The following is a 1,117,943-nucleotide window of genomic DNA, read 5'->3' on the forward strand; positions in this document are numbered from 1 at the left end:
CATGATTCTCTAACTTTTACAAGCGCATCTGGTATATTATTGATCAATGTTTTATATGTCAGAGAGACTGCCTTGCATGGGATGTGTTCTTGTAGCAATCGACCCTCCAATGATGCATACTCCGGTAAGGGTCCCACTAGAGTCCTTTCCGCCCGCCATGCCTGTCTCAGCTGTGCATAGAACTGTGTTTGATGCAGCCCAAATTCCGCCCTCAAAGCTCGGAAAGACTTTATCTCCCCTTTCTGCTGCAAGTCCCCCAGTGTGGAGATACCAATGTTGTCCCATCTCTGGAACCCACGCAGTTTGTGCAGCTCCTCCATCAAAGAACAGTGCCATATCGGGGCCTGTTTTGTCGGTATATTCTTCCAGCCTATTACCCTGGTCGCCCTCTCCCAAATCCCCAGCGCCACTCTAGTGGCCAACAGCAGCCGGTCCCTCCCCTTGCCCCCATATATATAGTAGAGGCAGTTACGCCGCGCCATAGTTCTCCTCTCTAGTACGTAGGTGGGATGCTCCACCGGGGCGTGCAACCATTCATTGATGGGGGCTAAATGTTCCGCCCAGTAGTAGGCTTCGATGTTTGGCAGAGAAATTCCACCATTGTACTGATTCCGCTGCAAGATTCCCATTGCGACCCTGGACTGTTTTCCAAGCCACAGAAAGGAGCGCAACTCTGCATTTATACCAATAAAAACCCGTCGGGGGAGAGGGAAGTATTCGTTCTGAAGGGCGTACAAAAATCTTGGTAATGTTATCATTTTAAACATAGCTGCACGGCCCAAAATCGTGAGGGGGAGCGCCTTCTACCTAGCCGCATCCTCTGCAAAATTGTCCATCACCCGCTGGACGTTCTTCATGTACGAGAGGTTTCTAGCCAGTGTCACATACACCCCCAAATATACAAATCCCTCATCCGTAATTCTCAGTGTCTCCGGCAGGTAGGACCAGTCCCCTCCCCCCCTGGGGTCGTAGAGGATGGATTTATGCCAATTAATCTGATAGCCGGCATGGGCACCATATCGGTCCAGAACCTCAAACAAGGTCGGGATTGTGGTGGCTGGGTGGGAAATATGTAATAGAACATTGTCCACATAAAACGATATTTTCTCTTCGTGGGAGTCAGACTGGTCAATCCTAAAACCCTGAATATTCTTATTCTGTCTGATCTCGCAAGCCACCACCTCTATAGTCAGGGCGAAGAGCAACGTGGACAGGGGGCACCCCTGGCGGGTCCGCCTCCTTATAGGGAAGTCCCCAGATAACACCCCGTTGACCCTGACTCTCGGGTCCGTGTACTGTAGCCACACCCACGTACTAAACTTAGGTCCGAACCCGAACTTGGACAACACTCCTTCAAGGAAGGGCCAGTGCACTGCGTCAAACGCCTTTTCAGCGTCCAGGGATAGCAGTAAGTGAGGGTCCTGACGAGCATGCGCTTCCATCAACCAATTATGGGTCCTTCTGAGATTCAGTCTGGTCGCCCTATCTGGCAGAAAGCCGGTCTGGTCTAAAAGGACCAAGTTAGGGATCACCCGCCGTAGCCTCAGGGCTAAAATTGTTGCTAGGAGTTTGACCTCTACGTTTAAAAGTGATGTAGGGCGGTACGATGCGTAATCCTCTGGGGGTTTACCTGCTTTATGTATCGGAATAATTGTGGCCATGCGTAGGTCAGGTGGTAGCATGCCCTCCTGAGCCGCTCCCTCAAACAGTGCCAAAAAGTGGCATGCAAGGAGATCCGCTGTTTTCTTAAAGAATTCAGCCGGAAACCCGTTAGGGCGAGGGGATTTTCCTGGGCGAAGTCTGGTCAAGGCCTCCTTAATTTCATCTATGGATATACCCCCCTCTAAATCCCGTTGGTCTTCGGCCGAAAGTGTGGGGATGTCGATTTGGGCCATGTATCTTAGCGCATCCTCTTGCGTATCTAGATTCCTTGCCTCGTAAAAGGTCCTATAATACGCCTCGAAGGTCTGAGCCACCTGTGTGTCCGTCCGCTTCATTTGTCCCTGTGCATCCCTCACCTGCTCTACCCACCGGCATCTCTCTCTTTCTTGCTCAACCATGCCAGGAACCTCCCGGCCTTATCCCCAACCTCATACAGCCTATGGAGAGTTGCAAGTGCCTGCGCTTTTGCCTCCCCCGTCACCAGGTCCTTATATTGTCGCTGCACATCCCGAAGCCTCCTAAGGGTTCGAGAATCTTTATACATCACATGATCATGTTCCAGGTCCAAGGTCTGGGCTTTCAGGGTCCGTACTTCCTCCTGTGTTTTCCGCTTTACCCAAGCTAGCCTGTTCTGCGCCCTGCCTCGCATAACCGCCTTAAGGGCTTCCCAGAGAACCACCCCGGATGATAGAGCCCACATTGTTGGCTAGATAGACCTTCACATCTGCTCTGAGGCCCTTCAATAGATCTTTATCCTGCAAGTCCCAGGCCGTCAGCCGCCAGTTCTTTGCCCCACCTGTCGACGTCCCCCCATCCTTGCCAGGAGTGGCGAGTGGTCCGATATACCTCTAGCTTTGTATTCCGCCGTGTCCTCCACACTCAGTGTCTGCCTGGATACAAAGATATAGTCTAGTCTCGAGTACACCCCATGGGCCCCGGAGAAATACGAGTAAATGCTATAGTCTGGATGTAGCCACCGCCACACGTCCACTAGTCCCAAGGTGGAGATAGTTCTAGCCAAAGGAGTCAGGGCAGCATCCCTAGGTCTACCTCCTGATCTGTCCTGCACAGAAGACATGACATCATTGAAGTCCCCTCGTAACACCAGCAGGGTCTCTGAGGAGTTCAATAATATGTCTGCAATACTTGACATTGTCCTGGCTTGTAGTTTCGGTGGTGCATATACGGAAACAATCGTGAGCTCCAGTCGTCCCCATCTGCCCCGCACCGCTATGTAGGTCCCCAGTGGGTCCAACCAGGTCTGTGCAATCACAAAAGGGGGAGACTTTTTAATCAGGATAGCAACCCCTCTGGAGCCCATTGTATACCCTGCATGTGCCAACACTCTGTATGGACCCCTCGCCAAGAAGCCACACTTGTTACCTCTAAGGTGCGTCTCCTACATCAGAACAACATCGGGCCCCACTCGTTTCACATAGGCTTGTACCAAACCTCTTTTAACTTTACTGCCCAGGCCATTCACATTCCATGTGAGAACTTTGATCCCCCCTCCCGTCTGGGCCTCCATCCCTGAACTATCTATAGGCATTGTATCGCTGAACTATGATTGCAGAGGGAGTTAGGCTCCGGACTCCTAGGTGTGAATGACGGTCCCAATTATGACATGCTGAAACAAAACCCCCTCCCCCAAACAAACAACTCCAACTGTAGTGCAGGCTCCTCCAGATACACCCTCCCCCTCAATCCCAAGAAAAAAGTAACTGACCCCCCACGTCCCCTCCCACCCCACCTCCCTCTCCCCTCCAGTCCCTTCGCCATCACACGACAGAGAATAGGCCTTCCAGGTGAAGGAGGTCTGTCGCCCACCCAATCTAACCCCTCAGAAAATCCTCCCTGTGGTTGTTAACCCAGAAACCTACACAATTATACGTGCAAGCAAACGTGAACAGTAGAAAACATGAGATCAAAAAACAGAGTAGATTATGAGGGGTTGTCCAACTTGCGTGCTTTCCGGCCACTTAGTCCATACTCGGTCAGCCCACTGTGTCCTATTTTCAAGAATGTGAGTCCGAGTGTTCCCCCTGCGACGTCTCGGCTTCCTGCGCCGGGTCCTGTTCCAGTTCGTTGATTGCCACTACCAGGGGATGTAAAGATTGTTCGTCCGTGGCCTCACCCTCCGATGAAGTACCACCACGCACTTCCTCCGCCTCCATTCGTGCATTCCCAGCAAGGCAGTGGAACCTGGAGCCCGTCAGCCGAGCGGGGTTCAGGGAGGCCGAGCTCTGCCGTCGCCGCCGAACTGATCCTTTCGCAGGGTAAGGGGTCGGCATCACCGTCCTACTGCCACGCGTTTGCCTCAGTCTCTGCGGCCTTGGAGATCCCGTCAAGGTCTCCATGGATTTCCTAGAATCCGATACCCTCCGAGGCCCTCCCGCGTTTCGTACCAGGGGGTACGCTCCTCCAGCCACTGCCAGGCATCCTCCGGATGTGAGAAAAAGTAAGTTCGCTCTTTGTAGCTGACCTTTAACTTGGCAGGGAAAAGCAGCATGTACTGAATGTGTAGATCCCTCAATTTAGCCTTCACTGCATCAAAGGAGCGCCTCTGTTTCTGCACCTCCTGGCTATAGTCCGGGAATATCATGATTTGCGTGTTCTCCAGGCGGATGTCCCCAAGCTTCCGCGCTTCCCGCAGGATCATGTCTCTGTCCACAAAATTCAGGAAGCGGGCAATGACTGGTCGTGGTTTAGCCCCCACCGGCGGTTTTGCCAGCAGTGCCCGGTGGGCCCGCTCAATCACAAAGCAAGTCAAGAACTTGTCTTTCGGGAAAGTGCGTAGCAGCCAGGATCTCAGGAACTCTGCCATATTGTAAATGTAGTAACTTTGTCCAGACTGGTAGTAGTATTTCAGGTAGATTTATTCAAGGTTGGTTACAGCATTAATACTTCAGTAGATATAAACCAGTACAAAGCCCCACCAGGAGCACCCAGTTAGGCACTCAGCCCTTCTCCAACTGTGAGTTCCCACTTCCAACATTCTATCTTGCATCACTCAGGCAGGGTTCCACTGGCATAGCATTAAACATAACAACCCAGGATATTACATATCCTCCCTTGTTCCAAAAATAAACAAAAAGAAACATTCATTTAAGAAGCATATTGTTAAAAGGAGAAGAAATGAACGCAGACTAGAGGAACAAGGAAAATTGAAAAACCAGAGGAAAATTAGAATACAAGTGAAGTTGTGACAAGAACAAGAACTTAAGTGGAGTAGAAAGAAGATAAAGTAGAACATACATGAATATGTGACAACAACACGAACTCAAGAGGAGTAGAAAGAATCATGGTATATATCCTCTACCGTTCCAAAAGAAACAAAAAGAAGAAAGTATGTAGTAACAATAACATGTTAAAAGGAGAAAACACACATAAACACACATCATCCTTTCCTAAGAAGAAAACAAAACGAAAGGACAAAGTATAAAAAGAGAAACCATCAATGACAGCCCTTCGCAAACCCACTGGCCAGGCAAGTAAGCAAAGAGACAACTCACATCAGGAGAAATCAAGACGACAGAGAAGAAAAAGAGTGAAAACACTAAAACTTCCCTATCTGAATTTTGAGAATAAATAACAAGATGAAAATACAACTGGGCTACAGTGTAAAAAAACTAAACTAATATCATAAAGAATAACGCCCAGAGTAAAATTTCCCATGTATTATGGTAATTAAAACCATACACCCACTAGGGTAAAATAATGTATACATGGGTAAATATTGTGCACTGTACAGAGAGGACAACACTTAGGAAACAGACCCCATGAGGACATGGGAAACTAGTGCACTGTATTCAAGGTTGGTTACAGCATTAATACTTCAGTAGATATAAACCAGTACAAAGCCCCACCAGGAGCACCCAGTTAGGCACTCAGCCCTTCTCCAACTGTGAGTTCCCACTTCCAACATTCTATCTTGCATCACTCAGGCAGGGTTCCACTGGCATAGCATTAAACATAACAACCCAGGATATTACATAATCCTTCAATTCCTTCCCTAAATCCCACAAAACACAGGTTATTACGCCTGGCTTTGTATTCTGCGTCGTCCACCTTCCATAGGAGCTGGTTATGTGAGGATTGGAGCTCCGTTTGGCCCTTCTTCAAGTCCTGAATAGTGTCTTCGGCCTCACCTAGTCTCGTCTCTGCCACTGTCACTATCTCCGTCAAATTTCGGAAGTCCTGCATCAGGAGCGTGACCTCAGAGCCTACCTCCCCGATCTTGGTTTCCAGGGCCGCACAGGATGCCTGTATGTCCTCTCGCAATGCTTGTATGGCCCCCATCAAAAGTGCTGTGTCCGTACGCACTCCCGGTAAGTCAGTCTCCTGGGGAAGAGGCGCTGTGGTGTAGCGGTCTAGGGTCCCCTGCCGGGGGGTCCTGAGCTCTCTATCTTTCTTGCCCATATTATACCATCCACTACCTGCTCTGCGGCTGGGTCCGTGCTGTCCTCCAACTCCCGTTGTCCTCACCGCTCCCTGTCCTCGTCACCGTCCCACCGCGATGTAACTCTCAGTTGCCTCTCTTCACCCGGTGGCTCAGCCGCCCGTCTCCCGTCCAGTCGAAAGATCCCCCAAGAGAGAAGGAGGGAGGGGGGAAGAGGGGGCGCAACAGGCTGTTCCAAGCTCCGTGGGGAAAACGCGAGGCTCATCCGCTCAGCCAATGTCCAACTTAGAGGTCCCCGTTGGCCGCAGCGTCTCTTGCACAGCTTATCTGCAGCCGGATCACAGCGGCGCCATCTTAGGTCGCACTGCCCGCGCTCCGCTCCCGTCTCCACCTCCTCAGCTATGTCGGCTCCCGCAGCGTTCAAATCAGCCACCGAGTCCATCGGAGCGGACAGGAAGCCCTTTCAATACAGAAATTACAGTTTGTAGGACTGTGGGTTGCTGGTTAATACGACGGAACAATGTATCGAGCCGGAGCTCGGCAGGGACCCGTCCTACTCGGCCATGTTGTTGGCCACGCCCCCCCCCCCGAGGCATTTATTCTTAATTGTGATTTTACCTCATTAAGGATTTTTTATCATCTTTTTTTAATATTTTACAAATGTATTTTAAAACTGTATTGTTTGTTTGTCAAACTGTTGTGGTCTTGTGCTGAATAAAGTTAATTTTAATTGAATTGAATTGTATAGGATATTGCACAACCGGTCTGGTACACACTTTATTTTGACTGAGTTGGTACAGAGAAGGGTTTGGAGAGGTGCAAGGAAGCTGGAGGGTATTGAAAAGCAGAGGAAAAAAGTGAATAGAGAGATGCAAAGTTTTTGGTGAGGTAATGGTATTGTTCTTGTAAGGCATGAAGAATTAAGGAAAAAGGATCAGGCATTGTTTAGGCAGGATGGGGTGTATCTATCTGTTTTGGGTAATAAATAATATTTTATTAAGCAAGCTGCATTTAGCTATTGATGAAGTTGAGGGATAGTTTGTGATCTTTTTTATTTATCTATATTTTTATTGAGTTATCCATTAACAATTATCAGATAACATCTCAATTGACCCACCTCCCCCAAAAATTTTTGTGGTCTTAAGCATTTCTTGCAAGGTAGATTTTATGATTTTTCTGCAGAGTGCGGCAGGAAAACTCCTTGTGGGTTTTCCTGGTTGGCAGAGGCCGCAGGACAGCCGTTGGATGGGGGGGCTCACATGGGGGGGGGGGGGTCAACACAGTTCAGAGAGTTCTGGATATGGTCGCGGCCCAAACAGTTGTGGTTTGCAAGGCAACAGGGGAGTGTTTTTTGGTGTCAGCATTTGGGCAGGATTTTTAGCACTGGTTTGGGGCATGGAAGAGAAGTCGGTTGAGGGAGGGGGTATTGTTGTTTAGTTTGGGTTTTTCAGGATTTTACAAACATATTAGTGAGTTCTACAGTTTTGTAAGGGCTTTTACCAAGGTTATTGTATGTTGGTTTTAATAAATGTTATCAGACCTGTTCCATTAAAGTGACTTTTTACCCTTGAGATATTCGTGCATTGAGATATTCGTGCAGTGTTTCCTTTGGTGCGCCATCTCTCCCGATGGGGCTTGAGGGGTGCGAGGCTCGCCGAGTCTCCCCCTGGCTTGTCGGGAGAGTGATGTGCTTTGTAGAAACACTAGGGTTTCCTTTTGGTTGTGGCAGGTCAGAGATGAGTTTAGTGGGGTTTTTTAAGTAAGGGCGGAATGTTGGGTGTTCTCTTTGTTGTTGATACACCAAGTGGCAGGGCTATTGTCAGAGAGCTTGTCCCTCCCCCTCCCGCCCAACCTTTTTAGGGGGGATTTGTTTTTTTAGGAGTCTATGTTTATCCTTTTTGTCAATGTTTGTTTTTTCTCTTAGATTTATTGTGGTAACTTTTAATAGGGCAGATTTGTGTTTCATTAGTTTGTATTTTTGTTGGTTTGTTGATTCCGCTGGTAGGCAGGACTAGTATGTGGTGGGGCAGAAGGACAATCGCTGAATCGGGGAGGGGGGGCTCAAATGGGGGATCAGCACAGTTCAGGGAGGTCCCGATATGGTCAAGGACCAAACAGTTGGGTTTGGGCAAAGGTAACAGGGGAATATTGTTTGGTGTCAACAGTTGGGCAGGATTTTTAGCACTGGTTTGGTGGATGGAAGTGAAGACTGTTGAGGAAGGAGGTGTTGCTGTTTAGTTTGGCTGGGGTTAATCAGCATTTTACAAATGTATTAGTGAGGTCTACAGTTTTGTAAGGCCTTTTGCCAAGGCTATTATAAGTTCATTTAATTAAATTTGATCAGACCTGTTTTATTAAAGTGGGCTTTTACCCTTGAGATATTTTTGCAGGGTTTTCTTTGGTGCGCTGTCTCGCCCGAAATAAGCCTTACACTATTATTATATTTTCTTAATCATTAATGGCATCTTCAGCTATGTCAAGTTAAGAACTAATGCTTCATATCTATGATACAGGCCTATAGTTTTAAGTATGGGCACCTACTACAAATTTTGCATTTAACACATTTCATTTTTAAAAGTAAGATTTTCAAACTTTTTTGTAAGCATTTTGCAAATGACTAAACTTGCAGTATATATATATTATATATATATATATATATATATATATATATATTTTACAGTGAGCTGAGTCTATGTAAGTATCGTTATTCTGTATCGACATATGAACATGTAGGGCATTTATTATTTTCTGGGGTAGCTGTGTCACATTTGAACATTACCGGTTGGTGTGTATTTGCATAAAGTAAACCTACACCAAAATTTGAAACTTTCACATACGAGTCGCAAAACTAATATGTGCACAACCTCACGCCTCAACGCGTCCATTTTTCCGAGATATCAACTTTGAATTTAAACCCCTAAATAGACCTTACTCCTGTGGTTTATGAGACGGTGGTCTCTGTTGATCTCCTCCTAAACCATAATTTTCATTTTAACGGATCCACAGCTTTTGCCAGCTCACGACTGTGAATAATGGATTTTGATCAAAATGGGAAAGGGAAGATTTAGCAAAAAAATGCATTCTTTTGCTCAAAATTGTGAATTGGAAATGATGCCGCACATCCCGGGTTAACACTTGTTTTAAGCTATTTTGAAAGGCGTGTGTGGAGGAGGGGGTGTTCGGACGTATGAGGGGGCACGTCTCGTGTTGCACTGAAACGAGTGTGGTATCCAACGCACAACATTTCCGGACACCGGAGACAATGTTTGTCCGCAGAGCAGACGCTGTCCCTGGCGGGTGAGCGCTGGTGCCCCCGGGGGCAGGCCGCGGCTCGGGGCGGTGCAGGCGGAGTGCTGGGGCAGGGGGCGGGGGCTGCTCCGGTGTCAGGCGCTGTCGCCGTGCTAAGGCTGTGTTGCTGTTGCCATCTCTCCCTCCGCTAAACCAGGCATCGGCTGCCCTTCAATCCCATTCAGAAAGGGCGCCGCTGGTGGCAGACCTTGGGAGCAGCGCCGGCGTCGTCTACGGAGGCCGCGCCTGGATCGCCGGATGCTGTAAGAACTCGAGACCGGGGTCTGGGCCTGCGCCGCCGCCGTGGCTCTGTTGCTGCTGAGGAAGTCGATGACATGCCGGGGAACCGGAGGCGGAGGAGGAGGTGAGCTGTGTTCAGGGAGGGAGTGCTTCCTAGCTGTCTTTGCGGTTTTAAACCGAGCTGTGTGTTATTTTAGAATCGGTGCCCGTTTCACTTTCTAGTACCTGTGCTGCAAACAATCTACTGCCCTTGTCTCCATACTGTTACACCGTCCCTCTCTTAGGAACTACATATTCGCCCTGCTTCTCTGCAGCGAATACTAATGCTTGGCCAACTATTGCCCCTTTTGAGGCAGCCTAAGGCGCCCAGTGCTTAACCTCATGTACACAGCCCCCCGCCCAGCCCTGATCTGGTCCCAGTTGTTCGCTCTCTTCCTGCCACCCTGCCCTCTCTTCTTGTTTAAGGCTAATTTTGCTTCAGCCCTTGGCCATTCAGCTTAGCCGACTGTTGTACCTCTCAGCTCATCTTACTCCCGGACCCATTGTGCCTAGCTCACTCTGGTGTCCCTATGTCCAGTTTCACCCGGCCCCAATCTGCCCACCCTCCTCTGTCTTTCACTGCCTCTCCTGTAGTTACATTATCTCTCAGTCTTCAATGTTAAACTGACGCTTTTATCTATCTACCTGTATGACATATGTCAATTCAACTCATATTCCTCTCTGATTACAGACTTCATGCTAAAACATTATCCTTTCCGTCCCCGGTGCCCGACCTTCTACCAGCCCAATCTCCCCAGCCCTTCTGCTGATCTTGCATGTCTGATTTTTGTCTATTTCGTCACAGTTTTCTATTTGCTCTACTACACTACCTCTACTAGTCTCCTGCCCGTCCCTCGTTGCTCAATCGAGGTACTGCCTATGCTCACACACCGTCTATTCATCGAAAATAATCTGGTTGGTTCCTACTCCTAGGCCCTGGATTCTCCCAAATCAAATCCAGCCTTGCTTTGTCAGTCTACCTCATGACTGTCTTGCCAAATCCTGTTTCCCATCTTCTCAGCCCACCTCTGTTCTTCTCACACCAGTTTTCCTCTGTTTCTGATGACCACTCAACTCCCCCTGTCCCTCTTTGCCCAGCCTGTTAATGTCACTTCCCTGCAAACTTCTTCCCATTTCTTGTCACAGCCTTTGTTACTCCCTTGCCAAACCACTTCCTGTCAATCTCTTGGCAAACCACTTATTATACCTCATTGCCTAGCCACATCCTTTTACCATTCCTGTTCTGCTCTTTCTGCCCAGACAGTCCCTCTAGCCCCTCTCTGTCCATTACTTCACACCTTTCTGTTTCCAGCCACCTTAAAACACTCTGCCCGCTCACCTCCAGCTACTTTTGTTAATCCTTTTCTTGGTCCTGTCTTTTGGGTCACCCCTTCTCTTGCCCCTTCCTTCTCCAACCACCTTTTTTGCCATGAGCAAAGTCATTCGTCTTCCCTGCTGCTAGCTGCAGCGTTTATTTACATCCGGCACTGGCCCAGCGACCCAAACCACTTTTTCCCCCATTTTAAATCCTTTATTACCCAGCTGCAACCTCTGCCCTTTTCTGAAAATCATTGACCTCACTCTTCCCTCTTTACCCATCCTCCCCACGCTAATCCACCTGTTCCTTTGCCCAATCACCGTTTCAGTCGTCACCGCTTCTAGCTTCCTGTTTACCCCATCCGCTCATTATATCACCATTCTCCACTTAATGATTTGTTGTGGCAGGTAATTAAATATTAATAAATAAAAATGATATCCTTTCCGCCCTGTGCCTTCCGTCCACTTCCAGCCTCCCTGCACCTACCTCCTACTATCCACAATCGCTTCTGCTTCCTTGTTTCTAGTATATTCTTCCTGCAGTTTAGGCTGCTCTTACGTATTCCTTTCTTTCTCCTCTTTTCTCACTTTTGTGTCCATACTGCCACTCCCTTAATTCTCTTGTCAGCTATCTCATTTCGACATTTAGCTGGCTCATTTCTGTAGCTCTCTTGTTCTAACAATTTCTGATGTTTGTTTTAGTGAGTAGCTCCTTTCACCTGCTTTTACACCAAATAATTTGTTTCATGCATGCGGGTAATGCCTACTTTTTTCTGTGCACAGTATCCTCATTTCTCCTCTTCCTACTCTGTTTAATACTATCTTGATAGACCTAACAGCATGGTGAGTGTATGCTAATCCACTGAAAACATAACCGCGCAGTATAGAATGACACTTTCTTCCTTTTCATTTCAGAAGTTTGCTGTTTCTTCAGCCCCGTTAAGTTAGCCACCTTTTCTACTTGTTTGTCTGATTGTATGCCTTTTCCATAAGTATTTTCAGGGCTGGTTAATTGTAGCCTTGTCTTCTGTTGCTGGGAGCTCGGCAGCTGCTTTGCAAGCAGTGGTAGTTATCTCATGTCTGCAATGTACCGATGGTGTAAATTGCTCCTGAGATATGTATGCCATCCTTTTAATTGCTCAGGGAATTACATTTTGATCGCGCTTTATGAATCACAGAGGTATAGTGATAAGTGGATCACAGCCACAGGTTTGAAAATGAATACATGGCCCCTTCTAAGAGCAAGGGATTCAAATTCTTAGTAAAAACAACGCAATTGGTAAATATTCGAGAGTTCAGCAATGAAAATGTAATAGTTAATCAACAAAATGACAACTGTTATCCAGTATAAGTAAGGTTTAGAAATAGAGGATTTAAGAAATTAGTAATTTTTGTTAGTGAATAGATCTAGAAAAATGGATACAAGACTTGACAGAGCAAATGTCAGAATATCCTTAGTGACCTTTTGTGGAAAACTTGTGCCTAAATACATTACTCTCTATAATTGGAACAGACAGTGGAACTTTGAGGCAGGACAGCTAACATGTTTGGTTCAAAGGCAATAACTTCTATGTGTCCACTCGCAAACCCTTCTTTGGCTATCATTAGTTATTATGAGTAGTGGTGTGTCGTATGAGAAACTGGTACGTTTGGGGGATGTGCCTGGTGCTATAATTTTTTATGTGCTCTTTTTGGGGGGGCTTTTTGACTCTGGCTCAAAATGCTTGAACTCGCTATTAAATGTAAATCCAGTATTTGTAAAGTGCGAACAGTAACCCGGAGACATCCCAGCACTGGGGGCTGTTGGAAAGATTAAGCTAGCCATTGCCCTTAGTCACATGGTCCTGGGCTGACCTGCTGCAGGTGCCAGGTATTGAACCGTGGGCCCCAGATTCCAGCGTTAGTCGCCCTGGCTGCGGTGCCACACCTCTTCCCTTATTAGCAGCCAGCAATGTACTTAAGTGAAAATACAGTAATGACAGATTGATAATGAATTATGCAAAAATGTGGGTATCGCTGCAGTTGTCCTAATTCAAAATCCTTCTTTCTAATCTTTGTTGCTTTTGATGTTGTCTGTTTTATGCTGTTCAGCACAAAAAGGGCCGCTCCCAGTAAGGTGTCCCAGGTGCTACAGTTTATCAATACGGGAGTGCAGGCATCTCATAAAAAGTGAAGGACTAGTCTCACACACCACCTGGGATCATGCTTCATCATTGACCAGTCCTCTCCCTCTAAAAACTTCGTTTGGTAGAGGGCGGGCATACACCTGATGACAAGGATGCACTTCTAAACTAAGTGCTGAATGTCAAATTAATTTTAATGTTACTGGCATCTATATGGTTATTAAAACAGGGTGATCGGTGTGTCGCCATCGAGGAGAGGAGGAGCACACATGTAGGCGCAGAGCGGAGATTGCACCACGGATCACGCATGCTCAAAGGGATCTCCTTCCGTCACCCTCTTATGGGGCAATCTGTCCCAACATTAGGGCTTTAGACACAGGATGCATCATAGTGGAGTGTGATCACGATCACCCCACACAATGGAACCCTCTCGCCACAGTCTGGTAAGAGTGGAGCCCGCAGTTATTTCACTACGTCCTGATGAATGCCACAGACCCTACTGGGCCATCTGGCAGAAACATGTCGACCACATTGATATTGTTGGGGGGGACAATAGAATCCCCAACACACCGATCACCCTGTTTTAATCACCATATAGATGACAGCAACATTAAAATTAGTTTGACATCTATATTGGCTTTTTAAACTAACTTTTTGTCTGTAAGGGCCCCCACTTAGTTTAGATGTGCATCCCTGTCGTCAGGTGTATGCTCGCCCTTTACTAAACCAAATTTTTAGAGGGCGAGTACTAGTCCATGATTAAACATGACACCAGGTGGTGTGTGAGACCAGTCCTTTTGTTGGATGCCTGCACTCATGAATTGATAAACTGTAGCACCTGGGACACCTTACTGGGAGCGGCTCTTTTTATGCTGAACATTATATGTTGGAGGCTGCCGCTCGTAGCACTCCGTGCCTCTGGTTCCCTCCCCCCAGATCTCCTCTGGGCCGTGTGGTTACACATCTGTTTTATGCTACCTACCTTCAACTCTCTGGCGGTGCCTTTGTGAAGTCCTTCTGTGTTAGAAAGTGTGTTTATTCATGTATTATCCCGCTGCCCCTTCACTCACGTTTAATATTACGGCTTCCAACAGTTCCAGAATGTTCATGGTTTGCACACCCGTTAATTCTTGTGGGCATCCAAGAGGCACTGACCCCTAGACTTTAAAAAAATGTATTATACTTTTCAGGACAATTATTCGTTGCATACTGACAACTTGCAGTGGTTGAGCTGCTAGTGGAGAAGTGTGGCTCAGGGGTTAGAGGCAGCAGACCCGGAAGCTGAGATCGGTCCTGGACCAGGGTTCAATTCCCCGCCTCGGCGGGTCTTGTGCTAAAAATTCCACGGACTTGATAATTCTCGCCCCGGTGCCTCCTCGACTCACGGGTTCACACTCTGCGACTCTGGGCAATAGCTTGCTTAATCTCCACAACGGCCCCTCGCGGCGGGATGCCTGACTTTCACCTTGTGGATACCCTGCTATCTCACAGGGGAATACCAGGAAGGGTTCCCTAAGCAAGCGCCGGGAAACCCACTGCGGGTAGCTGTGCGCTATGCTATATAAGCTCAACTACATTTACATTTACATTTGTTTTGCTGCAGTATGTGGCTTCTGCTCTCTTTGTAAATCTTCCTGCCCTTAAAGGCCGCTCACAACTTTATGGCTTTCTCTACAGCTGGCCATTTATTTCGTATGTGCTGGACTTATCTGTAAGGATTTTTTTTGTTTCCCATGATTACTGTCTGCTTTCCATAACTCTCACTCTCCAATTTACTAGGGCAGCCCTTTTCGTATAACGGTCCCTTGCTTCATTATGCCTAGTTTTATTTTTATCATTCCCCTATACGCAGTCCTTTGCTTCAGTTTCTACTCTTAATCCCCCAAAAGTCACCCACTTCAATGCCATTCCATCCATTGTGTTACTGACTTTTTATTTGTACTTGGATACTGCCTTCAATGCTCTTAAGTTCAGTTTCCCAATTTCTATTTACGCTGCATCGTTATGCAGCAAACAAACCAGGTAAACCCAGACTTCAGCTGTTAAATCCGTCACTTCACATATCCAGCACAAACCATAAAAGAAACGTATACTGACCTTCTCTCTAGGAACATGATTCATAAGTTAATTGGCACTTTTTACATCAGATGTAGCTAAGAAAACAGTATAGCCTGGCACATCTCTGTTGCAAAATCTAATTGGAAGGATAAAAAAACTTGATAGTGATATGTCTTCATCCAGAAGAGTGCTGGGGTGAATCTTGTAAATTAAGCTGCTACTGCCTCTCTGATGAAAGGCAATCAAGGGAAACAAAACACAAGTGTTGACAAAGCCAGTAGGTTTGCCACTGGCTGCCAGTCTTTTGGAGTAACCAGTGCTCTTTTTCTTTTGCCATTGCTATTGTAAAAAAATATTTGTGTTGGTCTTCTAAAGCAAACATTGCATTGCACTATCCTTAGCAGTGAAGGGAACTACTTTGGTGTAGATGTACTAGTTATGAAAGACAAAATTCTGCCACTCACAGTAAAATTAACCAATGGCTGACGTGGGTTGACCAAGTGCCGTATTCTGTGGTGTCAATGCAAACCACTACATTGGCTCTCGATCAAGCAAAGTGTCAGGTTTAAGGGCCTGTGCATTGCACACAAAGCTCAGTACGGAGCGGCACCCAGCTACATAAGACCGATAGAAGCCTTATGTGCCTAGTCATTGTCTTCTTTCATCTGGGAGAAATTTGCTGACCTGTCCGCGCTTTAACGGAGCTACACTGGGGGGGCGGGCTTTCTCTGTGGTATTCCCCCAGTTCTGGAATAAGCTACCGGAGAGCTTACGTGGGGAAGCTAAGCTACTTCCTTTCAGGAGGAAATTGAAGACCACCTTATTTACTGAGGCATTTGGATAAGCTTCCCCACCTTTGCTCGATCAGTTGGCAGTAGGGCACTCCTGGGTTCTGGGTCACTGTGGCAGCGCTTAGAGACCGTTGGTGATTTGGCGCTTTACAAATATATATGAACAATGCCAATGACACAGCAATAGACAAATGGACGAATAAGGGCTGGCTGAAAACCCCTAAAGATAGTGCATTACAAATTAGGATTGAATGCAGGAATAATATTTGGTATACAATTTTCTTGAAAGGAGATTTTGGTAATAGCCACCGATGTAAATGACCCATGCATTAATTGTTATAAATATTGTCATGCTTTCGTTATTTTGTGTAGGACGTTCGAGCACATGTCTGTTGTATATTTGCTGTTGCTGTGTATTAATAATTGGTATGGCTGGTGTTCTGTAGTTGTTTACCATGACGGGTCTAATGACTGCAACAGATGTGTGGCCTCCTGTGAGGTATGGGCATCAATAGTGAAGGGACCTTGGGAAATGTGGGGTTGCTGCTAGCCCGCATGCACATTTTCGCGTTTACAAATATTTTCAACTCTAAAATAAATTTGTTTGTTTCCCCGACCCGGGAATCGTTTTGTCAGCAGCACTGTAGCTACGATGCCTAATTGCACATTTAATTAATGCAGTAATCTAGAAGTTTTACCTGTCACATCTGAGCATGCTTTGTTATTCCGGCTCTCGAGGCAGTCTGCACAGTGACATAGTCCCGGTGTAATGTATTACGCTGCAAGTATTTTTTCAGGGTCGGCGTGCAGCCTTTCTTGAAAGATGTGTTTCCTGTACGTATTCATATATTTTATATATTTTTTTTGGGACAGCGAACCATGCCACAACATGTACAAGATCTGTTGTCCAAACACTATACACGATTAGTTTTCATGCTTAATGTTTTATTGAACAACATGTAAAGCGATTTGTGTGATTGCAATAACGTTAGTGATGGTTCAGTATGATATTCGTTCTTTTTGTGGGCGAGATACCTCCTTAAAAGGAGTGCTTGCGTTCTTTCCTGAAATGTGTGTCCAGAGTGATTTGTGACCGGTGTATGTGATCTTCGAGAAACGGCTGCATTTCTTTTTTCACCAAACAGAGAAAGGTGCACCTAAGTCACCCAATACACTGCATACAGAACCTGTGACAGCACACACTCATTCATTTATTGAGTTAGCAGCCATGGATCAGCATAGCCTGACAAACAATCCCAACCAAGTGGCATCTGAGATTACCATGAACCCTGCCTTCGGCTTCTGTATGATCAGTTTTGAAAAGGGTATCATCTTGGACCTAACATGCCTCTCACTACATGACTCTGCATACATCCCCTTTCTTCCTGAACACTGATCCCTAGCTAACCCTTCCGGCACCAAATAATGTCATTTTGTATGTGCATTCCGTTAGCATATCTGGGGATTTGAAATACCATCCCAGTCCAGATCTGCCGTGGTTCATCTCTTCTCCATTTCTGCATGAACCTTTAAACCCTTGTCTTCGAGCACAACCTCAGCTCAGTGTATCCACCATGCTTCCAGACCACTCTTGAAGATCCCAAATACAAACCCTGTATCCTGCAGCATTGCCCCTCTTCTCAACATCACAGCCCATCACATAAGCATCAACTCTACATCCTTCCCTCTCTTTGTTGCATATCCCCGCCCTGCTGGTATATTCCCTCAGTACCTTCCGCCTCATGTGCATTATGCACTGTCAACACCAATTCCTGTACAGCACTCAATTGCTTTGTAACTAGGTTTGCATTATACTGCATAAGTTGTGTGCGTGCATGGGACTTAATGGGACTTACACTGCATAGCCCCCACACCACCCGGACGTCCATCACCAGCAAACAGAATTCCTCCTCTCTTATCATGGGCCCCCTTTATGCACCTGTCACACTATAGAGTAGTCCTTCTGGTCGGAAAACCAGTTGGCATCTCTCCTTTCTCCATGCCTTCACTCCCAAACCTCACACAACTGAAACCCTAAAGATCCCCTGCTGTCTGTGTTGTTCACTACAAAACCGAACATGTCCTCACTCGCATCAGCTCATGATTGGGTCTCTTTCTTGCTACTGGCCAGTGGCGCAGTGGACCCCCCCCACGTCAGCAGCTTAAGTGGGGGTAGCTGCTAAAAGTCTCATTACAAGTTTTTCAGTTATAAATTTTGTTTCTTCAGTTTGCATGGCTGCAGAAGGAAACGATATCATGGAATAGCATGGCAGGATTGAGAGGTCAGGGCCAAGTGCTTGTATGTAGGTCAAGTTCAGAGAAAAAAATAAAGCAAACAAGGACAAACAAACAGAGAGAGCATCAACTAGTGGAAGAAAGGCAAGGAAGAACAAGCATTGGCATAGCCAATAGGTCTCACATTTGGGGCCTTATAAGTGTTTAACCATGCAACAGTTAATTATAAGGTCCCAAAAGCGAGACCTATTGGCTATGCCAATGCTTGTCTTTAAAGGGGTGATGCATCACTCTTAAAAATAAATTATACGCAATATATGCGGATCTGAAAACTCTCTCCCTTTCTGAAACAAGTCATTCCTGTAACCTTCTACTGCTGAAAAACATGCAATAGATAATGCTAACTAGAAGCATAAACACATTAAAAAAATGATTGTAAAGAATATCCAGGCTATATGTATTTATTTAACTTAGTATTGTATTCTGATAGAGTTTTCACACAAAAAAGTTCATGTTTTTCGCGCACTAATATTTTACACACCTGGTTAGGTGTGCTGTACCTGCCCACGGCAGGGTTTCCAAAGTGAAGTCTGAAAGCTACGGGTATTCTTGTTTGTCTACGGGATTCCATTCCTTGCTCCACTGTACTGCAGATAGTGCTGAGATCTACTTCTGTTGTGTGTGAGTGCCAGGAATCAACCCATCGCGCATCAGCTGAGCTTGCCAGGCTGGGACTGCGAGCCTGAATGAAAGTGGTGAAGCTGGGTGTTGGACTGCGACTGGGGTTGAGGTAGATGGATGAGGGGGAACAATGGCGCCCGAAGATTGTTTTATAATTAACATAGCGTTGGCTTCTCTCGTCGTCCGTGCAGCAGGGGTAAGGGGGGGGGGGGGGACAGAGCATAATTAAAAGTGATAGCCATTAAAGTAAAAGCGCGGCATGGGGCACTTTATAAAAAAAAATTCTTTAAGGTACTGCACAAGCACATTGCTCTCGTGGATCATCCGATCCAGTGTGATGAAAGCGCTCCAGCGGCCTTGAAGCAGGGAGGGAGCATCTCAATTTCTGACGTGCAGTGGCATAAAGCAAATAATTTAAAAGTACAGAGCTAGGCAGCCACTAGTGAAGCACCATAATGTGTGCAGGAGTCAGTGCGCACTCTGCAAAAAGTAAAGAAAAGCACCTGGTTTCTTAAAGAAAAAATGAAATAAAAAAAAAGGGAGTGAAATGAATATTTACTTACCAAAAGCACTCGCCTGTCCGCCTCAAACATACGCTCAGCAGCATTACATCGCGCCGCCGCAAAATTAACCGCAGCGCCACGAAAGTAATCGCGGCTGGTGACGCGAGTTGTGCGCACGCGTGCATGCGACTGGAAAAAGTGCTGTGCACGTCGCGCGCGCTTGTGCGCGTTCTAGCAAGCTGGTGGCCGACAAGTGGGCACCTTTTTAAGCAGCTACTAAATGTCTCGCCAGAGCAGAGCACGTGCTGGCTCAGGCAAGACCTAAAAAATGGCAGAAAATATATAATCGTGTTAGAAACGAGATAGGGAAAAAAGTTGACAGAGGAAAGGGTGAAAGTACTGATAGGTGGAAGGAATGCAATGTGAAATGAAGGAATGAAAGGTGAAGTGGAAAAAAGGAAGGATGAATGCAAAGACTGAAATGATAGATAGATGGAAGAGTGAAAGGATCAATTGGTGAAAGAAAGGATGGGGTAAAGAATTGATGGGAGGATGCTAGAAGAGTGAAAGTAAGCGAAGTGGTTCGAACAGTGAAAGCATGAATAGATATACGTGTAAAGAAAATTGTCATTGGGTGGAGGGATTGATGGACAGAAAGACGGAAAATGGATATTTGAAAGGATGGAATATTTTGAGAACAGATGGATGGTTGGAATAATGAAAGGTAAAAAGGATAATTGACTGATGGAAGGGTAGTAGAATGAATGGATAGATGAGTAGATTTAAGGGTGATGAGAACTGTTTCATTATGGGCTGGGCTCCGTTAATGTACATCCCTTAGAGTTTTAGTTTCAAAGTGGGAGGTATTTTTTAATTTTCTGGCTACTCCCTTGCTAATGCCTCATCACAGAAACGGTGCTAATGCAGCTTCTGTAAGCCAGTCCCAAAAAACTTGCACAAACTTGTTAAATTCATCACTATAGCTTTAAATACCCTTCTAAATTCAAATTCAATTTCATATAGTTTAATCTGAGTTCCAGAAATATGAAAAACTAACAGCAATGTTGTCATCCTTCGTTCTGTCAAAATAGCCCACTCTGAACATCTGCAGCTTGAAACGCGCTGGAGCATCACCAAATAAGGTTCTTAGTTCCTGACAAAAAATGAGCAGTGAATGCAAAGTTCAGCATCCAAAGTGACCGTTTGTCAAATGTTTGTCAGTGATTGAGAATGCTAACAACCTTTCTCGGGTTTTTAATTCTGAGGCTTAGCCCGACAGTCTGCACCATCGGGACCAGCTCATGGCACACCAACCACCTCCTTTTCATGATTGCACCAAATGCAGTGCTACCAGTTACATCAGTGTACAGCTCCAGTGCCACATTGTCACCACTCCACAAAAGCATGCAAAGTAATTCAAAGTCGTCCTGCACATTCAAGTACCTCATATGGGATACTCTGAAAACTGGTTTTATTTTCAAACATCAGCCAGGTGACCCTTGTACATAGTAGATTTTACATTATTACAGTCAGTAGTTACTTTCAGGGAAACAAAGATTACAATTACAATTAGGGAGTTCCTTCTCCAATACCACTCCTCCCTCCCCCTCCCTGCATTAAACGTGGCCGTTCCCATTGCCCTATTCTCAAAAAGTGAAGAAATCCACTGACTACTTGCTAACTCGGTGTGCTGGGTTGTGTATTATCAATCTCAGCCCCTCGATATCTAGTTTGTAACATCTCAGCCATGGCTGCCATATTTTGGTAAACTTTTTAGGGCATCCTCTGGCCGTATATGTTGTCTTCTCGTCCCCAATATAAAATTCAATACTGGCTCGCCATTCCGCTAGCATGGGTAGGTCCTCGGCTCCCCAGTGCCTTGCAATGTCTCTTTTTGCAACTATCAACACTAGGATGCTCAATAGAAGTTTGGGCCTAGGGAGACCAACATTTGTAGGGATGCCGAGTATAACATATTTGGGTTCCATAGGTATCTGTGCCTCTAATATATCATTATGTTCCTTTACTATTTGTGACCAATAGCTTTGTACATGTTGACATTCCCATAACGTGTGTATGTAGGTGCCTCAGTCTGTTTTACAGCGTAGACAGTTGGGCGTTTCTGCTCTTCCCATAATGTGTATTTGAGCCCTGTCCTAGTATATCATGTGGAGGACTTAAATTGTATCATCCTTAACCGGAGCTTAATTGCCACATCTCTTGGGTGCATCAAGGCCCCCCTCCCAGTGGATGTCATCTAGTGGACCCGTGGTTTCCTCCCATTCAGTCTGTCAGGATATATTGTTAATTAAGAGTTTTATATGTCCAGGAAACCGCCTTTGAGGGTATTTCCTCTTGTAGTAGTCTACCTTCCAATGGTGCATATTCGGCCTGCAGTGTAAATGTTTTGTGCCGTCCAGGCATGTTGCAGTGTAAGTATTTGTATTTTTGAGTATGTGTCAACGGATATTCGGTTTAAAGATCCGAAAAGGTGATTATGTCCCCGTCTTTGAGTATGTCACCCACTGTAGCGATCCCAGCCCCTGAAGCTCTGCAGTTTCTCAAATGTTGCTAATCTCCTACCCTCCCTAAGTGGCGTAGCTTTTGTCAATTTCTTTTCCCATCCCATCCCATCTGTCACTCCGCCCCTTTCCAGGCCTCTATCGTCCTCTGTGTGGCAGTTAGTAGGCCTCGGACACCTGCGCCCCCATAGAGATAGTGGAGGTGGGAGTTTTACCGAAATTAGAGCCTTTCCAAATCATATGTGGGGAGATCTCCCACAGTGTCCCCCTTTCATTAATTATAATTAAATGTGCGGCCCGGTAGCAGGCTTGGCTATCCGGTAGGGCGATTCCTCGTTGTATTGGTTGCGCTACAATGTTTGCAGCGCCACTCTTGGGTGGCACCCGTTCTTTAAAAGTATACAGAGTTCATCATTGATTGCCTTGAAACTAGCACCTGGGACTCTGTGGTGTATGTTTTGGAGTATGTATAGTAACTTAGGAAGCATTATCATTTTATAGATAGCCGCTCTCCCCAGCAGCATCAGAGGGAGCTGTCCCCACCTAGCCACATCTTCACCGAATTCCGTCAGAACCCGCTTGATGTTATGTTGAAGGCAAGCGGCTTCATTTACGGAGATGTTCAGCCCCAAATATCTGAAGACCTCTTTGGTATTGGGGAGGTGCTCCAGTATTGAGCGTGTAGCAATGGAACCTCCGACGGGGTATAGACTTGACTTTTCCCAGTTTATATTGTATCCTGCATATTTGCCATATTCTTTAAACAGGTGCAGAATCGGAGGGAGTGTGGTGTCTGGGTTGGTAATATAGAGCAGGATGTCATCTGCGTAGAGAAATATCAGTTTGTCATCTTTGCGGTGATCTCCTGTATCCTGGAATCCACTGAGCTCTGGGTGAGCTCTAACCAGGCATGCCAATGGTTCTAGTACCAGGACAAAGAGCAAGGGTGACGAGGGGCATCCTTGTCTGGCTCCTCTTCTTATGGTGAAGTAAGCCAACTTTACCCCATTGATCTGGACTCTGCCTCTAGGGTTGTTATAAAGCAGCTCCACCCAAGTCATAATTCCCGTCCAAACCTCAGAAGCACTTGCTGCATAAATGGCCAGTGGACTGTGTCAAAGGCCTTTTCTGCATCTAGGGAAAGGAGCACATGTGGGGTAGACCTATTCTTCACAATCTCTACCCAGTTGGCCAACCGGCAGAGATTGAAGTGTGTGACTCGGCTGGGTAGAAAGCCCGATTGGTCACGGTGGATGCGGGATGTAATCACTTGTAGTAGATTTTTGTTTCACCGTTGAGCAATGATACTAGGTGGTAGGATCCGCACCTGGCTTAGGAATAACCACCACTGTGGCCTGACATAGGTATAATGGGAGCGATCCCTCCTCTCATGTCGCTTGATACATATTTTAAAGGTGAGGGCCTAGCAGGCTAGCGTTTTTCTTGAAGAATTCCCCATGTAGCCCGTTCGGTCCTGGGGTTTTCCCTGATTTTGGTCTATTGCATCTAATATTTCTCTCTGGGTAATATCCGTCTCAAAGGATTTCTTATCTTCCTGTGTCAAAGTGGGGGTATCTGTTCTGCTAAGGTGTTCTATCGGAGACTCATCTGCTATTGGCCTAGCATCGTATAGTTCTGTGTAAAAGCATGCAAATGCCCCACTGTAGTGTGTGCGGTTACGTGTATTTCTTCCGTCTCCTGGATCTTGTCCACCCATCTCGCCTCTCTCTCCCTTCCGCCCAGCCAAGCTATAGGCCTCCCAGCACTGTCTGCGGACTCCTAGTCGGTGGTGCGTGGATTGAATTTGGGCCTGTACCTCCCGCTCTGTTAGGGCTCAAAGTTTCCTGCGTCTAACTGCTATTTGTCGTATCAGAGTGGCCTCTGCATCTGGGGTAATCCCTTTCTCGAGTTCCAGGAGTCTACGTTCCAAAGTTTCTACTTGGCGAGTTTCTTCCCTACTATTCCGCTCGATTACGTCCTGCACCCTACCTCGGATCACTGTCTTATAAGCCTCCCAAAGGGTGGCGGCTGAAGCTACCAAACCCTCATTCTCTTGAAAGTATAGCTCAGTCTCCGTCCTTATCACTCCAGTTACTGTTTGTCCTGGAGCTCCCAGGCATTCAGTCTCCAATCCGACTGTTGTCTAGTTCCCCTGCTTCCCACCATCAACCACAGTGATGAGTGGTCAGAGATTCCCCTTGCAAGGTACTCCACCATTTCCACTGTCTGTGCCTCCCCACCGGGGCAAAGAAATAATCAAGTCTGGAGAAGACTCTTTGGACCCCGGAGAAGTATGAATAAGTGCAGTCTAGTGGGTGGTGTTGCCGCCAGAGATCAGTCAGCCCCAAAGAGTTCGCAAATTCGGCCAATGGAGTGGGTAAATGGGTTCCTGTGGCAATGTGTGTGTGCGGTCAAGATGTTGGTCGATTACATTGTTGAAGTCACCTCCAATCATTCTAATGATATCTTGGCTACTGAATCTAGGGCTTGAAATTGCAGTCGTGGTAGGGCATAGACACTGATCAACGTATGCTCTCGCTGTCCCCAGGTCCCCCAGATAGCAACGAAGTCCCACCAGAGTCTGCCCAGATCTTAGCTGTATGGAAGGGGGGGATTTTTCCCAATCAATATGGTGACACCCTGAGCCCCTGACGAAAATCCAGTGTGTGCAAGTGGCATGTATGACACCCTCCTTATAAAGGTGCTGTGTGTACCCATCAGGTGGGTTTCCTGCAAAAAGACAATGTTGGGCCTAAGCCTCTTGACGTATCTAGCTACTACTCCTCTCTTGATCTTACTACCTAGCCCGTTGATATTCCATGTTAATGCTGTGTAGGTTTCCTCCTCCATAGTGCGTGTGTCTCTTTTCAGTCCCTATGTGTTCAGGAAGGCCTGCCTGCCTGCTTGTCTCTTTCCCTTTGTCCCTATCTGCAACTCCGGCATTCCAACTGCTGGCTGTATGAAGAACTTACCCACAGGCATAACAGTAAATCTTTTATCCCTCAACGTATTCCCCCCCCACCCCACTCTCCCCCTCTTCCCACACCCTTCCCCTGAACTGTTAACATGACAACCTGGCTTAAGTGTAGCCTGAGAGGGCTGTATTCCCTCCTCTTTCCCATACCCTCTAAAATGCTAAACAAACCAATAAAGGATATGAACTTCAGGTAAGTCTTTTTGCTCAGAAACTCTAAGTGCGGTAACGTCTGGGGGGCTTCTTAGCTGTTCTACTGTTCGTCTGCCATCGGCATAGCCCATGTTTAAGCCTTCATCGCCGCTCTTTTTTTACTGCTGCTGCGTGTTCTCTGGATTTCCTGTCCCAGTACCTCATTCTTTCAATTGTTTAATGTTCTTGAGGAATGTGCGATCTCTGTCTGTGTCCACGAGGTACTCCTTATCCGAAGGTTCTGTGTGGGTACTCTCCCGTTAGCAGGAATATTTTTTACTAGCTTTGCCTGGTGTTGAGTCCTTGTTCTCGTCCAATTGCATCTTCTTCTCCAACTAGTGTGGGGTCCCCTTCAGGGGGGGGGGGGTCCCTGTCTGAGTTCAGCGCCCCCCTGTCAGTAGGCTTCTCTTTATCACTCTCAGTGGTTTGGGTTCTGGCCGTGTTGATGTGTCTCTGAGTTGCAACCCTTGCCTCATGCCTTAGAGGGGGTGCTCCTCAATCCAGGCTCATGCTTCTGGTGACTGGAAGAAATGGGAGTTGCCCTGAAAATTACTTTTAACTTGGCTGGAAAGAGTGGGATGTACTGAATTTACAGGGCTCTCAGTTTAACTTTCACAGTATCAAATGTGCGCCTCATCTTCTGCACTTCCCACGAGTTGTCGGGGAAGATCATTATTTTCACGTTGGCATGTTTGATTTCACCAACACGCCGTGACTATCTGAGGATTGTATCTCGGTCTTGAAAGTTGAGAAATCGTGCGATCAGTGGCCACGGAGGGGCGCCTGGTGGTGGTCTTGCATTGAGTATCCCCCGGGCCCGTTTGACTATAAAGCAGGTAGACAACTTTGCCGCTGGGAGGGAGTCAACCAGCCATGTCATCAAAAATGCTCCCGGGTCTGAGCCCCCTGTTCCCTCAGGAAATCCATTAAAGCGCAGGTTGTTTCTGCGTGTATTGTTTTCCGCGTTGTCGACTTTCCATACTACCACTCTCATGGTCTTCTGAAGGTCGGAAATGTCTGCTTTTAGGTTGTGTGTGGTGTCTTCCACCTTTGAGATACGATTTTCAGTTTGGGTTACCCTTTGGAAGATATAACGCATGTCTTGGCGTAAGAGGAACACCTCCAACCTTATTTCTGCCATTTTTCCCTCAATGGCCTCTCTGGAGGCATGGATCGCCTGGAGGATGATTGCGTTGTCCGGCTGTCCTTGGGGCTCTCCCTCTGTCTCTGGTGGTGGGGAGAGCACCTTTGTGTATATGTCCATTTTGTCCTGCTTCTGGGTATTGGATTCTTTATCTCTTGACATCGTCTAGCCGTTGGGGTTGGACCTCTTAGTAGACTTCAATTTTCTTCTCTACTCGCTGTGGTAGACTTATAGGGTAGGTGTTTTGTGGCTGGCCCGGGGAGTGGGCAGGCCGGTGATCCCTCATGTCTGGAGGAAGTCTCGTACCGAGTGGATGGTGAGCGGTCTCGGATCCAGGCGGTGCCTCTCATGTAGTTTTAGAGCCCCTCTTTTGCACGTGTTCGCCTGACAGGGCCGCTCGCTCAGTCACCTTCGCCACAACCTTGTTACGTATGGGCTTCTACCCTACGTCCGGTGTAGTCTTGCATGGTCACACTTCGAATTCAGTGAGTCTTCCTGTGAGGAGTGCAGTCTGCTCCTTGCATTAGTTGCCACTCTGTGGCCCAAAGGGACTCTTGTGCTTGGCCTCAACTGGATTTCTGTGTCTCCTTAAGAGCCGGGTCTTTCTCTGGTTGTACGTGAGGCCTGTCTTCTTCTTCTTCAGGCTCTTCCTGATCCCCCGCCCAGCAGCTACTCTCATGCCTGCTTTCTCTGTCTGGCCGCGGCCTCCTGGGATAGACCCCAGATGCGGTCTTCCGGGACCACGTCTATTCCTCCCTCGAGCTGCTGGGCTCCAAGTTTGTTGGTTCCTTTGTGAGGGGGTGGGGGATAGAGGCCCCTCTTCTCACCCCCTGCTCCCACCGATGGGTGACTCTAGGTATTCCTCCCCACACCTCTGGGTCCCACAGCATCACCACAGCTGCTTTTGCCCACTGCTTCGCCTGTTTATTTAATTTGTCTCCAGCCTTCGGGTTCTTCTTCCGTGGACAGCTGGGCTGCCTACTACTGGTTGGAGGATAGGGGAGGGTGCATTTCGCGGCATATGCCCGTGGGCGCTTCATCCGATTCCAGCCTCTGTGCCCATGCTGGGATCAGTAAGTAAAACTTTATTGACTCTGCGATTACTTAAAATCTATACAGTATAAAACACATAAACATCACCCCCAACCCAAAATACCCTACCCCATTTAAAACCCTATATTCAGCTTTAAAAAAAACAAACCTCAGAGTCTCAAGTTGTGTGAAAGTTCAGCAGAGTTGTTCTCTCCAAAATGCCAATTGTCAATAGAAAAGTTCTTAAAAAGCCCCCTGAAAGACCCTGGTTAAATTTCTGATTCCGGTGATTCCAGTAGCTTTGCAAGAAATTCCTAAATTAGGTGACAGCTAGCATGATTAGAACACCAGATGGTTCTCGTTGCTAAATAACAGGATCAGTATCTCTTCTTTATTGCGAGGTAAATAGGGGCTGGGGGAAGGCAAGAAGGGGCCTGCCTGAACCGCCGGTGCCCTTTCGTCAACAACCCCTCTCGCCTGCGTATGGGCTCCAGCTCTTTGGTTTTGCTCACCCGGATCCGGCACCTGCATCGCCTTCCGGTGTCTCAATCGACATCGGGAGGCCCTTCCCCCTTACCTCACGTCCCCTCCAGCCGAATCAGGGCAGAGCTTCTCCTCCGTACTCCTGTGGTCTGAAGCATTGGGCCTTCCTCTGCGGCCCTCCGTCTGTTGATCCTCTGCCGCACTGTGCTGACGCTTTGGATGGAGGAGCTGCCCCTTCCTCTCGCCAACTCCGAGCCTTCTCCGCCTCACCAGGGGGCCTCCAGAAGGCCTCTTATATGTCTCTTTTTCTGCTGTGGCGGGTGGATGAGTCCCAGTCCGCCTAACCTAGTCGGTGTGCAGCCCCTCTCACCTGCGCATGGACTTGGACCTGAAGTCCCGTGTTACACTGGGTGCAGGCCCAGCTTCTTTACTTGTGTTGCTGTTCGCCTCCTGGTATGGCTCTCTCCCTCAGTATTCCGTGGATGAGCGGCAGGGGAGCCAGGCCGTGTCCTCTTTTCTTGGCTCAGGGGGTTTCCTCAGGGCCAAGCTTCCCTATCCGCCATCTTGGGCGACCTTGCGTCGTCCCTGCCCGTCTACTTTTTCTGCTCTGCTACACTACTTGCAGCCCTTTTGGACGGTTCTTGGATTGCCCACTGAGTGTGGGGGGATGATGGCACAGAAGGTGGGCCGCAGATGGCGATTTGAAGGGCAGGATCTACCTCAAAATTATCTCCGCATTGCCGGAGCTCCGGCAGACGCTGCTAGTCAGCTATGTTCCTGGCCACGCCCCCATATTATGGGATACTCATGTTACACACACAGTTGCCCTCATTAAACTACTTAAGAGAAGGCTCCTGGGTTGAATAAATCTGGTTGCAAAATCTCACTGGCCTACTGATGATCACAGCTGCAACAGGCACCTTCGTGAAACAATGAAAAAGGATCACTGATGACCTAAATTAATCCATCTTGTCCTATATGAACCTGGATTCCTACTTAGGTGTCCAAATTTGTTCCTGGGAAAAAAACTGTATCAGTTAGCCTTTACACTTTCATAGTGACAGCTACACTTCAAATCTCCTTCTCAATTCTTCAGACACATTCATGCCTTTACACCATTACTTAGGCCTTTTTAGTCTACAAACAAATATCAACTAAGTAGTAAAACACTCTGCACAAACCGCATTCCAGCATAGAGCTCAATCAGGCACCTGTCTGAAACATTGTTGACGCCTGCCTTAGCTGTCCTGGCTACCAGACCTTTATCACTAACCAACTACTCATCCAAATTAGAAAGATGTAAACAGTTGTTGAGAATTCGCCATGTGAAAAGAAGTAGGCCCCTCCAGCGTACATCAGGTGGTGAATTATTTAAAATGTTTCCGTTGGCCCTCTCTTCATGGTCAACCCCAAACAGTTTTGCCTTTACCCTCCACTGTCTCCGTTACACCTGGTAAAATTGGCTTACACCAGATTGGCCTATTTAATTTACTTATAAGTCCCTTGTAGAGTGGTATACCATATACCATATACCCAGGGCCTGTAAATTAAATGCTACCAGTGAGCCTCCAGCCTCTATTGTGCCACCCGCTCATGTAGCCCCTTTAAACAGATCCCAAGCTTGCCATTGCAGCCAGAATGCAGCTTTAAACTGCCAAATTCAACTTGGCAATATAACCTCCTTGCCAGGCCTTTATTAAACTCCCCTTTTATTGCACACAAACCCCCCTAAGGTAAGCCCTAGATAACCATAGGGCAGGGTTCATTGTAATTAAAAGGCTGAGTTGTACTTATAGTTTTACATGTCGTGGTAGTGAAAATCTCCTACATTTGTTTTTCACTACCTTGAGGTCTACCTGTCCCATAGGATAACATTGGGTTGCCTTATTACATTTAATAAGTTCTAACGGTTGATTGGGGACAGATAAGAATTTCATTTTTGGTGTCTGAGAAAGTTTAATTAAAAATCCTCTTTAATTGTAAAGTCAGATTTTAAATTAAAGTTTTGAAACTACCACTTTTAAGAAAGTTGGCATTTTCCGGCCCTAAAATATTTGGTGCCTGCAGCCTATCCGGATTCACATGACTGTGTTGTTGGCAGTTGGAATTTGTTTCTTCCGCCCAGACAGCCACACAGTAGAGGTATTAGTATATGTACCTGGATGAGCCATCAACTGGCAGAATGGGGGTGGAGTGGGGCAGAGCCCCACTTGAAGCTGAATAGGCTTTCCTGCCTTGAACCTTCGGAGGCCTGCCCTCCTACTTGAGCTCTGCTATAGCAACTGGACCCAGGACTACCAGAGTCACTCAACAGGCTAGTTTGCTCGTCTCCTGCTCAGAGCCTTAGGGACAGAAAAGGCTCCCACCATCTTGAACCCACACCTGGACACAGAGTGGAAAATCTTGGGACTTGTGGTCTGATGTAACTTTCGGCAGATGGGTTACTCCGTCACAATGGTGACGGATATCCCGTTCGATGAAATATAAATCTCAGAAATTTTTGGGCTAAAAACTGCTCTGAGAGACGAGGGAAGACCGAGACCAACCTGTTTGTCTGTCCGCCCAGTATGCATCACCGGTCCGCTTGACTTTGCGACATTTCCCGCTACGATCTTCTCTGTAGCAGCAAATTCTGTTTATCAGCCCCTCAGTGAAGGAGAATCCGGTCTCCTGGAACTCTCTTTAACTACAGCCTCCAACTTCGTCCCACAGCAAATATTTGACTTCCAAAAAAGTGACTACGTTCGAACGTAGAAATCTTCACCGAAACTTCATCTAGCGGCTCCCTGGGGACGAGGCGCTCTCCCCAGACACCACATGCAGCCTTGCCCCGCTAGACTTTACCTTCTCAGGACATTTAAAAAAAATGTATTTTAAGTCCGAAGATAAGCTCCGACTGGCCTTGATCCACTTTTTGTATCCAATCCGTTCTCCATCTCTGTCGGCCATATTTGTTGACTTTGACCCGGTCTCGCGCTACTACTTTGACAGTGACAAAATTGGCACTTTGATCTTTTAGGTACTTGTTTTTACCATAAACGTAAAAAATTCATAACTCTGATTCTACTGATGGCATTTTTGTAATTTTGGTGTCAAATAATTTATTAAATATTGCTCTAGTTTTCAAAATTAGAGAGGAATTTATCTTGTGTTTCCACTTTATTAATGTTTGTGTGCTGCCTAAAAACTTTAAACATTGCCTCCAAGCCTGACTGCTTTTGTGCCAAGCTACTGGAGGGTTAAGCACAGGTTGATTTTGTGAATTTTGTGGTTCACCCAAATGGGCATTGTGGTTGGTGCTTTAGTAGAGTGTCACCCCTGCTTCAACCAACAACCCAATTTCTGACAGCCTTTTGTTAGTTTCAACCTGTCAGACAGCAAAAGCTGTTTGATTGCAAAATATGAATTGTAAGTTTATCTAGAACATACGTTTGGCATAAAGCCCTCCCATTCCTCACCACTGTTTGACTTTATTATCACTGTCACACTCTGCCACTTCTCTGTTGACCAGCTTGCCTCCCCCGCACTCTTATTTTTATATTCTTTTTATTTTAGCTTTTTTGTTAGGACGAGGAAGCAAATTGCTTACAACTGATCAGCTTTATAAATAAAACCACATTCATGCTACTTCGTTTTGATATTTTTTTGTTTGGAGATCCATCTCTGATCAGTATGTAATAAAACAAATGCACAATGCGTCATGCTGTATGCGCTTGCCTACAAAATGACGCTGCTGCCACCGTTTTTCCCCACTTTTGTTCATGCTGAAAAGCATCACTTTTTTGCTAATGATGAGCAGCTTAAATAAAAGGTATTGGCAGAGCTAAAAGGTCTTACAGGCAAGAACTATCTGCTTTGCTAATGCTTGTTTCTTCTTATGGCCCGAGGCTGATGACCAGACCCTAGTGTTCTTCATGGACATTGTAGGTAAGTTGTGCACACTCTGCTCAAGGCCACTTCTTATTTGTTTTTTTTTTCTCAAATAAATGTAATTGGTTTTTAGAAACATAAACAATAAATATAATCAACAGTACTGGATTGGAGAAATGTACCCTTCCTGCTGGGTCAGGGTGTCATTCACTAAAGAAAACATGAATTGCAGGTTCACCATATAAGCACATTAGGAATAATCCTAAAGAAGATCAGCGCTGCCATTACCATGTGGAAAACTGTCTAATGTTCCCTACAAAGGGTGTGGCACATAAACTGGGAAAGTGAAGGGGGTGGGGCTGGGTTGTCGGGGAAGGCAGGGGAGGTGTACGGCAGGATACATTGTTGCAAATCAGAAACAGTGTGAATGAGATCTTCCAGCAGGGAAGGAATAATGCAGTGTAGAATAGTTGTGCGAAAGGGGGATGACTGGGAGTAGCGGTGTGTGTGGTACAGTCTCTGGAACTCTATGAGGGGAGTTCATTGTTATTGGTTAGTTGTCCAAATTGCGAGAGAAGGGTAGCTCATTGAGGGGAAATGGGTTGTTGGCGAAGTCTGCGAACTTCCAGATATCAGAGGGCGTTCTCCTCTGCCACGTCCCATTAATTGACGGCTCCTTACCATGCTGCTACAGGGGGACTGTCCGGGATCACCAGTTCATGGTGAGGGTATATTTGGCAAGGAGAAGTGCCAAGGAGGTGAAGCGAGAGCTTTTTCTGGGGCTTACAATGTTTAAAAATACCCCTTGAACATGCATCCACATGTGAATATCAATGAGTTCCGTGACCATTTCTCTCAAAAATGATGTAGGTTTGGGCAGGACCAAATCATATGTTGTAAATTGACGCTGATAGTTTGGGATCTGGGACATTCCACTTCTGCTTGAGAAAAGAAGCAATTGATTTGGGCCGGGGTGTATTATCTGTGATGTACCATGGAGAATTATAGGTTTTTGAAGCGAGTATTTCAGGATACCTGTCTACAGAACTGCAAGGCTGTCTCCCATTCTTTATCATGTAGATCATGTCCAAACTCCTCCACCCACGTTTGTCGGAGAGGGTCCAAGGGAACATAGTTCATTCATGTGTGGCTTTATACAGCCACGTAATGGGGTGACTGCCAGGGCCCATCATAAGGATTGATGAGACACAGCAACAAAATGGCAGTAAGGAATTGAATGTTGCACAACCTAACTTTCTTTGGCGCGAAATTTGTTTGTAGGAGGTTTCTACGTCTGGAACTCTTCTCCAACAGGATGATCACGACTCCTTAATTGAGGATCTATCAAAGTGCGGTGCATATCAGAGTACATACTTCCATATATTGATGGGTGAAAGAAAATAAAGTTCACTACAGATACTCTAGTGTTTATTCCACCCTAGTACTTGAATTGGCATTCGGATTGAGTCGTCCTCCTTTTTCTGTTCTTCTATCATGAAGGTTTCACATTATTTGTGCTTCAACTAGCTTTGCTGCTGACTTATCATATCAGCTGTGGCTTTTTCCAAAGAGACCGTAATCCACCTAATTTGTTCTGCCCTGAGGAAGCCCTTATCGGGCGAAACGCGTTGGCTGTTTCATGCTGTTTCATTGATCATCATACTTTTAGTGTCTTGGCTGTTATCATTGTGTCAAGAGAAACCGATTAAAATTTGGACTTTTTTCACATTTATGAAGGACATGTGTCTCAATTTACTAATTTGATACATCACATTTAAGAAATGTTCTTGTTGCCTCTCCATTCGCTTGTTTTGGGTTCCCATCATAAGGATTGACTTCAATACTGGGTGTGTTGCAGGTTCTGTTTCTGTGTCATTTCGCAAAATATGGTATATGTGGGTGAGTCGACGATGGAAGAGGAACTGTCTCTGGGGTGCGTCATAGTTCGTCACTAGCTGGTCAAATGAAAGAAACTGGCCATTGAGATAAAGATCCCCTGCAATTAGGATGGGGCGCTACGTCCAGGGGGCAAGGCCTAGTTGTGTATGTGCCCCAGTGAATTTAGGAAGACCAACCAAGGGCAATGGAGGAGTGTACACCAGTGACGATTTCGAGAACATGCGGTATATGCGTGTCATACAGATCCGGGCTACCACCACATGTATGGGCAGTAAGGTAGGGGGTGCCACCCTGGGGAGTCGGAGCGGTGGATTGCAGGTATGGTCATTATGCCATGCTCATTACAATCCTCCCCAAGTTATCCCCAGCTGTCCACCTCGACAGCCACTGCAATTGTGCAGCAAGATAATATGCCTCAAATGAGGGGGCACCCATCCCTCTCTGGTTCATTGGGAGCTTTAATTTGCAAAGTGCCACTCAATGCTGTCCATTTTCCCACATAAGTTCTCCCAACAAGGTGTCAAGTTCTTGGAAGAATGAGCAAGGTGAGACTATAGGAAGATTGGTGATGTGATATAGTAGGCAGGGCAGAATAATAATTTCTCTAGCGCAATTTCCCCTATTGGCGCAAGAGGTAACAAGCGCCAAAAGTGCATTTGTGTCTTGATGCCCCGTAGTGCCACTCAGAGGCTCCTGTCAAAGATAGCAGAAGGAGTATGGTAAAGTTGGATTCCTAAGTTACCTGCCATCGCACAGCAGCAGTGCCCAGGTGAATGGTCCTCAGAGGTTGGTCGGGGTGGAGAGGGTGGATCTCAGATTTATTCCAATTGACTCGGAGTCCGAAGTCTACTGCGAACTCTTCAAGAATAGCATGGAGTGGGGCAAAGTTAGAGGTGATGTCCATAAGGTAGATAAGGAGATCGTCCGCATACAAAGACACCACCCGTGTCCTATCTTCTAGGGTTATTGCCCTTTCTGCACCCTCATGTTGTAAGTGTATAGCCAGGGGCTCTATCGCTAGGGCGAAAAGCACTTGGGAAAGGGGACAGCCTTGTCTAGTTCCCCTGCTCATTGGGAACGGGGCTGAGACAAGACAACCTAATCGGACCCAAGAGGTCGAATTAGTGTAAAGGAGTCGCGGACCTACGTCAAATCTGGTTGAGACTCAGAAAAGGTAATTGCATGTTAAGGAGTCGAGTGCCTTCTCTAAGTCCAATATCAGACAGGGCGCCCGAGGATAACATCCTCTGATCCGATTTTGTATGTGAAATAACCTGCACATTTTCTGAGAGGTACTGTTTCCCGGCACAAATCCGTTCTGATCGATAGGAATGAGATCAGGGAGTATCCGGGCATAGTGGTCAGCTAGTATTTTGGCCAGAATGTTATAATCTGCTCCCAGAATGGCAATGGGCCAATATGATGTGAGGTGGGGTGGGTCTTTGCCAGGTTTCAAAATTTAAACCAGGAGGGTTTCTCAGAGTGACGGGGGAAGTTCGCCCGTAGACATTGCAGTCTCATACAGGTTGGCTAGTTTGGGAGCGAGTTGTGAGTAGAATGTGTCATATTAGTCAAGTGGGAGGCCGTCAGGTTTTGTTACGGGATCAATCTTTAATTGCTTATTGCACACCTTCCTTGGTAATTGTGGCTTTCGGTGTGTTTTGGGTAGTTTCGGGAAGGCATTGCAGTGGTATTTCTCTAGCACAAGGGTAGTCATATCCAAGGGGGGGTGGGGCCTGATACAACTGTTTTATTCTTTTTACTCCACCCTGTATTTTGTTGTCTTGGGCATTAACCGGGACACCAGTTGGTGCAGTCAGTTTAGTGATGAGGGCTGGGTTGGTGTCTTTCTCTCAAGCTAGGCTAAACATCAGCCAGCTTTATCAGCCTCTTGGTGGACCTTTGCTCCATGGGCTCTGAAAATTCTTATTTCTATTCTTTATCGGAGTCAGAGGCCATTGAGAGATGTTTTCATTTTAATAGGTAAGCAGTCTATCCTATGACCTGAGAAGGGACTCCAAAAACAGTAATGTCAAGTTTTACAACCGCACAACGCTGCCTTTCCCTTCCCTACCCCATCACCTACTCATCTCCACGTTTCAGTTGTGCTTGATTTAAATACATTTTTCCACCTACTTCCTTGGTGGTCTTTCACTTTACTAAAATTATTTTTAAAATATTTACTTTTCCTGGGAGTTTTAGCCAACCCTATTAATCTATTGCTCTGTTGTCCTTTACTTTTCGTCTGCTAAGAATGGGGCAGTGGTTCAGTCCACTTCAATCTTCGGCGAACTACCCTGTGAGTAACGGCATCCTGACCTTTCGCAAGGAGTACATCTTTTTACAAAGTAGTTCTCTTAAGTGCCAGGGACTTGAGTGGCAGTGTTTTTTTTTATTTTTTATTTCAAAGTATTTTATTAAATTTTGGATGAGAAGGGGAAAGATAGAAAATAGAAGAGAGAGAGAGGAGGAGGTAGTATACAAGATTATTATTTCAGTCGTGGATCTGTTCGGTGGTTATGGGGATATGCTCATGAGCATACGTTCTTCTCCAGCTAAGTTCATGGAGGTTCGTAGGGGTCCAGGTACTCGTCTTGTGATGCCCACATTCCTCTGGTTGCTGGTCTCCAGGGTGAGTTCCGCAGGGCATTGACCAAAACAATATTTTCGCTTTTATGGTTCAAATCTTTTTATTGAGGCAGTGCAAGAAACAAGAGTGCCGTCAAGGCAGGCTACGCAGAGCCCAGTAGCATGTACCAGCATTTACATTAGTTGAAAAAAGCCAACAATAAACATTAAAACATTCCCAACCCCCACCCAAAAGAAAAAAAAAGAGAGAAAAACCACAGAAGAAATACCCTCCCTCGTCCACTAAACTCAATGTGTCGCAGCGCTGCGCTGAGTGACGTCTCCAGGGCTGGTCCCACTATGTGAAGGGATCCAGTGAGTGGAGTCGCAGAAGGCGTAGATATCTGGGATTAGTCAACTCCCGGAAGTCCCGAGCGAGGAGAGCCAGATATGGCTGCTGAATCTCGCCAAAAGTCAAGCCCTTCCCGGCTACAGTAAGTGAGATCTTTTCCATGCCTAGGATATGCCACAGCCGCTGAAGCCACCCTGTTTGCTCAGAATTCGGGGGGACCTCCAGTGTATCAATATGTACTGGGTGGCGGTGACGAGTGCCTTTGCTATCTGCCTCCCTCTCCTGGATTTCAAGGGGTAAGTCAGCTGGTTCGGCACCCCCAGAAGAACATATGCCGGAAGCCGGGGGATATCGAGATATTTATCATTTTCGTCAAGGATTTGCGTCCAGTAAGATATTAAATGTTCGCATTCCCATAAACGGTAGACTGGTGTACCTGTCTTCCAGCATCCACTCCAGCAGTCTGGACTTTGTGCAGGGTCGGCCTGGTGAACCCTCTCTGGAGTGTAGTACCAATAGTAATCTAGCTTGGTAAGTGTTTCGGTAAGGCCTACGTCCTATGTGGCTCATAGTGTGGCGTGACCTATAGCATGATCCCTCCCACTCCTTGCTGCTTAAGTTGCGGCTAAGGTCCCTCCTCCACCGCGCATGGCCCACGTGATGTGTGTGCGTATAGCGGGACAGGAGCTTCTTGTATAGATCTGAAGTCAGTTTCTTGTCTGAGGACCGGGTGGTTAGCAATTGTTTGTACGTGACACCCGGCCGCTCTCCATAACAGAAAGGATGTCGCACGAAGAGGGGTGTAAGCGGAGAGGGGAAGGTCGTCAACCCGTGGTGTTTGCTAGTCTGGTCCCAGACCAAAAGAGTAGTGCGTGTCACTTGAAAGGCATAGAGATTGGGCGGACGCTGGTGTTTCCTAAGAAAGGGGATCTTTATAAGAGATGTACCTGCAACCGCACGGTCCTGGAAGAGACAGTACTTCTCTGATTCAGCACTGCTCCACTCAACCAGGTGCCTGAGCTGTGCAGCTTTGTAATAGAGCCTGAGATCTGGGATGCCGAGTCCCCCTTCATTAGGTGGCAGGAAGCTGACCATCCTTTTCATCCTCGGCTTGTGCCCTTGCCAGATGAAGCGAGAGAGCTCCAACTGTACCAGATGGAGCCAGCCGTGGGAGGCTGCAAGGGGAGTGCCTGAAAGAGGTACAGTATTTTGGGGAGGAATGTCTTTTTAATAGCCGCAATACGCCCCAACCACGAGATCGGATAGTGCTTTCATCGCTGCAGGTCATTGCGGATTTGCACATGTAGCTGGGAATAGTTGACTGTTCTCATAGCCTGAAGAGTAGGGGCCAGCTGAATGCCCAAGTATGGGACTGTGTCATGCGACTATTGCAAGGGGTGCCAATTCTGAAGATCTGCCCTCGTCCGTGACAGCAGTGAAAGGTTTAGTGCCGTGGATTGTTAACCTTGAACCTGGAAGCCTTGGCGAAGGAGTCCAGCTCCCCCAAAAAGGCTCCCAGAGCGGTCGTTGGATTCACCAGGGTGACTAGGACGTCATCCTCATATATGCTAATGGTGTGCGTATCCCCCCTAATTTTGGGGGTGGTCCCTGACTGTCTGCGCCTGCGAGGGCAAAGAGCAGGGGCGACAGAGGGCATCCTTGCCTCGTGCCTCTGCTGATAGGGACTGAAGTGGAAATGTGCCCATTAACCCTCACTGTTGCTGTGGGAAGGCGGTAACAGTTGAGTATGTGTGTCTGCATTTCCCCCCCATGCCAATGCGGATCATAGCGTGCTCTAGGTAGGGCTAGTGAACCCGATCAAAGGCCTTTTCAGCATCTACAGTGAGGAGCATATAATCTCCTGGGTCACAGGACGCCTTCTCTATGAGATGCATGACTCTCTTCGTGTTGTCGCTCGTCGCCTTTGAGGGATAAACACGACTCGTTCAGGGTCTATGATCCCCGTCATATAAGGTGCTAGCCGTGCCGCCAGAATTCAGGTGTAAAGCTTCAGGTCGACATTCAGGAGGTAAATAGGCCTATAAGCCCTCAGCTTGTCTTATCTTTCCCTTGCTTGGGAATAACTGCCATAGCAGCCTCTAACATAGAGAGAGGAACCTCCCCAGGGGACGCGAATGAGTTAAAAAGCCGGGTGTGCAGGGGGGTAAGCGTGGGGCAAAATTTTTGTAAAAGGCTGCTGTGTATCCATCTGGGCCGGGTATTTGGCTAGTTTCAAACAGGTGATGGCTGCTATGACCTCCAATGGTCGTATCTCCCTCTCTTTGTGTTCCGCCTGTTCTGGGGTCAGCGTAGTTAGACGGGCCTGCGCCAGGTATGCGTCTATGTCTGCCATTTCCAAGGGTTGTGCATCATAAAGCTGAGCATAAAAGGTGCGAAAGATCTGGGCAATAGCCGCATTGTTCGTGTGCACTGTTCCCAATTGGTCCTTAATTTCCTGGATTCCCTCGCGCTGTGTAACCTCCCTGAGTTTGTGCACTAACAGTCATCCGCACTTGTCTCCCCCCACATAAAAGGAGTGTCACGAACGCAGTGCGGCATATTCCGCCTTGTTGTGGTCGATGACAACCAGCTGGGACCGAACCGCGGTCAATTGACGCCAGATGTGCGGGGCTTCTGTACGTCGATGCATCTGTTCCAGTTTGTGCACTTCCTGTGTAAGGTTCTCTCTTTTCCTTTTGTGCTCTGCATTATCTGCAGAGGCGATGGCGATAATTTCGTCTCTGACTACCTCCTTTCAAGCCTCCCACGTAGTGGACATGGGTGTGTCGGGGTTATCATTGTGTAACAAGTAGTCGTCCAGTGTACGTTGTATCTGAGCGACCGTGTCCGCCCGGTGCAGGAGAGTGTCGCGCAGGCACCAGTGCCGAGCTGGCCGGTGAGTCGGTGGGAGTGCCAATGTGGCCACTACTGGGGCATGATCAGACAAGGCTACTACTAGGATGTCCGTGGATGTTGTGATGTCCCAGAGTGACTGTTAGCCTAGGCGATAATCTAGCTGGGCATAGGTTTTATGTGCATTAGAGGAATATGAGAAATCCCGGAGGTGTTGGTGTCTCCATAAGTCCACCAGGCCTAGGTCGTTTAATCTAGCGAGCCCTGTGCGAAATAGAGCGCCTACTTGCCCTGTGCCGATCTATCTAGCTCATTATCGAACACTAAGTTAAGGTCACCCCCGAGCAATATGTTGCGCTCCAGAGTCGTCGTGGCTTCGTTGAGGGCTTCGTGTAGGAAGCGCTTCTGACCCTCGTTAGGTGCATAGATAGACCCTATAATTATTGTGTGTCCCCCTATCAGAATTGGTAGGTAAGTAGTCTGCCTTTTATCTCGGCCTCCTTCTGTATCATCTTCCTCTTGAAGGCCCCAGAGACCAGAATAGCCACCCCTGCAGTCTTAGAGGGTCTGGAGGAGAAAAATTGTGTCAGAAAGGTGCGGGACCTAAGCCGATGACAGTCTCTCGGGAGCAGGTGCGTTTCCTGTAGGAGGCAGATATTGGCACCTTTTCTATTCAAGTAGGAAAGGATTGCCCTGCACTTGATAGGGTTATTATGCCCACTCACATTAAGTGTGAGGACTTTAAGTGTGGTTTGTGACATCTAGATCAAGGGATTGGGTGTGCTATGAAATGCCTTCAGACCCTCGTGGTTGATCATGGTGGTGGCAGCACTTTGAAATTCCGCTGGGGAAAGACGGGCAGACTGCGAGATTTCCTCTTCTGCCCATTTACATTTTGCAGCACTGTCCTTTTAGCGCTTTTTAAAAATAAACCCAGTTTTTGCATTCAATTGATTAATAATTGTGATGTATGTTTTTTAAACAACTGTACCCTTTTTAACTTCTTAGTGCTGTTTCCCGGTTCCCCTGTGCCCCGTTCCACCGCGGCTGTTCTGTGCCGATTGTAGTGGAGGGACAGGTCGGGCGGCGCCATCTTTAGTGAGTCCCGGTCCCCGGCTGCTCGGGAGGTAGCGGTCCAGCTCGGGGAGGGGCTTGGGTGATAAATAATGATACCTCATAGGGCGCGCAGCGGTCGCGCGCAGCGGGCGCGCCGTCTGTGCGCCGAAGGAGCGCCAAAGGAGGGCCCGTCTGTGCCCGTCCGTGTCCCGGACGGGCCCAGGGCCTGCTACTCTGCCCGACGTCCTCCGGGTTCGTCCAGCTCAGAGAAGCGCAAGTATTCTCGTCATGATCTTATGAGACTTGCTCTCCCCGGCGGTAGACTGACGTGTTTGCGTGCGGGTCTGGATTGTGCTATGGTGAAGTGCCCCAGTTGTGGTTTTCTTCCCCAGCCATCCCTACCCCCACGCGCAGTCAGTAACACCGGCGTAGCAACAATGAGGGCTGTGCTGATTAATGCCAGATCCGTGGTGAGACATGCCGCCGATGTTTTCGAACTACTGGTGGAGGGCCAGTTGGAGGTACTGTTCGTCACGGAGACGTGGATGACCAGCACATCCGCCCCAAGTGTGGAACTTGCCGTCCCCAGAGGTTTTAAGATTGCTAGGGTTGACAGACCTCGGGGTAGAGGGGGTGGTTTAGCCGTTATTTGTAAGGATAGGTGGTGCTTCACCTCTGAGCCGCCTGCTGCGGATGTAGGGGGCGAGGTTCTCCACTACAATTTCCCCTCATTTTACCTTAGGAGGGTCTTTGATTTATAGGCCCCCGGGCCAGGCCTATCATTTTATTGACTCTCTTGAGGAATATATAGTGCCGCGGGCCTTAAGTTTTCCAAAATTTCTTCTGGTCGGCGACCTAAATATTCATGCGGATGCTCCTGACTCACCTGAAGCCCGTAGGCTCAGTGAAGTTCTTGACCTCGCACAGCTCAAGCAATGGGTGCCTTCTCCGACGCATGTGGGAGGTCACCTCCTTGATTTGGTCTGCTCAAATTTCCCCATTAAGACTGTGAGCGTAGAAAAAGTCACCTGGTCCGATCATGACCTGGTCAGGTTTGCGTGGGAGATGGTGGAATCTGGTCAAACACCTCCCATGTGCCACACCCAAAAGGTGAATGTGCCCGTATTCAGAAAGGCCCTATCCGGAGCCCGCCCACAACCCACGGTGGTTTTGGATGCGGCGGTTGGCGGGTTTAATGAGTGGGTGCTACAGGCGGCTACTGCATCCACCAAACACACTACCGTGTCTAGACTCCGACGCTTTCCCTCTCAACCCTGGTTTTCTCCCGAGTTGAGAGAGCAAAAACTAGGCTGTAAAAAATTGGAACGTGCGTGGAGATGTGGATATAGCTCTGAGGCCAAGTCTGTTCTACGCTCAGCTCAAAAAGATTATTATGCCGCTATTAAGGTTGCTAAAGGGAATTATTATGCAGGGCGCATCGCAGATAACAATAGTAGAGATTTTCTCTATTGTTAAAAGTTTTGTATCCCCTGTTGCTGATGTTGCTACTCTCCCTTCCTCTGCACAATGGTGCGAGGATTTGTCCACCTTCTTCATCAGCAAAATAGCTAGGATACAGCAGGACCTACTCGCGGCGCGGCCCGCAGATTGTTTAGCGGCCGACTCTTGTTTTACACATTGCCCGTGTTCTGGGCAACAGCTGACTAACTTTGCGCAAATCGCAGTGTGCTGTACTACCTCTTCTTCAGTCTTTGAAATCCGGCTCTCCCGCTGACCCGTGCCCAGCCCGAGTGCTTTCGGAGGTGGCGGAAACTGTCTGTAGTGAGATCACGCAGATAGTGAATCTCTCCCTGGCTTCTAGTGAGGTTCCTCTCGGTTGGAAACGAGCCAAACTTCTGCCGCTCCTGAAAAAACCGGGTCTGGATGCTACGGTTCCTGGGAATTATCGTCCCATATCCCTTTTGCCAGCACTCGCTAAAATCTGTGAGAAAGTGGTTTTTCAGCAATTGGAGAGTTTTGTGGAATCCTCCAATGCCCTTCATCCTGCCCAATCGGGCTTTAGGGCGTCCTATAGTACCGAGACTGCGCTGGTGGAGATGACGGAGTCTATTCGGGAATGTTTGGACGGAGGCGGCAGAGCGGTCCTGATCTTATTGGACCTCTCTGCCGCGTTCGATACCGTCCCTTATGAGCTCCTCCTTGCCAGGCTGTCTGCTATTGGTATCGGTGGGGTTGTTCTGGCCTGGCTGTCCTCTTTTCTATCGGATAGGACACAGCAGGTCTGGATGCCGCCCCACGCCTCAGAGCCTAAACCACTCCTCATGGGGGTCCCTCAGGGATCCACTCTTAGTCCCCTACTGTTCAACATTTACATCACCCCCTTGGTGTATTTAGCGGAACAGTATGGGGCTAAGATTATAGGGTATGCAGATGATACTCAGTTGCTGTTCACCTGGCCGGACGATATTTTGGATGCCTCTGCAGTCCATTTATGTTTGTCCTCAGTATTTCGCTGGTTAACCTTTGCCCAGCTGAAGTGCAATAAGGACAAATCCGAGGTGCTTTTTTATGGTTCCTTCCCCTCCTCTTTCAGGAATACGCTGTGGCCCCCGAATATTCCCAGCCCCAAAGAGATGGGCCCCGCGAAAAACCTTGGTGTCTGGTTTGGCCGAGGACCTTAGATTCGAGGACCATATAAAGAAGCTCACGGGAACCTGCTTTGCCACGTTGAGAATGCTTCGCAAATTTTTCCCTTTGCTCCCCAGGGATGCCAAGGAGACTTGCTCGGGCTCTCATACTGGCAAGGTTGGATTATGCAAATGCACTGTTCAGTGGCATTCCGGCTTACCTGGTTAAACGCCTCCAGAATTCGGCCGTCCGTCTCCTATTCATTGTCCCAAGATGGAAGAGGGTGCGTTCTCATCTGCGCACTCTTCACTGGCTTCCCGTATTACAGCGCATTCTGTTCAAATCTTTGGTGCTTGCGTTTAGAGCAATCCATGACCAAGGCCCCGCATACTTGAGAAACAGATTTGCCATCTATGCCCCCGCCCGTACCCTTAGATCATCTACTCTGTTTTAACTGTCTCTTCCTCGTTTTAACCGAGCTAGACTCGGCGGTCAGTTGATTGCCGTGGTAGCGGCCCGAGCTTGGAATGCTCTCCCTCTCCATTTGCGCTCCATGCAATCGGTGACTCAATTTAAGAAGAACCTGAAAACTCATCTGTTCAGGAGTATAACCTAGGTTGTTTTCTTGTTGTTCTGCTTTCTGTCTTTTCCAATTCGCGCCAGGATACTCCCAAGTAACGGAGCGCGTTACAAAACGGTTTATACATACATACATACATACTAACCTGGAGGCTATGTACGATGGTCGGGGCCAGCGGCAGAGGGTACCAGGCGCCAGCACTGCCGAGGGGTGGGTAGCTTGATTCAATGAACATAGGTCCCCAAAAAGAAAAAAAAGGGAAAAGGGAAAAGAGAAAAAGGTGAAAGGGAAGCCAAGAACCCGCAAGAGGTGAAAAAGAAGAGGGCACAACTGGTGCCTAGAAGAGTCTAAAGTTCGGTCATCAGTCCGTCATCTGTAGATGATCAGTGTAAGAGTCTACAGGGGTATAGTGTGGCCAAGTGAACCCCCCCCCCCGACCGCCCAAGGCATCTGGTAAATGAAAAGATTCTTGGTCCAGGCTCCCTCATGGAGTCAATGTCTTGGCAGGGACTTCTGGAAGGGAGTCTAGAGCTGCCTGCTGCTCCCTCTTGATTGCAGCAGGTTCCAGGCGATTAGAGCGGCGTTTCTGCCTCTCCTGTCTCCATTGTGGTTGTCTGTCCCCGACCCACGGTCAGAGTTGTCGCCATCTTTGTCGTCCTCTGGGACGTCGATTCCTAGTAGTCTGCTTGCTTCCGAAAGAGAGCGGAGTTGATAGAGATTGCCATTGTGTCGAAAGATGAGGCAGAATGGGTGCTCCCAGGAGTACGTGATGTTGCGTTGGCGTAAGGCTGCTGTGATAGGCCGGAAAGTCTTACGCTTCCCTCCCAGTTTCTTCAAGCGCTATTGAAACAGGCGATATCTATAAGGCATAACATGTTGATTTCATAACGCCTTACAAAGCTCATTTTCATTAATAATGCAGACCTACCCTGTCTAGAAGAGGGTGGATTATCACTGACAGTTTGTTTTACCCTAATAGGATTGACTTTTACATTAATGACATGTTGAAATCCTTTCAATTTACATATCTTCTCACTGACAGCATCTTCATAATTTTATATGGCTGCTGTGCCATCTACACTTGAGGATGTGAGCATGAATCATCTTAAGTGCTTTAATATGTCGTCTATCCATAATATCGTCCCCATCCTCAGCTACATAAGCTACATAAACATTTTGTATCATACTTCTTCTTTGGAAAATACATTTTACCCAGGAATACCCGTTGAGTATAATAGTATTCTTTTGAAATGCTTCAGGTTTTATGACTAACTTTCAGTCTGCTGTCAGACAAATCTTTAATAAGGATTCCACCACCTTTGATGGTTATAGGTGAAGCTGAATCCCACACACACACAATGTTTCCATTCTTAATATTTAACATGCTAAGTGGTTTGTCACTGTGATTATTTTTTACTATTGAAATACGTTATCGAAATGTTACCTTATATCCTCTGCGTTATCTACATCTACATTTTTTGTTACTTTCCATTCTAGTCATATTTGCAACTTGTCCTTTACGTCGTACTATCCTTACCCCATGTCAGGCACGTCTTCAGTCGCCTCTATAGATAATTGTGGCCACATCTGGTGCATGTCTTAATATGTAATTTCAATTAAATTTGTAAGTTTCAGCCCTGGGGTGGGCTTCCCAAGGCCTATAATGGCTCGGGAGGGAGGCCCTGCGGCTCCCCTCAAAAAAGGAAAAAAATGTCCTGGGGGATGGGGTCCGTGGGCCTAAAGAGGCCTCAGGGAGGGGGGGACGTTTGGCCCCCTCCTCTTTAAAGTAAAAAAAGTCCCTGAGGGATGGTGTCCTCAGGGCCTAAAGAGGCTCGGGAGTGGGGTCGGCATGTCCCCCCTCGCCTTTAAAATAAAAAAATGGCCCTGGAGGGATGGGGTCTCTGGGGCCCAAAGAGGCTGTTGAAGTGGAGCCATGTAACCCCCCCTCCTCTTTAAATAAATATATACAGCCCGGGGAATGGGGTCCCCGGGACCATAATAGGCTCGGGGAGGATGGCAGCATAGACCCCCTTCCCTTTAAAAACACACACAATTTAAACGGTGCCCTTTCACTGTATTTCTTACAATCGCATTTCGTTTTATTCTTCTGCATCATGTTTATGGTGCTGGTTTAAAACTCATACAGATTGCATTGATTTCTCAATACCTTTTAGCTATGGGTGTTGCTTGATCTAGGCTGGGATTCCTTCAAGCAATAAACTTTCTTGTGCTTTTTCTGTGTAACAGTTTAAACAATGTGATCCATAATCGTTTGGCCCACGAAATTCTCATCATCACAACTTGCTGCTTTTATTAATGCAGCATACTGTTTTATTGACTTGTGTGTTTTTTGATCCCTCATCAAAAATGTCCTTCTTTCAACAACAATTCATGTTAATGCCACAAATTGGTTTTTGAACATAAGGCTGCCTCCTCATAGGTCTAGAACTAGTTTCATGCTCTGGTTCATACCTTAAAGTTACCGAAGAGGTTTTGAACTTTACTCCCTTGGCACAGAAATACAATTGCAAATTTAATTTCTGGTAAAAAGTGTCACCTTCCTATGGTCCGATAATAACTAAATGCCATATCCCGTTTTTCCACGTCTTTATTCAGCTCATCTGGCATTTCAACAATAAAAAAAAGAATAACACGTTTGTGCAGCAAATCCATGCATGTTTCCATTATGAGCTAATCAGTAGCTAACTAAAATAACAAAGTACGTATAGATTGTTCAATGTAAGATACACAACTTCTTTCACAGATCGTCCTCTTCTTATGTCCTCTGATGCAGCTTAAAGCCAGTGGTGTAACATACTCCATCTATTACACAAGAAGACAGCCGAACAACTTGCAAACGCCTATACCTCCTACAATAGCACTGGGTAATTGAAACATAAAATGGTACTGCCTATCAGTACACATAAATATATGTATATATTTTAAAAAGTCAAGACATATTCTTATTGCCTACACATTAAAGTAGTTGAATATCCGAGAAGAGTACAGTGCACTTTTGCCAATTAACTTTGTTAATAAAAAAACACACTATGCATGCACATTGTGGATTTTGAATGAAATGTTCATATTATTAATCATATTCATTTTTTGCCCCTTGTGTGCGAATCACCATGTGTGCCAAGGATTAGGTCAGACCATTGTTTGTCTTACCTAACCCTGAATGGCTGCCCATTTTAAACTCACAGATGTAGTAAGAAATGACCAGTTTGCTGCTGTGGCTAGAATGAGGCTTGAATTGCTAGACTAAAAGCACAGTGCTCTGAGGACAGTTGAATCTGCTGAAGGAAGGCATATCTGTGAACACAGAGAAAGTGTAATTTAGAGTGCACTCTTTGCCTCCAGTATGTCCAGTGACCTTCACTTTCAAGTAAACCAGTGTTGGAGAAGCTACTGATTGGATTACCTGTGTCATGAAAGCGAGCTTCCTTGAACACAACTCAATGGTGGAGCAATTAACCTCCCTAGCGAATAGCTTCACAACAACATCCTTTTATTGCAGGGCTTCTGCTCTGGAACAGAACTATGCTTGGAACCATAGAACTTCAGTATTGTAGGGACCGTGTCACCATAATACTACCTCAGTGTCTATGATTCCAAGTCCGACTAGCTATAGTGCCTCACTTGCCCTCCTAACCTTACCAGAGAAACACGTGAATTGGCACCCCAGAACACGACACTCCTGACACTCTCAGGGATCGCTGTAACACTCTTTCGCTCTCTCACTTGTACTTGTCTACAGTAAGATGACCAGGAGGCACAAAGGAAGTTTAGAATATTTGGGTAAACTCTTGTGCTGTGAAATGCAGTATACGTGCCACAATTAGAAAACAATTGCATACTAAAAATACTGTTGCATAGTTAATAATCCATATATAATGAAAATCCAAGTCCTTTTATAGGACAAGGTTAACCTAAACCACCTCCTTTGCTAATGAAGCTAAATGATTATATATCAAAGATCTCTGGGATTACTGGCAGGCCCCATACCTGAGCATACACAGATAAGCGTTCTACATCTCTGAAGTGCTTAATTTGTAAAATATTAAGTGCAGGTGCTCACATTTTTCTGGTTTAGTAGACCACACCCACTCTCCCGGCTCCTCCCATTTCCTCCAGTGGCTCCACCCACATCATTTATTGGCCACACCCATAAGCCTCAACACATCAGAGCTACCTCCTCACTTCTTGAGTTCCGCAAGAAGCTGAAGCCCTGGCTCTTCACATAAGCACCTCGGCGGCCTCGTCCTACATACCTGCCCAGGAACCTGGATACCCTCTTGAGTGATTAGTTCACTATACAAATTAATATTACATGACATAGTATAACATATAGGAAGCCTATGATCTCAACTTAAAAATGAACTCAAATTATTGAATGTGTGTAGATCTCAAAATGCAGCTTTAGGAAAGGCCATTGAGGACTTGAAGCAGTTTTGCAAACTAAAGAGAATGTGCTTGCACTGCGCAGTTCAAAGGAAAGGGAGGGATGAAGGAAGGAATACATTAAAGAAGGCAGCAACAAATGCAGGCATGAAGGAGAGTACTGGAGTGAGGAAACAAATAAGTAATGGATGAAAGAAGGAGAAAATAAGAATAGAAAGTGAAAGGAAGAAATTAAAGAATAGTGCGAGAAGTAAACGATGTGTAATGGATAAATAAAAAGAAAAGGAAGAACAGCAGAAGGAAGGGTTGAGGATAAGAAATAATTAAATTAAAGAAGGAGTAGGAAAAAAAGAAAGTAAGGAATAAATGGAGGAAAAAATGCACCAAAGGAGGAAGGATGGGAAATGAATGAGGATATATGGAAGGAAGAATGGAAAGAAGGAAGGAGGTATGGCTGGAGGTGCAGAGGAAGAGAAAAAGGAAAAAGATGGGATGAAGGAAAGAAAGGAGGTCAAGGGAATGGATGTGAGTTTGAAAGGTACTGGATGAAGCAGGGACAGAGGGAATAATGACAATGTAATATTGCAACGAAATTGAAAAACAAAAGATTAAAATACATTTGTGTGTCCTTAACACACCAGATATGTTTGTAAAGCACATATTCAGCAGAGGGGGCCTTGACACCAAATTAAAAATGTTGCTATCAAGCTCAATAGCACTCATTTTATCGACCCCAGAAAGATTAAAGACTGAGTGCCCACACCAATATTTAAATGTATGACCATGAAATCAAACACAGATTCCTGGAGTGGATATAAAGATGTGTACAAGAAGGAAAAACATAAAAGGGAAAGGGAGGAATAAGGAGAGGTCCGAAGGCAAGGATAGATAAAAGATACAAAGGTAGACAAAGAATGTGAAAAGAAGTGGGGAAAGCAGAGATTGGGAGTGCAAGATTGGAGTGAAACATGATGAGAATGAAAAGTGGAAAGAGGAGAAAGGCAAGGGAAGAAGAGCAGACGGGGGGAGCGTGTGAAAAGAGAGTGGAAACGAAAGATGAAAAATTAAAAGCAGTTAATGAGAGGAGGCGGTGATTAAGAGGAAACGCGGGTGTAGGGCAGAACGTGAAGGAAGAATGGAGAGAAGCAAAGGAGTGAGGTGTGAGTGGGGGAAGAAAAGCAGATACCCCTTTCCCCCTGCCCCCTCCACAGTTCTGGTGTAGCTTTCCTGTGACTGTGTTCCGACCACTAGGAGAGGACTAAGTGGATATGGAATGATGTGCTTCTGGCTTTTTGGTTTTTGGACTGAACCTTAAAGAAGGAGCATAGATAGGTGGTGATCTCTATACCTTCTGTTGGTTTACTTACTTCCTTTCCTCCAAAAATCCTGAGAGTTATAATTCTTGCAAGACCATTTGGGTGGAGGCAGATACCAAACCCTGCGGGGTCAGAGATGTAAGCGCTGTAAGCTTTCCCTTTCTGAGTTTACCTTCCTCTGTTCCACAAATGTTTTGAAAAGAAGCGGGGGCCTGGGTTGGCCGAACTGGAGACCCTAGGCTTTCTTGTGGGACACCACCGGCACATGTTAAGCACTCAGAAAGATGCAAGTAGATTGGCAACGCTCTTGGGAGGGGCAGACACAAGACAGAAAAGGAAAACCATCGAATAAGAAGCAGGCAAAAGAGAATGGCAGAAAATCCAATCAGTGGTAATCAACGGGAGGTCTCTAAGCTCCTGTATGTTCTCAGAAAGCCCACAATATGCCTCACAACAGCGCATGCACTGTTTTGGAGGTTCTACGGACTAGGACACTGACCTGGGGGCTTAGCACCTGCACAAATTAAGCACTGCATCTCTGCAGATGCAATGTTCTTGCCTCAGAACTCTTGTTTCACATGTCTGTTTTTTGCTCATCTACATGATGGGACATGTGCGCGCATAAACAACAGCTGCATTCTTGTGTTATGTCTAGGTGCTAGTGCTTGGCCAGAAAGAATACCAAGGGACATTCTACTTTGACCTTTTCTATGGTGTTCAGACAAAATTCCAGGAAAGGAACAGTGCGCGAAAACATATGCAGGTTCTGTGTGAAAGTACAATGGGGCACTAAAGCAAACTTGATTATATATTAACGTGCGCAAAGGAATACTAGGCCTACAACATGCACAGTTAGGCTAACATAGGGAAAACCACAGTGGGCCATGCAAAAAACATACACCACTTTCTGAATGGTTTCACCACAGCAGCCCATCCTTGTTGCCAATGAAATTGTGACAAGATGATGGTAAAGGTGAGGAAAATTTGTTGAAGATATACTACAAAAATGGGTCGGCAGCATGGAGAGGATCAGCAAATTCTGCAACCTCTTCACACGTAATGATTATTTATATATATTTATGTATATTCCACAGACCCAGTGTCCTCATTCTGAAAGAGAGCACGTGGCAACTAATGAAATTCCATCTTGTAGCTCATTTAATTCTTAAACTATCATACATTATGATTCCTGTATCCTTAACACTTTGTAATTAATATGCTTCTTCTTTCCTATACCCCTTCTACTCTATTCCACATATTCCTTTTCCTCTGCTTCATTCCTCACTCCTGACCACAAGCAAACAGGTTAAGCTATGTAATACCGTTTTGACCCCCTAAGCCTCAAAAGGCAATGTTTCTGTGGTTGAGGCCACAGTACTGTGATGCGTCTAAAAAATATTCATGACAGTCTGTCTGTATTTACATAATACTGACAATCATGGGATTCCAAAACATAGAACACTGAATAGTTACAACCCACACAGGTAAAGACATCATTTAACATGCTGCTTTGTTCTTCAATTATTGTTTTGTATGTGTTAGAAACGGGACCCCCGGCCGCCCAAGGCTCACGCCAAAGTCAGTTAGGGATCATCATTTCTAAGTCAGGGCAAGGGAGTTACACACCAAGATAACCCCTGCTCACCCTCTAGGTAACGTGACGCGAGCAGCAAGGCTAATCTCGGAGGCGATGTGTAAAGCGTTTGCGCGCGCACCCCAGCAACAACACCCAAGGCCCGCCACAAAGGAAACTCCACACAAGGTTATATCAAAAATAGCCTTTGTATTATAATAAAAACACAGTAGATACACCACACACTTTACAATGTGCCAACAGATATGGGCAGAATTTACAAGGGATTATGTACAGGACAGGGCCACCTGGACCACTGTCAGGGGTATGCACTTTTTAGAAATAATACTTGTAGGTATAACACTTAGCACATAGACATATAATGACTGTAGCATTAAAAATAGTAAATGTAGCACACAACCAGTAACTACTGGTAAAGGGTAAATACCTCCTACGTAACCCAAACCACTGTAGGAAAATCACGCAGGGAACTAGGACCTTATTATCAGGACCTATGGAAGGAAAAACACCATCACCTAAGCATGTCACATTTAGCAAAGGGAAGGAAACCTAAAACAATCCTCTAAGCAGGTCACTTTTAGCAAAGGGAAGAAAAGCAATCACCTAAGCAAGTCACATTTAGCAAAGGTAATAAAACATAAACACTCCTCTAAGCAGGTCACTTTTAGCAAAGGGGAAGAAACATAAAACACATTGCACATGAGGCATAAAAACACATTCAGAGGTGCAGGTAGAACATTTGCGCAGGAATCATATTATCAAGTAAACCATAATTTGCGCAAGGTGCACATGGCACAACACTAGAAATGTCCCCCAGGCCAACTGGCCTCGCAAGGGCTGAAATGCCCTTAGTCCAAAATGTCAGGGCAGGCTGCGCAGGCAGCCAAAAACAAACCTAAACGTGGCAACTGTCCACTAAGTGCTGGACAGTTGTAAATACTGATGGGCCAACGTTGGAGCCTCGTGGGCTCAAGAACAATGGTGGGGCGAAACACAGCGTGGGAGCCTCGGGGCTCTAACCAACTGCCTGTGTCCCCCAAGAGCCTCTCTGGGCTCTAAACAAACAATGGCGCCTCGAGCCTCTCTCAGGGCTCGAAGAACAAAGACCTGGCCCCTCGAGTCTCTCGGGACTCGTAAAACAAATATGACTGGGAGCCTTTCGGGGCTCGACAAACAACTGCGGGGTCCTGAAGCCTCGTGGGCTCTAAAGTAGAAATGCCCTGAGCCTCTCGGTCCTCGTCACAGGTGTGGGCGGAACGTTGGAGTCCCTCACGGGGGACTCAGAACAAATGAATGCCCCCAGAGCCTCGTGGCTCTAAGTCGAAAGAAATGCCCCTGACAGAGACGCGACCCGGGGCACGCCCGCACTCACCAGATACCTCGGGAGACGGCGTCTCCTCGCGGCATCGGCTCTTCTTGGCTGGGCTTCTCCTCTTTTCCCCGGGGCTCTCCCTTCGGTTGGGAGCCTCGCTCAGTCAACGCAGGCTACTTCCTGCTTCTTTGCTCCTCCCCCGATGACGCGGCGGGAGGCTGGGCCGGCTGGGCCAATCCCAGCGCGGCTCTCCCGGCAGCTTCTCTCGGTGGTTCTTTGTCCTGGGCTGCGGCGGTGAACACACGGGGCAATTCCGGGTGGGCACCGGCGGGTCTAAAGCACACAATGAATCGAGGTGGGCACTCGTAAATAAATAACGAGCGCAGCCGAACTCAGCAAATGCCGGGTGGGCACCGGCTGGGCAACCAAAAAGCGCTTTCAAGCGCAATTAGTAAAATAAAGCGCTCCCCAGCGCCGGTGACAAAATAAAGCGCTCCCAGGCGCTAGGGACAAGAATCCAGCGCTTCCAGGCGCTCTGGCAAAAAGTAAAGCTCCAGCAGGGTCTGGAGACAGGCAGGGGGGCAAGGCTGGGCCCAGAGCCAGCACACTGGGTCTCCAGGCATGTAGACAATCCAAGTGGCGGTCCTCCTGGCCCCAGCAACAGCAGCAGCCCCCTCAGGATTCTGGAGCAGAACAGAACAGAGAACAAATTGTAAGGGGACACAGCCCCTTCTTATACTACTAAATCCTTTGTCTCAGGGTGCAGGGTGGGGGGAAACCAGTTGCAGCTTGTTTTGGAGCACCCTTGATGGCCCAACCACCCCTTTCATTCACTGGGGAGGCTAGGGTCGTTAGACACACCACAGGGGGCGGAACCAGCATTGTGTGGGGAAAGCCCAGCCCCATCAGGAACCAGGTGCAGCCCTCCCTCACATCACTCAGGCTGATCTCTCCACTCACTCCTGGGCAGACCCATCTGATGAGTTCAGGCCTCAGCAAGGCCCAAAGGTACCGAAAGGGTTCGCCCTTCTGTGTACAAAGTCCTTAGACTTACAAATGAAGTTGGCAAGGAAACTGGAAATACAAAAACATAGTTTAATAAACCTTTAAAGGTGGTGATACAACCTCCACAACACTTCTACAGTATTGTACAGAGTAGCACACTGAATACAAGCACATGGCCCCTTTTATACACAGTGGAAGGGGTTCAGCTTACAGCTTAGACAGAGGTTGCAACCACGTAAGGACATTTCCAAATATATCAGTGGGTGGAGCTAACAGTATTTCTAGAATATGGGAGGGCTATGCTAATAAGGAACAACTGTTACTTCTGCTGAGCATGCGCTACACTCTCAAGAAGGACTAATAATAACTGTTGCTAGGTAGAATCCACAGTGTAACTGGCAGAGAGGTAGGACAATCAGAACATTGAGCACATGGCAATGTAGGGCATGAAAAATGGTGGACTCGAAATACAAAATGGAATCCCTATACTAGATATTTGGACTGATGCATTATGGCTTCAGCTAATGCTTAATAATACCGTTGTTTTATTTACAACAGACGACCCTTTCAGCGTTAGCTGAAGCCATTCCATTTCATAGGGTAGTCATCAAACTCATCTTGAATATCAATGCTCATAATGTTAGAAATCTCTTTAGTTAGACTCTTTTGATAAGCAGCTTCGGAAACAGCTTTCTTATTGGGTATACAAGAGGTAATGCAAAGGGAACATATCATAGGACCACATTGAATACACATACAGCAAGAAAAAAGAATTACTACTATTATACAAAGGCCAGTGAGGATCTTCCAACCCCATGTAGTAAATAAGGTCCAAAACCAACTAGAGAAGGTCCATGTACCATTATCAACATGTATGTCAGCAGCTATTTTATGCAGTTTATTTATGGCATTATAAACAGAAGGCGAGTTGTCTGGGATGAAGACACAACAGCTACTTCCAATAAGTCTACAAGCTCCTCCTTTTTCTGCTAATATGACATCTAACACCATTCTGTTTTGCAGGGCAACAATTCTAGTAATTTGCAACTCTTCAGTTACGTTTCCTAGTGCTGCAGCAGTTTGGTTGGTCACTGCCTCTACAACTCTAGTTAATCTTCTTATCTTTCTACTGTTTAGGGCAGCTCCAACAAAAAAGAATAACCCTAGGTTAAAATCTACATATTGCTGCAAACTAGTATCGGTCTGGTCCACATCATCGATAGATAAAGTACGTTTGTATCTATTCACAGTGGCATTATTCAACAATTTCAAGTCTTTATGATAAGTGGCAGGTGCTAAAAACACTGGTGGTAATAAAAACGATACATAGCATACTCCTGACCAGCCAGCTGGTAATCGATAATATCCTCTATTACCGCATACAAAATATGTATTATGGGATGCAAAAAATGTGCTATTATTCAGACCATCTATATTTAAGACTTTAATACAATCACTAACACCTACAGGGATGTTCCCAACACTTTGTACGCATAAGTCCGCTTGTGCTTGTGCAACTGAGATCACAAATTTTTCACTTTCGACAGTGTCTCTAGTGTTCGTAAAAATGTAGGGAGTAGACTCATTGTCTGGTCGATATTCTTCCCACTCCCATATAGTTCCATTGGCTTGTGGATAGCCGTCTTTATTCTGGTGACATTCTTTGTTTAGTCTAAAAAGTAATCTTCCAACAGCAGGCTTTCTTGTGGCAAATAGAAGAGTATACCAGGCACGACAAGAACCATTATGAGAGAAAGGGAGAGGTATAAACGGTGTTCCCCCCTTCTTCTGGTGCGCTGGCATCATACCACATATCCAGCAATTTGTTTCATTTGTAGCAGTGTGGGTATGATGTAGCATCTGAATGAAGGTGTTATTTACAAAGGACAAGCGGTGTTTTGATTCCTGATAGGGGAGAGTATAAAAGAAATGCTCCTCTGGCACCGGTGTAGAAACCACATATAGATCACGGGCAGGAATTACATCCTCAACAAACCACGTGATAATGGCAACAACTGCCACACTAGCAATAAATCCGAAGGCGCAGATCACTTTCTTTCTCTCCATGTTGAACAAATGTCTCGCAAATCTTCCTGAAACTAAAAAAAAGGCTGTCAGAACTCTTCCCCCAAGGCGGCTGTTGTTTTCTTCACCAACGGGCCAAGACGGGTGTCACTACTCTAATGCAAGGCTGATCCCCCCCCCCTTGCCTCATCGGCTCTCCGTTGCACCAACCAAGAGGCCGTTCTGACAGCAGTCTAAACAGCAGAAAACTTCTTCCTGGGTCGAAGGTTGTATCTTCTTACTCCAGAAGTCGTCGGGTCCGGGAAGAACTCCTCTTGCTCATCAGGTACCACAGCAGGGCCTTTCTCTGTAGTCAGGATTTCTCGATGGTCAGTCAACACGGCAGGCTCCACCAATCCGGGTTGCACTCTGCGACAATGAAGGGAGTGAATCCAGTTCTTCCGGTTGGTCACTCGGACGGCCGTTCTTGTTGCGAGCAGAACCTGCTCGGGACCGCACCATCGGGGCTCCAGGCCACTCGTCCTCTCGAACGCCTTGATGAGGACGAAGTCACCGGGTCGGAGACTATGACGCTCACCTGTGGACCGGTCAGGGAGTGCTTCTCGAACCTGTTGATGAATAGAAACCAAGTTATCAGTTAATTGTGCCAGATAGTCATTCATCAATACACAAGGTACATCATATACGGAACTTGGTTTGGGCACTCCCCAAATATTCATGGGACGACCAAACACCACCTCATACGGTGTAAGGCCGGTTCGGGAGTGTGGTACTGATCTTATTGACAACAATGCCAAAGGCAAAGCGTCGGGCCAAGTCAGAGAAGTGGAAGCCTGGATCTTTGCTAGTTTAAGCTTCAGTGTTCCATTGTAGCGTTCCACCAAGCCAGCCGACTGTGGATGGAACACTGCATGAAACTTCTGTTTTATCCCCAGACCTCTCAGAACGTACTTGATAACGTCTGCTATAAAATGAGGCCCGTTATCACTCCATAATAGTCTACAAACACCATACCTAGGGAAAAACTCCTTCAGTAGCACCTTTGCTGTAGTCATTGCAGTATTGTCCTTAGTAGGGTAGGCTTCAATCCATTTACTGAAAGCACACACCACTACACATACAGCAAGAAAAAAGAATTACTACTATTATACAAAGGCCAGTGAGGATCTTCCAACCCCATGTAGTAAATAAGGTCCAAAACCAACTAGAGAAGGTCCATGTACCATTATCAACATGTATGTCAGCAGCTATTTTATGCAGTTTATTTATGGCATTATAAACAGAAGGCGAGTTGTCTGGGATGAAGACACAACAGCTACTTCCAATAAGTCTACAAGCTCCTCCTTTTTCTGCTAATATGACATCTAACACCATTCTGTTTTGCAGGGCAACAATTCTAGTAATTTGCAACTCTTCAGTTACGTTTCCTAGTGCTGCAGCAGTTTGGTTGGTCACTGCCTCTACAACTCTAGTTAATCTTCTTATCTTTCTACTGTTTAGGGCAGCTCCAACAAAAAAGAATAACCCTAGGTTAAAATCTACATATTGCTGCAAACTAGTATCGGTCTGGTCCACATCATCGATAGATAAAGTACGTTTGTATCTATTCACAGTGGCATTATTCAACAATTTCAAGTCTTTATGATAAGTGGCAGGTGCTAAAAACACTGGTGGTAATAAAAACGATACATAGCATACTCCTGACCAGCCAGCTGGTAATCGATAATATCCTCTATTACCGCATACAAAATATGTATTATGGGATGCTAAAAATGTGCTATTATTCAGACCATCTATATTTAAGACTTTAATACAATCACTAACACCTACAGGGATGTTCCCAACACTTTGTACGCATAAGTCCGCTTGTGCTTGTGCAACTGAGATCACAAATTTTTCACTTTCGACAGTGTCTCTAGTGTTCGTAAAAATGTAGGGAGTAGACTCATTGTCTGGTCGATATTCTTCCCACTCCCATATAGTTCCATTGGCTTGTGGATAGCCGTCTTTATTCTGGTGACATTCTTTGTTTAGTCTAAAAAGTAATCTTCCAACAGCAGGCTTTCTTGTGGCAAATAGAAGAGTATACCAGGCACGACAAGAACCATTATGAGAGAAAGGGAGAGGTATAAACGGTGTTCCCCCCTTCTTCTGGTGCGCTGGCATCATACCACATATCCAGCAATTTGTTTCATTTGTAGCAGTGTGGTATGATGTAGCATCTGAATGAAGGTGTTATTTACAAAGGACAAGCGGTGTTTTGATTCCTGATAGGGGAGAGTATAAAAGAAATGCTCCTCTGGCACCGGTGTAGAAACCACATATAGATCACGGGCAGGAATTACATCCTCAACAAACCACGTGATAATGGCAACAACTGCCACACTAGCAATAAATCCGAAGGCGCAGATCACTTTCTTTCTCTCCATGTTGAACAAATGTCTCGCAAATCTTCCTGAAACTAAAAAAAAGGCTGTCAGAACTCTTCCCCCAAGGCGGCTGTTGTTTTCTTCACCAACGGGCCAAGACGGGTGTCACTACTCTAATGCAAGGCTGATCCCCCCCCCCTTGCCTCATCGGCTCTCCGTTGCACCAACCAAGAGGCCGTTCTGACAGCAGTCTAAACAGCAGAAAACTTCTTCCTGGGTCGAAGGTTGTATCTTCTTACTCCAGAAGTCGTCGGGTCCGGGAAGAACTCCTCTTGCTCATCAGGTACCACAGCAGGGCCTTTCTCTGTAGTCAGGATTTCTCGATGGTCAGTCAACACGGCAGGCTCCACCAATCCGGGTTGCACTCTGCGACAATGAAGGGAGTGAATCCAGTTCTTCCGGTTGGTCACTCGGACGGCCGTTCTTGTTGCGAGCAGAACCTGCTCGGGACCGCACCATCGGGGCTCCAGGCCACTCGTCCTCTCGAACGCCTTGATGAGGACGAAGTCACCGGGTCGGAGACTATGACCCTCACCTGTGGACCGGTCAGGGAGTGCTTCTCGAACCTGTTGATGAATAGAAACCAAGTTATCAGTTAATTGTCCCAGATAGTCATTCATCAATACACAAGGTACATCATATACGGAACTTGGTTTGGGCACTCCCCAAATATTCATGGGACGACCAAACACCACCTCATACGGTGTAAGGCCGGTTCGGGAGTGTGGTACTGATCTTATTGACAACAATGCCAAAGGCAAAGCGTCGGGCCAAGTCAGAGAAGTGGAAGCCTGGATCTTTGCTAGTTTAAGCTTCAGTGTTCCATTGTAGCGTTCCACCAAGCCAGCCGACTGTGGATGGAACACTGCATGAAACTTCTGTTTTATCCCCAGACCTCTCAGAACGTACTTGATAACGTCTGCTATAAAATGAGGCCCGTTATCACTCCATAATAGTCTACAAACACCATACCTAGGGAAAAACTCCTTCAGTAGCACCTTTGCTGTAGTCATTGCAGTATTGTCCTTAGTAGGGTAGGCTTCAATCCATTTACTGAAAGCACACACCACTACCAAGACGTACTTTAGATTATTACAGCGTTCAAGTTGGATATAGTCCATTTGCAGGACTTCAAAAGGTGCAGTAGGTATTTCAAATCCTCCTGCTGGAGTCCGTGTTCCTTTCCCTGGGTTGTATTTAAGACAGATCATACAGGTCTGTACCACTCTCTTGGCCGTGCTAGCAATCTCTGGATGCTCCCAAACTTGCGCAAGCAATTTCACAATCGCTGAAGCTCCAACATGTGCTAGCCCATGTGCCATTTGAACCATAGGTTGGACAAAAGCTGTGGGCAACTTCCACCTATCCATTTGTTTGTTGCGCCAACAACCTTCATCATCCAGTTCTCCATTTTCAGACCATTGCTCTCGTTCTTTATCAGAAGCAACTCTCTGTATTTTCCTCACTTCTTTCCTAGCATCATGCCATCGTTCTGCTTGTGACTTCACAACATACATTGAAGTGGAGTCAGGTCTCATTGCAGTTTCTCGTGCTACTTGGTCAGCGAAAGCATTTCCTTGCCCTACTTTGTCAATAACTTTCTTATGTGCACTGCATTTCACTATAGCTATCTTCTTAGGAAATGTCAGGGCAGTCAAAAGATTGTGCACCAATTCTCCATACATAATTTGTGTTCCGTGTGATGTCAGAAAACCTCTTTCCTTCCAGAGCAGGCCAAAGTCGTGCGCTACTCCGAAAGCATAGCGGCTATCTGTATAAATATTCACACACAACTCTGCACTAAGCTCACATGCTCGTGTCAATGCGATCAGCTCCGCTGCCTGGGCTGATTTCTGTGGAATGCGTGCTGTTTCCACGATAGTATACAAAGTAGTGATGGCATATGCTGCCGAAGTCGTACCATCCGGTAGCTTCAGGCAGGAGCCATCCACCCATAATTCTCCATCTACATCTGAGAAAGGCGTATCCTGGAGATCGATACGACCCTTTGTCTGTTCCTCAGTCACAAAAATACAATCATGTGCTTCTTGTGCCTCAGGCTGAGTCGTCAGGAATGGTAACAATGTTGCTGGATTTAACGTAGCACATCTCCTCAGTGTGATATGGGGAGCCAGCAACGTTAGTTCATATCCGGTCAGACGGGCACTTGTTAAATGCTGCGTCTTTGTTTGATTCAAAAGGGCGTCAACAGCATGGGGAACCAACACTAACAGCTTGTGAGATAACACTATTCCCTCACTCTGACGTATTGACACAGCTGTCGCTGCGACCGAACGAAAACACCCCGGCAATGCCCGAGCGACAGGATCGAGCAATGCCGAGAAATATGCACACGGACGCTGCCTGTCCCCGTGCATCTGTACTAACACAGATGACGCACATCCATCTCTCTCATGTACATATAATGTGAAAAGTTTCGTGTAATCAGGAGTGCCTAACACTGGTGCTGAACAAAGGGCCTGACGTAACTGTTGGAAAGCGTTTTCACATTCATCTGTCCAAGGAAGGGGAATTGGAGTGTCTTTTGTCAATAGCGCTAACAGTGGTTTGACTATATGTGAAAACCCCAGTATCCACTGCCTACAAAAGGACGTAAGACCCAAAAATGCTCGAACATCTTTCTGTGTAGAAGGTGTTGGTGTGTCCAGGATGGCTTGGATACGATCTGATGTAAGTGCACGCCCCTCCTTAGACAAAAGGTGGCCTAGGTAGGTCACCTTAGGTCTACAGAATTGCAATTTCTTCATAGATACCTTATGATTGTGAGAAGCCAAAAAGGAAAGCAAGGACAACGTACAAGTCTCACATTGCTCAGGGGTGTCAGCAGCCAACAAAATGTCATCGACATATTGAATAAGCACTACCCCCTCAAGCAAGACAAAGGAATCCAACTGTCTTTTCAACGCCTGACTGTAGATACTAGGGCTCTCAGTATAGCCCTGTGGAATTCTACAAAATCTATACGATCGATTATTCAAAGTGAAGCCGAAAAGGTAACGGCTATCAGGGTGAATAGGGATCGAAAAGAAGGCGTTCTTCAGGTCGACAACCGAGAATGTTGTCGCTGTTGGTGGAACCAAGGTAAGGAGTGTCGTGATGTCAGAAACAACAGGGTATTGGGGCACCACTATCTTGTTCACCTCCCGCAAATCAATAATAAATCGATATACCCTAGTATCAGTGTCTTTCTTCAAGATTGGTAAAATAGGACTGTTACAAACATTGTATGGGACTTCTTCCACCACCCCCACTCGGATGAGATCCTGCACAATCTGTATGAGCGCCTCCTCACCCTCCTGTGAAATCCTATATTGAGGCAGGCGTGGTAACACAGCTCCCTCCTTCACACTAATGTGAACCGGAGGAATGACCATCTGTCCCACATCAGTGTCTGAAGTAGCCCACAACGTGTGAGGTAAAGAGGCTAATGCAGCACTTTCAGCGACCATACACACTCTCTCTTTTGCAGGGTAATTGTCATTTAAAATCACGCGTACTCCTTCAGGGGAGCAGCGGATTGTGGCTCTAAAATGTTTCAGCATGTCTAGACCCACAATGTTGTCAGGCGTGTTTGAGGAAAGCAAGAATGGACATGGTGCTGTAAATTTGTCGACATGAAATGCAAGGGGTTGGGATAATGGGCTAAGAGAAGGTGTTCCATCGAACCCTACAGATGTGATCGTTAAGCCAGACAGGGGAGCCCTCGGAACCAATTGTTTAGACAAAGCGCTACGAGTAGCCCCTGTATCAACCAGAAACTGGTCAGTAGAACCCAAAACATGTGCTGTAACATAAGGACCCCTCTGATCTACTGGTACTTCAACTGATTCCTCCCCCCATCCTACGCAATCCTATGCATATTGGGAATCATGACTTTCGGGGTGCACATAGTCAGACATCTGATACTGATTTCGTCTATCAAAGGTATTAGACCCACCTTGTTGTTGCTCCTTAGATTCGAATCTAGCCCTATCATTTAGGTTACCTCGTGGGCCAGAAAAACCCCCACGATTTCTCCCAAAACCTCTACCCCGTCCCATAGCCCTGTGTTCTCGCGCTAAAGGACACTCATTGGCCCAGTGGCCTCGTTGCTTACAATATGCACATTGATCTTTAGCCAAGTCTGTGCGGTTATATGTAGAATCATAAAAACCCCGACCACCTCTATTATTTCCTCTCTGGGGTGGTCCATACACTTGTGCTAACATAACTTTTGTTTTCAAATCCTTAGATTTCTTATCTTCATTACTTTTTGCTTCTAATTCCTGACGCTCGTAATACTGAGCCATAGTCAGGAGGGATGCCGGAGTCGAAGTCGTCCAGGAGCTTTCACTCGCTTTCAACCGAGCTGCTACTCCCGGTAATAAATTTGAAACATATTTGTCTACAAACAGATGTCGACCCGTGTCATCCGTCAGAGACTGACCACTAAAATCATGAAAAGTTTCTTCAAATCGCGTAAAGAAGTCAGAAACTGATTCATCTGTCTTTTGCTTGCAAGATGCTAACATAGTCCAGTCAATCTTTTTAGGGGGAATAATCGTCTTTAATTTAATCAAAATAGCAGCAGGGAGGTCTAGAATGAGCTGGGGTGGTTTCTGCGCAGGTTTCCTAGCTCTGTCCTCCTCCTCAATGTCTTCCCATTTAGCTTTAAACGTCACTAAATCATCAATTTTCCGTACTGATCTCCACATGTCAGGGGGTAATATAAGACCAAAGAATAAATCAACGTCAGCTAATGTCATAGTACAAGAATTCAAAGCCCCCTCAACTTCCTCATAAAAGGCAGCAGGATTTTTCCGTGGGTCAGGTAACGCTTTCTTTAAGGCCATAACATCCGCTCTATTCCAAGGAGTATATACCCAATTATAGATAAAATACCCTCGGGCATCAGCTGAATCTTTATCTGAACTAGTACCCGCTCCTTTAGGAGGAATATACAAAGGCGCTGCCTCTCGCATAGGTTTAACATGCACAATATCGACCTTATCTGAAGAAAAGATAGGTGATTGTTTCCCGTCGCCACTCAAACCCGTCTCTTTGTCGTCCACCGTCTTTTGTCGCTTTTCTTCTCGTAACCGAGACGCCTCATCCCGCAATACGAATAACCGTCGAACTGCATCAGCTGCCTGGGAAGGAGAAAAGAGACCTTTACGCAATTCTTTCTTATCTTGTATTATGTCATCAGGTTCAAGAACAGGAGAATATTTTCGAAAAGCCCCGACTACTTCATCAGAAAAGGTTTCAAGAAAATAAATTTTTTCCCTGTCCGGCCATTTTTCAAGAGACAACAATATTTCAGCAAGAGGAATTGTACCCTTAAGAATACGATAAGAAATTTGTCGGAGCTCCGCCATACGATCAGATGTTAGCTTAGACCGCGTGTCTACCTTATCTTTAAATGATCCAGAATCCTCATCTTCCCCTTTCGGAGCAGACGGGCCAGCATACGGAGGCGGAGAACGATCTAGTAATGAAAAATCATCATCAGCATTATTAAGGACAGGATAAAGAGGCCGACGAATGGGATATTGGCCAGATATCTGCAATCTACGTTCCTTTTCCCGTTTTTCTTCCGCGTCTTTTTGTTCACGTTGTCTCATTTCTTGCGCCTTCTCACGCACATTCTTCCTCTGCTCTTTCTCAATCAGCGCATGTTCACGTTTCTCACGCTCACGCACTTCTTTCACCCACATTCGCACACTCTCAAACATATCTTGTCTCGCTCGGCGCTTACACAGGCACTGTTCCACATACTCAATTTTGCGCACATCAAACGAACCATACAAAGGCCATCTCAACTCAGGATCCTTCTTGGTATACTTCCTCCACAATGTGCTGTACATTATAGGGGAAAGACCAAACTTAATGTACATATCCCTATTCGGCGTCCCTTCTGGGGGAGCCGGCTGCGATTCTTCAAGACTTAACCGGTTTCCACAGCAGCACCACTTACGTAGTGCGCTAAAAGTAGACATGCTAGAAATAGTGCGAAATACGCAATATTATACAGAAAAAATGGCACTTAATCGTTGCGCCGCTCACAACCATATGTTGGAGAAAAATCTCCACATTGCCTACCTATATGTGTTGCAACGCATATATACCCATATTCATAATCATAATATGATCGATCATCCAAACATCTCCATATCCATATCCATAAGCCACAGCAAGCGTATCCTAAAACTGCCTTGCTAATCACTGGCTACCATAAACACTCACAGTAATTACCATACATTGGTCCTTACCAAGCACGAGCGTCCAGATTCCACTTGCCAAGTTCCACAATTTGCTCAAACAGCTTATCCACAGCAAACCGACAGAAGAGGTCTCAGTCGAAGACCGGCGCCACCCAGATGGTCAGATCGGAAGGAAGGAAGAAATACCTCAGGATGCCAGGACTAAAGACGCCGCTGGCAGTGATCACTTCCCCGGCAGAGTTCCACTCCTTCGTCACGACCAGTCCTTCGAGCCTCCGAGTCGCCGATGAGCCCCACGTGACGGGCGCCAATTGATGAGTTCAGGCCTCAGCAAGGCCCAAAGGTACCGAAAGGGTTCGCCCTTCTGTGTACAAAGTCCTTAGACTTACAAATGAAGTTGGCAAGGAAACTGGAAATACAAAAACATAGTTTAATAAACCTTTAAAGGTGGTGATACAACCTCCACAACACTTCTACAGTATTGTACAGAGTAGCACACTGAATACAAGCACATGGCCCCTTTTATACACAGTGGAAGGGGTTCAGCTTACAGCTTAGACAGAGGTTGCAACCACGTAAGGACATTTCCAAATATATCAGTGGGTGGAGCTAACAGTATTTCTAGAATATGGGAGGGCTATGCTAATAAGGAACAACTGTTACTTCTGCTGAGCATGCGCTACACTCTCAAGAAGGACTAATAATAACTGTTGCTAGGTAGAATCCACAGTGTAACTGGCAGAGAGGTAGGACAATCAGAACATTGAGCACATGGCAATGTAGGGCATGAAAAATGGTGGACTCGAAATACAAAATGGAATCCCTATACTAGATATTTGGACTGATGCATTATGGCTTCAGCTAATGCTTAATAATACCGTTGTTTTATTTACAACACATCCAGACTTCCTGGAGCCAGGCTTGCCAGCCAGCTCCAGCCAATCACGCTCCAGCACCCTCACTGCACACACACATCAATGTCTAGAAGTGGCACTTCCCCACTAGACACATACAAGCCGCACATACCATCGCGCAGCATTCACTCTCACGAGTTCACACATACCAAACTCGAGCCTGCACTCCCCACACATCAGGAACTAACATGGACACACACATTCCCCATGCATTCCTATGGGAGGGCAGGCCAGCCATACTACACGAACGCACTTTACCCTGGGACACAGGGAAAAAGTGCGCAGAGACCCAAAAATCACTAACACAGATCATATACTAAAAGCAAAAAGATTAGGGGTGAACCTGCCAGAAGGGCCAAGTCCAACAGTACGCATCTAAACAAAGGTACTTTACACATATTTGCTTGAATATGCGTTCTGGTTTTCTTAAAAACACCCGGAGGCCTCGTAGCGCTTCAGAACCAAGAAGCAGCAGCTACAGCGTTTTGGCAAGATTATTGATTAAATAGGTGCGTTTTCAAAACTTTGCGAAAAGCAGTTAAACTGCGGGTCTCTCTTATTAACTGAGGAAGAGCATTCCATAGCTTAGCCGCTGAATAAGAGAAGGAACGGCCTCCCCACCTTGCTTTCTTGACCTTCTTAGTAGTCGCTAGAATCAGGTTGCTGGAGTGGAGGGATCTAGAAATCCCGCTAGTGTGATCACCAGAGGGATTCTCTTCTTTATTTCAGTCGGGCTGCTGACGAATACCTTCCCCAGTACCCCGAGGAATTTTTTTTCTCCATTTTGTAATGACGATTAGCGCGCATGGGGTGCTGACGTTTTTAAAGTTGATAGTGAAATGAGCCAATCAACTCATTTCACTTCCACTGCTTTGGTGCTCAGTAGCCTATCTCCGGCCTCCAAATACAAATTCAGATGGGAGAGGTATCATTGGAAAGCGGAGAATCTCCCCTTTTTAAGTGCACCTTTCCCTAGTGATTTCCTGCTTGGGGATTGCCACAGGAGGGTGATACCATAGCGAGAATCCACCCACTTGACATCAGGGACTATTTTGTTGAGGATGTGGTGCGGCCCACTCACAATGAGCTAGTGCTTCGAACCAGGCCCAACAGTCTTTCTGGCCCCCCCAAACCCCCAAGGGCAAATAGGAGGTTGTTACCGCCAATCTGCTCCCAGGGGAACAGAAAGCCCACAAGACACCAGGAAGTTTTTTCATGCAAAAATGTGTGGGGGCAGCCCTCCCAGGCATTGGGCCTAGCTGCCACTCCCCCCAAATAATCCCCAGTCATCTGTCTGCCGCCCGTCGGAAGCAGATAGGATGTGTTTTCCTCCAGTGTGTTCCCAGCGGACGGCAGAATACCTTCAACATCACTACAGAGTGGAGCGCTCCTCCTCTCCCATGCCCAAAATACTTTCTGCCCCTTCCCCGGGCGCAGATTGGAGGTTATTACTACCAATCTGTCCAGAGGTAGAGACACTGCAAGTCAACTAGACGCCAGAGAGGTTTAGAAGTGCAGGAATGGGTGAGATTGGCCCACCCAGGCATTGGGCCTAGCCACCCAACCCCCAAATAACTCCCAGCTATCTTTCTGCCTCCCGTCGGGGCAGACACAAGTTGTTTTCCTCCAGTGTGTGCCCCGACCGGGAGAGGGGGCAGAAGGCCCACTAGACCATCAGGGAGTGTAATTGAAGGAGAGGAGTGGACCCATGGCAACGGGCTACTGCTCCTGCTCCCTTCTCTCCTATACCCAGAACTCCTTCTGCCTCCCTGGGACAAATAGGAGGCAGTTACCTCCAATCTGCCTCCAATGGAGGGAGTGGAGGCAGAAAGCCAACTAGAGACCAGGGGTTGTTTTTTTCCTTGAAAAATGGATGGAGTGGCCCGCTCAGGCATCGGGCTTAGCCCCAACCTCTCAAATGAGTGTCTTTCTGCCTCCCTGGGGCCAGATAGCAAGTTCTTAACCCCAGTCTGCCCTCCGGAAAGTCCAGTAGACACCAGGGAGTTTTTTTTATTGCCTCATATTATGGGGTTGGCCCACCTACACATCCTGCCTAGCATCCACCTCCAACAATATGATTCCAACAGTCTTTCTGCCCACTGGGGGTTGGGGGGGACAGGTAAGAGATCGTTCACTTCAGTCTGTTCTGGTTGGGGGGCACAAAGCCCTCTGGACAATAGCTTTTTACTGTGCCATATACTAGAGGGGTTGAAGGGTGTTCACCAACAATCTGCCTCGGGGTCAGAAAAACTGTGTTGTCCATTCTGGACCAGGGGCAAGGTGCAATGTATGGGTGAGCTGCCCCACCCGTTTTTAGGTTGAGCCTGGGCAGCGCATACACTGTATTGCGAGCCATGCTGTATTGGAGTATGTACTTGAAGCCCCGCTCACTCCCTGCCCATATTTGTCATCGGCTTGTGTCATTGTCCTTTGTAAATGCTGGCTTCTGATTCGTTCTTAGTCTTGTTAGTCCCTTCTTAGTACCGCCTTATCTTCATTTGTAACCTCCCATGAGGACTGGCCCTTTTACTTCGGTTGTTATACGGTATGTCTACTTTAGTCTGTAAACACTGTTTTCTTTAATGAGTTTCTCTTACTGCAGTAGGGTCAAGCATTTGGAATGAAATAGGTCTCACATTTGCGAGAGTTTCAGCTATTGGCATTGTAAATGATAATGCCTTTTATTTATGTTTTAAAAACCAAAACATAAATAAAAGGCATTGTCTTTTTCAATGCCAATAGCTCACACTTGCGTAAATGCAAGACCTATTGCATTGCAGATGCTCGTTCATTTATGAGAATATTTTTCCCCTTGTGTCTCATGGCCTTTCTATCCCCCGGCAGGAAGATTTTGGGTAAACACCCTCAATCCACCCCAGGGGGGCAGAAAGACTGATACACCTCTTCTGGGACAGAAGCAAGGCATGATGCCTGGGTGAGCCTCCCCACACCCTTTTTTGCCCACCTCCAGAATAGGTGCATCAGTCTTTCTGCAACCAACCAAATCCCACCCTTCCTCCGGTGGACAGAAAGGTGACTAAAAACCAGGGGACAAATATTCCCAAAAATGTAAAAGGACTTTGGGGTGACTCACCCAGATATCACACTGTGCACTGTGGTCCTGTGCCAAAAACTTCTGGAAACCACTGAGATCCACAAAACATCTTCCACCCTACCTTTCCCCACTTGTCCTGATAAAAATGTTACCCCACGTGTGGCTGGGCCTAATGTTCGCGATACAAATTCCCCAAAATGCAATTTGTAAGGGTAGTTCCAGTGTTCTGAACCAGGCTCGCTGGCCACACAGGCAAACCTGCCAAGACATTTCTGAAAACTACAGAAAGAACAATTGATGGACAGAATGCAGAATATTGTCATACATTCACCCCGTACAGAGATCTGGGCCTAAATCCATCATGTTTTTTGCTCCCCATGCCATTCCGGTTTGAACCCAGCCATATACAAATCAGTCTTGACCCTGCGCCCAACCGGTCCTAGGATGCTTGTTTCCGGTCCAGGGAGAACCTGGCTTGGCAGTTCAGGCTGGACTGTTCCCATGAGGCACAGGGTCAAGACTGATTTGCATATGGGCAGGTCGTAACTAGGTTGGCATGCTGAGCAAAAGAAGGATGGATTTAATTCCGATCTCTTGACGGGGGTGAATGTTTTGATTTATCTTGCATTCCGTCCATCAATTTTGTGTCTTTTGCCTTCTCAACCTAAGTGCACTGGGTATGCCCAGACGTGGATACTGGGCTCACTGTGCCACTGGATTCAAGCTATTGGGACAGATGAGGGGTGAAACCCTGAAACCGGTCCTAGGATGCTTGTTTCCTGTCCAGGGAAGACCTGGCTTGGCAGTTCGGGCTGGACTGTTCCCAAGAGGCACAGGGTCAAGACTGATTTGCATATGGCCAGATCTAAACTGGGGTGGCATAGGTGAGCAAAAGAATGATGGATTTAACTCAGATCTCTTGACTGGGGGGGAATGTTTTGATTTGTTCTGCATTCCGTCCATCAACTGTGTGTCCTTTGCTTTCTGAGCACACATGGGGCACTTCACATTTCAGTACTCCCAGTCTCACCCTTCTTTCTACAAGTGTTTAGGCAACAAAAAAGAAAACAGATGTTTAAAAATGATAGCAAATAATAAACTTCTGGAATATAACGTTAGGGAAATGTTGTCTGGATTTGTATTTATAGTATTTGTAGAGTGCAACACTCCTCCCCAGAGGGATATGCTGGCACTAGATCCATGATTACATTGCATCTTGTCTTACAGCTAGTGAAACATGGAATAGCCAGATCTTCAATCTCTTCCGAAACCTTAGGAAGTCCGAGATAAGACAAAGGCCCGTAGGCAGTGAATTACAATTATTAGCGGCTAAATGAGAGAAAGAGCATCCACCCGTTCTGACTTTTCTGATTTGCTTGGTGTGGACCAGCGCTAAGGTTGCCAAGCAAAGTACTCGTTTAGACTTGTAAAAAGAAAAGCAGAATAGCAGGCCCAGAATCATATCGTGCCCTATGAACATGGCACAGCAGCTTAAATGTAGCTCTCTTGCACACAGGTAGCCAGTAGTTAGCGACCTTTTCTTTCAATATCCTAAGGATTCTAAAGGTACCCAGGGTTTGTGGATTCCCCTGGAGGAGATCAAGAAATTAGCCAAAATACAACTACATTGGGGTGATTTTTTGGGGAAAAATGGGACACAAGTGCTGCAGAAGAAAGCATCAGTTTTTTTCCTTGCAAACGATATCGGTGAAGGGTTTGCGGTGCTAAAATCACAATTTTCCCAGATTTCAGGAACCGGCAGGCCTTGGTCAGAAAACCAACATTTTCGAGACAATTGTGGTATCTTACTGGGACAAAGCCTATTTCTTTGTGCTTTCAACCTCCTTCCAGTTAGTGGTAAAAACCAATATTGGATCCCAGAAAGCTAAACATTTCTGAAAAGTAGACAAAATTCTGAATTCAGCAAGGGGTCATTTGTGTGTATCCTTCAAAGTGGTCCTGTATAAATTAACGGTTGAAATAAGAAAATATTTAAATTGAGTTGAAAGCAACAGCCAATTGTGCCTACGTTTTCATCTATAACTTCTTCTAAGTATGGCAGATTTATGAAAGCAATATACCGTTACATTCACTGGACCCTTCTGGTTGTGGGGATATTGTAGGTTCAAAAAACAAAAGGTGTCGAGGGTCGAGGGGATAGTTTAACGACCTGTCTACTCACTCCCCATATTTGGAATACATGACATCAAAAGAGTAGACCAAGTCTAAAGATAGTGTGTGTCTGAACAAACGACCGTGTAACAATAGGATATCGGTAGATGATACCAGAGACTGTTGAGTTACAGAGGTTCGAAAAAAAAATCCCATCAGACCACCCAATTGGCGGAATTTCATCATTTAGGGATTTGTAAATTTTCAAAACCTTTTCCTGGCCATTTAGTTCCAGGGTAACATGGGAACTCCATGTACCTCGTTCCTCAATAAAAAAGTAGTGATAAAGTGCAGTGCTCAAATTATAATGGTGAGTAAAATTGACTACTAAGACAAGAAAAATGTTCATGTTAGTGGTCTGAGTGTCAAGAAATTAAAAACACGCCTAGCAGTTTGAGATAAATACTGCCCAGTGGCGCTCAGCAAGATGGTCGACATGTTTCAGCCGTTCAGGGAATTACCCCGGCTTTCTTCAGGACCTTTCATGTAAGTTTGCTACTGCAACTAACAATAATATGTGATATGAGGAACATAGAAAATAGTGCTTATGAGAAGTCACATATCTACCAGGAACCTTGCATTCCAATATTCGCTGGAGGAAGGGAGACGAGGCTTCTTCCTATCGTGAGACAAAAGATAACACAATCAGACAGGACAAGGTCACCCACATACATCCGCATGAATACACGTACACCGCTCAGACCAACACACATGCGTGAACCAATTCTATTCCGCTTCATTAGGACAAAAAACATACTAGTTACATCACACAGAGGCATTTCCTTGTCGTGATACTCACCCAGCTTTGTGTGGGTGACGACCCCACCTCACCCGGCAACCGCTCGGGAGAATGAGGCCCCGCTCTATAGTGTAGACAAAGGACATAGTAAGTGAACGACATCTTCTATGCCTAGCCAAATTGCTCTACACAGTAACCCAACAAACGTGTGAAGGAAACCCAAATATCAGACCACTAGTTTATCTACTCAGAGGTTGGCAGTTGGAGAGTGAAAAAATTAAAGAATTTTTAAGATGAATGAATCAGGGGCTTTAGATATTAAAAGGTGTGTTTCCCAGTATGCCTTGTAGGCACTATTAGTTATCTCTGGATTATCACCTGATCAAACAACAATGGAGGCGTTCATCAATGACACCAGGATTAAGATGTAGATACGATTAAAGTTGGAGATCAACAATCTATCTACATTACATGAACAATATAAAGTCCTGCTAGTCTTAGCATGCCCATCCGTTAAAGTGCATGTCAGGTAACCCACACTGGAGTGTGAAGGTGAGGGCAGTTTCTGCTGGTGATACTAAAAAGGATTATATAGACTGGATTAACACAGCAAAGGCGGGCTGTTTCTCACCTGTCCGTCGGTACCCCTTGTATTAATCGAGCGGAAGTGGAGGTGTGTCACCTTCCGCCCGCTTTCATTTTATAAAAGAACCGTGTTTGGTTGATTAGTCACATGGGTACTAATTTCGCGTTGGAAGTGGAGTATTCGTCATGAAGGGAGTGTTTATGAAAACGCCTCCGCGCCAGGTCAGGAAGCCGATGCTCTAACCAGCGAGCACAGCTGCGCATGCGCTAAGCGGGAACCGCTATACACCAGCGTCTGCGCAACAGACGCGGGGAAACCCTTTCTCCACATGAAAACACCATAACCCTCATCCCTATGAGCGAGCGTTAGTGAGAAAAAACAGAGGGGGCAAAGCAAATAAAGTGCATGGCGTGAGAAACACATTGGTTAATCTCATTGGCATTTACGCTGTGCACGTCTGCCCAAATCAAAAGACAATATACTTATAATGTATGCAGGTCAGTCGTGTCTCTAATGCACTGATGATGGTTGTGTCTCAGGGGCAAAAACCAATCCCGTCTAAATATACTGGAATCCGAGTGTGACAACCAGGCAGTAAAACTTGTATTTTGTCCACATATTAATCCCTTATGAATGTCTAGAGTTGACTAATCAAAAAACAAAATTAACTGTAAAACTATTTTGACAGTAATGGGATTAATGTGATAAGGAATCTGTAAAGGTTGGGCTGGGTCTGTGTGGGGTAATCTTCACAATTAAGTTGGGTGAGCTACAAATGTATACAAAGATGCGTATACATATTACAATGACCCGCAGCAAAAAGCTGCACTATATACTCAAAAAACAAAAGGTGTGGAGGGTCGAGGGGATAGTTTAACGACCTGTCTACTCACTCCCCATATTTGGAATACATGACATCAAAAGAGTAGACCAAGTCTAAAGATAGTGTGTGTCTGAACAAACGACCGTGTAACAATAGGATATCGGTAGATGATACCAGAGACTGTTGAGTTACAGAACCTTCACACTCCAGTGTGGGTTACCTGACATGCACTTTAACGGATGGAGAAAGGGTTTCCCCGTGTCTGTTGCGCAGACGCTGGTGTATAGCGGTTCCCGCTTAGCGCATGCGCAGCTGTGCTCGCTGGTTAGAGCATCGGCTTCCTGACCTGGCGCGGAGGCGTTTTCATAAACACTCCCTTCATGACGAATACTCCACTTCCAAAGCGAAATTAGTACCCATGTGACTAATCAACCAAACACGGTTCTTTTATAAAATGAAAGCGGGCGGAAGGTGACACACCTCCACTTCCGCTCGATTAATACAAGGGGTACCGACGGACAGGTGAGAAACAGCCCGCCTTTGCTGTGTTAATCCAGTCTATATAATCCTTTTTAGTATCACCAGCAGAAACTGCCCTCACCTTCACACTCCAGTGTGGGTTACCTGACATGCACTTTAACGGATGGGCATGCTAAGACTAGCAGGACTTTATATTGTTCATGTAATGTAGATAGATTGTTGATCTCCAACTTTAATCGTATCTACATCTTAATCCTGGTGTCATTGATGAACGCCTCCATTGTTGTTTGATCAGGTGATAATCCAGAGATAACTAATAGTGCCTACAAGGCATACTGGGAAACACACCTTTTAATATCTAAAGCCCCTGATTCATTCATCTTCAAAAATTCTTTAATTTTTTCACTCTCCAACTGCCAACCTCTGAGTAGATAAACTAGTGGTCTGATATTTGGGTTTCCTTCACACGTTTGTTGGGTTACTGTGTAGAGCAATTTGGCTAGGCATAGAAGATGTCGTTCACTTACTATGTCCTTTGTCTACACTATAGAGCGGGGCCTCATTCTCCCGAGCGGTTGCCGGGTGAGGTGGGGTCGTCACCCACACAAAGCTGGGTGAGTATCACGACAAGGAAATGCCTCTGTGTGATGTAACTAGTATGTTTTTTGTCCTAATGAAGCGGAATAGAATTGGTTCACGCATGTGTGTTGGTCTGAGCGGTGTACGTGTATTCATGTGGATGTATGTGGGTGACCTTGTCCTGTCTGATTGTGTTATCTTTTGTCTCACGATAGGAAGAAGCCTCGTCTCCCTTCCTCCAGCGAATATTGGAATGCAAGGTTCCTGGTAGATATGTGACTTCTCATAAGCACTATTTTCTATGTTCCTCATATCACATATTATTGTTAGTTGCAGTAGCAAACTTACATGAAAGGTCCTGAAGAAAGCCGGGGTAATTCCCTGAACGGCTGAAACATGTCGACCATCTTGCTGAGCGCCACTGGGCAGTATTTATCTCAAACTGCTAGGCGTGTTTTTAATTTCTTGACACTCAGACCACTAACATGAACATTTTTCTTGTCTTAGTAGTCAATTTTACTCACCATTATAATTTGAGCACTGCACTTTATCACTACTTTTTTATTGAGGAACGAGGTACATGGAGTTCCCATGTTACCCTGGAACTAAATGGCCAGGAAAAGGTTTTGAAAATTTACAAATCCCTAAATGATGAAATTCCGCCAATTGGGTGGTCTGATGGGATTTTTTTTTCGAACCTCTGTAACTCAACAGTCTCTGGTATCATCTACCGATATCCTATTGTTACACGGTCGTTTGTTCAGACACACACTATCTTTAGACTTGGTCTACTCTTTTGATGTCAGATATTGTAGGTTCACCAAGAACCTGTGGTACCCAGAGCCAATAACTGAGCTGCACCGTGCAATGGTTTTTCATTGTGTTCCGGGTATACAGCAATTTATTTGGTGAAATACAAAGAGTGAAAAATAGGTATCAAGGAAACCATTGTATTTCTGAAATGGGAACAAAATATGGAGTTTAGAAGCAGTGGTTATTTGCATATTTCTGAATTTGTGGGTACCCATACTAGCATGTGAATTAGAGGGAATTTTTCAAAATGACTTCTTTTTTACACATTATCTTACATTTGGAAGACAGAAATGCATAGAAAGTCAATTGGTAAAAACACTTGTTTTACTATTCTGTGTTCCCCAAGTCTCCTGATAACAAGCATTTACAATGCAATAGGTCTCACATTAATTAAGTTGGAGCTATTAGCATTGCTAAATATTGCACCATCAATTGCAACACCAATTGCAACAAAAGTCTATAAATTGTAGGCCAATTTTTTTTTTTTTTTGTAGCAATGGTGGCATGCTGCGCTTTAAATGAATATGTTTAAAAGTAGAGTGCACTAACTAAGATTTGGAGAAAGACCTGCACAGCGTAGTGTGTCCCAAAAGTTTGATACCAAAGTTAATGGTCTGTAGCAAGCTACCAGGAATAACGCTGTCTGGACCAATCAGCGTGAGCAATAACAACTAATACAAAGCTCCCCCTATTAGGAGAGAGACTCTCCGGTGCTCAGCTTAGGAGTGACAATGAAGTCTAAATGTTCAAACCAGTTCGTAAGAAAAGTTAAATCCACCAGTAGAGAAGGTAATTCAGTTTATTAATCCATACTCATTATTTTCATGAGCAGTTAAAGATGAACTTGAAATGCAAATTCAAAATGCATAATCCATGTCTGTTATATCCAATTTAAACAATCCCAATCCCAATGCATTTCGGGCTAAGACGTAGCCCTTCCTCAGGGGAATGCTCTACAAACAAAAGAAATAATGCTGTCACTACTCACATGTCGATGTACAATAAATAACAATCTCTGACGTTGTATCATGCATCTAAACAGAGAAACATAGTGTGATAGGGTAACCTAACTTCCTGCAAACACCGAAAGTGCCGACCCATGGTTGACCAATAGAAGAAAAAAACAAACGAAAATGTACTAGACTGTACTCAGGCTGAATATATTAAAACATGGGCGCATGACCCGCAAATATCGTTGTTAACCACAAACGCTGAAAGACTGAAAAGTCTGAACCGTGAAGCAAACAGTGCATCTCAAAAATATGTGACTCGAAGAGTATGAAAGTACAGCGGTCCCAAACGTCCCACTCGATAAAATGACGCGTAATGCATTTCACAAAAGGTCCCTAATAGAGGTACTTACTTAGGGAAAGTACGAGGACACCCTCGATCTACAGACAGCTGGAAGCGTGTGAGAACGCGGATAGAAACTTATGAACAGACGCGCTGCTGAGAAAGAAGAGATAAACGAAGGACAAGAAACTAAGAAAAGAGTGAGCGCCATATTGGAAGGGTGGAAAGAAAACAAAAAGCGAAGTGTTCCCTACATCATTGCTGGTTAATAAACCATCGATGAGTAGAACTAAAAATAAACACACTGCAGTATGAACAAAAAAGGAATGAGCAGAAAATGGCAATGTGGAAAGTAATAGTGCAAACAATATGGTGTGTAGTTTAGATAAACAGCAGGTGGCAAATGATACAAAGTCTTATAGGTAACATAGGAATTCCATCCTATCATTAAGTCCGTATGGCTGCATCGTCGCCAGGTAGCGGATCCAGAAATTCTCTCTCTTCAATAACGTGTTTTTGTCATGTGTAGGTGTCACTTGCTCCAATACGAGATATTTCAATTGGGCTACAGTATGTTTCTGTTCAAGGAAATGTGCCGCCACAGTTGATTTCATGTTCCCAGTTCTGATGTTGCTTTTATGTTCCAACAGTCTCACTCTTATTCTTCTTTCTGTGTGGCCAACATAACATTTCCCACAGGGACATTTCAGCATGTAAATTACATTAGAGGAATTGCACGTGGCGTTCACTCTCAGTTTGATGGGTTGTCCCTTCATGGGGTGGTTGGTGACATTACCCAGTATGCAATTGTTGCAATTGCTGCAGTTATAGCAGGGTCGGAGTCCTTTGAATGATTCTAATTCGTGTGGTTCCTTGGGTTTGGACAAAATTTCTTTCAGATTGCGTCCCCTCGTGTAGGCAAACAATGGTGGTTCTGCAAAGGCTCCCTGAAAATCAGGTTCCAAGCTCAATAGTGGCCAATGTTTCAAAATGATAGTTCTAAAAAGATTACTCGTAACAGTGTATTTGGACACTACCACCATCCTGGAATTTTGCTGTTTTCGATCTCACTTGCAAGAGATCTTCACGTTTCATGTTCCTACAACGGTTGGCAGCCTTATCCAAAGATTCTTTAGGATATCCGCGTTTCTTGAATCTTTCTACCATGTGTGACATTTCTTCTTGGCACAAGTTATCAGAAGATACTATGCGTTTGACACGCATCAACTGTGGGAGGGGTAAATTTTGTTTCAGCCCAGGTCGATGAAAGCTTTGATGATGCAAAATAGAGTTCCGATCAGTAGGTTTGCGGAAAATAGTTGTTGTCATTTTTCCAGCTTGTCGAAGTATCTTTACATCTAAAAAGTGGATGCATTCCCTATCAAGGGTCCAAGTGAACTGTATTCGATCATTCACACCATTCCATGATCTCAAGAACTTCAGAAGTGCATTCTCAGTTCCTGCCCATAGGATGAAAATGTCATCAATGTATCTTAGGTAGAGTCTACCTAGACTGAGCCATGTTGGTTGATTTAAGATGTGAGATTCCTCAAAAGATTTCATAAAGATATTAGCGTACGACGGAGCCGCACAATTGCCCATGGCGGTCCCGCATAACTGATGAAACCATTTGTCAAAAACAGTAAAGTAATTATGTAGGGAACACTTCGCTTTTTGTTTTCTTTCCACCCTTTCTATATGGCGCTCACTCTTTTCTTAGTTTCTTGTCCTTCGTTTATCTCTTCTTTCTCAGCAGCGCGTCTGTTCATAAGTTTCTATCCGCGTTCTCACACGCTTCCAGCTGTCTGTAGATCGAGGGTGTCCTCGTACTTTACCTAAGTAAGTACCTCTATTGGGGACCTTTTGTGAAATGCATTACGCGTCATTTTATCGAGTGGGACGTTTGGGACCGCTGTACTTTCATAATCTTCGAGTCACATATTTTTGAGATGCACTGTTTGCTTCACGGTTCAGACTTTTCAGTCTTTCAGCGTTTGTGGTTAACAACGATATTTGCGGGTCATGCGCCCATGTTTTAATATATTCAGCCTGAGCACAGTCTAGTACATTTTCGTTTGTTTTTTTCTTCTATTGGTCAACCATGGGTCGGCACTTTCGGTGTTTGCAGGAAGTTAGGTTACCCTATCACACTATGTTTCTCTGTTTAAATGCATGATACAACGTCAGAGATTGTTATTTATTGTACATCGACATGTGAGTAGTGACAGAATTATTTCTTTTGTTTGTAGAGCATTCCCCTGAGGAAGGGCTACGTCTTAGCCCGAAATGCATTGGGGTTGGGATTGTTTAAATTGGATATAACAGACATGGATTATGCATTTTGAATTTGCATTTCAAGTTCATCTTTAACTGCTCATGAAAATAATGAGTATGGATTAATAAACTGAATTACCTTCTCTACTGGTGGATTTAACTTTTCTTACAAACTGGTTTGAACATTTAGACTTCATTGTCACTCCTAAGCTGAGCACCGGGGAGTCTCTCTCCTAATAGGGGGAGCTTTGTATTAGTTGTAAAAGTAGAGTGCGCCATACTGCTATTGTTACAATAGTTAATTGTGGATGCGTTAACAATTGATGTGTGCACTGATGGCTGGTGGTGTGTGTGTCTGTAGAAATTGTGCACTGATGGCTGGTAGTGTGTGTGCTTGGTGGAAGTGTGTACTGCCGGCTGGTGGTGTGTGTGCCTGGTGGAAGCGTGCACTGACGGCTGATGGTGTGTGTGCCTGGTGAAAGCGTGCACTGATGGCTGGTGGTGTGTGTGCCTGGTGAAAGCGTGCACTGATGGCTGGTGGTGTGTCTGATGAATGCGTGCACTGACGGCTGGTGGTGTGTGTGTGCTTGGTGAAAGCATGCATTGGCGGCTGGTGGTGTGTGTGTGCCTGGTGAAAGCATGCACTGACGGCTAGTGGTGTGTTGTGCCTGGTGAAAGCATGCACTGACGGCTGGTAGTGTGTGTGTGCCTGGTGAAAACGTGCACTGCCAGCTGGTGGTGTGTGCCTGGTGGGAGCGTGCACTAACGGCTGGTGGTGTGTGCCTGGTGGGAGCGTGCACTGACGGCTGGTGGTGTTGGTGTCCCGTGAAAGCGTGCACTGATGGCTGTTGGTGTTTGTGCCCGGTGAAAGCATGCACTGATGACTGATGGTGTCTGTGCTTGTTGAAAGTGTGCACTGACGGTTGGTTCTGTGTGTGGTTGTGTGTGTGTGTGGTTGTGTGTGTGTGTGGTTGTGTGTGTGTGTGGTTGTGTGTGTGTGTGGTTGTGTGTGGTTGTGTGTGTGTGTGGTTGTGTGTGTGTGTGGTTTTGTGTGTGTTGTGTTTGTGTGTGTGTGTTGTGTTTGTGTGTGTGGTTGTGTGTGTTGTGTTTGTGGTTGTTGTGGTTATGTGTGTGGTGGTGTGTGTGGTGGTGTGTGTGGTGGTGTGTGTGGTTGTGTGTGTGTGGAGCTCTGTGTGGTTGTGTGTGTGTGGAGCTCTGTGTGGTTGTTTGTGTGGTTGTATGTGTTGTGTGTGTGGTTATGTGTGTGGTTGTGTGTGTGTTGTTGTTTGGTTGGGTGTGTTGTGTTTGTGGATGTGGGTGTTGTGTTTATGTATGTGGTGGTGTGTTAATGTGTGGGGTGTGTGTGGTTGTGTGTGTGGCTGCGTGTGTGTGGCTGCGTGTGTGTGGCTGCGTGTGTGTGGTTGTGTGTGTGTGTGTGTGTGTGGCGCGGGTGAGGGGGCAGATAAGCGTAATGTTGTCAGCTCTGAGGAGCACACAGTTTATGCTCCTATTCTAAAGCATGTGTTTCCAGACTCCCTGCTCCCCCTTGACGGTCGGTCCGAGTTATACCTTTCACTGCTGTTAAGCCTCAATAAATCCCAGGCACACTTCCGCTTTGCATCTATCGCCACTGGGAAGAAGCAGTGTACCAGTACATTGATTAATCGGCCGGCTGATGAAGACACTCCTGTGAAATCTAAAGCATTTAATAAAATAACACTCATGTTAGCTCTTAAAGTGACCCTCACATTATATCCTCAAATGACCTTCACGTGAGATAATAAAATGACCCTCCGGATCCAAGGGTGATTATACCTGAGTCGCCAAAAGAAGCTGCTGTGACATGTCCACCCAACTGTATTTACAAAAACTACCGAAATGTGAGAAAATAGATGCAAAATAGGTCATGAGCGAAACCCTGACATGCCGCCCCTACGCTAGACGATTACAAAAGTATGCACATGTCTATTTCTGAGCTTTTAAACTCTCCTGACATAGAAATAGTGGTCTAACTAGAACATTATATATAGGACCACTGGGATTATGTGGCAGTGATGGAGCAAAGTATGCCGCTAAGTTATATGGTGAAGAAAATGCAAATTATGCGACATAATGCAACACATTTTGTTATATTACTTAACTATTTTGTCTTTTTTACTCACTGTAACACCATCTGGGCAAAGATTTCACCTTATTAGCAGTACCTGTTTAACATCCAAATGCACCAATAAACAAAATGAAAGATAACTAGTCAACTATTGTAAAAGGTCTTCCACTGCGCTTAAACTCATCGTCAAGCTTTAGTGAGGCTTTAGTGAGCTAGAAACATGCAGCCCTTGGAGAAAGCAGCTGTGTGCAGAGCGAGGCGCTACGGGAGATAGATGTAAAGAGAAGGAGAAGAGACGTCTTATGCGCAGAGCCATCAGGAAGGAAGCGAGGACTCGTGGCATCATCTTACAGTACACTCTTCGTTTAATGCTGTCAGCATCAGCAGAGCAGAGGCCTGTAGAGAGGTCCTGGCAGGCTCGGCTCAGCTCCCTGAATACTGGGGGTGGGGGGGCGAGGGGGGAGGGGGAGATGCCTGGCTGTGGCTCAGCCCGAGGTCCTGTTGGCACCTCAAGCCCAGGACGAGCAGAGCCTCCATGTGGCATTGCCTGCCTCTCACCCCAGGATGCGGTGTAATGGCCAGACCTGCTGACTTTAGAACTGGGAATCTGGTTTGAGTCGCTCGACATCCTATAGTTCTGGACGAATAAGCTAATATTCCAGGGACAATAAAAATGAATGTGACCTTGTGTAAGGTAACTGGAATGAATGATGCCCCTTAACAGGAGACACGCCCATCCAATACCTGGCCTCTTTGAAGAGAACACACAGCGATGGTCAGCTATGTGAAGGGGTGCACAGCGCTGAAGGAGGTTACAATGAGTTGAGAGGGGGTGAAGGGTGAAATAACTAGAAATACCACCTACCATCGTTATGCCCTTACAGCCCCACATAACGCCTTAATTTGCTAAAATTTGAGGGACAGTACAGCAGCAAAAAGTGGATTGAAGGGATAATGCCAGCAGCATGGGTAATGTAATAAAGGAAGTGGCTTAAATAACGTGCAAAAAAAATAAATCGTGCTTAGCTTAGTGTGCTGCCCCACTTGTATTTTGGCTGTTTCTGTCATTGCATTCAGATATATGATACAATGAGTAGCAGCATACTGACAATAAGTCGGGTCTATTGGCTTTGTCAATGGTTATTAGTTGCATAAGACAAATAAGCAGCAACGATGGCTTGGGTTATAGTATGCGGCAGGCTTGGGTATAAAAAAAAAAGAAAAGGCCAAATTATGCGGTATAATGCAGCACATTTAGGTGCATGGGAAACTAAACAGGTGCAAGCTGCGGAAATATAGTGTGAACACAAGTCACTTGGGGGACATTACCTGGCCTGTAGTCACATCACACGGCTGATGTACGCCCATCCAATACCTGGTCTTTCTGAAGAGAGCACGCATCGATGGTCAGCTATGTGCGAGTGTGTGAAGGGGTGCACAGCGCTGAAGGTTACAATGGGTTGAGAAGGGGTGAAGGGTGAAATAACTTGCAATACCACCTACCATCGTCCTGCCCTAACAGCCCCATATAACGCCTTAATTTGCTCAAATATGAGGGACAGTACAGCAGTAAAAAGTGCTCTGTGCTGGGGGAGGGGAGGGCCATTAAAGGAAGGGGGCAAAGAGGAGCCAGTGAGAACTCGCGCCGAAAGTTAAAAGCAAAGCGGAGATCAAAGGAAGGGTGGGAGGGACATTGGCGAGGGAGCATATGTCGAGTGGAGATGTAGGTGCTTTAACAATGAGTAAAAAAAAAGTTACAAAGTCAATTCTGTTGTAAAGAGCTGTGAAGTACATGGGTGTGGCTGTGTGTGTGTCTGGGAGGCAGAGCATAAGGAGGATGGGGGTGAGGGGGTGTGCTGAAGCATGGTAATCTGAATGCGTGTACATATGGCAGCAGAGGTGGAGCGCGCGCGCTTGAAGTGGCTGGGAACATCAAAGCGGCCGCAAAAGTCCTCCCAAAGGCTGCAGGCGGACAAATGGCGGGCGCGCCCGGCGCACATGCACTGTGCCCGATCCGCCTGCAGACTTTGGGAGCATTTTTGAGAGCCCCTTACTATACTCTCGCAAAGCATTGCTAACGCAATGGCTATAGCGAGACCTAAAAATGGTACCTCACTTGTATGGGTAGGCCTAGTGCCCGTGACAGGAAACAGCCCAAAATACATCATGGACATATCACCTTTTTCCACTGAAAACTGACCCTTTTTTTGCAATGTGCCTAGCTGTGGATTTTGGACCCTAGATCAGCTGGCACCTAGAGAAACCTAGGAATCCTGTACATTTTCGAAAACTAGACACCTGTGGAAATCCAGGATGGGGTGACTTGTATGGCTTTCATCAGATTCTGTTACTTAGAACCCCTTGCAAACAAAAAAACACTTTTTCCTCACATTTCTGTCATGGGAAGTTCTGGAATCTGCGGGTAGCCACAAACTTCCACTCACTCAGCATTCCCTCAAATATTCCAATAAAAATGGTACCTCACTTGTATGGGTAGACTTAGTGCCCGCAACATGAAATGGCCCAAAACATACTGTGGAGACTTTAAAATTACCGATCACAAAAAAGACTTGGGGGCCGATTAGGTTGGCGGTGAATCCGCATCCTCCGGGCCGGTGGAAGCCACCACCAACCTGGAGGATGCGGATTCACCGCCGCGGTCCCTGTAAACACCACCCGCCAGATTAGGATGGCGGTGGGATCAGCGGCGGACGGACCTGACGGATCCGCAGGGTGTAGCCTGCTATTTGGTGGCGGTGTCTGCAAGACACCGCCAGCCAAATTAGGCAGCGTGTGTAAACATGCTTTTCCGCTGCGGTTTTTCCGCCGTAGAAAAGCATGTGGACCTTTGCTTCTGGGGGGCCCTGCGGGCCCCCAGGGTGAAGGGGGGGTGGGGGTGCACATGGGGGGTACCATAGGTACCCCGCTGCATTTGCATGCACAAAGCGGCAGGCACCGCGCGGTGCCTGCCGCTTTGTGCATGCAAATGCAATGCATGCATTTTTAACATTGCGGCGGGTGCTGCTTGAAGCAGCACCCGCCGCAATGTTAAAGATACAGGATGTGATGTGACCGCCAGGGTGGCGGTCACATCCTAATTGGCATGGAAGGAACACCGCTGCCCTTGCGGACGGTCCCTCCACCTTGGGGGTGGCTGACGGACGTAAGTCCGTCCGCCATGCTAATCGGCCACTTGGTTTTGTGAGGGAGTCACTTGCTATTTTGGTCTCGGGCTCAGCAGACATCTAGGGAAACTTACAAAACTCAGATCATTCAGAAAACTAAACACCTGGGGGAGTTCAGGGAGGTATGGCTATTGTGGATCTCCCAACGTTTTCATACCCAGAATCACCTGCAAACCTCAAATATAGCTTTAAAAACCATATTTTCCTCACATTTCTGTGTGGAAAAGTTGTTGGATCACCAGGCGGTACACATTTTCTAACACCCAGCGTTCCTCCAGGTCTCCCAATAAAAATGCTACTTCACATGTGTGGGTGGGCCAAGTACCCCCGACAGGGAATGGCCCATGTGGCGACATCAGAATTATCTATCACCAAACTACCTGCCAAATCCAGATATTTCTGAAAACTAGACACCCGGGGGAGTCCCGGAAGGTGTGGCTAACGTGGAACCCCTCAATGTTTTCCTACCCAGAATCCCCTGCAAACCTGACATTTAGGAGAAAAGAAAACACATTTTCCCCACATTTCTTTGTGGAATCAGTGTACCGGCACAAATTTCCTACCACACAGTGTTCCCCTTTATTTCGCGATAGATGTGTGTCCCTAAACAAAGTAAAAATATTCCCAGGTTTCTAGTGGGCTTTCCACCACCTACCCCGGGGGGCCCAGATCGTTGCTATTGCCTCCATATGCCCCTGGGGGCAAAAAGACTGTGCCCATTTTTTTTGGGGGGGGGGGGGGGGGGGTTTGGGGGCATTGGCAGGCCCATTTTGGGCATCCCACACCCCTTTTTTATAAAAAAAAAAAAAAAATTAAAAAAAAGGAAAAAATCCATGGTGTCTAGTGGGCTTCCTGAGCTCCACCCGGGAGTCAAATAGGGGCTAATAACCCCCATCAGAGGTGGGGCATAGCCATGCCCATTTAGGGCAGCCCCCACCCCTCTTTTAGAAAAAATAAATCTCTGGTGTCTAGTGGGCAGGGGCAGATTGGGGGGTAATAACCCCTGTAGGAAAGTAGGATCTGCTTCTTATGGTTTCCCACTTTTTGCTAAATGCAATACTGTTTTTGACTAGTCTGACTGGGATCCTGCTAATCAGGACTCCAGTCTATCTGCTTTCTCCCTAAACTGTTATGTTATGTACTTGGTTACATAGTGGTACAAAAGGGGGCGGTGATGGACGGAGCATCTGAACCAATCAAACACTCACACCTAGTCAACAGATTGGGTTTAATCCATCACCGTTCTTTAGCCCACTCTGCCACCCCAGTTCAGACATGGCCATATGCAAATCAGTCTGACCCTGTGCCTCATGGTAACAGTCCAGCCCGAACTGCCAAGCCATGCCTTTCCTGGACCGGAAACAAGCTTCCGAGGACCGGTTTCTGGCATTTCAGCCGTCTTCAGCCCGGCTTGCTTGAATCCTGTGGCAAAGTGAGCAAGGGGATCGCGTCTGAGCATACCCTGCCAACTTATAGCGAACAAAGTGGTACAAAGGGGGTGGTGATGGACGGAGCATCTGAACCAATTAAAGACTCACACCCAGTCAACAGATCTGGGTTTAATCCATCACCGTTCGTTAGCCCACTCTGCCACCCCAGTTCAGACATGGCCGGCGATATGCAAATCAGTCTGACCCTGTGCCTCATGGGAACAGTCCATCCCGAACTGCCAAGCCATGCCTTTCCTGGACCGGAAACAAGCTTCCGAGGACCGGTTTCTGGCATTTCAGCCGTCTACAGCCCCCCTTTTGTACCACTATGTACTTGGGTACACTCCGGATAGGATACTGGGGTACCCTGGTTAGTCCCTAGTATATGGTAGACATGTACCAGGGTATAGGTACCCCAGAGGCCTCCCATGGGCTAAAGCATGTATTATGCCACCCATGAGAGGCCATGCAAAATGGAACTACAGGCCTACAATTGCAGCCTGTGTAAGTTTGTCCATGCCCCACTTACTTAAGATATAGGTTTACTATATCGAAGGGTCACTGCACTTAAAATCTATAAGTCACCCCTATAGCAAGCCTTTACAATCCTGAAGGCAGGGTGCTTGGTTCCTACGGAGTCCATTCTCCTGGGTTGTTAGTGAATCAGCCATATACAATATATAGAGGGTCATTACGCAACCACGTAATGACCAACTCTTAAACGGCTGAAATTAAACCCTATCGTGTTTGATGTCAAACATGTTGGAACCATACCCCCACACCGGTAACTGGTGTGGGAGGTATGATTCCACCCCTCAGAAGCAAGCTTCGTGGTGTTCCCGGTACCATCCTTCTAACTCCAGACAGCGCAAAATGGTTGCTGCCGACCAGAGATACATTTTTGCCCTCATGTGCTGAGCCAAGCTTGAGCAGGGAAAGGCAGAACGATAGCCATCCTGCCAAAGGGAGGAGTGACCACCTCCTAGACAGGATTTAGTGTATTAAGGCTGGGTTGGTGCGTTTGCCGGCGACTGAAAGTCTGCTTGAGGGGCACATTGGTGTCGCTATGCATAGTCCAGTTCCAACCAGTCCTGGGAGCCGTTGGCTACCGCTCTGGCGCGAAACTGGACAAAGGACATGGGAGTAACCTCTCACCCCCCCTCCCCCTGTCCAGACCCTCCCCTGGGATAGTCCGCTTAATCTTTCCAACCCTCTCCTGTGGGTTACTTATGGGCTTACCTGGCTGTAGGACCTTAGATCCGTCGTGGACAAGATTCTAACCTGAAACCACTGCACTTCGACCGTCTGGGCATTCTGGACTACGTTTGGGCCAGTCTGCTGCATCGTCTGTGCCTGTGCATCATACAGGATCCGTGCAGTACCTGTGGAGCCTCAAAGACAACTGAAGATAATCTCCCTTGGAATGAAGGAGTCACTCGCCTAGATTCATAGGCACTGCAACACTGCTGATCCCGAGCTCCTTCGGACTCAGAAAGGCTCAGCAACACAGGAGGTGGGTTTCTACGTCCCTTGAGGCCCAAGCTGCACTTTTAACAAGTTTGAGGTCAGAATTCCTCGTGGGGCTGCAGTACCAAAACCCCTGTGCACAGCGTACTTTTGCAAGTGTATGTACTTGTTGGAAATTCTTTAACAAGTGCATTGGCCTCTGGTAGCCCCAACCTCTGGCACCACTTCCTACAAAGATCTTCAACCTCCTCGCACCGTGTGCTCCGTGGCCTGTTGTTTTGTGAAGCTGCTCGAGGTCCTCTCGCGTCTCTCGTGCCTCTGGCCTGTGGGTCCATTTGAGGGTCAACTTTGCTTTTCTTGAGCTCAGCACTCGACATCCTTTGAGGGACAGCTCGTATCCAGCTCCTGGTCGTCCTCGACATCGCCTGGTCCCAGCAGCTGCAGAGTCAAGGTCCCTGTCAACTATCCTGAAGCACCCGGCACCGGTGGGCATTCATCTCCAGAGTCCCTGGTCACCCTGAAGTGACCCAGACTCTGTCCCATCTGCTTTCAGGAACTCTTCGACTAGAATCCACATTTGGATTTCAACTGACATTCTTCTCCCTTCCAGCAGCGGCTCTTCTTCGAAGTCCTCCATTGGGTTTGACAGCAGTTTCCGACGCCACTTCACACCTATGCACCCGGCTTCCCTGGGTTAAGTAACTTGGGTACTTCGGTATCCACGGCTGGGGTGGCTCTCCAACCTTCTGTCTTCCACAGGGTTTCTTCTTAGTCCACTGAAAAGGGTCCTTAATCTCTAAAACTCCAACCGTGACTTTCACAGTTGTATGAAGCACGCAGTCGTGTTCCTGCATGGCACCCGTCCTCCGTGGGGGTCCCTATCTGCTTACAGTATGAGAACAGAGGATGGGTTTGGGTTAATGGACAGGAAGATCTGGCGGCCAAGCATGTGCGATTCTAAGTAAGACTGTCTAGAACAGCATTATACGGTGCAGACAGGTCAGGGGTAACAAACCCAAAGAAAAACAACCCCTGCATGAGTGTGGGGCAAGCCCACACTGGACAAATAGGATCCAAAACCTGTGCACACGTTTTGCAGAATCAATAGGCTCTGAGGTCAGAGCTCAAACCTTTACGACAATGTTCATGTGAACAAAAAACATCAAAGTTCTGTTTTGCGTGAAGGTAACATTTTTAATCCAATCTTGATCAGTACAATTTAAGCAAGAGCTCTTGCTTAAATTGTACTGATCAAGATTGGATTATAAATTATAAAACGTGTGCACAGGATTTTGATCCTCCCTATCTGCTTACCCTGGGTGTTTCCTTGGGGTCCCAGCGATTCTACATCATCCTGACTCAAGTCTTGGTTTTATACCACTTTCGTAGTGTGAGGTTTGGTCCCCCCATGGGGCCCACTGTGTATTAGTGCTATTTACTGTCTTTTCTTTGCTTAAGTATTGTGTGCTTTGTGTCTATCTCCGTGTAGGAGATACTGTAAAGTACTAGATAGTGTTATATAATAAATACATATTTGTATAACTCTTGTGTGGTTCTCTTTTCATTTAATCTATACTATAAGATTGCATTCTGGTTAAACGAGCTGTGTTGCACTCCTTCAAGACTTAACCTGAAGGTGGCTCTCCACAGCTACCACTTGGATACCTTTCTAAGGTTGTCGGAGACATCTTAAATGACCATAAGGGTTGTCTGGACTGGTGTAGGATGTCCACTTTAATTAGTGGACAGCATATACCAAGCCAGCCTCTCACAACCCCCATCTGCCTCCCGGGAGGCCGAAAGACTGTCCCTTTTGTGTTGGGGGTGGGGGCATTGGCATGCCTATTGTGGGCAACCCCCACCCCATATCATTAGAAAAAACAAATGATCCCTGATGTCTAGTGTGCTTCTTGGGAGGGGCTAGGGGGGGGGGGCAGAAAGACTGACTGTGGTCATAACATTCAGGGGGGGCTGCTCCCCCTTCCCTATGTCTAGTGGGTAGGTTCCTTTGGCGATCCCCAAGCAGGGATCTACTTGGGAGATTCTCCCCTTTCTAATGACACCTCTCCCATCTGCCTATGTGCTTGGGGGCTGAGATAGCCCCTAGAGCACATAGGCAGTGAAAGAGATTGGCTCATTTCACTTTCACTTGCAGTGTAATGACGTTGGCGCCCGATAGTCATTACACTGGGAAAAAATGCCTCTGGAGGTTGGGGGAGCTCTTTCCCAGCTCCAGAGGCTGAAAAAAATAAAAGGAAATCCCTCTGCTCTCTATAGCAGAGGGATTTGGTGCTCGTGTGGAGAGGCACAAAAGCACTGTGGCGCATGACGGAACCATTCCGTCATACGCATGGAAGGGGTTACAATTAGTGACATCAGGGATAGTGTCAACGTCCAGCCCTAAAATTCCCATTCTGGATGTACATGTATGCATTTCCCTTGTTAAGTCTCCCTGTCTTTTGGAGGTCTTCAGTATTTAATAAAGTTATTCGGCAGGCCAACCTACCCATTTACAGTTGCCACAAGAGAAAGTTCCCGCTATGTTCCCTGGAACCCCTAAAACACATTTGTCATTACTCAGTGTTTTATGGGCTAATGCTCGTAATTCTCCCGTGAATATGTGGGCCTAGGCTGCTCACAAGTTTTAGAATGGGCAGGGGTCCTAGTGCTTGGCACTGTCGGGGGCAGATGGACTTGCCTTGGGCGGCCCTTCGGCGCGGTTGCGTAGCGCTCGCGTTTAAATGCATGATGCCGGTCTAGCGGCTAGACTGCTGGCCTCTCCCTTTCCCTTCACCAAGATGGCGGTGTCAGTCACACTATGGCAGGAGCTGGAAAAAAGACCAACGTGGTTTAACACCACTGGTCAGCCTGCCGACACCACTACCAATTTATTTAGACAGCCCCTGTCATAAAAATGTAATACAAGCATAAATGTATTAAAATTGTCCCCATTAAATATTCTTTTTTTTTTAAAAATGCCCCTAAAGCATCACAAAGAAATGGAGGGAAAAAAGATGAAGTTCAGAAACACTAATCTTTGTCTATACTCTGAATTTGCAATCAAGAGCACATCATTATCAGAAAAGGTGTCCCATCAGCACTGCCTAATATGTGTATCACTTGCTGTTATAATAGTAATCTGAACACTTCAGATATGGGGCTAGGAATTATTAAACCTTTAAGGATGACTGACAGAAATGCCGAAATGGCAGTAATGAATTGACATCCTTTAACTGCTTGCGTTTTACATACAGTTGGGAAGGGATAACGTACTTACAAAGTTATGAAATTACCCAGATTGTGCAAGCTCCCATTTACTTTATTGTCCTCCAGTTAAACCCATGTTGTTGCGGCTGCACTTGATATTTCACTTGTCGATGTTTTCCTTGCCATATCGTTCTTTCATTTTCGTGTTTTTGCAATTTTCGCCATTTTTCCTTCGCTCACCTTGCACATCCAGTCTTTTTTTTTTGCTAGTGCCCTCTATTGTAGTCGTTCCTCTGAGTTCCTTGCGGTGTTCTGAATCTCTTTCTATTTAAGTCTGTTGGCACCGCCTTCTCTTTTAATTCTGTTACTACTGAGTTACCAGATTTACATTTACTCTCTTAATTCTTCCAAATGACTTTTCAGTTCCCCTTTGCTTCTAGGCCACAATGTTTTGTCGTATAATCAGCTGTCCTAGTATTGTATTCCCACTTGTTCCCTGGAGTGACTGCCTGTCGGTCTGTTCCTCCTGCATTTAATTTCCACTAGCATCGCCTCTGGTCTATAGGCTGCATCTAGCAGATCAAGACATGAATTCATTTGTATCCATCTGCTAGCAGTACTTCCCGATTCCATATGGCACTCACAGCCCTTTATGCTCCTTTATTATAATCCTATTGCCAGCTGCTGCTATGCATCCCGGAATAATGCCCCAGTTTTCCCTTCTTTCAGGCACTTGGAGATTAATGCAGGCTGCCGTAGTAAAATCCTTCGTTTGGAAAGTATATCCACACGCACTATAAGTGCAACGACCTGCCTCCTGAAAGTCGAACGTAGTGGTTCTCTGAGCGCACATGCTTACTATAGGGGCCATTTGCTTACCTCACACTGTGCAGCGTCCTTATTCTTCTATAGATTTCTATCTTCAGACGTTCTGGTCACAGTTAAGGTGATTTAAGAGCAGCTCTGTATTTTATCCTTGTAAACATGCAGGATTGCAGTATGTAAACTCAATGCTTGTTTCCTCGGTGAAGCTGAAGAGAGCTCGTGCCAAATATTCATGTGGCTTTAGAAAGTGAAGTTATTTTTGAGTAATTATCGAATATGCATCCACTATAGATTCATGACTGTAGTTTGCATAATTTCTGACATTTTGAGGTTTCACAAAAATCCGCAGCAATATTCGCGTATCTCTACACAGATCCTCTATCCACTCTTCCTAGTGTATTCTCTTAATTAAGTACTACTCGGGTGTAACTAACGGCATTTCCTGATTCTTTTATTAAGGCTCTCAGGATTTGTGCTTTCAGAAATTTAGATCAATTTTTCACCCTTAATCCTGTATAGGCATGCAAACACTTTTTTGAAAAAGACACCCTACCATCACTAGTTTAGTCTCTGTACTTCAATATCATATAGTCACGCCACTTGAATTATGTGGTAGAGGAGAAACAAATTATGCAGCTGGATTAACTAAATTATGTGGATAGAATAGGCAAATTATGCGATGTACTATAACAATTTGTGGCAGTATTCATTATGTTGTCCTTTTTACATATATTAATATGCCTGGACCTAATGTACCACCTATATAACACAGCCAGCAACTACAAGATGACCAGTTAACCTTTACAAAAGGTTTTCCATTGAGGTAGCACTTTTTTTCATCCATTTAGCTAGAAACATAGTTGTTTTTGGTCAAATATGCAAAATATGCAACAGATGTGGCAAGTGAAGCAAAAGCCATAAATATGTGGATACCGTCGCAGGTGCATAATCACATAATCCCAGTGGCATTGCTGGTCTGTGTCATACAGCTGTGCTTATCCTAATATTTTATTCTACTCAATTCCATGTTCTTTTAGAAATCCCATTCATTGTGGTATGCAGTTTTTCATATTTCGATCATTCCTCAACAGGTTTGTAAAGTTCAGGTGCTTGAAGTATGAAGCCATAAGAATAATTAATAAGGCCGACGCTGTGCAGATTATATATGATACAACAGACCTGTTCTTCAGGTTGCACAAAATATACAGTCCCAGGCGTTATACTGCCCTGCGGGCATAGCACTTCAAAAGTAAGTAATAACTGTCAGTTACGTGAACTTTCGCTTTAGCAAAGCAGATATTTCCAAAAATTTTTTTATTTCACAAAAGGCTGAGGTGAACCATAGCTGCCAAGTTTTCAGATTGCTATGTGTGACATTTTCAGAATTTCAGTGTAATTATGAGTGACATTTCAACGACTATGAGTGACACTTTCTCGCACGCAAAACCAAGCAATGAAAAGGAGGGGAAACATATAAATACCAGCAAATACACCCATTTGAGCAATAAGAAACTTTAAGATCATCTTAAAACTGCTGCAAAGTACCAGAAATGGAAGAGCTTGACATCAGGGATTTTACTGGGATGAAAAAGTGGGGGGGAGGGGTTCTCTAAAATGGTCATGCATGACCTATGGAATTAAGTGTATGGCTTAACACAAACTACATTTCTGAACTGGCAGCATTTTGCTGGAATAATTACGTTTAAAAAAATGTATTGCCACCTTATATCAAACTTCACAACCGAGGCAGAAATGTGCATGGCGCAATCCCATGGTAAAATATTACCCCTTAACTACTAGGGCCTGAAACTCTTCCTATGAAAATGAGGAAATGAAGGAAGATGTCAAGTTCACGGGGCTTTAAAGACACTCCTATTTATCATTTAACTCAGATTGGACGGTACAGATGCCACCAGCTGGGAATGACAGTGCTCTAGCAAACCTCCTTTGACATAAAAGAACAATTTACTGCCAAGACCGAAAAAGGGGGGGGAGGGCAATAACATGGAAAAAACAGACTTTTTTTTGTTGTCCTAATTCTGCAATTTTATGTGTAAGGAGTTGTCGGATTCCCGTCTCTCTAACATCTGTACATGCACTGCCCTTTGGAGGCGATCCTGAGTGGGGAGTTTCCCATTGACGGTTGTTTCAGTTGGAGTTCCTTTACCATAATCAATAATTCTGTTTATTCGTAAGGGGGGGGGGAGCTAGCCATCCTGGCTACTCGGCGGGTATATTTCCCGTCTGAATTATTGTCATCGCATAATCATTGGACTTTATATAGTTTGAAGTTAAGTGAGAATTAAGGGGCCCATTAGGATGGCGGGCGGATCGCCCCCGCCAGGCTGGCAGTAGCCAACGCCGGCCAGTTCTTATCCGGGCGCCATCCTTGCTCTAAAGACCCCCCGCCATATTAGTATGGCGGGGGGGGCCGCGGCGGACAGTAAGAGCGTCCGCTGCTTTTCCGCCCCGGTCGCAAGGCGACTGGGGCGGAAAAGGTATAATATGGTGGCGGTGTCTTTCAGCCATATTATGATGGGCAAATTTGAATGCCTTTCCGTGGTGCCAATACCGCCACGGAAAGGCATGCGGAGAATCCCTGCGGGGGCCCGTTGCGGGCCCCCAGGGACTCCGGGAGGTGGGGGTGCACATAGGGGTACCTGGTATGCCCCAGCACAGCGCGGTGCCTGCCATGCTGTCCATGGAAGTTCACGGCATGCCTTCCTGCCATTGTGGCGGGCGTTGCTGAGTGCACCGCCCGCCACAATGGTAAGAATGCAGGATGTGCCCGCCATTGTAATCCATCCTAATGCTGCCCACGGGACCCCCGCCCTTATGGCGGGTGGTCCCTGTCCACGATGGGATGACGGGCGGACAGAGTCCGCCCTTCATCGTAATGGACCCCTTAGTATTAGTTTGGTGGTGATCTTCCCATATTTCCCCAAAAATTAATTTTTTACTAGGTTTTCCTTTCCTATCGAGTTTGTTCATTCTCAGGATCGAGTTCAACCACTCCTCATGTGTTGGGGCTGTCGGCTCACCCAATTTATGCATATCTCTCTCCTTGCCAATAAAATCAATACAAACAACAGATTCTCCTTAGCTTACTCATATCATTTGTACGATCAATCACAAAGATGACAAGATTTATACTTACATCCAGTTGTTTTCTTAATACCGTGCTTATAGTCTTACCAACTTCCTGCCAAAAAGTATCGAGTTGGGGGCATTGCCGGAACATATGTATGTCATTTGCCTTCTCCATTCCACATTTAGGGCAGATCTTTATTCTGGCTCCCTTAAACGTGGATAGTCTTTTTGGGGTCCAATAGGCCCTGTGTATAGTAATTAAGTGGTTTCTTTTTAAGGCGGCCGGTTTTACAGTGGACCAGCATTTCTCCAAGGATATTCGCCTTATGTTTTTTAGGTCCAACGCTGGCAGGTCTTTCCTCCAGATCGTTTCTTGAATCAGGAAGTCTTCTTCCCCCGCTGTTATTAGGGCCCAGTACCATCGAGATACCTCTTTTTTTATGGGCTAATCCTTCATCATCTCTAGTTCTTCGTTTCCCTTTTTAGGTCTCGTGGCGATTACAGCGCGCATTTCCTCTCCGAGGAGGCGACCGGAGCGGGCCACGCGCACACGAACGCGCTCGCTGTAGCCAGCTGCTGTCTCCTGGGAAGCTCCAACACCACACACGCATGCGCCTACACAGAGACACACACACGAGCGCCCATGCACGCACGCACATACAGACACACCCCCCCCCACACATACACACACACGCGCACACACACACGAGTGCACCCCCCCCCCTGTCGCACACATACACACACACACGAGTGCACCGACCCCCCCCTGCCCTTTTGAACTTACCAGGCCAATCTCGGGGGACTCCGCTCTCAGCACGCGGCAGGGGCAGGCACCGGGCATGTGCCTCGTGCCCCCTCTGCAGAGTTCACGCTGCGGCTCTTGCCAGCTCCTTTCCCGGGGCTCCCTCTTGGTCAAGGGAGCCCCGCAACACTTGCGCAACCTCCTGCTGGCGGCCCCGGGGCTCTCCACCGCTCACAGGAGCCCCGGGCCGCGATACGCATTTACTCCGCCTGCGCCTCCTCTTCCGGTCCGGACGCGGCCCCGCCCCCGTCACAGACGACATTGCCTGACTTCCAGTGCGTGCGCGGCGGGATTCCGGGGCATTTTCTGCCACACAAACCTTGCCAATTTTTCACTCTCTACCCCGCCCGCTGCCCACAAAGGAGGCCGGGCCCCCAGGAGCGGGACCGGGTGCCAGAGTCCCGCTGCCCTGGGAGCGGAGACGCTGCCGACGGAGCCTGGAGCAGCACGGAGACAGAGTGAAGTCCCCAAGAGGCCTGGTGAATGCGGGCGTCTCGAGGCGGGGGCCCCAGTGTTCTTTAGAGGCCCCGTGGGGGCCCGGGCATACTCCTGGAGCGGCCCCGGCAGGCAGCGGGCCGCTCCCCCTTTAATTCCAGCAGCTCTGCGGGCACGGTTATTTCGAGTCCCCAGAAGGGGGACTCCACGTTTGGGGCATATTGGTTCAAAGCCCCCCAGGGGTTCCTGCCGCCATTATCATTTCGAGTCCCCCGAGCGGGACTCCAGCATCACGGGCGCAGTTGTGTTTGCTTTCTTAGCCCACGAGGGCTCCGTGGTCCATCATTGCATGAGGGGGTGCGTCGGGGCACATTGACGGTGCCCGCCCCCCTCCTGCTAAAGTGGTAGCGGCATTTGGTTATTTTAGAGCCCAGAGAGGCTCACAGCCCACCGTGCCTGAGGTGCTTCATCAGAGCTGTGTGAATAATAACAGCTGTGAGCCCGTGGCTGAGGTGCATCATCAGAGCTGTGTAAATAATGCCTGCGTCAGCACCGTGCGTGAGGTGCATCATCAGAGCTGTGTAGAGCTGTGTGAATAATAACAGCTGTGAGAGCAAGGACAAGTCCTCCAGCCTCCCAGTCCAGCAGGTATCCAGGCAGCCAGGGTTGCAATTAGTGTTACAATATTTAGCAATGCCAAAAGCTCAAACTTAATTACTGCGAGACCTATTGCATTGCAAATGCTTGTTTTTTCTGTAAGTGATTTTGCCCAGCTAGTGAGTTGGTAGTATTTGAATTTGGATAGCGAAGCATTAGTGATTGTGGTCAGTTGATCCCAGGTGTTAATGGTATTCTCTGTCGTCAGTTGGCCCCATTCTCTAATACCAGCTGCTTTCAACGGGGTGGCCATGCAATCCTTGAGGCAGTCTGGGGTGACTGGGGATTCCCATATGGGAGCCAAAGTACTATAATATGGTATGTTCAGCATGCTTCTTATTTGGTACCATAATTTTACTGCACTATTTTTTTTTTTTTTTTTTTGAAAACCTTTATTGTACAGAAAGAGCTCACAAATACGGGCCTACAACCCACCGGGCTGGCCACCACAGAGCTGAATGTCAGGAGCAATGCACAGAGTATCACAACATACAAAGGCAAAGAAACAGGAGAAATAACAAGCATCTTAGAGCAATCACAGGAGATAAGAATTAGAAAGGTAGTTTTCTCATTTTTAAAGGACGGGTTAGGGAGTATAGGAGCATGACGGGCCGGGAGACAAACCAAAGGGGCGGGGCCGCGTCGGGCAGCAATACAATGATCATAAAAAACACAGGAGAAACAAATACGAAATAGGCAGAACAATAAGCACCGGTCAAAACAACAGACATGAGGAAAGGCCATCGCACACATCGTCCAATGCCCGCCCACCGCAGTCACCACCTGTACCACCGAACAACACAGAAAAGGACCCAAATACAAAAACAATACGAAACGGACCCCCAATAAAAGAAAAGAACCCCGCATAAGGGGGGGGGGGGGGAAAGGAAGGGGGAAGAAGGAAAGGAAGGGACTCTTATCTAAACACCCGCCCCCGGGCGACGAAACAGGAAAACAATAACCCGGTACAAAATAGACATTAAAAATACAGAAAACACACCCAACAAATCAGAATCATCGTGGTACCGGAAAAATACCCCAGAAAGACACCAGGGGGACAGACGACGAGACAGAGCCCCGAAAGAAGGGATACACAAGGGCCATAGAACCAAAAAGGGAGAAGAAAGGAGGAAAAAGATCCCCCAAAAACAGCAACAGACCCCCCCACCCACCCCACAAGCCCACCCTACACCCCTGCAGAAGGCTACGGCCAACCCCCCAGCAGCGTGCCTGTCGCCCTAAATAGAACCCGAAATATAGGAGAAAGAAACAAGGTAGAAACAAAGGCAAAAAAGAAGGGCCAGGGAAAGGAAGGAACATTACACACGGGAGAGGGCAAAAAACAGGATAATCTGCAACCATCCCACCACCTGTGAAAAGAGGAGAGGCAGAGCCCACGGGAAGTTAAACGACATCAGGATAAGTTTCAGGAGTCCCACGAAGTTACGCAACATCACAACAGCACATGTCGGTCATAGATCAAAAACAAGACTACCGCATAAAATAAGTCATTTCAGCCCTGTCCGCTTTTGTCCAAGGTTGTAATCATCCAAACAAACAAAGTCCAAACGACGAGGGACACAGGGTTCAGGAGGAAATCCAGCGGCAATCCTGAGGAGAAACGTGAAAGAAAATACGGAGAATATAAAAAAGTTACGGTACAATCTTCGCACCGCAGGCACAATTCTATGGACAAGTCCAACGAGGCAAGCCCAGCTGGGTCGGCACAGGCGCCCCGGCCGGGGAGCCGACGCGATGAGAAACAGAAAGGATCATCGAGGCCTGGACAGGATGCAAACGGACCGCAGACCAGCGGCCGAGGCAACAGAGCAGGACGACGAAGGGCGTCGGAGAGTCTCCAATTCAAGGATGCGGTCTCCGCCGGAGGCACAGAGATCAGGAGCACACCAGCCGTACCCTGCAACAAGGAAGCAAAATCCAACGATGGGGGCCCGCCTAAATCAAAAAGTGGGTCCGCCTCCACAGGGGAAACAGGCACAGCCACGGAAGTCCGCCAGGAGTATAGTGCATCCAGGACAACTTGAAGTGCAGGAAACCCTTCACAAGATCCGACATCCGGACCGTGTGGCGGGCCCCCAGTGCTCGCCCAGGCCCGGCAGAGACTCCCAGGGTCGGCCGCCATCTTAGGAGCCCAGCAAGCCCTCGGTCGTCGGGGGCCCCGGCCGGAGCAACACCAAAGCAAAAGGAGGTCAGCCGAACTGCGGCGGGGCGCCCCAAGGCAGGAAGGAGACCCACCAGAAGAAGGATGTTCGGCGGCCCCCTCGTGCCGCCGGCCCCGTTCTCCGAGCCCGGGCGGAAAATCCAAAATGGCCGGGCCGGGGAACAAAGGGGGGAACCAAGCCGGATAAATGAGGAGGCTCTCCCGCAGGAGGCAGTGTCCGCACCCCTAGGCTCAGGTCAGTCGGGTCCGCCAACGGGCACAGCCGGCCTATTCGCACCTCAGCCCCCGCAACCAGATCCACAGCGCCAGCAAGGGCCGACCATCGCGCTCCGTCACGTCCCGTCGCTGCCAGGAGGTCCAGGCCAGTCCGCCCCGAAGGCTCCGAGCGGGAACACCGCACAGGATCGACAGCACCCAGGATCACCGGAGCAACGGGTAAGTGTCCGCAAAGTGCCCGCGGTACCGAAACACCGCAAGGAGGGCTTCCCGGGGCAGGAGAAATACAGGATAATCGAAGAAAACAGGTGGTTGAACGGAGCCGAGCTAAAACGCGGCCATCTCGGTCGCGAGCTAGGCTCCTCCCCTCTTTACTGCACTATTAAGAATCTTTAGTTTTATCTTTTAAAAAAAATTCGGGTGGCCAAATTTATATAGAAAGTGATCTGTTCTTCCTGTCATTGTTTGTAGAAATTCAGGGTAGTATTGACAGCTTTTCAGAAGTGGTCTCATGTTTTTTAAATGAAAAGCTCTGTAGTATTCGAATAGGTCAGGACTAGCTATCCCTCCTTGTTCTTTTTTTCTCCTTAATTTACACCAAGCTATTCTTGTTCCTTTGGATGACCAGATGAAACTTGTTAATTCCCCCTTAATTTTCTTTGGAGCCTCCCTCTTGAATTCCAAAGGTATAGTGTTGAACAGGTAGGTAAATTTAGGTAAGATGGACATTTTTATTATATTGGATCTTCCCAAGAAGCTTAGTGGCAGACCTACCCATACTTTAAGTAGTTTTCTGGTTTTTCCAGCGATTCTGTTAAGATTTATCAGGGGCACTTTATCCAGGTCTTTAACCAGGTTTATCCCCAAGTATTTTATCTTGTCTCTGATATATGGGTTATTGAATTGCGTGTTCCAGGTCATAACCTCAGTCTTTGCCTGGTTGGTCTGATACCCTGACACTTTCCCGAAGTTAGTTAGAGTTTCTTCTATTGCTGTAATTGAGTCTTGGAAGTTGTCTGTAAACACCATCAAGTCGTCCACGTATAGAGCAACCTTCATGATCCATCCATGGTGTTTAAAGGGCGATATTGAGCTATGGTTTCTGAGGTTGCTTGCTAGGGGCTCAATGTAAAGATTAAAAAGTAGCGGCGATAAAGGGCATCCTTGCTGAGTTCCTCTTCTGATTGCTATATTTTCGGTGAGGTTCCCATTGATTAAGATCTCAGCTCTCGGTTTTTTGTATATTTCCTCCACCATACAGAGAAAGCTCTCCCCCAGATTATATTTACTGATGGCCCTGCTCAAGAATGTCCAGTTGACTCTGTCAAAAGCTTTTGCAGCATCGAAGGTGATTATAGTTAATGTTTTTTTTCACAGATGGCTATGTCTATTGCCCCAAAGAGTTTGTGTGTTATTTCTTGTATTTGTCTGCCTTTCACAAAGCCCTTCTGGTCTGGAATGATCAGATTTGTCACTACTCTTCCTAGCCTTTTTTCCATAATCTGCATTAATATTTTATAATCACAGTTTAGCAGGGATATAAGTTTGTATGACTCGCAGATCGTTGGATTTTTCCCTGGTTTTAGGATGATACTGATAGTTGCATCGTTCCAGGAGTCAGGGATTTTATCGTGTCCTCTGTAGATTGTATTTAATAACTCCGTTATTGGTGGAACCAAGGTCTCCCTTAGATTGATATAAAGCTCATTTGGTAAGGCATCCGGGTCGGCTGCTTTCCGTCTTTTTAGCCCTCTTATCTCCTCCTTCTTCATTTGTGATTTCTGCATTCAGTTCTTCTTTTTCTTCCGATAATGCTGGAAGGAACTGGTCATCTAGATATTTTCCCAGCTGTTCCTCAGAAGGATTTGTTTCTTCATTGTGTAGATTGGAAAATAATTTTGTGAATTCCTGCATTATTATTGTGTCTTCAGAGCTTGGTTCTATTTGATTATATTGCTGAATACTGGATACCTTGTTTCTGGTTTGGTCAGTCCTTATTTTCCATGCCAGCATTTTGCCGCATCCTTCTCCATAATCATGATTAGATAGTTTACTGGCTTCCCATTTCCTCCTCACTTTACTCTCTAAGATGTCTGTAAGTGTTTCTTTTTGTTTTTGCCTTTCCTTCTCTAGTTCTTCTTTAGTAGTTGTTGTATTCTTTGCTGCTATTTGTATGTCTAGTTGTTTTATAGCGTTTTCCAAGTCTCTTATTTCTTGCTTTATAACTTTTTTTTTAAACAGTTTTTATTGGCTTTTTAGCATTGTAACAATACAGGTACAGGTTGTTATCTCTTTTACGAAGTACATTCAGTAAAGGTCGCTCTTTGTGTGGACCATTATTTTGCATTCTAGCTCAGTAGCACATAACATAGCAGATGTATTCCTATGATATATGAGGTCATCAAATGCTCGTACAACTGTACATAAACTTCAATGTAGCACGTATCCGAGACTAATTCTTCAATAAACGGTTACATCAACAATGCTTTATAACTTTTGATCTGTATGCCCCCATTCTTAGCAAGTTGCCTCTGATTACTGCCTTATAGGTATCCCAGGTGATTTGTTTCGAGGTCCCAAGTTTATTATTCTCGAAGAAGTAATCTGTCTCTGTCCTAAGTTATTCTATTAATAGTGGATCTAATAGTATAGAGCGATCAACAGTCCATCTGGTTTGTGAATTGTTTTTTGTCGTTTGCATTGTAAGTTGGACTGCTGAGTGGTCGGATAGGTGAGCCGGCAGGTGCTCTATTCTCCTGACGTTTCCTAGTAGACTCCTATTTATTAAGAAGTAGTTAATTCTTGATTTGTGTCCTAATTTTTTATTGTGAAAAGTGAAGGCCTGACTTTTGTCGCCTTTCTCTTTTCACATATCCATCAGGTCTAAATCTTTTGTGTAGTGTCCTAGCCACTCCCTCATTTTTGGTAGGTTTGCTTGTCTTCCTGGAGGGGATCTGTCAGCTTTAGGATCGATGATTATGTTATAATCACCCCCTAAGACTATTGGGGAGGTTGCTGATAGGAGCTGTGTGTAGAGTTTCTGAAGGGGGTTGGGTCGTCTGTGTTTGGACCGTAATAACCTCCTATAGTAAATAGATTATTAAATATTCTTACTCTAGTTATTGCCCATCTTCCTTTGTTGTCCACTTCCGTGTATTCTATCTTGACTTTAAGCGATTTAAAAAAAAATTATTGCTATGCCCTTAATGTTGCAATCTTGGTTAGTGCATACATAGGCATCGACCCAGCTCTGATTTTTCATTATTTGATCCCACTCTGATTTTAGAAGGTGCGTCTCCTGCAATATGATGATCTCGCTATCTGCTGTCTTTAGGTATTCAAGGATCCTCCTCCTTCTATTGGTGGTTCTGAGACCATTAACGTTCCAAGAGAGTATACTAAATTCTTTAGGGTTTATCTTCATCTTGCTATGTTACCTCTGGGAAACGCATGAATGTGTTTGTGTTTACAGGTACCGTAGACTCCTATTGTTTTCATTGATGAGGACATGTTTTCAGTTTTTTTCCCTAGTTTGCTCCCCACCCGTGTTCTCTTTTTGTTTTGTTTTTTTTGCTTTTTTGTGAATTTTTCCATTACCCTCCCTGAGGAAGCCTCCCTTCTTCTTTTTGGGCTGTATTCTTCGCCCTCTTCGCGCTCCATACTTCGCCTAGTTTGAGTGCTTCACCTTTCTTATTTTATGTTGCGGTCTGCAATTGATCCTTAATTTGCTCCAGAAATTTTTCGACCTCCTTGGGGTCCCTGATGTTGTACATTTTGTTCCTCCACATGATCCTCAGAGCTGCAGGGAACTTCATCTGCACTGTGGCTCCGAGAGATTTTAGTTCCTGCATGTTCTGTCCCAATTCCCACTGCCTGTCCTGGGTAGCTTTAGACATATCTGAGCGGATTCTGAAAGACCAATCGTCTTTATTGAAAGTACCTTTCCTTAAGGCCTCACTTAAGATTCTTTCTTTCAGGGTGTATGTTTTAAAATTGATGAAAATTGTCCTTGGTGTTTTTCTCTCTTTATTTTTACCAAAGGGGTCGCGGTGTACCCTCTGTATGTCTTCTTCCAGTTCCGCAGCTTTTGTCCCAGAAAAGTATTCTTCGAGGAGTGACACTATGAATTATTTGATGTCCGTCCCTTCCGGATTCGCTGGGACGTTTAGGATTCTCAAATTATTTCTTCTTGCCTGGTTTTCTAGCGATTCGAGTTTCTCTTTCATGGTTTTGTCGCTGTCTCTTAATGCTCTAATTTCCTTTTGGGTAGTCTCCACTTTCTTGCTGAGAGCTCCTACTTCTGCTTCTACCGCTGTCACTCTTTCCCCTAGCGCATTTAATTTGCGATCAAGCGTCTCGCACACTTCCTGGATCTTGCTCTGATTGGCCTTTGATACTGCGAATTTCTCTCTCATTTCTCCCAGCATCTTTTCCATGAACTTCTCTGTTTGGCTTAGGGCCGGTTGCTCTTTGACCATGTTGCTCACTGTTTGCGCTACTGTGGATTGGGCAGATCTTGCCATAGTGGAGCCTCCAGGTATCTCGGCCTGTGGCTGTGTAGCTGCCTCTATCTCTTTGTTCATATCCGCTCTGTTGTCGCCTGTTGGTACAATGTTATGTTCCGCTCCAGCGTAGGAGTCTGAGTTTGTGGTAGAGTCCGCATTAAATACTACAAGGGGTGAGAGTATGCTTTTTTCTTGTAGTGCAGGAAGGTTACCCTGCGTTCCTTGAGCCCCCTGAACTTGGACTTCCTGTTGTACCTTGAAAAAGGACCTTAGAGAGTACTAGCCAACAAAACATTACACATCACAGGGGTCAAGTGGAATTTATCTCACTTGCTCGAGGTGTTCAGTGCTCCACTTATCACCAACTTAGATTTGATCTTGATCAGCGAGTAACAACATCACCTAAAGAAAACCACGAGGGCTGCGACAGAGGCAAGTGTGTGTCTGTTATGTTTGGGGAAGACACGCTGAGTGTTAAAGCAGTTCTGGCGCCTAAAAAATGCTTTCATTTCTCAAACCACATTATACATAGCAGATTGTGACTCTCTTATTTTCTAAGTGCGAGAGTCTTTTCCGAAAACAGAGGGGTTTACAGGCTAGGGTGCCGATATGCTCCAAAGGTAAAATGCAGCTTTTCAAGCATTATGTCTAAAAATTGACCCATGGTTAGCATTTACTACTATGATAGCGCAAATTCGACCGCAGGTGTTGTTGTAGTGCTTTCTATAAAACTGTTCAAGATAGTGGGCCAACGCTGCACAGCAATATATTAACCCGAGGCCAGAGAAATAAAGGCACGCACCGCCCCGGGTCAAACTGCCTGCCGTCCAGAACTGTAAGAAGACCTTAAAGGTACACTCACTTAGAGAGGCGGGTCGGCTTGATAATTAAGCATTTAGGGCTGCTGACTTCAACTTTGTGTTGACTGACTGCATGCTGCAGAGGTGCTCTCTGTAATGTAACTTTAGTCTGCTGGCTGAATGACGCGCTCCAAAAAGAAAAGTACATTAGGAAGCCGATAAACAAGTCACACTTCACTTACTCTGTTTGTTATCAGCTGCTTTGAGCACCGTTTATGCAGATCTCCCTGATGGAACAGGTTACAGCGAAGCTGCGGCTGCTGGGGTCGAGCCCGATGGGCTGGGATCGGGCCTTCATCCAGCTTGCCGCGTGATTTGATACCACCCGGACGCACTCACAACGGCCCGTTATCAGCTCAGCTTAGAGCTATATACCCACTCTATTGATGCTGAATGCCCCTCCTCAGTAACTCCGACTGAGACTACTGCTCCGGGCCGGGTCGCGCGGGCAGGAATCCCATCCAGACTGCCAGGATTCCATTCTTTACCAGGGCAGCGGAAACGTAAGTAAAGCTCGCCTCTTAGCCTGACTTGCCCTGCAACAACAGCCCAGCACTGAGAGGACTACAAGAGAGTGGGTGCCCGCTGCCAGCATTGGAGGCAATTGTTCCGACCACCTCAGATCTCCGCAGTCCGCCCAGAGGTGCGAGCAGCAAAGTAGGACTTAGACTAGAGCTGCGCAGGGCCGGGTGACGTCACATCAGGCCTGGCAGTCTGTAGTGAGTGACTCAGCCACGCCACGGGTGGCAATTTCAGAGGAGCAGACCGGCATTAGATACATTTGTAGCAGCACTGCCAGTGCATAAGATTAACTGTTGCTGAGCCTGTGCTGGTTGCAGCACCCGGGCCGCAAGTCTACGGGGAGCAGCAGAGCCGGCACAGCCAGGTCACAGATGCGCGCGCTAGCAGCCTGGCCTGGCCAATACTTCACCTGCGTGGGGTACAGCAGAGAGTCAGTGTAGCTTTAAAATGAGTGACAATGCATTTCAGTGCGGTGATGCGGAACACCACACTGAAATGCGTTAGAGTCACGTTTGATGCATGATACTTGGCAGGTCTGGTGAACGCACAGAAATTTACGTCTATAGACGAACCGCAGATCTGAGACTAGAATAATACATTTGAGTCCTGTTGGTGTAATTTAGAAGCGTTTGTGTGTATGTGAAGATATTGCAAATCATTATGAACACTGTTCGGTGGGCTGTGTCTCTGGAGTGGCAAGTCAGTTTCCTTATTGAATTATGACTGGTGCCCAGTATGCCTTGTAAAGTCGTGCACGTCATCCTAAATCAATTATTGATGAAGGTATGGGTTTACGTGATCTGTTGGTTTTAGACTTAAATTAGTGCTTAGGGACATTTCTTAGGACTTTCTGTGTACATGCTTTTGCAGTAGCACAGATAAAACAAAAACAAAGCATGTACTAGATTCACCATGAGAACCTAGCGTAGAAAAAGTTTAACTGTCGTTGAGACATGTTCACATGCTTTGGGGAGAAGGCTAACTAAGGATGCTGTTCTCTTACAGCTCAAATATAACTCTCTGATAGGAGATTTTCTAAAGATAAACCATACATTAGTAATGTGGGAGAAAAGTCAAGATACCCCTGAGGAAGTGTTTATGGGTAGAAGGATAACACCACTCTAACATTAATAAAAGTCAAATGGAGCGACATTTAACGGGGTTTCCTATGGAACTCAGTGCACGTTTACCTGTCTCATGTGTGTACATGAAATTAAGGTTGTACACTAGTGAAAACACTGTTCACTGGTTTTTTTGCTGATCAATCTGACGCTTTATAGATTCATATTTGCTGCTTGGACTACCACCCTCAAGAAGAAAACTAAAGTTAATAAGTGCTCTAGAACTAAGGTGTTCCTGGACAGCCAGTGCTTGATGCAGTCACTGGATGTACTAGTTGGTATCTTTAAAACGGGTAGTTCTTTATAACGTTTCAAAAGCTTCTCTTTCAACAACATTCGGGATTGGGATGCTCAGACTGAGCAGATCTCTTCCGAGTGGAGAAGTTTGTAAGAGTTGAAAAACGGTCTAACAGAATAACAGTGTTAAAAACACTGAACTCAGTTTTAAGATATCCACAAATGGAATTCTACATACATGAATTCGTACAAAAACATGATGGGATCTTCAAATTAAATGTTCTCACTCCTCCTGTACACAGCTGGACCCTGGGAAGAAAGTGCACTCAGGCTTTTGAATGTACAGGTGTGTCAGACTGCACCCTCTAATTAATTTGCAGGTAGCTAATCACCCAGATCTTCATGCAACATGTTCGCTTATGCAAGATAAGCAGGACAAAACAGCAAGCAGACTAATCTCTGTCCCAAGGCAGTAGTAAGGTGCTGACTGCCTCAACTGTGATAGATAACTTACATCACCAGCGGCTCTGAACTCCGGAGAAGAGGCTTCCTTTTCTTCGCTCATGAATCAGTAAAGTTCTCAGGATCCAAGTTTACCATAACATCCGCAAACAACGGCAAGGCATTATGTATGTCATTATGGGGTTTTGCTGATGGACTATCTGAACGTACCTTGCACCAATGTAAGCTGTCTCCTGAGTAACCGCACCCACTTTAACAACATGACTATGCTAAAAGCGTGTTCTAATTGTTTTCTGGTTCCTAAAGGCTTAGGTGTTAATTTTTTACTATAATTCGAAGATTACAGAGTGCTCAAGGTGTGGACCTGAACTACCCATTTCCTTTGTTCTTGAAGGTGGTCCCTTACTTGGCTTGAAAACCAACATGTAGTCTTCCTGGGCTTGGCCAGCAGTGTGATGTACTGTGAGCTTTTCTACCAAGGTGGTTAATCAGCATGTCATTACCTCTTCTTTTTCCCATTCAGGAAAGCGAAAGTATCCTCCATACAGTTGGTGGCATATTGGCTGAAGACTTACTGGATTGTTAGGACTATTTAATAACTTTATAGAAACAAAATTAAATATAACATTTTCTAATTTCAACATTTATTCTGGTGTACCACTAGCATGAGATGATTTTATACTTCAAATGCAAGATATGTTTTCTGATATATGTGACACCTGGCAGTTTATGTATCCTCCACTCTGGCAAGAGCCCCCTAAATGGCACAAAGGTGGATGCTGAAGAAAGATTAACATATCTCTCTAGCCCATTTTAAAGCTCTGTTGTATAATAGCTACCAGCTTGTTAAATTTAAAGGCCACATGTTGAACTGCTATCATTTGGTGTATCAGAGCATAACAGGGGAATACATACATGCCTACATTCAACAGCCTAAACTCGATAAAGTAAATGGACAAAATGCTTAGAATAGATTGTAGAGGTGGAGCACAAACAGACTGGATTGCAGAAGGTAAGAGCGTAAATGGACAAAATGCTTAGAATAGATTGAATGAGCTGGAAGCTAGTGGGAAATATTGCAGCCACAAAAATCTGGGTTTGGGCTGAAGACCGGTGCTTTTACATTTAAGATCCTTCTGGTATGGATGCCAATGTGTTCCAGTGGTAGTTTTTGGAGGTTTACTCAATAACTGGCTTTGGTGATGGATCGATGTTCTGGGTGAAAAGCTCCAGTACCATGCCAGGATTTTTTCTTATGGCTTCATCAGGCTTTTTCCTAAAGCAGCACAGGCTATCCTGGATCCAACCCCAATTGATTATTCTTCATTTGCAGTAAACCTCCGTAGTGCTTGTCGTCTTCCTTAGATTCTGTGGATACCTCTTTAATTCCTATTTTTGGGCTGTCAGCAGAGCCCAATGGTTATCATGAGGCAGAATTCAGGAAACAGGCAAAGTGATGTTTTCTTTCTGAATTTTTACACGTTTCTTTTGGGATCCCTCTTTGTGTTTGGTACAGGCTTTAACATTTGAGAAAAGACATTCTTAAGACTGTTTCGTTGTGTTCGTCATAGCTTTGGCCATTAATGAGAAGATGCCCACTTTTGTGGATGACCGGCCCTCCAGATGTATCTGGAAGTATTGTTGGTGCCCATTTTAATGAGCAATTCACGGTCTCCCACTTTACCTCCCAGTCCCTATTTGCCACCTTTGTGGACCCACCCCATGGCATTCAAATCCAAAGGAATCACAGAGCTTTTGGAATATCTGGTTTATTGTGTATAGTAAAGCCGTGCATTGTCTGTTGTGTCTTGTGTCAGTTAGACAGGATCCAGATATGGCACCGGCGACAGCTGTTCAAACTTTTTTAGAAAACCTGGTAGAGACCCAGCAGAAGCACAAGTCCCCTGCACTTGGCAGATGACATTCAAATTTGAGGTCTTCAACATGCCAAAAGCCAAGTGCTGCCAGACTTTCAGTTAAAAAAAAGTTAGGCTGTATGAACACACCAGTAAGAATATTTTTCACAAATAAAACGTTTTATTAGACCAAAAGACCATTAAAAGAAAACAGTTTGATTACATTAACTGCACCCACAGTGTATTGTACATATATTTAAAAAATAAACATGTTGCATTATCTTCAGTACTGCTCTTAAAATCTCCTTACTTCAAGTGTCAAAGGAGGGTGATTCAAACCGCAAGAACAAGCATTTGCATCCATTGCAGTTCTTGAGCTACTTTCAGGATTGGACATAGTTGCGATTTCTTTATAGTCAAATACAACTGACATCAGTAAAAAATTATCAGGAGTAACAAAAATCTTTCAAACTGCAAGAACTGATATGTGTGCTTGTTGTTCCCGACTTTCAATTTGTTTGATTATTCTTAAGTGGAAGACCTATTCTCATTTTTGTCAAACATCGCTTTTTGCAGTCTTTATCACAAACAGTACACAACTTAGGCTCAGCCGAGGAATACAATCCAATAGCATGGAAAAATACCAAGAACAGCATATGCCATAATTTAAAAATCAAACATCTTTTTATTGAATTTTTAAATGTCATCAGACATCAGCCTGTAAATAGGTAACATAACACTCCTCTATCCCCCAATCAGAGTTGCGTCATCCCACGTTATGCATTAACAAATGCCTTACAGATTTTAAACAACCTTCTTCTCCTCTGTTAAGGACAACATACCCATCTCTCTCCATCTTGGTGGGCATAAGGAGTGTGAAAGTCCACTGTTCAGTACATCAGTTAAAGTTTTATCTTCAAAGTCCATCTACTGGCCCTACACTTTGAGCATCAGTGGTTCCATGGCACATAACGTCCATGACCTCTGATATCATTGTGTTATTGGAAAAGATCTTGTGCTCTTCCAGTTAACTGCCGGCTTTCATTTTGCCACACTCAGGCACTGTAGAACAGTGTACCAGACTTACTTGCTGGCTTAAGCATTTGTATCCTGCGGTTGTCATATCTAGTACCATCACTTCAGGGTTATCTGGAAGTAGGTATCCAAGTACTCTTCCTCATGTTTTCCTCACTTGTTTCCAGAATGATTGCACCAATGGGCATTCCCAACATACCCCCTCCAGTTCTGTCCTCTCGTGTTCAGGTAGATGCACTGTACCTGTGCTGTCCTGTATGTACCAGCCATACATTATTTTGTGGTGTATTTCTTTACTTCCAATATTTATTGAACTCTTATGAATATCTCTACCTACTTTAAGTCTGCAGTTGGCATCATCAATGTTTTATAGAACCTTTTTTGTCCACCATTCTTGGTTTCCAAATTTCAAATTTGGTCCATTCCCTGATTGCAGATTATATATTACTCAACCTCAAAACCCAGTGAATTTGAGCAGATTTATTCTCTGTTTTGTCCAAATCGAATTCCTTCCTACATTTGACTGTACCTTACTCAAATTTATCAGATGTATCGGGATGTAAGATGAAGGGAATGTCATCAAACTCTCTCATTTTGCCACCTTATCTCATGTTTTTAATACTGTGGTGACCTAGGTGTTTAGGTATGCATTTGATTGTCTATGCTCCTGTGCTAGCCAAATAACATCCCACTGAGCCCTACGATTTATTGCGTGTTCATGTGTACCCAATGAATCACAGTTTCCTGTTCTGACTTCATAGGCATACCTCGAAGTTGGGCCACTTTGTAGTATATTCTGAAGTTGGGAAGAGCCATCCCATCTTGAGATTTATTTTGTTGCAGAAGCTATGCCTCTGGTTGCCGTCAAGCTTTGTTTCAAATGAATTTGGGTATGCGGTTCTGCAGTTGTTCAAAAACACATTGCTCTATGGGATGGGAAGTACTTAAAATAAATAAATAAAGAATCTGGGGTAAGATGTTCTCATTAACTGCATTAATTCTAACCGTCCATAGAGCATGGACCATTGAGTTATATCTTTATAGACTGTATCGGGGGGTGGAGAAGATTAGCTCTGTACAGATCTTTTATTGTTGAAGTTATCTTGATCCCCAAATACTTAATATAACACTTCGCCCAGCAAAATAGCAGCAAGGCTGCTTGCCTTATTTTCGTCTAAGCGTGTGATTATGAGAGTAAGAACCTCAGATTTGTGAAGGTTCGTTTTGTACCCTGCCACCTGCTCATATTCCCCGTAGTGCTGGTCGCCAGTGTTCTGGTGCGCTAAGCCATGGAAGAACATCATTGGCATAGAGCATGATCTTGCGTTTATTGGGTCCAAATCTTGTCCCCACTACTTACATAGACTGCCGAATTGTGAATGCGAGTGATGCTATACTTAGTGCAAGTAATAGTGGGGACATCCCTTTCTCATGCCTCTCTTTAATTTTACAATCTAGGTTAAATCTCCACTGAGAGAGATTTCCGTCTTGGGTACTCTACAGTTTGTAAAGATTTTGTTTATGTATTTAGGACCCATCCCAGTTTGTCTAATTACTTCCCTCAGAAATTTCCTCTCCTCCCAGTCAAAAGATTCCTCGACGTCGAACGATAGTACAGCTGGTACCTTTTTTTGTCTATATTTTTGACCAGGTGGAGTTTCATGCAGATTGTCTAATGGCGACAAATCCGCTTTGATGAGGTACAACTAATAAAGGCAGGATCTGCTCAAGTCTTGTCACCAAAAACTTTGAATAAATCTTTTCATCTATGTTGAGCTGCGTGAAGGGTGTGTACTATGTGCGCTGTTTCATGTCCTTGCCTTCTTTCAGAATAACCATGATGATCGCTGCCTCCATAGATGATGTGATGTCTCCTGTTTTCGCCTCCTAATTAAAGAGAGAGGTCCCTCTCGATGCCCGTTTACAGCTGTATTTTTAGGTTGAGCCTAGCGAGAGCACGCATACGCTGATCGCTCTGCGAGGCATGCTGTATTAGTGTATGTACTAGCAGCCCCGCCCAATCTCCGCCCATATTTGTCATTGGCTTTGTGTTCTAGTCTTTCTTACATTGTGGCTTCTGATTTGTAAATAGGCTTGTTAGTCCTGCCTTGGTACCGCCTGGTCTGCATTTGTCACCGCTCATAATGACTGGACATTTTACTTGGTTTGTCAGACGGTCGGCTTTACCTAGTGGGTGAGCCCAATTTTGTTTTAGGACACTGGGGCATTAAAGACACGCCTACTAAGGCTTGAAAGTCCAATAAAAGCAGACGTAAATCACCAGTTGCTGTTTGCCTTATTGCATGTATGGCCTGTGAACAAGAATTCATTTCCGAAACGCGTGAGGCTTAAAGCACAGAAAGGAGGTGTTTCGAGGCTGCAGTCTCCACCGCAAGAGGCGCTTTGCTGGTAGTGTGGGCCTTCTCTTTTCGGGCAGAACTTTTGTGGATTTTATGCGGCCATGCCTGGGACGCGAGAAGGAGCCGCCGCCTATGTGCGGCCCTGGGGTGTCATGTGGCACGTATTTCAGGACTGCCAGCGTGCCCATGGATGTGAGAAATTAAAGGCAGCGCACTCAAATATGCCCCTTTTCACCCACTGAGGATCAATCTGGGGTTCGTATTCTCATTACTAAAGGTTATTCTTTGGAATACCAAAGACACTTAAATAAATAACATTAGCCCTGCAATATATCACTAACACTGATTTTATCAGAACCCATGGCTGCTAACCCCGAAAAAATTATGCTTGCTGAAGTAGCGGGAAATAGCAAAGGTCCCCTGGATAATTACTTTAGAAAACCTCCCCCCGATATGGAAAGGGATTGCTCACTGGCTGAACGCAGGGCAGAGCGTCGTCGCTCGATTGAAGCTATTAAAACCAGATCCCCTCTGGGCGTACCATCCCAGATTAACCCAGCGGGTGTAGGTTTGATATTAGGAAACGAGGACCCGTTATCTACGCAGGGTATCCCTATGCTCCTGCGAGATACGCCACCTTTATCGACTGCCCTTAACAGTGTGGAACAAAATAACCTTCTAACTACTAGTGACATTAACACAGCTATAGAAATTATACCCCATACTCCCCGAGCAGTGGTGGGGAATTTAAAAAATAAAGCGGGGAAACGGGAAGCCGTTAAGGTCTTTGGACCGCCACCAAACCAGAGAAGGAGGAGGGGAGGTGTTCCACAAAGAGTTAAGATCAGCCATACTGATTTTGGGAAGGGAAAAAAGGCTAATGATACACCTGCACTTACTACAAAGGCTATATCACTTCCCGATCCAGGTCAGGAGGTTTCACATGAAATAATATCGCCCATAAATACCCCCACGCTGAGTGTATCCAGTCCTGGTTCAACATCTACCAGGAACTGTACGACCAAGGGACAATTATCCTCTGTCTCCCTCGACAGCATTGAACATTTACTTAAGTCGTTTACATCTCCCATACTGGAGAGGCTGAAGAGGTTGGAGCAACGGCTGGGGGACTTAGAAACGGCCATTACCAACAAAGCAAGTCTAACGAAAGATTCAGCTAATCCAGTTCTACTCCCCGCAGCCGCAGTCCCAACCTCTACCCCTGCAATCCAAAAGGATGTAAATCCACCTAGTAACCCTGCGAGCCGCAATCGCCAAGGGGTGAATCCACCCAAGTCAGCCCATCAACTCGCCCCACATATCTCTAAGGAATTTCCGAAGGGGGCTGGTATACCTCTTGGAGGAAATAAGCACGAGCTTGGGGGGAGGTCACATCCAGATAGACCAGGAAACCATAGGGGCTGCCAAGTCGAATTACCACCTGACGCGGTCCCCTACGTGGTTGTACTCACGGGCGTCCCCACCTTACAAGATGGCAGGAGGGAAGGCTTTAGTCAACTAAAAAACAAAGCCATGCATTGGCTCAGCCAGCACAGACCGCTCCCATGTAACATCAATGGTGAGATTGTCCATGTACGGCGACTTTCCTGGTTGGGGAGTAGAGAGAAAGACATAGAGGGTGATCTCATAATTATAAACTTTAGAGATCCAGGTGCGGTCAAACACATCCTAAATTGGATGCCAAGGACCAATGGTCAAGTTGAAACCAATTGGGGCCCAATATTTCACATGTGCCGTAGAGGCCTCTCTCTTTTGTGTGCTGAAGATGCGGGTATACTCTAACACGTCGATGGACACTGCCTTCCAGGCACTTGATGATCAATTATGGTTCGATGGGTTTGTGGGCTCCTTTGTTGACCCCTGGGATTAAGGACTGACCATTCCAGTGTCTCCCTATCAAATTGGGTGCCTTTGTCCACCTTTTCACTTTGTGTATCCAACATCCCATCCTCTCCAGTCAGATCACCTCCCTAACGAGGGTGTGGGCCCCTTGTCCAGGCATTCTGCAGTCCAGCGGTTCCATGTATTGGGTTGATTTCATCATCGAGTGGCCATCGATCTCCGAAGCCTCCCTGGTCCAATTTGGCTCTTCTGTTTTGAGTAATACAGGAACTCCCGGGGAAACTATGATGGACACATAGATGAGGAGCAGGGGTTGGGATGTCTGTGTTGGAGGGGTAAAAATTGGAAATAGATTTCCAGAGTTCATAGGATCTTTAACTTTATTACTTTAAACTGTTTTGGCTGGCAGAGAGGTTCCTTTCAGCAAGCACTGATTTGTTTGTCTGTGTTTTTTTGCCCTTCTTGTCAGACAGGAAGATGAATGGTTCAGATGAACTTCGGTTTCTGAAATCATTTGTAATCCACTCGCAGTATCCGCCGCATCACACACTAGAGTGGTCCTGCTCAAAAGTTTTCCTTGTCTATCCAGTGACCTACTGCAATAAGAACAGGCCTCCTGATCCTGGATATGTGATGATTGTTCCGAAACTTCCAGGGGAACGGCCGGTTCGGATATACCATAGTTATTTTGATAAACATCCTCCACCATAGTAGCATTAAATAACTTGCATGAGATGTTTTGTTTGTTGTAAAGGCCTTGATTGAAGCAACCAAATGTTCCAGTATCTCTGGTAATGTATTTAGCTTGTCAGTGATTAAGGAGCTTGGGCAGGGTTTATCCTTCATAAGCCAAGCTGTTTCTGCTTCCTGTACTTGGGCGCGCAACGCCTATTGGTTTCACTCGCTCTGTTCTCTGTCTCCTGTTGCCTCTTGCCCCTCCCACCTGCCCCATCACAACCCCAGCCGGATCTCCCTCACATCCAAATGCTGCTTGATCTGGGTTTATACCTCTTGGCTGCTCATGTTTGTGAGCATTTCACACTGTACACTATTGTGAGTACCTCACACCAGGGTTCTCGTGTGTGGTAAAATCACACACAGTATCTCTCACACAAGGCTCGGTTGTTTACATGCTTCTTTTTCTAAGCCTTCCCTACACAAGTCTTCCTATGTTTGTGAGAAGAACTTACTGTATAAATGTTGGAAAGTGGCGTATTAGTAGTGGTAAATGTATATCTACCACTGACAATAAGGCACACTAACTCAGTCTAGCGCTCAGAATAGGTCTCAAGATTATTCTCAGGCTCAACCCTTGGTAGCTTGGCTGCGAGCAGGCAGGCTTAACTTCAGAGAAAGTATGTAAAGCATTGAAAAACACCGAATCAGTAAATAATTAAGGTACAATACACAATAAAAATCCAACACCAATTTATAAAAATAGAAAATATTTTTTCTGTAAAATGACACCAAAACAAAAAAAAGCTATCAATTATCAAAGATTTAGCTCATATATAGGACGTAGAAACCTATAGCGCCTATTGGGACATCTGGTCACGCTAGACCAGGACAAAGTAAAAGTTTCAGGCTGACCGCGATAGAGCCCTGCGCGGCTACCCCTTGCGGTAAGCCCGGTCACATTGTTTACCTTCTGACTTAGAAACTTTCCTAAAGCTTTTTTCTGCTGGGTCCCTTGATACTCTCCACCAGTTCGTGTTTGGTGAGGTTTCACCGGCTTGGCCTTCAACGAGCACCCAGCCAAACTCTATAAGTCGGACCGCTGGAGCTTTTCAGCAAGATGAACCTGGAGGGCAGGCCGGCTTGTGGTTGAGGGTTGCTGGCTTGACTGGCCAGGTCGAGTTGGTCCACTTATGGAGCTTTTTTCCAAAGTTGCTCCAAACTTCTTCAAACTTGTGAAACGTCTTCCTGAAGTTCCTTTTGGGGTCCCAAAGCATCCAAAACACACCCCAAGGATCTGCAGTCTCCAGGATGGTCCTTGAAAGTTTGGGACTTCAGTTCCCACAATCCACTTATCCAAAACCCTTACAAATTCACTGGACGCACTGCAGGCTTGGAATTCTTGGTGGTGATGGTCCAGGTGAGCCCGGTAAACTGTTATGTAGCTTGCAGGGAGTCCACTCTTTATTCCTCTTGAATCCAGTTAGGTCGACAGGGCTGTAGTTCCAGTTTGTGCAGCAGGCGCAGTCAGTCAGAGTGCCAAGCATGATTTGTGCAAATCAAACTTCCAGCATGGACCCTTCTTTTTCCTCGTGTTTCAAGCAGCAGATCTGAGAGGCTCTGCCCCTCTCAGATACTTATTCAGCGTATCCCGGGGTCAAGCAAGAGGGCACTCCTGTCCAGTGTGGTGCAGGCAACACCCCAGAGCATGATAATTTCCTTCAAATTGTGGCACAATGGTCTCCCAGAAAATAATATTCTTCCAAAATTCAATATGGCGGAAATCTTAGCAAAAAAGCAACGTCTAGCCAAACCACCCTCCAGGATGATTCATTTCCAAAGCTACCCTCCCTCCTACATCTACAAATTCCTTAAGCCTACCATCTGGCTGGGTTCAGAGTGGAAAGGGGTAGATGGACCTGGCTGTCTATGCCTGTACTCTTCTACCTTTGAAGCTGATGCTTTACGACCCCTTCCCCCGGGTCTGGCAGGGTCCTCTTACAAGATATAGCCTTTCTTCCTGGGTGCCACTTATCACTTCATAAAAACAGCATGGCTAATCCACTTAACTTCGACAAATCGGGGCAGACCACTGCAAGGCCGAATTTTGGCTTACAAAGTCTTCTTTTCGGTACATTTAAGGCTGAATTCAACAACAGCATTTTGTTGATTTATCAATACCATTCTCCGAAGTCCTTGAATAATATTTTTCGGTTGTCCCTTGCTGTAGTTATGAATCCATAAACTATTGCAATGTTAACCTATGTGGCTGAGGATCTACAATGGGGAAAATAAAATGTCCAATCTCTCCAACACCAGGGCTTTTAAAACTGCTTTTATAACGACCCTCCTTATAGCTACATGACCCAACACCCCTGGAAAACCTAGAGGAGACTTTAGGGGTCCTGAATATGTCTCTATCCCCAAGGTATCTCTAACCTCTTTAAGTGTCCGCCTTATAAGTACCTCACCCCCCACCCCCCACCCCTGGGACACCTAGGGGAGAACAAAGCAAACACAAGGAGATGATGGACTGTGTGCTGGAACTTTTCAGACATGCCGCCCCAGTCACAAATCTGGGTTGAATCCATCATCGTTCTTTAGCTAACTCCACCACCTCAGTTCAGACCCAGCTAAATGCAAATCAGTCTTGACCCTGTGCCTCATGGGAAATCCTAGGTATACCTAAATGCCAAAATATTGTAGGTTATCAATGTTTATGTGCCCCTAACACCAAAGTCGAGTTTGGGATCAACTTGCATTTAAAAGCAGTTCTGCAACACAGGGCTCATATTAAAATGACCCCAGACTCTCAGCAGTGCACACATGCAAGTGCAGAAAGGGCTGCTGGCCTCTAAACTGCCATGCCCCATTAGGTACTAGGGTCTTATAGGGGAGGACATGCCAATCATAGGGGTACCCTAACCCATAGTGTGCCCTAGTGTGTGTAGGTGTTTTCACTGTATTCTAAGTGTTTTCAGCATATCACTGGCCCTGGGTCTGGTTAGGCGGAGCCCAGAGACCGTGAGAGTCAGTTACCACCAGTGCCAGTCAGCAAAAAAATGGAGTGGCCAGGGCACAGGACGACAATCCAGCATGCTTAATGCTTCTGGGGTTTGTAAGTTTCCCACATACTTTGTTTGCCGGGCTTGTGAGCATCTCAGGCACTACCCTTTTGTTTTGCAACCTTGTGCTGTGTACTCATTTGTAAGCTTTTCTCACACACTAACTTACTGCGTTGGCAAATTATCTGACCGCTGTCTCTCGTGTCTGTGTTCTTCTCAAACACCACACTTCTGAACATCACCCACATGCATCTTATATTGTTTATCTCGCTTTTCTCATTGTGTGCATTTTTCGCTCCACATTGTGCTCCACGTCTGTGTACCTCTATATATCACACACGCGTCCTAGCATCAGGCACACTGCGAGTTTTTGGCATTTGCAAAAATCTTGCACACGCAGTATAGTATGCATGTCATTTTGTACCTCACATACAAGGCTTCATTTATACATAGGTCTCATAACTTAGCTTCTCATGCATGTGTGCATCTTAACCCCTTGCGTGCGCGTGTCGGCCAATGGCCGTCGCAAGCACTACCTTGGTAGTGCTGCGCACGTCCGTTGGCCGACGCGGCCCGCCCACTCTTCAGAACTCCTGCACCGTGACCGAAATTGCGCCTCGGTAAAGGAGTTAATGTACTCTGTTTGCAAGGATGTGATAAAGTCGTCTTCATGAAATTGATTCACCTGTGTCGCTGCACAGGTGAGGCAATACGAAAACAACATTTTTAGACCTGTTCTACACTATAAACAATTCAAAATGGACCAAAATTTACCTGTGTATGACCAGTCGAGTTTGTGTGTGCCACAGTAAAGGCAGCAAGACGAGGAAAACTTACCTTGTTCTAGTTTGAACATTCGATAAGATGTGTTCAAGCTTTCCAACAACTTGTCGGAGAATGTAGGCGCTATATAAATGCACTTGTGATGCGATGTGTAGTTAGTTGTGTCTTAGGCACGTCTTCACATCCGCACAAGGGCAAGGGTAAATAAATAAATAATACCCTATTTTTGAATGCATAAATGAATAACAGATAGCTCAATAAATAAGAGTCAAAATTCGAGGTAGTAGGAGTTTCGCAGGTTTATTACAGCATAAAGGACAGGAACAGGACAACCTGCATAGAAATAGGAGGGCAGGGCCCAGCAGCTGCTGGGGCTGGATCTGGGATGAGCGCGCTAGCATTTAATAACAATACACAAGCATATATAGTAAAACAGTTGCATTACAGTACATATGATAGGCGGAGCAGTGGGTGGAGCAAAGGGTGTGACGCATAGCAGTCGCGAAAGATAAGGGTGAAAAGAGGTGTAACAGGGCGTATACATGGACATGTTATGCAAACGTAACAGAATATGTCATGAATGGGGCGGAAACCATGGAGGGGGCTACCTGAGGAGCCGGGACCTCTAACCTGATGGTGCGCGCAAACTAGCAATGACATATCACTAGGAGAAACTGGGGGCTATGAACTCTGTGCTAGGAGCAGAGACTGAAGTCTGGAGAGTCAGGGCGACATGTACCTAAGCAGTATCTAGTATCTGATGTTTAGAGAACATGTTGATATAAACTAGAAGTTAGGAGGGGAAAGGCTAACTTGATTCTAAGACTGGACCATGCATTATTCTACATGTAGTGCGTGATGAAGAATATTAAATGACCATTAATACAGTATTTCTCTAACGTGGAGACGTGAAGGCTAGACAATGACGGAAACTATTGATGCGATTCAGTAGCTTAGGAATGCAGAGAAGGAGGACTGAACTGATAACTGGAACTATAACATACTTTTGGCAGACTCAGAGGCAGAGCCAGGCTGAACCGGGCACTGTGAGGCAGGAAGTAAGTGAAGGGTCGAGGATACAGGTGGGGGCTGTATCGCTCCTCAGCGAGGTTCAGGAGACAGGAGCTGAATCTGGTGTCCAGGCCCTTTTGAGGCCTAGAAACGGGGACTTTACAATGGAATAACGTGCACACTGAGAAACGTGGCAACGTAGACAGTACATAGGCCTGATATTCGTAGTATTCACGAGGACTAGGAACTGGCATATTAGAGATGGACACAACTATAATTGCGTCATTAATCGAACATGGGGAATGCATATGCATATTTAATCATGCACACATAACATATGATGGATGACACGTAGGGACACAGAACATGGCAACATTTACTTTTCCACATTCCCTCCTTGTCACTACGTTTCCATCAGGAAACATCAATATTCATGATACCATCTATCATTTCATACAGTATCATTTGCTCGTCTCGAATTATCCTGGAACGGGATTTAGAACGGGGCTTGGGACTAGGAATACAAGAGGTAGCACAAATGCCGCAAATCGCAGGGCCACATTGTATACAGAGACAGCAGCTGAATATGATCGCTACTGCAATACCTAGGAAGGACAATATTTTCCATCCCCATGCGGAAATTATATTCCAGAACCAACCGGACCATGTCCAGGTGCCTGGATCTTGGTGTATCAGATGGGCAATTTTATGGAGTCTGGTTATAGCTGAATAAACAGACGGTGCGTTATTTGGAATGAAAATGCAGCAACTAGATCCGATGACTCTACAGGCCCCGCCCCTATCGGCCAGTATGACGTCAAGGACGAGACGATTCTGTAAAACGACAAATCTCATAGCAGATTGCTCTTCAGTTAAGTTACCTAGAGCAGAGGCAGTCTCATTTACTACAGCTTCGAGGGTTCTGGTTAACCTATGGATTAGCTTACTTTTTTGGATAGGTCCTATAAAGAAAAAGAAACCTCTGTTGAAATCTGTATACTGTTCTAGAGCAGTTTCAGTATAATCGACAATTGGGGACTCCCTTCTATGTCTAATGTGTACTAGATGTGTGTTTCTATGATAATCAGGTGGGGCTAGGAAAACTGGTGGCAGTAGGAAGGCAATGTAACAGGTTCCCTCCCAACCGAGGGGCAGACGAACATATGCAGTTTGACCACAAATAAAATAATAATGACGTGAAGCCTTGAAGATAGATTTCCCACTGTCACTATACTTGACAATAGTAGTACAATCACTATGTCCTACATGTACGGAACCATAATTTCGGACACATAATTCACCTTTGACTGGCAGTACTGAAATAGCAGGTAAGTCTGGAGTAGTATCAGACTGAACATTCAAGACCATGAAATTCGAAGAATAATTACCTAAATTATACACTTCATTTTCTAGATCTAACCCTGTTCTGTGGGGGAGACCTTGCTTGTCTGGGAAACATGTACTGTTAAGAAAAGACATATCTGTTGAGGATGACGTTAACGTGGACCATGCTCCACACGAACCATTATGTGAAAATGGATAAGGAAAAAGTGGCAGAACTCCCTTCGGTATCTGGAAAGGGGGGAGTCGACCACACACCCAACAATTAGTGGCATTGCTGGTCTGGTGTGAGTAATGTAACATGCGGACAAAGGAATTATTTCGCATAGCGAGGCGGTAAGAGAGTTCATGAGGAGGCAGATCACTAAACGTGTGCTCTACTGTAGTATTAGCAGACATATTTACATGAAGAACTGGGAAATACAAGAAAAATGCATAACTGGTGCAGGAAATCATAATGCTGAGAAACAATATGAAACATAGAAAAACGATACATCGAATTGAGTTTTGACTAACTCTCTCACTATGGGGGTCTATTTTATACATGTCAGAAACAGTCTAACCGTTTCACCTAGGGGAGGACTTAGACAATCAAACTGACTGACTTATTTTACTAGACCTTAACTTGAGTTTATACTCCTGTTGCGGAGTTTTCTCTAACAGGGGAGGGTTTGTAGCAATGTCTTTTGCGGGACAGTCCTTGAGAACAATATTTTGGCAATCCTTCAAATCCTGGGAAATGTTCTTTAAGACGGGTTTCAGTCCATTAAATTGTTTTACGTGAGAAAGGTGCACCCAGCCTTTGCGACCTTCCAACTTCACGGCTGTACGGGTGGTGAGGAGGACCTGTCGGGGCTCTTTCCAGCGAGGCTCCAGCGGACTTGATCTGTCGAAATTCCTCACCATCACCATGGATCCTGGAACGATTTCATGCGGTGCCACCTCGGTATTGTCTGGAAATGCGGCGGCAACCTGTGAACGACATGAGTTGAGGGCAGACATCAAGGAAGCTAGGTAATCTGTCAGCATATTACTTGAAACATCGGTAATACTTCGGGGTCTAGGAGTACCCCACATATTTGGGGGGCGGCCGAATACGACCTCATACGGGGACAGACCTGATCTGGAATGTGCGACCATGCGCATATAAAATAAAGCGACTGGCAGAGCTACTAGCCAGTCCACACCTTTCTCTTTACACACTTTGGCGATTCGGATTTTCAGAGTCTGGTTATGTCTCTCTACAAGACCGGCTGCTTCAGGATGGCGTACACAATGAAACTTCCACTGGTACCCTAACAACAGGGAAACATGCTTCATGAGTTCAGATGAGAATGGCTGGCCGTTGTCAGAATATACGACTCTAGGGAGTCCATAACGAGGGAAGAACTCACGAACCAACTGCTTGGCAGTGGTCGCGGCTGTGTAATCTGGGACTGGATATGCTTCTGTCCACCTGGACAAAGCGCATACAACTACAAGGACATACTTGAAACCTCGACATCGCTCCATCTGAATATAATCCATCTGGAGGACTTCAAAAGGGTGGTCAGGGGGCTGGAATCCACCTTGTTCCACCGGGACACTTTTACCTGGATTAAACTGACAACATATCATACAGGTACGGACTTTCTGCTTGGCTGCAGCTCGTAAATGCTTGTTGAACCAAATGTTCTGGATACTGTCTAACATAGCTTTTTCTCCTAAATGTGCTGGACTATGTGCGGTATTAATAATGACTTGAACCATAGAGTCGGGGAGAAACCATGTGGCTCTACCCTTCGTTAACCATCCTTGATCTGTCTGGACCCCTCCTTGTTCGGACCATTTCTTGATTTCTTCGGGAGTAGCATGTAACTGTATGTCTATGACATCTTGTGTAGGGTCTTTAACTGTCATACATGTAATCGGATCTGGAGTGTGTGTCATGTTAACTGGAATGTCTAGAGTCTGTGCTGTGAGCTTGGCTGTGCGATCTGCTAGATCGTTACCTTGAGAAATGGGGTCAGTAACTTTCGTATGTGCTTTGCACTTCATGATAGCGATAGATGTCGGTAAATGTATGGCATCTAACAGAGCTTGAATAAGGAGACCATGCTGAATCTTGGTTCCATGAGAAGTCATGAAACCTCTCTCCTGCCAGAGCACTCCGAAGTCGTGTACAACTCCAAATGCGTAGCGTGAATCTGTGTAAACATTAACTTTCAAGTTCTTGGCGTGTATGCAGGCTTGTGTCAGAGCAACTAGCTCTGCTGCTTGAGCGGACAGAGTATCAATACGGTGTGTTTCAATAACTTCAGTGTCAGTAGTCACTGCATACGCGGCGACTAGTTCTCCTGTACTTGTTCTCATACATGAACCATCCACATAAAGTGTCAGGTCGGGGTCTGGTAACGGAGTATCTGTCAGATCTTGTCTTGGCTTTGTCGTAATGTTAACTACTTCCACACAGTCATGTGTGGCAGAATTCGAAGTAACTGATGGTAACAGTGTAGCAGGATTTCTATGTGTGGCTGGAACAGTGTCAATTCATAACCTGTTAAACGTGCAATTGTCAAGTGCTGAGTTTGTGTTCGGTTCAAAAGAACTTCCACGGAATGTGGAACTTGTACTGTCAAGGAGTGTCCTAAGACTATGGAATCACTTTGTCTGATAGCTAGTGCTGTGGCTGCAACTGACTTGAGGCACGCAGGCAGAGCCTGGGCTACAGGATCTAATGTGCTCGAAAAATAAGCACAGGGCTTGTATTGTCCTGCTTGATCTTGTGTGAGAACAGATAATGCTGTACCTTCGCGTTCAGTGACGAAAAGTGTAAAAGGCTTACTGTAGTTCGGTGTAGCTAGAACTGGAGCTTGGCATAGGGCTTTCTTTAACTCATTGAAACTAAGTGTATGTTCAGATGTCCAAGGGAGAACAGTCGATACGGCTGCCTCCTGTGTCGTTAACTGTATCAGTGGTTTGGCTAGAAATGCATACTGAGGAATCCATTGTCTGCAATAAGAAGTAAGGCCGATAAAAGCACGTACCTCCTTCTGGGTCTTGGGCTGAGGAAGACTCGCTATTAACTGGATACGGTCTGGTGTCAACTGCCTACCCCTCTTGGACAGTAAGTGTCCTAAGTAGACCACTTGCTGGACACAGAATTGAAGCTTAGAAGGGGACACCTTGTGCCCCATCTCGGCTAGGAAATACAGAACTGTCAGTGATGCTCGCTCGCAAGCACGTTCAGAACGGGCTGTGATCAGTAGATCATCGACATACTGGAGCAGGGCAGTGTCAGTTGGCATGTGAATGTTGTCTAGTTGTCTCTTAAGTGCTTGACTGTAAATACTAGGACTTTCTGTGAAACCTTGAGGAGCGCGTGTGAACATATAGCTCCTTCCATTTAAACAAAATCCGAAAAGGAACTGGCTGTCTGGATGAATAGGGACACTGAAAAATGCGTTCTTGAGGTCAATTACAGTAAAGAACGTGGCTTCGGAATCAATGGCTGTCAATAGGGAAGAGATGTCTGGGACAACTGGGTACTGCGGAATAATACATTTATTAAGCTCTCGTAGGTCAATCACTAATAGATATACTGGGGGTGCATTTGGATCAGTACGTTTCATGACTGGAATGATCGGAGAATTACATACGTTGGAGTCAGTTTCTACAACCACTCCTTGAGCAATAAGCTCGTCAATAATTTTGGATAAGGCTGCTACAGCCTCAGGTGGCAATCTGTACTGTCTGATTCGTGGTAACACTACACCTGGCTTGAGAGTCACACGATAGGGTGTGATTTGCATGTAACCTACATCAGTTGGACCTTGCGCCCATAAGTGCTGCGGGACATTAGACAGTCTTGAATCAAAATCTCGTAATACATAGTGACCCTTAAAGTCACGTAGGAACAATCGTATTCCCTCTGGGGAACAGCATATAACTGCACCTAACTCTTTCAGTGTTTTAATGCCTAATAGATTTTCTGGACATGACTTAGTAAGTAACAGATCAGTAGTGCGGGACAATGGACCTACTTCTAGAGAAACTGGTTTTGAAATCTCATTTACGATAGGTTTTCCTGAAAATCCAAGGGAAACATTTCTTGAGCCTGAGAGCGGAGCCCCTGGAACTTCGGCGTGACTAATTGTGGTCCTACTTGCCCCTGTATCAATCAAAAACTTTCTGTCTTTCCCTAATACTTGACTGTGAACATAGGGACCTTCTTGATCTACAGGTATCTCGATGAGAGGCAAGCCTACCTCCCTCTCTAGGCTGTTTCATGAATACTGCTGGTACTCTGGATACTCAGACTGTGCATACTGGTACATCTGCGATGTAACATGCTGTGTTGCAGCAATAGGCTGCGGTGCGGTAACTGTCTGTTGTGCATTCTGTGGCTGAGGAATCTGTGAAACTTGTTCTTGTCTAGGCGGACGTGGTCTTTCTTTAGTCTTACCAGTAGCTATGTTGTGTTTCAGAACTGCACACTCATTTATAAAATGACCTGGCTGTTTACAATAATTGCAGTTCCCTTTAACGGGAGCTGCAGGATGACTGGCTTGATTCGGACCCCTCTTCTGACTGTCTTGAGGAACAGATTGTGCAACTAGTACTTTCATCTTCGTGTCTTTCATACGTTTTCTTTCGTGTTCTTGTTCTTCTCTGATTCTATTCTGGTGGTATTGAAGCATCTGCAACATCTGGGACGGGGTATTAGCTTGCCAGGTACTTTCGACTTTCAAAACTCGATTTTTAATTTGTGGGCTTGAATTCTCGACTAATTTAGTAACAAAAAGGTGAGGGTATGACTCACTACTTGTCTTGAGGCCACTGTTGATGCTAAAACATTTTTCAAATCTAGAATAAAAATCACTAATATCTTCGTCTTGTTTCTGTTTACAGGCTGAGATTGCATCCCAGTCTTCTTTTCTAGTTGTCAATAATCTGGGTAAAACTTGTATTAATAATTCCGGTAATTCTTTACATTTATCTCCAAGACCGGTACCTGGTACTCGTGCCTTATCTTCAGCTTCTAGAACTGCCCAATCGATCTTTTTCTCCCCCACCTCCCATTCTTTTTCCTTGAGCTTTTCATACACCCCTGCGGGCAGCAGAACCTTTAACATTTTAATTATATCTGGATACGTGTATTCTCCCATACGGAGCATGTCTTTTAATTCTCTATGGAACCCTGCTGGATCTTTGTCATGACAGGGAATTAATTTCTTCATCTAGAGGAGTTCCATCTTTGTAATCGGAGTGTAAACAAACACTCGTTCTAGTTCGCCATCCGTTCCTCTGACTGGGTGGACTTCTCGTAACGGATTCTGTCTCTCCATGTAAAATGGTTTACCTTCTGGGGGTGAGGCAGGAACAAAATGCGGATTCAAAAACGTTCTATATTTGTGGCGCTGTTCTAGAATGACACTAATTAAATCGGTACCTAGACCTTTCCATCTATACTGGAGTAACTCGTTCAGGATATCATGTAACGGACCTGGATCAGAGTGTTGACCCTCATACAATGTAATGAGGTGCTGGATCATATACATACCCACCAGTCGTTGCTCGGCTGGGGGCATTTTCAGAAACATTTGTGCCACTATTTCGTCTGGAAAAGTGGTAGAATCAGTAATCCATCGGACTGCTGATCGGGCTAGTTCTTGTTCATGCATGGTACTTAACTCACTGTAACCGATTCGTGATTTCAGAATGTGATCGGTAGCTTGGAATACTTGTTCTAGTGAACCTTGTTCTGGTGCTGGATGATGGAAAATAGACTTGTGTTCTAGGCGTAAATGGCGATCTGGAAATCTAGGTTTTCCTACATACGCTATTCTGGCGGGATTCTCGTCGTCTAACTCTTCAGGATCAGAGTTACTTTCTTTCTCGCTTACTTGTGCTGCTTTACGCTGTTCGTGTAATTTTATTATTTCTCTACGGATTTTCTTGTACATACTCTCCATAGCACCGACGGTCTTGTGCTTACCCTCGGCTATATTATCACTCCACCTTGTCAGGGTTCTCATTTCAGCCGGATCTTTAGACGGGTAATCTTGTTCTCTTATTAGACAATTGATCAGAAACTTTAATATCATGAGCTGGATCTCGGCTTTCCTTTGAGACATGGCCTCGCTAATACTTTCTGGATCATCCCCTGTACGGATGAAACGATATATTCTGTCTAGATCTTCTTTCATATTCGGTAAGGTGACTAGATACTCGGTCACCTTTCTTACGCGAAATGAATATAAAACCATATTATCCTCGCCTGGGACTGGATCATAGCCGCATTCGGCAAGGGATTTTCTTATTTCTGCTACAGTCTGATGTCTGGGCGTACGCTGTGACGCTTGTGCATGTAATTCGGCTGTCGTTAAACGCTTGTGTGGCGGCGGGGTTTGAGGAGTACCTCCCCCTGCGGCCCCTAAACTAGAGTCGTCTACTGAGGCTCTTCGTCCTGGCAGAGTGGGAAATGGAAATGCAGGCTGGACTTGTATGGCGGGCTGGACCGGGGGTACCGTAACAGGTACTCCGGTGTCTGGAGGAGCGGGAAGTGCCTGATTTACAGGGACTGGCGGAGCGCGAACAGGATTTGCATATTCTGGGACTGTGTCGTCCAAATAGGACGAAATGAAAATATCAGCTGCGGTCTGTTTGTGACGTAGTTTGGTCGGAACTAATGGTGGCGGGAAATTACTGGATGCCTCTGGGGTCGCTTTTGGCAAGCCCTCGGCAAGGAGAGGATACATACCCCTAATAAGGGCATGCCTCTGTCTGTCCGACTGTTCAGCTTTGACTTGTTCACCTATCTCGATTAGTTCTTTTTCTTGTGCTCGTTCTAAGGATTCTCTACTTAATTCTGACTTTCTGATTTCCTTTTCAGTTCTTTTATGAGCTTCTTTGCGCCATAACTCGATGGCATCTTTCTGTGACTGTCTGGCTTTCTTTTTCCATAATGCTTCTTCTACTCGCATGATGCATTCGGCATCCCATGTACCCGATACGGGCCATCTATACTTTTCTTCTAACTGTTTGGTATACTCTACCCATAAATCTAGATACAATATGGCGCTTATGCCATGCTTCTGATACATAAAATGACCTGGACTGTCCCTAGGCGGAACTGGAACTGCTGCTTCCAGTAGACCCTTTCTGGTTTTTAACTGACGTAATTTCGAAAAGAGCGGCATGACTGAACTATAATCTAGACACAATACAATACACAATAAACACGATACTTATTCCCCATTCATACCACGACATTAAAATACATGAAGAACATTTAAAAATAACAGTTCGGACAGAATACTACCTGGAATACGGAACACAGAATACATGAATTTTCTCGAGAACAGAACTGACTAGAACAGGAACTAGATGCACTGCTGAAACAGTACGAAACTTACCGGTCTCATAAAGAGACACGTCAGGACCCGCATCCACCGAAGTGGACACTTCGTTTTGTGGGTCTGTGTACCACCAACCCACGGACCAGAGTCAATTAGATTGACCCTGTCTAGATACCACCCCAGTAATGGTACTCACCGGGCAGCAAGAACGGAAGGCCTCGGACTGGACTGGACTGCTACGACGACGGACGACGAACTTCGGACTTCAGTTACGGGTGGACCTCCGGATACCTCGGACCTTGGACTCTCGGCTTGGGCTCTGGTCGGGACTCGCCGCGTTCCTCCACCGTCTCGTTTGGATGCTGGACCGCCTCCTCCGTCTCCTCCGTGGGCCTGAGGGATACTTGAAGCAGAAATATCTGCCGGTGCGCAGAAGAGTTCCGTCACGACTGCAGAGGGTCAGGGGGTCGGCGTGGCTTCACCGACGCGTGGGGAAAGGGCAAGTCCCTATTCGGGCGCCATTATGTGGTAAATAAATAAATAATACCCTATTTTTGAATGCATAAATGAATAACAGATAGCTCAATAAATAAGAGTCAAAATTCGAGGTAGTAGGAGTTTCGCAGGTTTATTACAGCATAAAGGACAGGAACAGGACAACCTGCATAGAAATAGGAGGGCAGGGCCCAGCAGCTGCTGGGGCTGGATCTGGGATGAGCGCGCTAGCATTTAATAACAATACACAAGCATATATAGTAAAACAGTTGCATTACAGTACATATGATAGGCGGAGCAGTGGGTGGAGCAAAGGGTGTGACGCATAGCAGTCGCGAAAGATAAGGGTGAAAAGAGGTGTAACAGGGCGTATACATGGACATGTTATGCAAACGTAACAGAATATGTCATGAATGGGGCGGAAACCATGGAGGGGGCTACCTGAGGAGCCGGGACCTCTAACCTGATGGTGCGCGCAAACTAGCAATGACATATCACTAGGAGAAACTGGGGGCTATGAACTCTGTGCTAGGAGCAGAGACTGAAGTCTGGAGAGTCAGGGCGACACGTACCTAAGCAGTATCTAGTATCTGATGTTTAGAGAACATGTTGATATAAACTAGAAGTTAGGAGGGGAAAGGCTAACTTGATTCTAAGACTGGACCATGCATTATTCTACATGTAGTGCGTGATGAAGAATATTAAATGACCATTAATACAGTATTTCTCTAACGTGGAGACGTGAAGGCTAGACAATGACGGAAACTATTGATGCGATTCAGTAGCTTAGGAATGCAGAGAAGGAGGACTGAACTGATAACTGGAACTATAACATACTTTTGGCAGACTCAGAGGCAGAGCCAGGCTGAACCGGGCACTGTGAGGCAGGAAGTAAGTGAAGGGTCGAGGATACAGGTGGGGGCTGTATCGCTCCTCAGCGAGGTTCAGGAGACAGGAGCTGAATCTGGTGTCCAGGCCCTTTTGAGGCCTAGAAACGGGGACTTTACAATGGAATAACGTGCACACTGAGAAACGTGGCAACGTAGACAGTACATAGGCCTGATATTCGTAGTATTCACGAGGACTAGGAACTGGCATATTAGAGATGGACACAACTATAATTGCGTCATTAATCGAACATGGGGAATGCATATGCATATTTAATCATGCACACATAACATATGATGGATGACACGTAGGGACACAGAACATGGCAAAATTTACTTTTCCACAGTCATAATGTGACGCTGCCTGTTATGTGTTATCTAGTTTATGGACACATATTTTTCTCAAACGATTCTTGCCGAATTTAAATTTCTAGTTGTGTGTCTGGCAGCCTGACTGAATTAGGTCACTGCTTTTTGCGCCCCTTCGAAAGACAACTGGAGGCCATCAGCGCTGCATTTCAGCAAGCAACCGTTTTATTTCACCTAGCTTTCTTCTCCCAATGGCACCTTGACAGATATGTAACACTACTAAAATACTGTTCAGTGCGCCTGGCATCTAAGATCAAAGGTCCAGCCATCTTTCCAGATAACAAGCAGGCTCGGAGTTGGGCAATACATATAAACACCCAGAGAAATTTGAACTGTGACTTGTGTCTTTACAGCTGCCTTAATGCACTTTGTACAAACCAGATAATAACCAGCATTGGAAATGCAATAGGTCTCGCCTTTGTTTAAGCTAAAGTTATTTGCTTTGCTAATGGTATTGTATTTTAGCTATGTCCTATGGAGTGTATGTATGTGATATGTTGTGGCTTTATGTTGTTAGAATTGTAATTGTTAGCTGTGTAGTAGATTAAAACATAGCGTTAGGAGGAGAAGAGTAGTGTTTAAGATTTCGTTTTGGAGAGTGTGGAGAAGGATAGCATTAGTGTTAATGAAGCATAGTGAGGAGGAGAGTAGCATGAGGCAGAATAAAGGGGAGTGAGGAGAGCAGTATAAGGGAGAAGGAAGAACGCGAGTAGGCAATTAGCGTGATTTTGAAGGAAGGGAAGTGTGTAGAGCAGTGTGAGGTATAAGGAAGGAGACAGGACTAGAAGAGTGGCAGGAGTGATCTGAAAGGAGTGTGAGAAGTAGAAGAGCAGTGGAGGGAAGGAAAGTGTATTAGATTAGTATTAGGCATAAGGAAAGAGATTGGTGTAGAAGAGCAGTTTGAGGGAGTTTGAAGTAGAAGGAGGATGGTAAGAGCAGTGTGATGCAGAAGGACTGAGTGATGAGGGTAAGAGCAGTGTGAGGCACAAGGATGGAGAGTGTGGTGGAGAAGAGCAGTGTGTGGCAGAAGGATTGTGAGTGTGGATGAGAGTAGTATGAGGCATATGGATGTAACTGGCGTGAGTGATGCAGTGAACACCGCGTCCGCACCGTGAGGGGACCGGTTTACTGGGAAGCGCTATATTCACTCCAGTGTTATGTACACGTACATAGCACATTTTTAGGAGCCGCCATTTAGAGGCAGACCGAAGGGGAACCGTATATGCTCGAAGCATTAAATCTCATCAGGGAACATTATGCAAATGTGAAATAAAATTGAAGGTAATGTAGCAAATACATAGTGGGAAAAAAAGAGAATATTCTTTGACAGTAATGTAAAAAGGAAACGGACTCATGCCCCTGCCACCGTTACTTGGCTATGAGTATATAGTAGAGCGCTTCATTGACACCACAAGAAAGCGCTTATAGGGTAGCATGAAAGGAGTGGTACCTGGACACCCGTTTTAGGGTTTTAGATAACAAGGAGGGGGTAGTTAATAGGAAGGTAATTAAAAGCGGAAATAAGGCAAAAGATGGCAGAATGGACGTGTCATCAACCCTGCCACGGGACTCTGTCTTTCAGTGGCAGTCCCTCCATGAGCGCCCCCCCTGTTAATGGCCGGCCGGACTATGTGAGACCCATTGCATTGGAAATGCTTGGCATATGAAAGAAGAAAACAGAGTGCTGGAAATGCACGCAGGGAACAGTAAATGAAAATACAGTGTACAGCAGGGAGGAGGATAATGGGTTGGGGCCTCCCAGGGATTTTTTTAAATGTGCTTTTATATAGCACAAACTTTACACAAAGGTGTCCGAGGGCTTTACCATATAATCAGTGTTGGACCTGGCCCTTTTGGCAGGTTCACCCCGAAACTTTTTGCTTTTTCCTAGCCTGTTTCTGGAACCTGGGTTGGTGATTTTAGGCCTCTGCGCACTTTTTCACTGTGGTACAGTGTAAAGTGCGTGTGCTCTCTGTGTATGGGTGGTGAGTGACCTGCCCTCCCATAGGAATGAATGGGGAATATGTATGCCCATGGTAGTTCCTGATGTGTGGGGAGTTCCGCGTCGAGTTTGATATGTGCAAACTCGTGAGGTTGAATGCTGCGTAATGGTGTATGCGGCATGATTGTGTCTAGTCTAGAAGTGCTACTTTGAGAAGTTGGCATATTTGTGTAATTTGTGCCTGGCGTGTGATTGGCTGGTGAGCCTGGCCCAGAGTGCCTGGGCCTGCTTGTGGATTGACTGTCTGGTTTGAGTGCGACAGGGGCTGCAGAGCCCCCAGGAGGTTGTCTGACTCAGCCCGTGGATGAAAGGCAGCATCTGCTGCCAGGGAAGTGGGTGGAGATCGCACCTGATAGTGAGTGAGGCTGTGCCTGCCTGCCACAATGCTGGCTCCATCCCCCCGCTGGGCGACTGTCACCTCTGTCCCTGATACTGACAGGACTTCCCTATAACCAGTTCTAGCTGGTTCTCACACTGCCTGCACAAAGACTTCAAAGACTTTTCTGTGTATAAGAAGGGGCTGTGTCCCCTTCCAAAATGTTCTTGTTTTTGGACTTGAATCTGCCAGGGGCGTGCTGCTGCTTGGGCTCAGGGGAATCCCTGAGCCCTGCCCAGCCCCTGGACTCCTGATGGACTTTCCTGGGTGCCTGGAGGACTTCTGGGGGACCCCTCTGCCTTGCCTGGGCTGATGGGGGGACTTTGCTTTGCCCCTTGGGATCCTTAGGACCTTCTTCCTATCCCCTCCAGAACTTGCTGCATCCCCTGAAGAACTTCTGTGGACCCTTCTTGCTATGGGGGTCATTTCTAGGGGCCTGTGGGTGCTACCAGTGCCCCCAGCGCGAGGGAAGCGCTTTATTTTGTCTCCTAGCGCTTGAGAGCGCTTTATTTTGGACCCGTAGCGAGCGTGTCGCTATCACGCATTTTGCGTGAGGTTTTGCAGGTGCCACCCTGCTTTATGCCCGATATTGTTATATGTTTATTTGATGGGTGCCACCCCATTTATTTAAGTGCCTAACGGGTGCTCACCCCGTTTCTACGTTTATTTTTGTGACCGAGGGTGCCCACCCCTCGTTATGCCCCTATGTTCACCGCCGCGGCCCGAGCTGTGTGTAATGGCCGCGGAGAGAAGAAACCGAAGGAGCGGAGCCCTGATTGGCCGGAAGCGTCGAGCCCCCTCAGCAACGCCACGCTGGGATTGGTTCCCGGGCCGTCGCGTCATCAGGAAAGCCGCGCTGTGAGTGGCTGCAGTCCCGGTGTCCCCGGGGGCTCGCCTGCGGAGCTGGGCAACGATTGGAGGCGGCACGAAGGAAGAAGGCTGATGGTGCTGACGGGGCTCCCGTGAGGAGGAGGGACCCCCGGGAGGAGAGGAGGAAGCGTGGCCTGATGCTGGGGCTCCCGTGTGCGGAGGGAGCCCCGGCGAGAGAGAGGAGTCCAGCGCGAGGCTCCCCGAATGGAGGGAGAGCCCCGAGTGAGGAGAGCCACCGATCGTCTGACCGACCGGTGAGTGGGGCCGGAGAAAGGGAGGGGCGCCGGGACACATTGTCGGTGTCCGCCCCCCCCCCCCCAGTAGCGCGAGCTTGTGCTCCTTGTCAGTGTGAAGCCACGAGGGCTTCACGGGCGGCCCCGGTTGGCAGTGGGTCGCCCCAACGTGTGTAGAGCCATGAGAGGCTCAGGGCCCCCATCGTTATTTAGAGCCCAGTGAGGCTCTTGAGGGCAGTGGTATTTACGAGCCCAGCGAGGTTCAAGGTCAAGGGGCCATGGTTTGCAGAGCTTGAGGGCTCCATGGGCCATAATTGTTTTTAAGAGTCTGTGAGGCTCTTGAGGGACACAAGTGTTATGCCAGAGCCTGTGTGGCTCCAACGCGTGTAGAGTATTTCCAGAGCCTGTGTGGCTCCAGCAGTGGGCGCAGTTTGCGCCAAAGGGTCAGTGAGGACCCTGCCACAGTTTTGCTGATGATTCCCTGCTGCCCAGCAATTAGTGGGCAGCTGCACCGTTTAGGTCTTGGGATTTCACAGGTGCCCAGCAAGTAGTGGGCACCTGCACCGTTTAGGCCCCTGACATTGAGACACAGGGCGTCCTAGCCCCCAAAAAGGCCAGTTGGCCTAGGGACTGCCACAGGTGGTGGCTTATGTAGGTTTTGCGCAATTGTGTGGTTATTCCTGCACCTCTGAATGTTTTTAGACATCATGTGATTTCTGCGCTATTGTATTGTTCTGGTACCTCTGAATGTATTTTTATTGCATCATGTGCTTTGTTCTTAACACCGCTGAATGTGTAGGTTTGTGCATCATGTGTTTCCCTTTACTACTCCTCTGAATGTGTTTCATGCATCATGGGTAATGTGTTCTTGTTTATACCCCTAAATGCTGTGTGATACTTAGGTGGTTGTTCTTTTTAGTACAGGTGGTCCTAGCGAGGTCCTGGTTCCCTGCGTGACATTCTCCTAAGGTGGTTAGGGTTGCGTAGGTGGTACTTACCTGTTCCCAGTAGTTACTGGATGTGATTTATAACTGTTATTTTGTTTTATATCTTATTTTCTATGACCTACAAAGTACTATTTCTAAAGGTGTTGATTAGGACAGTGGTCCATGTGGCCCTGTCCTGTGTAAATAATCCCATGTGAATATTGCCCGTGCCAGTTGGCACAATGTATATGTGTGATTATATCTGATATGTTTTAACAATACAAAAGTTATTTTAATATAACCTTGTGTGGAGTTCCTTTTGTGGTGTGCCTAGGATGTTGTTGCTGTTGTGTGCTGGCACAAATGCTTTACACATTGCCTCCGAGTTTAGCCTTACTGCTCGTGCCAAGCTACCAAGGGGGTGAGCAGGGGTTATCTTGGCGTGTGACTCCCTTGCCCTGACTAGAATGGTGGTTTCTGTCTGGCTTTGGCGTCAGCCCTAGCCTACCAGAAATAGCCAGTTCTAACAATCAGTTACATTATATATGGACTTTAGAGTACATAAATAACAAAAGATATTGTGCGTCCACTTAACCGACACACAAACACATCTCTCTCACACTGGAACAAAACAATTGCCAGTGGCTTAAGAAAGCTATCTCAGAGCCCTTTTCTATGGAGCATTTCACAAGTGCTGAAGGGGGGAAGGGGCAGCGCAAGAGGGGGGCTTTTTTCTTAACATTTTGGGGATGCGAGGACCATCATTTTAAAATAAGTAATCCAGATTTTTTTTTCAAACTTAGTACAAAAATAGAGACACTTCCTGAATCTCCAAATCAATGCAAATGTTGTTTGATTATATGAGGACAGTGCCTGGCAAGTAACCACAACCCGGGCTGCTTTTATTTTAGTTCTGTGAATCAATGGTAAACACAAGCAAAACCTCCCGAACATATATTTTATACGAATGAAGCCTGACGGCGGAGGTAGCACCTCCCGGGCGTAGTGACATACTGCCTGGTCTCCCACTAACCGGGTGCAAGCAGTCCCAAAAAACAAAATGTAAAGAAGCAAAGAAAACCCGAAAAGCAAATGAATGAACTGGTGTTCTTAGTCACCCACGCCGTTTTTTTACCTCTTTTGTCATATAGATATGCTTTGCCTCCACACTGTGTTAAGTTAAGCTTATTAGGAGGTTAAACGCCATTTTACCTTTCTGCTGCTTCTGCACACGGCATATATTGTTATTATAGCTTTGACCCTAGTAGAATGTTTTGCTTCACACGAGAATATGTTTTTCTATTGTATCAGCTTTGCTTGGTAAACTATGTCTGTACAGTGAGTGCCGAGGCCTTCAAGGATATTTCAACACAGTGGTTGTTGTGGGATCTGATCTTCGCACGTTCTAGACATAACATACATACAGCTGCAGCCAAACTCTGGCTTTAGGCACTTTTAATATTGCACTCCCCAGAGCATAACACACACATGATGATGCTTCGCATGCAGAGAGCTAGTGGAAGATGATGTGATCCCTTTCCACTAGGATCAGAGGTATGGGGCCGCCCTGCTAAAACCCAAAGAGACCTTCTTAGATATAATATAATATACTAGCAAGGGAGGGTGAGATTTAGGTGTCTTTTACCCTTCCTCCCTCTAGCATTTTAACATGCTTTCTCCCTTCGTATTCTATGGACTAGTGACTATGCGGATTACTTTGTTTCTTATAATATGTTTGCTTGTATTAGCTAAGGTACTGCGCTTGAGAACCCTGCATTAGAAAATAAACATTTCAAATGTGCACACGTCCTCATTTACTCCTCGTTCTGGATTGATATGATTTTATAACGAAAGAGCATTCATGTGTTCCACGTTACCTGAGGTGTTCTAAGTCCATGTTCTGGGTTGACTAAACATTAGTAGTGTGTAAGAACCAATGAGACACTTGATTGCTAGTCTGGTAGGGGATTTTGGATACTAAGGTGAGTTTTGGCACACCCTAATTCACTGAGGTTCCAAGTCTCTATGCACAGTTCTGTGTGGGAGCAGAATCCCTGCGACATGGCGCCCAATCGTTGGTGGTCTTATTACATGACACTTGAGTAGTGCAATATTCAGTCCTTAATCCCTTCACTATTGTTTCCGGTTAGTGGTAGTGTCGGACAAACCTACCTATATTTAACTAGGTCTTTTCAAGCTTGATTCTTTCAAAATGGTTTCCTTGAATTACTACCCAGTTGTGCTACATAGTTTTCTTTGTACCTCTTTCTTTCTGTGTCACTATGGCCGCGGTGGACATTCCGCAACATAGTCGCATTGCGGTGCGCAATCATTTGCAGACTTATAATATCTCCGTGGATGGCATGGCCGTAATAATGGTGGTGAGTGCAGAGGTGGCTTACCCGTACGAAATGTTTTACTCATGGGTGACCTTCCCGGCTGTGAATGCAAATACTACTGTGTTCGACACGTACACTCCCACTGCTGTGCCGCAGGAATATGCTCCGTATAGGGCACAGGAAGTTCCGATTGACGCTTGGTAGGACAGAGTTTGGTTTAATGGCGCTCTACCCCACTCTTTGACAGCTCCGAGGTTAGGTGCTTTGTCCATTCCAGGCGCGACTTGGCCTGTTTGGTTGAATTTACACCTCATCCTCAGCACGGGGCGTGCACCGTTGTTGAGTTAGGACGACTACATGTAGTCGCAATTAGCGTGATTAGGTCGTTAGTGCAATACATTACCCGTAATCTCCCGGGCGGGGCCCCAGGTGGTGCGGCGCTTCCTGCCGGACAGGGCGGAATGAAGCTTAGTACTGTAATGGGCAAGCGCCCCCAGGATAAGGATGGTTTTCCTTTCTGGCTTGCCGAAAAGTTTGACCAGCTAGAAGCGGTGTTTCCTAACACGACTAATGTTGAAAAACGCAGGATTCTGACAATTAGCATACCAAAAGACTTTACCCCAGAAATTGGTGATTGTGAGTCGTGGGGAAAAACCTTTGCGGCAGTATATGCAAGGTGCTACGGCACTCAGTCTATGACTGTCCTTCCGACGGTCATTAACCGTGTTCAGGATGAGCATGGACCTGAGGCAGTGGTTGAATTGTTTATGCGGTTATGTGGCTCCTTTGCCGTAGTTTCCGATCTCATACTTGCGAATGTCAAGGGAGATGCGGTGAACTTCCAGGTGTCCAATGCTTTGCAGGCGGTTCCCGATGCTGACAAACCCCGACACTTACCGAGGATTATTGTGGCGGCTTATAAGACCGTGGGCCGCAATAGCGTGGGAGTCAAGCCATTTTCCACTAAGGAGAAAAAGCAACCCAGAGGGCAGAAGTCTGAAACTGACGAACAGCCCAAGACAAAACAACAAAATTGGCTGAAAAAACAAAAACAGGGTAAACAACAACAACAGAAACAGGAGTCTCGTCCTGCATCTCCATTGCCTGCACCCACAGAACGTATTTATGACTTGCCCGATCGCGCAACGATAAAATCACCTGATCGTTTTCAGGTTTCTGATCAATGCTCTCCTCGCTCTTTTCAGGACTCATCGGTCTCATCAACCGGTGGTGGAGGTGGCGGCAGAGGTCGGTGTGGCCAGCAGGGACGCGACCAGCCCCACCCGAAAGATGGTAAAGGCAAGCAGGATGATTCTACACCAAAAAGACCCCAGTTTCAGAAAAAGAAAGTCGCCGCTTTAACAGCGATATATGCCACAGATAGTGAGAACGCAGCTTCGGAATCAGTCATGGGCTCTGACCTTGCTGGACAGCGCAGCGGAGATCACCATAGTGCGAGACGCCCTGCGTCCGCTACTGAAAGTGACAGCGACTGACCGTTATGTTGTTGTGGAGACGGCTGACACTAGAGTAGCTCCCCCTGATAGACTTTATGATATAGTCCTTTTTAGGTCTCGCCTACGACGAACGCGCTGAAAGCTATAGTCGTCTTGTCAGCAGTCTGAGACCGACGAAGTGAGACAAGACCTGGCCGCGCGCAGCGTTTCTCCATAGGATAACGTTGTGCGCGCGGCCAGGTCTTGTCTCCACGGCATGCGAATGCAGACCGGATCGCGTCGCGCGCCTCTCTGGAATGCAGGGGGAGTCTGCAGAGAGGCGCCCGGCGCTGATAAACAGGCTAGAGGCGCGTGTGGAATCCGAGTCTGCCAGGCTGCACGCGCTTTGCTGCCCGGCATTTACTTTCGCTGTTCTTGTTTCCGGAGTAGTTGCTTGTTTTACTTTCTGCAACCTCTCGTCGTGTTTTCATTTGAATATTTAATTCTTGCATAATTAACTGTGGTAAATGCCATCCACGGCCCTGCACTCCAGATTTCAGCACTCATAACTTTACTTTCATTTCCTCAGCAAAATGCCATGTTCCATTTCCAGGCACCTTTGATCAGCATGGTGGCAGTGAGCACGGCACAGATTAATCGGTTTGTCAGTGGAAATACACGTACAGCGCTCCGATGCCTTTGAGTTGATTTGGCACTAAAAGAAACATTTCTGTGTTGGGTAAATCACAGCTTGTGATGCTAGGCAATTCTTGATCGCGCTCATGCTAGGAGTCTTCCACAACACTGTTGCACATGACTTTGAGCCGAGGCTGCGGCATAGATTTACCAACGGAATAGTTTAAATTGACTAACGGGGCCAAAGTATTTTTACCACGCAGAAGTCAGCGACTGATATGCAAATTACCTTGTAACATGAGACACGTAGGTTGTAGACGATGTATATGACCATTTGTCATGTACCAAGTGCTCTATGAAAGTGCTATAAGACTTGCCATTTAATAATAATAATGCCATTTATCAGTTTTCAAAACCAACACCTAAATAAAAAAATTGTAATTTACAATGCCAATAGCTCTAACTTTTGCTAAGGCGAGACCGTTGCATTGTAAATGCTTGTTATTAAAGGTGACGTACAACGTACCATAAAAGGGGTGTTTTGAGAAATTCTTACAACTACCTATGACATTTTGTTAGCGGAGGCTGACTGGCCCTCACCTTTTGTGCTCGCAGCTCCGAGAGGGGAGGAGGTAATCCTCCCTAGTTTCGCGCACACTGTCTCGAAGCAGCATTCGCTGAATTTTGCAGAAGAGTGGGCTAAAGCCCTTCCGCCGGCTCTGTATTGTACACACTGTGGTTGGGACAAATTTTCCCCACATCACGAGATTCCTTTACGGTCTATGCCACAGCCTCAACCTCAATATCCCATTAGACGCGAAGCTAAGGCTTCCGTTGCGGAAATCCTTGAACAATTGGAATATAAAGGAGTGATGGAAACCGATGAATAACCCTCTCTTTACTGTGACCAAACCTGACGGGTCATATCGTTTGGTATTGGATTACCGGCATCTAAACTCGCATTGCCATACCTGTGCAGTACAGAATGCTCACGGATCTGCCTTAGTGGATAGTCTTGTGCGTAAGCGGTTTAAAATCACGCTTGACATAGCCAACGGTTTTTATGCCCACCATTTGGATGGTATAAGTTCCCAATAGACCAGTTTTACGTGCGGCGGCGAACAAAAACAGTTGAAACGTTTACCAATGGGCTATAAGAATAGTCCAGGCGTATTTGCTGTCCGCATAGTCTCTCTCTTGGAGAGGGTAGACTCAGATGCGTGTTCGTATGTGGGTGACATTTATCTCACAGACGACGAACTTTGGGCGCATCTATGTCGAGTTGACTGCATAATTTGTAGCTTTGCAGACTTCGGCTACAAATTCAACTTTGCAAAGTCTCATATTGCAGAGTACACAGTGTTGTTCCTCGGCTACGAGCTCAACAATGAAGGACGAGGATTGGCTCCTCACTACTTGGAGAAATGCGCACATCTGCGTGCTCCGACAACTCTGAAAAAATTACAGTCTTTGCTGGGATTTTAGAATTTCGGGCAAACAAACATTCCTGAATATGCCCAGCGTATCAAGCCTTTGTATGCTTTGATACAACCTACTTTTACCAAATCGTGCTGGGTGCCAGAACACTCAGCTATTTTGCAATCTTTGCAGGCTGATCTTCTAGAATCTAAATTCTTACTGACTCGTGATAACCACAATCAATCAATCAATCAATCAATCAATCAATCAATCAATCAAACCATTTGTATAGCGCACTACTCACCCGGGAGGGTCTCAAGGTGCTTGGGGGTGGGGGGGGGTATGCTACTGCTCGAACAGCCAGGTCTTGAGTTGTTTCCTGAAGGCGAGATGGTCCTGGGTCAGCCGAAGGTGGATGGGGAGGGAGTTCCACGTCTTGGCAGCCAGGTAAGAGAAGGATCTTCCTCCGGCGGTTGCTCTTCGGATGCGTGGTACGGCTGCGAGGGCGAGGCTGGTGGACCGTAGCTGGCGGGTGGGCGTGTAGAAGGTCAGGCGGTCGTTGAGGTACTTGGGGCCCAGGTCGTGGAGAGACTTGTGTGCGTGGGTGAGGAGCCGGAACGTGATCCTCTTGTCGACGGGGAGCCAGTGCAGGTTCCTCAGGTGGCTGGAGATGTGGCTGCGTCGGGGGACATCCAGGATGAGTCGGGCGGAGGCGTTCTGGATGCGCTGGACTCTTTTCTGTAGCTTGGCTGTGGTTCCGGCGTAGAGGGCGTTTCCGTAGTCCAGTCGGCTGGTGACGAGTGCATGGGTGACAGTCTTCCTGGTCTCGGTCGGGATCCAGCGGAAGATTTTGCGAAGCATACGCAGGGTGTTGAAACATGATGAGGAGACGGCGTTGACTTGTCTGGTCATCGAGAGGGAGGAGTCCAGGATGAAGCCCAGGTTGCGTGCGTGGTCGGTTGGCTTGGGTGCGGTGCCCAGGGCTGGGGGCCACCAGGAGTCGTCCCAGGCGGAGGGCGAAGATCCCATGATGAGGACTTCCGTCTTGTCCGAGTTCAGTTTCAGGCGGCTGTCCTTCATCCACTCGGCGACGTCTTTCATCCCTTCGTGTAGGCAGGTTCTGGCGGTGTCGGGGTCTCTGGTGAGGGAGAGGATCAGCTGAGTGTCGTCGGCGTAAGAGATGATGTTGAGGTTGTGCTTGCGTGCGATGGCTGCAAGCGGTCTCATGTAGACGTTGAAGAGAGTGGGGCTGAGTGAAGATCCTTGCGGGACGCCGCAGATGACTTCGGTGGCCTCGGAGCGAAAAGGGGGAGGCGGACTCTTTGTGTTCTTCCGGCGAGGAACGAGATGATCCACTCCAGTGCCTGCTCTTGGATACCGATGCTGCTGAGGCGCTGGACTAGGGTGCGGTGGCAGACAGTGTCGAACGCCGCGGAGAGGTCCAGGAGGATGAGGGCCACTGTTTCCCCTTTGTCGAGCAGGGTCCGGATGTCGTCGGTGGCTGCGATGAGGGCGGTCTCGGTGCTGTGGTTGGCTCTGAATCCGGACTGCGAGGGGTCGAGAGATCCGTTTATCTCGAGGAAGGCGGTCAGCTGTCTGTTGACGATCTTCTCGATGACTTTAGCAGGAAAAGGGAGGAGCGAGATGGGGCGGAAGTTCTTGAGGTCGGTGGGGTCCGCTGTAGGTTTCTTCAGGAGGGCGCTGAGCTCGGCGTGCTTCCAGCTCTCCGGGAAGGTGGCGGTGTTGAATGAGGTGTTGATGATGTTCCGGAGTTGGGGTGCGATGGTGGAGTCAGCCTTGTTGAAGACGTGGTGTGGGCAGGGGTCGGTCGGTGATCCGGAGTGGATGGTGTTCATCGTGCGGGCTGTGTCTTCGGTGGTCACCGTGGTCCAGGTGCGGAGGGTGGCGGTGGGGGGCGTTGGTTCGACGGTAGGGTGCGTGGGTGGTGCGCCGAAGCTGTTGTGGATGTCGGCGATCTTGCGGTGGAAGAACGAGGCGAGGGAGTTGCAGAGGTCTTGTGACGGAGTGATGTCGTTGGTGCCGGTCCTGGGGTTGGAGGACTCCTTGACGATGGTGAAGAGCTCTTTGCTGTTGTGGGCGTTGTTGTCCAGTCGTTCCTTCAGTGATTTCTTCTTGGTGGTGCGGATGAGCTGGTGGTGCTTGCGGGTAGCGTGTTTGAGGGCGGTCATGTTGTCGGTGGTCCGGTCGAGGAGCCAGGCTTTCTCGAGGGTGCGGCAGGTCTTCTTGGAGTCCTTGAGTTCGTCGGTGAACCAGGATGCCTTCTTGCTTCTGGGTCTGCTGGGAGGGTACTTTAGTGGCGCAAGGTCGTCGGCGCAGGCGGTCAGCCACTGTGTGAAGTTGCGGGCTGCTTCGTTGAGGTCCGTTGTGTTGGCGGGTGGGCGCTGGCTGAGGGAGGTGGTGACCTGGTCCGCGGTGATCTTGCTCCAATTCCTGTGAGGAACCTGTTGCGGGTGGTGGTGGGTAGTGGTTTTTCTGAAGCTGAAGTGGACGCAGCTGTGGTCGGTCCAGTGAAGTCCGGTAGAGTGGCTGAAGGTGATGTGCTTGCTGGATGAGAAGACCGGATCAAGCGTGTGGCCGGCGTAGTGGGTGGGGGTGTTGACCAGTTGCTTGAGTCCGAGGTTGGCGAGGTTGTCCAGCAGGGTGACGGTGTTGCGGTCCTTGTTGTTCTCCAGGTGGAAGTTGAGGTCCCCAAGGAGGATGTAGTTGGCGGAGGGGAGGGCGTGTGGGCTGATGAAGTCCGCGATGTCTTCGCTGAATTGTGTGCGTGGTCCCGGGGGTCTGTAGACGAGGGTGCCTCTGAGGGGCATCTTAGGGTCGGTGTGAATATGGAAGTGGAGATGTTCGGCTGCGGCGAAGGAGTCGCTGGCGTCGGTCGTGATGCGGATGGTGTTCCGGTGGATGATGGCGATGCCTCCTCCGGTCTGGTTGATGCGGTCCTTCCTGATGATCTTGTACCCGTCCGGGATGGCGATGGCGATGTCGGGTGCAGAGGAGGCGTTCATCCAGGTCTCCGTGAGGAAGGCGACGTCCGGTGAAGTAGCGTCGAGGAGGTTCCAGAGTTCCACGGCGTGTCTGTGGACGGAGCGGGTGTTGAGCAGGATGCACTTGAGGTGGTTGCTGCTGGTGTTGGTCTTGGCGGGTGCGGGGCAGGTTCGGAGGCAGGTGAACTTGTAGGTGCAGCAGGTGAAGGGTCCGTGGGTGCGTCTCGGGGTGGCTCGGCAGCAGGCGTGGGTTCGGCCGGCATTGAGTGCGTTGAGAGTGGCGGCGTCGTAGGTCAGTCGGGTCGTCTTGCATCGGCGGGGGGGAGGGCCAGGGGTCCTGGCGCTGGGCGCGGTCCAGGCGCGGACGGGCGCAGACGGGCTTACCTTTGGCGCACCTTCGGTGCTCATTCGGTGCTCCCGCTGCACGCGTCCGCTGCGCGGTCGCTCTGGGGGCGTCATAAGAAGGGAGTCGGGAGGGAGGGTCCGCTGGTAGGCGGGAGCGTGGGATCCTATCGGCTGGCGGGGGGGGGGGGGGGGGGGGCGTGGCCGCAGGCAGCGGCAGGAAAAACGAGTGCGGGCTGGCGGGCGGCCCTGCGGCGGCTGGGGCGCTGGTAAGAAGAAGCAGTCGGCGTAGGCGAGCGGGAAGGCACAGGCAGCAGGAGGCAGGTAAGGCACAGGGAGCAGGAGGCACGAGGAGCGTGGGGGCGACCAGGCCGGTGTAGGCGCAGTGGTCGCTCCAGAAGAGGAGTCAGGGTCCCCTTAAGAAGGGAGCCGGGAGGGAGGGTCCGCTGGGAGGCGGGAGCGTGGGATCCTATCGGCTGGCGGGGGGGGGCGGGGCCGCAGGCAGCGGCGGGAAAAACTAGTGCGGGCTGGCGGGCGGCCCTGCGGCGGCTGGGGCGCTGGAAAGAAGAAGCAGTCGGCGTAGGCGAGCGGGAAGGCACAGGAGGCAGGTAAGGCACAGGGAGCAGGAGGCACGAGGAGCGTGGGGGCGACCAGGCCGGTGTAGGCGCAGTGGTCGCCAACCTGGTGATAAGAATCATCCCTGGTGATAACAATCATCCCTGGGGCGGTGGGTTTCACTTACCTTACTTTTAACGAAGGAGAGACAGTACCTATTGCTTATAAGTCACACCTGTACACGTCGGCTGAAATGCGATTTTTCACCGTGCATAAAGTTTTAACAGCAGTGCAGATGGCGATTCTTAAGGAACGTGCTCTGTCACAGGGAAAACGCATGTTGGTTGTTACCCCGTTTCCTGCATTAGAGGCAGTTAAGAAAGCCAGTGTACCAAATTCTAAAGCTTTGTACCCTCAGTGGATACAATGGGCAGCATCATTGACATCTCCGGATGTCACCTTTATTTTTGATGCCTCCTTACAGTCGCAGGAGTTTTTGCAATATGAATTTGTTCATCCTGCTCCTTTAATTATGCGTCCTTTGGAGGATTTCCATTGCATCATATACACTGATGGTTCAGCGGGCGTTGCACATGGGTCTAAGCATGCATACGTTTCCGCTTGCGCCATAGTGGTACATGCCATGGTGAACGATGAGTTCAAGTCCAGAGTCGTGCACACGCAGACTCTAGGGGACTGCACCGCACAATTGGCAGAGCTTCGTGCTCTGATGCTTGCATTGGAGTACGCTGATCCTAGTGTGTCCAGTCTTACAATGAAATTCTGTTCTTTTGGGTTCAGAATGATTTTCGTGGTTCCAAGGGTAGCACAATAAAACATAAAATGATCTGGGTCCGAGTGGCTGAGCTTAAGGCGCAGTTGCCGCTCGTGTTTGTAATTCATACTCTTGGTCATCAGCGCGTGGGAGTCCACGCTGTTGGCAATTCGCTTGCCGATGAGGCAGCAAAATCAGCAGTATCGACATATTTGGTAACAGCAGTTACACGTTCCAAAAGTAAGATTGATGATGATATCTTGGTAGCTGTTGCTGCGACTGAGAAGGGAGGTAAATATCCTAAGGGGTTCCCTTCGAAGTATTCATACCACTAAAGTCCCGATAAGGTTCCTCATGTGAAAATACCTGACGTTGGGGAGAGATTGATTCCCGATGCGGATCGCAGACACACATTGCTCACAGTGGCCCATGAAGGAGTTGCCTCTGCGCATGCGGGCGTTTCGGCTACTGTGGCTCAGTTACAGCAGCGTTTCTGGTGGCGGGGACTGTACAAACAGACGCGTGATTATGTCCTTCAATGTGACATTAGCCAGCAGATTAAGCCTTCAACTGCTGCGCGTCCGCCCCAGACAACAGTTGTTCATTTCTAATAAACCACTTGGTTGTGTTTACTTAGATCACTGCGGTCCTTTTTCTTCTGATACTGCGTATAAGTTTATCTTAGTAGCAGTTGATTCATGCACACGCTTTGTGTGGGTATGGCCTCACCACAGCACTGATTCACGGACTGTCATAAGAGATTTGCGTGTATTTGTAGGGATTTTTGCCTTTGGTACCTTCCATTCAGATCAGGGTCCTGCTTTCGCCTCTAAGGCGTATAAGGATGCCATGGCTTCGTTGGGGGTCCAAGTCAAGTTTTCATCTCCATACAGACCTGAGAGTAATAGTGTTGTGGAACGAACCGTGATTTAAAGCAATCTTTGACAGCTCGAGTTATAGGCACTGGCAGGAACTGGCTGGCCCACCTCAATGGCGTGCAGCGTGCACTTAATAATCTCCCTAGAAGGTCTCTGGGTGGGCGGACCCCATTCGAAATGCTCTTTGGTATCAAGATGTATGTACCGGACCTTGACGATCTAGACTCGGCGGCTATTGCTGCCTCCTTTGACGTAGATGAACATTGCAATGTTTTACAGACTCTACAAGAGACGAGAGACAGTCTTGCAAAGGAACATTTGACCTTCACCTCGCATGATCCGTTGCAGATCCCGGTAGTTGGCTGGCTACCCCAAGTTGGAGAATTGGTTCGGGAGAAGATCGAAAACAAGAAAGAATTTGGTCCCTCTTATCGAGCTCCAGTTCCAGTGCTTGGTGTGAAGGGCACAAGAACAGTCATTTTACCACCACTTCCAGGTTGTAAGGAAAACCGGTATATCTCCATTGACAATGTCAAGATACACAGAGTGGCCGATTCTTATTAGTATGACACTGGCAGTCTCATGTCCTTCGATTGTGAGAAATTCTGTATTGGCCCCGGCTTCGAATCCTGAGCCTGAGGTTGCCCGCGAGGTGCCTGCAATTTCTAGTCCTTTATTGAGTACATTGCCTGGTACTCAACTTGATGAAACTGACTACACTTACCCAACTGACTTATCAATGCCTGATTTACAAACTCGCTTGGCCACAGAATCCAGATTTTCATTTGACACTGTTTCACACACATCAAGAAAGGCTTCACGGATTACTGTTTATGCAAGATTGTTTAAAAAACATTTTTTAATTCCCCCTTGGACTTATATTTGGCTGGTGCTTTCTTTCGATTTACCTTTTTATGTCAATTGGTTTTGTGTTTTATTTTTTCCGTATCGTCAATGGACCCTATGTCAGGGGTGTGGAAATTTTTCAAAAATCTACTTGGCCAAGGGACAAAATGTTACACAAATCTACTTGTCCTGGGAAGGTAACTGCTTGCCCCGCCTATTCCATAAATTACTACGGGAGGTCTGCACGAAGAGAACCTGCACTGCAATCAGTGCAACATACTATGCAATATATATATTTCAAGTGTAAGTCCAATTATGCAATGCATGGTCATGCACTCTTAAATGCAACTGTTGTAGTGGGTGGTTGTACAGCATGCGTGCAGATGTGTCAGTGTGCACTTCACCCAATTATGAACCAATTTGTAACACATTTTCATATGAAGAGAAATAGTACCTAGAGGCAGAGTGCAGACTTATAATTGACTACATTTCTTTAAGTGTTTTTGGCACAGACAAGACTTGTGTAGGATAGAAGGATGTTCTCCATCATAGGGCGAACTCATAGCTGTCCAGCTTCAAAAATACTCAGATGTGATGCTCTGATTAACTTGTGAATGAGAATAACTGCACTTCTTGGCAGAGCTTATGAACAGTTCATAGGGCAGCATAATCACGTAGCAGATGTGCTGAGGCAGTATACGCAAGTACAAATACACAAGAGGCAGTAATAGGCAGTTAAATCAATCTCTCCTTTTATACTTCTGGTCAGGTGTGGTGTGTTTATATCATTTGTGCACTCACTGCTACATCTCTACATTCTTCTCCCACACAAAGAGCATATGCAGCACTGGCAGTAGCAGTTCAGGGTTCTCACTTGCATATAGTAATGGCAGCAGCTGAGTAATCTACCGTAACATGAAAAAGTGCAGCTCACCAATTGATGTTCAAGTTTGTCTCTCTTAGATATGTAGGACATGTAGGAGGATTAAAATCTTTATACTCGCACATCTGAAAAGCACTGTTAGTCTCACAGCGAAGGGAAGGAGTGTACTTTGAAAAGACAGTAAATCCAGAAGTGCAGAGCTGAGCATCATTGAGACGGGGGCTAGTGAGTAACTGTAACCACTCAAAATGTCATGTCACACCTAGCAAGGACACCTAAGCTCAGTCACAGTAGAGTTGGAAACCCTGTCCTGCCCTCTTGGATAGTCAAATGCTATCTGGTGAATGAAGTTTGTTTATTCTTCAGCTGATTTAGATCCAATAATAGCTGAACAAACACCCAAAAGCGCAACTACTTTCCTCTCATGACATATCGGGACTGGAGGCTTAGTGGACTTATGAGTCCAGTGTTGGGCTCTGTGTTTGACCTCATGGTCACAGGTTCAAATCCTGCTGGGTCCACTCAGCCTTTCATCCTTATGAGGTCGATAAAACGAGTAACATTGAGTTGGGTAACAATAAACGTATGTTATTCAGAGCCAAGATACCCTTCTGGGTGAACATGCACTTTAAAAATGCGCAATAGATTATCAAGCCAGAAAACAGGCCTAAACACTGAGGCACTTTCCCTGCACCTCTTTCACTGATCGTGGTAACGTCCGAGTTCAGGATTCTTTCCCTTCACCTTTAAAACTGGGAAAGCTTCAGAATGTGCTTCATCTGTGAAAGGAAAGCACCATGCCTTGTCATGTGAGCCTGGTGTGGGCATTTATTTTTTGCAGTTTTTATTATATAGTGCGAATTTTTATTTAGGCCAGAGCAGAATAAGTGATCAGCCCAGAATCACAGGACGTTTAGCAATGCTGGTCCCCAAGGTTCAAAGTCGGCTGCTCTGGCTGTAACTGGGGAGTTCGGAGCTGGGTGTGTATGTGTGTGTGAAGGGCATAGGGATGGTGGTTGGTAAAATGGTGGGGCAGCCCCACTCTCTTTAAAATAAGGGGACTCTTTGCTCCCTTCACTCAGTCTTGGGTCTGTGACAGGATGCCCTCAGCCTTACTCTTCTCCTGCCCTGCTCTCCAATGCTCCCTTCACTCAGTCTGGGGTCTATGACAGGATGCCCTCAGCCTTACTCTTCTCCTGCCCTGCTCTCCAATGCTCCCTTCACTCAGTCTGGGGTCTATGACAGGATACCCTCAGCCTTACTCTTCTCCTGCCCTGCTCTCCAAACCCCATGGCAGCAAGTCCTGAATACTGTATTCAGAGGGCAGAGTGAGTGCAGCAGTGGTAGCAGGCATAGCCTGCGAACTGTCTGCTCAGTGGCTGCAGTGCATTAAAAAAGCATAGGAAATGTGATGCTACACGAAACTGAGGAGGCAGGGTTAGAGAGTCTGGGGCGGGGTCAAAGTAGTGGCTAAAAAGTCCCCAAATCTTTTCTAACTTTTTGTGGTCTTTCACCTTCAGGTGACTACATGTATATTAATGGACAGCTTTAGTTCAAATTAAAGTTATGTTAATCAGTGCGATTTTGTTTATTTTACAAAGTTTTATATAGCGTGAACTTGACCCTAATCGGGTATCGGAGCGATTTGCATAGCGCCAGTTGCATTACATGAGGACACATTCATTTTTGTTAGGCACAGGGAGATTAAGTGATTTGCCCAGAATCACAGGATATTCAGCGTCATTGCCGAGACTCTAACCCAGTTCCCCAGATTCAAGGTTGACCGCCCTGGCCCTTAGGCCAACTCCTCTCCCCAAGTATTATAAAATCTCTATTAGTTCATGCACTGACCAACCCATTAACATTTAACAGAGCAGGCAGGAATCTCGACAGACCCTCCTAGACACTGGCACCCACATGTGCAGACTGCACATGCATCCCTATGCTGTGGTGACTGTGCAGGTTTTGCTACAGAGTTCTGATGCTAGCCACAAGCATCCATCTTGCAGGACACTGAACTCCACCAGAGACAAACTGTCAAAAGAGCCGGGCCAGCCCTTGCTTACTTGGGGTAGACATGGAGGCTGTGAGATGCATATACACAGGGTCTCTGCTGAAGGAGTTTCTGGTCACCGCAGATGAAAGGGGCAATGAAACCGCTCTTTATCCGCAGGGACCTATCCTGGAGGCATTGATGCCACCTCGTAGTGACGCTGAACCAGTGACAATGTGAGGTCATGGCCCTGAGATCCCCTAAAAATCATTTCTGTAGTCAGAATAAAAAATAATGTGGATGGGCGAGTGCAAGCATAGAGAGGGATTTTGGGCTGGGCATGAGGTTCAGGAGCAGCAAGCAATAGGGGGAGGGCAACAGTCTAAACATTCTTAATGTACCTCTAATGTACCCAAGCATTCAGGGCTCTTTGCCTAAAGATAGCTTGAGAAAACTGATCGCATGAAAGTCAAACTGCGACACTTTCTGATTACAGCCTCCATTCCCGATAGGAGGACAGCTCAGGAGGTCGAGAGTCTGCTGCAGTGTTTGGTTTATAACCTACGAGTATAGATATGAGTATGGTAATTTGGTGGGCTTTTGAACCTGCTATCACATTCAAGGTAAAGAGACACCTGCAGTTCCCCTGCTCCGACCACAGTGGGTTAGATCATCAGGGTCAGTGTTTTCTTCAGTGATCTGTTTGCAATGTGCCTGTCTCAGGCTCCAAAGCCAGTACGCTAGTTTGAAGGGTTGATGCACCTGCTGGAGAGGGAGATGGGGAGGGGAGAATGTGAGAAATAGACTGCATGTGAGTCTGTATTAGTGCAAGGAGGTGTGGAGTCGTTGGTATCTTTATTGCACGTTTAGTAGTTGATATAGTCTAACTCCCTGGGTCAACAGGGGGTATTAGAGAACATTTATATAACAGCAGAAGCACCCTACGTTGAGCTGCTTTAGCAAGAACCGAATTGTGTGCATGGAGTCTTTGAAAACGGTGGGGTATTACTGGGTTGTGCACTCATGTACAGTTCATTTTTATACTTTTCATTTTTTTTATGACACACACTATCTGAGCACCAGGGAGAGAGTCGTTTTAGAGCACAATTGCACCTGTTAAAACCAGAACATAACCAAGGTTTGCGGGTTCCAAGACTGAAAGGAGTACATTTCACTATGATACTCCAGAGTGCTAGGGTGTCTCTTGCACATTCTGCATGCCTCCGGTGCAGCCCACAGAAAGGACATTCTGTGCCAGGTGAGTGTTAGGAGAAATTACCCAATTTTCAATGCAATAAAATGAATTCCACCAATTCCGTCGTAGTTCGTAAATACACACAATTGACGTTAGAGCACTAGTTGGAAACGTGTTTTTTTGTAGCCTCCTGTAAGAAAGCAGACAATGTGTTCCTCCGAACACGCAACACGTAGTGTGCAAAAGGGGGAGGGTGCCAGGCGTCGTCTGATCGAACTAATGTGGTTTGAACAATACAAGTCAAACAGTTAAACTGTAAGTAATGAGGTGGGAGAAACCTTAGGAGGGGGCTTTGGGGAGGAAGAGACAGGGCCGATGCGCTTGCAGCACGTGGCTGCAAGCAGCACTCACGATCCTCACGGGCCAAGCAGTTATTTCAAAATGTACTTAAACAGACACATGAGAGAAAAAAAAGGCGCGGGAGAGTGAATGAGACCGATAGTGTTAACTCATGTCACAGTGTGTGCAATGTAAGGCGCACACTCTATTACCCCACCAATTCATGAGTTTCTGAGATATGTGACTGATTCGGGACACTGTAATTTTAACAGCTTTTCGTCTTTACATATATTATGTAACAGCATACAGCGGCTCACTGTTTACCACCTCAATTCACATCCGGGCAAAAAGTAGAAGACTTCGATCAGGCACTTTGCAGGTAACAGATAGCAGCTTCTGTCCCTAAATGAAATTACAATAAATCACCCATCCGCCCCATCACTTTTAAAATCCACCAGCTGTTACGGCCAATACGAGGGAAAACAAACATTGTTCATTTGCTTTAATGCTACCGTGTGGTGTAGCTGAGATACTGATCACGGGAATTTGAAATCTTTACAACCTGGTATAATTCTTTAATGCCACATTTAGTATAAATGAGCCGTTGCTTAGCAGAGCTCCACTTGCAGAACAGTCCGCTCCAAACCTCAAATTAGCGCGCTCCGTTTTCTCTCCTGGAGTCTGAACTGAGCACTAGCATAATGCGTTATTTTGACTGCAATCTGTTGAGTTCTCAGCAGGATCTTTGCATTTCTTCTTTCCTTCACGAGCAGAGAGCATAAAGTTAACTGTACTCCCGGCCCCGCCCCCTGGTGCCGCAAGCTCACTCTGCATTAAACTGGTAACATTAATGCCACCCTTTCTCCTCACCTGTCTCGGGTTGCACCACCAGCACCGAGATATTTCTGCTACCCTCGTGTTAAAATTGAGACAGCTTCCTCGTGGTTCTGCATGTCCACCCCATTGAGCCTGAGAAAGGATTGCTGAGACTACCGCTTGTTGCGCCTGACGTTTCAGTTGCCCAGCCAATCACTGGCTAGAGCCCAGTTATGGGCTGCAACCAATCACAGGCCTCAAAAGCGTCTCCAGCTCTCTGGCAGCCTTTCTGATTGGCTGCGAGTCCCAGAGTGCCGACAGCCTGTATTATGTATGCGGTTTAATGTCTACTTGTCCATCGGACAAAATTGACATTAAATCTTCTTGCCCGTGGTAAAAATCAACATGGTTCGGGCGTCGGGCGATATGATTCCCCCACCCCTGCCCTATGTTGAAGAGAGAACATGCATTCGACATCTCAATGGAACATTGGCACCCCATTCCTCCTCGCACATTGCACACAGATTGAAGAGAGACTTGGCTTTTGTTAACATCACTGCTTGGCCTGTCCTGGATGGGATTGTATGGGATGCTGTTAAATTTCAAATCCATGGCCCTACTGAGGTTATAAATGTCCCTAATGTGCTTAGAGTTAACATGGGGGATGTAGTTAAACAAAACATACGTTTTGATGATTGGGATGTTCAGGCCGTAGAAGCATTGTTTTCTGATTTGAAATATTATGCTACCTTTGATGCTGAAGATTTGTATTTAGAATCTACTAATTACGGTGATTTATTTTGTTACCAACATTTTGGCAATCACTACCTACATAAAACTAATACCAGGAGGAGCAATGTAAATTATACACAATGGGAACATTGTCCAGCTCCTATACAAGGCAGTTCTGTTTCCTTTTTGAAAAAATACACTTCTTTTACTGATTTTAGTCAGTCCAATCCCAAAGCATTTTATTTTAAAATGACCGAAAAATCCATATCCAAAGTTAGACTTACCGATACTAAATTACTGTACTCGAAGTCCTTTCTAGACCAGCTAGCTGTTGGAGGCTACGAGTTGTGGAAGGAAACAGTTGACCTTAAATCTGTTTGGGCTTCTAAAAGTTGGCAGGTGCAAGGCAATGCGGCTTTGCACCGTGCATGTCTCATCCCGAATCATATGTTGTATTTTAATTCTACAATTTCACTGACAACATGCTTTGGATTGGCTACCTCTAAAAAATTAAATGCTCCTTCTTTCCCTGATTTAGAAGAATATTCAGGTTGGGGTAATACTACAAAATTTTCAATCAGAGAGTTGCAAACTCTGTTGCTAAATTCTTCTTTTAACATATCCAGTTTGGATCCCAATGGCTGGTTGCTCTTGCACAGAAGTGCCGACTCGTGCCAACATCGTTTTCTGGGTTTGGCTCAAGGCTTTACACAAGTCAGGGTGGATCCTCGTTTTGAAAGTGACAATTCTATAACTACCTATAATGTAGGCAAATTATGTCAGAATTGGCTCAAACATGCTACCTTGGCGTCCGTTAAACTGCATTTATCTAAACTGACTGACGATGTTGATCTGAATGAATTCATAAAAGGCCCGGCTAAAGGTAGATCTAAAAGATGGATATATGCTGTTTATAACGAATTCTGGAAGACATCCCAGATTGAGGCGGCTACCCGCCTTAGGGCTATAGATCAAGCCAATTTAGAAAAGGTGCTAGCAGTTGTAGATAATAGCATTAACACGCTTTCTTCCCGCATTTAGACATTGGATGATATTGTGTCATCTGTTGTTGATATTGTGCAAGATGAAGTGTCTGTATTGTACCATGGTCCAAATCAATTGCGTTCTGTGATGCAGTTTGCTTGGACTCTGCAAACGCTCAAGGCCGGAAAAGTGCCATGGCATTACATGAATACCTCTTCCCTATTTGCCCCATTTAATTTGACTGATAAGCAACGTTTACTTTCAATGAAGGATGCTTCTTTTTCTATGTTACACATTGAACGATTAGAGTCCTTACAATTTTCTGTGGCAGAGGCCACTACTGCAACGTGGCTTATCCACGGATTAATAACTCTACCATTTCCTCTGTTCGAGTTTAAAAATTGTATGAAGTATTTTGCCATTGGTAGATATGAGCCTCTTGGTAGTTCCTATCTCCATGAAGCCTGGTCACTTCCGTTTACATATAGATGCCTTAGGGAGGGCTAGGAAGTTTATCTGAATGGTGAAGAATGCACGAAACACCGGATCACTCATGAATGTGTAGACATATCCAATTACACGGCTCCTGTAATCAAGACGAGCCTAATTTAGCCTGTGTCTTGAAAGGTACCCCCGTGCCCGCTATCGTTCCCACATTCACATTACTGGCAAATGGGAGTTATTTACTATTAAACAATGAGGATTGCTGTGGGTTAATAAAATGCATTGCTTATGTTGTTACCGTCAGTGAGCGTGTGGTTTGCTGTAAAAATGTGATGTATCCACTCACGCATGGGAAACTGGATGTTTCCATCTGGCCGAGGATTCCGACCTTGAAAGCAGAGTTCAATAAGATGAGACGCATAAGAGCTCTATTGTCCCAAAATGAAGTTGCCCTCACATCTGCTCCTGAAAAATTTGTCCTTCACGTAGCTAACACCAGCACAGAGGTGCATGCTTTATTAAATACTGACTTGCTATTACATTTTGGTGAATTAATTCACACAATCTTTAATGCATCCTCCACAACTGGGCTGGCGCACTTTTTTAAAGTGGTTAGCAGCGGCCTTGTGACTTCGTTTCAAAGTTTATTCGGGGTCTTTCCTGCTTTCTTTCATTCGATCTTTTCCAGCCTGTTTGGTGGATTTCCCATTTTACTGGCGCTGGCTGCCGGCGTTCTTTTGCTGTTTTGTTTCATTCAAAATGGATGCACATCCTGTGTTTCAAGACGAGCTGTCACGACTGGCACTGTTTCGCAACAGAATGCTTGAATACTTTGGAGCGCTGCCACTCGCCACCTTAAGTGCAGCTTATGGATTATCGTTTCGATTTTCCTATTTTACATGTGTCCAGCCTGTCTTTCATTGCCTGAGTTGCGATTTCGACTGGGCCCTGGATTTGTGTCTCTGCAATACGGTGTCTCCTGATGTGGATTATAACCAGCTCATGAGCCCCTTAGTTGCTCATGAATTGCTTTGTTCTGACGGAGGGATTATGGCCTTTGCAGCGATGCATGGAATACTGGGTCGTTTGAATGTGTTCGCAGTGGCGCAAGATTTCTTGGCACACAGCTTCATTGAGAACCCACCGAGTTGCCCTCTGATGGTGCTAGAGGCTCCGGTAATTGAAGAGCATGTACGTTCTTTCCCACTATTAAATTGGATGGCTGAACTATTTTCGGATGAGAACAGTGACTTCCTATTGGAAGCTGTGGCTGCTTATTTTGCATATTCAATGTTGGGATGAAGTATTTCCTCACCGTTAATTAGACATTGAACATTTTTTTTATTATTATTTTTTCTGGCATATGACAATTTTCTCTGCCCCAGGCCTATTGACTTTGCCCAAGCCAATGACTAAACTTACTTGCTTATGAAATATTTTTTGGGGGTGAACATTTTTTACTTTTTTCACTTGCGCAAATTTGAGCTGACTATCGTTCTTGAACTCTGCATTTAAAAATGTGCCCCTTATCTTATCTTATCCGTGCTCGGATCAAGGGAGGGTGTCATATAGATATGCTTTGCCTCCACACTGTGTTAAGTTAGCATGAGCTTATTAGGAGGTTAAACGCCATTTTACCTTTCTGCTGCTTCTGCACACGGCACATATTGTTATTATAGCTTTGAGCCTAGTAGAATGTTTTGCTTCACACGAAAATAATGTTTTTCTATTGTATCAGCTTTGCTTGGGAAACTATGTCTGTACAGTGAGTGCCGAGGCCTTCAAGGATATTTCAACACAGTGGTTGTTTTGGGATCTGATCTTCGTACGTTCTAGACATAACATACATACAGCTGAGGCCAAACTCTGGCTTTAGGTGCGTTTAATATTGCACTCCCCAGAGCATTACACACACGATATGATGCTTTGCATGCAGAGAGCTGGTGGAAGATGATGTGATCCATTTCCACTAGGATCCGAGGTATGGGGCCGCCCTGTTAAAACCCAAAGAGACCTCCTTAGATATAATATAATATACTAGCAAGCAAGGGTGAGATTTAGGTGTCTTTTACCCTTCCTCCCTCTAGCATTTTAACATGCATTCTCCCTTCGTATTCTATGGACTAGTAACTATGCTGATTACTTTGTTTCTTATAATATGTTTGCTTGTATTAGCTAAGATACTGCGCTTGCGAACACTGCATTAGAAAATAAACATTTCAAATGTGCACGCGTCCACATTTACTCCTCGTTCTGGATTGATATGATTGTATAACGAAAGAGTGTTCATGTATTCCACGTTACCTGAGGTGTTCTAAGTCCATGTTCTGGGTGGTCTAAACATTGGGAGTTTGTAGGAACAATGAGACACGGATTGCTAGTCTGGTAGGGGATTTTGGGTACTAAGTTGAGTTTTGGCACACCCTAATTCACTGAGGTTCCAAGTCTCTATTCACAGTTCTGTGTAGGAGCAGAATCCCTGTGACACTTTCTTGGTGGGGACCCATAGAGTCCTTTTCAGGGAGAGCTTTGGCGGGGTACCCCTTTCTTTGGAAGCTGTATATGGGGGTTATTGTCGTCGTCCCCCCCACCCCGAACCCCTTGATCCTCATCACACGAGCGCAGGCAGGCAGGGCGGCAGAACAGGCAGGAAACTGCACTCTTCTAAGCGGCCATTTTCTATATCTCTGGCCAGCAGAAGGAAAAAGTTTTAACAAGACGGCATGCAGAGCTGTGCACCACTGCCGGAGAGAGGCGAGCTCCGAAGTCCGACGGGCCTAAGAGGAGCCCGGGAGCAGGTCCTGATTCTGGTGGGTGGTAAAGTAAGGCTGGGGCCGGCAGGCAGCAGAGCCGGGGATCCCAGCGTTGGGAGGGAGCAGAGTTGCGGGTCCTAGGGCTAGGAGTGTGAGGCAGCTGATACTCGGCAGCTGAGATGGGAGTGAGCTTTGCAAAAACCGCAGGGCTGGGTTGGGAGGAAGGTCAGCTACAGCCTCTGCGAAGGGAGGAAACTCGGTGCGGCTAGGTCCTGAAGAACAGCTGGTGCGGACACAACCAGCTAGCGTGGCACGTTTTCTTGAAATACTATAAGTAATTCGTAGAAAGTAACACACAGGGATGTTGACCTAGTATCGACTATAGGTATCTTCATAATAGAACAAGCCGAGCCAGAGAAATGAAAGGCGCGGCAGCCATTGTTTAAGATAAAGGCGCTAATACAAGAAAAATTGCTTAACACCTAATTAAGAGACACTGTCTACCGGCGCAAGTAAAAGATCCAGTCAGGGTGGGTGGGGCCAAAAGAGGACAGGGTGGCAACCAGGAGGGACTAAGAAGCCTCCGGTACAATCAGCACACTACGTTCAGCATAATCAATGATGCCAGATGACGCTCACCAATGAAAATTACAGGCGGAGCCGAGACACGACTTCTGAAACCTTATTGATTCCAAGAAGCCCTCTCAGAGCGATCAGTGCATGCGCGCTGCAACGCCAGGCGAGACCTAAAAAGGCAAGCTCAGAAAACGAATCAATCACGGCTTCCCTATGCAAAGTTTGTGCTCTTGGACTACATAGCTAAAAGACAATAATTAACAGTAACAAAGTCAATAGCCCTCACATCGCGGAGACTTGTTGGCTTTGCCAGTACTTGTTAAAGTTGTTCCTTCAGATGCTTCTCCCTGTGATACTGTGATTTTATTGAGTAGAGAACAGTGCAAATCCCTTTACTACTGTCTCACCAAGAGTAGGTTCCACTATTGCCTGCATCACACTGCAACCAAGAGAAGTTTAGAGCTGGAACCCCATCTCAAGCGAACCCAAGGAACATTAATCACAGAGTCATTCAGAAGTGTTATACCTTTAGTATTTAGCATTTTTAGTTCCTTTTTTTTAAGGCCATGTTTTAGAAACCCGTATTGGCACAGCCAGTAGTTTATCACTAACTTTATAAACCCGAGACCTGTTGGCTTTGCCATTGCTTGGTTTTTTTGGGGTCTTGTGGAGCATGGCAAGACCAAACAACAAGCCCACACATACTGGCCCAACTGGGGGGGCTACACTACTTGACAGTCCAGTCCAACACTTAATACAGTCTGTTCTACTACACAATACGTATGAGTCAGAATTGAAGTAGACAGCACCTTATATTTAATGCCCCTGATTAAGCGTCTTCGGAGTTTTGGATTAATGATAAATCTGCAGCTTCTAAGTTCCAACGGTACATGTAAGGTACCTGTATCCTATCCTAAAACACTTAGCCGTATTTGTAAACATCAACATAAGGTAAACACAATATTGTCGTATTTCTTAAACATTTTCACGCACACCGTCCTTTTATTTTAAACTATCCGTTACTATTTTATTAGTGAATTATAGTTTAATTGGTAACAATACTAAATACTTTAATTGCAGCCTTCCTTCAATACGTTTGAGCTAATTGTCACCTTGGTTCCCTCGAATGCTTGAATTGTAGTAGATCTTTATGCATTATTATTTATTGTGGCAAAGGGATCCTCCTGTGTTTAGGGCCTTTAAGCGCCTAGAAGCAAGAATGTTGCCCATCACGTGTGTGTTTTAAACAAAGCATCCATTCTTTGTCGAGGCTCCCGTTGCTTGCTTTGCGCCCATAGAGAGTGAGTGCGTTAATTACGAATACACTGCCTCCGGGTATGTGTGCATAAAATAATAATAATACTCCTTACTGTGGTTTAATGGCAGCGTTGGGCTTTACCGTGCCAAGTTCCTTGCCCTGCCTTCATGCTCTTGGGAACAGAACAGCACTTAACAGCAAATAAACATAAAACGGATTCTGGAGCTTTGTCAAAATCTCTTTTCCCAAGGAGTATCATTTCACACGGCCACTTGGATGCACCATGGGGCCTTGTGAAGGGCATTTTATTTTATTGACCGCGTTTTCCATTGTCATTGCCATGCCTAAAGCGCCTTTGTGGGAGGTGCAGCTATGTTATTTATATAGCGCTTCATACTACTCTTTTCTTTAGGTTCTTGGGCACTGATTGGTTCAATTGATGTTGTGTATGGATTGATCTTCAAGGGGTATGGCGAGTGGGGTGGGTGCACAGCGCATAAACCTGGGTGTTGCAGATTGCTGTGAGAATAGACACATCCATACATGCAGATATGAAGCACTATACAAATGCTGCAATATCATTTTTACATTCTAATCTTTTTCTGTATTGCATCTTGCCAAAATTGGTTTTAAAATGGTCATAATTATTAGTGGCCAAACGGTGATAGTTACTGGCAATATCAGGATAAAACAGAAAAGCCATGAGTGGAATACTTGAATTTATCTCGGCCGTTGGTAATTACAATAGGACATGTTTCTGTCCATCATGCCTTTGCTCTCACTATGCCACTAAATGCAGGGACCCACAATTTGCGAATCTGCCTTGGTCCAGTAGGAACAATTCAAGCCGAACCACTAAGCTGTGTGTTCCTGAATGGGAACACAAGACACACTAGACCTTGGAGTTTGTTTAGGACCTTTGAGAAACGGTATAGAAATTACTCCTGTCCTAGGCCCATGACTGCCTACATTTCTACATTTTTCTGAATGAACCCTCTCAAAGCATGGGGGAGTAGGTGAATTTTTGTGTTCATATATGGGAAATTTATCTCTGCTAGTTTTTTCGGGCAAAAGGTTTTTATTGCAGGGGTGCTGGCAGTTATGTTGCTGTTCCCTAAACTTGACAGTCAACAAACGCTAAAAGCTGCTTTAAGCACTTTCACATCAATGTGTGTCATTGGAATGGATGCAAGTCGAATTACAATAGTCTAGCGAGTGAGCAAAATTAGATTTCGAAGGAATTTGTAGGAAGCAGAATCTTTTTAGTTGTATGTACCTAGCTCCTCATAGATAGCTGTTTAAAGGATTGCATTTTTAGGGCTCAGGTCTACGTCACACTGCATAGCAGTGTGGGCGGAGCCCAAGAGTCCTGTAGTTAGCGTCTCCGAATAGCTACCTAACAAATTCCTGTCTGCTCGTGAATTTTTGTCCTTTGTTTTGCCAGCTGCATTTCGATTGGCCTTCTCGTGCGTGTCTTTTTGGAAGAGAGCACGCAATAGGCCATAGGTGGGAGAGTATCTCCGCCTATTGCATATTCCGTGCGGACACGCGCAGCAGAAGGGCATATTTCTTCAATTATCGCGGCTGTCAGGGCCCGCGATAATTGAAGACAGATGCTGGGCGCGCGTGCACAGGTGTCGAGTTTTTAGGGCTCGGGGCTACAGGATTCGCTGCAGAGCAATCTGCTCCACTCATCTCTTTTCACATTAGCAAGATAACTAATACCGTTTCCCCTAATGGAAACAGACGTCGTTATCTTTATTGCACTGAGAAGGCAGCAAACTAATGGATGTTTATTTGCCCTCCTTCGAGAGCCAGCGCTCGCGCGCACACTTGCCCGCTGTGCAGCAAAGACGCTTTTCACTGCAACAAGAAAGCCCTGCATGAATTTAATCCTGACAACCGAAACACCGGACATTATAATTTGTGTGGATTTGTGAGAAAGGTTCGCAGTATTTCATGTTCCGCCTTCATGCATGCCTGTGAAATGCAGCGCTTCTGGCAGAAGGCAGAGAGGAGACATGCGAAAGTCGTGAAGAGCACGGCTTCTTTTCAGCAAGGACCTCCCTCTCCCAAGAAATCAGACACTTGGCCAGTTAATCACTCCCCTTCCATTAAAAAAAGAAGCTAATCAGCTTTCCTTTAAAAAAAAAAAAATCCCTGCTCTCCTCCTGGGTGCACAAACTCCCCCTTCACTTCTTCACTTTAGGGACGTGCGGTCTTTTGTGCAGATTCGGAAAACTTTTGAAGCTCTGCGCTTTCCTTTTGTAGCGCTTAATATGCCGTGTGTCCAAAGGCGCTGCATTCTGAGCATTTTCTTTTGTGCTCAAACGTTGTACATCTTGGCTGTGTGCCACCGTAGCAAGCATCAGCTGGGAAATGTTTACTTTCCAGACAAGAGGCAAGGTCAGTGACTTTTTAATAACAAGCTTAACTAACCACGTTGTCTTGTGAATGAAGACATTACATTAACCTCCCTTTCAACTAGGGATATTGTATGGAAAATACCTACACGAGCGAGTTAGGAACCCAGTCCATTCATTCTCCAGTCCCGAAATATGTACATGTCTCCTAACCGTCCCCTCTGGTTTACACGGAGCCGTCTCCTCCGCCCAAGGTGTGGGTCGACTGCTTGTTGCATTATGTAACCCACTCATCCGCACATTAGAGAGGACGGCGTGTAATACTGCAGTTCAAATCATGCACTGCACACCGAGGGCTGCAGATGCAGCGTGGCAGCTGGCGTGCAGTGTGACTCACAGCTGATCCTGCGCACACCGCACACCGAGACGCAGCGTGGCAGTAGCCGGCAGTGCGACGTGAGTCACAGCTGAGACATACTGCCCGCAGCATTAACAAAGGCCGCAGCATCATTTAGCAACCAGACACCGTTTAAGTTTGGCTGGCGTTTGAGTATTTTAAACATTGGACTCAGGTCCGAAACATCTTGGTGTCTGCTACTACCAGTCTGTGGTCCGTCCTCTGTAAAAAGAGAAACTTAATACGACAGTTCTGTATGTCAGTATTTTTTTTGGTAACTTTGGCACCTTGTATTTTATTGTATCGTGACTTTTGTGTAGCGCTTAATACTCCTGTGTGTGTGTTCCAAGCACTTACCGGCAGAGATAGCAAAACACAGGGTGTGAGGTTGGAAGAGTGCTATCTTTGTCTTGTACTTTTGTGGGAAATATTTTAATTTCGTGCTTGACGACCAGGAGTCCGAGTTATTGTGTCATTGGAGGTGTGATGAATGAGAGAATGTGAGAGGTTTGCCACATGCACGCTACATACTTTTGTGAAACAGCGGTAGCTCCTCAGCTCCTGTCATTATGTTTGTAGTGTGTTTTGTTCTCAATCCAGATTCCTCTGCTGGTAAGACAGGCGGTGTCCCGCTCTGAGATCTTATGGATGGAGGGAGGTAGTGTAATGGTTCTTAGGTCAGTAGGTTTACTCTTGTGCTCTCAAAGGAAACCATGCCATCCATCTATTACCCCAGTATGTTTGAGTGGAGGTCGAGGAAGTTAAGGGGGTCAGTGAGTTAGTTCATGTGAATCATTGGCAGGGTGAATAGATAGACTTTAAAACAATTATGTTATTGATAGAGAGCAGATATGCATCGGGATGTTAGCAATTCCCACAAGTAGGACATACGCCAGCGGACATGCAGTTTTGTGTTGGATTTCAATAAAGACATTGAATTGGTGGGAGTCTAATAAGGGTAAGGGGCATATAAGGAATGTCAGATATCCGCGGGGCATGAATCAAAAGTTCTTTTGTAGTCTGCAGGGTATGGACACACTTTCAAGGTTTGTAATTTTATAGCTCAGCCTCTTTGATGCATTGAACGCTCCTGACGACTGTACCATGTTCTACATTTTAAACAGTGACGTTATTTGTTTATTTATCTGAAAAGTACTTTCTGGAACGTCCCCCCCACCCCTTTTTTTGTTTGTTTAAATATACTTTATTAAAATCACAGGAGGAATGAAAACATGAATGATACAACATACATATTTCTACATCTCAAAGATGTCTGTCATGTTTGCGGGGCATGTCATACAATGCAGTAGTTCTCCGCTTCATACATCATGTCAATGGTTCATCACAAATGTTCCAACCATGTTGGCGCAATAAAGGAAAGAACATTCCGAGGTAAACAATGAAGGAAAACAGAAAAAAGGGGGGAAAAGGAAAGGGGGGTTGTGGTCATCTAATGTGGAAGTGTGGTGTGTGTGTTGAGTTGAGGGTGCATCAATGCAGTGGGGGCGCGCGGGCGCTATTGTATAGGGACCAATGGCATGAGTATGGCGTTGGGGAGGACATCGGATCTGCCGTGGCAGGCATTCGATATGAGGGAAGTGTTGGGCAGAGTATCACCATGACTGTCAGCACGGAATGCTAGCAAGGGGTGTATCGGTGGCATTGTCCGGGTGGTCGTCATTTGTGGGATTCTGTGCCTGTTGGCATTCCCTACGTAAGGAGCTTAGCATTTCATCCCATAGTGCCGCGATTGGGAACTGTCGTAGCCCTGCTGTTTCCTCACTATGGAGGGTGGCGCTTTCCGCTCTCGCCCAGTTGTCTAGGGATGTGTGCCAGTGTTCCGTCAGGGGTGGGGCGGCTCGCTTCCAGTGTTTCGTGATCAGCCTTTTGGCCGTGAGGAGGCCAAGGTCCCAGAAGCGAGAGGGGACTCTATTTAATTTGGTTCGTTTATATAGGCCTAGCATGCATGCCTCCCATGTGTGCGGTATCGACACTGCTGTGCAGTTATCTAGTATCGTTAGTACAGTCTGCCAGTACGTCTGTATCTGCGGGCATCGCCACAGCATGTGTAGCAGGTCAGCTCCCTCTAGTGCACATCTCGGGCAGCTGGCCGCAGCATCTGGGAAGTACTGGTTAATTTTGTCGGGTGAGAGGTACGCCCTATGTAGTATATAGAACTGAATCAGCTTGAAGCGAGCGTTGCGAGGAATGTGCCTGGGGCCCATCAGTATCATCTGCCACTCCTTATCAGTCCAGTCCCTCCCCCTGTCAGTTGCCCATTTGTCACGCAGTGGCTGTAACGTGTGTTGTGTGTGTGTCAATAGTGCTTGATTCAGCCAGTGTACCACATGCGTACCGTTCCCCATGACATGTAGGCTCTGTATTAATTGATGTGTTGGTAGTTCCTCAGTGATGGTGCCCCACCTTCGTGTGTATGCCATAATTATGGAGGCATGTTGCAAGAACTGTCCCGCTGGGAGACCCGTGTCAGTAGCTAGTGTCACAAAAGGTATCGGGGCACCATCGGCGTACAGGTCCGCCATGGTGTCCACTCCAGTGCGCGTCCAATGTTCCAGTGCTGTTTCCGTGACAACAGAGGTGGTCCTGGGGGTGCCTAGGAGCGGGAGTGCCGGGGCATATGGTTTGATGTGTCTCGTGAGTCGTAAGCTCCTGACGTAGCATTGCACCGCCACATCCACATGCAGCTGTGACGTTCTCCTCGGGTGTGTCAGGGGGGGGAATAAGGTATGTATCTGTGTAGAGGACAGGACATCTGTTGTCGTGGCCGTGTCCTCCAGGCGGTTGCCCGCGAGCCAAGCGGTTACCCACTGCAGTTGCGCTGCTAGAAAGTAAAGTTCTAGGTTCGGTACTGCAAGGCCACCCTCACTAATTGGTGTATATAGTTTTTGCAGGGCCACTCTGGGCCTCCCAGTGTTCCATATCAGGTCCCTGATCATGGATGCAAGTTCTTTGAAGGTGCGGACCCGTACGTATACCGGGATGTTGGCGAAATAATATAGGAGTCTGGGGAGAACGATCATTTTCGTCAATGTCACTCTGCTCGGGACATTGAGTGGCAGGGATTTCCAGAAGGTAATTTGGGACCTTATGGACGTTATGGCGCGTGTTAGGTTGCCGTCTAGGATATCCGGGGGTGTCCTGTAAATATATATTCCCAGGTACCTGAACGTGGTATGATGCCACGGCAATTGCTCGCCATTAATCCTAATTTCAGGGTCTGGAATGTCGGGGTTGAACGAATACGCCCCTGATTTGGCCCAGTTTACCTTGAGGCCCGACACAGTCTCGAAGGATCTGAAGATCTCCGAGAGTTCTGGTGGTATTTGGGTGAGGTCCTTGACGTATAAGAGTAGATCGTCCGCATACAGCGAGACTATGTGTATACCATCTGCCAGGGGGATGCCCCAGTGCGTGCCCCTAGTGCGCAATATTTCAGCAAGGGGCTCTATCGCCAGCGAAAAGAGCAATGGGGACAGTGGGCAGCCTTGTCTGGTGCCGCGCCGTACCCTTATGGCGTCGGACAGCAGCTTGCCCGTGCGGACTCGCACCACGGGGTGTCTGTACAGCAATCCGACCAGTTCAATATAGTCATCTCCAAGCTCGAACCTACGCAACACGGCTAGCAGGTAGGGCCACTCGACCGAATCGAATGCCTTCTCTAGGTCTAGAACTAGGCAACCCGACCTAGGCCAGTTTTGTACTGCGTATGTTTGCACTCTGAACAGCCTCCGTATGTTGTGGGAGGTGCATCTAGTGGGTACAAAGCCGTTCTGGTCACTGTGTATCAAGTCGGGTACCAGGCTCGCCAGTCGTCGGGTGAGGGTCGATGCCAGTATCTTGTAATCTGTGTTCAGCAGCGCTAGGGGTCTATACGAGCCAAGGAGTGTACCATCTCTACCTGACTTGAGAAGGGATACTAGTGTCGCCTCATTCATCGACTGGGGTAAGGCCGAGTCGTCCAGTGCCGCTGCGTATACCTTGAGGAGCTCCGGAATCAGGATGTCAGAGCAGGCTTTATAATATTCCGCTGGCAACCCATCAGGGCCGGGGGCTTTGCCATTTGAAAGGGCAAAGATGGCCTCACGGAGCTCCTCTGCTATTAACCGCCACCCTAGGTCGACCTGTTGGTCATCCATTAGGGCAGGCAGCGCAACGCCGTCTAGATACTCAGTTATGGTGGGTTGTGTGGTTAGAAGACGGGACATATACAGCGCGCTGTAATGTGTCACAAAGGCCTCGTGAATTTTTGCCTGGGTGTATACTGCCGGGCCAGCTACTGGCTGTATCGCCGTCACTGGCGCGGCGCGGTCTTCGCGTTGTATCAGCCAAACCAGCAGTTTGCCAGGCTTGTCTCCGGTGTGATGTGTGCGGGCTGAGTGGGCCTTATAATTAACATTTTTCAGCCTGTCAATCAGCCTGCCGTGTTCTGCCTGCGCCTCCAGCAAGTCCGAGTCCGCGCCTGCGGCCGCTGCCTGCTCAGCTCGCAACAAGTCTGATTCTAAGCGCCTGAGATCTGTCTCCAATTGCCGTCGGCAATGTGCTTGAGTACCTAGACATTGCCCCCTGAGGACCACCTTAAAGGCGTCCCATTCAATCTGTGGTGTCGACGCCGTGCCTGAGTTGTCTTCGAAATAATGTGCTGTTTGTGTGCATATGGAGCCTCTAAAGGGGCCATCCAGTAATAGGTCTGGTTGTAACCGCCATGTGGGTATCGGAGGCCGAGGCTGGTCCCACGCCAGATCCAACAGATGTGGGTTGTGATCTGAGTGTGTGCGGCCCATGTAGCAGGTATCCGTGACATGTGGTAGGATCTTGTTGGTTACCATGAATCGATCAAGGCGTACATGCAGGGTGTGTGCTCCCGATTAATATGAATAGACTCTGGAGTGTGGATTGCGAGTGCGCCACGCATCATGTAGACCCCATTGTGTGGACCATGTCTGTAGTGCGTTTGTCGTAGTCCGTGCCTGTGAGTTGGGTGGTGAAGGGAGAGAGCGGTCCAGTGTTAGATCTAAGGAGCTGTTGTAGTCCCCGCCAAGCACCCAGGGGACTCCATGCCAGGGGGCAAGCGCTTGTGACAATTGGGCAAGGAATTCCGCCAGTCCTGCGTTAGGCGCATACACTGAGGCCAGTACTAGTTGGCTGCCATCCAGTCTGCCGTGGACTGCCACGTATCTTCCTCCGGGATCTATGTGTATGTCTAGTGTGGTCCACGGAGTGCCCGGCCTGACCCATACCAGTGTCCCCCTAGCATACGACGAGTAACCCGTAGCATATATTTGTCCACGCCATCTGCGACGTAGCGTGGGGATTTCCGTGGCGCTAAGATGTGTTTCTTGTAAGAGGGCAATCTGTATGTGGTGGCGCTTGAGGTACGAGTAGATTTGGTAACGTCGGGACGGTGTGTGTATGCCCCTCACATTCCATGTACAGATCTTAATGGCTGACATTACAGTTCTTTAATAACGTCCCCCGCCCAGTCCTCCCGCCACCTCCCCTAGCACTCCGTGCCCGCCAACATGCAATAGGTCCCTGCAATCGAGTAAACACTTAAGTTGTCACACCACTTCACTGAGACCAAAGGAGGGGAAAGAAATATGGCTAATGGAACAATAAGCCAATGAACATTATGAACATTCAAAATACCAAAAGGTCGGATGCGAAACATGCTCCCGTCCATACTCTCTAGGAGAGCAACAAAATTCAAATCTAAGGGGGTGTTTGTGCTATGTGCACGGGGTCAATACAGTTGTTGTATGAAGGCCCATCGCCTTCCCGGGAGAAATGTACCAGCCTAAACCGCCCTTGCTTGCAGTGAACCCCTTATGTACATGCATGAAACTCTATACATTACGTGTCCCAATCGAGCTGCTACCAGGCGAAGCAAAGCATCTCAGTAGCTGCACCCTGGTCAAGTACGGGCGCTCAGTGTTGGTTCTTGGACTCGTGCTCACTGAGGAGGCGCTTGGTGTGTGCGTGCCTCCTGCGCAGCATGTAGGGTCGGGGGCATAGTTCGCTGCCAGGAGTGTTCCTTGTTGTCGTTGTGGTGTTGCTGCATTATCGTGTTCCGCCAGTTCCCTTGCGACGGTCGTTGGCGGATATCCCTTCAGAGCGCTGTGCTCGCCGTGCAGTTAGCTGATGTAGTCCGCCGTTTGGGGAGTGACATCGGGCCGTTCTTCCGATGTGGGGGAGTCCGGCACACCATAAATGGCTTCGTCGTCGCTGTGGAGTTCCTGTGCGCTGCTGCCCGCCACGTCGCTCCGTGTAGGGGACCCGCTGAGTTCCATCACTAGGCGGAGGGCGTCCTGTTTCTCCTGCCTCGTGGCATCCGCTGGAGGGGGAGTTCTCGTCGGTGTTCGTGTCCCAGTCTGAGACCTCTGGCGGGGTCGACGTCTTCGCCTGTTACCTCCGGTTTGTCGTCGGGGCGCAGGACTCTCAGTCTTTTTGGGGTCCGTGTCCACTCCGCTGTCCAGCCAAGATTCCACTTCCGTGGGGTCCGTGAAGAAATGCGTCCGTTCTCCGGCCACAACCCTCAACTTCGCAGGAAACAGCAGAGAGTACTGTAGGCCCAGCTGCCTCAGTCGTTTTTTCACTGCCAGAAAGTCATGTCTTTGCCGCTGGACCTGTACAGTGTAGTCCCGAAAGAACATTATCGACGCATTTTCAATTCTGATTTCTTGGAGTTTGCGTGTTTCGCGCAATATGGAGTCTCTGTCTCAAAAGTTTATAATGCGGAGCAGCATGGGCCTCGGGTTGGAGCCTGTTGCCAGAGGTTTGGTGGGGACCCTGTGAGCGCGTTCTATTACGAAGTGCGGGGAGAGCGATCCCTCCGGTAGTATGCCCTTCAGCCACTGTTCCATGTGTTACTCTGGGGTCCTCCCTTCCCATTTCTCCGGGACCCCGACCAAGCGTACGTTGTTTCTGCGGGTCCTACCTTCCGCGTCCTCGGCCCTGTCCTCCAAGAACTCCACCCTGTTCAATAAATCCTGTATTTGCTTGTGCGACTGGTCGGCTTGAGGCTGAAGCGTCTGTACGGTACCTTCCAGGGTCGTGGTGCGTTCCGCCAGTTTTTTATGGTCCGCCCTTAGGTGCGTCAGGTCGATGACCACGCTATCAATTTTGGTGGCCAGGGAGGTGCGGGTTAGGTGTATTGACTCTTCGAGCCGCTCCATCGCTGCCAGCATGGTGTCCAGCTTCGCCGCCGTTTGGTCCGGGTCATTGCTCTTCCCGGACTTGTCCATCTTGCCTTTTGAGTTCGTGTTGCCGGTCCCGGTTCGTGTTCTAGGTCCGTTAGACATCTGCACCACAGCGTCGATTCCTTTCTAGCAGCGTGGTTCACCCCCAGAGGACCAGCCTGTACGTGTGGTTGTCAGGTGGCGGGGTACTGGACTATTCCTCAGTGTTCGCGGCCCGTAGGTGGGTGTGCACCTGTGTCCGTGGCCACGTGTCGGTGGCTTGCGGCGTTCGTCGTCCGCTAGGACGGTGTGTCCGTGGTTGGAGGTAGCGCAGGGCCAGCGCGTGTCCCCTGCGGTGGGTCAGGCACGGTGGTGGGCCTTGCGGGCCACTGCGTCACGCACGTGGCGTAGGTAGCGCTGTGGGTGCTTCGTTTCCCCGGCTGAGGGTGCCAGAGTGGTCCCGCTGCTTCCTGCCAATAAGTGGGTGTGAGTCAGTAGGTGCGTTTTCAGTCCGGTCGTGTCCGCCGGCCAGTCGCGCACCGGACACTACCCGTGGCCGCTCCGCCCCAGTACTGTCGACCACGTGGTGGAGGGTCAAGGCGTCTGGCACACCTGGCGGGTAGGAGTAGGCCCCCGCTGTCGGCGGATCAGCTCCGCTCCCCCTACCTCCAGTTCATGTAGGTTAAATCTGTCCCATCCGGTCACGTGCAGCTTCACGGCCGGTCAGTCGTCCGGGCATGTAGCACTCAGCATGCAGATCCTCCGGTCAGGCCAGGCCGGGTGCCGCTGTCCGTCCCAGCACCGCAGCTCTGTGTGTTCTCTGCGCACGTAGGCCGCAGTTTCGGGCCCTCTGCGCCCGTCGGAGCCTTGGTCTCTCCTGAGCGCCACCCGAGGTCTGAAGCGACGTGCGCGGTCCCAGCGCCGCTGAATCACCGGTGCGCCGTAGGTGCGCCGATCTTGCCCAAAGTCGGCCGGGTGTTAGGAGGCAAGGTGTTGTGGCAGCGCCGGCGGTTTTCTGCCGGCTGCAGGCTGTATTTCGCCGGAGAGATGCGCCGGGAAGGGGAGGTCAGAGCGGAGCTCTACCCCAGGACGGCCATTCCCGTTGCGTGCTTAGCCACGCCCCCCGTCCCCCCCACCCCTTAAATCCGAATGTTTACCAACTCTCTGCAGCGTGCGGGAGAGTACACGGCGGTCCCCGCTGCCTGCCAATGTGGAATGTGTGACTTGTGTGAGCAAGTATTTTAGTTTGAAGCTCACTTCCGACGTTGCAATCCTGGACATAGTTGTTTGTTTAAATCACTTCTTTCCGAACAGACATAGTCCATTTATGGCTAAGCTCGGTTTACTGTTCAGAGCTGCCGTTGGCATGCGGCTTCGTGGCACTTTGCAAAATGTCCCTATGGTAAATATGTTTATAGGGGGTGACAATTACTTAAATCCGGATCAAAATGCTGTGACACGACCCTTTAATTATTGTTTTAAACAAAGTGCTGTTTTCAATTTCTGTGGAGTGTAAACAGAAATGATTTTTTTCTGCCCACTGGATAGTCATATATAAACTGTATTTGGAAAACGTTAGGCAGTAGTTTCATTACTAGTCAAATTAATGTAAATTATCGGGAATATAGACTTTGAATTGAAAGTCCGCAGAGGAGGCTTGTTGACCATGGAAAAGAACTGTGGCGCAAATTATGTACCTCACTAAAACTTATTTTGGGGGGGGGTGTAAGTGTGGAATCTGTAGTCGATGACGACGCGCTGATGGGTGGAGAGCTTTCTGAAACCTGCAGAGTGAGAGTGCAGAGTGTGTGCAGAGTGAGAGTGAGTGCTGCAGAGTGAGAGTGTGTGCAGAGTGAGTGCAGAGTGTGTGCAGAGTGAGTGCAGAGTGAGAGTGAGTGCTGCAGAGTGAGAGTGAGTGCTGCAGAGTGAGAGTGAGTGCTGCAGAGTGAGTGCATGCAGAGTGCATGCAGAGTGCGAGCAGAGTGAGAGTGTGTGCAGAGTGAGAGTGTGTGCAGAGTGAGAGTGTGTGCAGGGTGAGAGTGTGTGCAGGGTGAGAGTGTGTGCAGGGTGAGAGTGTGTGCAGAGTGAGAGTGTGTGCAGAGTGAGAGTGTGTGCAGAGTGAGAGTGTGTGCAGAGTGAGTGCAGAGTGTGTGCAGAGTGTGTGCAGAGTGTGTGCAGAGTGTGTGCAGAGTGTGTGCAGAGTGTGTGCAGAGTGTGTGCAGAGTGTGTGCAGAGTGTGTGCAGAGTGTGTGCAGAGTGTGTGCAGAGTGTGTGCAGAGTGTGTGCAGAGTGCTGCAGAGTGTGAGTGAGTGCTGCAGAGTGTGAGTGAGTGCTGCAGAGTGAGTGAGTGCTGCAGAGTGACTGCAGAATGAGTGCAGACTGAGAGTGAGTGCAGAATGGGTGCAGAGTGAGAGTGAGTGTAGAATAAATGCAGAGTAAGTGCAGACTGAGTGCAGAATGACTGCAGAGTAAGAGTGAGTGCGCAGGAAAAGACCAGCACACACAAGACCACACACACAAGACCACACACACAGAACCACACACACAGGACCACACACACAGGACCACACACACAGGACCACACACACAGGACCACACACACATAAGACCACACACACATAAGACCACACACACATAAGACCACATACACCACTCTCACCACCACACACTCACCACCACACACACACCACCAGACGTCAGTGCACGCTTTCACCAGGCACAAACACCACCACCCGTCAGTGCACGCTTTCACCGGGCACAAACACCACCAGCCGTCAGTGCAGGCTTCCACCAGGCACACACCACCAGACGTCAGTGCACACTTTTACCAAACACACACACACCACCAGGCACACACAACACAAGCTTTTCCCAGGCACACACACCACCAGCCGTCAGTGCACGCTTCCACCAGGCGCACACACCTCCAGCCGGCAGTGCACGCTTCCACCAGGCGCACACACCACCAGCCATCAGTGCACAATTTCTACAGGCACACACACCACCAGCCATCAGTGCACAGATCAATTGTTAATGCATCCACAATAAACTATTGTAGCAATCGCAGTATGGTGCACCTTACTTTTAACATATTCATCTAAAGCACAGCATGCCACCATTGTTACAATTCCAATCCAGCAAACATTATTCCACTACACACCACATGCATACACTCCATAACACATGGCTAAAAGACATTGCCATTAGCTCTAACTCAAATAAATCCGAGACCTATTGCATTTACAATGCTTGTTCTGCATTTGTGTGTATAACCATTTATACCCCGATGAGTCGCTGAATAGTTGTCGATCGATTGGTAGTTTGGCCCATGAGTGAGATGTCACTGTGATTTTTATGGACTTCGATTCTGTGTCGTAATAGATGCTTAACATACACCGCCTCTGTTGATTATATTTGTGTTATCGAAAACTTTGGACGTTAAATATAGCATTTTTCACTCTGTGTTTGCGCCGTTCTAACCATTGTCCTGCACTGTTTAAATGCCGAATTTCCTTGCACATTAGGGCCTGAGACTACATACAGCAAGTATGGGTATCCAGGTTGATAATTCTCTTCTATTCCTTGAAGCAATCCGGAAACACCTGCCACTGGAAAACGTGAACATGGTAGCACCCACCAGTAATGCGCTCCAAGCTCAACCTTCTTGGATAAGGGATACAGGATCTCCAGGCTGCGGATAGGTTTTCCTTTGACAAATAAGTCGATCTTTTTGAAGGACTCTTTTAGCACATAGTTTTATCTTGTACAATGGAATGTATATAAAGCCCTAAAACTGGGGCCTATCACTCTGTTATAGTGAACCAAGAGAGGAACACGTGACGCTGTCCTTTTTAGGGCTCGGCTGAAACGCGCGGAAGCGCGTCTCTGCCGAGAACTTATTGTGGCCGTGTCTCCGTCCCAGGAGACAATCCTGGCCGCGCGCATCGCCTTGGAGGCGATTCCAAACTGACACACGCACGCGAACGAGCGCTGCGGCCAGGCGCTGTCTCCTGGGAAGCACACACACAAGCGTGGTCACTGAGCTGCGTCCAGCAGAATGCAGGGATTAGCACCGAGGACACAGAGCCTGCTTGCTGCTCTCAAATTATTTCGGATAAACCGTGGATTCGTTTGGCCCTTGAAAGGACGACAGACACATGTGCCAGGCACCTCCTTAAACTGCACTGCACTCACGGCTTCAAAAGTCACAAACTAAAAGAGCACCGATATGAGGATTTTACTTGACACGAGTCACAAACTAAAAAGCACACTAATGCGATGAAATTACTTGGCACTATAAAATCATTTCATCCTGCCAACTAAGATATTGGTATTTCTTACTTCAGGAGACTTTCTGCTCGAATTAGGAACTTGCATTCCGAAGTGTTTTCAGGCAGACTGGGACAGTTTTGTAAATGGACATGTTCGCGCTTATCTGTTTATCGGAACCATAACAACCATAACAACCTGAAGGTAGGGCAGGCTCGCTCTCTGTGACCCTTGCGCCCCCATCTGTGTAACCCGCTCCGAAGGGTAATGAAATCGAATCAAGGGCACTTACCTCTTTATCTATATCCATCCCTCCTAAAGGAAATCGTTTGCATCTACTTTAAGGTAAAATATGACCTATTTATAGGAACTCCTCCTCCCCTCGGTCCTTATCACACTACATTATGGATATGTCTTACCACAAACATATTCTCTTTCCAATACGGGCTATTATTTCTCCAACTTCAAGATTCGCTCCTGCCAAATGAAGGAACCTATAGTCACTCAAAGACAACACAGATTACTACCCAACTTCCTTTTTGTGGTCTGGCTTGTCAGTGCAGCCGTCACCTAACAACTATTTGAGCATCACTGGAGAGACTTCTTTACTTCTTTACCATCTGTCTCCCCCCAGCGCCATGAAACCTTAGGGTGACCGTGCGCTTAACAAGTTCCGAATAACATAACATAACATAACCGTGCTCCGCCCAGGTGCTTCCACAAAAAAAACATAACTTACCCTTCACACAACTGTATTGTGCTTATTTATCCAGCTGGCCGAGCTAGGAACTTTCAGGGGGATACACATGATATGGTCATGTTGTAAAGGTGGCTTAGATAACTAGATGGCTGTCGATCATTCTGTCACTGTTCTATCTTTATCTCGTATTCTGTCTGTATCGTACTGCTCGCCCCCCCCGTTTTCTCATTGAATCCTTTTCTTTAGCGCCCTCTTTTCTTCTCTGTTTCTTCTGTCTCTATCTAACTCATTTTCCCGCTCCTCTATCTCGCTCTCTTTGCCCCTTTAATTTGTTTCCACTTTTTTGTAACACTTTCTATTCCTCACTTTTCTCTCCCGCTGTCCCTCGTTATGCTTATGCCTCCGTGCTGGCTTCCTCATTCTCTCCCATGCCCCCCTCTCTTCGTCCCTGTTATGTTTCACTTTGCCCCTCTTTCTCCTACTCGTATTCTCTTCGCCCCTTCTTAATTTGTCTCCCATCCCCCGCCCTCTGGTTCTCTCTCACGTAAACACACCTAATGATTCAGTTTCTCTCCCTCTTCGTCTCAACCTCTCGTGTAACCTATCCTTGTCCTCGCCTTTGCCTAAAGCAGACACACGAGGGCGGGGAAGCCTTCTAGTGCGCTTTTCACATGCTACAAAGTGTGTATTCTTCAGATATATTGGCCAATAATAGGGTGCCCATGCGTCCCGGATTTGCCAGGACTGTCCCCGTTTTCCACCAGCTGTCCCGGCAGATGTCAGGGATTTGGCTTTAACATTCTGGTCACCCTACCAATAAGCACGTGTCGCGTTGCTATGTCCACGTTTGAAGTGGGGGCTCTAACTTTTGCAATGCCGAGACCGTTGCATTGTAAATGCTTGTTCTTTGTAGGCCTGAAGGCTTATTTTGTGTTTACAGTCTGAAGAGTCCATGAGGTGAACTGGACGTTCCTGTGGCTGCTGTGGATGATCAGCACTACACACTGTTCAGCTGGAAAATTGCCCCCATTCTCCAATTTTCTCTATCCAGAATGGACCTTTGTGCATGATGTCCTGCGGCTCCACCCAGGTTACCAGTGGAGGAATGGGTATACACGCTGGAAGGGATGCTTTCGAAACAGAAAATGCTGAACATTCTTTTCACACAAATATTATTTGGAGGGGAACCTCCAGGCTTTGTGCTGCACTGCCTTTGTTCTTGGATTTCTGGCTGCTGTTATAGTCCCCTCTGTAGTTCTCACTTTCCAACTTGTGGTTTCCTGTCTGCTTATTCCATACTCTTTGAATCCGCAGACATAGGCTGTCACCTCTCACTACTCAGGACTTCGTCCATGTGAGTCTTGCCACTGCAGCAGCCAGAAGTACTGCAGCTCTGTTTCTCTGCTGACACGTTATGCCCTTTGATCCAGCGCCCCTAAGGAAAAACTGTCTCACCAACGCTACCCAACTCCACAATACTCACCATTAATCATAAATCACTCATAAGGCCCATAAACCAACGAGACAATTTTTGGGCAACTGAATCATGTGACCTAATTAAACAGAACTATTCAAAAACTATTTACAATTTTATATACAACTGCAGTTTATCATTTCTTACCATGGTTATAATCATTTATCATTTTAATTAAGTCACTTAGGTAAATGGATCAGCTAATGGTAACTAGACCATGAATAAACAAGACCAGCTTGTCGTTTCAAAAATCAAATTTTTATTAACTTTATTATTCAAAGAAGGAGCATTTTCAATTAGAAATCTTTATTTTATTTGCAATGAAGAAAGCAGCGTTTATTAAGGAGAAATCATATTAGACTGACACTTTAAAGGCAAATCAGTTAGCATGAATTAAAGAAAATAACAGTTTCTGTTCCCTAAATTCTATTTCCCTGTCTAAACTTCACTCCACCTAAAAAGGAATAATCATTAAAGTCTACTATCCTTACGTGCGCCAAAGAGTCCAACAACACGTTACGCCCTTCAGGAATCGGAAAGCGAGAGACGCCCTCCTGCTCATGGGGCCAAGTTTTATACCTCACTAAATTGTACAATTTTCCTTGCCATCCAGTGTCCTCATTGGCTGACTTATGTCAGTCCATTACGTGTCATCACGTCTTCATACCAAAATCGAGCCCTTTCTTTGACTCTATTGTCCACTGTTTTTCGTGACTTTTGGCTTCCTCGAAAATGAAACATTTCACGAGTTACAGTTCATGACTTCCTTAGCATGGCAAACATTGCCGCTTCCTGTCCTTGAATCTTTCTCTCAAAGAGCACGTTTAGCACAGTTCATTTGAATTTGCAAAAACTTGTCAACGTGGTAAAAGTTTCCACTTCCATGCAAGGGCTCTTTCTGAACAGGACTCGAAAACGCCATCTTTTCAATGTGCCTTTAGGCCTCACTCGAAAACTATTATTTAAACAAACACAAGACATCAATTAATTAGAGAATTGAGACCCATTCTGTTACCCACCCCCTTTACTAATTATTAACCCATTAATTTATGTTACCTAGCTGTGCACACAAAGCTGCATTTTATATCAACCTTCTTCTTATAGGCCGCAAGATATCCTCCACGAGCTTTTGCCACATAAAAGATGAAAAGACATAACATAAACACACAAATAAGCACATGCCATTAGTTAAACAGCCGCCTTTAATACTGACAAGACAATAGACAGTTAGTTTTTTATTTTTCCACGCACTTGCATTTGCAACATAGAGCACATGAGTTAGTCCCTCGTGTTTCTCTTGTGTATATGCATTTTAAAACTAAGTTGATTAATAATTCACCACACACTGATTAATACAATTACGGCTTTTATTAGAAGTTTAACTTTGCGAGTTAGAACAAAATATTATTCTGAACCTCGCTCCATCAACTTCATGGCTTCATATTTGGGTAGGGTTGACCTCCAGTGTAGGAACAGAGTAGATAGGTTCTTTTGTGAATATTATGCCTAGTTATTGCATGTTTGTTTATAACCATTAGTTGGTCGTTTTTTCCATGGTGAAGTGTATTCTGTGATCAGTATTGTTTGTGGTATAGTGTGTTGCATGTATTGTTCCTTGTTCTGTTTTGCAGGTGCAATCCCCAGTTCATTCCACCCTATTGCTCCCCAGAAGTTATCAGTTCCGGAAAAAGGCTCACTCACCCCAAACTCATCCAGAACTAGAATGTGAAATCCTGTGTGAACTTTTCTCGAGACATTTACCTCATTCCTATTCCTATGTGCACCCTTACTCGGGTCACCCTCTACTTGACTTAGTAATATCCACTGAGGCAAGTGAGCGTGGCTTAATCTACATGCTTCCCACCTACAACCAGAACCCCCTACATCTGTTTTTGTGTCCAAATACAGACATAACAGTAAAACTTTGATTTCTGCTAACTAGATAAGTCTTTCATATACTATAAGATCTGTCTGTGGACCATTGAGTGAAACCCATGTACTCTTGGTGTAATTCTTATCAGTTGATCCTGAGAAACAGTTAACCTACGGTTGACATTTTGGCAAGTTTTTAACATCTTGCAAGATAACTTGAAATAATGGTCAGTACCAATGTTATTTTCTATTAAAGTCTACTTTCCAAAATTGTTTTAAAGGTTGTATGCTGGAAGACAGAGACTCACTTGTTGAATGGATGTAACTACTCTTGGTGTAATTTTTAATCAGTTGATCCTGAGAATCCGTTAACCTTCGGTTGACATGTTGGCATGTTCTTAACATGTTGCAAAATAACTTGAAATAATGGTCATTACCAATGTTATTTTCGTTTGAAGTCTACTTTCCAAAAATGTTACAAAGATTTTGTGGTGGAAGACAGAGGCTCCCTGTTCGAGTGAATGTAACTCCGCAACACAAAAAAATGATGGACAGAATCTTGAACATTGTCAACCATTCACCCCCAGTCACAGATCTGGGTTTAATCCATCTGTACTTTGCTTGCCACGCCATTCCCGTTTGGACTCAGTCATGTGAAAATCAGCCTTGATCCTGCTTCCCATGGGAATAGTCCAGCTCGAACTGCCAGGCCAGGTCCTCCATGGACTGGAACGGGTCCTAGGATGCTTGTTTCTGGTCCAGGGAGGACCTGGCTTGGCAGTTCGGGCTGGACTGTTCCCATGGGGAGACGGGTGAAGACTGATTTGCATATGGCTGAGTCCAAACTGTTTGATTCTATTTTGCATTCTATCTGAATATGCAGAAACAGAAATTGAGTGCTATGCCATCTTCAAAAATATTCCTTTTCGTGTTTTGAGTCGCAATTATGCTGAAATAGAGTCAAAGCTTTCTAAAAACTTTCTTTGACTTTTAGCCATCATTTTACAGTCATGAAAACATTGGCATTCAGTATATTCATTTTCCTGATAGGTTAGCAGAATTTTTAAACACAGCAGAAAATATAGAAGGAAAGAGTGTTTCCAACAAATATAACAAGAAAGGACAATGCATACAACTGTGCACCTAAAGTTAACAGACTAATTCGGCCATGTATTGAGGCAACACCGTTAAGTGACAGCAGTAGCTGCTACTATGAATGCCAGTTTTGTTTTTTCCAGTTATATGGCAGTGTAATCCCCTAATTTCAATAGAGAACATACACCTAACATCACTAGTTTTAGATGGAAGCATTATATCTTCTATAATTTTAGCTAAACGTTTAGCCAGGACTTAGCATATATTTTACAATCTAACTTTATTAATGATATTGGTCTCTAATTCTTCTGGAACAACGGCTCTTCATCTTCCTTATGTATAACAATGATACTCTGCTGCTGTGTCTTGTAGTTTTCCTGTGAGGAAGAAATCCTGAAATAAATCCAATAGTAGACATGCAACATCCTCTTAACAAAATTTGCCCAATTAGCACACATCTTCCGTCCCCTATTTTCTGTCTGGGGTTAGGGACTGAGTCCTTGATAAAGAAGGCGAAGAAAGGAAAAGGATTGTAAAGGGCCGGGTCTTCCACATATTTTTGGTGGAAATAATAATGTGGATATCACTGAAGAATGTTAGCCTGCTTGAGCAAAGTTTGCAGTGCTGACACCAGTGCTTTCTTTTAGATCTTTGCAGATATCTTTGGCACGATTGCTGTCATAGTTACCAAAAGTAGCCTAGAAAATCTTGTAGACGTTTTCTGCTAAGCAGTGTGGTTCTGAGTGGAAATGTGAATGTGGGCAATCATTTTTGGTTGCTGCATCCCTTAGCTGAAAAGCCTTGCATCTTAATTTTCTTAATGTTAGATAAGGATGTTAGTTCCTTTTTTTGTCAACAGGAGGGTAGAAACAACATATTTACATGTACAGAAAATACCGAAAGAAAATTACAATAAAGAGAAAACCAATATCGCAGACATACATGAAATTAACATCCAATTCAATCCTTACAGTTGTAAGAAATACGAGACTCCAAAAATAAATGTTCCCAAATAGCATTAAGATTACTCATAGACTGAATGCCCCTGGCCTTTACCAATGCATTCTCCATTTCATATATTTCCTTGACTAACGTCCACCAGTCGCTTATAAAGGGAGAATTCGGGCTAATCCAAACCTGGGCAATAGTAACCTGGCAGCAACAATTAAAATCATAGCTAGCCGAGCGAGTCTATAGCTCCTATTTTCTTGACCTATCATGATTACTCTATATGAGAAATTTGGATCTATTCCCAATCTTTGAGAGTAGACTTGGCCTACCTGCTGCCAAAGTAAACTCAATTTCGGGCTTGTTACAAACATAAGTATTATATTTGCAGCGTACGGATCACACCTCGGACATTTTGTCAGAGTACTGGCTTAACCACGTAGTATCCATTTAGTTATTTTTTCCGGCTTATAATACAGTAGACATATTGTACGAAATTGTTGTAATCTTAAATTGATAGAATGAACGGAGTCTCCAATGACGCTTAAAGCCTATTCCAGAGCACCTACCGTTATAGCTGTCCAGAGAAACCTTTTTCCTATCCCCTTGCCTTTGACCGATAAAGAATGTATAAGTGTAACTTATACGGGATTTTCTCACTTCCTTGTATAGTAGATCCCAGACCTCCGAGTTAGAGACTTTTGTCAAGACTAGATGTTCCGGTAGATAGTCTCTAATTTGAAAATATTTTAAAAACATTTGATCTGGTACGTTAAACAGTAGCTGTAAATTCATTAAAAGATATAAAACCACTATGATCATACAGATCTCCAAGAGAGGCAATCCCATAACTAATCTACTGTTTACCAACAGTGTCCTGAAATACTTCTGGGAATATGGGATTACCCCATAAGGGAAGCGGCTCATGATAAATTGACAGGTTACAGCTAGCAAAAATAGTACGCCATATGAACGTGATATCCTGCATAGTCTTAAACTTTACTCTTTTAAAGTAATTTGGATCATTAGTTCTACATAAGTACATACTGATGTCCTCTGCCAGCATAAATTTATGAAAAAAGGTGGTATGCATGGGATTTAACCCCTTCCACACTCATGACGAGCTGGGCTCGTCATGAAGTAGCCTCCTCACACGCTCATGACGAGCCCAGCTCGTCATCTTGTGTGGGATTTCAGATTTCTCAGCACAGCAGGGGAATATGCTGAGCAGCCATGGGGTTAAGAGACTATGAAAACGAGCAGCAAAGGAAAGACCAAAAGTACAATTTAAAGTCAGGGAAATCAATCCCTACCTGTTTATATGGACGTTTTAACAAAGCATGAGCTCTCCGAGCTTTTTGTAACCTCAAATGAAACTACTTAGAACACCCTCTATCTAATCTCTTGAAAAAACTGTTGGGATCCCACAAAGGAATAGAAGGATGCACTTAAATTCTATTGGGACAGATGGGCGCGGAATTGGAAATTTGATTGTTTTTATATTGTATGTATATCTTTTATGTTTTTTTTATAACCGAAATAAAGATTATTGACTTGACTTGAATAGAAGGATGTAAGTTCCTTGTCAAAGTTTATAAGTAAACATTCACAATCTCCTTTTGGCACTTTTAAAAGTGCATGGAAGCGGATGTCTTGGTGTAATGCAACATGTGCTATTGATCTGGCTTGATTTTTCTGCCTGCAATTCCCAAAGACCTCAAGATGGATTAAGAGACCTGACCACCATTCTTCCCCATTATCTGTAGATACCACTACCTGTGTTATAAATCTTGGGGTGAGTAGGAGGCATCAGGTTTAGCTTGAATTACGAGTGTACCCCTCGAAGAAAACTATCTGTGGTCGATGGTTTAATATGTTGAAAGACTTGCCCCAACCTGTGCCAAATCCCTGGTACAATAATAAAATATTCAAAAGTTCCAATTTCTAAAGTAATAGAAGGTTTTGACGAGGAAGATATTGAAAAAGGCGTGGGAGACTGTGTACTTCGCTTTGAACATGAAAAGGAATTATGGAAGGATGTTGTATCCGTCAGCTGGTAGATAAGGAAAACGGAGAACAGGTTTTTTTGGATGACGGTTTGGGGAATAATAGGTAAACATAAATACTTAAGGGAAGAAGCATGAGGATAGGGGAAGGTTCAGTGACAAGAATAGGAAGCAGAAGGTGGAAGAAAAGATGAGGAGCAGCAGGGTGTCTGCCAAATGAAAGGAAAGTGTGAAGGACGGAGAGGAGAATTAAGAGATGAGAATTGGAAAGGTAGGAAAAGAGAAGCAGCGCAATATAGAATATCAAGTCAGAGAACAATAGAAAGATACGTCAGTGTATAACAGGATCAGTGCAGGCAGAGCTGGGAGAACAATTCTAGTTTAGGTATTGTCTGTAGAGATGGGATTTTAGGTGTTTTAAGAAGCTAAAGTATAGAGTGAATGTCTTCCTTCTCAGAAGGTTGCCGAGTTGAGAACAACTTTCATTGGAGCTACTGCTGCAAGTGATATGCCTGCCAGTATGGTATTCTTCTAAGCTAGTTTAGTAGTGATCATGTATCAGACCCTCTTTAATACATGCAAGTCAGATTTGGCCACTTTGACTACTTTTTTTTATTTTCAGGATTATTGTTAGTACGGTGTCCAATGTGAAATCTTAGGGATATTTTGCTGAAAAAAAATCAAAAGAGCATATTGTATGGTTGGGTCATCCTTTGGTTTTGTTGCTAGATGATAGGAGGAGAAATCATTTTAAGGTGTATTAAGCAGTTCCTAAGATTGGCCGTGCCATTTATCATGGAGGTTTCCCCATATACAGTTTTAAACATTATTCCTAAAGCGTATCCGATAATGTTCTGTTAATTATGGTCTTCAGTTGTCAATAGCATTGAAGGCTGCTGACAGGTCCAGCATCACATTTAGAGTAAGTACGGACCAGCAGTGCCTGGTTTGGACAAACCGGGGTGGAATCCGGTTCCCACCTTTATCTTCGTGGCCCTGTTGCCTTCGCCCCAGGTGCTGTATTGATGGTTAGTGGCATGATGCTTTTATACCAAGGGTGGGGAGCTGCAGGAGCTGGGCCCTAGCTGGTGTTGGGATTGCGCATGAGAAGACCACGGTCTGTATGTACAGGGCATCGGCCACTCGTATAAACTCTGCGGTCTGATAGTGGAGGTTGGAACTGTGCAATTTGCTGTCAGTTGTCTATCTTTAAGGATCTTCCAACTCCCAGGCAGACTTCCTTAAAAAACTCAGCCTTACACACCACGAGTTGACCAACTGTTGTCTCCATCTTATTAAATCAAATCATTTGGCTATCCAGACAGTGCATGTGTTTGCTTCAAGATAAACTGCAGGTGTGCAGTCTTTACCTACTGCATGTATGGTATTCACTGTTACTGTACACCTACTGCTCCTAGACTAGTTGGGATTGGTCTTATCGACCTTTGTTCCCACCTGTAATTGTCATGGAAATTGTGTAAAGTGGAAACGGGCACAAAGTTACTGTAGGACTTAGTTTGCTTCGTGGGCTGGGCCCATTTGACGGTGGAGACCTGCCTCCACTCCCCAAAAGAGGAGACCTTCTTTCAAGAGAAGGGACTAGTGTTCTACCCTTCCCTTTGATTTATCACCTTTATCACCTGGTTCCTGACAGACTGGTTGAGCTATTCTTCAGATGGGTAAGAAAATTAATCCTGCTACTGCTGTGCACAAATGCTACCCGTCTGGCCATTTTTAGGTCTGTGTTGTTTTCTCCAAGAAACCAAACATACATGGCAAACTGTGCAACAGATTGTTCATAAAGGCTGTGACAAGCCATCAGGTTGCAAACAGCTCCAACAGTCCTCATCAGCTGCCTGGAATGCCAGGCTTCTGTGAAGCCCACATGTTCCATAGAACTCTTGCTTCCTTAGTGTTCCAAGGTGAACTATTAGCACCCCCATAACAACAAATGCCCACCTTGTAAGTAACATGAGTGTCCCAGACATTGAATAGCATATTACATGGCGTTAAATAAGAACTGAAACAGAATTTACAAAAAAATAATAATAGCTACATCTACCAACCAATTCCCTTGAAACCAACAGAACCCTAGGATGCCTTATCTAAATCTAGAAGGTAGTCTCTGGCTCCATTGGTGCAAGCTTCTTCGAGCAAACTGTTCTTTGCCAGGTGTCAGAGACCCTCTTAGACCAGACCTCCGATCAACATTTGGTGTTGTGGTGCATCTATCTTCAGAATCCCTTATATGACCCCCCCTCACAGAATCCAGAGGTACTATACCCACTCTCTTCACATTCCACCAGTGATATCCGGGCACTCTAATAGCATTCCTACACACTTTATCAAACACCCCTTGTTCATGAAATTCTCATTCCCCTTTCTTGGAGGGACCAGGACTCGTGATGTGTGTGCAATCCCACCTCCCCGCCTCCCCCACATTGAAAAACCTGTAGTTCACATTTCTCTTCTCATCAACTACTTCTGTTAGATGTGGGTTCCCTCTATAGTAGTACTGTTCAACAAACTTAAATCCTGGATTGAGACACCCTGCCCAACACACCTTGGCATCCATATCGGGCAAAAAACAGTGGCAGGTTTTCTGCCCTGCAAACAGCGTAAATCGGATATCTTTGGTAACTCTGGGCGGGGTTGTCTAGCAAAAGCAGAGCATCACCCTTACTGCATTAAGGATGTAATACCTATTCCACAAAGCACATTTGACACACCTACCAGTCACTCCATTCATTTCTTGCACTAGTTCATGGTTTGGGATTGGTACAATGCGTTCTTGAGATGCTTAACCCTGCTAGCCACCAGAACATTTTTAACTTTGGCACCCACAGATTAAACCCCTTTGTCTGCTACTAGCATATCTGGGAAACTTCTCAGGCGCTTACTTTCAAATATTCTGAAATTACCATGGAATTTGATTCTGCAACAAATCTGACTTCCGGCCACTTGGAATAGTAATAGTCTACACCAAAACAAATCTGGAATGGTGATACAAAGTGTTGAACAACCCTGTCAGATCGACCCTAATCCTCCTTCATCAGCCAGAAGCAGTTTGATTAGTTTCAAAGAAGGGGTCAATACCTTAACTCTTCTCACAATTGAAGCGGATGACAAAACTCTTCACCAATTGTTCAATCTCCTTATCTATTTATGGCCACCAGAACACTGTCTTTACCCTTTACTTGAATATTGTGCATCCCATATGTCCCTTGTTGCCATTGGATGCTATGGCCAAAATCAAACTCTCTGGTGGAATTAACTAGTTTAGCCTGACAATCAGTCCATCCTTGTCTGACAGCTTATCTGCCACTTAGGCAAATGACTGGAGTATAAACTTCAGATTCTTTTCCTTAGGCCAACCATTCACCACTTACTAAATAAAGTTCTTTAGTGTTGCATTGTCTCATCTTGAGACCCAGCTCTCTTCCATTCACGTTATGAAAAAGTGCCTACAATTCCAAACTCCACTGCAGCAATTCAACAACTCTTCAATTCATCATCCAATTTTTTCTGAGTTTACCTATGCCAACTGGGAACCTGGGTAAATAAGCCACTGTAATGTTTCTCCCTCCTGCAATGTGTGCATTATAAAATTGGTATTGCAACAATATCATTTCCTTGGTGTACTACCCGTGGTGCTGAGCACCCCAGGATGCACACCAAATGTATTTGCCTTTTTCCCCTACATCATGTGGATTCTAAAGTTGCCCAGGAGTTGTGGGTTTCCCTGGAGGGACCGAGAAAATATCCAAAATATATAGCTATATTATTGGGAAAAATTGGAAAAAAAAGTGCTCCATAAAAAGTCTGTTTTTCTTCCCTAAGAAAAGACATAAACGAAAGGTTTGCTACGCTAAAATCACCTTCTTCCTAGTTTTCCGCACCATGCAGACCTGTATGAAAAATATTTTTTTACCGCAGTTTTGTTATTTTTCTAAGAGGTAGCCCATTTTTCGTAGTTTTTGTGCTTTCAGCCTACTTACTGTTTATTGTTGAGACTGGTGTGAAACCCATGCGTGAAGCCAAAATACTATACATTTTGGAACAGTAAACAGAACTCTGAATTCAGCAAGGGGTCATTTGTGCTGGTCCCTCAAGATTTTCCCAAATAAACTAACTGTTGAAATGAAAAATATTGAAAATGAGTATGAAAAACAGCCATTTGTCACAACATTTTTATCTGTAACTTCTCGCCATGATGGCATATTTACAGAAGCAATATACCATTACTTCCCATAGACCCTTCTGGTCATGAGGTAAATAGGGTGTGTAAGTTTTCCATGTACCCAAGGAACGCTGAGCCAACAACTGTTCTGAACCTTGTAATGATTTTTCATTGTGTACTGAATAATTCAGATGGTAGAATGAACATAAAGAAAGAAAAATGGATTTGAAGGAAACATGTATTTCTGAAATGTGCAACAGATGCTGAGTTTAGGAGCAGTGGTTATTTGTACATCTTTGAATTTATGGGTCCCATGCTAGCATGTGTTTCAGAGTTCACACTGCAAAATGTCTGGTTTCTAGCACACCGGCATACATTTAAAAAGCACAAATGCATAACAATCGAATAGGTAATAACAATTGCTCTACTAGTTGTATTCTCCTGATAAAAGTGGTACCTTACTTGTGTGGCCCAGCCTAGCCCCTACAATGTAATACACAGCAAGACGCGACCTGGAAGCATTATATTGTCCCTAGCAGTATACAGGCTAGGGTGACTTGTGCGGTTCTAATGAGTTTTTTTTATTTATTCAGAAGCCCTTGCAAACCCCTCACTGTACCTAAAACACACATTTTACTTTTTTGTCAGACCTAGTTCTGGAATCAGCGGGAAGACGCACATTTCCTACCACCTAGGGTTTCCCTTAGTCTCCTGATAAAACTGGTCCCTCACTTGTGTGGGCGGTCCCCCCAAAAAACAAACTTTTTCTCTAATGTTAGTAACTGCAGAATGTAGGCCCTAGCTCAGCCCGCACCCCTGTAAGCCTTTTCTCAAAACTAGATGTTCAGGGTGCTTAGGAGGGTGAGACTTGTGTGGCTCTCGCCAGGTTTCGTATTTTTACCCAGAAGCCCTTGCACACATCAAACTTTATCTAAAAGCGTACATTTTCATCTCAATTTTGTGACGGAAAGTTCTGGAATCTGCAGGGAATCATAGATGTATATTTGTAATATCAAATGTTCTACTATTCTGAATTCCAATATGTTTCCCGATAAACATGGCACCTCACTTGTGTGGGTGTGCCTAGAACCGTTGCCAGGAAAGGGCCCAAATTGCAATGTGAAGACATCAATATTTCCTGTATATTTCAGAGATTTGTGTAACATAAATGCAAAGAAAATATGTGATTTTAGGCAAAGTTTGAGGTTTGTAGGGCATTGTGGGTAAGAAGCCATTGTGGTATCCATGCAAGGCACAGCACCCACGACTCCTCTGGGTGTCCAGTTTTTAGAAATGTCTGGATTTGATAGGTTTCCTTGGGTTGCTGTCCAGCCCAGGACCATATACCGCCACTAACCCGATTCCTCCATGTTTCTTTTTGAGGCCTTTTGTGTTTTGCAAGTGTTAGGGTCAGCCACACGTGGTTTACTGTTTTTATTGAGGCAAGTGGGGGAATGCTGAGTAGTAGGAAACTTGTGATTCCCTACAAATTTTGGAACCTTCCTTCACAGGCAAAGTTTGAGTTTTGCAGTTCATTGTGGGTAAGAAAGCATGTTGGCATCCATGTCTACGTTTCAAAATGGCTGTGTTTAGTTGATTTCGCTGGGTAGCAGAGAACTGACGTGCATAATAACAGCCATTCACCATGGCAAGTAGGAGGAACTTTGGATTTACTCCTACTCTGCGACTCCATATGTCAAAACTATGTCCAAAAGAATCAACATTCGCTCATGCTTGCCACAAGGGTGGGGCTCTGTGCCCCACCTGGAGGGTAGAAAGACTGTTGGATTTGCATGGCTGGAGGGTAGGCATTGAAACCCCAACAGTCAGGATAAGGCATGTGGATGGACACCAGGGTAGTCCACTCACACACTATATTGTTTCTAGGGCAGTTAAATATAGCCCTGGTGTCTAGTCGGCTCTATCCCTTCACGGGGAGAGGAGGAAGATAGGTGGTGAACACCACCATCTACACCCTGGGAGGGGGCAGAAAGATCATCGGGCACAAGGTGGGTGGTGGGTGCACAAGCCTGTTTTGAGGGGGGCCGCTCCCACTCCCCCAAAAAAAGTATACCCTAAAAGGAACTGTGGTGTCTAGTGGAGGAGCAGATTCAGGGTGAACGCGTCCATCCAACCCCGGGAAGCAGAAAGACTAATGGTGGAAAAGCACAGGCACATGACTCGGTGGGTGGGTGGGGTTGGTGCGCTCCCCCCCCAAATACTATACGATTAAAAGACCCTGATGTCCGATTTGGAGGTCAATACTGCCACCCACCCCCTGGGGATTCAGAACGTCTAATGGGCCCCAGGGCGGTGGGAGGAGCACAGGCCCATGCCCGGAAAGTCGCTCTTCCTGCGGCAGTCCTATCCTTGGTGCCTTGTGGGTGGATCCCTGCTTGGGAATCGCCCTCCCGAGGCATCCCCCAGTAGAAATGCACTTGGGAGAGATATCATTGGAAAGGTGAGATTATCCCATTTCCAGTGATAGCTCCTGTAGTAATCTATCTTCTATGTTCATTATGGTGCATGCTCCCATTCTGTCATCCCTTTACTATGGTTACAGAATGTTTATGTTGGAATATTCTCTGTGTGCTTTAGTTTGGCAGTTTCCTGTGAGCTGTTGGTACTGATAGTCAATAAAGTATTTCTGATCTACTATTTCAGTGTATTCACAGTTACTTCAAATTGGCGACGAGGACTGACTATTAGTACCATATACCCACGTGTGCTGCGATTTGAATGCCTACTGGAAGTTATTCCGAAATTTTTTCGGAGTTTTTTTTTGCTAATGGGATCTTGGATCTCAGCAATAAGTCAACTCTGAGTTGGTGTGGAAGTCGTAAACTGAAGCAGCGATTTACCAGGAACAGAGTAAAGAGATATTAGCTCTTAAAAGTAACTTATAAATTGGTCGTGAATGAGGAAAAAAGAAGTTACTGTCTGGAGGATTGATTAGACTTGGCGTTTTAACAGTCAAATTTGCAGGGTTACAAATATCTGCTTGGAAGGCTTTCTGCATTTTAAAGATCGACCTACAACTGCTGCTGTGAGTTATTTGTGTGAACGAATTTAACTCACTGTTGTTTGGCGTGTGTGCTAACGGTCTTCACAGGAGTTCGATGGTTTCTAGCGACGTTCACTCCTCCGCAGATAAAGTTTGACTGATGACATCTTGGAATCCTCACTCCACTTGGCGATTGCCGGAATCGTGAGAAGAACTGTGACTGTCTACGCACACGCTGACTTTCTGGAACGTCTTATGTGTAGTGAGAGGATTGTGCGTGTTAGTCCGCTTTTGATGTCCATTACAAGGAAGTTATCACGGTCGGCGTTTCAAGTCCGAGCGCATTGTGAGACAGTGATCGTCGGCTGTTTCTAGGCAGTGAAATTCGTTTCTCTTCATATTCACGGCAGTGAAGTCTTGGATCTCCTGTACTCGGGACAAGGGCATTCACAATGTTGTGTATGTGAAAGTCCGGTGTTTTTTTTCTTATAATGACAGTAAGGTTTTCAGAGTGGATGGGAAAGTTTTAATTTTTTTTTCCTTTTTCATCGTAACAGAAGACTGTAACAGTGAGGTGAAAACTTTGAACGGCATTGTTTTCTTCTTACTCTTGCAATATTTATAATAGGTGGGGGACAATGTGCAAATGTGATTAGTTCAAGCATGGATTTCAAAACTCAAATCAATCAAATGCAGTGAAGGTGTTTAGTCTTCTCATATTCGTTTACGTTTAAAAGCACATATTATTTAAATATCATTTGAGTTTTTAATAGTTATTAGTAACATGCAGAATGTTCAAGCACCTCCTCCCTTTTTACAGCTCCCAGGGGATCCACCTGTGGTTTGGAAAGTATGGTTTTGTGCATTTGAAAAGTATTTGGGTGCAATTGGAGGTAGTAGATTTAGTGCACAAAGGAAAAAGTTTATTTTAGAACATAATTTGGGATTTGAAGGACAAGCTGTTCTGGAACATCTTCCTCCCATTGTGGTGGGGGAGGGGGAGGATGAGTTAGATGAATTCCAAAAAGTTGTTCTTAGTCTACAAAAACAATTTGATGTTGAGAAAAGTTTGGTGGTGGCGAGACATAGATTTTTTACCAGAGAGCAGGAGAATGAAGAGAGTATAGTTGCTTATGTGGCTGGATTGCGTATACTTGCATCGGAGTGCGAGTTCGAACAGTTCACATCTCAACTAATTTGAGATCAGATAGTCGTTCATACCAATAATGGGAAGGTACAAGAGAAATTACTTACTCTTAAGAATCCTTCATTGGATGAAACAATATCTATAGTTAAAAGTATTGAGCTTTCCCAAAAATCGAAGAGGGAATTAAGACCAGAGAGAAGTTTGATCAATATTGTGAGTGAAACTGAAGAGAAAAATGTGAAAGCTCAAACTCAAATTAAGCCACAAACTGAAGCAAAGGGTTAAAAATTTGTATCCAACAAATCTGGAAAAAAGAATTTTGTATCAAAGAATTCGTGCAAAAAGTCTGGGTTTGCAGCTCATTTTTCAAATGTTTGTCCAGCAAAAAATGCCACTTGTCTTAAGTGTGGGAAACAAGGGCATTTTGCTTGAGTGTGTAATTACAAGAGTAATCATATATATATATATATATATATATCCTGTACACCGTTTGTCTCCTCACGCGCTCGTGCAACACAGCAAGCAGACTCCGGACACGGACCTCGAGGTGTAAAAGTTTTATTCGGCAGAAAGAGTCACCGACGTTTCGGCTCAGCGGAGCCTTGATCACATGACAGCGTTTACTTCCTTAGGTACACCTTTTAAAGTGATAGCAAGTGATTAAACTAAAGTCACCTGTGCAAACTTCGCAATGAACATGGAAGAGATACTTTGCATTGCATACAACATCTATATTGCATCAATCTGTTTCTTAAATAAATGTAAAATACATTGAAACCATCTCATATTAACAGGATAAAATCTAGATTACATTAAATTGAATGACTATGAAAAAAGACATAAAAAGGGAAAGAGCGTTATTATTGTAAAATACACATCTTAACTAATCCCCCCCGTCTAAAAAGCCCTATTTACAAGTAAATGTATACACCAATGATGACCCCCTAATCATAACATATGTATATTTATAGACATGATCTTCAATTTCCCTACCGGTTTCAGGTATCTCGGTGAAATAGTTCAATTACCATAAAGTGCTAAGTGCTTTGTTTTAAAGTGCAAACTGTGCATTATAAAGTGCATCAATATGTGCAAATATAGCATAGTGCAAATACGCAAACTACAAAAAACCAAGTTCCTGATTCGGTTCATTTATATACAGTATATGATTAGGTATAATACACTCTCTCAAAAAAAAAGAGAGAGAAGGGGTTACATTTTTACCCCTACTATATTCCTTGTAAACTGGTTTGAAAGGGCTTCCAATGTATTACGTGTAAGATATTATTTACCAACAGTCAAACAATTCCATATATATATCCTGTGTGAATGCAACTAGTTTCCCATGTTTCATTCGAAAAGGAGTTTTTTTAGTGCTAGAAAGAGTTAAGAAAAAATTAAAAAAGACAGGCAAACAAGAAGCCCGAAACCCAAAACCCTAGCCTATCAAAAATTACAAATACATAAACAACCTAATGGGTGAGAACCTACAACTTCATTACATTTCAATGGTTCTTAACCTGGTTGCAAAAAAACCGTGCACAGTGAAAAATAATAATAAATGACTAACATTATGTTCAATTAGCAGCAATAATTTCTTCAATAATAATTCTTGAGGACTGTGACCGCTCGCAGCCCCCACGGGATCCGTCCCAGTTCTCTCCCAGCCGGGTGAGGCCCTGGACAACATCCACGTGGGGGAGAGCCCACAGTCCTAATATCATCAGTTATCTAGAGTAAGCATGTGTGAAGATCTTCAGTCACATTTAACCCCTGAGGCACCTTAGTGTTAAGCAGGAGGATGTATTTGGTTTCAAGTTTTCTAAGCTTGGTTTCCCTGTCTCCGCCTCTTTTAGTATTGATGACAGAGTCAATCACCCAGTATTTTAAACCACTATTATTGCTTTGGTGGTGGTCCTTAAAATGGCGCGCAACAGGGTACGTACTGTCCATATTCGTAATTGCTCGCAAATGTTGCAAGATGCGTTTATGGACAGCATTCCTGGTGCTGCCCACATACTGCAGGCCACAGGGACAGCGCAAGACATATACAGCGTATTCTGTCTTGCACGTTAACACTTGATTTATCACATGTTCCTTTCCTGTGAATCCATCCCTATAGGTTTTTGTGTTCTCACCATGGGTACACGCTTTACAGATTTTACAGTTGTAGAACCCCTTATTTCTTTGCCACCACTCCGTTTTCGTAAAGGGATCTGGGTTGGTTTGAACTATATGGTCCCTTAAAGAGGGGGCTTTGCTGTAAGTTAAAGAGATTGTCTTTGGTAAGCTCTCACCTATGACATTATCTCTCAGCACAATGGGCCAATGTTTATTCACTATTTTCTTGATTTGTTGATGTTGTTTAGTGAATCCTGTAATTAATCTGAAGCATTCAGGCTCAACTGTAGTTAACTTAGTTTTGGCCTGACTAGACAGCTCTCTATCCGCTTTTCTAATTAGGAGCTCCTCTCTCCCCATTAGTATGGATTTCTGTATAGCCCTGTCTATCACTTTTGCGGAGTATCCTCTTTCCAGGAATCTCTCCCTGCTTTCCTTTTGTGCCTGTTCAAGTTCCACTGGGTTGCTACATATGCGTCTTAGCCGCAGCATTTCCCCGTATGGGATACTAGAGATGAGGTGAATTGGGTGCGCGCTAGCAGCATGTAAAATGCTGTTGCCCGCAGTCTTTTTTCTGTGTACCCTAGATTCCAAATGACACCCATTGACGTAGAGCTCAGCATCTAAGAAAGTAATTGCTTCCTGACTGAGTGTTGCAGTGAATCTAAGATTTAGGGGATTGTCATTAATATCCTCAATGAATTTGAGGGCCTCTTCCTGGCTCCCTCTCCAAATGACGAACAAGTCGTCAATGACCAGAGAGAAGTTTGATCAATATTGTGAGTGAAACTGAAGAGAAAAATGTGAAAGCTCAAACTCAAATTAAGCCACAAACTGAAGCAAAGGGTTAAAAATTTGTATCCAACAAATCTGGAAAAAAGAATTTTGTATCAAAGAATTCGTGCAAAAAGTCTGGGTTTGCAGCTCATTTTTCAAATGTTTGTCCAGCAAAAAATGCCACTTGTCTTAAGTGTGGGAAACAAGGGCATTTTGCTTGAGTGTGTAATTACAAGAGTAATCATATATATATATATATATATATATATATATATATATATATATATATATATATATGTAATGTAGGTATGGTTTGTGATGAGCAAAGTGAGAGTGAGTCGGAAGTTGTAAGTTCTTTAACAGATTTAGTAGTTGTAGTAAAAGATGAATCAGAAGACTGTATTGATTCAATAGTAGAAATTTTGGTAGACAATAAACCACTTGATTTGTTAGCTGATTCAGGGGCACGCATTACAATGATAACAGATGAGTTGTTTGAGAAAAATTGGGAAAATAAACCACTCGATCCACCAGACAGAAGTCCAGTTTCATATGAGGGTAGAAGAATTGAGTTATATGGGGTGTTTGAAACTTCGTTGGTTTTTAAAAATAAACTCATTCAAGGTAAGGTGTATGTAGCGAGGAAAGGCCTCAATATATTAGGGTGGTATCACCAAGGGTTGTTTGAAATGACATTAAGACCAGGTGCTAAAGAGCAGGTTTCCATTGTGGAAGATTTAATGATTGAGGATTCATCTGTATCATTGTTTATGAAATTTCCCAAGGTTTTTGGGAATCAATTAGGATGTGTTTCGGGTTTTAAACATTTGATTAAAGTAAAGGAGAGTGCGGTCCCAGTTAAGCATAAATTGCGTAATGTTCCATTTAGTGTGAGGGAAGATTTAGCGTCGGAACTTAAGAAAATGTGTGTATGAGGGGTAATTGAACCGATTGAATCTTCTCTTTGGTTGTCTCCCTTGGTGGTAAGACGCAAACAGAATGGCAGTCTTAGGGTTTGCATTGATCTTCGCAGTGTTAATGATGAAATTTGGGTGGATTCACATCCTCTTACAAGGATTGATGATATATTATCAAAGTTTGCTGGGGCAAAGGTTTTCTCTAAAATCGACTTAGCCTCGGCATATCACCAAATTCAATTAGATCCGTCATGCAAACATGTTACTGCTTTTGTCTCACCGATTGGCACATTTCAATTTAGAAGGATGCCGTTTGGCTTAGCTTCGGCGGCGTCCGTTTTTCAACGGGTAATGGAGAAGGTTTTGGATGGTGTTGACAATACAGTGGTTTACCAAGATGACATTTTAGTAGCAGGTGACAATGAAGAAATACACAATAGTAATTTGTCAGCTGTCTTGACGAGGTTAGAGCAGAATGGTATTGTGGCGAACAAACAAAAATGTACTTTTGGGGTACAGTCTATTGAATATCTGGGGCATCAGATTTCAGGTGAAGGTATTATACCTAGGGAAGGTTTGGTTCAAGCAATTGTGGATGCTCCTAGTCCCACTAAGGATATGGTTTCATCATTTTTAGGAATTTGTGAATTCTATTCTAAATTCATTCAGAATTTTTCAATGAAGACTGTAAATATGAGACAATTACTCAAGAAAAGAGCAATTTTCAGATGGAATGATATTTGTGAAAAAGAGTTTATTGATTTAAAAAAAGATTTGGGATCATGTAAAATGCTCACACCTTTTGATCCTGATCTAAAATGTACGGTATCAGTTGATGCGAGTATGTATGGATTGGGAGGAATGATTACTCAGTTTAAGATGGGGAAGGAACAAACGGTGGGTTTTGCATCAAGGGCTCTACGTCCAAGTGAAAAGAACTACTCTGTTATAGAGCGTGAATTGCTTGCATGTTGCTGGGCCATTGAAAGATCTAAGTGTTTTTTGTGGGGGAGAAGTTTTGACCTATTGATTGATCATAAGCCTCTGATTCCTATTCTGCAAGGGAAAGTGATAAAGGAATACACACCACAAATTGCGAGGGTCAGTGCAAAATTATTACAATATAGTTTTAAGGTGGCGCATATTTCTGGTGGCAAGAACACGCGGGCAGATTTTTTATCTAGATTTCCTATTCCTATTTCTGCTCATGAGTTAAATAAAGACATGAATGAGGACTGTCTTATTGCAGCTATTGATGCTTGTTCGGTAGGATGTTTTACAGAACATGAATGGTTTTCAGCCATTGAAGTAGACTCTACTCTTAAACAAGTTAAAAATTATACAGTCGAGGGTTGGCCCAAACAGAAACACCTAGATAAAGACTTACATCCGTTTTCTAAGATTGCTGATGAACTTACTGTGGAGGAAGGTGGTATGGTTATGAGAGGTGATAAGTTTGTTCCACCTAAGAAGTTGAGAGATTGCATAATCAGATTTGGACATGAGGGACATTTGGGCCAGACTAACACCAAGAAGAGGATTACATTTTTTTACTGATGGCCATCTATGGATCGGCACATTATTGCTATAGTTGAAGACTGTTTGACTTGTAATGCCAGTGATAAGGTGGTAAAAATTGTGTCTCCCCTACACAAGAGGTTCCTAGGCCAGATGGTCCATGGTTAAAATTGGCGGTAGATTTTGTGGGACCATTCAACATTTTGCAGAGTAAGTGTAAATGTGCACACAACTGTGATGTGCAAATAAACAAGTCTTTAGGAAATATTTTTCTCTTTAAACCTTGCGCATCATTGTGACTCACTCACTAGTGCAGCAAAACTGAGAACATATATATATATATATATATATATACACATATATATATATATATATATATATATATATATATATATATATATATATATATATATATATATATATATATATATATATATTCACTGAAAAAACCATAGGTTATAGACCATATATAGTTAGGGCATAGCATTTAAAAAACCTTATTTTACTCACACAAAACCATTGAAATTCCATATATAGTTAGTTGCACTAACTATATATCGCGCACCCGCAATCCACTGCTGATGATGTCACATATTACATCATTCATGACATGGTCAGTGACATCACTGATGACATCACTGATGACATCTCAAATGACATCACTGATGACATCACTGATGACAACATCCAGTGTCTGTATGTTTCTGTAAACTTTAAATATGTCTTACATATTGAAGAATGAGTGGATGAATAAGTGTCTGGATGAAGGATTTAGTAGGTGCATGACTGACTGTATGAGTGAGTGATTAAATGTGTCTCACTGAGTGCATGGGTTAGTGACTAAACTGTCTTAATTTGTGCATCATTATTTCTATTGTTCTGTAAACTGCTGCATGTGTTGATCAGTAGCTATATGAGTAACTATATGGGTTATTGATTGGTTGCCCAATTATTTGTATGGGAGACTGAGTGTGTGTGTGGCTGGCTGGGAGGTGTGTGACTGTGCAGATCAATGTGTACTTGTATCAATGATTGTATAAGAGAGTAAGTATGTGTTGGTATATGTTTGAAAATGTTATGTTCTCTATGTTTAACTGTATAGATTAGAAAATGGAAGTGTGATTGATTCTTTACAGGACTGACTAGGTGTGTAAGTAACTCCATGGGTGAGTGGCAGAGTGTGATTGTCTGTATAGGTGTATGAGTGCATATGATAGTGTTGTAAAGATGAGTCATTGTATGTATGAATGATTGTATGTGTGAATGAGTGAATGTGTGTGTAGAAGTAGGAATCAGTGAGTGCGTATGTAGTAACTAGTATTGGTGTGTCAATGGTTTCAAAAATTATACTCTGTATTTAACACTGGGTGTAACAGAGGTTATATTAAAGTGTGAGGAGATGCATTTTATTGTCACATGAATGATATCAAAAGTGATGTGATCATTGATGTCAAATGAGATGTCATCAGTGATGTCATCAGTGATGTCATTTGAGATGTCATCAGTGATGTCACTGACCATGTTATGAATGATGTAATATGTGACATCATCAGCAGTGGATTGCGGGTGCGCAATATATAGTTAGTGCAACTAACTATATATGGAATTTCAATGGTTTTGTGAGAGTAAAATAAGGTTTTTTAAATGCTAAGCCCTAACTATATATGGTCTATTACCTATGGTTTTTTCAGTGAATTTTCAAGGTTTTTTAAATGCTAATTCCTAACTATATATGGTCTCTAACCTATGGTTTTTTCAGTGAATTTCAATGGTTTTTTAATAGCAAATATCATAAGCTGTCGAATGTCAAGTACGTGGTAAGTAAAAACATTTTCGTGTTTATGCACACTGATCTGCTTTGAATGCTGCCCCCCCCTCCCCCTCATTTCTATTAGGAGTACTCTCTCTTTGCAGATAGTGAAGGGTAGTTAACGCAGGCCTTTGCCCCCGTTGTAATCCGTCGTGCCTGCTTCTCTCTCCATTTGATTGATTGTTATCCAAGCATTTACTGTTTTAGAATTGGTTCTCTTTGGTTCATTCTCTATTTACAAACAAGCACAGAGTCGCAATACTCTGTTTAGTCTTTGCAGATAGCGAAAAATCGTGTAAAAAAACAAAAGGAATCGAGCAAAATCAGTAGGCCACTAATGGGATCTCTTTTTGACCTCGCTAAAATAGAAACATTAGGAACAACCCCTCATGACAAACACGAAACTATTGAGATGAACTGAACTCCACACCATGATGGCTGCAATACAGCTCGGCTCCGCCACCCACCCCGCCCAAAATAACGATAAACTCTATGCAAATATTACAAATATATACAACACACCAGCAAAGTAACAGGGTAAAACATTTTATTAAACAACTATTTACATAACTATTTTATACTTTTTGTTGCCCGATCCGGCTAGCTCAATCGATCGAGCATGAAACTCATGCACTCTGATGGTTCAAAGTTTTGAGGAGTGCTTGTAACACTGTCTGAAGCCTATTTGCACTTGCTTCAGCTTCACTATTGTCAAAGTAAACTGGGGACTGTTTGAGGACGTGACTGCATTTGTGAACAATGTAATGCGGTGCCACCCTGAACCGCTTGACGGAGGCCCCCGAGGGACGGTGTGATGGCGCGGACTCGGAGGGGGCGCTTGGCTCCGGCTTCCTCCCCAAGTCGTGTTCTCCTGGTGTAGCCTGAGATCGCCCCCGACATAGGTGGCCGGCTCCCGGGATCAAGCGGAACTTTTTGCCTTTTGGTAACTCTTCCATTCTTGACCTTGTCCCACAATCCGTTTCACCTAAAGACACGCTGTAGTGGGGCGCCCCTTTACCATTTCAGTTGCCATTCCGCCCGCTTTTGCTACACTGTGCCTCTTCCGCTATTCAGCTGTTTACCGCCCGCTCTTTCGACTACAGCGTCTCGCTCACCATGTAGTTGAGTTGCTCCCGCTCTTGCGGTGCAGCGATAGCCGGCTGCCACAGTACTCTCAAAATGGCGGCCGGCGTGGTCCACTAAAATTGCCCTGCGACACCTTGGAACTCGGACGCTTGTCTGCTAGAGACTGGGCTCCATTCTCGAAAGCGTCCCCTCAGCCTTGAAGATTCTACAAAAGTCTTGGGGGCCCCCGACTCCCGCAGGCTTCTGGTGGAGAGCGGCTAGCATTATTGCTCGTCAAATGGCCACGACGGAGCTACGAAATGGTGGTGCTCTCATGCTAACGCCAGCTTCAGTCTGAAACATCCAGAAACACTGTAGACTACCAATTCAATCAGTTCCGGTAGCGCCCCAACGTGACCCGGTAGAGAAGAACTAGCCCTCCCCTCTTTCACTGATGGTTCTTGTTGCCTGTCCCTTCTGTTGTCATTTAACAGAACTATTTAGCCTGCTGAAAGGGGTTGTGTTCCGACCGCTGGTTGGTGGAGACATTTTGACTATATTCTAGACCTGCGTTGTCGCGTAATGCGTCATATGACGCGCCGCGTTAGCGCATCCGGAAGTGATCCGGGGCGCGACGCGCAGCGCGTAACGTAAGCATAACAGGTCATATGACTTGTTAATAAAACTTTTCATTGGTTCATTTTACTTTTCTTATTCTAATGATGCTTTCGAACATTATTTTTTCTTAAATATATGTTATAATGTTCCAGGCTAATGTATTTTCCCGGAAAATTTACAACTGTCCTGCAAGTAAAATATATTCCTTTTTCGAGAAAAAGGGCGTTTCTTCGTCCCATGACGGAGCCGTTGAGCAAAAGAGGGTCGGCCTGCTGTCTTAGTCGCCGATACGCCTGAATATCAGATTCTTATCGATCACTTTATGTTGCAGGAGTAGAAAACACAACAGCCCTTGACCATTTATCTTTACTGCGTTCCTGCGTATTATACCTTTTACCCTTCATGTAATTGGACTGCTTTATTTCACTTGCCTTTTACTGATTCGAAAACAGTGACTATTATTAAAAACTTTACCAATGTATATACTACTACCATGTTTTCTTTTAAAAACCTTTATTGTGAAAATGTCATTATACAAATACGGGCCTATAACCACGTGGGCCGGCCACGGAGCAATCTGTAATCGTATATGATGAGTAGACATTTACACTGTAGAGGAACGTAACGGGCGGGCCATTAGGTTGCAAGAACTAAAGTGTCTAACAGTTGCGGAATCGGTGGACGTACATTTTATAATTAAAATACGACAGGGCCACTTACAATAAAATTATCTAGATATACATTTGCGGGCAAGTACCATGGGTGACGTTAATTCGAACTTTCAATAGTACAGTAATCAATAACACATCAGAACTTAATATCAAGAGGGATATCGAAATATTCAATCTATTCTCGTCCCCGCCCGCCATGTGCTTCAAAACTGCATACGTATCTCGTGATATCAAGGTTGTGCAACCAGTACACAACAAGGAGTTACGAGTCCCATTTATTCCGGCGCCATTTTGGGCGAGGACGGGCAGGTCCAGGATATAGTCAAAATGTCTCTACCAACCATCGACTATGATGATGTTCATATGCTGTATTTATTAGAGTAACACTCATCTGTCCACATGAAATGAATTTGCTACAATCTAAACATGTCATTTTAATCTTTCCAAAGTTCTTCTAAATATTTGGGACCGTTTCCCTTGCCTCTGATGCTGTCAGTGCCACTTCTTTGATGAATGTACTGGCAGGTCGGGGGTTCTCCTCCAAATCTCTCTTTTATGCAGCACTATAATTAATCGGTGCCACCTCTCCATATGACGATGCATGGTATAGTTACCATAACTATATTTTTTTTCGGTTCCTCTGGAGAGTACATCGTGGCAGATGAAGCGTGTAACGTACCGGGCATTTACCTTTTTTTGCATGTAGAGGAAAGGAAAAAAAATTCGAGCGTCCGAGTTCTAAGGTGTCCCAGGGCCATTTTAGTGAACCAGGCCCAAATCCAAAGAACAGGCCGCCATTTTGAGAGTCCTCTTGCAGCCGCCTGTCGCTGTAGCATCAAGAGCGGCCGAAACTCAGCTGAATGGCAACTGAAACGGTAAAGGGGCGCCCCACTACAGCAGACGAGCCTCCACCTAGGAAGGCCCGTTCACGCCGCCTCCCCCCCCCCCTTCGGGCACCCCACGCCGTTATTCGGAGCAGGATTGTAGGATGGCCACACCAGTACGGCAACTTGCTAGACACCACCTCGGTGCCTACCGAATCTCAGCGCCTTGTGGTGTCTTCTATTCAGAAAACATTGTTGTGCTGCCTTCGACCTATTCGCCGCAAGTGCGCACGCAACTCAGCTGCATAGCTTGCTAGACACCACCTCGGTGCTAACCGAATCTCAGCGCCTTGTGGTGTCTTCTATTCCAAAAATATTGTTGCGCTGCCTTTGGCCCCATTCGCACATCGGTCCGCTACTGACGCCATCTCACAGGCCAACGGGGCGCCCCACGCCGACTTTCAGCATTGTAGGATGGCCACACCAGTGCGACAACTTACTAGACACCACCTCGGTGCCATCCGGATCTTGGCATCTCAGCGCCTTGTGGTGTCTTCTATTCAGAAAATATTGTTGCGCTGCCTTTGGCCCCATTCGCACATCGGTCCGCTACTGACGCCATCTCACAGGCCAACGGGGCGCCCCATGCCGACTTTCAGCATTGTAGGATGGCCACACCAGTGCAACTTACTAGACGCCACCTCGGTGCCATCCGGATCTTGGCATCTCAGCGCCTTGTGGTGTCTTCTATTCAGAAAATATTGTTGCGCTGCCTTTGGCCCCATTCGCACATCGGTCCGCTACTGCCGCAATCTCACAGGCCAACGGGGCGCCCCACGCCGACTTTCAGCATTGTAGGATGGCCACACCAGTGCAACTTACTAGACACCACCTCGGTGCCATCCGGATCTTGGCATCTCAGCGCCTTGTGGTGTCTTCTATTCAGAAAATATTGTTGCGCTGCCTTTGGCCCCATTCGCACATCGGTCCGCTACTGCCGCCATCTCACAGGCCAACGGGGCGCCCCACGCCGACTTTCAGCATTGTAGGATGGCCACACTAGTGCGACAAGTTGCTGGACACCACCTCGGTGCCATCCGGATCTTGGCGCGTTGTGCTGCCTTCGGCCTATTCGCACATCGGTCCGCTACTGACGCCGCCTCACGTGCCAACGGATTTTCTACGCTTTTTATACCCTATGCCGCATAACAGGTCATGTGACTTGTTTATAAAACTTTTCATTGGTTCATTTTACTTTTGGTTTCCTAATGATGGAAGGTTTGATCATATGACCTAAAAATAACACTTTTCATTGGATGAAAACTATTTTTTTTTCCCAAACGATGAAAGCCCCACCTTGTTTCTGGATGTTTCAGACTGAAGCTGGCGTCAGCATGAAAGCACCACCATCTCGTGGCTCCGTCGTGGTCATTCCGCGAGCAATCATGGCAGCCGCTCCCCACCGGAAGCCTACAGGAGTCGGGGGCCCCCAAGACTTTTGTAGAATCCTCAAGGCGGAGGGGACGCTTTCGAGAATGGGGTCCAAGACCTAGCAGACAAGCATCCGATTTCCAAGGTGTCCCAGGGCCATTTCAGTGGACCAGGCCCAAAAAGGAAAGAGCCTGGCGCCATTTTGAGAGTCCTGTGACAGCCGCCTATCGCTGCACCGCAAGAGTGGGCGCAACTCAGCTGAATTGCGGATTTTGACACAGTGGACCAAAAGCGGACGGAATGGCAACTGAAACGGTAAAGGGGCGCCCCACTACAGCAGACGAGGCTCCACCTGGGGAGGCCCGTTCACGCCGCCTCCCCCCCCCCCCCCCGGGGCGCCCCACGCCGTTATTCGGAGGGCGGCAACTTACTGGACTGTCAGAGTCTCTTTGGTTTTAACCAGATATGGATGTTGCTGCAGCAGCTTCTTTTTTCATGTTTTCTTGTGAGGCCTGCAGTTCCCCCAGTGTAAATCCCCAGCCTTTTGCGGGAGGGCCCCACCAGGCCCAGTGGCCTCATTGGGGGTAGGGGTTTGCTGCTGTGTGAGCCAGAGGGCCTTACCGGCTCCGTAGGTGTTGCTTCCTTGTTTTCCCATGCCCAATCTGTGGGAGCTCCTCTGCTAAAATTCTCAGAGCAGGATATGTGTAGGGCATTCTAAGTCTACATCGGGCACATAGACTCTTCTGGGAGTTAGTGCATTTCTCCATCAAGCTAGAATGTAAGTGAATGAATAGTAAGCAATATATAAATGTAAGTGATTGTTGTTATTATTATTATTGCTACTATTATCATCATTAGTATTATTTATATTGAGAAGTCATAGTAGGCAACATAAGCTATCTCTCAAAGTCAGTTGTAGGTGAGCGTTCCCTGCAGGACGGATGGGCTTTAATATTTCATATGGGGTAGAGAATTCCCTTTTCACATGGCCAAACAAGCAAAAATAAGGGAACTGTGTAAATGAAAAACAGTAGAACCTGTTAGACTAATTTATTTGTTTTGCCTTTGTGTGTAATTTTGACAGGTACTTTAAAGTGGAAGCTGTTAGAGGGTATTGATCATGGTTTATATGGATGCCTGACATGAAAGAGTGAAATATTAATATATTCGGTTTCTGCTCTGTTTTTCTAGGTGCAGACAAATATTCTTTTGACCGCAGTAATGGATAACTGGATGGTGTCCCAGGATGTTCAGTCTTTGGAAGTGGGGTCACCAGAGGTAACTACATTGTTGTATGGTGTCAATTAAGAGAAATATTTTGTTTCAATGCTGTTGTTTCTTGACTTTCAGTGAAGTTTAGTTTCTCATAGGGGAATAGTATGTGTGTTTCTTTATTTAAGCCAAGTGTATGTTTTCATAAGGTTCTTTGACGTAGTTGAAAAGAACAAAAGATCCCTCTAGTGCTCCTGTAAATACAGGTTACTTCCAGTAACCTGTATTTCACCAAGAGAAAGACATCCTGCAGTCAAACTAAAAGAAAACCAACTGCTCTAGGTGTGCCTGTAAAGAACTTCCACTACCCAGACATCTGTTTTGGTTGTTTCTTTTGAGATGCAAATCACCCTGTGCCTCCTTTCTCAGGATGGGAGTGCTGCTTTCTGGGCCTGTTTAGGCTTCTGGCCAGGTTTCGGCTAAATGTGTGTGCACTCTTCTGGAGCTGTGTAGTGCTGGTTCCTGTGCTTGGCCTGTCCTTCCCTAGCTTTCTGTTGAGCTTGACTCTTAAGTTATGGTTGATTTCCTGGTTGTTGCTGTCTGCCTTCCTAGATGGATGTGGTTCCCCACTCTACCCCAGGATAGTAGGGTTAAGTGTGGCCTTTCCTTGTATATGGGGTTAGGATTGGAGGGCACATGTTTGCTCTGCACCACTAAAGGCCCCTTTTGCAGGAAGACAGATGAGTGCTCCTCCCTTCCCGGGTGTGACTGGGCATGAGCTTCCCCTTATGCTCCTTGCTGGACTTGGGGCTTATGAGGCACGGCCCAGTGTTACTGTCTTATCTCGTTTGGCTATGGTGTCCCCCTGAGCCCCCTGTTGTGGTTTGTGTGGTGCTGTTCGGATATTTAGCCTGCCCTTCTTTGACTCATTGGTTTTGATGTGAGCATCTGTGACTGATAAAGATTTGCCCATTGACCCAGGGAGGTACTTTCCCTGAGTGTGTTTCCTGCTGGCTTGTGGAAAGGGTGTAGCTATCTGCATAACGATACTGCAGTGCCTATCGCTGCAAGACATCATCATTGGTTGCAAACCAGACATGTGCGGCACACTCTGCTCAATATTACTCAGTACTGGTCTTGCTAGTTGTGGGATGAACCCTGTCGCATTGTCTCTTGTTGGCTACTGTGTATCCCAACCCTCTGTCAGGTTTAGGGCTCTTATGATGTTTGGCCTGCTCTTCACTGCTCCCCTATAGACTTGGAGGGACCAGAGTTTAGTTCTACCTGCTGATGCTGTGGACCTCTGTATAATTATGACTTTCTTCCCTGGGTTGCGGGGGGGGGGGGGGGGGGGTTTGGGTGTTTGTCTCAGACCCATCTGCCCCAGCAGGCCTTGGAACTGTGGTGTTCCGTCTCTGTGTGCAGCACTCAGGGCACTACATTTACAAATGGACAAGTAACCCAGTTTATTCTGGGGTGTGGGCTAGTTTTGAGCTTTTCCTTCCTGCTATGCCTTTCTTTTTTTGGGGTGGGGGTGGGGGGAGGAGGGCTAGAACTTTTCCATTGAGCAGCCAGGCATGGTCTTGACTGCTCCATATATGCATTGCCCTGTTGTATGCTTAGCTTGGGTCTAGCATTTTCTGCATGTTCTGTGCATGTGCCCATTTGGTTCCTTTGGTCTCCATGCTTATGTGAGTTTCTACTTCCACTTTGGCCTTTCTGATCCCTTTTTTCTGTGGGTGGTCCTTGTGCACTCTGCTGTTGCCTGGCCTGGCCCAATAGCTGTGCGCGTGTATCCCAGTGTGGTATGGCGTGCTGACTGGCTTTTTGTTGGAGTATCCACTTGCTCTCTCTTATGCTTGGTGCCTGTGGTTTGCTCACTGGTTTGCCCTGTTATTTCTGCTTGGGGTTGGTTCCTCCCACTTCACTGCTGTGGGGTTGCTTTGCCTTCTTTATTGGGCTTGAGTCCTTTCCTAACTTACCGCGTCACCAAGTGATGGACTTAGTGTTTTGACCATTGTCCGTCGTGCTTCTCTCTCATTTTGTGGCTCCTGTGATGGAGTTTATATTTTTACTCTAGGCTGGCACATTTGCCCTCGTTTTGTTGCGTTTTCTTGTGCCTTATTGTTCTCCTGTCATTGGGCTCCCTTTGCACCCTCTTGGATTTGGAGCTTGTAATTACAAGCCACGTGTTTCTCACTGTCATTTCCTGTCCCTCTACTTCAGTTTTTTGTTTCTTTCTCTATGCTGTTCTTTCGATCTGCCTTTTTTAGTTGATTTATTAAAGCAGTCCCATATATTCTTGTTGGGGTTATACATTACCCAGGGTTGGTGTGCTTTTGTCCTGTTGCACTCTCTTGGGCTGGCTGCCCCTATGTTCCCCATGGTAGGCTTTTTTGTTTTAAGGTAGTGTTCCCTCCCCCCTTTCTTTGGGTGGTGTTGCTTTCTTGTGTGACCCTAACGGCCCTACTGAACTTTTTGTGTATATTGGCTGTGGGGATAAGCCTATTCTCTCTTTTTGCTCTTAATGGGTCTGTGGCTGGATGCCGTCGTTCTTAGGACTGAGTGTTTGTCCATTGCTTCATTTGTGCAGTGTGTCCTTGCTTCCCTCTGGACTTGGATTTTGGGCTTTGGTTGCCCTGCCAGGTTTTTGTTGGGGGGGGTCTGTCATTGACTTAATGGCTAAAGGTAAATAATGAGACCACTTGAGTATTTCCAATATTTTATTTTTTCAAAGTTCCATTGAACCATTTAACTTTTCTTGTGGTGCGCACAAGGGATATTTTGGCAAATGCTTATAGCTGTACACAATTCTTAGTCTATTGATGACACAGTGTGCTTCCTTTTGTCACTCCCAACCTTGAGGGTCAGTCTGAGACTAGGAATAAAGTAGTGCACCAGTCTCTTGACCACTGTAGTGACATTGCTCTTGGCACACTGGGAAACCTCCCACGACCATTCCCAATGCCATGAACGACGCCATCAATGGCTTTTGAATATTCAACTGAGGTGGTGGATTTTAGCCTTGCTGCTAGATACCCTCAAGTCAATTGCATCTTTGCTGGGCACAGAGCCTGAGACAGTGACCCCTTACAAACCAAACATTTCAATGTTTGTTTTTCTCCCCTCCGTAGGCCATTACGGCCTTGTAGTGGGCATAGTGAAAGGTTATTTGCCAGCCCTTTCTACCTTCCTATGTTTATCAAACCAACTGTCCTTTTTTAAGTCGCTGGTTGTTATGGGTTTCATAAACCCGCCCGCGAGCCAGGTCGCCCCCCCCAGCTTGCTCCTACTGACCTCGCCTCGCCGCCGCCCCTCAGATGCGAGTTCGAGGCCACCTTGACTGCTCCTGATCGATTCCGCAAGTGCCCTGTTTCACTGCTGCCGCTTCTGTGTTGTCTGTATTTCTTGTATTTTGTTTTCAATTGTGCCCTGTAAATTTCTTGTTCCGCATTTCTTTGCCTCCCCCGCAGCCCTTTGTTGCCTTCCTCAACCCCCGGTTCCCAGTCGCTGCCTTCTGCGGCCACGCCCCCTCGTCGCCCCGATCCCGCCTCCCAGCTGCTCCTCCCTCTCTCTCTGCTCTTAAGGTCTCTTCGGGCGACTGCAGGGGTGACTCCTGACCCGCCCGCGAGCCAGATTGCTCCTCCTGCTTGCTCCTCCTTACCTCGCCTTGCCACTGCCCCTCAGCGCGAGTTCGAGGCCACCGGGACCGCTCCTGATCTATTCCGCAAGTGCCCTGTTTCACTGCTGCCGCTTCTGTGTTGACTGTATTTCTTGTATTTTGTTTTCAATTGTGCCCTGTAAATTTCTTGTTCCTCATTTCTTTGCCTCACCCCGCCGCCCCTTGTCGCCTTCCTCAACCCCCGGTTCCTCGCCGTTGCCTTCTGCGGCCACGCCCCCTCGCCGCCACGCTCCCGCCTCCCAGCTGCCCTCGCCGCCGCGCTCCCGCCTCCCAGCTGCTCCTCCCTCCCTCTCCTCTTCAAATGGCGACCACCACCAGGACGCGCAGCGGACACGAGCAGCGGGAGCGCCTAAGGCAAGCCCGTCTGCGCCCGTCCGCGCCTGGACCGGCCCAGCGCCAGAACCCCGAGGACGCCACAACACCAGACTGCACTACGACTCCAGCACCCTCCACGCATTCAACACCGGACGAGACCACCCCTGCTACCAGGCCATCCCGAAGCACACCCAAGGGCCCTTCACCTACCGGAACTGCAGCTTCACCAGCATCCAGCCCGCCAAACCATCAACCAGAGAACCCAACCACCTCCGTTGCATCCTCCTCAACACCCGCTCCGCTCGCAAGCACGCCATCGAACTCTGGGACCTCCTGGAATCTACCGCCCCTGACGTCGCCTTCCTGACGGAGACCAGGCTGAACGCCACCTCAGCACCAGACATCGCCATAGCCATCCCACAGGGCTACAAGATCTCCCGCAGAGTCCGCACCAACGGAGTTGGAGGGGGAATCTCCATCATCCACAAGGACACCCTCAGTCTCGACCAACACCGGTGACACCCTCAACACGGCCGAGCACATGCACTTCCAGATCCACACCGACTCCAACACGACCCTCAGAGGAACACTCGTCTACAGACCACCCGGACCCGACCACAGTTCAGCGACACCATCGCCGACCTAGTCAGCACCCACGCCCTTGCCTCCACGGACTATATCCTCCTCGGGGACCTGAACTTCCACCTCGAGAACAAAAACGACGCCAACTCCACCGTCCTGATCGACAACCTTGCCAACCTCGGACTCAAACCGCTTGTGACGACGCCCACCCACGCCGCTGGACACACGCTGGACCCCATCTTCTCCGAAAGTCCCCACGTATCCTTCAACCACACCACTGAACCCCACTGGACCGTCCACAGATGCGTCTACTTCACCTTCAGTAAAAACACCACCGCACCCAACAGTTGCTACGCCGCTGCTGGGTCAATGTCACCAATAAACAACTGACCACCACCCTCGCCCTGAGACCACCCGTCGACCCCGACACCGCCGCTACCAACCTCAAACAGTGGATCAACGACTGCGCCAACACCCTCGCCCCACTCAAGACCTCCACAACCAACCACACCAACAAGAAAGCCGCCTGGTTCACCGAAGACCTCCTGACCTCCAAGCGCACATGTCGGAAGCTGGAGAAGAAATGGCTCCGCGACTGAACACCAGACAGCCACACGGCCCACAAGAACACCACCTGCAGACACCACCAACTCATCAGGACCGCCAAGAGGACCGCCTAGTCAACAACGCACACAACACCAAAGAGCTCTTCAGCATCGTGAAAGAACTCTCCAACCCCAGCTCCAATACCAACGACATTCCACCATCATAAGACCTGTGCGACTCACTGGCCACCTTCTTTCACCACAAGATCACCAACATCCATGACAGCTTCAACTGTCCCCCGCACCCACCGCCGAGACCACCACCCCTGCGACCTCCACCCGCACCAGTCGCCTGACCACTTGGTCCAACGTTAGCGACGAAGACACCATCAAAACCATGAACTCCAACCACTCCGGATCCCCATCCGACCCTTGCCCCCACCACGTTTTCAACAAAGCCAGCACAGCCATCGCGCCCCACCTCCGGAAAACAATCAACATCTCCTTTGAGACATCAACCTTCCCGGAAAGCTAGAAGCACGCCGAGATCAACGCCCTACTGAAGAAACCCAAGGCGGACCCCAAGGACCTCAAGAACGTCCGGCCCATCTCCATGCTCCCCTTCCCGGCGAAAGTCACGGAGAAAATTGTCAACAAACAGCTAACCCGCTACCTCGAAGACAACAACATCCTGGACCCTTCCCAATCCGGTTTCCGCAGCAACCACAGCACCGAGACCGCCCTCATCGCGGCCACCTACGACATCAGGATCCTGATGGACAAAGGAGCTGCCCTCATCCTCCTGGACCTATCAGCAGCCTTCAACACGGTCTGCCACGGCACCCTGTCAGCACGCCTCCATGATGCCGGAATCAAAGAGAAGGCCTGGACCACATCCTTTCTCTCCGGCAGAACCCAGAGCGTCCGCCTCCCACCCTTCCGCACTAAAACCACCGAGATCATTTGCGGCATCCCAAAGGGATCTTCCCTCAGCCCGATGCTGTTCAATATCTACATGGCACCACTCGCCCACGCCGCACGACAACATAACCTCAACATCATCTCCTATGCCGACGACACCCAGCTGATCATATCCCTCACCGAAGACCCCCACACCGCCAACGCCAACCTCCACACAGGAATGAAGGCTGTCGCCGACTGGATGAAGGACAGCAGGCTGAAGCTGAATTCAGACAAGACGGCGGTCCTCATCCTCGGACCACCCCATCAGCCTGGGACAACTCCCGGTGGCCCACATCGCTAGGCACAGCCCCGGAACCCACCGACCACGCACGCAACCTGGGGGTCATCCTCGACTCCGCCCTCTCCATGACCAAGCAAGTCAACGCCGTCTCCGCGTCCTGCTTCAACACCCTCCGAATGCTCCGCCGGATCTTCAAATGGATCCTCTCCGACACGAGAAAAACCGTCACCCAGGCCCTCGTCACCAGCAGACTCGACTATGGGAACGCCCTCTACTCAGGAACAACAACCAAGCTCCTGAGACGACTACAACGAATCCAGAACGCCTCGGCACGACTGATCCTCGACGTCCCCCGACGCAGCCACATCACACCCCACCTGAGAGGCCTACACTGGCTCCCCGTCAACAAGAGGATCACCTTCAAACTCCTCATCCACGCACACAAAGACCTTCACAACACCGGACCAGCATACCTCAACGACCGACTCAGCTTCTACACCCCCACCTGCAGCCTCCGCTCTGCCAAGCTCGCCCTCGCCACAGTTCCTCGTATCCAGAAAACCACCGCCAGCGGCAGATCCTTCTCCTACCTCGCCGCCAAGACCTGGAACACTCTCCCTACCAACCTACGACAGACCCAGGACCTGCTGGCCTTTAGAAGACTTCTCAAGACCTGGCTCTTCGATCAGTAGCAGCACCCCCCCAGCGCCTTGAGACCCTCACGGGTATGTAGCGCGCTTTCGAAATGCATTGATATATTGATTGATAAAAGGCTTGACATGTTTTCTCTCAGTTTATTTGTAATGCCTCAGTGGCACCTTATCATAGTGCTTACTTTCCTTATGTGCACACCTGTTAAGCCTATACACAGCTGCTCCTTAAGCCTCTTCACTCTGAAGACAGTCTTCCTTATCCCCATCACATTGGCATGCCATGTAAGTGGACTGCAGGTGCTGTTAGTGCAAGAAACCTACAGTACAACTCAGACAAGTTGGTGTTGAGGACCCAGGTTGTGTCATGTTGGCCCATCAATGACCTTGCCCACGTTCTTCGCTCTGTCTTATCTTTCAAAAAAGGAAGAGCGGCTCCATCACCCTGATCTGAAAAGAGTATTGAACCTTTACATCAGCTGGACAAAAAATCATTGGGTAGATGAACAGTTCTTCGCCAGCTTTTCGGGTTCAAAAAAGGACTCTGCCAGGTGACCAGTCCTCTGCAATAAGCTGTGCACTGTACAAATAGCAGCCCCTGAAGACCTGAGAGCCCATTCCTCCAGGGCCAAGGCCACTACAACGGCATTGGCAGGAGGTGTGCCTATTCTTGTTATCTGCCAGGCTGTGACGTGGGTGTTGGCACATATGTTCGTAAAGCCCTACTGCATTGACAGCCAGGTCCAATGAGAGGATTGTTGTGTGCGCTCCACTTCCCAGAACTTTCACCTTTGAGAGTATGTGCTTTTTCCTATTCTAAAGGTGAAGGATCTGTGGTTTCAACTATCAATCAAAAGAACAAGTTTGTTTAGTAACTTTCTTTCTGGTGGACACTCTATCAAACAACAGATTCTTCATTGACCTCCCCATTTTGTGGAGTGGAATCTAAAAAGATCCTAAGTTAGAGATCAACATGTTGCTAATATTCTATGTTCCAAGTCTCAGGGTGTGGAAATGAGTCAAGAAACTGAAACTAGCATGCATTGTTGGCACTTATATGTGGCTCCATCATGTCCGGGGCAGTATGAAGCCTATATGGAACCGCTCACCACCATCTGCTAGCGTATGAGAGCATTGCTATTGATTTCCTCTGGATCCTGCCTAGCACTTGTGTATATAAAAGGTTAGGAATCTACAGTTAAAGCATTCACCAGAAAGAGCATTCCTGAAGGTAAGTAACTTGTTCTTTTGGTATACTTGCAGGTTTTGCCCAAGCAGTCTTCATTTTGTAAAATGGCTTCATGCATCTAATTCTTTGGGTGGAAAAAGTACTACCACGCTACTCTGAGGTTTCCAGTAGCTCCTCTCAGTTTGTTCAATCCTTCATATATTTTGAAATTAAGCCTTTGCTACTTATTCAGTAGCACTGGACAGAATAAGGAAAACAATGGCCATACTGGGACGTGAGGGCACCATTTCAAATAAAAGACTAAATTAAATGGCCTGAACTTGGCAAAGGTCGAATTAAAGAATAAATAGTTTTTATGAGACATCATCCATATGAAATGGAAATTCAGTTCTCACATCCCGACAGCGTAGTTGTCTGTTCACCTATATTGTTCTTTAATACTTTAATACTAGTGGAGAAGTGTGGCTCACTGGTTAGAGGAGGCAGACCTGGAAGCAGAGGTCAGCCCGGGACCAGGGTTCAATTCCCGGCTCGGCGGGGTCTTGAGTCCTAAAATGTCCATGGACTCGACAATTCTCGCTCCGGTGCCTACTCGATTCATGGGTTCACAACTCTGCGACTCTGGGCAATAGCTTGCTTAATCTCCACAACGGCCCCTCGCGGCGGGATGCCTGGCTTTCACCTTGCGGATACCCTGCCGGGGTTATCTCACAGGGGAATACCAGGACGGGTTCCCTAAGCAAGCGCTTAGAAACTGCTCGGTGATTTGCGCTATATAAATTCCTGTACATTTACATTTTACATTTACATTTCCTAGTAATTTTATGCCAACGAAGGCTACACAGGCCTTTTATTGGCCCCCATGCCCCCCTCCACCCAGTAGGTTTGATCCCTTGGAGGCAGGTTTTGAACACCCAGGGCCTCTCCAGGTACCTCTTGTCATGTTCCCCAGCTGTCTGAGGTTAATTGCAGCAGGCGGGGTGGGGCAGCTTTAAGCGCCTAGACGCCCCCGGGTATTAGTTGCGCTTTACAAATGGCAAAAAACATAAACATAAACAGATAGAACAAGCATTTGCAATGCAATAGGTCTTGCATTAGTAAAGTTTGAGCTATTGGCATTGTAAATGATTTTTTTTTTATTTATGTGTTGGTTTTGAAAATAGATACATTATTAGCCTTGTCATTTAGCATGTGACACCTATTGCATTTGTAATGCAAAATGTGTTGAGAGTGAGTGGGAGAGTCAGTTAGTGAGTGAGAGAGAGTGGGTGAGTCGTTCAGTGAGAGTCTGTACAGTGAGTGAGTGAGTGAGTCAGTGAGTGGGAGAGAGTGGGTGAGTCGTTCAGTGAGAGTCTGTACAGTGAGTGAGTGAGTCAGTGAGTGGGAGAGTCAGTCAGTGAGAGAGAGTGGGCGAGTCGGTCATTGAGAGTCTGTTAGTGACAGTGAGTGAGAGTGAGAGAGTTAGTGTGAGTAAGAGTCAGTGAGAGTGAGAGAGTCAGTGTGAGAGTGTGAGTTAGTGTGATTGAGAGCGTCAGTGAGAGAGTGAGAGTCTGTGAGAGTGTCGGTGAGAGTGTGAGAGAGTGAGAGTCTCTGAGAGTGTCAGTGATATTATGATAGTGAGAGTGAGTCAGCCATTAATGCAAGTTATTTGCAGGTAGGGTGAGTACTCTAAAGCCCAACTTTCATTGTGACAATGGTTAGAATATACTGCTATTGCCACTGGGTGTTGTACTTATGTCCACATAATCCTGCATCAAATGGCGTTTGCGTTCTTGGATATTTGTGCTGTTTTAAACGTAATAAAAGCAGTGCTTACAAAGATTATTTTTTTTTTATTGCGGTTTTAGAGATCATTAAAACAGTGTTTACAAAGGGTGTGTGCGATCATAAAAATTGTTTGCAGACTTATTGTATTAACTTTAAGTTGCGTAGGTTCCAACATTAGTGCATAGGAGTGCGCAGTGTGCGCTTACTAAACTACTATTCAGGAAATAGTGCCTTGTTTGAATGCCACCTCTTTTGTAAAGGTCTCTGCTGGGGGGAGATTAAGGATCTACTGTGTGATAAGTTCATAAGCATGTATTAATGATTTCTGTTGCCAGTCACTGCTGATTATGATGATAGAAATTGTGATAAGGGAAAAGGCCATTTTGGATGCTTTAGAACAGGCCAAGATAAAAAATATGATTGCATCACAGAGTAGTTGGGCAGTTTTTCGGTTAAGTGAGTAGACCTTCTGCTTTCATGCTCTCCTAAGCAGCAAATGTACCTCTGGAATCTTCAGATCTGTTTTGTTAAAGGAATCCTAGATCATTTGAGGCCATGTGTACAACTCAGTTTCTAGTGGTTCCAGCCTGTGCCTTGTGATGCTCAAGTTGGTGTATTCCTAGACCATTAAGTCGAGCTAATAAAACCACCCATGAACCCGTAGTTACTGAAAGATTTATAATAAATGTCCGCCCTGTAGCCTGTTGGAGAAGCGCTGTCTCACGGAAGCTGTGAATCACGTTAAGGAGTTGGAGGGTAGAGCAGGTTGTGGGCTGTGTTGCTTGTCTAGTGCTGAGTCGGTCACTAAGCAAAGCATGAAAAGGTTCTAAGGGGCGCTCCTTAAGTTAAGGTTTAGAAAAAGAAATAAATTTAACAGGAATGGTGCAACATTCTCACAGTTGCCTGCAGTCGTCCTTTAGAATGTGCTTCCCGCCCCACTGTGAGATATGAGCCCTATTGCTTTATCCTGTCTCTAAATTGCTGCAATATATTATCGACTTCAAAAGCTTGTATGTTGCCTATGATTGCAGAGCTGCATGCACTGAGCCCCAGCAGACTCTACTGAAAAGGAAAGTAAAACGCACGTAGACCAGCAGCAGGCTGGCCTGTGTAAATTTGCGGGAGGCTAAGTTGTTAATAATATTTTTTTATTACAAAGACATGCCTAAAAAAACAAGCAGGACACAAGTGTGGCGGGAAGAGCGCTCATGGGGTCCTCACACACCAGGACGAAGGTGCGGGCAATGTTGGTACTCCAACGTGTCTCCCAAAAATCAGGATAATACCGGCACTGCAGGACTGCCGTCATCTTAAGGGAACGGCCCACGTGATGCAGAAGTCGGAAGTCTCGCGATAACACGGCTCCGAGCTACGCCGCCATCTTGTCTCGAACTTTCACTCCTGACTGCATGGAGAAAGCCTGACCCTGCCTCACAGAGGTGCTCCATCATGCCAAGGAATAACAAGTCCTGGGTCCCAGGAGAGGGCCCGGGTGAAGACCAGTGAATAGCAGGGACTCCCATGCCTAATGGGAGAGCCCTGCGTCGTGCTGCTTTGGAGGAGCTGGAGTACCCCACTGCAGCACCGGGTGATTTTGCATGTTTCCTCAGGGGAGGGGGAGGGCGGCGGGCTGGGGGGGAGGGGAGGGCTGGCTTGGTCGGAGGCGGTCTTAGTGGCGCGATGAAAATGCGATTGTGCTGGAGGCTTGCAAGGGAGACAGGCACATTGCGTGCCTGTAGTGGTAGTGGGGGGAGAGGATGTGTGCGCGCGTGTGTCTGTGTGTGCACGCGTGTGTCTGTGTGTGCCTGTCTGTCTGTGTGTGTGTGCGCGCGCGCGTGTCTGTGTGTGTGTGTAAACAGCATGCCGGAATCGGAGCGCGTGTTCACGCGCGCGCGACCTGATCCGATTCCGGCATGCTGCGCGTGCCCATCTCATGTCTCCCTCTTGGCTCATTGTAAGCAGAGCCGACAACAATAGATCTCGCTGCGACAGGGCTTTCGCCCTGTATCGCAGGTGCGAGACCTAAAAAGGGAGGGAGGGCGGGGGAAGGCATAGAGAAAGAGACCTGAGAGAGGGGAGGGAGAGAGAGAGAATGTGTGGATGGAAAGAGAGATTCCCTAAAAAGACTAAGGTAGTGGGGCTGGTTTGAGCATTTTTGCAGCTGCTGCTTTGGTTTCCCAGTCCATCCCTGATACCATCATATGCTTAAAGTGCATCCGTCCATGACGTGCCACATTTATCAAAGGACACATTCTTATGTCTACAAGATACAAATTAGGAAGCTGGTTAATTGTTAACACGCATATCAGTTCTCAATGTTCTAGGAGCTACCTGGAACTGATATGGCAAAGGATGCTTCTTCTAAGCATACTCATTTTTTTTGTTTGAATATGTTTTATTGGTTTTCAAGCTATTATCATCAATACAATACACTTCAAAGGCATTGAGTAAAGGAAAATGTTACACATTAATCATCTCATACCAAAACAACAATGCTAATCTGCGAGTAGATAAATAGTTCCCGCCACACCACAGGGCTTCGAGACAATCGGTGAATTACATGAGAGGTGTCGAACTCTGTGGCGAGTGTGTTGCTGTATGACTTGTGGGTGTAGCCAAAGTATATAGGAGCAAGCATAGGGCGGCATGTTATTGTGCCCATGTGTCTATCTCTGGTCTGTTCCATCGGATGATATGTGTGATTTACCCCCCTTACGGGAACGCCGTGCATTTGGTTCGGAGTAAACAATTGTATGGATCCAATACCATATTCTCAACATTTTAACAAAAGGCGTCGGGGGGGGGGGGAAAACTGACATGTCCCCCGGACTGAACCAGTGAGGGAAGGATGGGGAAAAGAGGGAGGGGGGAGAAGTCTCAGAGGAGAAGCATGGGGAGGACAGGTCAGTGTAGTGGGAGGAGTGTCAATGCATGTCTATGGAGGTATTGAGTCGGTGGTATGACAGTGGCTTGGGGTGGTTGTGGTCATGGGGAGGGCTAGTTCCCCTCATGGAGGCAGTGGGAAGGTGGGGGGAAAAGGCCCGGCAAAGCCCAATAGGTATCAGAGCGTTTGTGCCGGTGCAGCGGGAGTTCCCAAGTCGCCCCCGCGGCCGAGGTACGCAGCAGCAGCTCGCGTCTCAGGCATGTGTTGGGGCTCCCCGTCGACTCTGGCAATAAGGTGGTGGTGGGAGCACAATGTGTCTCTTCATAGTCAACGTCAAGTGTAAACCCAGTGGGAGGGCACCCCTATGTGACTCCCTGATCCAGGCTCGCCTGTTGGAAGGATTGTAAGGTGTCGTCCCAGAGTTGTGCAATGGGGAATTTTCTTAGTCCCGCCGTCTCCTCCCTGCGCAGTGTGACACTCTCCGCTCTCGCTCAGTTGTCGAAGGAGGTGTACCAGTGTTTGGCCTGTGGGGGTCTATCTTTTTTCCACCGTTTAGTGAATAAGCGCTTGGCCGCGATGAGGCCCAGGTCTCGGAACCTGGCCGGTACCCTGTTGACTCTAGTCCTTTTGTATAAGCCCAAGATACACGCCTCCCACGTGTGTGGCAGGTCATCGCCGGTGCTCTTCTTCAGTAGGGTAGTCACAATAGTCCAATATGGTGATATAACGGGGCAAGCCCAAAGCATATGCAGGAGATCCGCACCAACCAGGGAGCATCTGGGGCACGCGGAAGTGGTGGTCAAGAAGTGTTTATTGATCTTGTCTGGCGACAGATATGCGCGATGTAATATGTAAAATTGTATAATTTTAAAACGTGAATTGCGTGGGACGTTGACCGGGCGGGCCAGTACCATGGCCAACTCCTTGTCCGTCCATACCCTTCCTCTATCTTCTGCCAACTTGTCCCAGAGTGATTGTGTGGATCGCTGTGTATGTGTTAAGAGGGCTTGGGTCAGCTAGTGGACCACGTGGGAGCCGTTGCCCATGACATGGAGGTACTGTAGAAAGTGGTTTGTCTGTGGCTCGTCGGTCAAGTCTCCCCAAGGGCGTGCCAGCGTGTGTATGATGGACGCGTGAAGGAGAAACTGTCCGGCCGGCAGCCCGGTGTCCCCAGCCAGAGTCCCAAAGGGAAGCAGGGCGCCCTCGGCATACAGATCTCCCAGCGTCTCCACTCCCGCCTCTACCCACCCGTCCAGCATCGCTTCTGTTATTACCCCTCCATCCCTGGGTGTGCCCAGGAGCGGAAGCGCCGGGGCATAGGGCCTCACCCCACGTGTCAATTTCAAGCAGCGTAAGAAGCATCTGCGAGCCACAGCCATGTGAACTTGTGTTGGAAGTGGGGCCTTGGTCAAAGGGTGGAACAGTGTGCACACCTGCGTGTGTGTGTAGGTCACGGCATCTGTGGCGGTTTCGTCTAAGTTCCTGCCACTTAACCATCCCGTTGCCCATTGCATCTGAGCCGCCAGGTAATACAGTTCCAAATTGGGAACCACAAGGCCCCCAGCCTCCGTAGGTACATAGAGTTTTGTCAATGCCACACGGGGCCTCCCCGAGTTCCAGATGAGGTTCCGAATCAATGTCTCCATTTCCCGAAATATCCGGGTCGGAACATATAGTGGGATGTTGGCAAAGTAGTACAACAGTCTTGGCAAGACTATCATTTTAGTCAGTGTGACTCGGCTGGGCACGTTTAAGGGTAGGGTCTTCCAGAATGCCACCTGTGCTCGCAAGGAGGAAATAGCTCTGATCAGGTTCCCCTCTAGAATGTCAGGCGGGGCTCTGTAGATATGAATGCCGAGATACCTGAATGTCGTGGGGAGCCAGGTGAGTCTCCCATTATTTATGCAGATGTCACATTCCTGTGTCTCTGGATTGAAGGAGTACGCCCCTGATTTCGCCCAGTTGACCCTAAGTCCCGACATGGCTTCAAAGGTCCGAAAGGTATCCGACAAGGACGGCGGGAGACAGGTCAGGTCTCTAACATACAGGAGCAAATCGTCTGCGTAAAGCGAGACCGCGTGTAGGCCGTCCGCCAGTGGGATCCCCCACTCCTCTCCCTGTGTTCGTAGCAATTCTGCGAGAGGTTCCATTGCCATCGAAAAAAGCAATGGGGACAGAGGGCATCCCTATCTGGTCCCTCTCTGCACCCGAATTGTGTCAGACAGCAGCCCATCCGTGCGCACACGCACAGTCGGTCTCTGGTAGAGGAGCCCCACCATGCCAATGTAGTCGTCCCCGAGTTCATATTTTTCCAGCGTCGCTCTGATGTAGGGTCACTCAACAGAATCGAAGGCTTTCTCAAGGTCTAAGACGAGGCATCCCGATCGGCGCCAGTTGTTGGTGGCATATGTTTGTATTTTGAACAACCTGCGAATGTTGCGGGAGGTACTGCGTGTGGGTACAAAGCCATTCTGATCATGGTGCACAAGGGTTGGGACTGGGGGGCCAGACGCTGAGCTAGGGTGGAAGCAAGGATTTTATAGTCGGTGTTTAGCAAGGCAAGTGGCCGATAAGATCCCAGACGCATGCCGTCTCTGCCTGGTTTTAGGAGGGAGATAAGCGTGGCCTCGTTAAGTGTGGGAGGGAGAGCAGAATCGTCAGTGGCCGCCGCATACATCTTCAGCAATTCTGGGATCGGAATATCTGAACAAGCCTTATTATATTCGGCCCGCAGCCCGTCCGGACCCGGGGATTTGCCATTCGACAAAGCAAAAATGGTGGCGCGCAATTCGTCGGCCGTGATCGGTGCGCTCAGATCGTCTCGCTGCGCAGCAGTAGCTTTCGGAAGTTGTATGCCCGAGAGATAGTTCGCTATATCCTCGGTGGGGACTCGGAGCTGGGAGCAGTATAGAGCTCGGTAGTGGCTCGTGAAGGCCTCATGTATTTTGCTTTGTGTATACACCACCTCGCCCTCATCCCTATATATTGCGGATACTGGCGCCGAGCGGTCTTCTTGTCTGATGAGCCAGGCCAATAATTTGCCGGGCTTATCACCAATGTGGTGCGTGCGTGCCGAGTGGGCTGCGTAATTGACGTGACGCAGACGTTCCAATAGCCTCTCGTGCTCAGCGTGTGCTGCGTGCAGTGCTTCAACCACTCCACCCATCGCCTCCTGCTCCCGCTGAAGTAGATCAGATTCTATGTGTGTCAGGTCTCTTTCTAGTTGCTTCTGTATGTGCCCCTGTGTACCCAGACAGTGTCCCCTGAGCACCACCTTGAAGGCGTCCCACTCAATCTGGGGGGAGGACGCCGTGCCTGTGTTCTCCTCAAAGTACTGTGCCGTTTGCGTGGAAAGGGAGTCGCGGAAGGGGGCGTCCAGAAGCAGCGCCGGTTGCAATCTCCATGTGGGCACAGGCGGGTGCGGGCACGTCCATGTTATGGTCAGAATATGTGGGTTGTGGTCGGAATGGGTGCGACCCATGTAGTACGCGTCCGTCACTAGGGGGAGAAGTTCTGCGGATATCATATATCTGTCCAGTCGTACGTGTAAATTGTGTGCTCCTGAGTAATAGGAGTAGGTTCTGGAGGTTGGGTTGTGAGTGCGCCAGGCATCATGTAATCCCAACTGTAGTGCCCAACTGTTGAGTGCTTTCATAGCTCCGTGTGTGGCCGTGCCTACAGCGGGCGGGGAGGAGCGGTCTAGCGGGGCATCAAGTATACAATTGTAATCGCCCCCCAGTATCCAAGGTACGCCGTGCCAAGGCGCCAGGATTGTGGACAGTTGCGTTAAAAAAACTCCCTGTTCTGTGTTAGGGGAGTATATGGAGGCCACGACCACCGGCCGTCCATCAAGTTTACCCCTTATTATTACGAATCTGCCCCCAGGATCTATGTGTGTGTGTGAGGCCGTGAAGGGGGTCCCGGGTCTCACCCATAACAGTGCGCCGCGGGCATAGGAGGAATGTTCGGTAGCATAAAGTTGTCCGCGCCATCTGCGGCGCAGTGCTAGCACTTCTGCCTTATTCAAATGTGTCTCTTGGAGAAGGGCGATGTGGACTTGGTGGCGCTTTAGGTAGGAGTGAATTTGATACCTACGCGATGGCGTGTGCATGCCCCTAACATTCCAGGTGCATATATTTATCGCAGCCATTCAGCCATTATAGGTATCCCCCACATTTGGCTCCCCCCACCCCTCCGCCCCAAGAGCCCGCCTTTAGGATCTCCATACATTTCCACTAATCTCCCACAAAGACATCCCCATTGATACTCGCTGAAATTATCCATAACACAGGGGGATTGGAGGGCAAAAAACACAACAAACCACAAAGGGCTAAACCAATAGAAAATGCCAAAAGGTCGGTTGCCAAACATGCCGCCGTCCAAACTCTCTAGTGAGATTAAATAACTTTTCAGTTCAGGGGGGTGCTATACAAAAGGCACAGTCATGGCTTCAGAGCAAAGCGATCAGTGGAGAAGATGTCGGCCCTCCACGGGCCCTGTGAGGCTGGTAATGTCCAGCTAAGAAACACGGCGGTCTTTTCTGGCCCATTGTTTCCCATGCAAATGGTCCTGTAGAGCCAGCCATGGTGAAATGAAGGGCGTATGCTTATGTCACGCGCCCACAGTCAGAACGCCAAGTGTCAAAGCCCAACAGGTGTTAGCAGCCGGAGATCAACCCCAGTGGAGCATCGCCCACCCAGACAGGCGCCAAGAGTAGTACTCACTGTGTCTCTCGTCTGCAGTTGGAGGACGCATCGGGGTCCCCGCCCTGGGCATCTAACCGACCACAATCCCGTTGGGGCAGCTGCTGGACCGGCTGCTTGTGTGACATTATCGTTCAAGTGTTCCCTGCTGAGGGCCAATGATGTCCGTTAATTAAACAAATCCGCTGTCTGTGGTGTGACATCCGGTCGCTCTATGGATTGCTGAGAGTCTGGTAGGCCGTATCTGGCTTCATCATCGCTCGGGAAGGCCTGGGGGCTGGTGACCATTGCAGAATCCAATGGTGGCGAGCCGCTGATTTCCGTTACTTTGTGGAGGGCATCTTGCTGCTCCTGTAGGACAAGTTCCACAGGTGGGGAGTGCGTCTCTGACCTTTGCGAGTGATGGGTGGAGGGTGTTCTGCGCCTACGGCGGCACCGTGGTCCCCGGGTGTGTGCCGTGGTCGTGGATCCCTGCGCACGTCTGGGCGTTGTATTGATACCGCTATCCAGCCAAGCCTCAGTTTCCTCTGGGTCAGTGAAGAAGTGCGTTTTGTCTTGTGCTACGACCCTTAGTTTGGCGGGGAAGAGGAGCGAGTACTTAAGTCCAATTTGGCGCAGTCTTTGTTTCACGGCCAAGAAGGAATGTCTCTGGCGTTGCACCTGTATTGTATAGTCGGGGAAAAACATCACTTTGGTGTTGTCGATCCGGACATCTCCGAGTTTCCTGGTTTCGCGCAGGATTGCGTCCCGATCATGGTAGTTCAGAACCCGGAAGAGCAGTGGTCTAGGATTCGATCCCGTGGGGAGAGGCCTTGTCGGCACTCGGTGTGCTCGTTCAACCACGAAATGTGGCGATAGGGAACCCTCCGGCAGTAGTGCTCTCATCCAGTCTTCCACATGCTGCGCGGGGTCTCTCCCCTCCCATTTTTCCGGCACACCCACTAGTCGGATGTTGTTCCTTCGTGCCCTTCCTTCTGCGTCCTCGGCACGATCCTCCAGAAATTCTACCCTGTTTAGGAGATCGCGTACATGTTTGTCCGCCTGGCTTACCCGGGGCCCGGGTCAGTCAGTGTACCCTCCAGAGTTGTGGTGCGTTCCGCAAGTTTCTTGTGGTCAGCTTTGAGATGGTTGAGATCAATTGCCACACTGTCTATTTTGGTCTCCAGCGAGGTGCGGGTGAGTTGGAGCGATTCCTCCAGCTGTTCCATGGCGGCCAGCATGGTATCCAGTTTCGTCGCCACCTGGTCTGTTTCCGTCTGCTTCGACAGCCTGTCCATTTTTCCCTTGGAAGGTACACCCCCAAGGCCAGTTCGTGTCTTCACTCCTCCAGACATGTGTAAGTCGGCGAGTGGGGATCCCCGATGACAGGGGCCTTTCCGGTGGACGGCTCAATAAGCGCCTTGTCAGGAGCGGGGCAATCTCAGGAAATGTCCGGGGCGTGCAGTGTTTTCGTCACTACCACTTCACGCTGTTCACAGCTCCCGGTGAATATAGTTACTGTGGATCAGTGCACCGGCCGCTATTGGTAGCGTCCGCGTGGTGGCTGTATGGCAGGGGTCACTCCTTAGCGCCAGTAAACCACTGGTACATGAGTTCGTAGTGGTCGCGGTGTCCTCCTGTGCCTCTGCGCACAATGTCCTCTAGCCTTTGGCCTCTTCCGCTCTGGGTACATGGGCACCACGGGGCCGCCTTCCGCATGTAGCGCAGGGGGTCTCCCCGGAGGTCGAGATCGTCGGGGCGGGAGGGGGGGGAGACAATCAGTAGTCCACCTCAGTGTCTCAGGCCGGGCGGTCACCGGTCTCCCCGGTGTGGGAAGGCTCCGTGCTCCGTCTCCGCTAGTATGCCAGTCTTTCGCAGTCTATCACTTGGGGCCTCATTCGCCCCCAGCCTTGTCCCCCTCCGTCGCAGCGCTCCACTTGTGCTAGGCCTGAATTCAATCCAAGAGCCCCCGGGGTGTCAGGCGGTTCATGGTGTGTCGTGCCAGTGTACCGATGCCCAACTGCAGACGCCAGAGTGTCTTGTGGCCGGGCGCCGTCTCCAGGGGTCTGACCCGGGTGGTCGGGGGTCCCCCCTGGCCTCGTGTCCCAATGGGAGCCTCCTTCTCTTGTGAGCTTGCTCGTGGCGCGTGGCGCGGGGGAAGCGTTTTCGAGGGGCCCAGGGGGTTGTAAGGGCAAAGGAGGTGTTTGTTCTCCTTACCCTCCGCTCAGCATGCGTGGCTGCCCCGCGGCTGCCCCGAGTGGTACAAGTCCTGGGAGGTGCCTCTGTGGTGTGCCCCGAGTCCACCGTGCAGCAGGGTGGGTCCGCTTCCCTCGCCGGGCCGCTCCCCAGCTCTCCGCCGTTTTTCCCCTCAGGCTCGGTTGTCAAAGCTGCTCTCTGTTCGCTGCTTGCAGGGTGTAAAAGGAGTAAAATCAGTTATGCCGGACCTCCGCAGGCAGCGCCGCGGGCGTGTTGGTCTAGGCAATGTAGCCGTCGGGGCCCTCAAGTGTCTCCCGGCGCAGGCCCCGCCTCCAGGCCCAGCCTCGTTGCGAGATCCCCGGCCTCGCGTTACTCCGGCTGCCGACTTCGCGGCCCGCAGCGCGGCCACTACCGCCCAGAGAAGGTCCGGAGCGGCCGGGGGCGACCGATCATCTTCAAAGTTTGCAGATGGGCAGAGGGCGGTGTCGGGACGTCCCGCCCGTGATCTTGTGCCGGCTGCTTGGAATTTGGACGGAGTCTTGGTCCGTGGAAGGGGAGCTCCGGCCGGAGCTCTACCCTTTAGCTTACGTCGCCAATCCGTGCCAAGCCACACCCCCTTCTTCTAAGAATACTCCTACATGTTCTTGCATAACCATGTTGCACTTGCACATTAGAATCTGCCGCTTTTTAGGTCCCGCCTAAGCCATCCCGTTAGGGATGCTTGGCGTGATTAAAGTAAGGGCTCTGAAAAATGCACCCCAAGGCGGATTGCCTACAGTGCATGTGAGCCGGGCGCGTGCACATCACACACCATTTGGCAGCCTGTGAGCCTCAGCATCAGACTTCAAAGGAATTCTCTCCGATCAGACTTCAAAGGAATCCGCTCCCCCGCCACGCAATGCCGAGAGCTTCTTGTTTTCGTGGTGTGCTACTTCAAGCCCTCCCCCCGCTACTTTGCATTAAGAGCCCCCCTCCTCGACTCGGTATTTCTTTCAGTGTTTCTTTTGTTTTGCACGTTGCCACAGCATGCGCCTTCAAGCTCTTTTTCTCCCCCCCCCCCTCGCTTTAAGAGCTCTCCTCCCCACTCTGTATTTCTTTTGCACGTGGCGTGCTCCAAGCCCATGCTGGCTCTTGGGTTCTTTTCTCTGTGTTTTTTTCAGCACTGCTGCCTGCCTGCCTTAGTGTTGTTAATCCGACACCCATGTGGAAGCAGGATGTGGGGGAAACTGTGGAGAGCCTTTGACGCCACACAATGGGTTGTCCTTAGAGAACTCTTATGTTATGGCTTTTTATGTTCTAACCACAAGACTGCACAACAACCTCTTGTTTTTGTGTATGGGTGGCGCTGCCATAGATGGTACTGTAAATGCAACTTAGCTCCAAGATCTCTCTCCTCAAGCCCTTTTATTTTGCTTCGGCCTCTGCAAAAAGCCTTTTTTGAAGGCACCGATCTAGATGTGATATGCTAACAAAGAAATTCGGTGGGCGAGTGCCCGGCCAAAGCACTATATAATTCATATTCAAACCTGGCGTGTATGATTTAGCCTTTCATCCGTTTGAGGTCGATAAAGAGAGTTCAAAAGACAAGTAAAAATACCAACTGTTAATGATAAGCCCTGCAACCAGTGCCTGTTTTCGGCCATTCACTATGTATCAAGCCCTACCCCCTCCCTCTTGGAAGTTCTCTTCTGACGTGAGGGATCACCTAATGGATTATAGTCAGCCCCACCCTGTTCTCCTTATCTGAAACATTCCTTCTTTTAGCCGGCCACATCCTCCCCTCCCCTTCCTCCCCCCATTAACCATGTAACCCGACTTGTCGCTGCCTCTTCCTTAGCTGCATAAATTAGTGCCCCCCCCCCCCACTGCCACCGCTCCCCCGGCACGCTTTGGTCTTCGTCTAACCTTAATCAGCATCCTATATCGGCCACGCTCCCTTATCTATTATTATATTTAACTTGATATATACATGCATTCGATATTTTCAAATATGTTCCTTTACAAGTAACACATTCAACACCATCAGCTGTGTTCGTATTATAAAAACCAACAAGCATTCCCTATACTTTGCTTCTTCTCAAAGATTTCCTTTTACGTTCAGGTGTTCTCTCCGGATAACTGTTATTAGCCGCACCCAGTGGCTTTGCAGTGCCAGATATCTATATGCCTCTGAGAGTGTCTGGCAATTCTCAGTAAGTCACATGCCACCCAAACGGCAAAGTAACACTCAATTCTCAGAAACCATATCTCGCTCATACTCAGAATACACTACTTCTCCCAGGGGTCTCTAAGTTGTCGTAAAAGAGAGACAAAGCAAGCACTGAACACATTGCTGCCCATACACCAACCCCGGCTCCCTCACTCGCTTTCAGCTCTCCCCAGACAGCGCCCGACCTCCCACCATGTCTCCCAAGTGCCCGTAGGAATTGCCACCAATCCAACTGGCCTCATAAGGATGAAAGGCTGAGATGAATGGACGTCAAATCACTGGTGTGTGTGCTTCACTCTTAACACATCAGCCCAAGCTTGGGATCCCCTGGCTCCTATCCAGGACGGCGCTTTGCGGCAGCTGCAGTAAAATGAAGCGCCACAAACTGCACAAGGAGCACATCTGCCGGCCAGGCCCAGGGATCACACACACCCGCCGTCAGCCACCCCCTTGTCTGCTCAGCTGGCGGCCTTCCTCCCTGTCGCTCTCCTCCTCTGTTGGTCTCTCTTTCCTCAGCCCTCAACACCGGCTGCCAAGTCTGCCCCCACTCACCAACAGTGGGTGCCTGCTGCTCCTTCTTGGTCTCTACCCTGTGCTCCAGCCAACCCGTCGAGAGCCCAATCATTCCAACCTGGTTGAGAAAGACCCCCACGCATGCACCTCTACAGATGTTCATTTGCGCCATTACCGAGGTGCTGCTTTTCATCATATTCCAAGCGCCCTAGTAAATATGAGCAGATACTCTGCCGCAGTGCTAAGGGAGCGGGAGGGGCGCGCGGCGCGCCCATGCTGGTGACGGAACCGCTCCGTCACCAGCCGCGGTTGAGCTGTGCTCATGACGGAGAGGTTCCGTCATGGCCCCGCCCGCTTAATAGAACGCGCCGCGCAGGCGCAAAATCAGCGCCGCGCAGGCGTGTCGGGCGGGCCATGACGGAACCGCTCCGTCATCAGCACAGTGCCTCCGCGGCTGATGACGGAGCGGTTCCGTCATCAGCACAGAAAAGGTTATTGCGAGATTGCCCCCGCCCCCAAAGAAACAACAACATTCTCACCCAGTGTTGCTGACTGCAAAGTACATGAATTTCCTTAACTAACATAATGTATTTCGAAGTCGCTCGTAGAATTGTGTCTAACTTCAAAGCGTTTTTTGCTACGTTGATGCAGCAAATTGATTCATATTACGTCACTGCTTCAAAGTATTTCATTAAGTTCCACTCTTGCAACGCACTTCACATCATTCACTCGCTACTAAGTGCTTAATGGTACTCTGCAGCAAAGTGCTTTTTCTTAACCCTCTGCCGCACAGCAGTTTGTTACTAAACTTAAAGGGGTCAAGTCTGTGGGTATTGTAGAGTGTTGACTGTTAAGGCTCAAGTAAACACAGGTAATACTGATAATCTTCCCACAGTTGAATCGCACTTTGAACTCTGGAAAAACACAGCACTCCATGTACAAGTTACGAATCACATTTGTGTAGCATGCAGGATAAATTGGTCACGGTGAGAGGGTTATGGCGATAGCATCTTCTCACCCTTAATCTGTAAGTGTGCACAGTGGCCCAGCTGCACTGACCCGAATCAGGCAAGTGTCTTGGCAGTGAGTGTAGTTTCAATGTAACCCTCAGATATCCCTCGCTTAAATGTGAGACATATTGCATTGAAAATTGAAAACGCCCCCCCCCTCCCGCATCAGACTTCAAAGGAAACCGCTCCCCCACCATGCAATGCTGAGAGCTTGTTAGTCTCGCTTTAGTTACCCGCTCTCTCTCCAGTCTTTCTGCCTCTCTACCCCTACCGCTAACCAATAATGTTTCTGTCACTCCCAAAACATCTGCTTAGCACAACTATGCGCACTGCTCCCCCTTGTCTTATTTTTCTCAGTATCTGAATAAAAGAGCTTCTTTGACGTCTCTCCCTTCCTCAACTTTTCTTTCTGCCTTATATCTTTTTCATTTGTTGTCAGGTGGTGTTCGTCCCGGCCTCGCGCAGTCAGTTACAGCTGCGTCTTGTGTCTTCAGACAAGATGCAACTTCCTTTCTCAAAACGCATTGGGCTAATCCAGTTTTTCAGAAATTGTGAGGCACTTTATGGTTAATGCTGTCTGTTTATATATTTTGCTTTCTACATTATAATTAGGTTCCCTGTTACTTATATCCAGTATCTAAGTATATTGCTCTCTCATTACAGCTCAGGTCGGTGGCAGCGCCTGACGTTTGCTGGAGGGATTCTGTGTTGTGTGAGCTGATTCTACATCCAAGAGCTCGCTAGTTACAACGATTAGCTTGTCAGACCACTCAGTGTGCGCAGGCACGATTTAAATGCTGGCGCCTAACCCATTTTTTTAAATTGTCACTTACCATGTTTGAGCACTGTTTTTAAGACTCGCATTTCTTACTGCTTCTTTGCACATTTTCGCTCCTCCTACGGCCTCCCTCGCCCCGGTCCACCGCAGCTGACAGTGCTGTTTGAGTGGAGGGCAAGGCGCCATCTTGGGCTGTGTTGTCCCTGAAGCCTGGCCGGAGTTAGCGGTCTAGCGCTTTTGGGGAGGCAGGGCATACAAAGACAAGCAGCGCAGGGCTCACTGTGAACGCTCAGGTCGGTGGCAGCGCCTGGCGTTTGCTGGAGGGATTCTGTGTTGTGTGAGCTGATTCTACATCCAAGAGCTCGCTAGTTACAACGATTAGCTTGTCAGACCACTCAGTGTGCGCAGGCGTGATTTAAATGCTGGCGCCTAACCCATTTTTTAAAATTGTCACTTACCATGTTTGAGCACTGTTTTTAAGACTCGCATTTCTTACTTCTTCTTTGCACATTTTCGCTCCTCCTACGGCCTCCCTCGCCCCGGTCCACCGCAGCTGACAGTGCTGTTTGAGTGGAGGGCGAGGCGCCATCTTGGGCTGTGTTGTCCCTGAAGCCTGGCCGGAGTTAGCGGTCTAGCGCTTTTGGGGAGGCAGGGCATAAAAAGACAAGCAGCGCAGGGCTCACTGTGAACGCTCAGGTCGGTGGCAGTGCCTGACGTTTGCTGGAGGGATTCTGTGTTGTGTGAGCTGATTCTACATCCAAGAGCTCGCTAGTTACAACGATTAGCTTGTCAGACCACTCAGTGTGCGCAGGCACGATTTAAATGCTGGCGCCTAACCCATTTTTTAAAATTGTCACTTACCATGTTTGAGCACTGTTTTTAAGACTCGCATTTCTTACTGCTTCTTTGCACATTTTCGCTCCTCCTACGGCCTCCCTTGCCCCGGTCCACCGCAGCTGACAGTGCTGTTTGAGTGGAAGGCGAGGCGCCATCTTGGGCTGTGTTGTCCCTGAAGCCTGGCCGGAGTTAGCGGTCTAGCGCTTTTGGGGACGCAGGGCATAAAAAGCATATGTGTTTCCGGGAGCGCAGCGGACGGGCGCAGCGGGCGCGACGTTGGCGCGCCGAAGGTGCGCCAAGGGTAAGCCCGTCTGCGACCGTCCGCGCACCGGCAGTGCACAGGGCCAGAGGTGCTGCTCGTTTAGGACCCCACCATTTTAACCCCCCTATCACATATAGTAGAGATCTACTCCTCTCCCTTAATAAAAAGTCGTGCGATCATGGTACATCATGGGAAGTCCAACATTCCCTGGATAGGGTTTGTCCTTTTTGTCATTTTCAATACAGATCATTTCATCCTATCCCTATTCAGCTGGCTAAAGACGATAATGATTCTAGAATACGCGCTGCCCTTATTAATGCACGCTCTTTAGTCAAGCATACAGAGGAGGTCCGGGAGCTGATAATTGACAACTCACTTGACCTCTTATTTGTTACTGAGACTTGGCTGCACACTTTCTGTGCTCCTACGATTGAGCTGGCTATACCGAGGGGTTTTAAGATAGCAAGGCTAGATCGTAGTTTGGGCAGAGGGGGTGGATTAGCGATAATCTACAGGGACAAATGGTCTCTAATAAAGGAATGCTCAGGGGGCATGGAGGATGGGGAAGCATTAGAATTTTCAATTGCTCTCTCCCCGCAGTTCACCCTAGGCGGGCTACTGATCTATCGCCCTCCGGGCCCCCTAGGCTCCTTTTTTAAATCGGTGGAAGAGCTGGTAGCCCAGAGAGCGCTGAGGTTCCCCAATTTCTTACTCCTGGGGGACTTTAACATACACATGGATGTCTCCACAGCCCCGGGGGTCAGAGACCTTGACGAATTATGCGCCCTAGCGCATCTTAGGACACAGGATCATGCTTCAACTCATCTCGGAGGGCATTGCCTCGACCTGGTTTACACCAACTTTTGTATCACATCAGATATCCCTTGCCCAGTCACGTGGTCGGACCATTTTTGGTAGGCTTCTCCTGGGAAATGGATAGGACCCGTGCGTTAGGCAAAGAGCAGCGGGTCCCCTTTCCCCAGAAAATCAGCATTCCAGCCCTAACAACATCTCTATCCCATTCCCTGCCGGACAGGGCAGAAAATCTGGAAGAAATGGTTGAGAATTTCTCGTCATGGATCAGGTCCTCGGTTAACCTTCTACCTCAGCATACTGCTACAAAACAGCCTAGAGCCTCTCCCTCCTCCCCGTGGTATACAGAGCATCTCAAAATATTAAAAACAGGCTGTAAGGAGAAGGAAAGAATTTGGAGGCGGGAGTATTGTCCACTAGCCAAGTCGGAACTTCGAGCAGTACAAAAGACCTATTATGCTGCAATTAAGAAGGCTAAAGGAGACTACTACGCTGATCGGATTCAAAAAGCCAAAAACAATAGCAGAGAAATTTTCTCTATTGTTAAAAGCTTTACGTCCCCAGTGGCAGAAACTCAGACGGCCCCCATATCCGAGGCCTGGTGTGAGGAGCTGTCCACTTACTTCATAGACAAAATAAAAAAAATTCAAGAGAGTCTTAATCCTACCATCTCTGATCACGCTATATTAGCTCAGGATGTCTGTAACCAAGACGACTCTCCTCGACTTTCTATTCCAACCAGTGGTATAAAGCCAAAGGACACGTTGTGCTCCTTCAAAAAAGTCGAGGAGATGGACGTTTTGGCTATTCTTAAGGCGCTGAAATCCGGGTCTCCTGTAGATCCCTGCCCGGCGAGAGTTCTGAGTGGTGTGGCAGGGGTTATTGCTTCTACTGTGACGGATTTAGTTAATGTGTCTCTTCAAACCGGTACAGTACCACCCCAGTGGAAGCAAGCAAAACTCCTTCCACTGATTAAAAAACCATCAGCGGACCCTCTGATCACTTCCAACTACAGGCCCATCTCCCTCCTCCCGGCCCTAGCCAAGGTCTGTGAGAAGGTAGTGTTCCGTCAGCTAGAAAGGTTTGTGGAATCTACGGGGGCCTTACACCCGGCCCAATCCGGGTTCCGCACCTCATTCAGCACGGAGACCGCGCTCGTGGAGGTCACCGAGGCCATCAGGGAGTGTTTGGACGGGGGCGGCAGAACGGCTCTAATTTTATTGGACCGCTCTGCCGCGTTTGACACGGTTCCCCACGCCCAGCTCCTCTCGAGGTTGGAGGACATTGGCATCACGGGCGTGGCCCTCAGTTGGGTAGAATCCTTTCTCACGGACCGATACCAACAAATCTGGCTCCCCCCTTATCATTCCTCGAACAGCAGGGTAGACACAGGGGTTCCTCAGGGGTCGACGTTAAGTCCCCTACTTTTTAACGTGTAGTTGACGCCACTTGTCTATCTTGCTGAGAACTTGGGTGCGAAAACAATGGCTTACGCCGACGACACCCAACTTCTTTTTACTTGGGATAAGAGCAATCTTGTTACAGAGAGAACCCAGCAGTGCTTGTCCTCGGTGTTCGCCTGGATGGCCCGGGCCTGCCTCAAATGTAATGAGGACAAGTCCGAGATTCTTCTGTACGGCCACTTTCCAGAGGCCTTTAAAGAGTCCATTTGGCCCAGGGGACTGCCCTGCCCCTCTGGGATCAGTGGGGTCGCAAAAAATCTAGGGATCTGGTTCGGAGCCGATTTGTGTTTCCGAGATCAGATCACGCGACTGGCGGGAACCTGTTATGGAACCCTTACCACTCTTCGGAAGTTTTTTCCCCTTCTCCCCCAAGAGGCAAAAGAAACAGTAGCCAGAGCCCTTATCCTCTCGCGTCTGGACTACGCCAACGCCCTTTATATAGGTGCACCTGACTTTCTGTTGCACAAACTGCAAGTGGTTCAGAACGCGACAGTAAGGCTCCTGTTCAACATTCCCAGGAGTCTGAGTGTACGCAAACAGCTCTCAGAGCTTCACTGGCTCCCAGTGACACTGAGAGTTCGCTTTAAGATCCTGACACTTGCTTTTAAAGCACTACATGGTCCCTGTCCGCCCTATCTAAGGGACAGATTTGCTTTTTACCACCCGTCCCGCCAACTGCGTTCTGCCACCATGAGACATTTGGTTACCCCCAGATTTAAGAGAGCCAGACTGGGGGGAAACTCCTTTGTGGTTAGAGCTGCTCAGATGTGGAACCAACTGCCTGACCCTCTCAGACACAGAACCAACCTCACATACTTCAAAAAGCACCTAAAAACTTACCTATTTAGGCTAACCGTGTAGTCCCCCTGCTCCCTTTTATTCTCACATTCTGAATCCTCTCCCGCGCCAGGACAGTCTTGACTAGCAGTGCGCGTTACAAGAATCCATATAACATAACCATATAACATAACAGTGCCCCCTCACACAGTGCCCCCTCACACAGTGCGCCCTCACACAGTGCGCCCTCACACACTGCCCACTCACACACTGCCCACTCACACACTGCCCACTTACACACTGCCCACTCACGCACTGCCCACTCACACACTGCCCACTCACTGCGTACTCACACATTGGGCACTCACACTACTTTAGGCCACACACACTGCACCCTCACACCCCACACCCTCACACACCCCTCACACACTGCCCCCTCTCACACTGCCCCCCAATAAAACTGCCCCATCACACACTGCCCCCTCACACACTGCCCCCTCACACACTGCCCCCTCACACACTGCCCCCTCACACACTGCCCCCTCACACACTGCCCCCTCACACACTGCCCCCTCACACACTGCGCCCTCACACACTGCGCCCTCACACACTGCGCCCTCACACACTGCGCCCTCACACACTGCGCCCTCACACACACTGCCCCCTCACACACTGCGCCCTCACACACTGCGCCCTCACACACACTGCCCCCTCATACACTGCCCCCTCACACACTGCCCCCTCACACACTGCCCCCTCACACACTGCCCCCTCACACACTGCCCACTCACACACTGCCCACTCACACACTGCCCACTCACACACTGCCCCCTCACACACTGCCCCCTCACACACTGCCCCCACACACAAACCCTCCCACACACACAAACACACAACCCCCCACGCAAAATCTCACACACGCAAACCCCCCACACACACAACCCCACACATACCCACTCACACACAACCCCACACATACCCACACACACACAAACCCACACATATCCACACACACACATACCCATGCACACATACCCACACACACATACCCACACACACATACCCACACACACACCCCACACACACAACCACACACACAACCCCACCCACACAACCCCACCCACACAACCCCACCCACACAACCCCACACACACAACCCCACACACACAACCCCCCTCACACACAACCCCCCACACACAACCCCCCCCACACACAACCCCCCACACACACAACCCCCCACACACACAACCCCCCACACACACAACCCCCCACACACACACACAACCACACACACACACACAACCACACACACACACACAACCACACACACAACCACACACACACACAACCACACACACACACAACCACACACACACACAACCACACACACACACAACCACACACACACACACAACCACACACACAGCCACACACCAGGATAGCAAAACATAGCATAGCATAACAAAACATAGCATAGCATAACAAAACATAGTATAGCATAACAAAACACAAAAAAATAGCAAAACAAAACATAACTAAGCATTGCACAACAAAACATAGCATAGCATTACAAAACATAGCATAACATAGCATAGCATAACAAAACACAAAACAAAACATAGCATAGCATCACAAAACATAGCATAGCATAACAAAACAAAGCAAAGCATAACAAAACATAGCATAGGATAGCATAGCATAGAAAAACATAGCATAGCTTAATAAAACACAACAAAACATAGCATAGCATAACAAAGCATAGCATAGCAAAACACAGCAAAACATAGCATAGCATAACAAAACACAGCATAGCATACCAAAACACAGCATAGCATAACAAAACAAAGCATAGGATAGCAAAACAAAGCGTAGCATAAGAAAACAAAGCATAGGATAGCAAAACAAAACATAGCATAGCATAACAAAACAAAACATAACATAGCAAAACACAACAAAGCATAGCATAGCATAACAAAACACAGCAAAACATAGCATGTTATGTTATGTTATGTTATTTTTACTTATACCGCACACAGCTGCCCCAGCAAAGGGGCGTCCTGGCGCTTTGACAAGACAAACACAACACAACACCGAAGAAAATCAGGAAGGCCATAGAACACAGCATGAAGGCTAAACAAATAAAATGGTCTTGATGGCCCGTCTAAACTGAAAAAGATCATCAATAGCCCGGATATGCAGAGGAAGAGAATTCCACCAATTTGCCGCTAGTACTCGAAAAGAGCGACCACCAGCTCTACTAAGTCTGAAACGCGGAACCACTGCCAGATTCTGACCCAAGGATCTGAGGGTTCGCGGAGGAACATACGGTGTAAGCAAATTCTCCAAAATTTAGGGAGACGTACCCTTGAGGATTTTAAACGCAAGGCAGAGAACCTTGAATTTGATCCTCTGGTATACGGGAAGCCAATGGAGAGAATGCAAAGATTTAGAAACCGAGCATCGCCTTGGCAGACCTATCACCACTCTGGCTGCAGTATTTTGAACTCGCTGCAGCCGGGAGAGTTCTGACTGATTGATCCCAGCCAGTAGTGAGCTGGCATAGTCCAGCCGAGACAGCACTGATGCTAGAACCACCAGTTGCCTGGTTGAGGCATCAAAAAATTTAAGGATAGGTCTGAGTCCTCTAATGATGCCATAGCAAGAAGCCGCCACCTTCTTGGTATGACAGATGAAGCCGAGGGACGGATCAAGCCAAACCCCCAGATTTTTTATCTCCGATGCTGGGGAGGGAGTCACACCTTGTTCAGAAGGCCACCATTTGTCACCCCACAATGCCGCCTGCTTGCCGACTACCATAATCTCAGTCTTCTTGGTATTTAACTGGAGACAGTTGGAATTCATCCAGTTAGCCACTGCCCGTAAGCCATCACAGAATCTGGGAGCCTCCATGTCTGAGTCCCCACTCAACGTGACCACCAGCTGCGTGTCATCTGCATATGAGACCATCGTCAGGCCCCATTGCTTGACGACCGCAGCCAGCGGCCTCACGTAAAGATTAAATAGAGTGGGACTCAACGATGAACCCTGTGGGACCCCCAGATCTAGCGGATAGGATTTAGACTTACCGGGCGGAATCGCAACCTGGAATGACCTATCAACAAGAAAAGATCGAAACCAGCATACGGCGGAGCCCGTAACACCCACTTCCTCAAGTCGCTGAAGCAAGATCCTGTGCGAGACCGTGTCGAACGTGGCACTGAGATCTAATAGCAATAGTGCCGCCGTCCGACCCGCATCAAGCACAGAACGCAGATGTTCGACCATGGAAAGTAGGGACGTCTCTGTACTATGGCCCGCACGGAACCCATTCTGAGTAGGGTCAAGAATGTTAGCCCTAGATAGATGGTCTGCAAGAATGGCGTTCACATGGGCCTCAGCGACTTTCGTAGCCCAAGGAAGTAAGGAGATAGGACGGTAGTTCTCGGGTTTAAGAGGGTCGAGGGTAGCCTTCTTCAAAATAGGTGTGACTACAGCCTAACATAGCATAGCATAACAAAACATAGCATAACCAAATAAAGCATAGGCAGAACATAACAAAGCATAGCAAAATAAAACATAGCATAGTGTAACAAAACATAGCATAGCATAACAAAACACAACAAAACATAGCAGAACAAAACATAGCATAACAAAACAGCATAACATAACAAAACATAGCATAACAAAACATAGCAAAACACAACAAAACATAGCATAACAAAGCACAACAAAACATAGCATAGCAAAACATAGCAGAGCAAAACAAAACATATAGCAAAACATAGCATAGCACAACAAAACACAACAAAACATAGCATAACAAAACTGAGCTTAGCATAACAAAACAGCGTAACAAAACATAGCAAAACACAACAAAACATAGCATAGCATAACAAAGCACAACAAAACATAGCATAGCAAAACATAGCAGAGCAAAGCAGAGCAAAACAAAACATATAGCAAAACATAGCATAGCACAACAAAACACAACTAAATATAGCATAACAAAACTGAGCTTAGCATAACAAAGCATAGCATAACAAAACATAGCATAGCATAACAAAGCATAGCATAGCAAAACACAACAAAACATAGCATAGCATAACAACGCACAGCATAACAAAACACAACAAAACATAGGATAGCAAAACATAGCATAACATAACAAAACAGCATAACAAAACACAACACATAAAAAAATAACAAAACACAACACATAACAAAACATAGCAAAACACAACAAAACATAGCATAGCTTAACAAAACAAAACCTAGCATAGCAAAAAAAACATATAATAGCAAAACAAAGCATAGCATAATAAAACACAACAAAACATAGCATAGCATAACAAAACATAACATAGCATAACAAAACATAGCATAGCAAAGCATAGCATAACAAAACATCATAGCATAACAAAACACAGCATAGCATAGCATAACAAATCAAAGCATAGGATAGCAAAACATAGCATAGCATAACAAAACAAAACATAGGATAGAATAGCAAAACAAAACATAGCATAGCATCCAGCATCACTCAGCACCACCACAGTATCACTCAAGGGCACCACAACATCACTATGCGCTACCACAGCATCACTGAACGCCACAGCATTACTCGTTCGCCACCACAACATCACTCAGCGCTACCACAGCATCAATCTGTGCAACCATTTAACAACAACTGGTTCAAATGTTCTCTCAATGTTTCAAGCTTTATTACAAATGTCACAAAAAGATGTTAATATTTCACTTATGTTCTTGGATTTTCGTCACAATAAAATACACTGAACATAATCTTCACAAAAGTTATTTACAAAAGTTTAAGCTAGTGCCATTATAAATTACAACAACTTTTATTTAAGTATTAATTATTTAAAAAAATGTAAAGCCATTGTTAATTCTAATATCAATACATGTACGTCACGTAAATACAACACATATTGCATTACAAATGCTATAGGTGTCACATTTGCGAAAGTTCTAACTATTGGCATTGTAAATGACAAAGCTATTAATTTCGCTATTTTCAAAACCAACACATTAATAAAAAATTTGCCATTTACAATACCAATAGCTCAAACGTTCCTAATGCGAGACCTATTGCATTGTAAATGCTTGTTTAGGTCTCGTCTAAGTCCTTGCGTTAGCGATACTCGGCGAGATATTTAGTGGGGCTTTCAAAAGTGCACCCAAAGTCTGCAGGCGGATCGGGTACAGTGCATGTGTGCCGGGCGCGCGCACTGTTTCTCCACCTGCAGCCTTTGGGGGCAATTTCACGGCCGCTTTGATGTTCTCAGTGAGCTGCATGGCCACTGAGAACATCAAAGTGGCCGCGAAAAAGCTCACCATTTGCCACCCCCTCCCTTATCACACTTCCTGCTTGTTAACTCGGGATATGGATGGGGCTCAGCCTCGCGGGGCAGGCCGGGCTCCATCCGTCGGACTGACCACATAAGCCTGTGTATTGCAGTTGGAAGCCTTGCACACATTTCCGAGCCATGACCACAGCCGTTAACGTTATAAAAACCCTCGAACCCCCTCCCCTTCCTCAACCTTGCTTTCCTGCAATCTAAACGTGGTCAAAAGGTGAAAAATAACAGTAGTGAAATAAATTATATTTTCAATGCGTTTCTTAAGCAAACTCAGACATGAGTCTCTGAATATTCATCCTATCTTCTCCACTCCCCCCCTCCAAAGTAGTTTACCTATAGCTCCTCCCCCGCCTTTTCTCCGCATCTTTCCGCTGACCTCTGGCTTTAGTTTCTGTGAATTCCCTTTCTGTTGTTTTTGCTTTTCACCTTTTATTTTCCTCCTCATGCTCCCTGTTCAAGCAAAGTCTGATACACATGTATAATGTACATACATATATGTGTATTACTAATCATGAAGTTACACCCTCCCAAAAAAATAATACATTATAATACAGCATGTCCACTTTTGTAGTCAACAGCTTTTTGATCTCTTAAAACAACAGGATAATCATCAGAGCTCAATTGTAACAAGAGCCGGAGTGGAATCTTCTGAGCATTGCTTTATGTAGGACATTGTATTATCAGGATATGCCAAATTGTTCGTAGACCCTCTGGACAATTGTAGGTGGGATACTAGACATCATAAACATTAAACCAGGGATTGTCCCACATGCTCATATAATATGGGGTGATTCAGAAAAGGGGGTGGTGATGAACAGAGTGCCTGAATTAAGCAGACCACTCTTACCCAGTCCAAAGATCAGGGCTTGATCCATCACCGTTTTTTAGCTCACTGCACCATCCCAGCTCAGAACTTGGCTATATGCAAATTAGTCTGTTCCTGTCCCAGTGCATGATGGGAACAGGGCAAACCAAACTACCAAGCCAATTCTTATACTGGGAAGGAAACAAGCTTCCGGGGACCGGTTTCTGCCATTTCAGGCGTCGTCGGCCCGGCTTGCTTGAATCCTGATGGTGCAATGAGCAAGGGACTCACATCTGAGTATACCCTTCCACGCTTATGGTGGACAAAATGATTCAGAAAAGGGGGTGGTGATGAACAGAGTGCCTGAATTAAGCAGACCACTCTTACCCAGTCCAAAGATCAGGGCTTGATCCATCACCGTTTTTTAGCTCACTGCACCATCCCAGCTCAGAACTTGGCTATATGCAAATTAGTCTGTTCCTGTCCCAGTGCATGATGGGAACAGGGCAAACCAAACTACCAAGCCAATTCTTATACTGGGAAGGAAACAAGCTTCCGGGGACCGGTTTCTGCCATTTCAGGCGTCGTCGGCCCGGCTTGCTTGAATCCTGATGGTGCAATGAGCAAGGGACTCACATCTGAGTATACCCTTCCACGCTTATGGTGGACAAAATGATTCAGAAAAGGGGGTGGTGATGAACAGAGTGCCTGAATTAAGCAGACCACTCTTACCCAGTCCAAAGATCAGGGCTTGATCCATCACCGTTTTTTAGCTCACTGCACCATCCCAGCTCAGAACTTGGCTATATGCAAATTAGTCTGTTCCTGTCCCAGTGCATGATGGGAACAGGGCAAACCAAACTACCAAGCCAATTCTTATACTGGGAAGGAAACAAGCTTCCGGGGACCGGTTTCTGCCATTTCAGGCGTCGTCGGCCCGGCTTGCTTGAATCCTGATGGTGCAATGAGCAAGGGACTCACATCTGAGTATACCCTTCCACGCTTATGGTGGACAAAATGATTCAGAAAAGGGGGTGGTGATGAACAGAGTGCCTGAATTAAGCAGACCACTCTTACCCAGTCCAAAGATCAGGGCTTGATCCATCACCGTTTTTTAGCTCACTGCACCATCCCAGCTCAGAACTTGGCTATATGCAAATTAGTCTGTTCCTGTCCCAGTGCATGATGGGAACAGGGCAAACCAAACTACCAAGCCAATTCTTATACTGGGAAGGAAACAAGCTTCCGGGGACCGGTTTCTGCCATTTCAGGCGTCGTCGGCCCGGCTTGCTTGAATCCTGATGGTGCAATGAGCAAGGGACTCACATCTGAGTATACCCTTCCACGCTTATGGTGGACAAAATGATTCAGAAAAGGGGGTGGTGATGAACAGAGTGCCTGAATTAAGCAGACCACTCTTACCCAGTCCAAAGATCAGGGCTTGATCCATCACCGTTTTTTAGCTCACTGCACCATCCCAGCTCAGAACTTGGCTATATGCAAATTAGTCTGTTCCTGTCCCAGTGCATGATGGGAACAGGGCAAACCAAACTACCAAGCCAATTCTTATACTGGGAAGGAAACAAGCTTCCGGGGACCGGTTTCTGCCATTTCAGGCGTCGTCGGCCCGGCTTGCTTGAATCCTGATGGTGCAATGAGCAAGGGACTCACATCTGAGTATACCCTTCCACGCTTATGGTGGACAAAATTATTCAGAAAAGGGGGTGGTGATGAACAGAGTGCCTGAATTAAGCAGACCACTCTTACCCAGTCCAAAGATCAGGGCTTGATCCATCACCGTTTTTTAGCTCACTGCACCATCCCAGCTCAGAACTTGGCTATATGCAAATGTCTGTTCCTGTCCCAGTGCATGATGGGAACAGGGCAAACCAAACTACCAAGCCAATTCTTATACTGGGAAGGAAACAAGCTTCCGGGGACCGGTTTCTGCCATTTCAGGCGTCGTCGGCCCGGCTTGCTTGAATCCTGATGGTGCAATGAGCAAGGGACTCACATCTGAGTATACCCTTCCACGCTTATGGTGGACAAAATGATTCAGAAAAGGGGGTGGTGATGAACAGAGTGCCTGAATTAAGCAGACCACTCTTACCCAGTCCAAAGATCAGGGCTTGATCCATCACCGTTTTTTAGCTCACTGCACCATCCCAGCTAAGAACTTGGCTATATGCAAATTAGTCTGTTCCTGTCCCAGTGCATGATGGGAACAGGGCAAACCAAACTACTTAAGAGGCTGAAATGCCAGAAACCGGTCCCCGGTAGCTTGTCTCCTTTCTGGTGAAGAATTGGCTTGGTAGTTTGGTCTGCCCTGTTCCCATGATGCACTGGGCCAGGGACAGACTAATTTGCATATAGCCAGGTTCTGAGCTGGGATGGGGCAGTGAGATAAATAACGGTGATGGATCAAGCCCTGATCTTTGGACTGGGTAAGAGTGGTCTGCTTAATTCAGACACTCTGTTCATCACCACCCCCTTTTCTGAATCGTTTTTGGCCACTATAGGTGTGGCAGGGTATACTCAGACATGAGTCCCTTTCTCACTGCTCCATCAGGATTCAAGCAAGCCGGGCCGAAGAGGCTGAAATGCCAGAAACCGGTCCCCGGTAGCTTGTCTCCTTTCTGGTGAAGAATTGGCTTGGTAGTTTGGTCTGCCCTGTTCCCATGATGCACTGGGCCAGGGACAGACTAATTTGCATATAGCCAGGTTCTGAGCTGGGATGGGGCAGTGAGATAAATAACGGTGATGGATCAAGCCCTGATCTTTGGACTGGGTAAGAGTGGTCTGCTTAATTCAGACACTCTGTTCATCACCACCCCCTTTTCTGAATCGTTTTTGGCCACTATAGGTGTGGCAGGGTATACTCAGACATGAGTCCCTTTCTCACTGCTCCATCAGGATTCAAGCAAGCCGGGCCGAAGAGGCTGAAATGCCAGAAACCGGTCCCCGGTAGCTTGTCTCCTTTCTGGTGAAGAATTGGCTTGGTAGTTTGGTCTGCCCTGTTCCCATGATGCACTGGGCCAGGGACAGACTAATTTGCATATAGCCAGGTTCTGAGCTGGGATGGGGCAGTGAGATAAATAACGGTGATGGATCAAGCCCTGATCTTTGGACTGGGTAAGAGTGGTCTGCTTAATTCAGACACTCTGTTCATCACCACCCCCTTTTCTGAATCGTTTTTGGCCACTATAGGTGTGGCAGGGTATACTCAGACATGAGTCCCTTTCTCACTGCTCCATCAGGATTCAAGCAAGCCGGGCCGAAGAGGCTGAAATGCCAGAAACCGGTCCCCGGTAGCTTGTCTCCTTTCTGGTGAAGAATTGGCTTGGTAGTTTGGTCTGCCCTGTTCCCATGATGCACTGGGCCAGGGACAGACTAATTTGCATATAGCCAGGTTCTGAGCTGGGATGGGGCAGTGAGATAAATAACGGTGATGGATCAAGCCCTGATCTTTGGACTGGGTAAGAGTGGTCTGCTTAATTCAGACACTCTGTTCATCACCACCCCCTTTTCTGAATCGTTTTTGGCCACTATAGGTGTGGCAGGGTATACTCAGACATGAGTCCCTTTCTCACTGCTCCATCAGGATTCAAGCAAGCCGGGCCGAAGAGGCTGAAATGCCAGAAACCGGTCCCCGGTAGCTTGTCTCCTTTCTGGTGAAGAATTGGCTTGGTAGTTTGGTCTGCCCTGTTCCCATGATGCACTGGGCCAGGGACAGACTAATTTGCATATAGCCAGGTTCTGAGCTGGGATGGGGCAGTGAGATAAATAACGGTGATGGATCAAGCCCTGATCTTTGGACTGGGTAAGAGTGGTCTGCTTAATTCAGACACTCTGTTCATCACCACCCCCCCCTTTTCTGAATCATATAATATGGGGAGCGGGTCTTCAGGGAGCGACTGCACTCAAAGTTTGGGCCCATGCCCTATCGTGAAGATGCCAATGCGTGACCACCTATGATTTCTGTCTACAGGCTGCCAAATCACCGGGCCACGGGACACATTCCCTAACACCACTACGTCCACCACCACCACCACGTCCACCACCACGTCCACCACCACGTCCACCACCACCACACCCACCACCACCACACCCACCACCACCACACCCACCACCACCACACCCACCACCACCACCATGTCCACCAACACCATGTCCACCACATCCACCACCACGTCCACCACCACCACCATGTCCACCACCACAGCCACCACGACATCCACCACGAGGCCACTACCACGTCCACCACCACCGCGTCTACCTCCACCACCACTACATCCACCACCACCAAGTCCACCACCACGTTCACCACCTTCACATCCACCCCCACGTTCACCACCACCATGTCCACCTTCACGTTCACCACCACCATGTCCACCTTCACGTCCACCACCACCACGTCCACCACCACACCCACCTCCACCACCACCACGGTCACCACCACCATGTCCACCTTCATGTCCACCACCACCACTCCCACCACCACTCCCACCACCACTCCCACCACCACCACGTCCACCACCACCACACCCACCACCACCACTCCCACCACCACCACGTCCACCACCACCACCACGTCCACCACCACCACAACCACCACCACCACAACCACCACCACCATGTCCACCACCACCATGTCCCCCACCACCACGTACTCCACCACCACCAAGTCCACCACCACTACATCTACCACCACTACGTCCACCACCATGTCCACCACCACCACGTCCACCACCACCACGTCCACTACCACCACGTCCACTACCACCACGTCCACTACCACCACGTCCACCACCACCACGTCCACCACCACCACGTCCACCACCACCACGTCCACCACCACCACGTCCACCACCACCACGTCCACCACCACCACGTCCACCACCACCACGTCCACCACCACCACGTCCACCACGTCCACCACCACAACGTCCACCACCACCATGTCCACCACCAACACCACCACATACAACACCACCACATCCACCACCAACACCACCACGTCCACCACCACCACGTCCACCACCACGTCCACCATCACACCCAACACGTCCACCACCACACCCACCTCCACCACCACCACCACATCCACCACCACCATGTCCATCACCACCACCTTGTCCATCACCACCACCTTGTCCGTCACCACCACCTTGTCCACCACCACCATGTCCACCACCACGTCCACCACGAGGCCACTACCATGTTCACCACCACCACATCTACCTCCACCACCACCACATCCACTACTACCACCACGTCTACCACCAAGTCCACCACCAAGTCCACCACTACATCCACCACCACCAAGTCCACCACTACATCCACCACCACCAAGTCCACCACTACCATGTCCACCACCACCACGTCCACCACCATGTCCACCACCACCACCATGTCCACCACCACCATGTCCACCACCACGTCCAACACCACAATGTCCACCACGTCTACCACCACCACCACAACATCCACGTCCACCACCACACCCACCACCACCACGTCCACCACCACCACGTCCACCACCACTACATCCACCACCACGTCCACCACCACCACGTCCACCACCACCACGTCCACCACCACCACCACCACGTCCACCACCACCACCACGTCCACCACCACCACCACGTCCACCACCACCACCACGTCCATCACCACCACGTCCATCACCACCACGTCCATCACCACCACGTCCATCACCACCACGTCCATCACCACCACGTCCATCACCACCACGTCCATCACCACCACGTCCATCACCACCACGTCCATCACCACCACGTCCACCACGTCCACCACCACCACAACACCCAGCACCACCAAGTCCACCACCACATCCACCAACACTACGTCCACTCAATCAATGCATTTATAGAGCGCGCTACTCACCCGTGAGGGTCTCAAGGCGCTGAAGGGGGGGTGCTGCTACTGCTCGAACAGGCAGGTTTGAGGTGGTCCCGGGTCATACGTAGGTGGGCGGGGAGGGAGTTCCAAGTCTTGGCAGCCAGGTAGGAGAACGATCTTCCTCCGGTGGTGGTTCTGCGAACCCGTGGGATGGTGGCGAGGGCGAGGCTGGCGGAGCGGAGCTGGCGGGTCGGAGTGTAGAAGGTGAGGCGGTTGTTGAGGTATTCGGGCCCATGTCGTGCAGCGCTTTGTGTGCGTGGGTGAGGAGCCTGAATGTGATCCTTTTGCTGACGGAGAGCCAGTGCAGGTCTCTCAGGTGGGCAGATATGTGGCTGTGGCGAGGGATGTCGAGGATGAGTCGTGTGGATGCGTATTCTGTATGCACTGAAGTCGTTTCTGAAGTTTGGCAATGGTTCCTGCGTATAGGGCGTTCCCGTAGTCCAGTCGGCTGGGGACGAGGGCCTGGGTGACCGTCTTTCTGGTTTCGGTGGGGATCCACCGGAAGATTTTTCGGAGCATGCGTAGAGTGTTGAAGCATGAGGATGAGATGGCATTGACTTGTTTGGTCATTGAGAGTGAAGAGTCCAAGATGAATCCTAGGTTGCGTGCGTGGTCGGTGGGTGTCGGTGCGGTGCCCAATGCTGTGGGCCACCAGGAGTCGTCCCAGGCGGATGGGATTGTCCGAGGATGAGGACCTCCGTCTTGTCTGAGTTCAGTTTCAGACGACTGAGCTTCATCCATTCCGCGACATCTTTCATTCCTTCCTGGAGGTTGGTTTTGGCGGCGGCTGGGTCCTTGGTGAGGGAGAGTATCAGCTGGGTGTCGTCGGCGTAGGAGATGATGTTGAGGTTGTGTTTGCATGCGATGGTGGCGAGTGGGCTAATGTAGATATTGAAGAGGGTTGGGCTGAGCGAGGAGCCTTGGGGTACGCCGCAGATGATGTCGGTGGTCGCGGAAGGGAGGGAGGCGGACTCTCTGGGTTCTGTTGGAGAGGAACGAGGTGATCCAGTCCAGGGCTTTTCCTTGGATCCCAGTGTCGTGGAGCCGGGTTATAAGGGTGCGGTGGCAGACGGTACCAAAGGCGGATGAGAGGTCTAGGAGGATGAAAGCGGTTGTTTCCACGTTGTCAAGCAGGGTCCTGATGTCGTCGGTGGCTGCGATGAGGGCGGTCTCGGTGCTGTGGTTGGCTCGAAATCCGGACTGGGATGGGTTGAGGGAGTTGTTTGTCTCGAGGAATGTAGTCAGCTGTTTATTGACAGTCTTCTCGATGACTTTTGCCGGGAAGGGAAGGAGAGAGATGGAGCGGAAATTCTTGAAGTCTTTAGGGTCCGCTGTGGGTTTCTTTAGCAGGGCGTTGATCTCTGCGTGCTTCCAGCTCTCTGGGAATGTGGCGGACATGAAGGAGTTGTTTATGACGTTCCGGAGGTGGGGTGCGATGATGGTGTCTGCTTTATTGAAGATGTGGTGAGGGCATGGGTCCGAGGGAGAGCCAGAGTGGATGGTGTTCATGACGTGGGTGATGTCTTAGGTGCTGATGGGGGTCCAGGCGGTGAGGGTGGTGGTGGGGGGCGTTGGTTTGGTGAGTGGCTGCAGAATTTGGGCGCGGAAGCTGGCGTCTATATCGGCGATTTTGCGGTAGAAGAACGTGGCGAGGGAGTTGCAGAGGTCTTGTGACGGTGTGATGTCGTTGTTGCTGGCGCTGGGGTTGGAGAGCTCTTTTAAGATGCTGAAGAGTTCCTTGCTGTTGTGTGTGTTGTTGCCCAGCCGCTCTTTTAACGATGTCCTTTTGGTGGTGCGGATCAGCTGGTGGTGTTTGCGAGTGACGTTCTTGAGAGCTGTCATGTTTTCTGTTGTTCGTTCGTGGTGCCAGGGTTTCTCGAGAGTTCGGCAGGATTTCTTTGATTCTTTGAGGGCGTCGGTGAACCATGTGGTTTTCCTGTTGCCGGTCTTGCCTGGGGGCTTCTTCAGTGGACCAAGGGCGTCGGCGCAGTCGGTGATCCACTGTGCGAGGTTGCGGGCTGCGTCGTTGGTGTCAGAGGTGTCGGTTGGTGGGTTCTGGCTCAGTGATGTGGTTAGCTGGTCTGTGGTGACTTTGCTCCAGCTTCTGCGGGGGATCTGTAACGGGCAGTGGTGGGATGTAGTCTTCTTAAAGGTGAAATGGATGCAGCTGTGGTCGGTCCAATGTAGTACGGTGGAGTGGCTGAAGGAGACGTGGTTGCTGGTGAAGAAGATGGGGTCGAGCTTGTGTCTGGCGTAGTGGGTGGGGGTGTTCACCAGTTGCTTGAGTCTGAGGTTGGCGAGGTTGGCGAGCAGGGTGGTGGTGGTGTTGTCGTTATTGTTCTCCAGGTGGAAATCCAGGTCCCCCAGGAGGATGTATTCCGATGTGGTGAGGACATGCAGGCTGATGAAGTCGGCAATGGTTTCGCTGAAGTGTGTGCGCGGGCCCGGGGGTCTGTAGATGAGGGTTCCTCGGAGGGTGGTCTTGAGGTCGGTGTGGATCTGGAAGTGTAGGTGTTCGGCGGTGGTGAGGGTGTCTTCGATGTTGGTCGTGACGCTGATGGTGTTCCTGTAGATGATGGCGATTCCTCCTCCGGTTTGGTTGATGCGGTCCTTACGGGTGATCTTGTAGCCATCCGGGATGGCTATGGCGATTTCGGGGGCTGAGGAGGTGTTCATCCAGGTTTCCGTGAGGAAGGGATATCCGTTGCTGTTGTATCGAGGAGGTCCCAGAGTTCTACGGCGTGCTTGTGGACGGACCGGGTGTTGAATAGGATGCACTTGAGGTGGTTGTTGTCGTTGCTTGGTCCGGAGGGTGGGGTGCATGTTTGGAGGCAGGTGAATTTGCAGGCTTGGCAGGTGAAGGGTCCGTGGGTGCGCTTCGGGTGGCTCGGTAGCAAGCGGATGGTCGGCCGGTGTTGAGTGCGTGGAGGGTGGCGGTGTCGTATCTCAGTCGGGTTTCCTGGCTTCGGCGGGGGCCAGGGGTCCTCGCGCTGGGCGCGGTCCAGGCGCAGACGGGCACAGACGGGCTTGCCTTTGGCGTGCCTTCCGCACGCCGGCGGCGCGCACGCTGCGAGGCCTCCATATGAGGGGAAGAGGGAGGGAGGAGAAGCTGGGAGGCGGGAGCGGGGCGGCGAATGGGGAACCAGGGGGGCGGGGACGCAGCAGCGGGAGAGAGCGAGGGGGGAGCGGGCGGGTGGCACAGAAGGAAAGGGCACAAAAGGGCACGAAATAAGGCAATAGCAATGGGCACACAGTTACAAAAAGGAAAACAAAAGACTAAAACGAACAGAAATTAAATTGACGCGGGGGACACCCAGTACGAACCGGGGAACAGCGAGTGGCAGCAGCAGTAGCGTCACACAGGAGGGCTGTGCGGTGGCTGAGGGGGTGACCTACCACCATCATGTCCACCACCACCACGTCCTCCACCATTACCACGTACACCACCACCACATCCACCATCACTACGTCCACCACCACCGTGTCCACCACCACTAAGTCCACTACCACCATGTCCACCACCACTACACCCACCTCCACCACCACCCCACCCACCACCACGTCCACCACCACTACCACCACGTCCACCACCACCCCACCCACCACTACGTCCACCACCACTACCACCACATCCACCACGTCCACCACCATGTCCACCACATCCACCACCACGTCCATCACCACCACGTCCATCACCACCACGTCCATCACCACCACGTCCATCACCACCACGTCCACAACCACCATGTCCACCACCACCACCACCACGTCCACCACTTCCACCACCACCACGTCCACCACTTCCACCACGTCCACCAGCACCACGTCCACCACCACCACGTCCACCACCACCACGTCCACCACCACCACACCCACCACCACCACCACATCCACCACCACCACATCCACCACCACCACATCCACCACCACCACATCCACCACGTCCACCACCACCACGTCCACCACCACCACGTCCACCACCACCACGTCCACCACCACCAAGTCCACCACCACCATGTCCACCACCAAGTCGACCACCACCATGTCCACCACCACGTTCACCACCACCACGTCCACCACCACCACGTCCACCACCACCACGTCCACCACCACCACGTCCACCACATCCACCACCACTACTTCCACCACCACTACTTCCACCACCACGTCAACCACCACCACGTCCACCACCACCACCACACCCACCTCCACCACCACACCCACCTCCACCACCACCACGTCCACCACCACCACGTCCACCACTACCATGTCCACCACCACCATGTCCACCACGGCCACCACCGCGTCCACCACAAGGCCACCTCACTCTATCGCCCTCACTCTATCTATCTATCTATCGCCCTCACTCTATCTATCTATCTATCGCCCTCACTCTATCTATCTATCGCCCTCACTCTATCTATCGCCCTCACTCTATCTATCGCCCTCACTCTATCTTTCGCCCTCACTCTATCTTTCGCCCTCACTCTATCTTTCGCCCTCACTCTATCGCCCTCACTCTATCTATCTATCGCCCTCACTCTATCTATCTATCGCCCTCACTCTATCTATCTATCGCCCTCACTCTATCTATCGCCCTCACTCTATCTATCGCCCTCACTCTATCTATCTATCGCCCTCACTCTATCTATCTATCGCCCTCACTCTATCTATCTATCGCCCTCACTCTATCTATCTATCGCCCTCACTCTATCTATCTATCGCCCTCACGCTATCTTTCGCCCTCACGCTATCTTTCGCCCTCACTCTATCTTTCGCCCTCACTCTATCTTTCGCCCTCACTCTATCTTTCGCCCTCACTCTATCTTTCGCCCTCACTCTATCTTTCGCCCTCACTCTATCTTTCGCCCTCACTCTATCTATCGCCCTCACTCTATCTATCGCCCTCACTCTATCTATCGCCCTCCCTCCACCTATCTATCACCCTCCCTCTATCACCCTCCCTCTATCTATCACCCTCCCTCTATATATCACCCTCCCTCTTTCTATCGTCCTCACTCTATCTATCTATCGCACTCACTCTATCTATCTATCGCATCACCACAGCATCACTCAGGGACACCAAAGCATCACTCAGGGACACCACAACATCACTATGCGCTACCACAGCATCACTGAACACCATAGCATCACTCAGCGCCACCACAGCATCAATCTGTGCAACCATTCAACAACAACTGGTTCAAATATGTTTTCTCAACGTTTCAAGCTTTATTACAAATGTCACAAAAAGATGTTCATATTTCACTTCTGTTCTTGGATTTTTGTTACAATAAAATACACTGAACATAATCTTCACAAAAGTTATTTACAAAAGTTTAAGCTATTGCCATTATAAATTACAATAGCTTTATTTAAGTATTAATTGTTAAAAACAAATTAAAAGCCATTGTTATTTGTAATATCAATACATCTAAGTCACGTAAATACAACACATATTGCATTACAAATGCTATAGGTGTCACATTTGCGAAAGTTAAAACTATTGGTATTGTAAATGACAAAGCTATTAATTTCGCTATTTTCAAAACCAACACATAAAAAAAGAAAATTGTCATTTACAATACCAATAGCTCAAACTTTCCTAATGCGAGACCTATTGCATTGCAAATGCTTGTTTTATTTATTATGTGAATTGTCTTTAGTACATGAAATCTAATATTTTGAGAGCATACTTTTGTTTTAAGTTTAGCATTGACTGTTGGCTAGTAGTTATTTATTTGATACAGTAATGTGTTTCTTGGTTGCTCACTCGTCAGGCATAAATTGCTTTTACAGCCAGTCCTTCATTTGCTTGCGCCGAACATTTTCTGGTAGCTAACGTCAAATATTTGTGTCACGCATATTTCATATTGTTCTTCTTGGTTTTCTCTACAGTAACCAATGCGCAGATAACATCTTTTGGCTTCTTTGTCTCAAAGAAAAATGAGTGAAGTTCAGGCCACGGTGGAATTCTCTGCGGAGCTCCACAAGTTCTACAATGTGGATTTGTTTCAACGAGGGTAGGTACTCCTCTGCATTCCAATCTGATTGTTTGTGTGCATTCGCAGTCGCATATCTTGACCTATGAGTTTTTGTCAAGCAATCTCATGAGTGAAAGAGATTGTGTACGGTGGAAAATGGACTTTCTTTTAGCTAAAACTTGATCCAACATAATGTATAATATATACTTTCTAACAACAAACATTTTTATTTAGTCATGTTACATTCACTCTGTGTAGTATACGTTTGATAATCTAGAGAAATGATTGGATGCAATATTGAGTTGACTGTTTACCCAAATATTGTTAATTAATTGCTTCTGGAAATCTCTATCTAGTAATTGTATTTTCTGAAAATCGTCCTCCCTTCCCCTTGCGATCATGTTAACTCTTTCTAGTGTTGCTAACGTTGCACATTCTTTTATCCAGTGGTAAAATCTTAGCTTCTCTGTCGATTTCTAGTTTCTTAAAATGTTACCTTCCACTGGAAAGGTGCTTTTCGATAACACTGTAAGTAACAGTGCAGTTTCAATTCTACAACACTTAAAATGATAGCCTGGTGCTTTTAGTTAGGTGTTCTGGAACTCATCATTCCTAATTATTTCACTTGTGGACAGTCTACCAGCATAGCACGTCCCGCAATTCTCTGATCTCGATAGCTCCAGTTTCCAAATTCTTTCTGGATTCCAATGTACATTAAGATATATTTGTTTGTTTTTTAGCTGACCTATGCAACAAATTGGTACTTGTTTTGGGTATGTCAGATAAGTACTCTTGCCCACTGGGTTGCAAACATATTTGTTACCAGGTCCATATTCCTCTCAGTTGTGTTTTGTCATAGAGTTTTAAGTTGTCTGAGTCGTTTATCCATTTGAGAATTCAGCTTTGTTGGTTGGGTTTCATGAAAGTGTTTTGTGGATTCCCCTGTAGGGGACTGAGAAATTAGCCAAAATATAGAAACATTTTGTTTTGGGGGGAGAAAACGGGGAAAAAAGGGCTGCTGAAGGAAGTGCCTGTTTTTTTCCTGTCAATGGAATCAACGAAAGGTTTGCGGTGCTGAAGTCACCATCTTCCCACCTTTCTTGATTCAGAAAACCAATTTTTTAAAAACTGTTTTGGCATTTACTGGGAAATAGCCAATTTTTCCAATTTGTTTGTTCATTTATCCTCCTTCCAGTTTGTGTTGGAACAGGTGTGAAAGCTATATATTTTTGAAAACGAGACAAAATTCTGAATTCAGCAAGGGGTCATCATTTGTGTAGATCATCAAAGTTTTCCCAAAGAAACTAAGGGCCACATGCATCAAATAAAAAAACAGTTGCAAACGAGCAGATTCTCAGAATCTGCCCCTTTGCGACCTGTATTTTTGCATTTGGGATGCATCATCCCAAATGCAAAAATAGTAATTTAAGTAATCGCTAAAATAGCGATTATTTAAATTGCGATTGCAATTAGGGAATCGCAAATTGCGATTACCAAAATGCAATGCATGATGCACCCGCAAATAGCGATTATGCTATTAGGGGTCGCAAATTACCATCAATTTGAACTTGATTGTAATTTGCAAAAACTTTAAAAAAAGGCCACTAAATTGCATTTTTCAAAGTTCCATGTTACACACACACACATGCCCTTGAAGCATGTGTGTGCGCAACATCTGCACACATGCATATTTCAGGGGTGCAACAGGGTGTCCTTTTGGTACCCTTGAAATTGCATGCGCAATTTGCGAGTACCTATTGGGTACTCGTAAATTGCGCATGCAATTCTCATTCATTCCTATGGGCCTGTAGGCCTATAGGAATGAATAGGAAGCCATTCCTTAATTGCGACTCACAATTTGTGAGTCTCACTTAAGGAATGTTTAGAAATCGCTCTTTTTTTAGCGATTCCTACATGCATAATCTTTGGCGATTCCTTAATAATCGCAATTAAGGAATCGCAAAAGCCTACCTTGATGCATGTGCCCCTAAGTGTTTCAACAAAAAAATATTGAAAACTGGTAGGGAAAAACAGTCATTCGTGACAACGTTTTCATTTGTAACTTCACATCACAATAGCCTTTTGACAAAAGTAATATACCATTACATCTGCTAGACTCATCTGGTTGCAGAGATATGTAGGGTTTGTACGTTTTCCAAGAACTCAAGGTGCCCAGAGCCAAAAAATGAGCTGCACCTTGCAATGGGTTTTCATTATGTTGCGGGTATAGAACATTTCAAACGGTAAAATATAAATTTTGAAAAATAGGTATCAAGGAAACCTTTGTATTTCCGAAATGGGCAGAAGATATGAAGTTTAGAAGCAGTGGATATTTGCACATCTCTTAGTTTGTGGGTACCCATAGTAGCATGTGAAATTAAAGGGCTTTTCGCAAATTATCTTCTTTTTTACACACTGTCGTACATTTAGAAGGCACAAATGCAGTGAAATACAATTGGTAAAAACACTTGGTCTACAATTCTGTGTTCCCCTAAGTCTCCCAATAAAAACAGTACCACACTTGTGTAATTAGGCCTAGTTCCGCGATAAGAAAGGGATCAAAACGCAACTTGGACAAATCAAATTTTTCCACTGAAGTCTGACACATTTTTTTTTACAATGTTGTTCCCTAGCTCAGGGAAACCTAGCAAACCTGTACATTTTGAAAACGAGATATCTAGGAGAATCCAGGATGGGGTGACTTCGGTGGCTCTAACCAGGTTGTGTTACCCAGAATTATCTGCTGACCTCAAACTTTGACTAAAAAAACACATTTTTCTCACATTTCTGTGATGGAAAGTTTTGGAAACTGTGGGGAGTCACTAACTTCCTTCCATCCAGCATTCCCCCAAGTCTTTTTATAAAAAATGTTACCGCACTTTTGTTGGAAGGCCTAGTGCCCGCAACACATCAGATAAAACCCAGGTCAATGAGGGTACTTTTCCAAGGTCTCGCACTGATGTTAGTTTTATTCGTTCCTGTCGCGGGCACTAGGCCCAGCCACACAAGAGGGACAGCATTTTTATTGGGACAAGTAGGAAAACACTGGGTGGCAGGAATTGTGTATATTCCTTCTGATTCTGGAAGAATATGGCACAGAAATGCAAGGAAAATGTGTGATTTTAGGCCATTTGTTAGGTTTGCAGGGCATTGTGGGTAAGAAAACGTTATGGGATCCACTTGAGGCACACCATCCTATACTGCCCTGGGTGTCTAGTTTTCAGAAATGCCTGGGCTTGATAGGTTTTCCTGGGTGGCTGCCGAACCGAGGCCTGAAAACTGCAGCTACCCCGCTTGTTGATGTTGACACGTTGCATCTTGGACCCCGCACTTTAGCAGGCACTCAACCAACCTAAACAGGTGAGGTACCATTTTGATCAGAAGACTTGGGGGAATGCTGGGTAGAAGGAAGTTTGTGGCTCCCAGCAGATTTGAGTACCTTGAGGAATCCACACAAGCAAGCCTGGTGTCCAGTTTATGAAAATATTTAGAGTTTGTAGATTTTCCCTAGAGATAATGTACACCCTGGCAGAGGACAGAAGAGACAAATATTACTGCACAACCATCTGTTCCTCATTAATACACACACACATACTTGTTGGATTTGGCACTAGAATGTATTAAGTAGCCCACCTCGCTACAGTTGATAGTGAGTGTCGCTTATCTACGAATACGTAAAAAATCTCAGTATTTACATTTAGCTACATATTCCACTACTAAGACTTTTGTAGGGTATGTGTTGTCTCTGCATACATCTCCATTACAAATTGTGATCTGATCAAGTATTTGTGCAGTCAACTTTAAAGCTGGCTCAGCTCTTGATTTAATAGTTTAAGAATTATTTCTCATCAATCGACATTTCAGTAAAGGTAGTTGAGTCGTCATAAATGTAATCAAATTAAGGCACTAATCACAAATTGTTTAACCTCCGTAGCTTTCAGTCGCAGTGTCTGATACAGTTACTTTTATTTCTGGTACTCTAGTAGCTGATTTAACTCGTCTATAGTAAAATGTGGCCCCAAGTTTTAAATTAAGAGAGGAACTGCAGTTTTGTTTAAATGAATAGCCTGTAAAATAAAATCACATACCTGGAATCCAGTCACTACTGTAAAATGCAATCATTTAAATATGTTACAAATGTGTGGAATGTTCAGAACATTAATCAAAATTACCTAGCAGCCTATTCAATCGACATTGTGCCAAGTTAATAGAAAACCATGTTAACTTTTCTGTTTTAGTTTTTAAACATGTTATTGAGTAAAGAGACAACCGCGTAATGAAAACATATTGTAAACACATCAAAAACGTGTCTCATAAAGGACAAAAGCTAGAAAGAAGCACTTATTGGATATGCTTGGAAGGTATGCTGTATCAACCGGAAATAAACTGTGCTGTCGAGTACTGCATAAGGAGACCTTCCAAAGCGCTGGTTAAAATCAATACATTTATGTGTTGGTGCCTCGATTTTTTTAGGAATGTGGTTTGATTTTATGTTAAAGTTTTGTATTTTGAAGCGTTCTAAGCCATCTGTATACTGTTTGCAATTTTTAAAAGCTGAAATATATTGATAATGCAATTCTGCAAAAGGACAAAGTAACATTTTCCAGTAACAATTGAATATTCTAGCTCAATTTAACACCCATTCTCACTCAGATATGTTGAATTTGCCTAGCTACTTGGCTGTGACCTTTACTGTTTTTGGTAAGAGCTATTATGATTATCGCATAAAGCACCCGTTAGAGGAATCAGTCTTCACAATGCCCTTACTATTTTGTTTTTCTATAGCTTTTATCAGATTCGTGCGTCCATGAAAATCCCTCCACGAATTCCACATAAAATAGAAGCTAGCTTATTGCACCCAACAGGTAAGCTTTAAAGAAGCAATTGTTTTTTTTAAAGATTGGTTTATAGTCGACTCTGAAAAAACAAGATTGTACATTTGAAAAAAAAATGAAACACTAGCAAAAGAAAGTTGTTAAGAAAGCAAAGATTGCTTTGGCATGATAATCGTGCACACCATACTAGAAGCAGCGCCTACTCATGTGATGGAGGTAACAACCTCAGGAACTTTGTTGGCTAAGAAATTCCTTTTAAAGCATAAAACATTTTGGTTTCTTCTGCTAGCTTTCATGTGTCTAGTAGGTAAGATTCTCCTATTTCTGCCTCTAAAGTTTCACTTTAATTGGTTGACTTTTGTGTGTTGTTTACTGTCCCTACCTAGGTTTTCAGGTAGGATCCGTTTTAGACTGCAGATGGATACGTCTACCAGCAGATTCCTCACTGCTTGAATCCACTCTGGACCCAGAAACTGGACCCAGAAACTTGAAATAGCTCTCCTCAGCTGAAAGGTAGTTCTTCTGTTCCGGGATCCACCCTGGATGTGACACAATGGAGCTGTATAAGGTGCCACCATGGCGCACTGACGTCCGTTCCTTTTTTATGAACACTTCATAGATGCGGAGTTGCTCTCCTGTGAACATTTAAAAAAAAAAAGAAAAAAATCTGAATTTCAATGTCATCATCACCCCAATAGACAGATGTCTATCTTGGGTATGCACAATGTCTGTTGCTAGTGCTTGTGACCAAAGCCACGAGTCCTGGTCATGTGTAAAATGCGGCGGCTTGCATACAAAGCCTTTGAGAAGTGTGAGGCCAGGCTCCTCATAGGGTGGACTCGAGCCGAACGTTGAAAGATGAATGTCATTGTCATTCAAGATCCCAACCTGACTCCAGTTTCTGTTCTTACTCTTTATCAGTTAGTTAGTCCTGGGAATTGGCCTTCCCCAAAGGGAAAGAAAAGCCAGAGAAGAATCATAAGAAAAAGCACTAGAGGTTCTCCGGCTTCTCGCCATCACTCCCATTCCAGAGGTAGATTATCTTTTCGGCTGCTCATTTCCTGGATGTCATCTTCAGAGCCCGATATGATGAAGATTCCATTGCCACTGGTTCTGTCTCATAGCCAGACCTTCCGGCTCCATTTCCAGAGCTTCCGGCCTGCACGCTTGTTGTATGGCGTTTTAGATTCCAAATGAAATTCCCGTTTCATGCCCTTATATAAGTACAATTCGCGTTACCCTTATAAAGGCATAGAAATCAAGCCCTTATTCAGGCATAAACTATGCAGTCCAAATACAGGCATGGCTACTTCCATCCGTTCATCTACGTCACAACGATTTCTTGGAAAACCAGACTCTTAAGCCGTTTGCTTGAATATTAATTTCTCTAAGAACTCAGTTATGTTACAATGAACATCTATTCCTTAGGGGTTCATTCATGACGTTCATATGCCCGACTTTACGTCAAACATGGCATTCCTAAACACCTTCAAGGTATATATATACCTTCACTTCCTATGGCAAAGCATGGTGTGGTTAGGTGCAGTTCGACTACCTACTTGCCCGACGCAGCTCGCTACAGTAAGTGCCGAAGGAAACCGACTCTCCAGCTGATGCACTGACAAGAAGCTGTCCTCCTCTGCTGAGATTCCAGCTCCAGTGTTTCTGACTCCCCTTGCGGGGTGTTGGGAAATCGAGTCTGAGACAGAGGTAACAAACCTCCTTCATTCTAAGGTATGGAGCTGATTAGAACCTAGAGAAACCTTTGTCAAATTCTTGGCAAAACTAAACCTATGCTAAACAACCATACTTTTTTTTTTTTTTTTTTGATTTAAAAAAAACTTTATTCGCTTTCCATACATGCACACAGCTTTTGCCTACAACCCTGGGGCCGGCAGCAATCTAGTAGCACGTCAATACCATTGTCCTGTACCAATGTTCCATAAATTATGCCAATAGTGTTACCAGCGACACCCGTACCAGGTGCCTGGGATGCAAAACCAGGACAACAGTCCGCTGCACTGATGCCAATGTCCCAAATCATCTCCCTCCATCACTGCAGGAGGGCAGCTTCCGCTCTCTCTAGCGTTGCATCGGTAGACTCTGCCATTGCACGCTCTAAGCTACGTGGTCATTGTCAAACTCCCCTATCCCAACTATCCCACAACATCCCTACCCTCCCCCCCCAAACTGCCGATGTGCCTCTTCCCGTGTGCTACTGCCTTCCTTGGGTTATTGTCACTCGCCTCAGCCATGTCCTCTCGCGCTCACTGCACCCCACCATTCAGTCATTCACTCTATGCTTGACCTAAAGGATCCCTCATGCATGTATCTATGTGACCTAGATCTCCGTTGTCCACAGTCCCCCGGCGTCCCACCCTCTCGTGCCTCCATGGGACCCTAGATAGCCTAGTTCCCGATGTCTCCCCCCCTCTCCTGCCGCTCCTCCGTCTCCTCCGGATCCTCCTCCGTGGCGTTCCTAATCGAGACATATGTCAGGTACTGGTCCCAGAAGTTCCGTGGCCTGCTCATAGGCGGTAGTAATTCACTATACAGTTGGGATTGCGTACAACTGTACAACAGAGCCCTTTCCCACCCTTTTTTAGTCGGAAGCGGGCCGCGCATCCAATTCATTGCGATCGCTCTACGAGCCAGAAGTAACCCTATGCCAGCCAGGCGACGTGTAGCCGGGGGCAAAGCTCTGGTATGCCCCAGCAGGGCTAATGCCGGGTCCACCGGGAGCTCCATCTCCAGAATCCGCCCCAACTCAAAGAAGACTTCTTCCCAGAAGGCGTTGATCCCGGGACAATTCCAGGCCAAGTGCACGAAATCAGCCACTGACGCACTGCAGCGCTCACATTCCGGCGTCTGCCGCAGCCCATACCTGTGCAGTCGTTCCGGGGTGTAATACACTCTCTGTAAGAATTTAAACTGAACGAGCCTATGTCTTGCATTCAGCGACACCCGTTTCGTATTCTGACAGCAATATTGCCACATTTCGTCGCTGATATCTACCTGTAAATCTCGCTGCCACGCCTGGCGGGCCTTCGAGGGTTCCCTCTTTCGGCGACACTTGCCCAATCTTGTATAGACGCGTTATTAGCTTGCCACTCGACTGTGTTTTTATGACGTAAGTTAGTTCCGGTAATTCCGTGGGTTCCTCCAGAGCTGGCCCCAACAGCGCCTGCAGCGCCGCCCGGACTCTATGCAGAACGAAACGATGCAGCAGCGTCGTAGCGATCTGGGGCATATCCACCTGTTCCCAGGTGACCACCTTCCCGTCCCTGAACATGTCCCCCAACTTGAATATGCCTAGCTGATTGAGGGCGCGCGTGACTCCCTTTTCTCTTAGCGGTGGAAGCCACAAGGCCCATTCAATCGGGACCAGGGGCGAATACAGTAGTGTACAGTCATGGCTTCTCATCAAAGAGTGCCATGCATGATTCGTACTCGCAATAGAGTCCAAGGTGCCAACCCGTCGCACGGCTGGTTCGAACACCGTAGACGCTGGATGGAGGGGTTTTGTGAAGAGCGTTTCTAGAAGAACATGTGGAACATTACCATCCCCATGTATCCAAGTATGCAGGTGCATCGCTTGCGCAACCCTGTAGTACTGTTCCACATCCGGGGCCCCCAGGCCGCCTTGGTCATATGGGAGGGTCAGGATTTGCCACTTAACCCTCGGTTGCTTACCTCCCCATGCCAGTCTAGTGAGGGTCTGGATCAGCGTTTTAAAGAACGCCTTTGATAGCACCACCGGGAGGTTGCAAAAGAGAAACAGGAACCTCGGAAGCACCAGCATTTTCATGAGCGCAATACGACCCGCTAGGGACAGGGGCAGTCTACACCATCTGTCCACATCGTCAACCAGTTTCATGTAAGCCACTCCATAATTTTCCCTGATCAACACCTCCGGATCCGGGTGTAGTTTTATTCCTAAATACCTGACCGGTTCCTCCGACCACTGCAGCGGGTAGTCCATGACAAATTCCTTTGTCACCGGCGTCAGCGGGAACGCCACCGATTTCGACCAGTTTACCTTGAGACCAGATAGGGCTCCAAATTGCACTACCTCCCTTAGTACCGGCGCGAGATTAAGCTCCGGGTCTCGAACATACAGAAGCGTGTCGTCGGCGTATGTGGATATGCATATCCTGTATGTGGGAAAATTAATTCCTTCGTGACTGTGGTACTCCCGGAGCGCACACGCTAGAGGCTCCGCTACTAGGGCGTATAACAATGGGGAGAGCGGGCAGCCCTGTCGAGTGCCCCTGCCAATCCCAAACGCCTCTGTGACCGCGTCCCCAATACGTAATCTGGCCTTCGGCTTGTAGTACAGGGCGCCTATCATTTGTAAAAAGGGCTCACCTAGACCCAGCTTCCTAAGTACCCTGGACATGAAAGGCCACTCGACAGAATCGAAGGCCTTTTCCATATCCAGGAATATTGCCAATGCCTTGTTCTCCGGCTTCACATGCTGCATCGTCCCCAGGACGGTACGAATATTGTACGTGAGGTTCCTAGATGGGATAAAACCCGCCTGCTCCGGGGCCACCAGTGCAGGGGCTAGAAGAGCGAGACGTGTAGCCAACACTTTCGCATACAACTTAGCGTCCACATTTATCAAGGAGAGGGGTCTGTACGAACCGCAGTCCGTGGTAGGTTTCCCCGGTTTAAGTATCGTCACAATGAGTGCCTCCCGCATCGTCGGGGGCATGGATCCTTCTACACATACGTCATCAAATAATTCTGAGAGGTAGGGGACCAATAGTTCTTTAAACGATTTGTAAAAGCCGACAGTAAGTCCGTCAGCGCCGGGTGCGCTACCCACCCTCATACTATCTAATGCCTCTACTATTTCCTCCCTCTGGATGGGCATCATAAGGAATTCTCTTTGCGACTCCGACAGGTGTGGCATCTGGATATAACTTAAGTAGTCATCTATTGCCCCGTCGACTTTGATTCATATAAAGCGGAGTAGTACCGCCTGAATTCCCCCACAATCTGCTCCTCATCCGTGAGGGTCTCCCCCGCGCTAGAGACCAACTCACCAACCAGCAGCGGTCGCCGCTCATGTTTGATCATCTTAGCTAGTAGCGAACCGGGCCTCTCTCCCTCGCCATACACTCGGGCCGTGGCATATTTGCCCATGTGTTGTACCTCTCTATCTGCCTCCGTGTGATATTCCTTCAACAGCTGTTTAATCTGTTCTAGTGCGTCTCCCTCTGGCTCCGTCTGTTGTCTCCCTTCAAGTTCCTTTAGCTGACCCTCTAAATGTGTTAGCCGCTGCCTAATAGACTTCAGCACACTGGAGTGTTTGGCCATTGCTATCCCGCGTATGTAGACCTTAAAGGTTTCCCACAGTGTCTGAAAACTGTCCACCGAGCCCGTATTCGTCTCAAAAAAGTTTTCAATTTCTTCCGCAAGCTCCCCTCGGAACACCTCATCCAGTAAAGAGTACGGGGGGAAGCGCCACGTAAAAGGGGGGATCCCGCGCACCGGCGTCTCCAGGAGCAGGGGAGAGTGATCAGACAGTGTGCGTGGTAGTATGATACAGTCCCTAATGTTATTGGATAGCTGCTGTGAGACAAGCCAGTAATCTATCCTAGTGTGTAGGGCATGATATGCGGAATAGTGTGTGTACCCCCCTCTGGAGTGATGTCTACTGCGCCACACATCCAAGAGATCTAGTCGCACCATCTCAGTGCGGAGCACCATGGCAGCCGCCGACGGGCTCCTGCTCGGCCCAGCGGACCTGTCCAGGTCCGGATTTAGGACCAGATTAAAGTCCCCGCCCCAGAGCACATACGCACAGTCATACACTTTGCATCTCCGGGCCAATTCAGTGTAGAACTCAGGTGAATCGTAGTTGGGCCCGTAAACATTCACAATCAGCATATCGTGTCCCTGCCCCCTGCATCTGCAAATGACGTACCTCCCCTCTGTGTCCGACTCCAGAGACTGTAACGTGAGCTTGGAACGTGGGTTCACCCATATCAGTGTCCCCCTCGAATGTGTGGTGAAGCCCGCTGCAATACTATTTCCCACCAACCCCTTATGCTGTAACATCCTGCTAGTGAGAGGCAAATGTGTCTCCTGGAGGAGAGCGAGATCTATGTTATGCCTGCGCAAGTAGCTAAGGACCTTTCTCAGCTTCCTGTAGTCATTTAGGCCCCTGACGTTCCATGTCAATGCTCTCAGTGGAGCCCGCAACACTTCTGACCGTGGTGTAATTTCCTCAACCCCTGCCATTATACATAAGGTGTGCGGTAGGGCTGCCCAGTAGTGGTATCTGTCGGATCCCAGGGGCAATAGTTGGCAGGTAGCATATCAGACGTTGGCCTATCCCAGACCCGGCAGTCCTCCCCCAATTCTCAGATAGCAACAACTCGGTATTCAAACCTAATAACAACTGACATTGAAAAACAAACCCCAGCATTCCCCCCACCTCCCACAGCAGACCCACCCCAATTTGGCCTTGCAGAAACCCATCCCGCCCATCCCTCCCCAGCAACAAGTAGAATTTTCCCATTTGCACAACGCTCAGAAGGATTAGGGTCCTAGAGAAGAAAGGGGTACGTGTCCAGTCCTTTCAAGTCAACTCCCGCCGCCGACCGGCAGAGCAAATTAAGATCAGCTCAGCGGGCACCCATCAGCCATCAGCCGTTTCCGCAAGTTCTTTTGTCGCTGTCTCAACAGCCGCCCGCTGTCCTTCCTGTATCTCCTCCTGGGGAGGGCGACGCGGCCTGCGCCGTCGCTTCTGCTGACGCCATTGCCCTGCAGCGCTGTACTCCGTGGATTTCCCCGGTTGCGAGTCTCCCGCTGGTTCGGGTTCCTCAATGCCTAACAGCCGGCAGGCTTCAGCGAGAGATCGAATCTGGTGCACTTTGTTGTTCAACTTAAAGACAATCCTGAACGGGTGTCCCCAGCTGTACATGACTCCGAGGCGTCTCAGTTCAGCAGTAACCGGTCTGAATGTTCTACGCTTTTCCAGGGTGATGGCTGCCAGGTCCTGATAAAGTGTCGGCGAGTGATCGCCATAGGTGACGGAGCCCATCTGTCGTGCTTTGGTGAGAATCTCCTCTTTGGTGCGATAGTCCTGTACGCAGACCAGGATATCCGCCGGCAAGGCGCCCGAAGCTCTAGACGATCCAGCTCGATGCGCTCTGTCTATTGCGATAATGGAGTCAGCCGATCGGCCCAAAATGTGGTTGAAAAGGCCTTGCGTGAACTTGAAGAGATCCGCTGTGTCCGGGGTGGGCTTTACTCCTCTGATCCGTATGTTATGCCTCCGGGACCTATTTTCTAAGTCCTCTACGTGTGATTGTAAATCGACCTGCTGGTCATGAATGCGGATAATCTCTTGTTGGAGCGCCTCCATCTCGACGTCCCGGGCGTCACTCTTCGACTCCAGATCCGCTACTCGCTCCCCGATGGCGTCCGTGTCGCGCCTCAACTCTCGAATCTCTCCCTTCAATTCAGTCCTAAGAAGCTGGAGATCTTCCCTTAGGCCACCAAATAGTGATTCCAAGAAAGTTCTCGTGACCGGCTCCTCTGTGCTTTGGGGGCAGGGGCCCGGTGTGCCGGCCGTTGACTTGGTAGTCGTCGCACTGTTTTCAGCGCTGTGAGAGTCCGTTTGTTTCCTCCCCACCGAGGTGGGCGTAAGTAAGTCCTTTATGGTCCTGTCTTTCCGCACCCTACTATTCGCCATGCTTCCTCGATCTGTCCGCAGAAGTGTCCGGCGCGAACCAGCCCAGCTACCCGTCCCCGTGCCCGAAGCTGGGGACCCGACTGCCCGGTGCTAAGTGGCCACCTCCCTTGCTACAGCGCCGGTCTCCTCGACTCCAAGCGCTTCCGCCACTACCCCTGGGCGCGATCGTGGCAGCTCACACTGGGGGCCTCTGCGGTAGCAGTTCACTCCGGTGTCTCCACACCTCCCTCCGTCGCCGCTCAGTCCCTGCTGCGCAGCGTGGGGGGGGGGTCCTCTGCTCCACTCCGGTGAACAGGGCTGCAGTATTGCAATTCCAACCCGCTCCCCTTCGAGTGTGGGGGGGGGGCAGACGTGGGTCTGTGGTTGATGCACGCGGGCGCTGGTCAGACGCGGCCAAGGGTGCTCCCCGCTGAAGCAGGGCTCCGGCGCTGTTCACCCAGTCCCAAAATGGCGGCTCTCCGTGCACATATCACCTCCAGTGCCAGGGGGGGCCTCAATGGCGGCAGTCCACAGTTGGGGGGTCGGCGCTATGTCCAGCCGCCTATCGCCAACCAGCGCCGCAGCCCAGAGCAGCGAGGGCTCGTCTCCGTCTCCCCCCCCCTCTCCTCACCTCAGGCCACGTCCCGGGCCCAGTCGCCGCAGCCTCGAGCGTCACTGCCGCCCTCCTGCAGCCTCCTGCGTATCCCGGAGACCCCGGGTGTGCCGATGCGTTGTCCCAGCCGGGTCACAGTAGCCCCCACTGGGGAGCCGCGGAAAGTCTCGCGCCCAGCCGCGCAGGCCAGACCCGCCGTATCCCAGCAGCGACGCCTCCGCGGCGGCTTGTTGGCTCCGCCCCTCACGGCCTCTCTTTCGCTTCTCCGCTCGCCGCCGGGTCCCGTAGGCCGCAATGTCCTGGCCTGGGAACGGTCCTAAACCAGTGCTACTGGACCGTAGTGCGCCTCACCGACACCAGTACCAAGCCGGGATCTGGACCGGGGTTCCAGCGAGGCCTCCCGGTGCCCGGGATAGTGCTATAGTTGCTATATTGCAGCGCTCGGCGGCGGGAGCTTAGCAGAGCACGTCCGCTCACACCGCCATCCTGGCCACGCCCCCTAAACAACCATACTTACTTCCTCCCTCGTACTAGACCTAGGTTAGGTATATTGGGGTAGGCGTATTTTAGAAGCACCAGTTGAGTATTTTAGCCTGTTATTTATGTATGTATTTTTATATGGCTTAGAAACCATACAATGCTATTACAGTATTATTTTATATTACTGTTCATGCTGTACGCATTATACTTTGCATTTTGCCTAACAATTGTAGCAGTTCACCTCTTTGCATGAGAAAGAAGACTGTTCAATAAACCCCTTTTATTGAAACACCTGTCTCTATTTTTCTCTGCAAATCTGTAGAAACGAAGCATGCACGATTGACTGAGTAAAATAGTTGTCTATTGTTTCCACGACTCTGAAGATATGTTCTTATTCTTGGGGAAACAAAGTTGTCATGTTTATGCTGTTGTCAGAAACGAATCCCTTCTTGTGTATTCGAGAAAGTTTCTAGTGACCTCTGAGCTAGCTGGCGCTCACTATTAAATTTAGTATATTCACTAGAGACCTACTGACCGTAGTCCTACGTCATATCTATAGGAAATATTATTCCAATGCGCAGAGCCTATTGGGAATATAGGAACTACACTACACGCTGAACTTGTACAAATTGTGGTCTTCACCCAGGTACTTTTCCATTGCACTATGGTTCACCCTGGTGCACCTATGGACCCCAAGAAATCCACTGTGCCCTGTACCAGTTTTCTACCTGCAGCTTCGTCCCTGGCACCAGCCACCCCTTGCTGGCACCTCCCCTGGCATCTGCTAGACCTCTTACTCTTCTGAAGTCCTTTTCTGTTGCTTCTCCACCAGAGCTGTATCTGAAGCTACTAGCACCGATTCAGGATCTGCTGCAAGATTTAGCAAACTTTCCGAAAACCAGGGTCTGATGTAAGCATTGAGACCAACAGTTGATGGAGGTAGAGTCAACTTATAGCCTTTTGCCCCATAGTGATTGGTTTGATATGCTTGGAGAGCCCTATGGGTTACATTCCGACCCCATTCGAATGCCTAACTTTGTTTACCATGACATTCATTTTAGTAGTGAGCTAGGCCATTATTTTTGCTTCATTGGGATGGGACCGTTCCTGATAGGGAGTTGAAGAAGATTGAGGCTCTGAGGAAAAAGGAGGCCTAACTCTTTGATTGCCTTTGGGCCCTTAATCCTCAGTTCTTGAGTGAGATAGTGCAAATGGTCATCCCAAATCTGCCTGACCATTTTGCCGAAATTGTGTGCAATTGCAATATGCAACTACTGAATAACAGGGGACCCCTGAAGGTAGATAAAGGTAGAGAGGCAGGGGATATAAACACAAAATACAAAAATGAGAACTCTACCTATATGATTGAGCTATGCTGTGCGTCAATTGATATTTATGCCCGCTCTAAATGCGCTTAAATGACCATGCCCCTTGAATCAAAGACCACGGATACCCAAACCACTCTTTGCAATCAAAAGAAATAAGAACTTGAGAAATATGCTGGTGAGAGCAAAACTCCAAGAGCAGGACAGATTCACCCAAAAATCCATCACGGGAGATCGACCCATCCACAGCAATCATAAATGTGGGACATGCCGCGCATGCGCTCAAGCTATAGTCGGTGACCAAGTCCAAATAAACAATCGTACAGTATACCTCAAAGAGATGACCAATTGTCGGACATCCAACTGCATTTATGCCATTTTTTGTCCTTGCAATTTGGCATATGTGGGCGAAACGGCTAGAGAATGTAGGATCCGGTTGGGCGAACATAAATCCAACATCAGACGTCACAAACAGGCACACCCTTGGTCAATCATTGGAGTGAAGCCAAAGATGCTGAAGAGGAGATCCGATGGAGTATCCTGGAGAGGATTAGTCCACAAAAAGGTACTGATAACACCAATATATGCACAAAACATGACGTTTTGGGGATTTTTACCTTAGACTCTAAAGTCAAAGGATTAAATTAATCCTTTCCATGGGAAAATGTGATAATTTAGCTATGCTACATCTTCAATATCCATTTTGTCCTATATCTTTTGACCTTCTGCAGCAGGGATTCGGGCCGCCAATCAACCTCACTGTTTGTTTTTGACTATTTTCCCTATAATGACTGAGACTTCTTCATTACAGTTTAGTCTGAGGCCGGATTTGTTGTTTCTATACTTTCCTGATTCGTATCCTCCACTATTAATAACCTTATTGGGGGTCCATCCATACTAAGTAGGGGCATGAGGACCTGTTGCCTCTACATTACTTCCCCCTTCTTAGGACTGATTCACCCTTACTTCTGAATTAGCTTACTAGCATCCTGTCACTCTTTGTATAACATCTTTGACTGACTCATTTTGATTTACGTGGGCTATTCTGTGATCAATTATTTACTCGGAATGCCATTGATCCAAGTTAATCGGTTACCACTTGGGTCCTCTATTTGTGTGGGCCTTTTCGGATTCATTGTCACTCTTCTGGTGCGATAAAATAATGACATCGCCACCATGAATGTTCCTTCCAGTTTAGTTCAGGCGATCAGGTTTCCTATATCGCCCTCTAAATCTCATTACATCCTTTGGTAGACATATTTTTTTCTGACAGACATCACGCTATCTATCCTTCTGCCATCCAAATATGTTTAATCTATAGTTACGCTAGTACAGATGAATCTAGAATCCATTCCCTTTAATCCAAAAATAAGTAACATAACTGGATTCTTTCCATGCTCCAAATGCAAAGCCTGCAGGAATAGTGTAAAAACTCTGACATAGAAAATTCCAAGCATGGCATGCTCTAAAAAGATCATTAAGTTTCTAACTTGTAACACCCCATTCTGCGCTTACTGCCTTGTCTGTCCCTGTAACCTACAGTATATCAGCAGCACGATACATCCCACAAAACGCAGAATATTAGATCACGCCAGAGCTATTGAAAGAAATGATGTAACATATCCTGAAGCAAGGCATTTCTCCCAATTTCGTCAGAGCAACAGAAATGTATTAAAATTATTTTGCCTTGATCATGTTCCTGCACATGAACGTGGTGGGAACAGGGAATTAAAACTTCGGAGATTTATAGTAGACCTACTAACCAAGGCTCCGCTAGGACTGAACACGGAAGAGGAATTAGCAATAGATCTGGGCTAGATCCAAGTGTTACTGTAAATAAACGCGAATTGTACTGTTTACTCCATCCATACTTTCTGTAATTTCATATGAAGATTAACTTTTCTCTGATGCCCTGTTAATATGTGATTTCCCTTTATGTTTATTAAAAAAGATTATGTTAGGATCAGCCTACTCAGGGATTACCCTAAAACTAAATAGATTAATTATGGCCCTACTATCTCACATAAGCACTTAGGCACTTTCTAGACACACATGTGTTGGACAACGGCAACAAGCAAGCCAACCAATTTTGAGTTGTTAAAAAAGTTAGATTGACATATATGAATTTTGGATTAAGAGTGCCCATCTAGGGCGCGATGAAAGTTGTACGGAATGTTAAATTACCGGCTGCCACAATTTTAAATGCTGATTAAGTATGCTTTAACCTTTTTCTTTTTCTCTTTTTTTTTAACATTTTGGATTAGGCTCATTCAGAGCGTGGTAACTAACATGATATCTTAAAGTATGATACTTTCATTGTTTGTTTGCTTTATCAAAAATAATGATTTTGGCAGCACCGTAATTGAATGCAATACTTTGTCATTCAAAGATGGCTGAAATAAACTGTGCCGAATTGTCCGTTTTCAATGTTTATGGTTAATTCTTTACCATTCAAAGATGTGTGAAACAGACAGTGCCAAATTGTCCTTTTTCAATGTTTATGATTAATTTTGCACCTGAGGCACTTTCCTCATAAGTATGTAAAGATATGGCGGTGCCCCCGTCTTTGTTTTCAGTTTGAAAAAGGCGAGAAGCCGAAACGCGTCCTGTTTATTAAACCCGGTTAATAAAATACCGTGTTTTTCACCCTCAACGGAGTGCGGTCTCTTCACTTGGGCACACAAGTGGCCTTTGAGCTACACATATATTTATACATATATATAAAAAAAATCACTAAAAAAACAAACGTTACAGGGACCTTATAGTTAGACTAACATCACTGATGACATCTCAAAGACATCCCTCATGACATCATTCTTACCTACTCACGGATTCATAGAGCTACTCTCACATCATCTCACCCATAGAGCCACTAAGGCAACCACTAACTCACATATACAGCCAGTCATGCACCTACTCACTGACCAATACAGCGACTCACACATCCAGTCATACAGATATACAGACACTTACACAACCACTCATACATCCATTCTCATACTCAGTCACCTATACAAATACTCACATAACTACTCACCCATACAGTCCCTCATACATCCCCTCACCCATACATTTACTCACTCACTCACCCCCTCACTTACTCAGATATACTAATGCACCTACACACTCATCCATACAGTCATTGAGACAAGTACATACTCTCGCATACAACCTCTCTCATACTCACTTACTCACCGATACAACCACTCACACACCAATTTACTTACCCATACAACTACTCACACACCCATACACCCACTTACACACCCATTCATGCATCCATACAGTCACTTAGGTATCCTGTCACTCACCCCTACAGACATTTATGTACCTGCTCAGTCACCCATTCAGCCACTCATGCACGCTTGCATTCACCATTTACAGCCACTGACACACCGGCACTCTTCCCCCATACAGTCACTCATTCATCCTTTCATTTACCATTACACCCACTTAAACAACAACTCAGTCACCCATACAATTACTCGCACGGCAACTCACTTATTCCTACACCCACTGACACACCCAGTCTGTCACATACCCACTCACTCTTGTATACACCACTTACACACCCACTCACTCACCCATATATAAACTCCCACAACCAGTTATTTTAGTATATGTGTTTCGAAAACCATCACAAACACTGGATAATGTCATCGTGTATGTAATCAGTGATGTCATTGAGATGTAATCAGTGATGTCATTTGAAATGTTATCAGTGATGTCACTGACCATGTTATGATTGATGTAATATGTGAGGTCATAAGCAGTGCTCCTCTTTTGTTTCATTTAGCCCCGGGGAGGTGGTTTTTCCTTGGGGTCCGCAACAGAACCCCCTCCATTATATCATTTGAGCCCTGGAGCTGTCTGCAGGGCTGAGGGGATCAGCGCCCCAATAATGAAAGTTAAAGCCCAGAGGAGGTGGTGGTCCCCGTGGATGCGGTGGGGGGTGGGAGGGGCACTTGGTCCCATGCATTTATTTTGGTTTAAAGCCCTGGAGAAGTGGCGACCCCCGGGGCTGTAGGGAGTTTGTGCAGCCCCCTGCTTTCATTATAGATAAAACACCAGGGAGGTGGTGGTCCCCAGGGCTGCAAGGGAGGCTATGCGGACGTCCCCTGCACTAATTTAACAGATTGCCGGTCGGTCCCCGGGAAGTGGTCGGTTCCCGGGGCTGCAGGGGGGAACGTGCGACACCCCCGCATCAGTTTACTTGTTTGCCCCGGGGAGGTGGTGGTCCCTAGAGCGTGAGGGGTGCTGCATGGGCACCCCCGCATATTTTTAAAAACATGTACCTCGGGTTTAGCCGACCTGGGGGCTGAATATAAAAGTTTCGCAGAAGCCTGCACCTCCTTATTTTTATTTTTTTTTATTTTTATAAAGACCTTTATTGCACATTTCCAATCTTACACAGCATGTAGCCTACAACCCAAGGGCCGGCTGCACCATATTTAAGTATAACTCAAGAATCGTCAGAGTAACACAGCTCTTTTGCCGACAACCCAGGGGTCCGGCGGCGTTACAAAACAATGACCATTCCTAATTCGCAAGAATACATCTGATGAGTACAGGTCTGTTTTTTGGTCTTCAAACAACAATCAAACTTAAATGTAAGGCTAACCAAATATAAACCATAGGGCAGACAAATTATCTAGGGCACTGCTCCTGTCCTGTCTTATACGTAACATTAACTATCTGTAGGCGGACTACGTCCTCTATCCGGGGCTCGTGTATCGTGCTATTTCCAGCATGTTTGTGACTCAATGAGGGTACTGTATTAATTCTAGCAAACCCGTCTAACCCTCCCACCCCTTCAGTGTTATTTATCGTCATTGAGCTCCCGGGTCTCCAGTCCTGCGCACGCCTCTCCCAGTCCCCTCACTCATCCACATCCTCTTCATCTGACGTTACTTGCTCGTCCTCCTGCAGGGGTTCGCAAATCTCTCCCCTGTATACAATCCAAGGGGTCCATATCTTGTTCCATTTACGTGGACTGACCCTGGCTTTATATACTGCCCTCTCTGTGATCATCACTCTATCCATATTTAGACCCATTGTGCCAGCGTCGGTGCCTCCACCGCTCCCCACTTCTGTGCTATGTCACGTTTCGCTATCATCAAGCCTATTGTGGACCACTGTTGGCCATGTCTTGTGAGATCGTTCGGTTCCCATATGTTTAAAAGGCATTTGCGTGGATCAGGGACCAGGGATAGCCCCAATGTTTGAGATATAGTGCGCATTATTTGTCTCCAATATTCCATGATGCGAGGGCAATTCCATATGGTGTGAAGTAGTGTTCCCTCCTCCCCACATCCACGCAGACAGTATGGGTGTTGCGCCCGCTGTATTAAGTGTAGTGTCGTCCTTGTGTAATACACCCTGTGTAAGATCTTAAGCTGCACAAGACGGAATTTAGCCGATATACCCACTTCTTTCGGAGACGCCAATACTTCGTTCCATTCAGAGTCAACCATGTCACCCAATTCCGTCACCCATTTACCTCTCAAGTTTAATGTAGGATCTTGTAAATTGTTGAGCAATTTATGATATATGAGGGAGGTAGCGCGTTCTGGCATGTAGTCCGTGAGGAGGCGATCTTCAAGAGGAGATGCCTCAGAAACTTCAGAGTCAGCTGTAAGAGCTGTAAGTAATGCGTGCCGGATCTGCATATACCTATACGATTCCGTCAGTCTCAACTTGTATTGCTGTCGTAGCTGATTGAAAGGTACCACCGTACCCTTATCCCACAGGTCCCCCACTGTCAATATGCCTATGGTATCCCATTGTGAAAAACCCTTACACTGTCTCAGGTTCCCCAGAGCTCCTTTTTTTTATTTTTATTTTGTAACGCATCCACCCGTGGATTCAAGGCAAAACTTTTTTAAATGCTTTAAAACCTTAGCAGGGTCCCTGTGGGACCCCCCCCCCCCCACCATATCTGGGGGGTCAGGGTATTCCTACCCTGCCCCCTTTTCTTAATCTGTAACTTTTTTTGTGTGACTTGGCTTCAAGCCGAGTTCCAAGATACCTACCAACACTTCCTGGTTGAAGTGTTGGCAGCCAATCACATTTTAGTAGGATTTTGAGCCCCCAGATATCTTTATTTTCTTAACATAAATATCTCTGAAACTACTGTATGGATGTACACCAAATCACAAAAAGCTCACTTTCTGGACCAATATCTAGCTTTCTGCCAGATTTGTTGTAATTTGTTGTAATTCGGTTTGGGTTGTAGTTGTGTTCAAAAAAAGAAAAATCCCCATAGACATAACATGTGGAAAACGCATTTTGGGCCCCTCTTTTTTTCTCTGCCCCAGTGTGACTGATCATCCCGAAACTTTAAACGCAGCAGCTGAACCAAAAAGGGAACATTTTTGAAAACTTCATGAAGATTCAAGTGGCTCTAAAGTTATTGGCAAAACAAAAAATGCTTTTTCTATTGAAACATTGGTCCTAAATATAACTATATATATATTGTGTATTTATGGGACTTTTGGGTCTTTCTTTTTATTACAGTATATATAAATATATATAAAATATAGCTATTCATGTTAATATATTAAAATGTGCTTCATAACTGCTTTATAATCTTATTCAAGCATGGGGAACCTATGGCAGTTCTAATACTGGATTAAGAAAATAAGTTACTTACCTGTAACTGTAGTTCTCCAGTATTGGAATCTTTCATAGTTTCACATGCAAACCGCCCTCCTCCCTTAGGGTGTATCTCTTACACTTGTGCTATGAAAATCTGGGGGAATGGAGCTTCTCACAGGGGTGTTGCAGAGGGAAGGGCAACCTGATTGGTTGTAACCTATCTTTGGTCTCTTTTTAGAAAAAGACTATGATATGTTACAAACTGCAAGGACCTTTCTGATTTATGTTCAACATTGCATACCTATTTTAGTATACAGTGGAACTCCCATCTCGACGATGGGAGATGATTCAGCATGGCAATCTATAAAAGATTCCAAAACTGGAGAACTACTTTTACAGATAAGTAACTTTATTTTTTTTTTCTGATGGTCAGCTGACTTTTCAACTTCAGATTTTAACTCTGAGCAAGAGAGAACAGCAGAAAAGTGAGAATCAAGCAGGAAGAAAAACAGGAAACTAGTGACAAAGGGAGAAAGAAGGGATTAAAAAGAACTTGCTAGTGTGAGATAGAAACTGGAAAAGTAAGGTCGTGAAAGACAGCTGATGGGGAATAATATTTTGTGATCTTAAAACTTTTTCACAAAATGTGTCAAATCTCAAGTATGGAAACCCTGCTTTAAATTACCCAATTTATGGTTTTATTGCTTTCTTTTGATATCATGTTTGGAAGGCATTTGTCAGTCCTTAAGAGCAGCTGACTAGCTCCAATCTGGCGGCAGATAAAATACTGATAACTGAAAAAAGGGATACCCCTATCTCTTCTAAACCCTCCCTACCACTGGCCACTTTCTTATGAACAAGGATTAAGACTTTTATGTTTCCTTCTGCAATTCTGTTAAGGTTAAGAAGACATTACACTGCTCATGACCTCATATTTTACATCACTCATGACATGTTCTATGATATCATTGATAACATCACTCATGACATCTTAAATTACATCATTGATGACAACACAGTGCATTACGGCGGCATGATTTGAAACAACTAAAACTAGTTGGGTTTCAGTGTTTTTTTTTTGTTTTTTTACAAATGTTATGTTTAAACTGACATTTCACTTAGCTAACTATATTACCTACTGGTGGTCGCCAGTAGGTAGTTATAGTTAGGACCAAGTTTCCATAGGAAAAGCGTTTTTTGTTTTCCCAATAACTTTGGCGTCGTTTGACAAATCTTTGCAAAATTTTCAAAACTAGTGACCCACTATGGTCAGCTCCTTTCTTGAAAGTTTTGGGGTGATTCGTCAAGCGGGGGCCGAGCAAAAATAGGGGTCCCAAACCATGTTTTCCCCATGTTATTTTCCATAGGAAACTTTAGACAAAGCTACAGCCCGAACTGCTGAATAGAATGACACTACATTTGGCAAAAATTTAGCCCTTGGTTCAGAAAGAGCCCTTTTTGTTAAATGGTGTAAATCCGTTACGTAGTTCCTGAGAGATTAAGTAAAGAAAAAGTTTTGATATCTAGGGCAGTGGTGGGTTCGCGAACCCCCACGAGCTTCATTCTAATTGGCTGCCAACACTCCAAACCAGGAAGTGTGGGCAGCCATCTTGTGACTCGGTAGAACCGAGTCACAAGAAAACTGAAAAAAGAGGTTAAAAATACAAGATAAGGGGTAGGGTAGAAACACCCTGATCCCCTAGGTCTGCTCAGGGGGTCCCACAAGGACCATCAGGCCACAAAAAGCATTTTCTTTTTTATAATGTCGGCAGGAAATCGCGTTGGGGACGCGAATCCCGCCGTAATTATAAAAAAGAAAAAATGAAGCGTGGGCTCCCGTGCTTCATTTTAATGAGGCTCCCGGGTGGGCCAGGTCCCGGGAGCATTTCCAAAAAATAATAGTCGATTGATTGATGTAGAAAGCAATATTGCATTGTTTTAAACAACAGAAGAGTGACGACGTAACTAAAGTGGAAGAAAAAGTTAAGTAGTAGTATAGTTTCTACCACCAGAAATAGGTTGGAAACCCGTAGGGAGATAAGGTAAGCATACTTAGTGTCAAGAAAAGAACCCTCAGGCACCAACTAAAAGTCGGTAGCCAGTTATCTTCATTGGGTCCTTGTAGAAAAAAGATAACGAAAAAGGATGTGGTGAAGAAGTGAATTAAAAGGAGTGTGGACTAATCCCCAAACTGAAACTCTCTTTTAATAAGAGGGTAGTTCGAACTCCATTAAAAACAGTGAAAAAATAGCGGACATATAAATGGTTATGTTAGTTTGAACCATCACGTCCTTCAAGTTAGTGAAAAGAAATAAAGAAGAAAAAGGTCAACATGTTTCTGCTAACGAGCCAATAGTCGGCTCAGCATTCATCAGGACCGGAAAAAATCTTACACCACATGTTTGGCACACACTAAGGTACCTAAACTCAGTGGTGTAGAACAAAAGGAACTATACAACCTTAACTTTAAGTGTTGCACAGATGTTGTCTCCTTCGGTCTCTACAAATTGTAAGAGACTGGGAAATAATTAGTTGTTAATGGCTGCGCCTCATAGGCTGGTGGCAGGGGGATTCCTTCACGCCCAGAGTATTTGCTTCCGGGCGACTGCCCGCCGTAAGACCTAGCGTGTCCACATCCACAGCCTGAACCAACTGCGTTCAACTCGCAGATGATCAGAGATAGTTGCCTATGTATCAATACAATGCTATTTGGTAAAGTGTTCGATCAATGTTTGATCAATGGGTCTGCCTAAAGGTAGCTTAGCTGCGAACGAAGAGGCTCCATTGGGGGTGAAAACAACTCTAACACCTAGAGGGCCACTTTAAAGCGCATGCAGTGTACTTAAGGAAGCCACTTAAGTTGGCGAAGGCCAGCTCAGCGCCAGGCACACTGCATCCACGCGTAGGTCTGCTGCAGGGATGACAGATGACTAGCGGGGGAGGGGGGTAGGCGGGGGTGGGGTGTACAAAACCAGGCTATGGAGCAGTGGCAGCCTCTTCGAAACTGCCCCAGGGCAGGGCAACTAAAACGCATTTCAAAAGAGCTCACCACCAAATGTTTTCAATTCTTAGTATTTAATGTAAAGGCTGTAACATTTTTTGAAAAGGGTGCAATATATTCAACAATCATCAGCACAGTGTATTTGTCAATAGGCAAGTAAAACAAACATTTCGGGCCAGATGTAGGTAAATCCTATTTACCGACTCCTAAATACCGACTCATACCAAATCGGTATTTAAGAGTCGGTAAATAGGAAGGAGGCAGATGTAGGTAAAATATTACCCATTCTGTAAGAGTCGGTATTTACCGAATCGGTAAATACCGATTCGGTATTTCACATTGATTCCTATGGGCCTTGAAGCCCATAGGAATCAATGTTAAATACCAAATCGGTATTTACAGATTCGGTAAATACCGAATCCTGCAAGGGTGCAGGGGGTGTCACTTTGACACCCTCTAGCACCCCAAGTACAGGCATGTGTGCCATGTGGCACACAGACATGCCCTAAGGGCATGTCTGTGTGTCACATGGCACATGGCACATGGCACAGGTGTGCATGCACAGATGTGCATGCACACCTGAATTCGGTATTTTACCACCCAATAGGATTGGGTGGTAAAATACCGACTCTTAAGGGCCTGTGGCACTCTTAAGAGTGCCACCTACATATGGATTTACAGATTCGGTATATTTACCGATTCGGTAAAATACCGAAGTGGTAAATTTACCGAATCGGTAAATATACCGATTCTGTAAATTCAGACCCACCTACATCTCAAAAGCCAAATACCGGTCGGTAACGGCCGAATTCGGCCGTTACCGACCGGTATTCGGCGACCTACATCTGGCCCTTCATCTGCAAAGTTGTCGCTTTTAAGGCGGTCTATTGTTTTAAGAGCGTGCAGCTCTGCCTATCAAAATTTGAATGTGGTGTCCTGAAACACTGCTTATTTCAGCGACCATTCAAACTGTATTTTTTTTACGGGAATCAGTGTTATACATTTTTCTACAATAGCGCACAATGGTCACATCTCTTCAGAAATGGACCACTGGAAAACAAAAATTGTGAGCGACTGCGCATTACAGATGTAATAAGAGGCTGATGACCTGCATCGAAGCCCACCACACCTCCTCCCTCCCACGCCAATGGCTTAAGCAGAACAACCACCTCTTAGCCCCCCTTTCAGGAATGACACCTATAGCCCCGGAACCAGCTCGCACGGGGGTCAGATGGTCACAAGGCGCAGAGCAGAATGTGTAGGGTTTGTAGGGAGAACACTGCTTCTGACCTTGGTCTGCAGGGACATATTCACTGCATCTCAGACCCATCCGCCTGGTCCAGCCCCCTCTCCTCCCCTCTGTAGCACTTGTACCCGCCCCCACGACATAGCGGAACACTGACCGTCCACTTAAATGTCGATGCCAGTCCGAGTTCCCCTCACCCTTGCCAGTGCCCACCCTGACAGTGGTCATTCAATTCGCCTCCCATAATCTTACACCTGTGAGGGTGCCACTCCATACCCCATCCGCATTCTGCTGATTGTCTGCCGGTGCCCACCACAAGCTTGTCTGTCGCTGCCCATTCATTGCCCCGCCTCGTCAATTTGGCTTCTGCCAGGGCCACTCTATGTTCCAACAGCATCTCGCCCCGTGTCTGTAAATATCTACCGGACAGGTGGCACCCAGTGCCCCTCAATGTCCACTGGGTGCCCGTTATCGCCTGCGCTACACTTTTTTATTTTTATTTTTTACCAGTATCCCTCAATGTACCCTCTGTACCTTTCATGTGTATGTCAGAGCGGTGTCCTGGTACTACTTCTGAACTGCTACGTTTTCAATCCTCCACCTGTGCCCACGCAGTGCCCCTTGCTGTCCTGACACTTGACTGAAGGACAATGGTGCAATCACATCCAGGATTTGCCCGCATCGCAAGTCCCTGACACTCTTTGCAGGGCTGCCGGGAGGCACGCATTGACTCAAGTGCACGTCAAGTGCATGTACTCTGCAGAGTTGTACAAGCACAGCAGCTTTCATATGGTCTGAGCATACACAACAGAATCCCTATTGAAGCTTCCCTTCCACACCCCTCCTCAACCCCTCCTCCCCCTGCCCCCACTGAGTGCTGGGGGCATTGGGATTTCTAACCACAAAGTAGAAACCAGCCATCATGGCCCAGGGGTGCTCTGAGGTGGCGTGAGCTGTCAACCCATGGGCATTCTAATAACAGCTTCCTCCCTTGTCCTCGACTGCCTCTTCTAACCCTCTCAGGCCTTGCAGAAAATGTGTATGTTTTCTGAATCACTCAGTGTCAAGCTTGTCAATGCCAATTTCAAGAAGTTCCCCCCTTTCCCACTGCACCACTGCCAATTCATTGCTCTTTGCGTAAATGCCTTGTGAGTTTATATATTTCAGTTTTATATAGCGTTTGCGAGACCGGACGTTACCAGAGCACTTTACAATGGTACATGTTGCCATCAAAAAAATCAAATTTAAATAAATAAATCTAAAATCAGAACAGCTGATTTGAGACCAACCAAGTCAGTGGTTGAGCACGAGGGGAGAGAAATAGCAAGTAGGGGTATAGAGAGCAGGGGTTGCAGAGCCTGTCACGTTTTTATTCAGCCTTTATGATGCCACCTGCAAAATGCTACCCCGCCAATGTTCTTGCATAATACTTCTGCACATCTGCCCCGTACAAGGCATCCGAAAGATATCTCTGCACAATGCCCATCGCAAATATGCGTACTGCCCCCATTCGCTATGCATATAGACCAATACACCGCACTCCGCTTAATGCATGACAACCCAACTGTGCAGTGCCCCGGCACATTAATAACTATGGATTACATACGTTCAATGCCAGGCTCTCGCGCTCATGGTGCACGGGCAGCAGCTGCTAGTGCTGCAACATCTGGACTATCACCAGAGCCTGGCGGAGGTACTAGAGCATCAGCCAGGGCGTGCACTCGAACCTGGGCCAGAGACTCCGGCACGGTCAACGCATGTTACATAGTCACACCCACTGTGCACTAGTCCCTCAGTAGAAACAGCGTGCACTTTATGAGAAACACAGAAGCTGCGCTGACTGATGGCTTTATATCCGCAGAGGAGCATGCAAGCATCATGAAGTGACGGGGGCCCTTGCAAGTGGCGATTAATGGATGCATGTCTGTCAAGTAAGTGCCGCACCCTAATCGACCAACCAGGGATATTCAATGTTTGCTTAAACAGACCACTTAATGTGAAATGTACCAGGCGCTTCTCGAGGAGATGGTGCCATGAGGTATACGTTGGAAAGGGTTTCTAAGCCATTTGTTTACATGGATCATGCTCTATCCCGGTACTGATAATATGAAAGGGTTCATGCAGTAGGGGCCAGTCACTATTTGTACGAAAGCATTGCTCGCGCTTAGGGACTGTGTATCGTCGTCTACTAGGTACAGTTGACTAATAAATAACAGGGCTGCGTAGAATTAATTTAGTTGGAGCCACTCGCCGCAGTCACCTGAGGACAGCATAATTTGCATTTAATACGGCCTGTGCCCGATCTGTGGAGCTGAGACTAGGCAGTGTCCATCTAATGCTAGTAATAAATACAGCTATATGGACTGATATGAAGCACAGACAACCATGATGCACCTCTTTTGTGTAATCGGGCCGTGTAGTAAGTAGTAGTAACCCATTAGGCCTTTCCAGTTGGCGATTTCACAACCATTCGTCCTCCCTTGCACTACTGGGACAGTACACTTTTTCATCGCCATGGAAACCCTCCCTGGCGGGTGTACATCGTCGGGATGCCTCGAGGCTCTGATTACCTGCCTTTCCAAGTGCGAGAGTGATGCACTGCCGCAAAGCTATCACCGCACATGTAAGACACAGGCTGCACTTCGAAGCACGTTAGTTAGTGCTAGAGGTACAGCTGGAAGGTGTCTGGGGCTACGCGGTCCTGGTTCCAATAGTAGATGGTGCCCAAGGTCCGAGCTCTCGGCACCTTGGCCCTTCCCTGAAAGGGATGCAGATGGGCCGAGACACACAAGGTCGGCATAGTCTCGAGCGAGACAAGACTGGAGCAATGCTGTGTCTGCTGGTTCCTGGGTGGAATTGAAATGCTGATTTAAAATGCCAGAGGAGACACAGGGGATGCGCTTAGTTCTATCTGCAGGGGCGCAACGCACTCAGTCCCCTACCCCCATTGCTTGATGCTTGAGGGGCCCCAACCGTTCATGGGACCCAATTCCTACCTAGGTCAATGAATATCTGTGAAATATGTGAGATTCAGGGGCCTTCTTCCCTCTAAACAGTGGGCCCCATCATTTGACTATACTCCACTGTCTGGCTGTCAGGAATGGGTCCACCGTTAACTTTCTTCCGCGAACCGCATAGCTCCCCTGTGTCCATCTCCGAGGGCAGCCCGCCACCTCCTCTCGCATTCTTTCCCAAATTTTTCCCCAGGAAGCAGCAGTGCAGCTCCACTACAGATCACAAGGCAGGGCTGCGGCCTGTGGGCGTCCACAGTGCGCGCATACAGTTTGCTCCAGTTTACCCTCCGCATGCTCCCTTGCATCAACATTCCCAGGCTCTGCCTGTAACAACCTGGGTCGTAAATGAAAACATCCCGATTCTAGGAGAGATTGGTAAATAAAAAAAATAAAAAAACGACCTAATGTGCAAAGTCACCAAGAGCACCTTTGAAAGAAATCTCTCTCCTCCGCCTACCATTCCCTATGGTGGTTGTACCTATGGCGTTTGTTCGTGTTTCAGAAATAGTAGGATTTTACATTTGCGACCCAAATCTAAAGCCCGTATTTTAAGTCTGGCATTCTACCGGGTGCTATTTAGTATTGACTGGGCAAGCGGAATTAAGCAGGTATGAATTTAGAGCACTAGTTTGAATTTTGAGCTCAGAAGGGGAAGTAATAAGAGATCTGCGCTGGCTACTTCCAGCTCTGAGGTTTGTAAATCTTTTAGTAGACTGGGTCGCCCCAGGGCGTAGAAATGGGTCCCTTTCCTGCCTTGCATTGATGTTTTTATCTTTTCAGGCAAAACACTGATTGATTTCTGAAGAATGAGTGTTAAAAACTTTAACTTTAAGATTAGCATTTAAAAAACCTTTGAAATTCACTGAAAAAACCATAGGTTTCAAGGATGTTGTAGTTAGAAATTAGCATTTAATAAAAAGATAGAAATTCACTGGAAAAAACCATAGGTTTCAGGTACTTCATAGTTAGAAATTAGCATTTAAAAAAACCATAGAAAATCACTGAAAAAACCATAGGTTTCAGGTCCGTTATAGTTACTTGGACATTTCACTCATACAAAACTAGAGAAATTCCGCTGTTATAGTTAATTCAGCTAACTATAACTCATGCCCCCGCAATGCACTGCTGATGACGCCACATATTACATCATTTATGACATGTCAGTGACATCACTGATGACATCTCAGATGACATCTCAAATGACATCACTGATGGCATCATCCATGTGAAAATCCGATGTGGGGGCCGAGTTATAGTTAGCTGAATTAACTATAATGGCAGAATTTCTCTGGTTTTGTACGAGTGAAATTTCCAACTAATTATAAAGTCCCTGAAACCTATGGTTTTTTCAGTGAATTTCTATGGTTTTTTAAATGCTAATTTCTAACTATAAAGTCCCTGAAACCTATGTTTTTTCAGTGAATATATACACACATACATACATACGTACATATATATATATATATATATATATATATATATATTTATATATTTTTTTCACTGAAAAAAAACTGACTAATTTATCGGTGTGGCTAGGTGAAATGTTGAGTAACAATGTAACATTTTTAAATTCCAAAACCACAGAAATCACCCAGTTATAGTTATCTCAAGAAATTATAACTTGTGCCCTAAGAAACTTGCGCCCCAACCCTCTACAGTTTGCTCATCAATAATTTACTTGCAAATCTGGCAGTGATAGTATCAGTGATGTCCTAGAAGATGTCATGAGTGATGTAATATGTGGGGTAAATAGCAGTGCATGGCAAGGACACAAGTTATAGTTCCCTTAGGGCACGAGTTATAGTTACTTGAGATTTTTAGAACATTAACTGATAAATGTCTGTGGTTTTTAGAGTTTAAAGCATTGTACATTGCCACTGAATATTTCAGCTAACTATAACGTTACTTTAACCTTTGTTTCTTTTTAGTAAACTTCTAGACTTTTAAAAAAAAATAAAGTTGTATTTTATTACCATATATAAAGTCAACCCGCCGCAGGCAGCCAGCTCCATGTTGCGAGGTAGGCCGCAGGGCCTGGCCAGTGACCAAACCACCCAGAGGCATCCAAACCCATACTGAGCACAGCATTTTGCTGTGTGTGGCGAGAGAGTTATCGCATGGTCTAGCGTGCGGCCAAGCCCTATGGTCAACTCCCCCAACCCCTGCAAGCAGCCATCGTTTGCAAAGAAAACCAAGAAAGGGCCTGAACTGGAAATGAGGTCTTTATTTATGCTGGAGTCAATTCAGTCACCCACTTCTTGTCTTTTACATGCTGAATGCATATGTGTACAAAATATAAGTTTTGCTGGATAGTGTGATACATGGAGAATGTGCCAGATAGATGTTACTAGTGATGGCTTCCGGGTTCTCAAATCTCATTCAAGGGTCCCTGCAAGCCATAGCCCACACTCAAGCATGACCTTCTGCAACAGGTAGCACGTTCTCTAAGGCAGAGAGGTAATATTTGAGGCAGGGCTTTAGGCCAAGCGAGTTAAAAACTGGCTTTGAAACAGGTCCCTTTCGGGCACCATGTTTACGTCTTACTTTAACAGCAAAAACAGTGTTGATTTCTCAACTGTGTTTGTAAAAGCCTTGAGGTAAACCATTTCAGTGATGCAGTCCTTGTTTACTTTTCACTTGGTTTACTTAATCTTGCATTCCCCAAGAGTATTTTTTACTCCCAGATGTGTTTCTGTACTTTTTTCTTATAAAATATGGCTGTTGTTTAGTGCATACAGGGAACTGAGTCGCCTCCAGCTGTCTCAGGGAGTTCAGGTTGTGGGTAAGTGTTTGTGATGGGATAGGGCTCAAATCTGTAGAGCTGGGGCTGAAGGCAGTGCGACTTTCCCAGGTGCCTGGCAGTGAGTCATAAATATGTTTGGGCTTCATGCACATGCAATCCTTAATGCCTCTACAGAGACCACTGGTAAAATATGTGCCAATTGTATTTGTTATTTTGTGGGATAGAGTGTGAAGAAGGTACACACCAAAGGAAAAACAATTGCACAGTTTACAGGTGAGTGAGTGAGTGGGTCGGTAGGTTGAGTGGGGGATGGTGTAGTAGATTAGATGAAAGGAAGTGCACGCAGAAGGAGAGAGAGTAAGAAGACGGTGCTGAAGAGGAAAGAGATAATGTATGAGATATCCATACGATGGATTTCAGAAGAATTTAGAGAGAAAAAGAGTGTGAGTCTTTAAGAGTGCAACTCTGCAGAGGAAAGTGGTGAGGAGGGGAGAGCGGGAATGATTTAGGCACTGCGAAGACCACTACTCTTTCCACAGGACCTAGTAAAATCATGTATTTCATAATCTCGTATTTTCAGAATTGGAACATTTTCAATTCTAAATCCACAAAAAATCATTATTGTTACTCTTGTATTTGATACTGCTATCAAACATTGGCAAAGCCAATAGATCTGTCGTGTTTTAGGTGTTTGCCTATTATGTTATATGCCTGGATTCAAACACACAACATTCACAGAGAGTCGCTATAATTTTAGTTTTTGTGTTGTAAGATTCACCTATAATCACATGGGATACGCCTATTTTAAAGTATTCCTATTCATAATTGTTTGCCCGTGTACCCTTTAAAAGACCCTCACACCAGTTTTCATCCCACTTAAAGTTCAGCTTTTAGGTTTTTTGTTTTCACAATGCATTTTAATGTTTTGTGCATCAATTTTAAAAAATAAAGTTAAATCCAGTATTTGTAAAGCACACAGCTACCCGGAGGTATCCCTGTGCTGGGGGCTGTCGGTAAGATTAAGCGAGCTATTGCTCAGTCACATGGTGCTGGGCTGACCCAGTGCCGGGGATCGAACCATGAGCCCCAGGTTCCGGAGTCAGTCACCCTGGCTGCAGCGCCACACCTCTAATGAATGAAGCCATTTTATGATATCCTGCCACCAGCTCTAACAGTATTTTAACTTGTGTTCTATAGCCCCATAACACTCCGAGGGGTTAGGATTAAAAATGTGGAGGGAGTGTGGCCGACAGCCTATCATGGCGGCTGCGTTTTAGTGGAGCTCCGGACCCTGGCTCCTACATCCTAAGTAAATCCGGCTGACGCTGCACCTAAACTCCCGGAAAAAGGACTGCCACTGCCTGCCGGATTGGGGGCGAGCACCGGATCGCCCCCCGACAGCCTCGCTGCCAGATATCGGGGTGTGCTGGCACCCGAGACCCTCCCACTGTCTGTGTGATCGAGGCGGGCCTGAAGTTGGGAGTCCGCCCGCTGGATTGGAGTGGCGAGGCTGGCCCTGGTAGTGACTGCACTGCGACAAGGGGCCGACAGAAAAAGCCCAGGACGGCGGAGAGGTGCCCTAGTGCTGATTACCTGCGTGGGGGCTGCCCGGACCGGTTGAGGGGGTAAGCAACCGCGCACTGAATGTAGTCCCCGAGGATGCGTTGCGGCCTTTAGCGGATGCGCTGGGAGGCAGGCGCTGTGCTGGGTCCGGTGTGCTGCAGATACCCCCTCCCCTACTATGCGGACAGCTACCTTCTGCAGCCAGGGACCAATAACTGGATATACCTCTGCTCACCAGGGCTGTAGTGGCCGCTGGACCGGCCCTGACGCACCTGCTGCTTGAGGCTGTGGAGCACTGACATCTGGGGCCTACAAGCCGCCTGCGACGTAACACCGAGGACCGGCCTGCTCAATTTTCGGGCAGATACTGGCCTGGACGGGGGTCGCTCTGTCGTGGGGGTCCGGTGAAGATAGCCTGGGCGGAGGTGACGTGCCCCGACGACTGTGGACAATGTGGGAGCGGCCCGACATGGTGTGTTTGTAAAACTCTGCTGGGCACAGTGGTGGGGCCCCCGGAACAGATTCACGCAAACCCCTGATTGAGGCCTGCTGTAGCCGCGCTGAGGGCGGGCGAGACTCGGTGGTCTGGTGTGTTGCAGCGGCCCCCCACCTGATGCGTGGATTGTTGCATTGACGATACGAGACCCCCCTTACCCCTCCTCGAAAGGGGGCCCCACTACGTAGTGGATCCGGCGCAGATCTGGAGGGCGCCATTGAGGTAAACTATCCCGGAAATCCCTGCTGGGACTGAGAAGCCGGTGAGCTGAGCCTAATACTTGGGGTGGATATACGCCCATAACATTGGTGGCCCACTGCATGCTTGCCGTAGACTAACTCGTCCCCTGCTTGTCGCGACTCCTGGAACGTCAGGATAATACCCCAGGTGGGGCGCCTACACGTGTCGTGCGCGGGCCTGTGGAGCCCAGTTCTATGCCCAACCCTGTCGCTGTTACTACGTGGGGCCTTGCTGTTGCTGTTACTGTTGGTGTGCGCCCGCTGGGACTGCACGGGCCCCCCTGTTGTACTGTAGCGCAGTAGACTCTTGGTTTGCCTCTATGCCGAGACGGTGGAACGTGCCGACGAGCTCCTGCTAACTACCTGGCGGTAATGTGCCGCAACAAGGGGAGACAGCAGGACACTGGAACCAGCGCAGACTCCGCCATGGCGCGAGTGAACCACAGCGGGGTATCACAACTGCCCAGCTGCATCCCGCCTACTGCCGAACAGGAGCCGGTGGACAAACTGGACCTTATTTTGCAGGAGGTCAGAGACTCGAGAAGGCCATCGAACTACAAATTGGTGCTCTCACAACAGGCCTCACACTACTTAAGGCGGATCACGCAAAACTGTCGGACAAAAGGTGAAGGATAATACCATGGCGCTGGCAGATCTTTCCCCGCAACAAACTCAGACCACTACAAAGGTGCAGCAACTACAACAACAAGTCAGCAACCTTTTAAACCGGGTGGAAGATGCGGAAGAACGAACAAGACGAAACATCGTCCATGTCATTGGCCTGCCGGAGTGCTGCGAGGGGCGGTACCCGGCGACATACATGGAACAGCGGTTCCGTGACCACATTACCCTGGAGGGGCTCTCCAACCAATACTGCGTGGAACATGCTCACAGAATACCCACTGGTCAACCTAAACCGGGATCCCCCGCGGCCACTCATTGTCAGGCTGCTAAATTATAGGGACAGGGACGCACTGCTACAAAAAGCGCAAGAGCTTGGCCAGAACAACTTTGAAAATGCGCAAATATCCGTGTACCCGGACTACACACTTATGGTGCAACGACACCGCTCTTCGTTCATGGCCGTAAAGAAGAAACTGAGGACTATGAACCTCAAATATGCTCTCCTCTTCCCTGCCCGTTTAAAAGTCCTCTATGCACGCAAGACGTATTTCTTCGAAAGCCTGAAGGACGTCGAAGAATGGTTGGAGATAACAGACCCCTCAGAGACTGGAGAAAACGATTCCCAGATTACTCAGGGCGGTTCCAGTCATGCGGACCGGACCGGCGTGCGTCGAAGCAGACAGATACGTAGGCACTCATAGCGGCCGCTACCTTTCGACAACCTGCTCCTGTGAAAGAGTCGGCCTCCTCTGAAGAAGAAGAACTGAACAAATCAGACTCTGAGGGTAGTGTGGCTCTCTTTTCTTCTGTAACCCCTCAAACGGCGGATGGACTGTTTGGCTGAAAGTGGTATGGTGCGGTTCTTTACGAATTGACTTTGTCCATTGGCATGCTATCCTTGTTGTTTCCTGGTATGATACATGTAATGTGCAGCGTTATGTTATGCCACGTATTGTGATCACATTTTATTGAGCCCGGGTTCCGTGAAGTTCAGAACTCATGATTCCGATGGAGTGTGACCCACGCTCCGTAGACGGCATTGGCGATGTCCCCCAATCGGCGAATGTACAGGGCGTAGTTCTGTTTGTTGTGTTTAGTTTAGTGGTCCGGTATAGTTTCTCGACCGGACCGAGTATTGGGGTTTTGGGGAGGATTGCGGTTCTATGTGCCTGTTGGCCCTGAGAGCACTGCACACAGTCACCAATATGCTATGGTCTGATCATAGGACTAATAAGATATCCCAATGCATACTCTCAGTAAGTATAACGTAGTAATGTGGAACGTTAGGGGATTGGGTTCCATACAGAAAAGCCATAGAATACACGCCCAGATATTGCGAAGGAAAGCGCAAATAGTATATTTACAAGAATCCCACATGTTACAGCAAGAGACAGTGAAACTCCGCAAGAAATGGAGAGGGCAGGTGTTCACTACTAGCTACTCAGGGTATGCCCGGGGGGGGGGGGGTTACGAAATGGATTCGTCAGGGGGTACCTTTCACACCACTGGAACACCGAATTGATAAACAAGGGCGGTATATATTCGTAAGGGGGTCTCTGGATGGCCAGTTGGTGGTGCTAGGTAGCATATATGCGCCGAACGCTGAGCAGGAACAATTCCTTACTACCCTGAACCTGGCACTGACTGGTTGGTAAGTGCCCATGGATTATAGGAGGGGACTACAACATGGTTAGGAACATCTCCTTAGATAGGTCACATTCCCCTCTGAATGGGGCGGGTGTCACTAAACAAGCAAAGGCACTGTGTGGGTGGGCGGCCTGCTGGGCCCTGTGTGATGTTTTACTCTCCGGTTCACATGCTGCACACCAGGATAGATAGGATATATTGTTCAAATGGTATCGCAATGCAAGTCACGCACACTACTTATCTTGCCAAAACTTTCTCGGACCACAACCGTTGGAGTTAACGATTACATGGGGCAGGGTACCTACTCCAGTGCCACCCTGGAGCTTATTGCCACAACTGTTAGAAGACACATTGTTCCGTACCGCCATGGCCAACACTATTACACATTACTTTCTAGAAAACAGCAACACAGCTTCTAACGGCTTGATTGAATGGGACGGTAATACGTGGAAGGGCCATCAATCAGTACGACTGTCAGTGCTCGTCAGGAGGTTAATAAATCTCTCATAGAAACAGAACGCAAGATGGACCGCTTGGAACAGGAGGCGATGCGCGATAGGGAGAAACAGGGGCCACTCTGTATACAATATGCGGAGTTACTTGAATCGCTCCGCAACATAGACTATCAACGATACACACAGAGAACCCACACTGAGGCAGACAAATCAGGGGCGCTGTTGGCTAAACTAATAAAGGATGACCCCCCGGCCATGGTGATTAGTGAGGTCACTACCTTGGAGGGTGGTACAGCGAAACACACAACATGACATTAACACAGCCTTCTATCACTACTATGCTACACTTTATGGCAAACATGCGGATCGTTTGGACACACAGATAGATGATTTCCTAAACACACTGATGTACCCACAACCGACCCCGGATGCACACAAAGATCTTTCAGGCCCGGTTACTAAAGCGGAAATAAGAACGGCAATCAAAGGGCTTCCCCGAAATAAAACCCCTGGATTAGACGGGTTGCCTGCAGAATTTTATGACATCTATGGAGATTCACTTATACCCCATTTGGAACTCCTGTATAAAATGACCTTAGAAAAAGGTGAATTACCACATACAACGACACAGGCACTGACCGTCACACTCCCAAAGCCAGGCAGGGACCCCACTGACATGGCAGGCTACCGCCCACTGTCGCTCCTGGCAACGAAAAATAAAATTCTTAGCAAAAGACTAGTGAATAGACTCATACCACTCCTGCATAAATTAATACATATAGATCAGACGGGTTTTTTACCGGCCCGTAGCACATCTTTGAACACCAGAAGATTGCATTCCCTACTGTCGGCCACCCACCACTCTACACTCACGCTGGATGCATGTCGCTAGACCATCGCCAGGCGTTTGACACACTGAACTGGGATTATTTATTTAAAGCACTGGGCAAATTCGAGGTACCGGATGATTATCTAAAATGGCTCTGTCTGTTATACCAGGGTCCTACGGCTCGCGTCCGCACTGGGGGCTATATCTCAGATACGTATCCGATTTATTGAGGGACGAGGCAGGGGTGCCGACTATCGCCACTTTTATTTATACTGGCGCTGGAGCCCCTGGCTATTAAACTGTGAGCGGAGGTGCAGGACCTGGGTTTTCCGGTAGGACACAAAGTACATCTTTTTTCAGCTTATGCAGACGACATAATTTTTTATGTCAAAGATCTCCGATCAGACTTAGCGCCTATGGTGGAGATATTTACTGTATTTGAATCCATATCGGGGTTGGCCATTAACCCGGGGAAATCGCATGCCTTTTTCTTCTGAGGGCAGACTATCCCCATGATTATTCCGTTCGGTCCAGTGGCGATAGAAGTTGCACCACAGACATTTAAATACTTGGGAATACAGGTTTACCGGACTCCCACGGACCTATTGGACGGCAACTTACACAAGGCACTTAGAGGCCTCTGCGCTAGTATTTCCTTCTGGATTACATTGCCGCTATCAGTGATAGGTAGGATAGCCCTTACGAAAATGGTCATCCTCCCGAAACTACTCTATTATTTTACGAATCTACCGATACTGCTCCCACAACGTACTTTCAAACTCTCTACTCATTGATCTAATTTGGGGTACCGGCAGACGGAGGATTAGCCTCCAGAAGATCTAACTTGGCACAAACAAAGGGGGACTTGGGGTTCCTTGCTTCAGGGCCTACTATTATGCTTGCCAGTTACAATGGCTCTCCTTTTAGACGGCCGGATGTAACCTCCAGGAAATAGGCTACACTGAGCGCAACATAGCGACGGGAGCCTTGCACGCGCTGTTGCTCCCACGTTGTAAACTCCTCCAGCAGCTCCCTACATTACTGCGCACAGCACTACAATGCTGGAAAGCGGCACTCCTTTATACAAACACACTCCCTGCTTATGCAGGTAACATTCCCCTTTTGGGCATACCATTGGCGACTGGACGTATAACACAACATACCCTTGCCCCCTGGACCGACGCAGGAGTTACCACAGTGACAGACCTGTTCCATGAGGGACACTTGCTAGATAACGATAACTTTGACCGGAACATGGGAGCACCAGGCCATCTATACATCCTGCATGCGGCTGTGACGCAGTATGTGAAAACACAGTGGGCCCGCTTAGACGAGAACCAGATACACATGAATTAGTCAAAATGTTACATTACATGGGACGGGGCAGGCACTTGGTGAAATGGTTATATGCTGGCAGGCTCATGCTGGAATATCCCTCACCCAATTGCAAGACGCTTGGTCGGAGGACATCGGACGAGTCTTAGGAAAGGAATGAGGGAAAATCATAGAGTACCCTAGGAAAATTACCAGAAACGCTAAATTTAAATTTATCCAAACCATGGTACTTCACAGGGCTTATCTCACCCCACATCGCTTGGACAAAATGTTTCCGCACACTCAGCAACATTGCCCCAGATGCTATGCGGATGGGGCTGGAATAGCGCATATGTTGTGGAGCTGCCCTCACCTAAGGGCTTTCTGGGACTCGGTCAGAAGGCTCATTTCTGCAGCTATACAGAGGGAAATAGCCAATATTATGGAGGAATGTATCCTAGGTCTACATAAGTCCCCCTCGATGCACAAAGTACCATACAGGTTTGCAAATCTGTCATTAATTCTAGCAATACGGGCCATCACAATGTGATGGAAGTCTAACCCACCCCCCCACCTCCTTCATGTGTGGCATGGCGAAGTGATCAGGTGGGGCAATGCAGAGAGTGCGGCACTAAGATGTGAGGAGGGCAGGGGTCTACATAACTCGCAGTAAAGTCCACGGACCCCAGGAACCTATATAGTACCCGTTCCAAAAATTATGTGTGTTTTTATTTCGCTGTCTGTAACCGTATATTAATAATCAAAGTAAGGGATATGTATCTTTGACTGTTCAAGCTGTTGTTGGTACTAGACTGTATATGACAGCTGGCTCTGTACAGACGACCATTCTAGTATTGTAATGTACGAGATGAAAAACTATTAATAAAACTTTGTTTCAAAAAAAGGATTAAAAATGTTATCTGGAATGCAGTAATGGTATTGTGGATGTGCCACTGAGGAAGACAGTAGTTGAGATACGAATTTATTTCCTTTTCCAAGGGAGAATTCTTCCTCATCTTCCTAAATTTGACATCATATAGAGCAACCGCTGCTGGCTGGGTTATATGCCCTTCCAGAAAAGGATTGCTGGTTATATTATCATGTTTATCCCTAAGAGCTTCTGGTCTCTGTTCTAGGACTCTGAATGACTTCTCGGTATCCTCCTCCCAGCCAAAGTTTTCATCAATATGTAAACCAAATAATTTCAGTGATAGATTTTCTTTTAATTGCTTAATTTCTATTAAAAATTATAAAAACAGAATGAGTGCTAAGTGGTGTAGAGGGTGATTTTGAGGGAAATAATGTTATGAGGCAAGAAAAGCACTCAGCAGATTTAAAACAAATTTACGGATGTTGATTGATTTTAGCAACAATTACAATAGTTAAAAGAGAGACAAATGCTTGTGATTGTCCTTTGGGAGGAAATGAATATGCATTGGTTTTTTTATTTTTTTAAAATCTTTTTATTAAACATAAACAACAAAAACAAATAAATATGACCATCGGGCCATAGGTATCCGCAAGTCATAATCGGAGAATGTAGATTCCAACATTACAGAAGTATGAAGGAGTGTGAAAATTGGGCTCAGGTTACATCCATGTCGTCCCGAACTGGATCTATTTCTGGCGGCGTACAAATATCCCCTCGGTAAGCACTCCAAGCCTCCCATATCTTCCCCCATTTGCGGGGTCTCCCTCTGGCCACATACACGGATCTCTCCCGAAACATACACCAATCAAGGTCCTCCATCCATTCCCCAAGCTGAGGAGCTCGACCAGCACCCCATAATTGTGCGATGTTTCGCTTGACAACCATACATGCGAGAGTGACCCACGAGTTTACCATGGCTCGAGAGGTCGGAAGGCTCCCATACATTAAGTAGGCAACAGCGTGCCTCAAGTGCAATCTGTACTCCCCACACCTCACTCATTTTCTCATGAATCTTGATCCAATAGTTATGGATCTCCGGGTACTCCCACAAAATATGCAAAAACGTTCCAATCATGCTACATCCCCTACGGCAATCTGCATTTGAAGCAAGCCCCATACGACACAACCCTGGACCCATGGTGTAGGACCGGTGAAGGATCCTAAGCTGCACCAGACGAAGTCTCATGGAAATCGCCACTTCCCGAGGGGAAGACACAGCCTCCCCCCAGTCTTCGTCATCCAAAACCAAGCCATCTGCAACCCATTGTTCCTGGACTTTCACCAGGGGATCCTCAGTGTGATTGACCAATTGCTTGTAAACCAGAGAAATCACCTTGGTAGGAAGGTACCCATCCAAAATTCGATCCTCCAGCGGAGAGGCCACCGGCGGCTTCACATCGCGTGGGATAGCCGCCGCCAGTGCATGCTTAATTTGTAAATAGCGATAGCGCTCACTCTCATTCAGTTGGTGTCTGGCTTGCAATTCCTCAAAGGTCAATATCCCCTTCTTACCCAACATGTCTCGGACCTGCGAGATACCAATCAGGTCCCAGCGATCGAAACCCTTCGACTTCCACAGACCACCCAAAGCTTCCGAGTTCCACAATGGCGTGGCCATTGTTATCTTACCCTCCCATTTGAGAGCTCGGTTTGCCTCATGCCACACCCGCGTCGAAACCGACGTCGGACCTAGCAGAGGAAACCTGCCACGTCTAGCATACAAGACCCTAGTGTACTCACCCCCCGGCAACAGGCCACGATCCATGGCAAACCCGGGGTTAGCCGGAGAGCCATAGATCGCATGATTGTTAGGGCCTAATTGGGAGGCCCAGTAATATTTCCTGATATTGGGCAATCCAATCCCACCATCATACCAGGGTAACATAAATTTGGATAGTGCAATCCGCGGTTTCCCGGCCCAGAGAAGTTGACACTGCAACGATTCTATCTCATTAAAATAAGAGGGGGGTACGGGATCGAAGGAGTTCTGCAAGGCATATAAAAACCGGGGTAGCGCCATCATTTTAAACAAAACCGCCTGACCCAACAGGGAAAGCGGCAACTCCCTCCATTTTGCAATATCACAACGGAGTCTGGCCAAGGGGGGACCCAGATTAGCGTTGAAGCGCACCTTAGGATCTTTTGAGACGTGAATTTCAAGGTAGCGAAAACTTACCAATTCGACTTTTACCGGACAATTCGCTGGCACTCTAGGGGGGGTCACCGCTCAACACGAAAAGGACCGACTTCGCCCAATTGATAGCGAAACCCGAGTATCTCCCATAAATTGCTAAGATGTCCAGAAAAACAATCGGGCCTGCCGGGGGGAGGTCAAGTACATGAGAATATCATCAGCGTAAAGTGAAATTTTATCCTCCTACTCCGGGGTCCATCGCAGCCCTTTGATTGATCTGTCCCATCGTACCCAAGCCGTGAGCGGCTCCAGGGTCAGGGCAAACAAAAGTGGTGAAGGGGGACATCCCTGTTTGGTGCCCCTCCCCAGCTGGAAATCGCGGGACTTATGGTTATTCACCACCACTCGGGCCAACGGACCCGAGTACAGAAGACGGATCCAACGTATAAATTCTGGTCCGAACCCCAGCTTCTCCAGCACCGCAAACAGGTAAAACCATTCCACCCTGTCGAACGCCATAGTAGTGTCTAGCGACAGAAGCACCGCCGGCTCGTGAATGCGGGAAGCACCCGCCACCACTCCATGGAGTCTACGAAGATTAAGAGCAGTATTACGGCGCGGCATGAAGCCGGACTGGTCCGGATGTACCAGTTCTGGGACAACTTTCACCAACCGGTTGGCAAGTACCTTGGCCAGGACCTTAGGCTCCGCATTCAGGAGAGAAATCGGTCGATAGGAGGAGCACTCCAACCAAGGTATTTCCATCCTTATAAATTACAATGATATTGGCGATGTGTTGGTCATAAGGTAGTACACCACTTTCTCTACTCTCAAGATACATGTCTTTTAGAAACGGGGCCAGACGGTCTGCATGCAGTTTGTACAGTTCTATAGGGATACCGTTCGGGCCCGAGGCTTTTCCGGAGTGAACCCCCCAGATAGCCATCGCGACCTCGTCATTCGTGATGGCGGAATCCAGAAACTCCCTATGCTCAACTGACAAAGCGGGCATTGGAATATCTCGGATGACCTCTCCATTCTCTTCCACTATGTACAGTCCCATCAAAGTATAGACCTCCTCGTAGTATCGGGCAAACTCATCCACTATAATCTGTGGATCCGTCGTGACACCCGAGCCCGCAATCTGCAGCTCCAGCACCAGACGCGATCCCCAGTCACCCTTCTCCAGCCACGCAATCAATTTCCCAGCCTTATCACCATGTTCATAAATTCTACTTTGTGTGTTGGCATGTTGCTCTCTCGCTCTATCACGCGCCAGGTGTTTGTACTCGTCTCTAAGGAGACCGAGGCGGTGTACCGCCCCCGGATCCCCATTAGTGGAGACCTCCCTTTCCAAGGCCGATAGCTCCGCCTCAATCCTGTCGATTTCCGCCCTACTCCTCTTTTTCTGCCCAGAGATTAGGGAGAGCGCCTCCCCCCTGACTACAGTTTTGTAGGCCTCCCAGAGGGTCACCTGTCCCCCGTTCACTCGGAAGTAGCTATCCGTAACACGTACTATCTCCTTTTTGATAGTAGGGTCTCTCAAGCGCCAAGCGCTAATTGGGGCTATCCTAGCCACATTACTTTGTCCGATTTTCAGTTGAAGCCAATCGGCGAGTGATCAGATACTCCTCTAGCCGGATGACTCACTTCCTGAACAAACATCGCCTGCGACGCAGGCACCAATACATGATCAATCCTGGAGAAAGAGCGATGTGCCGCAGACACATGTGTATACTCCGAGTCACCGGGGTGCCGGAGTCTCCACCCATCAACCATGCCAGTTGCGGAGACAAAATCCGACAACCATCTACGAGAGGGCAATAACACACGGGAGGGGTACCTGTCCAGCTCACCATCCATCACAGCATTGAAGTCTCCCCCTAACACCATGATACCAATGGGCAACGACAAAAACACCCTGCTCTGGTCACGAAAGGTGTCTGTCTGCAGCGCAGGGGGAACGTATATTGAAAGGAACGTGACAGGCCTACCCTCCCAGAGCCCCGAGATGCCGACATATCGGCCTCGATTATCATACCAAGTCGCTTGTATAGTGAACGGAAAGGAGTTCTTAACTAAAATCCCTACCCCTCTAGAACATGAGGTAAAACAGGCATGGGCCACCAATTTATACCCTCTCCGGTGCAGCGCCATACATCGCTTACCCGTAAGATGGGTCTCCTGTAACAAAACCACATCTGGCGATCGTCGTCTGATTAGCTGCCCCACCATGGCACGCTTGATCTTATCTCCCAAGCCATTCACATTCCAACTGAGGACGGATATACCCAAGCCCACCTAGTGGAAGCCATACTCATCCCCCGAGAATTCTGATGCATTCCGCGACACCCATAGCAGACACAGGTCATAATCAAAACACAAACCAACAATCAAAAAAACCCTAAACCCAACTTGCCAACCCCCCACCCTGCACCCCTACATGCAACGTATGCACATCCCCAACTAGCAGTGTGCCGGTCTCCCTAAGACTAACTACGGAATCTAAACGTAGAAAGCGGAGGAGGACCTTACAACAGGCCACCAACCTCCACAATCCCAACCCTCGAATAAACCCCATCAAGAATGTTCTATAAAAAATCCAAAAATGTTAAATATATCGATGGGGGAAAGAAATCGCCCTGGTCAAATCAGCACCCCCACCACCATAGTCAAACCGACACGAACAGAAGAAAAGTCACTGTTCCTCGTTTTCCGCCCGGGTGTCTCCCTCCGTATCTGGCACCTGAACACGGTCCAGCCAGTCCACAGTAGCCTCAGGATGGTCAAAAAACCAAGTTTTCCGGTCGCGCTCGATCTGAAGGCGGGCCAGGAACAGCATGGAGTACTTGATTTCCGAGGCCCGCAGCCGCCTTTTGATTGCCATAAAATCCTGCCGTTGTTTCTGGACTGTCTGGGTAAAGTCAGGGAAAAAGCGCAAGGAAGCGTTCTCAAATGCCAGAGGTCCGGAGGATCTTGCCGTCCCGATCCCGAAAGTTCAATATTCGTGCGATCATAGGACGAGGGAGCGCCCCTGTCTTCGGGCGTCCGCCGGGAACTCTATGGGCTCTTTCCACCGTGAAAAAGTTACTGAGGCCCTCGGGTTTCAGGTGGTTCAGGATAAGATCCTCCACAAAGAAATCCGGGGCCTGTCCCTCCAATCTCTCCGGTACGCCTAGGATGCGGACGTTATTGCGCCTCGCTCGTCCCTCATATTCATCCAGCTTTCGGTCACATTGAGTCCGAGACGCCTTCAGGTCTCTCACCTCCCGCTGAAGTTCCGACACATCATCTGTGAGGCTTGATGTTTTGATCTCAAGTGTCTTGACCTTCTCCGTGGTTTTGGTTAGGTCCGCACGGATGAGGCCCACCTCGATAGTCACCGTGTCCAATTTGGAGTCTTTTTTTTTTTTTGCAGAGTTTTATATAGCGCGAAAGAAACCCGAACTGAATCAGGTATCAGAGCGCTTTACATAGCACCAGTTACGTTACATGAGGACACGCATTCATTTTAGGCACGGGGAGATTAAGTGATTTGCCCAGAATCACAGGAGGTTTTTTTGGCGTCGTTACCGAGACTCGAACCCAGGTCCGAGGTCGAGCGCCCTAGCCGTTAGGCCAACCCCTCTCCCATCCTACCGAGGGAGGACTGGATCCCGGTGATCGCTGCCATCAGATCCTTCATCGTCGGGTCCGCTCCGGTAGGGTCACCCTCCTGGCCACTCGCTTGAGCGCGCCTCTCGTCCACTGGGGAGCCCTTGGAAAAACTGTACTTTTCCAGTCTATTGGACTGAACCAGTCTGGTAGTCCTCGATGTTTTCGGCGGTGGCTTTTCGGGGTCCCCTCTCTCCGCCATTCTCAACCTCTATCCGGACACCACCTCCGCCGATCGAACAAGGCCGAGTCAATGTGTCGCCAAGTCAATCAAAGCCTGTCGATCACGGGTTGCTCCGTCCCAGCAGGGGAGCACAGTGTGAACAAGTCTGAAAGGGGAAACCGGAGGCCCCACAGATGCGACACGACTTCCTTGGATCGAGTGCCACCGAGCACTTCCGGTCCCACTCGCCGTTGTTGAACTCCAGAGCGGGCAGCGCCACACGCGGGGTCCCGGTGACGTTTCCAGAAGGCCCAAAAATTCCAGACGACGGTATTAGGTCATCGGAGCGCCCAAATCGTTCACAGTTTCACCTGGTGGCTCAGGTGCTGGTCCCCCACCCGATGGTAGGGACGGGGCTCAGGATAATGTGCCGGATGGCAAGTCAGGATGTGGGGGCCGGCGGAGCCGATGCTCAAGCGGCCATCTTGGTCGCTGGCGCGGCTCCTCCCCCAATATGCAGTGTTTAATGTCTGTTTGTTTACACTGTTTAGCCTGAGGATTTTTTTATGCAAACAATATTTTAAGATTATGAGTTAGGTATAGTGATACATATGGAAGAATAGTTTGTACAAATTATAATGTTGTGGCCTGCTATATTTCAAAAGCATTAAATAGAAGAGAGTGATGTTAATTTATAAATAGGATTCAATGTCTGTCTTAGGTGAATCAATTTGTGAGATTTCGAAATGTGTTTTTCTTTTGTATATATTTCAGTTTTAAATTTTGTAGTTCTGAAAATATAAAATACCTGTCAAATCATCCAGTCTCTTGTTTAGTGACAGATTCTGAACCTGAACACCGACCGCTTAAAAGTATAGATATTGTCCAGGGAACAGATGTAGTAATCCACACTTCTTATGGCGTACACTTAGTCCTACATATGATAGCGGTCCTCCTCCACGAGCCCGCTGTTCACAGCACTTACATGGAATATCAAAAACAAGGGTGGAGCAGCAACATAAGAGTTGCCCTGATATAGTTCTGTTTAGAGATGAATGAAATGCGGCGCGTGGCTTGGACAGCAGAGCTCATGGCTGCCTGATTCCGCCTCTCCACTTGGCACGGAGTGTAATGAGACATTCTTGCCATGAATGAGCAGGAAATTTGGTGTGATAAGACCGGAATGTGATTCCGTATCTTCTGCAGCACCTTCAACACACATCGGCAAGTACTTTTATGGGATTGGAGCTGAAAGAAACACTTTGATAACCCCAGAGCGCCTCGCTCGCAAAATAGCAGAGAAGCCTATCTGGGCTTGCAGCTGAAACGCCGGAACAACTGAACCCTTGCCAAATTGTAAACTTTCGTCTTCAGAAGGCTGCCGCGGGTCCTGAGGTTTCAAGGTATTGAACCATAGATCTATTACTTACCGACATTAAATCTGAATCAGCGTGGCAGTCCTGTTTGTTTGTTCATTACCTGACCCTAAGATGGCGGAACACCTCGTGGAGTATTCCCCATACATCCTGTAAAATGTGTGCTAACTAAGGTAACCTCATCAAGTTACTTACTTTAAGCGTGCCTCACAGTTGCTCGATCCAGAACTAATGTTGTACAGCATGATACCACATATATCCCTCGATTATCCCAGAGCTTACCAAGAAGCAATGCATGAAATCAAGATGTAGGCACCACATGCAATCAATCAATCAATCAATCAATGCATTTATATAGCGCACTACTCACCCGGAGGGTCTCAAGGCGCTGGGGGGAGGGGGTCCGCTACTGCTCGAACAGCCAGGTCTTGAGCTGCTTCCTGAAGGCGAGGTGGTCCTGGGTCAGGCGGAGGTGGGTAGGAAGGGAGTTCCAAGTCTTGGCGGCCAGGTAGGAGAAGGACCTTCCTCCTGTGGTGGCTCTTCGGATGCGGGGGACGGCGGCAAGGGCGTGGCTGGTCGATCGAAGCTGGCGTTTGGGAGCGTAGAAGTTGAGGCGGCTGTTGAGGTATCCTGGTCCTTGGTTGTGTAGGGCTTTGTGTGCGTGGGTGAGGAGCCGGAAGGTGATTCTCTTGTTGACCGGGAGCCAGTGCAGGTCTCTCAGGTGTCCGGAGATGTGGCTGCGACGGGGGATGTCCAGGATGAGTCGTGCTGAGGTGTTCTGGATCCGCTGGAATCTCTTCTGGAGTTTGGCGGTGGTTCCGGCGTAGAGGGAGTTGCCATAGTCCAGACAGCTGGTGACGAGGGCCTGGGTGACCGTCTTCCTGGTCTCGGTGGGGATCCATCGGAATATCTTGCGTAGCATGCGCAGGATGTTGAAGCACGACGAGGAGACGGCGTTGACTTGTCTGGTCATGGAGAGGGAGGAGTCCAGGATGAAGCCCAGGTTGCGTGCGTGGTCTGTTGGTTTGGGTGCGCTGCCCAGGGCGGGGGGCCACCAGGAGTCATCCCAGGCGGAGGGTGAGGATCCCAGGATGAGGACTTCCGTCTTGTCCGAGTTCAGTTTCAGGCGGCTGTTCGACATCCATGTGGCTACGTCTGTCATCCCTTCGTGCAGGTTGGCTCTGGCGGTGGCGGGGTCGTTAGTGAGGGAGAGGATCAGCTGGGTGTCGTCGGCGTAGGAGATGATGTTCAGGTTGTGCTGGCGTGCGATGGCTGCGAGGGGGCTCATGTATACGTTGAAGAGTGTTGGGCTGAGCGAGGAGCCTTGAGGAACGCCGCAGGTGACTTCGGTGGCCTCCGATCTGAACGGGGGGAGGCGGACTCTCTGTGTCCTTCCGGCGAGGAAGGAGGTGATCCACTCCATGCCTTCTCCTGGATTCCGACGTTGCTGAGGCGCTGTACTAGGGTACGGTGGCAGACAGTGTCGAAGGCCGCGGAGAGGTCCAGGAGGATGAGGGCCGCTGTTTCTCCGTTGTCAAGCAGGGCTCGGATGTCATCGGTAGCTGCGATCAGGGCGGTCTCGGTGCTGTGGTTGGCCCGGAAGCCAGACTGCGAGAGGTCGAGGGAGCCGTTCGTCTCGAGGAAGGCGGCCAGTTGCTTGTTGACGGTCTTCTCGATGACTTTTGCCGGAAACGGGAGCAGCGAGATGGGGCGGTAGTTCTTGAGGTCGGTTGGGTCTGCTGATGGTTTCTTGAGTAGAGCGCTGAGTTCGGCGTGCTTCCAGCTCTCCGGGAAGGTGGCGATGTCGAAGGAGGTGTTGATGATGTCCCGCAGGTGGGGTGCGATGACAGCGTCGGCCTTGTTGAAGACGTGGTGAGGGCAGGGGTCTGTCGGAGATCCGGAGTGGATGGAGTTCATCGTGCGGATGGTGTCTTCGGTGCTGATCGGGATCCAGGCGCGGAGGGTGGTGGGGGGGGCGGTGGTTCGGTCGTGGCGTGCGTCGGTTGAGTGCTGAAGCTGTTGTGTATGTCCGCGATCTTGTTGTGGAAGTAGGAGGCGAGGGAGTTGCAGAGGTCTTGCGAAGGGGTGATGTCGTTGTTTCCGGCGTTGGGGTTGGAGAGCTCTTTCACGATGTTGAAGAGTTCCTTGCTGTTGTGTGCGTTGTTGTCCAGTCGTTCCTTGAATGCGGTTTTCTTGGTGGCGTGGATCAGCTGGTGGTGTTTTCGGGTGGCGAGCTTGAGGGCAGTCATGTTGTCCGGTGTTGGGTCTCTGCGCCAGGTTTTCTCAAGTGCTCTGCAGTTCTTCTTGGAGCTCTTGAGTTCGTCGTTAAACCATGGGGCTTTCTTGCTGCCGGGTCTGCTCGGCGGGGTCTTCAGCGGGGCGAGGTCGTCTGCGCAGTCGCTGATCCATTTCGTGAGGTTGGTGGCTGCTTGGCTGGGGTTGGTTGTGCTGGTGGGAGGGTTCTTGCTCAGGGAAGTAGCGAGCTGGTCTGTAGTGATCTTGTTCCAGCTTCTGCGGGGAGCCTGTTGCTGGTGATGGTGGAGCGTGGTCCTTCTGAAGCTGAAGTGGACGCAGCTGTGGTCCGTCCAGTGGAGTCCCGTGGCGTGGCTGAAGGCGATGTCCTTGCTGGAAGAGAAGATCGGGTCGAGTGTGTGTCCGGCGTAGTGGGTGGGGGTGGTCACCAGTTGCTTGAGTCCGAGGTTGGCGAGGTTGTCCAGCAGGGTGGTGGTGTTGCGGTCGTTGTTGTTCTCCAGGTGGAAGTTGAGGTCCCCGAGGAGGATGTAGTCGGCGGAGGGGAGGGCGTGTGGGCTGATGAAGTCGGCGATGTCCTCGCTGAATTGTGTGCGTGGTCCCGGGGGTCTGTAGATGAGGGTGCCTCTGAGGGTGGTCTTGGGGTTGGCGTGGATCTGGAAGTGCAGGTGTTCGGCGGGTGCGAGGGTGTCGTCGGTGTTGGTCGTGATGCGGATAGTGTTCCTGTGGATGATGGCGATGCCTCCTCCTGTCTGGTTGACGCGGTCTCTCCGGATGATCTTGTAGCCTTCTGGGATGGCGATGGCGATGTCGGGCGCTGAGGAGGCGTTCATCCAGGTTTCCGTGACGAAGGCGACGTCTGGGTCTGTGGTGTCGAGCAGGTTCCATAGCTCGACGGCGTGTCTGTGGACGGAGCGGGTGTTGAGCAGGATGCACTTCAGGTGGGTGCTGCTGGTGTTCGGCTTGGTGGGTGCTGGTGTGGCGTGGGTCCGGTTGCAGGAGAACTTGCAGGAGTGGCAGCTGAAGGGTCCGTGGGTGCGTCTCGGTGTGGCTCGGTAGCAGCCCGGTGTTCGGCCGGTGTTGAGTGCGTTGAGGTCGATGGCGTCGTAGGTCCGTCGGGACGGCTTCCGGCGGTGGGGACCAGGGGTCCTGGCACTAGGCGCGGTCCAGGCACGGACGGGCGTAGACGGGCTTACCTTTGGCGCGCCTTCGGCGCACAATCGGCGCGCCCGCTGCGCGGACGCTCTGGGGGCGTCATAAGAAGGGAGCCGGCAGGGAGGGTCAGCTGGGAGGTGGGGAGCGCGTGGGCCAATCGGCAAGCGGGGGGCGGGGTCGCGGCAGGAACGGCGGGAAAAAACGGCGGCCTTGGTGGGCGGCCCTGCGGCGGCTGGGGCGCCGGATCGGCGTCTGGCAGGCAGCAGGTAGAGGTAGGCAGGCAGAGCAGGCGGGGAGCGTGGGGGCGACCAGGCCGTGGAGGGCGCACTGGAGCCTTTCTCCACACAACCATGTGCTATGCTCTGAAGCTATACACACACCACTGTGACCCTCAGTGCTAAATGGTACTATAGGATCTGTACCTCTAGAAGTGACTGAATGCTTCCTAGTGTAATCAACAGCTATTACAACTGCCAGCACTGTTGTGCTTATCCCCTTCCTACACCCTGGTTGACTTGGAACCACACTGAATAACGATCTGTGGACCTTAATAGGCTCTACATAAGCCTTTATCCACACAACCATGGATTATGCTTTAAAGCTATACAGACTCCGCTCAGACAGTCAGTGCTAAATGGTGATATAGGATCTACACTGTAAAAAGTGACCCAGCATTTCACTGCTTCCTAGAGTAATCAATCAGCCATTACAACTACCGGCGCTGTGGGGCTCATCCCTTTCCTACTCTAGGGTTGTCTGGGAACCACGCTGAATAGTGATCTGTGGACACTAATAGGTTCTACATAATCTATACCCCCTAGGGTAATCAGTGTTTGTTCAACCTTGTGTTCGACTAACCACAAAAGTGATTACCCATTAGCTTCTGAGTGATCACAGTGTTTTCAAACTACATTAAACAGATCTGAGTAGATACCAAAACAACACTCAGGCTACCCATCATCTACCACCTATAAACGTATTGCCAGTTACTAACTAAAGCGGATTACGATCTGAAGTAACCTCTTTTTCTTTTTATAGCAATATGGCAGAAAAACCCAAATCGCACTACAAGCGTTAGAAAGCTGAACCCCCTTCACTAGACTCTCCTATTAAACCCAAGGCTTACATAAACAGCACAGTGGAAATGATACTGAAGAAGCTGGCGGATGTATATGACCTGGTGAAATCAAGTAAATCAAAAGCCATCCGGGTTGATATCAACACAAAAATTCAGAGGACGAACAAAGGATAATCGAGGTAAAAGACTCCACCACTCGATCCAATAAAGAAAAAAAACCTGCAGTCTGCCACAAAACATAAGAAAAGAGATATTGCCGAACTTGAAGATCGCAACAGACGGGCAATATAAGAATTTATAGCCTGCCGGAAAGCTCAGATGATACAGCCAAACCCTGCATATCTTTCTTGGAAAACTGGATCCTACAAATAACCGGCATAAAGTTCAATAAAGATTTAGAACTAGAACGGGCCCACAGAGTCCCAAATATTTAAATCTCCCTCAATAAACTTGACAAGACCGATTGTCTGTAAACCAATGAGGTATCAACATGCCGAAGCCATCCTGACCTATGCTCGTAAAACCGCCGGATCACATGGAATGGACATAAAATAATATTTACGCAGGATTATTCAAAACCAACGGTCGAGATCAGGAAGAGCTTCCTCGCACTCTGAGACGAACTCCGGGAACTAGACATCCCGTTCTCTTTTGCAGGTCCTGCCAACTTTAGAGTTACAGCTCAAGGAAAATAATATATCTTTGCCGATCCGTCTGACCTCTCAAGTTTCCTAGATGATAACTCAAGAGATGGAAAGCTACAACTCATTCTCCATCAAAAGGAAATTATAAAGTTCACTTTCCGGTACAGCAGTCCAATCACATGTTCCAGAGAATCTTATCCACCCTTGGCTCAAAATGGTTTGTTACTCATTTAGGCTAGTTCTAAATGTCAATGGGTGTAGTTAGCTTACAAGCATCTCTATTGCGTGAGCAATATTATCACAAATTCTCTCAAAATAGAGAATTGCTCTTTATTACTTTATTGTTAGCATTTGTCGTCTCAGTAATACTGTGTTCCAACCAACATTAAAATTATTTTTACCTGTTATAACACAGTCCATTCCCAATCATATTCTGGTCACTGCACGCTTACCAAGCCTGGTTTAATTGCTAAAATGTAATATTCTGGACGTGCTGTTATGACCATCAACGCCATTAGTTCTGTTCAACATGACCTATTCAATATTATTGTTCATTACTACCTGTTCAATACCATCTGCAAAGCTCACTGTAAACAATATGTTAAAATACTATTCTCTTACCCAGCTATGATTCACTCATTGCTGGAGGATGGACACTCCTGTTTTCGCACCTACTGTGTTCTATTGCTCTGGGGAATGGGGTGGGTGGGCGGGACAGGGGTGTGGGGTTGGGGCTTTGTTCTTGGTTCTGTTTTCTGATCAGTTATTGGATCAGTGATTACTCATACTCCTCTCATTATTTAGTAGACTCTACCCCTCTTTTTTTCCTTTCCACACTTTCGCAATAAACGCTACTCCACCCATAACACAGTCAGTTTGGTGTAACAATTTTAGCTCACCCTTGTGGATACACGAGGGAACTCAGCACTATACATATGTAACTCCTACTAAGTTGGCTACTATGATAGATGGGAAAATCCACTTAAGACATTACCTAAATGCTACCCACCACTTACATACTCAAGATGTCTGTACATAGCATTTCTGACAACCTCCACATAATCTCCCTAAATGTGAAAGGGCTAAATCACCCAATTAAATAACAAAATATCATGGAGTACTTCGCGAAAACGAACGGGATATCATTCTCCTTCAAGAAACCAAATTATCTTGTCCGAACCCCTTCAAGCTAAGGCGATCTCTTATACGTACCGTAAATTGTGCAACAATATGCCAAATTCTTTTCACCTCCTCCGGGCTAAGTGGCAGGCTGACATTGGCAATCTGGAGGATGTAGAATGGCAGTCAGCATTGATGTCCCCGCGAGAGTCGGCCATCAATCATAGATTCCGCTTGATACAATTGAAAGTACTACACAGGACATACATGTCGGGTCCCCTCCTAGCCAAAATAGGCCGACGTCCATCTGACCTTTGCCTCCGTCAATGCGGCTGTACGGGCACCTTTTATCATATCCTGTGGGAATGCCCAGTAGTCCAGGACCTGTGGAACCGCGCTGTCCTGAAAATGACTGATGCCCTCGGGAAACAGATCCCTCTGTCTCCCAAATGCGCGCTTCTTACTATCTGGGACCTCACAGACCTAACTGAGATAGAACAGCGCTGGGCGAACCTCAGCTTCCTTCTAATAAAGCGTGAGATAGCCATGCAATGGGGTTCACCACACAAGCCACTCCTGATTAGGTGGGTGGCTGCAATGGATGTATGCATGTTGTCGGAAAAGTCGGTTTACAAAACTAGGGGTTGTCCCGGAGTCTGGGATAAGAAGTGGGGTCGATGGAATGCCTATAGGGGCGACTCATGTACCTCCCCAACAACAGATATGGCTATGACCAGGCGGGTCATCCCTCGGTGAGTGTGGAAATGGTTGCTACTGTGCCGTGCGTGCTCTGTGGCGATGAATGCTGACTGCAATGGCTCACGTACATGTTTCTTCTGTTTCGATTTGTTATGTTTGTTTATAATGGAAATACCATAGACCTCTGGACTATCCGATACATGGTTTTGACTATCCTGTGCACACCTAGCTACCACGCCGCCGAACCTCCGGGATGTCGGCTGAATGGCTGTGTTCCTCAGGGAATCTTACTAAGCACCTGTATATACCGCAGCCGGCCCTCGGGGTTGTAGGCTCTGTGCTGTGTCACTTTGAAACTGTGCAATAAAGGTCTTGGGGAAAAAAAAAAAAATCTGACAGACGCTGTGTTCCTTAGAAATAATTGGATCTCACATGTGGCATGCTCCCCAGCAACCATAAAAAAAGGAGTAATATCCTTAATCTCAAAACATTCCAGTATCACTCTCGAGTCATTCATCCCTGATGAGGAGGGTAGACTCCTGATATCACACCTACGTACGGGAAAGTACGCATTTCACATCCTAAATATATACAGCCCAAACACGGATGAGACTTCTTTTTGGGAAAAGGTATCTAATACAATAGACCACCTACCTCAAGAAGACCTTATTTTACTAGTTGGAGACTTCAACCTCCCCTTAGACACTACCCTAGATTGCCAGTCCAATTGCAAATACCGACAACCGATGTCTCATGGTATACTACAGAAAATATGCTCAAAATATAATCTTAAAGATACCTGGCGCCTACAACACCCTGACTCCTGGGATTGCACCTCCAATTCAGCCATGCACAACTCGTATACAAGAATAGACTACATTCTAATCTCTGGTGCCTACACCCATCTGATTGACCTTACTAACTTATCTCTGAACCTTGTCTCTGATCACTCCTGCATCAAAACACTCTTAGCAGGTAGTCATGAAAAACTAGAGTATGGCGCTTTAACAGTGCTATCAAACCCTGAAGTCAGGAAAAAAAATTGAAGGAACGATCACAAATTATTTCGGAGAAAATAACTTACCAGATACTAATATACAAACCCTATTGGATGCCCTCAAGGCAACCCCAAGAGATGTCCGTCTAGAAATCAAAACTGAAATCAACAAAGCAAACAACACAAGACTATTTTCGTTAGAACAAGAAATAAAACAAATTAAATTGTCACATACCTACTCTAGACAATAACACGCTCTCCCAATTTACACAGAAGAAATAAGAATATAACAAAATCTTGAGTGATAGAGCTGAAGTGTAGATAAATACATTTAAAGGTCTCAAATTATGCGAAGCTACCAAAGCTGGAAAGATGTTAGCCTCTTACCTCAAACATAACCATAACCGAATCACAACAGTTAAGGATTCCAAAAACCTAACCCATACTAACCCAGAGAAGATACTAGATACCTTCAAGAATTTTGACGAATCACTATATCAGAACGACCAAACCTTTGACTCGCATAAATGTAAAAGCTATTTAGAGAACATTAAAGTCCCACAACTATCAGAAATGGGCAAATTGTCTCACAGTAAGCCGATATCCTCCACTGAAGTGTCAAAAGCAATTAATACACTAAATGAAAATAAAGCTCCTGGCCTGGAGGGCTTTACTGCGAAATTTTAAGATCCCTACTACAACGAACCATGCTATCCCTACTCAACCACATCGCTAATTCAGGCAAAGTCACGGGCACAATGGCTGAAGCTAACATTATCGTGAGCCCCAAGGACGGGAAAGACCCAACACTGCCAAGAAATTACAGGCCATCTCTTTGACAAATTTAGATTGCAAAATATATGCGAAGATCTTGGCTACAAGAGTTAATGAATACCTCCCACAATTAATAAGCAATTCCCTAGTAGATTTTCTCAAAAACCGTATGGCAAATGATAACAAGCGCCTCTTATGCCATGTCCTCGATAACACGAAAAGGTCATCCTTATCCATGGGCACAATAATGTTGGACGCAGTAAAAGCGTTTGACAGAGTATCTTGGGCTTTTTTAAAACACTGCATGGAATATTTTAACCTTGGAGATACTCTCATAAAAATGGTCATGTCTCTCTATAAAAACCCAACTCCTCATATCTCGAGTAATAGTTCCCTATCACACCCCCTTGACCTACAACAAGGCACGAGGCAAGGCTGCCCTCTCTCCCCATCTCTATTTCTCCTAGCACTGGAACCCCTTCTACTAGATATAAAAGTATACTCTTAGATCACCGGAGTCGGTTTTAAAGACAAACATGTTAAACTTGCCACCTATGCGTATGACATCTTGATAATCACAGGAAACCCAGGCCCCCCCTTACAAGCTCTCATGTCCACCATAGAATTCTATTCCGAACTCTCAGGATATACACTAAACAGACATAAACCCGCACCCTCAGCATGGGAAGACTCATGATGGCCGACCATACTGGGAACAGTACCAACACCCACGGAGCACGCACGCAACCTTGGGTTCATCCTCAACTCCTCCCTCTCCATGGCTAAGCAGGTCAACGCCGTATCATCATCCTGCTACAACACGCTCCGCATGCTCCGCAGGATCTACAAATGGATCCCGACCGAAACCAGGAGAACGGTGACCCAAGCCCTCGTCAGCAGCAGGCTAGACTACGGCAACGCACTCTACACAGGAATCCCAGCCAAACACCTACGACGGCTACAACGCATCCAAAACGCCTCCGCCCGCCTGATCCTCAACATCCCCCGGCGCAGCCACATCACCTCCCACCTAAGAGACCTGCACCGGCTCCCCGTCAGCAAGAGGATCAGCTTCAAACTCCTCACCCACTCACACAAAGCGCTCCACAACACCGGACCAGCCTACCTGAACAGCAGGCTCAACTTCCACACCCCCTCCCATCAGCTCCACTCCGCCAGCCTCGCCCTCGCCACCGTCCCACACATCCAACGAACTACCTCAGGCGGCAGATCCTTCTCCTCCCTCGCCGCCAAGACCTGGAACATCCTCCCGACCCATCGGCGGCAGACCCAAGACCTGCTCACCTTCAGAAGGCTTCTCTTCGAGCAGTAGCAGCACCCCTTACCCTCAGCGCCTTGAGACCCTCACGGGTGAGTAGTGCGCTTTACAAGTTTCTGATTGTTTGTTTGATTGATTGAGGTGAAACCTCTAAACCTCCACTGCACAGAAGATGTTCATGGCCTAACTTGATTATCCTGGCAGATATAAAATATCAGGGTTTCGAGTTCAGATCAGACCTAATAGATACCACTATACATAGTGAAAATATTACCTTTCAGAAAATAAAGAAGTTATTGGACAAATGTTCTCCTAAATGTATTACCTGGTGGGGAACAATAGAAACTATACAAATTATAATCACCCCTATAATCAATGATCTCCTCAGCATTCTCCCTCTTCTTTCATCAGAAGACTTCCACCACAAACTAGACAAACTGATCTCTAATTTCATATGGCAAGATAAAAAAGCTAGAATAGGCTTGAAAAAACTCAGACTACACAACTCACTAGGGGGTGTTCAACTGGCCAACGCCAGAGATAACCAATCTGCTTTTCTTCCAAACAGGGTTCATATTGGATCCACCTCCCAAATAACTATACACTGGTATGGTTAGAAATAGAAAGGGCTTTACTAAACAACCTAAACCCATTAACCTTGCTAACAACCAACACGAAAAACATTGATAGATCCAAATACATGTTGAAGAATAATACAAAAAGCTCCCTCTAAAGATAGATAAACTATCCTCAGGTAAAAGACTCCACAATTTAGCTTCACTCTGGAACAACCCGAACAATAAATATGACGGCAAAACTATGTACTACAAATCATGGATAGACAAAGGCATCTTCTTCCCGCATTAGCTCGGCTCCACATTATCCCCTAACCTTCTCTGACCTACAAACAGTATACCACCTTGAAAAAGTAGAGTTCTATAACTCTTTTAAAATCCAGGCTGTCATTTCGAAATCTAAGAGCCATAAAAACACACCATCCCTGACGGATCTTATATTGAAACTTTTTAAAATCTGGTCATCAAGTATCTTGCCTGTATGATCTTCTGCGCTCAAAAACATTGCAGTTAAACAAAGATATAACAGCTTTTTGGGAAAACCACTCGTCTAAGCCCATAACAGACTCAGACTGGTCCAACATCTGGAAATCAGTTACATTACAGAAAATTTCCCCTGTTGTCTCCCAAACTAAGTTCTGGCTCATACACAAAACATTCTGGACCTCATCTTGACTACACTCATTAAACATTTTAGGCGATCCCACTTGCTGGAATTGTAAGGAAGAGGTAGGAGATATTGTTCACCTCATTCTTCATTGCACCCCCTTGTCCTATTTTTTGAATACGTTTTTAAAATTTGTATCAGAGCTATTCAATTGCCGCCAAAAAATGAACTCTCATTTCTAATTAAAGGATTTGTCGACACTAACCTTGGCATCCCATCCGACAGTGACTTGCTAGACTTACTACTAACATCTGCAACCAAAATAGTTCTAGCCAACTGGAAAAGTTCACACAAAGCCTCCTTTAACTCCTGGATCAACTTGGCTTCACACATTAGAGGCTCAGACAATATCTCCTTCCAACACTCATCATGGAAGACACCCTCTAAACCCATTTGGGATACCTTGGCAAACTATCCATGTACTTTCCTCTCTCGCTACAAAAATCGATCAATGATCATCCATAACCAATTCTAGACTACTATCATTGTTATGGCTTACATCACTCTCTCTCCACAATTGTCACTATTTGGTGCTTGGTTAATCACAACCTTTCTGAGTCTCTGCACACCAGGTACCACTCTCAATCTACACAAGGGATTAAAACCTGGTATAACACACATATACTATATAGATCTTTTGAACACCAGATTGTTGCCACACTCTTGTACTTGACTTGTATTGCTTGTTCTATACATCAGACTAACGAGCATATATTTTAGTTTTCAAAACCATTGTGTTTTTCTGTTTTCACGTCAGAAAACCTGTACTGCCAATCACCAAAATATTCTCATTAGAATTACCGATGAATTACTCTGCTAGTAATGCACCGGGTCAATGAGTGAGTTATACAGTAGTAACCACCCCACATAACCCTTGCACCATGACAGATTGTACCACAAACCTGACTCTGTACTCTCAACTCTCTCTCCCTACCTTCTTTTACCCTTTAGAATTATTTTGTTTGTACCTATATTATCAGTATATGATTTATGCAGGATTATATGTATGAATTCATTTTATGTATGATTTTATACATGCTTACCCCTTTAAAATTCAATAAAAAGCTTTGAAATGACAAGAGATGAATAAAATGCACTGGCTGCTTTGTGAAGAAATCAACACGTCTAATCAATAAATTACCATTTTTATCATGGATTAAGACATCCAACGCTTCTCATTATTGTGTAACAGGTAATACAAGAGCATTAGTCACTTGGCCTTGGAGTTGATTACTTAAAAGCGGATACCTAATTGGTCATATTTGTTATGTTTCCTCTGCACCCTCGTATTTAATATCGTACTAAAAGGTGCTAGGGCCGTCCCATTAAAAGCATCACTTCCCTTTAGAGAAGTGCTGCATTGTCCCACTGTAAGTACAGTAGCAGCGATGAGAAGTGCTGTCACTACCTTATTTAATTTCTAATGTAATTACGAGGGCTGTAAGTATATGCTGCTCTTAATGTAAGTGCAAAGTAGGTCTGCTGAAAATTTTTGGAAATGTCCGTTTAAAAATGTAACAGATTTCCTGAGGTTTACTTCCCAGCAGTGTGCGACTTACCAATGCAGTAGGTTAAATGAATGGGTGAGACACCATGGCCAAAGCAGGTTTGTTTCTTACTGAGACTGCGAGCACCAGCATTCTCTTCACACAAAAAACTTTTAAAATCACAAAAATGTATAATGAACTAAAAGATTATTTTAGCATGAAAAATGTTCGGCAGGTTTGCTTGTGTTCATTGAATCGTTTTTCATCAGCCTGTGTCTTTTTTTAGGGTTTGATTTGGCCTTTCCAGCTTCAGTCCACGACACTTTAATCTGCAGTAAAATCTTTCAAATTCTTTACAAGAATGAGGAGGTTGCGGTCAATGATGTGCTGATCTTTAAGGTGAAAATGTTGCTGGATGAAAAAAAGGTATGGTTATGTATCTTCTTTTGAGATCTAACTGATTGGAAATGTGCAATATGATGTTTGTATAATGAAAGATTACAATTGGTTTCCAGATTGAGGAATCCCTGAACGAAATGAATTTCCAGCTCACTTTCGACCTGCATTTCACAGACACGGATTATTCGTAAGTACTTGAAGTATCAGTGGTTCTAAACGTTTGCAGACACACACACAATAAACTGTTTATTCCTAAGAAGCATATGCAACATCAGTGCCTTGTTCACAACTTTCCAAACTCGATTTTCATATATTTTGTGTTCATCTTTATATTTTACGTCGTAATGCTCTGAAATCTTTAGCTGCTTCTTTTTTGTTATATAAAGAGTTCTTTTTCAAGATGTGCATTCTCTTGTATCTCTTTGCTGTCACATGGGTGAGTTTATGTTCATAAATATGAGTTATTAGGCACAATAACTCCATGTAATATGCGTTCAAAATAATCGTGGATACGTTTGTGTAGTTAGGTGTAGTTAAGATTAACTTTACCCAGCTAACGCCTGCTCTTGTTTCTTTAATGTTTCTAAAATCTAGCTCAGTCTTTACCTATTTGTCCTACGCTCCAGATTTGGCAAGGATTGGTCTAGAGGTTCAAAGTTAGTCCAGCAAAATGTTTTGGAGATGTGCATACAAAGCGCAGATGTTAATCTTTGCTAATATGTGTACCCTGAATCGCAAGACCGTTGTTTAGGTCGAAGCCTGCTAGCAGCGCATGCGCTGTAGCAGGCAAAGAGATATTGTCAGGAAGGGTTTTCAATACGGCATGAAGCCACGCCCCTTTTTAGGTCTCGTGACCTATCAATGCGCATGCGCATTGAGAGAAGCGAGACTATAGGGCTTTAAACAAAGCTTACCTAACTGTGGCGATTTGCTGCTGTGCCCGTGGCTTTTAGGTCAATGTGCAAGCGCATTGACCTAAAATGCGCGTGCACATCACCAAATCGCCGTCTGTTCCCTCAGCCGCATTCCTCCCACACCTTTTGAAGTGAAGCTTAGCTTCACTTCAAAGGCCCCGGCTGCTTCACACCCTCATGCCGCTCTCCCGCTACGCCCCCTCCCCTGCCCGCCGTGTGCATTTCTCCTCCCCCCCCCTCCCCACAGCAATGCCCTCCGTCTTGTTTCCTTTCTTGTTTTTCTTTCAGGTGAGATATCTTTTCCATCATTTGCGATAATACAGTTCTCATATGCATTTTTTAATTATTAGCAGCATATACACAGGCGCCCCTTCGGCGCTTTTGCTCTCAACCCTACTATCCTGTCAGCCGCATCTCTATAAGTTACTCGAAGCATGGCCTGACATGTGCACAGCTTATTCCGGCACCACCATCCTGCCAGACGCTTCTGCTTTGGTCGCCCACCGCATGGCCCTATTTGTGCACATTTTACTTTCGTGCATACCCTTACCCGCAGCCTCTCCTTCCCCACTTCTGCCTTTTCGGGTCTCGCGCTCACCGCAGACCCCTTCACATGGCTCACACCCACATTTTTTTCAGGTAACCATGCCAGGTTACCTCACTCACCCTCAACCCCTCACCCTCACCCACCCTCAACCCCTCACCCTCACTCACCCTCACTCACCCTCAACCCCTCACCCTCAACCCCTCACCCTCACTCACCCTCAACCCCTCACCCTCACTCACCCTCAACCCCTCACCCTCACTCACCCTCAACCCCTCACCCTCACTCACCCTCACTCACCCTCACTCACCCTCACTCACCCTCACCCTCACTCACCCTCACTCACCCTCACCCTCACTCACCCTCACTCACCCTCACCCTCACTCACCCTCAACCCCTCACCCTCACTCACCCTCAACCCCTCACCCTCACTCACCCTCAACCCCTCACCCTCAACCCCTCACTCACCCTCACTCACCCTCACTCTCACTCACCCTCAACCCCTCACCCTCACTCACCCTCACCCTCACTCACCCTCAACCCCTCACCCTCACCCTCTCACCCTCACCCTCCCTCAACCCCTCACCCTCACCCTCCCTCAACCCCTCACCCTCACTCACCCTCAACCCCTCACCCTCACTCACCCTCACTCACCCTCACCCACCCTCACTCACCCTCACCCTCACTCACCCTCACTCACCCTCACCCTCACTCACCCTCACTCACCCTCACCCTCACTCACCCTCACTCACCCTCCCTCACCCTCACCCACCCTCACCCTCACCCCCTCACCCTCACTCACCCTCACTCACCCTCAACCCCTCACCCTCACCCTCACTCACCCTCAAACCCTCACTCACCCTCAACCCCTCACCCTCACCCTCACTCACCCTCAACCCCTCACCCTCACTCACCCTCACTCACCCTCAACCCCTCACCTTCACCCACCCTCACCCTCACTCACCCTCAACCCCTCACTCACCCTCACTCACCCTCAACCCCTCACCCTCACTCACCCTCACTCACCCTCACTCACCCTCACTCACTCACCCTCACTCACCCTCACTCACCCTCACTCACCCTCACCCACCCTCACCCTCACTCACCCTCAACCCCTCACCCTCACTCACCCTCAACCCCTCACCCTCACTCACCCTCACCCACCCTCACCCTCACTCACCATCAACCCCTCACCCTCACTCACCCTCAACCTCACCCACCCCCAACCCCTCACCCTCAACCCCTCACTCACCCTCACTCTCACTCACCCTCACTCACCCTCAACCCCTCACCCTCACTCACCCTCAACCCCTCACCCTCACCCTCACTCACCCTCAACCCCTCACCCACCCTCAACCCCTCACCCTCACTCACCCTCACCCTCACTCACCCTCAAACCCTCACCCTCAACCCCTCACCCTCAACCCCTCACCCACCCTCAACCCCTCACCCTCACTCACCCTCAACCCCTTACCCTCACTCACCCTCACCCTCACTCACCCTCACTCACCCTCAACCCCTCACCCTCACTCACCCTCACCCTCACTCACCCTCACTCACCCTCACCCTCACTCACCCTCACCCACCCTCACCCTCACCCTGACTCACCCTTCCTCACCCTCACTCACCCTCACCCTCACTCACCCTCACTCACCCTCACTCACCCTCACTCACCCTCACCCTCACTCACCCTCACCCTCACTCACCCTCACCCACCCTCAACCCCTCACCCTCACTCACCCTCACTCACCCTCACTCACCCTCACCCACCCTCAACCCCTCACCCTCACTCACCCTCAACCCCTCACCCTCACTCACCCTCAACCCCCACTCACCCTCAACCCCTCACCCCCTCACCCTCAACCCCTCACTCACCCTCACCCTCACTCTCACTCACCCTCAACCCCTCACCCTCACTCCCTCACTCCCTCACCCTCACTCACCCTCACTCACCCTCACTCACCCTCACCCTCACTCACCCTCAACCCCTCACCCTCAACCCCTCACCCTCACCCTCTCACCCTCACCCTCCCTCACCCTCACTCACCCTCAACCCCTCACCCTCCCTCACCCTCCCTCACCCTCACTCACCCTCACCCTCACCCTCAACCCCTCACCCTCACTCACCCTCAACCCCTCACCCTCAACCCCTCACTCACCCCCACCCTCACTCACCCTCAACCCCTCACCCTCACTCACCCTCACTCACCCTCAACCCCTCACCCTCACTCACCCTCACCCTCACACACCCTCACCCTCACCCTCACTCACCCTCAACCCCTCACCCTCACTCACCCTCAACCCCTCACCCTCACTCACCCTCACCCTCACTCACCCTCACCCTCACTCACCCTCACCCTCACTCACCCTCACCCTCAACCCCTCACCCTCAACCCCTCACCCTCAACCCCTCACCCTCAACCCCTCACCCTCACTCACCCTCACTCACCCTCACTCACCCTCAACCCCTCACCCTCACTCACCCTCAACCCCTCACTCACCCTCACTCACCCTCACCCACCCTCACCCTCACTCACCCTCACCCTCACTCACCCTCACTCACCCTCACTCACCCTCAACCCCTCACCCTCACCCTCCCTCACCCTCACTCACCCTCACCCACCCTCAACCCCTCACCCTCACTCACCCTCAACCCCTCACCCTCACTCTCACTCACCCTCACTCTCACTCACCCTCACTCACCCTCACTCACCCTCAACCCCTCACCCTCACTCACCCTCACCCTCACTCACCCTCACCCTCACTCACCCTCACTCACCCTCAACCCCTCACCCTCACTCACCCTCACCCTCACTCACCCTCACTCACCCTCACCCTCACTCACCCTCACCCTCACTCACCCTCACCCTCACTCACCCTCAACCCCTCACCCACCCTCACCCTCACTCACCCTCAACCCCTCACCCTCACCCTCACTCACCCTCAACCCCTCACCCTCACTCACCCTCAACCTCACTCACCCTCAACCCCTCACCCTCACTCACCCTCAACCCCTCACCCTCACTCACCCTCACCCTCACTCACCCTCAACCCCTCACCCTCAACCCCTCACCCTCACTCACCCTCACCCTCACTCACCCTCAACCCTTCACCCTCAACCCCTCACCCTCACCCTCACTCACCCTCACAACACATATTGTGTTACAATAGGTGTCACATTTGCGAAAGATAAAACTATTGGCATTGTAAATAACAAAGCTATTAATTTCGCTATTTTCAAAACAAGCACATAAATAAAAAATGTGTCCTTTACAATACCAATAGCTCAAACTTTCCTAATGCGAGACCTATTGCATTGCTGTGCTTCTCTCCCCTGCTGCACTCTCCTGCTCTCTAGAGATGTGGCCTAACGACCAGAGCTGCCATCTAAGTGACGTAAATACAAAACATGTTGCATTCCAAATGCTATAGGTGTCACATTCGCGAAAGTTATAACGATTGGCATTGTAAATGACAAAGCCATCAATTTAGCAATTTTAAAAACCAACAAATAAATAAAATATGTCATTTACAAGACCAATAACTCCAACTTTTCTAATGCGAGACCTATTGCATTTCCAATGCTTGTTTCCATTGTAAGGCCTCTTGAAACGGAGGCCTGCCATGGGAAAAAGCTCCTGTTTTGCAGATTTGTCTGCTCTGGATACCGCCTCTCGAGGACTCCATGACCTGCCTTACGGTATCACAACAATATTTCTTGAAATATTGCCTTGGCAACCACGAGGCAGGTCAGGGAGTTGTGGAGGGGCGGGATTCAGTATCCCGTTTCCGCCCTGTTTTTTTTTTTTGCATTTGTGCCGTCATTTCGTTGGCAGTCCTCGGAGATGGAGGTTGTGGGGGTGAGGTGGTGCTGGTCAGTAAACGGTGCTTGTTGTAATGCGCAGCACGCTCTTTCTTGTTATTAATATATTGTAAGATTGTAAAAATCCTAAACAATAAAGAATAGAAACTATTATATATATTTTTTTAATGAAACTTACACCTTTACTTAAGCTACTTGTTTATAGTGGTTTCTTTCACCACTCCGTGGTCTGAGCGCAAGGCTTCGTATGCATACAATAGCGCTGGGCTGGGTAGCAGAGAATGAACAAACTGTAACGTAAACGGTGAGCAGGGAGTGGCTGCGCCGGACTTGTCTTGTTGTTAGACGTGATAAGTATGTGTAAGCGGTGGCCATGTTAGAGTCAGTCAAAACGTTCTGTTCTCGTGGCTTCGAAGAGCAGTGCACTACTCTAGTCGGGATACGGTTTACAAGCCAAGACTTTCTGCCTGACCTTAGGATGGCGGTGCGCAGGAAGCGACACCGCCCCACGAGACTGGGCATGCGCAATTTGGCTTTACAGGGTTGTGAATGTGCGAGACAGCCCGTGAGAAGAGAAGGAGAGACTGAGAGACGAGGATGGCAGCTGTAGAACCAACCACCCCTTTCACTCCCAAGGAAACAGGAGGTGTCTAGAATCACACTACGAGAATGGCAGGAGAGCTATCTAAGTGGAGGGATATTGGGGTGTAGGAGGCTGAGTTTGGAGAGGCGGCGAACCCGGATGCATTGGGGTGCCCAATTCGTCACACCTTCGGCATCTGCTGACTTCTTTTTAGCTAACTGCTTGATGAATATTAGACTTGTAGTTTCCCCTTTATCATTCCATTGTGGGCTCAACAATCTCATTAAGCTCTGTGCTGTGGGCTAACAAGCCAGGACTCACTGAAGGAAGGAAGTTAGCTGTCACACGATAACGGAGGAGTTGATGCAGAGAATGGGGTGGGTGTGACGTAGGGAGAAATAATTTGGTAGAGAAGTTTGCTTTAGAGGACAGTCTATTAGTCCAGACGATCGGATAGTACACTGGAAGAGGGAGAGAAAGTCAGCCAGTGAGATCACTTGTTTTAGGGTAAGGAATGTGGGGGAAAGGGAAATATCACCCAACCTGGGTGCTGTACTGAGAGAGACCTGTAATTAAGATTTGGGCCCGGAAATGCGACAAAACTACAGTTGTTTGCCGTTCTCTGTACTATGCCAGTCCTATTAATTTGCAGTGCTGTCGACAGTCCCATCAATACCGATTGGCCTCTGTAATGCAACAGTCGTCATTGTAAAATGGGCTCTGTAATGTTACGTGTTTTTCATTATGGATTGACCTCCCTCCTTATGTGTCAGCCCTCTCATTGTATTGCGGCAGTCTAGCCATGAGCTGTGTTGTGTATCCTGACAACCCCGTGTTTGTCTGCAAGCACTTCTCCAATAGGCCTGCCATTATGTACTAGGTTGTGCAATATATGATATGCATGATGCTAGTTATGTAATGGGGAATTTCTGATGTTTTGGTATGGGAACTCAGCTGCGTCAGATATGTCATTATGGGCAACACTCCGTAATCTGACAGGTCTGTTAAGGACTTGGCTTTATTAGGAAAGTTCTGTCATGGTCTTGGGGCTCTTGACATGCGAGTCCTGTCATTTTGTGGTAAGCACCGTACAGGCATATTGGTGTGGGCAGCATTCTGTAATGTAACAAATCATTTTTTAAAGAAATGTGCCAATTGTAATGTAAGAGACCTGTCCTTAAAAGCTGGCTGCCTAATGTGATGGCTCTGTCATTGCAAGCATAGTTTATTAACTTCTGATTTCAGCACATGAGTTGCAGAGCACTTTACAGCTAATAAACAACGAGGACAGCAGAACAATTAGCTAGGTAATATGGGCTGACTTAAATTTTATAATTGAGTAGTTTAGAAAATAGATGAGAAGGGAAGATGGCATAGTAGGGCTGGAAATACGATGTTAAAAGAGGTTTCAAGGCAATAGGTTTGGGACTTTTCTCTTGTTCTCCGTATGAGAGTTATAAATCCTAGGAGCAAAAGAGGAGAACATGTGATGGGAAATTTCAAATCAAATTTTTTTGTGAACTGAATTTTAAGTTCAGTTTTTGATCTGATAACCGAGGAGCACGAACATTGAAACATGACAGGTTTATTCAGCTGATAGGTTAATTCAAAGCGAATTTTAAGATAAGTAGAGGCCTATAAGTATTTAGGCAATGTGGTGTAAATTTCATTGAGCCCGATGTACACTATCTGATTTGAGAATGGATGTAACCTTTGGAGCAGTGTTGATTTTGGTAGAGTCTACCAGTACGGCATTCTCGTTTGTTGGAATGGGACTGTACTAGTATGACGTTTGTGGTAAAGTAAGGCTCTGACTCTTGGCCTGTTCTAGATAGGAGCACTACATGTATAGTAAGGGCCCAATTGCGATGCAGCTCTGAGCCTTCTGAGCCGAATCGTAATGGGCTGGTCGGATTCTTTTCCGACCGCCTCATTTTGATGGAGGCGGTCGGAAAGGAATCCGACTGGTCATTCTGGCTGGCTTCCGATAGGCTCAGAGAGCTCGTCCGCCAGTCTGAGTAAGGCAAGTAGATTACGATGGCGGTTTCTGACATGGTTTCCATGCTGGTCTGTCCGACGTGGAACCCATGTCAGAAAGCATCTTTGAGGGCCGCCAGCAGGGCCTCCTTTGGTGCACGGCCTCGGTTGGAGGCCGAGGGTGCACCATCCCTGCACCGCCAATTTTACTATGGGAGCATGCATGTTCCCATAGGAAATTGTAGGAATGCGACAGAACAGTGTTCGGTACCATCCTAATGAGGCAGTTGGGACTGTCGACCGGGTGTTGGTTGGTCCCATAACCAGTGCGGTGTTGGGTGGAAGTGATTCCGCCTGACATCGTAATGATGCCCTAAATGTATTTGTAAACAGTTCTTTGAGAGACCTGACATGTTCTTTGTAACATATCTAAGAATTCAGGCCTGCCTTTTATGCCAGACATATAATTCCTGGTCTATCTTTTGTAGCAGTGCTAGTATTTTCTTTTGCCTTGGTGGTATTACTTATATACAGTGGACACTGTAATTTGCCAAATGCTGGAACCAATGAATGCTCCTAAAATAGTTTGAAAAAGCTGATCGAGTGATGTGAGACAGGTAGCAATCAGTCAGAGAAGTATCTACAGAAATCTAGGAAATGTTGTAATTCCGTTAATGCCTTCTTGAATGGGTAATAAGGGCTTGGTACATCTGTACTGATTGAACTGTGAACTTGCCCTCACCTCAATTTAATCTATAATTTACTTGAACATTCAAGAGACTTGATCTAAAATGGAGCAGAAGGATATATTTTGTGCATCGGATTTGAAGAACATGAAAACGCTTAGGTAAAAGTATCGTAAAAAACAACTTCTTGTTACCAGCTACTAGTGGAGTCTTTGTAGTCTAAGTGAAGCTAATTGAAATTTCTCTAATCCCAGCTAAAACAAGCATTGGCATAGCCAATAGGTCTCGCCTTTGGGACCTTATAAGTGTTTAGCCATGCAACAGTTGATGTTGTTGCACTAAGGACATTGTGCTGCATTACTAAATACTTCTAAGTTCCCAAAGGCGAGACCTATTGGCTATGCCAATGCTTGTATATAAATACGTTTATTAGGTAAAATGCAAAACAATATTACTCTGCACATATTTCACGGTTATAGCAGCACATGTTGTCTTTAATACTCGATATTGTGCTGTAATAAAACAAGCTAAACAGTGAAACCAAAAAACAAAGTAGAGGTCAGTGGTGAGTCGGGAGAGTGCACAGTACATATACAAGTCGTGAACCAAAAAAGTAAGATGGTACATCAGCAGGACTGATCGGTCGAGTTCAGTAACATCATATCTCTGTTTGCAATTTAGTGTTTAATATCGCTAGTTTATGAGGGTTTGTCATCTAATTTCAGATCAATTTGCTGTAATATAGTGCCCCAAGATGACACTTCCACAGGTCTCCTCTCCATATGCCTCAACAGTATGTTTGCGGTGTCTTCTGTGTGTGCCTATTTATAAAGTTGTAACTTCCATTTGGAAATCCTAGGAGTGTGGGTTGGTTTCCTGTGGATTGCGGTGCCTCTCTCAGTTATGAACATAGCTAAGGCAATAACCTACATGTATCTTATCTGAGTTAGATCTCGACATTAACTTCAGTAGGCATGTCTTTGGTAACTATAAATATTGCTTCCCAGTCTATTTCCTTAGCAACTTCACCACTCTGGCTCAAAACGCACTATTCAGTTGATAGAGCCATGTCATGTGGTAGAAAGGGGCCTCTGACTTACTGCTCCAGAGAAGGACAGCTAGTCACACCTAGGTCTTCTTCCCAGTTCTCTTTAAGGCTACCACCTCATGTTTTGCACTTGTTCTTGCAACCTCCTGCCAGTTTCTGACTCATCCTGAGATTGTCCCCGGATTGCTATTGCCACATGGGCTAAGAATTGACCTAGTGACAAGTTGTATTCCTGGCTCAGCTCCTTCAAAGTCACAAGAGTCTCTGAGTCATAGAGCTTCCCCACATGCATGATTGTGGCATTGTTCCATGCAGTGGAGTTTGCCATGCTCTTAATTCGACTGAACGCCTGCAGGGATCAGAGTTGGACTTCTGGTGTAGACACAGCTCACTGTTTAGCTTTGTGTGGGTATCTACACTAGCAGTCTGTATATGAGTGCAGCTCCATCTGGGACGTTTTGCTCCCCAAAAAGAAATTCGGGAGTGGTGATCCCTCCTAGAGGGGCCACCACGTACCTAACCTCTGGTGTACAAGATGTTGTCAGTCATGGGTCCATCCTCTTGAGTAGCTCCGCAAAACAGTACATCTCAGAGTGATTCCGAGATGGAAATAGACTGGGAAGCAATATTTATAGTTACCAAGACATGCCTACTGAAGTTAATGTCGAGATCTAACACAGATAAGATACATGTAGGTTATTGCCTTAGCTATGTTCATAACTGAGAGAGGCACCGCAATCAAATGTCTTTTGGCAGGTATCAAGGCTAGGTGTGCTCTGCGTCTACCGGATCATTAAATCAGTTTCATTAGTACTGTGTTAAAGTCCTTAAGAAATACAGTGAGGATGACGGGTGTAGTAGAGCCATAATAAAGCATATGAGGTAGGCTATTCACCTTTGTTAAAGCCAATCCTACCAGAAGGTATAAGGGGAGTATTTCTGGAAGTCAACAGATGCTTCTGTAGATATCAGACTTTGCTCACACTGGTTGCTGAATATGTTTAGTCCCAAGTTTTCAAAAGTGTGGGTTGTAAACTCTAGACTGCGAGTGTCTTGGGAGGGAAGATTGTGAGTGTTGGGTATGTTATGGGAACGATGTAGCATTTGCTTCTATTTAATTTAAGTCCGAAATAGTTTCTAGCTGCTCTAGTTTCCGCAGAACCTTTGGAAGACCAGTGCAAGCTTCTAGCAGATACAGTAATACAGCGTCTCCATATAAAGATACCATCTGTACCTGTCCCTGTATAGTTATCCTATGCACTGCTTTTATTTGTGCGTAGGATTCACAAGGCTCTCCATTGCCAGAGGAAATAATAGCAAGAGGGGAACAGCCATGTCTAATTTCTCTTTGTATTAATACCTGATTTGATGTCACTTTTCGCCTTTTAAGAAAACTGCTCCTTTCTAAATTTGCAGCCTTTAGCAACTGTTTTGATCAGTCGTGTCCTGGCTTCTTTAGTACCGTGGAACAGCATTAACGGAATTTGTACATGAAATGTAAACACACTCCTCTGAAATCAGACATGTTTTCAGTTTTAATGAAAATTCAAATGTTTGGTCCCAAGCCGAAAGGGCAGTCTAGCAAAGGGCAGAGAGGGCCTCGCCTTAATCAGGCTTTCTCAAATCCATGAACTATGATGAAATCTTCAAATGCAGTGCTCGCATTTTGGCAGGTATATCCCATAAAACACTTGAAAAATGTGGAGCTCGAGGCCTATCATGGCCTAGTGTACTACACATTGCCTCTGAATTTAAAATGTTGATGGCCGGTTTTCCAGTTCCAGTCAACTGAAACCAGGGAGATGTGCTGCCAGACATGAACCAGAGTTTGCAGCAGTACACAAGTGCTTTGAGCAGTACATGATGCTTTCATTGCAGTTGCCTAGTGTGTCCAAAATTATTGTGTTATGATGTAATGTTGTGTTCTGGGTTGGGACATTCTGTAGAACGTTGGAGGAGCTTGAATTCCTGACTGGACTGTTGGTTCCTGGCTGTCATGTGATTATTAATCTCGGGTTGTGCACTCTGAACTAGACTTGAATAAAGATGCTTTCTCTTCTATTTCTGGCCGGTGTGCTTCCTTTACAACTTTTTTTTACATCTAGAATGGCCAGGACAGCGCTCAATCCATGAGGTCATTGACCTACGGGTGGGAAGTAAATTATGCCAACCAGTCTCTGGAGGAGTCGGTTTAGAGATGAGTCTACAAGTTTTTATGTACAGCTGATCCACTTCCACTGGGTGTCTGAGTGCCATCTGATATAGGCTTTGTTGGGATAGCGGCAGAAATGATTGGTATAGATTTATTGCATTTGAGATACTTTTAACGTACCTGGTTAGCTGTTGTGCTCATGACTTACTGAGCGACCTCGTGCTGTGAAGTGGAACTCACATGAGACTTTTTTTTTTTTTGTCCTCATTTGCCACCTAGGTTCTAAATATGCAATCAATAGGTTAACAAGCAACATGCTGTCTCAGTTTACTTTAAACTGGTAGGGACAGAAACGGAATGTAGACCTCATCCCTCAGCAATAATGCTTCAACCAACAGTGATCGCCTAAATAAAACCTTACGGAGGTTGCCAGAATATAGCCAGAATACTGATACAGGCATCAGAGCACAGCTATGCCCAAAAGGGGGGATTGATGGCTTAATCATTGGACCTGGGGAAGAAAAAAAAAAAAACAGTTTCTCAATGATCCCACTTCAGAAGATGCCAGAAAGATCTTTTAGCTGGATTCCCAGCTCTAACCAGGTCTAACCTTGAGACCTGCAGGGCCGAAGCGTACCAGTCATTAATAGAGGGAGGTAGGGAGTCCTTCCATTTCATACATATCTCCCTCCTAGCAAGAAGAATGGAATAAAAGACTAACTTCCTCACTGACGTGGGAGCCCCTTCTAAAAGACCAAAAATTACCAAGGGGAGGTCCAGAACAACATAGAAGCCTACTGATAACGAAAGAATCTTTCTTATGGCTTCCCAAAATGAGAACAGGCGAGGGCACTCGAAGAACATATGTATGTCAGATGCGGCCACCAGACTACATTTCGGGCAGGCCACCATGTTGCCCTGTGTAAATTTAGAAAGTCGAAGAGGAGAATAGTAAGCCCTGTGAATGGTGAAAAGATGGTTTCTGCGTAACCAGGCCGGTTTAACAGTGTCCCACAGCATTCTACATGATGTACTCCAAAGTTCTTGAAGATTCGAGTTGTTCACATGTGCCGACCAAAGCTCATCTGGTAACACAAAAACACCATCCATTTCCTTCAAAATCAGATTATACCAAGATGAAATCTCTTTCTTAGCGGGAGGTTTGTCGACTAAAAGGGTTATAAGGTAGCTGTAGCCACCTAGGGGAAATTTGCTTCCTCGAGAAGGCAGTGCAGTATAAGAGCGGAACCAGCTGGATATTTGCAGGAATTTAAGCCTAGCAAAATTTGGGCCTATCCTATTGCTCAAACACTCCCAAGAGAGCAAGACCCCATCAACAAATAAATCTCCCCAGACCTCCACCCCTGCTTCTTTAATAGGCACTGCAAGTATATCCCTCAACCAAGCGGGACTGTCAGGAAGATCCCATAAAGGTGTCATGCTACCATAATACCCTATTTTAATAGACTTAGATAGCTGAGCCCAAATTCTTGCCATTCCTAGTAAGATCTTTAGTTTAATTTTTTTTTTAACTTGGGGTCCCCAAATGTGAAGAGAAACCCTGACTGGCTAACTCCCTCTCCCTTAAGCAAAATAGAGTACAGAGTCTCCACTCCATAATCAGATGGCTTCTTTAATAACATTCTGGCATGAGATAGCTGGAACGCCCAGGCATATGCCTGGAGGTCCGGGGCAGCAAGCCCCCCCTTTTCCCTGCGCCTCCTAAGCTTTTTCCAAGAAATTCTTGGGAGATGTTTATTCCAGATAAAGGTGTTAATTTCTGCCTGTAACTTTTTAATTAAAGACGGTTCAAAATATAAAGGGATAGTATTAAATAAAAAAGTAATCTTGGGGAGAATGGACATTTTGACCAGGTTAACCCTTCCCAATAGTGACAGAGGGAGATGTGTCCAAGACTGTAGTAGCTTACGACAGTCCTTTGCAACCTTTGAAAAGTTTGTTGTAGCAATCTGGTCAATGTCCTTTATGATATCAAGGCCCAAGTACCTCATCCTATTGCCCGGTCGGATATCTGAGCTAATTAAGCTCTGGTCAGTGCTCCAGGTCATCATCTCGGTCTTTGAGGCATTGATCTCATAACCGGACACTTCCCCAAATTCCGAGGCCAGCTTAAATATTACCGGAAGGGCCGTTAGTGCCTCAGACGTAAAAATTAGAATATCATCGGCGTAGAGGGCCACCTTTCTCTCCCAACCCCTATACGCGAACGCCTTGATATTAATATTGTCCCTCAAAGATTGGGCAAATGGTTCAGCAAATAGATCGAACAGGAGTGGGGAGAGCGGGCAGCCCTGCCGAGTTCCCCTCGAGATGTTAAAGGGATCGGATAGAACACCATTAACAAGGACACAGGCACTAGGGCTTTGATATAAAAGGCTAATTTCCCGCCGAAATCCTCCTCCCACGTTGAACTTAGCCAGGGCCTCCGACAGGTACAACCAAGGCCTTGGTGGCATCCAACGTAAGGACCGCCAAGGGAAGGGACTCCAAAACTGCCAAATCTATAGCCCCTATTAAGTCAAAGGTTAACTCATAGAGCTGCCGCCCCTTGACAAACCCCTTCTGATCAGGATGCAATATATTGGGGGCGACTAGGGCCAATCTATTTGCAAGTATTGAAGCGAATAGCTTGTAGTCTCCGTTTAAGACCGAAATTGGTCTATATGAACTACATGCCGTAGACGGCTTCCCTGGTTTTAAAATTAGTGTTATAGATGCATAGTCCCATGACGCAGGGGGGCGCAAGCCATCTAGTAAGATCTGATTGAATAAAACTACCAGGAAAGGAACAAGTTCCTGCTCCAAAGCTTTATAAATTTCAGCCGGTAGGCCGTCTGGCCCCGACGCCTTCCCCTTTTTGGCATTCTGAATGGCTTTCCTAACTTCTTCTTCCGAGATTTTGCTATCCAACATTTCACTCTCACATGACTTATTGTTTTCTTCTACAGCGCAGTGAAACTTATGTGCGTTGCTTGGCATGCAAACGGGGCAACGTCACTAATTAGCGCCAATGCCATCATGCAAACAAGACATCATCACATAGCACCGATGCCATTTTGGATTGGGACAAAAAATGGAAAATCTGTGCAGGCTGGGCAGTGTCCTGTTGGTTTAGGTGTTGCGTACATTATCTTATGATTGCTTTTTGCCTCTTACATCATTTTGTTACTAGATATTCCTAAGCACCTCTGGATGTTCACAACAATACGTTCACTTTTGCCTACTTTGTGGGGCCATAAGATAACATTATTCTGATTTCTGAACAGTTATTTCTTTTTACTGAACAACATTTACTATACTGTGTGACAGTATGGAAGCATATAGCCATTTCATTGCTCCTCTTATTCTTGGCTCAACTAGTTTCTCCTCCCATTGAGTGGGAGGATTGGGTAGCAGTGTTTGAAAACTATATTATGGCATTGGATGGACACAACTTTTGCCCTGCCAGGAATAAAGCATTATTATGTGCTCTAAGAAACGAAGGACCGCATATTTTTAAATACTTACCTCGTATTTTTTTGGGACTGAATGGTCAACCTTGGGCTGATTAATTCAACAAGGTACTTAAAAGACTTGAGATTAGATTCACAAAAGAGATTAACTTGATCATGGTAAGATACAAATTTTACACGCAGCCACAAAATGAGAATGAGTATGTGGACAAGTTTGTGGCTAGTCTCCGAGAACTTTCAGTCAAATGGCACTTTAGAGTAATGACTGATGAACTCATCCGTGATGAACTCATTATGCAGTGCAGTAGCAAAAAAAATCCAAGAACTCTTATGGGCTGTCAAAGATTCTAAATTGCAGGGATGGTATTGTCATTGCTAAAGTTATTGAATAATCTGTGTATTGCATGAAGGAAATGGGTAGAAACGATAGGGGGGAGTGAAGTGACAGCAATAGATATGCGTCTCCAAAGGGAGGGAGGATTCAGAGATGAATGCCGTGTTTAATCCAGTAACAAGAAATCTGGGACAGGAGCTCCCACAATGTTGTACTCAAAAGTTTGTTCCAGGTGTGGTAGCACCTACCACTGTTCAGAATCAAGAACTTGCATTGCTATCAACATGGAGGATAGAACGTTTGTTGAAAGGGACATTTTGCACATATGTGTAAAGAAGGTGTTAAGAATCGCTTGTGTGGTGAGCAATGAGGGACATTGTGTGGATGTAGAAAACTGGATTCTAAGTTTCGGGGATATCCATGTTGATGAGGGTGTTTCACACATTAGGTATACTAATATTGGAGAGGGTAAGTTGTCTAGGCCAAGAGCTGTGTTTTCTGTTAATGGTGAATGGGTATAATTTATGATAGACTCCGGGTCTATGCACACCATCATTCCGAAAAATTTATTTGATAGTCATTGGTCATTGGTCAGGGGTCTCTCTACCTCTACAATATATTTGTTCTGGTGGTTACCAAGGCAAGACAATTGACATTTTGAGGTACAGGTCACCTACCATCGAGTTTGCGAACAGAGAAGTGGAGGATTTGGGTTATGTTTCTGTGGATGGTCCTTCCCTTTTGGATGGATGCACCAATTTGATTTGAACATCACTATTTTTTGTGTGAAAATCTTTCATTAAACTTTCATCAGTTGCAGTATACAGTGTCACAAGTACATGAGCATTGATGATACACAGACAACTTTACATCATAATCGTATGTTTTGCTATCACATCACACTATTAATCCCAGGGCATCACTATTAATCCCAGATTATGGTTGTGAAAGGTATGAGTGTGAATGAAATTTTGAGTGGACCCAACGAGGTTTTTAGTGAAAAACTGTGAATCCTCAAAGGGTATGTGCATAATTGTATTCTCAAACATGATGCCATCCTTGCTCAGCATAAAGTTTGAAGGGTTACTTTGCTAGTGCGAGATGTCTGAAATATGTTGAATGAAATGCTTAAGGGGGACATTGATGAGCCGGTGGAAGGGTCGGGCTCGATTTCACCTGTTATGATCACACAGAAATCAGACATACAAATTCGATTTTGTGTGGATCTACCATCCTTAAATAAGAACATTGTAGTTGACACCTTTACCTTATCAAACATTAATAAATTTGGTATTATCTTTAAAGGGTGTGAAGTACTTTTCAAAAGTAGACCTGAAGAACCTGTATCATCAGATTCATTGCATGAGGAATCTAAACCCCTTACTCTTTTATTACCATGAATGTAACATTCCAATTTCAAACTTGCCTTTTGGTTTATCCTTCTCATCAAGCGTGTTTCAAAGAATGATGACATATATTTTTAAAGTGATGCAGAATGTCTTTATTCAAAATTATATTTTGGTCTTTGAGTCACGGTGAGCAACTTAATTTGGTGTTAAGACAGGTTTTTCATGAACTAGCCGAGGCTGGTTTAACATTGCATCAGGAGAAGTATACATGTTCGAGGCATGTGGGCTGCTGAATTCATATCTGTGCATAGATCGCCGCCTAGTGTTGGGTCCGGATGATTGCACTTTGTTGTCCTGGAAGAGTCTTCGAAGTACCACGAGATAGGTGACTCCTCTCCTGGACTACAGTGCGTATGGGCATCCTTTCCATGCTCAGATTGTTTTTTTCCGCCATTGGGTTCGGATGCAAACTCCTTCTCTCCAACTCGGAATCGAAACAAATCTCTTCTGAAGGCCAAAAGGCCTTCGACTTCGTCGGTATTGTTCTCGTTCGGTACCTCTCTACTCGATACAAACTTCCATCTCGATTCGGTCGTCGATGCGGGCCTTTGGGCCTTTTCGACGCCACGTGAACCAACCGTCGATGGAAAGAAGCCCCTTCAAAGGCGCCCACAGTGCAACTCAAAGTTCCCCCATACTGATATTTTATTTATTTTTTATTTAGGAGATTTATAAAGCGCATGGTTACGCGCACCGGCGTGTCCCCGCGCTGAGAGTATACAGATGAGAAGAGAAGACAAGAGTTTACAGCAATGCTTGACGGAAGAGATGGGTCTTAAGGGCTCTACGGAATTTGGTCTCAGAGGGTTCAAGCCGTAGTTCGGAGGGTAGCATATTCCAATTCTTGGCTGCAAGAAGCCGGAATGATCTGCCCCCCATTCGAGCTTTGTGTATTTTGGGGACAACAGCCAGACCCGTGCCAGAGGATCTGAGCATCCGCTCTGGTCTGTAAGGGGTGATAAGGCTGTTCAGAGGACTGGGTGCCCTACCTCCAAAGATGCGATGGCACGTGCATAGAGCTTTGAAAGTAATCCTTTCACGGATTGGAAGCCAGTGAAGGGACCTTAGCGCAGCTTTGGAGGGTGCTCTCCTGGGAAGCCTCAGCACCAGGCGGGCTGTGGCATTTTGCAGTACCTGGAGACGATTGAGATTTTTGGCTGTGATACCCAGGTAAAGTAGGTTGGCATAATCAAGTCTCGATGTGACCAAGGCATGCACAAGCGTTTGTCTGGCATCCACTGGAAGCATATCAAGCACTTTGCGTAGGCTTTTAAGTATCCCGAAACAGATTCCAACCACTCTGTTTACTTGAGGAGTAAAAGACAGGTCAGAATCAAATAGAACCCCCAGGTTTTTAGCCTGTTGACCTGGTACGGGATTAGGTCCGAGGCAGTCCGGCCACCATGCCGAGGTCCACACAGAAGGGCCCCCCCCCCATCACAAGCACTTCCGTTTTGGAGCCGTTCAACTTCAGGCAGTTGTTAGACATCCAGGAGGCAAGCTCCTGCATGCAAGCACTGAAGTTGAGTGCCGCAATTTCGGGTGCCCGTGATAGAGAGATGACCAGTTGTGTGTCGTCGGCGTAAGATACCAGTTGGATGCCGTATCTTTCAACAATGGTGGCTACAGGGGAGGCGTAAAGGTTAAACAGGGTGGGGCTGAGGGCTGAGCCCTGAGGGACCCCTTGATCGAGATTGAACACCCGAGAGTAGTGTTCTCCCTGTATGCAACAAGTGCCTTTCCCCAGACCATAGGGAAGAAACCTGCCCGGCCTGCGCCCAGTTCCGGTCGAAAAAAAAACATACGGATCCGACGGGCCGCTCGGCAAGAAATGCAGCGACAGCCACCGGAACCCGACAACATCTCCGATGATGACCAGGACCTACCGGACGCTCAAGACTCGGACCTAGAGATCGTCACAGTCGAGGACTACTCCGAGTCCGACGACGACCTCCCGTCGGGCCAAATCGTGAGTACACTGCCCCCGACACCTATTGACCCTTCACCAAAGGCTCCGGTCAAGGCATCGCCAACAGGCCTTAGCCAAGATCATCAAAGACTTTCGTCAGCCCCGCCTTCAGGCTCGGCTCCGAAAACGAAACCTTCAGACACCCCAGGGCCTAGTAACGTTGCCCCGAAGAAGGTTCCAGAGCCGAAAAAGGTCACCGACCCGAAGGGCGTCGATCCAAAAAAGGCCCTACCGCCAAAGAGCGTCGACGTAAAAGACTGTCGACCCCGCAAAGGCCGCTCAGCCAAAAGCCGTCGACCCCAAAGAACCGGTCGATCCGAGCAAGGGAGCGCAGCCGAAGAGCGCCGAACTGAGGAAGGTCGCCGACCCGACCAAGCCTGCGGTTCCGAAAACCGTCGACCCGGCATCCGGTGCCGTACTGAAGCCATCGAAGCCGGCCAAACCTGTCGACCCAAAAGTAACAGCTACAAAGACACCGGTCGATCCGAAAAAGACCGTCGATCCGGTGAAAGACACTCACCCAAAGAAGCCTACGGAGCCCAAACAACGTGTTGACCCGAAAGTTCCCGTCGACCCGAAACAACGAGTCGAGCCTAAATCAGGGCCCGAGCCGAAAAAATCAAGCAAAACACCAAAGGTCGTCGACAAACCTGCCTCTGTCGTCCCAAAAAGGTCCAAGCCAAGACCCAGGACTGTAGAGGAAGAACTATTCCACCCAGATCCATCCGAGGACCAGGCAAAAATTTACATTAACCCAGACACTGGTAAAGTTACCATCCTGCATAGGAAAAAGAGACCTCTGGACTTTGCACCTGATTTACCTATCCCACTCAATAAGAAGGACTTTGGCACTTATCCCACTAGACCCTCACTTCCTTTCCAACCTATCCAACCTATTATGCCCTCCACATCACTTGCACCTACCTCACCTTCTAACCACGATGACGATGAGGGAGACACAGGGTATGAACCACAGCCCCTATATGACTTCCCTCAAGATCCAGATCAGGAGGAACCTTGGGAGGAGCCAACAGATCCTTATGATACACATCCTATGCCTGATGTGCCCACTTATCCTACTAAACCATCACCCACTGATGACACAGTAGTATTTAACCAACTCATAGACAGGGCAGCGCAATTCCACAACGTGGACATGCACAGTGAACCTGTAGAAGAGGACCTCCTCTTTGACACGTTCACTACTCAAGAGAAAAGTGTCAAAACACTTCCAATGTTTGAAGGGAGTTCTAAAACATGCCCAGACATATTCAAAGACACAGCCACGGCATGGGTAATCAATCCCAGAATAGAAAAAAAGTATAGACCGGCTCCTACAGACCCCACCTATATCAAAGGCCAGCTGCCACTAGACTCCCTAGTGGTTGCTAACGCACGAAAGAGAGCCAACTCAGACTACAGGGGAAGCACCTCCCCCTGATAAAGAGTCCAAAATAATAGAGGCATCGGGCAAAAGGGTAGCGGCACAGGCATCCAATTCTTGGAGGATTGCTAACACGCAGGCACTACTGGCTCGTTACGATAGGGCACATTACGATCAGCTCGAGAGCCTTATGCAACATTTGCCCGAGCCGTTCAAAGCGCAAGCAAATGATCTTATTCAGGAGGGCAAGTTCATCTCCAATGCTTCCATTAAATTTGCGCTGGACGCTGCAGACACCGCAGCTAGATCCATTAATACCAGTGTCCTCCTCCGCAGACATGCATGGCTGCGGGTTTCAGGTTTTAAGAATGAGGTGCAGTCCACCATTCTCAACCAACCTGTCAACCCAGATTTTTTATTTGGCCCTGCGGTTGACACCATCTTGGACAAAATTAAAAAGGACACGGAAACAGCAAAATCCATGGGTGCACTACAATTTTTGCAACAAAGGGGCTCCTTTCGGCGCTCCTCATACAGAGCAAACACACGAGGAAATGCTTCACAAACATCTACCTCCTACAAGGGTTACACACAAGGTTCCTTCACAAAGAACACCAACAGAGGTGGTTACAGAGGTAACAACCCTAAGGGACGAGGGCGGGGAGGCAATAACACCAGAGACTCCGCCAACACTAAACAGTGACTTCATTACGCTACCTCCGGAACACTTAAAACCAGTCGGAGGCAGGCTACAACAGTTCCTACCTGTCTAGCACACAATAACCACAGACAGGTGGGTAAGAGAAATTATCCAGTCTGGTTATTGCCTAGAACTGACTTCTACGCCACCAAACATACCACCCAGACATCATTCTATGTCCGTAGAACACATCACCCTCCTTCAACAAGAGGTGAAAAGCATGCTGGAGGGGGCCATAGAACCAGTCCCTTTCCTCTAGCAAGGGACAGGAGTATACTCCCTATACTTCCTTATTCCCAAAAAGGACGGTTCCCTCAGACCAATATTGGACCTCAGACCCCTAAATCAATACATACTGTCGGAGCACTTCCATATGATCACCCTTCAGCAAGTGCTCCCGTTGCTACAACAAGGAGAGTTCCTAGCAACACTGGACCTCAAGGACACGTACTTCCACATACCCGTCCATCCAGCCCACAGAAAATACCTCAGATTCACAATAGAAGGGCAGCACTACCAATTCAAGGTTTTGCCCTTCGGGGTTACCACGGCTCCAAGAGTCTTTACAAAATGCTTAGCGACAGTAGCAGCGCATCTCAGGAGGCAACACGTCCATGTGTACCCTTATCTGGACGATTGGCTAATACAAGCAAAATCGTACCAAGAGTGTGCAACACACGCGTCTCGCACCATCCAGTTGCTACACAGCCTAGGCTTCTCAATCAACTACACAAAATCGCATCTGCAACCTTCCCACATACAACAATACCTGGGAGCCACTATAAACACCTCAGTGGCAAAGGCGTGCCCAAACACAGCAAGGATAGCCAGCATGCAGATACTCATCCACAAATTCCTGCCACAGCGCTCCCTGCCAGCCCAAGTTTTCATGCAGCTCATAGGCATGATGGCCTCCTGCATATTCATTGTCCCCCATGCCAGTCTTCAAATGCGCCCGTTACAAGAATGCCTAGCACGGCAATGGAACCAGGCTCGTGGACACCTAAAAGACCTAGTGTTGGTGGACAGTCGCACACACAAATCTCTGCAGTGGTGGAACCCACAAAACCTTTCACAAGGGCGACTGTTCCAAGAGCCAGTTCCACAACTAGTACTAACAGCGGACGCATCACTGACAGGCTGGGGAGCCCATCTCCTTCAGTACACAGTACAAGGGCTCTGGACAAACAAACAAAGGAGGCTGCATATCAATCAACTGGAGTTGCTAGCGATCTTCCTAGCCCTAAAAGCCTTTCAAAAATACGTGTACAACAAGATGGTGTTGGTCCGGACGGACAACATGACCGCAATGTACTATATCCAAAAACAGGGAGGAACCCACTCTCCACAGCTGTCCCATCTGGCGCAGAGCATATGGAAGTGGGCAATTCCAAAAAACATCTTTCTCCTAGCAGAGCACCTCCCAGGGAAGGACAATCAGATTGCCGACCTGCTCAGCAGGCACAGCCAACAAATACACGAATGGGAAATTCACCCCCAAGTTCTCCAACCATTCTTCGAGCAATGGGGTCACCCAGAGGTGGACCTCTTTGACACAAAAGAAAACTCCAAATGCCAGTACTTTGCCGACAAATTCCCACATCCGTTGTCACTGGGCAATGCGATATGGATGAACTGGTCAGGCAGATTTGCGTACGCCTTTCCCCCAGCACCGTTGATCCCGCTGGTGGCACGCAAACTGCGACAACACTCACTCACCCTGATCCTGGTTGCTCCCACATGGGCGAGACAACCATGGTACACAACGTTCCTAGAACTTTCAGTAGTTCCTCATCAAAAACTATGCCTTGCTCCACATCTTCTAACTCAGAACCAGGGAGAAATAAGACACCCAGATCCCAATCAAATGAACCTAGCGATTTGGCTCCTGGGGTCTTAAAGTTCGGTTACCTTAACTTGCCCCCAGACTGCATGAACATCATTAGGGAGGCAAGGAAACCAACCACACGAGCGTGCTATGCAGAAAAATGGAAAAGATTTGTTATTTACTGCAACAATAACCAAATCAACCCATTAGACGCTTCCATTCAGAACATCATATGCTACCTGCTGCACTTACAACAGTGTAACTTAGCATACTCTTCCATTTGACTACACCTCGCTGCTATAGCAGCATACCTTCAGAACAGGCAACACCTTTCGCTGTTCAGGGTACCAGCAATTAAAGCATTTATGGAGGGCTTAAAAAGAGTGATCCCTCCAAGACACCCTCCTTCCCCAGTCTGGAATCTAAATATAGTGCTTACCAGACTTATGGGCCCTCCTTTTGAACCTCTACACTCATGCGAATTGCAATTCCTAACGTGGAAGGTAGCATTTTTTTTTTGCCATCACCTCACTCAGAAGAGTGAGCGAATTGCAAGCTCTGACAATTCAAGAACCCTTCATGCAGGTACATGCTTACAGGGTAGTTCTTCGAACAAAGCCTAAATTCATGCCTAAAGTCGTATCCAACTTCTATATTAATCAAGCAATTGAACTGCCAGTATTCTTTCAGAATCCACAATCAGTAGCCGAAAGAGCCCTGCACACACTAGACGTTCGAAGAGCTCTACTATACTATGTGGACAGAACTAAATCTTTTAGGAAAACAAAGCAACTGTTTGTTGCTTTTGCACCACAGCACAAGGGAAATCCTATTTCAAAGTCAGGAATAGCCAGATGGATAGTTAAATGCATTCAAATATGGTATCTAAAAGCTAAACACACTTTAACAGTCCCCCCTAGAGCACACTCTACACGGAAAATGGGGGCATCCATGGCTTTCCTAGGAAATATTCCCCTCGAAGACATCTGTAAGGCAGCCACATGGTCCACCATACACACTTTCACTAAACACTACTGTGTAGACGTGCAAGCAAAACAGCAAGCTGCTGTAGGCCAGGCTGTCCTCAAAACTCTTTTCCAAACTGCTGCAGCTGGCACAGGTGGCCACCGCTAGAGGATATACTGCTATTCAGTCTATGCACAGATATGAATTCAGCAGCCCACATGCCTCGAACGGAATACGCTACTTACCAGTATGCATCTGTTCTTGGCATGTAGGGCTGCTGTCATTCATATCGCCCGCCCTCCTCCCCGGCGCCTGTCGCAGCTGCAGCATTATCTTTAGCATGGACATCTCTTACTTTCCTATCTCTACCTCTGCCACAATGGCGAAAAACAATCTGAGCATGGAAAGGATCCCCATGCGCACTGTAGTCCAGGGGAGGAGTCACCTATCTCGTGGTACTTCGAAGACTCTTCCAGGACAACAAAGTGCAATCATCCGGACCCAACACTAGGCGGCGATCTATGCACAGATATGAATGTCAGCAGCCCTACATGCCAAGAACAGATGCATACTGGTAAGTAGCATATTCCTTTTGGAGGACAAGAGTGGATATTTGGAATGTAGAATTTGGATTAATGGGATACACCAAAAACTTATCCCATTCATTCATTTGACACCGTCTCCCATGTACAAGGATCAATAGAGATCTTTTAAGGGTCTTGTTGAATACTATGCCAAATTTGTGGACAGCATTGCTGATAAGACACAGGATCTTAGGACTTTGTTGAAAAAAGCATGTAAGTTTGAGTTGGGTGAGGAACCACAGAGGTGTTTTGATGCAATCAAAATAGAAATTTGTAGCGCTGGTATTTTAGTACTTTTTGATAATGGTTTAAAGTCTGTTCTCACAGTGGATGCCAGTGCCACCAGCATAGGAGCTGTGTTATCCCAGTGTAGCAAGACGAACATGTGGGAACAGAGGGAGGACCCCGGGCGCACTGGAGAGACCCATGCTAGTGTTCTTCTAGTGCATGACCCAGTTGTTCCTCCACATCCGTCCCCTTGACGGATTCAGGGGAGTGGCTGCTCTCTGATAGTGAAGAATGACTAGTGGCTTCATCAACAAAATCGGCAACTGAGAAAGCAGCAGACGGCATTGCAGTAGACACGGAAGTGGAGATGACGATGGACGTAGGACCAGAGTTTGGAGGCTCGGCAAAATGTGAGGAACGGTTGATCTTTGCCGATCGAGAAAAACTGAGGAAGAACCAAGTGTGGTGGCCAGGATAAAGAGCACACGAGGGAGGATGCGCAGGACCCAGGGTAGAAGTCCAGAGTTCAGGCAAGTGTGGTTCAGGTATACGTGCACTCTAGGGTTTGGGCTTATGGTATGAGTGATTTTGGGTCTATAGGACGTTTTCACCGCCTCTAACTCAAGGACATAGAAGCCTGAGATATCTGCATGGGTGAGCCAAGGTTTCTCCACAGTCAAAATAAAAGTTTTGAATACCACATATCGTGCACAGAGAACTGCTTGAGGGGTGTGTTTGTGCATTTGGCCCTGCTCACCCGAATCAGGGGTCTGCCTAATAACCATGTATTCCCTGTTTGCTGACGGTGTTTACTTGGTGAAGGGTTTAAAGAGAGGTAACAAAACAGAATAATGATGGCCTTGTAATAAAATTTTTCTGAGGCTGCTGGAGAGACAGAGGAAGACTGGAAGGTGTTGTATTACAGACCCAGGGACCCAGGAGCCTGAGGAGTATTTCTATTATTATGTACCTTTGACTAATGATATTCACTTTTGTTGAGGAGTAAAAGCAGTAGCGGCAAAGCAAATTTAGTGGCCTTGTATCTCTTATCCTGTTACAGTGGTGTCAGAAGTGGGATAAAGGATCCCCAACAAGACAGGGTGATGGCCTAGCCCGTGAATATGGATGAAATGATAAAGCAACTGGCTGAGGGCCAGCATATTTTGCAGTTGGTAGTGGAAGGACCGGCTCTCACTACATAAAAGGATCACAAGACTCTCCATGATGTTTTACAGTCACAGGCGGGTGTTATAGTCAATAATCAAGTTATACAAGGTACAGCCATACAGAGGTTGACAGATACTATTGCTAATACTAGGGTCCATCCTAATGTTCCTAGGTCAGTTTTACAAAATGTCCAACCGGGGGAGGACCCGGATTTCTTTTTTACTCATTTTGAGAGGATGGCTAGCACTGCATACTTCCTTCCAGAATGACGGGCCGATATATCACCGCACTGTTGTCTGGGTAATTACAAATGGCCACCAGGCTGCTAATCCTGCTGGTGTCACTCCATACTTAGAGATCAAGAGAATTATTTTGGAACGCCTGGAGTATGATAGTGAATATTATTGGTCAAAGTTCCCTAAAGAAAAAAGGAATTCCCAGGGCTTTAATATATAGGTTTCAGGATTTGAATAATGGTTGGTTGCAACCTACGTTGTCCTCCATGGTAGAGGTTTGGACAAAGTGTATTTGGAGCAATATCTGGATGCCCTTCCGAATCCTACTAGGGCTTGGATTAGACAACATCCAAACTTCACGGTGAGTACTGCCATAAATTTGGGTTGTGCTTATCAGAGCTACTGATTTCCCGCCTCTTCAAACCTGAACTCCTGAAATATGGGTGTCTCAACCACGGATGCCAACTCCCGTTTCCCTGCATTGGATGTTTTATTCTAAAACGACAGTTTCTTGATCACCTTCGGAGGTCAGATAACCATCTTGTTTCCCCCCTAGTAGAAAGGTGAACCAGGGTACTCCATGTTATCAATGTGGTGAATGGGGCCATATTGCAAGAAATTGCCCTCAGAAAACACCAGTATCAGAACCAATGGACGTTGGATACTCTCGGGATTGGGTGTTATGGGCTTGTGCTAGTTCTGAGAAATATCACATGTGGATACAAGTTAATAATGTTCCCACAAAGGTTTTGGTCGACTTCGGTTGTCGACATTCAGTGATAAGTTCGGACAGATCGAATCCAAACCCCTTACTTCTTTTATTACCATGAATGTAACATTCCAATTTCAAACATGCCCTTTGGTTTATCCTTCTCGTCAAGCGTGTTTCAAAGAATGATGACCTACATTTTTAAAGTGATGCAGAATGTCTTTATTCAAGATTATAATTTGGTCTTTGAGTCACGTTGAGCAACTTAATTTGGTGTTAAGACAGGTTTTTCATGAACTAGCCGAGGCTGGTTTAACATTGCATCAGGAGAAGTGTATATTTTTGGAGGACAAGATTGGATATTTGGAATGTAGAATTTGGATTAATGGGATACACCAAAAACGTATCCCATTCATTCCTTTGGCACCTTCTCCCATGTACAAGGATCAATTGAGATCTGTTAAGGGTCTTGTTGAATACTACACGTTGAGCAACTAAATTTGGTGTTAAGACAGGTTTTGCATGAACTAGCTGAGGCTGGTTTAACATTGCATCAGGAAAAGTGTACATTTTTGGAGGACAAGATTGAATATTTGGAATATAGAATTTGGATTAATGGGATATGCCCAAAACGTAGCCTGTTAGACGCCATTCATTCATTTGGCACCTTCTCCCATGTACAAGGATCAATTGAGATCTTTTATGGGTCACTTTTGATGCTCCAAGTTTGTACAGTATTGGGGATTAAGCAAATACGGACTTCAGTATATCATCCACAGACAGATGGTCTTGTGGAATGGTATAACTGTGCCATTACGAATCTGTTAAAAAAAATGGTGACTGAGACTGGGAGGGATTGGGATGGACAACTCCTGTTAGTATTGTTTGCTATTCGTAATCATGTACACACTTACATTGGTTACATTCCTTTTGAAATGGTGTTTGGTAGAAAACCCCTGACCCTGTTGGATTTGGCTGCAGAACGATTGGAAGATGAGGAGAATGAAGGGGTGGAACTCCTAGAGTATGCAGCCAATTTAAGACAAAAGGTTACCACATTGTGGGAGGATGTCCAAAAGAATTTAGAAAAGCCTCAGGAGAAATAGAAAAAAACTCATGATCAAAGTACCCAATTTAGGGGATTGGTGGTTGAGGAGAAAGTTGTGTTGCTCCTTCCATCCTCCCACAATACATTTTTGGTTAGATAGCAAGTTTTCTATACTGTGTTGGCCAAGGTTACCCCGTAACATATAGGGTGCTGTATCTTATGTGGGATGACTAGGGCAGATTTATCATATTTAGCGGCTTAAGAAGTGGGCGGAAAGACCAAGGGCTGGAAGTAAAGACAATGCTGCTTTCTTGGTGACTGATTCACAACTTCTTGAAATCTCTTTTTCTAGTGAATCCACGTCTGGGATGAGGGAATGGTTCCTTTGGTTTCAGATCTTTCTCCCTTGCAGAGGGAGAAACTCCAAGAGGTGTTAGGGAGATATGGTGATGTATTTTCCAGCCACCCAGGACAAATCTGATGGATACAACATGATATCAAGACTGAGGGTGCGAAGACTGTTCGACTTCGTCCCTATTGAATACATGAGGCTAGAAGACAGGCAGTTGAGAAAGAGGTGGAGGACATGCTAAGAGAGGAAGTGATAGAACCGTCTTGTAGTGCATGGTAAAGGCTATGGCAGATTGGGTTGACCCCCTGATGCACTGGAAAAAACAGCATATTCTACCCCTTCTGGGTTGTATAGGTTTAGGGTTTTACCTTTTAGTTTACATGGGGCTCCAGCTACATGCTAACGTTTGATGGATTTGGTTTTAAGGGATCACCACGGATATGCGGCTACATGGCTAGACGTTATAGTGATGTTTAGTCAAACGTGGGAGCAACATGTTGACCATTTAGAGGTCTTTTTAATCAGTCTGAGGTCTGCTGGCCTGACTGCTAATCCGGAGAAATGTACTTTGGCTACAAATTCAGTACGATGCCTGGGTTACCATATTCAGGATGGCACGATCCGACCTCAAGTTGATAAAGTACAAGCGATTAAAGAGCTACCTCGACCCCTTTCTAAGAAGGGTATTAGGGAATTCTTTGGCTTGGTCAGTTATTACCGGCGTTTTGTTCCCCGCTTCTCGTAGTTGGCAGCCCCTTTGACTGACTTATAATCAAAGTCTTATCCAGCTCAGGTGAGGGAGTGGTTGCCCTGTCATCAATAAAGTTTTGATCAACTAAAGAATCTGTTTGGAGAGCCGGTGTTCGCCTGTCCTAACTTTGCCAGACAGCTCATTCTACATGCGGATTCTTCAGATGTGGGCTTGGGTGCTGTTCTTTCACAACCTTACGCTTTGGTTTCTTTGCATCCTGTGGTTTTCTTGAGTAGGAAACTGTTGCCTTGTGAGCATCATTATTCTACTACTAAGAAGGTATGTTTGGCTCTCAAATGGACCATGGAGTCCTGTCAATATTATCTACTGGGTCGTTCTTTTTTGCAGTTGTCTGATCACTCTCTTTTGGTTTGGTTGGCTACAAATAAGGAATCAAATGTTAATCCAGTGTAGCAAGCCGAACATGTGGGAACAGAGCGATGACCGTGGAGGCACGGAAGCGACGCATGGTAGTGGTCTTCTAGTGCGTGACCTGGTTGTTCCTCCATGTCTGTCCCGTGATTGGCTGGATTTAGGGGCGGGGATGTGCTCTGGTAGTAAAGAAGGAGGACTAGCGGCTTCATCAACAACATCAGCAGCTGAGAAGAGACAATGACAGATGTGGCACCTGAGGTCGGAGGCTCAGCGAAACGTGAGGAAGAGTCAGCAAATTCAGCTTGAGAAGATGGAGGAAGAACGGAGTATGGTGGCCAGGATAAAGACCACCCGAGGGAGGAGGTGCTGGACGAGGCCGCCAGAACCCTGGATGGGAGTCCCGCTTTCAGGCAAGTGGGGTTAACATACACGTACACTCTAGGTTTAGGGCTTATAGTATTGGTGATTTGGGGTCTGTGGGACGTTTTCACCACCTGTAACTCAAGGACATAGTAGTCTGATATATCTGCACAGGCTTGCCTAGGTTTCTCCACTGTCAAAAGAAAATATTTTGAATGCCACATATCAACCACAGAAAACTGCTTGAGGAGTGTGTTTGAGCATTTGGCCCACCCGAATCAGGGTCCTGCATAATTAGCACTTATGCCCTGTTTACTCACAATGTTTACTTGATGAACGGTTTAAAGAGAGGTAACAAAACAATAATAATGACCTTGTAATTTGATCTATTCCAGGGTGCTTGAGAGATGGAGGAAAACTGGAAAGTGTTGAATTACAGACCCAGGAGCCCACAGGAGTGTTTCTATAATTATGTACCCTTGTTTAATGATATTCACTTTTGTTGAAGAATAAAAGTAGAAGTGGCAAAGCACATTGAGTGGCCTTATATCTCTTGTCCTGTCACACCCAGATTCAGTACAAGAAAAAAAAAAGTGGTATTTGCATCGCGTTCACTTACCATCCTCTAAAGCAATTATTCCATAAATGATCTGGAAACCCTAGCTGTGACTTGGGGAGCATAATATTTTAACACTTACCTGTGGTGTACCCAGTTTGTCTTATGTATAGACCATTGGGAACAAGTAGATGGACATACTGAAATGGATAATGATGAAGAAGGCTCTGTAGCTTTTCAGACTCAGACCACAATCAACAAGATGTTGTTGATTGTGGTCTGGGGGCTTTTAAGTGTGAAGAGTGGGAGCATGAAATAGAGTCTGACCCTGTATTAAAAGAGGGCGATGAGGATAATTTGTGTGGGCTGTAAGAGGGTTGAGTGTGGTTCCGTTTCAGGAGAGACCCTTTATAGAAATCTTGCATGAATTGTCGTATTTGGAGGTCAAGTAGAGAGGAGAGTGTTTTGTGCCTACATTAGGATTGAGGTTGACTTTGTTTAAGTTGGCCTATGGAAGACGTTTAGGTCAGTCATTGACTAGAAAGAGATTGTAAGAATACTTTTGGTAGCAAGAGTCGGAGGATCAAATGAGTTTGTGGATAGAAAAGTGTACTGATTGTAAAGAGAGTGAAAAAGCTTGAATGTGGGAAGTAAATCTTCTGTGGATCAAGTTGTGAATCCAGGAACATCATGGCATACAGTATGTATGCACTTTATTGGGCCATTATATGATTTAAGACTTAAATTGAGATATCCATTGGTGTTGGTGGACTTGCATTCTAAGTGGGTAATTGTGAGGTTTGTGTTCGTAAACAGACACTCCTCAGATGTGGTTCTCTTGCAAAAAAACGTTCTCATGAGAAATAGTTTCAAGGCCCTAAACCATTCAGGGTACGAAATGAAGGTTCATGCAGGGTACACATCGGGATCTAGAGGCACGGGAATTCTCATTAAGAGAGGGTTGCCCATAATTACAGAGAACACATGGATGGATAGATAGACTAGGTAGATATGCGGTAATCTCGGGACACTGACTTCAATCCCTAGGAAAATGGCCTTGCTGTGCATGCCAATAGGTTGGTCAAAGGTACCATTCAGATGGCAGAGGCCAATGATCGCGATATGGTCAGAATGGTGTCTGATATGGTTTGGGTTTATCGTACTTCTGTGAATGGTGTCACACAAAACAGTCCTTCTAAAGGAATGCACGGACGTGTGCCTGGTACCACATTGACTCCATCTTGGGTCAGAGACTGGATTGTCAATGGAAAAGGCTTCTACGGGGACTTGGATAGTGGCTTGGACAATACAGTGAAAGTGGTTGATTGGGTCAAAATCAGATCAGGCCAGATCAAAGGTGGATTGCCGACATTTTGCGTAAATACATTTTCTGTATTGCTTGAAGATGGTGAAAGATGGAAGCTTAGGAATGTAGCACTGCACCAGAAGAGTGGTTTGTGTGGGGAAAGGAATGAGGGGTGTTCTTGTGTTATGTTGATGAATTTGGTAATAAGGTTTTGTTTAATTCTTTGGGTAAAGTCTGTGGTGAAGAGTGGTTTTGGTTCGTTATTGTTGTTGTTTGTATGTGTAATTTGTCAGATGTTTTGCATGAAGTGAAGGGAATGTATTCTGATGTAATGTTGTGCTTTGGGTTGGGACATTCTGTGCAACGCTGCAGGAATGTGAGTTCCAGACTGATCATTTGGTTCCTGGCTGTCATGGTATCATCACCCTCAGGGTGTGCTCTTTGAACTAGACTTGAATAAATACACTTTGTCTCCTGTTTCCTGGTGGAGTGCCTCCTTTACTACAAATTGCTTATTCATATAACTTTTGCTGGGGGTGCCATTGAGTGGTAAAAACCTTACAGAGAACTTACAGATGGTAAAGTACCATACATCCCCATGCAAGTTCCTAAGGCCTAAATCTCATACTCAACAGCACCTTACAGCAGTCATCTTTGAGCTTTATCCAAGTGCTGATTAAAATAACAATGAAAAGTCTCTCTAAACACTTGATGTTGTCACTTGCAGTCTCAACTTATTGCCACCAATCTCACCTCAACGTATTCCCTCCCCTTCTACCTCCTTAGTATTCAGACCTTTTGCTCTGCAGGTGCCCCTCTATTCACAGTCTTCTCTTCTAAGTGAACCCTTCCTCTTTCCTGTGCACCTTCAAAATTGCTTACAACCCCCATGGCTTGTAATATAACATCAATCCTAATTTACCTATAAAGTGTGCAGTTCAATCCAGAAAGTGTCGGATAGTAAAAAGAACATTGATTCCTTCATCGTTGTGACCAATATTCATATGGTGTGGCTGAAGACTTATAAAAAGAGCGGAGAGCAGAGCACTTGACGTTTTCAAGACTCGTATCACCCTGTCTATTGACGTAATCAGTTGAAAGTTTATAGAGGCCCCGAAGTTACTGTTCGAAAAAATAGTTGGTTCTTTGTCCTGGCTTTCTGTGTTGATCTTTGTAAATCTGAAGAGATTTCTCAACACAGTCTATCTTTCAAATTGCCTAGATGTGAACAGGAGAGACCCAATACATGGCACTGTGGAAATCACCTCCACATACAGGATAAAGTACATTGAAAGCACCTGCGAATCAATAATTTTGTCAAGCTAGAGGAAAATAAAGTTAAATCGCAAAAGTGGTCAATGATGCTCCCATTGCCCTCTGTAATTTGCACAGAGAAGGTGCACTGGTGGATTATGATTCTAGGTTGCCACTTACCATAGCGTTGTTTTGTAACTTTCAATTTTATACTGGCAGAATGGCTCATTGAATTAATTGATCACCAATGACTTGTGTGGTAGCCTGCAGGTTACAAGTTTGAAACTTGGAACGTCAACACAGCCTTCCCTCATTTAGAGGTCTCCAAACTGAGTACCATTACATTGGCTGATAGTGCCCTTTAAGAGCGATCATAAATTAAATGACTCGCTACATAAACACAATGTGTTTTGCTCTCATCTGCATAGTTGTGGTGTTTCATTGCCCTCACTAATTACACTTCTGTATTTATTTTTCAGACCCGATGACCTAACTGCCTTGCAACTAATCAGCAGCCGAACATTAAAGCTGCACTGCAGTCTCAGCGGTGGCCTTCATCACTATGTCAATGTTATGTTTGATTACTTCCACCTTTCTGTCATATCTGTTACAGTTCACGCTTCTTTGGTTGCTCTCCACCAGCCACTAATAAGGTAATTTAGCTCAATAATTTTACCAAAAATAACAGTTTTGCAAGCTTTGTTTTGTTCTGTCTAAGAAATCTGCGTGGTATGAAAATAATGCAATGCATGTTGTTAGTAGAAAACCACTGTTTTATAGACGTAAATTATTATACTGGCTTCTATTCAAATCCACTGATGCTGCCTTCAGAGATGCTTTGTGAATGGTGCTTTCGGAAACCGATGGAGTAGTTGCATGTAGTGGACTATTCTAGAGAAGACATACTCTTGTTGTATTGGCTTGCTGCAGTCCACTCGTTTCTGAGAAGAGTAAGCGGAAAAATCGCAAAAGTTGGGGTGAGCCAGTTTTCATACTGAAGGCCTCCTAGTCTTGCCCTTCTAAGTCCCTTCTAAGTCAGTGGTGAAAGTTTCACGAAACATGGGATATGAGGGATTTCTATGGCTAGACACAGATATTAGCATGAGCTCTGCAAAAAAAGTTAATTTTGGTGGAAGTCTAATGATTAAAAATGTAATGAGACAACAGCTGAGGTTGTGATATTGTGACCCTGACAAGTTTGTGTACTATTATTTTAACATATCAAATATTTCTTAAATAGATATGCATATAAATGTAACTACAGAATTAGTAATTCTGGTCCACATATTGATTATACTGGGGAGATAATGAATTAAATGAAGATCAAATGAAATATCAAAGGCAAACATAAAAGTAAGGCAATAATTGAAAAAAAAGAAGACAGCATATGCATCTGCATTACACACCTTATGGTTTAACCGTATAATAGATGAGGCCCTATTCATATGGAAAAACAACAAGTGATGGACTGAATGTGGATCAATGTCACACACTCCCCCAGTCAAAAGATCTGGGCCCAAATCCATCGTTTTTTTGCACTCCACACCACCCTGGGTTAGACAATGGCGATATGCAAATCAGCTCTGACCCTGTTGCCCCATGGGAACAGTCCAGTCCGAACTACAAAAGCCATGTCCTTCCCAGAACGGAATCAAGCATCCGAGGACCGGACCGGTTTCGAGGTAACACCTCTCTTCAGCCCGGCTAGCTTGACTCCAAGTGGAGTGCCTGGGACCCACGTCTGGGCATCCCCAGCGCACTTAGGGCGGCAATTGCAAAAACAACAAGTGATGGACTGAATGTGGATCAATGTCACACACTCCCCCAGTCAAAAGATCTGGGCCCAAATCCATCGTTTTTTTGCACTCCACACCACCCTGGGTTAGACAATGGCGATATGCAAATCAGCTCTGACCCTGTTGCCCCATGGGAACAGTCCAGTCCGAACTACAAAAGCCATGTCCTTCCCAGAACGGAATCAAGCATCCGAGGACCGGACCGGTTTCGAGGTAACACCTCTCTTCAGCCCGGCTAGCTTGACTCCAAGTGGTGTGGAGTGCCTGGGACCCACGTCTGGGCATCCCCAGCGCACTTAGGGCACAGGGTCAGCGCTGATTTGCATATCGCCATTGTCTAACCCAGGGTGGTGTGGAGTGGAAAAACAATGGATTTGGGCCCAGATCTTTGGACTGGGGTGAATGTGTGACATTGATCCACATTCTGTCCATCATTGTTGTGTTTGCAGTTACCGCTCTAAGTGTACTGGGGATGCTCAGACGTGAGTCCCAGTTACTCCACACCACTGGAATCAAGCTAGCCGGGCTGAAGAGAGGTGTTACCTCGAAACCGGGCCGGTCCTCGGATGCTTGTTTCCGTTCTGGGAAGGACATGGCTTTTGTAGTTCGGACTGGACTGTTCCCATGGGGCACAGGGTCAGCGCTGATTTGCATATCGCCATTGTCTAACCCAGGGTGGTGTGGAGTGGAAAAACGATGGATTTGGGCCCAGATCTTTGGACTGGGGTGAATGTGTGACATTGATCCACATTCTGTCCATCATTGTTGTGTTTGCAGTTACCGCTCTAAGTGTACTGGGGATGCTCAGACGTGAGTCCCAGTTACTCCACACCACTGGAATCAAGCTAGCCGGGCTGAAGAGAGGTGTTACCTCGAAACCGGGCCGGTCCTCGGATGCTTGTTTCCGTTCTGGGAAGGACATGGCTTTTGTAGTTCGGACTGGACTGTTCCCATGGGGCACAGGGTCAGCGCTGATTTGCATATCGCCATTGTCTAACCCAGGGTGGTGTGGAGTGGAAAAACGATGGATTTGGGCCCAGATCTTTGGACTGGGGTGAATGTGTGACATTGATCCACATTCTGTCCATCATTGTTGTGTTTGCAGTTACCGCTCTAAGTGTACTGGGGATGCTCAGACGTGAGTCCCAGTTACTCCACACCACTGGAATCAAGCTAGCCGGGCTGAAGAGAGGTGTTACCTCGAAACCGGGCCGGTCCTCGGATGCTTGTTTCCGTTCTGGGAAGGACATGGCTTTTGTAGTTCGGACTGGACTGTTCCCATGGGGCACAGGGTCAGCGCTGATTTGCATATCGCCATTGTCTAACCCAGGGTGGTGTGGAGTGGAAAAACGATGGATTTGGGCCCAGATCTTTGGACTGGGGTGAATGTGTGACATTGATCCACATTCTGTCCATCATTGTTGTGTTTGCAGTTACCGCTCTAAGTGTACTGGGGATGCTCAGACGTGAGTCCCAGTTACTCCACACCACTGGAATCAAGCTAGCCGGGCTGAAGAGAGGTGTTACCTCGAAACCGGGCCGGTCCTCGGATGCTTGTTTCCGTTCTGGGAAGGACATGGCTTTTGTAGTTCGGACTGGACTGTTCCCATGGGGCACAGGGTCAGCGCTGATTTGCATATCGCCATTGTCTAACCCAGGGTGGTGTGGAGTGGAAAAACGATGGATTTGGGCCCAGATCTTTGGACTGGGGTGAATGTGTGACATTGATCCACATTCTGTCCATCATTGTTGTGTTTGCACCTATTCATATGGAGCTTCACAAAACTTTGCGCTTGGGTGCAACCACACCCAGTCATTCGAGCAGCAGAGCCCATTACCAAAGATGCGTCAAGATAAGTTTTCCTCCAAGGCTAATGGAAGGTGGTCTCTTGCACTGTAAGTCACTTTCCACATCATCCAAGTATAGGCCTATATATTAAGGAATATTTTCCACCGGGCCTGTGTATTCTAGATGATCTGTTTATGAGAGGCCTTCTATACATACTCAGACAGTCAGTTACTGTGTGGCTTTAAGGTAGTAGAGTGCCAATGTCAGAGTCTACAACACTTCGTCTTGTCAGGGCTCTTGAGACCCAACACCGTTGATGGTAGGTTATGTCTAGTGATTAAGAGGTGGCAGTTAGTACAGCCAGACTACTTGAGTACACTAGGGAACACTCATTGGATAATGTGTCCCATTCTACCATTCAGAAAGTTTCAACCGGGAACAGGACGATAATACATAGACCAGGTTTCTTTGATTGAATATTTCTAATTGCAGAATCCTCACCTTGTGAATACCCACAGGCACCAGACTGGATCCAAGGCTTTTTCTCTGCAGTTCCCTCTCGGCCCGGTTAGTGGTGTTGTGCGAATTCATCTCACAACGGAAGTGATGTGGGGCGCATATAAACGCCACTGTGCTGTCTACATCAATTCCTTTCTTTACACACCTTTCGATGCAAATCCGAAGCTCGCTCCCTCAATTCTGTCACTTGACAGAAGCTATTCTCCTAAATTCTAACAGGGTGCAAGGGGTATGCCCCCCCCTAAAAGTATAAGTTTTACATCTTGCAAGGATTGACATTAACAGATGTTGGTAACTGACCCTCACAAGGTCTGTCTCTTGCGTCTGGGCTCCTCATATGACTCAAAATATGGTGACAGCTGTGCTCGTATGACTCAAAGGCCATTCAAGACCACAAGGCCAAACTTTAAATCGCTGAGCAATGCAGGAGAGCTCGTAAGGCCATGTCTCGGTCTAAGTTGAAGATGTGGATGTGTTCTTGCTCCCGAGGTTGTTCTCGAAAAAGGTTTTCTTCTCAAGTTAAATTCAATGAAGAAACATGAGAATGTAAAGAGCGACTTCTCTTATTCCCACCTATCTTGTCAAGAGAAGTGGCGTGGACTTCAGGGTACCTCACGGTCTTGGTCTAATTCTCCTGCCATGGAACCGATCCCTCAGCTAATCCTGATGTGGCTCGAATTCCCTTGAAGAGGCCATTTTGCATATGCTTTCCTGGGCACCTCCGGGACCTCAGGATCCGAGGCGGCCTGCTTTCGGACTACCACCAGCGGATTCGTCCCTGCCACTGACTGTACCTCTTAACCCCATTCTGGGGTCCACTTCCGCTTCTCATCCGGCGCCAAAATGTACTACAATTCACAGTAGTTTCCAGCATGTCGTTGCTGGCGGAAAAACCTATGGTCCTATCAGACTTGAAAGCAAACCCACTACGCCCTCAGACAAAGTCGCGCCCACCTCGACCTCAATCCCAGCCTCAATGCTTCACATACCTGGTATCCCATAATGATGAGTTTGGTGATATGGGTACTCTGTGATCTATGGTGACAAGGAAAAAATAATAGTTAGTTTACAAAAAAAATGATGAGTATGGTGATAATAAATCGCAGTTACATGACGCAGAGAATTAATTTTTGGATCGCCAAGATGCCAGTAGTCTAACATATCTCCTGACACTAGTCTCAACTCTTCACCTGTCTTTTCCAATGAAGCATCAGCATCTTTTGCCAGGAGGGCTGCGGAAGTCCTTGACCTTTAACTGCCGTTAGTAGAAGTAAAACAAATAGCCTTACAGAGGATTCCGCAGCCAGGGTGGTCTTCTTCAGAGCTGTTTCTCTCTTTAAACAAAGTCCTCACTGATGTGCACTTGGGCAAAACCAGAATTGCGCGCCATGTCAACGGGCAATTGTGAGACGACATAACTTGCTCTGGAGGACCCATCTTTCCTCCTCCGGCATTCTACTATAGAGGGTCTAGCAGTACAAGCGTCTACAAGCAGGTTGAACCCTAACTCGTCCCCAACCACACCTCCAGACAGAGGTTTCAAACACGTGGAGCCCTATGGGTGTACTTCTCTGCCAACCTTGCCCTCCGATCCATTAAAACGAGTTGCATCCTGGGATTTTACTCACCACCATGTGGGACATGGTGGATGCGATCCTTTACTGATAATACAAGATGGCCAAAATGCTGCACATCATGTCATCAGGGTACTGACTGTTTGGGTAGGAGAGTTGGTACTGCCGTGGTGCTTCAGTGCCTGGCATGAATAGGATCCATCAAGTGATGTCCAAGCATCACTGATGGACTTTACATTTGATGGCACCCGCCTCTTTATAGATAAAGCATGCTCAGCCCTGGAGCTCATTAAAGAAAGCACTTCTCCAGTGGGCTCCCTTAGTCTTTCAGTGCCTGTGCAGCAGTTTCTTCAACAATATCACCCTTTTTGAGGCCTCAGAAAGGGCATCTACCAAAGATAATGACAAAACCTGCCTCCACAACAACAGACCTCCCAATCCTATCGAGCCCTATCCGGTCAACAGCATCCAGGCCCTGAGTGGAAAGGCAGTACCCAGTCTCCATACTCTAACTGCAGATTCTTCACCAACCCATTCTGTGAAATGGACTATTTCTACATCTAAAAATAGGTCCCCACTAGAGATCTGCACACTCTGAAATCTGATTCAAGCAAGACTTTGTGTCCGACGGTGTGGACAGTTATTAAGAAACTCATGTTGATTCTCAGGGGTAGCGGTTATATGGGGCTCCGATGTCACTACCGGGCGGGATGGACCCGATGCAGAGCCGCATGACACCACCTACTAGCGTGTGAAGGAATTGCTGAAGAAAATCTCTAAACCCAGTCTGGCGCTTGGAGGTATCCATAAAGTGAGGAATCTGCTGTTAGAGTTTCCACCAGAAAGAGCATTACCAAAGGTAAGTAACTTGCTCTTTTGGGTCGTGAGCATCTACATTATAGAGAATTCTCAGTGAGCCCTGCTCTCTGAAATGTATATTGTGTTAAGTGCCAACTTTGTCAGGCGATGCAATGGTCTGAATTGAATCTCTAATACCATGGACCATTCTTACTTGGTGTATTTGTAGTGTAATATTGTGTACCATGTGTGCTGTAAGGAATCCTCTAGAGTTTAAGAAAAGTGATGGGTCCCAAGGGTCTTATACAAGCTCGAAACTATTCTCTTGTGTGAGACCTATCTTAAGAATTATCCAAGGAGAGGGGGGAGTCAGTGAGTATCATCCCTAGCTTATCCTTCAACCAATTGACTGTTTGTTTGTATTATCAGACTTAGTTGTTTCCCATATTATGCTCCTTCTAAGAACACTTGGTCTAATGTATAAATACTTATCCCAGCTGACAGGATGGGGCTTCTGATTGCACTTAATGGGGGGGGGCTGTTTATGTAAATAAAGGTCCATGTTTAAGTGTTTTATGTTTACACCATTGATCAAATGATCAGGTTGTACTTGAGCAGTAGTGATGGATTCGTCTAGTATCCCAACATGTCCTGTTTCAGTTGCACCAAAAATTAACTCTTCCTGTGAATGCGAAAGTAGGTATGTCGGCAGTGAAAATTGTAGCCATGTAGTGGGTGTCCAAGACCTCCAATGTGTTGCCCCCCTTTTAATTTGGAAGCCTTGAACTGTTGCAGAAGGACGCAATGTATCCGTGCCCCAGAGTTTGGCTAACAAGACAGTCAATATTAGCATTCATGTATATAGTTGAAATGGGAAGCAATCACTGCCTTAAATAATGTGGGCCATCACCCAGCGAGAGGCACCTGCAGGCAACATGATTGGCAGGTTTGGAATCAGGGTCTTCAGTTCATGTGCAGCCCTTTCAAAAGTTAGAACAAACAAGTATTTTTAATTGCTTTGATAACTTTATTTCGGTCGTAGATCATAAAAGTGCAAATAAAATACATACAAGCACAGTAATAAAATCCATGGATAAAAACAATTAAAAAAGGTATTAAACAGTAAGTTATCAAAAAGAGGGCTGTTGCCCCAGCTAATTCATTATAACAAAAGTAGTCCTTCTGCGCCACATACCATGTAGGAAGCGGGAAACCGAAAAAACAATAGGAGGGGAGGTGCCATATGTTAAAACTCTACAAGCCTGTGCGCATTGTTTAAGTCCCAAGTTTCTGCACAGCGGTGTCAACCAGCATTTCGTATTTTACTATACGCCGGACAGAAGAACAGAACATGCGCAATATCTTCTATACTGTTGTTGCAAGCTGGGCAGGTTCTCTCCTCTGAATCGGCCCATTTAGAAGTCAGTGCCCTAATGGGCAGGCAGCCATGTCTTAGTTGGGTGTATAATTTCCTTGCAAGGGGAGGCTGCACTAAATCTAAACATTCCTCCCTCTTGGGTGCAATTTTCACTTGCAAGAATTCAGTGGACAGCCTGCCCAGAGTTGTCGAACAATGTAACAAATTAAAGCTGTAATGTCTAAGAGAGTCCAACAACTCAGACCTCTGCAACCTCGGGCAACTCTCCTCAGGGGACTCCCGCAGTTCAGGCAAGCCAATTTGATAGGAGAGGTCCTTGATGTGAAATAACAAGGGTATATTTTTCTTCTTTATCCGCCCCCAAACTGCAGAAAATTCTGATCTGTAATCTACAAGCTCCGGTACGGACCAGAGCCTTCTCCAGTAGAGCAGGGGTTGTGCGGCTATCAATTCTATAATGGATTCAAGGCCCAAGTCTAGACGCAACGGTATGAGAGGGGTGCTTTGGGGTAGACCCACCAGATTTCTCATAAAGGCCTGCTCAACCTTTAGTAGACTCAGTGCATTTTTGTGCCCCCAAAGTTCTGCACCATATATAGCTGCTGACCTTGCCTGGGTTCTATAGATCTCAAGAACAGGGGCAGCTGGTTTAAATTGTGATGTTTTGTGGAGTTTGCCGATACCCCCTATGATCTGTGAAAGTCTCAGGGCGGATCTTGAACCTGGCAACCCCAGTCAAAATCTTCGGTCAGCGTGACACCTAGATAAACAAAGGTTTTCACCCGTTCAAGTGGGGTGCCATTCAGTACAGGGTTCGGGCGGGTGTGCCTCGGGGGATTGAATATCATAAACTTAGGTTTTCTCCAAGTTTATCTCCAATCCCCGCGAGGCACAAAAGGTTGCAAACCCGTCCAAAACCCGCTGGATGCCCGTTGATGTTCGGGACAACAACAAGGTGTCATCCGCGAACATCAGAGCGGGCACCCGGCCAGTAGCCAACGACGGGGCATCACTATCTCTGACACCAGCTAATTCATCCACCAAGCCGTTAACATAAAGGCTAAAGAGTGTAAGGGCCAGGGCACAACCCTGGCGTACACCCCTGGATACGGGGAAGCGGGCAGAGAGTTCTCTGTTCCTCCCGCACCTCACCTGGGCGTAATTCCCTGCATGGAATCGAATCAAAACATCTAATAAGTAGGACGGGAGGCCTAGTTCTTCCAGCACTCTCCATAATCTCTCCCTAGGCACGAGGTCGAAAGCGGCCCGCAGGTCTACGAAAACAAGGTAGAGGCTGCCACCCTCTACTCTTGCAGTTTTCCAGAAAAGGACCTGCAGCCTAAAAATGTGGTCCAGGGTCGAGATGCGAGATCTAAATCCGGCTTGGAGGGTGGTCAGTATTACGTGTATTCCTCCATCCACCCCAATATTCTGTCCCGTAGGATCCGGCCCATTAGTTTTTCAGTAGTATCTAAAAGACTAATGGGCCTATAGTTAGATGGATCTAACGGGCAGCCCTTCTTATAAATAGGGACGATCTCAGCTCCCAACCAGGTTCCCGGTAACTTGGAACCCCAGAGGACCGCGTTGAACAGAACTACAAGGTACGGTGCCCAGATTTTGGGCTGGGAGCGAAAGAGGTCTCCAGGTAATTTGTCAAGGCCTGGGGCTTTATTTAGGGGCAATCTGTCAATAGCAGATTCCACTCCCTTGAGAGAAATGCTCTCGAAGTTTTTCAAGGGAATCGTCTCCCGGGCATCCAGGAGGCCCAACCGATATCCCAAGCCCGAGGCCCCCGGCAGTCGATGCTCGTGCAGGAGGTCTTGGGCCGAGAAGATCCGAAGGGCACTGTCTACTTCTGACATCTGATCCTGGCATTAGAACACATAGGCGCCAGTTTCGGGACTTGTGTAAAGGGCTGCAAAGTGTGCCTCCCATACTGAGGGAGCAATGTTCGGTAAAACAGCCTCTCCTCCCCCTTTAGCGCCTGAATTGACTATGGCCCAAAATGATTTGGCATCCTTTGAGAGGAGCGCATATCTCAGTTCTTCCCACCTTGCTTCCTCCCACTCTCTCTTGCCCCTAATGATCTCCTTTTTGTACAGCAATCTAGTTGCCCTGATTTTTACATTATATTTGGATTTGATTGCCGCAAGGAGGTCCCTTTTTAGTTTCTTACAGGCAGGGTGAAACCAGGGGTGTGTCCTAGGCGTGCACCCCTTATTTCCACTTACTGGGTAGAACAATCCCCCATACGTCACGGCTAACTGCCTGTGTGTTTCTATGGCTTGCTGGCTAAAAGTCGGATCACCAATCTCGCTTATGCGAGGAATTGCGATCTGATATATTTTTGCAAGCCGGGTAGGGGAGTCCACAAAATGGGGCCATTTGATCCTTCTCCTGTTGTTTGTTACCATGAGAGGTGGCATCACCATGGCAGGATTGGGGTCGGGGTTTGTTAGACCAAAAGACCCAGGCTTCAGGGTTAAGACCAGGGCATTATGATCACTATCATGCCTTGGCACAGCCCTGAATTCTTTCAGCCTATCCCAATGTTTTGCTTCCAACATGAGATAATCAATGATGGAAGTTTGGTTTGCCCTATTATACGTAGCTAGCCCTGGACAGTCGGGATTCAATCTCCCATTGCACGCCCACAGAGACGTTGCAAGGGAGAGAGATTTTATATGGAGCACCAACGGAGTCCATGCCCTGACCGGGGTGATCTTGGGGTCGGGGATGCGCCAGAGTGAGTCTACTTCGTCTTGTTCACACAACTCCAGACTACCCAGAGGCTCAAACTGGCAATTAAAATCGCCACCAAGGATTATCGCAATTGAGGGGTCCAGTGCCTGAATAAAAAGATTGAGTGCTTTGATTGTGTTCGATTCCTGCCCATTCTTGACTGGTCTTGAGTAGATATTTATTATAGCTACTTGTTGTTTGTTTTGGGGTGTTAGTAAAACACACTGGATGTCTAGGGAATTTGTTTGCAATTGAGTCGCCTGGATTCCCAAATGATTGCCTATCCATATTGATAGCCCGCCCGAAGGGCGGCCCCTACCTGTAGATACTGCCAGGATATCGTAAGTTGCAAAGGCCGGGCTAGTGCTCTCCTCCAGTGCCCAGGTCTCCTGCATCAGGCAGATATCGTGAGCGACCATAAAGGAGGCCCACTCTGGTGTGAGCAGTTTGTTTTTTAACCCGGCTATGTTCCAGGAAAGGAGTTTTAAACATCCTTCCACTACCTTTTCAGAGCCCTGTACGTCCAGGTTCCCCTTCTCTCTGGTCCCCTCCCTCGTTGAAGAGTGGAATACTGAGTCATCCCCGGTGGAGGTAGATGGAACATTTTCCTCCATTACCCGTTCTCTGATGAACTCTGCATTACTGATTTGTGGTGGGTAATTTCCCTTCAATATGAGTCAATCTACCTCCTCCAGCACGCTAAACCTATTCCAATGGGGTTGCAGGGGGTATATGGGATTATATGGAAGCAAGCCCTCCCCAGATGTCAGTCAGTGTTGCATTCTATTTGATGGAGGATAATGGCTGTTGTAAGCCCCATTGGAGTGAGTTGGTCTCGAGTTGGGAGTAGGGTAGAAATATGACAGGTGTAGTGGGCATATTTGGGAGTTTGGCCTACAGAGTGGAGCATTACAGATGTTGTCCACAGCAGTGGTGTCCCTAAAGTTTATTATTACAACATCTCCTGACACTGTTTTTGGTCCCCTCCCTATCCAATATATTCTTCTAACCGCCAGTATTTCCCCTGATATATTTGGGGGTAGGGGTCTATTTGCGCTTAACCATTGGATGCACTTGTTTTTAAGGTCGATCTCATTTTCTCTTTTCCCCTCACTTAGGACTGGAACTCCTGTGAGGGCTACCACGTATGGTAGGGCTTCCGGGGGTAAATTAATAGTTGGCAGCTGGTGGGGAGTAATTTTAGATGGTACATTCCTGATCGTTGGTGTACTGATTTTGCTCTCATTTTTACCCTCCTTAGACTTCGATCTAATTTTATCAGTATTGGTAGTCAAATTTCCCGCTGCCTGGTGAGTTTGACCTTGTGCATAAGTGCTAGGAGGGGGAGGAAGTGGAGCATGTGCAGGCTAAGGGATAATTATTGGGGTTCCTGCGTTTTTAGACTGTATTAAGGTTTTTTTTGGTGCAGCTACCCTATCACTAGGTGTATTTTTAAGTGTATCACCACAGTCAGAGGGTGCTGGGTTTCCCAAAGGATTAACTGGCTTTATTTTCCCTACCCCCTTATTATTTAGGATAGTGACCAATCTATTAAGCTTTGACACCGGGGGTTTGATATGGGTGACAATAGTCTGCTTCAAGCATGCTTGTAAGTCAGCTACCATGTTAGTGACCCAGCACGGTATTCCTGAGGTCGGATGCGACGTATTAGCAGTCGGAGTCACCAGATTGTGATTGGCCAATTTCTTTTTGCCCGATTTTTTAGGAGGCTCTCTTTCTTTTTCCTGGAGCATGGTTTGCGTACTGTAGGGGTTTCCTTGGGGAAGGGGGAAGCCAGAACAATGGGTGGATCCTCAACATCTGTAGGGGTCTCTATAGGCGCACAGGGCAATTCTACGTAGGACGATGTCAAGTAAGAGTTTAAATACAGGGCATCGGTTACAATAACTGAACAGTCGCCTCCCTGATTTTGCAGACATAATGTGGGTGTAATTGACAGGCTTCTCTCGGTATTTTCGATTGCAGTAGCCACAACCACTATGGTTTTTTGCAGCATCTTGTCTATTGCTGTCAAGGTGGGTAGAGGCTGTGGTACTGCCGCCTGCAGTCTGGTATTTGGTCGTGTTGCTGGGGTTTTTGCTTTCTTGCCCAAGTTACTCATTTTGTAGTAATGGGTGGTAATAGGTGGGGGTAATGAAGAGCAACAAGGTCCCGATCACGTTGGACTAACACCCTCAAGGTCACAGAGTGAACTGCTACTATAGTTTGTATGTAGCCAGGGGCTTTTGAAACCAAGTAACAGTACCTTTTACACGGAAGCCATTTCCTTGTTAGTCTCCTCGGCAGATGTAAGGGGGGTAGCCCGTCCCGTCCTCCTCCGTTCACCGACTGTCATACACGGTCCCGCCTTTGTCCCGGGCTTCTCCCGGCGACGCCCGCGCGCGTCCCGCGCCGCGGGGGAAGAGGTGGATTAAATAGCGCCTCCTGGTGCGTTTCTGGCGTTGCGGTTGGCGGCTTCTGGCCGCGATGCAGGCTGGAAGCTGCAGTCCCACCTAGCCCCAGTGTCAGGAGCCCTCCCCCGCACTGCGGCCTCAGAGAGATGGCAATGTCTTGCGGCGGCGGAGGGAGGGTAAAGGAGCAGGCACCAGAACTGCGACCCCAGGCACAGGATTCCCCACAAAAGGCAGGTGAGGTGTCAGGCGAGCAACCGATGTTGCTAACAGGGTCCCCCGCTCCACCGTGGAAGAGGCGGATTAAATAGCGCCTCCTGGCGCGTTTCTGGCGTTGCGGTTGGCGGCTTCCGGCCACGATGCAGGCTGGAAGCTGCAGTCCCAGCTAGCCCCGGTGTCAGGAGCCCTCCCCCGCACTGCGGCCTCAGAGAGATGGCAATGTCTTGCGGTGGCGGAGGGAGGGTGAAGGAGCAGGCACCAGAACTGCGACCCCAGGCACAGGATTCCCCACAAAAGGCAGGTGAGGTGTCAGGCGAGCAACCGATGTTGCTAACAGGGTCCCCAGCTCCACCGGGGAAGAGGCGGATTAAATAGCGCCTCCTGGCGCGTTTCTGGCGTTGCGGTTGGCGGCTTCCGGCCGTGATGCAGGCTGGAAGCTGCAGTCCCAGCTAGCCCCGATGTTGCTAACAGGGTCCCCTGTTTTAATTGCAACTATTTATTGATTGTAATTGTGAATTGTGAAAAAAGAAATGTAGCAGCGCACAATAATCATTCAAAGAAAGGTTTCATAAGTACAATTATAAATCATATTAAAATGTGAAACAAACATTGACACCCTCTTGAAAAGTAGCTTGAAAAATAAGTATGTAAGAACAAGCAGGTAACCACTAATCACAGTGTAGCCTGGCTGCGCTGTAACCTAGAGCTATTCAAAATTGAGGACCTGCCTTAAAACCTTACTTTACTGATGAGTTCTGAAACTCTGCCAAAAAGTCACATGTTTTATATGTGACCCGAAGGCAAGGTTTTCCAATATCTTTGCTTATTTTCGATATATTTATGAATAGGAGTGTTACAAGAGGAATAGATCATCATGAGGGTATCGTTTCCTGAACACATACGTATAGGATTGCAACATTTTTCATTGCACAAAGGATTAGACATAACCTGTAGGCTTTATAATAAATACATTTATTAATGCAAAATTTCAGTAATTTAAAAAAAAGACATAACATTAAAATTCAGCTAATATACTGAAAAGTGCTGCCATATAATCCATTGTGAAGCAGTTCCCAAGGGAAGGTCCCTGATGAATTAAATACAGTTAAATTAAGGTATGTGCTAAACAGAAGTCCACAAAAAAGAACTGGGTAAAAAGTGTTGTCAGTCGTTAAATTAAGCATTTGGCCTTCGATCACACTAACCCAACGAGCCTTGCTTAGAATTTACTTTAAATGTTTTTATTAATAAATGCATTTATGATGGGGGAGCAGGGCCAGTTGGGCCATCGAGTAGTTGTGCAAAATCATCTTCTGCTCTGACCCTGTTTATCTGCAATGGAAGAGGAATGCCTTCATTGCTTCCCTTCATTATTTTTTTTAGGTCAAAGCCTACCAGACAGCGCATCTGTCTGGTTTGCAAAGGCTTCTTGGGGACATTCGGAAAGTTTCCTGGGTTATGCGTTCTGCCCATTGCTTACCATTGGCTATGTGTTTTGTAACTTATAGTTGCTTGCTTTCTGTCTGCTGGCTTTTTTGTCTTTGTTCCTCCTGTGGGGCATAGATTGTTTCCCCATATTCTTCCACGAGTGATCACTTTCTGTAAACAGGCCTTTATATTGTGTTCTTAGCTTGTCACATTTGCTGGGTCAAATGTCGGGCTGTGTCTTCTGAGGGAGCTGGGTGTTTATTTTTCTTTCTGAGTGGATTTATGTGACAATCGAGCTTCTGTGATGGCAGCGTGCAACCACATCCACTACTCCATGATACTCTACAACACTGAATGCCCCTCTGTGCTATGTCACTCAATGACATTATACACTCCGACACTATACACTACAACACTCTACACCACTCCACAAAACTCCACTCCATTCCCCACCACTTTAATGTACTCCAGACCTCCCAACTCACACGGTGCCACTGTGTGACAAACGACATTGGCTCCATTCACACGGTCACCCAGTGAGGCGCTGATATCACTTGGTTGCTGGGAAAAGAAGCTGAGCACTACCGTAAACCGTAGATTTCCAGGTCTTTTTTTATGGGCTTTGAACTGCTAACGTCCATTAGGGTTGTTAAAAACGCCCTAGGACATCGACATCAGCTTCAGAAAGGATTTTTTCATTTTCCTTAGCGGAGGGGCTTTGGGATACTTGTAGGTACTTCTGGGCATGAGGCTCGGCCCAACCCAAGTCCCAACCCCCTCCTCACACTGTGATTTTTTTGTTTAGGTTGACAGATCTGCTCTACTCCACTTTATGCTCCCGCACTCTAGTACACGATATTATATGCCACTATGCTTGATTCTACACCACTCTATTCCATTCTATACCACTCTGCTCCACCCTCGGCCACTCTACTCCACGCCACTCTACTCCACGCCACTCTACTCCACGCCACTCTACTCCACGCCACTCTACTCCACGCCACTCTACTCCACGCCACTCTACTCCACGCCACTCTACTCCACGCCACTCTACTCCACGCCACTCTACTCCACGCCACTCTACTCCACGCCACTCTACTCCACGCCACTCTATCCCACGCCACGCCACTCTACTCCACGCCACTCTACTCCACGCCACTCTACTCCACGCCACTCTACTCCACGCCACTATACTCCACGCCACTATACTCCACAACACTTTACTCTACGACACTCTGCTCCATGCCATTCCACTCACTGACACTCTGTGCCACTACACTCTAGACCACTCTGTTCCACTCTGACACACTATTCCATTCTACTCCACTCTGCCATTTTACTCAACTGCCCACTACTCCACTCTAACACTTTGCACCACTGTGCACCACTCCATTCCCCTCCACCATACGCCCCTGCACTCTTCACTCCGCTCAGTGATACACCACTCTTTGTCATTCCACGCTACGTCACTCCACCCTGACACACTGCGTCACTCTGTCACTCCACTCTACAACACTCTACTCCACTGTATGTCACTGTACGACACTTCACTTTACAGCACTCAAGTCTACGGCACTCCACTCTACAGCACTTTACTTTACAACACGTCACTCTGTGTCATGCCACTCTACGCCGCTCCACTTTATAACACTCTAATCCACTTTAATCCACTCTACGACACTCCTCTCTTCTCTATCCCACTCTACTCCACTTTAGTCCCCTCCACGCCACTCTACACCACACCACTCAACAACACTCTATACCACTTCTTTCTCCTCCACTCGATGTCACTCCACTCTGCACCACTCTACATCACTCAGCTCTTCTCTATGACACTCCATGGCATGCCTTCTAAATGGAAGACAGCATGCATTAAACCTCTTTTTTAAAAAGCCACAGCAGAGCCTCTGGATATGGTAAATTACAGACCAATTTCTTTACTTCCTTTCATATCCTTTCATATCCAAAATCCTTAGTTAATCCTTAGTTAATCACCAACTGGTGTCTTACCTCGAATTGAACCACCTGCTGGACCCTTCCCTTAGTCCAAATACGAGGGGAGATTGGTGTCACAGGTAAAGCTTTGGATTGGATGAAGAACTTCCTGTCTGAACGTACTCATTTGGTTCAGCTGGGTGACTATTCATCTGCATCCATGGTCCTGGATAAATGGGTGCTGCAGGCCTCAATTTTGAGCCCCACCTTGTTTAATGTTTATGTGGCACCCCTGGAAAAACTCATCCGGGTTTGAAACCATCTCTTATGCTGGTCACACACAATTGGTCATCACTATGGACTATAATCGAATGCTGACCATAGCTAAATTTAAGAACGGTTTACTGAGAATGTCCACATGTATAACCAATAACTTTTTGCAGCTCAGCACATACAATACGGAGATCCTTTTGTTCAGAAAAGCTCACTCCGTTTGGTCAGCCGACTGGTGGTCATTGGAGTTGGGCCTACCAGCTATCCCCAAAAATTGTGGAAAGGACCTAGGAGTTCTCATAGATGATGATCTCTCCATGAGTGAGCATGTCAAAACCATCTCCGCAACCTGTTTTGGTCTAAAGCAATGCTTAAAGTCTTTCAGTGGATCCCACTGCAGACCAGGAAAACTCTTGTTCAAGTCTAGATAATAAGTCGTATGGACTTTGGCAATGCCTTAATGGTGGGAATCAATGAAAACCTCCTAACTAGGCTCCAGGTAGTGCAGAACTCAGGAGCATGCCTGGTCCTGAACCTTCCCCCTCGTTCTCCTTCGGAGCCCAACCTCCACTCCATCTATCGGATTGGCTTCCAATTAAAAAACGCATCCTCTGGGTCGTTGCCAGCAACATGGCGAACTAGCGCTGTCTGCCAGACCGAATCCTGACCGATATCCGAGCCGAGCCATTAAATCAGCATACTTCCACACAACGAGTGCCGGGACACCCCGTTGGGGTAGCCGTGCGCTATATAAGACACACTAAAAAATATAAAAAATCCTGTCTTTCTAACTGCCAGCTGCTGCTTATAAGCGGTGTGCCCCAGTCCATAAAACTAACAGTCACCCTTTGCCGTGGTCCGGAGCTGTTAGAGACTCAGGAAAAGGAGGGAGTGAGAAAGTACGGGGACAAGGCACGGCTCCCCAAGATGGTGGCCGTGAAAATCTAGCCAAGGAGAACCATCCCACGTTGAGTGAGGAGGATGAAACCCGGTTTCCCTGCCGCCCTTCGTGATGCGCTGGGTATGGAGGACCTGCTGAGTAGCGCTTCAAAATCCAACAAAAGGACTGGAGTGCAGCCCACGGTGGTGTGGAAACTCGGGCCTAGGCCATGAGCAGGTGAGTGGGGCCAAGCACGGGCGAGAGCGGGTGAAGGGGGCTGTGTCCTCCTGTGGAGAACGAGGCCAAGATCTCAGGAGGTCCTGAGAGAGGAATCGGTGGGGAGAGTTTGCTGACCCTACCACCCGATGGGACGAAGCAACTGAGGGTTTGATCCCGCTCCCAAAAGCAAACAGCGCCCCAGGGCTAGGCCCCTTGAGAACTGCCCACGCCGGGCAAAGAAGAGAAGGCAGGAATTCCTCGCAGCACTCCGGTATGGGTTGAAGATTAAGAACCCACCAGGTGGTGCTCCGGGAGATGCGAGGCCGGCTCCCCTGCCTGCCCCGGGACTTCTTTGCAGCATTGCCTGGCCTACTGTAACATACCAGCGAAACTGGCACGTTCGAGGTCAGGAGAAGACTCAGCGATGGGAGTGCGACGAACCTGCCGCCTAATGGGCCGAAGCGGTTGAGGGACCGAGCCTGCTCCCCAAAACAAATAGCATCCCACGGCCAGGCCCTAGAGAACTGGCCCACGCCGGAGGAAGGAGAGAGGGCACGACTCCCTTGCTGCTCTCCAAGAGGTGCTGAAGACTGAGGATAGAACTGGGCCCAACCTGTGCGCAGGTGAGAGGGGCTGCGCATTGGCGAGAGCGAGCGGTCGGGCGGCGCTCTCCCGGGGGCAGTGAGGAATGGATCCCGGGCAGGTGGCCCTCTGTGAAACACTTGGGAGTCTGGAGAGGTCTCCGCTGTGGTGGAGTGACGACCCCTGTGGGCGGAGGTAAAGGAGGGACTCAGTCCACTCCCGGCAGCGAGCAGTAATCCTGAGCCAAGTCTGTGTGTAAGCGAAAGGGGCACCACACAGATGAAACCAAGGGAGGCATGCCTCGTCCCTCGACAGTAGAGAGCAGGGACGAGATGAGTGGGATCCGCCGGGAGCCCTTCAAGTGATAAGGCAGGCCTGGGATCGAGGAGTGGGAGGGGAGACCCCGGGGGACCACCGAGCTGGAATGTGGCTCTGCGGTTGTTTACGGGCAAGTTGCAGGGGAGGCCCGGATACTGGCCCATGCTTAAGGTCCCGAGGAAGATAACACACAGGTGCACCACATCAAAATGGAAACAGGAATGATGGAGACTGGAGGGGCAAGGAGATCCCCACTGAATTCACAGCGGCTGCAGTGATGGATACTGTAATGTTGGGCTTACATGCACCTTTTCCTTTAAGGTTCTGGCTTCCCCGCTCGGGACGCTTCATGTACTAGAATGTTCTATAATTCTTAGAATGTGAATGTGAGTTGATTCTAGGTCAGTTACGACCTGAGGCTGTTGCTGGATGAGGCGATTAAAATATGCTGGAGAACTACTCTGCGTTATATGATTATTTCATATTAGAAAACACCACGTTATTATTGGCGACGATCCTACCTCTATGAAAGCCTCAACACGCAGCCTTCCCTGAATCGACTTTCCTCCCCAGCGGCTGTTTTACTTGAAAAGGAAGCGGTGTCATCCCAGCGGCTGATTGAACGTGCCAAAAGACGTGTCTCGACTGGATGGTGCGGTGAGGAGCACAGCGGGAGGATAATATAGTTAAAAGGGGACTTAAAGAAAAAGAAAGGGAAAATAAAGCGCTCCGCGTTAAAGTTACAGTTTAAACTTGATCGCGCTACAGTTTAGAGTTGCTCGCGCTGCTCGCGCGATAGAGCGCGATCAGAGTAATAGAACGCAGCGCGTTTCAGAAGAAGCCTTCCTGCGGGTCAGTGACGCACTGCGCACACGTGCGTTTCAGTGACGAAGGACTAGCAAGCATTAGTAGGAAAAGAACGAGCATTGTTTGAACGCTCCCTTCAACGGTTCCAAGAGAGGAATGAAGCTTTGTTCAAGAAAACAGAAGAAAGGATTATATGAACGTTCTTTTCTACTATTCTAAGAAAAGTGCATTGGTCTTTATTTCTATTATAAAAAAAAATAAACATAAGCAGAGTTGAGACAAAGAAGTCATAATTACAAAACAATACCTATTAATAGAACAAGTTTTATTTTAATTCTAATAAAAATACATAGTATAGGTGAACCTCTGAAAGAAAAAAAAATACTTACAAAGAGGAACACAGTCTACATGACAATTTAAAAGTATTAGTTAAAAAAAAAAAAAAAAAAAAGGAAGAGAAAAAATGCAAAATGTAACTCAACCTGCGTTTTTTTTGATAAGTCCTGGTGAACCAAACGTGAAATGGCAGAAATGGAAGAAAATATTTGCAAATTACGCAAGAGTATGTGGCACAAACTTAAGTGCAGAAAGAAAACACTCATTATTATTGCACTGCTTAGGAGGAGAGGGTCAGGATGTACTGGAACATTTACCAGAACTCACAGCATCGGAACAGAGGAACTTAAATGAGTACGAGATAGCCATAGAACAATTAGATCGTCATTACCTTCCAAGGTTAAGCACAATAATGGAAAGATACCATTTTGGTCTAAGAGGTCAAAAAAGAGATGAATCAGTTGAAGACCATGTATCTTCGCTAAGAAAATTAGCCTCTTCATGTAAGTTTGGTCAAACTTTGGAGGAAAGAATAAGAGATCAGTTCGTATTGAAATGTGCTCATGACAGTATTCGGAAGGAACTATGGCTGAAAGATGAACCACCATTAGAAGAAGTACTAGTAATAGCAAAACAAGTAGAACACATGACAAAATGTGTGGATGAACTAAAAGGAGAAAAAGAGAAGTTGGTTGAACCAGAGAAGAAAACTGAATCAAAGGTTGAGGAAGTTATTTGTCAAGTCAAAAAAGAAGATAAGGTGGACACTGGAAAAAATGACAATGGAATGAGTAGATTAAATTCAAATTTTAATATGTCTAACAAATTTTCTTGTTTCAGATGTGGCAACAATGGTCATTTAGCTAATTCTCCAAATTGTCCTGCTTTGAAATCTATTTGTAATGACTGTGGAAGAAGGGGTCATTTTGTTGTAGAACAAAGGGAAGCAAAAGAGATAATACTAGTAAGAGATGGTCTCAACCACAAGTGAAAACAGTGACTTTTCAGATTAGTAGTGGTCCATTAGAACATCCCACACATTTAGTTAAAGTGGATGATGCTATGATTGAGTTCAAATTTGATTCATGTTCTCAAATCACTATGATTGATGAAAATTTGCTGCATAAAACTTTTGGAAAAAATGTAAAGTTATTCAAAAGTGATATTTTACCACTAGGTTATGGCAGCAAACCGATTAAGATATTGGGATATTTCATGGCCACTATGGAATTGGGATGCAGAATTATTCCAGGGAAAATTTATGTTACCAATTTTGGGGATGCATTAATTAGTTGGAGAGACCAACGTGATTTAGGTGTTACACTTAATCCGAATGCCTCACCTCAGGTACAAATACTAGAAGTAGAAAACCTGTCTGATATGTTTGCAGAAAAATATCCATCTGTATTTAAAGAGGAGTTAGGATGTCTAAAAAATTACAAACATTGTATAAAACTTAAAAAAGATGCGATTCCAATAGTTGCAAAAGTAAGAAGGATTCCACTTGCTGAACAGATAAAAGTTCAAAAGGAAATTGAAAAGTTGATTGTAAACAATATAATTGAACCAGTAGAAGCAACGGAATGGTTGGCGCCAATTGTAGTAGCAAAGAAACCAACGGGAGAAATTCGTTTATGTATTGACTTAAGAGCTCTGAATAAGGAGGTAGTGGTAGACAGATTTCCGCTACCTAATATAGATGAGATAGTAGGTACGTTGGAGGGTGCAAAGTATTTTACCACCCTAGATCTGGCATCTGCCTACCACCAGGTAGAATTAGATACTTCTTGTCAAGATTTAACCGCATTTATAACACCCATGGGTACTTTTAAATTTAAAAGAATGCCTTTTGGATTAATATCAGCGGCCTCTGTATTTCAGAGAATCATGACACATATACTTAAAGGACTTCAAGGGGTAAAATGTTACCAAGATGATCTCTTAATATTTGGGTCAAACATGAAAGAACACAATGAGCGTGTGTGTAATGTGTTAAAAAGGTTGTCTGACTCTGGTTTGTCTCTCAAAAAGGAGAAATGTAAGTTTGGTTTGGAAGAGGTGAATTATCTTGGTCACTGCATCAAGAGTGAAGGAGTTTTTCCAAAATTAGACTTAGTTACTTCTATTGATAACATGGCTGAACCTGTTAGTAGGGATGAATTATTATCATTTCTCGGTATGGTAGAATTTTATGGAAAATTCATTGTACACTTTGCAGATAAGACAAAGAATATGAGGAGACTCACAGGTAAAAGTGTTACGTTTGACTGGTCAAATGAGTGTAAAAGAGAATTTGAGGGGATAAAAGAAGAATTAAAGAAAGCTCCATGTTTGCAAGCATTTGTCCCTGGTTTACCTACATACGTATTCACTGATGCAAGTGATAAAGGATTAGGAGCGGTGTTGGTTCAAAACAAACATGGTCATGATTCTCTAATTGCCTGTGCATCCAAATGTCTTCGTGGTCCAGAACTAAACTATTCCGTTATTGAAAAGGAATCTTTGGCAATATTTTGGGCACTTAAGAAATTCAAGAATTTGATTTGGGGAACTAAATTTATCGTCAAATCTGATCACAAACCTTTAAAAGAAGTTTTTTGTAAGAAGGGTTTAGATTCCTTCTCTTCAAGGATTAGGAGGTGGATAATATCTTTACAGGAGTTTGATTTTGAAGTACAATACTTACCTGGTGTGTCAAACAAGGCTACAGATTGTTTTTCAAGTTTGGTGAAAGGTGATAAAATATGTTGTGATGAGGAGAATATAGATGAGGATGACTATCTCAATGTTTGTGAGGTTACGGAGGGAGTTATAGGAAAAGAGGAGTGGAAAGAAGAATTGTTAAAAGATGAAGAGTTGAGTAGAGTATTAGCCTTATTAAAGGATAATAAACGTCTAGACAAACCATGGTCTATGGTCTCCCAGGAGCTATCCATTTCTGATGGCATGTTAACTCGTGGTTTAAGGCTTGTGCCTCCTTCTTCTTTGAGGAAAAAGTTATTATTACATGCTCACTCTGGTCATTTGGGCTTAGTAAAAACCAAGGAGATGATACGTACCCAATTTTGGTGGCCTGGTATGGATTTAGAAATAGAACGCATGGTCAGAGATTGCGTAGAGTGTTGTGCAAGTGACAACATTTTAAAGGTCAGACAAATGCCAATGGTTTGCAGAGATTTACCCAATCATCCCTGGGATGAATTAGCTATCGACATTTTGGGTCCTCTCACAGGTGTATCTGATACACCTTATCTTATTGTTTTAATTGATTTATACTCACGTTGGATAGAAGTATGTGCTGTTAATGACATAACCTCAAGTTCTATCATAACATTTTTATCTGATATATTTATGAGGGAGAGCTTTCCTAATAGCATCTTATCGGATAATGGTCCGCAATTTTGTTCTACCACCTTTGATGCTTACCTTAGCAAATGTGGTATAGTACATAAACGTTCATCATTATATCATCCTGAAACGAATGGTGCTGTTGAGAAGGTCAACCGTACATTAAAGGAATGTATTCAGTTAGCTAGAGCTAGTGGTTTAAATTGGAAAGAAGCTCTAAAGGAAAGAATTGATGCATACCGTTGCTCTCCTCACTTGACCACTGGAAAATCCCCTTTTGAACTATTCAAGGGAAGAGTTCCAAACACAATGTGGTGTCCAGGATGGATGAATCTGAAAAAGGGGTTTGTCGATAATCATGTTGGTACTTGGAGAGAGAGAGAAATAGAAAAGCAAACTTGTAGGAAAAGATACTTTGACAAAATTAAATGTGTTAAGTTTCATGAAGTAAAAGTAGGTGACCTTGTAAAAATAAAGGCACCTGTTGAGAGAAGGTCTTGGTCAAAGTACACTAATGTCAGACCTGTCATTAAAGTTTTTGGTAATGCAATCAAAACACAGGATGGAAGGATTTGGAACAAAAGTCGAGTTGTGGTTGTTAAATCAAAAAACAATGCTCATACTGACTGTGATTCTGATTCTAATCTTTTTGGTACTATTAATCCTTCTCCGTCCTGTTCTAACTTTTCTTCCAATAATCGTGGGAGAAGTCAAAGATTACGTAGTGCTCCAATGTATATGAAGGATTACGTGTAAGCAATGTTTATTTTTCCTCCATTTGTTAAGTTTTTATATCTTCTTTTAAATTAGAATTTTTAGTCTTAAGTTGTTGTAAAGAAGGGAGATGTGTAATGTTGGGCTTACATGCACCTTTTCCTTTAAGGTTCTGGCTTCCCCGCTCGGGACGCTTCATGTACTAGAATGTTCTATAATTCTTAGAATGTGAATGTGAGTTGATTCTAGGTCAGTTACGACCTGAGGCTGTTGCTGGATGAGGCGATTAAAATATGCTGGAGAACTACTCTGCGTTATATGATTATTTCATATTAGAAAACACCACAGATACCAATTGAGAACCTGGCGGAGTGGAAGAAAGATGGGGGGGCAAGAGAGCCACCGACGACCTTACAAGCCCTGAGGAGACGAGGAGTACTTTAGGCTGTTTAGTGGGGGAAAATGAGAGCTGAAAGTAGCGACCTCCACCCCTTATAAAGACACCATCAGTCCCAGGCCACACATCACCGTCTCTACGAGTCGGGAGACATGGTGGGGAGGATACTAGCTTGGCTGCGCAGAAGGGAGTGAGCTACACGTAACGGTACACACAATAGCAGGGGCATTTCAACTGTACTATAGAAAGCTATACAAAGCCAGACCATTAGCAGATGAATCCCAGATAGCAAAATACCTTGTTAACATTGATACTGCCACCCTGACACGGGAAGAAGCGAAAGCTTTAGAGGCAGAAATTACTCTGGCAGAAGTAAAGGATGCCATTAACAGACCGAAACAAGGGAAACCCCCAGGACCGAACGGGCTCCCAGGGAAATTCTTCAAACAAAATGTAAATCTGTTAGGTCCCATCTCTTAAACATGTTTCAAGCGGCACGAGAAGGAGGATCGCTCCCCCCAGATTTTTGCCATGCAACAGTAGTGGTTATCCCAAGCCAGGTAAACTCCCGGAGAACTGTGGATCCTATCGCCCAATCTCACTATTAACACTGAAACCAAAACGCTGGCCTCCGTTTTAGCAGCAAGACTTTTAACGGTGATCACATCTCTTATTTACCGTGATCAATCAGGCTTTATGCCTGGCCGTGCCACATGGTTCAACCTTAGTAGCTTGGCCAATTGGCTAGACACAGTCAAGAATTAGGTCCACCCCGTATGTGTTCCTTTCCCTGGATGCAGAGAAGGTCTTTGACACGGTTCACTTGCTCTTCATGCGGCAAGTCCTAGTGAAGTTTGGGTTTGGAAGGGAATTTACGATCTGGGTGGAACTACTATACACTAACCCTAGAGGTAGAGTGAGGAAAATTGATATTATTTCACTGTCAGGACATGGCACACACCTTAGTACGTGTCCTTCCTTTCACATGCACTACGCCCTGTCCAGGGGGTACCCTAGTCCTACCATAGGGGTGTCTGAGGTGCATAGAAAGGGAAGGGTAAGGTCTGGCAAGTGAGTGCACTTGACAGAACAGCATGGCAGTTTAACAAACTGTGCGTAGGCCCTGCAATTGCAGGCCTGAGTTCCTACTTTAAGGCTACTTGTGTGGGTGGCGCAAATAGTGCTGTAGACCCACTAGTAGCAGTTGCATTACATAATATATTACACAGCCTCCCCATTCTGTCCTATGGGCAAGATGGCCTTTCAACAGTGAAAACCCGAAATGGAGATTATTTCACTGTCAGGACATGGCACACACCTTAGTACATGTCCTACCTTTCACATGCACTACACCCTGTTCAGTGGGTACCCCAAACCTACTATAGGGGTGTCTGAGGTGCATAGAAATGGAAGGGCAAGGTCTGGCAAGTGATTGCACTTGACAGAACAACATGGCAGTTTAACAAACTGCGCGCAGGCCCTGCAATTGCAGGCCTAAGTTCCCTTTTTAAGGCTTCTGGTGTGGGTGGCAGAAATAGTGCTGCAGGCCCACTAGTAGCAGTTGCATTACCAGCCCTGGCACTCATAGTTCACTTTACTAGGGACTTTACTTAGTAAGGCAAACATACCAATCATGGACAACCAATTACCATAACACTTTATACAGGGAGCATTTGCACTTTGACACTGCTTAGCAGTAGCAAAGTGTCTAAAGCATCTAAGTCAGTCAAAAATAGTGGAGGTAGAGGCAAAACGTCAGGGGTAATCACGCCAAGAAGTGCCAGGTCTAACACATGGGAATTTCCTTAAGGTTGGAATTGTTTATTAGTCTAGTATTAGGCCTAGGATCTCTGTATGGATTGGTTAGAATAGTTTTGAATTTGACCAAAGTTGTTTGGGGTGTCAAAGTGTACAGCTTTGTATGAGAGGAGGAGGGAATAGGTATTGTTGTCAGGTAAAGTAGCTGGCACCCTGCAGGGACGGGTGGAGGCATTAAGATAGGGAATTATTCTCTAGGGCAGATGGGGAAACGTAGAAGTTGTAGAGATCCCTTTAGGCGAGGGAGGAGATCTCACTCTAGTGCGATTGTTGTAGGTGTGGGAATAGGGGAACCTAATCTTGCCAGGAGGCTTGTTGGGGCAACAAAAGTTAACTAAATCAGAGGGGATAGATTGTAGGTACTGATTGTCACCTTAAGTTGATGTGCTCCAGGGAGATATCAGTAAGTCTGGAGCTAAGAGTGATGTCAGAACACAAGGGTGAAATGGGAGTCAAAGAGCCTGGAAAAAATGGAGTGCTACGGTAACTGGAGTTGGGGAGCAGCTGGATAGGGAGAGCCCTGGGAGGGTAGCAGGGGATAGATGAGGAATCATGATAGAAGACCCTGTCAACTGGTCCCATGAACTGGTTGTCAATGAGTGCTGACGGGAGATGAACCCAGTTGCTGGTCAATTTTGGGGGTTCTGCATTAGCAAGTGTCATACTTTGGGTCAATGGGAGAGTGATGGGAGTATCAGTGTAGACATCATGGGTATTTTCAGCAATCAGCGACAGGGATGGGGCGCAGGAGTTAGTCACGTGGCAGTGTGATTCAGTGATCTCCACATCAAAGGAATGGAAAGGGATCAGAGAATTATGACGACCAGTGTGGAAAGACTCAGCATGTTGTTGGGTAGGCTAGGGGATAGGCGTGGAGTCAGGTCCGTGAGGGGAGGCGGGGAAGAAACCTACTGAGGTACAAGAGGGATGTCTGTGGTGTTATGATGTGTGTTTGTTAGGAAGGCAACTTTATTCGTCACAGCGCTTTTAATAGGTGTGAATATTTCGTCAAGAGGCTCTAGGTTGCGCTCAGATGCTTTGAAGAGGATTATCCCATTATTATAAATGGAGATGGTTGCCTGTGCTCGGCAAGCGATTGAGGGAGCTGTCGAGAGTCTTAGCCCGTGGGCGGTTTTAGTGGATGTCGAGGTACGGAGCAGAGAGTGAATGGCTACCCTCTGTTGAGCACGTCTAGTTTTGTAGAAGATAAGGTCACTAATGGTCTCACCCTTTTTTGAGCAGAAGTTGGGGTCTGAAATAAGGGTTTCTGGGTGAGACGTGAGAAACCTATGTTTAAATTTCATGGATTCCTTCTTGGATAGATTAGGGGGGGTATATGATAGTGTAAGCATTAAAGCCAGCTGGGACCAGTTAGGAGTCTAAACAGATTCTTGAGAAGGCATCCATAGCTGAAGAGCCAAAAGACCAGATTGGAAAAAGAGAGGGCCCAATGGTACCTGAAGCTCAAAAGGTGTGTGAGAGAAGGGAGAAACGGACAGATGAAGAAGGAAAGGAAGAGGGAAGAGTATTGGTACGTTTGAACACTCAAGAAACTGCATAAACTGGTCACCTAAAAAGAGTAGGTGGGAAAAAATACACTGCTCAAAGATGGCCGCCTCCTTGTAAACACCAGTGTAATTGAACAGGATAGTCTGACCTTCCTTTCCGCAGATTCCAAGAGTCTTGGAGGTGCCACCATTACGGGATGAGCAAGGCACTTTTAGAGAGGGAGGATATCCAAGAAGCCTCTAACTGTTCATAGACAGCAGTGGTATGTGTAAAGCAAAAATGTGTCCAACTATATATATGTGCAAAAGGCATTTGCTACAAAAAGGCTTGTAAAGGATTCCGAAATAGAACAGGGTATCCTTATCTAAGCCATTACAAATGGCCAGTTCTTTAGCTCATAAAGGTAAACTTATTATGGAACTTTGTCCATTGTTACTTTCAATCAACTTTGTGGAGTCAATCCTACCTCGATTTTAGCTTCAATGTGGCTGCTTCCTGCTGGTTCAATTCTGGATGTGGCTCGAGGTCCGACTCCCATTACAAGTTTATCGCAGCTAAGGATGGTAGCAAATAGGTCATCCGGTGATCAGTGTCCTGGGAAATGCCGAAAGCTAATGCTACGTTGTTGTGGGTAAGTTCGCCTTATTGAGCTATAAGAATAAATTAACCAAGAGGTCAGGATGGATGCAACACACTTGTGGTTTTCACAAGAGTACTTTCAGATCCCCTCTCCAAACTCAGCGAAAGGTGGCGGGCACCTTCCGTTCAGTTCGGTCCACCCCGGCTTTCAGACAAACGGGGCCCCTCCCTATGGTTCTGTAGTCAGCCCAGCCAGGATATGGCTTGTTGGAGGTTGACCCTGTGCCTCATGGGAACAGTCCAGCTCGAACTGCAAAGCCACGTCTTCCCTGGACCGGAAACAAGCATCCTGGGAACGGTTTCGGGTTCGTAACCCTCATCAGCCAGGCTATCTTGAATCCAGTGACAGAGTGAGCAAGGGACCCACGTCTGGGCATACCCTGCCAACTTAGGGCGAACAAAGCGATACCAAAGGGGATGATGGACGGAGCATTTGAACAAATCAAACACTCACCCCCAGTCAACTGATCTGGGTTTAATCCATCATCATTCTTTAGCTCACTCCACCACCCCAGTTCAGACATGGCCATATGCAAATCAGTCTGACCCTGTGCCTCATGGGAACAGTCCAGCCCGAACAGCAAAGCCATGTCTTCCCTGGACCGGAAACAAGCATCCTGGGACCAGTTTCGGGTTCATAACCCTCATCAGCCAGGCTATCTTGAACCCAGTGGCAGAGTGAGCAAGAGACTCACGTCTGGGCATACCCTGCCAACTTAGGGCGAATAAAGAGATACCAAAGGGGATGATGGATGGAGCATTTGAGCAAATCAAACACTCACCCCCAGTCAACTGATCTGGGTTTAATCCATCATCATTCTTTAGCTCACTCCACCACCCCAGTTCAGACATGGCCATATGTAAATCAGTCTGACCCTGTGCCTCATGGGAACAGTCCAGCCCGAACTGTCAAGCCATGTCTTCCCTGGACCGGAAACAAGCATCCTGGGACCAGTTTCGGGTTCATAACCCTCATCAGCCAGGCTATCTTGAATCCAGTGGCAGAGTGAGCAAGGGACCCCATCTGGGCATACCCCGCAGTTGCGAGGCAGGTCTGGAGGACCTCCCCTCAGAACATAAAGATGGGACTTAGTCCAGTTGATCATAAATCCAGAATATCTGCAGAATATCGCCTATATATCTAGGACTGCCGTTAGTGATCGTTTGGGATAGGTTAAGTAGAGCAGCACGTCATCCGCATAAACCGAGATACAGTCCTCCCATCCAGGTGCCCAACGCATACTGTGGATAACCTGATCCCATCTGATCCACGCTGCCAGGGGTTCCAATGCTAACGCAAACAGAAGGGGGGAAAGCGGGCATCTCTGACATGTACCCCGACTCAACTTAAACGTGTCCGATTTTTATTAGTAGCCACTACTTGTGCCAGTTGCGCCGAGTAGAGGAGGCTTACCCACCAAATGAATTCTGGGGCGAACCCCAGTTTCCGGAGGACGGCGATAAGATAGGGCCATTCAACAGTGTCAAATGCCATGGTGGCAACTAGGGAGAATAGGATAGCTGGTTCCATAATCGTATCTGCTCTAACAATGACTCCGTGAACTTGGCGCAGATTTAAAGCCGTGTTACGGTGCGGTATTAAACCGGATTGATCTGGGTGTACCAGGTCAGAGATACTCTTGATTACTCGATTGGCCAACACTTTGGCTAGGATCTTAGGTTCGGCGTTTAGGAGGGAAATCGGACGGTAGGAGGCACAGTCAGTTTTGGATTTCCCCTCTTTGTGGATAGTCCCAATATTAGCTATTCGTTTGTCTATTGTCAATTCCCCTTTGTCCCTACTCTCTTCAAACATGGCTTTTAGATAAACGGCCACCTTATCAGGGTTAAGTTTATATAATTCAATGGGATTGCCGTTAGGGCCCAAGGCTTTTCCTGAATTCAGTGACCTGATCGCCTCCGCAATTTCGTCTGCTGTCAAGGGGCTGTCCATTAATTGCTGATCGGATAGGGAGAGGGTTGGGAGTGCTATGTCCATCAATAATTCAGTCGAGTCATCCTCAGTGTATGGCGCAGCAGTAGTGAACACAGCAGCAAAATGTTTAGCGAAGCGGTTTGCTATTTCTAGAGGGTCAGAGATGGAAATGTCATCAGCATCTTGCAAAACTGAGACAAGTCTGTTCGCCCATTCCCGCTTATCAAGCCATGCTATCAACTTCCCCGCCTTATCCCCCACGCCATGAAGCCTACCAAGCTTCTCTCTCCCAAGCGCTTTGGCCCTCTCTGTGACCAACGCCTTATATTTGTACTGTTTAAGGTGGAGTAGGTGGAGTGAATCTGGCGTGATCATTATTTCCATTGCCCTCTCTAGGCGGTAGATCTCGTCCTCTTTATTAGATATTTCCCTTTGTTGTTCTTTCTTTTGACCCGATGTTAATGAAAGAGCTTCCCCTCTAATTACTGTTTTAAATGCTTCCCAGAGCATCTGTGAGGAGTCCACTGTGCCCGAGTTTTCACTAAAATAAGTGTCCATAGACTTGAGAAGATCTTTGCGAAGTTTGGGATTACGTAGATATCAGGGGTTGATGAGGACAGTCCTACCCACCTTAGTCTGGTTCAACAGTATATGTACCCATAACGGTGAGTGATCAGATATACCTCTCGCCAAGTGTTTAATCTCATGGATAAGTGAGATGTAGGAGCCAGGAATCAGAATGTAGTCTAACCTGTACAGGCTACCATGGGCCGCAGAATGGAAGGTATGTTGTATTTTCTCAGGGTGAAAAGTGCACCAACTATCCACCAACCCCATGGCCTCCAGAAAGTCCGGCAGCCGTCTGCCAGATGGTCCCAATTCGCGCGGGGGTGTCGGTCCAGTCTACCTGAGCCCACCGAATTAAAGTCACCTCCCAGTAGCAGCACTCCCTCAGGCAATGAAAGGAGGGTTGTGCAAAGGTCCTGCAATGTGGTGATTTGTAGGCCAGGCAGAACGTAAACCGACATTAATGTAACTGTTTGTCCCTTCCATGACCCAGTGATACCTATATACCGGCCCCTGTTATCAGCCCACATGGACTCCACATTAAAGGGGAATGTGTTTTTTCGCATGATACCTACTCCCCTTGAACTTGTCGTAAACCCAGAATGAGCCACCAATTTATATCCCCCTCTGCACATCGCTTTACACGTGTTGCCAATGAGATGAGTTTCCTGCAGAAGGACAACATCAGGGACCTGTTTCATGATATACGGAAGAACTATACTGCGTTTAACTTTATCTCTTACCCTGTTGACGTTCCAGCTCAAGATTTTTGCCCCTTTATCACACTGCGTATGCATCAAACTTAGTAGAGAGCTCCAACGCTTCCGCCACGCCTATCACCTTGCTTGTCGAAGAAAAAATTGCAATAACAACCAACAACAAATTCCCCCTCCAACAACCCCCCCTCCCTGCTTCCCTGCCCTCTGGATTTTAAACTGCCCATCTTGAACTGGCAGAGTGCCTGTCGCCCAAGTAATGTACTAAATGGAGAAAATGAGGGTGCTTGAAACCCCCGGCCTCCCCAACCCCCCCGCCCCCCCAATCCGGGAACATTCTACGTAACTCTGTGAGGAAAGTTATATTCTGTCTGTTACATTAGGTTCGACCCCGTTACCAGTCTCAGTATGTCCATTTGTGTCTTTTCATGAAGGTGTAGTTGGCACGAAGAAATTGCGAGTCATCTCCATCTTTCTTTCAACTTGCTTCTATGACACTGACATCTCCGATCTCAACCCTTACGGTTCTCCAGCCAGTCCGCTGCGATCTCATGGCTATCGAAAAACCACACCCTACCATCAACTTCCCACTCGGAGCTTGGACGGAAAGAGCATTGCATATTTAAGACCCTTGTCCCTTAGCAGTTTTTTCACTCCCAGAAATGACCAGGTCTTGGCCGCCCTCCAGGGACTCTATGAGCTCTTTCCACGATGAAAAATTTGCCAAGTCCTTTAGGTTTAAGATGTTGAAGTATAAGGTCTATCTTAAAAGTATATTGTTGCTGTAATGAGGAAAGGGTGGAATATATTTTCTTTTGTTAATGGTTGTAGTAGCAGGTAGCTGTGTAGCATGAAGAGCTAGATGAGAGAAGCTAACCTTGGAAAAACTTCTGGTGCTGGCTGGTACTGTGGAGCGTATATTGGGCTTATTAGGTACTTGAAAACATATTAGGTCCATCTAATTGCTCAAACCCTCATAGAATTTAAAGGCGCTTTTATGAAGTAGGCTATCTACCATAATAAACTTTTTCCCTCTTCTATCCCTCCATTATCCTTCTCATTCCAAATAACTGACTATCACTCAAATTGCTTTCATATTTCACTATACTAATATACCACTAATCCTTTATGGTTTCCGGAGTAGCGTGCAACTCGCTGATAAAGCGCTTTGAAACCTCATCAGGGGTAGTAAGCGCTATATAAATGCAATTACAATAGAATACAATAATAACCCCATGTATTTATAACTTCACTGGTCTGCACCTTGCTGTGCCGTCTCTCCTCAGTTTGTAGATGTTGATAAAAAGGCATGGGTTTACTAAACATCATCCTGTTGGTGATATTTTCTTTTGTACTATGAAAAATGTCACCGTCCCGTTTGCTTAGATTAAGCGATTGATTCCTGAATGTTCATCTGCTCTTGTCTCCCTCCTATACTTGCATATACAGTTAAGGGAAATATAAAATAGTAAATAAGTTAAGATCCTGGGAGACATTGTCCTTCACCATCTATCACCTGGCATTCAAGTATGTTGTTCTCATTGTGCAAATTTGAATTATTCATCTGGAGGTGATGTATCTGGCATATGCAGATACAAATATAACCACCACTTTTCTTGTTTGTGTTTTATGATGATTCCACTGAGGCAAATTAAAAGTGTTACACTCTTGTCAGTCAAACTCCCATTCAAATTACAACACATTATCAAATTACTTTTAAGTACTATATAGCAATAAAAAATAAATATATATATTTTGTTTCCTCACAGAGTTATTATTTGATTATATGATACTTACCTTTCATAAAAAGTGTGATTATTTTGTTTTTTAATTTTTGTTTAGCTTTCCGCGCCCAATGAAAAACACCTGGCTGAATAGAAATGCACCAGCCCAGAACAAGGACTCTGTGATTCCTACACTTGAAAGTGTGGTCTTTGGTAATGCCTACTCAAAGCAATTATCAGCAGATGTAAGAGTGTAATCTATTTGCTCTTCTATAATATTGATTTCGACCATTTTGATCAGCATTATTGTATTCTTATGTTAAGGGTGTTCAAATATATGTTATATTATGTTAGCAGAATGTTTTACTGTGCCACAAGTATATACTTGAGGTTACAGAGGTTCCTTGTTACAAATTTTCAAAATCACTTAACTCGCTTCTCAATTTGTGAACTTATCATGGAATCCGTTTCTGCATGCTGAAGAGTCCACAAAAACATTTCCAATATACAGACTTTAATTCACCTATGCACCTAGTGTCAAGAAAACATGTACACACTTGAAATACCTTTCTCCGCAAAACTAGTTTTGTTGGTGAATGCTGTACACTCCTTCATCTTCTCTTTATCATGAAATTCTTTAATCAGTGAAGGAGAGTGAGTCAGCTGTAGAGAGCCCATCTGGACCCCCTTTAAATGAAAAATAAAATTATAGCCCCTTTAGCTTGAAACACATGTATGCATTGCTTGGGGAAACAAACCTGTTGAAGACGTTTCCATTACAAATTTCAGTTTTATCTATAAGTCATTATCATTTTAAGCAAGTCTAAAAATCTTTGGAATCTGGATGAATTATGACTGGATTGATTACGTTAACACTGTATATTGCTTTAATCTTTAGAACAATTGTTACAGTATTGATTTGCCAAAGTAAAATGGTTGTGAAATTCCGAGATGGGCGTTACTGGTTTAACGTTTTCTTTTAAATGTTGTTATTGCCGCCCTCCCCTCCCCCCCCCCCTCCCCCAGTGCCGCCTTGGGACATTTATGTCCGTTCTAGAGACAGGGACGTACTTTTTGGTTTCAGTCTGTACTTCCGGTTTGCCATCTGCATCATTAGTCTTCGCAAGAGTTCTGTAGGCCGTTGCTGCATAGGCCGAAAGGAGCAGAGTCTGCTTATTCACCAGTTAGACGATTGTCTCATGAAGGTGAAGGAAATGCTCTTTATTTTTTATTTTTTGAACACATAGTTTATTGCGTCAAATGGCAAATACAGTGCAGGGCTCTGTAACCCAGAAGCCATCTGCTACAGTTGAAATACAAAAAATTATGCTTTCACATTTAATATACTTTTCATTAAAAAAAAAGGAAGGAATAATACAGAAACAGTAAAATACCCCACCAGCACTGTTGTATACTGCATCTCAAGCATCACTTCAAATCCCACCACATCAATGACAATTTTCGCTTAGATATTAGTCCTCTGCACCACCGTCCTGCCTGCTTCTCACAGTCCAGTAGCATCTGCAGCAGAAGTGGGCTCCAGATAAAGGCCTCTATAGTCCACTGTAGTATTATGGGTAAATATACCAAATAAATGTTAAATGTAATATTCTTTATTAGATAAAAGTTACATGCATCCTGTGAAGTCAAAGATCAGTCATCAAGTGACACAACGGATAACTACCGGAATGTCATGACATAAAATAGAATCTAGTGATATATGAATGAACACTACTAAACTCTAAATAATTAATTATTAAATATCACTTACTCGCTACTACACATCTTCCCTTTCACACAGAAAACAAAATTAATAAATAAATAATAAGCTAATAACAAACAAATTCATTATATCTTTCCGGTCTCTTTCCTATTCTCCCAAAGGATGTTTGGACAATGGGTGAAGGTTCATATCTATCGTGAGAATCATTGCAATTTTCACCAACAGAATCCTCATTAAAATTGTCAACAACCCTATCTTGAACAGTAGATCTATCATCATAACACCAGAATGGAGAACTACGTTGAGAAAATGGAACTGAGTCATTAACATCAGAATTTGCCAAAGCCAAACGACTCATATGCCAAGTTGCTCCATTGTCCAACGTAACAGTGTTTTGATGAATTTTAGAAATCCTCTTTGGTGAAGAAAATTTACTAAATCTTTAGACAGTTTTCTTGGATTTTTAACACAAACCCATTGGCCAATTTGTAAATTAGCAGGGTGAGTGCCATGTTTATTATCGTAATACACCTTATTTTTCATTTGAGAATTTGTTAAAGTACCTTTAACTTCATCTAGGTTGCAAAAAGACATGCCATTACGTTTCATCCATCCAGGATTAGTTTTAGAAAATGGTATCCTGCAACGCATTAAAGAAAAAGGACTCTTGCCCAAAGAAGGATGAGGGTAACACGGTAAGACCATAAAAAAATTTTTAGTCATCCCAAGATAATCTAGATTTCCTGCAAAGTTGCACAGTATCCTTAAGAATTCTCTTCAACCTCTCCACAACACCATTACAGGAAGGATGATAAAATGGAGTACAATTTTGCTTAATACCATTAATAGAAAGAAAATCCAACTTTTCATGTGACTTAAACTGTACTCCGTTATCAGTTGAAATTGAGGCAGGAAAACCTTCTTGAAGAAAAATAGATTCCAAAAGTTTAATCACAGATCTCATGTCAACTTTCTCTACTACTCTTAATTCAAACCATCGTGAAAACAAATCAACCAACACAAGAATGTATCTACTAGAGTCATTAATCCAAGTAATCGGACCAATTATATCCAAAGCTATGGATAATGCGTTCCCTTAAAGACGTAGGAGGAATTACTTTATTACCTCTCAAAACAAAATTGTCCTCAACAGTGAGTTCATCTCTGATCTCCCAAAACGGCCTTAAACTGTCTGACAAATCTTTTTTGTTCCGAATATTCCAACCATCAATAACTTTAGACTTCACTTCTGCCAATAATGAATCTGAAGAATCTGCATCTAACCAATGTTCTTTGGAAATGCTACTATCTGAACTTTCGCTAAAAATGATATTGGCTACAGAAAAATCATTCCATGTACTGGAATCAATTTTGGTCACTGGCATTGAAAGTCTGCTTAAACAATCGGCAATGACATTCTTAGCTCCAGGAACATACTGGACGTCAAATAAATAATCCTGAAGACGCATAGAGAGCCTGGCAATCCTTGCAGTAGATTTGTACAATCCATCAGTTGTCAATAATTTGGTAAGTGGCTTATGGTCACTTCTAACACTGAACTTTCCCCCAAAAATTTTCTAAAATGTTCCAAACTCCACACAACAGCCAACGTCTCTCTTTCAATAAAAGAATATTTCTGCTCAGAAGGTGTAAGGGACCTCGATGTGAATGCAACAATCATTTTGTTATTGTCCTCCTGAACACTACCTAAACCACTGGAACTCGCATCAGTAGTCACAATAGTAGGTAAAAGAGGATCGAAACCATGCAGATTTGGAGTATTACTAACATCTTTCTTAATCAAATCGAACGCTTGTTGACACTCATCAGACCATGAAAAAGAAACTTTATTTTTAAGCAAATTTCTCATAGCTTGAGTTTTGCTAGAAAAGTTACTAACAAATTTGGAATAAAATTCTGCCAAATCATGGAATGATCTTACTTCATCCTTGGTTTTGGGAGTAGGGGCATCTAAAATTGATCTGACCAGTTTTGTTTTAGGTCTAATACCAGATTTACCAAACTCTGACCCAAGTAAACAACCATGTTTTCGGAAAATTTGCATTTTGAAGCTTCAGCAGTTAGACCAAACTTGCCAAGAACTCGAAGTACTTCTTTGAGCCTAGAATCATGTTGGACAGAATCTTGGCCCATAATGAGAATATCATCTGGGAAAAATGTTATGCCAGACATATCCCTAAACAGTTGTGCCATCAATCTTTGAAACACCACAGTCGCAGAATCTAGGCCAAACGGCATTTGTTTAAAACAAAAACATCCACAGGGTGTGCAGAAAGTCGTAAGACTGCGACTGGAATGATGTAACCCAATTTGATGATAAGCTGTCGATAAGTCAACTGTAGAAAAATACTTGTATCCTCGAGTTAAAGACAGCATCTCGTCAATCCTTGGTAAAGGAAACTGGTCAACAATTATGTTGTCATTTAAATGTCTTAAATCGACACATAAACGGATTTTTCCATTAGAACGTCAAACGACAACCAATTGAGAAACCCATTCAGACGCTTCAACAGGTTCAATTATTCCACATTCTTGTAGTTTAAGCAATTCTGTCTTGACTTCATCTCTTACAATTAAAGGTATGTGTCTCACCTTGTGTATTTTGGGTACTGAATTGTCTTTTAATCTAATACGGTGAGAAAAACCTGTAAGCTTACCAATTGTTCCCTGAAAAAACATTGGGAAATTCTTTCACAACCCAGTTTTTAGTTGCTTCACTTTCACAAGCCACAAGAACCTGCCCTGGACTGTTTGGATCAAGAATTATGTTCAACGCCCGTTGGTCCTTCCAACCTAACACGGAAGGACCATCTACGGCAACATACAGTTTACAAACAGCAAAGCGACTTTTAAAGTAAAAAACCAAAGAGCGAAAACCCAATAAATCAATTTTATCTCCTGTAAAACTTTCTGGCAATACATCAGGGGATTCTAAATGTGGGCCAAGGGCATTGACTAAATTTGATTCCCACACATTTCTAGCAATAATGATGAAGGGAGATCCTGAATCTGCAGCTACCTGTAATGGAATTGCACCAAATGTAACTATACACAAAGGTTTACTACTATCTTTGCTCTTAATATTTAAAACAATATTACATTTTCTATGATCAGGAACATCAGATTCACATGACTCCGAATCAAAATCACTTTCATTCAAACAAGAAACGTTTGGATTTTGGGTACTTTTCTTTTTGCAAGACTTCTTAAAATGCCCTACAATACCACAATTGGAACATTTTGCGGATCTAGCAGGACATTTATCAGAACTGGCATTGTGAGACTTACTACCACAGCGAAAACATGCAAATGAAGTAGAGTCAAACTTATTACATTTAGGTTTAGATGATTTTTTTAAATTGGAAGTGTTGTTTGAATATTGTTTTTTCTTTGAATCTTTTCCTTTTTTAGTTTCTGAAATATTGTTCACTGAAGTAGAGGATTCATTTTGTTCAGAAATAGCCTCTGAACTCCTTTCAGATAATTCGGCTTTTTTGACAAGAGTAATAAAATCTTTGAGGCTGGAATCACCTTCAATCCATAGTCGGTCTTGTATTCCTTTCTTTTTTTAACAAACCACAACTTCGTCCCTTATTAGTTCATCGTGTAAAGACCCAAATTTACAAGGAGCAGCAAGGATTTTTAATGCGGAAACAAATTCTTCAACAGATTCATGCTGCAGTTGCTTCCTTTTAAATAAAGCCCTTCTAGTAACACCAATGCTGTCATGTATTCCTATAGGTTCTGAATCGATCCCCCTATTCCTGACCCTATTCTAGTTAAACAAACCAACAAGTTAACTAGCAGTCAGCCCATGAGGCAGAAAACCCCCATGATGCAGATACCGTTATCTGACGCAGTCACACTACGGCACAGGAACGTGTTATCTGATTAAGTCATAACGCTTGCGATCTAATTAGACAAGCGATATTCCTCCAGCCCCTGATAAGGCATACGGAGTTCTCATAACAAATCAAACCTATGACAACCTGGGCAAAACCCTGCGGCCATTGTTTTGATTTCACCGAGAACTTCAGTAAAAGAATGTGCTAACGAGCAAGTCGTATGACATCTTTATTGACGTATCTATGTCCATCCTTACGTCAATCTCGGCACCTTAAAGGTATAAATATTACCGATCTTGCCCTATGCAAACACACGCGTGGTGACGAGACGGAGCAGCCATACTTGCCGAAGCCAAGAGCAGAGCAGACCCCGCTGGCAGCAGCCCCGCCTTCCTGATGCGCTGAGAGACGCGCTGCTTTCTCCTGCCGAGAATCCAGCACCGGCGTTTCTGGGTAGCCCTCGCAGGCAGCCTGGAATATCGAGACCAGAGAAAGAGATACCATTCCTCATTCATCCTAACTTCCAGGTACAGAACTGAATAACCCCTCACAGAGAATTCTTTAGTTATTCACTTGGCAAAAACAAACTTAACTTAAACTGTAACTTTCTATTCCCGCCCACGTATTAGGCTTAGGTCAGGTACACGGGGTAGGCGTATCTAGAAACACCAGTTGAGCACGTTTAGTCAAATGTATATGTGTATGTAATATATTTTATTCATTTTAAAACATCTTATGGCTTAGAAACCATATCAATGTTTTTACAGTATTATTTTATACTATTGCTTTTAATGTATGCACTTTACTTAACAATAAGTATTGCAATAATATCGATCCATTTCTCTTGTATGAGAAAAGAGACTGATCAATAAATAACACCTTTTTATTGAACACGCCCGTCTCTTCCTTTTCTCTACATTCTGATGAGACTAAGAATGCACGTACTGACTGAGTAAAATAAATTGCCTTTTGTTCACACGACTCTCGAGATATACTCTTGATTAGGGGAGAGCAAAGTTGTCATGTTCTATGGTTGTCAGAAACTAAATCCCTTCTTGTCTAATCAGGGAAGTTAAGTCCTCCTTGAACATTCGAGAAAGTTTCTAGTGAACTCTGAGCTAAGCTGGCAAACCCAAAACTTTAAGTCTAGTATCGACAGTAGTAGACCTAGTTAACGTCTGGCCTAGGCCTTTACTGCTGTAGGTATTATTCCAATGCGCAGAGCCTATTGGGATGATAGGAACTACACTACATGGCGCCCAACGCGTTTGGAAAGGGCGATAAAACTAACGTAAGACATTTAGAGTAACTCAGTCGTGCTTTCTCACTCAGACCCCTTTTCCCAAATACTCCAAAGACGTCTGGAGTGGGTGAAAGGTTATATCCGCCAGACCTCGCAGGAGGAACCTCCTATGTATGGTTCTTGGTATAGTCAACATTGAAGGATACACTGTTCCAAAATATTGTGCATCTAACCTTTGTTTCCATAAGAAACCTGATCTGCAAACAAACAAAGAAATAACCTTCAGGACAGTAAAATGTCAGACAATGAAGAAGAAAGAGAGGCAGTTAGATTAGCAGCTGAACTCGCAGCGGCTGATGCTACCATGCAAGACGCAGACCCGGATATAATACTCATCCCGGTCATTAAAAGGAAATCTATAACCATGAAACTTATAGAAAATGGACTGACACCTAGAGGTGGCACAGTCATATTCGTAATTGAGGCACACGAATATCGGCAGACAGAGGTATACTATTCATGGATACATTTTCCAGCAGCAAATGCTGTAACAAAGTACTTCCACTATTACAAAATAGAGGAACCTCCTAATGAGTACACTCCTTTCGAGGAGGTGGAAGTACCACTCAAATTTCAAGAGCATTTGCTCTTATTTGATGGCGCCCTAAAACATAATAATCACATCACCAGGCTCAGTCCTTTAGGTAGACCAGGAGCAACGTGGCCGGTCCTAGCCGGATACACACCACATCCAGACATCAATGGGATGTCTGCAGCAGAGCTGTTAACACAGCTAAAACAATTAATAAAAATTCATAGACAATTAGTTCAGTATGTGATGCGGACATCAACAATTCAGCCAGCGATTAAACTTCCACAGCTGACCCCTCACCAGGGGAACACAAATAAAATTACACCACAGAACATCCAATCCTGCCTAGGTAAAGTACCGGCTAAACGGGAACAAATACCATTCTGGCTAGCGCAAAAAATTACCCAAATAGAGGCGGTGTTTCCTGACACCACCCCGCTAGAAAAGCACAGGATTCTGACTATCTGCCTTCCAATGGGAATCGCACCACACATTGAGGACTGTGACACTTGGGGTACAGTCTTTGCTTCCATCTACACAAAAACGCACGGTGTTCCATCCATTTCGGTAATACCAGATGTGCTAAAACAAATTCAAGATGAATATGGACCTGAACCCGCTTTAACTCTTGGTATGAAATTACTAAAAGACTTCAAGCAGGTCTCGGCTATATTATTAGCAAACATAAAGGGAGAAGCAGCAAACGTGGCGATCCGCCAGAGGTTAAAAGAGACAGATATAGCAGACCAACCAGCTGAAATTGCCAGAATCATAGAAAAATCCTATGAGGAACTAGGTAGAGATAGTTTAGGTGGAATACCAGTAAAACCACAACTGATTGAAAGTCCAGAAAAAATATTTTTTAATAATAATTCACCAAAAAAGAACTGGGATGGAAACAAACAATCCAATCCTAAAGAAAAGAAATTCCAGTCCAGAGGAAGGTCTCCTAGGCGAAGAGAAAAATCTCCGAACCAAAGACACAGGTCACCCCAGAGTGACCCCTCTGGGAAAAGATATAACCTTAGAAATAGGGATAATATAAAAAAGCCTGATAGATATCAAGACATTGATACACGTCCCTCTCAATCTTTTCAGACTTCCTCGCAGAAATCGGAAAGAAGAGGACGATCAGAACAAAGAGAAGAGCACACCAAGTCCAAAGACAAGGAACCTGCTCAGCTAAAAAAGAAATTACAATTTCCAAAAAAGAAGGTAGCCAGTATCAAGGTAGTTAACAATGCCGAGAATACTGAGGACACAACTGAAAAACGGAGAGTGGGCTCAGACAATGCTAGACAGCGCAGCAGAAGTGAGCATAGCTCGCAAAGTCCTTATGAATCATCTGGAGACAGTGGACACGAATGAATATCTTCAAGTGGAAACTGCTGACACCAGAGTTAGCAAACCTCACAAAATATACGAAATAACATTGCGTATAGAGGGAGATAAGACTAGGAAAATAAGGGGACTATTTTGGGATAATCTCTCCAAGGGCTATGATATCCTTCTAGCTGAAAAAGACTGGCCACCAGAGTTTGTAAGGAAGTGCCCTCATGGCGAAGAAATAATTATGCCTGCCTTCTCGAATCATATCCCGATTCATAAAAAATACACACTTGCCAGAAAATGGGCAGTGGCTTTAGCTCCTGCCTTATATAAAAATCATGTAGGATGGGATGAGGACTCTCCTCCTCACAAAATCCAGTTAAAATCACAACCAACTGCACAAAGGCAGTACCCAATTAAGCAAGAAGCTAAAAAACAGGTAAATGAAATACTAGATCAGCTAGAATACCAGGGGGTGATTGAAACTTGCACCTCACAAATGAACAACCCTTTGTTTCCGGTCTCCAAACCAGACAATTCATATCGTCTAGTTTTGGATTACCGACACCTTAACACATGTTGCAAAACTTTTGCAGTGCAAAACTCACACAGTGCTGCACTAATGAATAACATAGTGCGCAAAAAATACAAAACAACCTTGGACATCTCTAATGGATTCTTTTGTCAAAACATAGCACCAGAGAGCAGATATTTAACTGCATTCTCAATAAATGGCACTCAAAAACAATTCTGTCGGTTAGCCCAGGGGTACAAGAACAGCCCGGGGGTATTCTCAGCGAGAGTAACAGAATTACTACAACTATATGATGATGAAGCATTATCTTATGTCGATGACATTTACTTAACAGATGATGACTTGGAGACTCACTTGAAAAGAGTGAACACCATAATACTTGGGTTCGCAGCAGAGGGTTACAAATTCAACTTTAAAAAATCCAGAATTGCCCATCTGAAAGTCCTGTTCTTAGGATATGAGTTATCAAGTGAAGGCAAAAGCCTGGCTGACAATTTCCTAGAGAAATGTGCCGTACTCCAAGCATCTAGAACACTAAAGAACTTACAGTCGATTCTAGGCTTCCTAAATTTCGGAAGAACATACATTGCAAATTACGCAGAAAGGGTCAAACCCCTTTATGATCTGATAAAACCAGATTTTAAAAGATCCAATTGGACTCAAATGCACACAGAAATTTTGAGATCCCTACAAACAGACATGCTAATTAAAACAAAATTAGAAACACGTGATAACACACGCAATCTTGTGATTCGAGTCATCCCAGGAAGATGCGGATTCACATACCTGACCTCTAATGAGGGAGAAAAGGTACCAATTGCATTCAAATCACACTTGTACACAGAAGCTGAACAGAAATTCAGCAACAAAGAAAAAATTGTTCATGCAGTTCAAACCGCAATAGCTAGAGAAAAAGATCAAGCTGACGGTAGACATATCACAGTCAGAACAGCAGAATCAGCCTTTGAGGCACTAACAACACCGTGTAATTTACCAACAACAACATTGAATCCAAAGTGGATACAATGGGTGAATTCAATCACAACGGACAAAGTATACTATTACCTTGATCCAGAACTAGAAGAATTAAAAAATCTAGAATATGAAGAAACATATCCTCTGCCAATCGATATTCTGCCTTTACGACATTACGCCTGTGTAATTTATACAGACGGACATGCTCAACCTCCCGTTTGGGGAGAACAAGCATACAACCCCACATGTGGGATTACAAAAGAAGTGTGGCGCGGAGGTAAACTAAAACCTCTATTAACAAAAACACACTCAGTAGAAACTAATTCTGAACAACAAACAGAAATAATAGCATTGAAAATGGCGCTAGATAATGCGGATCGCGAATTCCCGACACTTATAGTGTCAGATTCATATTACTGCGTCAAATCATATAACAAGGATTTGCAGACATGGATTCAAAACGGTTACAAAGATGACACAGATGCACCAATAAAGCAGAAACTGCTCTGGGAACAAATAGCTCTTTTACAAAAAGAACTACCAAAGACTCACGTGACACACTCACTGAGTCATCAGCGTGATGGCGTTCACGTTGCAGGGAATTCATTGGCTGAAACAGCCACAGCGGCAGCCACTAAAACGGCTCCCGTAGATCGAAAAAAGCGTACATTAAAATACATTGACGGTGAAACAGTGCTGGCAGTGAAAACGTCATCAAAAGGCGACTGCTCAGCGTTACCGATCAACTATCCACTCAATTATACATACATAATCGATGCAAACTCCGTCCCTTTTGCTCGAATCCCTGGAGTGGGGGATAGAGTGATCCCAAACATGGACAGGAGAAACTTGTTAATCGCAGACGCACATATGGGCGAGGGTCTCAGACACCTCAAACTAAAAGATTCTCTGGAAGAATTACAATCGCGGTACTGGTGGCCAGGCATGAGCCTGCGTCACACCATGTTTGTAAAAAACTGCCCAAACTGCAACAGAGATCGCAGTGGGGAGAGAAACAGTTTAATACCTCGTCGGTTTACTCCAGGAAAAATCAGGAGTAAAAAGGAAGGGTTGCGATTAACTTATACAGGCTAGTTCCACTTATAATGTAGATCACCAGCACTCGGCTGACGTCCGGACTGTTATACAAAGATTTGCGAGTCTAAACGGCATATACGCTAAGAGCATGCTATGTTTGACCATTGTCTCCACTCTAGCCCTCAAGCATGGGGGGAAACATGGCCAAATGAGCATAGCCCAGCGGGAATCTTCTCACTTCCTTCCTGAGGGTACGGGATGGTGTAAAGAAAAAACCAAGGCATAAAGCAATCTATAACGGAAAGGATATTAGGTTCGGGAGCTGGGTGGGTCAAACATCTAATAAGTGTCCAACGTAGTCTCAATAACTTGCCAAGAAATTCTCTGAAGGGATTCAGTCCGTACGAATTATTATTCGGAACTAGGATGATTATCTCTGACCTTGACAGTCAGACTTCAGTGGTGAAAGAAAAAAGCTTTGATATCAAAGACCGTTTGGCTATTTTGCAGGACTTAAACAAAACAAGAAAAGACCCGAGCAACATAAAGTTGAAACAACAGCCAACAACCACTGAAGAACCACCACCTGTCCCAGCAAGACCTGTCTGGATTCCTAAAGTCGGGGATCTAGTCAGGGAGAAGATCGCGGTAAAGAAGGAATTTGGGCCTTCTTACAGAAAAGCAGTTCCTGTCTTGTCTGTCAACGGGACAAGATCAGTTGTACTACCGCCACTTGCTGGTAAAAAGGAGAACCGAGTTGTATCCATCGACCTGGTAAAACCACAACATGTGGCCGATAACAAACAGTAGGCCAAGTGGACTCCCAATAAGTAGCAGAACACCAAGGTTTGCTACCAGTACAGAGGTCCTAACAAAGAGGCTCATCACATTCGAAACGCCTACAGAAGAACAACATGGACTATGCAACAATGCAATAGAACTAAGACCTCTGAAAACCCAAATAAAAACATTTAGCAGAGACACACCAATCTATAATGAAGTAACAAGTGAAAATGCAAGAAACGGAAATCCTGAAGCAATTGGAACAATTGACAAAACAGCATCTGGCTACTTCATAAACTTCGATGATTCCTCTGAAGGCTTCAGTGAATCAAAAACACAGCCATCATCAAAAACCTTTAAAGATAAAGCTAAAGAACTTTTGAAACAACTGAAAGAAACATATCTGATTTCTCCATGGATTGAATTTTGGGTGGGTTTTGGTGCATTTATCCTCATACTTTGGCTCATCATGATACTAACATTGGGACGCTTTATTGAGGGAAAATATGCAAAAATGGACACAGCAAGTCAGAAAATCAACTTGATCCTCAAACCACACACATCTTCACACGTCGAGAAAAGAGAACTTTCTTCAGCCAACTTCACAGCCAATCCGATACCTGGTGGGGTAGCCTGGGACAACACTGACTATGAAATTTATGGTCCGGTCGAAATCCTGAAATATCCACACCAAATTAAGATCTCCTTGAGTGACTTTGTAAAACCAAACTCATTTGCTGATGATTGGGACTTCGAAAGCATTAATAATATGATGTCTGATTTAGTAATGTCTGCTAAATTTACCAAACATGATTATTTGCAGGGTTCTTCAAATTATGATAGTATGTACTGTTATAACCACTATGGTAACCATTTTTTACATAGATCTGCACAAACTAGAAATGTTTTAAACTATAATCAATGGGAACATTGTGCAACACCTCCAAAAGGGAGCTCAAGAACCGTTTACGACAAATATTCATATTTTTCAGGTTTTAACACAAGTAATGCTGAAGCATTTTATTTTAAAATATCAAATAAGACAGGGACCAAGACCATGATAACCAACACAAAATTGATATATTCAGACTCATTCTTTGAACAAATGAATACTTTTGGTTTTGATTATTGGGACAAAAATGTTGAATTGAAAAGTGTTTGGGGTACAAAAGATTGGCAAGTACAGGGTATAGAAGCTTTGTTTAGAGCCTGCATGATCCCAGAACAAATGATATTTTTAAATGACACTGTTCAACAGACCACCTGTCTTGGCTTAGCCAAAATCAAAGATTTAAATAAACCGTCTATTCCAAAGCCAACAATGTTTAGCAATAACTCTGATACAGATGAAGAGATAGACGTAAACCATATATTAAACCAAAACAGAACACATCCTGATTGGAAACAGTGGTTGATCTGGCCCACAGATACTAATAACTGTCAAGACAGATTCCTGAACAAAACGCAGGGGTTAAAAATGACCAGGCCAGACCCTAGATATCCTCAAAGACATCACCCAGGGATAATAACCACCTACAGTGTGGGCAAATTATGCCTTCAATGGCTACAAACTTCCACACTGGCAGAAATTAAGCAACACCTAACTTTACTTACTGATGGTGCTGACTTGCGTGATTTCACTATGGGACCACGCAAACAGCGTCAAAAGCGTTTCATAGCAGCCTCTGTATATGCAGCATACAATGAGGCCTGGAAGGTTACTCAAATTGAAACAGCAGAGAGAATACGGGAAATTGACCGTATTAATTTGGAAAAATCACTTTCTGTAGTGGACAATGGGTTAATGACTCTGTCCTCCAGAATTTTTTCTTTGGACAGCATTGTGTCTTCAGCAATCGATATATTATCGCAAGACTTACTGTTATTACAACACGGTCAGTCACAATTGCGTTCTATTGTACAGCTTGGCTGGACGTTACAAAATCTGCGTTCAGGCTATGTGCCTTGGCGTCTAATCAACACAACGTCATTATTCCAAATCTTTAACCTTACTGATAGACAAATCAGTATGGCACAAAAGGGTGCTGATTATACAATCTTGAGCATTGAAAAACTCGAAAGATTACCAGTGACAATGTCAGAACGACCTGTCAGTGAATGGATAATACATGGGATAATAAATATTCCAATCTCAACCTTCAGGTTTCAATACTGCCAAAAATATATACAGGATGGCATGTACGAGAAATTGGGAAAGGGGTACCTTAAAACAACATGGAACCTGCCCTATTCACATGCATGTGTCAGTAATAAAGGCCAGAAAGTGTTTCTTAGTGGCAACAATTGTGCGATGTCACTAAGTGGCACACTTCTGTGTAACGGAATTAGTTTGCATGGAGCCTGCGAAGGGAATTCATACAACCTTTCATGTCACCAGCAAGGCGCACCTGCAACAGAAATAGAACCATTCTTTCAAAGACTCTATAATGGGAGTTACATTCTTATTGTAGACCGCAGATGTTGTAGTCTTATGCCCGGGACTCCTTATCTAGTAACTACCACTGCGAAGGTCAAGTGCTGTGGACGCTCGTTGTTCCCCAGCTCCTTCCCAGACAGGGAGGCAAGGGCATGGCCCGATTTGAAAATTACTTCTATTCGAATAGATACTTTAAGCAGAATGAAAACAGTGCTTCTTCAGACGCCTACCAGGCTCTCGTCATCAAAAGAGACGTATGATCTACAAGTCGCAAGGACGAATGCAGAGATACATACATTATTATCAACTAATTCCCCCGTACATTTCGCGGAAATCCTGAATGAAATCTTAAATATTTCTGATACCAATACTCAAAGGTATTTAAGACAGTATTTTCAATGGCATTAACACCATTCAAAGCCATACTGGGTATTTTTCCAGATTTCGTCCATTCGATTTTTGGCGGACTTCCCCTGATCCTGGGACTAATTGCAGGAATCCTATTCTTAGTCCTTATTTTTCGTTATGGCAACCCATGTCACAGACAAAACTCTGGCGACAAGAGAAGAAACAATCCTAGCCATTGGATACCGGGACCGGATATCAAAAATCCTGGGACTCTCCCGGCTTAGAGACCTGAACATGACTTGGTTTCTATCATTTCGACCAATGTGGCAAAGATGTGTTTTACCTGTATTAAGGTGTCTGCTATGCGGAGAAGAATGTGTGTTAGACACATGTCTGACGCTACAATCGGATGCGCCGATGGATGCAGAAACATTGTTGAGCCCGATCAAGGTTCATGCTTTGTGCTGCCCTCAAAGGCTACCAATCCTGATGACGGCATTCGTGGAAGCTTCACCACTGCGATTGATGGGTAGTGAAGTTCAAGATGAAAGCAGCATCGAACAGGTACGACCTTCTGTCAGCAATGCGAATCAGAATGTCAATGGAGACAATCATGCACAAGAATGCATGATTACACCTATTTCCGAGTTAGTGGAACTTTCCCAGGAAGCTGTTGACAGTTTTTTCGAAAGCCTAAATGATATGATGTTCTCACCCGAACAGAAATAGAGACTTTTGAGCAAGCTCGCACACGGCGTTCCCTGAATTCGGCCTTCAAATTTAAATAATAAAGTCACATGAACTATTTTTCACTCCAGTTCACGGACAGCAACTCTTTCAGAAGCCCCAATTAATTTTTTCGGTTTTTCGGGACACTTATCTTCTGCTTAAAGTAAGAAACTATTCCTAAAGAACTAAGATTTCTATTTTTCGATACTTTATAGACTTTAGCTGCCCGCTGGTATGTTCACAAATATTTTATTCTGTGATGGAATGGTCTCGAAACTTTTTTCTGTATTTAAGAAACCATTTCATGTGTAATTCTCATATACCAAATAAGCAATAATGTATACAAATGCGTGATTACTTTAGCATTATTCCATAGCTTGAGTGCATACGATATATATGTCTGCAAATTTTCCGTATATTTGAAGAATTTCAAAATGCATTTATGTATTTTGGGGTGGTAAGGTATACACACTACTCTATAGTATGTTGTACTATGTTATACTATGCCTAGATTAGTAAATATGTCCATAGTTAGCGTGGAGTGGGTGTCATGTATTCCTATAGGTTCTGAATCGATCCCCCTATTCCTGACCCTATTCTAGTTAAACAAACCAACAAGTTAACTAGCAGTCAGCCCATGAGGCAGAAAACCCCCATGATGCAGATACCGTTATCTGACGCAGTCACACTACGGCACAGGAACGTGTTATCTGATTAAGTCATAACGCTTGCGATCTAATTAGACAAGCGATATTCCTCCAGCCCCTGATAAGGCATACGGAGTTCTCATAACAAATCAAACCTATGACAACCTGGGCAAAACCCTGCGGCCATTGTTTTGATTTCACCGAGAACTTCAGTAAAAGAATGTGCTAACGAGCAAGTCGTATGACATCTTTATTGACGTATCTATGTCCATCCTTACGTCAATCTCGGCACCTTAAAGGTATAAATATTACCGATCTTGCCCTATGCAAACACACGCGTGGTGACGAGACGGAGCAGCCATACTTGCCGAAGCCAAGAGCAGAGCAGACCCCGCTGGCAGCAGCCCCGCCTTCCTGACGCGCTGAGAGACGCGCTGCTTTCTCCTGCCGAGAATCCAGCACCGGCGTTTCTGGGTAGGAATATCGAGACCAGAGAAAGAGATACCATTCCTCATTCATCCTAACTTCCAGGTACAGAACTGAATAACCCCTCACAGAGAATTCTTTAGTTATTCACTTGGCAAAAACAAACTTAACTTAAACTGTAACTTTCTATTCCCGCCCACGTATTAGGCTTAGGTCAGGTACACGGGGTAGGCGTATCTAGAAACACCAGTTGAGCACGTTTAGTCAAATGTATATGTGTATGTAATATATTTTATTCATTTTAAAACATCTTATGGCTTAGAAACCATATCAATGTTTTTACAGTATTATTTTATACTATTGCTTTTAATGTATGCACTTTACTTAACAATAAGTATTGCAATAATATCGATCCATTTCTCTTGTATGAGAAAAGAGACTGATCAATAAATAACACCTTTTTATTGAACACGCCCGTCTCTTCCTTTTCTCTACATTCTGATGAGACTAAGAATGCACGTACTGACTGAGTAAAATAAATTGCCTTTTGTTCACACGACTCTCGAGATATACTCTTGATTAGGGGAGAGCAAAGTTGTCATGTTCTATGGTTGTCAGAAACTAAATCCCTTCTTGTCTAATCAGGGAAGTTAAGTCCTCCTTGAACATTCGAGAAAGTTTCTAGTGAACTCTGAGCTAAGCTGGCAAACCCAAAACTTTAAGTCTAGTATAGACAGTAGTAGACCTAGTTAACGTCTGGCCTAGGCCTTTACTGCTGTAGGTATTATTCCAATGCGCAGAGCCTATTGGGATGATAGGAACTACACTGGCGAATAGTGATCAGTAAGATCCATTATGGCTGCATTAAAAAAAATCAATATCACCAGCTCTTTCAGGCTTCTGCATTTGATTATACACTCTTAAACCTTCGGCTCCTAAACAATAGAGTAAGAGTCTTTTCTTTCTTTCAGGTGATAATATTGCAATATTGTCCTCTTGAGTGGCTATATAATTAAAAAAATACTCTTTCCATTCGAGCCATTTAACCACTGGTTCACCAGGAGATGATAGAAATTCTTTTGGATTGTTTAAATTAATGGAAAGACTAGCATTAGAAGCTGAAGATGTGGCATTTTCAGTCATTTTGTAAACAAATACTGCAGAAAACAGAAGAAAAAAAAAGAATTACAGCTTATTTGAGCATAAGTTTGTTGAATGTATAGCTTACTTTAATCGTAGTCAGTTGTAAATCCTTTAAAGAGGTTCACTTCTTTAAATATACAGCTCCGGTATGTATTTGCAGCTTGTTGGCAATTTGCAGCTTTATCGGTAACTAGCTCCGATAAAATTAAGTAAAACAAGATCCCTTGGGTCACGCAGCGTGACCTTAACGCGATGACACGCGCGTTAATGTGATGACGCCTGCGTTGCCTCTCCCAGAAGTTCTGATACGCGTGAGGTCATTGAAGCGTATTAGGACAGAACGCCAGGAAGCACAACGCGCGGAGTATGTGAGTGGTAAATTTCGAAGAATGCACAAGAAGGTTTAAAAGATCCACAAGGTTTAACCGTGCGTCTAAACTTTGGAATTACGGTAGAACGACTTCCCACACCGTATTTCTTCCAAGAGTTAGAAATTTACTCAGTTTTTGATGGTTAGGTGATCCCTGTTGCCGGAACAAAAAATAATGTCTCGGAGATACCAGCTGAAATTCCTGAGACAGTGTCCAGTTGCCAGGAAACCCCAATTTAATTTGCAAAAATGTATTTCAAGAACATCGCAAAATCTTCTTGTGCTGTAGATAAGGTAGAAATCGTAATTCCGATTTTCTTCTCTTTGCCTTTTCTTCTTTAAAAAAAAAGAATCACAAAAAAATCGTTCACATCCCGAATCGTCACCAATATTTGTAGTATTATGGTTAAATAAACCAAATAAATGTTGGATTTAATATCCTTTATTAGATAAAAGTTACATGCATCCTGTCAAGTCAAAGATCAGTCATCAAGTGACACAACGGATAACTACCGGAATGTCATGACATAAAATAGAATCTAGTGACATATAAACACTTCTAAACTCTAAAGAATTAATTAATTAAATATCACTTACTCGCTACTACATCCACCCAATGCTTCCAGATCTTGAAGCTAAACTAAACTGCACCTCACTCCACTGCTCGCCCTCTACTCTTAGTCACTGCACCCTCTCTACTCCACTGTATGCTATTACACTACCACTCTACGCTTCTCCATTGTATGTATGACACTCTCCTCTACACTATTCCACTCTATACCACTCCACTGTACTGAACCACACTGTACAACACTCCATGCCACACCACTCTACACCACTCCCTTGTATGCTATTCCACTGTATGCCACTCCATTGTACCACATTCTACTCAACTCTACAGCACTATTCTGTATGACAGTACACTTTACAACACTATTCTCCATTGCACTGTACTACACACTCCACTTAATCCACTCAACAACAATAAACTCTAAGATTTCAGAAGTTTGTTTAATTAAACATAAACATTGAAACTCAAAGAAACAACAAAAGGCTAAGCTTTTATTATAGTTAGGAAAACTGTATTTATTCATTTTATACAAACCAAACTTAAAATACACAACCATTTGAAATTCTTCAGTTGTAGTCGTACATTAAATGTATAATGTACGTACCACCTTTAAATTTATGTAACTTTATGTTCGCGGCATGTGTGGCTGCAGATACACATGCTGTGCATAAGTCAGCCATCTAGTGTTAGGCTCGGATGTTTAAAGTTGTTGTTCTTCGAAAAAAACTTTTTGAGTCACTAGGACGTGTCTCTTCCTCTTGGCGATACTGCGCATGGGCATCAGCATATTGTTAGATAGTTTTTTCTGCAGACAGGCTCAGATATACTCTCTCGCACTCCGGTTCGGAATCGTCTCGGGTCTCCTTCGGTTCACCGTTAGTTCCTTCACTTTTACGGTATTGTCTTGATCGTGTACATCTTATTCCATCTCGAGCACGGAAACAATCTCTAGCGTTGAATCTCTTGACTTGCCACGGCGGCCTACGGGCCACACCGACTGGCCCTTTTTTCGCAACATTCATCTCTACCCGAAGATAAGCTGCTGATGGAATGCACTCAGTTCAGTTTTTGTCCCAACTGCCATTGCAAATGCCCCCATACCGATCAGCACTCCGTCTGTAACTTATGCCTCCCATCTGACCATCGAGAAGACACCTGTGAGGCCTGCAGGTCCTTTCGGTCTAAAAAGATACTTTAGGGCTGATGTGCCCGGCGTCTAGAAATGCAGGACAGAGACTACACACCTGATATCTTTGGCCAGTCAGAAGAGGATTAAGAAGATGCCTCAGCAGTAGTGGTGGAGTCTGTTTCCATATAGGATTCTAATTCCCAGGCGGACACTGAACAAGATCCAGTTCACATGCAGCTATCTGAAGATCATCGGACCGTGACTACTTATTCCCCCAATTCGAAGACCCAAAAATCGTCTCCAACCGATAAAATTGCTCACGGTCCGCCACTGCATAAAAGGCATGGCGCACACCGATTCAGAGGCCCCGCCCTCTGGCTCGGCACCTAAACATCGGCCTGCTGCAGGGGCCTCCACCTTAAAATCTGCATTAGAGCCTACTTGCGAACCATGCACTCGTATTCAAAAGTCAAATCCCTCATCTCTTTGGCTCTGACCACTCTGGCTCCGAAAGCAAAGCAGGCATCGGTACCAAAATGTTAAGTCTGGGCTGAGAAAAAACACAATAGACCCAATTCTTGAAACAATGCAAGAACGGCTCAATCTGAGGCAAAACACTTTGTAAATTCAGCCAGAAACAAAGAAGATTGTCCTACAATCGGCAACATCTCCACCATCTTAGAAACACCTGTTGTTCGATAAAAACAATAAATGCTCCTATTCTGCCTACAAAGACGAGTAAAAATGACATAGCCACAAGCCCTTTACATGTGTCTATACCTGCCTCTCCCACTTCACTATCTCATACTTCCACTCCTCCACCTCGTTTACCACAACAGTCGGAGGAGGACAACTCTACACCACATACACATTCACCCATTTGGGATGACCAGGACAACATGGTAGAAAAAACTCAACCTACAGACCTGTGGAATGCCTATGATATAGACCCACAAGGGGACATAGACCTTGGCCTCTACCCAGCACCTCCAACCTCACCAGAAGATGCTGCAGCTTATCAGGATTTAATAGCTAGAGCTACAGCATACCACCAAGTGCCCTTACATAAAGACCCCCTAGAAGACAACTTCCTTTTTGAGACCCTCACCTCTGCACAAAGGGGCTCACAATATTTATCCATGCAAAAGGGAGTTTTACACCCCACTGATGACGTTTTCATAGATCTTGGAAGGGCAAGAATTATAACTTTAATAATAGACAAACAGTACAATGCAGCACCATTTGACCCCATATACATCAATGGTCAGTTAACATGCAAATCATTAGTTGTGGCTAAAGCAAGGAAAAGGGCAAACTCTCAGATAATGAGTGATGCACCTCCCCAGGCAAAGAGCCAAAATGAATTGATGCATTTGGTAAATGGTTAGCCGCACAATTAGCTACTCACTGGAGAATAGCTTACAACCCAGCCTTATTAGCACGGTATTACAGAGCAGACTGGGACGAGATGGATAGGTTCCTCCAACATCCCCTAGAGGAACATAAAAAGCGGGGGTATGAACTAGTTAATAAGGGCATACTCATTACAAACAATTAATTCCATTAAATGTGCTTTAGATTCTGCTGACACAGCAGCAAGAGGCATTAACACAAGCATACATTTGCGCAGCCATGCTTGGCTCCGTGTCTCAGGGTTCAAAACTGAAGTTCAACAGGCTGTCCTTAGTCTACCTTTTGATGAGGAAAACCTTTTTGGACCACTTTTTGGATGCAGCTTTAAAAAAAAATGAAAAAGGACGAAGATATCTCAAAATCTATGGGTGCCCTCCAGTGAACCTCATTTTGTGGGTCCTTTCATCGCCCCAATTTTAAACAAGGTTCAAAGGCTGTATCAACAGACATCTCTGGGTCACAATATAAACAACACGGGCAAACACAACCTTTAAAAACCTTCTACAGGGATAATTATAGGGAAATCATTTGAGAGGCTGTGGACGAGGAAATAATACCTGTACTGCAAAGATCTCCTCCAAACAATGACACCCTTACCATTCCACGATCATCTAACACTTGTCGGGGAACGTCTACAGCAATTCTTCGCATAATGGCAAATTGTTGCAATCCAAAAGAAGTCTAGAGGTAGCCACATTGTAGGTTATAACAAGATGGTTTATTAAGTCTTAGTTACAGGGTATTCAGGTGGTAAATAGTAGATAGGAAGTTCAGCCCCACCAGGAGCAGCATCATTTCTGCTCAGTCCACACACTCCAACTGCCCCTCTGTCAACCACACCAGTCACTCCAGCATTCCACAACCTCATCGAACATTCCACACACATCATATTCATACTGGATGAGCAGCGGGAAACAGGTAACTAAGGGAAAGGATGCAAAGTAACAATACAAGTAACAACACATCTCCTTCCCTTAGGGATAACAATTAATAATAATACAACAGTGAAAGTATGCACAATTTGATAAAATATACACCGAAGAAACCTATACAATTTAAAACTAATTGCAATTTAAAAGGACTCAGGATAGGATAATATCAAACAGTCCTACGATGCCAAATACATTGAAATTAACCACTGTAATATTATCCAGGACTGGGAGAATAAATGACACAGCTGAGGTGTAACTCCCTCACTCATCCCCTTCTGCACACCCCATATAGCACACCTAACAAGACGGAAAGTCTCAGGCAAGAAAAAAACGAACAGGCTACACAGCCCCTGAAAGCACAAAACTCTCACAACTGGCAGGACTGCAAATCTCAGGTTAAACAATAACACAGGGTGCACAACCCCTCAATGCTCACACCTCGCACATCTGACAGGACAGCAAGTTTCAGGTTAAACAGCTGCACAGGGTACACAGCTCCTCAGTGCACACACCTCCCACACCTGATAGGACCACAAGTCTCAAGTTAAACAACAGCACAGGGTACACAACCCCTCAACGCACATACCTTGCACACCTGACGGGACCGCAAGTCTCAGGTTAAACAACAGCACAGGGTACACGATCTCATAACACTATCAAAATTCAGCATATCTAATGCCACACACCCTACAAACATTGGGCGATAAAATCATTATGATCATTAAGAGCAAAGTGGCAGCAGTTACGGCGCATAGCACATCATACTCTTGCCACCAAGGGTAAAGCCTCAGACCGAAAACAAATTGGCAAAAAAAAACACACCTTGGCATGCTTCAGCATATAATTAAATAATCAAAAACAACAATAGAGCACCAAAACATGTCTTGAGCAAACAGGACAATATTAAAAAATGACATTTACGGTCACTGGTGAGCGATCGCTCACGCGAATATTTTACCAACTTGTGAATGCTTGAAGACCTCAAAACTTAAAAAGCTTCCTGATTAAACGTGCAGCAGTTTGAAGTAGCAAGTCCTCTATATGCCTGCGTGTCAGCCGTGTGTGTAGAAAGGTCCAAATTGGATTTTTCATTTTTCTTCAAGTAACCGAAACAAGTAGTGGCCAACAGAATGTAGCACCTTCTAAACTTGATCTGCCTTTAGTCATGCAAGACCGTTTGAAAACGGTCGCTCAATAGGTCGCTGCCAACCTTCATAAAAGTATGAAACATTGTTATAAAACACTCTCAGCACTAGTAGCTCCTTAGATGAATTCCACCAGCAACACATTGCAAGTGAACACACGGTGCTTAACGGTTCTTGGTCGCGGAGAGCAGGCTGTAAACAAGTCAAATGCCCCAACGATCCAGAGCTCAGAAGTATGTCCATATATGATGAACAGCCCATTACTTCTGCTACACACTATATTGGCTGGCTGATGTTGAAATAAGTTCCTCAACTGATGATGTAAAGAAGGACAAACACCCCAGATTGCAGGCTGTCTGGATGGTAAGGGGCACTGGGTGGCTAACCAAGGCATTCCTTTTCCTTCTAGCTTCAGGTTTCTCTGCTTAAATGTGTTCCCCATCTTCACCATCTTCTTAAGGTTCTTTCACCAAATCATCGCCATTGTTGCAATCCAAAAGAAGTCCAGAGGTAGCCATATTGTAGGTTACAACAAAGTGGTTTATTAAGTCTTAGTTATAGGCTATTCAGATGGTAAATAGTAGATAGGAAGTTGAGTCCCACCGGGAGCAGCATCTTTGCTGCTCAGCCCACACACTCCAGCTGTCTCTCTGTCAACCACAATAGGTACTCCAGCATTCCACTACTTCATCAAACATTCCACACACATCACATTTATGCTGGCTGAGCAGAAGGGAACAGGGAACTAAGGTAAATGATGCAAAGTAACAATACAAGTTACAACACAAACCATTACAACAGATCAGTGGGTGTTGCACATTATCAAACATGGATTACTGTCTAGAGCTTATCACAACTCCTCAAAACATTCCACCCCAAAAACCCAAACTTACCAAACAACACCAACTTCTGCTCAAGCAGGAAATAACAGCTCTTCTACTCAAAGGAGCCATAGAGCTAGTACAACCTCAACACCAAAGAACAGGAGTATATTCATTATACTTTTTCATTCCCAAATAGTACGGCTCACTTCGACACATTTTAGACTTCAGACCCCTAGATCACTGCATTTTTTTGGAAGACTTCCACATGGCCAACCTGCAGGAAGTAATACCCCTATTACAAAAAGACGACTTCATGTAAGCATTTGACCTAAAGGATGCCTACTTTCATATACCAATTCATCCTATCTATCGCAGATACCTACGGTTTATCTTCTAAGGTCTACACTATCAGTTCAAAGTGCTTCCATTTAGAGTCATCACCGCTCCATGGGTATTTGCGCAGAGAAAACACTCATGTATTCCCTTACTTAGATGATTGGCGGGCTGAAGAGTTGGCAGCCAATCGCATCTAGGCATGAGATCTGGAGGATTCGCTGAGGGGTCAATTCGCTGGATTTACAAATTAGATTTCTTTGAATGTCTTGAAGTCTGCTGGGCAGATTTACACCAAATAATAAGAGGGTCACTTTCTGGACCAGGATCTGCCTGTCTTCCGGTTTTGGTTTGGTTCCATTCTGCGGTTCGGGCTGTGGTTGGGTCTAGGATCCTTATGAAAATTGACATAGGAGGCAAACTTTTTTTGCCTCCCGTCTCCCCCCCCCCTCTTTTAGGTCTCGGCCTGCGTAGGCTGCGCTTGCGCAGTCTCGCTGGGGAGATCTTATGTTTTTCAGAGTGGGGCTTGAACCCGCCCCTCTTCTCCGTTGGCTGGCTTCCTCAACGGAGGCCAGCCATTGGAGAAGAGGGGCGTCTGTCGATTTAGGCCCCGTCTTTTTGGGATTTTTTCGTTTCTTTCTCTCCTCTTCCCATTGGCTGGAATTTTACATTCAAGCCAATGGGAAGAGGAGAGAAAGAAAAACACGCCCCCCAGTCTGAAAATGATGGGGCTTTTCTGAGAGTCATTTCTGCAGAGAGAAGCAAGGGAGAACATCCGAGTCCTCCGCCCCAGCCGGTGAGTGCTCGCTTTTCTTGCCTCTGCCCCCTGTTTGTTCTCGCTTTTCTTGCCTCTGCCCCTTGTTTGTGCTTGCTTTTCTTGCCTCTGCCCCCTGTTTGTGCTCGCTTTTCTTGCCTCTGCCCCTTTACTGCCGCTCTCCTTCGCGGCGCTCACCCAGCCACCAGCTGACCTGGTTTCCTCTTCTCGGCAGCCCAGGAGGTCCGATGTGTCGAGACCCCCGCCAACTCCTCCGGCCCCGCAGAGGCCCCGCTCACCGTCGACAGCCGCTCTCAGCCGCACCTCGGCTCAGTGTCCCAGCCGCTGCACCTCCGCTGCCGCTCCTCCAATATCAGGGTCATGGGTCACCCCAATGTGCAGCGACCCCATGCGATATCCCCAGCCCGAGTCAGGGCCCCATCCGCTGTACCTCTGCTTGGATCCTTCGGTATCTGGGCCGTCGATCGCCCCAGCAGGCATGAACCCCAGGCAGTGGGCCTCTGCTACAGCCAGTCATGGGCTCTCGCAATAAATCCAGGCGGGGGCTCTCTCAGCACCTGTAAGCCCATCTGCGCCTGCCTTCAAGGCCCAGGCGCCATTTTCTCAGCCTGCATCTCCTCCCGGCCTACTCGCCAGCCAGGGTTATAGTTCCTCACCACTGATTCGCAGGTCTGTCTCTGCCGGTATTCCGGTATTCCACGTCGGCGCCCTGGGGTTCTTCACCTCCTCCTGACGCCACGGACAGACTCAAATGGCCCCTCTGTTGCGATTGTCAGGTCGCGGACGCCATCTTTGCTGCCCCTGTGTCACCTACAATTATGTCGGTTTTCAGGAGGGAAAGCCTGTTTCCTCCTAATTTGCCACTGACGGCCGGTTCCCCAGTTCATGACCCGCCCGTGGGTTTAATACCGGCAGGGTCCCATTTTAGCAGGTAGGATGGGCTGGGATGGGTCGGACCTCGGGTTCAGGCTCCCATCTCCATCGGCGCTCAGTCACACCCCCTTGGTGCTTTCCCTGATTTACTACTACTAGTAAAAAATGGGACTATGTCAAAATGCTACGCAATCCTATAGGAGGCATATCAAGGTCTGTTTCTCTGCATTTTATTCTCTTCCTAAATGTCCTGCAGAGTGCAGCACACATAGAGCAAACGGCATCAGAAGATTGTTTTGTGCAGGAAACTATTCCCTGCTTGTGATTGTTTTTAGTGCCTCTGTTCCCTGCTTGTGATTGTTTTTAGTGCCTCCGTTCCCTAGTTGTGATCGTTTTTAGTGCCTCTGTTCCCTAGTTGTGCTCGTTTTTAGTGCCTCTGTTGCCTGCTTGTGATCGTTTTTAGTGCATCTGTTCCCTGCTTGTGATCGTTTTTAGTGCCTCTGTTCCCTGCTTGTGTGTGTGGTTCTCTCTCTGTGTGTGTGTGTGTGTGTGTGACTCTGTGTGTGTGTGTGTGGGTGTGTGTGACTCTGTGTGTCTGTGTGGCTCTGTGTGTGTGTGTGTGGCTCTCTGTGTGTGTGTGTGGCTGTGTGGCTCTGTGTGTGGGTGTGTGGCTCTGTGTGTGTGTGTGTGGCTCTGTGTGTGTGGCTCTCTGTGTGTGTGTGGCTCTCTGTGTGTGTGGCTCTCTGTGTGTGTGTGTGTGGCTCTCTGTGTGTGTGTGGCTCTGTGTGTGTGTGTGTGTGGCTCTCTGTGTGTGTGTGGCTCTGTCTGTGTGTGTGTGTGGCTCTGTCTGTGTGTGTATGGCTCTGTCTGTGTGTGTGTGGCTCTGTGTGTGTGTGTGTGTGGCTCTGTGTGTGTGGCTCTGTGTGTGTGTGTGGGGGGGCTCTGTGTGTGTGTGGGGGGGCTCTGTGTGTGTGTGTGGCTCTCTATGTGTGTGTGTGGCTCTCTGTGTGTGTGTGTGGCTCTGTGTATGTGTGGCTCCGTGTGTGTGTGTGTGTGGCTCTGTGTGTGTGTGTGGCTCTGTGTGTGTGTGTGGCTCTGTGTGTGTGTGTGGCTCTGTGTGTGTGTGTGTGGCTCTGTGTGTTTGGGTGGCTCTGTGTGTGTGTGTGTGTGTGTGGCTCTCTGTGTGTGTGTGTGGCTCTGTCTGTGTGTGTGTGTGTGGATCTGTCTGTGTGTGTGTGTGGCTCTGTGTGTGTGTGTGGCTCTGTGTGTGTGTATGGCTCTGTCTGTGTGTGTGTGTGTGTGTGTGTGGCTCTGTCTGTGTGTGTGTGTGTGTATGGCTCTGTGTGTGTGGGTGTGGCTCTGTCTGTGTGGGTGTGGCTCTGTCTGTGTGTGGGTGTGGCTCTGTCTGTGTGTGGCTCTGTCTGTGTGTGGCTCTGTCTGTGTGTGGCTCTGTCTGTGTGTGGCTCTGTCTGTGTGTGGCTCTGTCTGTGTGTGGCTCTGTCTGTGTGTGTGGCTCTGTCTGTGTGTGTGGCTCTGTGTGTGTGGCTCTATCTGTGTGTGTGGCTCTGTCTGTGTGTGTGTGGCTCTGTCTGTGTGTGTGGCTCTGTGTGTGTGTGTGGCTCTGTGTGTGGCTCTGTGTGTGTGGGTGTGGCTGTGTGTGTGTGGCTCTGTCTGTGTGTATGTGTGGCTCTGCCTGTGTGTGTGTGTGTCTGTGTGTGGCTCTGTGTGTGTGTGTGTGTGTGTGTGTGTGTGGCTCTATGTGTGTGCGTTTGGCTCTGCGTGTGGGTGCGTGTGGCTGTGTGTGTGTGGGGGTGCAAATGCAATAGGTCTCGCATTTGCGAGAGATTAAGCTATTGGCATTGTAAATGACAATGCCATTTATTTATGTTTTAAAAACAAAAATAATGTCATGAGCAATGCCAATAGCTCTAACTTTAACAAAGACGAGACCATTGCATTTGTAAATGCTTGTTTTTAATCCTTGCTTGGTGGATCGCGCTGAAGCTTTCCATGGAGAACTGGAACTAGCTGGGCACTTTTTTGGAGAGTTTCGTGGGGATTGGTCAACCGGCGCCAATGATGTAGGCAGGTTGGAAGGTGCTTTTCCTGTTGGGGCTATGTCCTGACTGTGACTGCCGTTGGTGAATGCCAGTAGGTAATATACACACGCACAAATACACAAACCAGGGGTACCACTTACTAGGGACTTACAGAGGTGCAAAAGGCCTGGTCAATTGGAGATCAATTACTTAGATGATTGGCGGGCTGAAGAGTTGGCAGCCAATCGCATCTAGGCATGAGATCTGGAGGATTCGCTGAGGGGTCAATTCGCTGGATTTACAAATTAGATTTCTGTGAATGTCTTGAAGACTGCTGGGCAGATAAGAGGGTCACTTTCTGGATCAGGATCTGCCTTTCTTCCGGGCTTGGTTTGGTTTCATCCTGCGGTTCGGGCTGTGGTTGGGTCTAGGATCCTTATGAGAATTGACATAGGAAGCAAACTTTGTTTGCCCCCCCCCCCTTTTTTTTTATCCCTGCTTAGTGGATCACACTGAAGCTTTCCATGGAGAACTGGAACTAGCTGGGCACTTTTTGGGAGTTTTGTGGGGATTGGTCAGCCTACACCAAGGATGTAGGCAGGTTGGAAGGTGCTTTTCCTGTGGAGGCTATGTCCTGACTGTGACTGCCTCTGGTGAATGCCAGTAGGTAATATACACACGCACACATACACAAACCAGGGGTACCACTTACTAGGGACTTACAGAGGTGCTAAAGGCCTGTTCAATTGGAGATCAATTGAAGAGTAAACCTGTTTTGGGGAAAGAACACTGCTACTGGGTACCTGGTTAGCCGGAACCCAGTCCACTTCAGTCAAAGTTGCATCAAATTCCAGGCAAGAAGTGGGGGGACTAGTGTAACAAAAACCCAGTTTCGTACAAGAGTGAACAAGGGCTGGATGAAGTGAATGGAGTTAGATGGGATTATGCTGGGTAAAGTGTGAAAGTGAGTACAAAGGTGTACAGACGGGTGGTTTGGAAATGGAAGATAGCGCAAGGTTGAAGAAGTCAGGTGTGTTTGGAAAGGCAAAAGTAGTTTACTGTTGCTCAGCACCATGACGAATGTCAGGGATAGTGTTGTAGAACTAGATGATGGAGCAACATCTAATTTTCGGTACTGCTGTGTAAATGAGAGGTAAGGTCTGCAAGCTTTTCAAGTGTAATAAGTTGGTCGGCAGTGAAGATGAAGCAGTTGTTCGTTCCATACGAGCTCACACCTGACTTAACACTTGAAGGAGTTTTTGTGCTTGGGAGTATTTTGTTTCATGATTTAGCCGCCATGGTTCAATCATGTTAGTAATGTAGCAAGAGGTTGGGCCCCAAAGAAATGAGGTAAAGTTGTCCCAGTGTAATTTTCAGACTCTCTGACACATTTAGCAATGCCTGGGGAAGGGGCTTACCAGCTTACAGCTGGGACGATACCAAAGTCGAGGGACCATCAGGCCTGCTTTTGTTGGAGTTTCTTACCTGGGAGCTATGGGGATCCTCCCCATAGACTTTGACATTGACATGACATTGACTTTGTTCAGTCTCTGTATATAAGAGATATGCATGCACTGTAACAATGTCTGATTTGTTGGTATATCCCAGTATTTACACAAATAATAATTTAAATACCAATATTCAGTTTTATTTCTTTTATAGCGCTATAGTGCTTTTCATCCCATTGCAGTGTGTCAGAGCGCATTTACATCACACTTACACATTATACATTGACAATAAATCATGTGCTATATTAGGATTACAATTTATGAACTTCAAGTAACAAAAGGATCTCAGTGTACCGTTTACGCTTTCCCTGGCTGTATGCATTTAGAGGGTGCATGCTCTATAAACTCATTTATTTAACAATCTTGTATATGCATTTACTGCTGTGTTCCTGGAGCCAGAGGTGATTTAAGAAAGCATACAGTGGGAGTGTGAAATGGCTTTGGGCAAACTTTTCTTTTTATCATGAGGGGTTGCAACTTTACGCGTCATTTTAGTGGGGAACTGCATTACTCTGTGGAACAGCACCGCTTTCGACATTTGTACGCTTAGTAATATGAGGTGGGTCTACTACTTTGCACTAAAATATTTAGGATGAGTGAACTGTCTGCCTCTCACGTTGCTTGACCCTCATACATCACCCCTCCCTTCCTGTTGCTTCGGCCTCTCCCTGACTCATGTCATAATTAGCGGAGGCCGAGGCAAAAGGGGGGGCAGGCGGGTAGGGGCTCAAGCAACACATGGGGGAGGGGGCGAGACAAAAAAGATGACGTGTTTAACAGTGCCCAGTTCAGGGACATCAACCCCGGTCAGACTTCATGGCACAGTGGGGTCACGCTTGTACCTGGCACTGAACCTCTAAGGGGAGAGTCAGCAACGTATTTATGTGGGGGCACAAGGGGGTGCTCATAATCACTCGAAGTTTGTATCTGTTTGTTGCCCTGGTGACTGACATGGCATCGCTAGTTCAACTCAGGTAATGATTTTGGCAGCCCGCCTCTTTCATGTTGCTTACCTCCCTTCCTGCTGCCCCCCTCTGTGTTGCCTCATCCTCCTACAGCCCGGTTTAGAAAGTCATTCCTGGAGCACAACTAGCTAGAGCTGCGATGCCATCCCAGTGGAAGATTACTCACTATACAAAAGCCAAATAAAAACAATTAATATTATGTTAATCTTGAATACCACCATTTCTGAAAAATCATGCCTGGGTTCAGAGTGACTGTCATTTTATCCTGTTTTTCCTTCTTCGTAGATGTTTCTTAAAATATAAATTTCTTGTTAGGTTCAATTGTGTACAATCCAATTTTCTGACAATTTTATAGAATATCCTTTTTTAGGTTTCGCTTGCACAGTGCTTGCGCTGTTCTTGTGAATTCTATTGTTTTTAATATATCTTAAAAGGGTTTTCACTTTTTATTGGTCCGTATGCTTGCCAGTTCACTTTCCTCTGTTTCTATTGGTTGTGCAACTTTAACAGAAAGGGATGCACCGAACAAAGCACATTTTTAGTCCTTTTTTGGTGTTTTCTTTATTTTCCTCCTTTATTTTGACATCAACATATGGCCATAAAAACCGCCAACGCGTTTCGTTCTTCTAAAGCACAAGCCTTTGGAACTTCTTCAGGGTTTTAAGAGCAGAATGCAAAAATATCATTTTGATCCTTGATCGAGAAAAACGGTAATCCTTAGTGATGGAATGACGTTCCAAATAATCCAAATTCTCCCACCTTATAGCAGGAGTGAGCAACTGAACCATCTGGATTTAAATCAGAGGAGGAGGTAGTGGAGAAGTGCTCCAAGTAGCAAGGTATACCGCCGTGATACGCGGCCCAAGATCTTCTATTCGTCCTCTCTGGAAAAGATCTCCAGTAGCCTGTTCACTCTTCTGTGGGAGTGTGAAACGGTTCCGGGCAAGCATCTCTTTTTTTATCATCAAGGGTTGCAATTTTACAGCTGCGTTATGCTGTAAAACAGCACCGCTTTCGGCATTCGTACGCTTAGCAATATGACTAGGGTTACAACGTCGCAAAAGAAATAATATTTAAGATCAGTGCACCGGGCGCAGTACTTTTAAACTTTTTTTTATTGTCACAGTGACTTTGCTTAAAAGCAACAAGTAACTCGCCTCTTTATATCAACTTTGTTCCCAAGTGCAGCTCCTGAGCTTCCTGACTAATTGCTTCTATTACTGATGATTTGATCTCCTGGTTCCTACCTCACTTCCACAGTTTTTGTAATTTGTATTCAGAATAAAACTATTTGACCATGCAGGTCGACTAGAGATGATGCTATGGGACTGAAGGAAGGATGGGAAAACATTAAGGAGGGAGTTTGGGGGGCAGAAGAGGGGGAATTCTATTTCATTATTTTAGAAAGGAGCAAGCAAGACTTTTGTCAAAATATCAACTTTTCCGGTAAAAGTGGTTTATCTCTTTCCTGCATACGCTGTATCGGCGTGGAAATGCATATTTCTATTTCCGATTTTTAGGAGTTATCTCGGCCGAACTGCGATTTCGTTTCCCAGTCCAGTGTTTGTATTTCAAATTTGCCCTAGTGCATGGCCTCTTGAATCGTGTACAGACTAGCACGTTAATTGTAATTCTGCCACAATTCAAGGTTGACTTTGGTTACATTCTATTGCCTGTCATTGTTCTATTTGATCTGTTGACGTGTTGGTTTGTGTGCATTACATTAGCAGTTTGTAAGTCGTTGTTAGAAGGGAAACATTTGCTGCTAAAAAATTTTTGCACGTTCTATTGTATTATTTTTTTGGGCATCACTTTTTTAAATGGAAACTGTGAATCATGCGCATCCTTACCGAATGCCATGTAATATCCAGACGGCTCCCTTGGTCAATCACTGGAAAATTAACAATCATACTGAAAAAGATATTAAATGGACGGGGATTTGATGGGACATTGAAGATGGGACATTGAAGAAAAACTCCCAAGAAGAGAGGCAATGCTCATCGTGTAATTTAATACAGCTGTAGACGGCTTAAATGAAATCTCAGAAATCTAGAGATTACAGTAACTGAATTTGATTTGGACCCCGGTTGGTGACATGCCCGTACTAGATGTCCTTTTCATACAACCAACAAGTAAGTCTGGAAACTTTTTTCCACCTGGTGTGCAAACAACATTATTGAAATAACACCATCAGCGAACCTATGTGTAAATAGGTTGTTACCATCAGTACAATTTACCTCCAGTGTTGCAGAAGATTAGAAATGAAACTGGCAGATGCACAACAGCATACATCATTAACGCGCTATTTTTAACCAAGGCGGCACCATGGAAGTTAGGTTAAAGAAACCTGCCCCAATTTAATATAGCGCGCATAAAAACATTGTAGCATAAAAACACTGCCACGTATTGTTCTTATTGAAATCTGCTGGCGCGTCACTGCCTGAAAATTTAACAGGAAGCATTTTGTTTTAATGCTTTTTTTTTAAAAGAGGAACTACAAGTCCCAACAAGCCCAGCGCCTGAGTTACCGTGGACTGCAGGCAACATAAAGGAAATAGACGTCTCTCGGAACAAACCAGGAAGTTAGATCGAGAGACGCGCACCGAGCCAAAGCTTAAGGTAAAGATCGTATCGGGCAGTTCGGTTTTCGTTTGGATTATTTATTCATCCACGTTCGCCACTGAGTTGATATTCATCATTATCCACTTCATCTGGCTCTTTAGGCATCCAAAGCCCGCTTACCCACATTCGGAGAACAATTTGGAAAAATGCTAAGACGCCGACGCATTGTCGCAGGAAGTAAGTTATTTAAAACGCTCAGAATCACCATGTGTGCCGCCCCAATGTTGTAACAGATAGGTTATATGCACTGTGTTTTCCGTTATAGGACCTCAAGCCCCACTCTTCCAAATAAAATAGAAAGGCAGTCCTAGAAGATATCTCTGTAAGTATTACAAAGAGATTTGAATAGGTTATGCGACGGGAAGTAGTGCCTGTATACATGGATTTGGAAATAGGTGGTTGCTGAAGACCAGCTAAGTTTGTTTTTTGTTTGCATTATAGCCTCTTATCTGAGAACAGTTGATTACATCAATAATAAGGTAAGAGACTCGATGAGTCCGTTCCCAATCGAAAAAGAGGTTAAAGGTATCCCCCAGCTGACACACTATTGTAATTCTGTTTTACAGCTACGTGGTCCTGAAGAGAACTGCCCTTAATCTAGGGAGTTCGAAACGCGTAGACTAGTTCTTCATGCAGCCTTGGGATTGTTTACATACGACACAAACCAAAAAATTACTAAAAGTTATTCCATGGCTGGTGTTTGTAAATAATTCATGTAAATTCATGTAAAATGTATATATTGTGATTTTGTAAAGAAGAATGTGCAGATAGATTGTTGTGTGAGTGTAGGAATGTATGAGAAGAGTGAGAGAAGTAGAGCGAGTGAATGCAAAACAATTTTGTCTTTTAGGATGTTATAAGGTGCAAATGTGAATCTTGAGTTTATGAATAAACAAAAAAAGTAAAAATTGTTTCTGATATGTGTAAAGTAAATAAAAGAAATTGATTAATTTCAGACTGAACAAGAAGTCTATGGCACATATTGTTTGAGGTCAATACGTTCCTTTAAAGAAAAAAAATAGAGTGGCAGTACTGGCAGTTATTTTGTTGGATAGTTAATTGAGGCTTGGCCTTACTGCTCAGAGCCCCAGCCCAGTGTTGGTATTAATGTAATATTTAGGGGCATGATGTTTATTTGCCAAGATTTGCTCTTGTTGCAAGAGTTTTGAGCAGCAGAATATAATCAGTTAAGGATGGCACATTTTCAAGACGGGTTACATAGTTAAAGGTTGTTAGGAGCTTGCCCGTGCCTTTCAACGAAATAAAACTGTTGTTTTTCAAGCTCTCTGGGTACTGTGTTATGCTGAGCTTATTTTCAAGTACTGCTATACACGCATTAATGCCATAGAAACAAACATTTCTAAACCGTTCCCTCATATATTCCTCCTAGACTCATCCAATACATCATCTTTCTCCCTAATCCACTTCTAGAGATTCCTCCCCCTCCATCTCTTTTAATCACCAAAAACCCCCTCCTACTGCTATGATCACCACATTAACTCTTCCTAGACCCATTCCTTCTCTATCCCCCTACTATCCTTTTCAATCCAACTAACAGCCTCACATGTCTACCACTCAAATTAATTTCATATTTCCCTATACTAATTCACCACTAATCCTTTTTGGGTTCTGGAGTAGTGTGCTACTCACTGAAAAGCGCTACGATCCCTCGTCAGGGGTAGTAAGCGCTATATAAATGTAATTACAATTAATGTATAGGAATTCAAAAAGGACTCTAAAAACCATGCACCTGTACAAGGACCCAGGTACCAAAGGCACCCCCCTAGCCTTCTGTAAAATGTTTCTGCCCCAGGTGGGATATCAATTGGCAGTTTTTATTTCACCTTGACTACATCATCAGGTTTTACCCATGCTATGTGTGAGGTGACGTATCTCTTATCTCCTAGCCACAAAGCAATAAGAATGCTGATCCACCTGTGGGCCAATTACCCTTCTCAACAACGATGCACACATTTTAAAGAAAATCTAAGCAAACAGATTGGAGGGGTTACTCTTGTGTTTGATAGACCCAAATTAAGTGGACTTCATCACAGACAGGGCAGCAATACGTTTTGGCATCCTTTCAGAAGGCTCAGTAAAGAACCTACTGGAGATCCTGGTGTCCCTCAATGTAGAAACCTGGAGGGTTCCTTGAAGCTGTTCTGTATAAAATAGACATTGGCATCAAACTGAAAAACTGGATACTAGAAAGTTTTTAACTATCCCTAGGCGATGAATAAGATACATGCAGGAAGTTCCAGGAGTTTTTTCATCAAATGGGGCTAGACATCGATGCCGCTGTTACTCTCTCCTCTTTGCCCCAGTGATAGACCTCTTCCCATATATATTATATCTTGACAGGAAATTAAAGTAATGCTATTTGTAGATTAAGAACATAAGCTGTGTTTTCAGATGATGTATTGTTGACCTTGACTGACCAGAAGAGATCGCTCTAAGCAATACAGAAAGCCAGGCTTCAAGATAATATGCAGCAATCAGTCATACTGAATTTAACAATCCCACAGGGGGAAAAATCCAACCTACACCAAATGGCACCCATTACATGAAAGCCACACTCCATTAGATACCTCAGTCTGTGGTTGACTAGAAGGGTGGAGGGCTGAAGGAGTGGCTAATTGGCCCACCCTGCTCAAGCATTAATATGAGGACCTACAGCAACGGCACCCATTATACGTAACTTGATCAGGTATGTGGAGAAGTGTGGCTCACTGGTTAGAGGAGGCAGACCTGGAAGCAGAGGTCAGCCCGGGACCAGGGTTCAATTCCCGGCTCGGCGGGATCTTGATTCCTTAAATGTCCATGTACTCGACAATTCTCGCTCCGGTGCCTACTCAATTCACGGGTTCACACTCTGCGACTCTGGGCAATAGCTTGCTTAATCTCCACAACGGCCCCTCGCGGCGGGATGCCTGGCTTTCACCTTGCGGATACCCTGCCGGGGTTATCTCACAGGGGAATACCAGGACGGGTTCCCTAAGCAAGCGCTTAGAAACCGCTTGGTGATTTGCGCTATATAAATTCCTGTACATTTACATGTGCTTAAATATTGCCCAATGTACTCTATGTACTCTAATCTCTTACAGTGACCACCCCTGTGACAGTAATGCAGGCACTGGAGAAATGGCTAAAACCATTTGTGAGGGTGGGGGGATGCACACGATTTTAAAGGAAAATTTGAATTGGTTGGTCCTGATCTTCTGTTGTAATACGCCCAGCATACCTACACATCGTTGTAGAATGTGCAGCCAGGGAATCCTATAAAAGGTCTCTATGCATGGACAGGGCAGTAGCAGGGCTCTCCCTTTGGAATTTGGTATGAGTAGGAAAATTGCAATACCCCAGAATGCATATCAGAACTCCTTTGTTAAAACTCTCCTATATGTTTGGGATCCAACAGCAGAGAGAGATAGCCTCACCGTGTTCCTGTCACTAAATACTCTAATGCACCATAACCTCAGCTTCACCCCGTTCTTAAGAGGTAGCACATATGCAGGTGAGAGGAGGGAGAACCCAGACCCCTGGCACACCCATTTCCCCTATGGGAAAATTAGATTGTTTTATGATTGTAAATTGAGTTTCAGAGTCCTGGAAACAGAAATGATGCAAACGGTTAGCTCTGATACTGGGCCTTACCTCCCTCTCCCAAAATAGAGGCAGCTACTAGACATCCCACACAATTTGAGAAACTAGTCTAGCCACAAGTAGGGTCTAATGGATATAGTTCATTCATGTACAAAACGGTGCAAGCAAGGTACCTCTGATATCAATGGATTTACCATGGGTGGTGGGATAGGAACCTGCTGAGCGACATGTCAGAAGGCTAATGGGAGCACTTTGATCGGATCACCCCAGAATATTAAAAAATATTCTGCTACGGGAAAATACTTAAAAATAATATACCAGTAGTACATGTGATTGCACCAAATCTATCTCGCAACAGATGGGTATGCACAGAACAAGAGTGAACCCTTCTTAATGGATGGCGGAAATGCAAGGCCCTAGAGATTCTTCGATAGGAAGTCCTTCTCACTTTGCTTTCCATGTTCGATGCAGCAAAACAACTAGTGGCTTTACGCTGAAAAAGGAAGGGGCACCACATATCGCCCAATGGTTTACCAGACTGCAGTATTTGTTTGCAATGGATAAAGATGACCAATAGCATCAGCCAGTCGTTGCATGCGTTCTCTGCATAGCGGGCACCCCTGAAATGCTACTTCTTTAAGATGGAATACATATGTTTCTTCACTTCAAGTTTGACCACTCTTCAACTGTTTAACCCAACACAGAAGCAAGCAGGAGGGGTTAATAAATTGAAGCAGATTGTGAGGACAATGATAATAGAAACAAGCATAGAAAGGGAAACAGAGAGGAGAGGCCAGGATATAGTCCGACTATTGGTGATGTTTTCCTCTAGATAATTATCTATCTTAGATCTTAATATAGCCAGATATGTTACGCCTGTAAGGTACCCAGGGTGGGAAGTTGGGGGTGTAATTTTGTTTTAATTGATTTTTCCAATGAATATTTACTATAATAAGCTACCAATTCTCCACTAATAAGGAAATGTGTTGTAAAATGTTTTAGAATGAAACAAATAAAATAATTCAGTAAAAAATAAAAACCAAATCAACACTCTGTCTCTCACTCATTTAGACATTTTTTTTACGTTTTACCTTGCATGTGACTTGGCAGGAGTTTGGCAGTAGCCATTCATGTAGGGCACTGGTGTGACTGAAATCAGCAGTCCAGCACGTAGACCCCAGAAGTATGAGCTCCAGCAGTTTTTCTAATTATTTTGTTACCTACAGGGTAGCATAGGATAGCTGCTACTGAGATAGTGGTAAGACGCCGAATTCCAACACATCAACCCTATTTTACACTCAGGGGGCTTATCTCCAGGTGGTGTGTAGGGTGAAACAATCCCCCGTTCTCCAAGTAACTTCCCAGTCAGTTTCCCCTGCCCTGTAATGCTAGGGTCCGATTGTCACATCTCTGGAATCAGAGTAAAGTGTTTGCCATGGCATCAGCATGCTCCTGTGTGTGTATGATGTGCTGGAAATGCTCAAGACAGCAGTACAAGGGCCTGAGTTAAAATTGTGCAACAACAGGCCCTTTCCTATTTATTGCATTGTAAAATGGTGCATAATGGTGGAAGTCAGTGAATGCGAAAGAAAGAGGTCCATGACAGATGCCTTCCCCTAGCAGTATCGCAGGAATAGGCAGCAGTCTTTCTGAGTCGATTTCATTTGCCTGAGACCCGCGTCCCAATAGACTCCAAAATTGGCAGTGGAATTGAACGGGCAGTAACTGGTGTGCTGGCACATTACCAAGGCAAGAACGGATATTTGCTCTCACTTGCACCTCCTGTGTGTTCCTTATGCTCCTCTGAGCAGCACTTTATGCTCTCTTGATACATACCTCATACAAAACAGAGGCAGATTATGTATGTATGTGGGATGTGATTTCTTTAGAGTGAACCTAGCCAAAAGGGTACAGGGTCATATGTGCATCATTATGCCCAGTTCCTTAACGCTGGAGTTGTAGCATAAAGGAAAAGTAGTTTCACTTTGCAGTATAATACGATGATTGTTTTATGCTTGATCCGATAAGTCAGTACATCTCACGGTGTGTTATTAAAGTGTAACTTTTCCTTTTTTTTTTTTTAAAGAGTTTTATTGAAAAATAAAGAGTTATGACAGAACATTACAAGGACACCACTTACATCAAATATATGACAGATCTACAGCGTTGCACATAATGGAGCATATCATGGAGCGAAGCAGTACTGAGAATGTTAAAGGAGTGCAGAGAGATAGTTATACCATGTAGACCATAAATAATATATAACTTTACATACAATAATCAAAGAAAATACACAACTTGTAACTCATTGAGTTAGGTGGGTTCTGTGAACAACACTGTACCAAGTACCAGTTTAATACCAGTGGCGGTGTCGATAGTGCATATGCGATAGCCATCTTGTAGCCGTGAGAGATGCACTTGGGGAGCATCGAACTATCAAGTGCATTAATAGATCGGACTATAGTCTGCTCAGCATGTGGGGGGACTGGTGGTGTGGAAGCAGCCTGTGATGAGTGAAGCATGCGCTGTAGGTGTGTGCGATAGAGGCACCAAATGTCACGGGCCTGGAAGTTGGAGTGAGGCGTATATCTCGGACTGGACACTGCAATACACCATACTCCGGAGCCAGGCCGACTTGGTTGGGCTAGCCCTAGCTCCCCAGTGAGTAGCTATCACGCGCTTCGCCAGTAATAAGGCAATCGCTGTAAAGTGCCTGTAGCACAGTTTAATTAGTTGAACCATCCCCAGCAGTCCCAACTACGGAGAGGGTACCAAAGGCGTTTCTATTATTTGAGCTAGCACAGCAAATACTTCCTGCCAATATGGAAGAATGTAGGGGCAGGACTAGGAAATATGAGCAAAATCGGCATTCAAGGCATTACACTTGGGGCAATTTGCTTGCTTAGAAGGGTCAAATTTGGGTAGTTGGGGGGGGGGGGAAGTCATCGTAAGGGGCAGGATAAGTGGAAAATGTACTGCAGAGCGTCCCCTGAAGTCGAGCCACATTAAGAGAGTCAACACCGGTGAGTCCAAGGAGTTGTGTCAAATCGGACAGTTTACACGCCCGACCATCCAGTAACAGGGATCCGAAGGTGTCAAGCCCCACCTTAGTGAAAGTTGCAAGCACCCCTCTATTAGTAGTAAGAGGTTAAAATGGGTTATTGGCGAGTGGGAGCGTGGGCGAGTAGAGGGGACCTAACCCATATAATCGATTCAGTTTATGCCCAGCAGGTAGTGGCCAGAGGTTGAATGTCATGCACATCAAGGGGGACTCCCTTTGGGAGTAGGGATGCCAAGGGAGTCGGAGCAGCTAGGGCTCCTTGTCTGTTTTGGTGTAAGGTATTCTGGCATCAGAATGAAATCAGTGATAAGCAAATTTTGCTTGCGCCACCAGAAAGTACATTTAAGGGTCCGGGACCGCAAATCCTCCCCCGGGCATATGGTGATGGTGAGTGTATCCCAAGCCACCCGTAGTCTACAGCCTGCCCTTACGAGATGGATAAGAAGACTATGTAAGTGGGTAAAGAATGTGTTATTGAGCGAGATGGGTATGGTGAAAAAATAGTAAAGGAAACGGGGTAGTACTTTCATCTTTATGAGGGCGATACGGACGGCCATGGAAAGATGTAATTGTATCCACCTATCTATTTGCGAGGTAAGTTGGTCAATAGCAGGTCCATAATTCAGCTGTATGACCTGGCCCTTATCTCTGTGCAATTGCACCCCAAGGTATTTAGTGGTCTCTCAGTCGAGTCGCAGAAGTTACTCCGCTCCATCCGCTGCTACTGCGTCCGTAATTGGTAACAAGCGTTCATTTTCGTCAATTAGTGGCTGGAGATTGGTTTGCGGCTGGCTTATGAAAAGCAAGACTTCGTCTGCATACAGGGACATCAAGAGCGGACCGGCACGGAATTGCAGGCCATGGAACAGGTGCTTTTCCTGGAGGTGAAGGACTAGGGGTCCATTGCGATAATGAACAAGAGCGGGGACAATGGGCACCCCTGACGTGTTCCACGGGTGATGGGGATGGGAGGAGATAAGGACCAGTTGACCCCTAGGCGGGCTGTAGGGGATGAATACAGAAGGGCAATTAGGATCATGGAATTGAAAGAGAGGCCAAATTTACGAAGCGATGCCATAAGGATAGGCCATTCGAGGGAATCGAAGGCCTTTTTTTGTGTCTAGTAACGCAACTGTAGCAGGCGTGGTGGGCTCAATACGGTTAATGACACATAAGACTGTGTGAAGATTGAGAGCGGTAGATCGATGTGGTATAAACCCAGACTACCGTAGACAAAATGTGATCCATTAACAACGAAAGACGCGAGGAGAGCGTTCTGGTCAGAATTGTGTTGTCAAAATTTATGCAGGATATCGGACGGTAGGACGAACATTGTGTATGGTTCTTTCCAGGTTTAAGTAACAGGGAGATGGCCGCCTCGTGCATGGTGTGCCCGACTCTAACGCCTCAGCAAACACCTCCAAGAGTTGAGGCACCAGACTTTCTTTATATGCTTTGTAGAACACTCCAGTGAGGCTGTCAAGGCCTGTGCCTTCTAGCCCGTGAGTTCGTCAATGGCCTGCGAGATTTCATCGACTGTGAAGGGATGCGCCAGAAAGTCAGCCTGGCCCTTGGTCAACCAGACCATGGCTACCTCAGCCAAATATGACAGACGCTGCGAAAAAGTGCCAGGTAGTGTGGTGGAATAATGAGATCGATAGTGGGCCACTAGTTCAGCCACAATGTCCGAGTCAGACGTGACAGTGGTCCCATCCCCACGGTCAATGGGTGTGATATGCCAAACGGGCTTACCAGGGCGTTCATCTTCGCCGTATCGCCTCGCCAAGTGATATTTTCTGAAAAGATTCGCCTCTCTGTCAACGTGATCGTTGAAGTCTAGTAGTAGTGCATTACCCTTGGTTTGCACTAACGGGTCGGGGTATGACTCATCCAGAAGGGCTAATTCAGCCTCCACCTTGGTGAGGCTGCCACGGATCGATCGCAACACCCTGGCCTGTTTGGAGATAACTCCTCGTATGAATTCCATAAAGGTGTTCCAGAGGGTGGAGTAGTGTGTCACCGATCCGTTATGGCCTCCTGAACCTCTGCACGGAATACCTCATCAAGAAGAGCCAAGGCCAGGAAAGACCACCGTCGCTCCCACCCCGCCGAGTGTGGGATTACCAGACTTAGTATATGGGGCGAGTGATCGGATAGAGTGCGAGGTAGTACGTCCACCCCCCCCCCAACCAACGACAACCAGCCGCTGTGGCAAAAATGTTGTCAATATGCGTTTGTGTTGAGTGAGGTGCCGAGTAAAAGGTACAGCCAGGGGCCGATGGGTGATGCCGTCGCCAAGTGTCCCTTAGCTCCAAGGAGCAAATTCGGTCATTAAGCACCATAAGAAAACGGACCTTCGGTATAGCTTGTGGGTTGGAAGAATCGAGAGCGGTATTGAGCCAAAGGTTGAGGTCCCCACCCAGAAAGAGGACGTCGTATTCATGCCGACTGAGAAGGGCGTGTAGGGTAATGAAGAAGTCCGGGTCGTCAGAGTTCGGGGCATAAACGTTTAAATGTAATATCATTTGACCCAGAAGTGTACCTTTAACTAACAGATAGTGCCCGTGAGGGTCTTCCGCCTTATGCAGTAGGGTGAAAGGAAAGGAGCTATGTATTAACGTGCAGACCCCCGTGAATAAGTACTGAAACTGGAGAAAAAAAATCTATTGGAACCCCAGGAGGAGGCAAAGAGAGGGGAGCCTTGAGATGGGAGATGGGTCTCCTGTAAGAAGGCTATCTTTACTTTTTTACATTTCAGATATGCTAGCACCAGTTTGCACTTCCTCGGGTTATTGAGCCCCCTAACATTCCACGTGAGCAGGCTTACTGATGGAGCTACCGCCATGGCTTACAGAGGGATAAACAGAGTGTTCACATCTACAACCGCACAGTAGCAAGTGGAGTGCGGAACTCACCGAATAATATCACCAAACGGAGAAAAGAAAAACACATTGAACAAGTACACAAGTACACAAAGAACCCCACAAAACCCACCGCCCCTAGTTACCACCCACACCTGAGCCCAGGGGCCCCGAGAATCAGATCCCTCCCCTCACAACAACAACAAACCCTATAATAAACTTATGCGGAGTCATCGGGAGGGGGGGAGGCAATGCTTCGGACAGGCGGTGCCCACATCACTGAAAAAAAATATTGTAACGCCAAGTTTGGAAAAGACCGCAGTAACGGCTCTTACACTGGGATCTAGAACAGTTGACTGAATAGTGAGTCCACCAGTAATCAAACATGCGTGTGATCAACAGTAGGGGCAATACACCACATTAATCAAAGTATTCATAGTATGGCCAGACGAAGGAAAACAATTGAGTCAATGGGAGCATGAAACACCCATGTGAAATGGTAACATGAGTGGCTAATATAGGGCAGAGTTACTTAAGGCCAGCGGCCCGGACGAGATCAGGAAACCATTTCCATCGGAGTCTCAGTCCGACGTGAAGAGTTTGGCACTGGGGGCCAGGTTATTGTCCGGAAAGGAGTGCCGCGAAGATTGGGCAGGACTGCGATTGGACTCAGCCACACGCTGTTTGCAGAAGGCAAAGACGTCTGGTGCGTTTTCAAAGAAACGAGGCTTACCATCTACCAACACCCAGAGCTGTGCAGGATAGAGCATTGCGTACTTCAAATCCAGGGCACGTAGTTGTTGTTTTGCCTCTATGAACTTGTTGGTGGTCTCCACAAGTCCCACTATACGTACGTTGTTTCTTCGGGACCGGGCCTCTAAATCTTTATTTTTGATGGCAACGGATTTCAAGAGGTGCTCTGCGTACTCCAGTCTACGCGCCATGTCTCTGTTTTGGTCTTCCTGGTCAGATATTCGCTGCTCAGCCTCTCCGAGCCGGGTATGGTGGCTGTCGATGAGTTCCCCCCTTCTGTCCAGCCTGGAGGTTAGGGTGTCCAGCCGGTCATCAAGGCCGCGGAACCCTGCGCGGAGCTCCGCCAAGATGCCCGACGTCCCCTCCCCGTCGATTGACGGTCCGTCGCACCCGAGGTGCTCCCACGATCTAGCGAGTGGGATGTGCTGCCCGAGTGGGCCGATTTGTCAAAAGTAAGCCTCCGTTATTTGGGATCCCCACACCCCATCACTTCCTCCGATAGTGGCCCCTTCAATTTATGTGATTGTACACCTGACGATATGCGGTGCCCAAGTGTGGTGGTGTTTTTTTTTGGCATGAGGAGCCTCAGGGGGGGAGCAAGGAGGAGGCGACCAGGACTCTCCCAGACAGGAGACGTACCATGGAGGGTGAAAGTCTGGAGCTATGAGGAGGCCTCCTGGGTAGGCCTGACCCTCTGGGCCCCCGGTCCCCACTCACTGGGTGCACACAGGTGTCAGGTGGTAGGTCGCCACAGGTTCCTGGTTTTGGTGCGGAGGGCTTAGCTGGGACTTCCCTGGAAAATCGAAGCCTCAGGGCTAGATGCGCAGCAGAGGCCGCAGGCTCCATTCACAATCCCGCCGATCGGGCCTCCAATACGAAGTAGGCCATGTCGCCCTCACCCCCGGTTGGCGAAGAAATGCAGTCAATATTGTGGCACCCCCGCACTCTGCAGCGCATTAAAGTGTAACTCTAATGTATGACTTGAGCTGTTGTTTTATTTGTAAAAATAAGTTATTAACAATGCATGTATTAAATGTATAAACAATATACAGTAATAGCCATGGTGCAAAATAACCGGTTGCAGTAATACCACATCTGTGAAAAAAAATAGATGGATTTATTTTACATGGTCCAAAGTGGGTTGCCTGTAAATGAATAGTGCTAGACAAGGAACCAGAAGCAGCTCTGGAAAACATGTTAAAATAACATGTGAGCTCTACCTTCTGGAGAGATGCAGACAGGTAGAGATGCGGACAAAGAGAGAAAATCAGATAAGTGTGCAGAGGAAAAGGTTCAGGCTAGGAATAGTATGGTTTGAAGAGGTGTTATCTAGGAGAAGTGTGGTCTGTAAAGGATTAGGACTCTAAAGAACAGAAGGGGCTTGGAAAGTTATGGGCTGAGAGGTGTCGCTGGGTACAGGTCTTGAGGTATGAGGGCATGTAGAGGTAGGGAGAGGGACTGTATGGTCAAGGAGGGGTACAGGCAAGAAGTGAAGCAGAAAGAGAGAGGTGAAAACTGGAAGAGATGCAGTTTGGGAGCTGTATAGAAAGGCAGGGAGACAGAGGAAGGGGAAAATGCAGGAGAGTTATGGTTTTGGAGAGGTAGGGGCAAGGGCAGGGAGACGTAGGATGAGGTTTGGCCTGGTAGTAGCTGGGAAACATGCATGCTGGGTAAGACCTCTACCTAATCTTTTGTTACCACCTTATTGTTTAAAGATTAATGGGTGAGCCAGTGGTCTCAGCGGCAGGAGACTCATCCTGTAGTCAACTGTTAATCAAGGAACAAGTCCTGTGGAGAACCTATCTCATGACGTCCGTGAGTTGAGTCAAACTAAAGAATAGGGTGTTAACAAACCATTAGGTGGAGGTTAGATTGATTATTGGCTTTTTTAATGCATGAACAGAACAGGGACAGTAGGGATTCATTTTTGCTCTGATGAAACATAGAGACTTCACTGGAGCATATTCATGGGCCGAAACAGGTTAGCACAAGGATGAATGAGACATAATTTCTCAATTTCATCCACAATAAGTTGTTTTAACCCCTGCGTAGTGTCCCCTTTGAATAAAGAAAACCCCTTTGAGTTTACACTGAGACAGCTTTAACTGCTATTTAGAACCTACATTTATTTAGTACCTCTGCGTTCCCTCATCGTGAGGTTGAAACAGTCTTTATGGAATTATCCTATCAAGGCAAGACAGTCAGGCCAATGATGAAACATGCCTCAAAAGTGTGGGTGAGGCATTTGTGTCCAATATATTGAAGGAAGCTTCAATCGACTTAGCCCAGTTTTTTTTGTGTAATGGATTCATAGTTTGGAGGATGTACGGATGTACGGATGTAGTTTGGAGGATGTACGGGTGATAAAAATGTTCTTTCTCGCAGTGTGATAGATCATACATTACATCCCAGCATTGAAGTAATATTATTTTAATAAACAACATAGGTTCCTTAGATTCCGAATAGGGATAGCATGCAGAATCTGCTGTCAGTCTTCTTGCTACTTGCTCTCCTTTTTGTCTCTGCTCGCTGTACTCAGTCCATAGGCGGCTCGAGGGGCTCTGAGTGACTCATCCTCATAAGTTTACAGAATAGGCAAATGGGGGCTCTCAGGGGTGTTACTGAACTTATATTAATCTAGACATTCAATCCTATTGTTTTTGCTGGCCTTAGGACTAGTGCTCTTTCCGTAAAATATGGTAACATTGGCTTCCACCCAGTCTGCACATTTAATTTACTTCAAAGTCCCTAGTAAAGTAGTACTACCTGTACCCTGGTCCTCCAAGTCAGAATGCTACTAGTGGGCCTGCAGCACTTCTTGTGCCACACACATAAGTAGCCTTTTTAAGCATGTCTCAGGCCTGCCATTGCAGCCTGTTCATACAGTTTTAAACTGCCAATTCACCCGAAAAAATAAATTTTTTGCCAGGCCTAAACCTTCCCTTTTAATAAATAAGAGTCACCCCTAGGGTAGTTCGGAATAGCCCATAGGGCATAGTGCAGTGTATTTAAAAAGTTGGACATATTCTTTTAAAGTGTACATGTCCTGGTAGTGAAAAAACCCTCCATTTGTTTTTCAATACTGCAAGGCCTCCCTCACCCATAGGATAACATTGGGTTACATTTTATACGTGATAACATTCAATTGGGAGCCAGTCGTAATGTCAAGATTGGTGTCTAAAGAATCGTAATTTAAAACCCTCTTTAATTGTAAAGAATGATTTTAAGTCACAATTCTGAAAAAGCCACTTTTACAAAGTTGGAGGAGGAATAGGGGTGGGAGCACACCGCTTATAAAAGAAAAACAAGGGAGCCCTACTCACGACGGAACCAGGGTAATTACGTTTTTTAAGAAAAACAGTGGCTCCTGTGGAATAGATATTTAATAATGATAAGAAAGAGTAAGCGAAGTTCTCATATATAGTCTGGGGTTATATGTGGTGTCAAAAAGAAAGAAACACAGATACACTGACTCTGTTGTTCAATAATTGTATTGTAAACTAATTTATGGTGAATAAATATTCAAATTTCATACATATAGCAACAAATATTTACAGTTGTGTAAGGTGTCCCTAGTGAAAATATGAACCAAAGCATATAAGTAACGTTTGAAAGACAATATGTGCAAAGTTAAAAAAAACTTTGTTGTTTACAAAAGTGACCACTTCTTATTTTCCAAATAAATAACATCTATATATTGATAGAGCGTGAGTTTCAATGGTTCGCTTTTTTCAAGGATGTAGGATGTTTTTCGGTACAAAAAAGCTAATTGTTTTCATTATTACAGAACCTGAGCAACAAAGATTTTTTTAATATTTGATTATAGTTGTATTGTTTATGTGATTTTTTGTATTGTTGTAACAATTGTTACTGTGTGTCTCTGTGTATTGTAATGTTTTGTGCCAAATTGTTGTTTCAACTACATGAATAATTCACTCTCTCCTTTTTGATAATTTAAAAAAAAATATATGTCAATGAAGAAAAATCAAATATATGGTCATTCCAATTGAAATGTGTGATCATAGTGTTTTGATGGTAAGGATTAATTAATATCCGTATTGGCAGGCGTGTAGCTGTTTGATTGTATAGTTGTATTGAAAAAAAAATAGAGAGTAAGGAAACAAATGACTTGTCCTCTTCCCTAGATACTATATTCATAAACACAATTGGACAAGTCCGTTCAGTGTAGTTTTCAAGTCTATATTCCTGACAGTAAAACGTCTCGAGGGTGGAGCGCAAACAACTTCAGGTAGTTTTTAGGAAACTGCTCACCCACCTACCTGGTAGGTGGCATGCTTCATCATCGCTGGGACCCGATCGACTGCCTAGGTCAAACCGACCATACCTTGCTTGACAAACTGCCGGCAGAGTACTAGCAGTACACGATCGGTTCCATGATGCATAACTAGCCCGGAGTCAAAGTACTCCGAAACAGAGGATTCGTAAGTAACCTATCCACTGCACTCACAGCACACTTTAGGGTGTGTGCTGATAACTTTCACCTTTGTGACCCCCCCTTTTTTGGGTCACGCACACCTTCCTGGTCCTGAAGAAAGCCTTATGAGCCAACCTAAAGGCTGAAACTAGTAGACCTTATTTTTGACTGGGATACTGAGGCACATAGCAAAACCTCAAGAGAATCCCCTGTAAGTTTTTAACTCTTGTCCTAGGGCCCTGCAATAACATTTTTTATACGGGTTAAACCTAGAGACGATTTTTAACACATAACTGCACTTCACTTAGCATTTCAATTTCCCTAACACAAACAACCTGCTCCGCTGTAACTCGGGCGTTGAAGCACAGCTGGATTGCGCTAGGTAATCCAGCTGGGCCCCGATGATGAAGCATGCCACCTACCAGGTAGGTGGGTGAGGGGTTTCCTAAAAACTACCTGAAGTTGTTTGCGCTCCACCCTCGAGAAGTTTTCCTGTCAGGAATATAGACTTGAAAACTACACTGAACGGACTTGTCCAATTGTGTTTATGATGATTGTATAGTTGGCCTAGCCTTACTGATTATGGGCCTAACCCTTTCTAGTTTAGGGGCTTTGTACTTTTAGGCACTATAGTTTCCTGAAATCTGTAAAATTGCATATCTCTGGTTCTACTGATTGGATTTTTGTACTTTGGTCTCACATAGTTGGATTTTCGTCGTTTTGGTCTCAAATAATTGGTATTTTGTCATTTTGGTCTTCAATAATTCATTACATTTTTATCTTTTCTTCTAAATTGGTGTGGGATTTTTTGTGTGTGCAAGCTACCAGAGGGTTGCTGCATGAGTAGGGTTTCACTCCCTCAACCAGTATCCCAATTTTCTACAGTGGTTACCCCCACCAAAAAAGTGGAGGGGGGTGGTTTGGGGAGTGAGTCTCCCCAAGAAAAATACATTTTAATATATTCACAATTTTAAAAAAAGCAGAGTTAAAAATATCTGTGAGGTGTAAAATTTTGCGTTTTAAAGGCAGTTATTATTATTTTAAATGAAACTGTGGAGTAAAGGGTTGAAGAGTAAAGTCCGTGGAGTAAAGCCATATGTGTATACTGCAGGATAGTAGCAGAAGACTGCATCTATGGAGAGCAGGATAGATTTGGATTTGCATGAAAGAGAGGATATGTATAGTGCACCTGTAAGACCTGGCTTTTTCAGCTGGCTGTATCCCCAGACTTTTTGCTTCTTTCCCTCCTGTCACTGACCTGTTTTTGTTGGTTTAATGACTCTTGGAACTTTAGCACTGCTGATCAGTGCTAAAGTGCATATGCTTTCCATGTAAATTGTGTTTATGGATTGGGGTTTCCATGATTGGGTTATTTGACTTACTACTAAGCCATTAGTACAGTGCACTGTGTGTGCCCAGGGCCTGTAAGTCAAATGCTGCTCTTGGGCCTGTAGCACTGATTATTCCAACCATGCAAGCAGCCTTTTAAAAGGGTCTCGGACCTGACACTGCAGTGTCTGCGTGCAGTTTCTGCTGCCATGTCAACCTGGCAAGTGCACCCACTTGCTAGGCCCCACCCTCTCTTTTCTGACATGTACGACACCCATAAGGTAGGCCCAAAGTACCCCTGTGGACAGGGTGGAGTGTATGTCCAAGGTAGGACATGTACTGGTGTGTGAGACATGTCCTGATAGTGAAATACAGTGTATTTCGTTTTTCACTATGGAAAGGCTATAGGATAGAACGGGAGTTTATTTGTAACGTCTTGTAAGTATAACTACCCATTGGGAACCGGTAGGAAGATGGAGTATAGTATGCCTGAACTCAGAATATGAAAATGCACATTTTAGTAAAGATGATTTTTATATTGTGTGTTTGAAGATACCACTTTTAGAAAGTGGGAGTTTTCTTGCTTACATAACACAAAACACTTCTCGGGTCTATGGTAACCTGAAATGAGCATGGGAAAAGAGGAAGAGAAGAAATAGGTGAATCAGCGTCTCTCTAACAAACCCCACAAGGGGAGCAATCCCTTTCAGGACGAATGCCCTCACCCACTATAGGTGGCATGCTTCTTCGTATGGGCTTCTCCTCCCAGTGGGAAAACCTGGTCCCAATGAGGGCTACAACTCCCTCACTAAGAGGTAGGAGCTCTGGGGTGTTTTTATTAGATATCAGCCGTTGTTATGGATGCTAAAATCCCATATGTGAGTAATAAGGTGTTGTGAGGGTGCAGCGCAATGAGTGAATGAAAGTGAATTTAAAACTACCTAATGCGGATGAAAAGATTCTTTATTGGCTGGTCAGAACTGGCAGGGTTAAAACACAGTACAAAGCAGTGTATAATTAAACTGCTAGGATGTATAACGAGGTCGAACTTTATATTCTTTTCCCATGCTGATTTCAGGTTACCATAGACCCAAGAGGTTTTTTTGTGTTATGATTGTAATTTCTTGGGGAATTACTTGCAGGTCTCTAAACTAAAATCCCTTGGTCCCTCCCTTCAAGGTCCTTGTGTTATGAGCTTTCTTGCTTAGCCATCCTTGGTTACTCTGCTGGATTGTGGATTGACTGTCTGGTTTTGGCATGCCAAGGGCTGGGGATGTGCATTCACTGTAGACACTGTCAACGGTCGGCTCTTAAATCTTCCCAGCCAACCGTTTCTGAACATTAGGACATTGTGCCTCAACGCTACAGGCTCTGAATCTTCAAACCTGTTAGGACTGTGTACATATAACCCCTGCAACCTTGTCTTGAGGAAGACCCGCCGTGACCACCAACAGGGGCACCTAAGGGTTGAAACGTCAACGCACTATTTAGGTCCAGATTGGCCTGGTTTCTGTACTAAGAATGAAACTCCTGGATTAGAATCAAGCTCTGGCTTTCCTAAACTGTATATAAAAAAGTTTTTGACACTGTATATATTGTTCACTATCTTATCACTATGCACAACAGTCACCCATAGACACTTTAAGAATTCCCTATACACAAATAATGTTTCACAGTCTGTTTATTGTAAAAATGTATATTGCTTATCATGGAATGAAGTAATTCCGATAAACGCTTGGGCAAACCCCTTGAAGAGCAGAACTGATTGATTGAGTACTGTCTTTTGAGTATTTGTGTGTGTTAAGAGAGTTTATCATTTCGTTTTTACATTAACTGTACTCATAATCAATATCAGTTCTACCCGACAGAACCAAATTTTCTTTAATCGTCTAATTACCCAGGTTCTGAGGGACACAGGGTCGCCCCATCTTTTGAACTAGGATGTATAAGGAGGTCGACCTTATATTCTTTTTCCATGCTGATTTCAGGTTACCATAGACCCGAGAGGTTTTTTTGTGTTATGATTGTAATGTCTTGGGGAATTACTCGCAGGTCTCTATACTAAAATCCCTTGGACCCTCCCTTCAAGTTTCTTGTGTTATGAGTTTTCTTGCTTAGCCATCCTGGGTTCCTCTGCTGGGTTGTGGATTGACTATCTGGTTGTGGCATGCCAGGGGCTGGGGATGTGCATTCACTGTAGACAGCCACTGGGGGAAGTTGAAGTGTGTCCTGCCTTTCCAGAATGAGTCAGGGCTGGGCTGAATAGACCTGGGCTGCATTTAGAGTAGGGGGGTGGAGATTTCCCTATGCCAGAATAGGCCTGGTCTGCCTTACATAATGCTTTCTCCACCTCCTGCCAGGAAGCTGGGCCAGAGAGGAAAGAACTGGTTTGGACTGAGCACAGAGCCTCTCCCCCAACAGGGAGCAAAGATAAATTGAGTATAAATATGTGGGCCCACACCCCAGAAATTTTAGATTACGTCTGAACTCAAGAGGAACCTCTGCCAAGGAGACCAACTGGAAAATTACTGGCCCTTTGCTGTGTGGGGTTGGCCTGCAGTGGCTGTTTATACTAAGGAGAGGACCAAGACTTTACTGTGTGCTGTGTATCCTGCTTGAAGAAGATCTCCAAGAGCTTGGTGTAGAGCTTGCCTCTTGTTCTGAAGTCTCAGCGACACAAAGACTTAATTTCCTCTGTCCTCCTGCCACTGGAACTGCTATTTCAGGTGCCACAGAGGGAAATAGCAACACCGACGATCTATGCCGCTACCTGCAACGAAGCCTTGGGTACTGCTCGTAAAGTGCTGACGCTCTGTCCGACTTGCACCGCAGTCCCAACACCTGCCAATACCGCATCGTACTCAGGCTGACACCATTACAGAGGCGGCTGCCTTCACCAGATCCGAGGGCACAACTTGTGATGCTCACGATGCACCGCCTCGACTAGCACTGCAGCCTTGACATCACCGACGAAGGTGCTTCATCATCGCGGAGCCAGTCCTGACGTGGGTGACCTCCCGAATCCATCCACCCCGCATTGTCGTAAGGAACCAACGCCACCGCAACGTCACCTCCCCGGCAACAGTAAGGAACCGATGCTTCACCTCTCCTATGTTCGTAAGGAACCGACGCTGCCCTGTGCCAACGAAGTATCACATCCCTGATCCTGTGCACCATCTTTATTTTCATCGTTTGCAAAGGTACCGTTCTTTGGGGTCCATGTAACTCCTGGCCCGATGCCTCGCAGTCGGCGCTGTACTTTGGAATTTTCATCTGTCACAATGCTGTAATAGCCCCAGGTGGAGATATTTGTTGCTACAAGCTTTATATTCATGAATAACCTATTTTTGGTGATAACTTGATATATATGTATGGTGGATTTTTGTCATTTTGGTCTTGTTTGGTTAAGATAAAGATTTCCTATGTTTAGGTCGAGCCTGGGCAGCGCATGCGTTGCTCTGCTAGCCATGCTGTATTGAGTTAGGGATTTGAAGCTCTGCCCACTCTCCGCCGATAATTTTCATTGGATTGTGTTGTCCTTTGTAAATGCTGGCTTCTGATTCCTTAATCGCCTTGTAAATCCCTCCTTAGTACCGCCTTGTCTTCATTTGAAACCTCCCATGGCGACAGGCCCTTTAACTTCTGTTGCGACACTGTATGTTTTAATTACTCTATAAGCACTATTTTCTTTAATGGGTTTTGCCCTCCTGTAGGCACAACGTGCTTTCCTTACATTCAGTGTGCCATGGCCGCTTTCACTTTCCAAGCAGCCGGGACAATGGCAGCCCCTACTTTAAATGCCAAAAGCTTAAACTCTTGCAAATGTGAGATGTATGGCATTGCAAATATTTTTTTTATTGTCAAAGCCCCCATTCCACATTTTCACATGCATGAAGGCTTCGCCCCTTCTTTAGAAGAGTCGTGTCTAAGGAAAGGTGCTTGGACGCTATTAAAGTGAAACCTTGGCATCGGGGCTTTTACAAAAATGATCAAATACATTTTTTTGGTAAAAAGCCCCCATTCTGCGTTTTCACTTTAATATCGGGCATGCACCTTTTGTTAGACACAGCTTTTTTATAGAAAGGAGTGCGGCCTTCATGCACTGAAAGTGCGGCAGGGGGCCTTTAACAACAAAAACAGTATTTGCAATGCCATAGATCTCGCATTTGCTAGAGATTAAGCTGTTGGCATTTACAATGCCAATAGCTCAAACTCTTGTAAATGTGTGACCTATTCCATTGTAAATGCTTGTTCTAAACTGGTGTGGTGTCCATTTGTAGTGTTTTCACTATGTGGGCACACATTCTTTACACGCTGTGTCTGAGATAAGCCTGTCTGCTCGTGCCAAGCTACCCAGGGGGTGAGCAAGGATTGTCTAAGGGCATAACTTCCTTACCATGACTATCTCTTACCGACTATCTTCCTTACCATGAGGTCTCCATTTGGACAAAGGTGCAAACCATTGCCAACTAGAGACCCCATTTCTAACAGCACCTCAAGCAGTGCTTAATTTGTAAAAAGAATAAATGCTGAGGCCTAGATTTTTCTCAGAACCCACCTCCGGCACTACCTCATATCAGGCCTGCCAAGTACCAAGGGTGTTTAGTCTAGATTCCACTTCAGACCTTTTTCTTCCACCACCTCCCACATCCTGCCCATGGGTGGCTGGCATCTACAGAGAGTGGAGGGGCGGACAAATCGAGTGGTGGTAGTGGGTGGGTGCATGTACTATTGCGTGCTACATGTAAGACGCATATAAAAAAAAAAAAAACTTAAAATCAGGGCTTGAGTCGGGGTACCACGCGGGTGGACGGCGTCCCCCCACTTATTTTACCTGGTGGATGCTGTCCCCCCTGCCAAACAGCTGGACTTAACTGTTTGGCCTCTCTAAGACAAGATTGGAGCTCACAGCACTCTGCTCACGCGTAAGACGAGATCGGAGCTCACAGCACGCTGCTCACACGCTCACTTCTCAGATGCAATCGCATCTAAGGGGTAAACGAGGGGAGGCAATGAGCCCGATGGGGCAAGCCACCTATTGTGACGTCACTTCCTGTCGTGACGTCACTTCCGGTGACAGCATCCCCCCACTTCTTTTTTTAGGACTTGTGCCCTGCTTAACATGCTGCACGATAAGTTCTCCTCACTCCAGTCCTTAGTTCACTGTGGGCCCCCAGCCAGCTCCCTTACCTAACTCTGACGATGCTCTCATGCTGTTAACTAGCATGAGAGAAGCGCCAGGATTCTAGGGAGCGGTCTCTCGGCGCACCTGAGTGTTCTGGAGGCCAGGGCTTAGTTTCTCTTAACCCAGATGTCTAAGACAGCTGGGTTAGAGAGGTTAAAAGTAAGGGATGGATATGGGCTGCTTCGCTGTGGACCCCCTGACTATCGCTGCAGAACAGAAGTGTTGCATGTCTGTCTCGACAGCCTGCGTCGCGTATCTTCATTGCCCCACTCATGCATTCCACATACCACCTGCCCAGGTGGGATAGTAAATCGATCAAGAGCCAGGAGGGCTTCACTCACATGCATAGTTTTATCCACTACCCAAAGCTTTCTTTGGGAATACTGCCCGGTTGCCTGTCGCTGCCAAGTTTATGGTTCTCAGGTTATTTATTTCTTCTGTGCATAAACCACTCCTAAAGGAGTTGTCTGTTTTCTGTCTTTAGTGAATGATGTATGCCTTGTAAAGTAATTCCGGAGTCGAGCATGGGGACAAAAATTGAATCCTCTGTAAATAATCGGCACTAACAACCTGTTCTGCAAAGTGCCAGGTGACTCTAATTCCACTGCCGGGCTGAGACAGTTTCCCGGGCTGGCGTCCGTCTTACTGCAGCCGCACCCGAGTACTTCACAGGTCTTTAAAAGACCATTTACTTGTTGAAAAGGCTTTGTTGTTTTTGTCACCTCTTCCTAGAGCCCTGCATCTCCACTCTGACTAATGCTGGAAGAATTAGCCCCCCCCCCCAGATTTTTTTTTATAGTTGCGCCTCTGTCTAGGATGATGTAAAGTTGACTTTGCTATTTTCTTGTGTAGCAACATTAATATTTGTTCATTAACACTGCCGTGCTTAAAATATTGAATTGGTTGACATGGAAAAAACAAATAAATAAAAAGGTTTGCCACAACTACTTTTACTAGCAAAGAAGTAGATGATAAATGTTGGATATTACAAGTGCTGTTTTTCCAGACAGATGATACTATTTGTAAACATACGGAGCACACTTGAGTTTACTTTGAAATTGCAGGCTGTTCGAAATGTTAAAATTATTAGGTGATAGTGGAGCTCTAGCACATTTTAACAGAAGATTTGATTTTGCTAAGGTTTCCCCCGTCTTCCAATTCATTTGTTACATTTGCAGTACATTGATTGTGTTTTTTGATAATTACTTTTATATATTAACTGTTCTCTTTTTTCCAGGGCAACAGTTTTGTTATTCCCGAATGCTTCTTGCAACACGCCTACAATTTGCATTATACTTTATGTGCTAGTTTGCTGCTAGCATTCAAGGGTCTCCATGGTTATTTCGTCATGCTAACAAAGGAGCTTCCGTCTTCTCGCAGGATCGAGCTGGGTATGTTAAGTGTACGCTTTTCTGTGTAAGAGTCAAGAAATCATTACTTACCACATGCTACTCTTCGGGCACACACAGCCAGGCCAGTATTTTAACAAATCTAGTTAAACAATGTTATCACAAGTCTGTAACATTTATGCCATGTTACAGTAGGGTTAGACTCTCACTATGATGTTTGTTATAGTGTCTGATAAAGTATAGTGTCTGATAAAGTATAGTGTCTGATAAAGTAGTGTCTGATAAAGTATAGTGTCTGATAAAGTATTTCTACCAATAAACATTTTGGGAGGAGAAACAATATGAGTTGAAGGTATAAACCATCTTCACGTAAATGGTGATTTTGTGAGATCATTGAGATGGTCGTCTGGTTGAAGCCAAAAAAGAAATAGGAAAACGAGTGTAAGGCTGGAACCTCTGTATGGTCCTTGAATCCCATAATGTCTTCCCTGTGTTCTTCCATATGTTTGCATAACATCGCTAGCTGTGGATTTTATTAATAAAAGCAAAATGCTGACAAAATAAGTTGAACTGATGGGAAAGTCTAATACGTGAAAGATATAAAAATTAAGGGGAATCAATTCCCTGTCCAACCAAATCGGCCCAGCTTTATATTTATATGCAGGATCAGCTGATGCTCATAATTAGGTAAACATTGTAATTCAGCAAAAGAAAAGAACATTTTGTTTGGTGGAAGTAAATGAGAATTTCCTATCCCATTACACAGTTGGTAATTTAAATTTAAAACAAGCATTGGCAAAGGCAACAAGTCCAGAATTGGCTACCATCATTTTAGCTTTGTCAGTGATTGATTTCTTTTGTTTTTTTGCAAACTTTCTTCATTAAGTATCCTGCTGGGTCCTAGAAAATCTTCAAAAGGATAGGCTAAACCCAAAAATATTTACACACTTGATATAGTAGTCTCTGGCACTCAAGAGAACTACTTTGTGTATGGATGTGATCTTTGTGAAAGGGTAGAATGCCGTCGCTCACAGTGAAGTTAGCCAGTGGCTGAAATGGCTGACCCATGTCCCATTCTGTATTCTGTTGCAAAAAATGTGTATTACACAATAACGCCTCGGAGAGAGTATTTCTACGATGCAGTGCCTACAAAATAAGGGTCTTGGTCTTGATGAGACAGACTGAAGGGAAGATGCAGTTTCTTCTCCGCTACGGTCTGTTTGACGAGAGCGGAGAAATCTGGGCGAATAAATTTGTGCCCAAAATTGTTATTTCATATCCCTTATACTATTCAAATAAAACAATACAATCTACGTGGCATGCATCACTATGCAAAACTAGCAAATATATCAGTATAATATATATATTAGATTAGCTTTAATATTGAGTGACGGTTGTTGCCAGTTTTTTCTTAAATAGGGGGAGTAAGCAAAATCTGCAGTAGCAAAAAGTAACTTGTAATATACTGCCTCCCGTTTTTTTTTTACTTAAAGGGGATAAAAACATTATTCCGGTCTTTTGTTTCAAGTCATTTAAGTTAAAAGAGATGTATTTGCTGAAAAGGACCTTGAATGTTGCGCCTTCTATTTTGTGGTGACCACCATTGGAAAGTGCTTCAGAGGGTGTTTTACTCCTGGGAAATGTTTTCCTACCGAGAGTCTCTTGTGAGAAGACAACCAGCTGATTGCACCGTCCTCGCAGAAATTGGAAAAAAATGGAAAGTGAAATGGAGCCAAATATAAAACTCTTTTACATATTTTACTTTCTTAAACGCACACCAAAGAATGTATGCTTTACATATCATAAAAATGTTGCCTTTGATTTTTAATTGCAATTCAAGTTTATGCCTAATTTGTTGGTAACTTTATTTTGAGTTTGTTCTCCCTATGTCTATGGTTTTGTGCTTTTAGTTATGAATTGCCCATTAACCGATTGTGATTTTGTTTCCTTTTAAGGTTGTGCATGATGATAATGTTGGGCACACTTTTTGTGGCTTTAATTGACTAATGCTGTGATGCAGATAATAATGTTATTAATATACCGTTACATTGTTTTTAGCGAAGACAATTGCAAAAAGCAAATACTATTATAATCTATCACGTCTGCAAAGTAACACGATACAGTTATTTGCACCACAGCACCTTCAATGTGTTTATCGTTCTGCAACGCTTATTTTATGTTTTGGTTATGTAACTGTTTTGTAACATTTTTTAGTTTTTCTTTTTACTTCTGTTGCTTGAGCTATTCATTTCTTTTTTCTGCTTCTCTCACCTTTATGATGTACATTTATTATTTGGAACCTTGTTTGTGATTTGCCATCTTCTTATTTTTGGGAAAATATGGAATGGAAAGCTAATTTCTGAAATATTTGTGCAGTATTGTGCACAATTTATTATTATATCATTTAGCTACGAAGCTTTTCATACCCCATAAATTATATATTTAAATTCTGAAAGCTTAAGCTTGTTTGAGCGCTGTAGACATACCCTAAATGTACATCATTAACATACATATAGTAAATCCTGCAAACTTTCTAAGCTTCTACTTTAAATTACCTATAAATTTCTACTAGCTTTTAAATCATTTCTTAGCTTTCTTACTAACTATAAGGCAAGTAATAAAGCACAAATACCTGAGGAGTGTAGTAATTAGTCCGTATGTGCAATCCTTATAACTAGCCAAGTCCAGCATGCAGGCCCTTTATGAACGTCTTCTCAGAAGAAAGTACCCCGGAACCCCAAGAGGCACCAGTCTAGGTATGTTATAAAAGCAGGCTATGTTACTCTGTAGTTATTGTTAGAAGACAATATTGTTTTTCCTGTGCAGGTGTCTAAATAGAAAAAATGTAAATTTTGCTTGAGTCCAGATATACCTATGGTACATTGTTTCCAGAAAGAAATCCTCTCAAGAAGCAGAATGGTTTGTCTGGAAGTTCAATTAACAACTGTCTCCCGTAATTTTTTGCAGAGTGATTAGTGTGATTTGTAATCTGACTTGTTTTGCTTAAGAAATGCTTCATAGTGCTAATATTGATGGCCCAATTAAATACCGATGTAGCTAACTGAATAATTGTGTGTTGAAGAGGATAAATCTGGGGATAATTTGGGGTATCAATGAAAAACGTGTCCAGATTAAAAATATGATTCAGATTATGAGCTCTTACTCATGGACTGCACCACATCTGGTTTTCAGTATAATCCATTAATACGTAATCACCATTAGTAAAATTAAGTGTCTCATGATTATTAAATCGGGCAATCCTGAATGCCTGGCTGTGGTTGGACTTCTGAGATCATAAGTGAGTACCCATGATTTTGCACATGTGCGTTTGACTATGACACATTTCCAATTACTGAAAACACTTTGAGTGTTGGCAAGACTAGAAATGTGTGGGTGCCTAACCCAGCCTCATTTATATTCCATGTAAGCCTCCCTTTTCAGGTATTTAATTTTGTCTTTCATGTAGGCCTAAAACCAATGCCAAGAGTGAACACGTTTCTTAATATATGTGCCAACTATTTGTGATGGTATTGCGCTATAAAAATTGGATGAATCAAGCTGATGACAAAATATAATTTAAAATCAAGTGGCCCATGCGAGGGGTACAAACAGTTATTAAAAGCTTAGTAATTCAAGCGATGTGAACAATATTAAAATAACAATAATCAGAGCAGAGTGACACAGCAACCTCCCGGCTTCCGCCTCAGGAGGGAATCAAACACACAGTTAGGTCGATACCTTGCTCTGGCTGCCCTTTTTATGCTGGCCACTAGAATGCGTGCTGACGCTTCCCCCACCTAAGATGGCCGCTGCGATTTTGAGCTCGCCCGTGACTGGAAGAAGGCCCTCTGCGCCTGAGTAGGCTGAGACTGACCCGGTGAGTGTGGGGGTGGGGAGGTGCAAATACCACGCTTAGTTCTTCAAGCGAGGGGAAGAGGGGAGAACAAAGTGCAAGTGCAATTTCCAGCTCCAATGTCGAGCGAGGAGCGATTTAAAAGCTTAGTGAATCAAGCTGATGACAAAATATTAGCATCTATTGAGAAATCAGAACAATCTACTGTCCATGATTGATGTGCAATCCTGTTAAACCATCACTACCTTTTATGTTGTATTGATAGGCCTGGTAGTATTTAAGTAAGTTATACACACTCAATCCACTTTGCCTGGTAGTAAACATAATTTGTTTCTATTAAGGCACATTTTCCCTGACAGATATACTCATCTAAAAGTCTAAAGCAGTTCTTCTATATAGCCTTTGTTTATGTGAATCACTTTGATTTGTAACATGTATAGTATTTTTGGAAGGATAGTCCTATTTTTTTGACCAGGCCCAGCCACATCAAAGGGGGTGCCTTTTGCAAATTACCATGGGGTGAGAGAGCAGAAAGGAGTCCGGGATCCTTTGCCAAGAGATGCTTGCCTCTGTAGGTGTCTGGACCAACAGAACATATTACTGGCGATTAGCCATATAGCAGGGTCCCTGAATGCCAGAGCGGAGAAAGTGTTCTAACAATGGGGTGACCCAAAGACCACTGGGCCTGGGTAGTTAGTGGTACAATAAGGTAATGTCCCAGTGGAGAGCAATTAGAACAGATGAATCAATAGAGTGTGTTAATCAAATGTATCTAATCAAAGTCAGACACCACCATACATTCTTTCCAACAATGGATATGCTTTAATTGCATCATAGTATTTGAATTAATCAATTTATAAAATACAAAACAAATCCTCAATGAATATATTCTTTAAGAAACAGGTGCACAGAGGAGTGAAGTTATAGGTGTATCGGAAGGATTGTGAAAAAGGACAGTGGTGCGAGCATATATACATCAAAAAGATCATTGGAAACTATCCTGACAGTATTATTGTCCAATCATTGAATGTCAAGTCATAACACAATTACAGATACAAATTCTCTGTCATATATGTCTAACAAAAGTATACAGAAGTGTCGATGTTTCAACCCCTAAATGGAACAGCCAATTTCACGGATTGTGGGTGGGGTCTTCATCAGGACAATGGTGAGGGTAGGGGAGTGGGCACCTACGGACATCGGCATAAGGTTATTCGGGTGGTGTGTACAAATAAGGAAATATATATAAGAAAAACGTCATGGAGATTTACCAGTAGAGACAGCTCTATTGTTTCGGGCTGTATTTGAGAGAGGCTGGGCTTGTAGGCTCCTGTAAAAAGAGAGGTGACAGGACACTAGGACCTCCGTTTCCAGGACTACTGAGGGATAACATTTAAAGATACAGAATATATAAAGGCTAAAGAGCCAAACTTACTCAGACTTCTTAGAGATGATCCAAAGACTCAAAAAAGGGCAAAAAGAGGGCCAGGTTGATGAGTAACCTGTGGCTGAGGAAGGGGAAACCCATTTCAAACAATAGCCCTCTAGTTAAAATAGAGTTTGAACAAGGCATGCTGGATACGCACAAGCTGGCTTATTAAAATGAGTAAGGCCAGTGACTTATGTGGTAGTGTATAATAGGAAATGAAGCCACAATTAGGGACAGCTAAATGCAGACCAGTTTAGAACATCCATTGCTGAACGAGTGAAAAACCTGTCTAAAACGAACCACAGATTAAACTGTATAATACATGAGAGTTGTGAAGCCAAATTCAAAGACAGCTAAATAAAAATCCGGTTAGGAACATCCACTAGTAAACGAGTGCAAAACAACTGTCCAAAAACAAACCACAAGTTAAGCTATCTGGTTCTAGGTGGAGGAGTGTGCATCGCGCCAACTACGGGGCGGTGTAAGCAGGAATGTATGTGTGCTTATGTTAAATAACCCGACCAGCCTTCATTCCGGAACTATGCCAACTTGGGTGGAAAGGACAGCGGTGTGTGTGCGATGTTGAAAATGCCCGACTCACGCTTTGATTAAAAATAAACCGGCATTACTTCAAAATTGAAAAAAACGGTCCGTAGTGTAGCGCAGCGGGGCCTGGGTGAACTAGGCCGCTGCAGCGCTAGCAGAAAACACACGAGACAGTTACTTTCGTTCTCGTGGCCGGAAGACCCCGAGCGGCCTCCAGCCATTTATTTATACCCTCGGGACGAGCCCGCCCCGAGGGGTGTATGGGTGCGTGTGGGTCGCAACATTGTAGTAGAGGGCCCGTATGGCTCTCTACATCCCTCCTTTCTTTTCGTTCTGTACCATCAAGTTCTCTTAGTTCATGGAGACGTATATACAAAGTCCTTTAGTCGTTGACTCAGCACAGTATTTGGCCGGAGACCATACTTCTGGCTCCGGGAACTGTGAGCTGCTGAGGCACTGGACAGGACACCACCGGCCGACTGGTTGGAGGTGGTCTGGCATGGCGACCGGGCACTAGCAGCACACCCTTGGCTGACTTGCCAGGGTGTCTCTGGTGGGGTACCCGCCGTGCTGGGCGAGGCAGGATTGGAGAAATTCGGAAGTGAGTCCTGGTAGCCGGATGTTTCTTGACTCACCTCTACCTCAGATGTCTTCTTGAAACTGGACACATTCCTCGTTACAGATTGCTCTCCCTTTTGAGCAGTGATCATGGTCCCTTGAACACCTACAACGATCAATACTTCTGGCTCGTAGGGCATCCGGAACTTCCACCCGGGGTGTCGGTCTTTGATCACCACCCAGTCTCCCACTTTTAGCTGAGGTTCTTGTGCTCTTCATGCTTCACTGGCCTTCCGATTCGTTGTCTCCCTCCTTGCTTGGATGGCTGCAACATCCCGCTCCACGGGCACCCACGTCGGGTCTGACAGGTTACTGTCTCGTGGGGCCCGCTTGAACAGTAGATGAGCCGGAGCACACTTGGTGGTGCTATGAGGGGTTTGTCGGTATGCACCCAGGAATTGGTCAAGAGCTGTTTTAGCGTCTTCTCTATTATCCACTGCGATGCGCAACGCGCGGTTAAGTGTCCTCATTAGACGTTCTACTTCACAGTTCGCTTGTGGCCAAAGCGGGGTGATCTTCCGATGGCGAATTGCTTGATTTTCAAGATGCTCCTGAAACTCTTGCCCCTGGAAAGGGGGTCCGTTGTCAGACTTAGCCTCTTCTGGTAGTCCCATCATTGCGAAGGTTCTGTCCAGGACCCTTTTCACATGGGGAAAAGCTGTTGACGACACCACTTCGACGATGAGGAACTTCGAGAATGAGTCAACCATGACCAGCATTTGACGTCCATCTGGGAAGCTCCCAAAGTCCAGGCTGAGGTGTGTACAGGGAGTCTTGCTTGGTTCTTCCGTGATCACGGGTGCTGTCGCGGGGTCTCCTCCGGTGATCGTGTAGGCGTGGCACTGTCTTACCATCTCCTCCACCATGGAGTCCCTCGCTGAGACCCAGACCTTGTCCCGCAACCTGGCCTTGGTCTTCGCAATTCCTTGATGGCCAATGTGCGCCAGCTTGAGGATCCGTCTCTGCAAACTCTCCGGGACCACTATCAGGTGTCCTCTCAAGACAACTCCTTCTACCCCCACACGGAGTTTGTTACAGACCTGCCATAGTTGTTGGCGGGCATGGCTGACCTCCGGCAGAAGACGCGGGCTACGTCCATGAAATGGGCCCATCTATTGTTCTCCAGCGCTCCCCTCCCTCGGGTAAGAGTGGGATCTTCCTGAGTGGCCTGACCAATCTCTTCAAGCGTCATGGCCGTGGGACACGCCCCTTGCGACACCATGTTGACAAAAGCTTCGGTGCAGCAGACGTCCGCTGATGGGTGCGATGGCATCGTGGACTCTGGTTGACGAGACAGATAGTTGGCAGGGTTGTGGGCCCCTGGACGATAGATCACTTTGAAGTTGTATGCTTCCAACTGAACTGCCCACCGTTCAATCCTCGGGGGTGCTAGCCGGGATGAGCCCGCAAACAGTGGGAGTAGCGGTTTGTGATCAGTCACAACATGGAACTCCTGGCCGCCCAGATACAGGTGGAAGTGTTGGCACGCCCATTTGATAGCCAACGCCTCCCTCTCGATTTGAGCGTATCTGGTCTCCGTGTCAGTGAGAGCTTTGCTGGTATAGGGGACTGGCTTCCACACTTCCGGGCCGTGTTCCTGAAGGAGGACGCTCCTAGGCCCGCAGGGCTGGCGTTGACGGCCAGTTACATTCGTCGTCTTGGGTGGAAGTAAGCCATTACTGTCTTGTCCAGCAACCCTGCTTTGATGTCTTGGAACGCTTTGTTGGCCACCAGCGTCTACGCCCACTTGTGATCGTGGTGTGTAAGGTCCCGTAGGGGCTCTGACATGGCTGCGAGCTTGGGGATGAAGTGCCCACAGTACGTGGCCATGCCGAGGAAACTCCTCATTTCGGTGGGGTTTCGTGGTGTGCTGGCCGCTCGGATGGCTTCGGAGCCCTTCTCGGGTGAACGTGTATCCAAAGAAGTTGACACTCTCCTGATAAAACAAACACTTGGATTTGTGCAGAGTCAGCCCGCAGTCTGCCAACCTCTTCAGAGTGGCTCGGAGGAGAGAGTGGTGTTCCTCGAGCGTGTTTGAGAACACAAGTATATCATCACTGAGGTTGATCATCCCTTGCAGCCCCGACAGTGCTTCCCTGATAGAATTCTGGAAGACCTCGGCGGCTGATGATACTCCAAAGCTGAGCCTCTTGTACCTTTGGAGGCCAACATTTGTCGAGAAGGTGGTGATATACCTGCTCTCAGGCTCCAGTTCCAGCTGATGGTAGCCGGCGTTCAGGTCTAGCTTGGATAACCACTTCGCCCCATTAGGTCTGCCACAATGTCGTCCATTGTGGGGATGATGTGACTTTCTCTCTTCACAGCAGTATTTGGCAGCCTCATATCGACACAGAGCTGAATGGCTCCTGGTTGTTTGGGTTTGGGCGCCACAACCAGCGGGGACACCCACGGAGTGGGGCCAGAGACCTTTTCGATCACATCTAGCTCTTCGAGCTTCCTCAGCTCCTCCTCAACTTGCGGGCGTAGGTTGAATGGCTCCCGCCGGTGCCTGAGGGCCACGGGTCGTACCGAAGGGTCAATGTGGAGCTTGAACTTCTTGAGCTTCCCCAGACCTTTGAAGAGAGCCAGGAACTCCTTCAGCATCGCTTCCGCCTGGGAGTCATGAATCTGATTGTCGAAGAAGACAAGTCCTAGGTCCTCGGCCGTGTGGCTGCTGAGTAGAGTTCCCTTTTAACCCTCGGTGATGTGGAACCTCGCCTCAGTGGAGTAGCTTCTGTTGGGGATGGTGGTCTGGATGACGAGAGGAAGCAGGGCAGTCCCTCCATACGTGTAGATTCGGGCTGTGGACGGTGCAAGTGGGGGTCACTTTGGCCGCGATCATACTGTTCTGAATCCATCACATTGACAGATGCACCAGTGTCAATGAGGGCTTGTACATCTGTGCCTTTGATGGAGACTGAGCACATCGGAGGTGGCCTTCGACGAGTGCCTGTTCTGCTGATGTATGACACCACAAACACTTCCTCGTGCTCATCCTCATACATTGGGTTTCGTTCCTGTGGGTGGTCTTCCGCGATTGGCAGCGGGTCGTTGAGAGAGACCTGGCGAATTCGTTGGGGCATTCTTCTAGGTCTTGACGATGGTTGTCTGAATCGCCCCCCTCGGCATACTTTGGCATAGTGATTAAAGCTGCCGCAGCGGGAGCATGTCTTCCCCTTCGCCCCACAGACAGCTGTCGCGGGGTGATCTTTGCCGCAGTATCCGTAAGGCCCACCAGGTGGTGGTCTGGGCGCTTGGCGAGTCGTGGCGTGCCTCTGGATCGCTTTTACCCTTTCCTCCTGGATCGTCGGGTGTTTTGGCGCATGTGGGACGGCAACCGGTGTGTGTAAGGCGGCCTCCATTTCCTCCGCTCTGACGTCCGACAGCTCATGGGAACGGGCCAGGACCAAGATCTCGTCCAGCGAGATACCTGGTTGTCGAAGGATCAGCTTCGGCAGGAGCTTGGAGCGGCAACCCAGGATGATTTGGTCTCGTATCTCTTCCCACTGGTCGGTGAACAGGCACGTGCTAGCCAGCCAGCGTAGCCGTGCATAGAACATGTCAACAGATTCTGACTCCATCCGCCACGCCCTATTGAACCTGAACTTCTCAAAGTCGGGGTTGAGTTTAGGATCAAAATGCCTGTTAAGCGCAGCAACCGCCGCCTCATAGTCGTCATTTCCCGTGTTGAGGAGCGTCTCGAAGAGGTCATAGATTTCTCCGCCCCTATAGTAGATGAGGAGAGACTGCTTCACTGTGCCATCCGTCTCCCTGGTACCCTTTAAGTAATGGTTGAGCGGCCAACCCACTTCTTCCATCTCGGCGCAGCGGTGGCAGGGTCTGAGGCTTCACTGAAGAGGGGCAGAAGCGCAACCGCCGTGTGACTGTGCCCCAGGGGAGTCGGTTTGGCACCGACAACTGGATTGCGCCCTCCATCTTGCTGGGTGGCAGCACCAGGCGCTGGTGGGTTGCTCATTGCAGCCATGCGGTGGTGCGTAGGCGCAAAGGCGTGGCCTGCTTGTTGACGGTCAGATCTGTGGCGTGTGTTTCAGCACGTGGTCCTGTGTCCCTGACCGTGTAGTGGTGCCATGTTCGTGCAGGGGGGTTGTTGGCCCTCTGGCGCAGCTTTGGGTGAGAGAGAAGGCGTGAGCAAAGTAGGCCTGAGTGTCTTCAACCCAACACCAGATGACTTCCTCCGCAGTGTCCACTTTTGTCTTCCCCTGGTGATAACTGAGCCACAGTGGCATGATCCTGTAGATGCTGTCTGCTGTAGCAGAACAGTTCACACTCTCCCCTCGTGTGAGCAGACAATTCTCCCCCGTCTAGACAGTTCTCCCCCGTCTAGACAGTTCTCCCCAGTATTGCAGCTGCCAATGCTGGTTTGCTATCCCCTTCTTCACCACGTGCAGTGGCTCACGCGGCCCCCCCCAGGGAGGATCCAGTGGCGTGTGCGTGGATGGCTGTAGGCACACTATGGCAGGCACAGGCAGCGGAAGGGGAAGCCCAATCCCGGGGCCTCGCTGACAGGACGCAGCTGTGAAGGCTGTGTGCCGACCGGTGGGCTCAGATGCGTTGGGGGGTGGGGGGAGGTGCGGGAGCAGGCACACCCTCAAGCAGCTCCGCTCAGAGGGGGCAGGCAGCGCGCCTAAGCCACGGTGAGTTAGCGATGCCCTCTCGCAGCTGCACTCAGCCCCAGGCAGCAGGCCTCCGCGAGCGCCGCCAGCTGATCGCTCTCCCGTTGGGTAGGGAGACGTGTGGGCGGGCGCTGGCCGGAGCAATTCCCCCAGCGGGCAGATGCAGAGGTGATGGAGGCCGCAGGGAGACAGGGCCTCAGGCAGTAGTAGACGTCGGGTAGATAGGAGCGAAGCGGGGGGCACCGCATACTTCCTACAGGACACCACTCGGCGGCAGAGGGAGCAGGACAATGCGGGTGGGCACCGCACGCTCCTTGCAGAAGTCCGACGGTAGAGGGGCACACGTGGGGTGCGACCGGCCTCATCGCCAATGTAGAGCAGTGGGGCCTGGGTTAACTAGGCCGCTGCAGAGCTGGCAGAAAACACACAAGATAGTTACTTTCGTTCTCGTGGCCGGAAGACCCCGAGCTCTCTCTAGCCATTTATTTATACCCTCGGGACGAGCCCGCCCCGAGGGGTGTATGGATGCGTGTGAGTCGCAACATTGTAGTAGAGGGCCCGGATGGCTCTCTACACGTATTGGACCCACCCTAATTGTGAGAAACGAACACAATTTGTGGTAACTCTCAAGGAAGTGCGCTGTCTTATGCATCACAAATGCGGCTTAAAATGCTCAATATCCCTATGTTAAGGGTCCCCAATACGCTGTGTTTGAGCATTAATAAATAGTTCAAGAGCGCGAGCTTCTAAAGACTTGAATACCCATTAAATACCAGACAGTCCTAAAATCCCTGTTCTCACAAGCGAAACTGCTGCGAATGAAGACATACCTTCCGGCTGCTGGCAAGGACGGTGATAAGCTAACACCGTAACCATTTCAGCAGTGGAATTTAAATACACGCGAGAGACATGCACGCTTTTCACGTTAAGGCCATGACTTTGTGGTTTTACGACCCAGATGCTAGAAGGCACATTACGGTCAAAAACAAAAGGGAAAAGGTCCTCAAAGGAATGAAAGACATTTCTGCCTGTCGAACCACATGTAATAGAAGGATTTACACCTAGATTCATCAATGTCCTGTTTTGCGAGTCCTTAATAGCAATTATTAAGGATTCGCTATTAAAGACTCGCAAAACGGGATTCATGTGGAAATCGCAAAAATAATTGCGATTTCTACATGTTCCTTATTTGCGATTAGCAATTGCTAATCACAAATAAGGAATAACTCCCCATTCATTCCTATGGGCCTAAGGCCCATAGGAATGAATGGGGAGTTATTCCTTATTTGCGATTAGCAATTTGCTAATCGCAAATAAGGATGTGATTTCAAGGGTGCGAGGGGCGTCCAAAGGACACCCTGTAGCACCCCTGAAATGTAAATTTAGCCTGATGTTGCGCACACACATGTCCAAAGGACATGTGTGTGTGTAACATACCACTTAGAAAAATGCACTAAAGTGCATTTTTCTAAGTTTTCGCTATTTACCACGAAGTCAGACTTCACGGTAAATAGCGGCCAGAAATAGCGAATTCGCAAATAATAAATGGTTAATGAATTGCATTTAAGGAATCTCAAATAGAGATTCCTTAAATGCAATTCCTCGCAAATATGCGATTTTGCAATTAGCGATTTTTGCATTTGGGATGATGAATCCCAAATGCAAAAATTGCGCTCGCAAAGGGCCGGATTCTCAGAATCTGGCCCTTTGCGAGCCCATTTTTCAATGATGAATCTGGCTGTTAGTATTGGAAATAGTCAGTCTATATCAGAAACATCCTGTCTGCCAGCAGATCGTGTAACTACCCATATTTAGTATGTGAGATGAAACGGGCACAAATAATTCTTGTCTAACATATCCAGCGCATAATCTAGGGTCGAATCTGTTAAAAAAACGGGCATAAACAATAGGGAAGAGCATCTTAGAGGCTTAAGGTTTCTCAAACGGGGGGACTGTCTGTCACATTCAGCATACAGTATACACAGAATTACTTAGTTGATATTGAAAACAAATAATGTGAATAACTTAACAGCGAGAGCAGATCAAACAACTTGTTCAATACACATGAAATGAGCGCACAAGATGATCCATCTCATTGTAAAGGATTTTACTGTCTGCAAGTTTCAGCGCACATTATTAGTAAAGCTCTAATTTAAAAACAATTATCAACAAGGTACCTAATTACTCCTAGTCATAGTGTGGTGCACAGACTTTTGTAAGATGGTAGAGATGTTCAAAAGTATGGCGCATAGTAAATATACACATTATGGTACCATTTTTTTTATACTACATAGAAACGGAGTGAACAAAGTTAATGCGTGCACTGTTGGGCCAGCCTCGCCAAGTGCCAAAATGTTACAAGCTTATTGTCCATGATCGTGTGCGTTACCTAGAGCGCACAAAAAGGGGAAACATTTCAAAAGGTGCATAAGCTTGTATTGGTGTTATCAGTTCTGGGTACAAGTGTGGTGAGGAAGGTATAAGACTTAATAGTCCCATGTATGGTATTGTTCAAGGATTCAAGCAGGGGGTTGCTGGCCCTAGACGTTGTTTAGAGTGGACAGTTGGGCATAGGTTGCATCCATTTCGTTCAAGCCATCATGAACTGCATTAAAACGATCCATCGATTTGCATTCACTAATATTCAGAATGGAGCTCAGGTCTCCACCTCTTACTCCTAGTTTGATTTCCTCAATGACCAACCACTTTAGAGATTCAGGACGGTGTTCAAAGGTTTGAAAATGTTCAACCAGTGGGGCCCCTGGTGTCTTACATCGTATCCTGCTGCAGTGTTGCAGTATGTGGGCCTTGACCTTCTGCGTAGTTTGATCTATATAGATCTTGTCACAAGGGCAGAGTATTGCGTAAATCTCATTAAGCGTGTTGCAATTGGTATGTGTTTTGAGAGTGATTGAGCAGTCGTTGTAATTAAACTGTTTGGTTTCGGTAGTTAAACAGGCTTTGCAGCTCCCACACTTGTAGTGACCAACTATTGTGGGTAATTGCCACAAGATTGAATGGTGGGTGTAGAAGGGGGTTCCAAGAACGACCGGACTACCTGATCCTTGAGAGCGGAGAAAGTGGACAGGCTTTATCTGCAGACCATGAGTGATTTCTCAGTCCAAGGGTGGTGCAGGATGTCTTCAATGAATGGCTCACGCCCTGGCTTGATCTGTTCATCACCAGTGAGAATGTAGTGTCAACAACTCTGCACGCTGGAGTTTCCTCCAAGACGCTTGTTATGAGATGCATTTTGTCTGAAATGGCAAGATGAACTCATGCATGCCTTTCCACCACTATCTCTCTTGCCTTGGGTTCTAAGATCAAGACTGATCTGACATTCATTCTCATTGCCATGGACTGCGCCAACCGAGTGTGATACCAAGACTCCTAAACCTGAAACTTTTTTTGTTAATCAGGCTTCTACTTCAGGAGGACCTACTGTTTCAGTAACTGCCTGGCGGGGTACTACATATGAATCTCCACAAACTACACCTCCATGCATGGAGACTGAGCGGCGGCAACTCAGTGCGATTGACTAGCAAACAGAGGTGGTTGATGTCATCCTTGCAGTCAGACGCCCACCCACAAAGTCAATCTGCTCTGGGCACAGAAAAAAAGTGTGGTGCTCAAATACCTACCCCTTAAAAGCCCATCTTTCTGATGTTCTTTTGTTTGTTCATTCAGTAGCCCAGTAAGATCTTGTGTTGGACACAATTAAAGTTCATTTATCGGCCTTTTTTAGCCTTTCTGTGTTTTTCTGACCAACCATCTTTAAATCGTTGGTTGTGATGTGTCCTCTGAAAGGTTTGTTGATCTCAAACCATTTGTTATGCCTCAGTGGGACTTTATTTGACGTCTTTCGAACCAATGCACAGCTGCTCTTTATGACTCTTGACACTGAAACTATTTTTCTCATAGCAATTACATCAGCACACACTGTGAGTGAAAAATAATAACTCTTAGTAGAACTGCCTTACACTTTCATCTTTCTGGAGAAGCTGGCACTGAGAACCCCGGTGGCCTATCTGCCAAAGGTTGTGACTTCATTCAATATTGACTATTCACTTACACAGCCACAGTTGTTTGCCATTGTCTCACACCTTGAAAGAGGAGGAGAGGCTCAATCGATTTGACCCTAGGAGGGCTGTGAACGTATAAATCGATTTCTCTTGGGCAAAGAAAGTGAAGGCTAGGCAAAGAAAGTGGAGGCTGTGCAAGAGAGGAATCTTTCAAGGTGGATAATTCTCTGTATTCAAATATGCCTCACACTGGCCAGGAAGCAGCCCTCTGGCACCCTTCAGGCTCATTCCACTAGGGACAAAGCTGCTATGACAGCTTTGGCACAAGAGATTCCTATCTAGACATCTGCCAGGCTGTGACATGGGCATCTGTACATTAGTTGACAAAACAGTACTGACTTGACTGTTTCATCAATATATGCACAGATACCCATGTCTTGTTGGGAGTTCACTCACCAGCTCAATATTCGGGGCGTTTTGGTCTAAATCCACTCCCTAGACCCACCATCCTTGGAAGATATTGGTATTGTATCTATTCTATAGGTGAGGAATCCGACAGAAGAACAAGCTAGTAAGTCTGGGAAAAAAATATTCTGGTGGGAACTGTGTCTAATCACAAATTTTTCTCTCCCCTTCCTTTCCCCATTCTGTGAAGTGGTGTCTTTACTTTCTGAAAAGGTCCCAAGTTAGAAATCAGCACACTCTCTCTGCCAGTTTGTTCCACTCTCTGCGTCTAAGTGTGCGGAAGCAGAAAGACACAAGAGACTGATGTTAGTGCGCGAGGGTAATTCTTTTATGTGGCTCTGCTCTGTCACTTCCAGGGCAATATAGAGTCACTGAGGTGGCATACAACTCCACCTACCAGTACTCAAGAGTATTGCTGGAAAAATTATCTGGATCCGGTTCGACATCTGGGGATAGACTGAAGGTGGAGAATCTGCAGAAAGAGAATTCCCAAATGTAGGTAACTGTTATTTTGGCTACATTTTAAAATCTCTTCTCCAAAATGTAGCCTAAACATATCTTTGTCCATGTGTTGTCATATTAAGTTATGAATCCTGAACCCTGGTGATAACTAGATGGAGAGATGAGCACTTTGCTTGCCCAGTTAAAGCTGTTGATACATATGTTAATCCACAGTTCTACTTCATTAAAGGGGAAACGATATTACATTGAAAAACAAAAATGTAGGTAGATCCAAGTGGGCTTTGGCATTAAAAAAAGAAAGTAAGCTTTATTCGATTGTTGAGAAGCAATCATAAAAGTACATAAAGCATATAATTACTACAACATTACATGTGTGTTACAAAGTCAAATTCATTCCATTAGGAAATGTTTAGCATTCCATGGGGAATAAGTTGTTATTAAATTGTCAGTTCATCTCTAGTTAAAAAGTAATAATGATACTATACATGAAACAGGTTCATATTAAGATCATTAAAACACATTTTTATGCTTCCACTGTAAGTTGAAAGAAGGATTTGTTTCCTTAAGCTAAGAACCCTTTTCAGGAAAAATGCCATCCTATAAACTCTGTGTACATTATCTAGATATTGCAATGCCAAAAGGGCGCGACGACACTGACGGGACCCAAGAATTTTCAGCACAGGGAGCAGACACAATTTCCTCACGGAAGAATACGATTTCAAAAATGATAACATGGAGTAAAGTTTGTTCAGAAATGTTATCACAAGGGCATGGCTGGAGGTTTTGAGACCAGTCATTTACGGTAGGAAAAGTGACTTGCCTATGGAAGACCCCTAACCAAAATCGGATAAGAAGGAACCTATCGTATGCCCCCAGGACATAAGTAAGATAGGGTTGAATATTAAAAGTAATTAAAATCGTCTGATTGTGTAGGACAGTGGGCTTTACTATCTCAGATGTCAATCTGATAGTATCCAACATAGATAAGGCCATTTTTTTTAGATCCTTCTTAGTTATGTGCCCAATGGAGCTAGGATTAGTAAAATACTCTGGGTGGCCAAGATCTTGTAGAAAGTTACGAACGTAATTTAACCATGGGATCCTCAGGGCCCCGTCCAAACTCAGGACATCCAGGAGTATATCTCTGTTTAATTTTGCCTCTTCTTTTGTCCAGAGTCTGTGCCATAACAGCACAGGCTCAAGTTTAATCAAATCGGAAGTAAAGGTGAGGCCCAGCTCCGCATGGCAAATGTATGTTGAGGTACCATTTGGAACGGATAAAATATATTTTAAAAAAGAAATTTCTACTTTTTGAATGGGAAGCAGGTCAACTGGCGTCCATACCCCAGTCCCGTAAACAGCTGCAGAGACACATTTTGCTTTATAAATCTTGATAAGTTCCTCCGGAGGCCTCTTGCCTAGTATCTTAGCATAGGAACTTATAGCAGATGTACTACGTAACAGTACTAGTTTTTTTTGCAGCCACAGCCTGTGTCCATAGATCATTGTTGGCGAAAAGGATGCCCGAATAAGAAAATGTTTTAGTAGGCCTTATCTTTTGTCCAGATACAAACATGTCTTTGGATTTTATGTTAATCAGAGAAGATTGGCTCGGTGCACCGCGTTGAATGAATTTTGTTAGATTGTGATATAATGTAGCTTGTGTTTTAAACCGGTTGGGTGCTCCTGCAGGTCGCGTATCCGTCCAAATACGTTTGACATACAATAGGATAGTGCACACATCAACAGTGAGTGCATCCCTGCTGTGGGCACACCTTTAGTTCTTCATAGAAGACTCCACATTAATCATTGCTTTAGTTCATTTATTTTTTTCACCATTTAAAGTCTGATTCCTTTCAATATTATGCTTTCATATTAAATGTCTTTGTCAAACAATCCGTGTTTTTAGATACTTAATATTTCTTCATGAAGTATTTACCCACTCCGATGCATTTCGGGCTACTCAGCCCTTTATCAAGGAGCTCTAGAAACGCAAGAAAACAATATTGGCCATCATTTCAAAATTCACAAGTATTACAGTCACAGTATATACGAAGGGGTCACATGCATGTGTTAGGAGGATGCATTCACGTATTGGTGCTTGGTGTTTGATATGTGGTTAAGTGCACGTTTGAGAAAAGCGGTGATGTTACAAATACCAGAGTGCCGTGAGACGAAGGTTATGCTTGCATGAGCCGGCTTAAATCAGTTCACCAACTGAAACGAAAATAGAAGGACCATGGTAAGTGACGGCTAGCCTCTCGGGCATAAGCTCAACGAGAAAGTAACTGCGGGCCAAACGCCGACTTACGTGTAAATTACTGGAGGGTTAACTGCACGAAGGTGACAGGATCTGGTACTAAACGGGTTGCGTTCATTTCTTCTTTGAAGGTTGAAAGCTCTAACCGGGCGGTGGGGTTATGAACACCTACCCTGAGCAATGCGGATAGGCTCAGTGATTCTCGTGAGAGTGGTAACAATAGACAACGGAATACCGGAACGGGTGAACGAAACGGCGGCCATGTTAAATGAGTATGTGAAATGTGTCAGCATGAACAGAAATGCAAGGCATCCAAATCATGGGTGTGTGCATCCTAGTGCAAAATAAAAAATAACACGTAACATTATCAAAATCGGCAGCAGAAAAGCATTATGCATTAGATCCACCACTATGGTGGTTTACAAAAAGCAGCTGAATTCAGTCCTGTTATTCAGCCCAAAGGGCTTCATAGCCTGGAGGCGATATATCCAGGTAATCTCACGTTGAAGTAGCATTTTGTTATTGTCTTTACCCTCTTTCTTATCAATGGTTTCTAGGACCAAGAATTTGAGTTGAGCAATGCTGTGTTTATGTTCCAGGAAATGCATTGCGATGTTAGATTTCTCATTCTTTGTACGAATATTCGATTTGTGTTCATTCAATCGTGTTTTTATTTTTCTTTCAGTTTTCCCAATGTAGATTTTGCCACATGGGCATTTAAGGAGATAAATTAAATTGGATGAATCGCATGTGGCGTTGACATTCAATTTGATGCTGTGCCCCTTCATGGGGTGACTGATGGTGTTACCTTTCATTACATTATTACAGCTATTGCAGTTTAAACATGGACGGGTTCCTTTAGATTCTGTTTGAATGATGGGTTCTTTAGAGAGGATTTCTTTGAGATTATTATTCCTTGAGTAAGCAAATATAGGTGGATTTTTGAATATGTCATTAAACTCAGGCTCTGATGTTAAGATTCGCCAGTGTCTCAAAATAATCTTTTTGTAGGCCGCACTTTTAGTGGAAAATTTTGATACTAATACCATCCTGGTATCTACCGGTTTAGTAGTTCTGGTTAGCGCTTTTTCTCTCGTTATTTTGGATATTCGGTTTTCAGCCTCTTTTATAGTGTCTTGTGGGTATCCCCTTTCAAGAAATCTAAAACCCATCTCTTTGATTCGTTTCTCACATGTTTCCTTGTTTGATGCTATGCGTTTGGCGCGTAGCATCTGAGAAAAGGGTAGGTGACGTTTAAGTGAGTCCTGATGGAAACTCGAAAAGTGTAACGTGTTGTTACGGTCCGTTTCTTTCCGAAACAAATGAGTTTCAAAACCACTGTCAGTCTTTGAAATCAGCACGTCTAAAAAAGTAAACGTATCCTCACTTATTTGCCATGCAAGTTGAATTCTGTTGTCTTTCGTGTTTAACTCTACTAGGGCTTTTTCAAGATTATTTCTAGTGTCCTTCCAGATGAAGAAGAGAGCGTCGATATATCTGACGAATAACTTCAAGTTCTTATTCCAGTTCGGGTTCTCAAAAATGGTGGTTACTTCAAATTCTTGCATGTAGATGTTCGCGTACGTGGGGGCTGCACAGTTTCCCATGGACATACCAGATAGCTGCAGGAACCATTTGTTCTCATATACGAAATAACTGTGATATAGGGTGTACATCATAAGTTCCATGAGGAAAGTTTGCATTTTATCCTCTATGTTGCTGTTCAATATGGCCTTTTCAATAGCTTCGATTCCTCCACCATGGGGGATAGATGTATATAGACTTTTCACATCTGCCGTGCATAAAATCAAATTTTCGCCTTCTTGGATGTTGACTTCAGACAATTTAATAAGAAATTCCGTAGTGTCTTTGATATAGCTCTTCATTTGCTTGACTAAGGGTTGGAGATATCGGTCCAAGAATTTTCCCACCGGCTCGTGTAAGGAGCCTCTGGTGGATATTATTGGTCTGAATGGAGGGTCTGACAAGTTCTTGTGGATTTTTGGCGTCATGTTAATAGTAGGACTCTTTGGGTGTTCCAGTGTAGATATTTTTTGGTTCTTTCATCAATTATGCCCGATTTGTGGGCTTTATCCAGTATATCCATCAGATTCGCTTTGAATTGGTTGGTTGGATTCACTTCCAATTGCATATATGTGTGTTGATCTGATATATGTTCATGTATTTTACTTTGATACATACTGGTGTTTACGATGACCAAGGCGCCACCTTTATCCGCTTTTATACACTTTTATTTCCTTGTTGGCTGCTAGTTTTTTCAGTGTGTCTTTATCTTTTTGAGTGATGTTTTCTCAGATTTTTTTGTGAAAATTCATTTTCATGAGATCTTGTTTCACTAAAGTTTCGAGCATATCAATGCATTTATGGCTGCATGGAGATAGGAAAGAACTTGGTGGGCGTAAGCCCATCAGTAGATCAGGTTTCTGCGCTGTGCTAGATGGTACAATGTTATCGAAATAGTGGCGTAATCGAAGTTTCCGTGTCAATTTAAATGTGCTTACTTCTAGTTCCAATAAATTGGTTGAAGTGGTTGGAATAAATGATGTACCCTTCTGAAGTAATTTGATTTCGTTAGATGTTAGAGTGGTGTCAGATATATTAATAACTAGGTGTTCTTCTTTTTTTTATATCTTTCTTTTGTTGTTGAATTGTGCTCCTCGTATTGGGATGATCTTTTTCCTTTTCTTTTGCCCCTCCTGGGTCTGCTGTTTCGCTTTGCCCTTCCACTAAAAAAGGCTCCGATGTTGAGGGGTGTACTTCTCTAGAGGTTGAACTTTCGCTGATGTCTCTGGTCCTTTCAGCTGTTGTGGCGGTTGTTTTTCTTGGTGGACGATTGGATGATTCACTTCCAGACGACGAAGTGTCTGTTTGCTGACTGTAGGGTTTATTACGGCGTCTTTGGGCGTATACATCATTCAAACAGAATCTAAAGGAACCCGTCCATGTTTAAACTGCAATAGCTGTAATAATGTAATGAAAGGTAACACCATCAGTCACCCCATAAAGGGGCACAGCATCAAATTGAATGTCAACGCCACATGCGATTCATCCAATTTAATCTATCTCCTTAAATGCCCATGTGGCAAAATCTACATTGGGAAAACTGAAATAAAAATAAAAACACGATTGAATGAACACAAATCGAATATTCGTACAAAGAATGAGAAATCTAACATCGCAATGCATTTCCTGGAACATAAACACAGCATTGCTCAACTCAAATTCTTGGTCCTAGAAACCATTGATAAGAAAGAGGGTAAAGACAATAACAAAATGCTACTTCAACGTGAGATTACCTGGATATATCGCCTCCATGCTATGAAGCCCTTTGAGCTGAATGACAGGACTGAATTCAGCTGCTTTTTGTAAACCACCATAGTGGTGGATCTAATGCATAATGCTTTTCTACTACCGATTTTGATTACGTTACATGTTATTTTTTATTTTGCACTAGGATGCACACACCCATGATTTGGATGCCTTGCATTTCTGTTCATGCTGACACATTTCACATACTCATTTAACATGGCCGCCGTTTCGTTCACCCGTTCCGGTAGTCCGTTCTCTATTGTTACCACTCTCACGAGAATCACTGAGCCTATCCGCGTTGCTTCCGGGTAGGTGTTCATAACCCCACCGCCCGGTTAGAGCTTTCAACCTTCAAGGAAGAAATGAACGGGACCCGTTTAGTACCAGTTCCTGTCACCTTCGTGCAGTTAACCCTCCAGCAATTTACACGTAAGTCGGCGTTTGGCCCGCAGGTACTTTCTCGTTGAGCTTATGCCCGAGAGGCTAGCCGTCACTTACCATGGTCCTTCTATTTTCGTTTCAGTTGGTGAACTGATTTAAGCCGGCTCATGTAAGCATAACCTTCGTCTCATGGCACTCTGGTATTTGTAACATCACCGTTTTTCGCAACCGTGCACTTAACCACATATCACACACCAAGCACCAATACGTGAATGCATCCTCCTAATACATGCATGTGACCCCTTCGTATATACTGTGACTGTAATACTTGTGAATTTTGAAATGATGGGCAATATTGTTTTCTTGCGTTTCTAGAGCTCCTTGATAAAGGGCTGAGTAGCCCGAAATGCATCGGAGTGGGTAAATACTTCATGAAGAAATATTAAGTATCTAAAAACACGGATTGTTTGACAAAGACATTTAATATGAAAGCATAATATTGAACGGAATCAGACTTTAAATGGTGAAAAAAATAAATGAACTAAAGCAATGATTAATGTGGAGTCTTCTATGAAGAACTAAAGGTGTGCCCACAGCAGGGATGCACTCACTGTTGATGTGTGCACTATCTTATTGTTTGGATTTTATGTTGCCAGAACCGCAACGCATTATAAAAGTTTTTGAGGAGTTAACTCTTAGCCCTAAATCATTCATAAAATTGGTGAAATTATTTAGTACCTTCTGAAGTCCTACTTGAGTGTGGGACATAAGTACCGCATCGTCTGCATACAATAGGGCTGGAATTGGGCGTCTCGAAACTTGGGGAGGGTCATGATTATCGTTTAAAAGGGCCTCCTCTAGTCCGTTTATGTACAAGTTAAAAAGAAAGGGAGCAAGAACACTCCCTCGCCTAACACCACTTCTTATATGTATGGGCGCTGATCGTTCACCCTTTAGACCACAGCGCACTCGCGCATTAGCGTTGCAGTAAAAATGTTTAAGAAAATAAATAATCTGTTTGTCAACCCGCATTGCTTCTAAAATTGACCAAAGTTTGTTGTGGATCACGCAATCAAATGCGGATGTAAGGTCAACAAATGCTAAAAATAGGTGCCCCTTCTACGCCCTTGTTTATTTACCTACCAGGAGAGACCGATTTTATCCCTGCTCTACGGTTCCTACACCAGCTCGGAAAACGTATTTCAGGTCTGACAGGACGGAATTTTGTTCCGCCCAGTCCTGAAGGCGCTCCAGTATTCTATTATTAGTATTATTTTTGTTACGGCGTCTAATAAGGAAATAGGCCTATAGCACGCCGGATCTTGTCTGTCCCCCTTTTTAAAAACGGGCACAATTGTTGATTCTACCCCGGTAGGTGGAAAAGCTGCACTACAGCTAGCGTTTAAAACTTGCGTTAAAAGAGCGGCCCACAGAAGAATATTAGATTTAAACAGGTCTACAGGGACCCCATCGGGGCCTGACGCTTTACCAGCCTTACTTACAGTGAGAGCCTGCTCTACCTCCTCTAACCTGAATAACAGGGCGGGGTGTTGAATAAGAGAGCTAGAGTTGTGGTCATCCAGTAAACAGCTATTTGACCTGTCTAGATTACCCTCGCCCTGGTATACTTTTGCAAAGTGGGCTATCCATTGGTCTTCTGCTATTGCTATTTCAAGCGAAGGACCAGCTTCTGAAGACAAGAAAGGGGCCCTGATAATTTTCCAGAAAGCCGCACTATCATTGGCCAGGGAGGCATTAAATGCATGCAGTGTCAACTAACATATTTAACCTCTTGAAAACCTAAATTAATTTTTAAAAACAATCCATTTGAAGAACTATCATTACTGGATATGTTCGAACATTTAAGGGCAAATGGCTACCCGTTTTATTTTTTAATGTTGAAAGAAAACATATTTGAAATTGCAAGTGAGCAGCATAAATAGTGTCTAGTAGCTTGAGCTTGGTGTACTATAACTGTGAAAAAGTCATCGAATGTAAAAACTGTTTATGCCTTTGTGGTAAACATTACTGAACAAGTTGTTATTTAATGGGCTTGTTCTTCTGCACAAATGGAAACGCAAATCGAAAATATAGAATAGGTTACAAAGTAGAGAGAAATGGTGACAGTTATCAACTTATCTCAGTACAAACTGACTTAGTTAACTAGGCATTTTTACTTAGTCCTTCAATTTCACCTACTGTGGGAACATAACACCCTCTTTGTGAAACTGTCTAACACTTTTTTGGTAAATTTGGGTTTACTGGTCTCTATATTCTATGTCTGTGGAGTAATCAATGTGCATAACTCAGTTGGCTTTTATAATTTAACGTTGAATATTGGGGTCCCCGTTTCAGGGATTATGTAATGAAGGAAACTGTGCATTTGTCAGATGGTGGTGGTGTTTTATCACACTTTTGTGAGAGATTGAGCAGTGTTCATGCAAAATATTGTAAAATCACGTAAATATTGGGAAAATGTAACCATATGTTTTACAGTGGGCATTCTTTTGCACATTAAAAACATATTGGTGTCTGTCCTCTGATTACATTTGGAGCACCTACCTAATTTATCCAAATTAATTTTTACAGTAACAAAAAAATAAAACAGAAATGTGGGGTAATTGTTGCATTTTCCAAGTATATTTGTACCTTGAGCTGGCTTGTTCCATATTTACATAACACCTTAAAAGGGAATCATTTTACTGCTACATTTATTCATTACAGGCAAATAAATAAAGATTTTGTGTTTCAAACCTAATGTCTGCATGTATCCAAATTCTTTCTCCAGAAAAAATAGACGTAGATGCTCGTTTGGTGGAACTATGTGAAGATGTCAAGGTAAAGTGCTTCCTTACCACAAACCTATTGTAAAAGTAAAGTAATTGGTCCCTCTTTAAAAGTAGAAGTTGTTTGTGTACATTCTTTCATTCATTTACTTGATTCATTTAATCAGTTTTTACTTTATTATATCATTTCATCTGGGAACAGATATATAGAGTTGGTTAATGTCACCTTAGGCAAACTCAAATGGGAATGTAGTTTGTGATTGTAGCTCTATAAGATATTAGGATTATTATTTCATTACTGAAGTTAGAAATGTATCATTTTTTAATTAAAATTGTAATTGTAACCTACTCAACCTACCACGCAGAGCATCTGGGAAGACTGCTTTAACCAAACTCCACTGGCTCCCTGTTAGGGAGCGTATTAAATTCAAGGCTCTCTGCTTTGCGCATCGTATAGCCCATGGCAAAGGCCCAGGCTACCTGCAAAACCTTCTTGCTGTCCACCGCCCCACCCGGATATTGAGATCGTCCGGAGCGATGCTGTTCAAGCCCCCTCGTATTGCCAGAGCCAGGAAGGGCGGGTGCTCGTTCAGGTATCTGGCTTCTAAACATTGGAATGCTCTTCCTCTCGATCTTCGTATGGAACCCTCAGAAGCCAGATTCCGCGGAAAACTTAAAACGCTCCTCTTCCCTTCGACTTAATTCTTCTGTATGCTCTGACCTTGGCCTTTCGCCCTAACTTCTGCCTCTCGATGACTTAGCAGCATCTAGCGCGGGGACACACTGTTCTTGTGCAGCCAGGTGCTCTAGAAATGTCTTATTATTATTAATATTGGACCCTTTGTTGGAGTTCTGGAGTTTTGGCTTATGCAGTGTGCTCCCAAGTGGCCACTTTTGTGTGCACCTTCTCTTTCCTTTTACATCCTTTACCCTTTTTCAACGACTAAATAAGAAGCCTGTAGCACATTTCATTTCGTCACTTTATTTCCTGCAGAGTTTTTCTCAGCGATGGTTATATTTTTCATTATTTGCTGCCTTTTTCCATATGCTAAGGTAAAGTGAGTGAGAGGCGGTTCTGTTGCTGCTCTTTACCTTACTTGCATTGGTACCTAAGCAATATTGAGGATACCGATCCTGTTCTTCTTGCAATAAATTTACTAGGGGTATTGCATCCAGGTGAAACATCATAGAGCCTTGAGTATTAAGAAATATCACGCTCTCAACACAATTGCGTGCAGGATTTTTTGATGGTCATGTGCAATGGATACCACATTCCACTACAATAGTTGTGCTTCTGAAGTGTATAGCATCTCATTGCAACTCAAAATGTTTCAAATAGAGCAGAGGTATTTGAAAAACGTGTTCCTCTATTCAATCCATGAATTCTCCCATTTTTCTCTACTGTGTAGCACTTTCCTGGGAGACTTTTTGGACTTTTGGGGGTTCCATCTTATTGAGACTTTGCTTACTGGCAGTGGTTCAGAAAATAAATGGGCATTTGCAATGCAATATGTCTCGCATTTACTTTAGTTTGGGCTTTTGGCATTGTAAATGACAAAGCCTTTTATTTATGTGTTGTTTTAATACCGATAAATAAAAGGTATTGTCATTTACAATGCCAATAGCCTTAAAATATCACAAATGCAAGACCTATTGCATTGCAAATGCGTTCGGTCCAGTGCTAAAAAAAAAAGCGTTTGGCGAGAGCATGTCCTGCCTGCAACAGAAGGCAGGACAAAGCTATTTGAGAAAATAGTGCTCGGGTCTGTAACTGAAGTCTACCGAGTAACAAAACACGTAGCAGGGGGTTTCGCCATGGAAGTTACAAAATGAGAGAAGGTGGTACTAACGATGGACTACTAAGCCTATTGACCAATGAACAGCCACAGTTTACAGTGGACAATGATACAACCCAATGAAAAATATGGGTGGAGAGTAGGCAGAGCTTCAAGGCCCTACCTGAATACAGCATGCCTTGCAGAGCAGCGCTTGTGCTGCCCAGGCTCGACCTAAAAAGAAGAGGATTTTACGATCATTTTAAAACCTGACGACAACTTTGCTACTCCTTAAACGACGTGAACCTCGAGGAGCTTGCACACTTAGTATGCCACCATTTGTACTTTTTTAAATATCTTTTATCACCATTTTTCCGATATTACATCCAAAAATGAGTTACACAGCAAAGCATAGTGAAATGTAACCAAGGCAATGGGGTAGAAACAAAAAAAGTTGCAAGCATTGTACTGTACAGTTCTAACTCATGTTTGCACAACAGTAAACTCGACAGTCATTTTTTACCAATGCTTTGCTCCACTTAGAAACATCTCTTCTGGGGAGACCTCTAGGTTTGCTTATGACATATCATTCCTTATTTTATAAAAGAAATTCTAATTACAGCACTCCAAACAAATGTATATATGACAGTTATAGGCTCTGGTGTCTGGCCCGTCAGCACCAAAAACAGTTTAAGGCTGACTCTGAACAATAAACAAGTATCAAAGAACACGGATCACAGTGGATGAGAAGGAGTCCAAAGTTCTCAAAACACATTCAATTGAAGTCCGAGTCAATTATCTTCAATATATTCTTTATTCAAATTTCATAAAAAGTTCTCCCAGCACGTAAATCGCCTTATTTTATATCTAGCAAAACTTATTCTTTTAACATATTAAACCCAAAACGACTAATTCTTCCTAGGGTCATGTTCTGTAGCGGTCTTCCATTATCTATGTGACCTATCAGATATTATGCTATAGTGCGCTGTGGGGGTCGTAAAAATAAGGATGTCTCAGGGCACCTTGTCTTATTATGAGGCTCATTTTTTGGGGTTCCATATTATTGGTTGGCTTCTCCCTCTCTATTATTCCTCAGGGGGTGGGTCTCATGTCGAACTCTTTCCATCTTCCTCTCCTCTGGCCTCCCATGTTCGCACAATTTCAGCCGAGGGCTCTGCCAGTGGTCTACGTCTTTTACTTGTTTTGTCTTCCCGTGCCAGAGCTCTTTCCTCTGCCCTGGCCCAGGCCAACACCTCCCACACCCAGTTGGGGACCCTAGGGCCTATTGTCTCCCGCCATCTGAGGGCGATACACCTTTTCGCCAAAATTAGTGCAAGATCTATAAATGTATGTCATACTTTTTTCGCATTTGGCCTCGGGTATAGGCCCAACAGGCAAATCTCTGCGCTGTTTGGCAAAGTTCGCACCAAGACGTCATTGAGACTCTCCACAATCTTATGCCAGTACTTTTGTATAATTGGGCACTCCCATATCATGTATGCAAATCTCGCATCCAGTGCCCCACATCTCGGGCATTGTCGATTTTCTTCCCCATACATAATATTAAACCAATTTGGTGTAAGGTAGGATATGTAGTATGTTGACCTGCATAAATATAAATTTGAGTTCCTGTAGATTTTCTTCGGGCTCTCCAAGGCCCTCCTCCATCCCTTTTCTCCCCTAGATGCACCAAGGGTTGCTCTGTCAAGGTCATTATTGCGACATATAACCATTTCACCAGATGTGTTGCCGACCGAAGTGTCACTACAGCTTGTAGGACTGCGTGCGTGTTAGGTTCGGAGGAGTCCTCTCCCCATAGGGTGGTAAAGGTACTCAACTTTGTGTGGTAATTTAAGAATTGCTATGGGGATAAGTCATAGTGCACAAGGAAGTCCGTCAGGGGGAACCTCTCCGTCTAGGTAGCCGTCACAAACTATGGTCACTCCCGCTGCAGTCCACCCCGTGGCAATCCGGTCAGGGGTAGGTCCAGTGTAAAGTGCAGCCCGGCTGCTTGACGAAGGCATCTATCTATTCCAGCATTGCAAAGCCACTTGTATCAGAACCATATGTCTTGATTTGGTGCTTGGTATTCAGGAGCTTGGTGAGGAGTCTCCCAGGAGGGTATGGTCCCGGCACTCCCAGCGTCTCCAGTCCTCTCCTGTTGGACCTGGGGTTACCAGTCCACATAGGGTAGCCTAGCACAGAGTGAAGAGACTTATTCCAAAGGCAATTGTGTAATGCTTGCGTCACACTCCTCACAGCAACCCAGCACCCATCCACTAAAAATGACACTACACCAGTTTAGAAAAATACGGTTTGCTTTATAAAAATCTTTAGATTGTCTTTGTCTTTCAACAGTGTATAACCTTAACACAGTAAATATCTCCACCTTCGATTACTGGTATCCATAAGGCTTTACATTCCATTAATTAACACTTTTCCCCCGAAATGAAAAGATCTCAGCAGTAACCCTAGCACCGTCACTTTTCAGCAATAGTATCACAGTTTGGATGAGGTAAACAGCAAAAATAATGCTTTCCTATGAGGAAGCCAGTATGTACATTACCCTTAGGGACTCTTTGTCAACAAGAACTGGAAGTTACAGATGCTCAGCAACACAGTTCCCCCAATGGTATACTTGTAAATTGATTCATGCAGCTATACTTCTAAATGGAAACAGGCAGGTTATTTAATCATTTTCATATAGACATTAAGCTTGCTATATGCCCGCATGGGATGGCCGGGATACCACAGTACACTTCTAAGCCCTGAATGATCTGCACAAGGATATCCCCTTAGCACCGTCTTTTCCTTATTCCCGTGTCAGCCCTATTGCCCAGGCCTCCAGTAGCTGGTGACTGTACTTATGCTCGGAACTCGCTCTCCCTCACAAACCACTCCTGCCCAGGTTCGGTAGTCACTGGAATGAACAAGTCCGGTATTTATGGGACACTATCTGTGGTGCAGTTAGTCTGGTTTAAGACGTCTCAGGCTTGTGTGTCACTACCACCAATTCAGGACTAGACACGATCTTCTCCACCGCCCCCCCTCCGGTTTACGTTCCCCGCTTACTTTCTTAACGTAGTTCTGTCCTTCAATTTCCAGTCAGCGCCCGTTCTGAGTCCTCTGTCAGAGGAAGGCTCCGCTACCGACTGGCTCGACTTGCCTTCCTGAACGAGGTTGAAGTCCGACGTTCTTCGCTCCGCCGACCTTTGAGGGCGTTTGACAGAGTTTCCGCGGTTCTCCTCTTGCTGGCTCCACCCGCGAAAAACTCCGCCTACGCCCGGCCTCCTCCAGCTTCTCCCCGCCTCTTCCGACGTCGCCGCCAACTTGCCTCCGGAGTTCAATCAGCTTCCGCCGTCCTCAAACTGCGCCTGCCGGCCTCCGCTTTGCCACCACAGCAGGAGGATTCCGCGTCAGGGGCAATCCCGCGCAGAAGGGGATGACAGCTGGCACAGTGGGTCTTTCGCATGGTGAGTGTTGCTTCCCGTTTTCAGGGCCAGATCCTCGCTTTCCTCCCGCAGCGTGTCTGCAGTAATCTGCGCTCCGAGCTGGTAAAGTAAAGGCTCACAGCACTGCCGGTTAAAATGCTACAGGCGGTATTAAGGAAGAGTCTGATATTACCGCTGTGTTTGGTGTCCCTTTTTAACCAGACGTCCCTACTTCTGAGCTCCCAGGCCAGTTTTCCTCAGCTCTCCAGAAGTAGCGCAAGGTCGTTTTACCAGGAGCATTGAAAGAAAAGGGGGGTTATGGAGCTAGTGGTAATACCACAGTGGCCGGGTTCAGTCAACAGGTGGGGGGGTCACGTCATTACAGAAGAGCAGCCGGCCCATGGGACGATCTAACCCCTCACAGTGCGCCTTCCTCCCCACGATGTCGCCTTAGTCCTCACCAGGTCCAGCCCAAGCTCTCTGGTCACTCTAAAATGGCCGCCCTGGTTCTGTCCTTTTATAGACTGGGCGCTGGTTGCTAGAACTAGCTGGAAGTTTCTGGAGCCTTCCCATTGTAGCCCTATGGCTCAGGATCCTGAGGTAAAAAATTGGCAGTTACAAGCCTCCATTTTGTGTCTCGCTGCTCTCCATTTTAAAGGAGCACCTGTGCCTCAGGATATGTGGAGTGGATGAGGCACCCAAAGCCCCAAGGAGAACACCAAAAATTATAGTGGACGCAAAAATTAACACGGGTTAGGAGGCCAAAAAGGGGACAAAATAAATAAATAAATAGGAGGGACCACCCAAAGGGCTGACCGGTCTAACATCTCCCATACAGCCATTGGGACAACCATTGGAGGTGTGCTGCCAAGTAATATGCCTCAAAGTCTAGTGCACGCAAAACCGCCAGGGATACCCTATTCCATCCTCCATCCCAGATTAATTTCCTTAACAATCCACCCAAGTCCTTAAATCACCTCTGAGGAATCTCCACTGGAAGGTTCACGGAGATCACGGAGAAGCACGTGAACACCTATCTCTCTCAACATCTTGAAGCGACGGACGGCCTGGACTATTCTCAATCTGGGTTCAGGCCGAACCACAGCACAGAATCAGCACTTCAAACAGTGACCAATAACATCAAAATGGCACTGGATGATGGTTGCTCTATGATTCTGGTGCTGTTGGATCTTTCCGCCGCTTTTGATACGGTGTCTCACAAGGTGCTTCTCCATCGCCTAAGGGAGGTGGGAATAGAAGGAGAGGCCCTGGCGTGGTGGAGAGTTTTCTGTCCGGGCGTTCCCAAGAGGTTAGGTTGGGCTCCCATAAATCCATCCATAGGGAGCTCAATAAGGGAGTGCCACAGGGCTCTTGTCTGAGCCCCACTCTCTTTAATATTTATGTGGCCCCCCTAGCCAACCTAGCAAGATCTTTCGGGTTCACCCCTGTGTCGTATGCTGACGACACCCAACTCCTTTTTCCCTTTAAAAATCTTACACCTGCAATTAAAAAATCTTTTGCAGAGGGCATGAGTGCCATTGCAGACTGGATGTCATCTAACTGTCTGCAGTGTAATGTCGGGAAAACCGAAGTAATGTTGTTTGGTCAAGCGACGGCACTCTGGTCATCGGATTGGTGGCCTCAAGAACTAGGTCCTGTCCCTACTCCTAATAGCAGGGTCAAAAACCTAGGAGTACTATTCGACCAACAACTTACTTTCAAGGATCACACTAATCAAGTAGCCGGCACCTGCTTTCGGGCTATCGGGATGTTAAGGCGGGTCTTCCCCTATCTACCAGACCACTACAGGAAAACATTGGTCCATGCTCTTGTTATCAGTAGGGTAGACTATTGCAATGGTTTGCTCCTTGGAGTCAACGAGGAGCAAGTCAAGAAACTGCAGGTTATTCAAAACACTGCAGCAAGGATTGTCATGAATGCTCCACCAAGGACACCTTCCTGCCCCCTATTGACTCGTCTACACTGGCTTCCTGTGAAGAAGCGAGTTCAGTTCAAGACCTTATGTACTATACATAAGAGTCTAATAGGGATGGGCCCTAAATATTTTATTGACACCTTTCAGCCTTACATCCCAGGACGCTCCTTACGCTCCAGCAATCAGCAATTACTGAAGGTGCCCAGAGTTAAGAAAGCCAGGCAAGGTGGCCGTGCATTGGCTTACACCGGACCCACACTCTGGAACACACTGCCGTTGGAACTAAGGTCCATTACCAATCATATGAACTTTAGAAGGAATCTAAAAACTTATCTGTTTCCCACCAACCAATGATCTTATCATCTCTGGTCACACTGTTATTCTCACTCATATCTGCAGTTATAGCGCGGAGATACTCCTTCGGGAGTCTAGTCTGGCGCTCAATAAGCATATAAAATAAATAAAATAAAGGTTGACAGAGTAGTATAGTAACCTAGGGAGATAACCATTGTGGAGAGTGCTACCCTAGCCATAACCGACAATTTAAGGGAGCGCCAGAATGTCTCATTTGACTTCAGGTGCTTGATTAAGGTTTCCCTCCATAAGGTCTGCCTGTTCGTGAAACACCTGTATGCCCAGATACCGAAAGGAGCTCAGGCCCAGTTGAGGCGCAACGGAAGGTCTCTGGGTCTGGACATTGATGGTGCCCAAGGGAATATGTGAGTTTTAATAGCATTGACATGAAGTCCAGACAGCCCTACAAATTCCTCTAAGATGTTCATAGCATGGAATATGCCCCTGGAGCCATCCCTGATATATAACAATAGGTCATCTGCATATAATGAAATCACATGCATCCGTCCGTCTAGGAGCAGCCCATGTCTGACCCCCTCCCAGCTGAAGTTTTCTGCAAGTGGCTCAATCGCCAAAGTAAAAAGCATGGGCAACAGTGGACAGCCCTGTCTCGTCCCTCTGTGTATTGTGTAAGGAGCGAAGACTACTCCACCTGCACGCAGAGTAGCAGTGGGGTCCGTGTAAAGTAGTCGTACCCACCTCAGCCATCTTTTCCCCAGTCCCATGCACTTCATAACTTGCAGAAGGATGTCCCATCTTAGGGAATCAAATGCCTTTTCTAGGTCTACTGCCATCACCACTGCTTCAGGGTATGCAGAGAGCCCCCGGAGGAATAGAACATGATACAGCCTCCTCAGATTCCCAGAGATTGACCTAGCTGGGATAAACCCATTTAGGTCTCTATGGACCAATGCTAGCATGTGTTGGGAGTAGCCTTGCAGCTAACACTTTACTTAGCAATTTGAAATCTAAATTCAACATAGATAGTGGGCAGAAATCTGCCAAACCACCAGGGCTTCTCTGGTGGAGGTCAGAAGGTGGCCCAGCTGTAGTGAGGTGGCGTACATTTTTCCCAGGTGTGGAGTCAGTAACGTTGCGAAAGTGGAATAAAACTTTGCCGGGAGACTGTCCGGTCCTGTAGTCTTCCCTCTAGCCATCTCTTTAATCGCCAGGATTATTTCCTGTCTAGAGATTGCCTCCCCCACGCATTTCCGTACAGCCTGGTCTACCCCCTTGAGCTGCAAGTCCTCTCTCATCACTTCTTCAGGTACTTCCTCAGGCTTCCCATACAGGGTTGCATAGTATTCCCTGAATGTGTTGTTAATGATTTTGGGTGACAAGATCGTTTGTCCATCTTTTGCCAGAATGCTGACGATAGGGGTGCCTCTTCCTTACAGCTTGACTAGCCATGCGAGTAATCTCCCAGCCTTCCCTCCTTCCACATGTTGTCTCTCCTGATAAGTGTAGTGATCTAAAAGCCGTAAGCGTTCCAAGGCTTCAGTATGTTTGCTCTTGGTGTCAGATAATTGTCTCTTGGCCTCGCTGTCTGTTCCTAGTCGTCTATCTAGTGTGTACATTTGTGTTTCCAGTGTCAGGAGTTCTCTAATGATCTCTCGGCGCATGCCCACATCCTGTTCCATACTTTGACCTCTCACTACCACCTTAAAAGCATCCCACTCTACTAGTGAGTTTCTGGCAGGATGTTGATTCAGTTGAAAATAATTTGAGATGGAGGTGGACAACTGTTGTCTTAGGCAGTCATCGTCCAATAAATTGGAGATGAGTCTCCATACTGGGATTGTTGTGATCTCGGGTGTTGAGGAAAATCTCAGATGTAGAGGGCTGTGATCCGAGAGGGTGCATCCCAAGTATTCCACCCCCACTATTGTTGACGAGATTTGCCTAGAGCATAGAAACATATCCAGTCTAGTGTGCAGACCATATAGCGGGGAGAAAAAGGAGTATTCCCGTTGCTGTTCATTATGTAGTTGCCAAATGTCTAATAATTCTCACCCATTCATCCAGTCTTGGAAACCTTTATACGTCGCGATTGCTGCTGTACCGCGTACTTGGGGGTGGGGGGGGCTGGGGGTAAATCTATCCATGTCTGTATCTGGCAATGCAGTTGTATTCACCCCCCAGGACAGAGGTGTTGTAGGAATTGCGTCTGGTCTTGGTTCGGTTCGGGGTATAGATACTTCCCAGTGTCACCTCCCTGCCCATCAATCTACCTTTTACAATTGCATTGTACTTGAACTTCCATCCTGTGTGTTCATGCTGATATTGCTACGTTTCCCCTCAACTGTGGCTCTCAGTTCACAGCCTCCTATCACTCAGCAAACATCAGGTATCATTATTATTTTCTTAATTTTTACCTCTTTTCCTTTGCCATTATGCAGCAATGTTTTTCTCCACCACCACCTTTATTACAGAATCTTGGGGACCAAACCATGAAGTGAAGGAAATATTTGGCTTCATTCAACAACTTTATGGTGTCTATTGATGCCGATTTTTTTACATCCTCTAGGGAAAAGGGTCTATTACTCAATTCTGTTGGCACTGAGGCACAAGAAATATTTGACCACTTACCAGAGTTCAACCTCCTCCATAGCTCCCAAGGTTTCAGATTGCTTATGTGGGACATTTCCATAGATTTCATTATCTCCGCATACTCTGAAGCAGTGTAAATATGAGTGACATTCAACGACTGAGTGACACTTTCTCGCGAGCAAAATCAAGCAATAAAGACGTGAGGAATATATACATATCAGAAATTTACTCATTTGAGCATGAGAAACTCTAAGATCTTAAAACTGCTGTAAAGCACTAGAAATGGAAGTGCACTAGGTTGTGGGAGAGGCCCCAGAAGTGAGCATCATACCTGCCAAGCTTTCAGGTTGTTTAGGTGTGCCTTCTTTTATGTGTGGCATTTCAGTGGCATAAGTGAAACATTTTGAGTGACACTGTATCAAGAACAGAAAATAGCAGTTACATCCTTGAAATGTTTCTGAAATTATCCCTTTTGAGCTATTGAATGGTTTCAAAACAACTGTCTCACATTTGAACAGCTTATGCAAAATATTTCACCTAATTCTCTGTTTCTCAATCACAGTATGATGATGGAGTGTATATGCATGGCTAGGCCTGGGAAATATGTCAGAATTGCATGCTGCACTAACGGACCGACCCTAGTCCTCAACTCCTTCCTCTGAAGACAACATCCCTGAGGCATGTTTAACTTGAAGCAACGTCTGTCGGTGAAACGGGTCATCATACGAAATCCCATCGCATAATTGCAGTTCCTAACCAAAACGAGTGGAGGATACAACTCACTTAACATAGAACTTACTCTGCTTTCCAAATTCTGTCCTTGGGTGTATAGTTACAAAGCACAAACAAAATTATGATATTGCTTTGTTGCTAGGGATGGGAACTAATCACTATCTGCGCCCAAAGAATTATACTTAATACTGCCAAGAGCGCCAGCCAACTTGTGAAGATCACTTCTGAAGTACTGGTGCAAGCTTTTCCAGTGCAGTAAGAGAGGGGCTTTTTTCAAGTTTAGGTAATGCTCAATGCAGTGTACGATCGTAGGATTGTCCACAATCTACAGTGGGCCCCGGCGATGTATGTCCAGGCTGGCGAATGAGCTGACCCAGCAGCATTCCTGGAAAAAATGACAATATCCTGCCATCATGACTTTGCCCCCAGTAGAGAGAGCACTGTGAGGAGTCAACGTGGCCACAGTAGGGTGAGTATGGTGCGGGAAGATCACGTGTCTGCTTTTGGAGGGTGCAACAATTGAGTTTTCCAGCAGCAAATCTGCTCTTTCTATGCTCAACTGTTCACCAGTGGGGGATGCATTTGCGCAAAACGTGCAAGGCACATCATGCTTATGGCATCATGATCTGACCAACAAAAGCACTGCTCAGCTTAAAGAGGCCACATGGGCTGCGCAGAGCTGCCCAGAATCGACTCGGAAGAAGGTTGGGCAAAGATCAGCTTGACGAAACATCTGTGAAGCCCCTGCCTTGTAGTGTTAACAAAACAGACAGAACAGCGCGGCTCCTAATGTAAACAATCATAAAAATGCTAACCAGACCTTAGAACAAACGACTTCCACACTGACGAAACACAGCCAACAAACTGGAAAGTAGCACTTGTGTTCCTAGAAGCAATCACAGGTAAACAGTGATGAAGTGGCCGAGCCCAGGAAGGGTGGGAGGGGGGCGCTGGCGGCAATGTGGAAATAACAAAAACAGCAAAATAAAGGCACGCAAGCAGCGTGTGCGCCACTGCTCACTCCCAAGACAATACTCCATGGGACTTAACTTGAAAAAAAAGAAGGTGGGACATGCAATACCCATCAGCAATTACCGCACTTGAATATTTAAATGACACACAGATAAGCCAATCCTAAGCAAAGGAGGAGTCAGACTCCACAAAGTAGATATAACAGATTGCCTAAAGCGCAAGCGCTGTTTAAGCTTGACCTAAAAAGTAACACAATAAACCTTTACAAAATATGTCAGTTTCTGGCTATTTATAATGCTCCATCAAGTATGCAAATACATACAGAATGCTGGATGCAAGGCTGGCGATTCTATACATTCAAAATAAAATGTACCCCAAAAAGATTTGCAATCTGAAAAAGCAGATAATGGTCGCATACATTTTTGCTAAACTTCTTCGTTGTTTGTTTTCTTTCAAAATAAAATGTTCCCAGAAATATTTGCAACTTGAAATAAAGTTAGTTAGGTTTGCAGTTTTTAAGGACACATTTAAATGGCTTTTCCTTAAGGCATTATTTAATAAAATATGTTTGATGTGTGCCTAACTTGGAGAAAAAGAAATATGGAGATGCAGTGTAAAACCATTCTGATCAACATGTAAAAACATTAAGGGGCCCCATTTATTTAGAAAGTCACACAAATAAACCTGCAGCTCTATAACTGTGCAAGGGTTCGAATTTCCAGCTGTCAATTCACAGTTGTTTTCAGTAGTAAGCCTGAAACCCTGCAACAGTTTCTCATACTTCTAGCAAACATTTGTGAATTACATTTTATACAAAATATATTTGCTCATGTGAAGATCTGCTGAGTAAGTGCAAATTCACTCTTTAAAGCATTTTTCTTTCTTTCCTCCATGGTGAATCTCCTTTCCCTACAACCAGAATTTTTGTGGGGGAGGAAGGGTTTCCTCCCACCTAGGAAAAAGTTGTATTCCTGCATTTGTCAGAAATAAATTAATGAGCTATTTCTGGGTGAGAATAGATTTGACAGTTGTTGAAAATCCATCAGAATGGAAGTTTGTGTGCGCATAAACCCATAGGGCATTCCAACCCTGACATTACCTTCTCTTGTCTGCTTCCAGCACCATGTGAGTAGTAATGCTTGACACGGGCATTTTCCTGCTTTAGACATCGTTTGAGGATTGCAAACACAGCTCTTGTATGTGTATGTCAAATTCACATAGCTTAAGAGTTTAGAGAATCTAGCTGGTAACATTTTGACTCTAGCCTTGCAGATTTCGTCTAATTGCAAAATGTATGTTTACTCATTGATATACCACTAAGAAAAAGATCACAGTAACCAGGAGATCTGAGGAACATTGAGATGAAGAGTTCAAGTTCAAAAACAAGTTTATTTAGACTATTGTCCATAAAACTTTCTAAACATTACACATTAATTAAAACCTTTAAATGAACCTCCCTCTTCACCACCCCATCCCCATTACATTTCATTTTTTTAAATTCTGTTTAACAGATCGTAGGAACCGAGCAATCCCAACTGCCATGTCTAAGTATCGCATCTCAGACAGTAACTGATGAAGAAATTTGCCAAATAATTACATAATGTGGTCTAGTGCAAACGTTCTGTGAGAGGTCTTGTTGAACCTCAGTTGGCATCCGAGGCAATGGACTGCAAGTATAACCTGGGTTTATTTACAGTAATGTTTTGTGAAATCAAATGAATGCTTAAAAGTAATACCCTGAATAACACTATTATCTTTATTCTGAATAAACCAAAGTGCTATCATATTATGAACCCTCCCAAGATCCGATAGGTGGCCTAAACAGATCCCATTCGACCTCTGCATATACAGAGCCTGTGATCATTCAAAGAATTTCCACAAATAGAGCACTTCTGTTTTCTGGTTCTGCATTGATCAGAAAGGTGCTATAATCAGAACCTTTATAGAATCTATATCCTGACTTAAAATGAGAACTGACATAATCAAAGAAGCTATGACTACAGGTCTGATTTAGTGATAATGCTGCATGCTGCCATACTTTCATACAGGACAAGTAGATTTCTGAAGTATCTATTCCCCTGGACAAGTAAATATTTTTAAATATTGCACATCTCTGGTATGAGTGATCTAAAAGATTAATTATGAGAAACAATTGCCCATCTTGCTTGGAGACTGATTGTGCACTCACCCTCCTTCAGAACTTGTAGATTCTCATGATCTGTTCCTATTTACGTAAAAAGATCCACTTACAGAGGATGTCTTCATTTAAAGAATGATGTGTAAGGGCAGTAGTTATTTCCTCAAGACACTGTCATTTAACTGACAGCCTGTCAATTTGTGTTAAAGGAAACCAATACGATGTGCTTTTCCCTGTCATCTTGTGATAAAAGTGATCCCATAGCTTGTTCTGAAGTATCTATCTGAAATAAACAGTTGGTTATAGATTCCTTACCTTAGAATTACCCCCAGGCATCAGACTAGATCCGGAAAGTTTTTTGTCAGCAGTACCTATGCATATCGGTAGGTGGCGTTGGTCGACTCCGCGTCCGTCGTCTGCGTCGTGGTCACCGGGATGATGTAGTGGAAGTTACTTAGATGCCGCCCAGGCGCGCTGACGTTCGTTCTTTCTGCAGATTCGGAGAAAGCGGTACCCAGAGTAAATTTTTGACTGACATTTTGTGACTTTCGTCGACTTCTTCTCGAGTTTTACATCGACTCCTGGTGCACGAGGGGTGCCCGGTTTCAAGGCCTGTGGTTCCTGTTCTCGGCTGATGTCGGTGACGGATCCGCACCGCGTGTGCCTCTACTGTCTGAAGCACGACCACAACCCCAAGTCGTGCTCTGACTGCCGAACCATGACCCGAAGTCTTTGCGGGAGCGGTCCTGAAAGCTACTCAGGCCTGGCAGTCGACTCCGCGTCGTTCAAGGTCCCGGTCACGTGGGAGGTCGAGGGACCGTTCACAGAGCCATCATCACTCCTCCTCTAAGTCTTGGGACCCGGGGTCAGGTAAGTCGAAGCACAAGAAGAAGTTGAAGCATCGTCGCTCTTCGACTTCCCCTGGTCTGTCGGCTGATGCGACAAAGGGTGCGGGTGGTGAGGGGGCGTGGCCAAGCCAACGACCAAGGTGACAGCTCTGCTCTGAAGCACCGTCCGGCACTCTAAAATTCTGCTAAGTTCCCGCGGATATCGTTACCACCGGGATGCGAGAATGAGGTGATTAGATGCCAGAAGCGGTGAGGGACTCTCCGGTTACTGTGTGGAACTGCCTGGTGCCCGCGGACGGCAGCTGAGACCCCGTGATGAGACTCTCTTCCCCCCGCGCACCTCCATATGGGATCTGCTCGAGCCTCCCTCCGGCTTCCGGAGGCCGCGGTTGCCCAGAATACCAACGCTGCAAAGACTCCTGGTAAGTGCGTCCTTTCCCCCCACCTCAAAGCCCTCCAGAGGCCGCTATAGACTCTCGCCGTCGACAGGGACTTGAAAGGATCCCGCGTAGCTGCGCTCCAGTTGTTGTGTGCATGGGACAAGCGGGGGTTTGGGCGCGCCGTCAATCAGGAGTGCACGCCCTTCCTTGGCAGAGACATGGCACGATAGCGCAAAATGGCGCAGTGAAGGCCGCACCAGAGCTTTGCTGCCTATAACACGAGGCCAAGTAACTTTGTTAATAGACCTTTAAACTAGCGAGACGGTCCTACACGCAGCTGCGCCATCCACGCGGAAAGTTAGTCCGCATAAGATAGACCACAGCGGAGCTCCCCCTAATGAGGACGCCCCTGAATTCAGCGGTATAGCTCACACATCACGGACCCTAGAACTCTATTGTAGTCTTGGTTTGCCTCTCCCGCAGTAGCCGCGACACCTGATTTTGGACTCGGCTGGCTATGCCGTGGAGCATTCTTCTGTAATAATTGAGTCTGCACGCGAGGCGGGTCGCTCCCGCACGCTGCGGCGTCGCAGCGCCCTATGAGGAGACCTGGGGCCCTGCTGGTTTGTTGCTGGGGGCTCTAGGGTGTCACTTTTCAAACTCACGGCACACAGGAGGGACTGTCGCACCTCGCAAACACCATTGGGTCCTGTCTGGTCACGGCAGTAGCGCCTAGCATGGGCCGCAACGATCCAAAACATAGGATGCTGCCTTTTGAGAAATTGGCGTACACATCCGTCGCGAACACCTCCAACATGGCGGAATCTACGCAGGGCCCGACCCCTGGAGATGACTCCCCTGACGCAGCGCATTCATTACTTCAAGAGATGCGTGCTGGCTTCAAGTCGCTGACTAGCCGCTTCGATTCCCTCGACAACACCATTGCCAGCCTAGGCACCAAAGTACAAGCGCACGACAGTAGGTTGGACCTCGCCGAGGCCCGCATCTCGGATATTGAGGATGGGACGGCACAATCAGATAAAATCCTAGAATGAGTGGAGTGCATTTTAAAGGAAGTGGCTATCAAGAATGAGAACTTGGAAGCGCGCAGCCGACTGAACAACGTATGTATTATTGGTGCCCCGGAGTCAACCCCCACTGGCCGCATGGATCTGTTCTTCGAGACTCTGTTACTGGGACTGTTCAGCAAGGAGTCCTTCACCCCTGACTTTGTAATAGAAAGAGAACATGGGTCGCTGGGCCCTCGCCCAAACCCTGGTCTTCCTCCCAGGCCTATTGTGGCACGTGTCATGAACTTTAGGGACAGCGATACGATCCAACGCTTAGCAAGAGAAATGGAAGTGGTAGACTGGCAAGGGGCCAAGTTATCCTTCTATCCATACTTCACCGCCATGGTGCAAGATGCTAGGCGGAAATTCAACAGTGTTAAGGCCGCCCTGCGAAACCTGAATTTGCGCTATGGAATGCTGTGTCCTGCACGGTTGAGAGTGGATGTGGTTGGAAGGGCCTGAATATTTGACAACCCGTCTGAGGCACAGGAGTTTTGCAAAATGTATAAACTGAGGATCAATCTCACAGATGGGGCCAGATCCAGGCCATCATCCCCACACAGCGGCTCAGATGCGAGCGCAGAACTGTTCTCGAGTTCCGGCTGATGATGATTGCCCCGTTCTTTGACATTCATTTATGTTTTACCCTTAGTGAACACATCACAAAATCATGCAATGTTATTACAGTTATTAGAGTCCAGCAGGGGCTTTGCTGCCCCCGTGGAAATCCTTTTTGGATGGTTCGGTTCCTATTGGGTACTGTTTTTTGGGAATGTCATTGCTACATAAAGTATTTAAGTACTTCATGTTCATTTTCATTTGGGGTTTGGCCCTTCCCCTATTGGGGACTGGCTGGGTGGTGGGGTATTTCAATTCTGAGTCAGTCCATTTATGCAAATGTACAATGTTACACAGTGATCACTGCTATACAGAGGAGACAGGTTGCAGTAATGAGATCATTTCAGTATTTAGATGACCAGGTTCGGTAATGTCGAGGGTCCATTCGGCCTCACTTTACTCTCATGGATATTGCAAGACTTAAATGACAATCGTAAGCGACGTTAGATTATGCACAATTTAGCGAGGCACAGGGTCGACGTTGCATTCTTACAAGAAACTCATCTGTCCAAGAATGACAGGACACACTTTGGGTCTAGCTGGGAAGCAAATAGGTATTTTGCAAATTATAGTAATTACGCTAGGGGGGACAGCCATTCTGATTCAGCACAGGGTGCCCTTCCGCACGAGCTCTGTACCACAGGACAATGAGGGTCGATGGTTGACAGTTTCTGGTATCCTATCTGGCAGGAAGGTGACATTTCTATGCATTTACACCCCTAATGTTGACGCCCCAGGCTTTTTCCATACCCTGTCTTCCCATATAGGCAAGCTTGACCCGCAGACGTTATTGGTGGCCGGAGACTTTAATATATTATCTGACCCTGTCATGGACAGTACATCCGGGTCACAGGACACCAAATCCCGGGCTCACCGCGCTCTTCGGGAGCTTTGCGATAAGTTTGCTTTAGTAGATGTCTGGCGGAAACGCAACCCCAACACAACAGAATACACATACTATTCAGGACAGCATGACACATGGACCAGGATAGACTATTGGCTCCTCTCGCCCGACATTTACGGCTGGTGCACACAGTTGGAGACTCTGCCTAGGACTTGATAACTCCCCAGGTAAATTACAGTTGTAATTACCCCGCCCAGAGGGATTTGAACGACAGTGGCGGTTTCCCAACCGTGCGCTGCAGGAGGAAGTTTTCAGGACAGAAATACAAGAGGCTATAGTCGACTATTTTGATTTAAACACCGTCTCGGTAGACTCATGGGCGGTCCTCTGGAAGGGCTTCAAAGCTGGCCTCAGGAGCACATGTATAGCAAAGCACACAGGCGTCCTAAGGGGTGTACGCGCCACACTGTCAAGGCTGGAGCGAGATCTCAAGGCACTAGAAGAGACTGCAACGCGGCATGCATCTCCCACATAGGAAAAGAGACGGCTGGTGTTATTGGAGGACTACAGGAACGCAACAGACAGAGAAATTATGTTTTTTGGGTAAATACCAGACTGTTAGAAGATATGGAGGAGGGGAGAGACCCCGCAGGGCCCTTGCACAATTATTGCAACCGCCATACCACAAAACATACATTACTGAACTACAATCCCCTGACGCACACATTTATTCCTCCACCAAAGAAATCCAAAATAGCTTTCTGACGTTCTTCTCCAATTTATATAAGTCCACTCTAGGAGAAGATGACGCAGCACAAGAAAGGTACCTCAATGAGGTTGTGTTAGTATACCTGGAAAAATACATGCAGGACTTCCTGGCTGAGCCTATTTCTGTGGCAGATGTGCTTCTTGCCATTGACACCATGCAGGGCTCCTCGGCTCCCGGGTTAGACGGATTCACAGGAGAATTTTACAAAATGTTCAAAGACATTCTGGTCCCTAAACTTATTGAAGTATATGCTGAGGCCTTATAACGACAGATTCTCCCCCTTACCCTACGTGAGGTGGTCATAATCCTGCTCCCCAGACCTGGCAAAGACCCTACACAATGTGGCTCATATCGCCCACTGTCCTTGCTAAATTTGGATTATAAGATAGTGGCCAAGGTCATCTCCAACAGGCTGTCTCAACTTATGCAATTTATAATATTCCCAGCTCAGTCTGGGTTTGTGCCTCACTGCTCCACCTCCCTGAATCTCCGAACACTGTTCTCTGTCCTCCACAGGATCGACTCAGAGACCCCTTGCGGCCGCCGTCCTTCTGGACACGGAGAAGGCCTTTGATTCTCTGGAATGGTCCTTTTTCCTCTCCATAATGTCTTGGTAGTCCAAGCCTCAGCGTCCCAAAGCGCATTCCCTACCGCACCAACGGACAGGGAATCCAAGAAGCTGGATCAGTTTGGGAAGAAGTTGTTTTCTTCCTCCAGCTTAGGGCTGCGGTCGGTGAACACTGCATGCCTCTTCCCACTCTGTGTGGGATACTGTGGCGCAAGTACTGCCTCAGTGTCTGGAGAAGCCCCAAGCAGTGCTTACCCGTTCTGTTGCAGAGGGGAGAGAAGCAGCAAAGTTTGGCATCTGCTGTGGACTGGACACTGCCGACTCACTGGGTAGGACCATTTCAAATTCGTTGGTTCTTCGCCGTCATGCCTGGTTGAGAAGACTGGCTTTTCTGGGGATGTCCAGAACTCCTTGATGGACGTGCCCTTTGATGGCCGTCGCCTGTTCAGCAACAAGGCAGACTGTGCGCTAGAGCGCTTCAAGGACTCTCCTTTCAGAGCCATAGGCCAGCGCAAGCTTTTCAACCTCAGGGCGGCCAGGAACTTAGGAACCACTGATGTGGTTCCGGGGTTCAGCGGGTGGGCCAGTCCACCACCGCCGCCGGCTCTGCAGCAGCCACCAAACCTTCCTAGTCTGACCTTTCAGGCCCATCAAAAGCCAGTGGGCGGCAGGATTCGCAATCACCTCCCCCACTGGTGCAGCATCACGTCGGAGGTGGTTTTTGCAGATAGTCCAAAGGGGCTACTCCCCACCCCCCTTCGAGACTATCCCTCCAGCCATGCCACCCCAGTACCATCGCATGTCGGGGGATCATATGGCCCTTCTTCAATAGGGAGCTATGGCTCTTTTGGCCAAGGGAGCCATTGAGCGCGTTCCTGACCCAGAAGTAGGTTGTGGTTGCTATTCCCACTTCTTTCTGGTGCCCAAGAAGGACAAGGTCCTGCATCCTGTCTTGGATCTCAGGGACGTCAACCGCTTCCTCCAGAAGGAGAAGTTCAAAATGTTGACCCTGGCTCAGGACTTGTCTGCCCTCGACCCTGGAGACTGGATGGTAGCATTGGACTTGCAGGATGCTTATTTTCACATCCTCGTCCTGCCAGCCCACCGGCGTTACCTGCAGTTCATGGTAGGCCACAAGCACTTTCAGTTTTCCATGCCCCCCTTTGGCTTTACCAGCGCACCTTGGGTGTTCACGAAAGTGATGGCGGTGGGCGCAGCTTATCTGCGCAGATCAGGTGTTCCAGTCTTCTCCTATCTCGACGACTGGTTGTTGAAGGCGGGCTCGCCCCAGGCAGTCGTCTCCCACCTCCAGACTACTGCCGACCTCCTGCATTAGCTGGGGTTCTCCATCAATGTGCCGAAGTCACACCTGACCCCCTCTCAGAAGCTCCTCTTCATCGGAGCGGTTCTGGACACGACACAGTTTCGGATTTATCCTCCCTGTTGCAAAGTCTTCCTGTGCCCTGGGCACCCCCAACTTATTGCTGACTGATACTGGTGGTAACTGACTCTGACTGACCCTGGGCTCTGCCTGACCTGGGCCAGTGCTGTGCTGAAAGAGACACATTAGAATACAGTTAAAACACCTACATACACTACGTACACAATGGTATAGTGGGGTGATTGGCATTACCTACCCTATAGGCCCCTAGTATATAATAGAGCAGGGGTGTTGCAACTACCTAGCAGTCCCTAGAACACTAGGACATGGCTGTTTAGAGGACAGCAGCGCTTTCTGCACTTGCATGTGTGCACTGCTGAAGCATGAGGTCAGTTTAAAAGCAGCCCTGGGTGCCAGGACTACTTTTAAAAAGTAAATTGTGCCCAAACTCGACTTTGGGGCACTTAAAAATGGATAACCTGCCATGTCTGGGCGTATTAGGAAGCCCCAGGCTCTCCCCTAGGAGTCCCAAGGGGTGGGAGGTCAGATATGTATGAGGTACACCCTTATAAAATGAGTTTAATATGCTACGGAGGAGGGATCGTCTTACGCAGTGGTGTTACATAGGGCGGCTGAGGCCCTACACCTCGAGCTACCTACTGTGGCAGTCAGGACTACCAACCTGACAGAGGTGCTTCAACCGGCAGCAAGCTCTTCTGAGCCCCTGCTGTCATTTAATGAAGCCCTCACAGACATCCTTTTGGGCACCTGGTCCAGACCCACCACAGGGGCTCCTGTGGATAGGATGGTTGCCCGACGCCACTGCCCGGCCCTGGGCAACCCCACTTTCCTCTCCCAACACCCCTCCCCCGAGAGCTTGGTAGTCCAAGCCTCAGCATCCCAAAGCGCATTCCCTACCACACAACCGGACAGGGAATCCAAGAAGCTGGATCAGTTTGGGAAGAAGTTGTTTTCTTCCTCCAGCTTAGGGCTGCGGTCGGTGAACACTTCATGCCTCTTGGGCCGTAATTCCCACTCCGTGTGGGATACTGTGGCGCAAGTACTGCCTCAGTGTCTGGAGAAGGCCCAAGCAGTGCTTACCTGTGCTGTTGCAGAGGGGAAAGAAGCCGCAAAGTTGTATGTGTGCCCTGCTGAAGCATGAGGTCAGTTTAAAAGCAGCCCTGGGTGACAGGACTACTTTTAAAAAGTAAATTGTGCCTAAACTCGACTTTGGGTCACTTACTAATGGATAACCTGCCATGTCTGGGCATATTAGGAACCCCCAGGCTCTCCCCTAAGAGTCCCAAGGGGTGGGAGGTCAGATATGTATGAGGTACACCCTTATAAAATGAGTTTAATATGCCCTAGGTTAAGTGAAATTTCCCATTTCACTCCCCACATTGTGGTAAAGTGCTGCTCAAATTCAACTTTGATGCTAGGAGCACTGTGTAGGGAGAATCTGCAATATTTCTACAGATTCAGAAAGTCTTCCCTAGTTGCACGTGGGGTGGGGTTTCCTGTAGATATAAGACATGTACTTATACAATATGTTTTTGTAAGTCCTGGTGCTGGTAAATGGCCCAAGTCATCTTTCCCATTGCAAATCCTGTGTTACATAGGTTAATATGGTAGGAAGTCATTGATTAATAACTCTTGATATGAGAGGGCTAGAAATGCCATTCAAGGACTTCCGAGAATGGTATTAATAAATCCAACAATATCATAGTGTTGAATTTCTCCTAAAGTGTACATACAAGAAGTTATAAGACTTTCTTGTTTGTAAGTCCAAAGTCAGCCTTGCAGTGGTCTGCCCTGTTTGGTCAGAGTTAAGTGGATTAGCCAGGCTGCCTTGAAGAGTTGTTAAAGAGCCCCTGGGGTTAACCAGCTCTGCTGGCAGGGTAGTGTGCTGTTCCATTGGAATGCCGTGCCAGGGGGAGGAGTCGTAAACTATGTTCTTCAAAGAGGAGAGCAGAGAACAGTGTAATTTACAACTCTGAACTTCCCACCTTAGGCAGATGGTAGGATTAAGGGAGGTATGAGCAGATGCAGGGGGTAGAGTCTACGTAAATTAGCCATCCCAGGGGTGTGTTTAGCCTGCTCTTACCTCCTTGCTGGAAAATCAGCCATTAGAAGATTTATGCACTCTAGGACAAAATAATTCCACACTCTACAGGATGTGGTCATGTATTGGAGGAGTTACCCTGCTCCCATTGGTCGGAAGTGACCTCCTGCTTGACCCAGAGAACTTGGAATAAGTATCTGAGAGGGGCAGAACCCTTCAAATCTGCTGCTTGAAACTTACTGGAGCAAGAAGTGCCCTGTAAGTTTTGCTGTGCAAAGATTTCTAAGGCCTGACCTCTGAAAACTGCACCATCTGAAACTACAGCCCTGTTGATTATCTTGCTGGAAAAGAACTAAAGAGTGGACTCCCTGAAAGCTGCATGTTAAAAGAGCTCATCTGGAACATCACCAACTAAATCTACACTTGGAACCACCTGTGGATTTGTAAGGGTTTTGTACCAGTGGATTGTGGTAACTGAAGTCCTCAAATGCAAGGACCGTCTTGGAGCTTCCAGACCCTTGGGACCCCTTGAGGAACTTCTGGAAGAAGTTCAAGAAGTTTGGAGAACTTTGGGGCACCTTTGGAAAAAAAGCTCCATAGAGGGACCGGCTCCACCTGGTCCGCCTTCAACCGCGAGCCGGCTAAGCCAACCAGGTTTGTCCCGCTAAAAGCTCCATCATTCCAACTTCCAGAGTTTGACCGGGACTAGAAGAAAACTGTAGCCGATGAACCCTCACCGGATCTGGCTACATGAGGGGCATCGAGAGACCCAGAGACAAAAAGCTCCGTTAAAGTTTCCAAGTGTGCTCATAGAAAAGGTGACTGGAGCATCCGCGAGAGTCAAGCCGCCTGTCTTCCATCACGTGCCGGCCTGGATCCCTGGGTTGCCTCGCTGAAGCGTTAAAGGAAAATTTTCTATGTCCGCTCCATGGAAGTTGACTGGGAGCCTGTCGAAAGGCAAGCCGGCAAATCCTCACCAGATCTGGACTGGCTGGGATATTTGAGGGCCCTCTGGAAAAAAGCTCCAGAAAAGTTTCTAAGTGTGAAGGTAGAAACTGAGACCGGGACCCGCCGCAAGCTGTAGCCTCTCAGTGCTCCATCGTGCCCGACCTGAAATTTTGACTTTGGCCCGGTCTATCGCGAGCAGGTATCACAATATGGTGCTATAATCTTTTAAGTGCCATATTTTGCTAAATCTTTAAACATTCATATCTCCGGTTCCCTACATTGGTTTTTGTCGTTTTGGTGTCATTTTAAAAATAAAAATATTTCCTATTTTTATAAATTGGTATTGGATTTTTATTATGTGCTGTATCTTAATTATTTACTGAATTTGTGTTTTTAAATGCTTTACATACCTGTCTTTGAAGTTAAGCCTGTCTGCTTGCAGCCAAGCTACCAAGGGTTGTGCATAGGAATAATTTTCTAAGACCTATGCTGAGTTCTACCATGTATTAGTGGCCTTATTGCCATTGGCAGACCTACATTTGCCCCTACAATTAATCCCCTTTCCAACACTCCCGAACAGTCCAGGATATTTGGACTATGATTCCAATCTTTCAGCCTCTATCCAGGATTTCCGTGAGAATGACCCTGAGGCTGCTGGGCCTCATGGCCTCCTGCATCCTGCTGGTTGATCATGCCAGGTGGCATAGCAGGCTTTGCAGTGGGACCTGAAGTTCCAGTGGTGCAACATCAGGGGAATCTGTGCGATTGCATCCAGATCTCAGAGGGCACTGCACGACAATTGCAGTGGTGGCTCACAAACCAGGATTCGGTCAATGGCAGATCCCTCTCCCTTCCCCAACCAGAACACACAGTGGTGACAGGCACATCCCTTCTGGGATGGGGCGGCCTCATGGGAGAGGCGGAGATCAGAGGCCTCTGGTCTCCGGTGGAGCCCGAGCTCCACATCGACCTTCTGGAGCTTCGGGTGATCCGTCTTGCACTAAAGCATGCCTTCCCTCTGTCCGACGAAGAGTAGTGCAGGTGTTCATGGACAACACCACCGCCATGTGGTACTGCAATTAACAAGACGGATGGAGTTGTTGACTCTGTCAGGTGGCACTCCGTCTCTGGACATGGCTGGAACATCAGGGCACAACACCTGGCAGGTTCGCTGAAAGCCAGGGCAGACGAACTCAGCCGCAGGTGCATGATGGATCACTCGGAGGTGGTGCAAGGTCTCTTTCAACAGTAGTGAGAGCCTTGGTTAGATCTATTCACCACCGAAGAGAAAGCACAATGTCAGCAATTCTGAGCGTTGGAATTTCCAAAGCGGCACTCGCTAGGCGCCGCTTTCCGTCGCGAGTTGAGTTGCGGTCTTTTATACACCTCTCTGCTATACCACTTCTGCCAAGAGTGCTGAAGAAGATCAAGCTGCTCAACAAGGCCATTGATACCCCGATCCGACTGCCTCTTTGGTATGATCTTCTGTCACAGCAGCAGGGGACGATCCTCCACCTGAACCTGTCCAGCCTCCACCTCCTTGCATGGCAATTGAGTGGCGGCAGTTGACATCATTTGACTTGCCTCCCGAAGTTTGTGATGTAATCTTGGCAGCCAGGCGTCCCTCCACTAAGACGGTATGCGGCTGCATATGGAATACATTTGTGGCATGGTGCACAGCAAAGACTGTGGATCCCCTTTCTGCCTCTCTTTCTGAGGTTCTCATGTTCCTTCTGTCTTTGGCCTAGCAGGGCTGTGCTCTGGGCACTCTTAAGGGCTACCTCCCAGCCATTTCAGCCTTCCTCAGGCTTCCTGATCAGCCATATCTTTTCAAGTCCCCTGTTGTAAATAGATTTCTCAAAGGCATTACTCCTCTGTCTTCCTATTCCCTTCGTAATGCCTCAGTGGGACTTGAACTTGGTTCTTACTTTTCTGATGTGCGCTCCCTTTGAGCCAGTACATAACTGTCCTCTCAGACTCCTCACTCTGAAAACTGCTTTTCTGGTGGCCACCACCTCTGCGCGCAGGGTGAGTGAGCTCCAAGCTCTGTCTTCCAAGCCTCCTTTTCTGGCTGTTCATCCGGACAAGGTCGTCCTCAGAACTTGACCTTCCTTTCTTCCAAAGGTGGTCACTTCTTTTCATATTGGCCAAGCCATCACTTAACCCACCTTATTTCCGCCTCCGCATCCTTCAAAAGAGGAAGAGAGGCTCCACCAACTGGACCCAAAAAGGGCGCTCTTCTTTTATTTGGATTGCACCATACAATTCCGGGTGGACGACCAGCTCTTTGGTTATGCGGGACTAAGGTCGGGCACAAACGGACCATCTCCAGGTGGGTCGTTCTGTGCATGAAGGCCTGCTATTCTTTGGCATAGAAGGAGCCTCCAGTGGGGCTGTGCGTCCATTCCGCCAGGGCAACGGCAGCTACTACAGCTTTGGGACAGGGAGGTCCCCTATATGACATCTGTCAGGCGGCTACGTGGGCATCACTGCACACGGTCACCAACCACTACTGCCTGGACAGCCAAGTCTGGAGAGACGACTCCTTTGGCCGTTCTGTTCTCCAGGACTTTCTGGTGTGAATTTGGTTCGCAGACCCACCTCCGGGGTTGGTATTGTTGGGGTATCTATTCTAAGGTAAGAAATCTAAAACTGACTTTCTTTCAGATGAACAAGTTACTTACCTTCGGTAACGATATATCTGTGGAAACATAGGTTAGTTATAGATTTCTTACCGCCCCACCCGTCCTCCCTGTTCTGAGAAGTGATTTCTAGGGTTAAGGACATCCTTTCAGGGCCCTAGTTTTGTGCACCAGTGGTCAGTGTCTTGCATGGCTCTGCGTTACCGGCGCGGAAAGTTGTGTACAGAACTGACGTCGGCGCACAAGGGTGGCGTCTAAGTAACTTCCGCTAAGTCATCCCGGTGACCATGACGCCGACGACAGGCGGGAAATCGACCGACGCCACATACCGACATGCAGGGGTACTGCTGACTAAAAACGTTCCGGATCCAGTCTGACGCCTGGGGGTTATTCTAAGGTAAGGAATCTATAACTAACCAATCTTTCTAACAGATATATGGTTACCCAAGGTAAGTAACTTGTTACTTTTAGCTATGTAGCTTGGGCTTTTGGTTAAGTAGCATGTATTAAAGCGTTTTTAGGCAAGGAATTGTGTTTCTGTCTCAAATGTTCACCAGAATGCTTTTACATATTTTTTTCAAAAGATGTGCTCTGGAAAATGGCAATGAAACTACATGTAATGCTCTTCTTTTTACTACTGAAGACTCAGCAAAAGTTTTTTGGCATTAAGGTTTCTAATTCTGATTTTGACAGCAGGATCGTAACAAGCAACTCTGTCAACATTTTAAAATATAAAATCAGTGTGAGGTGCACATTAGCAGTCCTTTGTTGCAGTAAACCACATAATTCATATATGTTATTCATGAAATAAGAGGAACCAGTATAGAGGTACAAATGCCATGTCATTGTTACTAAATTTGAGGCTAGATATGTGTGCACATTTACATTGTAATGTAAACTGTGCTTCTATATACGATCACCTTTAGATTTCTGCTTCTTTGGCAACCGATAACAAAACAATCTATCAGTCGCTTAAAAATGCCACACTAGTGTTCAATGTAAAAAAGCCTCAATTGACAATTTCTCAAGATATCTACTGCATTAATATGATAGAGACATCTAGCCTCAGATTCCTTACCTTAGAATTATCCCCAGGCGCCATTCCGAATACAGAAACTTTTCTACAGCAGTGCAGGCATTGTTCAACTTGACCCTTTTACAGTTCACCACAGCGGTATTATATTTCTATATAATAGCACGATATATAGGATAATATTTCTATATAATAGACGGAGCGCTGAAACTTTTCAGACATTAATTCCAGTTACAGATCTGGTTTAATCCTTTATCGTTCTTAAGCTCACTTTGTCACCCCAGTTAAGACCCAGCCATATGCAAATCAGTCTTGACCCTGTTCCTCATGGGAACAGTCCAGCCAAACTGCCAAGCCAGATCTTCCCTGGACAGCCAACAAGCATCCCGGGACCGGTTTTGGGGACTCACCCCTCATCAACTTAGGGCAAACTAATCAAACACAAGGAGATGATGGACGGAGCGCTGAAACTTTTCAGACACTCACCCCCAGTAACAGATCTAGGTTTTATCCAAATAAATCTATCTATATCTATCTATGTATGTATATGTGTATATACGATGTGACTTAACCAATACTGCCGGTGGACCAGAAATCGGACTGCTGCATTCTGGATCCAGTGGTCCTAGAACCTACAGTCAGGACTACAAAAGGCAGTGCCCTATGGAGGTGGAGCAACCGCGACCAATCCAGTTCCAGGCAGGACATTTTAATGTGTGCTCTGTTCCCTTTCCCCTTGTTTCCTCAAGGCGCTGACGAAGGCCACTGCGCCGAAATGCATTCGCCTACAGTGAGGTTTTAAATTGCAATAAAGCTTCCCACCTGTTCTCGTTGGGTCTCCACCTTTTTCTTTGGGGAAGGACTTTGTCGGATTTAATTCACGCATGCCAGCGGCGTGATAGGAGAACCCCCGCACAGCAAGAGGAAATCCAAACTCTGGCAAAAACGCTTCGGCCTCTGCACACGTCATGGTAGTGACACGGACGACCCCCCACCGGATCCAGGTAGAAAAGAAGCGGTGCTGAGGGTATCGACCCTCACTCTGGGCTAGCTGCACTGTCACGTGCCCCCGCTGGAAAGACGCCTGGACACAGTGGGTGTGCGGTGAGACGGTGGGGAGCGGAAATTGTGTAAAACAGGAGGAAGATTGGATATACGGGGCACACCGTCCTGCGATGTGACTTAACCAATACTGCCGGTGGACCAGAAATCGGACTGCTGCATTCTGGATCCAGTGGTCCTAGAACCTACAGTCAGGACTACAAAAGGCAGTGCCCTATGGAGGTGGAGCAACCGCGACCAATCCAGTTCCAGGCAGGACATTTTAATGTGTGCTCTGTTCCCTTTCCCCTTGTTTCCTCAAGGCGCTGACGAAGGCCACTGCGCCGAAATGCATTCGCCTACAGTGAGGTTTTAAATTGCAATAAAGCTTCCCACCTGTTCTCGTTGGGTCTCCACCTTTTTCTTTGGGGAAGGACTTTGTCGGATATATATATATATATATATATATATATATATATATATATATATATATATTTATTCCAAGGCTTTTCTCCCCCATTCAGATGAAGAAAGAGGCGGCACCACGGGGATCGGGATACACCAGTTTTTATTAAAAACATTAGGCATGACGCGTTTCGGAGGGTTCCTTTCTCAAATGCCCCTCTGTTTTTAAGAGTGCCATATATATATATATATAAATCCTCATTAGGTATCTCTATAGTGAGTGATCTTCTGCTAACTTTTACGGAGGAGTGTGTTTCTGCTTACGTTGTTGCGCTCTTCCTCGTCCCCTGGGAAGACCTCTATATATTGTTGCTGGCCTCTCCTTGGCCGCTCCGCCCCCCTCCGTCCTCCCCTTGACAATTTTAGGTTGAACAGTCCCAGAGTGCTCCTTTCCCTCTCTGAGTATTCCCTCTGACCACGTGTGCTCTGTGGCTTTAATTGTTGTTATTGTCCACAATCCTTTTCTTCAATTTTAGTGGTGCTATCAGCATTCTTTGCTTCTATGGCTTGAAGTTTTGACTCAATAGTTTTAGCTACTGTCCTTGGCCTTCCGTTCTGTTTTCTGGGACCAGTTTACTTTACGGGAACAATGTTATATCATGTTTTTTATTTTCTCTTCTTCCCAACTCATCTTAATTTATCTTTCCATGTCTTTGCCCAGCTTGTGGATCCAATTTCATACAGGCTTCTCTTTGATGTTTCTGGTGAGATGTCTAGATGTCTCTCTCTGACCTCCCTTCCTGGCAGCAGATCTCTCTTTTCTTTCTTTTCCTACGATCTGGCTCGCAGGCCGTCCTCCAGGGATGGTATTGTTTGGGTATCTCATTCTAAGGTAAAGAATCTGTAGCTAGACGTCTCCAACAGATGAATAATTTACTTACCTTTGGTAACGTCTTATCTGGTAGAGACAAGATCTAGCCTCTGATTCCTTACCGACCTACCAGTCCTCCCTGCTGTGTGACCTGACTCTCTCTTTCTAAAAAATAAAAAGGGGCAGAAATAATGTATATATCTAATGCTAAAACAAATATGATTGTTTTTCAAAAAGAAGATTCTTTTTGGCCACATGGTTTCCGATCTGTTTCTATACTTGGCTCCATGTTCTAGTGCGGAAAGTAGTCGCGGAAGAAACTGATGTCAGCGTATCGAGGCAGGGCTTATATGAACTCTGTCAACGTCACAGTTGGTGAACGACGTTGTGACGGAGTCACTTTACACCCTCTACTGATATGCTGAGGTACTGCTGTGGAAAGGTTTCTGGATCCAGTCTGGTGCCTGGGTATAAATCTAAGGTAAGAAATCTTCAGCTAGATATCTCGTCACTACCAGATAAGATGTTACCGAAGAGAAGTAACATAATCATCTTGTACTATTGCACACTAACATCATTTCTGTTCTCTATTCTCCAAAAATGAGCCATTAGTGCTACAGTTTCACAGTATCACCTTTTTATTTCTGCATGCTGGATACATGAAAGTAGGCTCCTGCTTTGTACAAATATTACAGTCTGGTCTCAAGCTTCATAAAAAATCACCCAAATTGTACTATCATTTTTCAGACATTGTTCTAGTAGACTCGTGTATTTTGTATGCCAGCATCACCACAGAAAAGGTTCCAGTAGGTAATCTATTCTACATATACACATTTATTGAAAGTTCTATGTTAAAGAAACTTTATTTTATCCAGGGTTCTTAATTCTCTCTATGATTGATAGCTCTTTAAAATCTTCTCAGTTGCTTCCACTCTTGGTTTCTTAAATGTCTGTATCATTAATAGTCCTTCAAAATCTTCTCTTTTGGCTCTTCTCCAAAGAGAGAGTATGATTTTATATATTTTCTCAAAATTAAATTGAACATTTAGCAATTGGCTCAACAGTTTATAAATGTGTTGCGATTTAAAGACTATCACATGGTTGCAGATTTTTCCATTTATAGGTAACTAACCGAGAAAGTTGTGATACTGCATAGTTTTTGAAAGTAACAATGCTACAGAAAAATATCCTTTGTTAATTGACATGGAGGAGCTGATTTGGCATTTTGCCAGATTAAGATAGTCATAACTGAAACATGAAAACAAATATATCTTGTCTAAATATATATTGCATTGCATTCCACATCGATAATTTCATAAATGTTTATTTTCCTCAGAAAATGGAAAATCCTGATGAACTGGCCGAACTGATAAACATGAATCTTGCACAGCTTTGTTCACTCTTAATGGCTCTCTGGGGTCAGTTCTTAGAATTTGTCTCAATTCAAGAAGAAATCACATCCTTTGTAGCACAAGAACATCATACTTTGCGGGTGAGTTTTGAACCCTCACTACAGCACAATTTGTGGTGTAAATAGGTAATACAAATATTTTTTTTCTGATTGTTTTAATACTAAGCTTTGTTGCTTGTGACGTGTTTCCAGAGGCTTTTACCATGTGTAATAATCCCAAAAGATTTCCAGGTTTTTGGAAATACAATAGTGATAGTTAAATAGAAAGGGGGTTGGGAGCACACTGCCTCACAGTCGCAGCACAGTTTGCCCCTTTGCATCCTGGTAAATGCAGTACACAGTTCAAACTTACTTCAAAATTAGCTGGAGTTTTTCACCAAAGTTGGTGCAGACATTGCTGTATATCTCTAGACACGTGTTTCTGGGTTGAGCCTGTCTTCAGTGGAGAGCAGCAGTATTAGAGAGCAATGAAAAATTATCTAGGGTTGCTGGAAATGCTGCCAAGTTCCTCTCAGGTCACAGTACCACTCACAGGCACACAGGTGCATCTCCAAAGCTCGTCAGCTTGCTGGCTCAAGGGAGCCTTTTAAACAGAAAGGGGGTTGGGAGCACACTGCTTCACAGTCCCAGCACAGTTCGCCCCTTTGCATCCTGGTAAATGCAGTACACAGTTCAAACTTACTTCAAAATTATTGATAGTTAACATAATTTATCGACCATGACCTTATGTTCTAAAGAAAGAAATGCACTCGATGTGGTTGTGTTGAGGAAGTAATTTCAAAAGGCAATAGGGAAATTCCACCTTGAAGGATTTTTTTGCAAAATGAAGATGATGATTGTCAAGTCCATCTATACCAACCTCTGATCAGAGCCCTTATATTATCCATCCCCTGACTTAATGTGAGCCCCCCTATAATCAGAGAAGCTAGGATCTCAGCTCTGATTTAATATAATGCTGCCATAATATGTCACCTCATTGCACAACACTAAATTGGGACAAGAAGATATCTAAACCATGTTGTCCCTTGGACAAGTAGATATTTTAAAAGTACCCCCTCCCCCCCTCCTTGAGTAAGTGAGTTAAAATTCAAATTGTGAGACATTGTGAGACAGATATGCCTTTCTTGCTTAGTTTGGCACTCACCATGTTAAAGGACCTGTAGAGTCTTGTGATCAGTTCCTATTTGAGTAGACAGACTCACTTATGGAAGGCGTCTTCATTTAAAATAAGGACACTTATGAGCAGCAGTTATTTCCTCCGGACTCTGTCATTTAAATGATATCAAATCTATTTGTGTGAAGCATCAAGATGTTTGTCCTGTCATCCTGATTTTGTGAGATAAATGATCTCATGTTTATGTTTTAGCTACATAGCATCTTCAGCTTTTCGACTTGTGGTTAAAGCAAGAAATTGTGTCTGTCTCAGGTTTCCATCAAAATACTTTTTTTTCAAGAACTGTGCCATAGAAAATGGCAATGAGGCCAGTTTTTTTTTTGTAGTACGGAAAACAAAGCAACGGTGTTTTTGGTATCAATTGTTTCCGATTCTGACTTTAATTGTAGTATGGTAAGCAGAAACCCTTTTTGTCAACTCTTTCAACTACAAATTTCCACCTTGGGGACATTTTTGAAAAAATTTAACTAGGATTAAACCAAGTGTATCTTTACAAACAGTGTCAGACACATTTACAGGTTACAAAGTCTTTGAGTAGTATGATCTCTTTGCACATGGAGCTTCTTGGGAACTTTTGTGTTGACCCAATGGCTTTACTTTGACCCCAATACACACTATCAACAGATAGCAGCAAGTGGAAAATCAGACAGTTCCATTGACCCCAAAAACAAGTTTGCATCAAACCCACTTTATAGTTACTCCTTTGATTCCTACAAAGTCCTCTGCACCATGCATAAAGCATGGTAGACAAAGGGTCCACAAGTTATGCAGAAGAAAGCCCACACTAAGCATCAGACATATACCTTCAACAATCTGCAATATTCCAGCAGAATTGCAGAGAGCAGCCATATGAAAACCAAGATCTAGCTTCTGTAGCTCTTGCTCCCATTCCAGAGAACAGTATTAACGTGCCTACTTTCAGAAACTTCCAAGACACCGAACAATTGAATACGCTTTGGAATATTAGGGTTTAGTAAACTGGTAGAGTCCCAAACCCTCATAGTTGAACTGCTTGCAACCCACAATGGAAAGTCACCATCCCGGTTCTCGCTTATAACCTTCCACCTCAGGGACCCAAGCACAATACCCTTTTAGCATATCTTAATACATTGAGCTTTATCTTAGTCATGCTAACCCTGCTGAGGATACCACATATCTCACCCAGGGTGCATTTACAAACACAAAGCATTAGTCATTTAAGAATAAAATGTTATAAAGTGAAAGGGAAAAAGATCTGTGTTGGGAAGGGCAGGTCAGGGAATGATAAACTCAACACTTGATAAAGCTGGTTGCAAAAAAGAACTTTGAAAACAAGCTTGGCAATATATAAAGGCCAGCTGTTGATTCTGGATGCATAACTAACATAGTCACTGAATTTGTGTAAGCTTATGGTCAATAGATTGCTATAAGAACAAGGAAATGCTAGAATTCATTTTTTAATTGGTTTGCAAGTGATGATGCAACAATTTATTTGGTCAATCTTTCAATCATTTTATCTTTTAACAAAAAGTGCTCTTTTATGAGACACGCTTGCTATTTTATGCAGCCATCTTTGTAAAATCATGCTGCGCCTCTGCCTCATCCCAGGGGGCACCATGATATACAGTCTTGGGTAAGACCGCCACTATCCTGACATGTAAACCAGGGACTCAGTGGAACAAGATCACGCTCCCATGTTACGATGCCGCAACCACTTTTTAGATATGTTCGCACGCATTACGGTGGCATGTGACTTGCACAAACAGTTCATTGCTCCACTTGGCAATAGATATTAGCTACACACTGGCACCAACTTTACAAACAAGGCTGATACCTCAATTTTTATGACAACCCATTACAAAATTAGATGTACTTGTATTTATGCTGCACATTGTCTATTTGTTTCACCGGGCATTATATGTAATATGTAAAATCGAATTCTATGTCCGGACCGGAGGCGAGGATTATTTATTTATTTTTTTTAAACTGTGTTTTTATTGCAGAGTTAGAAAACATACAGTCGTATGTTCCGACAGTCCCGCCATTCACAAATGCTCTATATATATCGTTAAACAATCATCACACAGCCGTCGAGCCCACATCCCGGAGGCCGGGCGGCGCTAGCTAGAAAGTGCGCGAACTTGGTAATAGCAAAAGGAAGCAATGACATCTGCTCGGTTAGAAGATCTAGCATCTGCTTTTTCTTTATTACCCCATCCCCTGGTCTCAACAAACAACCTGTCCGTAAGCTCAAACAGGAACTACTAATATGTACCGCTATTATCACTGGCTTGCCCCCCGCTAACCATCTCGTCCCCTGGAATAATCGCCTTTTGGGAGCTAAGGTCATTGTTTCCTCTCCTGTTTGGGGAAAAGGTGATCTATTATACAACTCAAACATCAACTCATGCAGCCCTCGAAGGTCAGATTCTCATTACATCAATAGGACTCCCTGCCCTACCATCCCACCTCGACTGGTGTGGGCCTAGCTCATTTGTACCGATCTACAAAAGGAAGAAACATGTAGGAGCCTTATTTATCTATCTTTGTATTCCATGGAACTTCCTTCCAAAACCCCTCCCGCCTTAGTCCTCCTCATTCGCTAAACTGTTTTTGAGCGTCCGTGCCAGTTCTTCCCACGCTCTTGCCATCTCTAGACTCTTCTCATTAGCTGGCCAGAGGCGAGGATTATGCTGTAACTTCCTTTATTCCTTACAGCCAGCAGTGTTCAACTTTAACATTTGGACCAAAAAACTAGCACTCCCATGGTGCTTTAGACAGTCTGTAACAGCCACCAATCAGCGTTCTCGGTCATCCCCGAGGGCGTGTGCTTCCTGTGGCAACTCCTCTTTCTTTCCTGCTGCCAGCGGTCAAGTCGCATTTTCCTTTCACTGCCTTTTTCCTTAACGGATATTTGATGTATTTTCATGTGTTTGATCGCGCACTGCTTTTTATACTCACGCTATGGTGTCCCTTCGCCTCCTGTACTTCGGCGGTGGAGGCGAATGGTTCTTTGTGAGGAGACTAAGTTGTGCCTCCTCAGCGTTGGGTTCCACTCAGTGTGCGGCGTAACGCTTTCAAGTATAACTGCTGATATTGTCCTTCACAGGTTTTGTAATTGCCAATTTTTATCTTTCACAGGTTTCTTTTTTCTCTTTGCGGGGCCGTGGGAGCACCCGAAACTCCCCTCGTGGCCCTCACCCACAGTCTCAGCGGTGCAGTGCGCCTCGGCTCGCGAGAGGGGGGTGGCGCCGCTTTGAACTTGTTGGTCTGAGCCACTCCCTTTGCTCAGGAGCAGCGAGTTCAAACGTGCAGCCCGCGTTTCTTCTGCTGACGCGCACCCCTGCCTGTCAGGTCTGGAAACCCTGACACCTGCACTTGCGGGTTGATTCATTTTGATATTGCCCACAGCCTTGACACCTGCAGTAGCAGCTCTGATTGCTGCCCTGAGGCAGGTTCAAGTAAGGCACGTGTTTTCCTTGACGGTATTCAGAGCGCTTAAAGGCTATGGTGGGGCGGGCCTAGACCTCCAGACACCCATTGAATTATAGGGTGAGTCGCCCCTGGGCAGTCCTTTTGCCTGCCAGCACTTGGCTGTTCACACGTGAGCGTGTAGACTGCCATTCCTAGCGCTGCACAGATTAAGGATGGAAATGGATTACAAGGAGGAAGAATCCCTACAGGTTATTGTTAAAACGAAGTATGGAAGCTCAGACATGTCTTGTAGATGGTATTAGTAGATTTAATCTTGTGGTAATCTTACAGGTTCTCAGTTACAAAGATCCATAGTAATGCATGGTAATGCATGGTAATGTCCCACCAGGAGCAGGGTCCTCTCTGCTCAGCCCATCACACCAACTGAATCTCTCCTACATACAAACCAACCCAACATTCCATGTGACCTCATCACAGGCTGAGCAGAAAGGCAGAGAACCACAGTGGGGAGACCGCATTAGTAATAAGCACATTACAACACATCTCCCCGCTTAATAATCAAAACATTCAAAAGAATTGCAAGACAAAATACACAAATCAGAAAGAAGAATGCATTAATAACAATATATAGAACACATCCTTCCCCAATGATAACAATCATAAACACAAAAATGCATAGAGATGGTAAACACACTTTTGACAGGGAGAAGAAAAGAACGCACAACCAAAACATAGTAATACATCCTTACATCCATCCCCTTTGATAACGATTATAAACACAAAAATGCATCAAGATGGTGTAAACACTTTTGACAGGGGGAAGAATAGGACGCATCACCAAAACAATGTAACACATCCTTACATCCTTCTCCTTGAAAATGATCAAAAACAAAAATTGCAAGATACCAAAACCACACCAAATTCCTACCTTCTTAAACTTACAAATCTAAAACCGCACACATTATCTAGTGTGCTGCACAAATCCCAAAAACTAGGGTAATACCAAAACTGATAGAGGAAGTTACACTACACCAAAAGTAACCACCCCACGTGTGTACCCGTCACACACAGTCTAAGTAATGTGTATATAAAACAAGCCAAAACCTGAAAAACTAGGGTATCCCTTAACCCCAAAACAAAACTAGGGTATCCTTTAAACCCAAAACACTCTTGAATCATACTTTGAGTACCAATAGACTCCAGAAATCTCAAAAACTAAGGGTAATTCTAAAACCAAAGCAATAAGAATATGAGCATTTCTAACTCAAGGCAAACATAAGATGGGTTTCTTCAAACCCACGGCAAACATATTACGGATTTAAACCCATGACATCCACAGACTGGCATCCCAAACAGTCATCAATAAAACATTCTTACACCCCAAACAGTCACCAAAAGAAACGCGCAAAACAAACTAAGCAGATAGTGACCTTAAAAAGTTACAAAAAACATAAAGCATTGGACACACCTCCCTCAAAAGATACAACCCAACATGCACATGACATGCATTAGTTCTCATTCACTTTCTATTAAGCACCGGAGCTCGATCTTTGCCCCCGATGAAGAAAAGGAACAACAACAAAATAAACTTAAATAAATAAAGTAGTCTCCGCCGATCATATTTGTATGGAGGGAGTTGTTCTCTGAATTCACTTACAATCACCTGCATTGTAAACGCCAAATCCAAAATGACTGCACGCACCAGTGACGCCGCACCGGATGGCTGCATTCCCATATAGCCCAGCATAAGAGGTCTCTCCAAACAACGCGTTGTCAAAGTCCATTTATTCCCAAGATAAATATGTGGCTGGCAAAGTAAACCAAACCTTTGAATCGAGTGTCCAGCCCTTCACATCAAGGTCGGGGCTCCGTGAGGAAGAGTTAAGGCAAGAACTCAAGAACGCCATATCTTGACTCCTCATAGCAGACTGGACTTGAAGAAGTAAACACAAGATTGCGGCACGTTAAGGTGATGCCGGCACGTATGTGTTGGAACAGCATCAGTGAGCGGGGTACCCTCAAACGACGTCAGAAAGGCATTGGAACTGCTTGTCGCGGGCACAACAGGTAAATGTAATGCGCATTATTTAGCTTGCGCATAGTTTAAAAAGTACACATGACAGTTAAACTGCGCAGTGAAAATAAAGTGGAGAGATAGTCATTAAAAGTTGAAACAACTGTCCTCTCGGCTCAGCCCATCACACCAACTGAATCTCTCCTACATACAAACCAACCCAACATTCCATGTGACCTCATCACAGGCTGAGCAGAAAGGCAGAGAATCACAGTGGGGAGACCGCATTAGTAATAAGCACATTACAACAGTTATCCCCATGGATGACGAGTTCTGTGACGCCGTTGACGCGTCCATCCGTCAAGCAGTGGAGGCAGCAATGGGTCAATTTGAGTGCCGCATTATGCAGTATGCCTATGCCATACAAGCAGAGCGACCCCCAACCTGCGGAGAAGCACAAAAGCACCTCAGCACCCGATTTGTGGGCGTTCGAGCACCTTCAAAGGGCTTTCCTAGCCAGATCTTCCCCACCAGAGCAGGGCAGGACCTCAGAAGTTCTGGAGAACCCAGACTTTGCCCAAGATGATGATGATGACTCTGTGGGGGACTCCTAGGACGAAGCAGGAACATCTACACCCTGGTGCCCTAGTGTGTCCCCTTCTGATTCCTCTAAGCCGAGCAAGGTACCCTCTGACATGTTGTTCCATGAGGACGTAATCCTTCCCCGTTCCTCAGCCTGAACACCATCCCCTAAAGTTTCGGCTTTTGTCGCTGGACTCCTAGGTAAACCTCTTGAGAAGGAGGTTATGGCCTGCCTTAGGGCAGAGTGCCCTCGTCCAACCCTTCCGGACAAAGTCGCAACGACGACTGAGGTCGACCCTAAGATGGCGACCTTCCTTCAAAAGCATATTCGGGATCCAAAGAAAGGTATTGTCCGGTCCTGGAAGAACTGTCAGGATCAACTCCTGGGCCCGAATGGACCGCTTATTAAAATCCTGGAGTTAGCTGAAGAGGCTTCCTCTTTATCTCCACACCGTATTTCCAGCTAGGTTCAGAGAACCATAGTCTTTTTGGGGAACGCTAATTGTGCACTGTCTACAGAAAGGCGACGCTCCTTCCTTTATAAAAGTCGACCCCAAGCTTGGGGACTTGGCCTTTTCAGAGGCGGGCGCGATCGCTCAGGGTGGCCTGTTCGGTGACCCCTATATAAAGGAACTGACGAAGTTTGTCTCGACCTTTACCTCACTCGACAAAGCGCAGACCTCCATCAAAAAAGACTTCCATCCTTGTGTTTTAGTCAGCGCTGGTTGTGGCAAGGGGTTCTCGGCCGGCAAGTTCTACACCTAAGGCCCTCAATGAGGCGGAAAGAAGACCACAGACCCCGGCAGACAGGAGTTCCTTCAGTCCCGCCGTGGATACAGAGGCCGGAGAGACAGAGGACGTGGCCAACCTCTGGCCGCAACAGGTGAGCCTTTTACCGCTACAATACCTCAAGGTGGGGGGCAGGTTGGGACTTTTCGCGCATACTTGGAGAACCATTACCTCAGACTCCTGGGTGTTACAAACAGTAAGGTTTTTTTTAATGGAATTCTATGGTACTCCTGTCCAAGACACTCACCCCAAACCGCTGTTTTTTGCACAAGACAAGGTCGCACTTATCGACAAAGAGGTGACTGAGCTTCTGCGGAAAGGCGCCATAATTCCCTCTTTTTTTTTAAACTTTATTTTCAGTTGAATATCATAAAAAACAACACACAACTGGCATAAAATCAGTGTAAGCAAGCAAATTGACGATGGTATTAGCGGCACTTAGGACTACAGGCTGCATCAGGGAGGGAACGGACCCATGGGGAAAGGAAAAATAACATACAATTAAAGCACTGTGCGGAAGAAACCAGGCATGGCGCTGATGCGTACAGTGAACATCACTGGGGTCGACCCTCTCGCTCCCCTTCAGACCCACACCCAATAGGCATGTCCAACCCACTGCTCTCACTGTCAGTTGTGCCCTGTGGGGAGGGCTCCCCTTCTGCCAGCCCCGACGTACACATGACGCACCAAACTATTACGCTGTTCTACAGCTTCTCATCCCTTCTAATGAAGTTGTATGTTGGTTTCCTCGGCCTTGGACCACTCGCGGACATCTCTAAGCCAAGTGGGTACCTCCGGGGCCGTCTGCCCCATCCAAGTTATCGCCACCCTGCGCCTGGCTAGTACCAACATTAATTGTAGGTGTTTATACGAAAGTTCATTTATCTTGGGTTTCCGGACTAATGCAAGCAGACAATACAGGGGTTTGAGTGCCATCCGAAGGCCTGTAGCTGCAACTATTCGTTCCACCCCCCCCACCCAGAATTGCCAGACTAAAAGACATTCCCATGCTAAGTGTAAGAAGCCCGCTTTCTCAGCGGCGCATCTAGGGCATCCATCTCCTCTATCCCCAGAGATACACTTCAGGGATACCAGGGTTAGGTAGGTGCGGTGTAAAAAATTGAAGTGCGTCAGTTTAAACCTTGCGTTGCATGAAACCGTGCGCGCGAGGGAGCCTATGCGTGCCCATTGTCTCCGTTCCAGCGGAGTGTCGAGATACGCCTCCCAGGCAGCCCGGGATGGCTGCACCGGGGGGGTTGAATCCTGTTTCATGGCCTTGTACAGGAGAGAAATCAGTTTACGCCCCTTGCCTCAGGAAAGGAGGATATCTAAGGTGTGGGTCAGTGGTGGAATGTCTGGGTACTGGAGCCAGGTGACCTTCACAAAATCCTGAAGTCCCCGGAAGTGTAGGAATTGTCCCCGTCCAAGGCAGGAGGTCTCTTCCGATCCCTATTCTGATGGCAGCGTTTGTATAGGAATCTATTTGAACTTATGTGTATATGTAGGGGGTGCAACACATAATCCCTTACTGCCATCTTTTTGCTGTTTTTTTAAAGGTCTCTTCTGCCTGCTCGTAGGTAAGGAAGGTCTCTTTAGGGTGAAGGTCAGCCAGAACTTCGCAACCACCCTCCCTCCATGATTGAAAGGACATATATTGCCCCATGTCGATGAAGGGGTCCAGTTTCCAGATCGGGAGCTCCCTATTGGGAGTGCCCTCTGTAAGACCTTCTCAGCAAACCGCTGCCATATACCGGCCGTGTGTCGCACAATATAGGGAAGGGACGTGTTCGCTCCCTACCCTGCATCAGGGCGACCTGTAGCGTCTGGATGTCTACCCTACCAGAGAGAAGGCGTGTCTCCCAATTGTCTGTGTCTGTAAACCAACGGGTCGCATGTTGTAACTGGGCCGCGTAATAATATAGAACGAAGCGTGGAGCTTCGAGGCCCCTCTCCTCGTAGCTGTGGACAACGGTGTGAAGAGCCACCCTACTGCGTCGGCCCGCCCATAGCAGGGACGTGAGTAACGTTTTGAGAGTGCTGAAAACCCGTGGTGGGAGCGGACATAGTGAGTTCTGGAGGACATATAACATCCTAGGGAGCATCACCATCTTTGCGACGGCCAGCCGTCCCATCACCGAGAGTGGTCGAGAATTCCAAAAAGAAACTGACTGGACGTGATTATGCGATCTACATTCCGGGCTAGCGCCTGCGTGTCCGTCGGAGCCACCTGTATTCCAAGGTAACGGAACCCAGCGCGACCCGGGATCTGGTAGGTCTCCCAAGGGTACTGAATCCAGAGCCGCCAGCGGAAAAATCAGTGACTTACTGCGGTTAAGTTGTAATCCAGAAACCTCCCCAAACCGGTGTAAGTGTTGCAGCAGTATCGGAAGTGTGTCCCGGGGAGAGGCCAAATAGAACAAGGCATTGTAAGCATACAGGGAGATAACGTTGCACGTGTCCCCCACCCTGACACCCCACTGTTCCATATCTGTCCGAACCCGGCCAGCGAAGGGCTCTATGGCTAGGGCAAATAGTAACGGCGAGGGAGGACACCCTTGGCGTGTAACCTGTCCCAGCCGCCACTCCTCGGACCGTGCGCCCCCAAGTTTCACCCTGGCAAGGGGGGCCGTATACAATATGCAAATCCAGCGACAAAAATTGGGACCCAGCCCCACAGCGCGGAGGACCTTGAGGAGATAACCCCAATCGACTGTGTCGAACGCCTTGGCGAGGTCAATAGACCACGCACCTCATGTAGAATGTGATTCAACCGCTGCAGATTCATAGTCGTGTTGCACCCCGGTATAAAACCGCACTGGTCTTCGTGGACCAAGTGAGTCATGTACAGCGCTAAGCGTGAGGCTAGGAGCTTGCACAAGATTTTAACGTCCGTGTTGATCATCGTGATTGGTCGATACGATGAAGGCTCGTGGGCGTCCCCACCCGGCTTCAGGATCATGCATATTTCCCCCAGAGTCATGCTCGGCGGGAGAGTACCGCTCTCAAACGCCTCAAGATAAACCTGCAATAGGAGTTGGGGAAGTGTGCCTTCGAATGCCTGATTAAAACTCAGGAGGGAATCCGTCACCACTACCTGGGGACTTGGCTCTCGGTAGGTGCTGCAGGGCGGAGCGTACCTCGCCCACCGTTAGGGCTTCGTCCTGGTTCTCTAGTGCCGATTTGGGGATAGAACGTAGGGTCAGTTCCGAAGGTTAGGGAGATAAGACGCCTCGGAAATGGCTGGGTCCGCGGCATACACCCACTGGAGATGAGACTTAAGGACTCGCAGCAGTCCCACTTCAGAGTGGACCAAGCCCCCCGTAGGCTCCCGTAGGGCCACAGTCCCTTCCGGGGCTCTTTCCCGTCGGACAATCCAGACCAAAAGTTGACCCGATTTATCCCCTTCCCTATGGAGACGTTGCCTGTATTGTATGAGGGTATATTTATCGAGTCTATCCAGAATATCATGGATGCGTGTCCGAGTGTCATGTTCCCCCTCCCTCGCCGTAGTGTCAGCGTCCTCAGAGGTCTGTAGCTCCAAGATTTGGCTTTCCGCCTCCTGCAGCTCTCGTTGGAGCTGCTTCCGAACCCCGTAGGTTAGGCTCATGCACGCCCTTCTCACCACTGCCTTTAGGGTGTCCCATTTCGTGGCCAGTGAGAGATCCCCCAACCCCAGTTAAGGTCAACGTAGTCAGTTATGGCAGTTTCTAAGTGATGCCTCCCCACCTGGTCCTCAAGAATCTCTGTTGGTAACCTCCAAGTCCTTGGGTGACACAACAGGGCCCCCCCAATTCACCACACATGCCACAGGAGAGTGATAAGAGAGGAATCGTGCCTGATGGGTCACCTCAAGGGACATGGTGGCCTCTGGATTTGCGAGTAAGACCTTGTCCAAGCGAATATGTGTATTGTGAGTGGAGGAAAAACAGGTGTATACCTTCTGAGTCGGGTGTCTCTGGCGCAGACATCCTGGGCTCCTATATTCCCCATGACCTCCCGGAGTTTCGCCGTCATTCGTGGTTTCGTGCCAGCACAGGGTGGGAGCCGGTCCAGAATGGGGTCTAGGACACAATTAAAGTCCCCCAACCAAAGTAGTGGTACCTCCAGCTCCAAGACCAGGAACTCCTGCCGGGACTGAAAAAAGTTTGGGTCATCTGTGTTCGGGGCATAGGTGTTCAGTATGGCGACATCCCTACCATCCAGTTTAGCTCTATGGAGCAGGTACCTCCCATGGATGTCAGCTTCCAAATATTGGACGGCAAACGGGACCCCGGGGCCACCCAGACTAGGACCTCCCCCGGCATATGTGGAGAACAAAGAGTGGAAAACCTGTCTCCCGCCATTTTTTCCCCTTCGTCCATGAGGTGAGTTTCTTGGAGTCATGCTATCGAAACCTTATGCCTGCGACGGGAGGACAGGACCCTACATCCCTTGGTGCATGTACCCAGCCCTCTCACGGGGGGCTCAGAAATGTATGCCCCATGTGAGGTGAAGTGACCAGTCTTGTATTCCGCGTACCATGTAGCCACCACGATCCCGTGCCCGAAATGCTATACATACGATGCCTAGAAAAAAAACAACCCCCCTAAGAACACCCTCCCACGAGCAATTTACTGACAACAACAAAACATGCAGAAATGCCCTTCCCATGCTGGTGCCAGGACGTGCACAGCCAACCCGTGAGCCCAAACGGGCTGAACTACCCAACAAGAGGAGAAGAGAACCCCCTTTCCCCAAGTCCAGCTCCCGACACATACCAGCCGTCCCAAGTCATTATGGAAAGTCTCGGCCTGTCTGAGTACGTGTCCGGGGATCTCCCAAGGAAGAGCAACTGGCAAACCCCACTGATGGTGACAACGGCAGTCCAAGGACCGCAGGCAAGGCCCCCAAAGCCCAGCGAGGGGAAAAAAAGAGATCACCAGGCGTCTAAGTATCGCCCCCCCCACCCCAGCAGTGAGGAAAAAAAAACTAAGGATATCAACTGCAGGATGGTACCGTAGCAGACGTGGAAGGGTCCATGGCTGTCTCAGGAATCACATGGGAAGTGAACAGGAGAGTCTCCAGCACCAGGCTCTCCCCAGGAATACCCGCCACTGTTTCCGGGGGGGAGGGTCGTCTGAGTCGGAGAACTCCACACGCAGGGCGCCGTCGTCTCCCACTGTGATCCGCTGTCTCGCCACCGGGGCGGCGATGATGGCCAAACTCCTTCTACGGTTCCTGCGGCCTCCAGAAGGTCTGGTCCCCCAGGTGCGCCGGGAACCCCTCTGCTCGCTCAGGGGGAGGGCATCCCCCCTAATCCCCAACCACTCCCACGCCTCCTCCGGAGATTCGAAAAAGTGGGCCTTCCCATTTGTGAGCACCTTGAGCTTCGCAGGGTACAGGAGTATGTACTGTAGGTGGAGTTCCTGCAGCTTCTGCTTGACACCAAGAAAAGACCTCCGCTGTTCCTGCACCTGGCAGGTGTAGTCTGGATAGATGGAAACCCTGGCGTTGTCGAAAGTGAGGTTGGGCACCTCTTGCGCTGCACGCAGGATACAGTCCCTGTCACGGTATTTCAGGATTTTAGCAATGTGGGCCCTGGGGGAAGCCCACGGCTTCGAGGAGGGACCAACGCCCTGTTGGCCCTCTCCACCACAAAGACCTCCGACAGACCGGTAGGGCAGAGCTTGGTACTTGTACAGTTCTCCAGAAAGTGCTCCGCATTACCCTGCTCCTAGCTCTCTGGAATGCCCAGGACCCTGAAGTTACTGCGGCGCGCCCGACCCTCCGCCTTCTCCGCACGTCGTTCCAGTGCTCCAGTAGTACTGGTGAGCTGGGATACCTGCTGCCTCAGGGTGGCCACCTCCCCCTGAAGCTGGACAATGTCACCCTCCGCCGTGGAGACCTTATCTGCCACCTTGCGCAGATCCGCCCGTAGCAGGTTAACATCAATAGAGACTCTCTCAATGTGTTGTTCCAGGGCGGTGCAGGACCCCTGTGTCGCCTCCAGGAGCTCAGCTTGAGACGGTTCAGTGAGGGTACCACGCTCACCCTCCGGGCCCGTCTGGCGCTGTGGGCCAAGGCGCTGTGTGGTGTACTGCGTGATGGTGTTAGAGTTGGAGGCACGCGGCAGCTTGTCGTGGCCCATTACGGCAGCTCAAGCGGAGCTCCAGGAGTCAGCAAAGAGAACGAGTATCAGTCACCAGGAAGGGTCAGGCACCCCCGCTGGCACCGAGCAGGGCAGGCAGGATGAGAAGATGAAGGCCTGGTAAGACAGACCCCCACACCGGACAGAACCGGGAAACCAGCGGCCAGGCAGTCGCCGTCTAGAAGTGTCGCAGCCCGGCAGTAACACCGCACTCCGCAGGGGCCACCAAGTAGCAGAGGGACCTCCACGCCAGCAGGATCTGGGATGGCGCCTCCCAGGAGGGCAAACCAGTTCCACGGGCCCCACCGCAAGGCAAAGCCTCTCAGGCGCGGAGGGCTCCCAGCAGGCCAGAAGAAAGCACAACATCGCCCGGCGCGGCCGGCACGAACTCCGGGTCTCCGCTGCCCAGCCGATGTCGCACCTCGCACCACGAGGCCAGCGGGGTGGAGGGGCACAATCCCACCGTGCACACCAAGGCCTACCAGCGTCAGTGGCCACACCGAGGCCGACACCCTTCTCCCCAGCGCCCAGTAGAGAAGGCTGGCACCAGGACACAGCCGGAGGCCCCCGATGGAAGAGGGCGTCCCCCGGAGCTTCAGAAGCTGCCGGGTGATCAGTGGGAAGATCACCAGCCGTAGAGCCCGTGAAGGATTCAGGATGTCGCAGGCCTCATCCCCAGCCTTGTGTGATTCCGGCCGGCCAGGCCTGCAGTCGTAGAGCCGCCGCCGCGTATTCCGGAGACCTGCGTCTGCAGTGCATAGGTGTGCCGCTGCCCCAAAGGAGCCGCCGCGGGTGTCAGTAGGTAGGATTATTCAGGATTTAGACGGCTGGCTGGTCGGGAGCCATAGTTGCGTGGCCACGCCCTCGCCATAGTTCCCTCTTGCCTGCATCCGAGAGGTTTCCTCAGCAACATCTTCAACGTGGACAAGACGGATGGTGGCCAGCGTCTCGTCATCAATCTCAAAGAGTTCAGTCAGTCGCTGGTCTACCGCCATTTCAAGATTGAGGGCATTCACCTTTTGCGCGACCTCCTGCAACCCAACGATTGGATGGCGTACCAGGATTTAAAAGACTCGTACTTTACAGTACCAGTTTACCCTCCTCACAGACGGTTTCTTCAGTTTCTCTGGAAGGGCGTGGTCTACAAGTTTGCGACCCTTCCGTTTGGCCTTTAGTTGGCCCCGTGGTGCTTCGCAAAGGCTCTCAAACCGGTTGTGGAAACACTTCGGGCAAAGGGACTGCGTCTCATTGTCTATCTAGATGATATACTGCTTCTGGAGCAGTGCCCCTTACGTCTAGTCGCCCGGCTCAAGGAAACAACGGGTCTCTTACAGAGCCTGGGGTTTGTCATCAACGACCAAAAATCCCTTCTGATTCCATCCAGGATGGTGACCTTCCTGGGGTTTACCATCAATTTGGTGGCCCGCACCCTGAGCCTTTTCTCGCGGAAGATTGTCAAGATTCGCAGGGAACTCAGGCGCACTCGCTCTTCTACCTCGTTGAGACAGATAGCACGCTTGGTGTGTTTCTTAGCCACGTCGATCCAGGCTCTCTTTCCGGGCCCGCTCCACTACAGGGCGCTACAACGTCTCAAGGCCTCCCATCTCCGCAAGGGCCTGCAATATGCAAATCAGGTTCCTCTCACAGAGGAGGTTCACATGGAGATGAGATGGTGGTTCGACCATATGGAAACCTGGAATGTTCTATTGAAAATGAACAACGTCTCTGCGATGCGTTAGGCGTACCATCTTGGCGGTACGAACTCCAAGGCGTTGGCGGATTTGGCCAAGGATCTGTGGACCTTTTGTCTCTCCCACAACATCTCGGTGACAGCAGAATACCTCCCGGGAGTGTCCAACGTAGTGGCGTACAGGTGTTCCAGAAGTTGGCTAGACATGAGCTTGTGGCAGCTTCAACCGCGGGTTTTCCAGCGGTTAAACGGCACGTGGGGCCCGTTCTCGGTGGACCTCTTTGCATCCAGGTTGGATCACCAGTTTCCAAACTTCTACATTTGGAAGCCGGACCCTCTGGCGACCGCGACAAACGCATTCCTCCAAGACTGGTACGGGGACACAGGGTATGCTTTCCCCCCCTTCGCAATGATCATGAGGCTCACAACTCATATTCGCAGGCAGCAAGCAAAGGTGGTTCTGATCACTCCTAATTGGAGGTCGCAAGTGTGGTTTCCAGTTCCTCTGGAACTTTATTGGGATTTTCCAGTCCTTCTACCCAGCGATCCTTTTCTTCTGAGGGATCCTCAGGGTCTCCCTCACCCCCTCCTCCAGCAGGGGAGAATGCCCTTAGTGGCCTAGCGGATTTCAGGCATCGCTGGAGAGTCGGCGGACTATCGCAAGAGGCTCAGCGATTGCTGGAAGCAGCGTAGGCGGACAGCATCAACAAGAGATACAGATCAGCTTGGTCTCGATGGGTTGGTTGGTGTGTTCGATCCCATGGGGTGCAAGGTGGTCGCTATCCTAAACTTCTTGGCATTCCTAGCTTCTCAGGGTTTAGCTTATCAGACGATTAATTCCTATCGCTCAGCGATTTCGGCGGGCCATATGCCACTGCAAGGCCGACCAGTCGGGGAACACCCTATGGTTTTCAAACTGCTGCGGGGTATATGCTTAACGCTTTCCCTGGAACCTAGATATTCATCTTTTTGGAATGTTAACGTTTCTTCACTTGTTCAAGTCCTGGCAAGACAATAGATATTTGTCCCGAAAAGAACTTTCAGCAAAGCTGGCGATGCTCCTTTGCTTCATCTCTTGTCGTAGGGTGTCCGATGTTGGGGCATTGGACATCTCAGGTCGAGTCTACGCCCCGCAGGGAGTTACCTTCCACTTCGTTCGCAGAACTCTAGAGTGATATCGTATCCAGCCTTTGATAGTTCGCCCAAGCTGTGCGTGGTCAGATGCCTTAAGGAATACGAGAACATGATGGAGGAGACACGTCCTCCAGGAGAACGGCAACTGTTTATTTCCTTACGAAAGCCCTTGAAAGCGGTTTCGCCACCGACTATAGCACGATGAATCCGATGGGTGATGCTAGAAGCGGGCATAAACGTCTCGCAGTTTGGCACCCATTCAGTGCAAGGAGCCATGGCGTCAAAAGCTTTCTCCCTGGGAGCCAGCGTGGAAGACCTTTTGAACACAGCCGACAGGCCACCGGATTCAATGTTCAAAAGGTTCTATTTCAAACCAGTCGTGGATATGGCCTCGCTAGTGGTGGATAAGCATAATCCTCTCCTCCAGTCCTAACATATAATGAAACATTTCCTAGTAATCATGAAGGAAAGGTTCAATTCTATTAAGGACACGGACGCAAGGATTAGCCCCTCCCAGGGCTCTAACGATCTCCTTGCTCCCACCCTACGTAGCTGGATTGCTTACCGTTTGGAGGGTACAAGTATGTCGGCCTTGCCTCATTTGTATATCTTACGAAAATGTGTGTTCTCTTTTGGTCATCAAGTGCTTGTGCCCTGTTTATGCCTTGTGGTTTGACCGTCAGAGTCACAGAGAATAGAGTCATGGTCCTTCTGGTTGATCTGTTTCAGGTACCGAGGGTGCCAAAAACGAATGAGTTGATGCAAGGTTGTTCGGGCCGCAGTCTCGAATGATGAGTTGCCACAGGAAGCACACGCCCTCGGGATGACGGAGGATGCAGATTGGTGGCTGTTATGGACTGTCTAAAGCACCATGGGAGTGCTAGTTTTTTTGTACAAATGTTTAAAGTTGAACACTGCTGGCTGTAAGGAATAAAGGAAGTTACAGCTTAATCCTCGCCTCCGCATCCTTAATAGAATTGAAACTTTTGTCATCATTACTAGGCACAGATCCTTGTACTGGGGTGAATGTATAACATTGTTCTACATTCTGTCCATCAACTGTGTTTTTTTCAATCATTACTAGGACATTTTTAATTCAGGGGACCAATATTTACTCTTACTTAATCAGGCAACCTTGGATTCAATATACTTCTTGTTCCATTTGGGGCACATCTGTCCATCTCTTTATGGCACTCTTAAGTATGTGGTGTTTTGTTAACAGCCAATAGTGAGCAATGTCCCTTATCACAATAAGACAGTCCATGCCAATTGTAACATTATCTCTTCTCCCTCTCTGATAGATTCTTTACTTCTCTGCAATCCAAAATCTTGAACTATCTATGGCGAGGGGTCTTACACTTTGCTTTAGGACTCGCTGACATCAAGTTCAATTATTGGGCTGCTCAACTAATCACCATAAATGATTGGCTGTTCGCAGATCCGACCATTTGCCACAATATGGAAACCAGGAGCATTACCCATTTAATGTTACAAAGTTATAGTGGGAGAATCACACTGGTCCTCCTGCCAGTCACCAAAATCGCGTTGGAGTGTTGACTGAGAAGATGATGGGTTGGCATACACTAATAACAAAAGAGACACATTGGTTGCACTGTTCGTAGTTGCCATTGGTGGCCCGACTCACTGGTTTTGCTGTCTGGGACACTTTTGGAATATCCAAAGTGGGAGATGTATGGGAGATGAGTCACAGTCATTCAAGCAACTGTGGACAGAATTTGATTAGCACAATGCACAGTTCTTCCAATATTTACAAATCAGGCTCGTGTTAGAGGAACACAGAGCTGACCTCTAGCAGTTACCGATTTGAATCCACGTGATTTAAAGTTAGTTCTAGACAAAAAGAGGCCAAACGAATCTCTTGTATTTATATGGCATTGGTGGTGAATAGCCCTGACCCCCTTTTAGCCCTAATAGATATATGGGAACGGGACCTGAACCCCTAGGTGAAGACTGGGTAGAAGCTAAAATGGCTTGTTGTCAGCTGATTATATCAGCTTACTTACAATTCAAGTACTTTCACTGAATATACTACACACCCGCCTGGCTGCAAAGGGTGGGAAGAAGCAATGACGATACATGCCTCGGGTGCCACCTGGGTGTGGGTACTTTTTTCCTTGCCATGTAGGAGTGCCCAGTAATCCAGTCCCATTGGTCTAGAATGCACAACAAGCTTGCACAGGTCTGCAGGAAGCCACTCACTAAAGAACCTCAAGAGTCGCCCTGATTCAGGATAATATCAGATGAAGGGGAAGAACAGGCTTCGCAAAAACTGCTATTTACTGGCCTGTTAATTAGTTAAAGTGAAACAGCGCGACACTGGTGGGCTTCCTTTGCTCCCCTACGTTCGAGTGGTATAAAGGCATGAATATCCGTGCAGTGGCTGAAGAGGCCATGTGTATAGCAAGGGGTTACACAGTAAAATATACAAATATTTGGGGGGAGTGGCTGAACCATCTTCACTTTATAAGCACCGTGACCTAGAAATGATTGGTTGGCTCAGCTGGAAAAGAGGGTGCCCCTCTAAAATGAGGATTGTATCTTGTTTTCATTGCTGTCCTGGGATAATGTATTAGTCTTATGAATCTGCAGTGGTGCTGGACTGTGGCGCAGTTGTACCATTATGTTATCTTGTGGAGTTTTAAATGCAAAATCTAAAAAAACAAAATTAAAAAATAAAACAGCAAAGGTCAATCACCATCAGCCTGTGTTGTCTGCGTGCCCCCTTCTCTGCAAGTCTCAAAAGTGAAGTCTGTGGTGTAAATATAATTGGTATCATAAGGACCTGAGCAACTATCAGCTGAATGCTAACACAATATTTCGTATATATGTGCACAGGCCCATCCTATATAATAAAAGTTGTAAGGATCTACATTGACTCTTGGGCTTTGTGAAATAAGTGTGTACTCATTTTTTGCAGGCCTAGTGGCATAAAATATTATCTATGTAGGTATTTGAACAGTATCTGCTGTAAACTCTCTGGGAGCCTTGTTCTCCTCAGTCCATTTGTGAGTTTCAAGAGGTCCTATGTCCCCTTCCCAGTATGCTCTGAGTGGCTCCATGTATTCAGGGGTGTTAATCACCAGGAAAGATCTGTGATATCCCTTTTTTCTCTTGGGGTTCTGTGGGCTTTGTCTGTGTATGCCTTTAGTTGGGGATACCTAGGTGGTGGGATACCCTGAGTCTCTGGCTGAAGTAGGAGATGAAACAGCTGGTTTCAGGTGGGTACCCGTGATATGTCTACCTATACAGTTGGATACTGGTAACTGCTGTGATATCACATCCTGTGGATATGGAGGTTGGGGATGTGTTTTGCTTGTCTTGCTTTTTTTAAAGATTACCTGAAAGGAGAAAACTATGGGTTTAGGCATTCTGCATTTGGCTTCTGAATAAGATCCTTATATTCTCTGTTACGAAAAACCTCAAGATCAGTTAGCTCTCTTTTCAGGCCTGTTGTAGCGTTTCCTGGAACCAAGATTTTACCAAAGCTTCCTTTCCAGGATGGCTCCTCCATGCCACATTATCAGTACACATTCCATTGTGTCCAGATAGTGAGCCTACTTCAAGTCCTTCAAGATTCATAGCCTCTGTTCCGATGTTAAGGATTTGCAAACCAGACTTCTAGACTACAACCAATCTTTATAACATTAATGTCTCTTTATTCTTGCGGTCGGTATGCTTTGGACTTCTAGAGGTAGATCTGGTACTCACTCGATTCCAAATGAGATAGACAGAAACAGTCAAGTTAAATGACAAAGTCCAAAACAGCCTTAACAATACGAATGACTCTTTCAAAGGGGCTTTCAATTGGTGAAGGTACTCACATCCCAAAGACGCATATTAGAAGTTTAGCCCCTTCCAACATTCTCTCAGAATCGTTTTAACACAAAGAAAGATGTGTTCCAATAGAGGAAAAAAAAATCAGCATGGGCTGAAAATGGTGGGTAAGTAAGCCTTTGGTGGGTGGAGAGAAGCAAAGCAATAAATACAAATGTAGTCACTTGTGAAGAATAATCGTGTTCACAAACATTTAAGCAAGTCAGAATTGATGGCGAGTAGGATAGGATGGGACAGGGATTCAAAGCCAGTCAAGCCAGAAATAAATATATATATATATATATATATATATATATATCTTCCCAAAACGCCCTTGCATGGGGTGGTGCGAACTTCTACGGCTGGACTCGCCGCATATTAATTTCTTCCCAAAACGCCCTTGCATGAAGACGCACTCCTCCAGTTGGTAAGTAACAACTTTTATTATTCCCAAGAACAAGGTAACAGCTCCGCACAGTTTGTCCATCCACCTGACCGGTTTCAGCGCATTCACGCACTTTCTTCAGAGGTGACTTTATGCAGCAACAGTTCCAAGCTTACACCAATCCCCTGCGTGCTTCATTCTTTTAATTGGCCTCAGGTGTGCCATTTTATTTCCTTTGCAGTGTCAATGCACGCTGGGATTTGTAGTGCAAAATTCGTGCCTATTTACAACCTCCAGTGGTTGTGTGCTGAGTAAAAGCATTTTTGGACCGATAATAGCCCTCCAGTGGGCCCCAGAGCTGTGAACTTGTTCCTTCACTCCACGGAACCAACTGCGCCGTAAATCCAGTCCTGACATTCAGGTCTGACGGGCCCTTTGGATCTTTCAAGGGTGGTGCGAACTTCTACGGCTGGACTCGCCGCATATTAATTTCTTCCCAAAACGCCCTTGCATGAAGACGCACTCCTCCAGTTGGTAAGTAACAACTTTTATTATTCCCAAGAACAAGGTAACAGCTCCGCACAGTTTGTCCATCCACCTGACCGGTTTCAGTGCATTCACGCACTTTCTTCAGAGGTGACTTTATGCAGCAACATTTCCAAGCTTACACCAATCCCCTGCGTGCTTCATTCTTTTAATTGGCCTCAGGTGTGCCATTTTATTTCCTTTGCAGTGTCAATGCACGCTGGGATTTGTAGTGCAAAATTCGTGCCTATTTACAACCTCCAGTGGTTGTGTGCTGAGTAAAAGCATTTTTATATATATATATATATATTAACCTTGACCCGTGTGACAAATTTCAATGAAACTTTTTTTTTAAAGTGCTACTTCTTTACTAGTTTGCCCATGGAAAGTTTCAAAGTGAGCCATCAAATGGGGGCCAAGAAAAAGGGGGGGACCCAAAACGCATTGTTCTAATTTTAGACACTGCCACAGTCCAAACGTTTGAACAGATTTACACCAAATTTGTCAGAAACCTAGATATTTTCCCAGAAAGGAAGCTTTTTGTGTTTTGGTGTAAATTCGTTCAGTAGTTTGGGAGCAATTAAGGTTAAAAAAATGATTTCACGCCACAGAGCCAACAGATCTCAAAGTGAGATCTGATTAGCTGCTTCCACCTCAATTAGGAAGTGGTGGAAGCCATCTTAGGACTCAGAACTCTTGAAAAAAGACATAAGGTAGCAGGCTACAGATACATTGCCCCCTGGGCCTTGGGGTTGGGTCCCAGAGGGACTCCGCCTGGGGCCAAAAATGTTTTAATTTATAGAATGTGCCTCAAATTTGCAGAGGATCTGCAAATCTGCAGCAAATTATATTTTTGGGGAAAAGATGAGGGATCTCCATTGCTTCTTTATACACCTGGGGTGTGCCATGGGTACAAAGCATATTATTTTAGGGGGAGGGGTCGGACGTGGCCCCCTCCCCAGGCCGTTTTCAGCCCCAGGAACCCCATGCTCCAGGGCCTGATGTTTTTGTAAGGGGCTGGGGGGCACTCAACCCTCCTCCCCAGGCCGCTTTTAATCCTGGGTACCCCGTCGCCCAGGGCTCAACTTATTTTAGGGGGCACGCGGTCTCCTCCCTGGGCCGCTCTCAGCCCCAGAGACCCCATTCCCTGGGGCCTCAAAATGCCCTGGGGACCCCACCCCCTTGGCCAATAATCTTTGTAAATGGGAGGGGGGACTGCATGGCCCCCAGGGACCCCATTCACTGGGACCGACTCACTTTCTGTGTTCTGAGGAGATCACCCCTGGGACACAGCAGTTTCCCTGCCCGCACCAGCACGGGCAGGAAAACCTGTGTTTGCTCCCGCCTGGCAGGAGCATTTTCAAAACTCCCACCACATGGTAGCAAACACAGGGTCTGACCCCAGCCGGTGGGAGCTTTGAAAATGCTTCTCCTGGCTGGGAGCAGACTTTGATCTGTTTCCCTGCCCGCAATGATACGGCAAGCAAACAGATCAATATATTACTCCAACCTGGAGGGAGCAGCATAACTAGCTGCACCCTGCTGGAGGGCACAATGCCAGCTCCTACTGCATTCTGGGAGCCCTTGAACTGCAGGGTTCTTCTGGCTCCCCTCTGACCCCCAAGGATCATATGGCAGATGCACACAAGGCCACCCACTAGTAAGTAATTTGGGCTGCAAGGTATTTCCCCAGGGAAGATAACTGCTCGGTGGGGGGCCCTGTGGCCCCCTCCCCTTTATTTTAACTAGTGGCCTTGGGGGATGGGGTTCCCAGGGCCTAGTAGAGCTTGTGTAGGGGGACCACATGACCCACCATCCCCTTTAATTAAAATAAACTTGCCTGGGGGTCACTGTCATAATCATAAAATAAGGCTCAGGAGTGGGGCCAAATCCCCCCTCCCCTTTAATAAATACATTTTTAAAAGGTGTCTTGGGGAATGGGTTCCCTTGGGTCTAATAGGGCTTGGGGAGGCTTGTGGCCAGGTCTTGTATACTACCCCTCGCTGCCAAAGGCCATGTGCAGCATTGGATTGACTGCCTTTAAAGCTGTTGGCCACAGGCCAGGCCTTGTGGTCAAGGACACACGCGTGCGACCAATGACAGAGGCCAGGCACAGTGGAATTAGCCGAATGTTGATAGCAGGCCAGGTCCTGCGGCCAATCCCCCCCGCCATGCAAAACCAAAGGCCCTATGCAGTGTGGAGGTGGCTGCCTTGTGGGAATTGTAGCGTGTGCCACCTCACCAGAACAACAAAAATGCTTACAATAGAACCTGGAAAAGTGTGGACACAGCGGGCACATACAAATTGCAACATCATAAACGTAGTTTATCTGATAACATGTCCGTGTGGCCTCCAATATATAGGCATGACCAGCAGAAAAATAAAACAAAGAATCTGTGACCATCGCAGCACCATAAGGTGCAAGAAAGTGACAACAAGGCTGACCAAACACTTTCTTCAAGTGAACCATACGACCAATGATACGAGGTGGACAATAATTGAGCAAATCAAAACTGGAGAACAGATCCAACAACGCTTATTTGAGAAAGAGCAGCGTTGGATATATAGATTGTCCACACACAAGAATGGGTTAAACAGTAACATCCCGTGCAATTCAGTACAACAAAGCTAACGTACTGTAAAATCCGATCCATCAGTTGAGAAAGTAAATTGCTTGACCCTCACACCAACCACTAGAGCCTCATCAGATTCCCTGATTACTGCCTCCTTAGATTCGAGAAACCTGGGACATAAATAGTAAATGACTCCACTGAAAATACCTTTATAAATAGCCTCCATGGTGGTGTTTTTTGCGATGGCTTGATCTAACACTAGGGAGTTGACCTTGATGCACACCCCTCAGTTGCACCACATTTTTTGTCCATGCATCCCACACTGTTTCAGGTTCATTAGATCATAATCTGAATAATTTTATGGACCACCTTTTCATTAATCATGAAAACAGTCCTGTCCATGGTAGTGTCATCCTGGCCTATCACTAGGGGTCCAGTCAATCTTTAACAGAACGATCCATTGGACAGCTGACTTCTAATAATTATGGAGACATTCCAATCTATGATTTTGGCATTATGCTTGTCTCTATGAGTAGGACTCATTTAATTAACTTCCCCCCCCCTTTCCACGTTCTGTCTAGCAATAGTATCAATAGTTTCTATTGCCTCATTGCATACATTAAAAACCACATAGGGTTTTTCATACTGTTCTGAGAATTGCCCATGACTGCTCTATCCAGCCGCACTATTCAGCGCTTAGCCACGCCCCGACTGATGTTGTCATGAGTAGACGGGATCACGTCTCACGTGACGTACCTGGAAGTTCCCCCTAGCCAGTCCGGGTTAAATGCCGATGCTGTACGGACACAGAGATCCCCTGGTCGCCCTGAAGGGTTTTCTGAATAGGCTTACAAGTGGGCGGCATGGTTTGACGGCGTAAGTAGACAATTGATATGTGGGTGGGCTCCAAGGTATGTGCCATGTGAATACTGCAATGTCACGTTTGGCTTACCTCCATAGAGTGCGACTAGAGCAAGCGCCATACCCCGGCTTCCATGAGGCACGACTGAATCCAGTCTCTAGTAAGCCTAATATCTCCCTAGTTTGTCCGGCAGTCTTTTAGCACAAAACATGCAATGTTGTGTGTGGGTTGAAATGCCAAAATGGGGTGACTGCTCGCCCCAGTGTAATGATGGATGGTAGACACCATTTATTTACATTTCACAATCGCATTGTACGCCGTGCATGGAATGCTTGAAACACAGTGCGTACCACGTTTATTTGAAAGACTCAATTATGAGCCATGTATGAGAAGATCACACTGAAAGACCAAAGGACAATCCACACGTGATTGATTTGCACTATGGGCGATTGTATCTTTTTCTTTCAGATTATTCCCTTTCACAGACTGATGAGGGATCGCCATGCTGTGAGTAAACGGTGTGGTTTATGATTGACCCAGGGCTGGGTACACCTTAGGTCACTTAGTTAGGTCCTGAAGAAAACCTGGTAAATTCACCAATAGGTTGAACCATGTAGACCACGATCACTTTCTATCCCCACGAAGATACCATAGGCCAATCTAGCCGAATTAGGTATCTCACATTGCTTTTAATCTTGTCTTGTTGCTCCATATTAAAGTTTTTTAGGGAGTTAGATAAAGACTATTTTTAAATTCACTCTTTTCAATCACCTACACCACTGTTGCGACTAACCTGCTCCACTGTAATCAGATGTTGAGGCACACCCGGATAGCATTCGGCTATAAATATTATTTTAGGTTTAAAAAAAACATAGATATTCACTGAAAAAAACAAAGGTTAAAGTAACTTTATAGTTAGGTGACATGTTCAGTAAGTATCAATGTAACATTTCAAACTCTAAAAGCCACTGAAATGCACCAGTTAATGGCATCTCAAGAAACTATAACTTGTACCTAAAGGTAACTTTAAAACATGCCCTCGCCTTGCACTGCTAATTACTCCACCTATTACATCTCTCATGACATCTATGACATCATTTATAATATCACTGCAACATTTATAGTGAAATTATTGATGAGAAAACAGTACATGGGAAGGGCGCGAGTTGTAGTTACCTTAGGGCATGAGATATGCCCTAAAACAGAAGTCCTCATCCTCGGCTCCACCCCCTCCACATGAGACTACAACTGGTGGCCCCCCACCCTCGGAAACCCTCCCACCCCAACGTACGATGCAAGCAACTGCAGCATCATATTATTATTATTTAGGAGGTTACAGAGCGCACAGCTACCCCTGACGGAGGTTTCCCGGCGCTTGGACAGGCGAAAGATGGGAGTGCACCCAGTGGTTTGAACGCTCAAGAAGAGCCAAGTCTTAAGGTCAACATGGAAGATAGATTCAGAATTGGTCAGCCACAACGGCAGAGGCAAGCTGTTCCAAGTTTTGGCAGAGAACACTGCGAAAACTCTGCCGCCCAGTCTAGCGCGAGGAAAGCGGGGGTGACCAGGAGTCGCAGATGGTTGGATTTATGAGCGCAGTTAGACCGTACATGCTTAAGCCAAGCTCTAAGATAGGCCTGTAGTGATCTAAAAAACAGAACTATTAATTTGAATTGGATGCGTTTGGCCGCTGGAAGCCAGTGAAGCTTCTTTAGGTATGAGGAGATCGAGTGGTGATAAGGAATATTATATATCTGCCTAGCAGCCGCATTCTGAACAGTCTGTAAGCGTCTGATCAGGTACGCAGTGGCCCCTGCGTACAGACTGTTTGCCTAGTCCAGATGTGAGGTGATCAGTGCGTGAACAATGGTCCTGAAAGAGTCCCGTGGGAGAAAGGAGAACCTTTTTCGGATCATGTGGCGTTTTCCGAAGCAGGCTGCAGAAACTTCAATTTGATTTTTACCTAAAAGTTCGTTATTGAACAGGAATCCCAGGTTCCTGGCTGACATCAATGGTTCTGGAGGGGGGTTCATTTCTGATGGCCACCAGAGAGGAGGAGGGGGAGGGCTAGTTTGATTGTAGAATAGCACCTGCGTTGTATCCGAATTAAGCTTGAGGATGTTAAGGGCCATCCACGAAAGAGATGTTGAGCAAGTTACGTCTAAAATTGGAGAAGGTAGCTTCAGAGTGGTCCCTAAATGAGAACACTAATTGGGTGTTGTCAGCATAGGAGATTACTATGTCTCTACAGGATTCTACAACAGTGGCCAAGGGGGACAGATAGATATTAAAAAATAATGGGCTAAGTGTGGAGCCTTGAGGGACACCACAGTTCAGAGGTTTCTACTCGGACACAAAAGACTGAAGGAGGACCTGTTGAGTGCGGTTATTTAAAAATTATCTGATCCAGGATAGAGGGGTGCCCTGGATTCCGAGGCCAAGTAGTCTCTCAATCAAAATATCATGAGAGAACTTTATTGAATGCTGCGGACAAGCCGCATCGCCTGTGTCCATGCAATCACGGATATTTTCCGACACCTCCAGCAGTGCAGTCTCCGTTCTGTAGTAGATGTCCAGAATTGTATCATAGAAAAAGTCCCATAGGCCATTGCAGAGTTCCTGAGTAAGGGGAATCCTACTAGACAGAGAGGCAGGCTTAGTAAAGTCTTTGACAATTTTAAAGAAGGTTTTGGAAGAATTACTGGCAGAATGTATCTTCTTAACATAGTAATCTTTCATTTCAGCGCACTTTAGTCTGTGAAAGTTCTTAATTGCGGCTCTGTAGGTTGCATTGACCTCAGTATTGTAGTTGAGTCTCCAGCTACACTCCAGTTTTTTGCACCGACTTTTTTGGGCGCGTAGCGCGGGAGTGACCCAGGGGGGGCAGATGGTTTTTGTCTGGAGGAGACTAAGCGTTGAATAGGGGCAACCTTATCAAGTGCAGAGGAGAGCCAGTCATTGAAGCTAGAAGCATCAAGAGCCAAATCCCCCATACCTGTGGCTGGAGCCAGCCAGAGCAGGGGCCAAGCTGTTGCAAGTAACTTTGCACCATTTTCTGCTACTCTCCAGAGAAGGGGATAGCTGAGTGGGGTGGTGGAAGGAAGTTTAGCTAAAAGGAATCATAAAAAGGGTCCGACCAGGTAAGTGGAAGGGGAGCAGCGGTGAGAAGGTTAGGGTTATTAGTGAACAATAAATCTAAGGTGTGTCCCGCCCGGTGAGTGGGACCCTTCACCCTTTGAGTTATATTAAGGTCATTCAGAGTTTTTACCAATCACAGCAATCCCCCCTCACTCATACTCGACTCTTCACTGACCATGAACCGCCACATCAGTGCCATGTCCTCCACTTGCTTCAACACCCTCTGCATACTTGGCAAGACCTTCAAATGGCCCCTCCCCCCGATAACAGGAAGACCGGTACCCACGCACTCATCACCAGCTGACTGGACTACGGAAAGGCCCTCTATGCCGGAATCAACAAAAAACTCCTCTGCAAACTCCAGACCTTCCAGAACGCCGCAGCCAGACTTATCATCGACATTCCATGACATGACCACATCAAACAACACCTCTGCGACGTCCCAGTCGAAAGAAGAATAACCATCAAAATGCTCACACACGCCTGCAAAGCCCTCCACAATACTGGACCCCAATACCTCAATGAACGAATCTCCTTCCACGCCCCCAGGAGGAACATCTGCTCTGCCGACCTTGCCCTAGCCATGGCCCCCCACATCCACAGGACCAGAGCGGGTGGCAGATCCTTTTCCTACCTGGCAGCCAAGACCTAGAACGAATACCCCCTCCACTATCTGACAGAGCCTGACACTACACTTACTGAGAGAGGACCTCAAGACCTGGCTCTTTGAATTACCTACAATGCTGCTCGCACCTTAAAACCACACCCATTCCCCCCTCGGGCGCCTTGAGACTTTCACGTGTGAGTAGCGTGCTTTAAAACCCCTGATTGATTGATTGATTGAGTTATAGTTATGTAACTATAACTGATGAATTTCAGTGCTTTTCAGAGTTTTAAATGTTATTTTGTTACTGAATTTCACCTAACTATGACTTTACGTTAACCTTTGAACAGCGAACTCAGAACAGAATTACACCAACTTTGACAGAAAGCTAGATCTTGGTCTAGAAAGCGTCCTTTTTGTGATCAGGTGTTAATCTGTTCAGTAGTTTTTGAGTAATTAAGGTTAAAAAACATTGTATATTTCATGCCGTGCAGGATCCATAGAGCCAATAGATCTTAGGAAAAGATCTGATTGACTGCCACCACATCAACACGCATGTGGCAGCCTTTTTAGGGCTCAGTCTCCTGTACAGTACAAAAAGTTTTAAAAATAAGCATATTTGTGTGAATTGTAGGGATATCTCTATAGCCATCCTGGGGCCCAAAATGTTTTCTTTTTTAAACTGAGGATCCATGGTAAAATTAAAACCAAAATGCAGGCTCCTGCTAATTATTAATTAACGCCCCATGTTAGGCCGAGTTGTTATTTAGTCTGGGGGGTGAGGGGGGAAGAGGAGGTTGTGCCAGCTCCCTCCCCGAGTCCATTTTGGCCCCAGGTACACCATCCCTAAAGGCCTGCCGTTTTTTTTTTATTATTGATGGGGGCGCATGCATCCCCCACCTTCCTGAATCGATTTTGGCCCCAATTGATTCCTTCCCTCAGGCTCCATATGCTTTTTTGTTTAGGGGAGTGGGCATGTGGCTCCCCTCTGTGAGCCCATTATCTAGGCCCCATCTTTTTTTAAGGATGGGGAGGGTGTGGGGCGGTCCCCCTCTCCAAGCCAAACTATAGCCCCAGAGACCCCATCCCTTGGGGCTTCTATGCCGGGTAGGAGCAAACGTGTTATAGTTAAGTGAAAATGTCAGCACTATTTTAAACAAACAAAAACACTGAAATTCACCAGTTATAGTTATGTCAAATAAGTGCAACTCCTTGCCCTTAAGTAACTATAACTCGCGTACTGGCAATTTACTGCTAAAAACCTCAAATATTACATCACACATGACATGTTCTATGACTTCATTGATAACATCACTGCTGACATCTGAAATGACATCATTGATGACTACATTTTGCATGGCGGGTGTTGCCAGCTGTAGCAACTTTAGTGCACGGGTTACAGTTACCTAAGATAACTATAACTGGTGAATTTCAGTGAGTTTATTCATTTTAAATGGTACTGATTTTTCCACTCAGCCATAAAGTCACCTTAACCTTAGTTTTTTTTCAGTGGTATACCTATATTTTTTTTACATGGAGAAACATAATAATGGTACCCTGTTTGAGATCACTGGGATGACCAATTGCTGAGAAGCACTTTTGTTGGCATTGCTGCTTTCTGAGAGTCGTAGGGTTTCAAGATGACATTGAATTGGTTTGGTGCTTTATGGCCCAGTTTCATGTTCTGTGATGGCATATTCTTTGACACAGTGCTTACAGGAACTGCCCTGTCTCACAAAACCATCTGTTGGCGTCATTGTTAGGTTCTTTACTTTTTGCATAGCACGCCTTGCTTAAGGAGTTGTGATGAAATATTGTTTTGTGCTTTGTAAGTTCGTGCTTATCAGACTATTCTCCTTCTCTCTTATTTAAACCTGGTTATGAACTACCATTGGTATCCTCCTTGCAGATAGTTATCGATCTGACAAAGCAATTTCCTTACCTAGTACCGCATTTAATTGTCTTTGTTACTGGAGCGCTTCCTGTTCCTTGTGGGGACTCTTCTGTGTCCTAGAGTGGATATTTAAAAGTAATAATCAATAAAGACTGTGGTAATAATGATTTACAAACAGGTTGGTGTCGGTTAAGGTTGTCGCCACTGCTCAAGTCAATATATTCATTATTCCTGTTGGCATTTTTCTCTGCACCGTCTGTCAAAGGTGGGAGCACTGCTGTTTCAGGTAAAGAGAACTCTGAATATTTGACCTGCCTTTCAAAGTTGCCATTCTAAGTCTACTGGACCATGTGAGTAGACGCAAATGAGCAGTAAAGGTCTAGCTCAAGGTGGATAGTATATTGTATGACTTGGAGGTTTAGTACAACTAGATGATAGCATTTCCAATAAAGATGTGGCTATGCAGCCAGTGATAGGTTAACAAAACCAGGTATTAATATCATAACATATACAAATACGTTTACAGTACAAATTATAATCAAATATTAAAAAGTACACCGAATCGGTGTTCAGTAAAGTTGCAATGAAGCACTGTACAGTGTTACAACCAGGGCACTTGGTTATATGCATTATTCTCTATTGGCGATCACTAAATGATTACACAAACTGGAACACACATGAAAACTAATCCTTTCTAACGCCTATCCATGCTGTTCTCTCATATATTTCTCTAGTTTTCCCCCTCGAAGTTGGTGTTTACAATTTTTAGTAACCACCTCTTGTTCCATGATGGAGGACTCAAATATTTATTTAGATCACACAACCTTGCTGATACAGTACCATAACTGACATAGCCAAATGTAAGACTAAAATCTCCAAGATAATCGAGGCATTGATGTCAATTTATTATATGCTTGTAATGTCCTTCTAGATTAATTAATTTCTCCTAATGTATACAGCGGACAGAAACTTGTCGCATAGTATTGCACAGCATTGAATAACCTATTAAAAATGATTTGCAATGAGAACTAATAGAGCGAAAAACACAACATTTTTACTAGAATGATTTACTGGTTCAAGCAATATTTGCAAACGTACTGTTTACAACCACTAACCCATTACAGTCACTAACTCACCCATTCTATTGAAGTCACAGACCTCTACTTTTCTCAATCCTAATGATCACAAACACCAAAAACAGGATGAAACAAAGAAACCTAATGGCGGATCGCCACTACAGTACATCTGCATCCTCTGAAGCAAAGGGAGAGTGCTCGTCGTTCGGGAAAGTGAGTTACTGTATCTGGAAGATAATGCTGTCTTCTACTTCAGCGGAAGGTTGTTTAAAATGGGAACATCATGCAGCCTATGGCCCCACAGGATCCTCACTCTACCAATTTTGGTTAGTGAGAGGCCAGACCAGTCTGTCCCACAGCAACTGGTCCAAGCCTACAGGCCAAAGTGCTTGCTAAGCACCAAGCAAGTCTCTCTGGATCTGGCTAGGTTGTAAGCCTCCCGGGTGCTGGACCATCACTAAAGCAGCAGGGATGCCAATAAACATAATGTAAAACATTTTGTGCGGGCAAAGGGGAAGGGAGTGTGGTCAATCACTAGAACTACATTGACCCAAGCCACTCATAGTATAGTAGAAATGTTGTGGTTAACCAAGCAATTCATTTTTGTTTACCAGGTGATAGCCATATCGACATTCCTGTAATTTTCTTATTGCTATAACTGTGCGGTGGAGAGGTTTTGAACATTCTCACCTGTACATTATTGGTAGGAGCGGAAGACAACAATTGATGTGCATGGTTAAAGTGGGTGCTACTGTTGCATTAATACCTTTGCTGATGAATTTCCTGTCCTTCTAGGATTCGTTTCCGTTTAGGTTTTATGTTGTACACGCTCTTATCTTCCAGTCGTTGATCTGAACTAAATTGAAGTTTATTGAGTGAATATATGGATAGGTGTGTGGGTCTGTGTACGAAGAGGCTGTACAATTATGATATTTAAAAAAACACATTATTATACACTTCTGTCATAGAGTATGAATGTTGATTCTGTTCTTTCATTGACTGGTTTAATTTTTTCCTATGTTATAGGTGCGCAGATTTTCTGAGGCATTTTTTTGTCTTGAACACCCAAGAGCAGCCGCCCTTGCATATCAAGAACTTCAGTAAGTAATGAAAAGCTAAAAAAGAATAAGTGACCCAAGCACTGATCTTCAGTGTACAGGTCATCAGTGGTTTATCATACTTCTAAGTGTCTCCACGCATCAGGCAATCATTATGCAACTTTTTATAGCTATCCTACAAATAACAAACAGCTGCTGCAAGTATGATCTGTTAACAGAATGCCTAAATGCTGCAGGAGCACCATAGAGGCAGACGACACCTCGTCCTCCCAGAACTTGTCCCCTAGCCACTGTCTAGAAAGGTAGTCGAAGGGAGAGAGGGTAGTCAGAAGAGCGAGAGAGAACGGGCTCCTGGAGAGTTCTGTACAACTTCTTGTTATATTTTCCTAAAAAAGTATGAATAATACGTCTCTTTGTTAAAATAAGAAATCTTACATATAATATGCCTCTTGTTTAGTACACGCCAGTGATGCCCATATCTTATCTCAGCTTCTCTCCCATTATAGCATGAACATGTTATATTCTAATCTAGGCAAAGAAAATAGACACATAAGGTTAATACTATTTCCACTCCTCATGAAGGAAATGTTCGTAGAAGTATGTTATAAGCAGTGCATACCAAAAGAATGTGAAAATGTCTAGCCCAGAAATCTTGTGCCGTAGCGCATAGAATCCAGGTAATCTCTCCAAAGCACAAGTTACTTACCTTCGGTAACCATATATCTGTAAGAAACAGTAGTTAGTGTTAGATTCCTTACCTTAGAATATCCCCAGGCGTCCGACTGGATCCGGAAAGTTTTGCGTAGCAGTACACCTGTGCGTCGGTAGGCGTCGTCTGCGGCTTTGCGTCGTGGTCGCCGGGATGACGTCGGAGTACTTAGACGCCGCCCTCCCGCACTGACATCAGTTCTTGTACATAGCTTTCCGCACCAGGAATGCCGAGCCATGCCAGAGACCGATACTGGTGCCATAAAACTAGGGCCCTCAAAGGGAAATAACTTAACCCTAAATATCGGTCTGCAGAACGGGGAGGATGGGTGGGGCGGTAAGGAATCTAACACTACTGTTTCTTACAGATATATAGTTACAGAAGGTAAGTAACTTGTGCGTCTGAAAGAAACAGGTTAGTTTCAGATTCCTTACCTTAGAATAGATACCCCAGCAATACCAACCCCGGTGGCGGGTCTGCGGACCATGATCACACCAGAAAGTCCTGGAGAACGGAAAGGCCGAAAAAGCCTTCTCTCCGGACTTGGCTGTCCAGGCAGTAGTGTCTAGCAAGCGTGTGCAGCGAGGCCCACGTAGCTGCCTGACAGATGAAAGGGGACTTCCCGACCCAGGGCAGTAGTAGCAGCCGTGGCCCGAGTGGAATGGGCCCTCAGCTCAACCGGGGGCTCCTTCTTAGCCAAGGAGTAACAGACCTTGATGCACAACACAACCCACCGAGAGATGGTCCGTTTGTGCACCGCCCACGTAACCAACAAAGATCTGGTCATCCACCAGAAACTGGCGTGTGCGATCAAGGAAGAAGGAGAGGGCACGTTTTGGGTCCAGATGGTGGAGCCTCTCTTCCTCTTCCTCGGGAGGCGGAAAGAAGGTGAGCAAGGTGATGGACTGCTCGATGTGAAAGGTTGTAACCACCTTGGGCAGGAAAGAAGGACGCGTTCTTAAAACAACCTTGTCCGGATGGACAGAAAGGAAAGGAGGCTTAGAAGATAGAGCCTGGAACTCACTCGCTCTCCTGGCAGAGATGATGGCAACCAGGAATGCAGTCGTGAGAAGACGAAGAGGACAATTGTGAAGTGGCTCAAAAGGAGCGTACATCAGATAGGTTAGATCAAGGTTCAAGTCCCACTGAGGCATCACGAAAGGAAAAGGAGGAAACGTGCGTGATGCCCTTCCAGAATCTATTTACAACAGTGCAGAACCCGGCTGGGCAAGAGAAAGAAGGAAGAGGAGAACCTCTGAAAGGGGGGCAGAGAGAGGATCCACAGCCTTTGCTGTGCACCATGCCACAAATTTCTTCCACCTGCAGGCGTATACCGATCTTGTGGAGTGACGCCTGGCTGCCAGAATCACATCACAGACTTCAGGAGGCAAGTCAATGGCCTCAACTGCCGCCGCTCAATCTCCACACATAGAGGAGGAGGCTGGACAGGTTTGGGTGGAGGACCGTCCCCTGCTGCTGCGACAGAAGGTCCTCCTGAAGTGGCAGACGGGGGATCGACTGACATGCTGAGTAGCTCGTGATGCCAGTATCTTCGTTCCCAGTCCGGAGCCACAGAGATGACTTGGGCTCAGTCTCGCCTGATCTTCTTCAGCACTCTGGGCAGAAGTGGTGTAGGCGGAAAGGCGTACAACAGACCACAGCTCCACTCGCGACGAAAAGTGTCGCCGAGCGAGTGCCGCTTTGGGAATTCCAACGCACAGAACTGATGACATTGCCCGTTCTCGTCGGTGGCGAATAGATCTAACCAAGGCTCTCCCCACTGATGATAGAGACCTTGTGCCAGGTCCGAGTTCAGACGCCATTCGTGATCCATCCTGCACCGGTTCTAAGTTCGTCCGCCCTGGCGTTCAGGGAACCTGCCTGGTGTTGAACGACCAGGGTGATGCCCTGGTGTTCCAGCCATGTCCAGAGGTGCAGAGCCTCCTGACAAAGGGTCCACGACCCCACCCACCCTGTTTGTTACAGTACCACATGGCGGTGATGTTGTCCGTGAACACCTGCACTACACTTCCCCGGATAGAGGGAAGGAATGCTTTCAGTGCAAGCCGGATCGCCCGCAGCTCCAGAAGCTTGATGTGGAGCCGGGATTCCGCCGGAGACCAGAGGCCTCTGATCTCCCTCTCTCCCATGTGGGCTCCCCATCCCAGGAGGGACGCATTTGTCACTACTACGTGCTCCGGTTGGGGAAGGGAGAGAGATCTGCCGCTGACCCAATCGCGGTTCGTGAGCCACCACTGCAACTGTCTCGCAGTGCCCTCCGAGATCCGGACGCAGTCGGACAGGTTGCCCTGATGTTGTGCCCACTGAAACTTCAGGTCCCACTGCAGAGCCCGCATCTGCCACCGGGCGTTATGCACCAGAAAGATGCAGGAGACCATCAGCCACAGGAGCCCCAGCGTCAACCTGACCGAGATACGGGATAAAGGCTGAAAGACCGGAATCAGAGCCTGAATATTCCGAACCCGCTGTTCGGGGGGATATACCCGAAACTGTGCTGAGTCCAGAACCACTCCGATGAAAAGGAGCCTCTGCGAGGGGCACAGGTGTGACATCGGCACGTTGATGGAGAACCCCAGCGAGTGCAGGAGGTCGGCCGTAGTTTGGAGGTGGGAGACAACTGTTTGGGACAAGCCCGCCTTCAACAGCCAGTCGTCGAGATAGGGGAAGACTGAAACCCCTAACCTGCGCAGATGAGCTGCGACCACCGCCATCACTTTCGTGAACACCCGAGGGGCGCTGGTAAGGCTGAAGAGGAGCACAGTAAACTGAAAGTGCTCTTGGCCTACCGTGAACCGCAGGTAACGCTGGTGGGCCGGCAGGACGGGGATGTGGAAATAAGCGTCCTGCAATTCCAACGCTACCATCCAGTCTTCTGGGTCTAGGGCAGCTAGGACCTGAGCCAAAGTCAGCATCTTGAACGTCTCCTTCCGGAGGAAGCCGTTGACGCTCCTTAGATCCAAGATAGGGCGTAGGCCCCCCTTGCCAATCTTGGGTACCAGAAAGTAGTGGGAATAGCAACCACGTCCTACTTCTGGCCCAGGAACACGCTTGACGCTGTAACTTCCTCCTGCAGAAGTAGCAAGTGATCCCCCGACATGCGATGGTACTGCGGTGGCAGGGCTGGAGGGGTCGCCTCGAAGGGGAGGGAGTAGCCCCTTCGGTCGATTTGCAGCACCCACCAGTCCGATGTGATGGAGCGCCAGTGGAGGAGGTGATGGCGAACCCTGCCCCCCACTGGCGTCGAATGGGCCTGAAAACTCATACTAGGAAGATTTTGAGTCAGATGCTGCGGAGGCGGGTGTGGACTGACCTTGCCGGTGTCCCCCGGCACCGCCACAGCGGTTACCACGTCCACGTTGAGGTTGGTTCTGCGGCCTGTGGCTAGCTGGACGTGTGGGGGCGCCCCTTCCTTGGCCACGAATGGCCAACGACAGCAAACGAAAGGGTCTGCTGTCGTTGGCCGAGGCCCAACGACTTGGACGTAGCCCTGGAGTCCTTGAAATGCTCCAGCGCGCTGTCCGCCTTGTCGCCAAAGAGGCGACGGCCATCAAAGGGCACATCCATAAGAGAGGCTTGGACATTGCCCGAAAAGTTGGCATACCTCAGCCAGGCGTGGCAACAAACCGCCACCGTCGTTGCAATCGCCCTGCCTAGCGAGTCTGTGGTATCCAGTCCACACTGAATAGAATATTGTGCTGCATCCCTTCCCTCTGCAACGGCTTGGGTATGCTTTGCTTGAACCTCCGCCGGGCACTGCGCCAGCACTTCCGCAACCGTATCCCACAAAGAGTGGGAGTAACGCCCCAAAAGGCAGGCCGTGAGCTTCTTACCAAACTGGTTGTACCTTTTAGATTCCCGATCCGGAGGGGCGGTCAGGAACGCGCTCTGGGAGGTTGAGGCTTGGATCACCAGGCTCTCAAGGGTGGGGTGAACAGACAGGAAACTGGGGTCGCCCGGAGTCGGGCGGTGGCGTCTGGCCACGTTCCGATCTACAGAGAGGCCTGTAGAGGGCTTGGACCAGGTGCCCAACAGAATGTCAGTGAGGGCTTCGTTGAACGGCAGGAGAGGCTCCGAGGAGCTTGCCTGCGGTTTGAGCACCTCAGTGAGGAGGTTAGTCCTCACGGCCGCGACTGGGAGCTCAAGAGCCAAAGCCTTGGCTGCCCTAGTCAACACCACGCTGTAAGTAGCCCCCTCCTCCGTAGCCACGGTAGGAGGAGAGACAAAACCAGTGTCGGGCAAAGTGTCCAGACCACTGGCCTCCCCCAGTTCGTCTGCCCAGTCCTGGCTCAACCGGCCCTGCAGTGCCAGAGGGTCCTCAGACCCCTCCCAATCCCCCTCGTCATCCATCTCCTGAAGGTCAGGAAGAAACGATGGAGCTGGGTCGTCGGTGAAGGGCTCACCGATTGGCGTCAAAAACGGCACCGCCTGGCGCCGGTCAGACGCTGGATCCGGACTGGGATGGGGATCGGGGGCGACATCCTTGTTGACGATGTTGGCGAAGGGGTCGTAAGGTCGACCGTCGTCGTCACGGATCCAGGCCTGGATCCTGAGGAACCCTGCGGCGTCTGGACCGAAGTCGTTGACGGTGCCGGGGCCGATGCACCCGAGGGCTGACCCGCTTGGGCTCCCAGATGGGACCGCAGGGCCCGACGGCACCTCGGCGGGACCCGACGGAGGGAAGCGCAACCTCATGGCCATGAGGAAGGCGCTGTTATCCTCCAGCGTCGCATTCAGCCCAGGGATCGGCGGGTATGGATCTGGAAGCGGCGCTTGCGGCTCCGGCGGAGCCGCGTGAGCGGTGTCGCCCGAACACCCGGCCGCGTCGCGCGAGCGTGGGGGGGGGAGTCAGAAGAGCGATGTCGGTTCTTCGACTTCTTGTGCCTCGACTTACCTGAGGGCTTGGAGCCCGACGAGTGGTGTCGACTCGCCGAGCTGTGATGACTGTGGCCCCGCAACTGGTCCCTCGACCTCCTCCTGGACCAGGACCTCGAGCGGCGCGGGCCGGCTGCCGGATCTCGAGGCGCTTACGGGACCGCTCCCGCCTAGCCTTCGACGTCAAGGCTCGGCAGTCGGTGCACGACTTGTCATCGTGGTCGGCCCGAGGCAATAAAGGCACCGATGGTGGGGGTCCGTAACTAACATTAGTCGGTTACAGTCGTCGCAGGGTTTGAACCCGGGCATCCCTATCGGCACCGGAGTCGAGAATCGACTCGAGAAGATCCAAAATAGATCGAAAAAATTAGTCAAAAAGTGACTAGGAGTACTGCTCTTCCCGGATCTGCGCTTGCTGACGTGGAAAAAAAAGAACTGATGTCAGCGGGCAAGGGCGGCGTCTAAGTACTCTGACGTCATCCCGGCGACGCCGACGACGGACGCGGAGCCGCAGACGACGCCTACCGACGTGCAGGGGTACTGCTACGCAAAACTTTCCGGATCCAGTCTGACGCCTGGGGATATTCTAAGGTAAGGAATCTAACACTAACCTTTTTCTTTCAGATACGTTTGCCGATTCAAACCACTAAAAAACAATGTCCAATGTCTTATGAAAATAACCAGTAGATGGCACCAATGTTCCAAAATAACACTAATTTTAACCAGTGTCTCGATAAATGAAGCACTCCAAAACTCCGGAGTCCTAAATTAGCTAGGGTCACTCAATCATATATTTCTTCTCTTCTTACCGCTACCAATACCACCCTCCCATTCAAGAACTCACATAGAGGGGACTATTAGAGCGAGGTAATATGCAAGAACACTATACACACAAAACAAGGTAATGACAGGTAGACGACTACAAGTTACTGCCAGGTCAGTTGCAAAGCACAGGTTCTAGTTACCACACTTCAAAGTAAGAGCTTGCAACAACTAGACCTATGCTGTAATATGCGCACGTACCTTCTTTTTCAATAATGCAGTTTCACAGTGCGAATTACATCGTCACACACAATTTCCGGTAATGCAAAAACCCCAATTACAGGAGCCAATGCTCATTCTTCTATTATCTGGGATGGTTTGTTAAGGACCATGGTTGTTGTGGATGGAAATTCTTCCATCACCAATATTGATATATTCACTTGTTCATCCCGTTCACACTTTAACTCATATTACTTCTTACATGATCATTGGCATTGCCAAATATCAAAAAATGTTCTCTTCTAATGTGCTTTGAATAAACTCTAATTTAAAAAAGCGTTTGTTGAGAGAGTACTCTGATGATCTATTTAAATTTGCTAATGTACAGTGGTAATTATGCCCTCTTGCAAAGTATTATCACAATTAGACTATATAATGAGAGATCATTTATAATGAAAGATTTATCTTCCAATACAATGAACTGCTGATGCTATGGAGGAGGTCGTGACCTAGCAGGGATCACAAAAGGGGAAGAATGATTTTTTGTTAGAGCTCCCTGCACTTTCTAATTATGATCGTTCCTCATTGTTATGTTCACCTTAAGATTTCCAAACACAGATTCAGACACAGAAGGCATTCCATGGTCAGAAGATGGTGATATTTTGGGAGTAACTCTCATCAAATATATTATAATGTCTTTTGAATACAATCATCCTTACATCCATTATGCTGCAAAATCATCTATGGAAAGGCCTAGTATGTATGCCACACACCTGAAAAGACAGGGGCCAGAAGAGATTGTTGAGTGCTGCATCAGGTAGCAGAAGTAATAAATCATAGGCCGCTTCTTCTAGACGTCTACTAATGCTTGTCCCATGTGGAGTTCCACAGGGTTCTATCTTCACTGCCATGATGTTTATCCTTTACATGGAACTAGTGGAAGAACTCGTTAAACAACAAGACATTACCGTCCACCAATACTCTCACAATACCCACCGGGCCCTTAAAGTTTTTTCGAGTAAAGACATCCTTAAAGTTTAATCCTGCCTGAACTTCATTCGGACCTGGAGGTCTTCAGTCTATTTTAAACTCATGTAAGACTGAGTTTGTTGTTTGTTCTTATCAGTGGTGGAATCACCCAGCCCTAATCCATGATTGACTAAACAATATGAATGTAGATTGCTTCTCTCTGGTGTTTCATTTCTGCCAAATCAAAGGTGTTAATCGTGAACTCCTCCCTCTCTTTCAATGATCATGCTAAGATGAAAATCGCAAATAGCTTTGTACCAGCTTGCTTTAAACTCCCTATTAGCCACAAACTCTTGTTCCACAGTCCAGGCTTGTCTTATCACACATTCTTGAAGCCAACGCTGAATGAATGTATTTATTGTTTAGTTGAGTAAAACCTTACCAATTTTCGCATAAATCAAGAGTACAATAAAATATCTTCATATTTTTAAAACAAGATTTCACATTTTAGGCTATACACATTTGAGCCTTACGATCGTTAGTATTCGTGTACATCCAATAATGTTCCTCACCAGCACATAAAGTATCTTCATAGTTTTAAAATAAAATGTTCACATTTTAGTGTGTACACCCTTGATTCTTATGATCGGTAATCTTCATGTGCATCCAATAATGTTCCTGATCATCCATATCCATACAAATATTATAAAGAGAGAGCCCAAACCTTTGAGGCGGGTAAGCTCTGGAGCCACAGTGCCAACCGGAACACCCAATACAGCGTTGGAAAGGAGAGTATCAGCAGATGGACATAGGCTATACACCAGCCCAACATATACATTAGAAGGGAAAAAGAAAGTTTGGGAAAAAGTGGTCCGTTGTGGGCGTGTGCGTTGTGCTGGGGGCGTATGCATAGAGCGATGGGCGCAGCATTCGTCAAAACCCAACCCTGCTGAATTATACCGCTTGCGATGGGCGCGCCATTCGTCAAAACCCAACCCTGCCAAAAGCCAACCCTGCTGAATTATAACGCTTGCGATGGGCAAGGCATTCGTCAAAACCCAACCCTGCTGAATGATACCGCTTGCGAGAAGCATTGTGCAGGGGGCGTGTGCATAGAGCGATGGGGCGCGTGTGCATACAGCGATGGGCGCGGCATTCCTCAAAACAAACTTGGATTCCACCGCTTGCGAGAAGCGGAAGTTGCATTTGCCATTAGACGCGAGAGTTGCATTTGGCATTGTTGGCCGTTGACGTCATGTGGTGCGTCTAAGTGGCGCTACAGCGGACAAACTCGTTCGCGGCTGCCGCGTCGCCTGTAGCGGACACACACCTTCGCATATTGCGGCAAGGACAACAAACAGAAAAGCACACGCTCACCTTCAGCGGTACCGAACGAGGGGTTCTGAGCGGACGCACAGGCAAGTTTTGAAATAAATTTGCCTTGCCTATTACAACCATTGCAGAGATACTATTTCATCCCCGGACAACGTCGGGGCGGGCAGCTAGTAGGTAATAAAATCCAATAACGTTATTAGCAGAGGTCAAGTAAAACTTCAATCGTGATACATGATGATCTAAAAATTGATCCATGATTGATTTAATTAACAAAATCGGCAGCACACTTCCTTTAAAAGGGCAGGCTTTTTTTCTTCTTCTTTATAATGAAAAAATTCATAGTAAAATAGGGTATTGTAACAGTTGAATGAATTAAATGATCATTTGTTCCGATGTAAAAGACGTAAGACATCTAGCTTACAAAATTCAGTGCAGTATTTAATGTACATATTGTTTTTTTCGTTTTTTCAGGCATAAAAGCCAAAATATGCCACTATTTCAGTTTGAACGTTTCGGTTTTCAGAGCCTGGTCGTGGTGGTTGAGAAATGTTATCAGCTTGCAGTTAATTCGGGGATCTGACTGATCTAGTCCTTTCAGCACTAGCAGCTCTGCATGTCCTTGTTACTCTGATGATTAGGGCATTTCTTAATAAAGTGTCTTGTTCTGTATAAAGTTTGGGGCATATGCAGATTAAATGGATGAAGTTCTCCTTTTTGCTGCCACAAAGTCGTCAAACTGTAGGTCCTTTATGTGCCGAGCTTGGCTGGTCCGCAATGGACTGTAGTTTTCCAAAGCATAGGTCCATCAGTTGTCTTTTTAGATGTACCGAAAATGTGATGCTCAATTAAGGTGCTTGTGCAAGGATCTTATCATTTTTAATCACCATCCAGGTGTGCGATCTAGGGCTGAAGGTGTTTTTGTCAAGTAGCGTGGAATGGGATTTTGCTGCTTTGTTTATGGCTTGTTTAAAAGTTGAGAAACTGAGAGCGTTGTTCCATAGCTCAGAAGTACATGTATTTGTTAGCGCTTTTTGGAGATATTGATTGTATACAGGTTTTTAATCATTTTCAAGTTCTGTCCATAGGGCCTTATTGAGTGGGGAACATGTTGTATTGTGTTTCAGTAGATACCAGAGCTTTATTGTGGTATACATTTTCCCTATTGTTTCATTTATAAGCCCAAATTCAAGTTGCACCTGCGCTGGTGATGCTGACTGCGGAATGTGAAATACTTTTTTGTTCGTTGTAATTAGCAGTTTGTTCAAAAGTGCAGAGTCTTTACCTTGTAAGGCAATGCTGGCATAAGATTGCGAAATTATATATTGGGAAGGCCTGCCAACAGATTAACCAAAGGATAACTCAACATAGGATCCGAATAAAAAAAAAGGTGCTGACTGCCCCTATGGTTGATGCTGGCCATTCTGAGAGAGATCTGAAATGGACGGTGCTAGTAGCATTAAATGTGACAAAGAAGAAGGCTGATGTAGAGTCTCTTTTACTTAAAAAAGAAGCATATTTGATTATGAAGTTCAACAGTGTACAGACAGGGTTGAATGAGATGACGGAAATTTCTAGAATTTGAAATACCGCCAAGATAATTTTGATAAACTGTCTCCAGTCAATACACCTAAAATAATTGAGTCCATGTTGGTTGTAACTAAATCAAAAAATGCCATAAACAGTGCACACCGCATTGATAGGTCACATGCCACAGGACTGGTAACGCGGTCTATTTTTCCAATATTCATTTGAAGAATATTTATTAAATAACATAAAATCTAGCCTCCGCAATAAGAATTGTTGTTCGCTCAAGTCACTGTTAACACTTGGCTGAGAGCATAAAACATGACAATTGGCATAAGTGTTCTAGGGAGATCATGGAAATGATACCATAATTCCCAGTTTGGGAACAATAAAGCTACGCCTTTTTGAATTACGTATGAGGTACGGCCCATTTAGCAAGTCTCGGCAGCACGGAGAACTACAATTCCCAGCTGCACTCGGACGTTTACTTTAAGCGTAAACTTGTACGCGACGTCTTTGGCAGAAATGAGCCGGAAGTGCATCGGAGCAAACATCGAGCAGACAAGAAGCAGCATTTAGGTAAGCGGGCACCACTTACACGCTAGAAGGCGCAAATACAAAATGGGCTTTTGAATAAGGAGGATTGAAACATAGTGTCCCTTATTATTGCAGGAAAGAGAATCTGTCCTCGTGAGCGGGCTTGTTGAGAGAGTAAAAAAAGCAAAGGGAGAATACTCCGAGAAATGGATATTGTAAATCCTACCGAATAAACAGGAGTTCAGGTATGTCCCGTTGGCATGACAGTTAGTTAGCCTTATCCCACAATAGTATGTATTGGTGGCCCATATAAAACATAAGAAATTCTTTAATTACAGGTCTATTTAAATTAGTCCGTGCTTGCGATCCAAGAGCTTACAGAAAGAGCCTATATACAGAGAAAAGAAATTCCCCATATTGGCAGGTATGTTTCCAATTCTCCAAAGGTAACAGTAAAGACTACAAGATATATGTACAAAATAGTGACAGGTGTTCCAATTTTTGTTTATAGATGAGTCCAATGTGGGAAATTTAGATGCCCTGATGAGAGCCCACAGAGACAACAGTGAGGCTTGAAACGCGTCGGCTCAGCAATTAACTTGGCTGGTTTATATAAAGGATCAAGATAAAGGAATAGAATTGATACCTTATTAATATGCAATAGCGTTTAAATTGAAAAATAATTTTTTCTCATTTGTGGTATAACAAAAAGAGTTTAATCTTTGATCCACATTGGTGTCGTTGTTATGTGGTTGTAAAAAGTATTGTAAAAGTTGTATTAATTGGTTTAAGATTTTTGTTTGTATGTATCAATGTAAATTGTGTAAATATATAAATGTATGTTGTATATGTTTGTAAATTGGTGGTGTAGCTGTGTGAAGGTCAGATTCCTTCTTATAAAAAATGATGACATTTTGAAATAACAGGGTGATTAAATAACCCAATCACGAAAGGAATATAGCGTGGTTTGTCCTAACTAAAATGGTAAATGACAAGGATACCAGGTAAATTCATTGTGTACACAGCATAAGATTGTTGGCAGCATTTTTGCCGCTATCAGGGTGAGCAGTGGTTTATAGGACGGGCCCTTCAGTTTTTTTGCCAGGGTCCTAAAGGCGAAAACGAATGCGCTGGTTCTCTGTGGCATATCGTTTTTTGTGCTCTTGATAATTTAATCTATTTTCCATGTAAAACCCCAAGTATTTGTAACTGGTTACTTCCTCTAGCGGGTTACCGTCAAGCCAGATATTCTGCTTGGTTCTAGGACGATTGCTAATGAGCATTGTTTTACTTTTTGATATATTGATTTCTAGTTTGTTAGCTGTTATATATTCCATCATTTCAGTAAGTGTCTTTCGGAGACCGAACTTAGTTAGGCTCATTAGCACCACATCGTCTGCATATGAAAGTTGTGATAATGATAGCTTTCCCACTCGCGGTGGCTGAGAGTTGATCTTGTTAAGCCGTTGCCTCAGGTCAGACATAAGCAGGCGCCATCATGCATCCATGTTTTAAGCCTTTATTTGTAATTCATCTTTCTTCATAATCTGGAGCTATTGCCTAACTTGCCTCTTAGTATTCTATCAGGGATGTTCCAAGTTCTCAGTTTTTTCCACAGGTAGTCACGATCCACGCTGTCAAAGGCTGTCTTTCAATCTATGAAGCAATGGTGCAGTTGTTTCTTTAGTTGCATTTTTCTGCTATTAGGGAGAGAGTTAGAATATTTGTGATCGTTACGATCTCTTTTCTAATGCCTGTGTGGTCGGACAAGTTTAACTTGATTCCTATTAACCAATCAGTCAGGCCTGCCAATGGCAGTTTCTTCTTTGGCTCCATTTATGACAATTTTCCATCCAGCTGCTTGACTAACTACTAACCAAAGAAAGGTTGAGTACTTTTTGTCCTACTTTAAAGATGTAAAAAATTGCTTTGGATCTCTCTCCCTGCCAGAATCCAAATTAAAATATGTTGTATGACCTACAAAGCTCTCCACCAGAGAAAACTTGATTATCTGGTATGAACTCATAGAATACATTTGAATGTGCACGAAGAGAAACTCATCCATCATCAACCTGGTAATCGGAAAGGTCTACAAAGAAAACACATACCAGCAGCAGGGGTGTGAAATTTATTAAAATATCTACTTGTCCATGAGGCAGGTTGCTTCATAAATCTACTTGTCTTGTAACAAAATCCACTTGCCCCTTTTGTGCCTTGTAATGCTGCGACAAATAATGGCAGCAATCTCATTCTATAAGATCTCTGAAATAGCCTCTATGATTATGTCAGGGCTCTTTCCATAGTAGGGTTTGAATACTAGCAATTCCCTTATGTTGCCACGTTTCCGCAGATCTACATACTGGGGCTGATGGTAATGGTAAGCAACAATTCCAGGGTTGGAATGCCCTTTTGAAACTGTGCAAACGTACTGGCTTGCATGTTTTAAGGGTTTTTACAAACTCTTCTCTAATATTTTCCCATACTGAGAAAGGCTGGATATTTACTCCTGACAATGGCAAACATAAAACTTCTTCCAGGGTTGGGAAAAAATGTGATTGGAGGGAAAGTAAACTTGCAAGTACTCAGATTTTCATATGAGCAAATCTACACATGCATATTTGTTCATGCTAAAATGCAGTTCACAAATATCTTCTAGGAGTACTGTTTCTTGGCCTACTTCTGCAAAGTCTTGTGAATTCACGAAAGTTATATATCTGCACTTAATCCATGGACATGGGTGAACTTTATGTAATAATTGGAACCCTAATTAGGTCTGGTGTTCTCTCTGTCGGCTAGCTACACTGTGAGTGATGGCATTTTGTTCTTTCACAAGGAGCATATCGACACAGTCGTTTTGTTAATGTGCCAGAAACTAGTGTGCAATGTGTGCTTTTTGAGACCAAAACAATTTTTCTTTTGCCAATGTTTGTTTTAATGGTGGGGGCCCGCAGCTTCCACACCAATGAGATTTTACAAAAAGCATTCCAAAACAAGTCACGCATTGACAAACCAAAAGGCTGACCAACAATTTCAGACCTACTGGCTTTACCAAGGCTTGTTTATTTTTATGTTTCCCATAATCTTATTAGTTACACTGATTTTCCAATATGAATATTTTTAGGAAATGCTAGCGTACATCAACACATTTTACTAAATGATGCTGCAAAGAAATGGTACCAAAATTCTTTCAGTAGTTTAGCAAAATATGTTTGCTTTTTTTGTGTGAACATTATACTTTGAAAGCAAAGAATCATCAATCTTGTTTTGAAGCTTCTGCAAATTTTTGCATCTAATCAGAGAGCATTCTGGGAGCAGTATACATAGCCTCATATTGCTAAACATTGAAAACGTATGTGCACATTTTTTTACTCTAACCACTGTCTGTAGTGCAGTCTGGGCTTACAACATTTACTTAGAGTGCTCACCCTAATAATAAAGCCTTTGTATTAATGAACCATGAATACAAGTTTGACCAGCATTAACACATGGACACAAGTATTACCTTAACTGCAGGAAATGCCTTTCCCTGATCCATAATGTGGTACAGTAAACTGGCAGCCAAATGGTTTGTACTGTAGGGGGTTGGGCCTGCTTGGTCCAAAGACAAAATACACATGAAAACTTGTTGCCCTTGACCACAAACAATATGTCCCGGGCATCGGGCTATAAAAATTCCACATCCCTGCAGCAGATATTTTTGGCTTATGTTACAAGATTCTGGACTGACTTCCCTTTGCAACTCCGGTTTTATCCCTCATAGTTTCATTGGTGTAATTTAGGAAAGAACCCAAAATCCTTCATGTTAAAATCTTCTACCTCCCTGAATGGTATCTTTGAATTGGGATTCGAGTGAGATCTGTATATGGCTTGGCTTCTGGGAAGCTCAATGAGTTCTTGAGTGGCTCATCAGTTCCAGCTCCCTTACTGGGTGAGGATCACATAGCCACTTCAGAAAATGGTTGACACTGTAATATTCAGTAAGCATGCTTTTTAAATGATGGAAGACCTTAAGGGGGGAGTAGAAGGGAACGACAAGGTGGTGCCCCAACAAATCTGCAATACTAGAGACACTGAACAGTAGCTTATATAAGAGGCAACCAATGGTCTACATGCAAGGCTCCTATTTTTGGTTCTTTTTGAAGGCATCATAAAGCTCAACCATGCAAACTGGGACCTTCAATGAAGAAAGATAAAGGAGGCCTTATTCAGCCAGTATCTCCGAAAATAAATCAAAGAACACCCATGCTATACTCTAAAAGACAAGATAAAATGTGATTTTGTAAATCACTTGAATTAATCTCAGCCACTGATATCATCTTTGGGCCGCATTTTAGTCCATTGTTTTTTGTGCTTTCTGTGCCACCAGCAATATGGACCAACCATATGCAAAACAGTCTTGTCCTTTTTCAAAAGTAGAACATCCCGAAATGTTAGACCACGTTTGCTTTGGATGGAATTGCAAGCAACCTCAGAACTTATTCAGGTTTGTTGAGCTCCCTCAGTTAAGTGTAGTGTTAGGCCTCTGATATAGTGTCCTACGGAATCCACATCTGGGCATACCTGACCCCTCTTGGATGACTCAATGAGAAAATCAAAGTGCGATGAAGGGAATGCTTGAATTAAATGATAACTCTATGCTCACTGTGCCACTACATTCATTGACCAACCATATGCGAATCAGATCTCGAGATACTGTGATTTACTTGTCTGCATAAGGTATGGTGTAGTGTGATGATGGATAGGGGAGGGGCCACTTGGGAAGCCAGGCTGGCGCTGGAAAACATATAGACGGACACGTTACAAACATAGAACGGGCAATGACCTGCAAACTGGATGTAACTGTCTTGGGGGAATGTATACTTCTAGCTAATCCACTTCACTTCTTATAAACCGTACCTTACCTACCTGATGCCACTCATGCTGTACCTCACACGGCTTGCTCAGTGTTCAAGGTGTGGCACGGATACAGCCTCCTTCTAACATATGGCTTGGGCCTGCCCAAGTGGCTTGGAATGCTTGATTGCTGTCACTGAGTGCCTGAACAGAGATCCGGGGATTACAGTCCCTCTCTTACCTTAGTCTTGCATGTTAGGCATCATCACAACTCCCAAACTAAAAAATTGGAATACAAATTCCACCTGTTAGCCTTCCTGATAGCAATATGATGCATATCAATTGGCTAGGTGGGAAAGCACGCCCCAGATACTGAGTTGTGTGTGAAGTATACCATCGAATAGGCCCCTGCAGAGGAAATTCGTATTTGAAATGTCAGGAGGGATGAAAAGGTGAAAGGTGATCTTATGACATGGGCTGGCGCCTTGCCAGAGTTTTCTGCTGGCAGCGACACTGATGCGCAGTAGGTGATCGTCACTCCAACATCTTGGCAGCACCTAACAATACACAAAGGATTGGATTGCTTTGTGTGTGCTGGTAGTACCCACTCCTAGTTTTGATTGCCACCACAGCAGGTACAATATGTGTATGTATGCAAATAAAAGCATGTGGAGGGAGTCTTCGCAGGGTGGGCTTGGGACTGTATTATCACATGGATCGTGTCATTGATGATGTGGGATAATGATATGAGGCAGTGTGACTGTTGGTTTAATAGAAATTGCGGCTATACACAGTTCTGCTATGTTGTTATTGAAGACTGCCCAAAAAATGCTATAAAATAAATTATTTTTTTAACAAAATGTAGTAAGTAGTTCGAGGTGTCGCCTACACAGAAATAGGTGTTTCAGAATTAATGAGTTTTCTTTTTCAGGGTTGCTTGTTTAATCCAGAATGATGTGCTCTGCTACTCCTAAGTGTGCAGGACTAGGTTCATTAACCAGGGTGTATTACCGCGGAACGGGAGTCTACCTAGTGTGAATTCTGAATTCAGCAGTACCATGAAGGGTGCTGTTCTTCTTACCCTTGTGTCTATTGACGGCAAGATTTGTATGACATTACCTTTCTGATTTTCTTCCTATTTAGGTTGAGCAGGCAAGGGTATTTTGTGTAAAATTAAGTGAGAAAGGTTCTGTAGTTTTAATTCATCCACAACAAGGTTGTGATGTGATTGGTTAGTGAGCCAGAGAATCGAGCTGGAATTGGTGAGACATCACCCCAAGGCTGTGCTGTCGTTTGAAAGAGCAGATCTGGGATTGGTTGTTGTTTGCAACTTTGTTTTGTGCTGTTTTTCAGTTGGTGTGAACTAAAACAATGGGTGCTTTGTTGAAAAAGTTCAAAGTTGCTGCTGTGCCTTCTCCCAAGGGTCAGAAATTTCCTTCCAAGGGAACACCTGCATACGAAATGATGTCCGAAATTGGGTTCTATTAGTGCACTTGGATTTCTAAGTGGCATTACTCTGCCGCTTCTGATAGATACCTACAGTTTCTTTTAGAAGGCAACTTTAACATTAGAATGCTAGATCTCCTGAGACAAACAATGAATGAAAGAAAGCTGTTACCTAGACTCACAGTTTGAGGCATTAAATAAATGGGATTGGCCACTGAGAAGGAAAGAGAGAAAATGAGAAAGCAAGTCTAGGGCTTATGTAGGCAATGGTTACAAAGCAAGTGGGATCGTAAAGAAAAATGTTGGAAGGAGGATACAATAGAGTGTGCAAGAGTTTTCCCTGCAATGATTAAAATGATGACGGAAAAAAACCTACTCCCAAATTCTTAGCTGTCATGGCCAGGGAAGGGAGTGAAGGAATGTCCTGTGACCAATTAACGATGGTCCAGAGATCTTCTGCTTTACCAAACAAGAGAATCACTGTTTTGTCTGTGTTGCATTAGAGATGGTTCTTTGTCATCCAATGCAAGACATCCTTCAGGCAGGCAGCAAAAAAAGACGTTTTATGTAGAGTGGGATGATGGAAGGTGAGAAGCCATTGAATGTCGTTTGCATATGAAATGATAGCCACCCTGTAAGATTTGATAAAGAGTAGCTAGTGGGGCCAAGTAGATAATAAAAAAGTGTAGGTATTAAACAAAGTAGGGCTCAAGGAAGAGTTCTGTGGAACTCCTGAAGCAAGCCTCTTCTGCACTGAATAGTTGTGGGGCACACAGATCTCTGGTATTATTCCTTCAAGGAAAGACTTAACCCAAACCCACACCAAACCCCCAATTCCTATATCTGTCAACCTCTGCAAGAGCACTGGATGGGCTACTATGTCAAAGGCCACAGATAGATCCAGCATGATAAGGATAACACTCTTCCCATTATCTAGTGAAAATTAAATGATTTCATTCACTTCGAGGAGGGCTGATTCCATGCTATGTTGTGTTCGGAAACCCGCTTGGATGTTAGTAAGAAGCCTATCAGTTTCCTTATAATTAGATAGTTGGGTGTTAACCATGTTCTCTAATATTTTTGTGGCCACAGGTAGCAATGAAATGGGCAGAGCGAGAGAAAAGCTGGATCAGCAAGCAGCTTTTTAAAAGTGGAATTAACCTAGCCCTTTTCCAGCAAACAGATGCTGCCTCCAGAGAGTGACTCAGAATCTCAGTTGGCACTGGAGCAGTTGACGTGGCAAACATTCTAAATCTGGATGGAGGAACTGAATCCAGTGATGTGCCGGTTTCCCATAGATCACTAATGCCAGCTGACAAATCCAGGTCATCCTAGATTCTCAGAATCTTATTGTCAAAAAAGGAGGATAGTTGCTCACACCAAGTGCCTGAGGACTTAATAGGCAGATTGCAGGGTATTGAATGCATATATGATTTCACAATTTTAAAGATTTCCTTGGAGGGATTTTCAGCAGCTTCAGTACGGGCTGTATAAAAAGAGTGCTTGGCATGATTAATAACTTTATGATATTTCTTCTTGGTTTGTGTGTAGTGTATTTTGCAGGCCTGGCTGCAATCCCTCCATCACTATCGTTCTAATTGTTTGCCCTGTTTTTTATTAACCAGAAGATCTGCTGGAAACCTTGGGGCAGAAGGGCCTTTTAGGGTTTAGACCGAGTTAGCTTGGTAGGGACAAATAAAGCAACTGCCTCCTGCAGCTAATTGTTAAATGACATAGCATCATTAGCCAAATTTCCCACAAAAACACAGTTTGGAGGACCTGAAGAATTAATGCATATTGGCTACCTTAACTTTATTCCAGAGCATGTAGTTGAGGAGACTCCTAAAGAGAGAACTAATAATGTTCGTCATTTAAAAATCGAATTTGGAGAAATGGACAATTGATCTAAGTAGACTATTGTCATACAAAGGTGATGAAGTGAGGAGCTTGGCTAAAGAAGCAGCCAGATGTGTGAATGAAGCACATGATAAATTAGAAGTAGCTTATGGATTTGAGGTTGATATCAGTAAAATAAAGTCTGTGAGAAATAATTATAAAATGGATTTGACTTATGATGAAATTAAGGAATTGGGTTATATGACTTTAAGAGCTCACAATAAAGATTTAAATGAGAAAACAAAGGAATGGAGTGACTTGAAGAAAATGATATTAATTGGGCAAAAATCCCTCACAGGAACCTAATGAGTGAATGCATGCTTATTATGAGAGGCTTGTAGGAGGCTGGCTCAGCATATGGTGTACACCAATCAGTGAGGCACCGTGCACTGAGTCCAGGCAACCCCTAGTGATAGTAGAAGTGGTCCCTGATAACCTAAGCTGATAACCTAAGCTCTCAATGGGTAGCTGCTGAAAGCAGCTAAGGCTTATTCACGAGGGTGTATAGCGGTACATTACCACACAGTCTGTCAGTCATTATTATACACCAACAGTAAAACTACTTTGGTATGTCTCCTACCCGAAGATATCAATACGCAATCAATTATACTTACAAACAGGCACGTAAAGTACGTAAAACACAGGGTGGCCCCCTATGGGGGAGTCCAAACCATTTGCTAAGTAAATGGAATGCGAGGTGAGTACCAAACCATGACTAACACCCAAATAACTAGGGAACAGAGGGAGCACGGAATCACCACAGGTGAGTAACTAAGAGTTGCTAGGCACCCTTGTGCAGAGATGATACCTTGGGTTAGTGTCTATAGTCTAACGTGGGGAAGTTGAAGTAGGGGTTCTGCTACTTCAGGGCCCTTCCTAGAGGATCCAGGAGAAAGCAGGTGGAACCAGGGAGGTTAGAGGACACCCCCACCCGTGGATACCCAGAGAAATAGGATACCTACACCAGGGAGCCCGGGTGCATAGGTGTGAAGTGGTCTCAGAATCACCTGTTGATATCAGTGGTGAACCTTGGATGTCCAGCTGCTACAGAGTCTTGTGGACCAGGTCTGTGGAACCCAGACATGGGCTCATGCAACTAGCACCGGAATGGGTGTAGTGGCATGATTTCAACATGTTTGATACCAAACCATTCCTTTAGATGTTGAGTAGTATACAGTTATTTACTTATACCAAGTGATCTTCTCAGTTTATCTTCATAAGGAGAGTCTTATCTTACTTGCATTTCGATTTCAAAATAAAGTTCTCGTTTGGTTTAGTTTCCCACAAGGGTATACTGAAAGTCCTGCAATCTTTAGTCAAATTTTTCAGAACGATTTAGAATTTTGTTTTTGTAAACATATTCATTGAGTTTTTGAAACGTACGACCAAACAACACACAAAAACATGCAGTGATGACATTCCTGCCCCCAAGACAAGACCTCCCTTCACCATGGCAGGAAAAAGAAAGCCTTACTCTATTTTTTTTATTAGTTTACAAAACAACACATGCCCAGCTTACATCAATGATCAATGTCCACAACTTGCATCATATTAACATTCCCAACATCCTCATGGTCTTCCTCAATGAGCCATTATTGCTTTACTATTTTGATCTAGTATTATCCCCTCCATGGTAAACTTCTCAATGGGCTCATTAATGCGCTAGTAAAAGCATGCTGTTAGGTTCTTCAATGCCTACGGTTGCCAATACAAGTCGTATAATTACAATAAGCAATCACAATCAAACACCCTCCCCCCTCCCTCTGCCTCCAGTGTGTCCAGATCTCTAACCACCTAATACAGTAAGATTATCAGTTCCTTCATGCCTTGGTTCAGGGTAGTTGGGGACAATACCTCCTGTTCCTGGTACATCTCATACCCCCCATTCTGTCAGCACAGGGCGAGGCCTATGTTCCCATCTCTGCTCTTGGGCACTCAAGGGGAACCCATCGGAACCTCCCCAACAGGATCCCCTTCTGAGTCAGTATCTGGAATCTGCAGTGCTATTACTCGTGCTGCCCACGCCCTTGCTGCTTCCATCACCTTCTCATTATTAGTGCGTATAGCCTGTTGCAGTCTGACTGTGCTCTCGCTCTTAGCCCTGTAAGTAGTTCTGATTTCCACTTCCCTATGCTAGGCCCTCGTTGTGACTTCTATTAGGCCATGATCTCTCTTTTAGCTAGTAACAGGCCTAGATCCAGAAATTTGCTCGTGATTTTTTGTTTTGGGAGTATGAGGAAACCAATGCAAAATACAGGTACCCATGTCAGCATCCATATGGCGCTCTGTAACACCACAAAGCAGTTCGACCACCTCCCTCCAGTACGTTCCTAACTGTCCCCAACTCCACAACATGTGATGCAGCTCCTCTCCCTCTAGATTACAGTGTGGCCACTGGGCCGTTTCTATTGGAAAAAAAAGATAAATCTTGGCCAGAGTCAAATAGGCCCTATGCAGTATAAATAAGTGCATTAATTGGAATCTAGCATTCCTAGAGCCCTTCCAAGCCCTCCGAATCAACTGTGCCCAAGTAGTGTCCAGTATTTCCTTCCCAAGGTCAACATCCCACTTTCTCTGTAGTTCTTGCAGAGGTAGCAGGCCTTCTGTGACCAGTCGCCTGTAAATACAAGTGACAGCCTTAAACGTCCCCGCCGCCATCACTATTTATTGGCATGCCAAGGAGGTTTGTGGTTCCGATAGTCCTTCTTTCCAATGACGTTGTATCGCCCACACCAGGGCTGCATGTAGTAAATAATCTCCTCGTGGCAGGTCGTACCTGTCCTGTAGCGTTTTAAAAGGCAGTAACACCCCATCTTCGTACAGATCCCCCATTACCTGGACTCCCATCATCTCCCAGTCTGCTAGTGCCAACCAATCTCCTCCATGCGAAAGGGGCAGCACACGTGCCCAAGGGAATCCCCAGAGCATACGGGCAACTAATGCCAGCTCTACACTGGCTCCAGTTCCAGCACTGTCTCAACGTCCGCTATTCAGTGGTTAGTGACCTGACACACAGGCACTGCTGTAATATTGTAAACGATCGCACATGGCGCGGAATCCACCGGCCCTCTGGACCGTCCGAGCCCCAAAACTCCTGAGCCACTGCCTGAGTGAGCCACTGTAGCTGAGCTGCCAAGTAATAAAATTCGAAGTCCGGTACCGCTAGGCCCCCATCCGACCGCGGTCTCATCATTGTAGGCAAAGCCACCCGCTGTCTATTGTGTCCCCATATGAAGCCGCTAACCACAGATCTAATCTGCTTGAAGATTGCCCCCGGTATCCACAATGGCAATGTTCTAAAATAATATAGCAGGCGGGGGAGCGCTGCCATTTTCAGGAGCGCCACCCTGCCAGCCACCGAGAGTGGGAGGCTAGCTCGCAGTCCCCGTAAAGCCCTTCCCACGTTCCCTTCGAGCAAATCAGCAGGTGCATGATATATATTGGTCCCAAGGTAGGGTAAACAGCTCGGCTCCCACCAAACTTCCGTTACCGGAGCAGGGCCTGCTGTCGAAGGGACCACTGGGAAAAGACAAGTCTTCTCCCAGTTGACTTCCAGCCCCGAGATCTCCCCGAACTCCCTCAGCAGGCTCGTCGCACCCTCCAGTGCCAGCCAAGAAGATAAGGAGATCGTCAGCATATAGAGAGATATACTGTTCGTCGCCCTGCAAGGTCAGGCCCGATAGTGTCGCCCCATCCTAGCATGCTCAGCCAGCGGCTCAATGGCCAACGCAAACAGCAGTGGTGACAACCGACATCCCTGTCGCATTCCTCAGTCTATTGAGCAGGGGGAGGATGTCGCGTTCCTCGGTCTGTTGAGCAGGGGGAGGATATCATCAACCCCTTCCGCACCCTAGCTGTCGCGCTACAGTAATCCCGTCGATCCCACAAATGCCTCCCCAATGCCAAATGCACGCATAACTCGGTACAGATAGGGCCACTCCAGGCTATCATTTGCCTTCTCTATGTCCACCGACAGTACCTCAGCATTTGGGGTGTCCTCGTGATCTGTGTCTAATATGCAAAGGAGGCATCGTACATTAACTGCCATGATCATAACATCGTTATCTCTCTATCTGGGTCGCCACCCCCTCCCTGGCCCCTGTCAGTTCTTCCTGCACCTCGGGGTGCTCAGGCCCTTCCCTCTCAACCCCGCATAACTGGTTTTCTGCTGCTTCTACCTCACGCAGCAATGTCCTCCTCACTCCCGCCAGTTCGGCAATGCACATTCCTCTCGTCACCACCTTGAAGGCGTCCCACTCCGTCGCTATACTAGACGTCGTCCCCCCATTTTCAGCAAAGTATTGTTCAATGCCTGTTTCTATGTCCTTGCAGAAGACCACATCTTCCAGCATCTCTGTACGTAGGCGCCACATCGGTTTTGCAGGTCTCTCCCGAACCCAGCTAATCGTTAGCAATAGCGGATTATGATCCGAGAGTGTTCTTGCCAAGTACTCACTGTTGAGGACTTTTGCATGTACGTCTGGAGTGCACAGTATTGCATCCAAATGCACATGCAATTCATGTAAGGCTGAGAAGAAAGAATAGTTGCTATCTTCTAGGTGTTGCATTCGCCATGTGTCTACTAAACCCCACTTCTCCTGTCATTCTCTCCTGGCTCTAGTGATTCTGTGTACCGGGGCCTCCTGCAATGGTGGGTGTGACCTATCCATAGAGACATTAGCTATTGATTTGAAGTCCCCTCCCAATGTCACAGAGCCGGTCAGGTAAGGTGCCAGCTTTCCTGACAGATGATCAAAAAACGCTGTCTGCTCAACATTAGGGGCATAAATGCTACATAATGTTACATCCAGGCCATTCAGCCGTCCCCCCACCACCACAAATCTCCCTTCTGGGTCAGCAAATTGGCGGGTCACCTGGATGGGTACTCCCGCCCTAACCCATATGAGCGATCCCCTTGCAAAGGCAGAATACGTTGTGCAATAGATTTGCCCCCACCATCTACGTTGCAATGCGCTACCCACCGCTCGATTAATGTGGGTTTCTTGCAGAAAGGCCACCTGCACCCCTCTCTTTACCAAATAAGTATGTACCCTGTGGCACTTTCTCATCGTATGCATTACCCTCACGTTCCACGTTCGGCTTTTAAAATTAAGTATTGTCCCCAAGTTGATCTTTCAGCCCTTGAAACCACTGTACGTTCATCACGGACACACCGGCAGCCCCCAAATCCCTAAACAAACTATCCAACATTCCCCAACAACCCCACCCCAGAACGGGTTCCAACAATGCAGCACACAACCAAACTCTCAACTTAATAGTTTCCCTGGTAGCTACCAGGGATTACTAATCACAATAGAGGGGAGGTGGCCAAGTGCCAGGCGGCTCCGATTCCAATTAACCCAACCATATCACGCCTTACCCCATCCCCACCAATGCTACAGCTCCACTTCAGCTCCCCAAGTTAAGGGAGCTCCTCCCCAAGTCTTCCCTCCTCACCACCCTCCCCACCCCCACCACCCCACCCCACCGTATCACACCATATTAAACAGAAACAGGGAGGGGAGGGGGAGAGTGTCAATAAACAAAATCACCCCCAGTCCTGGAGAAAGTCTTACTGTACTATGCATCGGCAATCTCATCGGCAGTCCCTGGAGTGACATGTGGCATAGTAACACTCGCCGAGTCCGATTCTTCCAACGCCGTCCTGGCCGATCCCTTCTCAGAGTCAGTCGTTCCCCTCCGTTCCCGTCCTTGCTCTTGAGATATCTCCGTCACTGCCTTTAGCGCCGCTAATCGTTCCGTCTCCGTCTGAGAAATCATCGGCCTCTGGGATCTGAGCCTCCGTCTTCCGGTGCGCCCTGGTCGGGGAGGGCACGGCCCCCCCCCCCCCCCCCCCAGCAGCCTCCGAGCCGCGGCCAGCCTCCCCCTGTCCAGCCATGTAGGACTCCAGCCAATCCCATGCTACTTCAGTGGTGTTAAAAAAGAAGGTTTTGCTGTCCATGGCCCCCCTCAATCGTGCCGAAAACATCAGGGAATATTGTAATCTTTCTGTACGGAGTGCCTTCTTTACCTCCAGGAAGGAGGCCCGCTGTCGCTGCACTTCGAAGGTATAGTCAGGAAACAGCGTCACGTTACCATTTTCCACCCTGAAGGGGCCCACGGTGCGCGCTCTATTCAGAATTTTAATTATTGTTTTGAAAATGAAAAATAATTAGAAAAGAAGAAACCTATTATTTTTGTAAAGAACTTTTTTGTTAACTTTTACATTTTTCCACCTCTCTATTATTTTGTTTTAATCTCAATAGAAAAAGGAGTTCAGCGTTTTGATTGTTTTTAATAATAACAGCCAGTTGCTGTGTTTATCTCCAGTAGAATACATCTCTACAAGAATTGAATTACTTACATAATAAAGTGAAATATAACACACTAATACATATGGAAGTTTACTTAGTGGTTTTCGAGATTACATTTATACTAAACTTAGACAAGAATATTCAGAGAATATGAAGGTTAGAAATTGCTTTATTTGTACTTTCTCTTCTGCAGGTTATGCACAGCTTCCCATATACTATGGGTTATCTTTCTCAGTGTTTGTTAGTATATTTAATAATACTTTTGTCTCCTTATTTATTGGATTTCAACATGTCACTGGAAAACTTAATTATCCTTGAGGATGGAGAATATAATAATGGTATTAACATTGTACATTTTTGCATGAATATATATAGGCATACTATGAAAGGGCAATAAAGATTGTGAGAGGTTGGAAAGATGAAAAGATCAATTAAACAAGAAGAATTTAGATAGTCAAATCTACATCCTAAATTGACAACGGAACAATAGAGAGATGAAATATTTATGGTGTGTTGTGAACCTCTTAAAGGTGGCAAGTCTGAATATGGGGGAGAGAGTGAGTGTGAAAGGAGCTGTGTTGTACATGGTGATTACTTCATGGAGAGAAGATTCTAAGAGGAACTTATTATTTGTGCAGTATGACTGCCTATTTTAATTTGCCACATAATTGGGTTGGATCTTCTTATCTTGCTTTAGTATTTTCTAGAATTTATCATATGAGTGGAATGGATGATGAGTTTGGTTTAAAGAGAGTGAAACAAGGATTTGAATAGATAGTCCTAACTAGATAATGTGCTATTATTCCTCCTGTAGGTATGGCATTGAATGATGTGAAAATTAGAGGTTTATCTACATTGATTGAATCGTCTTAAGTGCAGCTGGAGCACCTACTCAAATTAATTCAGTACAAATGTTTATAACTATGATGATTCAGAACTGCTTAGCATTAGATATTGTTATTACGAAGACAGTCAGTGTTTGCAAAGTACTAAAGGGAAAGAGATGCTGCATTTTTACTCCCAATAACAGTCAAATTATTAACTCTTCTATTACAAACCTGACTAATCTCTCTCACGAACTTCAGTCTTTTGAAGAGGATGGCTTATGGGAAGCTATATGTTCCTCGGTTACTGAGATAGGGAAGGGTTTTTAGTAAGGTATTGTGAGTGGATCAGTAATTTGGGTGGAGGGACCTTACATATTATATTAACCCCTATAATCATAATGAACTTTGCAATTATTCTGTTTCTCTTGTTAAAATTTCTGGGTGACTGATTAAAAATTGTGGCTATAAACATTAGAAAAGACCATTAAAGAGTAAGTGATCTGAATATTACGAGATAGAGGATATCAAAGATCGTGTCTAAAACCAGTGTTAAAGATGGGAAGGAACGTTACAGAAAGAAGCAGAAAGTTATGCTAACTGAATAGTTCCTGATTAATACAGTTTTATTAATTGTTTTAGTGATTTCGCTGCTTCGGTATGGGAATCCCATTTTAGTAAACTGTATCAAGAGAGTCTTACAATCCCTATAGAGGTAGTTTCTGACACCCCCTCTGAGCTCAACGAGAAACTAGAGTTCGCTTTGGGTGAGGTATTAAATGCAATGGGGAGACTTGCACAGGGGAAGGCTACGGGTCTTGATAAACTCCCCGGAGATTTATTCAGACACCAACCCGAGATCTGGGGTCCCTACTTGCTCATCATTTTCAATTCAGTTTTGAGAGGAATGGAGATCCCCTGTACTTGGCTGGGCGCAGAGATAGTACCGATTTTAAAAAAAGGGCTCCCCTCTGCTCCCAGCCAAGTACAGGCCGATCAGCCTTATAGATGTACCCCAAAAACTTTTCGCCCGTCTTCTGCTGGACCAGCTCCTGGATTGGATGGAGGACAATGCGATCCTTAGTCCTCTCCAGGCAGGCTTCAGGAAGAACACATCCACCATGGATCAGATTTTTCGCCTCGTTCTTCTTTTCTGGAAAACGGCAGGGATCGAGGGGGGAAGTCTGTACATGGTGTTTGTGGACCTGATGTCCGCATTCGACCTAGTACCACGCGAGAAACTATGGGTGGTTCTTAGGGAGTGAGGTGTTCCCCCACAGCTCCTGCAAGTAATAATCAGGCTCCATAATGGAAATTTTGCCCAGGTTAGGTGTGGGAGGGATGGGGCATTGTCGTCTAGGTTCCCAGTTGGCAGAGGGGTAAGACAGGGTTGTGTCTTAGCACCAACCCTGTTCTGCCTCTACGTCAACGGCGTAATATCTCACCTTGACAATGTCACCAACAACGACGCCCCTAGGTTGGCAGGCAGAAGGGTTCCGACAATTATGTTTGCCGATGATACTCTCCTGCTTTCCAAATCCCCGATGGGGATCCAACGGATACTGGATGGGTTTGGGGATTTCTGCAGGGCTCATGGTCTCGAGATCAATGCAGAAAAAACAAGTTCATGGTATTCAATCCCTCGGCAACAACTAGGCCAATTCCAACCTTGGGATCGGATAGGCTGGAAAGGGTTAGAACGTTCCAGTACTTGGGGGTAACTTTACATGAAAACCTATCTTGGGCTCCACAGATAGCAAGATCTCGCCTAAAGCTATCGCAAATGGTGGGGGCCATTTTGAAGGTTTCGAATTCTTCAACCTTCAAGCCAGTTAGTCCAGCCCTGGAGATGTACAAAACTCAAGCCAGAGCAGCCTCATCATATGGTGGTGAACTGTGGGGTCATAACGCTGGGACCGACCTTGTCAAGGTGGAGACCAACTTTCTCAGACGGTTGCTGTCTCTACCACAAGGTACGCCTCTTTTACCACTGAGATTAGATTTGGGGCTCCCTTCAATAGGGGACGAGTTAGCCCTAAAGCCATTGAGGTTCTGGCACAGGCTATGGTCCACTACCGAACTGTCCCACTACAGGCAAGATTTGAAGCACGTCCTGAGCTATAATTGTTCCGACAGAATCCCATGGCTGGCCTATGTAAAACGAGAATTTTTCCGATTAGGCTTGGCTGATCTATGGGATGATCCCGAAAGAGGCTGTCTTGGGGTGTCCCGCAAAATGCTCACTAAGATCTTTAAGGATAAAAGCCTAACCATGCTCCTGTGCGCCCCGAAAATTGGCACCCGCACTGAACAATTTCTGGTTTCCAAAAGTTCTTTTAAGTTTGAAGAATTCATGGATATTATTTTTCCCATTACTGCAAGGAAACTTTTTATCCAATGGAGGTTTGGTACACTGCCCCTCAAAGACTTTACAAGTAAATGGTCTACATCGGACGACAAAACCTGTCCTGGGTGCTGTACTAATGTGGAGGATGAACTGCATGTCCTGTTTTTTTGCCCTGCTTATAGTAGACCAAGAAAGTACTGGCTAGTACCCTTGTGTAGGAATCTAGGCTTTAGAAATTGTTTACAATTGTATAGAATTCTAAAGACACGCACCCTGCACTGTATTGTTTTTGCACTAACCAAGTATTTAATGGCTATGTGGTTGAAAAGGAAAAAAATACTGAAAGGGTAATCCATAACCGTGAAATGAACTACAGTGATTGGTACCTTAAATTTCCTGGATCCTTACATATACTAAATTAAGTAGTTTCTGCTTCCTTGCATTGTTTTTATATTTTATGTTGACATGTGATTTTATTTGTTTTTTTATTGCATCTTTTATGGTCTTAATGGCCGAAATAAAGAACTTTTGGATTGGATTGGATTATAAAATAATCACTGGGGAGATTTGTGTAATAGTTTTTGGGGTTTATATTTTGTGCAATAATAATGACAAAATGCCTTTTTACACTTGTTTAACATATACGGACTGAATTAACATAATTGAAAAACAATTCCAATGATGTGTAGACGTGTATATATTAATATGGTTTAGTAATACCACATTTCCCAGTAAAACACAATTTTTGACCTAATGGATATCATCTTTGTCCCTAACCTCTGCTCTGATGCCGTCTGAGCACATCCTTTCCCCACAGGCTCCACAGCACACAGCCAAACTGAAGTCATACTAGTTTATTCAATTTCTATATTGTTTTGCTCATGATGAACTTTCCGTGGTGCGGATATAAGGTTGCAACAATTATCTATCTCAATCATTTCAATGTTTAATGTTTCATTTTTCTTCGGCTATCTCCGGAAGATATTCGTATAGAGGATGTTGTATTTTGTTTTAGAATTGGTATAGGGCTGAAATGTTTTTACTCAGCTCATTTGATGTTCTGGAGGTGCCTTAACGCGAGGACACATTGCCTCTTGAAATTGACGATTAGCATCTCCAATACAGTAAACCGTGGGAGAACCAATTGAGGTACATTTTGGGGTGTCCATATTTTGGGATACAGTTTTGCTCCCAGACTATCAGGTCTCTTAATATGTAGAGATGTCGCTCTTGCCTATTTCGACAATCTTAGCCTGATATGTCTGCTGATAATATTGCCTGCTGCGTTGATTTATCTGAAAAGAAGTATGTTATTTGCCACTGTGCTTCCTATCAATCACTGTTTAATTGTGCTACTGCTTGTGTCTTCATTTGTACTTGTTTCAGAACCGTAATGTGTGACCTGCATATGTTGCTGGAGCCTGTTGTCATGTTTGGGATTCGGCTTTGTTTTTGTATTTATAATTGTTGTTGTAAATTGTATTTATATAGAGCTTAATATCCCTGACGAGGCATTGAAGCGCTTTTCGGCACATAGTGCACTACTCCAGAACCAAGTTTAGAGTATTTTAGTTAGTAGATAAGTAAAAAAAGATGATTTTTTTCTCTTAAATGTGCGCTAGAGGCGGACATGTTAAATACTGTGTCTTTTTGATTTCTGTCATGACGTGAACTGTCGTGATGGTATCAAGCTGTCGTGAAATGCATTGTGAGAAATGTTTACAAAGAAGAGAAGACCTAGTATGGGCATAGTTTTGCAGCCTGATCAAGGGAAGAAAACTGACCTTGATGGTGCAGATTTGAAATCATCATTCAGGGTTAGAATTAAAAGCAAACGCCTGCTAAATGTGTGGGGCTTGAGGCCAGAGGCTGTATTGGTAAAATGCAGGGACATTGATTAGCACTGTGGTCTTCTGTAGTCGTTAAACTAGTTGCAAACGAAAACTTACAACAAGAGGCAGAGACAAATAACTGAATACAGAGCGGAACATCCATAGAACGAGGTATCCAAAATGGTTTACACAAAAACTCAAGAAAAAAGCAATTTATGTAAGGGTTTTTTTAATAACACCACAAGGGATCACGCGGCTAATTCTGAGCGCTTAATAACAACTGTATTTTAGGTTAATGAATCCACTCTGAGTAAAGGTATGCTATCCTATATGTAGTTTGTACTCTATTTTGACACAGGAGATTTGATATACTGTTCTAATTGCCTGACTTGCACCATGGAGACCGGACTTCTAATCTCGATTATGGAACTTGACTGAAAAATGTGTGATTCTATGGAAAATGACATTGTTTTCCTGTGCTTAACTTGAAAATGTGCAATGTATAAATGTGTTTGATGCTTGGATTAATTTACTGTGTTGTCTGTAGTGTTCCATTTACATGCTCCCATCACATCACATTATCTCCCCCACACATACACACACATTTTGTTTTGCGTAGTGCCTCATCTTTCGATGCTCCTGTTACAGCATAAAAAGTCTGAATGGTTCTGCTGCTGCTTGATACTACGTTTGCAATATGTCCTACAGCTACATTTCTTTGTGCCTGTAGATAAGAGTGGCTTACATGGGTAAGATTATGGGTACTAGTGCAGGATGGGGCTTAGTTACCATACAACTGGTTTAGTAGGTAAAGTAAGTTAGGGAGTTCTAACTATATGCTGCAAAGCCATTAAGGGTAGATCAATACGACTTGGCCATAGAGCCTTGTAATACCAGACAAAAGTTTAATGCTTGTTTGTATAGCTTGCTTTTAGGACTCTTCTGGAGGAATGTTGTTTTGGCTCTTCTATCAGAGACAGAATGAGTGTTCCAGAGTCTCGAATCATTTCCTTCCTGGAACCTTGCCCTTGTGGTGTAGTCTGTTGTAACTCTGTTAGAGGATTACCTGGATATTATCTTTTCACAAGTTTCTTGGGTAGTTGTTCATGTAAGGTCCACACTCGTAGGTTGAACAACATGTACTTTATTGCATAAGTAAATTGCTTGTATGCTCTTAATGTTGGATTCTAAATGTACAATCTAAAGCTAATTTCTTAAGTTTAGCAACATATTCATCCGCAGTTTTGTTCTTTCCCTTGTTCCTGGTAAGACCCATGCAAACTTTAGGTGCATAATAATTATCTAAAATGGTAGCATTAAAAACATTCACGTCTCCCACTATAACTCTTTTCGTAATTTGAAAATAAATCTTTAGCCTAATGGGACGCAAGGAATGTAACAATATTCTCTACCTCTGTTCTGCTAAAAAAAATCAGTCTTCTGAATTGCTGCCATATAATTTCAAAAGTATTCTTTACAATCCGCCCATTTTAACTGAGGTTCACTTCCTGATGACCAAAAGGCTGCGGGTGGACTGATTGTAAATTTTGCGTAGAGACGGTGGGGTTCAAAGCAGTAGTAGCTGGTGTGCTCATTTGGTATACAGGAATTGTTCAGTATCCACACCTAGAATTAGGGTTAGTCCACTGTCCATGCCTCACCAATGACAAACACCAGCTCTCATAAGACTGTATTCCACATGTATCTATTGTTCCCCTCAAAACTGGTATTGGCTCCAAAGCCAGTGATGAGCAGGTAATACCCTCTAAAATTAGTAATGATGCACAGTTGAAACTTCAAAGCTGAACACTCCAACAACAGAAATTTGTCCAGAAGCTGCTCAACAACTGGTACTCACCTATTATTCCCTTATTCTTTTTTTTCCTCCACTTGTCACTGCTGTTTGACTGGTTATGCCGATGCTTCCACTTAAAAACGGAAACACTTCAAAATCACTTCAATCGAAAACACTTCCTTAAAGATGGGGGCACACAGTACTCACAATTACGCAAACAATGTTGCATGCGGATGGGTAGTGAGTCACTCGATACCTTCAAGATGGCTTCGCAACGTCCCAGCGTCGATGCTCGCACATGACTACCATGCAAAGCCGCACTCAAATATTTAGAGATGCGAACATTATGCGCATGAGTGGTTTCAGCGGCCACCTACTCGCTGTCCAGACTTAAGCTCCCAAAGCACTCACGGCAACGAGCTGGCAAAGACGGAAGTGAGCTTGGTAATACTCACCTGACCTCAAAAGAAATATCAGTCAAATTTCTCCGTTATATTTCGTTGCATGAAGTCCCAGCTAATATTTGAAAGCACCTCATGCTGTCACGACATCGTGGGTTCCTCTTCAGGCAAGATCATTACCACTTGTAAGGTCCACACTTGTAGGTTGAACATCATACTTTTTTGGCGCAAGTAAATTGCCTGAAGAGCATACAGCGGTTGTCCACAGCGTCGCTCACCGCCTCTAATCCATTCCTTTTTCCAAGTCCCCACTCACCACCAAGAACCCTCATGACCTCACGTTTCACAGCTAGAACTCGATGTCGTACAATAAGCTCATAACAGTAGTGTATAGTAGGGATAAACCTGTGCCGATATCCTAAACCAATTCTCATACAGAGGTTGTTCATGGGGCAAATACATTGAAGTCAGATATGCAGCACTTCCTTATTTGTTGTTGCTGATGAGTTTCCCACAGAGGCAACACATTGCACAATCATGTCCAATGATAGCTGACTCTAACAGTCCTGTTTTTGCCTACTATAGCACCCTTGACAGTCCATCTATATTGAAGTCAGGCTTAGTTGTGCACCAATCATAGCATTCCAGCCTGATCTGCCATGTCAGGTCCTCCGTAGGCAGAAATACAATTAACCCTTGACCAGTTTCCGACTTCTGTGCCTGCTCATTGAGCTTAATGGCTCAATGAGCAGCGGACCCACCTCAAGGCATACTTTTTTCAAAGAGTGTTGGGTGAATTATACTCTGCTACTAATAATGGCGAGGCTACATTCCGCCCCATTATCTTGTTGCCTCTCTTCCACTCTAGATCGACACCAGCCATGTTTAATCAGTTGTTGTCCTGCCAAGGGTAAAAACATTTCGAGCCAGATCGTTCCTATTGGAACTTGATCTGGTGTGAGTTGCATGAAGGTAGTTCTTGTCTGGACTGGCACAATGGACAAATAATTGATTGACTGTAATGGGGCCCAGAGTAATTAGCAGTGGCTGACATTAATTCATACATTGGACTCATTGCCTTTTGTGTTCCTCACTAAAATGTAACATCAATGCACTGCTCAGGAATGTCCTGAGGAGGAGGGGGTTGGAATTTTGTGGGAACAATGAGACACGAGAATTAAAAATAAGAATATCAGTTTTCCATCACTGCGTTACTTCATTACTAAAAATGCTTTGAAACTTATCTTTGCTCACGACAGCAATGAAGATTTGCATAAAAATATTTTCTTGCAACACATAGTAGTTCATAAATAATGTAGTTAATACTGGTAATGTGTCAAAGCCTACTAATTATTTGTAGTTTATTCTTAACATGCAGAATACAAATGTTGAATTGATTGAAACATAGGGCCTGATTTAGATCTCGGGGAAATTGTTACTCGTCACAACGGATACAATGGGATTTCTACTTCGTCGGACGGGATATTCATCACTTTTGTGATGGAGTAACACATCCACCGAGATCTAGTTCAGGCCCTAAGTCTTGAAATACACAAATCCAAAACAGTCTACTAAATGCTTAAAGCCGTGTTCGGATACTTAAAGCTGACTTTAATATAGAAACGGAATTGATCGATAGGAGGGTATGTCACATGAATAGTATGGATCTTTGATCAACAGGATGTACCAAGCTTAGTTTTTCTAAATCATTTCACAATAAGGTTTAAGATTTGTAAATAGTTTTTTTGTTCAGTTAGCATTTTGATTCATTCATTAGTTGAAACCGAATTATTTTGCAGTGCGCAGAGCCATCTACAGATGTCTACAGCCATCAAAAACTCAACATACTTCAGTACTCTACCACCTCTTCCCATTGAATGCTGTGAACTGGATGGAGACTTTAACTCACTGCCTATAATATTTGAAGACCGGTATTTAGATTCTGTTACGGAAGGTAAGTGTGTGCACATTGACATTTTTGAAAGATTTTAGAATGGAGACCTGATGTCAGTGATCGTGTTTTATACATTGTAAACTTGGTGCAGGAGCCGTTCACTGGGCTGAGCAACATGCAGGAGCATAAATGATAGCATCGTACTACATAGGCTTTCTTAGCTTGGAGATTAACAAGGTCATAGACGTGGAGGAAACATAACATTCAGTTGAGAGATGAATAGATATAGATATTATAGATACTGATCTTGCAGTGTCAAATGTCATTGTGTATATAAAGTTTGTCATGGGTGAAGGAGACATACAATGAAAGTATGTAGATGTTAAAGCAACGGGTTTCAGTTTGGGGGAGATAAACACATTTTTGTTGTAGCATGTTCTTTTTTTGCCCCCTTTACGTATTGTTGGGTGAAAACCTGCTAATGGTTCTCCTGTTTTTAACCATAGAATTTCCAGAGTACGATTTTTCATGCACTGAGTCCTTGTGAGTCCACAGATTTTCTGAATAAGGTATTTACGTATGGGACATTTCAAAACTATGTTGCCAATAACATTTGATGGATGAGAGGACAGGAGTGTTGCAGTCAAGTTTGTTTAATTCAGTCAGCAAAGAAGCATCAAAGTGTAATACTGCTTTCAAAGAGGCAAGATGAGTTTTTGGAAGGCAAGTTGATAGCATACTATCATATTCCAGATAAGCATTTACTAGAGCTCTTACTGCCATATTGAGGTCTTTTTCAGATAAGTCTTTAAGGTGTTTGGGTTTCTGTAAGTTAAATCTGTCAGATGTGGCCATTGCCTAGATGTGGTCTTTCAGGTGTTGCGGGGAAACTGAGATAAAGAAAAAGACAAGACTCCTCTTGGCAAGAAAAAAGCAGATTTTCTGTCGCTGCAGGGAGAGTAGCTATCTCCACACAGGTAAACAGTTGGTCTTAAGTGGCTGCTCCCAGATAGCCCATTAAATAGTCACACAAGCGAAATCTCTTACAAAAGGTCAAATAATAGGTTACTCAGAAAACATCCTATCACCTGTGTCTTTAAACTCCTGACTTTTTCCTCTACACATTATTCATTGTAATTCTTACAGTGTGTGTGTGTGTGTGTTTTATTGCTCTGCTCACAAGACTTCTTATCAGATTCTGTGTTCTCTTGGCTAACTCAGACTCCTGCTCCAATTCTTCAATCACGTTTTCAATGTGTTGAGAACACAGAGTACATGCTTGTTGTGCTGTGCCCACGAATTCATGTAGGCTCGCAAATGCAGACTTTCCTTTAAGACCTTGCTGATCATGGACACTATTTCTTAGTAAACTCTTCACATGTCTTGCATCACTTTGTGCCTACATTGCTCTTTCACCACTTATAAATCTGTGATACGCTCTACTGGTGTCTGCAGTGGCGTAATTTCTTCACATTTAGTTTTCTCTCTAGCACAGGTTGAGGTTTTCATCTAGAATGAAACCAAGGGATTTGGCCCAGGTGGCCATTTCAAAGGTAATCCTTGATTTCCAGTTGATTTAATCCTGTGTTGCCACACATATTTTTTAACATTCGGGTTAGAGCAGTAATTTTTCCTTGAGGACATTTGATTTCAGATATCTCTGCACCCTGCACGTTTCATTGCTTTCCCAGTATACATTTAGTGTGCGTATGCATTTTGGTGACTGAATTTTAAGATACCTTATCACATCTGCAGTCACACCTTGGGGGATAAGAAGATAGGACTTATGTTCACCAGAATTGAGAAATCAGTGATCACTGAGGAGGTGGCCCGTTTAGTACTGTGATAACGTCTGATACCAGTTTGATAATTACCAACAAGATTGTTGTTCTGTACATGACATTTTAATTGCGTTTTCACACATCTCTGTGGTTTTAGCTAACAGGAGTAGTACGGTGATAGTGATTGTTTTTTAGTAGGGATAGAATTTAGGTGTGCAAAATGCAATTGTTAGTAATTGGGGTGTTGACCCTGCTCAAGCAACAGCCCCAATCCATGTCAGGGTGAACCACAAAACCCTAGTTACCCTCTGGTAGCTTGGCACAAAAGCAGGCAGGCTTAACTTAAAGGCAATGTGGGAAGTATTTATGCAGCACACAAACAATAATGTGGAAAAAAAGAAAATACCCACATCAATTTAGAAAAAAAAGTCAATTTTAATAAATTATTTGACTCAAAAAAACTCCAATCAGGAGACATGCAGTTATTAAAACTAGTGCCTAAAAGATCAAAGTGCCAATCGCACCAAACTAATTGCACGAGACCGGGTCAAAGTAGCAAAATATGGCCAACTGCGATGTAGCATGGATCGGATGCAAGAAGTGAATTGGGCATGGTCGATGTTAGACTTGGCATTTTTCAGTGGGTTCAACCCCAGACATTTTGGCCTCATATTTTTGACCCTGTTTTTGTTGGTTTTGGGACTCTGGGCACTTTACCACTGCTATTCAGTTCTAAATATGCTCTCCATGTAAATTGTGTTATGGATTGATCTTTCCATGATTGGCTGTTTGATTTACTGCTAAGTCCCGAGTACAGTGCTCTGTGTGCACCCAGGGCATATAAATCAAATGCTACTTGTGGACCTGCAGCACTGGTTGTGCCACCCACAGAAGTAGCCATGTAAGTGTATCTCAGACCTGCCACTGCAGTGTCTGAGCACAGTTCTGACTGCCATGTCGACCTGACAAGTGCACCCACTTGCCAGGCCCTAACTTTCCCTTTTCTACATGTAAAGTACCCCTGAGGTTGGCCGAGGGTACAACCATTGGGCAGGGTGCAGTGTATGTGAAAGGTAGGACATGTACTGGTGTGTGTGTCATGTCCTGATAGTGAAATACCGTGTATTTCGTTTTTCACTATGGAAAGACTATCTGTTCCATAGTATAGAATGGGGGATACGTTGTAACATCTTACAAGTATAACTTCCCATAGGGGAAAGATAGAGAAATTGAGTTTGAGCTCTCTGAACTCAGAGTTTAAGAACACATATTTTAGTAAAGATGTTTTTTGAAATATGGGTTTAAAATGCCACTTTTAGAAATGCCACTTTTAGAAAGTTGGCATTTTCTTGCTTAAACCATCCCGTGTGCCTCTGCTGGGTTGTGTATTGACTGTCTGGTTTTGGAGTCATGGGGGCTGGGCATGTGCATTCACTGTAGTCAGCGACTGTGGGGTTGAGGTGCGTCCTGCCTTTCCTGGTTCAGCCAGGGCTGGGCTGAATATACGTGGACTGGATTGAGAGTACTGGGAGGAGATTCCCTTGCGCCTGAATAGCCATGATCTGCCTTACACAATACTGTCTCCACCTCCTGCCAGGAAGCTGGGTCAGAGAGTAGAGAACTGGTTTGGAGTAAGCTCAGAGACTCTCTGCCACATGAGAACAAAGGGAAATGTAGTATAAATATTGGGGCCCAGACCCCAGGACTTTAGAACTCGTTTAGACTCAGAAACCTACCAAGAAGAGCTGGAGAAGCTGTGAGGAGGATCTACGACTTTGCTGTGTGCTTTGCTGGGCTGGCTTGCAGTTGCTGCTTCTGTCTTGGGTAGAAAAAGATCTGGACTGAATTTTCTGCAACTTCTTTGAGTTTCTTCAAGCTAATCTGCTACCAGTACTGAGAACTGTGTATTTTGTGCTGCAACAGAAGAAAAAGCAACCAAACATTAAAGAGGTTAAAAATACTCTTCACAACTTGTTTGGTTGTATTACTGTGTAGGGTGGCATTGTGGCTATTGGAAGGAGTCACCCTTTCCTCTGGCAGTCAAGAAGTAAACTTGAAAGACCGTCACTGCTTCTATCTAGTCTGTTTAGATTTCTATTTGAAGAACAAATAAAATATATTCTTCCCTTGGAAAGGTAGGTCCATATATTTAGAAATCCATTCTCCCCCTCCAAGGAGGAGAATAACAAAGTTGAGTACATTCTGACGGATCATGTTTTTCGTGGTTTCATTTTTAGGTTTCACCTCAAAGCTGCCACTGTATGGCAGCACTGAAGTGATGCTTATTGGGGTTACCACAGGACAAAGGACTGGCTGAGGCAAGCAAATCTGTCTGCCAATACCTCCATTGTGCCCATGTCCCCTGAACACCTGATGCATTTCCCTGCTGAGGCAAGGAATAGGACCACCAACTTGTCAGGGTTCACCTCCATGGTAGGTATGGCACAGAGTACACAGGTTTAACTTAGTTGAAATGCTTCTTAACATTGTATAAGAATGTTTGAACATTAGCTCCTGTTGTGCTACACTGTCATGTTTTCCTGATTTCATTTTTAGTTTTCACCTCAATGATGCCACTTGGTGGCAGCACTGAGGTGACACCTATTGGGGTTACCATAGAAATACATTGTTGTAACGTTGCTATACATGCCCCAAAACCCAGTGCTATGCAAGCTGAAAAGTGTGATCTTATGATCCCTTAGCAAGAAGTCTCTGTGCAGCATTGCCTGTACTGCCTCATCCTTACCAACGAAGAGTATTGGTGGAAGGAAGCAAATCTGTCTGCTAGTGCCTCCATTGTGCCTGCCTCCCCTGAATACCTAATGACCTTCCATTCTAAGCATTTCATTTGTGCTCCAAGTACCACAAGGCCCTTTTAGGCACTCATGCCAAGCTTGTGTCAATCTGATTTGCATGTTCATTACAAGAAAGTGGGTTATTACTTGTGGGGAGAGAGCGGTGTGAGTCAAGGAATAGGACCACAAACGTGTCAGGGTTCACCTCCTTCGTAGCTATGGCACAGAGCAGACAAGTTTAACTTAGGAAAATGTGTAAAGTATTTGGAGTAACAAAACATCGTCAAAACTCAACGCAATACAAATCCAACTACAATTTAGAAAAAGAGAGAAAAAATTAATTAGTATATTGTCACCAAAACAATAAATATCCAATAAGTGGAACAGAGATATTTTTAAACATTAAAGGCAAAAAGAATCAAGAAAATCTAAAACGCTAAACCATAGTCACTATTTGTGGTCGACTGGGACCTAGGTACGGTTTCAGGCCAACCTCAATTGAGCGTGGGTCAGATATGCCAAGCAGGTTTGTCCGGTTGAAAGATTTTTCCTTCTGACTTAAAGGGCCTGATTTAGATCTTGGCGGATGGGTTAATCTATTTATATTTCGGGCAAAGGGATCTTTGTCAGTGTTGTGCCTGAGAACCCATCCACCAAGATCTAAATCGGGCCTTTAGTCTCTAACATGGAAGTCGAATTCTTCCAGCAAGACCCCTGGACACGGGCCCACTGAAGACGTTGGTTTTGGGAGGAAAAGCTCAGAGCAAGAGAAATTAAAATTTCACAACCGCCTAAGTCCTTGTATCGGGTGGATACTTTTCGCCCTTTTGCCCAGTCATGATTTCGGTCTTCAGACTTGGGGCCTGATTTAGATGTTAGTGGACGGGTTACTCCGTCGCAATGGTGACGGATATCCCGTCCACCGAAATATAACTTCCATTATGTCCTATGAGATTTATACTTCGGCCGACGACATAACAGTCACCTTTGTGACAGAGAAACACATCCACCAACATCTAAATCGGGCCCCAAGTCTTTTTACATGGAGCTTAAATCCTTAGTGGGGCAGGTCGGAGGCTGTCTGCTTTTCAGGGCCAGTCTGGAGCTTTAACCAACAAATTGGAGCATCACGTGCTAGCAGCAGAAAGCTATTTTTTGGGTCATCATTGCAGGCCCACTAGAGTATACGGAGGAATTGGGGAAACTCCAGATGTAACCACTGGGATGATTGAGTGTTATTGATTATCCCATGCAAACACAAGGAGATGGCCACTGGATACAAGCTAAGCTGGCTGATGAGGTATGTTACCCCAAAACCGGCCCGAGGATGCTTGTTTCCGGTCCAGGGAAGACCTGGCTTGGCAGTTCGGCTTGACTGTTCCCACGAGGAACAGGGTCAAGACTGATTTGCATATAGCTGGGTCTGAACTGGGGCGGTGAAGTGAGCTAAAGAATGATGATGGATTCAGCCCAGATCTGTGACTGGGGATGAGTGTCTGAAAAGTTTCAGCGTTCCTTCCATCATCCCCGTGTTTGCTTTATTGATTATCCCACTACAAAGAAGCCAAGGACTTTTTTCCATTTTAGCAGTAGGAATTTTGAACCATTTACGTATTCACTAAATGTCGCTGCTCCGCCACACAGTGGTACCATCAGTGAGTCCCCTATTCTGCCCGGCTTACTGAGGTGCTCCCATTCCCCTCTTAGGATTTCTAATCAAGAGCTACAGAGCCTGGGAGAGCAGAGTTTTAAATATTCAGTGTGATAGCTATTGCCTGGGTCAGATCATGCTATGCTTACCAATCCCTCTTCAGTCCAGACATGCATTCCTTAATCCGAAAATAAGTATTGAGTTATTCGGTCTAATTCATTTAATATATGTATTCCTTTTTAGAGCAATACACCCAATTGCATCTTTCGTGTCTCAGATTCTGTAAAACATCTTTAAATATGCTTATTTTGAGGAGTTTATCCTAGCACCATAAACTAATTTAAAAAACAGTTGTATTCTAATAATTTGCTAAAAGTTTCTCATTATGTAACTAGTATGCTTTTTTTTTTTTTTAAAGGCATTTTGAGCCCTACTTGTCCTTGACTAATTTATCCATTGTGTTTGTTTTGTTAAGATGTGGACGTTCCCTGGTTTGGAGTGCAGAATCTGCAGCGATCAGATTCCAGTAGGTCGGAAAAACTCGAGACTGAAGAAAACTCTTCGACTGGATTTTCTAACCTGGAGACCAAAATTAGATCTGTAGGTGTGGCCAATGTTTGGTCTTCCGAGTCTGACAAACAACATTTATGGCCTCTAAAGGGGAAAAACGATGAGGCAAACAGATCCAAAGCTAAAGCTAAACTTCTGAGAACTATGAAAGCAGAGAACTCAAAAAAACTAGTGAAACAGAACTCGAAAGACAGTGTTGTTTTGGTAGGTTATAAATGTTTGAAAAGTGCAACAACATTAGAAGATAATTCCCAACCTCTTGAAGGCTGGCCTTCAGTCAGTGAGAAGGGAGGGCTGGATCCCTCTCTAGCAGAATGTACTGGGGATGCTAGTTCCTGTCCTGTGCAAAAAAGCCAGAATGAGCACAAAGTCTGGCCCCCCAGTGCAGTCAAAACTGATAAACAGCCTGTGACAAAAGACAGCAATCAGCTAAGTCCATTTGGTTCCTGGAATGCTAGCAGGATAAACTCAGTTCCGGATGCATCCAGTACTTGTGCAGGTTACACATCCCAGGCAGGTCCTGGATTTTTACATATAAGTAGCATGCTGCCACCCAGAGGCCAACCTGAAGACTGTCATAGCCAACAAACTACGTCTCCATCGGGTGTAAGAACCATCGAGGTTAGGCCAAGTAACAAAAACCCTTACAGTGGAGAGAAAGTCACTGTCATCTTTGGTTCAAAGGTAGGTCAGCCGCAAGATCTTGTCTTCAGAGAAGATTTCACGGTGTCGGACGTTCAACCTGCAAAAAATGACAATAGCAAAATTGAACATGATGCTTCTGTATTTGATAAGGAGGCTGATCCTGAATTAAATTTGAAATTATCAGGGTCTGGGGATGGGGTGCCTCGATTAAAAAACAACCATTCTTCTTTTTCGAAGGAGTTTCACATTGTAGTTACTGGCGACACAATAAAAATTCCCGATGGCAGCATCACCTGTGCCTCCTCCAGGTTCTCCGACTCAGGTGTGGAAAGTGAACCTAGCTCTTTTGCACTGCACCCCAATCCGGATGCAGCTTCTGACACAATACTGGAGCAGGGTTCCCACGTCAATGACAGATCTGTTCCTCAGCTTTTGCTGAGACCGGACTGTAGCGTAAGAAATGCAAGAGAAAGCCATTGTACCGAGAGCACCAGTGCATTAAGTGAAATACAGTCCTCCTTGACATCCATAAATTCCCTTCCTTCAGATGATGATGAGCTGTCCCCTGATGAAAATTCGAAGATTTCCATTGTGCCTGAATGCCAGCTTAGTGACAGCAAGACTGTGGTAGACTTGGGAACTGCTCACTTGCCAAAATCTGATGAAAAAAAAGCTCTACTTTTGCAACCTCAGAGTGTAGTTTTTTCTGGCCGTGCTGAGGACACATTACCAGTTCATCCCACTCTCTCCAGCATCAGAGGTCTTTTTCAATTTGCTTCTTCTGATGAAGATACAACAAATGAGGTGAAAAGTATACCCACCCCAATGACAAAAATTGGCATTGTTAGTAGAGAGTCTCAAAACACTGACCGGTATCTAAAGGCTTCAGAGGACTCCGTCATCTTCAATTCAGAGGTTATCCATCTTGGGGAACCTTGTATAATCTCTGGCTCTGTTTCTAGCAACGCAGAAGTCTGTGTGGAAGAGACTAGTGGTGAAGCAAGCCACGAAGCCGTTGAAGACAAATTAGTCATTATTGAAGGACCTTATGAAGTTGAAAGTGAATCTTACATTGCTCTTCCTAACCTTTCACCCGCCAGTAGCACAGACGTGGTTAAGCAAGGGTTCATTGAAAACTATTTTGGCTCTAGAAGCAACACATGTGTTTCAGGCCTAAGCTCACCTGACAATAAAAAGTTTATTAGTCCAGAAAAGGACATGTGTGGGAAGCAAGTAAATTCACCAATCTCTAAAGAAGACACTGCAGATGACGAAGATGAGGAAGAACAAGATCAAGAAATGATTGAAAATGGCTTTTATGAGGAAACTGATCATGCTGTAAATGGAACTGCGGATGCTGACTATGAGCTGAGACATGCTCTTACAGGAGACAAAGTTCTGAGGTCTGAGCTGATAAGTAGTGAGCATTTGAAGGATGGACTTAATATACCTGGTGTCTGTGCACCAGGTTGTTTGTCTTTTTCGTCGGCACATAGGGAGTCTCCTTGTAGCACTGCCGCTTCTTCCAGGAGCAAACTAAACACCATTACAAAACAACCAAGCAGCACAACCCTCAGTTCTACTTCATCTTTGTCCTGGTACGAAAGTTCTCCCAAACTACAAATGCTGGCGTAAGTAATTATGAATTGAAGAAATTGTTTTAAATATTTGTATTTTCGATCAAGTACCTTCTTACTATATGTAAACGTTGCCACTGATATTGTACATAATGCGAAGGCCCAGCTGTGAATCTGTGAGTGACTTTATATTCAACCTATGGATCATCAGCAGGTGTTTTATATAGGTTCTAGGAAATCAGTTTACATGGACTGGAATAAGAATACTGATTTGGAAAATGGAAGCGGTTTTGGGGGATTGTCTGTGGTTTATATGGACAAACAATCTGCAAACCTTTTCCACTTGGGTATGCACTGCGTTCGAAAGATTATGCAGGTTATGCAGGAACACACTTTTTATTTGTTTTCTACCATTGTTTATGTTAATTCACGCTCTTTTATACAAATCTAAATCTCCTATAAGTGTTTTCAATACGCTTTTTGTCATCTTTAATTAGTAGGTTAGGGAACATTGTATTCAAGAAAATCTGCGGCAGGTTCTTTTTGCATTCTACAAGAAGGATGCAGGATTCCGGCGAGGCCTAGCAATGTTGCTGCTAGAATGGCCAGCCTTTTAAGTAATGGTTACTGTTCCCAAACTAGTTTATGTACTCCAAAATACCCACTTTTGAATATCAGAACCTTTTATTTGAAGGTTTCATGATATTTTCTGCTCACTGTTAAGGGAGGGTGCCTCCCTCAGAATTTCCCTTAATAAGCAATTACCATGGAGGTATTCTCCGCTTAATGTGTGTTAGGTACTACTGGGTTGCACAACTTTCATTTATCAAGCAATGGGCTTTTCCCCCACAGAACGAAGTAAGGAATCACCAGGTGCTTGGTGAAAAGGGTTTGCCTAGCAAGTTGGATGAGAGTCGTGTGTGAAAGCACCCAGGCTGTACGAAGAGGGTCATGAGATTACTTGGATCGGAGGGATTCCTGACTAGGAAAAATCCATTGTCGACTTACAAGCTCTAACTGGAACTCTTCCATATGAATGGGTTCCAGGTTTAGAATATTAATGTAATATCCTGTCTGGGAGAGGTGTGGGGTGCAAACAGTGAGAAATCCTACAGCCTCTGACGGAGAAGATCTGAACTTTGATGAGCAGTGGCGTATTTTGATTTACACAGTTTAGATATGCCGCTTGGATCAGGAGCTAACCCTAAAGCAGCATGGGAACAACATTATGGGGTCTTGCTTTCATGTCATAGGTCTTCTCCGCAGAGTGTTCCCCCTACTCCCTGATTACACCAGGAAAACCTTCGTGCAGGCCCTTATTCTTAGTCGTCTTGACTACTGCAACGGACTGTTGGCATCAGCCAACCATGGAGTATTAGCCAAACTTCAAGTAATACAAAATACGGCTGCTAGACTGGTTCTGAATGCCCCTCCTAGATCTCCATCCAAACCTCTTTTGGACAAACTTCATTGGCTATCCGTTCGCCAAAGGGTCAAATTTAAGATCTGCTGTGTAATCCACAAGAGTCTTAAAGTATTGGACCTTCATACATGACGGATAAATTTGTACCATATAATCCTGCTTGCTCTCTCAGGTCCAGCAACCAGCTCCTCCTTCGAGTGCCTACTGTTAGCAAGACAGGGTGGTAAAGCTCTGTCAGTGGTCGGCCCCAGATTATGGAACATGCTCCCCCTGACTCTCAAGCAATGCCCCGACCATCTGAGCTTCCGAAAAAAACGGAAAACCTTTTTGTTTCAAAACTAGCTCTCTCTATTGGTGACTGTTCTCCTATCTGTGTTTCTGGTGTTTCTGGGCGCGGAGATACTCCTTCGGGAGTTTATTCTAGCGCGGTATAAACCCATAAATAAATAAATAAATAAATACGTTAATAACTGAATTCTGTGAGTGACGTACAGGACTGCTCACCATTTGACCATTACACTCCGTAAGAAGACAGAATCAGTGATATAAAAACCCTCGACAGTAAATCTCTGCACAGCCTGATCTTACTACAAAACAGGTGGGTGGGTGATCTAATCCCCTTGGACGACCTCGTCTGGGACGTAGTGTTGGTGTACTCTAGTGATGTGCCGATTTGCTCAGGTTTCAGATTCATGCAGTATGGATCTCATAAAAAACCACATACACAAACGGCTTAAAATCGCCTTTTGTAAAGACTATTAATCTCAGGGTCGATCCCTGTATGCAGCTGTGTGACAACCAGCTCAGAGAGCTTAGGGGCTGGGATATTGCTAAAAGTAGGATAGGATAGGATAGGATGTTGATTTATAAAGCGCAAATTGTTGCCCGGGGCGTCCAAGCGCTGAAAATACCAGGACCAACCAGATAAACAACAGAAGGAGGAGGAATTAGACTGGATGGAATAGGAAAGTTTTCAATTGTTTGCGGAAAGTCGTGAGATTAGAGTTGGATTTTAGGTGCAATGGGAGGGAGTTCCAGGCCCTCGCCGCGTTGTTGGCGAAAGACCTACCTCCAGATCTGGATCTCCTTACTCTTGGAGTGACTGCCAAGAAGGATTGGTTGGATCTTAGATTCTTATTGGGTCTATAATGATGGATTAGGTCCTGTGTGATCATGGGGCCAGAATTCCAGAAGGACTGGTGGGCTATGCACATGGCTTTGAAAGAAACCCTTTGGCGTACTGGTAGCCAGTGAAGAGAGACCAGCCCAGACCTAACTGACTGTCTGCGAGGGATGTCAAGTAGCAGACGTGCGGCGCAGTTCTGCACAATCTGTAGCCTCCTCAAGGTAGATTCCGGGGCTCCGAGATAAAGGACGTTATTAAAATCGAGACGAGATTGAATCAGGCCTTGTACCGCTGCTTGCTTGGCTTCCAAGGGAAGGAGGGGGAGAATTTTCCTAAGCATCTTCATGATGCCGAAGCAGGTAGCCGAAAGTTTGGTGGCTTGTACGTCAAAGGAGAGAGATTTGTCCATCCATATTCCCAGGCTTTTTATGCTATTTTTGGGGGTAGGTAGGGGGCCCAAGCTGAGTGGCCAAAGGGTGGGCGGGAGGCTGGGGACCGAGTTGCCGAGGACCATGAGCTCGGTTTTATCTCCGTTTAATTTTAAGGATGATTGGGACATCCAGGATTTTACCTCCTCTAGGCACTCTCTGAGTCCGCTCTGCACAGGAAGATTGGATTCCTGTGTCAGGGAGACCACCAGCTGCGTGTCGTCCGCGTAGGAAATTATCTTGATCCCAAACGGACGAACGACATCAGCTAGTGGTCTCATGTACAGGTTAAAAAGTGCCGGGCTCAGGGAGGATCCTTGGGGGACGCCGCAGTTCAGAGAGATGCTGGTGGAGACTGAGTCACCATCAAACACCTGGAAAGATCTGTCTTCCAGGAAAGACCGGAACCAGGTCCACGCTTTACCCTTAATCCCGACCTGGGCCAAACGGTCCAGCAGGGTGACATGGCTGACCGTATCGAAGGCCGCACTAAGGTCAAGGAGAATCACTGCCACTGATCCTCCCTGATCTAAGATTTTCCTGGCCTCCTCGGTGACCATGAGGAGGGCGGTCTCGGTTCCATGTTTAGGTCTAAATCCGGTTTGGATGGGATCCAGGAGAAGATGGGATTCCAAAAAGTTGGTGAGCTGGAGATTTATGTATTTCTCCAGAACCTTGCTCGCCCAGGGGAGCAGGGATATTGGGCGGTAGTTGCTCATATCCATGGGGTCTAGGCTGGGCTTTTTCAGCAAGGCCCTCACCATGGCCTGCTTCCAAACTGTAGGAACTATGCCCGTGGAGATGGAGGTGTTTAGGACGTCCCTTAGTGTGGGTAGGGTAGTTTGTGCAGCCGCCATTATTATCTCTGGGGGGGCAGGGTCATTAGGAGAACCAGATTTGACTTTGCGTGCCAGAGACTCCAACAAGACGAGTTCCAGTGGAGGAAAAAGGGAGAGCGTGGGTGGTTGAGGATTGTACACTGGTTCAACGGGGTGTGTAAATGTAGTGGACGGAGGTGGGTTAGTCGGGGGGAAGGCCGAGTAGATGGAACTAATTTTCTGATGGAAAAATTCGGCAACTTTGTTGCAGTGGGAGGTGGGTTTGTCCACTGGTAGGCTAGGGGGGGGGGGTTTGGTTAGCTGTTTAATGATTTTGAAAATCTCCTTCGGTTTAGATTTTGCAAGGACAATTTTCTCCGAGAAGTAGGCGGCCTGGGCTTCCTTTATCTGGCTTTTGTAGTTGCTGATAGCTTCTCGGTACAGAGTTTTATGTACCGATGAGTAATCGGTACGCCAGCGTCTTTCGAGCTTCCTACAGCACCGTTTCTGGTCTCTCAGATTCTCCGTGTACCATGGGGCAGTTTTGTGGAGGCGTTTAAGAGTGATTACCTTTTTCGGGAGTGCAATGTCTAGAGATTGGGAAATCCAATTGACGTAGGCCTGGTTGGCCGACTCAGGGTTATCCGTGATCAGGGGTCGGGTCTCTGTAAGTGCATTGGTCCAATTATCAATCATAAGATGAGACCAGGCTCTCTTAAGTCTTGTGGTGGGGATAGGTTCGGGGGGTTTAGGAATGGTCCAATTGATGGGGATCAGAAAATGGTCCGTCCAGGGGAGGGGTATGGGAGGACAAGTTAGGAGGTTGGGGCAGTTACTAAAAACTGGGTCGAGCAGATGGCCTTTTTCGTGTGTGGGCAGGGTGACTAGTTGTGAGAGCAGCAAGGCTGCTAGGTCGCCTGTTAGAGTCGATGCGGTGAGGTCAAAGGGCGAGTCGAAGTGAAAATTGAAATCGCCCAACAGGATAAAGTTGGGTGAGGAGTTAATGCGTTCAGAGACACAAGTGGGTAAACTGACGTGGAACTGCCTCGGGGGCCCTGGAGGTCGGTAGATCAAGGTGCCTGAAAGGCACTGATTGGGGGACAGTTCAATCTTGAAAGTGAGGCTTTCACAGTCTAGAATGGTTTCGACGACCGCTCTACAGTTGAACTGCTCTTTATGTATTATAGCTAGGCCTCCTCCCCTCCCTTTTGGCCGGTCCTGGCGCAGGATTTGAAAGCCTGCGGGAAGCGTAGCTGTTATGGCTGGGTCGGCTTCCGGGGAGAGCCAGGTTTCTGTCAAAAACAGAATGTCGGGGGAGAGTTCTTCTATTAACAGCATTATTTCGGCTGTATGTTTAGGGAGGGAACGGCAGTTCAGCAAGAACATCCGAAAATGGTAGAGCGGTTTGGGAGTGGTAGTCGGTTTAAGGAGCTTGTGGCACTCTGGACAGAATTGGGGTAGGGTGTCCGCAGAGTATCTTTGACAGCTATGATTGACCGAAGAGGCCCTCAAGCTGTGAAGGAGGTCCACACTGTAACATAAGCGGTTGGTTGGTCGGGGGGCAGGGGAACTGGCCCTTAGCCCGGACTCGGCGCGGACGAGCGCAGACGAGCTTGCCTTATGCGCTCCTTTGGCGCGCATTCGCCGCGCCCGCTGCGCTCGTCCGCTGCGCTTCCTGTGCATGCACATAGTTATAGGGAGGGTTAGGGGGTGTGTCCCTCGCTTCCTCGTGGCCGATGGCGGCTGAGGAGGGCTCTCTGAGACTCTCCCTCTGAGCGCTAGCTCCGCTCTGAGGAAAGCAGGTAAAATACAAGTTTTTTAAAAGCATTTAAAAGCAGTTTTCAAGTGTGCAAAATCGGCAATTTAGCAGCGTTTTTCCTCTCCCGGCTGTGCCTCAGGAGGGAAGTGGTATACAGCGAGCTCTTGAGTCAGCGTGCTATATATGGCAAAAGTGGGCGTGGCTACAGGGGGGCGTGTCCCTCGCTTCCTCGTGGCCGATGGCGGCTGAGTCAAGTAGAACTCGACAGGAAGCCCATCCATCCCTCAGACCTTGCCTCGTGCCAGGGACTGAATGGCTCCCCGCACCTCCTGAATTTGGACATCCCCCTCAGAACCGCCAACACTTTACTGCACACTTGAAATGTCCAGGCATTGTGTGGGTCAGTATCACTATAGATATGCTTAGTAGAAGCCAAGGTAGTAGTCCAAAATTCTGAGTTTATGTTGCCTTAAGTGCACATCCTCCCACCAAAAGCCATGGAGATGGCTAGGATTTGGTTTTGGGTTTTCGAGGGGTTGGCAAGTCAGGCTTGTAAGTGACCAGTTGTGTCCCACTCGCATAGAGTTTATTACACCCGTACTCAGATGTTAGAGTTTGTAAAATAAACAATTATCTTTGTTTGAAGGACTCAACCAACAATGAATACCTTTCTCCCTACTCTTTAGCTTTTTCATAAGTTGCATGAAACTGGAAAATGTTTGTAAAACGCTTAAATAAAATCAAAAAAAGTATGATAGCTCCGCATACCAGAATAATGCTTGTCAGAATTTGGGTGACCAGGGCCTCTCTAGGTAAATATCTGGGGGATGGTGGGTTAGTGGTGGCTCCGAGGGTCATTTATTTATGTATTGATTTATAAAGAGCACAGCTATCCAGCAGGGTCTCCCGGCGCTGGACAGGCAGAGGCAGAACCTCTCAAGCGCTAGGCAACAGGCCGGAATAAGAGTCCAGCCAGGACGCTAAAAAGAAAAGTCTTTTAGTGCTTGCGGAAAGCTAACAGAGAGTGACAGTTCCTAAGATCGATTTGGAGAGCATTCCAAAGCTTAGGACCCAGGTAGGAAAAAGAACAGCCCCTCATATGGACAAGACTAAACCTTGGAACTGAAAACAGTGAGAGACTGGGGTATCTCAACTGTCGAGCAGGCACATAAGGTGTTGCCAGTCTTTGAATATAAGAGGGAGCAAGGCCACATTTGACTCGATACATGTAACATAAGCCTTAAACTCGATGCGCTTATTGACTTTAAAATAATGAAGTTGATAGAGCAGAGGTGACGCAAAAACACAACTATGCAGACAGAAAAGAAGACTCGCAGCTGCATACTGAATAACCTGCAACTGGTGGACTGAGGCTTTATGTGCAACCACATACAGCACATTGCCGTAGTCCAGCCAGGATATTACCAGAGTGTGCAAAACTGTTCTCTGAGCTGCCGGTTAAATTAGCCAGAGGATTTTTTTAATCCATTTAAGAACAGCAAAGCAGGACGCCAAGACCCTAGACACCTGAGGTTTGAGGGGAAAGATTTTTATCAATAATAAAAGGCAGGTTTTTTACTTTGGATACAGAGGCAGGCAAAGGGCCCAGAGTCTCAGGCCAATGTTTAATTCCCCAAAGCTCTGGGTTATTACCCAGAATGAGCACCTCTGTTTTAGTGCCGTTTAACTTCAGGTCATAACTGGTCATCCACGAGGAGAGATTACTCAAGCCAAGCTGAAGCAGGGAGGGCTGTTGATGCTGAGCGGTAGAAAGTGAAAATATAATCTGTGTATCGTCAGCATAAGAAAAGATGGTCAATCCCGACTTCTCAACAATGTCAGCCAGGGGGTGAACATAAATGTTAAAAAGCAAAGGTTTCAAAATTGATCCCTGAGGCACTCCAGAGGTTAAAGCTAGAGTATTTGATTTAATGTCATTCAAAAAGACCTGCTAGGTGCGGTCTTTTAAAAAGGAGATCAACCACCTCAAAGCCAAACCCTTAGTGCCAGAGGCTTCAAGACAGTCTGTCAGAATAGAATGTGACACCGTGTCGACAGCCGCACTCAAATCTAGCAGAATGAGGGCGGCCGTACCACCGGAGTCGAGTTGTTACCTGAGATATTCAGTGACTCTGAGAAGGGCAGATTCAGTACTATGGCCTGGTCTAAAACCAGACTGAAGGATGCAGCAAGTTATAAGTTGTGAAAAAAGAGGAACGTTGAACATTAATATGCCTTTCCAAAATTTTAGAAAAGAGATATAGGGCGAAAATTTGACCAACCGAGAGGATCAAGACCTTCTTTTTTTAATAGGGAAAGGACAAGTGCATGTTTCCAAGTCGGAGGTATCGAACCTCTGCTTAAGGAAGTATTGAGAAAGTTAAGGATCACAGTAGGGAAACCTCGTCCAAAAGACTAAGTTTAGAGGGAGGGAGGTAAACAGGACTTAAAAGATCTCAACAACAGCTGCAGGGTAGGCATATCCAAAGGGAGCCATGAACTGATTTGTGTGCATTCCACAGACTCCGGAACCTGGGGGAAAAATTCCAAGGTGCCCCTCCGTTTGGTTTAAAGGAAACGTTAGGTTCCCTCGTTGGGATGTTGACATTGTGAGGCTGTGGGATAGTAAAGATATACCATGCTTTAATTTATAATGCCAAAATATGGATTGAAGTATGGCAGCAAAAAGGGTGGCGTATGTATATATGAACAAATGATTTCCTATAAAGTTTGACAAAGTTTGGGGCTCTTAAATAAATCATTTCGGTCTAAAATGAATAATTGCGATATGTAATGGTAATGGTCTGCCGTGCCGCACATAGTAAAAACAATTACATGCTCGAGCAATCTGACTAAGATCACATGTATGATCTTGATGCTATATCACATGGTGAGTCATGGAAAATTAACTTACGACCTGTACCTTCCATCTTAGTGTTCAACCAACAGTTGACCATTGATGTGATACTCAAATTCTACAAGAAAACCAAAGACACTCTGTCTTTACACTGTTGATTCATGTAGTATTTTTAGGATGGTTTAGTTGTTGAGTGTCAGTTGATTTAATTGTGACATAACTAATTCGATTTTTATTGTATAATTTGAGAATATGTCCCTTCAAGCCATGAAGAAGTCATGAGGCAGTATTACTGCCGCTAAGATGAAACACGATTTGGCAAATGAACCCAGATATGATCCTTGAGAAGACTTTGATCTTTGTATACGCAGAATAATGAACTCTCATTCTTCTTTGAGTTTATTGTGCTACAACTACTTACATTTCCTCTATACTGATGTGCAGAATTTTTCTAGCCTCTTGCATCCTGTTGGTGCCTCAAGCCAGATGGGTACCCTTAAGTGGCGTCTGAGAAGGCAGTGGCTGCAACTTCACAGGAGCCTCTCATTTCAGGTGCAGATCTTCCAGTGGATACATTGAGATCTGCACTGATGGATGACGCCCTCTAACCTCTTATTGGGTAACCCTTACAGCCCTCTAAATTTCAGCCTACCATTTTGAAAGATGCCTTGTGGCTGGGTGGCTGAGGTGCTCCTCTGGGCTTCAGGGCGCCACATGTCCTCTAGTCTGTGTCAGAGCAGCACCTGTAGATAAATGTGCTGAACTAATTGGTGGTCTGTCTTGCTTTGAAGGCCTTCTTCTCTTCCATCTCAGGAGTCAATCTTCAGATTCTAAAGGGCTGATCCGCACCATTTATTATATCAACAGAGGAGGTGGGGTGGGGGTTTTAGACCGTATGCTAAGAGGCGATTCACCTATGGAAGTGGTGCAACAGGGAAGCTACCAGTATTGGATCACACAACAGGCTTCCTCAATGTGAGGATGGATCCTCTGTCGCCTCATGCTGAAGGAGCACAAGTGGGAACAACACCCAAAGGCGATGAAGGCAGTCTCCTCAAGATCAGCGTTTCCCTTCATGGACATAAACCATAGGAGTCCTTGGTGTTGTGCCAATAATAGGCTTCCCGCTGGTTAGTTCCCTGGGAGGCTTCTGGTTCAACTGGTGTCGGACCTCATGTATATGCTTCCACCGACCCCGCTTATATCCAGTATACCGTGGAAAGTGTGGGAGGATCGGATGCAGCTAATTCTGATGGCTCCAGACTAGTTGAGGAGGATTTGGTATGCTTATCTATTGGCTCCTAGCCTTCAGCCACCTCTTCCTCTCTAGCACAGAGAGGACCTGCTCTCAGAAAGATGGTCATTCCCTCCACTCTAATCACCAGACACTGCAGCTGCATCCGTTGAGATTGAACTGTGGCAACTAAAACCGTTTTGCCTTTCTGGCGAAATTGCATATGTCATCCTGGCAGCCCAGAAAGCTGCCACCAAATCTACCTACACAAGTTAGTGGAACATATTTGTGCAGTGGTGTGGGTCAGGAGACATCAACACTTTTAGATCTCTCCTGTCTGACATCTTAAGGTCTGCATTCTCCTTTTAACAGCAGTGTCCGGTGGTAGCTATGTGTAAGGAGTACCTAGAAGCTCTGTCTGCTTTTACGTACCTTCTTGATTCACCTTTCCTGTTTAACTTGCCACTAGTGGCACATTGTTTTGAAAGTTTTGCTTTACTTGTCCCATCCCATTATATTTACTGTGCCTTGCTGGGATTTAACGCTGTTTTGACAAGTAATTCTTGATGGCATCTCCGATTGAGCTATTGTATAGTTGTATGGGTTGGCTTCTAACTCTATGAACAGTTCTGTAGGTGGTGATTATCTTTGCTTGAAGGGTCGAAGATTTTTTTTAACTGTTCTTTTAACACTTTTTTTGTTTTTTCAAGTTCACTAAACGGTTCAACTCATCATCAGTACGATTGTCCATGTTTCACATGTACAAAGTTCAACTGTGGAAATACCTGGCAAGAAGAACGGTACAATTGTTTGTGTGGAGGATAAAATTCAGTCGATATCAGTAATGCTAATTCAAAATGAGGTATGAACTGCAAGAGGAAAAACCAGTCCTGGGCACTGATAACAGGGCCAAACAAACCCAATCAGGTCGATCAAACAATACATATCTTAGCTATTGAGCAACTGTTGAACTGCAACCAAATACCTTCTTCTGGAGCCCATGTAGCTCTCTATGCTTAGTTATAGAACTTATCATGTGAGCATGGGGATGCTGCTGTAGTAGTAATCTAAAGTTAGCATAACGGGAGCCAGTACTGGGGGACCATATTATGCGAAGGGTAGTCTGCTCAGTTCACGCTATCATCCTAACTGTCTTGGGGGTGAGGGGGGGATAATCCTGCTAAAATCGTCCAGGTGAAGGGTATCCTGCACTATGGTGCCCCAGGCCTGTACATGGTCCAGTGCTCGAAGGCCGCTACGCTCCTCACGCACTAGGGCTGCTTCCTCACAATCAGAATATTTTAATAAATAGTTGCGTCAATGCTTGACATTAGGGCCCTGAGGGTCTTTCCATGAAATTTCTATCTGGCGGCAGGCCAGTACCAGTACTAGTCCAATAAATAGAGTTGAGATAGGTCTTGTTCTAGGCCGAGGGAAGAGTCCCAGTGGACAATACAGAGGCTTTTTTAGAATGTGTCGGTCTGTGGCGATTGTAATGTATCTGACAACTTTTTGTCAGTACTGGGATAGGGAGGGGCAAGCCAAGACCATGTGATAAACGTCTGCCCCCTCCTCCATGCAGCTAGTAACTTCTGCTTGCGCAGTAGGGAACGTTTGGTTTATGCACTTTGGTGTGATGCATGATCTGTGAAAGAAATGTATATTCAGTGCCTTGAAACCCTCACGGGTGAGTAAGCGCGCTATACAAACTCCTGATTGATTGTATGAGTTTAATTCTGCATTCTTTAAGGTACATATTATAAAATAGATGTCAAATTTTTCTCGGAGAATGGGATTCCCATGTCAGTAGCCCAGCAATCACAAAGGTTCTCCAAATCCCCAGTTTCTTGCCGTAGGAGTGCACTATAAAGTTGGGTGATGGCTTTGGCCTTCCTGTTGTAGTACAAATGATTTGAAGTGCATTTTGAGTCAATGGTTCTATGCCCCGTGCACACCAGGGTGCTTGAACCGCGGCTCTTGCAGCCCCATGCAGAAGGAAATGGTGATGAGGATCCGAGTAGAAGCGATAATATCTTGCAGTGTCTTCAAGTGCCATTTACAAATAAGGCGCCTATTGTTTCAAGTCCACCCTTCGCCCTGTCCCTCAATCCCCTGCAGTTGCCCCCTGGGTGAAGGATAGTCTAGGCTGCCAAAAGAATACCATGAGCTTAAGGCTGCCCCATCTGCATTCTATTTAGTGCTCTGGACCAGGAATTTGCAAGGGAGTCCACTAGTAAGTGAGTGGAAGTAGATCATGTCTTCTGAAGAGGGCGAAGCATTAAATGAAATCACTCAGCTCGGGTGGGAACACTCCTGCGTGATACCTGTTGCTTGCCCAGCGTGCATTTCTCCACTTGGTCGCACAGGTCAGTTGTGCGGCCCAATAATATAGCTCAAAATCTAGGATAGACAGACTGCCTTTAGTTGCGGGCAGTTGGTGTTTGGCCAGGGAGAGCCTACGGTGGCTTGTATCTTATAGTAAAGTCGAAACTAGAATATCTATTTCCTGAAATATGACGTAGGGTATTCGTATAGGGAGCGTGGAGTGCAGCAGTCGCGACAAGATTAGCATTTTTATTAGGGCTGCCTGACCCATAACCAACAGAGCAGAGGGAGTGTATGCCAAACGATATTGTGGGGCACAGGGAGGCCTACGTCGCCCGTATGTTACCCTTGTTTAATTGTGGGGTAGTACGTTAGAGCCCCACTCCCAAGCAATGGAAAGTATGTGGTTCCTAGCATAGTTGCACCCTATGTTCATGAGCCTTGTATCAGTTACTGTTGCATGGACATGGTGCCCTTGGGATTTGTCCCAATTCATGGCCAGGCCTGCTTTATAAATAAATAAATAAGGCCCCGCTATATTCTTTGGGGCTGCAATCACGCCCTCCACATCTGTGTGCTCCCCACAAATATAGAGTAGTATGTCAGCCGCGTACAGGGAAATGTACAACGTGGAGGCATCTATGGTACACACTGGTATGCCTAGCCTTGCTGAAGCGTAAGTGCCATGGGTTCAACCGCCATAACTAACAACACTCGAGGTAGTGGGTGCTGAGAGGAAACCTCAGATCTTTACGTGGGCTTCTGGGTTTGTGTAAAGAAGTTTTAGTTCAGGTGAGTTATAGCCATTATTACCAGGTACAGGTAGTCCCATCTAAGAGATTCAAACACTTTCTCCATATCCAACGCCATCACCATCGCTTTAGGACAAATCTTTGGTGGGGAATGCAAGACATGGACTAATTGTCTGTTATTGGCGATAGTGCTGTGATTTGGGACAAATCCAGACTGGTCCGGATGCACAAATTCCTGCAGATGGGGTAAAAGTGTGGTGACCAGGATTTTAGTAAGAATTTTATAATCCACATTTAAAATGGAAAGGGGTCTATAAGATGATACATGTCCTTCCTCTTGCCCCAGTTCCAGGAGAGGCACCAACAAGGCCTCTCGCATCTTATGGGGTAGTGTGCCTTTGTTTCTTGCAGGGTTATTCAAGCTCAGAGAGCTTAGGGGCTGGGATATTGCTAAAAGTCAAGTAGAACTCGACAGGAAGCCCATCCATCCCTCAGACCTTGCCTCGTGCCAGGGACTGAATGGCTCCCCGCACCTCCTGAATTTGGACATCCCCCTCAGAACCGCCAACACTTTACTGCACACTTGAAATGTCCAGGCATTGTGTGGGTCAGTATCACTATAGATATGCTTAGTAGAAGCCAAGGTAGTAGTCCAAAATTCTGAGTTCATGTCGCCTTAAGTGCACATCCTCCCACCAAAAGCCATGGAGATGGCTAGTATTTGTTTTTGGGTTTGCGAGGGGTTGGCAAGTCAGGCTTGCAAGTGACCAGTCGTGTCCCACTCGCTATGTGCTTTGTTAGGATATAAACTGTAATCATAACACCTCAGCCTGTCTAACATCTCCAATAGTTTCTCCTTAGCATCAGTGAGTTGCTGCCGCATCGCAGGGTTGTGGGGACTCCTTTTGTCTAATGCGTTGAGTAGCTGTTCTTTCTGGGCAATCTCTGGTTAGATGCGTGTTTACTCCCACCACTGTAGCAATGCAGTGCCCCTTACCTCTACCTTTAATGCCTCCTATTCATTCAGTTCTGAATCTGTAGTCCCCTCATTGTCAGAGAAATAATTCTTCACTACTGTTGCCAGGAAGTCCCAGAACGCCGGGTCTGCTAAGGTGTTGTATTTAATTTTCTAATCAGAGTTCAAGGTTATTCCCAGCTAAGCATCAGAAGAAATGGGTTGTGATCTGTGTGTTTTAGCCAGGTATTCAGTGTGAATCCACTTGAGACTAAGTGTGTTGCAACAAAGCGGTGTGTCTAGTCGCATGAACAGATCATGCATGCCCGAATGATAGGAATATTCCCTATACAGGGGGTGGTGGCCCTCGACACATCTTTGAGACCCCACTCTCGTTGCCATAACTGAAATGCCTTGGGCGTTGCATGGATTGGGGAGGAAGGTAGGGGAGGGTGTGACCTGTGGAGGTCTGTATCAGCTGTACAACTGAAGTCGCTGCAAACTTTCAATGAGTAACCAAAAAGCACTGGGAGGTGAGGGGACAGTGATTTCAAGAAAGCAGGTTGATCAGAATTGGGAGCTCAAAGGTTCACTATCTCCACATCTGTCCCCTCTAGTTTGCCAGCTAATATTATGAATCATCCTTCTGTGTCTATTGTAGGAAAGTAGGATCTTTCTGGCATAGATACCCCCTGGTGTCAGTGTGTTTTTACTGTAGTTCAAAGGGATCCTGCTAACCGCCCCAGTGGCAGTGCTCTCTCTCCTCTAAATTCTCTGATAAGTACTTTGTACACCCCACAATTGGCACACTGGGGTACAATTATAAGTCCCTAGTATATGGCACTGAGGTACCCAGGGCATTGGTATACCAGGGGTCTTCTATGGGCTGCAGCATGTACTATGCCACCCATAGTAGCCCACGCAAACTGTTTGCAGAGCTTCCATTGCAGTCTGCGTGAAATGGTGCTTGCAAAGTATGCAGTGGACACTGGTAAGTAGAGATGTCCAGCTACATAATTGGTGCCCGAATCTGGCCATGTTTGATATAAAATATGTTGGAATCATGCAACTACACCAATGTCAGTGTTAGTTGCATGATACCATGTACTGGGGGCTCCTTAGAGGACCCCGTCCCCAAATACCTACCTGTGTAGCCTTACAGGGTCTGCCTACCAGCACATGCCGCTCGCCAACCTTAGACAGTATTCTGCCCCCCTGCTGATGATTGTCACTCGGGTAGGGGAAGCTGAACAAGGAATTTCCTTTGAATTAGGTAGGGTGGAGGTCCTTCAGAGCGCCACCAGACTGCATTGAAGGGCACAATTGGTTCCCTCCATGCATAAGCCAGTTTTGTTCAGGTGCTCTTGGCTCCTACTCTGACATATGACACAAAACCGTACAAAAGAAAGGGGAGTGTCCACCCTCCTCCTAGATAGGTGCCTAAAGATCCTCCAGGTGACCACTTGATTCTGCCATGTTGAATCTTAGCCCCTGGGAGCATCAGATGGCTCAGTAGCGTCACTGACTCCCTCTGATAGGTGGGTCACCACAGAAGAGGTCCTTCCCCTTTCTAGGGTTACTTAAGGGCTAACCCTGAGGGTGGATCCTTAGATTCGTCCCAACAACAACTTCTAGATCCGACTGCCTGTCGTCTGAAGACTGTCCCAATACTCTCCTGCTGGTGGACACTAGAACTCTGCTGTTCTCCAAGCCAGGACCTACGACAAGGCTGCTCATGTCAGAAGATTCCTGCTCATCTTGTTCCCTGTGCTTTTCCAAGTTCTGAAACTCCATGGCCATGCATCCTCCAAGTCACCAAGGACTCAGCCTTCATCCCAGCCAGATTTACTCTCCCTAGGAGTGAAGTAGTCACTTCCCTGCATCCACAGGCACCTCTGCGACGATGACCGGTTTGCTGATCCTGTTCTCCTTTGACATCACCCAGCTCTGCAACACAGGTGATCGTTTGTTGGTTCCCTAGAGGCCTGATCAGTCTTCCCTGCAACTGGGGTGACTTTAACCCCTCTTCAGCCTACGTGAACCACCCTCCAGCTCTGCACAGCTCCAAGAACGGCGTCCTGCATGCATCCTCTGCATGGTGGGCCTTCTCTCTTGTGTGCTGTTGAGACGTCCCTGTGACTCCTAGTGCCTGCTGCCAGAGGGTCCTCAAAGGAGCTTCATCGATTCCTGCTGGATCTCCTTCGAGCTGAGGGTTAGTCCTGACTCACCCTTGCTGGATTTGTCTCATAGACTTTGCTGGTCTGCAACACAGCATCTTCTCACGCAAACCATTTTGTGTTTGCCAAGGCTTGTTGGTGGTCCTGCCGGCCACTGACCTTCCTGCACTCGTCGACCGGCGTGGGACAGTTAGTGGACAGCTCCTGTGCTCCTGCATCATTGCCTGGGCTCCACAGCTGCTGCATCATCCTCATCGTGCTCTAGCAAGAACCTCCAACCTTGGCTGGTATAGTGCTCTGGTGCCTCCTGATCACCTCCAGGTGATTTGGGCTCTGCTGCTTTCAGGTTAGTCTCATCTGAATTCCACGTCCTGGTTCCACCAGTCTGGGCCACAAGACGTTGTAGCTGCTGATCTTCCTCGAACCTCCATACGGGCGTTTCTGACTCCACTTCACCCCTGGGCTCCCTAGTGTGGGTATCCTGGTTCCTGGGGTATCCATGGGTGGGTGACTCTCCTACATTCCTTGTTCCAAGAAGTTCCTTCAGGGTCCTTTTGAAAGTGTCACAGAACTGTAAAATTCCAACTGTGACTTACCCTCTGTTATCCTATGGATGTTTGACATGGTGGAACCACCCTGGACGCTTTGGGGTCCCTGGCTACTCACCTTGGGTGGTTCTGTGTTCACCCTGGGGTCCTCTATCCTTGGTACTAGTCCGGTTTTGGTACTTACCTCACATTCCACTATTTTAGTATATGGTTTGGTCCCCCGGTTGGGCCCTATGTGTTTTTCTATACTACTTACCTCTTCCTAAATAATTTTCTGTGTATAGTTGATATCTCTAGGTAGGAGATATACCAAGTTAGTGTCTAGTCTGTACTAATAAATGCAAAGTATTTTTATACTCTCCTGGTTTTGTTATTTCTTGTGTTAATAGCCTGCTGACTGACTATAGTGGTACATGCACTTCCTTTAGGCCCCTCCTGAATAAGCCTTGGGTGCTCTCTACAACTATCCCTTGAGAGCTTTGGTTTTTCGGGACCTAAAAACTATCACTGAGTGTTGCCTGGACTCAGTTCACAGTGCCTCACCATAGATGGACACTATATACTGAGCCAGCCTCCTACATCTATCACCTTGAATTGTGGTAAAAATGGTACTCCAGGTAGAACCAGTATGAGTACCCCTCAGGCAACTGCAGAGTAGGTTGTAGAGCAAACTCTGCCCACCACCTTTTTTTAAAAGGCTATTCCTTCTGCCTGAGTAAGGTGTGTTTCCTGCAGCAGGACGATCTGAACCTTACGTATTCAGATGTAGAACTGGCTTCTATATCTTTTGCTAGGGGAGTTCAGACCTCGGACGTTCCATGTGAGGATTTTAATGGTAGTGTGGCATAGCCAATATCCTTTGTTACGTCCCTTTTGTGTCCCAACCATGCCCAAAACTGCAGTCTCAGATCCAGCAACGCCCATACATCCAACATTGCAGCAGGTGGCAACAGTAATGAAAAAATGAAAATCAAAGATTATACAAGCAAACCCCAACTGTGCCCACGCGAGCACCATAGCACCTTGTCCAAACTGATCAATTCATGATATAACTCTGTGCTCCTGCAGAAGTCAGCTTCTACCACTCTTGCGAGGCACCATAGAGGGAAAGGGATAGACATACCTACGACGTGCAATAAAGCCCTAGCCCTGGGCTTAACAGGACTACCTGGTGCAACAGTACCATGAGCGAATGGGAAACCGCACAACAGAATGGGAGTGCGGACCAGGCACGCCCTGAGGAGTCAAATAAGATTGTCTGCTGTGTGTGGCGTAACTATGGACATTAGGACACTGCCATCAGAAGCTGAAGTGACGCTCATACGGTACTGGGCATCGTTGCCCGAGCTGGGATATCCCTGCATAAGTCAACATTGCCACCACTGCTCCTCTCCTCTCCCCCTGCACCTCCTGCTGAATGGGCCACACTACACCCCATTTCAGGCGACAGGAATCCCGGTGTCTACACTGTACTTTCATCGAGGGGCAAAGGAGTGTACAGCTCCCCGGGTCATAGGTATCCAGCCATTGCCATACCTCCTCTGTTGTGGTGAAGAATCTATCTAGTTGAATCTCAAGCTTGGCAGGAAATAACAAGGTGTAGCTAATCCCAAGCTCATGCAGTCTCTTTTTCACCATCAAAAAGGAGACCTGCTGACACTGTAATGTCGTTGTAACAATGTGGGAAGATGGAGACCGGTGCATTGTTTACTGTGAAGAGGCCCTAAGAGTGTGCCATTCGGAGTATGTAATCCCGGTCTTGAAAGTGTAGCAGTTGAGCTATTACAGGCCTAAGTGGGGTCCTAGGCTCAGGAGGCTTTTGGTGGCATCATATGCGCCCACTCCGAGCCATAGTGTTTCGAGAGGCCCTAAGGACCGACCACCTCCTACAACCAGTCCTCCAGAAGGCGTAGAGGACACCTCAACAAGTTCCAGCAAAAATATCACCCTGATATTGTTTCATTGGGCTCGACCCTCCTGGTCCTAAGTGCTTGTCTCCAGTATTTTGACTTTCCTCATTAGGGATTCTAAGTCACCTGCCTGGGCTCGGGACACAGGCTCCACGGTTTCCATGTCTGCCTCCACCACCTGGAGATGGTCAGCCATCTTGCGGGTGATCATTTCGCAAAAGGCCCATGTCTACCACCAGTGAGTCTATTATGATGTCAAGGGCATCCGTTGTGGAACTTATGGCTGCTGATATAGTATCCACCTTGCCTGTTGGTGAGGAAGGCGATCCCCTATTGTGGATCATCAGCTCGCATGTCAACTTTCTGGTGCTGGGATCTCCCCGTATTGGAGCAAATATTAAGAGCAAGGGGCATTGTAGGTTGCACAATCCTGCACTCTTTAGCTGTGCGAGGTGAGAATCCACAGTTCAATTATGTGGAAGGGTGCCCAGGTGTTTTTCATAAGGTGATCATTCCGGTCGACCAGGGACTGAAGTAATGATCAAAGGTCGTGCCTCCTGATATTTTGAACATCCGGTTCACAACGATTTCACTCCCGGGTGCCACTCGGGGTAGCAGCCGGTGACCACCGCGTTCCATCCTCCTGCCTCTGGACTGCGCAGCCCTGCGCGTTTCCCATGTCATCAGGCAGTCAGCAAGCTGGCTCTGACCGTATAGACCCGGCCGGTGAGGCCCTGAAAACTGGTCTACAATCACCAATACATCTGGGGGTGCGGTATGCTGTGCCGCACATTAAGCCCTCACGACAGCAGTTAGCCAGGGGTCCAAGCAATGCAGGCAAGCCCTCAGCTGAGCCTTTGCTCGGGCCCGGTACCCTCACTGACACTCACACATTGCTCTTCCAGGCATGCCAGCACTGCTAAAAGCCCCTCCATGGTCAGCTGTAATCATGGCGCCATTAAGTCTAACTCGGGGTTGGGGGCCTGTGGGGAAGATTTCAGGATGAGCAGGCATTTTTTTCCAGGCACGGTTGAGCTGGGTTCTGTAGTAGGGGATCTCTGTGTATACTCATAATCTAGTGAATAGTCCCGCCCATGTGCGAGGACCCCGGCAATCAAAAATAATCTCTTAAGTTGTCAGAAAATTGCAGAACTGCAAAGACACTTAAGTGAGAATTTAAAGACAAATAATGCAGCCTATATCCACAGGCTACACTGTCCAGTACTTCAACTAGAAATTCCACCAAAAAATCCACAAACAGCAAAGCCTGTCCAGATTTCCCTTGCTTTAACAGCAAAAACCCTCTGGAATGATAGAGAGGCAGGAATGGACAGACAAGCCCCATAGGCTGCCATTATGTGGCTTAAATAGGATACTGTGCCTTTAAGAGAACTTTCCAGAACTTCTCCCAGTATCCCAGAATGCACCGCAGGTCCCTGACATGCGACCCCTGTGCCCTCGCAGGCGGTCGCTCCCTCCACGCTGCTCTGCCGCTCGCTCGCCTGCCTGCCTGCTGACTCAGCTGCTGCCTGGCCGCTCCCTTGATTGCCGAGACCTCCGCTCACCTCCCCCACGCCGCTGCCCTCCGCATCTTCCTCGGGCTCGCCTTCTGCCCGCAGATTGCCGCCTCTGCCCCCGCTCCTCACCGGCCCCGCTGCCCCGGTCACCTCCGTGCTTCCCGCCGCCGCTGACCCGGAGCTCCGCCTCCCCTCCTCTCCCATTGGTCCTCCCGCCTCCCGGCCGACCCTCCCTCACGGCTCCTTCTTATGACGCCCCCTCAGCGCCCGCGCAGCGGACGCGCGCAGCGGGAGCACCGAATGAGCGCCGAAGGTGCGCCAAAGGTAAGCCCGTCTGCGCCCGTCCGCGCCTGGACCGCGCCCAGCGCTAGGACCCCTGGCCCCCGCAGACCCCAGCCCACCCGCCGGACCTACGACGCCACCGAACTCTACGCACTCAACGCCGGAAGAACACCGGGATGCTACCAAGCCACCCCGAGACACACCCACGGACCCTTCTGCTGCAACTCCTGCAAGTTCACCTGCATCCAGACCTCCACTACACCAGCACCGACCAAGACCAAGACGAGCAACAGCCACAGCCACCTGAAATGCATCTTGCTCAACACCCGCTCCGTCCACAGACACGCCATCGAGATTTGGAACCTGCTCGACTCCACAGCCCCAGACGTCGCCTTCTTCACGGAAACCTGGATGAACGCCTCTTCAGCGCCCGACACCGCCATCGCCATCCCAGACGGCTACAAGATCATCCGAAGGGACCGCATCAACAACACAGGAGGAGGCATCGCCATCATCCACAGGAACACCATCCGCATCACGACCAACACCGACGACACCCTCGCACCCGCCGAGCACCTTCACTTCCAGGTCCACATCAACCCCAAGACCACCCTCAGAGGCACCCTCATCTACAGACCCCCGGGACCACGCACACAATTCAGCGAGGACATCGCCGACTTCATCACCCCGCACGCCCTTCCCTCCGCTGACTACATCCTCCTCGGGGACCTCAACTTCCACCTGGAGAACAACAACGACCGCAACACCACCTCCCTGCTGGACAACCTCGCAAACCTGGGACTCAAGCAGCTGGTGACCACCCCCACCCACTACGCCGGACACACACTCGACCCCGTCTTCTCATCCAGCAAGGACATCGCCTTCAGCCACGCCACCGGACTCCACTGGACAGACCACAGCTGCGTCCACTTCAGCTTCAGAAGGACCACGATCCACCACCACCAGCAACAGGTTGCACGCAGAAGCTGGAACAAGATCACAGCCGACCAACTCGCGACCTCCCTGAGCATGAACCCCCCCACCAGCACACCGAACCCAAGCCAGGCGGCCACGAACCTCACCAAGTGGATCAGCGACTGTGCAGACGACCTCGCCCCCCTGAGGACCCCGCCTAGCAGACCCGGCAGCAAGAAAGCCCCATGGTTCACCGACGAACTCAAGAACTCCAAGAAGAACTGCCGAGCCCTCGAGAGAACCTGGCGCAGAGACCCAACTCCGGACAACATGGCGGCCCTCAAGCTCGCCACCCGAAAGCACTACCAACTCATCCGCGCCACCAAGAAAACCGCATTCAAGGAACGACTGGACAACAACGCACACAACAGCAAGGAACTCTTCAACATCGTCAAAGAGCTCTCCAACCCCAACGCCGGAAACAACGACATCACCCCTTCGCAAGACCTGCAACTCCCTCCCCTCCTACTTCCACAACAAGATCGCGGACATACACAACAGCTTCAGCACTCAACCGACGCACGCCACGACCGAACCCCCGCCCCCCACCACCACCCTCCGCGCCTGGACTCCGATCAACACCGAAGACACCATCCGCACGATGAACTCCATCCACTCCGGATCTCCGACCGACCCCTGCCCTCACCACGTCTTCAACAAGGCCGACGCTGTTATCGCACCCCACCTGCGGGACATCATCAACACCTCCTTCAACACCGCTACCTTCCCGGAGAGCTGGAAGCACGCCGAACTCAGCGCCCTACTCAAGAAGCCATCAGCCGACCTCCAGAACTACCGCCCCATCTCGCTGCTCCCGTTTCCGGCTAAAGTCATCGAAAAGACCGTCAACAAGCAGCTGGCCGCCTTCCTCGAGACGAACGGATCCCTCGACCCCTCGCAGTCTGGCTTCCGGGCAAACCACAGCACCGAGACCGCCCTGATCGCAGCCACCGATGACATCCGTGCCCTGCTCGACAACGGAGAAACAGCGGCCCTCATCCTCCTAGACCTCTCCGCGGCCTTCGACACTGTCTGCCACCGTACCCTAGTACAGCGCCTCAGCAACGTCGGAGTCCAGGAGAAGGCACTGGAGTGGATCACCTCCTTCCTCGCCGGAAGGACACAGAGAGTCCGCCTCCCTCAGTTCAGATCGGAAGCCACCGAAGTCATCTGCGGCGTCCCTCAGGGCTCCTCGCTCAGTCCAACCCTCTTCAACGTCTACATGGGCCCCCTCGCAGACATCGCACGCCAGCACAACCTCAACATCATCTCCTACGCCGACGACACCCAGTTGATCCTCTCCCTCACCAACGACCCCGCCACCGCCAGAGACAACCTACACGAAGGGATGAAAGAGGTGGCCGAATGGATGAAGAACAGCCGCCTGAAACTGAACTCGGACAAGACGGAAGTCCTCATCCTGGGATCCTCACCCTCCGCCTGGGACGACTCCTGGTGGCCCCCCGCCCTGGGCAGCGCACCCCAACCAACAGACCACGCACGCAACCTGGGCTTCATCCTGGACTCCTCCCTCTCCATGACCAGACAAGTTAACGCCGTCTCCTCGTCGTGTTTCAACATCCTGCGCATGCTACGCAAGATCTTCCGGTGGATCCCCACCGAGACCAGGAAGACGGTCACCCAGGCCCTCGTCACCAGCCGTCTGGACTATGGCAACTCCCTCTACGCCGGAACCACCGCCAAGCTCCAGAAGAGACTTCAGCGGATCCAGAACGCCTCAGCACGTCTCATCCTGGACATCCCCCGTCGCAGCCACATCTCCGGACACCTGAGAGACCTGCACTGGCTCCCGGTCAACAAGAGAATCACCTTCCGACTCCTCACCCACGCACACAAAGCCCTACACAACCAAGGCCCGGGATACCTCAACAGCCGCCTCAACTTCTACGCTCCCAAACGCCAGCTTCGATCAAACGGCCACGCCCTCGCCGCCGTCCCCCGCATCCGAAGAGCCACCACAGGAGGACGGTCCTTCTCCTACCTCGCCGCCAAGACATGGAACTCCCTCCCGACCCACCTCCGCCTACCCAGGACCACCTCGCCTTCAGGAAGCAACTCAAGACCTGGCTGTTCGAGCAGTAGCGGACCCCCCCTCCCTAGCGCCTTGAGACCCTTTGGGTGAGTAGTGCGCTATATAAATGCTGTGATCGATTGATTGATCTTACTTTCAGTTCTTTTTTCCGGCTCCTGCTAACAGGACCCTGGTGCATTGAGCTCTCCCTTTTTCAAGGGTTTATTGGATTTTTGTGCACTTTTTGCTTTAAAAGTGTTTTCTATTGTGTACTTGGTGTTTCCCTTCATTGCTGTGTATTTGTTCAGGCTTTTTAGGGCTCTAAAATGCCTGCTCTCTTCGACAAGTGCCCAGCATGTGGAAGGAAGAAGGCCAAGTCTGATCCACATGACGTCTGCATACTCTGCCTCCCTGAAGATCATGTCTCTGAAGATTGTGACATCTGCCAGACCTTTACTACAAGGACCCTGAGGGACAGGCTGAAGATTAGGCTTCAAGGCCTGGAAGAGAGGAGACTTCAGGCTGCAGGTGGGTCTGGGCAGGCTGGGAAGGCTCCATCTGCCCCTGCTGAGGCCTCTGGGGGTCTCCCCAGAAGCAGGAAGCCCAGCAAGAGATCCCGGTCTCCATCGACGTCGATCGCATCGACGATGACGTCGAGAGGGATGACGACGGTGTGTTCCCCTTTTCCCCGGGGTTCCGGGTCAGCGTGGACGGTCGACGTCGAGAGGCCTGGGTAGGCCGCCGTCGAAGTCACCGCCGACAGCGTCTTCGTCATCGACGTCGAGCCATCGACGTCGAAGAAGGACCGACAGGCACCGGCGCTCGCCGTCGAAGCGGCACCGCCGGTTGCTGTCGAGGACCGTGAGAAAACGGTCGACGCGGAGGAAAAGTCGACGCTTGTTGTCGAGGACTGACCGTTCGTCGTCGAGGTGCGACGGTCGACGTCGAGGCAGAAGCACTCGACGTCGAGGAGACTGTGTTCGACGCCGGAGTCGAGGGGTCGACGTTCGACGCCGGAAAAATGACGCTCGACGTCGAGCAGAAAGAGATCGGCGTCCCCGAGGAGTTCCACCTCCCCTAAACGGCGCAGAAGGGATTCTGGCGCGAAAAGTCACGCCGGATCTGGCGAAGGACGCCGGAGGCGTCGCTCACGTTCTGGGGAGTCTGGTTCGCAGTCTCCTCCCTCGAAGAAGTCACCGGGCTCGGTGTACTCGGTGGTCTACACACCACCTCTGCCTAACACTCCTCCTCCTCTACCTAAGGAGGCTCCTCCCTCCAATCCGCCGCTGCCTCCACTACCTCCACTTCCTCCTGCGGGGCAACCTGCTCCACCAGTCCCACCTCATGGGTCCTCTCCTCGTCCGGAGGTACCTCCTGTCCTTCCACCGAGATCGGTGTCACTGCCTCCGCTTCCGACGCCGCCTAAGGGGACTCCAAAACCTAAACCCCAGGATAGGCCACGGAAGACGCCCCCACGGAAACCGGTGGAGCGGCCACGTGCCGGGAGATCGCGCTCTCGTTCCAGGAGGAGGGAACGATCGCGCAATAGGTCTTCCACACGGTCGAGACGACGCCACAGGAGGCACAGATCTCGTTCCCGGACAAGGTCTTCAGGGACCAGGGACTATTCTCCGACCTTGTCGGATTCGCCAGAAACAAGGGTGTCACCGATTGATGATCTGGTGTCGTTCCAGGACGTGCTTTTACGAGGTGCAGCGAAGTTGGCCATTGCTTTGACGGTGCCCACGCCCAAGACATCGGTGATCTTCGAGACGCTGCACCAGAAGCATTTGTCTCGGCCGTTACTGCCACTGGTACCGGGCCTGGAAGAACCAGCCATGGACCTTTTTCTCACCCCGGCGGTGACTAAGGCGGCACCCTCGAGACTGCAGAAAAATACCGGGCCCCGGAATCGGATCCAGCCTTTCTAAGGGTGGAGCCCCCTCCAGATTCGGTGATTGTGACGGCAGCTCGTAAGCAGCATGCCACCACTCCATCCTCCTCGGTTCCACCAGATAAGGAATCTAGGTGGCTGGATTCGTCTGGGAGAAAGGTTTGTGGGACTTCGACGACTTCCATGAAGGTCGCTAGTGCCACGGCCTTGTTGGGACGGTATGAACGAACCCTCTGGGAATCCCTACAACAGTTTGCGGAACATCTGCCGCGTGACAAGCGAGAAGACTTCCAGGAGGTGTTGAATGAGGGGATGTTGGTGGCAAATCAGGTCATCATTGCTGCAGCCGACTCTTCCCTGCTGGCGGCGCATGGTTTCTGCCATGGGATTAACCAGCGAAGACACGCCTGGCTCCGCCTCACGTCCCTGAATCCGGACGCACAATAAAGGGTTGCCAATCTGCTATTCTCTGGGAAACCCTATTCGGAAAACACGCGGATGATGAAATGGCCCGCATGAAGGCGGAGGCCGAAACCCTCACGGCGGTGGGTTTGGAAAAACCCAAGGAGACCAAGAAGTCGTACCGCCCGTTCCAACGGCGGTTCGGTGGCCAAGGCAGAGGGCGAGCCCAGTCTTCGGGACAACAGCAGCAGCAACAACAGCAGCAGTTCAGAAGACCGTTCCAGAAGCGCCAGAGAGGTAGAGGCGGCCACCAGTCGGCAACAGCGTTTAAAGGCCAGGCCGGGTCTAGGCCCTGAGCGCTTACTTCCCCTGCAACTGTTACCCACTCCGGTGGGGGGAAGCATTCAATCTTTTCTGGCAGAGTGGAGAAAAATTACTCAGAACCAGTGGGTGCTGAATATTGTTTGCAATGGATACAGTCTTCGGTTCACCAGCCCGCCTCCATCAATCCCACCGGTCAGCTCGCGGTTTCAGCTGCACGAGCTCCAGGTGGAGGCAGATATCCTGCTAAGGAAAAGGGCGATAGAAGACGTACCTCGGTCTCAAAGAGGAAGAGGTCTGTACTCCCGGTTCTTTCTGGTTCGAAAAAGGGACAAGAACGAGTTCAGGCCCATTCTGGATTTGCGACAGGCAAACAAGTGGATTCGCAGAGAAAAGTTTTGCATGCTGTCGTTGCATCAGATTTATCCTCAGCTGCAACGGGGAGACTGGCTGTGTGCCATAGACCTCCAGGATGCATACTTCCATGTGCCCATTGCATGCAAACACAGGAAGTTTCTGCGATTCCAAGTCGGCGCCAATCATTATCAATACGCAGTACTGCCATTCGGACTGAAGGCTGCGCCGAGAACGTTTTCCAAGTGCATGGCGGTGGTAGCGGCGCACCTGAGAAAGAACAAGGTGTTTGTCTACCCGTACCTGGACGATTGGTTGATCAAGGCCTCCTCCTTCTCGGAAGCGCAAGCTCACTTCCAGAAGACGTGCGTTCTACTGAATAGGCTGGGGTTGCACATCAACATGTCCAAGTCGGTGCCGACTCCGGTCCAGTGCATACAGTACTTGGGAGCCTCCATCAATACGCTGTCAGCAAGCGTGTCTCCTTCGGAGGAGCGACGATTATCACTGCTTCGGAAGGCTCAGGCTCTTATGACCAGTCCTTCTACGACAGTGAGGACGGTGTCTTCTCTACTGGGATCGATGGCCTCGTGTATCTTCCTGACGCCTCATGCACGACTGCACATGAGACCGTTGCAAGAGTGCTTGGAGGACCACTGGGATCAGAGGAAAGGATCTTGGGACGACAGGATACGACTGTCTCTGCAGGCTCTTCAGTCTCTGAAGTGGTGGTGTTCGGCGGAGAATCTCCTGAGAGGGGTTCCGTTCCACAAGGACATTCCCACTCAGACTATTGTGATGGACGCGTCTCTCCACGGTTGGGGGGCGCACTCCGGAAACTTACAGATTCAGGGGACGTGGTCACAGACGGAGTCCACGTACCACATCAATTTCCTGGAACTCAGAGCTGTTCACTTGGCACTAAAGGCCTTTCTTCCGTCCTTCCAGACCAACTCCCTACTTGTACAGACGGACAATACGACCACGATGTATTACCTCAACAAGCAGGGGGGCTCGAGATCGCGCACCCTGTCACAGGAAGCACAGGCGATCTGGCACTGGCTTCTGGCCAGAGGACTGACGATAACGGCTACCCATCTACCAGGTGTACAGAATGTTCAGGCAGACGCACTGAGCAGACTGATTCAGGAAAACCACGAATGGGTCATAAACGACGAAGTACTAGGAGAAGTCTTCGCAAGGTGGGGGACTCCAGACGTAGATCTGTTCGCCACCGCCGAAAACAGCAAATGCCGAGACTTCGCCTCCAGGTACTACCAGCCGGGGACGCTGGGGAATGCGTTATGGATCAACTAGTCGAACAGCTTTCTGTACGCTTTTCCACCCATTCCCCTGATTCCGACGGTTCTCATCAAGCTGTCCCAGTCCAGGGCACGGATGATACTGATTGCCCCGGAATGGCCCAGACCGTGGTGGTTCACGGACCTGCTTCACCGGTCTCTCCTTCCTCACATGCGGCTGCCGTGCAGGCCGGACCTTCTCACGAAGTTCAGGGGGCAGATGTTGCACCCAAACCTCTCGTCTTTGAGTTTGGCAGCATGGCTCCTGAGATAGTGCAATATGGCCATTTGAATCTCCCTGCAGATTGTATGGACATACTGAAGGAGTCTAAGAGACCTTCCACTAGGACTTCTTATGCGTACAAGTGGAAGAGATTTTGTATCTGGTGCAAGTCCAAGAACTATGATCCGACGACATGTAAGGAAGATGTCATCCTTCCTTATCTTCTACAGTTGGCGCAGTCTGGCCTTAATGTTCATTCCATTAAGGTTCATCTCGCTGCATTGACTGCCTACAGGAAATGCCCTTCACAGACTTCCTTTTTCCAGATCCCTGTGATCAAAGACTTTCTGGAAGGCTTGAAGAAAGTGTTCCCTCCTGTCAGGCTCCCCTCGCCTTCATGGGAATTGAATGTGGTGCTGTCCAGATTGATGAAGGAGCCTTTTGAACCTATTCATAAGGCTTCGTTGCAGCACCTGTCCTGGAAGGTGGCATTCCTCGTGGCCATTACATCGGCTCGCAGGGTGAGTGAAATTCAGGCGTTGTGTTGCCAAGAACCTTATACTGTATTTCATGCTGCTAAGGTTGTTATGCGTACTCACCCTAAATTTCTTCCCAAGGTTATTTCTGATTTTCATGTCAACCAGACCATAACTTTGCCTACGTTTTTTCAGAACCCTTCATCTCCAGCGGAAAGGTCGTTGCATTCCCTGGATGTTAGGAGGGTGTTGAAATTTTATCTGGATAAAACCAAAGATATTCGTAGGTCAGACCAATTGTTTATTAATTATGGATCGGTCAGGACGGGTCTTGTGACCTCCAAGCAGTTTATCTCTAGGTGGATTGTGTCCTGCATACAATTGTGTTATCAAAAAGCTAATAAGACCTTAGGGGGTAAACCTAAGGCTCATTCCACCAGGGGCAAAGCTGCCACGACAGCTCTGCTCCGTAATGTTCCAATTGCAGAAATCTGCAAGGTGGCCACTTGGAAGTCGGTCCATACCTTTGCTAAGCATTACTGCCTGGACACTGATGCCAGGGCAGACGCTCAGGTTGGGCAGACTTCGCTGCAAAATCCGTTCGCACAATAGTGGTGTTATTTCTCTTTTCTCCACCGCCGCTTTGGTGTGGGGATGGGTTTGCCATTATATTCACTAGATTATGACTATACACAGAGATCCCCTACTACAGAAGGAGTAGTTTCTGTCCTGTAACTCCAGTTCTGTAGTAGGGGTATCTCTGTTATAGTCATAAGCGCCCTCCCGCCTCCCCGGTGGAGAGAAATGTTCATGAAAGGAATGCTACAGGTCTGGCGTGTTACGCCTTCAAAAAGAACTGAAAGTAAGAGGGACCTGCGGTGCATTCTGGGATACTGGGAGAAGTTCTAGAAAGTTCTCTTAAAGGCACAGTATCCTATTTAAGCCTCATAATGGCAGCCTTTGGGGCTTGTCTGTCCATTCCTTCCTCTCTATCATTCCAGAGGGTTTTTGCTGTTAAAGCAAGGGAAATCTGGACAGGTTTTGCGGTTTGTGGATTTTTTGGTGGAATTTCTAGTTGAAGTACTGGACAGTGTAGCCTGTGGATATAGGCTGCATTATTTGTCTTTAAATTCTCTCTTAAGTGTCTTTGCAGTTATGCAATTTTCTGACAACTTAAGAGATTATTTTTGATTGCCGGGGTCCTCGCACATGGGCGGGACTATTCACTAGATTATGACTATAACAGAGATACCCCTACTACAGAACTGGAGTTACAGGACAGAAACTACACCTTACCCCCAGAATTTTCAGGATTGCCTGTGGCCAGGAAATATTTTGCATTGGCAATAGTGTACAAGGATAACGTGGGCAAGGGAGACAAAGCAGGATGCATTAAAAGCATAACGCCACTACCGGACCAGCGTACCTCAACAGACGACTCAGCTACAACACCTCCAACCGGCAGCTTCGCTCCGCCGACCTCGCCACAGTCCCCCGCATCCGAAGAGCAACCTCTGGTGGCAGATCGTCCTCCCACCTTGCTACCTAGACCTGGAACACCCTCCCCACCCACCTACGCCAGACCCAAGACCTGCTGACCTTCAAAAGACTCCTCAAGACCTGGCTTTTTGAGCAGTAGCAGCATTCCCCCCCCCCACCCCCTCCCTGCGCCTTGAGACCCTCACTGGTAAGTAGTGCTCTTTACAAATGCTCTGATTGATTGAGTGTCAGTGGACAGGAGGGACACTAGCCAAATTGATCTAGGAACACAGGTTCTCGCTGAACAAAAAACTAAGGCCTCTTAGTAGTGTCAGCTTTTAAATATCTGCACGAAGAGAGATGCGATAGTAAGCACATATTGGTAATAGTTCCACAGACTCTTAAGCCCTCCCTTACCTTATTTAGGTCTCTTAGAAAAGTACTGAGTGTATGATTGGTACTAGAAACTCCTTCTCTTCGACAAATACTTTAACCCGGTTGCTAACTGAACTGTGTTCCAATAGCTCACTGTCTCTATGGCTAGACCCTTTGCGACAGTTGGTTGTTTGATTGTTTCAGCTGTCTAATATGTCATTTACTCCTTTAACTCATGCTGTTCTAATTGTCGCATACTGAAACCACCCTAATTGCCTAACGATTCTCTTTTTCTCTATTTATGCTTGTACTTGAACCTAAGTGTCTCACATTATATGTATAGCTATTTTATTTTATCTTCATCTTATGTAAAGCGCGATGATACCTAGGGATCTAGCTAACACTATGTAAAACCTAAATAAATAAATAAAATTAAGACAAAAGTGATCAAGCAGTGAATGTCGTGAATTTAATTTCAAGCCCTGCCTAGAGGGCTGGTTTCCTCATGTCTAAATCAGAGAGCAGTTGGTGTCTCTGAGGGACCAATATATACTGGAATGGCATGCATAAATATAGACCCTAAACATCTACTGCTAAAGTGACTACCATACGTAACTTTCAACAAAAATGCTTCAATGCAGCTAATTCATCTATCAATCTCTTGGTCTAAAAACAGGAATGTTGATAGTAAATGAAACCTGTTCAGCAGTAGTTGGGAAGGGAGTTTGGCTAGATGTAGGAATTTTAAAGAGGACAACATGTTTAGGTCTCGCTCTCGAGACCTATTGTCGTCGAGATACCTCTCAATGGAGACAGACCGGGGCACGCGCGGTGATTCTGGTTTGTGGACGCGCACGTAAGACGCGCCTGCCACAAGGCGTGCACAGCTGGCTCGAGTCAACAGTGTGAACGCGTGAAATTGCAGTGCAGCATGAAACCAAACAGGCCTTCGCGTTTAGAGCTTCGTGGCCTACCTGGTGCTGTGTTGTGTAACACGCCCCAGCCACACATCATGTGTCAGGCTGTGTGGACAGTCTAGTCACATTATATAATCACACCGCCCAGACCACCACCAAACCCATCCTTCACTCTCCCTTACAGCTACGCACGTTTATATTGACAACAATAAACTATAACGCCCGTCTGACTGCCCCATCCTCACCCTTTAACTGGCTGGTACTGAAAAAATTACTGTACATACAAATTAGACATTTTTAGATGATTGTATTTTTCTCTCCTTTTTAAGTTACTATGCATTATATATACTCGTCGCCTAACCTGTGAGATATACAAATGCTTTCCTGTGTAAAGCACTTAAACATGCCTTGGGATGATGTCCACTCTATGCAAAACAATTGACTAAATACTGCTCTGTTAATCTGTTCATGACACCTGGCATACGTGTCATGTGTCCCTATACACTTTAACACAATTACCGAATATTTACTCCAACCCCGGCAGCTTGATAATGGGCAGCCCTCCACCCCGGGTGCTTCTCACCATGAGGCAAAAGTGACAATCGTGAATGAACAAAGTACAAGTGGTAGCAAATGGTGCATTACAAGAGGGAAAAGTGACGTGTGCAGGTTACAAAAGCGTACAAAGTACAAGTAGAGGTATAATACGGCAATAAATGGAGGACACTCAAACACAAGAACAAACGTTACATAGGCAATGGTGGCAGTTGTGCAAGTATCGAGAGCAAACAAAAAGTAAGAGTTAGCAAACTGTGTGAGCCGGTACGAACAAAAAGGCACACCACTTCACCTGCATGGAAGTGTACAAACAAATATGGCTTGTTGTGATACCTTCCAAGTAATGCAGACCAGTGCACGAGCAGACTTTGGTCTGTGAACGCGCTTCCCATGAGCAGGTCTGTGAACATGCTTCACATGAACAGCTTTTGCGCGTTGATTAAATTGGAGTGCTCCTCTCCGGAAGACCTGCTGCGTTAATTATAGGTCCTTTCCGGGAGAGGTGCTATTATTTAGCAGCATGGGGCGCCTGTCGGCATGCTGTTTTAATGAATTTCTTTTTATTGGAATGCAGCCTGTTTCTCTTGCTCTTTTTTTAAGATAAATGGAATGCTCCGAAATAGTTCTTAAATCGTTCCTTTTCCTTTAAATGCCATCACAGAAGACCTTTCAGTTTCATCAACGCCAGGGTTTTTTGAAAAGGACAATGCTTTCTTTTTCACAGAAATGTCTTTGTTCTCACTGCATTAGGTGTCTACTACGTAAAGTCACATGGTGTAACCATATGCTTCCTAAAATGTAGCTCAAATTGCCTCCAACCAACTTCCTGTAATGATGTGCGTTTTTTCTGCCCCTTGCTGCACTCGTCCGCTCGGGAAACTTCCTCCCTGCACCAACAAATAAACAGGACTGGCAAGCAACTACCTCAAAGGGTGCACCCACATCGGAACTTTTTATTTAAACAAAAACTTTATTGAAAATATCTTCAATGGTCAAAACCATGGAAGAAGGACTCATGCGTACACTGGTTTATCGCAATAATAGACAAACATGAAGGTCCCTTGCAGTCTGCCAACTAGTGCTCAGCACTCACCGTGGATGTGCTGTCAGAACTTCACCTGCCGCCGACTGATTCGTCGTCATTTGTTTCTTGTTTTTTTTCCCTCTGGCTTGTTCCAGCACGTCAGCCATATAAGCCCCGCCTTCTTGCTTGCCGGCGTCTCTTTTGATTTACTCAGTCGTCATCTCGATGCTTCTGGTGAGTCTATTTCCGACCTCGATTGCCCTTTTGATTTGTGCACAGGCCTCAGTTAATTTTTCCTGCTAGGCCTCCATAGTGCTTATGGTTTTGGCAATCTGCTACGTCCCCTGACCTCCCGGTATTTTGCCCAGCTGTTCTCGAGCGCCGCACTCCCACCTTAATTTGCCAGGGGGGACAACGCGAGAATACAAACACAACACGGCATTAGTACTTACATTCACACGGCCCGTTGACTAAGTTTTGATTTTTTTAAACTGCTCTCTTCCCTGCTCTTTCTGCTATGCTTAATTGTGTCCTCCGTACCAATTGGTCTTGGCCTTGAAGGCTCATTATTCCTCTAACCCCACATGCATTCAGTGCTTTTCTCTTTTCACAACACACAGACCCAACGTTGTATGGTCGTGGTACACTCCGTACTTACGTGAGCTTATGATGATTTGTACCTCATCACAAAATGAATGTCTCTTATTCACGGAAATCCACCTGTACACGGTTGTGCTTCACACAGTGTTTATACAAGATTCCTTTAAATGACCCTATTCACTAGCGTTTCCCTGGTATTTTATCACCTTCAGGGGGTTTGACGTTCAGGGCGCAGGGTTTTGATAACATTAATAATGCGTTTTCCAACCCAGTTACCGAAGCCTCCTTCTTGTTTTAAGGTTTCCGCCCATTCTGGTTATTTCTCCTCTCACTCACAAGGGCCTGTGCGTTTGCTCAATCCTCCAAATAATACTCTGCACCCATCTGCTGTTTTCGTGTGCCTCTGTTGCCTGCTTGTGATCGGGTTTTCGTGCGCCTCTGTTGCCTGCTTGTGATCGGGTTTTCGTGTGCCACTTTTGCCTGCTTGTGATCGGGTTTTCGTGTGCCACTGTTGCCTGCTTGTGATCGGGTTTTTGTGTGCCTCTGTTGCCTGCTTGTGATCGGGTTTTCGTGTGCCTCTGTTGCCTGCTTGTGATCGGGTTTTCGTGCGCCTCTGTTGCCTGCTTGTGATCGGGTTTTCGTGCGCCTCTGTTGCCTGCTTGTGATCGGGTTTTAGTGAGCCTCCGTTGCCTGCTTGTGATCGGGTTTTCGTGTGCCTCTGTTGCCTGCTTGTGATTGGGTTTTCGTGTGCCTCTGTTGCCTGCTTGTGATCGGGTTTTCGCGTGCCTCTGTTGCCTGCTAGTGACCCGCTTTTCGTGTGCCTCTGTTGCCTGCTTGTGACCCGCTTTACGTGTGCCTCTGTTGCCTGCTTGTGATCCGCTTTTCGTGTGCCTCTGTTGCCTGCTTGTGATCCGCTTTTGGTGTGCCTCTGTTGCCTGCTTGTGATCCGTTTTGGTGTGCCTCTGTTGCCTGCTTGTGATCCGCTTTTGGTGTGCCTCTGTTGCCTGCTTGTGATCCGCTTTTGGTGTGCCTCAGTTGCCTGCTTGTGATCCGGTTTTGGTGTGCCTCCGTTGCCTGCTTGTGATCCGGTTTTGTGTGGCTCCAAATGCAATAGGTGTCGCATTTGCGAGAGATTAGGCTATTGGCATTGTAAATGACAATGCCATTTATTTATCTGTTTTCAAAGCCAACACATAAATAAAAATTTTGTCATTTACAATGCCAATAGCTCTAACTTTGGCAAAGGCGAGACCGTTGCATTGCAAATGCTTGTTATAGCAAAGGTTTTATGAATATTAAGTGTTTAGACAGTAGATGTTTTTGGGTCTAGGCTTTTTTTCACATGGAACTCCGGGTTGGAGCCCCTGCCATTGCTTACCATTTATGTTTGAATCCACTCTTCCATTGAGTATAAGAAAGTGTAGTCTCCTAAAATGTAGTTATAAAATAGTTGCCATCTCCTGGAAATGGAAATATGATATCTTTAATCAGAATATGTAAGGCACGTAAGAGAATTACCAGAAGGGTGCACATTTTTGTCAACCAACGTAAAATATTTAGGGCCCACTTTAGAAGTATGGTTTAAAACAGTGCAATTTTACTGAATCCATATTTATTTCCAGTTTTCTCCAGGCTAAAGAGGAGCTGAAACAGCTGAAACTCCCTGGATTTTTGTACAGTGATGTTCCTCAGTTGGCTTCTACAATTCCTTATTTCAGCATGGAGGAGGACGAAGGCTTGGAAGATGGAATACACCTCATCATCTGCGTCCATGGCCTGGATGGTACATGTGGCACACTTCATATATTAATTCTGTACTAAACAAAATCCTTGTTTATGATATTTGAACGAACAGCAGAGAGAAAGTATTGAGATTGTCATTATTTCCCTTTGTTGTTTTTGAGTAAAGTGAGATTTCTTAAATAAAATCAAGATGTAAATTGACAGGTTGTGCATGTTAGTACGGCTCACTGGCATACCGTTTTACCCAAACCTACCTTTTTTCTTTACCTACAATGATGTCCCTTGTTTTGAGTTTAAGCTACTTAGCTCATCGTGTTTAGGGCATATAAACTGTAAATCTTAGTGTTAGATGAAAATCAGTTAGAAGGGATGGGGTGAGGATTCCCGGAAGTCTGACGATAAAGCAGATGAATAGAAATCCGGGACAAGCATTATGGAGGGATAAGGAGAATGGTCAAGAGTCAATAATGTATTGAAGAGATAGGACAGAAAGTAATGAGGAGAAGAGTCAGAGAAGAGCTGGGAATAGTTGACAAGGATAAGGTGGGGCAAGGGAGACAAAGCAGGATGCATTAAAAGCATAACGTCAGTGACTGCTTAGTAGACAGGAACCAGCAAGAGATGGTATTGGCTGAGAGGACATGAAGGGTAATAGAACAAGAAGCATGGTGAGAGAAGAGCCAAGGAGAGTAGACAAAAACAGAATTAAATGGTTCAATAGTAGCAAGTGACCAGTCACTTATAGAAATGACCCCACGTTGTGCACGGTGTAAACATCTGTTCATAGAAGAAACAGTGTATATGGGAGAGTCGGGGTACTGCAATAGAGTATGCACATGGTTTTCTGTAGCCCAAAGTCTTTAGTTTAATTCTGTGGTATCTTGTTAGTTTAGTGCTGAATGTCTTCCTTGTGCAAATAAAACCCAAGGATGGTTTCAGACCAGCTTCTCTTTGAGTGAGCCTCTTTCATGGGTGGATGGAACCTTTTAACCTTTATACCTCTCCTCCAGAGAATTGAAGGTTAGTCGGAATCTCATTGGTCCGTTGCCACATTTTGCACGCATTTCTTTTGTGGTGTGCCACTCAGATTGTAGAAGCTGCACTAAGATCAGAGTGTCTGGGAAAGGTGTAGATAAGAGTGGACATATAATTGAGAGGGATATAGCTCAAAGGATTAAATATGAAACTGAAGAAGCAGCAGCAAGAGAGGACATGGAAAAGAGAGGGTTGAGGAGAGAGTATCTAAAAGCCAATAGAGAAACCAAATGAAGTCAATCAAGATATATTATTTCAGCTAACGTTATACAGTTTTTGCAGATTTTGAAAACATTTATATACATACATTGCTTAAAACATTAACAAGCTTAAGATCTAAATCAGAAATTATTGATGGGAAGAAAGCGTTAGAATGTTTCCTGCAGCAGATCCCTGGCCAAAGGTAATCAAAATAGGCTTCAAACTTAACCCTCACTTACTTAGAAGGTACATAAAAGCAGGGAACCCTCACTGGCATGGAGCAATGCTAGCTCTCATTTTAGTTTCCAGTATCATTCCTTGAGTATCATAGATAGTAAGCATGTATCAATGTGTGATTTGTCCCTATCTCCCCAAATTCAATCCACTTTAATAAATTCTCCATAATAGGTAAGTAAAGGCAGTTCCTAAAATTCTCCACAGCAGTAAGTTCCAAGTGCAAATGACAGCAAATTCGCTGTATAGGTCTGCTTCTGTAAACTCTTCTAAATTGTGATTTCATTAGTGTTATGTTCTGTCTTATTTCAGATTCGACTTCTTTAAAAATCCCTGTGCCAATTTCAGGCATGTGGAATTCACATAACCTGATGTCCAGGACATATTCTGTGGGGTCAAAGGCAACACGTTTTTATGTTATTTTTTAATCTTGACAAGCAGACCTAATTGTCTGTAACACAAACCCTTTGGCTGCTTGTCTACAGACTGTCTACAGTCCCACGATATGATTGTAGGAAAGAGGTCTCTCTGCTGGCATCCAAGTGTTAATGCACAGCCTTAACTATTCGAGCAAACAATTTTTGAAAATATAGTGATCTGTAAACTCCGCTTGCATCACTGTGTACAGTAGGTCCAATATAAAAAAAGTTCATAATTTTGCAAAATTTTACAACTTGTAACCATAGAAAATCTGGTTATTGATTGATAGGGGTGATAACCCTATTCATGAAACACCCTCAATCCTTGTCAAGGTGAACCACAAAAGCCACTAAATTAACCTGTGCTTAACCCTCTGGTATCTTGTCACAAAAGCAGTCAGGCTTAACTTAGAGGCAGTGTGTAAAGTATTTTTGCAGCACTCAAACAGTAATAAATTGAAAACACAACACAAGAAAAATCCCAAACCAATTTAGAACAATAATGTAAATTCCAATGAATACAATAAGCCTAGAAAAATAAAAATGCAATCAGTAGAACTGGATATATCTAATTTTAACGTTTTCAGTAGAAAGCGTGCCTAAAATCACAAAGTGCCACTTGTGGTCATATGGTCTGGAAAAGAGTCCTCCGATCAGGCCAACCACTTTGGTGCACGGCCTGGACACAGGGACGAGGTTAGTCCCGCTGAAAAAGTAACTTTCTTAAAGTCCTGTGCAAAGATTTCCTTTCACTGTGGAGGAGGTTGGGTGTTGTGGTAGCATAAAGAGCAGGTTTGACATCGCGGACAGTCGTTGCTGTAGCGTGAAGTTTCGTTCTGGTGTTGCAGATGGTCTTTGCTGGAGCTTGGCGATGGCAGTCACAGTGGGTTGTCATTGCTGTAGCACGAAATGTAAATCTCGTATTGTCAGTCAGGATTCCACCTTTTTCTGTAGAGTGTACTCTGATGCCAGCCAAGGGTCCAGAAGCTAGGTAGGCACCTCTTGGTGAACAGGGAATCACTCCAGGAGAGGCCTGCATCGCTCAGGTAGTTGAAGGTTCAGTTGCAGCAGGTCAGGTGGGCAGTTGCAGGGAGGACTCTACAGTTTGTTGTGTCACTGTCACTTAGAACACTAGGTCACCCAACTAGCCCTTGGCGTCACACTGGTTAGCCTGGGATGAAGGGAGCAGGTCCAGTTTTCCTTCTCCGTTATCGAGGCAGGTCTCAAGCAGCTGGACAGTCCTTCGGGGGACAAGGCAGGCCTCAAGCAACACTTTAACACGGGTTAGGGAATAAACGGGCATAGTAGTAAAGTATCTCTAACAAAAGAGAGGGACCCGAGATCCAAAGGGGTAGGGTACCAGGAGACAAATTGTCAAAAAATGTTCCCCTTTGGGTGAACTTACAAATAGCCAACGCTTATACCCACATCATTCCATACACAATTAAATTGAGCAACAGATAAGGAGCAAACATGATAATAATAATAAATTCATAAAAAGTGTACAATTTATTTCAGTATATATTAAAAAACATAGTATACAATGTTACACCAATAAAATACAGTTAAGCACATAAAAATACTACACACAGTGGGACAAAAACAAGCAAAATAATTCCTATTAAAATGAGGTGAGTACTCTAGTCCAAGAACATAATCAAACTCCAAATCATATGTTAATATCGTAATTGGAGTGGTTGTTTCCAACGACTTAACGTATCACAGCTCAAAATTGCATCGACGCGTTTCGGTTTGGCACTTATTTCTAAAGCCAACACCTTCTTCGGTATTAAAAATCAATTCCCACATATATATAATACATCTGAAACAAAAGAATATAGTACACAGCATGAGATACACAATATAGAGATTGTCAAGAACATTACATTATTATAGACAATATTGCTCCTATACAAGTTGCTCCGGACTACAACACTACTATCATACATTCGATTGCATACCACATCATTTTTCATTGCATAGCAATTTAACCAGGAAACAGTTATTTTCCTCAAAACACAGGATAATTAATCACCTCTCTAAATCATATCATAAAAAGATGTTTCTGGGGGATTGGTTGTATGTAGTTAGTAGTTAAGGTTTTTCGTTTCAAACTGCTTTGTGTGAGTTTGTTAAAGTTAAGTGAATTCGACATAGGAAACTGTTGTGTTTTCCTTGTGTAGGTGTGCCTTGTGACGTACACTCATGATGGTCTGAACATTCCGTCTCAGAAATGTTGTTTAACTATGACCGTTTGTTGGTGAGATTAGAACACATTTGCCTCCCAAATATGGGTTACCAGAGGTGTGTTACATACCTATGGTAAAGGATGCTATAAAGCATTGATTGTGGGTTATGTAACAGTTTTAGGTGATGAACACAATGTGATTAAAGATTATTCTCCAAAAGCCAATTTGCTTTGCATCTTTGTGCAATATTGGAAGATGCCTCAAGACGTAGATTAGGCGGTCTTGTAAAATAGAGACAGACAGCAATGTGTTTAAACAATACATTTAAACACCATAGCACCAGGGACTCACTTAATATGCTATTCTATAAGGTACTAAAGAGGGGAGGAATGCAGGTAACCACCTGCATTCCTCCCCTCTTTACCCTTATTCCTTTGTAGGTCCAGTCCACTTCCGCTTTTGTGACTGTTCGATTAAACTAAATCCTGTCCCTGCTGACTTAAGCTCCCCAATTTTCATCTCCTTCCCCCAAATTGATACACATTGTGGCAAATTGCTTTTCTAATTAGCATTAGATCGCAACCTTCAACTTCATTGTCACGCATACCCAGATACCACGTTTTGGACAGAAGCTTGCCTTGAAGATACCTTTGCCCCAGATACTGCTTTGTCAGGTTCTCTGAGCTATTCTCTTTCGTAACAGAACCAAACCCTCTGTCTTGGTGGCGGCCTGACAATAAACCATATATGACTTCTCTTGATCTGAATACTGCCCTTGTTTCTCTCATTCTGGGATACATCCTGGCCTCGTCGCTCACGATGACCAAACAAGTCAACACCATCTCATTCTCATGCTTCAACACCCTGCGCATGCTCCGAAAGATCTTCCGGTGGATCCCCACAGAAACCAGAAAGATGGTCACGCAGGCCCTCGTCACCAGCCGACTGGACTACGGGAACGCCCTCTACGCAGGAACCACAGCCAAACTTCAGAATCTACTTCAGCGCATACAGAACGCCTCCGCACGACTCATCCTCGACATCCACAGCCACATATCGGCCCACCTGAGAAACCTGCACTGGCTCCCCGTCAGCAAGAGGATCACGTTCAGGCTCCTCACCCACGCACACAAAACGCTCCACGACATGAGCCCCGAATACCTCAACAACCGCCTCTCGTTCTACTCTCCTACCCACCAGCTCCGCCAGCCTCGCCCTCGCAACCGTCCCATGGATCCGCAGAGCCACCACCTGAGGAAGATTGTTCTCCTACCTGGCCGCCAAGACATGGAACTCCCTCTTCGCACACCTACGACTAACCCAGGACCATCTCACCTTCAGGAAACACCTCAAGACCTGGCTATTTGAGCAGTAGCGCCCCCCACCAACCCCCCCCCCCTCTCCCTTCAGCGCTTTGAGACCCTCGCGGGTGAGTAGCACGCTCTATAAATGGACTGATTGATTGATCTTTCGCTCTAACGTCTCCATCATGCATGATCTGAATTTACATTACGAAAACTACTCAGGCCAGCTCCATCGTAGAAAACCTCATGACACTTGATATGTCATAACTTGCACTTTTCTTTACTCACTTGGCGGTCACACTCTGGACTTGGTCTTTTCTAATCTGAAGACATTGGTGATTAAACTGTATTTTATTTGACACGGTCTGACCACCATGTCTTGCCTTACTTCATACTGTTCCCTCACTCTATTAAAAAGAACACAGTAATTCCTAAACTTTTCTGATTTCTGCGCTTGATCAAAAATGTGCACTGGGCACTTTGGTAAAGCCTTAGCCTGTGATTCCCTTTACCTTCAGCGATGGCATCACAACTAAGGCAACCATCTTCAATAAATGGATCACCTCTCTACTCGATTCCATTTATCCCCGTATAATAATCTCAACTATATAAATTGTCAATTAAAAAAGCTGAAGTGACAAATGAGATCCAATTATGATGAATCAGCTAAAGATACCTTTAGGTAAGTCATTTGTAATTATTAGAAAGGCATACTAATAGCCTGGGGCTTCCAACCTCAAAGTGAAAACTGACACTGACATTCACTCTTCAAGATGGAATTTTTTAATGTTTGAAATACCTTCCATAATCCTGACTCACTAGGCCAAAAAAGTAACTCCCACACCTAAACTGTGTGAAAATGTAGCACACTTTATTTTTACAACATAACTGCCAGTACTTATTTGCAGTTTGCAGTTCACCCTTCCTCTGACACTCTTTTGTGCTCTCTTCCGGGGTCATCCTAAACTGAATTTTCACCGGTGTAAGTAAATGATACTTTGACCCTAATCAATTGTTGCAAGCGAAAGTCTTCTTGGGGTACTTGTCATTGAGTAATTTCATCTAATCACAGACTTACTCAGCTCTATAATTGCCAATCTGATCAAGTCCTCTTTCTCTAAAGCGTGCATGCCAGACATGTGGAATTTGTCTTGGTTGTACCCTTACTTAAGAAGACAAGGCTGGAGTTCCTAGTTCTGGGTAACTCGCTCCCCATTTCCTTTATGCCCTAATAATATTTTTCTATCTTGAGTCTAAAGGTCTACTAGATGGCTTGCAGGCTGGTTTCAGGCTTGACCACAGCACTGCCTTGTCAGTAGTTTCAGAACATCATAGGACCATCTTAGACCATGGTGGCACAGTCATCCTCATTCTTTTTGAACATCTGAATTTGTAAAAAAGCAAATACCTGGCTGCGCTAATTTTTGGCTGCTGGGTCTCCAATCTATTTTCTCACCACATTATAGTTCCTCTGCCTCTTCAACACAGCTTATACTCTCGATCTGCATTTCCATTCTGGAGACCTAAGAGAAGTTTGGCTCTTGAATAGCGTCTGTAGTAAAATGTTTGAAGTCCAGCTGTTTGCAGCTCTATAGTGAGGATAACAAAAGTATTGGCAAGTACAGAATGTCCTGGTCACAGCTGTTATGGCCTGCTGACCAGTGCCAACTCTGGCCCCATCTTCTAGTGCTAGAAATCTTGATATCCATTTTGATTAGAGCTTTTTTTTAGCTAAGTATTCTCTGTTTCAACCTATAGCATTGTCCTATTGAGGGCGCTTAGGAGCATCCTCCCTTTCTTACCTGTGTCGTTCCGCAAGATAGTTGCCTATGCATTCATCAAAGCCAGACCGGACTGCAGGAATTCCCTTTACTTCAGCCTTCCTCCCTGTCTGATGCGGGGATTAAGTTATTCAAATCACAGCTGTACGGGTAATCATTAATTTACCTGGGAACATCCCATCTCAGGCCACTTAATATGTGCCTTTAAACGAGTTGTATACAAATCTCTTTCCTTTGTCTTTAGAATATTGCTTTAGCAGAAGACCATCATATGTCCAGTCTCTTTTTGTGTCTTAATTTGAGCCAGAATTGGGGGAGGTCTTCTTTGCACTCTGACTGTCACGCAGTGGAATTCTCGCTCTCTTGAACTTTGTTCTATAAGTTGAGAAAAAAGCTCAAGATCTGGCTTTATTTACATTACGGCATATAAGCCAGGACTGCTAATCAGCGTCAGGACACCCTTACTAAGACTTGACCATGTCAGTTTCCTCTTCTCTGGCATGGAAAGCGACTATACTCATCAATATTGAGAGGATAGAGAGTACTATGATGCCCACACCAGGGTCTAATTTGAGCCACCATGCCAGACGATTGTGGGTGACTGTCAGTGGATCCCCTATCATTTGGAGTTTCAAAGGACCACTGGACCATTTTGTATATATATCTCACATTATTCCTAAATAGTTTTGAGCTCAACTTTAAGCAGAAGCACTATCACTATAGGTATTGCTGAATGTCGCAACACCTCTTTCAAGGGTTATAGGCTGAAACAAGGTGACCTTTTTCCGTGACATAAGTAAGCAGGTTTCATTTTCTCTGCAGTGTCCTATTTTTTAATTCTGGCCCAGAGATGCATCAATAAATGTATCTGCGTACCTTGTAGCCAGTTTTAACCATCACAAGTTTTCCTTGCTTTTCACTCTACTCCCCTAAGCTCATTCAAAGGGTATTTATTATACCTAGACTGTTGGGTTTTAGGTTTAAACCTATAATAACTGATAAAACCCCACTGAAAGAGAAATAGCCCTCACCAGTGAAAACATATGACCACTGAAAAAACACCTGCACAACCACAAACTAAATGCCATTCAAAGAAAGGAAAAAGAGAGTGCATATTTTTTTTTCTTCCTAAAGGGGCCAATACAATGTAACCTTGTTATACAAGCTAGCAGTAAGAAAGACTGGGCTAACATTATTCTGCTTGAGTTTTGTTGTTTAGGGATGCCACTAAAATATTGTTTCTCCTTCCTTTTGCTTTTTTCAGTTTTGTTGTCTTTGGTCTAAAGATGAAGGGTTTAGATGCATGTTATAGGTCTCGTTTGATTATTTTATAAATTGTAGAGAATCAAGAAATCTCAAAATCATATTTGATATTTTGGCGGCGTTTGTTTCTTTCACTGATAGGTAAAATGGCTGGTTTCATAAGAATCTTTCCTAATATGTGGCATCACATTTACCCACAGAGAATGGGTAAAAACACTTAATACATCAGCCCCCAGTTTCTAGTAGTTCAGTATTGATAGTAGGTGAATTGCCAACACCTCAGGCTTGAAACAATCAATGCAAGTTATAGTGACAAGTATATGTCACAAGGTTCCCGATTTTGCAGGAATTGTGGGTTACAAACGTCGTGGTTGGATGATCTCTTCAAATAAACTTTCCTGTTTGTAAATTGAAGAGTATAGATCAGTTTGAATCAGAATCCCTTACTGAAGCACGAGTCAACGGTGGCCAATCCAAGAGCCAAGCATTGTTGAAGAGCGATTCAGGAATGTTTATTTTAATATATATGAGACCATGTTTTATCAGTCAGAAAGCAAGCAATATTAAAAGCCAAACGTTCCATAAACACCGGAAAAACACTTTTTCTGTTTTTGGTGGCGTGAAAATGTGTAACCACTGATGACAAATGTTTTTTTAAGGTATTGAAATTACTTGAAAACACTGAAAAAACCCGATCAGAATTTACCAAAAATAGAAACTGAAAACAGGAAAGCCTAATTATACCTCTCAAAACATCTGTTGAGCTCCTTACTCTCTGAGAGAAGGTTGTAGCCTACACCGTAACTAGCCATCATTGTGCAAGGAGGTTTCTGATGACGAAGCATGCCAGCTATGGTTTGTGAGAGAAATAGTCTTTTAAAAGGGATATTCTATCTCAGCTTGGTCACTTTTTCCAGCACCATTTCTTCTTTATTGCAGACCCAGGAGTTTTGTTGTGTTTCATATGCTTTATATATATTCATTTATTTAAACAAGAATGTTCAGCAGTTGATATTAAAATTACTTTTTGTAGACCATATACGACTGAGAATCCATGATAGTACTGACAAGGTAAATTAGGTGAGAAAGAGTCGTTTCTTTGGCATAGTGTATCATAAGACAAAGTAGGTTAAGCAAATATAATAATTAATTGTGTAGAATGGGGAAATTCTACACTTTATAACATAAAGCCTGAACATGAGCCTGAACGGAGCACTGGAAGTCAAGTATCATTTTCTTGGATTGAGCTAATTGAGTTGGTAAGAAATTGAGTTGTTGGTTGGAGGGTGTGATTCCTTCTCAAGCAACAGCCACAACCCCTGTCAGGATGAAACACCAGAAAACCCCAAATTAAACTGTGCTTAATCCCCTGGTAGCTTGACATAAAGCAGTGAGGCTTAACTTAGAGGCAATGTGTAAAGCATTTTGCAGTACACAAACAATAAAGTGGAAACGCAACAGAAGAAAAATTCCAAACCAATTTAGAAAAATATAGTATGTTTTAATAAATTATTTGACACAAAAATCCAATTAGTAGAACTCCAGATATGCAATTTTAAAGTCTTAGGAAAAAATAGTGCTTAAAAGCACAAAGATCCAAATGTGGTTATCTGGTCACATCGGTCGGGAGATAGTCATAGGTCAACCTCACTGAAATGTGGGCCGGACACAGGGGCAAAGTTAGTCCAGTTGAGAAAGGTGCCTTAAATCCTTGTTGCTGAGAATTGCACCGTGTCGAGGATGCGTCATGCAGCTGCGATTCCGATGAGCTGTGCAGGCTGCGATGCGGACTTAGGTCGAGACTGCATTGCACTGCTTGTTCGGATGAGACGCTGCATCGAGTTTGTGTTGTGCTGCATCTGCTCAGATGAGCCCACAGCTAGGCTGGCAGAGCACCTTTAACCCCATTTACAAGGATCCAGGACTGGAGTGACACCACTTGGGGAGGTTTAGTCCCACAGCAAGCAAAGTCCAGGTGCAGAGTTCAAGATGGTTGAAGCGTTTTCTGTCCCTGAGACTCTGATCAGGAGGCCAGCCAACTAGCCCTTGGAGTCACTCTGGTGGTCCTATGTTCAAGGTGCAGGTCCAGTCCTCCGTACTCAGGCAGCAGAGCAGTCCTTTGTGCAACAGAGCAGCATAGCAGAGTGTTCCACAGCTCCAGAAGTGAACGAAAGAGTTGGGTCTGAGGGTCCATTACTTCTACCTGGTGCCCACTTCAAGGTGGGAGAAACCTCAAGAGTCCTCCCCCTCCAGAGGTGTTTGGAATTTTCTGCTGCCCTGACTTGGCCCGAGCTTGTCTGGGGCAAAAAAGGCTAGGTAAAATCCTTTATGGGTGTGCAGAGTTCCAGTCGAATTCCAGTCCCTCTGTATTGCCTTTAAAGCGTTACATGGGCTTGGCCCGACTACTTTTCACAGAGTTTCATGTGGTACATCCCAGAGAGGCAGCTTCGGTCAGTGGCCTCCTCCAATCTGGTAATCTCCAGGACTAAAACTGCCTCAGGGGGAGGGAGAAGTTTTGTGGCAGGCACCGCCAGCTTGTGGAACTCTGAAGAAGGAATGCAATCTTTTGGCATTCCGCAAACTTTTAAAAACCTGGCTGTTTAATATCTAGCCTGAACGCACTTTTCAAATCTGCCCTTTCTGGTTAGCTAATTCAGAAGGATTGCTGCGCCTAGACACCCTCAGGTATTAGTATGCATTATAAATCTCAATTTCATTTAAGAGGCAGATCCTTGTGAAGTGCAAGTATGGTAAGTGTCAAGTCAGAGATGGTTCTTCCTGCTAACACCTATTTCCCCCTTTGTCTCACTGTCTGGTAATAATATACAAAGACCAACCGTCAGATACACCTAGTCATATGACCCATTATACAGTCTGCAGGCACCAAATGGTTGAAACAAGAAAATGCCTACTTTCTAAAAGTGGTATTTTCAGAATTGTGACTTAAAATCTGACTTCACTATTAAATAGGGTTTTAAATTACAATTCTATAGATATCAACCTCAATATTCCTACCTGCTTCCATTTGAAACCTTTACCTTATTAAATGTGATAAGGTAACCTAGTGTTTTCCTACTGGAGAGGCAGGCCTTGGAGTAGTGAAAAACAAATTTCAAGAATATTTAATTACCAGATGTAAAACTAAAATGTATATGTCACACTTTTTAAATGCACTGGACACAGCCCTAAGGGCTATTTACAGTCTACCCTAGGGGTGACCTATGTGCATTAAAAAGGAAGGTTTAGTCCAGTAAAAGGGTTTTATTTTGCTAGGTTGGCATGCCAGTTTAAAACTGCAGTGGTAGACCTGAGATGTTTAGAGGCTACTTAAGTAGGTGGCACAAGGGGTGCTGCAGGCACACTAGAAGCATTTAATTTACAGATCCTGGATACATGGGGTACCACTTTATTAAGGACGTACAAGTAAATTAAATGTGCCATTTGTGTGTAATCCAATTCTAACCGCTTCGCTGCGGCCGAAATTGTTTGCCGGTGCTGAAAACTCCCACGCGTGCGCAGTTTAGAAGGCCCCCGGCCATCCTCCGCACACGCCCACCGTTTCTGTCAGACGGCCGGGGGCCGTCCGACGCACTGACGAGGTTAACATGTTTACAGAAGAGAACACAATCACATTAGTACTAGTCAGCAGTGATAAAGTGCACAGAGTTCAAAAGCCAGCAAAATTTAAATTAGCCAAAATGGGAGGATAAAGGTAAAACGTTAAGACCACCATAAAGTTGACCTTGTAACAGTATTTCCAAATTGATGTAGAATTAACTTTGAATTTGTTTTTTCTTAAAATGGCAGTACACACTATTTTTGGATTGAGACTAGGCAGCGTGCAAGTGCTGCTTCGAGACATTCTGTATTCACTTCTATGGGCTTTGGCCTCGCTGCTGATTGGGTAAAGTGTGTGTCATCCGAACAGTTTCTTCTCTATGGTTTCTTGTGGGTATAAGTCCCACTTTCTCATGTCTTCCTCTTACCCTGGAGTATTGGCTTATTACGGCTAGCCTTTCTCTAAAGGCTTTTTCCTTTCTGTTAGCGCACTCTTTTATTTGGTTGCAGCGTGTAAGTTTTTGTTCGATCAGAAGGTTCATTTAAGCTTTAAACATGGTGGCCACCAGCCCTCCTTTTTTTCTATTGATTTATTTACTTTTGTAGCATTCGCGGCATGTCACGCTTTAGCTTTAAACATGTGAAGCTGAAGCACGGCGTGCCACGAATCCTACAAAAAATACATAAATAGAAAAGAAAGGTAGGCGGCAGCCTTTACATCATTGTCAGCTTTAGCTTTAATAAACATGGCAGCCGCCCGCCTTTATATTTGGTGTATTACATGGCTGCTGCCCGCATTTCTTTTCTATTTGTTTATGTACTTTTTTTTGTGGCTTGCCGCTTCTCAGCGGATCCTGGTAGTTCAGCACACTGCTCTGCCTAGACCTGGAAGCATCCAGGCCTGCAGGGTGCTCAACCTCTGTCCCTAGGGTTTCTGTTTAAATGAATCTGCTTGATACTATTACTCTGAAAATTGTCTCTGTATTTCAATAAAAAAGAAAACAACAAATATTCAAGATCAGTTTTTCATGTTCATATATTCTGAACTGAGATTTTTGTTCAACTTATTATCGATGAAACATACAAAACATTTCAATAAGAATGAAACAAATAGAAATTATATTTCATAGTGTTAACAAGAGTAATAAAAAACCCAATGCATTTCGGGTTCAAATGAACCCTTCCTCAGGGGTTAGCTTGTCCGTGTCTTCTTGACTTTGAATTCCTCAATCATGGCACTGAAAATGTGAAACATAGTTATCTGAGTCTGATGTTACTTAATGACAGTTCACCATGCAATCAAATGTCATTATTACAGGTTACTAAACAAGTAAGAATAAATTATTAGAATTGGCACATCCATTAACTCTAAACCTGTAGTGGGTGATACATGAAAAAGGCTAGAAACAGCATGAAGCCACTGGAGTGTAGTGAATATGTGAATCACATCTAATTCGAATCCTCATCAAATTAAGCCCGGTGAGAGAAAGTGAAAGAAAGTGAACTCTAGTGTTCAGCCCATGTCTGAGTGTTTCAATGTCGTGCGTACTCGCGTTTCTCAAAGATGGAATCTTCAAAACACTAAATAAACATAAAAATGTTCTAAAAATACTGAGGGATGGTAATAATCACTTTATAAGTTGTCGTTCAATGATCCTTTGTTGTGGAGCATACCCGCTTACCTAAATGTCTCTGTATGCCACTGAAATCTTTCAGCACACTTGCCATGGCCGCTTGGGGCCCCTCTCCTCTCTTCACTCCCCCCGCCTCTGCTAGGCGATAGGCGACCATGGATTCCACAAGCGCTCCGCCTCAGCGAGCCAGTGACCAGGCCTAACGGCACACAGGAAACACTAGTGCCTTCGGTCAACGAGGTTTCAGGTAATCTACTCCTAATCAAGACAGGTTCGATCCGATTAAAGCCGAATTCGGTTTTTCGGTGTGACCCATCGCCCAAGAGCCACACAGCCCATACCTTCGTCATGTGGACGTCATCCCCAGCTGTGCTCCTCATGCTGCCCTGTTGTGGGATCCTCCGCTGCACGTCCTATTGTACTCTGGACCGCTACTGCTTGCAGTGTTGTTATTCTCGTACACAGACCTCTATCATTTCTTGACTTTTTATTAAAAATGTCAAGTTTCCCAGGAGAATGAGTGTATCCCCCTGTCATAGGCTTGTTTTTGAAGGACTGTTGAATTTCACGTCAGACACTTGGAGACTGTGTCTGCAATTTTCCTGACAAATACATATCTATTCTACAACCTCTGCATCCATTATTTAATCAATCGTGTGGTCTTAGGGAGAAGGTGTAAGGGGGATTGAGAGGTTTCTGACTTTCTTACTCAAAGGACCACTATGAACTTCCACAGTAGCTTTTGTTCTTGTAAAATACGAAGTGGGGCAAAATATTCATATATTTCATTTGTGCATGTTTAAAATGTTCGTAGGCAAATACATACACACAATGCATACACATCCATATGAGAGGGTACTCCGAACCGTGTGTGCGCGCTTTTGCACTGCAAATACACACAGTCAGACATATACGTGTACATGTTTATACATGGGCCACAGGCATATAGGTAAAACATGCATTCAGGCATCTAGAGGCACATGGGTGTGGCGTATAGGTGGGTACTTAACGCCAACTGTAAACATATTTGTCTTTACAAGTACAAACCATGCCTGTCTCTGTATGATCTCAACTGTCTCTACCAAACCTACCCACACATTGTTCACCCAGCAGCCCACCTGGCCATCCCTGTTTCTATCAATAACAGCCAACTTGTGTCGTGTACTCATGCACCACTCTTAAGACTAAGCACTGTGCAGTAAATAAAGGAATTAAAATGCCCTACATCCCATATTCTATTAACTTTCTGCCGAAGAGTGGGGCATTGGGGTGGTGCCGGTACGCTTAAATGATCACTCCACTGCGAACAAAATTAAAATTAAAAAAGATTTTCATTGACAACGCCAGTTGCGCTAACTTTCACAAATGTGAGACCAATTGCATTGCAAATGCTTGTTTCTGTAGTCCATGTTCATTTTTAAAGCTTTGTTTATTTTCTTTTTCAGGGAACAGTGCAGATCTTCGCTTACTGAAAACGTATATTGAACTTGGGATACCTGGCGGGCGAATAGATTTTCTTATGTCGGAAAGAAACCAGGTATTTTTCAAATTGGTAGTTTTAAATGAATGTATTTCACAATTAAGGTGCAAGGTTGACTGTCCCGTAAAGTTCTTCAGATAAGAGTTCAACAACATAATAGGTTAAAAAAATCATAAACAGGCAAACTTAGACTGCTTATTATATTTTGATTGGTATGATGGTAATGTTGTTTTATTAATCCTAACCTTCCTTCAGATTGCAGTCTTAATGGCAGGCAAGGGCTGAAAAGTGATTGATCATCTCAAAATCATCCAAACATTGCTTTATAATCTTCACTTTTGCTCTTAGCCACCTTTCTTTTGACTTTTAGTGAACTAACTTCAAGCTCGGCCTCTTTGACGTTTTCCACTTTCTCTTGCCCACTTTACCCCGCTATGCACTCTGAAGCAGACTTGCAATGATATGATATTCTGAATGTACGCTAAAAGGGACCGGGACCTACAATAGTTGCATTTCTTTGGAGCTTGTGAGATCAGCTCCCTTATTCTACCCTTTGTGTTAATCCAGACTCACCAGGAACCCCCTACAGCATATGATCTATGTCGTGAGCGTGGAAATCCCTCAGGACTAATATTTGAGGATTGGCCACATTGAGAATGCCTTTAAAGATCCCTCTACTTTTCCCTCGACCTATGCTCACACCAATCTGCATGTTGTGCATAGAACAATAAAAGTAGGGACGGCGAGTTACCTAGGTGGTGAGGCAGGGAGTGCCAACACACACAAGCAAACTAAGTGGGAGTCAAGAGATGAGGAAATGCCGCATTACTGCAGTGTAACCTGACGCTCCCGCAAACATATGGAACTAGCTGAAAAAATGTGCTTGACATTGAGGGAGCTCCTGGACATTGACGAAGACGTGGTGTGGTCAGTCTAATGTCTCTCCTCGAACTCTCGAAGGAACAATAGTGGGATAGGATGATGGTCACTCTTAGATCGCGTAAGTGAAGTCTATAAAAAGGCAAGTGGTGCAACTGGGTGGACATCAGCTATTATTCTTTCCTGACTTGAATTCGGAGACACAGGCAATAAAAAGGGCACTTTGTGTTTTCGGAATTAGAGTCTGCACAATCCTTTCTAGATAAACTGACTTGGGATGATGCACAATAAATTGTTACATCTGGTACTGATGGTTCAGCTGTGGTACTCTTGACAAAGATAGGGTGCAGGATACATCCCATTCTGGGCTGGGGGCACTCCTTCGGAAGAAATTACGATTGTGATATGTTAAGTACACAGTTTTTTGTTTTTCTTCTTAACTGATATCTCTGTTTTCTTCCTTCCCCTTTTTGGGGGCCATCTTGGGTCACAGATTCACACTGTTGTAGGAAGATTAATGATATTGATGGGGAATGTTTTGATACAAAGCGGAGTTCGAGACTGACATTGTAGGATTATTATATGCATGAGTTACCCTTCGACAGGTTATGCTGAAGGCTGTAATTCTTTAATAAACAGATTTAAACTTAGACGTAAACTACATAAACAATTCTAATATTAACATTAATTTAATTCTAATGGTATTACAATACTGACAGTTGGAGCTTTACCGGTTTCCTGGATGGATCACTTGGAATGTCTAACTCTTGAGCAGTAAGTACAGTATAAAGATGGTTTTGGAAGCAGGTTGCCTATGGGCTGTGGACTAGCTGAATTGGTCATCTTCTGTAAATATGTCCTCCAGAGAGTAATGTTTTATAAAATCATAGGATGTAGGCATGATTCGTAATGCTAATGATTTTGCTTTGAAGTAAAGCTTTTGGAATGGCAACCTTAAGCAAATTTCTAGTCTTACGCATGTTTGTACCTTTTAGTAAGGGGCTATTGTTGTTCTCATGATAGGAATACAAATGTAGCAAGGGAGCCCTTCCTCAGATAATTTCTAAAACTTACAGATATTTCCCTGAATTACCATACTTTCCAAAATGACACAGTTCTCCTCCATCATTCAAATTTTTAATATCCTGTCTGAGGCAGGTATTAAACTTTATAATCTATAGAAGAACATTGTGTATTTGTGGTGAGTTTCTCGAACTACTACCACATTTGTCTGCTCTGTGCTAATGAACACATCATCCTGTGTAGGGAAGGTTCTTGGTTTACTCCCACATCAAAGAATCTGAATTTGGAGCTATAGAACTTGAGAATCTGTAAAGTATTATGGTAGAGAATTTTAGTATTTAAGAAATATGGAACAGTACATGGTTCCCTTAGAGGTAGTGAGTAAATATAATCTTCAAAATGTGCTTTAGAAGAGTGAAAATGTGAAATAATTGGAAAAACTTGTAATCTTCAGGCCATCAAGTAAGTTGCAGCATGAAGGAGATTTTTGCAGGTTTTTTTTTGCACAAGTTTGGAGCAAGGGCATTAGAGCGCATTACATAAGAATCAGACATTTTACATGAGAACCAGACATTGCATTTTTCTTCTTTTTTTTAGGCATGGGGAGGTTAAGTGATTCACAGTATGTTGATCCATGGCTGATCCTCGTTTCCCAGTTTTAATGTCAGCAACTCTAGCTACTAAGTCTCATCTGAAGGGGCAGTAGAAGGTGCAGCCTGACTGGACTTCCTCCATCTGATATGGAAAAATCCAGGAACCCCGGAATCCAAACATGTTGCTATGCATTATTTGGATTTGTTATCATGAAAAATTTAAGAGAGTCAATCTGGTTCATTACTGAAAAAAATGTAGTTAGATCCTGAGGTGAGGCTGGTTTCCAGAATGGGGCCATGCAGTCCGAAAATCTCAATTAGACTTGTACTAAGATTAGACATAGTTTGTCTTGCTTAACACATGGAACACTACTGGAAGGTTTCATAACGAAACCTGAAAATTGGCTTAGACTATTCATTTAATATGCTTTTTAGCTGGAGAGTCAGTTCTGATTATTTACCTTTTTTCAAACAGAGTCTCATTCTACGTAGACTTTGGTTTGCTGCATTATTAGAATATACTACCAATCTTGAGGTTTAGACACAATGCTGCAATGAACCTACGCAAAAGTTTGTATCAAAGTTAACTGCCACTGCTTGGCTTTACAACTTGACATACATTACTGCGAGAAAGATGAAGAATCTGCAGGTAGCTATAGTATCCACCAGAAAGATAATTATCAAAGGTAAGTGACTTTTTCTTTTTGCTCACCTGAACAGGTTTTGATCTTCTGGTATTTCGTAAGGTGTCTATAAGGCTGGGGTGTTAGAAGTAATATTTTTCACCGGGGTATTTGAAGATTTGTTAGCAAATCTTGTATAATGTCTGTACATAGTTTGGGGGATATTTGCTTCAGCTCTACCATTTAATAATGCTGTGGAAAGCGGGACGTCTCTGCCAGTTTCCAAAATCTCTAACACCCCAAGTGTTTCAGCTTCCCTAAAGACTCCTGTCCTCTCCTGTGATATGCTGTTGGTTACATTTTCTTTCCCGTATTGGTCCACCAGGTTATTAGACAGGATTGCTTCTCTTTTTATTACATACATTACTAGGGCCAAGTAGACCCTATCTAATATTCACATCATGTGTACAGTGTCCAGTAACACAGCAGCTGAGGGTTGAATTTGAGGTACATGCAAAGCTTGTTTCCAAATTTTCTTTCGAGCCTCCCAATTCCATTTCTTTTATATTCTGAGGCCCAAAATTCTGCTCGGAATGTTAGTATTCCACTTTTCTTTGGTGCTGGATATTGTTCCCACGCGAGTTATATTATTATGTCTTAGGCTTTTAACCCGCCAACCACATTTTTGGATTGCACAGTCACTTCCTTTAGAATCTAGATACTTCTTTCATGTGCCTTTACACAACCATTGCTTAATAATAAAGAGCTTGTAAAGCGCTCAGTAATGCCATCACGGCATGTCCCCGCGCTAAAGCTAGCAGTGAACCAGCAAGAGAGAGATCCAGAGGTCTATGCTGTGTATAAGTGAGTTTTCAGCAAGGCCCTAAACCGCGCTTCACTACTCTCCAGTCTCAAGGCCAAGGGAAGTTTGTTCCATTGTTGAGCTGCATGGAGCGCAAAAGAACGACCACCTATTCTGGCCTTCCTCGTCCTGGGGACTGTCAGCAGTCCGGTCCCCTCCGAACGAAGGGTCCTGGAGGGTTCATACCGGCTGACTAGATCCTTTAAATAAGCGGGCGACCTATCCCAGACAATCCGATGACAGAAGAGTAGGCACTTAAAACGCACCCGTTTCTTCACTGGCAACCAATGAAGCGCATCCAGCGCCTTCTGCGAATTGGCCCTCCTAGGTCTTCTCAACACCAACCTGGCGGCGGAGTTCTGGATGACTTGGAGGCGGCCCAGGCTACCCTCGGTTGCCCCCAGGAACAGTACATTTCCATAGTCCAACCGCGAGGTCACCAGTGCCTGTGTTAAAGTCCTTCTGGCCGCAAGGGGCAATAGGTCTAAAGTTTTATTTAGGGTCTTTAGAACTCCAAAACATTTGCCCACAAGACGCCTAATGTGGCCATCATACGAGAGGTATGGAGAGGCTTGCTTCTTTTACACCAAAGTATGGATAAGATTTCACAGCAATGCTTTCTTGTTAAGCTGTACTCTTTTGAGATTCTGCATTTAGACATTACTGTCACATTTGATTTAATTGCTGATCAGTTCCTTTGAAGCTCAGAAATTGTTCTGAATGCATTCGGGGTTCTAGCAAAGGGCAATGAAACATCCTCGTAATTCCGAAACCGATCTTCTCTTTCCCTATTCTTGTTAAATATTCCATTATGCCGCACAGGATCTCGTAGATATAGTTGGTATAGAAGTGGTATAGCACTTGTGCCAATAGACAACCCTTATTTTCTTCTCTGTTACAACTCATTTTGCCACAGTTCACCATTTAGGCTAAACCAAACTTAGGTTGCATTGTTAGAATTTAGAGTACTGTGGCATTCATTATTGGGTCCATCCCTTGAGTCACTAAATTTGACCATAAGATCATGCAATTTATGGTGTCTGTTATAACTGGGGGTCTCTAATTGGCAATGGCTTGCACCTTTGTCCAAATAGCGACCCTTGCTTCTAATCAGAGTAAGGGAGCTACACTCCTAAAATAACCCCTGCTCAACCCGGTGGTAGCTTGGCACGAGCAGGCAGGCTTATATTAAAGCCAGTGTGTAAAGCATTTGTGAACAAGTAATACAGTGAAAACACTACAGATGGACACAACACAGGTTTTTATAAAAATAAGTATTTTTTATATAGACTTAACACAAGACCCAAATGACAATCTACAATACAGTATTAACCCCTTCAGTGCTAATGACAAGGGTAACTCGTCATGGAGTTTCCAATGGAAATTCAATGGTTCTCCTAGCACACCCCTTAGCATCCAAGTGGTTAAGAAAATTACATTTCAGATGGTAGAAATAACTCAGTTCACTTTAGATGGTAAATGGGACATGTTTCTCACAGAGGACCTTTGGATGCGTCACGCAAGATAAGCAAAAGGTTTGCAGGGAGAACGAAGAGTTGGTTCCTTGTTTCGGGGGAGGTGATGCATCTGTTCCTCAGTGCTTGCGCAAAGTATTCGATGTGTCTGTTCCTTACCAGATAGGTGATGCGACGATCTCGTGGTGCATCCCGGTTGCGATGCGACAAGATGGAGCTTGATGCGATGCGACAATCCGGTGCAATGCGAGAAGATGGTGTCTTTGGTGCAATGCGACGACGTGAATACGATGGGTGCACGATGTGCGGCGACTCTGTAACTTTGGAGCTGCGACAGGCCCTGCGGCATGCTTCTCTGGGGACGCGACAGTGACCCTTGCAGTTGCGATACTCTTCTCCGGGGATATAACGACCAACAGCTGCGATAGAGACACTCTTCTCCGGTGATGCGATGGTGACCCTTGCGGTGGCGACACGCTTCTCCTATGTTGGCAACAGTTGCGGATGCGACACGCTTCTTCTCGTTGAGTCGCGCTTTCAGCTCCCAACAACACGCATTCTTCTGCAGACAGAATTCCCAGCAAGGAAATTCAGGGGGGAGCTGGTGGTGAAGTCTTGTATCCCTGAGACTTCAGCAGGAGGCAAGCACAGTTCAAGCCCTTGGAGATTCTTCTTCAAGATGATGAAAGTTGCAAATAAAAAGACTTTCTCCTTTCCTTGGCAATAAAGAAACCACTGCAGGCCAACCCCAGAAATTGCACAATGGCACAGGGGTAGTCACAAATTCCTGCAGAGTCTCTGGTTCTTCTCCTTGGCAAAAGGTCCATCTTGATGTCCAGAAGTGATCTAAAGTTCTGGGGTCTGGGTCCCTCTTTTAATACACACACATCCCTTGTCTCTGAAGGCAGAGAGTGTCTGTACCTAGTCCAACCCAGTTCTGGGTGCATTCTGCCAGTGCACAACTTCTTCCTTTGTCAGTGTGGGCCAGGGTCATCAGACGCACCACAGGAGGTGGAGCCAGCATTGTGGAAGGCAGGCACAGCCCTATTCAGGCCCAGGTGCTACTTCTCCCACCACTCCCAATGCAGATACTTCTATTCAACCTATTGCTGACTCACCCTGCCTCCTGGAGCTCCCCTCAGCCCCTGTCACTCACAAACCAGACATGCAATACACAACATAGCAGAGGCAGGCTGGATGGTTTAGGCAAGAAAATACCTACTTTCTAAAAGTGGTATTTTCAAACACAGAATGTTAAAACCAACTTCACTAAAAGATGTATTTTATCATTCTGAGTTCAGGCATACTAAATTTGTTTTTCTACCATGTTTCCTGGGTCAGTTAGGATTATAAGATGTTCTAATCAAACTGCCCATTCTGGCCTATGGGGACAGAGCCTTGCAATAGTGAAACACGAAATTGGTTGTAATTCACTATCAGGATATGCTACACGCATCAGGTCATGTCCTACCTTTCACATACAATGCACCCTGCCCTAGGACCCACCTTGGGGGTGGCTAACATGTAGAAAAGGAAAGGTTTAGGGGCTGGTAAGTGGGTGCACTTACCAAGTTGACAGAACAGTACTAGACTGCACACAGGCTCTGCAATGGCAGGCCTGAAACACACTTTACAAGCTGCTTCTGTGGGTGGCACAATCAGTGCTGCAAGCCCACTAGCAAAAACAACAGTTGATGGACAGAATGCAGAACAATGTCATACATTCACCCCAGTACAGAGATCTGGGCCTAAATCCATCTTTTTTTTTGCTCACCACACCACCCCAGTTCAGACATGGCCATATGCAAATCAGCCTTGACCCTGTGCCTCATGGGAACAGTCCAGCCCGAACTGCCAAGCCATGTCTTCCCTGGACCGGATTCAAGCATCCTAGGACCGGTTTCTGGCTATCAGCCGTCTTCAGCCAGTATAGCTTGACTCCAGTGGTGTGGAGAGCACGGGACTCACGTCTGAGCATAACCGTCCCACTCGGGGTGACAAATGCAAAAACAACAGTTGATGGACAGAATGCAGAACAATGTCATACATTCACCCCAGTACAGAGATCTGGGCCTAAATCCATCGTTTTTTTTTGCTCACCACACCACCCCAGTTCAGACATGGCCATATGCAAATCAGCCTTGACCCTGTGCCTCATGGGAACGGTCCAGCCCAAACTGCCAAGCCATGTCTTCCCTGGAACGGAATCAAGCATCCTGGGACCGGTTTCTGGCTATCAGCCGTCTTCAGCCAGGATAGCTTGACTCCAGTGGTGTGGAGAGCACGGGACTCACGTCTGAGCATACCCGTCCCACTCGGGGTGACAAATGCAAAAACAACAATTGATGGACAGAATGCAGAACAATGTCCTACATTCACCCCAGTACAGATATCTGGGCCTAAATCCATCGTTTATTTTGCTCACCACACCACCCCAGTTCAGACATGGCCATATGCAAATCAGCCTTGACCCTGTGCCTCATGGGAACAGTCCAGACCGAACTGCCAAGCCATGTCTTCCCTGGACCGGAATCAAGCATCCTAGGACCGGTTTCTGGCTATCAGCCGTCTTCAGCCAGGATAGCTTGACTCCAGTGGTGTGGAGAGCACCGGACTCACTAGCAGCATTTGATCTACAGGCCCTGGGCACACATGGTGCACTGTACTAGGGTCTGACAAGTAAATTAAATAAGCCAATCACGGAGTAACTAATCCATTACAGTAATTTACAATAGGGAGCACTTGCACTGTGGCACTGAATATCAGTGGCACAGTGCCCAACGCATCTAACCAGCAAAACCATATCAAAAACAGAGGAGACAACAGCAAAAAAATGGAAGGGAGACTCACGCCAATGGTACCAGGTCTAACCGTGTCAAAGGCTCTGCTGTAGTTGATAGATATAATGGTATTTATTTTTGGTACAAAGTTTTTCAAAAAAACTGAGCAATATGCAAACTTGTTTGACCATAGCCAATTATTTTCTGAAGCCACCTTTAACTCATATGAGTATTTTCTTTCAATTCAGTTTCGGAAATGGGTCAGCAGACATTTAGCATAGATTTTCAGGTTTTTTTTATCAAACACTGATCACACTGTGTGAGCTAGGTTTGGGCTTCTCACCCCTCTTGTGGATCAGCATAAATGTATGTTTGTGGCACGAGGAAGGAAATTCTTGTGTAATGTTCTCAGTATATTCTTGTTCCTATGGCCAATTATAACTTAGTCAATACTGGTGTCAGTGAACCACTCGTTTACTTTTTTCTTGATGTCTTTCTTAATCCCGTGCCCCTTGAAATACCTCAGTAAAAAATTGTTGCACAGAGATTTTCACTTTTAATATGTGATTTTGGATAATAAGAAACGTAATTTAGCTTGGGTAGACATTGCTGATCCAGGGCAAACTTTTCTGGATGACATTTGTAAAAATGGCGAATGTGTTGTAGTAATGTAATATTCAGAGCAAGCATTCCACCATTTTTAAAAATGGCGACTATGATCTAGGAAGGAGAGACATATATAGAAATGAAACAAACAATAATGGTTTTTAATCCTTTTATGTAGACATCAAACAAGGTTTATGATTGAATATGAAAAATATATATATATATATTTATAACTCCTGTTTTAAGCACATTTTCATAGTTCACTTTATTTATTTGTTCCAGCAATCACTCTTGTACGGGTTTGTGCTTCATTAGTTTGGTTGCAGCATCTCAATCAATTAATGCGTTGGTTGGAAGAAGACCATGTGACAGAATGACCTTGATAAATTCACCCCTATCTTTTGCTACATCCATCACTATAGGTGCTTTCGAAAGTAGTTTTTTTGGCACCTAATTTGTAGTGGCGGGTTGGACAAAACTCTTACTATGGCAATTAAAGCGTGGAACTTTAGCTTTAGTGATTGTCAAACAGCTTTTTATCGTTATCCACATAGTGTTTTGTCACAAAGTCGTGTAGTCTAACAGGCTCAATCATTTCAGAGGGTTTTCCTTGCTGCAGCATGAAATGAGTAAGGCTGTCAACATGTTTATTAAAATGTTCCCCTCTCTTTCCCACACGTTTGTGGTGAGGAAAAATTTCACAGTGGTCCAATAATTTAGAATTTTTCGTCTCTCTGAAAACATTGCAAATAGAAAGAACTTCATGGTAAACTAGCTGTCATTGACCAACATAATCAATTTTATGTGTCTTACGAACAATTCCCTTGGAGCTTTTCTGCGATCTCTGGATCGTCTGTTCCAGTTTCATATCTGGAGCCACAGCATTGAACCTACACTCTCTGTCTTTCACCACAAAATGTTTTTGGATGAATTTTCTGTAGAGGTATGGTATTTCCACCTCTAACTTCTTCACTCTTTCCAAATACCTGGACCCATATCTCGGGTGGTTTATGCAATCAAATTTGTGAAACACAGAAATTAGTGACTCCAGTCTTCACGTGCAGCTCCCCATCATCTCCCAGATCAGCATCTTCTAAGTTTTTCTCCTAAGCTATTTTGTGAAAACCACTTCTACAGTACTTGCAAAGTTCTGATTTTTCTTTAACTCTGCGAACTTGGTTTTCTGATTTTGAACTGAGTGTATTTAACATTGCCTGGCTTTGCATTTCGTCTTTTGAATCAAGTGCACCCTGTGCCTTGTTCACTTCTGAGATAAAATATGCAAAACCTGATTTGTCATTCTTGTTCCAGAAAGCATTCCAACGCAATGTTTCTATAGCCTCAGATATGATGAGCATACCTTGTCACAAACAAACATAATGAATTCCCCTCAATACGGACTGGACAGTTAGTTTTCAATGATTTCAGCGTCAATACGTGCATTGCCTATGCCACATCCACTTTGATATCTTCCTGTACACCGCAACACAACTTTTGTCATGTGGAAAATGCCCATCATTGGATAAAGATCATCAAATTCTACTGTATTGCTCATAAAAATGTCAGCTCCAATACGGATAACACCTTCATCACAGAAAATTGGCAGTATAGGCTGGTCATCAAGCGGAGCACACACATTTTGGAAATTCTTTAGAGCTGTGTATGCTGTGGCCTAGTTTGTGACTGGAGATGGTATTACTGGTAAAACCCCAACCTTCTTCAGCTGGACAGTATTCTGGGAGATCAGAACATATATTCCAGCCCAGGAGGAACTAGTTTTTCTTCAGCCTTCAGTCTGCACCGAATAAGCAATATGATAAATTCAGTTAAATCTGCTTTGCGGACTGCAGCATCAGATAGAAGATGATCCGTGTCCTTCGCCACTTTGAAATTTCTGGTAGACTGAGACATGTTGATGGCTTGAGGTGATTTTTCACACATTAGCAAGGCAGTTGGGCTATAGGTTTGCAGCTTTGTTTATTCCTACTGCAGACAGCTTGATTGTCAGCAGCTACTTCATTGGTACAGTCTTGAAAAAGCAACATGGCAGTATCATGTGTGCTGGAGGTTCCAGACAAAGGAGAGCTGTCTTCAAAATTAAAATTATTAAGAGCAGCAATTGTAAATCCTTTCCAGGTAAAGTGACCTGGAAGTGGTGTGCTGTTGGATTCACAAGATTTTACAGTATGAGCTGCTAACAAGTTCCTTCTCAGTACTCTGTCATTATAACATGTTGATACATCAATCCTATTCATTGAAGTAATTAGCTCTCTACTTTTGCACTTGCCATAAATTGTGCGGGCAATCATCCTGTGTAGCTGAGTTTTCTTTTTTCCATGATGTAATTCATAAATAAAATATGACATGGAAAAGACAGTATATTTGTACAGCAAAACCCTGTTAGTTCATGGGATTGTCTTCCACTTTTTCGCATATATCTTCAAAGCCATCATCAATGTTGCCGGCTTCTGTTCCAAACTAAAGTTTGTCTTTACTGATATTAAACACTGATGTGAAAAATGTTAAGACAACTGCAGGCATTCTTGTTGACTGCCATGATTTGCAGAGCTATTGAGCATCACAAAATTTCTCATTAAGTCCAAAATCAAAATCGTTCAGGATGTTTCTTGGTTCCTGTTGATTTTACTGCATGCTGTGATTTTATTTGGGCAGCAAGAACTTCAGGAGTCAAATCAGCTTTTTGTTAGACTGCCAAAAACGAATTCTGTCATTGTACATTCTCACCAGAAAAACCTTCATTTAATTATTATAGATCAATACAGTTTCACCATAGTTGACCATTATCTCTTTGTCACTGAGAGTGAACTTGTAGCCAACACGCAATAGTGGCTTTAAAACTTAATTTGCTTTTTCAAAGAGTGCAAACTTAACTGAAGGGTGGAGGTAACATTGCTGCTGAGAGCTCATTATTCGTTCATATTTTTGAATGTATGCACGCATGCAGTTCGGGTAGGCATACAAATCCGCTGCAAATACATTCACTTCGCTGTTTAGATCAGCTACTCAGCAGAAAACTTTGTTTTGGATTAAGCTCGCTGCAGATAAAAACATGTTTGCCCTTTGAGGCTCACATACTCAGTACCTTTTTCTTTCGACAATCCCTTTGGCCCTTGTTCTGGCTAAACCACAGATAACACATTGAAGATCCTCTGCTTTCTGATCAGTTGTTGGAGGTGGATATGGGGTAGCCATCATAAGTGGGTGGAAATTGGGCTTGGTTGTCGTCACTTTCTCAGGAGACTCAGATTTTTTGTTGTGATACACAGTTTTTTTTAAACTATTTTTTTCAAGCTATTTTCCATTGTATAAGACTTGTAGCACATGTTGTTACAGTGCTAAAATATTTGATCCTCTTCACCTATCAGTTTGAAACTTTTGTGAACTTTGTCTTGCCTTATTTCTGCAGCATCTCAAACTCTCTTCTGTCCAGCCGCAGTTGATGTTAGCTTTTCTTTCAGATTAGTTTGGCATTTGACACATTTTTCTTTGTTACAGGAGTCCTAAGATTATGTAGTTAGCAACACTCTGTCAGAAGATAAAGATCCTCTGCTACCACCTGCTTCGCCCATGTTTACGAATTTGAATCAATGGGGAACCTAAAACAAAAATAATATTAAAATAAATTACCAATATAATGGCTGAAACTGCAGCCGAGCCAGACACAGGCTCATTGTAGAGCAGCTATTTTGCAAAATGGCAGAAGGATTGCTCTGAGGGGTTATTTTCTGTCTCTAGAAGACTACTTCACCCCCAAAACCTATGCTTTGACACAAAAATAAAGTATATAGGTTTCATGGTTCATGAAATATTACATCATCACTGCAACACATCCGCCATTTTTACAAACTCGTCCAGAAATATTCGGCCAGGATTATCAATGTCTACCCAAGCTTATTTACTTTAATGATGCAAAAACACAAATCAAAAACAAAATTATCTGGATATCAATTATTTTACAGAGATATATCAAGGGACCAGGACTACCTAGGTGGTTTTACTTTGCTGACAATCTTGGAGCCCCTGCAAATACATAGCACTGTTGTCACTGAAGTTTTCTTCATAATAATCAATCCATATTCCATATGCTATATTCTCATTGATGTTCACTCGTGAGTTTGCAGAGCCTTTTTCAAACCGAAATCAATACCTCTTGCTATTTTTCCTCTTTTGCCTTTATGAACTCTTCCTACTTTTTATTGCAGAACTCTTTTCATAGTTTGTACTGTGGTCAGTCAGTTGTTTACTATTGTGAGTAGTGTCTTTTCTGCTTGACCTACAGTTCTCTCCTCAGTGCTTCACACTCGTAGATGACTCATCCATCACTATATTCTTTTCTCACGTTCATACTAGGTTTATATTTGCCATCCTTTTGGTCTTCAAAGATCCATGGTTGTAACTCACTGTATGGCACCTCGTAACCATTATGAAGGGCCGGCTTTAGGGCGGTGCGGCCACACTGCGTGGTGAGTTTGAGTGGGGGATGGGGGCACTGACCTTGGGGTGGGGGGTGCTGTGTTTAGCAATGATGTAGGTTTTTAAAAAAACTGCTGCAGAGTTTCTTGTGCAGCCAACTTTCAGGCAGCAATAAAAATGTCATGACAACTCTGGTGATTTATGTTCCTGCTAGAGCAAGAGATCAGAGTTTTGCAGAATTTTGTCCCGTGTCAGTTTTAACTCACCATAAAGTAGCGCAGAGGGTTACTATGCATGCTGCAAAAAACAGATCTGTATTTTATGTGGATAGTTGAGTGAATTAATAAAGGCAACCTTTACCAGTGCTTTAAGACAAGTGAAATGTATTGGCGAGACGGGTTACGGAGAAATAAAGGGCACTTCAGCAGGGTGGTAGTGAGGGAATCTGAGGTGGGGGTGTGTCAAAAAAGATTGTGTCGTCGGGCACCACCAGCGCTAAAGCCACCCCTGCCATTATGTTATGTGTATTTGTAAAGCGCACTATCACCAGCGAGGGCATTCTGGTGCTGAGCAGGTGCGTGTCTAGCCCTGCCTATGGTAGGTTGATTAAATGAAAAGCCAGGTCTTCAAATTCTTGCATAATTGAAGACAAAATGAGAAGGCTCTGATGTGGAGTGGGAGGCTGTTCCACTCTTTAGGAACTATGTAAGAAAATTCCTGTTCTCCTGATCTCATTCTGTGAGTGTGCATAGGATGTCTGATAACCATCCATATGGGCACGTCCAGGAAGAGACGAGCCCTCTCACCTGCAGAGGCTTCCAAGGCACCATGCAGACCCAGTCATTCATTGTGAACCTCAACCAGGAGCCCTTTGGGACACTACTACCATAATAGTTACAACGTGAAAGTCTTTTACGTTCCAGACATTAAACTTCTCAAGTACTGCTAAGTAGTACAAATCTGAGTCAATGAACCATGATTGCTTCAAACCCTAAATTTTAACCTGTGCCGAATCATTTGGATTTACCATTGAGACCAACCTTATCCTCGAGGAGCACATTTCTAAGAAAACAACGCCAACCTGGTACCAGCTCACATCACTCAAGAAAGTGAAATCATTCCTTCCAGAAAGTGACTTTGGGCCTGCTATTCAAGTCCACGCCATATCACAGCTGGATGATAGAAAAGCTGTGCTCCATGGCCTCCCAGTCTCCACACTGTTCCCCCCACTTACAGGCTTCCCTAATGCCATTGCATGTCTTATCCAGGGCCAGACGAAATATGATAACTTCACCCCCATCCTAAAGAAAATCTAGTTGGTTTCCTTGCAGGCCTGTACCAGCTTTGCTGATGCTGGATGCTTTTACAATGCAATGGCATTGGCAAAGCCAGTAATTGCGACTAGCTGTCAGAAAGTACACCATTTTGCTGTGTCTATCCCTCCAGCCCAGGTCTATTTTTTTCTATATTTTTGCTGGATGTACGGCAAAAGTGTATCTATCATTGCAACAAAGTTGTATAGAGTCAGTAATTTCCCCCTAAAACATGAACTTTGCATTGGATGAGCCTGTTAAATTTTTAGCTTAGCTTTAAGGCCATAGTAATGGCACAGTCAGTGCACCCATGTCATTGAAGTTAAGTGTTGTATGTGGGCTGCAGCGTGTATGTACATCAACCACATATATTAGCAAGTGATCTGACTTCAAGGATCATCCCTGTGTCTGGCTCGGCTGCAGTTTAAAGGCCCTGCAGTAATACTTGACAAGGAAAAGTGTGTAGGCCATGTAAGAATGCCTATATTTACATGCTACTGTCACCCATAAAATGTGCATGTACGCCCAAAGGGCAGGGTGTCTAATATATAACAAAAAGCCCACTATATATTTGAAATAGGTGCCCTCACATCGACTGAAGATCTAAAAGCTATTTCAACTGTGTAGGTTCAGATGTGTTTTATGCTAGGTGCAATGAAAATATTTATTTTACATCTTCACTTGGGAAAATGCTAGTAAAATATTTCAGATTATTTCCCACTTTCCCACTTAATTTTCAAAATTTAATGTAATAGTGGAGTCTAAGTTTTCATAAAGTAGCTTTGTAAAAACTTACTTTAAGGCTGCCCAAGACAAAACTAGCTTAAAACAAGCTCAACATCTCGTCACACCTCCAGAAGCCAATAAACATTGTGGACTAGAGTTAATGCCTTTATCTGCCAGAGGACATCCTCTGGGATTAGGAAGACAAAACTAAGAACTGGCCACTTAGCAGGGATTATCCATCTGGGAGTGGTATAGGACAGCTGGCAGAACAAAGGACAGCCTCAACACTTCTTCTTTTGACATCCTGCTCCCAAATGGGGGCTGACCGGTTCTACTGCATTTTCCTAAAGCCCCCATAAACCATTTGGATCCAACTCCAGCAAGAGGAAGACTCTGTTCTGATCATGACAGATGGCAGAAGAGCTTCTCAAAGTAGGGGTATGGCTGCTGACTTTCTTGAAGCTCCTCCAGCGGGAAGAAGAGTTCAGTCATCTTAAATTCATAGCTTCTTGAAACTTCTTCAGTAAAGTTGAGAGGAAGGGGAGCAAAAGGAGCAGGGAGTAGTCTGAGAATATAGCCAGCATTGGTTAAGGAAAATGCTGTAGTAACTGGTTAGTGTACATTGTAAGACTCACCCCTCACCACCACCCCCTCAGAACCTTTCTGGATCTGTGAAAACTACATCTGAAGAACAAGGCCTTTGCTGGGAAAAAAAGACTGCTGCTGGAAAAAGAGGACTCAAGTTTTGACACTGAGGGTCTAGAAATTAGTCAAGTGGTTGGCCTCCTGTTTTTCTGTTCTTAGTCAAAAAAGCAGGTCTCTTGTTTCCAAGAGGTGTTAACTGACCGTAGAGGGCTGGACCATTGAGAGGTCCTGCCTGGAGAGTGATTTAGTACATAGAAACCTGCTCTGAGGACCTGGGGTCTGTATGACTGACCAGAAACAGCTGTGACAGCAGTTGAAGAAAAGAGGGGCTTTATCATTGTTTTCACCCCTAAATGACTCTGACAAGTTAAAGAGGCTTGTTCATGGAGATTTGCTCCTAAGACCAGCAAGAAAAACAGCTTTGCCCTTCTCTGAGTGTTGGGCTGCTGTTAAAAGGAGGAGACCTCCTCTGCTGTTAAAAGGAGGAGACCTCCTAGAAAAGGTATCCGGCCTCATGGAGCCCTGCCTGGCTACAGCTTCCAGTCTTGTCCTTAAGGAGGATTTGAGAACAAAAAAGTTGGAGTAAAAACCGTGAACCTGAGCGAGGCAGCCAATCAATTCTACTGATCTTTAGTAGACTTGCTCCCTTCACAGTGCAGCTCTGCATGGTAGCTACTGCTGCCCCTATGGCTGCTGCTGACCCGCTGGTCAGGAGTTCAACGCCCTCCTCCACCCGCAGGCTCCTGCCTGCACCTTATCTCTGGTGGTCTAGTTGCAGAGTGTCACTGCTCTGCTGCTAGGGCTGCCCCTCTGTCTCTCTTATCGGCGTTTTCTGTTGTGCCTTTATTTCTGCTCATTTTTCTTCCTTTTTTTGTTTTCTTTTTTCCTTTTTCACCCCTGCTGCGATCCCCTGCAGCCTCGCCCCCTCCAGTGATTCTTCCCGCATTTCCCGTGTCCCAGTTGTCCAGGGCCCCTCCCCCTGTGGCACTATTTAATGGCGCCCACTGCGCAGCGAAAGTGCAGCCCACTGACCTATTGTAGACTTGTTCCCTTCATGGCGCAGCTCTGTCTGGGAGCTGCTGCTCCCCCTGTTGCTGCTGCTGCTGACCCGCTGGTCAGGAGTTTGAATCCCTCCTCCACCCGCAGGCTCTTGCCTGCGCCTCATCCCGGCTGGTCTAGTTGCAGAGTGTCACTGCTCTTCTGCTAGGGCTGCCCCTCTGTCTCTCTATTCAGCTTTTTCTGTTGTGCCATTATTTCTGCTCTTTTTTTAAAACTTTTTTCTGTTTTCCTCTGCTTTTTTCCTTTTTCACCCGTGTTGCTGCGATTCCCTGCAGCCCCGCCCCCTCCAGTGATTCTTCCTGCATTTCCCGCGTCCCAGTTGTCCAGGGCCCCTCCCCCTGTGGCACTATTTAATGGCGCCCACTGCGCAGCAAAAGTGCAGCCCACTGACTTTTTGTAGACTTGTTCCCTTCATGGCGCAGCTCTGTCTGGTAGCTGCTGCTCCCCCTGTTGCTGCTGCTGACCCGCTGGTCAGGAGTTTGAATCCCTCCTCCACCCCAGGGCTCCTGCCAGCTCCTCATCCCGGTTGGTCTAGTTGCAGAGTGTCACTGCTGTGCTGCTAGGGCTGCCCCTCTGTCTCTCTTTTCAGCATTTTCTGTTGTGCCTTTATTTCTGCTCTTTTTTTGCCTTTTTTCTTTTTTCGTCTTTTTTCTTTTTTCGTCTTTTTTCTTTTTTCCTCCGCTTTTTTCCTTTTTCACCCCTGCCATCCCCTGCAGCCCCGCCCCCTCCAGTGATTCTTCCCGCGTCCCAGTTGTCCAGGGCCCCTCACCTTGTGGCACTACTTAATGGTGCCCACTGCGCAGTGAAAGTGCAGCCAACTGACCTTTTTTAGACTTGTTCCCTTCATGGCGCAGCTCTGTCTGGTAGCTGCTGCTGCCCCTGTTGCTGCTGCTGACCCGCTGGTCAGGAGTTTGAAGCCCTCCTCCACCCGCAGGCTCCTGCCTGCGCCTCATCGCTGCTGGTCTAGTGGCAGAGCATCACTGCTCTGCTGCTAGGGCTTCCCCTCTGTCTCTCTGTTCTGCTTTTTCTGTTATTCCTTTATGTCTGCTCTTTTTTCTGCTATTTAGTTTTTCTGTTTTCCTATGCTTTTTTCTGTTTTCGGCCCTGCCACTGAGATCCCCGCAGCCCCACCCCCCTCCAGTGACCCTTACCAGAGACCCATGGACAATTTGCCTGCGGAACTGCAGCCACACCTTCACCGACCCCAACACATCTTTCTTCCTCGCCGCCCCGTTGACCAACAGCGCTCCCGACTGGGTCAACTGCATCCTCCTCAACATGTGATCCCTCGACAAAGATGCTACAGAAATCTGGGACCTCTCCCATTACCGCCTTCTTCACAGAAACCTGGACCAACCCCTGTTCTGGACCGGATATCGCCATCGCCATCACTGAAGGCTACAAAATCACCCGCAAGGACCTCCCCGACCGACCAGGAGGAGGCATCCACATTGTCCACAAGAACACCCTCCGACTGACAGCGCACACAAACGAACCAACGACAACCACGGAACACCTCCACTTCCAGATCCAGACCAACCCCCAAAACCACCCTCCATGGCATCCTTGTCTACAGGCCCCCTAGTCCCCGCCCGCACTTCACCAACGCCATCATAGACCTCATCGCATCCCAGGCTCGCACATCCACAGATTACATCCTACTCTGAGACCTCACCTTCCATCTGGAAAACCCCAGAGACCACAACACCGCCTCCCCACTGGAGAGCCTTGTCAACATCAGACTCAGGCAGCTTGCCACCACACTGATCTACACGGCCGGACACTCGCTCTACCCAGTGTTCTCAATCAGCAGGAACATCACCTACAGCCACACCACCAAACTCCTCAGGACTTACCACCACTGCGTGCTTCTCACCTTCACCACGCCTACCGTACACCACCCCACCCCTGTCGCAGCTGGAACAGGGTCACCGAAGAACTTCTCGCTGACTTCCTAAGCACAACCACTACACCAACAGACGCCAACACAGCAGTGCGCATCCTTCAAAGATGAATATCAAACTGGACCGACACTCAAGCATCCCTCAACAAGACACCAGGCAAGCAACACTCCAAGAAAGCCAGCTGGTTCACTCCCACCATCTACGAGTCCAGATGCACCTACAGGCGACTCGAGAAGAGATGGATGAACAACAAAACCCCGGACTCTCACGCAAGATTCAAATCTGCTGTCAATGCGTACCACCTTCTCTTCAAAACAACAAAGAAAACATCCTTCCAAGACAGAATCAACGCCCACACACACAACAGCAAAGAACTCTTCGCCATTGTCAAGGAATTTGCAAGATCCAACAGCGAGACGACAGACGTCCCACCCTCCCAAGACCTCTGCAGCAAACTCGGCACCTTCTTCCATCACAAGATCAGGCAGATCTATGACCGCTTTGACACCCGAACTCTGCCACTGTACCCACCACCACCGCGTGCAACCACGCCTAACCCCAACAGATCATGCTCAACTGGACTTGCTCACCACAGACCATTCACTCAAGACCATGAAGAGCACCCACTCAGGAGCCCCATCGAAACACCCCGAGATCAACCCCCTGCTGAAGAAACCGTTACCCAACCAGACAGACCTCAATAACTTCAGATCCATCTCCCTCCTACCCTTCCCAGCCAAGGTTATCGAGAAGGCCATCAACGCCCAACTCTCCGTGTTCATCGAAGAAAACCAGTTTCTGGACACCTCTCAATCCGACTTCCGAAGCACCCACAGCACCGTGATTGCACTCCTTGGCTCCGCCAATGACATTGCTCCCTCCTTGACCAGGGCAAAACCACAGCCCTCATCCTCCTTGCCCATCTTGGCCGCTTTTGACACCATCTAACACCGCACCATAATCAAGAGACTCCACGTCGCCGGCATTCGCGACAAGGCACTGGACTGGATCTACTCATTCCTTACCGGCCCAAACACAGTGAGTCAGACTACCTTGGTTTCTCTCAGAACCTACAGAGATCAGCTGCGGAGTGCCCCAAGGTTCCTCCCTGAGCCCCACCTTCTTCAACATCTACATGGCCCCCCTTGCAGCATCATTAGAAGCCAGGGACTCAACACTGTCACCTACGCCGACACCCAGCTGATCCCCTCGCTCAGCAACGAACCCACGGCCACCAGAATCAACTTTCACAGTGATTGTTACCTGGATGAAAGACAGCTGCCTCAAGCTCAACTCAAACAAGACCAAAGTACTCATCCTGGGATCCACACCCTAAACCTGAGACGACTCCTCATGGCCTGCTGCACTAGGAACCCCTCCCATCCCTACGGACCAAGCACGCAATCTCAGCATCATACTGGACTCCTTGCTCTCAATAAACTGCCAAATCAACGCAGTATTCTCATCTTATTTCCACTAACTCCGCCTACCTCAAAAGAATTTAGAAAGACGGTCATCCACGCACTCCTCACCAACAGACTAGAATACAGCAGCACACACTACGCCAGCCCAGAAACAGCTTCGCAAACTACAGAACGTCAAAAACGCCACAGCCAGACTGGTCCTCGACACCCCCACTGCAGCCACATAACACAACACCTCCAACAACTCCACTGGCTCGCCATCAGAAAGAGGAACACTTTCAAGCTCCTCACACATGCCTACAAATCCCTCCTTGACGTAGTACCAGAATATCTGAACCACCACCTCGCATTCCACACATCAGCCAGACAACTCCGCTCTGCCCAACTCGCCCTGGCCTCCGTCCCAAGGATCTTCAAGTCCAGAAGCAGAGGAACATCTTACTCCTACCTCGCTGCCAAGACCTGGAACACTCTGCCCCTCCACCTCAGGCAACCTACGTTGCGGCCCCATGCAGGAAGGACCTCAAGACCTGGCTCTTCGACTGAAAATCCACACCCAGACAGATCAAGCACCTGCTCCCCCTCAGCGCTTTGAGACCTGGGTGAGTAGCCGTGCTATACAAACCCCTGATTGATTGATTCTATCCCAGTATTACAGCAACATGAAAACCGGCATTGTCCTACTTAGAGCTTTTAATGCCGAAACAACAGATTTAGTGGGTGATTGACAATGATGTAGCCATCCTCCATGGCCCCTTGGCAACATAAACTTTGGACCTTGTCTGAAGGAAATGTACATCCATTTCAGACACTGGGTGTTAAGGTAGGAATTTTGACTGGAATGACCTGCTTGGTTTACCCAACCTCCTCTCCATCATGGGCAGCCTGAAATCGCACCAAGCTCCTATCCTGATAGCATTTACTAATTTAGTAGGGGTCTCCGCCATCCAAACTAATAACCCAGTTTCTGACACCAGCCATGCTAGAAGTATAGAAAATTGTTAGAGAAATTATTTGTAGGTCTCCCCTACAATACAGCACATACAACACCTCTTGCAGGAGGTATTGTGGGCTTACCATGAACATGCACGGGCTTGGAGCCTTCCTATTGCTTACTTTTGGCTTAGCTTTCCTGTCACAGTCTTTTGCCTGCATCTCATTTATGTCACAGCTAGTCTACAGTGTGTTTGTTCCTCTCATAGAACATAGCCTATTTTACAACTTTTGATTGGCTAGCTTCTATGCTTCTACTAATTGCTTTTCAAGCACTACTTTTAGCTTTTCATTTAAGCTCTTCATGGTAGTGCATATGTTTTCCTGCTGTCTTCCTTGTGTATCTCCCTCCTCGTGCATCTTGCTCCCTGCTGCCTATGTGCTTCTTTCTAGCCTATCCATTGTGTGCTCACACTTGTGTGCTCCCCCCATTGATTTCTCAGCTATGTGGGTCTCCCTTACATGCTCCACGTTGCTTTCTTTCGCATGTTTCTTTCCCTAGTGCTCCAAATTGCTCTCTGTCATCTGCTTTGGACCGTCCCACTCCCTGTGTTGCTTCTCTGCCACCCATATGCCTGTGTTGCTTCCTAGCCCCACGCAAGCCCACCAATGTTGCTTCTTCTCGCCACCCAATCCCACCCGTGTTTCTTCCTCTCCCCACCCGTGTTTCTTCCTCTCCCCACCCATGTCCACCCATGTTACTTCCTCTCCCCGCCCATGCCCACCCATGTTATGTTCGAGGCATGTGGGCTGCTGAATTCATATCTATAGCATAGATCGCCGCCTAGTGTTGGGTCCGGATGATTGCACATTGTTGTCCTGGAAGAGTCTTCGAAGTATCACGAGATCGGTGGCTCCTCCCCTGGACTACAGTGCGCATGGGCATCGACTCCATCCCCAGATTGGTTTTTTCCGCCATTGGGTTCGGATGCATATTAGATCACTCTAGTTCGGATTCCATAGAAACTTTCTTTTCGGCCCAAAGGCCTTCCTATTTCGTCGGTATTGTCTTGCGATCGGTGCCCAGCTCTGTTCCGGCTCGGTTCCCGAGTCGGACGTCCAGAGGAGTCGCGTGGCTCTTCGGTGCTCGAGGCCCAGTCGACGCAACCAGACTGATTCGACGAACCATCATGGAACGGAGCCTGTTCAAAAGGTGCCCCGTGTGCAACTCTAAGTATCCCCACATCGACGTCCACCCGGTGTGCAACAAGTGCCTGTCGCCGGATCACGATGAAGCCAACTGTATGGCTTGTTCTCGTTTCCGCTCCAAGAAGACGATTCGACTTCGGCGCGTGGCGCGCCAGGAGGCCCTTGAGAAGGGACAAGGGGAACCCATTAGATCGCTCGGGACCATGGGTAGCAAGTATTCAACAAAACAACAAGTGGTCCTGAGCATACGAAAATAGGGAAAACCATTTAGATATATATAGATCACAATGGAACTCTATATAGTTCAAGGTTCCTTGACCAGCCGGCCAAAGAATATTTATTGGTTCAATAAATTTATAATCTCAAAGATACAACAAATAACCCGAGAATCACGGGTTACAAAGGGGCACAGTCCTGTGCCTTGCACGGAGGAGAAGAGTGGGAGAGTAGAGGTAAGTGAAGAAAATTAATCAGGCAAACAGTGTGAGCTTGCAGGTCACTGGTATAAGTTATACATTTAGCAGTGTATCCTGGAGTCATTCATACAGCCAATAGTATCAAGGAAGTACATGTATGAACTACTCTAAGGTCGACGTTTCGATCCCCAGCTCGGGTATCATGGGATCATCATCAGGACAAGTGACATAATTTTGCCTGAACACAGTTATATAACACACCAAGGTGGTGGCTTGGCATGGACTTGTCTTCAAATGAGATAATTTAATGGGTCCGCCAGGTACTTCTTAAGAGGTAAACCGTTCCAAGGGTTGTAATGGATTCTGTGTTGGTGCTGGGATTGATGGAGCCCAATCTAAATTAGCACACTTCTACGAGGTGTCGGTCACTCGATTCTGTATTGGTGCTGGGATTGATGCAGCCCGATCTTTAGGGTTGGGTGAGATGAAACCGCTCGAGCTGGTCTTGAAAATGATCAATCTGGGACATCTATGACATTATTTTACGTAGTCTGTTGGTGACTATAAGAGTTTTGCAAAAGGTCCGTTTCCGAGGATGAAACTGCAAGCTGATATGCTTGAGGGTACCTTAGCGGCTGGATCGGCGTCCTACAGCGTCTCGAAATAAGCACTGAGTCTGGAAAGGCGGCCAGAAGAATAACTAGTCCGCGGTGAGGGAGAAGTACTCCGAGGCGTCGGTTTCTCAAGCTGCTCGCAGTGGAACCACTGATGATGATGATCCCATGATACCCGAGCTGGGGATCGAAACGTCGACCTTAGAGTAGTTCATACATGTACTTCCTTGATACTATTGGCTGTATGAATGACTCCAGGATACACTGCTAAATGTATAACTTATACCAGTGACCTGCAAGCTCACACTGTTTGCCTGATTAATTTTCTTCACTTACCTCTACTCTCCCACTCTTCTCCTCCGTGCAAGGCACAGGACTGTGCCCCTTTGTAACCCGTGATTCTCGGGTTATTTGTTGTATCTTTGAGATTATAAATTTATTGAACCAATAAATATTCTTTGGCCGGCTGGTCAAGGAATCTTGAACTATATAGAGTTCCATTGTGATCTATATATATCTAAATGGTTTTCCCTATTTTCGTATGCTCAGGACCACTTGTTGTTTTGTTGAGCGCCAGGAGGCCCAGCAGACGGCACCTGACCCGGTGAACATTTTTGATACCGAGGGAGAAGAGGCGGACGATCGAGAGCCGATTTCCAATCCAGCGGCAGAGATCGACTCCAACTACGACGCAGACGTTGAAATGCTCGATGCAGAAGACATCGTCGACGAGGTAGGAGACGAGGATGGGGCCTATGGGGCCACGGAAGATAGCTCAGACGAGGAGCTATGCCCCGTTTCGGCAAATGCTTCGGCTCAGGTCGAGGGATCGCCACATGGCCTTACCCAAGATCTTGCACCCAGTTCCACGGTATCGCCTCCGGGCCCGGCTACGGACACTTCTAAGGAGCCGCCATTCGTCAAATCGAAACCGAAAGAGAAAGCTTCGGTCTCGACAAAACCGAAAGTGATAGAGGCGCGGTCGAAACAGAAAGCGCCTGTCGCCCTGGTCGGCTCCACGTCTTCTGATATGTCGGTGCATACAAAGCCAAAGAAGGTTGTCGAGCCGGTGAAGTCGCTCAAGAGCGTTGAGCCGAAGACTGGGACACCGAAAGCGCTGGTCAAGGTCGTCGACCCGAAGACTTCGGCGCCGAGGACCGTCGACACAGGCAAAGGACTCGGAACTACAAAGGTTGTCGATCCTGCGCGTCAGCCAGACAAGGCCAAAAGTATTGCGACCCTCGAGTCCGCGCATGGTGGTGGCTCGAAGGCACCTGTCGAGTCGACGCAGCCGTCCGCATCCTTCACGAAGCAGGTGTCGGACTCACTGAAACGCATCAAAGACAAGGCTTCCGCTGTCGATCCGAAGGATACTTCCACGCCGAAGCCTGCCACCAAACCGCAAAAGTCGACGGCGCCGATTCAGTTCACGCTGCCGCCGAAAGTAGCGCCGAAGGCTTTCGCGCCCAAGAAGGTCGTCGGGGCGCCCATGCAGGTGACCACGGGGCCAAAGCCTACTCCTGCAGTTATAGGCACAAAGCATCGACAACCCCTGCTGGAGGAGCAGTCGGAACAATTTATCGACGCCGACACCGGTAAACTTTCCATTTACAAGCGAAAGATCACCCCAGCACAGCCTATGGAGTCCTACACAATTCCTTTAAAGAAGAAGAAGGATTCCACGGATTCCCCCGTTCTTGTTGAACTAATAACTCCACGGGGTCAGGACACTGCCCCAATCTCGCCCAATTACTCAGATGTGGAGGCTGGGGAAGGTGACTATGATGAGTACAACTACCCTGCCGACACTGATCCTGAAGATCAACATGACACATGGGCAGATGCTGCGGACCCAGGGGATCCACAAACTGCCCCAGACACTCAAGTGTATACTGTCAAAACCTCACCTACTGAGGACTCTGCGGCATTTAATGCGCTTATTGAGAGGGCAGCCAAAAATCATGACGTCCAGCTCCATGCTGACCCTATTGAAGTGGACTTTCTGTTTGACACCTTTTCCACCTCTGAAAAGACCGTAAAGACTCTACCTATGTTGAAGGGTGTCTTGAAGCATGCTGCAGACATTTTTAAAGAACCCACACGTGCCAGGGTTATAAACCCAAGAATTGAAAAAAAATACAAGCCGGCGCCTGGCGACCCTACCTACATCAAAGGCCAGTTGCCGTTGGACTCTCTAGTTGTTTCTAATGCCCGGAAGAGGGCAAATTCACAGACTACTGGTGATGCTCCTCCCCCTGACAAGGAATCTAAAGTGCTAGAAGCATCAGGGAAAAGGGTGGCGGCTCAAGCAGCCAATATCTGGCGCATTTCTAACACTCAGGCACTCTTGGCCAGATATGACAGGGCACATTACGATACCCTTGAAACCCTGTTACAACACTTGCCAGATGAATATAAGGAGGCAGCAGAGATGCTCATTCAAGAAGGGAAACTCATATCCAATGCTTCTATTAAGTGTGCATTGGACGCGGCGGACACCGCGGCCAGGGCCATCAACAAAAGTGTAATGCTGCGGCATCAGGCCTGGCTCAGAATCTCTGGGTTCAAGCCGGAGATACAAACCACCATCCTAAATCAGCCTGTAAACCCTGATCACTTATCTGGTCCTGAGGTGGACACCACCCTGGGAAAAATAAAAAAAGACACAGAGACTGCAAAGTCTATGGGGGCTCTCCAGTCCCAGCAGTTCAGGGGTAGTTCTTTTCGTCGCTCAAGCAATAGAGGTGTTTCCAGAGGCCAGCTGTCCCAGCAAACACAGTACACTAAGAGTGGAGCACAAACCTCATACAACAAGCAAAGTAGAGGTGGCTATCGCGGAAACAGCGCAAAAGGCAGAGGTTGTGGAAACAACCGCTCCCGATCCTCTGCCGCCAACAAACAGTGACTCCTTGTCACTGCCCCCCGACCATACAACACCAGTCGGGGGGAGACTCCAACAGTTCCTGCCAGTCTGGAAATCCATCACCACAGACAGGTGGGTCAGAAAGCTTATCCAGTACGGTTATTGTCTGGAGTTGACATCCACTCCACCCAGCATACCCCCAAAACACCGTCCTATGTCCACAGAGCATTTGCACTTATTGCAGCAAGAGGTGCTAGTCATGCTGCAAAAAGGGGCAATCGAGCTCGTACCAGTGGAACAAAGAGGCACAGGAGTGTACTCCCTGTACTTCTTGATCCCAAAGAAAGACTGGTCCCTCCGACCCATACTGGACCTCAGACCCCTAAACCAGTACATTCTATCAGAACACTTTCATATGCTGACACTGCAGCAGGTTCTTCCGTTGCTCAATCAGGGGGATTTCCTCGCAACATTAGATCTAAAAGATGCATATTTTCACATTCCACTACATCCGTCACACAGAAAATACCTCAGATTCACCATTCAGAATCAGCATTACCAGTTCAAAGTCCTCCCTTTCGGAGTGACCACAGCGCCCAGGGTGTTCACAAAGTGCCTGGCGACAGTGGCTGCGCACCTCCGGAGACAAAACGTGCACGTCTACCCTTATTTGGACGACTGGCTTGTCCAAGCAAAGTCAGCCCAGCAGTGCACGGCCAACATGTCCCACACCATTCACCTTCTTCACGATCTGGGATTCTCACTGAATTATCCAAAGTCACACCTTCAGCCCGCTCATGTGCGGCAGTATCTAGGCGCGACAATAAACACTCTGGCAGCCACAGCGCAGCCAAATTCGGTGAGGATCAACAGCATTCACTTGCTGATACATAAATTCAGACCACAACACTCGCTTCCAGCACGAGTGTTCATGCAGTTGATAGGCATGATGGCCTCCTGCATCTTCATAGTCCCGCACGCGAGACTACATATGCGCCCGCTTCCGGAGTGCTTAGCTCGTCCGTGGAATCAGGCTCACGGACAGTTAAAGGACCTAGTGTTGGTGACCGGTCGTGCATACAACTCTCTGCATTGGTGGAATCCACACAACCTTTGCAAGGGACGACCGTTCCGGGAGCCTGTGCCACAGATCATCCTAACAACGGACGCATCTCTCCGGGGTTAGGGAGCTCATGTACTCCACTACACAGTGCAGGGTCTATGGACAATGCAGCAAAAGAGGATGCACATCAACCACCTAGAGCTGATGGCAATCTTCATGGCAATGAAGGCATTCAAGGTACATCTGTGCAACAAGGTCGTGTTGATCCGGACGGACAACATGACGGCCATGTACTACATTCAGAAGCAGGGAGGTACACACTCTCCACAGTTGTCTCATCTGGCTCAGAGCATGTGGAAGTGGGCCATACAGAGGAACATCTTCCTCATGGCGGAACACCTCCCCGGCAAAGACAATCAGATGGCGGATCTGCTCAGCAGGTACAGCCACCAAATGCACGAGTGGGAGCTGCATCCATCAGTGCTCCGCCCGTACTTCCTGCAGTGGGGTCTTCCAGAGATAGACCTGTTCGCCACAAGGGAAAACGCCAAATGCCAAAGTTTTGCCGCCAGGTTTCCGCACCCACAGTCGCAGGGCAATGCGATATGGATGAACTGGTCAGGCAAATTTGCGTACGCTTTTCCCCCAGCACCTCTAATACCGCTGGTGGCACGAAAGCTAAAGCAACACTCAATGACGCTCATCCTGGTTGCTCCAACGTGGGCACGCCAACCATGGTGCACCACGTTTCTAGAACTTTCCGTGGTACCGCATCAAAGGCTGCACCTCACACCCAGACTTTTGACACAGAGCCATGGCGACATTCAGCACCCAGATCCGCAATAGCTCAACCTGGCGATCTGGCTCCTGAGGTCTTAGAGTTTGGCTACCTCAACTTGCCTCCAGACTGCATGATATCATACGGGAGGCAAGAAAGCCCACCACCAGAGCATGCTATGCAGCTAAATGGAAGCGGTTTGTCATTTATTGCGTGGACCACAACATAGACCCGCTTGACTCATCCACGCACAACATCATTTGTTATCTGTTACATCTTTACAAATGCAACCTGGCATATGCTTCTATTCGCATACATTTATCCGCTATAGCGGCTTATCTCCAAAACAGGCAGCATCTCTCCCTTTTCAGAGTGCCTGCCATTAAAGCCTTTCTAGAGGGACTCAAACAAGTCATTCCTCCCAGGACCCCACCTGCTCCTGAATGGAATCTTAATGTGGTCCTCACCCGACTAATGGGTCCACCTTTTGAGCCTCTGCATTCATGCAAGATTCAGTTCTTAACGTGGAAAGTGGCTTTCCTTATAGCCATTACGTCACTGCGACGTGTTAGTGAGCTCCAGGCACTAACTGTACAAGAGCCATTCATACAAATTCACTCCAACCGGGTGGTGCTGCGCACTAACCCTAAATTTCTTCCAAAGGTGGTTTCACAGTTCCATATCAATCAGACTATTGAACTGCCGGTGTTCTTCCAAAATCCTGAGACAGTGGCGAAGCGAATGCTCCACACTCTTGACGTCAAAAGAGCTTTGATGTATTACATTGATAGGGCCAAAGATTTTAGGAAGACGAAACAACTCTTTGTTGCCTTTTCCGCACAACACAAAGGCAACCCCATTTCCAAAGCAGGTATAGCCAGGTGGATCGTTAAGTGTATTCAGATTTGCTATCAGAAATCTAAGCGCACTTTAAGCACCCCCTAGAGCCCACTCCACCCGCAAGTTGGGGACCTCCATGGCTTTCCTTGGAAATATCCCTTTAGAAGACATTTGTAGAGCAGCCACATGGTCTACCCTACACACATTTACAAAACACTACTGTGTAGATGTGCACTCCAAGCAGCAAGCAGCTGTGGGTCAGGCTGTTCTAAAAAACACTTTTTCAAACTGCTGCAGCTGGCACAGGCGGCCGCCGCTAATGGAGGGACTGCTATATATTCTATGCTATATATATGAATTCAGCAGCCCACATGCCTCGAACTGAATATGCTACTTACCAGTATGCATCTGTTCTTGGCATGTAGGGCTGCTGACATTCATATCGCCCGCCCTCCTCCCCGGCGCCTGTAGCGGCTGCAGCACTTACACTTACTATTGGCATGGTCATCGCTCACACTGTTACACTCCATCTTCTCCACAATGGCTAAAAACAATCTGGGGATGGAGTCGATGCCCATGCGCACTGTAGTCCAGGGGAGGAGCCACCTTTCTCGTGATACTTCGAAGACTCTTCCAGTACAACAATGTGCAATCATCCGGACCTAACACTAGGCGGCGATCTATGCTATAGATATGAATGTCAGCAGCCCTACATGCCAAGAACAGATGCATACTGGTAAGTAGCATATTCATTCCTCTCCCCACCCATGCCCTCCAATTGTTACTTCCTCTCCCCCCCCCATATTACTTCCTATCCCCACCCATGCCCATCCATGTTACTTCCTCTCCCCACCCATGGCCACCGATGTTACTTCCTCTCCCCATCCATAGCCACCTATGTTGCTTCCTTTCCCTACCCATGCCCAACTTGTGTTGCTTTCACGGTATTGCTTCTGCCCTCCCGGTGTTGCTTCCCCATCCACTTTTAAAAAGAACGCTTTCCCATGTTTCTTTTTAGCTAGCAATCCAACTTTGATCGGTAACTACAGCGAAAAGAAAATCAGCCGCTTCAAGGGGTTATTTTAAAATTCTTTAGCCATCAGGGATGCTGTGCAGCATGGCTAAAAACCATTGGCAAAGCCAACTAGTCTCAACGGCGAGACCTACTGGCTTTGCCAGTGCTTGTTTTTATATACTTTGAAGATGGCTGCCACATTGTGTGATGCTGTTATGACACAATGTGGGGGTCATCTCAAAATAGCAGCCATGTTATATCACCTTGCTGTGTGTCACCCGACTTGGCAGCCATCGTCAAAGTATAGAACATACAGAAAACATTTTCTTTATTTGCCATATTGCCGCTTTAGGGTGTCGCTGCATTGCAACATGCAATATGGCGGCCATCTCAGAAGTATACAAAGTAATGTTTTCTAATTATTTCTATACTGTTAGCATGGCTGTTCAACTGGGTTGGCTTTTGCAATGCCAACGCATTACAAGAGTGTCCGGAATTGGCAAGCCAATAGTGCGGGCCACAGTGCTTTGACAAAGTGCCCATGCTTGTCTTTTTCTGTCTACAACAAGAAACATTTCCCCCTTGCTGGACTATCTGTTCTGCTTTCTTATTCTGAATAATTTTTAAGACATTCAATATTCATGTGGTTTTGGATATTTTTTCTTGGCTTATTTTCTGTGTGTGTTAGAACCTTGTTACATAGTACTCAGCACGCCAGATCATTTTTCACCTACTTTCTCTTTTCTTCCATCAGCAGTATATGTTCATCTGTATATATTGTTTTTTTTACTGATTTGTTTTGTTATCCTAAGAACTAAGGGCTATCCTAGATAATGGAGGATCTGCAGCCCTCATTCTCTTGGATCTGAGTGCCGCTTTTGATATTATATTTCATCCCACACTTATCAAAAGAATAGTACAAGCAGGAATTTCTGGAACTGCGCTAATGTGGCTAACGGCTATCCTGCAAAAAATAATTTTTCAAGTTGTTGAAGAAGATCAATAATCTATTATCTTCTCTTCTCCTGGGGTTTTCCTGTAACACACAGGTCTTCTCTTAGCCCAGCACTTTAACATTTACGTTTGTTTTTTGGCTGAGATAATCAACAAATGTGGTTCACTGCTATCTCATATGCGGACAACACCCAAAATATCATAAGTCTTTCGCAACACATAGACACCGCCTTCGCCCTCCTTGACAAGTGTTTGAATCATGTAATGAATTGGATGGCTGCCAGCGGCCTCAAATTAAATGGAAGTAAAAATGGAGGTGCTGGTAGTAGGAAAACATCCAGCACAATGGTTAGACCTAAATTGGCCTGCGTGCATGGGCAGTAAACCCACCCTTAAGAAAGAGGTGAAAAGTATTGCGGTCTGGATTGATGGGGGACTCACCATGGCAACCCAAGCAAACAAATTATTGGCCAACTGTTTTGGCCTTCTTCTCACTCTCAGGAGATTACTGAGCTGGCTGCCGGACTCTACATGTAGAATCCTAGTACAAGGCCTGATCATGTCTTGCCTTGACTACAGAAATTCCTTATACCTGAGCTCCAAATCAGATATTAAATGGCTACAAAGAATACAAAATGGGCAATACTCACAGTGATGAACATCCACCTCTCTGCAATGGCTCCCGGTGCAAAACAGGATACATTTGAAAGTGCTTTCATTGGCACAAAAAGCAATACACAACAAAGGAGCCACAGTGATCCAAAGCCTTCTGACACTTTGTCAGCTTTCAAGACATTTGTGGTGCTCTACCTAGCAATGTCTTGCTGTTCCTAGATTCAATAAAGCAAGAGCTGGCATCAGCTCCTTCGCCAACATTGTTAGTAGGTTGTGGAATGCTTTCGCTTTACAGACAAGGAAGTCTGATTCCGAGCTCGACTTCAGAACATTGTTGAAAAACATTGTTGTTTGAATAAAGAGGGGTCTTTTCTCTTAATATCTGCCTAGTACCGGGAGGCCCTGTTTGGCCAGCCATGCTTTATAAATCCTTGTGCCATGCTTTATAAATCCTTGTGAATAGACTAGACTATACTGTTGCCTTCTTGAGACTAGCTACTTTCTGTGGAGCAATGAGATTTTGAGTGCTGTGTTCGTTTAATTTTAGTATGAATCACTAAATGGTCTTGTGTATTGCGCAAATAAATGTGGGTAATAAGATGACAGTGGTCCTGCACTCGCTACCACCTGCTGGACTGTTACCTAATCTGGCTGAGAAATTTAAAATAAACAGTTAATGGTTGCAGGGAACTATTTAATTGAGATCACATTCATTAAGTAACCCAGAGTTTAAATATGAATAATTATTCATTTATTAATAAAACAGCATGAAAACACCATTTACAAAGTGTCTATTGATCATAAATAGTTCATAATTAAATCATCCAGACAAACTTTAGCCAACACGTGTTTCACTGCAAGCTTAGTCGCTTCTTCAGGGCAGTATCAATGTGTTTCTACATCTCTCTCAGATAAATACTCCCTATCATCTCCCTTTGTAGCAAAGACCAATATTCCGTTCTCTTCCTTTACGATGGTCCCTTATATTATTTGTCCCAAGTACTGAGATCATTGAGAAATCACCCTCTTTGTGACTTTCCACAAAATGTTTACTAAGATGTGACATACTGTCAGACCATTTTTTCTCATTAATATGTTCTTTCATTCTCTCTTTCAAGGGACGAATGGTTGAAACTGCGTACCATTTCTTACATGAACATATAATCAAATACACACAAAATGTGGTCCTACAATTGATGAATGAACTAATCTTGAAATACTTTTTCCCATTATGACTCTGAAATTATTTGCTTTTGTCTAACATAAATCTACAGCATTCACATTTGTTACACTTATACTTTGTCTGATATCCAATTTGATGGTGCCTTCAAATTTATAGGTATCACTCGGACTCCATATATTTTTTAATGTTTCTGCTTTCCTAAAGTTAAGAAGAGGTTTGTTCGTAATAGTGTCACATAGATCTTTGTCAGTCTTAAGAATATCCCACTGTTTTGCAAAATGCTATCTATTTTACTGTTTTCTGCACAACAGTTTGCAATGAACCTGACTTGATGTTTGTTGTCCTTCTTTTTCCTACTCCCAGCTGCCTTATTAGTGATTCCCAAGGTATTCCCTGGGCTTTTTTAGATGATTCCAACAACATTTAAAGTGGGTATTCCCTACCTCTAAATCTTTTCAGAGTTTTTTGTTCTTCCTTATAATCATCTTCGATCATGCAGTTCCTCTTATGGATGATAAGTTCCCCATAGGGAATAGTCCTTTTCTGATTATGGAGATGTACCGACTTAAAATGTAAAATGCTTTTGCTGGCTGTTGCTTTTCTAATTATCTTGTATACAACGTATGGTTTGTGACATAGAAACAAGGTCCAGAAATGTGATGGAGATTTTGTGGTATTCAAGGGATAGTTCCACATTCACAATATTTGTATTCAAATACCTATGATAAGAAGCCAGTTGGTCTACAGGAATAAGTGTGTTTATATAACGAACCCGCATAACCACATTTTGTATCCTTCATGTTCCTCTTCATTCCAGGCATGCTCCCTCTCATACCAACCCATAAATAAGTTGGCATACTAGGGAGCAAACCTTGCTCCCCTCGCAGTGCCATATATCTGATGGTATAAAGTTTTTTGATGCAAGAAATAGTTGATGGTCAAGACAAATTGTACCCTTTCCAAAATCATCTTAGTAAAAACTCTCAGATTTCACACCCCCAAAAATTAAATTCCTTCAAACCACCATGTTTGATACTTCTGTAAAGACTCTTAACATCCATTGTTACTAGCCATAGCTCTTCACTCCACTGAATCTTATGCAACTTCTGTAATAATTCTTTAATATCTTTAATGTATGAAGCTAGATACTAATGGTGCCATGAATATATCAGCATAATCCGATATCCTTTCAGTAACAGATTCTATAGCTGAAATTATAGATCTTCAAGGTAGTCTTCCCGCCTTTATGTAGCTTCGCTAGGAAGTAAATTATTGGTACAGTGGGAGTTTTATTATCTAAATATTTAACTTCCTCCAGCTCTAATAAACCTATAAAATTCACTTTTTTTTTTATATATATATTTTTATTAATTATAACACAAGAGTAGAAATATACATATCGGGCATCATTCGATGGAACATATCATAACAGTGAATGGGCAGACCAAATAAGAGAATACACATCAGTTATAGGCATCTGAGAGACATCAATATCAAATTAGAGCCGAGATGAAACAATACAGTACAGAGTGCCTCGAGCGAACATCATCGGATACCGCCCATCCAGAATACAGAATACAAGAATCCAACACTCGACACCCGGATATGAGGAGTATACGATCAGGAGAATAAGCCACATCTCTTGCGAAGAAGGGAAAAGGGACATAGAAAGGTCATAGAACAAAATAAAGGAAAAATAAAAAACCCCACCCTCCACCCCCCACCCTGCACCCCTGCAGATGGCTACGACCTAACCCCAAGAGCAGCGTGCCTATCGCCCACTAAACTAAGCCCAAGGAAGGGAATAGATGGAGGAGGAGAGTCGTGAAAGGCAAATACACCCTCAGTCTCCCGTACCCCCCGCCAGAAGCGATCACCCCGAAATATAGTCAAACCAACATATAGCAAATTTACAAACCAGTCGGGGGAGGAAGCAAAACACCACCCAACTCCCGTCACAATAGAGGTACAATCCCGGCATTGAATCAAGCTATTTTATCGAACCCAAGCCCTCAAGTTCAACCCTGGCCCATACGGTACTTCGTGAGAGTCTTTACCACTCGAACCACCATCACAATTGAAAATGTAGAACAATCGTCAAAGTTCACGTTGGTGTTGCAGGATGGGCAGACGGAAAGATGTTTACGATTTCCACAAAACGAACAAAGAAAAATGTCCAAAGATGTCAAGTCTTTCCAACAGTCACTGAGGAACTCGTAGCGGCATAGAAGACTGTCCATATTCGAATGAGGCGGCAGCAGGATAAAGCAGGGAACGCTGGCGACAAACACGGGCTCGCTGGCTGTGAGTTGGGAGTCGACAAAGCACAGTAAATCCGGGTTATGTCCGGGGACCTCGATCTCAGGCATATATTGCACCACTGGTACCACAGATAGATGAGAGTTAAGCGAAGAATCATAGACCGGTCCCAAAATACCGTCCACTTGCACGCTCAGTGTCCGGAATACAGCTGCGAACTGTGAATGGAGCGCTCCAATGGCGGCCATAACGGCCTGCAGCGATGGCGTACCCTCCGTCCGCCCCAACTCCTCTCAAGAAGAGGCAGAACTGGATTCGTACCCCGGAGGCCGGCTTCTCCGGGGCAGCAGGTCACACAGATCCAAGGATAACAGTGGGCACTCTCCGTCGTGGAAAATCAACACCGTCGCCGGCAGCGAGGGCCCCGGCCCGTCAACCCCGGGGCGCCAGCGGGGTCTCCGGGCGCCGGACTCCCGGACACGGCAGACAGCGCGATACGCTGATGTGTTCACGGTGCAGACCGTTCACGATGCCACCACACGAAAACAAACTGGTTACGGGACACTCGTGGGGACCGGGCTCAGTCCAGGTCCAGCGGCCGTTGTTGATCAACTCCTACCCGGATGAGACAGAAATCGAGGCCCCGGCTTCCACACGATGTTAGGCCGAGAATGGAAACACGGCATATCTTCGTCATCCGATAGGATAAAAACCTCGGGATTGCACCTTTAGAAGCAGAAATACTTCATGAACCCGGGAGTCTGGTGCGAATTCAGGATGAATAGCAGGATATACGAGCTGCTGGCGGAGGTCGACGGAGCCGGGAGCTTACGCGGCCATCTTGGTTGCTGGCGTAGCTCCTCACACCTAAAATTCACTTTTTAAAGACGTTTAAAGGCTTCTATTTGAATCATCTTACATTGTAGTCTTTTACAAACTTCACAGTCAGTTTTGACTTTCAGCTGTTTTGGCCTCAGCATTGTAATCACAAAAGTTGAGAATGACATTCCCCCCTTATCCCCTTGCAGAATAACAATGTTTAAATCATTTTTCAATGTACAAAGTGCATGCTTCTCTTTTATTGTCAAATTATTTCTTTCATTTGATTGTCTAACAGTCAATTTCCTTCATTGTTAAATTTAAAAATAACGTTGTCTTTAGGCAAGACAGGAATAAAGCGGGGTTTGTTAGACAGACTACTCTCTTTGATAGTGTCTTCCTCTATATCCATTTCCTTGATTAAATCCTCAATGTCTGAAATAGTGTTATCGCTGAGGCTGATAAGCAATATGTATCCTGTAAGTAATTGATGGTGATTGATGAGATGGTCGGAGTTACAGATACTCCCACTGTAGGTTTCGGTTTCATAGCAAAAATTTTCTTTCATTTTAATACTCTACTGAATTTATATAAAAATCAGTCTTGAGTTCAAAAGTATCAAAGTGTCTAGTGGGGGCAAAGAAAGCCCTTTATCTACACCACTGATCTCATGTTTTGTAAGAACTCTGTCTGATAAATTAACCACAATAAACTGACTTACTCCTGATATCCTAACAGCTGGAATTTCATCTTGATACCCGGTTCTTTGTTTCGTTGGACATCTCTGTACTAGGGCAATCATATCAGCAGGACTCATTTCTTGTATACTTTCAGCTGGGGTCCGTTTGATTATTTTTTTCATGTGGCTTGTTATCTTTTTCTGTTTAGAGTGCATTCTTTTCCATTTCTGGCGAGTGATATTAATTTCGCCTTTGCAGTTCTCGCATTTCTATGTGTTTGTGATCAAGGTTATTTTTACGGAGTCAGTAATTAGATGTTTATTGCTTCTTGTTTGCATTGGCACTTAGTTTCATGTTTATTAGATCGTTCATTTACCAAACTAGTGAAGCTCTTTATTTTGACTCCCGGAAACAATTTCTTGTTTATCTGTTTTGAATGTTTGTTTACATTTCCTTTCAATCTTCCGATAGTTTCTGATCTCTCATGGAGAACCAAAACATGCATTCAGTGTTGTACCATTCACTATTTTCTTTTTCTGCATAGATGGCTCATGTTTCAGCTTGATTTATTGTTCTTACTGTACTGTCCCCCCCCTCCCCCTCCCTGTCTCCTTCCTCAGGACAATAGTTGGAGAGGGACAAGTTCAGAAGGCCACCAATCGGGTCTTACAATAGGAATCTCTCTTTTGTCTGTGTTGAGCTTTAGTGAATTCCCTTACATTTTCAGAGTGGCAAGAACTCAGTTTGAGGTGGGAATACTGCTGAGAGAAGTCAAGTTTAAATAGGACTTGAATATCATCAGTGTAGGTCATAAAAGAGAAACTGTGTGAACTAATAAGGGCAGCAAGAAGAGCAGAGTAGTTGTAAAATAATGTAGTGCTGAGTGAGGAACCGTGGGGGACTTTGTAAGAGAGTACAGAAACTAAGCAAGGGTAGAAGGGTTTATATAGTAATTGTGCATACATGAAGTGATCCAGGATACAGTTTATCAGTAATAACTATTTGAGTGACAAAGGAGTACAATCTGATGAGAGAAATTATTGAATGTGGTGGACTAATCCAAAAGGATTAGAGCAGTAGTGTCACCCTGATCTGCAATCATATGGAGTTCATCTAGAATGGACACAAGGGCAGATTAGGTCCTGTGGAGAGGGTTTAGCTATATCGTCCTGAAAGTTACTTCATAATTTACAAAATCTTCCATTTCTTGTCTTTCAAGCTCACACATCCTACTCTGTTCTACTCATCACTGAGCCCCACCTATTTGCTACAGGTAACCCCAGTTGCTTTTCAAATCAGCTAACTTTTGGGATAGATTGTCAACTGTGCCATAGCTTTTATATGCGTGTGGCTCTCAGTCCAGGGCACTGAGTTCAGCTGCAGCTATTTCTAGTTTGCCTTTATTGCTGTTATTTCTGTCTGTATGGACTGCATAGGTTGGGTCAAGAATCAGCATTCTTCATCAACCTCTGTTTTACTAGTTGGATTTGTGGAATCTCTTTTCATATTTACTGACTACAGTAAATGTGATTGTGCTGTTTCTATTGACCAATCCTTTTTCCATTTCTTTTGGTATTGGGCTAGATATTTGGGTGCTCAAGTGCTCCCTATTTCTAGAGCACTATTGAAAATCTAGTAGTTCTAGACCCGTTCCTTATAATTATTGTACTTAAGCTTCTTTTGATCTCTAAAGTCCTCTCTTGCTTTCCTTTTCCTTGAAGTTTCTCTTCATCCCCAATTGAGGACTGTAGTAACTCATTTAGACTAGAGGCAGTATACACTTTCCTGAGCACGATCTACATTACCTCTTGTAATTTGAAAATTTAGGGCTTGATCTTTTGAAACATCTTTTGAGCTGCTTGTTCTTTCTTGCTGTCTTGTGGCACCTTCTCTGTCTTCCCCAGCAGAGTTCTCCAGAAGTGGTCATATTGCAAGTTTTGGAGGTGGGGCGGGGGGTGGGTTAAGTCAAGGCCTTGAGTAATTTCCTGGTTGTTAACTTCTGTGCAACAGCAAGTACAGCTTCCTAAGCCTAATTACTGGACCCATCCTTCCTGCATCTAGCAGATTAGTGTAAGTTTGGCATGCTCTTTCTAGTTTATCTTCGAAATGCATGTGGTTGGCATTTATTATATCCACTTGAAGGTTTTTAGTACTAGTTGAGAGCTGTGGGATTGTATCACTTCTACTTGCAACCTGCTTCTGCTTAATATTTATTTCCTCGTCCTTCAGTTCATATTTCCTCTTAATATTTTTTTTTGCTCTTATATAGTTGTTGTTTGTATTATTTTTCTCAATTATATATTTGGTGGCCTCCTTAACCCCTTTGACTGTGGCCCACATGCTAAGAAATGTACTTAATTTTTGGGATCTGCATTGCCAGTTTTATTAGCTAATATGTCTGGGGAGATGGCTGCATAGTAGTTCTGTAGTAGGGGATCTCTGTGTATAGTCCTAATCTAGTGAATAGTGCCGCCCATGTGCGAGGACCCCGGCAATCAAAAATAATCTCTTAAGTTGTCAGAAAATTGCAGAACTGCAAAGACACTTAAGAGAGAATTTAAAGACAAATAATGCAGCCTATATCCACAGGCTACACTGTCCAGTACTTCAACTAGAAATTCCACCAAAAAATCCACAAACAGCAAAGCCTGTCCAGATTTCCCTTGCTTTAACAGCAAAAACCCTCTGGAATGATAAGGAGGAAGGAATGGACAGACAAGCCTCATAGGCTGCCATTATGTGGCTTAAATAGGATACTGTGCCTTTAAGAGAACTTTCCAGAACTTCTCCCAGTATCCCAGAATGCACCGCAGGTCCCTCTTACTTTCAGTTCTTTTTTCTGGCTCCTGCTAACAGGACCCTGGTGCATTGAGCTCTCCCTTTTTCAAGGGTTTATTGGATTTTTGTGCACTTTTTGCTTTAAAAGTGTTTTCTATTGTGTACTTGGTGTTTCCCTTCATTGCTGTGTATTTGTTCAGGCTTTTTAGGGCTCTAAAATGCCTGCTCTCTTCGACAAGTGCCCAGCATGTGGAAGGAAGAAGGCCAAGTCTGATCCACACGACGTCTGCATACTCTGCCTCCCTGAAGATCATGTCCCTGAAGATTGTGACATCTGCCAGACCTTTACTACAAGGACCCTGAGGGACAGGCTGAAGATTAGGCTTCAAGGCCTGGAAAAGAGGCGACTGTAGGCTGCAGGTGGGTCTGGGCAGGCTGTGAAGGCTCCCTCTGCCCCTGCTGAGGCCTCTGGGGGGCTCCCCAGAGGCAGGAAGCCCAGCAAGAGATCCCGGTCTCCGTCGACGTCGAGAGGAATGACAACGGTGTGTTCCCCTTCTCCCCGGGGTTCCGGATCGAGACAGCGTGGACGGTCGACGTCGAGAGGCCTGGGTAGGCCGCCGTCGAAGTCACCGCCGACGGCGTCGTCGGCGTCGAGCCATCGACGTCGAAGAAGGACCGACAGGCACCGGCGCTCGCCGTCGAAGCGACACTGCCGGTCGCCGTCGAGGGGATCGTCGACGTCGAGGACCGCGAGAAAACGGTCGACGCGGAGGAAAAGTCGACGCTCGTCGTCGAGGACTGACCGTTCGTCGTCGAGGTGTCGACGGTCGACGTCCAGGAAGAAGCACTCGACGTCGAGGAGACGGCGTTCGACGCTGGAGTCGAAGGGTCAACGTTCGACGCCGGAAAAACGACGCTCGACGTCGAGCAGAAAGAGATCGGTGTCCCCGAGGAGTTCCACCTCCCCTAAACGGCGCAAAAGGGATTCTGGCACGAAAAGTCACGCCGGATCTGGCGAAAGACGCCAGAGGCGTCGCTCACGTTCTGGGGGGTCTGGTTCGCAGTCTCCTCCCCCGAAGAAGTCACCGGGCTCGGTGTACTCGGTGGTCTACACACCACCTCGGCCTAACACTCCTCCTCCTCTACCTAAGGAGGCTCCTCCCTCCAATCCGCCGCTGCCTCCACTACCTCCACTTCCTCCTGCGGGGCAACCTCCTCCACCGGTCCCACCTCATGGGTCCTCTCCTCGTCCGGAGGTACCTCCTGTCATTCCACCGAGATCGGTGTCACTGCCTCCGCTTCCGACGCCGCCTAAGGGGACTCCAAAACCTAAACCCCAGGATAGGCCACGGAAGACGCCCCCACGGAAACCGGTAGAGCGGCCACGTGCCGGGAGATCGCGCTCTCGTTCCAGGAGGAGGGAACGATCGCGCAATAGGTCTTCCACACGGTCGAGACGACGCCACAGGAGGCACAGATCTCGTTCCCGGACAAGGTCTTCAGGGACCAGGGACTATTCTCCGACCTTGTCGGATTCGCCAGAAACAAGGGTGTCACCGATTGATGATCTGGTGTCGTTCCAGGACGTGCTTTTACGAGGTGCAGCGAAGTTGGGCACCAGAAGCATTTGTCTCGGCCGTTACTGCCACTGGTACCGGGCATGGAAGAACCGGCCATGGACCTTTTTCTCACCCCGGCGGTGACTAAGGCGGCACCCTCGAAACTGCAGAAAAAATACCGGGCCCCGGAATCGGATCTGGCCTTTCTAAGGGTGGAGCCCCCTCCAGATTCGGTGATTGTGACGGCAGCTCGTAAGCAGCATGCCACCACTCCATCCTCCACGGTTCCACCAGATAAGGAATCTAGGTGGCTGGATTCATCTGGGAGAAAGGTTTGTGGGACTTCGGCGACTTCCATGAAGGCCGCTAGTGCCACGGCCTTGTTGGGACGGTATGACCGAGCCCTCTGGGAATCCCTACAACAGTTTGTGGAACATCTGCCGCGTGACAAGCGAGAAGACTTCCAAGAGGTGTTGAATGAGGGGATGTTGGTGGCAATTCAGGTCATCAGTGCTGCGGCCGACTCTTCCCTGCTGGCGGCGCATGGTTTCTGCCATGGGATTAACCAGCGAAGACACGCCTGGCTCCGCCTCACGTCCCTGAAACCGGACGCACAACAAAGGGTTGCCAATCTGCCATTCTCTGGCGAAACCCTATTCGGAAAACACGCAGAGGATGAAATGGCCCGCATGAAGGCGGAGGCCGAAACCCTCACGGCGGTGGGTTTGGAAAAACCCAAGGAGACCAAGAAGTCGTACCGCCCGTTCCAACGGCGGTTCGGTGGCCAAGGCAGAGGGCGTGGCCAGTCTTCGGGACAACAGCAGCAGCAACAACAGCAGCAGTTCAGAAGACCGTTCCAGAAGCGCCAGAGAGGTAGAGGCGGCCACCAGTCGGCAACAGCGACTAAAGGCCAGGCCGGGTCTAGGCCCTGAGCGCTTACTTCCCCTGCAACTGTTACCCACTCCGGTGGGGGGAAGCTTTTAATCTTTTCTGGCAGAGTGGAGAAAAATTACTCAGGACAAGTGGGTGCTGAATATTGTTTGCAATGGATACAGTCTTCGGTTCACCAGCCCGCCTCCATCAATCCCACCGGTCAGCTCGCGGTTTCAGCTGCACGAGCTCCAGGCGGAGGCAGATATCCTGCTAAGGAAAAGGGCGATAGAAGACGTACCTCGGTCTCAAAGAGGAAGAGGTCTGTACTCCCGGTTCTTTCTGGTTCGAAAAAGGGACAAGAACGAGTTCAGGCCCATTCTGGATTTGCGACAGGCAAACAAGTGGATTCGCAGAGAAAAGTTTTGCATGCTGTCGTTGCATCAGATTTATCCTCAGCTGCAACGGGGAGACTGGCTGTGTGCCATAGACCTCCAGGATGCATACTTCCATGTGCCCATTGCATGCAAACACCGGAAGTTTCTGCGATTCCAAGTCGGCGCCAATCATTATCAATACACAGTATTGCCATTCGGACTGAAGTCTGCGCCGAGAACGTTCTCCAAGTGCATGGCGGTGGTAGCGGCGCACCTGAGACAGAACAAGGTGTTTGTCTACCCGTACCTGGACGATTGGTTGATCAAGGCCTCCTCCTTCTCAGAAGCGCAAGCTCACTTCCAGAAGACGTGCGTTCTACTGAACAGGCTGGGGTTGCACATCAACATGTCCAAGTCGGTCCCGACTCCGGTCCAGTGCATACAGTACTTGGCAGCCTCCATCAATACGCTGTCAGCAAGCGTGTCTCCTTCGGAGGAGCGGCGATTATCACTGCTTCGGAAGGCTCAGGCTCTTATGACCAGTCCTTCTACGACAGTGAGGACGGTGTCTTCTCTACTGGGATCGATGGCCTCGTGTATCTTCCTGACGCCTCATGCACGACTGCACATGAGACCGTTGCAAGAGTGCTTGGAGGACCAGTGGGATCAGAGGAAAGGATCTTGGGACGACAGGATACGACTGTCTCTGCAGGCTCTTCAGTCTCTGAAGTGGTGGTGTTCGGCGGAGAATCTCCTGAGAGGGGTTCCGTTCCACAAGGACATTCCCACTCAGACTATTGTGATGGACGCGTCTCTCCACGGTTGGGGGGCGCACTCCGGAAACTTACAGGTTCAGGGGACGTGGTCACAGACGGAGTCCACGTACCACATCAATTTCCTGGAACTCAGAGCTGTTCACTTGGCACTGAAGGCCTTTCTTCCGTCCTTCCAGACCAACTCCCTACTTGTACAGACGGACAATACGACCACGATGTATTACCTCAACAAGCAGGGGGGCTCGAGATCGCGCACCCTGTCACAGGAAGCACAGGCGATCTGGCACTGGCTTCTGGCCAGAGGACTGACGATAACGGCTACCCATCTACCAGGTGTGCAGAATGTTCAGGCAGACGCACTGAGCAGACTTATTCAGGAAAACCACGAATGGGTCATAAACGACGAAGTACTAGGAGAAGTCTTCGCAAGGTGGGGGACGCCAGACGTAGATCTGTTCGCCACCGCCGAAAACAGCAAATGCCGAGACTTCGCCTCCAGGTACTACCAGCCGGGGACGCTGGGGAATGAGTTATGGATCAACTGGTCGAACAGCTTTCTGTACGCTTTTCCACCCATTCCCCTGATACCGACGGTTCTCATCAAGCTGTCCCAGTCCAGGGCGTGGATGATACCGATTGCCCTGGAATGGCCCAGACAGTGGTGGTTCACGGACCTGCTTCACCGGTCTCTCCTTCCTCACATGCAGCTGCCGTGCAGGCCGGACCTTCTCATGAAGTTCGGGGGGCAGATGTTGCACCCCAACCTCTCGTCTTTGAGTTTGGCAGCATGGCTCCTGAGATAGTGCAATATGGCCATTTGAATCTCCCTGCAGATTGTATGGACATACTGAAGGAGTCTAGGAGACCTTCCACTAGGACTTCTTATGCGTACAAGTGGAAGAGATTTTGTATCTGGTGCAAGTCCAAGAACTATGATCCGACGACATGTAAGGAAGATGTCATCCTTCCTTATCTTCTACAGTTGGCGCAGTCTGGCCTTAATGTTCATTCCATTAAGGTTCATCTCGCTGCATTGACTGCCTACAGGAAATGCCCTTCACAGACTTCCTTTTTCCAGATCCCTGTGATCAAAGACTTTCTGGAAGGCTTGAAGAAAGTGTTCCCTCCTGTCAGGCTCCCTTCGCCTTCATGGGAATTGAATGTGGTGCTGTCCAGATTGATGAAGGAGCCTTTTGAACCTATTCATAAGGCTTCGTTGCAGCACCTGTCCTGGAAGGTGGCGTTCCTCGTGGCCATTACATCGGCTCGCAGGGTGAGTGAAATTCAGGCGTTGTGTTGCCAAGAACCTTATACTGTATTTCATGCTGCTAAGGTTGTTATGCGTACTCACCCTAAATTTCTTCCCAAGGTTATTTCTGATTTTCATGTCAACCAGACCATAACTTTGCCTACGTTTTTTCAGAACCCTTCATCTCCAGCGGAAAGGTCGTTGCATTCCCTGGATGTTAGGAGGGTGTTGAAATTTTATCTGGATAAAACCAAAGATATTCGTAGGTCAGACCAATTGTTTATTAATTATGGATCGGTCAGGACGGGTCTTGCGACCTCAAAGCAGTCTATCTCTAGGTGGATTGTATCCTGCATACAATTGTGTTATCAAAAAGCTAATAAGACCTTAGGGGGTAAACCTAAGGCTCATTCCACCAGGGGCAAAGCTGCCACGACAGCTCTGCTCCGTAATGTTCCAATTGGAGAAATCTGCTAGGCGGCCACATGGAAGTCGGTCCATACCTTTGCTAAGCATTACTGCCTGGACACTGATGCCAGGGCAGACGCTCAGGTTGGGCAGGCTTCGCTGCGAAATCTGTTCGCACAATAGTGGTGTTATTTCTCTTTTCTCCACCGCCCCTTTGGTGTGGGGATGGGCTTGCCATTCTATTCACTAGATTATGACTATACACAGAGATCCCCTACTACAGAAGGAGTAGTTTCTGTTCTGTAACTCCAGTTCTGTAGTAGGGGTATCTCTGTTATAGTCATAAGCGCCCTCCCGCCTCCCCGGTGGAGAGAAATGTTCATGAAAGGAATGCTACAGGTCTGGCGTGTTACGCCTTCAAAAAGAACTGAAAGTAAGAGGGACCTGCGGTGCATTCTGGGATACTGGGAGAAGTTCTGGAAAGTTCTCTTGAAGGCACAGTATCCTATTTAAGCCACATAATGGCAGCCTATGGGGCTTGTCTGTCCATTCCTTCCTCTCTATCATTCCAGAGGGTTTTTGCTGTTAAAGCAAGGGAAATCTGGACAGGCTTTGCTGTTTGTGGATTTTTGGTGGAATTTCTAGTTGAAGTACTGGACAGTGTAGCCTGTGGATATAGGCTGCATTATTTGTCTTTAAATTCTCTCTTAAGTGTCTTTGCAGTTCTGCAATTTTCTGACAACTTAAGAGATTCTTTTTGATTGCCGGGGTCCTCGCACATGGGAGGGACTATTCACTAGATTATGACTATAACAGAGATACCCTTCTACAGAACTGGAGTTACAGGACAGAAACTACTCCTTTTTTATGGTCTTTGCTGGGTGGCAGAAACACGGGCCTGTACCGCAGCGAAGAGTCTGATACTGATTGGATTTTTTTCTTGGCCTATGAAAAATTCCTAACGACATCCAGACCTTTGTAGCAGAGTCACACACGGCAAAGACACACCTGTTTAAACCCCAACGAGGAGGCGTACGTTATTAGCATTTTTTCTTTGCCTTAGCTCCTTGAATGAACACAGACATGCTTGGGCCTGGGGTAATCAGGCACCTAGCAAAACCTATACATTTTTTTAACACTAGACATCTAGAGAAATCCTGGGGGTATGCCTTGTGCGGATTCACTACTTTTTCTTACTTGCAGTTCTCTGCGCATGTAAACAATTAGTTAAACCACCAATTTCATCACATTTCTGTGATAGAAACATTCGAAAATATGCGGGTAACATCATATTTACATCAACCTAGTGGTACCACACTTCTACCAATTACAGCAGGACCTCACATTTGTGGGTGGGCCTATTGTAACTAATAGGAACAGTCCAGATTTGTGACTGTGTGAAGTAAATGTTGTCAATATGGGCTTCGCATTGTCACAATTTCTCCCTCTTGCTGTTACTTTCAGTAGCCCCACCCATGCATGTGGGTACCTTTGGGAACATTTGATAATAGAACATTTTAACATTTGCCTGACGTTTCTGATTGAAAAGAGAAGAAACTGTGATTTTTCTTTTTTACTGATATTTTAATAGACCTATGCAGAGGATTCTGCGTGATAAAATGCATTTAGTTTTATGCAAGCCACTTCATCTGGATTCACGTGTGTCTCTAGTTTTCAGACACATCTGGGTTTGGTGAGTTCCCCTAGGTATGGGCATACGCTGAGCCCAAGGACTTCAGATATCCCAATGAAATCTGTTCATCAAAAAAATTCCCTATTATCTAGTATTTGGGTCCCTACTCAGCAATGGAAAAAACACCGCTGAAAACACATGCATGTTAGAAATTGGGTCTCTCGTTGGCAGAGGTATGCACCCTGTCCAAGTAAAGACCACAATCCTAGTCAGGGTAAGTCGCAACACAACCTAAGTTATCCTGTTCTCACCCTCTTGTAGCTTGGCACAGATCAGGCATGCTCAACTTAAAAGGCAATGTGTAAAGTATTTTTGCAATAACACATACAATAACACAATGAAAACACCACAAAAAGACTCCACATCAGTTCAGAAAAATAAAGACTATTTATCTGAGAAAAATAAGACCAAATTGCCAAAACTCCAAAGTGTAGAAGTTGAGATATTGAATTTGAAAGAAATAAATACAGTAAAGTGCTACGATGCAAGTAGCACCCAAAGGGTTACTTCAGGTCGCAGTAGACTTTCATTTGGAGATGCTCTCAAAGTTTCCTTCGGCATTGGTCTAGTAGGAGAATATTAACCAAGTCGTCTATTAGGTGAATTCTCTGGGCCCGCTGGGTCTTCATGGCCGGATGCAGAACCTTGGTGAAGCACCAAGAGGCTGACGAAAGGCCGAAGGGAAGAGATGTGAATTCGTAAGTTTGGTTCTTCACACAAACTGTAGAAATCTGCAGTGTGGTGGAAAAATGGAGCCTGACAAGAGGAAGTCCTTTCTGAGACTATCTGTGCTCTGATTTACCAATGAGTTGTTACCTTCCTTTCCCCGTGTTTGATTGGTAATTTAGTTTATGTTTGTTGAATATAGTTGCTGTGAAATAAAAGAGAAGAGGGAAAGCATAATCCTCGCTTCCGGTCATGACATAGAATTTATTCCGGCACAATGGAAACTAGAAGGAAATACCATGAAATGGAACAATGCTTAAAATGTGACAGACCTCATGTTCATTGCAATCTGCCTGCCAGACAATGAGGATGAGGGAGGTCGAGCACCCAGCAGCAGAAACTTTACGATCTGTAGATGTTACAAATATTTGGGTGTGGTTTGTTTCCATACAATAAAGGAGTTATATATGTGACCAAAAACAGGTACCCTAAGCCAGCTTCTCACTTGTATTTGCTATCCTAAGTTTTGAAATGCAGTACGCCCAGTTTATTGCATATGGCCACATTCACAAGACCCATACATATCTAGTGCCCTTTGCTCAGGAGACCCAGAGGAATGAAGGTTTTGACACAGTCCGGATGTTATGTCTGTGACCAAAACAGGTATACTGAACTGGCATTGCATTTGCACTCTTTTTCAAACTTTCCAGAATGCTTTACACCTGGCAAAGCAAGGAACGTCTGGCGTACACTTATATTGCTTAGGATGTACAGAATTAGAAAATATTTTATTTGTATCCTCCTTTACGTATAGTCCATAGTTTGATATCTGTCATCAAGTGAACATTACACCATACACAGAGATGCTGCCATTTTTGTAATCTGTTCCTATTTTGTATAATTGATTGTGCAGACTACATTCACTAGAAAATACCCACTTATATTTGGTGTTGTCAGCCTCCATTCAGGGCAACATAATGCTGTCAAACAGTATAGCTGAGAGACTTGTTTTGACCTGTTAAAAGGTAATCCCCAACTACTAATATCTATCCTTAAACCCACTCCTATCCTCCACTTTCATAGCTGTAACCCTAAATCTCAATCCTATTCTCCAACCTCCGGGTAGAAATACATTAAAAAAATATAAATGATGGTTATAAATTATGACAATATAGGAGGGGGCGTGGCCATGCAGGCTGCGATGGCGGACATGATCCGCTGAGGGTCCGCACATGGGCATGAAACTGGCCTGCCACATCGCACCGCAACTCGCTGAAAACCGTCGCCCCAGTGCATGAATATGAAGAGAACCTGGTGTTAGAGGCTGAGCCCTGTTCTGGTGCGGGCTTTCAAGAAAATGTGATTCCATCTGACAACGGCCCCAGAAACAAGATGGCGATCGTCTACCACCGGAGCCTGCTCCCAATCAGCGGAGCCCGCGACTGATTGCTTGACTCCTGCAAGACCAACCTATGGGGCGAAGGACTCAACTTTGAAGGGCGGTGAGGCAGTTGACCTACTGTCGGCACCTGCAGAGCACGCCATAATGCCCACAGGGATGCGCAGGACAGGACCAGCGACCGGTGACTGCCCCCTTCTCCCGCTGACACAACATTATTGCCATCGAGGATCCGGACCCGCACTGGCTGAAGGCATAGCAGTGAGGAGCGGTCCGCCACTTCCCACCTGAGGTCAGCGGGCGAGGGTCTCTCGTACTATGGCCCCAACCTAAAACCTGGTGACACTAGTCCTTCGAAATGCCCGGTTCTAAAATTGCGCCCGTCGGACTTCGCGGCTGACTCTGGGAGAGAGGAGAGTTGCGACCCAACACCGGAGCACTCTGTCCACCGTGAAGAGGTAGGCTGCCACGCCCTGAGACGACCGCTGCCCCTGTGGGTGAGGGGTCGCACCCCTACATGCGCCAAGTTGCTGCATTAACTCTGGAACATGCCTGGCCTTAATATGGCACCCGCGGCGGCCTGCGCACCTGCCCTGGATCTGCGCACTTGAAGCTTCCCCCTCACAGAAGCAATTGGTGCGGATATTATCCAAAACGGAGAGCATCGGCCGCCCCCTTGTTCACCTTTGCGGACTCTGCCAACTTGGTGTGGCCCAGCACAGCCTGTATTGGATGGGAACCTACAACGGTCCTGGTCACCGTGGATTCCACTTGTTGGCGGATACTGGGTGCGAGCTCGAGGAGCGCTGTCGGCCTTAGCGGTGACCGCCGAGAGTGTGCCCGGTGACTCCGCGGAAGTGGGCCAATTAGATTGGGTGCTTGCGGGCCACTTGTGTGCCCAGCTCCTGGCCGCTTAGGTTTTTCCCCTTCCCCTTCTCCACTCGATCGTCACCACCTCTACCATCGCTTCGCACCTGTGGAGAGGCCAAGTTGTGGGTGGACTAGTCGACGCTGGTACGGTTGAAGCGAGCCTCCGTTGTTTCCTTTTGTCATGACCACCTTGCCCTCTCCTCCAGCGCACCTCGCCACTGCAGGTGACGGTCATCTCCGGTGGACCGCTCGGATCGCCAACGACGTGCCCCACAGACCGGTGAGTTTGCAGCGCTCAGCCCAGGCACACACGACACCCGGTCTGCTGAGCATCCTTGCACATAGCATAATGGGGAAACCGAGGGGCACACAGAGTACGAAGGTGCCGTAGACCACGCCCGAAAACCTCACGAGTACCCGCTCCTCGTCTAAGGCAGCTGCAGCAGCACTGGACCAATCCCTATTGGACAAACTGGATCAAGTACTGGCAGCCATTGAGCACTCCTGGGTGTCCATGGAGAAACGGTTAGGCACCCTGACGACCGACATCAGCCTACTCCAGGATGATCATCGCAAACTGGCTGACAGTCACGGACGAGGAGAAGGTCATGGCCACTGTGAAGCACTCAGTCAACAGGCATCAGGAGGCCCTACAAATCCTCCTGGGCTGCATGACCACCACGGAGGAGCGCATTGATAATTTGGAAGGGGGCTAAAGGCGCTGCAACATTTGTGTACTGGGGCTTCCGGAAGGTATTGAAGGCACTAACCCAGTGGAGTATATGGACACTTGGACGAAATCCTTCACTCCGAGCAGATCGCACTGCATTTTCCTCCATTGATAGAGCCCATTGGGTCCCAGCACGCAGGCCCCCGCCCGGTGCCCCGCCCCGGGCAATGCTTGCGAAATTGCTACACTTTCGGGACCGCGACGCAGTACTCAGGGCAGCCCGCCAGTCTGGACCCATCCGTGTCGAGAACAAGCAGATCATGTTATTCCCAGATTACTCCCGGGCTGTAGAATGGCAAAAATCATCTTTCCTGGAGGCGAAGCGTCGCCTGCGGGCAGAAAACATACAATATTCCCTGATATTCCCGGCACGGCTCAAAATTATCCACAATGGATCCATCATCTTCTTCACGCATGCTGAGGAAGCCCATGATTGGGCGGATCAACGCAGCATCCTAGCGGGGAGGCCACACACGCTCAGAGATTGAAGGCGCCACGTTCCAAGAGACGATACTTGCAATGGCGACCCAGCGAGAGGGACACTGCAGCACTATCCCACTCCCTGGAATCACCCGAACTGGAACAAATCATACAGGAACGACACAGAAGGCCCTACAAGCGGTAGCAGAGCTTCAGCCATCTTCCCCCGCAGAGGACATGGACCGGGCTCTACACCTCTTTTCATCGGATGGAGATGATGACAGAGAGGAGAGGCTCTCCAGGGTGGATTCGATTACTCCGCCCCTGGTCATCCCGCAGACCACCAACACCATGATCTGACCTGGACACTAGCAGACTTTAGTAGCAAGGCCTCCTCGCCAGCAGAACTATGGTACCACTCATTTTTTTTTGTAAAAAGATTTTTTATTATTTCCAACTCCCCTAAGAACCTCTGAAATGATAGCCATATACAAAGCTGTTATACAAGTAACACATCAAATACTCTCATTGCAATCAAGGTTACTCAATTATCCCCCACCCTCCAACAATCCTAACACCCCCTCCCCTCTACCCCCACCCCTTGTCAGTGTACCCATCCTATTCAGCTCTCAGTTTTGGAACGACCCAACTGTCTGTCTTCCAGCTTAATGATCAGCACAAAACTTCCTAGAAAAGAACCGAGGTCAAAAAACTTTGTTAGTAAGAGATACGTTCCCTGGTGTCACCACTATAGTTCACTAGTGTTGCCATGCCCGGAATATGTAAGGTGGCCTTCCCTCATGCTACAACTTGGTACATCAACTCATGCCTTCCTCCCTACTAATTCGTCAATACTGCCCTCTCAACCTGATCCACATCTTCCTCCTCCTCTTCAGCATTCACAGCAGGAGTCTGGAGTTCAGCCACCAAAGCCCCCCACGCCCTGGCCGCCTCTAGTGTCTTATCATTAGCAGTGCGCCTAGCCAGCTGTAATCGAAGTGTCCCCTCGCTACTTGCCCAACCTAAAAAATTCGCTCTCCACCTCAGCTAAGTAGGCCCTGTCTTCGACTTCCAGTGCATGGTAAGCTCCCTTTTCGCCATAATTAATCCCAAGTCATAAAATGTACTAGTAATTTTCGTGCGGGGGTATGTGGGAACCAAAGTAACAAGCAAGTCCCCATGTCTGCCTCTATCATTCGACCCGTCGCCTAATTCAAACATGCTATCACCTCTTCCCAGTAGCACCCCAACCCCGTACAAGACCAGAACATGTGACGGAAATTGGCCCCATCTGCATTACACCTCGGATACTGCGATTGGGAGCCACCAAAATACTGTAGGATTTTAACCGGCGTCAAATAAGCCCTATGTAATTTGAAGAACTGAACCAATTGGAAACTGGCGTTTCGTGTACCCTTTCAGGCACGTCACACCAGTTGAGGCCATGTCGTCTCGGGTATGAGCTTCCCAATATCCGCTTCCCACTTGCCTTTCAAAGTATCTAGGGGTGGCAATTGTTCGGTCGACAAGCGCCCCCTATAGGCACGTGATAGCCTTGAACGTACCTGCCGGCAACCCAGTGAGGTCGGAGGTTCCAATAGTCCCATCCTCCACTGCCGTTGAATCCCCGTTATCAGGGCAGCATGCAATAAATAATCTCCCCGCGGTATCCGAAAAGTATTCTGCAAGTCCTGAAAGGATAGCAGAGCCCCGTCTCTGTATAAATCTCCCAACATATGTACCCCGAGCTCCTCCCAAATAGTCAACGCGGACCAGTTCCCACCATGTGCAAGGGCTGTGCACATGCCCAAAGGGATCTCCGGAGCATATGGGCGAGGAAACCCCGCTCGTCGTTGGCTCCGATTCCAGCATAAGCGGAGTGTGCGTTCCTCAAGGGTGAGCTGATCGAAACTGATCCTCTGCTGGAGAACTATAAATGATAACACATGCCGGGGAATCACTCTACCTTGCGGTCCTTCCGGGCCTCTAAACTCCCCAGCCACCACCTGCGTGAGCCACTGTAATTGCGCCACCAGGTAGTACCACTCAAAGTCAGGGACCGCCAGTCCCCCCTCTGCCCTAGGCCGCATCAGCGTGGTTAACGCAACCCGCCTTCTACCCGATCCCCAGATGAACCCTGTAGTCAAGGTCCTAAGCCTCCGAAAGACTGACGCCGGGACCCATACAGGCAGAGTTCGAAAAAAGTAGAGCAGATGTGGGAGTGCCACCATTTTCAACAGTGCCACCCTCCCTGCCACTGATAGTGGCAGTGTTCGCCAGAACCCCATGCTGATCTGAAGTCCCCTCACCGCCCTGCCCACATTACCCTATAGTAGGTCGGGTTGAGTGTGATAGATGTTAGTACCCAGGTAGGGCAGACAATGAGGTTCCCATCGCAAATCTCCCACAGATAGAGGCGCACAGTCACCCGGGGTCAACGGGAACAAACAGGTCTTACCCCAGTTCACTTTTAACCCAGAAAAACAACCAAACTCCCGAAGCAGGGATTTGGCTTCCTGCAGAGAGTCAACTATGGTACCACTCATGGTAGGAGTTTACATGCACTGCCAACATAGCACCTACACGGATATCTCACAGGCCAGTTAGCGCTCAATGATTATACAAATGCCCTTATGGAGAACCACCTCATAGACATGTAATGCCACCCCCATCTAATTTTTTCAAGCTCTCTTATATGAGAGTCAGTTTGGACGTATCGCTTCCAACCCTTACCCCAGTTATTCCCCCATGTTATCACATCACCCTACACTGTGTCACTAACGGTATACCCACAAGGGGCCGCATCAATACTTAGACGGCGTCGGCGCTTGGGGAGGGTTTGGTGGGCCAAGTCCCCTCGCTTGACGCCACGGTCCCTATCCTTTCCCCTAACCCATCTATTTCCCAATGGCACCATTACTATCCTCAGGCTTCATGTGCGAGGCATGCACACTGCATGCAAACGATGCTCAATATATGCCTACATAAAACGTCCATAGGGGCAGATCGCACTCTTACAGGAGACCCATCTGACCATGGGGGAACTGGCGAAATCACACAAGCGCTGGCGCGGTGCCCTCTGCGCTACCTCGTACTCAGCCTACGCACTGGGGACTCTTATTTGGGTCCGCCCAGGTGTCCCATTCCAGGAGTAGTCTAGAACGATCTGTAGTGTGTTTATATAGGGACCTGTATCGATACTCCAATTTCTCACCCTTGTCCGGTTATAAATCACTAATATCCATACAACGGCACAGAAACCAGTTTCATAAATTAGTCATAGCGCATGCTGTCACATTAAGCAAGCACTATTCCTCCAGCCCCCTAGAAAGCACACCGAGTTCTCTAAACAAACCAAGCCTCCAGCAAACCTGGGAAATCCCCGCTGCTATTGTTTTGATTTCGTTCGAGAACTCCCGTAAAGAATGTAAGAACGACCAGTTCTTAATTGACGTCTTATGTCCATCCTTACGTCAAACCCGGCACCTCTCAGGTATAAATATACCGACACTGCCCTAAGTAAAGACACGGTGGTGATGAGCTTGGAGCAGCGACTACTTGCCGGAGAGCCCAGCTGATGCGAGAGCCCACGGACGCTGCCCCTCCCCTTTTGACGTGCTGAGGAAAAACGCTGCCTTTCCTCTTGCCGAGGAATCCAGCCTCCAGCGTTTCCAGCTTGCCCTCGTGGGTAACTGGGATACCGAGTCCTGAGAAAGAGATACCAGACCTCCTGCCTTCTAAATCCCAGGTACTGAACTGACTAACCCCTTACAGAGAATTCTTAAGTCCGACTCTTGGCAAAACAAACTTAACTTAAACTGCTACTTACTTACTCCCTCCCATGTATTAGGCTTAGGTCAGGTACACCGGGGTAGGCGTAGTTAGAAGCACCAGTTGTGTACGATTAGTCAATGTATATATGTATGTATATCTTTTATCCATTTTAAAGTAACATATGGCTAAGAAACCATATCAATGCTTTTACAGTATTATTTTATAATCCTGCTTTTACTGTATGCATTTGTCATGTTCTATGGTTGTCAGAAACTAAATCCCTTCTTGTCTATCCAGGGAGGTTAAACTCCTCCTCGCCTATTCGAGAAAGTTTCTAGTGAACTCTGAGCTAGCTGGCACACAAAACTTAAGTCTAATATCGTCAGTAAAAGACCTAGTTAACCTCAGTCCTACGTCTACACTACTGAAGATATTATTCCAATGCTCAGAGCCTATTGGGAATATAGGAACTACACTACATGGCGCCCAACTTTTGGTAAGGCGATAAATCTAACGCAAGGCATTAGAGTAACTCAGTCGTGCTTTTTCACACAGACCCTTTCTCCCATAAATACTCCAAAGACGTCTGGAGTGGGTCAAAGGTTAAAAATCCGCCAAACTTAGTAGGAGGAGACTCCTATGTATGGTTTTTGGTTTATTCAACGTTGAAGGATACAGTGTTCCAAAATAGTGTGCACCTAATCTTTGTTTCCTTGAAAACTTGATCTGCAACAAAAACCTTCCTGTCAGTAAAATGTCAGACGGTGAAGGAGATAGGGAGACAGCTAGATTAGCAGCTCAACTCCTAGCGGATGACACAAGTCACCTACAGCAAGACCCGGATGCAATACTCATCCCGGTCAGCATAAGAAAAACTATAACACTTAAACATATAGAAAATGGACTAACACCAAGAGGTGGTACAGTCATATTCGTAATTGAGGCACACGAATATCGGCAGACAGAGGTATTCTATTCATGGATAAACTTTTCAGCAGCAAACGCTGTCACAAAAGAGTTCCACTATTACAAAATAGAGGAACCACCGGATGAGTACACTCCTTTCGAGGAGGTGGAAATCCCATTAAAATACCAAGAGCACCTGCTCTGGTTTAAAGGCGCCCTAAAACATAATGATCACATCACCAGGCTCGGTCCTCTAGGTAGACCAGGAGCAACGTGGCCGGTTCTAGCCAGCTACACACCACATCCAGACATTGAAAAAATGTCAATACCAGCACAGCTAAAACAACTGATTAAAATACACAGACAATTAGTCCAATATGTAATGCGGACTTCAACAGTCCAACCAGCTATTAAAATTCCACAGCAGACCCCTCATCAGGGGAACACAAATAAAATCACACCACAGAACATACAGTCCTGTCTAGGCAAAGTACCCATTAAACGGGAACAAATTCCATTCTGGTTAGCACAAAAAATCACTCAAATAGAGGCGGTATTTCCGGATACTACCCCTACTGAGAAACACAGAATTCTGACTATCTGCCTTCCAATGGGGATCGCACCACATGTGGAGGACTGTGACACTTGGGGCACAGTCTTTGCTTCCATTTACACAAAAACACATGGTTTTCCGTCCATGGCGGTAATACCAGATGTGCTAAAACAGATTCAAAATGAATACGGTCCAGAACCTGCTTTAACTTTGGGTATGAAATTACTGAAAGACTTCAAGCAGGTCTCAGCTTTATTGTTATCCAACATAAAAGGAGAAGCAGCATCGGTGGCGATCCGCCAGAAGTTGAAAGAAACAGATATAGCAGAACAACCATTTGAACTTGCCAGAATCATAGAAAAATCCTATGAAGAACTAGGAAGAGATAGTTTGGGTGGGAAACCAGTGAAACCCCAACTAACTGAAAATCCTGAAAAGGTATTTATTAAAAATAATCTAACCGCTCCAAAAAAGAGCTGGGATGGAAATAAACAATCCACTCCCAAAGAAAAAAGATTCCAGTCCAGAGGAAGGTCTCCTCGGCGGAGAGAGAGATCTCCGGACCAAGGACACAAGTCGCCCCAGGGGGAGCCCTCTGAGAAAAAATACAACCTTAGAAATAGGGATAATTTGAAGAAACCTGATAGATATCAAGATATTGATACACGTCCCTCTCGATCTTTTCAGACTTCCTCACAGAAATCGGAAAGAGGACGGTCAGAACAAAGGGAAGAGCACTTCAAGTCCAAAGACAAGGAACCTGCTCATCAAAGTAAAAAGTTACAATTTCCAAAGAAGAAGGTAGCCAGTATTAAAGTAATCAAACATGCCGAGGATCCTGAGGACACAGCTGAAAAACGGAGAGTGGGCTCAGACAATGCTAGACAGCGCAGCAGAAGTGAGCATAGCTCGCAAGATCCTGATGAATCATCTGGAGACAGTGGACACGAATGAATACATTCAGGTGGAAACTGCAGACACCAGAGTTAGCAAACCTCATAAAATATACGAAATAACATTACGTATAGAGGGAGATAAGACTAGGAAAATAAGGGGTCTATTTTGGGATAATCTCTCCAAAGGCTATGACATCCTTTTAGCTGAAAAAGACTGGCCACCGGAGTTTGTCAGGGAGTGCCCTCATGGCAAAGAAAGGATTATGCCTGCCTTCTCAAATCACATTCCAATACATAAAAAATATACACCTGCAAGAAAGTGGGCAGTAGCCCAAGCTCCTGCATTATATAAAAACCATGTGGGATGGGATGAGGACTCTTTTCCTCACAAAATCCAGTTAAAATCACAACCAACTGCACAGAGGCAGTACCCAATTAAGCAAGAAGCTAAAAAACAGGTCAGGGAGATCTTAGATCAACTTGAATACCAGGGGGTGATTGAAACATGCACCTCACAAATGAACAATCCTTTGTTTCCTGTCTCCAAACCAGATGATTCATATCGTCTAGTTTTGGACTACAGACACCTTAACTCATGTTGCAAAACTTTTGCAGTACAAAACTCACACAGTGCAGCACTAATAAATAACATAGTGCGCAAAAAATACAAAACAAGATTAGACATCTCTAATGGATTCTTTTGTCAAAATATAGCACCTGAAAGCAGATATTTGACCGCATTCTCAATAAATGGATCGCAGAAAAATTTCTGTTGTTTACCACAGGGGTTCAAGAACAGCCCAGGATTATTCTCAGCGAGAGTAACAGAGTTACTACAAATACATGATGATGAGGCATTATCTTATGTCGATGACATCTATCTAACAGATGATGACTTGGATACTCACTTGAAAAGAGTGAACACCATAATACTTGGGTTCGCAGCAGAGGGTTACAAATTCAACTTCAAGAAGTCAAGAATTGCCCATCTGACTGTCCTGTTTTTAGGATATGAATTATCAAGTGAAGGCAAAAGCCTGGCAGACAATTTCCTAGAGAAATGTGCCGTAATCCAAGCACCAAGAACGCTGAAAAACTTACAATCAATTCTAGGTTTCCTGAATTTCGGTAGAACGTACATTCTAAATTATGCAGAGAGAGTTAAACCTCTCTATGACCTAATAAGACCAGATTTTAAAACAATCAATTGGACTCAAAAACACACAGAAATGTTGAGATCATTGCAAACAGACATGTTAACTAAAACAAAATTGCAAACACGCGATTACACACGCAACCTTGTAATCCGAGTCATCCCAGGAAGATGCGGATTCACATACCTGACCTCTAATGAGGGAGAAACGGTACCAATAGCTTACAAATCACATTTGTACACAGAAGCTGAAAAAACATTCAGCATTAAGGAAAACATTGTTCATGCGGTTCAAACAGCTGTAGCAAGAGAAAGAGACCAAGCTGACGGCAGACGGATTACATTCAGGACAGCAGAATCAGCCTTTGAGGCATTAACAAGCCCATGTAATTTACCTACTATGGCATTAAATCCAAAATGGATACAATGGGAAAATTCTCTTGCTACAGACAGAGTGAAATACTATTTTGACCCGGAAATGAAAAAATTTAAAAATCTAGAATATGAAAGAGAATACCCTCTGCCAATCGACATTCTGCCCATACGACAGTACGCCTGTGTAATATATACAGACGGACATGCACAACCCTCGGTTTGGGGAAAACAAGCCTATAACGCCACATGCGAAATTGTTAAATACGTGTGGCGCGGAGATAAATTGAGACCTCTGGTAACTAAAACACATTCAGTGGAAAATAATTCAGAACAACAAACTGAAATAATAGCGTTAAAAATGCCGATCGCGAATTCCCGACACTAATAGTGTGCGAATCATATTACTGCGTCAAACCATACAATAAAGATTAGCAGAACTGGGTTGAAAACGATTACAAAGATGACACAGGTGCCACAATAAAGCAAAAATCGCTTTGGGAACAAGTAGTTCTTTTGCAGAAAGAACTACCAAAGACTCACGTGATACATTCATTGAGTCATGAACGTGATGGCGTTCACGTTCCAGGGAATTTATTGGCTGAGACAGCCACAGCGGAAGCAACTAAGTCGGCTTCCGTAGCTACAAAAAAGCGTTCAGGAAAATACATTGACGGGGAAACAATGCTGGCGGTGAAAACGTCATCAAAAGGCGACTGCTCAGCGCTACCCATCACCTATCCACTCAATTATACATACATAATCGATGCAAACTCCGTTCCTTTTGCTCAAATCCCTGGAGTGGGGGATAGAGTAATTCCAAACACGAACAGGAGAATATTGTTAATAGCAGACGCACATATGGGTGAGGGTCTTAGACACCTTAAGCTAAAGGATTCTCTGGAAGAACTGCAATCCACATACTGGTGTCCAGGAATGAGCCTGCAACATCACATATTTGCAAAAAACTGTCCAAACTGCAACAGAGATCGCAGTGGCGACCGAGACGGTGTTTTGCCATGGCGTTTCGCTCAAGATGGGATTAAACAATAAATATATAAAACCCAGTATGATTAATGCGTCAAATTAACATATAGAGACTATCATCACTTAAAATGTAGACCCCAGCTCTCGGCTGACGTCTGAACTGTTATAAAAAGATTTGCGAGTCTATAATGGCATATACGCAATTGGCATGCTACATTCTGACCATTGCCCTGCTTTTAGCTCTCGAGCTTATGGGGTGGGCATGGGCATTGCATTGCGGGACTCTTATCACTTCCTTCCTGAGGGAAACGGGATGGTGTAAAGAAAAAACCAAGGCATAGAGCAATCTATAACGGCAAAGGTATTAGGTTCGGGAGCTGGGTGGGTCAAACATTTAATAAGTGTCCAACGTAGTCTTAATAATCTGCCAAGAAATTCTCTGAGAGGTTTTAGTCCGTACGAATTATTGTTTGGGACTAGAATGTTAATCCAGGACCTCGATAGTCAAACTTCAGTGGTTAAAGAGAAATGCTTTGATATCAAAGATCGTTTGGCTATTTTACAGGACTTAAATGAAACAAGAAAAGACCTGAGCAACATAAAGTTGAAACAACAGCCAACAACCACTGAAGAGAAACCACCTGTCCCAGCAAGGCCTGTCTGGATTCCAAAAATCGGGGATCTGGTCAGAGAGAAAATAACGGTGAAGAAGGAATTTGGGCCTTCTTACCGAAAGGCAGTACCTGTCTTAGGTATCAACGGAACAAGATCAGTTGTACTACCGCCCCTTGCTGGTAAAAAGGAGAACCGAGTTGTATCCATCGACCTGGTTAAACCACAATCATGTGGCCGATAATAAGTAGTAGGCCGAGTGGACTCCCAAGAAATAGCAGAACACCAAAGTTTGCTACAAACACAGATGTTCAAACTGAGAGACTAATCACATTTGATAAACCTACAGTGAATCAACAAGGACTATGCAACAAAGCCATGGAACTTAAACCTCTTGAAACCCAAATCCAAATCTTACATCAAGAAACACCAGTCTACAATGATGTAACCACTGACTATGCTAATACAACAAAGAAAATTCCAAAAACAAAAAGAAATCCAGAAGCAATTGAAACAATTGACAGAACTGCATCAGGCTATTTCATCAACTTCGATGACTTTTCTGAGGATCCGAGCGAGCCTGAGGAACAGCCGACAACATCAAAGACTTTTAAAGACAAAGCAAAAGAGCTCTTTCATCAACTACAAGAAACCTATCTGATTTCTCCATGGATTGAATTTTGGGTGGCACAAGGTGTATTTGTCCTCATACTTTGGCTCATCCTGGTACTATACTTGGGACATTTCATTGAGGGAAAATATGTTACAATGGACACAGCAAGTCAGAAAATCAACTTGGGCCTGAAACCACACAAGTCTTCACACATCGAGAAAAGAGAACTTTCTTCAGTAAACTTCACAGCCAATCCTATACCCGGTGGGGTAGCATGGGACAAAATGATTACGAAATCTATGGCCCGGTCGAGCTCTTGAAGTATCCTCATCAATTCAAGATTTCATTAAGTGACTTTGTAAAATCAAGCACATTCGCTGATGATTGGGACTTTGAAAGTATTAATGATATGATGTCAGATCTAGTGATGTCAGCTAAATTTACAGAACATGATTATTTACAGGGTTCATCTAATTATGACCAGATGTACTGTTACAACCACTATGGTAACCATTATCTGCATAAATCTGCTCAACCTAGAAATGTTTTTAATTATAACCAATGGGAACATTGTACAACTCCACCAAAAGGCAGTTCGAAAACATTTTATGAAAAATTTCCATATTTCTCAGGGTTTAACACAAGTAATGCAGAAACGTTTTATTTCAAACTGTTAAATAAGACAGGAATGAAAACCATGCTTACAAATACAAAATTAATCTATTCAGAGACATTTTTTGACAAAATGAATACATTCGGTTTTGATTTCTGGAACAATAACATTGAAACGAAAACAATCTGGGGTACAAGAGATTGGCAGGTCAAAGGTATAGAATCATTGTTTAGAGCCTGCATGATCCCAGAACAAATTATATTCTTGAATGACACAATTCAACAGACAACCTGTTTTGGCCTAGCCAAAATTAAAGACTTAAACAAACTGTCTATTCCAAAACCAACACCTGACAGTAATAACACTACAGATGATGAGATAGACGTATCCCATATTTTAAACCAAAACAGAACACATCCTGATTGGAAAAAATGGTTGATCTGGCCCACAGACACGAATAACTGTCAAGATAGATTCCTGAACAAAAAGCAGGGGTTCACAATAACCAGGCCAGACCCTAGATACTCCCAGAGACAACATCCAGGGATTGTAACTACATACAGTGTAGGGAAATTCTGCCTCGAATGGCTACGAACATCCACACTGGCAGAAATTAAGCAACACTTAACTTTACTTAAAGAAGTTGCTGACTTGCGTGATTTAATTATGGGACCACGCAAACAGCGTCAAAAACGTTTCATAGCGGCCTCTATATATGCAGCTTACAACGAAGCTTGGAAAGTAACTCAAATTGAAACAGCAGAGAAAATACGGGAAATTGACCGTGTTAATTTGGAAAAATCACTTTCTGTTGTGGACAATGGGTTAATGACTCTGTCTTCCAGAATATATTCACTGGACAGTATTGTATCATCTGCAATCGATATAATAGAGCAAGACTTACTGATGTTACAACACGGTCAGTCCCAATTGCGTTCTATTGTACAGCTTGGCTGGACGTTACAAAATCTGCGTTCAGGCTACGTGCCTTGGCGTTTAATCAACACGTCATTATTCGGTATCTTTAACCTTACTGATACACAAATCAGCTTGGCACAAAAGGGTGCAGAGTATACAATTCTGAGCATTGAAAAACTTGAGAGATTACCATTGACAATGTCAGAACGACCTGTCATTGAATGGATAATACATGGAATCTTAACTATTCCGATAACGACTTTCCAATTTCGATACTGCCAGAAATATATACAGGCAGGCCAGTATGAAAGGTTGGGTAAAGGATACATTAAGTCAACATGGAACCTACCTTATACACACACATGTTATAGTGAAAAAGGACAGAGTGTATTTCTTAGTGGTAACAATTGTGAAAAATCACTAAGTGGTATACTTCTGTGTCAGGGTATAAGTTTACATGGGGCCTGTGAGGGGACTTCAAATAACCTTTCATGTCACCAGCTCGGCACACCTGCAACAAAAATAGAACCATTCTTTAGAAGACTTTCGAACGGGAGTTACATTCTAATTGTAGATCACAGATGTTGTGGCTTACTGCCAGGAAAACCTTATCTAATAAGCGTGAGCTCCATGGTCACTTGCTGTGAGCGAGTATTGTTTCCGAATGACACTCCAGACAGGGAGGGAAAAATTTGGCCCAGTTTAAAAATCTCTTCTATTCGAATTGATACTTTAAGCAGAATGAAGACTGTGCTCCTACAGACGCCAGTTCACTTGACGTCATCAAAAGAAGCGTATGATCTCCAAGTTGCAAGGACAACGGGAGAGATACATGCATTGTTATCAACAAATTGCCCCCTACACTTCGCAGAAATGCTAAGCGAAATCTTAAATATTTCTGATACAAATGGTATCGCGAGTGTATTTAAGTCCGTTTGTTCGGGACTGTTGACTCCATTCAAAGCAGTCCTGGGAATATTTCCCGATTTCGTCCATTCTGTCTTTGGCGGACTTCCACTCCTGTTGGGACTCGTAGCAGGCATCTTATTTTTGCTACTCCTGCTTCGTTATGGCAAGCCATGTCACAGACAAGACTCCAGCAACAATGGAAGAAACGATCCTAGCTATACGCTATCGGGACCGCATAACTAAAGTCCTTGGATTAGCCCGGCTAAGAGATCTGAATATGACCTGGTTTCTTTCGTTCAGACCCATATGGCAGAATTGTGTCTTACCTGTATTGAGATGCATGCTATGCGGCGAGGAATGCGTGTTGGACACATGTCTTACACTACAATCAGAAGTACCATTGGATGCAGATACTTTGTTGGGTCCAGTAAAGGCTCATGCATTGTGCTGTCCCCAGCGGCTACCTATCCTGATGACGGCATTCGTGGAGACTTCACCACTACGATTGAAGGGTAGTGAAGTACAGGATGAAAGCAGCATCAACCAGGTACGGCCTTCTGTAAGCAATGCTGATCAAAACATCACTGAAAGCGAACATGCCCACGACTGCATGGTAGCGACATTTTCCAACTTGGTCAAACTTTCACCTGAGGCAGTGTTAGACGGACCGGGAGGGTCGGCCGAGGATAAGGGGAGAGGTCTCCGGGGAGAGCCGTCTCCAGCGAATCGTACAGACAAGTAACTTCCCCCCCACAGACGGACACCACACAAGGATAAAGTTCAATGACACTTTATAGGGAATTCTTCAAGTACGGTAGAATGGTACAAGGAGGTCTGGACTCAGGGGTCCCCTCTATTCTGGTCTCTGTTTGGGAAAAGGGTAGCGGGACAGTCTTGTTACCAAAAAGATGGAAATAGCTCTCAATCCTCGAGCTCGGTGGTGTAGATGAACGGGCCGCGGCGGAGCCAGCAGGTCCCGGGATGGGTGAAGGAAGACGACGGTCCGCGGCAGAGCCAGCAGGTCCCGATGAAGGTGGTGGTTACAAACGGACCGCGGCCACGCCAGCAGGTCCCGACGACGATGAAGGATAGGGTGGCTCCCAAAGCCGCGGCAGCGCCAGCAGGCAAGACGAGGGTGCACAAGACAGAGCTACGGCAGCGCCAGTAGTCCGTCAAGGATGAGTTCTTCTTTGCGTCTCTCGACTCCAAGATACAACTCCCGTCCTGCTCTGGAGCTGCCCCAGTTATAGGGCTGGTGTGCTTTGATGTCCGGACCCTCGCACTTGGAGGTCGGGGGGTCCGGGATGAGGGAGTTCAGACACCCAGCAGGGGGGTGGAGCCAGCGCCCAGGGAGGCGATGGGCGAGCGGCACTTGGCGGGGGAGAGCCATCGACACCTCTGGCTCCCATTGACTGACCAAGTAGCCCGCTCACCTCCTGGGTGGATGTTGGTGCCGGAATGTCTGAGGCCTGGCCAGGCCCAGGGTTGAGGTCGATCGGGGGCCAGGCGGCCTCGTGGTGGAGTGTCCAAGATGGCGCCCAGGATGGGCGCGCAGGCCGGTAGTGGGTCGGCCTACGTGGTCAACAGGTTCGAGTGTAGGGGTCCCTGCGGGGACGGTGGACGTGCAATGGTGGTGTGTGGTACTTGCGTGGCTGGGCTCGGGCCTGGTTGGGCCGGGGGAGAGCGGCCCTTCATGTGGCCTGTCCAACATGCGTCCCCCCCAGCTGAAGGCGGGGAGAGTTACCCATTCTCTTGGGGACTCTTCTCGTCGAGGCGGAAGAACCGGGACAGGCCATCTGCGTTGGCGTGATCTGGCCCAGGCCGATGTTCAACTGTGAAGTCCATCCCTTGTAGGGAGATGGACCAGCGTAGTAACTTCGGGTTTTCCCCCCGCATCTGCATCAGCCACTGCAGGGGTCGGTGGTCGGTCTGTACCCGAAAGGGTGTGCCAAAAAGGTAGGGCCGGAGCTTCTTGAGGGCCCATACCACCGCGAAGGCTTCCCTCTCTATGGTGCTCCAGCGTTGTTCCCGTGGTAGGAGTCGCCGGCTGATGAAGGCCACCGGTTGATCACGGCCTTCGGTGTTCACTTGAGACAGGACTGCCCCAATGCCATGGTCGGAGGCATCCGTCTGGACGATGAACTCCCGGCTGTAGTCGGGGGCCTGGAGCACAGGGGCGGCTTTCAATTGTTCAAATGCAGCTTGACACTCTGGGGTCCAGTTGACTTTCTGGGGCTGATTTTTTGACGTGAGTTCTGTGAGGGGCCTCACGATAGTACCATAGTCTTTCACGAACCTTCGGTAATAGCCCGTGAGGCCCAGGAAAGCTCGTACCTCGGTCTGGGTAATGGGGGGCTGCCAGGACTGGATGGCGGCAATCTTTAGCTGCAGAGGGGCCACCAGGCCGCTTCCCACCTGGTGCCCGAGGTAGGTTACAGACCCTTGCCCAATTTGACACTTGCTGGCCTTGATCGTGAGGCCAGCTCGCTGGAGGGCTTGCAGCACTGCTCGGAGGTGGTGGAGGTGCTCGGACCACTGATTGCTGTATACAGCGATGTCGTCTAGGTAGGCGGCGCTGAATCCTTCGAGCCCCGCCAGGACCTGATTGACGAGCCGTTGGAATGTTGCTGGGGCATTCTTCATGCCGAAGGGCATGACTGTGAAATGGTAATGGCCATCGGGAGTGGAAAAGGCAGAACGTTCTTGTGCCCGGGGTGTGAGGCCGATTTGCCAGTAGCCCGCCGTCAGGTCGAAGATACTGAGGTAGCGGGCAGCTCCCATGCGGTCGATTAGTTCATCTGCCCGGGGGATGGGATGTGCGTCTGTCCTGGTGACCGCATTCAAGCCCCGGTAGTCGACGCAGAACCGGAGTTCTGGGGTGGTGCCGGGGGCAGCTGCTTTGGGGACCAGTACTACAGGGCTGGCCCAGGGGCTGTCTGAGGGCTCGATGACCCCGAGCGTGAGCATTTTGGCTACTTCTTCCTGGATGCAGGCCCGTACCCGATCTGGCACGCGGTAGGCCCGGTGGCGGATAGGGGGGCTGTCCCCCGTGTCCACATCGTGCGTACACCAGGAAGTGACACCTGGGGTGAGGGAGAACAGGCTGGCGAATTGTGACAGGAGAACTCGGCACTCCTGGCGTTGCTCTCGGGTGAGGGCCTCTGAGAGTCGGACCCCATCTACGGAGCCGTCTTTCTCCCGCGTTCGTAGGAGGTCAGGGAGGGGCTCGGAGTCCTCTTCAGCCCCATTGTCTGTGGCCATCAGGAGGCTGAGTTCTGTCCGTACGAAGTGCGGTTTCAGTCTGTTAGCGTGGAGGACCCGGAGGGGGTTCCGGGAAGATTCCAAGTCGATGAGATAGGTAGCCGGACCCTTGCGCTCGACCACTTTGAAGGGCCCTGTCCACTTGTCTTGTAGGGCGCAGGGTTCGGTGGGGGACATCACCCAGACCTGTTGCCCAGGTTCAAATTCGATGGAGGAGGCATTCCGGTCATACCACCTTTTCATGTCCTCTTGACTGGCCTCTAGGTTGGCTTTTGCTAGTTCTCGGAATCGCCGGGTCTGGTTGCGGAGTGTTAGGAGGTAGCGGAAAACATCTGGTGGGTTCTTTAGAGGGGGCATCTCCCAGCCTTCCTTAACTAGGCTGAGCGGCCCTCGCACGGGGTGTCCATATAGCAGTTCAAATGGGCTGAAGCCCAGGGACTTCTGGGGAACCTCTCGATAGGCGAAGAGGAGGCACGGCAGCAGCACATCCCACTGGCGACGGAGGGGCTCTTCCAACCCCCCGATCATCCCTTTGAGCGTGCGGTTGAACCGCTCAACGAGTCCGTTTCCTTGAGGGTGATAGGGGGTCGTGAACCGGTAGGTAACCCCGCACTGTTGCCAGAGAGATTTCATATATTTCGAAATAAAGTTCGTGCCTCTGTCACTGACGACCTCCCGGGGGAAGCCCACCCGGGAGAAGATCCCCATCAGAGCCCGGCCGACTACCGGGGCTGTCACAGTCCGCAGGGGTACAGCCTCCGGGTAGCGGGTGGCGTGGTCCACTAGCACCAGGATGAATCGATGGCCTTGTTTTGTGCGCGGGTCCAGGGGCCCTACGATATCGATTCCGACTCTCTCGAACGGGGTGGTGACCACGGGAAAAGGTTGCAGGGGGGCTTTCAGTTTGCGGCCGCTCTTTCCACTGGCTTGGCACGTGGGGCAAGATCGGCAATGCTGGTGTACATTATCCCTCATTTTGGGCCAGAAGAAGTGGGTCACCAGGCGGCTATAGGTTTTGTCTTGACCCAAGTGTCCCGCCAGGGGGACATCGTGGGCCAGGTTTAGCAGAAAGTCTCTAAAACGGAGGGGTACCACTAGGACTCGGCTGGCCCCCAGCTCCGCGATTCTTTGCTCACTGTACAGCAGATCATTGTCCCAGTAGACCCAGTGAGTTCCGGAGGTATCCCCTGCGCTTTGGGCTAGTGCTTGCTGGCGGAGTCCCTCGAGGGAGGGACAGGTCTTTTGTTCTTGGCGAAATTGTTCTTGCGTGGGCCCCCCCTCTTGAGGCCACTGGTCGGGGTTAGCGAGGTCTGGAGGTTGAGCTGGTTCGGGGGGGACGTCACGGTCGGTGGTTTCGGCGGGGGCGACCGGAGGCGGTGGCGCCGGCCATTCGAGTTCCTCTGGGCGGGTGTTGGCACGGGCGGTCATGGACCGGGTGGTGACGCACGCCCAGTCCGGGACGCCCAGCATCCCCAGGTGCTCTTTTCGTTCGACTGCTGCCCATGGAGAGCTTTCCAGGTCATTACCCAGGAGGCAGTCTACGGGGGCATCATCTCGGACCGTCACCTTCAACATGCCGGAGACCCCTCCCCATTCGAAGGGGACGCAGGCCATCCGACACAGACTTTCTGAGTTATCGGCTGAACGTACAGGGCAGAGAATGTTTGGTAAGTATTGCTCGGGGGTCACCAGGTGACAGCGGACGGCTGTTACACTGGCCCCAGTGTCACGAAGGGCTTCAGCCCGGCGTCCGTTGATGCCCACCCATTGGCTGTACTTCTGGGTATTAGCGGGTAGGGGGACCCGCGGGACCATGTCTCTCCCCCCTAGGCAGGCGAGAGCCATGGCGGCTGGCTCCCATTCTTGGTGTTCCTGTTCATATTCTTCTTGTTCCTCTGAGATCTGTTCCTCCCCCAGGGCAGCAGCGGCTACTTGGCGGGGTCTTGGGCTCTGGTACTGGGGGCAGTTTGGGTCGTTTGCATAGTGTCCGACTCGTTGGCATCGATGGCAGGTAACATTGGCTCGATGTCCCGGTCGCGCTGGGGTGCTGCCCCGGTTGGCCGGGGGGGTGAGGCTGGTAGTGGGGGTGACTGGAGCGTTGCTTCTTCCGCGTCCTTGGCCCCCACCTCCTCGGGGACGGTGCTGACCATTGTTGTTCCGGTTCTGTTCGTAGGACCCATTTCGACCCACTCTGGTGATCTCCCACCGGTCAGCTTCGGCTGCGAGCTGCCGGGGATCCGTTAACTTGCTGTCGAGGAGGTGCTGGCGAAGTTCAATGAAGCAATTGTTCGACAGATGCTCCCATACCATAAGATTGAACAGTTGTTCGTAGGTTGTGACCTTGCTTCCTTTGATCCAGCCCTCGAAGGCTCGGCTAAAGTAATTAACATAGTCCACCCAAGTTGTACCCGGGATGCGGGTGCAGTCTCGGAACCTCTGACGGTACATCTCGGGTGTGAGGCCATAGCGGGTGAGGAGTGCAGCTTTCATATGGTCATAAGAGGTCATCTGGTGGTCCGGGAGTTGCAGCAGGGCGTCGCGGCCCTCATTGAGGAATCTCCCCCACAGACCGGCCCCCCAATCGCTTCTATCGATCCGGTGTGCAGTCATAGCGATTTCATAGGCCTTAAACCATTGCTGGATGTCGTCCTCTCGGAAGTATTCTCGAACGACCTCCTTGGGGATGTGTACCTTCTTCTCTGTTGCCCCTGGAGTGTGGGGTTGCTCGGACACCCCTGCTTCTTTATTCTGTTTGCGTAGGTCGATTTCAGCTAGTTTCCGCTCATGTTCATATGCCAGTTTCTTTTCCTCGAGCTCCCTTTGTCTCTGTTTCTCCTCTCTTTCTTCTCGGAGACGCAGGTGCTCTAAGTTGATTTTCTGTTCGGCTAACTTCAGTTCAACGTCCATTTTGAGCCGGGCCATTTCCAGCTCGTGTAGTCGGGTTCTTTCTCGTTCCTGGATCTCGTCTGGCAAGAGACCCGTTCTTCGCTCTTCAGGGGCCATGGGGGTTTGTGCTGCGATGTTTTGATCGGGGGTTCCGGCAGCCCCGGTTTCTGCCCAAGATTCTAGGGCCTGCTTAAAGTCATCTTTGGTATTTAGTCCGGTGGTAGCGATACCTAATTCGATACAGAACTGTTTAAGTTCACGATGGCTGTACTCGTCCAATTTCTCCATCTGGAATTTCTCCGTTGATCCGCTGTCTTTAGTTGACATCGTGATTCGCCGTGGGGTGAGCTACTCTCTGTACGGTTTATGCGGTGATTCGGATCCCGTCGCTGGCCACCAATGTTAGACGGACCGGGAGGGTCGGCCGAGGATAAGGGGAGAGGTCTCTGGGGAGAGCCGTCTCCAGCGAATCGTACAGACAAGTAACTTCCCCCCCACAGACGGACACCACACAAGGATAAAGTTCAATGACACTTTATAGGGAATTCTTCAAGTACGGTAGAATGGTACAAGGAGGTCTGGACTCAGGGGTCCCCTCTATTCTGGTCTCTGTTTGGGAAAAGGGTAGCGGGACAGTCTTGTTACCAAAAAGATGGAAATAGCTCTCAATCCTCGAGCTCGGTGGTGTAGATGAACGGGCCGCGGCGGAGCCAGCAGGTCCCGGGATGGGTGAAGGAAGACGACGGTCCGCGGCAGAGCCAGCAGGTCCCGATGAAGGTGGTGGTTACAAACGGACCGCGGCCACGCCAGCAGGTCCCGACGACGATGAAGGATAGGGTGGCTCCCAAAGCCGCGGCAGCGCCAGCAGGCAAGACGAGGGTGCACAAGACAGAGCTACGGCAGCGCCAGTAGTCCGTCAAGGATGAGTTCTTCTTTGCGTCTCTCGACTCCAAGATACAACTCCCGTCCTGCTCTGGAGCTGCCCCAGTTATAGGGCTGGTGTGCTTTGATGTCCGGACCCTCGCACTTGGAGGTCGGGGGGTCCGGGATGAGGGAGTTCAGACACCCAGCAGGGGGGTGGAGCCAGCGCCCAGGGAGGCGATGGGCGAGCGGCACTTGGCGGGGGAGAGCCATCGACACCTCTGGCTCCCATTGACTGACCAAGTAGCCCGCTCACCTCCTGGGTGGATGTTGGTGCCGGAATGTCTGAGGCCTGGCCAGGCCCAGGGTTGAGGTCGATCGGGGGCCAGGCGGCCTCGTGGTGGAGTGTCCAAGATGGCGCCCAGGATGGGCGCGCAGGCCGGTAGTGGGTCGGCCTACGTGGTCAACAGGTTCGAGTGTAGGGGTCCCTGCGGGGACGGTGGACGTGCAATGGTGGTGTGTGGTACTTGCGTGGCTGGGCTCGGGCCTGGTTGGGCCGGGGGAGAGCGGCCCTTCATGTGGCCTGTCCAACAGGCAGTAAACTGTTTTTTTGAAAATCTGTCTGAAATTATGTTTTCACCAGAACAGAGAGAGTGACTATAAGCAAACGTGCACACAGCGTTCCCTGAACTCTGAATTTGGCCTTCAGTTTTAGCTACTGACAGTTTTTTCCTTCTTCCCTGAAAACGAAAACTTTTTTCCCAAATCCAAAATATTTACCTTTTGGCACTTATCTTCTGCTTAAAGTAAAACTAATCTTAGAGAACAGAGCTTCTATTTTTAGGAACTCTAGAGACAATATTTTACCTCAGCCTCTAGCATATTTACGAGTAAATGTATTTATATGTGATGAAGTGGTCTCGCACTTTTTCTTCTGTATTAAGAGCCATTTCATGTGTTATTTTCGCAAATCATTCATGCTGAGATAAAATGCGCATCCTTTTTTTGGTTACACTGCTTGAATGCATACAGTACCTATACTCATTTTCGTGTCTTTCGAATATGCCTATTTTCAAATGCAAAAAATGTATTTTGGGTGGTTCGGTATACACATGCACTATTAGTTATGTTTACTATTGATTAGGTTAGTAAATATGGACATGAATTCGTGGAGTGGGTGTAGTGTGTTTATATAGGGACCTGTATCGATACTCCAATTTCTGACACTTGTCCGGTTATAAATCACTAATATCCATACAACGGCACAGAAACCAGTTTCATAAATTAGTCATAGCGCATGCTGTCACATTAAGCAAGCACTATTCCTCCAGCCCCCTAGAAAGCACACCGAGTTCTCTAAACAAACCAAGCCTCCAGCAAACCTGGGAAATCCCCGCTGCTATTGTTTTGATTTTGTTCGAGAACTCCTGTAAAGAATGTAAGAACGACCAGTTCTTAATTGACGTCTTATGTTATGTTATGTTATTGCTTATTTGTATAGCGCCTATCACCGCCGGTCTCTAAGCGCTTAGAAACAGAACAACACAACACACTGTTAGCCCAAATCTCTCAGGCATACCCATCGACTATGCTGAAGTCATCGCCCTTTTAAATAAATGAGTTTTTAATTTCTTTCTGAAGGGCAGTAACTGAGATTCTTCCTTCAGAGTAGTCGGAAGTGCATTCCACAACTGTGGGAGAAGAACAGACAGAGCCCTGCCTCCTCTGGTTTTTAGCTTGAATCTTGGTTGAAACAGATTAGAGGTCTTCCCTGAGCGCAGAGGTCTACCCGGAACGTATCTCATGAGACGTTGTTTTATGTACTCTGGTGCTTTACCAAAGAGAGCCTTGTGGGCCACACAGAGACATTTGAATTGGACTCTGTACATGACCGGTAGCCAGTGCAACTTTTGGAGCAGGGGGGTGGCGTGAGAGTTTCTAGGCAGGGAGTGGATCAGCCTTGCGGCATCGTTCTGTACTACCTGCAGCTTCCTCAACAGCTTCTGTGGCAAGCCGAGGTATAGTGCATTGCCGTAATCCAGTCTTGAAATGACTGTGGCAGATACAATCGATTGCAGGGTAGAGGCTGATAGGATGGGTACCAATTTCCGCAATTGCCTCAATACACCTGTGCAAGAACCAACCACGGCTGCGACTTGGGAAGCCATCGAGAGGTCTGCATCAATCCTCAGACCGAGACTTTTTACCACCTTACCAGGGGGGGGGAGTAGAACCTAGCTCTGGGGGCCAGTATAGGTCACTCCAGGGGTTCCCTAGGTTACTGAGGACCAGCACCTCGGTTTTTTCGGCATTCACTTTCAACAGATTGTTGGTCATCCAATTGACCGTGAAGCTAAGCAGATTCCTCACTGATTCCTGGGCCTCAATGGTGTCTTCCAGCTGAACCAGTAGCTGGGTATCATCTGCGTAGTTAAAAACTTCGCAGTTCCGGCTCATGAGCTCCTCAACCAGCGGCTGCAGATAGATATTGAACAGCAGGGGGGATAGAGCTGACCCCTGGGACCTCCTTACGTCAAACCCGGCACCTCTCAGGTATAAATATACCGACACTGCCCTAAGTAAAGACACGGTGGTGATGAGCTTGGAGCAGCGACTACTTGCCGGAGAGCCCAGCTGATGCGAGAGCCCACGGACGCTGCCCCTCCCCTTTTGACGCGCTGAGGAAAAACGCTGCCTTTCCTCTTGCCGAGGAATCCAGCCTCCAGCGTTTCCAGCTTGCCCTCGCGGGTAACTGGGATACCGAGTCCTGAGAAAGAGATACCAGACCTCCTGCCTTCTAAATCCCAGGTACTGAACTGACTAACCGCTTACAGAGAATTCTTGAGTCAGACTCTTGGCAAAACAAACTTAACTTAAACTGCTACTTACTTACTCCCTTCCATGTATTAGGCTTAGGTCAGGTACACCGGGGTAGGCGTAGTTAGAAGCACCAGTTGAGTACGATTAGTCAATGTATATATGTATGTATATCTTTTATCCATTTTAAAGTAACATATGGCTAAGAAACCATATCAATCCTTTTACAGTATTATTTTATAATCCTGCTTTTACTGTATGCATTTTACTTAACCATCAGTATTACAATTGTAGCAATTCATTTCTCTTGTATGAGAAAAGAGACTGATCAATAAATAACACCTTTTATTGAAAACGCCCGTCTCTCCTTTTCTCTGCAATCTGGTGAAACTAAGTATGCACGTATTGACTGAGTAAAATAGCTGTCTTTTGTTTTCACACGACTCTAGAGATATACTCTTGATCAGGGAGAGCAAAGTTGTCATGTTCTATGGTTGTCGGAAACTAAATCCCTTCTTGTTTATCCAGGGAGGTTAAACATCTCCTCGCCTATTCGAGAAAGTTTCTAGTGAACTCTGAGCTAGCTGGCACACAAAACTTAAGTCTAATATCGTCAGTAAAAGACCTAGTTAACCTCAGTCCTACGTCTACACTACTGAAGATATTATTCCAATGCTCAGAGCCTATTGGGAATATAGGAACTACACTACAGATCGACCCCCATGGGCGCTACGCCCTCCTACAGGGGCTCCTAGATGGTCAGCCGGTAGTCTTGGGGAGCATTTATGCGCCTAACATGGACCAGAGTAAATTCTGGGACGCACTTTCACTACCGCTCTGCTCATACACCCAAGCACCTTGGATCCTGGGAGGGGATTACAACTGGACAGGTCTTACCCCCTCAACCAACTTCCCCAATCATAGTGCAAGCCAAACGCTTTACGGCGTGGGCAGCCCACTGGTCACTGACGGATGCCTGGCGCTCTAAGTACCTCACCCCACCGCACGGCTCGATTCGTTTCACTCCATACTACACGATCTTAAAGTCAGGCTCGACAGCTTCTTGTGCTCCCTCCCCTCCTCCCTACATTCCAGAGGCCTATCTGGGTAGGGTCCTGTCCGATCATGACGCCCACGCCATCACTCTTGTGTGGCGCCCCCGTCCACCGGTACCCACTTGGCGTTTGACCAGGGACTGCCTGGAGGACCTCATCTTCCGACAGACACAAGTAGAACACATACAGCACAGCCTCCACTCGAGCCGGGGAATGGAACGTGTTTAAAGTGGTAATTACGGGCACCTTCATCCACCACTTCACAGGGGTACACCACATCCTACAGCGCCGCATCCGGGAAAAAGAACATGTGTTGGCCACACTCACACGCGCGGCTGACAAAAATACAGCCACACCCGCCCAAGTGGCGGAAGCCAAAACCGAATATGCAGAGGCATTAGCTGATTTCCACCGCTATAATTTTAGGGCATACGCAGCGCTGATACACAAGGAAGGTGATAGAGCAGGCACTTTGCTGGCATGGTTGGTAAAGCAAGACACGACCCTCCCACTGATCACAGTGGTCCACGCAGAGGGAGACACCCTAATACACTCACAGACCTCCCTCCTAGACGCATTACGCCAGCACTACACAAGATTATACACAGCCCCGGCCCCAGTGGATGAGGAGCAACTCGCCGGATTCCTGACCAAATACCCTTTGATCCGCATAGCGACAGAACCGACCTGGGCGAGCCTATATCCGCAGCTGAGGTCAAACAGGCACTCTAATGTTGGCTACCTGTAAAGCCCCTGGGCTGGATGGCCTCCCATTGGAATGTTACCGATTGTTTGCAATGCAGTTGGTCCCATGATTGGTAAGGCAGTTTCAAGCAGCACTGGACAAAGGCCAGCTGCCACAATCCATGTGTGAATCGGTTATAGTCTCCCTCCTCAAGCTGGACAAAGACCCGCAGCAAATGGGCTCATATCGACCCATAGCCCTCTTACCGACTGATTACAAAATTTATGGGAAGATACTAGCAAACAGATACGCCACAGCCCTCACAAAACTGATCCGCCCGGATCAGTGTGGGTTTGTCCCGGGCCGGAATACCTCCTACAACATTCGGCGTCTCTTTCAAGTTCAGGACCAGATCCGGGACCACTTTCCTCGTGCGGCGGTCCTGGACCTGGAAAAGGCCTTTGATACTCTATAATGGCCCTACCTCTTCCAAATTCTGCATTGGATGGGAGTGGGGCTTCGCCTACACACAGCTCATTCACTCCACACCGACCTCTAAGGTGAGATTCGGGCCCTTTATATCGCCGTCATTCCTAATATTCTGGCGCACACCCCAGGGCTGCCCCTCTCTCCATTGCTCTTCGTCATGGCGATGGAGTCCGTCTTCACAAGGAGAGCGGGCACTGGGGTATTCCCATCGCAGACACCACTCATGCAGTATTGTTATATGCAGATGACGTACTCATATATCTCCGCTATGTTACATCTGATCTCACCCCCATTCTTAATGTGCTACAGAAATTTGAGGCAGTGGCGGGTCTCAAAGTGAACTAGTCTAAATCGGTATATCCTCTCGTTAGCGCTCTTCCTCCCTGTTCGTTATGGCTAGGAGGCATCGAAGTCTCCTGAAGTCCCCAAGCAGTGCGGTACCTGGGTGTTAGCTTATACCACACACCGCAAGACCTTTATGAAGGGAACTATCGTAGGGTAATGGCTGGGATCAGTTCTTCCATGCACTTTTGGAAGGATCTTCCCCTTGCAGCCATTGGCAAAATCACAGTGGCCAAAATGATACCGGTTCCGCGATTGCTCTACTATTTTGCTAACCTTCCGGTAATCCCTCCGCGTTCCTTCTTCCACAAGCTGGAAGCCATCCTCGGTACTCTTATATGGGGCTCCGGCGGTAGGAGAATCACCTTGCTAATCTCCAGCTGCCCATGACTCAGGGGGGACTGGGCGCTCCCTCCTTTGAGGCCTATTTCCTTGCAGCCCAGCTTCAGTGGGTTTCAAGATGGACAGCGGGCCGCGCGCTGTGGGAAACAGTCACAGCTACTGGGCCCGCTCCCACCCCAACCATACTTTGCATGCTGCTCCCTGGGGCAGGGCCACTACGTGACCGGCCCCTTTAGATGACGGTGGCAGGAGCCTGTCTGACATGCATACACCGACTGGACCATGAAGCTCCCATGTACTCCCCCGTCCTGCCGCTGGTGTTGTTCCCAAGAGGCCGGGCACATTACACTGAGCGGGTGCTCCGCTACTGGACGACACACTGGGACATGGAGATAGGGACTCTACATGTGAATGGACAATTGCAGACATTCGCGGAGTTGGCGGCGGATATGGCGATTCCTGGGGGGTAATTTCTTTTACATCAACAACTGCTGGGAGACTGCCGTAGAATGTAATATGGCACACAATAGAGACCAAGCCCCCCACTCACCCGGTGATACACACATTACTACCGATGGGCCCGGGGCGTCATCTGGTCACTTGGATATACAAAGCGGTGCGGGCTCTAAAACCAATGACCCTCGCGCCCCTTCGGGAGAAAAGGGAAGCTGAGTTTCAAAGGCCACTGCATGACAGGGAATGGGGCCGTGTATTATAGTTCCCCAAAAAAATGTCCCGGAACTATTGATTTAAAAGCATACAACTACATCGCGCCTATCTGACGCCCAAGAAGTTCCAACAGTATTACCCAGACACGCCCTTTACATGCCCTATATTCTCAATGCCCGCCGCATCGTTTCTCCACATGTTATGGGATTGTCCAGCGCTTTGTGCCTACTGGACCGGAGTCCACGCCACCCGCCTCACAGTCACGCGACTTACTGACATACACACCTGGGAGGCCGGCGCACTGGTCATACATAATCGCTGCAAGTCTCTGAAAGTAGAGACGCGTTTCGCGTCTTCGGCGCTGCTTCTAGCTAAACGGTGCATAGCAATGCACTGGAGGGCCCCGGGGGGACCTCTGCTAGCAGCCTGGCAGCGGTCAGTCAACAAATGGGTTGCCGCAGAAGAGGAGGTGCTTTATTTTGAAGAGCTTAAGGGTATCTGCAAACACCCCATATCCATTTCCTGGGCTATCCTATTACACTCCTTTAAACAGGAAGCAGCGGATGAGCTGCCGTCTCAAAGCGCCCGCTCCCCCACAGCGCATGCACACACCAAGGTTATCCACTGTAGTTGCTCCGCAGAATAGACACCCATGCGTTGCCTCCGGTCTGATGCCTTTGCCCCTCCACCCCCTTCTCAGCGCCTTGCAATGAGAAGCTCAGTCAGGATGTATTAACCCGCTGGCCCCTACTATGCGACGTCACTATAGACACAGTGTACCTCTGTTCATCCCACAGTTTGAGAGTTCCGATCGTTTTCCCAGTATAGCAACACGTCACTTACAGGGCCAGCATTGAGAGCTCACACCCGATCTTCAGTACAGGCCACAGACCACCTCTCATAGACCCACGCTCTATACCCAGATGCCTCCTCACATCAGCGATACTACCCAATGAAATGATGGATGGGTTACACATTGTGAAATGGCTATGAATAAAACCACAATGTAAATTTAGCATGATGTCTATTTCTGAAATAATTGATGCATATGTATTATTTTATACTATGAAACGCTAATAAAAACAATTTTACAAAAAATAAATTATGACTATAAATATTGTAAGAGTAAACGTAGTTGACAATAAAATGTGAAGATGTAAATCTCTGACAATAGAATTGGGACGTTGTGATGGGACTGGCCAACATTGAAATATAGATAGAAAACCTTTTGGATTCTCAATTTATCATTGCTTAATTTTCATGCTTAGTAGAGTCTGCTGAATAAAGTCATCTATTTTGACAATTTCTTTTGCTTCAATTTGCTTCTTGCATGCCATGCCATCTCTTGGAACCTTAGGCGTAAGCAAAATACGAATAGGTGAGCCAAGGATAACTTGTGAAGACTTTGTTTCATCATAATTTGTTAATAGAAAACTCAAGGTGCTTTGAAGGATTGATTATAGTACACTACGGGGCACACTGAGAAAAGTGTTTGAAATGTCCAGCTTCTGGTTTGTTGAGGAAACGCCTCCATCACACTGGTGAACAAAAGTACATTTAAACTTTGTCACCAATAGGGAAGGGAACAGTATGGAATGCCAAATAGCATGGCTATAGTTTTTTATGGCCATATACAGTTACTACCCTCCTCTAAGTTGGGCCCTGAGCCATTATTCTCTCTTATACATTGTTCAGGCCATTGACTTCTTCATAGGGCCAAAGTAGGCGCATGTGGTGAGAAAAAAAAAGCTATTGATATTTTCTGTTCTGTTGGTTAAATCTTCCTTCAGATTCTTCACCGGCGTCAGGAAATGGCTCTGTGTCTCTAAATGGTCCTGGTTATGTGATCGTTTCCTTTGGTAAGAAGAGGATTTCTCTTTCCCATGGGACATTTTGAAGTTTTCAGTGAGAAAACCTCTTGGGGCATAGTTTCCTACCATACGACCTACCTGTAGGATGTTGGGATGTACTTGGGCATGTTCTTGAGAGACATGGCCAAAAATAACATGCCCAACTGCTCTCTGACGGCTTTCGGATGCATCAGGGAACCTGAATCACATTCTGTGGAGTCATGCATGGTCAGAGCCAAGACACCACCTGCAGATGTGTATATCTGATAGAGATATCCGGTTGTGGCACTTAAGAATGGGGTTGAACCCTAAAACCTTCAGTGGAAACATTTGACCTAGAGGTGAGGTATTTTTATCAGTGAAGCACCACGAGAGCTCTACCTTGCATCAAATGAGGTGCAGAAAAACAGTAACTGATGCAGTGCACAGGTTGGTCCATGTTATTCTCAGTGTTCTCTTTTCCTGAAACTTCATGAAAATGTCTGGAGAGCTATTGATGGGGAAGAGTTGTCTGGACCGATCTTAGATATTCTTAAAGTGAGGAATCTGCAGGAAGATTATAAAATTATGTATCCACCAGAAATGTTGTTTCAAAGGTAAGTAGCTTTTTCTTCAAGCACTGTTTATAAAGACTTGTTCATATATAATTGATAGAAAATGTTTCTGGGAATGCAGTAGGATCAGTGTATTGTATTGTGCGTACATTTCTACTCTAAACAATATTTCTATTATTCAGATTCATATGTTGTAATTGCTATTTATAACAGCACATTTAACTCAGGAAAATAGAGTAGATCAGCATCAGTATTGAAGACTAAGGCATGTTTAAATAAAATGTAAGCAGATTAGACAAAATTGTTGTTCAGTACACTTAATTACCTCAAACGAGACTTCAATTACTTCAATATAGAAAACTGATGCTATTTTTAGTAGACCCATCCATAATCTGTTCAAATACCATTTATGACTATCCTTTATTTGCTTTCTGCAGAATGATACATTTGCTGATTTTGATTCTATGACTGATCGTCTCCTAGATGAAATAATACAGTACATTCAGATCTACAACCTAACAATTGCAAAAATCAGGTAATATATGAAACGTACATACACGGTATCTATATAGAAAATTGTGTTTTAAAAATATATGCATCATAGTGGGTACAATTTTTGTGTTATTGCATTTTTTCCTACCTCTGGACACAGAGTATATGTGCAAAGTTAATAGTGAACATTTCTACTTTTTCTGATTCTCCACAGAACCATACACTTCCTTCTCATTATTCTGATGTGAAAACATATTCAATAAAATATTGCAAAATAAATGCTCGTTAGCAAAATCTCCAGATCCTCCAGTGCAATGGTCTAGTTTCTTCAACTAACACAAAGTTTGTCTGAGGTGAACCTTTCAAAGATTAAGATTACAGAGGAAAAATATCCTAAAATGAGGAAATGTTTCTTACCTGCTATCCCTCCGTTCGAATAAACAAACCTAGGCCCGTGTGGTCTAGGGTGTCCTCCACCAATGTTGACATTGCGGTTCCTATCAAAAGGTTTGGAATGTGCAATGATTGACCAGCTAAAAACTTTGATTGAGACAAATTACTTGTTTCATTGCTGGATGGCAAGATTCTGACCTATTATGGGCACCCAGTACCTTCAAATAGCAGCCTTCAATGACCTGATTGACAAAGGTGGTGTCAATCATCTGTTCCATATAATACTATAAATAGCATTCAATAATGTCAAATAATTTTGGACAAACCCTGAGACATTAAAATGTATATGCCAATTCTTTCCTGAATGGAATTCTTCCCTAATTGTCTCAAAATGGAGGTCACAATGCTGTTATGTTTAAAACGCACAATAGTGGTATATGTGGTACCATGTGAATCAACTCTGCCCCCATACTTATTTAATTCATATTATCGCAGCTTCGTAGTGTTCTGCAAGGAGCCCTTCTACACCCTGGCTCAGGTTACAGACTTTCATGAACTTCATAGTAGGCATGCTCTCTTGCACCCTCAAATTGAAATATTTCCCTCTTCAAGAAGAAGCTGAAGGTGCAGGGGGCACACTCCCTTGCACTTATAGGCCATGCCAACTTGATCAGCTTCTTGACTTTTTCTTGACCTTTTCGGCCATTCTTATTTCCTTATATATTGGGACATTCAGAGATGGATAAGCTCCCATCACTGCCAAAGTCACTCTTATATAGACCAAATTCACTTCAATTGCAATTTTTTTTAAACTAGTGGTTATCCATTGTGAAGACTTGGGAGAGCCAGTTTGGGGACGGCATTGGACATCAGAATAGAGTTTGAGGTGAGCCTGGCAACTGGTGGAAGGTGATCACTGGTGCCGTGCCTAAGCTAGTATATACACTGAGAGGAGCCCAACCAACAGGAGGCCCATCATTGTATCATGCTCAGGATGCAGAATATGCATGTCTAGTCTGTACACAATCAGACTTAACAACCATGCTTGAACATCCTCTTCGCTAGTCTAATTGAGAACTAAAGAATCCGATGGATACTTCTAGCTACAGATTCCTTACCTTACAATTATCCCCAGAATCAGGAAATTGTTTCGTGAGTAGTACCCCTGTGCGCTGGTAGGTGGTGATGTTTGTCTCCGTGTGATATCATCGGCATTATCCACACCGAAAGTGACATTTGGAGTGCCTATATAGGCGCCACCCTAGCACGCTAACTTCAGTTCTTTTCTTTCGCTGCCAGAGCAGATCCGGAGTAGACCTACCTCCAGTAATTTCACGGACCTTTCTTTGACCTTCTGTCAAACATTTTTTGAGACATTGTTTCTTGGTGCTGCAGGGATGTCCTACAGCTCGTCTGCCTCTGGTGCCTTGAGCGCAACCATGACGTCGAGCCCTGCTTTGACTGTTGCGCCATGACTCCTAAGGGCTTCAAGGAGTGCTCTCTTAAGCTCCTTGCCACTCGACATGCGGTGCCGCAAAGATCTCGATCCCGGTCAAGAAGAAGGTCTCTGGATCGGTTGCAGGTTTACTCCAAATGCTTGTCGTAGCACTCAGAGTCGTAGGGTGTTCAGGTAAGTCCCACAAACATAAAAAAAATAACTCTAAGAGGTCTTCGACTTCACCCCTTCCCTTGATGTCATCCGACATTATGAGGGAGCATCAGCATTCAAGGCTTGGCTCTGCAGTTGAGCCTGTACCGTCTCCAGGCCTTCCTGAGTTTCTGGAAGCAGAAGCGACCCCAACCAACTCTGAAAGTTTTAATAGGCTATGCACCTCATATTTGGGCTACCTGTCCCTCTGGAGCACCCCTACTGGTCTTCCGTCAGCAGGTTCATTCCCAGCGCCATTTGGGCCCCTTGGATCCAGGGACAGGTCCAGACTGGTGCCTTTTGAGCCACCTCTACCTTCCCCAGCCCCACTGCTGATGTCCCTTGCGCTGCCCCTACTCTCCCAGGCAAAATCCCGAAGTCCCTGAGTTCTGTATAGTGGGGTCGGTTATTCTCGATTCTATACTAGAGGTGACTCCTAAATCATAAATGTGGCCAACGCTAGTCCCCACGCAACAAAGTCTGTCTCACCTTAAGAGTCTATGCTAGCAACGTTAAGATGCTAAGTTTGTGATAGTCCCCAGCAGACCCAACAGCCTGGAACAGTCTTACCTGACCAGAGGGCAGCTGGCAATCATGGGAGGTGGTCCTTCGTTAGCTCCACTCTCCCGACCCTGAGGGCCCGCGTCCTCTTGCGGTCTTTCCCATAATCACTTCACGTGCCTACCCCCCCTCCGCCCCCCCGACATGGTCATATGGGGGTCTCTAACTTTTGGCACACACACAGGCAATGGCCCGTACTTCATTGTGGTCCCCCCCTACTGGTCACATGTGGGTTGCCGACTTTGGCGAACACACAGGTGACGGCCAGTACTTCACAGTAGCCCCCTTCCTGACGACATGGGGGGGTTGTCGACTTTACCAAGACTGGGCAGGCAGATTGCACTCCTACAGCAGGACCAGGCGCTCACACTTCGCTCACTAGAATCCATTGCTGGGATCCCTGCTCCCTCCAGGTGTTTTCCTCCTCCTCCTCACAGGGTTCACTGGTTTTGGCAGGCAGGCAAAAAGCTGGTGCTCCAGGCTTAGGGCAAGTGATCTTGATTTGCTTTGTGATAGCCCCTCACCCAGCAGGGAGAGTAGCAGACATTGGTCCCTAGTTTTGGTTCTAGCACCTAGAAGTCTTGGGATCTTCTTTCTCCTGATGAATAGTGATGTTGAACAACTTGTGGGTCTCATGCTCACACCTTTATAGTCCAACTCCAGATACAAATGTGATTTAATGTCTGATCTTTTGAAATTCGGGTTGTGGGTGTCCACTTTGTGAAATGTTCTTTCCTTTGCACTGTACTTAGTCAAAGGGACAGTCTTCCAGAGCAGGAGCTGCTCCAGTACTGACTGACCCACAACACAGACCAAGGGAGTAACTTGGGATCACACGTTGCTGCCCGCCTGTACTGTAATATGCCTTGTAAAGGTTCAAAGACGTAATCCTTCCTCTCTATTAGGATTCTCTGGTCCACAGTGGCAACCTTATCAGACTCACCGTCTCCCTGACAATGAGTCCAGGCCTTACTAACTGGTACCTTTTCTTGAATCAAAGAGACTTTTGATGTGCCTGGAGCATGGTCAGCTCCATTTCTGTCAGTGTGTGTTTCCACCCCAGCCCTCAGGAATGTTGGCAAAAGACATCTCCTGTCTTAGTATTGCAGTCCTTCTCTCATAGCTACTCCGGACCCTGTGTTTCCAGAATAAAACCCACATGCCTCTATGCTATGTACCATACACAGGCACATACAATCCCATTACGCACACGCAAGTATTATGCACTGTCCATCGCTACACACAATCCATGCAAGCCAATGGTGAGTTAAATATACAGCCACAGACTTTACATGAGTGGGCCAGTAGTCACCACTCGTGTGAAACAGGTAAAAAAGGCACCTGCGCACACCACTTATCACTGTGAAACACAAAACCGGCATGCTGCCACCAATGTGCTTGTGACACTTAATTCCTGGTAAGGGCAATAACCCTCTACAATCACGAGGGTAGCGATTGGTGCACCATTCCCATCCAACAAAGACCACATTACCATGAGATAAGTCCAGCTGCACACACATGATTTGTGTTTGGCCATGACCAAAAATCATTACTAGCGATCCTAATATCCATGCAGCTTGGTGATTCAGAGGAGGGTGCACATCCTTCACCATGTCGGGGACATTTCTATTCCAACAATTATCTAGGTGAGAAGTTTCAAAATAGAGGATTCTTAAAGGTTGATCATCATAGAGAGGGCCTAGTATCATTAACTGGTCTAAATAAGAATGATGAGGTTAAAATTCAAACCCTTGGATGGCAAAACCCCAAAGAACCAGAAACAAAGGTAGAATTAATGTCGAAGAGAGACTTTATATTTGTTACTTTATGCAGCTGCCTGGTTCAATGCCAAATTGGGCAGAAATCACACTACTACTGCCAAGATATTTATATATATAGAAGCCTTAAACAAGGCTGCGTACTTACTCACATTTCAACTCTTATGTCGCTGATTTGAGTACTCCACTTGATGCTGGCAACTCTTTCAATCAGTATGCCTATGATGTAGTGTTACTAAACCAAACTGGTGTGGGCCTCCAGAAACTATTAAATGTGTTGCACCTCATTTTGTGATGCAAACACCATGACTGTAAACCATGACAAGATTGAAATTGTTGTTTTGGGAGTAAAGTACACAAAATAGATGTTTGTGTTAGAAAGGCGATCCCGGGGGAGGCAGAAGATGTCTGACTGACCACCCCTAGGTCCACCCCTCCGTCGAGAAGTAGGCGAGCGTTATCGAGAGGCCTCCTGGGTGAGGGTCCTCTCCTAGGATCGTACAGCAGGGTAACCACAACACTACAAACGGACACCACACAAGAGGTTAAGTTCTTAGGCTTTATCAAGAATAAAGGTTGCTGGGTCCCAGCGGTATATACAGGCAGATCGAGGGATCTGTAGAGTCTCGTAAAAGGGACAGGGTAGCGGGACAGTCTCGGTATGGATACAGGAAGGGATACCCTGCGCACAGCTCTCAATCCTCGAGCCGGGGGTTCCGAGAGGTCGAGCCGCGGCAGCGCTAGCAGGACTCTACAGGTAGTCTTAACGGAGAGGAGGCCGCGGCAGCGCCAGCAGGCTCTCAAGATGGTTCAGCCGCGGCAGCGCCAGCAGGCTCTCAAGATGGTTCAGCCGCGGCAGCGCCAGTAGGCTCTCAAGATGGTTCAGCCGCGGCAGCGCCAGCAGGCTCTCAAGATGGTTCAGCCGCGGCAGCGCCAGCAGGCTCTCAAGATGGTTCAGCCGCGGCAGCGCCAGCAGGCTCCTAGGATGGTACAGCAAAGGTGGGCCGCGGCAGCGCCAGCAGGCTCTCAGGGTCTCTTCAGGTTACAGGCAATGAGTTCTTCTGGTGTTGGCCGTGACAGCGTCAGCAGGGCTTCCAGTCCAGGATACAACTGGCGTCCTAATCCAGGGCTGGCCCAGATATAGGACTGGAGTCCTTTGATGTCCGGACCCTCGCGCCTGGGGGTCAGAGGGGCCGGGATGATGGTGTCCAGACACCCAGCAGGGGGGTGGAGCCAGCGCCCAGGGAGGCCGGAGGGCGATCGAAACCAGGCGTCCGGGGACGGCTGGAGGGCCATCGAAACTCCCTTCTCTCCGGGATCTGTCGAGTGGCCACTCGACCACCTGGGTGGATCTTGGTGCCTCGATGTCTGGGCTTCGCTGGGGCCTGGGCCGGGGCCGAGGCCACGTGGTCGTGACGTGGTGGCCCAAGATGGAGTCGGGCGCGGCCTCGTGCATAGGTCGTGAGGGGCCCATGATGGAGACAGGCCGGTAGTGGGGGTCCGGGATGGTGACCGGACCAACAATGTTGGGGCGTGCAGTGTCGGGCAAAAGGGCTGCCCGATGCTGGGTGGAGGGCCGATGTCGTCCTGGGCCCGCCATGCTGGTGGGGTAGGACCACGCCATGAGGCCGGGTCCAACACGCGTCCCCCCCCAGCTGAAGGCAGGGGAGAGTCACCCATCTTCTTGGGGATTCTCCTCGCCGAGGCGGAAGAATCGGGACAGGCCGTCAGCATTGGCGTGGTCGTTGCCGGGGCGATGCTCCACAGTGAAGTCCATCCCTTGCAGGGAGATGGACCATCGCAACAGTTTCGGGTTTTCTCCCCGCATCTGCATCAACCACCGCAGGGACCGGTGGTCGGTCTGGACCCGGAAGTGGGTGCCGAAGAGGTAGGGCCGGAGCTTCTTTAGTGCCCACACGACGGCGAAGGCTTCCCTCTCGATGGTGCTCCAGCGCTGTTCTCTGGCCAGCAGCCGCTGGCTGATGAAGGCAACGGGAAGGTCGATTCCCTCAGGGTTCACTTGTGAGAGGACCGCCCCAATGCCGTGTTCCGAGGCGTCGGTTTGGACCACAAACTCTCGGCTGTAGTCGGGGGCCTGGAGCACAGGGGCGGTGCACATGGCAGTCTTTAGAGCCTCGAAGGCTGTTTGGCACTCTGGGGTCCAGCGCACCTTTTGGGGTAGCCTCTTGGAGGTCAGTTCTGTGAGGGGCCCCACAATGCTTCCATAGTCTTTTATAAAGCGCCGATAGTATCCTGTGAGCCCCAGGAAGGCTCGGACGGCTGTTTGGGTGATCGGGGGCTCCCAGGCTCGGATGGCGTCAATCTTTGGCTGGAGGGGAGCCACCAGGCCGCTCCCCACTTGGTGTCCCAGATACGTTACGGACCCTTGGCCGATCTGGCACTTGCTGGCCTTTATTGTTAGTCCGGCCTGTCGGAGGGCCGACAGGACCTCCCGGAGGTGGGTCAGGTGCTCACCCCAGTGGCGGCTGTACACCACAATGTCGTCGAGATAGGCGGCACTGAATTCTTCTAGTCCGGCCAGTACCCGGTTCACGAGGCTCTGGAAGGTGGCCGGGGCGTTTTTCATGCCGAAGGGCATCACTTTGAAGTGGTAGTGGCCATCAGGGGTCGAGAAGGCCGATCGCTCTTGTGCTCCAGGGGTGAGGCCGATCTGCCAATACCCCGCCGTGAGGTCGAAGATGCTGAAATATTTGGCGGCCCCCAGGCGATCGATCAGTTCATCCGCCCGGGGGATGGGATGGGCGTCGGTCCGGGTGACTGCATTCAGCCCCCGGTAGTCAACACAGAATCGGAGCTCCGGGGGTGTGCCAGGGACGGTGGCTTTGGGGACCAGGACAACAGGACTGGCCCAGGGACTGTCGGAGGGTTCAACTACCCCCAGAGCTAGCATCTTGGCCACTTCGGATTGAATGCAGGCCCGAACTCGGTCGGGCACTCGGAAAGCTCGGTGTCTTACAGGCGGGTTGTCTCCGGTGTCCACATCGTGGACACACCACCGGGAAACTCCAGGGGTGAGGGAAAACAGGTCTGCAAATTGCCCCAGCAGCTCCCGGCAGTCTTGGTGCTGTTCTGGGGTCAGGGTAGAGGAGAGCGTGACCCCTTCGATGGAGCCGTCTTTCTCGGTAATGCTCATGAGATCTGGTACGGGTTCGGAGTCGTCTTCAGCTCCGTCATCGGTCGCTAGCAGCAGACTTAGTTCAGTGCGGGCGAAGTGTGGCTTGAGCTGGTTAGCGTGCAGAACCCGGAGGGGGTTCTGGGGGGATTCCAGGTCCACCAGGTAAGTGACGGGGCTCGTGCGTTCCACCACTTTGAAGGGCCCCGTCCATTTGTCCTGGAGGGCGTAAGGTTCAACCGGGGACATGACCCAGACTTGCTGGCCTGGCTCGAATTCGATGGATGAGGCGTTCTGGTCATACCAGCGTTTCATCTCCTCCTGACTGGCCTCGAGGTTGGCCTCGGCAAGTTCCCGGAACTTCCGCGTCTGGTTGCGGAGTGTCAGGAGGTACTGGTAGACATCTGGTGGGGCACCTCGGACAGCCGTCTCCCAGCCTTCTTTGACCAGGCTGAGGGGGCCTCGGACCGGGTGCCCATACAATAGTTCGAAGGGGCTGAACCCCAGGGACTTCTGGGGTACCTCTCGATACGCAAACAGGAGGCAGGGCAGCAGGACGTCCCATCTGCGTCGTAGTGGCTCGTCTAAGCCTTTGATCATCCCCTTCAGTGTTCGGTTAAACCGTTCAACAAGTCCATTTCCTTGGGGGTGATACAGGGTGGTGAACTTATATGTGACCCCGCACTGTTGCCACAGGGATCGCATATGCTTGGAGATAAAGTTTGTACCCCGATCACTCACGACTTCTCGGGGGAAGCCGACTCTGTAGAAGATCCCCATCAGCGCTCGGCCTACTACTGGGGCCGTGATGGTCCGGAGGGGGATGGCCTCCGGATAGCGGGTGGCATGGTCCACCAGAACGAGGATGAAGCAGTGCCCCTGAGAGGTGCGGGGGTCCAAGGGTCCCACAATGTCGATCCCCACTCTCTCGAAGGGGGTGGTGACCACAGGAAAGGGCTGGAGTGGGGCCTTGACTTTTCCCCCGCTCTTCCCGCTGGCTTGACACGTCGGACAGGATCGGCAGTGGTTGTGCACATCGTTGCGCATCTTCGGCCAGTAGAAATGGGTCACCAGGCGGCTGTAAGTTTTATCCTGCCCCAGGTGCCCGGCGAGGGGCACGTTGTGTGCCAAGTTCAAGAGGAAGTCTCTGAAACGGAGGGGAACGACCAGTACTCGGCTGGCCCCTAGTTCGGCAACTTTCTGCTCGCTGTAGAGAAGGTCGTGGTCCCAATAGACCCAGTGGGACCCCGAGGGGCCTCCAGCGGCTTTAGTGGCAGCTTGTTGTCGGATTCCCTCGAGGGAGGGACAGGTTTTCTGTTCCTGCCGGAATTGTTCGCGGGTGAGGCCACCTTCTTGGCGCCATTGAGCTAGTTCTGGAAGGTGGCCGAGTTCGGTGAGGTCTTCATGGTTGGGCCCCTGGGGGCCAGGTTCAGGGTCGGCGTCCTCGGGGACGGCGGGCGGTGGCGGTGCGGGCCACTCTGGTTCCTCGGTCGGAGCATCCTCCGGTGGGGCGAAGGGTCGGGCGGACATGGAGCGGGTGGTCGCACAGACCCACTCTGGAAGGCCTAGCATCCCCAGATGCTCTCTCCGCTCGACGCTGGCCCAGGGGGAACTTTCCAGGTCGTTCCCGAGGAGGCAGTCCACGGGGGCATCGTCCCGGACGGTCACCTTCAGTATACCCGACACCCCTCCCCATTCGAAGGGGATGCGGGCCATCTGGCACAAACTCTCGGAGTTGTCCGCCGTCCGCACCGGGCACATGATATTGGGGAGAATTTGCTCTGGGGTCACCAAGTGGCGTCGGACCGCTGTTACGCTGGCCCCAGTGTCTCGGAGGGCTTCGGCCCGGCGACCGTTGATGGTGACCCATTGGCGATATTTCTGGGTGTTGCCTGGAATTGGGTCTCGGGGGAACCATATTCGATCACCCAGGCATGCCAAGATCATGGCGGCGGGCTCCCACTCGGCCTGTTCGTGGTCGTTGTCGTCTTCCTCGCCTCTTTCTTCCCCCAGGGCGGCGGCCGCGATCTGGCGGTTGGGAGGACCGGTGGTGCCGGGTCGCTGGTTCATCGGGCAGAGGGGGTCATTCGCGAAGTGACCCTCTCGCTGGCATCTGTGGCACGTCACATTCGGGCGGGGCCCGGGTCGGGCTAGGGGAACCCCCCTTCGGCCCAGGGCTGGTGAAGTGGGGATAGGGGAGGACCCCGTGGGGGTGTCTCGTCCCCTGCTCTGGCCTCCTCCGCCGCCCCGTGGTCGGTGGATCCCCGGGGATCCCCGGCCGTAGTCTCCCATCGGACTCCGGGGGACTCGGGTGCTCACCCATCTATCCGCCTCGACAGCGAGTTTTCGGGGCTCAGTCAGTTTGCTGTCGAGGAGTTGCTGCCGGAGTTCGATGAAGCAGTTGTTGGACAGATGTTCCCATATAATGAGGTCGACCAACTGCTGGTAGGTGGTGACCTTGCTGCCTTTGATCCACCCCTCGAAGGCTCTGCTGTAGAAGTTCACGTATTCCACCCAAGAGGTACCAGGTATTTTTTTACAGTCTCGGAATCGCTGCCGGTACATCTCGGGGGTGAGTCCATAGCGAGTGAGGAGAGCGGTTTTCATGTGCTCGTACGAGGTCATCTCGGCGTCGGGGAGCTCTAGCAGGGCGTCTCTCCCCTCATTGACGAACTTCCCCCACAGGCCGGCGCCCCAGTCCTTGAGGGGTACTCGATGTGCGGTCATGGCGACCTCGTAGGCTTTGAACCACTGTTGGATGTCGTCGTTCTTGTAATATTCCTTGACGACATCCTTGGGTATGTGCACCTTTGTGTCCAATGGCGGGGGCGAGGTCTTACCCCCGGAGGCGTTGGCATCATTCGTTTTGGATTTGAGTTCTAGTTCTTTTAGGCCGCGCTCATGCTCGAGCATGAGTCTCTTTTCATCGAGGTCTCTTTGTCTTCTCTTCTCTTCCAGGTCTCCTTCTAGCCGTCGTTGCTCGAGTGCGATTTTCCTTTCCTCCAGCTGTATTTCTCCATCCATCGTGGGGGCTCGTGCCTGGATTGGCGGGTCTCTCCCCCGCTGGGGTTGTGTCGGTCTCCGGGCGTCCGCTCGGTCCCGGGTTGTCTTCATTCCGGGGTGGTGTATCATCGGGGTCCACCCATGCTTGTAGGGCTGATTTAAAGTCTTCCTTGGTGCTTAGCCCAGTGGTAGCGATGCCCAGATCTTTGCAGAATTGTTTTAATTCTTTGTGACTGTAATCTTCCACTTTTTCTTTCTGGAATTCCGTAGTCGGTCTTGTCTCTTGCGTAGTCATGGTTGTAGTGTGTTTTTCTCGGTAGTGAGTGAATCACCCTCTGTACGATCTGCGTCGGCTCGGATCCTGTCGCTTGCCACCAATGTTAGAAAGGCGATCCCGGGGGAAGCAGAAGATGTCTGACTGACCACCCCTAGGTCCACCCCTCCGTCGAGAAGTAGCCGAGCGTTATCGAGAGGCCTCCTGGGTGAGGGTCCTCTCCTAGGATCGTACAGCAGGGTAACCACAACACTACAAACGGACACCACACAAGAGGTTAAGTTCTTAGGCTTTATCAAGAATAAAGGTTGCTGGGTCCCAGCGGTATATACAGGCAGATCGAGGGATCTGTAGAGTCTCGTAAAAGGGACAGGGTAGCGGGACAGTCTCGGTATGGATACAGGAAGGGATACCCTGCGCACAGCTCTCAATCCTCGAGCCGGGGGTTCCGAGAGGTCGAGCCGCGGCAGCGCCAGCAGGACTCGACAGGTAGTCTTAACGGAGAGGAGGCCGCGGCAGCGCTAGCAGGCTCTCAAGATGGTTCAGCCGCGGCAGCGCCAGCAGTCTCTCAAGATGGTTCAGCCGCGGCAGCGCCAGCAGGCTCTCAAGATGGTTCAGCCGCGGAAGCGCCAGCAGGCTCTCAAGATGGTTCAGCCGCGGCAGCGACAGCAGGCTCTCAAGATGGTTCAGCCGCGGCAGCGCCAGCAGGCTCCTAGGATGGTACAGCAAAGGTGGGCCGCGGCAGCGCCAGCAGGCTCTCAGGGTCTCTTCAGGTTACAGGCAATGAGTTCTTCTGGTGTTGGCCGTGACAGCGTCAGCAGGGCTTCCAGTCCAGGATACAACTGGCGTCCTAATCCAGGGCTGGCCCAGATATAGGACTGGAGTCCTTTGATGTCCGGACCCTCGCGCCTGGGGGTCAGAGGGGCCGGGTTGATGGTGTCCAGACACCCAGCAGGGGGGTGGAGCCAGCGCCCAGGGAGGCCGGAGGGCGATCGAAACCAGGCGTCCGGGGACGGCTGGAGGGCCATCGAAACTCCCTTCTCTCCGGGATCTGTCGAGTGGCCACTCGACCACCTGGGTGGATCTTGGTGCCTCGATGTCTGGGCTTCGCTGGGGCCTGGGCCGGGGCCGAGGCCACGTGGTCGTGACGTGGTGGCCCAAGATGGAGTCGGGCACGGCCTCGTGCTTAGGTCGTGAGGGGCCCATGATGGAGCCAGGCCGGTAGTGGGGGTCCGGGATGGTGACCGGACCAACAATGTTGGGGCGTGCAGTGTCGGGCAAAAGGGCTGCCCGATGCTGGGTGGAGGGCCGATGTCGTCCTGGGCCCGCCATGCTGGTGGGGTAGGACCACGCCATGAGGCCGGGTCCAACAGTTTATATTTTAGGCAAGCAACTTGTAGAAAACAAACTCAAAATACCTATATTTAAGAGTCAGGTTTGAAGATCAAGGAGCCCATCAACAACATCTGAATTTCTTAAAACCAATACTGTCATCTTTTTGCCTAGCCTTTAATGCCTTAATTTGATCAACTAGGTATCTGTTGCTATCTATTATTCTTAAAATGACAAAATCAAGTCTAACTTCTTCCCTTGCATATGGAGTGAAGGCGTTTCCTTGTAAACTCAGAGCTTTTTTAAATACATCACAATGCAATATATATATATTGACTCCTATTCAACGTGACACGTAACTCATTGCAGTCTCAGATCATAATGGAACTTAGCCTAATAGTCCAACATGTGGCTCTGAAATCTGCTTTTCTCTTAAAAAAACCTTTAAATTGAAACATGCCTCAGAAATTCCCTTAAACATTATATCTGGGAAGACATTAAGTCAGGGCCTGCCAACCCAAACTCATGGTCCACTGATTGAAGCTCTGATATCTTTAAGGGCTGTGTGAATCTCAAAGTCTAATAAGCTCCATCAAGAGTGCGCTTAACAAAATCAGTGAAACAAATAACTTACATGGCATTTAAATACACGTTGAGAAAAAGAAGCTATGCATGTACAGTGGCTAACTTAGCTAGCAAGAATATCTAGCGGATACCTATCATTACATACACAAAATGTAAAGATATACTAGATCATATCATTCTTCATACACACAGTCGCATATGAATACCGCTATTACAACAAATGCTGTTTCTCCTATCCTCCCAACTCCATTCAAAGGGAAATATACTAAAGGCATGCAACCCTCTGAAGGGGAAGTCTAGTTTCAGGCAGAGATGATTAATAATTAAAAATCATACCCTTCAGTGAAATGATTTTGTGTAATCAACGGGTCTCATTACATTGATAACACTATTATACCAACTCCTAGCTATTTCTCAGAATGGAGACATGTTATTTATTTATATATTTATAATTATAGACCCATCTCCCTGCTTCCATTCCCTGCAAAAATTGCTGAGCGTTGGGTGAGCTCATGTCTCTCCAAACATTTGGAGCAGTACCATTTCTTGGACGAAATACAATTTGGCTTTCGCCCGGCCCATGGTACCGAAACAGCCCTACTCACCGCCATGGAGGACCTTCGAGTGCGTGCAGACAGGGGCCAGGCAGTAGCTTTGATTCTGCTGGACCTGTCTGCCTCATTCGATACGGTTAATCATGGGACCCTGCTGGAGAGACTGAGAGAGGCCGGGGTGGGCGGCACTGCTCTGCACTGGTTTCGCTCCTTCCTCCGGGATAGGAAGCAGGCTGTGTCCCTTCCTCCGTTTCAATCGGTTTTCTCCCCAGTGTCTCACGGGGTGCCTCAAGGATCATCCATTAGCCCGATTTTATTTAACGTATATCTCAAACCATTGATCACGTTAATAAAGTCACATAGGCTAGAGGCGATTAATTACGCTGATGACACTCAACTCATCCTCTCTTGGGAGGGTGAGGAATCAATCCCTTTGGAATCCTTTCATGACTGTCTACGAGACACATCTGACTGGCTACACAACAACTCACTTCAGTTTAACACCTCCAAAACCGAGGTTCTGTTCTGTGCTAGTAGTCGGATCCCTCGACCTTTCCCGGTGGATTTTTGGCCCCCTGAATTTTGGGAAAAACCCCAACCGGTCACCACTGTCCGCAATTTGGGTGTTATGATGGACAATAAACTCAGCATGGAGGCCCAGGTTGCGAAAACAGTATCCACCTGCTCGGCCCTCATTCGCTCCCTACGTAAGATCCTGCCACTACTTCCCTTACAGGCCCGGGCTTTAATAGTCAGGTGTACTATTCTTAGTCGCCTTGACTGCTGCAATGCGTTGCTACTCGAGTCTCCAGCCATGCTGTTAGACAGACTCCAAAGAGTACAATCTGCCGCTGCTAAATTAGCCCTTGGTTGGCCTAGGAGATCATCTGCCACAGCGGCGATGGCCGAACTACATTGGCTCCCGTTGAAACAGCGAGTGGCCTTCAAATCCCTCTGTCTGGTTTTCAAAGCCCTGCAGGGACTCCGGCCCTGCTCTCTACAAGCCATGTTCAACTGGTACACCCCGACTAGAGCCCTTCGCTCCACAACGGCATGCCTTGTAACAGTACCGAGATTAAAAAAAGTCAGGACCGGAGGTAGATCTTTCAGAGTCGCGGCTGCTAAACTTTGGAACAGTCTGCCCCTTGACATCCGTCAAACGAAAGAACTCCTCCCCTTCAGAAAACGGGTCAAAACCTGGCTATTCCCTAAATGTTAACTTCCTGGCCACTCTCTTCCGCACCTGTGTTTTTTCCCCCCCTCTGGAGATATCTCAGCGCCAGGATGCCTGCAAGGCGACAGCCGCGCTATACAAATGTTTTAAATAAATAAAATAAATAAATAAATATTTTAAAAATGGCATTGCTAACTGTTCCAATCTACCTGAACAAATGAAAGGCTTTCATCTCTTTGATGCAGGATAGGCATGCACGGATGAGATCCACTTGACTCTGTGTGATGTCCAGGATCAGTCATAGGACATGCACTTCAATGAAGAGAGGCTGATTACAGAAAAGGTGGATCACTCACTCAAAAGGTTGAAACAGGGCACAGCCGAATGTAAGAGGCTTGGGTCGAACATCTCCTGTTAACAATCTCCAGGAGCAATACTAACACATTTGTGGATACTTACCAATTTAATAGCCCACAGCAACATTTCCAATGCCCCTCTTGTTCATCTTCCACTCCCACCACTCCAAAACTAATGTGAGCACCTTCTGCATTTGTGGCGATGGTCACTACCTCCCACCATTGCGTCTCTGGAACTATTCTACAGGTGCTGCAAAACCAAAAGGGGGACAGTGTCCTCCATTAAGAAAATGTTGCTACTAGTCCGCTTACCCACTAATGGGATACCTGGCATTCATGTAAAACAACCAGAGTCACAGACCTCACTGTCTGCCAGTGTGGACTTGTCTGCTATATCTACGAAAGATATCATTGCTTTGAGGCAAGACTTTGCACACTTCTTATGGGATATAGACCATTTCCTGCAAAAAGCAGAAGAAAGGCTGGGCCTGGTAGAAGTGCGTTTGGCAATCTAGCAAAAAATTATTATGAAGTGTAAATTAGAGTGGCTGCCATTAAACAAAAACAGACTGCTATGAATGAAAAGACAGACCTTGGGAAAGATTGCTGAAACAATCTGTGCATCCATGGCATTAGCAAAGTTGAAAAGCCGCATACAGGCTCTGTTTCACTACATAATCAAACCTCATAACAATCTACATATCCTAATGGGCAGAGCCCAGAGGGTTTTTTCCACTTTCCAATCTAAAAAAAAAAAGTAAACCTGATGTCTTCATCCAACTTCGTTATTTTAAAGATAAAATAAATATCCTGTCCACACTGTATAAGACAGCAGTGATCATATTTCATGGTGACGACATCCTAATACTTTAGGATTTCACTTACCGGACACTGCTTAAGCAAAAAGAGCTGAAGCAGACTACAACCCATTTTAAGGCAAAAACATACCCTACACATGGGACTTTCCATTCATCATTGTATTCATGCTACAGTGGAAAAAGCATGTTGTCAGATCGATGCCAGAAGCCTCCAGAATAGTAAACTTAACCCCAGCTGTGTTGAAGATGAATATGAATTTCCCAGCTAATATAAAGGAAAGTTTCAGTTATATTAAAGACACAGAGGCGAGTATTAGGCATGTTCGAGGCATGTGGGCTGCTGAATTCATATCTGTGCATAGATCGCCGCCTAGTGTTGGGTCCGGATGATTGCACATTGTTGTCCTGGAAGAGTCTTCGAAGTATCACGAGATAGGTGGCTCCTCCCTGGGACTACAGTGCGCATGGGCATCCTCTCCATCCCCAGATTGTTTTTCTCCGCCATTGGGTCCGGATGTATTTTCCTACTCTCCAAGTTCGGAATCAAGAAAACTTCTCAAAAGGCCAAAAGGCCTTCGGATAACGTCGGTATTGTTAAGCGCTCGGTGCCGATACACTTTTTGTAACTCGGTTGCACTCCAGTCGTAGAATCGGGCCGTGAGGCCTTCTCGACACCACGTGGACCGACTGTCGATGGAACAAAGTCCATTCAAGTTCTGCCCTCAGTGCAACTCGAAGTTTCCGCACACAGACAAACATCCAGTGTGCAACAAATGCCTATCTCCAGATCACAACGAAGATAGTTGCCTAGCCTGTGCCCATTTCCGATCCAAAAAGACTATTCGGAATCGACGGGCGGCGAGGCAAGAAATGCGACGGGCGGCCCCAGAGCCCGAGAACATCTTCGGGGACGAAGAAGATCTAGCGAGCGCCGACGACTCAGATCGAGACGAAGGACAATACTCGGAGCCCGACCCCGAATATTACCCCGAAGAGGGAGAACTGATAGTCGATCTCGACGACTATGATCAGGACATCGTAGCAGTTGAAGACGACTCCGATGACGGCGAGGGGCGAACCGTGAGTACACCGCCCCATATAGACACTACACCTCTATCAGAGACTCAGGTCGAGGCATCGCCAGCAGGCCTTAGCCGAGACCAACAACCTCGTTCTACAGCCCCGCCATCACGCCCGGCTAAGAACATATCCAAAGAGCCCTCTGAGACATGTCACACGACATCGGTTCCATCGAAACCGAAACTTATCGACAATACTGTCTTCGGACCGAATTACCTCGAACCGAAGGTATCGAAGCCAAAAGGCGTCGACCCGAAGGCCACAGTACCACTGCAACCTTCGAAACCGAAGACCGCCGAGTCGACATCCAAGACGAAAGCAGTCGAGTCGAGCTCCAAGTCGAAGGCCGTCGAGTCCACCTCGAAGCCAAAACACGTCGATCCGACACAAAAACAAAAGCACGTCGAATCGACCCCCAAAAAGCACGTCGAATCGAGCAAATCAGCCTCGGGTATCGACAAGGGGAAGAAACCGGTCGACGACAGAACAAGGCCTGCGCCCAAAACTACTGTCGAACCGAAACCAAAGGTAGTCGAGCCGAAGCCCATCGACACGAAAAAAGGCGTCGACCCGAAACAGCAGGCTCCAAGACAACATAAAGAGACTGTCGAACTGACAAACCCGCTCGGTCCGAAAAAAGTTGTGAAGCCAGCAAAAGACGTTCAACAACCAAAACCTGTTGAAAAACGGCCAAAGGTGATACAACCACCAAAAGCGGTCGAGGTACCAAAAACCATCGACCCAAAGAAACAAAACCCGAAAGTTGTAACACCAAAACCAAGGACTGTGGAAGAGGAGCTTCTTCACCCAGATCCCTCCACAGACAACCAGTCAAAGATCTACATTGATCCAAACACTGGAGACCTTCCCAGGATCCCCCTAAAGAAGAAGAGAGACTGTGCTACCTCTCCTATACTCTTTGAACCAATCACTCCTGCTATGCCTACCACTCCTTATACCCCAACCTCACCAACACGCTCTGACTACAACCCTGATGAAGATCAGGACGCAGATGTAGGGTTTGGTTATCCACAAAACCCACATACAGAGCCAGACACACAGCCATGGGGTGGAGGAGGGGAACCAGACAATGAAGGGATTCTGCCTATTACAGACCCTGCAGTATACCCTACTAAGCCATCACCCACAGAGGATACAGTTGCATTTAATTCTCTGTTAGATAGAGCAGCAACCTACCACAATGTAGAGATGCACTCTGATGCGGGTGAGGAAGACTTCCTCTTTGATACACTCACAACATCTGAAAAACACATTAGAACACTCCCAATGCTAAAAGGGGTGTTAAAACACGCAAGTGACATTTTTAAGGACACTGCTAGAGCCCGGGTCATAAACCCTAGATTTGAAAAGAAATACAGAGCTGCACCTTTAGATCCTACATACATCAAAGGACAGCTACCCCTAGATTCCTTAGTGGTTCAAACGCACGTAAGCGTGCAAACTCACAGACTACTGGTGAGGCCGCACCTCCAGACAAGGAATCCAAAATATTTGAGGCATCAGGCATGAGAGTGGCGGCTCAGGCAGCAAACTCCTGGCGAATAGCCAATACACAGGCCTTGCTGGCCCGATATGATAGGGCGCACTACGACAGTTTGGAAGAGATTATCCAACACTTACCTGACCCCTACAAACAACAAGCAGATGAACTTATACAAGAGGGAAAGCTCATCACCAATGCATCCATTAAGTGTGCACTAGATACGGCAGACACAGCTGCCAGGTCCATCAATACCAGCGTGCTCATAAGGCGACACGCATGGCTTCGTATATCAGGCTTTAAGAATGAGGTACAATCTATAATTCTTAATCAGCCAATCAACCCAGACTTTTTATTTGGTCCAGCAGTTGATTCAATTCTGGACAAAATGAAAAAGGATGCAGAAACTGCAAAATCAATGGGAGCCCTTCAGTCTCAACAACACCGGGGCTCCTTTCGTCGCTCCAGTTATAGGGGAGGAGCGCGAGGAACATCGCAGCAATCCTCCAACTACAAGAGTAACACACAGACCACATATAACAAAAACAACAGCAGGGGTGGTTATAGAGGAAACAATACCAAGGGCAGAGGTCGTGGAGGCAATGCAAATAGATCCTCCACTAACACAAAGCAGTGACTTCTTGACACTCCCCCCAGACCATATAACACCAGTCGGGGGAAGAATACAACAATTTCAATAAGTCTGGTTAAATATCACCACAGACAAGTGGGTCAGGCAAATTATCCAACATGGCTATTGCCTAGAGCTCACCTCAACTCCACCCAACATACCACCCATGCACCGTCCTATGTCACAGGAACATATAACGTTACTTCAGCAAGAGGTCGTCAGTATGCTGCAAAAGGGGGCCATAGAACCAGTCCTACTGCAACACCAGGGAACAGGAGTATACTCACTATACTTCCTAATTCCAAAAAAGGACGGGTCTCTCAGGCCAATATTAGACCTCAGGCCCCTCAACCTTTACATTCTGTCGGAGAATTTTCACATGCTCACTCTCCAACAAATCTTACCATTGCTTCGCCAAGGAGACTTCCTAGCAACTTTAGACCTCAAAGATGCATATTTTCATATACCAATACACCCTGCTCACAGAAAGTATTTGAGGTTCACCATTCAAGGGCAACACTACCAATTCAAGGTCCTGCCATTTGGGGTGACAACAGCTCCAACAGTGTTCACCAAATGTCTAGCTACAGTAGCAGCACATCTCAGAAGGCAACACATACATGTGTACCCTTATCTGGACGACTGGCTAATACACGCGCCAACAGCCCAGCAATGTGCAAACAACATGTCAAAGACCATACACCTACTGCACAGTTTAGGATTCTCACTAAACTACCCAAAGTCACACCTACAACCCTCCTACATCCAACAGTACCTGGGAGCGACAATAGATACACTGTCAGCAAAAGCATATCCCAACACAGCACGAGTCCAGGGAATGCAAACGTTGATACAAAAGTTCAGACCCCAACACTCACTACCAGCTCGAGTGTTTATGCAGCTAATAGGCATGATGGCCTTCTGCATATTCATAGTCCCTCACGCCAGACTACATATGCGCCCGCTACAAGAATGCCTAGCAAGGCAGTGGAACCAGGCTCACGGCCAATTAAAGGACCTAGTGTTGGTGACCAGTCGGGCATACAACTCTCTGCATTGGTGGAATCCACAAAACCTTTGCAAAGGTCGACTGTTCCAAGAGCCTGTCCCACAAATAGTGTTAACGGCGGACGCATCCCTACTAGGATGGGGATCCCATGTCCTACACTACACAGTGCAGGGACTCTGGACTGTACAGCAAAAGAAAATGCATATCAACCTCCTAGAGTTGATGGCCATCTTTCTAGCCCTAAAAGCATTCGCGACGCACTTACGCAACAAGGCTGTGTTGATCCGGACGGACAATATGACAGCTATGTATTACATTCAGAAACAGGGAGGAACACACTCGCCACAGCTGTCGCACCTAGCTCAATCAATGCCGAAATTGGCCATTCCAAGAAACATTTTTCTCATGGCAGAACACCTCCCAGGCAATGACAACCAAGTGGCCGACCTCCTAAGCAGGCACAGCCAACAGATGCATGAATGGGAAATTCACCCCAAAGTGCTCCAACCATTCTTCCGGAAGTGGGGACACCCGGAAATAGATCTATTTGCCATAAGCAAAAACGCAAAATGCCAGTACTTTGCCGCCAGATTCCCACATCCGCAGTCGCAAGGCAATGCGATATGGATGAACTGGTCAGGCAAATTTGCGTACGCTTTTCCCCCAGCTCCACTAATACCGCTGGTGGCACGCAAAATGCGCCAACATTCGCTGACGATAATCCTAGTTGCTCCCACGTGGGCGAGGCAACCATGGTACACAACGTTCCTAGAACTGTCAGTGGTGCCTCATCAAAGACTGCGACTAACACCCAGTCTTCTAACGCAGAACCATGGCGAAATCCAACACCCAGATCCCCAACAGCTGAACCTAGCGATCTGGCTCCTGATATCCTAGAATTTGGATACCTCAACTTACCTCCAGACTGCATAATTATTATCAGAGAGGCAAGAAAACCCACTACCAGAGCATGCTATGCAGCAAAGTGGAAACGTTTAGTCATTTATTGTAATAACAATGACATTAACCCTGTTGATGCTTCCACTCAAAACATCATTTGCTACCTATTGCACCTCCAACGCTGCAATTTAGCTTTTTCTTCCATCAGAATACACCTAGCTGCGTTAGCAGCATATCTGCAAAACAGACAACACCTTTCACTATTTAGGGTGCCAGCAATTAAAGCATTTATGGAAGGACTCAAACGCGTAATTCCTCCAAGACACTCACCTTCACCAGTCTAGAATCTAAACGTTGTTTTAACCAGACTAATGGGACCACCCTTTGAGCCATTGCACTCATGTGAACTACAATTTCTTACTTGGAAAGTGGCTTTCCTTGTTGCTATTACTTCGCTTCGAAGAGCTAGTGAGCTGCAAGCCCTAACTATTCAAGAGCCATTCATTCAAGCACATGCAAATAGAGTAGTTCTTAGAACAAACCCTAAGTTCATGCCAAAGGTGGTATCCCATTTCCATATAAATCAGACTATAGACCTGCCAGTGTTCTTTCAGAACCCACAAACAGTAGCTGAAAGGGCCTTGCATACCCTTGATGTCAAAAGAGCTCTGCTATATTACATAATAATAATAATAATAATAATAGGGGCATTTGTAAAGCGCTGAGTTACGCACACCGGCGTGTCCCCGCGCTACCAATGAGGGGGCCTCAACAGAGAAATAGGGCTGCCAACGTGGGCCTGCTTATCAGACAAAGAGATGGGTTTTTAATTTAGCTCTGAACCTGGATTCTACTGGTTCCAAGCGAAGAGCCACTGGAAGTTTATTCCAATGGTAAGGTGCTAGGTGCCTGAAAGATCTGCCACCCATGCGAGCCTTCTTCACCTTGAGGGTCGACAGCAGTCCACCGCCCGCGGATCTAAGTGCTCTAGCAGGTTCATACGCTTTGATCAAGCTCTGCAGAGGTCGCGGTGCCCTGCCATTCAAAATCCGATGGCAGGTGCAGAGGGCTTTGTACTCAACTCTGCTCCTCACAGGCAGCCAGTGTAGTTTTTGCAAAGCCTGCTTCGAAGGTGCTCTTTTGGGCAACCTAAGGACCAAGCGTGCTGCCGCATTCTGCAGCACTTGGAGACGCCCAACACTTTTACTCGGCGCTCCCAGATACAGCAGGTTCGCATAGTCCATCCTTGCGGTAACCAGAGCATGTACCAAGGTTTGACGAGCTTCCACCGGCAATAAGTCCAGGACTTTCTTTAATCTTTTCAGGATCCCAAAGCATATTCCGACCACACGGTTAATCTGGGGCCCGAAAGTGAGACCCGCGTCAAACCAGACGCCCAGGTTTTTTACCTCCCGACAGGGGGTGGGGGTCGGCCCAAGACAGGATGGCCACCAGGCCGATGACCAGGCCGACTGGGCTCTCCCTACCACCAGCACCTCTGTCTTGCTGCCGTTGAGCTTTAAACAATTCATGGCCATCCAGTCGGCAAGCTCTTTCATGCACGAACGGAATTCATCGGCAGCAAGACAGGGCGCGTGCGACAGGGAGATGGCCAGTTGCGTATCATCTGCATATGATACCAATTGGAGGCCATAACTCTCCACAATGGATGCCACAGGAGCCACGTACAGGTTAAACAGGGTCGGGCTCAGGGATGAGCCCTGAGGCACGCCCTGGCCCAGAGGTACCCCACTTGATTAACAATCACCCTGTCTCACCTGGAAACTCCTTCCCGTCAGGAATGCCCGAATCCACCTCAGCGCGGTACCAGCAATGCCACCTTTGCTCAGACACTGTAGCAAGGTAGAGTGTGCTACGGTGTCGAACGCCGCACTGAGGTCAAGCAGGATTAAGGCCATAGTATGCCCCTCGTCTACACCCTTCCTCAGATGTTCTGTTGCCATTAGAAGGGCGGACTCAGTGGAGTGACGCGGTCTGAAGCCAAACTGCGTGTCATGTAACAAGCCCCCCTCCTCAACATAACTCATGATTTGAGTGTTTACTACCTTCTCAGCCACTTTGGACAGGAAGGGTAGCAGGGAGATAGGTCTCAGATTTTCCAACACCTCAAAACCAATGTGAGCTTTCTTTCGGAGGGGGAGCACGACCGCTTGTTTCCACCCAGCGGGAAGCATTCCTGACTTAAAAGAGATATCCAGAACGTGCCTTATACATAGACAGAACTAAAACATTTCGCAAGACAAAACAATTGTTTGTTGCCTTCTCACCACAACACAAGGGTAACCCTATTTCAAAATCAGGTATAGCCAGATGGATAGTTAAGTGCATACAAATATGTTATTTGAAGGCAAAACGCACCTTAACAGTCCCCCCTAGAGCGCATTCCACATGTAAGCTAGGGGCGTCCATGGCTTTCCTGGGAAATATTCCTTTACACGAAATTTGCAGAGCAGCCACATGGTCAACAACACATACATTTACAAAACACTATTGTGTAGTTGATGTACACTCAAAACAGCAAGCTGCTGTAGGACAAGCTGTTCTCGAAACTCTTTTCCAGACTGCTGCAGCTGGCACAGGTAGCCACCGCTAAGGGAGATACTGCTATACATTCTATGCACAGATATGAATTCAGCAGCCCACATGCCTCGAACGGAATATGCTACTTACCAGTATGCATCTGTTCTTGGCATGTAGGGCTGCTGATATTCATATCGCCCACCCGCCTCCCCGGTGCCTGTCGCAGCTGCAGCATTCACTCTTTGCATGGACATCTCTTACTGTACTATACTCCATCTCTGCCACAATGGCGAAAAACAATCTGGAGATGGAGAGGATGCCCATGCGCACTGTAGTCCCAGGGAGGAGCCACCTATCTCGTGATACTTCGAAGACTCTTCCAGGACAACAATGTGCAATCATCCGGACCCAACACTAGGCGGCGATCTATGCACAGATATGAATATCAGCAGCCCTACATGCCAAGAACCGATGCATACTGGTAAGTAGCATATTCCTTATTTCCTCACTTTATTAACTCAGCAGTCTATTGACAATAACAAAATAGCCTAGGAACTACATAACCTATGAGTCCATGGAAAAATCTTGAAGAGTCTTGCATTCAATCTCATTAGTTCAAAAGTAATCTAATGATTTTTCAGAAAGAGCACCACCTCTTTCTTTTTGCGAGGCAGATGACATGTTTGAACTAACTTTTCTCATTGATATTTCTTCTTTTGTTCCGTTCCTATCAATAGTAAGATGAAATCAGACTCCTGTACATTTACAAGTCAAAATTATAAGTATATATTTCCTTTAAATTGAAAATTATGTTGTTTGAATCATCAGTGCATTACCACTGATATGGTTGATAAATGCATACAAGTGGCTTTATGTGATGTAATTTCTGACATGAAATAGACAATACTTTTCCTCAAAATTGTGGTTGTGTACTGTTTAAGGAGAGGGGGAAAGGCAGCTGCTAATCAGAAGCAGGTGGATAATCCTCACCTCCGTGTCCTTAATAGAAATTGCCTTCACGTTAACTAAGAAACTTTTAATTCTGTCAGGAGTCAGAGGCAAGGATTACTGACTACCAACAATACTACTACTGTAATTGTTTTGAAGTAAAACTTCTTGAAAATATCATCTTTGACCTGGTCCACATATTTCATGATGTGCTCTGGTCAAATATCTAGGGAAAAATCTTGTGATGTCGTGGCACTCCTTGTACAGTGAGCTCAGAAAAGGGAGTCATCCATACCATATTTTGTCATAATCCACCTTATCCATCTAGCAATAGTCAGGCTCAAATCTGGTCGAAAAAGTTTCCTGTTTTAGATCGAGTTGGTAGGTCTCCTGAGGTTTGAATTCCGCTCTGACGTCTTCATATTTTTTAAGACAAATTTACCACGCATAATTTGAGATTGAAGTTTTAGATTTTGTTCTCATTAATAGCATGAAGGCAACCTCCCCGGGGTAAACATTCTAGAAAATAAGTCTTTAGCTCGGGCATCCAAAGCTCATTTGCTTGATATCAAGCACAGTAACATGGCCAATTTTGTCGACAGTTGCTTGCTGGATAAGAAATCATTAGATAGCCTACCGGAAAGGAACTTTGAGATGTCATGAACATTCCAGAGGTTTGAATATCTGGGTTCTGGTGAACAAGCGAGTCTGATTCCCTTAAGAAGTTTACACACTTGTGGTGCTCTCCCACTGTAATACCACTAACTAGGACTTTTCCTCCTGCAATTGCTGATCTTTCAGCATTGAGAGTCCTATAGACCAGCCAGAGTCTGCCATTTCCAGTAAGAAGTTTAAAATGTATACCACTTATGTCCTCATAGAATCCTAATGTCATCCCAGTCTCCTACGGGAACATCTTCTACTGGCTGAGCTGTGTCGCTTGGAATAGTGTCTTAACATGCTTTTTCGATGCATGAAGAAGCTTTCAATGATTTCCCTAATTCCCCTGTAATGTTCTATGCCATCACATATGAACAAGCATTAGAAATGCAATCGGGCTCGGATTTATTTGATTTTGAGCTAATGGTATTGTAAATGGCAATGTGTTTTCGTCATGTGTGATGGAGTGTGTACATGTGGTGTGTAGTGGTATTATGTGAGTTGTATTGTAATTTTACCAATGGTGTCATGCTGTGCTTTACATGAATATGTTTAAAAGTAAAGTGTATCATACTGCGATTGGTACAAAAGTTAATTGTGGATGCGTTAACAATTGATGCGTGCACTGATGGCTGTTGGTGTGTGTGTTTGGTGGAAGAGTGCACTGGCGCCTGGAGGTGTGTGTGCCTAGTGGAAGGGTGCACTGACGGCTGGTGTATGTGTGCTTAGTAAAACAGTGCACAGGTAAAAGAATGCACTGACGGCTGCCTGGTGTTGTATGCCTGATGGTGTTTGTGCTTGGTGAAAAAGTGCATTGATGGCTGGTGGTGTTTGGCCGTGGTGGAAGGGTGCACTGATGGCTGGTGTTATGTTGTTGTGTGTGTTTGTGTGTGTGTTTCTGTTTGTAGTGGTGAGTGTGTGGGGGTGAGTCTGTGGGGGTGAGTCTGTGGGGGTGAGTCTGTGGTAGTGAGTGTGTTGTGGTGAGTGGTGATGAGTGTGTAGTGGTGAGAGAGTGGTGTGTGTGTGGTGTGTGTGTGTTATGTGTGTATCGTGTATGATTGTGTGGTGCGTATATGGTGTGACATGCTGTTTTCAGTATTCGACTTAACTATGTCTATAGATTGTTCTAACAACACACTGATATAAGGCATAAGACAACAAGTGTTTAGTTTTAAAAACATGTGAAGTTACAGAAAGTAGAAAAAACAGACTCTCAAACACTCTTGGCCTCATAAAAGTGAAGAGGACATCTATTTTCTGTTAATTACTTCTAATCTCGTCTTGTCAGAGTAGTGTGACATTCCTGCCCTCTTCCCTGGCCTCATGCTTCATAGAGACGGGAAAACAGATTTGAAGCTTTGTTTTCCCACTAACACAAGGACCCATTTAAAAAAAGCATTTACAATGCAATGGTTTCGCCTTTGGAAAAGTTAGAGTTATTGGCATTGTAAATGACACATTTTTTATTTATGTGTTGGTTTAGAAAACAGATAAATAAATGGCAGTCATTTACATTGCCATTAGCATACTCTCTGCACTCTCTAGCACTCCCTAGCACTCCCTACTCACTCTGCACTCTCTAGCACTCCCTAGCACTCCCTACTCACTCTGCACTCTCTAGCACTCCCTAGAACTCATGCACTCTGCACTCCCTATGCACTCTGCGCTCCCTATGCACTCTGCGCTCCCTATGCACTCTGCGCTCCCTATGCACTCTGCGCTCCCTATGCACTCTGCGCTCCCTATGCACTCTGCGCTCCCTATGCACTCTGCGCTCCCTATGCACTCTGCGCTCCCTATGCACTCTGCGCTCCCTATGCACTCTGCCCTCCCTATGCACTCTGCACTCCCTATGCACTCTGCACTCCCTATGCACTCTGCACTCCCTATGCACTCTGCACTCCCTATGCACTCTAAACTCTGCACTCCCTATGCACTCTGCACTCCCTATGCACTCTGCACTCCCTATGCACTCTGCACTCCCTATGCACTCTGCACTCTTCACTCCCTATGCACTCTGCACTCTTCACTCCCTATGCACTCTGCACTCCCTATGCACTCTGCACTCCCTATGCACTCTGCACTCCCTATGCACTCTGCACTCCCTATGCACTCTGCACTCCCTATGCACTCTGCACTCCCTATGCACTCTGCACTCCCTATGCACTCTGCACTCCCTATGCATTCTGCACTCCCTATGCATTCTGCACTCCCTATGCACTCTGCACTCCCTATGCACTCTGCGCTCCCTATGCACTCTGCACTCCCTATGCACTCTGCACTCCCTATGCACTCTGCACTCCCTATGCACTCTGCACTCCCTATGCACTCTGCACTCCCTATGCACTCTGCACTCCCTATGCACTCTGCACTCCCTATGCACTCTAAACTCTGCACTCCCTATGCACTCTGCACTCCCTATGCACTCTTCACTCCCTATGCACTCTGCACTCTTCACTCCCTATGCACTCTGCACTCTTCACTCCCTATGCACTCTGCACTCTTCACTCCCTATGCACTCTGCACTCCCTATGCACTCTGCACTCCCTATGCACTCTGCACTCCCTATGCACTCTGCACTCCCTATGCACTCTGCACTCCCTATGCACTCTGCACTCCCTATGCATTCTGCACTCCCTATGCACTCTGCACTCCCTATGCACTCTGCACTCTGCGCTCCCTATGCACTCTGCGCTCCCTATGCACTCTGCGCTCCCTATGCACTCTGCACTCCCTATGCATTCTGCACTCCCTATGCACTCTGCACTCCCTATGCACTCTGCACTCTGCACTCCCTATGCACTCTGCACTCCCTATGCACTCTGCACTCTGCGCTCCCTATGCACTCTGCACTCCCTATGCACTCTGCACTCCCTATGCACTCTGCACTCCCTATGCACTCTGCACTCCCTATGCACTCTGCACTCCCTATGCACTCTGCACTCTGCACTCCGCACTCTGCACTCCCTATGCACTCTGCACTCCCTATGCACTCTGCACTCTTCACTCCCTATGCACTCTGCACTCTTCACTCCCTATGCACTCTGCACTCCCTATGCACTCTGCACTATTCACTCCCTATGCACTCTGCACTATGCACTCTGCACTATGCACTCCCTATGCACTCTGCACTCCCTATGCACTCTGCACTATGCACTCCCTATGCACTCTGCACTCCCTATGCACTCTGCACTATGCACTCCCTATGCACTCTGCACTCCCTATGCACTGTGCACTCTTCACTCCCTATGCTGCACTGTGCACTCTTCACTCCCTATGCACTCAGCACTCTTCACTCCCTATGCACTCAGCACTCTTCACTCCCTATGCACTCTGCACTCCCTATGCACTATGCACTCCCTATGCACTCTGCACTATGCACTCTGCACTATGCACTCCCTATGCACTCTGCACTATGCACTCCCTATGCACTCTGCACTATGCACTCCCTATGCACTCTGCACTATGCACTCCCTATGCACTCTGCACTATGCACTCCCTATGCACTCTGCACTATGCACTTCCTATGCACTCTGCACTCCCTATGCACTCTGCACTCTGCACTCCCTATGCACTCTGCACTCTGCACTCCCTATGCACTCTGCACTCCCTATGCACTCTGCACTCCCTATGCACTCTGCACTCCCTATGCACTCCCTATGCACTCTGCACTCCCTATGCACTCCCTATGCACTCTGCACTCCCTATGCACTCCCTATGCACTCTGCACTCCCTATGCACTCTGCACTCCCTATGCACTCTGCACTCCCTATGCACTCTGCACTCCCTATGCACTCTGCACTCTGCACTCCCTATGCACTCTGCACTCCCTATGCACTCTGCACTCCCTATGCACTCTGCGCTCCCTATGCACTCTGCTCTCCCTATGCACTCTGCGCTCCCTATGCACTCTGCGCTCCCTATGCACTCTGCGCTCCCTATGCACTCTGCGCTCCCTATGCACTCTGCACTCCCTATGCACTCTGCAGTCCCTATGCACTCTGTACTCCCTATGCACTCTGTACTCCCTATGCACTCTGCACTCTTCACTCCCTATGCACTCTGCACTCTTCACTCCCTATGCACTCTGCACTCTTCACTCCCTATGCAGTCTGCACTCCCTATGCACTCTCTATGCACTCTGCACTCTGCATGCACTCTGCACTCCCTATGCACTGTGCACTCCCTATGCACTGTGCACTCCCTATGCACTATGCACTCCCTATGCACTATGCACTCCCTATGCACTCTGCACTCCCTGTGCACTCCCTATGCACTCTGCACTCCCTATGCACTCTGCACTCCCTATGCACTCTGCACTCTGCACTCCCTATGCACTCTGCACTCCCTATGCACTCTGCACTCCCTATGCACTCTGCACTCCCTATGCACTCTGCACTCCCTATGCACTCTGCACTTCCTATGCACTCTCTATGCACTCTGCACTCCCTATGCACTCTGCACTCCCTATGCACTCTGCACTCCCTATGCACTCTGCACTCTCTATGCACTCTGCACTCTCTATGCACTCTGCACTCTCTATGCACTCTGCACTCCCTATGCACTCTGCACTCCCTATGCACTCTGCACTCCCTATGCACTCTGCACTCCCTATGCACTCTGCACTCCCTATGCACTCTGCACTCCCTATGCACTCTGCACTCCCTATGCACTCTGCACTCCCTATGCACTCTGCACTCCCTATGCACTCTCTATGCACTCTGCGCTCCCTATGCACTCTGCGCTCCCTATGCACTCTGCGCTCCCTGTGCGCTCTGCACTCCCTATGCACTCTGCACTCTTCACTCCCTATGCAGTATGCACTCCCTATGCACTCTGCACTATGCACTCCCTATGCACTCTGCACTCCCTATGCACTCTGCACTCTGCACTCCCTATGCACTCTGCACTCCCTATGCACTCTGCACTCCCTATGCACTCTTCACTCCCTATGCACTCTGCACTCTTCACTCCCTATGCACTCTGCACTCCCTATGCACTTTGCACTCTGCACTATGCACTCCCCTTGCACTCTGCACTATGCACTCCCTATGCACTCTGCACTCCCTATGCACTCTGAACTCCCTATGCACTCTGCACTCCCTATGCACTCTGCACTCTTCACTCCCTATGCACTCTGCACTCCCTTTGCACTTTGCACTCTGCACTATGCACTCCCCTTGCACTCTGCACTATGCACTCCCTATGCACTCTGCACTCCCTATGCACTCTGCACTCCCTATGCACTCTGCACTCCCTATGCACTCTGCACTCCCTATGCACTCTTCACTCCCTATGCACTCTGCACTCTTCACTCCCTATGCACTCTGCACTCTTCACTCCCTATGCACTCTGAACTCCCTATGCACTCTGCACTATGCACTCCCTATGCACTCTGCACTCCCTATGCACTCTGCACTCCCTATGCACTCTGCACTCTTCACTCCCTATGCACTCTGCACTCCATGCACTCTGCACTGTGCACTCCCTATGCACTCTGCACTCCCTATGCACTCTGCACTATGCACTCCCTATGCACTCTGCACTCCCTATGCACTCTGCACTCCCTATGCACTCTGCACTCTTCACTCCATGCACTCTGCACTCCATGCACTCTGCACTGTGCACTCCCTATGTACTCTGCACTCCCTATGCACTCTGCACTCTGCACTCCCTATGCACTCTGCACTCCCTATGCACTCTGCACTCCCTATGCACTCTGCACTCCCTATGCACTCTGCACTCCCTATGCACTCTGCACTTCCTATGCACTCTCTATGCACTCTGCACTCCCTATGCACTCTGCACTCCCTATGCACTCTGCACTCCCTATGCACTCTGCACTCTCTATGCACTCTGCACTCTCTATGCACTCTGCACTCTCTATGCACTCTGCACTCCCTATGCACTCTGCACTCCCTATGCACTCTGCACTCCCTATGCACTCTGCACTCCCTATGCACTCTGCACTCCCTATGCACTCTGCACTCCCTATGCACTCTGCACTCCCTATGCACTCTGCACTCCCTATGCACTCCCTATGCACTCCCTATGCACTCTGCGCTCCCTATGCACTCTGCGCTCCCTATGCACTCTGCGCTCCCTGTGCGCTCTGCACTCCCTATGCACTCTGCACTCTTCACTCCCTATGCAGTATGCACTCCCTATGCACTCTGCACTATGCACTCCCTATGCACTCTGCACTCCCTATGCACTCTGCACTCTGCACTCCCTATGCACTCTGCACTCCCTATGCACTCTGCACTCCCTATGCACTCTTCACTCCCTATGCACTCTGCACTCTTCACTCCCTATGCACTCTGCACTCCCTATGCACTTTGCACTCTGCACTATGCACTCCCCTTGCACTCTGCACTATGCACTCCCTATGCACTCTGCACTCCCTATGCACTCTGAACTCCCTATGCACTCTGCACTCCCTATGCACTCTGCACTCTTCACTCCCTATGCACTCTGCACTCCCTTTGCACTTTGCACTCTGCACTATGCACTCCCCTTGCACTCTGCACTATGCACTCCCTATGCACTCTGCACTCCCTATGCACTCTGCACTCCCTATGCACTCTGCACTCCCTATGCACTCTGCACTCCCTATGCACTCTGCACTCCCTATGCACTCTGCACTCTTCACTCCCTATGCACTCTGCACTCTTCACTCCCTATGCACTCTGAACTCCCTATGCACTCTGCACTATGCACTCCCTATGCACTCTGCACTCCCTATGCACTCTGCACTCCCTATGCACTCTGCACTCCCTATGCACTCTGCACTCTTCACTCCCTATGCACTCTGCACTCCATGCACTCTGCACTGTGCACTCCCTATGCACTCTGCACTCCCTATGCACTCTGCACTATGCACTCCCTATGCACTCTGCACTCCCTATGCACTCTGCACTCCCTATGCACTCTGCACTCCCTATGCACTCTGCACTCCCTATGCACTCTGCACTCTGCGCTCCCTATGCACTCTGCGCTCCCTATGCACTCTGCGCTCCCTATGCACTCTGCTCTCCCTATGCACTCTGCTCTCCCTATGCACTCTGCTCTCCCTATGCACTCTGCACTCCCTATGCACTCTGCTCTCCCTATGCACTCTGCGCTCCCTATGCACTCTGCGCTCCCTATGCACTCTGCACTCTTCACTCCCTATGCACTCTACACTCCATGCACTCTGCACTATGCACTCCCTATGCACTCTGCACTCTGCGCTCCCTATGCACTCTGCACTCTGCGCTCCCTATGCACTCTGCACTCCCTATGCACTCTGCACTCCCTATGCACTCTGCACACCCTATGCACTCTGCACTCCCTATGCACTCTGCACTCCCTATGCACTCTGCACTACCTATGCACTCTGCACTCCCTATGCACTCTGCACTCCCTATGCACTCTGCACTCCCTATGCACTCTGCACTGTGCACTCCCTATGCACTCTGCACTCCCTATGCACTCTGCACTCCCTATGCACTCTGCACTCCCTATGCACTCCCTATGCACTCTGCACTATGCACTCCCTATGCACTATGCACTCCCTATGCACTCTGCACTCCCTATGCACTCTGCACTGTGCACTCCCTATGCACTCTGCACTCCCTATGCACTCTGCACTCCCTATGCACTCTGCACTCCCTATGCACTCCCTATGCACTCTGCACTATGCACTCCCTATGCACTATGCACTCCCTATGCACTATGCACTCCCTATGCACTCTGCGCTCCCTATGCACTCTGCGCTCCCTATGCACTCTGCGCTCCCTATGCACTCTGCGCTCCCTATGCACTCTGCGCTCCCTATGCACTCTGCGCTCCCTATGCACTCTGCGCTCCCTATGCACTCTGCGCTCCCTATGCACTCTGCACTATGCACTCCCTATGCACTCTGCACTATGCACTCCCTATGCACTCTGCACTCCCTATGCACTCTGCACTCCCTATGCACTCTGCACTCCCTATGCACTCTGCACTCCCTATGCACTCTGCACTCTGCGCTCCCTATGCACTCTGCGCTCCCTATGCACTCTGCACTCCCTATGCACTCTGCACTCCCTATGCACTCTGCACTCTGCGCTCCCTATGCACTCTGCGCTCCCTATGCACTCTGCGCTCCCTATGCACTCTGCGCTCCCTATGCACTCTGCGCTCCCTATGCACTCTGCGCTCCCTATGCACTCTGCACTCCCTATGCACTCTGCACTCCCTATGCACTCTGCACTCCCTATGCACTCTGCAATCCCTATGCACTGTGCACTCTGCACTCCCTATGCACTGTGCACTCTTCACTCCCTATGCACTGTGCACTCTTCACTCCCTATGCACTGTGCACTCTTCACTCCCTATGCACTCTTCACTCCCTATGCACTCTGCACTCCCTACGCACTATGCACTCCCTATGCACTCTGCACTCCCTATGCACTCTGCACTATGCACTCCCTATGCACTCTGCACTATGCACTCCCTATGCACTCTAGTACTGGTAGTACTGATGGTGGTACTACTGGTAGTACTGGTGGTGGTGGTACTGGTAGTGGTAGTACTGGTGGTGGTAGTACTGGTAGTACTGGTGGTCGTGGTACTGGTAGTACTGGTGGTGGTGGTAGTGGTAGTACTGGTGGCTGTAGTACTGGTAGTACTGGTGGTGGTGCTACTGGTAGTGGTAGTACTGGTGGTGGTGGTACTGGTAGTGGTAGTACTGGTGGTGGTAGTACTGGTAGTACTGATGGTGGTAGTACTGGTAGTACTGGTGGTGGTGGTACTGGTGGTGGTAGTACTGGTAGTGGTAGTGGTAGTACTGGTAGTGGTAGTACTGGTGGTCGTGGTACTGGTAGTACTGGTGGTGATGGTAGTGGTAGTACTGGTGGCTGTAGTACTGGTAGTACTGGTGGTGGTACTGGTAGTGTTAGTACTGGTGGTGGTGGTGGTACTGGTAGTACTGGTGGTGGTAGTACTGGTGGTGGTGGTACTGGTGGTAGTGGTACTGGTAGTACTGGTTGTGGTGGTACTGGTATTACTGGTGGTGGTGGTAGTACTGGTGGTAGTGGTAGTACTGGTGGCTGTAGTGGTGGTAGTACTGGTGGCTGTAGTAGTGGTAGTACTGGTGGCTGTAGTAGTGTTAGTACTGGTGGTGGTAGTACTGGTAGTACTGATGGTGTTAGTACTGGTGGTGGTGGTGGTACTGGTAGTGGTAGTACTGGTGGTGGTGGTACTGGTAGTGGTAGTACTGGTGGTGGTGTTACTGGTAGTACTGGTGGTACTGGTGGTGGTGGTACTGGTAGGGGTAGTAGTGGTGGTACTGGAGGTGGTGGTACTAATGGTGGTAGTAGTGGTGGTGGTAGTACTGGTAGTGGTGGTACTGGTGGTGGTACTGGTAGTGGTAGTACTGGTGGTGGTGGTGGTACTGGTAGTGGTAGTACTGGTGGTGGTATCCAAAGTACGTGTTGCTATTAAATAGAAATACATATCTGACAGCGCTTCAAAGGAAATAAGCGAACACCATGTCCTTGTAATCGGGAACACTTCCTTGCAAACACACATTTTTCCGAGCAATGATAAATCACATAAAAGTTCAATAGAATAGACGTCCACATTTCTCAGCCCCAAAAAAGCTGCTGCAGACTAACGCGTGCCCTATACATGCAATGCAGAATGGTGAACGCGCTCCCACCATCTGGATTGCATTACAAGGGCACTCTGACAGCTCCTAATTAAAATTAATGGTCTGCCGTGTGCGAAACCGCACAGAAAATGCTAAAAATGGCCGACCAACATTACATATGCCCTATCGCATCAAGACTACTAAAAAAAACTGCACCGCGACGACCAATCACCATTCAGATAATAAAATAGCGCACTGAAAATGCACGAGCAAAGAAGAATTTATCCAGCATGAACGAAAAAGCCACTACAATACGGCTCGCAGCTCCTCCCCACTTCTGACGAAGTGGTGACGTCGCCGAGCCCGTAAAAAGGGTTGTAAGTTGTCCTTCAGAATGGGCAGATACAGGGGAAGAAGAATTGCAGAATCCCAAGAAAGTTCCTGAACAACCGTAAACCATACTTGCAATCTCCATACAGAAGTCAAATAAATCCGATCTTCCATCTGAATTGCACCTAAGTTCTCGTTCTCATGGAGAACAGTGGAGAGGCATAATTTTGTCACTTGTCATGCATCTGGGTGAACACGTCTGTAGTCTGTCCAGGGGGTCTGGTCTCAAACAAAAGAATCTTAGGAGTTGGTGACTGAGGCGAGAAGCAAAGTTATATCTCTCACATTAATTAATGTTGAATTATCTCGGAGAATACCATTGAGTCCCTTTTCTATGAGATGCAATCCGGCAGAAATCACAAATTCCACTCCTCTATGTAGTTAAGTTTCCCTGGGAGGTACTCTCCAATGACAGGTCATATTGCTGATGCAAAAGGGCCAGACGTTCTGGGCCAGTTCTACCAGCCCCTCTGATTTTCTCTCCTCACTCAGCTGATATGTCTTACTGCTGAAACACTGTCCATTCTTAGTAGGACTGAACCAATGATTTGTCCTTCGACATTTCACCACAGAGGAACCTGCAAGGAGGTCTAAGGGGTTGATGTGGAGTCCCAGTTCTTTCTCAGACCACTAGTTGTAATATTTCCCACATCAAGCCCCCCCCCCAGCCTATTCTGTCTGTGTCTGATTCTATGACTAGCTCTGGGGCAGAGCTGAAAATTGCTCTTCTGTTTCAGGTCTTGTGGTCCAACCACTACTGTATCTCCTTTCTCACTTCTGGGGACTGATCAGCATTGAAAAGGCCAAATTCTTCCATACATAGGTAGGTTTCACTCTCTGTTAGAGCCCTACAGTGGTCTCCATGTGGACCAACCACTACCATATTTCCGCTCTCACCACTGGGGCCGGATGATCAGCTTTGAATAGGCCAGATCCTTCCATAAATGGGTAGCTTTCACTCTCTGTTAGAGACCAGTAGTGAGACAGTCCCAGGTAAAATGGCTTGAATTGAGGATGCCAGAAGACCGACCAGTCTCCATAGTTGCCAGAATGAAATACAATCCTTGGATAGGAATATTATTAGTTCTTTCTTTTTTGTAAGGTAGTTTTAGTGTCTGGGATGCCAAATCCACAAAAAAAACTAGGGAAATGATCTTCCAGAGTCAGTGAAAGAATACATTTGTTTATTATGAACCCCAGATCCTTCAGAGGGATACTGTCATTTCGATTTCTTCCGTCGGTCTTTGAGACAATAGGGTACCGTACAGGCAGACTATTAGTCTTACTTCCCCGGACGAAAGGGACTCCCATTACCTAGATGACCTAAACTCGTATTTGCAGGTATCTGATGAGGAGAAGAGATCAGCACTATTAGGTATGTCCCTTTTTAAAAGGAAGTCTTCCCATCCAGTCAGCTGAACCGAGGAGATTCCTGAGGAGATTCATCCCCACCATCTTGAGATGGTGATATACCAACCATCCACTGAGCTCCTGTAGGTTGAGAACTGGTTGATGGCCATTGTCTTTTTTTCTTTTTCACCAGAAAGAAATTGCTTAAAAACCTCTTGGGTGGAGGACTGTGGGCACTTCTGCACCCTTCTGAAGGAGGGCTAGCACCTCTAGATCGATAAGGTACTCCTGCTGAGGAGAAAAGCAGGGGTCTTGATTTGTAGGTTTGGACCGGAGTCCCATAAAACTATGTGTAAACAGTGAATAGTTTGGCATCCCCGATTATATTTCCCCACCTGCGATGGAATAGCCTTAAATTTCCTACTACCTTTGTTTCGGAAAAATGGGTAATACCTACCGTATCTGCTGAGCTGAACCTCGAGAACGCCAGCGACAACTACTCTGTCGCTCTGCTCGATAACCTCATCACCCTCAGACAGCTCGTCACGACCCCCACCCACTCCGCCGGACACACGCTCGACCCCATCCTCCCCGCCAGCAACAATGTCATCTTCAGCCACACCACCGAACTCCACTGGACCAACCATCGCTGCGTCCACTTCACCTTCAAGAATCCCACCTCGCACCACCACCCGCAACTACTTCCCTACCGCAGCTGGAACAAGGTCACCGCGGACCAGCTCATCGCCATCCTTGCCATGAACCTACCAACGGACAACACCGACACAGAAACAGCCGCCCGCAACCTCAGGCAATGGATAGAGGACTGCGCCAACACCCTCGCCCTAATCAAAAAACCCTCAAAGAGACGCACCGACAGAAAAGCCAGCTGGTTCACCACCGATCTCCAGAAATCCAAGCAGACCTGCCGAAGATTTGAGAAAAAGGGGCGCCACGAACGAACTCCCGGCAATGCTGCTGCCCTCAAGAATGCCAACCGCAAGCACCACCAACTCATTCAAGCCACCAAAAGAATCTCCTTCAAGGAACGCATCGACAACAACGCACACAACAGCAAAGAGCTCTTCAACATCCTGAAGGCACTCTCCAACCCCAGCTCCAGCTCCAACGACATTCTGCCATCACAAGACCTTTGCGACTCCCTAGCCACATTTTTTCACCACAAGATTGCTGACAACCGCGACAGCTTCAGCACCCAGACCATCACCACCGGCACCGCTGACTCTCCACCCCCACCCTCACCAGCCGCCTGCTCTCTTGGACCCACATCGACGACTAAGACACCATCAAGACCATGAACACCATCCACTCCGGCTCACTATCCGACCACTGCCCTCCCCACATCTTCAAAAAGCAAACTGCATCATCACACCCCAACTCTGGAAGATCATCAACTCCTTCGAAACCGCCACCTTCCTGGAAAGCTGGAAGCATGCCGAGATCAACGTCCTACTAAAAAAAAAACACAGCGGACCCGTTCCCGGCTAAGGTCATCGAAAAGATAGTCAATAGGCAACTGACCCAATACCTCGAGGAGAACAACATCCCGGACCCGTCCTAATCCGGATTCCTCAGCAATCACAGCACAGGAGCCGCCCTCATCGCTGCCACAGACGAAATCAGAACCATACTGGACAAAGGCGAAACCGCAGCCCTCAACCTCTTGGACCTCTCAGCTGCTTTGGACACCATCTGCCATCACACACAGGAATACAGGACAGGACAAACCCCTGGACTGGACCACCTCCTTTCACACCAACAGAACCCAGAGGGTGCGCCTCCCCCCATTCCGCTTCGGAGCCGCCAAGATCATCTGCGGCACCGCTTGCCAACATCATCCGCGCGTACAACATCGTCTCCTACGTCTCGACGACACTGTAAATGTAAATGTAAAAAGCTCTTATATAGCGCGGCCTTCACTCCAGGGAGCATCTTGGCGCTTTAGAAAGGTAAAACAGAAAATGACGAGCTTTGCTGATGGTAGAAGAATGGTCTGCGTATTCAAATTAGATTTTTGCATAGGGTATCGGGTAGATTGTATATCCATGTTTTGAGGGTCTTTCTGAAGATTGTTTCTTATGCAATTTGACGTAGGGATGGTGGGAGTATGTTCCACGCTTAGGAAACCAAAACTGCCAGGGCCTTTCCTCCTCTCGTTTTCAGTCTGAAATTAGGGATGGTGAGGAGGTTAGCCTTTTGGGATCTCAAACTACGCGTGGGGGCGTAGTGTCTGAACATGCTCTGAATGTAGTTAGGTCCTTTTCCATAGAAGGCCCTAAAGGTAATTAGGAGGATTTTGAAAAGAACCGGTTTATGAATCGGCAGCCAATGTAAAATGTCCATTGCTGCTGTGGCTGACGTCCTCCTATTCCATCCCAGCACCAGTCTTGCCGCTGCATGTTGCACCATTTGCAGCTTATGGCAAATCATCCTATTTGTTCCTGCATATAGGCTGTTGCAGTAGTCGAGGCGTGATGTTATAAGTGCTACTGCAACCATTTTTCGTGCTGGAAGTGGTATTAGCGCAAAGAATTTTCTGAGCCCCTTTATGATGCCGAAACATGTTCCTGCTACGGCCACTGCTTGTTGTTTAAAAGTCAGAGAGGAGTCAAATCTAATCCCTAAATTGTGGACTGATAGAACAGTGTTTGGGGGGGCGGTGGCGTCCTCCAGCCACCATAACGTGGGGTTAAACAGATTACCTTTTCCATACGGCAAGATCTCAGTTTTTCCTGAATTGCATTTGAGATGGTTCGCGCTCATCCATTGGAACATGGCTTTTAAGGCGCTTTTAAGCTTCATTTCGGCCTCACCGGTGTCATCCTCCATCACCAGGATGAGCTGCGTATCATCCGCATACGAGATGGTATTGATATTAAAGGATGATATGAGAACAATCAGGTGGGCCATATATACATTGAAAAGTGTCGGGCTCAGGCAGGAGCCCTGAGGCACTCCTGAACTGAGCCATTTTTCTTCTGACCTAAATTGACCTAAGGTGACCACTTGTCGCCTATTTGCTAAAAAGCTTTTAAGCCAGCCCAACACGTTTCCAGCTATCCCTGCCGCGGCAAGACGGTCCACCGAGATGGTATGTGAGACCGTATCGAACGCCGCGGACAGGTGCAAAAGTACCAAGACCGCCTTCTTTCCCTGATCCATTGCGGCTCTTAGAGTTTCAGAGGTGAAAATCAGGGCTGACTCCGTCGAGTGTTGGGCCCTAAAACCCGCTTGGTTAGGGTCCCAGATATTATTGGCCTCCAAGAAGGCAGTGAGCTGCTTATTTACAAATTTTTCTGTTAGTTTGCAGAAAGCTGGAAGCAGGGAAATGGGTCGCATGTTGGTCAGTGTTGTTGGGCCTGGTACTTGTTTTTTCTGCAGGGGCTTCACAGCCGCGAGTTAGCATTCTTCAGGGACTGAGCCAAGATTAAGGGAGGAATTTATAATGCTATTTATAGGCTATCCTGTTTTCAGTTTCTATTTTTGGTAAATTCTGGTGGGGTTTTTTCAGTGTTTTCAATATCTTAAAAAACTGTTGTTATCAGTGGTTATACATTTTCACGTCACTAAAAACAACAGAAAAAGTGTTTTTCCGGTGTTTATGGAACGTTTTGCTTTTATCATCGCTTGCTTTCTGCACTGAAAGAACATGGTATATAGACAGTGCACGTATAGTGTATATGAGGTCCAAAGAGATTTTTGCAAATTAATCTTATTGTAGTACAGCATACAATACTTCTTCAGTGAGTCTTTGGTCATGTGCGCTCGCGGTTTCCTTCCCATGTAAACGTCTGTGAAAAGGTCCTCTCAGCATTCATAGCCCCTTGGGCTGAGAACCATCAGCTAAGGGACACAGTTGGGTTGACTCTTTCTTTGATGCCACATAAAGCACAAAATGATAAATATTTGCGTTTTAGTTCCTGGGCATAAGAAAAAAGTGCACCAGAATGGACTAAAAAGTCAATAGCATCCCTCATTAACTCTGAAGATTGTAATGATGCTTTCAGCATACCATCTAACAAGTGGCAAGGATCTCCTACAGGGAATCACTTCAGCTCGGGTATCAATTTTGACAGGTCCTCACACACATTTTTTATATACGTAGCTGAATCACTGCAAATACAAACAATATCACTCCAATCATTGTTGAACTTGGAAAGAACCTTTTTTGCAGAGCATAACAAGTGACACTGCGTTCCATGTTTTCCAAAAGTCTGGTGTCACGTTTTTACCACTATCCCGGATGCTTGGTGATATATATATACTTGTCACTATACCTTGCATTTAATGTTTAAAGCCTGAGGTGTTGGCAATTCACCTACTATCAATACTGACCCACTAGAAACTATGGTCTGATGTATTAAGGGCTTTTACCCCTTCTCTGTGGGTAAATGTGATGACACATATTAGGAATTTTTTTTATGAAACTAGACATTTTACCTATCAGTGAAAGAATCAAATGCAGCCAAAATATAAAATATGAGTTTGATATGTCCTGATTCTCTACAGTTTATAAAATAATTAAACTAGACCTAAAACATGAAACCAAACCCTGCATCTTTAGACCAAAGGCCATAAAACTGAAAAAAGTAAAAGGAAGAAGAAACAATATTTTAGTGGCATCCCTAAAGAACAAAACTCAAGCAGAATAATGTTAGCCAGTCTTTCTTACTGCTAGCTTGTATAACAAAGTTACATTTTATTGACCCCTTCAGTAAGAACAAAATGACTCTTTCACTTTCTTTTTCCTTTCTTTGAATGGCACTTAGTTTGTTGTTGTGCAGGTGTTTTTTCAGTGTTTATATGTTTTCACCGGTGAGGGCTATTTTTCTTTCAGTGGGGTTTTATCAGTTATTATAGGTTTAAACCTAAAACCCACAGCCTAGCTATTTATGATGGGGTTGACAATCTCCACCATTGCGTGAAGAACAAAAGGAGGGCAGGGGTCAAAAGGGGAGCCTGATTTGATCTTTAAAATTTCTGCCCGGGATTCCTCTAGGCTAACTGGATGGAAAGTGGGCATGGGGGCAATGGTTATGACATCTCTGTTGTTTCCTGGCATCTCTTGAGTCAAAGGATGAGGGAAATCCTTTGTGAGCGTTTGAATTTTTTCCTCAAAGAAATCCGCTATTGTATCACATAGACTCTGGGAGGGGGGAAATCTCTTTTCTGCATAATTTTGGGATTAGTGAAGGTGCTGACTATTTTGAAAATTTCTTTCTGCTTGTTGTTGCTTTTGGTTATAGCCTCAGTATAATATTCCTTTTTTGCAGTTTTTATCTTCTCATGATACCGGCGGCAAGCAGCTTTATAGTTATTTTGATCGGTTTCTCCATAATTAAGGCGCCATATCCGCTCTAAAGCCCTTACCTTCCTTTGTTCTTCTTTCAGAGCCGGTGAGAACCAAGGGGCAGAGGGCCTATGCTTCTTTCTGGCGCCTCGCCTAGGCGCAGCGTAGATGTTTTCTGAGCTAAATGTATTTATCCACTCCCTGAAGATTTGACTATCCCTAATTGGATCTCCTATGGGGGTGGGTCTATTTCCTGCTGCTATTGTTAAAAACTCTGTCTGTCCTATCATGTTTTTCCAACAGGGTTCCCCCTGGGAGAGCCCAGACGTCATACCTGGGCGATCTACATTCTTGCCAGCCAGTACTGGGAGGTCAGCAGGAATAAAGCTGTGGTCTGTCCACGTTAATACTTGGGGTATTTTTACACCGAGTGTCCCTAGATTTGAGGAGATGCTCAGCTGATCCTCTCCCTCACCAAGAACTCCGCCACCGCCAAAACCAACCTCCACGAAGGAATGAAGGCCGTCGCCAACTATATGCAGAACAGCCACCTGAAATTGAACTCAGACAAGACAGAGGTCCTCATCCTGGGCTCCACCCCCTTTGCCTGAGACAACTCCTGGTGGCCAACTGCCCTGGGTACGGCACCCACACCCACCAACCACGCATGCAACCTGGGCTCATCGCTCTCAATGACCCAGCAAGTCAGTGCCGTCTCCTCCTCCTGCTTCAACACCCTCTGCATGCTCCGCAAGGTCTTCAGGTGGATCCCCACCGGAACCAGAAGGACGGTCACTCAGGCCCTCGTCAGCAGCAGACTGGATTACGGCAAAGCCCTCTACGCAGGAACAACGACCAAACTCCAGAAAAGACTCCAGCGCATACAGAACGCCTCCGTACGCCTCATCCTCGACATACCCTGCCACACCCACATCACCGCCCACCTTAAAGACCTGCACTGGCTCCCAGTCAACAAAAGGATCACCTTCAAGCTCCTCACCCATGCCCACAAAGCACTCCACAACGCCGGACCTGCATGCCTCCACAAAGTCTCACCTTCTGCACCCCGAACCGGTAGCTCCGCTCTGCCGACCTTGCCCTCACCACCGTCTCATGCATCCACAGGACCACCACCGGCGGCAGATCCTTCTCCTACCTTGCCGCCAAGACATGGAACACCCTGCTCACAGAGCTGCTCCAGACCCAGGACCTGCTGACAGGAGACTCCTCAAAACCTTTCTGTTCGAACAGTAGCTGCACTCCCCCTGCGCCTTGAGACCCTCCCAGGTGAGTAGTGTGCTTTATAATGCTTGATTGATTGATTGATTGAGCTGCGGAGAAAGAGGAAGTACTGTTTCTTTAGGATTGTTATATTACTGTTGTGCTGATGCGATTGGATGTAAGACGCTTCATGTGTTTTTCAGGGACTCGTATTATATGCTGTTTTGTTATTGTCAATGGGCTGCCGAGATAATAAATCAAGAAAAGAAATTCATAAACCTGGCCTCCGGGTCCTGACATAGAACTGACAGATAGAATATAATCTAATTAAATGAATGGCAAGCTCCAAGAACTTTCAGGAGTTGTCAGGCAGCATTCTGAGCATGAAGATGGTGTGCCACAGACAAAGACAACTACAGAAAATACTCCTTGCTCACATTTAGAACGTCAGAATGGGAACTGTCAAGTACTGTAATTTACAGGAAAAATAACATCAGCCTCTCTTGGGTGGCATGCTTAATCGCTGGGCCTCTCTTGGAAATGTATTGGCAATATTGGTGTAAGCTACTTGTGTACTAGAGCAAATAAGTTTTGATAAGAAGATGGCTGCTGTTTGATGAACACTTCTAGGTGTTAGCTGATGGAATGTAGTGTAAATGGGCGCAGGTATAGGTAAAATGTACCTATTGGTGGAAAAGGGACATTTTTATCAATCCTCAGTGGTAGGATTAAAAGAACGTGGGGATTCATTCGACCCACACTAGAGAGCTCAAAATATTTCTGCCCATTAGGCACCCTCAATCGAGGTGCATGGGCATGCACCAGGACTGTATAGTTCTCTTTGCTATCAAGGTACATCATATATTGTTAGAGAAACTAAAGAATTAAAGAATTGACAACTTGTGGTCTAAGGTCGAGCTTGGAGACCCACATTGTTGGTAACCTATAGTGGGAAGAAGAGTGAAAAATATTCCCATAATTTATAGTTTAAAATAGTGCAGTTGTAAGTACAAAATATATTATGTAAACACTTCTGAAACACTCATATAGTGTAGGTGAATCAGAGACCACCTCAGACTAATCAACACTGTTAGCTATTTAGCTTGGGTTTAGCGTCTCATCTCTATTTAGGGTCAGGTTCGCTACAAGGAGGGATAAACAGTGCATCAATGAGTAATGTGTAGTCAATTATAATATGAAACATATATTCATGAACTCTTTTCTTCCAAACCCTACTACAGTGTTGCACACGCATGCTTGAATACCACCATATTCAACTTTGAAGGTCATATTATGATGCCAAACTGGGAATCTGTTAGAAAGCTTTAACTCCTGAATGCTGTGACAATCGGGGTAATGTTCATTCTGCTTTTGAGTTAAACCTAATAATGTTGTCCGCCCTTTGTGGGGTTATGCATCCTGTCTACAGTTGCCTTCTACCTACTATGCCTGTGTCCCCGCCAGATGTGCTTCCATCCAGTTGAGTAGATGGTGGTGGGAGCACAGGGCGGCTATTAAATTGAGAAACTGTTAGCATGCTGCATCATGGTATGCATGGGCCGTCAAGCATGACGACGTTGTAGGAAATCCAGATTTTTCGTCACTTGTTGGCTTTTGAACTCTGTGCCCTTTGCCTCTCCTAAACAGTAGTAGAGTGCCTGTACTCCCCCTTTAAACCTGGTTGAATTGGCTTATTCGTAATTGGCACATTTAACTTGCCTGTCACTACCCCTTTAAAACTGTTGAAATATGAGTTGGAGGTAATTTGTGTTACCAAATAAGAGGCGTTTTCGCATGTCTTTTATTGGATTGGTAGCATTTACATTACAGTACAGCCTTTAGAACCTTTCTCTTCACAGCATGCCCTTTGAACGTTCCCTTGAGCCATACCCTTCTAAGGTTGGGTTTCAGCCTTTAGGCTGTTGCTACTAATATAACCCAAGAAAATATACCAGCTACCAAATAAAAAGAAAATGTTGTCAAATTGTAAATACTATATTTGAAGCAGTGCTTGGCCCTCAGTATATGATACACAAGGTGCTCCCAGGTCAGAGAGTTGCCTAGTTCTAACATTATCAGACTATGTTCGATCTTTATAGATATCGAGCTTTGTGTGGAAAACCTAGTTGTTCTGTTCATGCTTTAACAGGTAAGTTAGTGGGCAATAAGTAATCCGGCCACATGTGTTTTAAATACAGCACTGCCTGCGCTGTTTGTGGCACTGGTGGAAACAATGCCTTGTAGCACATTCAACTAAATTATCCAAAAATGCTTTGAAGCAGTTTAGGGGTAGAAAGATCAGAATTTGAATATTTGTAGGCTGTGCGGTTTTAGGTTTAAATCTATAATAACTGATAAAACCCCAACGGAAGGGAAATAGCCCTCACCAGTGTAAATATATAAACACTGAAAAAAATACCTGCACAACCACAAACTAAATGCTATTCAAAGAAGGGAAAAGGAGAGTGAATGAGTCATTCTTATATCTTCCTGAATGGGCCAATACAATGTAACTTTGTTATATAAGGTAGCAGTAAGAAAGACTGGGCTAACATTATTCTGCTTGAGTTTTGTTGATTAGGGATGTCACTAAAATATTGTTTCTTCTTTTTTCTCAGTTTTGTGGTCTTTGGTCTAAAGATACAAGGGTTAGAAGCATGTTTTAGGTGTTCTTAATTTATTTTATAAACTGTAGAGAATCAGGAAATATCTAAATCATGTTAAATTTTTTGGCTACGTTTGAGTCTTTCACTGATAGGAAAAATGTAGGTTTCCAAAGAATCTTTCACAATACGTACCATCACATTTACCCACAGAGAATGGGTAAAAACCCTTGATACATCAGCCCCCTTTTCTAATGAGTCAGTATTGCTAGGAGGTGAATTGCCAAACACCAGAGGCTCAATGCAAGGTATAGTGACAGATATATGTGAAAGGAGTGCAGTCACAAAGCATCTGGGATACTGATGAAAACATGACACCAGACTTTTGGAAAACTTAGACTGAAGTGTTGCTTGGAATGCTGCTGCAAAACATTCTTACCAAGTTCAACAACGATTGGAGTGATATTGTTTGTATTTGCAGTGATTCAGCTACGTATATGGAAAAGTTGTGTGATGACCTGTCAAAATCGATACCTGAGCTGAAGTGCTTCTCTGTAAGAGATCCTTGCCACTTGTTAGATGGCAATCTGAAAGCATCTTTACAATCTTCACAGTTAATGAAGAATGCTATTGACTTCTTTGTCCATTCTGGTGCACTGTTTTTGTTATCCGTGGGAACTAAAACGCAAATATTTCTCATTTTGTGCTCTGTGGGGCATCACAGAAAGAACCATCCCAACTGTGTCACTTAACTGGTGGTTCTCAGTCCTAAAGGCCATGAATGCTATATTATCCACGTGGCAATAGTTTACAGAACTTTTGTTGAGTGATAATGCAAAGTGCAAGAAATGTGAGGATCTTTGTTCACATATTGATAGTGATTTGAAAAAAAGTGCACTCTACTTAATTCTTAGATTTTTAAAGGAAAGCATGACTGCTGTAGTGGACATAATAAAAAAAACTAGAGTCTGAAACCACCCTTGTCTGCCAAGTGTTCAACATAATCGGTGTAAATGTGAAACATCTCCTTGGGAGCAAGCTGAGTGACACTTTTAGTGACTTTGGCACAACAACATGTTCCATGTTCCACCACTTGGTAAACAAAGAAATGTTGAGGGGCAATTCGGGATCTTTTATTTTACAATGTATGAGAAATAGCCCTTCAACAACCATGGCATTTGAAGTCATTGAAGCCACACTGTGGCACTCTGCACAAGTTATAGATCCCTTCCGTAAAGGGAAATTTTCTCTGGAGTTTCAAAAGTGCTGCCTCATTTTTGACCGCTTCAATAACTCTGTGGGCATATGCGCCCAGTTCAACGCATATGTTGCCGAACCTGTCGCAGAAAATCAAAATCTTCAGGTGCACCAGTATTTGCATGGAAAACTATGCCAGTGACCAGCGTTAGCAAATTGTGTACTGGCTATTTTGGCGTTCCCTGTCTCAAGGGCCAATGTTGAGAGGGCCTTTTCACAGATAAAAGTTTAGATGAGCAGGAAAGAGCGAGTTGCATGACCAAAGACTCACTGAAGAAGTATTGTATGGTGTACTACGATAAGTTTGATTTGTAAAAACATATTTGGACCTCATATATACTTTATGTACACTGTCTATATACCATGTACTATCAGTTCAGAAAGCAAGCAATAATAAAAGCAAAAAGTTCAATAAATACTGGAAAAACACTGTTTCTGTTGTTTTTAATGGCACGTAAATGTGTAACCACTGATAACCACTATTTTTTTAAGGTATTGAAATCACTTAAAAACACTGGTAAAAAAAAACATCAGAATTTACCAAAAATAGAAACTGAAAACAGTAAAGCTTAAATATTTGTGAGTAACTGGTGCTGATGTGGACTAAAAGGAAGCTTTATAAGTTGCCATATGCACTTTATATCCAATATTTTTTTAATGTATTATCTAGTATTAGAATGCCATTGTTTCCAAATTCTTATGCTAACTGTAAGGAGTTATGTCTATACCTAAAACAATAATTTATTAAGGGCGTTGCAAAGATGGCAGATCAGTGAGACGTGCTTTCTTGTCTCTCCGTCTCAGGCCCCGCTCAATTAGTATCACCTGAAGCTGAAGGAGAGGGTATAATTTGGGTGGCGATAGCCCCAGCACCCCATGGGGCACCAAGTGAGCCGGGTCCTAAAGCCAGTGGTCCCGGGATTGCCGCTGACTGATCTGATCTGAGCTAAGGCCTAACATGCAAGTGGAGCGGCAACCCTGTGATCCGGACCCTGGCTTTCGGCAGTCAGGCTTCCTGGAGGCAGAGTACATGGCACCAGACCTCCACTGGTGCCTGATGAGGAGCAGGGAATGAGACTACGGATCTGGCTGTCCCACCGCAGCAAGTACTGAGAGGTGGGTTCTTGGCGGCAGCGAGTGGTGAGGGGTGCCAGGCTGGAGACTAAGACCAGGGAGTGGCTGATTCTACCCAGCAACACCTGTAGCCCTCTTGGTTGGGTTTGGACTGCCGGAGCTGTTCCCCCGGGGACACGTCGGCCAGGCAGGGGCCTTCCTTGCCCATGATGAAGCAACAGGGTGTCCGGCTGTTAGCGATGCCTGCACCTGAATAGTGGCCTGGACACCGATCCCCTCGCGGGTCATGGAGACCCACCTCGTATCTGCTGCCCTGCAACCATAGACGCTGTCAATCCTGTGAGCTTCAGTGGCCTGGGAGGCCCAGCTGCATTCTCTCCACTCTGCCAGGCACACACAATTATTTTGTATTGATTGGGAGTTTGCAGAGGGGCATCTCCCGTGCCTTTATAGGACAGCCATCTCCTGTGCCTTTATAGGACAGCCCACTGACCTCAGGTTAGCAGAGGGCATGTCAAGGTCTTCAGTCCCTGTTACGGAAATGTGTATTTATTCGCTGATTGGGAGAAAAGACCGTGGGCGCACAATGGGCACGTGACGACTTTGTGGTGGTTGGTGTGACCCGCCGAGTGCCTAGAATCGCTTTTAGCTGCATGTGGCGCTTTACACAGACAACGGGATACAAAACTAGTGCTTGTAGGGAGAGTGCCAACAGCAGCACATGGTGTCTTCCATATTGCGCATGAAAATAGAGTTCCTTGCACACCTCGAAAATATTTGTGGCGTGTTCTCTACCTAGCAAGTCTTTATTCCCCTTGAGTGCAGAAGGGAGGCGTCTGGGCTGACTCCCCTCTCCAGAATTTGTATGAAACAGCCGACATGTTTGTGAGAAGTCCGGACAGGTGATCGGCGCTCCGTACACCACTCCCCCACCCGTCTCCAGTGACAAAGAAACTTGGCCGAGGCGGATTGGGCAACAATGAGTCCTGAATGTGTGTTCTTGCACTTCTGAAGTGGTGGCCAGTTAAATGCCACGTGATAGAACATCCAGTCAATGATGCAACGACCTGTCACATTTAGCGGATGATGTCACAAAGAGTCCCAGCCAGAGAGTGATGTCACAATATATTTTCTCAGGCGGTTGATGATGCACTCGGTATCGGTCTCGTCCAGGAAGTTTTAAGTGTATCTCATTAATCGAATGACATCACAATGCTCTATTCAACCGAATGATGTCACAATCTGCATAATCAGTTGTCACAATGGATATCGGTCTCACCCAGCAGGTGTCGGTGTCGCTCCCTCGGTGAAAGACGTCACAGTGTGTCTTATCACCGAATAACGTCACAATCTGCACTGTACAGCGGTTGTCACATTGTATATGGTCTCATCCAGTGAAAGATGTCCCTACATCGAATTCAAAATGTGCATTAGACTGCAGGTGTCTAATTCAACCCACAAAACAGATCTCTTCGCAGCTCGTTTTATCTAGCGCATGATATACTCATATGTGTCATCCAGGAGCTGTCACAGTACATTGAGACACATCGGTCTCACAAATCGAAATATGTCATAGCTTGTCACGTTCAGCGAATTTAGTCACAGTAGGTTTAATCCAGGAATCTCGTAATCTGTGTTTATCAAGCCGACGTCACATTGAGTTTGAAAACCAAAAAGAGGTAATCTAAAGCTACTCTGGAATGTTTATCGTTAGTGACTGACGGTGACGCAGGTATTGTGAGATATGTCTCCGTTGATTGGAGCCCGTCCCCAATCTAAAACAAGCGCGGCACGATCCCGAAAGTGTTAGAGGATCTCTTGTCTTTATGGGGCCATGTGTTTAAACACATGGCCTCATGAAGATAAGAAATCGCGTACGACAGAAGGAAAGCAGGCGAGCCAGTCCAGTGGGCCGGCACAAAAAGCCAAAGGGAGGCAACATACATAGCTCATTTCCAATGGCTGGCCACCGTTTAGCATAAACGGTGACGCCAGCCAATGGAAATGAGTGACGGGGCTTCAAGCCCTTTTCTAAAAGTCCTCATCTGCATTAAACTCGCCGAGCGAGCTGCGCATGTGTGCAGCAACGCTAGGCGAGACATACAAAGGACGAAGGGAGAGACAAAGAGGAAAAAAAAGTTAAAAGAGAGAGTGAGGAATCCACCCTCAAACCAAGTACCATTGAAATATTCATAAACTATTCCCAATGAAGGCTGGACCAAATTTTTCCCACCTTCCTCATGGCTTGAGGACCTTTAGCTTTGGCCACTGCAAGTTCACTTGATATATTTGAGGTAGCATCGCCCACCAATCCGTCACTTATGGTGGTATATGGGCTTATCAAAGCCCAGTCGATGCATAAACGGGCAGTGACAATTATAATAGAAATTAATGACCCAAGACTAAAGTCCAGGCCCGGTTTAAGTAAACAATTGAAACAGACCGTCCCAAAAATCCCAAAGCTCTAGACAGCCAGTGAACATATGTACTAAATCAGCCGCGAAGCAACAACATTTCGGGCAGTATGCCTTATCAGGGACTTGGGACAGTGAACATTTTGAGATATGATCAGGCGTATAGTAAAGCATGCAAATTGTTCTAAATGCTGTAACTTAAGGCTCACCAAGATCACTGACTGGTCTACTACTTCACAATCCTCCTGTATCTCTGTAGCTGAAATTTCAGATACAAGATGCTGGCACCATTTAGAGGCTAATAGCATACTGTCATCCTTAGTTTGCAGGTTAAACTTCTGATTTAATAAACAAAATTGTACTAGAAACCTGATAGAAACAAGTGAACATTTCTCATGTATTGTGGTCTATAATTAACTTACAGCCATGCAAAAAATAGTCCCTAACCTGCAGGTATTTTTATTTTAAAAGGTTGCGGAAGCCCATATGCTTACTGTAGTGAATCAAAAGTCTGGAAGCCCTGAAGATCATCCAATTATCCAAGATTACACACCCCCAGTCTTTCCCAGACTTTCCCAGTGTTATCATGAAATATATCTGGGAGGACTGGATTACCCCAAAGTGGGGTATACCTATGCAATGAGGGTAGGGAATATTTAGTACAGATCCACACTATATCCTAATTATCTTAAATCTAACACTCTTGATTTATGTGGGCCTGTCAACTTATGAAATGGATACCTAGTGTCAGAGCCAAGTGCAATTTGGTAACCCAAAAACAAAAAACAAAAATTCTCGCCCACTGGGTATATTCTGAATACACAGAAACCAAAATGTAAGAGAGGGTCTGAGGGAGTTTTTTTTTTAAAGACCTGCTTGCATCCTGTCCCCCAATCTAACTATCAAAAAACACACAGGGGATGCTAAGGGTCTAGAAAGAGCTACAAATATCTGTGCACTCAAATGTAGTGTGGAGGGCTGGTCAGTTATAAGGAGAAAAACTAAAAAGTGTGAGAAAGGTACCCATCAGCCCACCCATTGGCGGAATCTCGTCATCTGGGTTTTTTGGTAAACTGGTATCTTACAAGGTGTCTCACTAGGCGTATTGTGAGAAACACTAGTACAAGATCCACCAGTGAGAGAAAGTCAACAGGATTAGGTAGTAATGCTGAAGGGAAGTTGCAGTGCTCAAAGGGTGTAGAATAGTGAAAAAAGTGGTGTTTAATATTGCCTGTTATGATGCCAAAGATAGACTTTATTGAGGGCCGTCATCATAACGGCAAGATTAAAAACAGAGTGATGATAGTGTGTCAAACAAATACTACTATCAGTTGATGGAACTATACGGTCAACATGTTTCAGCCCGACATGGCTTTCTTCAGGACCTGTAAATAATACACTACGGCTGCCTTCTGAGCCGAGGGGAAGGACCTTCCCCTCAGCTCAGAAGGCAGCCGGAGGCACCGACGAACAGAGCGGGGCCTCTTTAACCTGAGCGAGTGCCAGGCGAGGTGAGGCTATCTCCATAACACTTTATGGGAGAGAACTCTCTTTACCATGATCTGAGACTACCATATAGCATTTCACTAACGGTAGGTCTCTTTCTTTTTACATGGTTCACTATAGTTTATTTACTTCTCACTGTTGCAGTAGTGTATTATTTACAGGTCCTGAAGAAAGCCGTGTTGGGCTGAAACATGTTGACCGTATAGTTCCATCAACTGATAGTAGTATTTGTTTGACACACTATCATCACTCTGTTTTTAATCTTGCCGTTATGATGACCGCCCTCAATAAAGTCTATCTTTGGCATCATAACAGGCAATCTTGTTTAAAATATTTTATTGAACAAAAGCAGAGGTAGTATTTAGCAAACAATCATGAGTTACAATCTTGCCATAGATCACGCACTTTACAGCAGTTCACCACAATCACAATTACAAGGGGGGATTAGGTCTGGTCATTTCCATGTCTGCTGAGGGGGAAGTACACAGTTCGCCTCTATAAACATTCCATTGTCACCATTTCTTATCCCAAACACCAGGACAACCCCAGATCTTGTAGACCGTTTTCTCGGACAACATGCACACATCCATAGCGGCCACCCACCTAATCAGGAGCGGTGTAGATGGTGAGCCCAACTGCATAGCTATTTCACGTTTCAATAAGAGAAACTCCAGAGCATAACAGGCAATCTTAAAAACCACTTTTTTCACTATTCTACACCCTTTGAGCACTGCAACTTCCCTTCAGCATTACTACCTAATCCTGTTGACTTTCTCTCACTGGTGGATCTTGTACTAGTGTTTCTCACAATACGCCTAGTGAGACACCTAGTAAGATACCAGTTTACCAAAAAACCCAGATGACGAGATTCCGCCAATGGGTGGGCTGATGGGTACCTTTCTTACACTTTTTTGTTTTTCTCCTTATAACTGACCAGCCCTCCACACTACATTTGAGTGCACAGATATTTGTAGCTCTTTCTAGACCCTTAGCATCCCCTGTGTATATTCTGAATACGACAGGTAAATGTTTCCCGGTAGTATAACAAAAAATCTGGTAGATTAAATCCACCTTATTTATATGAGAGTTTTAAAGAGCGAATAGCATGCCTAACCCTACTATAACCCCATACAAACCTACTGATCACACCCTCTAAGCGCTTAAAATAAGAATCCAGAACACGAAGTGGTATGGATCGAACTAGATAAAGAGATTTAGGCAATATGTTAATGATATTACACCTGTCCACAATGCTAAGAGGAAGCCAGTGCCATAGCCGTAGCTTAGCACTTACCACCTGTGAAAGAGGCCCCTAGTTAAGCCGAATAATATCCTCCACATGGCTGCTCAACCTAATTCCGTAGTATGTAGCCGTGGTGGTTACTCCTATTATTGGGGTGTCCAGTTGAAAATTAAGAACTATTTATTTTTTGGATAAGTTAAACTTTTACCCAGACAAAGCTCCAAATTGATCCGCCTCTTTTGATATATGAGCAAGAGTTGTCAACTGATTGGTGGAAAAGGCCCAATGTCATCAGCGTAGGCAGATATTTTGAGCTCAGCGCATGAAGTTTAACTGTCTGAATGCCTTTTTTAAATTTATTTTTTTAAAACTTTTTATTTGCGACTGCATAAAGACATACATCTTATCGCTTACATCACGCACAGAATACAGTCTTTTTAACTTTTCACCCCTACTTTCCCCAAAACCGGCTTAAAGAATATTGGCGTCACAATTACATTGTCTAAAGCAATCAGGAAAAGGAAAATGAGTCTTGTTTTCTTGGTATAAAGCGTGCTAGAAAACCTCAATGAGAAAGTCATCGTTATGCAACACATCATTATACAGAAGCCGTATCTTGAAAATCGTGTAATATATTAAGCCCATGATCCGTCCCACCTTCCCCCACCACTCAACCTGTACGTTTCCTGGCACTCCAATACCAACAGGTAACACTTCGTGCCGTGGATTACGGGCTAACTTGGGATGTTGTGTAAAAGTTCTTCAGGTACCACCCTCGCATTTATTTGATCCTGTGTCCATATACTGCTTACTCCGAAACCTACTACTAGGTCTTCCACTTACAACCCATCAACCTGCGAAGGCCCCAGTTCCATCCCTTCCAATTCTAACAACATAGGTTCCCAATCTTGTGCAATTGGATACTTCCGCTGTCCTCTTTCCTCCTCCCAGCGTAGGGCTGTCCCTTCCGCCCTGCCCCATCGCAACAGGTCAGCTTGCCACACAGTTATTCCAGGTGGTCTAGGGGACTTCCACCGCATTGTTAAAGCTCTAATTGCCAATAACAGAGCCAGGTCTAAGAATTTCAATTGAGCCTTATTGTGTTTAGGACGTTTACGGTGCCCCACCAAGCAATACAACGCCTCCTCTGGCACCGGTAGAGCAGTGACAGTATGCAGGATATGGCAAATTTCCCTCCAATAACTGCGTAATCGCGGGCACGCCCAGAGCATGTGAAGGAGGCCAGCCTCATCCGCCTTACAACGAGGACAATGGTGTAGGGAATCCGGGAACATTTGATGTAGCCTTTGGGGGGTAAGATATGCCCTATGCAACACCATGACCTGAATAAACTTAAATTTAACGTTCCTGGACACCTTCCTGGGGTGCTCGAGGACCACCTTCCATGCCTTATCCGATATGACCTCCCCCGTGTCTTGTGTCCATGTGTCTCTAAGTGTAGTGAGGGATGTGGCTGCATGTTCCCTAATTCCAGTGTAAAGCCATCGCACCAAGTGGCCCCCGCCCCCATATAATAGAGTAAATGCACCAGTTCATGTTGTGCCAGTTTGATCCGCTGTGGGGCCCAAGTACGTCTTAAGTAGTGTGACACAGTGGCATGTAGTAGGTATAACCGCTGGAGAGCCCCCGTGGTGCGCAAAAAGGATTCATGATCTAGTAAAGCGCCATCCCCAAAAAAAGCTCCAACATCCTCCACCCCAGCTTCCGTCCAGGGCAGTAGCCTACATTGGGTAAGTCGTCCCTGCGGGGTTGGAATGCCTAACAAAGGAACGTTCTCTGCAAAGGGCGTGGTCGCAGAAGTATATGCCAGTGCTTTCCCCCAGCACATCAGAGCCGTACCCAGAAGAGGATGGCAATCTGGGGGAATCGTGGCCTTAGGCAATAACAGAGAGTGCAATTCGCCACGTGCCAGCTGATCCGTTGTAAAATTAATCTCGTGCAGATTCCTGCTCGCCACCCATCGCGCCAGCCACTGAAGCTGGCTAGCGTAATAATATCCGTGCAGGTCCGGCACTCCAAGACCTCCCAATCTGGTGTCAAGTTGGAGCTTTCGGAGGCCGATACGTCTCCGCCCGGACCCCCAGACAAGGGTGATCAAAATCGTATTTAAGGTATTAAATATCTGTTGTGGAAGGATGACAGGCAAGTTAACAAAATAGTAAAACATGCGGGGGAGCATGACCATCTTTGAGACGGCGATCCTACCCATAACGGACAGGGGCAAGGACGTCCAGAACCCCACACTGCTGCGGAGGTTAGTGATGGCCCTTCGAACATTGTCCTCAATCTGGTCTTCGGGCTTTCTATAGACTTGGATGCCCAGATACTTAAACGTAGTCTGGGCTACCGGAATCCGGTACTCCTCAAAGTGAACAAGAGGAGGGCACGGTAAGTCCTTGAAGTAAAAGCCAATAGACTTCCCGGGGTTAATGGCTAGGCCGGACACATTCTCAAAGCTAAGAAAAATATCGGCTATAGCAGAATGATCTTCCTCTAAATCACGGAGGTATAATAATGTTGTCTGCGTATATCGATATCAGGTTGTGTGCCCCTCCAATAGATATACCCATCCGTTCTTCCCGAGCCCAGAAGGCCATGGCCAAGGGCTCCAGCGTTAAGACAAATAAGATGGGTGACAGGGGACAGCCCTGCCGGGTGCCTCTGTATACTGGGTAGCTATCTGAAATGTATCGACCGGTACGTGCTCGGGCCGAGGGATCTGTGTATAATAGCCGAACCTATTTTAACAAGGAATCTGGGAAACCAAAGCGCCGCAGTACCTCAAACATGAACATCTATGATAGCGAGTCGAACGCCTGCCTGAGGTCCAGCGCAATACAGCCAGCCTGGGGGAGGTCCCGCGGTGTGGCAGTCATAAGAGCGTGGAGTCTCCGCGTATGTTGGGATGTACTCCTGCCTGGGAGGAAACCACACTGATCCGGGTGCATCAGGGCGGAGAGGTCGGGTTGTACCCTCAGAGATATGACTTTACTGAGTATCTTGTACTCCGTTGAGAGCATCGAAAGAGGCCTATAATTAGTCAATTCGAGCGTATCTCTACCGGGTTTTGGTATAGACGTAACCAGGGCCTGCATCGTTGAGGCAGGTAGGTGACCTTCCTCATATGACGTCTTACATATCTTCTCGAGAATGGGCACCAGGGTGTCTGAGTACGTCTGGTAAAACTCTACTGGAAGCCTGTCCATGCCCGGTGTCTTATTACGATTAAGGGACCAGATCGCCACTCGGATTTCCTGTTGCGTAATGGGACCGTCCACCTCGTCTTGTACATCTCGTGATAGGGTTGGGAAGGGCAAATCTTGTGAGAATTCCCCAATCCGCCCGGGGTCCTCTGTGGGTATGGGAGCGTATAACTCTTGCAGATGATCATGGAACGCTTTATTAATCTCGGACTGTGTGACTACGATGTCGCCTAACCTATCTCGAATCTGTGTAATCACCGGGGGGTCGGGCCTATCGCGCACCAGGCAGGCCAGCAAAGCGCCTGACCTATCGCCTTCTGCTTGTTGGCGACGTAAGTACTCTTTATGGTCAATGGTCCTCAGTGTTTCTTAACAGTTCTGCAAGTTCTATATTTCCTACTTGTAGGTCCCCCTTCTTTTCTGGGTCCACACTCGCCTCCCTCTCCAATATTTTTAGGCGGTTCTCAATGTCGCAAAGTCTCTTATGAATTTCTTGTCGGGCCCCCACCAACTGTCCAATGGCGGCACCCCGCAGTACCACCTTCATAGCATCCCACACCACCAAATTAGACGTTGTGGAATCCCAATTGTCTCTAAAGTAAGTAGTTAAAGTTTCAGATAGGGATGTGCGAAATGGGGCATCTTCCAAAAGTGTTGGGCTAAGTCTCCAGGTGGGCACCGCAGACGGCACCCTACCCCACAGAAGGCCAAGCGTCAAGGGTCTGTGATCAGAGAAAGATTTAGCCAAGTATTCTGATGTATTGATCTTGAACACTAAGGAGTTGGAACACAGAAACCTATCAATTCGGGTATGTAAGTTGTGTACGGGGGAAAAATAAGAGTACTCCTGGTGGGTCGGATGTAATGCCCGCCAGGCATCCACTAGCCCCCATCCCGCAACCCAGGTCTGGAACGTCTCAGCCAATTTAGTTACCCCAGCCATCTGGAGGGGGGGGGGGGGGGGGTGACCTATCCTGGCCCACATCTAACACCATATTCCAATCACCACCCAGGATCCAGGGAATATCCACCCAATCTGACAGTGCCCGTCCCACCTTACAAAGAAATGTATCATGATCGAAATTCGGGGCGTAAATACTTCTAAGGACCAGTAGTGTGCCGTCCAGCGTGCCCTTCACTGAGATGTACCTCCCCTGATCGTCCACCTTCCTCTCCAAATCTACAAAGGGCTTTCCATGACGTACCCTGATGGTCGCCCCCCTGGAAAAGGCGGAGTAGGAAGTGGAGTAAATTGTACCCCTCCACCTCTTCCTCAACGTATGAATGTAAGATGCCGTTAGGTGAGATTTCTGCAGGAATGTAATTTGTGCATGGTGTCGCAGCAAGAACTGAATCCCTTTATTCTGTAATAGATGTCTTAGATAAGGTTCTATGTACCGAGCAAATGAGGGGTGGGGGAGGAGAGTGATGTGTGCCCCTGTAGGACTCGTAAATAGGCTGAACCAATTATATTAACAGGCTCCCTAAACCAAATGCTATCATAGGCACCCACAATGATTCCCAGACAACATTATCAAAAGCCTTCTTGGTTTCCAACATGATCATGCTGATCCAATCTTTGTATTTTTCTATGGCATCAAATACTGCTCTTGTATGACTCGTGGTATTTCTGCCAGGCACAAATCCATGCTGTTGATCTGAAACCAAAGTATGCAGAAAGGGATCCAAGCACGATGCCAATATTTTAGAAAAAAAACTTAGCATCCGCATTTATCAGTGAAATAGGACAGTAAGAGCCCCTCTCCTCAGGTGGCTTATCCATTTTGTGAAAGACTACAATATTAGTTACTCCCCAGGAAGCAGGAGCCTAACCTCTTCCGCCTATATATGTAATCAAGTAAACAAAAGTCTGGTAATAAGATGTCAATTATTACTTTTTTAGAATTAGAGCGGGATTGCACCTTCTCCCGAGGCTTTTCCTATAGACAAAGCACTGATAGCTGCTTCAATCTCACCCAAGACAATATCCCGTTGAAGTACAAGTCCCTGCTGGGGATCAATTGATGGCGGACTACATCCTGTAAATACTCTAAAATATCACAATAGTCAGAACTATCCAGCTTGCTGTAGCTCCTCTGATAAAAAGATGTAAACTGCTCAAATTTAGCTTGAGGGTGTGTTTATACCACCCCATCATTTTCCTTTAATTCGCTGAATAGTACCTCTAAACTTCATATCAGGAATCTGATGCGCAAGAATGCGCCCGACTTTCTCGCCATATTCATATTTGAGCGTTTTATTCTTATGCTAGCAGCCACCTTTTCTCTTAGCCCAATATCAAGCATGAGCCCTTCTCAATTATCCTAAGATCTATAGAATGCTCACCCGGGTCTCTAGCTAGTATTGCCCATGCATACTGCAGTTCTAGCTCCAAGCACTCCTTTCGGCACTGACCGACATCCTCCTGCATACATCTAGTTTTATTTAGAACAAACTGGAGCATCACTCCCACTATGTATGCTTTTATACTGCCCCATACCACTGCAGCTGAAGCGGAGCCTTTATTAATTCGTGAGAATTCTCCAAGTAAGCCTCTAACATGAGCCCAGTACTCTGAATTAGTAAGAAGATAACGAGATAAAGGAAAACAGGCACCAATTTACCCTTGCTGCCTGTGCGGCTTGAATTGTCAGCATTATGGGACTATGATCTGATGTAGCTTTAGGGCATACCTCAAAGCATGCATCCCCTTTTATCTTCCCTTTGGTAAAGTTCATGTCAATTTGAGAATATTGCTTGTGTCTAGAAGTATAATAGGTACACCCTGGTTTCAAAGGATAAATTGTTCTCCACACATCAACTAACACATGTTATCACACAAGTTTGAATATGGATGCTCGGGCCTTAGACATCCTTGTATGTGCCAGGCGATTAGTAGAATCTATATCGTAGTCAATTACACAGTTGAAACCACCCATTACAATGAAATCACCTGCCCAATCCAGCATCATCAAACTTAATGAGTCAAACATATAAGGCTAGTCCTGGTTCGGACCATAAACTACACAAATAGTATACTTTTCCCCTTGAATTACAAACTGAACTATAGCCCATCTCCCCCTAAAACCTGCTTAACTTCTATAAGTACATTAATTTCCAAATTATTAGATCTCAATAACGCTGCCCCATGTATTGAAACTGTCTGGGATGTGCAGATAAGGGTATCATACCCAAGCTGTAGTAACACTAGCCGATCTTTATATGCCAAATGGGTTTCAGTTATTCCTGATATATGTGGTTTATATACCTTTAGCTGTTCCAGAATTAATTGCTGCTTTCCATGTCGATTCAGTCCAGCGGCATTCCAACATATACGTTTTAACTTAAGCATTGTGCTAGTCTGAACTGTACTGAGCTCTCCCTCACTCTAGTTCCAACATGCCTCCCTCTCTCAATTTGTAACCCATATTCAAAAACCAAATGACAATCATTCTGACTCCTAGGACCCCCCCACCCTGTCCTCTGCAAACCTGATTAAAGTTACTAGAAGCAACTCACTCCGCCATCACACCTGAGGCCCTCCGTAAGCCCATCCCCGTCTCTGAGAAAAGGAATCATCTACCCCCCTTGCTGTCAGCCAATGTGAAAGCCCTGTGGGACCACTCCCCCCAGGCTACCTCGTGCCTGACACCAACCAGCCTGAATTTAAGAAGAAAGTGTCTCACCCCCCTCAATCCCTAATATGCCCATAAATAATTAGCTATAAAAGAAGAGAGAGAGAAGGAAAAGGATTGTTTGGTATTTCTAACTGAAGTACATACTAAGAAAAAAGTATAACTTAGGTTTTAGTGACCAATATGCTATTGAGTACTTGAATAAGCAAAGGTTAGTGGCTGCAAAAGACAACTGGCAAATGGCCCCCTCAAGAATGCAAAGATGCTCCTTGATAATCGCTACGAGCCTTGTTTTGCCTCAGATTCTGAATGATAAAACTGTGAACGAACATCTTTAACAACCTTGAATCGAGCAGGTTCCTGTAGGAAAACTTGCGCACCCACTGCCTTTAAGGGATCTATTAATTGACGCAGCTTCCAGTGCCTGTCCATGGTAGCTTGCATAAGTGTGATTGAACACAAATAGACATAGAGCCTGCTGTTTTAGGCATTGCAGGACGAAAGACTATTGCCTGCCTAAAAAGAACATTTTCCACATATAGGAATATTGGGTGAGGTTGCGGAGGCTTTGATTGACTTGTCTGATTAAGAAAAACGTTGAGTGTAGGAGTTGATGAGCCTGTATCTGTGAATCCTTATTCCAGTCTGCCAGATCAGGAAACGCCAGCTCAAATAGCTTAATAAAGAAAGTTCTTGGGTCGCCCCTTTTTTCCCTCTCTAGTACTCCTCAGATTATTTCGGCGTTGTCGATCCTCCAAATCTTCAACCTTGGTTTGGGCAAACATCAATTAACTCTCCTGTGCTCTGATTGATTTTACAGCTGCTGAGCTGACTTCGTCAGCCCCATCCACTTGCTGTTGAAGCTCGTCCATTTCGGAAGTGAGCAGCGCCACCTTACTAGTTACCTCAGGCAACGACTGATGTAATATCATACTGCCCCTTCTCACTTATGCATAGTCTTACTGTTCTTCTGTTCTTTACACTTACAGAAGTGGTAGAATTGTAGACAATGATGGCTGTTTTGTACCACCCATATCTGTCAGATTAAAGATATTAGCCTCAGTTGCTGCGGGTGTGGAGCACCCAGAAGGTATACTGCCGGGAGAGTCAGGGTCTCCCCCATGACTGTTACTGGATTCAGAACTAATGTGGTATTAGGGTTAGAGTTATAGTCTGACTCTGAATATCTACACTCCCCTGATACGTGCAGGCTAGACTGGTTGGGAGGGCAGACAATAGATAGCCGAAATATCAAAGCCTTGACCTCCCCCTTTGACGTGACCCACTTGCGCAGTGGGCTATGTTTAGGGCCCACTCTAAAGTGTGCTGCAACTGAATTATGAGATATATCACTCTCATGGTGGTCTAAAGCCTATTTAAGACCTCCTCTGCCCCTTGGAGCCTTCTGTGTACCTCTCTTCTTTTCAGGAGATTCAATTGCCTGAGCAGGAAAGTCAACTGAGCCATCTTTAAGCTTAAGAAGTTTATTAATCACCCCCTGGCAAGTTTCAGAATGAGATAGTGGTGCCAGACCCACTGTTGCTGAGGTGTCCAGCGATTTCTCAAGATCCCCTAAGTTATTATGTAAGGTCGGCATCCCCAGGGAAACATCCACCGTTGCCAGGGACACCCCTCCCCCCCCCTCACCCCCACAGCAACTTCTGAACCAGCCCCATTCTTTTCATAGCTTCTATCAGCCTTCTACAGGCTTCGCCTGCTGCTATTCTCGTGTCTTTCCTCAAAGGCAGTCCCTCCTGACTCAGTCTCAGAGGAGAACAATGACGGCACATATGAAGCCGGCTGGTGCAGAGGAGACATAGCAACACTATTGCTGCCACCCACAAGAGCACACTGACTAACAGAGTTACATTGTTGGGGCCACTTCGACTGCAGAGGACATTACAACATTGTTTCCAGTACCTGCATCAGCAGAGACTAAGTTTCCTAAAGTCACTGAAGATGCTGAAAGAACCGATTCAGCTCCTGCTGCTACGTCCGAGCCTTGTACTGCATTCAACAGTATTTCCACCATTGACGTAGTGTATTCCTCATTACATGCCTGAAGGACGCCCGCTGCGCTGCCCGATTATAGAAACCTCAGGATTGGACGGCCAACACAGGAGCCTGGACCTTTCTCTGCAGTGCATACACGGCCGGCCAATTCTGTTGACGCTGTTGCCGGGACCTCGCCAATGGCTGTTGCCGGGACCTCGCCAATGGCTGCTGCTGCGCGGCTTCCCCCACCCCCACACCATGTTCCATAAACAGCACTTGTCCCTGGCGGTGCCATTGCAGGGTTAGTGTTCAACCATCAGAGAGCGGGATTATAAGTTCAGGCCAGCCACCTCACAACCGGACATGCAGCAAATGTCCATGCAGCCTCCTGTTATACCACCACCACATCAGGTCTAAATAAAGGTATGTATGATGCTTTTTTTTGTTTAAAACACCGCTCACTTGCAGTAACTTTGAGTACCGGAGTGAGGAAAAAAATGTGTCAGGTCATATCAGATCAGTGAAGTGTCATCATGGGAGCAGTTCTGGGAGGGCTCTCACCACAGCGGAGTCAACCCCCCCCCCCCATCTTCCTTCCCTGTAGGAAAAGGTTGCCCATGCTATCATATGACTCTGAGGGCATTTTGCTAAATAAGTTCCTCCTTGCGCACTGGCTTACATTTGGAAGCCAAAAATGTAGAGGTCTTCTACTATTGTCTGTTTCCACACTTCTCTTGATAAAAACGGTATCTGACTTGTGTGGTTTGGTCTAAAATCCACACCAGGAGCAAGCCAAAAATGTAACGTCGATTCACCTAATTTTCACCTTTAATATCAACCCATTGTGACGATGCGGGTATCAGCAGTGTTTGGGCCAGGGCTCGACTGACACCACCCAGGGAAAGCTACTAAACTACTACTAGTCTACTAGAGACATCTGTGAATACTAGACACCGGAGTCCAGGTCCTACTAGATTTTCTTCCCCAGAATACTCTGCACATTTTTTACTTGGTCTAAAATCTCACATTTACCTCACATTTCTGTAAGAGAAAGTTCCACAATATGAATGGTCCACAAAAGTTCTACCACCCAGTATTCCCAAAGATAAATAAAAACGCTATCCCCTCTGTCTATTTATTTTGGCCATTGTCTCTGGTGTCGATTGGAATTTCTGTCCTCCAGGGATTGTACAAAAATACTGTTAGACCCATACTGAGGTGTGGGTGCTCCCACCTCTTTTCCCTAAAAATCTTGGTGTAGAGTGGGCTTTCTGCTCCTTAGGGTGTGGCAGATTGAGATTAAAATCATCAAACCTGTCTCCCGGGGAGGGTGGGAGACAGAAAGACGGCATGGCTATTATGGGTTGGGGGAATGGCCCAAATCCTTGATGGGGCACCCCATCCTTTTTAGGTCGAGGACCGAAAATGCTGGCTTGCCAGCTTCCGGGAGGAGATCTTATGTCTCTTAGTAGTGTGGTTTAACCCGCCTCTCTCCTCCATTGGCTGGCTTCCTAAACGGAGGCCAGCCATTGGACGAGAGAGGCGTCACTCGAAACAAGCTCCGTCTCTTTCGGATCGGGGCGTACATTTTGCTGTTCTTTCGCCAGTGACGTCATCCGTCACTCAAAACACCAAATACACGCCCCCGAATCCGAAAATGTTCGGAAGCTTGCGGCCACCATTTCGCTGCTCGAGCAGCGTCTACCAGAACATGAGGTAAGCCTCTGCCCCCCTGTTTGTGCCGTTCTTCGTGCCTCGTTACTTGTGTGCGTGTTCGGTATGTATTTCTGTCTGCGTCCGTCTGTCTTCCTGTCATATCTATTAGCTGTGTGTGCTTATTTAGCCATTCTGACATTCTGTCCATGTGGTAAACCAGTGAATCAATATTCCCATCTATCATCAATAAGCTTTTCTGAACTGCGCCGAACATTTGCTTTACCTCGCCCGGTTCATCCTCCGGGGTTTCCATGTGGCTGTCCGCATAGCAAGTGCCAGCAGCTTAGTATGTATCTTTTCGACCTTACGGCAGCAACAACAGGGCGGGCCAGACCAGTTATATTGTATGCCGCATCTTCAGTCTCTTTTCTCCGACGGGCGAGCAGCTGCGGTGCTTCATGGGGAGGTACAATAAAACTTCAAAGCCCCCCCCACACCCCCCCCCCCGTGAGCTAGTTAGGCTGGATATTGTATTTATGCATCTGGATGGTACTCGGCGGTAGGCGCAATGCCAGTGTCTCTTTGAAGCGAAGTAGCGACGAAGCGTCCAGGCAGCCGGAACTCAGTTCCCCCTATGGTGTGAGCTCACTACAGGTGACAAGCTGCAGACCATGCAAGAGCGGTGTGACGAGACAGGAAGGCCCCCTCAAGACCCGGTGTAGCACACCAGTGTTTATAGGCCTTATAGGCTTAGGGGTCTCCCCTGCAGGGTGTGACTGTAGAAGATATCGCCACTTGAAGCGCGCCTATCACCAGCACGTTTATCTTCTCTGCTCTGTGTCATCATTTATCAACAGGGTGGAGCAGTGAGGTCTCGCTATGCAGTGGCCACTGTAGTCCCTTTCTTGGGTGGTCGTTTCCCCGCCTGGCTGCAGGTCGCCGGCGGTCTCAGCGCCGCCGCAGGCGTGCTCAGGGTCCCAGTGTTTCTTGGGTAGTGGTCGGGTCTCAACCCCAGTAGTCCTTGCAAGTAGTCCTCTGCGTCCGTCTGTCTGCCTGCTTCCCTGTCTGTTTACATCCATCTGCCCTGCAGCCTGTGGGTCTCCCGGCCCCTGCTCGGGACACATGTGCTGCTCCTCGGTGATGATGTCAGGGCCCTGGGTTCCCATTACATCACCCTCTGCAGCGTGAGAACCGATTGCTCAATTTAAACGCTCCCTGGAACAGGCATTCCTCGGCACGCACCGTGTGCTCTGAGGACCACACAAGAACTGCATGGCAGCCGTGACGTGCACGGTCAGATACGTGGGTCGTGCTGAGTCCTGGGCCGCCGAGGGGCATGACTGAGGCGCTCTCAGAGCTACGCGAGTCCCCATTGCTGGAGTAAGGGGCTGGTGAATGGCAGTCTCGTGGTGAAGCAGCAGGAGGGGCTGAAGGGGAGGGTGGAGGTTCACTGGCTGAGCTGGGGGTCTGGAAGTGCCGAATGGTAGGTGTGAGACCCATTGCCAGTCTCGGTGTATTTGTAGTGCGGACTGGTGAAGAGCAGAATGGGGTGCACCGACAGAGCTGTGCGAAAGAACTAGACTAGCGGCAGGACACCGAGGGCGATCTATGTTCCAGTGCAGGTGAGATTGGGGTCCCACCCCCCGCGCGTGCAGGTGCCCCGGCGAAGCTCTGCATTGGAACAGCTGGAGTAGTGTCACTTCTGTGCATTAGTGCTATAAAGCGAGGACGTTAAAGGGTTTTATTAAAGTGTGTGTTCGCAGAACTAAAAACGCAGGGGATGCCAAAGGGCGGGATGGAGTTGCCTGGCACGCTTGGGTTACAAGGGTTGACGAAGGTCAAGGCTGAGGGGCATTGCTTCTGCGCAGAAATATATAGAGAGGCATGCATCGCCCCTGCTCCAGTCGAGCTCTCAGACCAAGACCCCGACACGTAAAGCTCAATAGCATTCAGATGTAGCAAAATGCAAAGCCCCTGGTCCCATGAATAAAACAGAGCTCTCCAGCCTGAGACGGACCAGCCCCACCCCGCCCCCCCAACTGTAAATTAAAAGGAGCTGCTGAGCACTGGAATGAAGCTCGCGAGACGGTTTCTATCCCCAGCCGTGGTGGGAGCGCTCTATGCTGACTCCCTCCACAGCAGATGCTCCCCAATAGAGCGCGCCTAGAAGCGGCACATCCTATAGCCGAGGTGTCTCAGCTCAGGGCAGCTCAATAGAGCTCTCTTATGAGATACTCCGAGATAAACAGCTCTGGGCAACAGAAAACACCCCAGCCCACTTGAGCACAAGATGTCCCCGCAGGCTGCTCTCCCAGGCAGCACGCGTCCAGCTCAAGTGACCCTCACTGCAGTGGGACCTCTTCCTCCCCGAGATGCCCACAGTGGGTGAGCTCCCTCCCACAGCGGAGTCCTATTTCCTCCCTAAATTGTCACGGCGGGGTCTTGTTCCTCCCCTGGGATGCCCACTGCAGGGAAGCCCTTCCCCCTAAGATGCTCACACTGGGGGAGCTCTTCCTCCCTAAGATGCCCTAACTGGGGGACCTCTTACTCCTTGAGATGGCCAAAGTGTGTGTGTGGTGTGTGTGTGTGTGGGGGGGGGTGTCTCTTCCAGAGGAGCATTCCGGCTGCTGAAAACATCTCTTCCCCCCCGTAGAGTGCGCCTGCGACCTCATGTACCACCTCTGGAGCCCTCTTCCTGCCCCAGATGTTCCCAGCGGAGCGCTCTCTTTAAAACTAACCCCCCTCCAGATGCTGTACCCATCTCACCCAGATGTACCCACCGGGGCAGTATTCCAGCCTGAGCTACTCTGAAAGAGCGCTTTTCCTGCCCGAGCTTCTAGTGTAGGGGCTTCTCCGGTCCGAAGTCCTGCCAGTGTTGCGCTCTCCTAGCCTGCGATGGTCCGGTGGGGCTCCCGCTTTCAATGCCCCACACGGAATACTCCAGTCCGTGTAAACCTGCGACAACCTCGGTAGAGCGCTCTTCCAGTCCGAGTTCCCTCTGTGTGGAGCGCCTTTCAGTTCACCTACCCCAAGAAGAGCCTGCTTCTAGTCCGGATACCCCGACCCCAGATGCTGCTGCTGAAGCGCTCTGTTGGCTTGTCTTGCCTCTGCTCCCCGATTGTGCCATTTTTCTTGCCTCTGCCCCCCTGATGGTGCTCGTTTTCTTGCCTTCTGCCCCCTGATTGCACTAGTTTTTCTGGCCTCTGCTCCCCTAATTGTGCCATTTTTCTTGCCTCTGCCCCCCTGATTGTGCTAATGTAAATGACAATGCCTTTTTTTTTTTTTGTAGGTGGCTCTATGTGTGGGTGGCTCTGTCTGTGTGAGGGTGGCTCTGTGTAGGGGGTAGCTATTGGCATTGTAAATGACAATGCCATTTATTTAACGATTAAGCTATTGGCAATGTAAATGACAATGCCATTTATTGATGATTTAAAAAAAAAAAGAAATTTCATGAGCAATGCCAATAGCTCTACTTTTAATGATGCCGAGACCATTGCATTGCAAATGGTTTTTTTTTCTTGATGCCTTGGTGTCGTTTTGGAATTCCCCCCCCCCCTCCCCCCCCCCCATAGGTGTAGAAAGACTGTTGTGCTATTGGGGGAGCACTTGCCCATGCCAGGATGACCCCCCAATACAAGCTTCCCTTGTGTCTAGTGGGTAGATCTGGGCAGAGCTAATGTCACCAGCACCTGTGGTGTTTCATGTAGACCCAGCACAACACTTCCATGAAGTCATGCAGATTCATAACTGGCCTCATGAAGGCTGACAAGTGGAATTGGGACTGATTCACTACTTCATTGGCGGGGGGAAAAGCCCAAAGTGAAAAGCACAGTTTCTTTTAGAAGCATTGTGAGGGGCTATGCTATGTATTCACCTTAATGCTAACGGCATTAGGGTCAATACATTGCCTATCCCTCTCACAATGCGCTCCAAATCCATTTCCTCAGGAGTGAAGTGTGTGCTTCATGCCTGCCATAGAACCAGCACAGTTGTCCAAAGTTCATTTACATGAAACTGAATAATTGAGCAGTGGCTCCTTGAATTTTAGAAAGTGTCATAGTTTTGTTTAAGAAATGGGAATATTGAAAAAGCTATTTCCCTTACTTGTTAGAATCCATCACTTTAAATGGTAGATAGAGTGCCTTGGGGACAGTTGCACCCCTGACATAGTCTTGTATCAACAACTACTAATTGGACTATAGTTTTGAAAGTTACAATAAATGGAAAGTCATGGCTTCTGTCATTTTCCCTTACCAGGTAAAAGCAGGATACAGTGCTAAATATCCCATATAAAAACAGCCTTTGAGATCTTTCCTAACTGATGATCTAGTTGCTAAATAAGACAATAGTGTCTTTCACAAATGACACTGTTTTCCCTATTTTCTACATTAAGCACCCTCCTAGTTTGTGGGGCCACAAACTATATGATTTGTCCATCTAATGGATTAATGTAGTCTGCAGGGCTCCTTATAAGGAGCCATTCCCAAACCTCAAGCCCGTTCCTTCGCACTTAATTCTGTTAGGAGTTTAGTAACCTGGTGTGACCTCTTGAAGAAGTTGACAACTCTTGTAGGGATTTTATTGAATGCTCCTCATCTGAGATGTTGGACTAGTTTTTCTCAACAGATTGCCACCAGGTACCCAGTATTCTCACCCACATTCTGTATTACAGTGACTCCTTTCTTGTTTTGTCCATGTGACCCATTCATCTGCTCCTGGGGACGCTCTCCCACAAACTTAAAATTACTGGGAATATTCAGGTTCTCACTAAACTGAGATTAACAAATACTGTGATTTTGTCCAGGACTTCTATAAGTTAGGTTTCACCTAGCAGTTGGGTAGACGGCATACAACATTAGCCTAGAACTAACAAGATATTTCTGGTACCCCCATGTTATGGCATAAATAATGTCCCATGTCTTTAATATTGTTTTTGCATGTTTGCTGAAGTCTTCTTTCGTATGATCTAGAAATTGATTTCCCCACTACCAGCACATGTCCTCCCACCTCTAAGAGAGCTAAATGTATAACTTCTCATCAGGCTACAAAGCAAGTGGAGAACATAGCTCTCCTCTGCTTTCAGGTTGCTGGTTGAATGGCTGTATGGGTGGGTGAGTGGATGTGTGAATGACTGCATGGGTGAGTGAGTGGGTGTATGAGTGGATGTATGAGAGTGACTGGGTGTGTAAATGTGCTGTATAGGTTAGTGAGTGGCTCTTTGAGTGGGAGTTTAGTTAAGTGAGTTGGTGTGTGAGTGGCTGTATTGTGGACAAATGTGTCTGTAAATGGCTGTATGGGTGAGTGAGCGGATGTGTGAGTACTTATATGGATGTGTGAATGGGTATGTAAGTAGGTATGTGAGTGAGTGTGGTGGTATGGCTGAGTGAGTGGCTGTGTTGAGAAGCTGAATAGGTGAATAAGTGGGTGTAGATTAGCTGTATGGGTGAGTGTGTGGCTGTGTGAGTGACTATGGGTGAGTGACTAGTTGTATGAGTAGCTGTATGGGTGAATACATGGTTGTGTGAGTGGCTGTATGAGTGTAAGAGGGTGTGTGTGGCTCTATGGATGAGTAAGTGAGTGAGTGGATGTATGAGTACTTGTATGGGTCTGTGACGGAGTGGATATTTGAGAGGTTGTAGGGGGTATGAGTGGTTCTGTGGATGGTGTCATCACTGATGTCATCGGTGATGCCACTGACCATGTCATGAGTGATTAAGTATGTGAGGTCATAAGAAGTGCATTGCGGGGGGTGAGTTATAGTTAGCTCAGGTAACTATAACTACTCAATCTCTGTTTTTATACGCATGAAATCTGATTGTAACTATAATGTCTCTGTAACCCTTGTTTTTTTCAGTGAACTTCTAAGTTTTTTAAAATTCTACTTCAGAACTATAATGACCATGTAACCTTTTGGTTCTTTAAGTGATTATCTAAATTTTTTTTAAATTCTATTTCCTAACTACAACGTCCCTGTAATCTCTCTTTAAGTGAATTTCTAGAATTTTTTAACTACTAGGCACGTTTGCAGACTGGTGGAAAAAGGGGGCAATGTCTATGACTAACTCTCTGTAATCCCGAAATGTGGATTTACTGGAGGTAACAGAAGGGGTTCCTGGCCCCCTAAGGCCCCTCAGCATCCAAGTGGACTTCATCCCCAAACTATTAGTGTGCCAGGAGGCGTGTTTGCAGACTGATGGAGAAAGGGGCACGCCTCCAGCAACTTCCCGGTCAGGCTGATTTTTTTCCAATTTTTTTTAAACCCCCACTCCCCCCCCCCCCCCCCCCCCCCCCCGTCTTTCCTGGACCGATTTTGCCTCCAGGGAAATTGCTTTGAATGGATTTAGGATCCGGACCTCAGAACCCACTTTGGGACATTACCTGGCAGCCCCATAGATGTACCATCTCCTATTTCAAAGGCAGGTCAAACACTTTTCTGATATTTCTTTTCATGCCTTGATTTTTGTGATGGGTTGTAAAGTAACCAGATCAATCAAGGGTCTGGTTGATAGGGTTCTTTTTTCCTCCTCTCTCTATCTAGCACCCTTTTTAGGTCGAGCAGACCTACGCTCAATGCGTGAGCATTGAGGTGTCTGCTTCAGACCTAATGTTGCCCGTATGTCGTTTTGGGGACACCAATCTGACACGCGCTTTCCCTTTGCAGTTTTTACCGCGTGAGCGCGCGTCTTAGCCGCGCTTGCGCAGACGAACTCCCAGCCCCTCGCATGCAACACAGACACAGCCCCCACCCCTCTGCACGCATACACTCGCCGGCGCCCTCCACCCACCCCCCCCCCCGCCGCCCCCTCTTCCGCCCCCGCCGCCCCCTCTTCCCCACCCACACCGTCCCCCTTACAATTAAGCCTTACTCACCGCATCGCCACCACTCCGTCCTGTCTTCTGCAGCCATTGCGGGTCATCAACTCCGTGGGCGCGGGCTTCGCGGAAAACGGAAGTCCCGCCCCACGACAGGCGTGACGCTCCCGAACTTCCGTTTTCGGGCTGCGCACGCTCGTTTACTATACTATAGAACGCCGACTGTAAAATGCTGTCCAAGGTCGCATACCCGCATCTCAGTGATCTCAGTGCTAAGCTAGTGACTTTCACGACCTACAAACACCACAGAACAGAGATGTTAGGACGCGGGTTTCACCTGTAGCTTCTCCACAGGCCTCAGACCTCCCCGACTCAGGGTCTGACAGCAGCACAACCTGACAGGAAGGAAGAGAGTCGCTCGACGAAACCTCCGCACAGGAAGAGGTGAGATGGCCGAGGGTTGGGGAGGGAGGCGTTACACTTTGCTGCTCTCTACTCTCAAAACAGCACAAAGGAGGGGCGAAAGTGTAACTGGTTTTTTAATGAAGAGACAATTTCCATCTTTTATATAATTCCTATTGTAACGCACTGTAAAGCGCTGGGTCTTATGTAAGCCCTCTCCATAGAGGTGACAAGTCTCTAGCTCATGTAAGATTTAACCCTTCAAGCAATGAATCTGTGCCTCGCATAGCTCCTGTGCTGTGTGGCGCTTAGTGACATATGCATGATTGGGGGAGGAGGGAGACTTCAGAGAGTCGCACCGCTGGCCACGTGATGGGGTTCCACCCCAGAAAGGAGCTGACTTCACCCACCCCATTCCCTCGTCTGTACCTCACGAGCTCCTGTCCCGAAGCTCGGTGTGGAGTGATTTCTCTCCAAGGAAGCGAGCCTATCCCGCCCGAACCCAACCCTACATCTGCATCTCTTTAGCTGGGTTGGGTACAAGGGAAGGTTGCCGCCCCTCCCCAGGTAGTTGTGATATTAGTGCCACTAGCGCCTGGTGCTTCTGCTATTTCGGTAAAGAACAAAGCATGCATATTTTAGGACACAGCCTTCCACAGGGAAGGAGTAGGAATATGTTAAGATCTCTACTGGGTTATTCTGTTCTATGTTCCCAAGCTACACTAAGCACTGTTTACCAGCAAGACTTTCTTTACTGTGATAATCTGATTGAGACGTTATTCGAAAGGATACATGGGTGTTTGCACAGGGTAGCTGCATACACGTGTACTTAAATGTAACTTATTTGGTGGCCAACTAAGGTCTGCATCCTTGCCCCACCCATGCCCTTTTCATCTATCCCATCAATACTGCAGTGTATTTCTGTGTGCGTCAATGTGACGCTGTAATTGAGATGACAAACTGCAGGGCCGGGTAGTAAGTAAATGTTATCACATTATAGTTCATTATGCTGACCGGCCTCCTCAGTTGCTCGTAAAATAGCCCGATCATTATGAGTTTAGAGGCATTTAGGTTAGTTCTACGCTGTGTACCCTTTATACATGCATTCTTGCAGGACGTATAGAAAAGAATGTATAAATTATTTGCTGAGTCTTCCATGATTACTGTACAATCGCACCCTATACCACCTAGTCCCCCTTTTTCAGAGCTTCCAGCCAATGATGAAACTAGTATTGGGCAGTCACATGGTGACCAAGCCTTAACTTTTCATCCCCCATAAAAAACGCAGCTCAGCGTTTAGTTTTTTTTTTTTTTTTTGTTTTTTTTTAGACTAGTACAATGCTTTATAAAATTAAATTTGGGAACACCACAAATATCACATTGCTGGGCTAACTTACATTTATCAAATTGAGAACGATTGGAGTTTATTCTCTTGCTTAACGGGGGTGAGGGAGGTGCTCTTTCTATGGTCACCACATCACTCAGGGACACCACCACATCACTCGGGAACACCACCACATCACTCGGGAACACCACCACATCACTCAGGGACACCACCACATCACACAGAGACACCACCACATCACTCAGGGGCACCACCACATCACTCAGGAACACCACCACATCACTCGGGAACACCACCTCATCACTCAGGGACACCACCACATCACTCAGGAGCACCACCACATCACTCAAGGGCACCACCACATCACTCAGGGACACCACCACATCACTCAGGGGCACCACCACATCACTCAGGGGCACCACCACATCACTCAGGGGCACCACCACATCACTCAGGGGCACCACCACATCACTCAGGGACACCACCACATCACTCAGGGACACCACCACATCACTCAGGAACACCACCACATCACTCAAGGGCACCACCACATCACTCAGGGACACCACCACATCACTCAGGGGCACCACCACATCACTCAGGGGCACCACCACATCACTCAGGGGCACCACCACATCACTCAGGGGAACCACCACATCACTCTTGGACACAACCACATCACTCAGGAACACCACCACATCACTCAGGGGCACCACCACATCACTCAGGGACACCACCACATCACGCAGGGACACCACCACATCACTCAGGGACACCACCACATCACTCAGGGGCACCACCACATCACTCAGGGGCACCACCACATCACTCAGGAACACCACCACATCACTCGGGAACACCACCTCATCACTCAGGGACACCACCACATCACTCAGGAGCACCACCACATCACTCAAGGGCACCACCACATCACTCAGGGACACCACCACATCACTCAGGGGCACCACCACATCACTCAGGGGCACCACCACATCACTCAGGGGCACCACCACATCACTCAGGGGCACCACCACATCACTCAGGGGCACCACCACATCACTCAGGGACACCACCACATCACTCAGGGACACCACCACATCACTCAGGAACACCACCACATCACTCAAGGGCACCACCACATCACTCAGGGACACCACCACATCACTCAGGGGCACCACCACATCACTCAGGGGCACCACCACATCACTCAGGGGAACCACCACATCACTCAGGGACACCACACATCACTCTTGGACACAACCACATCACTCAGGAACACCACCACATCACTCAGGGACACCATTACATCACGCAGGGACACCACCACATCACTCAGGGACACCACCACATCACTCAGGGACACCACCACATCACTCGGGAACACCACCACATCACTCGGGAACACCACCACATCACTCATGGGCACCACCACATCACTCATGGGCACCACCACATCACTCGGGGACACCACCACATCACTCGGGGACACCACCACATCACTCGGGGACACCACCACATCACTCGGGGACACCACCACATCACTCAGGAACACCACCACATCACTCAAGGGCACCACCACAACACTCAGGGACACCACCACATCACTCAAGGACACCAAGCTACACTAAGCACTGTTTACCAGCAAGACTTTCTTTACTGTGATAATCTGATTGAGACGTTATTCGAAAGGATACATGGGTGTTTGCACAGGGTAGCTGCATACACGTGTACTTAAATGTAACTTATTTGGTGGCTAACTAAGGTCTGCATCCTTGCCCCACCCATGCCTTTTTCATCTATCCCATCAATACTGCAGTGTATTTCTGTGTGCGTCAATGTGACGCTGTAATTGAGATGACAAACTGCAGGACCGGGTAGTAAGTAAATGTTATCACATTATAGTTCATTATGCTGACCGGCCTCCTCAGTTGCTCGTAAAATAGCCCGATCATTATGAGTTTAGAGGCATTTAGGTTAGTTCTACGCTGTGTACCCTTTATACATGCATTCTTGCAGGACGTATAGAAAAGAATGTATAAATTATTTGCTGAGTCTTCCATGATTACTGTACAATCGCACCCTATACCACCTAGTCCCCCTTTTTCAGAGCTTCCAGCCAATGATGAAACTAGTATTGGGCAGTCACATGGTGACCAAGCCTTAACTTTTCATCCCCCATAAAAAACGCAGCTCAGCGTTTAGTTTTTTTTTTTTTTTTTTTTTTTTTTAGACTAGTACAATGCTTTATAAAATTAAATTTGGGAACACCACAAATATCACATTGCTGGGCTAACTTACATTTATCAAATTGAGAACGATTGGAGTTTATTCTCTTGCTTAACGGGGGTGAGGGAGGTGCTCTTTCTATGGTCACCACATCACTCAGGGACACCACCACATCACTCGGGAACACCACCACATCACTCGGGAACACCACCACATCACTCAGGGACACCACCACATCACACAGAGACACCACCACATCACTCAGGGGCACCACCACATCACTCAGGGGCACCACCACATCACTCAGGAACACCACCACATCACTCGGGAACACCACCTCATCACTCAGGGACACCACCACATCACTCAGGAGCACCACCACATCACTCAAGGGCACCACCACATCACTCAGGGACACCACCACATCACTCAGGGGCACCACCACATCACTCAGGGGCACCACCACATCACTCAGGGGCACCACCACATCACTCAGGGGCACCACCACATCACTCAGGGGCACCACCACATCACTCAGGGACACCACCACATCACTCAGGGACACCACCACATCACTCAGGAACACCACCACATCACTCAAGGGCACCACCACATCACTCAGGGACACCACCACATCACTCAGGGGCACCACCACATCACTCAGGGGCACCACCACATCACTCAGGGGCACCACCACATCACTCAGGGGAACCACCACATCACTCTTGGACACAACCACATCACTCAGGAACACCACCACATCACTCAGGGGCACCACCACATCACTCAGGGACACCACCACATCACGCGGGGACACCACCACATCACTCAGGGACACCACCACATCACTCAGGGGCACCACCACATCACTCAGGGGCACCACCACATCACTCAGGAACACCACCACATCACTCGGGAACACCACCTCATCACTCAGGGACACCACCACATCACTCAGGAGCACCACCACATCACTCAAGGGCACCACCACATCACTCAGGGACACCACCACATCACTCAGGGCACCACCACATCACTCAGGGGCACCACCACATCACTCAGGGGCACCACCACATCACTCAGGGGCACCACCACATCACTCAGGGGCACCACCACATCACTCAGGGGCACCACCACATCACTCAGGGGCACCACCACATCACTCAGGGACACCACCACATCACTCAGGGACACCACCACATCACTCAAGGGCACCACCACATCACTCAGGGACACCACCACATCACTCAGGGGCACCACCACATCACTCAGGGGCACCACCACATCACTCAGGGGAACCACCACATCACTCAGGGGAACCACCACATCACTCAGGGACACCACACATCACTCTTGGACACAACCACATCACTCAGGAACACCACCACATCACTCAGGGGCACCACCACATCACTCAGGGACACCACCACATCACGCAGGGACACCACCACATCACTCAGGGACACCACCACATCACTCAGGGACACCACCACATCACTCGGGAACACCACCACATCACTCGGGAACACCACCACATCACTCATGGGCACCACCACATCACTCATGGGCACCACCACATCACTCGGGGACACCACCACATCACTCGGGGACACCACCACATCACTCGGGGACACCACCACATCACTCGGGGACACCACCACATCACTCAGGAACACCACCACATCACTCAGGGGCACCACCACAACACTCAGGGACACCACCACATCACTCAAGGACACCAAGCTACACTAAGCACTGTTTACCAGCAAGACTTTCTTTACTGTGATAATCTGATTGAGACGTTATTCGAAAGGATACATGGGTGTTTGCACAGGGTAGCTGCATACACGTGTACTTAAATGTAACTTATTTGGTGGCTAACTAAGGTCTGCATCCTTGCCCCACCCATGCCTTTTTCATCTATCCCATCAATACTGCAGTGTATTTCTGTGTGCGTCAATGTGACGCTGTAATTGAGATGACAAACTGCAGGACCGGGTAGTAAGTAAATGTTATCACATTATAGTTCATTATGCTGACCGGCCTCCTCAGTTGCTCGTAAAATAGCCCGATCATTATGAGTTTAGAGGCATTTAGGTTAGTTCTACGCTGTGTACCCTTTATACATGCATTCTTGCAGGACGTATAGAAAAGAATGTATAAATTATTTGCTGAGTCTTCCATGATTACTGTACAATCGCACCCTATACCACCTAGTCCCCCTTTTTCAGAGCTTCCAGCCAATGATGAAACTAGTATTGGGCAGTCACATGGTGACCAAGCCTTAACTTTTCATCCCCCATAAAAAACGCAGCTCAGCGTTTAGTTTAGTTTAGTTTTTTTTTTTTTTTTTAGACTAGTACAATGCTTTATAAAATTAAATTTGGGAACACCACAAATATCACATTGCTGGGCTAACTTACATTTATCAAATTGAGAACGATTGGAGTTTATTCTCTTGCTTAACGGGGGTGAGGGAGGTGCTCTTTCTATGGTCACCACATCACTCAGGGACACCACCACATCACTCGGGAACACCACCACATCACTCGGGAACACCACCACATCACTCAGGGACACCACCACATCACACAGAGACACCACCACATCACTCAGGGGCACCACCACATCACTCAGGGGCACCACCACATCACTCAGGAACACCACCACATCACTCGGGAACACCACCTCATCACTCAGGGACACCACCACATCACTCAGGAGCACCACCACATCACTCAAGGGCACCACCACATCACTCAGGGACACCACCACATCACTCAGGAACACTACCACATCACTCTGGGACACCACCACATCACTCAGGAACACCACCACATCACTCTGGGGCACCACCACATCACTCAGAGGCACTACCACATCACGCAGGGACACCACCACATCACTTAGGGACACCACCACATCACTCGTGGACACCACCACATCACTCGTGGACACCACCACATCACTCGGGGACACCACCACATCACTCGGGGACACCACCACATCACTCGGGGACACCACCACATCACTCGGGGACACCACCACATCACTCAGGGGCACCACCGCATCATTCAGGGGCACCACTCAGGGACACCACCACATCACTCAGGGGCACCACCGCATCATTCAGGGGCACCACTCAGGGGCACCACTCAGGGGCACCACCACATCACTCAGGGACACCACCACATCACTCAGGGACACCACCACATCACTTGGGGACACCACCACATCACTCAGGAACACCACCACATCACTCAGGGACACCACCACATCGCTCAGGGGCACCACCACATCATTCAGGGGCACCACTCAGGGGCACCACCACATCACTCAGGGACACCACCACATCACTTGGGGGCACCACCACATCACTCAGGAACACCACCACATCACTCAGGGACACCACCACATCGCTCAGGGGCACCACCACATCATTCAGGGGCACCACTCAGGGGCACCACCACATCACTCAGGGACACCACCACATCACTCAGGGACACCACCACATCACTCTAATACACCACCACATCACTCTAATACACCACCACATCACTCTAATACACCACCACATCACTCAGCCCAACCACATCATCACTCAGCACTACAACAGCACTGTCCTTGCTTGCTACCAACAAGCATTGCCATAGCCAATAGGGTTCGCATTAGGAACGTGTAAGCTATTGGCTTTGTGAATAACAATGCTATTAATTTATATATTTTCAAAGCCAACACATGTTAAAGTAAATTGTCATTTACAATACCAATAGCTCACACTTTCCTAATGCGAGACCTATTGCATTGCAAATGCTTGTTTTCTTTGTTTTCCTAAAGAGACTTCAGAGGCAATTACCCTGTTACAGTCTAGGCATTTCCAAGTTTGTCAAGCTGTGTCCTGTTAACTGTGCAGTTTTCGGCCTGGATATTTATTTGTATTTGTTATCTTTATTGCATTTTCTCTCTCATGCTCTTTCTGCCAATATCCCTTTTGCTTACTCACACATTCTCTATCTTCCATATTCTTCTTCATTCATTTTGCTTTTCCTTCCTTTCCACTCCCCCTTCACCAGTGTTTTTTAACTATGACTAAAGTATTCAACAGATTAATAAGCAGCTTCTGGTGCACTGTGGTTAACATTGTAAGATTATTAAGGGTACTAATTTAATTTCCAAGCATCTATGACATTCTCCCTGTGAGTCCGTCAACCGATCTCACCATATACTTACCTTAGTAAAATTAAGGATGTGCTGCTTCCTATGTAGAATAATCCGTTGTTTTCAAAAGCAGATGGGAAATATTGTTCCCATTATATTTCCTTTACCAAATGTTTCATGTTTTATCTTAAGTGAGATCTGTACAGTGTTGTGTGCTTATATAATTCTCAAAGCATGTACTTAAATTATATAAATGTTGGCATATGTTTTCATTCGCCTGTGTGGTATTTTGTAAGGATAAAACTATTTGTCTCATTTGTGTTGTTTACGTCATGCAATGTATGAACAGTTCAGTGTTTGATGCCTTTCCCTAAATGGCACCATCAATGCAATAACAATACAGCTGATTATAAAATAGGTATGTGCTCCCCTCATGCCCTGTTAACACGGATTCAGGGTAATATTCTGCCCTGGTTGGTGCTGCATTTTTGCAGAGTCTCTATTCCTCTCCAAAGTGGTGTAATCTTGACCCTCTTAAAGCTGCTATGTTGGTGAATGTGCACATATGATGCTGCCATTTCTTGAGGAGTTTGTGGCATGTTAGGCTTTTCATAGGACTTTACATCCTATAAGAGTTTACACTATTGACTAGAGACGGCTGCGTACAAGGAGAATAAAACCAGATGACAAATTTTCTCTGATTACAAACATAGGATGAAGAACAATAACTAGCTGAAGATCCACCTAGCACCATCACTCTTCTGCTTGATGACCCCTCTTGAAGGAATGTGTTCCACACTACATTTCATTTATAGTTTGTTTCCACTGCCTAGTGATTTTTTTCTGTGATTTTTTTTAGTTCAAACGTTAATGTTGTCACTGGCATTATTCACCTAACTATAACGTTAATTTAACCTTTGTTTTTTTCAGTGACTTTCTATGGGTTTTTTTTAAAATCAAAAACAAATCTTTTTATCACACCTAACTAAAATGTTACATTGGCCTTTGGGTTTTTTCAGTGCAGAAATACCCCCTATTCACACACAGAAAACTATCCAGTGTTCCCGCAACATCATTCAGATTCTCCAGGCTGATCTGGAAGCTAGAAGATGTCACTACCCCCCCCCCCCCCCCCCCCCAACCATTCTAGACCAATTAGCTCCCTTGAAACGAAAAAACAATTAGAAATACTCCTTCATGATCCTGGTTCAACGTAGACCTCAACTCTGAAAGAAGACAACTTGGAACTGCAGAAAGACTTTGGAGAACAAAAACGTCCTTAACCCATCTTCAACAGCTCTAAGTGGAACACAGGAAATACAAAAACCACATCATGAAAGAATAAGCTGCAGTCTTCCACTGAGTGCAAGATAAAGCAACAAAACGCCCAAAGATCTCTTCAATGTTATTAAACAACAAAATTCGAAACCAGCAAAACAAAATCATCATGTCTCCAAATAACATTGTGACGAAGACACAAAGTTCTTCAGTGATAAAATCACAACGATCAAACTCTCCCTAGACCACCACACTCTACCATCCACCGAAACTTCTCTCCTCATAACGGAGGGAATCCACAAACCTTTCTTGAGAAAAGCATTCTGTCCCAATCCAACCAAAACATTGACTCCATCAATCTTCTTGACTCACTCCAGTCAGGTTTTAGGAAGGGATGCAGCATTGAAACAGCTATACTGAATATAACAGATGACAAGCACAAATCTCTGGATGCTGATGCCGCTTGCTCAACCTCCTAGGCCTATCAGCTGAGCTACTGCGAAAGAGGTACTCGGACCCCCTTCTCCTGCCACACAGAACTACGACGATTCATTTCAGGCGCCAATTTCTACCATAGCGACGAATGCGCTTTTGGAACCCCCTTCTACACTGATTGTGTTTTAACTTGATTAATCTTCTGTAATTCAAGTAGGACCCTTGCCTACATAGAAGTGAACGAGCGCTACTTGAATTCCTCACTGGAAGACGTAATTCCGATAATTTTTAAAATTCTTTGGAAAAAAGCGACACCCAACCAGCTGTATTGTACGAATGACTATCCTTGCCCTACCCACCGGCAAGTTTCAGGAGGCTCAACTGTCCTGATGAAGATCTAAAACAATATAGATCGAAACGCCGTCGACCTACCCAAGGAATTTCACTTGTTCTATTGTATATAATTGTTGTGTGTTTTTATCCTTGTTGTTGTGTGACAGTCCGTTCACTTTGATCACTTATGTCACGTTCTGCACCGTATTATTCACCTGAGCACCTGCAATACAGTATATATATTTATGTATATCGTTAAGAGAAAAGAGTAAAAATAAAAAAACTCTTATCCTTACCTACTACCATTGCTCCCTAGCGACTTATTAAATACTCGCTCTTTTTCCCTCTAAGGACCTCTTACGGCCCACCTCGAACCATTGTTCTTTAAAATTATCAGCTGCCTTTGACACGGTCGATAACAAGCTAATTTTAGAATCTCTCCAAAAACAGATCGGAACTGATAGCTTGGTTTTTCAATGTTTCACCGCCTGTCTACATAATCGTTCCCTACAAATAAAAATAAACTCGACCTCAAACTTCAGCCATAACAAGGGGTGTCTTCTAAGGCTCAGTCTTCTCACCTACTCTCTTCAATATCTATACGGAACTTGTCACTATCAGCCCCAAACAAGGAAATATGCCATGCCACCTCTATGTGGACGACACCCAGCTTTACTTAGAAATATCCTCACTAGAGGGCTTATGACGGTTAAACTCCATTCTTATAAAAGTCCAAAACTGGCTGTCACACAACCACCTGAACCTCAAACAAGAAAGTACGGAAATCCTTCTTCTATCCAACAATGGAAAGACCACCCAGGTTCAAGAGTGACTAAATACCATTGACGCTTTTAACTACAAATTGACTCTGGCTGTATCCATCAATCCTTTGGGGATCACCCTGGACCCAAGTCTTAGCATGAGCCCACTCATAAACAATATAACGAAAAGTACATTCTACAACCTAAAACTACTACACAAAATTATGTCCTTATTCCCTTTGAATGATTTAAAAACTGCCACACAAGCAATTTTGCTATCTAGATTGGACTACGGGAACACCACTCTCACTAGCACTGCAAAGTGGCACTTTGATCCTTTAAGAGCCACACTAGATGCAGCAGCAAGGATTGTCACTGAAGTAAAAAGGAACAAACAAATGTAATTCTCATAGGGAAGTTTCCTCTCCAATGTAGAAAAAATGGGTGAACAGAATGACACAAAATTTGGCACAAAGATAAAACTTAACTCAAAAAGCGTGTTTTTGTGAATTGGGGTACATTGTTTGAGCCATTTCCAAGAAATTAACATTTAAAGAGTTTTGGGTTGACCATTGAGTTGTTAACCTTCAGAAAAAGTTAGCGATATCTGGACCTTTGAGGTACCATGGGTACCAACATAAAAAAAAGTCCCTTTTGATTAGTTATGGGAGCTTTTACTCCCTGTGCCCATTTAGATATCACCGACCCGGAAAAGGATCAGATTACAAAACAAGCTGATTGGCTGGCCGCAACATTGGATAAAATGTTGGGCACTCTTTTAAGAAAGGCTTCTAAAGGGTACAGAGTGGGGACACCCTGATCCCCAGGCCCATTTTAGAGATTTGAGGGGTCCAAAGGGGTTCAGAAATAATAAATATATAAATATATATATAATATTGGTTGCAGGAACTGCAATTCCAGCAGCTGGATTTGCGGTATCTGTTTTGTATCGCGGTTCCAACCCATTACTGCAGTACCAAAAATAAAATTAAAAAGGTAAAAAGGGCCTGGTCATAAACGAGACTAGACTCTATAGCCAACCACCAGTGTGTAGGTCTTGGGCGAGGCTCAATGGGTGCATGGTTGAGTGCATTGTCAACTTAGAATATGATAAAAAAACACAGAGAAACACACTGAAAAAACTAAAGTTAACCTCAACATTATAGTCGGGTATGATATTAAGATCCTAACGTATGTTAACTTCAGAAACTCTCTGGAAAAAATCCAACTGTGACTTTATAGTTAGACAATTAAATGAGATAACAACTCCGCCCTGCACCAAACTGTAAAGGTTTAAAAGAAATGAAATAACTGAAATTCACCAGTTATAATTTAATGAACTAACTTTAACATGAATTCCTGTCATGCACTGCTTATGTACTCAAACATAACATTGCTTATGATAGGTTAAATGACATTGATAACAGTGATAACATTGCGGATGGCATCTCAAATGGTTATTGGTGGGCCAGGAACACTTTCAATGTACCCTACCTTTCGACCTAATTCAGCCTCTAGGATGTTCACAACAGTGATGGCAATAGTTGATGCCCCTCTTCGGATGAATGGAGTACTCATATGCCTGTACCTCAGTGACTGACTGCTAAAGATGGGCGTGCCTCAGTCAGTCGTAGACCACCTCCAGTCAACAGATAAACTCTTGACATCATTTGGCTTCTCCATCAACATACCAAAGTCCTACCTTATCCCCTTGGAGAGGCTTCCATTCATTGGGGCAGTTCTTGACTTGGTGGCAGTCATGGCCTTTCGTTAATCACAGCAAGTAGAGTCCATTAAGGATAGGATCATGGTGTTTCCGGATCAATCTTGGGTTTTGATGAAGCTAATTCTTATTCTTTTTGGTCTCTTCCGCTCATGTATCCTACCCGTTCCAAATACCAGGTGGAACAGGAGGGCCCTGCAGTTCAACTTCTGATCTGAGTGGGTCCACATCAGGGATGCCTTCCTGATTCCATCCAGATCTTAAGGGAGATGGTACAGGATCTTCATTTGTGGCTGGCAAATCCGAACTTGACCTGCGGTGTTCCCTATCCTTCCTCCACCTAGAGATCACAGTGGTGATAGATGTGTCACTGCTGGGTCAGGGGAGTGCATTTGGGAGAGGTGGCGATCAGAGGCTTATAGTCTGTTTTTGCCAAAGGGTATGACTCCTTTCCACATGGACCAATCGATCACTGTGACAGTAGTCTGTGCCCTGCATCACCCCTCAAAGAGGAAGACTGGTTCCATTGTTTTGACCCTCAGAGAGCACTAGGCTTTTACATTAGTCGCACAGAGGACCATCATGTGGATGATCATCTCTTTGTGGAATTCTCTGGTGCCAAGTCAGAAAGCGGAGGACTCTGTCAATGTGGATAGTCCTCTGTCCTGGCCAAGAAGCAACCCCTGAAGGCCTGCAGGCTCATTCTCCAGGACCAAGTCTACTACATTAGCATGAGCACAAAGGGTGCTTGTTTAGGTATCTTCAAGCCTTCGTCATGGACCTCGGTGTTAGTTCACAAAATACTACTGCCTTGACAGCCAGTTATGGTGGGAAGGTCACTTTTCTTGTACAGTTTTTTAATTGAGCCCACTCCCCAGACCCTGTTCCTTTGGGAGGTACTGCTATGTGTCTCTTGTGAAGGTAAGGAATCTGTAGTTAGAAGTGTCCATCAGAAGAAAAGGTTACATACTTTTGGTAATGCTTTCTAGTGGACACTGTAGCAAACTGTAAATTCCGCACAGTCTTTACCCTCCCCCCTTGATCTTTGGAGTGGCCTTTTTAACATTTATAAAAAAGGATCCAAGTTATAAGCTCAGCCAAGTGTCCGACAGTTTGTAGTATGCTCTGTGTTTAAGAGCATGGAAGGAGAAAGAGGAAATTGATATCAGCAAGTTGGGGTGGCGCTCACAAGCGACTCTGCTCAGTCACTTCTGGGGTGTTATGGATTCACCACAGAGCCACACAGCACTACCTACTGAAATGTGGAAGCATTGCTGAATAATTCTCTAGATCTAATCTGGCGCCTGTGATGTTTTAAAGTTGAGGAATCTGTGGGCAAATAAAGTATCCACCAGAACAGCTGTTGCAAAGGGTAAGTAACTTGTTCCTCTTGCTTAAGCATGCATCTCTTAATTGCCATGAAGTATAAAGGAATTATATCTGAATGCATGTCAGTCTATTGTTTATGATTTTTTCATGCCAGTGCTTGCATATATTATATACATTTCTAGAATGTAATCACACGTTTGATTTACTAATATTTACATATGTGCTAAATGTTTAGTGCATCTGCAGATGTTATTTATTTGATTTTTAGGTTTTGAAGATACGGTATATTTGTAATAATTTCTATCACATAGCTGATGATGTTGACATGTGTTAAAGCATTCATTTAGTTTTCTATTTTCTGATGTATTTAACTTGTTTGAAAATATAAACAATTAACATATGTTATTCTCTTTTTAGTTTTATAGGACACTCACTGGGTAATTTAATCATTCGATCTGTGCTAACAAGGCCCAGGTTTAAATACTATCTCAGTAAACTTTACACCTTCCTTTCTCTCTCTGGACCCCATCTTGGTACACTTTACAACAGCAGTGCTCTTGTTAATACCGGTAAGTTTTGTCCCATTCCTAGTTTCATTCAACAGGATATTGGTCCAAATAGCTTCAAACTGTTGTTTTATATCATTGGATTTCTTGTTGTACTTCTAATAGAATTATGTTAACGTGTTCCATTTTAATGAAAGAGGTTTGGCATATGTGTTCGTGTTTTAGGCTTCAGGATAAGTGGCTTTGCTGCTTTTGGGTGGTGTGACATTGTTTCCAGTATGGTTCTCAGTTTGCAAAGCAGGCAATCAGAAAGTCTTTTCTGTAAGTTAGACAATGGCCTGAAATATAAACTTAAAGCTAGAGTAGTGGTGACATAATGAGGAGTAGAGTAGGTTCTTTCAATATGCTAAGAATGGACTCTGGAAGAAGTACTACTTGTTGTGTAAGGGTTTTGGGAGAACTACTGTAATGAGGTTAAAATGTTGGTTTTTGAATAGAAAGTATTGTGCATGGCCATTCGTGCCTGTGACAAACTAAGAGATGACTAGCCTCCCCTCCATCTCCTACTAAAGTTCTCCCCACTGATCATGGTGTGAAAATTGAAACTCCTAGATTCAGCATCTCATCTAACTCTGTAAGTGTCAGTAACCCTAAAAGGTGTGTGCAGAGGAAGTGGTGGTGAGTGTCCAAAGCAAAACACAGTCAGGGACACTATGTTTGCAAGTCTGATTTTCTAATTGATGTTTATCATTGAATGTAGAGAGATTAGAGATGGCAAAGCGAACTCTGTATATAATAGCATACTGTAGAGTTGAGTGCATCTGCATGTCACCATTAGAATGTTAGCTATGTTGCTAGGATAGAATGTTAGCTTTTGATTATAGGAGTTGATCTTTGAGCTGTGAAGCTGTGCTGGAGGTATCTGCCTTGGTTCTCCAATAAGCTATTTGATCTTCATCAAATTGAATGGAAATTGGATCTTTACATTGGCAACGAGGTGGTCTTCTCTGCGCGGGGGGCAGAGACATTGATATCTTCACCCCTGGATTTATGGACTTATTGGAGATTTATCTACCTGTTGAGATTTAGTTGGAACCTACAACTGCTGAAATCGAGTCCTACCTCCTTTGGATATATTGTGAGTAAAATTTGTTGGATGAAAGAATATTTACTACACTTTCCAAGATTTAATTCAAAATTGGAAAATCTGGATTCTCCAATGAGGAAAAAAAACATTTATTTTTCTTAATATTTACTAAAACTTTTAAAGATTTGTTTAAATAGAGAACCTGGATGTTTTAATATAGAACCTGGATGTTTTAATACTGAAACTTTAAGGATTTTCATGCTTGCCTGAGAAATATCAAGAGTGTTAAAGACTGCATTCTTTAAACTGCTTCCTAACTGGTATATGGTGATTGCGGCCATATTGGATTTTCTTCGAAGCAAGCTCTACCTCCCTTGAAAAGAGGACCGAGTGTTTCTTTCGACAGCCATTTTAAGAGATTGGGCGGATTTTCATTTGAAAAGCATTATTTACGATCATTTTAATCAAAATACGATTGCAACTTTAGAAAACTGCATCTATTTTGAGGAATATTTGAAGAAAAGAGGAGAACAGTTTTCTACAGTTTGGAAATATTGAACTGGAACAGACTACAACAGTTTAGAAGTGTTTGGAATTTTAAATAGAAGGACTGGAAAGAAATTATAAATAGAAGACAGCAAATTTTCAGTTTTTTTATTTTGAACCATTGTTTTATCTTTTTATATTAACTTATTGTTTTGATTTGTTGTTTTCTTAACCAAAACACTTTCCTTCCAGGTACATTGTATTATATATATTCTAACCCTTTTTTTTATCATTATGGGTGATCAATCCATGTCTGCTCTTCCAAGTTTCCTTCCTACTCCAGGTGATCCGGCGATCCCTTGGAAAGATTGGAAAAAAATATTTTTGACTTACATTTAGGCAGGAATATGACTAAGAGAAGGGAGGGTCCGACAATCATATTGGTGGCCTGGAATGGATAGAGAGATTGAGGATGCAGTAAGAGAGTGTTACGCTTGTGCTCAAGCGGATAAAACTAAAGTTGTAAGGCAACCTTCATTGGTGTCTACAACTTTTCCCAAACGTCCATGGGAAAGAGTGGCGATTGATTTTCTTGGGCCAATTGTCAAGCTTGGTACTCGTAGCAAGTTTTTGATGGGCATTGTTGACTACCATTCTAAATGGTTTGTGGTGGAAAGCACAGAATTTATAAATACTCAAAGAGTTGTTAATTTTATGGAAAGGATGTTTATGAATGAAAGGATACCCAAGACACTAGTGTCAGATAATGGTGTGCAATTGGTGTCGAAAGAAATGCAGGAATTTCTTTCTAAATTTGGGATCATTCATGAAAGGGTTGCTCTATTTAGGCCACAAGCTAATGGTTTAGTGGAACGAATTAACCGATTGATTATGGATAATATTCAGTTGTCCCTGTCTAATGGATTGTCTTGGCGTGAAGAATTAAAACAATTGGTGTGGACTTACAGGATTACGCCGCATTCAATAACAGGGGTTTCTCCATTTATATCTTTAAAGGGACGTGAACCTGGTGTCAAAGAGGTTCCTGGTTGGTTGAAAGTGAAAAATTGTGTGTGAGTGGACAGAACTGCTGTGGAAGATAAAGTAGTAAAAATGCAAGCTGAATCTACTAGATATCATAATGATAGTGAAAGATATTAAATTTGAAATTGGAGATTGGGTGACCATAAAACGTGGTGGTGTAACTACAAAGGGTGACAGCAAATTTTCTGCACCGACTCAAGTGAAGTCTATAAAAAGAAATGTTGTTATCCTATCCTATGGATCAGCTTGGAGTACTGGAAACATATGCAAATGCCATGCTCCGGTTCATGTTTCTGACAATTGATGTCTTTTGAGTATAAAAAATGGAAATTTATTATATTCCTTAAATATGATTTATATGAAAAAAAATTATAATTTATTTAGTGTATGTTAAGTAGGGAGATGCGTAGAGTTGAGTGCATCTGCATGTCATCATTAGAATGTTAGCTTTGTTGCTAGTATAGAATGTTAGCTTTTGATTATAGGAGTTGATCTTTGAGCTGTGAAGCTGTGCTGGAGGTATCTGCCTTGATTCTCCAATAAAGCTATTTGATCTTCATCAAATTGACTGGAAATTAGATCTTTACACATACCATCTAATTAGGCTTGTTGATCATTATGAGGGGAGGGAGTATGTTTTACTAAGGTATATTTGGTAGTGTATTTCATTTAGCTTTCCTTATCGAAAAGAAAATGTTTTGGAACCAGATTATGTCTTTATCCTTATAAAAACGTATTTGCATGAGAAAAGTATATGTGTTGGATGCTCATGTGGCTTACCTGAAAAGAAGATATTAAGTGTACTTTGTTTTTTAGGTGTAGGTACGCTAGTAAAATGAACCTGAATGCTGTTAGATCTGTGGTAGGCCTTATCATGACCTTTTATGAGTTCATTACTGAGCATGATCATATTTTTGCTGTTAAAGGTGAGTTAGATAATTTTACTCTGAGATTTGGTTGTATGTCAAACTATTTTCTGCTTTTGAATGAGCCTTATGCTAATTCGCTATATTGATTTACGATGTATTATTGACTAACTTTTATATTTGTACCTTCTATATTGAACTTTAATTATTTAGTAGACCTTCGTGTTTTCTAAACTTACTAGACCTCAGACATTAAGCTTATATAATTGACCTTGCTTATTCATTTGCAGTCAAACTGTTATCTGTAGACACGCATTGCCCTAAAGGTTCTTGAGGTTAACACTATTTCCTATCCTAGGTGCTTTATCATAGATTATTTAATAAGATAGGGCAAAGAGTTTTGGTGGTGTATGCGGGCAAAGCAGATAACAGATTAGGTAAGGGATAGAATTAAAATGTTCCCCTCCTGGATTTCTGTGCACAACCTGGGTTCCTACGCTCTATCAAAATTGGATTATTTGCAGTGTTTCTGAGCAGAGGAATGTGAGTATTAGTAGAGCAAGATTTATTGCAACAGATTACAGCATTGACTGTGTTGAGTTGTGATACTTGTAGTTTGAGATTTTGTGGTGCCATGAATTATAGCATGTGCTAACTTTTTGGTGATGCCGTTTTGCTTTGCATGTCGTTTGGAGTCTTGGGTGCTGATTTATATCTAGGCTGGTGGCCTCTGTAGGAAAGTAGGATCTGCTTTAATGGTTGCCCCCACTTTTTGCTGGTGTATGTTTTATTGACTAGTCTGATTGGGATCCTGCTAATCATGATCCTAGTCACTGTGCTTCCTTCCTAAATTAGACATCGTAAGTACTTTGGTACCTCCACAATTAACTACTGGGGTACCACTGTAATTCCCAATAGCACTGAGGTACCCAGGGCATAGGTACACCAGAGGTCTCCCATGGGCTGCAGCATGTATTATGCCACCCATGAGAGACCACTCCAACTGTGACTACAGTGCTGCCATTGCAGCCTGTGTAAGCTGGTGCTAGCACCACTTACGACAGATATAAGTTTCCTTATATCCGAGGTTACTACACTTAACTACACTTAAAACCTATAAGCCACCCCTAAGGCAGGCCTTTCAATCCTGAAGGCAGGGTGCAGGGTTATAAGTAGGTGGGTGCCCCTGCATGAGCAGGACACCCCTACAAACCACAGAGTCGATTCTTCAGGCTTAGTCAGCCATTTTGATGCGTGTAGTGGCCAGCCGTCATTACGCAATGGCTAACTATATAGTGGATGTGCCGAACCTGGGCATGTTTGATATCAAACATGTTGGAATCATACCCATAAACCATTACTGGTGTTGGAGGTATGATTTCATGCACCGGGGGGTGGGCTCTTCCATGAAGTCCCAGTACTCAGCCGACCACAGATGCGATTCTGCCCTCCTGTTGCTGAGCTCGAGCAGGGGAAGGTAGGTTTCCTGTCACATGGCAGTGTGACCACCTCCCAGACAAGACTTTGTGTATTGGGCTGGGGTGGGAGCGCTTGCCAGTGCCATGAGTTTGTGCCATGAGTTTGCTTTGCATACTCCTGTTTGAGCCAGTTCAGGGAGCCCTTGGCTCCTGCTCTGGCGCAAAACTGGACAAAGGACATGGGAGTATCCTCCCCTCTGTCCAACCCCTCCTCTGAGAGGGACCCCGGAGTCGTCCTAACCCCTTTCTTATGGTTTAAAAGGGCTTACCTGTGGGTGGGTTCTCAGATTCGTCATGGGACAAGGCTCAAGCCTGAAACAACGTCACTCTTTGACCGTCTGGACACTTGGACTTAGCTGGACTTCACCTGGAACGGAGACTGCATCAAGGAAGACTCCTGCTGCTCATGGTCTTGCTGTTCTGCAAGTATTCTTCGTCGACTATGTCTGTGCTTCTTCCAGGATCTTCAACAGACATGTGGGCATCAAGTAATCTTCCTTAGAGTGAAGGAGTTACTCCTCTGAAACTGCAGGCACCGCAACTAAGCTGACCAGGCTTCTGCTCCTGACGGACCATGGACTTCGAAAGGTTCAGCAACATAGGTGGTGGTCTTTTAACTCCCTTGAGACCTGACCTGTCCTCTCTTCAATTTTGGGGCCAGTACCACTGGGACCGAAACCCTGTGCACCGCGTCAACTTGCCGTTGCCAAGGTTTGTTCACGCTACACTCAATAGATCTTCGGGCTACGAGAAACTCCCGCTTCCAGCATTTCTTCCTGACAAGATCATTGTCCTGATCACATCCTCTGCAACGTGGGTCTTTATCTTGGGTGAGCTGCTCGAGGTCCTCTTGGGACTCCTGTGCCTTTGGCCTGTGGGTCCTCTCGGGGGTCTTCCCTTGTATCAGTGGGCTCCCCTGCTTGCTCGGGGCCTGCTCTGACTCTCCTGCACCTTGCCCCATCATTGTTTACCACGTCTGTTGCTGCTGCCAAGGACACTGACTCCCTGGTTCACGACTTCCAACGTGGGACAGCTCATGCACATCTGTTGTTTTTCCACGGCCTCGACTGGTCCTCACAGCTCCAGCGACAAGGCTGGCTAAGACCTTTTATTGAATAAAAGAAAAAAAGAGGAAAAGAATAAAGAATGGAAGAATTGGACTACTGTCTTTTCAAAATTGTGTGTACTATCGCATATTACGGTGTGTTTTCCAAAACTTAATGGCGTGTGTTGGGGATTGTAATTATAGCTCCAGCGACAATTGGCACACTGCATCTTCCGTCATCTGTGGGCATTGTTCTTCCGTGCCTCCTGGACACCTCCGAGTGGCATAGACTCTGTCCCCTATGCTTGTAGGCACTTCTCTTCAAGAATCCGCCCTCGTTTTCCACCGGACTCTAGCACAGACTTCGCCTACGTAAGTTTTGTTGTTTCTGACACGGGGGGGGGGCTAAGGAAAGAGGCAGGGGGGCCTAAGATGTTGATCTCCGTGCTCCCAACAGACACCCAAGGGCAGAGGTTGGTCAAATAGGTATAGAATCTTGCAGCCAGACCAGTCTCCACCTAGGCAACCTTGCAAACAGTTGCGGAGATGCCAGCTGTCTCTCCCCCCCTCCTCCCCCCCCCATGATGATTCAGCATGCTGCTCTTATCCTTCAACCCATGTAGAGGCAGATGGCCTTATCAATGCTCTGAGAGAAGATGTAAGGGATTTGAACCAAGTGATCCTTGGTATGGTGAACACTTTAGCTACACAATCTGAGGGGAGGCCAAAGAATACCTCATCATGGATCATTAAAGATCAAAGGTACATCACTCTGACAAGGCCAAGAGGCTCCCACAAACCTGAAACTAATCTTCAAGCCCCTTCCAGGGTTTAAGCCAAGTGGACTACGAGAGGAAAAGGAACTATTATGATTCGGTGGGTCACCCATCTATTAATAATACTAGTGCAGATCCAAGGCTCCTTGCTGGCTAATAATGAGTTCACAGCTTCTCTTTGGCTCCACGCCCATTGAAGACATTTGGGCATCCTTCTATGAGTTTCTCTTCCAATTGCTTCATACCTCCCAAAGCAGTCTCTTATTTCAGTGTTTCGAGTGCATCACGAGCACAAGAGGGCCAATCTGGGTATATGTCAAAAGTCCCCAAACTACCGGCTAGTTCTATTGAAGGTAGAGACTCGTTGAAAATCGAGGTCTTGCATTGGAGTGGAAATGTTAGACATTTGTACTTGATTTTTTACTCAAATATTGTGCATGTCAAACGTCATGCTATATACTGGGGTCAATTGGATTCAGTCGAGTTGCAGCTAATAGATCCTTGGCTGGCAGAGGGCTTGATTTTGCTAGATCAGCATACAACCCCTGAGGGTTCTGAGATTTGTTTTAAGCTGGGAATCCAAGTTGATGATGAGGAGGGTTTTGGGTATGCTACAAGTGGGAACACTGAAGATCCAAGGGCTGTAGTTCATCTAATGGATACAATGCAACTGTGGTAGATTGACTGTTTTATTCTCCATTTACCCCAATGGTTAAGAAACCCCCACAGACCCACCTCCTGACATACATCGGTTCAATCAGGGAAGTTAGGCGACTATCTGCCCTGATATGAAAGGGAATTTCAGTAATACGAACGACCTGGGGGAGTAATAACCTAGCCCCTGAAATTGCGCTGAGCCCGCTAGCTGCTCACATGAGTTTTAACACAAAGTCACAGCATTTGGTAACCAATTTAAAGTTAGGGAGCAGGAATTTCGCCAGGATTAGAACTAAATTAGCCCATAGGGATTGGAGAAGATGTATTGATAAATTTAACCTGGGTGGTTAATACATTTTATAGGCAGGGCTACATAACGTATAGCATTGAGGCTGGAGCATCCAAGACTGGTAGGCCTTCTGAAGGGCTAATTATATGGATTAAAATGGCACTTGAGTTTTAGTCAATAAAATTGCTACTTCTTCAGCAGATCGACGTGTTCTGAGGGTGACTCTGAAGCAAAGGATCCCCTATCTTTTGACATCTATAATAGCTCTTCTCCTCATAACAAGAAATCCCAGACTCTAAAAACTTTGAACAAATTCCTGGAAGCTCAGCGGGCCATGCACCATATGGTCATCTCAGAAGACTTTAACATTGGTTTTGAGCCCTTTGCCCCATGTTAGAATTGACTAGAGTTAAGGATGAGTGTTGGGGAATTCCATCTTTATCTTATTAGAGGAAAAATATGAGCGTGAGTATGGCCACTCTACACATAGTAGGCATAGTTGTGCCCCATGGCTAAAAAGTGTGCAACGGCCGCTCCTTTTTGGACCTCAGCACCAACTCGACCATAGAGAGGGGTGATTAAAAAAGCAACATTGATTGCATATTAATTGATGTTAGAATCTGGCATGGAATGACAGCTAAGGGGGACATTGAGTGTCTGAAAAGTGACCATCATCCACTTACACTTGAACTAAAGAGGACTTATGTCAGGGATTTGATATGCCCAGAGGCATCATCATCTGATTTAATAGTTTTGACTAGTAATAAGCGCAATGTGAGATAGGCAGATATATCCAATACTGTGAATGCCATGCAAGAGATCTATAGAACTCTAACATAGCCCTAATCGCACTCGAGGGTCTGAACTGTATATCCTCCTAGACTATGGTTGTCCATAAAGAATGTTTTCCAAGAATGATAGATCTTTTCCTGAAAGACATTAAAATCATAGTATTCTCCCAAAAATACACCAATGGTTCAACCACAACTGCTGAGAGGCTAAAACTGAACTAGTTAAAGCTATAAAAAGCAAGGAGAGGTCCGACATCATTACTTTTAGACAAAGATATGTCATGGTTATTAAATCCAACAAGTCTCAGTGGAAAGAAAGCCAGGCTATGGTAGGACTTGCTGGAAGCAGCAAAGGGAAAAGAGAGGCAACTGGTTTCACGTGTTGGGTGCAAGGATTATGCTCAGTCGGAAAGCCATACAACCTGCTTGGGAGTGGGTTGAGCCCTTTACAGCCCTTTATGCAAACTTATCTCATGGGGATCTTAAGGAATATCTTATGCCCCCAGTCCTCTCCAAGGATGATAAAGGAGAGCTAGTGGTATTCACATTGGAAGAAACTCTCAATGCGATCCAGGTTCAAAAAGCTGGGAAACCCCTGACCCCGATAAGATCTTCTGACATTTATCGCTCTCAACCTTTAATATGGCACCCATGTATAAATAACTTGTCTAATGTCATAGCTGCAGGAGTTTCAATCCCCAACTCCTGGAAAGGAGCTGAAATTATACAGATTTCGAAGGCAGAAGATAAAATGTCCCCTCTAACTATTGGCCTACAAGCCTCATTGATAACATCCAGAAGATCTTAAGTAAGCAACTTCTCAAAAAACTGTGGGAGTGGATTTCAGCTAACAAGGGGCTGGGTTTACAGCTAAGATAAGCACAGTTGATCAGGTCTTACCGTTCTTGACTATAAAATGGAAATCTTTAGACATAGATCAGGGCTCCCATGTAGTTTGCGTCTCTACGAGATGCCTTCGTACTCGAGTGCCTAGGGTAAACCGCTGTGACGTCCTGAGTAAGATGGGTGATTTTCCTGGCCTATTGTCTTGGATCTAACAACTATATACAGATAAATTTGCGAAAATGTGAGGTGGGGTCTGAGTGGGGTAACCACAAAGGATTCCCCTATCAGAAGAGATGTCCACCAGGGATGTGTTTGGTACTTTTTTTATTCTTCAGTGGTTGTTGAATTACTTAACTGATGGATTGCAAAACCGATTCAACTAAAATTGCAGTTCCCTGTGTTATTATTTTCAGATGACACTTCTCACAAAACCCCCAGAGGGGCCTATGTATTCTTTTGTAACAGATTAGTCTCTTTGGTAAAACTCATGGTCTAGAAATTAATGGTAGCAAAACCAAATACATGGTGTCTAATTGGCGGGAAAAAAGCCAAGGGGAAAGAAGTTCTGGAACCCTCCCTATTATAAAGTGTTTCTGAATTTCATTACCTATGGGTGAGATTTATTGATTTCCATAGATGGAATGCTCAGATTGAGAAAAGCTCACTGACTTTAAGGCACAGAGCTGAGGCTGGTATTAGGCTTGCCAGTCGAGCTTTTTCATACCCTTACTCCCCAGCCATGGAGATTTCTAGGGCAAAAGCATGTGGAGCAGCTCTGTATAGGGCAGAATTGTGGGGCTTTTGTAAGCTTGACTTGCTTGAGAAAAGTGAGAACTCTTTTATTAATCATTGTTCAGACTTCCCACCAGTACACTGTTACTCTTATTTAAGTTTGACCTAATTCTAAAATCGATATAAGATCTAAGATGTAGCCAGTTTTAAAACCTGTTTTATATTGGATTAGATTATGGACAACAGGGGAACTAGCACCCTGTAGAGAATGTCTTAGGGCTATATGGGTAACCATTTATCATATACAATTCCTTGGCCATGCCATATAAAAAATGGCTGATTAGGTTTGGCCTGAGTGAGTATTGGTTACATCCCACTCTAATGCCAAGTGCTCGAAAAAATATGAAATTATGTTACTGTAACACTGTTTTAAGTGTAAGATTAGCCTTCAGGTAGTCTTTCAGATTGCTACATGTCTTTTAAGTGTGTTCCACACTCAGAAGAATTTTTGCATCATGTTAATCCTTTGCTTACAAGAGCCCTGTTTATTAAATTTAGGCTTGGGGTTGTGCCCTGGGCTTCCTTTATGTGTTCATGGAAAAAAGTGATAATCTCACCAATTTATGCTTCATGGCCTGTCCTGCTGTAGTGATGAAGAGCACTTATTATTCTTTTTGCAATGCTTTTGTGGAGCAACTCATCACATGTGTTTTTTGCTGTTGCGTGCTGTGCAGTGTCACTTGTTTGCCCACATCAAGATTGAAATTTTTTAGCATGTGTACATAGGGAGATCCATTTCATTCTAACTTTCATTTGTTTTAATATACCTTTCATAGGTTTATTTATCTATACTGAGGCAGGATTCACCTTGGCCTCCTGGTTTTAATATCATGTATTTTTGGATATTAGGCCACGTAAATATAGGGATCCTCCGCCCTGAAGAATGCCGCAGACCTGCTTAAGTTAAACATTAAGGCAGAAATGTGTTGGCTTAGAGAGACGGTTTGAGCCATTGTCCTCAAAATACCATCTCACTTTTGTTTTTAGATTTATCTGAGCTCCCCAGTATTAAAGGTGAAATGCCAGGGAAACCTAAGCTATTTTTAGTTTACCTGGATCATGTCCTTGTCCAGTAGATTTTTATCTATCAACTTCCTCCTTCAACCGAGTCCATTACCAGGATGGGGAGAGGTTGCCGATGATGAAGCATTACACAAATTATGTGTGAGATTTCCTCTTCCATAAGAATAGTCTTCCCACATCTCAACAGTTTTTCTGTGACATCCCTGATTGGCCCCATACTTGTATTCCCAAATAGAGAAGCATCCAGTCTACCTTCTATTGGAGCTACCATACTTTCTTGTGAGTTAGTATTTTGACTAGAAAGGGAGTACAGTGGCCCTTACCTCCCCCTCTCCATTATTATGTTAAAAAGCTCATACATTCAGCACACACAGTCACTCTGTGCACACCACTCAGTACTGTATCTTTTCTGTATTGGTCCACAGTGTGCTATTTACAAACACACACACTTCCAGCACACACATTCACCATGCGTGTGCTGCAGCACACTTCACCCTTTATGCATTGCACTTCTCACAAGCAACCATACAACATTCACATAGATTAATGGTGCACGCACAGCAAAGCACTACATCACTCATCTAATGTTTTCCTTGCAGGCATACACACACTCAATACAGGCACTAACCATGCATGTATTGTACAGCTCTGCTCTATTCTTATACTTTTTCCTTCACAGGTCCAGAAACATGCACTCTTGCACTGCGCAGCACTCTACATCTAACGGATGTAGGCCAAGGGTGAGTTAAGCACAGAGCAGCAGAATTAACTTTTAAATAGTGAGAATGCCTGTAGGTCTCAATCCTGAGACCTACAGTGTAAAAGAACCTGTCACTCCTACTTATCACTACACTATACTACCATCACTGCGCTTATACTGCTTAACTCTTGGTGAAGGGATAGAATTGCACTACTATAAGGGTAACACTTTGGGGACCCCTCCCAGTTGTAGAAGACTGCAATGGCTGAGACAGTCGTATGACGTGGCGCACACTCCTGATCCGTGTTTGCCTATGACAACAAAAATCTGCATTAGGGATCCAGACAACTGTGTAGTTTGGTACTAAAGGAAGGGTTATGCATCCTTTACCATGCAGAGGGCTTTTCTGTCTCAACAGTTGCACTGTGATGGGTTGGTTTTTGTGACCTACTGTGACATTGATTGGCAGTGTCACCCTGCAATTGGTCGTCCTTGCTAGAACCGCGCTGCAAGTGGTTGATGGTCTTTGTTTATATCACGTTTTGTGTTGAATCAGTTTGAACCAAAATAGGTAATGTGTTGAAGAAATCTAGGGTTTATGTTTTGGAAGGAGAAAAGATTCCTCTTATAAATTTTCTTCTGTATGAAATGTTGTTGAATTCATGTGTTCATATATGAATGCAGTTAAAAGAATGGAGCAAGATCACATAGATAGTGCTTTAAATGTGAGAAAGCATGAATAATTGATGCATATGATGTATGAGAGAAAAGCACAAACTAGACCTGCACTGTTTTAGGCATTGAATGAATGGGATTATTTTGCTATTGAGAAAGAAGGAAAGAAAATCAAGAGCCAAGTTAAAAATGCTGTGGGCAACTGGCAAGACTCAAAATAGGGAGCTCAGAGAAGAACGTGGAGAGAGGATATTATGCTTGTGTGGGTGTTTTTCCTACAATTGTCTATGAGTCGGATTAAAGGAATATTGATAATAAAAAGGCTGAAATTAAAAAAATGGGAAATAGGTGAAAGATATATAGAACATTTCAGATTAGGGAGAAAACGTTTTAGTTGATTTATTAGACACAAGTCCTCTGTGTGTTTTACAAAATGTGAACTGAGTACAAGAACGCATACACTGGCACTCCCAGTGCCACTTTATCACCCAAAATTGAAGCCGGTCCTAGTTGAATTATAACAGCTTGTGCTAGTTCACCTGCTGGTGCAGCTGCTTCTACTATTGGCACAGTCTCTTCTGTAACTACACTTCTACCTACCGACTGAACCGGCAAGGACAATAATTAATGTTCTGCAATTAAAGACTACATTTGCAGAACTCTTGCATGGTGCAATTAGCATAGAAAAAGTGACTACATATAATTTGTATGCATTTAGATTTTTTAGCAACTTAACAGCTACTTGTACGTGTGACACAAATGCCAGGATTGAGAAATTAGCAGAAGAGTATTGTAAAAGAGAATTATAGTAGTCTGTATAAAAGAAAGGAATGACTCAGAAATTATAACCTAGAGGTGGGTAATGATGAAGAAGTGAAACAATGGGTGCATATATTAGAGAATTAAAAACCCGCATTTAAAACTGGTCAAATTTGAAAATACAGAGAAAGATGGAGTCAGAATTGGGGTAGTTAAAGCAAAGAAGAAAAAGACAGAAGAACAAGTGAGAGCATGTTCAACTGAGCCTGAATCGGTTGTGACTTTAGTAACTTTTTCAAAGGTGCTTGGGTAAATTTGAATATGTTGTTTGATAGTATTTTCCATAAACATTTGTGAGCTGAGTGCAGAGTGACTGTAAAATGGCCAACAGAAGAGCCTCAAAAACTTCTTCAAATTGTTTCAGCTGTTACAAAGAGTTTTAATGAAATACTCAAATACGCAAAGTAATTTCTGAGTGATACAAGAGATACCCATTCATAGTTCATCTCATGGAGTTTCCCAACCTACCTCTCTCAGGCAAACGAGTCCAAGTTTTTGGTATCAGTAAAAAGCACATAACAAATCTGTTTTCAGCAAGTGTTCCTGGAAAAATCGGCTCACTTGAGAAGGATCAAAAATGTATAATTTGTGATACAAGTCCTTTAAATTTATTAGGTAGGGACCTATTGTGTAAAATGAATTACGGAATTGTTTGTACACCGGATGGTGTGACAATTCAAACGCACAAAGATTTTGAGTTTAAATTAAAATCATAAAAGTCAAAAGTCAATTTTTTCACAGTTCTCACAAAAGATGATTCGTCTTCCTATTTAAGACACAGCGAAAGAGCAGGCATGGGATTTTACAGGTAAAGAGATAGGGTTATTCAGAGTGGTGCAGAGTAAGTGAAAATGACAGTTTAACCAAATGCAGTTTACCACCAAACTCCTCAGTACTAACCTACAAAGGAAGCAGAGAAGGGCATGAAAACCGTAATAGTACAGAAAATGATATAGCAGGGCCTTTGAGAAGTAGTGCTAGCTAATCCCTGCAACTCATTTGTGATGAGACATTTGTTTTTTAAAATAAGCCTAATATGAAGGGTGGTCCATGACTTGAGAAAAATGTACAAAATTGCTATCCCATATTGTCCTGTGGTACTGGATCCTGCTGTGATTTTATTTAAGATTCCTGTAGATGCAGAATGGTACACAGTCACTGACTTGTGCCAACGTTTATTTCCATTCTTCTTAATGAATATAGGCCATATCCTTATGCGTCAGATTCCTAAATAAAGTTCTTGTGTGATGTTGTATCCCACAGGGATATCTGGAAAACCCCTTAATCATTAGCCAGATTTGAAAGAAATGTTTAGATAGTCTGCAGCTGCCCTGTATTTCAGTGCTGGTGCAGCATATTGATGACGTGATGGTCACATCTAAAAGAAAAAAGATTGTAAGTTGTATACAATTGCACTTGTGAACCATCTTGCTAACAGTGTGCATACGTTGTTTCCCACAAAAATGCAGTACTGTATGAACAAGGTTATTTATTTGGGTTACCATATTGAAAAAGGGGTTGGAATATGTCTAAAGAATGTATTTCTGCAATCCTAAGAATGAATCCTCCAACATACAAAGAGAGCTAAGAATGTTTTGGGGAATGGTTTGCTATTGTAAACAGTGAATTCAAAATGTATCCCTCATTGCAAACCCTATAGGTAGGCTTACCCACAGCGATGTTTCTGACCCAGTTCCATTTGTTGATGAATGCATGAGTGTCTTTTTTGAGCTCAGAAACAAAGTCTGTAGCACACCTGCTGTAGGTATGCCGAATTACAAAAAAAGATTTCTACATATTCTATTGTGAGAGAGAAGGGTGTGCACAGTCTGTTCTAACACAAAAACATGGTGAAATGGAAAGGTATGTAGCTTACTTCTCTACCAAATTAGATCCAATTGCTGCCACAGTTCCTGGATGTCTAAAATCGGTAGCATCAGTTTGTTTCGCAAATCAGCACAGTGAGGAGATTATCACGGGTTACATAGATATTGACAAACAGCCATCTAGCCAAATATGAGCAGATGGTTTTGGCTACTGATAATATTTATATCTAAACATGCAGTACCCTGAATCCTGCAATGCTTTTGTCCATTGCAGATGGGGATAGTGATGATTAGCACTGTGATCATCGTTGGGTTGTATTAAATGTTCCACTTGAAAATGCTGATCCGCTTCTGTTTGTAGACAGTTCTTTGTCTGAGAGACCATTATGCTACATTGAGAGTAGCATGCAGGCTTCACCGTATCAAATATTGTAGAAACATCCTATTTGTATAATTTAACTTCAGCTCAAGTAGCAGAAATAATTTCACTTCCAAGAGCATGCTGCTTATCTGATAGATTGCGTGTTACAATCTATACTGACAGTCAGCACGGTTTCGGTGTGGTCGACTATTTCTGACAGTTGTGGTCACAAAGAGTTTTGACATCTTCTCGTTTTCCTATTGGTCATGGGACCTACATCTTGGAATTGTTAAGAGCATTACATCAATATTTGCTGCTCACAGAACGAGAGCGGATATGGCTACACTTGGAAATTGCTGTGCAGATGAAGTAGCAAACTATTGTGCACTTTAATATAATAAGATAAACTATTTACTATTAACTTCAGTTCAGACATTGAATAAGCTAGGAGAGCTCTGGGCTGAGGCACCAGAAGATGAGAAAAGAAAATGGGAACTGTTGAGTTGCATCAAAGATAATAATGGTGTGTGTGCAACACCTGAGAAACAGTATGTTCTGCCTGACTCAATGTTGTTTCCTATGTGTAGGCATATTCATAGTTCGACTCATCTTGGTCGGGTTTCTGTGGTCAAGCTGTTTTGTTCAATAAATATTGGTACAAGGCACACTTTAGATCTGTTGCTGAGGATTCGTGTCAGTGCTGCATTACTTGTTAACAGAATAATCCAGGGAAGAAAACTTTGGTAATAATGAGCCACATGGGTGTCAACAATCCTTTACCCAGACACAGCTGGATTTCGTTATAATGTCAGTTTATAATAATCATAGGTATATTCTTGTGATTGTATGTTTGATCTCTGAGGGTAGAAGCCTACCAAACTTCGCGAGCAGACAGCATGACAGTAGCCAAACTATTGATGAGCGAATTGATCCCTTGATTGGTTTGGCAACTAATTCATAATCAGATGAGAATGACACTTAAAGAATGAAATGATGAATTTGTTGTGCTCTGTTTCACTGTGACTTACCAACTCCACTTGCAACACGACTCGCTCCCTTTCTCGGCAATTGAATTTGGCATGGCAGGGGGGTCACATTTACAGCAGCTGCTGAGAACGTTGTGCCATATGGCGACGGGCAGCAGTTCGAGCAGGCAACGCTGCCATCTCACCATGAACTGATTAGCCACAAAGCAGCTTAGCCCCTCACCCACTTAGAAGTTAAACCTCCAGCGGCAGGATGTGACGTCTCGTCCCGGTGGTGCCTAAGTCAGTGTGTATCACACAACTTGACTGGGCTGTCATGTATCAGTAGTATCATAAACCAACCGTTGAATGAGAGTCACAGGGATTCAAAGTTTAAAGACCCAACCCTGGTTAATATCCCCAGATACCTCTACATATACAACACAGAAACACAGGGGGTCTAACAGCTAAATAATTTAGCTGAGCTGCCGAACCGAACTAACAAAGTCTCGGAGTGCATCAGTCACCTAAGGACAGCCTATTAAAACATGGGTGAACATTATGTTAAGGAACATACAGACACTTTTAGGTCATTTACAGATTGGTTGGCGTAATCCGCACCAATGCGCAATGGGTTACCATCAAATAGACTTGATGATCAGTCCTATCATCTGGCCATACCCAGGTGTGATATAGGCTAGTCCCCTGATCATTGGGACTTACAAGCCACACCATTCGTTGCTGGTTTTGGATTTGGTCCTACCAACATAAATTTTATTCTTCAGCCGAACAACACCTCCTAATTAAAAACTAGAACAGTCCAAGGAAGACAGTCAACAAATATCTGTCTGATAATGGGCCAACATGTTTCTGCCTATCGGGCATGCTATCCCTTGGCTTTCATCAGGGCCTCTGTTCAACCAAGAACTTTAAACCTCCATGTCACTTGGAAAATAGGATTTCTACGGAGGAAAGATATACAATGATTAGTGTGACCTACCCTGGTCTGTTATTCCTCAACATATGTATCACTGCAATTATTTACAATTAAAATGTAAAGTTTGTTTGCTCACCCTTCATGATGGGGTATTGACTTCACCTCACCTGGACCTTGCTCAGGCTCTATGAGGCCCCGCACTGTATAGAAAGAAGAAGTGAAACAGAAAGTAGGAACGCCATGAAGCCTTTGTCAGCCTTTCAAAAACTGGTGTCACACAATACCTTCCGCTATAAATCTCAACTTTCATCTATATATCAAGTCCCAAAATCTCTCAGACTGATCACATCGTCTTACAGCTCACTAAATGTTTCTCTCAAATACATATCAGTACCATGGTAGGCTACTAATGCACTCGCTCCGGAAATAGAACTACAAACGTGAGCGGAATTACCTCATTTTGTAGTCTATCTCGCGAGAGTAATCGCGTCCGTCTGGGGTGTTTCCGAAGGACCGAAAAATAGTGCACAGAAAGAATGGTACACATCAAACGGTAAATGTTTTTTATTGTGTTATTCGTTTCCCTAGAGGTGCGTATATAACCTGATTTGCACATCTCCTCTTAAGTTGAAGTGTAAGATGCAGGGCGAAGCATAGGGTTACATGAATTACACCACAACGACACACAGTTTAAAGGATTGGTCCTCTCCGGTTCGGTACCTCCCCCAAGACTCAGATGTGAGCTTGATGTACCGACGGAGAGGTGAGTGTGTGAGACTATTCTCTGTTTTAAGAACCTTTTGTATGGGGATTCTGATATTGAATAAGCTTAAGATTAACGATTAGCATCTAGTGTTCTCTCATTGGTAGATACTGATATGTATTTGAGATGAACATTTAGTGAGCTGTAAGACGATGTGGTCAGTCTGAGAGATTTTGGGACCTGACATGCATTCTTGTCAGATGGCTGATGTCTCTCCTCTGTTGATATATAGATGGAAGTTGAGATTTATAGCGGAAGGTATTGTGTGACACCAGTTTTTGAAAGGCTGACAAAGGCTTCATGGCGTTCCTACTTTCTGTTTCACTTCTTCTTTCTATACAGTGCAGGGCCTCGTAGAACCTGAGCAAGGTCCAGGTGAGGTGAGGTCAATACCCCTATCATGAAGGGTGAGCAAACAAACTTTACATTTTAATTGTAAATAATTGCAGTGATACATATGTTGAGGAATAACAGACCAGGGTAGGTCACACTAATCATTGTATATGTTTCCTCCGTAGAAATCCTATTTTCCAAGTGACATGGAGGTTTAAAGTTCTCGGTTGGTACAGGTTGTATTGTATCCAACCTTTTTTGACTTTATTCACTATTAGGTGGTTTTTGGTTTATAATCACTGTTTATTCATTACTAAGTGCAACGACTTAAAGAACAGAGGCCCTGATGAAAGCCAAGGGACAGTATGCCCGATAGGCAGAAACATGTTGGCCCATTATCAGACAGATATTTGTTGACTGTCTTCCTTGCACTGTTCTAGTTTTTAATTAGGAGGTGTTGTTCGGCTGAAGAATAAACATTATATAAGGGGGACACACCATCTTATTTTAATTCACTATATATTTTTTGTGTGTTGCACTATAATTCACTAACCATCAAAGATCAGTAATCAGATGGCAGCTCATTTATGTTGGTAGGACCAAATCCAAAACCAGCAACGAATGGTGTGGCTTGTAAGTCCCAATAATCAGGGAACTAGCCTATATCACACCTGGGTATGGCCAGATGATAGGACTGATGATCAAGTCTATTTGATGGTAACCCATTGCGCAATGGTGCGGATTACGCCAACCAATCTGTAAATGACCTAAAAGTGTCTGTATGTTCCTTAACATAATGTTCACCCATGTTTTAATAGGCTGTCCTTAGGTGACTGATGCACTCCGAGACTTTTAGTTCGGTTCGGCCGCTCAGCTAAATTATTTAGCTGTTAGACCCCCTGTGTTTCTGTGTTGTATATGTATCAGTAGTAGCAATTGAGCACTACCTTGTCGTGACGTCAACTGAGAGCCGCGGCGATAATCACAATCTCCAAGAACTCAAGTTACATCATGATAATACATTGTAGAATTAAACAGTCTGCCAGCAAAGCGAGCTCCAAACCTGTGGGTGCAGCACGTGCACATCACGGCGCTGCCAGTGGCCATTAACTCCACAGTTTTATTTTGGGAGCTGAACTGTTCACTAATAAAACAGCTTGTCTTACAGCTGAGGTGCTATACATTATGCATGACAATGCATTGCAGTGTGGTGATGTGGACACCACACTTAAATGTGTTAGTCTAATGCCTGATACATGATACTTCAAAAAGGGTGTGGTGATGGACAGAGTATCTAAGTTAATCAGAACACTCCTACCCAGTCAACAGATCCGGGCTTGATCCATCACCGTTTTTTAGCTCACTGCACCATCCCAGTTCAGAACCTGGCTATATGCAAATTAGTCTGTCCCTGGCCCAGTGCATCATGGGAACAGGGCAGACCAAACTACCAAGCCAATTCTTCACTGGAAAGGAAACAAGCTTCCGGGGACCGGTTTCTGGCATTACAGCCATCTTCGGCCCGGCTTGCTTGAATCCTGATGGTGCAGTGAGCAAGGGACTCACATCTGAGTATACCCTTCCACACTTGTGGTGGCCAAAATATTTCAAAAAGGGGGTGGTGATGGACAGAGTATCTGAGTTAATCAGAACACTCCTACCCAGTCAACAGATCAGGGCTTGATCCATCACCGTTTTTTAGCTCACTGCACCATCCCAGTTCAGAACCTGGCTATATGCAAATTAGTCTGTCCCTGGCCCAGTGCATAATGGGAACAGGGCAGACCAAACTACCAAGCCAATTCTTCACTGGAAAGGAAACAAGCTTCCGGGGTGATGGATCAAGCCCTGATCTTTGGACTGGGTAAGAGTGGTCTGCTTAATTCAGACACTCTGTTCATCACCACCCCCTTTTCTGAATCGTTTTTGGCCACTATAGGTGTGGCAGGGTATACTCAGACATGAGTCCCTTGCTCACTGCTCCATCAGGATTCAAGCAAGCCGGGCCGACGATGGCTGAAATGACAGAAACCGGTCCCCGGAAGCTTGTCTCCTTTCTGGTGAAGAATTGGCTTGGTAGTTTGGTCTGCCCTGTTCCCATGATGCACTGGGCCAGGGACAGACTAATTTACATATAGCCAGGTTCTGAGCTGGGATGGGGCAGTGAGCTAAATAACGGTGATGGATCAAGCCCTGATCTTTGGACTGGGTAAGAGTGGTCTGCTTAATTCAGACACTCTGTTCATCACCACCCCCTTTTCTGAATCGTTTTTGGCCACTATAGGTGTGGTAGGGTATACTCAGACATGAGTCCCTTGCTCACTGCTCCATCAGGATTCAAGCAAGCCGGGCCGACGACGGCTGAAATGGCAGAAACCGGTCCCCGGAAGCTTGTCTCCTTTCTGGTGAAGAATTGGCTTGGTAGTTTGGTCTGCCCTGTTCCCATGATGCACTGGGCCAGGGACAGACTAATTTGCATATAGCCAGGTTCTGAGCTGGGATGGGGCAGTGAGCTAAATAACGGTGATGGATCAAGCCCTGATCTTTGGACTGGGTAAGAGTGGTCTGCTTAATTCAGACACTCTGTTCATCACCACCCCCTTTTCTGAATCGTTTTTGGCCACTATAGGTGTGGCAGGGTATACTCAGACATGAGTCCCTTGCTCACTGCTCCATCAGGATTCAAGCAAGCCGGGCCGACGACGGCTGAAATGCCAGAAACCGGTCCCCGGAAGCTTGTCTCCTTTCTGGTGAAGAATTGGCTTGGTAGTTTGGTCTGCCCTGTTCCCATGATGCACTGGGCCAGGGACAGACTAATTTGCATATAGCCAGGTTCTGAGCTGGGATGGGGCAGTGAGCTAAATAACGGTGATGGATCAAGCCCTGATCTTTGGACTGGGTAAGAGTGGTCTGCTTAATTCAGACACTCTGTTCATCACCACCCCCTTTTCTGAATCGTTTTTGGCCACTATAGGTGTGGCAGGGTATACTCAGACATGAGTCCCTTGCTCACTGCTCCATCAGGATTCAAGCAAGCCGGGCCGACGACGGCTGAAATGCTAGAAACCGGTCCCCGGAAGCTTGTCTCCTTTCTGGTGAAGAATTGGCTTGGTAGTTTGGTCTGCCCTGTTCCCATGATGCACTGGGCCAGGGACAGACTAATTTGCATATAGCCAGGTTCTGAGCTGGGATGGGGCAGTGAGCTAAATAACGGTGATGGATCAACCCCTGATCTTTGGACTGGGTAAGAGTGGTCTGCTTAATTCAGACACTCTGTTCATCACCACCCCCTTTTCTGATACATGATACTTGGCAGGACTGACATACAAATACTGAAAGGGCTTTTTAGACAGCGCATTTTTAGTCACTGGCTACTGTGATTCAGCTTGCTTTAAGAATGGCTAAGGGGTTATATATCAGCAGTAGTTATTTAATTACCCCTTGGTGCCCTGTCCGTGCTCTCTCAATTAGCTTCCCCCTCCTCCCTGTGTCTCTTGTCCATTGCTCCCTGGTGTGCTCTCCGCCACCTTTCTGTTCTGTTGAATGCGGACAGTTACAGTCAAATGTGCATCCCTAATTGACATGACAACCACACGTTTTACCAACCACAACATGGCTGTGCCTTGCCTTCTACTTTTATGTGGTTCAAACTTTCAGAGAGCAGTAGAAGCAATACCCAGCCAAAGACACACTCTCAGGCAGCGGTGAGTGCCAGTAGGTCGGTAAAAAGGCTACTCTGGTAGCTATTCATGTGTAATAGCCTGCAACTTGTCCCCCTTCAGTGCACCAACGCTTTGTATTATCTTGCCCATTTCCTCTGCACCAAGGCCTGTTGCTTATACCTTCCTCCCCCAGACTGGCTCTCCCGAGCCTTATTACCAGCTACTCCTCCTGTCCTCGAGGAGACCTCACAGGCAAGAGTCCCTCTGTAAGAATCAGCACTTGTGGTAGGATTTAACCTCTGCGAGGAGCCACATTTCAACCCTATTCGTTCTTCTGACTTATCAGCTCCCCCCAGGAAAATGTCTGCCCTATTAGGCAATGTGACAAGCAATCAACCGAATAAATGTGCTGAAAAAAATGATAATAGTCTAAATATACACTTACCATTAAGAAAGTGATATACATACGATACATTTTAGAAGTGGCTAAAATAAAAGCATATTTTTGTAGGTGTTTACGATTATTCTGTCTGCCATTTTGTTCGGGTTTCAATGTTTTGGCTCTTTTGCAAGCAATTGTGCATGTTTTCAGAATATGTCCTTAACTGCAGGAGTGCTGTCTGATTAGTGTGCTCCGGTAAGAAGTACCAAAGCTGCCCTAAATAGGGATCAGGTTTTAAGGGGCCCCTGGATGGGTGAAGTGTATATAGCATTCATTTGCAAAAAGAGGTGTGGAGTAACAGCAGGTTCACAATGCTTGCAGTGCTGTCTGCAGCCTTTCAAAGGTATGATGTGTACGTGGTATGGTTGTTCCCTCTCGTTATGTGCACCTCTGTGAAAGCTAAATATTTTGCTTTGAATTTCGTTACGGGGAGTGTGGATTGGATGAACACTCATTTCATCACGTTCAGTCCCTCCCTTGAGGATTTGAGTGTGATTACATGGCATTATCATAGCTGCCAAGGTTTCAGAATGCTACGTGTGACATTTTCATATTTTCAGTGTAATTGTGAGTGACATTTCAACCATTATGAGTGACACTTTCACACGAGCAAAATCATGCAATGAAAACGAGGGAATCATATAAATATAAGACGCTACACTCATTTGAGCAACAAGAAAGTCTGATTAATATATTAAAACTGCTACAAAGCACCAAAAACAGAAGGCAGTAACCAGATACAGGCTGAGGTGACTGCAGTCCTCAGTAACAGAGGGCTGGCACTTCAGCTGTTCAGGACTGCCAAGCCTTTTGTGTGTCAAATGAAAAGGATGCCACTTTGGTTTGGGCCATAGAAATTTACCTCTGTGCTGAGCTCTCCCACATCTGCTTCTGGTATGTCTGCCGGAAGCCTTATAAAATCACCATGTGGCCCAAGACACTGCGCCTGCAGAGCTGCCTCCACTAACTCAAATGCAGAGAGGCGAGAATTACGGAAGGATTAGCTAGGGACCTACAGCTGTTTTACCATAGCAAGGGGCTAGAGACGAAGTGAGGTGCGGAGGATTAGCATTGCGTGCATGGGAACCATGAGCCTGCAGTGGACTCTGAGTGTCAGGTTTAGGGCGTGTGCCCACCGCAGCACCCGCCTCCTTAGTACAGGGCTGTCTTCGGTGAGTCTGCTGCTGCTGAGTGTTCTGCCTGACTCACCCTAATGCAGGACACCACGAACCCGCCAAATAAAACACGGTTATTTGACAGGCCATAATCCTCTGCATATTTCGTGCAACCCCAAAACCGTCACTCTGCCTGTCGCTTCACACCCTCTCTCCACAGGATGTATTTGATGTGCAGAGCCGTCATTGTGGCATCCGTTCCTGACGCACTCAGAAATTCCGAAGAATCTGCCAGATAAGCCCCATAGTAGAGCAGCACGAACAAAGGCAGCAGTTAGGCCTTTCAGAAGCAACAACGTTAAAGTTAGGGGCACAGTTCATAATAAATTCATAGGTGACAGACTATAAAACACCCTCACCTCTTTCTTTCATTCTGTTCATCGGCGGCCACTGCACTCTCCGGTAACTGCCTCAGTGACGTGAGGCTCAGCTATTATAATAACTGAACTCGGCACGGGTCACATAGCATACTTGACTGCACGACGGGTCGTCCCGGGTCGGTGCACAGCAGGCGGAGGGAGCACTGCAGGGTGCGCGCCATGATTTGAAGCTCCACCCGCTGACTTTTAACGCCTGTCTTCTCCTGTAAAAAAACTCCCCGCCTTCTGCACCAGGACGTGACGCCACCCCCGCGGCGCCAAACATTTAATCTCTATCAATTAACTCTCACTGTGATGGTAAGAGCCACTGCCAGCTTGGCAGTTTTGTTACATTGTAAACGCTCTCAGCCATTCCAAAGCTGTGAGCAGATCATGGATGTTTAACTATTTACGAACTCCGAGCCCAGCAAGCAGCTGCTGGCAGCACGTCTCTCGGAGCAGCAGAGCTGTCGCACTGGTGCACACAGGCGCCGCCGGTGACGTGCGCTGGCAGTGGCAATATGCGTGACATTGCATTTCAGTGCGGTGAAGCGGAACACCACACTGAAATGCGTGAGTGTCACACCTATTGCGTGATACTTGGCAGGACTGCATTATAAAGGCTGGGAGCTGAGTAGAGGTGTGTACTTAACATGCTCTGTAGCATCTGCAGTTATTATAGCTGGAATTAATTTAAAGGAACTTGCTGTGTGTTCTTGCTGATTCCTGCTGTGCCCACACTGATCCATGTGAACTATTTGGGGACGCTTTTAGCTGTGACGAGCTATTTTACGATCCTTAAATCAGTTACCTATTTGGGACATGAGTTTACGAAAATAGGATTCTATTGCAATACCGGAAGCAAGGATTATGCTCTTTCTTTCGTTTATTTAATCCAGCCAACTTCAAAACTCAACAATAAAACGAACTTTCTCTGAATGCAAAGGGGAAAGAACTACAACAGTTCATCCAGTCAGCAGTGAGATCCTCCCATATAGGCGGGTATCCCTTGAACATCCTTCTCTTTCTTTCCTGCTTGCCAGCAGTTAAGTAGCAGTTACACGTTTCTCTTGAGAATTGTTTGATAAATGTTACGGTGATTATTTCTAAGCTACGTGGTAATCACAGCACCGCGCCGCCCTGGTGCTGCCAAGGGAACGCATTTCAGCGATCCTTTTGCAGCAATTAATGGGACTCGGAACGATGTGAACATGGTGAAGCCGGCTGCTCCTAAAGGGCGCAAATTCAACGAGAAGTGTCTGTTACTCCGCAGGGGATACATTCTAGTCCAAGAGTGAATACTTACGAGCCTGCGTCCCCGTAGAGGCGGAACTTGACCCAAGCCGCCCGCCTGGAAGCCCTTACACCCGTCTTGTAATGGGTCTGTAAAATTCAAAAGACTGCTCGTGTAAGAAACAGCCTGACGCCCGCGCAGCTGGTCTGTACCAGTTGGTATTTTGAGTAGCGCATATTTGCGTTTGACACACTGTTTACAGGGCTGGGACCAAGTGTTATTTAATACCCATTTAAGTGTTGGTGAGTTGGCCCCAGGGCATTGACCCTAATTTCGTCCTCAGCGTGTCCCAAACGTGAACTGTCTTGCCCAGTCCCCTAACAGCCTTGTGCTACGCAAAAGAAAGTGCCTGCGGCTAACACTGCCTTTTACCTACTTGCTTCCCCTATGCCCAGAATTTGACAATGCTTATGCCCCCCCCTTTTTAAAAAAAAATTAAAGCGCTTGGCTACTCTGTGGTCATCCCAGACCCCTATCAAGCCTTTGAGAGCCATGGATGATGAATATTTCAAGAAGGATTCCCTACAGGTCCTTCCCCTCACTGATGAATTCTGCGAGACTGTCAACGTCTCTATTCATCATGCGAGGCATCCGCAATGGCGACCCTAGAGTGATGGCAAATTCATCTAGCCTATGTCTGCCCCGTACCTCTGAACCTATTGGACTATTTCCGCCCCATACTGGAGGCTTTTCCCTCGCAGAACCATGCAACCAGTCGGAAGAGTAACACAAGAATTGTTGTCGGCGTGGCCGTGGCAGAGGGCGCACGCTGACTGTTTCTACACCCAAGGCTGTCCCAAACGCTCCAAAAGGATGCAGGGTCAGTCCTGCCAAGGTGAGTTCTTTACCACCCACAGAGAATACTAGGGTTGTAACCCCAGAGGCTCATCCAGAGTGCAATTCCACGTTCAAACAGGTGAGGATTCGCCACTTTTCCTCACTAAAGGTGGGAGGCAGGTTGGCACAATTCAGTCACATTTGGGAGAGGATTGCCTCCGATGCGTAGGTTCTGCAAACTATCAGGGATTTCCACTTAGTTCTACGAGCCCCAGTCCATCCTTCTTAGCCGATTTCGCTGACTTTTGCAGACGATCAGGCAGCCTTGATAGACCAAGAGGTTGCGGCTCTCCTGCAGAAGGAGGCAATGACCTGTGCTCAATTGCACCCATGCAATTTTCTCAGCAAAATCATCTTAGTAGAGAAGAGAGACAGAGGACAATGACCAGTGATAAACCTCAGAGAGTTCAATGGATGGTTGGTCTACCGCCATTTCAAGATGAAGGGGATCCATCTCCTGCTCGACCTCCTCCGCCCGGACGACTGCATGGTACGCTTGGACCTAGAAGATGTGTACCTGACGGTGCCCATTCTCCCTCTGCACAGCAGGTTCCTCCAATTCTGATGGCGAGATCAGGTTTACAAGTTGATGACATTGCCTTTAAGTATGTCCTCCGCCTCCTGGTGCTTCACCAAGGTTCTAAAACAGGTATTAGATCGGCGGGATTGCACTACCCAACCTGCAAATGTATTATTGGGCGGCACAACTCAAAATTATAAACCAATGGCTTCGCGTGCCCCAGGAAGACCCAGCATATTGGGCCGACAGAGCACAATTAGGCACAACTGGCATACTTACGACACTCTATGATAAAAGCAAGGCGAATAAATTGATTGGCCCCACAAAACATACGGTCACTTTGTGGCATACAGCTCAGGCGAACTGGGTTGGGCAAATAATATCACTAAGCTTACCCCGCTCTGGGATACCAAAGCACTGGGACGGCTAAGACTTAGCAGAGGGTTTGCACAATGGGACAGTATTGGCATATCCACAGTGGGTGACCTATGGGACAGAGGGGTGGTGCTCCCGTTCTCGCTACTCCAGCAACAGTACGACCTAGGGCCGAACGAACTCTACCGCTATGTACAGATCAGGCACGCGCTCTTACAGGTCATACCGCCAGAAACCGAACTCCCGGAATCCTCACCGTTAGAGGACAGGCTACTTACGGACTTTATGCAACGTAAGGCAACTTCCCTCACCTATCGTAAATTACTTAATAACCTACCAACCCCCACACTGAAATTAAGGGAGAAATGGACGGAAGAGGTGGGGGACATGGACGACAATGAATGGAATGAAGCGCTGGCGTCCCCTAGAGAGGTGCAAATCTCGGCAAAATTTAGGCTAGTACAACTCAAGATCCTACATAGGATATACTACACACAAACTATGTTACACAAACTGAACAGAACACCACATCCCTTTTGGCTGCGGGGAGGAGGTGGGACTGCTCCTTGATAGCCGAATACTGGAGACAGGTAATGGAACAATCTCGCAAGCGCTTGAACTTTCACTAATACCAGAACCACGCAAGTGCATTTTAAACATATGGGGACCTAATGACTTATCCAGATATGGTCAACTGTGGAGCGCGCTAGGCATCATGGTGGCAAAGAGGGACATAGCACAAAAATGGGGCGCTTCAGAAGTACCGACCCTGACATTATGGTCCAAGAACATGGACATGCTTATGGTTACGGAACGTACAGTCTGTATCACCAGGGCCAGCCCGCATAAATGGAATAAAATATGGGCACCCTGGAATGTATATAGGGGTAACATATGCGAACCATTACCAGAGGATGATGACACCAGTTCTGATGAAGAAAGTTAGGGTAAAGGTACAACATGGATCATAGCTGGGGGGAACTGAACCAGAAACAGGGATAAAACAGTGGCGCGCATATTGATGTCTACCAAATAGATAATAGAAGGAACGGTCCAGAGCTATTTTACTACACCGACTACCCGGGAGGAGGACCCTGTGTGTAAACATCATGTAATACAATAAATACAAGTTGTTTTACGTTTCAAAAGTTAGAAAAACCCTAGACCTATACCTTGTCTAGTTCACGATATGCCTGTGTTGTATACACGTAACTTTTCTGCGCCGCCGGACCCCAGGGTTGTCGGCTGAAGGGCGATGTATTCATACGCACGATGAACAGATGTTGAATTACGCAACGGTCGGCCCCCGGGTTGTAGGCCTTACACTGTGTATTACCAATAATGCGAATAAAGGTCTTGGTGTTAGATCACCCCAGGTCTCGGGACTTCCACCTCATAGTATACCTAGACAATGTCCTGCTGCTGGACCAGTGTCCAACCCGATTGGCATAACATTTGCAGGTGACAATCTATCTACTGGAGAGCCTAGGGATCTTCCTCAACAAGCGAAAATCCCTTCTGGCCCCGGCCAAACAGACAACGTTTCTGGGCTCCATCATTAGTGGAGAAGACCTCAAGTCTACCTTCCCGAAAGATAGCCATAATTCGCAGAGAATTGAGGATGACCTTATAAAGACTAACATCTTTTCTTCGGCAGGAGGCCCATATGTTGGGTCTTCTCTGCTCTTCCCTATAAGTGATCTTCCCGGGTTCGCTCAATTACAGAGCCCTCCAGCGGCTCAAATGTTCCCATTTGTGCAAAGGCCTCCAGTACTCAGAGCAGATTTCCCTCACTGAGGAAGTCAAGGATGAAATTAGATGGTGGGTGCCACACATGAAGGCTTGGCACGGGAGGGCCATATTCGGCTCCGACCTGGATATTGTCATCGAATCTGACGCCAGCAAGTTGAGTTTGGGTGCCCGCTGCGGGGACTCCTTTACAGGAGGAAAGTGCTCCGCAGATTAACAGCATCTCCACATCAATTGTTTGGAGCTCATGGCTGGGTCCTTCGCCATTAGGTGTTGGACCAAGCACAGGGTCCAGTGCAGCATCCTCCTGAATATGGACAGCATCTCAGTGGTCAGGTATATCAGTCACCTGGGGGGAACTAAGTGAAAAGCTCTGGCGGATTTAGCCAAAGATTTTTGGACCTTCTGTCTTTCCAACCAGGTATCATTTATGGGAGAATATCTTCCTGGGGCCTCCAACACAGTGGCAGACTGGTGCTCAAGACAATGATCAGACATGAGTCTGTGGCAACTGGATCCCAGTGTCGTCAGAAGATTGGAAGCCCGGTGGGGTCCTTTCACATTGCACTTCTTTGCCTCTCGGCAGGACCCCCAGCTTCCCAGATATTTCAGCTGGAAGCCGGTCTCTCTGGTGATGGCAACAGATGCATTCCTACAAGACTGGTTGCTGGAGACAGGATATGCGTTCCCTCCGTTCGCGATGGACATGAGGTTGTCCACCCACGTCAGGAGACAGGACAAGAGTAGTCCTAGTCACTCCATGTTGGAGGTCTCAAGTATGGTTTCCAGTTCTACTGGTACTTTCCTGGGATTCTCCAATCCATCTACCCTATGCTCCAGATCTCCTTAGGAATCCATTTGGCAAGTGTCACCCGTTAGGCGCATGCCATTCATGGCTTTGCATATTTACGGCAAAGCTGGTGAGTCCCAGGACTTTCGCACAAGGCTGAGAGAATGCTCGCTGCAGTCTGGGCAGTTGGCACTAGCAAACGCTACAGATCTGCATGGTCCAGATGGGTCCGGGAGACTTCATATACAATGCTGTGAGTACCACACGCGTTGGTAACAACGCGAACGTTACATTGTCCTCAATGTTACCACGCATGGCATTACAACGCAAGTCGTTTATACGACTTGGACTAGATGGCTTGCAACACCAGGGAATGTCTTGGATTTTAAGTCCAACACATTCCCTTCTGTTGCCCTAACTGGAGTGGGAATAGTAATTTATACTATTCCCAAGTCCAGCGCACCATCTAGTGCAAGTCGTAGAAACGCCTTGCGTTGTAATGCCATGCGTGGTAACAACGCGGACAATGTACCGTCCGCATTGTTACCTACTGCGATGAAATATGTGGCGTTGTAACGTCACATATTCGATGTGTCCGTTGGTGTGTGCAGGAGGATAAGGATCCCATGGGTTGTGAAGTCCCTATCATGAATTTCATGGCATCGATGGCTTCACAGACATTAGCATATCGGATGATAAACTCCTACAGATCGGCCATTTCCACGGGTCACACACCTTTGCAAGGGACCTCCAGTAGGAGAACATCTTTTGGTGTGCAAGCTGGTGCAGGGGATACGTTTAGCTCTGCCCTTTGACACCACATACTCGTCTCTATGGGATGTCAACAAAGTTCTCCATCTTTTTCAGGCATGGCAGAAGAACAAGTACTTATCCCGCATGTAGCTTTCAGCATAGCTCGCCATGTTTTTGTGTCTTTTGTCATGCTGTCGGACGTCCGAATCCTGGACATCACAGGTCGGATTTTTACTCCACAAGGAGTAACCTTTCGTATTTCACGATGCACTAAGTCAAATTCAAATGTAGTGTCCTGCCCAGCTTTCGATAGGGCCCCGAACATTTGTTGTGCGATGCTTATGAGAACATGATCGGGGAACTCCACCCGCCAAGAGAATGCCAGTTGCTAATCTCCCTCATGAATCCTTTCAAAGCGGCCACTCCTCCCACCATCGCTCAGTGGGTCTGCTGGGTTATACAAGAAGCGAGCATTGATGTCTCGCAATTTGGCACACATTCTGTCAGAGTTGCAATGGCCTCAAAAACCTTTTCTCTAGGGGCTCGCCTGGAGGATATCTGTCATGCAGCGGACTGGTCTTTTGACTCCATTTTAAATGATTTTACTTTAAACCGTTCCTGGATTTTGCCTATTTGGTGGTTGATAAGCTTTGAACAAGCATAATCCTTGCCTCCGATCCTGCCATAGAATGAAAAGTCCTATTCTCCAGTATTAGGGGTGTCTTTCATAGATTCACATGCCTGAATCATTCCCCGTCGTCGGAGTGGGAGTCCCACGGTACATAAAAAAGCAATAATATGCCATAAATATGTAGTAACACCAATAGAAATTAACCAGGAATTAAAGCAGCCAATGCTACAGTAGGCAAAAAACTTCCACATCTATGACTCTCCTAGTCATTATGTATAGTCCAAACTACAGCCAATCAGGCGCCAGCACCCACCAGAATGTTCTCCCCAGAGGCTCAGGCTCTCAGATTTTCTACCGCACGTCGTGTGAAAGGGAGTCTCCCTGAGCTCTGCTCAGTTTTCTTACTTCTAACTCCATTTGTTTCTACTTTTAAGTATGTCTTCTAAGAAATCTCTCTTTAGAGCCTGTGACTGCTGTGGTAAGCTTCGGCTTTTTGAAAAAGATCCACATAAAAAGTGTATCTATTGTCTCTACCCAGATCACCAGGCCTCTGACTGTAAGATCTGCAGAACCATGCCTCAAAAGACTCTCAGGGATAGAGAGGGTTGTTTGCTTCTGTGGTTGAAAAGGCTAAAGGATTCTTCTAATGCTGCTTCTGAGGTAGACAGCATTGCCTCTGGTTCTACTTCAGCCTCTAGGAAGAGGCCTGCGCCTGAAGGAATGTCATCTCCTAAGGCTAAGCTGACTAAAAAAACAACCACCTTCTAAGGGACTGGATAAGCCTTCAACATCTAGGACTGTCCCCACTACCAAGGGCACTGAAAGTGCTGCTGTTTCCAAAAAAGGGACAATCCTCAAGTTTCCGCAGTCTTCTGAGAGGATTTTACCACAGACATAGTCTCCACCTACTACGATGTCCTCTTCAGCTTCCTCGTCGACGAGAACGACGACTACAGTGACATCGACGGTAACATTTTCCTCTCCTAAACCTGGTATGGTTATGTCATCGTCGACGACGTCTCCAACTATGGTATTTGTGTCTGTAAGACCTGTATCGTCGACGTCCGTCGTCGACGCCTCGTCGTCGACACCTCTAAAGGCTTTACCGTCGACAAAGAAGACTCCGTCGACGAGCTCGTCGTCGGGCTCCACGCCGTCGACGAAGACTGTCCCGTCGACGAAGACTGTCCCGTCGACGAAGACTGTCCCGTCGACGAAGACTGTCCCGTCGACGTAGAGTGTCCCGTCGACGTAGAGTGTCCCGTCGACGAAGGGTGTCCCGTCGACGAAGAGTGTCCCGTCGACGAAGGGTGTCCCATCGACGGTGAGTGTCCCGTCGACGGTGAGTGTTCCTTTGGCGAAAAATGTCCCGTTGACGACAGGTGTTCCGTCGACGACAAGACAATCGGGAGGGGATCCTCCGACGACGCCGCAGTCGTCATCATGCACGGCACTACAAGTGTGGTCTCCGTCGACGGTGTTTTTAACGCCACGACAAGCATCAGGGCAAATGCGCGAAACAGCAATGCAGCTTTCACCCCTTTGTATTTCACCTCAAAAGGTGTCTTCTGAAGTGCCAGACCAACTTTTGGACTCTGAAAGTGAGGATGAGTTGGTCCAGAATACTTTTGGACAAGCTACTAGTCCATCGGAGTTGCATATTAAACTTCAAGAGAAGGAATGTGATGATTCTCAATCTCCTGTTCATGTATCAATACCAGTGAGTAATCCTGTTGCTCAAGTGCCTTTGGATTTAATATCCAACTTACAATATATGCTGGACGATTACTATCGGAGGTTCCCACCTTCAGAATCAACAGGTTCTGGGCCGGCAACTCCTACTTTGGAAACACCTCAACCCGTGATCCCACCGGTGTGTCCGCCTTCACACCCACAACCTACTCACGAAATAGATCCGCAATCTTCGGAAGATGAAGACCAACGGGAAGAGGGAGAAGTGGATGATTTATCGGAGTGGGAGGACTATCAGGTACAATCTCCTTCAACATCTCCTCAGACTGCGTCGGCCTCCCCTCCGGTGGATGTGGCTAATTTTCACTTATTGATGGAGCGTGCGACTGAACGCTTTCATATAAAGATGGAACATACGCAACAAGAATGTTTCTTATACGATTTCAAAGATCAGCCTAGACGACAGATAAGAACAATACCCATCGTGGAGTTCATCTGGAAGGAAGGTGTTAAGGTGATGTCAACCCCGGCTTCCATTCCTCCAGTCTTGCCACGAATTGATAAAAAGTATAAAGCTCCTGAAAAGACGCCTGCATGTCTAATTGGACAGGCAAAACTTGACTCAGTAATTGTCCAGGCTGCTCAGAAAAGAGCCAGAAATCCGTCCTCTGCAGTTACGGCGCCGCCGGATAGGGATGGCAGACGCCTTGACTCAATTGGAAAACGCGTCTCCACCATGGCTGCAACAACTGTTCGTGCTGCCAATGCATTGGCCATCTTAGGTCGGTACGACCGCCAAATGTGGTCGGACATCGCACCATTTATCGATCTCCTCCCTGAGCAATCCAAGTCTGAAGCACTCCAAATTCTCCAAGAGGGTCAAAGGATCTCTGAAGAGATGATCGATTCAGCTGTTGATGTTGCTTCTACGGGATTTCGTCAATTAGCAGGAGCTGCTGTTCTCCGTAGACAGGGATGGTTACGTTCCACTGCTTTCAGGCAAGAGGTTCAGAACAGAGTTTTAGACATGCCATTTGATGGCGAATATTTATTCGGCCCCAAGGTGGAGGAAGCTTTACAACTGATAAAAAAGGATACTGAAACAGCCAGATCCTTGGGCACTCTACAATTCCACAAGCCGCCCTTTCGAGGAGCGAGAGGACGAGGAACGTCCTTCAATAGAGGTGGATACCAACAACAACAACAATCCACATACCGACAAGGTAATCAGCGTTATCAGACACAGCGCTACCAGTCTTATGGGCAGAAAAGATCTCAATACACCCCAAACAGGGGTAAGACTAATTACCGCGGCAAAGACAAGCGACAATGTCTTTCCACCCTCACAATCGACTTGGCGGAAGAATATCAAAATTTTACTCCAACTGGCAGTCTATAACAACAGACAAATGGGTCCTGGATATTGTGGCCAGGGGCCATGCCCTCGAATTCGAAAAATTCCCTCCTAATGTACCGCCAAGAGGACCGCCTCCAGCTCACCTGAAGGAGCTGCTTACCCAAATCAAAATGATGATACAAAAAGGAGCGATCGAGAGCGTTCCTCAGAGGATGAGAGGAATAGGATTTTACTCCAGGTTCTTCCTGATAAGGAAGAAGAACGGGGAGTGGCGCCCGATCCTCGATCTTCGCGCTTTAAACAAATATCTAAGGAAATTGACATTCCGGATGCTGTCTCTTCAGGAAATATTGCATCTTCTAGCAGCAGGAGATTGCATGGTCACTTTAGATCTCCAGGATGCATATTTCCACATCCCCATTTTACCTCGCCACAGGAAATTCCTTCGCTTCAGGGTGGCTGGCAGGGACTACCAGTTCAAGGTTCTTCCTTTTGGACTGCGGTCAGCTCCAAGAGTATTTACAAAGGTGTTAGCTCCAGTGGCTGCACACCTCCGGCTGGAGGGAATACAAATTTTCCCATATCTGGACGACTGCCTTATAAAGGCCAGTTCTCACGAAACCGTTCAACACCACCTTCAACAGTGTCTGCACCTGTTTCAATCCCTAGGCCTGACAATCAATTTCAGCAAATCCCAATTACAATCGTCTCAAAGAAGAGCATTCTTAGGAGCGATTCTGGACACTCAAAAACTCAGAGTTTTCGTCTCCAAGGAGAGACAAATGAAGATAAGTCGGCTAGCACAAGATCTCATGCAAAGAAAGTCAGTTTCTGTCCGACTATACAAATCTTTTCTAGGGATGGCATCGGCTTGTATTCCATTACTTCCAAATTGCCGACTTCGAATGAGGCCGCTTCAGGAGGAACTAACCTTGCAGTGGCAGCAGGTTTCGGGCACTTTCGAGGACCTCATTCAAATCACGCCACTCATGAAGAAGTCTCTTCTTTGGTGGACACAGAGGTGTCATCTGAGTCAGGGTTGTGCGTTCCTTCAAGAAGCACCAAGTCTCACCATCACTACAGATGCATCCCTCGAGGGCTGGGGGGCTCATCTACAAGGCCTCACGATCAGCGGCAAATGGACTGCGCAACAGAAACTGTGGCACATCAACCGTTTGGAGCTGAGAGCCATTTTTCTTGCACTCAAGGCGTTTTGTGCCATCATTCAGGACACCAATGTGTTGATACGAACAGACAACACAACAAGCATGCACTACGTCAACAAACAAGGGGGAACTCGATCTCTTCTCCTGTCTCAAGAGGCGCAGGATTTATGGACATGGGCTCTTCACCACAATGTGCATTTGCAAGCAGTGCATGTTCCGGGGACGGAAAACGTCCTAGCGGACGCACTCAGCAGAACAACGATCACCACCCACGAATGGGAGCTTCACCAGGAGACAGTGGAACATATATTTCATCAGTGGGGTTGGCCAGATTTAGATCTATTTGCGACAAGTACCAACAGCAAATGCCAGAGCTTCGCAAGCTGGCACCCCCACAAGAATTCTCTGGGGAATGCGTTCTCCATCAATTGGTCTCTGACGTTTGCGTACGCTTTCCCGCCGATTCACTAGTCCCCAAGGTTCTGCGGAAGATGAAGAAAGAACCTTGCCGACTCATCCTGATTGCGCCCAGATGGCCACGCCAGTATTGGTTTACAGAACTCCTCCTACTGTCAGAGAGCAAGCCGATCCAGTTACATCCAATCCCGAACCTGCTTAGTATTCAGGAAGGTCAGGTCTTCCATCCGGACCCAGCATCGTTGAGATTAGCGGCCTGGCTCCTGAACACCGTGAGTTCGCAAACCTGAACATTCCGGAAGACTGTAAAGAGGTGTTGGCCAAAGCTAGAGCGCCCGCTACCATCAAGACATACAGTCTGAAATGGAAACGCTTCTGTATCTGGTGCCGTTCAGCAGGGGTTCACCCTTTTTTGGCAACACCTGAGGAAATTCTTCCTTTTTTCCTGCAATTAGCACGAACAGGTCTGTCTCATGCTACTTTAAAGGTGTTTCTGGCTGCAATATCCAGATATCGACAGGATGGTTCCAATTCTCTGTACTCAGCACGAATTATCCAACAGTTCTTTAAAGGCCTCTTTCGTATGTTCCCTCCTGTACGCCGTCCGCCTCCTTCATGGCAGCTGAATGTGGTCCTAGGTCAACTAATGCGTCACCCATTCGAGCCCATCCATAGAGCTGACTTGAAGTTTCTTTCGTGGAAAGTATCACTGCTCTTAGCATTAACATCCGCCAGGAGGGTTAGTGATATCCAAGCTTTCACTGTGCATCATCCTTTCCTGCAATTCACAAGCGATTCTGTGATACTTCGCACAAATCCTAAATACATTCCGAAGGTACCTTCGGATTTCCACCTGAACGAACCTGTTGTTCTTAAATCGTTCTTTCCTGACCCGCAAACTCCTGCGGAAAGAGCTTTGCACTCGCTTGACATTAGAAGATGTCTTAAATTCTATCTGCAAAGAACGTCTACTGTACGCACTTCTGACCAGTTGTTCATTACCTACGGTGCGATTCGTAAGGGGCAGGCAGTATCAAAACAGACTATTGCAAGATGGATATCTGCTGCCATTGCCTTTTGCCATGCACAGGCTGGGAGACCTTTACCAGCTGCGCCCCGAGCGCACTCTACAAGAGCTGTCTCCTCATCTACGGCCTTATTTGCTGGAGTCCCTCTTCAGCAGATCTGCAAAGCGGCTACTTGGGCTAGTCGCCATACCTTTACCAGACATTACTGTCTCGAGTCGATCAGCGAGGCTGATACTTCTGTGGGTCGAGCTGTTCTACGGCATCTGTTTCATTAAGGTGAGCCTCTGTTTCCCACCTCCTTCTTTCTGCTGTCAGACGCTTCTTATATATTATGTTTTTCACATATTCCCATGATTGCATTATGTTATGCTTTATACTATATGTGTATTTTCACTTTGCATTGTTATTTGCATTACTAACTGACAAGCTTGATGTCATGGCGTCTGTTCAGCAAAAAATATGTACTGCTAGCTACTCTGATTCAGGCATGTGAATCTATGAAAGACACCCCTAATACTGGAGAAGAACAATAGTTACTTACCTGTAATCTGTGGTTCTCCAGTATTGGTGTCTTTCATAGATTCACATGCAACCCGCCCACCTCCCCTCAGAGGCTTTTGGCTATTATGTTTACCTTCACTCCTTGCGAGAAAATCTGAGAGCCTGAGCCTCTGGGGAGAACATTCTGGTGGGTGCTGGCGCCTGATTGGCTGTAGTTTGGACTATACATAATGACTAGGAGTGTCATAGATGTGGAAGTTTTTTGCCTACTGTAGCATTGGCTGCTTTAATTCCTGGTTCATTTCTATTGGTGTTACTACATATTTATGGCATATTATTGCTTTTTTATGTACCGTGGGACTCCCACTCCGACGACGAGGAATGATTCAGGCATGTGAATCTATGAAAGACACCAATACTGGAGAACCACAGATTACAGGTAAGTAACTATTGTTCGTAAACATAAAGGAAAGTTTCAATTCTTTTAAGGACGCAGAGACGAGGATTATTCCCGCCCTGGGTTCCTGAGAACTATTCCCAACCCAATGGAATACCGGTTGTTTCCTTTGACTATCGTAAGTTCACAAGTATTTGATCTTTTTTATTCTGGTCCTAGGGAGGAGATTTCGCCAAGTCATTTTTAAAGTTCTGGTTTATAAGGTTACTGTTTCTATGAATAAGATTTTACTATATGTATCAAATGTTCTCTGATTGGTTGTTAAGACTAACAATTTGAGTTTGAAGTACAGGTGCATGGTCCTTCTATGTGGCTTATTTCAGGATCCAATGATACTACAGGATAATAATTCAAAGAAAGGGAACCACTCCTGTCCCACTCAAGAAAGAGGAGGATGTTCAAGGGATACTCACCTATATGGGAGAATCTCACTGCTGATTGGATGAACTGTTGTAGTTTCTTCCCCTTCTGCATTCAGGGAAAGTTCGTTTTTATTGTTGATTTTTTAAGGCTGCTAGATTCAATAAATGAAAGCAAGCAGAGCATATTCCAGGCCTCCATGTCCTTAATAGAATTGAACCTTTCCTTCATGTATACTAGGAAATTCTTAATTTTACCCAAGAAGGAGTAAATTGTGTCAATCGGGAATGACCCATCTCCCAATAATAGGGACAATGTCCGGTCTTTCTTGGGTCTCGCTGAACTTTAGGCAAAATTTGTGGAGAATTTTGCTATGAAGACTTCAAGTGTTCGGCAACAATTTTTTTTTTTTTAAGTCTAATGTTTGAATAGCTGGATGTGCACCAGAAATGTTTTAACCGCATTAAAAATGGCAGTAATGCCATTACGTTGCAAGGTATAAATCCTTAAGCTAGGGCCATTATTACCACTGAAGCAAATGGTAAAGGGTTGGGAGCGGTACTATCACTAATGAACGAGAATTCAAATGAATCTATTATTGCATGTGCAATATAAACCTCTCTCTCCCGCAAACGGAAGGTTCTCTACCATAGAGAGAGGGAAGTTTGGTTGTGTATGGGGTGGGAACAAGTTCAGGGAGTATATTGGGGGGGGGCTGATTCTTTAATGCTTTCCGATTATAAACCTCTTACCTAGATTATAACTACTACTGGTATGGAAAGATCTACTCCAAGGTTAACTAGAATATCCTTGAGATCATTGGACTACAATTATGGTACTTAACTTACCTACGCACCAAAAAAAGGTTGAAGATTTATTTAAGAAGAGCTCCTTTGCTTGATATGGACCTTGGATGTAACTTGAGTTGAATATAGTGTAGCTGTTGTGGGCAATGACATCTTGAATGAACAGTTGGAAGACAATTAAGAAGCTGATCTGGTACCTAATAAAGTCGGAAATATGTTTCAAGCAAATGGGAAAAAGAACTTAGCGGAGATGTGAAACATTTTTGGGAAGTATAGGATGAGCTGTTTTGAAAGATGATGGCTTCCTAATGAGAGGACTGCTGCTCCTAGTACTCAAGAAGGGAATCCTAGGTCTCAATCATGAAGGCTATTTATGCATAATTGAAAACAAAAGAAGAGTCAAATCACAATATTGGTGGCCATGAATAGATATTGAGACCGAGAGAGTTGTCAGTGTAGAATGTTCAGAGGCAAACAAGACCCTTAACACTTTTAGTCCACCCTTATCTCCCCTTGAATGTCCTGGAGGTCCATGAGAAGCGTTAGCCCTGGACATTGTAGGTCTGATTTTGGTGGTCAAGTTGGTGCAGCACTATTATTTATAGTTTTATTTCATTTATTTTCAAAATGGGCAGAATTGTGCATCCTTGAAAGTGCTGAAGCTATGGTCGTTACTAAGTCTCTCGACTAAACATCCCAGCTTAAGGGCACGCCCAGATCATTTTTCAGTGATAACGGGCCACCTTTGTCTTTGAGGTCCTCTACAGAGCTTTTTGTCCAGGAATAATATTGTGTGGCGACATACTTCCTTACACCATCCATACACAATTGTGCTGTTGAGCGCTTTAACGTGGTATTAATGAGGCACATCCAGATGACCATCAAAAGTTGTAATAATTGGAAGTTGGAGTCCAGCAAATTACATGGGCCTACCACACTTCACCAACTGTGACAGGGTATACCCTTTTCAAAATCCTCATGAGTAGGAACCATTCACTAAAGACATTCAAGCATGGGTGTGTATTAAGCGGAATGATTTGTCTCTTTACAAAATGTTAAGAAGAACATAAACAGAGCCAGGGGACAATATACAAATACTATGATCAGATACATGCTGTGCGAGAAGCGAAGTTGTCAGTTGGTGATTGGGTAAAATGAAAACGAAGGAAGAGGAAGGGTCTGAGTAAATTTGTCAGAACATTTGAAGTAATTAGTGAGTACAATAATCTAGCAAAGCTCAGTGTTGGAAAGATTTTGTGTTTATTATTTATTTATTTATTTATAAGTTTTGTATAGCGCCAGCTAGACCCGAGGGTATCAGAGCGCTTCACAGCAGCTACAATTATGCGTCTTACCAGCGTGGGCAGAATTCACAGCTGGTTAACGTAAGAGCATTGCATACAAATTTACCATACAGTTCTTGTGGAAGGAGTTCGTTGGTGATAGCGAGAGGGGTGTGTATCAAAAGAATAACAATTTAAAAACTTTGAATCCGACCCACTACCCGTCATCAGAGGAGTCCCACAAGGGTCAGTACTCTCTCCCCAACTCTTCAACATCTACATGGAACCCCTCACCACGCTACTCAGGAACTCCAACATCCCCTTCCACCTCTACGCGGATGACACGAAGATTTATCTGGAAACCACCTCCATGGACGACATGCACAAACTAAATGGCACGCTCAAAGAGGGCCAGCAATGGCTCTCACAGAACCACCTTAAACTTAATCAAGAGAAGTTCTACTCATCTCCAACAAAGACGAAACCCCCCAAATCGAAGAATGGCTTAAAGCCGTTGATGCCCTCAATGGCACCCTCACGCCAACGGACTCGGTAAAGTCCCTAGGTATCACCCTAGACCCCAAACTAGACATGAAAAAACACATCTCTAGATCTGCCAAAAGCACGTTTCTCAACCTGAAACTTCTTTACAAAATAAAACCCTTCCTTCCTCCGAAACACCTTCAACAGGCCACTCAAGCACTGGTGCTCTCCAGAATGGACTATGGAATCGCAGCCCTGACCGTATCAGCCAAATCTCACCTAGGCCCCCTTAAAACCACCCTCAATGCCGCTGCAAGAATAGTACCAGGAACCAAGAAATTCGATCACATTTCTACGCACTCAAGGAGCTGAAATGGCTCCCAATTGAACATCGAACCAACTTCCGAACTGCATGCCTTACGCACAAAGCCCTTCATACAGGCAAACCAGAATACCTGGCCGCTAAACTCAAAAAGGCCGGCCAGTCCAGGAATCTCAGAAGCTCCAACACGCTCCTTCTCATCCCATTGAAATCTCGGAAACGCAAAACCGCAACTAAATCCTTTGCACCCAAGATCTGGAACTCCATGTCCCCCCCCCCCATTAGAACTACCACCTATTTCCTGAAATTCAAGACCCTACTCAAAGCCCTCTTCCTAGAGCGCATCTGATCTTAACGAGATGAACACATGACACCGCAACACAACCTTGTTGTGGTAATGGATAATACGAGAAATGTTGAAGGGAGCAGTGGTGAAAGTTCCCACTATATGGATCCATGCACTAGACTGGAAGGCAGTTGGTGCCTCCATGAAGTTTGATGATTTGTTTTAGGTAAGTGTAAGCATTTGGGTTCTGAGGTTTATTTTCTTTTGCCCTTTACTTTCACTTATGTTTTATGTCTATGGTAATGTAATGAGATGCTGTTCTTTCCTTATTGCACTGTTCTTCTTGTTTGCTAAAGATACGTTGGACTGTATGTGCGCTCGTGCCTTCAAATTCCATATCTTCCTTGAGTATTGGATTGTAATGGCCACAGTGTTCTGAATGTTGGGAGGAGAGGTGTGTGCTTAACGGGCTCTGAAGCAGCTGGAGTTGTTACCGCTGGAATAAACTTAATTAAGGAACTTGCATTACTCATTTACAAGCAGCCAAGTCTGACCTGTTAACCTGCGAACACAGGTGTTAGGATGCATTTGTATTTGTCGTGTTAGCATTATTAAATTATCCCCATTCCCATATCATTTTATGACATCGGTATATAGTTCTAGCCTTTCCTGTTGCTCGTTATTGGTGTCTTAATCCAGTGGATTCCATGATTTGAGCTAAAACTGCCGGTATGCACCTAGTTGTTAAAAGGAAGCAGAGGAGGTAGTTGTGGTGTGCTAGTACACGATACTTGGCAAGCCTAACCCTAACCAGACAGTAACCTTGCGCAACACAATCAGGATATAGGTATTACCTTCAAACCGCTTTCGTGCTTTCCTACGTAGCGACTACTTCAGAAACAGCTTGGCAGAAATATATATCCCAAATGCAGTATGTTGATTACACTTCTCTTTGGTAGAATTGAAGCACACGGCCTGCTCAATAATGTTGTTAACGTGGTGGTGACATTTGTTTTCCTCTGCAATAGAACATGAAAAAAGTAAACCTCACCACTGTACCTGTTACTTTTGGGTCGTAACTGATGGGTGTACTTAAGCAGGGAATAAATATCTTAGCATAAATACGCAGACTGCAGATCTGTCCTCGAGAAATCGCTTATGCACGGTCTCCGGATTTACTATACATTCCTCTGTCTTTTAGTTGGCCTGATTTTTGCTTGCATGATGCACCACTTTATCTTAAAAGGTATCTCCATTTGTCCTTCTAGTCACACCCGCATGTAGTATTTCTCTACTTTTTTGGGGTTAGTTCCATTTAAACTTTGCTCGATCCTTTCATTAAGATTATTCACCGATAACTTATCCGTTAGCACCCTCAGACCCTAGGCACTTGCTTTAAGCTACCAAATTCAAAGTTTCTTAATTTGTCAGCTTGAAATGAAGAAAGGTCTTGTTGGCCCTGTCCGAATGAAGCCGTTTATACTAAATACTTTGTTTTGCTAGGCTGGTTCAACGTTTTCTTGCGAGTTTAAGAGGCATTTACTGTTTGCATTCATACACTTTTCCAACAGAGAGGACAAACTTTTGGGCGAAAAATAGAGGAAATGCCAGATATCATTTTCATGCTTCCTTTAATAAAATGATCTGCGTGTAGTGGCTGGCAAATGCTACTTGTGAAGGAATGGTGGCATCGGGTACCAGCATGAAGAGCCAGCTACCACAAGCAGATTATAGTAAGCACTTGGCTGCAAAATCGACTTAAACCCTGCTCTACTCCTGGATGTAGTTAATGCCTGCTAGATAACACAATTTTGGAAATTTTTATTATGCTCGCAAGTAACAATATTCTCAGAGTTTCATCTTTGAATTTGAGATTAAACGCAGCATTTTAACAGAGCGACTGTACTTTGGCAAAACCAATAGGCCTGACTCTATTGTGTAAAATCCTTCAAATGGCAGTTGTGAATTTGCTACCGATTACAAACTCAGGCATGCAATTCATCAGATGACTTTCTTTGGACTTACAGGTCTGTGGTTTATGCAGAAGTGGAAAAAATCTGGCTCCTTACTTCAGCTGACATGTCGAGATCACTCCGACCCTCGACAGACCTTCCTATATAAACTGAGTAAAAAAGCAGGTCAGATGTTACGTTAATTGTACATATTCGAGTTGATGGCAATGTTTGGAATAGTGTGTGTTCGTGTGTAATGTCAACGTAATAGACTAGATTACACAAAAACTGTTATACAAGCGATGATGGTAAAAGCATAAACAGAAGAATTATATACATAATACATCATACTATCTAGCATCCTCATATGATTCTTGATTTTGTTTGTGATATTTTACACGTTTTTAAGATAATTTCCTCTTCTTTTTACCCACTAAATTCAAATATGGTCTACGTTCTTTTAGTTGGTAAATAGTAATAACATTCACGGGCTATCAAGGTCGTGTGCTAGACAGATTATTTCTGTCACAAGCGTTAGGTAGTCCACAGCGAAGTATGTGCCAAGTTAAAGCAGTCAACAAAACAACACAATAATATCCCCCAACGAAGTGAGAAACACAAAGAAACATTTAATGAGCAAAATTACACTAGGGGCCCGATTCACAAAAGGCCGCGGCACTCGGAGAGGTGACTAGTGGCGGGTGGACCTCTGTACTGGAATTACCCATTGCGGAGGTCCCACCACGAGTGTAGGGCCCCCGCGACAAATATGGGGTCCCTGCCACGAGTGCAGAGGCCCTTTGTAAATCGGCCCCTAATGTCATTAAAATAGTTAATGGGAACCAAATATTCGAATTCTTGAATTTTTAAGACTGGCATCCATATGGACACATTCACAACAAAATGCAAATCAACAACAATAACAAGTTTATTCACAACAAAATACTAAATCCCTGTATCTGCTTGTCCTAGATTTCCTCATTTTTGGGAACTGTGAAATAACTCACATAATTATAGAGGATACCAATTAGAAACCAGGATATACTTCCAGGCATATCGCCTTACCTTCCTTATACAACTAACTTCAAGAATAGTTTTACCGCACAATTTGTTCTTTTTTTTAAACCATTTTTTCCAGTTTGTTTTCCCTTCGAGGAAATCTCTTACCTGAGATCCTTGTTAGACAGGTATGTGTAGTTTTCATTATTATGCTAGGGTTTGAAACGCCATGCAAAACCTTTCTGCATAGCTGCACAGTTAACTTTGTGGGTGATTGGCGGATTCCCGCAGCCACTCCCCTTTTCTTATAGCAGAAACCTATTTATATGTAAAGGTTTGCCCAAATTGTTTTTTTTTCTGACTAAACAAGTTGAATTTATTTTTGTAGAAGCCGTAAATCCTGTTTATTTAGCTTGCAGTCTATGAACGTGAATTAGACTTTTTGTGCCCCTAAGTTTTATTAATGGCTCACTTATGATTAAGATTGTTACTATTCTTTTATTACGTTTGAGAAATATGTAGTTTAACTTTTAACATCAGTTAACTCTAGGGAGGCAGTGTGCATGGAATGTTCTAAAGTAACACACTTCACCGTTAAATTGAAACTGCTTCTGTTCCAACAGGAGGTACACATCATCCCTTATCAGTGATCTGATTGCAACACAGACATCTCTATTCTTTAGCAGAGGGGAAAGATGGGATAAGTGCTGTTAAAAAATGGGAAATACATTTTTATTAATATGCCTCCTTCAGTTACCTTTATGTAATGAGCTAGCTGGACAGCTTGCTCAAGGCACTGATGCATGCTGTGAAACAGAAATGATTCAGTAGCTTTGTGGGGGAGAAAATGTAAATCCTTGTCATCTGATTGAGATTTCTAGCTACAGATTCCTTACCTTAGAATATTCCCCAGGTATCAGACTGGATTTGTAAATTTTCAAGCAGTACCCCTGCGTGCTGGTAGCCTATATAGACCCCACCCCAGCGCGCTGGTGCCAGTTTTTTCTTTCTGCGCCAATCAACGCAGATATGGATAGAGTTACCTTCCGTAATTTTTGACTGTCATATTTCTCAACTTTTTGTCAAAGCTTTTTTGAGATTTTCATCTCCTGCTGTCTTCCCCTACCTTGATGATTGGCTGTTGAAGGCGGTCTCACCTCGTCTTTAACATTAAGACAAATGTGATCTTACTGCATTGATTATGATTCACTGCCAACATGCCGCATATATATACCTGACTCCCTCTCAGAAGCTCCTTTTCATCTGTATCATTCTGGGCACAGTGCAGTTATTTGTTTTTTTTGGGATAATCAATGTTATTAGCATTTATAAATAAAACATATAAAGACAGCCAAGAAATTTACGATTCTGCAAAGTCCATCATCAGAACACAGCAGGAGGCGTGAACCAATAAAACCGCCCCTGAACACAGTGTTTCATACGAGGGAACAGAGCAGCCATGTAAAAGGAAGACAAACACAAAATTCAAAACAATAGGTTTAACCATTTGCCCCATACCCTCTCAAACTTTTCCGGACACACTCTGCCCTCAAAGAGGGGCTCTTCTTGGGCCGCGCACCAATCCACCCCTCTGCACCATTTGCAAACAGCAGGATGCTTGGCTTGAGACCAGGCCGCGGCGATATCTCGCTTGGCTACTACCACCGCCATACCCAGGAAACGCTTGTCAGCTCGAGAGCCGTCCAAGCCGTTAAATACTCCTAGGAGGAGGCATAGGAGATTATGGGGAACCTGCTAGCCCAAAGTGTTTGAGTACAGACTCTATACCCATCCAGAAGGAGGTGAGACCAGGACACTGACAGACCATGTGGTAAAAATCGGCCGGGCGTGGCCACAGCGGGTACAGTCTGGTGAGGGGCACAGACCCACCTTATGTAGACGCACCGGGGTTAGGTACGCTGTGTGAAGGTAATAAAGTTGAATAAGGCGTAGTTTAGAGAAGGGTCTTAGAGCTTTGGGAGCCATTAGGGCATCTCGCCAGTCTGCTTCCTCCAGGGGAACCAGCCATCCCTCCCTGTGAGCTCGCAGCACATCTAAAGTGGCAGTGCCGTTGTTCACTAGGGAACGATAGACCCGCGACACTCCCCCTTTTCCCAGGTCCCCCGTGATGATCTGCGCCTCGAGCGGGTTAAATTCGGTGAGCGAGGTATCTGGTGAAACATGTGTATGGAGGACGTGGCGGAGTTGCAGATATTTGTAAAATTGTGTAGGGTTAATGGAGTGGCGCTGTTGCAGGTCGGGGAAGGCCCGGATGTGATCTCCAACCCAGACATCCCCAAGGAGTGTAATACCAATCCAGTACCATTGCTGAAACCCTCGGAGAGCAGATACTTCAAGTAGACATGTGTCGTGCCATAGAGGTGTCTGTTGGGTGAGTTTCTCGTCTCATTGTGTGTAGCACAGGGCCGAGCACCAGGCCATTAGGACTGCAGTTTAAGGCCTTTCCTCCCAAATGGCAAGTCCAGGATATTCAGGCTATGATGTCTGTTTCAGCCTCAATCCTGGATCTCAAGTGAGACTGACTCTAAGGCTGTTGGGCCTCATGGCCTCCTGCATCCTTTTAGTGACACATGCCTGTAGGCATATGAGGGTTTTGCAGCGGAGCCTGAATTTCCAGCGGGCACAGTATTAGGGGAATTTCTCCGACCTGGTCCAGATCTCGAAGAGAACTGCAAAAGACCTGCAGTGGTGGCTGACAAACTGCGATTGGGTCAGCAGCAGGCCCCACTCCCTTCCCCAACCGAGCTGACTGTAGTGACAGATCTGCCACTCCTGGGCTGGTGTGGCCATCTGGGAGATGTGGAGATCAGAGAACTCTGGTCTCCAGCAGAGTCCAGGCTTCACATCCACCTATACCAAGAAGATCAGGAACAACTGGGCCCAAGACATTTTTGTGGCTCCGGATTGAGCAAAGATAGTCTAGCATCTTGCACTCCCGAGTTTGCCCATTGGTCGTCCGTTCAGGATACCCATTCAGGAGGATCTTCGATCGCAGCAAAAGGGCAAGGTCCTGCTCCAAAACTTGTGCACATTCCGTCTTCATGCTTAGCGATCGAGCGGCTACGGTTGACAGCTTTCGGTCTTCCTCCTTAAGTCTGTGATGTTTTTCTGGCAGCCAGGTGTCCCTCCACAAAGGTAGTATATGCCTGCTGTTGTGACAAGTTTGTGTCATGCTGTGCATCCAAGGATATTGATGATCTTTGTGCGCCCTAATCCCAGGTTCTGTTGTTCGTTTTTTCTTTGGCCCAGCATAGGCCTGCTCTGGGCACTGTTAAAGGTTATCGGTCCGCCATTTGGCATTCTTGCAGTTGCCGGACCAACCTTCTTTGTTCACATCATATGCTGTGACTAGATTCCACAAAGGCCTCCAACACATGTTTCTTCCGAGGCCATTCATCATGGTTCAATGGGATCTCAATGTGGTTCCCACCTTTCTTATGTGCACCCCTTTACCACCACTATACAAATGCCTGAGTCGCCTGCTTACCACTACAACAGCTTTTTGAGTGTCCATAACATCAGCCAAGAGGGTCAGTGAACTGCAGGCTCTCTTTGTGCACCCCCCACATACCACCTTTTACCCAGACCAGCTGGTTCTAAGGACCTGTGCTTCCTTCCTCCCAAAGATTGTGACACCACCTTTTCATGTGAAGTCAAAACATCGCCTTGCCTAACTTCTTTACTCCACCTTACCCTTCTAAAGAAATGGAGAGACACCATGGTCTGGATCCAAAAACAAAACTTTTGTTTTACCCAAATAGCGCAAAAGAGTTCCGGGTGGATGGTCAACACTTTGTAAGGTATGTCGAGCTAAGAAAGGGAAGGCCATGCATAAAAGTACCATCTCATGAAGGATAGTTCTCTGTATAAAGATATTCTACACATTGGCAAAGAAGCAACCCCCTGAGGGCTTGGGTGCTCATCCTGCCAGAGCTAAGGCTGCGAACACTGCGTTAGGTCACAGAGTCTCTGTCCTAGACATCAGTCAAGCAGTAACATGGGCATCCTTGCGTATGTTCGACAAACATTACTGCCTGGATGGTCAGGTCCATCCTGACTGGCACTTTGACCATTCGGCCCTGCAGGACTTTTTGGTTTAATCTATTTCGCAGACCCACCTCTCGGCAGCTATTGCTTGGGTACCTGTTATAAGGTAAGGAATCTGCAGTTAGAAGTCTTGTTAGATTTAGGGGTCTATAGTTGGCATAGTTAGGTACCTGTGACAAATAGGGACCCTTGTGTCTAGTCAGGGTAAGGGGGTACACTCCTAAAATAACCCCTGCTCACCCCCTTGGTAGCTTGGCACGAGAAGACAGGCTTATCTCAGAGGCAGTGTGTAAAGCATTTGTGAACACATACAGTAATCAAGTGACAACACTACAGATGGACTCCACACAAGTTGTATATTAAATATAAGTATCTTTTATATAGATTTAACACAAGAACACAAACGACAAAAATCCACAATACTCTACTTAAAATGGTAGAATTCGCTTAGTTCTTTCTTGAATGTAAAATGCGACACTTTGAGTCAATGTACCTGAAAATGCGTAACGCAATACAACAAAAGTGTTGCAGGGAAGGTGATGCGTCGGTTCCTTACACGCAAGAACGGTGATGCTTCGGTTCATTACTGCTGCATAGGGGACGGCGATGCGTCTGTTCTTCTCTGCGAGGGGAGATGATGCGTCGGTTTCTTACTGAGCTTCCGTGGCGATGCGGCAAGCAACGCCGTGATGCGATGAAGATTTGGTGCAAAGAAATAAAGATGTTGTTGTCTTCTTGGTGCGATACGATGCGGACTTGACAGGCCCTGCGACATGCTTCCCGGTGATGCGGGGGCATCTGCTGCGACGTCAAACCTCTTCTCCGGCGATGCGCTGTGTTTCCACAACCATGCGAGCCGCTACAGGCCCTGCGACACACTTTCCGGTGATGCAGTGACCTCGATCATTTTCTCCAGCGATGCGAGGCGCTTCGGGGGCCCTGCAATGAATCGCCGGTTCTTTTTTTTTTTTTTTTTTTTTTTTTTTTTTAAACCTTTATTGTGCATGAAAAAAGGACAAATACGGGCCCACAACCATCAGGCCGGCCACGATACTTTGAGCACAAGAGCAAGCAATACAGATTCTCAGCGGCACCAGGATGGATAGCAACAGTCAAGTAATAACACTCCAAATGATTACGCGTCGCCGGGCAAACAGGAGGAGTGAAGGTTAGTTTTAAAAGTTTTTTTTTTTTGACGTATAAATATAAACAGTGAAGAATAGAGACCAAGGAGTACTGAGTCCGTACCGTTACTTCACAGCATGAGCAGGCAACAGCATCGTATGAAATCAACTGTATCAGCTAGCAGCTCAGGCAACATGGCGGATCAAAGCAAAACAACAGGATCGTAAACTGGCAAGTACACGCCATGCACAGCGCCACCCACTCCCCACTAACCCTTATCTCGGACCCAGGACAGAAATAGGTGAAGAAAAGCGCAGGAAATAGAAAAAAGAAGGCCCATAGAAACGAACTGTGTAAATTAAACCATCCCCCCCCACCCTACATCAATGCGGAGGCTACGGCCTACCCCCCCCCGGCAGTGTGTCTGTCGCCCACTAAAGAACCCGAAATATAGGCAAAGAAAAAAAAAGGAGGAATAGAAAAAGAATTCCCTAAAACTCGAGGAGGGCCAAATTTTAAATCCCCGGCCATTAAATACTCTCCACCCTACCCACAATACCAAAATCAGAGCTTCCATGCACAGAATGAAATAGGGAGAGACATCTTAAATCGCTGCAGCACGCGTCGAGGAAGCGTCCCATCTCGGGCCCCCACCCGTCCCTCAATCACAGTTCACATGAAGAAGATCACTCCTAACCCTGGCCAGATTTCAAGCGTCCCCCTAAACATGGCTCCGGGAAAGAAACCGCCCCAGATGGAACAAAGGGGTAAGATGGCCGCCCTCGGCAAGAAGAAGGTCCCCATGCACAAAATGAACACCTCCAGTTACAAACAATGGCATCAATCCAGAAGAGTGCCGCTCCCAGGTCCGCCCGATGCAGCATAGAACAACGATTGAAAGCCACATCATGCCTAGCGTGTACAGTGTAGGAACATAGTTGCATCGCCAGCGGAGCCATGAACGAGGATAAGGGTTCATTGTCCGACAATGAGAGTTGAGGCAGAATAGGAAACAGTGTAGCTTCCGCGACATGAGCTGGCGGTAGTCCTGCAGAGAATTCAGTCCCAGAATGTTGCTTCAATTGACAGTCACGCGGCAACAATGTTCCCGTTGCGATGCCGGGAGGGGCCCGGTCTATGCTGCCAGAGGGGACAGCTGACGATACACTCTCCGAACCGAGAGCGGCTGCATCCAGTTTCGCGCCGAGTGCGCGGTAACTCTCATGCCAGTCTGCCCTTAAATCGGCTAGCGCTGTAAGAATGGAGGCATGGGTGAATATAGGCGGGCGATCCAATGAATCTTTAGTGCGAAGTACAACAAAGTATTCCGTACGCCACCCGAGGCCATGGAGGGCGACCCCTTCAGGGGCCGAGATGGAGCCCATCAGAGCTGCGGAGGAGACGACCGCCATATTGAGCCCAACAAGGGGGTCACCGATCACATGAGTGAATTACACGATAGGCAGCGGGGGTGTGATCGCACAATAAATCCTGGGCTCCGCTATGTGCATGCAATAAACCACACAAGTCCCGTCGTGGAGACCCAACCAGGCATTAAAGCAAAGGCGAGCTGCAGCGTCCAGCGTCCCAACAAAGAACAGAATAGCGCGGCTCACCTCAACGCCGCTCTGAGAGGGAGTAGCGATGTAGACCCACAGTCGGTCGATTCACGCTTCCCCAGGAGAGAGCAGAGCGGGCGTCTTAACAGGCGATGGATCGTGGCGGGGAACAGCAGTCACACCACCCGGCGGTAGGGTCCAAGGAGTTCCGGCCGTCTCCGGCTGTGCACATCAATCCGGGGCACTGATCCAGGGCTCGGCATCGGTCATCGGGTGAACACGCCAGTACAACCATCAATCGGGCAGGTAGGGACACCGGAGAAACGCCCCCGGCAACAGCGCGCTTCCCTCGTCCTTTCGCGGCAGCGCTGTAACAGGATAGAAATCAGGATAGGGTCGCTAAAGGCACAGGCTCGGGGAGCCGGGCGATTACACGTCCGTCTCCGCCGCCATCTTGGCTCCTCCGAATCGCCGGTTCTTGGGGGCCGCGACAGGCCCTGTGACACGATTCCCGGTGATGCAGCGGCATCTGCTGCGATGTCGATCCTCTTCGGCGATGCGAGGCGCTCTCATGTTGTGCAGCGGCAGCTCAGCGTCACGCTCGTGAATCGCGCTTCCAACTCCTTGCGATGCGCAGTTCCTCAAAAAGACCAGCACAACTGCAGGCACTTCCAAAGAACTCTGAGTCTGTTGTCCCTGAGACTTCAGCAGGAGGCAAGCTCTTTTCTCAAACCCTTGGAGATCCTTACAAGTTGATGAAATTACACACAAAGTTCCTCTCTCCTTTCTTTGGCAGTCAGGCAACTACTGCAGGCCAATCCCCAAAGCAGCACTTCCGCTTAGGGATAGTCTCGCCTCGGTCTCTCTGCTTCCACTCCTCAGCAAAGGTTTCTTCTTGTTGTCCAAAATGATCTAATTCTCTGGGGTCTGGGTCCCCTCTTTTATACACAGTTTCTCTTTGTTCACTGAAGGCAGGGAGTCCTTTGCCTAGTCCAAACCCGTTTTTGTCAGTCCTGGAGCACTCTTGTTTTCATGACTCATCCTTTCCGTTCACAGTGCAGGGCAGAGACATCAGACGCACCACAGGAGGAGGAGCCAGCATTGTGGAGGAAAGGCACAGCCTTACTCAGGTCCCAGGTGCAATTCCTCCCACCCATCTAGGTGCAGATCTCTCTATTCAGCACTGTGCTGGCTCGCCCTGTCTCCTGGAACCTCCCAGCCCCTGTCACTCAAACCCTAGACAGGGAATACACAACCTAGCGGAGGCAGGCTTGGATAGTTAGACAAGAAAATACCTACTTTCTAAAAGTGGTATTTTCAAACACAGAATGTTAAAACCAACTTCACTAAAAGATGCATTTTATCATTCTGAGTTCAGGCATACTAAACTCGAATTTCTACCTAGTTCCCTAAGTTAGATAGGATTATAAGATGTAATAATCAAACTGCCCATTCTGGCCTATGGGGAATAGATAGCCTTGCAATAGTGAAAAACGAAAATGGCTGTAATTCACTATTAGGACATGCCACACACATCAGGGCTTGTCCTACCTAATACTTACAGTGCAACCTGCCATTGGGCCTACCAATAGCAATAGCAGATCTGAGATACACTTTTACAGGCTGCTTCTGTGAGTGGTACAACCAGTGCTGCAAACCCACCAGCAGCATTTGGTTTACAAGCCCTGGGCACACTCAGTGCACTGTATTAGGGTCTGAACAGTAAACCAAATCAGCCAGTCATGGAGTCACTAATCCATACATCAATTTACAATAGGGAGCACCTGCAGCAGTGGCACAGTGCCCAAAGCATCTAACACCATCAAAAACATATAAGGCAACAGCAAAAATGGAAGGGAGACCCACGCCAAGGTGCCAGGTCTAACAAGTCTCTATTAGATAAACGAGTTACTTACCTTTGGTAGCACCTTATCTGGTAGAGACTGTCTATCCACAGATTCCTGAGTGACCCTTCCATCCTCCCGCTCTGTGAACTGATTTTGTTTGGTCACCTCTCTCAGGGCCTAACAATACACACCAGTGTGCCAGAATTGTTTGTGGTTTCATGCTTCTGGCATGAAAAGTCTCAAAAAGAAGCTGAAGTCACCCCATTGTGGTGCTGACTATATAGGCACCATGCACGTCACTTCCAGTGAGCATGATGCCATTGCGGAGCCAAACAATCAACACCTACAAGAGCGCAGGGGTTAAGTCTGAAATATTTTGGATCCAGTCTAATGCCTCAGAAATATTCTAAGGCAAGGAGTCTGCGGCTAGATGGTCTCTACCAGATAAGGCATTATCAAGGGTAAGTAACTTGTTCAAAAATGCATATGCGATTCTTCAGTTGAACCCAATCTTCCCTCCTGGCCTTGATGTTTTTTATGCCGTACAATGATCAGAAAGCCCTCTTAAGGGGTGACATCTGTTGGATTGGGTTATCTAGGCACTTAGTAAAACCGAGGGATATTTGTGAGGGTCTTTTTTGGTTCTAAGGGAAGATGGCTCTAGTGAGAAACTTCAGGCATCTCACTTGTGTAAAAAGTACTGTAAACTTCAAGAGGCATGGCTTTGGTTTTCCACTGAATACAGATAGTTAAACAATGGACCCTAGCATTTGTCATACGTGTGCCAGTGGCTTTCCACAGAATCTTGTAATATGCCCCGACTGTTGGTTACAAATTTATGACCATAGCCTAAATATTGTCTAAGCTTGTATTTATAATGTTCTATTTTTTTGGGCCAATACCTCTCAGAAATCGGCTTATTAATTTGGGAGAGGGTGACCCCTACTTAGCCTGAAAAACACAATCTGGTTAAGTCAAAACACAGTTTAGAAAGGATCTCTGCTGAACCCCTGGTAGCCAGGCACAAGCAGCAGGCAATCGCCAGAGAAGTGTGTGTTAAGTTATAGCAGTACCAACAATTTCAAAGTCAAGAAAACAACACAATGGAATCCTAAAGCACATATAAAAATGTAGTGGGAAAAATCCACTAAGATCATTAAGCTAGGTGAAGAGGAACCAGAGATCCAAATTCTATAATTGTTTTGGGCAAAAAAGTGCCTAGAAATTAGTAAAGCGCATTTGAAAAACAATGGTTTGTGGTCGGCCAGGACCTCAGTCAATTTCAGGCTGACCAAGATGGAGTTGAAGTCGGATACATCAACTAGATTGTCTTCATGAAAGATGTTACCTTTATACGGAATCTCCAACTACTGGGAAAGTTCCTCCTGGTCAGTCCAGCTCCCCTCTAAGGGCAGGCTTCAGGGCACCAGCTCTCTAGCCAGCTAGATCTCCTACAGGGTCTAGTCGTCTGTGGTTGGATGGTCCCTCTTAGAGTCAGGAGTCATTCTGCTTTTTTGTGTCCCTGAAGCAGGTAAACTGAAGGCTAACAACTTGACCCTTAGAATGCAGTTCCAGTCCTTGGGTGGCAGCTGTATTCAGTAGACCTTCAGTGAGTTACCTTATTTCAGTAGAAGTCTAGTCCTATTGCACCATGTTATGTCATTCAGGTGGAGCCTTCCTAAGTCCAGGAATGTTATGAGGCGTTATTGTTAAAGGTGCCATATTTAGACTGTGCACAAGCCAGTGGTTGGGGAAATTCTGTCACTGAATCCTATTGTCTTGTAGTAACCCTCTGACCCCAACCTCCTTTTGCAGCACCTCCTATTTGCCTTAATGTAAAATTTCCCAGGAATCCATGTCTCAGTGTAGCAGAACGCTTCTGCCAACAAGCAGGTATTCAGCTCCTTCGTCACACCCACATTTAGATGAGCTCTCCTTCCACCTGACAGGGTTAATCAAAACTAGTTATCCGACGAGCACAGGCGGCGGTGGATGCCATGGGTGCTAGAGATGAGCAGGCGGCACTCTTTCTGGCGGACATGGACCGTGCCTTTGATTCGGTGAGTTGGGTGTATCTGTTCACGCTGTTGGCTCGTCTCAACCTAGGGCCGGTCTTCTTGTCGTACGTTCGTCTTCTCTACACCAACGTAACGGCCTCGGTCCGCGTGGCCGGAGCTACCTCTGGGCGCTTCCATATAGGTCGTGGTACTCGGCAGGGTTGCCCCCTGTCCCCGTACCTGTTCGCCCTCGCCATGGAACCCCTGGCGTCGCGGATGCGAACAGATGCCCAGGTGCGTGGCTTTGTCTGGAATGGGGACCTGGTGGATAGGATTGCACTGTATGCTGATGACGTCCTCCTCTTCCTTACTGATCTGCGGCAGTCGGGTCCCCGGGTTCTGGAGATTATGCGGGTGTTTGGCGAGGTCTCGGGTCTCCGTCTTAACTTGAATAAATCAACCCTGTGGGTGCTAGGTGGCGGAGTGGTTGCCGACCCCTGGGCGGCAGAGTTGCGAGTGGCAACGGACGGCCTGAAATATCTGGGCGTCTTTCTCTCAGAGTCGCGGGCCGTGGCCTGGGCGCGTGGAGTCTTGCCGGTGTGGGAGCGGGTCCAGGCTGATGTTAAGACCTGGTCTAGAATGCCGCTCACTATTTTCGGAAGATCGGCCATCTTTAAGATGGTGGCGCTGCCGCGGCTCCTATACCAACTCCAGAATTTCCCTCATCCCATCGGCCTGGAGTGGTTCCGCCAGGTTAATTCGGTGTTGGGCCGCTTCTTGTGGGCTGGCGGTGCGGCCAGAGTGGCGTTGAAGACGTGCTTTCTATCCACATACTGTGGTGGCTTGGCCACCTCGGACCTCCTCTCCTACTACCAAGCTTCGCAATTACTGGTCCTTAATGAATGGTGGTATTGTGATAGAGGTGATCCGGCCTATGCCTTGGAACGATTGCTTATGGGTGATCGCACGCTCCACACCATCCTTTTTTCGGCCCGTCTGCGCCGTGGGTTGCCATCTGTCACCAGGGTGGTCTTTGCGGTGTGGAGACAGTCGCTACGCCGTATGGGATGGTGGGGCAGATATACGGCTGAGACGCCGCTTTGGCATAATGGTCTACTCCCGGAATTGGCGGCCCTGACCGGATTTGAGGGCTGGGAGGCCATTGGGGTTACACAACTGGGCCAGGTCATGTCCGGCGCCACCCTCAAGTCCTTCGAGGAGCTCCGCGCGGAGTTCCAAATGCCTCAGTCCCAGTTCTTCCGCTACCTCCAGCTGCGACATGCCCTCGCCCCGAGCGTCGCGGGCCTCGACTCCTTGCCGGAGTTCAGCCCTATCGAGGCTAAGGTGTTTATGGGGGACCTGGGGGAAAAGAAGGTCTCTATAAGATTTACCAGACACTTGTGATCCATTGCTCCTCCACCCTACACTCCCTTCGGGAGACGTGGGAAGTAGACGTGGGCCCCCTTGATGAGGACGACTGGAGGGAGGCACTGGAGTCCCCACGCGGAACCGCTATTGCAGTCCGGCTGTGGCTAATTCAATTTAAATACTTGCACCGCGCCTATTATACGCGTGAACGGCTGTGGAAGGCTGGATTGATTGCATCTCCGGAATGCCTGCGCTGTGGAGCGGTGCCTGGCTCCTTGTTGCACACGGTGTGGTCGTGTGGCCGGCTGACTGGATTCTGGAGGGGTGTGTGGAGTTGCCTGGCTGAGGTTCTGGGCTGGGACCTCCCTCGTACCCACCGGCTGGGCCTACTACATGTCATGGAAGGGATTGGGGGTAACGTTTATAAGCGCCACCTGTTGCTCTTGGGGCTGGTCGTGGCTAAGCGAGACCTGGCCCGGGCGTGGAAGTCAGTGAGGGCTCCCCCCCTGTCTGCTTGGAGGGCTGGGCTGGATTATTTTATGGGTCTGGAGAGGCCGATCTTTGAAGCTCGGGGCTGCCCGCGCAAACACTACAAAATCTGGAAGCGTTGGGCTGACTACCGTGGCCTGTCCTTGGACCCCCCGGCGGAGCAGGAGGAGGACACTTGATCACAGTGACATTTCTGGCCCGAAGCGGTAAAGCCCTGGTGGCATCACATCTACTTTCTTTTCCATTGCTTCTGTACACGTGTGGTAGGGGGGGTTGGGGGGGGGGGGTGTTTTGGGGGGGGGGGGTAGAGTTGTGGGTTAGGGTAGGTTGCTGGGGAGTTTCTATACTGAGCATATTCTGAGCCTGTTTTTACCGTTTTTTGCTGCCTATGAAACTGCTATATTGATATTGTTGTGGTGATCTTCGAGTGTGGAGACGCCACATTCTTGGTGCTCATTTGCTCAATAAAATTGGTTGTGAAAAAAAAAAACTAGTGGTTTTACTTAATGTGATTGGAACTTGGCTGTCTAGGATGGTTCTGGGAATAAATATTAGAGAAGCTCCCTGGCATCTTCCAAGTCAAAAGAGGTAGTGCGACTCTTTTTATCCATTTCTAGATAGCAGATCCCTGCTAAGCAATCAGCAGTTAGCACTCATCTGCTTTTTATGAACTCAGAGGCAGGCTGTTGTCTTTTGAGTCACTGTTAAATCTCCCAGCAAGGATTTAGCTCTGGAGGTGTGAAGAGTAGCAGAATTGGTTTAAAGCCAGTTCTAACCCAGGCAGCCTACAGTACATTTTATAAAGTTAATTTCCCAATATGGTTAATAAAAATCAGATGTTACCACAAAATCAGATTTTGAAAATGAAGTAGGTAATAATTTTGAAGCATTTATCTATCATTCACTTTGATAGAGATAAGAAAATAAAGATGTTAAACCCATTTAGGCCTGTTCATGGGAAGATCTAACAACGCCTACAAAATTAAATAGCTTTTGGATTTTATTTTAACTCTAACCCGCCCAGAGCACAGTGATGGCCCTGGCAGACATATATCTTTATTATATGTGGGTGATGTAAATACACACTTCACTCCACATATAAAACTGTGGGTGCATTTTATGTGTTATCAACAGTAGCATTACAGGACAAATGAGTGGAACCAATTGTACCAGTAACATTTTAGAGCCACGCCATATACACTGTGGCAATGAATAGCAGTGTCGCTATGCACAGAGTCCTAACACCAGGCAAAATAAGGTTGAGAAAAAGGCAAAAAATTTGGGGTGACCATGCATAAAAAGTAAATTTACTACAATACTTCTGTTCCCTCCCAAAAAAACAATACTTTTAGCATTAAGTGTAATGCAGTCCTATGTTCGAGGATCTTCCAATGGCAATTATAACATAGTTCACATAATTTGCAGAATGGGGAAAGCCAACTGCAACCATGTATAATTTAGCTTGTAACAAATGTGACACAACTTCAAGCCTTAGCACATTAACAATTTCATCAAAATATTTTAGTGGATTGTTAATTATAACAAAAGGTAACTTTTGAATATAACTTGAATCTATGTGTAAAGTTACAGTTGTGTTTACCTCCTTAATCATTTTTAGTGTAGAAAGATTTCTTTTGACTAAACAGTAGGATCATTTAATACCAAAGATATCCAGAATAGATACATTTATAGTGGGGTGCATATTTGTTTTCTGTAAAGGATAAGGCCTCCAGAAACTTAGAAATAGGCAAATATACCAATAATTCGATGGCTAGTGATAAATTTCACTGCCAGCTACTTGACAACAATTTTGACTGATTGACAGATTGTTCTCTGTCGATGTTAAGATGTTTCACTTTGTAGAAGACTTGCATTTAAATAGATAAGTAAAGTACAGATTCACATATCACGCAAGATTGGTGTCTGATACTGAAGAGGTGCAGCACGATTTCTTGCCTTATCTGTCAGTATTAACTTTAGACTCCGTCTACCTACTGGATATGGGCTAGTGTATCAGTAACCGCCAAATTTTCCTTACTGAGCAATATTCAATTTGGTTCAATTATACTATATGTTGTGGTTTTGCTACCTCACAAGTTGAAATTAGGAAAGACTTCAGGCCTGAACTGCCTAACTGGTAAGTTTTATAAAGCTTATGCTTGATCTCTCCTTGCACTGTTCCACAATCTTTTCTCTCATTTTGCCATGCCAGGCAGTATTCACGACTCTCCATGTAATGCCACCATAGTACCGAAAGATTATAAAGACCACTTAGAGATTAAAAACTGCCATCCTATCTCCTTTATAACTATTGACTGCATACTATATGCTAAGGTGCTCGCAACCAAATTGGAGAAATTGCTTTACCTTTTAATCCAACCTGCACAATCTGGATTTCTTAAAGGAGAATGGCAGGTGACAATTTGAGAACCTTTTATCATGTCCTAAAAAAAGCTGCATCACTTAAATCCCACTGCCTCAGCTATAGCTTTAGATGTAGACAAGGCTTTTGACAAGGTCTCATGGATTCTTTTGCGGGCCACTCTATGCAAGTTCAACCTTGGAGAAGATTTCTTTATAATAATATTAGCTCTTTATTGCTATGCTATTTCTGATAGAGACATCAAGCCACAGATTCCTTTACTGTTGAATTTTCTCCAGGCGCTAGACTGGATCCCACAAATTTTCAACTGAAGCACATCTGTATTCGTTAGATAGCGTTGCCCGACTCCGTATCAACATCATCCATGCCAGTGACATCACCGGAGTCCGTATAAGACACCCTCCGACGCGCTGACATAATTTTCTTCTTTCCGCGCATCCACACAGATCTGTAGAAGCAGTACCTATGGCCATTTTGGCCAACTTTGATGGTTTTTCGTTGATGGAAACAGTGTGCCTTTTTCATGCCATTAAGGTTTGTGGGTCCTGTGGTCAGCAGATGTCGGCCAGAGACCGCCACTCCATCTGTAGGTGGTGCCTGGGTGAGCAAAATGATTCGGCGGTGTGTGTCTCCTGTCAACTACTTTGGCCTAAGGCACTTACGGAATGGTGGATGAAGCTGGTGGCGCGCGGGTGACACAGCCCTCCAATACGTCATGTAGGCCTCAGTCTCCTTCACACTCCAGGGACCATCAGCAGGGTGGCTCGCCGTCCTCGTCTCGTGGTAAGTCACGACGCAAGCGGTCAAAGTCATGCCGGACCCGTACTTCGCCCGGGGAGTCTGGAAAAGTCTGCTCATCTCTCTCAACATATCCTGGAGCCAGGGTGACTCTAACCCAGATCGGGGAATATTATTATTCCTTTCAAAAGATTTTTGGGTCTCCACTTTCACTGGAGTGCCTTTGGGCTCAAAGGAGGTGCAGGAGGCTGAGACTATTACAATGCCCACAGGTGCACCCTTACAGAGGGATTAGCGCAGCAGCGTTTGCACTCAATAGTCTAGTTAATCAGTACTCAAATGTTCTGTTCTATATTCAATAGTTTGACCATGGCGTGCATCGGTAAAAAGGGGTTCTGCTAAGACCCTTATTCTTGAAAGTGAGATGAGATTCCTGGACTTTTGCTGTCCAGGACACTGATGCACTGCTCTAATCACTCCTACAGTGAGGGATGGAGGTGTACAGTGCGACAACGTCAATTGTGCACAATAGAATTTCTTTGTTGTTGGGTAAGTTGATGTTACCTAGAATATTCAAAAAGTGGGTTGTGTCTTGTATGTACGTGTCTCCTGCTTGAACAATAGGTTGTAAAAACGTGTCCAAGTAACGTCCCAACGAATCATGTATGGAACCGCACCCTGAGACTATTGGTCTTAGGGGGGGGTTTTGCAAAGATTTATGGATTTTTGGCACCATATACAGCCTTGGTCTACGTGGAAATGTAGTGTGTAAATACTCTTTAGTTTTCGGGCTTATCCATTTCATTTCGAGAGCATTGTCAAGGATGGTGTTCAAGACTGCCTGAAATTCATGGGTCGGGTCTTTCGGTAATGGTAAGTAAGTGTTAGTGTCAGATATCATGGTTGTAACCTTGGTTTCATATTTGTCTTTATCCATGATGACCAAGGCTCCACCTTTGTCTGCCTTAGTGAAATGTAAGGTTTGATTGGTCTGCAGAGAACGTAAAGCTGACTTTTCGCCAGCACTCATGTTAGGCGTAGAGTTTGTATGTTTAGGTAATTTAGAGATGTCTTGTTTAACAAGAGTCTCAAATAGGTCAATGGTCTTGTGCGAGATGGGCGAGATGAATGTGCTTTTCGGTCTAAATTCTTGGTATTCTATCTCTTTTTCGGTAGGTTTAGTATTGTCGATGGTAGAAAAAAAGTGTTTTAATCTTAATTTTCTAGTGAATTTAAACACATCAATTTGTGCATCCAGACTCTTCGCTTGGTTGGTGGGTACAAAAGAGCAACCTTTGTTTAACACCTGCGTTTGGAGTGGTGTAAGCGGTTTAGATGATATATTCACTACTAGCGATTCTTTTTCCTGCTTGGTTTTCCTGAACCTGCCGCCTCTCCTTGTTTGGTGTTTGACCCTTGAGGTGGTTCGTTGGAGGCCGGGCTTTTCGCCAAAAAAGCCGGTTGAGCAGTGGTCGAGGTGGTAGGGCCGCTATGAGAGATTTAAACCATGTTGTATTGTCCTGCAGATTCCCCTGACGAAGGGCACCAGAATTTGCCCGAAATGCATTGGGATGCGCTACATAACAATGCTGCTCAACATTGATGCTTGTGAATTGTCAACAACATATAATGTTTTTTCTAGAAAATTTTCAAAGGAATTCTAAATTGAATAAAACAAGAATGTTTTGAAATGTCTATTGATACATGATTACAATGTTTAAAGTTATGAATTTGAGTTGAACAGACTGTAAACTAGTTGAACTTTGGATTTACACTCTGTAGGAGTGATTAGAGCAGTGCATCAGTGTCCTGGACAGCAAAAGTCCAGGAATCTCATCTCACCACAGGTGCACCCTTGGCATCAGTGAGGCCATCGGATGCCATATCGTTATCGATGCTGGTGGACAGCCCTTTGGGGTTACCTCCTTTAGCGCCTGGCTTCTGACACCCAACGTCGTTAACAGCGCCATTGGTGCACAGCCCTCCAAGGCTACCACTTTCGCCGTTGGCGACCATTCATCCGATGTAGATGACGGCGTTGCACTACGCCTCGCCACTTTCCCCCTCTGATGCTGATGAGGATGCCGTCTGACAGCGTTGCTCATTGCCGCACGGACTTAGCGCTTACAGAACTGGCTGGCTCAGGCGTTGATTCTGAGCTCCTTGTGGACCCATCTTCCACTATTCCTTTTCAGCCAAGTGAATATGAAGGAAAAGGAGAGGATGTATTTGTTTCCCACATGGATCCACCCCCTTTGGACACCAGTTGGGTTTTTGGGTTGGGTAATGAAAGTGGTTTTGAATAATCTCCAGCATCAGGCCTTCTTTCTCCTCCTGGGTTAGCCTCAGACATGTTAAAAACAAGTTGCTGAGGTTTTAAACATGCCACTTCGATCTGTGGCTGTGTCCAGTGGCCCTTTGTTGGACATTTTGCATCAGAATCAGTCTGGAGAGGAGTCTGTGATTCCATATTGTGAAGCTTTATTTGACATCTTGTTAGGGGCCTGGGCTAAACGCAATACAGAACATTTTATTTCTCATAGGCATTGTCCGGCCCTTGATGACCTGGCCTGTCTTATGAAACATCCTACTCCCCAAAGGCTTGTGGTTCAGGCCGCTTTGCTTGCTCAAAATATTAGTTCTCTTACACCTACCCCTCCAGTTAGGGAGGCTAAAAGAATGGATACTTGTTGCAGGCACATTTTCGCCTCCATCAGTTTGGCTGTGAGGTCCACTAATACTTCTTGTGTCCTTGCTAGTTTCACCCATGCTTTTTGTGATTCATTAGCAGCAGATAATCTGCCATCCATTCCGGAGGAGTCTTGTGCCGCTTTTGCTCCCTTGCTACATGATGGGCAGCAAGCATCCAAACTTCTAATATGTTGTTGTATGGATACTATTGATTCTGTTGCTAGGGCTATGCCCTCTTCTATAGTGCTCCGTCGCTGCGCTTGGTTGCGCACCTCTGAGTTCTCAGAGGCAGTTCAACATACACTGGTTGACATGCCCTTGATGGCACCCATCTATTTGGTGTGCTGACTGATTAAGCTCTGCAGCGTTTCTGCAACAGTAGAGGTGGTGCGGAATATTAGTTCTGTTCTTTATTTTTGTCTACCTCTTTCTTTCCTCATTACTAGGTTCTGTGAGGGAAGTTTTTCTTTAAATTCTTACAATATATGGCCGATTTTTGGGTAGTGTCTTTGCTGTTTCTTCACTTATGAGTCACACTTGAGTGTGGTGTTCCTGTTTTCTACAGGTATTATTGTTTTAACACTGTCAAAGACAGGTTGTTTCTTTTGTGAACCCTACCTGGGTTTAGTGCCTATTGTATAGATTGTTGTTCTCTGAAGAGGAGCTCCACGCTCAAGGGATATTTTTCAGATGATAAGAGTGATTCCCAATGTACCTGCTCCTGGTGGGGCATTTTTCAGAATGCTTATTAGCATTGCTTTATTCTTTAGTATCCCTTGTAGGGACCGCCTTCTTATTACTCTTCGGGAATATATATAAATGTTGCATGTGATTCCTCTGACGATGCATCTCTTCCTTATCCTGGCAGGGAATGTCCTTTGGGCGTTTTTTGGTGCCTTAAGGTGTTGGATCCCCCTCAGAGTCAGTAACAGCATGTCTCCTCTCTGCAGTCTATGTGGCTGCGTTTATTTAGCAACTCTTTCACTGTGCTTTTGCAAGTGGAAATAATCTGAGGGGGGTCACCTCACTGGTCCTGACACTGCTATCAAGGTCCTAGTGATGACTCTTCCATACAACCAAAGAAGGTACATACATGTACTCATTTTTGTGTTCGAGTTTTGCGTACACATTGCCTCAGCGTTGCTACGTTGTTATTCCCTGACAGTTCTGTATGTCACTTAATGGTTTCATCCATTTTGGATGAACTCCATTGTTCATTATTTCTAGTTTTCACAACGTTATCATCCATCTTCTTTTGAATTGACTATTTCCTGCGAGTTAATGTCCATGGAAATCTCTTTTGGCGTGCTTTTTAAGGTGTATTAATATTCTAACCCTAAGGGGCTACTATTACGACTATGCCTTGTTTTATCATTGGTTTCAGAGAATGTCCCCTTGTAGTATGGGTTGTATTTCTTTCTGGAAGGTGCTCTTTTTACCTCATAACAGGGTATACTAACAATGGTCAGATTACTGTCCTTTTATGTACTGTGGTTTAGAAGTTTTCTGCTTCTATAAGACATTTTCGCCTCTGAGTCCTTTTGGCTTTTGTTTACCTTTCATTTTATCAGTTTTTTGGCTTTTCGGGTTTGGATGTGTCCTTGTGGGAATATAATCCACCTATTGCAGCCAAGTAGGGGATGTAGCTTGGTGGAGTGCATGCTTTGCATATTGAGGGCCGGGTTCAATCTCTGGCATCTCCACTCATTAAATATTTTATTTTTTCCTCTTATCCTCAGTCAGCGAATGCTCTGTCTGATATGTATGTTGTTAAATAAACAGAATGTATATTTTTTTTTGAGACTTCCAATATTGTGTTATTTTTTCATCGTGTCCTCTTTAGGCCAAGTGATTTATTTATTTTTGATTAACCTTTTTAATTTGATTTTGCCTTTTCCATACAGCGTACACATCAATCGGTAACTGTTCATCTTTTCGTACCATTCATTATGCATTACAGGAGATTCTAGTCCATAGAACAGTTACTTGTCTTGACGCCTGTGGTGTGCGAAGATGTGTGTCTGTTCGGGGATAGTGGGATACGGATTAGAGTGTCTAGTTCTTGGGTATGACTGGTGTACCCTCGCAATCCGTATGTGATGCAGGAACTGAGAAATCTGTATATGTAACCAAACTGGGGAGATATAACTCAGGGAAAGAGGGGCTGAAGATGATGGCACTAGTCTTCGCTGGTCCCATAATACCAAGTGGTGTTCTCTCATTGGAACAAGTGGAGCATTCCGCATGGGCCAGTGTGGAGCTGACCTTGCTCGGGAGATTCTTGTGGGGTTCGGGGCCTACCTGGGCCTGGAGCCGCCTCGGTGGCAATAAGGGTGTCTGTGGGGGTGTCTTGCATCTGTGTAAAGCTATGGAGGAGTATCATCCACTCCAAATGGATATGGGGTGTCACCGCGCGCTTCCTCCTGTCTGATGGCGTCCTCCATTTCTAGACTGCCCCCTCCATGCTGCTATTGAGGATCATCTGATGACTGCCAATGTAGTGTGAAGCATCGTTTTGCTAGGAGTATGGCTAAAATTGCAAAGCGGATCTCCACCTTTTGCTGCTTGTGTCGCTTAATTATCCCTAGGGCGCTAGTCTTGTCAGGCCTGTGACTGTTAGTGTGGCATGGTCTTCCACCAAAAAAGCCTGCAATGTAGGGCAGGTCCATAACATGTGGATGAATGTGGCGTCAGGTGTGTGACATCGGGGGCAGTCGAACTGCGTCGCAGGGAAAAAATTGTTTGAGCCACTCCGGCGTGAGATCTGCACGGTGGAGTATGTTAAATTGAATATTTTTAAATCACTGATTGCGTGACACTTTTTTGTGATGCTGCAGTGCTGTGCGCCATCCTTTATCGTGCAGTGCACGACCGAAGTCCCTCTACTTTAGTCGAAGCCGCGTTAGCGGCGTATGTGTTAGTTCCACGACCGATTTATATATCCAGGTGATGAGGTGTTTCCCTACTCCCATATTTAGAATCGTGTGCAGTACCGGGTGTGTTTTATGTTCACCATTCGTGAGATCCCACGTCTTCCTACAATCCGCTATCAGTCGCCTGTGTACTAGGAACTGTCCAGCGGGAAGCCCGTTCTCCTCCATCAAGCTCTCAAACAAAGTCAACTGGCCGTCAGTGAACAGGGCGTCTATCTCAGTGAGCGAGTGTTCTGTCCACACTGGCAATTCTTCAGTTTTATAGTGCCAGCATCCTTTGGGGAGGCCCGCCAGTGGTAGCAATGGGGAGTACAGAGGTGCCATCCTAGCGAGGCTATGGATTTGCAGCACCCAGAATCTGGCCACCTTCACCAGCAAGGAGTGTACTGGTTTGGGTTTGGTCCCTGGAAGGAGCATCCGGGTTACCTCTGGGATTGTCAGAGTCCCTGCCTGCGCCTCTGTCTCCAACAGGTGTTGTCCAGCTGTCCATCGCGAGAGCCACTGCAGTTGCGCCCCGACGATGTAGGCCTCAAAGGACAGAGCACCCAGCCCTCCCCCATCTCGTGGCAACTGCAGTGTCGTCAAAGCCACTCTACAGCGAGCCTTCCACCAGATCAGCGAGATCAGTAAAGAATCCAGCTCTCGGAAGAAGGGTCGTGGGGGATCACTGGGACATTTGCAAAATAGTATAGCAGCCGGGGCACCATTATCATTTTAGATAAAGCTGCCATTCCTATGGGGGCCAGGGGTAGCGTTCGCCAGAAATGTATTTGGGTTTTTAAACCTTGTAGGGTCCTGTAATGGTTACACTCTAGAAGATCCCTGGGGGTGTGATAGAGTCTAATCCCCAAATATCTGGGGGAATCTCCTTTCTAGGACAGCGTGGCATCTGCCTGCAATTCATCCATCAATAATCCCCAGGTCTTTAAATCCCGTTTGGCATTCTCGTCCGTGCCAACTATACGCAGACGTCGCTCCTCAGCCACCCCCCACTCACACATATCTGCTATCATTTGGGGAGTCCGGGGGGTGCTGGCCACGTCCAGTGTATCGGTTTACGGCGCCTAGTGAGTACCCGTCCCAGGTTCGCAAATCTACATTGCATTCTAGTCTCCGCCTTTGGGGTCGGTTGCACTCCCAAAGGGCAAAGTTTAACCTTTTCTTCGATCCGGAGGCCCGTTGCCTCTCGGAGCATCTCCAGCACCCTTGACCAGTAACACCGGAGTCGCAGGCAACACCACGTGGGCGAATGTGGCAGGATCAGACCCGCAGCGAGGGCATCTCTGGGATCGCGCTGCATCGATGCGTGCTAATCTCAGGGGGGTCATGTATGTGCGGTGTACATAATGAAATTGTACAAGCTTGAATCAAGTGTTCCTGGCCACTTCCTGGACCTGTGCAAACGATAGTTTCCATTCACTGTCTGTGAGGAGTATCTGTAGGTCTGCGGACCATCTTTCTTGAACACGAGAAACCTTGACGCTGCAGTCCAACTTAAGCATTCGATCTTAAAGGGAGATCAATCCCCTGTGGGTGCCTGGGTCTAAGATCGCCGTCAAGGTGTGAGATTCTGCAGGCTCCTTGGGAAAGGAAGTCCTTATCTCCCACATAGTGTGCAAGAATTTCGCATATTGTAGAAAATGGCCCCCTGGGACCCCGAAGCATTCCAGCGCTTCAGCAAATAAGAGGAAGGTCCCATTGCGATATATATCGCCCGCAGTAAGGCATGCCCCCTCAAATCATCCCGTCAAATCCATTATGGTTTCTATTTGGTGATAATAATGCCGCCATTGTAGTGGTAGCGTTCGTGCATATGGTGCCCTACCCAATACTGATGTGATTGCCTGTATTAAGGCTCCCGCAACCTGACGCACCACAGACAGGCACTCCAGTGGTGTCCGAGTACCCATCATGAGGTACCTCGACAGACTATTCTCCCTCACCCACACCGCCAAGAGGTCCTTCTACATGTAGGCGCCCTAAGCACACCAGAGCGCCGCATATTGGAGAAGGGTGGCAAGATAGTAGAGATGAAGATCCTTAGGGCCTAGTCCCCCATGTTCAGTATCCCGTTTCAGAATCTCCAATCTTACCCTGCTGCGTTTGCTAGCCCAAACCAAAGTCAACAAGAGGCTATTAAGAGTCTCACAGATAGACTTGGGAATGATGCTGAAGGAGCTCTGCCGGTCTTCTGTCTTAATTAAGACCAACTAGTTTTCTTTGACACATTTTGGTAGGGTCAGTTTGCAGGCCCTCCTCCAGGTGGGGTATAGCTATGGCTTTTAATTCAAAAGTTAAGAAATCTGTGTCTAGATGTCTCTATCCGATGAACAAATTACTTACCTTCGGTAACGCAATATCTGGTAGAGACATAGTCTAGCCGCAGATTCCTTAACGCCCGCCCATCCTCCCTGTTCTGCGAACTGATTATATTATTACAATTACAAGAACCCTGGTTTCTCACACCAGTGGTTAGTGTCCTTATTCAGTTTGCTCTACGGTTTGCTATGTCTTTCCAAACAAGCCGTTTTTCTGGGTATTACCATGTCTTTCTTTAAGACTTTGTAACTATTACTAACAAAAATGTTTCTACCCTTTTTTGGCACAATGTTTCCACAGACAGTTTTTATGGTGGCTCCACGTGCTTGCGCACAAATCTGGTCACAGAAGAAAGTGATGTCAGCTTGTCAGAGGGAGTCTATAGACTCAGGTTACGTCACTGGCGTGTACAACGTCAATATCGAGTCACGCCACGCCATCTACCGATGCGCAGCAGTGCTGCTGCTGAAAAATTTCTGGATCCAGTCTGGTGCCTGGAGAGAATTCAAAAGTTAACAAATATGCGACTATACTATGTCTCTACCAGATAATGTGTTACAAAAGCTAAGTAACATGTTTATGTTCTTAACACTTGTTAAAGCACTGTGGCTCACACCCATAGGGTTATGTAAATGTATTGCGACTTATATAGCGCACGTATCACCCGAAGGTATCAAGGCGCTTGCTTAGGGAACCCGTCCTGGTATTCCCCTGTGAGATACCCCGGCAGGGTATCCACAAGGTGAAAGCCAGGCATCCCGCCGCGAGGGGCCGTAGTGGAGATTAAGCAAGCTATTGCCCAGAGTCGCAGAGTGTGACCCCGTGAGTCGAGTAGGCACCGGAGCGAGAATTGTCAAGTCCGTGGAATTTTTGAGCCTGAGACCCGCCGAGGCGGGGAATCGAACCCTGGTCCACGGCCGATCTCAGCATCCGGGTCTGCCGCCTCTAACCACAGAGCCACGCTTCTCCATTATCTCGGTGCTTCACTATTACATGACCAAACATACTAATTAGAACAGCCACGTCTTCAAGAGGTTTTTTTATGTGACCAAATATGTGCATGAACATTAAGCAAGGCCGTGTGCTTGGATCTGAGATATATAACGGGACACTAATGGCAAAGCTTTCTAAGCAGATAAATTGGGCTTTTACCGGCCAGTGACTTGTACATTAGACAGCATAAGTTGAAAATGGATAGTTTCCTAACTTGCAGTGAATGCAAGGCAGTTTTTTTCAAATTATCAATTTCCAGACCAGTATGTTTCCACTTGAAATGTTCTCAACATTTAAAAAAATCTTTAGATAACATTATAGCAGACTTTCTTTGGAGGAAAAAAAAGAGAATATTGCTTAAAAATCCCATGTTTGCCAAAAAGATTGTGGGGTCAAACTCCCAAATTTTAAAAGGTACCCAACAGCTTCTCTGGCAAGTCAAAGTTCATGGTGGTTCTCTGCTTACACTCAAAGAAAAACTCCTATCTGGTTACCTATTGCAAGGAAAGAGGGAGCTACATTGGCTTTTTCCTTTATGCGCAATGCTTACAATGCCCATCCAAGCCCCCTCAATTCTGAGTATTTACATACTATTATTCCTAATACTTTGGATGCTTTATGTGTGTTAGACAAAATACTCCCCTTAAAATTCCCCAAATCAGATAGAACATTACATCAGCACTATCACAAACTAGACTTTGAATTTTACACAATGTGGATTTGACCCCAGCAAGACTATACAAACTTGGCTTATCTGACTCTCAACTTTGCTGGATTTGCAAATTAGACCACGATGACCCTCTACCCGTATGTTTTTCGACTGCAAACATATTCACTCCTTATGGCACTAAATACAATAAGCAATTCAAAAGATTTTTAAAAGATTCCACTCACGATTAATGCCACAGCAGCCTTGTTAGGCATTTATGCATCTACAATCAGATAGAGAATTCTAGCTGCAGAGCCCTTACCCTAGAATTATCCCCAGGTGTCAGACTAGATCCGTAAATATTTTCGTGAGCAGTGCCCCTGGGGTCTGGGTGGTGGTGATGTTCCACTCCACGTGGCACCGTTGTCCACACTTTAAGTGAAATGTGCGGTTCCTATATAGGTGCCACCCCAGAGCGCTGTTATCAGTTCTTTTCTTCCTGCGGCAGTCAGAAAAGAGCTACCCGAGTACATTTTTAACTGAGCCTCTTTTTACTTTTGTTGAAGTCTTTTTTTAGAGTACTTGTCCTAGAGTGGCAGGGATGTCAAATAGTAAGACTGGCTTCAAACTCTGTGGAGCCTGTCATCGACCGATGTCGGACCTGCATCTTGTTTGCCTCTGGTCCCTCAAGCTCCTTGCTGCTTGATATGGGATCCCTCGATGGTCTTGATCCCGGTCTAGAGAAAGGTCCCGGGATCGTTCGCAGAGCCCAGGATCCTCATCGCACTCAGTTGTCATGCCATTCGAGTAATTACCACTAGAAAAAGAAGTCGAAGAGGTCTTCAGCTTAGCCCCATCTGTCAGAGTCTTTAGACAAGAAGAGGGAGCGTCGTTATTAGAGGCCGGGTTCCATGGTTGAGCCTGCGCCGACTCCATGCCTCCCTAAGTTTCCCAGAGTAACCTCTGCTCAACTTAGGGAGTTTTATGAGGTCATGCACCCTGGGTTCGGGAGGGGGCCCTATTGGTTGCCCGCCGGCAGGTCCATCCCTGGCTGGAGCCCTATCCCTATAGAGTAGAACCCCGGGAGGATTGGGAGGGATTGCTGGACCCTAAACAATACCTACCTTTAGATCCCAACATGGACTGGTGTGAGGACATGGCAGAATTCCAGTGGACTGGAGACTTCCCTAAATACTGGCATGCCTTCTCCCCCCTACAGTGGCTACGGAGGAGGGAGCATTTTTAGCTATGTTGGTGTGAAGGGCAGCAAAGGTCCTGGACCTTAGCCTACCCTCAGTGGCAGTTAAGAGGTGCTTCAGTCGGGAGTGACCCCCTCAGAACCGTTTCTCCCATTTAATGAATCCCTTACAGACATTCTGCTTGAGAATTGGTCCAAGCTCAGAAATGAGGCTCCTGTGAACAGCACGATTGCCCACCTCCCCATCCCAGGGGACACGATTTCCTCACATAGTACCTTAACCCATAGAGCTTCATGGTCCAAGCCATTTCTTCCCATGTAAACCTGTCGCATTCCGTACTTCCCCACCGAATTGGGAATCCAAGAGGCTGGTCAACTTAGGCAAGAAAATGTTTTCTTCTTCCAGACTGGTACTGCAGTCCGTGAACACTGCATGACTTTTGGGCCATTACTCTCATTCTCAATAGGATTCGGTTGCGCAGGTGCTGCCCATAGTTCCGGAGGTGGCCCAGGCCATACTTTCCCGAGCTGTTGCAGACTGGAGAGATGCAGCTAAGTTCACAGTCAGATGTGGACTGGATAACACCAACTCAGTAGGCAGAGCAGTTTCATCAGTGGTGGCCTTACGGCTCCACGCCTGGTTGAGAACGTCTGGCTTTTCAGGGGATATCCAAGAATTACTTATGGATATGCCCTTTGACAGCTCCTGTCTCTTTGGAGACAAGTCAGATTCAGCACTGGAGTGCTAAAGAACAACGGAGCTATGGCCTGGTCCTTGGGCCTTTCCATGGCCACTCGCCAACACTAGTCCACTTTTAGCTCCTTTTGTGGCCACAAAAGGTGATTCCAGTAGCGTCTTTATACATCCAGCCACCATGGTGAGCAAGCTTCTCAACCTCTTAGAGGCCAAGGGTGTGGTACCCACAGAACCCTGGGGGTGGGCAGCCAGAGATCGGGCCAATGCACCACCACCCCCTACAGCCACAGCCGTTAAACCCCTTTAGTTTGCCCTCTTTCCATCATGGGCACCCAGTGGGGGAGGCAGGATATGCCATAACCTGCCCCACTGGAGGTCTCTCACATCAGAACGATGGTTTCTTCACATTGCCTGAAGGGACTACTCCCTCCCCTTCGTGACTACCCCTCCAGCCATGGAAGTAATGGCTCTCTTGGCCAAGGGCGTCATAGAGGGTACCAGCACCAGAAGTAGGCCATTGTTGATATTCCCACTACTTTCTGGTGCCCAAGAAGGATGGAGGCTTTCATCCTATCCTGGACCTGCCCCTTCTCAATTTCTTCCTCAAGAAGGAGAAGTTCAGAATGCTCATGCTTGCTCAATTCCTGTCTGCCCTGGACCTGGGAGACTAGATGGTAGCATTGGACTAGCAGGACGTGTATGTCCACATTCCCGTCCTGCCTGCTCGCAGGTATTACCTGCGGTTCACAGTGGCCCACATGCACTTTCAGTTTACAGTGCTTCCTTTTGGCCTTACCTGCGCCCCTCTGAGTTTTCCAAGGTGATAAAAGTAACTGCAGCTCATCTGCGTAGATCAGAGGTGCCAGCCTTACCCTATCTTGATGACAGGCTGTTGAAGACGTGCTCACACCAGGCTATTGTCTCCCACCTTCAGACTATGGTGGAGCTTCTACACTCAATCGGGTTCACTATCAACGTGCTGAAGTCCCAACTGACTCCCTTTCATTGGAGGTATTCTGGACAGGATACTGATGTTCAAGCTTCTATCCTAGATTTTGGTGAAACTGACTCTGAGGCTGCTGGGACTCATGGCCTCTTGCATCCTGCTTTTGATACATACCCACTGGAATATGCGTGCTCTGCAGTGGGGCCTGTAGTTCCAGTGGGCACAGCATCAGGGAAATCTCTTTGACATGGTTGAGACCTCAAAGGGGACTGAAAAAGATTTGCAGTGGTGGTTATCAAACCGCTCTAGGGTCAGCGGCAGAGCCCTCTCTCTTCCCCAACCAGATCTCACAGCGGTGGTAGATGCATCACTCCTAGGATGAGGTGGCCATCTGGGAGAGGTAGAGCTCAGAGGCCTCTGGTCTCTGGCGTAATTCGGACTCCACATCAACCTTCTGGCGCTCCGGGCAAATCTGCTGGCATTGAAATACTTTCTACCCTCAATCACAGGAAGGCTAGTATAGGTGTTGACATACAATACCACTGCCATGTGGTATTGCAACAAACAGGCGGGATGGGTTTGTGGACCCTTTGTCAAGAGGCCTTGCTTCTCTGGACATGGTTGGAACGTCATAGCATTTTCCTGGTGGTTCAACACCCGAAGGGCTCTCTGAACTCCAGGGCAGATGAACTCAGCCGAAGATGCCTAGCGTGTCATGAATGGTGTCTCCATACGGAAGTGGTGCAAGGTCTCTTTTCAGCACTGGGAAGAGCGTTGGTTAGATTCTGTTCACCACAACTGAGAACGCCCAATGTCAGCTCTCACTTGAATACAGTTTTTGATTGAGTGGTCCTCAGAGTTCTCAAGAGGATCAGGAACAACCGGGCCCAAGTCAGCCTGTGGCTCTTGACTGGACTCCGAGAGTTTGTATCCCGAGCTGTAGAACATGGCGTTCGGACCTCTGATCAGGCTGCACCTTCGAGAGGATCTTCTGTCGTAGCAGCAGGGGAAAGTTCTCTACCGAACCCGTCAGTGCTCTGCTTTCATGCGTGGAGATTGAGCAGTGACAGTTTTTGACCTTCCGCCTGTGATTTTGGCAGCCATGCATCCCAACTTTAAAAGGTTATATGCTTGCCTTTGGGACAAGTTTGTGGCATGGTGTGCAGAGAAACAGGTTGACCACCCGTTCTGCTCCCCTCTCTCAGATCCTTCTCTTTATCCTTTTCCTTGCACAGCAGGGCTCCGTTCTGGGCACCTTGAAGGGCTGCCTTTCTGCTGTATCAGCCTTTCTGTGATTGCCTGATCAACCATCCATATTCAAATACCCTATTGTTCATAAGTTCTTTAATGTTTTGCAACATAGGTTTCCTCCTTCATCGTGTCTCAGTGGGAGATTAACCTAGTCCTGACGTTCCTGATGTCCCCTCAATCCTAACACTTACACACCTGTCCTCTGAGCCTCCTTAACGTCCCTTGCTCACTTTGCCACTGGATTCAAGCTAGCCTGGCTGATGACGGCTGATTAGCCAGAAACCGGTCACAGGATGCTTGTTTCCGGTCCAGGGAAGACATGGCTTGGCAGTTCGGGCTGGACTGTTCCCATGAGGCACAGGGTCAGACTGATTTGCATATGGCCATGTCTGAACTGGGGTGGCAGAGTGTGCTAAAGAATGATGATGGATAAAACCCAGATCAGTTGGCTGGGGGTGAGTGCTTGCATTGTTCAACACTCCGTCCATCATCCCCTTTGGTTTTGCTTCCTTACCATCAAGACAATCTTCCTGGTGGTAATAACATCTGCCCGGAGGGTAAGCGAACTTCAGGCTTTGTCATCCAAGCCTCCATACTTGAACATCTATCCAGACAATTCATCCAACTCAACGCTGCCACAGGGCCTCAATCCTCAAATAATCAACCTTCCCTAGAAAGGAGTGTCTCGTTCCATAAGATTCCAATCAGTCTGTTATTGATGTAGTGATTTTATAAAAATAAAGTCCATAGGCAAACTTGAATTGGTGGAGAATTCTGTAATTTATTTCAGATACTTCCAGAATATTCGATCCAAACAAAAAAATAGCATAACTCAATCAGTCTACACGTTTCGTCAACACTTGGACGTCATCGGGCTGAAATAAAAGGAAAAAATGTATATATCAATACATAGTCATATACATGATTTACTGATTTTTCACTGTAAAATTTGGACAACATCTCCATAAGTGTCCCAACCATTGCGACATCTCACAATATCTCTACGTATGAAGCCTGCCTATATCCAATCTATCAAACATGCCTGTAGCCCAGGATGTGCGTAATCGTCATTCCATTTTTACCACCATTATTCAACTATACCATTATACAGCTGACTCTTGTAAGAGTTTTACAAGCCTTCCATCTTTAATTTACCCAATTCCCACATTTTTCATTATTCAACATATTCTATTTAATCCCATGCTTGCAGGATGCGTCCAATTCCTTAGATTAGATCAAAACATACCCTTGCATTCAAATTCATTATTCCTCTTCCAAGTGACCGAGACCAGTGTGTTTGTGATTACTATGGCAATTAAAACATACCTCCAAATTTGTATATTGAGAATTCACTCTGTTTAATCATCCTGAAGTCTCCTCTTTTCATCCCATTCTTTGAGAAGTTCTCTATAAGAAATAATATATATTTGGTTTGATAAGTCTCGCCATGTGCTAACAAACACCCTCAGCCTTCTTTTAAACGACTGTTGGACCAATCCGCTGGAGATATTAAGATTTGCCTTATTTGCATGCTCAAATGGTGGTTCCCTCTGGGGTCCTCCATGCTCACAGCAATCATAAGCCATTCTGAAATTCACCTCACTCAGGGCGTGACCTACGAAGCCCTGCGTATTAGACATAGAGTTTCCTCCTCAGTCCTGCACCTAAGAAACCAATCACAGGTGCCGCCATTATGTCCCAAATATTGTGCTAAACCCGGAACAACTATTGGACCAAACCGCCTGCAACATCTAAATTCCCCTATTTTATAGCCAAGTCGATCAAAGTTACCTTGACGTTCCTCCTACACTGCCTCCCAATCACAAGTCTATACGTGGCTTGCACCGCTCAGGGCGTAACCTCTGGTGCCAAGTATGTTTGGGCAGTGTTTCCTCTCTGGTCCTACAACTAAGCTCCCAATCATGGGTCACTCAACTCTATCCTGTGATTTTTCCTTTGCCTGATCTGCCTGACACAGGGTGTGTCCAAAAATTCCAAACTTAAATAATTTGTGGTCCGCACGCTATTAGGGCTATAACAATGTCTATGACAACCCGTCAACAGTCGGGAACCATTTTTACGTTTCTTTGGGTGTCACACTGTGGCCTTATCCTCTTTGTTCCTGCCTACAAGTTAGTTTAATGTCTCCACAATAGCTATATGTAAATACTGTCCTCGCACTAAACTTATCATGCAATTTCTTTGAAAAGTCCTCACTCATCTTATCATCGGGGAAAAAGTGAGTGCCATGAGGTTCAAACATCTTTTGACAACAATCGCTCAAATCCCCAATATGAGTCGATCAAATAACATTAGTGCACCTCGTATATGGATGCCTTGTCGCGAACAAACAAACAGAAAAAACGTCCCTCATCTTCCAATTAAACAGGATCGTGAGTAAAATTAACTTCAAACATATTTCATAAAAATCTCTCAAATCCCAAATCTAAGTCCATCACATAGCATTAGTACATTTCGTATGTGGATGTCCGATGCGGGCACCTTACTAATCATTACAGGAAATAATGTATTTGTTGTTGCTGTTCAATCCCTGTGCCACCGATCTACATCTACTGATCCACCTTACCTCCTCTTGCCTCAATTTCAGTTCCCAATCTCCCCCTCTAACATTGGGAGTAAATCTTTGTATCCCATGAAATTTTATCCTCGTTTTTTTGGGGTGATTGTCCCTGATGTGCTGATAGATGGGTGATCTGATATCATCATTAGAAATCGTTCAACGGTGTTCCTGTATCCTTTTTTTAAGTATTATTTTGGTGCTTCCTTTATAAATTTTGAAATACTCACATTTAATAACATAAGCTATTACAGCTGATGAACTCATTAATGCAGTACTGTTTACTTGTATTGTACTTAAAATATTTCATGCAATTTATACCCAGCTCACAAACATTACACGATACACATATGTAAAAACCCTTCGGTTGATCTGGAAGCAGTTACCCCCAGGGTACGTATGGGTTCCACATAGTTTCCAGTTATCAGATTCCTGTTAGTGGGACTCCTCCTATAAGTTACCGCTGGTTTGTCTGAAATGCTCTCAGTCAAACCTGAAACTCCTTTAAGTAGGTTCCAATTTTTGTTCGCAATCTTGTATATCTTATGTTGTTTACTAAATGTTGAGACAAAGGCAACTCGTTCCCTGGCGTGTGCCCTCTCTGTCTCAACGTGTCTTCCCTTTTCAGTGTGTATACTCTTTTTCTCACTTTCTCCAAACAACCTTCCGTGTATCCTCTGGAGGACAATCCACCCTGCAAATCATCCAGTCCTTTCTTCAAGTCCTCATCCAAACTACAATTCCTGCGAGTCCACACCATCTCCCCAAAGGGAATTCCTTTAATTACTGTAGAGGGATGTGCACTGTCTGCTCTTAAAATGGAATTGGTCGCAGTTTTCTTCCGGTAGAGCTTACTGTGTATTCTATTATTCGCTATGAACAACTGCACATCTAGAAATTCAATCTGATCACTGTGATGACACATAGTGAATCTAACGTTGTGTTCATATATATTCAAAAATATAAAATACTCTGTTAATTCCTGGCATGACCATCTCCTGATTAAGAAAATATCATCTATGAAGCGGCCCCAGAATTAAATTAAATTCATCCATTTTGCCGCTTTATTGCTCCATGCATGCGCCTTCTCAAACCACCCCATAAAGAGGTTGGCATAAGTAGGAGCAAACCTGGAACCCATGGCCTTACCCCTGATCTGATGAAACCATTCACCCTTGAACAAAAAGAAGTTATTCCTTAATATGAGGGCACTCATTTCCTGGATCATACTGGAGTGTTCTTGTAAACTGGCACTATGACTCCCCATAAAGTGGTTCAATGCCCTTTCTTCCTTCTCAATGCAGGTGTATAATCCCATTACATCCAGCTTCACAAAACGCATTCCATGTTCCCAAACTACGTCTTGTAATTTATTAAGAACGTCCATCGTATCTCTGATATACGAAGGTAAGTTGACCACTAAAGGTTTTAAAAACAAATCCACAAACTCTGAAAGATGTTCAGTCAAACTCCCTATGCTTGAACAATAGGTCTGCCTGGGGGATTCTGCATAGAGTATATATGAAAGGAAAAGTAGGGCTGATATTTTTGAGATACTTGATTTCCTGTTTATCCAGTAACCCCTGTTCCTTCCATGTCTAAAGTCTCTCCGTAATGCATCTCCCTGCTTCCTTAGTGGGATTGCAGCTCAATTCTTTTTATAACAAGTGGTGTCACTGAGTTGTCTCCTAATCTTATTACTATAGTCTGATCTTCTCATTATGACGATGTTATCGCCTTTATCAGCTTCCCGTATCACTATATTTTTATCATTCCTCAAGTTCGCTAGAGCTATGCGTTCTTCCTTTGAAATATTCTCCTTTTTTGTAAATTTCGAGTTCCATTCACCCCCTTGGTCTTCCAAGTTATGCTATTCGTTTATGGTTCTTTTAACAAACAAATCTATTGCTGAAAATTGTGGTCCCTGCGATACAAATTTAGAAGTGGGTTTTAACCACTAGTACAGCCTTAATCAGTGGGGATGTTCAATATAGCTGTAACATCTACCACCCCATACTCTTCAACCTCGGTCAAAGATACCAGTAATTGTACATTACGCTTATGTTCAATGGTCAACTCAGATGCTTTAATAGCGTTTTTTGTACATTCACAGCTTTATCCACAGTGGAAAAGAAGCTTTTCAGTTTTAATCGTCTTGCAAAATTTAATAAATACATTTCTAAACCGGTGAAATCACATGTCTAATTCAGACAGAAGGTGACCCCTCTATTCAATACCGACAATTCATGCTATGCTGGCTCAAAACTTTGTCAGATAAACTAATAACCTCTAAATCATTATTGTCTGGTAGAGATCCTGTGTGCCCCATATTCTCACCTATCTCCTGATTTTGTTCTGACTGTGCGTGCCAATTCTTATATTTTCTGTGCCTCTGCCTGCTCCTCCTTGTCCTGTTGAAACCTTTTTCTTCTCCCTTCGTATCCTTTGTATTTCCTCCGAAAAAGAAGAACTAGTTGTTGGTCTTAGATCTGCTATATTCGTGGCCCCCTGTTCCTCACTTGATGAGAGATTCGAGCTACTGTAATTAAATGAGCTCAGTTCCCCTTGAACCTCTACCCCTCCCATTGCTTTGGGTTTCTGCACCTCATCAAAACTTTTTCCTTGATTATAATCTCTTTCGTCCCTCCTGATCTTACTGAGTTTCTTATCTTTAATCTGAAGCTGGTGCTTGTTGATCACCTCTTTCAAAATGGCACAATTTCTATCAGTTAACTCTGACAAATTCATATCCCTGATCTCTTTTTCTAGATCTGCAATCTGACATTTCAATTTCTCTACTTTTCTTTTCAAATTTTTTATAAGAATATGAATCATGCAAAAGGAAGATGAATGTAAGTTCTCCTCCCACTCTTTGAGGAGATCGTCATCCAGATCGTCGAAGGTGGGAAAGATCAATATTCTCGATCCCCTGGGTACACGTTTTTGTTCCACATAATTTTTCAGGGTGATACCGTCCCACCATTTTGATAATTCCGTTTTTCCAATTTTTGAAATTTGCTTTTCAAACTGCTACTTGGGAGATCTCTGTTGCCTTCCATGGCACTCTTTTTACTCTGTTGAAATAATTCTGCTGCAAGTTTCTCACGATCGTCATCCATCCTTTAGCTTGTCACAATATTTTGATTCAATTATTTAGTGTAAACCCACACCGTGCCGCAATGGCCCTTGTTGGACCCGGCCTCGTGGCGTGGTCCTACCCCTCCCGCATGGCAGGCCCGGGACGACATCGGCCTCCGTCGACCCGCCGTCGACCCCCCTGAACACGACCCATCGACGAGAGCAGCCCCCGGGCAACCCACGGCTCTCCCCCCCTGGGACCCCAGCGGACCCTGCTCACCAACACTGCCGGTCTGGCGACCATGCCAGGCCACCATTTGCGGCCCGACTCCATCTTGGGCCCATCACGTCCCGAGCACGTGGCCGCAGCCATCCCTGGCCCCGGCCCCAGCGAAGCCCCGACATCGAGGCACCAAGATCCTCCCAGGTGGTAGAGTGGCCACTTGGCGGATCCCGGAGGAGGGGAGTTTCGATGGGCCTCCAGCCATCCCCGGGCGCCTGGTATCGATCGCCCTCCAGCCTCCCTGGGCCCTGGCTCCACCCCCCTGCTGGGTTTCTGGACACCTTCATCCCGGCCCCTCTGACCCCCCCGGCGCGAGGGTCCGGACATCAAAGGACTCCAGTCCTATATCTGGGCCAGCCCTGGATTAGGACTCCAGTTGTATCTTGGGGTCGAAGCCCTGCTGACCTTGTCGCGGCTGATCCTGATCCGAACTCGTGCACCGGAACCATCTTCGAGGCCCTGCTGACGCTGTCGCGGCCTGACCGAGCTGAACCACCTTCGAGGCCCTGCTGACGCTGTCGCGGCCTGACCGAGCTGAACCACCTTCGAGGCCCTGCTGACGCTGTCGCGGCCTGACCAAGCTGAACCACCTTCGAGGCCCTGCTGACGCTGTCGCGGCCTGACCAAGCTGAACCACCTTCGAGGCCCTGCTGACGCTGTCGCGGCCTGACCAAGCTGAACCACCTTCGAGGCCCTGCTGACGCTGTCGCGGCCTGACCGAGCTGAACCATCTTCGAGGCCCTGCTGACGCTGTCGCGGCCTGACCAAGCTGAACCACCTTCAAGGCCCTGCTGACGCTGTCGCGGCCTGACCAAAGCTGAACCACCTTCGAGGCCCTGCTGACGCTGTCGCGGCCTGACCCCTTAAACTATCCACGCACTAGTTGGTGCCAAGACTGTCCCGCTACCCCATTATTCCCGAAACCACGACTTTATGGATCCCTCGATCCCTGCCTGCTAACCTGCTAAGAACGTGCCTTCATTTCTTATATAAAGATACTTGTGAATATTCCGTCGTGTGGTGTCCATCTGTAGTAGTGTGATTGCTCAGCTGGTACGATCGTAGGAGAGGAGCCTCGCCAAGGAGGCCTCCCTACGGCGCTCGGCCTATTCCATAGAGAGAGGTGAGTCTTGGGCGGGCAGTCAGACATCTTCTGCCTCCCCTGGGTCGCCTTTCCAACATTGGTGGCAAGCGACGGGATCCGAGCCCGCGCAAATCGTACAGCGAGTAATTCGCCACTACTAACAGAGACCCACAACCACGATGACTACTAAGGAAACCGGAACGACCACAGAATTCCAGAAGGAACGATTAGAGGAGTACACTCAAAAAGAACTCAAACAATTCTGCAAAACCCTGGGTATCGCTACCACCGGACTAAGCACAAAAGACGATTTCAAAGACGCGCTGCAAACGTGGGTGGAGACCGGAGCGACCCCACCCCAGGCTAATGATGACATTATCCTAGAAGCACCCCTGAGTACGGTCATAGCCCCAGTGGAAGAAAGAACCACCAACAGAGAACCGGGCCTCTCCCACGAAGACGCCCGGGAGTGAGAGGAGTCGGCTCCATGAACTAGAGCTCGCCCGACTCCGGCTGGATGGAGAACTTCAATTAGCAGAAAAGAAAATGGCCATTGAGCAACTACGGTTAGAAGGAGATCCGGAAGAGAGGCGGAGGCAAAGGGAATTGGAAGAAAAAAAGCTCACGTACGAACACGAGCGTGGCCTCAAAGAACTAGAGATCAAGGCTCAGACCGAAGAGGCTGGCGCCGCGATAACCCGGGACCCTCCACCTCCTGCCGACCCGAAGGTCCACAGTCCCAAAGATATTGTCAAGGAATACTACAAGAATTACGATATCCAGCAATGGTTCAAGGCGTATGAAGTTGCCATGACCGCGCACCGCATCCCGCGAAAAGATTGGGGTGCCGGCTTATGGGGGAGATTTGTCAGCGAGGGGAGAGACACCCTGCTCGAGCTGGCCGAAGAAGTGATGTCCTCCTATGACCACATGAAGGACGCCCTGCTCACCCGGTATGGCCTCACCCCCGAGATGTACCGACAGAGGTTCAGAGACTGCAAAAAGATCCCCGGTACCACGTGGGTGGAATACGTAAACTTTTATAGCCGGGCCCTGGAAGGATGGATAAAGGGCAGCAAAGTGTCCACCTACGAGCAGCTGTTCGACCTCATCGTTTGGGAGCACCTCTCCAACAACTGCTTTGTCGAGCTCAGACAGCATCTCCTCGACAGCAAGCTGACCGAGCCCCGAAAACTCGCCGTCGAGGCGGATCGATGGGTGAGCACCCGGGTCCCCCGGACCCCGATAGGAGAAACGGGACGGAACGGCCAGGGGCACCCCCGCCAGCGTGGCGGCGAAGGAGGCCAGAACAGGAGCCGGGACTTCCCGTCGGCCCCGGGCCGGAGCCCGCCTCGGGGGTCCCCCCAGAATAAACTTTCGCCAACCCTGACCAGAAGAGGACCCCCTCCAGCACGGCCGGGGCCCCGCCCGAACATTACTTGCCACAGATGCCAGCGGCCCTGTCACTATGCCAGTGACCCCCTCTGCCCCATGAACCAGCGCCCCGGCACCACCGGGCCTCCGACCCGCCAGTTCGCTGCTGCAGCCCTGGGGGAAGGGGGAGAAGAGAGCGAAGAGGTCTACGATGAAGATCAGACCGAGTATGAACCGGCCGCCATGGCCCTAGCCTGCCTGGGCAAAAGAGGCATGGTCCCCCAAGCCCCTCTACCGAGCAACACTCAAAAATACCGTCAGTGGGTCCACATCAATGGACGACGGACCGAAGCCCTCCGAGACACGGGAGCCAGTGTGACGGCCGTCCGCTGCCACTTGGTGACCCCCGAACAAATCATACCCAACGTGCGATGCCCCGTGAGGGCCGCCGACAACTCCGAGACCCTGTGTCAGATGGCCCGAATCCCCTTCGAGTGGGGGGGTGTTGGGTACCCTCAAGGTGACCGTCCGGGACGACGCCCCCGTGGACTGCCTCCTCGGAAACGACCTCGAGAGCTCTCCCTGGGCCCAAGTCGAGCGGAGAGAACATCTAGGAATGATGGGACTACAAGGGTGGGTCTGCTCTACAACCCGATCTATGACTGCCCGGGCCCCGGCGGCAACCGAGGCCACCCCGACTGAAGAGCCGGAGTGGCCCGCGCCCCCACCGCCCGCAGTCAATGAAGAATCCGAGCCCGAGCCATCGGGGCATGACCGAGAAGGCAGCGCCGAATTCAGCGACATACCCGAACTAGCCCAATGGCGCCAGGAGGGTGGTCCCACCCGAGAACAATTCCGGCAAGAACAGAAGGCCTGCCCCTCCCTCGAGGGGACCCGACAGCAAGCCACAGCCCAAGCTGCCGGGGACACCTCGGGGTCCCACTGGGTATACAGGGACCACGGCCTCCTATACAGTGAACAGAAAATTGCCGAGCTGGGGGCCAGCCGAGTGTTGGTGGTCCCCCTACGATTCAGAGACTTCCTCTTGAACCTGGCACACGATGTGCCCCTTGCCGGGCACCTGGGACAGGACAAAACTTACAGCCGCCTGGTGACCCATTTCTACTGGCCGAAAATGCGCAACGATGTGCATAACCACTGCCGCACCTGCCCGACATGCCAAGCCAGCGGAAAGAGCGGGGGGAAGGTGAAGGCCCCGCTCCAACCCTTTCCAGTGGTGACCACTCCCTTCGAGCGAGTGGGGATCGACATCGTGGGGCCCCTGGACCCCCGAACCTCGCAAGGGCATCGCTTCATCCTCGTCCTGGTGGACCATGCCACCCGCTATCCCGAAGCCATCCCCCTACGAACCATAACGGCTCCCGTGGTGGGCCGAGCACTGATGGGGATCTTCTCCAGAGTAGGGTTCCCCCGAGAAGTCGTGAGCGATCGGGGCACAAACTTTATATCGAAGTATATGCGGTCCCTGTGGCAACAGTGCGGGGTCACATATAAGTTCACCACCCCATATCACCCCCAAGGGAATGGACTTGTGGAGCGGTTTAACCGAACACTCAAGGGGATGATCCAGGGCCTAGAAGAACCCCTCCGCCGCAAATGGGACGTCCTGCTGCCCTGCCTCCTGTTCGCCTATCGGGAGGTACCACAGAAATCCCTGGGGTTCAGCCCCTACGAACTCTTGTACGGGCACCCTGTCCGAGGTCCCCTCAGCCTGGTCAAAGAAGGCTGGGAAACTACAGTCCAAGACGCACCGCCGGATGTCTACCGGTACCTCCTGACCCTCCGAAGCCAGACTCGGAAGTTCCGGGCCCTTGCCGAGGCCAACCTTGAGGCCAGTCAGGAAGACATGAAACGCTGGTATGACCAGAACTCTTCATCCATCGAGTTCGAGCCGGGCCAGCAGGTCTGGGTCATGTCCCCGGTCGAACCTTGTGCCCTCCAGGACAAATGGTCGGGCCCCTTCAAAGTGATCGAGCGCAAGAGCCCCGTCACCTATCTCGTGGACATGGAGTCACCCCGAAACCCCCTCCGGGTTCTGCACGCCAACCGGCTCAAGCCTCATTTTGCCCGCACAGAACTGAGCCTGCTGCTAGCTACCGATGATGGGGCCGAAGACGACTCCGAGCCCCTGCCCGACCTCCTAAGGTGCGCTGAGAAAGACGGCTCCGTCGAGGGAATCTCTGTCTCCTCCGACCTGACCCCCGCACAGCGCCGAGACTGCCAAGAGCTGTTGGGGCAATTTACGGACCTGTTCTCCCTCACCCCCGGGGTTACCCAGTGGTGTGTCCACGATGTCGACACCGGAGACAGCCAGCCAGTGCGACACCGGGCCTACCGAGTTCCCGACCGAGTTCGGGCCTGCATCCAGACAGAAGTTACCAAAATGCTGGCCCTGGGGGTGGTCGAACCCTCCGACAGTCCCTGGGCCAGCCCAGTTGTCCTGGTCCCCAAAGCCGCCGCACCTGGCACCCCTCCAGAACTCAGGTTTTGTGTCGACTACCGGGGACTAAATGCTGTTACCAGAACCGACGCACATCCCATCCCCCGGGCCGATGAACTAATCGACCGCCTGGGAGCCGCCAAGTACCTTAGTACTTTCGACCTCACAGCAGGGTACTGGCAGATAGGCCTCACCCCTGGCGCCCAGGAGCGATCGGCCTTCTCCACACCCGATGGCCACTTCCAATTCAAGGTGATGCCCTTCGGCATGAAAAACGCCCCAGCAACTTTCCAGAGACTGGTGAACAAAGTGCTGGCGGGGCTAGAAGAATTCAGCGCCGCCTATCTAGACGACATTGCAATGTACAGCCTCCACTGGGCCGAGCACCTGAAGCACCTCTGGGAGGTCCTGACGGCCCTCCGACGGGCCGGACTAACAATAAAGGCCAGCAAGTGCCAGATAGGTCAAGGGTCCGTGACCTACCTGGGACACCAAGTGGGGAGCAGCCACGTGGCTCCCCTCCAACCCAAGATTGACGCCATCGTGGCCTGGGAGCCCCCGGTCAGCCAGACAGCCGTCCGAGCCTTCCTGGGGCTCACTGGATATTATCGGCGCTTCATAAAGAACTATGGGAGCATTGTGGGTCCCCTCACTGAACTGACCTCGAAGAACCGGCCACAGAAAGTACCATGGACACCCGCGTGTCAGGTGGCCTTCGAGACTTTGAAAACAGCCATGTGCACCGCCCCTGTGCTCCAAGCCCCTGACTACAGCCGGGAGTTCGTAGTCCAGACCGACGCCTCGGAGCACGGTATTGGGGCGGTCCTATCTCAGATTGACCCCGAGGGGATTGACCATCCTGTGGCCTTCTTCAGCCGGCGGCTGCTGGCCAGAGAGCAGCGATGGAGCACCATTGAGAGAGAGACCTTCGCCGTCGTGTGGGCCCTCAAGAAACTCAGGCCCTACCTCTTCGGCACTCACTTCCGGGTCCAGACTGACCACCGGCCCCTGCGGTGGCTGATGCAGATGCGTGGCTAAAACCCAAAGCTGCTGCGATGGTCCATCTCCCTCCAAGGGATGGACTTCACTGTGGAGCATCGCCCTGGCAACGACCACGCCAACGCTGACGGCCTGTCCCGCTTCTTCCGCCTCGACGAGGAGAATACCCAGGAAGATGGGTGACTCTCCCCACCTTCAGCTGGAGGGGACGTGTGTTGGACCCGGCCTCGTGGCGTGGTCCTTCCCACTCCCGCATGGCTGGGCCCGGGACGACATCGGCCTCCGTCGACCCGCCGTCGACCCCCCTGAACACGACCCATCGACGAGAGCAGCCCCCGGGCAACCCACGGCTCTCCCCCCCTGGGACCCCAGCGGACCCTGCTCACCAACACTGCCGGTCTGGCGACCATGCCAGGCCACCATTTCCGGCCCGACTCCATCTTGGGCCCATCACGTCCCGAGCACGTGGCCGCAGCCATCCCTGGCCCCGGCCCCAGCGAAGCCCCGACATCGAGGCACCAAGATCCTCCCAGGTGGTAGAGTGGCCAGTTGGCGGATCCCGGAGGAGGGGAGTTTCGATGGGCCTCCAGCCATCCCCGGGCGCCTGGTATCGATCGCCCTCCAGCCTCCCTGGGCCCTGGCTCCACCCCCCTGCTGGGTGTCTGGACACCTTCATCCCGGCCCCTCTGACCCCCCAGGCGCGAGGGTCCGGACATCAAAGGACTCCAGTCCTATATCTGGGCCAGCCCTGGATTAGGACTCCAGTTGTATCTTGGGGTCGAAGCCCTGCTGACCTTGTCGCGGCTGATCCTGATCCGAACTCGTGCACCGGAACCATCTTCGAGGCCCTGCTGACGCTGTCGCGGCCTGACCGAGCTGAACCATCTTCGAGGCCCTGCTGACGCTGTCGCGGCCTGACCAAGCTGAACCACCTTCGAGGCCCTGCTGACGCTGTCGCGGCCTGACCAAGCTGAACCACCTTCGAGGCCCTGCTGACGCTGTCGCGGCCTGACCAAGCTGAACCACCTTCGAGGCCCTGCTGACGCTGTCGCGGCCTGACCAAGCTGAACCACCTTCGAGGCCCTGCTGACGCTGTCGCGGCCTGACCAAGCTGAACCACCTTCGAGGCCCTGCTGACGCTGTCGCGGCCTGACCGAGCTGAACCATCTTCGAAGCCCTGCTGACGCTGTCGCGGCCTGACCAAGCTGAACCACCTTCGAGGCCCTGCTGACGCTGTCGCGGCCTGACCAAGCTGAACCACCTTCGAGGCCCTGCTGACGCAGTCGCGGCCTGAGCCCTTGAAATATCCACGCACTAGTTGGTGCCAAGACTGTCCCGCTACCCCATTATTCCCGAAACCACGACTTTATGGATCCCTCGATCCCTGCCTGCTAACCTGCTAAGAACGTGCCTTCATTTCTTATATAAAGATACTTGTGAATATTCCGTTGTGTGGTGTCCGTCTGTAGTAGTGTGATTGCTCAGCTGGTACGATCGTAGGAGAGGAGCCTCGCCAAGGAGGCCTCCCTACGGCGCTCGGCCTATTCCATAGAGAGAGGTGAGTCTCGGGGCGGGCAGTCAGACATCTTCTGCCTCCCCTGGGGTCGCCTTTCCAACAGCCCTTGAAACACAATTCATCCAACTCAAGGGGCAGTGAGGGCTACGAGATGTGCTCACTGATGTGAAATTCAAGTTATTCCAAAAAAGTATTTGTTCAACGCTCTACTCTCAGGGGTCCCACCGCCACTGGGCCACAATCCTCAAATAATCAAACTTCCCTAGAAAGGAAGACAAGCTGGTTCTTCACACTAGTGCTTCCTTTCTGCCGAAAGTGATTACTCCTTTCCATGTAGGCCAGTCCATCACCCTTCCTACTTTTTACACTCTGCTACATCCCTCTAAAGAAATGGATCGACTTCACCACCTGGACCCAAAAAGACAGTTGTCGTTTTACCTTATCTGCACAAAAGAGTTCCAGGAATACAATACATGGGGTAAATTTCTTCCGAATGAGATCCAAGTCGGACGACCTCAGGGCATTATGCAAGCTGGACCCTGTCACCCTCAGAAGTCTGCCTTCAACTGTTGGAGAAGAGGGGGGTTGTTAGCCCCAAAAAGATCTTGGAGTTTAGGAGTGGTCTTTATTCCTAGGTATGCAATGTCTTTTTTTGCCCATTGGAAATGGGTGAAGGCGACCAGAGATTCCATCTCCCTCTGTGGCAGTGTTAGGTTCAGAAAATACAATTTTGTTAAGTTGATTGTTAGGTTCAGAAAATACAATTTTGTTAAGTTGATCTGAAGTCCTGCCACCTGCTTGTAATGTTCAAACACTGCCTCCAGGGATGACAAGGGAGCAGCTACTGACAACAGCATGTCATCTGCGAACAGGGATATTTTGTGCTCATCTGCCCCGAACGGGATGCCCTGAATGGTAGGGTGTCATTCTTATTTTTGCTGCTAGGGATTCAATGCTTAGGGCAAATAGCGGCGAGAGGGGGCACCTCTGTTGATTCCCTCAAGTCTAGTGTAAACAAGCCGGAGCCAAACCATTAACCAAGAGCCGAGCGCTAGGGAAGGGCTAGTTAGCCCTGATCATGGTGATGAACCGGTCACAAAATCTGTATCTATCCAGGGTGCGGAATAGGAAGAGCCGGTCTACACAGTCAAAAGCTTTTTTTTATATTTGCCTTCTCGAACCGGTGAAAGACTTTCTGCAAATTATCATGTTTATCGGCCCTGGATAAAACAGGGCTTGTCCGAGTGTATCAGGTCTGGCATGAGGTTTTCTAGTCTGCTGGCTAGGACTTTTGTGTATATCTTGGCATCTAGATAGAGGAGCGGTACCAGGCTGTTCGAGCGGCATAAGTGAAGATATTTCCCTGGCTTAGGTAGCACTGATGTAAGGGCCTTCCTCATAGAAGTAGTCACCGTCCCAGAGTCTGCAATCGAGTTATAGAGGCTCACCATTCGCGGGATTAGTTCTGCACCAAATGTTTTGTTAAAGTGGTACATCAGGACCTGGTGATTTATGTGGTTTGAGACCTACCTCTGCGTCGATTGACTCCCCCTATATTGCATTTTGTACTACAGACACCCTCAGGAGCTCCACTTCCTCCAAGTATTGTGTTTGCTCTACCTTCTTGTAGCTATCCGCCTTATAAAGAGTTTTGTAAAAGTTGCCAAAGGCCTGGGCTTTTTCTGGTTCTGTAGATGCTCCCTCTCCCCTCGATTTCCCCCCCCCCCTCCCGTAGCTCAATGAGCCCTATGTATTCTCGTTCCATCTTGAGGTGCAATTGTTTGGCCAAGTGTGAGCCTACCTTCTTTCCCTTCTCGTATGTTATATGTTTTAGTCGTAGGAGGGAAAGTTCAATCCTATTAATATGCTAAGGATAGGATGTCTCTTGTGGGCCTGCTCTGCCTCTAGCAGTTATGCTACCAGTGCTAACCTTTCTCGAGTCCTTTGCTTATTTTGTGCAATATGGAGTGAAATGCATCTGCCCCATATTACTGCCTTGAAGGCTTCCCAGTTGGTAGCCAAGTTGGTGTCTTTGGGGTCGTTCATAAGGAAATAGTCCTTGATGGATTTTAGCAGTTCATCTCACAGGAGATGGTCTCTTGCCAGCGCCGCAGGGAAAAATACGGTGTATAAAAGCAGTCCTTTGCTCAAGTCACTAGGGCGAGCTCTAGATCCAAAGGACACAATTCTTCAAAACTTTTCATGCCTCCTCCAAATGAAGACCCCCCTATAGTTCCAAAATGAAGCAAAGAACTCCGTAGGCCATGCGCAAATCTGGCACCAAGCCATTGGGAAAAATCCACACAGGCAAGTAGCGAGTTACTCACAGCACAACAAGCCCCAGCTGCCCACCTGACTCCCATTGTGGGCAGAACATTGGCCTCCTTCTCCCCCCTTAAAGCTTCCAAAAAAATCCAAGGTCTGCCCATTGGAAAGACTGGGTAGGAAGCCTCTGTTTTCTGCCATGTACGGCAAAACAGGACCATCTTGGGTCTGAGGGGAGGGGAGCGATGGGAGAGAAAGGGTCTTGGCAAATGATTTTCGCAGCCCGCACCCGGGGTGCAGGGATAGGCTCATCAACCATGCAGAGATGGCCAAAATGACATTCACTGGACCTTATGATCAATCGATCCCAGCAGTGGCCATAACTAAGTCATGGAGCATAGCCCTGTGATGGTCACAGCAGCCACAGTATCCCATCGGGAAAATCGATTGAATCCAGTCGCGCCACCTCCATCAGGCCAAACACATAAAAGTCCCAGTGAGACCCCCGACTCTTGCCGAGAAAATTCTGAAAAACTATATAACGCCAGCCATTTTTCCCTGTAGGTACAACGGGGGTCCACACACAACCTCCAGGATCCCTTGTTAAAATTAGCCACGCCCTAAACCACAGCTAACCGCCCCCTGGTACTTGCACAAAACTCTCTGACAATGGCCTAAAGATTCTTGACCATTCCAGAAGTAGGGTGTTACCCGGTAACTTATCCCAGTTAGAAAGAATCCACGCTATGTGCAGAGACCCAAGGGACGTGCACGTATCAACAGAAATGATAAGCTAAAGTTAAACATCTGCCTCTCCTCACAATTGCACGCTGCCCCTGCCGGTCAAAAGGAGACCACCACAAAATCATCACACCTTTAAGCTGTGGCAAGGAGAAGAGGGAAAACCAATAATATGAATAGCCTTAAAAATGTTTAATAGGGGGGGGCGTGGTCTGGCAGCGACCAAAATGTCCACCTAATCTTGAGCCGCTCCGGAGGTGATCCTATCAACCCCCAATATCCAACACTGATCCGCTGAATGCACGGCATCTGACGCCGGAATCGAGGAGCCCTTCTCCTCCGATGCTTACTGCTCCCTCCCCGGTGAGAAACCGAGCCCGTGTGCCGGAGTTCCGGGACTCGGAGTTTTGAGGCCGACCGCGGCCCTTGCTTCGCAGAACCAGCGACGGAGCACCGGCCATGCGTGCAGAGAGGCGTGAGGCGGGAGCACTGAACAGCGGTTGGGGGCGGCGCCTGACACCGGGGACCCCCGGACCGCGTATTACTGCACCTTCTACCGCCCGGATTTGAGTTGGACTGGGCCCGGGCAGCAGCGGCTGTGGAACTGGGAGGCGACCTGTCTGAGCCCCCGGTGAGTAGACCAGACGGCCGTTGGCGCCCTGCGGCCTGCGCCTCTGATCGGGACTCCTGCGGGGCTCCTGCACGCCCGCGCTGAGGCGGCTGAAGCGGTGTGGGATCCACCGGAGCTGCGGGGGGGCCTGAACACGTTAGGAGCCTGCAAGAAGAGTGCAGTGGGGCCCTGATCTCGGGTCTGCGCTGAAACTCTACGGCCTTGTGCGGGGACGTCGGCGGGGGGCCCCTGCCCTGCCGGCCCCGGGGAACGAGGCGGTGCACCTGAGGGACGGATGTGGCTGGCCCTTCCGCGCCTGAGGCCTATGATTGTGGGACCCCAGTGGAGAGTAGGCAGCGGTCCTGATTAACCCGACGTGGCCCGGTGAGCGGAACGTGCCGTGGCGTGGTGTGCTGATCGCGGCGATGGACCCCGGTGACTAAGCCCCTACCTGTGGGGTTGGCCACGCGGAGGCAGATTGGACGGCAGTCTCCTGATCCTACCTGCCTGATGGAGGGGCCCGCTGGATGGTGGGGCCCCCTTTACTGAGGGCTGATGCGCTGACCGGACCTCTCGTTCTGTGACTCACCTTGCCGACGGTGGGGGCCTGCTTTACGGGTGGAAAGACCCATACTGGCTGCAGTGGCTGGCCGTACATGATTGGATCAAGAGAACCGCTTTGGCCCTACCTGGGTGGCGACCTGGTGGAGTGACGTGTGAGTGACCGTCTGCCATCCTCTGTGACCATGCGGGGCAAGAAGAACACAACGCCCCACGCTAATACGATGGACAATTACACGGAGGGCCTGGCCGGTGACGACCTGCCCCGCCCTGGACCATCGAAGGAGCCCCGTGGACCGTCCCTCTCCTCCATTATGCAGGCCATTCAATCCCTGGGCACCACGCTGGAGTCCAAAATAGACAAAATGTCCATCGAGTTAACGCTTCAGAGGGCTGATCTGAACAAGACGTCAGAGAAGGCTACACGGAACGCGGCGGCTATCACAGATTAACAGGGGTCTACCAAGTCGCTGCAGCAACAGGTCCAACGGCTCACGCACCAGCATCAACAGATGGCGGCTCGGCTGGAGGACCAGGAGGGGAGAGCCCGAAGGAACAACCTTAGAGTGGTAGGCGTGCCGGAAAAAATGGAGGGGGCCAGCGTAGAGCTGTTTCTAGGAGACCTTATCTTGAACAGTCTCAAACCCAAAAGGCTATCTAAATTCTTCGTCATAGAACGGGCGCACAGGGCGCCGGTCCCGCCTCCGCGCCCCAGGCTCCCACCGCGGACCATTATTGCGTGAGTACTCAACTATAGTGACCGGGACGCGGTCCTGCAGGCGGCACGGAGATTTGCGGGTGGAGGACGCCACAATACGTTTCTTTCCGGACTTTACGCTCAAGGTCCAGCAGGAGCGCAGATCGTTTGACGCAGTCAAGAGGAAGCTACGGGAGTGCGACCTACGCTACACGATGTTCTTCTCGGCGCGGCTCAAAGTGCTGGCGGAGGGCAAATCCTTCTTCTTCACCACCCCAGAGGAGGCACACACCTGGCTGGAGGGGTGCGGGCAGCGACGGAGAGGCCTGGATGGTGAGGGCAGTTGGAGGACTTCGGCCCCCCGGTCTCCGGCCTCCTCTGTGGAGATACCGAGGGACATGGGCCAGCGCCGCGACGATCTGTCCCCGGGGGCGCGGAGGCGGACCCGCAGCCTCTCGGCATCTCCGGATCTGGAGTGAGGAGTCAGACTATCTCAACTTGGACTGGCGAGCTCCTATGGACATGTAATGTATGATGACATTGTTAATGCTTGCCGGAACCATGATTACTCCTCGTTTTGCTCTCTCATGCAAGGGAGTTGATGGGCTTGCTTTGTGCAGAGGTTCTGTATGTGTCGGACTTGCGGGGACTACTGCATCGGTGATGGCTGTTCGCCCTTACCCTAGCGGATGAGCTCAATTTTCATTAGGGGAGGGTTCCTTATTCATCATGGGCCTTTGGTTCTGGCTGGGATGTTTGTTGGACTACTTATGGCGTTTCATGGGGGGTTTGAGGAGGAGAGCCCCGGAGGGTCGGATTGGCAGCACCACTCACCCCTAAGGTTATCGTTTTTCAGGGCTACAGGCGCTCTGCTGATTGGGGATGTCCGGCGCAGTTGGCAGGAATGGCAGGGTAGCAGGGTGTGGGGCTGTTGTGGGGGGGGAACGGGGGGCTTGGTTCAGGTATTTATCTGTGGTTTTTGTATTCTATCTTGGTTCTAATTCCATCAACATGCTTGCGGGGCGGGGGGAGCGGAGGGAGGGAAGAGATGGTTCTTCCACATTAAGGGCTGGCAGGAGATATGGCGGGCACGCACTCGCATAAGACGCAACATATAAACATTTTATCCTGGAATGTGAACGGCCTGCAGAATAAAATCAAACGGACGGTCGTTCTACAGTACCTCCGCAGACATGCTCCTGATGTTGTCCTCCTACAGGAGACGCATCTGTTGGGGAATCACTGCAGGGCCTTGGACAGATTCGGGTATACCCCCGTGCACACTCTGGTTTTACGACAGGTTCAAGGGGTGTGGGTATACTTATAAAAAAACTCCCTGCCATTGGTTCTAGGACAAAGTTGGTTTGATCCCCTGGGTCGCTATGTGGCACTATCTGCACAGTGGGAGGGCCGCCCTCTGAACTTCTGCTCACTCTACATACCCCCGAGGTTGCACACGTCCACTCTACCGGATGTGGGCCGGTTGCTGCTGGACTTGCCTCCGGGGACGTTAATACTGGGCGGAGATATGAATGATGTGATGGCCAGAGACTTGGATAGGTGGTCGCCCTTGCTGGGTGGGGGGGGGGGATAGCATGAACCTGTTCCGAGATGGACGCCTTCATGCCAGAGGAATTTCAGACCATGCACCGGTGGGGGTCCAGTTGTTGGGTCCCACCCGGGACTGGAGCGTCCCCCCTCGGCTTGACTCTTTTTTCTTTAAAGATAAGGACTTTCGAGAGCGCTTTGGGGAGAGAGTGGATCAATATTTTACTGAGAACGTAGGCTCCGTGGAAACCCCCGGGATAGTGTGAGAGGCATACAAAACCGTGGCAAGGAATTTTGCACAAGCCGAGGTAGGGCGGAGGCGTAAAGATAACTATGCACAGGTGGAACGCTTAGAGGCGGAGATTATGGCTCTGAACAATGAGACAGGGCTCACCCCGGACCAAGACCGAGTTAGACTGCATAGGGCGCGCCTGCTCAGTAAAGAAGTGAGGGATCTCCAGACGGACCAAGCACGGGCGCACGCACTAGCCACCCAGCGCAGAGTGTATGAAATGGGTGACAAGGCGAACAGAATGATCGCCTGGTTGGAAAGGAGAGACCGGGACCGTAGCTGGGTACCAAATATAGAGCACCCAGATGGATCGGTGAGTACCACCAGTAGGGCCATAGCGGAGGACTTTGCACGCTATTATGAGGAGGTCTACCGCTCCCACATGTCTCGTAATGGCCAAGACTGTCGCGACTTCCTTGCCGCCTTGCAACTTCCGGTCCTGGAGGCGGTGGGCAGGGATGTGCTGGAGGCTGAAATCACAGTCAAGGAAGTAGAAGAGGCCATGGGGGATTTACAGACGGGGAAGGCCCCGGGACCCAACGGGTTTCCAGCGGAGGCATTCGGCTGTGTGGCCAGCCACATTGCACCGCATCTATGCAATATGCTCCTTGAGGCGCGTCACGTGGGTCACCTTTCGTGGGATTTGCGCTTGGCCACGATCGTGGTGATCCACAAAGCGGGGAAACCACGGGGTGTCTGTAGCTCCTACAGGCCTATCTCCCTCCTCAACTACGAGACGAAGGTCCTTGAAAAGATCCTAGCTACGCGCCTGGGGGCGGTGATCCAGTCGCTGGTCCACCCGGACCAGTCGGGCTTCATGCCCCACCGGAACACGAGACTTAACCTGCGCCGGCTGTTTGGGGTCCTACAGACAGTCACCGCACCGGCGGGAGCTCCGGCGTCCTTGCTCTCCCTTGACGCCCATATAGCCTTCGACAGTGTCGAATGGTGCTATATATACGCCATACTGGAGAAACTGGGTTTCGGACCGAACTTCTGTTCATGGGTGAAACTGCTGTACGCGGAACCACTGGCGCGAGTCCGAGTGAATGGGGCCACGTCTTGTGAGTTCCGACTGCGATGTGGCACGAGACAGGGTTGCCCCCTGTCTCCGACCCTCTTTGCCCTGGCACTGGAGCCGCTGGCACATTGGGTGAGGACGGACCCGGGGGTGTGGGTGATAGCAATGGATGGCGGTTGGGAAGAGCGTACCTCGCTCTACGCCGATGACATCCTACTATACACCCGGAGGCCGGCGAAATCGATTCAGCGTCTCATGACTATACTACGTACTTTCGGGGAATATTCCGGATACCAGATCAACTGGAGTAAATCCCTCGGCTATGTTTTGACGGGACCCCGACCGCCCGTGGTGGTAGGATGTGAGGGCCTGGTGTGGCAGGAGGCGTTTCGCTACCTCGGGATATGGATTACGCCGACGGCCTCGGAGTTCCTCCGGCTTAATGTACAGCCACAACTTGACCGCTTGCACGGCGACGTGCAACACTGGCGCACCCTGCCGGTCTCCCTTATGGGGAGAGCGGTACTCTTCAAAATGATGGCCCTGCCACGGCTGCTATACGTGATGCAGAGCTCCCCCTTTTCGATCCCGGACCAGGTTTTTAAAACGGTGGAGGCGGAGCAAAGCGGTAGCTGCCCGCGGATTGCCCTTGGTAAACTGTAGCGCGGTCCCTATGAGGGGGGACTGGCGGTCCCTGACATCCGCCTCTACTACTGGGCGGCTCAGCTGGCCAATGTTAACGGCTGGGTTTTTGCCCCGCAGAAGGAACCGGCGTATCGGGTGGATCGGGCAGCCCTGGGCGTGGGTACCTATCTGGCGTCCCTTTACTCTGGGAAACGGCGTAGTCTACCCTTACCCCCCAGACCGCGGTGGTGGTCCAAATCTGGAAGCGGGTGACGAAGTTGCTCGGCTGGGAGAGGAAGCTTACGGCTCAGACGCCCCTATGGAAGGGGGACTTCCTGAGGGAAGTAGTTAAACTCCGCGATCGGTATAACTGGAGCCTCATTGGCATAAACCTATTGGGTGATGTCTGGAAGAGGGGACAAGTGGTGGAATTTGCGGCTTTGCAGTCTGAATTCCAGATGGGGAATGGCGAGTTCCTCCACTACCAACAATTTGCGCGTGCCATAAATTCACACTTATCGCAGGGGGACCAGCTACCTGAGTATGCCCCGCTCGAAGACAGGCTGCTCCTAGACCCAATGATTGATAAGGCTATCTCACTCACCTACAAGAAGTTAATTAATAACCTCCCAGATATACTCGGGCCACTGCGGGAAAAATGGGAATCTGATTTGGGCTTACTAGAAGATGACGATTGGAGCGAGGCCTTACAGTGCCCCAGGGAAGTAGCGATTCGGGCAAGATTCCGTCTGGTACAGCTTCTTATACTCCATAGGTCTTACACCCCACGCACAGTGCAATTTAAAATGGGATACGCGACATCACGCTTCTGCCTGAGAGGGTGCGGGTATGAGGGTACATTCTTCCACATCCTCTGGGACTGCCCCAAAATTCGCTCCTACTGGGTCAGGTTGAAAGACATAATGGAGGAGGTGGTTGTTGGGGCGGAGGTGCCGCTGGAGGCCAGGTGGCATATATTAGGAGTCACAGGAGAGGTAACATGGCCCAAGGGAGAAAAGGTGTGGTTGGCCTTTGCGAGCATGGTGGCTAAGAGAAATATCGCGCGTCTCTGGGGGAGTGACCTGCTACCAACAATAGAGGGATGGGAGCGGGACTTGGACTGGTGCCAGAGGGCGGAGAAGGTCTATATAATAGTAGGGGCTGCCCCAGAAAATGGGAAAAGATCTGGCAGGCCTGGAGAAGGTACAGGGGAGAGTGGATGGACGCCTCGGAGGATGAGTAGAGGGGCCCTGCCAAGTCGGGCATCGCCCGTGATATGTCTGTGTTCCCTCCTTACAGGGAGGCTTTGGTTTTAGGCTCAGCTTCGGGCCGCATTTTTAGAGGAGGGAGGGGGAGTCCGGAGGATAGGTGGTTAGTTGGGCAGGGGACGGACTGAAGGCCGGAGTCAGGCTAGAGGGTACACTGGACTAGAGGTGGAACATCCCAATAACCGCTAATGATTGGACTGATGTGATTTTTGCACTGTAAGGTAATTCTGCTCTCTCACTGCTCCTAAGTGTGTATTATGATGGAACTGTTTTTCTTTCAATAAAAAGATGTATTAAAAAAAAAATGTTTAATAGTCACCGTTTTCAAAAAAGTTCTAGCACCTACTAAAATTTGGTTAAAACCCTACCATTCCACTAAAATTTGATCACCTCCAGTTTGGGAAAAGTTCACACCCCAGTAAAATCATAGCGCGTACCATTTACAAATAAATGCAGGAATGTTCCAAAACTGCCTAATAATGTGTTTTTTCCCAAGCTAACCTACAACCGGCAGCTCCTATTTTGCAGGTCTGCAAACAAAACTATAAGTGCACCAACACGGCCGTAGTCTTTGATCAAAGCTTTCAAATACTTTTTACAAGGCCAATCGCTCTAGTAACCCAAACTCCAAACTGACTTTTGTAGCCTCGTCTTAAAAGAGATTTTTCTGCACCGTACCAGGACAAGAGACCTCTGGGCACCCAGACACCGGACAACAGATGACAACCAACAGATGATAGGCCAGACAACAGACATCTCCCTTCAAGACGACGCAACAGCTACGAAATGAGCCCTGAGTTACGTCTTTTTGTATTTTTGTACACTCTCCCTCTAGCCAGGGTGCTCTCCAGCCCCTCCAGAGCCAAAAGTATGTATAATCTCATGAACTCTACTTCTACATTCTTGTAACACATGCTCAGAGAGCTCTATCACCTTCACCTCCACTGAACCAAATGTTAGTAGTCCTCGCGCACTACACAGCGCTCTCCTACACAACACCTGGTATCAGCACATGACCGACGTAGGCACATTAACTACAAACAGGTCATGTTACGTCTGTTCACTGATACCTCATGCCATAGGCGCAGATACGTTTTATTTTTCAGCGACCATGGCCCCCGGAAACGCAAGTGCCTTGTCCATCTGTACCTATGCAGATCCAACCCATTAGAGTAAAACGCCGTAGGATACTAGTAAACATCACCCAGTATCAAACCAACCCCGCTGCACTATATCTCTTCACCGAGCCAGGTGGCATCCAATCTGAAGTAGTCAATCAATCAATCATAGCATTTGTAAAGCGCACTACATCCCGTGAGGGTCTCAAGGCGGTAAAGGGGGGCGGGGGAGGGGAACGCTGCCACTGTTCGAAGAGCCAGGTCTTGAGGAGTCTCCTGAAGGTCAGAATGTCTTCGGTCTGCCGTAGGTGGATGGGGAGGGTGTTCCACGTCTTGGCGGCGAGGTGGGAGAATGATATGCCGCCCGGCGGTCACTCTTCGGATGCGGGGGACAGAGGCGAGGGTGCGGTCTGCGGAGCTGGCGGGCGGGGGTCTAGCGTGCTGAGTCTGCTGTTGAGGTACGCCGGTCCGGTGTCGTGGAGTGCCTTGTTTGAGTGGGTGAGGAGTTTGAAGGTTACCCTCTTGTTGATGGGGAGCCAGTGCAGGTCCTTCAGGTGGGGTGTGATGTGGCTGTGGCGAGGGATGCCGAGGATCAGGCGTGCGGAGGCGTTCTGGATGCGTTGGAGTTGTTTCAGGAGTTTGGCTGGGGCTCCTGCGTAGAGTTTGTTGCCGTATTCCAGTCTACTGCTGATGAGGGACTGGGTGACCGTCCTTCTTGTTTCGGTGGGGATCCACTTGAAGATCCTGCAAAGGGTGTTGAAGCAGGAGGAGGAGAAGGCGTTGACCTGCTTTGTCATGGAGAGTGTGGAGTCGAGGATGACCCCTAGGTTTCGTGCGTGGTTGGTGGGTGTGGGGGGTACTGCTAGTACCGTCGGCCACCAGGAGTCGTCCCAGGCCTAGGGGGAGGAACCGAGGATGAGAACCTCTGTCTTGTCCGAGTTCAGCTTCAGTCGGCTGTTCCTCATCCAGTCGGCGACTGCCTTCAGTCCTTCGTGGAGGTTGGTTTTGGCGGTGTGGAAGTCCTTGGTGAGCTAGAGGATCAGCTGGGTGTCATCGGCGTAGGAGATGCTCAGAAAGAGCACTATAGGGGAGGACAATGTTTGACCCTAGGACTTTGCAAAAAAGTGATTCCTGAAGGTAGCAGGACCACTGCACCATTGCACAAACACAGCCCTCAATATCTTTGCGGCCCCCTTCTATAATAACAAATGGACCCCAGACATGGAATTCCAATGCAGGGCCGCTCCATCACGCAGGGGGGGAACGAGTCCTATGGGAGGGGGGTCAAACACCAGCACAGACACCCCGTGACGGGGGTAGCAAGATCGATAGGTACACATGTTTGGAGGGGAAGGGGCAACCTCTAGTTGTACGGAAACGTACGTTGTACTCTTGATGTTTCAGAGGCAAAGGAACTATACCGTTGGGCAGCAATGAGAATTGCAGCATGATAATGCACATTCCGGACCTGCAATGGGGCACCTCCACGTTGATGGATTACTGCTGGCAATGTGGGGACCTTGCCTACACCCAGCTTGACCCCGGATGGCGGGGTCTTTGCACCCACATGACCATACACACCCCAACCCTGGTCATCCCTGGACAAAAACTGTCTGAGTTTGTCTCAACATCCGTTACAGAAGAAAACATCTCAGTTGCATCATACTCGAAGAAGAAGAGCTGCTTAGTATTTTTATTTATTTTTTATTTTATTAAGGCTGGGTTCAGTACAAGGACATTCCAGAAGAATTTAAACTGTTCACAGATACTCAAGTAAACTCCAGAGGGTCAAATTCCTACTTCATCGTACACACAAAAGCAAACATTCGCTGGTTACAAATAACCAAATGGGAGATGATGAAGATGATCAACAGTACTGGGCTTGGCTTACACGCTATCAAGGAGGAATTGAGAGCCATCCGGTTCATGGTCATGCAACATCGGTATGTGTTGGACTTGATAACCACTATGGAGGGTGGGATGTCTGTCAAGATTGGTGCTTCCTGATGTACTTGTATTCCCGGACACAATAACAGAACATTATCCCACGCCGTCCAAGAACTGCAGTCTGCTAGCTGACATGAAGGAGGGAGGTGCCCTGGAGCAGGATTGTTTGCATAGTATCTATTGATGGATACCCTTATGGGTATCAAAACTATTCACGTCGTTTATGCTTATTCACATTGCTGTACTTATGTTATGTGGTTTCCTACAAGTGCGGTTTCCTGCACTGAAAAAGCTGTCCTCAAATTAGGTAGTATGCACATAGCTAGGAAAAAGGTAACAGACACCACACATACACACACTTTCTAATAACGTAACTGTCATGTCATGTGAGGAGGATAGAGAAGTTGAAGAATCTACTAGAGGGAGGAATATTAGAATGGGTGAATATGATGTCAATGATTACCGTGATGTGTGCAGGCCTGAAAATGGCATTACCAATAAATACTATATCAACATATGCCATAACCTGTACCCGCAGGACCATGCCAGTACTGTGTATGCAATGTTAATGTATGTCATAACCTGTACCCGCACAGTAGCGCCAACGCCAGCAATGACAATATCAATTCATGTCATAATTCATGCTCTAATGACAAAACTGTTTCTAGCAACAAAAATGCAGATGTATGTTATGAACCGTTTCAGTACCAGTAAGAACAATTTTAATGTATGTTTTGACAACTTTATGCACAATGTTCAGGATGTTGATAAAAATTGTACCAGTGACTGATACATTATTTTCAGGAGTTCCAGTGAACTCATATCATTGTTGTCGAATTCACCCTAGGTGACCTCCCTATCAACCTTGAGTCAGAGATACATGGTTAGATAAGTACTACGACCGACACCTATTGAATACCAAGTCACAGGTGGGGTCTCTCTTAACCTAAGGACAAATGCGCCCAGGGAAAACCCTGATCAATCCCACAGTTAAATAGTTGCACCACTAGCAGGTCTGAGGAAATTGGCCTCAATAAAACACATTTGGCCAAGGACTAGCGTTCCCCAAAATACTCCAAACCTAGATTCTACTTGTAGATAAAAACACACTACCAATCAGGACACGACAGGCACACCGCACATAGTGATCATATGCTCCTCATGCCAGACATCTAAACACATACACATTGGCCCACACTAGCTCACCCCGAGGTCGAGAGCCGTCTGTGTCCTCATCAGATGCCCGCATTTGTTGATTTATGACTGAGATACTTTTTTGGAATGTAAAAAATGTAATTACTTTATTGTACCTTGTGAACTGTCTATAACAGCGGCCATAACTTTGTACACTGAGAGACTTTGAGCAGACGCATTCTGTTGAGGCTCTCCTGGCTGTAGAATTTAATTAAACCAACTAATTCCTGTTTTGCCAAACGCCTCTTGCTTTTTCATTTATTTAAGGTAAACTCACATCGGAGCAACAAGTGTATTAGTAAATGGACTAGTACCCCATAGGGGAAGACTACTCTGGGCCTTTCTCCCACAGTGCATCTGCTCTTGTGCTGCATTCAACTGTCCCAGCGGTCTCTGGGATGCAAGTGCCACTCACTCCAAAGCCACAACAAAGAATTATGGGCAGTGGAGGTACAGCACACACCACCTGCTAGTATCATACAACAGCTATACAAAATAAGAATCTGATCATAACTACCCGTAAAGGACTGCCTCCCCCAATTCCATGACCGGTATACAGACTCTGGAGCACAGCGATTCAGATCTACTTACTAGATTTGCTCTCTCACACTGGGAGTGGCATCTTGCTTTGCAGTCAAGCTATTCCCTCTTTAAATCTATTTTTAGGCCAAAAGCTCTTTATCATAACAGAAAAGATAAGTTCAAGAAGAACAAGCATTTGCAATGCAATAGGTCTCGCATTTGTGAGAGTTTGAGCTATTGGCATTGTAAATGACAATGCTTTTTATTTGTGTGTTTTGAAATCCTACAAGCGGTGTGTATACACGCACTTTGTACTTCTAGTCCTTGCTTAGGAGAAGCAAGGTTGGCAGTAAAAAAGGCGCAGTTACTGCCAGCCTTGCTTCTTGTAAACAACAACTATATGTACAAAGTGCATGTTTATGCACCACTGGCAGGTATGATGGACAACAGTGGTAGAAACTAAGAACGTGAGAGAAAGAGTAGAGCAAGGTAGAGTGAGAGAAAAGGTGAGACTGTAGTGCAAAATATAGAGGTAGGAAAGGGAAATGATTTAATTTTTATCTTACACTGAGAACTGGGGTAAACCTGAACAGTAATCTAGGGGAGCTCTGTGAAACAGAACCATGGCTATCAGAGGAGCAGCAAGAGCAGTGACACGTACCCCAAACAAATCACTTAGTCAGACATAGCGCATGCAAGCACACCGTATACACTTTCTCTATTCTCTCACAGTACACACGTTTAGACACTCAGAGATGACATACAGCTCTTTCTGTTAGACCCACACAAAGGACACAGGCACAGGCACTATATCTCAAGCACGCCATATGCGCACACTTACTTTCTCTCTCTCTGCACTTTGAACCACATTTCATTACTCACCAGACTTTCTTCTGCTGGCTATATTTAGCAGCAAGGAATGGGAACAAAAATGTTTAACTGCTCACGTAAGATAAGAAAGAGGACAATGGCCCCCCTGCTCCGACCCTTAGCGAGGAACAGACGTAGGAAGCGGCGCTTCTGCATCTTTGACACACGCTGTAAAGGTAAAAATAAGCCCAGGTTCAGGGGTCATGTAATAATGCACTAAGACCCCGTTGGGATGCCACCTCCTACACTGATGTGGACCTCTTTAACGTCTGAACTCCAAAAGAGACTCATAGTTTAGAGGCCGGAGGGATGACCTCACTGGCAGGGCCGGACAGGATGAAAAAAAAGAGACATGCAGGACAACCCAGCGCCAGCCAAGGGAGCAGCACGTTCAGCAACAACAGAGCTGCCGCTTCACCTATTCCACCTCGCACAGCAGGAGGAATGCACACAAACAGCCACGCCCCTCTTCACGATACAATAGGTTTGTTAACTAAATAAATAAAATCCGATTGCACTGACTAAGACGGGCGTAAAGTGGCTGCAGTTTAAGTTGTGGCGCACAGAAAATAGGCAAAGAGTACTCCCGAAAAACAGATTAAGATTTCAAGTGAAAGTAACTGTATTTGGTCGGTACTGTTCTATGAAAAACGGAAGTGATGTATTGCTGCTTGGACCAATTAGGAAGTAGCAAAGAAGAGGGACACTGCATTTAACCAATAAAAAAGCAGCAGGCCGGACATAAGTCCTTCAGACTACAACAGGTCTTCCAGACAGCACATGAGCTGTTTAGGCTCGACCTAAAAATGATGCACAACATATTGTTAAATGTCTTTAGATCAGCAAACTTATTTGCGATTTGTTGGTGTACTTTTTGATTGTGATTACCTTGCATAAACTTTTTGCTACAGGTCTTCAGTTCTTCAAAAATGTAGTCTTAGTTGGGTCTCTACAGGATCGTTATGTACCTTACCACTCAGCCCGCATTGAGATGTGCAAAACAGCATTAAAGGATAAACAGGCAGGTAAGAGCAGAGTCACTTTATTTACTTTTTCTTTTTTGAAAACTTGAAAGATGTCAGCTTGCCAAAGCCTATGTAGCTTTTCACACAGTTTGTGCTTAATAAAACCTGGGTGTAATTCCGTTAGGATACACATGCAGTTGTTATGGGAAAGTATTTCTCCAAGCTTCTGGATATCACGTTGATCCTGACGTGTGTGCATGGCATACTTTTTCTAACAGTACAGCATTGGATTATCTCTCGTCTTCAGCTTTATCATGGCAGAAATAAGATTCTCAGTATGTCTGCTTTGTTTCCAGCTAAACAGGGTAATGTTTTGAGTTCATATAGGGAATTCATTTCAAGACTACAGTACACTAATTCTTCTTGATGAACAACCCCGAGTGATGCCAGAGAGACAAAATGAGGAAGAGCAGTCCTCATTTATACAGAATGTTTTCATGGAGACAGTGAAACTGTTGTAATCATTCACAACCCTTGGACTTACAGTCATATACAATGCCTGCATTTTGCAAAAGAAATTTCTCTTACCAAACCAGTGAGTACAAATGTAACCACTGCCCTTGACATAAATTACACTCCTAAATCTAGTGAGCATGTTACCAGTAAAGGGAATGGCGAACAGATTTGTGCCACCATTCAGTATCGCCGATCTTTATATCCGTTGAGAGTCTGCTGGGCTGTAAGCTGCTTTGGTCCCCGATGTGAAGAACCTAAGCAAAAAAAGGGAGCTATCATACATAATAAGACATAACTGAAGTGTGAGAGAGTGGTTTAGTGAGTTGAGGCGGCTTGGTGTTCAATGCAAGTAGCAAAGTACTATTTTGATTGAAATCTGAGCTTGATCCTATGACAAAGAGCAGATAGAATTGACATCATGAAAATGTGCAAAACATTCAGAAGTACCAAAACAGTTAAAAGATTGAAAACACTATAAACATCCCATGCCAATTTATAAAATTAGAGAAACAATAAGCACAATAAGCAAAATTACACCAAAACGACAAAAATCCGTTAGGGAGAACCCACAGATATTCTTATAAAGCTTAAGAGAAAAGAGCACAGCAAAGTGGCAATTGTGGTCAATGATCGTGGTCCATGTCCCTCTATTTTTTTCCTCTATATGCAGCAATACAGCTGCTTTGTGCACTGCTGCTAAGGCTGCGTGCACTGAAGATAAGCAACAACTTAATATGCAAGCAAGTGCGGTGTGCAAGCTACCAAAATCAGTGGCATAAAAAGGGTGCCATGGGCTCTAATGCAAACTAGAACAAGCATTTGCAATGCAATAGGTCTCGCATTTACGCAAGTTTGAGTTATTGACATTGCAAATGACAATGCCTTTTATTTTTGTTTTCGTTTTTTTAAACATAAATAAAAGTCATTGTCATTTACAATGCGAGACCTATTGCATTGTAAATGCTTGTTTTAATGGACTTCGACCACTGCTCCTACCCCATTTATTCACCCATCACTGCCTGACCAGCTTTGACAGTTCTGTAAAACCAGTGCACAGCCAGTAGAACAGATGCAGCAAAATGATAGCACTTTTGCCTACGTCATCCACCACTGGAGCGCAATGCTAGTGCAGATTTGGCCTTTTAGGGCTCCACACACTATCCTTTCCACGCCTCTCCTCTCATGAGAAGGGAAATATAACCTGCTTTCCAGTGAGAAGACTAAGGCACATTTGACCAACAGCGTAGAGTTTTAAAGTACCGGAAATCCAGCAGCATAGGGAAATCACGTGGACTGTATATCAAAGGAGCCATATTTCAAATGTATACATTAGATGAGTATAAACCTCGCCCCCCCCCTAGTTTGTGTTACTTAAAGAGTCGCAAGTAATGTACTGAAAAGCCACATAATCACAATAGCGACATAAAAATGCCACGGTTATGGAGACTTAAAACTTGGCAGCTATCCATTTGGCTACTGCTGTGCACGCTTGAGCATCTCCCAAATCAGAAATGTTAACTCGGACTCCATTCCTCTGGCGCCTTCTGGACGCGTTGTATATGGGACCGTGTTAAGCCAGACAGCAGTCACCGGCGCATCCGCCTCTGCTCTGTGCCCCCTGCGGTCTGCCCCCTGGCATCCTGAACATGATGTTCTGGTCTGTCTCCCGCCAAGCTTCTTCTCATGCGCTGTGAGCACCATAGGCAATCTTTCTCACGAGGTAACAGTTGTGACCTCTTTTGATTTTTTAATTTCAGTAAAACTAAATAAGAAATGGGACTGTATCATCGTTTAGCAACAAAGGGTAAACGGATTTTTTCCTGTAGGAGCTTTTGCTTCGCCTTTTCAAAAATGGTTCTGTCCACAGGCGTACTGCTGCTTAAAATCAGTTCCTTCAATGCTCTTTCCTTCTCTGCCTTTGAGGGGGACACCTTAACTCTACTTTTACTGTTGGTCAACCCCTCGAACGTCATGTGGAACACCTTTCTATTGTGACCCCCAAACTCACTGGCCGAGATCCTGGTGCTTCTGAACACGGCTTCTGAAGATCTTTTGCTGGCCTTCGCGTTTCCACCTTCGTCCTTAGAGAATAGTCCGGGTGCCGTTTTAACACGCATGTTTTTCCGCATTTTTTTCGGTACTGATGCAGATCGGCTTCTGTTTCTTGACCAATGTGGAATAGGTGTATCTGCCAACGACCCCATGACCTGATTATCCTTTTGGTCTGCTATGTTTCCACGATCTGCACTTATTAACTAGGTCTGTATCCCGGCTATGAGGAGACCTGGGAGGGCGGGGGCTGCCCGCCCATGCGCGGCATTTCTAACTTTTATTATGAAGAGCCCCAGTTACAAATGCCGCGCATGCGCGGGCAGCCCCCGCCCTCCCAAGTCCGGCAGCTGAAGTCCCGGGTCCCAGGAGGGGGCCCGGGTGAAGAACATCGGGAAGCCCGGTGAGGTAAGAGGGGAGGGGGGGTGTAGCTGTGTGTGTGTGTGTGCGCGTGTGTAGCTGTGCGTGTGTATGTATATGTGTGACTGTGTGTCTGTTAGCTGTGCGTGTGTATATGTGGATCTGTGTGCCTGCGTGGGTGTATGTGTGTGCGCATGCGTGAGTGTGGCTTTGTGTGCGCGCGGGTGAGAGCCTGTCTTGCTGTGAATCTGAGGCAGGGGATGTGCACGGCGCCGGCCTGGGCATGCGCGCCCACGAGGTGAAGTCGACGCTCGTGCCCGGCCCCTGTCTCAGATTCCCAGGAGACGGACGGCTATAGTTGTCGAGCTAGATGCATGCAAGCATGCGTATTCTAGCTCGTCCTAAAAAATGAACCTCCCTCCGCCCCACACCTCTGGGTTGGTATTAAAGACAGCAAATACTGGGGCATAGGGGGCTCCTTGCACTCCTGGGCATGTGTGTGACTGCATCTTGTACCCTAATCTTTCTACCTATAATTCCTCTCTATTTGCGATCTCCATGCCACTAATATATTCTCCTCACACCTTTTCTTATCCCTGTCCACTGCCACTTCATCTCCTAGCTTGGCCTTATCTCCTTTCACCCTTTTATTTTTTTTTTATCTCTTTGCTCTTCCTTACCCTCCCTCTTTTCGTTCTCTATTTCTACTCTGCTCCTTTTCCCCTCTTTCCGTTTCCTCTCTTCAATATACACCCTACTCTTCTCTCCCCACAAAATATCTCTAATCTCACTGTTCTCTCTCTTTCCACCCTTACTCTATCCAATCGGCTCCTATAATGACCAGAGTCATTAACACTGCAATTCGCCAGGGCTTACCGCCCTCTTGGTCAACAGCCATTATTGTGCCGATTTTTAAAAAGGGCAATAGGGACGACCCGCAATGTTATCGCCCGATCTCCCTGATTGATGTATCCGCCAAAATTTTGGGGAGGGGGATATTAAACCGGCTGGCAGAGTGGACTGAGGCGAATAATATCATCTCTGACACACAGTACGGTTTTAGGAAGGGTCGGTCCACGAGTGACCAGTGCTTGAACCTCTATATGCTAGCAGCAAAGTACACTAAGGCCAGTACGGAATCCATTTATATGGGATTCTTGGATCTGGCAGCTGCTTTTGACCACGTCAATAGGGAAAAACTCTGGGACATGATGACCAATATGGGGATAGAGGCTGGCCTTGTTAAAATCTTGAGAGAATTGCACAGTAACACCTCAGCGCAAGTAAGGTATAATACGGAGGGTGAATGTACCGACTCTTTTTATTGTAGAAGTGGGGTACGCCAAGGCTGTATTTTGGCACCCTTTTTATTTTCCCTGTACATCAATAATTTAGAGCAGCACCTTTTACAGCTAGGATCAGATTGCCCACGAGTAGGGACGCGCCATGTTCCCGTGCTGCTTTACGCAGATGATGCGGTCCTCCTCGGGCGAACACCAAAGAGCCTACAGATTTTAATTGACGGTTTTGTATCCTTTATGGGTTCTTTGGATCTTTTTGTTAATTTAGGAAAATCATATGTTTTATCTGTCGGTAGTAAACCATGCAATAAATGCACATTTACAATAGGGAGCCACAAGATAGAGAAGGTTAAATCATTCTCGTATCTGGGCCTACTATTTGATGGGTCTTTAAGATTTAACTACCTGGTGGAGGAACGCTGTCGAAAGATGAATGCCACCAATGGAGCAATTGCAGGCTATGGTAGGAGGTTGGGGAGGTGGTGCCCTGAGCAGGTGCTGAACCTGTATAACTCTATGTGCTGCTCTAAAGTTACTTATGGGGCAGAGGTGTGGGGCTTTGTGAATATTTGCCAACTTCAGCGGGAGGAGAATAAACATCTACGCTCCATCCTGAAAGCCCCGCACAGTTTAGCTGCAGCCATTGCACACAGGGAGCTAGGGATATCCTACCTTGAGGACTTGGTGAAAGTCAGGCCTATTCTAGCTTGGCTAAAAATTTGGACAAACCCCGAGGCAACCCTAAGTAGGGAAATAATGAAGGATTGCTTGGGCAGAGAAAAATGGACACGAATCCCGTGGCTCAGTTATGTCAAGTCCGTTCTAGACACGCTGGGCCTCGGGAATCTTTTTTCTGACCCGGCAACAATCACCCCTCGCCATAAGATGATTGTCAAAAAAGTGTTTTTGGCACACAAAGCCACCCAAAGAACAGAGTTAGACAGGGTCAAATCCACGGTGTGTGCCTATAACCTTGTAAAGACTAGGGAAGGAATGGAACCCTATTTATATTTAATACACAATGCTCAAGATAGGTTTTTAATGAATCGTTTTAGGCTCAATCTTTTACCATATTTATTGGGATCACCTTTAGGGTATTCCACTACAATTGAGCAGAAGGGAACCTGCGGCTGCGAAAATAGGTCTCCGCAGGATTCCCTTCATTTTGTATTGTTATGTTCATTTTATTCTGTACCTAGGCGCAGATTTTTGGTAGACATTTTAAAAAAATCTAACATTAAAAGCGCCCGTGAGGCCCTGATCTACTTACAACAGGCGAATGATCCATTTACACTGTGCTGTATTATTAAATTTATTAAAGTGGCTGCTCGATTGAGGGCCACTAGAGGGGGGGGGGGAGAGGGGGAATGTGAAATGTGAATTGTGAGATTTTTGATCCTGGTTTTAAAGTTCCATAATGACCCTTTTTTCTTAACATATTGTGATATCGTCGCATTAATAATAGGATTCATGTCAATTTAATTGTTTTTTAATGATATGAGTGTATATTGTGTGTTTGTACCTTTTATGGTGATTTTTAATTATCGAATAAAGAATCCTGACTGACTATCCAATCTATATTTTAACTAGGCTACTTTCTCATCTTGCTTTTCTCCTTGGCTCTTACCTCCTTGTTAGTCACCTCTTGGTATGCCTATCCCCTTTTGGTTGTTTTATCTTCCTTTTTTTCTTTCCCTCTGTTTTTCCTGTCCTTTGTATTGTTCACTCACCTTTCTTTCTTTTCCTTACCCTTTCTTGCTTATTTACTTTTTCCATTTTCCATCTTACTTCCTTAGTTCCTCCTCTTCATACATGCCTCCTTTTCTCTCTACACTCAAATCTCCCCTCTCCTTCGCCCTCCTAAATTGTCTTTCCTCTCCATCTATCTATTATTTCTGTACTTCCTACTTTTATTCTTTCCTATCCAGTACCTTTTCTTACTTTCCAATCCCTGTTCTTATCTATTCTCCATTTCTATACTCTCCAATCTTCCTTGCTAATGTGTCCTTCCTATTTACTGTTTTATTTTCTTAGTCTCTCTTCTTCCTTTATTCTCTCTACTTCATATCCCAGTCTCACCCCTTCACTCTTTCTCCTCCTTAATATTCCACCTCCATAGCTGCCCTTCTCTTCCCAACCTCATTGTATCCACCTCTATTCCATGCCACACTTTTGGGTATTTTTCAAATCGCCTCATCCATCAACTTGAACATTGTCTCCTTGTCCTCTTTTCCACCTCATGACAAGCTCCTGCACAATCCCATTAAATAAATGTTCAGCCTCTGGTCCGCAATAGCCTCTGTTACGAGTTTTACCAGTGCCTGCCTGGGACCGATTTCACTCTCTGGCGATGACTCTTCCCCTGCCCCTCCCAGAGGAAGAGGCCACACAGCGCTAAACCCAGGGAGACACTTCGCAAACGTTCTTATCAAAATGAGGGCAAAAAGGTTCCTCGGTTGCTTGTGTGCCGGTTCAGAGAGGACCTGGCCTGGCACCTTGGGCAGGATGGTCCTATTGGAGTAAAGTCAAGACTGATGTGAATATGGTTTGGTCCAAAATTAGTTGGCCAGGTAGGCAAATGAACAAACGTTTGGAATGCTACCCTGAGTGATTGCCAATTCACCTACAGCAATTATTCTGCCATTACCTTTTGTGGCTTTGATGTAATGCATCTAGTGGCAAAGGTTATGCCCATATGTTGGCCCCTTGCTCACTGTGCCACTGGAACCAAGCTACACTCGACTGAAGTGCCCCAATGAGGGCAAAACCCGTCTTGGGTTGCTTGTGTTCGGTCTCAAGGAGGACCTGGCTTGGCACTTCAGAGTGGATTGTTCCCACTGTTGCTGATTTGACTGATTTGAATATGGCTGGGTCTAAACTGAGATGGCATGGTAGGCAAAAGAAGAACGGGTTGGAATGCTACCTGGAGTGATTGCCAGTGGTTAGACTTATTGCAAGTCTTCTTCCCATCACATTTTATGCCTCTGTTGTTCAATAAACTGCAGCCAGTGCACTGGCTGCAGTAAAAATAGCCACGCCTCTGACCAAAATCACAAGTTAACATCACAGGTGGCACTTGCTGTCACCTCTGCCCCACTTGTCTAAGTTTATAAAGAATCCTCAAAGGGTAAAAGGGCAGGCAGCCTAGGCAAGGCTTTGCCTACCACTAAATAATAATAATAATAATAAAGGAGTTTGTAGAGCGCCTGGTGACGCCATCCCGGCGTATCCCCGCGCTGTGGAGAGAGTAACAGAAAGAGGAGCGACCGGCCTAAAGGGTGAACAGATGTGTTTTTAAAAGTTTCCTAAAAATTGTTTCAGTCTTAGCTAACCTAATTTCAGTTGGGAGGGTGTTCCATTGGTTGGCTGCTAACACACGAAAGGACCGGCCTCCCATTCTGGCCTTCTTTATACGAGGAACTTTAAGAAGACCCATGCCCATAGAGCGAAGTGCTCTGTAGGGCTGGTAGGGGATGGCTAGATCCTTCAGATATTCAGGGGCTTTCATCGAGGTTATCCTATAGCAAATTAGAAGTGCTTTAAATAGGATCCTTTTTTTTATAGGAAGCCAGTGAAGGGCAGCCAAAGTAGGTTTGGATGCCGTTCTTTTGGGGAGTCTGAGAACTAGCCGTGCTGCCGTGTTTTGAAGCACTTGGAGCCTTCTTATGTTCTTTTCAGTTGTCCCCAGTAGCAGCACGTTAGCGTAGTCAATGCGGGAGGTGACTAATGCTTGGGTCATGGTGCGTCTGGCCTCTAAAGGCAGAAGGTCCAGAGTACGGTTTAAGGTCTTCATTACCCCAAAGCATTTCCCTACTATTTTGTCAACGTGACTCTCAAAAGAGAGTTTGGGATCAACCCAGACCCCCAGGTTCTTAGCCTCCTTGCATGGGATAGGTAGAGGGCCCAGACAAGGAGGCCACCATTCCTGAGTCCAGCTAGCATCATTACCCCCTATCACTAAAACCTCAGTTTTTGAGCCATTGAGCTTCAGGCAATGTTGGTTCATCCAGCCTGCAAGCTCCTGCATGCAGGTTTTAAAGTTGGCCGCTGCTAAAGTGGGTGTCTGTGATAGGGAGATGAGCAGTTGAGTGTCATCGGCATAGGATACTAATTTTATGCCGTACGACTGGACCACATCTGCCAACGGAGCCATATAAAGGTTGAACAGGGTGGGGCTCAGGGCAGAGCCCTGAGGCACCCCCTGTTCTAAGGCTATGCTGTTTGAGAGAAACATGCCTCTCTGAACCTGAAAACGGCGGTCAGAGAGGAAAGCTTTAAGCCATCCCAATGCCGCCTTGGTGACCCCAGCACTGCTCAGACACTGTAGCAAGATGGAATGTGCCACAGTGTCAAACGCAGCGCTGAGGTCCAGCATTATAAGTGCCATTGTGTTACCTTCATCTGCTCCAATCCGCAGAGTTTCGGTCGCTCTCAGGAGGGCAGTCTCAGTAGAATAATTCTTCCGGAAACCAGATTGGGAGCTGTGAAATGCTTTATTAGATTCTAAGTGATCCATGAGTTGTGTGTTGGCTAGTTTTTCGATCACTTTCGCAAGGTAAGGTAGGAGGGAGATGGGTCGTAAGTTCTCCAGTATGTCCTGGCTTACATTGGGTTTCTTTTTTATTGGCAAAACTATAGCTTTCTTCCAGTCTCCCGGAAGAGAGGCCGAAAAAAAAGATAGTTGGATAATGTGTCTAAAATAGGGCTCCAGTACTTCTAAGCTGGCATTGAGTACTTTCGGAGGGGCCGGGTCACGAGGGGAGCCTGATTTGACACTTTTACAAACATTTACCAATATTTCAGAAGGAGGAACCAAGAAACTGTGCAGACATGACTCCTTAGGACTGGCCTCTCTGCTTTCCCTGAGATCATTGCTAGCGGTCAGGTTGCCAGAGAAGTTGGCATAGATGTCCGTGATTTTCCCCGAAAAATACTAACAGGCCTGCATCCCCACCTCACCACTTGTGATGGTATACAGCTGGAAAACTAATGTGGTGGTTCGGTACGCTTGTATTTATATAGTGCTTAATATTCTGGACAAAGCTGTGAGGAATTCTGATTTGCCTTGTGATTCTGAGCACCCTTTTGGACGGCATGGTTGTTAATGATGTTGGATGTAGTGTATCCTATATGGGAGATGTTGGGTGAGGGGCATAAAGTTCAAAGACATGATTCGAACATGCTTCTGTGAACATCACTGCAGTCAAATATGAGGTGCCTCAGAGAGTGAAGATTGACCTACCGTTTTGATAAAAACACTAATGTGCAGTTAGGTGAATTGGCATAGCTACATTTTTAGTCCCCCTGAAATGTTACGTGTTTGTAAGGTTTATGAGTTAGCAATCTTCAAGACCCATAGCCAAATGATAGCTGTAGGAGCAAGGTTAGACCTCTTTTACAATCCGAAACATGTCTACAGAAATTTGGAATGCTCAATGCAATGCGCAAACCATTTTTCTCTAATGCCTCAGTACACAGTACAGCAACATTTGCTCTGCATTGGTCATTTGGTATCCTTACATTAACTTGCAGTAAGAAAACAAATCGTCCTCATAATATTGACAAGTACCTGTCTGGAGATTCTGATCCAGATTTATTTACAATTTGCGCTGAGTATGCATCACAAAAGTGACACAAACCCAGCACACACTGTTGTGGTGGTATTTATTTCCAACGCAAATCGTGTGTAGGAAAGTTTCCCACAGTACCGCAAAGTAGCACTATGCCCTAGATTGTGCTCCTTTGCCTCAAAGGGGGTGTACCATAGGTGGTACATGGGTGTTCCCATGCGACCACCCATGGCTTTTGAGGCAAATCCATATCTAAAACATTTATATATTTGGGGATTTGAGTCAAAAACGTATGTCTCCTCAAGGCAGGCATAACAGTGGAGTAACATTTAAAAGTCTCCATATTTTTCAATCTTTGCAAGCGTATGCACTGTACAGCACAAGTAGGAAGCTTCCTTAATCGAACACTAACATCTTTGTACTTTTTACTGGAATTATAAGAGTTTGCTGGCGCGCCCTTTTCCAAATGAGTTTGGATTTGCCACATAATTCATCATCTGCTCTATAATTTGAGATTTTAACCCCAAAAAAATTGTTTCTAGCTTGAATGAATAAAATGTTACTTAAACCGGTACTACCTGTATTGCTGCAAAGTGGAAGACCCATCGCAAAGGTTGACTGGTCACCTTTCTGTTGCTTATTGTTGTATTTGGGTGTTAAATTGGTACTAATGAGGTGAAACATTTGCTCAGATAGTGTTAGCATGTGTATAATGTCAAAATAATGAACTAATACCATCACAAAATATGCAGCATTACACCACATAACTTGCCTTTTCTTGCTGCATTATTAAACCCTGCCGCATAATTTGGTCCTCTCCTATATCATAAATCTGATGGCCCTAACTATGGCACTAGGCGGAGGTGTACGAACCAACAAATTAATAGGGACAGCTGAGCCAAGGGTCAGCTCTGACTCTTAAGCGGTTGTGCACAAGGCAAGCCTTAACAATGTATGACATGTCAATCATGCAGCTCAGATTATGTTAGAATATGGTAAGGTGTGTTCAAGATTTAAAAAAAATCAAACAATGTAGCACCTCACCTTGGTAAATCAGATTATGTGCAAAGTATTTATTAAAAGTAAGAGTTTTTAAACATGAACTGAGAAACTTTCCTACCCTCCACCCGATCACCACATGACAATTCTATTAGTGATCTAAAAGGCAAATCAGGGGTCATGTGTACCCTATATGTGGCCTAGGTTATAATTATAAATGTAGTAACTTTACAGGCTATTAAATAAAATACAAGGGTTGTTTTTGTACAGTGCAAAACCTGAATGTGTGCATTGGAAGGTGTCCTCATTTGAAATAATGAACAAGAAAGTATGTGGACTAAATAAAAAGTACTTACCTGTTGTTTAAGGTGAAAGTTTAATTGTTTTACAGTCTTCTGAGCAACCTTGGCCAGAGCACTTTACTTGAGCATCAAGACTGAAACGTGTTTCGCCAGTTCCAAAGTCAGCAGCATTGGTTGTAATGCCACATCCACACCTCTCATTGCAGAGTGAAACACATTCACACGTGTTTTGTTTTACACGACCTGCTGTAGGCCTCTTGAAACACTCTGCTCTTGAAAGAAGCAGCCCCTTTATCATTTAGTTGATTTACTAGGCCTCCTGGTGCGCCGCCTGCCACTTTCCTTTTCTGATGTATTTTGGTCCACAACAGTCTTAGACTCTTATTTTCCCTTTACTTTTATACCATGTAAGTATTTCAAAATTAACATAGAACACATAACATCATGAAACTCCTGCATGCTAGGTAGCTATTAGGACTTATGTATTTTCTTAAAATTCTAAAGCATCACACATATATTTAACTCAAATGAAAGCGTTGGTTAGGATGATTTATTTTGAAGGAGGACATTGTTCAGGACTTTATTCAGCTGCTGTTCCAAACTGTTCTTCCCAGTTCCAATTCTCCTCTGGCACTGTGAAGAAGTGTGCCGATTTGTCACACAATTGAGCTTGGACAGAAATATAAGGGCATTCTTCAAGCATAGTTCCTTCAAACTATGCTTTACAAACAAGAAGGAAGAGCAGCATTGTTAAGCATTTAACATAAAATCCGAAAAAGTCATTACTTTTCATTGCCATATGGACCAGTTTTCCTGGCTGCTACAGGACTGTCTCCCCATCCCTGTAGTTTCGACATTTTGCCACTGTAAGCAGTGAGGTGGTGCTCCTGGATTGTGTCTCTGTAGTTCAGACGTTTTGCATTGTATGTTATGAGGTGGTGCTCATGGAGAAAACCACCATTAAGGGACCCAATGTGCTCTTTCAACAGAAAAGAAAGAGGGTAAACCTTGAGGAGCCACCTCAGTTGAAACGATCTCTCTAGCTTTTAGTAGTGTTTGTGTGCATAGATAGGCCAAATATGTGGCTGTCACTGCACCTGGCACATCATTCTGGATCCTGTTTCTGTAGGTAAATAGTCCTCTATTGGAGTTCTTGCATCGAGCCTTCATTCTGGTGCACTCTCTCTGCTAGTCTAATCTGGTCCTCTCACAGTAAACCAAGATCCACTGCCATATATTCGACCTTGGTCTCAAGTGCATTTCTGTTCTCTGAGATAGCAGATAAAATGTCATCAAGTTTACCAGGAGATGGGGGAACAGTTACTGATTAGGTTCAACTGTATTTCTCTGCTACATCTAGAGCGCTAGGACCTTTTATCCTGACCTCACTTCAGCTACAGGGAACAGCCTCTTACAGGGCTTAGGTTTCTGCGCATCTACAGAGAGCCTAGTGCAGGTATGAGCCAGTGGTGGATGGGCCAGGACTGGCTTCCATTACTTGATCTCTTGACCCACGACTGCTACTGAACAGAGCTGGACCACCATGTCCATTTGTCACTAATGAATCTGGATGTAACGGGCTGGCCCGCCTTACTTAGGAACGCCCTCCGGACCAGTATGCCACACACAAAGGGAGGGGTGAGAAACGAGCAGCCGACTCACTGCAGTCTTTCTTAGGAGAACCTCGCCAGTCTGACTGGGATGACATTTGTGCCTAATGGCTACAAGTAAATGGGAAATGCATTGTTCAAGAATCCCCATGCAGTGCTTGGATTTATTGGACATGCGATTCTGATCAGGGCCCACCATACAAGTCTCCAATGTTGTTGGGACCAGGTAAATGAGTACTGAATTTTGAGTCTCTTTATTATCATACTGCAAAGCAAGAGGGTATATCTTCATCTGATATAGACATCTAACCTCAGATCCTGACTTTAGAATGTTCCACAGGCTTCAGACTGTATCAGGAAACTTTTGTGCTGTGGTGGGGTCCATCGGCTCTGCATTGGCTTCGGAAGTGACATTGTGGTGCCTATATAAGCACCACCCGGCACATTGACATCAGTTTCTGTCTTTCCATGCCAACAGCGCAGATCTGGAAAGCTACATCACTTTTTTTTACCAAATTGTTCAACCCTTTTGTCGACTATTTTTTAACTATTACTCTGTGTGCTAGGGACATGTCCTCTGCAAAACCTACAAGGTTTAAATATCACAGACTGATGTCTGTGTCTGCTTCCCACTTGGTCTGTCACTGGTGCTGCCTGGGGTCTAGCCATGGCCCTAAGGCCTGCTTCAAGTGCAAGTTGATGCACCACAAAGCGATGCGTGAGAGGAAATTAAGCTCCTGTGACGTAGCAGAAGATGACTCGGTGCTGTCCCTGGGGTAGATCTTGATCTGTTCCCAGAGCGGCTTTACTTTATAAGACTTTGTCATGCAAGTCTAATAATTCCAAGCCATTAAAGATAATGCGATAACCCAGTAACCCTCAGAACCCGGGTAGGAATGCAAGAGAAAAACAATGGTTCTGTCGGGAATCACGTATAATTGATTTACCGTACTTAATACGTTTCATGAAATTACATTAATCATCAAATGTTTAATGCAACACACCTTCTTGGACGTCTCCCTTTTGAAGTTAATCAACTTTGGTGATCACTACGGCGGCCCTCTACATTATTCATTCCACCGGCTGGTGATGAAAGTATTGCATGGTTGTAAAGAATATAACCCCTTGCTGTGAGTGTAAGGTGTCGGCTGACACCCCAGAAATAAGGACGCACTTAATCAGTGTGCTACACTTCCTGAGCTATTAGGCTGTCATACCCTCCCCTGTCCTGATGAAGACCCGCCACATATGCTTATGAATCTGCACTAAATATTAGGGTCGAAACATCGATGTTGTTAGCTCAACTTGTCCATGCAACTCCTCAACTAGAAAGAGGAAATCTTATATCCTGTTGTGACTTATGCATTCAACAGTGGACACTCTTGTAAAATACCGTTCATATTTGTAAATATGTGTTATTCATACCACTTCTTTACAGCACTATGTCACTGATCACGACCAGTCACTAATTGTATCACCCATCAAATGCTTTATTGTAGTTCTATGTTTTGGACAGCCAGTTATTTACTTATATATCTAAAAAGTAAAAATGTAAAAAGGAACTTCTCTTCTGAATTAAGTTGTGTTGGGTGTGTTGCTTTAAACATTTGATGATTAATGTAATTTCATGAAAATTATTACGTACGGTAAATCAATTATACGTGATTCCCGACAAATTCATTGTTTTTCTCTTGTAATAATTCCAAGCAGCATAAGAAGTCATTGCAGAGTTCTTAACCTTCCTCATCCAAACATTGTGCGTCAATCACTGCTCCTGCACACCAACTGCAGAGCCGAAGTCCAAGCCCACTCCACGCGACCTGAGTTCCCAGGAGTTGGAGCAGTGCCCACGCAGTTGAAAGTTCTGCAACACCATGCACACCATCTTCGGGCCACTGACTCCTCCTGGCATGCCTTTGGTCCCCATGGAGCCGCGAGGTTCCTCAGTCTCTCCATTGCCGACCTAGTGGGTGCCGTTCCGACGGCGCTCATCATCGATGTCTGTATTGTCCAGATTATATCCACCTCTGGGCTTGCTGCCTGTTGACAGACCCTTCCAGACTTAAGGGTGTGATGAGGACAAAGGGTATGCTGTCTTTGGGGATGACCCTGACCAGGAAGAGAACTGATATGAGGAGCTGAGTGATGCAAGCTGACTGGACACCTGCCTAGACTTTGACATGCTTTCACCTCCTGGCCCTGTTTAGGAGGAAGGCATATCCTTCACAACAGTGATACACAGGGGAGCAGAGGTCCTTGACCTGCAACTACCTACGGTTGAGGTCAAGACCAGTGTCTTGATAGAAGTGATTCACCTAGGGGCGAGCTCTGCAGAACCTGTACCCCCTTTTAATGAGGCCCTTACCGACATTCTTCTGGGTGCCTGGGCCAAACCTTGCACAGGGATTCTGTGCACTGCATGATAACCTGTCACCATCTTCCCATCCCAGGAGAGCTGGTCTTCCTCTCTCATCATCCTTTCCCTGAGAAACTGGTGGTACAGGTCTTTACAGCCAAAGTTAACTTGAACGCATTACCTTCCTCTCCATCGGATAGGAATTCCACGAGGCTGGATACCTTTGGGAAGCACATTTTCTCTTCCACCAGCTTGGCTTTGGGGGTCAGTGACCAACACACGTATCTTGCGCTGATGCTTCCATGCATTATGGAACTCAGTCGCATAGCTGCTTCCCATGCTTCCTGGAGAGGGCCACACCATCCTGAACCAAGCCTTAGTGAATGGCTAGGATGCAAAGAAGTTCGCTAACAGGTTTGGGCTGGACACCACAGATTCTCTAGGCAGGGCCATGTCCTGTATGATGGCGGTCCATTGCCATGCCTGTTTGCGGTCCACTGGGTTTTCCAGAAAAGTGCAATCCCTGATAAACTACCTTTTCCGGGGTTCCTGTCCTGGACATCTGCCAAGCAGCCACTTGCCTGTCACTCTATACATTCATTACTGCTTGGATAGTCCGATCCATTGAAAAGGGCATTTCGCCTGCTCGGTCGTCTGGGACATTTTGGTTTGAGCTAGTTCGCAGATCCATCTCCAGCGAGGTATTGCTTGGGTATCCATTCTGAGGTGGGGAGCCTCCGGTTAGATGTCACTATCAGAAAAACAAGTTTCTTCCCTTCAGTAATGCCTTTTCTGGGAGAGACTCTATTTAACCGCAGATTCCTCACCGACTCTCACATCCTCCCTGTTCTGTAAACAGGGCTTTTCACCCTAATACTACAATTAGACACTGCATACTGGTCAAACATTGTTTTTAATGTGGCTCTGCATTTTCTGTGCTGGAAGAGTCACGAAAGAAACTGATGTCAGCGCGCCAGTGTAGTGCTTATATGGGTATCGCGACGTCACTTCTGATGCAGATGATGCCAATGTCGAGCCGATCAGTGCCACCTACTAACGCGCACAGGTACTGCTCAAGATATGGATTCAATCTAATGCTTGGGGAATATTCTAAATAACGTTACGGAAGTTCTGTAACTTGTTCTTCATTCCACACACCCTTCACATTTGCTTTCAATCTGTTGGAAGGCCCCTGCACTGTCCGCAATGGCATCTATTCTAAGCCAGGCCACCAAGGTACCAATGTTCCAGTACCCATGTCCAGCCACCTCCTCTGTAGTGATGTGAGTCTGGCCCATACTGTCGAGCCATGCGTCGTCCCTTTTCGAGCTGCAGGGAGCCCTGCACAGTCCGTTCATGCCTGCCTCATTGGGATGAGCTGGTCGATGAAATGCCCAATGGGGGGGGGGGCACTGTTTCAGTGGTACGCCATATCTGAAAGAGACACGTTAGTGATAGATTCCTTACCTTAGAATATCCCCAGGCGTCAGACTGGATCCGGAAAATTTTGCGTAGCAATACCCCTGCGTGCCGGCAGGCGTCGTCCGCGGGCATCGTCCGCGTCGTTAGCGCCGGAATGACGTCGTCGGAGTACTTAGACGTCGCTCATGCGCGCTGACGTCAGTTCTGATACACAGCTTTTTCGCGCCAGATACGCAGAGCCATGATAGAACCAACACTGGTGCCATGAAACTAGGGCCCTGAAAGGGGATGACCTTAACCCTTGATATCGGTTCGCAGAACGGGGAGGATGGGTGGGTCGGTAAGGAATCTTTCACTAACTAATGTCTCTTACAGATATATCGTTACACAAGTAGTAACTTGTGCATCTGAAAGAGACACGTAAGTGATAGATTCCTTACCTTAGAATAGATACCCCAGCAATACCAACCCCGGTGGTGGGTCTGCGAACCAATAATCACACCAGAAAGTCCTGGAGGACGGAACGGCCAAAGAAGCCATCCCTCCGGACTTGGCTGTCCAGGCAGTAGTGTCGTGCAAACGTGTGCAGCGAGGCCCACGTAGCCGCCTGGCAAATGTCCTGCAAGGGCACTCCCCGGCCCAGGGCAGTGATAGTCGCCGTGGCCTGAGTGGAATGAGCCCTCAATCCAACAGGGGGCTCCTTCTTAGCCAAGGAGTAACATGCCTGGATACACAAGATGATCCACCGAGAGATGGTCCGCTTGTGCACCGCCTTTCCCTTCTTTGCGCCCACGTAACCAACAAAGAGTTGGTCATCCACCCGGAACTGGCGTGTGCGATCTAGATAGTAAGAGAGCGCACGTTTTGGGTCCAGACGGTGGAGCCTCTCTTCCTCTTTCGAGGGATGCGGAGGCGGAAAGAAGGTGGGCAAAGTAATGGACTGCCCGATGTGGAAAGCCATGACAACCTTGGGCAGGAAAGAAGATCTTGTCTGCGACACAACCTTGTCCGGATGAACAGAGAGGAAAGGAGGTGTGGAAGAAAGAGCCTGGAGCTCACTCACTCTCCTGGCAGAGGTGATGGCAACCAGGAAAGCAGTCTTCAGAGTAAGAAGACGGAGAGGACAGTTATGGAGCGGCTCAAAGGGAGCACACATTAGGTAAGTAAGAACAAGGTTCAAGTCCCACTGGGGCATCATGAAATGAACAGGAGGGAACATGTGTGTGATGCCCTTCAAAAACCTATTTACAATGGGGGACTTGAACAAGGAAGGCTGATCAGGTAGCCTCAAGAAGGCGGAAAGGGCAGAAAGGTAGCCCTTGATAGTGCCCAGAGCAGAGCCCTGCTGGGCAAGAGAAAGAAGGAAGAGGAGAACCTCATAAAGAGGGGCAGAGAGTGGATCCACAGCCTTTGCTGTGCACCATGCCACAAATCTGTTCCACCTGCAGGCGTATACCGACTTTGTGGAGGGACGCCTGGCTGCCACAATGACATTACAGACTTCGGGAGGCAAGTCAAATGGCCTCAACTGCCGCCGCTCAATCTCCAAGCTTGTAGGTGGAGACTGGACAGGTTCGGGTGGAGAACCGTCCCCTGCTGCTGCGACAGAAGGTCCTCCCAAAGAGGCAGACGAATCGGGGGATCGACTGACATGCTGAGTAGCTCGGGATACCAGTATCTTCGTGCCCAGTCCGGAGCCACAAGGATAACCTGGGCCCGGTCGCACCTGATCTTCTTCAGCACTATGGGCAGAAGTGGTATAGGCGGAAAGGCGTACAATAGACCGCAACTCAACTCGCGACGAAAAGCGTCTCCGAGCGAGTGCCACCTTGGAAATTCCAACGCGCAGAACTGATGACATTGCGCGTTCTCTTCTGTGGCGAATAGATCTAACCAAGGCTCTCCCCATTGCTGAAAGAGGCCTTGTGCCACGTCCGAGTTCAGACGCCATTCGTGATCCATCATGCACCGACGGCGGAGTTAGTCCGCCCTGGCGTTCAGAGAACCTGCCAGGTGTTGAACCACCAGGGTCACACCCTGATGTTCCAGCCACTGCCAGAGGCTCAGAGCCTCCTGGCATAGGGTCCACGACCCCACCCCGCCCTGTTTGTTGCAGTACCACATGGCGGTGGTGTTGTCCGTGAACACCTGCACTACACTCCCCCGGACAGAGGGGGGGAATGCTTTCAGTGCTAGACGGATCGCCCGCAGCTCCAAAAAGTTGATATGGAGCATGGAGTTGGGGCATGGCCAAGATGGCGGCGCGATAAGGCATGCTTTCCTGTCCCTCCGCTCTTGCCCAGGTAGGCCTCAGTCTGTAGCTGCTGATTGGGGGCCATCGGGGACAGCCTCCCCCAGTAAAATATCCCCCGAGTGCTGGGGAAGCCGGTGTAGCTGTTCCGGTCGCCCAGGCGCCCGGATCCCAGAGAGCGGGGCAGGTGGGCTGCCGGAGACGCCCACGTGCACATGCGCCCTGTGGCTGGGAGAAGCCAGTCACCCAGGACGGGAGGGGCGATAAAGAGATCCGGGAAGAGGCACACAGAGAGATCCTTGGGCGGCCTTGAGGAGACCACTCAGGACTCACTTGCTGGAGCCCCTCTGAAGAGGCCCCCTTCGGCACCCAGCAAAGTAAAGGTGTCAAGGGGCGCATCGCTTTGGTGGCAGGGAGTGGAGGCCGCCCAAACAGCCGGACAGTGGACTGGGGGAGTCGCAGTCCAGCCGAGAAGACAACTAGGGGGCAAACTCCTTGAGCAATCAACCAAAGAAGGGCCGGTCCCCTCTCTGCTGCCTCCTCCCTCCCCTTGCCTCCCAATATATAGCCGCCCGTTCTACAGGGATTGTGGGTGCTGGAGGTGGAGAACAATACTACCTGGCAGAATTTGCCGGCGGCTACGGGCCTGGGGGTTACCCCCCTTGCCTGCAAAGACCCACGCCCACATCAGAGAGACCGAGCCTAGGGAATGGAGGCTGGCTTGGTGGACTGGAGCCAGTGACAAGCCAGAGACCCCGAGATGAAGAGCCTGCAGCCCTAACACAACAAGGGCCAAGACCCGGGCGAAGAAAAGCAACCTGCCGTCCCCCACTGCTGGAGGCTTGGGGAGTGACGGGGGTAACCTACGGGCCTGGCCCTGGCTGCAGCCGGTTGTGGTGAGCTACCCCGAACAGCGAGGAGCAATATTCGGTACATGGCCTCCGGAAAGGGGAGGAAGGACAGATCGGTAAAATACATGCTCCTCAAGATGCCTAACTCGCAAACCGAGGGACCCACCACTCAGAAGTCCCCGGAAGAAGTAGAGGGAGCCCACGGAATGGAGGGCCTGGTCAGTCACTCCTTCCTGGAATCATTCTTCACATCCCTCCGAGAGAATCGTTCATCCATGAAACGCGACCTATCAGCTGACCTCAGGGAGGTCAGCCGAGATCTGGACTCCCTGGGGGGAGAATTAACACCTTGGAGGACCACGAGTGCAGCAGGGATAAGGAGATAGAAGGCCTCCAACAAGAGGTCATCCGGCTGCGTGAACAGATCCTTGACCTTCAAGCCGATACAGAAGATCTTGAAAAATGTTCCAGGCGCAATAATATAAGCATCCGAGGTATTGCGACCGGACAAGAACATTGAGGCCATGGTGGCCGACCTCTTATGTGCAATATTGGATGAGCCAGCAGACTTACCCATTAAACTTGATTGCACATACAGAGTGGGGCCCGGCGGGCCGCTCAGCCCCGCCGGCTGATATTCTAACCTGTGTACATGACTTTCAGTTTAAAGAGCACATACTCCGCGCTGCCAGAGAAGATCATGCATTCCAGTACAAGGGCCAGAAACCCACACTATACTGAGACTTACATGCATCTACGCTACAAAAATGTAGAGCATTTCGGCCCATCACTACGCACTTAAGGACAGCTGGCATCTCATATTCCTGGGGTCACCCATTCAGATTAATATTCTGCCCTTAATAGGGAACTTTGACAACTGCGCTCAGTGACCAAGGCCTTCAAGCTCTTAGGTATCGAGGTCGCTTCAGTGGAGGAACCACAACAAACCAAGACGAACAGACAATGCTGGACTGCCCATGGGTGGACAACAATCAAGCCTCCAGCTCACACACGTCGTCCTGATCCAGACACCATGCCCAAAGAAAGACAAGCGGTCCTGGCAACTCTAATTGGGGACTCCCCTGGAGCATCAATGCCAGACAAGCGGGGGAAGATATTGTACGATCTGCCAGTCCCTTTCCTGGTTCTCTCTCTATGAAGACATGGGGCTAGGTCTGGGCGGGAGCGAGGATATGCTGGCCACTTGTACCCGTCTACTAACTCTCTAGGAGCACTTTGCTCCTAACTCTAGTCATTCATACAATATTTATTCACTGTTTCATAGTTTCACTTTTTGTTGTTGTTTTTTTTGTTCTTTGTCCCGGGCTCTACGAATGCTTGCCTTCAAGTTCATGTAACTGCTTTCTGCCGGGTATACTTACTTTGCTCCTTGGGGATCTTTGCGGGTGGGGGTCTTCCGGTATGCACTGGCCGCTTGTTTAGCTCTCAACCCTGGTCTAAACCATACGGTAGCAAACTCTAAAATCTTCACATTAATTGTAAAGGGGCTGAATAACCCCATTAAAAGAAGGGTTATTTTATCTTACCTAGAGCAGTCGGGCGCACATATATGCCTGTTACTCACTAGGGACACACATAGACTCCGATCGAAAGCTTTCCCGCACCAATACTTTTCCTCACATACAATCAAATCAGCTGGAGTTGCCATTCTCTTCTCTGGCACCTTTGAAGGAAAGGTGGGCGCAAAACTGGCTGAAATTAAGGGGCGGCTTTTAGCTATTTCAGTAACGATCAACACACACTATTACACTTGGCTCTATGTAGGCGCCCAATGAGGGGCAAGAGCCATTCCTCTGACAAGCAGTGATGGACTTAACAACTTCACCGGCAAATCATGTTGGCGGGAGAAATAAACACGGTCTTCGACAATCTATTAGACCGTTAGGCCCAGCAGCATGGGCAGGTGGGGGCCCTTTCGCGGACAGGGAGGGAATGGCTACACAACCTGGGACTGGTGGCCATTTGGCACTCCCTACACCCACAGACTATATGTTTTATTCACATGCGCACAAAACCTACGCTAGAATTGACTATTTCATCGGGTCTCAATCCCTGCTCCCATTAAAGCTTGCCTCGGAGATTGAAACCTACGCACTCTCTCCGAAGTCCCCCTGAGATGCCCCCGTTTCTTGTGCAGTCTCCTGTTCCATGTCGTTAATCGCAGTTACTAGGGGATGCGGTAATTGCTCCTCCAATTCTTCACCCTCTAAGGAGGTACCGCCAGGCTCCCCCTCCCCCTCCGACTGTGCTTTCCCGGTAAGGCAGCGGAACCTGGAGCCCATCGGCCGACCGGAGTCAAGGGAGGTAGTGCTTCGCCTCCTCTTTCATACGGATGCTGGTGCGGGAAAAGGGGTTCCCATCATGTTTCGGCTTCCGCGGTTCTGTGGTTTCGGCGATCCCCTAGGGGCCTCCGCAGGTTTTCCCACATCCGATGCCCTCTGAACCCCTGACGCGTGTCTTGTCAATGGGGGGAGCTCCTCCAACCACTGCCATGCCTCTTCCGGGTTCAGAAAAAAGTATGTCCTCTCCTTATAGATTACTTTTAACTTTGCAGGAAATAGGAGCATATACTGAATGTGGAGGTCCCTCAATTTATCCTTCACCGCGTCAAAGCAGCGCCTCTGTTTCTGCACTTCCTGGCTGTAGTCCGGAAAAATCATTATCTGTGTGTTTTCTAGGCAGATTTCCCCTAGCTTTCTAGCTTCCCTTATTTCGGCGACTGGCTGTTGAAGGCGAGCTTGTCCCAGGCTCCCACCTCCAGACTACGGCTGACCACCTGCATTCACTGTGGTTCACCATCAATGTGCGAAGTCACACCTGATTCCCTCTCAGAAGCTCCTTTTCATCGGAGCGGTTCTGGACACAGCACAGTTTCGGGTTTATCCTCCCTGAGAAGCGAGTCAGAGATATATTCAGGCTAAGATACCGATCTTTCAGCCTGTATCCCGGGTTTCGGTCAGACTGACCCGGAGGCTTCTGGGCGTCATGGCCTCCTGCATCCTGTTAGTGGACTTTGCCAGGAGGCACATGCAGGCTCTGCAGTGGGACCTGAAGTTCCAGGCACTGTACACCAATTGCAGTGGTGGCTAACAAACCAGGACTGGGTCAACTGCAGGTCCCTCTCCTTTTCCCAGCCAGAGTTCACACGGGTCACAGATGCATCACTTCTGGGGTGGGGGCGGCCACGTGGAAGAGGCGGAGATCATAGTCCTCTGGTCTCCGGCGGAGTCTGGGCTCCACGTCAACCTTCTGGAGCTTCTGGAGATCCATCTTGCACTGAAGGCATTCCTTCCTTCTGACAAAGGGACAGTAGTGCTGGTGTTCATGAACAACAACACCGCCATTAGGTACTGCAACAAACAGGGTGGGGTCGTTGAACCTATGTCAGGAGGCACTTTGTTTCTGGAAGTGGCTGGAACATCAGGGCATGTTCCTGGTAGTTCAACACCTGGCAGGTTTCCTGAACGCCAGGACGGACTAACTCAGCCGCCGGTGTATGATGGATCATGAATGGCGTCTTCACTCAGAGGTGGTGCAAGGTCTCTTTCAGCAGTGGGGAGAGCCTTGGTTAGATGTATTCGCCACCGAAGAGAACGCGCAATGTCAGCAGTTCTGCGCGTTGGAATTTCCAAGGCGGCACTCGCTAGGAGACGCTTTTTATTGCGGTCTTCTATACGCCTTTCAGCCTATACCACTTCTCCCTAGAGTGCTGAAGAATTTCAAGCCCAACCTGGTCCAAGTCATTCTTGTGGCTCAAGTCATTCTTGTGGCCCCAGACTGGACACGAGGAGGTGGTGGTTATTAGTGGGGATGGTGTTATCAAATCAATTTCATTTGTAGTTTCAGCTGTATAGGACGAACAGTTGCATAAATCAGAAATATACTGTATCCATTGGGATTCACAAACCTGGGCCTCAAGGCTATACGGAGAAACAGTTAATTCCGAAATAACCAGTCACTAAAAAGATTTACGTTGCCCTGCGAGATAGCTTGGTTCATTAAATCCCAATGGTGTTCCCAGTGGTGCTCACTAATCTGCGCTTCTTTTCCATTGTTAAGAGATTATATTACTTTTGTTGTAAAATTAGCTTGTTACATTTTTTATTGTTTCCACTTTTTATTGATTGGCAGCGCATCCTATTAAGAGGCTTCCACAGCTGACGGCATTCAGAGTCCAGCTAGCCCAGAAACTCTTGAAAGGCAGGGTTGACATTGGGCCTTCAGCAGTAACAGAACTTTTTTATAAATGCATTATTCCATTCCAGATTGCAAGAATAGCTAGAGGTTGTAATTACTCTGTTAAGCTTTATAGCGAAACGTTGTTGTAGATTCCCTCTTTGATTGTGACCCTCAAATGTGATTATTCTTGTGTTTGTCTGTCCCCCTGGAGCATGAATGCCTTACTACACTGCTCTCTTTTTCAGGCTTTACTCTTTTTTTTTTGTTTCCGCCCCCATAAGAGTATGTGTATTTGCCAGCTGTCTTCATAGTGCGCTTCTCTTCTCAGCTCTGCTCTCTCTAACCCATGTGGTTCATCCCAACCCCCTCAGTGATGAGATCTTCTTCATGCATTGCTTTCTCACCCTTCACCCCAATCCCAACTCCACCCTGCCCTTTGTCTCTTACCTATTTTTTCTCCCTCAGTACTCCACGTAGCTCTCTCTAACACATCTGCTTGCACCATGCCCTCCATGTTGCTTTCCCTACCGGCCTGCCACTCCATGTTGCTCCGCTCGCCCGCCCCCTCCATGTTGCTTCACCCGCCCCTCCATGTTGCTTCCCCCTCCTGCCCCCTCCATGTTGCTTCGCCCGCCCTCCATGTTGCTTCCCGGTGCGCTCCCTCCCTCCATGTTGCTTCTCCCCACCCGCCCTTCCATGTTGCTTCCCCCACCCGCCCGCCCCCTCCATGTTGATTCTCCCCCCACCCGCCCCCTCCATGTTGATTCTCCCACCCGCCTGCCCCTCCATGTTGATTCTCCCACCCGCCCCCTCCATGTTGATTCTCCCACCTGCCTGCCCCCTCCATGTTGATTTTCCCACCTGCCTGCCCCCTCCATGTTGATTTCCCCACCCGCCCGCCCACGTCATGTTGATTCCCCCACCCGCCCGCCCACTCCATGTTGATTCCCCCACCCGCCCGCCCCCTCCATGTTGATTCCCCCACCCGCCCGCCCCCTCCATGTTGATTCCCCCACCCGCCCGTCCCCTCCATGTTGATTCCCCCACCCGCCCGCCCCCTCCATGTTGATTCCCCCACCCGCCCGCCCCCTCCATGTTGATTCCCCCACCCGCCCGCCCCCTCCATGTTGATTCCCCCACCCGCCCGCCCCCTCCATGTTGATTCCCCCACCCGCCCGCCCCCTCCATGTTGATTCCCTCACCCGCCCGCCCCCTCCATGTTGATTCCCCCACCCGCCCGCCCCCTCCATGTTGATTCCCCCACCCGCCCGCCCCCTCCATGTTGCTTCCCCCACCCTCCCACCCCCTCCATGTTGCTTCCCCCACCCTCCCTCCCCCTCCATGTTGCTTCCCCCCCTCCCACCCCCTCCATGTTGCTTCCCCCACCCTCCCGCCCCCTCCATGTTGCTTCCCCCACCCTCCCGCCCCCTCCAAGTTGCTTCCCCCACCCTCCCGCCCCCTCCAAGTTGCTTCCCCCACCCTCCCGCCCCCTCCAAGTTGCTTCCCCCACCCTCCAGCCCCCTCCAAGTTGCTTCCCCCACCCTCCCGACCCTCCATGTTGCTTCCCCTCCTGCCCCTTCCATGTTGCTTCCCCAGCCCACCCCTTCCATGTTGCTTACCCCGCCCGTCCCTCCATGTTGCTTCCTCCGCTCGCCCGCCTCCTCCATGTTGCTTCCCCCGCCCGCCCCCTCCATGTTGCTAACACCACCTGCCCCCTCCATGTTGCTTCACTCACCAGCCCGCCCCCTCCATATTGCTTCCCCCGCCCGCCCCTTCCATGTTGCTTCCCCCACCCGCCCCTTCCATGTTGCTTTCCCCGCCCGCCCCTCCATGTTGCTTACCCCCGCCCGCGTGCACCCCAAGGTTGCTTCTAGCCCCATCCATGTTGCTTCCTTCACCCACCCTCCGCCTCCATGTTGCTTCCCCCACCCGCCCGCCCCCTCCATGTTGATTCTCCCACCCACCCGCCCCCTCCATGTTGATTCTCCCACCCGCCCGCTCCATGTTGATTCCTCCACCCGCCCGCCCCCTCCATGTTGATTCCCCCACCCGCCCGCCCCCTCCATGTTGATTCCCCTCCATGTTGATTCCCCCACCCGCCCGCCCCCTCCATGTTGATTCCCCCACCCGCCCGCCCCCTCCATGTTGATTCCCCCACCCGCCCGCCCCCTCCATGTTGATTCCCCCACCCTCCTGCCCCCTCCATGTTGATTCCCCCACCCTCCCACCCCCTCCATGTTGATTCCCCCACCCTCCCGCCCCCTCCATGTTGATTCCCCCACCCTCCCGCCCCCTCCATGTTGATTCCCCCACCCTCCCGCCCCCTCCATGTTGATTCCCCCACCCTCCCGCCCCCTCCATGTTGATTCCCCCACTCGCCCATCCCCTCCATGTTGATTCTCCCACCCCCTCCATGTTGATTCCCCCACCCGCCCACCCCCTCCATGTTGATTCCCCCACCCGCCCACCCCCTCCATGTTGATTCCCCCACCCGCCCGCCCCCTCCATGTTGATTCTCCCACCCGCCCGCCCCCTCCATGTTGATTCTCCCACCCGCCCGCCCCCTCCATGTTAATTCTACCACCTGCCTGCCCCCTCCATGTTGATTCTCCCACCCGCCCGCCCCCTCCATGTTGATTCTCCCACCCGCCCGCCCCCTCCATGTTGATTCTCCCACCCGCCTGCCCCCTCCATGTTGATTCTCCCACCCGCCCGCCCCCTCCATGTTGATTCTCCTACCCGCCCGCCCCCTCCATGTTGATTCTCCTACCCGCCTGCCCCCTCCATGTTGATTCTCCCACCCGACTGCCCAATCATGTTGATTTCCCCACCCGCCCGCCCCCTCCATGTTGATTTTCCCCACCCGCCCGCCCCCTCCATGTTGATTTTCCCCACCCGCCCGCCCCCTCCATGTTGATTTTCCCCACCCGCCCGCCTCCTCCATGTTGATTTTCCCCACCCGCCCGCCCCCTCCATGTTGATTTTCCCCACCCGCCCGCCCCCTCCATGTTGATTTTCCCACCCGCCCGCCCCCTCCATGTTGATTTTCCCACCCGCCCGCCCCCTCCATGTTGATTTTCCCACCCGCCCGCTCCATGTTGATTCCTCCACCCGCCCGCCCCCTCCATGTTGATTTACCCACCCGCCCGCCCCCTCCATGTTGATTCTCCCACCCGCCCGCCCCCTCCATGTTGATTCTCCCACCCGCCCGCCCCCTCCATGTTGATTCTCCCACCCGCCCCCTCCATGTTGATTCTCCCACCCGCCCGCCCCCTCCATGTTGATTCTACCACCCGCCCGCCCCCTCCATGTTGATTCTCCCACCCGCCCGCCCCCTCCATGTTGATTCTCCCACCCGCCCGCCCCCTCCATGTTGATTCTCCCACCCGCCCGCCCCCTCCATGTTGATTCTCCTACCCGCCTGCCCCCTCCATGTTGATTCTCCCACCCGACTGCCCAATCATGTTGATTTCCCCACCCGCCCGCCCCCTCCATGTTGATTTTCCCCACCCGCCCGCCCCCTCCATGTTGATTTTCCCCACCCGCCCGCCCCCTCCATGTTGATTTTCCCCACCCGCCCGCCCCCTCCATGTTGATTTTCCCCACCCGCCCGCCCCCTCCATGTTGATTTTCCCACCCGCCCGCCCCCTCCATGTTGATTTTCCCACCCGCCCGCTCCATGTTGATTCCTCCACCCGCCCGCCCCCTCCATGTTGATTTACCCACCCGCCCGCCCCCTCCATGTTGATTCCCCCACCCGTCCGCCCCCTCCATCTGGATTCCCCCACCCGCCTGCCCCCTCCATGTTGATTCCCCCACCCGCCCCCTCCATGTTGATTCTCCCGCCCGCCCCCTCCATGTTGCTTCCCCCCACCCACCCACCTCTTCAATGTTGCTTCCCTTACCCGCCCCTTCCAGGTTGCTTCCCCCACCCGCCCTCCCCATCCATGTTGCTTCCCCCACCCACCCTCCCCATCCATGTTGCTTCCCCCGCCCGCCTGCCCCCTCCAATTTGCTTCGCCCGCCCCTCCATGTTGCTTCCCCTGCCCGTCCGCCCCCTCCATGTTGCTGCCCCCGCCTGCCCCCCATGTTGCTGCCCCCGCCCGCCCCCTCATGTTGCTGCCCCCGCCCACCCCCCATGTTGCTGCCCGTCCGCCCCCCATGTTGCTGCCCCTGCCCGCCCCCCCATGTTGCTGCCCCCGCCCACCCCCCATGTTGCTGCCCCCGCCGCCCCCCATGTTGCTGCCCCCGCCCGCCCCCTCCATGTTGCTTCCCCCTCCCTCCCGTCCCCTCCATGTTGCTTCCCCCTCCCTCCCACCCCCTCCATGTTGCTTCCCCCACCCTCCCACCCCCTCCATGTTGCTTCCCCCACCCCCTCCATGTTGCTTCCCCCACCCTCCCACCCCCTCCATGTTGCTTCCCCCACCCTCCCACCCCCTCCATGTTGCTTCCCCTACCCTCCCACCCCCTCCATGTTGCTTCCCCCACCCTCCCACCCCCTCCATGTTGCTTCCCCCACCCTCCCACCCCCTCCACCACCCCCTCCATGTTGCTTCCCGCCCCCTCCATGTTGCTTCTCCCCCACCTTCCTGCCCCCTCCATGTTGCTTCCCCCACCCTCCCGCCCCCTCCATGTTGCTTCCCCCACCCTCCCACCCCCTCCATGTTGCTTCCCCCACCCTCCCGCCCCCTCCAAGTTGCTTCCCCCACCCTCCCGCCCCCTCCAAGTTGCTTCCCCCACCCTCCCGCCCCCTCCAAGTTGCTTCCCCCACCCTCCAAGTTGCTTCCCCCACCCTCCCGCCCCCTCCAAGTTGCTTCTCCCACCCTCTATGTTGCTTCCCCTCCTGCCCCTTCCATGTTGCTTCCCCTGCCCGCCCGTCCCTCCATGTTGCTTCCTCCACCTGCCCGCCTCCTCCATGTTGCTTCCCCCCGCCCGCCCCCTCCATGATGCTACCACCACCCGCCCCCTCCATGTTGCTTCACTCACCAGCCCGCCCCTTCCATATTGCTTCCCCCGCCCGCCCTTTCCATGATGCTTCCCCCACCCGCCCCTTCCATGTTGCTTTCCCCGCCCACCCCTCCATGTCGCTTCCCCCGCCCGCGCGCCCCCCAAGGTTGCTTTCAGCCCCCTTCATGTTGCTTCCTTCACCCACCCTCCGCCTCCATGTTGCTTCCCCCACCCGCCCGCCCGCCCCCTCCATGTTGATTCTCCCACCCGCCCGCCCCCTCCATGTTAATTCTCCCACCTGCCTGCCCCCTCCATGTTGATTCTCCCACCCGCCTGCCCAATCATGTTGATTTCCCCACCCACCTGCCCCCTCCATGTTGATTTTCCCACCCGCTCCATGTTGATTCCCCACCCGCCCGCCCCCTCCATGTTGATTCCCCCTCCCTCCCGTCCCCTCCATGTTGCTTCCCCCTCCCTCCCACCCCCTCCATGTTGCTTCCCCCACCCTCCCACCCCCTCCATGTTGCTTCCCCCACCCTCCCACCCCCTCCATGTTGCTTCCCCCACCCCCTCCATGTTGCTTCCCCCACCCTCCCACCCCCTCCATGTTGCTTCCCCTACCCTCCCACCCCCTCCATGTTGCTTCCCCCACCCTCCCACCCCCTCCATGTTGCTTCCCCCACCCTCCCACCCCCTCCACCACCCCCTCCATGTTGCTTCCCGCCCCCTCCATGTTGCTTCTCCCCCACCTTCCCGCCCCCTCCATGTTGCTTCCCCCACCCTCCCGCCCCCTCCATGTTGCTTCCCCCACCCTCCCACCCCCTCCATGTTGCTTCCCCCACCCTCCCGCCCCCTCCAAGTTGCTTCCCCCACCCTCCCGCCCCCTCCAAGTTGCTTCCCCCACCCTCCCGCCCCCTCCAAGTTGCTTCCCCCACCCTCCAAGTTGCTTCCCCCACCCTCCCGCCCCCTCCAAGTTGCTTCTCCCACCCTCTATGTTGCTTCCCCTCCTGCCCCTTCCATGTTGCTTCCCCCACCCTCCCACCCCCTCCATGTTGCTTCCCCTACCCTCCCACCCCCTCCATGTTGCTTCCCCCACCCTCCCACCCCCTCCACCACCCCCTCCATGTTGCTTCCCGCCCCCTCCATGTTGCTTCTCCCCCACCTTCCCGCCCCCTCCATGTTGCTTCCCCCACCCTCCCGCCCCCTCCATGTTGCTTCCCCCACCCTCCCACCCCCTCCATGTTGCTTCCCCCACCCTCCCGCCCCCTCCAAGTTGCTTCCCCCACCCTCCCGCCCCCTCCAAGTTGCTTCCCCCACCCTCCCGCCCCCTCCAAGTTGCTTCCCCCACCCTCCAAGTTGCTTCCCCCACCCTCCCGCCCCCTCCAAGTTGCTTCTCCCACCCTCTATGTTGCTTCCCCTCCTGCCCCTTCCATGTTGCTTCCCCCACCCTCCCACCCCCTCCATGTTGCTTCCCCTACCCTCCCACCCCCTCCATGTTGCTTCCCCCACCCTCCCACCCCCTCCATGTTGCTTCCCCCACCCTCCCACCCCCTCCACCACCCCCTCCATGTTGCTTCCCGCCCCCTCCATGTTGCTTCTCCCCCACCTTCCCGCCCCCTCCATGTTGCTTCCCCCACCCTCCCGCCCCCTCCATGTTGCTTCCCCCACCCTCCCACCCCCTCCATGTTGCTTCCCCCACCCTCCCACCCCCTCCATGTTGCTTCCCCCACCCTCCCGCCCCCTCCAAGTTGCTTTCCCCACCCTCCCGCCCCCTCCAAGTTGCTTCCCCCACCCTCCCGCCCCCTCCAAGTTATTTCCCCCACCCTCCAAGTTGCTTCCCCCACCCTCCCGCCCCCTCCAAGTTGCTTCTCCCACCCTCTATGTTGCTTCCCCTCCTGCCCCTTCCATGTTGCTTCCCCTGCCCGCCCGTCCCTCCATGTTGCTTCCTCCACCTGCCCGCCTCCTCCATGTTGCTTCCCCCCGCCCGCCCCTCCATGATGCTACCACCACCCGCCCCCTCCATGTTGCTTCACTCACCAGCCCGCCCCTTCCATATTGCTTCCCCCGCCCGCCCTTTCCATGATGCTTCCCCCACCCGCCCCTTCCATGTTGCTTTCCCCGCCCACCCCTCCATGTCGCTTCCCCCGCCCGCGCGCCCCCCAAGGTTGCTTTCAGCCCCCTTCATGTTGCTTCCTTCACCCACCCTCCGCCTCCATGTTGCTTCCCCCACCCGCCCGCCCCCTCCATGTTGATTCTCCCACCCGCCCGCCCCCTCCATGTTAATTCTCCCACCTGCCTGCCCCCTCCATGTTGATTCTCCCACCCGCCTGCCCAATCATGTTGATTTCCCCACCCACCTGCCCCCTCCATGTTGATTTTCCCACCCGCCCGCTCCATGTTGATTCCCCCACCCGCCCGCCCCCTCCATGTTGATTCCCCCACCCGCCTGCCACCCGCCCGCCCCCTCCGTGTTGATTCCCCCACCCGCCCCTCCGTGTTTATTCCCCCACTCGCCTGCCCCCTCCGTGTTGATTCCCCCACCTGCCCGCCCCCTCCGTGTTGATTCCCCCACCCGCCCACCCCCTCAGTGTTGATTCCGCCACCCACCCACCCCCTCAGTGTTGATTCCCCCACCCACCCACCCCCTCAGTGTTGATTCCCCCACCCGCCCACCCCCTCCGAGTTGATTCCCCCTCCTCGGTGTTGATTCCCCCACCCGCCCGCCCCCTCCATGTTGATTCCCCCACCCGCCCGCCCCCTCCATGTTGATTCTCCCACCCGCCCAACCGCTCCATGTTGATTCCCCCACCCGCCTGCCACCCGCCCGCCCCCTCCGTGTCGTGTTGATTCCCCCACCCGCCCGCCCCCTCCGTGTTGATTCCCCCACCCGCCCGCCCCCTCCGTGTTGATTCCCCCACCCGGCCGCCCCCTCCGTGTTGATTCCCCCACCCGGCCGCCCCCTCAATGTTGATTCCCCCACCCGCCTGCCCCCTCCATGTTGATTTTCCCACCCGCCCGCTCCATGTTGATTCCCCCACCCGCCCGCCCCCTCTGTGTTGATTCCCCCACCCGCCCCTCCGTGTTTATTCCCCCACTCACCCGCCCCCTCTGTGTTGATACGCCCACTCCCTCCGTGTTGATTCTGCCTCCTCGGTGTTGATTCCCCCACCCGCCCGCCCCCTCCATGTTGATTCCCCTACCCGCCCGCCCGCTCCATGTTGATTCCCCTACCCGCCCGCGTCCTCCATGTTGATTCCCCCACCCGCCCGCCCCCTCCATGTTGATTCCCCCACCCGCCCGCCGCCTCCATGTTGATTCCCCCACCCGCCCGCCCCCTCCATGTTGATTCCCTCCCGCCCCCTCCATGTTGATTCCCCCACCCCCCCCTCCATGTTGATTCTCCCACCCGCCAACCCCCTCCATGTTGATTCTGCCACCTGCCTGCCCCCTCCATGTTGATTCTCCCACCCGCCCGCCCCCTCCATGTTGATTCTCCCACCCGCCTGCCCCCTCCATGTTGATTCTCCCACCCGCCCGCCCCCTCCATGTTGATTCTCCCACCCGCCTGCCCCCTCCATGTTGATTCTCCCACCCGACTGCCCAATCATGTTGATTTCCCCACCCGCCTGCCCCCTCCATGTTGATTTTCCCACCCGCCCGCCCCCTCCATGTTGATTTTCCCACCCGCCCGCCCCCTCCATGTTGATTTTCCCACCCGCCCGCTCCATGTTGATTCCTCCACCCGCCCGCCCCCTCCATGTTGATTTACCCACCCGCCCGCCCCCTCCATGTTGATTCCCCCACCGTCCGCCCCCTCCATCTGGATTCCCCCACCCGTCCGCCCCCTCCATCTGGATTCCCCCACCCGCCTGCCCCCTCCATGTTGATTCCCCCACCCGCCCCCTCCATGTTGATTCTCCCGCCCGCCCCCTCCATGTTGCTTCCCCCCACCCACCCACCCCTTCAATGTTGCTTCCCTTACCCGCCCCTTCCATGTTGCTTCCCTTACCCGCCCCTTCCATGTTGCTTCCCCCACCCGCCCTCCCCATCCATGTTGCTTCCCCCACCCACCCTGCCCATCCATGTTGCTTCCCCCGCCCGCCTGCCCACTCCAATTTGCTTCGCCCGCCCCTCCATGTTGCTTCCCCTGCCCGTCCGCCCCCTCCATGTTGCTGCCCCCGCCTGCCCCCCATGTTGCTGCCCCCGCCCGCCCCCCCATGTTGCTGCCCCCGCCCACCCCCCCATGTTGCTGCCCCCGCCCACCCCCATGTTGCTGCCCGTCCGCCCCCCATGTTGCTGCCCCCGCCCGCCCCCCCATGTTGCTGCCCCCGCCCACCCCCCATGTTGCTGCCCCCGCCCGCCCCCCATGTTGCTGCCCCTGCCCGCCCCCCATGTTGCTGCCCCTGCCCGCCCCCTCCATGTTGCTTCCCCCTCCCTCCCACCCCCTCCATGTTGCTTCCCCCACCCTCCCACCCCCTCCATGTTGCTTCCCCCACCCTCCCACCCCCTCCATGTTGCTTCCCCCACCCCCTCCATGTTGCTTCCCCCACCCTCCCACCCCCTCCATGTTGCTTCCCCCACCCTCCCACCCCCTCCATGTTGCTTCCCCCACCCTCCCACCCCCTCCATGTTGCTTCCCCTACCCTCCCACCCGCTCCACCACCCCCTCCATGTTGCTTCCCGCCCCCTCCATGTTGCTTCTCCCCCACCTTCCCGCCCCCTCCATGTTGCTTCCCCCACCCTCCCGCCCCCTCCATGTTGCTTCCCCCACCCTCCCGCCCCCTCCATGTTGCTTCCCCCACCCACCCGCCCCCTCCATGTTGCTTCCCCCACCCTCCCGCCCCCTCCATGTTGCTTCCCCCACCCTCCCGCCCCCTCCAAGTTGCTTCCCCCACCCTCCCGCCCCCTCCAAGTTGCTTCCCCCACCCTCCCGCCCCCTCCAAGTTGCTTCCCCCACCCTCCAAGTTGCTTCCCCCACCCTCCCGCCCCCTCCAAGTTGCTTCTCCCACCCTCTATGTTGCTTCCCCTCCTGCCCCTTCCATGTTGCTTCCCCTGCCCGCCCGTCCCTCCATGTTGCTTCCTCCGCCTGCCCGCCTCCTCCATGTTGCTTCCCCCCGCCCGCCCCCTCCATGATGCTACCACCACCCGCCCCCTCCATGTTGCTTCACTCACCAGCCCGCCCCTTCCATATTGCTTCCCCCGCCCGCCCTTTCCATGATGCTTCCCCCACCCGCCCCTTCCATGTTGCTTTCCCCGCCCACCCCTCCATGTCGCTTCCCCCCGCCCGCGCGCCCCCCAAGGTTGCTTTCAGCCCCCTTCATGTTGCTTCCTTCACCCACCCTCCGCCTCCATGTTGCTTCCCCCACCCGCCCGCCCCCTCCATGTTGATTCTCCCACCCGCCCGCCCCCTCCATGTTAATTCTACCACCTGCCTGCCCCCTCCATGTTGATTCTCCCACCCGCCTGCCCAATCATGTTGATTTCCCCACCCACCTGCCCCCTCCATGTTGATTTTCCCACCCGCCCGCTCCATGTTGATTCCCCCACCCGCCCGCCCCCTCCATGTTGATTCCCCCACCCGCCCGCCCCCTCCATGTTGATTCCCCCACCCGCCTGCCACCCGCCCGCCCCCTCCGTGTTGATTCCCCCACCCGCCCCTCCGTGTTTATTCCCCCACTCGCCTGCCCCCTCCGTGTTGATTCCCCCACCTGCCCGCCCCTTCCGTGTTGATTCCCCCACCCGCCCACCCCCTCAGTGTTGATTCCCCCACCCGCCCACCCCCTCCGTGTTGATTCCCCCACCCGCCCACCCCCTCCGTGTTGATTCCCCCTCCTCGGTGTTGATTCCCCCGCCCGCCCGCCCCCTCCATGTTGATTCCCCCACCCGCCCGCCCCCTCCATGTTGATTCCCCCACCCGCCCGCCCCCTCCATGTTGATTCTCCCACCCGCCCACCCCCTCCATGTTGATTCCCCCACCCGCCCACCCCCTCCATGTTGATTCCCCCACCCGCCTGCCACCCGCCCGCCCCCTCCGTGTCGTGTTGATTCCCCCACCCGCCCGCCCCCTCCGTGTTGATTCCCCCACCCGGCCGCCCCCTCCATGTTGATTCCCCCACCCGCCTGCCCCCTCCATGTTGATTTTCCCACCCGCCCGCTCCATGTTGATTCCCCCACCCGCCCGCCCCCTCTGTGTTGATTCCCCCACCCGCCCCTCCGTGTTTATTCCCCCACTCGCCCGCCCCCTCAGTGTTGATCCGCCCACCCCCTCCGTGTTGATTCCGCCTCCTCGGTGTTGATTCCCCCACCCGCCCGCCCCCTCCATGTTGATTCCCCTACCCGCCCGCGTCCTCCATGTTGATTCCCCCACCCGCCCGCCATCATGTTGATTCCCCCCGCCCCCTCCATGTTGATTCCCCCACCCCCCCCTCCATGTTGATTCCCCCACCCGCCTGCCACCCGCCCGCCGCCTCCGTGTTAATTCCCCCACCCGCCCGCCCCCTCCGTGTTGATTTCCCCGCCCGCCCGCCCCCTCCGTGTTGATTCTCCCACCGCCCCCTCCGTGTTGATTCTCCCACCCGCCTGCCCCCTCCGTGTTGATTCGCCCACCCGCCCTCCCCCTCCTTGTTGACTCTCCCACCCGCCCGCCCCCTCCGTGTTGATTCCCCCACCCGGCCGCCCCTTCCATGTTGTTTCCCCCACCCGCCCGCCCCTTCCATGTTGCTTCCCCCACCCGCCCGCCCCTTCCATGTTGCTTCCCCCACCCGCCCGCCCCTTCCATGTTGCTTCCCCCACCCGCGCACCCCCCAAGGTTGCCTCTAGCGCCCTCCATGTTGCTTCCTTCACCCACCCTCCGCCTCCATGTTGCTTCCCCCACCCGCCCGCCCCCTCCATGTTGATTCCCCCACCCGCCCGCCCCCTCCATGTTGATTCCCCCACCCGCCCGCCACCTCCATGTTGATTCTCCCACCCGCCTGCCCCCTCCATGTTGATTCTCCCTCCCGCCTGCCCAATCATGTTGATTTCCCCACGCGCCTGCCCCTCCATGTTGGTTTTCCCACCCGCCCGCTCCATGTTGATTTCCCCACCTGCCCGCCACTCCATGTTGATTTCCCCACCCGCCCGCCCACCCCGCCCACTCCATGTTGATTTCCACATCCGCCCGCCCCATGTTGATTTCCCCACCCGCCCGCCCACTCCATGTTGATTTCCCCACCCGCCCGCCCACTCCATGTTGATTTCCCCACCCGCCCGCCCACTCCATGTTGATTTCCCCACCCGCCCGCCCGCTCCATGTTGATTTCCCCTACCCGCCCGCCCACTCCATGTTGATTTCCCCTACCCGTCCGCCCACTCCATGTTGATTCCCCCACCCGCCCGCCCACTCCATGTTGATTCCCCCACCCGCCCGTCCCCTCCATGTTGATTCCCCCACCCCCTCCATGTTGATTCCCCCCACCCGCCCGCCCCCTCCATGTTGATTCCCCCCGCCCCCTCCGTGTTGATTCCCCCACGCGCCCGCCCCTCCGTGTTGATTCCCCCACCCGCCCGCCCCTCCGTGTTGATTCCCCCACCCGCCCGCCCCTCCGTGTTGATTCCACCACCCACCCGCCCCCTTCGTGTTGATTTCCCCACCCACCCGCCCCCTTCGTGTTGATTCCCCCACCCACCCGCCCCCTTCGTGTTGATTCCCCCACCCACCCGCCCCCTTCGTGTTGATTCCCCCACCCACCCGCCCCCTTCGTGTTGATTCCCCCACCCACCCGCCCCCTTCGTGTTGATTCCCCCACCCACCCGCCCCCTTCGTGTTGATTCCCCCACCCACCCGCTCCCTTCGTGTTGATTCCCCCACCCAACCGCCCCCTCCGTGTTGATTCCCCCACCCAACCGCCCCCTCCGTGTTGATTCCCCCACCCACCCGCCCCCTCCGTGTTGATTCCCCCCCACCCGCCCCCACCGTGTTGATTCCCCCCACCCACCCGCCCCCTCCGTGTTGATTCCCCCCACCCACCCGCCCCCTCCGTGTTGATTCCCCCCACCCACCCGCCCCCTCCGTGTTGATTCCCCCCACCCACCCGCCCCCTCCGTGTTGATTCCCCCCACCCACCCGCCCCCTCCATGTTGATTCCCCCACCCACCCGCCCCCTCTGTTTTGATTCACCCACCCACCCGCCCCCTCTGTGTTGATTCCACCTCTGTGTTGATTCCTCCACCCGCCCGCCCCCTCCGTGTTGATTCCTCCACCCGCCCGCCCCCTCCATGTTGATTCCCCAACCCGCCCGCCCCCTCCATGTTGTTTCCCCCACGCGCCCGCCCCTCCATGTTGCTTCCCCCCTCCCTCCCGCCCCCTCCATGTGGGTTCACCCACCCGCCCGCCCCCTCCATGTTGCTTCCTTCCCACCCGCCCACCCCTTCCATGTTGCTTCCCCCCCACCCGCCCACCCCTTCCATGTTGCTTCCCCCCACCCGCCCACCCCTTCCATGTTGCTTCCCCCCACCCGCCCCTTCCATGTTGCTTCCCCCCACCCGCCCGCCCCTTCCATGTTGCTTCCCCCCGCCCCTTCCATGTTGCTTCCGCCCGCCCCTTCCATGTTGCTTCCTCCCCACCCGCCCCTTCCATGTTGCTTCCCCCCACCATGTTGCTTCCCCCTCCTTCCCGCCCCTTCAATGTTGCTTCCCTCACCCGCCCCCTCCATGTTGCTTCCCCCACCCGCCCTCCCCATCCATGTTGCTTCCCCCGCCCGCCTGCCCCCTCCATTTTGCTTCGCCCGCCCCTCCATGTTGCTTCCCCCGCCCGTCTGCCCCCTCCATGTTGCTTCCCCGCCCGTCTGCTCCCTCCATGTTGCTTCCCCGCCCGACCCCCCATGTTGCTGCCCCCGCCCGACCCCCATGTTGCCGCCCCCGCCCGACCCCGCAATGTTGCTGGCCCCGCTCGCCCCCTCCGTGTTGCTTCGCCCGCCTGCCCCCTCCATGTTGCTTCCCCCACCCTCCCGCCCCCTCCATGTTGCTTCCCCCACCCTCCCGCCCCCTCCATGTTGCTTCCCACACTCTCCCGCACCCTCCATGTTGCTTCCCTCACCCTCCCGCCCCCTCCATGTTGCTTCCCCCACCCTCCCGCCCCCTCATGTTGCTTCCCCCCACCCTCCCGCCCCCTCCATGTTGCTTCCCCCCACCCTCCCACCCCCTCCATGTTGCTTCCCCCCACCCTCCCGCCCCCTCCATGTTGCTTCCCCCACCCTCCCGCCCCCTCCATGTTGCTTCCCCACCCTCCCGCCCCCTCCATGTTGCTTCCCCCACCCTCCCGCCCCCTCCATGTTGCTTCCCCCACCCTCCCGCCCCCTCCATGTTGCTTCCTCCTCCCTCCCGCCCATCCATGTTGCTTCCCGCCCCCTCCATGTTGCTTCCCCCACCCTCCCGCCCCCTCCATGTTGCTTCCCCCACCCTCCCGCCCCCTCCAAGTTGCTTCCCCCACCCTCCCGCCCCCTCCAAGTTGCTTCCCCCACCCTCCCGCCCCCTCCAAGTTGCTTCCCCCACCCTCCCGCCCCCTCCAAGTTGCTATCCCCACCCTCCCGCCCCCTCCAAGTTGCTTCCCCCACCCTCCAGCCCCCTCCAAGTTGCTTCCCGCCCCTCCATGTTGCTTCCCCTCCTGCCCCTTCCATGTTGCTTCCCCTGCCCGCCCCTTCCATGTTGCATACCCCGCCCGTCCCTCCATGTTGCTTCCTCCGCCCGCCCGCCTCCTCCATGTTGCTTCCCCCGCCCGCCCCCTCCATGTTGCTAACACCACCTGCCCCCTCCATGTTGCTTCACTCACCACCCCGCCCCCTCCATGTTGCTTCCCCCGCCCGGCCTTCTCCTCCATGTCGCTCCCCCACTAGCTCGTCCTTCTCCTGTCCTCCGGCCCTCTCCATGTTCCTTCCTTGACCTCCAGCCCTCTCCATTTTGCTTCCCCCGCCCTCCGGCCCTCTCCATGTTGCTTCCTCCACCCACCCACCCCATCCATGTTGCTTCCCCCGCCCACCCACCCCCTCCATGTTGCTTCAATCCGCCCACCCGTCCTCTCCATGTTGCTTCCCCCACCCTCTCACCCCCTCCCTCCATGTTGCTTTACCCACCCTCCCGCCTCCTTCCTACATGTTGCTTCCCCCGCCCTCACCCCCTCCCTCCATGTTGCTTTACCCACCCTCCCGCCCCTTCCTCCATGTTGCTTCACTCACCCACCCTCCCGCCCCCTTCCTCCATGTTGCTTCACCCACCCTCCCGCCCCCTTCCTCCATGTTGCTTCACCCACCCTCCCGACCCCTTCCTCCATGTTGCTTCACCCACCCTCCCGCCCCCTTCCTCCATGTTGCTTCACCCACCCTCCCGCCCCCTTCCTCCATGTTGCTTCACCCACCCTCCCTCCCCCTTCCTCCAGGTTGCTTCTCACACCCTCCCGCCCCCTCCATGTTGCTTCAACCACCCTCCCGCCCCCTCCATGTTGCTTCTCCCTGTGTTGCTTTCCCCATCCACTTCCTTGAAAAAAAGAACATTTTTCGATGTTTTATTTCTTTTTACTTACCAAGCTGAGTTGCATCAGCAAGTAAAAATAATTTTAAATAGCTGCTGCTTTATTTTGTAGATAAATGGTGCATGAGGCATGTGTCAACAAAATGACACGGTAGTCCTAGTTTTTTCTTATATAGCCATGCTATCACTGCTTTGGGGATGCTGTACAGTATTGCTAAAAGGGTTTGGCAAAGCCGACAGCGCGAAAAGGCGAGACTCGTTTGGCATTGCCAATGCTTCTTTAGGTTTTGGTAGTGCAAGCTATGCCATAGATATGGAGATACAGGACGTGTGTAGTAGGAGTCACATTATACACTTGAAAATCAAAAGTTGCTTATTAAGACCAGCAACAAATTAAAGAACATCCTAATGCAAATTAGTTCCTCTACAAGTCTGTTTTGATTGTGTACGTGAAATTACGTCTGTTACTAGTAACCCACCCATGCAGTGGTACACCCACTATTTGTTGCGCAGATCTAAGGACAGACCAGGGATTTTAGAGTTTTCAGTGTGTGGCATTGGAAATTGGTAATGTGACACCCAAGGTTTTGAAGACCAAGCCATTTTCTTAGTGGAAAACAGTTTAGAAGTCTTCCGGTTGTATGTTGTCCGATGTCCTGCATTTGACCGCAGCCAAGTAGCATCTTTTTTGCATCACTTACAAGGTCTTAACATAATTTTTATAGGCAAATTTCTAAAGTCTTTGCAGTTATCACACCTAAATGTAACTGCTTATTGTAAGACCAAAGTATGTTTGGCTTCGATCTGAGAAGGCAAGAACTTGTCAGCTGTTTTTCTCCTTTGCAGTACCATAGTACCATGTTTATGTCCCGGAGCCACATAGTTGAGGCACTATTGAAAAATACCTTCTAAGTTCCTTAGCAGATACAAATGTCTCTAGGGCCTCCAGAGAGCTGTCAAATATACTGCAAAATTGTGATGGCATTGGTATTGCTATTTCACCACTGCCAGTCTTCAAAGTTTTTTTTTTTTTGTTCTAATATTTTATGAAATTAGAAAGAACATATAAATAGTTAAATACAATAAAAAGCAATACACTGACAAAAGAGCAATACCAAACTCAGAGTCAATACTGTCAAATATAGTTCCTACATAACAATGTAAATAGTACATTGCAGAACCAAGATCATAGAGGAACTATATTAAAATGTCAGATGCATTGCTTGATAAAAATTGATCAAAAGAAAGGAAAAGGAAAGGAAGAAGAAAAAAGAGAAAGAGAGGAAGAAGAAAAGAAGAAAGAAAAAGAGAAGGGAGAGTGAAGCGTGAAGAATAAAGAGAGAATAGAGAGTAGAGAATAGAGTCTCCTGCAACAAAAAGACGGAAAAAAGAAATTAAGGAGACGACACAAAGGGATATTGCTCTACCAAACCTTTCGAAGCTAAGTCCACATATCTATCCAATGATCTCAATACCCCACTAGAAATAGAGGGAGAAAGATGGTTCTCCTCCACAGAGGTGTAAGCCCACGAAGAAAAGCGACCCAAGCCCACCATGTATGATAGGATATGGATCCAAATGATTTCCACTCCGTAAGCATAATTTTTACCGCAAGTGTCAACAACAAATCTAATAATTGCATATCTGAAGAATCCAGCGGTAATGGCAATAGTGTAGCCCATGGACCCAACAAAATTAGAGGTAGCGAAAGCTGAAATTGAATGTTAAAGATTAGCATAGGATGCTTATGAACCAATTCCCAAAAAGGTTGGAGTAAAGAGCATTCAAAAACATATGCTGATGGGTACCAGCGACTAAGCCGCAACTCCAACAGAGGTCATTATCTTTAAGATTAAGAGAGTGCAGGTGGACCGGTGTCCAATGCAACAGATTAAGATAAAAGAATTTCGACTGAATTAGAGAGGGGGCAATCTTATTACAAAGTGAAAGTCTCCCAATAAGTTGCCAAGTTTCTGGAGAGATATGTTTGAAAAGATCATGGTCAAAATGATGTAGCCATTTCTGTTGTGTAACGGTAGTCAACAAAGGCGGTGTGGAAGATAGAAATTTGTAAATCTTAGAAGCCACATGACCTGATTTATACCACATAGATAAGGGAGAAACTGTATGGGAAACCGGATCAAAATGAGCCTTAGCCACGGCAACTTTGACTCTCAAAAATGTATAAAAATCGGAATTAGTGAGAGAAAACTGCCGAGCTAAAGAAGAAAAAGGTAATGGATCATGATTAGAATCATAAAGATGTTGAACAAGGGTGATACCATTGTTAGCCCAGTAGGCCACCAAAGTCGAGTCAATATCAATCTTAATTTTAGGATTGTGCCACAAAGAAGACCATCTAGACTTATGGATTGGTTTAGATACTTTCTTATCAATCGCTTTCACTGCAGCAATAGTATCCAAAATAATAGCACGATAAAATGAAATAGACAATGTGGACGCAGTTAAAAAAGAAGAGGTAGGTAGAGGAGAAGATAATTCTCGCTCAATAAACACCCACGGTGGAGTATGTAAAGTGTCTGTAGAAAACCAAAGAGCCCCTTGGGAGGCTAAGAAAGCCACTTGGTATCGATCCCAATCAGGAAAATTGCAACCTCCCATGTTGTAAGGTTTCCTCAAGTGTTTATATGCTATTCTGGCTATCACTCCAGAGGAATTTTGAAGTGAGGGAATCAATTTCATGAAAAAAAGATGGAGACAACTTAACAGGAAGCATTGAGGACACAAAGTTAATAATGGGCGTTAACATCATCTTTAAAGTTTGAAGACATCCCTACCACGAAATATATTTAGGTGACCAAGTGTCCAGAAGTTGACGAACCTTAAGAAGAGTTTGAGCTTCATTGTACGAGACCGTATCTGTGATAGTACTGCAAAACCAAATCCCCAAATATTTAATACGCTTTGGGGTTTTTTGTTTTTTTTCCCACACTTTCTAACACATCATATAAAGATACAATAGTACACATTGAATCAGTAAATGCAATAGTTGATTCCCAGAGAGAGTTAGTACAATCAAAAACAGATATAAAAAATATTGCCAAATCATACTCTGCAGTGACCGATGAATACTCATATACCCAGGTTAGTGAACAAAAATAAAAAATATAAATCAAATGCTCATACCATTCAGGAGTTCATATGTGTTACAAATAGGTCCCATATCTTCAACCCTATTTTCCGTTTCCTTGCCCCCTTAACTGAATATAAACTAGATTCCAAACTAGCTAATCTGTAAATTTTCGCTTTCCAAACTTCGAACCTTGGTGGTTCGGGGCATAACCAATCCCCCGCTATACACAAACGGGCCACAGTCATTGCAACAAATAAAAACAGTCGGTGTTTATACATAATACACCCTTTTGAAACTATCCGCCCCATCCCTAGAAGCATCAGGGCAGAAGAAATCTGAAGTGAATCCCCTAAAATAATAGATAAAAAACGTTCAATATCACGTAGAAACAAATTCAATTTTACACAACAAAAAAAAAATATGTTCTATGTCAGCATTTTCGTCCCCACAACGGAAGCATTTATCATTATACCGATTACCCCACTTTTTCATCCGTGCTGGTGTGTAATACAATCCAAATAAAGTTTTAAAGAATTGCACTTTTAAGTTTGATGACATAATTGCATCTTCATGTGATATATCCAATTCATTCTCTCCCAATATCAATGCTCATTGTGAGGTAAATTTTTCCAGATCATCCTTTTTGCTTGAGTTTAAAATTTTATACAATACTCCGATTTTACTCTGCGCCCTTATAGCTTCTATTAACGGATGAGTGATCAATTTTAATTTGCGTTTAAACAGAAAATCACGAATTTGTAAAAACTTAAACTGTGATTGTGATAGGCTATAAGCCATTACTAGATCCTCAAACTGTTTCATATTTCCCATTTGATCATACAAATCTCCTAATAGGCCTATTCCTTTTTCTTGCCAGACCCTCACAGTCCTAACAGCAAAAATAGATGGTAATACATTAGTCGCATTCAGAGGGGTGTAATAAGAAAGATTTCCTAAATTAATTATTTTACGGACTTTCTTCCATATTTTAATTGCTACAGCTACAGTCTTAAAGTAACTCCATTCTACTTCCCGAAATAAACTTCGATCAGCTTCAATTCCTAAAACTAGGTGAAAAATGGAGCTAGTAGACAATGTTGTTATTAGATTACCCTCATCCCATCCACAAAGTAAGGGAGCCATTTTTTGCAGGAAGCAAACATAATAATACAGTACAAAATCAGGAATTGCTAAGCCTCCCCTAGTACTAGGTAATGTCATAAATTTCATAGCTCTTCGTGGTTTCCCCGGAGCCCATAAAAATTTGGAGCATAAAGCCTGCAATTTCTGTAGTTGAGATACCGTAATTTCTAGCGCCATTGCTCTGAAGAGGTATAGTACTCGCGGCAATATGTTCATTTTTAAGATGTTTGCTCGGCCGATCAGGGTAAAATGCAGCCTCCCCCACCTCTCCAAAGAATCTGCAATATTACTATACAGAGACCCACAGTTTGCCTCCACAACCGCAGCCATGGATGCCTGGATCTTAACTCCCAAGTATGTTGCTTTCACCACTACTCTTGAATCATCTATTACCACAGTATCAGTACATACCAGCTGCGTTTTCATGGCATTAAGCTTATATTCGGACATACGGCCAAATTTACCAGCTAGCCGTTCAATCTCGGACAATGCGGAGGCCGGGTCTGCCGATGTTAACGCAATATCATCCGCATATGCGAATACTGTATAGGGAATACTGCGGACCACAAAAGGTTCAATAAGTCGACTTTTAGAAAGCATTACAATAAAAGGGTTGATGTATAGCGCAAAAAGTAGAGGAGAGCAGGGGCAGCCCTGTCTCGTACCTCTAGTAATCTGCACTACTTCTGAAGTTGTTCCCATTGAAGCTATTCTTGCTGTAGGTGATTCATATAAAGCCTGCAATGCAATCATAAACTTTTGACGAAATCCTATACTCTCCATTAATGACCACAAATACAGCCATTCCACGTGATCAAACGCTTTTTCTACGTCTAGCACAATCAGCCCCAATTTGCGTTTCTCTACCTCCGCTATATCAAACAAAGTGATAACTTTATTAATATGGGTCACCGTACCCGACCGGGTATAAAGCCATGTTGATCTTGGGAAACTAAAGAAGCTATGACTTTGGATAGGCGATTAGCTAACATTTTAGAATATATCTTTCCATCACAGTTTAAAAGGGAGATAGGCCGATATGAGCCGGGGAGTTCTACCTCTTTGCCTTTTTTGCTAAAAACTACAATTGTAGCTTTATATCATGTCTTCGGTGCTGAGCCGGTTTGAGCCGCCCTGAACGTAGCCAACATTATTTCTTTTAAATCCTCAGAAAAGACTTTATAAATCTCGCCGGGTAACTGGTCGGGGCCTGCTGCCTTCCCCATCGCCAATGTTTTTACTGCATTATTTACAAAGATAAAACGGAAATGTTTCCCCTCAATGCGTATTGTTTTCCTGCACACATGCGGGTGCTGGCTTTAAATGGCAATCAACGCGTATTTAATACGCTTTGATTGCCATTTAAAGCCAGCATCCCGCATGTGTGCAGGAACCCAATACGCATTGAGGGGAAGCATTTCCGTTTTATCTTTGTTGAGAGTATAACCGGAAACACTAGAAAATAGATTAATAGTCTCGGAAATAGCAGGAATTGCAGTAACTATATCATCGGAAAAAATAAGCACATCATCTGCATAGGCAGCTGTTTTGACACAAGTGGAGCCAAATTGAAACCCTTTAATATCTTGATTAAGGTTCAGTAAACGAAGTAGAGGATCAATATATAATAAAAACAAAAGAGGTGATAACGGGCATCCTTGTCTAGTACCCTGACACAGATTAAAAAAAGAAGAGGTAGCACCGTTAACCCTAATATTTGCCCGAGGAGGTGCGTACGAAGACATGACCATATTAGCAAAGAGATCGCCAAGATTGTGGGCCCGAAGAACTGCTTGTAAAAAAGGCCATGAGACCTTATCAAACGCTTTTTCGGCATCGGGTGCAAGAGCTGCCGCAGGCAAGCTGGATAATTTTGCTTTCCCCAGGATATGACAAAATGTTGGAATATTATCCCTAGCCAACCTACCTTTAACATAGCTAGTTTGCGATTGGTGAATAAGTAGAGGAATATTTGGTTCCAGACGTTTGGCCAAGAACTTGGCAAAAAATGTTGCTTCCATATTTAGGAGAGATATAGGGCAAAAATGGTAGGATCCAAATGATCTTTACCCTCCTTAGGGATTACTACAATAGTAGCCTCCGCCGCAGAGCCATAAACCGAGACTGACAAAATAAAAGTATCAAAAACGTCTTTGAGATGAGGTACAAAAGATGGAAGAAAGGTTTTATAAAAGAGAATGGGAAAACCATCTGGACCCGGAGCTTTCCCTGAGCGGGTGGATTTGATAGCAGAAACAACTTCCTCAGATTTAATCGGTCCCCCCAACTTTGCCCCATCAGCATCAGAAACAGTTTGGATAGGAACCGCGTTAAAAAATTGTTGACATTGATCAAGAGAAGATTGATTTTGAGGAGTGTATAATTTACTATAATACTCACGAAAAACCTCAAGGATATCCTTAGTTTGAAATTTCCTAGCACCAGAACTGTTGTTTATACAGGATATCTGTGCTGATCTGATATTAGACTCCTGGAACTTTAACGTAGCTGCCAAAAAAGCTGCCAAAACCTTCCCTGCTCGGTTCTTTAGGAGTCGTTGTTTAGACTTTTGCGCATGGACGCTAATGTGAGCTCTCTTAGTTACAATAGAATTGAAAGAATATTTTAGATTTTTGATATCTTGTAAGAGCGCCTTATCTGTAGAAGTTCTATATAGAGATTCTTTCTGCTTAATGTTATCCGCTAAGGCAGCACGTTCCTTCTTGATATCTGAGTTCCTTCTGCCATTTTGTTAATATTCTGCCCCCTGATCGTACATTTAAAAGTGTCCCATAAAACCACAGGTGAACTAACCGAAGACCCATTTTCAAGAAAAAATTGCTCAATATCCTTGTTGAGTAAGGCAACTTGAGTCTGATCATGCAAAATCTCTGAATTCAGGTGCCAAGTGCGGGGCTCCCTGGTTGATGACAAATTGAGGAGCGTAAATGAAACCGCAGCATGATCAGAGACAAGAATAGGATGAATAACAGGCATCGAAGAGTATCGAAGAAGAGCTGAGTGAACTAAGAGATAATCAATACGCGAAAAGCTAGAGTGAGGAGAAGAGAAAAAAGTGAAATCACTACCAGAGGGATTATGTAATCTCCACACATCAGTAAGATTAGAGGAGGAACATGTTAGACATCTGTTTATGAGCCCTAGGAGGACGAAATTTAAAAGCAGAGTGTCTGTCCAAAATATGATCCATTGGGAGATTAAAGTCCCCTCCGACAATCAAATTACCATTATGAGGACCATCAGAAAACTTTTAGTAATAGAATGCCAAAAAGATGGATCATCACTATTCGGTGCATAAATGTTCATGACATAGATATCAAGAGAACCATTGGATAAACGAGTCAGCAACCACCTACCCTCAGAATCATGTTCCGCAGCCACAACAGTCAAACCCGAACTTTTAGAAATCATAGTCACCACTCCATTCTTCTTACCAAAGGCCTCAAAACAAACAACATCAAGAACCCACTCTTTCCGCAACAATAGAGCTACTTTATACGATATTTTTGTTTCCTGTAACAATATTAGGTCGCTAGAAAGGCTGTTACAGTAATCCAAAATTTTTGTTTGCCCTCTTTACAGGATGATTCAAACCACGCACATTTAGGGATAAGACGTCCAAACCTGGCATAATAGCAAAAAAGCAAAAAACCAACTACTACTTGATGCCAGAGAAAAGAATCCCAAAACAGAAGCATCCTCACAATAAAGACAAAAGAGAACCAATGAAGACACAGACCATGAACACCAGCAGGAGACTAGTAAAGAAGGAATAAGAAAAGATTGCAGAAAGGGAAACAGCAAAGCGAAAAAAGAAAAGAAGAAACAGAAGAAGAAATAAAAAAGAACCCACCAGGGGAAGTCTATAAGAGACAAAATGCATATGAGGGAGGAACATGGAGGGGCAACCAAGGAGGCCAACGAAAAACAAAGAAAAAAAACAATCTCCACACAGGCAGAAAGCAATAGAGAATGAGAAATAGAGGCAATAGAGAGAGGCAAGGCAGAATAAATATAGTAATACATTATAATATAGGAACTGATGAACAACAGTTGATGTAACAAGGAGTCAACAAATCATAGGAACAGTATTTGATAAGAAAAGCGTATATAATGTTCATCTTATGCATAGCATATCAAAGCACAATATAAATATGATTATATTAACAGTATAAATAAAGGAAACGTATCAAGTAAATATACAATCTCAATATCAAAATAGAATTCATATATAATTCATACAGCACATTGGGAAAAGGCAACAATCGAGGAATAAGTAGATCAGAATACCAATAAAATTTTCTAGAACAGGGTAAGGGACCATTAGACTGTTACCAAATATAAGAATAGTAACACAGCAAACACAAAATAGGTATGAACTATGATCACGAATGATCTGTAGAAGACTAAGAAGCATACCACACACTATACTCACAGACTCAAACATAGAAAAGATATAACAGACCATAATTGATCAGAGATACACCGACCCTGTCAGACAGGAAACAAGAGGACGAAAAGATTGACATAAACAACGGACTCGACGTGAAGACGAAATAGATATGTATAATAAGCTCACACAATATAGAAAGAGAAAAAGAAAGTTACATACAGAAAACTAAGAAATACCAAGGAAACTCGAACAAAAAAAAAGACAGTAGATCTTCCGCGACACCCAACAATCAGAAGAAGAGACACTACACTAAGAGAAAATAGTAAAAAACAAGTAGAAAAATAGAACAAAGAAGATAAGAGTAAAGAAAAACGATACTAGAGCCACAAACAAGATGGATATGAAGAATTTGTAAGCTGTATCATAAAAGCTGAACCTGTAAAGAAGTGATTATAACATACTAAACGCTATAAGTATAATACAACAATTCTTCTGAAGTAATAACAAATATCCTAGCAATTAACGCAAGGATATCGAGACCAGTAAGGGCAAGAAATACAGACACCCCCCAAGAGATACTCAAGATCCAGAGGGACTAGAAGAACGCGAAGACTCCATCTGGGATTCAGACTGATTGTCCAAAAAAGTAGACAGCTCAGAAGGTTCATAAAAAATCTGAGAGCGGCCTCTAAAAGTTATTCGAAATCGTGAAGGGCCAGCAAAAAAAATGGGATGTTCATGTCAAGAAGTCTTCGTCGCAGATTGAGAAAACCTTTCCTTCGGATGACAGTATCTCTAGCAAAATCCTGAGATATGGCGATTCTGTGGCCCTCCCAAGTAATCGCTTTAACTTTCCTCATCTGCGCCAAAATTTGCTCACAGTGTTGATGTCGCAATGGTTTGAAAACCACCGGTCTAGGATGAGGTGAAGACTTCGGTCTAAATGTAGGAACCCTGTGTGCATGTTCAATTTCAAAGTCTTTCTGAAAAGAAATATTCAATACAGTAGGACAGTAGGGATCCAACTGAGCAAAAACTCTAACATTGAAGGCGCCATTTTCTCTGCATCCTCAGGTAAACCAAAAATGCGTAGATTACTTCTACGATTTCTGTCCTCCTGCTCCGTAAGATCTTGCCGTAATGCAGCCAGGGAGCACTTCATATTCTGCATGGATTTAGTCTGTTGGTGTGCGGAATCTTCCACTACACTTATGCGTGATTCAGCATTAGAAACATGAAGTTTTAAGTTCTTAAAGTCACTTCTGATTGCCGCAACTTCAACTTGAAGTAAATCAGTATTGGTTTTTGTACTCTGCGCAATATCATGAACAGCATTCAGGCGAGAGAGAATAGCATCTAAAGTAGTACCAGAGTCTTTCGGTACAAGCTCCGGAGTAGGAGAAGTTTGTTTAGACCTTTTAAGGTTACCTTTAGAGTCCTTGGTTTTGGGAGAAAGACCCATGTTGTCTGCCATGAGAAGAAGCAATAGAGACAATGAAGAAGGTCTCCTCGTATATATATCTCCACTGAAGTAACACCAGACACCTCACTGATCAAAACAACTTCTTGGGAGACAGCCGAATGAGAAAATCATTGCGCAAAAAACAAAGCATTTATTGCTGTTCAACTATGAGCTCAATACCATGCACACTCCACAATACAGAAGAAAGTTGTGTGTCGATGCTTGAGAAAAATTACTTAGGTAATGCTCGAAAAGATACAGCTCCAACACAAAGGGAGGCATATGGCGCAGTGATATCAGCAGCAGAGAAAAGTTGCAGCTGCAGTATGAAGAGCGTAAAAGGAGCGTCAAAACAGAAGATGTACCAAAGTATGTCACTGTGTTGAGGCGCAGAAGCCAAAATACAAAAAGCCTCTGACTAGAAATAATAGTGAAAAGCCAATAATAAGCGACAAGCAGGCAGTACTTATCCAAAAAGCGCCGTCATTTCAGTCAGAATGTGTAAGCCGCCATTTTGAGGAGCATTCCTGAGGAGACCGTCTTCAGAAGGAATATTGTAGTCAAGACGCCTCAGCTTCTCCAAACTCGCTCGTGGCAATCCGCCTGCAAAATCCTGTATTTTGATATGCAGAAACGGGCTCGGTCACATAATGTGCTGCGCAACCTCCCGGCGACGCGACGGAGCTCACAAAAACGTGCCCATCTTGGCTGCACGCAAGCCACGCCCCCGCCAGTCTTCAAAGTTAATTGAACAGAGCTTCACCCAATTGTGGCCTATAATAATTTGTTGCACTTTGAACTAGTAAATCGTAATTAGTAATGAGGTAATCTAGCGGAACGCTCATAATACAAATAGTAACAATGATAAAGTCTGTTTTAAAATAATGTATCTCTCACTTCCATATGTTTAGAACCAGCAGTGCAGATTAACTAACCATCTTGCAATATTTTCCTTTATGCCTGCTGCCACTGAGAACCTTCTCATGGTTAGACTAGCCTAGCATTTTGGGCAGTCAGACAACTAGTCAGGCAGGTGAGTGTATGGCTTGGTTTTATGGTCTGCTGGGCCAGTTTTAACTGTTGATTTCCCAGATATTAAATCAAAGATTACTTGCAGCAAGCCTAAATCCATGTACTTTTCCATACCTTGCAAAACACTTATACAGCTGGTCTTTACATATTCAAAATTGCCCCAATTTGCAAACAAGGGCCTAATTTTTAACTTTCTAAATCACTAATGCACATCCTAGTCCGACCCTCAACCTTTTTTATGTGGTTTTATAGATTACCAAGGTCAGACTCTGAGTTATGTTGGAGGTTTGCTATACCGACGGGCCCTTAAGAGGAGAATCTTCCACTGCTTCCAGGTTCCTGGTTGTCCCAATCTCCTATCAGACCGTCTCGACTAAAAGAAAAAAGGATCATTGGCTGGACCCAGGGCACTTCAGGGTGAAGTGTTTGTATTTTCCCCTCACTTTGTGGCACCATCATTTGTTCCCCCAGCTCCACCTCCGCCTCCTCCTGCACTGTGCAAAAGGTCAGAGAGCAGACTATATAATCGGATGGCCCTCGAACCGGGCAGAAGCTGTGTCTTCAAGCTGTGCCTTAAGCACAGCGGCAGCAGGTTGTGCAGTGGTGCAGAAGTCCGCCGTATCAACTGGACGCTGGAGCTGCTGAGTACTTGAGGCATCAAGTAATCAATAATGTGTCCCGAGGCTGGGGAGGTGGCAAACACAAGGAGATGATAGACTGAGCACTGAAACTTTTCAGACACTCAACCCGAGTCACACTTAGAATTGGGTTGAATCCATCATCGTTCTTTACCTCACTTTGCCACCCCAGTTGAAACCCAGCCATATGCAAATCAGTCTTGACCCTGTTCCTCATGGAAACAGTCCAGCCCGAACTTCCAAGTCAGGTCTTCCCTGGACTGGAAACAAGCATTCTGGAACAGGTTTCGGGGTAACATCCCTCTTCAGCCAGGCAAGCTTGAATTCAGTGGCAAAGGGGTATCAAGGGACCCATGTCTGGGCATACCCTGCCAACTTAGGGACAAAGCAAACACAAGAAGATGATGGAAGGAGGCGCGGCAACTTTTCTGACACCCCCAGTCACTTTTAGATCTGGGTTGAATCCATCATTGTTCTTTAGCTCACTTTCCAACCCAGCCATATGCAAATCAGTCTTGACCCTGTTCCTCATGGGAACAGTCTAGCCCGAACTGCCAAGACAGGTCTTACCTGGACTGGAAACAAGCATCCCGGGACTGGTTTTGGGATAACACTTTATTTTTTTTTTTTGCACAAGCACCTTCACGAGCGTTCCGGATTTCACCGATTCTGCCTGAGAGCCGGTTTGTTTCCTGCACCTTCATCCCTTCAGGTCCAGCCCTCCCGTTTTCTTCATTCTTCAACAACCTCCTCCCTAGTTAAAACCCTCTCTTACCTGCTCTTCAAGACTCCCGGTTCCTCTTCAAGTGATCGACCGTCATGGTTCCTTATTCCGGTTTCTTCGGCACAGGACATCCGGTTGGCAGCAGACTACTGCGACGATCTGCAAAAACAAAAAGGGACGCGCTCACCAGCCTTACCTCTGGCATTCTGGTGTCGCCGTGAGGGGAACGGCTCCGGGGGACCACCCGGCTACTTTGCTGCCCTTTCTCACTATTTGCCCCGGACTCTGCACTCCCGCGCCTGCGCCCGCAGCCCCCGTGACTACACCTCCCAGGGGGCTGCGCGAGGCACGCGCTGCTGTTATCATCAGGAGGGCGCCGGTGGCATTTAAATCCGGCCCTCCCGCAGCACGGGACGCGCTCACCAGCACCAGCCTTACCTCCTTCTTCCAGGTGTCTTCGTGAGGGGAACGGCTCCAGGGGACTACCCGGCTACTTTGCTGTCCTTTCTCACTCTTTGCCCCGGACTCTGCACTCCCGCGCCCGCAGCCCCCGTGACTACACCTCCCAGGGAGCTGCGCGAGGCGCGCGCTGCTGTTATCAGGAGGGCGACCGGAAGAGGCAGGGCAGGGCTACCCCCCTACATCTGGACTTTGAGGGTTACATTTTAAGGACACAAAGGTACTGTGGGGCAAAAGAGGGGGTCATCTCAAGCTAACAAAAAGTCGCAATATTGTGTTGACCTGCTTTGTAGAGTCTTTCCCATTGTAAATAATTGACTGAGAGTGTCCATCACAACCTGACTGATCAAGCAATGGGAAAGAGAAAGTCTATGGAAGGGGGAGCACAGCTGTCACAACCAAAAAAGGGGAAAAAGGCAAAAAAGGTTATGTATCCTGGCTCCAATTGTACCCTGACAAGAATTGAAACTATTGTCAGTGAATTTGAGAAGGTTCTGGCAGGAAATTTTAGTGCTCACCAGGAGGAAAACCCTGATCCCCTTTCAGAAGTGTTAAATCAGCACCGAGGGAAAGTGATCCCTGCTATTTTAAATAAAAAATCCCCACGTATCCCTCCAATCTGTGAAGTCCATAATCCACTAGAAGGCCCGCCAGGTTATTCATATTACATCCCTATGTGATAGTAATCTGTTACATTCGCAGTCCTGTCAAGTATCACGCAACAGGTGTGACACTCACGCATTTCAGTGCGGTGTTGCGCATCACCGCACTGAAATGCATTGTCACGCATTTTGCCGACTTGCCAGCTGGCACCACTGGTGGCGCCTGCAGTGCTCCTGCTGCTCCGAGAGACATGTTGCCAGCAGCTGTTCTTCATAAATAGTCAAGACTCAGACTGCTCTTACGTCGTGGCTGTGAGAGAGAGCCAGCAGTGCTAGGTGGCTACAATGTAAAAATCCTCGTGCTGGCTCCAAGCCGCGGCTTTAGTTTACACAGACAGTTAATGCTGCCAATTAATTACGGGGGCGGGGGGCCTTGCCGTCACATCCAGAGGAAGTAGTGACAGAGCACACTAGGCAGAAGCGGCCGTGGCGGGGGACTCAAATCGAGTCAGGGAGTCCACTCCTTGCCGTGGCGTGTTGCACTGCTGCACAGTTTTTGTTCTCACCTCGCGTTGGTGACTTGTGTCCTGAATTGGTGATCTGACCCGTCACCCACGGCCCGTCCCCCGCCAAAGTCAGTGATGGTGCCTCAACAGGCACGGAAGCCTGTAGCGCAGCAGTGACTGCAGCAGAACCGAGGCCATAATAAAATGCAAAGCCTGCTCCAGTCCTTGACTTGAGGCCTGGACCGCGTCCTCTGCTCACGGTGCAGGGAGGGGAAGTCGTCGCGGCTGGCTGGCCCGTACCGCGACGGCGCTGCAGTGTTCCACAAGTAAGTGTGTCACATTGACTACCAATTAAGTTAGTACCAGTTGCTTGTTTCAGACATTAGTTCAAAGTTGCCTGTATTACAGTCTCACTCCCCCCTTGATATTGTAAGACACCAGCTCAACTAATGTACATTCCTAAAGTATAAACTACTTCTTTAGGTAATTTTTGAATTCTAGCGCTTTGTAACTGTACCCATCCATCTAATTACATAAATGTTCTCGCTATATAAAAATGTACATAAATAAAACTTGTATTTCAAATTCTCTCCTTCTTCCCCATCAATCCCCGTACCAAACCCTCCGTTTCTGGGACGTCAGCCCATCTCCTGTCAATGAGGCGCTATCCATCTGTTAGAGGACAGACACGCTAGAGCACCGCAGGGGGGAAACTTGCAAACTTTTAACATCTCAGCAGTGTTCTGAATTCAGAGCACCGGGAGATTTCTGGACATTTACACCCGAATCATGGCACAGGGAACGAGGGCCTCTAGGCACGGTTGAAGCTAAGTCAGGGCACAGTGAGCTAGGGCTTCTAGGCAGGTGCACTGTTAAAACCGAGCTCGGGTACAAGAATAATAGAAACAGAGAAAGCTAAGAGAAACAATAAGAGGCAGGGGTGTATCTGCAGTGGTCCGATTCTCGCCCGTAGAGTAGCTGACATTCCTTAAGGCACAAGAGCACTTTAACTTTTTTCATTTCTTTAAGCGTGCATTGACAATGCTGCAATCATTAGATACATTACTAGATTAAAATAACTTCAACATTGTTATGCAGATCTGCAGTGGAACTTTTTAAATAAAAAGATAACATTTTATTTGATTATTGTATTTCTCTGCTTGTAACATTCAAGTTAGTAGTCGCCATAAATGACTAAGCAGGGCCGGCTTTAGCGCTGTTGGCACCCGATACGACAATGACATTTGACAACCTCTACGCCCCATGACTGCCTCCTCGGATTCTCGCACTACCACAGGGCAAAAGTTCCCCTCATCTCTCCTAACATAATATATTGCTAAACACAGCGCCTCCCCTGAGGTCAGCACCCCCTCCACAGGTCAGCGCCCAGTGCAGCTGCACCAGTCGCACTGCCCTAAAGCGGGCCCTGTTTCTAAGCTACACATTTGCATTCTTGCACCTGTGCATTTAGTGTACTCTGAAGTGCAATGTCTGTGAAGGGAGATTAGTCTAAGTATATGCTATTATAATAGTACATCCAAGGCAAGTGGAGCGCTGTACAGGGTCAAAGGCGCGACTACAGTCAGCGAGTGATCGGAGAGAGGTACCTGGATTCTGTGAGGAGACGTGTAATATTACTGCATTGTGCTGTTGTGTTCTTTAAAAAGGTGCGTCTACAACTCCTTCCTAAGTTGGAGCAGTGTTGAGGCAGTCCTGGTGGATACAGGGATGTTTTTCTTGATCCTTGATGCATAGATGGAGAAAGTCGCTTGCCTGCTTTATCACATTTTAGTGTTTTTGGTCACCAGTCTGCCCGTTTAGCTTAACTACTTGTGTTTGAACATATGATCCTAAAGACCAATGGTGTAATTTCTGATATTTATATGTTTCCCTCGTCTTCATTGCTTCATTTTGTTTGCGAGAAAGTGTCACTCATAATCGTTGAAATGTCACTCATAATTGCACTGAAATTATGAAAATGTCACACATAGCAATCTGAAACCTTGGCAGCTATGCATTCGTTCAAGTAGTGCTCCCTCAGAAAACAAGCACAACTAGCAGCCAGGTCCCTCCTTCCTGTTCCATAAGGATATGAAATGAAATATTCACTAATGACTGTATGATACAAATGAACTTTTGAACTTGCAACAACAATTAAAAATCAAATACAAATCAACGGAGTCTGTCCTTTGTAACGAACCCTAAGGTGTGCCCAACCGCAGGGACGCACTTATGATGTTTGTGCGCTGACCAAGCATTACGATGTATAGAGCACAGCAAGACAACTAGAATTTCAAAATTCTCTACACTTACCAAAATCGGGGTTTTTGATCGTATTGACTCGACTAACCGGCGAGGGCGTCCCTGCCATCAGAGACGTGGGGATTACGCCGACATGGCTGAAGGCAGCGGGATCGCTGCAGCGTCTCAGAGCGACGTGTGCACAGAGGGGAAGAGGCAGCACAAGCCTCCTTGCGTCGTATGTTGAGTTTCTGAGCCACCAGAGAGAGGGCTCAATTTGGATTCATTACAAGAAGGGCCCCAGCAGGATGGCAAGAATAGAAGGTGATTGAGGGATAACCTTGCAAAACGCCTCTTACCCCCTATGTAGAAGGAGAGTTTGATGCCTTCTGGGAAGAGAGGTGAGAAGAAAGGTCAGATCTCCGGTGTAAATACGGACCGTATTTCGAGGTACACTCTCCGCACCCGGGCCAATGGAGTGGTGGAAAGTTCAACAGGGGTAAGTCATAACTTTAGTTTACTATCGGCCCCTGGAGATACTCTGGCTGGTAGAGCTCCTCCTAAAAAAGCTGCAAGGCTTCAGGGGAAGAGCCCGCGTAGCAGAGGGAAAATGATCTCCCCCTTGCTGGCTAAAATCACTCCATCATTAAAAGCATACTATAAAGTGTTGACATGCGTAATGGCATCAGGAGATAATGGAGGTGGTGCGAGTGGGGTGGTTCAGAAGCAATTGAGTGAACCTTTGGAGCCTGTTAAGCCCGCTAAGCTTGTGACTAACCCAGGAGAGGTGAAACAAGGGGGCCAAGAAATACAAGAAGATGGGGTAGCTGAGACGGGGTTCCAAGTAACAACTCAGAATAGGCCTAGTATTCTTCAAGAGAATGAGACTGCGGAGATGGAGCAGGCGAGTGGGGGCAGAGACCCCATGGTACAAATAAAAAACTTGTTAGCCCCATCAAGCGCGTTAGCACTAGTGGGCCCCTCAGTGGTCCCTCAGCTGCCCTTAGAAAACCCAGATGTCCCATTGGCTTCCATTCTTATGGATCTTAAGAGAGCTTAGAGATCGGTTTGAGATATCAGAGGCGAACCAAGCAGCTATACAAGCCTCATGTACGGTCGTCACACAAAAGTTGGACGATGTCGCCACTCGAATAGGGAAGCTTCAATCAATCAATCAATCATCGCATTTATATAGCGCACTACTTACCCAGTGGGTCTCAAGGCGCTGGGGGAGGGGGATCTGCTACTGCTCGAACAGCCAGGTCTTGAGTTGCTTCCTGAAGGCGAGGTGGTCCTGGGTCAGGCGGAGGTGGGTGGGGAGGGAGTTCCATGTCTTGGCGGCGAGGTAGGAGAAGGACCGTCCCCCTGTGGTGGCTCTACGGATGCGGGGGACGGCGTGGCTGGTCGATCGAAGCTGGCGTTTGGGAGCGTAGAAGTTGAGGTGGCTGTTGAGGTATCCTGGGCCTTGGCTGTGTAGGGCTTTGTGTGCATGGGTGAGGAGACGGAAGGTGATTCTCTTGTTGACCGGGAGCCAGTGCAGGTCTCTCAGGTGTCCGGAGATGTGGCTGCGGCGGGGGATGTCCAGGATGAGTCGTGCTGAGGCGTTCTGGATCCGCTGGAGTCTCTTCTGGAGTTTGGCAGTGGTTCCGGCGTAGATGGTGTTGCCGTAGTCCAGACGGCTGGTGACGAGGGCCTGGGTGACCGTCTTCCTGGTCTCGGTGGGGATCCACCGGAAGATCTTACGTAGCATGCGCAGGATGTTGAAGCACGACAAGGAGACGGCGTTGACTTGTCTGGTCATGGAGAGGGAGGAGTCCAGGATGAAGCCCAGGTTGCGTGCGTGGTCTGTTGGTTTGGGTGCGCTGCCTAGGGCGGGGGGCCACCAGGAGTCGTCCCAAGCGGCGGGTGAGGATCCCAAGATGAGGACTTCCGTCTTATCTGAGTTCAGTTTCAGGCGGCTGTTCTTCATCCATTCGGCTACCTCTTTCATCCCTTCGTGAAGGTTGGCTCTGGCGGTGGCGGGGTCGTTGGTAAGGGAGAGGATCAGCTGGGTGTCGTCGGCGTAGGAGATGATGTTGAGGTTGTGCTGGCGTGCGATGTCTGCGAGGGGGCTCATGTAGATGTTGAAGAGGGTTGAACTGAGCGAGGAGCCTTGAGGGACGCCGCAGATGACTTCGATGGCTTCAGATCTGAACGGAGGGAGGCGGACTCTGTGTCCTTCCGGCGAGGAAGGAGATGATCCACTCCAGAGCCTTCTCCTGGACTCCGACGTTGCTGAGGCGTTGTACTAGGGTACGATGGCAGACAGTGTCGAAGGCCGCGGAGAGGTCGAGGAGGATGAGGGCCGCTGTTTCTCCGTTGTCGAGCAGCGCTCGGATGTCATCGGTGACTGCGATCAGGGCGGTCTCGGTGCTGTGGTTGGCCCGGAAGCCAGACTGCGAGGGGTCGAGGGATCCGTTCGTCTCGAGGAAGGCGGCCAGCTGCTTGTTGACGGTCTTCTCGATGACTTTTGCAGGAAACGGGAGCAGCGAGATGGGGCGGTAGTTTTTGAGGTCGGTGGGGTCAGCCGATGGCTTCTTGAGTAGAGCGCTGAGTTCGGCGTGCTTCCAGCTCTCTGGGAAGGAAGCGGTGTCGAAGGATGTGTTGATGATGTCCCGCAGGTGGGGTGCGATGACAGCGTCGGCCTTGTTGAAGACGTGATGAGGGCAGGGGTCGGTCGGAGATCCGGAGTGGATGGAGTTCATCGTGCGGACGGTGTCTTCGGTGCTGATCGGAGACCAGGCGCGGAGGGTGGTGGTGGGGGGCGGTGGTTCGGTCGTGGTGTTCGTCGGTTGAGTGCTGAAGCTGTTGTGTATGTCCGCGATCTTGTTGTGGAAGTAGGAGGCGAGGGAGTTGCAGAGGTCTTGCGAAGGGGTGATGTCGTTGTTTCCGGCGTTGGGGTTGGAGAGCTCTTTGACGATGTTGAAGAGTTCTTTGCTGTTGTGTGCGTTGTTGTCCAGTCGTTCCTTCAATGCAGTTTTCTTGGTGGCGCGGATGAGTTGGTGGTGTTTTCAGGTGGCGAGCTTGAGGGCAGTCATGTTGTCCGGTGTTGGGTCTCTGCGCCAGGTTCTCTCGAGGGCTCGGCTGTTCTTCTTGGAGCTCTTGAGTTCGTCGGTGAACCATGGGGCTTTCTTGCTACCGGGTCTGCTGGGCGGGGTCCTCAGGGGGGCGAGCTCATCTGCGCAGTCGCTGATCCACTTCGTGAGGTTGGTGGCCGCCTGGCTAGGATTCGTTGTGCTGGTGGGAGGGTTCATGCTCAGGGAGGACGCGAGCTGGTCGGCTGTGATCTTGTTCCAGCTCCTGCATGCAGCCTGTTGCTGGTGGTGGTGGATCGTGGTCCTTGCGAAGTTGAAGTGGACGCAGCTGTGGTCCGTCCAGTGGAGTCCGGTGGCGTGGCTGAAGGCGATGTCCTTGCTGGATGAGAAGACGGGGTCGAGTGTGTGTCCGGCGTAGTGGGTGGGGGTGGTCACCAGTTGCTTGAGTCCCAGGTTGGCGAGGTTGTCCAGCAGGGTGGTGGTGTTGTGGTCGTTGTTGTTCTCCATGTGGAAGTTGAGGTCCCCGAGGAGGATGTAGTCAGTGGAGCAGAGGGCGTGCGGGCTGATGAAGTCGGCGATGTCTTCGCTGAATTGTGCGCGTTGTCCCGGGGGTCTGTAGATGAGGGTGCCTCTGAGGGTGGTCTTGGGGTTGATGTGGACCTGAAAGTGCAGGTGCTCGGCGGTTGCGAGGGTGTCGTCGGTGTTGGTCGTGATGCGGATGGTGTTCCTGTGGACGATGGCGATGCCTCCTCCGGTGTGGTTGATGCGGTCCCTCCTGATGATCTTGTAGCCGTCTGGGATGGCGATGGCTATGTCGGGCGCTGAAGAGCCGTTCATCCAGGTTTCCGTGAGGAAGGCGACGTCTGGTGATGTTGTGTCGAGCAGGTTCCAGAGCTCGACGGCGTGTCTGTGGACGGAGCGGGTGTTGAGCAGGATGCACTTCAGGTGGTTGCTGCTGTTGCTCGTCGAGGTCTTGAGCGCTGCTGGAGTGGTGCAGGTCCGGATGCAGGTGAACTTGCAGGCGTTGCAGCTGAAGGGTCCGTGGGTGCGTCTCGGGTTGGCTTGGTAACAGCCCGGGAGTCTGCCGGCGTTGAGTGCGTAGAGGTCGGTGGCGTCGTAGGTCCGGCGGGTGGGCTGGTGACGGCGTGGGCCAGGGGTCCTGGCACTGGGCGCGGTCCAGGCGCGGACGGGCGCAGACGGGCTTACCTTTGGCGCACCTTCGGCGCTCAATCGGCGCTCCCGCTGCGCGGTCGCTGAGGGGGCGTCATAAGTAGGAGCCGGGAGGGAGGGTCAGCGGGGAGGCGGGAGGACCAATGGGAGTGGAGGGGAGGCGGAGCTACTGGTCAGCGGCGGCGGGAATCACGGAGGTGACCGGGGCAGCGGGTCCGGAGAGGAGCGGGGGCAGAGGCGGCAGGCTGCGGGCAGAAGGTGAGCCTGATGCCGAGGGCAGCGGAGGAGGTGAGCGGAGGTCAGCAGCGTGCAGGTAGCGGCCAGGCAGCAGCTAGGGCAGCAGGCAGGCGAGCGGCAGAGCAGCGTGAAGGGGGCGACCGCCTGCGAGGGCACAGGGGTCACAGTGAGAGACCCGGCAGGGACCCCTTAAGTAGGAGCCGGGAGGGAGGGTCAGTGGGTAGGCGGGAGGACCAATGGGAGTGGAGGGGAGGCGGAGCTACTGGTCAGCGGCGGCGGGAATCACGGAGGTGACCGGGGCAGCGGGTCCGGAGAGGAGCGGGGGCAGAGGCGGCAGGCTGCGGGAAGAAGGTGAGCCTGATGCGGAGGGCAGCGGAGGAGGTGAGCGGAGGTCAGCAGCGAGCAGGTAGCGGCCAGGCAGCAGCTAGGGCAGCAGGCAGGCGAGCGGCAGAGCAGCGTGAAGGGGGCGACCGCCTGCGAGAGCACAGGGGTCAGGCAGTAAGCACAATACAGAAAGACATCTCAAACAACACAAACGGATTTGAGGCCTTGGTTAAAGAGAATGCTAGTCTCATGGAAGACTTGGAAAGATTAGAAAATCATTCCCGGAGAAAAAACCTGAGGATCCTGAACATTCCCGAGGTGGAGGAGGGGTCAAATCTTAAAGCATTTGTGATTAAATTATTACTGGAGTCAGCCCTGAAAGACAGATCAGTTATCGACTTGGATCAAGAGATACAGAGGGTCCATAGAGATCCATTCAAAAGAAACCCACAGCGTCAGAAGCAAAGGAAAATCTTGATAAATTTTCTTTCATACTCAGTCAAGGAAGCTATCCTGTTGGCTGCACTGAGGAATGGTCCCTATGTAATTCGGAGCCTTACGTTCAATATTAGATCAGATCTACGTCACGCAACTGATCAGAAACAACGGGAACTGGGCAAAAGAATAGGGGAACTCAATAACCTGGGAGCTAAGGCTCAACTAAAATTGACAGCTATACTCCGAATCATGTAGAATAACCAAATGTGCAATATACGGATCAAAAAAGGAGGCAGATAGCCTGATTGAATCCATAAGGAAACGGGCGCCCCTGAGTGTATGAGCTCGTCAATCTAAGAAGCTAAGAGAGCGAAAATCAAATACCAAATTCTACCAAATACAAATAAATGTGGGGGGGAGGAAAACACATAAGGATATATAAAACACAATTAATGACATTATCACTGAGGGGCGGGGGGAGGCTCAAGTAGAATTATAGATAGGGCTCCTCCCTTTGGCGGTTCAATAGGCTTTATGCCTGATAGTTTGCGGAGGGTACCTAAGGGGGGGTTAAGGGTGCACTGGGTGGGGAGCAGCGGGCAAAAATAAAAAATAAGTCCTCATTAGACATATTAGATCTACTATACACTTTATCTTGGCTTATTTTTAATATAAAGAACCAGAGATCCTCGAGTCCAAGCGGCTGGGACATACTAAAATAAATGATAGGAAGAGATAAAAAAAGTTAGAATTATAACATGGAATGTAAATGGATTAAGATAAAAAACAGACAAAGGGGCCTATTACGATGGAGGATTTTCCGCATCCTCCGGACCGGCGGAAGCCACCGCCGGCCCGGAGGATGCGGAAAATCCTCTGCGGACCCACCAAAGACCCACCGCCACATTAGGATGGCTGGTGGGTCCTGGTTTCCGTCCGCAACTTTTCCGCCGCCAACCGCGGCGGAAAAGCACTAATATGGTGACGGTGTCTCTCAGACACCGTCAGCCAGATTAGGATGGGCTCTGAAACATGCTTTTCCGCTGCGGCTTTTCCGCCGTGGAAAAGCATGTGTAACTTCACTGCGGGGGCCCGTTGCGGGCCCCCTAGATGAAGGGGGGGGGTGGGGGGTGCACATGGTGGGTACCTATGGTACCCCCCTGCATTTGTATGCAGGAAGCGGCTGGCACCGCGCGGTGCCTGCCACTTTCTACATACATGTGCAATGTGTGCATTTTTACCATTGCTGCGGGTGCAGCTTGAAGCCGCACCCGCCGCAATGTTAAAAATAGAGGATGTGACCGCCAGGGTGGCGGGCACATCCTAAATGCACAAGAGGGAACTCCGCAGCCCATGCGGAGGTTCCCTCCTACTCTATGGTGGCGGACGGACTCAGGTCCGTCCGCCATCATAATGTGCCCCAAAGGTTGGTAATGAGGTACTTAAAAGAATCTAAAGCCCAAGTATGTATCATACAAGAAACCCACTTAGCGGCATATGAGAGCTGGGGATTATATTCAAAACAAAGATGGATAGGGAGCCACGTAGCATCAGAGCAATCAGAATACTCTAAAGGTGTTGCAATAATCGTCAGGAAGGGGTCAGTCGTTGAAATGATCACTTCCAATACTGATAATTCAGGTAGATGGGTTGTGGCCTCTCTTAAATGTCTGGGTTCTGAGTTTGTGTGCTGGTTTTTATGGTCTGCATATGGACGATCCTCAGTATATAGTAGACATGCAATTAAGATTAGTAGGGGCAACATCACCCATAATAATAGGTGGCGATTTTAATACTCTTCTGGACCCAATATTGGATAGATCCACAAGTAGGAGGGGTGTTCAGGCCCAAGCACCAAAAAAAAGAAAAGCCTTTAAACATATGTTTAATGAGTTGGGTATGGTTGATTCTTGGAGGCATCTAATGAAATGTAAAAGAGACTATACTTTTCAGAGCAAGAAGTATCATCATTTTTCATATCTGGACTATATATTAGTAGACAGAGAGTGAGTTGGGAAAATAAGAGGTGCATATATTCCCAGGACACATTTCTGATCATAATATGGTTAGCATCACATTGGGGGAGATCAATGTCAGTAACAATGTTAGATGGATGCTGAAGAGAGCCATACTATTGGATTTAGGCGTGGCTTCCGTTTTGAAGGAAAAAACTGTAGAATTTTTCCAGATCAATGCTCACTCAGCACCAATTGGTGTTATTTGAGACACTTTCAAAGCCTATACTTGAGAGGGGGGGTGGGAGGGGGGGGGCTGCAAAGTCAAGTCTCTTTAACCCCGAGGGGGATATTACCAATAATGAGGAGGAAATTCAGGAAAGCATGGTAAAACTTTTTTCAGAATTGTATGCAGAGTCAGAAAGGCTGAATGAAGAGGTCTTAATGGGCTGGTTAAACAACGTTGGTCTCTAGGTTTTAACAACAGAAGAGAGGAACAGGGTTGATGCCCCAATTATAGAAGTTGAAATAAGAGAACAACTTAAACACATGAAGAATGGTAAGGCGGTAGGCCCTGATTCAGTACCCGTTGAGGTTTATAAAGTTAATAGAGGCAATAGTACCGGAAATGGTCTCTCTCTTCAATTCTGTATATAGGAGGGAGGTCGGATTCCGTATTCGTGGAATGAGGCCATAATTACGCTAATTTGAAAACTGGCTAAGGATCCGAGAGATGCTGATTCATATCAACCAATCTCCTTATTAAATGTGGATCTTAAAATTTATACAGGCATACTTGCAGGGACACTGGCTAGGGTGGCCCCTCAATTGATACATACAGACCACAAAGGGTTTGTCCCTAAAAGACAAATACAAGAACTTACGCTCTCATTAATAGGGACTACAGATCTAGCGGTAGCGAGGTCGAGCCCGTTGGCGGTGATCACTATCTACGCCGCCAAGGCTTTTGATCGTGTCAGTTGGTTATTTCTTTGGGCGGTTTTAGGCACAATGGGTTTCAATATCAATTTTATCCCGGCAGTACAAAAACTATATGAGCAGCCCATGGCCAAAATTCTGTTAAACCTCGCCTTGACAGGGAGTTTCAAAATCAATAGGGGGACGAGACAGGGGTGCTCCTTCTCCCCTCTTCTCTTTAATATATATACGGAACGTTTTGCGCACAAGTTAAGAACAGATGAGCAGATCATCCGTATCCACCAACTTCCAAAGCATAGTAAAATTGCATTATAAGCATATGATTTGTTAATTTACACTTCCGATCCAGCGCAAACATTGACTAGTATAGAACAATTGACAACTGGATTCGGTACACCTTCAGGATATCTAGTCAATACCTCCAAAATGGAAGAAATAATGCTGGAACATGGTATGATGGGGTGGCAGAGTTTGCTTGGAGATCAAATATCTGGGAATAACAATTGTGGATAGAATTGATGAGAGCCCTTCTTGTAACTTGAAACAAGTGATGAAGGAGGTAGATAGACAACTAGCCAGGTGGAAGAACTTATGCCTGTCAATATATGGGAGGGTTAATTTAATAAAAATGTCTGTTCTCCCAAAGTTAACCTACCTTTTTAACTGGATATCGCTCAGTTTTCCTAAAGATGAAATTAACAAAATACAAGGGAAAATATCTAGTTTTATTTGGGCATCCCGGGGGGTTCGGCTCGCTTGGAAAACTTAGTTCTCTTAAGAAGGTGGGGTTAGCATTACCAGACCTTAGACTGTATTGTATGGCCTTTCAATTTAAGAATTTTCGCATGTTGGCGGGGGAGCCTGTGAACTCCACTTGGGATCTGATACTGGGTGAAATGACTAAAGAAGTGGGAGGAGCCTATCTATATAAATTTGGAGCCCAAATCTTTAAAAAAAAGTAAGGTTAAAGGTGTTGAAAGCAGCCTTAAGTCTCTGGCTTGTAGTGAGGCGGACCTTAAAGATTGGCTATTTCTCCGAATTTGCCCCAATATGGGAATCCCCGGGATGCCAGAACGTCTGGAAACTGCCCTTAGCCTGCCTTTAAAGCATGCAGGGATAACAAAATGGGGAGACCTGATAACAGGTGGATTGGTCCCTTGGGAGATCCTGAACATTAAGACAGGTAACAGGCTTTCCAGGTTAAAGTATCTGCAGCTTACTTCGTGGGTTCTGGCTATAGTGGAGGAAGTTAGAGGCAATTGGTAATTTGAGGCCACGCTCCAGGATACCGGTCAGAAAGCTAAAGAAGTGTCAACATGGTACGGATATTTTTGGGAGGCAGAGGAAGAGAAAATGAAGGATCCATCGGAGGTCTGGACAGATATATTGCAGGAGGGTAGCATACAATCTTTGTGGTTAGACTCCGTGAAACTACTCTATGCTACAGTAACACCAGCAAATTTTAAACGCCACCATATTTTTGTCATCCATAGGTTGTATTAGACACCACAAAGATTATTCAAGTTTGTGTTACCGCCTGTTCCAAGATGCAAAAGATGTAACCACCCAAAGGCTAACAATGTACACGTCTTTTTTACATGTCCAGAGCTAAAAGAATTTTGGAGGTCTGTAGAAAACACCATAAGGGCCATCTTAGGAGAAAATATAATATTAACAGACACATTGGTGCTCCTCGGGGTGGATTATTTCTGTCAACAGGCTCTAAATTACAAGTAACGGGGTTTATTATTTTATTTGTTACTCTTGGCCAGGCGGGAGATTTGTAAACACTGGCTGGATCCCCAACCTCTGAATTCAATAACCTGGTTAAATGTGGTTAAATGGACATGTAGCCTAGATACTAAAGGGATCCCCCTAAGGTCTGCAGAAATGTGGGAGGACTTCCTGAAATGGTCAGGTTGATAAGTGTGTGGATGGGCCATGGATACGGATTCTAGTCCAATGATTACATCAAGCCATGGATTAAGGCGGTGGGAGGCTTTCAGCCACATCCCCCTTTGTGCCGTGGAAGGTGCTGTCGAAACTGCTTGGACCACAGACGGCTCGAGGGTGCTCACAATCGGCCCAGAGTGCATTAGCCATGGTGTAATGAAGACACACAAAAAAAAATATACAATTTTAAAAAATATACATGTTTCTCAATGGTTACGGACAGCAGCGTACCTTTGCACATATTGCACTTAGGCGCTTTTTATTACTGCCTATCACATTTTAGCCAAGCTATATTCTTTTTTCTAATGTTTTTATGTGAAGGTAACCTTCAATCTTTTTTTTAAAACATTTTTATTAGTTTCCAGTTCAGTACATGTGTTTCAGGAGGATATCAATCTGGAAGCAGTTACATGCAATATATAGCTTGGTATTAGCAGTGTCTGGTCAGGAGCATTCAGTTCATAATTAGGCAGCAGTAATACAAACATTAACAAAACCTACCATCAGATCGCAACTGGGGGGGAATTCATATTACATCCCTATGCAATAGTAATCCGTTACATTAGTTCAAGTAGTGCTTCCTCATTATTGCTCTACATTGAAAACAAGCACAACTAGCGACCAGGTCCCTCCTTCCGGTTTCTCAGCATTGTAGAGCGCCCTCATGTCTCCTTAAGGGAGCGAGCCACTCCGCCTCCCCTTCCCCAAATACCGACCAGCGGGCCCATGGCCAAGCCAGAGAATTCAACCACCTAATAAGGCAAAGCGGTGTGGAGTTGTCATCACATAGGGCGAAAATGTTACCCAGTTAGGGTGTGAAGGAATCTTTGCATGTCTGGAGCTCGTACAGTAACTACTCCAACAGGGCTGCTATAGGGACCCTCAGCAATCCCTGGACCTCCTCCCGTCTCAGTGCCACTGCTTCAGCCTTGCCCCATTTAATGGCGGCGCACACCAGTGTTATATGTTCAGGAGAAAGGTAACCTTCAATCTTATTGTAGATTTTATAAGCTTTTGTTTCCCTCAAAGCTAATATAAATAAACACATTGAAAATGATTAGAAAGAGTGTGGATGGACGCGGATGATATGAACACCAACTGAAAGGGCGGGTCGCAATACATACATTACAGAGCACCGGAATGCATGATACTTAGTAAGAGATGGGCCAGGCGAGAGTTCCATTTCACATTTACATTTGTTTTGAGTTTGCAATGCGTTCTACTTACTGCGAAGCCTTGCCTATGCATAACATGTGCCTAATCAGCTCCTTGCACCTACCAGGCTTGCCAACTCTCACGGTGCCACCGTGTGACACACTATTTCAGCTCCCTTCACACAGGTGAGGAGCCGAAATCAAAAAGTAACTGGAAAAACGAGCTGAAAACCACTGTAAACGGTGGCTTTCATATCTTTTTCGGAGGTTGTAAGGAGTTGATGTCCCTAAAAGGTACAAAAACAGCCCAGGACATCGGTGACAGCCTAAATTGCCGTTTGTTTGGGTTTTTTTGGGAGGAGGTCGGGCGCTTGGTGAGGGGCAGAGTGCTTATTAGTTAGCTCTGGGCACCAGGCCCCGCCCCTTCCAAGGTCCCGCTCCGCCCTCTACTCACACTGAAAATATTTTGTAAATTGGCAGGTATGCATCTACTAATGCAAAAAGACATTGTGCTGCCTGAGACCGAGATATGAAAAGGCTGAAAGGCGCCCCGGAATAATACGAACTTCCAGGAAGGAGCGACTGTGACTCTGTATATTGCTAAAATGGCTTTACCCTTTATAAAATCAATACAAATATGAGAAAAACTGCAAAGAGTGTGGAGAAATCCGGCAGCGTTTCTCAACTTTACCAGAATCTAATCCTAATTAGGAGATTATCATGGACACAAACCATAATTGAACAGGTGGTCTAAGTTATTGATATATTTTTCCCAAACATAAATCTGTATTTCAACCCATCTGTAGGAATTTTGAGTCACTATTCTCTCTTTGTTGTAGTTGTGAGTGTGTGAATCTGAATCCCCAGTATCCCTACACACGTCTATTTCTATTTATTGAATTTATAGAGTGCATGGCTGCCCAAGGGCTTCCCAGTGCTAAAAGAGTTACGACAATGATTGGCTGAGCCCACGCCTAATTATTGTGGGAAAAGCCAGGTTTTCAAATTTTTCCTGAAAGCTATTTCGTTTGGGGCAGCTCGAATTTCCAGTGGGAGGGCATTCTACAGCCTGAGTATCAGATGGGCAAAAGATCTGCCTCCATATGGCTCTTTTAACTCTGGTAGTCTTAAGGAGCTGTTGGTGAGAGGATCTGAGTTGTCTGGAAGGGATATACCTGTATATTAGGTTCCTCAATGTTTTGGGCCCAGAGTTGTTAATCGCTTTACAAGCTATGCAAAGAGTTTTAAACTTTACCCTAGCCTCAATAGGTAGCCAGTGGAGTGCTTCCCTAGCAGAGATGCGGTTATGGATCTGTAACAAAAGTCTAGCAGACGCATTCTGTACCACTTGCAGCCTCCTAGTGACATACTTTGGTGAACCCAGATAGAGGGAATTTCCGTAGTCCAAGCGTGAGATGAGGAGGAATTGAATCACTATTTTCCTTAGGTGGTCAGGGATTATATCAATGATTTTCCTTAACATTTTGAGCAGGAAAAAACATATCCCTGATAGTTTCCTGGATAGACAATCCAGTGTAAGCGAGTCCGCCAGCCAAATACCAAGGTTTTTTATAGCAGATTTGGCGATGGTAAGATCTCCCATGCATTTGGGCCAATGTACCAGAGGTGAATGGATGCCCGGATCTCTGAGCAACATGAGCTCCGTTTCCCCCCATTCAGCTTCAAACAGCTGTTGGACATCCAACTCACCACTCGTTCCAGACGGATAGGTAGTTGGTTATTGCTAGATTCAGAGCCCTTAGAAAAAGACACCACTAACTGGGTATCATCGTCATATTACACCACTGATATTCCAAATTCCTGTACCACCTCAGCCAACTGACAGACATAAACATTTAACAAAGTCGGACTGAGGGACGAACCCTGCGGGACGCCACATGTGCTAGGGAGGTGCTCTGAGACGCAGTCTCCTTCTATCACCTGGAAAGATCTATTATCCAGGAAGGAGGCGAGCCATTCCAAGGCTTTTCCCTGAATTCCCACTTCCCCCAATTTCGCATTTAAAATGGCATGATCCACAGTGTCAAAAACGGCACTGAGATCTAGCAGGAGGATGGCGGCAGACCGACCCTCATCAAGTGTAGATTTGAGCTCTTCAGTAACTGTCAGTAAGGCTGACTCAGTACTGTATGTGGTTTAAAGCCCGTCTGTGTAGGATGAAAATTATCATTTGACTCCAGGAAGTTAGACAGAGAGTGATTAACATGCTTCTCCGGGAGTTTACCCAGGTATGGTAAAAGGGTATTTAAAGTAGAATTAGAAAAGTACAAACGTTTATCATTCAATATCATAAATTACCATGTAGGATTACTGCATTGTAAATAAAGAACCTTTATGCTATTTGTGAATGTCCTCAAATACGTTTTGTAAACTATAGGACTGAAAGAGCATTGTTACGTACTTATGATGTTTTTGTGATTTTCAGGACCTTTCTATGCAGAGATGATTCAAAACCTACTTCTACCTGTTCTACAAAATAAGGAGTGTAACTTGGTTCGCTATGATGTCATCCACGCATTGCCGAATACCGCCAACTCTCTCATAGGGAGAGCAGCCCACATCGCTGTACTCGATTCTGAACTATTTTTGGAGAAATTCTTTCTGGTCGCTGGCTTGAAGTATTTCCAGTAAAAGAAAAGTGTTTCCCAGAAATGTGGTTATTATACCTCATTATTAATGGATGGTATGAACGTGTTAGATGCCATTTTATGAGCTATTTATACCTTTTTAAAGATGATAAAGGATATATCATCCATGTTTTAGAGCTTTTTAACATCCTTTTTTCTTTCTATGGACATAACTGTGCTATTTTTTATTTGATGTTTATTTTTCTATTTCTTTTTCCATAATTACCTGAGTGTAATTTGAAGCACAGTATGTGACTGAATGAATATGAGAGGTCCACAACAGCTCTTTTCAGCTCCAATTCGTTGGAAGCTGCAACTGCCAAAACAACGTCAATTTAAAGAAAGTCTGATGTCAACATGTTCCACCGCTTATGATTGCTCACGGTATATTAAAATGTTTAACTGGAAACACAACTATTGCTGCTAAATATCCTACATTTTGAAAACTTCATTGTCTGTTAGTCTGGTACAGAACATAGTTTTGTGAGCCAGTGAAGTCGAGTGCTACCATAATTGTCCTGGGTTTTCTCCAAAAATATTATCAATATGAAATGTGTCATACCTGTGGAAGTATGTTATACTGATCTGAAAGTCTCTTGCTTTACATGGTCACTTTGAACTGGAACGCCAGTTTTTTTAAATCAACGGCAGATGTGGATTTTTTGTTGAATGTTTAAATTTCAGCTGCCTTTGTAAAGTTAGGTTTTTGTCAAATGTAAGTAAGAGTATTGCCCTTAATCTCACCAAATCCTCCTCCCTGTTGACATTTTACATGAAATCCCTTGTATGTACGTACACTGAGTTATGTAATGCATTTCTGCAATACTTTTATGACTTTAGACAATTTTTGAATATATTGTTAAAATGTTTTATTGACTACAGAACGTTGTAAATACAGAGCACTGCATCTTGAAATGGAACAGGAATATGAACTTTACATGTTTGCTAAAACAGATAAAACATTTTTGATATACTGGAATGTTAAAACGATTGTTGCCTTTTTATTGGTGCTGAATAGGGTAAAATTCAATATCTCCTCCCGTTTTGACCATGTCAAACTGAAATGCACTGAAAAGTAAAGGATGCCACTCGTGCATCTGTAAATTGTAACGAACAAATGTTTCTCAAACTATAAATATGTTGTATAATTAATGCATGATTATTTCTAGCATTGTGTTATTGCATCTGGTGTTAATAAAATGAACCCTTGAATACAAACAAGCACAACAAAAGAAGCTGTACATCTTTCTCGCTTTGTAGGAATTGTGTTCATGCAGATTTCCATCATTGCCTTTATCGGTGCAGGGGCCTTTTAAGACACTTTAGATAAACTTAAAGCTCTGTGTTGTTGTAACAGTTTTCATGCTACAAGAAAGTATATTAAAATCAAACATCCTAGCCGATGGGAAGCATTGCAAAGCCATGCTTCAGCGGTTATCATACTAAGTATTGCTATGACTGAATCAACAGCTGAATCTGGCAGGTGATAAACGTTGTGTCTTTAACTCTCTCTATATGTGTCCTTGCTACAGTATCAGGTTATATATCTGTACTGTCTCACTGAGTTGTCTAATACTACTAAAGACCGAAGTAAAAGTGGCCTGGGCTGTGCTGGCTAACATTACAGAACAGCAGTCCATTGTGGTACAGCAAAAGGTGACTTGTGTGAACTAGTATATATATCATCAACCCTATTCTTGATTTTTTTTTTCGCAGCTTTTTTGGTGTACAACTTCACACTAAAAACAAGCATTGGCAAAGATAATAGGTTTTGCCTATGAGAGAGATTGTCTTTGTCAATGTTTTTGTATCCGTATGGTATAGCAACGTGGCTGCTCTGCAAGATGACTGAATGCTGATAAAGCGCTATGAGGCGGCAGCACACCACATCATAGCAATTTTTTTTTTTTTTTTTTTTACTTTTAGCCATGTTGCACAGCAGTTGTGCTGCTGTGCAACATGGCTAAAAAAACATCGGCAACACCAATAATAGCTGTCCTTATTAGCATTTCAGCCATGTTGTACAGCAGGGGACTGCTGAACATCGGAATAAAATGTGCTATGATGCGGCCAGCACTGGCTGTGTCATAGCCCTTTTTTTCTGGTGGGGTGGAAGGGATGGGGCAAGCTACAATGGGGGAGTAGGGCAAGCTAAAAGAAAAAAAGTACGCCAGTGGAATGACACACATTGGACAAGGAAGCGGTACTTCGGCCAAGGTTCAGGGAAAGGACAAACACACGAAGAGGAAGTGAAGCTGGCACACACTGACCAAAAAGAAGCAGGTAAATGGCAGTGTCAATTAAGTCAACCAACGGTAAAAAAAAAAAAAATGGGCGGGAACTAAATCCCTTGTAAGTAAACAAAATATCTTGCATGCATTTTCTCAGGCGAGACTGAAAAGGGCATTTTGGGTGCATCATTTGAAATAAAATAAAAAATCTAATTTTCAAGCCATACTAAGGGACGCTTAATTTAGTGTAAAGATGGTATAGTATTTCCACTGTCCAAATCTGTACTACGTTTCATTCCGTGACAACAACCAACATATTAAATAATAATATCTTGTAGTTCGTTTACCAGAGTCCTCTGTTGCGTATCGTGCAACGAAAATGGCTTTGGAAGGCTGTTTATAAGTATATTTTATAGGTTTGTTGCACCCTTCTCTGCCACTGATGTTAGCAGAAGTATATCCTGGCATACCAATGGCACACCTTTCCCTTGGTTGTTGTTTTCATTCCAACACCAGGAGATATTTGAGTGGACTAAGAGATCTGTGTTGAAACATCCTATAAACATCACCCTTGAAAACAATTAGGATTATGCCTCACTGTTTCATATATGCACATCATATATTTGAATATTCTCATGCTCTGTTTAGTAATGCCCTCTATTAAAGGCAGCATATTCCTTTACAATGTAGCAGTGCAAGCATGGCTTCAGGCCTATAATTATAGTCTAACTGATGCAGTTTTAAATCTGCAGTCCGACCTGCCATAATAAACCCTTTGATAGTTGAAAATGTTTCTTTTAAATAAGAAGTCAAGCCTATGTAGCACACCATTCCATTTAAAAGTAGGGGATGTAGAAATGTAATGTTAATATGTCCTTGCAGTGACTAGCACCTAAAAGCAACTTTCACTGTAGGGAGGCTGGCTGGCCTGTAGAAAAAGACTGGGAAACAATATTATATACAATTACTGTATCTCTGGAATGGAACCAGCTAGAAAATAATAAAGCAACTATTTTAAATATTTATTAAAAATCCAATTCAATGCTGAAGTCAGATTTTTAATAAATATTAAGGAACAGTAACTTTTAGAAAGTTACCTTTTCCCTGTCTTCTGTTCCTGGAGGATAATTAATATAAACCTCTGTCAGCTCCCAGCCATTGATTAACCATTAATAGGTGTGAAAAAGGTGTGAAATGCCTCCAAGGAGCAAACAATAGACAGACGTAAATGGGCAGAGATAACTCCTCTGAGTCCAATTGAATATGCAAGGTAGGTGCTGTGGGCCTACTTTTGACAGCACAGTGTCAAATCCCTCTTGACTGTTCTGCTGGGTTCACATGTAATACTTGGGGCGCACTTCAAAGAGAGAGTACAGGATGCCAAGACAGTTCTTGTGTATTCACAGTCTGGTTGTTAAAGGACCCTGCTTTTGCCCTACCAGACATCTGTCTCTGGGTTTATACATAACATTTGGGGTGCACTTGAGAGGGAGAGAACAGGGTGCCATGCCAATTCTTATGGAGCCACTGTCTGACTGCTGGAGGCCCTACTTTTTGTCCTACCAGACTTCTGTCTCTGGGATTGGTGTGGGTACAATACTTGCTTGAAACTAATTGTTAGTGTTAGATGTGGGAAGACACTAGTGATATCATATTACACTCCACATACACACAGCCAAGCCTCAGAGCCCAACTTGAGTGTGGCTAAAGACTTTTGCCATCTTGAAAACAGCAGAAGTCGGTAGAGTTGCCCCCTGTAACGTTTACCCCACTTGTTAGGGCGTGCCCAGTAGTCACCCCTCCACCTTAGCTGATTCCAGGCATAAATGTGGCACCTCCAGGCACTACTACTTCAGAACACTTTTTGAGCCTGGGGATAATCGGAAGAGGATTGGACCTGCTGTATGTAACCCGAGAAGAGACTTAATGGAATGGACCTCTTCCCTCTTGTAGTCAGGGCAAAGACATGGACGCAGTCCAAGGATTAGTTGGCTGACCTTCTGTGTGGCTACAGAGAAATAACAAGCTGCAAGAGACCTTTTCCTGAAATTGCACCTTCTAACCAGTGGCAACCGGACTGAGACTGAAACCTGCTTTTGGCCTCTGCCTGACATCCTGGGTGTCTCTGTTCAATCAATCAATCATGGAATTGTAAGCGTGCTACTCACCTGAGAGGATCTCCAGGGGCTGGCGGGCGGGTGGGGGGGGGGGGGGGGGTTCTGCAGATCTGTTTAGCCGAAGACCCAGGCCTTGAGGGTCATCCTGAAGGTGTTAGCCTCACCTGAGGTCCTGGGGGTTTTAGATGTGTACTCCTGTGGTAGATCAGGACTTTAAAAGCTAAGTTAGAAGGTCAAATCTTTGTCCAAGACGAACTTGGTTGGTTTATGTTACGCAGATTTGTAGAGGGCCTATCACCTGGGAGGGTATCCTGAAGCTGTGTGAGACGCTCTCTCTATCACAGTCAGCCTGAAATTGCTCCTAGGTCCCTGTCTACTGCGACCATTTCATTGGTGCGAAGTGCTTATATTTTTTTTATTGAGATTTTCAAACATACAGTTTAGAGGTGTGACACATAACATGTCACTACTGATAATACAAGATATATACAAGAGTGTTGATGAGAAACCGGGTCAGTGGCATAAAAGCACGGATCCATGGTGCCAGTGGGAGAGCAGTTCCATTCCAGTAGCTTAATAGATTAAACATGCATCAAATAATCAGCAGTAGTGACTGTGATCCTCTATTTAGGAAACTAAGAAACACACTGGTAACTGAATGAATCATAGAACGCGCAATGCATAGAGGCTTGAGGGGTGCAATGATCACAACTATGTAGAGGGGGTCTGGAAGGTGATGGGACCAGCGAGTAAGGCCCAGGAATCTAAATCAGGGCAAAGCATTATCTAGCATAAAATGCCGTACATGTGAATGCAGCTTTTCACATTTCCTCCGATGAGGGCAGGGTAGTGGGTGGAGGATGAAGGGAAAGGAAAGCTCCATTTACCAGCGAGCGTGATAGGTGACACTAGAGCACTATCTATAGTGGACTATATATTCTGGGTGGGTACATGCTTTCTCTGACGAGGTCTTGGAAGTCCATGAGCAGCATGTCTCCCATGTGCGATGGAATATTTTCTCAGACTGCTGGTGTCCTCTCGCAGCAGCACAGCATACTAAGCTCTGGCCCAAACAACTACAGATTGATGCCAGGCAGTTATCTAAGGTGGCGTTGATGATGTCCATTGTTTAGTCACTAGGTGCTTCGCTATTATGAAGGTAAGGTCTAAAAATCGGGTCCTGAGTTTTTGTTTCTAGGGTCGGAATCAGCAGAAAAGCCCCAATGCTCAGACCTCCCAACTATGTAGTGTAGCATTACCTTTGAGGTGGCCAAAGTGGGATGTGACTGCATGCCAATAAGACGCAAGAGAAGGACAAGACCACATTATGAAGGCCTATCAGCTCCATATGTCTTGCAGCAAGGGTAGTGCTTTAGGGAATTATTCATTCAGTTTACCGGGTGTAAGGTAGGTCGTATGGAGGGGATAACATTAAATATGTTTGAATCGAGCATTTCTAGCTACTGTAGCAGAGTATGCCAACATCCATTGCAATACCTTTTCTGAGAGCGCTGTGTGGAAATCCCCCTCACACCTATTAGTCACGTCAAAGAGTTGAACCCAGGTGTGTTCACCGAGGCCTCTGGCAGTCCATCGGGTGAGCTGCCTTTCCTGCCCCAGGACAAGTAGATACCAAAGGACTGCGTGTTGCGGTGGTTCCTCCACCACAATGCCCCAATCCGATGTAAGGACACCTATTAGTGAATTGAACACGAGGAAGCGACCAGTTGAGATACCATATTGCTCTGTAATCTCTCAGGGAATGGAAGGGTTACCATCATGGGAGAGAGTCCCCAATGAATGCCAGTCCTGCTGCTGTTAATTGGTACAGGAAGGGCAGTGCTGATCCAGTTCTGTCCTGTGCCAGACAAAGATGGAGTTTGGGTGCATAATGGACGGTCGAAGCTGTAAGTCTCTATGCTCTCTTAAAGCACGCTAGTGCCATGTTGAAGAGGCGGAATCGGGGCGACGAGCATTACCATAGGGTGAGAAAAGGGCCTGTATTGTTTCCAAGCATAATGGTTCAGTTGTGGTTGTGTCTGCTAAGTGGAGCTCTGTAAGCCAGCGGCAAATCCATTGCAGCTGGGATGCTAAATAATTATATTTAAAATTCCGGGCACCTACACCTCCCAGGTCAGTCGTCACCATGGTTTTGCTAGTGCCACTCTGCGGCTGCCATTGCCCCAGAGTAGCCAACCCAGCAGCCCTTGCAAGGTGCAGAAAAACGAGCGAGGAAGAAACTGTGGCAAGTTGGCAAATAATATAAAAGCCGTGGCAACGTGACTAATTTCAAAAGCACAACTCCGACAATAACAGAGAGAGAGGTAGAGGCATCCGAAACGGCTCCTGGCCTTTGAGTGCTGCGACCGCTCTAGTGAAGTTTCCATCTAGTAAGTCCTGCTTCGTTTGATAAATCCTTCTCCCTAAATAGTAAAACATAGAACATTGCCTAGGGAGGGGTTCCTCCCTACAATCCACCATGGATTCAGGCTGATGTGGTGAGAGTGAGAACACACAGGGCTTGTGCCAGTTACCTTTAGCCCAGACGGAACTCCCTTAGGGCCTGGGCTATGTCTGCATGATCAGTGCAGCCATCTAGAAGATAAAGCCATGTTGCCCACTCGGAGAGAAATAGCATGAAGGGCATCAGCCAAGGAGATGCCAGAGGTCCATCCACTGCAGCACAGTCTGATTGCCTGTGGCTCCATCACTAAGGCAAAAACAAGGAGGAAAAGGGGTAACCATGTCTGGTGCTACACTGAATGGCCACGGGAAAGAGGAGTCACTTCTGGACCTTAGCCGAGGGCTTGGTATAAAGGAGCCAAATGCAACGCAGTATGCCATTCCTAAGCCGAACCTACGGAGCACCTCAAACATATACTGTCAATCAATGGAATCAAAGGTCTTTTCGTTGTCCAAGGCCAGGCAGGCCGCTCAAGGGTAAAAGTAGGGCATAAACTCCAAAACTCTATAGAATCTGCAGAGGTTTAAGGAGGTGCTCCTGCTCGATACAAAACCGTTCTGGTCCAGGTAAATTTACTGTGGGAGGAGGGGAACAAGCCAATACACAAGGATCTTGCTGAGGAGCTTATAGTCAGTGTTAAGTATGGCAAGCACCGGTGCAAGGCGAGGTCAGTAAAATCCTTGGCAGGCTTAGGTATGGACACCAGCATCGCCTCGTGCAGTGAGGGAGGGTACATTCCTCAATGGCAAGTTTGTATAATTGGTCCAGCTTCAGGATCAGGACGTTGGAGTGCACCTGATAAATCTCATAGAGCGGACCGTCCAAGTCTGGAGCCTTGCCCATCTACAGTGTGAGCAGACCTCCCTGTATTTCCTCTTGTGTGATTGGAGCATCGAGCTCTAGTTGTTGCTCTTGAGAGGCATGGGGTAAGCCAATGTTGTTTAGAGGGACCTCTATATCCCAGCGGGAGCAGAGTTGTGGGGGGCATATAGTACGCAGTAATGAACAATGAAGGCATGTGTGTTGTTCTGGGTGTAAGCAAAAATGCCAGAGGCAGTGCAGATGGAGGTGATGGGTCACAGGCGTCAACTTCTTTGGTCAGTTGTGCCACTGAGGTCCCAGGTTCATCCTGATTGGAGTGGACTTTTGTGGCATGTGCCATTTAGTTAACGCTATGCAGTACGTCAAGCAGCTCAGCATGGCGTACCTGGGCTGCACTAAGGGCACAAGCATAGTCCTCTGTATTGACTGTTGTAGTCTCTAGGCAAATCAAGGAGCACTCAATGAATTGTAGTTCAGTATTAATAATTCTCTGTCCGCCTGCCGCCACGTTGATACGGTCATCCTGTATTGTCACTTTGGTCGTTTCACATTCTGTAATGTTGGTGGAGGCTGGATCAGTGTTGAGGGCAAAATAATCCTCCACTGCTGTGTGCAGCAAGGAACAGAAGGGGGCGTATTTGAGGAGAGAGGGTTGCATGCACCAGGTCGAACGGCAGGGGGAGACACGCAGCAGCCAATGCTGGCCAGAATAGGGTTGTGATCTAGGCCATATGGCCAAAATATTGGATATTGGTGAACTCCGTGCAGAGTGAAACGGAGCATAGGATTCCGTCAAGGTAGACATAGAGGTCATGTGGGGTAGAATGGAATGAGTAGGTCTTATCCTGCAGGTTACGCTGGTGCAAAACATCACAAAAATCTGAGTGTTGCAGCCAAATACCAAAGCGTTTAGCAATATGTATTGCTCGGACCCAGGGTAGGTTGGCCCATTGCGCCAGGCGTGCAGAGAGGGCATCAAGGAACATGAGTTGCTCAGTATTGGGACTTTAGACTCTCACGTACTGACCTTCGTCATCAAGGAGGAGGCCTTTTGGCGGAATGTGGTACCCACCCGTACTCAAATCAAGGCTCCCCAAAAGTAGGCTGAGTAGCCAGTAGCAAGCACAGGAACCCTCCAGCACTGCTGCAGTCTCAGCGCTTCGGAATGAGTAAAGTTTGTCTCTTGAAGCATTGCACTATGAGTATTTAGAGAGCATAAAGATTATCTGCAGTGTGCATGCCCTTCACATTCCATGTAAGTTTATTGACCTCGACTGGAGGAGACACAGACCTCTACACTCAGGCGGTGGCGAGGAAGCATGACAAGCACCTCGACTCCATGCAGGAGAAGCGGTCAACACATTTGGGGTGATCATAGCAGAGTACTGTGAGGTCAACAGGCAGCATGTCTATATTTCTATTTTGATTTCCAGAGAGGAGTGGCTTCCCACTATGGCAGCCTGGATGGAGTTGAGCTTGTCAGCAACATCTCGGGGGCTAGACAGATTCAGAATTGAAATGTGGTCTTGGGTCGAGACGGCACCTGGTAGAGGGACGACGCGGGCAGACTCTCTGGCATGTGACTTGCCCATGTGGTCGGCATAGTATCCCAACGATAATGGAGTATGCATGCACTTGTGAATGCCCAGGTCTCACCCCGGAAGAGGGAGGGCAAGGGTGGCAGGGGGCACGAGCAGCCCACCACAACTAAAGTAGCCCACCGTAAATGCCAATGCACTGCCTCACCGCAGAAGTGAGGAACTGATTGTCAGGGGTGGCATGGGTGAAAAGGGTAATGTCAGAGGCCACAGAGGCAAAACTCACACATTCCCAAACACCTTCCTCAGCAGTCCTCCACAGTCTGTGAGAGTAAAGGCAGGACAATAATGGCATGTCAGCCCCAAAGAGATCCAGGGGAGGGTTCAACAGACCTGTGAGGTCTCGCTGCGCAAGGAGTCTCTCACCAAGAATGTCAGTCTGTGCAAGTGACAAGAGTGTGTTGAAGCTGCCAGTCGGTCCCCCCAGAGTGTCAGCAGATCAGGAACAAGCATTTGTAATGCAATAGGTCTCGCATTTGCGAAAGTTTGAGCTATTGGCACTATAATGACAAAGCTTTTTATTTATGTGTTTTGAAAACCCTGCAAGCGCACGGAGGGGCTTACTCTGGTCTACCTGAATTCAAATTTGTGACCAGTAGGCTACATGCAGAATTGCAGCAGGTGCTCCAACTTTATGATCTGTGCTGATGAGAATGGCTTGTATCACTTGCAAATTACTCGTATTCCTGCAACATGCTCTCTACTCCACTGATCGAACCATGTTTGACAGCGGTGCTATGCCCTTTGTACACAGAATTTAGTGTTTGTATATTTATAAAGCACCCAAAGACCTCTAGGCGTAAGAAATGTATTTACATACATTTCTTTAATAGGGTTGAAATATGTAGGCTATAGTTACACAATAACTCTCAAAAATAAGCCTTTAAATATCACTGAACTATGTTCCCTAAGAATTTGAAGCTGTTATTTGTATATTATTTTCAAATGTCTAAAGAGAGCAGTTTTTTCCAATGATTGTAGTTGCCATTAGAACTTGTAGCCGACTCTTTAGCAGATGTTTGCAATTTGGAATATTGAGTAGGGAATAGCGATCTGCCTTAACAGTGTGGCCAAAGTGTAGAAAACAAAAATATCGAATGGTTATTGAACAAAGGGAAGTATAGATTTCCTATTCTTAACTCCACATCTATATACCTCAAAGATATACATATATTACACCATCATGGTACATATATTTGAAGTTGGGTATAGAAAATCTATACATGCCAGGTCTGGTGGCGCAATGGACTAATGTGTCCGTTGCAGGTGCCTGTGTTCAACCTCATGGTCACTAGTTCAAATCCTGGTGGGTCCACCCAGCCTTTCATCCATCTGAGGTCAATAAAATGAGTACCATTGAGCTGTGTAACAATAAACATTTATTATTTAGCGCCAAGATACCTATGGGTGAACATACGCTTTACAAATGCACGTTATGTTAATTACATTGTCGATTCTCTATTTTTTTTGTCCTCAATATTATGGCTATGATATTAAGGTATAACAATATTCTTTACTCAATATTCACGACTTGCACTTAAGTAAGCCTGTCAACAACATGAACTGTTTTACTAGGATGGGAATATGGTGCTAACAGTTTACTTGTAATTCATTACAATAGATTGATTATTAAACTGAACTATGCAGCCTGGGCGGAGAGTTTGACATGAGAAATATAGGTATGATCACTGGAATTATGCGATTCTAAGGCTGCTCTGATTTCAGAGAATTACACATCTACTTCACTTGCCTCAGATTCCGTCTGCTTCAGAGGTTGCTGATTTCAATAGCAAATGCTGATTCAATCTCATGAGTTAAAAGATACTTCTATTATTGTGTTCCAGTGTGGAATTGGCACAAATGAGGTGAAACTTTTGTCCAGACCCTATTAATGTGGGCTAAAATAACGAAACATTACTGGCACACAATGTGCCTTGTAACACTGCATACTTTGTCTTTTGTTTGCCGTTTAATTCCAGTAGCCATGTGTATAGGTGCACGACAAATGCTTACAGTTTAGAATAGGCAGATTAGATACATTCCGTTACTGCGGATGGAAACTGCCACTTTCAGATTATTTACTTATCTCGGCAGTTTAGCTACTGAACTATTGTGCCAGAATACAAATTTCTTTTCTGCAGGTTAACTGCGTACGTCAATGCAGCAGGTACATTAACCTAGTGAGCTGTCTTACCGGTTGCCGTTTTAATACCGTCATGGAAATAATTCCCTCTGTTATGGAAGTCTATTCCTCAATACTCGAGCACTATCCACAGCCTATGCAGACAGCCTGGAATCCAGTATGGGACCTGACCAGACAGAACCTTCAAAACACGAGATTACTTTACACTAGGAATTCTGGTCATTTCATTTTTATTGCCTTGGAAACGTTTTCTCTTCCAGGAAACCAAAGAGCAGATTTTTAAAAAAACAGTTTTTGTCTGCTCTTTTGAGGATACTTCCCTCTTACAGAGGGCCAGTTTAGGAATAAGGGTGGGCGTGTTAGTAGAAGAAGAGGGTTCAGTACATGTTATTCACGCAACTCCTGTGTGTTCCAGAGCCGTAATTTCAATGACTTTAGTGTGTTTGGAAGCGTTGCACAGGAGGTGGGAAGCCGGGGTCTGTTGCCAGCGGGCAATTTGATTTTGCTGAAAGGCGCAAGCTTTTGCCCTCCTTCCGTAAGAAAAAGTGTGAGTGCCGCAATTGCTTAAAAAGTAAAGAAATAGAAAAAAGGTTTTTTTTCTATTTCTTTACTTTTCAAGCAATCGTGGCACCTGTGCTTTAGCTTATGATGCTTACAGCTAAAGCGCAAGTGCTGCGATTGTAACAAAAGTAAATAGAAAAAAAATGGTGGTAAAATGGTGGTGCACGCTTAACTCTATTTGTTTACTTTTGTTACAATAGCTGCACCCATGCCTAGGCTTTGAACATCTTAAGCTAAAGCACGGGTGCCACGATTGCTTTAAAAGTAAAGAAATAGAAAAAAGCAATTTTGTTTTTGATTTCTTTACTTTTGAAGCAATTAGGGCACCCGCGTTTTAGCTTAAGATGTTTAAAGCTAAAGCGCATGTGCTGGCATTGCTAAAAAAAAGTTATTATAGAAAAAATGGCATGCGGAGACGTTTGGGATCGCAAGAAGCAAAAGGAAAGCATTGTGACCATTATTAGTAATAAGGCAGCTTCGCTAGTTAAATAAAAAATAAAACATTGTGGGAGGGCATGTCTGCTTTTGCAATTGCAAAAACAACAAGTGATGGACTGAATGTGGATCAATGTCACACACTCCCCCAGTCAAAAGATCTGGGCCCAAATCCATCGTTTTTTTGCACTCCACACCACCCTGGGTTAGACAATGGCGATATGCAAATCAGCTCTGACCCTGTTGCCCCATGGGAACAGTCCAGTCCGAACTACAAAAGCCATGTCCTTCCCAGAACGGAATCAAGCATCCGAGGACCGGACCGGTTTCGAGGTAACACCTCTCTTCAGCCCGGCTAGCTTGACTCCAAGTGGTGTGGAGTGCCTGGGACCCACGTCTGGGCATCCCCAGCGCACTTAGGGCGGCAATTGCAAAAACAACAAGTGATGGACTGAATGTGGATCAATGTCACACACTCCCCCAGTCAAAAGATCTGGGCCCAAATCCATCGTTTTTTTGCACTCCACACCACCCTGGGTTAGACAATGGCGATATGCAAATCAGCTCTGACCCTGTTGCCCCATGGGAACAGTCCAGTCCGAACTACAAAAGCCATGTCCTTCCCAGAACGGAATCAAGCATCCGAGGACCGGACCGGTTTCGAGGTAACACCTCTCTTCAGCCCGGCTAGCTTGACTCCAAGTGGTGTGGAGTGCCTGGGACCCACGTCTGGGCATCCCCAGCGCACTTAGGGCGGCAATTGCAAAAACAACAAGTGATGGACTGAATGTGGATCAATGTCACACACTCCCCCATGTCTGCTTTTGCAGGCAGGAGAAAGATCTTTAAACAAGCATTTACAATGCAATGGTTTTGCCTTTGTTAAAGTTCGAGCTATTGGCATTGCTCTTGACACTCTGAAGCTCCACTCTGAAGCTCCACTCTGCACTCTGAAGCTCCACTCTGCACTCTGAAGCTCCACTCTGCACTCTGAAGCTCCACTCTGAAGCTCCACTCTGCACTCTGAAGCTCCACTCTGAAGCTCCACTCTGCACTCTGAAGCTCCACTCTGAAGCTCCACTCTGCACTCTGAAGCTCCACTCTGAAGCTCCACTCTGCACTCTGAAGCTCCACTCTGAAGCTCCACTCTGAAGCTCCACTCTGAAGCTCCACTCTGAAGCTCCACTCTGAAGCTCCACTCTGAAGCTCCACTCTGCACTCTGAAGCTCCACTCTGAAGCTCCACTCTGCACTCTGAAGCTCCACTCTGCACTCTGAAGCTCCACTCTGCACTCTGAAGCTCCACTCTGAATATGCACTCTGAAGCTCCACTCTGCAGCTCCACTCTGAAGCTCCACTCTGAAGCTCCACTCTGAAGCTCCACTCTGAAGCTCCACTCTGAAGCTCCACTCTGAAGCTTCCACCATCATGGTATCATTAACCAGTGGACCGGAAGCATGCATGGCTCCTGCCCCTGGCAGAGCCGTGGCACCCCGTCTTTGCCTTAGCTCACCTCCAAAAAACAACCCCAACACACTTTGGATGCAACTGTCCAATCAATATCCACTGCCTTAATGCCAATCGCCAAGGAGGCCCGGCCCTGGGAGACAACCCCTTATGAAACCTCTTGCCAATGCGGGTCAATGCGGTTCCCAGTAAACCAAAGTCACAACTGGTCCTAACCGATACTGCCTTGGCTGCACAAGTAGAGGGGTGGAATAATCTGCAGGAATTCAATATGGACGCCTGCGCTCATGCATTCCAAGTATTTTTGCTAAAACAAAGGTGTACTTGCTGCATGGCTTCACAGAGGTGTCCGGAATACCCTATGTGGTACCAAATTTGGGGCACTTGAATTTTTTGGAACTCACAATTGGCTCATTACAAGCTACAACCATTAAAATTCGCCACACAGCCCCGAAAACGCGAGCCTCCTATTCGCCTACGTGAACACACAATCACTGAAATTAAAATGTAAAACTGCCGGCCCTCTCTATCCTAGAACACCCGTATGCTACCAAAAAAGTGCCGTTATACTAGTAATATACGTGCATCACCTCTTCTGAAAAGTGCTGGTACTCTCAAATTATAGAAGTGCCTGCCTGTCCATCGTAAGCAATGTGTGTTACTAACACTGCCGCTGCAGGGTGTAAATACTACACATGGTTTTTCCCTGTAGGGTGTCAGAAGATAAGTCTGTTGTACTATCCCGTGTACAAGTTACTGCTGGTGCTGTCTTACAAGAAACCCTGCTGCTGCCCCTGTGAAAGCTTGAACTGTAGATGTGTGCTAGTCTGCACTTGTACAGCGCTCTCGACGCAGCAGCAAGAGAAACATCTGGAGAGAGGAAGCAGGCTCCCAACAAGCAAACAGCACTTAACCCGGGACATAGGGCAGCAACGAGCCAGGTCACTGCCCTCTGTCCTTGGGACAGACAGAGAGCCGCCTGCACTTGGAAAGCCCTTCCAACCTACTGGGAACAAGAGCGAGTGGTCTTAGGTTACGAATGTTCTTAGGTCTGACAAAGAACGTATAATGCAAGCCTTTGCCTACTTGAGACACGATGCTCTATTAGAGACGGGCCCATGTGGAACAGCAGGGCTGAAAGAGGCACGCCAAGCGCGTGAGCTTACCCCATGGTCCTGCCTTCGGAAGCAGCCGGACCAGCTTGCAGCTCTGCCCAACTTTCTTTTCCTGAAGTCTCGAAGAGCCGCTGCGAGCGAAGTGAAAGCGAGTCACTTCCTGAAACAGCACGCCCGCCTCCGCGAGCTCCGAAGGGGTGGCCTCTGCCTGTCGTGACATCAAGGCAGACAGGGCGCACCTCGCCGCTGCCGAGGCTGCCTCATGGTGGGAGGCCGTCTTAAAGGAACATTGTCATTTCCACCGAGGTCAGTATCTGCAGGAACACACTGATGCTTCAGTATGAAGAAAGAAACCTTTGTTTAATTTCCCACACCAGGAAACAAGCGGGAGGGGGAGCAAGGGAGGTGCCGGCAATGCCGGAACAGAATCGGGGGCGTTCCCGGCGTCGCGTGACGTCGGCAAAAGCCAAAGAATGTCGGGAACGCCCCCGTGTCTGGTCCGGCATTGACGGACAGGCCCCTCGTCCAATGGCTAGGCTCCATTTACGGAGCCAGCCAATCAATGACGAGGGCCGACCCAAAGCACACTACAATTCTCATCAGGTTTTCGCCTGCGCGAAAAAGATGCGCAGAGCGCATCTTTTTGGCGAGGCAAAACCTAAAAAAGAGTGCTCGGAGGCTGTAATTGAAACCTACCGAGCAACAACACTTGTAACAGGGGGTGTCCTAATGAGAGGTAACACTAGAAGACATGGTGGTACTAAGGAGGGACTAATAAGCCTATTAACAAATCAAAGGCCTACATTTACAAAGGACAGTGACAGGAGCCAATTAAAAAGGTTGGTGGAGAGTGAGCAGAGCTTACAATCCATACCTGAATACAGCATGTCTCAAAGAGACAGCGCAAGCGCTGCCTATGCGAGACCTAAAAAAAGGGGCCCAGTGAGCAGCAAGGTGCCTGAACCTTTGTAGCAGGGAGGACTGTTCTCATTGCAAGAAATAGTTTTAATGCAGGATGGCCTAGAGCGCCTCTAGGCATAAAGCCACATGCAGGGGCCTGCTATCAGGTAGCAGGGAAGCATGCATCCATCCTTCAGTTCAATACTACCAAGGTAGGGGGCCAGGTCCCACGATCATGCCCAGGGAGTCAGCCTGAGGACTGGTTAGTTTGCTTGTCCTCCAAACCATTGGCGCCCTCTCAGGGGCACTCGTGGCAGACGGGGTAGCCGAAGCTTGCTGTGCGGCCCGGGTGGCGGGTGAGGAAGCTGGAGCTCGCTGTGCAGCATGAGCGTCATCGAGTAAGCTCACAAAAGGTCAGGGCACCCCCAGGGGGATCACCAGGGGGCTTGGTGGGGCCGTGACTCCAGCCATTGCCCGTTGGCATGCCCCAGCCACGAGAAGCTGCACCCATGAAGCTTTATGACCTGACCATGGCGTAATCTGTGCCAGGTAAGCTGCAGGAGGAAGTCTGCTGTCGCAGCAGGCCATAGTACGGCTCAATGGCACCTGTGCAAGGTGAAAGAGACAGGATAAAGGACCTCAGGTGGAGGAGCGACCAGGTTACATGTCTGCCATCTTGGATCGCGTGGCCAAGCACCATAGGCGATTAGTGTTTCTTGGTGCCATTCTAATTCACTTTAGAAATTCATCTCTCTGGTCCACCTTACTGGATTTTTGTCACTTTGGGGTAATTTTTTTTAATTAAAATGTACTCTTCTAACTTGGCTGAAAAATGTTTATGTTTTGCATTTTGTCTTTAATACTGTTTTGGTTCTATTGTAGAACCTGAGATGAGTATTGCTATTTTATATATTTCCTCTTCATGTGAAACTAACTATAAGAGAACTGATATGTATCATGTGGTTTATGTGTACTATTGCATTTTAGTTTTGTACACTTTGATGGTTATTCTTAACCGAATAAATAATTTTTACTACTACTGTTTTAGTATTGCATAAATACTTTACACATTGCCTAAATTGAGCCCGTCTGTTCTGTGTCATAGCTCTCAAGGAGATTAAGCTCATGTTAATTTATTAACCATTTCCATGCTGATGACGGAACCGCTCCGTCATCAGCCGCGGTGGCGCTGTGCTGATGACGGAGCGGTTCCGTCATGGCCCGCCCGATGCGCCTGCGCGGCGCTGATTTTGCGCCTGCGCGGCGCGTTCTATTGAGCGGGCGGGGCCATGACGGAACCGCTCCGTCATGAGCACAGCTCAACCGAGGCTGATGGCGGAGCGGTTCCGTCACCAGCATGGGCGCGCCGTGCGGCCCCCCCGCCCCCTTAGCGCTGCGGCGGAATAGCCGCCACAGCGAAGGTGTTGATTTGGGGGTTCACTCTGACAAGGGTTGCGATTACTCCTTAAGGTGGGAAATCATCCACCCCCAATAATAATCCAATTTCTCACACTCTTTCTCACTTTAGTTTCTGAGGAAGCTTCTTGTGCAATGTTTTAATTATTGATTTGATTTCACAAAATGTTACTGTAAATAAATCCAGATTATGGTTGTGATCCAGGGCATAGATTGTAAACTGAAGGTTAAGCAGGCTACTAATAGTCTGACCTTCTTCACTTGAACACATAGTGAAATTCTTGGGCAAACCACTTCATTTCACTGTGCCTCTGTTCCCTTGTCATACCAACCTCTAGATGAAATATGAAAGGACTTGTCACATTGTTGTGAGCCTCGATTCCTGAAACACCTTGCACATCTAAGCATGGCCCACCTGTGCTACAGCGGTTTCACGTTTATAAAAGGATTTACTCACAACAAGATTTTTGTGGAGGCAAATCTACACCAAGTGATGAAAGCAGGGGGGAAGTGGAAGATGCAGGGCTAGATTGCCCTGTGAGAGTTTGCAAACCACAACGTATGTTTTTAAGGGCATACCTCACTAGCACTTTCCTCACTGAAAAGGTTGGAAATTTCCTCTTGACAAGGGAAGGCGTAAAAGGTTTTTCAGAGTGGAAAGGAATCACCCTTCCAAAAAATACGGTGGGGTGTCAGGAAAAGACTTTCCACGCAGCAGAAATATTTTCGTACTAGAGAAAAAAGAAAAAAATGCTCATGCCTGAATGGAATTCACAGATATTTACTAGGAGTATGGTTTCAAGGCCTATCTCTGTAAACTGTGAATTCCTGAAAGTCATAAATCTGCATGAATGCAAGGTTATAGAACTGTAGGTGCACTTTTGTGCTTTTTTTAAGGAAGGAATGTTTTTTTTTTCCTTTCTTCACAACAAAATTGTATTGTCAATAGCCGAGACATGCCTGGCGTAGCCAGGTTCCACAGTACTACATTAAACATAATAGCTATAGTGATGTTGACATTTTGTTGCAGATTAAACAGTTGAGGATTAAATGCAATTAAACATAATACACCAACGGGGGGTGTGGCTGGCTGCCGAGCATGGAAGACATGAGCTGAGCGAGCTCCGTCTCCCGTCCCGATACTATGCTGAATATCCTGAGATTCCTGGATCGCTGATACCTGCTTTTGGCCCCACGGACGGCGGAACGTTAAAGGATTGTCCAAATGTCCTGCGAAGTCCCTGACTGGCCGATAACCCACTGAATTCGCCTGCGGCCCGGCGCGACTCAAGGCGGATGAGAACAGGAGGCTGAGCTACGTGTATGTCGGATGGACGTTTCAGGCTCATCTCGACCCGGCGGCACAGAGAATGCGGAAATGCAGTCGCTGAGGGAGGCGGGACATGCAACTTACTGCGCCGTCTAGAATCCTTTCCTTTCCCCTCCAGCGAAGTTTTTCTGTGATACTACAGAGCCCGCCTCATAGAAGCAGGCCAAGATGGCGGCCGCCAGCGATCTATCCCACAACACTGGGAGGGCTATCCACGCCTACTCAGCATAACGACTTGTGGTGAGGTATACGCGCGGAGAACGGAGGTGCCCCCTCCCCCCCCCCCCCCCCCGCCCATAACAAACTTGCCCGGGGAGCATTGACGCAGCAACGGTCTTGGTGGATCGGGGCACTTAGGAGGAACCCAGGTCAAACAGGATTACTTTAGAAGCCATCCCAGAGTTGTTGAATGATCATTCAACTACTCTAGAAGTCATTTTCATGTTGTCAGACGTCATCAAGCTCTTAAAGTCATCAGCAGAGTTTAGAAACTTGAGCCTGATGATTTGAAGATGACTTGAAAATGAGTATCTGATGACTTCACAAGATGTGATTAACCCTGATGATTTCAAGATCACTTGAAAATGATTATCCAATGACTTCACAAGATGTAACTGTTACTGATAATTTGAGGATGACTTGAAACTGAGTGATGGATTACTTCACAAGATGCATTGCTACTGGTGGTTTTAAGATTGTTTGAAAATAACTGTTGGATTACTTGACTAGCACCACAGTCTAATTAAAAAGACTGGTTCTTAATAATTCTAGGATGATTTGTTTATTGCTTCAGGGACACGTCCAACATTTTAGTTTATTTCTTTCTTTTTAGATACATTCAACCCTTTGGAAGATTTCAGAATCTCCTTTTTACTACATAATGAACACCATTTACATACTACTGCATTTTAATTCTGCAATTACACCGATAGTGCATGCATAAGCGGAGACTTCAATGCTAGAAGGACTGGGTGCTATGCCAATAACTCTAACACAAACAAATGCGAGACCGATTGCATTTTCAGTATAGCGCTTCTCATCTCAATGCAGAGTGTTAGAGCGCTTAACATAACTTACACATTATCCATGCAAAAGAAATCAAGTAATTGTACAAATCAACGTAATATACATATCAGAGCACTATTGCATAATTAATTGGTACATTAATGCTCACAATATTGTATAAAATGCACACCATGTGTGTTATGATATCATGAATAGCAAACCTGAAGAAGGTAGCAACAAAATAGAGGTTCAACAATCCCACCCCCGAGAACAGTGGGTGAGTTAAAAAAAATGGATTCGGGGTTGGGGTTGTGCCAAAAAAGTGGCGGCAGAATTAAATGTACTCATGATACACCGGATAAATATATGTGTGTGATCTTAGTATCTGATATCACTTCCAGTGAGGTCACTTACTGTGATGCCATGTGGAATGTCACGCATTGTGGCGTCATGTGGCACTCGTCATTATGTCACTTGCATACTATACTGCCTAACTTGGTCAGTCCCCCCACTTCTTTTTATAGGACTTGTGCCCTTCATACACCATCGCTAGTGCACAGCGTTCACGTTTAACAGGTCCACATATGAGGTACTCATCTAGTTCTGGTCTTAGCTTTACATTTTAGACTCGTAGGCCCGATTTTATAGAGGCACAAACAGGGCTACAGATCTTGTGATGAAAACTGCTGGTCTCTGTGAGTTTCTCGCGAAACTTGAGAGCTCTGGAACTGGCTTTTCTGTCTCTTTTATCAGAGAAGCCTTTAGTGGAGAGGCCAAACTCTGTAAGGGAAGGAAGTCATAGGGCTCCTTTAAGCAGTTCAGTCAAGTGTCATTTACATCACTGCATTTGGTCCGTTTTTAGCACTATATAATGATTAGACGGCTCACTGTTTGTTTATGGCCATTGCATATGTTTCCTTATCCAAAGTTACATTTGTTTCATTTTTGTACAAATTGCAAACCTAAAAGCTTCTTTCATTAAAATAAGCACGATAACGCTGTTAGTTCCTTTGACACTATATCGCTGTGAAATACAGATATAAATCACGAAAGGCACATTTATTGTTGAAGCGGAGACATTAGTGATTTGCTCAGAATGACTGGATGTTGAGGGAGACTCTAACTCGGTTTCCAAGCTGCGAAGCAGTTGCTGTAGCTGTTAGGCTACATCCTCTCTCTGTTGCTTAAAAAAATATAAAGTAGCTGTTGTCCGTTTGTAAATAAATGAAGTTAGAGTAAGTATAGGTGCAGTAACACGGTTAAACGAATAAAAATGCAGCACACGCTGCCATGCAACCAGATATTAAAGAAATACCTGTAAAATGTTGACACCGGTCTGCCGTTATAACCAAACATGAATTAATCTAAATGCAAGTAGTAATAAAACATTTAAAAAAACTGACACATGGTGACAGAAAACAATAAAGATGTCTCATCCGATTACACTTTCGAAACACAGTCCGACCGGAGTTGGCAAGGTGAAAAGGGGCGGGGTGGATTGGTGAAGAGCCACTTGCGTTGTTTGAAGCCTTTGGGCGTCCTCGCACCTTACATGACTTTAAAGCGCTCACAGATTTGCTGCAGGGATCTGTTAAGGAGATGCAGTTTGGAGCCTTATAGACAGAATTACGAGTAACAGTGGATTAGACAAACACATTGCTTTCTACATTTAATTATGGTGAAATTAAATGATTTGCACAGAATTATAGGATGTTGCGCCTCCTGTGGAGACTCAGACTGTCCCCCAGCTTCAAAGTCGCCGCTGTCTCCATCGTCTTTCTTTCCTTGCTTGCATTAATTACCCCAGCCCCTCCAGCCTCGGAGCAGCACTACAGGCTGCGTTGGGCTCTTTTTGGTAGGATCCAGGCCTACCATGCCGCAGCCGTCCCCGGCTGGACCGGAAGCGGAAGCAGAGCTGCACTAATCTGAGATGAGTGAGGAGTTTAAATGTGGTGCTGCACCGGAGTGTGGGCACAATGATCGGGCTGAGAAGGAAAGAAGAAAAGTGCTTCATTTCTTTGGTATTTTTTTTTCGGTGGGCTAAGGGTGCAGGTGAGACGTGGAAGTGAGGTGGGTGTGATTTCCCGCCTCTCCTCCACTTTGGAGTACTCTGCTGCGCCTTTGTTTAAAAGGCGGGAGCCCGCCATTCTTTAAGATGCGGCGCTGTAAGGTCTCGGGCAAAATAAGTGTGCAAAATCCGTATGGGACGAAGGAATCTGTGTTTTTGGCAGAAAAACTTTGCTGCATACTTAGATTATAGTTATATACATAGTGTGGGTTCACTCGGCCGGCAGTTTCCCTTTAGCTTTTTAGCTGTACCAATGTAATGATGACCCGTGATTCCGTTCACGGTGATTGCCGCGGGAGGAGAGAGGGAGGACTGCGGGCCAGTCGAAGCCTGCCTGGCACCCGGCTGCTGGGAGTCCAGACACCAGTCACGCTGCCTCACGTGCGTTCCTTTAGGTTCACTTGAGTACAGTAGCCTTGTACAGCATGCCCTTCAACTGTTAACAAGTCATAAGGAACCTGAATTAAGATTTAGGACCACGGTGCTGTGGACAATGTATGACTTTGTATGATTGCCAAAATTAGAATTGGAATTCTGTAGTAGGGGATCTCTGTGTATAGTCATAATCTAGTGAATAGTCCCGCCCATGTGCGTGGACCCCGGAGCAATCAAAAATAATCTCTTACAGTGTCAAAAAATGCAGAAAATGCATAGACACTTAAGAGAGAATTTAAAGACAGATAATGCAGCCAAAAGGCTACACTGTCCAGTACTTCAACTAGAAATTTCCACCATAAAATCCACAAAACAGCAAAGCCTGTACAGATTTCCCTTGCTTAACAGCAAAATCCCTCAGGAATGATAGAGAGAAGAACCTGGACAGACAAGCCCCATAGGCTGCCATTATGTGGCTTAATTAGGATACTGTGCCTTTAAGAGAACCTTCCAGAACCTTCTCTCAGTATCCCAGAATGCATAGCAGGTCCAACTTAGCCTCAGTTCTTTTTTCCGGCTCCTGCAAGCAGGACCCTGGAGCATTGAGCTCTCCCTTTCAAGGGTTTTTGTTGGTGTTTTACACTGATTTCGATTTTTGGTACTTTTAAAGTACTCTGGTGACTTTCTTTCTGTGTTTCTGCACTCTTTTTTGTCCAATAATGCCTGCATTATTCGACAAGTGCCCTGAGTGCTCAAGAAAGAAGGCCAAGACAGACTCCCATGAGGTCTGTATTCTCTGCCTTCCCTCTTCCCACATCCCTGAGGAGTGTAGGATCTGCAGAAGCTTCTCTGGAAGGACCCTGAAGGAGAGGAAGAAGATCAGGCTTCAGGGGCTTGAGGAGAGGAAGCTGAAGGCACGAGGTGGGTCAGGAGGGGCTCCTTCTACCCATGCTGAGGCCTCTGGGGGGCTCCCCAGGGGCAGGAAGACCAGCCCGCGCCCAAGGTCTCCGTCTGGGTCAGTTGCGCTGACCACGACGTCGAGGGGACGGTCAACGGCCAGTTCCAGGTCTCCCCAGGGCTCTGGGTCGAGAAAACGTCGCCCGTCGACGTCGAGGAACGTGTTCCGGCCGCCGTCGAAGCCGGTGTCGATATCCTCGTCGTCGCTGTCGGCGTCGAGTGATCGACATCGGAGGGCCCGGCGTCGGCGCTCGCCGTCGAGGCGACACCGCCGTTCGCCGTCGAGGACATCGTCGTCGAGGGGATCCTCGTCGTCAAGGTCGCCGTCGAGACGAAAGGCATCTCCGGCGCCGAAGAGGTCGACGTCGAAGCATTCCAAAAGGCCGACGTCGAGACGGTCGAGAAGATCGACGTCGAGAAGGTCGGAGAGGTCGACGTCGAGGAGATCCAAAGGGTCGCCGTCGAAGCGATCCAGGAAGTCGACGTCGAGACCGGCGAAGAGGTCGAGGTCGCCGTCGAGGCACCATCGCCCGTCGTCGAGGTTTCGTGGCTCGTCGATCTGGTCGGGGTCGACGTCGAGACGAAGACACGGTTCGACGTCGAGGAGTGTGATTCGGTCGACGCCGAAGGACCGTTCGACGTCGAGGGGACATCGGTCGTCGTCTGGACACCGGTCTTCAGCGTCTGTAGGTCCTAAGGACAGGCCCAGGACTGTGGGGGGCTCCCCACTCTCTGGTAGAGGTGATGGCTCGCCGGGACCGGCGCATTCCGGGGTGGATACTCCGATGAAGCCGTCTACGCCTCCTCCGCGGCCTGCTGTGCCGAAGGGTCCTCCTCCGAAGGCCCCTACCCCGCCTCCGAAGCCGGCTCCGCGGGACCCGCGTCCGGTTGCCCCTCCACCCCCGATCCCACCGAGGGAGGTGTCGATGCCTAAGTTCCCGACGCCTCCGAAGAAGACTCCTAAGAAGCCTGGAGCTCCTGACCCTGGGAGGCCGAAGGAGCGTCCGAGGCCCAAGAGGTCGAGGTCTCGCTCGGGGAGACGGGACAGATCGAGGAGTGGCCGCGGATCTTCATCACGATCCAGGCATCATCACAAGAGACGTCGGTCCAGGTCACGTTCTCCTTCTGGGACCCGTTCCTACTCGCCCACGCTGTCCGATTCGCCGGAGACTAGGGTGTCTCCGATAGACGATATTAGCACATTTCAGGAGGTTCTCCTGCGTGGTGCGGCGAAGTTGGGCATTGAGGTTGAAGCGCCTACGGCTTCTACCTCGGTAATCTTTGAGACTTTACACAAGAGGCACTTGTCTCGCCCCCTGTTACCTCTGGTGCCGGGGCTCCTTGAGCCCGCCGAACAGCTATTCCTGACGCCGGCGACGGTGAGATCTGTCCCTTCCAGGATACTGAAAAAGTACAGGGCTCCGGACTCAGACCCAGCCTTCTTGAGGAAAGACCCGGTACCGGATTCAGTCATCGTGACTGCTGCTCGGAAGCTTCATTCCACCTCCCCTGCGTCCACGGTGCCTCCGGACAAGGAGAGCCGGTGGATCGATTCTGCTGGTCGCAAGGCGTGTGGGACATCCGCCTCGTCCATGAAGGCAGCCAGTGACTCGGCTTTGCTGGGACGTTACGACCGGTCCCTTTGGGACTCGATGGAGCAGTTCGCAGACCTCGTCCCTCGAGACCGCAAGGAGGACTTTGTGGAGATCGTCAAGGAGGGGATGTTGGTCTCTAATCAGGCCATCGGCGCTGCAGCAGACATATCGTTGCTGTCCGCGCACGGATATTGCCACGGGATTCACCAGAGACGCCATGCTTGGCTCAGGTTGACATCGTTGAAACCGGAGGCACAGCAACGCGTGGCGAATCTCCCGTTTTCCGGAGATACCCTCTTCGGGAAGCACGCGGATGATGAGATGGCCAGGATGAAGGCCGAAGCGGAGACCCTGACGGCAGTGGGCCTGGAAAAGCCCAAGGAAAAGAAACCCTTCCGACAGTACCAGCGTCGGTTTGGGGCGCAGGGTCGTGGAAGGGGGCAGTCTGCTGGTCAACATCAACAGCGGCAGCAGCAGCAGCAGTACAGGCAGCCCTTCCAGAAGCGACAGGGTGGTAGAGGTCGTCAACAGTCCTCTACCGCGACCAAGGGCCCGGCCGGGTCCCGTCCCTGAGCTGTTACTTCCCCCTCGTCCGTTACCCGCTCCGGTGGGGGGAAGCGTTCAATTTTTTCTGGCAGAGTGGAGAAAAATTACTCAGGACAAGTGGGTGCTGAATATTGTTTGCAATGGATACAGTCTACGTTTCACCAGCCCTCCTCCATCGATTCCTCCCGTCAGCTCGCAGTATCAACTGCGCGAGCTTCAGACGGAGGCGGACGTTCTGCTAAGGAAAAGGGCGATCGAAGACGTACCTCTGTCTCAAAGAGGAAGAGGTCTGTACTCTCGGTTCTTTCTTGTCCGCAAGAAGGACAAAAACGAGTTCAGGCCCATTCTGGATTTGCGGCAGGCAAACAAGTGGATTCGCGGAGAAAAGTTTCGCATGCTGTCGTTGCATCAGATCTACCCTCAGCTGCAACGGGGAGACTGGATGTGTGCCATAGATCTACAGGACGCATACTTCCACGTGCCCATTGCATGCAAACACAGAAAATTTCTGCGCTTTCAAGTCGGCACCAATCACTATCAGTACACGGTGCTACCCTTCGGACTGAAGTCTGCACCCAGGACATTCTCAAAATGTATGGCAGTGGTAGCGGCACACCTGAGGAAGAACAAGGTGTTTGTCTACCCGTACCTGGACGATTGGTTGATCAAAGCCTCCTCCTTCTCGGAAGCTCGAGCACACTTCCAGAAGACGTGCGTTCTCTTGAACAGGCTGGGGTTGCACATCAACATGTCCAAGTCGGTCCCGATTCCGGTGCAGTGCATCCAGTACTTGGGGGCCTCCATCAATACGCTGTCAGCAAGCGTGTCTCCTTCGGAAGAGCGACGTTTATCACTCGTTCGGAAGGCTCAGGCTCTCATGAAAACTCCGTCTACGACGGTGAGGACCGTGTCTTCTCTACTGGGATCGATGGCCTCTTGCATTTTTCTCACTCCTCACGCACGGCTACAGATGCGTCCTCTGCAGGAGTGCTTGGAGGATCAGTGGGACCAGAGGAGAGGTTCTTGGGACGACAGGATACGACTGTCTCTACATGCTCTTCAGTCTCTGAAGTGGTGGTGCTCGAAGGAGAATCTCCTCAGAGGCGTTCCCTTCCACAAGGACATTCCCACACAGACCATCGTGACGGATGCGTCTCTCCTAGGTTGGGGGGCGCATTCCGGAGATCTGCAAATTCAAGGGACGTGGTCCCCGACGGAGTCCACGTACCACATCAATTTCCTGGAACTGAGAGCTGTTCACTTGGCACTGAAGGCCTTTCATCCGTCCTTTCAGACCAACTCTCTGCTTGTTCAGACGGACAACACGACTACGATGTATTACCTCAACAAGCAGGGGGGCTCGAGATCGCGCACTCTGTCGCAGGAGGCGCAGGCGATCTGGCACTGGCTTCTGGCTCGAGGACTGTCGATAACGGCCACCCATCTGCCAGGTGTGCAGAATGTTCAGGCAGACGAGCTGAGCAGAATCGTGCAGGAAAACCACGAATGGGTCATAAACGACGAAGTACTAGGAGAAGTCTTCGCAAGGTGGGGAACTCCAGACGTAGATCTGTTTGCCACCGCCGAAAAGAGCACATGCCGAGGCTTCGCCTCCAGGTACTACCAGCCAGGGACGCTGGGGAACGCGTTATGGATCAACTGGTCGAACAGCTTTCTGTACGCTTTTCCACCAATTCCCCTGATTCCGGCGGTTCTCATCAAGCTGTCTCAATCCAGGGCGAGAATGATTCTGATTGCCCCGGAATGGCCCAGACAGTGGTGGTTCACGGACCTGCTTCACCGATCTCTCCTTCCTCACATGAAGCTGCCGTGCAGGCCGGACCTTCTCACGAAGTTCGGGGGGCGGATGGTGCACCCCAACCTCTCGTCTTTGAGTTTGGCGGCATGGCTCCTGAAATAGTGCAATATGGCCATCTGAATCTCCCAGAGGATTGTATGGGCATACTGAAGGAGGCTAAGCGACCTTCCACTAGGACTTCCTATGCTTACAAGTGGAAGAGGTTTTGCATCTGGTGCAAGTCTAAGAACTATGACCCTACGTCATGCAAGGAAGATGTCATCCTTCCATATCTGCTTCATCTGGCGCAGTCGGGCCTTAATGTCCATTCCATTAAGGTTCATCTGGCTGCTTTGACTGCCTACAGGAAAGGCCCTTCACAGACTTCCTTTTTCCAGATCCCTGTGATCAAAGATTTTTTGGAAGGCTTGAAGAAAGTGTTCCCTCCTGTCAGGCTTCCTTCGCCTTCATGGGACTTGAATGTGGTGCTGTCCAGATTGATGAAGGAGCCTTTTGAACCCATTCATAAGGCTTCGTTGCAGCACCTGTCCTGGAAGGCGGCGTTCCTCGTGGCCATTACATCGGCCCGCAGGGTGAGTGAGATTCAGGCATTGTGTTGCCAAGAACCTTATACTGTATTTCATAATGCTAAAGTTGTTATGCGTACTCACCCTAAGTTTCTTCCCAAGGTTGTTTCTGATTTTCATATCAATCAGACTATCACTTTGCCTACGTTCTTTCAGAATCCTTCATCTCCGGCGGAAAGGTCTTTACATTCCCTGGATGTGCGGAGGGTGCTGAAGTTTTATCTTGATAAGACTAAAGATATTCGTAGGTCTGACCAATTGTTCGTCAATTATGGCTCAGTCAGGACAGGTCTTGCTACCTCTAAACAGTCCATCTCGAGGTGGATTGTGTCCTGCATACAGTTGTGTTACTACAAAGCTAATAAGACCTTAGGAGGTAAGCCTAAGGCTCATTCCACCAGGGGCAAAGCTGCTACGACAGCTATGCTCCGTAATGTTCCCATTGCAGAGATCTGCAAGGCGGCCACTTGGAAGTCGGTCCATACCTTTGCTAAGCATTACTGCCTGGACACTGATGCCAGGGCAGACGCTCAGGTTGGGCAGGCTTCGCTGCGGAATCTGTTCGCACAGTAGTGGCGTTATTTTATTCTCCACCGCCGCTTGGTGTGGGGATGGGCTTGCCATTCTATTCACTAGATTATGACTATACACAGAGATCCCCTACTACAGAAGGAGTAGTTTCTGTCCTGTAACTCCAGTTCTGTAGTAGGGGTATCTCTGTTATAGTCATAAGCGCCCTCCCGCCTCCCCGGTGGAGTGTTGTTCATGATCATAATGCTACAGGTCTGGCGTTTTCTACGCCCTCGAAAAGAACTGAGGCTAAGTTGGACCTGCTATGCATTCTGGGATACTGAGAGAAGGTTCTGGAAGGTTCTCTTAAAGGCACAGTATCCTAATTAAGCCACATAATGGCAGCCTATGGGGCTTGTCTGTCCAGGTTCTTCTCTCTATCATTCCTGAGGGATTTTGCTGTTAAGCAAGGGAAATCTGTACAGGCTTTGCTGTTTTGTGGATTTTATGGTGGAAATTTCTAGTTGAAGTACTGGACAGTGTAGCCTTTTGGCTGCATTATCTGTCTTTAAATTCTCTCTTAAGTGTCTATGCATTTTCTGCATTTTTTGACACTGTAAGAGATTATTTTTGATTGCTCCGGGGTCCACGCACATGGGCGGGACTATTCACTAGATTATGACTATAACAGAGATACCCCTACTACAGAACTGGAGTTACAGGACAGAAACTACTCCTTCTGCTTCAAATCGATAATATGCGCATAGCATTTGCCTCCGGCTTGAGAGGGGTGTAGGATACTTTCCTAGCGCCAAGAGCGTACTCCGGTGACATACGCTATACATTGAGCGTTGGCATAATGTGTCCAACTGAGCACGAAATATGCAGCTCCGTAAAATATACAGCTAAAGCTGTGACCTGTTTCAAAAGGAGACAAATTCATTCAAGAATCCTTTTTTCTTGAGTAAAGTTAACACACAATAGTGGAATTAGTCTGGACCCCGGTAAGTTAGCTCAGTAAGTTGTGTATTTACGGTGACTATTGGTGGTTATCTGGCAGGTCACTTATGTGAATCCAGGCAATATGGACTCCAATTTTCACCTTTCTTATGTTGATCACCAATATATCAGCAAACTGAACAACAGTAACACCGTCATTTAGCCGGGAAATCGTGTTTGATGTGAAGTACATCAGGTCTTCTCTTTGTGCAGCATTAACCAGGTCCAAAACTCAACGTGTGGTGCTGAGCTCTGATTTGCAGAACCTCGTGGGGGTGAAGGTGCAGGTGGACTCTGTGATGGCTCCATTCATCATTTATACTTTTATTTCTGTAATTCCCCATAGTGCGAATTCAAAGTATACATTTTAATTCCTCCTGTTTAAGAGGGACGCCCTTTTTTCACCAAAAAGTTAATATTTTCCAGCTTTTTAAGGAAAGCTTTCTCCATCCTAAAATATCTTTCAATGAAAGGCAAACCAGTAAATAAGTAGAATTAGAAGCGACCGCAGGAGCCGATATCTACAGGTAAAGAATAACTAAAGAACTACAGCCAAAAAGTTCCCACAATCTGAGTGTGAAGGAAAAGTGGTAACCAGTTATGGTGAGGATGAATGTATGCACCAAACGCAATGACACCAAACCACCACTTAAAATCCCCAAACCGTTACGACTTCCTAAGACTATGCAAGTGCTACGGGGCCAGAAAAATGGTATAACTACCCTATCTATTAGATGCTCACCACTTGATTCAATGCCTATTAGACGTCCCATTTGACTCATCTTTAGATTATTTGGTATTGGTTATTATTCCTGTATATGATTTTCACTTACTCCCCTTATATCACTGCTCCATCATATAGCCCACTCCGGTTTTATAAATGAGCTGTTATGTGGGCACTATTTGATTCAATGCCTATTATATTCTCCATGTTAGACTCATGTTTTAATTTGTTACCTTTCCCTCTAATTGTAAATCGCCTCCTAGGTGAGATTTATTCGTTTTGTAATTTGTAAGTATGGGGTGGGAATCCGTCTGCTCGCTGCCCTTTTAGCACGCCTTTCTTTCCGATTCAAATATTTTTTCTTTTGTTGCAAAGCAATATTTTCCAGCGTGTTAGATTTCTATCCATTTTCAACACCTACAAACACCCTATTCTTCCTCGTGCATTTGACCTTGTAGGTCCACTCTCCATTTCTGCTCTCTGTACTGCATTTACCCTGCTTCCACCTGTCCAAATCGGCACTCTATACATCCACTGTCTGCATCCTTCAACAGCCGCATACACTCGCTACAGCTACTCTCAGCCCTCCATGTACACCACTTGTTTTCTATACCTTGGATAGATGCTTTTCTTTGTAAAATTTGCTGTGCAAACTATACATCTGCTGTCCACCATGTTAACCATACCCCCACCCTCTACTCACATATATTCTTAATCTCTCCACTTGCGCTTTATTCTCTGAACATTCCGTTCACCACTGTATAAATATACTTTACATACTGCACATCTGCTCTCAATCCTCCATATTCTCTCAACATCAACTCTCCAAAATCCACATTCTCGTTCTACTGCTCTCTAACGTGCACATCTATGCTCCCCATTTTCTCTAAATCCTCTATACAATCGCCACCCTATTCATCCTTTCTTTGCACATTTTCTCTCCTCCCTGCTCTGCTGCTTTCCACCCTCACCATCCTCTCTGCAACTCTATCCACTCTGCATATTACCCCCACACGCGCTCCCCTCACCCCACACACGCGCTCCCCTCACCCCCCACACGCGCTCCCCTCACCCCCCACACGCGCTCCCCTCACCCCCCACACGCGCTCCCCTCACCCCCCACACGCGCTCCCCTCACCCCCCACACGCGCTCCCCTCACCCCCCACACGCGCTCCCCTCACCCCCCACACGCGCTCCCCTCACCCCCCACACGCGCTCCCCTCACCCCCACACGTGCCCCCCTCACCCCCACTCGTGCCCCCCTCACCCCCACACACGCCCCCCTCACCCCCACACATGCACCCCTTCACCCCCACACATGCGCCCCCTTCTTGCACCCCCACATGCGCCCCCACTTGCACCCCCTCACCCCCCACATGTGCCCCCCTCACCCCTCCACATGTGCCCCCCACTTGCACCCCCTCAGCCCCCACATGCGCCCCCCACATGCACCCCCTCACCCCCCACATGCGCTCCTTCACCCCCCACATGTGCCCCCCTCACCCGCCAATCCTCTCAACAACTCTTATCACTTGCCTGGCTCACTCTCACTGACTCACTCTTTCACTCACTGACTCACTCTTTCTCTCACTGACTCGCACTTTCTCTCACTGACTCGCTCTTTCACTCACTGACTCGCTCTTTCACTCACTGACTCGCTCTTTCACTCACTGACTCGCTCTTTCACTCACTGACTCGCTCTTTCACTCACTGACTCGCTCTTTCACTCACTGACTCGCTCTTTCACTCTCTGACTTGCTCTCTCTGACTTGCTCTCTCTGACTTGCTCTCTCTGACTCGCTCTCTCTGACTCGCTCTCTCTGACTCGCTCTCTCTGACTCGCTCTCTCTGACTCGCTTTCTCTGACTCGCTTTCTCTGACTCGCTTTCTCTGACTCGCTTTCTCTGACTCGCTTTCTCTGACTCGCTTTCTCTGACTCGCTTTCTCTGACTCGCTTTCTCTGACTCGCTTTCTCTGACTCGCTTTCTCTCACTCTCGCTCTCACTCGCTCTCACTCGCTCTCACTCGCTCTCACTCGCTCTCACTCGCTCTCTCTCGCTCGCTCTCGCTCGCTCTCGCTTGCTCTCGCTTGCTCTCGCTCGCTCTCGCTCGCTCTCACTCGCTCTCGCTCTCTCGCTCTCGCTCACTCACTGACTCTTCCTGACTCACTGACTCGCTCTCTCTCTCTCTCTCTCTGACTCGCTCTCTCTCTCTGACTCGCTCTCTCTCTCTGACTCGCTCTCTCTCTCTGACTCGCTCTCTCTCTCTGACTCGCTCTCTCTCTCTGACTCGCTCTCTCTCTCTGACTCGCTCTCTCTCTGACTCGCTCTCTCTCTGACTCGCTCTCTCTCTGACTCGCTCTCTCTCTGACTCGCTCTCTCTCTGACTCGCTCTCTCTCTGACTCGCTCTCTCTCTGACTCGCTCTCTCTCTGACTCGCTCTCTCTCTGACTCGCTCTCTCTCTGACTCGCTCTCTCTCTGACTCGCTCTCTCTCTGACTCGCTCTCTCTCTCTCTGACTCGCTCTCTCTCTCTCTGACTCGCTCTCTCTCTCTCTGACTCGCTCTCTCTCTCTCTGACTCGCTCTCTCTCTCTCTGACTCGCTCTCTCTCTCTCTGACTCGCTCTCTCTCTCTCTGACTCGCTCTCTCTCTCTCTGACTCGCTCTCTCTCTCTCTGACTCGCTCTCTCTCTCTCTGACTCGCTCTCTCTCTCTGACTCGCTCTCTCTCTCTCTCTGACTCGCTCTCTCTCTCTCTCTGACTCGCTCTTCTCTCTCTCTCTGACTCGCTCTCTCTCTCTCTCTCTGACTCGCTCTCTCTCTCTCTCTCTGACTCGCTCTCTCTCTCTCTGACTCGCTCTCTCTCTCTCTCTCTGACTCGCTCTCTCTCTCTCTCTGACTCGCTCTCTCTCTCTCTGACTCGCTCTGACTCGCGCTCTCTCGCTCTCTCTCTGACTCGCGCTCTCTCTCTGACTCGCTCTCTCTCTCTCTCTCTCTCTGACTCGCTCTCTCTCTCTCTCTCTGACTCGCTCTCTCTCTCTCTCTCTGACTCGCTCTCTCTCTCTCTGACTCGCTCTCTCTCTCTCTCTCTCTCTGACTCGCTCTCTCTCTCTCTCTCTCTGACTCGCTCTCTCTCTCTCTCTCTGACTCGCTCTCTCTCTGACTCGCTCTCTCTCTCTGACTCGCTCTCTCTCTCTGACTCGCTCTCTCTCTCTCTGACTCGCTCTCTCTCTCTCTGACTCGCTCTCTCTCTCTCTGACTCGCTCTCTCTCTCTCTGACTCGCTCTCTCTCTCTGACTCGCTCTCTCTCTCTCTGACTCGCTCTCTCTCTCTCTGACTCGCTCTCTCTCTCTCTGACTCGCTCTCTCTCTCTCTGACTCGCTCTCTCTCTCTCTGACTCGCTCTCTCTCTCTCTGACTCGCTCTCTCTGACTCGCTCTCTCTCTGACTCGCTCTCTCTCTCTCTGACTCGCTCTCTCTCTCTGACTCGCTCTCTCTCTCTCTGACTCGCTCTCTCTCTCTCTGACTCGCTCTCTCTCTCTCTGACTCGCTCTCTCTCTCTCTGACTCGCTCTCTCTCTCTCTGACTCGCTCTCTCTCTCTCTGACTCGCTCTCTCTGACTCACTCTCTCTCTCTCTGACTCGCTCTCTCTCTCTCTGACTCGCTCTCTCTCTCTCTGACTCGCTCTCTCTCTCTCTGACTCGCTCTCTCTCTCTCTGACTCGCTCTCTCTCTCTCTGACTCGCTCTCTCTCTCTCTGACTCGCTCTCTCTCTCTGACTCGCTCTCTCTCTCTCTCTGACTCGCTCTCTCTCTCTCTCTGACTCGCTCTCTCTCTCTCTGACTCGCTCTCTCTCTCTCTGACTCTCTCTCTCTCTCTCTGACTCGCTCTCTCTCTCTCTGACTCGCTCTCTCTCTCTCTGACTCTCTCTCTCTCTCTGACTCGCTCTCTCTCTCTCTGACTCTCTCTCGCTCTCTCTGACTCTCTCTCGCTCTCTCTGACTCGCTCTCGCTCTCTCTGACTCGCTCTCGCTCTCTCTGACTCGCTCTCGCTCTCTCTGACTCGCTCTCGCTCTCTCTGACTCGCTCTCGCTCTCTCTGACTCGCTCTCGCTCTCTCTGACTCGCTCTCGCTCTCTCTGACTCGCTCTCGCTCTCTCTGACTCGCTCTCGCTCTCTCTGACTCGCTCTCGCTCTCTCTGACTCGCTCTCGCTCGCTCTCTCTCTCTCTGACTCGCTCTCTCTCTCTCTGGCTGGCTCTCTCTCTCTGGCTGGCTCTCTCTCTCTGGCTGGCTCTCTCTCTCTCGCTGGCTCTCTCTCTCTCGCTGGCTCTCTCTCTCTCGCTGGCTCTCTCTCTCTCTCTGGCTGGCTCTCACTCGCTCTCTCTCTCTCTGACTCGCGCGCTCTCTCTCTGACTCGCGCGCTCTCTCTCTGACTCGCGCGCTCTCTCTCTGACTCGCGCGCTCTCTCTCTCTGACTCGCGCGCTCTCTCTCTCTGACTCGCGCGCTCTCTCTCTCTGACTCGCGCGCTCTCTCTCTCTGACTCGCGCGCTCTCTCTCTCTGACTCGCGCGCTCTCTCTCTCTGACTCGCGCGCTCTCTCTCTCTGACTCGCGCGCTCTCTCTCTCTGACTCGCGCGCTCTCTCTCTCTGACTCGCGCGCTCTCTCTCTCTGACTCGCGCGCTCTCTCTCTCTGACTCGCGCTCTCTCTCTCTGACTCGCGCTCTCTCTCTCCAACACCAAATATTGCTATATGTTATTCCTAAACAGGCAGCCACAAGTGCAGTTAGCTTGCAGGCAACATGGTCATCATTTCAATGGTGCCGCAGGTGCAGTGACACCGGGTTCCAAAGCTCTAGGAACCCCTCCAAACACCAAATATTGCAATATTTTACTACTAAACGGGCAGTTACAAGTGCAGCTACCTTACCGGCAATAGGGTCATGATTTAAATGGTGCAGCAGGTCCAGTGGCACCGGGCCTAAAAGTTGTCAGAACTCCTCTAACATCAAATATTGCTATGTTTAACTACTAAATAAGCAGTGACAAGTGATGTTACCTTTCAGGCATTAGGGGAATGATTTGAATGGTGCAGCAGGTTTAGTTGCACCGGGCCAAAAGTTGTCAGAACTTTACTAAACACATAGTATTGGTATTACATCAATTAATGCTGTTATTTCCCTCTTTCAAAAGTTTGCTATTGCTTACCAGCACTAAACCACTAGTAACAGCACAGTATTTTGCCTTTTTGTACATAAATGAATCATAACACTTTAACAGTTTCTGTAACTTATATTGTACAACTACTCAGCAACCTACAACTCACAACAAAATACCAGCCTATTATTGATCACATAGGTGAAAAAAAACTACTGATTTCCTAACTTCTTGTGTATGGCAAAGGTTTACACATTACTCTTCCAGATATATTAACAATACGGTTCTGCAACACTTTACTCCACTCTCCTACACGACTCCACTTAATGCCACTCCACAGCAATCTAGTCTACGCAACACTTAACGCCACTCTGTTCTACACCACTCCATGACACACTGTCGCTAGAATCTATGCTACTTCATGACATTGCACTTTTCAACATGCAACTCTTCTTTACCCTACTAACTTTTAGCCGTACTGAACAGCCACGCTCGTGTACAATATGGCTAAAACATATTGGCAAAGACAATAGCTCTTGCAAAGGCCAGCTCATTTGGCTTTGCCAATGCTTTTTCATTTTAACCGATACTACAGACCATCGACAAAAGACATTGGCAAGTCACATGGTGAAAAAGGCAAAACCTATTGGCTTTGCCAATGCTTGTTTTTGTAACCATTATTTACTCTGCTAACAAAGTAATAAAACCGTATTTCTTAACATCTTGTGAATGGAAACAAGTATTACTACTGGAGGTCATCCTAGAATAATACTTCTGCATATTGACACCACCATGCAGTAATACAGCCAGAACCCATCCTGCAGTAATACATACTCATTATTAATTAATCAACTAGTACGGTTCCAGTCACGTTCTAAAGTTATCCTTGGATCATCCATGAGTAATGCAGCCTCATTCTGAAGTCATCACAAAATGATTCTGTAATAATACAGCCCCATCCTGAAATACTCAAAGGATCATCCTGGAGTAATCAGCCTAATCTGAAATCATCATGGGATCATTCTGGAGTAGTACAAGGTCATCACATGTTTTCCACTGAAGTAATCTGGGACCCATCCTGGAGTAATCTACCCTAATCCTGTAATCAGCATGGGATCATCTGGCAGTAGTTCAAGCTCATCACATCTTTTCCACTGAAGTAATCAGCCCCTAATCCTGGAGTAGTTTCTCTGATGACTCTAGATAAAGTCATCCCATTTAAATTTTCAGCCCTGTGGGCAGACTTTAGGATGGCTTCGGATGACATCCCCAGTTCATTGCAGGAATCGCCTGGCTGAAGTCATCGAATGACTTCAGAATCACTCCAGGATGATCTTCCTTTTTGACTAGGGAATGCATAGCCTGTAAATTGCCCGGCGCTCCTGGCGAGACACTGCTGGTGTTAGAAAGGCGAACCCGGGGGAGGCAGAAGGAGTCTGACTGACCACCCCTAGGTCTACCCCTCCTTCAGAGAAGGGACCGAGCGATGTCGGGAGGCCTCCGACGGGAGGGCCCTCTCCTAGAATCGTACAGCAGAGTAACCACACCCCTACAAATATACACCACACGTAGATTGAGTTTTCAATCTTTATCTGGCAATAAGTATCGTTTCAATATATACAGCAGATCCCGAGATCTGGAGAGTCTCGTGACAAAGGGGCAAGGTAGCGGGACAGTCTTATAGATGGTCGGTTGCAAGGAGACTCTACGCACAGCTCTCAATCCTCGAGCTGGGGAGCTCCGGGAGGTTGGGCCGCGGCAGCGCCAGCAGGCTCCAAGATGGTTCGGCGAGGGTGGACCGCGGCAGCGCCAGCAGGTTCCAAGATGGTTCAGCGAGTGTGGACCGCGGCAGCGCCAGCAGGTTCCAAGAGGGTTCAGCGAGTGTGGACCGCGGCAGCGCCAGCAGGTTCCAAGATGGTTCAGCGAGTGTGGATCACGGCAGCCCCAGCAGGTCCCAAGAGGGTTCAGCGAGTGTGGACCGCGGCAGCGCCAGCAGGTTCCAAGATGGTTCAGCAAGTGTGGACCGCGGCAGCGCCAGCAGGCTCCAAGGTGGTTACAGCGAAGATGGACCGCGGCAGCGCCAGCCGGTTCCAAGATGGTTCAGCGAGTGTGGACCGCGGCAGCGCCAGCAGGCTCCAAGATAGTTACAGCAAAGATGGACCGCGGCAGCGCCAGCAGGTCTCAAAGAGGTTACAGCGAAGATGGACCGTGGCAGCGCCAGCAGGTTCCAGGTAGAACAGCAAGGGGAGTTCGTCTCAGGGTCAGCCGCGACAGCGTCAGCAGGGCTTCTCGACTCCGGGATACAACTCCCGTCCTACTCCGGGGCTGGCCCAGATATAGGTCTGGAGTCCTTTGATGTCCGGACCCTCTCGCCTGGGGGTCAGAGGGACCGGGATGATGGTGTCCAGACACCCAGCAGGGGGGTGGAGCCAGAGCCCAGGGAGGCCGGAGGGTGATCGAAACCAGGCATCCGGGGATGGTTGGAGAGCCATCGAAACTCCCCTCTCCTTGTCTCTGGTGGAGTGGCCACTCTACCACCCGGAGGGTTCTTGGTGCCTCGATGGCGGGCTCGCTGGGGCCGTGGCCGCGGCTGGTCCGGGACCACGTGTCTGTGACGTGCTGGGCCCAAGAGGGCGTTGGGCCTGGAATGAGGGTCCGGGGTGGGCACCGGACCGGTAATGCTGGGGCGGCCCGAGGGTGCCGTGTCAGTGGTTGTGGGCCGCCGGGTGGCTGATCTGGTGGTTTGGAGGGCGTGCAGAGGTGTGCCCGAGGCCGACCCGGGCTGGATGGAGGGCCGATGTCGTCCGGGGCCCGCCATGCGGGAGGGGTAGGACCACGCCACGAGGCCGGGTCCAACACGCTTCCCCCCCAGCTGAAGGCAGGGGAGAGTCACCCATCTTCTTGGGGATTCTCCTCGCCAAGGCAGAAGAATCTGGAGAGGCCGTCAGCGTTGGCGTGGTCGTTGCCAGGGCGATGCTCCACGGTGAAGTTCATCCCTTGGAGGGAGATGGACCAACGTAGCAACTTCGGGTTCTCGCCCCGCATCTGCATCAACCACCGCAGGGGCCGGTGGTCGGTCTGTACTCGGAAGTGGGTGCCGAAGAGGTAGGGCCGGAGCTTCTTTAGGGCCCATACGACGGCGAATGCTTCCCTCTCGATGGTGCTCCATCGTTGTTCTCGGGCCAGCAGGCGCCGGCTGATGAAGGCCACAGGAAGGTCAACTCCGTCAGAGTTCATTTGGGACAGTACGGCCCCAATGCCGTGTTCCGAGGCATCAGTTTGGACGATGAACTCTCGGCTGTAGTCGGGGCCTGGAGCACCGGGGCGGTGCACATGGCAGTTTTTAGTGTCTCAAAGGCTACTTGGTACTCGGGGGTCCAGTGCACCTTCGGGGGTAGTCTCTTGGAGGTTAGTTCTGTGAGGGGCCCCACAATGCTCCCATAGTCCTTGATGAACCGCCGATAGTATCCAGTGAGCCCCAGGAAGGCTCGGACGGCGGTCTGGGTGACAGGGGGCTCCCAGGCCTGGATGGCGTCGATCTTGGGTTGAAGGGGAGCCACTTGGCCGCTCCCCACTTGGTGTCCCAGATAGGTCACGGACCCTTGACCGATCTGGCACTTGCTGGCTTTTATTGTTAGTCCGGCCCGTTGGAGGGCCGACAGGACCTTCCAGAGGTGGGTCAGGTGTTCGTCCCAACAGATGCTGTACACCGCAATATCGTCCAGATAGGCGGCACTGAACTCCTCCAGCCCTGCCAGCACCCGATTAACTAGTCTCTGGAAGGTGGCCGGAGCATTCTTCATGCCGAAGGGCATCACGTTGAAGTGGAAGTGGCCATCGGAGGTCGAGAAAGCGGATCGTTCTTGGGCCCCTGGCGTGAGGCCGATTTGCCAGTATCCGGCCGTGAGGTCGAAGGTGCTGAGGTACCTGGCGGCCCCCAGGCGATCGATCAGTTCATCCGCTCGGGGAATGGGATGGGCGTCGGTCCTGGTGACGGCATTCAGTCCCCGGTAGTCGACACAGAACCGCAGCTCCGGGGGCACCCCGGGGGCGGCGGCCTTAGGGACCAGGACGACGGGACTGGCCCATGGACTGTCTGAGGGCTCGACTACCCCTAGGGCTAGCATCTTGGAAACTTCGACTTGGATGCAGGCCCGGACTCGGTCGGGGACTCGGTAGGCTCGGTGCCGCACGGGCGGACTGTCCCCGGTGTCGACGTTGTGAACACACCACTGGGTGACTCCGGGGGTGAGGGAAAATAAGTTCGCAAATTGACCCAGCAGTTTCTGGCAGTCCTGGCGCTGTTTGGGTGTCAGCGCGGGAGAGAGGGAGACTCCCTCGACGGAGCCATCTTTCTCGGAGGTGCCCAGGAGGTCTGGTAGAGGCTCGGAGTCGTCCTCTGCTCCGTCATCGGTAGCCAACAACAGGCTCAGTTCGGTGCGGACAAAGTGGGGCTTGAGCCGGTTGGCGTGCAGGACCCTGACGGGGTTCCGGGGGGACTCCATGTCTACTAGGTAGGTGACGGGGCTCTTGCGCTCCACCACTTTGAAGGGCCCCGTCCATTTGTCCTGGAGGGCGCCGGGGTCGACCGGGGACATGACCCAGACCTGCTGGCCCGGCTCGAATTCAATGGACGAGGCATTTTCATCATACCAGCGCTTCATCTCCTCTTGACTGGCCTTCAGGTTGGTTTCGGCCAGTTCCCGGAACTTCCGAGTCTGGTTGCGGACAGTCAAGAGGTATCGGAAGACATCGGGCGGAGTATCGGAGGCGGCCAGCTCCCAGCCTTCCTTGACCAGGCTGAGGGGGCCTCGCACCGGGTGTCCATATAATAGTTCAAAGGGGCTGAACCCCAGGGACTTCTGGGGTACCTCCCGGTAGGCGAACAGGAGGCATGGCAGCAGAACGTCCCATTTGCGCCGGAGGGGCTCTTCCAGGCCCTTGATCATTCCTTTCAGGGTCCTATTAAATCGCTCCACTAGTCCATTTCCTTGAGGGTGATACGGGGTGGTGAACTTATACGCGACCCCGCACTGTTGCCACAGGGACCGCATATACTTCGATATAAAGTTTGTGCCCCGATCACTGACGACCTCTCGGGGGAAGCCGACTCTGGAGAAGATCCCCATTAGCGCCCGGCCCACTACGGGGGCTGTGATAGTCCGGAGGGGGATAGCTTCTGGGTAGCGGGTGGCATGGTCCACCAGGACGAGGATGAAGCGGTGCCCCTGAGAGGTGGGAGGATCCAGGGGCCCCACGATGTCGATCCCTACTCGCTCGAAGGGAGTGGTCACCACGGGAAACGGTTGGAGTGGGGCCTTGATTTTCCCCCCACTCTTTCCGCTGGCTTGGCAGGTCAGACAGGTTCGGCAGTGGTTGTACACATCGCGGCGCATCTTCGGCCAATAAAAGTGGGTCACCAGGCGGCTGTAGGTTTTGTCCTGCCCCAGGTGCCCGGCGAGGGGCACGTCATGTGCCAGGTTTAAGAGAAAGTCTCTGAAGTGGAGGGGGACGACTAGCACTCGGCCGGCCCCCAGCTCGGCGATCTTTTGTTCACTGTACAGGAGGTCCTGGTCCCAATAGATCCAGTGGGACCCCGAGGAGTCTCCTGTGGCTTGCGTGGCGGCTTGTTGTCGGAGTCCCTCAAGGGAAGGACATGTCTTTTGTTCCCGACGGAACTGCTCGCGGGTGGGGCCCCCTTCTTGGCGCCACTGGGCTAGTTCGGGAAGGGGCCTGAGCTCGGGAGGTTCTTCATGGTGGGGGCCCTGCGACCCCAGTTCGGGTTCGGCCGTGGCAGTGGCGGGTGGCGGCGGTGCCGGCCATTCAGGTTCTTCGGGCAGATTGTCTTCGGTTGGGACGGCGTCCCGGGTGGACATGGATCGGGTCGTTACGCAAACCCATTCAGGAAGGCCTAGCATCCCCAGATGTTCTCTTCGCTCGATCTGTGCCCAGGGGGACCTTTCCAGGTCGTTCCCTAGGAGGCAGTCCACCGGGGCATCGTCTCGGACGGTGACTTTCAGCATGCCGGACACTCCTCCCCACTCGAAGGGGATGCGGGCCATCTGGCACAGGCTCTCGGAATTGTCCGCTGACCGGACAGGGCACAGAACGTGGGGCAATATTTGTTCTGGGGTCACCAGATGGCAGCGGACGGCGGTTATGCTGGCCCCTGTGTCACGGAGAGCCTCGGCCCGGCGTCCGTTGATGGTGACCCACTGGCGGTACTTCTGGGTGTTGATCGGAATCTGGTCTCGGGGGATCAGGTCTTTGTCGCTCAGGGAGGCGAGGCACATGGCCGCGGACTCCCATTCTTCTGGTTCCATAGGGACCTCTTCTTCTTCGTCCCTTTCTTCGCTCAGAGCAGCTGCAGTGATTTGTCGACCGGGGGGCCCGGTGGTGCCGGGCCGCTGGTTCATGGGGCAGAGAGGATCATTGGCATAGTGACCCAGCCGCTGGCATCTGTGGCACGTAACGTTGGAGCGTGGCCCCGGTCGGGCTGGATGGGCCCCCCTCGGGCTGGAGGCTGGTGTAGAGGAGGCAGGCGAAGACCCCGGCGGGAGGTCTCGGCCTCGGCTGATGCCAGACCCGCCGCCTCGCGGCCGGTGGTTCCCCGGGGACCCTCGTCCGTATTCTCCTGTGGTGTTCCGGTGGACGCGGTTGCTCGCCCACCGATCTGCTTCGACCGCTAGTTTTCGCGGCTCGGTCAACTTGCTGTCGAGGAGGTGCTGTCGTAGTTCAATGAAGCAGTTGTTGGAGAGGTGCTCCCATAACATAAGGTCGACCAACTGCTGGTAGGTAGTGACCTGACTGCCTTTGACCCACCCCTCGAAGGCTCTGCTAAAAAAGTTCACATATTCCACCCAAGTGGTACCGGGGATTTTTTTACAGTTTCGGAACCTCTGCCGGTACATTTCGGGGGTGAGTCCGTAGCGCGTGAGTAGGGCCGTTTTCATGTGTTCATAGGAGGTCATTTCGGTGTCAGGGAGTTCCAGCAGGGCGTCCCTCCCTTCGTTGACGAACTTTCCCCAAAGGCCGGCGCCCCAATCCTTCAGGGGCACCCGATGGGCGGTCATGGCCACCTCGTAGGCTTTGAACCATTGTTGGATATCATCGTTCTTGTAGTATTCTTTGACTACATCTTTCGGTAGGTGAACCTTGGTGTCCACGGGAGGGGCCGAGGTCTTGGCCCCGGCCGCGCTATCTTCGTTGCTCTTGGCCTTGATTTCGAGTTCTCTCAGGCCTCGTTCGTGTTCATATGCTAGTCGTTTTTCTTCGAGGTCACGTTGTCTCCGTTTCTCTTCTAGATCCCCCTCCAGCCGTAGTTGCTCGAGGGCTATCTTTCTCTCCGCTAGCTGGAGTTCTCCGTCTAGCCGGAGTCGTGCAAGCTCCAATTCGTGTAGCCGGTTGCGCTCTCGTTCTCGAGCGTCTTCATAGATGATGTCCGCGTTTAGTGTTGCGGTTCTTTCCCCCATCGGGGGTGCGCTGGATTCCGGTTGCCCGTTCGGGCTATTCTCCTCTTGGGGTGATCTGTCTCGGGTTTCCACCCATGCTTGTAGGGCCGATTTGAAGTCCTCTTTTGTGCTCAGGCCAGTGGTAGCGATACCCATGTCTTTACAGAATTGTTTTAGTTCTTTGTGGCTGTATTCTTCTATCTTCTCTTTCTGGAATTCGGCAGGTAGGTTGGTTCCTTGGGTCGTCATGGTCTCTGTGTGTTTTTCCGTCGTAGCGGGTAGATCACTCTCTGTACGATTTTGCGTTGGCTCGGATCGCAGCGCCTGCCACCAATGTTAGAAAGGCGAACCCGGGGGAGGCAGAAGGAGTCTGACTGACCACCCCTAGGTCTACCCCTCCTTCAGAGAAGGGACCGAGCGATGTTGGGAGGCCTCCGACGGGAGGGCCCTCTCCTAGAATCGTACAGCAGAGTAACCACACCCCTACAAATATACAGCACACGTAGATAGAGTTTTCAATCTTTATCTGGCAATAAGTATCGTTTCAATATATACAGCAGATCCCGAGATCTGGAGAGTCTCGTGACAAAGGGGCAAGGTAGCGGGACAGTCTTATAGATGGTCGGTTGCAAGGAGACTCTACGCACAGCTCTCAATCCTCGAGCTGGGGAGCTCCAGGAGGTTGGGCCGCGGCAGCGCCAGCAGGCTCCAAGATGCTTCGGCGAGGGTGGACCGCGGCAGCGCCAGCAGGTTCCAAGATGGTTCAGCGAGTGTGGACCGCGGCAGCGCCAGCAGGTTCCAAGAGGGTTCAGCGAGTGTGGACCGCGGCAGCGCCAGCAGGTTCCAAGATGGTTCAGCGAGTGTGGACCGCGGCAGCGCCAGCAGGTTCCAAGAGGGTTCAGCGAGTGTGGACCGCGGCAGCGCCAGCAGGTTCCAAGATGGTTCAGCGAGTGTGGACCGCGGCAGCGCCAGCAGGCTCCAAGGTGGTTACAGCGAAGATGGACCGCGGCAGCGCCAGCCGGTTCCAAGATGGTTCAGCGAGTGTGGACCGCGGCAGCGCCAGCAGGCTCCAAGATAGTTACAGAAAAGATGGACCGCGGCAGCGCCAGCAGGTCCCAAAGAGGTTACAGCGAAGATGGACCGCGGCAGCGCCAGCAGGTTCCAGGTAGAACAGCAAGGGGAGTTCGTCTCAGGGTCAGCCGCGACAGCGTCAGCAGGGCTTCTCGACTCCGGGATACAACTCCCGTCCTACTCCGGGGCTGGCCCAGATATAGGTCTGGAGTCCTTTGATGTCTGGACCCTCTCGCACGGGGGTCAGAGGGGCCGGGATGATGGTGTCCAGACACCCAGCAGGGGGGTGGAGCCAGAGCCCAGGGAGGCCGGAGGGTGATCGAAACCAGGCATCCGGGGATGGTTGGAGAGCCATCGAAACTCCCCTCGCCTAGTCTCTGGTGGAGTGGCCACTCTACCACCCGGAGGGTTCTTGGTGCCTAGATGGCGGGCTCGCTGGGGCCGCGGCTGGTCCGGGACCACGTGTCTGTGACGTGCTGGGCCCAAGATGGCGTCGGGCCTGGAATGAGGGTCCGGGGTGGGCACCGGACCGGTAATGCTGGGGCGGCCGGAGGGTGCCGTGTCAGTGGTTGTGGGCCGCTGGGTGGCAGATCTGGTGGTTTGGAGGGCGTGCAGAGGTGTGCCCGAGGCCGACCCGGGCTGGATGGAGGGCCGATGTCGTCCGGGGCCCGCCATGCGGGAGGGGTAGGACCACGCCACGAGGCCGGGTCCAACAGCTGGGAATAAGGCTACTGCCAGCAGTCCCTTTACTATACATAGTGTCGCTGTGGACGATGAATGACGGGCCTTGGACTGTGTGGCCCTGCTGATTCCCCGGACAACGCGGTGAATGACAGGCAACGCGGAGATCAAATCACGATCCTTCAGACGTTGGACACAGCGCCACTGATACACACTGGGCCCCTGACGCCTCCTTGTGACGCCGCCACTGTTCGTGGCGCTGATGTGCTCTTGGCGACGGAGCTGCCGATTCCCAGAGGTTGCTGTGTCTACTCCACGGCAGGGTCTGGCCCCCCTGGTGCACGTACTGCATTGTGCTCTTCACGGGTCCTGGCACGGTGTCATACACAATAACACACCTGGCACTGCTGTAGGGGACCCGCCCTCCGGACACACTGTTAAGTGGCACATTGACCCTCCTACAGCACAATACGCTACCTCTACTGTTGGCCCCCATTGGCGCACCTGGCAGGAGCAGACACCATTAATCACATACCCGGCTTAGGGTGTCAGCTCGGTGCCCCCCGCATCTGGACATACTGGAGCAGAGACGAGTGGGAGCCCGGAGAGGCACCATGGGGCGTACTAAAACCAAACAAGCGGACGCCGCTGCAGACGATGCGACACAATCCTCTACTGCTGGAGACCCTTTCAGCCCTCCGGACAATGAAGTTATCCCACCTACGGGAATGGATCCCCATGACGCCAAGCTGGATTTGATACTAAAAGAAATCCGGAATTCCAGAATGGCACTGGAAACACGAATGGACACGATGTCAACGGGGCTTACTCTTTTACAAGCTGACCATAAAAAACTGGCTGACAAAGTCAAATCGAACAAGCTAGCCCTAGATGATCTTATCCCACAACAAACGTTGCACTCCACACAACTCGAAGAATTCCAGCGCCAACTTCTGGGACTCCAGGAGAGGGTGGACGATGCGGAGGGGAGATCCCGACGCAACAATGTTCGCATTTTGGGCATTCCGGAGCGCAGTGAAGGGTCTAACCCCACGCAGTTTGTGGAGGACTGGCTCAGAGACAAGGTGTCTACGACAGGCCTTACTCCACATTACAGTGTGGAAAGAGCGCATCGAGTGCCGTCTCAGCCACCCTGGCCGGGTGCGCCTCCCCGCCCGCTGATAGCGCGCATCCTACACTACAAAGATCGTGACACCGTTCTGAGGGTGGCCCGAGAGAATGCGCCAGTGAAATATGAAAACAAAACTGTCTCACTTTACCCGGATTTCACCCCAGCAGTCCAGAGGGCTAGAGCAAGGTTTCTGGGAGAAAAAAAGCTTGCTAGACCACAACTTGAAATATGCCTTGCTCTTCCCGGCACGCCTAAAGGTGATCCATAATCAAAAGTCATACTTCTTTGAGACTCCTGACGAAGCGGCAGAATGGATCGAGATTACCTTTACGTCAGCTCTCTCTCAAGATCCACTCTTGCAGTCCTATCCAAACATCGTCTCCTCGCGGCAAATAGCGGAACTACAGGGACCGGGACGCGATCGCAGTGGGACCCCCTTGACGTCGGCCCCAACGCTGGAGCAAATCACCAACAGCCAAGAAAATGCACTACTAACGGCGGCCGCCTTGACGCCTAATGATGCCCGAACTGTCAACCAAGTGGAACACTTATCAGATACCAACACAGTATGCTCAGAATTGGACTCCAGCCAACCACTTTTTCCATCGATCACGGCGCAGATAGCGAATGGCTTTTGATGCCTGCTGGGGTGTCCTGAGGTGGTAACGTATGCACCAGGCCTGATGTGGGGAACTAATGTTCTGACTTGGTGATTTGACCCCAGGTACCCAAGCTTAAGGGGCGCAGTTCACATGCTACGTAAGATTGTTTGTTCTAGTGCAGACATGGCCTTCACCCCCCAAGCAACTGCGTGTTTTTTTCTATTCTTTTTTGCCCATGTTGGGCTGATAGTCTTGGTTTGGTCCTCTATAGTTCTACGAGAGGAACCTAGAATTAGGGTGTTAATGAGGGTTCACGTGCTCAGATCCCTCACCATGTTCTACGATAGAACTGTCACAAAAGGTTCAACCCTTACACGATGTTATTTCCATGGCGACGTCACCTAATGCATACATTCTTTGCACCTGGAATGTACGCGGATTGGGCTCTATCCATGAGAGACACAGAGTCCTGGCTCAACTTACTAGAAGGAGAGTCTCAATTGCATACCTGCAGGAAACGCACCTCAATGGGGACGAGGCGACTAAATTACACAAAAAATGGAGGGGGCAATTATTTGCTACCAAATATTCAGCTTTCTCGAGGGGGGCGGCAATATGGGTGAGGAATGCAGTTCCCTTTGCGCTGTTGGAACAAAAAGTGGACAGTAATGGCAGATATGTTCTACTACATGGTTTATTGGATGGGAAACATGTGGTGTGGGTTGTATATACGCGTCCAATACTGACCAAGACGAATACCTAGCTGCACTCAGCACTGTACTGTTTGAGTGGGCTGAATATCAATGGATACTAGGCGGAGACTTTAATGCTGTGCTAGACCTCACTTTAGATAGATCCCACCCTCCATTACACGCCACTGAAAGTAGAAAACAAGCGGATGCACTCAGGGGTTGGGCAAGAGGTTGGGATTTGCGGGATGTCTGGAGGACAAAAGACATGGAGCACTGGGAATATACATTTTACTCCCCACCACATGGCTTGCACACTCGAATAGACCGTTATCTGTGCTCGGCCACGCTGATAGACTCTGTCACTTCAGCAAACCACATGGGGAAGACCCTATCAGACCACAACCCAGTGGAACTGCGAATACAATGGGGTAGAATACCGACACCGATCCCCACATGGAGACTACAACCAGATATGCTAGAAGACCAGGTCTTTCGAACGGCTTTGTCTGAGGCGATAACGCACTATTTTGAAGAGAACGTAGGAACTGCTATCTCCCGCCAGATAGAGTGGGACGCCTTTAAAACAACGGTACGGGGAGTGGCCATTAGTACTAAAATTGGAGTGCGACAAGCTCTTCTTGACCGGCTCAAGGGAGTAGAGGAGAAACTGACTGCACTGGGAGGAGAGGCAGTGGGCAGGAATGACCAACTCACACAACTGCGAGAGGCCAATATTCAATATGCGGAGCTTTTAGAGGAGCTACGGGTGGTGGATTACCGCCTGTACACCCAAAAGCAACACTCACAAGCAGATAAATCCGGGCCACTACTTGCGCGCTTAATTCGCAACACACTGTTTCCACCCCTATCACACGCATTCACAACAGCGCTGGTGAGGAGGTTAACACACAGCTGGACATTAACACCTCATTCAAAGACTATTATGCACTCCTCTATGGCCCCCCCCACCACAGACTGATGACCCTTTTGCCGAATTTTTCGATGGCATATGTATGACCCACCTGACGCGGGACCAACAGAAAGACCTGGCACGTCCCATAGCGGGTGCAGAAATACGACAAGCTATTAAGGCCTTGCCACGCAATAAGACTCCAGGGAGCGACGGCTTCCCGGCAGAGTTCTATACCACGTTTGCTGACCTACTAGTACCCCAATTGCAAATTCTCTACCAGGAATCTCTTGAATGCAACAGTCTACCACACACGACACTACAAGCGCTAGTGGTCTCATTGTTAAAGCGTGACAGAGACGCCCTGCACATCCCCAACTACAGACCCTTTTCCCTTCTCAATACCGACTACAAAATTCTTAGCCGTTTGCTGGCCACCCGATTAAACCAATTCATCCCTTTACTTATACATCCGGACCAATGTGGCTTTGTGCCAGGCCGTAGTACGGCCCTCAACATCAGGCGCTTACATCAGATTATGCTGGGTGCCTGCTTACCGGGCAGTGAGGAAGGATGCATCTCCTTCGACCTTAAACAAGCATTTGACTCCCTGCGATGGGATTACATGTTTCGTGCCCTAGCGTGCTTCGGCATACCGCAGGAGTACATTGCATGGGTATGTTTATTGTACACAAACCCTACTGCGCGTGCCCGAACAGGCCACCATATCTCCGGGCAATACATGATTTCTCGAGGGATGCGACAAGGCTGTCCTTTATCCCTCCTACTGTTCATCTTAGTATTCGAGCCCCTCTTGAACAGACTTCGCACCTTTGCGTCCCCCCGGGGTGTGACACGTGACGCTACAACCCACATTGTATCTGCTTTTGCAGACGATCTTATACTCTATCTAAAGGACTTGGGTGCAGATCTTGACCCGATCCCTGATATATTTGCTGCCTTTAGCACACTGTCTGGCCTCACTATAAACAAATCTAAGTCTCATGCGTACTATTTTGACGACGCACGGACTGGGGGCTCCGTGCGATTTAGCCCATGGGTATTCCAGGTGGCACCTGCTACCTTCAAATATCTAGGGATACATATCTACCGTAATGCCCAGGACCTTCTAGATGGGAACTTGGGTAGAGCGCTTACGACGCTTAGATCCCTCATCCAGTTCTGGACTTCCCTGCCTCTGTCAATAGCTGGTAGAGTAGCCATTACGAAAATGGTGATGCTGCCACGACTGATATATTTTTTCACTAATCTCCCACTGCCTATTCCCACACGGACTTTTACACTAATGAACACCCTACTGACAGACCTTATATGGACCACAGGACGGCGTCATGTCAGTTTGGCGAAGCTACAGCTGCCTGCCACCCAGGGTGGCATGGGGGTCCCGGACCTACGGGCATACAGTTATGCATGTCAGTTACAATTGCTTGCGTATTGGATAGCTGGACGGAATCGCCCCGAGATAGATTTGACGGAACAAGACAAAGATAAGGGGCTTATTCATAGGCTACTCCTGCCCCATGCTCCCGTAACACCGGCATTACCACACATTGGCGCAGCGCCCTGAGATATACTAGCAAACTAATACCATATGCTCCTACTATACCCCTACTCGGCGTGCCCACTAGATTGGGTACACTCATTAACTGTGCAATTAGGACTTGGTCAGAATCTGGTGTCACGACCCTGGGAGATTTCTTCCGGGAGGGCACCTTAATGTCACACGCGTAATTTGTGCATGCGCATGGAACCCCGCCCGCATTATTCCTACTGCATACCCATATCACCCACTATATTCGCACTACATGGGGACCTGACGGGGCTGAACTACCTACGAATACACTCCTCACTATGCAGTACATGATGGGTAACGGTGCTTGATTGGTAAAATGGCTGGCCCACGGGATAAGGAGCGAAAAAAAGCTCTCCCTGCAACTAACGCGAGACAAATGGGAGGGGGATGTCGGCCACACGTTTACAGACACAGAATGGAGTAAGATCCTAGAATTCCCTAGCAAGGTCTCGCGAAACCCTAAAAGTTCATACAGCTCATGATGCTACATAGAGCGTACTTAACCCCGCGACGCTTACAGGCTATGTTCCCAGACACGTCGGATGAGTGCCCGAGATGCCGATTACCGCAGACGGGCTTATTGCACATGCTATGATCCTGCCCTAAGCTACGAGATTATTGGGACACGGTCCGTGACAGTCTGACAGCGGTGGCCCCGGCACGCCCGAATGATTCCATGGAATATTGCATCCTGGGACTGGGGCCCCGTGCAAAGAAAGGTAATCCCTCCGCGCTCTTTGTTAATCTTGCGCTTCTCCTGGCCAAACGAACAGTGACAACCCGATGGAAGTCGACTAGACCCCCGTCCCCAATGGAAGGGCATGCAGAGGGGACTGAGGCGAACGCCTATTTCCTTAGAATGGCACGCGTTGCTGAATGATTTTGCTGCACTGCATGTCACTGTCTGCTGAGCACATCCCCATTTTGTGGTGCATGCTCCGTGGATACTGTTGGAGCCGACATAGCACACCTCCAATCCCACGGCGTGCATCTGAGTGTACACAGCAACCAAAGTTATAACACAGATAAAAGACGACCGATAGTACTACACTTTGCACATCGAAGGAGACCAGGAACCTAAACACATTGTCATTGAATAATAGGAACTGAGCACAGGGGGGAAGTTGGGGAGGGGGGCATGATGTTTTGAGTTCATGTTCTGTTTTTTGCTTTAGGACACTACCGATTATATATAGGACTACTTGTTTGATAACAAATGGGGGTAATGATTTTATGTTCCGGTAATAATTCGGGTAATATGCCGACCTGTAATAAGCGCCCGAACTACATATATATGGACTAACTAAACACTTATACTTGCAAGCATATTGTTTTTTCTATTATACAGTCTACATTTAAAAATGGTACGATATTCAAGACCCTCCTAGATGTACCGACGATACCAATGTGCTTTAATGGCAATGTATTATCCTCTGCTTGTAATTCCAAACCAATAAAAACATATCTAAAAAAAATGTTTAAAAAAACAACATAATACACCAACAATAAACTGGAGTGTCATAAATCCGAAATATAATACAGTACATGTCAAATTGTAACCCGATCGAAAAGCAAAACATTTACAACCATGTTCACCCCACATCGTGTCTGTTGTATCCATTGCTAATCTATTGAATCAGCTGGAATAGGTTCCAGATACAGTCCCCATATTCTGCCCACCTTTTCCCTATCTTGGTATGTTTCTGGGGGCATCCTCTTGCTTTAAATATAGGTATTTCCAACTCTATACAAAAATCAAGATCCTTCTTCCATACCCCAAGTAGCCAGTGGAGAGATGCGTCTTTCAAATCCTTCACTATGTCGCATTTCGCCAGTGTAAGGCGCAAGAGTAATAGATGGCGTTTGTATATGTTTCCCCCGATTCCATCAGTTATGTGGAGGAAGGTGAGTCATGGTGAGTAGGGGATGTCCCACCCCAACACTTTTGATAGACATGTAATGACCCCCCGCCAGAACCTTGAGAGTGTTGTACACTGCCATACAGTGTGTATAAGGGTACCATCGGTAGCATGGCATTGTAGGCAGAGTGGAGATGCAATGAGCCCTGGGCGCCAGAGCCTATATCTAGTGTATTAAGCCCTGTGAAGGTACTAGAATTGTATGTATCGTAGTCGTGCCGCAATGGCTGCGCCACGGAGGGAGTCCAATGCTTCAGTCCAGTCCTCATCATCTATGGGGCACAAATCGACCTGCCAGGCCTCACGTGTTTTGCTGAGCGTAGTAGGGCCATTTGTTATGAGTGTGCGATATATTTAGGTGATCTTATGCTCTCCAAGTTCCCTCATAAACACTTTAGCTTCAATAGGTTTAAAGTCTGGTATGGTCTCTTGGAGTGTGAGATATGGGGAGAAAGCGTGAAGGAACTGGAGGTATTTATAAAATTGCGATTGGGGCATCTCATATTCTTGTAATTCCTGAAAGGACTTCAGGGTGTGACCTTGGTGGACATCTGCAGTTGTGGAGATACCTATAGCCTCCCAGCCAGAGAAGCCAGCAGCCTGGCCAACTGAGGCAGAAGACCATTGTGTCAGAAGGATGCCTGTTTTGTTAATCCGCCTCACTACTTCATTTGATCCAGTGTTCGTTTCCAGATCTTGAATATCGTGGCAGTAGCCAGTGGTAGCGCTTTCAGGGTCGGGCCATTAAAGAGGATCATGTGAAGGGGTGTGTTGCCCATCAGTCAGCGCTCTACTGCATGCACATGATCACACCTATCCCCATACCACCAATCATTCAGTATAGGAAGTTAATGTAATGTATGTATACTTGTAAAGCGCACTGTTACCTCGTTACGTGGTGTCCTGGCGCTGTATACCGCTGGGGAACCCATCCTGGCTTTCCCTGTGAGAGGGCACCCTAAGGTGAAGCCAGGCATCCCCGGCGTTGCTGGGGCCGTTGTGGAGATTAAGCAAGCTATTGCCCAGAGTTGCAGAGTGGGACCCATGGTTAGCTTAGGCACCTAAGCGAGAATTATCGAGTCCGCGGACATTGACCCAAGACCCTGCCGCGTCGGTAATTGAACCCTGGTCCCGGGCCGACCTCTGCTTCAGGGTCTGCCGCTTCTAACCGGTGAGCCACACTTCACCACTTCTCCACCAAGTTGCGAGGCCGCATAGTATACCTGGATGTCCAGTGTTGCTAGGCCTCCACAATATGTAGACTGGAAGCATGTATCCAATGCCAATCGAGTTGAACGCCCCTCCCCCCCCCCCCCCTGAGAAAGTGTCAAAGAGTTGCAGTCAATTGCTTAAACCAGATAGGTGATATCAGATATGGGTGGTTCGGGAGTTGATATAATAGCCGGGGCAGGGAGACCATCTTGAAGATGGTGGATCTACCAAATAAGGTGAGCGATAGGTGTGAGCAAGATGGGTCTGCTCCTTGATTTGCAACCACAGTGGGGCCAGATTTCTTTCCCAGGACAGAGGTTGTGATCACTCCAGGAAAAATCCCCAATATTTAATCCTGTCCCACACCACCTTCACCTCGTCCGACCACGTGCCTAAGGGATCCCCCCGCACACGGGCTACAGGTAGAATTTCCGGGGATTCATATAAAGCCCTGATATTTCACCAGAAATCTGCATAATCCTGAGCAGTCTTGGTCCGGACAGGTCTAGTTTTGTGAGGAAAAATAGAACATCAACTGCATAGAGTGCTATGCAGTCGGAGATCTCCCTAGACCATTCAAACCCATTGACTTGTGCATCCATCCGCACCCAGGCTGCAAGAGGTTCCAAGGCCAGCATGAAGAGATATGGAGAGAGGGGACAGCCCTGACGGGTGTCCCGCCCTATGGGAAAGGTTTGTGAGGTAGAGTCCACGATGCGGACGGAGGCAGTGATATCAGTATAAAGACGTTGAATATATTTGAGGAGGCAGGCGCTAAAGTTTAAGCGACTCAGGAGCGCAAAGAGGTATGCCCAGCTTATCGAGTCGAATGCCCTGTCAATGTTGGCCAGTAGGAGTGCTGCCGGCTCTTCGAGGTTATCCACCGATGCAATGGCATTGTGCGCACAGCGGATATTGTGTTGTGTGGCGCAGCCTGGCATGAAACCAGCTTGGTCTGGATGTACTAGGTCTGTGATATATGGTACTATGCTGTTGACTAGGACCTTGGCCAGGAGCTTGGCCTCCACGTTGAGGAATGATATTGGGCGATACAAGGCGTGGTGCTTGAGGGGATCGGTCCGGCTTTAGAAACACTTTCTTTTTCTGCATTGCACCAGGCCATTGGGAGGCTCAGTTAGTCCAAAGTGGCATTAAATGCTGCTAGATGCGGGGTCGTTAGTATGGATTGATATTTCTTGTGAAATTCACATGGAAAGCCGATAGGGCCAGCCGCCTTACCCAGCTGCATCTCAGATAATGCCACCTGGAGTTCCTCTGCTGTGTTAGGTGTATCCAATTCCTCTCTTGCTGAGTCAGTGAGGGTACGTGGAGGCATGTCATCTATGAACTTTTGGACAAGGTGTGGTGAGATAGTCTCTCTGGGGGCATACAAATCTTTATAATAGGCTACAAAACTTGCTGTTATTTGTAGTGGATCGGTAAGTACCTCCCCAGTGGGATCACGAATGCTCGGAATGGTGAAGGAGCAAAGAGCCCTCGGACAGAGGGGATGAAATAGTGTGCTAGATTTATCCCCCCACTGGTATATCCTGGTACGGGTAGCTAGCCATGCCACTCTAGCCTCGTCCATAAGCTCACTGGCATATATCTGCTGTGTATGGAGCAGTTGACAAATGCGGTGTGTCCATCTTCCCCTCTACGCTCTGCATTCAGAAGCTGGGCTTCCAACTGTGTCAGCTTTTCACTGCACTTTCTACGCTGTGCTGTGCAGTATGCAATATCCACCCCCAGGAGTGTTGGCTTCATGGCCTCTTAAAGGGTTGTGGGTGACTCAACCGTCCCAGTGTTGTGTGAGAAATACTCTGTGATGGAATTGTGCATATGGGTCCTGTATTGTTCATCGTGTAGATCACATGAAGATGATCGCCAGCGGAAGGGGTGGCATCTAGAGTCCAGTCGTAGATCCAGCTGCAGAGGGGAGGGATCTGAGATGCCCCTGGATAATATCTCTGCCGCCATGTGTCTATGTACATGTGCAGTCGATATGAAAATATAATCTATGTGGGAGAAAGACCAGTGTGTGCTGGAAAAATAGGTGTAGCCTAGGTCAGTTGGGTGCAATCTTCGCCAAGTATCCACCCAATCCATCACCTGCACCATGGACTGCAGTTTCGACTCCCATGTTTCAGCTGGTCTACCTGCGCTGCGCCATCTATCCATATGAGAACATAGAATATCATTCCAATCGCCCCCAACTAAAGTCAGACCTGGGGGAATTTCTGCCCACAGACTCATCAGACGTTCCGCTAGATTCCATGCAAGTGTTGGAAGGGCCAGTGTGGAAGGCTTGTATATACCCAAATCTTGTCAGACACAGTGTCCTATTTCCCAATAAATGTGTTTCCTGCAACAGTAAAATGTCAGCTTTGTATTGCTTACCTTGAAATAGGACGGCCCTGTAGCAGGGCTCAATGTGTAAGCTCGACAATAAAGTAGGGGGATGATACCCCCGAGGAAAGCCAGTCCGTCAGCCATTTAACAAGAAAGCCCTCCATGTCGCTGCCCTCGCAGCCTTCGGGAAACCCAACAAAGCGGATGTTATTTCTACATGCGCGGCCCTCCACATCTTCAGCACGTGTTGCCAGGCCCTTCGCGATGGAGTCCAAAGTGAATACTTTCTTTCGAAGAGTATTCACCGTATAGTCCACTGTCCATAGCCTGGATTCAGCCTCAGTTATTCCCTGTACTGCGTGGCGAAGATTCTGCTCGAGTAGCATTACATCTGATCTGACTGCCCCTATTTTGGCCTCAAGCATGTCTCTGGACTGCGTTATGGCCGCTAGTATGGCAGCATTGTCTGGCATTGATGGCGTCGGATCTCCTGTATTAGGGCCGAGGCTGAGGCACCCGCATATTTATCCATGGTACTTTGCCGAGCCGTCGCACTAGGAAATTTGTCCTTGGTCATAGTACAGATATGTGGTGCGGGAGTGATCCCGGTGGGCACGCCAGGTGTCTCTCGGCTGTCTGCCCTTATAAATGAGATGCACCCTGGCCCGGGACGGCCACAGACTTTTCAGCAGGGATCGGTGCCACCCACGGCAACGAAAATGCTGCCGCAGCGGTCGCCGGCAGCCCGGAGGAACCGGTGGGTATTGTTTGTCAGCAGAGGGGTCCCTCTCCACACCGCACTGTGCCACACAGATCAAGGACGAATACGCTACTGAGTCCTGGATGGGCTCCTTGCGGTACTCGCGCCACCCAGCCACCAATGCTTCACCTACCATATACCTCAGGGGGGCACAGCAGTTTTCTTGGCATACCTGGTTCCTGCCTCTGCAGTGTGTAGCACACTCCGACACCGCCTCTCACGCAAGGCCGGGGATCGCTAAGCCACAGCCATGACCTTGCTCCAGATCGCTTTATCAGCCCGGGGGGCGAGCCAAGCACAGCTTATGAAGAGTGGCGAGGTGGAGGTAATACCCATAGAGGACAGCCTGGGGTATTGTTTAAATGTTCGATGCAGCAAGATTAATAGGCGGATTACTAAGGGGCTACAGGAGCTCTCTTACAGTGCGTCCTCCATGTTGGACTGCTTGGCCACCAAGGAAAGGATGCCTAATTAATCTATTTGACATTTTTTACCTGTTGACTATAATGTTGTTCTTAATGGTTTTAACATGATTATGTTTTTAAATGCTGACGTGCATCAAACGTATTAGATAATGCCTTAGAAAAATGGTATTTAAAAATCATATATAAAAATGCATAGTAGTTTAGCAAAACTGCGATTTACTTTGATCTATTTTTTTTTCAAATCAAAAATATTATTTGGGTAGATTTTATACTGAAAACCAAGAATCTTGCTTTCATTGTGCTGCATGTATTTCGGGATCATCAAGGAGCATTCTGGCACCATTATAAATTTTGCACACGTGTGCATGTTTTTGTATTGGAATTACCATGTGTAAGGCAAGATGTGATTACAGCTCACTCTATTTCGTTAGCAAGCCCTCCCAAAGGCTTGCATTAATGACCATATGTATAATTTCGAACACCTTGTAGATGTGGATGTATATCTTGATTTAGCAACAGAAAGTCATAATTCCCAAAACTCTACAACACACTGTAAACTAGCAGTAAAAGGGTTTGTTCTGCAGGAGTTTGGGTTTTATTGTGCAGTAGACAAAACAAACATGTCGTTGACCCCAAACAATATGACCTGGGAGTTGGGCAAAAGGAAATCCACTCAGATCCAATTGAAAAATAGACACATGGAGTTAGTGTAGAAGACATTTATAAGATAAAAATACGGAAATATAAGAGAGAATGTGGGTGCGGATGGGAGGGATAGAGAAAAACCTAATAACTGTTTGTTATGTGTATTTGTCTCACAGGGGTATTCTGGTGCTGTTCATCACTATGCACTGTGCATCTTCTTTCGAGGTGGTAATTTAAAACGCATTAATTGTGCGTCCTGCTTTTAATTAAGGATTTAGGGCCATATGTATCAAGCTAATTAGCATTCGCAAAGGGCGAAATTAGCAGAATTTCGGCCTTTGCGAATGCTAATTAGCTAAATGGTATGTATGAAACATTTTCGCAGCAAAATAAGGAATCGCACATTTTGCTATTCCTTATTTTGCGATTGCACTTAAGGAATCGCAAAATTTGTGATTCCTTAAATGCAATGTATCAAAGAAATATTTTTGCAAACATGCCAGCCAATAAGGATTCGCAGATTACCACCAACTTCTAGTTGGTGGTAAGTTGCGAATTCTTTTAAAAAAGCGATTTTTTTAAATTCCAAAAGTGCCATATGATGATCATTCATGCCCTTAGGACATGTATGTGCGCCATATGCCCACACATGTCTTTTTCAGGGGTGCAGCAGGGTGTTCTTGTGACACCCCTGCACCCTTGAAAATATTCGCAATTTGCGATTAGCAAATTGCTAATCGCAAATATCCCCTTCATTCCTATGGGCCTCCTGGACCATAGAAATGAATGGGAAAATTGCGATTAGCAATTTGCTAATCGCAATTTAGGAATGATAAGGAATCACTAAAAAGAAGCGATTTCCTACATACATACCGTTTTGCGATTTCTAAATAGCGATTCCTTAAAAATCGCTATTTAGGAATCGCTAAACGGTATGATGATACATATGGCCCAGAGTCTCTGAGTGTGGTCATGAAGGCTGCAATGTCCCAAAACATTTGGCTTTTAGTCACAAATTTCCTCCTCCGATCTTCAATGTGGCTTCTCTTAAGGTAACTCTGATTCTTCTGTCTCGCCTGAAATAGTTGGGAGAAATTTCTCTCCAGGTGCTTTTTCACCCTGTTTTGACTATGTAGAATATACTCTCTAGCATGTCTCAAATCCTCTCCCAGTTGTTGACATTTCTTTGATCTTTTCCAATTCCTAGCCTGCAGAATTCATTACAAGTGGTGGCAGGGTCCAATTAGAGGATTCGTTTCTACTTTTACTACAGATTTTGCATCACAGCATTTCTTCCTTGATGATAGTGTTGTTGACACTATCACAGATAATAATCTGATAAGACAGAGAAATAAAGCATCTATGCAGGGTCGGGAGGGTGTTAAACCTCAAGACTAGATAAGGCAATGAGTCCCTAAATATCACCTCAACACAATGAATCAAGCAGCATTTCATTAAATGAACTCTGGAGAGTTGTGTTAAACCCCAAGATGGTAGATGGGCCTAGTTTGGCCAGAAACAGGAAAATACAGTTGTCAAGTGCAGTGTTTAGATTCAGTGTGGAGATGTTCATAATGTTGAGCACACATTTTTATTAAATTGGAAATGGAATCAGTTTCACTGTAACTCAGCCGGATGGATCTAATGATGGGAGGCAAATACAAATCTTGAGTTACTTGAGTTCCATAGCAGAATAGATAGGTCGGGCAGTTCGCCCGGAATGTTCTTCCTGCAAGGGCTCACAACTGATTTGCATTTTGCTGGTCCTTGCCTGTAATGGTACAGTGAGCAAAAAACGATGGACTAGAATGCATCCGGGTTTACTTAGTAGCATTTGAAATTAATTCAAGCTTACTGCCATCACTTTTTTGGTTTTCCTCAATGATTAAAATGTTTGCTATCAAAGAGTGGCTGGTTCAACTCTGTAGAGACAAAATTCCCTTCTCCTAAATTGAGATGTGCATACTACTGTTTTGTGGGTTGCTTTTAAGAGCGACCTGAAGACATTTCCATTTATCTCTTTTCCCTCTTTTTTCTCATCTTTACTCTACTATATGTAGCAAAATTAAGCAGCTTTAATAAAGGATTTCCTTGTGGCTGACTGAAGAGCCACCAGATAGGACTGAATGAAAGGAAGAGCTTACAAATGTCGCCCATGTCTTTTGTAAAACCTGATGTGCTCACTACACAAATAAGGCACCTCTGTCAGTTTAATACTGCCCTTAAACAAAGTGGATACGAAGAAAAAGGGCATAATGATGCAGTGATAAAGCCCTGTGGCAGAGGGCTGAGGGCTTCGCGCCGAGCGCTGGGGACTGCTCTGTGTTTTTAAACTTTGCATTTTACCTGATTCGCGCTGCTGACTGCGAGCAGCTTCATTCTTTCTGCCTACCGCCGTCCCGCTGAATACAAGCGGGGAACGGCGACTTTGATTTTTTAAAAACTCACCACGCCCACCCCCGCCCTCCTGATCCCTCCCCTGCCGTGTCACCATCTATATAGCCGCCCATTATGTGTCAGCGCAGCGGGCGCGACGTAGGCGCGCCGGAGTTGCGCCAGAGTTAAGCCCGTCTGCGCCCGTCCGCGGCCGGACGGGGCTAGGGGCACGACTCCATGCCAAAACTAAAATTATGTCTTATACCACCAAGGACTTGACTGCCCTCCAGGGCCATTGGCCTCTCCCGGATTCTATCCGTAGCCTGATTTCTACACAAGGTGTTGCTCCCTCTTCCCCCACTACATCCTATCCCCTGCAGCGCGACCCCCTGTTACCTTGCCCCCTCCCTCCTGACCCCTTCCCCCGCTCCCCGGCATTATCGGTTGTCCTACTCAATACCAGGTCAGCGGTCAAGCACCACCACGAGCTGTTTGTCTTACTCGACTCAGAGAAACCAGACATGCTGCTCCTGATCGAAACCTGGTATTGTGACTCTTCCCTCCCGGTTCTCTTGGCCACCTTACCCTCCTCTTATGTTGCCCTACGGGCTGACCGGCCGACAGGTAAGGCTGGTGGTGGGGTCGCCCTAATTGCTCGGTCGGAGCTGAACTTTCAACAACTTTCTTTTCCCCCTATTCCCCCTGCTGATTTCCTGGTAGTTCGCTCTCTTTCATTTTCCCCCCCCCCATCACTTGTCTCCTTATGTACCGCCCACCTCAGCCCTCACCCTTATTCTTGCCGGCATTTCAAGATCTGTTGGCTAACCTGGTGGTCAACTTTGCTTCGGTCTTGGTCCTAGGGGACTTCAATTACTGGCCTACAGACCCACATGAGTGCGCTGCCTCTAAAGATTTTACTGATTATCTTTCATCCCTCAACTTTGTGTCACACATATCCGTCCCCACTCATTCCCATGGGCACACACTGGACCAGGTTTGGGCCCTTAACCTCTCTGTGGCCTCGGCTGCTGTTTCGCCGTGCCCATGGTCCGACCACACCCTCATTTCCTTCCTCATTCTCCGAAACCTGATGCCCAAAACTCCGCATACCAAAAACATCTGGGCGCGGAACTGGAATAGACTGGATTATCCCTCCTTGACCTCCTCACTTCGCAACTCCACTCCCATTCTTGCTGGCTTATCATCTGCCTCTCAAGCCAAGGCCATTGACACCTGGCTGGCCGGAGGATGCGACTCAGTGGCGCCTTTACGCCGCATTGCCATCCGCCGTCCCAAGGACTCCAATAGATGGTTTAATGACCACCTAAAGGATCTCAAATTGAGCGCCCGACGGGCGGAGAGGAAATGGAGGATAAATTACAGCCCCTCATTAAAAACTCACTTCCTATCAGCACTGGCTGAATATAAATCTGCAATCCTGGAGGCAAAAACTTCCTACTTCTCTTTAAAAATAACTTCTGCAGAAAATAAAACCAGGGAAATCTTCAGTATAGTGAATGACCTGGCATTCTCAGACCGAACCTCGTCCCAAATTCCTCCTTCCCAGCTCCTCTGTGATCAACTGAATATCTATTTCGTAGAGAAAATTGCTACCATTAAGACCAACATTCTACCACCCTCGTCTGCCTTCGTCGAACCCTCCCCCCCGTCCGTCCTATTCCCATTCATTTCCATTCCCCCCTTCACCCAGGACTCCTTTCTAGAGATACTTCCTAAAGTGAAGTCAGGGTCTCCTGCGGACGTTTGCCCGGCGCGAGTCTTGCAGCAAATTTACTCCAGCTGCCCCGACCTCCCCATCGCTTTCCTCAACAGTTCTCTGGCACAGGGTGTTGTACCCTCTGCGCTAAAGGCAGCAACAATAGTGCCCATCTTGAAAAAACCTGGCGCGGATCCTTCCATCTCGGCCAACTATCGCCCCATTTCTATGTTACCCTTTCTGGGCAAGGTGATGGAACGCCACGTCACTGCGGCACTTAGCGCCCATGTGGAGGCAAGCGGAGGACTAGCATCCCGCCAAGCCGGATTCCGTCCTAGGCACTCGACCGAATCAGTCGTGGTCGCAGTCTTAGACAATCTCAGAAAGGGCATGGATGAGAACAAGCACCAGGCACTGGTCCTCCTCGATCTCTCCGCCGCCTTTGACACGGTGGACCACACCATCTTACTCACCCGTGTCAAGGCGGCCGGTATCGGGGGATCAGCCCTCGTTTGGCTCTCCTCCTTTCTGAGGGACCGCACTCAGGCGGTTCGGTTAGGCAACTTCACGGCCACTCCTCTCCCCGTCACGTGCGGTGTTCCCCAGGGTTCTTCTCTTTCCCCCCTGCTTTTCAATCTCTACATCTCTCCTCTCATTTTCGCACTCCAGCAGCTGGAGGTCACCGTTTATAACTACGCGGATGACCTCCAGCTCATCTTTGATCTATCCCCCTCTCCTCTCTCTGTCTCTAATTTCCAGTCAACTATGACTTTCATCAGGGACTGGATGAACCACAACCACCTTAAGTTGAACCCGGACAAAACCGAGCTGGTTCTAACGGGTGGTTCATCCAGCCCCTGGAACTCTTTCTTCTGGCCCCCCTCTCTCGGCCCCTCACCCACCCCTTCCACCACAGTCAAAACTCTTGGTGTAAAAATAAATAATCAGCTCACCCTCCATTCACATATTAGTTCCGTGGTATCCTCTTGCTTCCTCACTCTCCGCACCATCCGCTCTATTTCCCGCTTCTTTTCCCCCCAGGCACTTAAGATCATCTTGGCCGCACTTGTGATATCGCGACTGTACTACGCAAACGCTCTCTATCATGGTATCCCCGCATACAGCTTGCGTAGACTCCAGATTATCCAAAACCAGGCAGCGCGACTGGTGCACGGCCTTCCTCGTTATCACCATTCCACCCCCCTTCTCAGGGAGCTTCACTGGCTCCCTGTAAAAGAACGCTCCCTTTTTAAGATCGGCTGTATGGCCTTTCAGGCCCGCCAGGGCACTGCTCCCGCTTTTATCACTTCACTAATCCATCCCTATGTACCTGCAAGAGAACTTCGGTCTTCCTTTATGTCCCTTCTTCAGACCCCTCGCTTCACACGCAAAAAGTGGGGCGGGGCCAGCTTTTCCATTCTGGCCCCAACCTTTTGGAATTCACTCCCCGATCACCTCCGTGCTGCTACTCAGTACCTTCCCTTTCGCAGAGATCTGAAGACATTCCTCTTCAGCCAGGCCTTTCCCTCTTAAATTCTTTTAATATCTTCTCTCATCTTTCCTTTTTGTCTCTTTCCCGCAGTAGCTAATCCCCCCAGCGCCAAGAAACCGCAAGGTGTACGCTGCGCTCTAGAAATATTTTAAATTAGAAATTAGAAATTAGTGATACAGAGATAAGGTATTAGATCGACGAGACATACAGGCGTTTTGCAGGGAATAATTTTTCTAACATACAGTGCAGCAGCATCAATTGTCACAATCCAGAAAGTGTGCCTGTGGATGGTTCACAGCAGTTTCCGCAGTTATACCAAATCGGAGTTTCACTGCATATTGCCACAAATTGGTGCAGGTGTATGTTTATGCCTGTGGCCGTGGGTGTAGCGTAATTCAGTGAAATTCTTGGGGCGGGAAGTTTGAGATTGCGAGCTAAAGATGCAGTTGGCCACAGGGTGAAAGTGTGAGGAAAACAAGGCTCGGGATGGATTGTTTCTGTGAGAAGCAGTCAGCACTGATTTGCATACAAAATAACAGGGATTTAACATCTGTAGTAGGCAATGGTGCCAACCTCGAGTATGAGTGTTGTATTTAGATAATCTACATAGGACGGTGCCACAGGCGGGGGATAGTCCTGAATCCCTTGAGTGATTGACCCACGGTCATACCAAACAACAACAAGCCTGTGCACACGTAGACAGTATCTATAAATCAGTTCTTTGTATCTGTTCACAAATTGAAAGCACAACATCACATGTATACAGTGACTTTAAAGATGAATAATCAGGAGTTGTATTTTTTCTTTTTGTTCCAGAAAGGTTGCCCAACCAGCACGTGTTTCGTCTGGGGAAGTACACCACAACTTCTTCAGGTCTGAAAAGATGTACAATAGAGCATCTCAAAACCTAAACATACCAGTCATGGTCATAGTCATAGTTTGTAAGTACGTAATAACAGATACATGATCAGTGAGCACTCTGAGTGAGACAACAGAAGCTGTGATGAAAAATCATAGTGCTACACATACTATGTGCTGAAACCCAAGTGATTGGGTCACAAGTAATCATAAATACGGATTATTTAAAATGTGATAGAAAACAAATTATCGAACGACCGGTGGTGACAAGAAATAGCACCAAAAACCGATACTGGAGAGAGAGAAGGAGCATATGTAAGGAAAGTGAGAGGGAAAAAAAAGGGAGAACAGAGGGAGAAAAAGAGGAGACAGAAGGGAGATGTACACAGGCCCAAAGTAAGGCCAACTAGAAGAGAGGAAAGGAAACCTGCTATCCCGAAGAACCAGTGTAAACATCAGTAAATCTCTACTGAGTGGAGATACTGGAGAGAAAAGAATGCTGGCCATGAGGCATCCAAGTTCACCGAGGGAAACTGTGTCAGAGGCCGACCGTTATTGTGACCAAGCAGTGGAAATGCAATAGGTCTCGGATTTATTTGAGTTAGAGCTAATGGCATTGTAAATGGCAATGTCTTTTAGCCATGTGTTATTGAGTGTATGCATGTGGTGTGTAGTGGAATTATGTGGGTTGGATTGGAATTGTAGCAATGGTGGCATGCTGCGCTTTAGATGAATATGTTTAAAAGTAAAGTGCACCATACTGCGATTGCTACAATAGTTAATTGTGGATGCGTTTACAATTGATTTGTGCACTGATGGCTGGTGATGTGTGCCTGCAGAAATTGTGCACTGATGGCTGGTGGTGTGTGTGCCTGGTGGAAGCGTGCACTGCCGGCTGGTGGTGTGTGTGACTGTGAAAGCGTGCACTGAAGGGTGGTGTTGTGTATGCATGGTGAAAGTGTGCGCTGGTGGTGTGTGTGTGTTTGGTGAAAGCGTGCACTGATGTCTGGTGGTGTGTGCCTGGTGGAAGCCTGCGCTGACAACTGGTGGTGTTTGTGCCCGGTGAAAGCGTGCACTGACGGCTGGTGGTGTTTGTGCCCGGTGAAAGCGTGCACTGACGGCTGATGGTGTTTGTGCCCGCTGAAAGCGTGCACTGACGACTGGTGGTGTGTGTGTGTGGTTGTGTGTGTGGTTATGTGTGTGGTGGTGAGTGTGTGGTGGTGAGAGTGTGGTGGTGAGAGTGTGGTGGTGAGAGTGTGTGTGTGGTCTTATGCGTGTGGTCTTATGTGTGTGGTCTTAAGTGTATGTGTGGTGGACTTAGTTCGAGTTTTCGTACACTGCACACTCACACACTGCCCCTACATACTCACACACTGCCCCTACATACTCACACACTGCCCCTACATACTCACACACTGCCCCTACATACTCACACACTGCCCCTACATACTCACACACTGCTCACCCTACACACTCACACAATGTTCACCCTGCACACTCCCACACTGCTCACCCTGCACACTCACACAATGTTCACCCTGCACACTCACACAATGTTCACCCTGCACACTCACACACTGCTCAACCCACACACACACACACACACTGCTCACCCTACACACACACACTGCTCACCCTACACACTCTCACACTGCTCACCCTACACACTCACACACTGCTCACCCTGCACACTCACACACTGCTCACCCTACAAACTCACACACTGCTCACCCTGCACGTTCACACACTGCTCACCCTGCATACTCACACACTAATCACCCTACACACTCACACACTGCTCACCCTATGTAATGCGAAAAGACCTAGCTCTGCCCTTTAGCCTGTGTTGTAATCGTACAGTAGGTTGTGAGTAGTTGGGCTTGATTGGTTGGGGCGTCCCCTCCTTGCTGCTCCCCTCACATAGGGCCGGCTGCATCCATGAAGCTTCCAAGACACGTGTTCACCTGTTCTTTGTTTTAGCTCCTGTGTGTCAGTGCACAGTGTAAGCGCACAAACATATCCTGCTCTCTCTGGAACACTCACACTGCTGAGTCACTCTAACTCATGCAGTCACACTCACTCATGCAGTCACACTCACTCATGCAGTCACACTCACTCATGCAGTCACACTCATCACACTCTGCAGTCACTCACTCTGCAGTCACTCACTCTGCAGTCACTCACTCTGCAGTCACTCTCACTCTGCAGTCACTCTCACTCATGCAGTCACTCTCACTCTGCTGTCACTCTGCAGTCACTCTCACTCTGCTGTCACTCTGCAGTCACTCTCACTCTGCATTCACTCGAACTCTGCAGTCACTCTCACTCATGCAGTCACACTCACTCATGCAGTCACACTCACTCTGCAGTCAAACTCATCACACTCTGCAGTCACTCACTCTGCTGTCACTCTGCAGTCACTCTCACTCTGCTGTCACTCTGCAGTCACTCTCACTCTGCTGTCACTCTGCAGTCACTCTCACTCTGCATTCACTCTCACTCTGCAGTCACTCTCACTCTGCAGTCACTCTGTCACTCTGCAGTCACTCTGTCACTCTCACTCTGCTGTCACTCTCACTCTGCTGTCACTCTCACTCTGCAGTCACTCTGTCACTCTGCAGTCACTCTCACTCATGCAGTCACACTCACTCATGCAGTCACACTCACTCATGCAGTCACACTCATCACACTCACTCTGCAGTCACTCTCACTCTGCAGTCACTCTCACTCATGCAGTCACTCTCACTCATGCAGTCACTCTCACTCATGCAGTCACTCTCACTCATGCAGTCACTCTGCAGTCACTCTCACTCTGCAGTCACTCTCACTCTGCTGTCACTCTCACTCTGCTGTCACTCTGCAGTCACTCTCACTCTGCAGTCACTCTCACTCTGCTGTCACTCTCACTCTGCACATGATCATGACAGATATCACACAAACTCCTGTAGTTGCACTCAAGGGCTACACAGCAGATATACCCTCGGCATACCGAAGATTCACGGCACGGAGCCTTTTATTAGCTAAGCGGAGGGTGGGGGCAGAATGCGGGTGGGACAGAGGGAGGGTGCCCAAATGTGAAGTTTGGATCGGAGATCTCCTCCTATGGCAAGAACAGACATTGATATATGCAGACCTACTGCCCACAGGTCGAGGCCAAGAGATATTAGGACCCACTGCATGCATGCCGGTTTACAAATCCGGAGGAGACTAGTGATACTATGAAGCTCCTCACTTCCAGCGATTAGATCAGACGAACCAGGCAATACCAAACTCGGAACATATACACTCAGAATGCATGTAATCTCCTTCTCCCCTCCCCCATGGGAAAACAGCTAAAAAAACACAAAGCACGCTCCTGGAAACTTGAGGCTAGAGGGTAATAGGAGAAGACACCCTTGGACTACATCACTATTGCAGCGCGTATTTTGTTCTATAAAAATCAAAACCTATCCCCAGAGCGCTTGGAGAGCAGCTCAGTACTGAAGTACGATATACAATAAAACAAGTGGCAAACAATTCTAAAGAAAAAGGTGTATTAGACACAATTATGAGTTATGCTCTCTACATGTGCAAAGTAATGTAGAATTACATGGGATGGTCGGAGTGGTAAATTAGCATAGGTGGGCTGAGAATTGTAGATATAAAATACATTTGATGGTATAGTTAATACAAGTAGGAGGCAGAGAATGCATAACATTAAATGGTTAAACATGAATGTAGATTAGAGAGGTATATATAAATGGGGGAACTTGCATGCGTATTTGGAAACTTACAATTCATAATCAGAATGTCTGCACTTTAGTTACAACATGGTATTAAATTATTATAACCATCAGCATCGAGCACATGAGTGCACAAAGTAAGACAGAAAATCAAGTCCAGACAATGAACACATCAGGAGTAAGTTTTTTTGCTAAGAATACGTTTGTAGAGATTTATTGAAGATTGAGAAAAAATATTGATTAAAAAGTTATTTAACATTTTTTAAGCTAGTAAATAGAGGAACCATTTCTGGTGTGTGGAGGGGCAGAACATTTCAGATTTGAAGTACACAGCCAGAGTGTCTCTTTTCCTAATTAAGTTAGCGAGGTCACTATAAAGCTTGTTATTGTATAAGGTTTCAGGATCTGTTTGAGTGAAGCATCACTGCACAAAGTGTTTTATGGGGCAACGATCTCATACGAGTACAGATCCCTGCTTCCTCATTGATGGCAAGATTCAGTAATACTTCGTTAAGCACAAATATTCTCCAGAGCATAAGTAACTTTAACAACGTTAAATGTAAAAACAATAAATATTACAATACCCTGAAATCACTTTTTTTTAAGGATTCCCAGCAAGGTTGCATCAAACATACTCAGAAGATCATCTTCCTGCTGGACTGAAACCGTATCTATTAATATTCTGTAGTGTAGTTCCTATCATCCCAATAGGCTCTGCGCATTGGAATAATATCTTCAATAGTATAGACGTAGGACAGAGGTTAACTAGGTCTTCTACTGTCGATATTAGACTTAAAGTTTAGTGTTTGCTAGCTAGCTCAGAGTTCACTAGAAACTTTCTCGAATAGACAAGGAGGAGTTTAACTTCCTTGGATAGACAAGAAGGGATTTAGTTTCTGACAACCATAGAACATGACAACTTTGCTCTCCCCTAATCAAGAGTGTATCTCTAGAGTCGTGTGAAAACAAAAGACAACTTATTTTACTCAGTCAGTTCAGTGCATTCTTAGTTTCACCAGATTGTAGAGAAAAGGAAGAGACGGGCGTGTTCAATAAAAAGATGTTATTTATTGATCAGTCTCTTTTCTCATACAAGAGAAATGAATCGCTATTATTGCAATACTTAGAGTTAAGTAAAGTGCATACAGTAATAACAGAATTAAAAAATAATACTGTAAAAGCATTGATATGGTTTCTTAGCCATATGATACTTAAAATGGATAAAATAGATACATACATTGACTAATCGTACTCAACTGGTGCTTCTAACTACGCCTACCCCAATGTACCTGACCTAAGCCTAATACGTGGCGGGCGTAGATAAGTAGCAGTTTAAGTTAAGTTTGTTTTGCCAAGGGTCTGCTTCAAGAATTCTCTACAAAGGATGATTCAGTTCAGTACCTGGGAGTTTAGAAGGCTGGAGGGCTGGTATCTCTATCTCAGGTCTTGATATTCCAGCTGCCTGCGAGGGCTGCTTGGAAGCGCCGGAGCTGGATTTCTTGGCAGGAGAAAAGGCAGCGTCTCTCTCTCTCAGCGCGTCAGAAAGGAGGGGCAGCGTCTGTGGGCTTCGCTATCAGCTGGGCTCCGCGGCAAGTCTCGCTGCTCCAATCTTGTCACCACCTCGTGTGTTTGCTTAAGGCAATGTCGGTATTATTTATACCTGAAAGGTGCCGGGATTGACGTAAGGATGGACATAAATACGTCAATAAGGATGTCATACGAACTTGATCGTTCGCACATTCTTTACTGAAGTTCTCGGCTAAATCAAAACAATGGCTGTGGGGATTTCCCAGATCGTGGTAGGTTTGATTTGTTTTGAGAACACCGTATGCCTATTAGGGGGCTGGAGGAATAGTGCTTGCCTAATGAGATGGCATGCGCTATGACCTAATCAGATAACGGGCTTCTGTGCCATTGTGTGGCTAATCAGATAACGGATTTCTGTGCAGTTGAATGGCTGCTAGTTAATTATTAACCAGACAAGGGTCAGAAACAGGGGGATCGATACAGTACCCATAATAAATACACCACAATTCTTTACCTCCGGAGTTTGAAATAAATGCTCAAAAACCTTGGGGAGGCTGACAACCCATTGGGGTCTTGCCCTGCTCAAACAATATATACAAAGAGTACCAAAAAATATGCCTTTGTGGCATGGGATTGTTCGGGAACCTGATGCAAAATGAAACCCAACACGCCTCCATAGCCACTTGTGCATGGCAGTGGGCCTTTATATATGCATTTACTATACGTGAAACAATGCACAAGAATTAGGTTAAGAGAAGATGATGGGATATCTTAGCTCTAGTCACGAACTGCCAAGATATCTTCCATGGCTCTCGGCGACCCTAAGATTATTATTTTCTATGCAAAAATATATTTCATATTACATTTCCTAATATTTAACGGACTACAATATTTTAACAAAGGCTGTCATCCTTGCAAAAGAACGTATCTCAACTATATTACCTACTTTCTATGCAAACCCATTGAAATGGCCATTTCAAATAGCATCTTAATGTATTTAATAAAATTAGAAAAAGTGAACAGGGTGAAGAGCTTCCACTTCTAATTGTATACGCCTATGGTACATAGATACACCTAACATTTACTCACTGTTCTCGTTGCTACCACCATGCTTACATTAAACATTCATGTCCTTAAAACAGCCTCTCTGTTTCAATTACAGCCTGTGCTCCATGCGGAATGTTTATTCTTGAGAAACTAGCTACGCGTCCAGGTCTCTGTATAAACTAGATAAAGCTACCTGTACGGAATTAAACGTTCTAACCACACACTGTGGTAACTTCCCAAAAAGTTAAAGTTATATTTTTAAAGGAAAATAGATGGTTGGCTTAGGTTTAAGGTTCTCGTGCTACATGGGACTTCCCTTTTATAAAATGAACACAAAAATCCAGTAAATCGTGCTTTTTTTGAATCGCGGTGCAAGGAGAAAGCAGCGTGCAGACAGCAGCAGTGAGAAGCGATCCGAACACGTTGTTGTTTTCATTCATGCGAAGGGTTTGCTAGGCGGTGATGTCAGCGTCTGCAGCACCTCGGACCTGGGGGATGCAGACGTGTGCGCGCGTTTGGAGGAAGAATACAGCTGGTGAATTAGAAGGAGGACCTCCCTTCCTCTCTCCCTGATAAAGATGGCGAGAGAAATCCAGACCCTCAAATGGGCACAAAACTGATCAGTACCTTCTCGTAACAGACACAAGCATCCAATTTTGTAAATTTTTCTACAAGGCTCATCTGTTCTTCGAAGTAGGAGTATGCTTCTATATGTAAAGTAAATAGGCAGACCATTTCCTATCAATTGTATTTAATCCATTAAATAGCCACTCATGAGATTCATTATTTAAAAAACAAAATCGACCCTCATTATATTTACCCGGACAAGGCCGGTAGATATCATTTAAAAACAAGCGGCACTTCAACCGATCGCGAAAGCGATCGTATTGTAAAAAAATTGTAAAAAAAAAAAAATCCCCACTAGTGTTCGCGCACGCGTGCAAGAGCGAGCATACGTTTTGAGCCGCGACAATTCAAAACATATGGCCTCTGGTGCGCGTAACAGACACCAATAGGCCATGGGCGGAGCTACGCGACCGCCCATGGCCTATTGCGTGATCTGTTACAAAACAGTACACACACGAAGGCCAATGAGAATGGACCTTGGAAATAACTCGCACAAATGCATGGAATTTCCAGGTCTATTTTCCATTCCCCTCGGAAAAGGACTCGCTGCGCGACACTGCTGCGCAGTGTACGGCAGGCCCATGCCCTAAAAAGGAATGCTGGGGGGCAAAAGCCCAATGTGAACTGTAGTATCTGAGCAGAAAGCTCTGAGGTGGTTTGAAAATAAAATACGCACGCTGGCTCAGTCCTACCTTCTGGCAAAAGCAAGATGAGATGATAACCTATAAAATAATAATGTAGAAGATGGGGGAGGTTAGAGCAATGGTCGGGGTATCATATGTGGTGCGCCAAAAAATCAAGAAAAGTTTGAAGGCAGGTTAGTGAAGGTTGAAGGCAGGTTAGTGAAGCATCTCACATCTGTGCCGGATGTACTTCCGTCCCGGCTAGCGAAAAGAAGTAAAATGTCTCAGTCCACGAGTACGGACCTCGAGTGGAGCCGAATGTCGAGTTATTCTTCCGCATTTCTCATTTACCAGCATGCCGTTTTCCCCATTTTAAATAGACCACCACCTACCCCATCCCAGGATACGTATTGGCTAATATAGTTGTACTCTTTTACAGTTCCTTTCCGGATTCTTTCTCGTACTCAGTTTCCCGTATTGGGCATTTGCACTCACTTGGAAGCCTCTACATTCGGCTCTGCTTGTGATCCCTAAACCTGGACTAAAATATTTAAAGAATATTCACTACCCTTCGCCAGCCGGGACTGGGTGGGAGGGGAATTTTTTATTAGTATTAAGTATCATTTCTCTGAATCTGGTATCAGTGTGTTGTCATGAAATATTAACACAATTGAATGTTGGAGGTTCTTTTATACCCCATGTATAAAAATAAGATTAAATGAGATGTTTGGTATTATTTTGAAACGAAATACAATATACATAGTTATTCACATGTTCTGATGGCTAACTCTTTATAGTATATTTATATTTTTGAACTGGTTGCCAAAGGGTTTATTTTTTGTATCGCAGAAGAGGTGTAGCCACTCACAATGCATGTGAGCATTGTGCTGATGGGTTACAGTCCTCTGGTGTAGGCATTGTGGAGAAGAGTTCCGATCGGGCCCTTGAATAGATGGACTTCATGATAGCATTGGTTTCTTCTGTTCTTCTGGAGTGATGATAGGCCATGTGGTTAGCACTGGTTCTTTGGATAAGATCGGGAGGCGTTTGGTGAGGTGCGCCAGGTCCAGTTGTGGACTGAAGTTGCTGTAAATGGCGGTGATTTTGTTGCTAAAGAATTCAGAAAGATTGTTACAGATGTCCTGTGAAGGAGTGATTGACTTGGAGGTGGCTGATGGTGATGTGAAATCTTTCACAATGGAGACGCTTCCTTCGATTCTGTTGATGGTGGTATCATTGCATATTGCCAGAGAGGCACATTTGGTAGGTCGGATCATTTGGTGGTAGCGTCTCATGGCAGATTTGCACATTCTCCCCTCTGCATTGTACTGGCTCATTTTCCATGTGTGCTCCATTTGCTTGCAGGGGTGTTTCATAAGACTCAGTTCTGTGTACCATCTGGCCAAAATCTTGTTGTATTGTTGTGTTTGAGAGGAGGATAAGGAGTTCGTGCAGGAGGTGATCCAATTGTTGAAATTCTTGATGTTTGAAGGGAAGCTGTTGCTGTATTTGGGTCAGTAGGTTTTGAGAGCGGTGTTTTAGTCCTTGTCAGTAATGTTGTTCAAGTTTTGGTGGGCTGGTCTCGTAATGGTGCATTGGATTGGGACGGGTATGCTGAACTTGATGAGAGCATGGTCTGTCTCAGGAACTGGTGTGGACTGGTCTACTCAGAAAGTGCCATGGTTTGTGAAAATAGGGTCCAAGGCGTGTCCAACAATGTGGGCAGGCCCCTTTACTTGTTAGGTGAGGCCCAGGCCTCCAAGGTCTTCAATGAAGGCTCTTGAGTTGGGATTGGCGTGGGTCTTCCAGGTGGTAGTTCAGGTCTCTTACTAGGATGTAATTACTAGCTGCGAGGGCAAGTGGTAAAATTAAGTTTATGATGTGTCAATGAATGCGGTGCGTGGTACCGGTGGTCTGTAGATAAGAGTGCCTCTTAGAGTGAAGATGGTTGGAGCTTGAATGACAAGTGTTTCATGTTGGAGGATGACGTGTCAATGGATGTGGTGCAGCCGATTGTGTTCTTGTGGAGATGGCGATTCCGCCTCTATGCTTTTGAAGTCTGTCATGCCTGTCAATCTTGTAGTCAAGGAGATGGCCGTGGCGAGTCAGGTTTCCTTGGGAAATTGCAGGCCTGGGGCCTTGTCATGCAGCAGGTCCCAGATCTTTGCTGCATGTTTAGTTAGTGGGTGAGGAGCATGCATGGAAGTGTGGATTGCTTTGTGGGTGGTTGCAGCATTGTGTGCAAGTGTCAGAGAGGGGGGGCTTGATTGCGGTTGGTGTGGTAAGTGTTGGGTGTGGGTAACTGCATGAAAACTAGCAGGAAGCACAGAAGAATGTTTTGTCAGTGTTGGGTGGTTTGGCGAAGTAGCAGCGTATGGAGTAGTGGTCGGGTTTGATGACGTGGAAGGTCACAGCATGGCAGCGGGAGAACCAGAGTTCCTGTCGTTGGTCCCTTTCCTGGCGCATATGGGCTTGCCTTTGACACATCCCCACTGTGGCAGCCTTACAATCCGGTGGTGTTACTTCCTTTGAAGATGGATGATGGGAAATCCAGCAATGTCACTGTGTAGATGGATGATGGAAATGACTCCTCATGCTCGGCTTCTTAAAGACAATTTTGGCGATTTTGGCAGGAAATCAGTGATGCCACTTCTTGTGCAGAGGGATAATGAGGAATCTAGTGATATCACTTCCTGAGCAGATGGATGATGAAAATCTCCCCACAATTTGATCCGGTACATGCGCCAGCGATAATTGTCTCTACCAGTGGGGGATCATGGTGCTCAGTGGGTCAGGCCTGCAGCACTACAATGAAAACATCATCTACCTGCTGCAGACTGACTGTGCCACCGCGTGACCCCATCTTCTCATGCTGGGCAGTGCTGGCAGTCACGCATGTAGCCCAGAAACGAGCCCGTCTTTCCATGTAGTGTCAGATAGTATAAAATCCTGTTCAAATTTTGCCATAAATGTATTGGCATAAGCCGGCGCTCCAGGAAAACCCATGGAGGTTCAGTTTAACTGAATATAGAATTTGTCATTCCATGTGAAATAGCTGTTTTGGAGACAAAATTCCAGTAATTGAATGATGAGACATTTAGGTGTTAAAGGATTCTCATCTTGCAGTAAAGCCCATTCCACTGCTTCGACTCCATTGGCATTAGGAATTGATGTATAAAGTGCAACAACATCAATTGTGCACAAAATCCAAGTTTCTGTAGGTTCAAAATCTATATTCATTAAGCTCTTAAGGAAATCTGTCGTATCCTCAATGTAGGTGCTCCACTGTTGTACAAATGGTTGCAAATAGTTGTCAATAAAGCGTCCTGGTTTTTCGAAAAGAGATTCGCAACCTGACACAATGGGTCTGAGAGGAGGATCATGCAAATTTTTATGTACTTTAGGTAAAAAGTAAATTTTTGGTCTCCTGGGATACGGTTGCCAAATATATTTCTTAGTCGTAGCATCAATCCAGTTAAGAGTTTCAGCTTGATCTAGGATTTTACTCAACATCTGTGCAATTTCTCCTGTTGGATCTTTAGGAAGCATGTCATAAATCGTTTGATCCGATACGTGCTCTGTTCCTTTTCGTAGATAAAATTCTGTGTCCATCATCACGAGTCCACCTCCTTTGTCTGCCTTTTGAAATGTCACAGCCTGGTTGTTAGTCAAAGCTTTCAATGCACTGTATTCCGCTCGACTTAGATTCTTTGTTTTCCTTTTGACGTTTATCTTCTGGAAATCAGCTTTGACCAAAGTTTCCAAAGTGTCTAGAGTTTTGTGAGACACCGGTGCCAAGAAAGTGCTTTTCGTTTTAAACTTTGAAATGGTTTCTTCCATCGGTTCTGTTGGACATATGAATGTAAAGAAATTCCGTAATCGTAAAGTACGCATGAATTTAAACAATGCCACCTCGGTCTCTAATTCAGTAGTGTGATATGTGCTGACGAAGGAAGGTCCTTTGTTTAAAACATTTTCTTCAAACTTTGAAAGTTTAAGTTTGGATATATTAATTAGGAGATTTTCCCTTGGCTTCTCAGACCCTTTTTGGTCTTTTCCTTTTCCTTTTCCTCTTCTTGTCTTTTGTCTACAGGTTTGGTTGTTAACGAGTCTGGTGGTCGACCCGATTCTCCCACCTCCTCTAAAAAAGACACATTGGATCCAGAGGCAGTAGCTTCAAGTTCTTGACCAGCATTTTTGTTAGATAATATCTTAGAAGCAGGAGGTCTAGAAGTGTCTGTATCTCGGTCTGAAACAATGCTTTCCTCAGAAGAAGTTTGTTGATTCCTCTTGGTAAATCTACGTTGTGAATATACCTCTGCCCAAGTGTAGGCCTCATTCAGCTTGTAGTCAATAGTGTCTCTCTTAAACTTACGCAGCTTTGTTTCCTGCAATTCTTTGCCATATTTGTCTAGACGCAGATTGAGATCTTCTAGAAACTTTCCCCAAGGTTCATCTTCCATACGTTTGGATAAATCATTCTTTAAATTGAAGATTTCTTCTTCCAAGTCATGCATTGTTTTTGACAATTCTTCAATCAATAACAGAATCAAGTCTAAGGAGCACTTATTTAAGATGCAATACCATTTCTCCATAAAATGCTGATTGGTATTTAACCTGAATAACATTGGTCGAATAGCAAGACGTAACCCTTGTGGGATCCGTTTAACTCGGTGGTATTGAATAAGTGCTGAGGCATGCAAACGTTGATTCAGTTCTCTCCTAGTGAGATATTCCAGTTGACGGAGCTGTTGAGTGATAGTTCCACTCTGCACATCAAATGATTTTGTTTCCTTTATCAAGTTGTAAATTTCGTTAGCTTCATCATTCGTGTATGCTATGGTAGATGCACGGTTCTCCGTAATACTCGCGATGGATTCAAATGACATTTTTCCGTGGTGCTACTTTCCGTTATAGCAGTAAACGTGTGACAATGAATGTGGGTGAAAAGTGCACTCAAGTAATACTGTAATCAAAATAACTCGATATGTGTGCTATGTTGGAATGATGCCTGCTAATCATTAAACTAACTGTGATGAAAGTGGCCTAGCCCCACCCCGGCTGCTAGGACTCCAACATTCAACAACATGATTAGAACATTTTCAGCTTATAGTATTTTAATACTTCTTGTTCAAATAATTCAACATCATCTTCATGTAAGTTACATCAGTAATTCAAAGTAACTGATTTCAAAAGAAAAAATTAGCACAAAATGTAAACATAATGCAAATGCATAATTCATCACATTGTAATCTCAACTCATTAAACCCAATGCATTTCGGGACTTAACATCCCTTCATCAGGGGTATTCTGTAGAAAAAAGAAAAAGGAAGTATATTCAAATGATGCACATGTTGGCTTATCTACATGGGGCCTCATTTATGAGGTCGTGCGTCACTTTTACGCCGCCAGTGCGTCACTTTTTGTGACGCACAAGCTGCGTAAAAAATGTGCCTTGTTGCACCATATTTACAAAGTGACGCATCTAGGTAGATGCGTCACTTTGTAAACCCCTGCGCTACATTATACCTATGCCAGGTATAATGTATGCAGGGGGGGTGTTCTGACGCAGGAAAGGGTCATAGAAGTGACGTTGTGAAATCTGTAAGATTTCACTGCGCCACTTCTAGGACACAAATGCGTCAATTTCTTACGCCTGCCTGCCAGCAGGCGTAAGACTGACGCATGCCCTTTCACATGGGGCTTGCCCCATGTGAAAGGACACATTGCTGGAGTTGCGTCACTTTTGTGACACACTCTAGCAATGAGACACTTTTGCGCAATACAGATACGTCAGAAATACTGACGTATCTGTAACTCGTTGCGCCATGATGCGTCATACTGTAAATATGACGCATCATTGGTGTCGCAAGGAGGGTGCAGTGAAAAGTGACGCATCGCTGTTTTCACGCAGCGATGCGTCACTTTTCATAAATGAGGCCCACGGTATGCAGGGGGGGGGGGGTGATCTGACGCAAGAAAGGGTCATAGAAGTGACGTAGTGAAATCTGTAAGATTTCACTGCGCCACTTCTAGGACACAAATGCGTCAATTTCTTACGCCTGCCTGACAGCAGGCGTAAGACTGACGCAAGCCCTTTCACATGGGGCTTGCCCCATGTGAAAGGACACGTTGCTGGAGTTGCGTCACTTTTGTGACACACTCTAGCAATGAGTCACTTTTGCGCCATACAGATACGTCAGAAATACTGACGTATCTGTAACTCGTTGCGCCATGATGCGTCATACTGTAAATATGACGCATCATTGGTGTCGCAAGGAGGGCGCAGTGAAAAGTGACGCATCGCTGTTTTCACGCAGCGATGCGTCACTTTTCATAAATGAGGCCCACGGTATGCAGGGGGGGGGGGGTGTTCTGACGCAAGAAAGGGTCATAGAAGTGACGTAGTGAAATCTGTAAGATTTCACTGCGCCACTTCTAGGACACAAATGCGTCAATTTCTTACGCCTGCCTGACAGCAGGCGTAAGACTGACGCAAGCCCTTTCACATGGGGCTTGCCCCATGTGAAAGGACACGTTGCTGGAGTTGCGTCACTTTTGTGACACACTCTAGCAATGAGTCACTTTTGCGCCATACAGATACGTCAGAAATACTGACGTATCTGTAACTCGTTGCGCCATGATGCGTCATACTGTAAATATGACGCATCATTGGTGTCGCAAGGAGGGCGCAGTGAAAATCAACGCATCGCTGTTTTCATGCAGCGATGCGTCACTTCTTCATAAATGAGGCCCACGATTTCAAAATAACATCAGTACATTTCTCTGTGAATCATGAAGTAAACATTATTCAACCAACCTATACAATCCATCAACTGTAATAATGTTTCAATGTTGACTTTTCGGAAACTGATAAACGCTATAATCAAATACACTAACAAAGGACACTATGTGCCCATAAGTGGTCACCAAATGATAGCCTGGGGTACCTAAAAATAGGTTAACACACAGTTTTTTAATAACCAGAGACGCGTTCACACTGACCTTATGTCAATGTCAGGAAACATGTGAAAACTTGTATTGAGTCAGGAGTCTTCAATTCCGCCTCATTCTAAAAAAGGGATATTGATTTTTAATTCACAATACTTGCCGACTTTTAGGACAAGAAATATGTGGCCTCTAACGAGACATGATAATCTTACCCAACAATCGCTGCTGATTCAAAACTGTTTGGTGTTCCCTTGAGTCCGCAGTCTCATCTACTACGCTGCTTATCCCACACTCCCTAAAAGTAGCATTGAGATATAAAGATATACTTACACGATCTACCTATTGCCTAATAGTTCTCAGAATAGTTTCAAAAAAACGCTCACCTCAGTGAAAATTGAAGCAACGTAAACCAGACGGACCGGCAGTAATGGCGAGACCCCCAACACTGCAAAATAAAACATTCCGCGATTCACTCGAAAAGTCCAAGCGGGACAATTTGCTTAAAACTATGCTCTCTTCTGTGACTTCACTCACCTAATATTGACCAACCGCTATGTTGTGTCGTGACTCAGAGTGCCATGAAAAGGTACAGCACTTAAGGTGTGTTCTTTAAACTCTTACGTAGGGAAGCTTAACGTGATAACGTCAATTCTTGAAAACAAACGACGGCTATGGAGTACACAAGGTGTGTATCTCACTGATAAAGATAAACAAAGGACTTACGTCGGGAAGCTTAACGTAATGACATCGAACTTTACAAACAAACGACGGCTACGGAATACGCATGAATTCGTACCAGTGTGACCGCGTCTCTGGTTATTAAAAAACTGTGTGTTAACCTATTTTTAGGTACCCCAGGCTATCATTTGGTGACCACTTATGGGCACATAGCGTCCTTTGTTAGTGTATTTGATTATAGCGTTTATCGGTTTTCGAAAAGTCAACTTTGAAACATTATTACAGTTGATGGATTGTATAGGTTGGTTGAATAATGTTTACTTCATGATTCACAGAGAAATGTACTGATGTTATTTTGAAATCATGTATATAAGCCAACATGTGCATCATTTGAATATGCTTCCTTTTTCTTTTTTCTACAGAATACCCCTGATGAAGGGATGTTAAGTCCCGAAATGCATTGGGTTTAATGAGTTGAGATTACAATGTGATGAATTATGCATTTGCATTATGTTTACATTTTGTGCTCATTTTTTCTTTTGAAATCAGTTAATTTGAATTACTGATGTAACTTACATGAAGATGATGTTGAATTATTTGAACAAGAAGTATTAAAATACTATAAGCTGAAAATGTTCTAATCATGTTGTTGCATGTTGGAGTCCTAGCAGCCAGGGTGGGGCTAGGCCACTTTCATCACAGTTAGTTTAATGCTTAGCAGGCATCATTCCAACATAGCACACATATCGAGTTATTTTGATTACAGTATTACTTGAGTGCACTTTTCACCCACATTCATTGTCACACGTTTACTGCTATAACGGAAAGTAGCACCGTGGAAAAATGTCATTTGAATCCATCGCAAGTATTACGGAGAACCGTGCATCTATCAAAGCATACACGAATGATGAAGCTAACGAAATTTACAACATATAAAGGAAACAAAATCATTTGATGCGCAGAGTGGAACTATCACTCCAGAGCTCCGTCAACTGGAATATCTCACTAGGAGAGAACTGAATCAGCGTTTGCATGCCTCAACACTTATTCAATACCACCAAGATAAACGGATCCCACGAGGGTTACGTCTTGCTATTCGACCAATGTTATTCAGGTTAAATACCAATCAGCATTTTATGGAGAAATGGTATTGCATCTTAAATAAGTGCTCCTTAGACTTGATTCTGTGATTGATTGAAGAAGGTATACAACGGTAACCACGCATTTTTTACAACGCGGTACCGTTACCACGCTACTTTTACCACGCAAGTCGTTACCACGACTTGCGCTGGGGGGCGCTCCAGGATAGTAAATAGTTTAATTTACTATCCAACTCCTTTCCCTAGAGTCCACGGGGACTGGAGTTGGAATAGTAAATTAAAAAATTTACTATCCAGCGCCCCTCCACGCAAGTCGTTGTAACGGCTTGCGTGGTAAAAGTAGCGTTGTAACGGTACGCGTTGTAAAAGTACACGTGGTACCGTCATACATCCATTGAAGAATTGTCAAAAACAATACATGACTTGGAAGAAGAAATCTTCAATTTAAAGAATGATTTATCCAAACATATGGAAGATGCTGCCTCGAATCCAAAACGTTTACCTTTCGTTTTGGATTCGAAATCATTACATCTAAGAAACCTCTCTGATTGGAGGACAGGGCAAAATAAGCCAATCATAATGTGGCTATGTCTTAATGCCTGTCCTCCAATCAGAGACTGCAGCATGCACACCAGGAAATGCCCGCGAACTTTAAAGATGGACCAGCACCTTCGACAATGCAGGCTGGATTTCCGCGGAGTTTTGCGCCGTCACTTCTGCCTTTAACTGGATCCAGCTGTATTTCGTGGCCCTCGCTGCTTTCACCTTGTGTCCCTTTTTCTAACACATCTTCGGGGCTGACTCTGCATTAGAATCTCCTTCCCGGCTGGTTTCCATGGCAATCCGAAACTTCCAGGAATAATTAGGTAAGCCCCCTCCTCATCCCCCATGCCCTGGCTTTTTAGTTGCAGAAGACGTACATTGAATCTTGCATGCACCACGCAAAGACACACACACAGATTCTTATCTGTTTCTTCGATTGAGCAATGTGGGTGGGGGTCGGGAGGGGGACAGGAAAAAGGTTCCAGTTACATTTTATGACTGTGGAATTGTGTTTGTTTTCGGTGTACTTTCTGTTTTTGTTGCAGCAGCTTCATATTCATTTTTTGTGACATTGAAATGTTTATTTTCCATGTTCTTTCCGTTTTTATTTTTGACACAGGAGTTTAATATGATGACTTTGTCCAACTGCAGTTGACACACTCCAAACAAAAATGATGGTTATTTGTTCATGTGTAAAGCATCCTTGATTGCACCTTAATTGATGTGGTTCTAGTACAAAAAACTATCACGTGGAGGAATCATTTAAAACCGGTCTGGGAAGACTTCATCTGAGGACATCATTTTTTGACAAAAAGTTCTAAATAGATTGGTGAATATGAGTTCATAGAAACCTAAATAGCCTTCTGAATTTCAGCTGTCGTTACAAACAGATAATTATGTCCTGGTGCTATACACATTAGAAAAATTATGATATTTGTAATTACAAAATTATGTTTATTCATGTGTTTTGCAAAGAAACAAGATTCCAAGACATGGAGTATTTAAAATTGTGTAGTTCAAATGTATTAAGACATCTTCTATAGATGACGAGCAATAGAAGTACTATTTGCAGTAATACAGCAAAACATAAGAATATGCCAGAACATTTAGTCAGCCATGTAGATACAACTTCAGTTTTAATGCATAAGTATCTTCTCATGAGTAAAACCATAGCATTAGTCAGCAAACGTGGCCAAGCACTAACTCTATAAATGTCCATTTAGTTAATTCTTAACTTTTTCATACCTCTTTTACTATTCTGACCCCCACCCCCCAAAAAAACAAGTCTTTCTAAACTCTTCCCCCTCCGTCTCCCTTTTACTCATTCCAAGCCTCCTACTACTACTGTAAGCTCCAAAACATCTCTCCACTATCCTTCCTCCACCTGCACCAAATGCATGGGAACACGTGTTTACAATGGGTGCCATTCTCCTTCCAGACACTGAGCCTCCCACTGAACTGAATGTCTGGCCTGCATAGCAGGGCACTTCTAGGGGCACTGACATGAACAAGGTCAGAGGTCACCTGCTAGGGACAGGAGATACACCGTGAGCATAGGTAGTCTACTTCAAGATGACCTTTGTGTATAGCCCAAGCACACACATCACAAGGGCATACCCCATGGTCGTTCTTTCACCACCACATGAACATAATTATAGCCCAGGTTACTGGACACCAGGGCAGCCAGCCTCTTAGCATTTTCTCGTGGCCTTCAGAAGTTACAGTTCACTTGGTCAAAATGATACCAAAACAGAAACAAATAACAAAACCCCAAAAAATATCAGGTGAATTAGCATGACCCTGTGCCCCCAGCTAAATAAATCTGAAGCATCCTTCTCTGCACATAACAAACACATAAGGGCAGTAATAATTGGGGGTGCTTTTGGTTGTCTATGATGATGAGTACCAAGTTCTAGAATTTTTTGTCGGAGGGGGTCAGGGGGTCCTCACGCCTAACATTTTTTGACAGGGGGGTCTCGGCATCAAAAAGTTTGAACACCTCTGCAAAAATATGGCAAAGAATTGCAGGAAACAAAGCTGCATAAGTTTAAGAGAGACACTATTGACTACAAGCTGAATGAGGCCTACACTTGGGCAGAGGTCTATTCACAACGTAGATTTACCAAGAGGAATCAACAAACTTCTTCTGAGGAAAGCATTGTTTCAGACCGAGATACAGACACTTCTAGACCTTCTGCTTCTAAGATATTATCTAACAAATATGCTGGTCAAGAACTTGAAGCTACTGCCTCTGGATCCAATGTGTCTTTTTTAGAGAAGGTGGGAGAATCAGATCGACCACCAGACTCGTTAACAACCAAACCTGTAGACAAAAGACAAGAAGAGGAAAAGGAAAAGGAAAAGACCAAAAAGGGTCTGAGAAGCCAAGGGAAAATCTCGTAATTAATATATCCAAACTTAAACTTTCAAAGTTTGAAGAAAATGTTTTAAACAAAGGACCTTCCTTCGTCAGCACATATCACACTACTGACTTAGAGACCGAGGTGGCATTGTTTAAATTGATGCGTACTTTATGATTACGGAATTTCTTTACATTCATATGTCCAACAGAACCGATGGAAGAAACCATTTCAAAGTTTAAAACGAAAAGCACTTTCTTGGCACCGGTGTCTCACAAAACTCTAGACACTTTCGAAACTTTGGTCAAAGCTGATTTCCAGAAGATAAACGTCAAAAGGAAAACAAAGAATCTAAGTCGAGCGGAATACAGTGCATTGAAAGCTTTGTCTAACAACCAGGCTGTGACATTTCAAAAGGCAGACAAAGGAGGTGGACTCGTGATGATGGACACAGAATTTTATCTACGAAAAGGAACAGAGCACGTATCGGATCAAACGATTTATGACATGCTTCCTAAAGATCCAACAGGAGAAATTGCACAGATGTTGAGTCAAATCCTAGATCAAGCTGAAACTCTGAACTGGATTGATGCTACTACTAAGAAACATCTTTGGCAACCGTATCCCAGGAGGCCAAAAATGTACTTTTTACCTAAAGTACAAAAAAAATTGCATGATCCTCCTCTCAGACCCATTGTGTCAGGTTGCGAATCTCTTTTTGAAAAACCAGGACGCTTTATTGACAACTATTTACAACCATTTGTACAACAGTGGAGCACCTACATTGAGGATACGTCAGATTTCCTTAAGAGCTTAATGAATATAGATTTTGAACCTACAGAAACTTGGATTTTGTGCACAATTGATGTTGTTGCACTCAATTCCTCATGCCAATGGAGTCGAAGCCGTTGAATGGGCTTTACTGCAAGATGAGAATCCTCTAACATCTAAATGTCTCCTCATTCAATTACTGGAATTTTGTCTCCAAAACAGCTATTTCACATGGAATGACAAATTCTATATTCAGTTAAACGGAACCTCCATGGGTTTTCCTGGTTATGCCAGTACATTTATGGCAAAATTTGAACAGGATTTTATACTATCTGACACTACATGGAAAGACGGGCTCGTTTTCTTCCAGAGATATATTGATGACATCTTCCTCGTTTGGAAGAAATCGGAGACTGCATTATTGGCCAATATTCAAACTTTGAATCTTGTCGATCCACGAATTCAATTCACATACTCAATCAGCAAGACAGCATTACCTTTTCTAGATGTCATGGTCGAACTACAAACAGATAACATTTCCACAAGGATGTTTAAAAAATTGACTGACAAAAATAATGCCTTGATGTTTCAAAGCTGCCATCCTCCGTCCCTAATCAAAAATTTACCAGTATCCCAGTTCTTGAGGACGAGACGCATCTCGTCGGATGACAATGTGTGTGAAGAAACACTGGAATTACAAAAATTGAATTACATGAGCAGAGGTTATCCTGAACAAATTCTAGACATGCATCTTGAGAAAGGTCGCAAAACATCTAGAGAACAATTGTTTATCAAACAACCTAAGACAACTACCAAGAGAATGGTATTTGTTTCGAAGTACTCTACTGCATCAAGAGACATTAAAAGAATTATTTCCAAAAGATGGGAGATACTAGAATCTGAAGCTGATTTGGCACACTGTTCCAAGAAAAACCTCTTTTTGCTTTCACACGTGCACATAATTTGAAAGAGCTCTTAACCGTCAACACAAGACTGCCAAAGACAATATCAACAGAAATACCAAGTGGAACAACAAAGTGTTGGAATTGCAAAAACTGTAATAATGTGATCCCTGGCAATATCTTACTACATCCTAGAACAGGAGCAAGTATCAAATTACGACATAGCACGAATTGTAATTCTGAGCACGTCGTTTATATGATCAAATGTCCGTGTGGATTGTTATACGTCGGTAAAACCGAAAGAAAGCTAAAGATCAGGTTATCAGAGCATAAAAGCAGAATTCGTACCAAAAGCACCACTTCAAGTTTAGCGGTACACTGGACTACAGAACGTCATGCAATTGCTCAGATTAAATTTCAAATTATTGAACAAGTTCCACGATTGCCAGGAGCAAATAACTCTCGAACCCTCCTTCAGAGGGAAGTCTTTTGGATCAAGAAGTTACAGACTATGATGCCCTTTGGGCTTAATGACAAAATGAAAATGTCCTGTTTCTTATAAATGTAACAGAGCGATACACAACCTTATCGTAGGACCACACGTAAATCATACACCTATGTTTATGATAGGGACGCATAACATCACAAAACATTATGAAGATGAATAAGTCTGGGTTAATGTTAACATATTTATATATTATCTGTTTGTTATTTCTATGTTCACATATTGTTGAAATGTCCTGTAATATTTGCGTTTTACGTTTAAATTATTAAGAATCAGCATTGACAAATACCATTTATACACTGAGATGATTCATCAACAAAGTGTTTGCTATTATCCATCATTTTATTAATACAAATTACACGTTGTTGATAACATGTGAATGATCCGCTTAGGGGATATATTGTATATAGCTCGTATTAATTAAATATACACAATATCGGGATTTTTGTTCTTCTTTAATGGCGATTCTCAAACTTTGTGTGTCACGTAAGTCCTCTGTTTACGTCTATCAGTGAGATACGCATCATGCGTATTCCGTAGCCGTCGTTTGTTTGTAAAGTTCGATGTCATTACGTTAAGCTTCCCGACCTAAGTCCTTTGTTTATCTTTATCAGTGAGATACACACCTTGTGTACTCCATAGCCGTAGTTTGTTTTCAAGAATTGACGTTGTCACGTTAAGCTTCCCTACGTAAGAGTTTAAAGAACACACCTTAAGTGCTGTACCTTTTCATGGCACTCTGAGTCACGACACGACGTAGCGGTTGGTCAATATTAGGTGAGTGAAGTCACAGAAGAGAGCATAGTTTTAAGCAAATTGTCCCGCTTGGACTTTTCGAGTGAATCGCGGAATGTTTTATTTTGCAGTGTTGGGGGTCTCGCCATTACTGCCGGTCCGTCTGATTTACGTTGCTTCAATTTTCACTGAGGTGAGAGTTTTTTTTTAAACTATTCTGAGAACTATTAGGCAATAGGTAGATCGTGTAAGTATATCTTTATATCTCAATGCTACTTTTAGGGAGCGTGGGATAAGCAGCGTAGTAGATGAGACTGCGGACTCAAGGGAACACCGAACAGTTTTGAATCAGCAGCGATTGTTGGGTAAGATTAGCATGTCTCGTTAGAGGCCACATATTTCTTGTCCTAAAAGTCAGCAAGTATTGTGAATTAAAAATCAATATCCCTTTTTTAGAATGAGGCGGAATTGAAGACTCCTGACTCAATACAAGTTTTCACATGTTTCCTGACATTGACATAAGGTCAGTGTGATCGCGTCTCTGGTTATTAAAAAACTGTGTGTTAACATATTTTTAGGTACCCCAGGCTATCATTTGGTGACCACTTGTGGGCACATAGCATCCTTTGTTAGTGTATTTGATTATAGCGTTTATCGGTTTTCGAAAAGTCAACTTTGAAACATTATTACAGTTGATGGATTGCATAGGTTGGTTGAATAATGTTTACTTCATGATTCACAGAGAAATGTACTGATGTTATTTTGAAATCATGTATATAGGCCAACATGTGCATCATTTGAATATGCTTCCTTTTTCTTTTTTCTACAGAATACCCCTGATGAAGGGATGTTAAGTCCCGAAATGCATTGGTTTTAATGAGTTGAGATTACAATGTGATGAATTATGCATTTGCATTATGTTTAAATTTTGTGCTCACTTTTTTCTTTTGAAGTCAGTTACTTTAAATTACTGATGTAACTTACATGAAGATGATGTTGAATTATTTGAACAAGAAGTATTAAAATACTATAAGCTGAAAATGTTCTAATCATGTTGTTGCATGTTGGAGTCCTAGCAGCCAGGGTGGGGCTAGGCCACTTTCATCACAGTTAGTTTAATGCTTAGCAGGCATCATTCCAACATAGCACACATATCGAGTTATTTTGATTACAGTATTACTTGATTGCACTTTTCACCCACATTCATTAGCCCTAAAACACTGTCATCTTCCAAGGACTGTGGCATACCTGTCTTGTTTGGAGGTTCTAGCTGGGGAGTGCAGCTGCTCGTATACCCAGGAGACCGAACAATGGCCAGTTCTTCTATCAGGGACGAGATATCCTTTGAGACCAAGTGAAGAGATTCGGATGTGAGGCACATGGAGCGGTGAGGGAGGAAGGTGACACCTGTCTAGCCAGCTGAACCAACCCTAGTAATCAATGTGGTTGTAGAGTGGAGAGAGACTCGAGAGGAGACAATAACGGAAGAGCACACAATTTACTTCAGGACCAACATCTCGTCTTTATTTCCCTCCGTGTCCTATCTCCTTCCCATACTGACACCACACTCCAAGAAGTAATTTTCCTTTCCCCTTGGCCCGCCCTTCATCTGTACTCACCATTCTCTGGTCCAAGTGCTCGACTTTATATCTCCCCCCAATTTAAATTTTAACTTTGTGTCAAAACTAAAAGTTTCACAACTCTTCAAGTCTTCGAGGTAGACACACTTGTTTTTCCAGATCATGAGTGACCACAGGCCGCAGTCCCAAACCACTTCTTCTCTCCTGATTCTCTTCATTTTCACTGATTCATACAGGCTCCACCATGGCCTCCCGGCTCCTTCTGATGTCACACTCGGTGGGAGTATGTGCTTAATATGGGAGATATCCCATGTAACAGACTTGCCTTGTTTGGTCTTAGTTATCATGGCCCCCTTCTCAATCACTTGTAAAGGGCTAATGGCAAAAGGAATGTCAGACGTCCGTCTTTGCCTCTTTCTATCACCCAATTTCCAATCTCCTTTGCTAGTAATATTGTGCTTAGATTGCCTCCTGATGTTGCCATAATTTTAAATGTTTTCTTCCTTAATGGAATCAGTTGTTCTGATCTTGGTACCATCTACATGTAGATTTGATGACCATTGGGCAATTTTTGTTGGAACTGCCCCACCAAACAGGATGGGTACAGAAAGTTGTTGAGTGAAGCATCCTGCTATAGGCTCGTAGGACCTGGCACAGAGCTTGGTCAAGCTCCATTCCCTTCGCAGAGGCCCTCTGGACAGTTCTCTTCAGAGTGCCCATAAAACATTCAATTACCCCATTGGTGGTCAACACCCAGGATGGTCAGGAATGTGGTGAACTCCTTGCTCTTGAAAAGGAGGGCCATTGTCAGACTTAAGAACCGACGATATTTCCTATGCTGCAAATATCTAATCCAGAGCTCCTATTACGGTACTATGTCCCATGAAAGAAACACATCTGACAAGTGAGAATAGTGAGTACTAATCAGGTACTCACCACTCACAAGGGGTCCAAAAACGTCAATGCCTACTCTTTCCCACACATTCTTTGGGACATCGTTGGAGGATGTTGAGTTGCCTTGGTTGTCTGACAACGGGCATAAGGAACATGTTTCCTGATATTTTGGGAACTATACCCTTTCACGTAGGCTTGTTTGGTGGCTGCTATACCATGATGTCCTTCATGAGGCAACTACAAACCAACAGGCAGCCATCAATAATCCTGAGGCACATAGCCTCCTCATCATTGAAATCACAACATTTGCAGTACTTAATAAGAGTTTCCAAGTCTCTCCTCAAACTCATCCATGGCTTCCCCTGCCTGTTGTCAGCTCTGTTGAATTATGTAACATAGTTGACATTTGGTGACAACTCAAACTTTTTCACCTGATCGTCGTTTACCTTTTGGTAAGATGATGGTCTCCCCCTGGGAGCTTCTTTAGGACTTCTTTCACTCTCTCCCTTTTGAGGTTATTGAGGTATTTAATGATCTTCCAGGGTGTCGATAAAATCTTCAAATGTCTTGATGCACACAGCCCAACGTGCTCCAATGTTCTGTTTCTTCCCTGTGTCAAAAGAGGGCAGTGGCTTCAGAAAAACAGCTTTGTTGTATTTGGCCCCTCCATCTTGCTCCATTGGTTGCAGGAGGAAACGTGCGTAGCGTATATGGGAAAACGTCTGAAACCTATTGGCGATGCTCACAACGTGAGGCAGGCACTCAGAAAGGCAGAACGCTGTGCAAGACACAAACAAGCTTGCCCTGACCATCAGTGGAAGCTAGTGCAAGCCTCCAGCTTAGCCTGTCCTTTATAGTGCCTCCGCCAATCCACAGCACACTTTGCTAGCCTGCTGTACTGATTGGTTGGTGGTGTATGTCATGTAGTTTATTTTCCTTGTCTTCCAGAGCTGCACCAACTGAAGCGAAACACCATACGGCAAGTCGAGTCAACTGCTGGCCAAGGGCTGCAGAGAGAATCCACTGCAACCCAACTGGATGAGTAATCAGGCTGTTGAAAACTGGAAATAGCAGTCCCTCCTCCCAGAACGACAGTGAACAGTTGCATGGCAAGCACTTCAAACGAGGGCCCTCAGGACACTCACAGGGCGGCTCACCCAAACACACAAGCAGTGGTGAGCACGCTGATGCAGAGTCTGTCACCCCTTGTTGCCAGCTGTAGAACCGAGAGAGTTTCCAGAGGAGACAATAATGGAGGCGGATGCTAGAGCGAATGTAATTATTTACAAACTGCTTTATTAAAATTGCAATGTGCATTATTTACGTTTGAAAATGTAGTATGTTCAATGAATAAATTGTAGTAGGCGACCATTCTTAGAACCTATGGCCTGTAATCTAGTAATAAGGCCCAGATTTTCTTTTAAGTTGACATAGGTATTGATCCTGTGTTTTAATGTGAAAGCTCATTCAATACTGAAAGGCTTATTTTTCACTTTACTATGCGGATTTCTAAAGCTCATGGCTACCTGCAGGCTTCCATGCACTGGCTAAGATACAGCGTTGCTTCAGGACAAGTGAAAAAGCACCAGGGGCTAGTAATGTGGATATAGCCATGCCCTTTTCCGAACTGTGATTCGTTATTTGGTCATCTTAATTATATGGGGACCGTGAGGGGATTAGATAGGAAAAGGACCTACAACCCCATTTGGCCTTGTGAATTCTAGATATCTTCAAGCATCGACCCGTAGAGGATCTTAAAGCCCAAATGGGGGAGTAGGAGGTCAAGAGTGCCCTTATCATTGTGGTTCCTTTGGCAATAAGCCCTCTATGTGCCAGACTGAGTATTTTAAATGTTATCCTTGTCTCAATGGGGAGCCAGTGCAGAGAAGCTAGTGCACAGTTTGCTGAGGCATATTTTGGGACCTTGCATAGGATCGTTGCAGCAGCGTTTTGGACAACCTGGATCCATTTGTTGACTTATTTGGGGGAGCCTATGGACAGAGAGTTCCCGTAGTACAACCAGGAGAGAATAAGTAATTGGACCACAATTCTTCTGGACACACTTGGGATAATGTCTATGATTTTATGGAGTGTTATGAGGGTGCCAAAAGAAGTAGACGCACGTTTTTTGACCTGTGTATTCATGGAAAGAGACTTGTCCAGCTACATCCAAAGACTTATGATAGGGGAAGAGGGGATTGGTGGATTGTCCAAAGATTCTGGCCAGTCTACAGGTGGTTGGGGTTATTACCAAAAAGATGGTCCCCATAGGGAAGTGTAACCTTGAACTTCCACTGCAATAGTATCATAAAGAAACTTGGTTCAAGTTTTCTTAGTTATGCAATTAATGTGTTTCATGACAATATGACATATTAATTACATTAGTTAAAAGATAAGGTGCTCCTACAAAGTGATGGCGACGTGAAAGTGTATAATGTGATAGAGTGCGCTTGTGCGAAACACAAATATATATACATGTGACTGATCGTCTTTGGAGGAGTAGACAGCTCCAGCCTGCTCGCTGTGCACATTTGACCTCTAGTTACAAAGACTTATCCCACTCAGGTCCTAGTGCACTGGACGCCATCATATACAAGCCACTGAGCTGCATCCTTCAGAAAGTGTGCATCCTGCACAGACAGGCCGTAGAACTCTGGGACCTCCTCACCACCCACAAGCCTGACATCGCCTTGCTCACAGAGACCTCGACCAATGCTAGCTCTGCACCCGACATTGCATACACCATCCCCGACGGATATACGATCCCGAGGAAAGACGACCCCGGAGGAGGCCTCAGCATCATTCACAAAAGTTCCCTCGGACTAACAACCACCAATTCCGACGAACCCTCGCACCTCGTGGACCACATCCACTTCCAGATCCAGCGCAACCTCAGAACGACACTCTGCTGAACACTCGCCTACAGATCACCCGGACCCTGCTCCCTGTTCACCAAAACCATTGCAGACTACATCGCTCCCTATGCCTTTGCCTCCATGGACGACATACTGCTCAGAGGCCTGAACTTCTGCCTAGACAACCCAAGTGATCTCAACACCACCGCCCTCCTAGAGAACCTCACCAAACATTGGACTGAAGCAACTTGTCTCCACCCTCACACACATGGCAGGACACACTCTCGACCCCATCTTCGCCAGAAGAAAAAACATTCTCTTCAGTCACACCATGGAATTGCTCTGGACGGACCACCACAGAGTCCACTTCTCCTTTTAGAAACCCACTGCACACAAGCACACGCCACACCTCCCTTGCAGACACTGGAACAAGATCACTGAAGAACACCTCACCTCCGCCTTCAGCTGCACTCCATCCCCTAGCAGAACAGACGCTAACACAGCAGCTAATATCCTCCACCAAATGGATCCCCAACTGTGCCAACACTCTCGCCCCCTGTCCTCCAGAACTTCGCCAGATGATACATCGCGAAAGCTACCTGTTTCACCACGGATCTCCTAGAATCCATCTAGCGCTCTTGCCGAGGACTGGAGAAAACATGGAGAAACAGCAAAACCCTGGAACCACGCTCTGCCTACAAGGCCGCAACCACGGCACACCACCAACTCATCAAATCATTTAAGAGAAACTTCATCCGAGACAGAATCCTCTCCAACTCCCACAACTCCAAGGAACTCTTCGCCTTCATACAAGAATTCACCAGACCCAACAGCTACTGACGTTCCTCCCTCCCAAGACCTCTACAACAAACTCAGCTCCTTCTTCCACCACAAGATCAAAACGCTCTGTGACAACTTTGACAACCAAGACTACTGTACCGACCCAACACCCCCACCAGCGACGCCATCCAGCCGACCCTCCTCACCTGGACCCCTCTCACCACTGAAGACACCACAAAGAATATGAAAAGCATCCACTCCGGAACACCCACTGACCCCTGCCTGCCACACATCTTCCACAATCAACTGCTCCCTCGTGACTGCCACATTCCCCGATGACTGGAAATGCACCAAAGTCAAATCCCTCCTCAAGAAGCCCTCCGCGGAACCGACAGACCTCATGAACTTCAGGCCCATCTCTCTTCTCCCTTTGCCGCCAAAGTCATAGAGAATGTCTTCAACACCCAGCTAGCACACTTCACAGAAACCAACAACATCCTTGACACCTCTCAATCCGGATTCTGCAGCAACCACAGCACCGAGACTACCCTCATAGCTGCCACTGACAACATCCGCTCCCTCCTCGACCAAGGTCACACAGCAGCCCTTATCCTCTTAGACCTCTCAGCAGCCTTCAACACCATCTCCCACTGTACACTAGTCACCAGACTCCACGACGCCGGCATCCAGGGAGCTGCCTTAGACTGGATTCAATCTTTCCTTTCAGGCAGAACACAAAGAATAAAACTCCCTACCTTCCTCTCCGAACCTAGAGAGAAAAGATGCTGAGTACCCCAAGGATCCTGCCTCATCCCAACACTCTTTAACCTCTACATGGCCCACCTCGCAAACATCGCCAGAAAATAGACTCAACATAGTCTCATACGCCGACAACACCCAGCTCATCCTCTCCCTCACCAAGGAACCCAACATCACCAGACACAGTTTCCAAAAAGGGATGAAGGAAATCGCAACCTGGATGAGCAGCAGCTGCCTGAAGCTCACCTCAGAGAAAACAGAAGTCCTCACCCTCTGCTCCACCCCCTCCGCATGGGACAACACCTGGTGCCCCCCCCCCCCGCCCTTGGAAACCCACCAACCCCTACGGACCACGCTTGAAACCTCGGCATCATACCCGACTCTTCGCTCACCATGAACAGCCAGATCAACGCCGTGCCCTTCACATGATTCAACACCCTCCGCATACTCCACAAAACCTTTCAAATGGATCCCCCCCTGGATCCAGGAAGACTATCACTCACGTGCTCATTACCAACAGACTAGACTACGGAAACAAGCTCTACGCCGGAATCAACAAAACATTCCTCCGCAAACTCCAGACCATCCAGAATGCCGCAGCCAGACTGGTTCTTGACATCCCATGACATGACTACATCACCCAACACCTCCGCAAATCCACTGGCTCCCCGTAGAAGAGAAAATAACCTTCGAACTGCTCACAAACGCCTACAAAGCCCTCCACAACACCGGACCCCAATACCTCAACAAATGAATCTTCTTCCACGCCCCCAAGAGAAACCTCAGCTCTGTTAAACTAGCCCTGGCCACAGTCCCCCGCATCCACTGGGCCAAAGCGGGTGACAGATCCTTCTCCTACATCGCGGCCAAGACCGGCAACAAATTCCCTCTCCGGATCAGATGAAGCCCGCCACTGCACCTATTCAGAAAAGATCTCAAGACCTGGCTCTTAGGATGACCACGGAGCTGCTCAACATACTGACCCCTCCCCCCCCACACCCAGCACCTTGAGACCCTCGCGGGTAAGTAGGGCGCTTCAAAAATCCCTCATTGACTGATGGTGCCCGACCATACAGGGGTGACTGATGTTGCAGCCAGAACGCCCTCACATCCAACTGCGGCATACCTGTCATCCTCTTGAATCAAAAATGTGAATGAAGTCAAAAGTTTAACATGATGATCCAATTAAAATGAAATGGAAATTAACGTTACTACAGGTTTGAAAAGCAGGTGACCCTGATGGAGCAAGGTTTCATACATAAAGAAACATGCTTGAATTCAGCCCTCCCAAAATAACATGTAACAAATTAACCAGCATGTTTTGTAAGTACTAATAATTGCAACACACAACATTTCAGTATCTAGGGGAAGCTTTCCTATGTGCTTTACTAACAAGTAACCAGAGTGTCTTAATATGGCTGCCGAAAACGCGGGAACTCTTCTGAGCATGCGTCTACTGCATCTACTTAGTATGACGTCTTTCGCTTTTGGTGGGAATTATTTGCAGGTGCGCAGTAGTGCTTAAAATGTCCGTTTCAAAACTCACATGCTAATGCATATGCTTTTGCTTAAACTAAACTTTGTGTGTCTTGCTAATCTGCTAATGCAATATTTAAAATAAAATAAGGGGTATAAAGTAGAAATAAGTGGTTTACAGTGCATTCATTTAATTTCGTATTTTAACGTGTTTTTTTAATTTATTTATTAATAGCTCGTATTTGGGCCTGAAGGGTGTTTACATTCTCCATCTTGGATTTGCGGTGTATGCGCACTTGAACTTTGAGATCCTTGAATTCATGGCATTGAACAGCTGCCAAGTCCCATCTTACCCGCGATGCGCCTGAGAACCTCACCTCTTGACCCGGAGAGAGGAAGAAACTGAATGAAAAGTTATACATTGTATATAAAATGAAATGAAATAATGTTGGGTGGAATAAAAGCATGGGAAAGTAAATTATGGGCGGGAACCTAGATCAATTAAACTAAAGGAAAATGACTTCATACTGGTATGGTGTGATGACCTCTACCCGTCTTTCTGGCCAATCAAATGAAGGGAATACACAAATTTGCAACATTTGGGGGGTGGTACTTACCCTGGAAAATGGTATAACTAAGGTAGGCTTAGTCAGTTAGATTGTCGGACTTGTCACAGAGCTGTCACTGACCCAACGTATGCTAAAGAAGAATCATGGATGCTGCAGACCTCAGAGGGCTGGTCAAGCACTCTGAAAGAAGAATCAGGAGTTTTGCTGAAGGAGAAGACTAAGTCCTAGAGAAGGGGAACAAGAGTAGCTGCAGAGAGGGGTGTGACGCTGGTGTTGCACTTAGCGGAGGTTACCTGTCCTGTCCTTTTGGCTCCTGATTAGTTGGGAGCCCTTTCTTTGAAGCCCTTGGCCAGGGGTTGGTCCTCGCACCATTCTAGGTAAATATAAATCTGTGTGGTATGTCTTTATACCATTTCCCTTTCTCACTCTTCCCAGGTACCAATGTCTAGAAATTTTGCTAAGTCTCTAAAGATTTTTTCTTTAATTATTATTTTTCTACTTGAAAAGTCGTTGATTGCTCTGTATTGGTACTTGACTCACGAAATATTGCATAGATAAAGTGTTTAAAATGTTCCCGAGTCTGTGGTTATTATATGATAAAAGAACATTTTTATTTTCTACCCATTATTCTAACTGCCAGATCCATCTATATAAGGGATTAGAATATAGAAGTGACAAGGAATTAGTAAATTCTGGTACACAGGTATCAATTATAAATTCCTGATAGGCAGGAAAATTAGATTACCGGTTTAAAGTGTGTATGCTTATGGGCCCAGGAGAGTATGGTGTTTAGAAATATCCTAAACTGGTAATATCGCACCATCAGTATTTCTTGGTAGCAGAGCTATAGTTAGGTTTTAGTTAAGATAGGTAGTTAGTTGTGTATTGATTTTATATTGATTTTATGTTTTAACCAAAACCCGTTTGTATTGTTCCTTGTTGTCTAGAACTCCCCGGGGATATTGAATATTGAATAGCGGGTGGTAAATGGAAGCCACACTGCAGTGAGGTTACTGGCCTTGATGAGGTAAGTGCAGATAGTTAGGTAAACTTGAAGCACTAGTTAGGGATTATTTTTTGTGTAAAAGTGAGAGTAATTGATAGCTAAGGAGTTCGCTGGTGAAACTTTGGTCTTATATCACCTAGAAAGGGAAAGTCTGAAGGAGTAACAGGTTATTTGATGCTTGAGTGAAGAGTAAGCGAAGAGGCTTTACTCGTAGTGTGTGAAGGGTAAATGGAAAGTTTTACTTGCCGTGAAAGAAATGGACTTTTCTTTGAATCTAGTCAATCGGTCATATAAGCGAATGTTTATATGTTGTTAATCAATGAAATGTGTAATTAAAGTTGAAAGGAATTGAGTTATCGTATTACCTTGCAAAGGAGGGGTCAGTCGTGGGTGCTGCACTGACGTCATTGAGAGCCACGCTGGGATTGGTTGAGACAGCGGGTGTGTAGCTGAGGTAATATTGTAAAGGAGGGGTGAGTACAGAGAGTGAAACTCACGTCACAGAAAAGCGCGCAAGCATTGGTTAAAGTAGGTTTTGTAAATTAGAGATTGATTGGTCATTAAAATAAGAGACGCGCTGGTGTTGGAGAAGTATTTAATTGAAGTAAACAATTGATTAAATTCCCAAAATAGATTTTTCTGTGCTAATAGATAGTGGTGATTATATGTGGAATCCCAATCCAACTATAATAGGGTCCCATCCAGATAGAAGATTCATAGGTTTTGCCCACGAACAATACATTAGAGGAAGACCAAACATCATGTACGGAGAAAAGAGAAAAGTGTCATTTATGCAGAAAATTAAGAATTATTTAAAAAAATATAAGCCCATTAAAACAAGAGATGGTACTTTTATTCCACCTCCGAAAACGCCCGCATCATACATGATGATAAAAAGAGGCTACCACACTTGTGTATGGTTAGACAATTGGATAGAGTACACAAAAGATGATGGAATATTGGCATTTCCAGAGTACGTAACATTTAATGGAAGAATTTTGCATAATTTACGAATTCGCACGAATTAATTAGAGCCCAGATCTAGATTAACGCAGTATGAAGCTTTAAAAGAGTGGGAGGCTGAGGTCTTTGAGCGAGATAGATCCCAATGTGATAGAACCTTAAGTAAATTATATCCAAGATTTCCCAGTTAGACTCGAGATAAGCAGATGAAACAATGGAGACAGTCTAAGATAATGGAAGAAATATATTACCACAGAAGAACCGACAGGAAGTAAATGTACAGAGAAAACAAAACATGTAATGACTAGTAGTGGAGATTCAGAAGATGATTATTTTCCGCCACCTTATAAGGAAGAAACAAATAGAATTAGCCCTAGTGCCCCAGTCTTAAAAAAAAACCTTGATTCCACAGATTGTACATGAGACTACTATAGAAAAGGTACTACAAGAAAAGGAAAGAGAAGCAATAAATAAATATAGAAGTGAATTAATTCAGAAAATAATTCAATTGAATACGAGTCCCAAAGCCCTAACGATCCCAGTGACTATAGTTCCAGTTGTTCCTTTATATGGAGATAAACAAATCAGTTCTAAAACACCCGTTCTGACTACTCCAATCATGCAGCCTAGAAAAGAAAACATAATAATTGATTACCATGCAAGTGAGTGTGAGTCAGTAATTTCCCTAATGGATTTGCCCATAAGAGAGCAAATAAACAACTCATTTAAGAAAGTTACTCTGGATGCTCAAGAGAGGTACAGATTGAAACATCCACAGGAACAAAAAGTGCCACTGTAGTAACCCCAGAAGAAATAGAAAGATGGACATGAGACATAGTATAGACATTTTTAAATTAAGGGTATAATTGGAAAAAATGGTAGCTGGAAATATAGGGCTAGAAAGATTAAATTCCTTCAACAAGAGGAGTTGTTATTCATATGCAGAAGCATCACTCGAAATACAAAAATATTCTATGAGAAATTAATGAATTTGGCCTCAGAAATGGAAATTGACATAGGTAAATCAAACGTATTACAGAAACCATATGGAACAGAATTTTCTGATAAAGATTTATAAAACATGAACGTGTCAGGAAGAAAATTACAGATAAAAGAATTATTGTCATTGTTACAAAAATGGGGAGATTTGGACAGATGGAAAGCTAGATGGACAAAGAAAAAGGAAGAAGCACAGGCAAATCGAACGACATCTGAGTATTTAATGAAAGAAACAGAAAAAGCTGAAAGGTTGTGCCCAATGAGAGAAGTTCCAGGAGGAGGATATGTACATGTCCCATGGTCCCGATAGGATATTTTATCATTTACAAATGACTTCCCAAAGCTTAGAGAAAAACCAATAGAATATATTGACCCCACCAGGTAGGTCGCTCCCCCTCCGCACAGCACCGCCTGTGTCTCCCAGCCCCAGCTGCCGCTGCTGAGGAAATTCGAGGACCTCCACCATCCGCAGGCTACCACCTGTGCCTCATCCCTGGTAGCCAGTGGTAGGCCGTAGATAGGTTTGTTCATCCTCCGCTTTATTGCTTTTATTGGATTGCCTGTATTTTCATTGTTGTGTCTGTGACTGCTGTTGTCTGTCTTCCCCCGCTGCCTGTACGTGGTCCGTGCCCCTTTTTCTTCCCTCTGTTCCCCTCGCTGTCCCCGTGCTCTCTTTGCCCGGTTTTCCCTTCTGTTCCCCTCGCTGCCCCTGTGTCTCTGCCCAGTTTTTCCTTCTGTTCCCCTCGCTGCCCCAGTGCCTCTCTGCTGGTTCTGCCTTCTGTTCTTAGCTGCCCCTGTATTTCTGTGTTCTGTATTTTGCCTCTGTGCCACTCGTTTTTCTGGTATTTCTGTGCCCTTTTGCCTTCTGTGCCACTCGTTTTTCGCTCATTTTTGTGCCCCTTTTGCCTTCTGTTCCACTCGTTTTTTGTGCCTGTCTGTCTGACTGATTTGCATATAGCCATGTCTGTACTGGGGTGGCAGAGTGGGCTAAAGAACGGTGATGGATCAAACCCAGATCTTTTGACTGGGTGTGAGTGTTTGATTGGTTCAGATGCTCCGTCCATCACCACCCCCTTTTGTACCGCTTTGGCCGCCATAAGTGTGGCAGGGTATGCTCAGACGTGAGTCCCTTGCTCACTTTGCCACTGGATTCAAGCAAGCCGGGCTGAAGACGGCTGTAATGCCAGAAACCGGTCCTCGGAAGCTTGTTTACGGTCCAAGGAAGGCATGGCTTGGCAGTTCGGGCTGGACTGTTCCCATGAGGCACAGGGTCAGACTGATTTGCATATAGCCATGTCTGAACTGGGGTGGCAGAGTGGGCTAAAGAACGGTGATGGATCAAACCCAGATCTTTTGACTGGGTGTGAGTGTTTGATTGGTTCAGATGCTCCGTCCATCACCACCCCCTTTTGTACCGCTTTGGCCGCCATAAGTGTGGCAGGGTATGCTCAGATGTGAGTCCCTTGCTCACTTTGCCACTGGATTCAAGCAAGCCGGGCTGAAGACGGCTGTAATGCCAGAAACCGGTCCTCGGAAGCTTGTTTCCGGTCCAGGGAAGGCATGGCTTGGCAGTTCGGGCTGGACTGTTCCCATGAGGCACAGGGTCAGACTGATATGCATATAGCCATGTCTGAACTAGGGTGGCAGAGTGGGCTAAAGAACGGTAATGGATCAAACCCAGATCTTTTGACTGGGTGTGAGTGTTTGATTGGTTCAGATGCTCCGTCCATCACCACCCCCTTTTGTACCGCTTTGGCGGCCATACGTGTGGCAGGGTATGCTCAGACGTGAGTCCCTTGCTCACTTTACCACTGGATTCAAGCAAGCCGGGCTGAAGACGGCTGTAATGCCAGAAACCGGTCCTCGGAAGCTTGTGTCCGGTCCAGGGAAGGCATGGCTTGGCAGTTCGGGCTGGACTGTTCCCATGAGGCACAGGGTCAGACTGATTTGCATATAGCCATGTCTGAACTGGGGTGGCAGAGTGGGATAAAGAACGGTGATGGATCAAACCCAGATCTTTTGACTGGGTGTGAGTGTTTGATTGGTTCAGATGCTCCGTCCATCACCACCCCCTTTTGTACCGCTTTGGCTGCCATAAGTGTGGCAGGGTATGCTCAGACGTGAGTCCCTTGCTCACTTTGCCACTGGATTCAAGCAAGCCGGGCTGAAGACGCCTGTAATGCCAGAAACCGGTCCTCGGAAGCTTGTTTCCGGTCCAGGGAAGGCATGGCTTGGCAGTTCGAGCTGGACTGTTCCCATGAGGCACAGGGTCAGACTGATTTGCATATAGCCATGTCTGAACTAGGGTGGCAGAGTGGGCTAAAGAACGGTGATGGATCAAACCCAGATCTTTTGACTGGGTGTGAGTGTTTGATTGGTTCAGATGCTCCATCCATCACCACCCCCTTTTGTACCGCTTTGGCCGCCATAAGTGTGGCAGGGTATGCTCAGACGTGAGTCCCTTGCTCACTTTGCTACTGGATTCAAGCAAGCCGGGCTGAAGACGGCTGTAATGCCAGAAACCGGTCCTCGGGAGCTTGTTTCCGGTCCAGGGAAGGCATGGCTTGGCAGTTCAGGCTGGACTGTTCCCATGTGGCACAGGGTCAGACTGATTTGCATATAGCCAGGTCTGAACTGGGGTGGCAGAGTGGGCTAAAGAACGGTGATGGATCAAACCCAGAACTTTTGACTGGATGTGAGTGTTTGATTGGTTCAGATGCTCCATCCATCACCACCCCCTTTTGTACCGCTTTGGCCGCCATAAGTGTGGCAGGGTATGCTCAGATGTGAGTCCCTTGCTCACTTTATCACTGGATTCAAGCAAACCGGGCTGAAGACGGCTGTAATGCCAGAAACCGGTCCTCGGAAGCTTGTTTCCGGTCCAGGGAAGGCATGGCTTGGCAGTTCGGGCTGGACTGTTCCCATGAGGCACAGGGTCAGACTGATTTGCATTTAGCCATGTCTGAACTGGGGTGGCAGAGTGGGCTAAAGAACGGTGATGCATCAAACCCAGATCTTTTGACTGGGTGTGAGTGTTTGATTGGTTCAGATGCTCCGTCCATCACCACCCCCTTTTGTACCGCTTTGGCCGCCATAAGTGTGGCAGGGTATGCTCAGACATGAGTCCCTTGCTCACTTTGCCACTGGATTCAAGCAAGCCGGGCTGAAGACGGCTGTAATGCCAGAAACCGGTCCTCGGAAGCTTGTTTCCGGTCCAGGGAAGGCATGGCTTGGCAGTTCGGGCTGGACTGTTCCCATGAGGCACAGGGTCAGACTGATTTGCATATAGCCATGTCTGAACTGGGGTGGCAGAGTGGGCTAAAGAACGGTGATGGATCAAACCCAGATCTTTTGACTGGGTGTGAGTGTTTGATTGGTTCAGATGCTCCGTCCATCACCACCCCCTTTTGTACCGCTTTGGCCACCATAAGTGTGGCAGGGTATGCTCAGACGTGAGTCCCTTGCTCACTTTGCCACTGGATTCAAGCAAGCCGGGCTGAAGACGCCTGTAATGCCAGAAACCGGTCCTCGGAAGCTTGTTTCCGGTCCAGGGAAGGCATGGCTTGGCAGTTCGAGCTGGACTGTTCCCATGAGGCACAGGGTCAGACTGATTTGCATATAGCCATGTCTGAACTAGGGTGGCAGAGTGGGCTAAAGAACGGTGATGGATCAAACCCAGATCTTTTGACTGGGTGTGAGTGTTTGATTGGTTCAGATGCTCCATCCATCACCACCCCCTTTTGTACCGCTTTGGCCGCCATAAGTGTGGCAGGGTATGCTCAGACGTGAGTCCCTTGCTCACTTTGCTACTGGATTCAAGCAAGCCGGGCTGAAGACGGCTGTAATGCCAGAAACCGGTCCTCGGGAGCTTGTTTCCGGTCCAGGGAAGGCATGGCTTGGCAGTTCAGGCTGGACTGTTCCCATGTGGCACAGGGTCAGACTGATTTGCATATAGCCAGGTCTGAACTGGGGTGGCAGAGTGGGCTAAAGAACGGTGATGGATCAAACCCAGAACTTTTGACTGGATGTGAGTGTTTGATTGGTTCAGATGCTCCATCCATCACCACCCCCTTTTGTACTGCTTTGGCCGCCATAAGTGTGGCAGGGTATGCTCAGATGTGAGTCCCTTGCTCACTTTATCACTGGATTCAAGCAAACCGGGCTGAAGACGGCTGTAATGCCAGAAACCGGTCCTCGGAAGCTTGTTTCCGGTCCAGGGAAAGCATGGCTTGGCAGTTCGGGCTGGACTGTTCCCATGAGGCACAGGGTCAGACTGATTTGCATTTAGCCATGTCTGAACTGGGGTGGCAGAGTGGGCTAAAGAACGGTGATGCATCAAACCCAGATCTTTTGACTGGGTGTGAGTGTTTGATTGGTTCAGATGCTCCGTCCATCACCACCCCCTTTTGTACCGCTTTGGCCGCCATAAGTGTGGCAGGGTATGCTCAGACATGAGTCCCTTGCTCACTTTGCCACTGGATTCAAGCAAGCCGGGCTGAAGACGGCTGTAATGCCAGAAACCGGTCCTCGGAAGCTTGTTTCCGGTCCAGGGAAGGCATGGCTTGGCAGTTCGGGCTGGACTGTTCCCATGAGGCACAGGGTCAGACTGATTTGCATATAGCCATGTCTGAACTGGGGTGGCAGAGTGGGCTAAAGAACGGTGATGGATCAAACCCAGATCTTTTGACTGGGTGTGAGTGTTTGATTGGTTCAGATGCTCCGTCCATCACCACCCCCTTTTGTACCGCTTTGGCCACCATAAGTGTGGCAGGGTATGCTCAGACGTGAGTCCCTTGCTCACTTTGCCACTGGATTCAAGCAAGCCTGGCTGAAGACGGCTGTAATGCCAGAAACCGGTCCTCGGAAGCTTGTTTCCAGTCCAGGGAAGGCATGGCTTGGCAGTTCGGGCTGGACTGTTCCCATGAGGCACAGGGTCAGACTGATTTGCATATAGCCATGTCTGAACTGGGGTGGCAGAGTGGGCTAAAGATCGGTGATGGATCAAACCCAGATCTTTTGACTGGGTGTGAGTGTTTGATTGGTTCAGATGCTCCGTCCATCACCACCCCCTTTTGTACCGCTTTGGCCGCCATAAGTGTGGCAGGGTATGCTCAGACGTGAGTCTCTTGCTCACTTTGCTACTGGATTCAAGCAAGCCGGGCTGAAGACGGCTGTAATGCCAGAAACCGGTCCTCGGAAGCTTGTTTCCGGTCCAGGGAAGGTATGGCTTGTCAGTTCGGGCTGGACTGTTCCCTATGAGGCACAGGGTCAGACTGATTTGCATATAGCCATGTCTGAACTGGGGTGGCAGAGTGGGCTAAAGAACGGTGATGGATCAAACCCAGATCTTTTGCCTGGGTGTGATTGTTTGATTGGTTCAGATGCTCCGTCCATCACCACCCCCTTTTGTACCGCTTTGGCCGCCATAAGTGTGGCAGGGTATGCTCAGACGTGAGTCCCTTGCTCACTTTGCCACTGGATTCAAGCAAGCCGGGCTGAAGACGGCTGTAATGCCAGAAACCGGTCCTCGGAAGCTTGTTTCCGGTCCAGGGAAGGCATGGCTTGGCAGTTCGGGCTGGACTGTTCCCATGAGGCACAGGGTCAGACTGATTTGCATATAGCCATGTCTGAACTGGGGTGGCAGAGTGGGCTAAAGAACGGTGATGGATCAAACCCAGATCTTTTGACTGAGTGTGAGTGTTTGATTGGTTCAGATGCTCCGTCCATCACCATCCCCTTTTGTACCGCTTTGGCCGCCATAAGTGTGGCAGGGTATGCTCAGGCGTGAGTCCCTTGCTCACTTTGCCACTGGATTCAAGCAAGCCGGGCTGAAGACGGCTGTAATGCCAGAAACCGGTCCTCGGAAGCTTGTTTCCGGTCCAGGGAAGGCATGGCTTGGCAGTTCGGGCTGGACTGTTCCCATGAGGCACAGGGTCAGACTGATTTGCATATAGCCATGTCTGAACTGGGGTGGCAGAGTGGGCTTAAGAACGGTGATGGATCAAACCCAGATCTTTTGACTGGGTGTGAGTGTTTGATTGGTTCAGATGCTCCGTCCATCACCACCCCCTTTTGTACTGCTGTCTGTCTTCTGTGCCACTCGTTTTTGTGCCCTTCTGCCCCTGTTGCACTCGTTTTTTGTGCCCTTTTGCCCTCTGTGCCACTCGTTTTCCCTTGTTTTTGTGCCCCTTTTGCCTTCTGTTCCACTCGTTTTTTGTGCCCTTCTGCCTTTTGTGCCATTCGTTTTTCCTTTGTTTTTGTGCCCCTTTTGCCTTCTGTTCCACTCATTTTTTGTGCCCTTCTGCCCTCTGTTCCACTCGTTTTTTGTGCCCTTCTGCCCTCTGTGTCAGGTTTAGCTTCGCAGGATTCAGTCGCAGTAGAATAAAGGACCATCTCCTGACATCACCAAGTACCCTGACTTGGGGTTCCCCCCCCAGGGTCTTCGAGTTATCAAGCGAGGGACACTAGGTAGGGGAGGGGTCAGCAGGGACAAAGGCTCTGAAAGACATAAACACAACAATAAGATACTGTTAAACAATCTACTCTCTTCAATTCTCGCTAACTCACAGATGTCAATAATACCTGTTTGTCCTCTGCATATGTTTATAACAAAACACCATATGACACCCTGTAACACCATCTGATGAGGAAAGCAGAATAAAGCATCAGTGTATATTCATTAATAAATAGACTCTCAACAAAAGTGCTTTTATCAGGACCCCTACCCTGCTTGTAAATCCTATGAGCAACGCAGGACTTGAAAACCTCCAGGGAATGAATGAATCCGAAGGCAGAAAGACAAGGTTGGAAAATCACCTTGACTGAAGGCTACTCAAGTGACAAAATACAGAAAAGCCTTCCTTGGACGTAGGCGCAAGGTTACCCCCCCTACCTAGGAAAGTAAGTTGCTCTGATTATAAAATAAACCAAGAACGCTGTTATTCTCACAGCAAAAGCAATAGAAGATCTATCCAAAGGAAATTCCACAATTCACAGTAACTTGCGGTTGCGACCACCGCCTAGCTCCGCACAAAAACAACTGTTAGTAAGGTTCCCAATTTACAGACGGTGTTACGCTGCAGCCGCACGCAGTATCCCGCTGTAATGTACGTAGAACATCTTTCCAAACCCCCGTGTAACAGACAGTGTTACGCTGCTACTCCAGCACGCAGTAAACCGCTGTAATGTTTATATCCAAGATGGATCCTCACATACGGAGTTACGCGGCGAGAAGCTCGCAGTAACCCGCTGTGCAAAGGAGAAGATCCGCCAAGCGGCAGCGCCCGCTAGCAGAACACAGCAACAGACGAGAGACGGTGCTTCAGCTGCAACCGCTCTGTTTACTCACGGACTCCGCTGAGGCTCATGGAATCTGCAGCTCCAACACGCTCCTCAGAACCCGGACACACTTCGCCCACCCGACGAAGAACCAAAACAGGAAGAATTACGCGCAACCTCTCACGCGTCCTGCCAGGATTTATCACTTCGTGTTAGCACACAGGAATCATGGGAAATGTAGTTCCAACATCAGAACGCTGGGACTGCGGCAGAATCCTGACACTCTGTGCCACTAGTGTTTCTCTTGTTTTTGTGCCCCTTTTGCCTTCAGTTCCACTTGTTTTTTTGTGCCCTTCTGCCCTCTGTGCCACTCGTTTTTCCCTCATTTCTGTGCCCCTTTGCCTTCTTTTCCACTTATTTTTTGTGCCCTTTTGCCTTTGTGCCACTCGTTTTTCCTTCGATTTTGTGCCCCTTTTTCCTTCTGTTACCTTAGTTGTCCCTCACCGCCCTCGCCGCTGCGTCCCCTGCGGCCCCGCCCCCCTAACGGCCCACTGCCCATATGCTGCCCCCGCCTCCCGCCTCCCAGCTGCTCCGCCCTCCCACCTCCCCATATATGCGGGCGGCTGGGCGGCCGAAGGCGCGCCCAAGGCAAGACCGTCTGCGCCTGGACCGCGCCCAGCGCCAGAACCCCTGGCCCCCGCACCTGCCACGATGACTGCTGCCACTGCGTCGCCAGCACTCTGCACGCTCTCAACTCCGGACGGAGCCACTCCTGCTTCAAGGCCTCCCTGAAAAGCACACCCAGCCCCTTCACTTGCCGGAACTGCATCTGCACCAGCCTCAGAACCGACGAACCACCCCCCAAAAAAGACCCTAACCACCTCTGATGCATACTACTGAACACCCGCTCCGCACGCAAGCATGCCGTCGAGCTCTGGGACCTGCTCGACATGTGGTACTGAAAATTCTGGACTCGTGTAATAAACTTTGTCGTAGCATGACGATTTTGGTATCAAAAGACCGAGAATGGCTAGTACACTATGTACAAGCATTTTCGTCATATTCCAGTAATGATTTCACCTCGAAATCGTCATTTTCGTCATGAATCCTTGGCTTCCATTTTGTGTACAGCAGCCATTTTGTGAGTTGCCCTCATATAACTAGGCTTATAACTACAGCCAAATTCGATTCCAAAGGACACGTACACCTTAATTGACTTCTCTGTGACCTGGGCAAGCTGAAACCATTGCCCCAGGCCGAACCTGCCCAACCAGTTCCTTTCCCAGTGGCCGAGCGAGATAGCATCAAGGCACAACATGCCATAAACCTTTTCATCGCACACACACCCTGTCTTATCTTACTCACACCTGTCTCTGCTCCCTTCTTGATGGCCTGTTTACGATGGGGATGTGCCGGGTTTTTATTATGGGTTTCTGCAGCTTGTGTAAGAAGGAATGTTGGGTTTTTGCATGTTTGCAAAAGCTAGAACTGCCCCTTTCTTTTTTTTGTACTGAGTCAAGTAACGCTAAAAACATAAAAAAGGCCTCTGTCCTCTTTGTTCCTCAGACTACCTCATCCACTTGCTACGGCTTCTGGGTGACGTGGCCTCACTATGTTTAATAAAGATGTCTTTTCATATTTTCAGAGTCTGTGCCAATTTCTTGTTATATTAGTGGGTATTCCCTGAGAGAGAAAATTATCAAGTTCTTCAGTTGGCGCCCTAACGCGGGGATCATCAGAGAAGTGACTTTCTGTGGGAGTGATCGTGCCAGGAGACTGAAATAAACTGAGGAGGACAGAGCAAGATTCTACTAAGAAGGTACTCTGTGCACAGGGATTCTAAAGATTCTTTGATTCTGCAGTCCAGTATATTTCTGACCTTCCTGATTTTTGATCCTCCACATGATGTCACTCCTGACTGATAACCTTTTTGCGTGAGTATTCTTAAAAAGACCATTAGGTCATGTAGAACTTGACAGTTAGAATCTGGATAACATTTTGATTAGTAAAAGTAAGAGTTAAGTATAAGTGGGTCGCTCCCAGTCCTTTGTTCTTTGATTTTGGGATTTTGATTGGTTCTTAGTTTGATTGTCCTTAGTTTTATTTGAAGATTGCAATTTTTGAAAACCGAGGGTCTTGTATATTTACGAGTGTATCGATAGAGATAGCCCCTTGAAGTTTGAAGCTAGATTAGTGAGCTATAAGATGCCTGATCTGAGCAAATTTGGAGCTTTGTGTTGGCCAACTTTGTATACGTTTGTATTAGCCGGCTTCCCCTAAAGGGGATATCTAAATAGGTTTAGTTTTAAAAACATATTTCTTCCTTGGTGATTTGGTATCCCCAGGGAATTAAAATATGACATAATATAAAACAAGGATCCTTTGTTCTGCGCAGTTTTATTGAATGGAGATATGCAGAACGATTTTTGGTGTTCTGCCAGCCAAAGCTAGTGAATTAAGTGTATTGTGGCTTCGTGCACATACAGCAGTCTGTTGGGCTGTGTTTTTTGCAGTCTTTTGGAACCCTATTGCGACGTGCTTCTTGTAAATATGACTTACAGCTAATATTTACAAATGGCTTTGTTTTCGTCCTGAGTGTCGATTTGTGGGTTCAATGTGTGTTTCAATGTCTATGTGTTTTTTCTCATTAGTGTAACTTCAGTAATAGCTTACAGCGCTGTATTGTGTGTCCTGAGTGTTTGAATAATTTCTCTTTATGTCTGCAATGAGCTCTCAATGTGTGTTTGTGGGTTTCTTGATGTTTTCAGTCTGTTAAGTAAAATGTCAGATTAATTAATATTAAGTAGAAATTAAATAACACTCCAGCAATTTACTATGTCACATGCTAAAATCGCTATGTGTTGCTATTTAATTTACAGACAAGAAAAAACGCATATGTGCAAACTGTTAAATGCTTAAAATAGATAAGTTAAAATTCACATTCACTAGGAATATGAAGGGCCTCAAAAATAATTGTGCCTTTGGTAGCAAAACGAATTTGTAGCGTTTTTTAAAGGCAAACACTTCAGCTAAAGTAAAATTTTTCTTGCTAGATTTAAATGCATCTTTTTGCACGCGCATTTTTTAAAAAAAAACTTGAAATGTCGGGTTTCAGCACTCTTTCAGGTTTCAGCCTTTCCTGCCTCAAGGCAGCAGATGTTGTTTTTCGAAGGCCATAAATAGCATTGGAATGTTTATTTAGCCCAGGACTTAGCCGTTAGTTAATCACAGTTGGATCTTTTTCATTTCAGAATAGTGTTTTAGAGGGTTACAAAAATAAGGTTCATCACTTTGTATCACTGGAAGACATTCCAAATACGGTTTTCCTCTCTTAAACATCTTTTTCAAAGTATATTTTTGGTTCTGTTGAAAATACTGATTGCCCTTTAAAAATGGCGCGAAAAATGTCATGTTTTAAGTTAGGCTTTTTGTGCGTAGGCGCATAAATGAATGCATCTAAAAATGATAGGAAAGGGATGCAGCTTACCTTTATATGTGGAGTTACCATAAAAACAGATAATTGGTTTCATTGAACGAAAAATTATTAATTATGGAAAAATTATTTGAAAAAAAATAAGTGCTTTTTAAAATCGTTTTTTGATATTTATAAAGCTTAATACTCATACTATGACCTCCTAGTATTAAAATTTGATTTAAATTATGTGTTACGGTGTAATTAGGTAATTTGCATGTTGGTTTTCACTTGGCGCAGGCGAAAAAAAACCTCATTTTTCCAATGATTTACATGAGATATGACTAATGTCTAATATCTGTAACGTGTAAAGAACATCCTGAGGATGATTAATATGTAAAACAATTATAGGATATTTATTTTTAAGTGCCCCAAAGATAAAAGTCGAAATTGAGTTAAATAGTTTTTTAACACAGATTCTTGTTATTTACCATAGCAGTGTCTCTGGCTTCAGTAAATGCATACATTTGTGTATAATACAAACTTGCGAGTTGTTATTAAGGTTGTTTTTCATAGCTTAGTGAGCCAATGTGCCCGGTGCAGAGGTTTGTGTTTAATATCAGGGTTGAAGGTTCTAAATTTAGCAGGGCCCATTTCAGACATTCATCAATGTTAGGTTGCTGAAATGAGTACCATTGTATAGGGTGGTAGCAAACATTTGTTCTAAAAACTGGTATGTGTAAACCCTTCACAGTAAACGTAGTAGGCCTTCTGTCTTTGTCATGTTGACATTGCGACCTTTTAAATTCGAGCCTTGTCTCTGTGAAATGCAGAATAACATTGCTAAACAGGCCTCTGAAAGGTGGAATTTCTGGTTTAAAGTTAAAGACTTAATTCCAAAGGGAAATATAAAAAAGGTTTCTTGAAAGGTTTCTTTAAAAGTCCCAACATCATGACATTTGTATTTCTGCTCTAAAAAAATAATGTCTGCTAGTACAGAAAACGAAGTGTTGCATTACGTCTTAGACAAAAAAAAGAAGATGCAGCCTTTTACTAAAATGTTGAAACCTACATGAATAAGTAAGAACAATTTGCCAATTAAGAAGTTTTTTTTTTATCATGGCGATTGTGGCACAAGGCTAATTTTAGGTGTCAGGGAAAGGATTTTACCTCTAAAAGTTAAAAAGGCTTCATGTTGCAAGGTGACTGACAAGATGGTAACAGTTAAGTAATGGAAATTTGTTTTTGTGTTTGTTAATGTGTATCATGTTTTGTCTTCTGCTTAAAAGTTACAATTGATGTCTGTATTATCTGTACATATTGTATATGTCTCTCTTTTGTGTGCTGTGTATTTTTTTTCCTTTTCGCTTCTGCTCACAGATCATTCATGGATTGCTCTGGGGGCTTTTAAGCCTAACAAGATACGTGAGTTTGGTTGGTTGAAATTAGATGTTTTTTTTTTTTTCCGCAACTCCTTTGAAAAGAAATGTCCATGCGTTTTTCATGTTTGTGTATTTTGTTCTATCATGAATTTTTCTTGCTGGTTCTGTGTGTCCAAAAGTTGTATTTGACAGCAGATACCCACTATTGGTGATCTACTGTCAAACAGGAGGGTATCCTTACACGGTATTATGCGTCACCGCTCATTTATATATGCTATCGTTTTACAGCGAGTATATCTGATGGCTTGACGTCCGTTTTGTGCGTTTTTGCATGTTTTATGTTGTATGTTGCCGCTTAAGAAATTATTACAAATTCACCCGTGTTGTTGTGAGGGACATGTATGACGATACGTGTCGCTGTCAACAGTTGGGTAAAATTTTCGCTGATACTAAAATTCACAGATATGATTTTTTTACATATTGTGAACCAGACAGACAACACTTCACCAGTGTATGTCAAATTTGGCTATAAGTATTGAAGAAAAATAAACAGCAAATTGTGTCATTTGTAGTCACGATACTGCCCTTTCCTGTAAGGAACAGGCAGCCCTAAAATTATCTATCCTGATTGGACGTAAGGATAAATTATCGATTTGTGACTCTTGTACATGGTGACCTAATTTCTATTTCACATTAGTCAGTTTTATTCTGCTTCCTAAGTGGCTTTCCTATGGCACTGGACCGTGAAAGAAACCAGGTTTCATTTTTTCCTGAAGAAGGAACTGGAACATTAGCTGAGATTACCGTATATGGTGTAGTGGCCAACGGTAGAGTTAAATTTGTAGACTATTGTGATTTTTTTTGTGTATCACCCATACTCTTGGTATTGTGTCACATGCCTGACTATCACCCAAGCACATCAGGCCTAGTTATTGGGGATTTTAGCTGTGTCCTATTCTCTTTTCCGTATTCCTTTCACCAGTCAACTTTTATTTATTATTAGTGTATTGTTCAGGTTCGCACTTTCAGATTGCGGTAATGTACCATGGACCCCCATTTTATGTATAATTCCCTGTTGCATAACTAGACTGGTTTCTACGAATTTTCTTTAGGCCTATTCTGATGTTTTTCCAGTCGAACTGTTAGGACTGTTAGGACTGATTAACTGACTCAATACTATAGTAAGATAAGCTTTCCACCTCAATAGGAGACACATTACGTTTTTTTAATATGACAAATTCAATGCCTATTCTAATTTGGTTTTTAGTTACTTTTTCTGCTGCTTTAATTTTAATGAACCAGATGTATTTTAAATAATGGAAATACCAGGACTCTCTAGTTCTTGTCTTTTGTTCCCACATCTTGATCATTAGCTTTTGCGTTGCATAGTCCCACCTGATGGACAATTATTATGATAACATGTATGTGATCCCGCTTTTGAGATGTTCTAGATGAGGAATTTAGGAACACCTATGTGTATCATTGAGATAAAATGTGTTTGCCCCATTAGACATGCCACTATGTGTGAGGACATCCATTCAGATAGAATTCCCATGTCGGTATGATGATGAAAGATATGCTCTCACACGGAAACCCAATTGAAGAGCCTAGAGGCACTGTTTTGCCTATTGCCTTTCTTTTTGTATTGCCTTTGAGAATGACAGTGTATTTCAACGCAGATATGTCCCATGGCGGCCACCCCTTTGAAGATCGCAGGCCACCTGTTTGCAGTCCCCTTGTTGTACAATGAACTGTTTAAAGCATCGCACTTGCTTCATCAGAAGGCGTTCAACATCAGAAAAGAAGAAGGAGCTGGTTTTGCCACAGTCACTTGAGATTTCAGTACAAAAGAGCGCCTGTTATGTGCTGGTTAACCTCTGACAGTGTGCAGTCACTTGAGATTTCAGTGCAAAAGAGCGCCTGTTATGTGCTGGTTAACCTCTGACAGTGTGCAGTCCCTTGAGCCCCTTGGCCTGAGTTTTGGCCACGCACCCCTTTTTTTCCCTTGCTTCAACGGAAGTGCAGTGCACCGGAGGATCCAAGAGTGGCAAAAGGCACTCCATTCTGGTGCCCATGAAAGAGCAGCCTGAGCGTCCTCTGACACTGAATGATGAGTGTTGGAGTCTGAGAATGGTCCCGGGTCTGCACGAGATGATCTGTGCCCATATCTGTAGTGTCTGCCGCAGAGGAGAGATACGGTGCACTGCCTTGAGACATTGAGACTTTTTGAATGAGCTATGAGTGTTTGCCAGGAGGGCACTCCAACAGATACTGAGCATGGGAGGCCTGAATCCAAAGGCCCATGCAACAACGGGAGCAGACTTGATTGGACAGCCTGCCAGAGAGGCTTTTTGAACAGACTCTGGGCATAGTTGGTTTCACAAGAGGTTTCCGTGTGATTGTATAAACTAAGTGTTAGGAGAATGATTTTATTGTTCAACTGGCATTATTTTTAAGTAGTATTCTGTTTAGTAAAAGCAGAATAAAGTCCATTTTCTGTGAAAGAGTATCCCCTTTTCACCTCAGAGCATTAATGAGGTCACCACTGTTTCACTTGAACATATAATGAATTACAGAAATGCATAGGAAGACCTACAATGTTACTAGATAATTTTAGGATTTACCTTTTGCTTAGGGTTGTGAAAAATTATGATTTCATAATAATACTACTTTGTCTATATGTTCTTAATGACGTGTTTTCTAGTGTTTTTTAAATATGGCATTGTCTTTTATGGGTGGGATTGTTTTTGCTGCCCAATTCACATCTGTACCCACCTCCCAACCTATGTCTTCTTCCTACTTCTACTTCTTTGCATTCTTTCCAGATTTTAGCTGAACATGGACTAGTTAGGAGGTCAGAGTTTACTGATAATTCCTTTTGTACAGTTTCTGCATCGACACCAGTTAGTAGTGAACATCACTAATTGTTGGGTGTGTGGTCTTATACCACATACTACAGAACGAGGCATTCCCTATTTGGTCCTGCCATATATGGACTTTGTGCTACTGCGTGTGTAAGGAGACCTGTCCCGAGAGAGTTGCTAAGTAATAGGATTATGCTTCAGCAACATCTTGATGATTTGATAAATATAGACCTGGACTCAGACTAGCGTGAGTATAGGTTATTGCCTATGTAAGGGCAAAAGGAGCGTCTGTGGTACTGAAAATTCTGGACTCGTGTAATAAACTTTGTTGTAGCATGACGATTTTGGTACCAAAAGACCGAGATGGCTAGTACACTATGTACAAGCATTTTTGACATATTCCAGTAACGATTTCACCTCGAAATCGTCATTTTCGTCATGAACCCTTGGCTTCCATTTTGTGTACAGCAGCCATTTTGTGAGTTGCCCTCACATAGGCTTATAACTACAGCCAAATTAGATTCCAAAGGACACGTACACCTTAATTGACTTCTCTGTGACCTGGGCAAGCTGAAACCATTGCCCCAGGCCGAACCTGCCCGACCAGTTCCTTTCCCAGTGGCTGAGCGAGATAGCATCAAGGCACAACATGCCATAAACCTTTTCATCGCACACACACCCTGTCTTATCTTACTCACACCTGTCTCTGCTCCCTTCTTGATGGCCTGTTTACGATGGGGATGTGCCGGGTTTTTATTATGGGTTTCTGCAGCTTTTGTAAGAAGGAATGTTGGGTTTTTGCATGTTTGCAAAAGCTAGAACTGCCCCTTTCTTTTTTTTGTACTGAGTCATGTAACGCTAAAAACATATAAAAGGCCTCTGTCCTCTTTGTTCCTCAGACTACCTCATCCACTTGCTACGGCTTCTGGGTGACGTGGCCTCACTATGTTAAGTTTAATAAAGATGTCTTTTCATATTTTCAGAGTCTGTGCCAAGTTCTTGTTATATTAGTAAGTATTCCCTGAGAGCGAAAATTACCAAGTTCTTCAGTCACAACATCCCCGGACGTCGCCTTCCTGACAGAGACCTGGTTTAACGACTCCTCCGCACCCGACATCGCCATAGCCATCCCAGACGGCTTCAAGATCACCCGCAGAGACCGCACCAACGGAGTCGGAGGAGGAATCGCCATCATCCACAAGAACAGCATCAGGGTCTCGACTAGCAACGACGACGCGCTGAGCACCGCCGAACAAATGCATTTTCAGATCCACACAGACCCTAACTCCACCCTCAGAGGCACCCTCGTCTACCAACCCCCCGAACCCCGCCCCAAGTTCAGCGACTCCATCGCCGACTTGATCAGCACGCACGCCCTGACCTCTACTGACTACATCCTCCTCAGAGACCTGAACTTTCACCTTGAGAACAACAACAACTCCACAACCCTGATCGATAACCTTGCCAACCTCGGACTGAAGCAACTCATCACAACGCCCACCCACTCCGCCGGCCACACGCTCGACCCCGTCTTCTCCACAAGCCCGCACGTCTCCGTCAGCCACACTACCGAACTTCTCTGGACCGACCACCGCTGCATCCACTTCACCTTCTAGAAGCCCACCACACACCACTAAACCCATCAGATCCCCCGCTGCTGCGGGAGCAAAATCACCGAAGACCAACTACACGCAAACCTCGCTCTCAGCCCACCCACCGAACCTTCCAACACCGACGATGCTGCCCAAAGCATGAGACGCTGGTTCGAGGACTGCGACAACACCCTAGCCCCGCTGTAGAAACCCCCCCCCCCAGAGACACCAGCAAGAGGGCCAGCTGGTTCACCTCAGAACTCCTAGCCTCCAAGCAAGCCTGCCGGAAACTAGAGAAGCAATGGCACAGTGAACAAACTCCGGCAGCACACAAGGACGCCATCTGCAACCACCACCACCTCATCAGGGCGGCCAAGAGGACCTCCTTCAAAGACCGCCTCAACAACAATGCACACAATATCAAAGAGCTCTTCAACATTGTGAAGGAACTCTCCAACCCCAGCTCCAACACCAACGACATCCTGCCGTCGCAAGCCCTGTGCGACTCCCTCGCCACCTTCTTCCACCGCAAGATAGCAGACATCCACGACAGCTTCAACACCCAGACAGCCCCAACAGACAGCAACACAACAGACCCAGACAGCCCCAACAGACAGCAACACAACAGACCCTCCGCACACCATCGACCACGACCCCCTGCTAGCCTGGGCCAGCGTGAGCCTTGATGACACCATCAAGACCATGCGCACAATCCACTCCGGCTCTCCGTCAGACCCATTCCCGCACCACGTCTTCAACAGAGCAAGCAGCTCCATCGAACTCCACCTGCACAACCTCATCAATCTATCCATTGAGACCGCGACCTTCCCAGAGATCTGGAAACAATCCGAGATCAACGCCCTACTCAAAAAACCTAAGGCAGACCCAAGATACCTCAAGAACTTCCGGCCCATCTCTCTGCTCCCCTTCCCGGCCAAGGTCATCGAGAAAACCGTCAACAGACAGCTAACCCGATACCTCGAAGAAAACAGAATCCTGCACCCTTTCCAGTCAGGGTTCCGCAGCAACCACAGCACAGAGACTACCCCCATCGGCGCAACCGAATACATCAGGACCCTACTGGACAACTGCAAGACCGCAGTACTCATCCTCCTAGACCTCTCTGCCGCCTTCAACACCGTCTGCCACCGCATATTTAATTTCTCTTAAAGACCTTGAGTTCCTGACTACTAAGGTGAAGTCTGGGTCCCCTGACGACCCCGTCAAACCTGAGACCTTTTTACTGCTACGGGACTCCATCCTAACTGAGGGACGGGAACTGATCAACAGATCTCTTCTGTCATCCTCTATCCCCAAGTCATGGAAACATGCCAAAGTTATCCCCCTGCTTAAAAAATCGACCCTGGACCCCTCCCGCCCGGAGAATTTTAGACCCATCTCCCTTCTGCCCTACCTGGCCAAGGTGATGGAAGCCCATGTGAACTCTATCCTGACCAGCCACCTAGAATTTAACGGGAACCTGGACGAGTCGCAAAATGGCTTTCAAGCAAATCATAGCACGGAGTCGGCTCTACTGGCAGTCACGGAACAACTGAGGGCCTCACAAGATCTGGGGAACACCTCTGCCCTTATATTACTTGACTTAAGCGCAGCGTTTGACACGGTCTCCCACGAGATTTTGCTTAAACGTCTTGGGAAGATCGGAGTCAAAGACGGTGCGCTTGCCTGGTTTGCCTCATTTCTTTCGGACCGCTCTTTCCAGGTCCACGCCCCTCCCTACACATCCAGCAGGCTTCCCCTTAACTGCGGGGTCCCGCAGGGCTCTGCCCTCAGTCCCACGCTGTTTAATGTGTACGTCCGCCCCCTGGCCCCCCTGGCCAGGGAACGTAAGATTAAAATGATCTCTTATGCGGACGACACGCAGCTTATCTTCACGTTTTCCAATGACACCTCGCCTGACCAGGCCAAATTTCAGGAAGACATAACAACCATCTCAAACTGGATGTCTGATAATTATCTCCAGCTTAACTCCTCCAAAACTGAGGTGCTCCTGTTGGGACGGAACGTACAGAAGTGGGACCACCAGTGGTGGCCCAAGGGTATGAGCCCCCCCTTAAACCTAAGGAGGTTGTAAAGAATCTAGGTGTCCTAATGGACAGCACACTATCTTTTGAATTGCACGCAAAGAAGGTTGCTGGCACCTGCTTTGGCCGCCTACGCTGCATCAAACCTATACTGGGCTTCTTCGAGCCACCGACCAGGCAAGTTATAGTCCAATCCCTGGTCTTATCCCACCTAGACTATTGTAACGGACTCCTATTGGGTACTAATAAGTCAGTCGTCAAAAGATTGCAGAGGGCTCAGAACGCAGCTGCTCGCACCCCCTTTGCACTACCCAAACATAGCCACACCTCGCATCTTCTTAATCGACTCCACTGGCTTCCAGTGAAACAGAGAATTGAATTCAAGACCCTCTGTTTAACTCATAAAATCCTCAACGGCCAGGGCCCTCAAATACTGCAAGGCCTCTGCACCCCCTATACTCCTACCCAGGCCTTGCGCTCTGCCGATCGCCATCTAGCCTGCACTATCAGGGTTCGCAGGAGCAGAGCGGGTGGCCGCTCTTTCAGATCTCTGGCCCCTGCTCTCTGGAATTCCATCCCCATTGAAGCACGTGCCATACGAGACCATTGGCTCTTCCTTAAATTCATCAAGACCTGGCTGTTCGCTTCCATCTAGTCAGCCGACTCCTAGGCTTCTCAGTACTTCCTCTGTCGTTTTCCGCTGCCACCCCTGGTTGGCTTTTCCGCAAGCGCCGGGACGCCCTGCTGTTGGGGCAGCCATGCGCTATATAAGAAAAATTAACATAACATAACATAACATAACATTACGTGCACGCCTCTACGCCATAGGGATCCGAGACAAGGCTCTGGATTGGACCACCTCCTTCCTCTCCGGCAGAACCCAGAGCGTCTGCCTCCCCCATTCCGTTCCAAAGCCTCCGAGATCATCTGCGGCGTACCCCAGGGATCCTCCCTCAGCCCGACGCTGTTCAACATTCACAGGGCCCCGCTCGCACACGTAGCCCGACAGCACCACCTCAACATAATCTCCTACGCCGATGACACTCAGCTGATCCTCTCCCTCACCAAGGACCACATCACCGCCAAAGCCAACCTCCACGAAGGAATGAAGGCCGTCGCAGACTGGATGAAGACCAGCCGTCTGAAGCTGAACTCGGACAAGACGGAGGTCCTCATCCTCGGCTCCAACCCTTCAGCCTGGGACGACTCCTGGTGGCCGACGGCACTGGGGGCAGCCCGACACCCACCGGCCACGCACGCAACCTGGGAATCATCCTCGACTCAACGCTCTCAAATGACCAAACAAGTCAACGCCGTCTCCTCCTCCTGCTTCAACACCCTCTGCATGCTCCGCAAGATCTACAGATGGATCCCGACAGATACAAGACAGTCACCCAGGCCCTCGTCAGCAGCAGACTCGACTACGGAAATGCCCTCTACGCGGGAGCCCCGCCCAAGCTCATCAAACAACTACAACGCATCCAAAACGCCTCGTCACGACTGATGCTCGACGTACCACGCCACGGCCACATCACCCCCCACCTGAGAAACCTGCACTAGCTCCACGTCAACAAGAGGATAGCCTTCAAGCTCCTCACCCACGCACACAAGGCACTCCACCAGCCTACCTCAACAGACGGCTCTCTTTCTTCATCTCCAACCGCCAACTACGCTCCGCCGACCTTTCACTCGCCACCGTCCCGCGCATCTGAAGAAGAACAACCACCGGTGGGAGATCCTTCTCTCACCTCGCTGTCAAGGCATGGAACACCCTCCCACTGAGCCTACAACAGACCCAAGACATGACACACTTTGTGTATCATTTTGTGTCTTGACTAAAGCCAGAAATATCACAGATGATTAAAGAGCATAAGTTGTGCTGGCAGGCAAAACCTATAGATGAAATCCTCTAGTATGCAAAATACTGTGGGGATGAAATTGATAATAGAAATTAGAAGAAAAAGTGATGTGGGCTCAAGTTAAATTAACAGAACAACAAGAACTTCAGTTAAGTCAACAGGCAAATTATCAAGGAAGAGGGGAAGGCAGTGCAGTGGAGGTAAACCCAGAGGGAAAATGAGCAAAGAAGAGGCAAAGAAAAAGTTTCCCTGTCACGGGTGCGGAAAATTGGAGCATTCGAAAAACTAGTGTAAACGTATTCAGAATAATAATGTCCAAACTCAAAATTTAAATCCGCAGATGCAGAATGAGGTGTCAATGAGACAGCCGCAACAGGTAATACAGAATCAATGGCCACCTGCCCCTATGCCAGATTTTGTGAGTCAAACCAAATACAGTGTGGACACCGGATTCCGGGAGGGAAGTGGTTAGAAAAACTCGGTAACACCACAGTTTCTTTTACAGGACACATTTTTGACCAGGAGACTTTATGATGGTGCCTGAGAGGGGGGAAGAGGAATGCGTACTTTGCGCATCCTTGCCGGTAGATCAGTCAGGCCCCTATATAGAAGGTAAGGTTGAAGGAAATGACGTCACCTTGCAAGACACTGGTGCTACCTGTTCTACTGTGAGAACAGTAGACATCCCAAACCTACCCCTCTTGGGAGAAGCGATCCAAGTAGTGGGTGTTTCTAATAAACAGATAAGGACTCCTATTACAGAACCAATGGAGGTGCGTATTGCCAATTTTAAAGAAATGCACAAGTCCGTAGTCTGTGACTCGAGCCCTGTGAACCTAGATTTATTGTGCAAAATTAATTGCACTTTTTTTGCACACCGGAGGGTGTTGCAATTCAGACTCCGGATGAAGACGGAGTGTACAAAATCATGTTGGCTAGACATGGAACTGAAATTAAAAGGATGACCCAGATGAGCTGCCAGAAGAGGTTCAAAATACCGTAAACCCTGATGTGTGGGATTTTACCGGAAAAGAAGTAGGATTAATGGCCAATGTAGACCCAGTAAAGGTGACTGTAAAAGAAGGTATAGTTTACCCAAATACCTGACAATACAAAATGAGCCCCGAAATAAAAGCAGGTGTTGCAGCAGAAATTGAAAGTTTAGTTGAGCAAGGCATATTAAAAAATAATAATGAGCTGTCCCTGTAATTCACCAATAATTGGCATAAGGAAACCAAACGGCAAATATAGGGTGGTCCAAGATCTGAACAAAATAAATAAAACTGTTGTACCATGTTGTCCAATAGTACCGAATCCAGGCGTGATCCTATATCAGATACCATGGAGTGCAGGATGGTTCACTGTAATCGATTTGTGCCATGTCTTTTTCTCTATTCCATTGCAACCAGACAGTCAGTTTTTATTTGTGTTTAAATTTGACTAGAATGTTTATGTTTGGAATGGTGTTCCTCAAGGGTACCCAGAAAGTCCATCGATCTTTAATCAGATTTTGAAAAAATGTCTTGAATATCTGGTGCTGCCCAGGCAGTCCGTCTTGGTGCAGTACATTGACAACTTATTAGTCGCGTCTAAAACTCGAAGTTACTGTATCGTTGCTTCCACTGCATTACTGAATCACTTGGCTGAAGGTGGACATAAAGTTTAACCTAAGAAACTACAATTTTGTACCACTTCGGTCAAATATTTGGGACACCAAATAGAAAAAGGGGTCAGAAGAGTGACTTCAGAAACAATCAAAATGATCGGCAATATGAAATTACCTCAGACTCAGAAAGAAGTCAGGATGTTTCTCGGAGTAGTAGGTTATTGCAGGCAGTGGATTGTGGGATTTGCAGGGCTAGCAAAACCATTGATAAAATTGACAATGAAACGAGCAAGAGATCCAGTAGAATGGGATGATGAAAGCATGCTAGCTTTTGTAAAATTACGCAACTGTCTGTGTGAAGCACCTGCGTTAAGTATACCAGATTATTCCAAAGAATGTGCATTATTCTGTGACGCAAGAGACAATTGTGATCTCTCAGTCTTAACACAGAGACATGGCCTAATGCAATGTCCTGTGGCATACTTTTCTGCTACTTTGGGCCCAGTGGCATCTGCATTACCAGGGTGTCTAAAATCTGTAGCTGCAACTTGCATGAGTCTGGAACAAAGCAAATCCATTGTAATGGGACACCCTTTGATGGTATATGTCCCACATGCAGTCGTGATTCTGTTAACTTGAACACGGACACAATATCTAACTCCTAGTCGACTGACTAAGTATGAACTAGTTATTCTAGGTGCTGAAAATGTGACAATAGTCAGATGTACTGTTTTAAATCCTGAAACCTTGTTGCCCGATTCACACTTTGAAGGAGTTAAGGATGAAGTCGAACATGATCATCCCGACCTCACTGAATATAGTACTAAACCACGCCCAGACATACAAGAAGAACCTTTAAAGAATTCAGAACATGAGCAGTTTGTAGATGGCTCGTGCATACATCATGAGTAAGGAGGTTTGAGTGCTACTTACGCTGTGTGTACATTGGCTGGAATAGTCGAAGCATCTATTTACCAGGAGTCAAGTCTGCACAAATAGCCGAATTGATAGCTTTAATCAAAGCTTGCAAAATTGGAAAAAAATTGGAGAGTAACCATTTACACTGACAGTCAGTATGGTTACGGGGTTGTGCATGACTTTGGCCAGCTATGGATGCAGAGGGATTTCATAACTTCTTCAGGAACGAACCCCTATTAAAAATTGACATTTTGTAAAAGAATTAATCGAAGCAATTCAATTACCAAAAGAAGTGGCCGTGGTGAAGTGTGCTGCTCACCTGGAAATGACAAAGTGACAGCTGGTAATCGTTATGCTGACCAAATTGCCCAACATTGGGCTAAATATAAAATAGAAGTAAACAAGAAAATCGATGCATGCGGAATCAGCTGCCAACTTATGCTACTAGGGGGCATAGGAACATGGGAGGAAATTAGAGATTTACAAAATGAAGCAGAACCCAGAGAGAAGGAAGAATAGGAGAAAAAAGGGTGTCAGAGAAGAACTGATGATGGTGTAATAATGTACCTAGATGAGAGACCTGTTTTACCTGACTGTATGCTTGCACCAGTGGCTAGAATGTATCATGGAGACACACACATAGGCAGAGATGCAATGATAAGACTGTTCAGACAGGATTGGTTTAATGCAAGAAGGAATGTAGCAGAGAGTCTTTGCCAGAGATGCTTAATTTGTCAACAAATGAACCCAGGCAGGAAAACTGTAGTTTGTCCTGGAAAGATTGGAAAAGCAGAGGGTACATTTATAAGACTCCAGATTGATTTCATTCAGTTACCTGCTTGTCGAGTATTAAAATATGTCCTTGTCGTTTTTTTTTGTTTGTTTTACAAAATTTCTTCATTAGGTTTTCGTCCATATCAGCAGACAATATACAATAATCAACATCGATCTCTTCCGCCTCAGCCGAGGTGGAGCATGGTTTCATAACAATACAAATCAGGATTTAAACCAGAGGTTGTGCCATTGGAGGAGTCCTCCTTTTCAATGTTCCTTTTCATTTTTATGAACGTCATCAGAACTTAACTGCAACTTAACTCCCCCCTCCCCTTCCAACCCCCCGAACCCCACCTGAACACCTTCCCGTCCATACCCTCCCCCTCCCCCCAGGTCTGGATAACTCGAGGTCTGTGCATCATCGTCTATACTGGGTCCTCTTGTGTCCGCCCCCTGGAACCTGGAGCCGTCCCCCCTGCAGAAGGTGTCAGCTCTGAACTTCCTTGTGTCGATTGAGCGGTGTGTCCCGCTATCTCTTGGATCATTACTCCCCATGCCAGCAGCACTTCCGGTAGTTTGTTATCTCTCCTGGTGTTAAGCATACGCACTTCTTCTGCCAGTGCCCACTCCCTCAAATCTGTTCTCCACTTCGCCACTAGTGGCCCCTGTTGGGTTAGTCAATGGATCGCGATATGCCTTTTGGCTATAACGAGGCCCAGAACCAAGAACCGCCTACTCGTCTTGCGCCTAGGATCTCGCGGAATCAAGCCTAACAGGCAAGCGCGCAGGTCCAGGTCAATTACCCATCCTGTTATCCTGGTCAGGTCCTCTAGGACCGTCCGCCAATATTTCTGGATCGTAGGGCACGACCACACCATGTGCTAGAAATCTACCAGAGCACTACGACATCTGGGGCAGTGTGGGTCTCTGGAATTATCAATGGCCTGAAGCCGTTTGGGTGAGAGATAGGTCATATGTATTATGTTATATTGAATTTGTTTAAAGCAATTGCACACAGATACCTTCCAGACCCCTTCGTGTATCTTTTCACAGTCTTGAGGTGTAATCTCCTGCGGACACACCCGCTGCCAATTATCTTCTATTTTTAAGGGGCTATTCTTCTTATCCTCTCTTAACGCCCTGTAGAGGTGAGTAACAAACTTTTGCCCCCCACCCATGGCGAGCATAGTGACCAGGGTGTGAGTGTGCTCTGGGGCTTCTGGGAACGAGGGCCACAGGTGCCGCGCCGTTGCCGCTATCTTAGCATACTGCCGAAACTACCCCGATGCCAGCTCAAAATTACTCACCGCCTCTTGATAAGTAATGAATTTATTGTCTGGGTAAAGGTCAAATAGCATCAAGCAGCCCCCTTCATTCCATTTATCTGTGGGCATAACCTGGTCTATGTGAGCAAAGGGTGGCATGAGCCAGAAGTCCGCCTCCGGGGCAAACGGTGGCCCCGAATCAGGCGTCGTACCACCCAGTTCAATAGTGCCGTTACGAGTCTCACCAATGGAGGACTCTGGTCCCGCTCCCCCCGCCCGCCAGAGAAGCGCTCCTAGCTGTTGATCCCCATAAGTAACCTCTAGTAGTGACCTCTCCCATGAGGGGTCCGTGTCCAGCCAGCCTATGGCATGTTGCAGTTGCGCTGCAAAGTAGTAGTTCTAAATTTGGGACCTCTAGACCCCCTTTTCCCCACCTACGTTTCATGATCTCAAGACTAACCCGGCATCTCTTCCCATTCCACAATAATAGGACCAGGAGTGCATCCAGTTCCTTGAATACTCTGTGCGGGAGTTCAAAAAAAGACCCTTGCATTGTATAGAGGCATTGAGGCAGGACCACCATTTTTATCAAGGCGATTTTCCCCATTAGGGAGAGGTTAAGTGTGTTCCAAAAGGCAATACTACCCCGTAGGCCACAGATAATCCTCCCCATGTTATGTTGATAAAATATGGTTTCCGTACTGCCGCTCCATATCCCCAGATATCGATAACCTTGTCATTGTTTGTTTATTTTCCAAGTGGGTGGAGGCGTACCCAACAAGAAGAAATTACAGTTTAACTGTGGCCAAACTACTGTTGAGAGAGCTCATTCCTAGATTTGGTTTTCCAGTAACTATTGAATCAGACTGAGGGTCTCATTTTAATAATGAAATAAATTGATTAATTTGTGAAGCATTTAAAATTGAGCAAAAGTTGCACTGTGCATACTGCGCACAGGCTTTTGGAGTGGTAGAACTGAATGGCACAATTAAATCAAGACTGGGAAAAGTGTGTGAATCCACCCAATTGGAATGGCCTGATGCTTTACCCCTTAACCTGATGGGACTCAAAAGCATACCAGACAAAAATACAGGCTTGAATCCCCATGAGATACTCATGGGAAGGGCAATGTGGCAAGCATGTGTGCCAGGACACAGGCTGTTAAATATATCTGATGAGTTGGTATTGGAGTATTGCAAAGAGTTGGCTGATCAAGTGCGTTCTATCTCTCACCAGGTTGGGGAAGGCGCTGTGACCAGACAATCGACTCAAGCACATTATCTGAATCCAGGTGATAGGGTAGTGATAAAAGATCACACCCGAGAATCGTGCCTAGCACCAAGGTGGGGAAAACCCCATCAAGTCATATTGGTTACCACCACAGCTGTAAAGTGTGCAGGTTTACCTAATTGGATTCATGCCAGCCATACCAAAAGAGTAACTGAACCTGACTCAGCAGAGGCTGAAGGTTGTGCAGCTGAAGGATCTCAAGAGATTGATCCTGAAGTAGCTGATGAAGAGCGACCTAGCACCAGTCAGGACGATTGGATCCCAATTGTAGACATACCTGAAATAACAGTGAGAACAAGAAGCCAAACTTATTTAGATAGACAGAGTGATAGCGACTACGAGACAGGAATAGAAGAACACAGTCAGATTACAGAAACTAAAGCAAATATCAAATCTGAGGAGGACCAGATAAGGAAAGAGCAATGTACTCAGACAGAAGAAAATAGAAACAGCACTCCTGAGCCTAAGGATGGACAGATATGCATTAGAGAAAACGCCCAGGCAGAAGACAATCAAAAAATAGAAAGACCTGAGCAGGACCAGATAGGTAAAGAAAAACAAGTTCACGAAGAAGAAGGAGAACAAAGCCAAAGTCAAAGCAAACAAACTCCTGAACAGGGCCATAATAGTGTAGAAGAACACATCCAGGCAGAAACGGCAGAGGTAATAAGCCCTGGACCAAGTCAGATAGAGAGGAAATCTGAAGACGAAAATAATCAAAGAGTGCCACAGAACAACGAAAACAAAAGAACATTTGGAAAAAGTGAAAGCACAGTGCCCGCTAAAAGACTTAGAAAAGGTGATACTTGGCCTAGTATTATCAAGAGACTGAAATATCGCCTTAAAACAATAAATGAAGAACCAGACCAAGTAGATGAAATAACAAGTCAGTCTGGACCGTCAACAGAAAAACCAAGAAGGAGAAGTCCACCTTTGAAAAGACTGAATAATAAATTCAAAGGTCCCGAATGGACATATGTGATTCTTGAAGACTTTGAGAATCTGGAAATAAGTGGAGACAGTGATGAAGAATTGATTGCTGATAAAATTGACGAAGAAGTGAGACCAACTTGAAATTTAAGTTCACAGTCTATTTTCTGTGCAAAGTTTTAAAGAGGGGATTACATCTCCTTAGTAAAAAATGGCTGATAATAGAGCTGCTGGAAACTCGAAAAGAAATTGTATAAAGACATGTTGTAGAATATGCATATGTAGTATATTGATAGTGCTCATAGCATGGTTGGGACTGACAACAGCAATACATTATCTAATGACTGCAAATAAACAGAATGACACTAGTAGACATGGAAAAGTAGCTAACCTTAAGCAAGGCAGAGTAGAATTAGAAGCACCAGATGAGACAGAAATACACCACAGTATAAATAGAAATGAGACAGATTTAAATGTTTTTGCTAAGCTGTTAGTACATTATGTAGAAACAATGGAAGTTAGTGATTGCTATGTATGTATGAAATTACCGACATCAGTAGCAGAAGGAGTGACATATCATCATTTACCACTGACTTATGGCATTTCATGTAGTATTTTAACTAGTTTCTTTAATGGAACCGGGAAATTACAATATTATTACTCTAAGATAGATGTGATTTTCTCTGAAATCCCTTTACGCAGAAACACGAACCCCGTCCTTAGCAGTAGTGATTCACAGTTTATGGGTGAATATTTTCTAACACTATATATAGCTGAAGCACATAAAGATAATCTAACATGTATATTACATGAAGAAGAAAATATATTTTTGAACTTAGTCGAGAAAAGGAGACAGGATTTCCATAGAAGGGCTACTGAACCGAAACCTCAGATACCTAAATGAGCTGAGAGGGAAGATTTTATTGCAACTGGCAAGACTCATGCTGATATATCCCTGGATCTTGAAAAGAAAGGGAAAATCTGTCTCCATAGGTTAAAAACAGAGTATAACAATGTATTCATTGATTCCAGTGAATGTGAACACAACTTCCTGATGATTGGGGGTTGGGGACTAAAAGGGGGACTGATCCAGTATTTCCTGGAGTCTATTATATTTGTGGAAACAAAGCTTATTTTAAGCTGCCTGATCATTGGTATGGGAGTTGCTATTTCGGAATAGTATTCCCAAAGGTATATCATGTAAAAAGAATTACTGGAAGCAATGAAGAAAATAATGGACTAACACGACAGAAAAGAGCTAGTGTTTCAGAAATTGTAGGAGATATTTTTAGTGCATTGATACCTTCAGTGAGAGTAATTCTGAATACGCAAAGAATGTGTAAATTATCTACAGTGGTGGATCGCTTATCGACTGACACTGCTGGTGGATTCTTATTGATCAATACAGAATTAGTTGCGATAAGATCTATGGTTTTGCAAAATTGACTTGCTCTTTATATATTATTGGCAAAAGAGGGCGGAGTCTGTAGAATGCTGAAGGCGCAACATTGTTGCACCTACATACCGGACAAAAGTATGGAAATTGGGAGATATGTCAGAAATATCACAAATTTGAAAGAGGAATTGAAACGACTGGAGGTTGATAGTGAATGGAAGAGACTAACTGATGGTCTCTCCTCTGTAGGTAATTGGTTTTCTAATGTTGGAAGAAGCATTGTAGGTCGAATACTGATGCCAATATTGGGAATAGCCCTACTAGTTTTAATGATAATAATTTGGTGCTAATGCTGCAGAAACAGAAAATGGTATGCAGTAAATGAAATGGGAAAGAAAAGAAAATATGATGAAATTCAACTTGAAGAACTGAAAGGGGATATTTACAAAAGAATGAAAGGTTTTCAAAAGAAAAGGGAAAAAGGAAATTCTAAAGTAATAGAAGAAATCGCATTGGGAAACTGCTACAGTTGGCATCTGGTTTCAGTAATTAGTGATGGCATAGAATGCCATCAAAGAGAGGATTGATGGAGCAAGGTTTCATACGTAAAGAAACTTGCTTGAATTCAGCCCTCTCAAAATAACATGAAACGAATCAACCAACATGTTTTGTGAGTACTAATAATTGCACCACATGACATTTCAGTATCTAGGGGAAGCTTTCCTATGTGCTTTACTAACAAGTAACCAGAGTGTCTTAATATGGCTGCCGAAAAAGCAGGAACACTTCTGCGCATGCGTCTACTGCATCTGCGTAGTATGACGTCTTTCACTTTTGGTGGGAATTATTTGCAGCTGCGCAGTAGTGCTTAAAATGTCCGCTTTGAAACTCACATGCTAATGCATATGCTTTTGCTTAAACTAAACCTTGTGTGTCTTGCTAATTTGCTAATGCGATAGTTAAAATAAAATAAGGGGCATAGAGTAGAAATAAGTGGTATACAGTGCATTCATTTAATTTCGTATTCTAACATGTTTTTTTTCAATATTATTAATATCTCGTATTTGGGCCCGAAGGCTGTTTGCCTTCTCCATCTTGGATTTGCTGTGCATGTGCACTTGAACTTTGAGATCCTTGAATTCATGGCATTGAACAGCTACCAAGTCTCATCTTACCCGTGATGTGCCTGAGAACCTCACCTCTTGACCCGGAAAGAGGTAGAAACTGAATGAATAGTTATACATTGTATATGATAAGAAATTAAATGAAATAACGTTTGGAGGAATAAAAGCATGGGAAAGTAAATTATGGGCGGGAACCTAGATCAATTCAACTAAAGGAAAATGACTTCATACTGGGATGGTGTGATGACCTCTCCCTGTCTTTCTGACCAATCAGATGAAGGGAATACACAAATTTGCAACATTTGGGGGGTGGTACATACCCTGGAAAATGGTATAACTAAGGTAGGCTTAGTCAATTGTCCGACTTGTCACAGACCTGTCACTGACCCAACGTATGCTGAAGAAGAATCGTGGATGCCGCAGACTTCAGAGGGCTGGTCAAGCACTCTGAAAGAAGAATCAGGAGTTTTGCTGAAGGAGAAGACTCTGTCCTAGAGAAGGGGAACAAGAGTAGCTGCAGAGAGGGGTGTGACGCTGGCGTTGCACTTAGCGGAGGTTACCTGTCCTGCACGTGACCTGACCTGTTGGCTCCTGATTAGTCTGGAGCCCTTTCTTTCCAGCCCTTGGTCAGGGGTTGGGCCTCGCACCATTCTAGGTAAATAAAAATCTGTGTGGTATGTCTTTGTACCGTTTCCCTTTCTCACCCTTCCCATGTACCAATGTCTAGAAATTTTGCTAAGTCTCTAGAGATTTTTTCTTTAATTATTATTTTTCTACTTGAAGTCATTAATTGCTCTGTATTGGTACTTGACTCACAAAATATTGCATAGATAAAGTGTTAAACATTTCCCTTGTCTGTGGTTATCTACGATAAAAGACATTTTTTATTTTCTACCTATTATTCTAACTTCCAGATCCATCTATCTAAGGGATATAAAAGTGACAAGGAATTGATGCCTCAATAAAATCTGTTTAAAAAAAAAAAATAAGGAATTGATGAATTATGTTACACAGGTATAAATTTTAAATTCCTGATAGGCAGGGAAATGATATTACCGGTTTAAAGTGTGTATGTTTATGGACATAGGTGAGTATGGTGTTTAGAAATATCCTAAACTGGTAATCTTGCGCCATCAACCGTATTATGGCCATCGAGGCACTCTGCTTGTCAGGCAGGTGAATAGGAATCAAGAGGGTGTTACTCACCAAATGCGAATGAATTGACAGATATATCTCCTTGGGCAGCGCATTAAGGAGGAAGAACATTAAGCGCAGCAACGAAATAGCAGCTATTTTGTTGCTGCGCGTAATGTTCTTCCTCTGTTGGATCGGCTCCCTGGTTTTCTTTGGAATTGGCCCTCGTAACTTTTGGACTGGAACTCGTGTGCACCCCGCCATTTTGGGACCCTCTCCTGTTGTCGCTCTTGCCCTGGGTGCATCTTGCCATGTTGGGATGGTTTCCATCGATACCCACTGTTATGTGGTTAGCGGTCTAGTAGTTGGGTGGGCGGAGCCAGCTGGGGTGGAAGGGAAGAGGAGGAGTGTGAACAGGATGAGGGCAGTTAGAGTAGGGCCAGGGACGAGAGAGGAAGCACATAATAAAGCTCCTGTCCAAACATACTTATATTTGTCTGTGGTCATTACCAAGATACGACAACTGGCGACGAGGATGGGATGTGCATTCCCCATACCCACAGAACCCTGCAGGAGTGCCCTGGCCCTAACAGCGTCCACGAAGGAGAACGCTGCGGTGAAAACCAGAACTGCCGCCTGAAGTGAGAGGCCAGCAGTAGGTGACCCTGCCCCCAGTCCGGCGACTGTGCGGGAGTCAAGAGGGACCGAAGCGACGAGCGCCGACACGCTCGAGTGGAGACCCTTTCGCGCCAAAACCGCGACTCACGCCGGATGCGTGAGGGTTGGCCAAGTAGCGCCGAGCGAGCGCGAGAGACGATAAGAAGCAAGGCGGGAGCCCACCCCGACCTTACCTGAGCGCAGCAGCAGAGCCACAGAGTGTGGAAGCCAGGAGAAGTGCTGCCCCTCCTGAAGTCGACGACCGGTGAGTCCCAAATGAGACACCTGAGGTCTGAATGAGCCGAGGGAAAGCCTTGTGTGCAGATAGTAACGGCGGCCATCTTAAAGTCAGGCATAGTGAGAAAGGACACCCACGAGCGGCTGAAGAGGCATAAGAAGCGCGAGACAACTCCAACAACCTAAAATAAACAAGCATGAGCCAAGTTAAATGTACATTGAAAAAAAAAAGAAAAAAGAAAAGATAAAAGGGGCGACTGAAGCTAACCTACCCAGGCGCCCGCGAACGAGTGGCGCCAAGCCAACTCGAGGCAGAAGAGGCGGGAAGCCCGCATCACCAAGATGGTGACCCCAGAGACATCCCCACAGCGAAACGAAGTTAAGCCCATCATTGCAGGAGGGTCGCACTTGCGGGCCCCAGAACCATTGACACTGACCACAGGAGGAAGCATGGGCCCCAAGTGGCAAGAGTGGCTCGAAGATTTCGAAGATTAGATTGAGGGATCCAAAGTGACTGTTGATAAAGAGAAATTAATTGCGCTCCGCAACCTGGCAGGTCGAGAGATTAGCAAGATAATCAAAGATCTTCCCCCTGCGGATGCTGGAACATATGACAAAGTACGTGAAGCGCTGAACAAAAAATTCCTCCATAAAAGAAATGTGGACTATGAACGTCACGCGTTTCATCAAGCGCGCCAAGGAAAAGATGAGGCGATGAGCGCGTTCATCACCCGACTGCGGCGACTATCGAGACACTGTGAGTTTGACACCTTTTCAACGGATGCAGCCATAAAGTCACAAATCATAGATGGGTGTCACTCAGAAACCCTCAGGAGGCGGCTGCTGAAAAAACCCCATGAACTAGACGACATTGAAGAAATGACTCGCGTCTATGATCAGGCCGAGAAACATGCCACAACCTTTGAAACTGGGCGCAATGTGAGTCATGAACAAGTGCATCGCGTCCAAGCCGGAGGCAGCAGTCGAAGAAGCTCGAGAGACAAACAATGGAGAACACGACCGCCGTCTCATCAAAGACATCCAGAGCACAGGAGGCGAGAACCTGGACGGAGGGAAAGGAGACCAGAGAGGACGAAAAGATGCTACAGGTGTGGATATGACTATCCTCATGTAGATGCCTGCCCTGCCATGGGTCAGAGATGTAGAAAATGTGGTCGGACAAACCATTTCGAAGCAATGTGTGGGGACTACCACAAGGCGAGGCGAAGCGAAACAGTGAGGTCGTCTCACTCCGACACCAGAAAACATCACATAAGAGCTGTTCACGGAAAGACTACAGAATCTTCCGGCTCATCACACTCCAGCCGAGAGTCGCGCAGGTCTCGATGGGAGCGTAGGTCCCCGTCTCGGGACTCCAGATCATCATCCAGAGACTCTGGACATACAGTTGAATACGTGAACATGATCGCAGATCCTGACCAGCTCAAGAAATATCCACGCCTGGATATAAAAGTAGGGAATCATGCCACTAAATTCGTGATGGATAGCGGGGCTTCGCTGAACTATATCCCAGTCACGGAATATGAGAGGATGAGCCCTAAACCTCCACTTACTTATGCACCAGTCCGAGTTTTCTCTTGGATGTCCAAGAAGCCACTTCAATGCTTGGGAAAATTCCCGACAACACTCAAACACGACACCGTCACCATACCGGCGGTCATACATGTCATCAAAGGCCCAGAGGCTGACTGCCTACTCAGCCTGCCAACTGCAGAACGTCTCCGACTTGTTGAAATCCTCTTCAAGGTCAGTGATGACCAGGACATTGTCACCAGATTTCCCTGTGTATTTCAAGGGCTAGGGAAGATGAAGGGACGCCAGATACATCTGCACATCAATGAACAGATTAGACCTGTGGCACAGCACCCTCGACGTGTACCTTTCCATCTCCAAGAAGCCGTCGAGGATGAACTTAATGACCTCCTGTCAGCGGACATCATTGAACGGACGGATGGTCCAACCCCATGGGTATCGCCAGTGGTCATCGTACCGAAGAAAGGCACCACTAGCAAGGTGAGACTGTGTGTTGACATGCGTTTACCCAACACTGCAATAGAAAGGGAGCGCCATCCTGGGCCGCATCTAAGCGACATGATCTCTGCTTTGAATGGGGCGAGAGTGTGAGGATTGAGAGGTGGTGCCTGAGGCTTCAATAGTATACCTTTACAATTGTCCACAAGCCTGGGAAGGCGGAAAATCCGGCGGACTATATGTCCCGACATCCTCATGCGTCATCAGGCTCCAACCCTTCCATTGCCGAGGAATACACCCACTTTGCGGCCGACCACGCACTGCCACCTGCCATTCCCATGGATGTCATCCGTGACGCCACGGCGCAGGACGCTATCTTGCAGAAATACTTTGCAAGATTCAAACCAACCGGTGGAGACATGATCCTCAAGACGAAGACAATGATCCGGCTACCAAGCAGGAGTTGCAAGCGTTCCGACATGTCTATGACGAACTGTCTGCGACCACCAATGGAATCATACTACGTGGTCAACGGATTGTGGTCCCTGGTCAATTACGACAAGGCGTCGTCGACCTTGCTCATGAAGGCCACAGGGGAGTAGTGTCGACGAAACAAGCCCTCCGGGAACGCGTGTGGTTTCCCCTCCTCGACCAAATGGTAGAGTCCACCCTGAAAGACTGTCATCCGTGCCAGCTGACTAACAAAGGTGACCCGCCGGCCCCATTGCAAATGACCACCCTACCCGACGGAGTATGGCAAGAAATCGCCATGGACTTCTACTGACCACTACCTTCGGGCAAATATGTGCTAGCTATAATCGATGAATATTCACGATTTCCCATTGCGCAGTTTGTGCCATCCACCGGTGGTTCCAGTACTCTCAAAGTGCTGGATGAAGTATTTGCAACATGGGGCGTCCCCAGAGAGGTGAAAACAGACAATGGACCTCCATTCAATGGGCACGAGTTTGGTGCGTTTGCGAAGCACCTGGACTTTCATCACAGAAAAGTTACACCCCTCTGGCCACAGGCGAATGGCACCATCGAACGATTCATGGCCACGATCAAAAAGACATTCCAGCAAGCCAATGCTGAAAAGAAGGATCTGCAGATGGCTCTCAACGAGGTCCTCAGAGCCTGTCGCATCGTTCGGATCACAGAGCACACAGGAGACGGTATGGTGATTTGTAGTATTCTTTATTGGCATACAGGCCGCATCGTTGTATCATTGGGGTGAGCTCCTGAACCCCTGACCTCCCACGCCTAAGTCCTGCTGCAGAGTGCCCTGACCTCCGCCCCTTGACCGGATGTGGTGTCCGGTGTCCTTGTTCCCACGACCCTGGGCTCCAGGGTCCTAGTGCCATCCTGTGGGCACGACAGAGCCTATAGGACAACTCCTCATTCAACCACTGGAAAGTGCCCTGCCACACTGATGCTGGGCCGCCCCATGAGGAACCGCATCCCGACCTGGGAAGGGGCCCTGCGAGCTGTGTCACCAACTCGCAGCCATCTAGAAATAGTGGCGACTGACAAGCACAACAAAGACAAGATGAAATCATACGCCGATGCCAAAAGAAGAGCGAGATCACCTTCTTTGCATGAAGGGGATTACGTACTTGTTAAGCACGACCAACAAAGGAAAACTGACTGTCGATTCCGTGACAAACCTTTGCTAGTTACCCAACAGAAGGGCATCATGCTGACTGCGGAATCTGACCAACGGCGGATTACCAGGAATTTGTCGCACTTCAAGAAATGTCCCAGGGACATGAAGGGACCTTTGTTGAATACAACTAAAATACTCAGTCCGGAAGCGTCGGACCAAGGTGATCAGGAGAGTCGGGGTCAGCTGAGTGTACCCCTGATTGATGAGAATACTGGAGCAATGGCGATGCGACCTCACCGAGACATCCAGCGACCAAAGAGACTCATTGAGGAGACATGAGTTAGCACACTGTTCTTTTGTTTTATTAAGAAAGGGGGAGATGTTATGTGGTTAGCGGTCTAGTAGTTGGGTGGGCGGAGCCAGCTGGGGTAGAAGGGAAGAGGAGGAGTGTGAACAGGATGAGGGCAGTTAGAGTAGGGCCAGGGACGAGAGAGGAAGCACATAATAAAGCTCCTGTCCAAACATACTTATATTTGTCTGTGGTCATTACCAAGATACGACACCCACGACCCGGATCCGCCATTTTGTTGATTCTTGTCCTTTCCTTTGGTTACTTGAATTCCATCCTGCTGACCTTCAGACATTTACGCTGGACTGCCTTATCTCTTTCTCCCCCGCAGGTCCCCTTCTCTCCTCACACCAATCTCAGCCTCCAACTCTTCTCCCCCACAACCCGCTCTCTACCCCTTTCAATTTTAATTTTTTATTTTTTTTAATTCTCTTTTCACTCTGTAAATATGTGATATATACTTGTCCAAGCCGAATCGCTAGTAAAACGGAATCCTGAGAAAATCTACTATTTGTATATATATGTATATAGAGATAACTCTAACCACTAGTATATGTAGTAGACTTTTGTACTAACTACCATTCCTATGTGATTCTTAGAGTTTATCCATTTGTATCTCTTTCTTGAGTGACTTTACAACTTGTACATTTGCATTTTTTTCTATTTGTATCTCTTCCCTCTGTGACTTTACAACTTGTACATTTGCAATTTTTTTCCTGTTTGTATCTTTTATGTAACTCATGCAATCCTAAGTCCTTATGTATCGCAACTGGTTCTTTTGTAAAGCGCTCTGACACCTTTGTGTAATGTTCGCGCTATAGAATATCGCATTAAATAAAATAAAATAAATAACAAATAAAAGTCCTCTCCCCTCAAAAACCAGCCGCACTCAGGGGGGAACAGTGAACATAAAAGGGACCCTCTGCTGCTTCATTTAATTCACTACCATCACTAAAGGCTCCAAATTTCTCTCCGCCCACGCCGCTACTTTAGCAAAGCCCGGCAGTGATCCTTCACGTGCCTAAGTCACCGCTGAAGGGTCAGTCAAGTCAAGTAGCGTCATGTCATAGCGCCTTGGCTCCTGATAGTGCGTGGAGCCACACGAGAAGCGCACTCTCAGTTACAGATGACTTTACAGAAGAGGACACTACATGCTCTTATGGTTCACGCAATCGTCTGAAGTGGTGGGGTGACTACTCACTAAATAGCACAATCACCACTGACGCTAGTTCAAAGGGTCTGGGTTCTGTGCTGACCCAAAAAGATTGTAAAGGAATAGAAAGCACCATCGCATTCGCATCCCGAACATTAAAGCCAACTGAAGAAAGATTTTCCGTGATCGAACGCGAGGCATTGGGGTGCGTATGGGCATTAGAACATTTCCGTCAATTTGTGTGGGGAAACAAAGTAACTTTGTGCACAGATCATAAGCCCCTCACAAAAGTATTCAGTACGGCAGGCATGTATGCTGCATCTCCCAGACTCTTTATATTGCATGCACAAGGCATTACAACGGTCAGGGAAAGGAGACACTTATGCACAGAAGTTCGTATTACAAAAATGATCTTTAGTCTCTTAATATTCAGTTCATATCAAGACAAATTCATGCCACAGAGAATATGTACAGCACATAAATGGACAATTCAAATGTCAACCGATAAAACTTGGTGCTCAATATATACAAGTGATAAGTGGCGACGCAAGTGAAATAGGTGAACAGCGATAAACGGCGCAAGGTGAGCAAAGTGAAATATATACACAGTGAATAGCTCAACAAGTGACCAACAGTCAATGAGAATGCGCCTGCAAATTGCGCTGTGGAGTCGACGACGTTTCGGTCCTTATTAAATGCAGACCATCATCAGGACTGGGTTGTCTCGTTTGGAGTGCTGTCAGGGAAAGCAGGACACAGGGTAAGGGTACTTGGACATACTGGGATGGGCAACTGAGGGTAGGTGACGTGAATGGAGTCAGCCGTGCCATGGGAGATTACCCAATTAGGAACCGGCGTGGTAAAAGACACAGGTGAATGTGAGCTATGGTGATGGTAAACGGAACGTGGTTATTAGACAGATGAATGTGAGCTTTGGAGAGAGTAAATAAAACGTGGTAATGGAACAGATGATAATACGTCATGCAGGTCATAGGGTAAAGCAGTAAACCAATTAGGGAAGGGAAGGAATCGGGGGGGGGTCGAAGGGGCTGGTTTGGGGGGGGAAGAGGGAAAGGGGAACTGAGCGGTATTTAGAGGAGGTGATCGAGTAAATAAAGGTATTCACCCGCACACGTGTATGTTAAGGATATAGGCGGTATTTGGAGGGGGTGATCGGGTATATTAAGGTATTCACCCACACACATGTATGGTAAGGACATGCAAGACCGGGACCCGGTCTTACCTGTAGGCTGAAAGTGCTCGAGTCCTCCTCCGAGGAGCTGGCACGGCGAAAAAATCAACTCTAGATACTGCAGCGGGAAGAGCAACATTCAGATAACAAGTCCCACTGTAGAATTGAAAAAGACGATACTACGGGTGATTTACATAGGTTACCTTAATCTTCTAGGGCGGTCACAGGAAAGTTCGTGGACCGTAATGTCGAGTGGACCGAGGGACCTGAAACCGAAAAGAACGGTCAGGGTCCGTAATGTACGTCAATGAGCCGTTTTACAGCGAGGCGGAGGGTATTAGCAGCTTACCTGATCGAATGCAGGAGCCTATCACGTAATGAATACGTGTTAACAACCAGCCAAGGGTCAGGGGGCCAGCAGGTAGCGTCTTAGTCACAGCTAGGAGCAAACAGTGTCCGCGGGAGGAATTTTACTGGGAGGAGGCGCTGCGTGACTAGGGAGGCGGGGTCGGCAAAGTGAAGGCGGAAATGGGCGTGCCTGGAAGGCTCTTACTCGGAAGGACTGATGTACATTAAAGGGACAGACTAGATTCACACTTAGGATCCATAAAAGAACAAAAACAACCAATATTGCAGTCAATTAACAATAATGGCTAAACAGAAAAAAGTCAAATCCAATGTTCATAACGTATCAAAACATACCAAAACATATATGCAAACAGTTGTTAACTGCTATACATGTTTTGATAAACAGACATACCCCAGTACAGGCAGTGTGAACAAGGGGAATTTATACAGACCTAGTCAGGGTGTATCATAGGTATATGATTGGAAATTATTACTAAGGAAGGAAATAACATGAATAATACACGCTGGGTGGCACAACTATAGACAGGCAACCAGAGGACGTGGATTGACAAAACCAAGAACACTATATGGCAGGGCTATTAAGTAGTCACAGTATTATTCCACTCATCAAGGGTATTAAGGCCGGATGCCACGGAGTCACAGATGGTCATCCACTTACATTCAGCTTTATTCAGCAGCATCTTAATGTCTCCTCCCCGAACAGGGAGGGATGGATTGTCAATCCCTTGCCAACCAATGTCTGTATCTAGGTGACCTGAATCAATGAAGTGTGGTACTAGAGGGGCAGTCAGTACTTTACAATTAATCCTGCTCTTATGTTGAATGATCCTTTGTTTGATCATTTGAGTTGTCTGACCTATATAAATCAGGCCACAGGGACATGTAATGGCATAAACAACATTCTGTGTGCGGCAATTAGTGTGAGTCTTCAATTTATATGTACGGTCTTTATAGGAAAAGACCTTGGTGTTTTTGGTCAATTCGCAGACACTACAGTTTTGGCATTTAAAATGTCCGACCACTGGGTCCAGTCCCCATGCCGCAGTGATGGTGTGTTTTTCCTTTATAGACTGTGGCCATGTGATTGCATGTACCAAGTGGCTGGCGATGTTTCGGCCGCGTTGGTAGGAAAACAATGGTAAATCAGTGAAGGATTCATGTATTCTAAGTATTGGCCAGTTCTTCTTAATGATTTTGCTGACTTCATTGCTATGCGGACTGAATGTAGACACAAAAGGGATCCGGTTCAAGGTCTTTTTAGGTTGTTGTGAAAGGAGCGTCTCCCTGTGGCAGTACCATGCCCTTTTTCCGGCTTGAGAGACCAGACGTCGTGGGTAGCCTCTATGGATAAGTTTTTTTGCTAGGACCTCCGCTTCCCTAAAGTAATCCTTCCGCCACTTGCAGTTACGTCGAATGCGTAAAAACTGTTCATATGGTAACCCATCTCGTAAGGCTCTGGGATGGTAGCTTGAGTATTCTAACAAGGTGTTTTTCTCCGTGGGCTTTCGGAACAGGGTAGTACCCAATCTGCCGTCTTCTTCATGAATTATCACGTCCAGAAATGGAAGATCATTGTTTTTTTGTTCATTTGTGAATTTCAAGTGTTCCTGTGCCTGGTTGAGCCATTGGTTGAATGAATTCAGGGACAAAGTATCTCCATTCCAAATCATAATGATATCGTCTATGTATCGACGCCATAAACAAATTTGTGGAAAAAATGGATTTGCAGGGGTAAGAATCAAAGATTTCTCCAAATTATGTACAAATAAAATAGAAAAATTTGGGGCAAAACAAGCGCCCATGGCGACTCCCTTCACTTGTAGATAGAAGATGTTATTATACAGAAAATAGTTGTTCTGAAGGGCAATGCGTAGTAGTGACATAATGAATTCCGTAGGTATCTTGGTTGGTTGTGGTCTCGATTGAAGAAGTAACCGTATCACATGGAGACGCTCATCATGTGGAATGTTTGTATAGAGGGATTCAATATCCATGCTTACAAGTAGTTGAGAGGTAATATCATAGGGTAGATCTTCTATTGTATTTATGAGATCAGTAGTATCACGAATAAAGGTGTCAGTACAGGGAACGAACTCTTTGATAACTGCATCGATATATTTGCCCAACGGTTCCAAGATAGATCCACAGCCAGATATTATCGGTCTTCCTGGTGGGTTAAGTTGATCCTTATGTATCTAAGGCAAGATATATATCACAGGAGTTCTAGGGCTGGGATTGTTCAAAAATTCAAACTCTTTTTTTGTAATGATGTTGAGATCCTTCGCTTCCTGTGTAACTGTCAATATTTTTAATCGGATATCCTCCAATGGATCTTTTAACAGTGGTTTGTAGTGATTACAATTAGAGAGTTGTCTCTGTATTTCCTGATCATATTTAATATGGCTGGTAACTACAATCCCCCCACCCTTGTCTGCCGGTTTGATAACAAGTTCTGCATTGTTTTTCAAGGACAAGAGGGCTTGTTTTTCGGCCATGGGCAGATTGTATGGTATGAAGTGGGGTTTAGATTTCAAGTTCATTACAACCCTCATCACTAGATGTTCAAATGCGAGGATCTCCGAAGGCATTAGATGGGTAGGGGGATTGAAAGTAGAAGGAGGTCGGAAGGGAGAAAGAGTAGTCATTGGTGAATCTTCTTTATCAACAAAAAATTGCTTCAGCCTAATTCTTCTAAAGAATTTAAGGAGATTAGTTTGTAGTTCCAGGAAATCTGTACGTTCAGTGGGTACAAATGTTAGACCTCTTGAGAGCAAGGATGTTTCTTCTTGGTTGAGACAGTAATCTGATAAATTGAAGATAGGTATGGAGAGGTCGCCAGGAACTTGTTAAATCACTGCTATTTACTGTGGGGGCCCCCATTGGTAATAGCGATTGCGAGTTTGTCGATCCCCTGCAAATGTGGGTTGGTACTGTCGGTTTCTTGTGGCGCGGTTTTGAGGTGGAGGTTGGCCGCGTCCCCGGCCTCTGGCTAAAAAACCAGCTGGTAATAGTGGCTGGGGTCTGTTGTTACTTCCAGATGTACTTGGGCCCTGGCCCGGATCAGTTTCTTCTCCAGAGGTAGTGGAGGAGTCGGAGAAGGTGATTCTTTGATTGTTTCTGAATTGTCCCCAGTTACGTGTTCTAGCGGGGGTAAAAGGAGTATTGTAGTACTCATCTTTTAGGTAAGGATATGTTTGTTCCACCTTGTAATATTTAATATCCTTTTCAATTTTGTTCACCTTTTTGTTGTGTTCAAATGTATTGAATGTGGCAATAGTAGAGGCAATCTTCTCAAGTAAGGTCTTAGCATCTGTTAATGAAGAGTCAGCTAGGATTAGTTTTTCCAAATCTGCTATTTCTTCAAGCTCAAGGCGGCTATGTTCGCTTGCAGTGTCTATGCCAAGGACCATCCAATGCCTAGAGCAGGTGGTCCCATGCCGAAAAACAAGCCCTCTTGTCCTTGAAAAACAATGCAGAACTTGTTATCAAACCAGCAGACAAGGGTGGGGGGATTGTAGTTACCAGCCATATTAAATATGATCAGGAAATACAGAGACAACTCTCTAATTGTAATCACTACAAACCACTGTCAAAAGATCCATTGGAGGATATCCGATTAAAAATATTGACAGTTACACAGGAAGCGAAGGATCTCAACATCATTACAAAAAAAGAGTTTGAATTTTTGAACAATCCCAGCCCTAGAACTCCTGTGATATATATCTTGCCCAAGATACATAAGGATCAACTTAACCCACCAGGAAGACCGATAATATCTGGCTGTGGATCTATCTTGGAACCGTTGGGCAAATATATCGATGCAGTTATCAAAGAGTTCGTTCCCTGTACTGACACCTTTATTCGTGATACTACTGATCTCATAAATACAATAGAAGATCTACCCTATGATATTACCTCTCAACTACTTGTAAGCATGGATATTGAATCCCTCTATACAAACATTCCACATGATGAGCGTCTCCATGTGATACGGTTACTTCTTCAATCGAGACCACAACCAACCAAGATACCTACGGAATTCATTATGTCACTACTACGCATTGCCCTTCAGAACAACTATTTTCTGTATAATAACATCTTCTATCTACAAGTGAAGGGAGTCGCCATGGGCGCTTGTTTTGCCCCAAATTTTTCTATTTTATTTGTACATAATTTGGAGAAATCTTTGATTCTTACCCCTGCAAATCCATTTTTTCCACAAATTTGTTTATGGCGTCGATACAAAGACGATATCATTATGATTTGGAATGGAGATACTTTGTCCCTGAATTCATTCAACCAATGGCTCAACCAGGCACAGGAACACTTGAAATTCACAAATGAACAAAAAACCAATGATCTTCCATTTCTGGACGTGATAATTCATGAAGAAGACGGCAGATTGGGTACTACCCTGTTCCGAAAGCCCACGGAGAAAAACACCTTGTTGGAATACTCAAGCTACCATCCCAGAGCCTTATGAGATGGGTTACCATATGGACAGTTTTTACGCATTCGACGTAACTGCAAGTGGCGGAAGGATTACTTTAGGGAAGCGGAGGTCCTAGCAAAAAAACGTATCCATAGAGGCTACCCACTATGTCTGGTCTCTCAAGCCGGAAAAAGGGCATGGTACTGCCACAGGGAGACACTCCTTTCACAACAACCTAAAAAGACCTTGAACCGGATCCCTTTTGTGTCTACATTCAGTCCGCATAGCAATGAAGTCAGCAAAATCATTAAGAAGAACTGGCCAATACTTAGAATACATGAATCCTTCACTGATTTACCATTGTTTTCCTACCAACGCGGCCGAAACATCGCCAGCCACTTGGTACATGCAATCACATGGCCACAGTCTATAAAGGAAAAACACACCATCACTGCGGCATGGGGACTGGACCCAGTAGTCGGACATTTTAAATGCCAAAACTGTAGTGTCTTCGAATTGACCAAAAACACCAAGGTCTTTTCCTATAAAGACCGTACATATAAATTGAAGACTCACACTAATTGCCGCACACAGAATGTTGTTTATGCCATTACATGTCCCTGTGGCCTGATTTATATAGGTCAGACAACTCAAATGATCAAACAAAGGATCATTCAACATAAGAGCAGGATTAATTGTAAAGTACTGACTGCCCCTCTAGTACCACACGTCATTGATTCAGGTCACCTAGATACAGACATTGGTTGGCAAGTGATTGACAATCCGTCCCTCCCTGTTCGGGGAGGAGACATTAAGATGCTGCTGAATAAAGCTGAATGTAAGAGGATGACCATCTGTGACTCCGTGGCATCCGGCCTTAATACCCTTGATGAGTGGAATAATACTGTGACTACTTAATAGCCCTGCCATATAGTGTTCTTGGTTTTGTCAATCCACGTCCTCTGGTTGCCTGTCTATAGTTATGCCACCCAGCGTGTATTATTCATGTTATTTCCTTCCTTAGTAATAATTTCCAATCATATACCTATGATACACCCTGACTAGGGCTGTATAAATTCCACTTGTTCACACTGCCTGTACTGGGGTATGTCTGTTTATCAACACATGTATAGCAGTTAACAACTGTTTGCAAATATGTTTTGGTATGTTTTGATACGTTATGAACATTGGATTTGACTTTTTTCTGTTTAGCCATTATTGTTAATTGACTGCAATATTGGTTGTTTTTGTTCTTTTATGGATCCTAAGTGTGAATCTTGTCTGTCCCTTTAATGTACATCAGTCCTTCCGAGTAAGAGCCTTCCAGGCACGCCCATTTCCGCCTTCACTTTGCCGACCCCGCCTCCCTAGTCACGCAGCGCCTCCTCCCAGTAAAATTCCTCCCGCGGACACTGTTTGCTCCTAGCTGTGACTAAGACGCTACCTGCTGGCCCCCTGACCCTTGGCTGGTTGTTAACACGTATTCATTACGTGATAGGCTCCTGCATTCGATCAGGTAAGCTGCTAATACCCTCCGCCTCGCTGTAAAGCGGCTCATTGACGTACATTACGGACCCTGACCGTTCTTTTCGGTTTCAGGTCCCTCGGTCCACTCGACATTACGGTCCACAAACTTTCCTGTGACCGCCCTAGAAGATTAAGGTAACTTATGTAAATCACCCGTAGTATCGTCTTTTTCAATTCTACAGTGGGACTTGTTATCTGAATGTTGCTCTTCCCGCTGCAGTATCTAGAGTTTATTTTTTCGCCGTGCCAGCTCCTCGGAGGAGGACTCGAGCACTTTCAGCCTACAGGTAAGACCGGGTCCCGGTCTTGCATGTCCTTACCATACACGTTTGTGGGTGAATACCTTAATATACCCGATCACCCCCTCCAAATACCGCCTATGTCCTTAACATACACGTGTGCGGGTGAATACCTTTATTTACTCGATCACCTCCTCTAAATACCGCTCAGTTCCCCTTTCCCTCTTCCCCCCCCCAAACTAGCCCCTTCGACCCCCCCCCCGAATTCTTCCCTTCCCTAATTGGTTTACTGCTTTACCCTATGACCTGCATGACGTATCATCATCTGTTCCATTACCACGTTTTATTTACTCTCTCCAAAGCTCACATTCATCTGTCTAATAACCACGTTCCGTTTACCATCACCATAGCTCACATTCACCTGTGTCTTTTACCACTCCGGTTCCTAATTGGGTAATCTCCCATGGCACGGCTGACTCCATTCACGTCACCTACCCTCAGTTGCCCATCCCAGTATGTCCAAGTACCCTTACCCTGTGTCCTGCTTTCCCTGACAGCACTCCAAACGAGACAACCCAGTCCTGATGATGGTCTGCATTCAATAAGGACCGAAACGTCGTCGACTCCACAGCGCAATTTGCAGGCGCATTCTGCTATGACTGTAACCAAAATTGCGAATTATATTATATAAAGTCATTGACTGTTGGTCACTTGTTGAGCTAATCACTGTGTATATATTTCACTTTGCTGACCTTGCGCCGTTTATCGCTGTTCACCTATTTCACTTGCGTCGCCACTCATCACTTGTATATATTGAGCACCAAGTTTTATCGGTTGTCATTTGAATTGTCCATTTATGTGCTGTACATATTCTCTGTGGCATGAATTTGTCTTGATATGAACTGAATATTAAGAGACTAAAGATCATTTTTGTAATTCGAACTTCTGTGCATAAGTGTCTCCTTTCCCTGACCGTTGTAATGCCTTGTGCATGCAATATAAATTGTCTTTCTATTCATACCTGTTGGGATATTGTTTTTCCTTTAAACTTCTGAACCCCAATCCCGATTGGTTTATGGGTCACACTCCTGTTCCTTCCTACAAGCATCTCCCAGACTAGCACGCTTATCTATGCGTTTATTCGATTACAACTACACCAATCATTATGTACCAGGCGTGAGAATCGTAGTTGCAGACTTCCTAAGTAGAATGCCAGTCAGTAATCCAGGACAAGAATACTCCACAGATAATGAAGATACATGTGTCGCAAGTATAAATGAGAACTTCCAGGGAATCTCCAAAGAACAATGGCTTGCTGAGCTGGAGAAAGACACTGAACTGTGTAAAGTAATTGATATGGTACAGAAAGGGTGGAAATGCAAAAACACACTCAGTGATACTTTGAGACCGTACTTCGAAGTAAAAGATGAACTATCTTACAAAAGAAATTTACTGTTGAGAAGTGGTAGAGCAGTTCCCCCCATTACTCTAAGGAAAATAATAATGGACTTATGTCATGAGGGACATTTGGGAATAATAAAAACTAAAAGCAGAGTAAAAGAAAGCTACTGGTGGCCAGGGGTAAGCACTGCAGTTGAAAGGTTGGTTAGGGAATGCAACAAGTGCGCAAACTCTGACAAGACTCAAGTCACAGTTAGACCACCACTCCAACCTGTCTCTTGCCCCTCCATGCCGTGGGAAAGAGTAGCGGTGGACATAATGGGACCAGTCAGAGAATTTGATGAACTATGGTATATTGTAGTCATCATAGATTATTTCACCAAATGGCCCAAGATTGAGTTTCTCACTACACATGATTCAAAAAACATAGTGGAATTCCTTGATGGAGTGTTCACAAGAGAGGTACTACCAAAACAAATTGTCAGCGACAATGGACCGCAACTCATGTCGGACGCTTTCAGAGCAGATACAGAAAGGGAACCAAATTGTACACAAGACTACCTCCGTCTACCACCCTGCTGGGAACGGGCCGTGGAGAGGTTTAATAGAGTCTTAAAAGGAATCATCCAATTAGCTAATGCCAACAGGCTACGTTAGAAGCAAGAAATACTGAAAACCGTATGGGCGTACCACACCACCCCCAATGATGCAACAGGACATAGGACGTTCTTACTCATGCGGGGCAGAACTCCCCTAACAAAAGACAATGTAGGGTGGTGCAAGGCCGCTAAAAGAGGACACTAGTCTGCTGAACAAGTAAGGAGAAAAGTAGAGCAGACACAGAGCAAATACAAAATTCGTTTTGATCAAAAGCATGGGTGCAAACCAGAACAACTCAAGGTGGGGGACATCGTCAAGGTAAAGAAGAGCGGACATGTAAGTAAAGGACAGGACAGATTCTCCACCCCTTTGGTTGTACGCAAGTTATACTGCAACTCAGCCCTGCTAAGCGACGGAAGAGTGTGGCATGTTTCCCCCATCTCAGTATACAAACACGCTTCTGAAAAAACGGACACTCCAATAGAAGGGGCATCTTGTCAAGAACAAATTCGGGCAGGTAAGAACAGCAGATCTTTGTCAGATTCCTCTTACTGTGAATCTGACCCAGAGCCCACCACCAATCAGCCTGCTTCACCCCGCAGAGTTCGGTCACTTCCGGAGAACTGTGTACAGGTTTCCCCCCGTGACAAAACCACGGGAAGTGTCAGAAGACAGCTACCTCCCATTCCTGTGTTGAATGATACTCCACCGGTCTTCACCAGTAGAGTCGGGAGAAGGGTGTTACCGCCAGTGAGACTTTCTGACTACATCTGTGACTAACCAATTGTAATTGCTATTATAACGTTGCATGTGTAGGATTGTGTGATGCAGTCTAGTGGTTGGGGGTGGAGTTAAAGGGAGGAGCAGGAACGGGAGGAGCCGGGAACAGGAACCGGGCAGTTAGAGTAGGGACAGGGTCGATACAGGTTGTACTAAATAAAGCTCCAGTAAACTATAACCTGTGTCTACGGTTATTTGTAGCACAATGCTACAACTGGCGACGAGGGTGGGATGAGGCAAACTCACTAGTCACAATACCCCACAAGAGCGCCATGTCCCAGGCAGCCTCGAGGCGAAGAAAAGGCCGCCCAAGTGAAACGGAGTTGTTGCCTGAGCAAAGAAGCTAGCAGCAGGTGACCCTACCCTCCAGCAATCGAGAGGGACCCAAGAGGGAGCCGAAGCACCGAGCGCTAAACCGCTCGAAGAGACGCTGTTCGCGCCGAAACGCGACTCACGCAGGAAGCGTGCAAAACTGGTGAGCGCTGCACGAGCAGAAGTCGGGAGCCCACTCCGACTCTGCCAAGCCCCAGAGTGAAGAGAAAAGTACCTCAGCGTGGAGGACGTTGCCCCACGAAGGTCTGCTGCCAAGCGCTGCTGAGCGCGCTGAAATCGGAGCCCGAGGGAGATCCGACTTCGGGAAACCACACGCTTGATGCGTGAGTTTCGGCACGCCGCCGCCGAAGAAGCGCGGGACCCTGCAAAGTAAGGCAGGAGCCCACCCCAACCTCACCTGACTGTAGCAGCGACTGAAGGGAGCCGAATCTGGAGGGTGCTGCCCCTGAAAACGACTGCCGGTGAGTCCAAAGTGAAGGAGCTGGGCCGAGTGAGCAGGGAGAAAGTAGTGCCTGCAGACAGCTATGGCGGCCATCTTGAAGTCAGGCAGGCTCAAAGACAGACCCATTAGTCAATGTGGGGCGGCCATCTTAGAGTCAGGCGAATGTGGAATTGGCCAGCAAGCACGAGCAAATGCAAAGCCAAAGCAATAAGCCTTAGCAAATGCAATTGTCCAAAATAACAAGTATTAGTAACTGCAATTATCGGAAGTCAACAAGCACTAGCAAAGACAGCTGTTGAGAACAAAGACGATCCGAGAGGCAACAAGCACAAGCCCATGCAAGCGTTGAACGTAAACAAACATAAACAAATGCAAGTCCTGGAGTAAGCAAGCACAAGCAAACACAAGAGCCGACACAAAACAAACACGAGCGAGTGCAAGAGGTGCAACAAGAAAACAAGCACGAGTAAACGCAAGAGACTGACACCGAACAAGCATGAACACCTGCATGAGGTGCAGTAAGCAAACAAGCACTGGCCAGAATAAGTAGACAAGCATTGACAAGGTCAAATCAACAACCATTGGTGATAACAAGCAAACAAACATTGACAAGAGTGAACAAATAAGCAGGAACAAGACCAAATAAACAAGCACTGGAGAGAAGAAGCAAACAAGCGTAGGCAAATACGAGCAATAGGTAAAGGTGATCGTGAGCACATACCAAAGAGCGCAAAAGGGAGAAGAGCTGCTAGGCAGAATTGCAGAAGAATTCAGAAGAGGGCAAGACTGCAAAAGACAGTCTCGGAAACAAGCACAACATGCACTAGACTTCTCGCATCAATGAAGTGACTGGAGGACCTGCACTAGTGTAAAGGAAACGCCCGATCGAACAATGATGTCAAACATGCCCAGCATCACCGCAGAGAGTTACCAACCACCAGCAACTAGCATGCGACTCTAAAGAGAGAGAGCCCTGTGTCTAGTACAGTGCAGCTGAGTGGTGGACATTCTGAACTCAAGAAAGCTAAGTTTTATTCACTGGCGCATACTGTGATGGTCGCAAAGATTATCAACGTCACAGCAAGTATTACAAGTACTTCCCAACTCTAATGACAACACGGCATGGCTGAGATACAGCAGCCGCTTCTCTACTGTCCGGTAAGGAAATGGGGGGTCTAAACGCCGGGTTACAGGAGACTATGTTCAGCGCATGTGTGCAGAGGGCTCAGGTTTTGGTTCTGAGACACACAGTGTTCGCGCTACTAATCGACCTGGTGAGACTGTTTGTGCACTCTGCAACTTGGTGCAGGGATGACAGGGGGTCCGTTTCTATTAACACTGTGTTAGTAACGTGCAGGGCTTTCTAGTTAAACTTGAGCAATGTGCATAAATGTACACATTTGCCCATTTTCTACCTCGTGAGACTCTGTGTAGGCTCTGCAACTGGGTGCAGGTACTGCAGTTGGTCCGTGTATATTAACACTCCGTTTTTTTATTAACACTCTGTTTACAACGTAGCTAAAGGTGAGCAATGTGTATAAATATACACATTTGCTCAATGCGTACTGAGTATATTGTTTTGTCTCTCCCATCTCCATAGCATTCTGAAAGGGAGAAGTGAACTATCGACTTTTTGCGATTTTTCTTGTCTTTTAAAGTACAACCGCGTCCCGTCTGGCTGGTAGGAGCACCTATGGCCTGTTGAGGGTAATTATCAGAGAGTCAAATGTGTGTTAGAGTAAGACACGGACTAGAGGCTTTATGTTAACCACAATGGTGCGGATTTTATGTGTTTACAGTTGCGAAGACATGTGGGTCCACCTGCAGTGGCTTTAATATACATGACGCCCTGATGAAATTGCCTACAAGTTACCAGGCAATGAAACATGTCGGCAAGTAAAAGTATGAGTGGTTAAATAGGTGATAACCACCTCTACTTTTTTCCTTTTATTTTTTCCATACACAACACAAGAAATTGAATAAAAGTATTGTGTCTGTGTTGTGTTATGAGTGTTTTAATGTGTTGTTTGACACTGTACTGGTTATTCTTCTTTATGCTCACTGCACTTTTTTCTGCACAAATCTTTTGTGTATTTGGACACTATTTTCTGTTCTAAGCTTGATGGTACCGATGATGACAACAGGGCAGTCCTGACGAGTACCAGTCAGGTCCCCGCTTGGTGGTGCGCCCGTGAGGTGCCATCTCGCTTTCACCCACTTTTTTTCGGTTTATCACTATATTTGGTTTTGTCACGAGATTAAGTGTGGTATGATTGGTCTCGCAACTGTATTTTACTGTTGTATGAGAATCAGGCAATTTTTTGGAATTAAGCACTAACCCCAGATATTTTGGCTACCCCAATTAAGATGTAACAAGGGGAGTAATGTTTGCTAAAAGAATAGCAACGAACGAAATATTCTAAATAAGGGTGAATTTTCACATGTGCTTCCATAGTCTAGGTCTTTGTGTATTTGAGGCTCAAAGACAGACCCATTAGTCAATGTGGGGCGGCCATCTTAGAGTCAGGCGAATGTGGAATTGGCCAGCAAGCACGAGCAAATGCAAAGCCAAAGCAATAAGCCTTAGCAAATGCAATTGTCCAAAATAACAAGTATTAGTAACTGCAATTATCGGAAGTCAACAAGCACTAGCAAAGACAGCTGTTGAGAACAAAGACGATCCGAGAGGCAACAAGCACAAGCCCATGCAAGCGTTGAACGTAAACAAACATAAACAAATGCAAGTCCTGGAGTAAGCAAGCACAAGCAAACACAAGAGCCGACACAAAACAAACACGAGCGAGTGCAAGAGGTGCAACAAGAAAACAAGCACGAGTAAACGCAAGAGACTGACACCGAACAAGCATGAACACCTGCATGAGGTGCAGTAAGCAAACAAGCACTGGCCAGAATAAGTAGACAAGCATTGACAAGGTCAAATCAACAACCATTGGTGATAACAAGCAAACAAACATTGACAAGAGTGAACAAATAAGCAGGAACAAGACCAAATAAACAAGCACTGGAGAGAAGAAGCAAACAAGCGTAGGCAAATACGAGCAATAGGTAAAGGTGATCGTGAGCACATACCAAAGAGCGCAAAAGGGAGAAGAGCTGCTAGGCAGAATTGCAGAAGAATTCAGAAGAGGGCAAGACTGCAAAAGACAGTCTCGGAAACAAGCACAACATGCACTAGACTTCTCGCATCAATGAAGTGACTGGAGGACCTGCACTAGTGTAAAGGAAACGCCCGATCGAACAATGATGTCAAACGTGCCCAGCATCACCGCAGAAGAGTTACCAACCACCAGCAACTAGCATGCGACTCTAAAGAGAGAGAGCCCTGTGTCTAGTACAGTGCAGCTGAGTGGTGGACATTCTGAACTCAAGAAAGCTAAGTTTTATTCACTGGCGCATACTGTGATGGTCGCAAAGATTATCAACGTCACAGCAAGTGACCAGACCGAAGGCCTCGACTAAAGAGGATCAGCTAAGAAGACGAGAAGCCGAGTTAACAGCCCGTGCCCTGCGAATATGATCGATCAGAATCCTCCTCTCATGGCGGGGAAAGGAGTAGCACAACGGTTCAACCCCTGCATGAAAGCACCACCCCCAGGGGTGCAGACTGATACTTGGAGTCTGTGTCTCAAACGGAACCAATGGCTAGCAACATTGGGTGACTTCCTGGACGCCAATGGTGAACAAGGAGAGAGAAAATGTCTAATGCTACTCCTCCAGCTGGTGGGTCCTGAGGGCCGATGCCCAATCAGAACATTTTCCAAAGAAGACACCGAAATCTATGAAAGACTCCAGGAGAAGCTATGTGCCCATCTCTCCGCACAAGCAGATGTGGATCATGATTGCATCGTTTTTGACACAGCTCGACAGGAACCAGGCGAACCATTGCCAACTTTCATCGCTCGGTTGCAAAACCTGGTACAAGGCTGCCATTTCAACACCTTTATGAATGAGGATGCAGTTCGGCTCCGGATAATTGAAGACTGCGCAAACCCCGACACGAAGCGCAAGATCCTGCGAGGGCATTGGTCGTTAGAAGAAATCATTAGGAAGGCAGAAATTGGAATGCACGTCAAAGCAAGAGACGGATCAAAGGACCTGGCTCTGAAGGCAAAATGTCAAGATGCATGGACAGATACAACTCAGAAAACAAACAAAACGAAAAGGAGAGAGAGGGAAGGCAGACCAGCGAAAAGACAACGGGAGAGACAAAGTGACAAAGGAAGTGACAAGGAGTACTCCGAGTCAATCAGTCAAAGGACAACCCCAAGGAGTTCTTGACCCTCCAGGTGTCAGTCAAAGTCTGACGAGGAGGGAGCGTCAAGTGGGACAGATCGCACCCCTGGACAAGATGGCAACCTGCACAACAAGAGGGTAAGGAAGACAAACTATAGAAGAAGAGATCAGCATGGTCAATACTGGAGGTCGGCGCAGGAACACTCTTCGCCAAGTTGTGAAGATGAGTCCGAGGGAACATCCAGCAGGAGAACACATCACACCCGTTTCATAGGTGTCCGAGCACCAAATAAGTCGGAAGAAGAAATAGGTCGCACAAGACGAACTGATCCTCCCCAACAACGAACAGGAAAAGACCAACGCATCAATGGCACCCATGACAACGAAGAAACTGAGAAGAAGTCGTTGACATCATGTGAAAAGGGCAAAGATGAAAAACCTCGAGATCAAACACAAAGAACAAGCACGTGGTTGTTGAACAACTTCTCACATGAAACAACGTCAAAGATGAGTCGACGAAGGCTCTCGGAGAAGCGTCTTAAAGACAACCCTGAGTCAAAGAACAACGTGTCACGGCCTACTCATTTCAGAAATCCATTACTCGATACACGCTCATAGGAACGTTTTAAAAAGAATATGGCTAGGAACTCCTGTAGTGTAGCTCCTATTTTCCCAATAGGCTCTGCGCATTGGAATAGTACCTACAGCAGTAAAGGCCTAGGCCAGACGTTAACTAGGTCTACTACTGTCGATACTAGACTTAATTTTTGGGTTTGCCAGCTAAGCTCAGAGTTCGCTAGAAACTTTCTTGAATGTTCAAGGAAGGATTAACTCCCCTGATTAGACAAGAAGGGATTTAGTTTCTGACAACCATAGAACATGACAACTTTGCTCTCCCCTAATCAAGAGTCAATCTCGAGAGTCGTGTGAGCACAAGGCAATTATTTTACTCAGTCAGTACGTGCATTCTTAGTCTCATCAGAATGTAGAGAAAAGGAAGAGACGGGCGTGTTCAATAAAAGGTGTTATTTATTGATCAGTCTCTTTTCTCGTACAAGAGAAATGGATCGATATTATTGCAATACTTATTGTTAAGTAAAGTGCATACATTAGAAGCAATAGTATAAAATAATACTGTAAAAACATTGATATGGTTTCTGAGCCATATGATGTTTAAAATGATTAAAATATATTTACATACCCATATACATTTGACTAAACGTACTTAACTGGTGTTTCTAAATACGCCTACCCCGTGTACCTGACCTAAGTCTAATGCGTGGGCGGGAATAGAAAGTTACAGTTTAAGTTAAGTTTGTTTTTGCCAAGTGAATAACTAAAGAATTCTCTAGGAGGGGTTATTCAGTTCTGTACCTGGAATTTAGGATGAATGAGGAATGGTATCTCTTTCTCTGCTCTCGATATTCCAGGCTGCCTGCGAGGGCTGCCCAGAAGCGCCGGTGCTGGGTCTCTCGGCTTGAGATAGCAGCGCGTCTCTCAGGGCGTCAGGAAGGCGGGGCTGCTGCCTGCGGGGTCTGCTTCTGCTCTCGGCTTCGGCAAGTATGGCTGCTCCGTCTTGTCACCACGCGTGTGTTTTGCATAGGGCAAGGTCGGCAATATTTATACCTTAAAGGTGCCGGGATTGACGTAAGGATGGACATAGGTACGTCAATAAAGATGTCATACGACTTGCTCGTTAGCACATTCTTTACTAAAGTTCTCTGTGAAATCAAAACAATGGCCGCACGGATTATCCAGGTTGTCATAGGTTTGATTTGTTATGAGAACGTCGTATGCCTTATCAGGGGCTGGAGGAATGTCGCTTGTCTAATTAGATCTCAAGCGTTATGACCTAATCAGATAACACGTTCCTGTGCCGTAGTGTGACTGCGTCAGATAACGGTATCTGCATCATGGGGGATTTCTTGCCTCATGGGCTGACTGTTAGTTAACTAGCTAGGTAGTTTAACCAGAATAGGGTCAGGAATAGGGGGATCGATTCAGAACCTATAGAAATACACGACACCCACTCCACGCTAACTATGGTCATATCTACTAATCTATGCATAGTATAACATAGTACAACATACTATAGAGTATAGTGTATACCTTACCACCCCAAAATACATAAATGCATTTTGAAATTTTCAAATATACTGAAAAATTGCAGTCATATATATTGTATGCACTTAAGCTATGAATTAAATGCAAAAGTAAACACGCATTGTTATGCATTATTGCTTGTTGGTATATGAGAAATACACATGAAATGGCTCTTAATATGGCTATACAGAAAAAAAGTCGAAACCATTTCATCACATAAAATATATTGTGAACATACCAGCGGGCAGCTAAAGTCTATATAAAGTCTATAAAGTATCTAAAAAAATAGAAATCTTAGTTCTCTAGGAATAGTTTCTTACTTTAAGCAGAAGATCAGTGTCCCGGGGAAAAAATATATAGAAAAATATTTTAAGGGCTTGCTGAAAAAGGTTGCTGTCCGTGAACTGGATTGTAATTGTTCATGTGACTTTATTTTTTAAAGGTTGAAGGCCGAATTCAGGGAACGCCGTGTGCGAGTTTACTCAAAAGTCTCTATTTCTGTTCCGGAGAGAACATCATATCATTCAGGCTTTCGAAAAAACTGTCAACAGCTTCATGGGAAAGTTCCACTAAGTCGGAAATAGGGGTAACCATGCATTCGTGCGCATGATTGTCTCCATTGACATTCTGATTTGCATTGCTGACAGAAGGTCGTACCTGTTCGATGCTGCTTTCATCTTGAACTTCACTACCCTTCAATCGCGGTGGTGAAGATTCCAGGAATGCCGTCATCAGAATTGGCAGCCTTTGAGGGCAGCACAGTGCGTGAACCTTGGTAGGAACCAACAGTGTATCTGCATCCACCGGCGCATCCGATTGTAGCGTCAGACAGGTGTCTAACACGCATTCTTCTCCGCATAGCAGACACCTTAGTACAGGTAAAACACACCTTTGCCACATTGGTCGAAATGATAGAAACCAAGTCATGTTTAGGTCTCTAAGCCGGGAGAGTCCCAGGATTTTTGATATCCGGTCCCAGTATCCAATGGCTAGGATCGTATCTTCCATTGTCGTGAGAGTTTGTTCTGTGACATGGGTTGCCATAACGAAAAATAAGGACTAGGAATAGGATTCCTGCAATTAGTCCCAGGATCAAGGGAAGTCCGCCAAAAATCGAATGGACGAAATCTGGAAAAATACCCAGTATGGCTTTGAATGGTGTTAATGCCATCGAAAATACTGTCTTAAATACCTTTGAGACCCCAGTGGTATCAGAAATATTTAAGATTTCGCTCAGGATTTCTGCGAAATGTACGGGGGAATTAGTTGATAATAATGTATGTATCTCTGCAGTCGTCCTTGCGACTTGTAGATCATACGTTTCTTTAGATGACGTGAGCCTTGTAGGCGTCTGAAGAAGCACTGTTTTCATTCTGCTTAAAGTGTCTATTCGAATAGAAGTAATTTTCAAACCGGGCCATGCCCTTGCCTCCCTGTCTGGAAAGGAGCTGGGGAACAAAGAACGTCCACAGCACTTGACCTTCGCCGTCGTAGTGACGAGATAAGGAGTCCCGGGCATAAGACTACAACATCTGCGGTCTACAATAAGAATGTAACTCCCATTATAGAGTCTTTGAAAGAATGGTTCTATTTCAGTTGCAGGTGCGCCTTGCTGGTGACATGAAAGGTTGTATGAATTCCCTTCACAGGCTCCGTGCAAACTAATACCGTTACACAGAAGTGTGCCGCTTAGTGACATAGCACAATTGTTGCCACTAAGAAACACTTTCTGTCCTTTGTTACTGACACATGCATGTGAATAGGGCAGGTTCCAAGTTGTTTTAAGGTACCCCTTTCCCAATTTCTCGTACATGCCAGCCTGTATATATTTTTGGCAGTATTGAAACCTGAAGGTTGAGATTGGAATATTTATGATTCCGTGGATTATCCATTCACTGACAGGTCGTTCTGACATTGTCAACGGTAATCTTTCTAGTTTTTCAATGCTCAAGATTGTATAATCAGCACCCTTCTGCGCCATACCGATTTGTCTATCAGTAAGGTTAAAGATTTGGAATAGTGACGTTGTGTTGATTAAACGCCAAGGCACATAGCCAGAACGCAGATTTTGTAACGTCCAGCCAAGCTGTACAATAGAACGCAATTGTGACTGACCATGTTGTAATAACAGTAAGTCTTGCGATAATATATCGATTGCTGAAGACACAATGCTGTCCAATGAAAAAATTCTGGAGGACAGAGTCATTAACCCATTGTCCACTACAGAAAGTGATTTTTCCAAATTAATACGATCAATTTCACGTATTCTCTCTGCTGTTTCAATTTGAGTAACCTTCCAGGCCTCATTGTATGCTGCATATACAGAGGCTGCTATGAAACGCTTTTGACGCTGTTTGCGTGGTCCCATTATGAAATCACGCAAGTCAGCACCATCAGTAAGTAAAGTTAGGTGTTGCTTAATTTCAGGCAGTGTGGAAGTTTGTAGCCATTGAAGGCATAATTTGCCCACACTGTAGGTTGTTATTATCCCTGGGTGATGTCTTTGGGGATATCTAGGGTCTGGCCTGGTCATTTTGAAACCCTGTGTTTTATTCAGGAATCTATCTTGACAGTTATTTGTATCTGTGGGCCAGATCAACCATTGTTTCCAATCAGGATGTGTTCTGTTTTGGTTAAGTATATGGTTTATGTCTATTTCTTCATCTGTATCAGAGTTATTGCTAAACATTGTTGGCTTTGGAATAGACGGGTTATTTAAATCTTTGATTTTGGCTAAGCCAAGACAGGTGGTTTGTTGAACAGTGTCATTTAAAAATATCATTTGTTCTGGGATCATGCAGGCTCTAAACAAAGCTTCTATACCCTGTACTTGCCATTCTTTTGTACCCCAAACACTTTTCAAATCAACATTTTTGTCCCAATAATCGAATCCAAAAGTATTCATTTTTTCAAAGAATGAATCAGAATAAATCAATTTTGTGTTGGTTATCATGGTTTTGGTCCCTGTCTTGTTTGACAATTTATAATAAAATGTTTCAGCATTACTAGTGTTAAAACCTTGAAAGTATGAATATTTGTCATAAACGGTTCTAGAGCTCCCTTTTGGAGGTGTAGCACAATGTTCCCATTGATTATAATTTAAAACATTTCTAGGTTGTGCAGATTTATGCAAGAAATGGTTACCATAGTGGTTATAGCAATACATAATATCATAATTTGTAGAACCTTGCAAATAATCATGTTTTGTAAATTTAGCAGACATTACTAAGTCAGACATCATATTGTTTATACTTTCAAAGTCCCAATCATCAGCAAATGAGTTTGGTTTTGCAAAGTCACTCAAAGAGATCTTAATTCGGTGTGGATATTTCAGGATCTCGACCGGACCATAAATTTCATAGTCAGTGTTGTCCCAGGCTACCCCACCAGGTATTGGAATTGCTGTGAAGTTGGCTAAAGAAAGTTCTGAAGAAAGTTCTCTTTTCTCGACGTGTGAAGATGTGTGTGGTTTGAGGACCAAGTTGATGTTCTGACTTGCTGTGTCCATTTTAGCATATTTTCCCTCAATGAAGCGTCCCAAAGTAAATACCATGATGAGCCAAAGTATGAGGATAAATGCACCAAAACCCACCTAAAATTCAATCCATGGAGAAATCAGATATGTTTCTTTTAGTTGTTTCAAAAGTTCCTTCGCTTTTTCTTTAAAGGATTTTGATGATGGCTGTGTCTTTTGTTCGCTGAAACCTTCAGAGGAATCATCGAAGTTGATGAAGTAATCGGATGCAGTTCTGTCAATTGTTCCAATTGGTTCAGGATTTTTGTTTCTTGCATTTTCACTTGGTACTTCAGTATAGATTGGTGTGTCTCTGCTAAATGTCTTTATTTGGGTTTTCAGAGGTCTAAGTTCTATTGCATTGTTGCATAGTCCTTGTTGTTCTTCTGTAGGCGTTTCGAATGTGATGAGCCTCTTTGTTAGGACCTCTGTACTGGTAGCAAACCTTGGTGTTCTGCTACTTATTGGGAGTCCACTTGGCCTACTGTTTGTTATCGGCCACATGTTGTGGTTTTACCAGGTCGATGGATACAACTCGGTTCTCCTTTTTTCCAGCAAGTGGCGGTAGTACAACTGATCTTGTCCCGTTGACAGACAAGACAGGAACTGCTTTTCTGTAAGAAGGCCCAAATTCCTTCTTTACCGCGATCTTCTCCCTGACTAGATCCCCGACTTTTGGAATCCAGACAGGTCTTGCTGGGACAGGTGGTGATTCTTCAGTGGTTGTTGGCTGTTGTTTCAACTGTATGTTGCTCAGGTCTTTTCTTGTTTTGTTTAAGTCCTGCAAAATAGCCAAACGGTCTTTGACATCAAAGCTTTTTCTATTACCACTGAAGTCTGACTATCAAGGTCAGAGATCAACATCCTAGTTCCGAATAATAATTCGTACGGACTGAATCCCTTCAGAGAATTTCTTGGCAAGTTATTTAGACTACGTTGGACACTTATTAGATGTTTGACCCACCCAGCTCCCGAACCTAATATCCTTTCTATTATAGATTGCTTTCTGTCTTGGTTTTTTCTTTACACCATCCCATACCCTCAGGAAGGAAGTGAGAAGATTCCCGCTGGGCTGTGCTCATTTGGCCATTCTTTCCCCCCCAGGCTGGATTGCCTGAGAAAAAGAAAAAAAAATGGTCGAACGTAGCATGCTCTTAGCGTATATGCCATTTAGACTCGCAAATCTTGTATAATAGTCCGGACGTCAGCCGAGTGCTGTGGATCTACATTATAAGTGGGAACTAGCCTATATATGTTAATCGCAAGCCATTCTTTTTGCTGGTAATATTATCTGCCTTGATACGACGAGGTATTAAACTGCTTCTCTCCCCACTGCGATCTCTGTTGCAGTTTGGGCAGTTTTTTACAAAGATGGTAAGATGGAGGCTCATGCCTGGCCACCAGTACCGTGATTGTAAATCTTCCAGAGAATCTTTTAATTTAAGGTGTCTGTGACCCTCGCCCATGTGTGCGTCTGCGATTAACAAGTTTCTCCTGTCCATGTTTGGAATCACTCTATCCCCCACTCAAGGGATTCGAGCAAAAGGGACGGAGTTTGCATCGATTATGTATGTATAATTGAGTGGATAGTTGATCGGTAACGCTGAGCAGTCGCCTTTTGATGACGTTTTCACCGCCAGCAATGTTTCACCGTCAATGTATTTTAATGTACGCTTTTTCCGATCTACGGGAGCCGATTTAGTGGCTGCCGCTGCGGCTGTCTCAGCCAATGAATTCCCTACAACGTGAACGCCATCACGTTGATGACTCAGTGAGTGAGTCACGTGAGTCTTTGGTAGTTCTTTCTTCAAAAGAGCTACTTGTTCCCAGAGAAGTCTCTGCTTTATTGGTGCATCTGTGTCATCTTTGTAACCGTTCTGAATCCATGTCTGCAAATCCTTGTTATATGCTTTGACGCAGAAATATGAATCTGACACTATAAGTGTCGGGAATTCGCGATCCGCATTATCTAGCGCCATTTTCAAAGCTATTATTTCAGTTTGCAGTTCTGAATTAGTTTCTACTGAGTGTGATTTTGTTAATAGAGGTCTTAGTTTACCTCCGCGCCACACTTCTTTTGTGATCTCACATGTGGGATTGTATGCATGTTCTCCCCAAACGGAGGGTTGAGCATGTCCGTCTGTATAGATTACACAGGCGTAATGTCGTAGAGGCAGAATGTCGATTGGCAGAGGATACGTTTTTTCATATTTTAGATTTTTTAATTCTTCTAGTTCTTAAAAGACTGTCAACCAGGCAATACTTGATAATTCATATCCTCCGTACTGGATTTTCAGATGGGCAATTCTGGATTTTTTAAAGTTGAATTTGTAACCCTCTGCAGCAAAACCAAGTATTATGGTGTTCACTCTTTTCAAGTGAGTTTCCAAGTCATCATCTGTTAAGTAAATGTCATCGACATAAGATAATGCTTTTTTTTTTTTTTTTGTTTTTTTTTTCAAAACCTTTATTGAAACAAACAAAGGCGAATAAGGGTGAACAGGTAGTCTGGTACAAATCATTAAGTGCATGTATACAATCGTTTCCTGTGATGCACAATAAGTTCAGAGTATACAATTTGAGCACCTAAGTAAAAAGGCAAAGTGAAACAAAGCGAGGAAGTCCATTCGCAGAGCCCAGTTGTCATCCAGGTCCAGGGCGACAAGAAGGAAAATAAAACACTGTGATATCAACATTAGTCCAGCGATCCCGGATGACACAACTAAGGTGGAACAGAATTAAGGGCAATGTTCCTTCACCCATTCGCCCACAACTCCCCACAACACCCTCCCCCTCCTCCCCCCCCCCCCCCTCGCTGCCGGGCCGAGCAAAAAGAGCAAGGAGATCAGAAAAAAAATTAAAGAAATAAAAAATAAAAATCATTATTATATATATATTTTTTTTGTCTTGTGGGCATTAATCATGGGATAGGGTTGAAGCTACCCTACCTCTGCGGCAGGTCCTCACGTGCCGGGCTGTTTTGAGCAAGTGAGCCCACCTGATCTGTGCATGTGGAAGTCAGGGTCTGCTGTGATAGCGGGGCGTCTAATCTCATCAGTTCCTGGATCATCACTCCCCAGGCCTGCAGAACCTCAAGTAACTTCCCATCCCTCCTCGTATGCCTCATATGCGCTTCTTCCGCCAAAGCCCATTCCCCCAGATCCACCCTCCACCTCTCTGGCAATGGGCCCTGTGGGGACAGCCAGTGGATTGAAATACGGCGTTGAGCCGTAACTAGGCCCAATATAAGGAAACGTCTGCTCACTTTACGTTTTGGGTCCTTGGGGATCAAGCCCAGGAGGCACGGGCGCAGGTCTAAATCAATTGCCCAACCTGTAATCCCTATCAGGGTCTCCAGAACCGACTTCCAATAAGATTGGAGGGTGGGGCACGTCCATACCATATGGACAAAATCCGCTCGGGCAGCGCGACATTTCGGGCAGTGGGAGTCTCTAGTCGCATCAATGACCTGAAGCCGTTTGGGGGAGAGGTAGGTCATGTGCACTATATTATATTGAATTTGTTTAAAGCGGTTACTCACCGACACCTTCCGCACACTCTCATGTATTTTTTCCCATTCGCGGGAGGTGATTTCCTGCTGACACGCCTGCCGCCATTTGGCCTCTATAGTCAAAGGTCGTAATGTTTTATCTTCCCGGAGAGCCCTGTAAAGGTGGGTCACGAACTTCCGGCCCCCCGCCATCGCTAGCATAGTGACTAAGGTATGGGCGTGAGGTGGGGCCTCCGGAAACGAGGGCCATAGCTGTCGCGCGGTAGCCGCAAGTTTAGCGTACTGAAGGAACTGTCCCGGACCGAGCTCAAAGGTCGTGACCGCATCTTGGTATGTGATAAATTGTCCGTCTGGGTATAGGTCGGCTAACATCAAGCAACCCCCCTCCAGCCATTTGTCCGTGGACATGACCCTCGCAATCTGAGCAAAGGATGGCATCAGCCACATATCCATGTCCGGGGCGAATGGGGTGCGTCCAATATGGCGTCTCACCACCCGGTCCCAGATAGAGGCCCCCAGCTGCACCAATGGGGGGACACCATCCTGATGTCCCCCTTTCCGCCAGAGTAACGCTCCCAGCTGTTCAGTGCCACAGGTGCCCTCCAACAGGGTCCGCTCCCAGGAGGGGTCCGTGTCCAGCCATGCGATAGTATGCTGCAGCTGCGACGCAAAGTAATATAGCTCCAGGTCGGGGACTTCCAGGCCCCCCGCCCCCCACTTGCGCTTCAGGACTTCCAGGCCTACTCTGCACCGTTTCCCATTCCACAGGAGAAGGATCAGAAGGGAGTCCAGTTCACGGAAGACCCGGTGCGGTATCTCGTAGAAGGAACCCTGCATTGTATACAGGCAGCGCGGGAGAACCACCATTTTTATTAAAGCGATCTTCCCCATCAGGGAGAGCCTCAGGGTGTTCCAAAAAGCTATGCTCCCCTTTAGACCCTGGAGTATCCGTCCCATGTTGTGACGGTAAAAATCAAGCGGAGTCCGAGCGATCCGAATCCCCAGATAGCGAAGCGTGTCCTCCACCCAAGGGAGTCCCATCTCCGGGCGCTGGGCCCCCTCCCAGTCCGCCTGTCCGCCTATAGCATAAATTTGGGATTTTGCCCGGTTCACCGCGAGGCCCGAGGCGGCCGCAAAGTGTGATAGTTCAGTCAACAGGATAGGGAGCGATTGCTCCGGTTGGTTCAGATAAACCAGGGCGTCGTCCGCATAAAGGGACACTATATGTTCAATTGCCCCCACCCTAATACCCTGGCCCTGTAAAACAGAACGAAGATGGCATGCAAGTGGTTCCATTGCCAGGGCAAAGAGCAGGGGTGAGAGGGGGCACCCCTGACGTGTTCCTCTCGAAATTGGTATCTCCTCCGAGACCCACCGGCCCGTGCGAACTCTAGCCACCGGTCTGGTGTACAACAGCTGAACCCATTTCACAAACCCCTCCCCAAGGCCCATTTTCAGAAGCACTCTCCAGAGGTAGGCCCAACGGATAGAATCGAACGCTTGTTCGATGTCCAGGAAGACCAACGAATTATGCTCGGCTCGCCCCTCCAGGGCGCGCATAACAAGAGCCAGGCGGCGGATATTGCGCAGAGTGTTCCGACCCGGGATAAACCCTGACTGATCGTCGTGGACCAAACGTCTGAGATGGGGAAGGAGTCTGGAGGCCAACACCTGGCTAATAATCTTCAGGTCCACGTTCAACATGGAAATGGGCCTATAGGACCCGGGAAGGGTGGGGTCCTTGCCCGGTTTGGGTATCATTACTATCGTCGCCGCCCTCATAGATTTCGGAAGTGAGCCACGATCATAGGCCTCCATCGCCACTGCTCGGAGTTTCGGGACCAGCACCTCTCTGAACTCCTTATAGAGTTCTGACGCCAACCCGTCCATCCCCGGGGACTTCGCCGTCTGTAGGTGGGCAATCGCCGCCCGTAGTTCGTCCTCGAGGAGAGGGCCCCCTAGGTCTTCCTGGCTATCTGCTGCCACCACGGGGAGCTGCACCTCAGCAAGGTATAACTCTATGTCTCTAGTGCCAGCGACTGGTTGAGAGTCCGAGTATATCCCACTCAGATGGGCATGGAACACACCATTAATGGCCTGTTGGGTATACACCACGCGGCCCTTGTCACTCTGTAGGGCCAAAATCGGGTGGGGTTGGGTTTCAGCCCGGATCAGGCGTGCCAGTTGTTTCCCGGCCTTGTCACCCTCAGCGTACCACCGACGCCTACTAGCCGTCCTATTAAATTTACCTAGCGAGGCCCAGGCATCACCCAATTGGTGCCGCGTGGCTGTCCATTCGGGTCTCTGCTCTTTGTCAATGGGGAATTCTTTTTCCATCTCAGCCAGGCGATCCTCGTGTTGGCGGAGTTCTCGTTCTAGGACCCGTTTAACCCCTACCTCCGTAGACATACATGTCCCACGGAGGACCACCTTCATGGCGTCCCATTCGGTCGCCCGTGTGGTGGTTGACCCCCAGTTTATCTCAAAATAAGCCTCTAGTGCTTGCGCTATGGCCTCCTTATACGTGGGGTCCTCAAGAGCGTCCGTGTTAAGTCTCCAGAGTGGGATCCGAGGCCGCGGGCTACCCAACGAATAGGTGAGCAAGAGCGGGGAATGATCAGACAGGTATCGTGCAAGATAAAGGACCTCTTCTACCTGGTCCAACACCATGCCCTGCAGGAAAAAATAGTCCAATCTACTGTGCGTATTGGCGGCAGGCGTGAAGCAGGAGTACACCTGAAGAGTGGGGTTGCGGTGTCTCCACACGTCAGTTAGGTCATAACTTTGTAGCATTTGGGTCATTGCCTCCCGCATTTTTGGTTTAGCATCCGCCTTTGGGGGGCAGCGGTCCAGAGTCCCGTCTAGTGGGCAATTGAAGTCCCCTGCTATGATGAGCTCCGTTTCAGGGTCAATATCCAGCTGTCCCAGCACAGTGCCCAAAAATCCCCCCTCGTCAGTATTAGGGGCATAAATATTTATGAGGCATACACTACGCCCATCCAGGGTGCCAACCACTATTACAAACCTGCCCTCCTGGTCTAGCTTGGTGGATGTAGCCTTAAAGGGAGTCCCCGGTGCCACCCAGATTAGGGCCCCCCTGGCGAACCCTGAGTAGGACGTCGCAAAGAACTGTCCCCGCCATCTACGCTGAACATACTTAAGGCAATCTCCCCAAAGGTGCGTTTCCTGTAGGAAAGCAAAGCTGACCCCGTAGCGCCTGAGATAGGTGGCTATCCTAATCCGCTTGATTCTATTGTTAAGCCCCCTAACATTCCAAGACAGAAATTTGTATTTGCTTATATCACCTGCCATGAGTTGACCCCGATGTGTTGCAAGACGGCCCGTCATTGAACTGACGAGGCAAACCACACAAAGCAAAAACAGAACAGGACCCGGCAGCAACCCTCCCCATCCTCAAACAAACAACCCCAACAGTGTCCACCCGCAGGCGGTAGTACCACATCTCCCAATCCGAACCCGGTCAGGAGACCGCGAACCCCGCCCCAAAAGAAAGCACCCCCCCTCTAACCCTCCCAATTCAATGCACAATTAGGAACTTAACATTAAACACACTTCGTCTATGTGCAAACTGATCGCCTCTGTGTCCTTCACTCCCCACAGTCAGCAATGTTAATCTAAACACTGTAGTAGTAACGTGAAAGAGACGACCCAAAGGAAAATGGTGACCAGAAGGTAAACTATAAGAATAACCCCCCCCTACACCCCATGATTGAGCCTTCAGCCAATTGTCTGGCACCGCCCGGCGCAGCCCGGCCGAGGCCTAGCCGGTCGTGGCGGTACGGTACAACCGGCCTCTTGCAATTGGATTTAGCACAACAAAGCAGTCACTGGAATCAACAGGTCCTCTGTGCCCCCCTTCACCCAGTTCAACAGTCTTAGAGTTCCGGAAGGTAGCCCAGTTCCAGGACCTACAGGTGGTAGAACCTCCCCCATGCAAGGAACTAAAGATATACTCACAATGTCAATGTCAATGACCCCTCCACAGCAGATACTGACCACCAGGTGTAGCCATCAGGTGGCATGCGGCTGGCCGGTGGTCGGGTCGGCGGTACCCCCCTGGTCCGACTGTGTCTCCTGCACCAGGCAAAGTGGGGAGAACTGGTTCTGAGTCGGAATTTCCTCCATCTCCGCCCGGAGGGTACCATCCGGGCCCACCGTGATGCGTTTATTCTGTGTGGCGGAGCGCCCGCCCGGGGACTGACCTCCTCCCTCTCTGCGATTGCTCCGGCGCCTGGCATTCCGTCGTCTTTGCTCCTGCCAGCCTTGCGCTTGTCCGCGATCCTCCAGGCCCTGTGCGTCCATCCATTCTTCCGCGTCCGCCGGGTGGTCAAAGAAATGTGTTCGGTCACCGTGTTGCACTCGCAGCCGGGCTGGAAAGAGCAGGCTGTATTTCACCTCATGGGCCCGAAGTCGTCGTTTGACTTGCAAGAAATCATTCCGCAGGTTCTGAACCTTCTTCGTGTAGTCTGGGAAGATGTGGATCTCGGTGTTCTCATATTTAGGCGGTCCGGACCTGCGAATATGCTGGAGGAGTATGTCACGGTCCCTAAAATTAAAAAAGCGGGCTATTATCGCCCGCGGCGGGGCTCCCAGTTTCGGTGGCGGCCCCAAAGTCCTGTGGGCCCTCTCAATAGCAAACATTTTGGACAGCCGTAGGCTCGGGAAGGACTTGCCAATCCAGTCCTCTAGAAAGAGGTCTGCCGCCGGTGCCTCTGATCGTTCGGGAAAACCCAAAAAGCGGAGGTTATTCCTCCGGGACCGACCCTCCGCGTCCTCCGCCCGATCCTCCAGCCTGGTCGCGTGCTCCTGGAGGGCCGCCACCGACTCCCTCAGTTGTCGGACCTCCGTTTGCAGTTCGGTGAGGCCGCCCTCTGTGGTGGTGACCCTGTCCGCCACCTTCCGGAGGTCGAGGCGTAGATGGTTAATATCCATGGCCATGCCGTCCATCTTCCCCTCCAGCGCCAGCCTGGAGTCTCGGATTGCCGCTAGGATATCAGCCTTGTCCTGCGCGGCCACCGCCGGGCGGGGCTCCATCCTCCGGTCAAGGCCCTGTCGCTCCGCCGTAGTGGGACCGGGGACCGTGTATTGTACTATCTTGTTTGCCTGGGTCCCTCTCGACGGTCGGTCTCTTCCCATACTAGTCCCAGGGGTGCCTCCCAGAGGATAATACAGGGGGCCAGGTAGCGTCCGCGTTCTGTGACCTCAAACCCTCCACTGGGTGGCCAGGCAGCGCAGTCCACTGGTCAGTCGCGGTAAATGGCCGCCGCAGCACCGCAACCGGCACAAAGCCCTCCAGTGGTAACAGAGCAGCTCTCCACCCCAGGGGCCCCTCGGAGCCTCCGGCGGCCAGTGGTCAGGCTCCAGGGCACCGTAAGGAAAAGGAAGGAGGGGCACGCCAGGGCTCCACACCCCTCCGCAGGTGGAAGGCCGGCTCCGGTCGAAATTCTCGGCGTCCACGCGCCGCCAGTATTGCGCAGGCCTCAGCTCACCGGCCTCGATTTTGGAGCCAGTCCTGGGGGTCAGGCGACCCACTCCGCTCTGGGGCGCTCACCGCTCGCTCCCTGCACCGCCGGGGGGCCAGCTGTCATTGAGGCAGACAGTCATGGCAGGTCCCGGTCCGAGGTCCCCGGCGTCCGTGCACCGCCAGGGGGTCACAGGCCTCGATGCCCCGGCCTCAATTTAGGAGCCTGCCCCGGGGGATCACCGGCTCATCCCACCGCCGCTCCGGGGCACTCACCGTCGCTGCCGAGGGTTGCGGAGGTCGCGCTTCCCTTCCGCAGATCTGGGCACCGGAGGGGGGGGGGGCGACTCTCCTCTCTGTCGCCGGGTCGCACTCTCCTCGCAGGCACCGAGGCACCTCACCGCGCGGCAGCCGCCATTACACAGGCACCGCCGCGGCCAGGATCAGCAACAGTCGGGCAGACCCCCGACGTGTCCAGGGGCACCGCAGTCGGCACCAGGCAGCCAACGCGATCCAGGGGGGCACTACACCCCAGGAGTAACTGCCAAATCTGCAAGTGTGCCAGGATTCTGTAGGATCTAGGGGACAACGGGCAGGAGCTAGACTACAGCACGTCTAGTCGGCCATTGCGCCAAGCCACGCCCCTCAAGATAATGCTTCATCATCATATTGTTGTAGTAATTCTGTTACTCTCGCTGAGAATACCCCCGGGCTATTCTTGTACCCCTGGGCTAACCGACAGAATTGTTTTTGAGTGCCATTTACTGAGAAAGCTGTTAAATATCTGCTCTCTGGTGCTATGTTTTGACAAAAGAATCCGTTGGAGATGTCCAAGGTAGTTTTGTATTTTTTGCGCACTATGTTATTCATTAGTGCAGCACTGTGTGAATTTTGCACTGCAAAAGTTTTGCAACATGTGTTAAGGTGTCGGTAATCCAAAACTAGACGGTATGAATTGTCTGGTTTGGAGACCGGAAACAAAGGATTGTTCATTTGCGAGGTGCAAGTTTCAATCACCCCCTGGTATTCTAGCTGGTCTAGTATTTCATTTACTTGTTTTTTAGCTTCTTGCTTAACTGGGTACTGCCTTTGTGCAGTAGGTTGTGATTTTAACTGGATTTTGTGAGGAGGAGAATCCTCATCCCATCCTACATGATTTTTGTATAAAGCAGGTGCTAAGGCCACTGCCTACTTTCTAGCAAGTGTGTATTTTTTATGAATCGGTATTTGATTCGAGAAGGCAGGCATAATTACTTCTTCGCCATGAGGGCACTCCCTGACAAACTCTGGTGGCCAGTCTTTTTCAGCTAGAAGGATGTCATAGCCTTTGGAGAGGTTATCCCAAAATAGTCCCCTAATTTTCCTAGTCTTATCTCCCTCTATACGTAATGTTATCTCGTATATTTTGTGGGGCTTGCTAACTCTGGTATCTGCAGTTTCCACTTGAAGGTATTCATTCGTGTCCACTGTCTCCAGATGATTCATAAGGACTTTGCGAGCTATGCTCACCTCTGCTGCGCTGTCTAGCATTGTCTGAGCCCACTCTCCGTTTTTCAGTTGTGTCCTCAGTATTCTCGGCATTGTTAACTACCTTGATACTGGCTACCTTCTTTTTTGGAAATTGTGATTTCTTTTTCAGTTGAGCAGGTTCCTTGTCTTTGGACTTGGCGTGCTCTTCTGATCGTCCTCTTCTTTCCGATTTCTGCGAGGAATTCTGAAAAGATTGAGAGGGACGTGTATCAATGTCTTGATATCTATCAGGTTTTTTAATATTATCCCTATTTCTAAGGTTATATCTATTCCCAGAGGGTTCACTCTGGGGTGACCTTTGTCTCGGGTTTGGAGATTTCTCTCTTCGCCTAGGAGACCTTCCTCTGGACTGGAATTTCTTTTCTTTAGGATTGGATTGTTTGTTCCCATCCCAGTTCTTTTTTGGTGAATTATTATTATTATTAAAAAACATTTTTTCTGGACTTGTAGTCAGTTGCGGTTTTACTGGTATTCCACCTAGACTATCTCTGCCTAGTTCTTCATAGGATTTTTCTATGATTCTGGCAATTTCAGCTGGTTGGTCTGCTATATCTGTCTCTTTTAACCTCTGGCGGATCGCCACGTTTGCTGCTTCACCCTTTATGTTGGCTAGTAATATAGCCGAGACCTGCTTGAAGTCTTTTAGTAATTTCATACCAAGAGTTAAAGCAGGTTCTGGACCGTATTCATCTTGAATTTGTTTTAGCACATCTGGTATTACCGAAATGGATGGAACACCGTGCGTTTTTGTGTAGATGGAAGCAAAGACTGTACCCCAAGTGTCACAGTCCTCAATGTGTGGTGCGATTCCCATTGGGAGACATATAGTCAGAATCCTGTGTTTTTCTAATGGGGTGGTGTCAGGAAACACCGCCTCTATTTGGGTAATTTTCTGTGCCAACCAGAATGGTATTTGTTCCCGTTTTGCTGGGACTTTACCTAGGCAGGATTGGATGTTCTGTGGTGTAATTTTATTTGTGTTCCCCTGGTGAGGGGTCAGCTGTGGAAGTTTAATCGCTGGCTGAATTGTTGAAGTCCGCATTACATACTGAACTAATTGTCTGTGAATTTTTAGTAGTTGTTTCAGCTGTATTGACAGCTCTGCTGCAGGCATTCTTTCGATGTCTGGATGTGGTGTGTATCCGGCTAGGACCGGCCACGTTGCTCCTGGTCTTCCTAAAGGACCGAGCCTTGTAATGTGATTGTTATGTATTAGGGCGCCATCAAATAAGAGCAAATGCTCTTGGAATTTGAGTGGTACTTCCACCTCCTCAAAAGGAGTGTACTCATTAGGAGGTTCCTCTACTTTGTAATAGTGGAAGTACTTTGTTACAGTATTAGCTGCTGGAAAATGTATCCATGTATAGTATACCTCTGTCTGCCGATATTCGTGTGCCTCGATTACGAATATGACTGTGCCACCTCTAGGTGTCAGTCCATTTTCTATAAGTTTTAAGGTTATAGATCTCCTTTTGGCGACCTGGATGAGTATTATATCCGGGTCTGCTGTTTGCATGGTAGCATCAGCATCTGCTATTTCAGTAGCTAATCTAGTAACCTCTCGTTCTTCATCGCTGTCCATTTTGCTGACAGGATGGTATTATGTTTATTTGCAGATCAGGTTTCTTTATGGAAACAGAGATTAGATGCACAATATTTTGGAACTGTTTTATCCTTCAACGTTGACTAGACCAAAATCCATACATAGGAGTTCCCTCCTGCGAGGTTTTGGAGGATATAATAACCTTTCACCCACTCCAGACGTCTTTGGAGTATTTGGGAAAAGGGGTCTGAGTGAGAAAGCACGACTGAGTTACTCTAAATGTCTTACGTTAGTTTTATCGCCCTTTCCAAACGCGTTGGGCGCCATGTAGTGTAGCTCCTATTTTCCCAATAGGCTCTGCGCATTGGAATAGTACCTACAGCAGTAAAGGCCTAGGCCAGACGTTAACTAGGTCTACTACTGTCGATACTAGACTTAATTTTTGGGTTTGCCAGCTAAGCTCAGAGTTCGCTAGAAACTTTCTCGAATGTTCAAGGAAGGATTAACTCCCCTGATTAGACAAGAAGGGATTTAGTTTCTGACAACCATAGAACATGACAACTTTGCTCTCCCCTAATCAAGAGTCAATCTCGAGAGTCGTGTGAGCACAAGGCAATTATTTTACTCAGTCAGTACGTGCATTCTTAGTCTCATCAGAATGTAGAGAAAAGGAAGAGACGGGCGTGTTCAATAAAAGGTGTTATTTATTGATCAGTCTCTTTTCTCGTACAAGAGAAATGGATCGATATTATTGCAATACTTATTGTTAAGTAAAGTGCATACATTAGAAGCAATAGTATAAAATAATACTGTAAAAACATTGATATGGTTTCTGAGCCATATGATGTTTAAAATGATTAAAATATATTTACATACCCATATACATTTGACTAAACGTACTTAACTGGTGTTTCTAAATACGCCTACCCCGTGTACCTGACCTAAGTCTAATGCGTGGGCGGGAATAGAAAGTTACAGTTTAAGTTAAGTTTGTTTTTGCCAAGTGAATAACTAAAGAATTCTCTAGGAGGGGTTATTCAGTTCTGTACCTGGAATTTAGGATGAATGAGGAATGGTATCTCTTTCTCTGCTCTCGATATTCCAGGCTGCCTGCGAGGGCTGCCCAGAAGCGCCGGTGCTGGGTCTCTCGGCTTGAGATAGCAGCGCGTCTCTCAGCGCGTCAGGAAGGCGGGGCTGCTGCCTGCGGGGTCTGCTTCTGCTCTCGGCTTCGGCAAGTATGGCTGCTCCGTCTTGTCACCACGCGTGTGTTTTGCATAGGGCAAGGTCGGCAATATTTATACCTTAAAGGTGCCGGGATTGACGTAAGGATGGACATAGGTACGTCAATAAAGATGTCATACGACTTGCTCGTTAGCACATTCTTTACTAAAGTTCTCTGTGAAATCAAAACAATGGCCGCACGGATTATCCAGGTTGTCATAGGTTTGATTTGTTATGAGAACGTCGTATGCCTTATCAGGGGCTGGAGGAATGTCGCTTGTCTAATTAGATCTCAAGCGTTATGACCTAATCAGATAACACGTTCCTGTGCCGTAGTGTGACTGCGTCAGATAACGGTATCTGCATCATGGGGGATTTCTTGCCTCATGGGCTGACTGTTAGTTAACTAGCTAGGTAGTTTAACCAGAATAGGGTCAGGAATAGGGGGATCGATTCAGAACCTATAGAAATACACGACACTCCTCTGATTCAGAGAGCGCGTCTGTCCGATCCTGGAAGTCAACAAAAGATTTCTCTGACTCAGAAAGCATGTCTGCCCAATCCCTTGAGTCGACCGAGTCATGGTCCCAACAACAGCCATGGCGTCAACCATCCGAACGCACCATGGAACCAAAGGACATCCTTTCCGTCAAGAGCAACATGTCCAACACTAAGGTCTCTGAATACTCAGTCACTCCACAAGACAACCTGTCATGTCAGTCACAAGTATATCCCGACATAGATCATACACCGTCACCCCTGAAGGGGTCCGCGAGGCTGACTCAAAGGTCCTACAAAAGGAAAACAGAGATAGTGGACCTTAGTCACCGGATGAGAAGGGACCAGTGATAAAAGCTCAAATGCAGAATAGGTTGTAGAAGGAGCTTTATTAGTACAACCATCAACAGCAGGTTATAGCAACTGACTCTTCAGGAGAAAACATAACATTCTCATAATGATGTCAAGATGATGAGTCTGAAGGAGTTCCATTAAAGGGACAGTAACAATAACCACAACACATCCCCCATCCAATAATAAAATTAGGAAGAGATTAATGGAAAATAAATCTTAAGACATTACAAAATCATTGAACTTTCGAGGAAGGTGTGAGGTTCTCTCTGAAGTTCTTCTTGAAACAGTTCTTTGAAAACAAGGAGAAGGAGTAATATTAGGAGTGTAAGAAGAATTATAATTACTGGTGGAATGAAACTTAGTAGTATCACACTTGGCTAAATTAGACATATTCCAAGTACAACCATTGTCTAAAGTGACAACATTCTTCCTGATGGAAGTAATGGTGAAAGGACCAGTGAAGTTTGAAGTACCTTTAAGACTATGCTTAGATTTTTTCACCAGAACCTTATCACCAATGTTCCACTTCCTATGTTTAGCATGCATTTTGGCATCGTAGCGTTGTTTATACTTCTGTTGATAATTTTCCAATGCCCTTCTCCTTCTCACCTCTCTTTCAATATTGTCATCACGATCCTTTTCAGGAAGCCAGGTAGGATTGAGTTTAGAACAAGCTAACCTACCTCTTAAGGCCTCGAAAGGTGATCTTTGCATGACAGCATTGGGAGTTGTGCGGTGTGCCCACCACGTCTCCCTCAATACACTGCTAAAAGAGACTTTGGATTCCAAAGCCCTCTGTGCACAACTCTTTACTACTCTATTCATTCTTTCTGTGAGACCATTAGCTTGTGGAGAATAGAGAGCTGTCTTCTGATGGATGATGCCTAGGTCTTTCAAGAAATCATCCATCTCTCTGGAGGTGAACTGTACTCCATTATCAGTGAGAAGTATTTTAGGAATTCCCTCTGATCCAAATACCTCCTTCAAAAACTCAATCACAGCTCTAGAATTGACCACACTCATGCATTTAGAAACAACCCATTTAGAAGTAAAATCAACTAGCAACACAACAAACCTTTCATGTGCAGGCATGAGTTCAAACGGACCTGCAATGTCCAGGCCCAATTTAGTCCACACAGCAACAGGCACTTCAATCGGTGACAAAGGAGATTGATTAGTGGTGCGTGATTTGTCATTGACAGCACATAAATGACAATCCTTGACCACAGCTTCCACCATGCTATCCATACCGGGCCACCAGTACCTTTCTCTTATTCGAGCTTTCGTGAGATTCCTGCCCAAATGTCCTTCATGAGCTATGTTTATGATTCTCTCTCTCAATTCAGTTGGAGGTACTACTCTGTCACCTCTCATCAAATTGTCCTGAATGAAAGTTAGATCATCCCTTACCGGCCATAAAGGTTTCAAAACCTCTTCAAGAGCATTATGATTAGGCCAACCATCTCTAATTACATCTTTGAGTATTTGAAAACCAGCGTCATTGGCCATGCTCTGTGACCATTCTTCCTTGGTGATACTAGACTCCAAAACCCAATTCACACTAATACTTTCAGAGACACAATCTCTTACAATAGGAAGACGAGAAAGGCAGTCAGCAGGTTTATTATTTGATCCAGGAATGTACTGTACTTTAAAGTTGAATTCTTGTAATCCCTCACTCCATCTTTTCAACCTAGGCGTCATATGATCATTTTGATGACATGAAAAGATTTGTACTAATGGACGATGATCAGACTTTACTAGAAACGGGATTCCCCACAAATAAAATTTAAGTGGAGAACAGACCAATACACTGCTAACGCTTCTCTCTCAATACAAGAGTAATTAAATTCTGCTTCTCTCAAGGCCCTTGAAGCGAAAGCAACGACAACTTCTTCGCCATTCACTACTTGTGAAAGTACAGCACCCAATCCTTTAAGACTGGTGTCAGTCGTGAGGATGGTCTTGAGTTTCGAGTCGAAATGACCTAGAGTAGGCATCTTGCCAATCTCTCTCTTCACCAACCCAAATGCCTTCTCACATTCAGCAGACCAAGAAAATTGTACACCCTTCTTTAAAAGAGATCTGATAGGTTCAACAAGAGTGGCAAAACCTTTAACAAATTTCGAATAAAATTCTGCCATCCCTAAAAATGACTTGACTTGATCTTTATCCACGGGAGTTGGTGCTCCAACTATGCTCTCAGCTAACTCCAGTTTAGGTTGAATCCCAGTTCCAGAAATGACATGTC

The 1,117,943-nt window shown here is 46.8% G+C and overlaps 1 protein-coding gene across 2 annotated transcripts; it reads left to right on the top strand.

Moving 5' to 3' along the window:
• The first annotated feature begins 9,402 nt into the window (after nucleotides 1-9,402).
• Nucleotides 9,403-947,947, top strand: FAM135A (family with sequence similarity 135 member A). Of its 2 annotated transcripts, XM_078648016.1 has the most exons (22): nucleotides 9,403-9,713; nucleotides 200,080-200,166; nucleotides 246,462-246,586; nucleotides 251,333-251,412; nucleotides 306,527-306,666; nucleotides 306,756-306,826; nucleotides 339,835-340,008; nucleotides 372,849-372,975; nucleotides 428,508-428,661; nucleotides 431,298-431,375; nucleotides 453,408-453,457; nucleotides 484,109-484,264; nucleotides 517,026-517,099; nucleotides 551,493-551,647; nucleotides 558,290-560,660; nucleotides 595,271-595,431; nucleotides 610,455-610,546; nucleotides 689,426-689,523; nucleotides 774,075-774,226; nucleotides 817,495-817,605; nucleotides 877,232-877,345; nucleotides 946,528-947,947. In XM_078648016.1, the coding sequence occupies exons 3-22, from the start codon at nucleotides 246,510-246,512 to the stop codon at nucleotides 946,731-946,733; spliced, it is 4,641 nt and encodes a 1,546-aa protein (XP_078504142.1). In that variant the 5' UTR covers nucleotides 9,403-9,713; nucleotides 200,080-200,166; nucleotides 246,462-246,509; the 3' UTR covers nucleotides 946,734-947,947. The 2 variants fall into 2 exon arrangements, with proteins under 2 accessions (XP_078504142.1, XP_078504143.1); XM_078648017.1 differs by lacking the exon at nucleotides 431,298-431,375.
• The last annotated feature ends 169,996 nt before the right edge of the window (nucleotides 947,948-1,117,943 follow it).

This window comes from Lissotriton helveticus, chromosome 6 (genome assembly GCF_964261635.1).
Source record: "Lissotriton helveticus chromosome 6, aLisHel1.1, whole genome shotgun sequence".
Classification (NCBI taxonomy): domain Eukaryota; kingdom Metazoa; phylum Chordata; class Amphibia; order Caudata; family Salamandridae; genus Lissotriton; species Lissotriton helveticus.

What these genes read in the sequence shown, in the direction of transcription:
- FAM135A (XM_078648016.1), top strand. Translation starts at nt 246,510, where the DNA reads ATGAGTGAAGTTCAGGCCACGGTGGAATTCTCTGCGGAGCTCCACAAG. An exon ending in TGTTGCTGGATGAAAAAAAG is followed by an intron (nt 306,667 to 306,755) that starts GTATGGTTATGT and finishes ATTGGTTTCCAG; the next exon opens with ATTGAGGAATCCCTGAACGA. An exon ending in CTCCACCAGCCACTAATAAG is followed by an intron (nt 340,009 to 372,848) that starts GTAATTTAGCTC and finishes ATTTTTGTTTAG; the next exon opens with CTTTCCGCGCCCAATGAAAA.